Consider the following 1,153,433-nt stretch of genomic DNA (forward strand, 5'->3'; position numbering starts at 1 on the left):
AAGGACTGAGCGCCAGACACAGGTTCGAATCCCAGCCTTGGTACAAATTTTGATTCTTTGCTTCAGACTGCATACACAAGATTTCCTATTTATTCTTTAATTCGTATGGAAATTCCCAATTATTTTTTAAGCATCTCAACTATGGACAAACCACGATTTTTGTTGTTAATATGTGACATAAATTTAATGAAGCAACAATATGTGGAGATGAGAAGTAGAAGTGTAACAGAAAACGCTGCGGGTATTTTTCAGACACAAGGAAACTTTTACGAATAATTGATCTATTTTTTAAATACTACGATAAGGTTAAACAATTATGAAGTAAAATTCTGATATTCAATTAGAAAAAGTTTAGACTACTCAAAAGAATAATGTGACAATACTGAGGAACGTAGTCTCTGACATCTGAGGATAGACAGTAGTGGGATAGCAAGACTTGTGCTGCCCTCTAGTTTTGCGAGAAAATAACTTGCTTTTTTTCCTTTTTGGAAAAAAGCATGTTCGCCGTTGACTGTGTAAAATTATTTATTTGACTTCACTATTGCAATTTCGGCCTTCAGGCCATTACTAAGCGGCACTACAAAAGATTTTGCTTCAACACATTTCAGACATTTAAAATCCTTCAACGTTTATACACGTCATCGCCAAATCTCGGCCTTTTCAGTGTAGGCTTAGCTCTGACGATAACATGTACACATGTCGGAGGATTTTAAAAGTTTGACATGTGCTGCTGCAAAATCTTTTGCAGTATCACTTGATAATGGCCCGAAGGGTGAAATTGCATTAATGAACTGAAATAAATAATTTTCTACAGTGAACAGCGAACATGAAGTCTATCAAAAAAATCTACTTGACGTGAACCTCTACCATGAGAAGCTCATCAAAATAAATTACGTTTACATCTGTCAGAATACCGGTATTAATCGAGTTTTGCTTTCGGGCATTTAGCCGACACACTGCTGAATTACTGTTACATTTTTTCTGTACGAGGTACTTACGACTGACTTAGTCATTTTGATCAGTTAATGCTCGCTGTGCTGTTAAGGGTATCCTCTGTCTGGACTGCGAGGTTTTGTTGATGTGGTGCTGTTTATAGCCGAGGTAGATTCCTGACGTCCGCTGGTCTCTTTCAACGCTCCGTTATCTTTTCGGAGCTCGGGCAGTCTTTCTCCTTGTTTTCTCAAGCTCTGATCAGTGGAATGGCTTATAAGCCGTTATTTATTAAGTGCTAGATTTCTAGTCTCGCTGAAATTGAAATCTATGACCCTCAATTACGTTGCCCCAGAAACTTGGTATTTGTACCAAGGTACAGGCCTCGTCATTTCATAATTAAAGTCGAGGCAGTCCTCTGTGAAAGCTGATTTGCTTGACTACTTTAGTCGAATGTGTCGCTGATGTTCCTTACACCTCTCTTCGAATGTTCACAGTGCATATTCCGAAAAATAAATAACCAACAGGCCGGCTGCTGTAGCTGAGCGATTTTAGGCGCTTCAGTGCGGAACCTCGAGACTGCTACGGTTGCAGGTTCGAATCCTGCCTCGGGCATGGATGTGTGTGATGTCCTTAAGTTAGTTAGGTTTAAGTAGTTCTAAGTTCTAGGGGACTGATAACCTCAGATGTTAAGTCCCATAGTGCTCAGAGCCATTTAAATAACCAATAAGTAATCATCAAAAGATGTGAAGGTGCCAGGTCATCAAAGTGATTTCACTATCATGCTCCTGAAACAACTGAGGCAAATTCTGGCCTTGTGACGCGGACATTTGGCTGCTGGGAGATGCCATCGCCCTCGGGGAAGACATCAAGCATGAAGTAGCACAGGTCGTTCGCAGTAATGCTCTTCTTGTCCACAGCTGCTATGGTGCTTTCGATTACTACCACAGGTTGTATGGAAACCAAGGTGAATGTCCCTCATAGCATTAAACTGCACCCACCTGCAGTTTTCAAGCAGCCATTCTCTTGGAAGCGGTGTATCCGGACACGACCTCCGACTTCGTCTAACAAGAGACGTGGTTCACCCGACCAAGAGACACGTTCCCATTGATCTACAGTCCAGACTCGATGAACCAATGCCCACTGCAACTGTGATTGACAATTCCGTTGGGTCAACATGGAAAAACATACAGAGTTCATCTGCTGCTGATCGTCATTTCGAACAGTGTACGCTGAACGGTGTGCTTCAGAACTCTTGTGCCTCTAGCAGAATTTTACTCTGTCGTCAGATCTGCCTCAAATCGCCGCCTATCCTGCTTTACAGAACGAGCGAGCCTCTGACGTCGAAGTTCTGCGATGATGCTAGACATACAACAACGCGTCATCTCTTCGTGGCTTCACCGTCGTTCAAGCACTTCCCATACATGCTCAGGACAGCACCAAGCCAACAGCCGACCAACTTCGGTGTTTTCGAGGCTCTGGGACACAACAATCTGCCCCTGTGTCAAAGGCGCTTGATTTGCCAGTTGGTGACCAGTATCACCGCTCGAATAATTCTCTGTACGTTTCTGCTCCACTTATACGGACTGTTACACAATTTCTATTACAGGCTTCGGAATTTCTAGAAGTTGCAAAGATTTGATAAGGAACCCTCGTCCATAAATGCACCGTTTGGGTCCGCCACTTCATTGTACGCACACAAACTGATTGTCGACTGTCCCTCTTGTAATTATCATATCATATACCACTTTTGTCTGGTTACAACAATGGAAGCGAGTAACTCGTGTGTTCGCAGCTAGGAGTGTTGACCGTCGTGCTGCAGGGACACGCCGAAGTTCGTCACGTAGAATCTCTTCGACGTGACGTGTGGTCGAAACATTGGCTATGCCATGGTCTCCTGCAAATCACATACAGCGTGACCCAGAAGTCGGTTAACATTTGAAAATTTAGTACTTACGAAGTAATTTACGTGGACAGACAAAAATTGTATCACATGAGATGACATGGGGTTTTAGCGAAACCAAGAAAAGTGAACAAAACGACCAACAAAAGGCGCTTCATTTGATACAAAAGCAATAATCAGCATAGCAACTGGTTTTTAGCAAAGACGATAGCCTTTGTAACAAATGCTCACATTTCGGCCACCATTAAACACAGTACCTGTAGTCAAAAATGTTCAAATGTATGTGAGTTACTGTGTGGACCAAACTGCTAAGAACAGCCGGCCTGTGTGGCCCAGCGGTTCTAGGCGCTTCAGTCTGGAACCGAGCGACCACTACAGACGCAGGTTCGAATCCTGCCTCTGGCATGGGTGTGTGTTGTTCTCAGGTTAGCTAGGTTTAAGTAGTTTTAAGTTCTAGGGGACTGAAGACCTCAGATGTTAAGTCTCATACTGCTCAGAGCCATTTGAATTTTGCTAAGAACAACACACACACTCATGCCCGAGGGAGGAGTCGAACCTTCGGCGGGAGGAGCTGCGCATACCTATAGTCGATCGACAATGTTGTGAACAACACTGTACAGCATTATGGCGAAAAACTGCAGTGGGATGTTGTCTTCAAGCATCCCTAACGAGATCGGTCGATCGCAGTACACTTGCGACTTCAAGTGTTGGGCGAGTTCATTCGTGTGTCCGGAAGGAGAGACCGCCTCACAACATTATCGATCGACTACAGGTATGCGCGGCCCCTCCCGCCGAAGGCTCCATTCCTCCCTCTGGCATGAGTGTGTGTGTTGTTCTTAGCCTACAACCGCTTACCATCCGGCGCACATCTAGTGATCGTACTGCCATATACAGCATGGCATCGCAGTTTCCAAGCGCCGTAGGCTTAGATAAGTTGTGGATAGCCAGGCACAAGAAATTATGTACAATGTAATTGAATTTATGTCGGAAGACGGAAAAGAAGGGTTAAAATTTCCATTAAAAAGCGTCCAAAGACCGATTCAGGCTGCTACTAGTGTTTCGCCTTGAAGAATAAGAGGATTAGAGAGAAAAGGAGAAAAATTAGCTGCAGGTAGCTACCACGGTTTCTCTACTCCAGAGAAAAGCAGAATAAAGATACAAAAATCTTACATTTAGACGACTTTGACGAACGAGCTGTGCAGAGACTCTTATACGTTCCATGTTACAAAAAAAAAAAAAAAAGCGTCCCATGATAAAGCCGCTTTTTCCCTCAATAAGAGAAAATGCGCCTAACAAGTTACCCTTCAGGTATGAGGGTAGACTTCAGTTCAAAACGGTGCTTCCCTTCCAGAGCTCAGCATTTCCCCTAAAGTGAGTTAGGTGACGCCCACCACTGCCGCTATCAACACGCCTGTCCTGTCGACTGCACATCTGTTTACCACGCTATACTGCGTGCATTCTCATTGCACTACTAAAAATCACACAGGTTGACATCGAAGGATGTGGGAGGCTAAACATGACCACAAAACGATGCAATCAAGAGATCTTTCACACATTTGGTAATATGGGATCAAGCGCCATTGTACATAGAAATCACACTTTCCAGCAGGAATTTATCAGTTAGGTCCAAATGGTTCAAATGGCTCTGAGCACTATGGGACTTAACATCTGTGGTCATCAGTCCCCTAGAACTTACAACTACTTAAACCTAACTAACCTAAGGACATCATACACATCCTTTCCCGAGGCAGGATTCGAATCTGCGACCGTAGCAGTCGCGCGGTTTCGGACTGAGCGAATAGAACCGCTAGACCACCATGACCGGCTATATCAGTTACGATACTTACACTCCTGGAAATTGAAATAAGAACACCGTGAATTCATTGTCCCAGGAAGGGGAAACTTTATTGACACATTCCTGGGGTCAGATACATCACATGATCACACTGACAGAACCACAGGCACATAAACACAGGCAACAAAGCATGCACAATGTCGGCACTAGTACAGTGTATATCCACCTTTCGCAGCAATGGAGGCTGCTATTCTCCCATGGAGACGATCGTAGAGATGCTGGATGTAGTCCTGTGGAACGGCTTGCCATGCCATTTCCACCTGGCGCCTCAGTTGGACCAGCGTTCGTGCTGGACGTGCATACCGCGTGAGACGACGCTTCATCCAGTCCCAAACATGCTCAATGGGGGACAGATCCGGAGATCTTGCTGGCCAGGGTAGTTGACTTACACCTTCTAGAGCACGTTGGGTGGCACGGGATACATGCGGACGTGCATTGTCCTGTTGGAACAGCAAGTTCCCTTGCCGGTCTAAGAATGGTAGAACGATGGGTTCGATGACGGTTTGGATGTACCGTGCACTATTCAGTGTCCCCTCGACGATCACCAGAGGTGTACGGCCAGTGTAGGAGATCGCTCCCCACACCATGATGCCGGGTGTTGGCCCTGTGTGCCTCGGTCGTATGCAGTCCTGATTGTGGCGCTCACCTGCACGGCGCCAAACACGCATACGACCATCATTGGCACCAAGGCAGAAGCGCTGAAGACGACACGTTTCCATTCGTCCCTCCATTCACGCCTGTCGCGACACCACTGGAGGCGGGCTGCACGATGTTGGGGCGTGAGCGGAAGACGGCCTAACGGTGTGCGGGACCGTAGCCCAGCTTCATGGAGACGGTTGCGAATGGTCCTCGCCGATACCCCAGGAGCAACAGTGTCCCTAATTTGCTGGGAAGTGGCGGTGCGGTCCCCTACGGCACTGCGTAGGATCCTACGGTCTTGGCGTGCATCCGTGCGTCGCTGCGGTCCGGTCCCAGGTCGACGGGCACGTGCACCTTCCGCCGACCACTGGCGACAACATCGATGTACTGTGGAGACCTCACGCCCCACGTCTTGAGCAATTCGGCGGTACGTCCACCCGGCCTCCCGCATGCCCACTATACGCCCTCGCTCAAAGTCCGTCAACTGCACATACGGTTCACGTCCACGCTGTCGCGGCATGCTACCAGTGTCAAAGAGTGCGATGGAGCTCCGTATGCCACGGCAAACTGGCTGACACTGACGGCGGCGGTGCACAAATGCTGCGCAGCTAGCGCCATTCGACGGCCAACACCGCGGTTCCTGGTGTGTCCGCTGTGCCGTGCGTGTGATCATTGCTTTTACAGCCCTCTCGCAGTGTCCGGAGCAAGTATGGTTGGTCTGACACACCGGTGTCAATGTGTTCTTTTTTTCCATTTCCAGGAGTCTATGATGCGACTCTGTAGCATACCAGTGTATCTCCCATCCGTCACTCCGATACATAGAAACGCAACACCAGGATTTTTGGATGTGCTAAATCGACATACCACTGTGACTTTCTCGTCTCCATGACAGCTCTGTGATTTCCGGTAGCTCAAATTCAGCTAATTTCTTACATGAACCTCACTTATTTATTGCTGTCCAGAGACATCTGTTGACCGATTGTTGCACTCATTTTTGGTTTCAATAAAACCCCATATCCTTTCAGGCATGTGAGTCTCTAGCAAAATTATTCCAAGAATTAGGGAATTTTTAGATGTTAACAGACATTTAGGTTATCCTGTAGTTCAGAGATCGTCTCCGCTGTGTGTGCGTACAATGAAGCGGAAGATTTGAAATTGATCCGATCTTCACACATATTATACACACAAACGGTATGCTTCCAGCCATGCATTACTTTTCTCCTGGCTGGTTTCATGTGGCCCGCCACGAATTCCTCCCTTGTGCTGACCTCTTCATTTCAGAGTAGCACTTGCAACCTACGTCCTCAATTATTTGCTGGATGTATTCCAATTTCTGTCTTCCTCTACAGTTTTTGCCCTCTACAGCTCCCTCTAGTACCATAGAAGTCATTCCCTCGTATCTTAGCAGATGTCCTGTTATCCTCTCTGCTCTCCTTATCACTGTTTTCCACATATTTATTTCCGATTCCGCCCAGAACCTCCTCACTCCTTACTTTATCAGTCCATATGATTTTCAACATTCGTCTGTAGCACCACATCTCAAATTCTTCTATTCTCTTCTGTTCCGGTTTTCCCACAGCCCTGGCCTCTGTAATAAAAAACTGACCTAACGGATCAACGATGAACTTTAACATGTGTCATGGGACGGCCGCCCCGAAAATATCCAACGAGCAACCTTGCCGGAACCCCTAGACTACGGTAAAGTATTTGTACCAAGTCTCATTTGCAACTGTTAGAAAGTTGTAATAGGAATTTTGAAACACTGTATAATTTCCTTACCATGAGGCCACCACAAATCCACCAAGCAGTATTCATTCTGAGCAGTGGTCACAGTATTCTGAATCATCAATGTCTTCAGAACCGAGACCAGTTTGATTCGACATTCCAAGGTACTGTACTCCGTGCAAGTCTCTTCATCTCTGAATAATTACCGTAAGCTATGACCTTCTTACTCCGCTTACTGTATTCACTGTATTTTAGCCCCTCCCCCCCCCCCCCCCCCCCGTCCCCCGTCCCTCCACCACCCATCACACTTCCCACAAATACTGAATTGGATATTGCTTGAGTCTATGTATACTGTCAACTGAGCCCTTCTTTTACTCTATTTGTGCCACAAATTTCAGGTATCCTTAATTCTGTTTACTACTTCCTATGTATGTTCGTTTTATCTTACTATGAGGTTCCCTTCGATTGGATTAGTCTTGCAGTGTTTCTCCTTATCATACTTGAACTATGGAAACTAGCATTGCTAAAATAGAATTACTATTGATCCTAGTGAAAGATGAAATTTACTCTACATATATCACTTTAGACAGTGAAACATGGATCAGAACATGGTCTTATGCTTACAAAACCAATGTGCCGAGGTAGTGAAAGCATGGATTGTAAAATGAAACTCTTTTTATCGGAAGGAGGTGCCGAGAATAATCGGAATCTGAGGGCGTACCCCCCCCCCCCCCTTATACCAAGGCTTAAAGATCATAAAACCACATTTTTTGGAAGTTGAAATGGTGCGCATATCGTATCCACCGCACATGATCCGGACTCGTACCAAGATCGCTACCTTTAAAAGATGGTGGTTACCTGTTGCACGCCCCTCATGCCGGTTAAAAGGTCAAAATATCCAAACAAGCATCACATGTTTAAAAAGACACGAAACGCATCATGATGAACAACAAAATTACACACTCGGGAAGGGAACGAAGTGGCCGTCTTGTGATGAAATTCTTTTACTGCATCTTACAGCCTCGGGCCACACAAAAGGCAGTTTTCGAATTATTGATAAGTCATCATCAGATATTCTGAAGCTGTTACACAGTAACAAAAACTCGAGTCCTGCTCATATAGTGCAACAACCGTGGGTGGCTACACGGGCTAATCCTAAGTTTGGTATTTTATATGGTTTTTTACTTAGCTTAGACAAATGCTGCATTGATCGCCAACTTCCACCTTAGAGAATACTACGCTTAAGCACATAATATACAGTAACATGCAGAACAAAGTTTACACGATTCAGAGACGGGCGCAGCACAAGATTTTCCTTCCTTAGGTTACTTTTAGACCGGGATGTCAGGAAGGGCATAAGGAAAATAATAAAACACATTTCGCTAAATTCTCAAAAGGCATATTTCGTACTAGACGGGAGAACCACTATGGATAAGAAAAACTCGTAACTGAAGAGTTACTATGTAATGGACCCAGAAAATTTGGTGATGAGTTACTAAAAGATTAGAAAGCGGTCTTGACACTAAGCTATTTCTGTGACTCGAGGCTGAGAAATGAAAAAAAAGAACAACAAAACAAATTTTTCGTGTAAGCCTCTGTGATTTCAGCTTTACAATTACACTGTATGAAGGACAGCGAGGTGTAAACGAGACAGATGGTGAAACTATCTCTTTAATTATTTTTATTAAACACTGATCTACAGAATTTTCCTGACAAAGACAACTCAAACTTAATCTATTCGTTTATTACCCACAATATACAAGCCGAACGCAATCTGGCTGCTACACATCGACAACATGACTTCCAATAATTAACACGAAAGAACGGCCCCAAAATTGCAAGAAATCCTAACAATAACACAAATCCAAAAAAATATGAAAATAAAGAAATATGAAACTACCTCCAACTCTGTTAATTGCCTAAACTCGTTTCAATTACGAATCCCAACAGTGCAAACCCCATTCCTTTTCATACGTCACTTACCTCAAAGAAAATCTTCACAACATGAACTATAGCAACTACAGCAAGTAGCAACTGCAGCCAGGTAAATAAAAAGATTCTATTATAGACTCTAAGTACTAGGAGGCACATGGTTAGCGAAAGAAAGATTTCACTGAAGAGCAAATAATTTATTTAGAAAATTTTGCATTATCTATGTGACATCCAGTTCCCAAAAATTATACAGGGTGAGTCACCTAACGTTACCGCTGGATATATTTCGTAAACCACATCAAATACTGACGAATCGATTCCACACACCGAACGTGAGGAGAGGGGCTACTGTAACTGGTTAATATTAATACAAACCATAAAAAAATGCGTGGGAGTATGTTTCTTAACACAAACCTAGGTTTTTTAAATGGATCCCTGTTAGTTTTGTTAGCACATCTGAACATATAAACAAATACGTAATCAGTGCCGTTTGTTGCATTGTAAAATGTTAATTACATCCGGAGACAATGTAACCTAAAGTTGACGCTTGAGTACCACTCCTGCGCTGTTCGATCGTGTGTACCGGAGAGCACCGAATTACATAGGGACCCAAAGGGAACGGTGATGAACCTTAGATACAGAAGAGACTGTAACAGCATATTACGTCCACATGCTAACGCCTTTTTATTGGTCTTTTTCACTGACCCACTTGTAAATTACCATGAGGGATGAGGTACATGTACACACGTGGTTTCCGTTTTCAATTACGGACTGGAATAGAGTGTGTCCCGACATGTCAGGCCAATAGATGTTCAATGTGGTGGCCATCATTTGCTGCACACAATTGTAATCTCTGGCGTAATGAATGTCGTACACGCCGCAGTACATCTAGTGTAATGTCGCCGCAGGCTGCCACAATATGTTGTTTCATATCCTCTGGGGTTGTAGGCACATCACGGTACACATTCTCCTTTAACGTACCCCACAGAAAGAAGTCCAGCGGTGTAAGATCAGGAGAACGGGCTGGCCAATTTATGCGTCCTCCTTGTCGTATGAAACGCTCGTCGAACATCCTGTCAAGGGTCATCCTAGTGTTAATTGCGGAATGTGCAGATGCACCATCATGCTGATACCACATACGTCGACGCGTTTCCAGTGGGACATTTTCAAGCAACGTTGGCAGATCATTCTGTAGAAACGCGATGTATGTTGCAGCTGTTTGGGCCCCTGCAATGAAGTGAGGACCAATGAGGTGGTCGCCAATGATTCCGCACCATGCATTTACAGTCCACGGTCGCTGTCGCTCTACCTGTCTGAGCCAGCGTGGATTGTCCACGGACCAGTAATGCATGTTCCGTAGATTCACTGCCCCGTGGTTTGTGAAACCCGCTTCATCAGTAAACAGGTAGAACTGCAACGCATTCTCTGTTAATGCCCATTGACAGAATTGCACTCGTTGATTAAAGTCATCACCATGTAATTGCTGATGTAGCGACACATGAAAAGGGTGAAAGCGGTGACGATGCAGTATGCGCATGACACTACTTTGACTCAGTCCACTGGCTCTCACAATATCCCGTGTACTCATGTGTGGGTTCATGGCAACAGCAGCTAACACACCAACTGCACCCGCTTCTCCTGTGACGGGCCTGTCACGAACCCGTTTGCGTGCTACAACCATACCTGTTGCATACAATTGGCGGTAGATGTTTTGCAATGTGCGGCACGTTGGATGCTCTCTGTCCGGGTACCGTTCTGCATACACCCTGCAGGCTTCAGCTGCATTTTGTTTACACTCGCCATAGATGAGTATCATCTCCGCCTTTTCAGAGTTCGAATACACCATGGCCACAATTCCTACAACACTACACTATCACAGACGTCTGGTAACACGGTGTGCTAAAGTTGGTCTGCGTGCGGAGACGAATGCAGAATAACAATAGCAGCAAGCGCTACATGCGGACACTGCAACAGGTAGACCAAACCGCAACAGTAACTACAGCCACTCTCGTAAACACGGTCGTCATCGTAAACATGTCCCTGCAGATGCTGCTCGCCGACCGTGGCCCGTGTTTGTTACAACACACAACTGAACGTCGGAAGTTTCAAACGTCAACTTAAGGTTACAATATCTCCGGATGTAATTAACATTTTACAATGCAACAAACGGTACTGATTACGTAGTTGTTTATATGTTCAGATGTGCTAACACAACTAACGTGGTTCCATTTAAAAAACGTAGGGCTGTGTTAAAAAACATACTTCCGTGCAGTTTTGTATGGTTTGTATTAAACAATTACACAAGCCCCTCTCCTCACGTTCGGTCTGTGGAATCGGTTCATCAGTATTTGATGTGGTTTACGAAATATATCCAGCGGTAACGTTAGGTGACTCACCCTGTATACTTGTCAATAATTCCACCACCCAAACAATATCAACCAAACATCCATCATACATTTCCTTGCATATTTTCTTGTAAACACATCTTTTCATCTCACTTCACAATGCATGTCCTACCAACACAGAGTCTCCGCTAAGAATATCATGTCCATACACTTCCCTATCCACTCGTTAACTGCAAGTCGGTCCAACCACAGAATCTCTTGGCGAGATCGCAGAGCGCTGTCAGCGATGTTAACACAGTCTATAGTGCGGCCAACATACTAACAGGCTACTTACAATGGGAAAAAGTACGTAAACTATTTATTCTTCCAAAAGCAATCCCCTAACAGTTAACAGATTTATCCCACTTTGAGACAAGACGGTAAATGCCTTCACGGAAATATATCTACACTTTCCTACGGAACCATGATTGTACCCAGGTGTGCCCCGGTCGTCCGGAGCAAATCGACAGCCACGAACATCTTTCTTTAGGACTCCAAAAATGTGGAAATCACATGGGGAAGGGATTGGAAGGTGAGGAGGGCTTCCCAGCGAAACTTCTGCAACATAGTCGAAACAAAAGGCACGCCAGCTCTGAGAATGTCGTGATGACCTTTTTCTTTAAGAGCCGCTAATTGACCTCTGGAACTCGGCGCCACAATTATCGCACAGTGGCACGTGGTGACTTTGCAAAAATTGAAGCGCGCCATCAAGTTCAAACACCCAGGTATGTTGACGGACAGCATCATTCTATAGCAGTCATTTCGATTACGCTGCAGTAGTTTCGCTGGGGCGCTCTTACATATCCTCGGTACAGTCCCGATGTCTCCCCATGCGATATCCGTAGATTTGGAGCCCTGAAAAAAGACATTCACGGCCGTAGATTTTCTCCGGATGAAGAGATGCACGCCAGGATACAATCATGGTTCCGTAAGCAACCGCAAACATTGTTCTATGAAGGCATTCACAGTCTTTTCTCATGGCCGTATTAACAGTTTTAGCGGCTACTTTTGAAATAATAAACAGTTTACTTGCGGTTTGTTTTTCATTTCTGTCATTTTCATTTGAGAGTCCCTTAACAGTTTCAACTGAAGGCCTGTAAGTTACATGTTGTTGTTGTGGTCTTCAGTCCTGAGACTGGTTTGATGCAGCTCTCCATGCTACTCTATCCTGTGCAAGCTTCTTCATCTCCCAGTACTGCAGCCTACATCCTTCTGAATCTGCTTAGTGTATTCCTCTCTTAGTCTCCCTCTACGATTTTTACCCTCCACACTGCCCTCTAATACCAAATTGTTGATTCCTTGATGCCTCAGAACATGTCCTACCAACCGATCCCTTCTTCTAGTCAAGTTGTGCCACAAGCTCCTCTTCTCCCTTATTCTATTCAATACCTCCTCATTAGTTATGTGATCTACCCATCTAATTTTCAGCATTCTTCTGTAGCACCACATTTCGAAAGCTTCTATTCTCTTCTTGTCTAAACCATTTATCGTCCACGTTTCACTTCCATACATGGCTACACTCCATACAAATACTTTCAGAAACGACTTCCTGATATTTAAATCTATACTCGATGTTAACAAATTTTTCTTCTTCAGAAATGCTTTCCTTGTCATTGCCAGTCTACATTTTATATTCTCTCTACTTCTACCATCATCAGTTATTTTGATCCCCAAATAGGAAAACTCCTTTACTATGTTAAGTGTCACATTTCCTTATCTAATTCCCTCTGCAACACCCGACTTAATTCGACTACATTGCATTATACTCGTTTTGCTTTTGTTGATGTTCATTTAATCATACAGTAAAGCTGCATGCCCTCGGGAAAAAATACGGCTGTAGTTTCCCCTTGCATTCAGCCGTTGTAAGTTACATTGTAACATTGTTGCTTTAATTTGATGTGTAAGCGGTGCTGATAGACAATAAAAACGGGTTAAAAGCTGTGAACTGTCTGGGTTTAGTTAACCTTGCATTACTGTGCAACTGTTTCACCAGGTATCTAGTCTAGCTTACCAAATTCTCAACCAGACTAACATTAATTATAATCTTTTAATAGTCTAATAGTCATACGACAACCGGTGATATATATATATATATATATATATATATATATATATATATATATATATATATATATATATATATATATATAAAGAGAATTTAAATAAAAAGAAATAAATCAGTTTATATTTGGAAATTTAATTTAAAATTGATCATTGAAATTTCAGCATATTAAACTTGATTCATAACTAAACTGGTGCCTTATTTAGGATTGTGAAAATGTGAGATTGTAATCTTACGGAACACATCAAATATGGAGCCAAGATTGGGAGACTGCATACAACACTGCATTCCTAAAATAACACACGAAGGACGTTGAAACATATGCAAGAGGAAATTAACCACAACCAACCGATTCAATTTTCACCCAAAGAAGTTACGTTCGTAGCGCAATCCTGTCCGTCATGTAATTACCACACACTGGTATACTAAATTCATACTAACTCTCTGTGAAATCTTCCAGAAAAGAATAGCTGAGGGCTACTTTGATGATTACACCACATGCTTCACGTGGTCAACTAGGCTTACACAAAGAGTGTAACTCCACAATAATTCTGATAATTAAAATAAATTAGATCGAAAAGCAATTTACAAAAGAAAAACCTTGAACTGGTTACTATCGTCTTACTATTAACCTGATGGCTCAAACAACTATATAAGCACGTGGTACTGGTCTCACAAAGTACACCCCACGTCGGTTGAACATAAAGAAAAGTTGCTATATTGAAAAATATTGTCAAGACGAGACGTTATAATCTCACGCACATTCGCATTTAAGATTGATGATCTTAGTTAGAGTTACTGATCAACACGTGGCTCCACTTTACTCACAAAGTAGTGACAAAGCAACTACCGGAATATATTCTGAACTTCACACTCGAATTACACTGCGTTGCAATTTACGATAACATTAGATATTTCAGAGCTAAACCTGAAATAAAGGTAATTAAATTTTCAGTCAGGCTGAACTTCAGAAATCCATTATCCTACGGACTTAGCAGACACGCGCTTAGCCGGAGATCTTACCACTTCAGACGCTCGCCACGGACAGACTGACCTGCGCTCCTAGCGAGCGTGCTTCCCAAATACAAACGGAAGTGACCAGAGAGGCAGCTCCCTATACCAACATGACAAGGGACGGACAGGAACATACTAAGAATGGAAAACCTCTCTGCTTCTAGAAAGCGTAGCTACCTGTTCCGACGTTGGTCCTACTGTTCTCTAGCAGACACGCTTGTCTGCTACCCTCAAGCATGCAACTAGAAATACATTTGCTCATTCATCCTCTCACACGGAAGGGAAGGGGGATGACAGTATCTTATCATATACAGTATATAAAAGAAAGCGGATGTAGGTTCCATGTGAGACTGCGTGACATGAATTACATATAAACTGTGTTTTAAAGTGTAGTAGTGTGGGAGATCGTTCTTGTTTATGTGTAAAAGTAGCACGTTTCACTGGTCAGTCTCCTCCTAGATAGTCAGAGACACCACAGTAAATTTAGAAGAGGAATTTATGCCGTAAATGGCGACGGATTTAAGAAATTAACATGAAAGGAATCCAACAGAGACCTCTGAACATATGTGTTACATATTCGAAAATTAGGAAGTGACATATGAAGACTGCACATATAAGCTGCGCATGATGAAAAACGGTCCAACTTTCCTGCCACCAACTATCTTGTCCAGCAGAACTCGTAAGATGGGAATGTTGCTGAATTACCATGAGATTGCGCGTGGTGGGAACAGACAAGAGATTTAAAGCTCGATCGCCGGGACTTCTGCAGTTACAGATGTCCGATCACAAGCAGACGTAAGTGGTGCGCTCAAGCGCAGGGCGTGGCCGATGAACGTGCTTCGTCGCACAAAGTGGAAATATTAACTGCCGACCAGTGTAAGAAGTACCGTGTCCAGAGGCTCTCGCTACCACAGTTCCAGAGCGTACCTCTTTGTTGCACGCCAACAGCCTCTGTGTCTAGCGAGATTCACAGGAACGTTAAGAAACCATCGTTTAGCAGATGAAGGAGGACTCATCCTCCCGACATTGACAAGTAAAAGAAGGTGTAAAAATTCCCTCCAACCAGATTCCGGAGAACGAACTGAATTAATGGACGCTCCTTGTGGAAGTCTGCAGAAATACGCTATCTCACAAAAATAATGTCGCATTAGCACACTGGTAGTAGCCGCTATTAGAATCTCATAGCTGCCTGATTCTTCTCAGCAGGAAGTAGTTTCATTTATACAGCAAATCAGCGGTGTTGTGTGTGCGCGAGAGCACTTGTGTGTGTGTGTGTGTGTGTGTGTGTGTGTAGATGTGTCAGACACACACACACACACACACACACACACAGAGAGAGAGAGAGAGAGAGAGAGAGAGAGAGAGACAGAGAGAGAGACAGAGAGATACTAAGCTCTCGCAAGAGCACTGAGCGGTATTTCAGGACACCCGAATGAAAAACGGCGTATTCTGTTGTTATTTCCTCCCATCGAGCTAATACGTCTGAAAGTCAGATGAGAGAAATAGAGAACTTTCTTCTACAACAGTATAATTTTGTGTAAACCACTGGATCATCTTGTGGAGCTGCTTCAAACCAGTCTTCCCATTGAAGAACACAACAACAACAAAACCTGAGAGAATACTTCATAAACAATGTGACTGAGAGTGTTAGCAAACGCAATTAACACACCCTGTCGAAGCATGAAGAAACGGAATCGACGAAAAATGGTAAACTGAAGCTGCTTTGATTAGTAATAAAAACGGCCTTGGTGACGGGGTCGAATCTCGCCAGCGCTTAAATTTTGATTAATAATCAGCACTGGCGGACGAAGACTTCCGGCGTAAGACGTCATCCTCATTCCGCCAATGGCCTTGTCAAAGAAGGCGGAGGATCGGACAGAGATCAGGGCACTGTCTTGTCCTTAAGATGGGCAACTGCACCTGAAGGTGAAAGAATCAGCAATGATCAACGCCGTGAGGATCCAGAAAGCAACGGAAACCACTGCATTAAGAAAACATACCATGTATCTACAGGACATGTGGCCCGTAATTGAAAAAGTGTTATGATCTCTCCAGTGGCAAAAGATTCCCGAATAGTCTTCGGATCTGTCAAGGGGCGGTGACCATGAGAAAGGTTCTTGCAGGATTTTTTTTTCCGGTTGCAGCGACGTCGGAGATTTGATGTTTTACAGGATTCCTGATATTCACGGTGCACTCGTGAAGTGGTCGTACGGGAAAATCCCCACTTCATCGCTACCTCGAAGATGCTGTGTCCCATCGCACGTACAGCTACTAGAACATCACGTTCAGACTCAATAAAAATCTGCCGTTGTTGCAGCAGTAACCGATCTAACAACTGCGTCAGACACTTGTTGTCTTACACAGGGTGTCCCATTTATCTTGACCGCCCTAAATAACCATTTGTCCAGATGAAAATTACAAAATTTTTCAAGTAAATGTTCTTTAGCCGTCAGGGAGACATCAATTGGCATGATTGCCTTTCTTGTAGCTTTGTTTTTTACAAAGATATGAACAGCGATATGACTTTTATAAATGGAACACTGTATTTTTTATTTGGTAGTTCATTTCCTCTCCTAAAGATCTATTCAAAAATGTATCGCAGTGTACCATTCACTGAAACACAACGTTATTAATTATATAACACAACACCGACTTTGAGCCCGGGATCATAACTCGTCCACTTGCTGGAGATGTCAGAAAACAAATGAAAATCAAGTAAAAACATAACACAAAATTGACTTTGACTCTCCTGTACCATAGCCCAGGAGTAGAACACTCAAAGTTGCTCAGAGTGGTGACCCTGGACAGCGGTACACTGGTGCACACGTTGAATGAAAGAATTATTCACTGCTTCCAGTGTTGCCCTTCTGAAGAGAATTACAAGCAAGCACGATACGTTCCTGCATGTCCTCTGGAGTTATTGGAATACCGCGATAGACAATGTCTTTAATGCATCCCCAAAAGAAAAAAGTCCAGAGGATTTAAATCAGGAGACTAGCAGGCCAAGTAACTGTTCCTTCTCGACCAAATTATCTGGCAGGATACCTTCGATTCAAAACACGGTGTGCACGCAAGGCATTATTTGCTGGACATCCATCGTGTACATAGCACATAAGCATTCTGGCTCTTAGAGGCACTTCATCCAGAAGAGGAAGTATAATTCGTCTGAGGAAGCTGGCTTATGCTGTGCCGTTTAGACTACCATTGATGAAATAAGGGCCAATAACTGTAGTACGAAGCATCCCAAGCATTACCTCTCCATTGACGCTGATGTTCCACCAGTCTAAGCCATCGTGGGTTGTCGCTGGACCAATAACGCACGTTCCTTGTATTTACTTGTCCTCTGTTCGAGAAGGAACATTCATCGGTAAATAGAACATTGGAGAAAAAGTTCGGGTTGGCGAGGATTTGCTGCTGTACCCACTGTCAGAACTGTACACAATTCTGGAAATCATTCCCATGCAATTCTTGATGTAGGTGTAATGTAGGTGTACATAGTAAGGATGGAACCGGTGACGTGTAAGAATACAATGTACACTGGTTTTAGGAGTTCTAATCTCCTGTTCAAGCTGTCGTGTGCTCACATGTGGATTCATAGCAACGGAAGCGAGAACAGTAACTTCGGCAGCTTCGTCTGTGCGTGTGCTACGACGATTGCGTTGTCGTGGGTTGAAACTTCCAGTTTCCTAAAGCGTCGCCACAAGACAAGAAAACATCCGTCGGGAAGGCGGGTTGTTGTCAGGATATCACAGGATATCAGGATAACTACAGCAAAGAGTGATAAAAATAATAAACAAAACTTATAGTAGAGATCACTGTAAAGATCTGTTCAAAACACTGCCGATTTTAATCACATCGTGTGAATACGTTTACCAATCAGTTACGTGCATCCAATATAACATTGCTAATTGCTGCACATACAGATCTATCCACAATCAAGAAAGAAGATCTGGGCTAAACTCACCTCTACTTTGAAAGAATAAAGATAAAATTCGAAAAAGCATTTTCTACCAAGGAATAAAATAGCACAATAAGTAACCGAAGGAGGTTACTAAAATGAACTTATTTGAAAGACAGTTAAAATTACCTGTTATACAATACTTTTATTAATGAAACATTACTTATGAAACACGGAGTAAGGGTTTGCTATAAAATAAAGTAACACAAGTTAATATTAATGATAACAACAAGAATAAAAATATTATAAAACATCTACTGTTTGACATTTCACTTTCACAAAATATTTACTGTTCTTTTTTCTGGAAATCTTTACTTCCTGTGCTTTAGCACGCATTATAATATCTTTGCTCTTTCTGAGCCGAATGTCCAACTCATTATATTGGGATGCTGACTCAGTGTCGCAGGCTAGAAAGTGGGATTCTGTGGTAGACAAAATGGAAATCATATTCCATGCTTGTGATCCTGAGGTCAGCTGATAATGTGTGTTGTGTTACAATATTAATAATGTGCGTAAGGTGTGTGCAGCGACTCGAAGTACCCCTTATTGACCGAATGAGCGTAGGGGAGGAGATGCAAGATGCGTGAATTCAGCGTCGCCTTCTTGCTTTGGGCCTCACGGAGGTGGTTTGCCGTTGAGTTCCTTCGATCTGTTAAGAAGAGTCAAGAGTATACCTGTATCAAGCGGAGCTCTGTAATGAGTGTTTGTGTAGTGTATCGTCGGCTTTGTGTAACTGTGGATGAAGGGAAGGCGGAGGGTGAAACCTGGTGCCGGCACAAAGCCCGTTCCTCTCGTATAGCCCCATGGGGGCAACCGTATTTAACGGCCCCATCCGACAGCCGAACGGATCACCGTCAACATGCTACACACCCTCAATTGACGCAATGTTGCTGAGAGGTTTGTAATTTAAACCAGGAGATCTGCGCAGACAGTTGCTCAGGAACTTTACGCCACAGCATCTTTCGCCCTTGCAGGCCAAATACTGGCAGTTAAAATGTTCCACGAATAGAGTTAGTTAGCTCCAAGAGAACCACAACAACAAGAGCATGGATTGACTACCTCGGATAAAGTGGCGGGTGAGCAATGATCAGTAGTGATAAACGAATAAATAGAGGCTCTTAAATTGTTACATAACTTTACGGGAATGCAAGCCTTGTGGCCAGTTTTCGGGTTATCATACATGTCGTCGAGTCGTGTTACTGCAACGTTACTACGACTTTCCTAAGCATCTCCAGACAAAGAAAACGAAACACGACGCCACGGCTTGGTAGAAAAACGGAGAAGATTTCTTCAGTTCAATAACTTATTTGCAAAACAGTACTGTATAGAGGATGATGAGTATTTTCTTTGTGATGTATTCAACGGCGTGATTATCAGCGTGCCTACAAATTCCCATCTTTTCAGTGTTCAGCTTTGCCATTGCTGAATGAAGATGAAATGATGAGGATGACACAAACCCGCATTCCCCGGCCGGTGAAAATCCTTGTAAAGTAGAGATAAGCCGAATGAGATATCACTGCGTTAAACAAATTGTACTTGTACCCCAGAAGATGGAAGTTCCTTTCTTCATCCTGCTATCCTGATTTAGTTTTCCCATGGTCTGCCTCAATTACTTCAACAAAATTCCCGTTACGTTCCCATTATGAAGCCATAGCCGTCTATGTGTCCTATCCTCATGGAACTAGATGTTTTAGTACATAAATTTATATCTATATATAAAAGGGTTGTGTGTGTACATAGTGATAGACTTTTCTCCACTACCACCCACTGCCACACACTCGTGGTTGTGGAGCTTGATAGGCCTTGGTCTCAAGCATGGGAGTTTGGTCACAGTGCGTGGCAGTGGGTGACTGTGACAACAAAAATCAGCGAAATACAGAGCAATGGATACTCATAGGTAAAGACATATACTCTTTTACTTACCAACTTTACAGTTCATGTGAAAGTGCGTTTATTGTTTCATTTGTATGACAAAATACGATGCTTGCGCGGTTTCGTCATTCGGACTTTAATAATGACGTTAACATAAAATATATTAGTTGTTAATCTCTGAGTGCGTTTACGTCAATGACACTTCATCGATAATAAACAGTCGCTAAAAAACCACGTAACTTCATAGATAAAAATACTCGTAAGTAACAAATGTATAATCCAATGATACGCAACAGTGATTTCGGATGAACATTTCTCCTATTCTTCGTGAGTATAATCTTTTTCATAATTTTGAGAATTTTCACCAATAAACTTGCTTATTCTTCTTTTGCATATTGGCCACGTCCTATTTTACTAAACTAGCATTTCCCCGTGGTGCTGCCTGCGGTTGATTGTGTCTGCGTAAGTAATGTTAATGGCAATACCGATCGAAAAGGTGAGGATTGTATATACTAGTACACTCACTAACACGTTGACGTTCAAAAGTCATAGAGAATATAGCTTGTTCTAAGAGAACTACGTGTTGCACATAGCGCATTACACTGAAATACCGAGATACCTGCCAACCACACTCACCCTCTTCCATCCACCACAGTATGGATGAAACACGTTGAGGACTGTATCACCATTACATTTCATCTTGAATGAAACAATGAAAACATTTTCGTCTATACGGTAAAGTTGGTAAGTCGTATATTATTTAGCTTTACCTAAGAGTATTTATCGCTTTATACACTATTGGCCATTACAGTTGCTACAGCAAGAAGAAATGCAGATGATAAACGAGTATTCATTGGATAAATATATTATACTATAATTGACATGTGATTACACTTTCACGCAATTTGAGTGCATAGATCCTGAGGAATCAGTACCCAGCACAACCACCTCTGGCCGTAATAACGGCCTTGATACGCCTGGGCATTGAGTCAAACAGAGCTTGGATGGCGTGTACAGGTACAGCTGCCCATGCAGCTTCAACGAGATACCACAGTTCATCAAGAGTAGTGACTGGCGTATTGTGACGAGCCAGCTGCTCGGCCATCATTGACCAGACGTTTTCAGTTGGTGAGAGGTCTGGAGAATGTGCTGGCCAGGGCAGCAGTCGAACATTTTCTGTATCCAGAACATGCGGTCGTGCATTATCCTGCTGAAATGTAGGGTTTCGCAGGGATCGAATTAAGCGTAGAGCCACGGGTCGTAACACATCTGAAATGTAACGTGCACTTTTCAAAGTGCCGTCAATGCGAACAAGAGGTGACCGAGACGTGTAACCAATGGCACCCCATACCATCACGCCGGGTGAGACGCCAGTATGGCGATGTGGAATACACGCTTCCAATGCGCGTTCACCGCGATGTCGCCAAACACTGATGAGACCATCATGATGCTGTAAACAGAACCTGGAATCATCCGAAAAAAAGAAGTTTCCCCATTCGTGCAATGAGGTTCGTCGTTGAGTACACATTCGCAGGCGCTGCTGTCTGTGATGCAGCGTCAAGGGTAACCGCAGCCATGGTCTCCGAGCTGATAGTCTACGCTGCTGCAAACGTCGTCGAACTGTTCGTGCAGATGATTGTTGTCTTGCAAACGTCCCCATCGGTTGACTCAGCGATCGAGACGTGGCTGCACGATCCAATATAGCCATGCGGATAAGATGCCTGTCATCTTGACTGGGTAGTGATACGAGGGCGTTGGGATCCAGCACGGCGTTCCGTATGATCCTCCTGAACCCAGCGATTCCATATTCTGCCAACAGTCATTGGATCTCGACCAACGCGAGCAGCAACGTCGCGATACGATAAACCGCAATCGCGATAGGCTACAATCTGACCTTTATCAAAGTCGGAAACGTGATGGTACGCATTTCTCCTCCTTCCACGAGGCATGACAAACAACGTTTCACCAGGCAACGCCGGTCAACTGCTGTTTGTGTATGAGAAACCGGTTGGAAACTTTTCTCAAGTGAGCACGTTGTAGGTGTCGCCACCGGCGCCAACCTTGTGTGAATGCTCTGAAAAGCTAAACATTTGCATATCACAGCACCTTCTTCATGTCGGTTAAATTTCGCGTCTGTAGCACGTCATCTTCGTGTTGTAGCAATTTTAATGACCAGTAATTTCCCAGATTTTTTCCCGTTGCCATGCAACGTGACCAAACTACTTTATAAACAGGATAATTGCATTCATAATACCCATAATGAGATATGCATCTGCATGCTCCTTGTATCTAGAAAATTACTTAAGCCTTCTCACGTGCCACATATTGTGTCTCGGGTAACCGCGGGTTTTTTCAGTTCGCTCCTATATAAATGAATTAAGTTATTTTTTATGGTAGTAACATGACATTAGCCAGCCAGGCTGTCGTTGGAGAGGTGAGTAAACGAGGCAGCTACTCCAGCCGCCGATGCTGCAGACGGTGCACAGTGCCTGAAGCTGCGGCGGCGGCCCGCCAGCCTGGCCGCCCGGCCGCGGGTTATCACCTGATCTGGGCGCCTCCTGTCAGCATACCAAGCAGCGCGCGGCCACTTCCAGGAATGCCGGCGGCCACCGCGTCCGCATTCGGCTCACATACGACGCTTTTTGGAAGCGTTGCTGCCCCGACGGCCACAACTGCGCCGGTCGCTGCATGTTGCACCATAAATGCTTCCGGCGACCTTTTCGGTAACCTCTCTAACAGAAAATCTGCTTAAGAATCGGTATTTGACATGCATGGTCTTTAAAAGAACATTTAGAGGATTCCCGAGCCTTATTTGATCACGGAATATGATATACTATACAGGGTGCTACAGAAAGGTGCGGCCAGACTTTCAGGAAACATTCTTCACACACAAATAAAGAAAAGATGGTATGTGGACATGTGTCCGGAAACGCTTAATTTCCGTCTTAGAGCTCATTTTAGATTCGTCAGTATGTACTGTACTTCCTCGATTCACCGCCAGTTGGCCCAATTGAAGGAAGGTAATGTTGACTTCGGTGCTTGTGTTGACATGCTACTCATTGCTCTACGGTACTAGCATCAAGCACAACAGTACGTAGCATCAACATGATAGTGTTCATCACGAACGTGATTTTGCAGTCAGTGCAATGTTTGCAAATGCGGAGTTGTCAGATGCCCATTTGAAGTATGGATTACCACGGGGCAATAGTCGTGGCGCGGTACGTTTGTATCGAGACAGATTTCGAGAACGAAGGTGTCCCGACAGGAAGACGTTCGAAGGAATTGACTGGCTTCTTAGAGCGCACGGAATATTACAGCCTGTGACTCGCGACTGGGGAAGACCTAGAACGACGAGGACACCTGCAATGGACGAGGCAATTCTTCGTGCAGTTGACGATAACCCTAATGTCAGCGTCAGAGAAGTTCCTGCTGTACAATGTAACGTTGACCACGTCACTGTATGGAGAGTGCTACGGGAGAACCAGTTGTTTCCGTACCATGTACAGCGTGTACAGGCACTATCAGTAGCTGATTGGCCTCCACGGGTACACTTCTGCGAATGTTTCATCCAACAATGTGTCAATCCTCATTTCAGTGCAAATGTTCTCTTTACGGATGAGGCTTCATTCCAACGTGATCAAATTGTAAATTTTCACAATCGACCAGTGTGGGCTGACGAGAAACCGCACGCAGATGTGCAATCACGTCATCAACACGGATTTTCTGTGAACGTTTGGGCAGGCATTGTTGGTGATGTCTTGATTGGGCCCCATGTTCTTCCACCTACGCTCAATGGAACACGTTATCATGATTTCATACGGGATACTCTACCTGTGCTGCTAGAACATGTGCCTTTACAAGTACGACACAACATGTGGTTCATGCACGAAGGAGCTCCTCCACATTTCAGTCGAAGTGTTCGTGCGCTTCTCAACAACAGATTCGGTGACCGATGGATTGGTAGAGGCGGACCAATTCCATGGCCTCCACGCTCTCCTGACCTCAACCCTCTTGACTTTTTTTATGGGGGCATTTAAAAGCTCTTGTCTACGCAACCCCGGTACCAAATGTAGAGACTCTTCGTGCTCGTATTGTGGGGGCTGTGATACAATACGCCATTCTCCAGGGCTGCATCAGCGCATCAGGGATTCCATGCGACGGAGGGTGGATGCATGTATCCTCGCTAACAGAGGGCATTTTGAACATTTCCTGTAACAAAGTGTTTGAAGTCACGCTGGTAGGTTCTGTTACTGTGTGTTTCCATTCCACGATTAATGTGATTTAAAGAGAAGTAATAAAATGAGGTCCAACATGGAAAGTAAGCGTTTTCGGACACATGTCCACATAACATATTTTCTTTCTTCGTGTGTGAGGTATGTTTCCTGAAAGTTTGGCCGTACCTTTTTGTAACACCCTGTATGTCTGAGCTAAATATACGCTGGTTTCTATAACTTACTAGGAAAGTACTTGGGCTCCTCGAACAAACACATCTGAATGAACGTTTGGTTACAGGACCATTATGTACCTATGAATGTGCTGGTAGGTGTCGTTTTTCTGCAAAACTCTGCAGTCATGCTCTAGATATCACTGTAGATGTAATTGTAGACGCCATACGCAATGCAGCAATCTTAACTATAAATGTAAATGCGGAATGTCAATAAAATGCTCTGAGCAATACGAATGACTGCAAAACGCACAGTGAAAAAATGCAAGTTGATCGCATTGCGTATTTGAACATTCTATAATATCAGTGTTGAACGCCACGTTAATGACGCTTTCGAAGTTGTTCACTGGTTCACCAGTATCGTAGCCAGCGTTCTGCCACGCGTAACGAAACATTGGTAATAATCATCGTACATGTTCTCCAGTGTGTTGTCAACAAATGCCGTGATGATATTTGCAACTTTAACCTTCTTCTTGGGAGACGGTTGGTATTCACTGTCACTGCTTCCATAGCCTCTTCCCGCACTTGCCGTAGCACTACCGTTTGCAATGAGTTGTTCGTCATTATCATCCCTATCATCATCATTATGTGTTAGTGTTACAACAGTATCTAACTTATGCTCATATTTCTGCACATAATAGATATCAGAAAACATGCGAATGATTCGTCTTCTACACCAATACCATCTTCACGAAGAAGGGTTCTTCGTAATTTCATCATCATTAGCAGGATTTATTACTAATCGCCGAGCCATCCGACTCTTCAATACACTAATAATATCACAAAACGCAACTTCAGAGGCACATTGCACCGTCCCTACTGGTCCCGACTGGCGTACCGGCAGGTCAGTGTGCAATGCGGCGTGGCATACGCAGAGGCCTCTAACGGACGAATGCAGAGTTTTGCCGATGCGAGAGTATCACTAGTGCAATAAGAGACCTTTACATTATTCCTCACACGATTTTGGTGTGTTTATGTTTGTTCGGGCCCAAGTACTTTCCTGGTTAGTAAAAATTTATAGAGAAATACAGCTACGAGAGGCGGTCATCAACTTTTAATTATTAGCTCGTCAACAGCTCGTGATCTTGCGATTACCGTTACTGACACTCGATTACAAGGCCCCGAGTTCCATTTCCGGCCAGGTCAAAAATTTTCTCCACACAGGGCTGCGAGTGTCTGCTGTCCTCATCATCATTTCGTCACCACTCATGCGTGAGTCGCCGAAATGGTATCAAATGAAAAGTTTCACCAGGCGGCCGATCAACCCAGATAGGGTCTCCCAGGCAAACATGCTATACGCCCATTTCACTTCAATTACATCCTCGGAAAAAATCAAACTGTCATCATGAAATTTGTCACTATCTATGTCTGTGCACTATTTTTTATATCAGTGGCATCGTTATGATATATATTGACATTGTCCCTTCATAACTACCACATACATTCGTCGTTTTCATAAGATAAGTAGTATTTTAACGTTGTTACCAAAAATGTCGACAGTTATTGTATGGTTTACTCCACATTTTTAAATGATACTTTCAGAACTTTCGGACGGACTTAGGCAATTTATTTAACATATAACTATTATGTAATATGTAAAGGGGAAACGTAACGAAAATCTCGAAAAGTTCTCTTCACCGATTTACTTCAGATTTTTACACGATACTCTAATAAACAATTAGAAGGACATAGGAAAATATTGTTAATGTATATAATATATATGTAATATGCAAAGTTCTTACCAAAACCCGTGAGAAGTTCTTGACCTACTTTCTTCAAAATTTTACAGGATACTCTAATTAACTTCCCGATGGACAAGGACTACATTTTTTTAACGTTTAATATATAAGTATACATGTTATATACGAAAGAGAAACGATTTACGAAAACTCTCGAAAAGTTCTTCACCGATTTACTTCAAACTTTCACACGATACTCTCATAGACATTCAGATTTCCGTGATGCACACATTTGTTACACAACAATCTATAGTTTTTATATTAAAATCTACTCCGAGAAAAAGATAAGCCTGTGCTGTGCTCTGCGTTAAAATGTGCGGTTTTGTTTTCAGTCAGACAAATTGTTTCTCACGTGTATGTTCTTTCCCACGGCACACATTTTTATAATACTGTATTTTTGTTTTCTTCCTCGCAGTCAATTATTTAGAGAAAACAGAAAACTTGTGTACATGGCTAATTGGCTTATTATGAGAATAGTGCTGTGGAACACGAATATCCAATAACAATAAACAAGATTCAAATTCAGACAGAGAGGAAGGAAGAGGAGACGCACAGAGAAGAGTGCAGGGGGAAGAAATGGGCATAGAGAGTGGGAAAGAGCAGATGGACAAAGAGAGGTGGGAGCAGTAGATGGAGAGAGATGGAGGCGGGAGAAGATAGACAGAGAGACGGCGGAAGAGTTGATGGACAGAAAGGATGGGACCGAGAGAGGCTGAGAAGGTGGTGGACAGACAGAGGGGGGAGAAGGATGTTAGGATGTACATTTAATTTGCATACATATTCAGCAGTTTCGAATTCTTGCTGTGTTCGCTAGTTTTGTATGATTTTAATCCAGTCCATGCTAACGTGACTTCTTTCATCTGTACACTATAAAATACTTTGTGCATAGAGTTTTATAAATTATAATACGATTAATCCAATTTGAATAAAAATTTTTGTAACGTTACGTCGTCTGCTAGAACTTTTATCTGTGTAAATCCATATCTATACATATGCAACTTGTCTATTTTACACTAATAGTTTCATTACAATAGTTATAATGTTAATTGCTTTTGTTTTCATTTTATAACTTAACTGTATATCACCTACTATACTGCTAGAAATTGTGGTGTACTTTTCAGACATCTTGCTACATTTTCTTCACCTACGAGACTCGGCACTGAGCATCGGTCAGTCTGATTACGACCAGGTCGCGAAAACTTTGACTGGATGGTTATTTGTTGTGTCGGTTTGAATGCACGACAACAGTGCTAGTCTATACTTAGTATATAACAGTGTTACAAGCAGGAGTTGGAAGGTATGCCTTTAACGTAATGATTTTCACGAAACTTTCAAACTATTATCTTCTCATTTATGGCGTCTATAGATTCGTATTACGTTGCTTCTATGTCAATCTTTACGTCAGTTTTGACAGCTCATGTCCATACATTACAGTTGGCATTCCTTTACGTTGTTAACAGCCAACTGAAAAAGTGTCCAACTATCTAATACGTGTTGTTCAATAATTTTGTCAAAATATTTTGTAAATGCCATTAATGGTGGATGCAATTTCTCTCTTTTAACCCACTATTTCAATATGTTTCACATTATGAAGATGGCACGAACCAGCCGAAAATAGTTGTCTACTTTCCTAAGTGCAACCTTGGCTAATAATAACTTACAAAATAATCAACTTTCAATGAAATTTGGTGATGTTGTGACTTCTGGTGATGTTGTTCCTCTACATACTCATGCCTCAAATCGACACATTTTTCCTAATGATGGATGACTTGGCGGACACCTTGGTTGTAGGAGACTGAACTTTGGCCGCTTAACGGAAGTTGCGCCTTGCAAATCAGTTCCTCGTCTTTCTGAAAATGCCTGCTGGTCAATGATTTCTCCACCGGCGGAAAGAGGAAGAAGTCGCTGGACGACATGGATAGTGAATGCAGAGGGTGAGGCAAAATTTAATAGCCTAAAGAAATAGAAGGTGTGCGTGTGTACTGTACAGAAAGAGTTACGGCGTTGTCGTTGAGTAAAAACACTCTCTTAGACATCGTCCTGCAGTATTGACAACTTCCCGTAATTTCGTCAGGAGATTTCGGTAGCTAGCGTTTGTAATCGTTTCTTCAATACGAACAGAATCTATTAGCATCACACATTGGCAAACGGTGTGGTTTTCGCCATATTTTTCTTACCGTTTGCTTTGATTCTTGTCTTTAAATTACAGCGATGCATTCAGCACTCCTTCATATAAAAAAACAATGGAAAATCCAGGATGAAATGTAAAAATATTGTGAAAAAGGAGTGTTGTTACCATATAGCGGAGAGTGTGTATGTGTGTGTTTGTCGTCTAATTATATTTGTGACAGTCTTTTTGTTGTGCCTATCTGTGACTCAGTATCTCCGCTATATTATCAGTAGCAGCTTTCCTTTTCACAATATTGATTCATATAAATAAAGTGGTTATCTAACTCACCTGCACTGACATGACGGAGCTGCAATACCTCAGATACCGACTCGGTCGGGCGCCATGTTTAATTCAAGATCCTCAAAATTGATCCATTACAAATTTTCAAATATTCCGCTTTCACCTCGATTGAGATTTGTCAATCATCGAGCCCCAGCGTCTCCTTTTGCTATCCCCAGTTCTTCACCGAAATATGGCCCGTCACTTCATTCTCTGCCATTCAAATCGTTTGACTACACTGGAAGCAACTGTGCTACATAACTGCTCTGTCGTATGATCTTGCACTTTTGCCGTACCTTCCCATCAACTCAGCTAAGAACTATGGCCTTGTTTCTCTTCAAATTCAGGAAACGAATAATGGCGTGATACTCCAGGATATCAATTGACTGTACCATTTTGTTTTCGATCCTGTATAGAAGTACTAGGTATACTACAGTTCTGTGACACTGCAAGAAAACAAAAAAAATATTTAAATAACTTATTTTTCCTAGGTAACAATTAAGAATTACGGTCACCTCTCGTAGTGACGGACACTGCAGCAGTTACTTTTATGAAAATGCCAATCGTTTGTAAATAAAGTTGTTGTGAACCCGAAGGTGAATTTGAACACCATAGTAGTTTACTAGTCACGGTTGTATTGAGATGATTTGTCTTTGCCTCCTCAGAATTTGGACCTGACATATCCCGATCGTTGCATTGGACTTCCAATTTAACGTGGATTCCAAACCACAGTGCAGCTTCCAATTTTTCACATGAATAAATTATTGCTTAAGGTGAAAGGAGTGATAAGTTACAGAAACAATATTAGGGACGACTGTGGACTGACTCCCAATGATTTCGATTTGTTGTCTGACATCACCCGCTAAGCCGCAGCAGTAGTCAAAATCCAAGATGGCACAACTAAAAATATGCTGGTAGGAAACTTTTTAAAAAAATCAAAAAATCTTAGGCGTCGGAACTAACTCGTTTTTACTTTGTAGTCCTTCCATTCCCCCCCCCCCCCCCCCCCACCCTTGTAATGGAACTGATCAAAGGGCCATTTTCATTGACAAATACTCCGACCCCGGTAGCTGAATGGTCAGCGCCACAAAATGACAATCCTCAGGCCCCGGGTTCGATTTCCGGCTGGGTCGGAGATTTTCTCCGCTCAGGGACTGGGTGTTGTGTTGTCAACATTATCATCATATCATCCTCATCTACGCGCAACTCGCTGAAGTGGCGACACATCGAAAGACTTGCACCCGGCGAACGGTCTACCCGACGGGAGACCCTAGTCAAACGACATTTATTTATTGACAAATATACAGAAGTAACTGATGTGCTCGATCATAATAATGACTATCCAATACACTAAGATAACGCATCACCCAACGAACATTAATTTTTCTGAGGTTGCATAAACTGTGAAATATTATTTTATTTAAATTCATATACAGAAATTTATCTTCAAACGAAAGATCTAACATAAATAATGTTAATTTAATTATTTTTCCAATAACATAATTATTTGTGGTAGTCTTGATTTAATACAAAATTGTAGTTGAAATTTTTGGAGTTATTGTTGTTGGTATAATGTAATTTACTCTAGGTGACAATCTGTAAATATTTGTAAAGTAAATTATTTGTGAGATGTGACTTTCTGTGCCTTAAAAACTCAATATGTAAACAATGATATCTCTATACTGTGACATTCGCATTTGTGGTCGCCTAAGGTAAGTTTTTTCCTCTTGACCTATCATGTTTTGGCGCATGGTAAGGACTTACTCTGGTTTTGGTGCGTCATAAAAGTAGAAGTCTTGAATCTGTTCTGTACTGTTTCAGTGTTTTGGATTGTATGTGTGATGTTGTACTGTGAAATTTTGTTATCTCGAGGAATTGGAAGTGTACCATATCAAGATGTGAATGAAGTATTTTATGCTACCCGCAACTCATTTCAGAGCACATATTTGAAAACCAAATCCCAGCCTCCTGTAAGCAGATGATTTCCACTAGATACTGAACAGCGACAAAGAAAACCAAGATATCTAGTCAAGAAAACAAGTTAAGTAATTTAATAATTGCACACTAATACTGCTCACAAGCAATACCACAAGGAAACAGTGCCTGTTTCTTTCACTGGCAAAATACATTATGGAAACAAATGCAACGAACTGAATTGTGAGGTTTGCACATCAAAAATTTAAATAGCTTTAAGTGGAAATAAAATGAGACGCAGGTTTGACCAATCAAAAATTTTAACTTTAAGTAGAAGTGAGAAACAGGTTTGCCTACTCCAGCCAATCTCAGCGTACTATTAGCATGAGCCAGCCAATACCAAGAGCGTAGGATTGTATTTTCCCAGGTATTAAAATGAGCCAATTACAGTTCATCTGTAAAATTAGGCAAATTTCACTTCAGTTGCCCAAAAAGTTCTAAGACACTAGTATTTCCGAAAAAACTGAGTTAGATTCACTTCAATTGGGGTCATGTTCAAAATTATTTTAGTAAAATGTCGTCATGTTCGAAGATGTTTGCCTCTGAATTGTGTAAACTGGCTCCATTACACACACAGACACACACACACACACACACACACACACACACACACACACACACACACACACACACACACACACACTGCAAAAAGCTCCACGTTTGTAAGTTCTGTGCTGACTCAACATTAAACGTCATCTCAAACACGTCCACGTAATACTTCCAGGTCTACTGTATTATCATCATCTTCCTGCTTTCTACACCTCTTAAATTTCCTATCTTCTCCTCTCCCTCTCCATCTCTGCTTTGCCAATAAATTTATATGTGTGTGCACGCAACATCGAAAGAATTACGTACAATACTTCCGCTTGTGCCTCATCGTCATCATAATCTCTGTGAGTTACAGATCACAGTACGAACTCGAAACGGCGCACCGAGTCCAATTTTTTTCTTAAAGTTATTTTTCTGCACAGGGTCCCATACAGCGTCCTCACAAGCTTTTCGGCCTGTTTCTGGCCACCGTGTATACATGTGAAAGGAGCTCTGGCTTGTATGTGTGACATACTACACACATCAAAAAAGTTTTGCATCACCTGGGTTCCTAGAGTTGCGGAACCCGCACAGAAAATTGCAATAGAGATCAACGTAAACATCATTTCCGCCATTTTTATTGCTCGTGAAAACCACACTCTGTTGTACCACCTTCAGAGGCGGTGGTCCAGATTGCTGTACACACCGGTACCTCTAATACCCAGTAGCACGTCCACTTACATTGATGCATGCCTGTATTCGTCGTGGCATACTAATCGCAAACTGCCCGCCTGGTTAGCTGTGTGGTCTAAGGCACTACTTCCCGGGCGGGAAGGCTTGCCGTTCCCCAGCACGAAACCGCCTGGCGGATTAGTGTCGAGGTCCAGTGTGCAGCCCACTCCGTGGATCGTTTTAAGGCTGTTTTCCATCTGCCTCGTTGAAAGCAGGCTGGTTCCCGTTATTCTGCCTCAGTCACACTTTGTCGGCGATTGCTGCGCAAACACTTTCTCCACGTAGGCGTACACTGTAATTGCTCTACCACGCAAACATTGGGGTCACACTCATCTGGTAAGTGACGTTCCCAGGGGGGAGGGGGGGAGGTCCACTGGGATGGTGGTAGGGTGAGTGGACTGCTGTAGCCCCAGTTCCATACAGTACAATACAATATACAAGTTCGTCAAGGTACTGTTGGTCCAGATTGTCCACTCCTCAACGGCGATTCGGCGCGGATCCCCTCGGAGTGGCTGGTGGGTCACGTCGTCCATAAACAACCATTTTTGATCTATTCCAGGCATGTCCGATAGGGTTCTTGTCTGGAGAACATGCTGGCCACTCTAGTCGAGCATGTCGTTATTCTGAAGTGGAAAGGCCACATAAAATCAGTTGTAGACAAAGGAGATGCCAGGCTACGATTGACTGGAAAAAATCCTAAGGAAAAGTAATTCATTCAAGAAAGGAGCGGCTTGCTAGCGATTGATTCTTGAGTACTTCACGTCGTCACAAGATATGCAAGATGGGGCAGCGAATTGTTGTCCATGAAGACGAATGACTCGCCAATATGCTGCCGATATGGTTGCACTATCGGTCGGAGGATGGCATTCGCGGATCGTACAACCGTTACGGCGTTATGGCGCCTTGTATGACCACCAGCGGCGGTAGGTCGGCCCCACATAATGTCACCCCAAAACATCAGGGAACCTCCACCTTCCTGCACTTGCTGGACAGTGTCTCTTAGGCGTTCAGCCTGACCCGGTTGCCTCTAAACACGTCTCCGACGATTGTCTGGTTGAAGGCATATGCGACACTCATCGATAAAGAGAATGTGATGCCAATGCTGAGCGGTCCATTCGGCATGTTGTCGGGCCCATCTGTACTGCGCTACACGGTGTCGAGGTTGAAAAGATGAACCTCGCCAAGGACGTCAGGAGTGTAGTTGCGTATCATGCAGCCTATTGCACACAGTTTGAGTCGTAACACGACGTCCTGTGGCTGCACGAAAAGCAGTATTCAACATGGTGACGTTGCTGTCAGGGTTCCTCCGAGCCATAATCTGTAGGTAGCGGTCATCCACTGCAGTAGTAGCCCTTGGGTAGCCTGAGCGAGGCATGCCATCGACGGTTCCTGTCTCTCTGTTTCTCCTCCATGACTGAACAACATCACTTTTGTTCACTCCGAGACAACTGGACACTTCCCTCATTGAGAGCCATTCCTGGCACAAAGAAACAATGCGAACGTGGTGGAACCGCGGTATTGACAGTCTAGGCATTGTTGAACTACAGACAACACGAGCCGCGTACCTCCTTTCTGGTGTATTGACTGGAACTGATCGGCTGTCGGACCTCCTCCGTCTAATAGGCGCTGCTCGTGCATGGTTGTTTACATCTTCAAATGGTTCAAATGGCTCTGAGCACTATGGGACTTAACATCTGAGGTCATCTGTCCCCTAGAACTAAGAACTACTTAAACGAAACGACATCACACACATCCATGCTTGAGGGAGGATTCGAACATGCAACCGTAGTGATCACGCGGTTCCCGAATGAAGCGCCTAGAACCGCTCGGCCTCACCGGCCAACTGTTTACATCTTCTGGCGGGTTTAGTGACATCTCTGAACCGTCAAAAGAACTGTATCTATGATAAAATATCCAACGTTAACGTCTATCGTCAGGAGTTCCTGGAGCCGGGATAATGCAAAACTTTTATTGATGTGTGTATACTAAAATAAAGCTTCCCTAATACGACGCTTCTGGGAGAAAGGTGGCATTTTTACAGTACTAAATGTGGAGTGAACCATGTAGGATTGTCGAGATTTATCTGGGTAACGTATTGAATGATGTGGCAGACTGGTTCACGAATGCGATGCAGTAGGGTGATGCAGAACTTATCTGGTGAGCGAAATATAGGCTTGTTAAAGGCCATCACGAAATAAGTTCAATTAATAAATAGAACAGAAATTCTCTGTTTATAAATTGCAGTTATTTCGTGAAGGCGATTAGCAAGTCAATATTTTGCTCACCAAATAAGTTCTGCATAGATGAACATTATGAAACTAGAACCCATGTTTGAAAATAGTAGCACTGAGCAAGATTCTTACAAATTTTCAAGTTCGTTTTCATTACTCATTCACCAAATACTTGGTTCACACTCATTGACATAAACCTTATTGAATTTCTCTCTCAGAACTAGTAATTTATTCTTAAGAAGTACGATAATTCTCCGTAAAACCATTTAAGTAATACTTGGAGATGAAGAGCGTTTAAATGTACACGTTATAGTTTGTTTTACTGTTACGATTGGGCCTGGTTTACAAACCCTGTGTTTGTATATAATTGGTAATTCGAGAATTATGTGACTTTGTGATATTTAAGCACTATTATGGCTCAGATGAGGTGAGCATAACAAACATCCAAGTTTTTGGTGTAGAGGGTATAAAGATAATTTTCAAACGTATATTGAAGAAATGATCCTTGTATGGTTGTACTGAGGGCAGCACGTATTTCATGCAACTGTTACCAACGTATTCCATGTAAAAACTTTTGTATTCTTGAGACACCATAGTAATTGCAAAGTTGACGCAGATTGTATGTCTCTATTTGAAATTTCTATAAATGGATACAAGTTTCGTGAGACGACAGATGTGAGCAACCGCAAGGTCCTGCATGAATACCTTGTGTAGAAATAACTTAACTAAATGTTTTCGCGTCCAATTCAAACAATATTTCATTCAGCATTACTCCTGCTCATAATGAAAATTCAGAGGTGAGCAACTAGTTAGTTACTTTCAGATCACGGAAAGTAAGTTTGCCCCGAGATATTCGAGGAAGCAGCTGCACCATATTCCCATTAGCATATTTTGTGGTATTGTGGAATTACAATATCCCCACGACGAAATATAATCACTTTATATATGTGAACGGCACAGGTTTGGATCAGTTTTTTTCTGATCAGAGTAAAATTACTTGTAGTTAGAAAGATCCAGTTTGGATTCAGTAAAGGGCAAGTTAACGAATTAACCAGTGGGCAATATTAAATTATTTTAAGTACCAAATGTAGTATCTGCTGTGCTATTTAAATAACTGTGTCTGAAAAAGTTGAACTGAGAGTAGTCAGATTGCATTATACTAATATATGTTTCTTTTAGAAGAGTACCGTTATGTGGATCTTAACAAGCATTGAGTGCTAGTCGGTATACAGACACCATACAACGTCAAGTAACAACGGAAGCTGCTCTTCAATAGAAACTATTTCAGTATCATGTGAATTATCGCCTGTCGCTTTCGAAGCTAGCAAGCAAACCAGTCACTCCACCGATTCAACTGGATTATTCCAATCGACAACATCAAGCGCACTGTCATTCTTTATCTCTCTCTCTCTCTCCCTCTTTCATGGTTACATGTTACAGAAGACCTAAAAAGCTGCACTTCTCTTTTCAACAAAAATTGCAACATTGTAAAATTAATATGTGTCCACCCTTTGCGTGTGTGATAGCTTCAACTTTGCTGGAGAGACTGTCAACGAGGCATCTGAATGTCTGTGGAGGAATGGCACCCCACTCTTCCTCAAGAACTGAAACTAGATTAGATAGTGACATTGAAAGATTAGGTCTGGAGAAAAGTTGACTTTCTAACTCATCTCAAAGATGTTCCATAGAGTTTCGGGTCAGGAAACATTTAATTAATGGTAGTGCCAACAAACGATTGCCTCACAGATGATCTATAAACAGAGTGGATTGTTATGCGTATACAGTCATCGTCTCCAGACTGCTCCTTCGCTCTATGCAGTGCACAATTCTGTAATAGCCATGACAAACACCGCCATACAGCAACACCATCATCTCCATACTTTACTTATGGCATACAACGTTCACAACTTCAGATCACTTGTTTCCGGTTATCCTCGGTGTAGTGACACCACTCTTCACACGACCTCGCCCATCGTTTAGCAATGACCGTAGAAATGTTTGGTTTATGAGGAACTATTTTACCGCTGCGTGACTGATCCTCCAGACAATGAGCCCAGCCAACAATTTAGGTTGTGCATTGCCACTACCGGGAGTGGACCATAAAAATCCGTCATTTTTCTCGTTAATAAGGACTTGTTCGTGACTGAATTGAAGATGTGATATCCCAGCCGGCCTTGAGTATTAATTTCAAATTTCTGTCCAGGATAGAACTATATTTCTTATATCTTGTCGAGAATTTTAGTTTAGCCACTGGTTTTCCCACCAGAAGAACAATCTAAACCATTAGTAAGATAAACAGTTAGCATGCCGGTTCAAGAGGTTTGTGTAGTGGAGCAGCAGTTGAAAGAGTGCATTTGTGGCTTTTATGTGCGAAAGCGTATCTGCAATCATGGAAGGAAAAGTACGGTCCAGCAGAAGCAGTGATAGAAGGCACAAGAGGTGAGTAGCTGTGTCTCCATTCATCCATGTGTCCGTGGGTACATACATCGCGTCACTCCTCGCCCAGGGTGTCAGTCCACGAGAGCTGGCATCGCACCGAGGCATGGTGGTAGGTAGCGGTTACACATCACGTTTGCAGTGCGGCAGGGAGCAACGGCAGGCGCTTGGGTGTTTTATTACATCCATGTTGCACCATGTGAACAGACAGTATCGCTCCACTTACGTGGGTCAGGCAACGAGGGGATGCTTCACAATGCAGCGTTGTGCAGTAGCAGGCAACAGCTTCATTTGTTTTCGCCTAGCAGGTAACAATTTCGTGTGGTGGATGGGATCTTCACATAACGGATTTGTTTTCGCCTAGCAGGTAACAATTTCGTGTGGTGGATGGGATCTTCACATAACGGACTTTGGCTTTGCTTCACAGTAGTAGCAGATACCATCTGGCCACAGAACTGCCAAGGCAGCATACAGTGGGTGAGATTGAGATAAGTCTAGGCAACAGTCACATTGCACAGTTTTTATTCTTCTGATCATCAGGCATGCGTGATGGGACTAAGTACCTATTGAGTAATTGTGGCTCAGAGGGTGTAGCAAATGGTTAACAAAGTCCTAAAATGTGAAGGACAGGAGTAGAAATGCGAAGCCAATAGGTGGTACAAAATATACTAGCACGTTTTGAACACTTTGAATGAATTCAAGAAGGACGTAAAAACAAAGTTTGGGAACACAGGGTCAAAATATCAGTTTATGAAATTCTAATAAGGCAATAATGTTCAGGGGATAATTTTAGGAATATGGAATCAAACACTAGGAAAGTGAAAGCTAATTATGAGAAAATGAAATCTAACTTTGGTGAACTGAAATTGGGGAGCAGTATAACAATAAATTTAGTGAGAAATTCAATTTGTTGGTGTATAGTTTCAAATGAAATGAAGATACAATTTAAGAAAATGTTAAAGTGGCAGAGGGAATCAATAACAAGGTCGATAATATAGAAAGAAAACTGTCAGCAAAGGTGAAAACAGTGCAAAGTAATCTTATGGGGACGAATTGAAGCACAAGATCAGAAAGGAAAGAAGAATGAAGAAAATTTCTAAATTAAAGTATATGAGTATATATATGACTAAACGTACCACAGGCATAAGGAAATAACAGTAATGATAGTAATGAAAAGTTAGAAGAGGAGCAAAACAACAAAATGAGGCAAATAAATGAACTACGAGATACATCAATTAATGCAGCAATTGGGCAAGCACGTTTACTGGGTGTGATAGACCACGAGGCAAAAGCTGGTGCACTACACCGTTCAATGGTGAAAATAAATACCATGCCATAGATTTCTTGGCATCATGCAAAGACAATTTTATTACTAGTCCGAGTGATGCCGTTAAGGTACAATTTGTACAGAGGCAGTTCGAAGAGGGAACTGAGGTATGGGCTCACAAGCACATTCAGCTACTAATGATAAAACTTTCGAAATCCTTTTAGCTACTAATGATAAAACTTTCGAAATCCTTTTTTTTTAAAAAAAAGAGATACTGGGATGATCCAAGAAACACCGATTGCAAAATCATTTTTTTTTGTGTGTGTGTGTGTGTGTTAGTAGAAGAGCCAACATCGTGTTACGAGTGTAGGCAGAAATGCACGGGTTTTAGCTCACGCAGGCTGGCGTGAGGAGGGAAGAACTATACTGACGTGAGGTCTGGAACATGACAAGGAATGAGAATTCAAAAAGCGGACGTAATTAGTTTGATACTTAACTTTAATCCATTAATGATGAACGTCGCCCTTGACGGTACATGATACACAACCTTATCTGTTCAGAATACATTATTGAAGATAGTAATTATAGTAACTGAATATGGTGCCTTGCTAGGTCGTAGCAAATGACGTAGCTGAAGGCTATGCTGAACTGTCGTCTCTGCAAATGAGAGCGTATGACAGTGGACCATTGCTAGCAAAGTCGGCTGTACAACTGGGGCGAGTGCTAGGGAGTCTCTCTAGACTAGACCTGCCGTGTGGCGGCGCTCGGTCTGCAATCACTGATAGTGGCGACACGCGGGTCCGACGTATACTACCGGACCGCGGCCGATTTAAAGGCTACCATCTAGCAAGTGTGGTGTCTGGCGGTGACACCACACATTTCTTAAATGGGCCAAGTCATAAATATGGGAATTATAAAACAACAATTTGTCAGTGAATTAAATAACTTGTCCAATTAGATAGACCACTGGAGATGGTGACAGAAATTTCTGCCTTAAAGAGGGACTTCACATCCATTTATGTGAGAACTTATGCACAGTCCTACTGAATAGTATTGGAAAGAGGGATAGGGCTCTGTTAGAGGCCCAGATTTGCAGTGCATAGAGCGAATAATGATAACAGATATCATGACACGTGTTACAATAATAAATGATAATAATAACGGTAGAATAGGTAACATATGGAGAGCCCACCCAGTTAGCCGTGAGGTCTAACGCACTGCTTCCCGGGCGGGAAGGCGCGCCGGTCCCCGGAACAAATCCGCCAGGCGGATTAATGTCGAGCTCCGGTGTTCCGGGCAGTCTGTGGATGGTTTTTAGGCGGTTTTCCATATGCCTCGGCGAGTGTGGGCTAGTTCCCCTTATTCCGCCTCGGTTACACTATGTCGGCGATTGCTGCACAAACACTTTCTCCATGTACGCGTACACTGTAGTTACTCTACCACACAAACATTGGGGCTACACTCGTCTGGTGTTAGACGTTCTCGGGGTGGGTGGCGGGGGAGGGGGGGGGGACAAAAGATTTAGGACCTGAGGATTAATGATTTATGTAAGAAAGATGAAGAAATGGCGTATGGGAGTATTTATAAAGATGTATGTACTACGGAAAGGAAAAGCAGGAGGAGACCGAAGCATATTTATTGAAGGAAACTGAGTTAATGAGAGCAGCTATTGTAGAAGTTCAGCCTATTATTTCTGTGAAAGTGGGGGAAGTGAAACGTATTCTACTTTTAGATTTTGAGTCTATTTTTCCAGCTACGAGCGGATGCTGATATTTAATGCCGCCGAATTTTTTACTCTATTCTCAAAATCGGTTGTGATGTTACATTTCATGCATATCACTCGGTCGACTTTCCCGCTCCGCTGACACAAGTTAAAACCCAATGCCGCTAGAGGGCTCCGAATCGTAGCGTTTAACATGACGGTGTGTACCGCAACTATATCGGTGCCTGAGGAACAGCGTGCTGTAATCGATTTACGAACTCGAAGAACACTGTCTCCTTCAGTAAGACAATACCAAACCACATACGAGCTCTGCAACATCTGCGGCAGCTCGACGCCTTGAGTTCGCTGTCACTGATCAGTCTCCAAACAGTCTCGTATCGGGCCCATCCGATTTTCACCTGTTTCCAAAACTTAAAGAACAACTCCGAAGACCACTTTGGTAGTGATGAAGCGATGCGAGCAGAGGTGAGGTTGTGACTCCGTCAACGAAGTCAGACATTGTACAGTGTCGGTATCAACAAATTGGTCTCTCGTTGGAAGAAAGGTGTTCGTCACCAGGGTGACTATGTTGAGATAATTATGTAGACATGAAAATTAAAGATGTAGTATGTTAATAACGGTTGTTTTACTTCAAAATCTTTAAGAGTTTTTACATACAGAACTCGGACGCACTACTTATACTATTGTATTTCACAATCTTTCTGGCAAAAAAGTTGGTGGAGCTACCCATAAATTGTGTGAAAATAAAGGCCGCAAATACGGCATGCAGCAAACCAGTTAAGAAAGAAACATTGATAGAATTTAAGATTTAATACACGATTCTGTCTTGGAATTAGGCCAGACAGCTTTTTAATACATTGATGGGCACAGAGTAATATCATTCTCATCCATTGGTGTCGTCAGTTGCATAATGTATGCATGACACTACACATTTGTACCACTGCCAATCTTAGTTTGTTTCTATACCTCTTCGTACAGGTCTTTTACCTCCTCGTCAGAATATGTGCTCTTTGGTGCATAAACATGAATGATTCACGTGGAATATCTTTCGCTTATTTTTAAAACGAGTCTTACTAGTTTGGCTCACACCTATGATATTGTTTTCAACTTTATTGTTTAGGATAAATGCATGAATTTTCTCCCTGCTCTGTCGCCATGTAATAAAATTAAGACACTACTTTTGATTCTGTTTCAATCTACGCTTCGTTTCTTTCCCCTGCTGATGTCTCATGACCCTGCTACATATAATTCGATCCTATTTAACTACTCACCTAACTCCACTGACCTATCATCGGAGCCTAGAGTTCTGCAATTTAATGTCACTAAATAATTAAGCAGCAGAAGAGGAATTATTAAAGATGCTAATAACTCTGTCCATGGAAAGGCAAATGCCTGCATTCCAGCATGCAGGTAAATTCTGTCCTCATAGATTGATTCATGACACTAGGCTTGTTCGACTTATACACGTGTACAACATAACTGTAATGAATGGAACAGCTTAACTTAGGAGGTCGTATTTACCAGGAACCACGATTTTCACGCGAAGAAAAGCTTTTAGACCTTTAGAAACTTAACATTTACATGTTTACCTGTTAGTCGTTATTCACTCACAGTTGCAACGGTGACAATAATTTGTCTTTATGGAGGAGTGTATTTGTGGAGAAAAGTACACAATGATAACACTGATAAGCTCACACCTACGGCCGCCCAGAGATAAACGTACTCATACGCCAGTGCCTCCACACGGTGCCTTGGATGTCGGAGCAAACACACCAGGTATAGTTTTAGTTCCTTTACATACTGATACTTTAACTTATATTTTATTTATCTGCTAGGTCAGTATCACGTCACTATTATCCGTGACTTATTATTGAATTGATAAAATAGACAACCACCTAGTTGTCAGACGTTTATTTGTTTAGACCTGACCCAGGTTTCGATATTACTATGAGAATCATCTTCTGTTCAACAGCCATGCCTACCTCACTTTCAGAGTTTAGACATTTTAATTAAAGTTATTGCATGTGACTTGAGGTAGTTAACTCGTGATTCGTATAACATGTTTAAATGTAACCAAAGTAATACCACGTACGTCTGAAAATAATATTCGTAGAAGTATCAAAACCTAATTCAAATTTAAATAAATAAACTTTTCGGGACTGGCTGGTTGTTTATTTCATCAACTGAAGATAGTCACTGTCGTTGTTAACAGCCATGTTTAAGATTCTAACTACGTGTATGATAAATTTTCCTCTTTCCGCCCAAAGTGAGTATCTAGCATAGTTCTGTTTTCTACAGTGCTGCCTCTTAAATTTGTTTTTATGGGGAAGTTAATTTCTTACTTTGCCACCAACAAGCAGAAACAAAATGTTTTAGGAAAATACAACCAGTGTGATAATTAGAACGGAAAAAAGTGATATCTTTAATGCGCTGTTTGCTGGCGTTTATCGCATCACTTGGATAAATACATTCATCATGACATCATTCCAAACGACTAGCCATTTAGTCAGTCTGTGTGCTACTATTTTGGGACAGCGTGTGTACATCTTGCTTCTGTTCTTCGTATATTCAATTACTTTTTAGTGGATTTTTTTTAAAGTTTTATTGAATAGAACTACATGCTACTTGGTCCGCGCTAATAGTATGCGAGCCCTGTGGGAACGAAATTGCCGTATAGCGCATCCTCTCGTCAGTATTTTATTTCAAGGAATTGTTTTAAGTACAGAGTGTATGAAAAAGATTGATTCTATTTCACAAGACCATAGCATCTACATGAACATTGTGAAACGTCCCGTTTGGAAAATTATAAAATGATTGTGCTTGAAAACTTCTGCGTTATTTGATTTTCAAACAACTGAGGAAAACTGAACGTACTCAGACATTTCTCTCTTTACTTATTCTGATCATCACTATACTGACACAATATTTTTTTAGCGCAACGCAATCTGACTTTCAATAATCCCTACAAATGAATGGTCCTGACTAACAATAACCTATACCATTCATGAATCACTTACCTCACAAAAATCTTCGTTACTCGAACTACTGCAATTCAGCGAGCGCCAATACTGCCAGCTAAATAAAAGATTTTAACTATTGAAGGCACTAACTACTGATAGGCATAGTTAGCAAATGAAAGATTTTGACAGAAAACAAAGAATGTATTTACCTCAGTAATGTTCAAAAGTCATCGTATATATATCAGTTCGTGACATCCATCTTTACAAATTTTCTTTTCGCCAGCCGCGGTGGTCTAGCGGTTTCAGGCGCTCAGTCCGGAACCGCGCGACTGCTACGGTCGCAGGTTCGAATCCTACCTCAGGCATGGATGTGTGTGATGTCCTTAGGTTAGTTAGGTTTAAGTAGTTCTAAGTTCTAGGGCACTGATGACCACAGATGTTAAGTCCCATAGTGCTCAGAGCCATTTGAACCATTTTTTTTTCTTTTTCCGGCGGAGACACGTCCAGATCGTGCTCACAGAGTAATCTCTCAAAACTCTTGCATCTCTCTCTCCACATCCATCACTGATGGCGGCTCACCTCCAACTGCACAGTGCTATGCACTGTTCACATCCAACTGCCCAACACTACAATAGCGAATATTCCAGCAATGCCAACCAGCCACAGACTGAGACTGCACACAGCACAATCAGTGATTTTCATACAGAGTGTTACATGACGTTACCAACATAAAAACCTAAACAGCCTACTTGCATACCCACCATGCTCCCCGCCAAAAAATTGCCCAATAATTATTTGGTATTTTTTTTATATTAACGATAACAAATATATCAAATGCACACATTTATTGATACAATGTGTGTCAAAAACAAAAATTGTTCTCTTAAAGACAGTCCTGATCATTCATCACAGTAGTAATTGCAGTTATTTTTCCCTCCAAGTCTGACCAGTAAAAGAAAATGCACACAGAAGTAGTGGATATCCATGCAGGCTTGAAGAAGTAGTGTTGTCCTTCCAATGGAAAGACAGTGCTGACCTCGACATGTAGACAGGTAATGGGCCACAACAGAGTCAGTTGAAGTTTTGAAGAATATTGGTAGGTAGGTAATCACAGAGCACACCCACAGTATTTCATGTTGAGATTATGGTATTGGTGGGCCACCGGAGGTGCAGACCCACTGCTGTCCTTGTAGAGATGGCCAACAGCCATATGTTGCGACTGTATAGGTGCACAATCACCATCAAAGAGTCTTGCGGACAATATAGCCAGTCTATAAACCACCACCTGTGCACTCACAAACTTTCTGGAATGTCATTAGAACCAGCAATGCTGTTAACCAGTCCCTGCTGAATTATCAAACACGTGCAAACGCTAACAGTCCCCTCTTTTTAACTTCTCACATATTATGCATATACTATGACCTACAGAAATGTGTGCAGTGAAATGAAACTTAATTTGAAGAACTGGTGTCTATACAATGACAAATTTATGGCATAATAATACAATTATAAAGATACAGAATATATCATTAAAGAACATAATAATACAGATAACGTTGTAGTAATAAAGGCTTTATAAAAGAATATAAATAAACATATACACCAGTATTACAGGAATTATGACATAAGTAAATAAATGTAATAGTGAGAATAGCTTTCAAAACATTAACTTCAGACATGAGCATTAAAACAGAACAGAACAAATAATGTCTAAACATCTTTACAAAGTAAATAACATATTATTAATGCAAATTATATTTGAGGATAACAGTATTCCTCATCATAGTGAATGTAGCTTAGTATTAGAAAAATTCTACAACAGATAAACACATAACGACAGGAATAATGCAAATACACAAGGGTAAACAAACACATAGAGCAATAACACAAAAGGAAAGTACGGGGCTTATTTTCAGTGTGACATTTGGTACTGTTGATTTGCCAACAGAATTTTCTTTACCTCTTGGAGATCTCCCTCAGTTCATCATTATTCCCAAAAAGTCCTATCCATACCTGCTTTCTGTATTCTATTCATATCCTCTTTCAAAATAATTATTCTTCATTGTCCACTACTTTTTTTGCCAAACTTTTTTCATGTAGCTTCTCAATGCATTTCTTCCAATTCATCACAACTCATTTTCTTATATAGGCTACCACCTCTTAAGCTAACTTAAATCTACTTAGCTCAGGTGCATAAACTAAGGGACGAGGCAATGCAGCAGCACAAAACAATTAACACAAGCAGCCATGATAAAAAAATGCAAATTGGCAAAGTAAGCAGCAGTATATCTAAATTAGCAAAGCAAATACAACATTACAACTAATATGACTCAATGTGCAGCAACAAGAAAAATAAGTCAGTAGTAAAATTGGCTTAATACAAGTTAAAATTCAGTAGGACAATGCCTGACAAACAGCAGCATCAAATGCACTAACTTATACCTAAAAACGACAAAGCTCAAGCAGAAAAAATACTACAGTACTGATAGTAAATGTCTAATAACTATGTCAGATGTTAAGACTATAGTAATGCATCACAATAACTTACTTTTCCAAACAAGTTACCAAGTCGTTGAAAAAATTATGTACGTATTTCCTATGAAGGGAAATGTCTATTTGTACTTTCTTTTTTAAGACAGTAGATCATAATACTATTATTTACTGGGTCTGTAGACAGAAAACTTTTCTATTAACACATATATTAAATTTTATTTTAACAAATGCCGTAGTGCAGGCAGAAACAAGATATTAAACACACACACACACACACACACACACACACACACATATATATATATATATATATATATATATATATATATATATATATATATATATAATGTCATTTACTAGGCAAATGGCATTTCAGTAAATATCAGCAATTACAAGCTCCAAAGTGTAATAATTTGTCTTCAAGTATGAGCGTGTTGTATTTACGATGCTTTCTACAAACAAACGTCAATAGCTAGGTTAATGGCCTCTTCACCTAATGGCTTTTTTGCAGGCTATTGCTGCACAGCTGGGCTCCCACAACACATTACGTCAAGGTCACTTACCTTCCTTACTGAAATGTTTACAGCAGCAGAGTTTCTGCTACAGTGACAGTCTGATATAAAATAAAATAAAAAATTCACAGGTTGAAAAATTACAGTATAAACGTGCGGAAAAATGAAATGAAATGAATAGCAGTGTTGTGATACATTCAAATATGTACACCCATTTCATAACACTTAAAGTACGATTCTTGGTTTTCAACATCCTTTTTCACAAATCAGAGTCCCTAATCACTAGTCATTATTCCTCACCTTATTACACATATACATATTCGTCGATACTTCTTCAATATTTCACCATAATAAATACGTAATGTAATCAAATTCCTCATATAGCATCAGCTTATTGATCATAAACATACCTCAACAGCATAATACACATTGTTGTCATAATAATAACACCATAACATCTCAGTTAAATCACAAAAACGTGGTAACTTCCTTCAACAATCTGAAACCCTTTAGAAAAATGCTCTCTGCTCGTTTCAGTAAAGTCATCTACCTCAAACGTACTTCAAAAATCACTATCCCATACCACATACTTCAAAGCTCTCGTAGTATCACAATCACTCTGAAAAAATATGAACAGTTCACATAGTACAGACAAGATACAATTTCTTATGTGTGAATTAATTTAACTGTGTAATTACATAAATATCTGTCACTGACATACTAAAAAGAACTTTGTTTCTCTGTTAAATAATCAGATAGCTGTGTAATTCTGTGTTAGAAAAATATGGTACCGATATGTAAAGTTATATAAGCAAATACCGTACTAGCTAGGGTTCCTAGCGCTTCCCACACGTTTAGTACACAAAGTAAACGTGTAGCTCCTGATGATTAACGTAATTATACCCTCAGGTGTTACATATTACAGCAATGGAATGAAGTGTTTCACCAAAAATCTATTTTGTATCTTTGTAATTATATAATCTTAAAAAAAGTTTTTTAAGTACAAAAATTAATCACTCAAAAGCGTTTCCTGTAGCGCTACACTGTGAGTCTTGCTGTAAGATAATTTCTGTCATTACTTAACGGTAAAAATGTGCCAAGTGTCGTAATTGTTGTGGTCCACAAGCAAAGTTCTGCAAAAGTCAATGTACTCACCTCGTCATAAACAAAAGTGAAATACTATGCATATAGATATCGTAGTTACTACGTATATTACCGTGACCAAGAAAGTACTGTGCCATAACGTATTGTTGTGTTATGAAAAGGGCTGTCTCATTGTAGTTATACCACAAAGGTTACTGCTAAAACATATTTTGCTTTCCAGATGAATGTAGAAAAACTGTGCAGATATAAAACACATACAGCGCAAAAGCAACAAAATAAATTGTGTCACTCATTAGCACCATTGATATATAATCGTGTAGCTGTCAAGCAGTCCAAATACTAAGTCATCTGCAATCTCACAGGAAGTACTTTAAATCCAGAATGTATTTTCAAGTACACCAAAATGTTGTATTAAAACTTCATTAACAGTGTATGTTCCTAATATGCAAGCCTTATCGTCGTTATGTAATCGTGCAACTAACAAGCAAGAATGTACACACAATAACACTGCGTCGTCTGTTCACTATAAAAATGCATTCGTAATTACTGTCTAAATAAGTCAACTAGGTTCTAGACTGAATAGCTGATTTCAAAACATTTTTGCATGTTAACAGTTTCTAAGTGTGACAAAGCGTACTAGTAACATGAAGTGAAAAATTTTATAGTAAAGACTAAGTTAAAAAGTAGATTATCTATCAATAAACGGTGTTACATGTGAAATGTGGTGTAAACCTTTACTCTTCCTAGTACACAGAGTTTCAACTTCAACGCAATTATCATGTGGTATAAGTTGGATTCTGTAAGGTCCATTGTAAATCAGAAAGAACTTGGGATTCAAGTGTTTCTTCTTATGTGACAATGAATGAGCCTTAATGAGAACTTTCTGACCATTATATAGTTACTTTGCATTTGGTTTACTGTCTAGTTTTCTCCATTTGTCTGCAGCAGAATTTATATTTTTGATAGCAAAATCACTTATGTCTTTGTGTCGAAGTTTACGTGTATTCGAAAAGGTACAAGCTCTCTGATTCTGTTTGGTGGTTCTTCATCCTTCAGTACAAGAACAGGTAGTAAAGCAGTGGAGTCATGAGGCATTTCATTCAGCTCGTTTTTAAATAAGTGTAAATATCTGTCCCAATATTGATGCTTTCGGTGACAATAAAGTCTGTAAAGCTTATTGATTTCTTTCATAATGCGTTCAGATGGGTTACAATGTGGTGAGTACAACGGAATAAAAACAGGTTTGATTTTATGATTCCGAAGCATGCGTGACCAAATAGCAGATCTGAATTGCAGTCCGTTATCTGAAATGACTTTAGCAACGTGTCCAACTTCATGTAACAAATTTTTAACAAAGGCGTTGGATACAGACCGTCCATTGGCTGCACGTAACAGAGTGCAAGAAATAAATTTTGAAGTAAGTTCAACAGCACCTAGATCGTACGAAAATCCATTCGATGTCCTGACAAGGGGTCTCAAGAGATCAACAGCAGCAAATTATTGTAATTTAGAAGTAATGATAAGAAACAACGGAATGGTACATGGTTTAGCTTTTTGACAAAGTTTACAAATAGACAAGACTCTCCATATTGTTAAAATAACAAGTCGTCCGAAGAATATGATAACATTTTCGTGGACCAAAATGTGCGTAGCTAAAATGAATGTACCAGATGAGCTTATTAACAAAATCGTCAGGAATGCAAAGTACCCATAGATTGTCATCAACAGTGCAACGTTTCAGGAGTTTGTTGTGTGTGTGTCTTTTCATGCCATTTACTTTTGATGTCTTTCCAAATCTGATCTTTATCTTGTTCACGAGCAATGTCCTTTAAAGATGTGGAGATGAAGTTTTCAGAGGCGACTTTCTGAATGTAAAGAATACTGAATTTTTTTTCGATTTTGCCTTCTGTGTTACTTTTCTCAAGCCCAGCAGGTGCACGTGACAGTGGGTCCGCAACAATGTTCTCCTTGCCAGGAATTTAGACTGTTGTGAAGTGGAATTCTTACAGAAACAATGCCCAACGTTTTAACCTGTTATGATTTAATTTTGAACACATAAGAAATTGTAATGCACGACGATCACTGTATACCTTTAGGTGTTTACTAGAAGAGAAGAAATGCAAATTGTTGAATGCCCAAACGATAGCTAAAGCTTCTATTTCACTGACTGAATAATTCTTTTCAGATTTTGTTAGCACGCGGCTAGCAAAAGCAATGGTTTTCTGAACAGTAGTGTCATTTTCTACGGCTTCTTGAAATAAATGGGCACCAAGACCGGCAATAGAAGAATCCGTTCTAAGGCAGAAATCTTGTGACAGATCTGGATGAGATAATATTGGCGCATTAAGTAGCGCTTCTTTCAAAGAATAGAGTTCCAGTCGTGCCTATTCGTCTCAGTTCCAAACAGTATTTTTTTCAGTGAGAGAACAAAGTTTTGGTGTAACCAGAATTTGCATATTCAGAAAACGACGGTAAAAATTTACTAGACCTAGAAAACTGCGGATTGTATTTTTGTGGATGGAAATGGAATGGCTCTGATTGCTTGTAACTTTTCAGGATCCGGCTGAATGCCTTCAGAAGAAATGTCCCAAAAACTTTACCTTTGAACTATCGAATTCAGACTTTTCCAAGTTAACTGTAATTCCAGATTCTGCAAAAATACATAACACATTGTTGAGGATACGATTAAGTTGTTCCCATGAGGCTCCTGCTATTAGAATATCGTCAACGTATAAGATGATATGACGTTTTAAGATCTCAGGTAACATGGAATTTAGCCCACGAATGAATGCTGCCGAAGAAATATTTAAATCAAAAGGAAGTTTCCGAAATTGATAAAAAAAACGCTGAAACAAAGAAACGCTGAGTATTTTCTACATTCTGGATGAAGTTCGATCTGATAAAAGCTGTATCTGAGATCAGTAGAAGACAACACCTTTACAACATTAAAATTTTGAAGAAGTTCTTCCAACGTTTGCGGCCTGTCTGTTTCAGGAATGATGATAGTATTGATTTGTTTCGAATCTAAGACAAGCCTGATCGATCCATTTTTCTTCTCAACAACATGTAATGGATTGTTATATGAGCTTACTGCAGGCTCAATAATGCCCTCGTAAAGCACAGATTGTATTTCTGTTCTAACACGGTACCTATAATGTACCGGAATTACGTATGGTCTAACACAAAACTTAGTATTTTCACGAACACGAAATTGGTATTAAAACCCTTGATTGTTCCTGTTTTGTGAGTAAAAACTGTGGAATTTGCTTGTAAAATATTGAAAAGCTCCTGCCTGTCAGTGCCATTACAATTCTCACTTGTTTGAATTTTATTCTGAATTAAGTCATTAGTATCAAATGCGCCGTCGATATCATCCCTGACGATAGTAGCAGAGTGATTGTCAGAGTCAAGTTCCGTCGAAAGTTCCAAATTGTTGTCTAACAAGAGGTACAGCCGATTAATTACCTCGTCATGATTTGAGAGCCAATCTTCAAATTTCAAAGCTATTGACTTACCTTCTTTCTCTAAACTAATTTCAGCATCGTGAAAGTTTAAGATTGCTTTGTATTCATTCAAAAGGTCTTCGCCCAATATAATTTCTGTTGACAATAATAGAACGATGAGAAAGTTCATAGTGAATCTGTGGCTTAGTTTGTTGGGGCACATCTACACTTTTTCCAAAAATTGTACCTTGGAATTTAATCTCACGTAAAGGAAGTGTGGGGCAATTGTTCGATTTGTTGCATTTGCTAAAAGCTGTTTCACTAATTACTGAAATGGGTCTGCCAGAGTCAAGTACTGCCGTAAATTTTACGTCATTTACTGTAATCTGAATAACAGGTTATGCAATATGGTTCTGTTTTACATCGTGTTCCTGAAGTAAGATGTCCATTTTTCACGTAATTAATAGACTCGGAAGCTACGTCGTCAGCTCCGTAAGTATGTTTTGTGGCTGCCATCGGTGTGAGTCATTGTTTACTGTCTCTTTGTTGGAATTAGAAGACCTCACTTCTACAAATTCACCTTGCCGAGAGGGCCTTACCCTGTTTGAATCCCGCCAGCTCTGATGAAATTCACGTCTTTCGTTCTGATTACATCGTTTGTCGTCATGTCGGTAGTTTCTGTAGTTTCTTACTTCTCGGTTAAGTGATGGAGAATTTCTCCCTGAGTCATAACTACACGGTGGCCAGTTGCGTATGAAATTGTTCTGTCTCCCTTGATAACAATTATTTTGGTTCCCATATTGTCTGTTTCTATGACTGTCTCTCTCATAGTCATTACCACGGAGAGGTGATCTTTCCCTGTAATTATTATTACCCTACCAACGGTTGTCATACGGGTGGTGTCTGTTTTGGTCACGATTTGCGTTGTAAGAATACCCTTGTCGTGTCCAGTTATCATTTCTGTCATCGCGGAATTGTGACGGACGTGACCTGTAATAATTGTTTTCCTGTTTTCGCGTCCCTCGACTGTCTGTGTCAATTTCTAATTCTTGTAAGAGTCCCTGAAAAGCTTCATTGTCGTCTTTTCAACGTCTTACGAAAATAATATATCTTAAATGTTCAGGCAATTTGATTAAGCAAGTACAGATGAATTCTGAGGGTACTGATTCCTATGCAACATGTCTTCAAAATATTTGACGAGACTGGAAAATTCAGAATGTTCAAAGTGTTTCATCATTATGATGCTATGTTTTACTCGGTCTTGAGTAGCTTGAAACCAATATGCTGAGAGGAAGGCATGATAAAATTCTCCTGCAGTGTGACAAATACGAATAATCGAACGCATTCTTACAGCGGGTTCATTTTCGAAGTAGCTACACATAAATTCCAATCTGCGCTCTAATGACCATTTGGGAGGAAAACAATGAGGAAATTGATGAAGCCACGCTTGTGGATGAATGTCGTTGCCAGAATTCTTAAATGTTTTGAATTTAATTGTAGTAATAAACAGCTTATAGTCAAAGTCATCATGACGGCGAGTCCCATATCGGTCATTGTTACGTCGTGTCGGTGGTTCCATCTCAAAATTCAGTGCACCTTGCCAATTTCTTTCATAATTTCTGAAATGCCCTGTGTTATTATTTTCTGGCTTTTCCGTATTTGTAAATCCCTCTTCCCGTATTGGAGCAGGAGTGTCCTCTGAAATATGTAATTCTTGTATTACTTGTGCCAACTGATCTTGTACTTCCCAGATTTCCCTTTCGTGTTGCGTATTAATTTGGTTCTGATTTTGTTTAAATTTCTTAATTTGTTCATACTCTTCTATGTCAGTGTAGACTACGGGTCTCGTGTCATTCAGATCATCATCTACCATTGTAGATAAGTTAGTGAACTGGTCTGAAAGCTCGGATACTTTCTCCGATAACGAACTGATTTCCTCCGTGTGTTTTTCAGAACCAAGTTTTAGAGTATCTACTGTGTTCTTTAAGTTTTCTTGAGTTTTTGCAAGCTGCGTAATCGAATCGGTAGTTTTAGCCCTCAAGGTCACGTGATTTTCATGAACAATAGTTTGCAGTTCTTTTATGGCAGCTTCGTGATTCTGTAATGCATTTTCATGCCGCGAAAAAATAGATTGAAAATGCTCACAAATTTGTGTTTTTACGTCATTAGAGACTTTTTGACATTTCGATTCGATTTTAAATAACTCAGCAGTTAAACCATCACGTGCTTGTTCAAGCGTTTGCTCAATTGTGTTTAACTTTTATAGCTGTTGCTGTGTTTCTTTCTGACTTTGTTCCATTCATTGCATGAATTGCAATAACAATGTATTAGTGTCTGGAACTTGTTCCTTTGTGCTTATCAGCAGTGAATAACAGGCAACATTCGCATTTTGAAAAGCAGAAAATGTGTGTTGACTTGGCTGAGAAACGGGTAATGACGCAGAACCTGCATCTACAGTATTTGCAAAATTTTGTCCTGTCATTTCGAATTCCTGAGGAGGGCTGTTGCCGGCCGATCGATCGACAATGCTTCCCTGTTCACTAATTGTTTCACTGTCTACACCATTATTTGTTCCTTTTCCCTATACACAACTACCAAATTACTACTTTGAATGTCTGTTAATTCATTACAAGGTGGTGCTAACAAACTAGTCTCGTCTTCACTGTCCTTTATCAGTTTACTTTGGAGCGAAGTATTACGTTTTTCACACGCCATAATTGTCACAATATTTCATATGATAACACAGAAAAACACAATTTGAAGAGCGAAATAAGAAAACACATTAAAATAGCACTGAAAATAATATCCAATTAATTGGAAGCGCGGCTGTGAAATACTTGGTGCAAACCTATATTCATGTCACAACTGTTTTACAGTACAACAATGAAAAACTACAACTTCAAAGGAAATTCTCTCTACAATTACACGTTAGCAATAAACAATAACTACACTAATTACAGAAACTACAAGAAAAATCAGAAGATTCCAGTAAGGTATCCTCGGCTAAGGGTCGACATATGAAACGTCCCCTTTGGAAAATTATAAAATGATTGTGATGGAAAACTGCTACGTTATTTGATTTTCAAGCACCTAAGCAAAACTGAACGTACTCAGACATTTCTCTCCTTACTTATTCTGATCATCACTAAACTGACACACAATATTTTTTTAGCGCAACGCAATCTGACTTTCAATAATCAAAAAATGGTTCAAATGGCTCTGAACACTATAGGACTCAACTGCTGTGGTCATTAGTCCCCTAGAACTTAGAACTACTTAAACCTAACTAACCTAAGGTTCAAATGGCTCTGAGCACTATGGGACTCAACTGCTGTGGTTATTAGTCCCCTAGAACTTAGAACTACTTAAACCTAACTAACCTAAGGACATCACACACATCCATGCCCAAGGCAGGATTCGAACCTGCGACCGTAGCAGTCGCACGGTTCCGGACTGCGCGCCTAGAACCGCGAGACCACCGCGGCCGGCTTTCAATAATCCCTACAAAAGAATGGCCCTCACTAACAATAACCTATACCTTTCGTGAATCATTTACTTCACAAAAATCTTCGATACTCGAACTACTGCAATTCATGACATCCATCTTTACAAGTTTTCTTTTTCTGGCAGACACACATCCAGATGGTAATCACATAGTAATCTCTCAAAACTCTCGCATCTCTCTCTCCACATCCACCACTGCTGGTTGCTCACCTCCAACAGCACAACGCTACGCACTGTTCCCATTCAACTGACAAACACTACAATAGCGAATATTACAACAATGAGTCCAACCAGCCACAGACTGGACACAGCACAGTCAGTGATTTTCATACAGAGTGTTACGTGGCGTTACCAACATAAAAACCTAAACAGCTTACTTACAATTGTTTATTTAATTTAAATTATTACATAGGCACTGTTTTCGAATTAAGTGTTGAAGTATTTCATGGCTTGCTCCCTTTATATATGTGGTGTCACCGCCAGACACTACACTTGCTAGGTGGTAGCCTTTAAATCGGCCGCGGTCCGTTAGTATACGTCGGACCCGCGTGTCGCCACTATCAGTGATTGCAGACCGAGCGCCGCCACACGGCAGGTCTAGTCTAGAGACACTGCCTAGCACTCGCCCCAGTTGTACAGCCGACTTTGCTAGCGATGGTTCACTGTCTACATAAGCTCTCATTTGCAGAGACGACAGTTTAGCAAGGCGCCATATTCAGTTACTATGAATGTATTCTGAACAGATAATATTGTGAATCACGTTCTGTCAAGAGCGACGTTCATCATTAATGGATTAAAGTTAAGTATCAAACTAATTACGTCCGCTTTCTGAATTCTAATTCCTTGCCATGTTCCAGACATCACGTCAGTATAGTTGTTCCCTCGTCACGCCAGCCTGCGTGAGCTAAAACGCGTGCATTTCGGCCTCCACTAGTAACACGGTGTTGGTCTTCTGCCAACACAACAATATGTACTTTTTTAACTGCTTTACCAGCGCACTGTCAATGACGACATTTACCGTACGTTTGTGCAACTGTATAGATGAGTAAAATCTCTACCAATGTTCTTTACAAATATTGCAACGATGTTAGTCAGTTAGGTCTCTGTAAGTCCATCTTTATACAGCCAGGGCTGCACCGGAACTAAAAACCATTTTTAGATCTGGTGCAGCTCTCGCGGCCTACCGATCTCGACCGCGCACTGGGGCCTGCCGTTTCTCTTCAGCCCAAGTAATGTAGATTATGACTGTTTACTACGGTGCCACAGTTTTATATTTGTCATGGCCAAACTTAGGCATGCAATATTTCAGTGTCACGCGCTTCTGAAGGAGGCCAAATTATTTTGGCTTAAACCTGGGTAAAGTTTGGCTTTTATTTGCAACTGAGACTGACGTGTTACATTTTCGTTTCTGAAGAAGAGAAATTTGTTATAATCGAGTATAGATTGAAGTATCAGGAAGTCTTTTGTGAAAATATTTTATAGATTGCCGCCATGTACGGAACTGAAGCATTGACAATAAACAGTTTAGACAAGAAGAGAATAGAAGCTTTCGAAATATGATGCTACAGAAGAATGCTGAGGATTGCGTGGGTCGATCACGTAACTAACGAGGAGGTACTGAATAGAATTGGGGAGAAGAGAAATTTGTGGTGCAACCTGACTAGAAGAAGGGATCGGTTGGTAGGACATATTCTGAGGCGTCAAGGGATCACCAATTTAGTTATGGAGGGTAGCGTGATTGGTAAAAATCTTAGAGGGAGACCAAGAGATGAATACAGTGATCATATTCAGAGATACGCAACTTGCAGTAGTTACTGGAGATGAAGAGGCTTGCACAGGATATAGTAACATGGAGAGCTGCATAAAAGCAGTCTTTGTACTGAAGACAGCAAGACAAGATTAATGTAAAGGGTGTTTCCACATGACTGATCTGATTTCATAAATCTTCACATTGTACACGAATAAGCTAGATATATTTAGCGAGATTTATCTTATGCATAAGAACTAAAAGTTTGCCTTGGCATCAGTCGTAAATTTCCGGTTCATGGTGGTCTCCCTGGTACAGATAGCTTGTTCTCTCCCTCGTTCGTTGCTCATTGTGTGTCGAGTGGGTCTGATGATAACACGGCAACACATGGATTCTTGCGTTCTCCGTTTCAACAGATACAGTTCAGTTACAACCGTGCGTCGTGATTTTTGTCTGGCGTGTTTTGCAGGTACGTTTAGTGTTTAACAATGAGGCTGCGTTCCATTTGAGTAAAAGGTAAATAGCCATAGCGTAATAATACGGGGACATCAACAGCCGCACTCAACGTCACGCACGAGGGTGACACTCCAAAGCTACATGTGCTTTGCTTCTTTTCCCGAGAAAAGTACTGCACCGCATTACTTTTTGTGTAAAATGACGTTACAGGAATCGTTACCTGGATTTTTGAAGGCGTGTCTCTTTGCAGAATAGCTAAATCTGCCGAAAATTTCATTTTTTTGGCAGTATGGCGTTTAGGTGAACTGGAACCTGCATGCAAGACCATTGAACAGTGAACTGCCTCGACGATGGATCATCCGCATGGGACTTACCGATCTCACACTGCGCCATCGACCCCGGCCTCCTCGCGATGTATGTTTGGTCGAAGCTACCGGCAATTAATTTAGCAGCATCTCTCTAAATTACTTCGGTATCTGCTTTCAATCCGACCTGGTGAGGGTCCCAAACAGAAGAGCAGTACTCAACAATACGTCGCACTCATTTTCTGTACTCTATCTGCTTTGTAAATGAGCCACATTTCCCTACAATTCTCCAAATAAACGTAAGTCGACCGTTTGCCTTCCGTACAACCTACCTTACGTGCTCAGTCGATTTCGTGTTTCTTTGCAACGCTAGACTTAGATATTTAATAGATGTGTCACTGTCAAGCAGCACACTACCAGTAATGTACTCGAAAATTATTGGATTATTTTTCCTACTCCTACGCATTCCTTCACATTTAGAGCAAGTTGCCATTCATCACACCACATAGTAATTCTGTCCAAGGCATCTTGCATCCTCCTGCAGTCGCTTAAAGGCGGCCATGTCTCGTACACTACAGCTTCGTCGCTAAAAACTTACACTGCTGCTTACCATACCCGTCAAATTGCTTGTGTGTGTAGAGAACAAGATCGGTCCTATTACACTGCCCTGGAACACACCTGACGACGCGTATGTGTCCGATGAACACTTACCGTCCTGGGTTCTATTACTTAACAAGTCTCCAAGTCAATCACATATCTGAGCACCTATCGTCTATGCTCAGACATCATTGTAAACACATAAAATATCAAAGGGGACAAACTATACATTAATTATCAACAGACTGCACGAAAACTCAGTAAACGACTTATTATCATTCTGATTCCGCAGACTGTTGTCGGCTGTGGCCTTCTCCACCACTCGCCTCCATTCACCTTCATTGTCTCTTTATCTCCCCGACCATACACGTTCACCAACATCTATTTTTCTTTTACGAAGTATTCTTTCCTTTAATATAAGTCCTCTTATGAGGCTCTAATTGAGATTACTTACCTAAATTTTATAATGTAACATAATATTTGATACTAGGTGCAACCCTCAACTTGGAAGACGTATCCTTGTATAAGGATTTTCTCGTACCTCTCCTCCCTCATTTCACTCTCTTCTCTACTGTATTTGGCCACATGGTGTATTATATTCCGGAGCATGAGAGTGTGGCTAATGGGCTGAGCTGAGTTCTGTGCCTCTAACCTTCAACTCTTTAAGTTTCTCAGACATTTACTTCAATGTGTGTATCAGCCGCTCACATGCTCTCTGAGATCTTTTCCAGCTTTTAACCACATTTTCCGTATGGTACTTCCGAAATACCTGATTTATAGTGTGCACCGAAGTGACAAAAGTCATGGGTTACCTCTTAATATCGTGTCGGACCTCCATTTTCACGGCGTGTTGAAGCAACTCCACGTGGCATGGACTCAAATTGTTGTTAAGTTCCCTATAGAAATATTGAGCAATGCTTTCTCTACAACTGTCCACAATTGCGAAACTGTTGCCGGTGCAGGATTTTATGCACGAACTGATCCCTCTAATCGTCCAGGTGTTCTTCTAAACAATTACAAACAACTGTGCCCTAGTAAAAATTCCATCGTTGTTTGAGAACATCAAGTCCACGAATGGCTGCAAATGGTCACCAAGTAGCCGAAAACCATTTCTAGTTAATGATCGGTTTAGTTGGACCAGAGGACCAGTACATTCTATGTAAACACAGTTGTCTTATTGACAACTTGGGCCCATGACTTCGAACGGGTCTACACCACACTCGAACCCTACCACAGCTCATACCAACTTAAATCGGGACACATGTGACCAGGACACAGTTTTAGGGTCCTACCGATATGATCACGAGCCAATTAGAGGGGCTGCACTGCAGACTATGTCGTGCTATTAGCAAAGGCACTCTCGTCTGCGCCTGCTACTATAGCCCAGTAACGCCAGATTTTGCCGCTCTGTCCTAACGGATACGAAGGTCGTAGGTCCCACATTGGTTTCTGTGGTTATTTCACGCAGAGTTTCTACACTGTTAGCACTGACAACTCTACCCAAACTCTATCCAAACGCCACTCGTCTCCGTCACTTCGTTTTCTGTAATGCCTGAAATTTGGTTTTCTCGACACACATTTGACCCTATTGATCGCGTAATACTGAATACCCTAACGATTTCCGAAATGGAGTGACCCATGCGTCTAGCTCCAATTATCATTTCGCTTTCAAAGTCTGCTAATTCCCGTTGTACGGCCATAATCACGCCAGAAAGCTTTTCATGTGTATTGCCTGACTACAAATGACAGATCCACCAACGCACTTCCCTTCTATACGTCGTGGAAGCGACACTGTCGCCATCTGTACATGTGCATATCGCTATCCCATGACATTCGACACCTCAGTGTATGTGAAACAGTGTCCCATCGTCTTAATCGAGGACAGGGACCCGATTAGAAGCAATTTGCAGTATTGTGATTCATAAATCCCTTGTGCAGTTTTGATTAGTTTGTTGCGATTGGTGAAGATTCATAAAAAATGGTTCAAATGGCTCTGAGCACTATGGGACTCAACTGCTGTGGTCATCAGACCCCTAGAACTTAGAACTACTTAAACCTAACTAACCTAAGGACATCACACACATCCATGCCCGAGGCAGGATTCGAACCTGCGACCGTAGCAGTCGCACGGCTCCTGACTGCGCGCCTAGGAAGATTCATAAAGGAACACCATTTTCACAATGAATTTTTTTTTTTCGTGTACCCTGCCTAAACAACAGTACATCCCACAATGGACTGGTCTGTGAGCGTTGTATCTTATTAATAGTGGAGAATTAACAATAACGTCTTACTTTGCTCTCGCTGAAAGTGCGTTACAGTAGTCACTCCACCATCAAAAAGTAGTCCTCTTGTTTGAGTAAGAACACGTTCAGCATTCTCTGCTTCGCCATTAAGGAATTCTTTTAAAGTAAAACAGTGTTCATTTGTTATTTATTCCAATGTCTTTAATTTAACCTATATGCAGACCGCGTTCTTCTGCGGGTATTAAATTGAGCTGGAAATGGGTCGTGTTGTATTTTGACCGTATTATATTACGGAAGCCTGCAAATATATATGTCTCGGTTTCATATGAAGGATCTATCTTTGCCAGTTTCAATTAAATTTTCCACTTTTCGCTTTATTCGTTCCTCTAGGTTTTAATTTCATACAATTTCCTTGATTATCAGTGGCTTTCTTCTTGGGGGCATGCTGAACCAAATCTGAAAAGTCTGAAATGAATCACGTAAGCAGAAAAGCTTATAACGCGTTTTAAATGGCTATGTATATAATAAGCAGCTGTATTATTGCAAGGGAGATTGATTTAGTAGCAGCAAACAACAGTAGGTAAGGTAATATGCAATAAGCTGCAATTTAAATTTGTTTGTAGTTACGTTTGCGAAATATTTTCCTTCAGTAATATTTGTTTTACATGTTCTGCAGAATCGTGTAGAATTGATGTAAGAACAAAGTCAACAGTCGCCCAGCTGAGTGACTCAAAATGTAGTCACACTATCGTAATATCAAGTGCTAACTTCCTAAGGTCCTTGTCTTCACAGAATTCTCAAAATAAATAAACTAAATGATTTACAAAAAACGATAGCTCTCATAATACCTATTGTGTATCAGTAAAATGTTTATTAACTGTTTATTGTAGCCCTAAAATGGATTTCCAACTACGGAAGGACAAATCACCTTCTTCTACAATGAGATGCGTCGTGCAGCAGTCAGTGTTTTGTCAGTGCATTCCATTGACCGTGGGAGAAATCAGCTACAGCACAACTCAAGAAGACATAATCATGTCATCTGTTGCTACACTGCTTGGGTTCATGGCACCAAGTTTCTAGAGAAACACAGCAATATTACCTGTACTACGAAAGTACTTAACATTACCCTATATACAGTACAAAGATAACGAAATGTGCAGCTAGCCCAAGTCGATCATTGTAGGCCTCATGTCAAAGTGTCTTGTTTCAAACATGTCGCAATCATTATAACAATCGTTTACTTCATCTAACATACTAGTCTCAAAATCAAGGTACTTCCCTTGTAATGGCACAATGTGTTTCCTAATTCGTCATCACCATATTTGTACCGACCATCAGCAAAAGCTGCCTGTTTTCCCCATATTGCGTGTCTGGAGATGATTTCTGTAATCTAAATGTCAGGCGGAGATTAGATAGGAGGGCCGATAGATAGTTTTTATCACAGTGACGTCTGATCGACTGATCACTGAATTATAAATACGGTCTGAATGTGAGATGACGGTAGCCGAACTAAAAGGAATGTGTGACTCAATTTAAAGCGTAATTTTTAATTACTTTTTTAAATTAAGCTCGACATGTTTCTTAATCAAGATATTCGCAGTGACTCAGATAAGTATCTTAGGCAGCTCATTTGCATAAGAGGCTGTCTTCTTGACAAATCACTACAGATGTGCACAGTGTTCGAATTTGAGTCCATCTCTGCTTTATTTAGCACTCACTCACATGAAAAGGTGTGATGTTCTCAGGTAATTAAACACTGTAAGCTCATTTTTCATTTTGATGGTTCAAATGGCCCTAAGCACTATGGGACTTAACATCTTAGGTCATCAGTTCTCTAGACTTAGAACTATTTAAACCTAACTAACCTAAGGACATCACACACATCCCTGCGAGAGGCAGGATTCGAACCTGTTACCGTAGCGGTCGCGCGGTTCCAGACTGAAGCGCCTAGAACCGCTCGGCCACATCGGCCGGCTTTCATTCTGAAATTCGGCATTATGAACATTTACGTTTATAAATGTAGCACTAAAAATACAAGGAAATATTATATTGTTCACGACAGTATTCCAGCTGTAGCACAGAAAGGTCGAAAGTATATGTGTGTATACATTTTAATCACCAGTCGTCTGACTGGTTTGATGCGACCCGCCAAGAATTCCTTTCCTGTGCTAACCCCTTCATCTCAGAGTAGCACCTGCAACCTACGACCTCAATTATTTGCTGCATGTATCCCAGTCTCTGTCTTCCTCTACAGTTTTTAAACTCTCCATCTCCCTCCTTGATGACTTAAAATATGTCTTATCATCGTGCCCTTTCTTCTCGTCAGTGTTTACCATACATTCCTTTCCTCAGAAATTCTGCGGAGAACCTCCTCATTTCTTACCTTATCAGTCCACCTAATTTTCAACATTCTTCTGTAGCATCACATCTCAAATGATTCGATTCTCTTCTATTCTGGGTTTCTCACAGTCCATGTTTCACCACCGTGCAATGTTGCTGTCCAAACGCCCATTCTCAGAAATTTCTTCCTCAAATTAAGACCCTAGGCCAGTACGTAGGTATTAAGAGATAATAAATGTAACTTTAAAAAGCAGGTAATTTAATTTTTGTGTGACGAATTCTCTTCTCTTCCAAAGAGGTTGTTCTAAATTGATAACATATTCATGCGTGCATGTGTGTCTTTATGTGCGTGCGTGTGTGTGTGTGTGTGTGTGTGTGTGTGTGAGAGAGAGAGAGAGAGAGAGAGAGAGAGACGAAGAGAGAGAGAGAGAGAGATAGATAGAAGATAGAGATGTTAATCTAAATTTTAATAACAATTACTAGATACTAATAGTCAAATGAAGCAACACACTGCTAAAAATCTTTCTGAAATACAGATTATAGCAGTAAGTTTATCATTAAGTAGCACACAGCCGGCCGGTGTGGCAGTGCGGTTGTAGAAGCTTCAGTCTGGAACCGTGTGACCGCTGCGGTTGCAGTTTCGAATCCTGCCTCGGGCATGGATGTGTGTGTGTCCTTAGGTTAGTTAGGTTAAATTAGTTCTAAGTTCTAGGCGACTGATGACCTCAGAAGTTAAGTCGCATAGTGCTCAGACCCATTTGAAGTAGCACACATAAAAAAAACAGAAATCGTGAAATGTAATCAGTCACTTAAACGTACGCTAACTCTGTGGTGCAACAAAATTGAATTCTGTTAACAGGGAATTACCTGATGTAGTAAGTATCAGGACCGGTAGACAATTGTTGCAGGTTGAGTATCTTTTTCAGCTTCGGTACGAATTTGGGTTTTAAAGTCAGTGATCGTATACAACGAACAATCCAGACCCACTTCAGATACTAGAAAACGTATGACCCAACAGAACAAGGAATTTGCTTGTTGTGGAAAAGAATTAATCCTTTAGGACGAGTTAGGAGGGAACTTAGTTCATACCTGCGGTTTTTTTAACATTCAGAAAGAGGGCGCTACTCAGAAGCAATGAACGTTGCTTATAAACAATTCAGTTATCGGGACTTAAAATTGGAGGGGTCAGTCGAAAGAAAAGACATACCTAGGAAAAGTTTTGTAGAAAGCAAGAGTCTTCAACGTGCTTCTACTACAACACAGTTTTTCTTCCATGGATGATGTGACACACATCAACTTCTGCTGAAATGTTGTTCATAAGCATAAGTGACAATGATTAATCAGGTGAATCCCAGCAGGTAAACAAACTGGGAGTGCAGCACCCCGCACTCATGCCTCCGGTTGTTGCCGTCGCAGGTGCACAGTCTGAAAGACAAGAGGCTCCCCGTGTCAACACATTGACCACACACCTTCTGATAATGAAATCCTCCTATCAATGTTCTGTATGTCTCAAAGAAATTAAAAACTAACACGTAAGTAAGCAACCGCGAGTTTCTTAATAGAATGAACATGGTTTTAAATGTTCGCTTTGGAAGAACGTTACCTGTTTAGGTGTAAACACTACAGAGTAAGCTGTTAAATAATTTTGTAGATGGTAATCACTTTCATGTTATCTCTGATCCAAAATAGATTAAATCAATCCGTCTTCAGGCCAAAAGTGGCCCATCGGGATCATCCGACCGCTGTGTCATACTCAGTTGAGAATATGGATAGGATGGGCGTGTGGTCAGCACACCGCTCTCCCGGTCGTTATGATGATTTTCTTTGACCGGAGCCGCTACTATTCGGTCGAGTAGCTCCTCAACTGGCATCACGAGACTGAGTGCACCTCGAAAAATGGCAGCAGCACTTGGCGGCCTGGACGGCCATCCATCCAAGTGCCGGTCACGCCCGACAGCGGGAACTGGCGTTTCCACTGCGGCAAGGCCGTTGCAAAATGGATAAGTTTATGAGGAAATAATGCAACTATGGTAGACTTTAATTCCATGTCTTAAGCTGATGAAATTAATTCTTTAATTTCATTGGTGACATATTAAACAGAGAGACAGTGAAAATATTTATGAAGTCTGGCGGCACTCGAGAAACGTAAATAAGCTAAAATTATATAGAGGATCTGAAGCTGCACAGTTGTATATTAACATTTGCTTTTAATTTATATGTCGTCTGTCTTACGATTTATTCGCTGCCATTCATCTTCCTATCATGTTTTAACCTCTTCACCCTATAGACACTATTTGATCAAAAGTATCCTGACACCGATCAGTGGACATTAGTATGGAGGATGTCCGTACTTTGCCTTTATGACGGCTTGAATTCAGCTGGGGACACTCAATGAGCATGTCTTTGGGGGACTGGCAGCCCATACTTCCTCAAGACCGGAAACCAGAGAAGTTAGCGATACCGGACGCCAAGGTGGAGCGAAGTAGACTTTCTGCCTCGTCCCAGAGGTGTTGGGTTCAGGCCTGGACTCCAGACAGGCCAGTGCATTTTAGGAATGAATATCCTATTGCCCACAAACCATTTTCTCACAGATGTTGTTTTCTGAGGGGCTGATACAAATAATCGTCTGCGAACCTTTCTTCCACTGTATGCAGTACACTGTGCTGTAAAATCTCTTCAAATCCTTCCGAATTTAGCACTTTCTTAATCACAATAAGGAACCACGGCCAAACCACAAAAACATCATTTCCTCCATACTTCGCTGTTAGCTGATAGCACGTAACGTTCTTCAGGCATTCGTGCAAGCTAAATCCTTCCTTTAGACTGCGACAGTACGTTGCTTGATTTATAACAGTAAATCAGTCATTCCCCATCGTACACTGTCCAGTGACGTCGCTCTTTACACCTCTTAATGGATTGCTTAGCTCTGACGACAGAAACGTGTGGCTTACGAGCAGCTGATCGATCATTGCACCTAATTCTTTTTTAACTCCCTACGCGGAGCCGTAGTGCTAGCCGGACTGTTGGCAGCACTTTGAGACTCGTGAGTGACTCCTTCCGCTAATTTCACGTGATTTTCAGTGCATGAAGTCTGCTTGGTCGTGGTTTAGCTGTAATTGTTTCTTCGAGTTTCACTTCACAGTCGCATAACCAACGGTCAACTGGAGCAGCTTTGAATCTGTTGAAATGTCTCTGATGAATCCGTTACTCATGTGACAGCCAATGACTAGCCAAAGTTCGAAGTCACTGTGCTGTTACTGCTTCTCTTCTAACAACACAATCCTGCCCGCCTCCTTCTATATCAGCGGGTCCGCCTTCCATGACATCTAGTGGTCCATTCCGCTTTCCATAGGCGTGTCTGGATGCTTTTAATCAGATAGTGTGCTTATTGCAAAAAAACCTGAAATAGTCTTTTTTATTTTAATCTTTGTGTGCCCAGTTGATCCCTTTTACAGCTCCATCCATTGCCTGCTAAATATTGCTATATGAGTAGCAGATGTATCAACCGCCTTCCCTAAAAGAAATTTTGCGTGATCATTCCTTTTCATATCGCTTCTTACTATTAGCCCTAAACACCCATGTGATATGCTCCCCATCACTCTTTTAATCGGATACCGTCATGTTGTTTATCTCTACGTAGGCCTTGTCTTCCATAACTAAATTGAACTTCTTTTCATTACACAGAGTGGAAATTTTGTGGAAGTCATTCGACGTTCATCGAGCGATATGGCACAATGAATGGCACAACACACTCGTATCTTTGAGAAAAGCGTTTCAAACATCTGTCGGGCCATCCAGATATATGTTTCCAGTGACTTCATTATTATGTTTAGGTCAAATAGCAGATCTGTTCTTCCGAAAAGGGTATTGCCGACGTCCTTTCCCATCCGAGCTCTAAAGACCTCGTCGTCGACGGGACTTTAAAGCGTAGTCTTCCTATCCCTTTTCTTTCGGCGTTTGCCTACAATCGACCAACAACGATACTTCATTGTAAACAACTGCTTTATCAGCAAACACTCCGACAAATATGTGTATTGATCAATCAGCTGTCCCACTATGCTTCCTTGGAGCACATCCCTAGTTTCTTTCGTTTCTTTTTAACTATTAGCTAAATATTCATCCTCCAAATCACATACGCTCGGAGATACTCCTTATGGTGGTAAGTATGGCACGCCTTTCGGAAACTATGAAAGCGGAATCTATCAGTTCAACTGTATCTACCGTTTGTAGGATAATGTGTGTGAGTGAAGCGCCTTACGTTTCCGAGTGGTTTTTGTAGTATCAGCTCTGATTCTTTTAGAGAAGCTCGATTTCTTCTAGGAACGTGATAATACAAAACTGCTGAGGCTTTCTGTGGCCACTTGAAGACGTATTGCCTGTTGCTGTTCGTCATGGGATCTTCGACTGACGTTTGCATAATGATAATGATTTTTCAGACGTTTCGACAACGTGAGTCGCTAGTAGTGTCAAAGATTCACTCTCCATCGCTTGTGGCGGATCGACCTACCGCAAACTATGACCTCCATTAGTTAACTTACTTACATGTAATGTCCCTTGTGAAACCACATAAAATCTTTGAGGAAAAGCACCTCAAGATGTGCCTCTAGAACACGAAATTTATTGTGGATCTCCAGTGGACCAACAGTTTGTGACAGTTTTTCATTCCCTTCTAGCTGCATCCGCTACGTTTCTCTGTTGTTCAGTCTGCTTAAATTGAAAAGAAAGAAAATAGAAATCACGCGTTTCTAGTATGTAGCCTATGGGAATTGGATATACGTCGTAATCTTATTGTAGGTCGACTTCCTCCTACTCTTACCCCTCTGTTCACCTGCTCTTCTCTTCCCCTCCCCCCTCTCCCTCCCTCTCTCTCTCTATCTCTGTGTCTCTGACGTTGTGTCTTGTTTATTTTTATTACAAATTCAGATTCTGATGCAGTATTCTAATCCTAAACCTATAAACCATAAAAATAACTTCCCTCTTCGCTAACAACGTTCCTCTAGTTTATATTCTACACGTATATACATTCATGTATTAAAAACTATATAGTCATTATGTGTCCAAACGTTTATCACAGATAACCTTAATTACAGACTGCATTTATTACAGATCACCTTCATATATCATATGTATTAAAATATATGATATTAAATAATTATGTACCTAAAAACAAGTCCACATTAGAATTCAACGCTGTTTCAAACTTCCAAAGCATTCAGTCAAGAACTTTCGGAGATTAACGATTTTGAACAAACCAACGTTTCCCTATATATCAGATGGTGTTCCAGTAGGTATATAAAACACTTAAGTATTCGAACGCAAAGTTGTATCAAAATTTCAAAGCCATCTGTCAAGAACTTTCGGAGGTAAAAGATTTCGAACAAACATGCATTTACATTTTTATTTATAAAGATTTTACGCTTACACACTGCTTAACCTAAATTATCCGAAGGACAAACACACACACCCATGTCCGAGGGAGGACTCGAACCTCCGCCAGGACCATACACACAGTCCATGACTGCAGCGCCTGAGACCGCTCGGCTAATCCCGCGCGGCTGGCACGAAGTACTAATCTAAATCTTCAATTACTTGTGTGTGTCAAATCAGTTTGTTCAGCATACTTTTTTTAAAAAATTTTTCTTTACTGATAGGTCGTCCTACAATTTTTTCACCCAACAATGTACGTCGCTGAAATTTAGTCTTACCACAGCTACTATTTTCAATTATCGATTGCTGTAAATTTCCATGTTCTAATATAGGTCATTGTCTAATTAATTTTTGCCTGCTATTAGTAGTCAAGGCTTACTGAGTGTAGATTCACTCTCGACATAATTGAAAACCTGCTGGAAAAAAGGCAGTTTGAAGTTTTCATTCAGTTTTTCACTTGGATGTATCTCGCACTTCTTCCTTTAAAAACCAACTGCTATTCAAAGAAATATATATTTTCCTCTGACTTACGTGAAGCTTAACAAAATTTTCCTTTTGATTGGCAGTGCTGCCTCCAGCAGTGGAAGTTCGAAAGACGTCTCTATGCAGCGGGGAGAGAGTAGCACGAAAGCGTCTCGGAAATAACCTCTGCCTGGGCGAATGGGCAGCAGTCAAGGTCGTCCAGCTCAGAAGGCGGAAGTAGCAGACACAGTAGAAGAAGTGAGGGTGGAAGACAAGGAAAATGCCAGTAAGCCTGTCTGAAAAGTGACACTTCACGGTTACAGCTGTGAAGTTAGCTGCTGCATAATTTTAACTACTAACACTGGAAATTTATTGCCTTGCTTCATACTTTTATTAAATGGAGTAATTTTTTCTAGTGGTTGGTCCAGTATTTTATAATAACTTGCTTTCAGTAATATTAGAACCAAGTTTACATGGTTTTTCTGTAAATAGTTTGGGTTTTTCTATTATTTTCCGTAAATTAAGGAAAAATCATAAAAATAACAATATCCCGAAGCAGTTAATGTTGAGTGTGATAACAAATACTTCCGTTTTTCAAAAGCGATTCAACACCATTAACAATATTTTATCCAGTAAGCTCAAAATAACAATTCCGTTGTTATGGTCTTCAGTCCAAGGATTGTTTGGATGCAGCTCTCCAGGCTTCTCTTCATTTCTGAATAACTACTGCAACCTACACCCATTTGGACTTTCTTATTGCAGTAAATTCTGCATCTGCTTTCACATTTTTACCACACTCCCCCATATCTCTATGCTATCAAAATAACGATTCTTTAATGCCTCAGAATGTGTCCTGTTAACCTATCACTTGTTTAGTGAAGTTGTGCCATAATTTCTCCCTCATTCCCCTTCCAATTCCATTCAGTACCTTCGCATTACTCGATCCATCCATCTGATCTTCATCGTTCTTCTGTAGCACTCCCCCATTATTGGGTCATTTGTTTATCGTCCACGTTTAGCTTTCATACATGGCTACACTCTAGAAAAATACCCTCACAAAATACTTCCTAACACATTTATGTTAGATGTCAAAAAAGTCCTCTTTTGCAGGAAAACTATTTTTACCATTGCTATTCTGAATTTTATATCCTCTCTACTTCCCCCATCATCTATTATTTTGCTTCCCTGGTATCAGAAGTCATCTGCTTCTTGTATCCATTTTCCTAGTCTAATTCCTTCAATGTCTCCTTATAATTCCACTGCATTCCATTACCTGCCTTCACTTCTATTGATGCTCATCTTATAACTTCTTTTTAAGACACTGTCCATTCCATTCAACTGCTCTTCTATGTCCATTGCTGTCTCTGACAGAATTACAGTGTCATAGTATCATCACCAAATCCAATCTTTTTATTTCTTCTCACTGAACTTCATATCCCTCTCAAATTTTTTTCTTGGGCACCGTTACTACTCGCTCAATCTACGGACTGAATAATATGGACGAGATGGGATGAAGCCCTGAGTCATTCTCTTCTTATACTGCTTCACTTTGTGAGATATACAAGGGCTATTTGGAAAGTAATGTCCGATCGATTACGCAAATGGTAACCAGAGTAAAAATTCGATGAAGCTTTGCAAAGCTGTATTGTACATTGTCACTAGTATACCCATCGATTGCATCACGTCGCTCTTTTCAGTTCCGAGTACACAATGAGTGGCCTTGAAAGATTTCTCCTGGTTTCATGCAGCCCACACAACGTAACTGTCACGCAATTCCTCCTTCAATTCTCGGTCACACACTGCAGGAGCAATGAGGACTGTGCTGCAGCGTTTGATCATCCACCACACATCCCAGACTTGACTCCCTGTGATTTTCATCTCTGCTCCCTGTATATTTCCCCTCTCCATTCATAACCGTAGGTGCAACCACAACGGAGAGGTATCTGTTGAGAGGCCAGACAAACGTGTGGTTCCTGAAAACGGGCAGCAGCCTTTTCAGTAGTTGCAGGGGCAACAGTCTGGATGATTGACTGATCTGGCCTTGTAACAATAACCAAACCAGCCTTGCTGTGCTGGTACTGCGAACGGCCGAAAGCAAGGGGAAACTACAGCCATAATTTTTCCCGAGGGCATGCAGCTTTACTGTATGATTAAATGATGATGGCGTCCTCTAGGGTAAAATATTCCGGAGGTAAAACAGTCCCACATTCGGATCTCCGGGCGGGGACTACTCAAGAGGATGTCGTTATCAGGAGAAAGAAAACTGGCGTTCTACGGATCGGAGCGTGGAATGTCAGATCCCTTAATCGGGTAGGTCGGTTAGAAAATTTAAAAAGGGAAATGGTTAGGTTAAAGTTAGATATATTGGAAATTAGTGAAGTTTGGTGGCAGGAGGAACAAGATTTCTGGTCTGGTGACTAAAGGGTTATAAACACAAAATCAAATGGGGGTATTGCAGGAGTAGGTTTAATAATGAATAGGAAAATAGGAATGTGGGTAAGCTACTACAAACAACATAGTGAACGCATTATTGTGGCCAAGATAGATACGAAGCCCACACCTACTACAGTAGTACAAGTTTATATGCCAACTAGCTCTGCAGATGACGAAGAAATTAAAGAAATGTATGATCAAACAAAAGAAATTATTCAGATAGTGAAGGGCGAACAAAAAATATTATAGTTATGGATGACTGGAATTCGAGAGTAGGAAAAGAGAGAGAAGGAAACGTAGTAGGAGAATATGGATTGGGGCTAAGAAATGAAAGAGGAAGCCGCCTGGTAGAATTATGCACAGAGCACAACTTAATCATAGCTAACACTTGGTTCAAGAATCATAAAAGAAGGCTGTATAGATGGAAGAAGCCTAGATATACTAACAGGTTTCAGATAAATTATCTAATGGTAAGACAGAGATTTTGGAAACAGGTTTTAAATTTCCAGGGGCAGATGTGGACTCTGACCACAATCTATTGGTTATGACCTGTAGAGTAAAACTGAAGAAATTGCAAAAAGGTGGGAATTTAAGGAGATGGGACCGGTATAAACTAAAAGAACCACAGGTTGTACAGAGTTTCAATAAGAGCATAAGGGAGCAAGAGACAGGAATGGGGGAAAGAAATGCAATAGAAGAAGAATGGGTAGCTTTGAGGGATGAAGTAGTGAAGGCAGCAGACGATCAAGTAGGTAAAAAGACGAGGGCTAGTTGAAATCCTTGGGTAACAGAAGAAATATTGAATTTGATTGATGAAAGGAGAAAATATAAAAATGCAGTAAATGAAGCAGGCAAAAAGGAATACAGACGTTTCAAAAATGAGATCGACAGGAAGTGCAAAATGGCTAAGCAGGGATGGCTAGAGGACAAATGTAAGGATGTAGAGGCTTATCTCACTAGGAGTAAGATAGATACTGCCTACAGGAAAATTAAAGAGACCTTTGGAGAAAAGAGGACCACTTGTATGAACATCAAGAGCTCAGATGGAAACCCAGTTGTAAGCAAAGAAGGGAAAGCAGAAAGGTGGAAGGAGTATATAGAGGGTCTATACAAGGGCGATGTACTTGAGGACAATATTATGGAAATCGAAGAGGATGTAGATGAAGATGAAATGGGAGATACGATACTGCGTGAAGAGTTTGACAGATCAGTGAAATACGTGAGTCGAAACAAGGCCCCCAGAGTAGACAACATTCCATTGGAACTACTGGCGGCCTTGGGAGAGCCAGTCCTGACAAAACTCTACCATCTGGTGAGCAAGATGTATGAGACAAGCGAAATATCCTCTGACTTCAAGAAGAATATAATAATTCCAATCCAAAAGAATGCAGGTGTTGACAGATGTGAAAATTACCGAACTATCAGTTTAATAAGTCACAGCTACAAAATACTAACGCGAATTCTTTACAGACGAATGGAAAAACTGGTAGATGCGGACCTCGGGGAAGATCAGTTTGGATTCCGTAGAAATGTTGGAACACGTGAGGCAATACTGACCCTACGACTTATCTTAGAAAATAGATTAAGGAAGGGCAAACCTATGTTTCTAGCATTTGTAGACTTAGAAATTGCTTTTGACAATGTTGACTGGCTCTCTTTCAAATTCTGAAGGTAGCAGGGGTAAAATACAGGTAGTGAATGGCTATTTACAATTTGTACTGAAACCAGATGGCAGTTATAAGTGTCGAGGGACATGAAATGGAAGCAGTGGTTGGGAAGGGAGTGAGGCAGGGCTGTAGTCTCTCCTCGATGTTATTCAATCTGTATATTGAGGAAGCAGTGAAGGAAACAAAAGAAAAATTCGGAGTAAGAATTAAAATCCATGGAGAAGAAATAAATACTTTGAGATTTGCCGATGACATCGTAATTCCGTCAGAGACAGCAAAGGACTTGGAAGAGCTGTTGAACGGAATGGGTAGTGTCTCGAAAGGAGGATATAAGATGATCATCAACAAAAGCAAAATGAATATAATGGAATGTAGTCGAATTATGTCGGGTGATGCTAAGGGAATTAGATTAGGAAGTGAGACACTTAAAGTAGTAAAGGAGTTTTGCTATTTGGGGAGCAAAATAACTGATTATGGTCGAAGTAGAGAGGATATAAAATGTAGACTGGCAATGGCAAGGAAAGCGTTTCTGAAGAAGAGAAATTTGTTAACATCAGGTATAGATTTAAGTGTCAGGAAGTCATTTCTAAAAGTATTTGTATGAAGTGTAGACATGTGTGGAAGTGAATCACGGACAATAAATAGTTTGGACAAGAAGAGAATAGAAGCTTTCGAAATGTGGTGCTACAGAATAATGCTGAAGATTGGGTGGGTAGATCACGTAACTAATGAGGAGGTATTGAATAGAATTGGGGAGAAGAGAAGTTTGTGGTACAACTTGACCAGAAGAAGGGATCGGTTGGTAGGACATGTTCTGAGGCATCAAGGGATCACCAATTTCGTATTGGAGGGCAGCGTGGAGGGTAAAAATCGTAGAGGGAGACCAAGAGATGACTACACTAAGCAGATTCAGAAGGATGTAGGTTGCAGTAGGTACTGGGAGATGAAGAAGCTTGCACAGGATAGGGTAGCATGGAGAGCTGCATCAAACCAGTCTCAGGACTGAAGACCACAACAACAACAACATGCCTGTCAACTTTGTCTACAGATTTCTCTAAATCTACAAATGTTACAAATGTAAGTTTCTCTGTCTTCTACTATAAGTCGGCGGGCCAGTATTGCCTGAGGAGATCCTGTATTTCTTAGGAAAGCAAACCGATCTTCCCTGGGTCGGCCTCTACCAGTTTTTGCATTCTGCTGTATATAATTTGTATTAGTATTTTGCAAGCAATTGAGTGAGTTTGTTGTGATATAGGTTACTTATTAATTACACGGCTTACTAAGTAGATGACTTATTAAATTGTCAGCATTTCTCTTTTTTGAATTATTTCATTCTTCTTGAAGTCTAAGAGTATTTCGCATGTCTCATATATCTTGTACACCAGGTGGAATAGTTCTCTCATTTGTGGTTCTCCCGAGGTTCTCTATAATTCTGAGGGAATGTCGTTTACTCCAGGGGCCTTGTTTCGACTATGATTAATACTTAGCAACCAAAGTTTGAGCTTACGCTGAATTTTTTATGTGTTAGAGTGGCAAACCACAGGCATACCCCCTTTGTCACTGAGCCGTGAAGGCATTTGTGCCTGTCGACATATAATCATCTTGATTGTTGATGGGAGAGGTCACTGCTAGTACTTTCCATTTCTTAATATTGTTGACCGTTTGGTACCACAGCGCAAATGTCATGTCACTGTTAGTCGCTAGCATCGATGAACTGCTTACAATATATACAGTCATTTGACTTTCACTACTGGACAAGAACCTGCTGAAGACTTTTCCAAGCATTGCGATTTTCAGTTGTTTGCATCCATATTGTTCCTTCGTGTTCTCTAATGTTACCTACCCATCTTACATTACTTCATCTTGATATTAGCTCTTGAATTCCAGCAAGTATCTTACTTGGTCCATAATCACCCAGTCGCTTGGTTGCAAGTCCCTCTCATTTTCGTATAATTTTAAATACGGTCATAATTCCAGAAACACTCCAATCGTCGTGCTGCAGTAAGTAACCGAGACGTAAAACTGGGCATCCTAATCAACAGTGATCTACACTCCTGGAAATGGAAAAAAGAACACATTGACACCGGTGTGTCAGATCCACCATACTTGCTCCGGACACTGCGAGAGGGCTGTACAAGCAATGATCACACGCACGGCACAGCGGACACACCATGAACCGCGGTGTTAGCCGTCGAATGGCGCTAGCTGCGCAGCATTTGTGCACCGCCGCCGTCAGTGTCAGCCAGTTTGCCGTGACATGCGGAGCTCCATCGCAGTCTTAAATACTGGTAGCATGCCGCGACAGCGGGGACGTGAACCGTATGTGCAGTTGACGGACTTTGAGCGAGGGCGTATAGTGGGCATGCGGGAGGCCGGGTGGACGTACCGCCGAATTGCTCAACACTGGGGGCGTGAGGTCTCCGCAGTACATCGATGTTGTCGCCAGTGGTCGGAGGAAGGTGCACGTGCCCGTCGACCTGGGACCGGACCGCAGCGACGCACGGATGCACGCCAAGACCGTAGGATCCTACGAAGTGCCGTAGGGGACCGCACCGCCACTTCCCAGCAAATTAGGGACATTGTTGCTCCTGGGGTATCGGCGAGGACCATTCGCAACCGTCTCCATGAAGCTGGGCACACCGTTAGGCCGTCTTCCGCTCACGCCCCAACATCGTGCAGCCCGCCTCCAATGGTGTCGCGACAGGCGTGAATGGAGGGACGAATGGAGACGTGTCGTCTTCAGCGATGAGAGTCGCTTCTGCCTTGGTGCCAATGATGGTCGTATGCGTGTTTGGCGCCGTGCAGGTGAGCGCCACAATCGTGACTGCATACGACTGAGGCACACAGGGCCAACACCCGGCATCATGGTGTGGGGAGCGATCTCCTACACTGGCCATACACCTCTGGTGATCGTCGAGGAGACACTGAATAGTGCACGGTACATCCAAACCGTCATCGAACCCATCGTTCTACCATTCCTAGACAGGCAAGGGAACTTGCTGTTCCAACCGGACAATGCACGTCCGCATGTATGCCGTGCCACCCAACGTGCTCTAGAAAGTGTAAGCCAACTACCCTGGCCAGCAAGATCTCCGGATCTGTCCCCCTTTGAGCATGTTTGGGACTGGATGAAGCGTCGTCTCACGCGGTCTGCACGCCCAGCACGAACGCTGGTCCAAGTGCGGCGCCAGGTGGAAATGGCATGGCAAGCCGTTCCACAGGACTACATCCAGCATCTCTACGATCGTCTCCATGGGAGAATAGCAGCCTGCATTGCTGCGAAAGGTGGATATACACTGTACTAGTGCCGACATTGTGCATGCTCTGTTGCCTGTGTCTATGTGCCTGTGGTTCTGTCAGTGTGATCATGTGATGTATCTGACCCCAGGAATGTGTCAATAAAGTTTCCCCTTCCTGGGACAATGAATTCACGGTGTTCTTATTTCAATTTCCAGGAGTGTATTTCGGATTAGACAGTGGGTATGAGGAGTATAGTTGCAAATTTGAACCAATTTTTGTAGTTATCCACGTTAAAATTTTCTTTCAGTAGAGAACACAGAGTTCCGATAAGTATGAGCTAGTGCTTATATCCAATATAACAATGTAATGTAGCAAACATTATGAGTCTAGCAATTGCAAGCTCATACAGTGCAAGTTATGCTAATAATTCATATTGGATAGTTTGTGTATTTAAGGCCCATGACGCATAACCTATTTTACACTCCTTCACTACATATCTAAAAATCTTTTCGCTAGAAAAAATAGCTGTACTCAGTAGTCGATTGTCGTTGTATGCGTTTTTTTTGGGTGACGCCATGACCCTTTGCAATAATTACGTACTTTAGCGACGAGGAAAAGCGCCACGTCAGTCGGTATAAAGGGTTTTCGGAGCGTGATTGTCTATCAGAGCTTCCATCATGATTAAATTTATGGATGACAATAAGGTCTGATAATATCGCTGCACTAGCTGTATTGCTGTTCAGTGTAATCGCACTCCATATTGCAGTTAAAACCCAACTGTATCTATGTTTGCCTGAGAACGATGCTGAGGACAGCGGACGGAGCTAACCGTCCGAACTATAGCTCGGAGGAACTGCAAGTGTAGCAAAGTTGTTGACAATGGTTTTCGTATTGTGACCGTTTGTGTAATCACTCATAATCTCCCATTTTTTTGCTATTTACACCCGCGGTTGAACGACGTTTGACTGGTATGAAACGTGAACAGGGAACTGGCCAACCTTACAAGGTGAAATTTAAGACATCACTGTGTTATTGATATATAACAATAATTTTTGGTCGATATTTAACCAAAATGATTGAAAGAAAATGTATTTTCAAATATTAATTTGCTCATTTAAACAAAATATTATGTTACTGAAAGCATGATACTAAATTTGTTGCCAAAAGCAAGGTTAATTTTGATATTCATATCACAGTGATAGTAAAAATTCAAATTGAGCTATGATTTGTCTTAGTTGCCTTTCGAAAAAGGTAAGCTATCTTTAATATTTTTTTGTGGAATCTAAAATTTAAAAACTTCTCTCACACCGGCCTGATTTAGCTTCACTGATCAGGATAGTAAAAACATGTGTATGTTAAGGGAATTTCCATTCACAAAGCAGGCTTATCACATTCACACAGTTCAATACTGTTCTATCCTGATTAAATTGAGCTTAACTTAAATTCCATAAGGCAGTGAAGCTATTTCGAAGTCTCGGTGCGACGAAAATTGTCAGTCGATCTCCTGAAAACATTTGTAATAATTATTAACTTTCGGTGATCACATGGGGAAGACCGGAGATCTGCTGGTAAGACCGTGTTAGCCTATTTATTTGAAGTAACTGGATATCTTGAGCATACAAAACGGCAGGTTCGTCTAGTGTAAATCAAATGTTCCCCACTGATCCCGTGCAACACAGCGTAGTAAGCAGACACTGTCAATAATAATCAGCTAAATAATACGCGAACACACTTACTTAAGTTTAGTTCATGTATTAAATTCCTTCTCAGACAGAATCTCATCAAGATGGCGACTAGCTCCACAATACATACACATACATCCTCCTTCTTTCACGACTAATCGGCAAGAATTCCTTCATTCTTTTTATAAGAGAAAAACATAGATAGCAGAGAAGCTATTCCATGGAGTAAATGGACGCTCCAAGGAATAATTGGGCTTGAAACTACTTTTCATTGATAATCGGTAAGATAAGAAGAGATATGTACTGGGTTATATAATTTATAAAATTTCTGAAAATATCGCGGAGAGACCGCTGCAAGAGACATTTCATATCCTACTTAAAACTATAGAGAAAGAGAAAATTAAAATGGAAGGAGAGTGGGGTGTGGAGGGAGTCATTTCGAATGTGATAGCTATAGTCTCTATGAATTCAAGTCTCGTGGCTACCAAACAGAATTATTGTCTTCTACAGGGGTACTGTTTTACTGCAAAAATGAAAATTATGATACGGGTTCTGAACTGCAGCAACAAAAGGGAAAGAAGACATAAATACTGTAGACCTGTCAACTTCCTCTCTGTAATTTGGAAGACGTTCACTAAAAATAATCAGTAAAAAAAAAGTTTTGTAATCAGACTAAGGATCAAGCTGGTGTTAAAAGTAAATAAAACATTATCATGTCGTTAATGAAATATGGATCGGAACTGTGAGTAGGTTTTGCCGCTTTCTCTGAGTTAAATATGTTCTGAGAAAGTTTTACACTGAGTTCCAACAAAGGCGCTACTGACTACCCTTGAGGAGAAAGGCGTTAATTTAACCTATGTTATGACACTGAAGAATACGACATATACGTCTATAACTTAAATCCTGCAAGGGCTCCCCACAGGTAAAACTATTACTAGCAGCTTTAGTGTACATTTTCAGAGCCCCAAACTGAGAAAAAGGGGAATGAATACGTATTAATAAATATCTGAAAAAACCGTATTTTGCTGATGTCGTTGTGTTGCTCACGTTCAGTACCGATATACATCAACAACGAATGGAAGATCTTAAGAGATGGTTTGAAAATCACTTACCGCAAGACTAAAATAATTCACAAATCACCATGGCGAAAAGAAAAAAAAAATAGAAATCATCAGTGAAGTCCCAGACCCAGGGGATAGGTTTCTATATTTAGGGCAGGGTAGGAAGGTAAACAAACAGACGTGTAAAAACTGCCTGGATGCTTCTTAATACGAAAACCACCCAGAGCTGATGTTGCTCAACAAGCACTCTTAATAGCAGTTAGTGGACGAGACATTGACAAAAAGAAACAAATGTTTTAGGGGACAGACTGGAGTGAATGACCTTCCAGGATGTCTCCAGCATGTACAGCGCCAGATTACTGTTATAACAATACAAGGGCATGAAAGCGAAGTAAAATTTGAGAAGGGTGTGAGACGGGGTTATAGCCTACCCACAACGTTATTACATCTGGGCATTGAGCAAGCTAAGAAGTAAACCAAGAAAAGGTGTGGATAGGTAATTAAAGTTCAGAGAGAAATCTCTGACGTTTTCCGAATGGCGTGTAATTCTGCCATAGGAGCCAAATGACTTGAAAGATCTGTTGAATAGAATGAAAAGAGGTTATAAGGTGGACATCGACAAAAGTGAAACAAGAACAGTGAAAAGCAGTTGAAACAAAAGAAGCAGTGCTTAGGGAAATCTTTTACAAAATGAGACACTAAAAGTAGTTGGTGAATTTTCTGTTTTACTTCGAAATTTTACTGCTAGAAATATTATAGTTTGACCTGACATCAACTAATTCTTTGTGGAAGTGTGTGTGTGTGTGTGTGTGTGTGTGTGTGTGTGTGTGTGTGTGTGTGTGTGTGTGGGTGGGTGGGTGGGTGTGGGTGTGGGTGCTTACTCACCGTAACTTTCCCAATCGAAAACTTTGAAGTAAATAATTTTTCTTCATTAAGATCTGTATGGGTGCAGATGACAAAATGTGAAACAAAAGCCACAGCATTTGGCAACAAAGTATATATACAAAAGTCTTTCTGTTATTTAAATTTATAAATACTATCTTGAAGAAACATGTCGGGGAAATAGAAAAAACGATGAAAATGTGTTTTTCTTAAGGGGGCCCCCTCCAAAAACAAATCTATACACCAATACTCTTGCTTCATTAGCAGCCTCAGATCACATTATTCAGAGTTAAACAAAGAAATTTTAGTTAGATTTATTGAATCATAAGCCGCAAAAACAGAATTGCTGGAAAGATGTGAGCATGGCAATTGTATTCACCTTGGCACTGAATTCCATCGTTAGTCAAATGACAATTTTACATGTATTAAGTTACCAAAGTCCCAATAAACAAATATATTGATCGATAGGCTAATGGAACAACAGTATCTTGCTGAAGATAATCATTTGTATACATGTGGGGAAATATTTGTTTTGGTATGTTTATTCAATTTATTCACTATATGATTGATGACTATTTGTTTATTTGTTCCACATTAATAGAAACATGATCATTTCCTAGCTAACATCAAACTCTACCGGATGGTGTGTCACATTCCCATATTGCGTGTTTGCAACATCGGGTGCTGTTTTTATAAACAATTTCGAGCGTCAATATTAATAACCTTGTTGTTGTTGTTGTTGTTGTCGTCTTCAGTCCTGAGACTGGTTTGATGCAGCTCTCCATGCTACCCTATCCTGTTCAAGCTTCTTCATCTCCCAGTACCTACTGCAACCTACATCCTTCTGAATCTGCTTAGTGTAGTCATCTCTTGGTCTCCCTCTACGATTTTTACCCTCCACGCTGCCCTCCAATACGAAATTGGTGATCCCTTGATGCCTCAGAACATGTCCTACCAACCGATCCCTTCTTCTGGTCAAGTTGTACCACAAACTTCTCTTCTCCCCAATTCTATTCAATACCTCCTCATTAGTTACGTGATCTACCCACCCAATCTTCAGCATTATTCTGTAGCACCACATTTCGAAAGCTTCTATTCTCTTCTTGTCCAAACTATTTATTGTCCGTGATTCACTTCCACACATGTCTACACTTCATACAAATACTTTTAGAAATGACTTCCTGACACTTAAATCTATACCTGATGTTAACAAATTTCTCTTCTTCAGAAACGCTTTCCTTGCCATTGCCAGTCTACATTTTATATCCTCTCTACTTCGACCATCATCAGTTATTTTACTTCCTAAATAATAACCTTGTTAACAATAATTTTATACACATGGTGATAATATTAGTCAGGTCGTCTCACAGTTGTGTATCCAGGGAAGTAGTTGGATTTTTCATAGTATTTCTGTAACCAGTTTTAGTGTTTTCAGTACATTTATCGGGTTTCAGTTTTTACATACTCCCAAGGAAAACACCGTAAGTGCCGTAACCCGATTTCCCAGTAACTTCGCTCAGTGGGAGAGGAGCCAAAACAAGCGAATACTTGTCTTGACTTATCAGTAGATACTCGATAGTTTCTGAAAACACGACTGCCAAAGCTTTCGCCATAATTATATGCCTTTTAGCACCCAGTAGGTTGGGCCGAAGCAGTGGCGCAGTGACTAGCGTCGCCGTTCCACGCTTTTGCGTCCCGTATTCTAAACCCGACTTTTTAAAATTAAATTTAATTTATCTCCCCTGTTCGTAGAAGATTATTTAAAAAAATTTCTTATCAAATTACGGGATGCAAGGGCGTTATATTAACCGTAAAATTGCAACTGGATTTCACACTAAGCGTCAGACATTTATTACACATATGTGTACGGTCAATACCAAAACCAGGGTTTACAACCCTAATGCTCTCTTATATTTCATTTATATATCAGTTCCTATACAAAATCTTATATATTACTCTTATGTTTACTCTTTAGGGTGATTTATAGCCTTTAATGATACCGATCGTAGAAACATTCGAAACATGAAATTCCGAACACCATGAGCATCGCGCGAAGGCAGATTTGCCACATTGACATTTCTTTGTAAGAATGTCACTTGGGAAAGAAATGTCGTTAAAACTGCTGAAGACTTAACGCATTGGCAATAATTTCACGGCGAACCATGCATAACGCATATTTTTCCGAAAAATGGTATTTGCAATTTGCTTATGAATCAATATACACTACAGGAATTTCACCATAAACTTTTTTTTAAATTCATTCCCCAGACAGATAATTAGTAGACGAATAAGGAGAACGTTATTTCAACAGATATTGGAAAACATTCGTGTAGTAATCTTCCGCGGACATTGGTAGGTAAATCAAAAACAAAAATAAAGACAGTAATAGGGTTTCGAATACGGGATGCAAACCTGTGAAACTGCGACGCTAGCCCCTGTGCCACCGCTTCAGTTAAACTTATCTTGTGCGAAAAGACACACAGATCACCTCGGAAATTTTGACCGTTATTTGGTCGAGTATCTCCTGTTAAGCCGAGACACGTGCTCGCTTATTTTGACGCCCCTTCCAGGGAGTGAAGTTTCTGGGAAACTTGGTTATGGCTCTTTCCGTGTTCTTCTCGTCAGTTCCTGGGTCATCTTGCCTTGCTTCATCAAGCACACAGTGGCACACTCTCCCCTTACGACTCGGGATTTCCATATTGCTGAACCACAGCGGCCTCCACATTCGGTCGCAGCTCACTACGACAGCAGGGTTAACTCAGTCTGGAGCAAAGTCGTTCTTACCTGGCGCAGCCACATCACGGCAACTTTTATGTGCATAGATCAGATATCTAAAAAAGAGGAACTCAATTTAATTGGTGAGCAAAGTAATTTATAGCACATCTTAACTAAAAGAGGGCCCGGTTGATAGGAAGTATCTTGGGAATCGAGGAGTAAAGAATGCAAGTGTGGGGGTAAAAACTGTACACTCGTGGCCACGTCCAGAATCCACATACTCTCCAGCGATGTGCGGGAGCGAGACAAATTACGCGACGTAATGGTCCATGTATTTGACTGGAAGAATTTATTGGCAGGCCAGGATTAATTCTCTGCTGTGTTAGACTACCATATCAAAGTAAGGGTCGGTAGCCCCACTTTGATACGGAAGACAGGGTTCAACTTCTCATTCCTCCATTGTCAATAGTCAAACCCCCGTAACTGCCTGACTACTTTCAGCTAACATTCCGTTATCCGACCATTGGACTAGGACATGTTCTTTGCCAACAGTTCTACACACTGCCTCAAAGTGGCTACTAGAATCTTCCGCAGATAATCACCACAATGACGAAGCAGGAATGCAGTGCAAAGTCAGTATGAAAAGACGCTAGATAGCCCTGTCTTTTTTGTCCAATTCTATCTTCATAAAATACCTGCATAGAATTCCTCTCCCAAGCACCGGAACGTGCTTTCTGTACTGAAGAAGTAACCTCGTTTATCATGAAGGATCACTAACTCCACACCTCCGAAATGATAACCATTATAAAACACAAACACCATCCCGGGGGAGCACACGGTTTCTCATCTCAACTTCACAAAGGCTGCCAGCTATCTCCTCGTGAGCTCCACATAAATTCACGACATCATTTAACATTTCCAGCTGATTAGAACTAGTAGCGAATGTATGCATTTTCATTGGCGCTTCTGTAAGGTGCATCTTCCAGAGAGGTCCAAAAAGAACTCATTCTGCAGTGTGTTAGAAACACCAGCCATCATGGCCAAATTACTCGTCCTTCAAATTCGCCTAGACGGCTCTGAGCACCACACATTTAGAAGTATTATGCAAAATCCTGCCCATCATCTTCAGGCCTAACAGAAACCCCCTTCCCCCTCCAGCTGGAAACTGACCGAGGTGAGTATAAATCGTAGCACACATGGGCGGCCAAGAAATGATACGTTACAACGTATTCCACAATAGCTCTTGCAGTCATCTGCGAAGACTAACGGATATAGGTTGCAGCAGCTAAGAAGGGATAAAGACACTTGCCCAGGATAGACTCGCATGTACTCAAGCGAACCACTCTTTGGACAGCTCTAATGACCTTTGTGCCGCCACTGATTCCGTTTTCTACAACCCTGAAGCTGCCTGCTCAACTGGGTGAGAGACGATTCTGAAGCATGACAAGCCTCCAATCCTTTCCTTGTGTTCTTTGCTTTGTCCAGGTGCCTCAGATGCCGCTGTAGAGCGGTGTCAAAGTACCTCAAATGCCACCGTACAGCCCTGTCCACGTGATCCGGAAGCTGCAGTAGAGCTGCGTTCAGGTGCCTCAGATGCCACCAGAGAGCTGCGTCCAAGTGCCTCGGATGCGGCCGTACAGCCTTGTCCAAGTGCCCCAGATGCCACTGTAGAGCTGTGTCCAAGTGTCTTGAATGCCCCCACACAGCCTTGTCCACGTGCCTCGGAAGCTGCTGTAGGGCTGCGTCCAGATCCCTCGGATGCCACCAGAGAGCCGTGTCCAGGTGCCTCGGATGCGGCCGTAGAGCCTTGTCCAAGTGCTTCGGATGCTGCCATAGAGCCTTGTCCAGGTGCCTCCGAAGCCACTCAAGTGCTGTGTCCTGATGCCCTCGCTGTGGCGCCGCAGGCAGCCGCGGGCGACCCGCAACGCCCGTTCCGCCGCCGCTGGGCCAAGGTGCAGCTGTACACGCACGCGCTGTGCGGCATGGGCGTGGCGGGCGCAGCCGCGTCTATCAGCCTTCCTATGATCCTGCACTGCGTCAGCTCCCAGCTGCTCAAGCACTGGTGCCTCACAGTGCGCTTCTTCGACGAGGAAGACCGCGACCGCATCTGGCTCTGCGACTTCGCCAACTCCCTCAGCTTCAAGCTGGCCAGCGCAGGGGCCTGGCACCCGCGCAAAGGTACTATGCACTCTGCACAACACAGCACGTTCTTGTTTTTTTTCTTTACTGTGTGGCGCAGGAACCGTTGGCAGTGGGAAGTAGCTCTGGGTTTTGTCGTCATAAGTACTTTACAAAAAATCTTTTATTAGTAACATCTCTGTATACATAAATTGAAGTTCCCTGCTCACTTTCGATAGGTTTGGGCTAATCTCAGAGAGCACTGTAGGGTCTTTGACCCAGTTTGACTAATAGTCTGATTCGCGAGAAATATTCGTGAATTCATAATTATTTCTTGGTAACTTGCTGAACTACTGTTGTGGAAACGATGGCTTTGTCATCTAGCGGTACGTTTTCCACAACTCCAGGCAACATGGAGGCTCCTAATCGAGCCTGGTAGACCATCAGTAAAGTGCGTGCCTGAAAACCGAAAGGTCATGGGATCGAATCCCACTTTGACCGTAGGTTATTCACTGTAGAGCATTCACCTCTCAGTGATATTGACACTGCCAGAATACAAACGAGATTCCGATTTCATGCCTTTTTTTTAATTTATCTTTTTTAATAGGTTTAACCTAGCATATTCGCCAGAAACGAAACGTGTTTCAGTTTCCATTTTAAACGGTAGGTCGGCTTTTTCTGGTTGGATAATTGGCTAAAGAGATTCACCGAACTAACATCCTATTGAAAGACACTGATCCACTCGTAATTATTATTGTATTTAAATAAAACACGTCAGATTCAAGGTCACTTAATTTAATAAGAAATAATATATATATATATATAAATGCAGGGACTGATTTGTGACTGGAAACTGAGGAAAAAAGATCTTATGCATACGTGTCCCGAAATGGACGATGTGGGTGCAACGACAAAATAATCGTCCTGGAACACAATAAGGCACTGCATGGCGTCCATGTCACAACAAATGTTCGACGCCCTCCATGGGCTGCAGGTGACAGGAATAGTAGCGGCTTTCACACAGGATATACATAATCGTTCCTTGGCTTTGTTGGCAGGCCATTTTCCTGGAGCTTGTACTAGTTTTCGTCTCAGTGTCCTGTAGAACAAGGTCCTCCAAATCTGGTGTACGCACAGTCCGCCGTCTCCCTGCACGTTCCTCTGTCTGAAAGGACCCATGATTACACATACAGCCCAAAAAGGGCCTGAAATGTTGTGTGACGTGGTTGGTATCTGTCAGGGCGAATGTTTTCGTATAGCTGAGTTGCCTCTCGGTCATCTTCTTGGCAGTACACGAACGTCATCTCGGCTTTTTCCCGACATGAATACCTGAACATTCTACTGCTTAAGTACCGTACGTCAATCACACAGCCTGCAACACACGAGGAACACACGGCACATGGTAAGAGGAATTGTCGTTCCTCAGCTCCATCTACAGTGGTAACAATGTATTTCCGAACACGTGTTCATAGGATCTCCATTCCCAGTCAGGAATCCGTCCCTGCAATTTATATTCTTAATATTCACCCTGAATTTGCAGCTTTATTGTTCTGAATATAAATGAATAAGGTTTGAGGACATCCAACTTGTGAGCGCGCGACGGTCAATTGACCATATGCAAAGGACGATTCGCATATATGAACACGACAATATGGAACGTTTGGTCATGTGCTTTGTTGATGGTCATACCGTAAGCCAACTTTATTGGAATTTGGAATCGCCTGAAACAGAAGGGCAATCCAGTTGATATGAAAGGTGTTTGTGATATAAATACTGTCAGCCCTTTTCTTCCCAGTCATTATACTGGCTTCGATTATGTTACTACGCAGTCGTTTGATGCAGCGTCTTGTACTATTATACATTTTTGGTGAATTCATATTTCGCAATTAAATTTCTGGGGAATTTGCCTTCAATCTGAGGCAGTGTAACAGCATTCCTGGAAGGCTGAACGAATTTAAAAATTCAGTACGAAAATTTCATTAGACATACTATCGATCGAATTGTAAATTTCCTCTGCTCCCAGAATTATCTCTTCGACGGTCTTGTTGATGTCATGAAAAAATTCGTTTGGCGTAACTAGAATAATTCGCTCACATAACCATTCTTAATTGGTATAATTTTTTACGATATCCTGATATAGTTCGCTTATAAGTTAAAAAGTTTTCGGCAAATTCTTGTGGTCTTTCATCTTCTTAGATTCTATAACATTTGGATATATTAGATTTCGGAAACTGAAGAAATTTCGTGAGAAGAATGTAAATCTAAATTTTTTTTAGTGTTTTAGAGTTATCTCTGAGAGAAAATTTCAGAATATGTTAGAAAATTCTAAAAAAAAAATTAAAAATTGTTAAAGATTTGAGGTGTAACTTTTAAAAATATTTAACTACATAATTCTATGAATATCTGTTTTTAATTATTAATAATTATTGTAATTATTAATAATGTTACTTTAGACGCTGTTCATAAACACAATAAACACCCACTGTGACCAAACTGGCTTAGTAAAAGCAGGTTACAAAAGGCTATCTACCACCACAACCGTGAGTGAGCGGCAGCGGGTGGTAATGAACAAAAGTGCGTCTTCACCTGCACATTGGTTCTCTTTCTATACAAGTTATAAATTAGAGTTACCCATCGACTTTTTCTACCTATATATGTAGGGTAATCCTAGGAACTACGGCAGGGTTTTTGGTAAGGTTTGCACTAATAGATACACTGATTCATTTCAGCAGAAGGTATATGTATGAAATTATTAATGTTGTTTGCAAATTGGCCAAACTACACGAATTACAGTCCCCCGTCTCGTTTTCCCATCTGTGTGTGAAGACATACTGTAGGAATTTTGATGCATGGCTCGTACGGGCTGCAGTTGGGTAGTCTCTCACGCTTTTAGGCGGTGCCTTACGCTATCAAACGGCGTGTGCTTGCTTAAATCGTTTATTTTATAAGGAAGTGATGATATTCTGTTACATACCGTTGTTCTACGATTTTCAGTTACAACTCTACGAAGCGCCCTGTAAAAAAAGTTACCGTTACCCGAAGATACTTAGTGCTTTCCGAGCGAAGCCGGGCAGGTCGCTAATAATTAGGTAAACCAAAGTGAACAAGTCAAATTGAAATATAAGGAAAACGACCAGTGCTCAATCAATATATATACATTAACTTCGGACCTAATACAACATGCAAACGGTGAAACTCCTGCCCTTCAAAATAAATTTAGCTTTACAATGACAAGGAGGGCACAAAGAAATAGGCAAGCAAAGGCCTAAAAGCTATACTTGCTGTAAGAGATGACAAAAATATTAAAATAGCAGTACCAAAATCCAAAAATAAACCAACTATGGCCGACACATCTAAGTCGCAAAACTAATATAAGTACAACTAATTGACAAGAGATAATGCTAAATATTTAAGTAAAGCACGCGGAAGGAGGCTACACAAAGCTGGCCACTAAACAAATCAGACCAGTAATCCAAGAAGGCCAGCAGTTAGAAGTCCTGAGGTAAATCCCTTAAATACAATAGACAATAAAACAAGGTATACCCATAAGTTTTAATTCACACAGAATCTTCGTATACTAAAATTTATACAGATAACACCGGTAGGTCTTGCAGGTGCCCTACTGCTATGGCAAGGTAATAACTAGCACAGATTAAGCTGGCACACAGGCGTCTGAATAACAGAAGTTTTCCGCCGAGCACAACGGGCACAACGCTCTTCTTGTACACCCATCAGACAATACAGCTGGTATCTGCTTGCATCTTGTCAGCACGACCTTCCCTCGAGCCTACACACCAGGCATCGTCTGCTCTCTAGCGAAAGGAATCCCTGTCTAATGCTAGGTCAGGCCCAGACTCAATCAGGCTGGCCCCACCTGCTGGTTACGCAAACTTGCAGCTCCGTCTTCTCCAGCTGACTCCGCCTCAGTTGTTAACTAGTTGTTGTCTTCCCTCGTTGGCTTTGTGTACAGTGAAAACATCTGCGCTACAGATCATCGCAGCTCCAGCGTGGCGGCTCTGACTATCGATGACCTCTCCCTGACCAATTGAAACGCCCCTCTAGCAAGAGGGAATACAATGTGCCGTGATTCACTCCTTCATCCGACTGTTTAAAGGTGAGTTGGCACGCACTAATAATGCAAAACCCCACACTTGGCAAGTCCCCCTAGCCCAGAAAACTGTGGCTATGCCACGCCTTCAAGATCTACGATATGAATTTAATGAGCACATCTTAAGCGGATTACGCGGATTTTAATGGCCCTAGCAATATATTTCAAAGTAGGGATTTAAACTCAGAATTATTAAATTGGAGAGAAGGCGTCTAACAGAAGCAATATTTCGTTTAAACATGTTAATTTATTCACTAAAAACATCAGTCATAAGCATAAATGATGAGAAAATGTAGAATAATTGAGACGCCCTGCTAAACCCGTAGCACAGGACAGGTAGTTGGAATTGTAAAAAGGGGCCAATATGAGCGGCTGTCAGTTACACTCGAACACATACAACTTTATTTATTTGACCAAAGATTACAGTACAAATTCTTGAACTTATTCGCTCAATACGCCACACTATCTTATGCTTTAAGGACACAACCACTTTAATTCTTTAAAAAACGGCTAAAAGCCATTATCTCAAAATTTAGACGGCAAAGAGAATATTTAGATGGCAGAAGGCCTCACATTATGTAAGTTCTACAATTTGGCTGAAGGCCCAAGATCTAACACTTGAAAAGCAACAACCTTAATTTAAAAACGGCTGGAGGCCCCATAACTTAAAACTCAAGGTAAAGTAAATTTAAACAACAAAGCCTTATCTTAAAGTAGGCTGAAGGCCCCAAAGAATCTAACACTTGACAAACAAGGAACTTCAATTTTAAAACGGCTGAAGGCCCATGACTTAAACACAACTAAAATACTTTTTAATAACAGACAGTCAACCGACCCACCGATAAGGTAACTTGCGCTCCACACGACCAGCACACAACCGGGAGTTCAATGCAAAACGTAAAAGGCATGGAAGCCCACAACGAAGCATACATTAAGCTGTCGAACTACACACCATGCTGGAGAGCGACAACACGGTGAGAAAAGGACATGTTGTGGTTGGCAGGAGAGCCAACCGTGTTAGTAAAGGAGGCCGAAATGCACGCGTTTTAGCTCACGCAGGCTGGCGTGAGGTCTGGAACATGGCAAGGGAATTAGAATTGAGAAAAACGGACGTAGCTGGTGGAATACTTAACTTTAATCCATTAATGACGAACGTCGCTCTTGATTGTACATGATTTACAATATCAATAGACACTGATCATGGCGCTTTGCTAGGTCGTAGCAAATAACGTAGCTGAAGGCTATACTAACTGTCGTCTCGGCAAATGAGAGCGTAATTTGTCAGTGAACCATCGCTAGCAAAGTCGGCTGTACAACTGGGGCGAGTGCTAGGAAGTCTCTCTAGACCTGCCTTGTAGCGGTGCTCGGTCTGCAATCACTGATAGTGGCGACACGCGGGTCCGACGTATACTACCGGACCGCGGCCGATTTAAAGGCTACCATCTAGCAAGTGTGGTGTCTGGCTGTGACACCACAGGACACTGCCTAAATTTACGTCAACGGCCAGGGCAGGTAACCGGAACGTTAAAGGTCACAAGGCAGAAAATTCCGCTGGTGCACTTCAATTGCAAATAAAAAAATACATTTAGACTCCACCGGATGGTAGCTAAACCTTCGCCAGTTCGAATACACACTTTGTTGCTTGCGGGAATGTCCCAATAGCCAACAAGGGGAACCAATTGGCACAACGTGAGCAGTCTACACTTGCTGTAAATTAAATCCAAACCCAACTTTCGTGTCCTGGGTCGGTGAGCCACGGACGTCGTAGCGATGAGAACAGCCACACACTCCGACACTGCGTAGAGACCGCCAGCGGGCCCAGCCAACCACGCACTCGACATCACAAGCTACACACAGTTTCACGAACACTTGCAAGAAGGACTAGGTAATACTAACGGAAGTGACTGTTTAATCCCAAGGACGAATCACGAGTCGGTACACGGAGGCAACCCATAAGCGATCGCCGGCCAACATACAAGTCACAAGACGACCGACCGGCGACCAACCAAGGTGGTCCGCGCTCAAGTGAAATGTTATGGGCAACCGTCCGGCGAGTCATGGCTGTCCGGACCTCACTGCAGCCGCGCCCCGACTCAACTTTTGCCGCGTCCTAAGTCAAATACTGCCAGGTTCGAACTGCACTGCTAGCGCCTACCAACTCACTAGCAGATTCGAACTAACTCTGAACATACGACATCCGGGAAGTAATAGTAGTCAGCAAAGATAATACGCCAGGGCTTATATCGATAGGCGCCACTGCTGCCACTCACGCGCAGGCAAGGCGGAAACTCAGTGACACCAGTAATTGAAATTAACACAACGAGGTGGTAGTACAGTAAAAATAAGATGTCAAATGAGATATGGTACGAACACGAGACATGGTTTACAAACACAAATGCCAGAAATTATAGTTAGTGGTAGTAATTTATTAGCAGTGTAGCTGCTAACACTAACGTCAATCAGAAAGTCAGTCGAAAAACATGTTAATCCCTGACGAAAAACAGTGACTAAATCTGGTGACTAATTGGAAATCTCACACATTCCACCCAACAAGGCTGGATCTTGGACAGGTACGCGCGCAGAATTCTGCAGTGCTGTCCAAAAATCCCCTTGAAGCCTTTGCTGCTGTTTATCCTCACCGTAATTATACACGACCGCCTTGGTGAATGCCGCCGTCGTGTGAATGGCACTCAACTGAAGACAGTTTGCTTTTGGCAGGGCAAAGCTCGAACGTCCTGTTTACGTCCCTTCCGCGTTAGCGCGCACAGTGTTGTTTGCAGCCGGCTCCGTGCAGCTTACTTCCTTCGACGCACCGTGGCGTATTCACAACGAAAGTCGACACTTCAGTTTTACGAACGAGTGCTCACGACCGAAAGCATTAGAAACTGAACAATTTTTGCGATATGACGTTCACATCGATTACCACGATATAATAGGGATTCACCTTTCTATCGTGAGCAGCGTGATTTACGAGAAACTGGTGGACGACACGGCTGTCAAAAGGACAAGTGATCTTCAGTTCAGGCATTCGGATGGACACATTGGCCCTGTGAAAGTGGAACATGCAGGTCTGGGCCAGAGGACGGTCCGCGTGTTCGAAATGTCTTTTGAGGTGCCAGCAGAGATGGTGATGGCAACGTTGAGACGCTACGGCACTTTTATAACTTATAAGCCATATGGCGGAGAAATGAGCACACTTTAAGACGTACCCTTTTTACTGTCGGCGGATGCCATGCCATCGTAATTTACGACGTACAGCCAAAGATCTGTTCGGGATGCTGGCAAGTGAGACATCTCAGATCAATCTGTATCCAACGTCGCATCACGCAACTGCCGACGGGGAAGGAGAAGACGTCGCCCGATCTATCCATGCTCCCATTGGCATACTTAGGGGCCCTCCAAACTGTTCCGTTTGATCATCGACCGTCGACAGAGGCGTCGCCTTGAGTCGACACCGAGCAGCCTCCAACGCAGCGGCAGGTTACTACAGAAGGTATTTCTGCACTGCTAGAGCAAGCCTCAGCATCAGCTTCGCAATGAGAGGAGAGAATGGCTCCGCAGAAGAGGTTGGCAGATTTGGTGGTGAGAACCGATGCTTTTGTCCCTGATGGCAACGACCCCCAGTCGTTGTTTGATACCGGCACTCGCGTCCGCAAACAACGGGCTCCTAATCGACGGTAGAAACGTCGACAGGCTCCGTCTGATACCTGCAGGACGAAGTCAACAGAAGACGACGATCTCGACGGTGACGACCGTCCCCAACAGAAAAATAGGATTGTTGGTTCTCCTGATATGATTTCATCATCAGCGGATTCAAATGAGACCTCTCACGGTGCTATGTTTTCGGATGAAGGGCATCAGATGGATTCAGTATCTAATCTTGTCAAGGACGTACTGCAACCTTTGGTAGCCTCATTAATTCCGAGGGATGACTGCAACACAAGCCTGCCCTCATGGGTCGACGATGTCGCGATCGTGATGTCTATTGCAATAGTTACAGAGGTTGCAATTGCTTCACGTCAAGACAGTTAAATGCCAGATGTCATAAGAGGGGACCCGCTGTTGACAGTGGTGCCTTATTCCGGTCTTACATCTCCATCTCTCCCAACAGGTGCCTACAATACCACCTTCCAACGCCAGGCCTACCGGATTGGCACCATCAATCTCAATGCCATCAGTTCTGAGGTGAAGGTGCAGATGTTTCGTGACTTCTTGCTTGCTGCAGATCTCGACGTCGCACTCCTCCAGGAAGTGCACATCGACGAGTTGCTGTCTGTTTATGGATACGACGTTTATAAGGCGCCTAGCACGATTAATGGCAGTGGTAAGGCAGCTCTTGTGAACGAAAGCGTCGCAGTCGACGATATGAGCTACCTATCGTCAGGATGAGGACTTGCTCTTGCGTATCAGGGAGTCAGGTTTGTGCATTTGTAAGCCCTCTCTGGTACAAACAAGAGGTGAGACCGTTTGAGATTTTATGTGAAGGAGGTCGCGTCCTTATTGGAAGGACGCTACGATCAATCATCGTAGGGTGCGAATCAATTGTGTCCTGTCACCACGGGATTCCACTTTAACACATGCAGTGAACTGCAACACCTGGTGCAAGACCTTCGCCTTGTCGACACATGGCGGAGTATCTATGGCAACAGAGAGGAATACACATATGTAACTGGGCATTCAGAAAGTCCCCTTGACCGGGTCTGTGTCTCCCAGGAAGAAACACTTGATGCTGAGGTATGGCTGGCAGCCTTTACAAATAGTTCAAATGGCTCTGAGCACTATGGGACTTAACATCTGAGGGCATCAGTCCCCTAGAACTACTTAAACCTAACTAACCTAAGGACATTACTCACATCCATGCCCACGGCAGGATTCGAACCTGCGACCGTAGCGGTCGCGCGGTTCCAGACTGAAGCGCCTAGAACCGCTCGGTCACAGCGGCCGGCGCAGCCTTTACAGATGATGATGTCTACCTGTCTACCTCCCACGATAGAAGGCGTGACGTAGCAGGAGAGCATGGAAGATGAACTTAGCCCTCCTCCAGGATCCAGAGTGTAGCCAGAGGATAGTGGAGACCTGGAGGAACTGTGAAAGGTGGCATCCGACGTTTTCTTCCATTATCCAGTAGAGGCTCGATTGAGCAAAACCTGCACTGCGGCGTGTGATGATGAATGACGGTCAAGAGGCTATGTTTTGGCAACGGCAAACCATAAAATATCATTTGATGCTCTTGTGGGAGATAGCCGCCCCGCCACTGTCGCCATGGTGTCGGGCTGAGGTCCACAGACTAAAAGCAATTATTACAACGCTTACACGCCATCGTCTCGAGGGCGTGATTGTGCGCGCGAGTAGCCAAGACCGGATTGGGGATGAAGAGCCGGCCATGTATCACATATCCACGAACGTCGCAGACGTTGGAGAGCAATGATCTCCGTGCTGGAAAGGACAGATGTTCAGCACGTGATGGCCCAAAATGATATTGCCATCGCCTTCTTGGATCATTACCGGCGGTTCAACGGCGTAGAAAACCAGGATGCTAGGAGGACGGATGGTCCTCCGTCTGCTGTCTCGGACCCTCGATGTCAACGCGGTGGCGGCCCTCATGGACCCCAAAGAGCAGAGGAAGTCGCCGATGCCCTCAGCAAAGGGACGAACAACACATATCGCCTGGTCCAGATGATCTCCCGATATAGTTCTGTCGTACGTTCCGTGACGTTACGATACCCTGATGGGCTACAATGTACCAAGAAGTGATTGACCCTGCCGTGCAGGCGCCACCTGTCCTTGTCGATGGCATACATCGGTCCCCAAGCCATCTGCCGGACAGGGAATTAACAATGACCAGTCTCTACGCCGCTCAACAGTGATTTCAATATATTTACGAGGATTGTGGCTGCCCGAATTTGTAGTGTCCTGCACCGAGCTCTTTCTACCGACCACACCTGTCTTGACGGTAACAGAAACGTACCTCAGTGATTACCACCTTGACATTGCACTGGCAGCGGCACGTCGTGCGCACGGGCCCTTAGTGTCAGTGGACTTTGACCATGCTTTTGATATGGTATGCCATAACTGACAACCGGCCTTGCCTCAATCCTTCAAAAACACCATCATGCTCCTTTTGGATGGTGCGACTTCACAGGTTGCACTCAATGGATATATAGCAAGCCAGATCACTATTGACCGCTTTGTCAGGCAAGTTTGCCCCTGTCAGTGGTTATTTATACATTGCCGTGGAGCCACTGCTACATGGACTATGATGCCGGCTGCACGGACTTATTTGAGAGCATATACCTTTGTCTGCCAAGCGTATGCGGACGATCTGGTGATTTCAGTGCTTTCGCTAGTCCAAAGGTCACTGGACTGGACTGCCCAATATAGTGCCATAGCCGGAAGCCGCGTGAACTTCAAGAAGTCTGAAGCGGCTAACATTGACAGCGGTGTCCCAGAATGGAACTTGGCCCCAAATCCACTCTGGAATACTATCAAATGTCTGGGGGCTATGTTTACGCGTGAAGGTCGAGGGACTGCAAAATTTGCCTCTACTCGTCTCCTAGAAGACGCACTTATAGATATTCACAGCAACTTGCTCCAATCTATGAACAAGGTACAGCAGGTGTCTTATGTCAACACCTATCTGGCTGGCATCCAGGATACACCATTTGGCCATGATCCTCCGGATGCCAAAGGCGATAGCAGTTTACAGGCAGTCTTTGGTTACTTTGCCAGTGCAGAAAAGACCATCAAAGTGCGAAACGACACTCTTATTCTCCCTACCATAAAGGGCAGTCTCGGAATGGTAAATGTGTGGGTTGAGGCAGCTGCCTCATATGTCGCCACGAAGGTGAAGATGTGGAACCACCACCAGTGCAGCTTCACAGGAACTCAAATTGAAGAACTGGCACGCACTTCGCACGAACTGCCCACTGCAATGACGCATATTTTGCCACCAGTATCTGACCTAAAGGATTTTTTGTGGACTTCAGGTATGTCAATGCTGCCCTGCCGAGCGAGTGACTGCAGAGGGAACATGATGCTTACTGCCAAATGATGCGAGGCTATCCCTGAAATTCGATTGAGAGCAGTATATCCTAGATTACTTGACCGGTGGTCTGGCGTCCAGTGCATTTCGCTCTTCTAGATTCCGATGCCACAACGGCCTGGTATTTGGTGGTCAACCACAAACATATGGATCGCCAGAGACTCCATTCCGTAGGAATGGTTGATTCTCCATTATTTCCTCAGTGCTCTCTACCTGTTACAGATGAACACGATCTGGAATGTGGGTCCACCATGAAGGTGTGTCAGCGAACAACCCTACAGCAGTGACTTCGACATCCCCTCTTATGCCAGATATGACGCTTTATCCACATACTAAGATGAATGTAGTGATACGGATCATGCGCCTGACTGCATTGTGTCTTTACCATGGCGACGACAAACACTTTTCCACTTTTGGACATTTCTGTAGAACCGATTCTATCTTCTACGACGCCACCGACGGTTCCACCAATGCTTTTGCCGATTATCTGGGTAGTGTCTTGTTGGACCCTCCGCACAGTTGTGGTGTGCCAGGTGTGAGAAGTTAACCTTATGAGCACGTTAATTTTACAGAACGGACCAGAACAAGTGACAGAATCGTATGAACCCCTTCTTAGTGAAGACATGCCAAGCCCAAATGAGGGTTAGAAGGATCAGTGGGTGTGTTAAACGATTTTAACAGTGGGTGTCGTGTCTAATGTTGGTTCCGCCAAAATGGCGGCCTTTGCGTTCTATTTGTGCTTTAATTTTTTTTATTTTTTTTTTATTTTTTTGTTGGTTACTGTCCATATCCCTAGTAGGACACCATCGTAAGAATAAAGATATTTTCATAACCTGACCTTATTCTCCACAAAGTATGATGATAAAATAAAATAAACTGATAGGCAATGGTTCGGGGACGGGAAGAGGTAGGCATCGTGGCCAGGCCTCGGGTTCGACCCAGGCTATCCCGCCTTCACAGGCCTGATGCTAACAGCTCTACTTCTTTACTTAAAAAGTGGTTCAAGCAAACAAATAAGACGAGAGCGTGTCGCTACTGCTGCTCCATGCTTGTCTGTTAAAATGCGCTGACCTCCCTCTCCCAGGAGATACGGCTGACGTGCACAATATGTGCATAGCTCCTCACCCTGTGACGTATATAAACTTTTGGTGCCTAGTGTCACATTTTTCAGTGTCACACAAATTTTTATTTTTAAAGGGGATCACTTAAGACTATTTCCGTGGTTTCGCCCCTCAAATTTCTCCCTCATATCGCAAAATTGTCGTCTGATGTAGTACAAACTGAAAAACTAATTCCTTTTAAAGTACAGTTTCGTATATAATTTATATTCAAAACCTTACACCTGTGTCACAGAACAAATCCTACATCGAGAATACTTTACACAAGTTTAAGGGAAGACATGCTTCCGATAATTATTACACTATTTAAAGAAATCAAAATATGAACAGGGTGAAATGAACAAACTGTACATGAGACTATTTTAAGTTAACTGTAAAAAGCTAAGGAGCATATTATTACCAAAATGAGAAATATGCAAAAGTGAAATGCCAAAACGAGCACTTCACAATTGGGAGTAAATCAAAACAATCAGAATGGCCGAACGAGAGCACAATAATATGAGCCTTAAACGAATAAGAGCTAAGCAACTAAGCAAATAAGAGAATAGGCAAAAATAGGATGCCAACAAGATGAGAGCTGGCCGAACTCCGTCTCACTTAGATACAGTTGCGCTCGTGGCGGCACCTCGCGGCCCGTACACAACACGCGCGCCTGCGATCGCAGTGCACTCTTAGCGCTCGCGGCGGCGTCCAGCGGCCCGTAAGCAAGTTGTGCGATTGCTGTCGCAGGTCGACCCTTAATCTATGATGTTACAACCCCTATAAAAAGATTAGATGCGGTCCTCCTCCGTGTCTCCCCACAAACTGGATGTAGATGTAGATGTAGATGTAGAAATTCTCTCAGTTCTGGTTGATAGTAACGTACTTCTGTTTTTTTTTTCCCGCAGAACACTGCCTGCCCACCAATAATGAAAAATGCAAAACACAGCGGTGCAGTAGCGACGTTTTTTCTGCCACACAAAATCCTGTCAAAAGTACACTACAAAAAGACTTGTTAGTACTAAGAAACGGCTACTTCAATGGCGTCTCCATGACGACACTGACTTATATACCAATCGTACCATTACAAGACCAGCAACTAGCCTTGCATTAGAGGGCCTCTGAAATTCCATAAGCAGCTCACGAGGCTAGACCATTACTTTCTGGAAGCTATGTTTTCCTCCTAAAAGTTTCATATGACTATCTGCAACGGCCCTCCGAAAAACATGAAAACACTTTGCACTCCAGCTGCTAATGTCGCCACCTCAACCCCATTTCAGTTGATGAGCAAGCGTAGGTAGTAAAAACAACAGCCACTATCCCTGGTTGGACCTGGTGCCCTTGCTCCTGGGAAGCCAACGCCTAAGCCAACAGCCTACTCTCCCGTCAATGACCATTTTTTCCATTCTGTCAATCCCATCCTAAATCCAACGTATTGTGCCTTCATACACACAAAAAGAACCACAGACACGATCTTATTTTTAATTAAATTGGAATGTGAACCGCCTTCATGTAAGCCTGCTAGGTGTCACCGCTGCATGTTAGTTTACATGATATCAAGTACGTTGAAAAAATGGTTCAAATGGCTCTGAGCACTATGGGACTTAACAGCTATGGTCATCAGTCCCCTAGAACTTATAACAACTTAAACCTAACTAACCTAAGGACATCACACACATCCATGCCCTAGGCAGGATTCGAACCTGCGACCGTATCGGTCGCGCGGTTCCAGACTGAAGCGCCTGGAACCGCACGGCCACTCCGGCCTGCGAAATACGTTCCTTATGAAAAAGTATATATACACTGTACAACAAACAATAATTATCTTCTACACTGAACGAAGGAAGGGAAATAAAATTATACAATACAAAATCTGCGATTACTCTACATCTCAGCATAAATTAGTAAAAAATCATGTAAAGATAAAGAAGCAGTGAAAAGTAAAGGAGCAGTTTAAAAAAGACGAAGAATTTGGCTTGTCGATGTAACGCATTTATTATACCTTTTGGTCTCATTTATTAAGGTTATTTACCAGAGAAATAACTCAATTATTCTCCTCCATGGCCAACTTCGAACACGTGCTAATGCACTAGAGTTCGGGTTTGAGGCAATCGATACGAATCCTTGTAACATAAAAAATATCTATCATTCATATAGGAGACAAGAGATGAGATGTTATGTTCTAATCACTGGGCAAAAGTGATTCATTCTAACAGCGAATTTTTCATGGTAACTATTGACTTACTTGAACATACGAACCTTCAGGTGCTGGTTAGTATCACCTATATTTAAGTCAAGAGAACAATCACATTTCCTAATTATTGAACAATAATACTTGATTCGAACTTTATCACCATTGGACATGTAAACATGTCTAGTGATGTTTAGCATTGGCTTTATTTCGATCACGAGAAAAATAATTATGCTTCTCTGTTGTTCTTAGTGACTCTTGAGGAATACTGAAACCATACGCTTCCACGTCCGTTTTACACCACTGTTAAAGCCCATGTGAATTCTTCCCTCAAGGAAGACACTATCTTTATACAGCTGTTTGAATCCAGTTCAGTTCCAATATGGTCACACACTTTTGCGTTTTCAACAAGGCTGACAAGATAGTTGGATCGACTAGAAATCTCTCTCTTGTCCCCGTTTGCTACGTGTCTTCCTGTAGGGATAACTGACATGCGTCGAAGTATCATCTGTGAGACGGCGTTATAGTCTCTAAACTAGAGAATAGCTTCTACTCAGCGCTAGTATGACACCTGCTAGACGCAATGGATCTTCCGGTTTCGTTACTACACATATGGCACACATTAGCCTGCGTGTCGTGCTGTAAGGTGCCCTCAGTTGGATCAGATGAAAGAACGTTTTCCACGAAAAACATAGTAAGCAACAGTTTGTGGCAGATCAGGAGATATCGTGACGGATATCCAAGTCGGCCGAATGACATCGAGGTGTTATTTACTGGGCAAAATATTGTGGCGAGCCTGTAGCAAGAGAGAAGACCCAAACGGGTTTGAAAGAAGCCATTGTTCCGACAATGCTTTCGTCTAATGAAAATAATTTCACAATACTGATCGCCTACAAATGTGATTTCGCGCGACGCTACCATAGCTCCGAGGCACGAGCAAAAGGATCGTTTCAGATTTAGCTCATAGATATTGTAGCTAGATTTACCAACATGAAAGAAACGGCGTTATTGGGATGTACAGGGTGAACTAGAACACCACCGACAAACTTTCAGTAGTGGTAATATGGCCCAAAACAAGAAAAAATTGTCTAGTATAAAAGGGTTCTAAAATGCATATCTTAGGAGCTATGAGCAATTTTTCATTTTCTTTACTGCCAGACACATCTATTTTGCTGTAAGTTCCTTGCGTTCCTTATTTTGAGAGGTGGTAGCATGGGCCAAACCAAGGAAAAAGGTCTAGTAAAATTGGCTCTAAACTGCGTACCTTAACAGCTGTGAGCAGTTTTTCATCTACGCTACAATGAAACACATCTGTTCTACTGAACATGTGTTTGTAGCTCTTAAGCTATGCATATTATATACAATGTTTATTATGCATTCATTCTTTTCCGTGTTTCGCTCTACACCACCTCTGATTGTTTGTCGGCTGAATTCCGGTTCACTGAATGTACTCCTATCCGGCGCATCGATGGTTGCAGTTTTCCCTCCCCCCCCCCCCCCCCCCCCTTCCGTTGGCTATTAGGTGGCTACGAGTAACTTTGCAACGACAACGACATTCACTTCCAACGAAGCTCACTACGTTGTTTTAGTGCTCCAGATAAACCAGTCCACACTTACGTTATTGTCGAATGTCAAACAACCACACGCACTTCGTCTATGCCCGGACATAAAGTCTCTGTCTCGAATTACGTTTCAAGATTTTAGTGCTGCCGTGTTCTGTGTCTCGGTTTTGTAATACATTCATCATATTAGTTTTCTAACCCTATTTTCACTTTTGAGATTTTCCTCGATTATGTTTATTTCTTCCATAATGAGATTTTCACTCTGAGGCGGAGTGTGTGCTGATACGAAGCTTCCTGGCAGGTTAAATCTGTGTGCCGGACCGAGACTCGAACTTTGGACCTTTGCCTTTCGCGGTCAAGTCCTCTACCAACTTTTTTTTAAATCTCATTTTGTTCGTTTTCATTCGTTGTATCTGCTCGGGGTGGACGTCGCAAGACACACCCGTTTCAGTCCGTCGTTGATCCATTACCTCCGTTTTTTTTATGACAGAGGGCAGCTAATCCTCTGACCGAACACGCTGAGTTACCGTGCCGTTACGATGATGATAAAGGACACACCCAGTCCCCTGCCGGGAATCTAACACAGGCCCCCTGTATGGTAAGCGATAACATTACCGCTACGCTACGGAGGTGGACACTATTAAGCTACCCAAGCACGACTCACGACACGTCCTCGCAGCTTTACTTCCGCCAGTACCTCGTCTCCAACTTTCCAGGAGTGCTAGTTCTGAAAGGTTCGCAGAAGAGCTCCTGTGAAGTTTGGAAGGTAGGAAATAAGGTACTGACGGAATTAAAGCTGTGAGGACGGGTCGTGAGTCGTGCTTGGATAGCTCAGTTGACAGCCGGCACGGTAGCTCAGCGTGTTCGGTCAGAGGGTTAGCTGCCCTCTGTAATAAAAAAACTAAGTTCACCGATCAACAACGAACTGAAACGGATGTCTTACGGCGTCCACCCCGAGCCAATGCAACGAACAAGAGCGAACAATATGAGATTTAAAAAAAAGTTGGTAGAGCACTTGCCCGCGAAAGGCAAAGGTCCCGAGTTCGAGTCTCGGTCCGGCACTCAGTTTTAATCTGCCAGGAAGCTTCATGTGTATTTATTACTTAATTTACAATGTCTGTTCCTTTAGACATGTGTATCTGTAGGAAAGGGCATTGCTAACTATCCACAGCTGTAGTAAATATTATGAAAATATTCGCTGATGGCGAAATCTTTCACGCCAGCTTTGACACACGAAAATTTGTGTCACACCGCGGCTCGAGTCCCGATTTTCCACTTATCGCTAGCGGTGTAATGTGTCACAAATAGATAGCATATCTAAACATAACACAGTTAATGTTGAAGAATTCGCCCTCAGCGCATAATTTCGCACGTGTATTCAATTGCTACAGCTGTCCCTAATGCTTTACAGGCGAACGCATTAACTACATGGCGCGTCCAGTCAGCAGGCAGGCGCTGCGGAAGGGCAAGATGATGGAACGCAAGTTCCATCTGGGCACCATAAAGATCTCAGAGTACGAGCTGCAGGCCATCTGCAGCACCATGAGGCACAACGGCAAGAAGTACCACCCGCTGATCAGGAACTGCCAGGACTGCTCCAAGGACCTCTGCCGCCGCCTCGGCCTCTCGCCGGGTTTGGCCAACGACCACCTGCTGGTCTTCCTCTGCCCGCCGCTGGCGCTCCTGCTAGAGCTCCTCAGTTCCTCCTACAATGCGGCCACTAAATTCGCAGCGTCCCAAAGCACGAATGCATTCCAACAAGAAGAAATGTAACAGTTCCTTACCTGGCGCAACGGGGTTCGTGATTCTTGCGTAAATATTACGTTAAAACATCTGTCACGCATTGTCACAATGTTCTGAGGATGAATACATTTTCTATAGTAAACTCAGGTATCACTGAAGAGTATTTCTAACTTGAAGCTTAGCATTCGTTTAAAGTGGAACGTAAAACCCACAGGTCAGCTTTTCGCTTGTAGAGTTCTACCCGTTGAGCAATCTGGATCTGGCTGAAAGGGACCTGCTAAGTTTCAGTTCTACATTCCGGAATTCCAAAGATTCTCATTATTAGATCAAACCTAACGCTGATAATAATTAGTCAGTGCCAAAGAGAGAGGGATCTAACACAACAAGCAAAAAACATTTCTGTTGTGGACTCATAAGTGTTTAATTTGTACTCGTTTTCTTAAAAAATATGAACTGTAACTTGTAATTTTGCTTTACTTCTTTGCCATTTATTTAAAATTCAGGAAAGGTTATGAAAAAATGATGTACGTTTGTTGCCCATACTTCACATTTTATGATCAATTTGAGGCACACTAGTCTTTAAATAGAAGGCTTTGAAGCTGCCTAAAAGTTATCGAGGTTCATAGTTCATTTGTACATCCACCTACAACTTCCCTGCCTGGATAGTTTACTGGTTGGATATTAATCACCTAGCTTCAAGTGAGACGCTAAATACAATGTTTCTGTAAAATGTGTAAAGTTCCTCTTGGTGTGAACATCTTTGAATAGTAAGCTCGCTAAAACATTATTTAAATAAAAATCAAATTCAAATACGAAGATTTATGTGATTTATGCATAAAGACGGGAGATGTCTTATATACTTATAAAATCATTCTTTCTTTTAGCCAATTATTTGTAAATTTTAGATGGCTTTCATGTACACTAAAATTTTCAACCATCCATTTACAACTAATTGCTAATTATCACCTTCATTTTTCTATGGTATTCTGATCCATACAGATATTTGTATCCTCCGACTGAAGACACAGATGTGTCTGCCATCGCAGTCTGTATTGCTGATGAAGACGAGAAATTCAGAATTCCAAATGACAAACAGCTGAAATTTTTACCACTACCAGTATAATATTCATTTCATTGAACGCAGTAACAGAGCAACAGTGGATCATGTCAGACTGTACTCCTACGTGAAATTTGACTAATAAGATCACTTACTAGAAAAAAATAAGAATTTATGGACTGCAAGAATGAAGAGTTTTCGGCGGTTAGTATGTGACTATTGCAGCTTCGCCGCTCTATCATCAAATAGTATAGATAACTAGTACATCTCTCGGAAATAAATTACGACTACATACCCTTCACATAGCAGATCCTGCTTATCACAGTCCAAATACGTTCTGTAAGATTCAAACATTTTGAAATGAAACATTATTTACACACATAAGTTAATAACGTAACTATCAGGACTGCCAGAAGGATTTTGATGAAATAGTGACTTGTCAATATTTGTAAAACTGTAATTTACAGTACGTTCGGATTACTGAATCAATGATTAAAATCTTTATTTAAAGAATAACTCATACTTTAAAAACTATAGTTCTATTTTGTCAACATACAGTGCAGATATTTTAGTACATGGTGCTTTAATCTGTACACATATCAGTGAATTGGCTGGTTCTCCTCTACGTCGAGTCTTTCCACAAAAACACCACACAATTTACTGTCTGAGGTTTTCTGTACAGTTGTAACTGCACCATTAAGTGAACTGCGCCTGTCAGTAAAGATTACCCATTTTGCATCCATGAATCCACATTTCAACACCGAAGTTCCTGCCCAGGGATAAATAAGAGTTAATAACTACCAGGTACTAACCAACCTAAAAACGTGCTACTCCTAATAGCTATAATTATCAGTCTGCAAATGAAATAAACACTGTTGTTATGCGGTTCAGTATACTGCCCTCATAAAAATATTTGCACGTACACCCCTAACATTCTACGTTTATATTCTTAGTTCATAAAGTACAGTTGAACGTATCAAGATATAATTGTGTTAGATATATTTTCGAAGGTCTTCTAGGAGTGTTTATTCAGGTAGACAACACGTAAGAAAGATTTTATGGAAGTACGATACCACTGACACGGAAATGATTTGGCAGTCGCCAGGGCTGTGGAGTGGAAGTGGCTAGGAGTTATGCGGGCACACATACATATTTGCATATACAGGGTGAACGTCAATAAAGCCTACAAACTGCAGGGAATAATTCCTGACTGCAAGTGGAAGGAAAAAAGTCCTATGAAAATGTGGCCAGAAATGCTTCGTTGCCACTGTAGATGGTGGCGATGAATGAAAGCTCCTCTGGCCACATGCTGTGTGTTGCAGGCTGTGTGACTGACTCAGCGTACTGTAAGCATAAGAGTGTTCCGGTATTCATATTGGAAACCGGTCGACATGGTCTTCGTGTATGGCTAAGCAAATGGAAACTGTCGAAAGGCAATACGACTGTACTTAAACATATACCCTGACAGACATATCACGCGATATTTCAAGACCTTTTTGGGCATTTGCGTAAAACTGGGTCCTTTCACACAGAAGAACGTGACGGAGGTTGACTGTACTTACACTAGATTTCGAGGTCCGTGTTTTACAAGATATTGAGACAAATCCTAGTACAAGCTCCAGGCAAGTGGCCCAGCATCATGGTGTAAGCCCAAGTAGGATTATGTGTATCCTGCATCACAAACGCTACTGTCCCTATCATCTGACCGAGTTCAATGGCTATCATCAGCGGATTTCCCTCTGCGGGAAGATTTTTGTCGATGGTTTTTGCACCAGACCATCACAATTATGGGATCTCTATTATCAGTTCTCTTTATTGACGAAGCAACCTATAACAGAACTCGCATCATCGATCTGATTAATCGTCGTCTTTGAGCTATAGGCAATCCTATTTTCTGATGATACAAGCATCATTATTAACCCAATAAAAGAAACTCCAATAGAAAATTATACAAATAATGTCTTGGGAAAAGTTATTAATTGGTTTTATGAGAATGGGATAGCTCTGAACTTTGAAAGAACACTTTATATCCAATTTTCTGCTGCAAGGAGTACAATTCGTTCAATAAATATATCAACATTTTTTAGTAGCCATTGTAGAGCATACTAAATTTTTGGGTGTACACCTAGATGAAAATCTTAGTTGAAAAATTCATATTTTGGATCTCCTAAAGTGACTAGGTTCAGCAACTTTTGCAACCAGAATAATTGCCAATTTTGAGGATATAAAAATTAGTAAGCTAACAAACTTTACATACTTTCACTTTCTGATATCATACAGAACAATATTTTGCGGTAACTCAACACTTAGGCAAAAAGTATTCACTGGGGCTCATAGTTGCACAGCTTGTAGGAATATGCTTAAAAGGTTAGGAATTCTTACGATAGCCTCACAGTCCATTTACCAAGCAATTAAATTTGTTCTCAACAACATGGACCAGTTTAAAAACACCAGTGACATTGATGATTATAATACCAGAAGAAAGAAAGACTTACACTGTCCTCTACTTAACCTATCTTTGTCACAGAAAGGGATAAAATACGCTGCTGTAAAACTTTTCGATAAATTACCAGATGAAATAAAATCTCTGACAGACAGCAGTAACAGTTTCAAAAATAAATTGAAATTGTGTCTCCTTGATAACCCTGTCTGTACCGTAGATGAATGCTTGAATAGGAGAACAAGACCCACATCATCTCAAAAACAAAAACAACAGAGCAAAATATATCTATAAAACTGAACAAAAAACTCCAGAAACACAATGCAATGATCTCCAGAGCAGACATAGGGAATACACTTGTACTGATGAATGAGACAGAGTACATCAACAAAACAGAAGAATTTATAGAACACAACAACATCATGAAATTAATCAATGATCCTACCATGAGGTACCAAAGAAACATTCAAAACTCTTAAAAACCCTCAGAGTCACCATCACAGAAACTCAAGCCAAATAGATGGCACAAAAGAATCCCAAAGCACTCAGCCTCAACAGTTTATCAAATATACATACAAATAACTGTCCAATCAATTTCAAAAATGCACCATCTTACCACCTAGCTAGATCCTTATATACATTAGTGCAGAAATAATACACTTTCGCAGACTACAGAAACCTAAAAAATATAAGTGAACTGATAGAAAAGATATAAACATACCATCAACAGCAGCCCTGGTATCTTTTGACATCACATACATGTACACAAATGTGCCAGTAGAAGAAACAATCAGTATTGTTAAAAACCAGCTGCAGTATCAAGGGGACATAACAAGCACACACATAGATAAATGGAAGCCACCCTGAAGATCATAACAGAACAGAACTACTTCACTTTCAAGAAAGAGTTCTATCTGCAAAAGGATGGCCTACCAATGGGCTCACCCATCAGTGGTCTACTTGCAAACATATTTCCAAACCACATTGAAAACAAAATATTTAATAAAATCATACATCCAAAACAATACAAGATTATATACTGGCACCAATATGTAGATGACATCATTTGCTTGATTGGTGAAACACATAACCGAAAAAAAAGTTACACAGTGACATAAATACAGTTCACCCAAAAAATAAAATTTACCATTGAGACAGAAGAGGGAATGAAGCTTAATTTCTTAGACATTACCATACACAGAATCAACAAGAAACATAATTTTGCAATTTTCAGGAAACCTACAGTCACAAGTACAACCGTTCACATCACCTCCAACCACCCACAAGCACACAAACTCTCAAGTTCCAGACACATGCTACACAGGCTCAACAGAACTCCACTGTACAAACTCAACTACACACATTAACTAAATACAATACACCAAATATCCAGGAAAAATGGGTAAAACACACAAACAATAAACAAAATGAACAACAAAATTAAAAAAACAAATTAAAAGTGAACAAACCATCAACAATCACCAGCCACAACAGAGAACCAAGAACGAAAGTTCCAGACAAACACAGGATACCAGGAACACCCTACAAAGAGCATGGTATGGCACACACTAACATACAGTAACAAAAACTTACGCAGGGTGGGAAATATACCGAAGAAACAAGGGCTACAAATATCATTTCGCACAAATAACACAGTACAGAAGAATCTAAGATCCAAGAACACCTCTACAGAGACATTCTCCAAAGCTGTAATATGTCAGTTAACCTGCAGTTCATGCCAGTCAATCTACATAGGCCAAACATACAGAAATTTCAAAACGAGGTACTCCGAGCACCTCAGAGCACTAAGAAGTGATAGTACACCCTCCACATTTGCAGACCACCTAATACAAGTAGACCACCACCAGAAAACATGGAGACTGATCTAAAGATCCTCAGAGAAAGCAACAGTCTCTATCAAAAACACAATAGAGGAGAACTACCACATACAAAAAGCAATAATACAGGGAAAGAGACTCCTGAATGAAAATGCAACACTGTGCAACAAATTTTTTGGATCATTCAATGAACTATACATAGGTTACTCCTTACAAAAAATATAACAGAAAAAAACCTTCTGTTTTCTTGGTTCTCTCCCCACCCATCTCTCTCTCTCTCTCTCTCTCTCTCTCTCTCTCTCACTCACTCACTCACACACACATACACACACACACACACACACACACACATTCAAAATCAGCGCCATAACAAACACAAGACCAACGATGAACAAGTGAGCAACGACAATAACATGACACATCTCACTGAGTGTATTGTCAGAAGTGTCTGCTCAGATCTCATTTCGCCACATTTTGTGTAAGTGCATATGAGGTGGAAGTAGTGAGCGGAAATTTATGAAAAACTGAGTGAAAGCAGTGCACTAAGTAGTAGCTGATTGAGACACCAACCAGTGACACGAAACAGAACGGATAATGTAAGTACAGAAACGTACATAACCTCTACCCTCAAAATAGCTCTCCACAAATACGCAATAATTTTCTTCATGGCCAGTTTTCAGATGACATGCTGTCAGAAAACTACGAAAACGAGCACTAAAATCGAAGTACAATAATACAGTTCAACTAGCGATGTAATTTTAAGGTGAGCGTCCAAAAGAAACGAAGCCAATTGCAAACATTGTATTTCTTAGGCCCACGGTAGTTAAATTATTACGAACGTGATATTGTACTTTACAGAAATAACAATTTAACCCTCAGAAAATGATACATAGGTGTCGAAACATGTCTGGGGAAATATAGAAATAAACTAATTGTGCTTGAGTAAGGCTGATTTCCGAAACAACCCAGTTTTCAAATCGCAAACACGGAAGAACGAAAAGAGGAGCTTCAAACCTTAGAAAGATGAGTAACATTTCTTGTTAAGTACTGCTGGACCACACAAATACACGGATCATCTGAACTTCAGTAAAGCAGATGAGTGTTTCACTTGGGGGCTCACGTACTGGGCACTCAGTTCAAGGCGCTCCACAACCCATGCACTCCGGCAAGAAGAGCATGCAGGCAGTGGCAACCAAATCGACGGGCACGCTTCCTCCAGCATTGCCCTGTGTGGTCGCCCAGTTTCACTCGAAGATTATTGGGAAGCGACGTCAAAATGTCGTGACTACTGACGCATTTTACGGTAGTAAGGTGTGTCACGGGGGTGGGGAACAAGGTTGGTTAAGGGGTGGGGGATGTGGGGAGACATTACTCGAAATTGAGGGGTGTTAACAGGGTCTTCCCTGAAATGATAAAGGTATTGTGATCGTTTTTTATTCTGACATCAATTCACGAAGGAAAATACGCAATTAAAACATGGAGAAATAATAACGTCTCCTGTATTCGAATTATACCGTGTCTGTTGATTCATTAGTGGTACAACATCAATTCTTCCAGAATAAAACTCACTTCAATACCAAAGTAATGAAATGCAGTATTAGTACACGAACTCAATAAACAGTGTAAGTAAAATCCAAAATGCGTATAACTACTCCGACAGAGGAAGAAACAAGGCATTTTGTTGCAAGGTATACATTTCAGGCTGATTGAAAAACATAAGTTGTCATACAGCTCTACCACCCTACATATATTTGCTAGTGAATATATGAAACTACTCTTATCAACACGGCATTTGTAACATTAATTATCACGATGTCTCCAAAACTTGCGCAGTTAATGTGGGTGTGGTTGAGACGCCCTCTTTTGCAATTTGTTTGTCCATATTTTCTGGCATGTTCACGAAATCGAACGAATTCACTCCTAAGTATGAGCAGTTATATACGTTTATAACATCAAATATTGCAGAACATATTCATCTTAAAAAATGAGGACGTTCCAGAATCCTACTCCTACTCCTTTCGACTCCATAACGCTACTACGCCTGTATCAGCTACATCATCGCGAAGTCTCACCTCTTCTCACTTACATCTTAGGATCTGCTGAAGCTTTTACCACCGATTTCCTACTAAGAGATATTTGATTACATCAGATCGTACCAAAAGTGACGAGTTTTGGACAGTACGTATGCCCAAGAAGAAAAATAATACGGTATTTCCAAAGTTGTTCATTTGTCGAATTTCCTTCCCCATCGTTCCCTAATCAGATGGGACCGATGACCTCGCTGTTTGGTCCCCTCCCCAGAACCAACCAACCAACCAATCATTTGTCGATCCCTATCAACTTTCGTCGTCGCATCGACTTTAGTGGAACACACGCATTATGACGTCACTTCTCAGTAGTGACGGAGATCGCTGCAGTCGTTTGCTCATCGATATCGGTGACGCTAGCTGCCACCGCCTCAGATGCTTTCAACGTCCCGTCTTCCGCAACGAGAAAACTATTAAATGCAGATTTGGCGCCGGCTCCTCAGCAAGGCGGGACCTCAACTAAGCCGCACACTACTTTGTCGGTAGAAAAGTACAGAGCAGAAATATTTCTGGTCTCCGGCCAGAACACATACGGTATGTATACAGCTACAGAACATTCCAGTACAATGATTCTTGACATTTGTGGATACTTGTAGAATACACTCTAACCGAATGTAGAAATTAAAATTTTACAGTTTAGGGTAGTTTTTAACTAATGACTTTCCATGCCACCGTCTAACCGCGGCGACTATGCTACTCGGCTTAGTAATAATAAGGTTTTTGTATGGTGCAGTGGTCTGACGCAAAACTTCCTACTGGACGCCACTTCGTAAACTTGGGTGCCCCTAACCTACCCCAGATATCCAACAGGGGAAAGCGAGCCTAAAGTTTAAGGAGGAATGCGAACCATGTGTTGTTTCTGGCGACTGCTCGCATAGTTTAGGGGTGAAGGATAGCTTAAAGCGAAGACTGGAATATCTGTAGTAAAATGAAACACCTATGGCTATCGTTTTGATGTTATTTTATTATTTTGCAACCACTTTCGATGACTTAATACATCTTCACACCGTAACAGACGCTCAAGGGGTGAACTTCAATCGTATATGCGAACCCATCAGTGGCCTAAACCTTTGAACTGCCTTCTGTAGAAAACTGTAAAAGCGATGTTGTGTCTGCAACCGCAACTATCAACTTGCAGACAAAACGACGGCCGTAGGTGTTTCATTTTACTATGTAAATGAATGCCTGAAGTTCCGCAGACCATCTTCCACAAGGATGGACATACAGAAAGCTGATGTATCGGTGGTCCAACAGAAATTAAATCCAAGAACATCTTGCAGGCACGAGCTTTACCGTTAGACCCGTTCCTGCGATATGGGGGCCTTGATAGTCGGTCTGAGAGAGAGACAGGGAACAAAGTGGACCGGGCCAACAAAGCGGCACTTTAAGGATCTCGTTTCTAACGATTGAGGTATGGAACAGTAAAAAACGGCGAAGAATCTAGGACCAACTTCTAAACTGAACATAAAACACTGCCCCTACATGCAGCATGAAACTCATTTATCTCTATGCCATATGAAAATTGTATTAAATATATCCATAGGATGAGAAACAGAAGCTGGTGAATCCATTCCTTCTGTCAACGCTAGACATTTTAACACCATGCGTGTTTTACGTCTGTAAATGGAACACACGATCTACTTTATTTAGTGTACTCACTGTATCCTTTCGTAAAAGAATAACATTTCAAACTCGTCCACCAGTGCTGGAAATTTCTCTTTATCTAAAAGTTAAGAAAACGCTTTTTTCAGCATTCAGTTACGATTTTTTTCTCCTGTCTGCGGCATCATCCATATTGTTACCTCTCTGCTTTAACGGTATCCAATCGTAACCGCACTTCCCTCGTTTCCCCCAACTTTCATTTCCGTTTGTAGCTTGCTGTACATACCTCCCTGTTATAAATGACCTACGAGGGCATGCTCAAAAGTAAAGCCTCCTACTTGTTATGTGAAAACTCATATAGCTTTTTCAACAAAACAAATGTCATTATCTTTATTCTCCATGTCTACATATTTGCAGTCCTCTGCCGCTAGAGCACTCCGAATTCTAGTGTATAACATCACTGTGCGTAAAGTAAATATGTCGGTGCTTGAGAAGCAGCACGCTGTAATCGAGTTTTGAATTCAAAGAGTTCGACCACACATCGAGTACCCTCTCCTTCAGCATGACAGTACCAGACCACGCACGAGCTCTGCGAGGTCTGCTACAATCCGACGCCTTCGGTTCACTGTCATCGGTCAGCCTCCATACAGTTCCGACTTGCCCTGTACGATTTTCATGTGTTTCCAAAAATTATAGAACACCTTCGAGGACTTCACTTTGGGAGTGATGAGGTGCAAGCAGGGGTGAGGTTGTGGCTCCATCAAGAAAGTCAAATACTCTACAGCGACGGTATCAACAAAATGGTTCCTCATTGGGAGAAAAATGTTTGTCGCCAGGGTGACTATGTTCAGAAACAAATATGTAGATGTGGAGAATAAAAATGCGGAATGTTATTAGTGTTTATTTTGTTTAAAAAGCTTTAAGAGGGTCACATTAAAAAATTCGGTGGCATTACATTTCAGCCCGCCCTCGTATATTACCCAACCCTTCCCACACAAATGTGTCTCTGTTGTAGGTATCACAGTTTTTACTTATTCTATGGTTACTACTGTTAAATGTTGGGTTTCACTCTAAAGACAAGACTAGCACATGACACAGATTGGTTCAAATCTCTCTAAGCACTATGAGACTTAACACCTGAGGTCATCAGTCCCCTAGAACTTAGAACTATTTAAACCTAACTAACCTAGGGACATCACACACATCCATGCCCGAGGCAGCATTTGAACCTGCGACCGTAGCGGCCGCGCGGTTCCAGTCTGAAGCGCCTAGAACCGCTCGGCCACACTATATCACACAGATTAGTCAAGTGCAATGATAAAATATGAAACAAGCATATTGAGAAATAACTATCTTGAAGGATAAATAAATCCAAAATTAAATTTATATTCCATACACTTTTTTGGTGAAGACACATTTCTCACAATTTCAGTGCAACTGAATGACTACATTTTGTCCTTGTTTTAGATACGCTGAAGAAATGGTTCAAATGGCTCTGAGCACTATGCGACTTAACATCTGTGGTCATCAGTCGCCTAGAACTTAGAACTACTTAAACCTAACTAACCTAAGGACATGACGCACATCCATGCCCGAGGCAGGATTCGAACCTGCGACCGTAGTAGTCGCGCTGTTCCGGACTGAGCGCCTAGAACCGCGAGACCACCGCGGCCAGATACGCTGAAGAAACAGTCGTAGAATATTGTTTGGTACAGTACAGAATTTTCGAAATGCTATAAAAAATTCAGTATTTAGCCAAATTTCTTTTGTTGTCTGTAAGCAGCAACAAAAATGTAAATTATCTTTTCAAGCATTTTATAATTCTTTTATGCGCATTTGTTTCACGAAAGTTGTAAGTAGGAACTTATGAAATGAAATAGTGCTGCAAACGAACTGTGTCTGGCGTACGTAAATTTCGCAGTCCAGTGTGGCCGAGAGGTTCTAGGCGCTTCAGTCCGGAACCGCGCTGCTGCTATTGTCGCAGGTTCGAGTCCTGCTTCGAGCATGGATGTGTGTGATGTTCTTATGTTTGGAAGATTTAAGTATTCTAAGTTCTAGGGGACTGATGACTTCAGATGTTTAAGTCCAATAGTGCTAGAGCCATTTAAACCATTTTTTTGAGCTTACGTAAATTTCTTTTTAGTTATTATGGTGCTTGTATGAAACTATGCTTCGGCTTGGCAGAAACAAACGTCAGGTACGTCGACCCAAAATGACGGTAATTTCACACTGACCATGCCCATTTCAGCTTCCCTTGGAGCTGCTACATTTTCGTTGGTGGTCTCCATTTCCTGTTATTTTTCTATCGCTCCTTCTTGATCGCACGGATTCTCCACTTGAGAGGAGTCATTCCTTCACCATTTCGTACGAAATTTAACTAATTCAAACACAGTTTGATTGCAACACTTTCTTTTTTTGGCACCTTATTACATAAATCTTTTTTTTTCTTTTTCGTCAAGTAAACTGTAGACGAGGTATAAGTCTCAGTAGTGCCATATAGTTTTAAAAAGATACTTTACGGTACATATGAACATAAAATCATGAAGTGCTTGAAAAAAAAATACTTTTTAGTCACTTTTCACATTTCTGTATCTCCCCACATTCTCTTGCATGTGTGTTGCAACAAAATATGAAAAATTTGTCATATTTATTTAAGGGCAAGTTTTCATTCTGGACATAATAGCAAAATTTTTCAAATTATTAGTTATAGACTCTGTGGAGAATATAAGCTTTGGAACTCTAAGAATAAAATTCTTAGGCCCCTAAACAAACGCTGTAAATTCTCCCTTCAATTTGTTAGACAACGAAAATAAAAGTAAAAACTTACTTAGTTCCGTACATCAATTTCATTTACAATGGACGCCATTTTACTGTCTGATGTAGCAGTGTATCTAGTTAACGAGTTTTTAGTGCGAGGTTTCCCCTCTCATTTCAGCTCCAGGTATTTAAAATGTTCCACTTCACTGGCTGCTAGCCTATTTGGAGGCACTGAGACGTCACACTGAACTGAATAGCATGTAAGGAATGCACACTGTGAATTTAGCTGCAATCTCGTTGCGTGTGACGGAGAACTTCCCGCGGAGCGGTGAATGAGGTGCTTGCTAGAGATTTTGAGGATGGAGAACGTGACCGGACAGGAGCAGCACTATGTCACGCCTGGCTGCGTATTCCTCTTTGAGATACTGTCTTTGGTGGCGACATGTAAGGAGACCGCCTTAGCCGACCTTACCCACGGCGAACCACGTAACGAGCAGTGAACGGCGGCTGACTTACTGCGCGTGCGCCACGACAAATGACGCGCGAAGGGCGTGTTCGGCTCACCCGAATAAATCTCCGCCGCCAGCGCCAGCCCAATTACAGAAATCGCAGTCTCCGGCAGTGGGCTGCCAGTCGCCGGCGATATTCCCTCCGTCCCGCCTCCATCTCTCCGCCTCTCTTTCGCTTATTTTCCCGCCGGCAAACGGCGAGCCTACCGGTCTATTGAGAATGCGACGCGCAGCTGTTTCTCACACTTCGACGTGGAATCTGGGCGCTGTTGTTTCCGCGGATGAGCTAATGGGCGTTGTCTGGGCGGGCATCTGGGTTCGTGACCTGAGGGAGTGGGTCTCCGCGTCTACATGCTAATGTGGAGATGGCACCGCGCACGCACTGACTCAACCCCCCTCTGCTTTCCACCCACGCCGGTTCTGTTTCAGACCGGTCGTGCTGCGGCGTCAAAGCGATGGCAACGGGCGTGATTCCAGTAGAAGCTGTACGCAGGTTATCTGGCGAACGTCAGTCGCACGCCGATCTAGCTAGGGCGCGGACTGCAGTGTCGCCATGACGCCAGAAGGAATGGACGTCTGTGTTTATACGTTTTAAACATGGCTGAAACAGCAACTGTTCAATTTCTTCACGGAAAATTATGACAGCCAAAGCAGTTGCAGGATGAAGATTTATTAAAGTTCTTGACTACGGTTTCGGTATATCTAAATGCACTCCTGGAAATTGAAATAAGAACACCGTGAATTCATTGCCCCAGGAAGGGGAAACTTTATTGACACATTCCGGGGGTCAGATACATCACATGATCACACTGACAGAACCACACGCACATAGACACAGGCAACAGAGCATGCACAATGTCGGCACTAGTACAGTGTATACCCACCGTTCGCAGCAATGCAGGCTGCTATTCTCCCATGGAGACGGTCGTAGAGATGCTGGATGTAGTCCTGTGGAACGGCTTGCCATGCCATTTCCACCTGGCGCCTCAGTTGGATCAGCGTTCGTGCTGGACGTGCAGACCGCGTGAGACGACGCTTCATCCACTCCCAAACATGCTCAATGGGGACAGATCCGGAGATCTTGCTGGCCAGGGTAGTTGACTTACACCTTCTAGAGCACGTTGGGTGGCGCGGGATACATGCGGACGTGCATTGTCCTGTTGGAACAGCAAGTTCCCTTTCCGGTCTAGGAATGGTAGAACGATGGGTTCGATGACGGTTTGGATGTACCGTGCACTATTCAGTGTCCCCTCGACGATCACCAGAGGTGTACGGCCAGTGTAGGAGATCGCTCCCCACACCATGATGCCGGGTGTTGGCCCTGTGTGCCTCGGTCGTATGCAGTCCTGATTGTGGCGCTCACCTGCACAGCGCCAAACACGCATACGACCATCATTGGCACCAAGGCAGAAGCGACTCTCATCGCTGAAGACGACACGTCTCCATTCGTCCCTCCATTCACGCCTGTCGCTACACCACTGGAGGCGGGCTGCACGATGTTGGGGCGTGAGCGGAAGACGGCCTAACGGTGTGCGGGACCGTAGCCCAGCTTCATGGAGACGGTTGCGAATGGTCCTCGCCGATACCCCAGGAGCAACAGTGTCCCTAATTTGCTGGGAAGTGGCGGTGCGGTCCCGTACGGCACTGCGTAGGATCCTACGGTCTTGGCGTGCATCCGTGCGTCGCTGCGGTCCGGTCCCAGGTCGACGGGCACGTGCACCTTCCGCCGACCACTGGCGACAACATCGATGTACTCTGGAGACCTCACGCCCCACGTGTTGAGCAATTCAGCGGTACGTCCACCCGGCCTCTCGCATGCCCACTATACGCCCTCACTCAAAGTCCGTCAACTGCACATACGGTTCACGTCCACGCTGACGCGGCATGCTACCAGTGTTAAAGACTGCGATGGAGCTCCGTATGCCACGGCAAACTGGCTGACACTGACGGCGGCGGTGCACAAACGCTGCGCAGCTAGCGTCATTCGACGGCCAACACCGCGGTTCCTGGTGTGTCCGCTGTGCCGTGCGTGTGATCATTGCTTGTACAGCCCTCTCGCAGTGTCCGGAGCAAGTATGGTGGGTCTGACACGCCGGTGTCAATGTGTTCTTTTTTCCATTTCCAGGAGTGTATACCTTCATCAGAAGTAAAATACACTAAAATCACATGCTGCAATGGAGATTCAAAAAACAATTGTGCCAAAGTCGTCGTCCGTAGTTAAAAAATCACCTCTATTTATACAACATAATTATGGACATAGGTACAACATAATTATGGACATAGGGCCAATGCGAACACAGCTTAGCATCAGTACTTCGCCTGAATAGATGATGATTTAACTACTGACGACGCCTTCGGCACAATTGTTTTATGAATTTCCATTGCAGGATGTAATTTAGTGTATTTTACTTCTGATGAAGGTATATTTAGATATACCGTAACCATGGTCAAGAATTTAATAAATCTTTAGTTGTGTTTCTGTTGATTATCCGTTGCGAAATCTCACCAGACACGCTGAAGGCTGCAGTCAGTTTAAAGGTTGCTTTGATAATATGTTTACATACGAGAATCGTATTTGCATTTGCGAATATTACTAATCTCTGGCTGCAGTGGTGACGCGCGAATGGCTCGGCACGGGTCGGGATTCGAACCCAGATATTCCTCTTGACGTGAGCGATCGCCTTGACCGGCCCGGTCACCGGAGCCTTCTCCTCAGACCGACCCAAACTTCCATATACCACCACTTTCGTCTAAATTCTGTACTCCAACATATACGGCTAATCCCGTACATGAAGGGATGTATGATTAAGGTCGAAGCCCAGTTATTAGGCGTGAAATACTAAATCGCAATGCCTGTGTTATTCTAATGGACTTTGCGATGTCCTTCAGACATTAGAACAACACAGATACTGCAATATAGCAACATCATTACACGTAAGAAACATTGGATAAATTTTTATTTGTGTGATGTTCACAACTGTTCTGCAACACGTTCATGGTAAACAAATCCGTTACAGTTGTAAAATACTCCTATTGACCGAAATCTTACACGACAGAAGCAGCTATACACAACCAAGCTTTCGGGGCCTTAGCCCTATCCACAGGAGTATCTAAAATCTAGCAGTCACGTCCATGCGTACTGCTTGTTCGGACGCGGACAAGAGGTCTTAATACTGCTAGACTGTGATAGCGGGACGTCTTTCGCAGCCTGTCAGACCCCGACACGACTTCCCACTCGGCCACCGATTTTCGTCGGTGACTACAGTAGAGTTTCGAAGCGCTTGTCGATAGACGTTTGTTTGTCTATGTACTGTTGTTTGTCTATGTACTGTTGTTTGTCTATGTACTGTTGTTTGTCTATGTACTGTTGTTTTCCACCGTCTTTGCTATGGATAGGGACTGTGACTGCCTGTGTGCGGATGCGGCTAAGTTGGTGACAATTCGCCCTCGGATCCAAGCCGTTTTGGCTCTGGTTACGCGGCCGCTCTTTTTGGCCGGCCGTTGGTATCCAAACGGACGTCCAGCACCACCCACAACTCCGCCGATCGGTCCGCACCAGTGGCCAGCTCAATTACTGCTCAAAGTGAGGTTGACCCCTCATCCGTGGTCGGGTGGAAAGTCGTCTCGGTTTGTGAAAGGCTGCGAAAGACGTCACGTTGGATCGAACGTAAGGCCTCCTCGGTTAGTCTGACAAACAGATTCCAAATGCTATATGTGGCTGGCAGTGGGTCTCAGCCAGATGCAGTCGCTTGTCCTGTATCACAGGAAACCTCTCAGCCTGCAAGATCCAGTATAATTCACTCTGATGAGCACTTAAATTGAGTGAGTGTCTCTCTCTATATATTTCCAACGCCACCTTGTGTTTGTCGTTATATGTATGAGTGAATGTGTGTGCTCTGTTGTGTTGAATACCCACACCGTTGGTTTGATACAGGGCGATGTGTGAAACTGCTTTCACACTACACGTTTTCGTTGTTGTAGCGATCTGCTCCAGCTGCTGCAGACGCTGTACTGAAGCTGAAAGCGTTAATCAAACTTGCGGAGAAATATTCATCTGGGCTCTGTCTCATAGCACTCAGATTTGTTTTCAGTTCTCTGTATCTTTCTCACCTTCGAAACTAAGATTGTGTATCCTTCGAGTAAGATCAATGATTTCTTCCTCGTTGTCGTGCTTAATTGTATTCACGTTCTGTACAATGGTGTTCTGCACATGGAAAACTCCTTGCACTTGGTGGATTTAAATGATCCGTGAAATAACTCCTTTTCCGAAGAAAACATCAAACTACACTCCTGGAAATGGAAAAAAGAACACATTGACACCGGTGTGTCAGACCCACCATACTTGCTCCGGACACTGCGAGAGGGCTGTACAAGCAATGATCACACGCACGGCACAGCGGACACACCAGGAACCGCGGTGTTGGCCGTCGAATGGCGCTAGCTTCACAGCATTTGTGCCCCGCCGCCGTCAGTGTCAGCCAGTTTGCCGTGGCATACGGAGCTCCATCACAGTCTTTAACACTGGTAGCATGCCGCGACAGCGTGGACGTGAACCGTATGTGCAGTTGACGGACTTTCAGCGAGGGCGTATAGTGGGCATGCGGGAGGCCGGGTGGACGTACCGCCGAATTGCTCAACACGTGGGGCGTGAGGTCTCCACAGTACATCGATGTTGTCGCCAGTGGTCGGCGGAAGGTGCACGTGCCCGTCGACCTGGGACCGGACCCCAGCGACGCACGGATGCACGCCAAGACCGTAGGATCCTACGCAGTGCCGTAGGGGACCGCACCGCCACTTCCCAGAAAATTAGGGACACTGTTGCTCCTGGGGTATCGGGAGGACCATTCGCAACCGTCTCCATGACGCTGGGCTATGGTCCCGCACACCGTAAGGCCGTCTTCCGCTCACGCCCCAACATCGTGCAGCCCGCCTCCAGTGGTGTCGCGACAGGTGTGAATGGAGGGAGGAATGGAGACGTGTCGTCTTCGGCGATGAGAGTCGCTTCTGCCTTGGTGCCAATGATGGTCGTATGAGTGTTTGGCGCCGTGCAGGTGAGCGCCACAATCAGGACTGCATACGACCGAGGCACACAGGGCCAACACCCGGCATCATGGTGTGGGGAGCGATCTCCTACACTGGCCGTACACCTCTGGTGATCGTCGAGGGGACACTGAATAGTGCAAGGTACATCCAAACCGTCATCGAACCCATCGTTCTACCATTCCTAGACCGGCAAGGGAACTTGCTGTTCAAACAGGACAATGCACGTCCGCTTGTATCCCGTGCCACCCAACGTGCTCTAGAAGGTGTAAGTCAACTACCCTGGCCAGCAAGATCTCCGGATCTGTCCCCCATTGAGCATGTTTGGGACTGGATAAAGCGTCGTCTCACGCGGTCTGCACGTCCAGCACGAACGCTGGTCCAACTGAGGCGCCAGGTGGAAATGGCATGGAAAGCCGTTCCACAGGACTACATACAGCATCTCTACGATCGTCTCCATGGGAGAATAGCAGCCTGCATTGCTGCGAAAGGTGGATATACACTGTACTAGTGCCGACATTGTGCATGCTCTGTTGCCTGTGTCTATGTGCCTGTGGTTCTGTCAGTGTGATCATGTGATGTATCTGACCCCAGGAATGTGTCAATAAAGTTTCCCCTTCCTGGGACAATGAATTCACGGTGTTCTTATTTCAATTTCCAGGAGTGTATTTAATTAGAACTGAACGCTCCCGTTGTAAAAGTTCTCGAGGTGGTATTCATTAATAGATCATAACTGAAGTATACGTCAATTGTGGAATAAACACGTACCTTCTTGAAATGAACAATCTTTTATTGACTTTTGTGTCAGTGAAATTCTTCCCGTAACATGAACTATCTTTTCACTGGCTTATATACAGATATATAATGCCATTTCATTCAAAATCTAGCAATGGCGTCGATTTCTACTTCACAAGTATGAAAACTAGTGAATTACTTCTTAACCAGAACAAAGACTTCCTACACACTAAGAACCATTATCCGAGCGTTAACCGCCACAAAGTAATAAAGAATATCTTTGTCTCTCTGTCTCTGGCACCGACACGTCAAGTCAGGCTGCTTTCTCTCGTATTGCATGAGACATCATACCAGGCAGTCACAGAGGGTGGAATTATTGGATGCTCTGAACTCCATTTTTAGGCGCGCTATGGGGCTCCTTAGGAACAAGGGTGCCAAGGAGGCACCAGGTGGAGTCATTCGACATATGGAACGGAACGTGTCATTCGACATATGGAACGGAAAGTGTCCTTGTGGATTCCGTGAACAGCACAGGTTGCAGCCATCTGCAGGTGGTGGCTCACATCGATACCAATATTGGTTGTTGTTGTGGTCTTCAGTCCGGTGACTGGTTTGATGCAGCTCTCCATGCTACTCTATCCTATGCAAGCCTCTTCATCTTCCAGTACCTACCGCAACCTCCATCCTTCTAAATCTGCTTAGTGTATTCATCTCTTGGTCTCCCTCTACGATTTCTACCCTCCACGCTCCCCTCCAATACTAAACTGGTGATCCCTTGATGCTTCAGAACATGTCCTACCAACCGATCCCTTCTTCTAGTCACGTTGTGCCACAAACTTCTCTTCTCCCCAATCCTATTCAAAACTTCCTCATTAGTTATGTGATCTTCCCATCTAATCTTCAGTATTCTTCTGTAGCACCACATTTCGAAAGCTTTTATTCTCTTCTTGTCCAAACTATTTATCGTCCATGTTTCACTTCTATTCATACCTACACTCCATCCAAATACTTTCATAAATGACTTCCCGACACTTAAATCTATACTCCATGTTACAAAATTTCTCTTCTTCAGAAACGCTTTCCTTGCCATTGCCAGTCTACAATTTATATCCTCTCTACTTTGACCATCATTAGTTATTTTGCTCCCCAAATAGCAAAACTCCTTTACTACTTTAAGTGTCTCATTTCCTAATCTAATTTCTCAGCATCACCCGACTTAATTCGACTACATTATATTATCCTCGTTTTGCTTTTATTGATGTTCATCTTATATCCTCCTTTCAAGACACTATCCATTCTGTTCAACTGCTCTTCCAAATCCACTGCTGTCTCTGACAGAATTACAATGTCATCGGCGAACCTCAAAGTTTTTATTTCTTCTCCATGGATTTTAATACCTACTCCGAATTTTTCTTTTGCTTCCTTCACTGCTTGCTCAATATACAGATTGAATAACATCGGGGATAGGCTACAGCTCTGTCAAACTCCCTTCCCAACCACTGCTTCCCTTTCATGCCCCTCGATTCTTATAACTGCATCTGTTTTCTGTAGAAATTGTAAATAGCCTTTCGCTCCCTGTATTTTACCCCTGCCACCTTCAGAATTTGAAAGACAGTATTCCAGTCAACATTGTCAAAAGCTTTCTCTAAGTCTATTTATGTCAGAAACGTAGGTTTACCTTTAATCTCTCTACCAAGATAAGTCGTAGGGTCAGTATTGCCTCACGTGTTCCAACATTTCTACGGAATCCAAACTGATCTTCCCCGAAGTCGGCTTCTACTAGTTTTTCCATTCTTCTGTAAAGAATTGGAGTTAGTATTTTGCAGCTATGACTTATTAAACTGATAGGTCGGTAATTTTCACATCTGTCAACACCTGCTTTCTTTGGGATTGGAATTATTATATTCTTCTTGAAGTCTGCGGGTATTTCGCCTGTCTCATACATCTTGCTCACCAGATGGTAGAGTTTTGTCAGGACTGGATCTTCCAAGGCCATCAGTAGTTCCAATGGAATGTTGTCTACTCCGGGGGCCTTGTTTCGGCTCAGGTCTTTCAGTGCTCTGTCAAACTCTTCAGGCAGTAGCGTATCTCCCATTTCATCTTCATCTAAATCGTCTTCCATTTCCATAATATTGTCCTCAAGTACATTGCCCTTGTATAGACGTTCCATATACTCCTTCCACCATTCTGCTTTCCCTTCTTTGCTTAGAACTGGTTTTCCATCTGAGCTCTGGATGTTCATGCAAGTCGTTCTCTTATCTCCAAATTTTCCTGTAGGCAGTATCTATATTACCCCTAGTGAGATAAGCCACTACATCCTTACATTTGTCCTCTAGCCATCCCTGCTTAGCCATTTTGCACTTCCTGTCGATCTCATTTTTGAGACGTTTGTATTCCTTTTTGCCTGCTTCATTTACTGCATTTTTATATTTTCTCCTTTCATCAATTAAATTCAATATATCTTCTGTTACCCAGGGATTTCTCCTAGCCCTTGTCTTTTTACCTACTTGATCCTGTGTTGCCTTCACTACTTCATCCCTCAAAGCTACCCATTCTTCTTCTACTGTATTTCTTTCCCCCATTCCTGTCAATTGTCCCCTTATGCTCTCCCTGAAATTCTGTTCAACCTCTGGTTCTTTCAGTTTATCCAGGTCCCATCTCCTTAAATTCCTACCTTTTTGCAGTTTCTTCAGTTTTAATCTACAGGTCATAACCAATAGATTGTGGTCAGAATCCACATCTGCCCCTGGAAATGTCTTACAGTTTAAAACCTGGTTCCTAAATCTGTCTTACCATTACATAATCTATCTGAAACCTGTCAGTATCTCCAGGCTTCTCCCATGTATACACCTCCGTATTCACCTACTATGTTTCCTTCTCTCCCTTTTCCTACTACCGAATTCCAGTCCGCCATGACTATTAAATTTTCGTCTCCCTTCACAATCTGAATAATTTCTTTTATTTCATCATACATTTCATCAATTTCTTCGTCATGTGCAGAGCTAGTTGGCATATAAACTTGTACTATTGTAGTAGATGTGGACTTCGTATCTATCTTGGCCACAATAATCCGTTCACTATGCTGTTTGTAGTAGGTTACCCGCATTCCTATTTTCTTATTCATTATTAAACCTATTCCTGCTTTACCCCTATTTGATTTTGTGTTTATAAACCTGTAGTCACCTGACCAGAAGTCTTGTTCCTCATTCCAACGAACTTCACTAATTCCCACTATATCTAACTTTAACCTATCCATTTCTTTTTTTTAATTTTCTAACCGACCTGCCCGATTAAGGGATCTGTCATTCCACGCTCCGATCCGTAGAACACCAGTTTTGTTTCTTTTGATAACGGCATCCTCTTGAGTAGTCCACGCCCGGAGATCCGAATGGGGACTATTTTACCTCCGGAATATTTTACCCACGAGGACGCCATCATCATTTAACCATACAGTAAAGCTGCATTCCCTCGGAAAAAATTACGGCCGTAGTTTCCCCTTGCTTTCAGCCGTTCGCAGTACCAGCACAGCAAGGCCGTTTTGGTTAGTGTTACAAGGCCAGATCAGTCAATCATCCAGACTGTTGCCTCTGCAACTACTGAAAAGGCTGCTGCCCCTCTTCAGGAACCACACGTTTGTCTGGCCTCTCAACAGATACCCCTCCGTTGTGGTACGGCTATCTGTATCGCTGAGGCACACAAGCCTCCCCACCAACGGCAAGGTCTATGGTTCATGGGTGGGGGGGTGGGGGGGGGAGGGGATACCAATGATATGTGAAAGCAGAGCTCACCATTTGAATCGTAGTCGACAGGATCACAGACCTCTGGTGCAAATCCGAGTAAAGGGTCGACGCAGAGGCTGAGGACGGCTCTTGATGTATGTATAGATGAGAACTCAGTGAAACAGCGTATTGGCAGATGACCTTGCGTCAGGTGCTCACGAGGGGAAACTGCGCGGCGTCCCTGTTTAGAAAACAGCCTGTCAGAACGGAGGTTTATTGCAGCTCGGCGCTTTGTGTCAGGATGTTTCCAAACAAAGTGACGGATTCCTCCGTGTCCGCTCACGCGGGACGTGGCTGTGTGTTCCCCGGGGTGTTCGAGCGGAGAGTACAATGTGCCAACGTGAGGCGAGACAGGTAGCAGGATCGAGCGCCCACACGCCGGTGGGAACGCACCCTGCACCCCGCTGTGTTACCTCTCGCTGTTCGCGACTCAGCGAAGGTGTCCCCACAACTACCGTTAGAGCTTCCCTCGTTCAGAAATCTGGATGTACCCGTTTCAGCGACGCCAGTCGATTCGAAAGCTGAGAGTTGATGACTAATGGATTGGTAGCATACCCCAAAGGCATTAAAAAGTAAAATAAAAATACTCACGATGAGGAGGAACAATTTTATCCTGTAAATGTATTTCAGTTCGACAATATTAATGATATTTTGGTTAGGACAGTCTGTGTGCAACTGAATAACGACAATATTCATATGTAAATAAGTTACATAAAACTGCAAACAGTCACTTTTTTTAATAATTATGTTTTATTCCATGAACGGGTTTTCGAAAGTGACTGGTTGCGGTTTTATGTAATTCATTTTCATTCAGTTAACATACACGGGTTCTAAAATATCCATAATGGGTAAGCTTAATAACGGCAATATTTGTTTTACCAGGTGCATTTCGTCTCAGTTTTTAAGGTATTATCAGTGAAATGAAATACACAAACTTTTTCTGAATGAAAAGGGGCTGAATGGAAAACATTAAAGAAGCATTTTAATTCTGTTTACAACAACAATAAAGTTCTGTTGTGGTACCTTAATACTGTTACCGATTGCAAGCACGCAGTTATTGTTTTGCTTTAACGCCCAAACTCGTTTCACCTCAGATGAGGCATCCGTAGTGTTTTTTCTTCTTTTTTTCTATTTATATTTTGTTTACATTGTGTGTGTCCTGTGGCTGCCAGCCAAAGTCAGCCACAGATCTAAATCAATGCACTATGTTATTATTGCTGTGTATGGCTTTTCATGAACTGTCGTTGGTGTTTATGTGTCTTCCAACAAGTGTTTTTGTACATTTCAATGCATAATTTACGTTTGAGGCACCAAAGAGGCAGAACAATAGCTTCACCAGAAGAGTGCCCGTAGAGAAATAACAAGGTAGGAAGGAAACTAGTGGCGAATATACTGAGCAAATAGCTCCTACGTGAATACTGCTTGTAACTTACATATATATCAGCGGAATATGTAAGTTGAGAGAGCTGTATACAAATGAAAATATATAAATATTCCAGGTCACTAATGATGCCTTAATCACTTGAGGCGAAACACTTCAGAAAAAAAGAAAGAAAATGCCTTTATTGAGTTGCACACGGTCGACCCTAACCTATAAATCTGCAATATAATATTAATAACCATCGAGAATTGACAGACCAAAAACATTAAAGAAGCATTTTACTTCTGTTGACAAAAACAACCGAACTATCAATTCAATATTTCAAGTTTGCAAAATACTCATGCAAATCATTTCCAGAAAAATGGAAAACTGTCAGATAACAGTCACGCGGAAGGTAAGTTTGGGTTCAGGAGAAATGTAACAACAGGCGAGACAATAATAACCGGCTTATCTTACAAGACAGTTTACAGAAAGGAAAATATACTTTAATAGCATTTGTGACCTTAGAGAAAGGTTTGGACAATGTTGAGTGACGTACATTCTTTGAAAATTTGAAGGGAGCATGGGTAAAATAATATGGATCTGAAAATTATTTACAATGTGTACAGAAACCAGGCGGCACTTGTAAGCTTTATCTGGGAAAATCGCCAAACAACCGCACGGTTTGATAAGTCATTTTATTTTGACAGTCAGCTTCCGCTTATCAATAATGCCATCCTCAAGCCCATTTGCACTCCATTTAAAGTCAATCACACATATCGACACTTACATACTGGAGTCATCAATATCTGGATATCGTGAATTCGTTTATGGAGTGTTTACTTCGAAGATTTGACAACAGTCTCTCAGTTGGAGATGTCCCTTGCTAAATATTTGACTGGCCTCCACCCCGATTCCACAATGGACCAACAGAGTCAGTTAAGTGAGTCGAGTGGCAAGAAAGGAAAGCAGTGTCTTAAGAAGGGAGTGAGATATGATTGTAGCTTATACCCAGTGTTATTGCCTGTACAACGACTAAACAGTAGCAAAACCAAAGAAAAATTTAGAGAAGAAATTAAAGTTCGGAGAGAAGAAATGAAATTTGCGATATTTGCAGACGACACTATAATTATGCTGTAGACGTGAGCAGTTGAACGACAAGGAAACTGTTTTGAAAGATGGATATAAGTTGCACACCAAGAAAAGCAAAACAATGATATACGAATTAAATCAGCTATGTTGAGGGAAACAGCCTAAAAATGGTTCAAATGGCTCTGAGCACTATGCGACTTGACTTCTGAGGTCATCAGTCGCCTAGAACTTAGAACTAATTAAACCTAACTAACCTAAGGACATCACACATATCCATGCCCGAGGCAGGATTCGAACCTGCGACCTTAGCGGTCGCGCGGCTCCAGACTGTAGCGCCTAGAGCCGCACGGCCACTCCGGCCGGCAACAGCCTAAGAAATAACTAATTATATCTTAAGCAGAGATGTATAAAATGTATACTGCCAACGATTGAAAAAAAATATTTGTGAAGAAGAGAAATTTCTTAATGTGAAATATACATTTAACTATTATGAAGTCTTTCCCCAAGAAAGCTTTGTACACAAATAGAAACCTAGTCGATAAACGGTTCAGACAAGAAAAGTACAGCTTTTGAAATGTGGCGCTGCAAAAGAATGCTGAAGGTTAATTGGGTAGTTAGCGTAACTAACGACGATATACTGAAGAGAACTTGGAAGAAAAGAAATTGTGGCACCACTTGACTAAAAGAACGAATCGGTTCATGGGACGTCAAGAGATCATAAATTTGGGAGTGAAGAGAAGTGTGGTGGTAAGAACTGTAGAGGGAGAGCAAGAAAAGAAGAGGCTTGCACAGGACAGAGTAGCGTGGAGAGTTGCAGCAAAGCCGTCCACTGTGGGCGAGAGGTTCTAGGCGCTTCAGTCCGGTCGCGGGTTCGAATCCTGCCTCGGGCATGGTTGTGTGTGATGTCGTTAGGTTAGTTACGTTTTAGTAGTTCTAAGTCCAGGTGACTGATGACCTCAGAGTTAAGGCCCATAGTGCTTAAAGTCATTTGAACCATTTTGAGCTACAGCAAAGCAGTCTCCATACTGAAGACCATAACAACAAAAAGCTTTGTTGAAACGCATGTGCCGCGCGGAGTAGCCGTTCGGTTTGAGGCGTCATGTCACGGACTGCGCGGTCACTCCTGCCGGAGGTTCGAGTCCTCCCTCGGGCATGGGTGTTTAAGTAGTTGTTAGCATAAGTTAGTTTACGTAGTGTGTAAGTCTAGGGGCCGATGACCTAAGCAGTTTGGTACCTTAGGAATTCACACACATTTGAACATTTGAAACGCACTTTGCGCGTTATGGAAACATGCTGAAACAAAATATGTGATGCAGAAAGGCACAATGTTTTATGTATACGCCACATCCGGCCAAAGCAAGTTCAGTTTATTCCCTGAGCTAGAAAAGGAATACAAGTCAAATTTAGATTTTTTGTTGCGTAAGGACAGGGCCGGGTATATCACCGTAAAGTGAATCTGGGTGCTTTTTGTCAAGTGACAGGAATGCGATGCACTGCTGTGTCAGCTGCAGCTGGTTGAGACAGAACTGTTAGTTCCAGGAAGGACAGGAGAGCGGCCGGTGCAGAGACTGGGGCTCCCTGTGGCGAAGCCCGCAGCCGCGCTGCGGTGGACGCCCACCTACCAGTGGGAACGGCTGCTGGCGGACTCGCCGGCTGACAAAGAGCCGACAGGCACGGCGGCTCGCGGCTGCCTCCAGGGACGCAGCAGTCGGTACTCTGCCCGCCGCAGACCTGTCGCGGCCCGACGCCGTCCTTCGCGTCACGGCCTCGCCTGCCGTGAAATCAGAATTCTAAGGACGCGAACGGACGGCGAAACGAATTGCGGGGGACTTGACCCACCGCAAGTGACACACACAGACCAGCACCTGCTTGACAGAAGACTCAACCAGCAGAGTTAGGGAAGTCCATCGGACCAATCGCGTCAGCTTGACACACTAGTTTGTTTTAATACAGTACTTAGCAGCTGTTCATTTAATGCTAGTTAGAATTTACCTTTTAACCAATCATCCGTCGGTTTACTCACTGCTATCGTGACCTCATTTCTCCATTTATTTCTTAAAAAGCTGAATCTTCGACTGGACCCCACCATCCACAGCGACCTTCAGCTGTTCTTAATATAATGTTAAGAGATAGGCCAGTAATCTTTTTCCCTTGATTCAACCAACTACTTGCTGCTCTTCCTCGCGGTTTTCTGCCATTGATTTTGCCTTGTTAGATTTCTTTTCTCCATTCAAAATGTGCCCAAGGAACTGGAGGTATCTTTGACTGATACGGGGAAACAAGCTTCGTATTCTGCTAAGTTTCTTCTATAATGGGGGCATAGGTTCTGCTTTCTGATCATGGTATGCGTAATACATTCCGTCAACACCGCATCTCGAAGGCGTCAATTCGGCTCTTTTCACTCGCTAGCTTTACTAATTCAATGTCCGCCCCGATAGCTGAATGGTCGTCTGCACGGTAACTCAGCGTGTTCGGTCAGAGAGTTAGCTGCCCTCTGTAATAAAAAAAAAAAATCTGAGTTAAAAAAAGTGGTCAGAGTGACGGATTGCAGTCCTTCGGTCCCGGGTTCGATTCCCGGCTGGGTCGGGGATTTTCTCCGCTCAGGGACTGGATGTTGTGCTGTCTTCATCATCATTTCATCCCCATCCGGCGTGCAGGTCGCCCAATGTGGCGTCGAATGTAATAAGATATGCACCAAGGCGGCTGGATCTGCCCCGCTAGGGACCACCCGGTCAATGACACCAAACGCTCATTTCCATTTCCACGGTTCAAGCCTCACAACCCTACAGGAACAAGGAGGACACCAACGAGCACATCTTGTTTTGTATATAGCCTACTTCTGCCAGGTCTTAGTGATTTAACCATTGCGTCTCGGCCAAGGATAATTCGTTTCTTTATTTATTTAAGACACGTCCCTGTCCTATTGATCAGAGATGCTAGTTATACACAATCATTCACTGCCTCCGGATCATACAAGCTACCTGTTAGGTAATTATGATCTAAACCTTAACGATTAACAACCATTAGTCCAGCTTTTTTTTATGTGTATCTCCAGATAGAAATTTAAGCTATGCGGGCTTGCTGGAAAGTAACGCCTCCGAATTTTTTATGTGAAAGCGTTTTTAATTAAAACAAACTTTACTAGTAGTCTAAATTTTTGTTCTTTATGTCTATTAAGGGAGATTCACGAATATATGCAAATATTTTAATATGTTATTTTACAAGTAAAACTAAAGAAAAAGTTCACGTAAACATAGGTCCGCAAATGTTTAGTGACAGAGTTACGGCTAATAAAAGATTTTGCCGGAGATTTAGCAACTTCGCTAATATGGAGCCACCGCAAAACTATACGAGTTTAAAGAAAAAAGCGATTTACATTTATTTTGTTGTTACCGGTCTGGTTAATCTAATAAAACATGTCCCAGACGTGCATCTGCAGTAGTTTTCCAGAACACCCAGACAAGCAAAGATTATTATATAAGTATATTTGTTTACCTTCCATTAAGAATGTAGAAACGTTTATGTCATTGTTGGTAACCGTTAGTGAGTTGTTTCAGTCGTATGACTTGATCCGCCAGTTTTGGATTATGTCTTTCGTTGTGCTTCAAGATAAACGAGTACCTTTGATGCGCTGAATTATCTTACCCTTATTTTCAAAATAAAAGATGAGGGGGCAGATGCTACCCAGGATTTCTTCAAAAATCCACATCGCTAAGAGATTTATATGCTTGGCAATGACATTTGCAGACGAGAAAGTTGCAGCGCTGGCATGACAGTCCTTGGTAACACACTTAATCATAGATAACGACTGTCTAGTCCTGGACATGCAACGAACTGCTTTTGCTATGGTTCACTTTTTTGACAGAGCGATTTGTGAGTTGTTTTATAGTGCCGTTTTACAGGCTATGTTCTACATACCACTGTTCCGGAACACGTGACACACTTTTCTTTATTGTCTTTATTAATCACGCCATATTTCTCAAACCACCTAGTGAGAAATTTTTTGCTGTACTTATCTTGCATTATGTGTTCCTTTGCCAAATTATCCATGCTGAATAATGCTGACAAGTTTAAAAATATGTAATCTGGCTGTACGTTACTTGTTGGTAAAGGATGGAAGCCGTCGTTGTTGCAGCAATTGCCAACCTATCCTATTTAACAGTGCATGACGTTGTATTATTGTTAATGCATCTGAATACATCATAACTCACAGTGAATGAGCATAAGTGAAGATCGGTCATCTTCAACTTCTATGACGCGTCGCTGCCGATAGCCTGTTCCCGATCAACTTTGGTAGTCACTTCAAATGAAGATGAGCAACTCAATTATTCGATTAGATAAGTCTACCTAAATTTCTCATCTAATGCCGTGTCCAAAGTATTTGGTCGTGTGCCACTAATGGAATGAATGTCATTGGTTTACCATCACTGAGCTAATGCTCGTGTATGTCTATTTGTCTATATGTTGAAACTCATCTTCATTAGCAGCTGGTTTGAGGTCTGGAATAAAAACGTGCGAGTGCTACCTAGTTGTCGCCACAATTAAAATCTTTAAATATTACACATTTCACTCATAATTTGGCCACCGAACTCAACTGAAACAACATCTCACTCAAACAGCGCTAATGTATTATTTGTTAAATAAGCCACATTGTGTTTGGAGAAGTTATAGGAAGTAAGATTCCTAAATGGAAGTCTCAGTACATAAATGGAAGTCTCAATACATCGAAAGCAAACCCGCAGATAATCTGCCCATTACAACTCAATACGGGAATGTGGTACTAGTTGCACACTTCATATATCTGGCAGAGGGAATCCATCCATCAGGACTGACTCCATAGCAAATCAAGTAAGAATCTCCATATTACAGGAAACATACAAACTCACTTGGAGTCACAACAATAAGAAATCTATTTCCATCAATGCAAAACCAAGGCATTACAACAAGGTTGTTCTAGCAGCAGCACTCTTCCCTGCAGAAAGTACAGTGATTCATGGTCATACCAAAATGAGAGAGATTGAAAAACATGAAAGAAAAATTCTGAGGAAAATATATGGACCAGTTTTGGAGAAGGAATTTGGATAAAGAGATGAACAAGAGGGATCTACAAGGGGATAGAAAAAATGACGGTCACTTTTAGAAAGAGAAGGCTGAAATTTTATGGACGTATCAGCAGAATGAATAAGAATAGGTTCACAAGGCAAATCTTCGACATAACAAACTCTAGCAAGAACAAGACAAAGTGGATCACTGAAACAGAAGACATTAAGGAACTGGTAATCACAGGAGACAAAATAAACAATAGAGAACTGATTGTTTACTGTAGAGATCTAGTATCGACATAGGTCTTTCAGTGTGTTGTCAAATTGTTCTCGCGTATCGTATCTCCCATCTCATCTTCAGTTACATCCTCTTCCATTGCCGTAATATTGGCTTCAAGTTCCTTTCCCCACTATATAATCCTTCCAACTTGCAGCTTTCCCTTCTTTGCCTAGTACTGGTTTTGCTACTGTTCACACAGCTGCTTCTCCTTCCCCAAAGACCCGTTTAACTTTCCTATAGGAAGTATCTATCTCTCCACTAGTAATACAAGCTCCTGTATCCTTACCTTTGTCTCTACCCATTCCTGTGTAGCCATTTTACACTTCCTGTCTATATAATTTTTTTAAACTTTTGTATTACCCTTCAGCTTGGCCATTTTCTGCATTTTTAGATTTTTGCCTTTCATCAATTAGATTCAATATCTCCTGTGACATCCAAGAATTTCTACCAGCCCTTGTCTTTTTATCTATCTGCTCCTCTGCTGCCTTCACTGTCTCTAAAAAGCAACCCATTCCTATTCTTGTATACCTTTCCCGTGAACTGACATAGGATCGTGAATCGATGCTTACGATTCCCCTCTTTCTCCGGGGGACAAATATTAATTATTATCAGTAGTAATATATTTAGCTACAAATTATCATTTTAAACCTGTGTAGTCTCCCTGATGTGCCTAGTCGACCACAAGTCACCATCACGCTGTTCACTCTAACAACAGAGTACATACAGGTTTGAAGGCATGGAGGAAGAAAGGTATCATCACAATTTGAATTTAGAGTAATATAACTTTCTTACCTTTATTGGTCGTTGTTGCACGCTCGTGGTCCAGTGATGAATCTCGCCATCCGCTGTTTGTTAAATCAATTTGAGGTCCAGGGTGTGTATTCTGCTGCGTAAGAATTGACACATATTTAAACTTCCAACTTTTATTTTATAAATACTGATCGTGACGATATTCAATACTTTTCAATGTAACAGCTTTTCCAATACATCATTTCGTTCTCTCTATCCTTGACCTTCTCAAAGCAAGCGTATTACAAGACGTCTCAACACCAACTGCTCATTGTCTCTACACCCGCCAACAACCGGCTCCTGTTCACAGAGCTTACAAACTGTGTAGTACTGCCAACCTTGGTTGTATATCGATATTTTACACATCGCACGTATACATATATGAAAAACATAGTATGATAAATGAAAAGTGTTTATAATATAGTTCTGTGGCAATATACCTCATGATTGTACACGTATTAACAGTTTTGTAACAAAATAATGGTATTTCAGTTTGTGTTTACATGGTGTAAGTTCACTTGCTTCTTCAAGTTGATTGACGGCACCGCACACCTCGCCAGCCGGTGGTATCGGTAGTTTCAGTAGTCCGTTACATTACAGTGTGTACACAGTAAAGACGATGACTTGCTCTGTACGTGCAAAGTACCTATGCTGGCGTGAGAGCGCAACCTTTGCCTGACCAGTCTGAAACAATGAAAAGATTGTCCATTTATGGAAGCTATACAGACTGATAGCTGCGACTAGTAACTGAATAAAAATGTAACCGATTGTGAGTATACTAGAGTACCCACAGCAAAGAAGGCAAGTCAGATAGCAGTCACTGCACGTTCCACATGCTCCACAATCAGCTGCGCGCCCAGACGTCGCGTATGAACACGTTGAGTGATATTACACATGTCTGCCACGCTACAAAATCTGTGGATTTGTTCCTGCGCCTTTCTCCTCGTAACGCATTCCACAAATGGTGCAGACAATAATCTGTAGACAAGCGCTGCGTACACAGTGTAGCTGCCTGCAGGATGTGGCATTAACAGTCCCCGCACTCGTCGCGGTGACGTCTGTGTGCGGCGAGCATCGCTCCTCTGGGACAGATTTACTGGCCAGGGGGTATGAATTCTGAGGCGCACATCTGCCGTCTACCTCCACAGTCACCGCTTCATAAACGCAGCCGAAAGTGACAAGACGCTTCATCGAAGAGCTGAGACCGTCTGTTAACTTGTCGATTAAATTCTCCAGAATATTTCCGCATTACGCAGTTTACAGAACTATCAAGCAGAATAAAACGACGTTTTACAGATAAAGGAAACTCTTTTTGCCCTTGTTCTCACTAAGATCATGTCCGAAATGCTATAAGCTGTAACTTTGGAATAAAATATGAAAACGCACATTCATAAATTACACTACGGCTCATTAAAATTGCTTCACCAAGAAGATGACGTGCTACTGACGCGAAATTTAACCGATAGGAAGACGATGCTGTGATATTCAAATGATTAACTTTTCAGAGCTTTCACACAAGGTTGATGCCGATGGCGACACCTACAACGTGCTCACATGAGGAAAGTTTCCAACGGATTTCTCATACACAAACAGCAGTTGACCGGCGTTGCCTGGTGAAACGTTGTTGAGATGCCTCCTGTAAGGAGGAGAAATGCGCACAATCACGTTTCCGACTTAGATAAAGGTCGGATTGTAGCCTATAGCAATTGCGGTTTATTGTATCGCGACATTGCTGCGGGCCTTGGTCGAGATCCAATGAATGTTAGCAGAATATGGAATCGATGGGTTCAGAAGGGTAATACGGAACGCCGTGCTGGATCCCATCGGCCTCGTATCACTAGCAGTCGAGATGACAGGCATCTTATCTGCATGAATGTAACGAATCGTGCAGGCACGACTCGATCCCTGAGTTAACAGATGGGGACGTTTGCAAGACAACAACCACCTGCACGAACAGGTCGACGACGTTTGCAGCGGCATGGACTATCAGCTCGGAGATCATGGCTGCGGTTACCCTTGACGCTTCATCACAGACAGGAGAGCCTGCGATGGTGTACTCAACGACGAACCTGAGTGCACGAATGCCAAAACGTCATATTTTCGGATAAATCCTGGTTCTGTTTACAGCATCATGATGGTCGCATCCGTGTTTGCGACACTGCGGTGAACGCACATTGGAAGCGTGTATTCCTCATCACCGTACTGTCGTATCACCCAGCGTGATGGTATGAGGTGTTATTGGTTACACGTCTCGGTCACCTCTTGTTCTAACTGACGGCACTTTGAACAGTGGACGTTACATTTCAGATGTGTTACGATCCGTGGCTCTACCCTTCATTCGATCCCTGTGAAACCCTACATTTCAGCAGGATAATGCACGACCGCATGTTGCAGGTCCTGTACGGGCCTTTCTGGATACAGAAAATTTTCGACTGCTGCCCAGGCCAGCACATTCTCCCAGATCTCTCACCAATTGAAAACTTCTGGTCAATGGTGGCCGAGCAACTGGCTCGTCACAACACGCCAGTCACTACTCTTGATGAACTGTGGTATCGTGTTGAAGCTTCGTAGGCAGCTAAACCTGTACACGCTATCCAAGCTCTGTTTGACTCAATGCCCAGGCGTATCAAGGCCGTTATTACGGCCCGTGGTTGTTCTGGGTATTGATTTCTCAGGATGTATGCACCCAAATTGAGTGAAAATGTAATCATATGTCAGTTCTAGTATAATATATTTGTCGAATGAATACCTGTTTATCATCTGCATTTCTTCTTGGTGTAGCAATTTTAATTGCCAGTAGTGTATAATCAACTACATCCGTCCCGCGATTTCAGCGCCGGTTAAACGGTTATTTCTAAAAAAAAAAAAGTGCTGAGTATTTATTTATTCCAGTCTGCCATCCATCAGGTTCTTTTCCCCTCAATGTATCTCCTCCTTCCCACTCTCTCTGTCCATCTGCTCCGCCCCCTGTCTGTCCATCTACTCCACCCCTACTCTCTGTCGATATCCTCCTATCCCATTTCTATGTCAATCTTCTCCTCCCCCTTCTCCCTGTCCATAACCTCTGCCCCTCTCACGGTCCATCTCTTCTTTCCCCCTTCTCGCTGTTCCTTTCTCTCTCCATCTCCTCGTCTTTCATTTCTCTGTCAACCTCGTCTTCCCTTATCCTGCTATCTCCTTCTCCACCTCCGTTTCCATCTACTCCCCCCTCCAAACACCATCCTTCTCCTCCTACGCCCCAGTGTCTATCTCATCTCTGTCCATCTCCTCGTCCCCTGCTCTCTCCACTTTATCACCCTCACACCGATTGGAGACTGGTGGTTCTTATCCCTACAGAGTTACTTTTCACAAAAGACATATGAATCTCAAATTTGGTCGGAGCCGTTCCAGGGGTTTAGGATCAGCTTTTTACCTGTGACTTTGTCCTCATTCTCACATGTCAGATATGTTTACATGTATTTAACATATTTCACACGTATTTGTAAACATATTACACCTGCATCTCTAGAGAATTTCTCCCTGCAGTTTCATAATGAAGCAGCTAATGTTTATAACGTCGTACCCGTGGAGCATTTGTCATAGAATAATATAATTTTGCAGGTACACCCAGTGGCGTATGTGGCTACTGTCTGAAAAATGTGTTGTGAATAGAGTTAGTAGTAAAGAAGTACAAAATCAATACATCATGCATAAAGCGGCAGTTTTTCATGCCTCTCAGTATTTGACATCATATCTCCTGAATCATGCATCGTACAATGATTTTTTGTAGGTACGTTCAGCGATATATGTGGATACTCTCTGAGAAATGTATCCCGAATACAGTGGATAGCAAAAGTAATAAATTTAAACGCCATACATGATACGGAATTCATTCATGCATCTCCGTGTTTATGACGTAATATCTCCTGAACTGTATGTAGTATAATCATATAATTCTGTAAGTGTTTGCAGCGGCATATTTAATATCATAGTTGTACACTACCTGAAAGATGTGTTACGAACACAGTTAGTGGTAAAGAAGTGATAAATTAAAACATTATCCCTGATGCGATAGTTTTACGGCATGAATATAGAAAATATAATAAGCGAAAATTTGTTTGCGGTAGTCAGTGAGAAAAAGTTTCCTAAGTGTTTGATATTATGCGTAAAGTTTGCTGCAATTCACTAAGTGCTCTCATCCTCAGGTACTGGATAAATAAAATATGGGTACTCGCACGTCTTAGGCACACTTCTTTTTCAATTTCATCCAGATCCGTCCAGCTGTTTCATGTGAAGAAGCAAAAATATACATACATACACATACAAACACAAACACACACACACACACACACAGACACATACACACAAACTTTCGGATTTAAAATACAATTATTCTTGGAAAATAGCATAAAACAAGAATATGACAATAGAGAGATAACTAAATACGACCACAAAGAGTACTCGAAAGGCGAAAAGTTATTTCCTAAGCCTGAGGGTATCTGTCGCAATGGCACAAAAAATTAGGCTTGAGACTGACATTACAGTATTGCATGGTATGGAACAATAGCTAATTCATGTTGTTGTTGTTGTTGTGGTCTTCAGACCTGAGACTGGTTTGATGCAGCTCTCCATGCTACTCTACCCTGTGCAAGCTTCTACATCTCCCAGTAACTACTGCAACCTACATCTTTCTGTATCTGTTTAGTGTATTCAACTCTTGGTCTCCTTCTACGATTTTTACCTTCCACGCTGCCCTCCAATACTAAATTGGTGATCCGTTGATGCCTCAGAACATGTTCTACCAACCGATCCCTTCTTCTATTCAAGTTGTGCCACAAACCTCTCTTCTCCCCAATCCTATTCAGTACGTCCTCATTAGTTATGTGATCTACCCATCTAATCCTGGACCCTGTGCAACAACGATTGTGTGAGTGATGTTATCTGAAGAGGCATGAATCTTTTTGTACGTAATTAATACAAAAATTGGTTTCCATGCAATGCAACCCACATTCTATGTATTTAGAAACGACATGTCTATATAGTTACACAAAATGACCAAAGGATAAATAAATGTTATTATTATTATTATTATTATTGATCGCCCGGTCAGCTGTGCAGTCTAGCGCACGGCTTTACGGATTGGGAAGGAGCGCCTTGTCCCCGGCACGAATCCGCCCGGCGCACTTGTGTCGAGGTCCCGTGAGCCGGCCATCTGTGGATGGTTTTCAGGCGGTTTTCCATCTGCCTCGGCAAATACGTGCTGGTTCTCCTTATTCCGCCTCACCTACACTATGTCGGCGACTGCTCCGCAAACAAGGTCTTCACGTACGTTTACACCACCATTACTCTACCACGCAAACATAGCGGTTGTACTCGTCTGGTGTGAGACGTTCCCTGGGGGGAGGGGAGGGTTCCACCGGGGCCCGAACAGCACAATAGCCCAGAAAGAGTGGTTCGGTATGGGGCGGCAGAGGAGTGAAGTGGACTGCGGCGGGGACGGAGCGTCTCCGTCGTTTCTTGGCCCCCGGTTAACAGACAATACAATACAATTATGTGTATTACTATTACGACTTTTTTGTTGATGGTGTGTTTTTGACCTTTCTACAATAATTGCCTTTTCACCACACCGTCCATAACATTTATGAAATGTGAGTAAAGTGCCATCTGTGCGCTTTTACCAACGTCTTCAATATTTAATGTTTTTTAATATTCTTCACTTTATCATCAAGGCTCTATTCATCTGTCTTACAGCATTGCTATAGCGACAAATTTCATATGTTATTTTGGGAGAGAATAAGTGGGTACTATGAATACTGTTGTCTATTATCTAAATGAAGATTTCTCACATATTATTAATAACCTGCCCCCCTCCCCATGAACCATGGACCTTGCCGTTGGTGGGGAGGCTTGCGTGCCTCAGCGATACAGATAGCCGTACCGTAGCTGCAACCACAACGAAGGGGTATCTGTTGAGAGGCCAGACAAACGTGTGGTTCCTGAAAACGGGCAGCAGCCTTTTCGGTAGTTGCAGAGGCAACAGTCTAGATGATTGACTCATCTGGCCTTGTAACACTAACCAAAACGGCCTTGCTGTGCTGGTACTGCGAACGGCTGAAAGCAAGGGGAAACTACGGCCGTAATTTTTCCCGAGGGCATGCAGCTTTACTGTATGGTTAAATGATGATGGCGTCCTCTTGGGTAAAATATTCCGGAGGTAAAATAGTCCCCCATTAGGATATCCGGGCGGGGATAACCCAAGAGGATGTCGTTATCAGGAGAAACAAAACTGGCGTTCTACTGATCGGAGCGTGGAATGTCAGATCCCTTAATCAGGCAGGTCGGTTAGAAAATTTAAAAAGGGAAATGGATAGGTTAAAGTTAGATATAGTGGGAATTAGTGAAGTTCGGTGGCAGGAGGAACAAGACTTCTGACCAGGTGACTACAGGGTTATAAACACAAAATCAAATAGGGGTATTGCAGGAGTAGGTTTAATAATGAATAGGAAAATAGGAATGCGGGTAAGCTACTACAAACAGCACAGTGAACGCATTATTGTGGCCAAGATAGATACGAAGCCCACGCCTACTACAGTAGTACAAGTTTATATGCCAACTAGCTCTGCAGATGACGAAGAAATTAAAGAAATGTATGATGAAATAAAAGAAATTTTTCAGATAGTGAAGGGTGACGAAAATTTAATAGTCATGGGTGACTCGAATTTGAGAGTAGGAACAGGGAGAGAAGGAAACGTAGTAGGAGAATATGGATTAGGGCTAAGAAATGAAGGAGGAAGCCGCCTGGTAGAATTATGCACAGAGCACAACTTTATCATAGATAACACTTGATTCAAGAATCATAAAAGAAGGCTGTATACATGGAAGAAGCCTAGAGATACTAACAGGTTTCAGATAGATTATAAAATAGCAAGACAGAGATTTAGGAAACAGGTTTTAAATTTCCAGGGGCAGATGTGGACTCTGACCACAATCTATTGGTTATGACCTGTAGATTAAAACTGAAGAAACTGCAAAAAGGTGGGAATTTAAGGTGATGCTACCTGGATAAACTGAAAGAACCAGAGGTTGTACAGAATTTCAGGGAGAGCATAAGGGAACAATTGACAGGAATGGGGGAAAGAAATACAGTAGAAGAAGAATGGGTAGCTTTGAGGGATGAAGTAGTGAAGGCAGCAGAGGATCAAGTAGGTAAAAAGACAAGGGCTAGGAGAAATCCGTGGGTAACAGAAGATATATTGAATTTAATTGATGAAAGGAGAAAATATGAAAATGCAGTAAATGAAGCAGGCAAAAAGGAATACAAACGTCTCAAAAATGAGATCGGCAGGAAGTGCACAATGGTTAAGCAGGGATGGCTAGAGGATAAATGTTGGGATGTAGAAGCTTATCTCACTAGGGGTAAAATAGATACTGCCTACAGGAAAATTAAAGACACCTTTGGAGATAAGACAACGACTTGCATGAACATCAAGAGCTCAGATGGAAAACCAGTTATAAGCAAAGAAGGGAAAGCAGAAAGGTGGAAGGAGTATATAGAGTGTCTATACAAGGGCGATATGCTTGAGGACAATATTATGGAAATGGAAGACGATGTAGATGAAGATGAAATGGGAGATACGATACTGCGTGAAGAGATTGACAGGTCAGTGAAATACCTGAATCGAAACAAGGCCCCCGGAGTAGACAACATTCCATTAGAACTACTGACAGCCTTGGGAGAGCCAGTCCTGACAAAGCTCTACCATCTGGTGAGCAAGATGTATGAGACAGGTGAAATACTCTCAGACTTCTAGAAGAATATAATAATTCCAATCCCAAAGAAAGCAGGTGTTGACAGATGTGAAAATTACCGAACTATCAGTTTAATAAGTCATAGCTGCAAAATGCTAATTCTTTACAGAAGAATGGAAAAACTAGTAGAAGCAAACTTCGGGAAAGATCAGTTTGGATTCCGTAGAAATGTTGGAACACGTGAGGCAATACTGACCCTACGACTTATCTTAGAAGCTAGATTAAGGAAGAGCAAACCTACGTTTCTGGCATTTGTAGACTTAAAGAAAGCTTTTGACAATGTTGACTGGAATACTATCTTTCAAATTCTCAAGGTGGCAGGGGTAAAATACAGGGAGCCAATGGCTATTTACAATTTGTACAGAAACCAGATGGTAGTTATAAGAACTTAGGGGCATGAAAGGGAATCAGTGGTTGGGAAGGGAGTAAGACAGGGTTGTAGTCTCTCCCCGATGTTATTCAATCTGTATATTGAGCAAGCAGTGAAGGAAACAATAGAAAAATTCGTTGTAGGTATTAAAATCCATGGAGTAGAAATAAAAACTTTAAGGATCGCCGATGACATTGTAATTCTGTCACGGACAGCAAAGGACTTGGAAGAGCAGTTAAATTCAATATATCTTCTGTTACCCACGGATTTCTCCTAGCCCTTGTCTTTTTACCTACTTGATCCTCTGCTGCCTTCACTACTTCATCCCTCAAAGCTACCCATTCTTCTTCTACTGTATTTCTTTCCCCCATTCCTGTCAATTGTTCCCTTATGCTCTCCCTGAAATTCTGTACAACCTCTGGTTCTTTCAGTTTATCCAGGTCCCATCACCTTAAATTCCCACCTTTTTGCAGTTTGTCTGGCCTCTCAACAGATACCCCTCCGTTGCGGTTGCACCTACGGTACGGCTATCTGTATCGCTGAGGCACGCAAGCCTCCCCACCAACGGCAAGGTCCATGGTTCATGGGGAGGGGGGGGGGGCAGGTTATTAATAATATGTGAGAAATCTTCATTTAGATAATAGACAACAGTATTCCTCAAGAGTAGTCACCTCCCGGATATCCGAATGGGGGACTATTTTACCTCCGGAATATTTTACCCAAAGGACGCCATCATCATTTAATCATACAGTAAAGCTGCATGCCCTCGGGAAAAATTACGGCCGTAGTTTCCCCTTGCTTTCAGCCGTTCGCAGTACCAGTACAGCAAGGCCGATTTTGGTAATTGTTACAAGGCCAGATCAGTCAATCATCCAGACTGTTGCCCTTGCAACTACTGAAAAGGCTGCTGCCCCTCTTCAGGAACCACACCTTTGTCTAGCCTCTCAACAGATACCCCTCCGTTGTGGTTGCACCTACGGTACGGCTATCTGTATCGCTGAAGCACGCAAGCCTCCCCACCACGGCAAGGTCCATGGTTCATGGGGGGAGGATAAAGTAACTAGCAGCAGGAAAAGGCAGTTTTATTTACAAAACAAGTATTGATATGCTTGGTGCGGAAGATGGCCGCACAAACAAACTTGTTGTACATTCACTCTCCTGATCTTCCTTCTTTTTTTTCGTAATACAAGCAGAGATGGCGACATATCAGCGTATATTTGTCTCAGCTCGACATATGAGGGTTGTCCAGAAAGTGGTTCAAATGGCTCTGAGCACTGAGGTCATCAGTCCCCTAGAACTTAGAACTACTTAAACCTAATTAACTTAAGGACGTCACACACATCCATGCCCCAGGCAGGATTCTAACCTGCGACCGTAGCGGACGCGCGGTTCCGGACTGTAGCGCCTAGAACCGCTTGGCCAAACCGGCCGACCAGAAAGTAAGTTCCGACATTTTCTCGAAATGGAAACCACAGCGAGAACCTTCAACGCTTTATTTTCAACAGTTAGATACACATTTCACCTACTTCTCTACATAGTCGCCGCTCCAACTTCAAATCTTGTCTTAGTATTGTATCAACTTTCCAATATCCTCGTCATAGAAAGGAACCGCCTGTGCTTTCGACCAGTTATCTGCACTGGTCTGTAGCTCGTTGTCTGTGGAAAATTTTTGTCTTCGTAGCCAGCGGTTCTTGTGAGCAGAGATGAGATTCAGGGAGAGCCAATTACGGTCTGTATTGTGGGTGACCAAACGTTTCTCATTGGAAACGCTGCAGGAGCGTCTTCATTGCCCCTGCAGTGTGCGGCCGAGAATTGACACGAAGAAAGGAGTGCTCGACAGTTGTGTTACGTGGGCTTCTTGACACAGACGAAATCTCGAACCAGGCCCTCATACATGGCGGGAGACGCTATTCCCTACACATCTTTATGTGCTCACTGTTCACTCCAGACTGAAAAGAGCGACGCGACGCGATCGATGGACATACTAGAGACACTGCCCAACTCATATGTGCAAAGTTTTACCAGATTTTCCCAGTACAGTAGAGAGTCGATTATCTGAAGTAATTGGAGGACATGGGTGTTCGGAAAACTGGTTTGTTCGGATAATCGAACTGTACATGTTTATTTGCCAAAAAGAAGTACTGTACAGTCAATTTATTCATAAAAACAGGCATCTCTTTTAGTATTACAAAGTAACATACAAAGGCAACTTCAGTAGGAATATATAGGAGTATATATTAACGTTTAAAAAAATCCTTTATTTTGGTCTGTCTAAGCAAGCCTACACGCTTAGGAGCAGCTAAGTCACGTACTTTTTTCATCACAGATTTCTGAAACTGGTCACTTTCATCTTGGGCTTCAAGCCATTGCAAGGCCACATGTAAACAAGTGAACGCCTCAGAAGCTGTTGGTATACTTTCATCTTCACTTTCTGGAGCACTGATTGATGAGATGCTGGCGGTGTCATCTTTATCAGTGACGACGTTTACAATCTCGCTGTCCTGTATGATTTGGTGTCCTGGATCTGCATCACCGATATTCATCCATTCATGGACGTCTTCTTCATCACATCAGTGGCAATCTATTTCTTTTAGCATATCGAGAATTTCAGAAATATCAATCTGTTCGTTATTTTCAATCACACCTTGTGAATTTTCTTCTGTGTCCAAAATTTTATTCCAAGTTTTCTTCAAATTCTCTTCCTTTACACTATTCCATGCTGCGCTGATCATGTAGAACGCGTCTTTCAAGTCAATATTCTTACGATTTCTTAAGAGACTTTCTTCTCCACCCTCTTCTCTTTCTAACAATAACTTACGCAACAATTCTTTCCTGTAATATCGTTTGAAAGTCTCAGTAACGCCTTGATCCATGGCTGTAGTAAGGAGGTTACGTTAGGTGGAAGAAATATTACCTTCATGAACTTACGTTTAAAATATCACGTGACGGATGATTTGGTGCATTGTCAAGGAGAAGTGGTGTTTTCTCCCTCTTCCCATTCTTTAGCTGATGAGCTTTTACAGAGGTTACGAAAACGTCCATTAGAAGCAATGTTCCGCCAGCGGTGGCCCAGTGCGGCGACTACTGTGGGAAACTTGGTTTGGGAGTGAGGGGGACGATGGACGGTAAGGTGGCAGAGTAACAGGTGCGAGCGAGCACACAGTTCGGTTAAGCGGTCGTTCGGTTGGCCGACGTTCGGCTAATCGACGCTCTACTGTAGTTTCCATTTCAAGACCGATCGGAACTTGCTTTCTGGACAAGCCTCGTATTTCTGGTACAAAGTAACAATTGCATAAGAACGCTATAGCAGAGTGGAGCTGCGAGAAATTTGTGCGTGCTTGCACAAAACGCTTGTGCATGCGCGCCTGTCAAGCATGCAGTTGGGTTGTTGCAGCCAGGACAGCGGCACAGCAGTGAATGCCGGGTTCCGGTGCTGGCCGCGGCTGGAAGCCCGTCAGTCAGGTGGCGCGCGGCGCGGCGCGGCAGATTTACGGCCGACGGCGGGGTCGGCAAGGCTGGGCGCGCATTCCCGCTTCCATTAGCTGTGCCCGCGGCCGAACAATGGAAACACTGAGGCTCGCGTGAGCGGCCTCTCTCAGCCCGCTTTCCTGGCGCACGTCACTCACTGCCCATTTCCTCGCCTCGTTTCTCCCCTTCCCTCATCCTCAGGTCACGAGGAGCGCTTTCTTCATTCTCCTCTTAGAGATTTCTTCCAAATTAATTCTTGCTTGTACACACTCAGAGTGGTTACAGTGCTCTTGCGTCATAATGTCTTTTCACCACTATTTATTACTAAATTGTCAGTTACATTTTTTAATGAGGAAATGTGCGTATTTATGAAGACTGTTACAATTATCACAAGCAGGAGAAACGTTTGGGGAAATTAACTGATTCACTATCTAGTATGTCACTGACAACTTTTTCTCCTTGCTTTCTGTGGTGTACAAAAATTTCAAATTCCTCCATTAAATCCATTATACAGGGTGTTACAAAAAGGTACTGCCAAACTTTCAGAAAACATTCCTCACACACAAATAAAGAAAAGAAGTTATGTCGACATGTGATCGGAAACGCTTAATTTCCTTGTTAGAACTCATTTTAGTTTCGTCAGTATGCACTGTACGTCCTCGATTCACCGCCAGTTGACCCAATTGAAGGAAGGTAATGTTGACTTCGGTGCTTGTGTTGACATGCGACTCATTGCTCTACAGTACGAGCATCAAGAACATCACTACGTAGCATCAACATGTTAGTGTTAATCACGAACGTGGTTATGCAGTCAGTGCAATGTTTACAAATGCGGAGTTGGCAGATGCCCATTTGAAGTATGGATTACCACGGGGCAATAGCCGTGGCGCGGTACGTTTGTATCGAGACAGATTTCCAGAACGAAGGTGTCCCGACAGGAAGACGTTCGAAGCAATTCATCGGCGTCTTAGGGAGCACAGAACATTCCAGCCTATGACTGGGGAAGACCTAGAACGACGAGGACACCTGCAATGGACGAGGCAATTCTTCGTGCAGTTGACGATAACCCTAATGTCAGCATCAGAGAATTTGCTGCTGTACAAGGTACGTTGACCACGTCACTGTATGGCTCTCACTACGGGAGAACCAGTTGTTTCCGTACCATGTACAGCGTGTGCAGGCACTATAAGCAGCTGATTGGCCTCCACGGGTACACTTCTGCGAATGTTTCATCCAACAATGTGTCAATCCTCATTTCAGTGCATATGTTCTCTTTACGGATGAGGCTTCATTCCAACGTGATCAAATTTTAAATTTTCACAATCAACATGTGTGGGCTGACGAGAATCCGCACGCAATTGTGCAATCACGTCATCAACACATATTTTCTGTGAACATGTGGGCAGGCATTGTTGGTGATGTCTTGATTAGGCCCCATGTTCTTCCACCTACACTCAATGGAGCACGTTATCATGATTTCATGCGGGTTACTCTACCTGTGTTGCTAGAACATCTGCTTCTACAAGTACAACACAACATGTGGTTCATGCACGATGGAGCTCCTGCACATTTCAGTCGAAGTGTTCGTACGCTTCTCAACAACAGATTCGGTGACCGATGGATTGGTATAGGCGGACCAATTCCATGGCCTCCACGCTCTCCTGGCCTCAAGCCTCCTGTCTTTCATTTATAGGGGCATTTGAAAGCTCTTGTCTACGCAACCCCGGTACCAAATGTAGAGATTATTCGTGCTCGTATTGTGGACGGCTGTGATACAATACGCCATTCTCCAGGGTTGCACCAGCGCATCAGGGATTCCATGCGACGGAGGGTGGATGCGTGTATCTTCGCTAACGGAGGGCATTTTGAACATTTCCTGTAACAAAGTGTTTGAAGTCACGCTGGTAGGTTCTGTTGCTGTGTGTTTCCATTCCATGATTAATGCGATTTGAAGAGAAGTAATAAAATGAACTCTAATATGGAAAGTAAGCGTTTCCGGACACATGTCCACATAACATATTTTCTTTCTTTGTGTGTGAGGAATGTTTCCTGAAAGTTTGGCCGTACCTTTAAGATGTATTTTTACCACTATTGATTACTAAATTATAAGTTCCATTTTTTAATGAGGAAATGAGCGTATATATGAAGATCATATGCAGAAGAAACGTTTGGAGAAATTAACTGATCGACTATCGAGTATGTCAAAAGCTTTCTGTGGTGTACAAAAAATTCAAGTTCCTCCATTAAATCCATTATATGAGAGTTCTGGAAGAGGTGGAGTACCTAAAGAGCTTCTTCTATGTTTTCGAATGGGTGTCCAATGTTTTTCTTTTTTCTTGTGTGTGTGTGTGTGTGTGTGTGTGTGTGTAGCAGTTGCTGTGTTCAGTGTATCTAATTTTAAAATTCTTACCAGTTTGTCCTACGTAGTAGCTTCAGCAAATTTTGCATGTTATTTTATAATGTGGCCTAAGTAGGTTTGCTATTTATTGAGGAACGTTACCTACATAAGTTATGCTATATCTAACTGTATTATTGGTTGCTGCCAAAGAGCCAGGAATTTCTTTGTTTTCTATTATTTGTCTCTATATACTGTCTCTCATAGCGTTGGGAAAGTCATTGGTCACGGCAGTTTGATTATTGATGTCTAATTCTTTCTCCCTGTCCTCTTTGTCCATCGGAATTTTCTTTGCAGAAAGACGCAAGAGTAGCAGAAAATCATCCACGCAAACGTCACCAAACATATTAATGTAAACAAATGCACAAACGCACTTGAAAATGAGAACAAATTCTGGAAAAGTGTGAAGCATAAAAAAAATTTTTAAAAAATTATCTGTTGAACTTAGTGCAAAAAGAAGCCGACGTCACTTTCCGGTCCCCGTAATATATTTTTTTTTCAATTTTTCACATAAAAATGTGAAAATTCCTGACTTGTAACATGGAAACAAATCTTTTCCAGCCCCATGCTTATAACTTCTTCGTCTTCTTGTGAGAAATGTGTCCTGCAATTTGTGCCGTACCTTTTTGTAACACCATGTCTCGAAACGCTTTATTTCCATGTTACAACTCATTTTCTATAACTCATTAATCGTAGGAATCACACACGATCAGAACACACCACCATACCACATGTAACTCTTCCTCACGGGCGATGTTCAATACGACCTCCATGAACATTGGTAAATGCATCAACCGGCCGACGTAGTGGATCTCGGATGCGCTGATGTATCTATGGAACACTGCGTATAATGGTTGGGGGTTGGTTTTGGGGGAAGAGACCAAAGAGCGAGGTCATCGGTCTCATTGGATTAGGGAAGAATGGGAAAAGAAGTCAGCCGTGTCCCACAGGAACCATCCCGCCATTTCCCTGGAGCGATTTAGGGAATTCATGGAAAACCTAAATCAGGATGGCTGGACACGAGATGGAGCCATCGTCCTCCCAAATGCGAGTCCAGTGTGTTAACCACTGCGCCACATCGCTCGCTATTGCGTATGGTTTCGCAGTCTTCCATAATACAGGCACACAAGCTCTGAACATCTTGTACTGGGGTTTCATACACACAAGATTTCAAATGCCCCCACAAATAAACATCTTGTGGGTTTATGCCCGTGGTGCGCGGAGGCCAGGCAATTGGTCCATCTCTACATATGCATCTGTCACCGAATCTGTTATTTAGAAGCTAACGGACATTAACACTAAAATGAGGATGTGCTCCATCATGCTTGAAGTACGTGTTTTGTCGCACAGCTGAAGGCACATCTGCTAACAGATCAGGTAAAACATTTTCAACGAAATTGTGATACCATCATCTGTTGAGCCTGGATAGAACAAAGTGAGGCCGTACCAGTTACCAACGACGTCGGCTCAAACACTGACAGAAAATCTTTCTTAATGACTTGCTTCAACAATTTGGTGAGGATTGACGTCTTCCTATACTTGCCTACAAAGCACAGCGGTACGTCGAAGATATAGTACGCCCCGTTTTGTTCCCCTTCGTGCAAACAATCTTGGACTTACATTTCAGCAAGATAACGCCTGCCCGCAATCGCCGAGAGTTTCTACTGCTTGTCTCCGTGCTCGGAAACCCTACCTTGGCGAGCAAGGTCGCCGAATCTCTCCCCAATTGAGAACGTTTGGAGCATCATGGAAGGGACCTCCAATCATCTCGGATTCTGACGATCTAACGCATCAGTCGGATAGAATTAAGCACGATATACCTCAAGAGGAGATCCAGTTATTCTTTCTCTCAATTCCAAACCGAACATCTGCTTCCATAAGGGCCAGAGTTGTACCAACGTTTTATTGAGTTGCTTAGCTTTTGAAACTCTTTCTTCTGAACAAATTATCCGATTTTTCTGAAATGGTAAATATCAAGGGTAAAATTTTATAAATATGAAACACGCAATCTGAATATTTTTTTGTACGACACAGTTATTAGAAAGCATATTTATTTGCTCCCTTCTACCTACAAACCATCTGTTCGGGAGGAAGAGTGTGGGTAGTGAAGATAGACGATTTTAGTTTCATTTAGCATCCAAACTGCACCGGTGCTAATTTGGACCCAGAAGACGTTCTGCTAGAACCATATGCAGTTTCCCCCTTTTTGTACAGTTTTAATTGTCGTTGGCACAAGGTGCTTTGTGTAGAAATTGTAAATATTTCGAGCTCTACACCCGTAAAAGCTGTGTAATATACTTGGAATATATCGTTAATTCTTCAGCTACAGAATTTTATGGCAAGTGAAATTCAGTATTGTTTAGAAACTAATTTTATAACGCGTGGACGGTAAATCCATGCTTCGATGGTCGTGCACCATCTTGTACCTTTAAACAGACGATCCTTAGTTACGGAAATTTTCAAATTAACTGACTTACGTTAATGTCTTAACAAGTTTTTCTTGAAAATTTATGTTAGTTTCCAACAGTTTCAATTTCAAAATGTATTTAACTTATAACTGGCTTTTGATAATATTATTGCTTAATTTGATTTCAGTTACCGATCATCAGTGTGTAATACGGTAATAATATAACAGGTTGACGAGTCTATACACTACTGCAAGATTTTCTAGATTGAAACGCTTAGAAATTCGATTAGGGCATTGGTTCCTTGGTACACGACCATGGTTTTTTTTCTTAATTCGGGAAAACATTAATTTTTCTGAGTGTTTGTGTAATTTTGGAAGACGGCTGTGGCACACAAAAAGTGAACATCGTAATTTAAGAATGGAACCGGAAAATATTTTAAATTTCTTATACAGAGCTTCAGGTATACATGCCGACGTCGCAAGCTGAAGATGAACAGATAGAGAAAGTGTATGAGGATATTGAAAGGGTAATGCAGTATGTAAAGGGGGACGAAAATCTAATAGTCATGGGCGACTGGAATGCAGTTGTAGGGGAAGGAGTAGAAAATAGGTTACAGGAGGATATGGGCTTGGGACAAGGAATGAAAGAGGAGAAAGACTAATTGAGTTCTGTAACAAGTTTCAGCTAGTAATAGCGAATACCCTGTTCAAGAATCACAAGAGGAGGAGGTATACTTGGAAAAGGCAGGGAGATACGGGAAGATTTCAATTAGATTACATCATGGTCAGACAGAGATTCCGAAATCAGATATTGGATTGTAAGGCGTACCCAGGAGCAGATATACACTCAGATCACAATATAGTACTGACGAAGACTAGGCTGAAGTTCAAGACATTAGGCAGGAAGAATCAATACGCAAAGGAGTGGAATACGGAAGTTCTAAGGAATGACGAGATAAGTTTGAAGTTCTCTAACTCTATAGATACAGCAATAAGGAATAGCGCAGTAGGCAGTACAGTTGAAGAGGAATGGACATCTCTAAAAAGGGCCATCACAGAAGTTGGGAAGGAAAAAATAGGTACAAAGAAGATAGCTGCGAAGAAACCATGGGTAACAGAAGAAATACTTCAGTTGATTGATGAAAGGAGGAAGTACAAACATGATCCGGGAAAATCAGGAATACAGAAATACAACTCGCTGAGGAATGAAATAAATAGGAAGTGCAGGGAAGCTAAGACGAAATGGCTGCAGGAAAAATGTGAAGACATTAAAAAGATATGATTGTCGGAAGGACAGACTCAGCATACAGGAAAGTCAAAACAACCTTTGGTGACATTAAAAGCAACGGTGGTAACATTAAGAGTGCAACGGGAATTCCACTGTTAAATGCAGAGGAGAGAGCAGATAGGTGGGAAGAATACATTGAAAGCCTCTATGAGGGGTGAAGATTTGTCTGATGTGAAGGAAGAAGAAACAGGAGTCGATTTAGAAGAGATAGGGGATCCAGTATTAGAATCGGAATTTAAAAGAGCTTTGGAGGACTTACGGTCAAATAAGGAAGAAGGGATAGATAACATTCCATCAGAATTTCTAAAATCATTAAGGGAAGTGGCAACAAAACGTCTATTCACGTTGGTGTGTAGAATATATGAGTCTGGCGACATACCATCTGACTTTCGGAAAAGCATCATCCACACAATTCCGAAGACGGCTGACAAGTGCGAGAATTACTGCACAATCAGCTTAACAGCTCATGCATCGAAGCTGCTTACAAGAGTAATATAAAGAAGAATGGAAAAGAAAATTGAGAATGCGCTAGGTGACGATCAGTTTGGCTTTAGGAAAAGTAAAGGCACTAGAGAGGCAATTCTGACGTTACGGCTAATAATGGAAGCAAGGCTAAAGAAAAATCAAGACACGTTCATAGGATTTGTCGACCTGGAAAAAGCGTTCGACAATATAAAATGGTGCAAGCTGTTCGAGATACTGAAAAAAGTAGGGGTAAGCTATAGGGAGAGACGGGTCATATACAATATGTACAACAACCAAGAGGGAATAATAAGAGTGGACGATCAAGAACGAAGTGCTCGTATTAAGAAGGGTGTAAGACAAGGCTGTAGCCTTTCGCCCCTACTCTCCAATCTGTACATCGAGGAAGCAATGATGGAAATAAAAGAAAGGTTCAGGGGCGGAATTAAAATACAAGGTGAAAAGATATCAATGATACGATTCGCTGATGACATTGCTATCCTGAGTGAAAGTGAAGAAGAATTAAATGATCTGCTGAACGGAATGAACAGTCTAATGAGTACACAGTATGGTTTGAGAGTAAATCGGAGAAAGACGAAGGTAATGAGAAGTAGTAGAAATGAGAACAGCTAGAAACTTAACATCAGGATTGATGGTCACGAAGTCAATGAAGTTAAGGAATTCTGCTACCTTGGCAGTAAAAGAACTAATGACGGACGGAGCAAGGAGGACATCAAAAGCAGACTTGCTATGGCAAAAAAGGTATTTCTGGCCAAGAGAAGTCTATTAATATCAAATACCGGCCTTAATTTGAGAAAGAAATATCTGGGGATGTACGTCTGGAGTACAGCACTGTATGGTAGTGAAACATGGACTGTGGGAAAACCGGAACAGAAGATAATCGAAGCATTTGAGATGTGGTGCTATAGACGAATGTTGAAAATTAGGTGGACTGATAAGGTAAGGAATGAGGAGGCTCTACGCAGAATCGGAGCGGAAAGGAATATGTGGAAAACACTGATAAGGAAAAGTGACAGGATGATAGGACATCTGCTAAGACATGAGGGAATGACTTCCATGGTACTAGAGGGAGCTGTAGAGGGCAAAAACTGTAGAGGAAGACAGAGATTGGAATACGTCAAGCAAATAATTGAGGACGTAGGTTGCAAGTGCTACTCTGAGATAAAGAGGTTAGCACAGGGGAGGAATTCGTGGCGGGCCGCATCAAACCAGTCAGTAGACTGATGACCCAAAACAAAACAGAGCTGGCTAGAGATGAACGTCCTAGGATCCCTAGGCACAACACTCTCATTTATTCAGATATTTATGCAACTAATAAAACAAAACACATGATATGGTAATCTGTTCCGAGCACTCGTTCTATTCTGGGTGCAAAAGCTTGTAACCTCGCAACAGATCAATTCCGTAACTTCGCAATAAAAATGTAACTAACCTCCCAATAAAAATATGACTCATATATAACCTGTCAAAACAAATCTCGTAATGTAACCTTTCAATAATTAACTAACTGTGAATCTAAACTGGTAAATCTGCACGTTAGCAGTGCTGCGTCATGGCCTGAAAAATCGTGCTGAATAAACTGAAAGTTCTTACCTCAGTGATGTCGCTGGATAACGCGTATATACCTGCTCCTATAAGATTTTTTTTTTTTTGGCACAGCCCAGTGAAATGCTGGCCACTAGATTTTGTTATGTATGAAAAATCAACTGATTTTATTTACGATAATTGCCATGACTATGGATAGGAGAAATTAGAAAAAACTTTAAATTCAGATGAATGACAGTCAAAAGTTATCTTTATAAGAAAGATTATTATTGAAAAATTATTGAAAAATATTTAATGTGACTTTCATATAACAATAGTACAAAATCAGTTGTAGCAATTAACATATGCGCACGGCAATAAATAACAATTATTTTGATTTTACCTTATGCTACATCGCTCAGGCACCGCCATCGTTCTCCACGACGGGCCTACCCAACCCCCCGACTGCGAGCTACTACCACAACTACTACTGCTGACACTGCTCTCTGGTTCCGATTCTGTTGTCAACTTGCATATCACAGGCAGCGCGTGAGCAGTCCATCGAAGTTACATCTGCCCGAGTGCGCTAGCAATAAATTCCTTAGTCATGGATCTCTTACAAGCTTGCTCCATATCTCTTTTCTTCACCGAAAGGCAGTGAAAAACGTCTAGCCAAATGTGTCTGTGGATCATCTGATGAGTCATGTCTTACCATTATTATTCTTGTATGAATATCACAATCGAAGCAGAGCACAGTTTTAGGTTCAGACACATATAAAGACATCCAGAATGTTACAAACAGCTTTCTGAATAAGGAATGTCGCCTCCCCATACGTGTCTAACGCAGTTACGAAACATGAATAAAAATAATATTGTACACGTTCGTTTGATATTTTTACATTGATTTTTATAATTATACCGAAAATGTTTCTGTTATTTGTAAATATGTATGAAATGAAACGTAGTAGTGCCACCTCAGTCCAATACACGGTCGTGACGCAAACTGCTGCAAAAGTTGTTGTCGTTTGACAACTGTAGCAACAATGGCGCTCCAAGCGGTGACAAAGCAGTCGCATACGTCGTAAGAATAACGTTTGCTTTTAACTATTTTTCTATTTCATTAAATACACAGTTATTGTATTTTTGTTTTCTACCCCTTATTAAGTTACCAAGAGACGAGTTATCGTAAAATAACTGATTCAGTGACATAACCTACAACTTATTCGTGAAGAAATCTTTCGAAATATGTGCATAATTGCAGGTTACCCAATTAAAGCATGAGAATATAAACAAATATTTCATGCATGAGAAGCATAGATTCCTGTTGTTATATTTTCTTTTATAGTAGGCACTGACCCAGACCGTAAAAAAAAATTGTAGTCTAATGATTCGCCCATTCTCACACGTCACTCGACTTTCAAGCACCCGAATATTTCTGGAATATGTTTTACTTCAAAAGCCAATATGTTGATTCTTTTAGGTTGTGACTCTGGTGTAGAAAACATTGGCAATTGTTTTATTCTACGTCGGGAAACAGTGTTACTGTTTTTGGCGTTTTATACGTCTTTGTGGTTTTTCCTTCCGATTCAGGTGTGGTGGCCTATGTGGTACATAAAATAATGTAGCTTTTACATTCTGTATCAGTTTCCGACGTTGCACATTCACTGATTTGGGGGAAAGTATAGCGAGCAAAACTTCCCGCTGCAGGTTAGATACATGAAGCCCTTCTACAAAATAGCAGATCTTCTGCTGTTCACTAGAAACCGAAAACGATGTTCTTCAGTAAATATCTGTATGTCACAAGAAAATTGTAAATAGACTCTTCTGTAATGTACCGTTTCATATCTCCCAGGGGCCTTACGAGACTACGGAAACACAAACGTGGAGTCATTTATTGGTTATCGTAGATTGTAGATTTATGGCACTGCATACCCTCCCCAAATCAATATAAACCGTACTAATCGCATTCATCCGATGTCTTATTAATATGTGTTGCTTGGTGGCCACTTGGCGCGCTGCTATTGCTGTGGATAATAAAAACAAGATGTAGTGTTGCGACTGTTATGTCAGACTGTGGTGATACTAAGAAATATATTGACATAGGGTATTATGTAGACTCTGTGACCAAATAAAGAGAGAGGCTCTTTGGTGCAACTGGATATCTTTAAAAACAACTGCAAAGCGAACACAACGATGTTATACAACGTTCCTTGGGACGACGTACAATACAACGAACAACGGAAGACTAGTTTGTAAGTAACAGTAAACCTTTAACTAAAGGTGCCGCACAGTACTTTGCAGACTTGCATGACCACAGAAAAATGTGACTGTAGCGTCTGCAGAAGCTGTTTGTGTAGAGTGAGAGACAAATTAGTGCTTGAATACCACGTCATTTAGTAGCGCAGCTTCGTGTGCATTTACTTTTATGAAATTTACTGTGCTTAGTAGTCCGAAAGTAGTGGAAATATTGACGGATTGATGTATTGCGCCACAATAGTCGAATCATACTAAAGCAAGCACATTAATGAAACATAATCCTTTTCGACCACTTACAGATTTAGATAATTCAGTTCCTCATTTAAGTTGTAGTTATCTTAAAATTATGGAAATATGGTTCTGCTTTGAGCAAACAGACATTCTTCTTGCTTGACACCCAAACGTTTCAGTGAAATTTCACCAGCGTCAGTGGGTCTTTTATTTTCTGTCAAATAACATGGTAAGAAATTTTGCGTCATAATGTATACAGTTTTGAGATTATGGTCTTTACATTTATAAAATTGCTAACAAATGTATATACCTTAATAGCAAATACTCATGTTTATGTAGCCATACAGCTGATACTTTGTTGCAGTATGTCATCTGCAATTAATCAGTTCTTTTGAGTGTTATGTTGTATTTGCCAAAATGTTGGTCCTAAAATGAAACTATTTGTTCTGTCTCTGTCTGCTTTACTAATGTTATATTGTGGTACTTTCATATTCCGCTGTCTACACTGATTTTTTGTTCTGTACTTTATCATTATATATATATATATATATATATATATATATATATATATATATATATATATATATATGTGTGTGTGTGTGTGTGTGTGTGTGTGTGTGTGTGTGTGTGTGTGTGTGTGTGTGTGTGTGTGTATTTATAGCTAAATGATATGTATATGCACTTTTAAATTTGAGTTGTTCGCTGCTTATTGTTTCATTATGCATCTCTTTCTGTTATTCGACTTTCTAAGGTCTTATGTGTAACCTTTGTGTTTAGGTCATCCTTCTAACAGATTTAATTTTGTTTTGTGAACTGTATGTCAGTGAGGTTGACTAGCCGTTTATGGGATGTGTGGTTTGTTTGACTACCATTTCAAACATTAGCTGGTGTGTTTCTTTCAAAAAGTGTGTGGAGTTCCTGGCGTTTTTCCCATTTTCCATCTATTAGTGTCCGTGTACGGTGCTTGCCTACTCATGATGTCATTAAATATGTCAGATATTTCAAAATGGAATTTGAGCAGTCAGAGACAGTATGTCTTTCTTTGGAATGTGAATATTTAATTTCCGTCTTCAGCCAGCCAACTTCAGCTTTGTGCTCAGTGTTGGGCCGTAGTTGACATAATGTTTATACTAACAAACACATAATTAGGCATAAATTTACCAGCTGAAAAATATTCTTGTCGGAGCCCATAAAGGCAAATACTTTCCTGTTCGAAAGTCGCTGACAGAAAAGTGGGAACCAGCTGCCTCAATCCTCATCCCGCCTTCCCCACCAAAATGTTTGGCAAGCGAATATATTCACGCTCTTTTAACAGAGAACATCATAAATCCTCTTACCCATTATCTCTTTGCAGTTAAACCTTGTACTCAGCATCTCATTCATACTGCCTTTCTCCACACATGTCTCACTCCCGTTGGCTCCTTTTTCCGCTTTTGAATTACAGTATATCCCATTACCAGTGTCTCCTCTCTGAGTCTCCTTTTTTTTCTTTATTTCCCACTGCCACCGTCTCCATCATACCTCGCCAACTCAAAAGTTCTACGGTGTCCAACTTTTTTCCCTACACCAACGTGGGTCACATATCGTTTTTGACTAGTAATCAAAATGTCCTCGGTTCCGGGTGCGAACCTCGCCACTTGTTAAATTTTGAATAAAAATCGTCTGAAATGGTAGCCGAAGACTTCCGGCATAAGAAGTCATCTTCGTACTGGCAACGGCCTTGTCAAAGAGGCTGGAGGAGCGAACAGAGTTCAGGGCGCACTCTAGCCCTTGCGGTAGACACTGTTCTGAAAGGTGGAAGAATCAGCATTGATCAACGGCATAGGGAAGTAGAAGACAATAGAAACCACTGCATCAAAGACACATATTGTGTATCTACAGGACCTGAGGCCTGTCACTGAAAAAAATGTCATGATGGTCTCTCCATTGGCGAATGATTCCGGAATAGTCCCCCAATCGGATACCTGGGAGGGGACTGTCAAGGGGTAGCTGATCATGAGAAAAAGAATAACCAACGAAAGGATAACGTTCTCCGAGTCGGCGCGTGGAATGTCAAACGTTTGCACGCAGTAGGGGGACCATTCCGGAATCGTTCGCCAATGGAGAGATCACCATGACATTTTTTTCAGTGACGGGGCTCGGGTCCTGTAGATACACAATACAGTTTTCAGATTATGGTATTTACATTTATGAAATTATTAACAAAAAATATATACCTTAGTACCACATACTAAAGCTTATGTGCCCATCTGATTTTTGCGGCACAGTTCATATTTTTTTCCAGTATATAATTTGCAATTAATCAAGTTTTTCAATGTGATGTTACGTACATTTACCAAAATGTTGGAGCAAAAATTAAAAAAGTGGTTTTTCTCTCTTTGATTTTGCCAGTGTTAGATTGGAGTATTATATTCTGCTAAGAACAACTTTTTTTAACTATCATTAGTCAGGAGACAGTTACAAGTAACAGTGTTCGAAAACGTTGCGACAATATGTTGATTAAGAATTATGTGTACGTTCCTGTGTGTGTACCTACTTGCTGTTGATTCTGCTTTTACATACCCTGTCGGGACATGCATCGAATGACAATCAAATTAACATTGGTGACCCACTTAATTTTTTTCAGATATGGTATTCCTACCTCACTGGATGGGTCATCAGATAATGTAGATACAAAAACGACGTAGATTCAGTTCATTTTTTATGCAAATGTGCGGTACCACCTTTATACCACTTACTCAAATAGAGGGACTGGTAAAGGAGAATCTATTCCATGGCCACCACTCTTGCCATGGCCACCACAACTGAGAACTGTTGACTGTTTTCTGTTGGTTACCAAGACGACTTGGTGTAAGCTACTCCTATAACACCAGAGAAAGATCTTATCGTAACAAACGGTCAACTGACAGAAATATTAACTGTACATACCCATTTCACAATATGTGTTAATTTCCATATCGCTTGGTAGTTGGCTTCCTTCTCCGCTCACTAAATGAATTCCGAAGCAGTTTAATAATGTACGTTGTAACTGTCCCAGATTGGTGTTAGGAACAGCGAGGCTAAAGATGTGGACCGATTGAAATTTTGAAAACGCAGATTTCATATCGGGATCGGATAACCACTCTATGCTGTGCGATTAGTTAAAATTATAGGACTACATCGAATGACTACAGATTTAGGTCATACGATAAGAGAGAAAGATAGTGAAAATTAGTAACAAAGCCATATCAATGGCGGATCGGTGCCACGTTGAAGTGTTGCGTCTCTCTCACAAAAATGCTGAAAAATCGAAGTTGTAGATCAATGATTATTAACATAAATATGTGGACTAGCACTTTAAGAAAGTATTCGAACACAACACGAATGAAAATTACTTTAATATGTAATAGATTATTCAGAGCTACAGACAATGATGCTTACAAGACAAGAATGAGAAAAGACAAAAGCGAACAGGCATCTCCTAGCCGCCATCGAAGAAACAATTGATGACCATGCCCTCGTTTATTTGTACAGATAGTATAAATATTGCCACATGGACTCTTTTGTCCAAAATCAATATATCGATTATATCTTCCTTTGCAGCACCACACACAAAATTTTACACACAAAAAATAATTTGTATTAAAGGGTCTTATACTCCGATATACAGAGTGCATTCAAGTTAGATGTCAAAAATTTGAACTCTTTTTGTGATGCACTGCATCGCGTTGCGATCTTGTTAAGTTTTTTAAAGAAGTGTCAAACACTAATGTATATCCAGACCAGAAATGATCAATTAACCGTCCTATTCAACATACTACGAATTCCGCATGTGTACTGCGTACGTTCACTTTACTCTGATTAATAGCTCGTAACTAATTAGATTTCCAAATATCGTCTGAAGACACTTTGACGTAACAGTTCTCAAACGTCCATGCCCAACAGCACCGAAACTAAGATAATCTCTTGAAGAATGACTAATTTTTTTGTCTTACGCTAACTATGCTCTGCGAAGTATAAAACAATTCTCAAGCCCTAGGTCGTATTGGAGATGGTACGCCCTTTCGTTCCTTTGACGTTTGAACTGTGTTATACAGCCTATCACATGGGAGCCTACAGTTTAATGCAGTTTAATGTTAACTGTAACTATGGTGCAACTTGCAATTTCTCACATTTATAAATCATTGCCACAGGTGAACGATGCGATAAATGGCAGAAATCATCCTAGGGCAAAGCAGGCATACTTCATCTAACTTATTACCTTAGTTCCACACTACCGCCAGTTATTATACAGTTACGATGCCCGAGAGTTTCCTAGGTGCTGTGCATGGCTTTGGAAACGATGATTAAGCCTATTCTGATGAACAATAGGAGCATCAATATAGAATGATAAGATGTAGGATGATTTTGTGTCCATATTTAATTTCAAATTTCCTATTCGTCCAAGATACATTGCCAGATTAAGAGTTCGTTAATTGAAATATATGGTTGCCTTGGCTAGGTTTACATCCTGAAGCATGCCGCTCAGATCATAGTCGAAGTCCTTGTATGCGTCATAGAATATCGCTTTCTGATATCTGGGGTGACGCATGTCGACTGTGGACAATTCGTGTGTTTACTGCGCCTGATGAAGACGCGATGCCTACTGCAGCCTTATGAATTATTTTCCACAGATTTCCCATTTGTGTCAGTAAACTATGCGGAACCTATAGCCTTAATCCAAGTACTGAGATTCATTGTAGCAGGAGTTTGTGGAACACACAATAATTCTGAGGAGGCGTGGCACTTTTTCCCTCGAGTGAGTTGGAGATGACGTAGATGAATACCTTTATACTACAGTCAGATGTGTGCTCTTCATGTATAATTGTGGCAATGACGGGAAAAGAAAAGGTGCGACCTGTGCTGACACATACAGCAGCTTCTTTTTAACATAGTTCTCAGAGAAGGTTAACGTCCTACTCATTTGGAAAGACCATCGTCATTAATAGCATCACGAGACAGTATAGAGAGACTGTAGTGTCTATCCAACGGGAACCCCAAAGAGAGGACAAGGACACATCTAGTCAGACATGGACGCTCAAAGGGAAATCCCACAACCGCCATTGTGTTTCCAACAGTAACCGCAGCTTTTGGTTGTCTGTAGCTCAAGGACAGTGCACGATGGACGAGCCAGACCTCTGTCCAGGGATTATACAAATTTACTATCCTATGATTCATAGAGTCTTGTAGAGTCTCTGATAGATGACAAACTATAAGGGGTTGTGAAAATTCCACAATATTTCCTCGAAGCAACTGTCAGGAATCTTCAGGTGGTTGAGCCTTGCAGGTGGCTAGGTACGACTGACGGTATCCAAACGTCGACGCCCCGTATGTCGAACACGCGCACGAAGAAGCCACAGGCGCGGAAATCAGGCATGCGCAGTAATTTGCGTATACATGGCGGCATACTCAAACGCCCTCTGTCGAAAGTAGCACAGCGGCCCTCCTGTGAGTGCGCTGTACGCTATGTTTACAAACAGTGCAGTCAGACGTTAATAAGAAACCGCACTAAACCAACATTATGTCGGATCTGCTATCGAAGAATATTGATTTTCACGTCGTGATTTAATAGCAGCCAGTGCAGTGTTACAGGCTGTGCTCAGTTGAAATCCCGCATCCCAGCTGATGAGATAATCAGCTGTACGGATGTGTGTTGCTTCCTCATTGATGCAATTCCAGAAAGACCATGCCGGGGATAAAACTTCCGTCTTTTCATAAATCATGCGATGTCCTGTATTCAGACAGTGTTCTACAATTGGCGACTTCTCCGGTTGGCGTAGGCGTGTATGACGCTGATATTGATCGCACCGTTCTTGTACTGTGCGACATGTTTGACCTATAATTGCGGTGCCACACTGACAACGAATCTTGTACACACCACGTTTCCTCAGGCCAAGATCATTCTTAACCGAACCCAACAGGTTTCCAACTTTTATAGAAAGTCAGAAAACACACCTAATGTCATATCTTCCGAGGACTCTTCCGATTCTTGACAATATGGCACCGAAATAGGGCAAGAAAGCCAAAGTTGTGGGTGTATTCGTATCTTCATTCTGCTCCATGGATTGAACTCGCTTGGGTCTGAATGCATTATGTATCTGCCTCTCAGATTATCCGTTTTGTCGGAACACTGTCTTCAAATGTTGTATCTCACCCGAGAGGCTTTCAGAATCAGATACCACACGCTCACTATGAACAGATGTACGTAATGCACTAACGCATTGCGCAGGGTGATGGCTGCTTGTAGCCTGTAAATACAAATCCGTATGCGTTGGTTTGCGGTAGATACTGGGTCCCAAGCTTCTATCTACTTTTCTTCATACCGTATGGAGGACTTTGAAGAAAAAGCACTACACTCAACCACTCTCATACCCTCTTGCTTTGTGTGGTATGTGGATGACATTAAGGTGAAGCCACATGGACTTGATACTCTACCTACTTTCCTTCAGCATTTAAATTCAGTGCATCGATTCTTTTTTATTTTTATTTTTTTTCATCAGTCTACTGACTGGTTTGATGCGGCCCGCCACGAATTCCTTTCCTGTGCTAACCTCTTCATCTCAGAGTAGCACTTGCAACCTACGTCCTCAATTATTTGCTGAATGTATTCCAATCTCTGTCTTCCTCTACAGTTTTTGCCCTCTACAGCTCCCTCTAGTACCATGGAAGTCATTCCCTCTTGTCTTAGCAGATGTCCTATCATCCTGTCCCTTCTCCTAATCAGTGTTTTCCACATATCGCTTTCCTCTCCGATTCTGCGTAGAACCTCTTCATTCCTTAGCTTATCAGTCCACCTAATTTTCAACATTCGTCTACACCACCACATCTCAAATGCTTCGATTCTCTTCTGTTCCGGTTTTCCCACAATCCATGTTTCACTGCCATACAATGCTGTGCTCCAGACGTACATCCTCAGAAATTTCTTCCTCAAACTAAGGCCGGTGTTTGATAATAGTAGACTTCTCTTGGCCAGAAATGCCTTTTTTGCCATAGCGAGTCTGCTTTTGATGTCTTCCTTGCTCCGACCGTCATTGGTTATTTTACTGCCTAGGTAGCAGAATTCCTTAACTTCACTGACTACGTGACCATCAATCCTGATGTTAAATTTCTCGCTGTTCTCATTTCTACTACTTCTCATTACCTTCGTCTTTCTCCGATTTACTCTCAAACCATACTGTGTACTCATTAGACTGTTCATTCCGTTCAGCAGATCATTTAATTCTTCTTCACTTTCACTCAGGATAGCAATTTCATCAGCGAATCGTATCATTGATATCCTTTCACCTTGTATTTTAATTCCACTCCTGAACCTTTCTTTTATTTCCATCATTGCTTCCTCGATGTACAGATTGGAGAGTAGGGGCGAAAGGCTACAGCCTTGTCTTACACCCTTCTTAATACGAGCACTTCGTTCTTGCTCGTCCACTCTTATTATTCCCTCTTGGTTGTTGTACATATTGTATATGACCCGTCTCTCCCTATAGCTTACCCCTACTTTTTTCAGTATCTCGAACAGCTTGCACCATTTTATATTGTCGAACGCTTTTTCCAGGTCGACAAATCCTATGAACGTGTCTTGATTTTTCTTTAGCCTTGATTCCATTATTAGCCGTAACGTCAGAATTGCCTCTCTCATGCCTTTACTTTTCCTAAAGCCAAACTGATCGTCACCTAGCGCATTCTCAATTTTCTTTTCCATTCTTCTGTATATTATTCTTGTAAGCAGCTTCGATGCATGAGCTGTTAAGCTGATTGTGCGATAATTCTCGCACTTGTCAGCTCTTGCCGTCTTCGGAACTGTGTGGATGATGTTTTTCCGAAAGTCAGATGGTATGTCGCCAGACTCATATATTCTACACACCAACGTGAATAGTCGTTTTGTTGCCACTTCCCCTAATGATTTTAGAAATTCTGATGGAATGTTATCTATCCCTTCTGCCTTATTTGACCGTAAGTCCTCCAAAGCTCTTTTAAATTCCGATTCTAATACTGGATCCCCTATCCCTTCTAAATCGACTCCTGTTTCTTTTTCTATCACATCAGACAAATCTTCACCCTCATAGAGGCTTTCAATGTATTCTTTCAACCTATCTGCTCTCTCCTCTGGATTTAACAGTGGAATTCCCGTTGCACTCTTAATGTTACCACCGTTGCTTTTAATGTCACCAAAGGTTGTTTTGACTTTCTTGTATGATGAGTCTGTCCTTCCAACAATCATATCTTTTTCTATGTCTTCATTTTTCCTGCAGCCATTTCGTCTTAGCTTCCCTGCACTTCCTATTTATTTCATTCCTCAGCGACTTGTATTTCTGTATTCCGAATATAAACTTTATAATGGAATTGGAAAGAGATGAAACATTACCATTTCTTGCTGTTTTGGTACGACGGAAAGCAGATAGAACCTTGAGACACAACGTCTACCGCAAACCAATCCATACAGATCTATAGTCGCGTGGAGTGGCTTCGAGGTTTAGGCGCCATGTCACGGATTGCGCGGCCCCTCCCGCAGAAGGTTCGAGTCCTCCCTTGGGCATAGGTGTGTTTGTTGTTCTTAGGATAAGTTACTTTAAGTTGGGTTAATTAGTGTGTAAGTCTAGGGACCGATGACCTCAGCAGTTTGGCCCCTTAGGAATTCACTCAGATTTGAACATTGTGAACCGATCTATTTCCTGGTTACAAGCTGCCATCACCCTGCTCAATACGGTAGTGCATTACGTACATCAGTTCATAGAGAGCTTGTGGTAAGTGATCCTGAAAGCCTCTCTACAACATTTCAAGACAGAGTTCCGACTAAACGGTTATTCTAAGAGGCAGATAAGTAATGCCTTCAGGCTCAAGCGGTTTCAATCCATGGAGCAGAATGAAGATACGAAGACACACACAACTGTGGCCTTCTTTCCCTATTTCGGTGTCATGTTGTCAAGTATCGGAAGAGTCCTCGGAAGATATGACATTAGGTGTGTTTTCCGACTATCAAAAAAAGTGAAGAACCTGTTGGTTTCAGTTAAGAATAATCTTGGCCTGAGGAAACTTGGTATATGTAAGATTTCTTGTCAAGCTGAGGCGGCATATATACGCCAGGAATGTCGCACAGAACAAGAATGCTGCGATGAACACCAGTGTCATACACACCTACGCCAACCGGAGAAGTCAGCAATTGTGGAACTCTGTCTAAATACAGGACATCGGAGTTTTTATGAAAAGATGGAAGTTTTATCCCCAACATTATCCTTCTGGGATTGCGTCATTAAGGAAGCAATACATATCCGTACAGCCGATAATCTCATGGACAAGGATATGGGATTTCAACTCAGCACAGCCTGGAGCATTGGCAGGTATTAAATCACGACGTGAAAATCAAGATTCTTCGTTAACAGACCCGTCATAATATTGGTCTAGTACGGTTTCTTAGTAACGCCTGACGCACTATTTATAAGCGTAGCGTACAGAACACGCGCAGGAGGGCCGCCCTGCGATTTTCGACAGAGGGCGTTTGAGTATGGCACAATGTATCTGCAAATCACTGTGCACGCGTGATTTCCGCGTCTGTGCCTCCTTAGAACGCGTGTTCTACATGCGGGGCGTCGACGTTTGGTCACCGTCAGTCGTACCTAAGCACCTGCCAGTTTCAGTCACCTTCACATGTCTGACAGCTGTTCCGAGGAAATATTATGGAATTTTCGCTACGTCATCCGGCGGCAAAGCAGTGAAGATTATTTACAACATATCCGCCGCGAATGCTTGAAGAGTCACAGATGGTAAATTGCCTGTTAGCTTCTATCTCGGGTTCGGCTACCGACATTTGTTTGATGATTTTTCTGGGAATTAGCCAACGCGTGTGGCTGACATTGTTAAAGCTTCACCCTCTATTGCTTGTGCTGGACTGAAGTTGAGCTCGTGGTTGCAGATTATGTGTACCTGCCTCGCCAACGCCAATTGATTTTCCGTTGTCATTTCCGCTGCGATTCTCCCCTGCTACCTGCGACATTTGTTCGCTGCAGCACGGCAATCCAAGATCCGTTCACCTTGAGCCTTTCTTCTTTCTTGTTGAAGCTATTGTCTTGTTTGTGCACATCTATAAGTTCTCTGCACAAGCGGGTGTGATAGTTCTTTTCTACAGCATGAACTTCCATGTTGGCGATATTAACTAAGCTATCGGTCTCACATAGCGCATGCTCCGCCACGGCCTATTTCTTTACCTGCCCCAGTCTACAATGTTGCTTACGTTCTGTAGCCCTGGCGTTGATTGATCGCCAAGTCATTCCAACATAAACTTTTCCACATTTGTATGGTGTCTGGTACATTCCCGACATTGAAGGTGGGTCCCTTTTCTTCCCCCAAACCGCTTCAGGCAAATGCCGGGATGGTTCCTTTGAACATGACTTCCTTCTCTATGATTCCCTAATCCGATGGGACCGATGGTCTCTCTGGTACCCTGCCCCAAACAAACCAATCAACCAACCCTTTTCTCCTTTTCTGATCTGAGACACTTTTTGATCTTATTTGTCAGTTGATAAACAATTTTTACGCCGTGTTTGCAGTATACGGCCGATGCTGTCAGTCATTCTGGGAACGTATAGCAGAAAGGCGTATCCGACATTTCTTTTTCCAGTTCGTCACTTTTCCGAGTGTTTTTGTAACTCGTAGAATACCCTATGCTCCTCAGAACGCTTTCCACTTGTTGCATCTCGAGTCTGAGGTGCTACGGCTTACATATTCGTCTTGCTCGCGTTACGAGCATATTAAACATACTTCTTTTCTGACTAGGGTGGTGATTTGACAGATTGTGCAGGCGGTGGTCCGTGTGTGTCGGTTTTCGATACTAGCTGTCTCCCAGGTTTTCACCATCCCTCGGAACCAACACATCTAGAAAGCTTAACTGTTGGTCCTTTTCTACCTCCACACTAAACTTTTTGTTGGCATGGAGGCTCTTCAGATATCTTAGGAAGTCACCAAGCTGTTCTCGCCATGGCTTCATACAATGAAGGTATAGTCGACTTATCTGTTCCACGCCTTAGGTTTACAACGTGACGAGTCCAGTGCCTGAGCTTCGAAATGTTCCATGAAGAAGTTGATCACCACTGGACTAAGTGGACTACCCATAGCGACGCCTGCCAGCTGTTCGTAAAAGTTGCCAATCTCAATGAAATAGATCGTGGTGAGATACGCATGAAAGAGCTTCGTGACGTGTTGTGGGAAAATGGAACCGATTTACTCCAGACAGTCACTGAGTGACACTTTGGTAATGAAAGAAACTGCATCGAAGCTGACTGGGATGTCGTTTGTTCCAAGTTTTAGTTTCTTCAGCTTCTCAAAGAAATGTCCTGAGTAAGACGAGAAGTTATATCAACGACATTCTGACAGTGTACACTCCGTGGCCATGTCTTTTCGCACCTTGTTACTTAGGGGTCTTGTTTCGGGGCTGCTTTCCAACAGGGAAACATATTTTTCGAAAGAGTAGCAACATGTAATGAGACCTGTACTCGTTATTATGAATCTGAACCCGACCAGAGACAGTAAAGATCCCTTTCTGGGACCTAATTCAAGCAAAAACGATAGTATGGAAAGAGGAAGATCAATTTATTACAAAATTTGTGAAGTATAGCGTTCTACAATTAATCATAAACATAGCTGTGTCCTTAACAATACACCGAAGTCTTTTATGTACAGCCGATGAAGAGTCTTTCTCGGAGACAACGGTTAATCACCTGATAACTGGGGTAGAAAGTTCTGACACAGCAATTCACTCCTTGTAGCGTGAAATTAACTTACTACAAGAGGACTTGCGATCTATATGTGTCTACTGAATGAACGAATGACTAAAGCCTAGAATTTAACATATCATCAACTTACAAGAAACGAGAGGTAGCACAGGTTGAGCAGGAATGAGGAATGAATTAATCGTATCACAAGCTCTGCGTACTTCACTATTAGCTCAAAAATGGTTCAGTGGCTCTGAGCACTATGGTTAGTTAGGTTTAAGTAGTTCTAAGTTCTAGGCGACTGATGACCTCAGAAGTTTAGTCCCATTTGGCAATATATCCCACTAGTTTTATTTCTTGTTGTCTGTTTTCTTCATTCAAAGGTATTTTAGTTCTACGTAGAACTGACCTGTAAGCTGCCTGTTCATAGATGTTTAGGTGACATGAGGTTGTAGCGATTGTGGCGTTAGTCACTGTATTTTTCCAATAAATTTTGAATTGCATGTGTTATTCTGTCTTGTAATATTTAGAATACTTTTGTCTTGCTTATGTTTCACAGTTCATGTATTTTCGAATGTAGATTATTGAAGCAATTTGTGATGTCTCTTATGGCTTTAGCATCTCCTTCCGTTAACATTGATGTGTCACCTACATATCTCCTATAAAATTCAATTTTCCTTCTGCAGCGTTCTAGGCTACTAAGTGATTTTTGTTCCCAGTGAATTATGTATATGTCTGCTATGGTGCCAGATATACATGATTTGATTGTTAGGTCGTCTAGTTGCTTTATGTTACCATTAAAAGGAAAACAATTGTAAGTTAGGATTAGCTGAAGGAGTTCCACAAATTCAACAATCTCTGTGTATGCAAGTTTTTTATGTTTCATGAGGTTCTTTTGGATAACTGTTACAGCTTCTTGTATGGGTATGTTTGAGTAAAGGCTGGTAATATTAAGTGATAAAAACTGAGTATCTTGAGGGAGCTTTTTGGCTTTTACTTCTTCAGTTAGTATCATGCTGATTTTTTTCAAAAATAGAATATGATGTTTCATGTGTACAATTTTTCATCAGTATTTTATTCAGTTTCTGAGACAGTTTGTTTGTTGGGGTATTTATAGAGTTTACCACGGTGCTTGTCAAACTACCTTCTTTGTGTATTTTGGGCTCTGCTCTAAGGTGTGGTGCTTTTGGATTCATACATGTAAGATATTTGTTTTCAGTTTCTGTCAATAGCAAATATATGTTCCAGTTGTTCATTCACGTCGAAATTGTTTAGTGGATCCTTTTTTAATGTGTTGAATATTGTTAACATCGAAGAATTCCTGTGTTTTGTCAATGTAGTCCTTTCCTTGATTGGCGACTCCATGGAGTGTGCACCACGACTAGATAATGGATACAATTGGAAGGAGAAACAGCATTGGTCGAATTTTTTTGTTTTATTATCCGCAAAATCGATTTTCGGTCACTTAGTGACCATCCTCAGTGCTGTAATATACAATTAAAATTTTTCTCAGTTTATGTGATCGCTCTAAACTTGTCGATACCACTGCCTACCAATTTTAATTGTATATTACAGCACTGAGGATGGTCACTAAGTGACCGAAAATCGATTTTGCGGATAATAAAACAAAAAAACAAAAAATACGACCAATGCTGTTTCTCTTTCCAATTGTACTCCTTTTCTTCCATCACAATTAATTTACGCTTTTGTCTGACTTTGAAACTACGGATTGTTTACTTTTCAGTTAATTGTGTATTGATTTTAGGGTTTTCTTTTTGTATCATTTATTGTATATTTATATCTAAATGTATCTTCATTCATTTCTTCCTCAAAGAGATCGCTTACTTTGTAAGCTATTGTTGCTTTTTTTGCATTTGAATTTAATTCTGCAGTAGCTGCTGCATTTTTAGGTGCAACTATGATTATTTTAGTGTATGATAGTTGTATTTTAGTTCTTTTTGGAGCAGATTATTTTCTCTTTGGTCGAATTTTGCATCTTTTGTTTACCATTCGGTAGAAATGGACCATAAGAAAACTATGTGCAAGTTCTTCCAAATTTGCCCACTAAATACATATAAAAAGCGATAACCAACTAAAACTTTCGCAGCCTTTTTTTATTGCAATGAAGTCAACAGAACAAAGTAGAAACTCACAACTCATAGAAATTAAGTAAAAATGTCATAGAGCACAGAGAAAAGCACACTTCGAAATGGGAATCATTTCCCGAAACCCGTCGCGTAAAATATAAACAAAAGAAAATTGGGGCTGGTAGCAGAAAAGTTATTTATAAACAAATCCACTAACTGAATGTGTCCTACGGAAGAGCAACGATGCTGTTACTCCACAGCAGCGATCCCCACCGAGCGCTGAACTCCCCAAACGGCAAGAGTTCCCCCAGGTTGGTACTGTTTCCGATGGCTGAAGAGGTACGGAGAAGGCCCTCCGACGCCGCCGGCGAGCGACGCTGGAGGCTTGCACGTGTAGCCCGCGGCAGGCAGGCGGCGGTCGCCATTGGCTGGAGCCAGCGCCGCGCATGCGCAGTGGCGGGTGGCGGCTCCCCCCTCCGGGGCGCCCGGGGCCACAGCTTCCAGCCGGCGGCGCAGTCAGTGTCCAGTGGCAGGCGAGCCGTGGCGGTATGTAGCGCGCTGACGGATGCGGCGTCGCGATGTGTCGTGCATTGTGGTCGCGTTTGTGTAGGGGCCGCCTTCTGCATGGATATGTCGTGTTCCTCGGCCTCCTGCTGTTCCTACAGGTAAACCGACGCCCTGTGGATACCGACAGAAGACACTGCCTGCTACCACCATCACCTTTCTTTAATCGTATTTGTGTGTGTTGTTTATTTTGATGTTGAGTGCCAGTGAGAAAGCTTTGACGTCTGTACTCCTCTGTGTCGTTTGTGATATATCTGCGGATGGACCACGGATTTCTCAACAACTCGGCTAGGACCACTGCAGAATGTGTCACCGTTATGCTTCTGGAAATGACAACGGCTTCTCTGAGCGTTTCGGACTCGGTCCGAACATTAAATTTCTTTTTCTTTTGGTTGTGTCTGGGCGTTAAAGGCGTATTGCACTCATAGTTACTTTCGTTATTTATCACGCAGCTGCTAATGTTAGCTAGTTTTTATGCATGACGCGCAAGGGGGTCGCTCTGAGCGTCTATTTCAAAACAGAAGCGGGCTGGACTGGTGATGTTACAAACTCTCTTCATCAGATGAGTAGCTGCGGTTCTATACAATCAAAGATCTTCTAACACTTGCATTTCTCTTCCACTATTTGCATAAAGATGTAATTTTGAATGTAGTACAATGAGGTAAAAAGTCGTCTGTCGCTGTCTGACGCACAGCCCGATCAGTAAGGCAATCGTAATGTTTTCAGCTGCAGAGTCCTGCAGTGAAGTCGACTAGCGTTAAGATCATTTGCGTTACAAAGCTTTGGGAAGAGTTCTTCAATTACAGAAATTATACTGTGTTTCATGTATAATTCCTCAAACAAATGTGAGTGAAACGTGCAGTTAAGCGAACGAATGAGGTGATTTGAGCTCCAGATTTTTCCGTGATTTTCTTAAATAGTGAAAGTCAAACGACGGGTTGGTTCATTTGAAAGGGAATACGACCAATTTCGTTTCTCAATCCGCGCTTGTGCCCCCGTCTCTGATCACTTCATCGTCGACGAGACGTAAATGAAACGTGTGTGTGGCTACGGCCTCCCATCGAGTAGACCGGTCTCGTGGTGGAAGACTTGGAGACTTGGAGACTTGCGGGTCGATGAGGATGAAATGACGAGGACAACACACCACCCAGTCTCTGAGCAGAGAAAATCTCCAACCTGGCTGGGGGTCGAACTCAAGCCCCTCGCATGGCATTTTGCAGCCCTGACTACGCAGTTGTTGAGGCGGACTTGGCAAAATATTAAACCCTAGTATTACTACTTTCTTCACGTCATAGTCCGCAGCTACATGGACTGTCGCCGGATGGCTACAAAAGCAATGAGAATGTTTACATCTACATCTGTATCCTGCAAGCCACATATGCTGCGTGGGACAAGCCTCCGTGAGTGCTCGAACCTCTCGAATTTCGCTGTAGGAGAGAGAAATCTTTTGGCCAACTCTTCCCAAAAAGTGCGCCTCTGCTTTTGACAGCAAGTCATACCGTGATGCTCAACACGTCTCTTGCGATGTCTACAGCTAGAGTCGCTTCGAAACTGAAACTGTGACTAAACGCGCAGCTCTTCTTTGGATCTTACTCTTCATAACGCGTTCGAGCCGAAGCCTGAAGAAGGCAAGCGCGCCGAGCAGCGCGTGTGAGTTCTCGGTCGCGGCGGAGCGCCCGACAGCGAAGGCTGCCGCCGTGGGACCGGCGGGTCGCTGTCCTCAGCTACGCTGCGTCGCCGGAGCGCAGGTGCGCCGCGCCAGTAGGGGGACGGACAACTCGAGCTGGGCGCGCCCGCCCGTGGACCGCCACTGTGGCGGCCGCTCTGACTCACCTCCCAGGGTCTCCAGCGTGCTCGCAACAGCACTGGTCACCAACACAGGTCCGCGCGGCGAACAGAAATATTATCCGCACCGTATCGGCAAGTTCCTTATTAGCGTCGAAGTGTACTAAAATTCTGTAACAAACTTTAAACCGTTCGGTACGCCGGAACTCTGGCGGTACGATTGTCTCAGTCCTAAATTTTCGTCTGCTGAAGTCAGACCTCGTAATTTACGTTCGATACTCAACGTTCAGGGCGAGCGTGACCACTTTGTAATACAGCTTATCGTGTCATTCTTTTGTGACGTCCCACAAGTTACAAATTTCTGACTTAATTGCAAGAACGAATTTTGTGAAATTTTCTTGGAACATTTTTACAGCAATGGGAAGTTAGCTGTAGTCGTGTTACAAGTGTGTCGAGACGTCTTGCATAGGACCGTGTTTCACTGTCAAAGTTCCTGACAAATCTTTCATGAACGCGAGGACCACGCTCTTTCCGTACAGCTATGATAAGAGTACTTCATCACTCCGTTAAAATATATATTAAAAGTCTACCATAAAAGATGACTGACAAAAATCTTTTACAGTGTAACACAGGCCATGTTAAAAGTTAATCACATTTTACTTTTATTAACTGCACGTTAAATCATGTTCACGTATCACACTTCCCAGTGCAAATAAGCCGTTGTAGTGCGTACTTGTAAATGTTTTTAAAAGAAATGTTGACAACTTCGTTTACGTTTTACCGAACATTACTTGTGTCATATGTGATCGACAAGCAAGAGTCAGACTATGAAGGGAAGTTTCCAATAGACGAAATTTTCCTATAGCACATTTTATGGCGTTTTGTAGCACCTATATGATTGTATAAGTCCAAGTCCACACATTGGCGCCTAGACTGTTCGTCCAATGCGTCGATCGATGAAACTGCACGGGGAACCAACGTTGGCCCCAGTGTTGGTGCGAACCGTTGCTTGTCGGTATTTCGCCCAGACATCAAAGGACGTCGGTGCAGTATCGATACGCCGACCATACATTGCGCCAACGTTTTCTGTCTTTGCCGTTTAGAAACCGATATTGCTTGTTCGTTCGTTCGTTGTCGTCGTATTTACGTCAGCTGAATTTAGCTGAATTTTTCGAAATGGTTCTGGAGCAGTGGAGCAATATTACTCATGCTCAAAACCGCGAATGCATCGGCCTCGATCTGTGAGTCAGACGTGTTTACCATGGCTCTATACTAATTCAACTGAATGTTGTCTCCTATGTGTATGCGCTGCCCCGTAATATTGGCCAATGTTGGCGTCAGCAACGACACCATTGTGTGGACGAAGGATTACTCTTATTGCAAATGAAACACGAACGACTCAGGCGTAAGGTACTTGCTGGTTGGATGAAAATCGGATACACTAATAGTGCATACACTACTAAAAGTTATGGAAAACTACATATAGCCCTAGTAGGTTTCAGCAACACAGCTGGAAAACAAAGATAATAATGACAATGATTGTTCCGATAGTATGTAGCGCAAACAGATGCAAATTTTAATACTACACTGTACCTTTTAGACGTAAAGTAATTATTATCGTGTATATCTGGAGATATATCCTCGGATATCATTGATGCAGGAATTACTGCGGAATCCGCGGACATCTTCATCCACACAGATCTCTAGTTACCACATTTACTGGCAAATTCAGGGATGTAACACGAGAAATCTGCGAAAGTAAGGACTGATTAAAATATTCGTATACTATTCGCTGGATTCAGGTCTTAGAAACTTCCAGTGAGGATCTGAAAGAGACACTCGCACCTGCAAAGTATCCCAACGGATAGTCGTTGTGGAATTCATTAATCCTTTGTGCCTAATACCAATAGGACCGTCTTCGCAAGGCACAATTATTTTGTCTTAATGCCGCAGAAGATGTTCTATAATGCCTCCTCTTTCTTTCAGTTATATAACATAATTTTCAAAGAGTTGTGGCGTTCTTTCCCTTTTGTTACTGTTTTAAACTGTGATTTTCTTGTGTGTTTTCTTTTACCTTACTGGAGAAACATTTGGCGTAGTTTACATGATTTTCCGACACCCCACGTTTGAAGGTAGATTGTGCCATCCTTCATCGGTAAAGAGCACCCATTGATTGCGACATAACTGATGAAGAAGGTTGAGAACATGTGAGCACGAATGACTGGGAAAGCACACGTCTTGTCTGATCCACACCGTCTGCGTAGAACGAAACAATAAAACCAAATTGAAGTATCAGTTGATTTTATTAATACAGTAACAATAATATCTGGTTTAATCCCTCAGGTACCTTTGACCTACAGTTGGCGACTCTCTAGCCACTGAAAACTAATAAATTCTGCACCACAATATCATATGCTAGAAGGACACCATTTCAGATGTTGTGCACCAAAAACACCTTAAAGTCAGTGATTAAACCTTGAAATGCGCCGTACGATATTATTAAAATCATTCGCGGCTAATTATGGATTGTAATTTGTTTTTCTACTCATAAAACTGACGTTCGCAGCAGTCGACTTGATAATGCCCAAACGACCGAAAGCCAAATACTAGATTTTAAGAATAAACAGATTTAACAGTCAAAGACGAAAGGTTTTCAAAAAAAAAAAAAAAATGTGCCCGAAGCCCAAGCACAAAAAATCTGAAGGAATTGTGTTTTGCTAAGAGGGAGTTTACGAAGCATCCCCATATTACTGTTGAACCGACCAAATAAACAGAATTGCTCTTGTTCGGCCATGCCCATGCAACATCGACTGAGAACAATCAGTGTTGGTTGAGAATGGATTGCGTAAGCGTCTTGAATTAAAATTAAACAAGAATGGGACAGCAAATATCTCAGGGCCTTTCTATGACAGTATCTTGACGTAGTTTAAGAAAGCCGGGCGAAACTTAACGCAAGACACCGCCACAAGATTTAGAACCCGCTACTCCACAAATAGTGTCCTGAGTCTCCACCATTGCGTTACCTTCCACGACTAATGACTGAATAGTAAGTTTCATCCTTCCAAAATAACTTACATCTCCTCAGAATCGTTCCAAAGGCTGAGACGATCTAATACTCACTGCTCACACTGTTAAAACTTACGCTCAACGTATTCAAACCGTCACAAGAAATCATTTAAAAGACACCAGCACTGCCCGTAGCGATTTATCACAATTATTGGGACCTTCGTCTTCTAATGCGCGTTAGTTCGTGTTTAATCATCTTTAAAGACTTTTGGTGGTTGTGGAATAAGTATCAGTATCCAAATTTGATGCTTCCGGTAACTATTCAAGCATTACTCTAAATGATTTTCTGCCATGTTGGATAGCTTTCGGCTTTGGCAATGTCCTACGTTGGTGGAAAATTTTCAAGTTGTTCCGGGCTGTAACACTCTCCTCTACATCTATTTTTTCTTCCATAAAGGTCGTGGGAGGACATGGGCACACAGGCGCATGGCCCCTAATTCTGTGAGCTTCAAACCAACCTTATGGGCATGAGAGCTTTACTTACGTTTAAAGAGAGTGACCACTCGTCAACCAAAACGTTTTTTATATGTCTAAAATGTCCTACATAGCACAACATTAATCATAAGAGATCTCCTCCCTTTGTGTGTGCACATTATCTGCGTCTTATGTCAACTGATACTGACTAAATCACATTGTTCTTTTGCGAACAGTAACACTACTCTCTCAATTAGGTGAGTTATAGCCTTTACTACCATGTGCTTCCGAATAAGACCCTCCCTCGAGGAATACGAATTGACTTCTATCCATCAAAAAAATAGATCTCGATCCAATCATATATCTGATCGAAAAGTCCGAAACTACTCAGTGTGTAACTGTATCATAAACAGTGTGAAATTATGTGAACGAATTTTTCACGTGACTGCATGACTTCAAGAATAAAGGGAGGGAGTCGGACTTCATAGCATAGTTGTTTCCGAAAACCGTACTGACCTCAACACTGATCTCCTTCATCGTTATACCTCAAATACGCGTGACATGCAGCTTTAGAGAATATCAAACCAGCTGTAGCAATATGAATTCCTATGCAACAGTTGTTCACAGTTCTCAGATTCTGTGGTATCAGTAACACACGACCAAACGCCTGCAAACTACTTCCATACCAATTTTGTATGAACGTATATTTATTTCTTTGCTTCAACCACTACCTGTTAACGCTAGCAACTTTAATAATGACATTCATAGTCTGTTCGGTTCATGGATGGTAAATCGAAAATTTAGTTTTCCAACACTGAAGTTTGTCAAATTTATAAATACAGAATTCAGAGCAAAGAGTGAAATTTGACCATTTTATCGTTACGTTTAGTGCCTGTTCAACAAGGATATTGAAACAAGGAACTTCCGATAAGAGACTTCATTTTTCATACAAAACTTGTGGCTTCGTCTGTTCTTTTCCCGGAGCTATGATCCTGTTAAAATTTTGTAATCATAAATAATTTTTTGAAATAGTTTTTGAAATATTTTCCATGCCGAGAACGGGGTTATTAGAGCCTGTGACGTTAAGGTACCGTGAAAGATAATCTTTTTACGTGATATGTTACCCTCTAACCACCTATGAACAGATTTTCATAATTTGTTTGCACAGTAATCCAGTACAATCACGTACGTCAAGGTTCGCACATTGCCCTTCCACGGGTTGTTAATTATGTTACACGCTTCCATGACGACTGGAATAAGGAATTTCCCATGTATCGGGATTGGGCAACAATGTTTCATAGATATAGTACAAAAATTTTGTCTTACAAGTATGTTGCGTAGGGGCCAACACTTGTTTTATCCAATGTGAATGTCAGCGAATAGTGTATAACATGCCTGCAACAGTCTGCGAACGTAAAACTGTCACACAAAATAACATGTAGTTATTATAAGGCGCTGATCATGTCAAAATACTATAGAAACCAATGTCGAGTATTACCATGCTCTGATATTGACAGACAACATAAAAAATAAACTGTTAGATTCATAACAATTATATTCCACAATTACCGAAGTAGATTTTTTAAAATAGGTTTCTGATTGCGATAACAAGTAGAATCCATCGAAATACATACTTAAATATAAATGTATCAGATTCACCCCTAAGAATTTGACACTGTGCGTGATCGATTCTATTTGCAAACATTCTGTAGCCTTATTATCTAGTTTAAAACGCCGCGATGCACGCTGTGACCAACAGTATATATATTGACATCTGTATTAGCATCGTAAGACGCGATTAGCCATTACTCGTTCTGTATTCTTTTGAGTTTGGTGCAGTCCTGTGTATCTGGGTCCAACGCGATTATATTTGTTGTAATGCATTCTCACTAGTAGGAGTAAGTTTGAGATGTAGCGGACAACTGAAAAATTTTATACTCACCAATTACGACGTGTCTAGATAAATAACGTAAAATTCCTGGTCCTGAACAGGTTCCGATCCGAAATGCGCTACTATAAAACATAAATTTATCTTACGGTTAAGTCCGATTGAAGGTTGTTTTCGTAAATAGTGTAACGAGGTCCGTATAACACTGTAAAAGAAGTTATTCAAAGATATTTTACAAAGACTTTAGAATGTTCGATAGCGAACTGGTGCGCTTTTATTGCTTGTTGCGGTTACTGATTTCGAACAGTCAATCTTCAGACTGCTGCAGTACATTTATGAGAGGCACAATTTTCTTTGGCGCGTAACGGTAGACTAACAACAATTTTAAATGACAAAATTTGGAAATGGAAGCAAAACTAATTTCTGTTTGCACCGTAGGTATGACCAAATTAAATTTTTTACTCGTATACATTGAAAACTCCACTACATTTTTTGCGCAAGGTTCTCTGTAAACAAAGAGCCAATCATTGTTACCTCACACAAATGTACTGCAGCCTTCTGAGGACTAACAAATTTTACTGAAACAGTAATCGCAGGATGCAATAAAGAGATTGAAACATTTCTTCAATTTAGTGTTTGGTATTCGCACAACACCTTTTCTGCGAATCACTGCGTTAGAAACTAATGTTTTAGTCAATCCGTTGAAGATTTAAGGCTAGAGTTAAGACTGTGTGACGCACGAATTCGAGAATGGTGCTTCATTAGTCATTGGTCTACTTCCAACAGTAAAGCAAGGTATCCATCGCGACTTGGAATACTGCACCCGTTGAATGTGACTTCTCTTTGAAGGCGTGTAATTGCTTCCACCTCCTCGCTGGTTACGGAGAATTCTTTTGAGGAATCTTTCGTTAAGCAGTCATTGTTTCATGTTCCACGGTGGAGGTATTACTTTTGCATGCAGCAGTAAACAAAACGCTTTGGATGCCGCAACGGTTTCGTAGTTAGCGGTTTTTTTTTTTACGAAGGTTCATTCATAGTACGGCCGAATGCTGGGTCTTTTAATGGCTCGGGATGCAGGTGAGCGGTGGGTTGTTTTAATTATACGCGGAATGACGCATCCTGAAATATGACACTGGCGACGGTCGTGGAACAGGTTGGCCGTGCTCCTGAGTGAGGGAGGTGACCGTGGGAACAGCCGCCGGAAGCTTATTAACGTGGAAGGAACCCGTTTTCAGGAAACGTCCTCAGGAGCTGCACAGACTCCCCGTTCACTGCACTCATTAACAAAGAGACGGAAGAGCACTGTGATAAGTCGCGGGATCTGCACGCTAGATTATGAATGTGTGAGGTTCGCAGTGATAGCGAAACAATTACAGGCGGGAATATCTCAATTTAGATGTCACCCCAACAACTTTGGGAGAGTCGAGTCGTAATACAACTCCCCAGACACCGCCCTTTATATGCGTACTGTCACAAACGGGTTACTGTTGTGAAGTCAAGCCATAAAAAGCAGCAACAAAATAATATGCGCCATCATTACATATGATAGAAATGTTCCTTTCATTGTGCTAAAGCAAAGATGCTGATAAACGTTATATATACTTTGTCCCATAAAATTGCTCAAGAGCATGGACTCACATCAAATAGGACCAGCAGGGCATACTGAAATATACTTACAGGCCTCTAAATATCGCTTTCATTGGGATCAGGATCGTAAGATAATTTTAATTACAGCACCCACAGAGGCATTTAAATCATCATTATTCCCATACCCCACACGTGAACAGAACGGGAAATAACACTAATAATTGGTGTATTGCGATGTAACATCTGCCATGTACATCACAGTGATTCACAGAGCATAGACTTGGACGTAGATACGGGCTAAATGAAATAAAGGAATGATTTTCGAAATGACTATAAACGCCACAAAAGGGAAATTTTATGTTAAATGCCTGAGATAACATTCCTACCGTCAGTTAATAATTATCTGTACCGCTCTGCAGTGTGCTTTAGGCGTAGCTATCTTCAAGGCTTCTGTCAATTCCATTAGACGTATCAGAATTAAAGCAGCTGCATGCTGCTATTTGTGAAAAGTGTTAGGGATATGCTTGCGAATATCATCATTCACTCGCAAGCGAGCTATTAAATCACTGTTGTTTGCTATACATGCGCCAGTTATAATAAATAATTCATCCTCTTGGGCTCTCTAAAATAATATATTAAGAACACTGTATATATTTAATGCCTTGTCGCTGCTGATATCCTATCAATGGACTTATATATATATATATATATATATATATATATATATATATATATATATATATATATATATATATCGTTTTCCTTTTTTATTTTATTTATTTATTTTTCTGGGAAGAAGCCTCCAACAACCACTCATTCTTGGAGCTTCTGTTCATAGCTTAAGTTGGAGTGTATATTGTACGTTAAATGGGTCACAAATAGAGTAAATAATAACGTTAAAAATGAGCGTAGATGTAGCATGATTGGCAATCCTATTAACATTTCGGTAAACTCATTTCTAAAATAATAAATTCGTCGTGAAGTTAACTTTCGCTAAGTGATTTAAGGAACATCTTAGCGGCAAAGGCTAATTTGAGAGTTACAGTTGGAGTTTCGTGGAGAGCATCTATGTTTGTGCAATCTGACGTAAACCTGGGTGGCACGGTTTGTTCTGTAGGCTGTGTTATGTTGGAAAATTACTTTGTAAATAACGCTGTTTTATCTTCACGTAGCGTATGAACAATAATGACGTGAATTTTAGAATGGCACAAAGTTATAAGGAGAATGAACTGCGCACCATCTGCTCAGTTTCTTGCCCACAAAAGCCTGTCAAGTTCCTCGTTGTTGAAGTTAAGTGGCATGAAAGAATTCAACTGATGTACATCATCACTTGATATTTCTAAGGTATTCTTAATATCCAATTTGTCATTCACTGATTTTTCGAAGCTTCATACACGTTGTTAATTATTTCATTGACAATTGATACGCAACGACATAACTCCATTTTCTACTCAGAAATAATTATCAAATCTCCATCCATGATTCGCGAATAATCTTTCCCGTTACACCACTCTTTCCCATTTTAACACCAAGGGAATTCCAGCGTCAGCCATTCTGGTCGAAATTCACTATCTGTAATGTCCGAGATCTTGTTATATGTATAAAAATGTATTTAGAAACTAATCTTCAAGCGGTCAAAGCAGCTTGTTTATTTATTCTTGATAACTATTTTCGGTAAACTGGATGCCAAGAATAAATAAAAATGCTGCTTGTATTGTTAGTTGCTGATAGTCGCTATAGGTCACAGATGCTATAACTAAATCTATATGATTTTACCGCCCTTAAAAAATAAAATTTTGAGTTCGTGTATAGAACTGCAGTTAGAGCATATTCGTAATTTAAAATTCAACGTTTTTCGTAACCTCGGGTTTAAATAATTAGAAAGCATACATCTGAACCTGTGCGTTTGAAGACACATACTTGAACAACGTACACTTTGGAAATCGCTGTTGTCGATTTCTGAATGCCGATGACTTCGATAATTCTCATCGTTTGCTTAGCTTTTATCACAAACTTCGAAGCATTATTCTTCATAATGTTTGTGTAAGCACTGATTAGAGGAAACGAAAGTTATTTAGTTTATCTTCCTTGTAATTGGCTATCTTCAGCATAAACTACAAACAGAGAAGCACTGAACACTGCATAATAGTTTTCAGCGTGTCCAAGGGCTTCCCGAGTGCACTGCGACAATTTTTTAGGACTTTCTTTTTCAGATTTACTACACCTACAAAATTTTTTAGAACCTGTAACACTGCTAATTATGTCTCCATAAAATAATGTTTTTTCACTTGGTGGCCAGTAAATACCATTTATTGACTCGTTGCGAGATTAACGCATCACCAGAAACCTAAGAAGAAAAGTGGAATTCTTCATATGCACGTTGTCACGTTCCGGAGCAGTTAGCTCACACACGACACCGTAGCGTATAGATGTTGTGATGAGGAGTCACTCTCGAAACGCGTCAAAAATGTGAATTACTGAACACCAAGTGAAAAAAATACTTTCTAGCACCTAGTCAGTAGTGCTCTAAAAATTTTTGTTAGACAATGGTCGCAATCGTCGTATGCGGATAACATTACTTCATTCGCTATAGAAAATACCAAATAGTAATTCAGTACAGTGTATTTTTACAAAACTTTTCTGAGTTTATAAATACACTACTTCAACATTTATCTTCTGCACATGGAAGGTACATTCCAAAAATTAAAGATCGGCTAAATCACAGACAATCAAATTAAAGATCACCTAAATCATAGAATAGGAAATTAAATCGCCTAAATGACAGGACAGACATGGTTTGGTTCTTGTTTTTCTGCTGCTGCTTCTTTTTGATTTCTACAGATCGCCCAGCCTGCCTAATTACTATCTCATACTTTTGATGGAATTGTTGTAGCTTAGATTTCGAGTAAGATCTTCGCATCAGCAAAAGTCGTTTCCTTCCATGAAGTGCTGACGGCCAGTTTGCACTCCCCCTGTGTACTCGCTACGTGTAGCCAAGAGAGTCGTGGGGGGGAAACCCGCGTTGACTGCTGGCTGCAGCAGAAGAAGGTCGGTTCCTAGCAACAAGTTCTCTCTGGCACGGCTTCCAGCTAGCTAGGACGTCTTTCCTGCTTTATTCCTGTGTGGATCCAGGCCCGAAGTTACGTTGCCAAAGTGATCAACATTGTTCCCCGCTAGCGGATTTGCAAGCAACCTAGGCGTTCTCGGATGTAGTCTTAAGGAATGGACTTTCTTTGGTTCATGAAAAGAGACATGTTATGTTTTAACGCCTCATCAACAGGCTTACACCTTGACTATTCTGACATGTCTCGCTATACACCTAAAGACATGTTTACTTTTCTGATAGTCCCCGTTTAATATTAACGTCACAGTTGTTAGAAACACACAACTAAAAACCAATATTCATAAAGCAGCGCATACCGCGCTTTCCCCTTATCCTCTGGATCTTGTTTTCTTTCATATTACCGAACAGAGTTAGAGAACTGGCCGTTTCACACTTGCGCAGTGCTGTATTTTTAAAATTTGTGTATTTTGTAATTTGCCTTATGGAAAACATTTTCTTTTTATCCACCCAGACGTGAATAGGCACCTATATGAAATCTTCTGTGGATAAAATTTGTTTCTGTATAATAAAAGTTTGATTGTTTATCTACTTCAGGAGTAAAAATTATATAACATATGGTATTTTCTTTGGTTTGTTTCGATTGTTCATCTGAAAATTACATTGCTAGTGAAACTTAATTTTTACAGATCGGTTTTCGTACCCTTTTTTTGTCATTTTGTCACCATGTCGGGGATAGTGGTTATGTATGTGACTGTGCTTACATTTTCCAGCCAGTCTTGTATTTCTGGTGGGTACCTCTTTCTACTGCTGCTGACTAAATGGTTTTCACACAGTTTCTTTTATATAATTTCACTCACATTTACTTCAGACGTTTTTTTCAGGAAACGTGATTTGAACCGATACGTCTGTATCCGTATTCACTGAGAGGTATTATGTTATTGTCCCTGCTCACTTTCTCATCGTTTGCCTTATGGTTAATGTGGCGTTAGTTTCAAATGTTTCGTGAGAACTGCTGTGGTGATTATATATTTTAGTGTGTGTGAGTGCGTGAAAAATTAAACAAAAATCTTTGTGAAAGCAGTGAATACCAGTAGAAAGAGATATCCACAACAGGACAGAAAATGTAGCTATAGTCACAATCATAACTACTACAGACGAAAAAGTAGACTCCAGACAAGGGAAAACTTTTCTTCGTGGCTACTTTGCAGATGACATGCTGTGAGAATAACAAAAAATTACGCAAAAAATCTCTAAAAATACGTTTTCACTAGCAATGGAAAATTCAAGTGAGTTATCGAAGCAAACCAAACAAAATAGCCGGCCGGTGTTGCCAAGCGGTTCTAGGCGCTACAGTTTAGAACCGCGCGACCGCTACGGTCGTAGGTTTGAATCCTGCCTCGGGCATGGATGTGAGTGATGTCCTTAGGTTAGTTAGGTTTAAGTAGTTCTAAGTTCTAGGGGACTGATGACCTCAGATGTTGAATCCCACAGTGCTCAGAGCCATTTGATTTTTGAACCAAATAAAATACACACTTCATAATTTTAGGCCAATAGATAAACGATTATAAATTTTGTGTTTATTACACTTCACAGGAATGAATTTGACCCACAGAAAGTTACACGCAGTGTCAAAACATGTCTGGGTGAATAAAAAAAAAGATAGCATTTTGCATAATGCATGTTTACAAAAAATTTAAATCGCAACACGGAAAAACATTAAGAGCAGCTTAGAACCTGAGCAAGATGACTCGGTCTCTTTCTTTATCCTTTACTGTAAAACAATTGTTCTTTCCTGGATGATCTGTTGGGAAAGTCGTGATGCAGTATTCCCAATGTATCATTAAAACAAATGGGAAGGAATAGAATAAATGATATACTAGACTAGATACACTGTAACATGATCGGGCGCTGCCGCATTACATTAATTTCACGTGCTCTTAGGGGACGTGCCATCAACGTCGAAACTTTCTTACAGACACGTTGACGTTCTGTACCGAACCGCTGACGGGTGTTGTGAATGACCCCATTTGAAACACACTGTGGAATGTTTCGACCTAACGTGACGTGAACTCGTCGTCGGTACTGAATGTATTCGTATGTTACGGCAGGATGGCGAGCGGCCGCCCGTGTGAGGAAAGGCGTTGATCGCCGGCCGATGAGCCGGTGCGCCCTCGTAAACAGAAAGTGTAGCGCGGAGCGGCGGCCGGCCTCGCGCCAGCGCCATTTAGAAGGCCAATTTGTTGCAATTACTAGCCTAATAGCTGCCACAATTGTCTCTGGCTTGGCAGCGCTAGCTCGGGCCGCGCCGCCGCCCGCCGCCGACCTCTCGTATCGGTTCCGCTCTTCCAGCACTTCTGCCGTTGTGCAACACATTCATATCACCGTAAGGTTCCAGAGGAAAGCTCTTACTTACTGATGCCAGGGAGTGGCAATTGATCTTTAACATAGACAAATGTAATGTATTGTGAATACATAGAAAGAAGGATCCTTTATTGTATGATTATATGATAGCGGAACAAACACTGGTAGCAACTTCTGTAACATATCTGGGAGTATGCGTGCGGAACGATTTGAAGTGGAATGATCACATAAAATTAATTGTTAGTAAGGCGGGTACCAGGTTGAGATTCATTGGGTGAGTCCTTAGAAAATGAAGTTTACCAACAAAGGAGGTGGCTTACAAAACACTCGTTCGGCCTATACTTGAGTATTGCTCATCAATGTGGGATCCGTGCCAGGTCGGGTTGATAGAGGAGATAGAGAAAATCCAAAGAAGAGTGGTGCGTTTCGTCACAGGGTTATTTGGTAAGCTTGATAGCGTTACGGAGATGTTTAGCAAACTCAAGTGGCAGACTTTGCAAGAGAGGCGCCCTGCATCGCAGTGTAGCTTGCTCGCCAGATTTCGAGAGGGTGCGTTTCTGGATGAGGTATCGAATATATTGCTTCCCCCTACTTATACCTCCCGAGGAGATCATTAATGTAAAATTAGAGATATTCGAGCGCGCACGGAGGCTTTCAGACAGTCGTTCTTCCCGCGAACCATACGCGACTGGAACAGAAAAGGAAGGTAATGACAGTGGCACGTAAAGTGCCCTCCACCACACACCGTTGGGTGGCTTGCGGAGTATAAATGTAGATGTAGATTCTCTGCTACAAAAATCTTATTGCAGATGCTTGAGCTGTAATTTCCTGCAGTCTAGTAACATCTGCGGGATCTATACTAGACAAATCGGTTGTCTGGTTCTGTTCACTTTAATCCGTCTTACATCTCTCTGCATTGGCACACGCTGCGAATAAGCTGCCACTTTGAAGTTAACGTCCGGGACGTTTAGCCCTGCAGTACTTAACTAATCGAGTTTTTACCAATCAAGCAATAACATAGAAGAGAAGTAAGAAAGCTCCAAGTCCCATCACAACTGGAGGGCAGGCTCGGACTGAGCAAATAAAATGATTGCGTCATTTTCGAAGGAACCATACGAGCACGGGTCTTCAGCGAGTTAGGTAGCCCACGGAAAAACCAAGTCTGAATCCCCGGATGGGGGTCTGAACCGCCGTTCTCTCAAATACAAGTCCAGTGCGCCACATCTCTCGGGACAACCGATAAGAAATGTACGCATGTGCAACACTAGGATCAAAGCTTTTATTCAAAAAATTTTCTGCACTAGCAACATCCCAAGGCGTACAATGAACTATTAATACCAAGCAACCACGTGGTTTGTTTATTTTTCATACACTATGAGTGGTCGCTGTCTCAAATGCGTATTTACATTGTTTTGCAAAAGCAGAAAGTATTATTTGCTTTTGGTCAAAAATTTTTCTCCACTAGCGACATCCCAAGGAGTACAATGAACTATTAATACCAATCAACCATGTGCTTTTGTTTATTTTTTAAAAAAAATGTTCAGATGGCTCTGAGCACTATGGGACTTAACATCTATGGTCATCAGTCCCCTAGAACTTAGAACTACTTAAACCTAACTAACCTAAGGACATCACACAACACACAGGCATCACGAGGCAGGGAAAGTTTATTTTTCACACACTTTGATTGGTCGCTGTCTCAGCTGCGTATTTGATTATTTTGCAAAAGCGGGAAAGTATTATTTGCCCCTCTTTCTAGTTCTAAAGACATTTTACAGTAATAACGCGAGACTGTTTTTATATTTGGGGCCTCTTTAGTTCGTTTCGCAGACCTTCCCCGTTGTTAGCGTTCAGCACTTTTCCATTCCTCTGCTCTTGCTTATCGGTCGGTGGTCTTCGTCTCCTTAACCTCTGCAGCTTGAGATCTTCCTGAACACGTACCCATTCACTTCATACTTTACTGTTATCACACTTGTCAACGCCGTCGTGCCTCCTAGTTTTCCCTGTGCGCCCACAAAGAGGCGTCAGGGTCTGCTGTAGCTTATCCTGCGTATCTTGTCAGTCTTCTTTCTCTAATGGAGGGTCTTTATTTTCCCAAATTTTTAACCACTTTGTCATTGTCTCCCGTTTCTCTGAGGCCACTTTTTGAGGTCTTTGTTTAAGGTCAGTTTCCGGTTTTTCCATTGGCAGTATCTGTTCTTGGTGCAAGTGACAGCAGTGTCGTTTGTCGTAATCGTAGTTGATTTACACCACTATATATTTTTTTACATTGTGCATTATATCATCTTCTTTTGTATTTACTTGTTTATTCATCTTTGCAGAGCTAGAGCTATAAGACGCTCTATTATATGTAACTAGGCGTTCATGTGATTACATTAATTATTGTGTATTTATTACAATAGTCCTTACATTAAGTCTGGAATTATCACTTAGACGTAGTAATTAGTCGCAGTAATGGAATTTTCTTTAATGAGACTCTATAATTATACTTCCTTCATTAATTAACAATTTTCTTCTCTCATACTTCTCGGAATTTATCAGTCTTGTTAAAAATCTCCTAGCGGTTCGTCTCTCTCTCTCTCTCTCTCTCTCTCTCTCTCTCTCTCTCCCTCCCTCTCCCTCTCCCTCTCCCTCTCTCTGTCTCTACCTCTCACTCCCTCTCTTAAACCCGTTATACCAACGGCATCGACCATCTACCCAAGTGAGCGAACTCTCGCAACCATACGAACATCGTTCAAATCTCCACCCACTCATCCTGATGCACATTTTTTCCGTGCCTTTCCTAAATCAGATCGGTACAAAATTTGGCTAGTTTATTCAAAAAGGCTAAGCACCAATTCCCCTCTTCTCCAGCTTAACTGGCTTTTCGTTTCAGTGTCCACACAGTCTGGAACTTACTCCCTTCAACGATCTCGTCACTCTGAAGACGCCTTCAGTGTGCGCGGTGGTTAAAATACCTATTAGGAGGATGTCTAGAGTCCTTCCTTGTGTATACTGGTTTCTACTCGGAAGTACAAAATAGGCTTCTGCGGAGAAGACACGCGCAGAGACGCACGCCTCGGTAGGGTGCGCGGACGCCGCCGGAAGCAGCACGAGGGAGAACTGCCGGTTTTGCTGCTGGTCTGCAGGACCTCATTCCTGCACGTAGGACAGCCTGCGTCTGCACCATTCACGGTGCGCGACCAGTTCCTTCCCTGCCAACTGGAGGCCGCGAAGGGCGACAGCCGACCGCTCAGTCACCCAACACGGTACGAGTAGGGCTCCAGGTGTAACAGCCCGTCGCTTTCTACAGCCCTTTGGGACAGCTTTGCGTGGATCATGTCATTCATATCATCTTGCACGGACATTAAGAAGATTTGATCTACGGATAGTCGTTGTAAAGTTAATAATACGCTAACATACTTATATTTCAAATATGAATAATTGTCGAAGGAAATGTTACCAATACAGAATAATGCCAACTCCAAATATAGTTAATTAATTCATTATGTTTACGGTATGTTCGCGTTTTACACCGAGAAATGCTAATGAGAATTGTAAATCTTAGTTAGGAATGAACCTGGAAAGTAAATGAATGCTTTACTGGTCAACATACTAAAGATCCTTTCTTTTTTTACCAAAGACAGGCGAAATACCCTCAGACTTCAAGAAAAATAATAATTCCAATCCCAAAGAGAGCACTAACGCGAATTCTTTACAGACGAATGGAAAAACTGATAGAATCCGACCTAGAGGAAGATCAGTTTGCATTCCGTAAAAATGTTGGAACACGTGAGGCAATAATGACCCTACGACTTATCTTAGAAGAAAGATTAAGGAAAGACAAACCTACGTTTCTAGTATTTGTAGACTTAGAGAAAGCTTTTGACAAAGTTGATTGGAATACTCTCTTTCAAATTCTGAAGGTGGCAGGGGTAAAATACAGGGAGCGAAAGGCTATTTACAATTTGAACAGAAACCAGATAGCAGTTATAAGAGTCGACGGACATGAAAGGGAAGCAGTGGTTGGGAAGGGAGTGAGACGGGGTTGTAGTCTCTCCCCGATTTTATTCAATCTGTATATTGAGCAAGCAGTAAAGCAAACGAAAGAAAAGTTCTGAGTAGGTATTAAAATCCATGGAGAATAAATAAAAACTTTGAGGTTCGCCGATGACATTGTAATTCTGTCAGAGACAGCAAAGGGCTTGGAAGAAAAGTTAAACGGAATGAACAGTGTCTTGAAAGGAGGGTAGAAGGTGAGAATCAACAAAAGCAAAAGGAGGATAATGGAATGTAGTCGAATTAAGTCGTGTGATGCTAAGGGCATTAGATTAGGAAATCAGACACTTAAAGTAGTAAAGGAGTTTTGCTATTTGGGGAGCAAAATAACTGATGATGGTAGAAGTAGAGAGGATATAAAATGTAGACTGGCAATGGCAAGGAAAGCGTTTCTGAAGAAGAGAAATTTGTTAACATTGAGTATAGATTTAAATGTCAGGAAGTCGTTTCTGGAAGTATTTGTATGGAGTGTAGCCAGGTATGAATGTGAAACGTGGGCGATAAATAGTTTAGACAAGAAGAGAATAGAAGCTTTTGAAATGTGGTGCTACAGAAGAATGCTGAATATTAGATGGGTAGATCACATAACTAATGAGGAGGTATTGAATAGGATTGGGGAGAAGGTAAGTTTGTGGCACAACTTGACTAGAAGAAGGGCTCGGATAGTAGGACATGTTCTGAGACATCGAGGGATCACCAATTTAGTATTGGAGGGCAGCGTAGAGGGTAAAAATCGTAGAGGGAGACCAAGAGATGAATACACTAAGCAGTTTCAGAAGGATGTAGGCTGCAGTAGGTACTGGTAGATGAAGAAGCTTGCACAGGATAGAGTAGCACGGAGAGCTGCATCAAACCAGTCTCAGGACTGAAGACCACAACAACAACAAGCAAAAAACTAGACAAAATGGTTATTGACGGTCTTTTAAATCAATGAAACGAAAAGCGTATGGTAAAATAAACACGCACCTTGATAACACGGTACCATAATGCACATTAATATATCGGAGTTGGAAGTGCAGTTCAAAATTACTGACGAAATAACAATGAAAAAGGGGCTAACGCGAGCCTATTGATTGTTCCCCCAACAGGCACGGTATCCGGTTACAAAGTACAGATGCCCGCTGTACAGGTGTACTTGTGGCGTTTGCCGGGCTGGGACTGTACCCGGCCGGGCAGGGCGGCGAGGCGCCCTGTCGCGCGCAACAAGTGGTCGTCCTCCGCGTCTTGTGTCTGCTGACGGACGCGATCGCCGGCAGAGCCGCTTTTTCTGCGCAGCGTCCGAGCAGTCGCTGTGCGCTTAGCTTTCCCGCAGTCCTTAACGAATTCGCTCCGCTGCTCATTGCCACGGTCACTTTACTACTTTCAGTTTGCAAGCGTTTTCTTCGACCGGAAAACACATACTACTTACCTGCTTAATTGGTCACACGAACCGAACTCTATTGAATGCCTCGATCCTTAGTCTCGTACATCGCTGTCTGCCGACGGTCATGTTCTCGTGGGCTCCCAGGATCGCCAGGTCTTTCTCGACTCCACCTGCCCACCTCGGTTTTGATCTAACGAGGGATCCCGTATATCCCTGCTTCCCTTCTGGCTCTGTCTGCACTAATCTTTCTTCTTTTACCTGTTCCAGCAATTCAGCTCTTCTGTTGTTTATTACAGCTGACGCATCTGGCTCATTAAATAGCATGCAGATTTATGTGTTTCTCCTTCTTCTAAAAATTCCGTTTTGTAACAAAAGTCCAAAGCATTTTCTTAATACCTAGTTTTCGAATATCACAATTTTCTCTCCATCTTATTGCTCAGTGTCCATGTTCATACATTAATACTGGTCGCTCAGTTGTTCTGACCATGCAGACTTTTGTTGTTCTTGCCAGTAGTTTGCTGCTGAATACTTTATCCATTGAGAACAGACATCTCTCCGCAGATTTTGTCCGGTTCACTATCTGCTTCCCCATGTTGTTGCTCGCATTCCCATACTTCCTAGGTATCTGAAGGACCTAGTCTTCTTAAATTCTACGTCTTCTATTGCCAGCGACCCTCCGTTTACTCTTCATTGTTCCATGTTAGAACCATTCACTGTGTTCCATCTTGATTGATCATAATCCCCTTTTTCTGCCTGCTCTATCAGCAGTTTAGTTTTTCTTATTAGTTGATCATTCGCTAAAACGACCTTACCATCGCTTAACACTAACGGATTCACTTCACCAGCTACACTAACACTTCTTTCTATCGATCGCACTCTTTTTTAGGACCTTTTCCAATCCCAAATTAAATAGGCTAGGACAGATGCGGATGTGTTTGACATCTGTCTCCACTGTAAAACACTCAAACTCCCTGCCTCCAAACCTCACTTTGCATTTAATATTCTCAATGCACATTTTGGTCAGCCTTATCAATTTGGGAAGTATTCCTGATCCTTGAGTTATCAAAGTTGTGTGTAATTTATTTCTTGAGTTCATGCAATACTTCTTGGGATACACTGGTTGTCAGCCACAGAACAGACGATGCTTGAAGCAGATGCGAACCGCTTTCTTCCTAGTAGGACGGGCTCTTAGTTTTTTGCCTCAGCTCATCATACTTTAAATAAAAATCTATATTTAAAAAGAAAATTTCCATGTATTTGTGGCATTAAAGAATTAATAGCTTTAACGAAAGTTAAAGCTACTATCCATATCAAATAATCCCATCCTGCAGTTTGCATTATTGTAGGTATACAAAAACCGCGAGAATACCACGTAATTATAAAGTGAATGCACCTCAGTGCTCACACAGTTTTTATGTGCTGGCTATACTGGTTTAGATTTTTCACTTATAATCAATAAAAATTTATTTTTGTGGTGATCCACAACCTCAACGAGAATAAAACCAGGTTCCAGTCCGGAGTATTTTTTGTATTTTTTTATCCATGTAGCTAGCCAGTTTCAACCGTGGATCATTTTCAGTCACATATCTTAAGCTCCCAGCTTCATTTCTCATTCAGATACATCTCCGGTAGTGTTAACAGTAGTAGTAGTAGTTCTATGCGTATGTGACAGAAAAATAATAGAACAGTATGAATGATTATCGATAATGCAAAACGTGCTGCCCTCCTAACAACTATCTCTATATGCTACGTTAATCCTATCTTGTAAGGATCCCACATCGCGCAGCAGCACTCTAAAAGAGGAAGAACAAGCGTAGTGAAGGAAGTCTCTTTATCACATAACTGCATCTTCTAAGGGTTCTGCTAATAAAACGCAGTCTTTAGTTTGCCTTCGCAACAACATTTTCTATGTGTTCTTTACAATATAAGTTGTTCGTAATTGTAATTCCTAGGTTATTGTTGTTGTGGTCTTCAGTCCAGAGACTGGTTTGATGCAGCTCTCCATGCTACTCTATCCTGTGCAAGCTTCTTCATCTCCCAGTACTTACTGCAACCTACATCCTTCTGAATCTGCTTAGTGTATTCATCTCTTGGTCTCCCTCTACGATTTTTACCCTCCACGCTGCCCTACAAAACTAAATTGGTGATCCCTCGATGTCTCAGAACATGTCCTACCAACCGATCCCTTCTTCTAGTCAAGTTGTGCTACAAACTTATCTTCTCCCCAATCCTATTCAATACCTCCTCATTAGTTATGTGATTTACCCGTCTAACCTTCAGCGTTCTTCTGTAGCTTCTATTCTCTTCTTGTCCAAACTATTTACCGTCCATGTTTCACTTCCATACATGGCTAGACGGCATACAAATACTTCCAGAAACGAATTCCTGACACTTAAATCTATACTCGATGTTAACAAATTTCTCTTCTTCAGAAACGCTTTCCTTGCCGTTGCCAGTCTACATTTTATATCCTCTCTACTTCGACCATCTCAATTATTTTGCTCCCCAAATAGCAAAACTCCTTTACTATTTTAAGTGTCTCATTTCCTAATCTAATTCCCTCAGCATCACGCGACTGAATTCGACTACATTCCATTATCCTCGTTTTGCTTTTGTTGATGTTCACCTTCTACCCTCCTTTCAAGACACTGTCCATTCCGTTCAACTTCTCTTTCAAGCCCTTTGCTGTCTCTGACAGAATAACAATGTCATCGGCGAACCTCAACGATTTTATTTCTTGTCCATGGATTTTAATTCCGACTCCGAATTTTTCTTTTGTTTCCTTTGCTTGCTTGCTCAATATACAGATTAAATGACATCGGGGAGAGGCTACAACCCCGTCTCGCTCCCTTCCCAATCACTGCTTCCCTTTCATGTCCCTCGACTCATATAACTGCCATATAATTTGAGCACAAATTGAAAATAGCCCTCCGCTCCCTGTATTTTACCGCTGCTACCTTCAGAATTTGAAAGAGAGTATTCCAGTCAACATTGTCAAAAGCTTTCCCTAAGTCTACAAATGCTAGATACGTAGGTTTGCCTTTCCTTAATCTATTTTCTGAGATAGTCCAGGTATTTAGTTGAATTTACGGGCTTTAAATTAGATTGATCTATCGTATAAGCGAAGTTTCGAGATATCTTTTAGCACTCATATGGATGACAGTTTACATTATTTATGGTGAATTGCCAATTTTCGCACCATGCAAATGTGTTTTTTAAATCGTTTTATAATTGGTTTTGATTTTAAAAAAGGTGTTTCCCCATCATATCTGTTTTACAAAGTTGATTCAGGTTCCAGATGATGGTCGTTGACAGCCGGTAGCACATTAATAAATTGCTCTAAAGCAGTCAAGTGTCATGAAGTTATAGCGACTACTGAAGATTCTTTAAAATATAGCGAAACGCGTATGGTCTAACTAATATCTGTATTAGAGTCGCAAAAGACGGTGCATAACTTGTATAACTGCGACTGGGAAAAGAGGCCTGAAAAATAAAATATAATAAAAAATATAAAAATCTGGAACAAATAAAAACATCTGACTCGCTCCACGCAGAACAAAACAGGTTCCGTAAATGTAACTGCAAACTCGTTTAGCGTCCGAAACAAACAGCGCAGTAATGGGAGCGCTTAAGCAGCTTAACCGGCGACCGGGCAATTGGGAGCGTAAGCTGTATCCGAGCGGGCAGATAGGCGCCGTGTCGGCCTCAGCGGCACGCGCCCAGTACCTCTCGTGATGGCCGCCGGCCTACAAGCGCGGAGCCGGCACGGCGGCTCGTTTCGCCGGATTACAGAAGGTAAACACCGCTATCGCCGCGCCTCAATTTGGCCAGAGTGTCCCAGCCGGCGCGCCCCGGGCGCCGACGCCCAACCGTGGCTCTTGCCGCCGCCGTAATTGACCGCCGGTGAGCGGTCGTTACCAAATGAAGCGGGCCGTTGCGCCCCTTCGAGAACACATCTCCATTCCAGGTGTTTTAATTACCAATTCCTCCACTGTGGCTTCCTTTATTGCGTGTTCCATTACTACAGTGGTGTCCACTTAAGAAGCTTGCTGGTGGGGCGATGTACAGTGGCAAGGTGCAGTGTACCAAGTGACACTTCAGCCAATAGCGTCCTTCTGCAGCGTCTGTAGCGTGGGCATCGGGCTACGCTTAGAATATTTAGATGTTCATAGCTGTTCATGGAAAGCGTCGGTCCGTAGCTACACTACTGGCCATTAAAATTGCTACACCAGGAAGAAATGCAGATGACAAACAGGTATTCATTGGACAAATATACTATACTATAATTAACATGTGATTACATTTTCACGCAATTTGGGTGCTTAGAGAGCCGGCCGGCGTAGCCGAGCGGTTCTAGGTGCTACAGTCTGGAACCGCGTGACCGCTACGGTTGCAGGTTCGAATCCTGCCTCGGGCATGGATGTATGTGATGTCCTTAGGTTAGTTAGGTTTAAGTAGTTCTATTTTCTAGGGGACTGACGACCTCAGAAGTTAAGTCCGATAGTTCTCAGAGCCATTTGAACCATTTTTTCTTTTTTTTGGGTGCTTAGATCCTGAGAAATCAGTACCCAGAACAACCACATCGGGCCGTAATAACAGCCTTGATACGCCTGAGCATTGTGTCAAACAGAGCTTGGATGGCACGTACAGGTACAGCTGCCCATGCAGCTTCAACACGATACCACAGTTCAAGAGTAGTGACTGGCGTGTTGTGACGAGCCAGTTGCTCGGCCACCATTGACCAGACGTTTTCAATTGGTGAGAGATCTGGGAGAATGTGCTGGCCTGGGCAGCAGTCGAAAATTTTCTGTATCCAGAAAGGCCCGTACAGGACCTGCAACATGCGGTCGGGCTTTATCCTGCTGAAATGTAGCGTTTCGCAGGGATCGAATCACGGGTAGAGCCACGAGTCGTAACACATCTGAAATGTTACGTCCACTGTTCAAAGTGCCGTCAGTGAGAACATGAGGTGACCGAGACGTGTAACCAATGGCACCCCATACCATCACGCCGGGTGATACACCAATATGGCGATGACGAATACATGCTTCCAATGTGGGTTCACCGCGATGTCACCAAACACGCATGCGACCATCATGATCCTGTAAACAGAACCTGGATTCATCCGAAAAATGACGTTTTCCCATTCGTGCACCCAGGCCCGTCCTTGAGTACATCATCGCAGGCGCTCCTGTCTGTGATGCAGCGTCAAGGGTAACCGCAGCCACGGTCTCCGAGCTGATAGCCCATGCTGCTGCAAACGTCGTCGAACTGTTCGTGCAGATGGTTGTTGTCTTGCAAACGTCCCCATCTGTTGACTCAGGGATCGAGACGTGGCTGCACGATCCGCTACAGCCATGCTCCCATCATCTAAGGGGAAAGGATAGGTAACAACGGAGGGGGGGGGGGGGGGCGGTTGAGGGAGAATACGGTTCATATGATGGATATATAAAATTTACATTATTCCACGTACCTTTTAATAATACCATGTTACTAGTCGAAGCACAAAAAGCACTTCTCACATATACATGTCTTGATAGAAATCCACGCGATAAAATATACACATTTGGTAAAATGAACAGAAATGGAAAACGCGAAAGAAATGCAGTACTGTAAGCTGTGACTGTGGCAGAGTACTTTCAACTGGATATTATTACAATTTTTACATTACAGAATTTACTCATAGATACCTATATCGTCTGCTTAAAAAATGAGATTAAAATTAGTAGTATCTAGAATGAAACTAATACCAGTCCCAAAGTGAACAATGAAAAACATGAACAGCAATTGCGGCACACCAGATATTACTTCGGTGTTTGTAGATGACTCACCATCTACAATAATGTGCTACGTTTTAGCAGATATATGCTTCTTTTTTGTCAGTTTGCACACCATAAAATTTTCGGTACTTAATAAAGTAGCTGTCGCTTGGTGACATGAGTGTGAAATCAGAGAGCAACACCTTCAAATGCCGTTGGAAATGTCTGAAATACACTGAGACTTGACACCGTCTATGCGAAACTGTTCAAAAGCACTTTCTAGTCCTCCGTCGGAGTCAGAACGCCGTGATCCTTTTTCAAGTAAGCTTGAAGGACAAATTGAGATGCTGAGTCATATTTCCTATTTTTTCCACTTTTTTGAGCTATGTGGAGTCAAGAGCGTATCTGCATCAAGTGAACGCTGTGATGGAGTTCTTGACGAAATCAGTCTCATACGTCGTACTTCACGTTAAAAGGTGGAAAGCTTTGGGATTCAAAGAAAAATGGTCCAAATGGCTCTGAGCACTATGGGGCTTAACATCTAAGGTCATCAGTCCCTTAGAACTTAGAACTACTTAAACCTAACTAACCTAAGAACATCACACACATCCATGAACGAGGCAAGATTCGAACCTGCGACCTTAGCGGTCGCGCGGTTCCAGACTGAAGCGCCTAGAACCGCTCGGCCGGAAAGCCAACCAGGATCCAAGTCATTTGTCTTAGAGTTGAAATTTTTTCGGGTGAATGTTGGTGTAATCACACCCGCACGACCCATCCTCACCCCCCACCCCTGCAAAGTCACGGCCTTTTCCGTCTCAAGATCTTTCCAAAATGAATTATCTGCCAGTTTCTGAACTTGCGACATCGCCCCCGACAAGACGCTAAGTTTTAGACATTGCCTTCTTTCTGCGCTTCACACAGCGGTGCGTTATTAATCTCTTGATGGTCGTAGCTTATGTCAATTTGGTGTAGCTTTTCTCATGTCCTCTGAGAAAAATAACTGCTTCAACGCTTTGTGACGAACGTGTTTATTCGAAGGCACTACTATCGAAGTGGAATGAGGCCAGCAAACAACGGAGGGGAATGTGTGCTCTCACGCGGTTTAACCCGGTAAGCGCTGCGTGAGTTTCTTTTCCCGGTTCCCGCGGGACGTTAAGAAGATTAACCTCTCGGCGATGACCTTATTTCCTGAAAGACGGCTGAGTAATGGTGGCGGCAGCAGGCCGTGCTTATTGACATTCGCGTGGGCCGCGGCCCGACTGCTGACACGTGAGACGGGGGAAGGACGCGCTACCGAGTTACGACACCAGCGGCCGCCGAGGGCCGAAGAGCCACACTGGAATACGCTTGCCCGATCTCTTCACGAAACTCTGTGTCGCAGTGCAGATTTAGTCTTTGATGGTGCACGTTCATGGGAAAGGCACCAGAGAATGTACTGGGTAAATGTAACACACGTAGCATTGAGAAACATTGTACTGTGGGTATGCCATTGTTGCTTGGATTCTTTGTGTATTGATTTGGGTATCCTATGTAACCTTGTCATCTAAAATTCTTATTAACCAGTTAGAGATAGCAAAGTGAGGTGTCTGTTGGTGATTCTACGCTGAGAAGAAGGTATCTTGCTGTATATTTATTACGAGGGCGTGCTGAAAGGAAATGCCTCCGAGTTTTTTACTCTCAAAGTGTTTTAAGAAACATATTATTAATATTTTACATCTCTATTTTTCATGTGCATACATTTGCGGTACTTTGCTGCTACTGGGCGCCGACCTATAGCGTGTAACATCTTCTTCATCTTCCTTCTTTCGCTTACGCCATAGTCCCGCAGCGATCGCAGGATCGGCGTGGTTACAATGGATTTGTCAGTGTTAGGGATGGCCCGATACCCTTTTATTTAAAAACGAAGAATTTCAGCACTGATGCTGTGCCTAACTGATATTTCGTTTTTTTACTCGGTTATTAGTAAAAATTAAGAAATACCTGTTATAACCGAGACCCAACAATAGCCAAAATACCGGTTATGCACAACTAAAATACAGTTATTGATTTTAACCGGGCGGTTTTTCTCATCCTTAGACAGAGTTTGTGAAACAGTGCGGGGACTGTTACTTCATTGCTCAAGCTGCGGAAATATTATGTATAAACTAAATTTATAGCCTCCCTTGTGTTACGCAGTCCTCTATCTTAGTAACCACATCATAAAAAAATGGTTCAAATGGCTCTGAGCATTATGGGACTTAACTGCTGTGGTCATCAGTCCCCTAGAACTTAGAACTACTTAAACCTAACTAACCTAAGGACATCCCACACATCCATGCCCGAGGTAGGATTCGAAGCTGCGACCGTAGCGATCGCGCGGTTCCAAACTGTAGCGCCTAGAACCTCTCGGCCACACCGGCCGGCACCACATCATCGATGGGACGTTAAACTCAGAGGATAAGTGATTAACCTCAGGTAGAGATAGACTGCTGAGTCCAGTACTCAACACGTCTCGAAGTTCCTTTTATTTTCGTCTCCCGGGATCGCCATTTAGGGGTGGAAGAGGCGTGCAAAGCAGTTGCAGAAGCCATCGGCTGCGCCCACGAGCGAGCAGAGTTAGCGCCTACTGGCATCGGCGCCGATGTCGGTGTCGGCGCCGGCGCCGTGGGCAGAGCGAGGCCCTCACCACTGTGTCAATAGCGGCGTGAGAACCGCCTGTTAACGCCCACGCTTGGCCGGCTCTTTAGACCGGCCACTTGCTAATGGCGGCCGGCACGTAGGCTTCGCAGCTGCAGGTGGCGTGGGTTGCATCGCAATGTTTATCGGCTTCAGCGATGGATAGCCACCACTGTTCCTTGCTTGCGTCATGCGGTGTCTCCCAACACGTAATTTCAACACGTAAATCATCCTAGATCATGGTGTTGCCTGGATGACTGGGCTAGCAACGCCATGATTAACTCCGAAACCTTGAAACGTGCTGTTCACTCAAAAAATACTATTGCTCTATTCAGGCCCTGACTACAAGTTAAACATTTAAACAGTTCTTGAATCGTTACTTCCACTTCTTCGAGACATGTTTTACGTGTTTAGTAATCCATTAGCTTTTCGTATCAACACAAAGACATATATCAAGAGCTCTTGTGAAGGCAAAGCGAAGCTCCTAGTTCTGGCCCAAATGAGCCAATCGGGACCTACCGACCGACCACCACGTCTTCCTCTGTCCGTCACTGGATGCTATAGAAGGGACGTTGGGTCAGCACACCGCTCTCCCGGCCGTGTCGGCCTTGTTGAACTTAGAGCCGCTACTTCTAACTCGGGTAGCTTCTCAGTTGGCATCACGGGGTTGAGTGCACCTCGGTCCAGTCCTCCCACCAAAGAAAAATCCGTGGCAAATAAAGAGAATCGAGCCCGGCTCCACCGTGTGGCAGTCAGATACGCTGACTATTAACAAGGGAACCTCCCCATCGCACCCCCTCAGATTTAGTTATAAGTTGGCACAGTGGGTAGGCCTTGAAAAACTGAATACAGATCAATCGAGAAAACAGGAAGAAGTTGTGTGGAACTATGAAAAAAATAAGCAAAATATACAAACTGAGTATTCCATGCGTAAGATAGGCAACATCAAGGAGAATGTGAGCTGAGGAGCACCGCGGTCCCGTGGTTAGCGTGAGCAGCTACCGAACGAGAGGTTCTTGGTTCAAGCCTTCCCTCGTGTGAAAAGTTTACGTTCTTTATTTTCGCAAAGTTATGATCTGTCAGTTCGTTCATTGACGTCTCTGTTTACTGTAATAAGTTTAGTGCCTCTGTTTTGCGACCGCACCGCAAAACCGTGCGGTTAGTAGACGAAAGGACGTTCCTCTCCAATGGGAACCGAAAACATTTGATCCCTAGGTCATAGGTCAACTGATTAGTCCACAGGAAAACACGTCTCATATATTCTATACGACACTGGTGACGGCATGTGCGTCGCATGACAGAAATATGTTGTCGAACCACCTAACTTGTACACTTGGCGAATGGGTGAAAAGATTCTTCTACCTTGCCCGATTTAGTTTTTCTTGTGGATGTGATAATCGCTCCCAAAAAAGTGATGAAAACATAAGAGTTTGTCACATAAACTGCAATAAATGAATGCAACAGTTTCACAGTCGCACAGTTTTCCCTGTGCTCTGTCAAAACATATGTTTTTAATGTTTTCAAATTTTTCCGTGTGTAGACCGTTAAATCCTGCATATGTCCAAGCAAATCTGAACATGTCCTGGAATTTTGGAGAGCGAAGTTGATTATGTGTGAGTGCCTGAACTTTGATAATTGTTTGAAAATAAAAAAATTAAACTTGTCACTCGAGGGAAGATTTGAACCAAGGACCTCTCGTTCCGCAGCTGCTCACCCTAACCACGGGACCACGGCGCTCCTCAGCTCAGATTGACCTTGATGTTGCGTATTTTACGCATGGACTCCTCAGTTTGTATATTTTGCTTTTTTTTTCATAGTTCCACGCAACTTCTTCCTGTTTTCTCGATTGATCTATGTTCAGTTTTTCAAGGCCTATCCACAGTGCCAACTTATAACTAAATCTGATGGGGGTGCGATGGGGAGGTTCCCTTGTAAGCTAAGGAGGCCGACTATCTCCGCCCACTCTTTACCACTAACATTGCCAAATTCGAAAATCAACATGCCTACCCTGTGTAGATACGGGGCAAGACTCATTTTCTCTGGTGTTTCAGCAATTATTTGCTGCTTCGTTTTTCCATTGTGTAGATGGCGCACAAATAGTGTTCATAAAGTCTTTCATACGAAGCCCTGTGTCGACAGAAAGCGTCGATTTGTTTCCCGTTACAAACAAAATTAGTTTTAAAGCGGGATTTTTCGTGGCCATTCGATAGAAACGTCCCAGATTAGTCTAGTGGTATATTTGTTTTATCTTTATGCATTAACAGGGACAGTGAAACTTGAAAAGTAACCAGTATTCGAACAGTGACACCACTGCCCTGACCCGCGCTGTCTGTTAACGCTAAGCATACAGCGTTACTGAATTTATTATTCTTCGTGTTTCAATGTCCCTGTTAATAAATATCGATTAAACAAATAGAACAATCTGACTCCGCTCTATCGGATGGGCGCGTTGAAAATCTGATTTTAAATTCTTTTTGTTTATAATGGGAAACAAACCAGCGCTTTCTATTTCCACCGGTCGTCGCACGAAAGACGTGACTAGCAGTAATTCTTTGGACTGACTCCAGCTACACAACGTAAAGACGAAATAGCAAAAATCTGCCGAAACACCACAGAAAATGCACCTGACAATTCTTGGAGAGATAGTCATAGTCTACCTGGTGACGAATCCCAGCACTGTCTGGGTATTCAGTTTGCCAGTTTTCTGCTAGGAACGAAAACAAATAACTAACTGTGTTTATTGTGAAGTATAGAAAAAAATTTCATGTCCTTGTATTCGGGAAAACGCCTTGAAATTAGGAAACAGTTGTTCAAAGAAATATGCACAATATACAACTATATATGTACCGTATCCAAATTAAGAAATATGACCTGCGACAGTTTCTGTACGCTGTACGCAGCTGCTTCCCGTGTTTACAACTCGATTTTGTAAACGTCTCTACGGAAACGCCTTTTCGTAGTTCTATAGGCGGCTATCGTTTTCGCCTAAAGCCGTTAGCGCTTCGCAGTTGGAAAGCAGTCAAAAGAGCTGCCACATGTCAGGGATATGCTTGACTCGACTGCAGGATTGTCTTAACAGTAAGGAATAAATGTATTAAAACTTGATGCATGATGCGGCATTTGTCAGGGTTTATTGCGCCATATCGAACTATGTGTCGTGCGACAATATATTTAGGTAGGTACAGTCAACAGCATATGTGGATACTGTCAGAGAAATACGTTGCGAATAGATGTAGTACCAAAGAAGTGATAAATTTTAACGGCATGCTAGATACGGAAGTTATTTCACGCATCTTATTGTTTATGACATTATATCTCCGAAAATACTACAGGTAGGTGGTTCTTACACCCATAGCGGATCTTGCCTGACATTAAGGGATATGTGTATCATGTTTGGTTGAAATCGGCCCAGCGGTTTATGTGTACACACACACACACACACACACACACACACACACACACACACACACAAACATCAGATATATCTCCAGTTTAGGCATCCGTATTTTCTCTACATCAGTTCATGTGAATGCCGGGATGTTTCGTTCGAAACGGGCGATGCCCTAAGTTATTTCCATTATTTTAAATTCCAGAATGGTTCTTCTGAAAAGGACATGGTCGATTTCATTTCCAATCCTTCCCTAATCTTAGCTTGTACAGTGTGTGTTATGAGCACATCGGGACGGGGCCTTTTATTTTCGTACTACGGTAGCAGCATAACGCACACGTTTTCCTTTGACTCACAGTTGATTGCTTGCTTAGGACTTGAATCAAGCGTTAACCGATAAAAATGTGCTAGAGACGAAGCACAAAAAACAACAATTTGAGGAGATATCTTCTACGCTGTTGCCCAAGGATGCAGCCCAACATTCTCCTAAATTGATTAGCGTGTCTGATATGTATTATTTACTTTCTAGTGAACATTGCCTGGGTTTCTTTAACTAAGTTGCGTTTAAATGGTATCTCTTGAGCGGACACGGCAGCGCAGTCGATAAGCCAATGGGTTCAATCAGCTGTCGATTGTCCCAAGTTGTGGTGTCCGTATGTCTCCTGAATCACTTCAGGTGAATCCCTGGATGTTTCCTTTGCAATGGTCAAAGCCCACTTTCCTGTCTCGTTACTGCTTAAAGCGAGCTCGTGCTTCTAATGACCTCCCTGTCGAATGGACATTAAAACTCAACTTATTTCTTGGTCTGGAAGCTCCTAACTAAAATGAAACGGGTTCGGAGCTAGGATATTCGTATATTATTATCAGCATCGTGCATATGCAGAGATAGAAAATAATGAAAAAGCAGGAAACCCCTCACGCTGATGGCTCAAAAATGGTTCAAATGGCTCTGAGCACTATGGGACTCAACTGCTGTGGTCATTAGTCCCCTAGAACTTAGAACTACTTAAACCTAACTAACCTAAGGACATCACACACATCCATGCCCGAGGCAGGATTCGAACCTGCGACCGTAGCAGTCGCACGGTACCGGACTGCGCGCCTAGAACCGCGAGACCACCGCGGCCGGCGCTGATGGCTCGTTTATGTTCAACACAAGTGTAAACATCAAAGCCAGAGAACAAATGAGATTAACTATATACATAGTCATAACAGGCAAGATGTACTTGCATGACACTCCTACACAGAAATCATTGACCCCATATAATGCAGCACCTTAATCCCGCTCGTCTGTTTCAGAAAACGGAAATAATATTAGTTCGCTGTTCTGAACGTAGCCGTTGCGGATTCTCTAGAAATGTGTAACCCTACCGTTTAGGAATCGTCTATGATGAGACTACCTTTCGTTGAAGAAAGTGAGAAACTGGGCCAGTTAAAAAGTTTATGGCGTTCTACTACCGACGTTAATGTGGAACGAGGAAAAGCGTTACCTCATCGTAGAGAACCTTCAATTAAAGCAACGATACCGCTCATCTGCAAAAGGCCGGACGAATCGATTATACATAATGATCGTCATACGAAGAACAGAAGCACAAAATTATAGAGCAGTTACGCTACCCTATCTCAGCTGATCGCGTCCTAAACCGTTATAGGCAGTACGGCGTGCTCGAGTAGGTGAAAGGGGGGGGGGGGGGGGGCGATGGTAGTGGAGGGTTGGAAAGGGGAGGGGGGTGCGGCTGACAGGGGGACAGTTCAAATGCGAGCTCTGCGACCGGTAAGGCAGCTGCAGTCGGCCAGCGAGCAACGTTGATATCGATCCCCTGCCGGCTGCCTGCACCTTGACTGATTTACACAGTGTGTGCTTGACGACCAACACGCACAGGCAATTTTACGTTGGTACCCTGTCCAAAACATGTGATTTCATGTCAATTAAATCTGTGATATATCATAAATAGTAGCTTCATGTCTCTAAATTCAGATCTGAAATTCGTCAGTAGCATATGATTCACATCTGTCTCATCATACCAATACGGAGTTCTATTACTGAGACCCAGGGGCAATGGAACGCTGACAAGACATCCAAAGAACATATCCGATGAAAATGTCATGGCCAAAGCAAACGTCGGAGCCGAAAATTCTGTGACTGTTTCTCCCATGCAGAGTATCATACTATCACTATAGACCACATAAGGTATTGGTGAGTTCCCATAAGCACGCAGGCAATATCTCATATTACTGCTCAGTTCCAAAAAATCACAAACGTGTGCGGGACATGTCAGTTTACAACTTTTAATGGAGCGCTCAATGAAACTCTAACGTGTAACACTCATCAATTATGATCGTTGGCGAGCGCAGATCACATGGCGTACGTAAATGTTCATGAACACAGAGGAAATTCAGAATGTTTCTCAAATTTCCACAATTTTTTTCTAGTTTCTTTGCTAGCTTTCTTGCAGCATATGAAACAGGACTTACGCATGCGGTGGCCTTGACGTAATAATTAAAAACATCTTCAGTCCATGAGAAAATCATCCGTTTGGGCACTTTACGAGGTGTAACGCACGGTTTTTAATTTTGCTCTTTCTATTTCTATATTTTTAGGGGGATGGCATGTCAGCTCAGATATTCGTAAGTGTATCACGAAACAACACTCAACTATGTATCTCTAATTTTTTCTGGCCTTTGGACACCTGATACGCAAAGAGATGACTGGTTCGGCGAAGAAAAGGTCAAACACAGGCAAAAGTTTATTCATAATTGAACTGTTTTTCTACGGCGAAATGTGCACTGAAACGAATCTTCTTGATAATTTAAAGCAGTTTTCCAAAAAGAGTCTTAGGTCCGAAGCTCTGAGATTTCGCGGGTCAAACCTTCCAGTTTGATGATCTTACGTTTCATTCCACATTTTTAATGGCTAATAGCAGTTTATTACACCAAATGTTCTGCATCGGTAAGAAAATGTTCGCTGAACATTTCTGTATGACTATCGCGCTTACTAAGCACGTTAGTGGCGATTCGCAGACTAAGGTAAATCTTTTTTACTGTGTACACTGATCTGACGTAATAAGACTCTCATGTTTGACGAATAGTATTCATTGTTGTGAACAACCACCTTCGTGGTAAATTACGCCACCTTAGGATTCCTGCATTCAATCTCAACCCAGTGTCAACCTCCTCCCCAACTGCATTTATGTGGTAACACTGTTTTAAATCACTCCGGATGAGTATCCCTCCCCCTCCAGATAATTCCAGTAACTGATTGGCTTTAAGGCACTCAAGCAATATGATTTTCGCCTATTTTATGTATAAGGAGTGCCCCAAAAGTTCCCATTCGTAGGCCACGCTAATGCCTTGTCTACATGTCGGTGCTTACACAGTGTGTTTCCGTAAGACCGTGAAAAAATGTAATAGGACGTAGAGGATGCTCCACTGAACAATTTGAGATAGGAAACCTGGGATCGGAGAAGCCAGCTAACGATATATGGAAGTAAACTCGTCAACTGCTTTGTCTAATATTACTGATGATGATGATGTTTGGTTTGTGGGGCGCCCTACTGCGCGATCATCAGCACCCATACAAGGTCCCAATTTTTATACAGTTCATTTTTTCACGATTCAATCTAGTCACTGTCACAAATGATGATGATGATATGAGGATGGCTACACATACACCCAGTCTCCGGACAGAGAAAATACCTAACCCGGCCGGTAATCGAACCCGGAACCCCGTGATCTAGAGGCAGCAACGCTAGCCACTAAACACGAGCTGCGGTCGTCTAGTATTACTGTTTTCCAGCTTATTTACAACGATTGTGCGTACAAGTTTACACGTACTGCACTGATTATATACGTGAACATTATTTTCCGCAAGGAAACGAAGAAATCGACCCTGATTACTAGGGAGTCATATCGAAGGTCTTGTTTACCTTAGTTTTCCGTAAGGTGGCTCTTTTCTATCGTATTTACATTGTCCCATGACAGAAGGTTCTCTGAATCAACGACAGACCCATTCATTACTCAGTGCTATTCAGAGACATACAGTACAATTCGATGTAACAGTGACGACACAGTTTCGCGGAACTCACTGACGTGCACTTTGTGTATGCGGAAGTACGTTGTAACGCTCCCGCTGATGAAAGTCTGTACAGGGAACAATTTCCTAACGAATATCATGCCCCACGACGAATGTTCATTTCTCTCGCTCGACGAATACGGGAGACCGGTTCAATGGAAAGAACGAGGGACCTGGCAACATGAGCACTCGCACACCCGATTTTAAAGAGGAGTGCTGGAACCTGTTGCAGCGGACCTCACTACAAATACTAGACGTATTGCAGGTGAAATGGGCGCAGCACATACCAGCGTGTGGCGAGTACTCTTAAGAACAACAATTACACCCGTGTCAACCACAATGAGTTCATGCAATGCTTGCGACTAACTTTGTACCAATGGTCGCACTGTGTCGGTGGTTGCTCCAACAATGGATTAATCGACCAGACTTCCTCCATATCGTGCTGTTTACTGACAAGGCCTCATTTAGCCGTAATAGTATTTCAAACAGCACGAACAGCTACCTATGCGGGGGATGTGGAAAACCCTCACGCTGTAGTAGAGTAACGCCATCAAGTACGTTTTGCTGTGAATATCTAACCCGGCTTTGTAGGCGACAGGGACTGGCCGCATCTTCTGCCTGGCCGTCTGAATGGCCACCTGTACTTAAGGTTCGTGCAAAGAGTTCTACGTGAGTTGTTGGAGAACGTAGCCTTGGCTGTTCGTGAGAGGATGTGGATACAACATGATGGTGCACCGCCTTATTTCATTGCGAGGGGAGTCCTATTCCATGGCCTTCGAGGTCAAATGACCTGAACTCCCTTGATTATTTATTATGGGCATATCTAAAGTCACTTATGTATGAAACCCTAGTGGATACGGAGATGGAGTCAGCTGCCAGAATTGTAGCTGCCTGTGATGTGATTCCAAATACACCAGGGATATTTGTCAGGGTCTTTCAGAATCTTTTCACCGGTATCATGCTTGCATTGAGCTCGATGGCCGTCAGTTTCAGCCAATTTTGTAAGATTCAGTACAAATGAGACGTTCATTGTGCCAATGATGATATTTGCAGTTAACTGTAACTAAGATAAATAAAAAATTACACAGTAATATCATTTTACTCCTATTACCTCCTTAAGCTGGCTCCTCCGACCTCAGGTTTCCTCCCTCAAATTGTCCAGTGGGACATCCTCCATCTCCCGGTTAATTTTTGCACGCTGTTACGAAAACACCCTGTGTACACAACCAGAATCGCGCTGGGTTGCATACACGCTGCAGCAACGCCTTCAAGCGGAAAATTTTTAATCTCCGTCATATTAAATTTGTCTGTGCTCAAGGACTGCTGCCCCTGTTTGGATCAAGCTTTGATCGTCTACTAGTTCTGCATTTTGTAATGAGATATCAGATTTTAGACAAATGCTTAAGAAATGTACCGACGATATCTATTAGGTCTTTTGTACATGGTATAAACAGCAAAAATCATGAGGCTCAGTGAGTTATATTAGTGGCCACCTTGCCCTCAGTCAGACATATCATTAGGACAGGCATGTCAACCAAGCAGTGTAATATTCCATTCACTGGCAGTAGCCATAAAAATGCTCACCATCCGAACAATAATGAGTGCTGCGCTGAGGGGACGAAGCTGGCCTCCCCGGTCCGGCTCCGTCGCGGTGGCTGCACGTAGGTGAGGCTGCGCTGCATATCGGCGGCAGCTAATGGCTCACACTTCCGCCGCTACACACGGCCTCCGTGGTTTTTACCTGCCGCCGGCCACCGCAGAGGTGCAGCCCGGGGCCGTGGGAGCGATCGCTCGGAACAGCGTAACCAGATGCTCGGCCTCTTACAAAGGCTCTCAACTGTAAACAACCAGCCCGACATCCTTGGCTGGACGCTCGCTCGTTGTCAGCCGGCCCGGCCCTGACGCTGCGACCACCTCAGCCACCGATCGCAGACGCCAGAAACTGGCGTAGCGAGAGAAATTTCAGAAAGTGCACTGAGGGAGGCACTTAAGATAAACTTGGGATATAAGACCAAGATGTATACAAAATTATTTCAAAATTGGTTAAGAGACTCGATCATTTGCACCAACCTACTCCGATAATCTCCTTCACAGAGAGGACCATAGCTATAAAATTATCAAATTAATGTCACATTATTTCACTTTGACTGCATTTATTTTAATTTCTTCTGCGTGCCACAACTACTTTCGGCTTTTTAAGCCATTGTCAGATCTTGCGCCGTAGAAACGCGCGCCACATAACCACTATGAAACGGTATCACAATTCTATGAACGCAGATGAATGGATAGATAGTTACCTAGTGCACGTGTTGTACGGATAAAAATGGCAGCGTGTTCACATTATGTGCTTCCGTATGTTTTGGTTCAAATGGCTCTGAATACCATGGGACTTAACATCTAAGGTCATCAGTCCTCTAGAACTGCCGGCCGGAGTGGCCGTGCGGTTAAAAGCGCTTCAGTCTGGAACCGCGTAACCGCTAAGGTCGCAGGTTCGAATCCTGCCTCGGGCATGGATGTGTGTGATGTACATAGGTTAGTGAGGTTTAAGTAGTCCTAAGTTCTAGGGGACTGATGACCACAGCAGTTAAGGCCCATAGTGCTCAGAGCCATTTGAATCCTCTAGAACTACTTAAACCTAACTAACTTAAGGACATCACACACAAACATGCCCGAGGCAGGATTCGAACCTCCGACCGTAACAGTCGCGCGGTACCAGACTGAAGGGCCTAGAACCGCTCGGCCACCACGGCCGGCCCTTATGTTTTGGTTTAGAAATTTAACTGGTGCTGACGTTTTGCCATTACTCGTTGGACGTAACGCGGCAAACATGAAAAGATTTAACGTTGACCAAAGAATAAGTGAGAGCATTCTAACAGCTCTGAACCACAAATGGTTAAAGAAATGTACAAACAGAAGGTAAAAATGAAACAAAAATCAGCCAACAGTGATATTACTGTATAGAGAGAGGAAAACGGCAAAACAAAAGAATAATTTCGCATTTATCCCGTCCAAACAAAACAGCCAAAACTACCGAAAATGATAACTGGATTTCAAACCAAAAAAATTAAATGTAACATACTACCCACAGAACGGAAATATTAAATGGATACACAAAACTGGATGTGGCGATTGTGAGATGATGTACAGTATGCAAACCAGAATGAAAATTCGTATTAGATTGAAAGAACACATGATATCTAACGAAAATAAAGTTCATCGTAATGCATCTCATAAACAACAAACATATGAATAACAGTTTGAAAAGCCGAAACTGGTTTAGGAACGCAGAGGTTTAAACAAATACAACCAAAAGTGAAAAAATGCCTCAACCAAAAGTGAAAAAATGCGGCATTAATTTCCTATAATTAGAGATAAGGAGTCAAATCAATGAAGCGAAACGCCTGTGTTACACAATGCTGTAGATCTGCTTATTACGTAACCTCCTGCGTAAATTTCTAAATCTCTGCGTGCCAAACGCCAGTTAACACAGGTTTAGTAATGAGCTGCTGTAGGCGAATCTCCATTCGTTCGTTCTTTCGTAGTTACATGGATTTAATCAAGCGTTCATCTGGGTCACCTACCAGTCTGAATCATTTTTCTGAGTGGTTTTCTTCGTCCGTTTAGGAAATCTGCAGTCTGGGTCATCATTTCTCCCTCTGATGTCCAACACGTAAGATGTTATCTTTTTCTCTCTTATTTCCCAATGCCCCTTCGAAGCGCATTCCTACTTTCATTGCAGGTTGCCACTTGATGGATATTAACACTGTGTATCCGGTGCAGATTTCCGCACACGTTTCTACTCGTATGTACTAACTCCTCATGTATGTCTTAATATAAGGAAAGTATTTATATGGCCAACTGTCCGAGAAACGAGGTAGTTTTGTTCTGTGTTGTGTAATTTTGCTGTCTGTGTGCTGTGTTTCCAAGACAGTAGTACCAAAACAGCTCTATGTTCACATACGCGGATGTGACACAAAGCCTGTGTACGCAGGTTGGCGTTAATCTTTTAATCTGCCACACGGATTCAGACAGGATTTTTCTCACCTGTCAGTCAAACATCGTAACGACGTTGCACGACACGCTAAGCCGTCAGCTACCGACATGTAAATACTTAAATTCACAGATCGGTGATTCAAATGCAATGCAAGTGACGATTTCAGGATGAAGAAGTGTCCATCTAGTACCATCCCTCAAAACTGGGTGCCGCAGCAAATGGAAAAAAGTATAAGAAAACAGAAAAGAGTAGGAGCATGCTCTCCTACCAACGCTTTTCCGATTGTATATTAGAAAATAATCTCAACAGTTTTATAATAATAAACTAAGTACAGAAAGTATTTGAGTCTCCCTTCCAGATGTTACAAGTTCCCGCAATTTCTCGTGATATCAAACGCAGAAAAAGTATGTGTCTGACAGGATGAGATGCATTTTGTAAAAATCAAGCAAATGAAGGCTATTTCTCATAGAGTAACATGCCTGACGAAGTCCCTCCATCTTTAATGACTGACCGTGGTAAACGATGTGGTAATCTATACGCGGTAGGGTGTTGGTCCCCCTCGAGATTCATTATAAATTCATTTCTCTCCAGAAGATATACTAATATATTTCACAAGATGGAAGACAAATCTGTATGACGCCAGATGCCCTGCTGGGAAGTACCACTCACTAAAATGACCTGCAAAGTGATGAAAGTCGGCTTGAGGAAACCGAGAATGTATACGTATTCATGTTTCAAACGAAGCCGAGAATTAATTCTTACGGGCACAGGTGCCTTCGTCATATTTCGTTAGACGACTATTAATTTGATTAACACTGGAAACTCTTCACTGCCGTTCGGCTGTGACAACATTATATATTACGCTTTATCATGGAAGCTTCGGCCTTTTGCTTCCTCTTCCGCATAATACTGTGAGTATCTTATTTCAACTTTCTTGCACAAAGTATTTTCTACTGCATGATTTAAAGTTTGTCTCTTCACAAAAATAGACCAGAAAATTTAAAAATCCACATTTGACTGTTTGCCTTTTTAAGGACAACCACCGTTTTTGCAAACTCAATTAGATGTGATACTTGAGCAGCCATACTTCATTTGTTCAATTTCGCCATGTAAACTTGTACAGAAACCGCTAATAGATCTAGAAATATAGGTTTCTAGTGAAACAAGGAAAGCATCGACAACTAAAGATCATCGTCACTGGAAAGCAATAATGTAATGACTGTATACCTCGCTCTCTAAAATGATAATTGTAATTACTAATAAGCGTACATCAGAAAAATAAGAGCGATGAAAATATATTCATTTTCAAAGGATTTTTGATTCTGCGCTCCTATCAAAGGAATTCTATACAGGTCTCTCAAGTATCATTTATTGCTTGAGCAATAGTCTCATCTCATTTCACCTACTATATTTAAAAGGAAACAAAAATGCTGGCATTAAGCCGTAGAGTCATTTGGAAAATTCATTGCGTTGCTTTGCATGCCACTATTAGAAATGCAATTTCTTTATCGTTCACCGATCAGTGACTAAAATTAACTCAATGGCTGTCGAACAACCTACAGTTTTATACGACATCCTAATGCCATGCAGCTTCGCTTTTAGTTCATTGAAAAAAAAAGATTTGGCAAAAGCAAGCCCACAATAAGATCCAGAAAAAATCCTGACAGTGAACAAGGATCGATCCCCAAACCAATTTCTTAATACTTTGTCTCTTACCTAACTGATGTATCCCTACATCTAAGCACATGATATTTGTTGGCAGTGACGGATAGCATTCACTACATGTGACAGCTGGATCCTGTCGTCTCTAATACGCTTCTTTCACTGTGGAATGGGTACGACTGTTCATGGATTCATGGCGATGGGAGTTATGGGCCAGACGGAACAATGCAGGAGCGCCTGTGAGAAAGGGCAGCGTGCTGGCTGAAGCGCAGACCGTTAGAGCGCGTTGCCGCATACTGATGCCCAGTCGCCCCTCGGGTTCCTCGCTCTACCGTACGTTGAAGTCTCCACTCACTGAGGAGTACAGCTATCTGAAATTCCCATATTTCTTGCGATCGTCTTTCGCTAAGGCTTCGGGAGTCTATAAACACTGGTTCGATGAAATAAAGTTGTTCTCCGCCAATAACGGAAGCTGACGGAGCCGCGTTATCATTGAGCTTCACTATGATTACCGACCAATTTTTTTGTTGCTTTAACACTTACGACGATTATCGTATATATTTTTAGAATGAAAATAAAGTTCTTATATTCCCGAAAACTATGTTATAGAAGTGACCTTCTTCTACTTGCTTTAGACAAATCTAAAAATCAGTTATGGAGACTCCACGGTATACCCCTGGGGAAGCTAATTCATGAAGGCTACCAGGGAATGATTTGCCCCTCAACGAATGTGGCAATTACATTTACCACGACAAGACAGTAATCATACGTGGATACAACTCTCAGAGTGTTGGAATTATTATCAATCATTTCACGGGATTTGTGAAGTATGATTCACCGAGATTGTTAGCTGTGTCGATAAAGAAATCATTTAATTTGATAAGTCACTCTGAAGAAACCATCACTGCTAAGCTAATTGTGAATCATTGACTAAAATATGTTCGCCGACTGTTACCGATGTTGCTACCATTCACCGGTTCTGTCTTTTATTTGACATGACGCGAATGTATTTGGTTTGTCCAAAGCCTTCCTTGTGCAAAATTATGACACACATACGTAGTGAAATATATGCTGTGCTTTATATTTAAAAATTTTTTTCACATCCCTTTTACGCTTCGATATATTTCACATGGCGTAAATCGAAACAGTCTATGCGAAGAAAATTCACTCTTTTAGTGGATCTCCCTTTATGCAATGCTCAACATTCAGTAGTGTGGATTTAGTATGCAGTATTAACGGCTGTATAATGAGGTTTTTTTTGTCATTCGTATGTCATCGATATCGAGATAATCACACATGTAGCACTAGACATCAATTCAAGGTAGAGAAGAATGGTATAGCGAATTCAATGTGGCCTTATTAAAGGAGTAGACCTAAAACACTCTAAAATCAGTTTTGGAAATTCAGTGAAGGACTGAACCAGGAAACAAACATTTAACACTGATTCATTTGGATGTATTTGCTAACAAATTATTGGTGCTGCATGTTATTGTCGGATTGTGTGGTTTCGCTGTTTTTCAGATGCTGATAATCAGTGATTCTCGCAACTTTAAACCAAGTATACAACGTGAGACAAGCTGGGAGAGACTGTGGGCTTTATGACAGCTTGAGCATTAACATCATCGCCCGCCGGCCACATTTTCCTTGAACGAACAACCTATTGTCCCACCGTCGGACAGCTCTTTTGAAGTCTGCGTCTGACAAATAAGATAATTTATGAACTTGTTCACAAACACTCGCTGCGTATGTACCATGTCATTTCTCTCCCACGTATTGAATGCTCGTATTCGCATCTCTCTCAAGTGTAGACTTTACTGCTTAAGGACTTTTCTCGTAAGGTTATGCTGTGTATGAATCAATAATATTTTAAAGAGCAAGAGGGGAAGGCTATAAAAATCATTGATCATTTGTACAACATCCAACAACCTTCCATGAAGCATTTCCTAACTGACCGTAGCTGACGAAGGGAATTTCTCTCACACTGGTAACTACAAGAGGAAAAACTGAGAATAGTGTAGCTGCTCTTCGAGGAAGGCGGAGGGAAAAAAGTGAGACTGGATTAAGTTATTACACGTATCTATAAAATGTACAATTCAGCACTCCTCGAAACATGGTGCTAATACAGAAATGAATCTTCTTTTACAGCGTGAGAAGACAGTTTCAAAATCAAATTTCTAAATACCAAGAATCAGCCTGACTAGTGTTCGCATTAAATTCATTTACACTACAACCTTTTTGCTGCCACAAGAGTTTGAAATGACGAGAAATAAGACGTGCAGAAAATAATATGCTTCAAAATTTCTCGGCAGTATTCTGCAGGTACGCTGTGTTTGCTCATCAGATGTACAAAAGCCTTGAGGAGAATAACCACTTTAAATGTTCACTACAATGCTGGTCTAGAAGTTTCGACGCGCTCATTATCGGAAAAATTAAGTCTTCGCCAGTCCTAAGAATAAGAATAATCTCTCTCTGCAGTGGTAGCGAGTAATACGCGTTACTATTGCGTGACAATTTCAGTAGGGGCAAGCAGCGAAATTAGCGACTGTGTATTCTGAAAGAGAAAATAATGTAGAGGCTTCGAACGTTTTCATTTCGTTTTTTAAATATAGAGAGAAAATTTTGTACTGCTAGTTAGTGGCTGAGATGATACAGTAACGTGTTTAGAAATACAGACGTGGTTCAGTTTTTCCGTGTCTCCTTAATCAGTGATGCAAGTTCTGCGGCATTCTCATGAATGATTCTTGTCTCGTTGCTTCTTGCATCCTTGTCTGCCTAAAAAGTATACTTGCTGCATAACTGATTCTGGAAATGGATTTCTTTGAATGTGACATTGGAAAGACCCCAAGTTGAAAAAGGGTAGATTTGCATGAAACATCCAGGAAAAAGTTGCTTATCTGAATTCGAAATCTTATCGTTAGCACCACGCAGAAAATTAGTCAGAATTTATTTCATGAATGCCCAACATGTGAATTTGTAATTTCTTAATTATTGGTGTACAGAGGGAGGAGGCTCTGTGATTAAGGTGATGAATTCGTGTATAGGAGGAGAGGGATTAAAACCTCCTCCTATAAACGGTTATGTTTTCTCCGATATCCGTAACTCTATTGATGTGAACGTTGGGATAATTCCTTTGAAATAAACGCGACCTATTTCCCTTCGCATCACAGTCCAATTGATGCTCCGTCCATTATAGCCCCGTCGTCGACGGCGTGGTTAACCCCAACATTCATTCCTTTCCTTGATTTGTATAACATGAAGAGCTTTTTGCAGAAACGAAATGTTAAGCATGTGGACGGTAATGCGGTAGCGAATTTCCAGAACAATATTGAGTGCCAAGGTCTTAATTACAAAACCACAGATACGGTGAGAAATGGCAAACTACAAAACCACAGATACGGTGAGAAATGGCAAACAATGTGAGACTGCCGCTAGGTGATTCGCATGGTGCCAACCGCACAACGGTCCTTCGTCCGGCGGATCGCCTTGATTGTGTGTAATTACGCGTATTTCCTGGCGCTGCCTCGGGCAGCAATTAGTATCTTGGAAACTGGTTCCCCGAGCGCACTGTATCTGTCATATGGTCTTAATTCTCCGTTTCCTCCGAGCAGATGTCTTCCCCATCTGTCGCAAGGGAAAGATTGCCTAAGTGCTGTACTTAAAGGCATTTGTTCCTAAAAGAAATATTTATGATAGAATTCCAAAACACAAAAATTCTATTTTGTTCTATCCTATCTTGATGTATTTAGCATAAATCGATTACTTCTGATTAACGTTGTAGCTGCTCATACTCTCTCATTTCGCCTTAACCGTGACTCATTGTACATACATGATAACAACCTCTGATAATTGCACCATAATATAGGAAAGTAACGACTTAATTACGTAAAGAGCTTTTCTTTTGTTAAAGTACAGTCGAACTTGAATAAGTCAAGCACAAGTAACATTTAGTTGCTAGTGACTGTAAATTAAATACGTTTACCATCTATGATATTGACGTTTACTCAGTTGTATTTTATTTGTAGCTACAGAGTAGACATATATTGTCCGTAATAAGTCAACAAACAGGCTACATTACCAGTCGGCTTGACTTACGAAAATCTTTTTCAGAGCATCATTCATATTGCCTCTACAAAATTTCAATATCGTAAAGGTAATTAGGATAACTGTCTTGTAAAACGGCGCTTTCAATTGTGCTGTTAATTAATAAGACGTCAATGGTCTCAACAGACATTTCTCTGGCTTAAAACGCAACTCACAGCCATGACAACAGAGGCAGCGAAACTACTCAGAGTCACCAATGGTCATCACAGGTCTGTGTTTTATCTTTCGTGATGAAATCATAGCAGGACTGGTTCTGAGTATCTGTGAAAATTTACGAAAATCGTGAACAAAATGTTCAATTTCGTAGCATTTATAAACTCCATTTTCGAATATTAACTTGTACTCCGTTTCATTTATAACGATATCTATTCATTATTCACCTAGTTGATGCAGTTAATAGTACTGCAGTGTTTTATTTTATAGTTTTTAGTACAGTTGGAATTGATTGACCAGCCCCAACAGCCGCACCGGTCCCGGATCGAATACGCCCTGCTAATTGACAACGTGCCTGAATGTGGCTTGTGGCTTTTATGCGAAAAAAAAAAAACTGGAAATTTCTGGTAAGGTGTTACAGGACCAAACTGCGGAGGTCATCGATCCCTAAGCTTACACACTACTTAATCTAACTGAAACTAACTTACGCTAAGGATGACACACACACCCATGCCCGAGGGAGGACTCGAACCTCCGACGGGGGAAGTCGCACGGACCCTGACAAGGCGTCTCAGATCGCGCGGCTACCTCGGGCGGCTTTTTGGCGGTTTAGCCCACCCACGCAGGTAAATACCGAGCTGGTACGCACATCTGGCCTCAGTTACACGACTTACAACACGTTCTCACACTTCCCATGGGATAGCACTAGATGCAGACGGATGGGGTACACAAATCATCCGACCACCTTCTACCACTAACATTGCTAAATCTGGAATAACATGGCGACCGGAGCGGAAAAAGAAGGCTTCCGTCAGAATTGGTTCTCTGCGAATTCAATGGCAGATGCAGACGGCTTTATTCCGGTGAATAGTTTACTACTGAGTACTTTCATTAAAGCGCCGTTAAACTGAATCACAGTGTAAAAATAAACAAAATAAAAATACACTCGGGCGATTCTTATAAAAATTTTCTTCTGCACACTACTAATCTCCCGTGACACAGGAACTGTGCCTCCGTGTTAACACTCGCAATATTTTGAAATAAATATTTATTGCTTTAAATTAATTAAAATCCATAAATGTTTTAAATTTTTACAGTTAAACTGAACCCATAGTTGTAGTAGTGGCTTTACCCAACGAACATCGTATATATTTACAGGTTTAGGACATTACTTACAGAGCAGCATCTCTTTAAAATGTATATTGTGGATAAAAGTCAACAGATTTGTATTTTATAAATAATTTTTTAAGGTGAGCATAAAGTAACCCCCCCCCCCCCTACAACTCCTCCCAGCCTACATTGGCAGTATACGTTACTGAAAGTGCGCTGATATTGCTAAGAGTGTGCTAAAAGATATTTTTAGGTTCTGAAACATACAACAGTATCTCTTTAAAAAGTGTGTTGTAAAAATAAGTCAACAACAATTAACGAATTTTGTTGTTCATTTCGGGTGGGCAGCGGGGAGCCGGTAATGCTCGTTATTGTATGCGTTATTATTGCTAGGGTTGAAACAGGACAGTTTTCAGAAATTTAGTTTTTTTATGAAAAACGGGCAAATGTTTTTAGTGAATCCGCAGTGTCATGTAATCAAAAATTGTTATTCGTAAACATAACGATAGACGGGAGCATGATCTGTTGTTTCGTCAATTGTTATTACGTCCTGTAGGCAATGCACACGCTTGGAGTCTACCGTTTTTAACCAGACAACAGGCTTTCAACGCGTGCCCCGACACCTGACCGGCTCACGAGGCTGGTAACCCGAGTCAGTGGTGGCGGGCAGCGCGCGTCATACCGGCCGCTGCGGTTGTAAAGAGGAGCTGGCAGCTTCTCTGCCGGGGAGTTTGTGGTCAGAGCGTTTAACGTGCCTGCAGCTGCAGCCGCGACGGCCCGCCGACCCGGATCTCCCTGCTCGCCGGGGGCCGCTGAACCTGGCTGGTCTGCCCAAACTCAAAGGTCAGCTGCCCAGCCGACAGGTCACTTTGCTTTCGTTAGGGAGTCCCGCCAACAAACTGCACTGTAGTGGGGACGATTCTTTGTGTGATGAGGTCGCAACAGCATCTTGTCGCATAGCAACCCTGACCTCAAAAAGTGGGGTATAAGTCTATTCTATGATTTCAAAATTAGCGGAGCACGATCTCGTACAACTACGGGGAGTAACAAGGCAGGGTTGTATGAAGTCAAAGATAAATCAAACAATGGGCTTCAGTTTGTTGGATAGATAGTATAGAAGACATTGGCAGAGAAAGAGGTTACTTATAAAAATGTCTTGTACATCTTGATTGTGCATAATCCATATCACAAAGGATGTATTGTATACAGAAAAGAGCAATACGAATAGTAACGGTGGGAATGGTAACCTACAAGATTGTTAGCGTTGAATCTTGCTTATTATTCGGCAAAATATGAACTTCTTCAACAGCACTTAACTTTTGAAAAATAAGCAGTATTTACACTAAATAATACAAAATCAACCCATCCCCTTTCGTGGAAAGTTTGTTTTAATATGTTTTTAGGTCAAATTACTCTCTTTCTCTTACATAGTGTTTGGCTACATGGCATCGTACCCCAGAAATCTTTGCCTAAAAGAAAATCAGCCCCATCACATGTACAGCACAATCTATATGTAATTTTAAATGTGAACAGTCATCTGATGTCGAACCTGTCGGTTCGAAACGGATAATGCCACTATTTGTTATTAATAAATAACGTTATTAACGGTGGAAATGCTGTTTCTACTTTATTGTGCCGGGTGGGGTAGCCGAGCGGTCTGAGGCGTCTTGTAACGGTCCACGCGGTTTCCCCCGTCGGAGGTTCGAGTCCTCCCTCGGGCATGGGTGTGTGTGTCGTCCTTAACGTAAGTTCGCTTAAGTTATATTTAGTAGTGTGTAAGCTTAGGGACCGATGACCGCAGCAGTTTGGTCCCTAAGACCTTACCAAAAATTTAAAAAAATACTTCGTTGTAAGAATTAGCGTGCAATAATAGATATAAAGACGAAATAAATCTCGGGTGAACAGCCTGGTGTGAGTGTGCATAGGATACTGTCCTATGCACATTCATACCTGGCTGTTCATCCGAGATTTATTTCGTCATAAAATACGGCTGGAGAAATTGAAGAATCAATAGATACAATGCCTTGTGGAAGCCTATTTAGAAAAGCTTACAGCCGGTTTTCAGAGTGAAATTTACGAATACTCTTGATATTCTTATAGATCATTTAGAACGCTGGCAGCTTAGCAGGTTATCAACATAAGACCGTCATCACACACATATACACACACACACACACACACACACACACACACACACACTTCCGACCTGAAGCAACCACCTATAAAGATTAAAGTAGCTTTAATTACATCTGTCATAAAAACTGATTCTTAGAAGCATCATTCGTGAACGAAACGGGAAAACGTTTTTACACGTAACAACCAAATTTACACTTTGCAAAGCATATCGGAGTGAGTAGCAGATGCAGATATAAAAGGTGCACCATCGTCGCTTATCTGGATTATTGGCAAGCAAAACAGTAGCTCCTTCTCAAACTCCGGGACTCTTTTGCTGTTATTATCTCGGCCCCATGATTTGGTAGTCTCCCCTTAGTAAAGCTGCCTGCAGATCACTAAACCTGCTGACCTTCCGTTATGAAAGTAAAACAGTTTGAATGTGAACTGTAGCCACTGAAGTTTTTAAAAGAGCAAGATCCACGATTACAAATTTCTTATTGGGCTTCACATCCATACCATTGCCCAGTGCAGTGTTGAAATATCGTGTTCTTTATCGGCGGTATTCAGTCGTCTATTCTGAGACAAGTATTTCTAGAAAATTATTACGTGTAATCTACTCTAATTCGGCACGCTGCGGCTAGGTGAAAAGAACAGCTTTGTATTGCTTGTCAAATTAAATTGTTTCTCTCTTATAACACGCAAAATTGTTTCATACCAAATGTCGATAATCTCAGATTATGCCTCGCACAATAATGTTTTAGGCTATTTCTCCATTATCCCAGCATTAAGGTGAAAGTTATTATAATTACGAAATTTGCTAAAACTTTTCCCGCCCTGGCCATTACATATAGCTGTTCGTCTAATACGTTTCAGGTACTCGATTCTATACAACTAAAGAGAGGCCTTCCATTCACACCATTCCTTCAAATCAAACTTTGCAATAGGAAGAAAGAATGAAGAAAAATTAAGTTTAGAGAAAATTTAGTTAAAAAAATGTTAAAGTAGAATATAGTTTATGCCCAGAAAAAGATGTTCTATCCTACAAAAAATAGTGATCAAAATTAATGATCTCTTTTATTCACAAACAATTCTAAATGTTGATCAAGATTACCAATAACCTCACTCTTATCGGACACAGAACTAAGGTTATAAAAATAGTAACAATGTATTGCAGTAGTCTATACAAAATGGAAAGCTCACCGACTTCAGACTATCCAACCTAATGATAGAACTGTGTGTGAACTCATGATCTGATAAATGTATCGCTGTTTTGTTCCAGCAATTGGCTAGAGTGATTCGAAATGTATAATATGTCCACACCCGGTTGTTTTTGAAGTCTGTAGACTAAGCCTTTAAGATAAATGATACAATTTTTAAACAAAGACAGTTAATTACCTAGTCTCAGAGCGCCGTATAAATCACTGGAGTCTTATTAGCATATCCCCGAAGAAACATTAGACAAGAATTAGTGCTGCACGCGTCACTCCTTGTAACTCCTTTAAAGTGCGCCCAGAAAAATCGCTCGCGCCGGACAAAAGATAATTACACGATCAGCAATCAGTTCGCTCACGTCTCGTTGGCCGAGAAACGTGCGGTATATTCGGTTGCCTCGATGAGTCTTCCTGGGCGAGCAACAAAGAGCGCGAGGCAGACAAAAACAAGGTGCTCCTGTCGGCGATGCGCTGTGCCCGCTCTCTGTTGTGTTTGCCCAACAGAGAACGAAAAGCGCCAGCGCCGGAGATAATTCAAGTCATTATGTCCGCTGTGGCATTAGCGCAATTTTGCACGGACGTCTGGTCGCTACTTTCTATATAAGGGCGCTATTGCTTTTTCTCTGCCGTTTTTTCCCCCCGTACCGGGTCTGTCTGACGTAGATTGAACGAAACATGATAGATTAACTTTAATCTGAGTTTATTAATGCATAAGATAACTATGCCTCGCGCGGCATTGGCCGCTAATGGGTCTGTCAAACGGTGTTCACCACATTAGTAGTCTTTTTGTTTGAGCTCGTGATATGGAAAAATGTGCTTCATTATACCCTGCTCTCAAAATTCTAGCTGCAGCACTTAGTTGCTGTGCCTACAGTATTAGTCCACCCGAAGCCACCTTCGAACATCGTAGCTTAGGCAATTAATTTGATCAATGCATTATTATCAAATATATACCTAATTTGCCAGCAAATATTAAAGTGTTTAAACACAGTTTAAGCATTATAGCTTACTAAGAATTAGAATTTACTTCGCGAGAATATTTCGTCTTGATTTAGAACTCTTTAATTCCATCGAGTCCCTTCGTTAGGCATTTATACTGAAATAGCCGGGGTAGCAAAGATATTTCCACAATCTTGAGAAATCCTTATGACCTGTAGAACGAAAAAGGAGAATTAATTGCATTTGCGTGTAGTACTTATATTCTGCACCTATCTTGCAGTCTTACTTTCTACATTTTTTTTAATTCTGTTTGTTAGTGTTTAGCATTCCGTTGATAATAAAGGCACTATAGTTCTAAGGGCCAAATGTAGAGGACGAAACCGACAGTGCTTCATTGGGAAAAGAAACTCTTCATTGGTCAGGAAAACCGGAGTGAATCGAAATTGCGATGGCCTACCGGCAGTGGGAAATTGACTGCATAACCTTCCTTATTTCTTTCATCATTTTGCAGTAAAGTATGCAGGAGGTTTGGCAGTTACTGAAAAAATATATTTTTTCACGCGTGCATTTAAACGCTCGTCCGAAATTCCGGCAATAATCTGAAGTGCACATCGTTTGTCAGATTCGCAAAAGCATTATCTGTCGTGGCTATATTGAAAATCAAATTATGTAACAATGGACTGCTCACAATAAAAACTAAATTACATGTATATAACCCTTATTTTATTAGCACCCTTCTCTATAGCTGTGAGATGTGGACAACTCTTGCTAAGCACGAATCTCGAGTGAACAGCTTTCATCTCCACTGTCTCCGGAGAATCGTTCAGATCCCTTGGAGAGACATAGTACACAACACCGAAGTCTTAACAGCTCGCAAGCACAATCAGCATTCGTGCACTTCTGAGCCACCGACGTCTAAAGTGGATAGAACATGTCAGGCACATTTCACCCGAATACCGAAAAAACTGCTGCTCGGGGGACTTCAGTAGGGTGTGAAGCAAGTGGGAAGACTCCAATTTCGCTTCAAGGATGTCTGTAAGGAACACCTGACCAATGCCAATATTAATCCAAGTCGTTGGGAAAGTCTTGCAGATAACTATGTCAAGTGCCGAGTAACTGTGGGAAATGGGTTCAAGTTGCAGAGGACGAACGCACACAAAAATAAATCAGGAACAGTGTCAGACGGGAAGGGAATGGCTTCTGTTCGAAGTCCCGCACGTTTCTCGCATCCAAATTGCAGTAACGACTGCTACTCTCGAGTGGGTCTTTTCAGCCACAGCAGACGTTGCAGTATGCATCCTTCGAGGATGGACGGATGCTAAGGTTAAAAAAATGGCTCGGAGCACTATGGGACTTAACTTCTGAGGTCATTAGTCCCCTAGAACTTAGAACTACTTAAACCTAACTAACCTAAGGACATCACACGCATCCATGCCCGAGGCAGGATTAGAACCTGCGACCGTAGCGGTCGCGCGGTTCCAGACTGTAGCGCCTAGAACCGCTCGGCCACCCCGGCCGGCCTGGATGCTAAGGAATAATCATTTATAAGAGGTGTCGTGCATATAGTAAAGTAATGAACGTAAGTTTTCCGTCTACTTTATCGGTAACGCCTCTGTGTTCAAATGAAAGATCTCGGGTGGGATAGCCGCTGAGACTTGATGCGGCTCCCGCACCATGCCTTCCGTTCAGACTTCTTCCCTTTCCGTTTTCAACTCGCATTCCATTATTTTAGTAGGTAACTCTCTAGGCACTACTTGAGAATGTGATTAGATGGTTGTTCTGACGAGCGCGGCATGTTGTCTCTGGTACTGCTGCACGCGGGCAGCACGCGTCGGCGGTTCGTGCTGCGTGACGCACACCCCTGGGCGCGCTAACCGTCGGCAAACACCGGTCGGCATTCCTCACGCACAGGCCGGACGAGCGGCCAACTCCAACCACAGCCGTTTCCAGTCCTTTGGGCAGCCCCCACAGGTAGCTCTCTGAACATAGAGGACCCCACTCAAGCCGATTTCGCGAACCATTGCGTTAGAATGCGGCTTCTCTGCAGCGTGTTATCTGAGAACCGAGGCCACATGCTCTCGAGAGCCAACTGTTGCGAATATAAGCCTCACACGACGAGACAAAACGACGGATGAATTCCAGCTGCTGCTAAAACCAGTGTTTAAAGCAATTGTTGGTGAAGAATGAACTGAGAAAGTTGTATGCAACCTCTGCTGAGCAATAACACTGCTAACCAAAAATTGTTGCTTTTATCACTTTTCACGTTACACCCGCACGGATAGTCGCATCCCCTAGGGCATTGTTTCTGGGGTGCTGGGAGGGCCGCCGGCCGCTGTGGCCGTGCGGTTCTGGCGCTGCAGTCCGGCACCGCGGGACTGCTACGGTCGCAGGTTCGAATCCTGCCTCGGGCATGGTGTTTGTGATGTCCTTAGGTTAGTTAGGTTTAAGTAGTTCTAAGTTCTAGGGGACTTATGACCTAAGATGTTGAGTCCCATAGTGCTCAGAGCCATATCAACCATTTTTTTGCTGTGAGGCCGACCAGCCCCGAATCGAGTCCGGCCAGCGGATTAACGACGAGAGCTGAAGTGCCGGCTACCGTGAACTTGGTTTTTAGGCGATTTCCAGCATCTGACCAGGTGAATACAAGGGTCGTACCCACTTCCACCTCAGTTACACGATTCGCAGACACAAATTCCGTCGCGGAAGGGTGAGGGGAAGGGGGAGCTCTGCCACTAATGTTGCCGAAACCAGTTAAACATGCCGACCACGTCAAGATACGTGATAAAGGCCAGGAAAAAGATGACGACCCGCTTCTCCTGTTACTTTTATTGGCATTCAGCTTCGTTGACGTAACGGCGCTATGTTTCTATGTTGTTTATCTCTCTTCAAATTGCAAATTTCTTCTTCCTGATTCATACGCTTTCTCTGTCGATTCGTGCGGATATTTGATCGATTCCTACATGCCGTCGAAACGATATCGTTCTTCGAAGATTTTTAAACATTTTGTCTTCACGATACTTTTCCGTAAAGGAACCTCAGAGAATGATAAGTGTAATATTTACGAAAGCATGCACAGTACTCGTATTCGGTTACCTTAAAAAGTAAACATCTCAGTCCTCACGTGGAGAAATGGATTATTCTAGCCAACAGAGAAAAATTGGCCAGGTGGGATTAGGACTTGCGTACAAGATCATGTACAAAGACAGTTAATCGATTCCAGGAATCCAGAATATCGGCGATTTTTTATTGTTATCAACATTAATACAGGTAAGATATCCTCCGAGCGAGAAGATGCTGTGGTTAGCACACTGGACTCACATTCGTGACGAGGCTCAAAACGGCGTTCGGCCATCCAGATCCAGGTTTTCCGTGTTCCTAAAATTGCTTCAGGCAACTGCCTAGATGATTCCCTTGAAAAGTCATGACCAATTTCCTACCTCCTCGACACAATCGGAGCTCGTGTTCCGTCTCTAATAACCTTGATGTCGCGAAACGTTGAAACCAATCTTCTTTTCCTTTTGCCATGAATTCCAAGACTTTCGAGACTTTCAATTCCAAGTTTGAAGCCGGACAACAAATGACAAAGTCTTTTCTTCGTGTGACAGAATAAAAAATTAATGACTTCGGATTTTTCCTTTCACTTGTACTGTGGAATCTTTCGTCTTGCAAAATTTCATGATTTCAGACCAACAGGATACGCCCAATAGGTTATGATGAGTGAGTTTGCGAGTATCAAAATACGTGACACAAATGGCCATATCTTTTGACTGCATTGATTTAGAACATAGCGATTATTATACGGCCAAGGGACCGATCACCTCCGTATGTGAGATAAATTTCAACACACACGTCTAACCGTTTCTGAGAAAAACAGTTTTTTCTAGTCAGCTGGACAGAGACTCTGACAAAAGAGACAGTTTATTCCTTGTGATATAATTACAGATAAACAGTTTCGGATTTTTTCCTTTGGTTATACTGTCAAACCTTGCTTCTTGGCAAATTTGATGATTCTAGGTCAACGGACTTAGCCTGGAGGTTTCGATCAGTGAGTTCGAGAGTATCAAAATATAAATGACCGTATCTTTTGGCTGTATTGACTTAGAAGCTCACATTTATTACACAGCTAAGTGACTGTAGGCAATAGTATGTGACTTCAACTTCAACTTTCCCGTCCCTGAGAGAAAGGGTTTTAACAGTTGGACAAACAAGAAAGTGCTCCTGTAAGGGTTCCTTTTTTACCGACTGAGCTATGTAACCCTAAAAAGAGGTACATTTCGTAGGTTGGGGGGATTTTATGCGCAAGAAATGTTACTTGGAAGAAGTCTCAAGTATGAAAATATCAGCGACTAGGGTGTATTTTATTGAACATCCTATAATACTCATGCGTGCTATTGAGGAAAAAAAAGTGAAAGACAAAGATCACTGGTGACGAAAAGGATTTTTATGCAGGAGGAACCGTGTTCGAATCGCTGTCCAGTCATCAGGATTTCCATAGCTTTCTTAGATCGAGCCTGGGGTGCAGAAAATAGTTCACGCTAATATGACGATGGTTGTTTGCTTCTGTAATCGTTATGAAGCTCGCCGCACCCGGGGACTAATAATGAATTAAAGAAATGACGTATAAAGCATTTTCTCTTTTTGCTAAAATTTGTCGATGTATCTCTAAACAGAAAAGAATCAAATGAAGAAGAATGTCTCAACAAGTCAGTTTCATTCGCCAGTATCATCATACCGCACATAAAAATCTGACAACGTCTGAAGGGAAGAGAGGTAGGAGTCTCGTCATTATAATGTAACACCTGAGCCCTGTTTAGTCAGTGTTGCTATTACACTGTACGTGATGTTCTGACAAGGTTGCCGCCGTTGCACAGATAGCAAGACGCTCCTAGGGACTCATCGGCTTCTGCTGTGCGGTACTCGTCCGTCTGTGAGAGCAGGGAGAGAGCAGAGCTACTCCAAGCCGGAGAATGTAATCTGAGTCGGGAGCCGTCGGCCAGCCGTTATGTTCCACAGGCTTAGCACCCAGAGGACGGCAGCTGGCGTGGCCTGGCCTGACGTCCCAGCAGGTGAGGCCCTGCGAGAGAAGCCAGCGGAGCGCAGATTAGCGGCAAATCTCATATTATGCCACCTGCCAGCTGACAGGGCTGCTGCAGCGGCAAGGTTGCCCTGTCTCCTCGTACGCGTATCTCAGAATCGGCGTGAATCACTGTTTATAATATCTCTTAAGGACTAAAAATCAACAAACGAGTGCTTCCTGGGTTCGGACTGAGGAGAAACGCGATTGGAACTAAACTCAATGCATACAAATTTAGATTTTCATAGTTTCTTTATGTCATTCCACGGAAATGTGGAGATTGTTCCGTCAATGAGGCCGCTTCCTCACACCTGTGCCGTTGTTGTGACGCTCGCCACTGCTAGGAAATGATCAACGGTCAAGAGAAACAAGCTTGCTTATCTGTTGACCTCAAACAAAACTGTTGGGTTGTGTCTTTATCGAAGTTGATGCTACCGTCCAGGTTAAAAGTGAGTGGCCGCCTAGAACCTAAAACGAGCATTTCCAGTACAAACTACTGATATATCTAAACAACATTCCTCATCCCTAAGAGTCGGAGTCATCGCACTTGTAGACACTGTCTTCCCAAAACTTTTATCACTGTCATAGATAACAAACCTACAAAACGTCTGCATTGCTACTGTGCCATTCTCCATCTAAAAATTTACAAACAACACATTCCCACTAAAGACTCACTTTATCTTCAAGCGATTCGTTACCCTAAACCTCCAAAAGCTTCTGCAGTTAACTCATACCATCAATTTCGCACCCCTGTGTCGTAAAATTTATCCGCAATGAAATTTCGAAATCATAAGACACTCCCTGACAATAAATTCCCCGACGTCGGGCCATAGATTCGAACTGTTCTTCCGCAAGACGAAAAGTGTGCTGCATATTGTGGCCATAATGCTGTCTTCTGCTCCATTCCAGTCAGATCTCGATAAGATTTCGAAGTGGTGCAAAGATTAGCAATTTGCTTTAGATGTTCAGAAATGTTAAAATTGTACGTTTCACAAAAAGAAAGAACATGGTACCCTATGAGTACAATATCAATGAGTCACAATTGAAATCAGTGATCTCAGACAAATGCCTACTTGTAACAATATGAAAAGATAATAAATAGAGTTATAACATAGGCTAAGGTGTAGATAAAGTATGTACCAGACTTCGGTTAGTTGATAGGATACTCGGAAAATGCAGTCATTCAACAAAGACGACTGCTTGCAAAAAGTTTTTGTGGCTCGTCCTAGAATACTTCTCAAGTCCGTGTGACCAAATAGATAGGACATGCGACATTGAATGTATGAAAAGAAGAATGGCTGTACTAATGGTCATAGGTCTGTCTGACTCACAGGAGAGCGTCACGGAAATCCTCATAGATCAGAACTAGAAGGCACTTGAAAATAGATATCAAATATATCTCGAAAGCTTACTTACAAAATCAAGAACCGTTGTTAAATGAGAAATCTAGGAACATTTTTTTCCAGTGTTCTACGGGACGCTGCCATGGGCACAGCGAAGGTAAAGTTAGACAAAAAGTTTACTATTTCTGGTTACAAATTATTTTATTTCCATTGCGCGTTTTAGACGTTTAATCCTTCGTCATAATCAGCTGGATTGATGTGAATTAATGCAACATACATGTTTACCAATTTTTGCTAACCTTTGGCACCTATCTAACAGCAGAGAATAAAAAACAGTGTTTACAAAGTATATATGATACTGTATCTAGTATAACACGACAAAAAAAGGGAGCCTCTGGCCACTTACTTAACTATTAATACTTTTACATTTCTGTTTTTGTTCATCTTTGCAATCAGGGACTCCACAATACGATGAGCCATGTACACAGGTAGTTCGGATGTCTAGTGTAAGTTTTCCTATTTGGCACCATTTCGGCTACTTGCACGTCGATGTTGATGATGTGATGAAATGATGAGAACAACATAAACAGTCAGTTCCCGAGCGGAGAAAATCCCCGAGCCCTCCAGGAATCGAACCCAAGACCTTACGATCCAGGAGCAACAGCAACTATAACCAATACACCACAACTCGCGGACACCGATATCAGTATAAACTATTTACAGCGTGCTCAGAGATATTTAAACAGTGACCCTCCCGCGCTACATACGCGAATCACATGGTTCAAATGTCTCTGAGCACTGTGGGACTTAACTTCTGAGGTCATCAGTCCCCTAGACTTAGAATTACTTAAACCTAACTAACCTAAGGACATCACTTACATCAATGCTCGCTGTAGGATTCGAACCTGCGACCGTAGCGGTCGCGCGGGTCCAGACTGTAGAGCCTAGAACCACTAGGCCACCCCGGCCGGCCTACACGAATCGAACCTCTAATGCTTGCCTCGGGTCATTTACGTCAGACTGGTCGACACTGTATGGCTGCGTATGAAGATACTGCTGCAGGTGGTAAACTGCTTGACAGGTATTTTCGCGCCACCACAGTACTGTGAATCAGTTGCACAAGCAATATATTAAACGCATCCTTCAGACTCGTTAACACTCTGGAAGTCGACTCATGAACTGGAAGGCCTGTCGACAAAAGGGAGAGCACACCGCAAAACCGTTTCCCGTCCAGATTCAGCAAACTTGAGAATTCACCGAGGCAAGAAACGGAAATAGCGCGCAGATCTCTTATTGGGTCGCCAGCGGGCGGGTCTTATTGGCGCTAAAGAAGCCAAAGGAAACAAAAGCGGGGAATGCAGCGGCCGGCGGGAAGCGTCTTCTCGCGCCGGTCCTCAGAGGTGCGGCGTCGCGCCCGCAAAAGACGGCGGCGGCAGACGCGAACAATGGCCACCGGCGGACGGGCTGAGCGACGCGTGTTGTTTATAGCCGCCAGCGGGACATTTTATCCAGTTCATTAAACACGGGGCCGGTCGGGCGACGTGGCCGGCATGACGCCGCGCCGCCGACCCGGCCAGCCGACGGGTTCCGCGCGCAACGCGTCTCCGCGCTGCAATGGCGCACTTGCCGCGGGCGCACAGGAAGTGGTCTGCCGTACTGACCGCCACCGCTGCTGCAGCACACTGCTGCCGCCATCTGTCAACTTCTGGGCTCTAAGCCTAGGTGGGCCGATCGGGTCCGTCAGACCGGCGTGTCATCATCTGCCAAGTCGACCGGGGTGGCCGAGCGGTTCTAGGCGCTACAGTGTGGAACCGCGCGACTGCTACGGTCGCAGGTTCGAATCCTGCCTCGGGCAGGGCGGATGATCGAGCAGTCTCCCATTTGTTGGCGTAACTTCTGCATTGCGACATTTGCGATAAGGGGACATGCGTTATCATTAAACAGCAACACCCCTTGGTGCACCACTTCTCAATGGTGGTTTGCGACAGACATACTGCACCGCACAACTTCGTCATTCTCTGATGAATATCTGTCACTGTTTGCCCTTCGACAGCCAAGGAAAGAATAAGAGCACATTGATACTGTTTGGACGCATTTGGTAACAACGCCGCCATAGTTCAAGTTTGCGCATTTAACGCACGCGTGTGGGAAGACATGAATACCACACTAATGCCTTGCCTCCATGTCAGTGTTGTTATACCCACTTCGGAATCACGCTACGTTGCATATACACTGCAGCAACGCCCTTAAATGGAACCTCCTTAATCGCCCATTACACATTATCTTCTGTACACGCCCGACGAAACACTGACTACTGCACAGCAAAACAGAATTTCTAGTCTGAGGAGCGGCGTTGTTTCCGGGAAAACCAGTTGAAATTTTGTATAATGCATCTTTCATGAGAATCTTTTTAGTCCTTCCACATCTTGTTTCGCTGCCTCTTCAAAGGATCCGGAGATCCGAATGAAGTGGAAAATACGAGTATCCAAGTATCATGAATATTCATTGGATTAAATGATTGTAAATCAGCAGTGGAGCAAGGGATGATATCTGGCCAGATGACAAAAGCGGAATATTCGTATTTACAGGCCCTTTATAGCGTTATCTTGTAGCACCCGCCACTATTTACCATTGTCTTACCTGAATTAGGTGCTTAAATTACAGTATCACTAGGGTAAAGTGGACAATGAACACACAAGGTCGTCAACAGGTACCAGATAACTCCAACTGAACTTCTGCTGTACGTCGCAGAATTCCCGCGTAAGTGAGCGAGCTTTCTGGAGAGAGACGTTCTGCTTTAATATTCTCCCACCCAAATTTTTCGCCCTCTCGTACTTCGACCGCGAGCTGTGAAGTGAGGAAACGGCAGTGGCATGAATTATTCACAGCGAGGTCCCCAACCACGCCGACTCCTGCTGATGGCCATCTGCCCAGACCCGCCTCTCTCTTTATTTGGGCCCTGAGAGAAGCGAACACGGCCTTCCCGGGATCCGATTATCTCTGCCGCACCAGATTTCTCGTTAAAACTCCGTCTTTCTCCTGTCTTTTGGCTCCCACCCAGAGCAACATTACTCGGCTGTATTATGAACAGTCTCCGTCACAGCTGTAAAATTTTCCGATAGTCGCTTACGGAAACTAACAGATAAGTGAACATTTGCAAGTGTTTTTCCTGTTCAATTCATTCGCTCAAAAGGGCTACTAAATAATTTTTATTAGCTAATAAGCCATGTTTCGTCAAAAATGGTTCAAATGGCACTAAGCACTATGGGACTTAACATCTGAGGTCATCAGTCCCCTAGACTTAGAATTACTTAAATCTAACTAACCTAAGGACATCACACACGTCCATGCCCGAAGCAGGATTCGAACCTGCAACCGTAGCAGCCGCGTGGTACCGGACTGAAGCGCCTAGAACCGCCCGACTACAGCGGCCGGCCCATGTTTCTTATTTATAGTTGAAAGTGCTTTTCGCTTTTCTGGCAAGCATTCATTCAGCCAATCATTTTGCACGTTATACGATACATGAACACAAGTTTAGATTTCTTACTTCACATAACTTCTTTATTATCCCCTTTAATCAATACAAATTCACATCATGAAAAGTAATCAATAAAATTTAGCTACAAGTTTGTGACAAAATCTTGCCTTGACCGACCACGTCACACTAAAATTACAGTTACTTCTACTGCTGAACTACTGTCAACAGTATTCACGCGCTGAGGTCGCGCCAAAGAGAGAGAGAAAAAAAAAAGGTCGCTATCGATCAATTCGACGTCAGAGATATGCCAATATACGCATCTTGAATTGACGCTGCAACCAAACATCCGTACTGGAGGGGGAGGGGGCGGAGGGGGAACCTCTGTCAACGTTTCAGTGTGTTGTACAACGCTCATCTTGCCATTCACCTAATATCAGGATGTCGGTTTAGAAACTGTCGTCATAAATAGATATTGGCCCAGTTTACACTGACCAATTTAAGGTCCACTGCGAAGCAGAATACAAGTGCGTCATTACAATTCCCTTCCACCAGCAAATGCAAAATTTTAGGCCAGCTTTGTGCCACTTTCAACTTTGAGCCACCGCTCTCCCGTTGCCGTGTAACAAGGAGCTTCATTTTAGACTTTTTCTATCCCGACTTATAGAAAATAAATTTTCAGTAATCACACCATAACAGAAGTAATGCATTGTGCTTCATCTTTATGAATTTATACTGGTATAAATTACGAATAACCTGCTATTTAAAAGCCAATACGAATTGTACATAGTGACAGATTCATAGCTTTTGTTTTTTCACAACTTACACTAACTGAAGAAACAATCTCCACTTTTATTCAACGAAGCAAAATTCGTAGCTCTAGGCTTCTTGTTCTTCTTGCAAAATTTGGAATCATCGACAGTTCTTATTTTGAAATATTGAAAATTTGCAAGTACGTACTCTCGCAAGCCGTATTTTAATTTTCTTTTTCCTTGTAGCTTACCAATCAGTATAAACAGCAGTACTGTAACTAATTAACACTTCATAGTGACTTTTCCTCCATAACGCCCAATCTTTACCTGACTTGAATGCTATATTGTAATACGAGTATGTAGCTAGTATACTTCATACGGTATAATGACAAGGATTTCAGTAAATAATGACAACGATTTCTTCGTTTAACAAGTTAGGAACAAACTATACACATACAATGTGTTAATCATCAACACTCTTAAATCATAATCATGAGAAGTTTGTCATTCACTATTGGATTCAGGCGTCCTCCAAACTTTTCCACACTTCGCGTCCAAGTTTGTCTGCTCGTTCATTTATATCAAACCAAATTCAGTTAGATCGTCTTCTAAATCTTTTCTTATTACGAGCAATGAAAAACAGAATCTCCTTTATCTCCCATCACGTCTGGCCATAGACCCAATTCATCTCCTTTTCAGTTTCGAAACCAACGCTATCGCCCTCTCAACATCCGTTTTTTCTTCTTATCCATTTGTTTTGTTTCTCTGCACCTTTAAGTTACGCCCAACAAATAATTTATGTCGCAGCTCGCTTGGTAATGCTCAATTTCTAAATTGTTTTCACATTTATAGTAAAAGGAAGGAAGGAAGATTGGGTTTAGTGGTCCGTCGACAGCGAAGTCACTAGAGACGGAGCGCAAGTTTGGGTTGTGTCAAGGATGGGGAAGGAAAGCAGCCATGCCCTTTCAAAGGAACCATCCCAGCATTTCCCTTTAGTGGATTAGGGGAACCATGGAAAACTTAAATCTGAATTGCAGGACGCTGCTTTGAACAGTCGTCTTCCCGAATGCGAGTCTCGCATTTAAAGTCCATGTTTCATGTCTGTAAATTAGTAGTGGCATTAAACACCGCTTCTAGACTGTTTAGAGGCAACATTCAATTTCCCACACGAGCTCGAAACCATTTTTATCCTGTTGTTTATTTCTTTAAGTATCTGTTAATTTCATTTCGTCATCTTCTTTAACTTTAACATTAATATTTACTAATTTGCTAGTAGCATTCTGATAGTATATTCCTTTGGTGTTACAGTAAATGATCTTCAGGTCTACTGTCATAGTTTCTATGTTTAGTTCCTCCATGCCTTTCTGAAGTTCTGAAGCAATGCTATCATCAAATCGAACGTGCTCAAGCAAGATCCGTTTTGCCCCCTTAGTCATGTGAAAACCTGCTCCACGGCTGCATAAAATGCTTTTGGTGAAACGGAGTCACCGTTTTGAAATTTTTTCTCGGTTAAATATTACAAATAAATATACTTGTATAAATTGTCAACTGTAGTCTGAGTGATAGTAACACCAGCTCTCACAGGAGAACAGAACATATTAATCATTTCTGTATGAAACGTTCCGTAATCTTAACGGGCACTCGCTTGAGGACAGTTTGGGGCCTGGACAGGCTTATCGCCGTGGATTAACATCGTGGTAGAAGTCCCACGGTGGCTACGTTTCCTCTGGCGTGCATTGTAGAGAACGGGTTTAATTTGAAATGCCGACAAAGGCCGTTGGCCGTTAAAGGCCTGGTGCTTTTTGTGCCGTGCCGCCTCCCCCCTCCCCTCCCGCCGCTTCATCCCCTAGCAGGCTTTTGTCGAGTGTCGCCCTGGGCCTAGAGTGGTCGCGGAAGCAGCGGTGCAACCCCTCCGGCTTCCGACTCTTCCCTCTGTGTGTTAAACGTGAGCCACGGGAAGAACTGCACCGTAGGTAGTCCTGTCACTAACAGTGACGACCGTGACCTCATACAGTATCTTTGTAATAACGAGAAGCGATTAGAGAAGTCTAAGCGCATTGGAATTGCACGTAACTCAATGGGGCAGCCGCATTCCTACAAGGTAATGCTGAGGAATGCGTAGCGACTTGCCGTGACGCAACCACGCACGCGTTTTCCGTTCCCACGGAATACGTAAGTTCACCAGAAGCTATCACACACGCCGTCCTTCAACAGGCCGCATTCTTGACTTGCTAATCGCACTACTGGAGGAAACAAATCCCTTTCACTTTGGAAGAACAGCGTTCTATCGTCAGTTTCTCTAAAGAAGAACTGTAAACTCCTAGCTAATCCTCAACTCTGTCGTTTTCCCCTCGCCTGTTCCATTCAAGAATGATTTGCAGTCCGAGCACCTCTCCGAAAACTAAAATTTTCTTAATTTTACTGATGTAATAATTACGTAAGATGTAAATTGGCAGAAAGACTATGGTTTCCCGGAGATCGTTGAGAATTTGTGGACACTCTCGTTGTGACTAAACAACAAACCGCACAGCTGCTTCTTGAATCTTATCTTGTGGATCTGACCTGACAAGTGACCCATAACGACAAACAATACTCGTGAACCCGTAGGTGCTAACTCAATTACGTAACTTATTTCTATTTCGTATCTTTAGTTTCAGCTTTAGCATATTCTTGTCTTTGAACGTTGACACAATCTTCTCAGTGCATGAGAGCCGGCCCGAGTGGCCGAGCGGTTCTGGGCGCTACAATCTGGAACCGCGCGAACGTTACGGTCGCAGGTTCGAATTCTCCCTCGGACATGGATGTATGTGATGTCCTTAGGTTAGTTAGGTTTAAGTAGTTCTACGTTCTAGGGGACTGATGACCTTAGCAGTTAAGTCCCATAGTGCTCAGAGCCATTTGAACCATTGAACTTAGTCAGCAGTCTGTAAAACGCATCTACTGGTAACTATGATGAATGAGACCAGAGGAAAACAATCTCTGTGTTTTACGTTTGTGTTGTATTGTAGATTTCCATTTATGGTTCATGTCCAGAAATGACATCCTCAATTCAACTAATTTCACAGCTCGGGCAAAGAAATTTTCTGTTCTTAATCGTTCCAGGTCGCGCAGCGCTTTTTTTTCATTTTCTTATAAAAACGTAACAAGGCTGAAATTGCTCTTTTAACAGCCCCCCCTCCTACATGAACTGTGAAACACCGATGAGTTTTTTTTTTTTTTTTTTCTAAAGTACTCCGTATCTTGACGGTGGGATTATACACCAAAACAAGGAAAAAATGTCCAGTAAATTTGGCGTGTAAAATGCATCCCTAAAGACTTATGAGCATCTAGGCTACTGCGAAAAACATCCCTTCCACTGCAAGCTCTTTGCTGTTACGAACGAGCTACAAATGCAGTGAACAAATGAGTAACTAGATTATAACTCATTAGTCTGTTATTGTGAAGTATCAAAGCTTCTAGTGTAATTTGCTTCCTATCACATACGAGCTGCACTTGTGAGCCATCGTTAAAGGAAGGTGCGACGTGCCGTCTATTCATAGTAAGACAGGCTTCTGTCCGACGTCTTAGGGAGTTGCGCAGATATTATCCTGGGTTCTGGATATATTTCAGCAAACAGTAGATGGTCTCGACGGTTGCTTCCATTTACCAGACCATAACAGAAGATCATGTCTGCCATTCCCCGTGTAGAAATACCTTCGATTGTGCTAGTTACGTGCAAAGATAAAGCAACAACGTAAGTATATTTCACAAACTTATCAAACTAAGAAGTGGTTGCGATGGAACTAAGGCATGCGAACTGCGAATACGTTTGTAATAATAATACCGACCAGCTGTTTACAGCAAACTGTATCCAGAGCCAATAACACAGCAATGTTTCTACATTTAAGGTAACTCTCATTTACTGCTCTGACTCAGCTGCACATTTTTTATTAGATTACATGTTGCAAACATTCAGCATCGTCTTCAGATCTGACGGCACTAGTTAGATCTGAAGATGATCCTGAGTGATCAAAATATGTAAAATAATTAAAAATGTGCAAGTGAGACTGAAGAGTAAGTGAGAATTATCTTAAATATCAATACAGTCGCTGATTATCGCGTGATGAATATCTCGGCTATAGATTCTTCATTTGTTTACTGCAACCTGTAGGTCGTTCGTAACAGCAAAGAACTTACAATGGAAGAGATATGTTTCACAGTAGCCAAGATGAACAGTGCTCATAGCTCTTAAGGGACGCACTTTATAGCAAATGTTCACTGGATATATGTTTGCATTGCTTTCGTTAATATTACTACCTATCAAAATGTGGAATACTTTTTTTAGCACCTTGCATATATCGCTCCCTTTACACTGAAGCGCTAAAGAAACTGGTACAGGCATGCGTATTCAAACGCAGAGGTATGTAAACATGCAGAATACGTCGCCGCGCTCGGCAACGCCTATAAAAGACAAGTGTCTGGTGAGTTAGATCGGTTACTGCTGCTATAAGATTTAAGTGAGTTTGAACGTGGTACTACAGTCCGCGCACGAGCGATGGGACACAGCATCTCCTAACCAGCGATGAAGTGGGGATTTTCCCCTATGACCATTTCACGACTGTACCTTGAAATATCAGGAATCCGGAAAAAGATCTTGCAAGAACGAGACCAGCGACGACTGAAGAGAATCGCTCAACGTGACAGAAGTGCAACACTTACGCAAATCGCTGCAGCTTTCATTGCTGGGCCATCAACAAGTGTCAGCGTGCGAACCATTCAACAAAACATCATCGACATGGGCTTTCGGAGGCAATGGCTCACTCGTGTACCGTTGATGACTGCACGACACAAAGCTTTACGCCACCCCTGGGCCCGTCAACATCGACTGGACTGTTGATGACTGGAAACACGTTGCCTGGTCGGACGAGTCTCGTTTCAAATTGTATCGAGCGGATGGACGTGTACGGGTATGGAGAATACCTCATGAATCCATGGACTCTGCATGTCAGTGGGTTACTGTTCAAGCTGGTGGAGGCTCTAATGGTGTGAGGCGTGTGCAGTTGATTTGGGACTCCTGATACATCTAGATACGACTCCGACTGGTGACACGTACATAAGCATCCTGTCTGATCACCTGTATCCATTCATGTCCATTGTGCATTCCGACAGACTTGGACAATTCCAGCAGGACAATGCGACATCCTAGACGTCCAGAATTGCTACAGAGTGGCTCCAGGAACACTCTTCCGCTGGCCATCAAACTCCCCAGACAAGAACATTATTGAGCATATCTGGGATGCCTTACGACGTGCTGTTCGGAAGAGATATCCACCCTATCGTACTCTTACGGATTTATGGACAGCTCTACAGGATTCATGGTGTCAATTCCCTCCAGCAGTACTTCAGATATTAGTTGAGTCCGTGCCACGTTGTCTTGTGGCACTTCTGCGTACTCGCGCGGGCGCTACACGATATTAGGCAGTGGTACCAGTTTCTTTGACTGTTCACCGTATATCTGAGAGGATAAAGAAGTTTCGAGTGTTAATGATGTGGCAAAATATTGGCCCCATTGCGGATCTTAAGTTGACAGGAAATTTCGTTTCGAATTAGTGATATACATATCTTTGAAAGTAATGCGAAGGCATTGCAGAGCCTTAGGGGTTGTTGATATTTCTGTCGGTAAAGTACAAAGATCTGTGTTTGATAAGAACTAGCGACAAGGACTTGTTGTCAAAAATGCTTTGTGTGACGTCGCATTCAGACAGTAAACGGTGCTTGTAAACGACTTAACTCTGGCAAGTTTTCCATCTACATTGGTTATACGGAAAGTGAGACAGTACATGTCCACACTTGGCTGCCTGTAAATTCGGGCGTAGGTGAAGGATGAAGGCACCTGTCCCCGCGCGACTCGGTGCGTGACGCGGCCAGACAATGGCGCAGCGCAGCGCAGTACTGTCCGCTGTGGGCTGAATGGACAGAGCGGGTCGGCTCTCGGCGGCGCGGGCCAGCCCAGGCGGGCCGGGCTAGATTCCAGCACGCAGCCAGGTACACTCAGATACACATCTTTATAGCGTCCCGCCGGACCCGTAATTGACGGATAGGCCCCGAGCGGCGAGCGACGCGCACGCTTTTATGCTGCGTTTTATTAAGTCCCTGCTGCGGCCGCGGCTGCGTGCGCCGGCCGTCCGCCCACACTCCCAAGAATGAGCCATGGGACGCCCGGAGCCGTGACGATTAATACGGACACTAACTGCACTGGCTGACAATGTGTCCGTCAGCTGTCGCGAGGTGTGTAACACGTTCCTTTCCTACGGTACGTAATTCGTGTTAAAGTCTCATGCGATAAATACATACTGATGACAGAAAAGAAGATCCGAAATATGTTGAATTCAGGACATAAAGAAGAACAATACTGAAACTGCCTGGCACATTACAACTGTGTGCCGGACCGAGACTCGAACTCGGGACCTTTGCCTTTCGCGGGCAAGTGCTCTGCCAACTGAGCTACCCAAGCACGACACACGTCCCGTCCTCACAGCTTTACTTCTGCCAGTACCTCGTCTCCTACCTTCCAACTTTACAGAAGCTCTCCTGCGAACCTTGCAGAACTAACACTCCTGAAAGAAAGGATATTGCGGAGACATGGCTTAACCACGGCCTGGCGGATGTTTCCAGAATGAGATTTTCTCTCTGCAGTGGAGTGTGCGCTGATACGAAACTTCCTGGCAGATTAAAACTGTGTGCCGGACCAAGACTCGAACTCGGGACCTTTGCCTTTCGCGGGCAAGTGCTCTACCAGGCAAAGGTCCCGAGTTCGAGTCTCGGTCCGATACACAGTTTTAATCTGCCAGGAAGTTTCATATCAACGCACACTCCGCTGCAGAGTGAAAATCTCATTCCAAAAACAATACTTATTCCGAAACAGTCGCCTCGTGCTCCTACCTTTGTTTCCGTACGCACGTTTAAATGGCTCTGAGCACTATGGGACTTCACATCTGTGGTCATCAGTCCCCTAGAACTTAGAACTACTTAAACCTAACTAACCTAAGGACATCACACGTCCATGTCCGAGGCAGGATTCGAACCTGCGACCGTAGCCGTCACGCGGTTCCAGGCTGTAACGCCTAGAACCGCACGGCCACACCGGCCGACTACGTACGTTTACTCGAAAGCACACAAATCATAGAATGTCTCCGTCACACAGTCTACATGTTCGGAATGTGCACTCCCGATGAATAGTAGTCCACGGCATTTAGTCAGCGTACGGATCCTGTCACACATGAACCAATGAGTGAAAGTACTTACTTGGTTAATAGTAGGATCTGAAGATGATACAAATGTTGCACTGAAACTAGACGTCTGAGCAATGAGTACTTTGAAAATACGGCTGTGTTGTTTTATTTCCATTACTTAATGAAGTCCAGTCTCATATTATAACGAGTGAAAAGTCATTTATAAGGATGTCCTAACAAAGGAAGGAAAGATAAACAGACATTTACACAGTGCGAATGTCGACTTGGCGCCGTAGCTGAAGTCATTGTCTGCTTGCGTTTGTTCCATATATCGACATAACTGCTCTCGCGAATGATGTATCATCGATAAGGTTGCAGCATGCCACTTTCAGTACAACCGCCACTGACAAATGTAAATGCAGACATACGTCAATTTACGAAATTTTAAAAGTTGACATGCTGACATTAAATTGTTTTTTATATATAGCACTTAGCTGATTTTGTGTCTATGATTCGTCGTATTCTGAGTATGTTGGCTCTGGATTTTCCTGCACAAAGAAATCTGAAACTTTCGAGATTTACAGAAGTCCAATGAATCAATAACTACAAAATAAAATATTTTTAAACTTTATTTTTTATTGTTATACACGTCAAACAACTGTCTAAGAAATCTAGCGTCCATTTGCTCCCTTGAGATGCACACTATATCTAACAGTAAAACATGTATACTCTTTACAAACGACTTCACACGACTCTTTATTACTTTTACCGCCAAGCGCGTGTGGAGTGAGAGAGATAACCTTTTTAGCCACGGAATCTAGCTATTCACATCGCTGCCAAACATAGTATTTAGATTAACTGATACATATTCCTCACATAAATTTCAGAAAATTCTGTGGAAATAAAATTTCCGTAGTTCGATGTTGAATAAATATTAATTTAATGACATGTAAATTAAGCAGCAATTCCGGAAATACGTATAAATCGTTTTGTATCACGTTCTTGTATTGAAAATGAAAAGTTCGATATCCACCGGCATCGGAGAGCTCATAAAAAAGTACACTTAAATTTTTACAGCGTTTATAAGTCTGGCTTACTATCAAATATAGTTTCAGAAAACATCAATGTTATGATATTATGTGACTCTGTTCTCGTGGCCGAGATTCAAATTTCTTTCGAGTCTCAGTGGATGTACTGTTTCTTTTAGCAATGTCAAATAATATAATATACTTTTTATGGGACACCCAGAACTATTGCTAAGATTATTTATTATTAATAAATCCGCTAAAGTTGCACTTGACTTATTCTTTTGGATAAAATCGTACGTACAGGCTGGAATCCCATCTTCAGGCGCTTGATTGCTGGACTTTTTACATGATTGGTACGACTTTCTCGTCCGAAATCAAGCGCTTGAAGACGGGATTCACGTCCCGAAACCTGTGTTATGTGTACGATATTAACCAAATAAAGGATCTGCGAAGTACAACTGAGCGGATTTCCTCGTCATGAAAAAAAGTCAAACGTTGCAAATCGTTTTTCAACAAATCCCTCGTCGATAGATTTCCTCTCCTTTGTTCAATTCAGCTGGTCGTTATCACGATGTTGGATGGTCGTTGCTGGTTAACATGTCCCGCCTCCTTACCTTATTAAAAAAAGGCTTGCGGGGATGGAGTACCGATAGTACAAACACACCCATATTGGCGAGAAATCATGTCGGTAGCCACACAGCATCCCCACCAGCAACCGACCCACCTACCCTACCGCAAGGGCAGTATTCACGCCGACATCGCAGCCAGAGTGGTCGGTAGAACCGCCGGCCGGATGATGCACGTAAGAAACAGAGGTGAGCACCTGTAAATACTCGGAGATCATTTACAAAAAAAAAAAAAATGGTTCAAATGGCTCTGAACACTATGGGACTTAACTGCTGTGGTCATCAGTCCCCTAGAACTTAGCACTACTTGAACCTAACTAACCTAAGGACGTCACACACATCCATGCCCGAGGCAAGATTCGAACCTGCGACCGTAGAGGTCGCGCGGTTCCAGACTGTAGCGCCTAGAACCGCTCGGCCACTCCGGCCGGCGATCATTTAGAGACAGCGGCAATTTCGTCCTCGCACTGACGTTTATAATTCCCTCTCACGGCCCGAGACGATGTGACGTTCGATTTACGAGCCGTGCGCGGCGCAGGGAACGGACGAATAATCTTCATAAACAAGTGAGCGCCACCAGTGAAGCACGCAGGATGGATCCTGCCGTCCACGCCCTACCCCACTCCACGCCATCCCCACTCGGCTGCTGATGGACGCGCTCTGCCGCCAACCCGACATCCGCGGCGGAATCGACCCGAGCGATCGCTGGCGGCCCTGGCCGATAAGCATCGGCGCGGGCCTCGGCCGGGCCTCGAACCCCGCACCGCGTCCTCCCGGATGCGCCGCGGAGCTCTTAAATCAGCAGCGCCCCTCACCCCCGACCGGCCATCAGCGTCGGCTTTATTGCCCACGGCTGGTGCAGCGCCGCGCCACCTGCCGCCGATGCTGCGCGCCGATAGCTGTGACGTCATTTACCGGAGACCCTTTTCCCCACCTCCTGTCCTCCTAATCTTTTTTTAAAAAAATCGGCTTTTCCTTTTTGTTCTCCTCCCCTTTCCTTTTTCTCGCGCTGCACTATCTCGCGACGATGACGCCGGCAAGCGGCCACTAATTAATAATTTTCGCCGCACGTCGCGCGGGCCCGCGCGCCTCGTCTTCTGAAGAGGCCGCGGCGACCGCCTCTGCTGCCCTATCGTATGCAGATTATTACGAGGTAGTTGTTGGCCAGGTGGGCTCACGACGCGCCGCGTTTCGCTTTTATCCCTCGTTAGAAGAGTTACGCGGCGTGTCCGGGCATGCCTGCATTTTCCTGTCTCTTGCAGGACTCCGGACGCAGACGGTTGAGTAGTGATGACCTTTGCTTCTCTGCACGGGCGAGTACTGAATTATCGTCCTAGCGTGGCTAAGCGCTGAAGTTTTACCTGTGCCTCTTGCGTGTAAATAGTTGCCTTAATCTTGCCACTGTTCCGCAGAAATCTTCCGAGGTACTTCGAAGCGGCATTTGAGAATTCGATCTGCAGGGAGAAGAGCAACTACCACTCATAACGAAGCTGGAGAAGTCTCTCAGCAGTCCGCCTCGGTTGCTTGACTGTCAGCGTAACGGATTGCTAAATGAAGGAGCGCGTGTTCGATTCCCGGCCGAGTCGGAGATTTTCTCCACTCGGGAACTGGGTGTTGTGTTGTCCTTACATTTGTATAGTCGTAATTGACATTACTCTTTACTCTTGAGATAGCTGAATGGGCACGGCTCGAAAGCTGGTAAATTGAAAAAAAAAGAAAGAAAACTCTTAGCGAAATGACATGATCACCTAACACTCCTCACTCTAAAATGCGCCGCTATTGACAGTCTGTCTCTTTAGACTGTGTCTGAGCAGTGCTTATCGGCTCCGTTGAGCTGACTGTATCGTTGACTACAACTGACTTTGGATTTCAACTTGAGTGGACGTGTTCTCAAGCAATATTTCTCTCATCTAAAGAAGACTCTTCGCGGTTTGGAGGTCCTCTTTTCGAGGGACATGCACATCTATCTCGGTTTAATGCAATATATCTGTTTGAGGCTGCGCCTTAACAGAACCCACGGTCTGAAATGGATCAGCAGTTAGTCATTGCGGCTACCCATAGTCTGATCCCCTCTTGGTCATACAAAGCCATTGTGAATGAGAAAGACAGGAAGAGTACGATCTGACGTCCTGACGACGTTTGACTACTACGGTGTCTCGGTCAGGGTGTATGCCATCTTTCTAGTCCTGGCGCAGTGTACGTGCCGTGGGTATGCTGGACACTTTTGACGCAATCAGGCGTTCACAAAGTACGTTGAAGGATGTAAGGAAAGGATGGAGGCCGTTCAAAGTTCATCATAAATCGAATTACTGAGAGAGTGTACAAAGGATACTGGTGGGTAAGGAATCGTTCCGACTTAAGCTGCAACTGATTGAGGGAAACCACTGGACAGATAAAGTTTCGTGGATGTAGAATTCGTGACGTAGTTCAGGTGGAAGAGGAGAGATGAACGAGTTGGGTGTAGCTTTTAGAAATGGACAGCCGTCGCACTGACCTGAAACGATTTAGAGAACTCAGGATCTGGATGGTCGGAATCAATCCCACTGCGTGCATCCACTCACTCATTCTCCTTGCTGTTTTAGTATTTAGAGAGGTACCTCCGGAAAGAGCCAACACAAAGCTCTAAAATATTATATGCAGTAGCCAAACAAAGCCTTTAACATTTCTAAGCCATAGAAGACAAAAATGGTTCAAATGGCTCTGAGCACTATGAGACTTTACATCTGTGGTCATCAGTCCCCTAGAACTTAGAACTACTTAAACCTAACTAACCTAAGGACATCACACACATCCATGCCCGAGGCAGGATTCGAACCTGTGACCGTAGCAGTTGCGCGGTTCCGGACTGAGCGCCTAGAACCGAGCCATAGAAGAGACCTATCAATTTGAACTATATTAACGTATCGTATTGATCGATACTCCCATATTATCTGTAGAAAACTATCTCGCCGGCAATAATAAAACAAACAAAAATGACTTCAGTTGTCGATTTGGAGTGGAATTTTTGAAAAAGTAATAATGGGAAAGTGTTGAGTGCTACAAGTCCTGACCAAAGGGAAATTGGAAGGTATTCCAGACGCTAAAACAAAAATAATTCGATCATCGAAACGGTTAAGAGAAAGGATGCAGCAACGTGAAATGAACAATAAAGTGAAACTGCGGAGAAGTGGAGAAAAAAATAAGAAAATCTGTCCTTGGGCAAAATATTAGAGCACATAATACAAATGCACATCATATATTGCAATTGCACATCGCATATTGTAAGTTAATACTACTCGACCACATTTAAGCAGGAGTCCGCTCACGAAGTTGCTGCCCACCAGCAAACAATTACTTCACTGAAGCTTAGAGGAAAGCAGCCGACACTGGAGCACGTTAATTATCTGACTTGCTAACTAGCATTTCTGGCTGCTCGCTTCCTGGAGCCATTAACTGCATCGCTCTTTCTTTTACCCTTGAGCCGTTACGGAGAAGCGAATCGTCGTGGCAGCTTTTAGCGCAGCGCTGGTCGCGTAGTTTTGATCTCGCCGTCTTACTGATTTCCAGCACACCAGGCACGCTCCACCTTACGCAAGTCAGTTAATTCACTGGCCTGAAAGCTGACAGCATATGCAGAGTGCATGAGGATGATTCATCAAAAAGAAAAGCCGTAATTACATTCCACTGTTCCGTGGTGATTGCCAGCGCTACTTGTAAATCTTATACTCTCAGACTGCGATGAAGATCCTGAGCTCATACAAGTAGTACCTACAATTCGATTTATTTTGGCATCAAAACACCTGCACTTGGGCAAATATAGAGGCACTATGATCAACAGGAACACAGAAATACAGGTATACAATTACTGCATACATCTCATACACCTGCTTATTTTTGACGCTCGCTAACAGTCCAATGATTATAGTCTTCTGAAGAAGGGCACTAGGTTGCCGAAAGCGGCAAAGGAATATAATCTCTTTTGTGCAACTGACTGCTGATTATTTCAGCAAATTTCTGAAATAGATTGGCCTGCGTAGGGTTCCGAGCAGAACCCAATTGAAAACCTTTGGCACGAGTTAAAAAAACAGACTTAGCCTCAGATCCGGATGTCCAACATCATTGCCATCTCCGGTTTCGACTCTTGAAGAAGAAGGGGCTGTGCCGGCCGAAGTGGCCGAGCGGTTCTGGCTTTACAGTCTGGAACCGCGCGACCGCTACGGTCGCAGGTTCGAATCCTGCCTCGGGCATGGCTTTGTGTGATGTCTTTAGGTTAGTTAGGTTTAAGTAGTTCTAAGTTCTAGGGGACTGATGACCTCAGAAGTTAAGCCCCATAGTGCTCAGAGCCATTTGAACCGTTTGCAGAAGGGGCTGTCGTTCCGGCACAGATATTCTGACACCTCACTGAAAGTGTCACCAGCGGAGTTAAAGCCGGCATAAACGCGAAAGGTGAGCAGACTCCATATCAATGGCCACTGTGTCCGCATACGTAATACAACACATTTTTTTTCTGAAAGCAGGCTGGTTTTATTCAGGATTCGAATAGGCCATATTATTCATCAATCTTTTGGCTACAAAACCCTATTCTGCAATGCGACGGCCCTGAACTACGTTTACTGAGAGGGCCTATATGACCGCATGATACCACTTTACTGGTCGATGTCAGAGCCAACGTCTTGCCGCATTAGTAAACTTCCCATCATCCACATATTCCTTCTCGTTTAGTGTATCCATCACGCGGCGAAACAAATGGAAGTGGGAAGGTGGCTAGGCGGAAAAGAACCCAGCGAGCACACACATTTGAGTATCCGAACTGGTGGACGAGTGTGTCAGCACTATCAACAGAGACTTGTGCAACGAGGTGTTTCACTGTAATCTATCGCTCACTTCGACTGGGTGTCCACACATTCCAACATTCCAAGAGTGGGAGCTATGTGCGGCCGGCCAGCTCGCGGGGGGACTGGAAAGGTTTGCGCCCAAAGACTCGCCGTGCTTTTGTTCGAAGTCAAGTCTCCGTAGACATTCCGCAAGCGCCACAAGTATCTGTGATGCTCTGTTTTTCCACTAAAGGATCTCAATGACAGCTCTCTGCTTGGAACGCATCTCCTTTACAGAGTCCCCGTACACTGACCGAGCGAGGTGGCGCAGTGGTTAGCAGACTGGACTAGCATTCGGGAGGACGACGGTTCAATCCCGCGTCCGGCCATTCCGTGATTTTCCTAAATCGCTCCAGGCTCCTCTGAATGGCTACAACCGACTTCCTTCCCCGTCCTTCCCTAATCCGATGAGACTGATGACTTCGCTGTTTTGTCTCTTCCCCCAAACCAACCAACCAACCCGTACATCGTTGCCACCTATCGGAACTTCATGAAACTATAGGGGCGAAGCTGGAATATTGCAGCAGGTACCACAAAAAAATTCCAAATTTTTTCAACAGAAAGTGGCCGAGAAGAGAATGCGTTGCATTACTTATTTAGCAGCCGTCGTGTAAAGCGATGGCTTACTTGGGATTGTCGCGGATCTCCTTTGTCTGGGAAATATTTGCTGGCAGCCCAGCAGTCGCCGTTAGCGGACCATGAGGTGTCTCGCGGTTGTTTGGGAAAGCTGCGTCCTTGCCAGGTCGCGGGGCGCAGCCACTTGCCAGCAGGCGCCGGGCCCGTGGCCGGAGAGCGCCCGCTGCCCGCTCATCTGCATTCAATCCCTGCAGCGGCATTCCGGGCCGCGGGACGTGCCGCCAATTGGAACGTTCTGCTGTGCTCCGCTCTAGCGTTCCGGCGGGAATGCGAGACCGGCGTGTGCGCGATGATGTAATTGCCCACCAATAACCTCAGGTGTGCGTTCTCGTTCTCCCTCCTGACAGCTGCTTCTAATGGGGGCAAGCGGCGGTTGGCGGACGGGGTCACTCTCGCTGAGAGCGCGTCGGTCGGCCTTTTTGTGGAAACAGCTCCCGGCCACTAAGTGAAGGGGTGTAGCTGTCTGACACTTAGCAGAGTCATCTCGCACGAGTCTCGTGGAGCACCGGTACGAAATGAAACAGCATTAACATAGTGTCAGAGTACATGGAATTTCTTGTTATATATCTGTCGATGTATTCTTTGTCAAAAGCTAAATCTGTATTTTCCACACAGTTTAGTTCAAATGGCTCTCAGCACTATGGGACTTAACTTCTGAGGTCATCAGTCCCCTAGAACTTAGAACTACTTAAACCTAACTAACCTAAGGACATCACACACATCCATGCCCGAGGCAGGATTCGAACCTGCGACAGCAGCAGCAGCAGCGTGGTTCCTGACTGAAGCGCCTAGAACCACTCGGTCACCTCGGATGGCCCTGATGCTGGTCAGACTATGGAAACTGGTTTATAAATAAAGTATTTTACCAGCAGCTCAAGGCGGTAATTGGTCACTCTTTCATTACATTAGAGCTGCAGGTCACCATCTACTGAAAATATATTAGTTTTTTGAGTATTGTCTGGGTGTCTCCAGACATTACCAGATTTATTCCTTTATTTATTTTTTACTATAGCCAATTACTTAATACTCTAAATATGCCACATTTTAAGTCTACAGTTACGTTTCTAAATTTACTTTAAGTCAAATAATAACAACGACGCTATGGTTGAAGCATTACGACAAGTAGTAATCGTGTTAAGAGCCAGAAAACTAACCTAGGAGCATCGAACGTCAAACCTTTCGCAGTCTGAGACGCTTAATCGCGCTGCCATCGAACCCTGTAGCAGGTTTCAAATCACTCTTCACCGATCCTGGTAAGAAAATAATCATGACAGGAAAAGAAAATTTGTCCCACGAAATCACAATACATTAGTTCCTCACTTGTGGCTCTTCACGGATTTCATCGTTCTGACGACAACGATATTTGGACGGTCTAACTTGTCGCCACCTTCAGGTGGGATTGAAGATGCACAGTCAAATACAAGCCTCTCCGCAGTGACAGGGAATTTTATATAATCTAGGTTTCCTCAGCCCCAAATCATCTTTAACACGTCCAAGAAGGCCTCTAGTTTTTGCCGAAGGCAAAGGACACTTTTAGCATCGTATTTTCTGAGGAATCTTGAAATACTCCCGGCAAAGGCTAAGCAACTGATGTACAAGTGTTCATTGTTGGTTCACATGGTGTCCCAAATTGGAAAGCAAACAATTTTATGATCAGTATACCCACTTTTTTCTGACATCGACCACGTAATCCAGTTCCAGTGTCAAATTATTAGAATCCCAAATAGCATAAGCTCTCCTGACCAGTGTACGTAAAACTCCGATGCGTTGGTGTGGTGGATGACAAACCGGTCGGTATGCGTAGATTTACGGTGTTTACTATATCCCAGAGTCCTATTTTCTTTTTTATATATTGGAACATCTAAAAATAATTTGCCATCTTTTTCAATTTCCATTTGTGAAGAGCATCATACTTTACTAATCCGTGCAAAACTACGTACTTCCTCACGCCAAATGATTCGGTTGACCGTCTCTAGTGGGCTTAATGCCGACGTGATCTGCTTTTCCTCCTCATCACCCGCTTACGCAAGCTCTGAACGGAAATGCTTATGTGGACTGTTTTCTTTACGACCATCCACTCGTGGAGGCTTCAGTGGTGTGCAAATGCAGAGCCCCCAGCTATCGTTAGTTGCGCATACGTTGCGCAACCGTGCTCTATCTGACACTGCTCAACAGCGCCATCCCTGACGCCGAATGAATGGTAGTGGGGATGGTCCAATGGCGAGGAACTGCGAAACAGGCGTTGTGTGGCCCACTCGCCGAGGATAAACAGGCGTGCTGGATGTGTAAGCGGCCACGGCTGGGACCATGGGCTCCTCCGGGACGACCAATTACTGGACGCAGAGCCACTTCCTGGAGGCCGTGCGCGGCTCGTTAAGCTGCGCCTCCGCCAGAGCCCGGCTGCCTGAGCTGTGTCGGGCGCCGCTCTCACACGAACCGCTACGTCAGCCTTATCTCCAGCAGCTCGCGGGTCTGTTCCGCTGTTTAGTGTCCTAATTTACGTCGCTATTACTGTAGGCAGGCACCCAAGTTCGCACAGGACACAGACTGCAGCAGCTCCCTTCCACAGCAGGCCAAATGTTGCCTAGTAGCAACTGTTTCAGGTAACCTTCCCACCTAATTGTCACGTATCCAGTTTATAATGATGTACGTACATCTCAGGGATCCACACTATGTGAGACCTTCGAAACGTGATATCCTCGTTTTCTTGAGGAGAATAGAGTAAATACCTAATCAATATCAGCTCTGGTTTTCCAAGAGCGCCACACTGGTTACATTCAACCCCATGTTGCTGTCCAACGTCGTCTGAGGCACAACCTGAAGCAACCGTCCGTTGAGAGAGCACTGTCCTACAGCTTACTACCGCTAAGGAGTTTCTAGCTGTTTATTTGCGGCCACTTTATCAATCCAAATGTTGTCGACAGCAATATTAATCGCCAGGGTAGCCGAGAGCGCTAATGCTCTACTTCCTGGACACGGGTAGGCGCGCCGGCCCCGGTTCGAATCCGCCCGGCAGATTAACGACGAGGGCCGGTGTGCCGACCAGCCTGGATGTGGTTTTTAGGCCGTTTTCCACATCCCGCTAGGTGAATACCGGGCCGGTCCCCAAGTTCCGCCTCAGTTACACGACTCACAGACATTTGAAAACGTTCGCACTCTTTCCTGGCTTGCACTAGACCCAGATAGATGGGGTACACTGATTCCGTCGTGGGGGGTATGGGGTGGCGGCAGGAAGGGCATCCGGTCACCCCTCTCCATCAACCATGCCAAATCCGTTGTAGCCATGCCGACCCTGCGAAAACTGCTGGAGAAGGCGTAAGCGAAAGAAAGAAAGAATTAGTCGACCGCAATAGTATTGCACCTCGCACTGAGGTGTTTCGGTTGGCTTACCTTGAGATTATATCGTAATATTTAACGAGGACATGCTGAATCACTTGGTAGTGCTACACAATTGTCATAAAACCATTCACAGTGCGACGTCCCCTTCTTAGGCACCACCACTGTAATACCACCGAGTGTTTCCGATAAAGGCCACGAAGGTCAAGAGTAATAATAACGTGCTCGGGTAGTACCACTGTACAGCTCCAACCATTAGCAGACATCAGCAACAGCTAAGAGACTAATACAATACCTTAAGTCAGGATGGATTTTATTGTACTTCATTTAGATTTGTATTGTAATACACACAAGTAAATACGGCACCAAATGACGAACAGAAATCCGAAACGCATAGTACTATTTCGCTGTAAACAATAAAAACATTGAATTAACAGTCCTTTGTACCCTGTTGCAGCAATAAGAAAGTAGCTTCGGTTTCGTCACGGTCACGCACCAAAAACAAGACAAAAAAAGGTCATTATGGCTCACAGTGCCAAGGAGGTTATTGCAGTATCTTGGATGGGCAGCTGGCCGATGTGGCCGAGCGGTTCTAGGCACTTCAGTCCGGAACGACGTGGCTGCCTCGGGCATGAACGTGTGTGATGTCCTTAGGTTAGATAAGTTTAAATAGTTCTAAGTTAGGGGGGGTTGATGAACTGAGATGTTAAGTCCCATAGTGCTCAGAACCATTTGAACCAACTTTTTATGAAAACTGACTGCTTTGCCCAAAACGAAAATGAGTATGTCTTAGAGCCATTTGAACCATTTGGATAGGCATATCACAGTGACTAGCACTACCTATTAAAGCAACTAGTGCCACAAGAACGACACGACTGTGAGGGCTCTCAAAATTACAAAAATGGGATGGCAATTCCTACATTGTCATTTCAAGCATTGAGAAGGGAACGGTGGACGATGAAGCAAACATGCAGCGACTTTGATAAAGAAACCGTTCCAACAGTCTCCAGGAGTGACTGAGGAAGACCACAGGAGACCTAATTCAGAATTGTCGGGGCTGAATTTGAATTACACTCCCCTCGAATATGGTTCAAATGGCTCTGAGGACTATGGGACTCAACTGCTGTGGTCATCAGTCCCCTAGAACTTAGAACTACTTAAACCTAACTAACCTAAGGACATCACACACATCCATGCCCGAGGCAGGATTCGAACCTGCGACTGTAGCAGTCGCACGGTTCCGGACTGAAGCGCCTAGAACCGCGAGACCACCGCGGCCGGCCCTCGAATATGGATCAATTTTCTTCGCTGAGCATTGTACGTCAAGAGGCGTTGCCTCCATAGTTAATTCGATCTTTAAAACAACAAGCAACTAAAATTATTTTTTTCCAGAAGTTTTCAAAAAGCAGCAGCAAAGCAGACGTGCCTACTTTAAGCTGGAACAAGGGGTTCCACCGAAAAATTAGAAAGAAACTTCGCAGAATAAAACTGTTCTGTGAATGTTGAAGGTAAGGATTCAAAAGCCACTTCGTACAAAAGAACCATGGATTTTCCGACATCTGGGTGTAGATAACAGGCCGGCGTTTCCCTTCATCAAAGTAAAATAAAAGAGTACAATGTTAATCGAAGAGAAATCATAACATTAAAAGAGTTAACACAGAGGCCGCGCTGGATTAGCCGAGCGGTCTGGGGCACTGCAGTCATGAACTCTGCGGCTGGTCCCGGTGGAGGTTCGAGTCCTCCCCCGGGCATGGGCGTGAGTGTTTGTCCTTAGGATATTTTAGGTTAAGTAGTGTTGAGGCCAGACGCGGCTACTTTGGCCCTCTATGGTCGCCAGAGTGTTCCGACCGCCGTCCGCGCCCGACCTGGACGTCTTCTGAAGTCGAGTTCATGATCTGGGGTGTGTCAAATCTGGTCTCTAGTGTCCGACACCTTGTCTCGCGGCTGTTCTCTCGGTCTCCACTTCTATTTCTTGTAGAATCCCGGAGTGACTTGCCTTGAATTTCCACAAGCTCAAGCGCTGGATTCCAGGACGAGTCTCAGGTAGCACCTGAAGAAGACAGTGTGGCACGCTGTTGAAATATCGTGCTAGAATGATGCGAATATCCGGCTGGATTCCCGAATATCCAAGATGTCAACAGAGCGCCGGGAAAGCATGAAGAATTACACGACATGTGTTTCATTATAATTCTCGTCCGTAACAATAGTCTCAATCGGAATTGGGAGGTGAGTTCAGACGGCCATACACTCATCGAATGTGTGATATCGGAAGTTGATTATTGCCGATGGCACAACAGCCGTTGTAAACGCGATTGTCGTCCTGTCAGTCGAAACACCGCCTTTTGTTTCGCGGTGTACCTGCTCTGGACTGTACCGGGAGAGCAGAGTGCGACGGTAATTGAGCTGGGCGGACGTTGACGTGTGCTGTGTCTGGGCAGCGCAGAGTGCGTCCGAGGGACTTCCCGTCACGCGGCCTCGTTATGAGTGCGGACTGCTAGTGGGCGGCACCCGGCCACGCAAGTCGCTGTCACCGGCTCCGCAGTTACCTGCAGTCCGGCTCGTGCTTCCAATACCTGATATCTCAACGTCTCTGTCTCTGCCACCGCTCCGTCCGCGTCATTACTTTCCAACTCGTGATGGAGGCCGAGCAAAGAACACGAAAGCGAGTAAACTGTACTCGTCAGTGTATTTCACTCAAGCGTAAAGCACTCCTCATAAGAGCGGCGTACACGCCGTCGGTATCTGCGTTATTAGAGACAGTGCTTAGTCAGACCGGACACAATTTTCCAGGTAAAGCACAATATAAGACTAGGGAACTCTGCAAACTTTTCGACCGCTGTTCCACGAGCATTCTAAAAACTTGCGATCAGTATTTGAAACTGAGACAAAATACACTGACGGAAAAAAATCGCTACACCAAGAAGGAGTTGTGCGACATAAAAGAAAGTTGGTAGGGGTGTTTCTACATATGAAAGAAATTCCTGTGTTATTCTCACGCTCCAATATCCTATTTATCCGCCGACACCAGACAAAGGACTTTAAAGTAATATGCCTACGCTATACGGAAATATACATAATGGATGTACGAGTACAGGCTGTACACACATGGTTGACGACAAGTTGACGTTTGGGTGTGATCGTGAGTCGTGCTCGGAGAGCCAAATGGTAAGGCGACCGCTCATGATAAGCGGGAAATCCAGGTTCTACCACTACTACTACTACATTTATAGTCCGCAAGCTGCCAACGGTCTGTGGCGGAGAGGGCACTTTACTTGCCACTGTCATTACCTCCTTTTCCTGTTCCAGACGCGTATGGTTCGCGGGAAGAACGACTGCCGTAAAGCTTCCGTGAACGCTTGAATCTCTCTAATTTTACATTCGTGATATCCTCGGGAGGTATAAGTAGGGGTAAGCAATATAGTCGATACCTCATCCAGAAACGCACCCTCTCGAAACCTGGACAGCAAGCTACACCGCGATGCAGAGTGCCGCTCTTGCAGAGGCTGCCACTTGAGTTTGCTAAACATCTCCGTAACGCTATCACGCTTACCAAATAACCCTGTGACGAAACGCGCCGCTCTTCTTTGGACCTTCTCTATCTCCTCTGTCAACCCGACCTGGTACGCATCCCACACTGATGAGCAATACTCAGGTATAGGTCGAACGAGTGTTTTGTAAGCCACCTCCTTTGTTGATGGACTACATTTTCTAACGACTCTCCCAATGAATCTCAACCTGGCACTTTTTTCTCCTGCTTCAAGAGAACCAAAGTATGATTCTCCTCTGCGTGAAAAACAAATATAGATTATAGTATTGGAATAGGTGGACAGAAAAGTGCTGGAAATCTTGGGGAGAACAAAAATCAGCTGCCGAAACACTTTGATTAATGACGGAAATAAATCCACATATCTTCCTTCTGTAAAAGCACACTTACATATGTGTGGGGCGCACGTCGATGTATTAGTTGAGATTTTCCTTTCTAGGAGTAGATTTGGAATAAGTCATCATACAGCGTATGACAGAACTTATAGATTTCACTACTTTTTCGCGCCTCATTCAGTAATCAATATACACGTATGAATAGTTTCAGCAAGAAGTTGTCATCAGTGTCTTCAGTTAGCTACATCTACTGCAATTACTAAGAACGTAGAACTGACATGATTTACATTATATTGGCATCACAAGACTGTAGGAAATCCATACACCTCTGTGTCACGTATTTTATATATTGTACGTATCATTCGAAGGATAAACACATTAGCAAGGTGTACAAAAACTAGTCATGAAGGTTTATCTGTACTTCCAGAAACAGTTCCTATAGTTGGTAAGTATTCTCACTTTTCTCACAACGGTGATGTAATTTGTGGAACAACGTTCGCTGTTAACAAAATGTTGCCTCGGTGAATATACAATTTTTTCATTGTTACCTCGGTGTTTCATAACAGATACACTTCTTCAATTACACTGCATAGTGAAAGCTCGGCTATAAGCAGCGCTGCATTTGAGTCCATTTCATGACTGGTTCTAGACCCTTCCCTGGTGCTGGCCAATGACGGCCTGATGCCCTTAGAGCGTAACTTGCTAAATCAATTATTCCCGTGAATGCTGCACTGTCTCGGCTCATTTGCAGCTCTACCCTCACCCCCTTTTCCATCTCTCCCGTTCTCTTTATGTAAAACCTGGTAAGATCCGTATTATGCTGCTGCTATTATATATTGCTAAGCGTGGAAGAGCGGATAATCTTCCCTAAACGTTGACATATTCCATAAAAAAAATTATCTCTTATTTGTCTAAAATTCACTTCTACGTATTACAAATTAACTTGTAAACGTTGGAATTACTTTTGGGGAATCCGATAGTTTCGTAGTATGAGCACTGCTGGAAGTACTGAGATTACGGACCCTTGGTCTTGCGGTTTATTTTTCTCTTTTGTAAGTCTGAATAATTTAGTTCGTATAGAATAGTCACATTTAGGAAAGGGAAAAAAAATAACTCTTTTGGCTTTTAAAAAGGATTATGAGTTCTGAAAAGAGGATAAACAATGGCAATAACGTAGTGGTTAAAAACAGCTGTGAGCACTATGGGACTTAACATCTGAGGTCATCAGTCCCCTAGAACTTAGAACTACTTAAACCTAACTAACCTTTGGACATCACACACATCCATGCCCGAGGCATGATTCCAACCTGCGACCGTAGCGGTAGGAAACAGAAACATTAGTATGGTTCAGAACCTTTGCTTTTGTGCCTCTCATCAGAAAGTAAGATGATAACTGTCACAATTATCTTCCGTCTAGATAACCACCAAAGCGAAATTGCCGCGCTTGGTAGCAGCACAGTCTGAGGTGCCTTGACGGAGGCGCCTTGACGGAGGTTCGTGTCCTCCCTCGGGCATGGGTTTGTGTGTTCTCCTCAGCGTAAGTTAGTTTAAGTTAAGTGGTGTGTAAGCTTAGAGACGGATAACCTCAGCAATTTGGTCCCATAGGACTTACCACAAATTTCCAAATTTTCCAAAGCAAAATTATGAAACAATGTTCAGTAGAAGAAATGTCGAACTGTGTCAATAGTAACCAAAGCAGAATATTCATTTACTTTCTGTCCCGGTTGCTGCCTGGTCGCAGCTCCAGTTGCTCAAATTGTTAAAAATAAGAACAAAAATTACAGAATGCCTCAGAAGCTTACCAGAAGCTTATCAGAGCTCGAACAGAAAGGTTTAGGTGTTCGTTTTTCCCGCTCGCTGTTCGGGAGTGGAATAGTAGAGAGATAGTATGATTGTGGTTCGATGAACCCTCTGCCAAGCACTTAAATGTGAATTGCAGAGTAGTCATGTAGATGCATGTCATGTAGATGTAGATTTTTAATTTGTTGCAATATAAAAGGAAGTGTCTTGAGTTATTTGTTAACGAGGACTCAAAAAGAATTGCATAGTGCATGAATGGAGAGTTTCGGATTCGAGTTTCTAAGAGACTTGTTTAACAGTTCAAACTTGTGCTACTCTTCGTAGATCATTGCCGACAAACGAATCCATTCACTTAACAGGTGTGCCAACTGAAACATTTGGGGCGGACAGCGGGGTGCCTTTATGGCTTTATTACTTCCGCTATCGGCCTGAAACACTGTTTTCTTAATAGGCAATAGTCTTTCGAAACAGCAATAAAACGTGAAGTGTAACAGGAACTACTACGTAACAACCGATGCCGTTGTCTATCATTGCCGAACGTACAGAAACAAAAATAAAATGTGAAAGAAATATAGTCTTCACTTCATACCAGAGATTAGCAGCTGGTAGACAACTCCACTGATGATGCCGTATCGTTCGCTTAATCACTACATAGCAGTCTGCAGTAACTAAGGACGTCGTCAGAATATATGACTACACCGACGTACAGATTGGGACATAGTCTCGAGCATCACCAAGTAAGGGAGAAAAGAAAAGCAGGATGGTAAGATCTTCAAGTAGAGGCACAATGTTAGTTTCTCAGTTCAATAAAGCAATCAGTTAATGATTAGAGAATTGTAACTATCAGAAAAGCGCTAAACTACAGACTGGAGCCGAGCGACCGCTACGGTTGCAGGTTCGAATCCTGCCTCGGGCAGGGATGTGTATGATGTTCTTAGGTTAGTTAGGTATAATTAGTTCTAAGTTCTAGGCGACTGATGACCTCAGAAGTTAAGTCGCATAGTGCTCAAGGCCATTTGAACCATTTTTGAAAAGCGCTAAATGGCTGAGTTGTAATTGTTGCAGATAGTGTTTTCCGCCAATTTTGCTCACAGAGAGTCGTTCTCGTACCCTGTCTGCAACAGATCTTTTATACACGTGTTGATCCGATAGTCAGCCCACCAGAATAGATATACAAATGTTCCTTCAATACGTGGCATATTATTGAACAAACTTTCAGAGATGTCCAGGAATCTTTACAGTGGAGCTCATTGCAGAGCATCTAGAGGCGGAACGAAGATGCCTATAAAACATGAGTTAAATTTACCCTTTTTAGACTTTTCTGAATATATGCGTGTATGATTTTACACGAAGATAGTTACCTAAATTTTTAAATTCTTGGACATAAGAAGTCATCAGTTATGATCATAATGGCGTTATTAGCCCGCTCTACTTCTATTCCTTACGATTTAGCAACTACACCTGAATAACGCATAAATGTTTGATGTATATCCTCTTCATCATCAGTAGTTGCTGCCAACTGAAATTCATTGCTCTATAAAGGCTATTTCATCACTTCTCAGTTTCTCGCTATTTACATATACGTGTCTTTATTGCTCCTACTGGTATCATTACTTTACCGCTGGTAGCTTTGTTGGTAGAAATTCTACATTTGGATTTTCTAAACATAAAATTTAAGGAATGGAAGAGGTTACTTTATCAATGTATTCCACATCAAGTATTCTTTGAAACTCACCGTTTATTTGAGGAAAGATAATAGAATATGTGAGCTCGCCTATTCTTACGTCTGCTCAGTTCAGCGGTAACCTTGGAAAAGAGGCGCGTCCACATATTGTGTTACATTTTCCAAGATAAACGGTGAGTACATGGAGCGGACAAAATTACTTCAGTAACCTGGACAATGCCTTCAAAATCATGTTAAGAAAGTTATGACAAAGAATTTCTGGTAGCCACAGCAGAAATAGCAGGGATAAAATTATGGCACTAGATGTAGTGATTATGACAGGACAGCAGAAGTAGGAGACTTTGGATCCATTATTTAAAGTAAAATCTGATGTAATGATAATAGATAGTGCATTGTTGATGTCATAGCCGAGCTTTTATTTGGCCATCAAATGGTTCAAATGGCTCTGAGCACTTTGGGACTTAACATCTGAGGTCATCAGTCCACGAGACTCAGAACTACTTAAACCTAACTGACCTAAGGGTATTACACACATGCATGTCCGAGGCAGGATTCTAACCTTCGACCGTAGCAGCTGCGCGGTTACGGAGTTAAGTAACTAGAACCGATCGGTCACAGCGGCCGGTTATTAGGCCATCAGTCGAGTCTTTTCTTACCCCTAGGAATCCAGCAAAGAACCTCTTTAGTCCATGCACCATACTATTCACTCGCACAGTCACATGAATCTTCCACCTCCATTTCATTTTCATTAGAGTAATATTTACAGTTCCCATACCAATCTGTTCCAACGGTTTGTTTGTTTTCCTTTCTGCTCTGGTAATTATGAACAGGACGTTTCGAAGGCAATAGAGAGGTACTGTTGGAAAATGAGCTGTGAGGGCGGATCGAGAGCCGTCCTTGGACAACTCAGTCGGTAGAGCACTTGCTCGCGAAGGACGAAAGTCCCAGGTTTGAGTCCCTTGCCGGCAAGGTTCAAATGGCTCTGAGCACAATGGGACTTAACATCTATGGTCATCAGTCCCCTAGAACTTAGAACTACTTAAACCTAACTAACCTAAGGACATCACACAACACCCAGTCATCACGAAGCAGAGAAAATCCCTGACCTCGCCGGGAATCGAACCCGGGAACCTTGCCGGCAAGGTAGCTTAGCGTGTTCGGTCAGAGAGCTGGTTGGCCTCTCTAATAAATAAAAAAAAAAAAAACTGAGTGAAAAGATCAACAACGAACTTGAACGGATGTCATGTGACATCCGCAACGACCAAACACAACGACCAACACGAAAAAATAAAATAAAAAGGTCCCAGTCCGAGACAATATTTTAATCTGCGAGGAAGTTTCAAATCAACGTACACTCCTCTAAAGAGCGAAAAATCTTTCAGGCTACCGAAACGGATATCACAATTGCTGGTTGAGCAACCCTGACGTCTTGAACGGTTTTCACATAAAAATTTTAAGTTTCCCTTGCAGAAGTCAAAACTGGTAGAACATAGCCCTAACCATTTGCACTTTTCTTTTCACACACACCGGATACTTAGTATTGAAAACTCTCGCGTATTTTACCGAAAGCTACGCATTTTTTTGTGCTTTTCGCCTTTTCTGAAACACGCTAAGGTGAGGTGCAGGCCTCCAGCCGTGCGCTACCGGCCGTACGTTAACCCCTTGAGACGCGAGGAAAACCCAGCAGCCGATGAGACGATCACGTTTCAGGCGCTGGCGCTCTCGTTTTTCCCGTTCGGAATCCTTCCCCCCCGCGCTCGTTAGAGGAGCAGCCGTGGAGAACGCTTGCTCTGCAGCCTGCGGCGGAGACCTTCCTCGCCTCTTCACTGTCTCAGCCGCGCCCTGGGGCTTTGTGTCGCGCCCGAGGGTTCCGAGGAATACGGCCAACAAGACCGTGAGTGATTCCTCCTGTAAAGCGACCTCGATGGACGTGAAACTCTCCCCCCATTAGCCCGTGAACAGCCACTGAACAGCGTGCATTCGAACCAACTGGTCACGAAGTTACCAGAACACTTAGTTCGAGACTCTTGTTACACTCGCCGTACGACACAATACTTCGGGTTTCAGCCTCACGTAATTATCTCTGGCATTACAAATTCCGCTAAGGCCTATGGAATGATCTTCAGTTTCTCGACTCGCACTGACCAGTAGGTAGCTAGCCTAAGTGTGAATATTGTTTTTGCAACTTAACAGCAACGCATAAATGCATATTTTATCCTCACTCGGCATTTCTGTCACACTACAGCTGGCTACGCATCATGGGTACCATGAAGCGTGACAATTTTATCCACAGTAATATGATCCCGCAGGTAAATCATTTATTGTTTTCAGTCAATTAATTAGTTATTATTTCCTATAGTCTGCCTAGCTTTTAGTGTACACTCCAGCATGAAAAATGTTTCTGGTAGCACCAGTTAGAATAGTTGCATGAACTTGTTTCTGCTCGTAAGTGTCTAACATCCATGGATGTTTACAAAGACTGCAAAATAACAGAACGAAATATATTTTTCTACCACTCAATAGTTTTATTGGAAGTACCGAGCTAGATGGTGCAGTGACTAGCACACTGAACTCGCATTCTTGTGGATGGCGGTTCACATCCTCGACCGGCCATCCAGCTGATTTCCCTAAATCGCTCCAGGCAATGCCCGAATGGTTCCTTTCAAAGGGCACGATCGATTTCCTTCCGCACTCTTGAACCATTCCCAGCTTGTGCTCTATCTGTAATGACCTCGAAGTTGACGAGCCGTTAAAACGTTAATCTTACTTCCTTCCTTCCTCCCTTCTTCAAAGCGGCTCCTTGCCGCGATGAATTAGCATTCAAGGATGCCCACGTAGTGTGCTGTTGTTTTCAAGAATTGAAAGAGCATGATATACAGTGGAAAGTAATCAGTTTCATAGTAACTTTATTTCTTTTCGGCTTGGCACAATGACAGATACGAAGATGTGACTGCGTAAGTGGAACAGCGATTTTGGATTTCACAACCACTGTAACCTGAAACAATGAATTTCAATGAAACATGATTCCCAGAACTATCTAGATAGGATAGCTGGTGTTGTCCCCAGTCATTTAGCCCTTACTTCAGCAGTTTTTCTCATTTTTATGTTGAGAGATGCTGGTAATGCGAGGCATTATAAGCACCACCATAAACCACAAATTGGTCCTACATGCTCTTACGCTGTCAGGTATTTCATATGTATAACGAATCTTATCTTCCTCGCTGTTGATCGCCATTAATACACATACAATTAGGATAGTAAAAAAAAATGTTTGGTCTATCCATAATCTGAGAACTAAACGAACATGAGCTTCAATTACCGACTTTTGCAGTTAGGTTGATGACCATGTGAAGTTATCGCGGTGACTCATTCTGGACTAACATCAACGACTTATTGTCGCTTCAAAAAAGTTTAGTCATAATAGAAACGCTATTATGAGCAGGAAGCAAAAAATGTAATGCTAGTAGGATTGAAATGTATACGAAATTTTGGTGCCGAGTTTCAGAAATTTCTGCGTAATGTGGTATCTAAGAACTTCAGGAGTAAAAACATCTTGCGTCAAGTGTATATAAGCTTTTAAGACGAAAAATTAATGCTTAAACAAATTTATGGACAAACTCTGCGCAAAAGCAGAAACTACAACACGTAAATACTACGTGGAAAAGTATGACTACGTTAGGATGGCGAGGTCAAGGGATTATTCTTTCTGTTAATAGCAGGTTGAAGCACCTCGACGCTTTCTGTCTATTGATGGGAACCGAGCATTTTTGGTGAAAGCGCCTTTGGATTTGCGAAAGCTGACAACGAGCTGTACTTAACGAGAGTGGAAAGGCGTCAGCATGATGGCACAGTCACGCTATGTGCTGTTGGAGCCACCGCCCTGTAATGAAGGCTTTGTGTGAACCGAGGAAAGGAAAATCCAAGGGTGCAGCCCCACGGACGGAGAAGAGCCCGTTAGTCATCCAACTACAAATTGTGATAAGCGCCGGCAGGATTTTTGTTCACGAAATGATTTTTTACAACTTTGCATAGCTGTCCTTTTCATCAATCTGCTGACTGTTTGTTCTAGGGTATCAATATGATAAAATGTTAGCTCGACAGGTCAAATATTCAATAATAATATGTTATGCAAGAGGACAACAGTGATGTTTTGTGGTTTCCTGTTCAGGAAATGTAATTACCTTTGTTGACTACATAACAATACGTAACACAAAAGAGTAAAATTAATAATAAAAAATATTGTTACACTTTTTAATCAACGGTAATATGTACGTCTGGTGTCATCAGACTAGGGAGACGAATTCAAGTTTGACAGGTTTGCATCAACACTTTCAGCAAAGTGCTGTGTGAAACATATACAATTTTAAACAAACTGTGTAAATTAGAATTGTGGCGCTCAACAAGACGGTGATCTTGCAGATCTTGTATCTACTAAATGTGCTAAGAAAATATTAATTGGCGATATTAGAAAGATAATGTGTATTTTCTGTTTATTACTATTCAAACTTTATCTTAAACATTTCGAGTAATTCGATCATTCTCAAATGAGCAGCATTAGTTGCATGCTTCATATCTTTATATAGCTGTAAACTAGCTCTCAATACGTATCCTGATGGCTTAAGAACTGAAAAACTTTTGCCTCACAGATTTCCTCTTATACATATTGTTAAGAACTATCGACCCGTCCGTTAAATAGTGTAAGTGAGGGAATCTACTTCTTAAATTAAACTCAGTTTCCAGAAGGTGATTAGCTTACTTTTCTGTAGCTGAGAATACTGTAAATCATCCGTCTCCCCGTTGGTTCTCCAAATAGGAATAAATTGAAAACATCGTCTAAGAAACGAGGAGTGTAAGATTTGTGGAGGTTGTCGAAAAAAACATTTTGAATCAGTGGAGGAAGGAAGGTTAGAATTCAACATTCCGTCGATGTTAATGTCATTATAGTCAAGATATCACCCATCCGCAGAAAGACGGATAAAACATAGGCAATGAACAACTTGCGGAACCTTTCTGACATTCGCTTGCAATGGTTTGGAAAAGTACTGGCCATATAACATAAAAAGCCTAACAGAGCCTTGAATTCCGCTCCTCCTTAACACATATAGTGATTTAAACATTGTTCGAGCTAACTTGCCCAGAGGTCTCAAGACTCTGCTTCTGACGTCTGCCAAGGAAAGGCTGAGGGGGCATTAACTGAATGATTCGAGGATATTTTCTCACCGAAGTGCTTTCTTAGACAACATAGCACAGTGATTAGTTACTCCATGCGTTCCGGAAAAAAAAGTTTCCAACGGGAATTCGTTCCAAATTCGAAACCAATTTTTTAAAAACTTTCTGTGCCTGCCTTATTGAGGAACAAAAGCTCACTGCGATTTTTTTTTTTTTTTTTCAGCCGACGGTTTGCCGATTACTAGTGAAGTAGGGACATAGGCCGGTAGGGACGGTGTCGAGTTCGGGGTTCTTCTCATTTAACAGCGTGACTTAAGAGTTTCAGGACTCCCCCGGACCTCGCTAAGGTTTCACAGCTGGACCACGAATCCCCCCCTCCTGATGTCGGACACGTGATTAGGCTGTCTGGGACGGCACAGGAATGCGCCGGCTCGCAGTCACACAGGGGACAAGGTGTTTCGGAAACGCCTTCCCGCTACCCGCCTCACTCCTTTGTCTCAGGCGCACAAAACGGCTATCCTGAGCATGTCGCAGGTGGGTACGACCGCGCTTACAACCGACCGTAACACGTAAATGCCCTTTCGCAGACAGAACCTTGCGTATCAAGAACAACTTCTCTTTAAACAAGCACATGCGCTGGCACTTCACATTTCGTCCCAGGCTAAGAGCATTGCGCAACAAGAGTGGCGAATTGTCAGAAGAGATTACATGTTCCAGGCTTCATGAAGCGACGATTCTGCTGCGGTACGGGTAACAGTCGCACCGCAGTGTGCTAGTGAAATGGCGAGGCAACTGGAAACGTACTCCACAGTTGAAGCACGCGTGGGACATCACTATTATTGTGAACAAAACACCTAAATTGCACACATATTCGCCGTCAAATTTTGGCAGTATATGTACCAAATGCAGTGGCGCGTCAAGTCGTTGCGAAATACTGTCCACAATCTGGTCAAGATCGCAAAGACGTGAGAGATGCTGATCGGTAAGAAATGAAGATCTTGCACCATATGACCTGCACCTTTTTGGCAATCCACGCTGAAAGGACATCTAGGGGAAAGAGATGTTCAACGATGAGTTCACACAACGGTTCTTGAATGGCTCGGTAAACAAGAAGCGGATTTCTATCGTCGAGGAATTCGATAACTTTCCCATTATGGTAGGCAACGGGTACTGCTCCCATATTTTAGAAGCCTTGTACGTAACGCACAGGTGCCGTACTGCATCCTCTTGCCTCTGATTTACACTCGCGCGCAGCTTTAATTCAATAGGCTGTGAGGCGGCTCAGCTCGGTGCGGTCCCCAGCTGGTGGAGCCGCCAGCTGCACACAGAGAACGCCCGCGGTCCCCGACCGCCCACAACGCCGGCCGTAATTAAAACTGCCCATCCTGGCATTACGGCACTTGTCGGCGCCTGCACTCCCTAAAGTGTCCCGCGCACAGATTACCTCCGGCGACTTTGCCCATTAATTAGTTCTCAATGTCTGACCGGCGACTTTTTACTGGTCCTTTTACGTCTTCCACGGAGCGGTCGCCAATGAAATTTGAGAGCGCTTAATTTAGTTGACGGATCGTATAGAGCCGATGACCGGCCAGGTGGAACACCTGGCCAATTCTCGACGACGGTTTAACGACTACGGGCAACGCTGAGGACTAGGTAGCTCTCCAGAAGATTATTCGTATCAGTACTGTTTATAAAAATCCTCAGCGACATTTCATGTTGTTTCAGTATCTGTATTGAAGAGCCTACATCCCTAACATGTCACTGGACACTCATGTATAGAGTCATGGGTGTTTCTGAAATTATGGGTAGATACTGTATATATGTAGCAGTGAAGCAACTCGGTATACTGGCTGAACAAATGTGATTCATTCTTATTAATGAGTTTGTAGACGGCTAATTAGCACAATACAAATTCTCTGAGAGCTGCCACAAGCAAATGCAAACAAATAGTTTTGTTTGCTGTGAAGTAACTTTTTCTGCAGCCATTCAAGATACTGCTTTATTTTCCGTACGATGCGAGTTATTGCAGTTAACTATAGTAGTGCTTCTTTAAATATTTATTTATTGTTTTTGTTCGGAACGTAGTTTCAAAAAGGTACTAGGTCGTTAGCTTCATCTCAACTTGACATGATGAAGCAAAAATATTGATTATGGTGCTGACTAATTAAGCGAGAATTACCTTGATTGAAACTCAAAATCAGGACGACCAGGTGTTTCACAAATGCACTGCATTACACAATATTTCGGCTGGCGTCGATGTTTGGGATTTTAATTCCAGTTTTAGATGTTTAAGATTAATATGCAATCACTGCAATGCAATCGTTACAGCTCTTCTAGAATTACTAGCAATAAAATACACAGGACGCAATTCTAAATCATAAAGTACGGTTATTACTGGTTTCCAGATACTGATTTAGTACGGAAGAGATTGATTAACATAAAATTCACAGGCGAAAAACACACAAATTGTTCTGCTATTGGACAAATTTATTTGTAAAGAGACTATGTCAAAATAAACCATCATCCAAATGAGTGTAAATAAATAACACAACAGACTGACTGTCTACAGTTTCTTATCTAGACGTCTGCTACTTCAACAATAACAAATACCGAGAAGCTGCACATTTACGACCTTGAAAAATTAATGCATCCGAAAGATTATTTTAAAATTTAAGTAGACGACGTCATATATTAGTACATGGTGAGACGTGAGGAAATGTACATACTTCGAGGGGTGACAATATTAGTGATTCTGAACAAAAAGCGTCATATAAGCATATGTCTTGTTCTTAACAGCTTCCGAATAAACTAACGAAAACAATGGGGAACAGGACAGGTGATGTTAAATAAAACATTGTGATCTAATGTTTCGTTTAATTCTTCACATAAGATGTTCAAAAGTCCACCTTCAATTTCAATGCATTTTGCAGCTGTTGTAGACAACTGCTGTGTTGCTGATCTGAGCTCATTTTTGGGATCCTTTACTCTATCACACGAGTGTAAAAGACGTGTGCTTCACCATGTGCAAGTGAATTGCTCAGTAGCATTGTAGGTAAAAACAACACTACTTAGCCTAATGTTGCTTTGGTTGTATTCGCATGTGGGCAGTGGTGAAGGACGCCCGTGTTTTTCAAACAGCAACACTAAAATTCAGCGGTTTCTGAAAGAAGGGTGGTGAGTAGTACTCATAGCGCGCAACTCGACTTCACACTTCACGCCTTCGTAGTGTGTTAAGTGTCACCGTTGTCAATTTGTGCTCCTTCAAGACGTGCAAACAAACATTTTGATTTAAAAGGGGAGGTAATTGCCACCGTCCATCAAATAGGATAATGACCTTTTTTTTCTTTTCTGATGTAAGAGATGCAGCAGAAAGTTTCAGGCATCAGAACAGGAGAGTATAATTAAAGAAATTGCTTAATGGTATAATGACCCTCGAGGAGAACGCTCTACGAATGTCAGACATATAAAAAAACCAGAAACCTGGTTTCCTCGATGCAGTTGCTGCTATCTTTTTGACCCACCGCTCTCTAATTACAGCTTTCTTTCTGTTTCTCCGCGTCAGTTGGATTTTAAAGCACACGCGTTAATAATTTAGTTTTGCTCCCAGCGAGTTCACTGTTTTACGTGTTTTCTGTGCCGCCAAACACCTAACACACAAGCCACTAAAGCTCATCGCTTTACGTTATTTTTAGCTCTTTAGCAAAAATAAAAATTTGGTGGAGTTTTCCACATGAATCTTGGTAGAGCTCGCTCTCTCATTACTACCTGTACATGCTATTTCTTCCGTAGGAAAACTTCCCAAAAATTTATGGTGCATAAAAACAGCGCAAGATCACGCCGATTTTACTGTCTTTGGTTTCTACCATTACTTGGAAACGATAAATTAACGAAAATTCTCTTCGGTTATCGATTAATGACCACATGTGTTCATTAGCTTACTCTAAAGCCCCAGGTTCAATCCTGACCAGCTGATGTTCGTACCAGTCTTCGCAGTGACGATAGCTTCAATTTCACCTATAGATAACAAGAAGTATGCAATAATTTACCCGTCGCCCCTATTCCATGTAATCCCATACGCATTCAATGTCTCGGTACCGCAACTTTTCAATAGCTAGATTCAAATTTCATTGCCGCCGTTTCCGTCAACTTCTTCATAGGATGCACATTGTAGAGACCACCTTTCTGATATCGTGGAGAACAAGTGAACACAGATCTTTGTTTCTTTCAGTGCACCAGACTACAAGGGAGTACTGCAATCCTTTTACAAAGACTTGTAAATTTGGTCTTTTGTTGCCAACCTGCATGATGGCTTTGTTGTCATGCGAAACAAAGATCCACTCTTGCGCAGGTATACGCATCTAATACCAGAATGCTACAAAAGACTGCACAAAACTGTTCTACAACATTCTAATTTACACACACACACATATATATATATACAAAAAAAATACAAAAGTTCACAAAATCTCCGGCAGATGGCGTTTCATCTGATCAGAATAGCAATAATTAGTATAACAAAGTAAGACAAAGCAAAGATGATGTTCTTTACAGGAAATGCTCAATAATTCCACCATCATTCCTCAACAGTAGCTGTAGTCGAGGAATGTTGTGAACAGCACTGTAAAGCATGTTCGGAGTTGTGGTGAGGCACTGGTGTCGTATGCTGTCTTTCAGCATCCCTAGAGATGTCGGTCGATCACGATACACTTGTGACTTCAGGTAACCCCGAAGCCAATAATCGCACGGACTGAGGTCTGGGGACCTGCGAGGCCAAGCATGACGAAAGTGGCGGCTGAGCACACGAACATCACCAAGTGACGCGGTCAAGAGATCTCCCACGCGTCTGGCAATTTTTTTTTTTTGGTTCTAATAAAACCCAATGTCATTCCAAGTATGTGTGTCAATTTTTACCTCTCTGTCTACAGTATTCCGTGGTTTATTAAGTTTTCAAAATTATACTGACTTTTTGATCACCCGGTATATATATATATATATATATATATATATATATATATATATATATATATATGTGTGTGTGTGTGTGTGTGTGTGTGTGTGTGTGAAACAATATATATGGTGAAAGATAAAGGCCAATAAATAATACACGTACATATCGTCGTGTTATTGGATACAACCCTCAATTCTCGGGAATAAATTTATACTAAATATAAATATTTTATAGTGGCATTACTGCAAAAACATGATACGCCATGACCTCTACAAATAACCCTGTTTTCATCATGCGCAAAGCTGAGAAATACGTTTGATGGTAAGAAAGTAATCTTCCTTACACACCGTTCTGCAAATGATACAGCGAACCATGAAGAAATCAATATACCTGCTTCACTCTAAGCATTTCGAATTTCACGCCGTCATTATTAAATAAATAATGTTATTAGGAGTACAGTAACATTTGATTTGCAGCAGTGAAGAACGTGTTTAGCAGCATGAAAGCGGCGGCAGTAAAGTTATATGTCGTCTTGACATCCACCAACTAGTTTATGGCAAACACAGAATTACTGTTCTTTAGAACATAACATCATGCAGAACAAAACGTATAAATATTGAGTAATTAGTAATGGAGTAAGTTTTACGCTGTTAAACAATTCACTAATGCCATTTAGTACATCTGATGGCGCGATGCTCCGAAAGTTCTTTGTTATATTTTATACCGTATCCTAATGACAAAATTAGTAGTATGGGGATCTCTGGTATGTTTTTTTCCGCGTTGTAAAGTATGTTAAGCAGTGGATCATATATTTTTAGGAATTCATGTACAGGGGTACTATAAAAGTTTTCATTTTTTTTTTTTTCGAGAGGTGGTAGTGTGGACGAAAAGTAGGCCAAAAGCATACGCAGTAAAACAATAAACATGGGCTCTAAAATGCTTGTCTTAAGGGCTATATGCACTTGTTCATCTTCACTACTGTGAAACATATCTCTTGTGCTACAAACGCTTTACTGTTACGAAGTACCTACAGAATTCAGTAAAGGAGTGAGAACACTATTATTCCGTTACTGTGAAACAGCAGAGATTCTAATCTAATCTGCTTGTTATTACATACGAGCTGTAAATCCTAGACATCGCTAGAGGAGGTGCTCAATATAGTGCCCAATCACAGTAAGGTCGGAAAAGACTGCGGATTGTACCCCGACCTCGGGATATTTTTCAGCATACAAGACGCGGGCTCGGAGGTTGCTTCATTTGCCAGCCAGAACAGAAGGTCACCTCTGTCATTTCCCCGTGTGGGTAATATTCTTGCGTTACATGGGCAATTAAAAAGACAAATCTACAATGTCGAAGCATGTCAAAAACTTTATAAACATTGGTTTCATTAAAAATGATGTATGCACTGTTTTTACTGGGATCTGTGATTTTGTTTACAGTAACAACAAGAAAGATTAAGGAACGGCAAACCTACGTTTCTAGCATTTGTAGACTTAGAGAAAGCTTCTGACAATGTTGACTGGAATACTCTCTTTCAAATTCTAAAGGTGGTGGGGGTAAAATACAGGGTGCGAAAGGCTATTTACAATTTGTACAGAAAGCAGATGGCACTTATAAGAGTCGAGGGGCATAAAAGGGAAGCAGTGGTTGGGAAGGGAGTGAGACAGGGTTGTAGCCTCTCCCCGATGTTATTCAATCTGTATATTGAGCAAGCAGTAAAGGAAACAAAACAAATATTCGGAGTAGGTATTAAAATCCATGGAGAAGAAATAAAAACTTCGAGGTTCACCGATGACATTGTAATTCTATCAGAGACAGCAAAGGACTTGACATAGCAGTTGAACGGAATGGACAGTGTCTTGAAAGGAGGAAATAAGATGAACATCAACAAAAGCAAAACGAGGATAATGGAATTTAGTCGAATTAAGTCGGGTGATGCTATGGGAATTAGATTAGGAAATGAGACACTTCAACTAGTAAAGTAGTTTTGCTATTTGGGGAGCAAAATAACTGATGACGGTCGAAGTAGAGAAGATATAAATTGTAGACTGGCAATGGCAAGGAAAGAGTTTCTGAAGAAGAGAAATTTATTAACATCGAGTATTGATTTAAATGTCAGGAAGTCGTTTCTGAAAGTATTTGTTTGGAGTGTAGCCATGTATGGAAGTGAAACATGGACGATAAATAGTTTGAACAAGAAGAGAATAGAAGCTTTCGAAATGTGGTGCTACGGAAGATTGCTGAAGATTAGATGGGTAGACCACATAACTAATGATGAAGTATTGAACAGAATTGGAGAGAAGAGAAATTTGTGGCACAACTTGACTAGAAGAAGGGATCGGTTGGTAGGACATGTTCTGAGGCATCAAGGGATCACAAATTTAGCATTGGAGGACAGCGTGGAGGGTAAAAATCGTAGAGGGAGACCAAGAGATGAATACACTAAGCAGATTCAGAAGAATGTGGGTTGCAGTAAGTACTGGTAGATGAAGAAACTTGCACAGGATGGGGTAGCAAGGAGAGCTGCATCAAACCAGTCTCAGGACTGAAGAGAACAACAACAACAACAGATGTTTGCTGCATGCTGCATCCCTGAACAATAACAAAGAACTGTGTTATTATTGTTTATTGCACTCCGTGGAGTAGGTCGTTCGTATCTGCAAAGAGTCTACAGTAGAAGAGGTGTACTTCACAGTAGTGAAATGAACAAGTGCTTATAGCTCTTGAGGTATTCATTTTAGAGCCCATGTTTAGTGGACTTTGTTTACTTGATTTGGTCCATACTAACAACCCTCAAAATATGGAATACTTTCGTGACACCTCTTATAAAGAGCTGGTAAATAAATTGACAGAACACATCTTGAACAAAGCTGGAATTATACAATTACTGCTGGTAAACCAGAGCCAACAATTCATTTGGAGTGGTATCGCCAGTGAAAGCCTGCAGAGCAATGTCGGTCTGTACAGCTGTAGCATTGCCCATTCTTCTTTCTTTTGAAAGTAAGTGTTGGGCAGAGTGCCGCAGGGATGTCAGCGGCGAACGACGCAGCGGGAGCCGCATTCTCCGCGTGGCCAGTGATCGCTCGTTCTGACATCACATCCTGTTTGCCGCAAGCCGCTGTGCTCGGCCAGCGGGACGAAGCGGCGCGCGGTCACAGTGTGCTCAAACACGGCCGCGTTACCTTCTGTTCTGGCAGCAAGCGCGAAGGTACAAACCGTCAGTGCAGCTGGAATTTTGCAGCTGTATTAACACTGCACCGCGTGAAGGGTGTGCTGTATGTTTTCCTGTACAAGCATTAAGATGTTTCCCGTCGTTGACTACCGTGCAGGCGCGTAAAGGCGAGAATAGAGACGTCTCTACTACCCTGCATTTAATGCTACGTCACGCTTATCGAATTCTGTGTGAATGCGTAGACCTTATTATTTTGTTACCGTCTCGGAGTCTCGCAAGAGAGTATTGACGTTTTTAATCGGTGTGTATCAAGAGTAAGAGTCTTTTCAATTCTCACAAACATTCTTACATGATCTAAGGAAAAGCGTGCTTAACTAGAGTGCTGCCGGCCGTGGTGCCCAAGCGGTTCTAGGCGCTACACTCTGGAACTGCGCGACCGCTACGGTCGCAGGTTCCACACCTGCCTCGGGCATAGATGTTTGTGATGTCCTTAAGTTAGTTAGGTTTAAGAAGTCCTAACAAGGGAACCTCCCCATCGCACCCCACTCAGATTTAGTTGTAAGTTGGCATAGTGGACAGGCCTTGAAAAACTGAATAAAGATCAATCGAGAAAACAGGAAAAAGTTGTTTGGAACTATGAAAGAATAAGCAAAATATACAAACTGAGTAGTCCATGTGCACTATAGGGAATATCAAGGAGAGCGTAAGCGCATTACCGCATTGGTCCCGTGGTTAGCGTCAGTAGCTATAGAGCGAGAAGTTCTTGGTTCAAGTCTTCCCTAGAGTGAAAAATTTACTTTCGCTAAGTTATGATCTGTCCGTTCGTTCATTGACGTCACTGTTCACTGTAATAAGTTTAGTATCTGTGTTATGCGACCGCCCAGCAAAACCGTGCCAATAGTAGACGAAAGGACGTGCCTCTCCAATGGGAACCGAAAACATTTGATCGCAAGGTCATAGGTCAACCGATTCCTCCACAGAAAAACACGTCTGATATATTCTATACGACACTACTGACGGCATGTGCGTCACATGACAGGAATTTGTTGTCGACCCACCTAACTTGTACACTTGTCGAATGGGTAAAAAGATTCTTCTACCTTGCCCGATTTCGGTTTTCTTGTGGATGTGATAATCACTCCCAAAAAACTGATGAAAACATAATAGTTTGTCACATAAACTGAAAATTAAAAAAATCAAACTTTTCACTCGAGGGAAGACTTGAACCAAGGACCTTTCGTTCCACAGCTGCTCACACTAACCACGGGACTATGACGCTCCGGTGCTTCTTTTTCCTTGATGTTGCCTGTCTTGCGCATGGACTACTCAGTTTATACATTTTGCTCATTTTTTCATAGTTCCACATACCTCAGGATATGCTCCTGAAATGGTCTTACGGGAAAATCGCCACTTCATCGCTAAGAGATGCTGCGTCCCGTTACGGCGCCAACTATAACACAGAGTTTAAACTCACTTAAATCTTGATAACCTGCCATAGTAGAAGCAGTAACCGATGTGACAACTGCGCCAGACACTTGTCTTATGCACGTGTTGCCGACCGCAGTGCCTTATTCCGCCTGTTTACGTATCTCTGTACTTAAATACTCATGCCTATACCATTTTGTTTGGCGCTGCATGTACGTAGGCTGTAGATACGTGGTTGACGACATATGGAGGTTTGTACCTGGCCGTGGTGCGCGCCCGGATAGCCTAATGGCAAGGCGTCCGCTCGCGACTAGCGCGAAATCCAGGTTCGAGCCCCGTTTCACCACAAATGTTCATTGTCGTCATTCTATAATAGAGCTGATGGTTGTCCATATTTGCAATTGCGAATGCATTTCACGTAATAACGAACCGGTCTAACTAAAGTGGTTGTCTAGGAAAAGGGGGCGTCAAATGGTTCAAATGGCTCGGAGTCCCCTAGAACTTCATCTATATCTACATATTACTCCGCATTTCACATTTAAGTATTTGGCAGAGGGTTCATCGAACCACAATCATACCATTCCACTCCCGAACAGCGCGCGGAAAAAGCGAACACCTAAACCTTTCTGTTCGAGCTCTGATTTCTCTTATTTTATTTTGATGATCATTCCTACTTATGTAAGTTTGGCTCAACAAAATATTTTCCCATTCGGAAGAGAAAGTTGGTGACTGAAATTTCGTAAATAGATCTCGCCGCGACGAAAAACGTCTTTGCTTTAATGACTTCCATCCCAACTCGTGTATCATATCTGCCACACTCTCTCCCCTATTACGTGATAATACAAAACGAGCCGCCCTTTTTTTGCACCCTTTCGATGTCTTCCGTTAATCCCACCTGGTAAGGATCCCACACCGCGCAACTGCGAATACATTTCACGTAATACCGAACTGGTCTAACTAACGTGGTTGTCTAGGAAAAGGAGTGTTATGCGGCGTCAAACTAGAACTACTTAAACCGAACTAACCTAGGGATATCACGCAGATCATGGCCGAGGCAAGATTGGAACCTGCGACCGTAGCGGTGGCGCGGTTCCAGACTGAAGCGAATAGAACCACTCGGCCACTCTGGCCGGCTTTGCGGCGTCAAAGACGTTTTCAGGTCATCAGTGCAGGGAGAGCTAACGCCAGTGTTCCTCGTGTGTGTATGCAGGAGGCGCGCGGCTCCGGGTACTTCGAGCTGCAGGTGCTGGAGATGTCGAACCCGCGGTCGCGGCTGCTGGACGGCGGCTGCTGCGGCGGCGCGGGCGACGCGTCGCAGTGCCCGCGGCCGTGCAGCACGCTGTTCCGCGTCTGCCTCAAGGAGTACCAGAGCAGCGTCACCGCCACCGGCTCCTGCTCCTTCGGCAACGCCTCCTCCGCCGTGCTCGGCGGCAGCTCCTTCACGCTCGCCGACCCCGACTCGGGCGCCGACACCATCGTCCTGCCCTTCACCTTCCGCTGGACGGTGAGTACCGCTGCGCCACACACCTGCCGCAGTCCCCAGAGGGCCCCTCCACACGCTCGATGTTTATTACACAATTACGAATGTCGTGCAATAGTACTGAGCGTCTGTAGGGTCGGTTCTCGCAGTTTACTTGAGAAGACGTCATAGATTTCAAAATATTTATGTCCTTTCAATACATTGCGGAGTCAGTACTGGCAAGGGAACCTCCCCATCGCACCCGCCTCAGATTTAGTTATAAGTTGGCACAGTGGATAGGCCTTGAAAAACTGAACACAGATCAATCGAGAAAACAGGAAGAAGTTGTGTGGAACTATGAAAAAAATAAGCAAAATATACAAACTGAGTAGTCTATGCGCAAGATAGGAAAAATCAAGGATAGCGTAGGCTCAGGAGCGCCGTGGTCCCGTGGCTAGCGTGAGCAGCTGCCGAGCGAGAGGTCCTTGGTTTAACACTTCCCTCCAATGAAAATTTTATTTTAGCAAAGTTATGATCTGTCCGCTCGTTCATTGACATCTCTGTTCACTGTAATAAGTTTGGTGTCTGTGTTTTGCGACCGCCCAGCAAAACCGTGCGATTAGCAGACGAAAGAAAGTGCCTCTCCAATGGGAACCGAAAACATTTGATCGCAAGGTCATAGGTCAATCGATTCCTCCACAGGAAAACGCGTCTCATATATTCTATACGACACTGGTGACGGCATGTGTGTATATGATAGGAATATGTTGTCGATCCACCTAACTTGTGCACTTGGCGAATGGGTAAAAAGATTCTTCTACCTTGCCCAATTTAGTTTTTCTTGCGGTTGTGATTATCATAAATAAAATAAATTAAGCTTTCATTCGATTGAAGGCTTGAACCAAGGACCTCGCGTTCCGCAGCTGCTCACGCTAACCACGGGACCACGGCGCTCCTTAGCTCATACTGTCCTTAATGTTGCTTATCTTGCGCATGGACTACTCAGTTTGTATATTTTGCTTATTTTTTTCATAGTTCCACACAACATCTTCCTGTTTTCTCGATTGATCTGTGTTCAGTTTTTCAAGGCCTATCCACTGTGCCAACTTATAACTAAATCTGAGGGGGGTGCGATGGGGAGGTTCCCTTGTGAGAATATTACGCTCCAGTTGTCAAAAATGTGCGATTTATTTAACGCCTTATGTTTCGGGACAACATTATCCTACTATCAACTTCTTAAAGTTAACGCGCTATTAAGAACCGTTAAAAGTTTTCGAGCAGCAAACGTCCATTCGAGGACATATACGAAGGTCATTCAATACTTAAAGAGACAAATTGGTCTGGGGAAAAACTGATAGTAGGGCAAGTTTGGTACTTTTATGGCTCCAAGTTGGCATCGCTGAGATGATCCCTGATCAGCTGATGTATCAAAATTGTTTTGTTTATAACCTCAAAAATACATTTCAATATGGCGGGTCCGCTTGAAACGTCCACATTAGTTGAACAACGTCCTGTTATTCGTTTTTTACTTGCTGGAGGCGTGAAAACAGTGAATATATACTGTAGAATCTCTAAACTCCCCCCCCCCCCCTCCCTTGCTCCAAGAAATGTGCCACTTATCATAAACACGAATTCGTATTGCACTGTGAGGAAATGTATGTTATGGTCCTGAACGTCACACTTTAAATATTTTCACACTTGTTTCATTAACACAAAATTTAAAGCCAAAGAAAGAAAAAACTTACACAGACTTGCTCAGGTGAAATTTCGTCTGTGCACAAGCGTGCCCACGTGTCACACAATTTTTATTCATCATGTCTAAAGTTATTTAGAGGACCCCCTGCATTTTTTGTTTCTTTTTATGTGCGATATACAGAATAAATATAATATGCATCAAAATTCGCCTCGTAATATTGCCCATTACCTAAACATGTTTTCTAAATTTAACTTGCACTTTTAGTTTTTAAGATGATAATTCCGTTAAACTTAGCAAACTGCTTTTGAATAAGGCGCGAACGCCAATATTAGATTAAAATTTAGGCCAATCCGTTTCTACAAACTTTTTTTGGCGTTCACATTCCTGAGGTACGTGAACTCACAACCTGATTATCACCTTTGAACCTAAAGCAGGTAGTAGAATTAACAGTTCCCCCGTTTAGTCTCATAAGACGCTCTCAGTCAATCAATCAATCAACAGTTCCCATTTCTAGTTCACCTGTCCAGATATACCAGCTAGCATATATACTTTCCAGTGCCTATTATTTATTATTTGTGATCAATCACAGAGCAGTAGCTATGGTGAGAACATTTTAACGTTATTGGAGTGCGAAGGAATACAGGCTGTGAAATCGTAAAATGTTATTTAAAACTGGCAAATCACAACTAAAAATACTGGTTACCGAAGAGTAGCAGTGCCAGAAGGAGGGATACAGGCTGTCAATTCGTTTAATGTGATTCAAAACTGTGACAAATCACAATTAAAAATAACAGTTATCGAAAAGTTGATTAACAGCAGGAGGGATACAGGTTGTTAAATGGTAAAATGTGATTTGAAACTGTAACAAATCACTACTAAAAATACCAATCACCGAAAATCAGCGTTAATAGGAGGAGGAATACAATTTGAGAAGTAGTAAAATGTGATTTAGTACTATGAGAATTAAAAATACCAGTTGCGAATTGGTAAGATGTGATTTAAAACAGTGACAAATCACTAACTACCAGATATCAAAAAGTAACATCAAAAGAAATCACTGTTATTGGAGAGTCACAGTCTGGGGCATCCCTACCTCGCGCTATCGAGGTTCCCCACTATTTATAAGGCAGCGAGTCGTCCCTCGAATTAAAGAAACGCAGTCGTGAAATCGTTGGGCATACGTGACCGCGGCGCGGCGGAGCAGCAGGTATCGCATGGCACAATGGCGAGCAGTGGCGCGGCAGTAAACGGGCGCGGAACAAAAGCGGCGCTAGCTGGCTGGTCCGCCGCTCCCCGCGGGGCGCCGAGGCTTCGTAGAAACAAGGAGGCGCCGACAATGGGCTCCCATTTTCCTCGGCCCCGGCTGCGGCCGACACGCTCCGCGGACGCGCAGGCGCTAACGCAGCCCCAATTTCCCGCGCGCTCGCGGACGCCTTGCGCGCCCCGGACGTATAATGGCTCCGCCGGGGCCGGTGTCCAGACTCGCCCAGGGATAATGACGTTAAATTGTGGCCGCTCCGTGGGGGGAATCGTCGGACCCTTCACACTTTGACGCCTCTCTGGGGGGCTGCATTCCCAGACACCTCGCTTCGCCTCCCTAGTCGACTCTGAGATGTTCCCAAGTGCTAGAAAAACTGCAACTCCCATATTCTTATCAGTACTCTGGTTCGTATGACGAAAGGAAAGCCTCGACGGTAGGCAGTACTGTTGTGGTTTTTCAACAGAGAAGCTCAAAAGACTACTCAATGTACCGAAGACGTCTGTACACGTGTGGCAACAGTGAGGCGTTACCACATAAACCACGTGTGGGCAACCGCCGGCCCACGAACCGGATCCGGCCCGCAGTTGGTTTCAGGCCGACTCGCGGAGGAAATTCGTGGGAGAGTGTGTGAGGCGCTCACATTTCAGTCTGCTCGGGACGCCTTTCCTGCTTGGCTGTTATGGGGTTGAGCAGTATCTGCCATTTCATGTAGTACAACGTATAATTCGTGCCTATCATCTGAAAAAGTAGAAATGTCTCACGGACGTTAAGGGGCCTCACACGCTCAATATTATTGCCAACACGCCAATCTAATGACCGGCTGAACTGAGCAAAATATTCTCAGTATTGCCAATACATATTGGGCGTGTTATCGGTTTGACAATTTGCTATCCTGTTGTTCGCATTTTTATCAGTTTATATTCTGTATAATAGAGCCGATATACGCTAAGTTCAAGCGATTTCGAATTTTAAACTTTTGAAATGAGCGTGAAAATGATGGCTTAATGTATTTAGGCTACAAAAACAACCCATACGTGTGCGATCAGTTATCAAAAGTATTTTTTGACATATATTTAAGAAAAGCTTGCTAATGGTGTTCGCAGACATTAACGCATTAAATTTCAAATACAGGATTTGCCTGTATTTACCTGTTGCGGAAACAATCACAAAGTTACTCCTAACTGCTTGCGACAAGAACTGCCTACCTATCTCACTGCCCTATTTTGTGTTTGTTCTTTCTCGTATTAACGTTAGTAAATAATTCTTGTCCATTGTGGATGTATTATAACATTGCAGCTGTTGAAACTGAAAGTAATTTATAATGAATTAGTTGCAACCAGTTGCTTGTATAGCCATTTATTTTCCCATACTGACATTTCAAGATGACTGACATCCCATCTTCAGATGTTTACACTTATTTACGTTTCGTGAGCATTGGCGGCGTTGCAGAATTCCGCAACGGAAGTTTTTAAGACAGCTATTCTAAAACGTCGTAAGCAAATAAACAATGTTCACGGAGCGTAAATAATAGTAAACATCTGCCCACGGGCCGGATTCGGCCCGCCGTTGGTTTCAGACCGACTCGCGGAGGAAACTCGTGGGAGAGTGTGTGAAAATGAATGTATTCTCAAAAACGCTTGCTTTGAGCCATAATTTGCTAGCGTTGTGTCTCGGGCAAGGGGTGCCATTCATACCGTTAAGTTGCTTAATCAACATTAACGTCATGGACGCTATAGTTTTGAATTTATGCTGCCGCACCACGCGACGAGGCTGTCAGCGAGAGTCGGACCGGCGGATCAAAACAGGTTCCCCATCCCTGATACAGACAAATACATAATAACAGATTGTAGCAGAAGCGCGAAGCAGTTGCGCCAAGCCCACTTTCACTGTTAGGACTCTTCTTTCGCTGTACGGACTGTACGATCTGGGAATGGATATCTCGAAAGGATAAAATTGATTTTGATGTTTCTAAAACCTTACTGCAGCAATGATAGTCATCTTCACTTCTAAACGTACGCTGAATTTAATAAAGAATCTAACAACCCTGACGTCTTCATTCCGAAGAATGGTTTGATGCTACTCTTCCCGTAGTGTCTCTTGTGCAACTCTCTTCATTTCTGCAAAAAGATTGCAGCCTACTAACAGCAGTCAAGTCTTTGCCTTCCTCTGCAATTTTAAGCACCTACCCCCTCCTTCCCCCGCCCACCACCTGCCCTACCTACTAATTTAGCCAGTTCATGATACAACAGAACGTGCACTACCAACACATCCCTTTTAACCTTCGTTCGGCCTACTTTTGCTACAAGTTTCATTTCTCCCCAGATTGATTCAATAAGCCGCTCATTAGTAAGACGCTTTACCTACCTAATCTTCAGCATTCTTCTGCAGCACCATATTTTTTAAGAATTAAGTTTATGTTCATTGATTTCTCTTCGGCCGACACTACATAACGTTACCAAAGAATAATTAGTATGCAAGAAACCATCACCCTTCGATGTTCTGAAGTAATTAAAATTTAATAATATATTGGTGAAAGTCTATCTTTGTAAAAACATAGTTATTTCTACTTTCGTTTATGTCTTCTACATATTTCGCTAAAGTTGTGTGATTGTCAGCAGGAGTTCTGATATCGCGTTTCGCAAATGTTTGTATAACGAAAATGTATATGCCGGATAACGTTTCTTAAGAGCAAATAACAACTTCTGATATTACATTCACGTGTATCATTACTAACTTCACTTTTTCTTATATATTCCTGTGTGAATCTCGGATCGTTTATCACAGGCCAAGATTTTATATTACTTTGTACAGTGTGGATTAATACTGATTTACCACACTATAAATGTCAAAAACGTATTAAAAAGTGAAATTGTCTTCCTTCCTTACGCTTCTCAATTACTATATCGTGTGCCAGTGAAAGTCAACACCAATTTTTGATCAAAATAATTCGACGTTACATCTGACATGCCGAAATCATGAAACATTTTAGTACAGTTACACATGACTGTATAAATCGCCGTGCTTCTAATCGAAAGTAGGAAAATGTTTCCAGATTCTTTTACTACCAAACTATAATATTTTACAAATCATTTAATAGGGAAAAAATTTTAGTGCCACTGAGATGTACTTATATCGAAATGTTTGGGAAATAAGTAATACAAATAATTCAATTTTACTAAGGCATAATTCCGCCAGAGTACTTTATCCAACGAAAACATCATCGACATAAGGAGCTATCCATCTCTATAGTGATTAATAATTTTGAAAATGTATGTGGGACGTTTCGGTCAGACTTCAGTTATCAGTCATCTACTCTTTTTACGCTGTTGTACGTAGTGAAGTTATGTTTATAAATATGGCGTGTATTGTGGATACATGCGCTATGCTGGACACACGTCCAAAAACAGGACAAATAACCTGACACAGTAATTTGAGTATTATTACTGAAATGGTTGGGTGCATTTTCGTCGAATAGTAAAACAGTTGCACAAAGTAGTACATACCACGTTTCACTACTAAAGTAATTACAGGCTTCTGCTGAAGGAGTGAGGAATTCGTGAAAACAATGCCTCAAGCAAGACGTGTAGTGCAAACGAAGCTTTCTCCGGCAAGGCAACACCCTTTGTTCCACGGCTTCTCTTTCATGGTTCATGGCCGAACTTTCATTGTCGTTGCGGTAAGGAATGTTAATAGTGAAATCTTAATGTTGCTTATGCGAAGCTTGTTTGTCGGGAGAAACAAGGAAATGCGTGTGCGATTATTTTTCCTCTCTACACTTTGTGATCTGTCTACGTTGGCAATATTAACAATTTCATCTTTCACTACTCCCTGCTAAGAACGCCGTACGCCCATTTCGTTCCTGTAAAAGCGTGACCATTTATAACAGAGCGTCTCGAATAATACCTGCGTGTCTGTATTTCACAACCTATACAAAATACAAAAAAAATATTTCTGGTAAATGGACGATATACAAAGAAGCGAGTATGGTGCAGTTTGATTTTTGCTCGTAGCAATTCTTTTTTCTCTTTGGCGAGATATTTTAAGTATCCATAATCTTTTTTAAGGATATGCAATAGGTTTGTAAACAGTAGTGTAATATTATATTATGACGCTTCTCCTTGTTCTGAGTATACATTTCGCAAACATAGACTGGCGGTGTTCTGTATACAGGATGTCCCAAAAAGAACACCGACGAACTTTAGGGACAAGTACCTTAAAGGGAATTCCTTAAAAAATGTCCAGTAAACATAGGCTCTAAAGTGCAAACCTTAAGAGCTATGAGCACCTGTTCATGTTCGATACTGTGAAACAAATCTCTTCTGCTGCAACGTATTTGCTTTCCATGTTTTCAAAGGAGGAAGTATTAACCAACAATGACCAAGTGCTCGTAGCTATTAAGGTATGCGTTTAGAGCTTATATTTACCGGACTTTTGTTTCTTGGTTTGGTCCGTACTCCATCCTCCCAAAATCTGAAAAGCAAAGAGATTGCAGTAGAGAAAATGCGTTTCATTGTATGGAAGATGAACAATTTCTCATATCTCTTGCGTTGCGGTATGCGCCTTACAGCCCTCGTTTCAAATGTTCAAATGTGTGTGAAATCTTATAGGACTTAACTGCTGAGGTCATCAGTCCCTAAGCTTACACACTACTTAACCTACAGTATCCTAGGGACAAACACACACACCCATGCCCGAGAGAGGGCTCGAACCTCCTCCGGGGTCAGCCCTACAGCCCTCGTTTACTAGACTTCTTTTTCTTCTTGTTTTGGTATAAATAACCTGCCTCTAAAGCTTTTCGTTTCTTTTTAAGATACCCCGTATATGTGAAGGGAAATGCTTTCAGAACAGCGCAATTCTTCTCGTTATCACTAAGCACACCTCGCCGAATAAGACTGAAATTTTCCAGAACCGGTAGGCTTTAGTCTACATTTCGCACATCTTTTGCCTATTTTCGTTGCTAACATTAAGTCGTCAATTTGAGGAAAATTCACCTTTGCCTGACTATCGAAAATTATAGAAAGTTAAAACTGTTTGTCATACCGTAAAATACTCAAGATACTCAGCGATATCACTTGTTTCGATATACTGAATTCTTCGTCATATCCTTTCATAACTGTAGTAGTTCACGATTTCGTTCATTCCTTTCTGGAGCACTGTATCCCTCCCTAAAACACTGACGTTAACTTGCAAGTTACTCAATGAAGAAGTACGACAGCTCTAAAAGGAAATGTTATGCTGATGCTAAATATATTGGTTTGAAAGGAAGCGCCATCAAGAATAAAAGACATCTTACAACATTCATTAGACAAGTAAAGCTTAAGGATGAGAAGAATCGTAAACAAAAGTTTATTGCCGAGAGTACTGGCAAAGTGCTATTGTTGTTACGGCAGCTGACTAGGAGACAATACTGCTCACTTAATATGGAACATACTTAACTGAGTATGGTAAACTTAAATCAGCCCTAACTTGTTCCTGGCATCACTTGCAGCCAGACTGTGTTGCGGACGGGCAGGTGGGACTGGGTGTCCCCAGGAGCCTAGCAGCTGAGGCTCCGTTGGCAGCGTCCGTACAGTGGAGGCAGCTTCGCCAGGGGCGGCCGCTGACCTTCAGAAAATGTTACCGTGACGAGATTAATCGTCCGCTGCCCCGACCACTCTGGGCCACGCCTCCAGATAACGTAATTTGGAGCGTAAGAGCGTCTTCATGTCGGAGCGCCCTATCACGGCCACCAATCAAAACGATACCAAACGCACCTCCACCGTCTCCAGCTCTCCAGCCCCCTCCCTCGTCTACCACGGCTGCTGGTCGTGTTGTTCTTACCACTCCAAAACACCTTCGGGTAGGGTACGACACAGATATTGAAATCTATTTTTCCACTAGTTTCTTACCCTTAACTGGCGCCGTCTGCTTTGTTTCACCTTATCAGCTCGCAAGAGAAGTAATTACCCTCTAAATTTTCCCATCCATTAGCAATTCAAATTTACATTTACTGCTGAATCAGTCGCGTCTGCTGAGCACAGGGACGGTCTTTTATAAATCAGCGTCGATACTCGCTTATCCTGATGACAAAGATACAGTCGCAAGAACTCGGAAAGCATTGCAGGAACCATTCATCGAACTTGAGCGGGCCAGTAGGAATACGGGATTGAAAATCAACCAACAGTAACAATGGGCAGTTACAGTTTTGAGACGATTGAGCTGGGATCGACAGTCACCCAGCCAAATAACAACTCTTATGATATTAACAGTTAAACAACACTACTCAGATAGCTCGCATTGGACAGCGTGGTGGTGACCTGTCCTCATGCATAACAACCATCACTCGGGAACTGCATCGTATCCACTTGACAACTGCATCACAGCCGATATCAGCCAAAAGTGGAAAATACGTAATTACAGCCGATGGCAGAAATGATGCTTATTTGGAATTATTAGATTATGTATGCAGCCAGAAGCTAATTTATTCATAATTAGGAATCATAATACAATTATGTTCCTAGAACTACTGTGATAGATTGTAATTCAAAATAGATACTGGATGTTGAGACAAAATGTTCTCTGACGCTTCTCGGCGACTCCAGTCATCTTTTATTGTTGGTTACGCCCTAAACAGAATGGCTCTGAGCACTATGGGACTTATTTCTGAAGTCATCAGTCCCCTAGAACTTAGAACTACTTAAACCTAACTAACGTAAGGACATCACACACATCCATGCTCGAGGCAGGATTCGAACTTGCGACCGTAGGGGTCGCGCGGTTCCAGACTGTAGCGCCTAGAACCGCTCGGCCACTACGGCAGTCCCTAAACAAATGGAAGCACTCTGTTGCATATGTGATGCAATGTGTATTGCCTATAATTCAGTCATCTGCGCGACGTAAAAAGGGATAGACAGAGCAAATGTTGGTTCCTCATTCGCCTCTAAAATATCTTTCTCCGCTTTGATTCGTTGTTTCTTAAGGTTTTACTGTTGAAAATCACTGTCTCAGTTTGCTGGGATGCTTGCGGCAGTTTTACTGCATGAACAGCGAAAATGTGATGAGCGATTAACTACTTGCGTTTCATCATTTTGTTGGAGTTGGCAGCAAGAAAAAGGTCATCAACATATCAGTGTTGTCTGATATGTGGTTCTGAGTAGATAAGACGGGTTGCCGGCGGAGCTACTTCGATCTGAAGATTATCCAGAGTGAAACATACTGGCAGATTAAAAGTGTGTGCCGGGCCGAGACTCGAACTCGTGACATTTGCATTTAGCGGGCAAGTGCTCTATCATCTGTGCTACCCAAGTACGACTCACGCCCCGTCCTCACAGCTTCACTTCTGCCAGATTCGAAGGAGACCTTCTGTAAAGTTTGGAAAGTAGGAGACGATGTACTGGCAGAAGTGAAGCTATGAGGGCGGGGAGTAAGTCGCGCTTGGGTAGTTCAGATGGTATAGCACTTGCCCGAGAAATGCAAAGGTTCCGTGTTCGAGTCTCGGTCCGACACACAGTTTCACTCTGCCAGAAAGTTTCGTATCAGCGCACACTCCGCTACAGAGTGAAAATCTCATTCTGCACGATCCAGAGTGCTCTAAACATGTAGTCAAACTACAAACGTGCCGCTGAGACGGGACAATCAATGAGAATTGTCGTAGTTCTTGTAATATGTATGGATTGCGAAGCATACATATTTTGTGTAGTTTTGTCAAATCACATAAGAGGGTTGTCAACATATGTAACGTCCCCTTAGAAAAATTTATTAATTACTATGCTGGTAAACCCCTTACGTTATTTGATTTTCAAACAGCTGAGCAATACTGAACGTACTCAGACATTACTATCTTTACTTATTGTGATCAACACTAAACTGACACACAATATTTTTAGCGCAACGCAATCTGACTTTCAAAAATCCCTACAAAAGAGTGGTCCTAAATCACAATAACCTATACCTTTCATGAATTCTTACCTCACAAAAAAGTGGTTCAAATGGCTCTGAGCACTATGGGACTTAACATCTATGGTCATCAGTCCCCTAGAGCTTAGAACTACTTAAACCTAACTAACCTAAGGACATCACACAACTCCCAGTCATCACGAGGCAGAGAAAATCCCTGACCCCGCTGGAAATCGAACCCGGGAACTCGGGCGCGGGAAGCGAGAACGCTACCGCACGACCACGAGCTGCGGACTTAACCTCACAAAAATCTTCGTTACTCGAACTACTGCAATACAGCAAGCGCCAATACTGGCAACTAAATAAAAGATTCTAATAACTGAAGTCACTAACTACTGATACGCGTAGTTAGCAAATGAAAGATTTTGATAAAGAATAAACAATGTATTTACATTAATAGTGTTCAAAAGTTATCATATAAGTTCATGACATCCGGTCTTACAAATTTACTGCCTCTGATGGACACACGTCCAGATCATCCGCTCTCAAAACTCCGCCATATCTCTCCCCGCATCCACCACTGCTGGCGGCTCACCTCCAACTACTCAACGCTACGCGCTGTTGACATCCAGTTGTCCAACAGTACAATAGCGAATATTCCAACAATGCCCACTAGCCACAGACTACACAGCACAGTCAGTGATTTTCATACAGAGCGCTACGTGGCGGTACCAATAAAAATGCCCTTTTCGAGGTCCTCATCTGGAAGCGCTAGAGAAACTGGCGGCCAGGACGGCGGCGGGTGGCGAGATAAGGAGCGGTGAGTGTGTTCGGTCGCGTGTCGTGCGTCGCGCGGCGCGGCGGCCGGAGCAAGTGTCGCGTGTGGCGGAGGAGGGGGCGCAGCAGCGGGCGTTTCCGCCGGCGGCCGAGGTATGCCAGCTCGCGCGCCCGCCGCATCGCAATGAGCGACACGCGGCCACGCGCGTTCCCACGGCCGCCGCCGCCGCAGCCGCAGCCGCCGCGCCCAACGCCGGCGCGGTTCCGCCTCTGGCCCAGCGGCGCGACCTAGCGCAGGCGGCGGGTTCATTGTCACTCGTCTGCACACACTGCTTCCGTAGGCAGCCGAATCACATCTGCACTGGAAGCAATCAAATCATACACTCTCACTGTACTCATAAACGACTAGGACCCTAAATCGCCGTGCTCGACTAAAGCGGTCGGTTTTAATACCTACGAGAGAAGTAGTGACACGAACAGCGCTACTTGGAGAAGAAGGACAGCGGAAGACAGTCTGTACTCCACTCGAAATACAAGTGCGAAACTAACTAACATTACGGCAGTTACATTTAGAAATGAAAAGAAAAGAATGAAATGTTGCAAAGATTAGATGACAGAACTAATTTCATTTACATGCGGCTTATGCCGATTCAGTATGTCACTAAATACACTCCTGGAAATGGAAAAAAGAACACATTGACACCGGTGTGTCAGACCCACCATACTTGCTCCGGACACTGCGAGAGGGCTGTACAAGCAATGATCACACGCACGGCACAGCGGACACACCAGGAACCGCGGTGTTGGCCGTCGAATGGCGCTAGCTGCGCAGCATTTGTGCACCGCCGCCGTCAGTGTCAGCCAGTTTGCCGTGGCACACGGAGCTCCATCGCAGTCTTTAACACTGGTAGTATGCCGCGACAGCGTGGACGTGAACCGTATGTGCAGTTGACGGACTTTGAGTGAGGGCGTATAGTGGGCATGCGAGAGGCCGGGTGGACGTACCGCCGAATTGCTCAACACGTGGGGCGTGAGGTCTCCAGAGTACATCGATGTTGTCGCCAGTGGTCGGCGGAAGGTGCACGTGCCCGTCGACCTGGGACCGGACCGCAGCGACGCACGGATGCACGCCAAGACCGTAGGATCCTACGCAGTGCCGTAGGGGACCGCACCGCCACTTCCCAGCAAGTTAGGGACACTGTTGCTCCTGGGGTATCGGCGAGGACCATTCGCAACCGTCTCCATGAAGCTGGGCTACGGTCCCGCACACCGTTAGGCCGTCTTCCGCTAACGCCCCAACATCGTGCAGCCCGCCTCCAGTGGTGTCGCGACAGGCGTGAATGGAGGGACGAATGGAGACGTGTCGTCTTCAGCGATGAGAGTCGCTTCTGTCTTGGTGCCAATGATGGTCGTATGCGTGTTTGGCGCCGTGCAGGTGAGCGCCACAATCAGGACTGCATACGACCGAGGCACACAGGGCCAACACCCGGCATCATGGCGTGGGGAGCGATCTCCTACACTGGCCGTACACCTCTGGTGATCGTCGAGGGGACACTGAATAGTGCACGGTACATCCAAACCGTCATCGAACCCATCGTTCTACCATTCCTAGACCGGCAAGGGAACTTGCTGTTCCAACAGGACAATGCACGTCCGCATGTATCCCGTGCCACCCAACGTGCTCTAGAAGGTGTAAGTCAACTACCCTGGCCAGCAAGATCTCCGGATCTGTCCCCCATTGAGCATGTTTGGGACTGGATGAAGCGTCGTCTCACGCGGTCTGCACGTCCAGCACGAACGCTGGTCCAACTGAGGCGCCAGGTGGAAATGGCGTGGCAAGCCGTTCCACAGGACTACATCCAGCATCTTTACGATCGTCTCCATGGGAGAATAGCAGCTTGCATTGCTGCGAAAGGTGGATACACACTGTACTAGTGCCGACATTGTGCATGCTCTGTTGCCTGTGTCTATGTGCCTGTGGTTCTGTCAGTGTGATCATGTGATGTATCTGACCCCAGGAATGTGTCAATAAAGTTTCCCCTTCCTGGAACAATGAATGCACGATGTTCTTATTTCAATTTCCAGGAGTGTATATTCATATTCTGTTTTCGGGTTTATTTTAAATCCGTCTTTGCACTTACAAGAAAATGCGTATATTTTCACCAAACATGTTTTTTTTCGTTTTATTGAAATAAAACATCATTAGAATGATATTGTCTGACCCCGGTAGCTGAGTGGTCAGCGCGACAGAAAGTAAGTCCTAAGGGTCCGGGTTCGATTCCCGGCAGCGTCGGAGATTTTCTTCGCTCAGGGACTGGGTGTTGGTTGTCGAAATCATCATTATTTCATCCCCATTGACGCGCACGTCGCCAAAGTGGCGTCTACTCGAAAGACCTGCACCAGGCGAACGGGTACTCGACGGGAGGCCCTAGTCACACGACATTCATTCATTCAATGAAATTTCGCTTATTTTCTAGACCGAAAAACAGTTCGTTACAAAACGCGCTAATTTTACTTACTGTATTCCATGTCCGATTTTCGGTCACACAGGTAACTCCGTCCACTTCCACGTTTGTAAGGTCGTCTTCGTTTTGCACATTTGTTTCCCCCTAATCCTATACAGGTTTTCAGAACCATGCGTTTCCTGATGTGAAATACAACAAAATGTAGCAAGAATACTGTTTTTTTTATGTTCCTGGATCAGCATGTGTCTGTCTGATCTCCGTAAGTACTGTTACCAACTTAAAATTACGTTGTGGCCGAGCGGTTCTAGGCGATTCAGTCCGAAACCGCGCTGCTGCTACGGTCGCAGGTTCGAATCCTGCCTCGAGCATGGATGTGTGTGATGTCCTTAGGTTAGTTAGGTTTAAGTAGTTCTAAGTTCTAGGGGATTGATGACCACAGATGTTAAGTCCCATAGTGCTCAGAGCTTATTTGTGCAAAACAATGTGGAATTACAGCAGCGTCAAACTAAGGAATACCTAAAAAAGTACACGCTCATGGTTTCTCCTCATGTGAGCCACAAACGAACACAAAATACAGTAAGTAAGATCGGTATCTTCTATAATGAACTGTTTTTCGATCTAGAGAGCAAGGAAATAGTAAATATATTTCACCATAGACCACTGATTCTTTTTATTTCAGTAAAACGAAATGCGTTTGTGACAAAAATACGCATTTTTTCTGTGGTCGCGAAGGCGGATTAAAATACCTTCGATAACTGCATAATAATTACGGGCAATATGGTTATACATACTGCAAGTCTTCCTTTTTTATATTTTTATTCCTGCCTTAATCTTGGTGTATCTCCTGCACTTGCATCGTTGACTGATTTTTGCCAGTAAAAGAATTCATATTACATGACATCTTTCGCTTACCTCTTCTCAATTACTTCTGCTTAACCCCTCACTGCAAGGTCAGTCTTTTGTAAAGTGGCTCATTTGCAGTCACTTTTAACGCCCCTTCCTTTTACCAGCTCGTTGATAATAGGTGCAGGAATACTGAAACAAACACTAAAAGCTCTCGGCGATGTACACTAATTACATGCGTAAAAGTTTTCTACAGTTGGCGTTCTCCGACCAACTGAGGTCAAATACCGGTTCCGTATTTGTAAAGCGGGCATTAAGAGTTGAGTCTTTAGGTGTAAATTCAGGTTGTACTATCGAAAAACAGTGTAAATTCCAAAAATAAAGCGTCTGTTTTTATAAACCATTAGTATAATTTTGTGGCTCTAATACATGTCTTAGCTTTATAAATAATTAGCTGACACACAGGAATTGCCCGTGATTTCATTTTGCCAATTTTGTAATAGAAATGAAAACAATAAATCAACTGCGTCTGTAGTAAAAATCGGGGTAAGAACAGTTCAGAAGCTATGACGTCATGAGCACTGAGATCCGTTAAAAATGTAGCATCGTGAGTATAATTATTCCTTAATACTTAGATAACTGCTACAGTCGATTCAACTTCAGGAAACCTCGACACCGAACGCGTTTTTGACAGCTTTCAAGTGGGAGGTGCACACCTCTGTAGGTGAAAACAATCGTCGTCGAAAGAGCTACGAAGAGACGTTTCACAGAGACATTTACAAAACCGTGTTGTACACACGCGAAGCAGTTGCGCTCAGCATACGGAAACTGTCCGGGATATTACAGTATAAATGCAGTTCATTTTTTGTTTTCATTTCTAATAGAAAATTGGCAAAATTGAATGCCGGGTTTGTCAGCTAGTGGTGAATAATTTATTCGTAGGGTTCAGTAGAAATGGCTAAATAGGCTGGTGAATACTAAAGCACACGGCTTCTATTTGCTGTCGGCCGGTGTGGCCGAACGGTTCTAGGCGCTTCAGTCTGGAACCACGCGACCACACATCCATGCCACGGGCATGGATGTGTGGGTAGTTAGGTTTAAGTTGTTCTAAGTTCTAGGGGACTGATGACCTCAGATGCTTAGTCCCATAGTGATCAGAGCCATTTCAACCATTTCTATTTGCTGATGGTGGCGTGACGTCGAGTAGAATGAAATAAAGGGTTCTGAAAGCAGGAAACCAAAAGGAAGTTAGGAGGAAACACGAGGAGATGGGAAGCGGCTTCCCCCCTCCCCTCTGCCGTACGTGGGCTCTGTGAGCCGCTGCGCGCTGTCGCCGCGGAGCGGAGCGGCCATAAATCCTCTTATATGGGTCGGTCGGCGCTCGGCGTGGCGTTCCCACGTCGCGGCCGTGACGTCACTCATTTACGCTGCAACATCATCCCGCGTCAAGTGCAGGTCAGCCGGCAGCCGGCAGCCGGCAGCGGGCGTAACAGGACACCCGCTGCGGCGGCGCGAGCGCTACAGCTGCGGTTCCAGGGGCCGCCCGTGGCCCTGCCCCTGGCCTTCCACGCGCGCACCACGCCTCCTGCGACACCTGTCCCTCCTCCGGCGGCACCCCTCCGAGCATCTCGCGGTCACTACTCCATCCAGCAGGCGCTTCAAATCCTGGGAATATATTCTCAACGGTAAGAGCGCTTCCCCCTTGAGTTGAAGGAAACCGAAATAGACTCCCCTGACTTCTCCAGCATCCATTTTCCGATACCTGTGCTGGAAATAGCCCGGGTACTCTTTCCTCACGTACTTGCATTCGTAATTAGCCTTGGCAAATACATAGAAGCGCCAAATAAACTGGTGTAAGCATGCGTATACAAATACAGACATACGAAAACAAGTTCAATACGGCGCTGCGGCCGGCAGTGCTTACGTAAGACAAGTGTCTGGCGCAGTTGTTAGATCGTTCACTGCCACTACATTAGCAGGTTATCAATATTTAAGTTAGTCTGAACGTGCTGCTATAATCGGCGCACGAGCGACGGGACACAGCACATCCGACATAGCCATGAAGTGGGGATTTTCTCGTAAGACAATTTCACGAGTGTACCGTGAGTATCAGGAATCCGGTAACACTTAAAATATCTGACATCTCTGCGGCCGGGGAAAGATCCAGCAAGAAGGTGGCCAACAATGACTGAAGATAATCGCTCAACGTGACAGAAGCGCAACCCTTCAGCTCGTTTCGGGACATTTCAGTTCTGGGCCATCTACAAGTGTCAGCGCGTGAACCATTCAAGCCGGCCGGGGTGGCGGAGTGGTTCTAGGGGCTACAGTCTGGAACCGCGCGACCGCTACGGTCGCAGGTTCGAATCCTGCCTCGGGCATGGATGTGTGTGATGTCCAAAGGTTAGTTAGGTTTAAGTAGTTCTAAGTTCTAGGGGACTGATGACCTTAGACGTTAAGTCCCATAGGGCTCAGAGCCATTTTTTTGTCATTTCTTGCTAACAATATCAGCTGATTTTCAAGAATAAGCAGCTTTCACTCATTTAACACTCGGCAGGAATCAAACCTGCATTTGGGTCGGACCTCCTAAACTCTTGTGCAGAAAGGTGTGCAGTATACTGCTGCATCTATTTTCATTAAGGTACGACTGGAATTCAAAAATCTTTGCAGTAATCCACGCTCTTTCAAATGGAAACTGAAACGTTTCCTCATGTATTCTGTCGAGGAGTTCCTTGAAAAATTAAGCTGATTCTTGCTACATTATTCCTTGCGTTTACTTAAACTTATGGCTTGACTTTTTTCGGGTTAATGGGCATTTTATTTTTATCTGTTATTACTTTTATGTTGCAATTTCATATACTGACACGTCCCTGGAGATTTGCTTCACAATTTGATCCTACGCAACTTGACGTGTAAATAAATAAGATACAGTAGCGAATTTCTGCATCGGCGCAGACTTTTACCCACAGAGTCAATTTTACTGTAGGTATGACACCCGCCAGTGTCTTGACCAGCGCGCTAGCTCTGTTGTTGCCTCGGACAGAAAGTAGAGAGTAGCTTGATATTCGCCGGCCCCGGTGCTCAACTTTTACGGCCGTTGCCGACTGCGCAGCGTGGGAGTGGGGCCGCGATGCTCCCGTGTTGCGCGGTCCACCATACTGGCTCAGGCGCTCCCGTGGGGAATTTTCAGGAGCCTGTGGGAAACCAACCGCCCGTCTCTGCCGGCCGCGCCTCTCGAGAAGGAGTTCTGCCGAAGGCCGTAGCGGCACTGCGGCTGCGGCGCGCTGTGACGTGAGCGATCCGCCCAAGGTCTCGCCTCACATTATGTGCATCCGTAGGCTAACAATGACGTGTTTCCAGCAGCGCCTCTGCAGACACAGCCTTTTGTCTCCGTCTCCGGGAGATGAAATAGTGCCTGCGCACAGCTTTCGAGGCCTTTGTTCCAGCGGCAGCAGCCGCTACGAGGGCGCCGATGTTCTCGGCGCAGCTGGCGTGTCCGAGGACGTAATTTTATTTCAGAGACGAGATACCGCTGTGGCTAACGCAGCAGCACACCTTAAGTGAAGCACTTAAATAAGGAATTTATCGGTCGAACTAAACCGAGTGACCAGAAGAGACGGGGAAGTTCATCCCTTTTGAAGGCGTGCCACGTACGACGCCCGAATGTTGCACTTAGATGAGGCGTATGGAGATACCATACCTGATTAATCAGTTGCAGACTGCTACGTGGCGTACATAGCAGCACGCCGCGACTTAAATGTCTTTGAACGTGGGATGGTAACTGGTGCAGAGACACATGGCATATAGGTGATTCCACAAGAACTCTGGTATCTGAGATCAGCTATGTGAGTCGTTTCTTCGCCGATTTGAACATAAGGTGTGACAAACCCGTTTCTATCAGGGCTGTACGGAGAGAAATGTAGTGCATAAGCTTCAGCAGCAAACGATCGATTCGTGTTACCACTGTCTTCCGAGATTCAATTCACTACACTCAACACCGCACAGATGCTGCGTGAGTTTAAAACGCTTCAGTTAACATATTTTAGGTTGTGTTGTCTCAAGTGCACAAGCACACGTGTTTTGCAAGTTCTGGAATATAAAAAGGTTCAAACATTATTCTTTAAATGGGAAATAACATTGGTGAAAGGTCTAAGGAGCTGCAGTCATGGACTGTGCGGCTGGTCCCGGCGGAGGTTCGGGTCCTCCTTCGGGCATGGGTGTGTGTTTGTCCTTAGCATAATTTAGGTTAAGTAGTGTGTAAGCTTGGGACTGATGACCTTAGCAGGTAACTCCCATAAGATTTAACGCACATTTTAAAAAAAATGGTGAAAACTGAGTCGTATTCGGATGTGCGAGTTTGACATCGACCTCTGACCGGTTACATTTGGGAATGTAAATTACCACGTCCAACTTCAGCAAAGGAAGATTCAGGCCAGACACAAAGCAATCGTCAGAAGCCCAGCATACCAAACGAGTTAAACTTCTTTCCAAAATTTTGGTAATCGCGGATATGGAAAAAAGACTTTCAGTGGCAGACCTCTCCAACTCGTGAAGAACAAGGTTCAGATCATCGGCTTGCTACCATTTATTAGTACGGATTTCCTAAATCATTTTGTAGCAACGACGGTGTGGTTTATTAAACTGGTTTCTGCCTTTGACAAGATCGGATAATATTGTGACTATAGCGCCCTCTATGTCGATGAGACCTTAAATTTTGTAGCCATCCCTCCTTCTCTGTGAAGCACGGAGAGACTGTGTACGGTTCTAATATTTTGGGATATCCTATAAAAAATATTTTAGATGGATAACTTTGGAACCTCCATGAGGCTGCTCGCGGACGTTGCTGTTGTACAGAGAAGTCGCAATGCTAAAATGGTTCAAATGGCTGTAAGCACTATGGGACTTAACATCTATGGTCATCGGTCCCCTATAACTTAGAACTAATTAAACCCAACTAACCTAAGGACATCACACAACACCCAGTCATCACGAGGCAGAGAAAATCCCTGACCCCGCCGAGAATCGAACCGGGGAACCCGGGCGTGGGAAGCGAGAACGCTACCGCTCGCAATGCTAGATGACTGTAGCAAAATGCAACAAGACGTGCAGAGATTCGGCGTTTCGTGCAGGAATTGGTAGTTGGATCCTCATCATTAATAAATGTATCGTATTGCGCATAAATTGTCGAACAATTGCTGGAGGGACCGGTTCTCGGCGCTTCAGTCTGGAACCGCGCGACCGCTACAGTCGCAGGTTCGAATCCTGCCTCGGGCATTGATGTGCGTCATGTCCTTAGGTTAGTTAGGTTTAAGTAGTTCGAAGTTCTAGGGGTCTGATGACCTCAGATGTTAAGTCCCATAGTGCTCAGAGCCATTTGAACCATATTTGAATTGCTCGTGGCAGATGTCAGAGAGAGATTCACCGGAAGTATGATCTGGAAGTGTAGTTCACCTACGAAATATAGTTTACAAAACCCTCGCTCGACTCGTACGTGAATATTGTTCTTCAGATCTGGACCTGTACCAGATAGGATTAAAAGACAAAATAGAGAATATCCAAAGAGGGCTGCCTGTTACGGCACACAATCATTTATACAGCACAAAAGCTCGTCCATCTCCAGTGGTTACAGAGGAGAAGTTATTCGATGTAGTAGTGGATTATCTATCCAATACAGTGGTTACAGATGACAAAAATAATTTCAGGAAGACAAGGTACTTAGACACCAAGTCACATAGCGACAAAGCTGTAGTTAATTTGAAGGAGTGGGATGTGCCTCAGCTTTAATGTAAGAACCATTCCGGTGTTTAAAGAAGCTGTATGGTCCAGAGACCTTTTCAGGTCACAGAAATCTATGATCTATATATGCAGATCGCAGTATATATTTGAATTAGTTAAAGAAAACCACGGAAAACTTAAGTCGGTGAGGAAGGAAGGCAGTTTAATGACCACTGCTACAAGTTCTGTGTCTGATTTCACATGCATTAATTTTTAGAAGTAGCGTGAGAGTAATTTGAAGCAATTCGCGGAGATTAAATAAATTTAAAGATGAAATGAATGTACTTCGTAGAAGAAACTATATTCAGTGTGATAGCTTCTGAGATACTCTTGATCATAAAACGCAAGAGATGCGGCGGAACCTCCGCGGGATGATGTACTCATCCGTTTTATGTGACTCGGTAATTTTATTCATTGCCTGAGCGTAGTGTGCACGGCACGTGGAACTTTCATCACGGCACTCAGTACAGGAGGCAGAGTTTCCAACCATGAACTGTTCCGTTTTATGGCGCTACGCTTTCAAATGGCCTGCCTAAGGAATGCTCCCACGAGACCGAAGCTTTTCGTGAAAGTCTGCCCACTTCTCACCAATGCAGAAGGAACAACGGCATCACGTCTCATACAGTAGGCTTAAGTCGTAGTAAGTGTGAGGTGCCGCTACATATTTTCCCTGCGACCACAACGCAGCTATCGTATATCAGAGGTCTCTTAGTTTATTTAATTACTTTCGAGAAATAATTGCTTCTTGCTATTTTAGCCAGTATTCGCACTAGTTAGGTCAACATGGTGCTGCCTTCATTATGCCCTTTTAAGGTCAAATGTTTGAGCGGAAGGAAAGCAAGACTCGTTCGAAATTGTACAATGGATATTTGTCTGAATTTTCGTAGCTAAACAAGGAGTGAGAAAGGGAGAAATGAGGTAGTAAAATGACCAGCGTGAGATATAGTTTTGCAAAGGAAGGTTTAATTGCTTGAAAGTACTCAGGATAATTAAGAACCTTAATTAGTGATTTGAAGGAAAATAACACAACGCATTTTTAACAGTGTATTATAGCTGAACGAAGAGTGGGAAATGTAGAGATGTAATATCAAACTGACAAGCGTGGGGTCTTAGTTTTGCAAAAAAAGAAATCATTTGAAAGTAACTTGGGTCAATAAGAAAAATCAAATTAGTTATTTGAGACAAAATCAGAATACGTCATGAACAGTTGCTGCTAGTTATGTAAATAAAGTGTCAGAAAGTTCATGTCTTGAAAGCCTAACTATTCTGGGAGTAAGAAATTACATCAGTGTGATATTTAACTGTTGTTGTGGTCTTCAGTTCGAAGACTGGATGGATGCAGCTCTCCACGTTACTCTATCTTGTGCGAGCCTGTTCATGTCTAAATAAGTACGGCAACCTTTATCTTTCAGAATCTGCTTAATGCATTCAGCTCGCTCTACGATTTATACCACCCACACTTCCCTCCAATACTAAATTCGTGGTCACTTGATGTCTCAGAATGTGTTTTACCAACCGATCCATTCGTTTGGTCAAGATACACCACAAATTTCTTGTCTCACCAATTCTATTCAATACACCCTAAGAAGTTACGTGATCGACCCATCTGATCTCCAGTTTTCTTCTGTAGCATCATATTCTCAAAGCTTCTGTTCTCTTTTAACTATAAATAAAAAAACACTGAAATAATCTTTTTTAAAAATACTGCCAAATATTTTGTGAAATGATATGTCTAAACGTAAGAAATAAAACAGATCCAGAGAAACATACTGCGAAATGATGTGCAGCAAATGTAGTGCCGATTGAGAATCTTAAAATTTTAAGGAGCATGAGAGGATATTTGTCCGGTAGATGATGTATTATAATCGTTTGCTTTTGAGTGAAGTCTCTTTGTCCGTCATAAACTAAATTCTCAAAAAAGGTTCAAATGGCTCTAAGCACTATGGGACTTAACATATGAGGTCATCAGTCCCCTAGACGTAGAACTACTTAAACCTAACTAACCTAAGGACATCACAGACATCAATGCCGGAGGCAGGGTTCGAACCTGCGACCGTAGCAGGCGCGTGGTTCCGGACTGAAGCGCCTAGAACCACTCGGTCACAGCGGCCGGCTAAATTTTCACATACTTAAAGTTGTTCCTCATGTAACATACTTAACGTCGTAACGTACAATTATAATACTTCTTTTAAATTAAACTATCCTTCCTGGTGGCTGAAGTAGTTTTGTTGACGCCGTAACATGAAATCACAAGCCACCATTACCAAAAAAAAGCTGCCTCCACTGAATGTGCGCGGTCACTGACGCAGTAGTAGCAGACGGAATGTTTGCTGCTTCGCTTTACCGAAGTTCCTATCTTATAACTTGAATATCTGATCATTCAAATGCATCCAGCTGTAAGACGCATAATGCTGCGTGCGAATGGCTGCCACTGTTTTTGTGACGAGGTGTTTGGATTCCAAGCATGTGGTTTTTAGGCAGTTTTCCACATCGCGCTAGGTGAATACCGGGCTGGTCCCCACGTTCCGCCTCAGTTACACAGCCGGCCGGTGAGGCCGTGCGGTTCTAGGCGTTTCAGTCTGGAACCGCGTGACAGCTACGGTCACAGGTTCGAATCCTGCCTCGGGCATGAATGTGTGTGATGTCCTTAGGTTAGTTAGGTTTAAATAGTTCTAAGTTCTAGGGGACTGATGACCACAGATGTTAAGTCCCATAGTGCTCAGAGCCAGTCAGTTACACAGCTCGGAGACACCTGAACACATTCACACTCTTTCATGGATTCCACTAGACGCAGACAGTTGGGGTACACTATTTCCGTCCTGGGGGGTACGGGGTGGCGGCAGGAAGGGCATCTGGTCACCCCTTAACATGCCAAATCCGATTAACCATGGCCGACCCTGCGGGACAAGGCGGAAGCGATAGATAGATAGATAATGTTTGGATTCCAAGCACATTTCCGTGCTGTTATGAGCATTCGAGACCACGCACTTCCCCTGTGAGTCCATTACGGAATGTTGTCACCTATTGTTTAAGTTACTCCTTTAACAACGTCCGTTTCCACACAAAATGTATCACTGATTTTGTTCGATGCAAGGAGAAATTGACATTTTTACTGGAATAGTGCTTTAACGCTCAGGTTCTATGACACTGCAAGGATATATTGGAGTTTAAACGGGGAATGGTGGCATATCGTCTGCTTAGAACACGATACCTTCCTTGCTGTGCCCGGGAAAATGCGATGACAAGACACGACCAAGGGAATTCTGACCATCAGACTCCCGATCGCGATCTGATGTGAAGGACTGCTTAGCCGCAGATCCGCGGAAACGATTGAGCTCTCCGGAATCGGGAAGAGAACACGTGTTGCTCAGCGGGAGGGCGGCTGTAAACGGGCTAGAGCGAGCGCCGTGGGTGTCTGCGGAGCCGCGACGAGTCCGCCATCTGCATACGTGAGTGACGTCCGAGCCCGCACGCCTGACAGCTGACACGCCGCCTCCAGCGGCCGTCCCACGGGTCGACGCCGAGGCCGCTCGCTACTGGAGCCGCCTGGAGAGCGCGCCCGTCCAACTCCTCTCCAGGTGGCACTGAACCATCGCACATACGATGTCGGAATCGAGGCTACGAAACCGTGCGCACACACTGGCGTAACGCAAGCGTCAAGTCGTCCTCACTCGGGACGAGTTAGGTGACTTTTACGTGGAGCTATACGAGTTTTGTGACGTCACTTCCTGTTATTTCACTTTGTGGGGACACAGCTGTGTGTGAAAAACAAAATAAGTTCAGTGATATTTCGGCAACGTCCTTCGGAACGTGTAACGTCCCTTAGAAAAATTTATGAATTACTGTGCTGGTAAACCTCTTGCGTTATTTGATTTTCAAACAGCTGAGCAAAACTGAACGTACTCAGACATTTCTCTCTTTACTTATTCTGATCATCACGAAACTTGACTCACAATATTTTTAGCGCAACGCAGTCTGACTTTCAATAATCCCTATAAAAGAATGGCTGTGGCTAACAATAACCTATACCTTTCATGAATCACTTACTTCACAAAAATCTTCGTTACTCGAACTACTGCAATACAGCGAGCGCCAATACTGCGAGCTAAATAAAAGATTCTAACTACTGAAGGCACTAACTACTGATACGCATAGTTAGCAAATGAAAGATTTTGATAGAGAGCAGTCTGGAACCGCGCGACCGCTACGGTCGCAGGCTCAAATCCTGCCTGGGGCATGTATGTGTGTGATGTCCTTAGGTTAGTTAGGTTTAAGTAGTTCTAAGTTCTAGGGAACTGATGACCTCAGAAGTTAAGTCCCATAGTGCTCAGAGCCATTTGAACCAAACATTTTTGTTGCTGCGTATTGAACTCCTTTCTGAGCCACTGACAGCTTTGACAATGGGTAATAAAGATAATGTTTCCCTTTAGTGTTAAAGTTATGCACATCACTGTTTTTCTCAGATTGTTTCAATAGAGCAAACGTAGGATTTTACATGCGTCCATTTTCGTAAACAAATTGTATGGTTTGCGAGCCACAAATATCTGACAGCTGCCGCCGCAGAGCGCTGCAGTCACAAACAACGTTAACTAGCACGTTTCATGTGGCGTGGGCGCTGTGTCCCGTCCACGTCAACGTCAGCTACCTCGTTCCGTGCGAGGACATGTTTTCACGTAGTTTGTATAAGTTTTTCCTTCCAGGTGTTCTGTCCGAAGACGAGGTACTATTCAGCAAACTCGCCACTGACTAAGCGTTCTTCTTCTGTGTTCTGAACTGTTGTCAGTTTCTATAGTAGAAAATCTTTTCGTCTTCTCTCAGTTTTTTGGCAGAATTGCGTTTGTTCTTAACGGAACGAAACCGTTACCTCTAGGAATCTGGTTCCGTTACTCGTGTAACTACAGACAATATCGCTGCCTCCATTTCTCCCAGGCAACGTCCTATTACGTCGCAATTAACATGAATACTTCACAGAGATAACCATCAAGATACGAGCACTAGATACGCTTGCATCAGGACTAATGAATGAAATGCGGACGTTCAGGAGCTCCCCCAAATTAATGATCTGCATGCGATGAAATGAGCACTGCTTGACTATAGCCCTACTACCACGATTCCGTACGTAATTATATTTACTTTCACTGGTTCCTTCCTCATGGACATTTTATTATACGTAGTTTTCGACACCTCAGAGCGCATTATTTACTCATGATCTTATCAGTCTCGCATATTCCAAAAACCTTCGATCGCTACAACACTCCCAAATCATGCATGTTATCATGAATCAACAAATGATATCCAGAGCTTTATTTCTGTGGATCGCTATGTAGGATGCAGTAGAAAATATGCTGATAATATCGACATTTTAAGTTTCAGTTTTCTTTGATGATAAGCTAATTTAACCCTTTCACTACCACTGAGGCTTATCATTAGTCCCACGATAGGTTAGCAGAACGCAAGTGGGAATTTACTGCCCGCTATTGCTGCATATCAGTGTCCTATTGGTAAAGGGAAACCTGCTAATGGTTTGCATGACCCTTATTATTATAGCTATTATAGCTTGCATCTCTGGACTGTTCTGTCTTCGAGTTTCGTTATTAATCCTTTGCTCCGTATTGTCGTATCGAATTAGTTCGCGTCTGCAGACAGGCAACTCAATGAGGCCGGCCGGTGTGGCCGAGAGGTTCTAGGCGCGTCAGTCTGGAACCGCGAGGCCACTACGGTCGCAGGTTTAAATACTGACTGGGGCATGAAGGATGTGATGTCCTTAGCTTAGTTAGGTTTAAGTAGTTCTAAGTTCTAGAGGACTGATGACCTCAAATGTTAAGTTCCATAGTGCTCAGAGCCAGTTGAACCTTTTGTACCCAATGAACACATTTACAAAGCAGACTGCTGCGTCGTCTTCCCGGACAATTCTTGTCGATGAAATGCACGAACGTATTTAGTATGCTGCGTCACAATCGGTGCCCATATGGAGCACCTGTAATGTGAGTTACAAACTTGGTGAGAGACTCTGTTGTTTGATGTGTGCTTGTTACATGTATTTTAGTTTTTCTCAATCGTCTTCTGAAACCCGAAGGTATTTACGAATTGCCTTGTTTGTCTCAACCCTCCCCGCCTTTAAAAAGGATTGCGTCTGACTACGACATTAATTGCAGTCACAAAAGATAATTGTGTTTAACTCCGAAAATAATGATAGTGAAAGGGCTAAAAGGAGACAGGGTAATACTCTGAATATGCTGCTGGGAGGTATGATGCATAAAACAAAACTGGTAAAGCAAGTAAATAAGACTGATCTGAAGGAAGTGAAAAGTACGAGTAATAACATACTCTGCTGCCAAGCTCCAGTCTGCTGATCCCAGAACAACAAATTTTCTCCTGTTTATTTTCAGGGACTAGTATTCCTTATTCCTAACAACAATGAGCCCTTCTTCGTATTTGTGTCTCTTCAAGAAATACTATTATACTGTTTGTTGTGATTATAAAGTTTGTCAGGCATCACTGTAGGTTTCAGGAATGGTTTGTCATCTTCAGGTGTTTACACACATACGTACACCTTTACAGTTAGCAGCAGCCATTCCTCTTTCCGAAAAAAAGGTGGCTTCTCCGCTAGGAAGGTTCGTGACTTGCTGCCGGTGAAATGTCAGTTGCATCGTTGGCTGAAGAGAATAGCTTAGCCTAAGGCTAACAGTTGACAGTTGAGTGTTGAACTGGACTGAAAATACATTTTTCGGTCCTCCCGTTTGTGACTGCAGTCTGGACTGGTGGTAAGACACACTTTGCAGTGCTTGAGATGTACCGCAAGGTTGAGTGGGGTGTTTGCAGTTCCACATTAAAGGCCCCGCCGCCACTGCCGCCCGCACACCTGCGGCAGCGCCTGCGTTTGCACTGGCGAGCTCCCGTCGCTCGAGATGTTAGCCTTAGTCGCTCCCGGTCTCACAATAGCCGCTGCGCAGTGTACAGCCTCTCCGGGCTCCGGTTCGCGTCGTACGTAAATAGGAAACCAGTGATGCGTGTCTAACGTCGGGCAGGTTCACTCTGCCGGTAAGAAGACATCCCGTCATGTTCGTCTCCCCCCTCCAGTAAGTCGCTCCGGCTGTCTCTCGGGCGAACATCTCTACTACTACCAATTAGAGGCGATCACTTATCTCCACAAATAAATGCAGCTTCCCAGTCGCAATCAATCCGAGGCACGATCTAACAGCTTCCAGAGGCAACAAGAATTTGACTTTCAGTTTCTCACGTAGTTATAAAAAAAGCTTAGAAATTTAAAATGCCCCCATAATCTACACATTAAAAGCAATAATCTAATTTTAAAGATATGACACCATCAGTAAAAATTAAAAAAAACCTGTATATTTGCCTTGAGGTAGCGTAACTCATGGCGCGCAAATTACCAGACTTCACTCATCTAGTATTTGAGAATAACAGCACTTAGCGACTTCCCACAAAATGGTGGGAAGAAAATCTTTATCGCTTACTACAATTTCTCTGTTCATGCAGAAAAACTGCAGCATTTGCCATGAAGCCTCAATTTAGTACATCTTTATTACTAACTCTAATCGCAAAACATTTTGCATGCAGCCTATATAAATACCACTGAATGTACCTGGAAAACTATAATATTATAGGACACGTAGTTCGGGGCATATGACGTTTATTTGAGCGGGGGGAGGGGGGGAGAGAGGGGGGTAGTAGGGGAGGGGGTTAATGACGTCCAACTAAAACAATACTCAGTGGTGCGAAGAAATTTAATTTCAGCAAGCCGATCGTTTCTTTCTTGTAATTTCAGTAGAGCTCTTGACTTAACAATACGCTCACGTATTGGTCACGTCTACAAATCTTTCCAAAATACAACTGCCCCTTTCTGTGTACTTTTTCTACTTTGCTGTTACGCCTATCTGTAGCAGTTATTCTAAATCCCTCCAACTGATTTTGGCTCTTGCTATTCTTCTTTGCCTTAATGAAAAGTGTTTTATTTTTAGTACTCTATCATCCTCCATTCTTAAGATATTGTTTTTCTCTATTTTGTAGCATTTAATGTAAAGCCGTTATTTCGATTTCGATGTACTCTTGTTTATCCTTTTGACTGTCTGTAAACTTCATTCATATGACTAAAAACTAATGTCGAGTATGGCACTGTCGACTTTTTATTATTGGTTCCTATCGCCTACACGTTATTGCCGTTGGTTCGGAGCAGCAGTTATTATTGGCTCGTTTAAATGAAGAATTTTTCAATTTTGTCACAAACTTTTCATACTTCGAACTATTGTTTTGTAAAACAGAGAGTGTAACAATTTACTTTGCTAACTACTTGCTAATGGTTTGAATAAGGCAAATTCAAACGTAAATGCATTGTCTAATAATAAGCAAGTAATGTGGTGTCCTATATCGTGAATCTGACAAACGTGCGATAAGACAGGTTCACGCTTCAGTATAGTAACACATTCTTGACGGATGTACTCGTGTTCCGCAAGCCATCCGTCACGGACGAATCTCGAGATAACGCATGTTGTCTACACGCTGTCCTCGGATGCCATGTCCTGTGATATATTTTAATTATTTCGTCTGTTTACGTTTTTACACGAGTAGTCAATATATCAAACTCGATTGCCTTCATGTACCTTCTGTTTGTTAAGTATTTTGGTTATATTTCGAAATTTCGGATAGTTACTGTTTTCGTCTTGAAGTTCCTCCTGATTTTAGAGGTGGTCCTATAAAAATGGTTCAAATGGCTCTGAGCACTGTGGAACTTAACATCTGAGGTCATCAGTCCCCTAGAACTTAGAACTACTTAAACCTAACTAATCTAAGCATTTCACACACATCCATGCCCGAGGCAAGATTCGAACCTGCAACCGAAGCAGTCGCGTGTTTCTGGACTGAAGCACCTAAAACCGCTCAACGGTCCTATTCAAAACAAAACAGAAGGAAGCGAGCGAATCTGAAACACTTTCGGAGGTTTTTGACACTGATTGTTCTGACTTTCCCAGTGAGAATGACGATCCCGATTAATGTGCGGATGAATGGTTTTATGGTTCTGAGGACTATTCCAGTGACAGTGGCATTATAAGACTCGTAAAGAAGCGCACGGTAGCAGTGTTTTCAGGTGATTCCGACAATAACGATGAAGGTGATTCTGTTCTTGTGGGTGATTCGTCTTGTCATAACGTTATTCCTTTCCGTCTTGAACGTGTTAATCAGAGATATATAGACCTGACACTGATGTAATTTCATCAAATTAGTTGGGTTGGGTTGTTTAGGGGAGGAGACCAGACAGCGAGGTCATCGGTCTCATTGGATTAGAGATGGACGGGAAAGGAAGTCAGCTGTGCCCTTTCAAAGGAATCATCCCAACATTTGCATGGAGCGATTTAGGGAAATGACGGAAAACCTAAATCAGGATGGTCGGACGCGGGATTGAACCGTTGTCCTCCCGAATGCGAGTCCAGTGTGCTAGACACTGCGCCACCTCGCTCGGTGGCAAATTAGTTACACGAGTGAGAGAAATTAGCGGAAAATAAAAAGTATTGGATTTTAGCTTCCCGTGCGAGGTCTATATTGGATAATTTCTTTTGACATTCAGATACGGGAAATCTCCCTTTATGTAGGGAGTGGCCGGCAACCGTGGTCAGTCGGATGCAGTCTACGGCAGGCAAGTATTTCGCCGCCTCGTCGACCTGTGTATCGCGTTTGTCGTCCCTGGAGACGGATACTAGTGTAGGGCGTTGGCGACGGCGGCGGCAGCAGCTGCGCGTTTTAAAGGCGGCGGCGGAGCCGGTTTTTTGGCAGTGAAGGGGTTAATGAAACGCTCCCAAAAATAACTCCGGGGCCAGGCGGGAGCTGGGCGCGCAGTCGTGAACAGGTCGGATCCTGCCTCAAGGCCGTGCTGCGCGCGGCGCGGCTGCAGCGAGCGGCCAGACTGCTGCGCAGCGGTTCCCAGCGGCCGGCGACGACGGCGGCGGCGGCGGCGCCCTCATGAATAGTCATCAGCGGCGGGGAGCCGTCTGTTAGGCTGCCGGCCGTGCGCGCACGAACCCAGGACCCGCGCGCCGCGGCCCCCGTGCCAGATGCCATCTCCAGCGGCGTCTGGCCCGGCCGCCGCTGCTGCCTCTGCGTGCGTAGGCGCTGTCCCGAGTCTTGCACGCAAGCGACGCAGCCTCTGCGTAACGGGTCACGAAGCCCCAAGGCCACTGCCCTTGAAAATGTAAACAATTAAATTTCGCTTTAATGCATTTAAATAATAATGACTGGTCTAATCACAATCTGTTTAAGCCCGACTCAGCAGTCGAATTCGATAATACACGTCCGCTCGGTGCCCGCCGATACAAAGGTAGCTGGTTCGAATCCGTATGACGTAACAATTTCTCATATCCTGTGGAACAGACAGGCGTGAAAAACATTAGGTTACTGTGGTTTGTGTGTGTGCGAGGGAGAGAGAGAGAGAGAGAGAGAGAGAGAGAGAGAGAGAGAGAGATATAGGTAGAGAGAGAGAGAGAGACTGAGCGTTTGTGGAGTTTGTAACTTAAGGGCATTCAACACCTGGGTTATTAGCGCTCTTGCTAAAAATTAGTACTGTGCGAATACGATTAATACTATCAAAACCAAGCTGAAATGTTTCTGCCTCCAAACAAGGAAGGCGTGAAACTTCCTGGCAGATTAAAACTGTGTGCCGGGCCGAGACTCGAACTCGGGACCTTTGCCTTTCGCGGGCAGGTGCTCTACCCGTCCTCACATCTTTAATTTCGCTAGTATCTCGTCTCCTACCTTCCAAACTTCGCAGAAGATCTCCTGCATACCTTGCACAACTGGCACTCCGGGAAGAAAGGCTGTTGCTGAGACATGGCTTAGCCAGAGCCTAGGGGATGTTTCCAAAGTGAAACTTTCACTCTGCAGCCGAGTGAGTGTGCGCTGATATGAAACTTCCTGGCAGATTAAATCTGTGTTCTGCGAGGTATGCGGGAGAGCTTCTGTGAAGTTTGGAAGGTGGGAGACGAGGTACTGACGGAATTAAAGCTGTCAGGACGGGTCGTCAGTCGCGCTTGGGTAGCACAGTTGGTAGAGCACTTGCCCGCGAAAGGAAATGGTCCTGAGTTCCAATCTCGGTCCGGCACACAGTTTTAATCTGCCAGGAAGCTTCATACCATATCACACTCAGCTGAAAATTTCACTTTGGGGAAGGAAGGCGTAGTCTTTGATGGCACTGGCGTATGTCCTATGTATTTCTGGATCCTACCTATAGAAGGCGTTGAGTTTTCAAAATCAGCGGCTACGTTGCACCCAGCGCTACGGGGGTTTTCTTAGAGATCGGAAATACTACTATAGTTCTGTCTGGTAGGAGTCCAGACAGTGAGGATGTCTAATAATACAGCAACACTTGAAGAAGTCGGGGTCGGTCGTCTAAATATTTTTCACTAAAATGGAATGTGCAACTGTAATAAACCCCAGGAAGCACACCATTAGTGAATCAAGTTGAGAAAACCTGAAGTCTACACTTCCTGACGGAAAAAAGTGAAGCACACAGATAACATGCTTGGATGTCAATGTAACTTCATGCACGTACACACCATTGGTGGATATATATCAATTGTCTGTAATAGATACAACGTGTTCTGTCGTTCGTAACCGGCCTGTGTGGCCGAGCGGTTCTAGGCAGTTCAGTCTGGAACCGCGCGACCGCTACGGTCGCAGGTTCGAATCCTGCCTCGGGCATGGATGTGTGTGATGTCCTTAGGTTAGTTAGGTTTAAGTAGTTCTAAGTTCTAGGGGACTGATGACCTCACAAGTTAAGTCCCATAGTGCTCAGCGCTATTTGCACCATTTTTGAACCATGTTCTTACAGTGCCTAGTACGGCATATAAGGTGCGTGAACAGCGTCAGATATTGAGAGATCACTATAAAAGACACAGAGATGCACTGTACTCGTGTGAGACAGCGTTATCAGAGCGGGACAAAGTTTGAAAGCGACTTCCGTTCGGCAGGCTGGTCGAATGGTGCGTTATCCAGATTTGTGACAGTGTCTCCATGTTGGACTGCGTGGGTACGTGAGAGCAGACACACTCATCGTGAAGGTTCCACGAGCGAGGATCATGCTGCATCCTCATGTGTCACCTCTCATGCGAAAATGTTGTGGTGCCATTTTTCAATAGGATACTGCTTGTCCACACACAGCACGTGTCTCTACGAATCGTTTGCCTCATTTGACTAGCATGAGCCCCAAATCTGTCTCCGATAGAAATTCGGTGGGACCAGTTCCGATGTCAACTGCGCTCCAGTGCCAGTGTCTAGACTATCGAGGATCATTTACAACAGTTGAGTGTCATCTTCCTTCACGAGTGGATAGAACGGTATTGTGTGTCATCCTTCCCATCCGAGCATGTATCCAGGCCAGAGATGGTGCAACACCCTGCAGATAAGTAGGCTCCTACCGCCAGGTCCTTTGTAAATGTGACTCGTTTTTGTAATCATTATTGCTTAAAAGTGGTTTGACAAACCCTCTACCAGGCTCTTAATTGTGAAGGTTACTCCTCCACTTCTGCGTGCTTCACTTTTTGTGACAGGCAGTTTACGTGGAGGCGAGTTTCTCAGTTGCGTGGTGGAAGGTGGACGGCTGTGTTTCAGTGCAGATTCGGAGCGTGGTGCGCGGCGACGACATGCGTGCCCCCTGCCAGCCGCGGCCGGTATCTGGCGCCGTATCGGGCGCTCCTTGCCATGCGGCCTGCGCGCCTCGCCGCCGCATCTGCAGTCCGCTCACGCGACGCGCCCGCCCGGGGATCCTCTCCTCTCGCCACAAAAGCAAAAAGCGCTGCGAGGCGAGGCGCGCACGCGAGCACCGGCAGCAGCCGTCTCCCCCTCTCTCCTCTCCCCCTCTGCCTGCCCTCGCTCCTCCCACACAGCCGCCGTTTCTTTATCCCCCGTCTAACTAAATGTTCCGGCCCTTCTTTGGCTTAATGGATAACTGGCGCTGGTTGGCAGTTCGCTGACGTCCCGAGTTTGTTTTACGAGCACATGACGGATGACTCTCGAATATTACGATATTTATTCACGTTACGAAAAAACAGCTTGTATCACTTCCTAGAAGTGATAATTGTAATACTATTCTACTGCGAAGTGCTCAGCCACGTCTGAGACCGGAGACGAATTCCGGCGCTTTGTCCAGAAAAACGTCTAGAACCCAATCCACTGTCAATTATGTTCCCAGTCGCATATCACTATGATTGCAAAATTTTTAAATTGGCTTTTGGCGTTAACCATTTAGCCAGAGAAGTGAGTAATGACAGTATACAATATCGTACTTACAACATAGGCAAATTAAATTACGCTAGGACCAGATGAACTCCATCGTACACTTAACAAACAAACAAACAAAAAATGGCTCAAATGGCTCTGAGCACTATGGGACTTAACTTCTGAGGTCATCAGTCCCCTAGAACTTAGAAATAATTAAACCTAACGAACCTAAGGACGTCACACACATCCATGCCCGAGGCACGATTCGAACCTGCGACCGTAGCACTCGCGCGGTTCCAGACTGTAGCGCCTAGAACCGCTCGGCCACCCCCGCCGGTTACACTTTACACATTCAACACCGCCCTTATTATTGTCTTCTCACGCTGTATCCTTCCCAGTACGGAGATGACTGAGCTTACTTGCCGGCCGCGGTGGTCTCGCGGTTCTAGGCGCGCAGTCCGGAACCGCGCGACTGCTACGGTCGCAGGTTCGAATCCTGCCTCGGGCATGGATGTGTGTGATGTCCTTAGGTTAGTTAGGTTTAAGTAGTTCTAAGTTCTAGGGGACTGATGACCACAGATGTTAAGTCCCATAGTGCTCAGAGCCACTGAGCTTACTTCCTATAAAAATGCGAGGGACAACAGCCGTGAACCTAGCCGAATGCGCGTTATAGTAATGGTATGACGTCTAGATTGCCGTATTTGTCAATATCAGGCGTTTTGCGGAATGCTCAGCTGTATTGCTGCACGATGTCTTCTTTTTTTTTCATTGTACGCTAGAACCCCAGTATTTAAAGAGTTGGTCACTGCCCTTTTCTCATTTCATAAAGACGGACTTATTCTACAACCTAAACGTATAAAAAATTTTGTGCTATAACAGATCGAGGTGCTATAGTGTTAATACAGTGTTCTCTTATTCGGCAGGATCCTGCGTACATTATTTGACCGATGAAACTTATTTAGTTTCTCGACGGTTTTCTTAAATCAGTTCACGTCCATTCCGAGATAGTTTCTTCAGTAAGGCACAACTCTTTTCACTCCCCACTTCTTGACCTGTCGCAAATTATCGCGAGGTGTTGCTTTTTTGGAGAGCGCCCGACAACGCGATTGCTATCACTAGCATGCTAATATTTATTGAGCTGTAGTAAACAGTAACGTGCACCAATATGAACGTAAGGTTCAAAATAGGAATTACGTAATGATTGGCCCTTGAAAACTGTTTGGTTTTTTCTCATTGCTTTGGTTCGAGATGATTACTTAACAAATATCTGTGAGACGCTTGCTGTCTTTAGGGCCGTCGCTAAACAAAAAAAGAGGGCATAAATACAGTCAAACAGCGAGTCACTACCAATTAGAAAACGTGATGTATTCATCCAATACGGCTTACTTGTTAGTGGTCTGTCTCTCAGGCGACAAATTTCTAATGTGAGGCCAAGTTGGAAGGACTCCTCGCCCTATTTGTGGAAGCCACGACTGTATGTTAAATCTTATCTTCTGTCCCTTTATGCTGCTCCTGGTAAATGATCCGATGAAATATTACTCTCAATGTCGTTCGTAAGATGCACTAGAAACTTAAACAGAGGCACTGTTTCATTGAATTGTAAGCATTGTAGTCTGCTGATACACCACCAAGATTATTCGCCCCAATTACTCAGTGCTATCAGCCGAACTAAGCTGTAGAATAACTCCAAGCGTATGCAAACAATATGTTAAGCAGAGCGTGGTCTGAAAACAAAGTCGCAGCTGGTTCTTATTCCGTGCACCTGCGTATACGAAACTAAACACCGGTGAAAAAACCGAGAGCTGACGGCATGCTCCACGCGTACGTCGCAGGCGCGGGTAAAATTTTATTCCCAGTTGGGAGATACGACAACTGATGCGAGAGATATGTAGCGTCGTAAAATTTCTTTCGCTCGACAGAGAGAGAGATCTCGACGTCCACCGAAATCTTAAAGCCGTATAATGCAAACTACAGTCCTCGCCTCTTAAAATGTAAATCTGGAGCTGGACCCACGGATTGTTCTACGGAGATCCTGGAGAAAAACGGTCGTTCTCCGCAGCGGTGAATGGAGGTCGTATGTTAAGTGACAATGTCAGAGAGTGGCAAACATGTCGTGTTCCGATGGCTGAGGTGAGGTGAAACAGTACGAACAGCGTACTGAAGGCTAAGAATTACGTGTCTGAAGGAACTGTAACACATGTTTTGTTTCTGACTCCACTACTATGTCTGTCGTAGGGTTTCTCTGAACACATAAACTGAAGAACTCCGCCCATCAGTCAGCATTCGTTCAGTGTGTGTTAGTACGAGAGAAATAAAAGCTTTGTCTGTTTCATGCATCGAGTGTATACACTCTTACTGATTAATCTGTATTCCTCTCTCGGATTTTTTCCACTATCTATGTCTCTCTTGTTGAGTTCGTACAGCAATGAAATGCTTTGTTACAAAGTTGTTGCATTTTTTTGTACCTGCGACAAATTATTTAAAACATCTCATTCTGCAGGACCACGTAGTTTTAGTGTCACACCAGGCTAATATTCCATACTGTCAGTAATATGGACGTTCAGCTGTCTTCTCGAATTGTTTTTGCATATAATTTCAGACGTCGTTTCTTTTAGGCATGTAAATTAATAACAGCAGTCTCTATAGATCAACCATTGAATCCTGCGTTACAAGTTTCTTCGACGTCTTTTGCCTGGAAATAAACACAGAAAAGTTGAATACTTTGAACACAGGATATTTTCGAAATTGAATTTGTTCGAGTCATGGTCCGACAAAGTATCAGCATGACTTCAAATGGTCACCACAGTGTATCTCTGTAATTTACAACAGATTTCAAGCATAATTGTTTGCGTTCTCGATGGATGAAGTAACTAGCAGAAACGAAGAAAGTACTCTTCGCCGAAAGAAGTCTACTATTATAGCACAGAGGCCCTCATTTGAAACGTAAATTTATTAGAACGTGGGTCTGGAGGACAGAACTGCAACGAAGTGAATCAGAAACAGCGGGAAAAATCAGAAAATAAGAGAATTGCAGCGCTTGAGATATAGTGTTATAGAAGGATGTCGAAAGTTTAGTAGACTGATAAAACAAGAAATAAGGATATCCTCCGTTTACAGAGCGAGGCGGCGCTGTGATCAGCACACTGAACTCGAATTCGGGATGTCAGTAGATTAAATCCCCTTCCTGCCAACCAGTTTTACATTTTTAGAGATTTCCCTAAATCGCTTAAGGCAAATGACGGGATAGTTTGTTTCATAAGGGTACCGCTGATTTCCTTCCCTGTTCTTTCCTAATCGTCGACAGGACATTAAACGCTAATATTACTTTCCTTCCCATTCTTACATAATTCATATCTTCTTCGTTTCTGTCATACGTTTCTGTGTGTGTTTTCTGTGAGTTATATACTGTTTCCTAGCCTTTTTGGAGTACTACAATTTTCGGAATCCGTAAGGTACATTCGTCTTTCCACAAACAGGTTCCTGAAGATGCGTCGACGAAAAATGTACCGAAACGCTTCTGGTAACCACAAATGGCTCTAAGCGCTATGGGACTTAACATCTGAGAACTTCGAACTACTTAAACCTATCTAACCTAAGGACATCACACACATTCATGCCCGTGGCAGGATTCGAACCTGCGACCGTAGCAGCAGCGCGGTTCCGGATTGAAGCGCCTCAAACCGCTCGGTCACAGCGGCCGGCCGGGTAACCACACAAACAGTCTTTTATTTTAGTCGCAGAGACGAAATTTTTGCGCTATCAAGATATTAAGGGAAAGAAAGCTTACACAAAATGCACTTTCGACGGAAAGAACTGGGACATTGTTCGTGTGATAAGGCATGGTGTTCAGGTCTGGGACACCTTGTATGTCTGAGGTAGGATGTATTCATGGATATTCTAAGATAATGACTGCGATTTAGTAGTGGTTATGCGATGACTTTTACAAAGAACGGACGTCTATCGTTATTTTGAATGGAGCTGCATTTAAGGAGGTAATCACTTTACAAAAACGCAATTTTTATTTCGCCGATTGTCTTGAAGATGATATCATTGTCTACTTACAGAGATATAATAATGCGTGGAGCTGCTTTGTACAAAGAACATTCACAGATGTTGGGATCCCGAAAGACTTGCGAATCATTATCTACGAAAGGAAAAAAAAATTGCACTTTGAATATTTGTATTTTAACTCTTCAAACATCGTAACAGAAATAATACAGCATTCATCTACTGCCTCCAGCTATCAATTCCAACTACAATATCTGCTTTCTAACGCATCACAAACACGATTTGTCACCATTACTGCCCAACTTCCCAGCAAGAGTTCACGAAGAAGTACAAAGATAATATATGCAGCTGTTTACATCGTTGTAAAAGATATGAACTGATAACTATTTAGCAAAAATTGGTAGATTTAAATTTACACATTTTTATATTACATCTTCCAAATATATTCTAAACATACGAGGAGTTAATAGTTGTTTAGGAAATAATGAATTTTAGTGTTTATAGTATTATAGGAACATGTAAATTTATAAAATGAAATTAGCGATACCCGACGGTATCGAAGCATTCAGAATATGTCTCAGGCTGGGTTACATCACATGAACCGACAATTAAAGCTGGGAGCCCCGCAGCGACAGGTAGCTGTCGGAAGGGGCAAGACGGATGGGAGCCGGTGGGATGCGCTCGTGGCTGTCAGCGCAGCGGGGTCCAGCGCCTCTCGGCGCACCGCCCCCGATAGTTTATGCATGAGGCCATAAAATTTAATGCGCAGATGAGTGCAGGGATACCGGCGGCGGCGGTCGCGGGGTCCGGGTTCGAGAGGCGCCTCCACCGCCGCCTAACGGCCCGCGCGCTGGCTCCTCACGAAGGAGGCGCATCTTCGCCGTAAACCTGCGCGCCGGCCCACCGATTTATTAGCGTGCGGCACGAGTTTGGCCTGGAATCTCCGGCGAGGCGCGGCGCTCACACAACGGTACCCCGACGTGTCAGCCGGGGTCACCGAGGCAGCGCCGCGGGCCAGGGGTCGCTCCCACCTCCCCCACACTACACCCCCGCAGCTCGTGACCGGGGCAGCCGCGAATCCTGTTATACCGGCGCTGCGCCGCCCACCACCCTCCCACACTCTTCCGAGTCTGTCCGCGGGCACTCCACGCCAGTCCGGGCCCACCGCGAGTGGAGGATGGTGAATCCCTGAGATCAATTGCCTGCGATTATAAGACTGGTTCGTTGTGTACACAGTAGGTATGAACGGAGGATGTCTTATCGGAACTGACGTGGATGTCGAAGATTGCCCAGTTATTCACATAGCAACCCGCCAACTGTGTTCATTATTTCAATCAATGCTGGTCATGCCAGAGATTTACCAAAAATCGACTTTCCATTGAAAAGTTGTCGCTTCAGGAAGCAGTGGCAATAACGACAAGTCCCTTTTCAACAAATGGACTTATTTTTACAGACATCAGTTAAACAAATATATATTTAATCCCTAGACTTCAGTACTATACTCGAAAAAGTCATAGCATATCTGGTAAGCATCCAATCCATTACAATTTTATCATCATGAGTCGTTTGACATTCAGTGCTGCCTTAAGGTCTCCTGAAGACTTTTTCCGTGTATTAAGCTATATGCATCTGTGCTGCACTTGCATTATTTCCGACAACCTCTATTCACCTTCCATTACAACGTTGTCTCAACCTTACCCCATCTTTTAGAACGCAGCAAAGAACTTTATAGGTTCATTTTCGTGACATACATAATTGTGTCTTCCATTCTACACTATTTCCTGAATCATTTATTTGTTCGCCTGTCTCTTCTAATAATGCCCAATATACGTTGTTCACTTTGTTTGAGTAGCCCTCTGAGCAATATAATAGTCTGCGTCGGGATGCAGTACAGTCTTGCTATAGGGCGGTTTTCATTTCTTTTCGACTCCACAAAAAATACGAAGCTCTAATGGCTGATCATTTTCATCTGTTCGTTTGTTTAAAGCAGGTTCGTCGACCCTGGTACATCTAGACAGACTCTGCACTGGCCTGTCGCTCTTGATTTCTACATCTATACTCCGAAAGCCACCCAACGGTGTGCGGCGGAGGGCACTTTACGTGCCACTGTCGTTACCTCCCTTTCCTGTTCCAGTCGCGTATGGTTCGCGGGAAGAACGACTGCCGGAAAGCCTCCATGCCCGCTCGAATCTCTCTAATTTCACATTCGTGATCTCTTCGGGAGCTATAAGTAGGGGGGAGCAATATATTCGATACCTCATCCACAGACGCACCCTCTCGAAAGCTGGACAGCAAACTACACCACGATGCACAGCGTCTCTCTCGCAGAGTCTGCCACTGAAGTTTGCTAAACATCTCCGTAACGCTATCACGCTTACCTAATAACCCTGTGATGAAATGCTTCACTCTTCTTTGAATGGCACGTTTCAAGTGTAAAACAGTTCTACTTAAAATGCATAATTTTTTAATGGTGCTGCCGCCATTTGACTGTAACAATTTTCATTTTATTGCTATTCGATCCAGATTTCGGCCTTATGCCATTTTCAAGCACAAAACTTACTTATACGTCAAAATACATCAGACTGGTATGAAACACAAGTCATTATCGAAGAAGCTTTTCTGGTCATTAGACCAGACCTCTCACTAGTAAAAGTCGGAACATCTCTAACACGCCAAAATATGTTGCAGATTTTCATTTCTGGACCCTGTAGCACAACTGTATATGGAACTGTTGACCAAAAAACAGGTATGCACGAAGTTATTGCATCTCTTCAGACACAATAGCGTGGTGCATACTCCAAAGATTTGGCTTCATCAGTTGCTTTTAAATGGAACCAAACTAACCTAATGCTGGGATTTCTCTCATCGACCCTACTCACAGATAAAGCAAGCCTCACGATGAAATATCATCGCCGGCCGGAGTGGCCGTGCGGTTCTAGGCGCTACAGTCTGGAACCGCGAGACCGCTGCAGTCGCAGGTTCGAATCCTGCCTCGTGCATGGATGTGTGTGGTGTTCTTCGGTTAGTTAGGTTTAAGTAGTTCTAAGTTCTAGGAGACTGATGCTCTCAGAAGTTAAGCCCCATAGCGCTCAGTGCCATTTTCGAAGTATCATCAACCTACACAACACTCACAGGAGTCCCCACGGTATGGTGGCAACGAACCTTTAGCTCTGTTTCAGATTCAGTGTGTGGGCATGTATTGTTGGCGACCGCTTCTAGGGACAAGTCATCCATTCACATCGCGGCGAGGATTATGTGCTCTTCCAGTGGGTGACAACGCCTTACTTGATGGAATACTTACCTTGGGCGCTACGAAGGATAGTACCTTTGGTGCCACGAAGGGTAATTTGGCTGCTACATAAAGGTACTCCAGTTCACTTCCACATACCCTACGGATGCAATTCGACAGTATATATCCTGGTCGATGGAACGGGCGAGATAGTCAAGTCGCATGGCTCATCCAGTCATCGGACATTGACCCTATAGGATACCTGTCTGTGAGGGCACTAGACCGGCGAAGTCATGCTTGATATAGAACCATTTAGATGAAGCAGAGCACATCTCAATGTGTGCATCAGTCACTGCTGTGTCGTGTTCACACATACACACTGGGAAGAAAAATGTTGGCAATGCAGATTCCTGATGTAAGCATGAACACTTGTTGGCAGGACTTGCATTACCTCCTGCTGGTTAAAGTGAGCTTCATTCTCGAAAACTGAGTTTCATATCGAATGGTTGGTTGTACCTTTGAATAATTAAACTGCGTTAATAAATTAACATCTTAATTATTTCACTGATGAAAGAGCATTAGCTTTCACTGAATGTCAATATCCGTAAATTCCTTTCGGGTGTTAGGTCACTTCAATGCGCAATACTAAAGCAAATTTTAAAACGACTTTTCCCTCGCCTTTGAAGTGCTCCTCGTCAGGGCGTCAGTTAGCTTCTCTAAAGAGAGCATCTGCAAAGATGGTCGAAACTTCGGTTTTATAGTTGTTTTAGTATTTCATAACGACACCGGCTATCATCCGAAAGAAATTTATTGGAACTTATATTTATTCCACCTTTTTAAAAATCTGTTAATTGTAATTTTTTTTATTACTACAACACAATGGTAGTGAGGTCATTATATAAACATTTAATATTACTTCAGAAAGTAAGCGCAACGAAAATGGTGTGATGCAGGAACGGTAGGCGTGGACGGCATCTTGGAATCAAAACCATTCGGATGATTGCAGAGCGTGTGAGATAGAGAAGACCATACATGCTTCCTCACGAGGCCTTGGTACGATGATAAACAGAGAAAGTTAAATTTCATACCGCTCCAGCTCCACCATCTTCTACATTTTATTCATAAGGTAAATGTTGCTGGGGTAGTAAGAGCTAATACCGCACTTAATAAATCAGATACGATGAGGATCTTGTTCAGTCCAAACGGCATGTGGGACTGGGCTATATTTCGTCCATACGGAAAGTATGCGACTGTTGACAATTAAAAATAAAACAGTTTTTTGCGTCAGGCACTTGTTTATTTTGACACTACGCGTTTCAATGGTTCACACCATCTTCTTCAGGTGGAGAACTGATTATTTATGTTGTTCGGGGTGTTGTTGAAGAGTAAAGACGTCTTTTCATGGTAGCAGGCCAAAGGCAGTGTTAGTAATGTTACGTCTTTTGCCAATGACAAAAAATTTTATTTATAAAAGGCACTTTTGAATTTAAAAACATGAATTTCTGACAGTGAACAGTACTTAACAGAGGCGGTAGAGTCGTAAAAAGTCTATATACCTGTTGTGTGTCCTCTCCACTGTAGATTATATTTACACAGTCATTTCAATGATGATGAACGTGTGACAGATCGACTTGCTTACATTGAACAGAAGAATAAAGCATAAAATGTTTTATCCACAAGTATGTTTTTCTTTTTAAAATTTTTATAAGACTTGCTATGTATAGGCATGTTTTTAATTTTTATTTTTATAGTTTTTATTTTCGTAATTTTTAATAACAATGAAAAATATAAACATATGTATGTAAGAATCATTAAATCTTTTATCTTTAAGTCCAATTTAATCTAGCATATCTGTAAAATGTACAACATCTTTGAGGTGACAGTGTAAACATAAGGCACAATGGAGAGAACATCCAACAGGCAGCAGTACGGAGACTCTACCACCCCTGTAAGTACAATTCACTGTCTGAAAATCATATTTTTAACCTCATAAGTGCCCTTATAAATAGAAATTGTTAATCATTAGCAAAAGACGCAGCATAACCGACACTACCCTTGGTCTGCTACAGCGAAAAGACGTATGTCCTCTTCACCAACAACAGCTACGTAAACAAACAATTCTCCACCCGAAGGTGACAATGTGAACCATGGAAAAGCGTAGCGGCAAAATAAACAAGTGACTAACGCAGAAAATTGTTTTATTTGTATATTTCTGCTGGCCACCGCCTGTGTGACGACATTTTCAAAGCTTGAGAGCATCATATTGCTAACCGTGGCGACAGTTTGGAGCACCTGCTGCACTGTGGTGACGCTGTATAGCGAACGTGGATTGCGTGTAGCTGTGGAGATGCGCTCGCAGATGACCTCGCGCGGCTTAAGCGCTGTGCGGGCGCCTCGATGGCTGGGGAAAGCGCATCCACTTGGCGAGGACAATGGTGACCCGGCGGCCGCCGCGACACGGAAAACACAGAAATGTCAACGGGGAGGTGCGCGGCGCATCTGCCGACCCCGTGACCCAGTCGCTCCGCCGCTGGCTGGGTAGCGGCGGAGAAAGCGGCTCCGCTGCCTCCCAACTGCCTGCACAGCCTTGGACCACCTGCGAGGGTGTTGTACCGCTGCGTCCTGCCTCCAAATCACTGCAACTAACTCTGGATTGCTTCCAAATTGGTTTAATACTCTTCGTAATGCAGTGCAGCAAGGGCACACCCAACTTAATCTCTTGATAATGCTAGACAACAGAACCTTATTTACAATTGTTACTTACGACATGCAGCTAGATTTAGTTACATTCATCTTGCCGACAATAGAAGCCCCTGTCACCATCCGAGAAACACCGGCGGGCCACCCTGGACAACCCAACCTTCCGATTAATACTTCTTCAGGTGAAGAACCACGACAAAATACATGTTGTTAAAAACATTCCATATTTTGAGAGGTGGTATCGTAAACACAAAACAAAAATTGTCACTAAACACAGGCTCTAAAAGATATGCCGTAAGAGCTATAACCAACTGTTTATCTTCTCTACTGGGAAACAACTCTCTTCCAGTGCAAGGTCTTTCCTATTACGAACGATCTACAGAGTGCGGTAAACAAATAAGAACACATCTCATTGTGCTGGGTATTAATAACCTCTTCAGCTATATTTAGCCCTTTATTACTGGATCACTACCGGTTCCGTGACATTAAAAGCCACATCTTCAGCTCTAAAGCTGGAAATCTGGCATACATACCCATTTTTATGGAATTTCAGTTTCACTGCGAACAGTGGTGACGCTAGGTTCCAGTCTGATAACAAGAATAAGTCCTAGACAAACAGGCCGAGACCCTTGAACTAACTACGAAGAAATTAAAATATTCTCCTTCGAAAGTAATGGAGAAGATACTGAAAAGCTCACTACATAAATGCACTTGTTATAGTTTTAAGGTGAAAATAGAAAATTGTGTATGAAATAATATATATAGTGCAACAGAGGCTTGTTACTGAGACCGGTACTTTATCAGTACAACACGTTTCGGCAGCATGCTGCTATCATCAAGTGCATTTGCAGTTACTTTACATTGTAATTAATATTAATCGAGATTAGTTTCCTTTGCTGTGTGTGCCAGAGAGATTAGTTGTCGAAAAAGAATCTTGTTCGGGAAGATAAATATGTTCCAGTGTGTACATTATGCGATAAGAATGATTAGTCGCACTGTAATTATTTATCTTCCTCAACAGGCGTATTTTCCGACATATAACCTCCGTGGCACAGCAAATTAAACTAACCTCACTTCACTTTAATTACAATGTCAAAGTAACTTATAATGACAGCAAGCAATGGAAACGTGTCGTTCTAATAACATGTTAATAACAAGTTACTGTTGCAGTATACATTATTTCATAAAAATCTTACAGTAGAGTCCTAACCCTCAAATAACATCCGTATAACATGGATAAATTTAAGAAAATAGGAAGACTAACCAAAATATTTTACAATATTTTGCAGAACTGAAAGGAAAGCCCACAGAAGATGACACATAGGGGTCTAAACCTGTATGGGTAAACAATAAGAAAATCTAACATAGTGTTTTGTGGAAGGAAAGTTTTTAAAAAAAGCATAGTATTTTAACTGAATCGTGAGCTCGGAAGGTAGACCTTATTGTGACGCAACAAATAAAATGCTGATGTTAGTGTTGAAACTATTAGAATGTTCATTCACAATATTCCATAATTTTTCTGTGTTCAGAGGTCGCCAGTTTATGTAGCACTGCTAATTACTGTCGCAACAGTAAGCTTAACACGAAAAGTAGTAAGTATAGTATGAGGAGTATTCAGATCAGTCGTAAAACGTAAAGGACTGTGAAAATCAAAAATTTTGTATTTGCAACAGTTAGCTACACCTTCCAGCTACATCTCTAAATAGTCACCGCCCTGACGTGGACATTTGTCGAAGTGTTGTATCAACTATCCAATAAACTTGTGACAGAAGGCAGACGATTGTGATTTTCTGCCATTTCTCCATAATGGTCTACATATCATGGTCAGTGCTAAAATGTCTTCATAGGCAGCGGTTCATATCAGCAGAGACGAAACTCAGGGGGAGCCAATTCCGAGCTGTATTGTAGGTGATCAAACACTTCCCATCGTAAATTCTGCACGAGCATTTCATTGTTCCTGCAGAGTGCGGCCGAGAATTGGAATGAAGAAGGAAATGCATAGCAGTTTTGTTAGGTGGGCTGCATGACATCAGGCGAAATTTCTCACCAATCCCTCATCCTTGGTGGGAAACACTCTTATCTGGGCATCTTTACGTGCTCACTGTACGTTCAGAACTAAAGTGAGGCACGGGATGCGATCGACGGGCATACTAGAGACACAGTCCAACAAATCTGTCCCAAGCTTCATCGTATTCTCGGGCGCTGCGCCCTAAAACACTAATCATCATCATCGTATCTTCGGTGTGGTTTCCATTTCGTGCTCGATAGAAACTTACTTTCCGAGTAGCGCTCGTTTTGAAACCACATGGACTTTGATGACGGTGGTATTTTGAGACAAATGCAGTAGTAGTCTGTCGGACAAGAGTGCCGCTGCTGTTAAGTTGGAGGCGGTGAAAATCTCGTGGCGAGCGCGCGTCCGTATGTACGAGGCGAAACAGCACCGGTTGGGCCAGGCCATCTTTCTTGTCTCCCGGAACCCGTTATCCGGGCGCAGCATTTATGCGCGACAGAGCGTCGGAGGCCGGAGGATTTCCTCCTTTGTTGACGATCCGATGCCGTTTCCCACACACGTGCCTCGCCGGCTCTGCGCTGAGCGGTACCTTCCACCTGGTAACTGGCTGGCAGGCGACAGCGATACGCGCTCCGCGACAAAGGTCACGCACTCTGAGCGCGCGCATTCCAGCTCTGTGATACCTTTTCCTTTTTCTCTTGTTGCTAAACACAGCGAAAGAAACCACATTTTCAAAATAGTCTTAAGGAAGAAACTCTGCCTCGCTGTCCGCCTACAGAGGAGGCAGCTTACAAAATCCTCGTTCGATCAATACCCGAATACTGATCGTCAGACTGAGTTCAGGATTAGATACGATTGATAGAATAAAGTAGAGAAGAACCAAAGAAGAGTAGCGCGTTCCGTCATTTAGTAAGCTAGAAAGCGTCGGGCAGATGGTAGGCCTTCTCCAGTGGCAGATGCTGCAAGACAGGCGTTAAGCATCAATGTGTGGTTTACTGTTAAACGTTCGGGGAGCGTACGTTCCCGACATAGTCAATATATTGACTCCTCCTGTGTACACCTCGTGGAAGGATCATGAAGTTAAATTCAGAGAGAGTCGAGCTCACAAGGAGGCTTACCAGCAACCGTTCTTCCTGGGAACCATTTGGGACTGTAACAGTAAAAGGGAGAAGAGACAGTGGTACCCACTGATGACTGACTTGAGGAAACCTGCACTGAATTTGTGACAGTATCTATAAATTAGTAATTTTTTCAGAAAACTGCAATTAGTTACACATTTCTTAAAGAAAATAATTTCACATGCGACTTGTTCCATTGCTACATGATTGCAGGCGCGTTTAACTCGTTGCTTTTGTAAATATACAGCTACATATCTCCAATTAAAGAAAAAAACTTGCTTCAATTGGCTGCGATTGGTGGGTTCAAGCTCCGTTGCTTCCGTGATCGTTATTGAAGACTGTAAGATACCAGTGTGATATATGATGACAAACACTGAATTTAATTTATTTCCAGTCAGGAAGGTGTAATATATTGAACTTTTACTGACTGTACATCCAACACAACACCGTAAGTGGTAATTACTATACGAGTATATCCCATTCCACATCGCCTCAGATGCAGTTAGAGAAATTGAAGCGAACATAAATTTTAGGTCTGTCGCTTTGTACTGCTAAACATGTTTACGTAACCACGTAATGGAAGTTGTTCTTGATAAACGTCGCATTCGAAAGAAAACCTTTTTTTTTCTTAAAATCAGTTCGTCAGACTACAGCTTACATAATATGATTTCAACTTCCCAATGAAATTCAGTTACATTATTATTCTTGTAATATGTCGTACAACAGCTTTCAAATGTAAGAGAATCTTCGACTTTCTTAATACGCCAAGAGCATTTATAAACGACATGCTTCACCGTTTGAGAATCATCATCGAAGGTTCACTGGGGATAAAGGCTCCCATTTATGAATGAAATCCTCTCACCCTCCATGATATCTAGAATCCAATACTATCATAATCCTTTAATAAAAAATATAACTGAATCCATGCTGGCAACTGGCTCCATTTCACGTACGAATTTCGTTTGGTATGAGCAATTTGCTGGCAATTAACCAACAGCACGTCTATGCTTCAACTTTGTTAGTATCTACCGGTATGACGTTTTACGTCTTCTCGTGCTTGCACTTATTTATTCTCAATACATTGCAGATTTGAACCACTATACGAACGTGAGCACAGTATTAGTCGTAGCAGTCATAAAACGGCCTCTGCATGGCAATGTCATTACGTTGTCGGAGTCCACAACTTTTACAATTTATTGGCAATTGTAGTACTGACCAAAATTTATTTGTGTGATCTCTCTGGAGGAGGGTGCACGATGTGACATGCACTCCCGAAAAAAATACAGTGGCGTTCTTTACGATGTGAACTTTTTTTTCCTGCTGCTCCCAGAAGACATTTGAAGTGGCTTAGGTTACGCGCCTGTATCTGCTGTTTATGCTCTTATGTAAACCTCATGACGTAAATGTGAGCCACTTCAAGTTAAATCCTCGCTGTACACAAACGTAAACAACTGTGTCATTTACTGCTATGTTTTCATGTGCAGTGTTGCACTGGAACTGAACTTTAAAATAGGACGTGCAGAACGCTTATGCAGTATATGTAGAACACACTGCACGAAAATAATCTCTCACGAAACAAATGTAAAGCTGGAAGAAGAAATAGTCTCATGCGTTCATTTCTTATTGTAATCATATTGCCCGCTTTTGTGTCAGTTAAAAGATATGTGATTGAAAAATAAATTAGTTCTATCACTGATTTGAAACTTAATATCAGTTTTCTGTAGAAATGTAATAAAATGATATGGCACATGGTAATGTGTAAAGAGTGTAAAAGTGTAATAGAATGCTCGTGGCAGCGATTAAACCATTGGAAAGCAACTGAAGCTAAGAAATTATTACATAAAAACTAGTGGATAAGCAAAGTAGTTCAGTAGCACTGGAAGCCTAGTTGCTCAATATAAGAAAGAAACTTAAATTTAAAAGGCGAGGTAAGTTCTGTCCGTCATAGAGATGAATCAATATATTATTTTATCCCTTGTAATTCTTTTGTCAAGCTATAGTTTTCCACTAATTTTCACCTCTGTCTCAATTAATCACAATTCGTGTTTTCTATGCTTAAGCAGGAGTGATAAACTTAAAAAAAAATTTTATATTCTTCGTTTTTGTTAGACCAGTCTTGCGACAGATATCGGCTGGACGCGCTCCAATTTCCTATGTCCTGTGCTTCTTCCTTAATATTCTGGAAACTTTGTCCGTTTTTGATGTTATACATAATTCCGGACCTTAGTCTTCCGTAATCTTTCTTCTCTGTAATCTTAACATCGAATCCCCGTCTGGCCATCCAGATTTACGTTTTCCGTGACTGCCCTAAACTGCTCCAGGCAAACGCCGGGATGGTTCCTTTGAAAAGGGCACAGCCGATTTCCTTGCCGATTCTTTCCTAATCCTTCCTTCTTATGTTAGATGACTATTGGTTGTAGAAAATATCTTCGCAGCATACGTCCCAGCCATGATTTTCCCCTCATTTTAGCATTTCACTGGTTCTTTTTCCTTTCTCATTTTTTAAAAAATATTTCGTCGTTACTCGTACTATCTGTCCACTTCATTTTAAGTATTTTTCTCCTCCATACAACATTTCATAGTTACTAAACTCTTAAATATATTTCTTTTAGTACACACTTGATTCATTGCCGTATGTTACTACGCTCCATACAAAATAGTACGTGAATCTGTTTCTCATATCTATCGGGATTCCTTTTGCAGACAATGAATTCCATCATTCCACAATCTTTCTTTTTTTCTTAACTTTAACAAAGTGAAAATGTAGGACTGAGATGCAAGAACTAGAATTCGGTCTGTCAGGAACAAATTAATACTTACTTGAGGGTTCTTTTCATCATTTTACGTGATGGTGATTATGGTGACAATTTTGGTTCAGAACGTTATTTTTAGTAGAATGTGAACTGCGAGTTTAGTCCTCGTCGCCAATTTTCTTGGGAGCCATGGACTGTATTAGAGACTTGAAAAACTGTCTGAAAATGACACTACAGGTAGCGGCTGCATATTAAATAGTAAAATCTATAATAAAAATCATGCATTGGAGCGTTGCACGTATACTACAGGAATACTTTACCTCATATTCGGTGTCTCCTATCCTTTATTGTTTTCCGCGAGCCTCATTCCTCGCATTCAGTCCTGTTGTGGAGTTCCTAGACGTGGTTTCTACACGATCGCAATATAGTTGGTTGACGCCTGATCTCTTCTGTTTGTTTCCACCCTGTACAGAAGTTTCCAATAAACGTCACCTGTAGATCTTTCCCTTGAAAAAATAAATCGATAACTCGGCCATTGTATGTGTGGGATTTTGTCAATAGCGGCGTTACTTCCGACTGTCTTTTTGAATATGTCCCTACTGTTGGAATCATATAGAAGGCATGTGTCGTTAACAGCCTTCCACGATTTCTGGGCGCTGCAGTAGCGTCCAGGGCCACACCCTCTGGACTTGCACGACTGCCGCGGAGGGCATCGGCGCGCCGGTATCGCGGGGACACGCCAGATGCCCGGAGAGGATAACAGAGGCGGGCGTGGTTTTCCCAATCAGGCCCCGGCACGACGCGCGGAATTAGCGACGCGGTAAATTGGAAGCGACCAGTCTTAGCGCAGCGCAGGGGATCGGCTCGCAGATAGCGCCGGGACAGAGTGGAACGCGACGCGCGGGCGCCAATCACGTCTCCGGTCCCACAGACGTCGCTGCGCACCCTTCTCGATACCGGGTGTCCCACAAGACCTGCCTCATTCCAGACAATTGTTTCCATCCGTTACAGTTACGCAAAGAAATACAGTACGTTGGTAGAACCTGAAGTTATTTCAGCAACATGTCAAGTCTCGAGGATTCCCTCAAAGTCTATGGGGAAGTCCCGCAAACGGGAGGCAGCCTGAACAACCCACAAAAGGAGAAGCAGGAAATATTTCGCTACCTGCCTTCGGGACGGAACCTGTTAGTCCGGAACCGCGCTGCTGCTGTGGTCGCAGGTTGGAATCCTGCCTCGGACATGGATGTGTGTGGTGTCCTTAGGTTAGTTAGGTTTAAGCAGTTCTAAGTTCTAGGGGGCTGATGATCTCATATGTTAAGTACCATAGTGCTCAGAGCCATTTGAACCAGTAGGTTCACCTCTTCTCTGGAGTGACTCTGGCCCAGTTTTCTCCTGTATTCCGGATGATTTTCTTCACTCCTTTTGGCCACTTGACCCGTGGCATTCCCCATTGGTCTCCTGACCTCCATCTGGTGTATCTTCTTAGGCATTCTCGTCTCCTCATCTTTAAATCCTGTACAATTCTACATTTTCTCTCTGTCTTCTCTTGCAAAATTCATGTATTTCCCTAGCTCTTTCATTGAGCGACCCCTTATCAAAGCCGTAGCAGACGGGCAATTGGCATGTAGGGGCCAAATACAGTTGCGACCTGTGCCCTTTGACCGCTACTTTTTGCGGACATGTAGACGAAACACGATTACTATAACTGGCATCCGGCAGGGTCACGGCTGTTATTCTTTCACATTTTTACAGGATGAAACTTGCGCCATCTCCATTCTGCGGAGAACATCCAAATGAGATTGCAGACCTTAGCCATGTGATACTGGGATGTTTGCTCCACGAACGATAACGGTGTAAGCATCTTAGGGACTTGATCAGAGCAGGAATTCCCCAATCTACCTCGTTGACAGACCTGTTTCGGCGGCTGTACACGGCAGACTATTTCGGTATTGGCCGGTTTCTGCAAAAAGCAGACGGACAGCTACAAATCAGACGTTAAGGTAGGGGAAATCTGACCAAAGAGGTCGTTAGTTGGAATCCATCATGTGAACTATCAGTGGTCAGCGAACGACTACCGGCCAGGCAGTGTTGATGCCGTCGATGTTGTCTTTAAGGGAATTCGCATGTTCGAGGTACTCAGACGCGATATATCCGGAGAAATGCTGTCTTCCCGAGAAATCATGTGTTCAGGTTACTCAGACGCAATATATACAGCTCCAGTGAACATTTAAAAAATGGCTCTGAGCACTATGGGACTTAACAGCTGTGGTCATCAGTCCCCTAGAACTTAGAACTACTTAAACCTAACTAACCTAAGGACACTACACACATCCATACCCGAGGCAGGATTCGAACCTGCGACCGTAGTGGTCGTGCGGTTCCAGAATGAGGCGCCTAAAACCGCTCGGCCACCCTGACCGGCCGTGAACATTTATTCCTCATTGTTATTTAATATTCTCTTCCAATACTACTGCAAAAATGTATTATGAAGTTTAAATTTTATCATTATACTTCAGAAAAATTCGTATATTGTGTATGTGATATTTAATAACAATGCCGTCAGCTCTCATTCCCCTAGCTAAATGGCTGACACCAAAGACCAAGAGGTAAATAACTGCAAAAAAATGACCGCTACGGTAACTGTGAAAATCAAAGAGAACCTTGAAAAGTGCCGACATATCGGTGCTCCAGTGAAGCAGGCTAACAGGCCAACAACTGATAAATAAGATGCTTTAAAAATGTAATACAGTTTTATTGATAAATGTAACTCGGCTGAAATCTGACCATTCTTTTCCAGGCGCCCTGTTATAAAATGACAATCGCCAAAGCAGCTGCTTCTCGCTTATAGCGGCGGCCTGCTCAATTTGTGGCGGCTAATTAAGTTTGGCGCAGGGGGACGCAGTGGTGTGCGGCGCGCGGCCTGCCGACAGGCGGTTGGCGGCCGTCACGTCACGCGGCGACACGCTCGCTCTGTCTCGCACCGGGATTTATTGGCGCAGTCTGCAGGGCGAACGGCGATGCTTCGGTTTAGAGAAACGGCGCCTATTCAGCAACAGCCGGGCGGTCCCGCTTCGCAAATGAGGGATTGCGTGTTGCATGAAGAAATCGGGATCCCGAATGACAGTAGAAACGTTAATGGCTTCCTCCCTGCTCCACATTCCATCGAATTAAGTTTAACTGGATGGCGATAACGATAAGAAGTATGAATGATTTTTGTCCCGGTGAAGCTTTCATTAATAAGAACAGTGTTCCCCTCGAGGAGTATTCTCAGGTAGCACATGATGAAGGTAACGAATTCCGAATTGAAATGTCATGCAAGAACGACGCTGATATCCGGCAGAATACCCGAAACCTCAAAGATGTCAAAAAGAATGATGCTGTTTCGCTCATCGACCATAATATCAAATGGTTCAAATGGCTCTGAGCACTATGGGACTTAACATCTATGGCCATCAGTCCCCTAGAACTTAGAACTACTTAAACCTAACTAACCTAACGACGTCGCACAACACCCAGTCATCACGAGACAGAGAAAATCCCTGACCCCGCTGGGAATCGAACCCGGGCGCGGGAAGCGAGAACGCTACCGCACGACCACGAGCTGCGGACGACCATAATATCGTTTTAACACACAATATGAAGATGAATGCAAGCTATGATTTCTCCTCACTCAATATCTTTACCTACGTCTACATCTGAGGCTATTTCTGGTACGGAACCCTTTCCCTGTGCCATTCGCAAAAGGCGTGCAGAAATAACAAGCGTCGGTAGATGCCTCTGATTTTGTCGTCCTAGACCTTTAGCGAGACATGTGGGAGGGAGAAAAATGTTACCCAATTTCCCGGAAAGTACTCTCTCGGAAGTTTAGTAAAACACCTCTCCTTCACACATCGCGCCTCTCTCGCAGTGTTTGCCACTGAAGTTTGTTGAGCACCTGGAACGCTCTCGCTCCGGCTAAAAGATCCCGAGACAAAGCGCGCTGTTCTTCGTTTTATCATCTCTATCTCTTGTGTTGGTCCAAACTGCTAAGGATCTCAGACCGATGACCAATAGTCAGACTGATGGCTGAAGTGTTTTGTAAGTCACTTTTTCGTGGATGGATTACATTTCCTTGAGATTCATCCAATAACTCTCAACCTAACACCTGCTTTTCCTGCACTTCGTGTTTTGTGGTAATTCCACTTGGCCACTCTGGATGGTTACTCCTACGTAATCTTCGGTGATTACTGTCAACAGCGGCTTCTCATCAGTAATATAACAGTACAGTAGTGGACTTCTTCTTCCACTATTTGTGTATAATATTATTCTTTAATTTAGATCTCGGGTTAAATGTCAATCCCTGCATCGATCCTCTACAGGTCTTCCTGCAAGCCGGCCGCGGTGGTCTCGCGGTTCTAGGCGCGCAGTCCGGAACCGTGGGACTGCTACGGTCGCAGGTTCGAATCCTGCCTCGGGCGTGGATGTGTGTGATGTCCTTAGGTTAGTTAGGTTTAAGTAGTTCTAAGTTCTAGGGGACTGATGACCACAGCAGTTGAGTCCCATAGTGCTCAGAGCCATTTGAACCATTTTCTTCCTGCAATACAATCATTATATAACGTACTTCCGTTAAAGTTACCACCCCTGCCTACCAGTTTCTTACCTAGTACTTTTGATGGATCACAGGAAACGGTCATTCGTTGTATACAATTCTGAAATGAAAATTCTGGGCCTGCTGTAAGAACTTTACAGTAACACATATTCCCCAGACCAGACACATGGTTTTAATCTGTCAGGGACTTTCAAAATTGCACAAACTCCGCTGTTGAGTGAAATATTCATTGTAGGAACTCTTAGTGTGGCTAATGAGTAGACACATAGAAAAGTCTTTCTTACGAATTATAAGTTTCGGAAATATTTAACGTTCTGTTGATACCTAGATACACAAAATGGCCGCTTCGTCAGCCGAACAATGGTAGAAAAAAAAAAGCTACAGTATACTCATTAAAGGAATCATAGCTTTAGTCCGTAGCGTGTGAAGAAACGCACTGACAGTGTAAATTTACCGCTCGTTATACCAGTTGTGGTGCAATTGGCTTAGAATATAGTCCTTTCACTGATTACCGTGTCAGTAGTTTCGGGAAATTTAAATTCCACAGTTCACTATTATGAAACGCACTACCACTGAGCGAACGTCCAGTACCGATGGTCACGTCCAAGTAGCAGTCATTCCTCGCCATGAGACGCTGATATCCCCTGGATGGGTTTATATCGATGGTAGGTCGTTGGTTCTAATATTCTGGCTGATCAGTGTATAACAAGTGTTTTGTTCAGAAGCGATTGTGACTTTTCACTTTTATTATAATAAATCTTTCACTAACATGTACAAAGCAAAATCTAGACATTCTGGAGCAACTGATTAGTTGAATTTCTAACATTAACTTTGGAACTGCACCTGCGTAAGTTGTACTTGTATTCTGTTATACGATACGGTAATGCAATTTGCAACTTTTCGCTAGTGGATGTAATTAGTAACTGACGTAGCCGGGTAACTGAAATGCGAAGAAAAAGTGCTAAAGAACAATGAAGCCATAATGTATCCATCCGACCGGTTGTCTGACATAACCAGTGGGTTAACACTTACGCGCTTATGTATTCACCACATTTTTGATTCCACTGACGATGGATAATATGTGCGTTTGCGGAATAAGGAATAGGCCGCACTTTATAGGTCTAAATCAGCCTCTTACTGCAACATATTCTCAATTACTACTATGAAGCACCTCTGGATGTATACCTTCGACAGCATTAACGATCTACGCAGGGAAAACAAGTTGCCAATTCATATAAAAAGGGGCAGCTCCCGTTATGCGCCTATGCAGATACCTGCCTTGAATGTGAAATCTCGCGGGGCCGTGGGAAGCTCAGCCCGTCGCAAGCTAGACCGGTCGGGGCCGTTATATTGCACGCCGCGCTGCCGCGGCGGGCCGCCTGGCAAATGCGATATCTTATCCGCTAATGCCGCCTTCATAGGGACCGGCGGCAATTTTCCTGCCGCGCCTTGTTACCGTGGTAACGCCGACTCCGTCTAAACAGCTTATATATATGCGCCACTCCCGGAACCGCAGTTTTCGGCAGCCGTACAGCTTTGGACGTAGATTTCGTGCGGTGACCACTACCTGTGGGGTTGAAAGTGGGGAAAAAACTACGAAACTGGAAGTAATGTGCTCGTAGATAGTTCCCCGCATCTAGGAACAACTATGACTAACTCCTCCGCTTCTTGTTCTTCCACGACTAGCAGTTTAATGTGTTACTAATCACCGCGTTACGATCGATTACTTATTACGTAATCTAGCGTCCGCTCATGCGATTAGCTGGCAATCATTCAATAAAAATCGTCCGAACCATATTCTCTTTGCTGGAGCAAATAGTAGATGAATCAGAGGTCGTAGATTCATGTTCTAGCGGCGTCTCGACAGCATTGTGATGTGAGCGTTTGATATCTGCGTCCTATGAGCTGAGATAATACGATCCTGCGAAACGAAAACTCGGTTACAATCGATGTTCAAAATGATGCCACTTTCAATGTGCCCAGCTACCACTACTAATATTTCTGACAAGCCAGTTGATTGAGAGACTAATAAAATCTAATCGTATTCAAGAAAAGTGGAGTTCAAATTTCCGTTCCTTAAACCTGATTAAGGTTCCTTAAGTCACCCAGCTAAAAGCTGACATGGTTTTTCAAAACCCGCGATCCCAAGTGCTCCAGTTCTTCGTGTCTAATGATATCTATGACGACGAGTTGCTACACCTGAAAATATTTTAAATTCTTCATTCTTTCTCGATTATGTTCCATTTTTTCTTGTGATCATGTATCACATAACTGGCCACTACCGCAACTGGTCCTTGACTGTCCACTGTCGCTACACAGTCCGAAAATAAGACCTGAACTTAACAGACATCTGCATGAGTATCGATCGTAATTCTCTTTCCTGGGGCTGTCTTTTTTACGGAACAGATCGAGGTATGGAAAGTAGATGTTAAGAGTCTATAAACTTCTTTAAATCTACAGAATCAAGAAGGAAGAAAAAATACAAATATATTCTAATGAAACATAGATCGTCGCTCATAAAAAAAATTGTATGAGCAGTTCGTATAATTATACAGTGTAGAGCATTAATAACTTTTACCTGGCAAATCAGCTGAAGAAAACAATATGGTTTCCGAGGTGTACTCATACGAAACAAATTGAAATGGTCGGAGGAAGAGCCCGGGTATCATTGGACTTAACGCTAATTTCACCTCTAAGAATGCTTTGTATATCTTCCATCCATTCAATTTGCAGGTTCTTTTAATAGTTTTTTGACTGCAAGGCATTCTAATGGTTCATATATCAGGAAATTGGAGAGCGAAATGATTGAGAGAGTTTCGCGTAAAATTGTAACTATGACTGGATGGATTAGTATCCGCGCAGTTGAACCAGTTGCGTAAATTTATATCTAACAAGATTGTCGCCCACTAAGTTCCCAGTTGAAAGTGAGCTAACGTATCGAAATCCAAGCCCGGGTTTCCGGGTTCGATTCCCGGCGGGGTCAGGGTTTTTTTCTGCCTCGTGATGACTGGGTGTTGTGTGATGTCCTTAGATTAGTTAGGTTTAAGTAGTTCTAAGTTCTAGGGGACTGATGACCATAGATGTTAAGTCCCATCGTGCTCAGACCATTTTTTTTAATGAAAATCCAACATTAGGAAACATTACCTGCTGTCATCAGACTCCAAATGATATTTCGTTCGAAAACGAAGGGGAGAAGCATGGGCTTGTTGAAAGAAACGTCCAGCTGTTGGCTTGATACGTTTTAGGATGACCGCAGAGAACACAAATTGGGATATGAAATGTAATGTCAGGCTTATCAAAATATTCCGAGCTGTTATGTCATGTCGTACAAATTTCTCAGTAACGATCTACGGTGTGGATCGGATCTTTAGAGGAGCTACAAGCCCCCCTTGAATATGCCCTCCGCAGATGAGGACGAAGCGCTGTGTTTACCAAAAGAAATGCATTCGGTTACGGTATTATAGCCCGGAATACTTTAATAAGTTTAACAAACTGCAGTCTAATCTCTCGAGGTCTCTCCAGAACCGCAGATACAGTTGGCATGTTACCATCCAAAAAATACGAACTTGAATAGCTCATTTCGGTCCAGTGTCATCGACCGCAGGAACACTTTTTTAGCGCCTGTTGTTCCAAAGCAAGGAGACGAGCGCGAATACCCAGCTGGCAGCAGACGCGTTGCTCCTCCCTCATCAGAGGGTTTCCCACGCGAGAGTGATGATGATGGCTGATATCGGGCCGGACTGTGGCGTCTGCGACAGCTGTCAGCTGCCCACCAATCTTCTGGCCCTTCTGCAGGTGTCCTCCCAGTCTTCCCTACGTCCCACAAGCAGTACCGAGTCGTTCCGCCAATCAGGAGCTACCGGAGGCAATAAAAAATGTTGGGTGCGTCCGTTCTACGGTACGTCCAGCGCTTGTCTTCGTTTTTCTTGGTTGTCACTCTCAACTCTGGTCATCGACCTCGTAGCCCGTGACAAATATCTACCAGTAATTAGTCACTTTTTGTTTGTTACTCATTGACCTGTCTGTGGGCTAATTGTCAGCTGAGGTATATTTCTGACGGGCAAATATGTGGAATGTAGTGGCCGTGACTTTGCTGGGCTGACGTGTCTTAATGGGATAATCTTAAACTGATTGCTTTTTTAAAATTTAATTCGAACGCTTTGTTCTGTCATTGTATTCTACCACTTTGATTAGCTACATTCAATTTAAAAAGTAAGGGCTAGGTTATAACCGAGAGATGGCATATTGGATATGATGGTGGATTCGTATATGAGAGTGCTAGTGTTCAGCTCTACATCTAGGGTTATCGGTAGATTCGCTAAACAATTTCATTAAAGTTGGGTTATTGATTTTAACCATCTTTCACTGATCAAGCTAGTGCACCATCTCCACTGCACCCTCTCTAACGTCCTGAATGTCAAACGGACTTTTATTCCCTTAACCCAAGCCCCAAATCATGATGGAGTGGCCCGCAGAGTATTGGGGAAAGCGACAGTTTGCATCCACCGAGAGGCGCTTGTCGTCTATAAAAACAGTGCGTCAACTCCACCTCAACCGCTTGTAATTCATGTAAATTTTAACGTCTCTGTTTAAGTCATTCGTGTATATTATTTCGGAAGCGAACTCGTCTAGAAACACTATTCAAATTGATGACTTTTAAGCCCAGTCGTCATTTATTCGATACGCAGAATAGCTCCAGGTCTGGCTTATAATCTTTAGTCTCAAGTCAACACTGTTAGTGTTAGTGCGAGCAGATCTCTGTTCATTCTCCCTACAATACTATCACGTATATTTATGTATGTGTGTGTTTCTTTTGAGAAGAAGGATACGAGTATAGAAAGAAAAATAAAGTCAAAACAGCTCTACCTGATGGAAATTTTCCAGCGGCGATCGAAGCTAATATACCCTTTGTGTCCAGCGTTTTTCGAGCGATGGACTTTTTGAAATGCCTGTTTTCCCTTTCAGTCTCTCTCTCCCATCCTGCCCACAAGACAACCAAGCATCTCTTGAAGCTCAAGTGTGAATTCATACTACTGAGTGAGTGAGTCATAAGATTTTCACCTCATTGGTGCAACATTATGATGACATTTTTTTCTGTGTATGCAGTAGGGTGCGGATTTTGCTTTCATATCTTACGAATGTCCCTTACGTAGCAAGGAGAATAATCTTACCCGTAAACGTGTCCATTACTTTCCCGAGTTTAGTAACGTGGTAGAAGAGCGATGTGAATTGTATTGTTGCGACTTGAACAGGACCTTGCAGAAAGTCACACCTCTGTTTTTATGTCCCTCTTTCTATTCATTGATACACTTTGGATACAAGTATGGAGCAAAGGGTAATAGGTAATTTATAGACATGTAAACAGAGAAGTCATTTACCAGGGTGGTTTGATAAGTCTGCTAAATTTCCACGAAGGAATTATACATTTCTGTTGTGCATTCATGACTGGTAAGCTTGATTATTCCAAGGATCGTATAAAAAGGTCAATAACGGACAGCGTACAGTTCATTGTTGACACCCATCTGAATTGCTCAGTAAGCCGACAGCTACTGAAAATGGATAAAAGCGAGTTTCGTGCTGTTATTAAACATTTTCATTTGGATACTTGGCCTGCCACACAAATAAAAAAAATACAAGAAGTTCAAATGGACTCTTCACCATCATTGAACACCATTTACCTTTGGCTTAATGAATTTAAACGTGGTCGGACAAGCCCAAGCGCACTCCGACTGTCCAATTGAGGTCACCACAAAGGAAACTACTGACAAAATCCATGATACGGTAATGCAAGACCGCCGAATAAAAATTCGTGAAATTATTGAGACTAGGCATCTCAGCTGAGCTCGTGCATAATATCCTGCAAGAAGAATTGGCTGAGAAGAAGTTGTGTGCGAAGTGAGTGCCGCGATTGTTCATAGAATAGAAATCAACAAAAACATCATTTCCACCCTTTTTATTGCTCATGAAAACCACACATTGTATGTTGTACCACCATATAGCGAGACCTTCAGAGATGGTGATCCATATTGCTGTGCACACCGGTACCTCTAATACCCAGTAGCACGTCCTCTTAAATTGTTGCATGCCTGTATTCGTCGTGGTATACTATCCACAACTTCATCAAGGCACTATTGGTCCAGATTGTCCCACTCCTCAACGGTGATTCGGCGTAGATCCCCCAGAGTGATTGGTGGGTCACGTCGTCCGTAAACAGTCCTTTTCAGTCTATCCCAGGCATGTTCGATAGGGTTCATGTGTGGAGAACATGCTGGCCACTCTAGTTGAGCAATGTCGTTGTCCTGAAGGAGTTCATTCACAAGATGTGCACGATGGGGACGCTAATTGTCGCCATTATGCTGTCGATATGGTTGGACTATCGGTCGAAGGATGGCAGTCACGCATCGTACACACGTTACGGCGCCTCCCATGACCACTAACGGCGTACGTTGGCCGAACGTAATGCCACCCCAAAACGTCAGTGAAACTCCACCCTGCTGTACTCGCTGGACAGTGTGTCTAAGGCGTTCAGCCTGACCGGGTTGTCTCCGACGATTGTCTGGTTGAAGGCATATGCGACACTTATCGGTGAAGAGAACGTGATGCCAATCCTGAGCGGTCCATTCGGCATGTTGTTGGGCCCATTTGTACCGCGCTGCATGGTGTCGTGGTTGCAAAGATGGACCTTGCCATGGACGTCGGGAGTGAAGTTGTGCATCATGCAGCCTATTGCGCACAGTTTGAGTCGTAACACGACGCCCTGTGGTTGCACGAAAAGCATTAATCAACACGGTGGCGTTATCGTCAGGGTTCGTCCGAGCCAAAATCCGTAGTTAGCGGTCATCCATTGCAGTAGTAGCCATTGGGCCTGAGCGAGGCGAGTCATCGGCAGTCCCTGTCTCTCTGTATCTCCTCCATGTGCGAACAACATCGCTTTGGTTCACTCCGAGACGCCTGGTTCACTCCGAGAGCCCTTCCTGGCACAAATTAACAACGCTTACGCGATCGAAAGGCGGTATTGACCGTCTAGGCATGGTTGAACTACAGACAACACGAGCCTGTACCTCCTTCCTGGTGGAATGACTGGAACTGATCGGCTGTCGGACCCCCTCCGTCTAACAGGCGCTGCTCATGCGTGCCTGTTTACATCTTTTGGCTGGTTTAGTGATATCTCTGAACAGTCAAAGGGACTTTGTCTTTGACACAGTATCAACGTCTATCTTCAGGAGTTCTGGGAACCTTGTTGATGCAAAACTTTTTTGATGTGAGTATTTTCCTGACATTCTTATAGATCGAGAATATTGTGACAAAAGCCAATCTCTACATACCATGGCATCACAAAAAATATAAGCTAATCGTACCATCGGAGATTCTCCTGTTTCCGGGCAAGGCTCGGTTATACTTCCCGCAGAACTGCCGTCCATTAACGTTCGAATGGTCTTGAAATATGCATCAACGCTGGGAGGTCGCAGATAGTCTCTGAATGCGCTCATTGTAACGACAGGTGGCGACAATGGTGAATAACGACAGAAGAATTTAAGGGCTATTGTCCGCAGTTTAGGAGGCTGTAGCGCCACTCATCGGGCGTCTGGCAGACAATGGACAATGTCTGCGGAGGACCGCCCCGCCTGAATTCAGGGACGCCGCGCAGGACTGCCTCCGCACGCGGAGCCGGCATTAATATTTTGATAACGGGAACCCGAATGGACGAGACGGCCGATGCCGCCTCCGGTATACAACTGCCCGTCACCTGCTGCCAGCTAAGCCATCGTTTTATTGGCGCGTGCGCCGGACTGGCGGGGTGGTCCCGCAGTAAGTAGCGGGAGGTCCACAGATGAATAAACATTCGGCGTGGGCGAAGAGTATCTCAGCACCGGACTAAAAGCAAGTGTGCTTTGTCATTTTGCGATCGTGTCGTCAACATAGAAATATGTGCACATTAAATAAAGGTACAAGTGGCGTAAGTAGGATACAACTGAAACACAACATCGTTTCTAGTCACATAGCTTTGGACAAGAACGTGTTAATTCTTTTTGTTTCATTGCCGATCGAAACAGCAAACGCAAAATATACTCTTTTTATTTTCTTTGAGTTGGCTGATTTGACATAACCGAAGTGGCTCCATCTAGTAACCGCAAATAGGATACAAGAGTCTATGCATTAGTGCTGTTCGGAAAGTAAGGAACGATCGCGAAATAGAAACCACAATAAAAGTCATAAATGTTTTATTTGGAAAAGTTAGCTACAACTTCCAGTTACTTCTCTACATAGTTGTCATTCCGATCTAGACATCTGTCTTAGCATTGTACCAACTTTCCAATACCCTCGTCACAAAAGGCAGCCTGTCCCACAATTTTCTACGCTGGACTGCGTTGTCTGTGCCAAAATGATGCCAGCGGTTAATTTGAGCCGACATGAAAATCAGAGGGAGCCAAGTCCAGACTGTATGGTGGGTAGTCAAACACTTCCCACCGAAAACGCTGCAGGAGCATCCTCACTGCCCCTGCAATGTGCGGACGAGAACTGCCATGAAGAAGAAAATACGTTACAGTTACGTTATGTGGGTTTGCATGAAATCAGGCGAAACCTCCCGGCAGTACCCATACTTGTCGGAAGACAATATTTTCTCGGCTCCTTTACGCTCTCACTGATCCCTGAGAACTGAGGAGAGCGATGTGTGGCTATCTACAGGCATACTAGAAACGCGGCAACACACCTGTGCAAAGTTTCATCTGATTTTCATCCTGGTTCCCATTTTGCGACTGATCGCTCCTTACTTTCCGAATAGCCCTCATATTAGGGAAAGGCAAGTCTTAATGAAAATTTTGCTCAGAATAGTCCAATCGAAATCTCTTCCTTACGATTTCAGTCTCCAATCCTTTCCCCCATTCTTCTTCTTCTCCTTCCCTTCCGCCCTCCTTGCCCTGCTTTCATTTCCCCTTCCCCCTTTTTTTCGCCTCTCTCAAATTTGAGCTCTGACACTCAAGGAACGCATTCCGGCTGTCTGACTAATTACGGCACTGAAAAAGACAGTGAACAAGATGAAAAAAAAAAAAAAAAAACGCTGATGTGAGATACCAATTTCTGTAACCACACTAATAAAATCTTTCGCAAAATACAGCTGTCACCGGCGCCTGATAGGTGGACTATAAAAAAAAAAGTTTATAAACATATTCTCGCCAGACTTACACGAAATGTAAATACACGTCACTAATAAGGAGAAATAACTCATTCTAATTGACCATTTATACACACACGTAGACAGTTACACCCCTCTTCAATATTCAAACTTCGAAACTGTAATTACCAAGTACCGCAAGCGAACTGTAACGCTTACGTTGCCAATAATATCACAGATAGTGACAATGACACAGAAATCTTGTGGTATTACTAGTTTACTAGTTCATAAATAATGCTTTCAGCCACATGAAGGCTGGTTTTGCAGTGCACTGCTTAGCTAGCGCCTATTGTCATAGAGGGTCATCAAATTACCGAAACGACTCAGGCGAGTAACGATGAAATCTCAATTTAATTTGAAATTCGTAACATGACATTAACCTACCCTTACTGGAGGTGAAAGTCATTTAAGCAGACGGAATGCTATTAGAAAATATGGTTACCAATATAGCTAAGATCTTTTCCACTTGATTCCCTTAATGTGGTCAGAGTATCAAAAGTGGTCAGATATCAGCCATGTGTCTTACTCGTTCTAACATAGTCTTGACCCGTCTCATTATGCTGCACGGATCGTGTTGGAAATTGTTCAATTGGAACACAATGATTTGATCATGAAATGGAAAGAGGGTGTTCCTCCGTCAACAGACGATAATGCCAAGCATCAGGATAGATAAATTTTCGTCAGCCGGTGATAAGGGAGTACTTTCACTAAAGTAAGGTGACACTATCAGAGGCAAAGGATATTTTTGAGAAAAATCCTGCTTAGTTAATACTTAATCACAAACTTTCACACGTCAAGTTTCGTTTTTATCACTGAAAATATAACAGTATTCTTTCAAGCAGCTACGGAAGAACCCATTAACATAATAACGACAGTAATTTCGTGTGAGTCAATGGCACAATGGAAGTCCTTCAATTGGGCTCCACTTTGGCGACTTGCTTGGCCCTAACCTATCCTAGTTATCAAAACAGGGAAAGGGGACCTTAATTTTAACGTGGAAACCGAACCACGTGTCGTTTCTAGCGACCCCTCACATCGATGAGAAGTGATGGCGAGGACCCGTCGAGATTCAATCCCGCGAATCCCACTAGAGCTTGAGGTCCGACCCTCAAGAATTTAAATTTTTTATTCGGTAGCAAACTTACTTTTGAAAACGCCTATCAGTGAAGCCGTAGTTCAAAATTTATTGCCATATTATTACTTTTTCATGAAACTGCATTATCTGTATGGAACCACTCTTTTACGCAGCGGTCTTCTTAGGAAACTTACACTGAATATTCATTTACAAAATGTTCTGGTAGTAAATCACTAGCTATATTTCTATGAAATCCTTCATTTTCGATTAACGAGATTGAACACCGAAATATTTTATTGCCTTTGAAAAGAAGGTGACAGGAGAAAGGGAAGTTGTATTTAACGTGCAGCTAAGAAGCTATGATGTCGCTGTCTAAAATGCGATTTTCTTGAATATATAAAAACGCAGTGCTTGTCTGCTGATGATGCAGTCAACTCTTGGCGCTAGTGCACAGTTTCGGGAACGTTTTGCGGTCACATCATTGGGGCAAGGTAATGAGTTTCAATGTTGTATCTTTCATATAAATTTTGTTCCATAGCCTGCCTTCAGCATCCAGCAAACATATATCTACGGGACCGAAAGCTCTCAAATTTCGTGGGATTCGTGGCGTCTACAGTTGGAGCCGGGACGAGAGCTGTACCAGGTGGTTGCAGTATAGCGCGCGCAGTTGCAGCGGCCTCTTGTCATCTCTCACAGTAGGCCACAACTGTCCCCTCGCCGGCGAAAGCGCCTGCGCTGCGAAATTGAATTCGCTGCCGTCGCTTCCTGCGCGGACGGGCAGACAGGTCCCGTTCCTACCAGTCGTGCGCCACAAATCGAGAACAACCTGTTTCTGGAAGCGTGGGCAGCCGAGACATACGGTCAGCACCCGCGCCCCTCGCGACGCGACGCCCCAGACAAAACGGCCGTGATGCGCATCCGTGGCTCCGAGGTCTAGAGGAATGTCGGGTCACGGCAACGGCGGAGGTGGCGGAGGCCATCCCTAGCTTTGTCTGCTCCTCGCCTATCGTATAACCAGGGCTCTTTCTTCGTGGCTACCCCTATTTAGCTTCTCAGTGTTCTCACACTCGCCCCTCTTGCGAAAGCAGGAAGCGAGCTTTCAAGTAACTCTATCACTCAGTCAAACCAGTAGATATAAACAAAGCGTTGCGATTTATTTTATTCGAATTCTCGTACGAATTTTAGCCATCTAGCAATACCATTAGTGCTGTACGGCATCAGTAAGCAAGGTTCAAAGTCTTTTCATCCTGCACACAACTAGATCCAAAGTATTTTTCTTTCTACACAGGCTACAAAAACGTTGCAAGAACTCTACAAGTGATCCAGGGAAAACACGTAAAAATGAAATCAGTATGTTAGGACGAGAATTTGAGCCCTGCTTATGCAAAAAAGAATGCCGTGTTATTTTATCCATCCCGGAACTTGTGAAAGCAGTCGTTGAGGATTTTCGGCGAAGAACGCATCCAGTTACAAATACTTTTAAAAAGCTTATTTATAACGCCGTAACTGGTTTCGGGCTCTCATGCCATTTTCAGGTGGCTAAGATTTCCATTGACATGAATTTGTACGTCAGCAACATACCGTCCGCTGCTGATCTGTGCAAGAGTATTTGAGTATTTTGCAAGGCACCCGTGACGATTTTTTCCCAGAAAACAACTGTCTGCGTTTTGCATTTCGGTGAAGTCGCGGAAGGCGAGCATGCGTCATTGTTTTCGTCTGGGAGTCAAGGTGTGCGGGACAAACTTTACACATACTTTTATCGTCATCCAAACATTCTGGAGAATGTCTTAAACACAGAGAGTTTGCTCCGTTGCGTTAGCGTCAGAACGACTTTGGCACACTACGGTCTCAAAATCACCATTGAACACTGACCGATCATAATTGATTGGTTGAATGGGCATTGATTGTTTAAAGTTGTTACTTCAAACTGCCACCACGGCTACTGCGCTCACGTCGCTTTTACGCAAGGAATAAAATCAGCCTATGAACTTTATAGACAGACGGTGCATTTTTGTTGAACGTAAACGTGGAATATAGTTTCTAGTTCTACTGTGGTAATAATCACTTTCATCTGTCACCCGTCTTTGTTCGGTGTTATTTATTTTTAACAGTTATTAGTTCTTAGTGGACAATCTCTCGTCTTTATGCTTGATATTTTTGTTGACAGAGAAGGATAACAGCTTTGCACACGTAGTGCCACTTTAAGGCAAGTCCTCTTACTACACCGTGGAAAATGTACCACAGTAGCTTTCTCTGTATGAAAAACTTCCTACGGAGACCCAAGGCGAGTATTCTTGTATGCCCGATATCTGTCTCCAAAGTATACGTACAGGAACAAGGGCTGCCGGCACCACGAGGTGCTGAACAGAAGTTCGTATCAGTGGAAGTTTACGCCGTCTAAAGAAATGGCTATTAACTCAAAACTAGTTATGGTTTTCATGTAACCCATCACCGAGGGAACAACAAAAGTCATTTGTTATGATTGTCATAATAATATTTTAAAATAATATGCAGCCCTGGGAATTACTGCCACCTCCGTGCAAACAAACGAGAAAAGTTAAAGAAGTAATATGCGAAAGGTGAAACAATGCTTTTGTCCCTCTCTGCCTTAGATGCGCAGCTATGATGGCTTTAGTCTACGGGGATGCACATTCCGCTTTTGAAATCGCGAAAGCAAGGGTCATCGCAGTACTCTTGGTAAGTTTAATCTGGACAAGATGTTTTGATTCTTCCTTGACATACATTGGATAAGGCGCTACACCATTTCTCGAACTGTGGCAGTAACAGAAATTAGGATGCTCCCAACCAGCCGCTTTACTTGAGAAATACTGGCAGTTGGCAAATACAGAGCTTCTCCTTTACACTTGTTGAACATGTTACCAAAGATATAACCTCGGTTGCGTGTTAGGCGTCCTCTAAGGGAAAGGTGGCGCGCTCGCGAAGTTTGGGACGCCCTCCCACAGGAAGGCTGGGAAGTTGGGAGGAAGCCATCCGAATGCAAATGACGCGCCGGCTCGTAGTGAAGATTTAATTACAGCGGCGTGTAAAGAGCAGTGCGGAACAGTGATTGTGCGTGTAGCGCTGCTTTTTACGTGACGGGCCAGCCCGACGCAGATAAACAAATGTTCATGCGCCGACAGTGTCCTGCCAGAGCACTCCCATTAGGGAAATACAAATTATATCCCCCGACAGTCGTAATTGGGGCCGTGGCCAGAGTACCGCTGCTAATTGACAGCATGTGAACACGTTCGCTAATTACGCGTGATCGATGCTCACCCCCGCGGAGAATCCTTGTCTCCGTATGCCGCGCGCCTGCCCGCACTACGCATCCACCCTCGCTTCATCAACAAGTATAATTCCCCAAAGGCCGCTTAAATTAAACGCTGCCTATCGCTGCCGCTCCGAGAGCCATTGATAGGTCAGCCCTTCCAGTATCGCTGAACAGGTTGCACATGTAAACTTGCGTCGGGTCGAAGATTACAAGCAGCGGAGGTTCTCAGTAAGGTATACAAACGTACTTTTAAAGTCCACTAGAAAATATTTTTATTTTCTCATCATGAAATCATACTTTCGTTCTTCGGACTATTTCAGAATTTTAAACGCCATTTACAATTATTTGTCAACATGTTCTTCACGCTGTCGCGGAGTGTGTTCAGATTTCAAACTTCCTGGAAGATTAAATCTGTGTGCCGGGCTGGAACTCGAACCTGGAACCATTGGCTTTCGCGGGCAAGTGCTCTATCGACTAATCTAGCAAAACAAGACTCAGGATCTGCCCTCACAGCTTTACTTAGGCCATCCTATCTTAAAGAGTCCAGTAATATTTTTCGCATACATATTTGATCCGGCGTTGAAAGTGCGACATACGGAATAGTACAGCTTGCAATGGTTAATGGACTATTACCTTACTGCAAATCATTTCGCTATTAATGTACGTAATGAATTTTGAAGTTCCATTTGATTCTGTCCATGATAATAATTACAAAATTCATCGAGAGAGTTCCAGAATTAGAATGATTCAACAGTTAAGTCACTAATAAACTACATCGTCTTACGGCTTCATATTGCTTTGCTCAAATTTTTGAGCAAAAGTTTTCGTGCACTCTCAATTGTACTTGAAAATATTTCGTGCTCCTTAAGATAGCAGTCCGCTGTGACCGAGCGGTTCTAGGCGCTTCAGTCCGAAACCGCACTGCTGCTACGGTCGCAGGTTCGAATCCTGCCTCGGCCATGGGTGTGTGTAATGTCCTTAGCTTAGTTAGGTTTAAATAGTTCTAAATCTAGGGTACTGGTGACCTCACGTGTTAAGTCCCATAGTGCTTAGAGCCATTTTGAAGCTTAAGATGAGAAATGTAACTTACATCATCTGCCCCCCAGATGTGAATTGCGTAAGTTGGGTTGCCTATCTTAAGGTGCACGAAATATTTTTCTGGGTCAAAATCATTTCACTCACGCAATAGTGGCGGTACTCTCAGGCTCTGTCATGGAAACATTCTGGTGCTAGTAAACACTTCCCTCTGAAATTTTGTCTCATTTGTCAACACACCGCAACTTTTATTTATTCAACATCCGAACTCTGCGACTTGGCAAAACCTGCCCTTACCACCAACACACGAACTCCACGACTAACAGCAAACTTGTGTTCTTCTACTGACCACTGCGCGCAACACGACAGTATGCCATATTGAAGGTGTATCAATGTTAAGCTATTGCAGTGTCAACTACTATTTCATTTGTATTAAAAACCTTATAAAAGATTAAATTACTGTCTTAAACATCCTAAGTGACAGAAACAAAACGAGAATTTGCTTGATAAAAGGAATTGTATAATAAAGAATTCATTCGCAAATAACTTTATTCAGAAAATATTGTTAAGCTAGAGATAGCAACTGAACGAAACACATTTCAGTAGGTGCAATCTGTCCATTCCACGACTTTATCGGTGCATAGTTTTTCCTTTGGATGAATATTACTGTTTGGTATGGAACAAGAGCAGAACTATTTAGCCGGATGTAAGAGTGTGTTGGTACTCTTCGCAGGTACTCACAAAAATGTAAGTGTTGGGATGAATCGATAAAAAAAAGCGTTAATAGAAGAATCAAAACTCCCATATGCACTTGTCGTTCTCAAAAGGCAGAGAACACTTCTTTCCGTATACAGGGAGCGGAAACATTATTTCACCAAAAGTGTGGTGCAGAAAGACAGCGCAAAGGAGTTAGGGTTGCAGTTGCATATCTACAGCCCTACTGGGACGTAATTGAAATCTGACATATGGACGTCTTTGTTCAGAATGAAATGTAATTCGCAGAAAACGTGTACGGAAAAAAATTGGTTTAACCAATCGTAGCAATGAGAACTAGAAAAACTTAAAGCATCACATACACGTGTATCGTATTCAGCTGACGTACCATACAGTACTTATTTAGAAATGAAAAGAATCGTGTGTCTGTTTCAAGTTTCAGAATGTCCTAAAACGTACAAAAATAAATGAAAAATGAGTATGCTCTCGTATACATACTTGCGACCACTTAATTAACGTAAGAACGTTTTAATAAATGTTCAGACTGATCACCGTTCTCACGTTGGCATGGCACTACTGTACAAATATTCAACTGCGAACTCTAGTCCCTGTATTCCTTCGTTTAACGACGTCTTTCGGCCCTACACTTTTGGTCAAATTGTTTTTCTGTGCCCTGAGCATGTACACGCTCTTCTACCTGAAGGGTAAGTTGCAGAATTGCTTCCTCGACCTTTTCTGAACTGCAGAGGTCTTGTCGGACAGCGCTGATTTTGCGGCTCGCACAATTCTCGTGGTGCCAAACGCAAGCACAGTGCACAGAACAATGCTCCAGTAAGGGCTGACGCGGAGCAGGCGCACAGCTCTGAAAGGTTCGAATCTAAGTGCCCTCATTCTGAAATAAAGGACGACGACGACGCTGCCCCGAATACACGCGACTTCTTCTCTCACCTTATAAGCGAACAAGCTAAAATAAACTTAGTTGCTCTAGAAACCAAGGGTGCACGTCGTAGCTTCTCCGCTCTCAAGTGCAGTTGGGAGGCTAGTGAATTGCTGCCAATTTTTGCGCGGCCTTGCCAGGCCGTCATCACGAGCTCGTTACTGTGGGCGCGGTCGCTATCCATCTCGGCATTAACGACTGTTGGCTGTCTTGAGCAGCCCCCCTTCCCCCCCCCCCCTCTTCCCGCCCTTCTCTCTCTCTCTCTCTGTCATTCTCGTTTCGTTTTCGCTCTCTTTCTCGTGTCCGGCAGTAGCGGCTAATATCCTCTCCTAGGGAGATTTACCGCCGCGTCCGCAGCGGCCGCGTGTTCCGGTGTGGCGAGCACGATAATAAAAGAGCGCGCGCCGCCGCTCCACCGCGCCGCCAGGTCGGTCTGGCGAGCAGCAGTAGTCTTCCCCTCGGGGCGCCAATCGAACCTGTCGACTGCAACACGCGGCCTCTCCGAGTCCGCTGTCACTTTCCCCGCGCCCGCTGGAAGAAGACAGGTGGGCCTCCACTCACCGGTCAGGGCATCCGTGCCTCCTTCCTTACTTCTCCCCCCCCCCCCCCCAGACATTTGTAATAAATGGACGCTGCCTCGGCGACCCATCCAGTCCCGGTCGGTTCTTGCGTGCCACGGGAAACCGGCCGAGCTAGCTTCTGCCCCGTCTAACGAAGCTTGATCTGGCCGCCCAACAGAAGTCTGTCCAGGCCGCTCGCTACGTTTTCTACCTCTTGCTGGAAGAGCGTCGCCGCTGCGACTGGCCGAGGCACGCCTATCGCTTACCTCGGAATGAAGAGGCGGTCTGATGGCACGCCATCAATCGCTTAGATTTGTTACGAGGCTGCAGCTGCGTGCTACACGGTTCGGAGAATACAACTAATTTATACCGAAGCCGGCGCAGTCGCACTTGTCGATCTGTTTCCCACAGTGATTTTTCTTCTTACTCCGTTGGTCTACTGTTTTGACTCCTCAGCGGACAGAAAAGAGCCAACTGGCGAACTGGTTCTGCGCTATTCTCCCCTGCTTAGTTTCTCTTTCGCTGCTCGCACTACGTAAATTTCTCAGTTTTTGTATTTCCTTAGGATTATGACACTTCTCCTTGCCAGTATGTTCACCGTGTCCACCTCCTCAATTTTAAAGACATTGAAAGAGTAAACTGCTTCAGAGGAACTTAAATGTATGCCTCCAATTTCCAACATATGTTTTAAGCGTGAACAATCCCTTGGAGAGGAGAAGTGTCTATTAAAAACCTACTTACTTCGGAATTCCAGTTCAAAAGTAATAAGACGTACTAAGAACGTGATCGTGGCCTTGTCAGTGGAAAAAAAAAGTGGTTCAAATGGCTCTAAGCACTGTGGGACTTAACATCTGAGGTCATCAGACTTAGAACTACTCAAACCTAACTAACCTAAGGACACCACACACATCCATACCCGAGGCAGGATTCGAACCTGCGACCGTAGCACCAGCGCTGTTTCGGACTGAAGCGCCTACAACCGCTGGGCCACAGCGGGCGGCCTTGTCAATGAAATACTGCTGTCTGGTGTGGAATCCTTACCAGATAGGATTGAAAAAGTTCAAAGAAGCGCAGCAAGTTTTGTATTATCATGAAATAGGGGAGAAAGTCTCACTGAAATGATACAGAATTTGGGGGGACAGCATTGAAATAAAAGCATTATTCGTGGCGGTGAAATCTTCTCATGAAATTCCAATCACCAACTATCTTCCGAATGCAAAAATATTTTGGTAACACCAACGTACATAGGGAGAAACGATCACCACGATAAAATAGGGAAATCAGAGCTCATACGCAAAGATATAGGTGTTTATTCTTTCCGCGCTCTATATGAAATTGGAACAATAGAGAATTGTGAAGGTGGTTCGGTGAACCCTCCGTCAGGCACTTGAATGTGATTTGCAGAGTATCCATGTAGATGTAGATGTAAATGGCTGTTTTACTAGAGTGACAGGAGACCAACATCTTAAACCTTGCGACACATCAGCTGATAATACACAATAAATATATGATCAGTAGTGCTGTTCGATTTAAATGGCAGTGATAGGGAATGTTTTAAGAATAACAGTCTTAACTACGATGCATCAACGTGAATTACTCATGCTTCATTTATCTGCATGTTTTTCAATCAGTAATACTACATTTTCGGTTTTCGTACACACTGAGTCATATTTTTCAGTGCAGTAAAAATGTATGCTAGAAACGGTTATACATGGAAAGGTTTCTCAGAAACTCGTGTTATGGAGTACTGACAAGTTTCTCAACAACCTATCTGTTGACCTATTAACAGTGACAGATGTATAATACGAAAATGGAACTGAAAGATCACAAATCTGTTTATTACAAGTACGTTTTATGTCTTCTGAGTCGATTTCTCAGGGTCCAGAATACAGTTTGTGTCACAAGAATAGCATGATGACCATTTGCAGCCACTCTTGATCTACCGCACTCCTTTCCCGAGGAAATAAACAGCCACCATTGATTACGTACAATTCTTTCTGCTTTATTTCCAAATACCAAGTTGGCTCAAGTTGTTTTTGCGTGACGTAAGACGTTCACCAACTCTAAATAAAAGTAAACTCCGACAATTCCAACTTTTGAATTTCTTTTACACCGAATCACAGCAATGTCACCAAGAAGGTTCTGTACAATTTCAGTACATTTGAAACATTGGCAGAGCTAATAAACTCATCTTTTTACGCATAGCTGTTTTTCTCTTTTATAACCTCCCTTCGAAAACATTTCGGGAATGGAAATATTTTACCTTCAGTGCAAAAATTCACAACGCGTTTTAGTACAGTAGCAGTTAGAATGAAATTCAGCACTTGTTACTACAGCGATTTATTCTGGCAAGGGGAAGCAGCAGATAGAATGTGAACGGACACTTTAGTTATGTTATCATATGTCTGTAACACCGCTAGCGGTTATTTACAAAGTTACAATACAATAGGACACCGAAAACTTTGGATTTATTTGTACTATCATACGCTGTTAACTGGGAGACAAGCCAACAGTTCTGTGATTCGAGAGCAGGCTGCCAAGTTCACTGTGCTTACATAACACATATCGTGAATATGTCAGCAAAGAGATGTTATATCAGTGGAACACCACACGTATAACGTGGAGAGACATCTTGGTTCACTTCCTCTAAATTACGAGAGGTGAATTCCGAGATTGCTCCTAAACGAAACATTCTTATTCTGTCATAAATCGTTAATTAAGGTAAGCTGGCACTTCATAGGGAAATAAAAATATTCAATCTTATAAATCCAAAAAAGTCCAGAACACCTCTTTTGGCTAACAAATACAAGTTTTACACCTCCTAAATGAATAGTACTACGATATTTTTCCGGAGTGCTGCCTGACTGTATTCTTTAGGTCGGTTTATAAATTGAATCGGTCATGGAAGAATGCACTAATTTAATATTGTCAACCAGGAATCACATTTACTCCTTTATGTTTACGAATCTGCAACTGTCGTTATTCACTAAACATAGATGTCTGGGATTTTTATATCCGTGTGGAGAGCGCGAAGTAGCCGAATAAGGAGATGATGACTCACGCAGACAATCGCTCAGCACATCTCCTTAGCGACGCGTATCACTATCGTACATCATAAGACGCCTCCTCGCGATACCGTAAGCCTTTTAATCGGCCCATCGCTGGCAGCTACCATCGTACGAAACCGGCGCTAAAAACAGCCCACCGGCAGTTTCTCGTGTACCGCGTACTGTCCGACGGTCCTCTTTTTGTTTCTCGTAATAGGCTGTTTTCATCACATTACTGCTCGAAACCCCAATTTAATAATGGCAATAAATTATAGTTATCTTCATTTCGCTGCATTCCTGGGCGCTGATAATTAAAACGCTTGTTCGAAGCTAAGCAATTTTTCCTTCTTTTGTTCGATGCTCTGGACGCGAGTGTACATCTTGATTGAAAGATGAAACACCTCTCAGACTTTCCAAGCCTCTTCTTTTTTGAAGTTTGTTCCTTCGTAATTCACTGAGAAAAAGAACTAATCTCGCTTTCGTGAGTGATATGATTAATGTAGTGGATCTCTGTCGCGTTATCTGAGACAGTAAACTTCCTTTAACAATACACACCGGTAGATCGATAGTGAGCTCGCTTCTGCTGATGCTTCCATTCTTTTCCTTCTGCTCTCCCTCCCCCTCTTTTTTTTCTCATCCCACCCACAAAAGTTTCCTTCTTTTTCCCAGTCGATGGTACGCTAATTAATGACTGAGACGCGCATTAACATTCTTGTTGTTTGTGTTTTAATCATGGGAAGCAGGGAATTAGAGGTCGGCGGAGCGCCAGCTTTTTACGGCAGTATCTGTACATCTGAGGAACCTGCCCATCTATCCCCCCTCCCCGCCACCCCTCTCATGCCTGTCGAAGCGTGACGAGTATTCCGGTACTCACGGCTGACGCACTACATTGTACGATACTCGCGCTCCCAGCCAAGATCTGCTGAAGTAACGGAAGGAGCTGCAGCAAGTCAAGAGATTCTTTGTCTTGACTGTAGTTTTGTGGATTCTGTGGAGCCGTATAAGTGCAGCTCTATTCTATCGATTATTTCACACACCTGGAGTTTCGAAATGTGCAAACCTCTTCGCATTCTACACTCAATTTTTTTACTTATTTATGTTAACTAATAAAGCAGTTAAGGCACGATATAATAGCTACAGTAAGTAGGACGGAACAGGAAGCAGAATGAAACATCTTTAGGTATACAGCACTGCCTTTCTTCGTTTATTATTCTACGCTCTATTGAAAGAACAGTCCTTCAGAGTGTCTACGTCACTGATTACATTTTCAGATACCCATCCTCAAGCTGATACGAGAAGTTGTACCGGAAAGTTACAGAGTATTTTGCAGAATGTGACGCAACGTACCATCAGACAAATTCTGTCTGAAATTACTGCTGTGGGTTTCTTAGTCACTAAGATCAGTTCTCTTATTCCTTTATGTAGCCTAGTGCCTTTCCAAGTAAGGAACATACTTGTACATTTGTGACAGTGATTGCGATTCATTTACTTTCGAAGCATCTTCCGGTAGTTTTTGTTGCATCTGACATAATAGACAAACGATTGTGCAAGTGGTATGAAAGCCTACTGGAAAACACCATGGCCCCAAAAACACGTTCAGCAATCCACAGATGCGAGAAACGATAGCAAAAAACATCATTAGCGACGCTTCAACAATAAATGAAGCAAAACACGTATCAGTAATATTTAAAAGTCTTATTTGATTGGAATAGGAGATCTTACATAAGAGAAATTCACAATTAAGTAATTACACTTTTTAACAGACCTTTCGTTAAGGGTTGTCCCTAATCATATCTTACAAATCAGAAATAGTTTTGTTAATAATACGCTCTCCTCAGACACGATATTTTTTTCTATCGCTTTTATTCCAAGGCATTTGACTTATGGCTGTACAAAGCATATTACATTAATTGAAGTGCAAATGCAAATGCGGAAGTTTTCATCGATGCAGAAAACAGACACTTCGCTGTCAAATGGTGATACACTGAATGTAACAGCCAAAGATATCAATGTAGTCTTTGAGATTGGGGATGCAGCTCCGCAGCGCGTTGGATTAGATCGTGAGAAAAAAAAAATTGCGTTTGAAGACAGTGTACAAAAAAAGTCCTACATATTGCATTTCTTAATGGACGCTCAGCTGATTAAAAATTTGGACGGTAGTGATGTCGCAGGTCCCTCTTGTTATTTCTTCTGATGATTCTCTTCCTCTGGTAAATGTCGGTATACGCTGAAGCTGCTAGAGTTTTCGATTTTCATAAAAGTGTTGTACATCAGGTTCTCAGACTTCAGTAAGGCAACGTTATGCCGATAATGCAATAGTGTTAAACTAGTGCGATGCTGTTCTCTCTGGTTTGGATACTGATTTATTTCAGTACCCCTTCGGACTCCACATCTAGCTGCTGACTGCTATGTGCACTAACGTGCAAGTGAACAAGGAATTGTCCCATGTCTCGCAGCAGTACGAGTGTAGCAGTCGCATTTCTCAGACGGGAAAGCGTTTTTTTCTGGGCTGGCGAATCCATTGAGTAAAGCGGAGTGTTACGGTGGACGCGTTTGCAGATCAGTGGAGGGAAAGTGCGATAGGTATCCGGGCGTAACGGCTCCACCGCCAGCCACGGGCGGGCGCCAACGATGGCCGGCTTACTCAACCGTCGCCTCTAGCGTTGCGCAAACTGCGTCAGACATTTGTTGTAGCGCCTCTACGCGCTCCTGTCTCGCCAAAACCGAATCCTATCCATTGCTCTATTTGTGGAATTGTGGAAGCAAATTCCCACGCCTGCTCGTAGCTTAGTTACGGGCTCATGTGCACATTTCTGCTTGCAGTGTAACCGCTCAAAGTTTCAGCCAGTTGTGGAGATGTTCAATTCTCACTACAAAGAGATTCCCTGTGGGTTTCAGCTGTTGCACTGCTGATGATGAGAAGGTAGTTTAATGTTTGCTGATTTGCAGCCATGCAGATGGCGCAGTTTATTTTCTTCAACCTTTTTCCTTCCAGCACTGGCTGCTGTCTTTCGGAGAATATGGTTATAAGACAGTCGAATTTTTCCATAAGTGTTAATTTCAAGCATCCAGTAACTACACATGAGTAGCCATTAAGGACTAGTTATATTTGCTTTGCATGGGCGATTTATCGGATAAGCTCGGCCGCAATATCTGGTCGTTCATTGATAGTGGTGTTGTCTACACGAAAGGATTGTCGTCGGTTTGTCGTAAGGAAATACAGATTTTTGATGGAATATATGCTTAATTTAACGGATGAAAGATCTCTTTGAACGTGAGAAGAATATTAATTACGGGTTTGACGTCCCATCGATGATGAGGCCATTGGAGATAGCGACCACGTCCAGACTGAAGAAGGATGGGTAATGAAATCGGCTATGTGCTGCATTTGAAATGCGATTTCGGAAACCCTTGGAAAAATTTAGATAGCTAGAATTTGAAACTTTGTCTTCTCGAATTCGAGTCCAGTTTCTTACCATTGCGTATCTAATCTCGGTTTTAAATATTGTTGTCTTCAGTCCTGAGACTGGTTTGATGCAGCTCTCCATGCTACTCTATCCTGTGTAAGCTTCTTCATCTCCCAGTATCTACTGCAACCTACATCCTTCTGAATCTGCTTAGTGTACTCATCTCTTGGTCTCCCTCTACGATTTTTACCCTCCACACTGCCCTCCAATACTAAATTGGTGATCCCTTGATGCCTCAGAACATGTCCTACCAACCGATCCCTTCTTCTGGTCAAGTTGTGCCACAAACTTCTCTTTTCCCCAATCCTATTCAATACCTCCTCGTTAGTTATGTGATCTACCCATCTAATCTTCAGCATTCTTCTGTAGCACCACATTTCGAAAGCTTCAATTCTCTTCTTGTCCAAACTATTTATCGTCCATGTTTAGGAAACTGAAAGACACTCCGGACAACACAGCGAAATAACGGGATATTTACAGTTTCAGGATTAGTGGTAAATTTCTAAGGCCGGTAACGACGTTAAAGAATTGTGTGAGGTAGGGCGTAAATATTAAGTAACGATGAGAAATGAGACAACCACGTAATAATTATCCTCCGAAAAATAGCTGTGAAACTGGAAAATGATATACCAGAATGTGTAAACATAAATGTGTTGGAGGTTCATGACCCCCCCACGCAACACCTACAACCCTCCCACCCCACCCCCCCACCATCGCCATTGTATCCCTGCCTGACCTGGTAAAGGTCAGATAATAAGAAACCATTATGAGTAATCGGTAGAACGGTGGTACAATACATTTCCTTCTAATTGTCCCCATGAGAACCAAACTCTTCTACAACTAGCTTTTTGTGTGAAATTCCCCTAGATTACTAGCTGCTAATTGTGTTTCTAGAGACGTATTAACTTTCTGTGCGTCTTCTTCGTAGTCTAATTCTTTAAGTCCTTTCGTGTTTTTATGTTTAAGACGTGTTTTTGTAGCTATGAAATGCGGACTCGCGCATTCTGAAATATAGTTGTCATTTTCTTTGAAGTGTCAGCTAACCAGCTCTGTAAGGCGCCAGACTCCACAGGATAGCAAGTTCCATGTTCAGCTTTCTATGTGCGCTTTCACAGTGGTTCAAAATTCAAATGGCTCTGAGCACTATGGGTCTTAACATCTGAGGTCATCAGTCCCCTAGAACTTAGAACTACTTGAACCTAACTAACCTAAGGACATCACACCCAGCAATGCCCGAGGCAGGATTCGAACCTGCACCCGTAGCCGTCGCGCGGTTCTAGGCTGTATCGCCTAGAACCGCTCGGCCACTCCGGCCGACCACTGCATTGAAGGCAAACACGTTACCACTCAGCTACGCACGCGGACAGGAGCACAGTCAGATTGTACGACTGTAGAGGTGACACGGTAGTGGGCGACCGTCTTTATAGGAAGCACCAGGAGGCGCACTCGCGCAGAGCGACGGCACGGAACGTGCTGTGCAGGTCGCTGCGGAAAGGCGAGCTCGTAGAGAAGTCCGGCAGGGAGAGGTGGTTTTTTGTCGGCCGGGCCGCGGGCACAAGTAGGGCAGCGGGGACAATGAGGAAGGTGGCAGCGGCTCATAAAGCGGTAGGGACACGCCGACGCCGCTATAAGGAAGCCAGCTCGGCGAGCGCGCCGACGTGGGCGGCCGTGGACCGACCGTGGGAAAACTGCGCGGCCGCGATCTGGATCGGGGCAAAGGTGGCGCCCGGCGCGGCGTGGCCCGTTACGAGACACGCCCCGGTCGGCTGCAGCCGCGGCTGCGCTCGCCGCACCTGCGTTAATGCACTCTCGCCTGGCTGTCTGGCTGTCCTTCGCGCTGCTCCGCTGAGGAACTGCTGACGTCTCGAGGCAGACGCTGCCGCGCCGCTGATGCTGCGTGGCCCTGAGCCACTCTACCAGCGAACGGGCGGGACTAGCAGCCAGTGGCCATGTTTTTCTTGTCTTCCGGAAGTCTTCCATACATTCCCTCGCGTTAGTTCAAACGGCTCTGAGCACTATGGACTTGACATCTGTGGTCATCAGTCCCCTAGAACTTAGAACTACTGAAACCTAACTAGCCTAAGGACATCACACACATCCATGCCCGAGGCGGGACTCGAACCTGCGACCGTAGCGGTCACGCGGTTCCTGATTGAAGCGCCTAGAACCGCACGGCCACAGCGGCCGGCCCTCGCGGTAGTCTAGTAAGCAAAATACGCGCGTATGGAGTATGCGAACACGTTATGCGATTGGATTAGAGACTTCCTAACGTAAAGCTGTCCCCATCCCAAAGATTGCTCTTAACACCGCTGTACCTTACTAGTCATCACGCCGCTTTCATCAGAACTTCAAAGTAACTTTCCCACACAGTTATAGAGGGATCTACAGCTGAACGTACGCTGGGAACCATGCCATAGCATTGTTCCAAATTAACAAACAATATAAGAACCGAATGAAGTGATAATGACAGATAGAAATCTTACCACTGACCGCGATCGAATCCGAAACTTATGGAACCGTGGTGTGGCACTTCATGATTCTTCCAGCACGAAACTACTTCTTCTACAAGAATCATGGAGGATTATCGCCAGAAGCGAAGAAAGAATAGTCGGCCGCGGTTCTAGGCGCTTCAGTTCGGAACCGCGCGACTGCTATGGAGGCAGGTTCGAATCCTGCCTCGGGCATGGATGTGTGTGATGTCCTTAGGTTAGTTAGGTATAAGTAGTTCTAAGTTCTAGAGGACTGATAACCTAACATGTTAAGTCCCATAGTGCTCAGAGCCATTTGAATTTTGTAACGATAGACTAACAAAAGACCCAAGATAAGATGTATCATGGAGAGACGCTTAATTCCGAGATTCCATGTTCCACAAGGGGTCAAGAAACATACAATTTACTCCAATCTTGGGTATGGCTATGACACTAAATTTATACGCATTCCATCTCACAGAGAATAATAACACCAGTCATTCTTCTTTCGTCCCATCCGCAAATGAAAGAGCGATGGTTGTAAGCAATAGTGACAGATTTTGTATCCTGTGGCATACATCTTAAAGTTAATTACGAATCACAGGTGCAGTTGCGTAAGTAGCGCTGAGATACGGGGGAAGATTTAAACCTGGTGAGTTTATTACCGCTTCATGAAACAACTAAGTGGTCTGCTCATTTTCGTTGTGTATTGCTCGTAACTATGGTTACCGTACATACTCTTTATTGGTAACTTTAATCGGTGTGTTAGACCATACGTCTAAATTTATTGTTGTTGGTGTATATTGATGGATGGATATGTCAGTTAAGGACACGCAAGAATATCGTCGTTCGCCCCTAACAACGTTAAAAAAGAGCTGCATGACATCTCTGTGAAACTTGCAGAAAGCATTTCTGTGATACACATTTTTAGTGCTGATGGAGAAGGGCAACTGTATAAATTTGAGGGAGGAAATCCTGGTGTGGGAATTACAGAGTCGAAAGTACTCATTATATTTCACTTGCACTAGTCGTCTACTTGCCAGTAGCTTCCTTCGTCTACAGTCTGCTCAGAGGAATACATTGATCAGCCAGAACATTATTACCATCGACCTACTACCGATATAAACTCGTCCGGGTGACGGAAGTGTCACCTGGCGAGGAATGACTACTAGTCAGTCACAGGCACGGTACATGTAGCAGCGTGCTGTCCGTGTGTAGAATGGGGAAGGCGCGTGATCTATCTGAGTTTGGACGAGGGCAGATTGTGACGGCCCGGAGGCTCGGCAGCAGCATTTCTGAAACTGAACGACTTGTCGAGTGTTCGATAAGTGCATTGGTGAGGGTGTTCAATACGTGAAACCACTCCCAGGAGGTGTGCGTTTGGACGGCCACCCCTCATTACAGATATCGGGCGTCGTATACTGGTAAAACAGAACAGGCGGCGAACTGTGGTGAACTAAGATGGGACTTTAGTGATAGGCAGAGAGCAAGTGTGTCTGAGCACACAATGCACCGGATACTCATAACGATGGGGCCTCGCAGCTAACGACCCATACATGTGTCCTGTTAACGCCAAAACGTCGCCAACTACGACTGAAATGGGAGCGTTACAATCGGCACTGGATGTTGGCGTAGTTGCAGAACGTTGCATGGTGTGATCAATCCCGATAAATTCTTCATCACGTCAGTCGAAGGGTGCGAATCCGTCGTCTTCCAGGGAAACAGCTCCTTGAAATCTATACTGCAGGACGGAGAAGCTGACGGCGGCTCCATTATGCTCTGAGGAACTTTCACGTGGACATCTGTGAGTCCAGTGAAGCTTGCGCAAGGCACGATGACGACCAATGAGTACCGTACACTGGTTGCAGACCACGTGCACCTCTTCAAGACGACCATGTTTCCCGACGGCAGTGGCACTGTTCGGCAAGATAATACGGCATGTCACAAGGGCAGGAGTTTGATGGATTGGTTCGAGGAACACAGCGGCGAGTCCCAGCTGATGTGTTGTCCCCCCAACTCGCCAGATCGGAACCCTACCGAGCACATCTTGGATGTAATTGAACATGGCATCGGTGCTCATCGCCCCCTCTCAGCGGAATTTTCGGGGATTAGGCGCCCTACCAAGGCCTCAGTGCGTCCATGCCACGGCGCGTCCCCGCTGTCAGCCGTGCCAAAGGTGAACGTACTGGCTATTAGGTAGGTGGTCATAAGGTTCTGGCTGATCAGTGTATTATGTTAATTGCTTTTCTATATGGATGAGTAAGGTAATGAACAGCTCAGGTATTATTTTGCATGTTATTTGGGCAGGTTAGCATTGTGTCGTAGCAAATGGGTTCACGATAACTAATAATCTTTTTTCCTTCATGATAGATTACTGTTATAGTCACAATACAAAATTTCTGTAATAAATAGGTGCAGGTCCTACATTTTGTGGTAAATAGCTTATATGAGAGGAAAACTGTGATTAAAACGCTAATACGAGATGTTATCCGCGCTGTGAAGCGACCGGGGCAGCGTTTTGTGGGGACTGACTATCTGGAAGCGCACCTGGAACTGGCGGGAGGTTCACGTGGGGAGGGCACCGAAGAGCACGGATTGAGGGGCGAAAGCGGCCTATAATGAAGACGCAGTGCACAAGTGTTATAATCACACAGATTGGGACCGGGCTGTCGAATGAGTGTTTTTAGGGGGCCGCGTACTTCCACACCGAAGTAAACCACATATAATCAAGGCCGGGCCCGGGAGGACGGCCCGGGGGGTAAATCACGGGGCTCTCTGGAATTAATGACGTCTGTAATGACTAGGCGGCCGCGGTGTCCCGCGCACCCGCGCAGCGAGACCAACAAAAGGCGGCGTGTCGTCCGCTGCGCGCTTCGCACGCACGGCTCCGACTGCTCGCCGGCGGGCTCAGTAGCGGTTACACCTGCAGGGACAGAATAAGCAAGCGCTATGAGGGAATAAGGGATAAAAGTACGTTATTATAAATAAAATTAAATAAATACATCAGCTGTATATAGCAATCGGTTATTAGTGGTCTCAAGTATTTCGAGGCGAATGTTCTAATGCCTACATTTAGGTTTTCCCCGATTTCCCTAAATCTCTTACGGCAAATGCCAGGATGGTTCCTATGAGAGCACCCAGTCGATGTCTTTCCCCTTTCTCCTCTCGATCCCAGCTAGTGTTTCGCCTCTAGTCATTTCGTGGTCGACTGCATGTTAAGTTTTAATTTTCTTTCCCTCCTTCCATCGTCTACTCGGGAACAAGTCGTACGTTAGAGAAGATTTATTGATAAACAAGAGCAAGTGAGCCGTGAAGCAAAATTTTAATGCACCCGAGTAATTACCTCTTGGGTTTCCTGTGTCGCATGTCGTTCTTAATACCAATGTAAACGAAAATAACACCAGAGGAAGAAAGGAGGGAAACTTGGCGTTATCGGTGACCTCACAGTCGGTATTTTGTACATCACAACAAGGGAACAATGAAGCATTGGAATATTGTGTGCAGGTACATATGAGGTCTATATATTATTAGTAAAGCAGACATTTATCTGAAATATCGCTTTACAGGAGTCCATAGATTGTATATTTTCGAGTGCAAGATACTTCATGGTGGCAACACGCAGTCGTTTACTGATAAGTAAGCGGAAAGAAGGCGTAAATCTTACTGTAGCACCTAGTAACAGTACCAGTGAACGCCTTCTGAATTTCCTTTACAACGTTCGTTCTTTGCTCCCACTTCGTAAGTGGTGATGTACAGCACTGAAACGAGGAGGGGAGATAAACATTCAGGTTCTTAGAGACGAAGAACTACATAGGTCAGGGTAGAAAATCGATCGTGTCTTACGCAAAAGAACCACCCTAGTAATCGCTTGAATCTATTTAGGGTAATTACGGGAACCATAATGCTGGGTACCCGGTCTGACAATCGAAACGCTTCGCGATTGCGAGGCGAGGGGCACCTTCTCATTCTGTGACAAGGTTGAATATTTCACGACTTTACGAATCCAAACAATGTCCAACAGACGTGTTGAGCTACAGATGTATTATATTACGTAAGTTACATTCCTGTTAAGAAATCTGCTATTCTCAAATAACGGCAGAAAATGAGGAACATGTGTATAGGTCGGATATTTTTATTCGTTTATTTATTTTTCAACCTCCGACTGGTCGCTAAATTTAGGTACACACAATGAGCTGAAGGTTAGAACAGGGACTCGGCGGAAATCACTGACCGATGCCTTAAATGACGAGGGTATTGGGAACTTGGTACCACGCTACAAGAAATCTCTACGTCGAAGCAACGACTATACAGAGAAGTACCTGGAAGGTGTAACTAAATGTTCCGAATAAATTATTTCTGATTTTCACTGCGGTCTCCATTTCGTGGCTAATTTGATGTTTAAAAAAGTATAGTTCTTGTACCCGTACAGCGAAGAGCAGGAAATAAACATTAGTCTCGGGATCTTTCAGTCGGCACAACATTACCAAAATGCTCCACAAACTCCTATGGCAGACGCTCCAGCAGATGTGTTGTGCATCACAGACATGTTTACTATCGAAAATAAGAGAGAATACGTTTTGGGAAGATTCAGGGACATATTTCTTCCTCTCATACAGTCTCGCGAAATGTCGTCTATAAACGAGAGAAATTGGACCTAATATGAAGGTTTACCAACACTCATCGTTCAGGAATGGAGAGGGAAGGGGGATATGATAGTGGTACCAAAGCTGTCCTCTGCCTCATATCGTACGGCGGCTTGCGGAATAAAGATGTAGATCGTGCCCTGGTCCTCCACGTCGGTAGCCACCGACAAAGTTACGGGAGCATTCTGTTAACAATGCCATTTCATGGGAATGATGAGTAATGTGGCCTGGTTAAGTGTCAGATTCTAATTACAGAAGTTCAGTTTTTCACCCTTGACATACTCGTACACCCTTTCCCTGTTGCTTACTGCGCGCTCCATCTCTGTTAATAGTCGGTGAGCAAATGGGCTGCCTTCAGATACCCAGCGAGCTGTGGAAGTTTCTGCGTGGGTGTCAACACGGTCGCTGGCCCTGGACATCGTCATCGTGTGTACGAGCGCCATTCGACACCCCGGTGGGAGTGTCTCGCGTATCGCCGCCGCCAGATACTACGGCCGCCGGACATGTACTACGCACGTGCTCCGCCCGCCGCTCCGATAAGAACGCACAGCTATACGCACCGCTCTCACGATCTACTGTTGTTTTCGATGTAAACAGTCCCAGCCAGACACGATAAATCGTTCGCGCCTGCTCTTGTACAGTGCAGTGTATGCCCGGCACAGCACAGTCCTACTGTCAGGAGAGCGGTGGCACCAGATGTGCAGGTGGTACTCTCACAAGCAGATCAAAAAATAAATAAACAATAGCGTTTCAGCTCCTGGGAAATGAACGGGCAGTCAATTACACAGCGAGTTGCACTTTTTATTTGTACCTTGTATGTATCGCCAATATTTCACAACCAACGCAAAATATTGGAACTGAGTTTTTGCAAAAATGGTACAAATGAAATTTACCAACATGGCTGGCAGAAAGGAAGGAGGCTTGGTGTTTAACATCCCATCCACAGTGCGCTCATTATAGAGCACAAGCTCAGGTTGGGGAAGAAAACTGATCTTGTACTTCTCAAAGGGATCAGCCTGGTATTTGTCTTAAGCCGTTTGGGGAACCCTACGGAAAATCTCAAAGTGGAATACCGGAAGGTGATTTGTACCTCGTTCCTCCCAAATGCCATATGACTGAAATTGAAACTGTAACATCTCTGCCGAAATATTGAAGTAACGAAAAATAGCTAAATGGAACGCCGTACCCACGGCATTGAGAGCTGGTAAAATCTATAGTAACCCATAACTGACGGCATAAGTCAGGAAACCGTGATCTCCGTTCTGTTAATCAGATCGAAATAGGTCACTGTTATTTTAAAAAAACTGTTATCCAGATGTTGTTTTTCATTCATTATAACTACAATATTTGTTGATGTTCACAGGGATACTATTTGTAAGTAGAAAAATGTCCTGAATATGAAGGCTAAACCTGTCAGATCTCTGCAGTTTTTGCCTGGTTCACGTGACAATTGAACTGAACTTGCAATTTGCTGGTCTTTTTCTCTTAGACGTTCCAGTGTCATCACTAATAAGCTTTACATCGATGTATCCCTGTTACCTAAAATTTTCGAATTGAGTAACAGTGCGTCTTTCCATTAGCAAAACATTATTTGTTCATCGTCTCGACTGGAAAAAAAAATATTACGAATGTTAATTATGCAAACGTATACTCGTGATCACCCATATTTGTGGTGCCCAGATACTTCTTTGTTTGCTATAATGGTTGTCCCAAACAGTATTCCCATACTCTGCAATATTCACTAGATATTAGTCATTGAACTTTAGAAAGACACATTGAGCATTCTTTATTTTGTTCGTAGGATTTATTTTTGGGAGTAAGAAAGGATAGAACAAAATTTACTGTCGAGGTCGATGTAATTAGAGATGAGGGATGGTCAGAAATGGCAAACTAAGGGGTCTTGCCGTTTTTAAGAAATCCAGCATTCGCTGGGATTGATTTAGGAAGACCACGGGAATCCTAAAACTAGTTTCACAAGCTGCGACATCGTGACAGTGACCCGTATGTGTAATAAGTTTCTTTAATTTACGTCTATGGTCACAATCTTTTTTGTTTAACAGATTACCAGTTTCGGTCTTTAATTACCATCATGAGATCTGTTTCATAAAAACAAAGTACTAATGTACTGCAGCCATAGTGGCATCGTCAAATGTTAAATGCGGAATCAGCACCAGCATCGGCAAATACATATAAGTCACATCACATCACATGGACGAGTCATGTTGTCAGTAAAATTGATCACCTCGATCGATTGTATACAGGGCATTTGCTGTCTTAGAACTTTTCAGTTAGGTATATTTTAATCAGACTGATAAGACTAGCAGAACTATAAGAAACCGTAAGGTAATGCAGTAAAATCAGCTACAAAGCCAATCCCTTGTGTAATGAGCGTGCCTTGACCGACGACGTTATCGGTCAGCAACGCGGACATCCGAAATCTGGTGCGACATTCAATGAAAGCTGTCGGTCAGAGAGACCGGAGACAGTGTGCCGCACCTGGTGGATGCTGCCTGGCGCTGCACGGACGCAGATAGTGCAGCGTTGATGTAATTGAGGCTCGTCAGTCGTAAACAACGGCCGTTATGCGAACCAGCAACCCGCGGAGCTGGGGGCGCAGCGTAAGCCGCCTGCTACAGCTTTATGGGCTGCAGCTGCCAGCTCACCAACATACGACAGCTAATGGCAGAAGTGCTCTACCGCTCGGCTATCCAAGCATGACTCACGACCCTCCGTCACAGCTGTACTTGCGCCCGTATCTCATCTTCTACAATCCAAACTCCACAGAAGTCCTCCTGCAGTCCTTACTGGACTAGCGTTCCTGGAAGAATGAATGCTGCGGAGAAATGGCTTAGGACCTCGTAGGGGATTGTTTTGCAGGAAGAATCTTTCACTACTCAGTGGAGTGTGTGCTGATCTGAAACTTTCTGGAGGATTAAAGCTGTTTGTCGCGAAGCTATGAGGGTGGGCCGTAGCTCAGTCGCTGAGGCACTTGCCGGCGAAAGCATAGGCCGTAGGTTCGAATCATAATCTGCCAGGATGTTTAAGGTCGTTAAATTTTTATCTTATTTATACACCTAGTAATCTTGAAAGGCATTTCATTATTTTTTCATATAACTCTATTAATCCAAGTATGTTTCGACGATATTATTCTGCGTCCCATATCGTCGTCTTTTCTCGTTGTATATAGATGCCATGCTAACAATTTCCAATCAATGGTGCATTGTTTCCTGTTGTAATTATAGCACGTTATTTTTGTGTCTTCTAAACTCATCCGAGGATGATGATTACTCACTGAAACTCGTTATCAAATGAGATAAAAGTTTAATGTACTCAAAGGCTACAATTTCTTGCTCTTCTTTTTCTTCTTCTTATTCTTCTGTGGACCACGTTAATTCGGCTTCTATTTTTACTGCTGTTCACACTAGTCCAATACTCTTTAAGTCCCATTCTTTATAACCTTCTTGTCTTTTTTGTAAATGACGATTCTGTCCTAAGTCTGTTCTGGAAACCGATGAGATCCTAATTTTTTAATTTGAAAACCACCCTGTTGTAAATCTCTTTTCCCTTTATTTTCCATTTCTTCCAGGTCCCTTTTTAGCTTTTGGATACAGCCTACTTTGGTTCTATGTAGGATCTGATGTCAACCTCCCCTGGTCCATTCCAAGGATGCGTCCGAAGAACATGGACCTTCTACTACTGATGGTATCCGAGATTCTATTGGGTACCCAGTTCCTAGTTCGCTAGTTTTTTGTATGACCGTCTCCTGTTCTTGGAGGTCCTGATACGCTCCTGAGAATCCTTCGTTCAACAAGCCCTAGCTTCGTAAGTAATCCTGTTGTTACGACATTCCGACTTTCTGCTGCGTATAGGCTTCAGAGCCGATTGCTGTCTCGTAATGTCTCAGTTTTGCGGTGACTGAAGGAATCTTTCGTATTGAAGATGTTCTTGGTGTGCATGACAAACTCGTTTATACGTGCTTCCATTGCATCTTTTTCGGCCAGACAAGTTTCTATTCATTCTCCTAGGTATTTAAAACACACTGCCTTCTGAATTTTGGTGATTCTGTACTCATCTATCTAGGAACTGCCTTGATGTTTGTTGTATGTCACAGGTCAAATTTTTTTAAGTGAAAGCTGCAGTGGTTTTTAGAATCTGACCTGATTCTCCGTCGATGATAGAGCTTCTGTGTAAGAAGCAAAGCCTAAGAAAAAATTATTCTTGCGAAAAAAATCATTAGTGAGGCGTGGAGGGACGATGACACGCAGCCGGCTGCCTCGTTTTTTTCCCTCTTGGGATCTGTCCTGCACATTTTAAGACTCAAAACGCAGAAAATAGCAAGGCACGCGCCAGCTGACGGCGTTGCGGAACAGATGTCCAGCTTCCGGCGCGACAACACCAACACTTCAAGCGTGATATGAAAAAGAATGCTGGGGTGCTTTTTTTCTTACATCCTAGGGGTGATCTGCGGGTCATCCTCCGTCCGGTGGGGGTTGTCGAGCGTAAAAAAAGCGTTTTCCGCGCTTCCGAGGCTTGGTGGCACGTGGCGTCCCAGCTGGCAGGCCGGAAGTACGCCGCGAAAAAGTCCCGCGGTGGCAGCGCTTGTTTCAGCTGAGCGCGTTTTTTACCTGCCCGTCCCCAATCAGTGAGAGCACCGTGCCGACGAGTGGCACACGGCCGAGTGCGCCAGAGTTATTGCTTTCGAAATAGATGCAGCCAAACGAAAGACCCCCTTAAAAAAAAAAAAAAGTGTCTGGCAGCATTTACATCTAGCACGTAACGTACTTATAGACACCCACCCCAAAAATTTCTCGAATTAGCACCCTTATAGCTGCTCTTTATGATTTTTAAATCTGTTCCTGCTCGATTTGTAATTGTAATTCCCTAAATCATGAGAGCATAGACAGTTTGCTGTCACTGACATCTTGCAGCCCGTGACGTGGTACCTCAAACCGAGCGGCCACTCCGCGCGGCGAGCACAAGAAGAAGATGTGGTGTAACAGCCAGACACCATACTTGCTAGGTGGTAGCCTTTAAATCGGCCGCGGTCCGTTAGTATACGTAGGACGCGCGTGTCACCACTATCAGTGATTGCAGACCGAGCGCCGCCACACGACAGGTCTAGTCTAGAGAGACTCCCTAGCACTCGCCCCAGTTGTACAGCCGACTTTGCTAGCGATGGTTCACTGTCTACATACGCTCTCATTTGCCGAGACGACAGTTTAGCATAGCCTTCAGCTACGTCATTTGCTACGACCTAGCAAGGCGCCATATTCAGTTACTATTCTGAACAGATAATATTGTGAATCATGTACCATCAAGAGCGACGTTCATCATTACTGGATTAAAGTTATGTATCAAACTAATTTCGTCCGCTTTCGGAATTCTAATTCCTTGTCATGTTCCAGACCTCACGTCAGTATAGTTCTTCCCTCCTCACGCCAGCCTGCTTGAGGTAAAACGCGTGCGTTTCGGCCTCAATTCGTAACACGGTGTTGGCTCTTCTGCTAACACTACAGATGAACACATGTAGAAAAGCAGCTACAAGCCTTGTCACTGATGACGGCTTTAAAAAAATAGACGAAATGCACAAGGCACGAAAAAAAAACCGTTTTATCACGTTGCTGTTTGATATATTCAAATTGTAGATAAGCTGCAGATTAAAAAAATTCATTTATTAGTCAAAATGTCAAGTATACTTTTTTATTGATAACTAGTGTCGGTTAAATTGATTGAGCATCTTCAGAGCATAAGGATCTGTGATCTGAAAATGGATAATTACTTTAGCTAAAATCAGTTATCAATAAAAAATTATTCTTGCGGCGATATTGACTAATGAAAATTCTTTTCTGACTCCACAACTTTCGTTTTATTCAGTCGTAATAAGATGGACCTACCGTGAAGGTTATCAGCATAAGATCGGACACTGTCAGCGGGAAAAAGATGGTCTTTGCAGTTGATGCGGGCTACGATGAACGTCAAGTCCAAGCTTAACACAGATGGCAATTCTATGATAATACATACAGATAACGTCGCTGAAGCACATCCTGTGTGGGTCCGGAAACAGGGGTTAAGAACCGTAGGTCAGCTAGTAAGCAGCCGCCCTTAGGGCTGTCTGCACTCCTTCCTTCCGTAGTTCTCCTCCCGCCAGCCACAGTGCCACGCGACTACCCCCGCCCCCCCTTCCCCCCCCCCCCCCTCTCGCACTTCCTTCCCACTACTCATCCTTTTTTTTTTGTGCGTCCTGCCGCACTGTTTTAGAACTGTTCACTTTCATTAGTCGCGACGGCTTCCGTACCAGTATTTATTTGCTCGAACTAATAGCCGGCGGCGAAACGGAACGTCGGGTGGAAATAGGCGTCTCGCTAATGGCGCCACCCTAATTTGCTGCCGTATATGGCAATTACCCGCGCCACGCAGCCTCGTGGCAGTGGCAATGCGCGCGCAATGAGGAGAAAATGATACACATGACACACAGCCCCCGGGCTCGAATACCTGCTTGACTTGAAGCTTGCATCTCGTTTTGTTGTTAACGCCGGTACAAATCACCCAGGGAGTCTAAGCGCCTAAGCGGTGCTTACTTCAAGGAGGGGCAGCGGGACGTAATGTGTGTGTTTATTTAGTCACAGGCAGTGTGACAGTTTCTTAGAAAAATACATTCAATATTTTCTGTTTCAACATCACCTCTCTGTGTTTTTCACTAGTTTCGCTACTGACAATAGTGTCTAGTCTAGTGCATATTTGTAGGTTGCCCCGAACGAGATGCCGCAGTATTAAAGATTCTGAACATTACTGCGATAGAATTATAGTTCGGTTTTGCAGTAAATTTAATGTGGCTTATAAAATCGTGCAAGGCTCTCAGGGCTCTTCGCAATGTTCGCTATAGTACGCTCATTACAGCTTTGACATCGGCCAACTTTGTGGTGTGTGGCTGTAATCCCTTCTTAGCCGGCGAAAAACTAACCTTAACTTCTGAAATGAGGCCAAAACAAGTTCACTTTGCTGCGCGAAAAATTAAAAATATCGAGAATTATCGCCATATGAAACAGGTATGACATGTATAGACGCCACTAATGAACCTTTGGTACGATCTTTGTCGATTTTCAAATGGGTTTGAGAAAGAGTTTGCAAGGTATGGGCGGGAGATACAGAAAAATTGAAGCAATTAGTTGATGTAAGAGGTTTGCATCTGTAGCTGAATCGTTAATAGCATCGACGAATAAAAGCCACAGTCCAGATCCAAGGTCCAGTGCGTAGTTTTTACTTGTCATATGTGGTTTATTCACACAAGTGGGTTCGTTATCTCCTGCCGTTGTGCCGTAATCAGTTTGTCGAGAACCAGGTAGCAATCCAGTCGCATTCGTGGTAATCGGATTACTTATTACTACGGCTGAATATTTCGTTCCAAAAACCTGACTGTAAAGCTAAACCCGCAGTGCGCTAACTTGGGAAACGAGGAGCTCAGCTAGATCCGGATGGAATTAGCGCAATGGGTTAACGACCTCGTTCTGGTACACCGACCAGGATGAGTGCGGTTTTGCGGCGTTTGTCCACACTTGTTAGGGCAAATGGATGGCTGTTCCCCAATCTTTACCTCACAAAATGCTATACACAGTTAGCGTGCGATAACACACAGAACAAAGCTTACACAACTGACGCGCCTTCCGTCCCATAGGTTAACTGACGATAGCAAGTGGAGGAGCATTCAGCCACAAAGTTAGAATAAAATAAATTTGGAAAATTATGAAAACAGAAGAGCCATTACGACAGGACAAACACTAGAAAAGAGTAGGAAGTCTTTCGCGACGGAGTTCTTGCTTAAAATATTCTCGGTTTACTTGTCGCCAAATTTGGATAAAATCCAAATTTATCCAAATTTGACGCGGCAAGTAAACCGAGAACATTTTATGCACTAAAAAAGAGACTCACAAGTCATAATGTTTCAGAAGCATTTCACTACTCCAAATTTTATTCAAAGTAAGCCATGATTTAGAGCTTATGCAACAGTTAATTACAGTTATCAGATTTGCAGTGGCATATTACATGAAAAGTAAGTACAAAATTTTACACTTTGTAATGACAATTTTACTGCTCAAAATATTATGGGAAAAGAAGTCCTAATTTATGCTATGCACTAGTTACCAGTTATTATAATTTTTGTGACTCCAAGAGTAGTTTACACTCCAAATGCGTAATTTCTCATTTGCTGCTTCAACCTCTGCGTCTACATCACTGTTATCTGCACACAGAACATTATCTTCTTGAAGAAAACCTTCCTTGTGTGTTTGGAGCTTATAGGCGCTCAACGACGAGGTTATCAACGCCCGAAATCTTCCTCTTCACTAAACTCTCCACTGTCAGTGTCTTTCTCAGCTTCTTGAAGCAAGAAACCTCGAATGGTAGTGCCAAAATCAAACTCAGCACCACCCATATTGTGCTACTTTCAGTAGCTAAGACGAAATTAGCACTGAAGAGGACCAATGTGCTATACGCTAACACTCTTCTAAGTATGACTATTTGATATTTCACGTACGCAGCCAAACTGTGATAAACTGAAAATGATAAAGGAAGTATGCCGACTACTAAAACATAGGCACACCATTACTAAATATTTTCAATACTTACGATAAGGGCACCACTGCCAACAAATCGCTGGATTCAGGCAATGAATAATTGAGCCATTGTTAACAACTGTGTCGCTAATGTGTCCAGACTGGTTGGAACTTTGAAGAGATACCAACTGCAATCGTAATTTTTACGTGTGTTTACTAATCTATGGTTAAATGAAGCACCTTCTTTTAATTGGTTTTCGGGACGTACCAATACAGCCATTTCAACAGCGGAAAGTCAATTATGACGACACGAACGTAAGGACAACACGACACCAAGTCCGCGAGTGGAGAAAATCACCAACCCGGCCGCGATTCGAACCCGGGCCCCTTGACTCAGCAACACGCCAAGCAGCTACCGAGGCAGACTTATATCAAGTAGGAAATAGCCGTTTCCGTCCTGTGTAAATAAACGCTTGTCCTGTGTGAAACACACAGTTTTCCTCTGTGTGTCCACTTGTGCCGCAGCTAACCTGGACGGCACAACTGTTACGTGGAAACAGGCTACTTAAACGCAGTGACGGTGCGTTAGCGCGGCAGTCGGCGAGCACGCTGGACTTGCGTAAGCGGCGCAGCGCAAATGCAGCCTCTAACTGGCGCCGGGCTTGCAACACGCTAAAAGCTCGTCACAGTCGCGCTTATTCCGTTTCCATTCCCACACCTGACCCCCGCGACCTCCGCGCTCAGCCGTTCGCGCCGTCTCAGCCTACCTCCTGCCGTACGCCGGTCGAAACGCTGTTCGCCTCTGGCGGCAGCCTCTTTGGGAATCCTACGCGCGCCACTCCTTCTGAATACGCGGTGGCTTTTCGTTGTCGAGTATCGTGTTCGAACTGCAAACTCCCCTCGGTCGTTGAACTGCGCGCTACTCGCGCCGGGGAATAAAATCGACGATCTGATGTTTGCTGTCTCCTGTTTCAGAACGCTGTGTTGCCGGAATTTAGATGGCAGTGCAGCATGTCTCTGGTGAAACCGAAAGCAAGAAGGATTTTATTTCAATTCTTAAACATTGTAACCTACTGTCTCTGCCTCGCTAGCCAACTATGTGCTGCTTTTACCCGTTCAGGTCGCCTTTCCAGATAAGGAAGAGAAAGGTGCCAGTCAAAGCACATACTTAGTTGACTTTGTAATTTCTGAATGACTCATGAAACCTGTCTACTTGATGCTTCCTTTCGAGGCTTAAAGAGGGGCAGCATAAAGTTTTAACTATCACCTGACACAAAAACAGAGTTACGTAATTACATTTCATTTGTTTGCATGTATACACCGAGTCCCAAATGGTTCAATTGGCTCTGAGCACTATGGGACTTAACTACTGAGGTCATCAGTCCCATAAAACTTAGAACTATTTAAACCTAACTAACCTAAGGACATCACACACATCCATGCCCGAGGCAGGATTAGAACCAGCGACCGTAGCGGTCGCGCGGTTCCAGACTGCAGCGCCTAGAACCGCTCGGCCGACACGGAGTCCCAGAAGTGATGTGACAGACTTCGAGGGTTGAAGGAACTGCCAAGATCGCCAGTGGAGATGACGGAACTAGCTGATGCGTAGACAGGTCTCGTCTCCTGTAAGTGCGGTGCTTTGTTGCCTTGATGAATGATAGTTTCGAGGAGGGGTTTCCATCTGCATTTTATTTGTCTCCAAAAACACTGGAGATTTTAGAGGATTCGAGGAAAAAAATAGACTGCAAATGGAAGCCCGTGTCCGAAGTCGTGATTCACTGAGTCAGCAGAGCATCGCATTCTTAGCAGACAAGGCCTTTCTACGCACCAATTCGCTACATACTCTTCACTGGCCATCGTGGCAATCAGTGACGATCACTGAATAACAAGCAACATTGCGAGACGTTCTGCATACGGCCTGCCAGCGTACAAAGTAATGTTTGCTGCCGAAGGGAGAGATGGCTTAGTAGCAGGTGCAAGGGCTTCGACGCTCGTAACGCCGTTGGATGACGTTTCCACACTCGGATTCCTATACTAAATTTGTTCCTGAAGACATCCTCTACAATCTACCGAAGTCCGTCCCAACATTTTTGAGACATCCTTTATATCTGCAGTCCCAGTATATATTGTACAATACCGTAGCACTTAGGCAGCGGTGGTTGTTGTGTGTGTGTGTGTGTGTGTGTGTGTGTGTGTGTGTTTGTGTGTGTGTGTGTGTGTGTGCCATATCGATCTGGCTCCTCTAAAGGCGCCCAACCAATAGTGTTTGTCCCAGCGTTTAGAATCCACGTCAAGAAGCCAAGCAACAAGTCATCGAATGCATGCAGAGAAACGCTGCTATGATCGTAATATATCAGTAATCAGTACAGAAATGTGACAGAAATTCTCGGAGAGCTTTGGACAGACCTCTTCTGTATCCGAATGGTTTGCGTCGCTTCTGTCCGGAAGGACCTGGGCCCGGTTCCTGGTACCGTCTCAGATTTTTTTTTTCCTGAGGTAGGGATGTCTGGTAGGGAGCGTCTTTATCCTCGTGAGACCAAATGAGGAGTTGCTTGAATAAAGAAGCAGCGACGTCATCACGAGTCATCTACTGGAGTGATTGTCGACATGCTTATTGTACTTTCCACGGTGATACTTCACTACTCTTACTGACTTGTAAGCAGGAGTCGAGCAGACGGTACTGGTGTAAGGCGTTCTTGGCAGAAAGAGGACGTAGTTCTCAGCAAACACTGTCGCGGTGTAACGCTGCCAAGTGTCGGACTTCGCAGTCAAGTGCTGAAGTCGCGACCCTGGAAACAGTAAGGTGACGGGATAGAATTCCGTTCACACACCGAGATTTTTCAGTCTGCCTTTACGCCAGCCGTCACCTTTCAATGATACAGATTCCCCTATTTCAGGTAGGATCACTGGTGTATGTTAAGGACGCACAAATTCCCGATGTGGCGTCCAATTGAAGGTACTCGTTAACATATGATTGAACATCCCCTTGGGAAGTTCCCAGCCAGTCATGCCATTTAATTTTGCTACCAAGTGGAGCACTCATGTCATTGTGGTTCTTTTTGAACGCAGCAACATGGTTTTTAAAAGCATTCTAAACCTGTTGAAGTGATGAATACAGTGAGACAACGCTTGTTATAACTGGCGTTCAAATTTTTAGCAAAATTTTAGGACAAATAAGCCACAACTAAGTGCATCATTGTATCAAGCCTTTCGACTTGTTTCTACATGATTACGCACACACGTTTGCAATAGTTTTTGTCAAGCTTCTTCTGATATGATAAGAGGTTATACAATTCCACCTACAAAACTCGTAGGTTACCTAGCATCTTCATCGTATAAAGCAGGTCCAAGAGAAATTACGTTTAGCCTTAGAAACATAGGCCAATATTCATGCTGCTTATGACGACAGAGACTGACATAAGATGCGCTCTTGGCTCTGATTGTTCCGCAATAGCTCGTTCCGTCCGCGTTGCCTTTCAATTGTCGCTCATGTCTCAGATGCTTTTGCGAAAAATTTCATCAGTGGTAACCAGCATTGTATATATATCACTGTGTTCAGTTTTTCGAGACCTTTCGAGTGCCGCTGAAAGTTGCATTGTTCCATTAAAATGGTTCAAATGGCTCTAAGTACTATGGGACTTAACATCTGAGGTCATCAGTCCCCTAGACTTAGAACTACTGAAACCTAACTAACCTAAGGACATCACACATGACCTTTCCCGTGGCAGGATTCGAACCTGCGACCGTAGCAGCCGCGTTGTTCCGGACTGAAGCCTCTAGAACCACTGGCCCACAACGACCGGCGTTCCATTAAAGAACTATACTTGTTTCAGTGTTCTGACTGATACGTCAGTTAAATGGATTAAACATACAGTACGTCAGTTAAGTGGATTAAACATACACGAAACTTGCGTGCCCGTCTAAGTGCTGTTATATGCAGAAAACCTCATTTCGATGTCTTGAACGGTCCACGAAATGAAATAGGTGTATTATGTGACTGTCCAAGTAACATTTGTGGAATTGATTTCAGCCAGAACGTGGAACCACAGAATTATCGGAAAGCTCGTGTCACTACGCCAACTGCCGACCGTTGTGGCCGTGCGGTTCTAGGCGCTACAGTCTGGATCCGAGCGACCGACACGATCGCAGGTTCGAATCCTGCCTCCGCCATAAATGTGTGCAATGTCCTTAGGTTAGATAGGTAATTAAACCTGTGTTCTATGTGACTGATGACCTCAGAAGTTAAGTCGCATAGTGCTCAGAGCCATTTGAACCACTACGCCAACTCTGTTATGTAATATTGAACTGCACTGTCTCTGCATCAGGAATGACTCACCCCCACATGTGAGCTTACTGATAGTGAATGGACGGGATGTTATCTCTCTCTACTGCGAATGAAGGCCGCTCCAATATATAATCGCCCTTTTCATCTAACACGCTGTGTCGAATGCTTCTCCTCCTTCTCCTCTGCACGGAAAAGTTCATTTGCTGCATTGTTACTTAATACTCTTTTGTCCTCACATACGCACCACCGGGTTTGAGCCAGCGAGGCGCACACACATCGGAGCACCTGGACGATCGGCGAAGCAGAGACCCAATTAGCAGAAGACATCTCTCTCTTCCCCTCTCTCTTCTCTCTCGCTCGCTCTGTCCCTCTCGTCGAGAAAGGGCGGCACGCCGGCAACAATTCGCGTGTCGAATCCCGGGTCGTGACGGATCGCCGAGTGTGCGTGCGCTTGCGCACATGTGCGTAGGCAGCTGCGAGCGGTCGCACGGCGCAGGAGAGTCGCTGCTTTGTTTAAGGCGCGCCTGTGTCATTAGCGGCGATCCGTGATGATGCAATCAGCAGCGGTCCGCTGCCTTTAACGTCTGTAATTCCGCTTGACGCCGCGTCGTAGCGTCGCAGCGTCGATCGTGCCGCGGCAGAGGGGTTGGCCCGCCACGTACCAATTGATGACGTGGACAATGCGGCGCTGTAATTGGTCGGCGGTGTCCCCTCGCCTGGGTTGACCACCTCAGGATTTGCATAATACGCTTCCATCGCCACAACGCCAAGTTAAGCTGCGCCTCGTATAATAAAACTCTTTGCGACCAGGTATTAATTATTGACGATCTGGTAGAGTGTTCCAGTCATCTAGTTTCAAACGCTTAGGAACTGACATGAGGTACAGTTACCAGACATCGCAACAAACCACAATTCTCACTAACTTCGAATTAATTTAATTACTCTCAGTGGCGTTGGAATTATCTGTAGGAACGAGAAAATGGTTTGAAATCATTTATTTATAAATAATGGAAGGAATTTACAGTTCTGAGAGCCAAAGCGCGTAACAAAGTACCAAACATGAAAAAAGCTGAACAAAGAAAATCAAAAAGTGACAAATAAATACAAATGTGACACAGATTACCAGCAGAACACAAGCGTCAATAAACGTAAGACACTGTAAAACTTATTTCGTTACAACTGTATTAACAATAAAAATACGCCTCTTCAGGGCTGACATGTGAAGAAGAAAATATAATTGCTATTAACTTCATAATTATATTATGATCACGACTACATTACAAGAATACAAAAATACTTTGCCAAACCTTGTCATTCTTCATTGCTGTTCGAATTCAACTCCGCTCTTTTGTTTCAGTTTTCTGCGATTGCTGTCCTCTAGCTTTGTTACTTCAGTGTAAGCAGAAACATAGCTCTGCTTGGTCTTCAGCGATGTGAATATCTCTAGTGTTTCGTCCATTTCTGTTGCATTTTACGAGCGGGGTAGCTGCGCGACCTTGGGCGCCTTGCCACGGTTCGCGCGGCTCCTCCCGTCGGAGGTTCGAGTTCTCCCTCGGGCATGGGTGTGTGTATGTTGTTCTTAGCGTAAGTTGGTTTAAGTTAAATTAAGTAGTGTGTAAGCCTAGGGACCGGTGACCTAAACAGTTTAGTACCATAGGAACTACCACAAATTTCCAAAGAAATTGTTGCATTCAACGTTTTGCAATCTTCTTAGAATCTTTCTGTTTATCAGTCCTGTCCTCTTTACCTTTTTATAGCGCAATGGGAATAGGTAATGGTAATATAAGATTTAGATATAATTAAGTCCTTCTTTCACCGACAAAAAAGACACCACAATCAGCAGAAGCATTAAAGGTACTCGACGTATACTGCGTCGCGCTGAATCGCCGATACATCCATTGGAAATGATAACTGTGATATGTGGAAATTTTAGTAAGTTCTATTTGCAGCAAGCAAATCTCAGTTTGTTGAACATCGTTCCTTAAGTGTCTTTCCTTTCGTTTTGAACGTTTAGCCCAACATTCCCGGAAAATTTAAACAGACGGAACGATATACTACCAATCAGTAAGCACTGTACATACACCATAATACTGCGAGATCTGAGCTAAACTTCTAAGCGTCCACGTCTGCATGCAGGCAGGAAAGCAAAGAAGACCCGAAGCAAAGAGCACAAAACAGGATAAACTGGTAGATTAAGGTGTTAAAAGTAAGAAGTGTGACGTCTGTATGACTATCGCAAGTCGGAGATAAAAGCAGCCCTCGTTTGGTCGAGGGAAGCAATCCCACGCTCATCTCAAACCACGCTAAAGAATCACGTACCATGTCCTTTGAAGATCAGTGTCCCGCACGCTAGTTCGTGTCATTCAGGGATCACCGAGCGAGGTGGCGCAGTGGTTAGCACACTGGACTCGCATTCGGGAGGAGGACGGTTCAAAACCGCGTCCGGTCATCCAGATTTAGGTTTTCTGTGGTTTTCCTAAATCGCTTCAGGCATATGTCGGGATGGTTCCTCTGAAAGGACACGGACGATTTCCTTCCCCACCCTTCCCTAATCCGAGCTTGTGCTCCGTCTTTGATGATCTCGTTATCGAAGGAAGTTAAACACTATCTCCTTCTCCTCCACTCAGGGATCGTAATTATCTGCGTCCCTGACGAATTCCCTTCGTACATCTTTTACAACCCCTGATTGCTCTTCCCAGTCACAGAGTTACTTTACAGAAATGTATCCCTGGGACTGGCCATAGAGGACTGGATCGGATAAGTCCGTTGCGCCACACGTGAGCAGCACATCCTTGGCGAAAGCGTTATTGTTATTGGTAGCGGAGGTGAAAGTGATGCGCCGGCGGCCTAGAAAGATGGTCTCAAGATAAAGAGCTCACTGTGCAAGAAGCTCGTGAGCTCGCCTTTCAATTGGTTGCGACAGACCGCATCAGCCGTAAGGTTAGCTGGTACGTAAGCTTAAACTACCGGTCGCTTACAGTTCTGGGGAGGAGAATGAAGGAAGAATAAGAGTCTTAACGGTAAGATCATCAGAGCCGGATCACACACTTGGATTGGGGAAAGGTAAGGGGCGAAATCTGACTTGTTTCTAGCAAAGGAACCATCCCCGTATATTTGTCTTAAGAGATTCAGGGAAACCAAGCAAATGTGACTCGCTGGGCTGAGATTTGAACCACAGCCCTCTCGAATGCAAATCTGTCTTACCGGCTCCTTCGATTCTGGCAGAAGTTTCAGTCACTATAACCAGTGGCATAGACGGGAAATGAAACGTTGTTATTGTCAGTAGCCTCCGGAATGTTGATTAAAATTGTAGTGAATTCATATTCGTACATATTTTCATTGTATAAATTCCTAGCTATCAGGATGGCGTTTCGCAGCGTGTCCAATTTGCCTCCTTCAAGCAAAGTGGCAGAAATTCAGATTCGATCACTGCCAATGTTGTTAGCGTCTCTGAGGCGCCAGGGAACATAACGGGAGCCCGCCAAGAAGCTGTAACTCCCGCAGAGTACGGTACTCACATCTGTCATGGTATCTTTTGAAGAAGCAAAGGCCGCGAATACATTAATCATCGCGAGGACGTTGAAATCAGCCGAGACGAAACGTAAAACACGGGGAATATGGCCATGTTGGTCACGTTGCCTTTAGGAGGAAGACCTACAGCGACAGCCAGAACGTTCATATATTCAATTGCCCTCACCCATTCATTTCGTAGTACAGCACCGTTCCAATCTAAAAACCAAGGTTGCTTTGTTTCACAACAGTCCTTTGCATGAATATTGTCAAGAAGAATCATAATTTTCCGATCCTGTCACTTCATGAATATATTTATAGACTGTTTTTGCTTACGACACATCGCGAGAAAGATTGGTCATCGTATTTCTAATTGGCGTAAATGACAGCGCTTGCTTTCGTTCTGAAACTACCGTAACACCGCACAAATATGTGATTTCTTAAGAAATAATCTATCAGTGCCCCGTGAAGAAGAAACTGCCAAGCGAATACCGTGTAAGCATAAGCAAATGGCTCAATATGAGTACTCAGAGATGATCTTCGACCGAGTTTTAGGCTCAGTAAAGTATATTTGTACTGTTTTCTTTTATTTAAAATTCATCTTTGTAACTAGTAAATCTGTTTGTTTCTATCGCCATTCCCGTTTCGTTTTATTGATCGTAACTGGTCTGAAGTGAAACTCGTATTGTGTTCTGCTCTCTAGGTCTAAAAACAATTCGTTAGAAAATATTTGGACATGCGAATTTTACTCGAATCATTTTTCCATCATTCCGCAAACATCTATAAAGTGAAATCAAACAGTAAATATCATTCATTTCAGGCTACTGACGATGTTTTAAATCAATAAAACGAAGTACGTATGGTAACATAAATACGCATTTTTAGCAGTTGCAAGGACGGATTCTAAATAACTAATAATTGTAATTGACACCACGGCCACACAGATTAAGATTTTCTATGCATTGGTTATGATCATACCTGTGTATTCAAAACTTGTCAGAAAAAAAAAGATTTTTTTGCCGGTTATCGTTAGTTGTCGTTAGCCGGTTGTTGTTAGTTGAACATCTTCGCTGACCTACTCCACTACGGAATTAAATGGAGAGTCACGTAGCTGCTCTTGTTCTCACAGTGCTAAACATTCCCCCAAAACACGTGGTCTATTCGAAAAATAAGGTCCGATCGGTCGCGAAATGGAAACCATTGCGGAAATCAAAAAATGTTTTATTTGCAACATTTAGCTATACCTTCCAGATACTTCTCTACATAGACATCGCCTCACCTGAGGTATTATCTGTCATAGCATTGTACCTACTTTCCAATACCCAAGTCATAGAGGGCAGACGCCTGAGCTTTCTGCAATTCTTTACACTGATCTGCAGCTAGTTGTCTTCATAGCCAGTGGTTCATGTGGGCAGAGATCAAAATCAGAGAGAACCAAGTCCCAGCTACGTGGTGGGTGATCAATCACTTCCCATCGAAAACTCTTCAGGATCGTCCTCATTTCCCCTGCAGTGTGTGGCCGAGAATTGTCACGAAGAAGGAAATGCATGTCACTTACGTTGTGTGGGCTGCATCAAATCAGGCGAAATCTCTCACAGTGGGCTGCATCAAATCAGGCGAAATCTCTCTCAGCGCTCATGCTGTGCAGGAGAAATTATTTTCTAGGCACATTTACGTGCTTTCGGTGCCTCAGAACTGAAAAGAGCGACGTGAAGCGATCGATGGGCATACTACAGACACTGACCAAACAACATTACGAAAAGCCTCATCGAATTTTCACCTTGGTTTGCATTTCGCCACCGATTGGACCTTACTTTCCGGATAGCCCTCGTAAGTGGCAGGTGCCCGCCGTAATTTGCACGAGAAGTAATCACAGGAAACGGGTTTGCGTGTAGTTATCACAGACGTCGTACCACACGGTACGTTTTCTCTTGTCTGGCCGTAATTAGCGAATAAAATGCTAAGGACTTTTTTCGTATTTTAAGACTTCAATCCTTTCCTTGCAGATCGCCGGAACGGTGACTTATTTTAGATCTTTTGATAACTTATCCAGGGACTAATCTCGGCATCACTTTTGTCGACACGCTTCAGCGAGCTCGGCTCCTGCACCTCTGCCACACATTCCCAGGGTACTGCTGGCCGTTAGCCATCGCGCGACAGCCCACGCAAGTCACACGAGCGCTCAGCCTACAACGCATTGTCAGCACATCGCATATTTCCTGGTGGGCGTGCTCTTCCACGTTGGCGTGGGAATGCGCTGTACAGAAGCCGGATGCTCGCTTCGTGTGAACCGCGCCGTATTTCCAGCGGCACGTCTCGGATGTGTAGTCGCGACCAAAGCCCGACTATAGCCAACTAAGACTATGACTACATATTATTAACTAAGTCTTCTCGCTTTAGTTGCCGTTGCCAGTGAAGGTAAAATCTTCTATGTTGTTAAGTTTGTTAAGTCTCGTCGTGTTCCTCCTCAATTATCACCTCACATGATCGACGTTTCGACCCTTCTGCAGTATTCTTCTTCAGGATCTTGAGATGCCCCAGTTATCTGTTCATCTAACAATCCAGAAAATTTTACCTTCAACCTGTTATTAGCTCGCACAGTTTTATAATATCCGATAACGCTAAACTACTATTTCGATAAGAGAGGATCCAAAGGTATTAAGTTGTTATTGAGTAAAATAAGATTTATGCCTGAAGCAGCAACCAGCCACGAGAATGTTTTAACAAAAAGTTTATTTGGATCAAACCATGACCGGTTTCGGATTTCCTATAAATCCATCTTCATACGGTTGTTAAATGTTTCGACGTTTTCTTACTGAGACCTCGTTTTGTATCGGTTATTGCTCTTCTGCACTAGTATTATCAGAAAATTTTTTGTTCACTGTTTGTTAAAGATTGCGAGAGATTAGTTCTTATGACTTTTACCGTTTCATAAAAGCTTTGATAGAGCTCGTAAGAACTAAGTCTCTCGTAAACTTCGCCAAATAGTGAATAAAAAGCAGTCTATCCTAGTGCAGCAAATCAATAGCGGGTACAAAAGGGGCCCCAGCAAGGAAACAAATAAACCTGTAACAACCCTGTACAGTTTTTATTCCCACCACTTCCTTCCATTACCAAACTGAAGAATCTGTAATTCCTTAGGTCTTGTCCTTCTATTCGCCAAGCCCGGTGGCTGAGGCAGTGGCTGGTAGCAGATCTATTTGTAAAAAAAGTGAGGAGAGAAGTATGTAGCCACTAATAACGCGTTGATATTTGACATTTCCAGTGAAGTGTTTCTGTAACTTCTTCTGTCGTTAGCCACTAGATTTGCACTCCTGGAAATGGCCCCTTTCAAAGATTTCCATATCGATATTTGCTGGGCGGTATGGATACAGATCTTTTCGTCTCTCCATCTCACCAGAGGACGTCCGATAGTTCTCTTTGACTCCCTCGGACAAGACTGCATCAGTGCTGGCTATCCGCTGGGCAAAGTCATGGAACCCCGCCCTCCCTACCTTCTCGTTCTTGACCCTGTTTCTCAGACTCATTCCAAACATTGGTCTCTCTACTGCCCTTTGACAGATCCGGTGTCGATTTGCGCTGCTTATCACAGGTGTCATTATTACGATGCATGTGTCGTAAACCTTCCATTTAAGGGACAATACGTAACCTAGTTTCCTGAATGCGATCCCGAGGAGGCCACTCCGCCTGATGATCTCTGCTGTCTGGTTGTGTTTTCCAAGTTGAATTTTATTTCCCGGATAAATGTATTTATTTATTTCTTCCAGAGCATCATTTTCGATGCAGACCGCAATGCTGACAGGGCTCAGGAATTTGGTCTTTTGAAAGTTGGTTTTGAGCCTTGCAGCTTGGGAAAACATCTTTGAATTCTCTAATCATTGTTGATATTTCGAGTCGCTGCTAAAAAGAACGATACCATTTTTAAAGCGAAGATAGCTGAGTTGTTTTCCACCTGTGTTGTAGATACCTTTCTGATCCCAGGATAGATTCATGCTCCCGGGGCCAAGATCATTAACTTAGGTGAGACTGTGTCTCCTTGTCTGACGCCTCTCCTCATGGGAACATTTCCAGTGACCCAGCCCTACTTTACTTGCATATATAGAGCGGCGTTCTCTTACATGTAGCGGTTTAAGATGGAAGAGCTTGAAACCTCCCCTCAGAAAAATTGATGAATTACTGTGCTGATAAACCTCTTACGCTACTTGATTTTCAAACAACTGAGCAGAACTGAACTTACTCAGACATTTCTCTCCTTACTTATTCTCATCAACACTAAACAGCCACACAATATTTTAGCGCAACGCAGTCTAACTTTCAATAATCGAATACTTAGCAAGTGAAAGATTTTGACAGAGAATGAACAATGTATTTACCTTAATAATGTTCAAAAGCCATCGTATATATATGTATCAGTTCATGATGTACAGTATTACAAATTTACTCTTTCTGATGGACACACTTCCAGATCATCCGCTCTCAAAATTCTACCATCTCTCTCCCCACATCCACCACTGCTGGCGGCTCACATCCAACTGCCCAACACTACAATAGCAAATATTCCAACAACGCAAGCCAGCCACAGACTTCACACAGCACAGTCAGTGATTTTGATATAGAGCGCTACGTGGCGTTAGCAACATAAAAACCTAAACAGCCTACTTGCAAGCTGTAGTCAATGCGGGGTCAGCTCAACGCTGTCATTGCCATCCAGGTTTCGATCGTGTCGACCGCCTTCTGGAAGTCTGTGATGCCCGTGTCAAGTGGGATATTATACTCTGTACATTTCTTTATCGGTGTGTGCACTACGTGGATAATGCAGTGCAGCCCCCCATCGGCAATTTAAAAATATTAGTGGCGCTGATCTATTTGCCCAGCCTACTTGCAAGCTGTAGTCAATGCGGGGTCAGCTCAACGCTGTCATTGCCATCCAGGTTTCGATCGTGTCGACCGCCTTCTGGAAGTCTGTGATGCCCGTGTCAAGTGGGATATTATACTCTGTACATTTCTTTATCGGTTTGTGCACTACGTGGATAATGCAGTGCAGCCCCCCATCGGCAATTTAAAAAGATTAGTGGCGCTGATCTATTTGCCCAGCCTACTTGCAAGCTGTAGTCAATGCGGGGTCAGCTCAACGCTGTCATTGCCATCCAGGTTTCGATCGTGTCGACCGCCTTCTGGAAGTCTGTGATGCCCGTGTCAAGTGGGATATTATACTCTGTACATTTCTTTATCGGTGTGTGCACTACGTGGATAATGCAGTGCAGCCCCCCATCGGCAATTTAAAAAGATTAGTGGCGCTGATCTATTTGCCCAGTATCGCAGCTTCGAGCAGTGTGCGCTACGAGTCGGTGCTAAGACGCGGCCCTCCAGTCGGCTGGAGCGTGTGTGAGTTGCAGGAGGAGCGCGCCCGAGGGCATCTCGGGCGGCTGCGGCTGCGGCTGCGGCCGGGCTGCCGCGGCAGGTAGCCCAGTGTGTTGGGCCGCGAGTGTCCCGTGGCCTTGGGGCAGGTGGACTTGCATTCCCCAGCCTCACACACAGCCCGGCGCTCGACGCCGGAACCGCTGCACCGACCAGCCCGGCATCCTCCAAACCGAGCGGAGGCCGCTGCCCGCATGTCCCGACGCTTCCTGGCGGCCTTCCTCCACCAGCCATTAACGAAACGGCACCAAGAGAATGGGTCGCAATACGCTAATCGCAATCTTTATCGCAGCTTCCGACACAGGATTTAGTCTCGGCTATAAGGAATAAAACTGCTGCCATCGATCGACTGTGTCCGCCTTTACTGCTGGTCCGTTTCACATATAATATCGGTTATCGTTTATTATTGATCAGTAAATTCCAAGATTCTCTGTGATGCACATGTCCACCGCATTGGACAGCTGTTAATGGTCGCTTCTTTGGCGTTTTCAATCAGCCCTGAGGCACAGCACCATTAGGGCGTGTCCACTCGAGTGGACTGGGTGCATTTGCAGTCTCAGAACTGATTGAAAACACCAAAGGAGCAACATCAACAACTGTCCGCCGCAGTGGTCATGTTCACTACAGAGTTAAAGAATCCAACTCTATTGTATAAAACAGCTTCATACGTCTGATTATTTTACAAATGAGTTGTTGTTGTTGTTGTTGTTGTTGTTGTATTCAGTCCTGAGACTGGTTTGATGCAGCTCTCCATGAAACTCTATCCTGTGCAAGCTTCTTCATCTCCCAGTACTTACTGCAACCTACATCCTTCTGAATCTGCTTAGTGCATTCATCTCTTGGTCTCCCTCTACGGTTTTTACCCTCCACGCTGCCCTCCAATGCTAAATTTGTGATCCCTTGATGCCTCAGAACATGTCCTACCAACCGGCCCCTTCTTGTTGTCAAGTTGTGCCACAAACTCCTCTTCTCCCCAATTCTATTCAATACCTCCTCATTAGTTATGTGATCTACCCATCTAATCTTCAGCAATCTTCCGTAGCACCACATTTCGAAAGCTTCTATTTTCTTCCTGTCCAAACTATTTATCGTCCACGTTTCACTTCCATACAAATGAGTTAACATGTTAAATATCTGCATTTAGCTATGTAACCGAGGAAGAGGTCAAGAAAGGTTGAACGTGTGCTTAAAGTTTGTTGGAAGCCGCTAAATGCTGGGCGAATATAAATGGATACTCTGCGTTCTATTATAACCAGAAGCTATTTCTTCAAGCGTCTTGATTTTTATGACGTCACATCATGACCTGTGTGTCGTATGATAGTATAATTTTTCAGGTAAATGCAGAGATATATATGGATACTGTCGGCAAAGTGTGTTCCGAATAAAATTAGTAGTAAAGAAATAATAAATTAAAACGTCATGTCTGACGTTTAAGTTTTACTACGCACAGTCTTTTGAATGTTTGAGACGCCATATCTCCTGGCTACGTGGCGCACAATGATATACTTTTGCCGGTACATAAAGTACCGTATATGTATACTGAACAGAATTAGTAGTAAGTAAGTAATTAAAACTTCATTCTAGATGGTGATGTTCTATTTCGCAGGACAACGAAAATGTAGTAAGCGATCAACTTTTCCCTTTCATCAATTGGTAGGGGCGACAGCGGTAAGGTTCTAAAGTATCTGTGAAGTTTGTTGCAAGTTGCTAAGTGCTCTCATTCTGAAATATTGGAAGAACGTAGTTCAGCTAATTTGCGCGCCATGATCTATGTTGTCTTATAAGATGTACACAGTTTCTAACAGTAATACTGAGTTAAACCTTTGACGTATGACTGTAGCTTAATGAGTATATTATATCAGCTTTTTAAATCGGACTATAATGATATGAAATACTTAAACTCGAATTATTTGTGCCCTCTGGAAGCCACTTGATAGCCACTCTACAACTAGGATCGTTCACCATGAACATGAACCATAAACGTGTTAGCCGTGTGGTAAGGTCGATATTTCATTAGCACGACAATGTGTAATCATCGTGAGACACTGAAGCAACACTGATTTCGAAACGATTCTTGTCAACAATTCCGTGCCACGAAGCCACGAATACCACTCTCGCTCTTGAAAAGTTCCCTTCTATTTGGTGATAGTTTAAACTGATGACTTCTAAGGTCTCGGCGTGGCGGAGTTAGTGGGCTTTTAATGGTTAATGAGTATGTCCGCAACACTACCGAATGTCGCCAAGTAACTAGAATGCACTTCTTACAAAAACTTTTTTTTCGGGAATGCCCAATCATCAATTTATCAAAAACGAAATTGATACAAATTATCTGGTAAAATACAGGTAGTATCTCTGCTAATACCGGCACTAAATGAGGCATTTTGGTGTTAGTAACCAGATGGCATCGTATTTGCACCAAGTTTGCTTCTGATATTCCGATGATGATCCATGCCCGAAATGAATCAATAAAGTTTTTTATGACAAATATATTCTTGCTGTTTATCGACCTTGAACAGTGTCAAGTATGTGTTTAGTTGAAACTTCCTGGCAGATTAAAACTGTGTGCCCGACCGAGACTCGAACTCGGGACCTTTGCCTTTCGCGGGCAAGTGCAGGCCGCGAAAGGCAAAGGTCCCGAGTTCGAGTCTCGGTCGGGCACACAGTTTTAATCTGCCAGGAAGTTTCATATCAGCGCACACTCCGCTGCAGAGTGAAAGTCTCATTCTGGATGTGTTTAGTTGATCGCAGCTGTCCTGCACAATCTTATAACACAAGTTGAATAATTTTTAATGCATCATCTCTGCGTTCTACTACAGCGCCAAACGCATACAAGCGAGTGCGCACCAGTGAGTGTTGAATTCCAGAAAAATACATCACCTACAACAGTATGTAGATCTGTACTACAAAACTATCGGAAATTATCGGATTAAACCTGTTCGATTGACCAGATTAGCTTTGACCTCACTGTATTATCCCACAGCGAACAAAATCTCCATCCAAACGTCAATATCTGGGCTATATTACCCTCAACAAGAAAGATAAGTTTATCGTTCTTCTAATCTCTTTGAATTTTCGTATTGATAGTTCACGAAGTCAGAATGCCGCAGTGTCGCCGCAGAATGGCGGACACTTGCAGACAAGCAAGTCATAGCGAAAGAGGAAAAGATAGGCGCTGGACTGTGTCAGCAAGCGCATAAATTACACGCCTCAACAGAGCCTAGCGCGTCTGTCTGTAATAAAAACACCGCGGACGCGACAACGTTTGTTGATTTTACATGGCGCAATCCACTACAGGCCGGCCCTCGGAAGAATAGCTACGAATTTATGTCTCCTACTCTCGCGTTTAAAGGATAAGCTTGTTCCCGCCGTTATTTCCACATAATAAGTGGTGTGTGGCATGCTCAGGCTGAAGAGTGGCGCCTGATCTAATGATTACGTCATGCGGGGTTGATCAGTATGCGCAGTACTGTGCCGTAATGTGATGTTGCTGGCAAGGAAGCGGCGTTCTTCGCCTCATGCAACTGAAGAGAGTTGGCGGTGATTAGAATAGCTGTTTCCAGTGTCACCTTGGACACCATTCGAGTACTCTTTATAGTAGCATAACACTGTCTGAACAGCAATTCTAGGAAGAAGTTGAAGCAAACTAGGGTAGTTAACGATGACCAAAATTCCTCACAGTATGCCTAGAAGTGCCTGGCAAACCCGGTCATCCGCATATATCAGTTGTGAGCTATTAAAGTGAAAGGCGGTATTATTAGCAAAATCTGAAGGTGCTTGCTTTGGAGAATCGTTAAACCGTTATTGAAACGTCCTATTTAAGTCACATTAGCATATTTAGCTGCTGGTTATGACTATTTATTGTCTCTCTTATTTGCAAATAGTGTTTCAAAAACGTTTTCAATAGTCCCGGCTCAGCAATTTCGTAATGCGGCCCGTATTTCTCGAGCTGAGAATGGAGTATTAATCCTCAGCGGCCATTAGGCATTGCCATCAAACCGGTGCCTAACACATCAAATTAGGACGCTAAGGACCGACAGGCACGTATCGCTGTAACAAAGTAGCCATAAAACATCCTTGCTGCGGCCAGTGATTAATGCTGCATTGCAGCACACGTAGGTTTTTTTCTGTCTTTACTTTTCACGAGCGCTCGCGGTAAGAAGAACGCACGACAGTGGATCAACGATTTTGCCTGCCATATTTTGTTGGATATCTTGCACACGGGAACCGCAGTTTGCGGTTAATTCAGCCAGCGTCGGCAGAATACCGTGCTTATGTCTGCGTGTGTACATACAGCCGTCTCTCACACTAACATCCGATATTCAATAGGCGAGAGCTTAAGGTGGAATGTTTGAGGTTTCGGTCCATTACACAGGTCAGACTTTTTCCAGGTGGCGAGCTGAGAACGAGGACTAAGTGGGACGGGAACACCAGCTCCGGATTTTTAATTACAACCAAGGGAAACCTCTCGGAAACCTTGGTCGGAACCGGAGGATAAAACTATATCTAATTACAAAAATCAGAATTATTATTGCGCGTAAGCGTGTATGTAAGTATGTGCTTGCGTAAGTGAATGTGTGTGTGTGTGTGTGTGTGTGTGTGTGTGTGTGTGTGTGTGTGTGTGTGTGTATGTGTCTGTGTGTAGGGGATGTTCAAGGTACAAATGAGTCATGGAATCTCGAATTAAGGTCCTCAGTTATAATCTAGTTATAATTCTGCGTTGTTCATCACATACCGAATACGTACAATAATAGGAAAGTGCGTGCTAAATGGATAAATTAAATATAGAGAAAAAGAAAGAAACACACGGGACCTCTTGATATGAAGCCACTTTTGTGTTAGCATGACTTAACGTCAAGAGGGTAACATTGTGAATCAAAATATTGGCGATTAGATTTTCGTTCCGTCCTCATAAATTTTCCTTGTGTTGTTTCATCGTGGAAGATCAAAACCTACGAACAGAAACATGGAAGTAAAATCCTATAAATCGAAACAGTAGCAACGTAAATAGTTCGGATTTAATGACCTGCATAATTTTTTTGAAAAGTTCAGAGCACAATATTTTACTTCGATGGAAAACAGTCTGGGTTGTAATAATCATTGTTCAATGAGGCAGTTCCCTTTTTAGAGCGTCATCAAATTTTGTTTTCTATTATTCTGTAAAATAAGCATACGTGGAGAACGCGCTAAACAGGGCGAGTACCTTCGATACACACGTAACGGCAGGCACGGCGGTGCTGGATTTTTACTACGCGGCGTTTAAATGAAGCCATATGTCCGCAGTTATGCAAATGTGGTCCTATCGCTGTACCGCCGTGCCTACAGTTATGCGTGAATGCCGGCCGCGGTGGTCTCGCGGTTCTAGGCGCGCAGTCCGGAACCGTGCGACTCCTACGGTCGCAGGTTCGAATCCTGCCTCGGGCATGGCTGTGTGTGATGTCCTTAGGTTAGTTAGGTTTAAGTAGTTCTAAGTTCTAGGGGACTAATGACCACAGTAGTTGAGTCCCATAGTGCTCAGAACCATTTGAACCATTATGCGTGAATATCGAAGGCACACGCCCTGTTTAGCGACATGTTGACGTATGATTATTTTATAGCAAAACAGCAAACAAAATCTGATGTTGGCCCGAAAAGGCGAAGCGTCAATAAACCGTAATAACTGCAACCGATGTGCTTTTCTTAAAAATAATATCTGTACGGTTGCTGCACCAGCCAGCCTACTGGTATGAGGAAAGGTTTTATTGGATGATGTATTAGTTACGCCCATAAAACAACGTACTGTTTGCTTTGGTACACTGATGTCAGTGTATCACTGGTACCAGGCTGCCACGTGACCCTCTACAGCTGACGTGCCACGGCAGTGAAGTGGTGTGTGTGTGTGTGTGTGTGTGTGTGTGTGTGTGTGTGTGTGTGTGTGTGTGTATGCCGGCCGTTTGAACAGAATCAGCGCAGCAAGACAGGTAGGCTTGGAGACGTGACAGAATAGCAGAAAGAAGCTATCGTGTTTTTACGTGCTGTGTGATGACACTGTGAATTAAGTTGCCCTGCTTTTTGGGCGTGTGTCGTGGCTGTTCGACGTGTCTACAAGGAATGATGTACTATTCTCAGCCATGTTACAGCGCAGGATTAGCCAAGCGGTCTCAGGCGCTGCAGTCAGGGACTGTGCTGCTGCTCCCGGTGGAGTTCGAGTCCTCCCTCAGGCATGGGTGTGTGTGTTTGTCCTTAAGATAATTTAGGTTAAGTAGTATGTAAGCTTAGGGACTGATGACCTTAGCAGTTAAGTCCCATAAGATTTCACACACATTTGGACATTTGAGCCATGTTACACGGCGTAAGAATAGTGGTTGTATTAATATTCTAAATACACGGACCGGAGACGAGTGTTATTCCTTGACAGGGACAATCGTTTTCACACCCGACAGAAATTACTGCTCTCAGTGGATGCAGGACCAACCCGCAACCGCATCACCGTGGACAGGGCCTTTAAACGAGCAACTGAGAAGTATCCTGCGTATCGTGTGTAGAACATACCTTGTTATTTTCTAGAATTCCTTGCCATTTTTTACGGTTTTGATGGTTATTTGTTATCTAAGAAACTTGCAAAGTGTTGTACGTAAAAATTCACTATGTAGTCACATTAATGCGACCACGCGTCAAAAACGTAGGTAACCACCTTTTGGAGCGCGGACCGCTACGGCAAGTACAGAGGACTGGCAGGGATGTGGAGACGTGGCGACTTCAGTGTCATGGCCAGCCGAGCTAGCAGTGAACAGCCTGATGGAGGTTGTCCAACAACATTCGCAAATGGTTTTAATTCCGGTGAGTCTGGCGGTCAGGGGACTACGACGAACCAATCCCGTTGCTCTCCGACCACGCACGTGCAATGCAAACTGTGTGACACGTAGAATTGTCCTACTGGTAGATGTCATCGTGCCGAGAAGAAACAAAGGTTGTTGACATGGTGTCCTAGGATAGATGCATACCTTTGTTCATCCGCTGATCACCCACGAAATGGAACAAAAACATTCCCCAGACCATAACGCATTCAAGGTGTTAGCTTTCAGACATTTCTCGCCGTACATGCCAAGAACGATGTGTCCAATGGAGTATAAGCCGTGAATCACCAGAAAAGGTCACCTGTCGCCACTCAGTCGACGTTCAGTTGCAGTATTGGCGCGCTTATTTCAGATTTTTTCGCCTATGAACATCGGTCAGCATGATGCACGAACCGGGAGCCTGTTGCGGAGGCCAATACGCACCAGCGTTCGCTTCAATGGTCGTTGAGGAGACACTGTTGGTAGCCTCTTGGTTCATCTGTTGTTGCTCAAAAGTTTCACGTCTATTCGTCCGAAAACATATCCGCAGGTGCCGTTCACCCCTGTCATGCATGATCCGCGGTGTACCACAGTTCCATCGGACCCGGTTTTGCCACGCGCTGTATACTTTAACCAAGGCGGCACTCCGACAGTTTACAAGCTTAGCCGTATCGGAAATGCTTCCAACCTTGACTCGAAGGCCAATGATAATGCCCTTGTGGACGTCAGGTAAATCGCTTCGTTTCCGATTGCTACAATGATGGGATTCTTTTCGCTCCGTCCCTCCCCCCCCCCCCCCCCCCCCCCCGCTCTCCACAATTCCCTGACACGCTTTATATAACCTCCCCTGCCAGTGCCCCCACCTGCGTGTGACGTCCAGTATAGGCGGAGGTCACATTTACAGGCGTCCGATGTAGGCATGTATAGTGCATGTGGGAAAATGTTCTAGGGCGGGATAACCATCATGACTCACCAGCTTCCTGAGGCTCTCGGATCCGCACTAAAATCATTAATGAGTGGCTTCAGCTGGTTCAAAATGGTTCAAATGGTTCTGAGCACTATGGGACTTAACTTCTGAGGTCATCAGTCTCCTAGAACTTAGAACTACTTCAACCTAACCACCCTAAGGACATCACACACATCCATGCCCGAGGCAGGATTCGAACCTGCGACCGTTGCGGTCGCGCGGTTCCGGACTGTAGCGCCTAGAACCGCTCGGTCACCCAGGCCGGCGGCTTCAGCTGGTGATTGCAAATCTGAAGAAACTTGTGGACACACTTCCTCGCTAACTGAAGGCCATTATCAGAGCCATATGCGATACGATGTCTCGTAGCAAGTACGTCGCGAGCCTGAGCCGCACTGCACCTGGCACAGAAGGTCTTCTGCGCCCGACGCAGCTCGCCTCGGCACTGTCCAGACGATACAAATGTGCAGGGCGGTCCATTTCCCAGCCTGGCGGCCGCCGTCTCACGGTCTGTTACGCGGCCGTCTGCGCCCCTGTGACGATAAATACGGCGGCAACGCGAGCCCCGCCAACAAAGCGGCTCTGGCCAGCCCGGCCTAGCGGTGCGTGACGGCGCCGCTTTTTGTTTCCGAGTGCGTCAGGCGGCCGCAGCCGCGCCGCGCCGGGGACCGGCCTTTGTTTGAACATTACGAGCGCTTGTTGCGCTGCCCCGCGGGGGCAATGCGTCGCGCCCCCGGACCATTGTTGCGGTCTCGCCCGCCTCTCGGCTCGCACGCGGCCGGACCCCCGCCGGGGGAGCAACAGTGGCACCCTCTGCGCTACCCATCTGCGCCCTTTCCCTTCTCCCTCTCATGGAGCTTAAATCTGCGAGCGCGCAAGTGCCGTCCCGCGCAGCGGCGACAGGTGAGGGAGGTCTGCAGCCGTGCGAGGCTCGGAGGTGTCCTTACATTCACTGTTACGTACGACGTACCTCCTGCCGGAGACGCACAATGGAATTAGTTGCGGTCCCACGGTCTATGCACTGCGCTGGACGGTTCTTCCTGACGGTCTATGCACTGCGCTGGACGGCTCTTCCTGACAGTATCGCTGCCAACAAACGACATTCGTTTACCTAAAGTAACTATTGGCTCATGTCTGCAAGGTAAGCTTATACAATGTTGTTGTTGTTGTAGTCTTCAGTCCTGAGACTAGATTGATGCAGCTCTCCATGCTACTCTATCCTGTGCAAGTTTCTTGATCTCCCACGACTTACTGCAGCCGGCCGGTGGTGGCCGAGCGGTTCTAGGCGCTACAGTCTGGAACCGCGCGACCGTTACGGCCGCAGGTTCGAATCCTGCCTTGGGCATGGATGTGTGTGATGTCCTTAGGTTAGTTATGTTTAAGTAGTTCTAAGTTCTAGGGGACTGATGACCTCAGCAGTTAAGTCCCATAGTCATTTGAACTTACTGCAACCTACATCCTTCTGAAACTGGTTAGTGTATTCATCTTTTGGTATCCCTCTACAATTTTTACCCTCCACGCTGCCCTCCAATACTAAATTGGTGATCCCTCGATGTCTCAGAACATGTCCTACCAACCGGTTTCTTCTCATTATCAAGTTGTGCCACAAACTCATCCCCAATTCTATTCAGTACCTCCTCATTAGTTATGTGACCTACCCATTTAATCTTCAGCATTCTTCTGTAGCACCACATTTCGAAAGCTCCTATTCTCTTCTTGTCCAAACTGTTTATCGTCCATGTTTCACTTGCATACATGGCTACACTCCAAACAAATACTTTCAGAAACGACTTCCTGAGACTTAAATCTATACACGATGTTAACAAATTTCTCTTCTTCAGAAACGATTTCCTTCCCATTGCCAGTCTACATTTTATATCCTCTCTACTTCGACCACCATCAGTTATTTTGCTCCCCAAACAGCAAAACTCCTTTACTACTTTAAGTGCCTCATTTCCTAATCTAATTCCCTCAGCATCTCGCGAGAAATACGACTACATTCCATTATCCTCGTTTTGCTTTAGTCGATGTTCATCTTATATACTCCTTTCAGGACACTGTCCATTCCATTCAACTGCTCTTCCAAGTCCTTTGCTGTCTCTGACAGAATTACAGCGTCATCGGTGAACCTCCATGGATTTTAACACCTACTCCGAATTTTGCAAGGTGAGATTATAAAATCATGTTCCGAATTGCAGAATCAGAAAAGCCGAAAACAAACCGATTACCCTCCTTTTCTTAAAGTTTTGCCGGCGAACCGAATGTTCCATCATTTTTCGGGCGTACATCCGGAACACTTTATTTCGTGTTCCGATATTTCGGCTGGCAACCTTTCACCCAATCTCAAGGCCAATGACCAGTCTAGAAATAGTATGGACAGCGGTGGGATACCAACCTCACTGTTCCCCGCCATGCGGCCTGACAGACAGGAGTGTTGGTTTTGGATGCCGTTTCTTTTCATAGCACGACCCGTCCGGTTTGTCATGCTTGTACCCTTACAGCACAGCGGTACCTCGACGATATTCTACGCACCGCTTCGGTGCCTTTCGTTGCAAGCCATCCTGGTCTTACAGTTCAGCGAGATGATGCACGCCCGCAAATGGCGAGACTTTCTTCTGCTTGGCTCCGTGCTTGTCAATATGGGCAGGGCTCTCCAACGATTTCGACGATCTAACGCGCCAGTTGCACAGAATCTGGCACGATCTCCCTCACGAGAACATCCAACAACTTTATTAGTCAAGGCGAAGCCGAATAACTGCTTTCATAAGGGCCAGAGGTGACCCAATGCGTTACCGAGTTGTTCAATTTGTGAAGCTCTTTCTTTTAAATAAATCACATTTTTTTTCTGAAATTGTAGTAATTTGTACGTATATGTACATCACATCTACTAATTTCCGTCCCATTCGCATAATTCCTTCGTGAAGTATCGTTGGTTCTTTTTCTTTTTTTCTTCTTCTTCTTATTATTATTACTCACACACACATGCAGGATGTTTCAACTGCCCCCAACTATGGATTTTATGCAGCCTCGAACTCCTTCAAATAAGAAATGCAAGATTTTCATATTCTGTCGCTCGATAGTACAAACTATTGGTCCTACAGGGAAACTGCACGGGCCCTCTCTGTAGGAAATTTGATGTAGCTACAGTTTTTAACTAAAGGGCGTACTTTTCGTATTATTCAAGAAAAGCGTACTAAAGCGAATCTCAAATGCGTTTCTCTTAAGTAACTCGAAAACCTTGGCCTCCAGCGAAAATGTATCCCAGTACAAAATTTAACTACGTTAAATTTCCTACAAAAAGATCGTGTTCGTTTTTTTTTCTGCAGCACTAATAGCTTGCGTGCAGCGCACGAGACAGTATGAGGATTTCGCACGCGATTTACGGTGGTGTTACGGTTTGCATAAAAACCTGTGGGTAGGCCCAGCTGAAACACCGTGTATATGTACAAACATTGGTGATTCAACTTCGGTTCGGTCTTTGCTCATTCTTTTTTCTTCCAGTTAATGCTGCGACTTTGCTAAGATAATATGTGGAACAACACAATGAACTGCTCATTTGTGAACTTAAGTTAGTGACTTACAGGAAGATGTATAGGAAAATAATGGACATATTCGTATGTATAAATGACAGTTGCTGCAACTAATATTGTTTATGTACTTGACGCCAAGGAACCTCCCTTTAAGTTGATGTAATAGTACAGACGGTTGCTTCATCGGAAGTCATTAACGATACGTAAATACTCGTCACGGTAGCTTCGTCGGGTTTCGTGATGCCATTGGTTAATCAGTATTACTGAGACACCAGGGCGTTGCGTAAGACTGTGTCACTGGAACTTGGCAATGTTTCAATGTAGCACCTGAAGATGAAGAACTCGAGCTCCGTCGACATATTGCGAAGTTTCAGACGCGCAATCGGACGCAACCACGAAGAGCCTCGGCAATAATGAGCAACCTCGGAGCCAAAAGGAAGTTGCGCCAGGGCTCATCCTCAATTATAAAATTTAAATTCAGGTGGTTAGGATGTCGAGAGTATTAACGACGGAACCCTCTTGCGTACATGGAGAAACGAGGAATGAATGGATGTATTATGTGCGTCGATTCATGGAAACCACTACATCCGAAGCAAGGATGGCCGGGAGAGATTTGACACAATTCCTGTCGAATAAGAGCTAAAGTATAGACGACACCACCATCTCGTCCTATTTAAAGGTTATGCTAGATATGAGCTGCCCCGTTTCTGATGCGAAGAAACTTCATTAGCTATATCGATCTAAGTGCAATGCAAAATATAAAAAAAAGTATTAATAAAATTACAGTAAATACATCTCGAACTAAGATCCTTGGTTTACCGCATTGTGTCTGATTAAGACTACGAGCTGATTATGTATCCGAGATCCGTGTAATTGTCTTTTATGTTGACGAAATGTAATAGAAACCAACATCTAAAGTAATTTTCTTAAATTTTTAAGTATATTGTGAGGTGAAGTAGACAGTAGTTGACTTAAAATCAGACCATATCTCTCAATTTAATGAAATAACAAACAGGGAAATATCATGGAATATGAATTTATTCGTTCACTGTGACCAACGACGACGACAAATAAAGAATACGAGAAGAGCATGAATGAACGTTGCTTCTTTTGTGTGTTCATTAGAATTACGACTTGGAACATAACGACGACCTACTCTCTTCAAATCAGTGTTAAGAATCCTTGTGACAGCGGATAATGGAATGATAAGTTGTGACCGCCAACGTCTTCAGTCTCAATTATCCTACAAAATAGCGCAGTGGCCAAGCGTCCGAGATGAGTAGAAATTGAAATAACATCTACCCACTCTTGTTTAGCAAACTGCGCGGTTTACCGGAAACACGTCAGGCAAAGGTTTCTTTCTTATCGTTACAGTTTTCTCTTACAATTGAAGTAATCTGATGAATATGGTGTTCCGTCTCGAATGGTCTTGAAGTCAACAGGGCATTGATATTCTCACCTCCAGTCAATAAGAAAGTGTAAGTTGTTGTTGTTGTTGTGGTCTTCAGTCCTGAGACTGGTTTGATGCAGCTCTCCATGCTACTCTATCCTGTGCAAGCTTCTTCATCTCCCAGTACCTACTGCAACCTACATCCTTCTGAATCTGCTTAGTGTACTCATCTCTCGGTCTCCCTCTACGATTTTTACCCTCCACACTGCCCTCCAATGCTAAATTTGTGATCCCTTGATGCCTCAAAACATGTCCTACCAACCGATCCCTTCTTCTAGTCAAGTTGTGCCACAAACTTCTCTTCTCCCCAATCCTATTCAATACCTCCTCATTAGTTACGTGATCTATCCACCTTATCTTCAGTATTCTTCTGTAGCACCACATTTCGAAAGCTTCTATTCTCTTCTTGTCCAAACTAGTTATCGTCCATGTTTCACTTCCATACATGGCTACACTCCAAACAAATATTTTCAGAAATGACTTCCTGACACTTAAATCTATATTCGATGTTAACAAATTTCTCTTCTTCAGAAACGCTTTCCTTGCCATTGCCAGTCTACATTTTATATCCTCTCTGCTTCGACCATCATCAGTTATTTTACTTCCTAAATAGCAAAACTCATTTACTACTTTAAGTGTCTCATTTCCTAATCTAATTCCCTCAGCATCACCCGATTTAATTGGACTGCATTCCATTATCCTCGTTTTGCTTTTGTTGATGTTCATCTTATATCCTCCTTTCAAGACACTGTCCATTCCGTTCAACTGTTCTTCCAAGTCCTTTGCTGTGTGTGACAGAATTACAATGTCATCGGCGAACCTCAAAGTTTTTACTTCATCTCCATGAATTTTAATACCTACTCCAAATTTTTCTTTTGTTTCCTTTACTGCTTGCTCAATATACAGATTGAATAACATCGGGGAGAGGCTACAACCCTGTCTCACTCCTTTCCCAACCACTGCTTCCCTTTCATGCCCCTCGACTCTTATTACTGCCATCTGGTTTCTGTACAAATTGTAAATAGCCTTTCGCTCCCTGTATTTTACCCCTGCCACCTTTAGAATTTGAAAAAGAGTATTCCAGTCAACATTGTCAAAAGCTTTCTCTAAGTCTACAAATGCTAGAAACGTAGGTTTGCCTTTTCTTAATCTTTCTTCTAAGATAAGTCGTAAGGTCAGTATTGCCTCACGTGTTCCAACATTTCGACGGAATCCAAACTGATCCTCCCCGAGGTCCGCATCTATCAGTTTTTCCATTCGTCTGTAAAGAATTCGCGTTAGTATTTTGCAGCTGTGACTTATTAAACTGATAGTTCGGTAATTTTCACATCTGTCAGCACCTGCTTTCTTTGGGATTGGAATTATTATATTCTTCTTGAAGTCTGAGGGTATTTGGCCTGTCTCATACATCTTGCTCACCAGCTGGTAGAGTTTTGTCATGACTGGCTCTCCCAAGGCCGTCAGTAGTTCTAATGGAATGTTGTCTACTCCGGGGGCCTTGTTCCGACTCAGGTCTTTCAGTGCTCTGTCAAACTCTTCACGCAATATCGTATCACCCATTTCGTCTTCATCTACATCCTCTTCCATTTCCATAATATTGTCCTCAAGTACATCACCCTTGTATAAACCTTCTATATACTCCTTCCACCTTTCTGCCTTCCCTTCTTTGCTTAGAACTGGGTTGCCATCTGAGATCTTGATATTCATACACGTGGTTCGCTTCTCTCCAAAGGTCTCTTTAATTTTCCTGTAGGCAGTATCTATCTTACCCCTAGTGAGATAAGCCTCTACATCCTTACATTTATCCTCTAGCCATCCCTGTTTAGCCATTTTGCACTTCCTGTCGATCTCATTTTTGAGACGTTTGTATTCCTTTTTGCCTGCTTCATTTACTGCATTTTTATATTTTCTCCTTTCATCAATTAAATTCAATATTTCTTCTGTTACCCAAGGATTTCTAGCAGCCCTCGTCTTTTTACCTACTTTATCCTCTGCTGCCTTCACTACTTCATCCCTCAGAGCTACCCATTCTTCTTCTACTGTATTTCTTTCCCCTATTCCTGTCAATTGTTCCCTTATGCTCTCCCTGAAACTCTGTACAACCTCTGGTTCTTTCAGTTTATCCAGGTCCCATCTCCTTAATTTCCCACATTTTTGCAGTTTCTTCAGTTTTAATCTACAGGTCATAACCAATAGATTGTGGTCAGAGTCCACATCTGCCCCTGGAAATGTCTTACAACTTAAAACCTGGTTCCTAAATCTCTGTCTTACCATTATATAATCTATCTGATACCTTTTAGTATCTCCAGGGTTCTTCCACGTATACAACCTTCTTTCATGATTCTTAAACCAAGTGTTACCTATGACTAAGTTGTGCTCTGTACAAAATTCTACTAGGCGGCTTCCTCTTTCATTTCTTAGCCCCACTCCATATTCACCTACTATGTTTCCTTCTCTCCCTTTTCCTACACTCGAATTCCAGTCACCCATCACTATTAAATTTTCGTCTCCCTTCACTATCTGAATAATTTCTTTTATTTCATCGTACATTTCTTCAATTTCTTCGTCATCTGCAGAGCTAGTTGGCATATAAACTTGTACTACTGTAGTAGGTGTGGGCTTCGTATCTATCTTGGCCACAATAATGCGTTCACTATGCTGTTTGTAGTAGCTTACCCGCATTCCTATTTTCCTATTCATTATTAAACCTACTCCTGCATTACCCCTATTTGATTTTGTGTTTATAACCCTGTAATCACCTGACCAGAAGTCTTGTTCCTCCTGCCACCGAACTTCACTAATTCCCACTATATCTAACTTTAACCTATCCATTTCCCTTTTTAAATTTTCTAACCTACCTGCCCGATTAAGGGATCTGACATTCCACGCTCCGATCCGCAGAACGGCAGTTTTCTTTCTCAAGTGTAAGTGTAAGTTAAAAAAAGAAAAGAACCATTGTATTTACGACCATTAATCAGTTGTCTGCATCTAAATTTATACCCCGCAAGCCACCTTATGTTGTGTGGCGGAGAGTTGTTCATTCTGGTACCACTGTCTTTTCCTACCTTTCCCTTTTTCATTCGTGAATGGCGCGTGGGAAGGATGGCTGTCGTCCAAGTTCCGTAACACATCTAATTTCTCTGAGTTTCTGATGTGATCATTTCGCGAGACCTGTCTGGAAGGAGGTAATATGTTACCCGACTTTTCTTGGGACGTACATTCTAGAAATTTCAACAGTAGACTTTTCCGCGTTAAACAACACCTCTCGTGTAGCGTGTGCTACTGGAGTTTGTTGAGCATCTCCGAAACCCACTTGCACCGAGTAAACGATCAGCTGACTATCTTTTCTGTTAATCCTATGACTGACGAATAAAATTCAAGAATCGGTCTAACGACTGTACTACGAACCGTTTCTTTCGTGGATGAATTGCATGTCCTCAAGATTCTCAGTTATCGATGGTAGGCACTGTGTGTGTGTGTGTGTGTGTGTGTGTGAGAGAGAGAGAGAGAGAGAGAGAGAGAGAGAGAGAGAGAGAGAGAGAGAGAGAGAGCGAGAGAGATGACATGGCGTGAAAGTGCTTAGTGTCAGATCAGTGACACACAATGTGAAATCAGGAGGGTTGAACCTAACAAAAGTGGATGTCAGCGTTAAGTCTTAAGGTGCATCTGTAGTTCCTGTTTCCAATTATATGTTGCCCATAATGATATGGAACAGTGGAGAATCTCTTCACCTATTTATTGGCAGTATGTTACGTTTATTCACGTTCCAGGTCAACTTCCAGTCACTGCTCTAATCGTAGATGCTCTGCAGGTGTTCTTGCATTTCGCTACAGACTCTACCGTTGCAACTTTCCTACAGACGATAGTATCATCCACGAATAGTTTCAAAGAGCGTCCAGCCACTAGATCGCTGTCAACACCACAAAGCCACATTGATTGGCCTTAAAATACCGGATGATTGTAGTTAAAGTGTAGCGACTCAAGGAGGTTCACTGTGGGCTATAGTTATCTATGGCAGCGACATTTGGCAGATATGCTAATGCGTTAATGCGGAACCGATTTACGCTGGTAAAAAAGTAGTTTCAATGTTGGGCACCAGATGGAAGTCTGATACTGTACAGCATCTCGCCAACGCCCACATGTTGAACAAATTATGTAAGCGGTGGCTAATAATAAAATCGACATTGTGCTTTTCTCGCTTGTTTGGCCTTTTCTGAACAAGCCCCTTTCCTAATCCATTACATATGGAAACATTCTTTACGCCTTTCTTGCATTCACAACGCCAGATTTGCACCTGGTGGCCAAAATTGGAACTAATTTTTTCCAGGGTAAATCGGTTCCGCATTAACGTATCATAACATCTACCAAGTTTCGCTGTCATACGATAATTATAGCCCAAACTGGCGTCTGTCAATTGCTGCGCTTTAGTTATAATCATCCGGTACTTCACCGTGTGAGCCTCTTCACTGCTCGAGATTGACGGCAACAGCGGAGACGAAAGGAAGCAGGCAGGCAGACGGAGAGCCAGAGCTACTGAGAGAGAGAGAGAGAGAGAGGGCGCACCGCTGTACGTTTCGCGCCTCAGAACAAAAGGGCATTGCTATGCAGAGGCTTCAGCGCCCCCAGGGAGCGAGCATGCTAATGACGCCTCGCACCTTTGTGTGGACTGCCCGAACAGTTACTTACCAGGAATGCAACTGGCGGCCGCCGCACTTTCACGGGGCAGTCGCCAGGCCTCCGCCTTGGCACAACTCACTTTCCTCTGCACATTCCCGCCGGCTTACGTCATTCACCCGTAGGTAAAACAGTCCCAATCCTACGTGGTGATTAGATCATCACAGTGATTAGGCATCGACTAAAATAAAATGGAAATCCCTCGTTTAGCTTTGACCTTGAACTGGGTCACCTGTCCCCTTACATGACGCGTCAGGGTTCCTGGATTTAAAGTCCAATCCTCAGCATTGTACACACTAGCACTTTTGCTGTAGTAGAGTACCGCCAATGCTGAAAGTGATTTTAGGCTCTATAAAACAACGAACAAACAATGTGAAGTGATGTTAAGTTCTCGGTTAACTTCCCGCTACCTCTAGCATCATCATCAAGGCTCTGCCAGACTGACGACAATGATAGAAAGGCACTCAGACTCTGTAGCCAAATGATGTGAAAGATTCCTTAGAGTGGCAGTGCCATCGTGTTTGCATGCGAGTCAATGACGGGCAGAGGCAAAGGAAGGAATGAAGGAAGGTTGTTACTTAAAGTGCTGTTACAAGGAGTCCATCAGCCACGAATCTTAGGGTCCGATAAGACAAAGATGAGGAAGGACGTCAGTCGCGTTGTTCCAAAGAAATCATTTCGAAGTTCATCTGATGAGTCAAAATATTGTGACAGACTGACTAAGGAAAGTGTTAGTTTAATTTGGAGAACAATGCAGCAGCGATTTGATGCTTGGATTCGGGAAGTCATTCGTAGGTTTCCGTAGCTGTGCGGCACCATATGTCTACGTACAGGTCAAGAAATTCCCGGAAGTTGCGGACCGGTGGTTTGTTGGCGAGGAGTTGTATGTCTCTATGTTCAACATCTCCTCCTAAACCACTGGATCGTTTTCAACCAAACTTGGTACATATATCCCTTACTACCCGAAAAGAATCACTGTAGGGATAAGAACCACCTCCCTCTCTAAAAGTTGGGGTACAGGGGAACAAGTGTAGCTCACGACGCGCAGATAGCCAGACTGTGTTAAACCAGAATCTGAGAATGAGAGCATTTAGTAATTTTCAACAATGCAACAACTTTCAAACCTTAATGATACTTTTACTCGCCCCCCCCCCCCCCACTCCCCCCACACCCCGTTTACACAGTGACGGAAGGGAAAAGTTTATCGTTTACGACATTTTCGCTGTTCACGCAGTAAAACTGCTGCATTCGGCATAACCTTCTGATTTATTACTTCTTTACTAATGTAATAACTACACTGGCAATCCTTTTGCAGACAATATTCACACATACCACTTAATATAGCTGACAAATAGATCAGTACTCGACACACAGTTCAGGAGATAAGACATCATAAACCCCGAGATTTATGAAAAACTGCCACATCGTATATGACGTTTTAACTTATTATTTCTTCACTGCTAACTCCAGTGGCAACACATTTCGCAGACAGTGCCCATGTATACCACTGGATTTCCATGTAACATTATTTCGCTGTACAACACGTAGTTGACGACATATCTCGTCATAAACATTGAGGTGTTTGAAAACGAAGCTGCATTGCGAAGTACGTTCGAGATACAGGTGAAATATGTGTACAAATATGTGTGGTTCAAAACAACTCTGAGCACTGTTCGACTTAACATCTGAGGTCACCAGTCCCCTAGAACTTAGAACTACTTAAACCTAACTAACCTAAGGACATCACACACATCCATGCCCGAGGCAGGATTCGATCCTGCGACCGTAGCGGTCGCGCGGTTCCAGACTGAAGCGCCTAGAACCGCTCGGCCACACCGGCCGGCTTCAAATACGTGTGGCAAATGCTTAATGAATCTATCATATGAGTATGCGAGCAAAGCCGCTGGTAAAGGCCTCCTTCTGTACCGAGTTTGGTACATATATTACTTACTGTCTGGAAAGAAATACTCTGGAGGTAAGTCCAGCAAACTCCTAATGATAACGTAGAGGGAGAATGGAGAGGAAGAGACGAAGAGACAGAGAGTGATGAAGAGAGGGACAGATGGAGTGGGATAGGAAAGGGACAGCAAAGGGGAAGAGGTGGAGATGGAGAGAGAAACGAAAGGGGAGGAGATGGACAGAGAAAGGGAAGAGGACAGAGAGCGGGAGAGGGAGAGGGAGAAGAAAGGAAAGAGGAGGAGATAGACGGAGGGAGAGGTGAGGAGGAGATAGAAGGGATGAGGAGGTAGTAGGGGCAAGAGAAGTTGGACAGAGGATGAAAAGCGAGAGAAAAGAGTAGAAGGAGTCAAGAGGGAGCGGCAGGAGGGGAACACAGTGTGCGGTGAGGAAGGAAGTGGACTAAGATAAGGAGGAGAAGGACAGAGAGGGGAGGATTAGATGAACAGAGGGGTAGAGAAAAAGATGGACAGAGAGAAGGGGGGAGGAGGACAGAATTGAAGTACGTGGTCGGATAATGTCGGTAGTCATATACTGGCCATATCGGTGTAGATTTTTGAATCAGTAGCACATAACGTTTCTTGACTGAGGGCTGTGTCACGACTCACGAGTATGAAAAGAGTGTACACACCCTCGGGTACCCTGCTAGTTCACTCGGCGGTGTCGTCGGGCACTCGTGCCACAGTTTCTATAGTGACGTAATGAGGCAAGCTAGTATTAGTGTGCCTGCGGAAGCGGGCGGTCAGAGGTGGGCGTGCGTCGGTGGCACTGCCGGGGGGCTCAGCCACCGCAGGTGCTGGCGTGATTTACGCGTGCGCAGACGACCCCGGCTAGACCGCAGCTGCGGCGAGGAACCCTCAGATCGCCCGCGGCTGTCCGCTTCGCCATTCCGCACCCATTACCCCGGCTTTATGGCCGGTCCCTACCTGCCGCCGAATCGCTTTGTAACTCTTTCATCATTCATGAGTTTATCATTTAGGTCCCTAAAGACGTCCTGCATAATGCATCGGAACCGCGCCTAATGTGCAACTCTAGTCTGCGGGAAAAAGAAAAGTAGGGGCAACCTCATCGGTTGCATCTCCTTAAACTGCCGATTTTGCAGTCTTCGGCTCCACTATTGCGACGCCGTTCCAAACACGCGCGCAATTTAAGCGACGTCTAATGTGAGACACTGTATAAATACGTCGGACGTGAGCCGGACAGAGGACGTGAACAGCCCGCATTATTCCGAAATCGGGAAAATGCTTTTAGCGGGGCCGTCGCCTATTAGGCCGTCATAAATTTCGCGTGAATCTAACGCGTCGTGTCCGCCTCAGCTCTCGGATGGTTAGAATTAAGTAATTGATTGGCTGCCGTCTCGTGTGTGCGGGGGTGCGTGACCGCATTATCGGCATAAATAACAACGTAGGTTCCACGGGTGTCTAAAACAGCGGGAAACCGACACTGTTTTCACTTATCAGTGTCCGCCATTACGTTCGTTGTAAACTCAAGCTAGTACTCCTACCGTAAATAGAATCGTGGCTTGCTCCACTGGATGCGCGAACTACCGTGGAGTAGTCAATTTGAAGGTGAGATTCTTTTGTCGACTCTTCTCGATATCGTCTGCTGATTTTACTGCTCCAAACTCATTTATATTTCTGTTGGGTTCGAAGAATAAACAAAAATTTCAATGTTGTTGACGGATATTTAACGATGTGTCTATCCCAAGCTTCTGCTACCACGTTTCCATTTTAGGCTGAACGCCCTTTTCCGTTTCGTATTTTATTGGTCGACGTATAGCTTTCACCGACTAACCACCATGAGATGAAACTTCTTAGTGTGTGAGTGGTTCTTTAGATTATGGGCAAAAGTCCATTATACAGTTTTCGCTGCTGCAAGATCATAAGCAACCTGAACTGGAACATAATGGTGCGGGTTCTTCATCGGCACTACCACCCCAAGGAAATTTCGTCAGTTGAGGAAACAAATAAGCGAAATTTAATGAAAACGTGAACTAGCCGTCTGAAGATAAACCTGTCATTTCGAAAAGGGTAACTTCGCTGTTTAAATATCCAAATAGCATTGTAAAAAGTGGCTGGTTGTTATAATCTTCTATGTAAGAGTCAACCTATCATTATGTCTATTTGGCGATGTGTACGATATAATTGTATAGGGAATCGTGACTATATAATAGGTAATAAAGTGTTTCTCTATTCTACTTCACATTTCCTTTTTTGGCAATGTACAAAAATCGTTATTTTTTAATACACAATGTATTAGAGTGCATAAATATGTCTCTCACACATCTTCGTATTCTAAATCGATTCTGCACAACGATCAATGAGCTATAATTCTCGGAAACCCAAACCCGTTCATGATGAGCTCGATGCTACGAAGATCAAAGTGCATCACGTCAGTAACGTTGCCTAACAAATGACATTATATTCGCTACCTTTTCCATGACCTGCTTCCCATATTTTTACAATGAAACTTGAAATGTTATGTGGAATAATGTTACAGTATTTGAATGGTTGGCCGTGTACAAATATTACCTGCTGTAATTAATAACGCAGCATCATAACAGCAAAGCAAGGCTGTAAGAGGGATTCCAAAGATTTACTGGGACTACGGGAACTTAATTCAGAATGCTGCGAAAGGATCTGAAATCATTTTCCCGAAAACAGTCAAGAATTTCGGCAATGCTTCAGTAATAAAAATAAGCAGCACTGTGTCTTGTAAGGTACCTGGTAAAACTGAATGTACTGTAATTCTCACATCTCACTATCTTGAAGAGGGCCAATTTTCTTCACTAGAAAATTATTGACTGTAAGGGAGTGTAATTGTGAACGCCTCAGACAGCTTCCTGACCTTTCGAAATGTGTCAGAAATTTTTCACACAATGATGTGCCAGTATATTTACCGATAAACATCGTCATTTATTTCATCGCTCTGTCTCCAGTTGCCTATTCGTGACAGGCCACGCTTTGGAGACTGAAGTCCAGAACGCTCCTCTCAGTCAACAAACTGTTTCCAAGAAGTGCGTTCTGCACTCCACTCTCGCGAGCAATTCCGCAGTAACGATATAATCCTTAGCAGGTCTATATTTCTCCTTTCTCTTCGTGCCCAACGTTTTAGTTAACACCAGTTTGGATGATGGATTTGCAAATGCAGGCGATGGGAAACTGTTGCCACACGATACTGTTCAGCTTGATTTTTATACGAAAGGAGGTACCTTGAGTCAGATATCTAACCTATTTTGATACAGCAGTAAAAAAAAAAGTAAATAAAAGCGCCACGAAATCGTGCTTGCAGCTAGTCTGAGGCAAAAACCGTGCACTGCACAAGGATTTCTGAGGCATCTGCTATTGACTCTCGCAGTGAATCACCGTCCCGTGCGAATTTCACTGCTCGTGCCCTTGTTTACGGGGGTTGACGTGGGGTGACACCCTAAGCGGATTGGCGTTAACAGTCTGGCGCGGCCAACTGTACATTTATTGCTCAATATCCGGAGAGATTCCTAATGGTGCATGGCAGTTAAACCTTTAGCAAGGGAGTTATTTAGCCGTCCTGAATCTACAGCTGAGGGTCACAAAAGTTTAATCACTTTCAACAAACTATTAGATATTTTTCAAGTGTTCTTCTAGAATCGCGTGGACAGAAGAATTTACTCGTTTTTGATAGTAAGTAGTAATAGTAAAAGTAGCTCAATATGCCAGAATATCTGGTGAGAAGAAACGCCTCCATGTATAAAACGAAATGCCGAACCATTTTAATGTCGTGGCAAAGAAACGAAGCAGAATGAGATAATCCATTGATTAATAAAAGTTTCGCTTGCTAGCGCTGAAGCAGGTCCGGGAGCATAGGATATTGTACAATAATGTGTGTAGGAGTATGAAATAAATTTCTTCTAAGCAATCTAGAAGATGCCTGGGAAACCCAAAGGGTACTACTTCTCTTAACGAAATATTACAAAACACCTTACCGGCTACTTTCGATAGGTGTTCTTTTCGTGTGCCTCTTTTCATCTCAAGAATTCCGCAGAAGACGAAGCAGTGTTAAAGTACCTCAAATTGGAAACCCCGAGATGTAATGAAAACTAAATTTTGCGTTCTTGTCTTAATTTTCTTCTTGGTAATTTACGTAAACCATTTTCAACATACAATATGTAATGGTCAAAGCGAAAGCTTTCAGATTGAGTCTATATAAGGCGCTTAGGACACTGCTATACAAATTTAAAGACTAAGCAGGGTATGTCTGCAAGGGAAGCTTTCTAAATAGCAATTAATCTGGAGGAAATTGACACGTTGTAAATTATGGTATACAGGTTTACTCATTGTTTGATTTCACCCGCAATAGTGTGGTGGATGAATCGTGTTTCTAAATCGTCCATACCAAATTCAGTTTCTTACCATATGTATTTCAGTTCTACTATACATTTATTGCAAACGTTGGTAACTGTGCTGCTTCAACAACACCCCGAAGTACAAGGTATACTTAGCAACCAATAATAAACAACTGGGGGTCATTTATCGACGGCACCGACAGTCTATGTCTATCTTTGAATTTCTCCTACTGTAAAGCAACTTCTTGTTTCCAGTTTTTTTGGCAGCATTTCGTATTTGCAATCACACACTCATTAACAAACAGAGAGTGGTCAAATTCGTAGACATCTTTCTACAATACTGCTTCATGTGAATCCGGCATGCCTCCTGCATTTTCTCATACCATCACTAGTTCAAGCGGTATTTAAGCGTCGCGTATTAGTTCCTTTAATCTAATGTTGAATGACGATTTTAGAAAGGAAGAATAGGAATGCCCTCTTATTTTATTCACATGCGCAACTTTGTGTTCAAAATAACGCAGATGAACGTAGTTTACTCCCCTTTAAGAACAATGGTACACCGTCGAGAAATCATCTTGACGTGCAGTGAACAACACGTGTGATATAAATAAGCAGAGTTCCAGATTCAGAGCTCCCGAAAGACATGTTACCACTGCTACAGATGATGTCTTCACGCAGACAAAGCAAGCATTCTTTGGTGAAGAACGTCCTCCTTGAATTAATGGCGGCCCTCGTTAATTGACTCCCCTCGACAGCACACACTGACCTCAAAATTTGTTCATGCCCTTCGCGTTGGATTCACCGCCACAGCGCTCTTGATAGAAGTCCATTAACAGCCTTAAGGCGGTCATTAATTTTGCTGTCCGTGCGTAATTAAAATAAAATGTAAACATAGTCCACGGCTGTCTATACAGTTTACGGCTCGCCTCTGAATAATTGCGCTGTTGCGTGCGTCCAATCAAGGGACTCCGGAGTGGGAGCACTCTAAAGGGTATTTAGCATTCGGCTAATGGCGGCGAACCTTCTCTTCTCACGGAGCCCAGTCCACTGCATAAAGGCCCATTATTTGTACGCCGAAGTGCGCCTCCCACAGAGTCACGGATGTGCACTTATTTGCGCTACAACGGAAAGCTTATTGTGCATGTGATACTAATGAAGTTTTCTGCGCGTCATTTGCGAGGAATACAACTGCAAAGGCATACCCTCGGAACAATTAATCGCTGTAGCATTTTTCGGATTTTCAAGTCTCAGTACTGGAAAAAGCGATGTTAAACAAGGTCCTTGCCTTTGTGTGGCCCTTGTAATGCAAAAACGTTCGCAGTTTCCTACGGAAACATGACTGTACCCAGACGTGCACCTCTTCGTCCGAAGCAAATAAACGGCCACGAATGTCTTAATTCGGGGCTCCAAAAATATGGAAATCGCATGGTAGGAGGCCGGGAATGTGTGAAGGCGTCAGGGCTCCCCAGCGAAACTTCTTCAGCGTGGTCGAAACAACCTTGGCAACATTTAGTTTTTGTCCGAAATAAAATCAATGCTTTTTCTTGGGACCTTTGACCACCACCTATACTCGAGCCAAGTGATGGTCTGACGACTAGACAGATTTTGACCGTTCCGAATTGTATATTGTACAGCATATCACCCGTGCAAGTTTCAGAGCGAGACATGATTCCCCACATTTGCTATATGATTTACACTGGCATTCTCCACAAGTCAGAGCTTAACGCCAAAGCTGTTCCCAGTCTGAAGGCTCGTTTCACCACCGCAGGACTTTACCCGCTAGCGTCATATGCCTTTCCCTTCCTCTCACGTAAGGACTGACACCCAACGTGTCATAAAGACATCTGCAGAACCACGGCGAAACTTTGTGTTTTTCACCTACACAGTTCGTTGCCAGAGGTGAAAGAAAAAGTCCAAGAACATAAATCTTAGGACCAGCAGACGCCTGAATCTCTGATCTGAGTCTGGTGTTAAGGGTACAAGTGACACCTAAAGGTTTAAGTGGAAGGTTTTTCACAGTTCCCAATAATTTAATTATAAGCATAGAAAGTGATTCCACTGTTCCGGAATATTACAGAAATACTCTCATCCACATTTGTTGATGTTTTGTGTAGTGTAACTGCAAATTAATATCCCCCCCCCTTTTTTCTATCCTACCCTGAACTGGCACCCATCCGACATGACATCAATATCAACCAGGCGCTCAAGTGTACCCTGCCTTCTTTACTTAAGAAACAAAACTACTGCTAAAAATGTGAGTTATTATCATTAAAACCATCGAGGAGACTAAGTGGTTATGTTTCAGGATTCCCATTATGGAGAAAAGGATTTCAAGCCCTTGTCCGTTCATCCAGATTCAGATTTTGCGTAATATTTCCTTACGCAAATGAAGGGTTGGTTGCTCTTTCAGTAATTTGTCCTTTTCTTTGCTGTTTCTCTTGTGCACCAATAATCATCAATGTACCTTACGGTTTGCCGCAGGGGTTAGAAATATTCCCCCCCCCCCCCCTCCAACCCCTGTTCTATTCACAAATGGTGAAATGAAAGAAAGATTGCCTGTGTGTTGAGGATCTCCATGCAGATTCCGCACCGAGCAAATTACCCCGTAACGAAACGCACACCTCTTCGTTGAATCTTCCCAATATCTCCTAATACTATAACTTCGTAGTGATCCCAGACTAATGATCAATACTCAAAGAATGAGTCAAACAAGTGTTTTGTAAGCCACTTTGGTGGAATTGTTACCGATGAATGTCAGCCTGCAATCTGCTTTTTTTACCAATTCTTTTCTGTGGCTTCTAGACTTTACATATTTTAGTTATGCGTTCCGGTGATTTGTTGGCAAATGGCGCGCAGTAGGGTACGTCTGTTTATGTTCAGAGTCGACTGGCAGTCGCTACGTCACGTATAGATTCTCTGCAAGTCGTTCTGTGTTTCGCCACAATCTTTTGGCGTCGCAATCTTCGTCCCGACAAAATCTTTGTCATCTAATAGCTTCACGCACATTAAGGGTCCTTTGGGTACTCGTGAAGTTAACTTTACATGTGTTGATTTTGTTCCATTAAGAACGACGTGAAGTATAATGTTTGTAATTTCATCTGGAAACTAGAACCACATTATGCTTAACTTTCAAATAAAACTAATTATAAGTGCAATAATGACTGATAGTTTCCTAGAATACTTACAGCCGGCCAGTGTATCCGAGCGGTTCTAGGCGCTTCAGTTTGGAACCGCGCGACCGCTACGCTCGCAGGTTCGAATCCTGCCTCGGGCATGGATGTGTGTGATGTCCTGAGGTTAGTTAGGTTTAAGTAATTCTAAGTTCTAGGGAACTGATGACCTCAGATGTTAAGTCACATAGTTCTCAGAGCCATTTGAAGCATTTTTGGAATACTTAAAACAAATGTTCCTCAAATTCATGATTTTGGCACTTTGAGCTTTCCTTATTTCAAGCCGACCCTCATCGAAACAGGAATGACCCGTTTATTTGTTTATGTTTTTACAGCGGCAGGTGTCCCTCCTTGTTTATGCTCCGTTTCTAATTCCATAGATGTCCATTGAACTCTCACCGTCCTTCCTTCACCATAACGCAGTTCCTCCCTTGCGCATTAGAGCAATTTGCTGCGTGTCGATAAGTATGAAAGTGCTCATGCGAGAATGCAAGTACTCGCAGTTAAGTTTGCCATGGCCTGCCTCACGCGAACATTATATAGCATAGCAGCCGATGTTCCTCGGCCAGCAGCATCCTAGCGGAGACTTGCGCATCGATATGGAAGCAATTTCAATATGAGAGCAGCGTGTTAACTCTTCGCGAGAGTGCCCCGTGCAAATGAGTTCCTCAGTAAATGGCGCTCTCTGCATGCGAGTGGCGTGCATTTCCAAGTAGCGGGGGTTGCGGCCCGAGATATCGGCGCAGTAAAGCAGCGCGGTCCGCGTAATCGTACAGGCTTCGATATTGGAGGCTCTCGCCGAAGAGTGCGTGAAAGCCAGTAGCTCAGCGGGCATTTGCATCGCTGTATGGAGAGGCGTCGGGAGTCTTCCGCGTGGGCCGCGACGCGTTCGTGTCGCCCGGCCGGCGCGCAGCCTGCGGTGCGTGCGTCGCCTCGCGATGGTAATTGGCCTCCCGTTGATTTGTTGCCTTGTCCGCCCGGCTCAGCTGACACTCGCATTAGAAAACGCGCCGTTCCCACTCGCTACGGATTCAGACGGCGCTCGTCCCATATGTTCTGTTCGCCGGCATTATCCCGTTTTTCTCGGGCGCGCGCGACATTATACGGGAGGAAATTTCTGCCCCGGCAACGATTTATCGGAGCAAAGCATCGGCCGGCAACTAGCATTAATTTCCTACAGCCTCTCTGTTTCTGGATCGCGAAACAAGAGGCCGAGCGCTTGTTACGTATGATAATATTATTCGATCCCGCTCGTCTCCCGGCGCAGGCCGCTCCGGAATCATTGTGTCGAAATTCATTGCCGAATGTAGCCGAGCGCGTACGCTATAATTGAATAATTATTTCGCTTGCGTGTGTCCCACTCGCCGCTTATAAATAATTTATAGTCCGTGTGCCTTACGTGCGCCATCAGGAGAGACTGTGTAGCGTTGCAACTATTGGCGTGCCCTGTTGCATGTTCACCGTTATGTGCTGACCATTCACGTCTCCTCTAACTGGAGGTAATGTGAATCCATTCTGACAGTAATTCCGTCTCTTGCAAAATCAATCTCTGACAATACTGACATTAAAAATTCAAAGTTTTGCGTTGTTGTCACGCTTTTCACTTATTTTCTTCCACAAGATCACTTTAACGTTCGTGGAACGAGGTAATCTGTTCGCGGCCACTGAGCGGTCACTTCGCGAGTGTTGCTGTGGACAGAGGTTTTACAGTGCACGCAACTGCTGGACGGCGATTTCAGAAAGATGTGGTCCTAGGAAAAACATATTTCATATCGAACGGATGTACGCGCACCAGGCGCATCTGGGTATGCGGTTGGTAACCTTGAAATAGATTATGACACAACGCAAAGAAACCGTAGGTCATTTTTGGAGTCTAATCTAATACTTAGTCAAATACGTTACTGAGATAACTCATTATTTCATTAAAGTTAGTGGATTTTCAAAACAAAAAAAAAGGCTCAAATGGCTCAGAGAACTATGAGTCTTAACATCTGTGGTCATCAGTCCCCTAGAGCTTAGAGCTACTTAAACCTAACTAACCTAAGGACATCACAAACATCCATTCCCGAGGCAGGATTCGAGCCTCCGACCGTAGCGGTCACGTGGTTCCAGACTGAAGCGCCTAGAACCGCACGGCCACACCGGCCGGCAGTGGATTTACACTAACGTGTATTCTGTACATAACAGTTATACATCCAGTAGTATCTGCAGTCTACGACATGTATACTTGAATTAAGTTCATAAGAGGAATAACAGCGAGGGAGGACAAGTGTCAAGCTTCTACATTCAAAGGACCGAGGTTTTTCAGTCACTTCAACTGCCGAGAGTAATATCTATATAACTGGTTGAGTAAACAGCTTCTCAGGGCAGAGCATACGACTTCCGATCTGACCATATCCATCAATTCACAGTCGGTTAACGAGAGCGTTACTGAGACATGAGTTTTAGTCTCACAGGGTTGCACTCTTTGCTCTCGAGAGGACGTCAGAAGACGCGGCCAGCGTATTGTGTACTTGTACCTCCTTAAGCGTCAGGATGCATAAGAGTGAATACGTCCCCTGCCAGGCGTCTTGTCGGACAATGCGGGCAACGCCCACTGCACTCGTCGGAAGAGGGCGCCGACACGCAAGAGGTCGTGTTTACAAGTACGTAAAGGGGCTGTAGCCGCTGTCGTCGCAATGTCGGCGGCTGCAGCAGACAGGCCTGCTCCCATTACCTTGGCGTGTCCTGTGGTAGCACTGCTCCCTGTAGCTTGTCCTAGCTGTGCCGACTCGCAACAAGCCGATACTAATCCCAAGCTACGATCGAACCTTCTCACGACGACTTTTGTGTATTCTCGGTTTACTTGTCGCGTCAAATCTTGGTACTGTTCCGAGAATTCGACGTAATCCTCCATCGGCTCTGTCAGGAATAAATGACTATCGCGGCTGATGTGTGACTGATCTGTGTAAGTCACCATTACGTCATTCCTCAATAGTCTGTGTCTGTGCCTACACTGTTGGCGTGAGCCATCCCGTAGGAATGTACATAATTCAGCGCATTTCTCTGTTTTCTCAGCGTCGACAACTCGCTTACAAGCAACATTAAAATTATAGCCGAAGTCTCAACTGACGTTCTCGCACATTCTAATTTCCACTGCTTCATTAATATCAGAATCTCAGTCTATAGGAGAGCGCTACAAGATTTTATTTACATCAAACGTTATTCTGTGTTTGTCCAACAGTTACTGACATTTCAACTTCTCCAATTTTAATTTGCCTATTAGTGCTATGCGCAACAGTCGGTATCAGTACGGTAGACTGGCAGATGTTGTTGCTTCCGCTCTCACAAGGCATCGTGCTGAAGCTGCATGGCCATCCAAGCTCTGTTTGACTCAATGACCAGGCGTATCAAAAGGTTCAAATGGCTCTGAGCACTATGGGACTTAACATCTGAGGTCATCAGTGCCCTAGAACTTAGAACTACTTAAAACTAACTAGCCTACGGACATCACACACAGCCATGCCCGAGGCAGGATTCGAACCTGCGACCGTAGCAGTCGCGCGGTTCCTGACTGAAGCGCCTAGAACCGCTTAGCCACCGCGGCTGGCTATCTTTTTTGGTGGTCGGGAAATAGGTCATACGTATTCTTCCCAGAACCCTACTCATTTTGCTACATGTAGCAACGCAGAAAGGATGAAATACAATAGGACGATTGTTCAGCCTTACATGCTTTTGATTCTTGGAGAGCGCTCACTTTATTCTCGAGCCTATGGCTTTTCATTCGGAATACGCACCTCCGATAATTAATCTCAGAATCCAGATAGTCAGTTTAGAGCACTCTAATACATCATACTTACTAGTACTGCACTTTTTGTAAACATGCAGACACAGAACGTACAGCGCCGTATTTTCATTCAGAGTGAGACTGTAAACATTCTGGTTCTTTTAAAAGGAGTTTAACGAGCAGTCGACGTCGAGGTAACCTGAGAGGAGACAAATGTTTGTAAACTGAGAGTGACAGGTAGGGAAATCGTGGCTTTGCCTTTTAAATGGACCATTCTGGGGCTTGACTGGATTGAATGACAGAACTGGGATTTGAACACCACCTCTCCCAAATGATACCCGTGTGTCGTAAACAGAGGATCGTAAGAAAGATCTCGTAGAAAATGTAAATATTTAAGCTGGAAAATTTCGAGAAATACCACATTATCTTATAAATGTAATGCATTCAGCTTCCCATTATCGTACATGCCCAAAGAAGAATTTCGGGTCATCTTCCGCATCATCTACTGTAATTCCCCGTGCTTGCGCATGCTATCTGAAAACGAAGTCACAAGAATATTTCTGCGGTCATCTATGTATTTTGAACGAATGCCGCCGAATTTCCTATATTTTCTCTAAAACTGCTGAAAAATTCCCGTAAAATATTACTGTTCGCGAAAGTACTAGTTTCGAGACACAGTACGATTGCGATTACATGGTAATCCATTTTTTCAACTATTTCAATGAGACTAATTGCAAAAACAGACACTACTTCAACCTAGCTCCTAATATTGTGTAAAATATCGTTGCGTCTTAGCTTAGTAACATGTAGCTGTTAACACACCACGCAGTTGTTAATCTGAGTGAATTATGTGGCAAGTGACAACAAAAGAACCAATTCTATGCCGGGCGTCGCTATCGCATTTATGAGAGATGCAGCGTTGCTAAACGACTAGGACTTCGTGCAACGCGTTATAAGAACAAGCATAGAGAGGAGCACAGAACACGAGTCACTCATAAATCAAGAAACTTAATACAACGTACTGAAACGACTTCAGTTCTGGCTTCTCAGAGAACAAGCGTGTCATTAATTAATGCCCGGAACAAATCAATTATCGTGGACGCGGTAATAGATGTTTGGCGGCATCTACGCTAAATCAAAGTGATGGCTGACAACGTCATTTTCTCGCTGTTGCATCATGGTGATGTTAATGGCACGCGAAATTAACTTCTGCAGTCGGCACCCCGTTATTATAATAAAAGTGCGGGACAGAGATTGACATAAATCTGTTATACAATTTTAATCTCTGACAGGATGGTGGAGATGTTTAATGTTATCGTTTTCACATGGTTTCGTCTCAGAGCTGAACTTGAATGTCATTTCAGTTACACATTTGGGTGTTCCGAGCGCATTATGCCAGTCGCACGATAACGTTTTATGGTTAAAAACGATCAGTTACAATTTACTCTAGGATGACGGTATTCCGACAAACGTAGTATTCTATTACTCTTTCCCTGTTACTTAGTACTGCAAAGTGCCAAGATTCTATAATCTGTACATAGAAGCTGTAAATTTTCTGTTATATATTTGACAGATTATAGAGATGTGCGTACTTTGACTCGAGTGTGATACTTCATCGTTATCGGTTTCTTTAGTGAAGAAAAATTAGTTTCGCTGTGATGTTTTCAACCAATTGCAGTTTCAAGCCTTCTCGCTCCCAATATGCGTCGCTAGTGTTACATAACCACTCCGTTGCGCTATATGAATGGCAGAAGTGCTCGATGGACGTACGATGATACAATTCACGAGATTTCGTTGGAAGTCCCTTGCAGAAACATTGAGCCATGCTGCCTCTTGTGTAAGTGTTGGCAGTGCAGGAGTTTGTGCACGAACTGACCTCACGATTATGTCTCATAAATGCTCAATGGGATTCGTGTCGGGAGATCTGGGTGGCCAAATAAATCGCTCGAATTGTCCAGAATGTTCTTCAAATCAATCACGGACAACTATGGCCCGCTGACATGGCGCATTGTCATCGATAAAAATTTTATGGCCCTTTGGAACATGACGTCCGAGAATGGTTGAAAATTGTCTCAAGTAGTAGAATAACCAGTGAACCCACTACATTCCATGCAAATTCGGCCCACACCATTATGGCGCCACCAGCATCTTGCACAGTGGCTTGTTGACAACTTGAGCCCATGGCTTCATGGGGTCTCCGCCGCACTCAAACCCACGTCGGAAATATTTTCACGTGAATCGCCGGAGTGCAAGTGACAGCTCCGCCAACGCACTGCCCTTTTACACCTTGTGTGTGCGATACCACCACCATCTGAATATGTGCATGTCACCGTCCCACGACTTTGTCGCCTCAGTTTATGTTTTGTTTGGAAACGTGCTTGTTTCATTCGCTCTCATTTCTCTTCATTGAGAATTCAGCAATTCCCTCCTTACTCTTCGCCCTCAAATTTGCATTCAGCAGAGCTCGGTTCTTTCACAGGTATACTTTTTCTGCAGTGTTAATTGTACGTTGACAGGGCTACCCTGTAGTATGGGTAGCAGAACGACGACGCTAAGGTGAACGGTTTTCGCAGCAACGGCAATACTGTCACGATGCTTTTGCGCTTGTCTGAGCACTGTTTCATTACTTTGCGTTTTGTGTTGTATGTTTTGTTAATTGCATACTATGGGGTTTTTTTCTGCTGCGAGGGTATTTTCGCAGAAACAAATAGAACTGTAGTAACAAACCGAATACATAATAATTACATTACTAAATCGTAAATCGTAAAGGCCCCTCAAACCGAAATTCTCAGACAATATCCCTCGAAAACTTGTGAAATGTTGTTGGTGGTGTCCGTGTTCTCCCAGTACGTAATGGAGTGTGTGAAGGTATGCCAGGGTTACAAAAGCCAGTGCGTAATATTTCAGTGCTACCACTGGGACGTTAATGGCACTAATTGAGTAGTTACCACTAACATAGTCAGAATTTCCATTAACGTCACCTGTTTTAAATTTTTCCACGTCCGAACTCGGCCTCATTGAATACTGGCGCTTTTCTTGTTGCTCCCTCCTCCTACACTGACGTTCCCCTCCCTTTGAAGCACCCGACGTCGACAAGCGCTCGGCGTAACTGCCTGCCCTCCGCCTAAAACAAAAGGAGCGTCCTGACATGTTCGGCTCGCTGAGGGAGGTCGTGCAACAAAGCGCTTCAGCCACTTAGCTCCTAATTGTTCCTCCCACGTGTTGAGGCTATCGATCAATGGCGCTGTCACAATTTTTAAAAAAGTGATCATAAATGATTACGTTTCAGAAAGTTACGTTCCGTGCATATCAGAGTCTGTTGAGTCCTTTTGCGGCGCCCTCGGTCTGGGCTGCAACGTGGGGCCCTGCCTATTCAGACGCCTGCGTTCTTGCTGCATCACGGGAAAGCCGTCTGCCCGAGGCCTGAGAGCCAAAGCTGACGCTCCCGTGGACGACATACAAATTCCTCGCTGACGCACCAAAGTGTAGCGCTGCGTGCATCAGGCGTGAATGTGTACCACAAATCTCCCCCCACCCCACCCCCCAAAAAAAACAGAAATGAATAACGGCCTGTATAATTTAAGAAGGAAAAGTTTGTATTAAGAATTGTGTTGGACAGTACTGTAGCCTGTTCCAACTGTTATTTACACTATGTGATCAAAAGTATCCGGACACCCCCAAAAACATACCTGTTTTATATTAGGTGCATTGTGCTGCCACCTACTGCCAGGTACCTCAATAGTCATTGGACATCGTGAGAGAGCAGATTGGGGCGCTCTGCGGAACTCATGGACTTCGAACACAGTCAGGTGATTGGGTGTCACTTGTGTTATACGTCAGTACGTGAGATGTCCACACTCCTAAACATCCCTAGGTACACTGTTTACGATATGATAGTGAAGTGGAGACGTGAAGGGACACGTACAGCTCAAAAGTGTAAAGGCCGACTTCGTCTGTTTACTGACAGAGAACGCCGACAGTTGAAGATGGTCGTAATGTGTAATAGGCAGACATCTATCCAGACCATCACACAGTAATTCCAAACTGCTTCACGATCCAGTGCAAGTACTATGATACTTAGGCGGGAGGTGAGAAAACTTGGATTTCATGGTCGAGTGGTTGCTCATAATCCACACATCACATCCAATGCCGAACGACGCTTCGTTTGGTGTAAGGCAGGTAAACATTGGACGATTGAATAGTGGAAAAACGTTGTGTGGAGTGACCAATCACGGTAGACAATGTGGCGATCCGATAGCAGGGTGTTGTTATGGTGAATGCCCGGTGAACGTCATCTGCCAGCGTGTGTAGTGCCAACAGTAAACTTCGGAGGCGGTGGTGTTATGGTGTGGTCGTGATTTTCATGGAGGGTTTTGCACCCCACGTTGTTTTGCGGGGCACTATCACAGCTCAGGCTTGCACTGATGTTTAAAGCACCCTCTTGCTTCCCACTGTCGAGGAACAATTCGGGGATGGCGACTGCATCTTTCAACACGATCGAGCAACTGTTCATAAAGCACGGCCTGTGGCGGAGTGGTTACACGACTATAACATCCCTGTAATGGACTGACCTGCGCAGAGTCTTGACCTGAATTCTATAGAACATTTTTGTGATGTTTTGAAACGCCGGCTTCCTGCCTGGTCTCACCGACGACATCAATACCTCTCCTCAGTCCAGCACTCCGTGAAGAATGGGCTGCCAAGGTTAATATTGAATACCAGCATTACCGATGGAAGGCGCCACGAACTAGTAAGTAATTTTCAGCCAGGGGTCCGGATATTTTTGATCACATTGTGTATCTTGCACACCGAGGAAATGATGCATTAAGTGAAAAGACATTGCCATAGTTCGTAGACAGCATAGCTTTATCCGTAGAAAGTAACATAGACTTGGAATAACTGTTCTATGTAATGTTCAGCAAACTTAGCAGATAGTCAACTTAGCACGGAAATTTTACCAAGCACGAAAGTAATAAAGCTTTTTTTTTTCTCTCGTCAGTCTTCTGACTAGTCTGATGCAATCTGCGACGACGTCTTCTCCTATGCCAATTTCTGTATCACAGAAATACACGCTATTATTTGTTCGATATTATGTTCCTTCGATCATTTGTACAACTAATTCCAATGGTTTGGAACCAGTCAATTTACATTCACTTTGCTTTCCAAATACGTCTATATACCGGCCATTTGTATTTTTTTTAATGCAGTTGTAATTCCTACCCACCACCTTTCCCCCAGTTATTTTTTCCTTTACGTTACGCTTTACACTTGTTGCGGCCTCTGTCTTCCCCTACAGTGTTTACCCTCGACGGGACCAACTAGTACCATGCAGAGTTATTCCCTGATAACATAACACCTTTCCTATCATCATGTCACTTCTTGTGCTGGTGTTTTCCACATATTCCTTTTCTCATCGATTCACTGGAGAGCCTCCTTAGTCCTTATCTTTTCCTTCCACTTCTGCTTTATAAAACAAAATAAGATCTCGGCATCAAATTTGGAGAAGACACAACAGAAGACATTATAGACTGTGTTTGGAACCAGCAACACATCAGCCGATTAATGCCTGAGAAACATTGTTTTTCCTCTACAAAATAGCTGTGTTTCTTCAAAAAAATACATCTCCTAATATCTGATATGCGTATGCAGAAACTGATATAGAAATTTATAAACTAATAAGTTTTGGAGCACAACGTCTTATGGAAGTGATGCACAGACTGAGAGGAAACTGAATGAAAGGCTCTGGAACTCTACGTGGACGGACGAACACGATTTAAAAGAGATACTTGTACTATAAACAATAAACTAGCCAAAATGTCTAAGAAACTTCGTACCAGAAGAACGTTACGGCATAATAAGCTTTGTACTGAGGGAAAGAGAAGAAGTGAAGACTTTCAGTCGCGCACACAACGGGTACAATATGTAAATCAGGTTATCGAGGATATTCGTGGGATTGTCACAAGGTATGAAGAGGAACTGTGACTATACCTGTACTGCTACTACTCGTTTAATAAGAATTGCTAGTAATGAAAATAAAGTAATTATAATTAAATCATTGTAGCCCTGAACAGATAATCGTAAAAGAAACGCACTTGCAAAATAGAACTCGGGAAACAACATACGCATGTAACGACAGATGTATGAGATAATAATTGTTATACAGATTATCGCGCTTAAATATTATGTAGATTATCTTGCTTCAGTATTGTCGGGTGACAACTTGCCATAACAGTTTTAGACATGTTACTTGCTTTTTTTATTGTTAGACCGTTTTGTTAGTAATTTAATTAAAGATAAGTTTACACCAGACACCTTTTGCGTCTTCCGTGGTTATTCTGCAAATTGCGTACATATTTTTGTACATGTTTGTCTAAAAAAATTTATGAAACATTTCTGTATGAAACTGCTTTGCAGTAGCGTTAATCGTATTTACTGGCCTCATCAGAAGCGGAATAACATCCTGTAAGTCTTCTAAGGGGAACAGCAAACAAGTACGTGCTAGCTTACGATATCTTCCCACACTGCATCTGTAATTACATTGATCATTAAGTAGCGTGAAAACTTAGCCTGTTACTCCTGGCGGAGAAGCGTAGAAAGCAGTTTGCATGGATCCGTACTTTCACGCCGTAGCTGTCCTCCGATTAGGCGCAGAGCGTTCGCTGTTGGCGTGATCTCCAGGAACGTAAAATGTAGCGTCACGTAATGTCCGTTGCAGAACGACCCGGAGCCAGCGGTGTGCACTAAATCTTCAGAAGCACTCGTTCTTTGTCGAGTGCTCGCGCCTCTCCTGGCTGTTTGGAGGCTCTCTCAACGCATTAACCTTTATGGTATTATACACAATTAACCCTAATGGCTTGGGCACATAGCTGTTACTGTATTTGAGCGTAACCGAGCGCATTTAGATAAGAGGTTAATGCGCAGCCTTCCGGACGTTTCGACTCTTCAAATCATAATTAGCTGTTAACTCTGACACGTATATTCCAACCGTAGCCTCGGTGCATGGCCGGCTGTATGTTCAATATCATTAATTTCTTATTCCTCGGTATCATCCGTGTTGGCAGACAGGGAAAACCTACACTTGGTAAGGCGGCCTTAGTCTGGTAATGCAGTAAGTGAAGCGCGCAAGTAAGCGTGACTGAAACGTCGCTTCCGCCAGTGATGTAATGATGATCCAGTTACGACATTAGTTGTGAGCAATGCAGGTTGCAGCGAGACTGAAATCGAAGGACCGTAGGCGTTGTGTTCTGTGGTAAATATTGAAAGGGGAAAAACTATAACAGAGTGAAACACACTACTGTCGGGATATGCGTCGTCCCATTGTAAAATATGATGATGAATCTCTGTCGATGGACAGCTCTTTAGTGACAGTACAGATTCAGTGCTTTAACCTATCAAAATATTGATCTCTTACCTGTCTACTACTTTCACGACTGGTGAAATGGTTGAAGCGAAGTGTCTACTAAGTATAAGTGAGTCACAGAAACTGATTTCGTTGTCTAATCTCAGACGACTACGTATTGCTAAGATAGACGCTCGCAAACTCACGTAAAAGTTGCAGTATCAAACCTTTTTGTGATTAGAAAAGAAAGCTTTGTCTACTGTACACTGTATTACGAAGAAGAAAAGTTAAAAATTCCACACTGCGTAAATTCTTAGAACAGAGTGAGACGATTCGATGACAGTTTCCATTGCCGAACCTCATTTAATAAGAGCAGACTAATGACAAAGTCAGCAAAAAGTTGCAAAGACTGATTGTTTGTTCGGCTCGTCAGCATCTCCCTGATAATATACTTCAATAACATGAGTCATAACCTTCTGCAGATATTTGATTTCTGCTTAGTAATTGGAAAGTTTCTGGATCAGAACGTGTCCAGAAGGATAACCGAGTTTCATATGACTAGAAAGGAATAGCTCCTTTTCTGGTAAATTTTTCGTATCTCTATCATACTTTCGACATTGCTTTACTGGATTTTTTTCGATTTTCAATCGTAAGATGGTCCCCACAAAAGGCAGCTTAGAAGGAATCTAGAAATCTCCACCAGTTCATCCCCTTTGTATCAGTGCCAAAACAGTAAACTTTTTGTGGCTAAAGAAACAAGCTGTTATTTCATAAAATATTAAGTAGTTGATGGTTTACCGAAAGCGAATGCTCAGAAGAGCAGATTTAAAACTGTTTTCCGTTCTCCGTCAAAACTAAACACGACTACCTATGGGAGATCAAGATCTAAATCTGATATTGAAAAAAAAAGACGAGAAATGCTAGTAACAAATAGAGACGAATTTCATCAAAACTATCGTTGTACACAGTTTAAATGATTAACACCACAAGTCTGAAGAAATTCAATCATTTACGCCAACCATAGGTACAGAATTATGCTTGCTGTGAATATGACAGCGTAAGAAAACGATGTGTAAGTCATTTTTTCTACGCCTTGGATTATGCAGAGACCATCAGAGGCCACAATCAACCATTAACGGCAAATGTGACAGTACCCGTTCATCAAAACTATCTATTAATAGTAATAATGTTAATAAATTTTTCAGACCGTTGTAACCCTGCCCGGTAACTTTCTGAAAGTCCCTAATTCACTGGGAGCGAGCTGTGTGGCATAATGGCGAAACAGAGAGGGAGAGAGAGAAAAAGAGAGAGAGAGGTGAGAGACTAGGCATGTGGCGAGCACCTGCTTTTTTCCCCATCCTAAGAACCGGCTCCCGTGCCATTAATGTGGAAGCGTGAATCCGTACCGCGGTGCAATTAAACATGCAGTACTTACATGAGTAAAGCCAGAGAGGAAAGCAACCAGAAGTGCCATGAAACATCCTACGAGCAGTCAGGACACGACCACCGTGCAATAGTGATTGAGCCAAAAACCCACACTCTCTCTACCATTAGCCTACTGCAAATCGGTACCGCTTTCCCTGCGTCTACGACCACAGATTCCAGCGAGAGCCGGAGGGTGCGAGGTCGACAGTTGGGCACCTCCCCCAGGGGGAAGCGCTACTGCCACCCTGCTCCGTCTATAAGCTCGTTAACTCGCCACCCGCGGCAGCCGCAAGCAGAAGGGTGGGTGTGAGCAAGCAACGAGTCACCACGGCTGTGCCGCGTCCCAACAAATAATAGAGATCCTGCCATCTAGTCAATACAGCACAAGGGAAAGCGACTGTTGCAGTCGGTGCAGCTGTTAGCAACTGACCACGGGGTACATAGGGGGTTGCGTCATGCTCGCAAATATTCTTATATACAAAACTGGAAGTCTCCATGATTTCAAACCTTAACAATGGAATCATTTGCATTCATTCATTACTTATGCAAGAACCAGTCTCATCAAGACTATGTCGTTTGTTCTATTAACACCTAGGATCCCTCGTTATATTTTTCCAGCATCGATTACCGAATGAGGTTGCGAATTGATGAAACACTGGACTCGCATGCGGAATAACGGCTGAAAACCCCATGTGCCCATCCATGTTTAGGTTTTTCGTGTTTTCCCTAAATCGCTTGCATACAAATGACGGGGGGAGGAGGGGGGATGTCTTGTTTAAAAAGGACGTAATCGAATTTCTCATCTTCCTCTCCCAATTCGGAGTTTCTGTTTCGTCATAGTTGGTCGTTCTCATTTTTCGAATATTTCACCAAAAACGACGTGGAATTTTCTTGTGCAGCCATTTTATGTTAATTGCTATTCTATGTTAAATGTTTCACTGAGGGTCAATTTTTCGTACTGAGGTACACTCTGCAACGTAGCTAGTTGTGTATGATCCACATTTAGAAGCCTGGATGGCACAATCTTAGCAATATCTCTAGCTGTATTTCACGCACACTGCGAATGTTGAGTAAATAGAGGACGATACCGGAGAAACGGCAGCAATGTGAGATTTATTGTCTCGAAAACATTTATTCTGCCAGAAGCTCGCTATCGAGTGGGTGGAAGACTCATGGTGACATTGTGCGATTTACCTTGCTAAATTAATCACGTGAAAAATCGTCGGCAGGACATTAGCACTGCTGTAAACAAATTTAATTTGACAGTACAAAAACATGCTCAAAAATGTTCTGTCAAATTGTTACGTAAGAGCTGTGCAAGCAAAAAGGGTTGAGTACGCCAGCAAATCTATCCACTTCGCTCAGGTGTGCTTAAGGGCACGTCAAATCATAACTCCTTTCTGCTGATGTGTCACATCTCCACGTTGACTCATGTTATTGCATTATAAGTGGCGTATTCGGAAAGCAGGATACGATCGGTTGCGAAATGGAAACCACTGTGAAAATCTCTAGTACGCCCGTTGATCTCATCACGTCGCTCTTTGCAGCTCTGTGCGCACGACGAGCACATAAAGATGGCCAGAAGATAGCGTCTTTCGCCAAGTACGAGGGCTTGGTGAGAACTTTTGCCTGACAATATGCAGCCCACATCACATAACTGTCGTGCGTTTCCTTCTTCAAGACAATTCTCAGCTGCATTCTGCAGGGGCAGTGAAGATGCTCCTGCAGCGTTTTCAATTCGAGGCATTTGATTACCCGCAATACTGCCCGTAATTGGCTCGCTCTGACTTTCCTGTCTGGTCACATAAACTAATGGCTATGAAGACAACATTTTCGCACATACAGCATGCTGTAGGCTATTGTAGAGAACTGGCGTAAAGCATGGCGGCTGCCTTCTATAAGGAGGCTGTTGGAAAGTTGGTATAACGCGGCGACAAACGTCTTATGTCGAATCGGTTCAAAAATGGTTCAAATGGTTCTCAGCACTATGGGACTTAACATCTGAGATCGTCAGTCTCCTAGAACTTAGAACTACTTAAACCTAAATAACCTAAGAACATCACACACTTCCATGCCCGAGGCAGGATTCAAACCTGCGACTCTAGCGGTCGCGCGGTTCCAGACTGAAGCGCCTAGAACCGCTCGGCCACAGTGGCCGGCTTATGTCGAATGGGCGACTATGTAGATAAGTAGCTTTAAGTTGTAGCTAACTGTTCCAAATAAAACATTTTTGATTTTTCACAGTGATTTCCATTTCGCAACCCATCAGACCTTACTTTCCGAATACGCCTAGTATTATTGCGTTAATCCCTCATGTCACGTCGCATTATAAGATATCCTTAACTAATGTTTGATTACTGCTGGGACCTTGTACAACTGACAGGATGGGTACAGTAGGAATATAGTTAATAAAAGGTTGTGTTTGGTAATGCTGAAACGCAATTAGCCTACAAGAGTAGTTAATTCATGTCCCAAGATAGATTATACTAAACACATCACACACAACAGCATACTAGTGTCAGGATTATTGACCGCACTGTCATTAAAACGTTAGATTTAATCACGTAAAACAAATGGATTCCCTTCCATTATACCAACATCGTTAAACTTTTACACAGTTCTGTGTACAACATGAGCCTCTGAAAACGGTTAATTAACGTTAGCCTCTAATACTACACATCATAGGTCCACGCTCTACGAGCACCTGCTAACAACGACCTTCTTGCATGGAGTGCAAAATGACCCCAGCTTAAACCCTACAGCAGTGTATCTATAATCACGTGTCAAAGAGGCTTACTTTTTTTTCCACTGATTTGGGTTTGGATACCGACTTGTCATGAAGAGAAGGAATAAGTAAATGAGTGTATAGAAAGTAAAGATATATAAATAATGTTCCATGTGTGGATACAGTCTACCCACAAGGGCTACTGTTCTGCAGCGCTCCAGATCGACCATTGTTGTCTTTTCAGGAGGATGAATAACGTTTTGTACAGTTGAGTTGATTCAAACACACGCGTAAGTAGACGCAGCAAACTCCATGGAGCTCGAGTTCGTTTCTGAGACTAGGCTGCGCTGCGTCGTAAGCAGAGAGGAATAGCGCCCTTCCTTAGCGCCTGAGCACCTCTTCGCAGAGTGATGGGCGTTGCGCGTGGGCCAGGACCTCGGGTGACTGTTTTTTGACTGTTTTTCTGCGGGCGCTGACGGCGGCGTCAATGGTGCTCGTAAAGCACTCACAGCCCGCTCCCTCCGCTCCACGGCCACCCAAAAAGTGCAGACTCACGCTCGCCAGCCCTCCCATCGGACGTAGTATATCGCCCTGCTGCCTGCAGCGGGGGGTCCTATAGTAACGCGGATTTAGTGCACTGCCGGACTTTGCCATCCATTGTCGATTCTTTCCGGTTCGGACGGCGGCCCTCGCCCTGAAATTTATGCCGGCTGTTTCCTTGTTAGCTGTCAGTGCTGCGGAAGAAGATACTTCGTCCATGTGATGCAAACGCACGCTTTCTTCCCCCGCTCTTACGGACGTCGGCTGTATCTACGGCTCCATCGTCAAGTCCCTGTTTGGGGCTGAGAGCCTATAATAACCGCATATACCGAGAGTTCCAGTAAACGCTGATCCTCCATAAGGTTTCAGTATCTTTCTTCTCTCTTCATTCATCACAATTTTTTTTTTCTCGTGTGGATACGAATACAAAAACACTCAGTGGTTTCTATGATTTCAATAACGAGCAGGGAAGACATTTGAAACACATAGATGTCTATTCTTGGTCATCATTTTATTAATACCGTGTCATAGAGACAGTATTCGTCCAGATAGTAAGTAGATTGCTCATAACACCGCTAAAAGGGTTGTAGTTCAGAATCTGTAACATTTAGCGTTTGTATATTTGCTTTACTAATTTGTTTATTTTTGGTTAGATATTAGAGAAGTGACTCCACTTAGTACGTAGCCTACTGCGTATAAGAGTGAAGGCCCTCGTGATCGGAGTCCATTTCAATAATACTCTTCTAGGTATGTGACCGCCCATCATAGACGATCTGATCAAAAGTATCTGGACACCTATTACTGGATGTTAATGTGACAACTCGCACTGCGCTGGCGAGACTTTCAGTGAGGTATCTGAAGGTCTGTGGAGGAATGGCAGTCCATTCTTCCTTAAGACCCGAAACCAGACAAGACAGAGACGTTGGATGCTGGGGTCTGGAGCGAAGCCGATGTTCTAACTCATCCTAAAGGTTTGAAATGGGTCAGGTCGGGATTACGGGCAGGTCAGCCAATTGCAGGAATGTTACTGTCTGCAAACAATTAATCGGCCTTGTCCTTTTAAAGGAAAGATCCCCGCATCTGACTTAAGCGTTTTAGGAATATTACGGGAAACATAACTCTGGATGGTCGGACGGGGCTTTGAACTGCCGCACTCCCGAATACACATCGCGATTGTACCTCGCCACATCCGAGACCCAGGACTGTACTGTGATGTGTCCCTCACCTCACCCCTCTCTCTCTCTCTCTCTCTCTCTCTCTCTCTCTCTCTCTCTCTCCGCATCCATGATCCATGCAGAACAGAGGCGAAACGTAATTCTTTGAGCAGTGTAGGTACTTTGTTAAACCACACGTAGATCGCCCGCAGCACGGAATCGGCAATCGAATAGATTAGCAACACCAACTGCCTAGCAAACGAGAAGTCAGTCCGCCTACAGCGGAGAAGCTTCCGTCCCTAACGAGAGACGCGGTTCCCCCAGTGTTGCCTTCTCGTTTCGTATGCGCGCAGCCCGTCGCAGCATTCCTGTGCGGATCTGCCGCTCGCTGCTACAAGACGCCCGTCAGCCCCTCTTGATTGGATACGTGGCTGCGAATGCGCAACTGGACTGGCTGCCGACGCCGCCGAAAGCAGGCTGCCCGGAATACTCAGTGCTCTTGCGCTATCGTCCTTTTTAAAGAATATACGAGCAAGACAGTCGGTTGCATGCAGGCGTGAAATACCTAATTATGAAAACAAAAGAATTGTAAGTAGCGTTTGCGACTGTTACCAAAGCCATCAATAGTGGTGGTGATAGATTTTCTGTTTCTTTAAGAGAAGAAAGGAAGCTAGAGTATACTCTCCCACCACCATCAACGTCATTAGAGAGCGAGCACTATGTCAGACTGGGTAATGACGGGGAGTGAATCGTCTACGACATTGTTCTTCAAGGAAGCATTACTGATTTCCCCACGATGTAATTTAGTTCAATCATTGGAGAATATAAGCGATATGGCTGGACTAGGATTTGAACCCCACTGTTGCTGAACACAAATCCACTGTCTTAGCCAATGTGAATGGTCATCAAACAACATACATCTCCGGCCAGATGAGAAACAAGTTCATACGGTTCCTAGTATAGAAGTATTCAACTGTACGCCTGTTGATTTGCTTCAGAGACGATATTCCTAGTACGCAATTGAAGATAGTATTACATTGCCTTGAATCCACTGTAAATCTGTTTCCGCTTTCCGTTATTTCCTATTATTGCTGATTATTTGCATTACTTTCATTATCTATACTTTTATCTCCCTAATTCCGATTTTCTCTTGCAGTGTGTTTTTAAATGTATAGACCCGTGTCCTTGTTGCTGTTATCCTGCAGACCTATTGTGGTACAACAGCAGATAAGGTGTTTTTACAAGCAACAGATGATAATTACAACCGCAGTTATCTGTGCATTCAAACAGTCTTTTTTTTTCAGAATACACAGACTCTCCCACAACTGATACCGATGACAGAACGTGCTGTATATCGAAATGACAAACTACTGTGTTTTTACAAATCGGTATTAGTATAATTATCTAGGCAGTGTACCGTAATTTGTTAAGATGTTTCGGATGCTTACGTTTTGTGTATCTGCTGTAGCCACCGTTTGCTTAAAGTTGTTTCGGCAATTATCGTTACCTTATACTCTTGTTACCGGCGCGAGGCAGTCAAAGAACTGACACAGAACTACATCAGAGCGTTCTCATCATTCCGCAGCAACACAAAAGTCTTTCATTGCCTTAGCAGGTACAGTTATGTTGGTTAAACTAATCGAAAAATTAAGTGTTTATCGATAAGAAAATATGGTAAGCATTAAATTTTATTTTTTGGAAAAATGAATGAAAGTACGAACAAACAGCCATATCTCTATTAGTACCTAGCAGGTAACGATCATGAAAATTCGTACGGACTCACGTTGCGTAGTAACGAGCTTAGCCTCCATCCATCGTTCATGGAATTTCAGGTCCAAGACTGGAAGCTTCTGTAGTTACTTTCAGAACACTGTTTTGACACACTAGTGAGCAAAAGCGTACGTTGATGTTCACTGGGTTTGAAATTTATGGTACACAACGAGGGGAATCCAAATTCGTACAAGTTCATCGAATTTGACAGCTCGTTCATTCTGATGATAGATGCTTTGATTTGTATAGTTTGACCAAACGAAATGTGTGATAAGGCAGCGTTGGATTCTGGGAACTAGTTGGACTCTAGTAAGCTTAATGGGTCTTTGTAAATTGGTATTTTTTTATTCTTTTGGAGCTCAGAAGCTTTTACTTTGTGGTCTATTCTTCACGTACTCAAAGAACACTGTACAGTGCAGTTCTCAACACGACGTACTGACTTGCTTTAGTCAGACTATAGTGAAAAACGAAGAAATTGGTGTGTAAATTAGCCACCGCGAAAGCATATTTTTGTACAAACTCCGCACACTAGCAACATGCGGGACAATGGCGGCCAAACTGTACCCACTTCAAGGGAGTGCGTTCAAGGACACTCGCCGTCGCTCGTGAAACCTAGAGTGTAAGTGAATGTAGGCAGTGCCGTCCACAAGAATAAGTCTTTAATGCAAATGGTGGCGGCGTCGCCGCGATGAATAAAAACCCATTCATTGCAGATGCGCCAGTAGGTGTCGACTAACTGCGCCCGCATGCAAAGTGGACGCACGCGTTTGCATTACCGTGGTTGTCCTCGGCAGCCGAAACGCTAACTCTATAGAGCACTATTAGGAAACTGCGCTGTTAGTATGTGGCTAGCTGGTAAGAAGAGTCTAGCAGCTTTGTGATGATGGATGAAAGACGCCACGTTAAGAAACTATCGGTTGTTTTCAAACGCTATTCTTCTGTTCTGACTCCTTATGTACTCTGATATTGCTTGGCCGCACCATGAACCAGATGTTTTGTGAGTAAGCCAAGTAAATTGTAAGTAGGCTGTTTAGGCTTTCTTATTGGTAACGCCACATAGCGCTCTGTATGAAAAATCACTGGCTGTGCTGTGCGCAGTCTGTGGCTAGTTTGCATTGTTGTCTGCCATTGTAGTGTCGGGCAGCGGCAGCTGGATGCTAACAGCGCGTAGCGTTGGGCAGTTGGAGGTGAGCCGCCAGCAGTGGTGGACGTGGGGAGAGAGATGGCGGAGTTTTGAAATTTGTAAGAATTGGTGTCATGAACTGATATATATATTATGACTATTGAGGTAAATACATTGTTTGTTCTCTATTAAAATCTTTCATTTGCTAACTATGCCTACCAGTAGTTAGTGCCTTCAGTAGTTTGAATCTTTTATTTAGCTGGTAGTAGTGGCGCTCGCTGTATTGCAGTAGCTTGAGTAACGAAGATTTTTGTGAGGTAAGTGATTTGTGAAACGTATAGGTTAATGTTAGTCAGGGCCATTCTTTCGTATGGATTTTTAAAAGTCAGATTGCGTTGCGCCAAAAATATTGTGTTTCAGTTTAAGCACAGTCTTGTATAATTTTTCTAAGGGGACGTTTCAAAATAAAAAAAAATGTATTCCACATTTCGTTCCACAGTGCCCTCCAAGAAATTTATGTTTTACCTCTTGTTTGATGGCAATTTTGACTGACATAAAATTGTTCGATATTTTCGAATGCGGTATCTCGACAGCTATACAATTTACTGGAAACAAATGAAAGTTTGTTCTTTATTCGAGATTCGGACCCGGATTTCTCGCTTGTCACAAGCGGTCGCCTTAACCATATCGTCTATCCAAGCAGGTGTTCAGGATTGTTGCGAATCTTCATATTTCCCAGTGTCTTCTTCCCTAAGTGATTACACAATTACGTTATTCCCGCTTAGGGGAAGACTTCTTTCTTTATTTTTCTCATCAGGTCTCCTTGGCTTCGGCATGAAATGCGATAGAGCGGTCTCTGTATTTGACAGTGTCTGTAACGTCAGATGCAGTGTTCCTTCGGACGTGCAAGTATGCCTCGAAATTCACAGACACTGTCAAATACAGACGCTGCAACTAATGCAGTTTTGACTGTAGTACCTACATTTTGTTGCAGCCTAATAGGTACAAGACTGCAAAGCGAAATTAGCAACAAATATCTACGGTTATATTGGCCAGAGTCCATCTATTCAGCTGGAAGCCAAGCCATAGTGTTCAGAGCCATTTGAACCATTTTTTTGTACCTCCCAGCATAAAGACACGTTTCACGCGGCCAGTTAACCGTGGCTGTCGTAATCTCCGTCGGGGTAAAGTTTACACTCTTGGTGGTCCGGAGGCGTTGCCTCGGAACGGGCGGTACAGCGGTTGTTGGTGGCTGGCCTGTGCTTCCCAGCTTCCACTCGAGAGTGAAGTGGCTGGAGGGTGGCGGCCTGGCATCTCAGAGCGGCGCGCGTGCCTCTCGGGCCGGCGTGGTCCTCGACTTCTGTCCAGCCACGGCCGCCTAATGGAACCAGTTTACTACCGAACAGCCCCGGGCTGCCTCAAATTGGACCACGTGATGCAGGGCTGCCCAAAGAACGGTCGGGACCCCCGTAGCTCGCTGCGCGGCGCGATGTGCACGCAGCTAGTTAGCGCGTCAAGAGGAGCATTGCACTGGCGGAATTGGAGCCACACTTGCCGCTGCTGCCGACGCCGGCACTGTCCGAGCCCATTAAGGGCGACCCTGTCCAGATGATAGATGACAGACGCCGCCTAAAAACAATGTTATCGCCATTACCTTTTTACGTCTAAGCTCGCCGGCATATTGCGGAGCCATTTGCCCAGTGAGCTATGTTCATCATCTCCTTCAAAACAGGTTGCCGCCCGGTGTCCGCTGGACGATATACCGGGGAACAGGTGGGAACAACTCTACGAAATTGCTTCCGTTCTTTTATTTCTTGTTCTTAATTATACGCCCACTTTCTGACACTGTGCCGGTACGTAATTGTGGCGACACATGAAGGAACAATCAAAATGGCGCAAAGGAAAATAAAACCACAAGGACAAGCACTTTGTGTCCACAGTTTTTCGCGAAAAACCTTCACATACGCCCCTTCTAATTCGAGACTCATTGTCTGGTACCTGCGTCATAATTACGCAGGACAGGTTTCTGGTGTTTTTCCCAACGTCTTTAGCCGACGTGACAAGAAATTCATCCTATTATGCGGTCATACTATTGTAATACAGTCGGGAGTACGCAAATATGCTTGAGCAGCAGGAAAAACGGGAATCCCTTCCTCATGAGCTGTCAGCAACAAAGACGGCGAGGATTAAATGTACAGAAGAGGAACACCCATGTTATGTGCTAAAGCAAGAAAAGAAGAAAGATTCGAGTTTAATATCCTGTCACCAGTGGTGTTATTATGAACGCAGTTTTGGGCAGAGTTGTAGCGAGAAGTGACCTTGACCTTGCTGAGGTGGCCGTCTCGTTGTTTCCCCGACGTAGCAAAGGAAACACACGAAAAAATTAATGTAATAACCGAAGACTGATCCGAACTGTTCTTCTCTTAATACAAGTTCAATATTTTGCCGCTCTTGTTCGGTGAACCATGTGATGCGTAAATGATGTTGTAAATATTAAAATAGGAGAGTTCCTACAGACAATGGCATCTACGTAATTCATGGGAATACACGGACATCAAGATGTATCTCTGCATTGCGTCTTTGCTTCCTGTTACGTATTTCATTTATTTTTTAAAGAACTCACCAGTCTTAATAAATGCATTTTAATTGTTGTATGCGTGATTTGAGAAGATCTGTAGGTGCATGATCCGTGAAATTACTCATTATATTAAGCCTCTTTTACATCATTGAATAATCGTATCAAGCGAACCTACTGCGGCGCCTCTGTTATGGGTCTCACCAGTCTGTAGTGTTCCATTTTGCGTACCCATTAGCACCAAAACTGAATGTGTTCTGAGAGCTGTCTGCTTTGTATTTTGACACGCGAACGCTGAAAGTGAGGTAATGAGGAGCATCTTTAAACAAAAAGACAAATGTAGTAAAAGAATAAAACAACTTTCGGAGACAACAGATCATACAATGTAGGCTTTCACGGCCTATCAGCCCGGAAGTTTTAAGTGAAGAGACAAATGCCTCTGAACACTATGGGTCTTAACATCTGAGGTCATCAGTCCCCTACAACTTAATACTTCTTAAACCTAACTAACCTATTGACAGGACACACATCCATGCCCGAGGCAGGATTCGAACCTGCGACAGTAGCAGTAGCGCGGTTCCGGACTAAAGCGCCTAGAACCGTTCAGCCATAAGTGAAGAGACAATAGAGTTTAATAATAACTAAAACAATATTCATACTGAATGTATTTAACAGAAGTCGTAAGCTAATTTCACCTCATTGATGAAGAATAGAAAGAGTATCATCGAAACATGTGAAAACGTCAGTATCTGTTTGTCAGGAAAAATTTGTACTTACGAAGACATCATAGAATTCCAACAAAATGGATCAAATGGCTCTGAGCACTATGGGACTTAACTTCTAAGGTCATCAGTCCCCTAGAACTTAGAACTACTTAAGCCTAACTAACCTAAGGACATCACACACAACCATGCCCGAGGAAGGATTCGAACCTACGACCGTAGCGGTCGCGCGGTTCCAGACTGTAGCGCCTAGAACCGCTGGGCCATCCCAGCCGGCTAAGATTACAACATTTTTTTGATTTCAGTCTATTGGCGCATTTGTCAATGATAATCGGTTTTGTTTAGCCTTCGAACATCTTCAGATCTGTCAAAATAAATAAGAACGCATGTTGAAACTTCCTGGTAGACAAAAATTGAGTGCCGGACCGAGCCTCGTGATGGGAAAGGCAAAGGTCCTGAGTTCGAGTCTCGGTCCGACAAAGTTTAAATTCGCCAGGACGTTTCATAACAACGCACACACCGCTGCAGAGTGATATTTCATTCCAAAAGACGGTCGCAGGTTCGAATCCTGCCTCGGGTATAGATGTGTGTGATATCCGTAGGTTACTTAGGTTTAAGTAGTTCTAAGTTCCAGGGGACTGATGACCTCAGAATTAAGTCCCATAGTGCTCAGAGCCATTTGAACCTATTTGCTTTCAGATATCTTATCTCTCTTGTGGGAGAGCACTAGTAGGAGAAATATCAAGTTCTCGTGCAACATTCGCAACGAGCCACGAAAACAAACCAAAGAATAAAATAAAAACATTGTGAGTACTGGGCAGCGTCATTACGAAACATCAGTGCAAATAAAATGCTGAAGTTTATATTGACTTTGGAGCGGTCCTCTTCACGTTGACTAAATGGTAGATTCTGGTGATCGTCTTCACTAGATCCAGCGGTACTCGCCCTGAAGAGGAACGCTGGAAAGTATGTTGAAACCCAAGTATTTTGTTTTAATGTTTCATACTGACGCGGTCTCGTACTCAACACGCTGATACTGGCCGCGGAAGCCAACGAACGTAAAAGTCAAAAGCAGACAAAAGCATATAATCTGTTACTATGGGCGACCGCAGCGAGAACGTTAATTTATAACCGTTAGTCAACTACGCCACACTCCCCTTTTTTATGCACATGAGCGGTCTGCAGCATTTGAGGTTTTACTAACTCTTCCTTCGGTTCACCTCACTGATTACCGACGCAAATGACACGCTCGCGATTCACACTCGGACAGATGACCCACATGTGCCACGAGTAGTTTATTTCGAGTAGAAAGTCGCTACTGGACAGGTCGGTTGAGAGTCTGAGCGAGTTCATCGATGGATCACTGCGCCAGATGACGAGGGGCAATGAGAGCGTGACGGCGTCAGCACACTGGCGGGTAGCGCCAGTGGAGGTCGGAGGCGCGCCCTCCGCGCTGCCACTCTCTGGTGCGCGGCGTGCCGTGTTTGCGCGAGGCGAGCGAGCGCGCTTAGTCAACTGTTGCGGTCCGTGGGCGTCATTGACGGGCCCGGCCCATTCACATGCATATGAGCCGCGGCAGCACACACCTCCCAGTCACGCCGCTGCTCGCCACCAACACCAGCAGCAGCACAGCACAAGCACTCCCACTGATGAAGCCACCGGTCCAAAGTCCACAGCACGCCCACCACCGTAGCCCGAGGGAAAGCACCATCAAAGACGAGCACCGCACACACTTTCCGTTTTCAGTTGTACGCCACATAAAATGCGACGATTCTCTCGTAATGCACCCTGTTGCGTACCGTCAACAGCAAGCTGCTACCAATTCCAAATTCGATAATAAAACAGCTATTCGAAGCCTTTCTGTAAAAAAATCTCCTGCTATTTGCTGGCTGTTTCTTGCTTGTAAAAACCATGGTTAACTAATATTTGTGGACCGAGCGCGGTGTGGCTAGCACACTGGACTCGCATTCGGGAGGACGACGGTTCAATCCCGCGTCCGGCAATGTTGATTTAGATTTTCCGTGATTTACCTAAATCGCTCTAGACAAATGCTGTGATGGTCCCTTTGAAAAGGGCACGGCCGACTTCCTTCCCCGTCCTTCCCTCATCCAATGAGACCAATGTCTTCGCTGACTGGTCTCCTCCCCAAAACAACCCAACCCAACCCCAACTAATATTTGTCGGTTATTTTGCTGCCTCACTTACACAGTGTATTTTTGCAAGATATGACTAGCTTCGACCAAAGTTCATCATCTTGAGACCAGTGAAGTTGCGAATGGAATTAAGACATCAGAATACGCGCCCGATGGGTAAGTCCACACGGGTACGACAGGTTGCTTATGCAGCTACGTTGATCTGAAGATCATGAAGGTGTGGAACCTCTTGTGACGAATATGTCGGCATTAGTACAAATGTTAACGTTCACTAAATGTGTCTGTAGGTTACAACAGAATCGTAACAGAACTGTTATGTGGTGCATATTCCTGACGTACTGTCAGTGGGACAGTGGTCAATACAAGACTGAAAAAGTTTATTTTAGTCTATACTCGCATTTTATTTATTTTGCCTACTGGCTACCAGTTTCTCAACACCTTTAACCCACACTGACACAGATTCTGACTCATTTATTTTACGATGATTCCTGGTCCTGAGAACGAACGGCTTCGACGACAGGTAATGATTTACCCATATCTCTATTGTATACCTCTGCGATGTGAAATGGCCGATATGCGATGACGTCACGGCTATTAAAACTTTATAGCCCAGAAACTTTGTCGACTTCAGGTCCACGAACAAGGGCCACGGTTACCCAGCCGTTACCACGCTGCAGGGTATCATTGTTGCTTAGGGTAAAGTTCAGAACTCCACCCCAGAAAATTGTTGGACCATGCAGGACGACTTGTGCACCTACATAGTTCTCCGTATTAATAGCAGTATTGTCTATTGCTTTATAGACTGTTAGGCAGGTACGCCTACTCCTCCTATAATATCGTGGCATCTTCTGTGTGAGCGGTCCAATGCTGTTGCTCGGACAGCTGCACGAAGACTGGCGCCTATTTACCAGATTCATTACTTATATAGACAAAGCTGTTGCCTCCTTAAGCCCCCGGCTCTACCACATCAGGCCATCCTCTGGGACGCAGTCCTCGCGCTCACTTCCCAAATAGGTGTGCCAATGTGTAATGTCAAGCTTCATTTCGCTCAGCGTCCTTATGAAACCTAAATAACGATAAACGTGGTTTCTTTAGTAGGAATACAATGGGCATTCTGGGGCAAATATGTACGCTGGCCATTCCCCGGACTGCAGCAGGTGGAGGTAAGAGCAGCCAGATGATGTCGTTACACCCCGCCTCTCTCATAAGCCACGCCCGTTTCTTGGAAATAGTTCAATCAAACAGCTTCGAAGCCAACTCACATATATTAAGATCTCACATCCCCAGTATTTTACTGACCAATCACATTTTTCTACACCTTCTTAAGACACGCTACTTTCTTGCAAATTGGTCAGACACAGAGCTTCTAAGCTAACGGACACCTGTGTAGATCTCGCTGCAACAGCTGATTATTTTGCCAGTAATTAAAACGTAGCAGCTTGTGATCATGTACCTCAGCATTTGCAGCAACATAAGCTCTGTCAGCAGAAAACACACACACACACAACTGCGTCACGTTGCTGTGAATGCTGACAAAATGGGGGGCTGTGGGGTACACATTGATTCGCTGTTTCGTTTTAATGGCTGGTAAAATATTTGGCTATATAAATACGTCTGTGTTGGTTTAGAAGCTCTCTGACTGGCCTCTTTCCGAGAAAACGGAGTAGCTTAAGATGGAGTTGAAAAATGTGATAGCTCAGTAGAATACTGAGCTGTGACGGTGTAAGCGCTCTCTGTTTGGTCAATTTCCAAGAAAGAGCTATGGCTTAGAAGAGGAGTGGGGCATGATGAAGTCATCCTGCCACCGCCGGCGCTGCCATGTTCTCGCCTCCACTTGCCACAGTCCGAGGAGCAGCCGGTATTCATATTTGGCCCAGAATGTCCATCGCTTTCCTACCGTCTTTTCTTTGTTGCTGCAATTTATTGTTCTGCATACGCTCCCCTTTCGTAAAAGCTAAGTGTTGCGACTGTATGTGTAAGATTGTGTCTCCTACTCTGCGCTTCCGCAAAGTGACGGAGCGAGGATTGCGCTACGGTGCAACGGGACAGCGAGGCGGCCCGTGGGCTCATCTGCGGACGGTGGTCGCGTGTGGGGCGCGTGTGGCGCGTCTCCGTGTGAAGCAGGCAGGGGGCGGGACCTCCGGCCGGCTTCGAAATTAGCTCTTTAGGCGCGCGGCGGTCCTGTTTATAAATGACGGCGATCTACATAAATTTGGGCGCCGCAGCCGCCGTCATTGTGCGCGCCCTGATTTACGCCCTCACGTGCGGCCCTGTCACTGCGGCGTCTTTCAGTTCCTGGAAAACGACTCGGCCGCCATCCTTTCCGGAAAATGCAAATTTGCGGCACTGAACGGCTCGAGGGTAGATGTGTAAACGTCCAGCAACCGACTGTTGTTCCACTTCTCGAAATTGACCGTGGGAGGCGGCGCCGGCGCCGCGCTACCGCGCTGTACTGGCGTTGTTCAAATTTTAATTTACAACGGCACAGCAAGTAGCAATCGTGGCATTTGCAAATCTGAATGAGTGGGAACAAGATATGGCTTCTTAGTACCGACTCGAGATGCTTAGCGTGACTTCCGATTTTTCGTATTGTGGTCGCTTTCTTCAAAAATGGTTCAAATGGCTCTGAGCACTATGGGACTTAACTTCTGAGGTCATCAGTCCCCTAGAACTTGGAACTACTTAAACCTGACTAACCTAAGGACACGACACACACACGGTCGTGCGGTTCCAGACTGTAGCGCCTAGAACCGCTCTTCCACCCCGGCCGGCTCACTTTCTTCGAAAGAGCAAATTACCTTAGGAAAGATAAGGCCACGGCCGATTCCGTCATACATCGGTGACACCCTAGGGCTTCGTCGATAATGATTTCAATATCGATGGTACATTTTAACTGACTTCTTTCGGGGGTTAAGCAATAATTAGCTATTCCTTGCGTGTGTGGGCACAGTATTTTGTTTCTCACATGTTCAGTACTTCGGACAGAATCTGAAACCAGTGTATTGTAACTGCAATAAGAAGTTAGTGAAACAATGTCTGCAGCTCGTGGTCTTGCGGTAGCGTGCTCGCTTCCCGCGTACGGGGTCCCGGGTTCGATTCCCGGCGGGGTCAGGGATTTTCTCTGCCTCGTGAAGATTGGGTGTTGTGTGTATTTCACCATCATTTCGTCATCATTGACTTGCAAGTCGCCGAAGTGGATAGCCGGCACTGTAACTCAGCGTGTTAGGTGAGAGGGTTAACTGCTCTCTGTAATAAAAAAAAAAACTGAATTCATGGATCAACGACGAACTGAAACGGGTGTATTGCGACGTCCGCCCCAAGCAGATGCAACGAACGAAAACGAACAAAATGATATTAAAAAAACGTGGCGTTAACTAAAAAGGCCGAACTTCCCCGCATGGAGCCTCCCGGGCAACAATGCCATACGATCATTTCATTTCAGTGAAACAATGCTAAACACTACTTCACAGTACCGTAGACTATTAGCAGAATGAATACATGTGCCTCACTCCTAAGAGTTTTTACAATTAAATTTTAGATTTTTCATTACAGCTTTTACATTTTTATATTTAGAGTTCATGTTTCGATCACTCAGAACCATCTTCAGTTCTAAGTAGCTGTGTCAGTAAATCTGATATGTGGTTTTGAGTAGACAAGGCGGATTGCTGACGCAACTTAGATCTGAAGAAGAACCTGAGTCATCGAAACATGTAATTTAATTAAAAATTTGTAACTGATACGAAACAACAAATGAGAATTATCTTAAATAACAACGAAGTTGCTATTTCTCACAAGACAAATATGTCGTCTGTAGTGAGGGTGTGAAATTTTCATTCATTTACCTGTATAGATAGATCATGAAGCATTAAGCTCACTCTCGGCATCACCGTAAAGGTGTTGGGAAACGCGCTGAGGTTAGTCAGTAGCTACGGAAGTGTGGGGGCTTGTCTTTACAGCCACACAGCCGGTTCACTTCATAATTACCGACGACGTGCCGTAAGTGATGCGTGTCACCCTGGAGTCACGCACGCGCCACACGCGACCGCACGCTCCTCGTGTGACGCCGCTGTCACCTGGAGGCAGGTGTGTGCCGGGCTGACGCGTGGCGGCAGCGTGCTGGCACCCAGCCGTGCGCGTGGGCGGCGCCCGCTTTAAATGCTGTCTCCATGTTTACAAATAACGCCCATCTGCATACACTTATCCTGTACCTGGTAATTCTGGACATTGGCAGCGTCTGTGTATCTGATGCCATCACCATGTTTCAGTGCAAGTGGTTCTAGGCGCTTCAGTCCGGAATAGCGCTGCTGCTACGGTCGCAGCTTCGAATCCTGCCTCGGGCATGGATGTGTGTGATGTCCTTAGGTTAGTTAGGTTGAAGTATGTCTAAGTTCTAGGGGACTGATGACCTCCGCTGCTAAGTCCCATAGTGCTCAGAGCCATTTGAACCATTTTTCAATCATCTAACGCAAAAAACATCTCTATAAAGTCTCGCTGTCATTTGAAAACATCATAATTTGGGAACTATATGATATCAGCATCGTGGTTTGTTGTAAAACGTTTAGCAGCTCTCGAAACTTTTTTTCTGTTAGGCCAGAATTTCAATATTTGCTGTCCTCCTAGCTCGTAGAATATCTTGGAGATATTCGAGTTTTGCCATTATATTGATCAGCAGTGCGGCATCAACCGTTCCGATAGCTTCAGTTCACAAAGGGTAACACAACCACGACTGGTGCTGTAGCTATGCGATCCTCGACTTGACTCCACAAAAAGAAGTCTAATGGCTTGAGATCGGTAGAGTGCGAGGGCCATGAAGTGGGACAACCACGACACATCTACGAAACATGGTTCAAATGGCTCTGAGCACTATGGGACTTAACATATACGGTCATCAGTTCCCTAGAACTTAGAACTACTTAAACCTAACTAACCCAAGGACATCACACAACACCCAGTCATCACGAGGCAGAGAAAATCCCTGACCCCGCCGGGAATCGAACCCGGGAACCCAGGCGCACACATCTACGTCTCAGAGAGTGTGTCATTCAACAAATCCCACACGTTCAAATAATCAGCTGATAATCAGCTGGAAGACGATGGAGCACTGCAGCTCTTCACTTTGGGACGGCCGCTGTGACCGAGCGGTTCTAAGCGCTTCAGTCCGGAAGCGCGCTGCTGCTACGGTCGCAGCTTCGAATCCTGCCTCGGGCATGGATGTGTGTGATGTCCTTAGGTTAATTAGGTTTAAGTAGTTCTAAGTTCTAGGGGACTGATGACCTCAGATGTTAAGTCCCATAGTGCTTAGAGCCATTTCAACGATTTTTTTCTTCACTTTAAAGTTCTTGAACCAACTCATTATGCTTGTTTTTCCTGGTGGCGCTTTCCCATACTGGAGTCGATTATTCCATAATAGCGTTGTCACAGATTTGAATTCTGTGTACCAGATGACACACTGCAACTTCTGCTGATCTTTCGTCATTTTGATGCAGTTCAAGCCAAAGCTGTAACAAAGCACAAAGCAAAAATACTTCGAGAACTAATAACCGCTTTACAACTAACCACGGCTCTCTGTCTTTTACAGTTTCCAATTTATGAGGTTTTGAAAGGATAGCTGGACTCTGTGGACACTCTGTAATTTATTCTCTACAGGGTCGGGATAGAGGAAAGAAATTTTTTGGTGACGGCAATTTGTGGTACTAGCTTGGATTGCAATATCGTTTTTCTTTCTTTTTTTTAGTACTGCACAGTTGTGGTTGTAATCATTCACAAATGTAACAGGGAAATATTCCAGAATGAGACTCGAACACGGGACCTTTGCCTTTCACGGGCAAGTGCTCTACCGACACACAGTTTTAATCTGCCAGGAAGTTTGAGGAAAATATTATCACACTGCAGGCTCAGAATTTCCGACCGTTTTGTACTGATATAATGTCATATTACTGCGTCGTCATCGATTTCAACCCCACCCATCTATTCATATCATTTCCCTATATTTAATACAACCCAATGTAGTAAATCAGAATCCAAAGCACCAGTTCAACTGCCCTTAGAATTCTCTATATTTCACAGTCATATATAAAACATAATGAATGACGTTGCAATGATGTTAAACATTTACAAACAACTGATAATGCACCGAGGGAAGAATGTACTTTACTAGTCACACGCACCGAAGGTAGCGTTCTCATCTCTGGATGGATGCCTTCTATGTTTTACATACACAATTGATCGGAAGCCAGCGGTGTGGTGGGATTTTTTGCGTACATAATACAAACACAGCGTTCGTTGTTTGCTGCCACAGTGTAAAATACATCGCTGTCGTACCACTTTCAGATTATTGTATATGACGTTGACTAAAGAACCCACTCACTCGCTCGCTTAGAGATTGTCGAGGACTTTTTCATGTATTTATTGGACACTGTGGGTCCATATCTGAGTTTGTAGTACACTGTAGGCCAGTTTGACGTTTGTGGCATGTCGTCTTTATGGTGCTGGGATTTTAGTGCGCTAGTAGTGCACGTCCACGGCAGTGTATGGCTGCTGTTAGTAAAAGCAAACGGTTGCCAACTACAAGGGCGTCCACGGATTAAGTGACGGGACAAGTCAGCTGCAGGGAGCTGATCTGTTCGCGGCCGAGCATGCAGCGGACCAAGCCGGGATGTCGGCAGCTGACTCCGGCGCCAGGAATGCCACCTAACGCACCTCTCGTCACCAGCCGCCGCACAGGTTGCGCGACGAACGACCGCCACAGGAGAGGGCGGGGGAAAAAAGGAATGGGAGAGACGCCGGGGGAGCGCCGTGGAGCGGCGCCTGCAGCCGTTTGTCAGGCGGACCGGGGCCGGACGAGGGGCTGGCGCAGATAACGCTGCCGGAATCTGAGGAATGGCCTCTTAATTGGAAGGCCCTCCCCCAACAAACGACTCGGGAACACACCAGCGGCCGGTCACACGGTGTCACAGCGCTGCCGGGGACCCTCACCGAACGTATAAACTGTTTACCGTTCCGGGACAAAGGAGCCATTCAGCTGATTTACACTTTACTCTCTCCCCACACTGCTACAAACTACGCGACGGTCGTTCGGTCTGGCAGGAAGCTGAATGGGGACTAGTGTTGCTGCCAGAGGTCTATAATAATGCTTCCGTGTTGAGATCTCTCAACGGTTTTGTCCAACTAATATATAATCCTCGAGGATTCATAAAGGGAATGCGGAGCTCCTGAGATACCTTAGATATTTCGTGCCTTCAACTAGGCCGACAAGACGATGACAATGGACGCGGCCTGTAACAGTCATTGCTTTTTTGGTGAGAACAGGTAAGTATGCCATTGTCCAAATAACATCTACATCTACATTTATACTCCGCAAGCCACCCAACGGTGCCTGGCGGAGGGCACTTTACGTGCCACTGTCATTACCTCCCCTTCCGGTTCCAGTCGCGTATGGTTTGCGGGAAGAACGACTGCCGGAAAGCCTCGGTGCGCGCTCGAATCTCTCTAATTTTACATTCGTGATCTCCTCGGGAGGTATAAGTAGGGGTAAGCGATATATTCGATACCTCATCCAGAAACGCACCCTCTAGAAACCTGGACAGCAGCAGAGTCTGCCACTGGAGTTTGCTAAATATCTCCGTAACGCTATCACGCTTACTAAATAACCCTGTGACGAAACGCGCCGCTCTTCTTTTTATCTTCTCTATCTCCTCCGTCAACCCGTCCTGGGACGGATCCCACACTGATGAGCAATACTCAGATCGCGGTGCAATAACAAAGTAGGCACCTCGCACCGATACCACAGAAGATTACGATGTCTCGCTGCATTCCGCAAAGACGAATGGGTGGCGGTGGTCAAGCTACACCCTCTCTCCCAAGACCGCACCGCCACCGCACGAAAACCGATATACAGCCGTGCAGACGAATCTCTCAGTCCAGTTAGAGGCCTCCGATTTAGCAGAAAACACGCCTAGTTAGCAAACATGTTTTGCACATGTCTTGAAACGAACTAGATTTCAGAACTTTGTGATCTTTGTACTTCAAGAAAAGAATTAATGAAATTGTAAACAAAGTGATGCCTCAGCAGTGAAAAGCAACAGCCTTGTGGCAGTGGTAACACCGGTTCCCGGCAGATCACCGAAGTTAAGCGCTGTCGGTCTGGGCTAGCACTTGGATGGGTAACCATCCGGTCTGCCGAGTGGGGTGCACTCAGCCTTTGTGAGGCAAACGGAGGAGCTACTTGATTGAGAAATAGCGGCTCCGGTGTCGTAAACTGACCTACGGCCGGGAGAGCGGTGTGCTGACCACACTCCCCTCCTTATACTCATTCAGTAATGATGAGGATGACACGGCTACCGATCGGTACCGTTGGCCCTTCCAAGGCCTGTTTATGGCTTTTTCACTGTTTGGCCTTTTCTGCCCACATATGGAAACATTTCTATACTTCTTTCTTCCATTCAAAGGGCCAGATTTGCACCTGGTGGCCAAAACTGGAACTGATTTTGTTCTGCATTAAGGTATTAGAATATCTACCAAGTTTCGCTGCCATAGGTTGATTACAGCCCACACTGAACCTCTGTAATTAGATTCAGTTTTATTATAATCACCTGGCACCCTGACTCAGAAAATGGGTCAATTTACAGCAAGAAAAGTATCCGGACTGACAGTGCGATGCCTTTCAGCACGGCGACCGGTGTTGCGGTTTCCACTGACGTGATGGCAGAGATAGGCCATCCGACTGCAAAATTGGAGTGCCATTACGTCATCTTTTCATATTATTCCCGGTTCTCTGTAAAGCATCACCATCGAGGTATACGTGTGTGTAGGCACTGAGGGAATCAACGTTGTCAGATTTCATTCGTCGTCATAGGGGGACGTGGATGTGACTGTGTGGGGTGTAGATGGGTAGCCGGTGGTTTGTACAGCAGAAGCTATTTGTGACACTTTAAGACCGTTGGCTGTCAATAGATGTTCTGCTGAACGATCTAGCACATTACGCGAGTATCGTTGTAATTCTATGGTACTAGCACAAATGCTGATTTCTTGGCAAGACGCCTCTCTTTGTCCGTAAGCGCGCCGACCGCGCCAGAAGCGGTAGGTGGCGGGGGGTGCGTGTCTGACTGGGCAGCCGCGGAACCCGTGATTAGCACCGACCTAATGATAGCGCACTCTGCCTACCAAATGAAACGGCGCCTCATTAATAGCGGAACACATCTCTGTGCCCGCCGTGATGCAAACGATGTTTTTACTGCGTAACTCGACTCAGGAGAACACGGCAGGCGTAAGACAGAATCTGAGTAGTTCCCGGTAATTTTAAATTACCTCGAGCCGCTTTAGGGACAGTAAATAAGAATTACGTAAATGTGTTGGCTCAGTGGCAGTTTTTTGAGTGTTATTAGTTCCCACACCACTTGCTCATTTTACGTCTTTGGTTTGCCCGACAGGTGCAGCTGGGGCCACCGCCTTCGCTAATACCCAGAAATCTCCCTTTTCCGTTTCTCTTTGTGGCGTATTTTAAATTCAAATCAGAGTGTTTCGCGGCGGGGTTCCTTTACGTTTTATTTCCGAATGTGTTGCGTGCTTCCTTTCAAAATGTAGGTTGTCTTTCCTTGTAGACCTTGTGGAGAAGTTTCTCAAACACGGAACCTTTGTCAAGAAATTTTCCCAGCAGACCGTGGTGTAGAAGAGCATGCGTATAGATCTACGGAACAGACGTTATGCATCTTGCTCTATGATCACGTAACCGTCACTGCTGTTAGTATTTGTTTTAATGTGCCATACTGTTTACAAGAGGACGTTCATGGACGAGTCTCATACATTCTTAGATCACATGCTGACGTGTCTTACATATCCTTAGCTCGGATGCTGGTAAGTGAACCTGGAGACGTATTGAATAATTTTCAGTTTTTAGCTCCTTTGGTCTGAAAATTTGTCTTCAAAATGAGTGAAACGAATAAAACATGCGGTTTGTCATTAAGAAATTATGCAGATATCCTATTCTTACTGTCTCAGTGTAATAGTAAACATAGATTTCCATACCCGTAAAAACAAGTAACCTTGTTTGGTGTCAAAGTTATTCCATAGCTTTTTTTCAAAAAGTAGCTTTCTCTGCGTGATTCTATCATAGTCGCAGAGAACAGTCTCTGGGAGCTATATAAGGAAACTGCTAGTTCCTTAACAAGCCGGTCTAACATAAAGAAACACTCGATTACACTACCAGTTAACAGTCCGTAGGCAATAGTTCTCCGTACGTGGCTCAATGCTGAAGATGACGCAGTAGGAGAACCAAGTTTTAACCTGCAAGAGGACAATACATCTGAGCGTCTTCCTTCTAGGCACACTAACTTTATTTCCGCCAACCAGTTTTTAGAAGGTTCAAACAGTGAGCTGCGTAACATTTACACAATATTGTGCAAAAGTCTTCGTGGACCTTCAGCTTCCTCAGTTCGTGAAGCCGCCACACGACATATACTCCGGAATCCATCTAATGGCGTGTGGCCAAAGGCACTTTGACTTCGCCTTTTCGTGTTCCATTTCGCGAATAGTGCGCGTGAAGAATAACTATTGGCTAGCCCTCCGAGTGAACTCGAATCTCTCTAATTTTACCTCTCTCTCGATATACGCGTCGGAGAAAGCAATACTCTGACATTTCTAGGAATGTGTGCTCTTGGAATTCTAACAGTAAAACATGCCTCGATGCATGACGCCTCTCATGTAGAGCTCGACGCCATTTGCCAGACGCTTTCGCGCATAGTAAACGAACGCGTGACAAAAAGCGCAGCTCTTCTACACGTATATTGCCCGTGGCGTCACTTCAGCAGTACACACTCACGCATTGCAGCTATCTCTTCACCACCACCTCCTAATACTAGGAATGACCTCAAACTGAAAAAGCACACAAATTTAATACAGATTTATTACTCTAGAAAAGATTACTTGCTCATCTGCACTAAACATATCTCAAGATTTGCAACAAAATCGCAGCAAAAATTCACAGCGATCCTGGAAGGTACTTTTATATATACATTCCAGTTACGGTTCATAATTTTTTTTTTTGTACCAGTTTATTAATTTCGACCGTGTCAATGGCGTTGCCGCAGTGGTACGTCGCTTCCCGTCAGATAGCCGTAGTTAAACCCTGTCAGATAGCACTTAGATGGGTGACCGTCCGCGTCTTCGGAGAGCAATTAGCAAGAGAGATGCACTCAGCCCGTGTGACGCCAGTTGGGGAGCTTCCTCACTGAGAAGTAGCGTCTCCGGTCATGAACACTGACAAATACCGCGAGAGCGGTATGTAGACCACATGACCCTCCACGTCCGCATACAGTGATGCCTATCGACTGAGGATGACACGGTGGTCCGTCGGTATCATTGGGACTTCCGAGGCCTGTTCAGACTGAGAGAGAGAAGGGTATTAATTTCGGTCAGTAATGACCATACGCAGACCTGACTCGCCATTTCCTATCACACCGAGTCAACATATGTAAAAATGGTACAGTCATTTAATAAGCCATACAAACTTCGTCCCACTTATTAAAATGTAAGCGTCTTATAGTCAGTTCTAGCACAGATGTTGCCACTATGAAGCGCCTTATTCGAACTGTTGTTTTGTAATTTAGGTTCCTAGTATTTTACAATTTTAGTAGATCATTTCAAAAAATGGTTCAAGTCGCTCTGAGCACTATGGGACTTAATATCTGTGGTGATCAGTCCCCTAGAACTTAAACTACTTAAACCTAACTAACCTAAGGACAACATACACATCCATGCCCGAGGCAGGATTCGAACCTGCGACCGTAGCGGTCGCTCGCTTCCAGACTGAAACGGCTAGAACCGCACGGCCACTACCGGCCGGCAGTAAATCATTTGATGTAGGTAATAAAGTCAAAACCGACAGCATCACTCGCGTAAGTTGACCATAAAATACGTGATAAAAAAAATGGCAGATTGTTATTAGGTATGCTTAAGCTGTGCCGCATCAGTCTCCCCCGGACTCGTGTATTGAACCCAGGGCCTTGGCAGCAGGCTGCACTACATCCCGATCCAGCCGATCTCTTTCCCACCTACCGGATCCGCAACACGTGCGAGCGGCTCGCCCCGATAAGGAACTTATCCGGCCACTGCAGTCTTCGGATCTCGCGCAAAGCCGAGGCGATCACATCCCGCGGAGCCAATACGGCTCACGTAATATCTCAATACTCGATCGGGATGAGGGTGGACGGCGGAAGGGAATAGGAGTGAGACAAAAAAGGAAGAGAAAAAGGGCAAGTGCGCGGAGGGGCAGGTACCGGCGTGCATCAGCGACAATACGAGCGCGACCGATGGGGATGCCACGCTCCATTCTGCGCTGTCCGTGCGCGTTAGCGGGCACGCCCTGCCCGCCGCAAGAAGTGCCTGTAATGGCCGGCCTAGCGGCGCGCGAAATTGGAAGAGCCGCTTCTTATTTTTCGTTTCCAATTTCCTCCCGTGTTGGCTCCCACGTGGAGAGCGAGTCGGGGCGAGGGCGTGAGACCAGCAGCGCCTCCCTCTACACCGGCCACCGTGTTACGCCTTCTCCAGCCGGCCGCCCGTCGTCAGGAACGCCCCTCGCATCTCCCAGCGCGACTAGCCGGCTGTTCGTTTCTTCTTACAAGGGAACCTCCCCATCACAACCCCCTCAGATTTAGTTATAAGTTGGCACAGTGGATAGGCCTTGAGAAACTGAACACAGATCAGTCGAGAAAACAGGAAGAAGTTGTGTGGAACTATGAAAAAAATAAGCAAACTATACCAACTGAGTAGTCCATGCGCAATATAGGCAACATCAAGCATAATGTGAGCTCAGGAGTGCCGTGGTCCCGTGGTTAGCGTGAGCAGCTACGAACGAATGACAAGTCCGTAGTCGTCTTGAGCATCGGGATTGGGCTACCGCAGGGACACATTGCCCCCTTACGCTTCAGTGATACTGTACGCTGCTTAGGCTTAGATTTCATGAACGACATGCGACGCGCTACGACGCTCAATTATCGACGCATTCTTCTCCAAATTAGAGCCGGATTTGCAAATCAGCGCTTGCGATCCCTCAACACCGTTCAGCGGGCGTATTATGCCAATGTATACCTTGCGTCCCGCGTCCCGCATACCGCATGTCGCCCAAACGCTAGCCATTCCGAAACCTTGGCTCGTAGCATTATGGCAGCGCTGGGATACTTCGTCACCGCTGGTATGTTACTGAAGATCAGATACGTATCTCTTACCCTCCCCAAGGAAAAAGGTGGTCTCGGCCTAGTTAACGTCCATGATAGGGCCATTGCCCCCTATGTCTGCTGCGCCGTTGTCCTACGAGCCTCGCGAGTCTTCTTCTGGCGGCGCTGTGACCTGCTTCACTAAGAGCGCCCGTGTCATTACAAGACATCCCAGCGCCACTCTTTTATATAGGACGTTTCTATTTAGAACAAAGTTATTGCAGTGTAGCGCTCACGACACCACAAATGGCCACGACTCGACGCCTATATCACGCGACATGCTGCAACGCCGCCCCCTAAATGTGGTCGAACTAAAATATCCTGACGTACGGTGGTGCGTTTTGTCGAAAACTGTACACGATGCCATGCTTGATTCCGATGTTGTTTCCCAATAGTACGTAGTCGTTAATGGGAAGCTGGTAACAGAAGAACGTCTCTACAATATTCACATGGCAGAATCTCCCAATTGTGTGGGTTGCAATAAAGTAGATTCTGACGAGCATCGCCTCAGCTGTGGAGAGGCGGAACCGGTTTGGCACCTAGTGCGGCAGATGCTGGCTTATCTCTTGCAAGCTAGGCCGGAGCATATATCTGCACGCACGTTATTGTTTCCGGATGAGACAATTTACCCCACGACGCGAACCAAGTCACCTGGATACGTGGACATGCTGTCCATTACCTCTGTCGTGACGGACACAAGAATTTACTTGACTTCTGGCTCTATTTTCAAGAAAGACATCATGCTATTTCCGGGCATAGCAGATATCGACAATGTTTGTCAAACTACCTCTGGAGTGCTTTTCACAGCCCGCCGTGTAGCTGGAATGTTCCAGGCAGTGGTAGATGAGGTCAGAACGAACTGCAAACGATCGTATATTGAACAATCTTTATTAGTGGGCGCAGTCGCTGGGAAGCCTAGCTACAAAGCGGTGGCTTTATTTTCATGTTATTTATGTTTACTATCTTCTGTAGTGTCTTCATTCTGTTTTAGTTATCTACATAAATAAAAAATAAAAATTGAAAAAAAAATTAAAAATGGGGTCATTGGTTTTAGTCATCCCTCGAGTGAATAGTTAACTTTTTTTATTTTCGCAGAAGTTATGATCTGTCCGTTCGTTCATTGACTTCTCTACTCACTGCAATAAGTTTAGTGTCTGTGTTTTGCGACCGCAAAGCAAAACCTTGCGATTAGTAGACGAAAGGACGCGCCTCTCCAATGGGAACCGAAGGTCATAGGTCTGCCGGTTCCTCCACAGGAAAACACGTCTGATATATTCTATACGACAATGGTGACGGCATGTGCGTCACATGACAGGAATATGTTGTCGACCCACCTAACTTGTACACTTGGCGAATGGGTAATAAGATTCTTCTACCTTGCGCGGTTTAGGTTTTCTTGTGGATGTGATAACCACTCCCAAAAAGTGATGAAAACATGAAAGTCTGTCAGATAATAACTGTCTGAAACTAAACAATTAAGCTTCTCACTCGAGGGAAGACTTGAACCAAGGACCTCTCGTTGCGTAGCTGCTCACGCTAGCCACGGGACCACGGCGCTCCTGAGCTAACACTATCCTTGTTGTTGCCTGTCTCGCCATGGACTACTCAGTTTGTAAATTTTTTTTTCATAGTTCCACACAACTTCTTCCTATTCTCTCGACTGATCTATGTTCAGTTTTTCAAGGCCTATCCACTGTGCCAACTTATAACTAAATCTGAGGGGGGCGCGATGTGGAGGTTCCCTTGTTAGGTTCCTAAAATTACACCTTCTCCGCTTTCCTATAAACCCCTCCACCCCGACGTTCTTGTGGCAGCGACGAGCAATGGCGAGCACATACTGATCAGAACAGAATAAGTTTCTAAATGGTTGTTCAAAAAGAGCGCCGATTTTGAAACGGCTGGTAAATTTTTGTTCGTCGGTTGGTGACATTATTTTGATTCGTCTATGTTTGCAGCGACTTCCCGATTGTTGACTCAGTTGAATTTCCCGCGTTCAGAGTCTAACCAAGGGACAGTTCATCTTATGCACAACGTGTGCTAATCATGAAAACGTTCTGTCAGAATGAAGAAAGTTAAGAAGCAGCTATCAGGTGAGTTGGCACGATTCTAGGTCGTAATGAGGCACCGCGTGAATCAACATTTATCAGACATCAGACTTAGGAAAAAGTTTTGTGAGACGGGTTCAATAATAAACCATAAGTCCTCGGCGTCGCCGTTCTGGCCGAAGTAAGCACAACATTGCGGTGGTTGGTATCAGTGTGGCTGTTAGCGCAATGAAATCAATTCGTGGCCGTTCCCAACAATTGGGCTTAAATTGCTTTTCAGCACGGAGAGTTCTGCGGTATGAAGTCCATTACCACCCTTATAAAAGTGACGGATCACGAGAAGAGACGACAGTTTGTTGGCTGGGTACTGACAGAAGACAGAAGGGCGACAGCTTCGCAAACAAAATCATCTACAGTGATGAAGCATACTCCACTTAAATGGTTTTGTGAATAAGCGGTTCTAGGCGCTTCTGTCCGGAGCCGCGCGACTGCTATGGTCGCAGGCTCGTATCCCGCCTCGCGCATGGATGTGTGTGATGTCCTCAGGTTAGTTAGGTTTAAGCAGTTCTAAGTTCTAGGGAACTGACGATCTCAGATGTTAAGTCCCGCCGCGCGAGATTAGCCGAGCAGTCATGGACTGCGCGGCTGGTCCCCGTTGTAACGCCGACAAGTAATTCCTCTTCAAAACTCCTCATCTGTCGTCGCTCGGACGTAATGCGGGTAACATTGTCTGTCAGCGTTCTTTTTTCCTTCTTTTACCAGAACGAGCAACTTAATGCTGAGGTGAGGTTTCTCCCTGGCACGTAGTATACAAGAGTTGGTACGAAGTGAAAACTTAAATAGGGAATTTTTTTTTAATTAAAAGAGCTATGAACACTTCTTCATCTTCGATACTGTAAAACATATCACTTCTACTGTAACCTCTTTGGTTTGCATGTTTTCAAACATGGTAGTATGAACCAAAACAAGAACAGGAAGTCCAGTGAAAAAGAGGCCTAAAGCGCATATCTTAAGAGCAATGAGAACTTGTTCATCTTCTCTACTGTAAAACACATCTCTTCTACTGAAAAAGTGTTCATGACTCCTAAGGTATGCATTTTACAGCCCATGTTTACCACAGAAACATTTCTTCTTTCCAAAATGTACAAAGCAAAGAGCTTGCAGTTGAAGATATTTCTTTCATAGTAACGAAGGTGAAGAAGTGGTCATAATTATTTTACAGCACATGTTTGCCAAACTTTTTTTTTGTTCGAACGATCGTTGCTGACGACTCCTCCTGGGGCTACTTGTATAGAGAGTGAGATCGGTCGTGCCACGCTTCCCTAGGGTACTCCTGAAGATACCTATATATCGCCCTTCAGGACACTTAGTGGGTTCCATTTCTTAAAACGTCTGGGAGTCGTTCACATATCTGGGAACTATTCCATACGCTCGGACCTTCATTGTCTGCAATGGGGTATCCTTCCGCAGTGACCGTCACCGTCCACGGGATGTTATCCTAATGTTCTTCTGTTTCTGTTGAAGAGTCACATCTGCCTAAAATTGTCGTTCTCACGTGTAACGATCGCAGCAACGCCAATAATGAAGTCCAGTAGCCATAGCGGGCGTTCCCGCCACCTGTGTGGCACCCCGCCTCGGAACCCCACATTCTGCGTCTTTCACTCCTAATACCCCCGCGGACGAGAATTAAGCGTGCCCCTACGGCGGACGTGCGCCCTCGGGCGGCGCGCAGTACATTAAGCTGTATAATACGCCTGTCGAGGAAGCAGCGCGCGCCCTTTTCTCGTGTAACAGGCGAGATACATCATAAACGGCGATAAGTCAACGCTTACAAATGTAAATTAGTCGCATATATCGCGGCTATAAGTGGCCCCCGTGCTGCGTATATCACTTGATAGAATGTTCCCTAAGCGCCCGGCTATAAAGTTCTCTCATGCACACACACACACACACACACACACACACACACACACACACACACACAGGCACACACGGAATATTCGTCGCTTCTCTCGGTTGGCTCCACCCCAGCCCTGTGCGCACAACCTCAAACCCGCCCCGGAATACTACTTATTACCGCCACACGTCAGGCGATAAAGCACGTTAATTACTCGCCTTGTAATGCCCGGACACGGGGCTGAGTCTTCGGGGGGACTCATTGTCGCCGCTATTTATCCGGCGCGACGCTCCGCCGGCCGGCTGTGGGGACACCTGTGTCTACAGCACTTTTTGTGGGCCCGCCTCCGCTCTCCCCCGCTGGTGGCATGCGCGCCTCACCAGTTCTTGCGCTCGTTCTTCCGTCTAATTAATTTACTGCGTTACCGCCGTTTCGGTTACTCGTCCATCTACGTGCGTGTACTGTTCATCGTAGTACAAATGCACGGCACTCGTCCTCGTTGCCAGACAAGTCCGTGTTTACTGTTGCAGGCCGGACCACGCCTCCCTGACGCTAAGTACAAGCATGTCAGCTGCGCTATGCGTCACATACTGGTGGTGACTGTGATTGAGGAAGGCCCGTACCTGCTTATGCAAGGCTGGTTTCGAAGCGTCGGAGGAAATCGGTTGGAAATTATTAGCGAGCTATTCTCACTAGTATTATTTATTTATTTATTTCCACAGCTAGTTCTGTAGAACCAAATTGAGGAGCCAGTCCCCAAGGTCATGCAATGAGTCAGTACGTGAAATTGCATCAGAAAAGTTAATGACAAATAAAATAAAATTTACACCAACGCTATGCACACAGCAAGCGGCGGTGTACATATTGTTCCGCAGCTCGTGCTCGTGCGGTAGCGTTCTCGCTTCCCGCGCCCGGGTTCGCGGTTTCGATTCCCGGCGGGGGCAGGGATTTTCTCTGCCTCGTGATGGCTGGGTGTTGTGTGATGTCCTTAGGTTAGTTAGGTTTAAGTAGTTCTAAGTTCTAGGGGACTGATGACCATAGATGTTAAGTCCCATAGTGCTCAGAGCCGTTTGTGCAGATATTGACGTAATCAACAACATAACACAGGAATTTGCTTACTTTTGTCCCACGAATTCCCCAACTACATAGAAGCAGTGAACCAATGGGATATTTTTTTTATTTACACATGTGCTGGGATTACTGCAAATGTTTTTTTTTAAATTCTTTATGAGCTTTCTGAACATAGGTAGAGCAGAATACTGTACGCCTTTCTGTACAAGTGTCAAGGAGGCGCGATTGGATTTCTCGCTAGTATTAACTGAGTGAAAACTGCTAATTCTTGGGAATAAGCTCGTTTGTTAACAACAAACGATAGTAAAGAAAATATGCAGTGTGTAACGGGTACAAGTGCAGATATTTCTGTTGGTGAGGGGATAGTGCGCTGAACAACATTCCACCAGTATTTACGTCATTTTCAGACTAAAAATTATGGCTGTTTGTAGCAGTACGTTTTTAGGATGGTTAGTAAATCGAAGTATATGTGGCAAGAGCAAGTCATTAAAGCTTATTTTCCCCTGGGCAGAAGGTCAGGTGTTGAATTGCGGCGCGTGGACTCAAAACGGTTAGCCTATACTGACAGATGTAGTCTACTTACTGGAGCAGCTACGATTGTGCAGAAAACATCGGGTCTTAAAGTTAATGAAGTGTTTGTTGGAAGACTGTTTGATGCAGATGAAAACCAGCCAGTACACTGATGTATGTACATATTAAAGGTACCACATACAAAGATACCTGTAACGCCGCGTATACTGAGAGGCCAGCGTCACAATTCCCGGACTCCTGAACAGCAGACGACAAGAGATTCGTGAACTTACTCTATATATTGCTCGAAATACCCGTTTCTGAGCCCTAAATGCCATTTATGAATGGGAAGAGTTGTGACTCGTAGAGGATATGAAACGCTGGACGCCTACTGTATTTTGTGTTTGGGCACTGACAACGTCAACCACCCAGCAGTATCGTGTGCAGTAGCATGGTAGTATCTGCCATTGAAAGCGGTGTTTAATTTCGTTGTGTTTTGCTCTTGTGAAGTTGTTATGTTGAGCGTTAAATATTACTACACCATCATGGGCGTTATCCCCGACGCCTCCATAGACAAGGAAGCTCCCTATCTGCATCGAGAGCAGATGCTCAGTATGTAAGTGTGCACCAACAACTGCTTCATTGACGGCTACGAAGTAAAATGTGTTTGTCTACTACATGACTCGTTGTAATGTATGCCCATGTAATCTTACTGCATACATATATTTACGGAAAATACACTCAGTAATTCTGACATTTTCAGCTTATTCATTACATTTACATGAACTTCCTGTTTAACGGTAGCAAATACGCTATGAAACACATTGTCTCCGATCGGCACTATTATGGAATTGCTTGGAAGATGTTTAGATCCTCCGTCAGTTCCGTGATTAATGCAGGCATTTTCACCACTTTCCATAGGGAAAATGTTATTTCATTGTTCTTAACGAGCTTTCGATGAGCTTCTTTGCTTAATTTTGGTACGCACTCATAAAGCGGAGTCATAGCATTGCACAGGAAGTCTTTAGCATGGTATGTGCAATGAAGAAGAGTAGCTGGCGTCGAAGACTTAAATCATCACCAAGCCTGTGATAAGCAATTAAAATTCATTAATTTTTAAGTTTATAATACAATCTACCTTCAAAATATCATTCTTAATTCAATGCGAAAAATAATATCTCTGACATTGTGTCACCTTTCCTGTTCCAACATCTCACATCGCAGCCTTAGAGTCAAAATATCTGTGGAGTGAGCACAGATAGTACAATGCTATGTATGTTGCTAAACGGCTAAAACGGTCCCTGTATCACTTGCAGGTTGCCTCTCTAACGGCTTCCAGGGGTAAAAAAAAATAGTTTTCAGTATTTCGTAAAATTATTGACCGAACTGAAAAATGTAAAAGACGCGATACTCTTTAACAGTTATAACCTTTCGTTAAAGGTGTGACAGAGTGAGTCACGCATTGAAGTCAGAAACAGTATATTTGTCGAGGCAGTGCAACTCAAGGCGCGCAGCTTACCAGAGTATTTTCATTAGTATTTCAGAATGGCGTTTGAATGTGCTTTTTACGTGTGAATCCAATTCTTTAAGGAATAGGGGGTGCACATGCACCGGAACTATAATATTAAACGTATTGGCATTGTTTTTAAACATATATTTGTTAGAAACAGTAATTGCGATGCTATAGTTGCAAATCCAATACGTGAATACAATTAGATAAGTACCACACAATCACGTGGCGTTGGAGGCAACTTTTGATGACAAAAATCATGTTCCACGCATCTGGAAGCGCAGTTCATAGATATTCGTACTCTATAATCTGAACAACCGAACAGACATAGTAAAGAAATCTGAAGAATTTCCGAATTTGTTCAGTAGTGGAGGGCAGATTATCGGCAGAGCTTTGGCAGTGGCGAATGTGTGAATGGAGAACTTGAGCTGACAGCCTTCCACACATACATCTTGCAGATGCCACTCTTAGTGAAGAGATTCTCTCGTGTTCCGTGTCGTCTTAGGATAAATGCCTCATGCCATGCATCGGAAGCCATTCAGCAGACATCGTACTGTTCCACCGAACAAGACGATTGCCGTGCGACCTGCGATTACAATCAGTGAACTGAATAGAACAATTTCCCGATCGCCATGTTCGAGATACGAAGATAACACCGGAATTAAGCCGCGGTTTGTCGGCCAGTGGCATAAAGACACGACACGCTTCCCAGCCGTGGGGCCTGGTCACCTTAGCCTTCGCTCTTTATTGCACTACTTCCTCGTTCACTGCACCATCTCCATTAAACTGCAGCGGTGCACGTCTTTTGTTAACTACGAGACATTTCTGTCGACATGTAAGGCATAAATTGCAAGTGGTACGAAAAGAGTAACGTTCAAGACGACCGTAAACATTCGAAGACTGTTACTGACCGAGGTCACAATGGAGGCACGTTATCTGAGAAGTGCTATCTCTTGATTTCCAGATAGGCGAAGGTACATTGGCGAATTTAATGAAGCAGCACTGCTGCTTGGGAATTTAAACACACAGCTGCTGAAGCTAATTAGTGCCCTCTGGAAGGCTGGCAAGACGGCAAGCAGTGCTGCGTTCTTTTTTTTTTTCTCGAATGCCAATGATGAAGGTAATTGTCGTCTAAAACCTCAGCAAATGGCGAAGGAAAGAAATGATACTTAAATTACACAATTTTGTGCAATTTTGTCGGAAGTATCTGAAAAGATTCATGCTTTCTACATCCATCATATTAGCAAAATAATAATTCATTGCCAATACTCTCGTAATTGTTAGGAGGCTAATTAAAACTTCATTTCTGGCAGTATACGAAATGTTTCGCTCGGTTTCCATGAAGTATTTCCGGTGAATCTTGGAACTTTCTTCCCTCACTAGTCTCCAGTTATGCTACCGCTACTTAACTAACGACATTATTTTACACACACACCTCCTCAGAACTGTGTATATTATTGACCGTTAGGAAACAAAAGTTAACCTATTACTTAATCACATGTAGATGGATTCAAATCCCACTAGCACCTATGCCTTAAAAATATATTTCTGCAGTTATGTAACGCTACAATGGATTCACTAAGTAATACTATGTTGCTCAGTATTGCCTAGGATCGTCTGGCTCTCTTACTTATAAGCGTCGTTTTTCTTTTAAAAACATAATGTTCAGCACAGCCACGATCCGCACTTAGTAACACAATCATTGTTCTTTTCCTTACGAGAAGAAGTTTACAAGAGTTTTTCAATTTGTGTGATATGATAGAATGTAATACATCAGAACGGAATAACTGTACACCAACTACCATTTACTTACAATCCACAGATATAATTTTGGCTATGCTTGTTAATTCCAGCAAACGCAGCTACGTGTTGAACCGTTCATCATCTGTCTTCACCCGACTGTACTGGGGGTGAAAACTACTGTAACTTAGTTTATTCATTTCTGTGTCCCATAAAATCGCCACTTTTCCTAGTTGCATACTTGACTAGCCGCTGTCCAACGTCCACAGTGGATCAGCAGAGATTACATAAGTAAGTGTTGGGTCTGGTATGGTTTTATAAAACTTCCGCTCCGTTTCTTTCCTGACTTTTTTCTGTAAACTTTTTACGATAGTTCCACTTACGTAAATATATTTAAGTTTTGGTCCACGTCATGGTTATGTTCGTAAATGATGTCTCATCTTAGATATTTAAAATGTTTGATTTGCTCCAGGAATTTATAATTCAAAACTATTTTAGAACTCCCTGGTTGTGTGCCCTTTGTTTTTCTACAGACAATGTTAGGTTGTAAAATCTGAGGCTATCTGCTGCATCTTATAGACCCCCATCTGATGGCTGTCTTCATTCTCTGCAATCAGAATTAAATCCTTTTTTGTTCAACTTTTTGGGTCGCTGATCGTTAGGGGAATAACGGCAGAAATTTTTATTGGTGATAGACGTAGTACTGAACGACATGCCGTCAGTATTTACTTCATTTTAAGACGTAATGCTTAACAACTGTTGGGACTAGTATGTTTATAGGTTCATTAGTACGTCTGTCAAAAGCAAGACATTAATGCTTATTTTTCCCTGGGCAGCAGGTCGAGTGTTGAAGAATTGATACATGGACGTGAAACGGTTAGTCTATACTGACAGGTTTGGTCGACTTACTGGTTTAGTTAGGACCATGCAAAAAAAGTCAGGTACTGAATTATGAGGCGTGTCTGTGGGAAGACTATTGGACGCAGAAAAAAAGAAACTAACACAGCTGAAGTGGGTATGTATTAAGATACCAATGAACACAATATCTGCACTTATACCTAATACCATGAATACTGTAGAGTGTCGGAGAAATACGGAATCCTCTTCGTACTTCTTTGTTTGTGTTCATTGACTTTGTGTGATTATAGTTCCCGTAAGTATAACAATTTCCGTGTTTGTGTACAGGCTCTTAATGGCAGTTGTAAGTTGAGCCGGATAACCTTATTCATCTGTTCTATTTCGTAGCATTTCTTTGTTCACATTACCAAATGCCTTTTCAAAATCTGTAAAAGCAAGATGGGTTTACCTACTGAATTCTCGTGTCTTTTGTATTTGAAGTTACGGTAGACTACTTTCGTTGGTAGGATGTAGAAATCATTACCTGTATCTATTTCGTCATCCTCGAATCTCGATCTCCCATCTCGACTGTCGGCAAAGTTCACAACGAAATTCCCAGCGATACGAAGAATACCAACGGAAGCTTTGTATAAGAACAGATCCCGTTCGTCCATCAGTTGTGGAGTTCTGTGAGGAGCACTGCACTGAATAGGCAGCGGTTTTTAGGACCAGTCGCACGGATAGAGTTCTCTTCAAGCGGAGAGGCAGTCAATCAGAGGGCAGATACCGGCGCAAAACGTGACGCCCGTCGACGGGCCGATCACCCCTGGCCTGATGAGCTGGCGGAAACGAACGCAGCCGGAGCGCTTTTCTGCAGCATCGCCCACAGCGCCCGTTAACGAAGCAGCCACGCCGCAGCCGCTGCTATCGGCGGCCCATCTGTGGCCCGTAATGACTGGTGCGGGCCTCCTGCCGCCACGCCGTAATGTATGCGAGTTGCCGCCAGGAATGCGAGCCCTCGCCGCCCGCGATAATCGATGGGTCGACCGCGCGCACTTGCGACGCTCATCTGTCAGCAGTGTCAGGCGCAACCGCTGGTGCCGCCTAGGGTGAGTTCCGAAGGACGTCTCAGTGCACTGTGCAGAGCAGTTTACGCAGGAGAAGGACGAATTAAGCCACATATTAAACTTATGGTTATTGTTAGAGACGAGCAGCTCCAAATCTACGATTGGGACACCACCAGTAATGGTCCCGTCGTCACAGGTAAGTAGTTCAAATCTCTGACCTGGGCCAGTGCATAGTTGATCCTTGTCTGTTCGCACTGAGGCGAATTCGGGTTCAAGATGCGTGATGTACACCATGTTACCATTCTAATTTCCTCGCGATGAACAGCATCGATATTTTTAAGACGTGCGGGCCTTGCTGATCTGTAAACCGTGCATCCTCAGTCAAAGCGGTATCACATAAAAGCCCTATAGAACTGGAGCAGTCATGTTCGGTCTGCTTCCAATAATCTGTGGCTGAGACATTTTCACATAATCAGTGTCTTTACGTCTTTGACCTTGTATATATTTCAAGCTTCCATGTACATGCGCAAGATTACTGTACAGTTCACACTTTAAGCGCTTGGTCAAAGGTTCATAGAAACATTTTCATACTATTTATCGACCGTTCCGCTTTCGAATGGCACGTGGAAAAAAAATGAAAGTCTAAATCTGCTCTTGCAATCTCCGATTTTCCTTATATTATTTTTAAGTGATCGCGACTGATGGCCACGATCGCCAGTGGAGAAGATGGAGCTAGTTGCTGCATAGAAAGGTCTTGTCTCCTATGAATTCGATGCTCTATTGCCTCGATGGATGGTAATTTCGTACACGGGTTTGCATTCACAGTTTATTTTTCTCCTGGAACTCTCTCCAACCTTTTTTCGGTATGCAGGAGAAAAATAAAGTAGAGATGGAACCCGTATCCGAAACCGTCATCCACCGAGGCAGCAGAGCATCTCGTTCATAAAAGCAGCAGCAGCTAACTCCATCTAGTCCACTGGCAATAGTGGCAAGCAGTTGCGATCACAGAATTGCGAGACGTTCCGCTTGCGGTCCGTCAGCGTACAAAGTTATGATTGCTCTTGAAGGGGGTGGCCTAATGGCAGACGCTGGTATCTGTAACTTTGACACTGTTCCGGACACAGGCACCCTTCCTTGATTTGTTTCTCAAGGCATCTTCCATAAGTCCTTGAAGTTTGTCGTAACATTTCTGGAACACCCTGTGTATTTCAACAATAAAAACAAATCGATAAACTACTCTATACTTCGTGATGACTGCAATGCTATGTGTAGAAGGGCAGACAGGGTAAACGAAGCGAAACAGAAGCAGTTGTAAAAGTTGACTGCAGTGGCTAGGAGCTAAGTCTATAAGCTGCGCGAGGTCGTGTGACCACACCGCCGAGTAAGTTACCGGTATACTGAAAGCGAATGGCATATGAATCAGTAGCTTGTGGCTTTGTAAACAAAGAAAGCTAGTAAACCTGTAGGTGCGTTCCTGGAGAGAAAAACCCAGCGTAAAGAACTTTCTGGGAAGCAGATACCACAGACGTGACAAATTGGAGCCGGAGACGAGTGGCGGCTCTGCAAGCGGTGGCAGGCACGCCACAAAGGGCACGAGGCGGTCAGGATCCCGGGCATCGCCGGTGGCCACACGCCTCCAGCATCACAAGCGGCCAGAATCATGCTGCGTTGCAGCTCGCAGGCAGCGCTGCGAGTTCTCTAACTGCAGGCTGCAGAATATATATACAAAGCTGTGAGTTGCTGACCGCGTCGTATTGTGAGATAATGCACCAGTGTTTCAGACACTGTTGCAATTGGCCTACATCAGGGTATGTCACATACTCTGTAAGTATGTACGGCGATGAAAACAACAACACCTGCGGAGAAGTGATACTGGCGTTCCTCAATGAATCGTTCAGTGGGTGCGAGAGCGTTACAGAGTTGCTCCACAAACTCCAGTGGCAGATGTTACAAGAGAGGTGTTGTGGATCACGGAGAGGTTTACTGTTGAGTTTTCGAGAGACCACTTTCCTGGAAAATTCGGACAACGTGTTACGTTTTCTCATATACATCTTACGAAATGTACACGACGAGAAAATTCGAGAAATTAGATCTCATACAGAGGTTTATCGATACTCATACTTCCCACGAACCATTCGCGGGTGGAACAGGGGAGTACCTTGTGCCACACACCGTTAGGTGGCATGCGGATTAAGGCAGATGCTATAAGCCCTATGCTGTTGTAAATGTGTAGCAACTATTTAGGAGACAATCTGACAAGCCTCCAGATTGCCTGCAAATGTTACTGTCCTTTACCGTCCCGTAAAGTCATCATAAAATCGAAACGAACTGCAAAAAGGTTTAGATAAGATAGCGCGAAATGTGGCAATTGATACTCAACAATAAAAACCGTGAGTTCCTCCGCATGGTAGCTAAAAATATCCGTCAGCTTTCAGTCCGCTGATACGTGTCGATTAAACTAAATACCTAGCGATTAGAATTACGAACAAAACTTAGATATCACATAGAAGGTGTTATGGGAAGGAGAGTCTAAGATTGCATTTCATTGGCGGAAAATTACAAGATACAACAAATCAACATACACTGCGCTTGTCTATCCTCGTCTGGAGTATTGCTACGTGGTATTCTGTTGACGGAGAGCACTCATACAGTTCAAAGAAGGGCAGCTCTTTTTGTGTTATAGGGAATTATGGAGGACATGGTCACGGATGTGATATGCAAGTTGGAGTAGCAATGATTCAAAAAGTCGTCAGCGTACAAAGCTACCCTCTCTGCCGCTAAGGCAGACGCCGGCGCTTGTAACTTCGACGCGCTGTAGCGTCGTTGGATGATGTTTCCGGTCACGGGTTCCCATCCTCGGTTTGTTCCTCAGGATATCCTCTACAACCCCTCGAGGTCCGTCGCAATATTTCTGGGGCACCCTGAGTACCATATTACATTGTGGAATATCATCAAATTACTTAGGTTGGTACCGAACCATAAGGCTGGTAGCTACACTGCATTCATTTACTATACTTCAACGTACATGAACAATTTCTGGAAAGTTGTTTATAGAATTCACTTCCTTTCTACAGCTCTCCATTCAGATCGCAAGCTAGTCTGCGTCTGATTACCTCAATAAGTCTGCCTCGTTCTTAAGAAGTCAATGGAAATGTCTTCAGGCCGACAGCTGAAGGTCAGATAAGAAGTTAAAGCTAAAGTTTTCTGAGTGGCTAGGCACCTTCGTATTCCTCTCGAAATTCCTTGATCAAAACTCGACATATCGATCCCTTTCAATCGATTCGCCGTCATATTTACTGAAGTAATTTTTTTTCCTCGACGCCTCTAGTGTGCACGATTCATTCAGCAAACTGGGGACCCAAGAAGATTCTTGAGGAAAGTTGCAGGAAAGAGGTCGAGACTTGAGGTTTTCAGGGAAAAGGTTGATGAGAAATACGAAGCTGTCTAAACACCCAGAAAGTTTTACCTTCAGTGGGAGCGGGCGCGAGAGCCTGTGTACTTGCGTAAAGAAGTTTCTTTGCTTGACTGCGTACACCAGCCTGTTCACCATCGAGTCACAACGAATTTAATTATGTGACTGCCTCATCTAGAAGGAATTTCTCAAATATGAAACTCCATCCCACATAACACCTTCAGAACTTAATTTCTGTAATCTTCTGTTTTCTATATAAAGACATATATCTTCGTATCTGATGTAGGCTTTCCTTGTGAAGTCAACACTTAAGACACTGCTGCAATAATAAGAGGAATCAGGCTTGCGAACTATAGTAGTACCATTATTAAATAAATTTGAAATCCGTCTTTACAACTACTAAAAAGTATTTGCCTATTTTAACACAGCATATGGGTTCGTTTTATTTATTTAAAAGTCAGTGGAAGCATTGTTCTATTTGTCTAGCCAGGAGGACGAACATCGACGCTAATGGTCCAACACTTTGTCGTGTTTTATATAGAAAAAGCGTTTATTGGTGCAAACCAAAGTAAAATTAGGTCAAAACCAACAGAGCAGAAGGAACAAATATCTGAGAAACCTTGCAAGTAGATTACGCTTCCAGTTGTAAGCGATAATCAGACAAAGATACTACCACTGAGGATTATTAAATGAATAAAACGAAACGCGTATGGTAGAATAAATATGCACTTTTTTAGCAAGTGCAAAGATGAATTTCAAATATATTTGATAATTTTAAGATAACTATGGACACAAATGAAGGAGCTAATAGTGTGAAGCCATTTCTCTTCCGAATTGCGAAGGGAAGTGGAATAAATCTTCTATTATGTGTTTGCAGTAACAGGAGAGAAATGCGAAGCGTGACTTGTAGAGGTACAATTTTTATAGCTCGTAGAACAACGTAAACTGCTTGCTGAAACAGCATCAACGGTAACGAGGAGCGGTAGTGGCGAAATCAGGTCGCTTGGAAAGCTAAAAAACAGTGAAGGCGCGGGATCGTGAGCAGAATGACAGAGAACGTATCTGTCACTTGACATTAAGGCCTCCCTTATGATGACTGACACGTTCCTTCAGGAGCGAAAGCCTGCCTTTCCAGCATTCTGTACACTCACTTCTATTGCTCCGATATCGCGTCCACTGCGGCCTATGACGCCTTGCGACGGGTAGGCATATTTTCGTCTATTCGCAACGTCTCCCCCGCGCCTCCTGCGAGGAGCGCAGGAGCGTGGGCGTATTTGGACGGTCCGACGGCGAGCCTCGTCACTCGCACAACGGATGGCAACACTGACCAAGACAAATTGATTAAGCGCAAATGGCTGCACACGATCAGATCCAGCGTGGCAGAAAGCAGACAGCTTATCTGATTCACGAAGACGTTACCGCTCGCCGCTAGTCTGACTGTCACGGCCCTCGAGATACCGTCCCGTCCCGGCCGCGTTCTCGCACGCGCGGAAGAGTGTGATCATCTCGTCCTAGAACTGGGTATCGCACTCGTCGAATCTTCGTTAGAAGTTACGCCACAATGACCTTCAGCGTGTGATGACCTTCCACACATCCGAGTCTCACAGCGAATGCCCTCTTTTACTCAAGGTAAAGGTATTTCTCACGTAAATGTTCTCAGCCCGAAAGTAGCCTGAAAAAAAAAACTATCGATTCTCCACATCGAATCTCAGTACCGCTGGTTCTCTGGTGAGTCGAACGACCTGCACCATCGGAAAGGACAAAGCGATTTGTTTCCATGTAATACCTTCTTGCTTCCTTATTCGGTTTCAGTGATGTTCAAAAAAATGGCTCTGAGCACTATTGGACTTAACATCTGAGGTCATCAATCCCCTAGAACTTAGAACTACTTACACCTAACTAACCTAAGGACATCACACACATCCATGCCCGAGGCGGGATTCGTGCCTGCGACCGTAGCGGTCGCACGGTTCCAGACTGAAGCGCCTAACCGCTCGACCTCAACGGCCGGCTTCGGCGATGTGCCTAGAACCATTCAGAGTACTTTAAGTACTGCATTCTTTAACCTGAGGGAATTTGAATCACTGTAACCATAAAATATGGAGTGTTGAATACTTTAAGAGATACTTGCTATCTCGTCTTTAGATGACAGCGTACTTTCCGCGTTATTGAGGAAACGTTATTGCCCGTCTGTATCTACACATCCACTGTAGCGAAACTAAAAACCTGTGAAGAATCTATCGCTGAAAATGCCTTTCCAGGCACTATTAAATATTTATATTAGTCGTTTACGCAACTAAGAGGTCGAATTGATGTGACTGGTTTCAAATCAGAAATCTATAAAAGAGTGCATTCCACGAACTTACGTCCTCATCGTAAACGGAAATGTATTGCGCTTACCTCTTGATGCTGCTTATGGTTCGCTTATTATTCTGTAAACTATTCTCAGTCGTTTAATGTGAAGTGTAGAGAACTATGATGCCTGTAGCGGTTGTGTAAAAGCAGACTTCATGAAGTCATCGTTCACAGAACTGTTCGCTGCGTACAGTATACGAGCACTTTTCATACGACGATTGAGGCGCCTTATTACAATGCAGCATCTGTGAGGCAATAATTTTTGGACAATATCATTCCTAAAATGCACTAGCCCGCCCAGCGTTCATTTAAACCCAAAGGGACAGCTCTGGGACGAGTCAGAACGTCGACTGCCGGACGGTGTGGCCGAGCGGCTCTAGGCGCTTCAGTCTGGAACCGCGCGACCGCTATGGTCGCAGGTTCGAATCCTGCCTCGGGCATGTATGTGTGTGGTGTCCTTAGGTTAGTTAGGTTTAAGTAGTTCTCGGGAACTGATGACCTCAGATATTAAGTCCCATAATGCTCAGGACCATTTGAACCATTTGAAGAACGTCGACCTCACTCCAGACCCCAGCGCCCATCATACTTCCTTCTCTGATTCCGTCTGTTGGGGTAGAATGGGCTGCCATCCCTCCACAGATCTTCAGAAACCTTACTGAAAGTGTTCCCAGCAGATTTCAAGCCGTCATAAGGGTTAAAGATGGATACACCTCAGATTAGCGTCCATTAATACATGTCTGGATACATTTGATCAGATAGTGTACCTGTAAGCTACGTGTGCCCTCTCGCTTCTACTTGTAGTGTGAGCCTTTTCAGCTGTCGTATTGCGCAGAATCGTTCCTTAAACTATTCTACTGGGTGCGCAGTAGGGCTGTTCCTCGAGATTTTGTCGGCGGTGGTGCTGGCTCGTCGGACACGGTGGCCGGTGTCCCCCTCGTGGTGAGTGGCATGCGGCGCGGAGCGGCCCGGCAGGCGCCTCGCTTCCGGCCGCGGTCAGGCCACCGGCGCGCGGGATTGCTCTTGATGACTTGATGATGCCCCGCCATTCAAGTGGCGCAACCTCAAGGCCCCGCTCCGTCCGTCGACCGCGGAAGTCCCCCTCGTCCGTCAGCTGACGCCGCGTCGTCACCAGGGCCGGGCCGGCGTGTGGCGTGCCTCACACAGGCCACGCGCCCGTCGGGCATCAGACCGATACAGACATTGGTATTGGCTTATTCTATACACGTTAGGTGAAATTTAACTGCGGAGGAGAATGTTTCGCTGTAGTGAGCAAACAGATTCTGCAGATGGAATCTTCTCGGGATATCAGCCCAGTGGCATCATCGTCTTGTAGCAACGTTTCGGCGAGTTTCCTACTCGTCATCTTCAGCCGAAGCAGAGGTAGGAAACTCGTTGAAACATTGCTACAAGATTACGCTGCTACTAGGTTGCCATCCCGAGAAGATTTCGTCAATGTGATTCGACGAGAAGGTATACACTCCCACAAATAGACTTTGATTCGAGTATAGCCATCAGTTATACAGTGTGATTCCATGATGATGATACAAATATTTTGGGATCATGGAGAAGCATAAATGTATCAACCTGAGTCGAAAGTTCTAAGCGAAAGTCTTTCTGATATACGGAGTACACTTGCCGGTACTGTCGTTACGAAGATTGTAGGGTAGCCAAAATTCATAGGTGATAGTATGGACCAAAACAAGAAAACAAAGTCTAATAAACATCGGCTCTAAAATAAATATGAGCATTTATTCATCTTCGATACTGCGAAAATGTCTTCTACTGAACAAGTTCCCCCACCTCTTAAAGTATGCATTTTGGACCCTATATTTACTGGAACGTTTTTTTCTTTTAGCCCTCCAAAACTATGGATAAGGAAGAGCTTGTAGTAGAAAGGTGTGTTTCACAGAATCGAAGATGGGCAAGTGCTCATAGATCTTAAAGTATGCACATCAGCGCCTAAGTTTGCAATTTCTTCTGTTTTGATCCGTACTACCATCTCTGAAGGTTGCGTAATCTACAATCTTAGAAACAACAATACCAGTACATGTATTCCACTGTTAGAGGCATCAGAACGATTTTCGCTTACAACTTTGGACTCGGTCGTTTCTGGAGCAGGGCCCCAATACCTCAAACTGACACATTTACCTTCCCCCAGCATCCCTTTATAAACACTGCGTCGACCACCTGGCATAAGTACTGGCCGAAGGCAACTTTGTATATTGTGTTCACTATACTAGCTCCGAGCTTTTGTCGGGCGGTCGACGGAGGGTTTATGTGATCGTCTTTTTCCAAAATTTGTCTTTAACGTTAATTAAAGTAGTAAGACCTTTTAAATCATGATAATCACTCAAATTTGTGGCTATTTGTCATGTATACTGTTGGTACTGTCAGCTGACCATCATCTTTAGAACGATACCGGTCGGGTCATATTGCATGTGTATCAATACAGCTGTAGTAGTTTCTTATTAATATTAACTAGACTCAGCGTTTGAGAATAATATGGTCTATATTTCTTGTTATGACTTTTTTATGTCTTTACATTTTTGGAGTTTTAATCCCCCTTAAACTGGCGTAATACATTTATATCTTCATCAACGCTAGGTTTTTTTCGACTCCATTTGAGGGCTGCAACAGTCTTTTATCATCTTTACGGACGTCCCGATGCACGATAGCATTAGTTCGTCGCATGTCAGACAATCGAGGCTCTTTGCAGCGGCTACACATTCTGTTCAAGCCATAGGCATCTGGAACACGAGCATGGTCGTTCACACTGATGGTTAGACACTGGAGAGCTTTACGCACCATCAGCAGTGGCAATGGAATCGAGGCGGTCGCAGATAAACGCTAGGGGTCCCTCGTCTTTGTGGGCAGTCGGGAGAAGATCAGTTGGAAAACGCAGTAGATTACGTCTTAACATCCCGTTGGTAAGCGTTAGAGAACGAGCGAGAGCTCGGACTGGACAAGTGTGGAAAAATGACACTGACTTAGAGGGAGAGTAACGACCTCAGTTGGTTTAATAAATGATGAAAATCCGGATGCCGAATTGATCTTCTCTCCTTCCGAGTCCATTCTTTCAACGACTGAACCATTTCAATACGTGCGAGTTCAGTTGAGGAGCTGCGGATCAGAAAGACTTCTTCGATGCATTTAGAAGGGAGAAACTGGAGAGACGGTGTAATAGCCACAAGAAGCAACTTCCACAAGCACTGTACAGCGACTTTGGCCTGTTCTCATGGACTCAGAGAGCAGACGTTCTTGTCTGAGTAGTCTTTTAGGGAATGCCAATGTTTGCTTTGCCTTCTAATCAGTGTTCTTGGTTTCATCCTCAACGATGCATTACGCTACTAAAAGTGCATCTGCAACGTGCGTACCCAATTAGCAGATACAAGTTAACGGGAAAATAGTGAATATTATGATAACTATTGTAGCCTGTCCAACAACAACGCGTTTACAGAATATAGTATGTGTAGGTGGGTACATCTCCCTGTTGCTAAATTCAATTCCTACACATATGTATGAAACTCATGTTGCGTATATACATAGACAGCTACTAGATGAAGTACTTTTATTTTGCAAATTGTTTCGATACTTGAGAGCATCTTCAGGCCCAAAAACAGACCGGAACTGGTTGCGAAAGAAAATCAACCCACATAACAAGTGTCGATGTGCGTATAATTATGCGTTTCACACAGTACTTGTCAGCTATGGAGTACAGCTTTACAACATTATCTTGCATAACTGCTCGAGATACTGAGTAAAAAAAAAAATTACAAAAATTAGAACTGGTTGTGAGCAATTTATTGTAATGTAGAGAACTAAAGTAGCTGGATTTCTTACTTTGATGGGCTACAGTTTTTCTTTCTTGATTAGAAGCAATTCTGGATCACGAAGTGATGAGTTGTTACCTGTAATCTGTAGCGTCTTAATGCTGTTTGCATCAGTCTGTTTCTTTCGATGTGGCTGTTTCGTACATGGTATACTCTATTTCTTTCGATGTGGCTGTTTCGCAGATGGAATGTGACCTTTACCTGCCGTGTTGCTTTCCTCTGTGGAAGCAGGATGCACTACACAAAATAATAATTTCTACAGTCAACCCTTCTACAAGGCCATTGGCCTAAGAATGGTGCCGGTAGTGAGTTCACGCTTAAAAATATTCCCGAAACTGGTTAACGAACTCGCCGCAGCGCGGACTAGTCGCAGGAAGGGGGCGGCGTGGTGGGTGCGCCGGATCGCTATTCGAGGCAGGCGTCGCCCGTACGGCCGGTAGGCGGCGGGCGAGATGCGCGATGCGTGGCCTCCGTGCTGAATCGCAAACTCGCATCCCGTTGGAATGCCGTATGCTGCACGCTGCCGGGCAGGACCTTCTCGTCGCGTCCCGCTCACACTGGCTTCTCACTGTGACGTCAGCCGGCAGCCGCATTTGCAGGGCGGCTCGAAAACGCGACTGGAAAATTAGGGTGGCTGATGCACGCTGAATAATGGTACTCACTCGAGTCCATCTCTTCGACCTTCCCTCAAACAACATTCCCGTTTCCAGAAAATGATGCAACTAAGCTGCGTTGCACACGCCTTGAATCTGTTACTTCCCATTTGTGTCACCAACAGTAATGTCCTTCATCAGTAATGTTTTAATGATTTCCAGAAATGACTTCAACCAGTCGGCTTCCGCGTGGTAAAATTACTATTTTCCCCTCACCAGTTTCAAGTTGTCTAGCGATTCATCATGAGAACTATCTCATGATGAATCGCTAGCTCTTAGCAATTGTTCATGTCATTGCGGGGGTTCGTTGTGTGCCTGTGGCAATATACCGTAATAACTACGCACTATTCCGAGATACTGTAAAATTATATGGTCCATGGGATTATTTTTGGTGCACAAATCACATTGGCAAACATTGTTTATACATCGTACAATGTAAGCTTTCACGGCTGGTACTGATATCACTTAAAACTTCCGGGCTAATACGCCATGGTAGACTTATAAAACTCTCTCCTAACGTTTCCTGTCCAACTGCGGGAGTTATCTACAGAGGCAAAAGGGAGAATTGCCATCAGAATTCGAGGGATAGCCGAATAAATGGGCAGTGTAAAGGGCACCACAGTCCATCAAGCGACATCAGCTCTGGTAGTGCCAACATTCTCGACCGAAAGTAATCTCTCATCAATCTTACGTTGCAATCCAGAATGAGATTTTCGCTCTTCAGCGGACTGTGCGCTGATATGAAACTTCCTGGCAGATTAAAACTGTATGCCGGACCGAGACTCGAACTTAGCCTTTCGCGGGCAAGTGCTTTTTTTTAAAAAAAAATCTCATTTTGCTCTATATTAGTCGATGAATCTTTTCGTGGCGGACGTCCGAGGACAGCCGTTCAGGTTCTTTGTTGATCCGTTCACTCAGTTGTTTTATTACAGAGGACAGCTAACCTTCTGACCGAGCACGCTGAGCTACGGTGCCGGCATCAACTGAATTACCGAACACGACTCACGCGCCGTCGTCACAACTTTACTTCCGTCAGTACCTCGACTCCCACCTTCCACCTTACGTTGCAATGTTGGCATCAAATTTAACACATTCATCTTTTCTGTTAAAATTATTACGGTGTTTATAAATCTCAATAGCTGCTCCATATATACGTGCATGATAATGCGATGTTTTCGATATAACACTGATCTCAGGTAACTTCGTGGACTGATGGACTGTGGTGCCCTCCGAGTTCTGGTTGCAGTTCGCCATTTTACATCTGAAGATATCCCCCGCAGTTAGGAAGGAAACGTTAGGAGAAAGTTTTATATGCCAACCACGGCCTATTATCCCGGAAGTTTTAAGTGAAAAAATTGTTTATGTTCGTCACTTACATTAATGACACAATGCTGCACACACTTCGCCACTGCGTTCGAAAAACAAAATCGAAAGTGTAACTATAAAGATTATGCATTTGGTCATTTTCAGAGATGCACACTGATCTTGAATATACATGGTGTTTCGGCAGATATCAGCAGTTTCGGTTTTAGAAACTATAGATGGAGCCAGCCCAAAAAACAAAACAATACTGTGCATCAGACGTTTCGTACAACGACCAATGACAACGGAAAGCGTCGGTTTGTTTCCCGTGGAATTTCAGGTGCCTTTCGATAGAGCGGACCGAAATTGCTCTATTGCGATATTTGTTTTATCGATATGTATTAAGGGGAACAGTAAAATATGAGGAATAATCAGTACTCCAGCAGCGGCTGAGTAGCGGTGCTGTCAGAAGGTAGCAGTCAGCACGTGTCAGGCCGACACGCGGGTGGTTGCAGGAATGCTGGTTATTCTTCATGTCGTACTGTCCCTGTTAATACACATTGATAAAACTAATACTGCGCTAGACTGATTTGAGACCACTCTATAGAACGGGCATTTGAAACTACGATTTAACAGTCATTTTGTTTGTAACGGGAGACAAATCGACCCTTTCCTTTGCCACTGGATTGAAATTAACATTCCTTATTACCGTGTTGACATACGATGTTTACAAAGTTTGTGAAACTAGTCTTCAGAAGTTTTGGTACGCAAAATTAATTTAATTTCCCTATTGTTTATTAATTATAAATTAGGTATCAGATTTAGCACGTTGATGGCTACACTCAATAATGAAAATGACAAGTTACGTGAGCGTTTGGAAGCGTGGTGCGGGTAGACTCGTGTGTGTGTGTGTGTGTGTGTGTGTGTGTGTGTGTGTGTGCGTGCGTGTGTGCGCGCGCGCGTATGTGAGCGTTAGATTGGGGTGTTCAGTATATTTAACAGTAACGAACATGAAATAGCATACTAAACTAAGCGACTGAGCAATTTAGCTACTGCAGACTTCGCAGGCGCCATCGTGGTGTTCAGACCAATCATTCCGGTTGACGACTGCACGAACTCCGGTTGACGACTGCACGAACATTGGCGAAAATTAGGAATTAATATCTGCACTTGTGTGCGCTGTCAAAAAACTACACTGCAGTTAAAAACAATAATGGAATGTTTGGCCAAGGTAGTCTGCACATAACTGAATGACGACGTACTGATTATTACATGCAGCGTGAAACCAGAGAAATATGCGAATAAACCTTCATTTATTTGAGCTCATTCCGTCTGTCATTCGAAATGTCATTTTACACTACTTTGAAGTGCTACACTGTCTAAAAGGAAAGTAATCCAAAGAGGACCGGTCGCAGCGATGGGGGTGAGACTATTGCGCTTCTCCGTTGCTCCGGCTAATGAATAGCGTTACCAGGTCCGCGGTAGCGCTGGCAGCCCGACTCCGGCATCCGAGGCGTTTGCCAGCTTTCGGGCAGAGCTGCGCGAATTCTTCCCACGGCCCAGCTGCACCGCCACATCCGCATTGCAGCGCCGCCCCTGCCCGCACGTGCCAGCCAGCAGAGCACCACGAGCCTTGCCATCGGCCTTGGTCTCCTACCACCGCCCGTCTTGTGTCTCCGTGTGTACCTCGTAGCTAAGTGATCAGCCACACAGTCTGTTGCTTCACTTTCTCATAGACCACAATAAGGTAAACATCCACGTAAGTCTCTAAAATAAGTCGCGACAATTTTCGTCGGCAAATATTGTGTGGTTTCTTTCACATTTCAACTGGACGATGGTCATGCTGCTCACAAGTAGAGCAACTTAAATTGTAGTCCTACTATACTGAATCACATACACTACTGGCCATTAAAATTGCTACACAAAGAAGAAATGCAGATGTTAAACGGGTATTCATTGGACAAATGTATTACACTAGAACTGACATGTGATTACGTTTTCACGCAATTTGGGTGCATAGATACTGACAAATCAGTACCCGGAAATTACCTCTGGCCGTAATAACGGCCTTGATACGCCTGGGCATTGAGTCAAACAGAGCTTGGATGGCGTGAACAGGTACAGCTGCCCATGCAGCTTCAACACGATACCACAGTTCATCAACAGTAGTGACTGGCGTATTGTGACGAGCCAGTTGCTCGGCCGGCATTGATCAGACGTTTTCAATTGGTGAGAGATCTGGAGAATGTGCTGGCCATGGCAGCAGTCGAAGATTTTCTGTATCCAGAAAAGCCCGTACAGGACCTACAACGTGCATTATCCTGCCGAAATGTAGGGTTTCGCAGGGATCGAATAAAGGATAGAGCCACGGGTCGTGACACATCTGAAATGTAAGGTGCACTGTTCAAAGTGCCGTCAATGCGAACAAGAAGTGACCGAGACGTGTAACGAATGGCACACCATACCGTCACGCCGGGTGATACGCCAGTATGGTGATCACGAATACACGCTTCCAATGTGCGTTCACCGTGATGACGCCAAACACGGACGCGACCATCAGCATCCTGTAAACAGAACCTGGATTCATCCGAAAAAATGAGGTTCTGACATTCGCGCACCCATGTTCGTCTTTGACTACACCAACGCATTCGCTCCTGTTTGTGATGCAGCATCAAGGGTAACTGCAGCCGTGGTCTCCGAGCTGATAGTCGATGCTGCTGCAAACGCCGGCGAACTGTTCGTGCAGATGATTGTTGTCTTGCAAACGTCCCCATATGTTGACCCAGGGATCGAGACGTGGGTGCACGATCCGTTACAGCCATGCGGATAAGATGCCTGTCATCTCGACCGCTAGTGATATGAGGCCGTTGGGATCCAGCACGGCGTTCCGTATTACCTTCCTGAACTCGCCGATTCCATATTCTGCTAACAGTCATGGGATCTCGACCAACGGGAGCAGCAATGTCGCGATACGATAAACCGCAATCGCGATAGACTATAATCCGACCTTTATCGAAGTGGAAACGTGATGGTACGCATTTCTCCTCCTTACACGATGCATCGCAACAACGTTTCAGCAGGCAACGCCGGTCAACTGTTGTTTGTGTATGAGAAATCGGTTGGAAACTTTCCTCTTCTCAGGACGTTGTAGGTGTCGCCACCGTCGCCAACCTTGTGTGAATGCCCTCAAAAGCTAATCATTTGCATATCACAGCATCTTCTTCCTGTAGGTTAAAGTTCGTGTCTGTAGCACGTCATCTTCGTGGTGTAGCAATTTTAATGGCCAGTAATGTATATAGTAGATGATCAGAAGTATCCGGACACTTTATTAGTGGGGGTTAATATTGTGTGTGGCCATCCTTCTCCTTTGTTGGCTTGAACCCTACGAGGGATACGTTTAATGAGGTTCCTGAATGTCAAAGAGGAAATGGCAGCCAATTCTTCCTGCCCAGAGTCGCGACCCCAACCCAATGGAACGCCTTTCGGACGAATTAGAATGTCGACTTCGCTCCAGCATCCAACATCGCTACTCTAATTTCGGCTCTTGACGAAGAATGGGCACAAGAGTAGTGATTTTGGACCTTGGGATCTGGAGTTACAGTTCTAACTCATCCCAAATGCGTTCCGTTCGGTTCAAGTCGGAACTCTGGGTGGGCCAGCCCATCCAGGAATGTTACTGTCGGCAAACCATTGCCTCACTGATCCTACTTTGTCACAGTTCCTCTACTGTACGCAGTGCACTATGCTATAAAATCTGTTCATATCCTTCCACATTTAGCGTTTTCTTAAGTGCAGTAAGAGGAACACACCCCAACCACGAAAACACGCCCTTACCGCAACATTACCTCATCACTACACCTCATCACATCACGTTTACATGAATAAAGAAGGAAAACAGGATAGTAAGGAACGTCAGAGCGTACAGTTCCATCGACACAACAGCCACAAGAAACGGCACGGAAGGAACAGAGACTTTGATAACGACCGTGATTCTTCCTTTAGTGGCAGAATAAAAATCGGCTCTTACGGAATAACGAGGGAATAATACAGGATTTTTTGGTTAAGTGTTGGAGAGTTCTGTTATAAAACCTGTTTTCTTTTCAGAAACGTTACTCACTCACATATCGTATATCATACTGTGAATTTATGCTCCAGCGACGAGCACATTAATACCGATACCCCAGCAAATATTATTTCATTTTTAGTCCTTAGTAATAAAACGAAATAGAATTACCCGTCTTAAAATTGCGGTGCACAGTTTTCACAAAAGGTGTCATGTTGTAAACAACAACCACAAGCTGCTATTGAGGTTTATTTTTATAATTCTTTAACTAGGTCCAACCTTCTTATTTTGTTGAATTTTTAAAATTTTCTTAGAGAATACCAGATTTTTACAGTTCTAAAAAAATTAATCCATAATTATTTATCACTGTGCGCATAGTTACCACTGGGGCGCGACACATCATCGTCATGTTTGGAATTTATCGTATCAGATCTCGATCATTCAGTGATAAGGCTTTTCTCCTTTTTCCATGAAATGTACAATAACACGTAATAAGAGGAACCATAAACTTGCAGTATATTAATAGTTATTTTCTCCGTTCTCTTTTTCACTTGTAACATATTCTGGGCGGTGATACACAATGTGTCACTGGAGCATTTGAAATTCATTCCAAGTTGCTTCCTTTGTTGCAAGGCACTAAAAATAAAACGTTATTGTAATGACGCAAAACGCACCGAATGCCGTGCTCGGAAGCCCATTTATCGTACGTCTTTTTTTCCGCAGCTGTCGCTCCCTGACAAGTGTGTCAACTACATGACAGCTGACATACAGCCGGGTGACTTGCGCCATAAGGCCAGACGAATACAGAAGTAGCCGGACGCCGGATTTGAAAGTTTAATCGTTTTATCAATTACATCGGAAAACGGACGTTTTTGCTTTTCCCGAGACCGTGCCCCACCCAAGGGAGAAAAACGAAAATCGTATGGGAGCTATAAGGAGAGCTGAGCGTTTATAGGGGCAGCCCCTCTCTAACATCCGCCGGATCGTGCAGGGCAGTGGAACAAAGGTGCACGCCGTCGTGGAAGACCAAAGACGGTTCCTCTCTGTCCAGAATCTGGAACCCACCTCTGTAATGAATGCGAGATAGAGATATCGCCGTAGAGTCAGTGGGGCCTCTTATTTTTCAACTGTAGATATTCCCTAATCTTTGAAACACTCATTACAGCCGTCGCAGTCGTCCCTTCCGATTACGAGAGGTCCTCGGCCAGAATAACAAGCAGTCGGCGGGTATGTCCGCTGTTCAACGGTTCGAAACGGCAGAGATGTCCTGCTCACAAATTGCCTTAACACTACTCGATACATGTAGTGCTTGCAACATATGTTCCTTTTCGACTGATATAATCGTTTTACAAACATTACATTACAATGTGAGAATTGTACTATCAGGTAAAGTTTTTACATATAGCATAAATGACGTTTGTTATGTGATGTGTGTTACTGGCTTCATTTTCATTGTATAACAGTATCGTGTAACATTATTGGCTATTATTTCAACACAAGTTCTATTACACAGGGTTCAAATGGCTCTGAGCACTATGGGACTCAACTGCTGAGGTCATAAGTCCCCTAGAACTTAGAACTACTTAAACCTAACTAACCGAAGGACATCACACACATCCATGCCCGAGGCACGATTCGAACCTGCGACCGTAGCAGTCGCGCGGTTCCGGACTGAGCGCCTAGAACCGCGAGACCACCGCGACCGGCGTAACCTAAGGAAATCACACACAGCCAGTTTGTGACGTTTTCGTGGGAAGACTGTTCGACGAAGATGCTTATACATATTAAGGTACTACATATAAAAATATCAGCACCTACATCCGTTATTATTTCGAGGACTGAACTAGAGTGGGGTTCAGAGTCCAAGCACAACTGATACCTTCGCTTGCAAAACCTAACGTTGATAACGGGATCATCCGTCGAATTAGTTGTTAAAACACTGCACACACTAACTTGACTGAACACTAAAAAATAAATCTTCGAAAACGTACGGCATGGACTCGACTAACGTCTGAAGCAGTGTTGGAGGGAACTGAAACCATGAATCCTGCAGGGCTGTCCATAAATCGGTAAGAGTACGAGGGGGGGGGTGAAGATCTCTTCTGAACAGCACGTTGCAAGGCACCCCAGATACACTCAATAAAGTTCATGTCTGGGGAGTTTGGTGACCAGCGGAATTGTTTAAAATCAGAAGAGTGTTTTGTGGAGCCACTCTGTAGCTGTTCTGGACGTGTAGGGTGTTGCATTGTTCTACTGGACTTGCCGAAGTCCGTCGGAATGCACAACGGACATGAATGGATGCAGGTGATGAGAAAGGATGCTTAGGTACGTGTCATCTATCAGAGTCGCTTATAGACGTACCAGAAGTGCCATATCACTCCAACTGCACACGCCGTACACCATTGCAGAGCCTTCACCAGCTTGAACAGTCCCCTGCTGACATGCAGGGTCCATGGATTCATGAGGTTGGCTCCATACCTGTACACTCGTAGACTCGTCCGATCCTGGCCGCGGTGGCCAAGCGGTTCTAGGCGATTCAGTCAGCAACCGCGCGGCCGCCGCTGCGGTCGCAGGTTCGAATCCTACCTCGGGCATGGATGTCTGTGATGTCCTTAGGTTAGTTAGGTTTAAGTAGTTCTAAGTTCTAGGGGACTGATGACTACAGCAGTTGAGTCCCATAGTGCTCAGAGCCATTTGAACCATTTTTTTGGTAAGTCCCATAGCGCTCAGAGCCATTTAAATTTGAACTCGTCCGACCAGGTAACATGTTTCCAGTCATCAACAGTCTAATGTCGGTGTTGCCGGGCCGAGGCGAGGCGTAAAGCTTTTCCTCGTGCAGTCATGAAGGATACACGAGTGGGCCTTCAGCTCCGAAAGTCCATTTCAATTATATTCGTTGAAAGGTTCGCTTGCTGGCACTTCTTGATAGCTCTACATTGAAATCTGCAGCAATTTGCGGAAGGGTTGCGCTTCGGCCACGTTGAACGATTCTCTTCAGCCATCCTTGGTCCCGTTCTTGCAGGATCTTTTTCCGGCCGCAGCAATGTCGGAGATAAGATGTTTTACCGGATTCTTCATATTCACAGTACAGTCGTGCAATGGTCGTACGGGAAAATCCCCACTTCGTCGGTACCTCAGAGATGCTGCGACCCATCGCTCGTGCGGCAACTATAAGACCTCGTTCAAACTCACTTAATTCTTGATAAATTGACATTGTAGCAGCAGTAACCGGTCTAACAACTGCGCCAGACATTTGTTGTGTCATATAAGCTTTGCCGACCGTAGCGCCTTATTCTGCATGTTTACTTCTCTGTGTTTGAATACGCAAGCACATAGCAGTTTCTTTGGCGCTTCGGTGTAGGTTCACGATACACACTGTATTAATCTTGTAAAAAAATCTGGAGATAGATTCCGCCGTCCGCGTGAAGAGGAGTCGTGCAAGCAGCGACCGCCTCTCTCTCTAGTTAACACTGGACTTAATCAATTAATTGTAAGCGACAGCAGCGGCCCGCCCGGTGGCAGAGACCGATGGGGACCCACCGGTGGCTCTTCCCCAGTGTTGGGCTCGGGCAATGTTTTGTTACGCTCTTGCGCCGCCGCGCTCAAAGCGAGTGTCAATCACAGCTAATAATTTATTTGGATGCTTACCATGATGAACGACCTGTCTTTACTAATCTCCAGTCTAATCTTTATATAACATCGACCCGATAAAAACCGCAGATAAAGACGGACGCCGCTGCGCCACCACTGCAGCAACAGTGGGAGTGTGTGGCGGCGGTCGGTCGCCGGCGCGAGAAATTAAAGCGAAAAATAAATAAATAAAAGGAGTCGATCGGAGGGGACGGGGGGGGGGGGGAGGAAGAGGGTGGCCCCAGGGAGTCGAGGAAGAAAGGGAGGAAAGAGGAGAAGAAAGAAAAAGAACGTTTCAATTTGCGTGAGTGCGGCGCGGCCGTGGAGGCTGGCTGGTCGGCCGGCGGCGGCCGCGGTCCATCTTCCCAGGAAGCAGCGCCGGAGGCGGCACAAAAACGCGGCCCTAACCGGCGTTTAGCTTCTTGCCTCGCATCGTTAATATCCGTAACAATGGGCTCGAATTACGGCGGCCGCGGAGGGCCCGCCGTCCAGGTGCGGCGCGGCGGGGCTCGGCGCGACCCGAGAGTTGCGACCAGACGGATCTATTAACAGCGCCGACAAACTCTCCGGTTACCGCGCCTCTCGGCTCTGTCCTTCTCGTTCTACAGTTTATACCCTCAACTACGGAACTAACTTTTCCATAATGCCTGTCAATGTGTCCTATCAATAGATGCCTTCTTTTAGTCAAACAGCCGCGCGGGATTGGCCGAGCGGTCTGAGGCGCTGCAGTCACGGACTGTGCGGCTGGTCCCGGCGGAGGTTCGAGGCCTCCCTCGGGCATGGGTGTGTGTGTTTGTCCTTAGGGTAATTTAGGTTAAGCAGTGTGTTAGCTTGTTTGTTCCAGATGTGTTTTGGCTTTTACTTTTTAAGATATCTTCAGTGGAATGTAGACTTTTGCATTTACCAAAGCTTTAAGCCAGTTTCTGACATCTTTTACATGCACATTTACCTTTCTATAATTCGCCCTGACTAACTACACACACACATACACACACACACACATACACACACACACACACACACACACACACAGAGAGAGAGAGAGAGAGAGAGAGAGAGAGAGAGAGAGAGAGAGAGAGAGAGAACAGAAATGAAAGGGCGTTCAATGTCTGCATATATTTCGTTAAGTTAGCAACATATACATAAACGAACCAAACAGGAATAGACAGTAAGTGAACACACGGTAGTTACCACTTTTAATCACACTCTTGTGTGAAATATGTACACGTAGTGACAGAAGAATAATAGTGTGCCACAGCAGTTAGCGCAAAGATCACGTAAATTGTGAAGAAAAAAGTTCGTAACATTGAAATGTGCTTACGTTTTGTTAAGTGAAGTTATAATGCAACGTCCAGCAGGTGTCCAAATGAGAGTAAACGCCGATTCCAACCAAAAACACAAATAACTGAAAGTAAATCACTTAGTTTCGTAAAAAAATAAGATGTGAACTGCTTTTTAATCCACAAATACCTCATATCAAAACGAAACTAAATCATTCTATATTCCACTGAAGATGCCTTAAAGCAAAAGGAAAAACGCACCACCGGCCGGAGTGGCCGTGCGGTTCTAGGCGCTGCAATCTGGAGCCGAGCGACCGCTACGGTCGCAGGTTCGAATCCTGCCTCGGGCATGGATGTGTGTGATGTCCTTAGGTTAGTTAGGTTTAATTAGTTCTAAGTTCTAGGCGACTCATGACCTCAGAAGTTAAGTCGCATAGTGCTCAGAACCCTTTGAACCAAAAACGCGCCTTGAACAAATAAAACACTCTGCAGCAAAAATGAGGAGTATTTTAAAATCTACAAAACGAGTAATTCTGAGCATAATGGCCACGAAAACAAACATGTTTAAGATTTATTTTTGTCCCTCGTCCCTTTGGTCTTATGCTAAACGTGCGGCGTGTATCTTGACGGTTTTGTAGATGACGTGCAGTGATACTGTTCAATTAGTGACCGATGAGGTGTGAGGTTCCAGAGGACTTCGGCCCACGGAGTGAATTCCGAATGAGCCGATGTTCCATAAGAAACGCTAGATTACGGCGCGTCCTCGTGAGACGAGCTGCGAGAAGACGGAGTGGCTGCGCTGGCGCCGGAGCCGCGTTAAGTCGCAGCCGGCGGGAAGACGGGAGCGGCGCGCGCCCCGGCCGCTATCTGCGTAATGAGATCGGCAGCACTTGATCGATCATGGCACTGACGTTCCAATGGTCGCCGCGGACCCTTTATAAGGCTCTAGCAGGCCGACTTATCTCCATTTTCGCGCGAGCTGCGGTGAATGGTTGCCACCCGGGCAACTGCGTCGCCTCGAAGTCAAGATAGCGCCCGGCAAGTCTTCTACATTTCAATCGTTTCCCCCCTCAGGAGCAGGCCGTATTCCAAACGCTCTGTGCAGTGGTGCTTCACGGGCAGCGTTCGTGCGCGCCTTTGACGTCTGTAATCCATACTAATAAACGACTAACCCCATTCATGGTACCCAATCCTAGAGACATATTGTCTCTCTAACAACTTCCAGGGGCAACAAATGGCTTCAAAATGGCTCTGAGCACTATGGGACTCAACTGCTGTGGTCATCAGTCCCCTAGAACTTGGAACTACTTAAACCTAACTAACCTAAGGACATCACACACAGCCATGTCCGAGCCAGGATTCAAACCTGCGACCGTAGCAGTCGCGTGGTTCCGGACTACGGGCCTAGAACCGCTAAACCACCGCAGCCGGCGGGCAACAAAAAGTTTAATTTACAATATTTAGAGTGATTATTGACCGAATCATTAAGATATGTCATCTCACGTTAAAGGTTTAACTCAGTAAAGCAAGTATTATGGGAAGAATTCCGACAGCGTAACTTCTCGCGAGCAAATTACCCAGCATTTATTCATCAAATATTTGAGAATGATAGCACCTGCTGACTTTATGCATAGTTTCAAGCCTTTGCGAAACTTTTTCTCTCTGACAACGGCACAAAATGATGAAAGGAATAGCCGGCCGGTGTGGCCGTGCGGTTCTAGGCGCTACAGTCTGGAACCGTGTGACCGCTGCGGTCGCAGGTTCGAATCCTGCCTCAGGCATGGGTGTGTGTCATGTCCTTGGGTTAGTTAGGTTTAAGTAGTTCTAAGTTCTAGGGGACTGATTGACCACAGATGTTAAGTCCCATAGTGCTCAGAGCCATTTGAACCATTTTGGTGAAAGGAATAACCTTGTTGCTTATTTCATTTTCGCTGCTTATGCTGCAAAATTGTTGCATCAGGCATGACGTTTTAACTTACTACTAAGTGGAGGATGCGCGTATTAAACGGTAACCATAAAAAATTACAGAAAAAAGTTGCACAGTATTAAGATGGACCATATCATGCACAAGGCTATACAGAAAAAAAGAAAATATGCTAATAGCGGAAACAGCCCAGAAACAAATTTCTTATTTTCATTGAAACATAACTTGACGTAAATCAAGAAAATTACACAGTAGCTGTAACTTTCTGATACTGGATGCACAATTACTTCCCTAAGATTTTGATTCATATAAAAACCCTAAGATTTTGATTCATTTAAAAGTAATGGTTGTGCCGTTGCTTCGTACAGATTTAGTTTTGTTGCCTGATTGAGATCTTCACTTACGAAAGATGGTATGAGGGCTTCGATAATCTTCGTGGTATTCAGTTTCTGTTACTGAAGGTATTGTTCAGCCGTTTCTCCAGTATTATCACTATGTATTTTTACAGTGTTGAGCAAGGCCATTCATTGGTCGCCTATGTCTAGGTTGAACTTTTAGATCACTTCTTATTAAACGAAGTAACAACTCACCGTGCACCCAACTGGCAAGCATTAAGGCTGATCTTAGACTCCGTATTGCGTTATCGTAACGCTTTCCCACCTGACCACGCAGAGCTCACTTACGTGACAAGTAGGCGAGTCCGCCAGTCATTCGTAGCTTGTGTTATTCTGAATTACGAAGCCAAGTGCCTTTGGAGGTGCGTAATGGAAGTACCAGTACAGGTTGTAGACGCATGGTTGACGACATATAGAAGACTGTGTCTGGCCGTGAGTCGTGCACGGATAGCCAAATAGTATAAGCAGGAAATTCGGCTTCGAGTCCCGGTCCGGCACAAATTTTCATTGTGCCATTCCATTCTATATTTGATGGTTGTCCATATTCGCAATTGCGAATATTTAATGCATAGAAGGTACATACCTTGGGCGCCTAACCTGATACGGGACTCCCTGCTATCTTTCCTTGCTCAAGGAATCTCAGCCTGCTCTCATCCCTTTCCCACTCTCCCTGTCCATATAGGACGACCATCTGTCATCTGTGGAGTGGGTAACCTTTCTGTGCTACCGGCTCGCATAGCGTTTGCAGTTCGAAACGATAAAACAACTCGTGGCCCGCGCCACAATCCCCATGGAGATCTGCCAGTGGATTACGTCTCACTCTTTCTCCTGAGGTCATAGAAGAGGCCAGGAGCAGATCACAGAGACGGCGAGTGCACCCCCCCCCCCCTCCCCCCACCAGCCACCTGTTGCACGAGCGGCGCGGCGAGGTACCTGCTGGTGCGTGTCTGCGGCGTGGGCGGGGTGCGGGGGCAGCGCGCGTCGCCGCAGGGGCCAGCACTGACAAATGGTGGGCCGCCCCCGCGCCGGCCATCCTAATGGCCAGTGATATTATTACGATGCTCCCGTCCGGCGCTGTTAGCAGAGCTCTCCGTGATGCCCCGCGGCCGGCCGGTAGCGGCCCAGATGGATGGAGTGGCCGCCCTGACAGGCGCGCGTCACGCGCCATTCGCGCTTCTACGCGCCGGGAAGAAGGACTGCGAGCCGCGCCGGACCCGTCACGAGAAGTAACATTTCACACAGTCCGATGCGTGGCAGGGAGAACTCTGTGCTTCGGGAAGTCACGCAGTATAAACAACTGACACGATGTTGCTGAAACGCGAACACTGAGGGAGCAAGATAAGAACAAGGGTGGAGGCTTTTGAGACGTGGACATGGAGAAGGATTGAAAGAATCAGTTCGATGGATAGAGTGAAAAATGAATAGTTCCTGAGAAGTGTCGGAGAACAAAGGCAATTTCTGGGTTAATAAAGAGGATACGAAACTGGATTGGACATACATTAAAAAAGGAGGAGGGGCTTATGATAACAGTGTTAGAGGTGTACGTGGAATGGGAGGCGAGAGAGGATGAGATCTCATATCTTGGATGCTTTGATAGATGGCGGGACAAGACATAGAGCAGCATCAAGAAAAAGTAATGCATCGCAGGAAATGGAGACCCAAAGGACCTGCTAATACAGCAGGAAACTGACGGTGCTGATACTGTGAGATTGTGTCCCACAGCTTGTAAATACTGAAAAAAAATTGTTCCGCTGCCAGGAGCTGCGAATAAATACTTCTTTATTGCAATTGCCATAGGTATTTTAACACATTTAAAACAGCATAAAAGTCATTGTTGTAAAGTAGTAAAATATGTTACACTGTCAATAAGTAAGCCGCCCGGAGTGGCCGAGCGGTTCTAGGTGCTACAGTCTGGAACCGCGCGACCGCTACGGTCGCAGGTTCGAATCCTGCCTCAGGCATGGATGTGTGTGATCTCATTAGGTTAGTTAGGCTTAAGTAGTTCTAAGTTCTAGGGGACTGATGACCTCAGAAGGTAAGTCCCATAGTGCTCAGAGTCATTTGAACCATTTGAATCAATAAGAAAATGTACCAAAGATTACTTATTTTACTATTTGAATTGCGATGGATTTCGACTACCTCACTCTGACTTCGTCTTAAGATACCTGATGACGGTCTGAGGACTGAAACAGACATTATTAAAGAAATACACTGGTGCGCAAAGGACGAAAGCAACTTTCAGATGATGTGCCATCTCCAGGTGACAGAGATCTGTGGAACTTAGACCATACACAGAGAGAACTGCTATAGTATAGTGCAGGAGGTAATGAGACGCTTCTATTCAAAGGCAATAATTACATTGAAGGAACATCAATTTGTGATGGCCCCCTGCACATTAGTAAAAGACGTTGTAGTAATCAGAGCGTGTGATCACCACGGACGGCAGTGCATGAGCTGCAAAGTGTTCCCATTCTGGACACATGGTTAGTTTGGAGTTCTTGTCGTAAGGCGTTCCATTCCTCCGCCAGCGCGCACTGGACTCGCATTCGGAGGGACGACGGTTAAATCCCGCGTCCGGCCATCCTGATTTAGGTTTCCCGTGATTTCCCTAAATCGCTCCACGGTAACGCCGGAACCATCCCGGCATTTGCCTAGAGCGATTTAGGGAAATCACGGGAAACCTAAATAAGGATGGCTGGACGCGGGATTTAACAGTCGTCCTCCCGAATGCGAGGCCATTGTGCTAGCCACTGCGCCACCTCGCTTTCTGTTGCAACCATCATTAGGGTGCCTTCTTGTAATGGCCGACTTCCTTTCCATCATTTCCGAGACCGATGACCTCACTGTTTGGTCTCTTCACCCAAACAACCCAACCCAACCCTCCGCCAGCGCGGTTGAGAACTGCTGGATGTCGCTGCATGTGCGCGTGGTGCCATACGTCTCCCCAACAGATCCCACTCGTGCTCGATGGAATGTAAGTCGCTGGAACGGACCGGCCAGTCCATTCACCGAATATCCCCTAGTTCTAAGTTCTAGGGGACTGATGTCCATAGATGTTAAGTCCCATAGTGCTCAGAGCCATTTGAACCATCAGAGCCACATATAGGCTGTTGATGCAGTCGGGCGTTGCCATCCATAAAATTGAACCCAGGGCCGGAAGCTCTTCTGAAAGAGTATATTGACCAGTGAGTGTGCCATGTTCAAAGATTTGGAGGTCAGTACGCACAAGCAACATTATGCCGGCCCACACCGTAACATCTAGGCTACCAAAACGATCATGTTCGACAGTGTTCCTGGGTGCGTTACGCGTTCGAGGCAGCAACCATCACCTACACACTTTCACTAACAACCCAAACTGACTCGAGATACGGTCCAAAATTTTTGTACAGTCGCTGTAGAAGAAGCTGTTTTTTCTAGTTGACATTGCTACAAGCCCAATGGGATGTATGATAAAATTCACCTTGTGATACACATATCCACTGCAGTGAAGATCTGTTAATTAAACTTGTGGTGCACATCTCCTTTGTAGTGCAAAGCTGTTGAAGTCGCTTCTTTGGTTTATTAATGAGCTTTCAGGCTGCAAATGCACACAGCCCACTCCAGTGGACGCTCCCTACAGGTGCCCTGCGCTGATTTTAAGTCTCAGGACTGATTGAAAAAGCCAGGAAGCTACCATTAACAGCTGTCCACCTCAGTGGACACGTGCACATCAGGGTTAACAGAAATATTTTCTAAATTTCTTGGGATTAAGGAACTCATAATATTTAATTAGCCCCACCGCAAATACGGTTATGATGCCGCAAATTTTAATAGCGCATTGATCCCGTGTTTGACTCAAGGTGTCCACATGCCTCACGGCACACCCAGGACGCCTAAGAAGGGGAAGGTGTACGTTTTCCGGTCGCCCGGTATCGACGCATCTTGTGCCCACAGAGCGACCTGGTATCTGCCCATCAAACTGGAGGGACGGCCGCCTTCTATTAAAGGAGACCGGACGGGGCCCGCAGCACCGGCATAAACGTCTTGTAATGTGAGGCCGATGCTCTTAAAAATAAATCTCTTCAGTTAGTTTTCTCCCCGAAAACACTCGAGATAAGGCGTTTCGCAGGGGGGAGGGAGGGGGGGGGGAGACGCGTCGCCGGCGAGATACACTTTTATGCACGCCGCGCTCCTGGAATGGAGCAATTTGTATTCGGATCAGAGGCCGGCGCCCGTAAACTGAAACACAGGTGGTTAGTGTCGCGCGCTCCGCGTATTTCATAACAGGTTGTCGCCGCGGCTTATCGTCGCGTCCATCGCCGGGACGCTGCCATCCGGCTTAGCGCAGCTTAAGCTTTCCTCGCTCGTTCCCCACTCGTCCGCGGTTACTTCTTTTCCTCTGCTACGTTGGACCGTCTCTAACAGCCCCCGCTCCCGAAGTCATTACATGCCCGAAACATGACTTTGAGCTTCCCATCCTTAAACATTCCTGATGTTCTCCTCACCCTGATTAGCAGATACCAGAAGCATCGACGTTTTGGTCGTGTCGTTGCAGTGTATCTTCCACGTCAGATTCCTGCCGATAAAATGTTTCCAGTCTCTCTACCTCGCCCCCCTCCACCCACCACTACTTATTCCGTTTAGCTTTTATACTGCGCACATGTTTTCATTCTATTATTACATCATTACATGATGGATTTCTTACATCACCTCCCTTTAATGATAAGTGTAGGAACTTGAAGTGATCCGTGAACACGAATAAGGCCTAGTGCAAAATCTGGGTTATGTTAGCCAATATTGTACCAACGTATTAGGATCATTCACGGACAAACAACCCATAGGCCGTAAAATAAACATCACTGAACAGATCGTAATGCCATTGCCTGCGGAAGAACGCACTGAAAGAGCGCTGAAGCCTCAGACTTGCCTGTGAAGTAAAATTGGCACACACCTATCTGATGACACAGTGAGTTCGTGCACGATCCAATTAGAGAAATGGAGGCTTCAAAAGAAGTCCAGAGGGGTGTAGTGCGTTTCCTTGCAGAAGAAGCAGTGCAGCAGGGAACGGAAAATCTTCGAGGAATGGCTCAAGTATACGGAGAGCACTGGATGTGTGTTGCAGTTCGGACGCTCAATCCGACCTCTGTGACGACGGCTATCATAGCAACTCGCTGTTCTTCAATACAGAGGGCATCCACCTGCTAGATAATGGTATCGATAATGCGGCGTGGCGTTCCAGATCGTGCGTCATCGGCCACTGACATCCGTCCTTCCTTGAATCGCTTGTGCCGCGCTTTGTCCCTAGCAACGGAAATGCAGTGCTCTTCGTACACTGGTGCCATTCCTCGATGAATTTCTATTCCCGAACTCCTTCCGCTCTCAAAAATGGTTCAAATGGCTCTGAGCACTATGGAACTTAACATCTGTGGTCATCAGTCCCCTAGAACTTAGAACTACTTAAACCTAACTAACCTAAGGACATCACACACATTCATGCCCGAGGCAGGATTCGAACCTGCGACCGTAGCAGTCGCGCGGTTCCGGACTGAGCGCCTAGAACGGCTAGACCACCGCGGCCGGCCCTTCCGCTCTCAGGAATCCTCCATTTCTCTGTTTTAAGGATGCCACATGCTCGCTCTGTCGTGACGTGGGTGTACGTCCATGTGCCTATAGCGGCAACGTTAGGGCCCCATCGCTCTCGTGATGACTGGGTGTTGTGTGATGTCCTTAGGTTAGTTAGGTTTAAGTAGTTCTAAGTTCTAGGGGACTGATGACCATAGATGTTAAGTCGCATAGTGTTCAGAGCCATTTGAACCATTTCTGAAAGGAAGATGGTTGCTGCGTGTCGCGTACTGCCCAGAGAGGGACGCGGAATACTTTGCGGTGTCGCCAGTGTTCTGTTTGTGTTCATTCCACGTCACCATCTCCAGCCTTTACATATGCCCACCATAGTAACTGATACGGAGGAGTAAAAGCTACATGGGGCCACTGTTTGTTCTTCTGACTCTCCATGCAAACATTTATGTGCTCGGAGATCGATGTCGGTTCTTGGCTGTAGTACTTACCATGTTTCTACGCGCATCTCGAAGCGAACACTGCAGACGGATGCTGTAGAATGACACTTTTTGCTGGAGTGTCACACGCTACACTGCCCTTTGCCAATGCATATCGCCCCTCCACCCACCTTCTTATGTTCACGTCACTCTATAACAGCAATGGAAGTTCTGTGGTTCAGATGGTTCAAATTGCTCTGAGCACTATGGGACTAAACTTCTGAGGTAATCAGTCCCCTAGAACTTAGAACTACTTAAACCTAACTAACATAAGGACATCAAACACATCCATGCCCGAGGCAGGATTCGAACCTGCGACCGTAGCGGTCGCGCAGTTCCAGACTGTTGCGTCTAGAACCGCTCGGCCACTCTGGCCGGCGGAAGTTCTGTGTTCACGTTTTCCGTCACAGCGTGGGTGTAATTGTATACAATTTTTTTCGTGTCTTTTCATTTCATTCTTTCCTATGCTATGTTATAGTGGCTGCTCACTGTTTCTCTCTATGTTGGCGTTAATATTTTAGAACCAAAATTTAATTTTCAGACAAGGAGAACCAGCAACTGGAGACTCCAACGCTAGCAAGTCACTAGTTGTGCACTTGAGAAACTGCGAATAATGCAGAAACTATGAGGCTACGTGTTGTGACCTATGCATTATAGATAAACACTAATAGCAGATTAGAAAAAAATGAAGACAGAAAATCTATCCTGAGGCACGTATTTAAAATTACAGAAGCCAGTATCGTGCGTCATATTATGGATGTGAGAGTTTGGGTGTGGGTTAGAAACAATGGCAAAACAGAATAAGTATACTATCCGCCACGCTCTCGCCAGATGTACCACGGATCAACGAAAGCAAACAGGTAACACTGCGTAAAGTAGTATCATGTATTATTTCTTAAGACACAACCTGCACTCGAAAAAGAGCTGATCTTTATATGGAAAATTGGTTCAAAAAATGAGATACAATTCTGAGAGCTAATTTTTTACTTCGTAAAGCATCGCCGTGAGTTTTTAAGGCGTGATCCAATATGGTGAAAGGGAAATTTTGATACAGTGCCGCTTTCTCGTGTTCACAGTGATTTGTGCGCCGGAAAGGACGTATCTTGAACATGGGCGCGGTGTAAGCAGATTGTGGGAAGAGGCGACGACAAAGCTTACGTCGCGACGCAGATTAATACCCGAGACGAAACTCGACACCTTCGGGTGGCAAGTCGACTCGGAGGGATTTCCAGCCTCTTCTCGAACGTTGCTAAGGCCTTCACGTGTGTGGCTCCGACGCCCTGGGGATAAGAAGTCCAGGCACGCCGCTAAGGCACACGAGGGCCACAATGTATTTAAAATACAGGGGTACTAAAAACGATATATCCGTTTCTATGTATCGTGAAGTCTCACATGTACAGTTATGATAGGTGCATGAATAGAGCCGTAGACACATCTAGTTGCTTTGTGCCGACCAGCTGGTTGGCTGGTTGGTTGATTTGCGGGGATTGAAGGGAACAGACTATCGGTCCCGTGACCACCAGTAGGCATTACGATCGTAGTGCCTAGACACAGTGACAAAGCAAGAATAGAGTTAACTCGTGGTCCTCGCTTTTATAAAAGATTTGTCGAATAATTTCGGGAGTGTAATTTGGGTCAGTGCAACACCACCATTTCAGGACTTGACCAGTATAGACAATAACGCTCGGAGAGTTTTCACACAGGTCGGCGTCGCGTAGCAGTGTTCGTGAGGTGCACAACGCAATCATGCGCGCTGCCTCCCGAGTAGACAACGCCGGTTGTCGGAAGTACAGACGCCTCGCTGGCAGCTTTACTGTACGCCGACGCGTCTCCAGGCAGGTCGTCATTTCTCGGCGCAGTGGCTGCTTTCTACCGTTACTCGTTTGTGGCGACGTGCTACGAAAGGCAATAGCCGAGCAGGGGGATTGTTCTCGGCGGCTTGTGATCAGCGGTAACTGGCTGCGCTCGCTGGCTGAACACAAATGATCAGACCGGCCACAGGGTAGTCTGGTCCGCACGCTGCAACGTCCTACTATGGAGACTGGCTATTGCTTCGCGCAGCATGTGGCGAAGTAACGGATACTGCAATTCGTAGACAATCTTCTTAATGAGGTACTCTCAGCGTGTATTCATGCACTTTAGACTGATGATTTATATCGTATTTGCTCACTCTCGACTACACTTGGTTAGCAATAACAAGGTATAAAATATACTCAGATAACAGGTTCTACATAAAGATAATTTATTCTGAGTACAGGTTACGTTGGAAAGTAGGCAGTGATCTCAGACGACACAAGGATTTTAAGCATTCTACAATTACTCAGACGATTTCCGTGATTCTAAATGATAAACTCGCAATCATGTATTGGAGGGTGACGTTGTGAATTTTTGTCACTGGTTAAAAATTTCAACGCTTCGTTGTTAGAAAGACTAGAGATTACAGAATGATTCTCAACTCTGGAAGGGAGTGTGTGCTGATTCAAAACTTCTAGGCGCGTTAAAACCGTTTGCCGCACCGGGATTCTAAGGGAGGAGACATGTATGCGTCGTGTTGTGGCTTGCGGAATATGGGTGCAGATGTAGACGGTGGAAAGCTAGTCGTGTCTGGATAGGCACTTTAGAGTATTTGACGGGCTTCAAGTACGGTCCAGCACATAGTTTGAATCTGTCACGAAGTCTCAAAAGTAGAGACGACAGCGTCCAGTCAATGGGACCAGAGTTTTCTACAATGTCCTCTATTAAATTCCAAAGAACGGATTAGTTTATATATTTTTTTTGTTTTGTTTTTGCTGCCACACGCCACTGTTGACAGACGCTAAGTGGGAAGCCTAAGAACTTTTATTCGAGGGAGTGAAGCCCATATTAACGTCCATGGTCAAATTTCACCTTTTTCTTCACAATTTCTTACTCCTCTGCCTTTCATATCCTCATCGTTCTACAACAATCTCAATATCGACGACAGATTGTTGTATAATCATCATGCCTTCTTCTTATTCTTCCTCTTCTTCTTCTTCTTACTTCTGATACTTGTAATAGAGATCCCCCTATGTCATTTTAACGTCAAAGTTAAATCGCGCACTTGCTTAACACTTCTTCGGATCACCGAGTGATGTTGCTGTCTTCTGTATTTAACTCATTTTCAATCTACCAACACAAATTGAACTACACCACAGCTATATACGTACTACATCATCTACATTTCATGGAAAGGGAGCAGTACTCATTCTCAGATAGAAATTACAAAAGATTGCTTTCCGCCAGCATTCATTAATGATGTGGACACCAACTTTTAGTAACCAGTCTCTGCGGCAGCGGAAATAAATTTCATCACTCTTCAACAGTGTACCTTTACGAAACATTATGTTCATTAATGAACTACCTAGCTCCTGAAAATCTTGCCGTTTTACTTTCAGAAGGATGGCCGAATATAGAAACTCAATGAAGCCAACAGCGTCACTGACACTTTTCCATTACTGCAGAGTCATGTTTCATATTCACACGTGTATAATTGGAATTGTAGACTTTGGCATGAAAGAACCTGCAGCGTTTCGGTTATTGTTGCAACCTTCATTAGAGTGCCTTCTTGTAATGTGTTGTTGAAGCTTTCTCGCCAGCTGTCACATACGAGGGACGTATTGGCACCCAGTGCCCTACCTCTGTATATCATTTAACATAATAACGAAGACGCACACTCATATTAAAAAAGGAAACCAGATGCTGCTTTATTTATGGCTGCATTAATCAGTCGCCACAACTCATATCGCTATGCTTTTCTTTGTATCTAACAGTTTTCTTTGTGTGTCAAGTTCCACTAAATGTTCTTCAAATGCGCCAAGCGACCGTCTTTCCGCTCGCCGTCCACCATTCATCCGTGTCCCATGAATTTGTGCACCCCCTGGCTCCATCGAGGCGGCGCTGTCAATATTTGTACGACCTGAGGAATTCGGATATCAGCGCGACCGTGGACACGAACTACCGAGGAATGCTTCTGTAAACGTGTCCCACCTTCCGCTGACTTCTTTATCAATACCGCACAGTACCGAATGCCGGCGACAGCTTTGTTCGGTGCACAGTAGTGGAGAGGATTTGTGATGTTACACCTCGGCTTCCCTCCGCTTTCCGCTAACAAATGACACCAAATGAAGTTGATACCATACCGTGTGGCTTTGAAAACATGTGACTCGATCCTACTTGCAAGTGTTAATCAAGCAGTCCTATTGAAAATTGATTAATCAAAGCTAATCATGGGGAAGCAGGTGAGCAAGAAGTGAAGTATCACAATCATGACAATGGAAAGCAATTTCGACTCTTACTTGCGATATATTCTGCATTCAGGAGTTACAAGGCAACAGAAAACAAATATTAATCTCTGAAATTGAGAGGAAAGAGTGCACTATTGTCAAGATCACAAGTTATCAAGCAACAGTTAAAATAAAAAGTTCCAAAAATGTAATCAATGAAGCCCAAATAAGGTTGAGACTAGCGAGGCAGAGAAATGCTAGCAATGTGGAACAACAGTGGAGCATAATAACGCGTTACCTGGCCTGTGGGTCATAGCATCTCGCCGCGATCTACCGACGGCGGCTGGCGGTTGTCCATGAAGTCCTCCGAGATAGACACGGACGTTACGTGTCGACTGCTCCCATTTTAAAATTATCCCAGCGAGGAAACATTAGTCTGTCAGCTTAGGTACTATTTTCTGTTCCCACCACAAACGGGCATACCTACAAAAATGTTTGTCTTACAAGCGAGTTCTAAGGGGACTCTTCAGATCTGTTAAGGGACATCCATTGTCCTGCCTTCTGTTTAACACAACCTTCGAAAAGATCATAAGAGATGCGGGCATTATTGCAAGGGGGTTATCCAGTACAAGTCAGTTCAGGTTCTGGAATATGTAGAACATGTTGATATAATTGCAAGAACACCAAGAGCAATGAACGAAGCCTTCACATGTCTTGAAAGACCTGCTAGGAAGATAAACCTGTAAAGAAATGACGGGAAAATGAAGTGCATTCGTGTAAATAAGAAATCTTATTCAAATGAACCCCCATTCGTAGCAACTGGTTCATGAAGTTAAACTTCGCGTGTAGTTTCACTTACCTTCGATCACAACTAAACTGTAAGAACAGTGTCAGCTCTGAAACACAAAAACGAGTATTGTCCACCAACAAGTGCTACCGTGACAAGGGAAACTAACGTTATGATGCATGGACTTTTAATAACTCCAGTGCTAACATATGGTGTTGGAACATGGACACAAAATCTGAGAAAAGCAACTGAGAGAAAAATCTTGAGACTAAATCTTGGCCCAATGGGAGAAAATGGTGACTGGAGGAGGAGATTCAGTTCTGAATTGTATGTTCTGTTTAATGAACCATACATTTTCAGCTACATTAAAGTAAAAGGCTGGAATGGGCAGAACATGTACTGAGAGCAAAGGACGGAATGACTCAGAAGACATTCAGCGCAGTGCGAGGAGGAGCCAAGAGATCTGGAAGACCAAAGCTAAGGTGAGAAGAATGTGTCAGAGAGAACATTAGCAAAACTGGAACTGAGCACTGGAGGAGATTAGTACAAAACAGTGAAAAATGGAATAATCTTCTACAGAAGGCCGGCCGCTGTGATCGAGCGGTTCTAGGCGCTTACTTCGGGAACCGAGCTGTTGCTACGGTGGCAGGTTCGAATACTGCCTGGCATGGCTGTGTGTGATTTCCTTAGGTTACGCCGGTCGCGGTGGCCTCGCGGTTCTAGGTGCTCAGTCCGGAACCGCGCGACTGCTACGGTCGCAGGTTCGAATCGTGCCTCGGGCATGGATGTGTGTGATGTCCTTAGGTTAGTTTGGTTTAAGTAGTTCTAAGTTCTAGGGGACTGATGACTATAGCTGTTAAGTCCCATAGTGCTCAGAGCCATTTGAACCATTTTGAACCTTAGGTTACTTAGGTTTAAATAGTTCTAAGTCTGGGGACTTATGACCTCAGATGTTAAGTCCCATAGTGCTTAGAGCCATTTGAATCATTTCTACAGATGGGTAAGGGTCACAAAGGGCTGTTACGCCCATCATGACGTCGGTTAATGTGACCTTAGCGTCCTTCTTCAAACCAAGGAGCTTGGCGACCACCAATGATTATAGTCGGAAAGAAATTGCCTTAAAATTTTCCTGGTCCAAAATTGCTCACGTACAGACCGAATAATGTTGAGTAATTTCTGCTTTTCAAGCAATTTTTCCACCCATACAGTGACAGATTTTCGATCCCCGTCGAGGTACTTTCCTCTAGTCAGTTATTATGAGCCGCTATTCTTCGCTTTCTTGGAAGCCAGTGCTGTTCAACCTCCTTTCCCTCTCCCCAAACCCAACTGAAGATAAGGTGGATAGATCACGTATCTAATGAGGAGGTATTGAATAGGATTGGGGAGAAGAGAAGTTTGTGGCACAACTTGACTAGAAGAAGGGATCGGTTGGTAGGACATGTTTTGAGGCATCAAGGGATCACAAATTTAGCATTGGAGGGCAGCGTGGAGGGTAAAAATCGTAGAGGGAGACCGAGAGATGAGTACACTAAGCAGATTCAGAAGGATGTAGGTTGCAGTAGGTACTGGGAGATGAAGCAGCTTGCGCAGGATAGAGTAGCATGGAGAGCTGCATCAAACCAGTCTCAGGACTGAAGACAACAACAACAACAAACCCAACCCATATTCACAACATTTATTTGTAGTCTTCATTGTTATTTCGTGCTGTTGCTTCGCGTTGATAACACCTTCCACAACGAATAGTCTCTGCAGATTTGAAATTTGATACGTCCTTATTCACTATTTCCCGTGAGGTGCTCACATTTCTCGACGATGATGCTTAGTTTCGTCATCAAGTACCCCGATACTATTTCCGGAGCAAAACGTATTCTTTAACGTCACACCGCCTTAATCAATCTCTCGACGCAGAAAGCAATTATGCCGCGTATTAACTGACAAAACTCTAGACGGCCGGACGCGCACGCGAGGATAGTCCCGCGCCGTAATTCGACGCCGACAGCCCCGCGAGACCTCCCGACAATCAATCCACGGCCATGTCGTCCTCAGCCGAACTGACCCACGGGCTGTCCGTGGCCGGCGATGATGCCCGCTGATGAACGGAAACCGCGATTAGTGTTGCTGCCGGCCGTGATTGATGGACGATAGTCGGGGTAATTGGACACCTGCGTGAAGAAAGAGGAATATTTCCCGTCGAACCGCCGACGGGCGTTATTAATGACCGTACTGAGTCGGGGTGAAGCCAGTAAATAGCTGCGGGCAGTGCAAGGAGATCACCACCGTCCGTAATTGAATGTGGGAGCTTTAGGAACGGGGATTGATGGTGTAATCGTCTTTCCATCTTGACGAAATTCAAAAAGTCGTGTCGTAGCGCAGTGGTAAGAGTATTCGAAAGGCTGAGCTATTCAATTTTTTAGTCATAATTTCAGTGTTCAGCACTGGAAACGCTAATAGGAACAATCTTAATTTACACGACCTCATTGGTGCACAGTGGACATTTTCTCTCTGCAGCGGAGTGTGCGCTGATAGGAAACTTCCTGGCATATTGAAACTGTGTGCCGGACCGAGACTCGAAATCGGGACCTTTGCCTTTCGCGGGCAAGTGACCTTAGCGTCCTTCTCCAAACCAAGAAGCTTGCGACCACCAATGATTACAATCGGAAAGACTGTAAAGCACTTGCCCGCGAAAGGCGAAGGTCCCGATTTCGAGTCTTAGTCCGTCACACAGTTTTAATCTGCCAGGAAGTTTAATAAATTAATAGTTCAAAGGATGTTAGGAGCAGCACTTAAAATACTGTCTCCAACCCTCCAGTTCTGTAAATGGCTTACATTTTCACATACTCAACTATTTGACTGCTGTATTCTATATAGGTACTACCTCTGCTACAATTCGCATAACTGTAGCTTCTAAAATGACGATCTTTAGAGTTTAGACCTTGTCACAAGATGCGTCCGACCGAAATGCCTCTTCTTCATCCAATGGTGCTCCAAAATTACAGTCTTGCTTCTATTTTCTGTAGGACACCATCATTTATAAACGCCCTTGTCTTTGCTTTTCTCAAAATCGTCCTATAGCATATCATCTCCGATGCTTGGAGTAGTACTTGGTCAGCGTCTCCGGAAGTACATCTGTCGTTCACAAATAAAAATACTTTGGGGCTTTTTTAGTCTTATTGTTGTGTTCTTTGAAGTGTGTGTCAACCGTGTCTTTCAAAATATTCTGACTCAGGCTCAGCAACCGGTCAATATTACCTCTTTCATTATCAGTTGTCGTTAAGTTAGAAAAAAACGAGGAACAATTTTGTCTATCGTTACGCATGTTGCAATTGCTTATGTTCTGTATTGTTTACATTGTTTCTACTTTTCTATCACCTGTTAATGCTCTTTTGTGCAAAACAGATGCAACCTGGCAAGATTTCCGTTTGTTGTTTTAATTTTAGACACCAGTGTATTAGATTTCATGCTTTCTGAACAAAACTTGAAAATTAAAACAAAATAATGAAGACAAGGAGATCAAATGATTTTTGTTTGTTTAAAAGTAAGAAATAAAATAGATTAGAGAAATATTTCACGTGCCTTTTGGTGTTGCAGACTGAGAATTTAAAGTTCACGATTTAGCTTAGAATCTTCGAATTTTAAAAAGTACTAGAGGATATTTCTCTGGTGCATCTCAGGTGCTGTTCGAGCATCATGAACGGCATGTCAAAGTATGTCTGATCCGTTTTACTTCATTTTAGACGAATAATTTCACAAAATAAATTGACCGCCATTTTCTCATTTTTTTTTATTTTCTACGCAGATAAATTCATCAGGGTATACTCTAGCAACGAGATATCAGACTTCATATTTTATGCACTCTCCTGCAAGTTTAGAGTTACTTAATTTTGACTTGTAATATGTCCCAACAGTAATTTCCATTACTTCCATCACGGATTTTGTAGACTTATGGTTTTCTTCAACGAGCTCCTTATCATCGGCATTTTCCAGCTTGTCTATAGTATCGCTTTTTGTCTTAATGCTGGTACTTTTATTTTACTGAATCCAAGTCTCAGAACGCACAGAAGTCTGGACCAGCAGGAAATGTGCATACGATGAGGGTGATAGTATTGATGATTCTAAGCAAAAAACTTTAAATGAACAAATTCTGTTTTCTTAACTGTATCCGACATACAACTGCCTGAAAATCATGGCCGTCAGTCCTTCTTCACCAGCAATCAATGCCAGTGCATCCAAAGCGAAGTTAGTATACGTAGTGTTGGCTTAACTGACCATTTCAATGCGCTGTATTATTGATGGCCGACTCATCGGTCTAACTGTTTTAGATAACCATCTTAATAGAGTACTGTGTCTTGATTTGCTTCAAAATGTGTTACCGAAATAGTTGGACAATATTCCTTTGGAATCACGACGTCGTACGTACATTCAGCAAGACGGAGCTCCAGCACACTCCATGTGGCCAGTGACACAGAACCTCACTGCAACGAATTCTGCAAGTTGTATCGGTCGCCGTGGAGTCATTTCTTGAACCAACGAGGTCACCCAATCTTATTCCCTAAGACTACTGATTGTGGTGTCGGTTTTAGAGCGAGTGTTACAAACGCAAAGTGGTCGCAAAGGAGGATCATCTCGCTCGTATTTTACATGCGTCTGCTCAAGTAAAGGACCGTGTGAATAATCTCAGATCAGCATCACAGCGGCTGTCTACGAGAGCTGCGAATTGCGCTGCAGTTGACGGTGAACTTTTTGAACACCTTTCGTCAGCAAATGTACACAATTAAACGAAGCATTAGATCACCGTGTTTCATTTACTATCACCTGCGTTTGTTGTGTTCACCACTGCTTTCATTAGTTTGCTTGGAAACTGTGAACAACAGGACATATGCTCATGTGACTTTCCTTGTTTGGAATCACTAATACTATCACCCCTCACAGCATGTAACTTTCCTCCCAACTGAAGGTGCCCATAACCGGGGGCAAGATGAGGTGGGAGGCACGGCAAAATAAATGTTTCGTAAGAAAATAAGTAGAGCGTGAAAAATGGAGAGAAAAATCCGAGGAATAACCACAAGTGAAAGGACAGCAAACGAAGACTAAAAAGTGAATGGAAGTGGTATCAGAATAGAACGTTTACGACGTCCAAACGGTAATGAGCTGGCTATGTAGCTAGATTGGAAGAAGAGTGATGGACAAAGAACGCCCTAAAATGGCGACCAAGAGAAAATAAAACAGTCGATGACCACTTCTCAGTTGTCTTGACTGCGTTGGATGGACTTCATAACAGTTTACTAATTTCGACTCTGTACCATTCACCAAGAAACCAGCATGTAGTAACAAAAATAACACCTCAGTCAGTGAGTGATCTAGCGTCCACCTTGGGCACTTGATTTCAAGTGGCCAAGATGAGCGCTGTATGAATGTTTGATGTGTTGCTTTCGTAAGTTGGTTCAAATGGCTCTGAGCACTATGGGACGTAACATCTGAGGTCACCAGTCCCCTAGAACTTAGAACTACTTAAACCCAACTAACCTAAGGACATCACACACATCCATGCCCGAGGCAGGATTCGAACCTGCGACCGCAGCAGTCACGCGGTTCTGGACTGAAGCGCCTGCGGCCGACCGGCCTTTCGTAAGTAGATACTGGTCTCATGCTGATTCATACGATTCGCAACTGATACATTGTTACAAAGTCCATCTAGTGAGATCACGACAGTTGTGAATAAAGTATTTTTCAAAGTAGATTCTCGCTCCAATTTGACAGTGTCAAATTTCATCAGTCTCAAGAGGTCTTCTTTCCAAATTGGATTTACCAAGGTAAATTAGAGTTTAGCGCCCCTTTGGCCTTAATATAATTAGAGTAGCTCACTTCGTCGAGGTTGTGGAAGGAGATCGGCCTTTCCCTGCTCCATTCGCAATGACACAGAAGCAAGCTGGTGCTCTTGCTGGAACAATAACACCCGCGGGTATATGGATTCAGGCGAGACTCTTCCAGCCAGCACCCGGACACCAGAGTGGCTGATCCAGTGCGAGTGGCCCGGGTTAGCCTGCTGCTCGGTGGGTTGTCCGACGCGGATGACACGACGCGGAGACCCTCCCGAGGTCGGTCGCCCCGCTGGACGCGCTACAGATGGCGCACGCGGCGCTACAAGATGTATTCGGCGGGCTCACCGCCCAGGCTGCCGTGTCTCGTAATAGCGGCCATCCGTCTGGGGGCCACCTCTTATCGCCAGATCCGGATGGACTCCCGCCCCCCCTGCGAGCCGGCGCGTTACGAAAGGGAAAGCGCCCGCCGCGTAATCACCATTTGTCTCCCTTTTTGTGCAGCCAGCCGTCTCAGATATAATAGACGGGCCACTGCTACAGAATTAGTCAAGACTCTCGTCCAATTTGGAAACCTTTCTTCCTCGCTCTTTCGAAACAGTCGTTTTTTCGGACTGTCTGGACAATGGCGTCAGCGCAACGGTTCTCTTACTCCTCATACTGATTTACGGAACCGTGCGGCTCGGTGATAAATTGCCAGATTTCGGATCCAAAGGTCACTGGTTCGTTTCTCCGTCAGTCATAGGATACAGGTACATATCTGTAAGTTATCACCTATTTCCCGTCTCGCAATGTTTGTTAATGTGATTCTAAATTGAATTACCGGTACTCTTGTAACTGGCTTCGTAATTCAGTACAAGGCAACAGCATACCTAGTTCACAGAGTGGTGCCAGCTAACACAGAAGCAAGTCGGTTTTACGCTGTACTGTGGCGCTCGACTCGAAAGTGAGGGCGTTCGAATTCTAGTGGTGGATAAAATTTACACTGCCGGTATTTGGCCGGCAAGGGGAGCGTAGATATTGGTGGTGTAGAGTTCCTGACCACCAGTCTTTGCGCCAGTGTCCTGAATTCATTCTAAATTGCTCTGCAGTGTCTCGGAAGTGAGGATATGTGACACTGCTGTGGACAGGGACGTTAAGTTCGATGGCACCCTTTCCTCGTCATCACCATACAGCACAAACATAACGCTACACTATACATGCATCCGTTACTCCAACCTACACTCCACAAATACAAATGCGCCACAACTCTCACACATCCGCAAGGGAAGGGACCAATGTGCGCGGAGGAAGAACACCCAACAGGCGGCTGGGCCGACCCCGTAGGATATGTCAGTTCAACATTGCCAAAAGGCGTTTACATTTTTTTTTACGTAATTCTACTTTCAGCTCATGCGCAGCTCCCCACGTAGGTATATGGCAATACATTTCGAATTCCAGCCGTGTTTAATTCGACCAACCCGCGCAGGTGGTTTCTAAACCTGGGAGGTAAGAGAGAATATATCGGCTGACGGTCTAGTCGCCTAGTAACACAACATATGAACGGTTAAAACACGAAGTAAAGTTCGCATACGTGATTCGTGAAACGTGGCTCAGATGACTTTCCCTCTCCTGCAACGTTAAAAGTTTGTGATAGTTATGAAACCCGATAACGCGAATAAAACAACACAAATTCCAGGATCTAAAATTATAACCTGCTATTGCAATAAATTAAAGGAAAACCCTCTGTTGGCCGACTGAGCTGTATGGGTCTCGGTTATAACGAAGGCACGGGCATAACACTCACAATAGAACCGTGCCTTGTGGAGCTGTTTGATGCTTTTGCCTTTTCTGGGGGGGGGGGGTTGACACTTTACGGTGACCATAAGAGTAGAAGAAATCAGTATTCGCAACATCAGTTGTGTCTTTTTTGCACACAGTTTTTTTGTAAACCCTCGTCGCCAGCTTTGTAAGGGCGTCGTCGCTACTGCTGTGGAGGCCGAGTTTGTGAGTTCATGAAACGGCTTCTGGTGCAGTGCTTTGCTAAGACAATTTCTTGCTGCTACTGGTACTCAAATATGCTTCAGATTCAGGTAACAGGATAGGAGAACAACACTCCAACAAATTAGTAACAAAGTCACACAAATGAGTTAAAGGTTTTTGTGTCTTCTTGAATGATTAAGTCTGTACCACTGCTTGTGATATAACACATAAAAGAACTTCAATGGCTATGTGCAAATAATCGTAGTTAGACTTTACAATACATAGCAAATGCAATTACAACAACTGTCTGTTCAGTTCTAAGAGTTCAATACACGACAGTCCGTTGTCATCTCGTCATTGGCGGATTGTGCTCTGCCAGCAATTGGCCGAGGCGAAGCTGATATCTTCAGCGCCGCTCGTGGCGCTGGTGGAACACCGGCAAGTGACGAGTTTCTATGGCAATGGCACCAGCTCGCATCTTTGAGCCTGTGTTTTGTCCGGACGACACAGCACCGTTAACGATAATTTAGGGGGAAACATGCCAAATGTTTACTGAAGGGGGAAATATAAGATGTAGGGTGCTAGCTAAGGAAAGCAGCTAAGTAAGGTATCTGGTGACCTGTTGTTAAGTCTTTCCTGGTGGATTCAGTCGGGAAGAACAAACGAAACCAAAGACGCAGCGGGCCGGAGTGGCCGTGCGGTTCTAGGCGCGACAGTCTGGGACCGCGAGACCTCTATGGTCGCAGGTTAGAATCCTGCCTCAGGCATGGATGTCTGTGATGTCCTGAGGTTAGTTAGGTTTAAGTAGTTCTATGTTCTAGGGGACTGATGACCTCAGCAGTTGAGTCCCATAGTGCTCAGAGCCATTTCAACCATTTTTGAACCAAAGACGCTCCTGCTGCTTTTTTAGGCGTCCAGTTTAAACACTACGATAATACTACGTCGGTCCTGAAACACATTTAGAAAATTTTCTAAGTGTGACTGCGTTCAAAAATGTTTATTACTGAATTTGGGGAATCACTGTAAGACGTTAAGTGTTCAACTATACTACACCCTCAGCACATTCTTGATATAATTGCGGACATTATTGACGGATGTAGTACAGAGAGGAGAAAATTTTGTTGGAACATATCTCTCACAATCAAGCGTTTGTCATCCCCCTTGATGAATTCTTTTCTGTTCTTCGAAAACGGAACAAATGCATCTCGCGGAAAGTGGTTCAGAGAACTGCTTACATAACTTCACTTCCGTTGGAGGGGTAGGCGCCCTGCCCTTATTCGAAAGAGGGTTGCAGTAATTATTTTGCTTCTCCAAATGTGTCAACAATAAGAAAGGGGGATGTGCTAAAAGTGAACGCGGGGTGCCTTCGGCTTTGGGGTACAGTGACCTGCCTTGTTTGGTTGTAAGACTCGTTGTTGGACGTAAACTTCGCACTTACTGCTCTCTTCAGTTTTCCAGCGAAGTTTTAGGGGGTACTAAGCTCCATTTGTCTCTCCGATTGTTTCCACACCACACACGGTAGTGCAACGCAAACTTTTCATTCCTCATATGATCTAATATGTCTATGAACGAAAATACGTCATAGTTGCATTCCTATAACGGAGAATGTCGTTCTTTATGGAGATTCACTCTAGTGTGACCTCTTGGTGGATAAAGGCAAGGGATTTTTTGCTATAGTTGTTCCCGCAACAGTGGTATTTATCCATTAGACAATATCCGTAGATATTTATAGAAAGTGAAAGGTAGTGGGGGACTTAAATCACGTAAACGGTAGCGAGGATAAGCGTATCAGGATCGTACAATACCAGAAACCATCCAGTTCGAATATTCAACGGACAGTTTATTTCCATCATCGTCATCATCATAATCATCATCTTGTTCTTTTTCTTCTTTCTATCACACAAGTCTCCCACCTCTATATCCATGCACACTTTATGAAAGGTACGCTACAAGTTAATGAAGCTCCCAATCATATTGATTGTATCTCACATCCTTGATGTAATTAGCCTAACCAAAAGTTGATGATGGATAAAAATATAGCTGTCTTTCTCAACTACTTCCATCGTCAGTGAGTGTCCCCTCTCACTAATTAATTTCCATCAGCGTTTCATTTAGACGATCTGCAATAAAAATTTTATTGCAGCTGCTATTTGTACTCTTAAATATCTAGTTTATGATCACGAAGCAGACTTCCAACCCAACCAAGAAAACCGTCCAGAGGGTACAGGTATTTGAACATCTGCTTTTTGCGAAGCTTTACTGGTGGTAAATTACGACAGTTACCCACAGAGAAATAAACAGTTCTGTGTAGAGATGTGTGTATTCACTTTATTTTTAGAGTGAATGTATACTCTAACCTTTTGCTTCGAATTACGATCTAATATTTTGCAGGCCTAATCAGTTATGCCATTCAAACACGTTATGGAAATCCTGTTGGTAAGGACGGACTAATCCATAACCTGCACGTACAGCAAGCCCAACTGCAGTACAGAGTGAGGGGGCGCAGTGGTCAGCACACTGGACTCGCATTCGGGAGGACGACGGTTCAATCCCGCGTGCTGCCATCCTGATTTAGGTTTTCCGTGATTTCCCTAAATCGCTCTAGGCAAATGCCGGGATGGCTCCTCTGAAAAGGGCACGACCGAATTCCTTCCAAGTCCTTCCCTGATCGGGACCGATGACCGTAGTATTCTGGTCCCTTTAATCCCACAAACCAACCAACCTTCCCTGGTCAGACCTCGCAGTTTGGTCTCTCCCCACAAACAACCCAATCCTAACTCCATTAAAATTCGATTTAAGTGGGCATGTAAGAAACGTATACCCAGTTCCCGCGGGATTTAGTATAGCGAGATACGGAAACCCTTAGATCAGGTTAACGGGTAAAGACCCCAATTACATCTGTACAGGAGATAAAGTCAATTGGTGCGGTGCAGTCAACAGACGAGGCAATGTATCTTCCTGGGAGTTAATGTAGAAAGGAACCACTGCCACGCGAGGAAGGGCAAAGGGAGTGAACCTCCAACAGAGAATCCGCGGAAGCGTTAGGTTTAGCAAACCAGTTGAAGGGGTGAAGAGCTTTCAACCGAAAAGTGAGCAGCGAAGAGCTTTCAACCGAAAAGTGAGCAGCGGAATGTTCATGAACGATCTACTCGGATAGCTGAAGCGACTCTGCGATGACAAAGTTGATGATGGGAGACTAGGGAAACGTAGTGGACTCTTGCGAAGCAAGCCCAGGCGTTTTGTAAGGGTACAGTCCATTATGGCTTACCGTGTCCAAGGGTGTCTCGGAGCAGGTGGTTGCGGCCTGCGGGCAGAGAGAAGGCGGCGAGAGGTAGGGTTCGCTAATTGCAGCGACGGCCAGGTACACGTGTATCCGCTTGTAAGTGGCGCCGCAGGCGCGCCTGCCCTATGCAAATGCGATAAGCTGCCTCTGCGCTGCCGCCATCGCTCACACGCAGAGTGAACCGTCCACGGCAACAGGTGCGCTGGTCGGCCAGCCACAGCGCTACCTGCTAGCCTTCGGCAGCCTCCTAAACGAAAACACGCCGCTGCCAGCGAGCGGAACATCGCGCGAGTAGCGCGGTTCATACTGCCGAGAATTTACATCTATATCAACATACAGACTCTGCAAACAATTTTGAATCGTTTGACTGAGGGCCTTTATTAGTGCACCACATTTCCAATTTTCTTCTCTTTCCAACAGCGTATTGTGTATGAGAATATGACTGCTTAAAGGCCTCTGTGTACGTCTTAATTATTGGAATGTTGTCTACGTAGTCCCTACGGGATCTATTTAGCATACGTTCGCGGGGTTGTTGGGACTTCCTTAACGAGTCTATCAGTTCAGCTTTTTCGCCTTTCGTTCTGACCTTATTGAACACATTCAGTATCCTCTGTTAATTCTATTTGGTGTAGGTCCCACACACTTGAGGAATAATCGAAGGCCGGCCGCTGTGACTGAATGACTCTAGGCGCTTCAGTCCGGAACCGCGCTGCTGCTACGGTCGCAGGTTCGAATCCTGCCTCGGGCATGGATGTGTGTGGTGTCCTTAGGTTAGTTAGGTTCAAGTAGTTCTAAGTCTAGAGGACTGATGATCTCAAATGTCCCACAGTGCTTACAGTCATCTGAATCGTTTTTTAAATAGTCGAAGAAGGCACGAACGAGTGTTTTGTGAGCAACCTTCTTTATACAATCAGTGTTAGCCCCTATTCACCTCCCATTAGAGATACTGCAACACTTTTGCACAGGGTGTAACGACTATAAGTGCAGTATGCTTTTAAGTTTTTATAACTTCAAGAGCTAGCCATGATGCTTGTTTTCCTCTGGGCAGCAGCTCAGGTGTTGAAGTGTGGACGCGAAATGATCAGTCTATACTAACAGGCGACGTCCTCCTAGTGGGGCATTTATGGCCGTGCAGATAACAGGACGTGAAGTTTGTGAGGTTTTTGCGGGAAGACTTCGGCAGAGGAAAAACATCCAACCCAGTGATGTACGTACGTACCACGTATAAAAACATCTGCACTTTTATACGCGTTATACCCTGTATTGTAATAGTTATTCGTGGGACTGCTCTCTGTCTTCTTGAAATGTTCAAATGTGTGTGAATTCCTAAGAGACCAAACTGCTGAGGTCATCGGTCCCTAGACGTACACACTACTTAAACTAACTTATGCTGAGAACAACACACATGCAACCATGCCCGAGAGGGAACTAGAACCTCTGGCGGGACGTTTCCTACAGTGGGTTTCCTAATTTCCTGAACTTCATTCGCAACTATTGCCATGGTTCACGAAGGAAGTCGAGCTACATCTACATCACACTCCGCAAGCCACCTAGTGGTGTGTGACGAAGGATACTTCTGGTACCATTAACTGACCCCCCTCACTCCGTTCCACTAGCGAACGGCGCGTGGGAACAATGATTGTCGGTAAGGCTCTATGCTAGGTTATACTGTGATTTGAATAGCACACTTTGGTTCTAGCTCATTCACGAGAACGTCCAGCACTTGTTTCACCCGTACGAGTTGCCATTCCAATTGTGATAAGCACTGTATGTAAATCCTGCCTTGTGCGCACTTCACAGCTTGGCGCCCCAAGCCGCAGCTTGTATCGCTTCAGTCTTAAACCGGCATGAGGACCCCTGGTGTCGAGCCAAGCTCTGAAGGTAGAAAGTTAGAGATGCTCTTTCGACCTTCAGTCCGACACACAGTTTCAGCATTTACTTCGGAGCGCAATCCAATCGTCAGTGATATGTTGGTTTTGTACGAACCGTGGTGAAGTCAAAGACATCTCCTGTCGCATCGTGATGATTGTACCAAACTTGTCATGTTCCATTCGCGCACTGGGCTACGAAAAAATGACTGTCTTTATACATCGCTATGCGCCCTCATCTCTTGTGGGCTTTTCTCAAGATACGCGACTGATGTAGTCTTCCTCGACAACCAGTACTCTAAATTTAGCCAACTGGGTTTGGAAGAAACAACGTCGCTTTTCTTCCACCTCTAAGTTAAATTTTCAGTCTCTGTGGAATTCCGTAGAAGACGTTATGTCATACTGTGACATTTCCAATTATTTCCTGAGAATGTTAGTAGGCTTACAAGTTTTTTGTTGTAGCTTCTTGGTATAATGCGAGTTGCTATATTTATATCTTCAGAAAAGACTTCCTAACCTCAGGTGTTAAAAAATTCCCCTGTTTCAAAGACGCTTTTCGTGCTTCGGTCAGACTACATTTATATCCTCTCAATTTCGGGCAGAGTTATGCCAGTTTAACTGTATTTTTCGTTATGTTGGAAACTGGCTCATGAGCATCCGTTACTGCAGTATATCTGCATGGTATCTCTTGTGGTTTGTCTTCATCATCTGTTTATTTGTCTGTATTTCCACTGTTCCTCACTTCACTCTACTCACCACGTCTGCGGTCAGAACCAAATGCTTGCAGATTTTGGTTCGTGATTCCTTTTGTTGTGCCGTCCTCTGCAATCTTTTTATCGCAGGTAACACAAATACTTCTAATGGCGAATAAGCGTTCCAAAACTGGATTTGATTATACGGTGCGCCGGGCTATAAACTGGACAATTTACACCACGCGGCGTTATATGGACCGTAAAACGGCCGTCTTAAAACGATAATGACAACTCGGAGGCACAAACGTAGATTTTTGCAATTTTCTTTTACACCTAAGTTCATTAGGCGTCTTACATCGGCAGCTATTAATTCTCTTTTCTGCGAACAAGTAATGTGCTTATTAGCAAAACGTTTGGTTTCCTTTTTTCTCGCGCTCCTGAATTATGGCCTTAGCTGAGATAATATTCGTTGCGCCTCATAAAGGTAAAGCTGAATTTGGATATAAACCGGACGCCGACGCTCAGTGCTGACAAAACATCACGCAAATCCTCCTCTGTCCACCTCAATCTGAGATCAGATCACAATTCATTTCGTCAGACACGTGCTTCTGGTGAAATCATCTCTTCGGATTAGCAAGATTCTTTTGTAAAACGTTTTCAGAGCTTCATCGTCGAGATTCGCAACTTCCGGTGTCGAGCGAAATATATGTCCATGTTAATCGTTAAGTAGTTGGAAACACAAGCTTCTGGTCCAAATTCGATCTCATTACGAAATTATTAAGGAACTCTTTTTTAGCCCGCATCTCGTGGTCGTGCGGTAGCGTTCTCGCTTCCCGCGCCCGGGTTCCCGGGTGCGATTCCCGGCGGGGTCAGGGATTTTCTCTGCCTCGTGATGGCTGTGTGTTATGTGTTGTCCTTAGGTTAGTTAGGTTTAAGTAGTTCTAAGTTCTAGGGGACTGATGACCATAGATGTTAAGTCCCATAGTGCTCACAGACATTTGAACTCTTTTTTATGTAAACATTCACATTTTATATACGTATGTGGAATAATTACACTTGCGGTCACTTCTAGGAATCTTATCTCTCACTGTTCACTTCTTTCCCCTCTGGAAATGTTTGTTTGTAACTTGGAAGAGAACACAAAATTGTTTTTCCAGAACATATTTCATTCCTGTAGAAACTTAGAAATCAATATTTTGTAGGAGGTTGTCAGAATCTGCACTTATTCCTAAATATTGCAAATCCCTACGAACTGACTGTCAGCTTTGGTTTTTGCTTGCATGGCATAGTGCAAACTTGTCTTCATTGTATTTACGAAGGTACCACGGGAGGCATATTAGTTTGCGTTTTTCTATGTTTGCCGTAATTAGGTTTGCGTGGGCGGTTCGTATATATCTGCAGGACATTCACGACGTCCCTCTACCGGCCGACTATTCGAGTTTCTTGTTTATCAAATTCTCATGGATGATAAACTTGTGACAATCCCTACTAACCTTCTTTTTACTAGTCCGATGAACGTCGTTGCTCCATTGCAATAAACTCCAATATTAATCTACAATAGATGATGCAATAATTTTGTGATGAGCTGCAGTTTTTCAGTACTCTACGAGTTAGTTGTCTGTTCCTGTTTGCCTTCTGTCTGTAGTTTCGTTACAGTTCCATTTCATATTCGTAGCCGTTGCTGCTCCTGACGCATATTCCTAGCGTCCTGATGTATATTCGTAGAATATAAATCATTTGTCAGGTCTCAATCTTCAAGTCGAATACTAGTATATCCTACGTTGAACGTTATTGTATCGAGTTGCTGTATTATAGAGACCCGCGAAAAGTAAACGTTTAATCATCGCTCATAACGTGGTAAATGAATTTTATGTCTTTTCAAAATTTATTTACCTCGTCAACAGTGACGGATTACAATGACAATGATATAAAATTTTCTTTCGTGTTTTCTTCACTCAAGTTTAATTTCTGGTCTTCGAATCAGCCTCAACTAGTTGTCACGTTATAGACAACAGCAAGCACTTATAACTGAATTTCACCCTCAATAGACTTTATCACTACATAAAAATGTTTCCCGATGGGGAAGTTTCCGGCAAAGTAATTGGCGAAATGTATAGCTCTTCCACGTGTGGCATAAAAATTTTCGTCACGTGTCTCCAGATATAAATTGCATCCTGATCTCGTGTTTATTCGGTGCGTTTCAGTAAATATATTCTCGTTATGTTGCAGGAACGACAGCGTTCCCCAAATGAAGTTTCGACAAACAGGTTTCACTGCAATATATATTCATGTATGCAATTTAAAACTAGTCCTTAACACCGAACTGGAGAATTTTGATGGGAAATGCCCCGTTGCCTGAGATCCTGTTGGTAAATATGCAAAAGGATAACGCATTGCCGAGCCGCAGCTTGACACGGGTTTTCTGCCACGTATGCCACAATGAAGTTACTAATTTCCATAATGTGCTCTGCGCGGCAGTTACTCATAATAGCGGCGAATGGAACAGAGTAAAGTATGGGAATTCCACGAGCACTATCTGCGGAGCTTGCTTCAAGCATTAGCGTAATAGTGAAGCGTCATTCCGCATTGCCATTGCTCTTACCCGATTTCTGAACAGAGGTGCAGATTGAGAAACCTGTCCCAAACCTAGGAAAAATAAATTAGTCATTCGCTTTTCGTAAGCCAGACTTATTATATCATATACTTAAAAACTAGTTTATAGGGTCGTAATACAGTAATACACTACAGTTTGCACATGCTGTATAATGGACCATAACTTCGTCCTCGATCCTTAAACTGCAGTATAATGTCAGATAAAAAGTAATTTTACGAAGCGGATACTTTTCGATCAAGATGAAATACATCCTTATTTCATTTCTTTTTCCTTTTGTTAAAAAGAGTCGTGGAAGCTACTCATATAGCTGGCGGCAGAAAAAGTCGCACTTTTAGTCGGGAAATGTCTAGAGTAAAACACCCTCGATGACTTAAATTCTTGGATTCAGATTCAGTAACTGTGGAGCCACATTAATTTAGGTTTCGCTTGACCTTCGGGGCGACGAGTGGCTCAGTTGTACCAACATCAGTCACTAAATCTATTATGCTCTCCAGGCGGAATGAACCAGATATGCGTTTCAATACAGACAGAACTCGAAAAACAGTCATGACGTTCTTAGGGATGCAAATCCAGTGCGTTAACCACTTCACCATTTCTCTTACTTGCATCGTATTCGTAACAGCGTCGAGACGTCACATCTCAGGGTATGTTTATATGTACTTCAGTACTTCCAAATGTCCCACTGACACATGTAGACCGAAACGTACTATCAAAATGGCTCACCCATAAAATGGTATGTTTTTATTCATTATCATCAGAAATCGCATTGCACTGTTTTATCAAAGTAAGTTAAAGGTAAATGCTGCCTTATTGTCACCACGGATGTAACCATTTATATCAGTAATAATACGCAAGTGCTAAATCTATGTCTAGCACGCTGGCATGTGGTGAACTATCTTAGCCCCGTTTGGATTCTTCTATGCATTTTAGTCAATAGCTATGCTTATACTTTTTTTCTGATTTCATGACCTCCCAATAGGTTGTCGTCTCGCTCTACAGGGGTTGGACAAAATACAGAAACACCACGAGAAGTGGACGCTCGAACATAAATATAGGCGCTAGACAGCCCAGTCCGCAGGTTGCGCTTTTCTATGACCACGAACGGCATCTGTGGAAAGTCCTCAATAAGATGCAAGGGTCAGTTATGTTCTCGTGTTCTGTGTAGCTGTGAACGCATCATGTCGGAGCTAAGTGTATTAGAATCTGAATGCTTCTGTAGCTGAGTTATCCGGAATATTTGGTGTTTCAACAGGCACCGTATCGAAGACTTATACCACTTACAAGGAAAGCCTAAGAACGTAATCCAGTAAGTTACAACGCCGACGAAACTGTGTGTCGAGTGATCGCGACAGATGGTCGTTGAAGATGCTTGTGAAGAAAAATAAGAGGAGGATATCTGCAAAAATCACTGCAGAACTGAACGTCGCACTCGGAACCCTGTCACCGAACTCTAGAGCGAGATGGGTTTCCAAAGCCACTCATCACTGATGCAAGTGCCCGTAACAGGAAAACACGGTCCCGAGGCCATAAAACCTGGGTTGTGGAGCAATGGAAAAAAGTCATTTGGTCATATGAATCTTGTTGCACACAGTTTCCAGCTTCTGGCCGAATGTACGCCCCAAGAGTGAAACTTGGCGGGGTTCGGTGATTTGGGCAGCCAAATTGTGGTATTCCATGGGCGCCATGAATAATCTGCAAGTAGCATTATTACCATTTTAACTGATCAGGTCCATGCCATGGTACAATTTTTCTAGCCCAGCGGTGACGCGGTATTCTAAGACAAGACTCCTGTTCCACAGCTCTCACCGTCGAGGACAGGTGTTGTGATGTGAGTAGGCTGTTTAGGTTTTTATGTTGGTAACACCACGTAGCGCTCAGTATGAAATCACTGACTGTGCTGTGTGCAGTCTGTGGAGGGTTGGCATTGTTGGAATATTCGTTAGTGTAGTGTTGGGCAGTTGGATGTGAACAGCGTATAGCGTAGTGCAGTTGGAGGTGAGCCGCCAGCAGTGGTGGATATGGGGAGAGAGAAGGCAGAATTTTGAGAGCGGACGATCTGAACGTGTGTCCGCCAGAAAAAGGAAACAAATGTCTGAGTTCGTTCAGTTTTGTTCAGCTGTTTGAAAATCAAATAACTTAGAGGTTTACCAGCACTGTGATTCATAATTTTTTCTAAGGCGATGTTTCATTGAGCACAGCGATGAAATTTCGCATTTCCACTATCCACCACGGTCATCAGATCTCAATATTATTCAGCCTTTGTTGTGTACTTTGGAGAGAGAGTTGTGTGACAGCTACCCATCTTCATCACTATTACTTGTGCTTGCCACTGTTCTGCAGGCACAATCGCCTAAGATTCACTTTAAAACCATGTAGAACTTTATTTATTCAGTCAGAGAGGACTGGAAGCTGTTTTGAATGCTAGCGGTTTTCCTACACCGTATTACGCATGGTAATACGTCATGTTTTTGGTGTTTCCACATTTTTGTGCACCCTCTCTATATGCTACCAGTGCTGTTTTTCTGGGGGAACGCTGAGGGATGCGCACCCCTAAACTTTTTCGTCGACAAAAAATTTTTTTACGAAGTCAAGGACTTGGAAGAGTGCCAAAGAGTTATTTCACGGACGTAAATTTTTTATTTCACTTTTTCGTGTTGGTAATTGCAATACGAACGATACCTGTTCAGTTTTTGGTGGGATAAGCGATGTCATTTACTGTTTGAAGCGTTTCGAAGCTGCGGCAACCGTTCTCAACAACGGAATCGCCGTCACCCAGTTCGACAAGCGTGTAGTGCCCTCGCCCGCTATTAGTGGGCGATCGTAGTGCTAAACGGATATGCGTAGGCTCAAACGCCGAGCTACCGATAGATGTCTCTACAGTCCCGCTGCCAAGGTGATACTGATGACGTCATGGCTAAAAGAAGACGGGTGGTACCCATGCTTCAGTTATAAGTAATTTTCGCTGCATTATATCCGATGTCGGAGTACCCTCAAAGAAAAGCACTGTATGCTACACATCCTTCGGTATTTACTGTGTCTCCCCTGAAACTGAAAAAAAAAATTGTATGGCCTTCTGTGGCATAAAATTCATGTTCATATCATAGATAATCTTCAGCAGGAATTTTTGGCGTGTTGTGTCACCTGCGGTTATAAGATCTTCAAATGACAGTTTCAGGGGAGTCTTAAAAAAACTTTTATCACGCAGGATTGTTAGTACTGATTTCGCAGTTGATATCCATTGGAGTCCAAATCGTTGCTGCGTTGAGCTGAGATTCACTAATCTTGCGGCACGCTGGCCAGTTCTAGGAGCCCCGAACGCCGTCGCGTGCCGCCTGCGGATAAGGTCGCTTCCTGAGCGGTGATAGAAGCGCGTGGCGTGGCGTGGCGCTGCGCTTCCCGATAACACCGGAAGCAATTACTGGGCCAGCTGTCCGCCACTGCGTCGCCAGCCGACGCAACGCAGCGACGCTGCATCGGTGCAGGCATCAGTCCCCGGGCGGCAACTTCAGTTGGCCAGTCGTTGTTGAGTATTCTCCCACCATGAAACAGCTCACCATTAAAGCTTTATGAATTTGGGTTGCGTCTCAGAAGTAAAACAGGCAATTCAAATAATGGTTCATATGGCTCTGAGCACTGTGGGACTTAACATCTAAGGTCATTAGTCCCCTAGAACTTAGAACTACTTAAACCTAACATAAGGACATCACACACATCCACGCCCGAGGCAGGATTCGAACCTGCGACCGTAGCGCTCGCGCGGTTCCAGATTGTAGCGCCAAGAACCGCTCGGCCACCTCGGCCGGCTACAGGCAATTGTTAACACTTACCTTCCCTAAGTCGTTCCAGGCAAATGCTGGGATGGTTCTTTTGAAAGGGCACGGCCGACTTCCTTCCCCGTCCTTCTCTATTCCGATGAGAGGAGTAGGAGGATATTGGTGTTTAACGTCCCGTCGACAGCGAGGTCATTAGAGACGGAGTACAAGCTCGGATTTGGGAAGGATGGGGAAGGAAGTCGGCCGTGCCCCTTCAAAGGAACCATCCCAGCATTTGCCTGGAGTGATCTAGGTATTTCACGGAAAACCTAAATAGGATGTCCGACGCGGGATTGAACCGTCGTTCTCCCGAATGCGAGTCCAGTGTGCTAACCACTGCGCCACCTCGCTCGGTCAATCCGATAAGACCTATGATCTCACTGTCTGGTCTCCTTCCCCAAAAACAACCCAACCCCACTTATCTTTAACTGTCCTTATATCATCCTCAGTATTTACACTGAATTAGTGGTATTAACGGTCGTTCTATTATCTGCACTCGCATCGGGGGAGGTGACATGGTGGTTAAGATATTCTGGACAAAATGGGTCAAATGGCTCTGAGCACTATGAGACTTAACAGCGGAGGACATCAGTCCCCTAGAACTTTGAACTACTTAAACCTAACTAACCTAAGGACATCACACACACCCATTACCTGGGGCAGGATTCGAACCTGCGACCGTAGCGGTCGCGCGGTTCCAGACAGTAGCGCCTAGAACCGCTCGCCCACTGACCCGGCTCATATTCTGGAGAGATCAAATGTATCATTGCAGTATAGTAACCATTGTGCCATCTCTCTCGGTACGGGGGTAAAAGCAGCTATCAATGACGAAACTGGGCTCATATTCTCGAACCGAGTGGGGAGCGGGGAGAGGAGGGGCCACTGTTTTCGCTACGGGTACCGCATTCAAGAAGATAGAGTTCATGGCACCGTTTGGCCGTTACAGGTTTTCTGTGTTTTTCAATTAATCATGTCTGTCGAACGCCGGGGTCTGAGTATTTCCTTTCCCATCCGTAACTTGGGATAGTACCCCATCTCTGATAACATTGGTGTCGACAGGTAATCAACACTCTGTCTTCCACATCCTGGACATGCACACTCAAACTTTTTCATGTTTTCCCTACGTCACTGATACCGTGTTTCTTTGTAATAATCATTTATGACTGCTTCCCACCTTCCTGTTGAGCTCACTCGTTTTTCACGACCTAACTGTCCAATACAGTTTTAATCTTCCCGAAACTTCAATTACATTTAATGTTACAGGTGTTAATTACCCGCACCTCCTCTACGCTATCAGCATAAATGTTTGTTTGCCAAGATGTTCCCCGCTTTTTGCTACGTTGTGACTCTTAAATACACTGTTGCATTTTTTTCGAGTAGCTGCTTTGTGATACTCAATGGACACTGCTAGAACACACATCAAAGTCAGCAATGTACGATCACTGAATATGTTTTAAAAAGAGTAAGACTAAGATTTAATGTTCCACCGACATCGTTAGAGGTGGGTTACAAGCTCGGGCTACGGAAGAATATCGGCCGTGTCCTTCTTAAAGGAAATAATCCGGATATATGCCTCCAGAGACTTAGGGAAACGACGGATAGCCTAGATCCGAATGACCGCAAGCGCACGAGGATTTGATTCTCGGTCGCCCAGTATCTGAGCCTATTGTACTGATTACTGGTTGGTTCTGGTCTTATGCTTTCTTGAGACTCGTCAGTCTTCTGACTGGTTTGATGCAGCCTGCCACGAATTCTTCTCCTGTGCCAACCTCTTGAACTTTTTTGCATAAATTTCAGTCTTCCTCTTTCCCCGTAGTTCTAACCTCTACAGTTCCCTCAAGTACCATGAAATTTATTCCTCTATGTCTCAACACATGGCTTATTATCCTGTCTCTTCTTCTTGTCAATGTTTTCCACGTGCTCCTCTTCTCACTGACTCTGCGAAAAACTTCATTTCTTATCTGTCCATCTAATTTGCAACATTTATTCTGTAGTACCTGATTTTCTCTCCCTTTTCTGTTTTCTCACAGTCCATAATTCACTTCCATACATTGGTGTGGTACAAAGGTACGTTCGCAGGAATTTCTTTCTCAGATTCCTTGATAGAACATGTTACACCTTCAATATGCTTTCATTCTCAAGTTTACCAGAAACTGTACCATGAACAACCAGAAAAGTAACCCCAACTGCTGTGATTGTTGTTTTACACTGAAATCCGTGAACGAATACACCCAGCAGTTGGTTATTTTTTTTTCGAAGACTTACTTTTTCCTCTATGTCAGCGAAGTAGTATGTGGCAATTTCATTCGCACAACCTTGGAATTTCGCAGATCGTAAACAATACGAGTCTCTTTCTGATCCTAAACTTATGTTATATGAACTTCCTCGTATGCAGTCCTCATCTTTCTATCATTTCGGCGTAGAACCGCAATTATATAAATCAGATAAACTGCATTAAGCAAGGCAGACGACCGAAGTTATCTTTTCATTGCATTATATCGTGGTAGCACGCAGCCGAGCGAAGGATTTTAATTTATTCTCCTAATAGCCTTATTAGTGTTCAACGTTTATGCGTCCGTGTTCTTCTGAAAGACTTAGGCTGATGCTTCGCCCGCTGCGGAGAAGCGGCTAAGACAAAACGGGCGCAAAAATAAAACCAAAGAAGTGAAAGTATTCCGGATTTGGAGCGCCCTGTTGGCCCAAAGTGGCCGGGCATTAAATGCCGGCGAACGAGAACTGATATATTTGATTGTGGCCATAAAGCGGATTACGACTGCGCATAAGAAGTGCGTCGCCTGATGGAAGACGCAGCCGGTTCTCGGAGTCTGTCTGATGCGTGTGGTCGCCTCACAATCTACTGCAGAATGGGGGCATTGTGTGGTAGCGGAGCTGTCATCTTTTTTCCACACCTATTATCTATGTTTTTCCACACCTATTGTGTATATCCCAAGTAATCTTAAGAATACAAAGAAGAGGCTAAGGAAAGGATGTTGGCTGAAACTATGGAAGTAGTTCAGCTTCCAAGGCTCCTCATTTAAATTCCTCGGACACTTATGTCACACCTAGGTATCGTACCAGCCTTCTACGATCAGAACAGCGCGTCTCTGAATTCATTCGATATCCGTCATCATGCCTACTTTACAAGGACTCCAAACAATGGAAGAATATTCTATAATCGCTCCCACTAGCACATTGTGTTTTATTTCCTCGAACAAAATTAAGTCTTCCGTTGGCCTTTCCTAATATTGACTTCACGTGATCATCCTGTTTTGTATCGACTCTTAGTATTAATCCCAATTAGAATACTTGTATGATGTGACTTGCTCAATTTTGTAATTAGATACTGTCTGGGTTTTTTTCTCTTTAATAAGGCCATTATCCGACATCTAACCTCATTTGAACAGAGCTGCTGTTCATTACACTAAGTGAAAATTTTGTCCAAATCTTGCTGCACTTCCTTACGATCGTCCTGCGACGATCCTTTCCTGTAGGCAGCAGCGATGTTAACGAACCATCTTATAGTTGTTCTAATCCTGTGAGATATTCCGTGACGGAAGTGTATCCTTGTGATCGACGAAACGCGTCGTCTTCTGCATGTCCAGTCAGTAAAACACAATCTTCTGGGCAATGTATGCCTCCCACCAGGAATATGGAAGTAGCGGTAGTAGCAGAGCAGAGGGTTCGGATTCTACTGGAGGCATAGGGACATCAACAAATATCGAAACATTGGGATCAGTTCATTACATATACATCCACACTCTGCAAACTATTATGAACTGCCTGGCAGAGGGTACTTACCGGTACCAGTTCTTAGAGCTCCTTTCCGTCCCGTTCACATACGGAAGGCTGGAAGAATGATTGCATGCTGTTATTAGTTTTCCTTCCTCTAAGGGATCCCTGCGGCAACCAAACGAGGTTGCTGAATTATGTTCCTGTATTCGTCACTTAAAGCTGGACAAAACGTGCAAGATTGAAATTCTGAGAAAAATAGGGGTAAACTTGGGGAAGACGTCTAATATACGTATTGCATACAAGAAAAAAACTAATGTAAACTTCGTCCGAACAAACCGCAGAAGGCCCAATTGTACCGACCGGCCGCCGTGTCATCCTCAGCCCACAGGCGTCACTGGATGCGGATATGGAGGGGTATGTGGTCAGCACACCGCTCTCCCAGTCGTAGGTCAGTTTACGTGGCCAGAGCCGCTGCTTCTCAGTCAAGTGGCTCCTCAGTTTTCCTCACAAGGGCTGATTGCGCCTCGATTGCCAACAGCGCCGGCAGATCCAAGTGGTAGCCCAGCCCGACAGCGCTTAACTTCGGTGATCTGACGGGAACCGGCGTTAACACTGCGGTCAGGCCGTTGGAACAAGAAACAAGAGAGAACAATAATACTGGAAGACAGGGATGTAGCCGCCTTTTGTTCCTACTGCTTCATCTATACATCGAAGAAGCAATGACGGAAATTTAAAAAAAAAAAAAAATGGTGCAAGAGTAAGATTACAATTCAAGGTGGAAGGCCACCAACGATATGATTCGTTGATGACATTGCTATTCTCGGTGAAAGAGTATAAGAATTACAGGAAATGTTGAATGGAATGAAGAGTCTAATGAGTACAGAATATGGACTGAGAGTAAATCGGAAAAGACGAAAGTAATGAGAAGTAGGAGCAAGGAAGACATAAAAAGCAGACTAGCACTGGCAGAAAGGGCTTTCCTGGCAAGAGAACTAGTGTCGAACATATGCCTTCATTTGAGGAAGAAATTTCTGAGAATGTACGCTTGGAACACAGCATTGTATGGTAATAAAAAATGAACCCTTGGAAAATTAGATCAGAAGAGAGTGGAAGTCTTTGAGATGTGGTGCTACAGAAGAATGTTGAAAATTAGGTGGTTCTCCGGAGAGCAGGCGAGGAAAGAAATATATGGAAAACACTGATAACAAGAAGGGACAGGATGATTAGACATCTTTTATCATGGAATAACTTCACGGAACTAGAGGGAGCTGTAGAGGGTACAAACTTTAGAGGAAGGCAGAGATTGGGATACATCCAACAAGTAATTGAAGTAGAGTGCAAGTGCTACTCTGATACGAAAAGGTTGGCACAGGAGAGGAATTCGTGGCAGGTCGCAGTAAACCAGTCAGAAGGCTGATGACTCAAAAAAGTTTTAGGAACTTTGTAAGTAAGTTTCCTCGTGATGGATTGAGCCTGTCTTTAAGCGTCTGCCAGTCCCGTTTTCTCAGCATGTCGCTGGCACGCTCCCTTGACTCAAGCAAACCACTAACCACTATTACTGCCATTCTTTATAAGCATTCAGTGTGCCCTTTCAGTGGTGTTTCGTACGTGACGCACACACTTCAGCAACGTGCTAGGACGGGTCGCACTCGTCTTTGTAAGCGTTCTCGTTTATAGACTAGTTTCGTCCTCCTAGCATTCCGCCAATGAACGGTAGTCTGCCACCTGCGTTAGGTAGGACTGAGGCTATGTGATCCCTTTCCAAGAGAGATCGAAAAGTTTCTGTTTGTGGGCATTGGTGCAGCGTGTACTCAATCGAGTCCAGTATGAGTGTATAAGCACCGACATGTATGCAGGGGTTAGTGTTGACTTCGAACGGAAAGTTTTTGATCGCCCCTTGAATATCACTAAAAAATTATTACGAGTTAACCGATTCCAGTTGTGACTCCTTCATACTGTAGGATACTAGTTTTTTTTTCGTTTTATGCAGTGCACTATTTTAGTTTTCTGAACATTTAAAGGAAGTGCACCACTTCAGTATCTTATTAAGATCCTACTGATATTCGTACAGATTTTTTGATACGTTATTTCATTATAGATAACCACGTTATCTGCGGTAAGCGTGAGCTTCCTATTAATATCTCTGCTATGTCATTAATATACACACTTTGCTGTGGTACACATCTGCCTATGACTCTCTATCCAAGATGATATGCTGCCACCTCTAACAAACAATCCTCAACCCAGTTACAAATCACACTTCACACCCCATGCAGTTGCAGTTTTAGTAATAAGCGTAAGCCGCACGGGATTAGCCGAGCGGTCTAAGGCGCTGCAGTGATGGACTGTGCGGCTGGACCCGGCGGAGGTTCCAGTCCTCCCTAGGGCATGGGTGGGTGTGCTTGTGCTTAGGTTAAGTAGTGTGTAAGCTTAGGGGACTGATGACCTTAGCAGTTATGGCCCATAGGATTTCACACTCATTTGAACATTTAAGCGTAAACGTGGTACTGAGTCAAATCCTTTTCGGAAACTGATCTAAAGACAATCCTCCACAAGACTGCATTGAACCGTGGCTTTCAAGAAGTGCATGATCTCTGCTGTGTTTAGGAGTGGACGTTGAGTCGGTCAGTGTAAAACAGAAAACTCTCTATCTAAGATAAAAATCTACGACAGTTTAGGCCAGCGTATGAGTAAGCAGGAGGTCTGGTTTCGAATATCGTTGTGGCAAAGATTTTTAATTATAGCTGTAGACGATTTGCTACACCACTTTCGAGAGTTGTTGGACAGAACGAAATTTTAACGCCCGCGGCTTTTAGTGAGTGGTCGCTCTTTGCTTTTTAGTGCGGTAGGCGTGCGCCGTAAAGGTTACCCAATCGATGGCATCGTTCCCAGTGTATCCGCCCGAGGGCACGGAACTGTGTCGTGCCTAAAGAAGACAGATCGTCGTGCGGCGGGGCGAGGTGGGGGTCGGCTTGGCATAGAGCGACCATCAGCTAATGGAATGGCGTGGCCTGCGCCAATATCCTGAGAGCCGGCCGTGGCTATAGAGGGCCGGCGGCGGCGGCGGTGGCGTGCGCTGCCCGCCGGGGCGCCACGCCCGCTGCCTACCGACTGTACCGGCAGACGCCCGCAGGTAGACAGCGCCAGAAAAAAACACGCGCCTCCCGGCTTTGTTTTGCTGCCCTGCCGGCTATAACACGCCATGTCCGAAAGTGGTTTTTAAAACTTATAATTATTTATTCCTCGGCCATATCGAGCTCTTCTCACGGTGAGCTTGCCGTGTGTGCCGCACGAAAGTCTCTCCCTCGCTGTGGCGGCGAGCGCGCCAGTTTTTACACGCGTGGCGGACGACTCCTCGCGCCGCCGCACGGCAGGCACGGCCGCCGCCGCCGCACGCTGCGCTCCGACTGGGCTGTCCGCGCCGACCTGCTGTAATTCTTGTCCCGGCCGCAATTAAGGCAGCTCTGCCGCTCCCAGTCTCCAATTAAGGAAACCTAGCCCCGTGCGCTAAGATATGTTTATAAGTGCGGCTTCTGCGCGCCCGTGTGTGTGTCAGTGTTTCAGGGAGAATCGAGAGAAACACAGAAATGGCGGCGGTGTCCTCATTTTACCAGCGTCTGCCTCCGTACAAAGTGGAAATCATAAAAAGGGCAGATTAAGCCGTAACACACATCCCGCTTAGGAATTCCTTTTGTTCTACATCTACATCTACATTTATACTCCGCAAGCCACCTAACGGTGTGTGGCGGAGGGCACTTTACGTGCCACTGTCGTTACCTCCCTTTCCTGTTCCACTCGCGTATGGTTCGCGGGAAGAACGACTGCCGGAAAGCCTCCATGCGCGCTCGAATCTCTCTAATTTTACATTCCTGATTTCCTCGGGAGGTATAAGTAGGGGGAAGTAATATATTCGACACCTCATCCGGAACCTCTCGAAACCTGGACAGCAAGCTACACCGCGATGAAGAGCGCCTCTCATGCAGAGTATGCCATTTGAGTTTGATAAACATCTCCGTAACTCTATCACGCTTACCAAATAACCCTGTGACGAAACGCGCCGCTCTTCTTTGGATCTTTATCTCCTCTGTCAACCCGACCTGGTACGGATCCCATACTGATGAGCAATACTTAAGTATAGGTCGAACGAGTGTTTTTTGAGACACCTCCTTTGTTGATGGACTACATTTTCTAAGGACTCTCCCAATGAATCTCAATCTGGCACCCACCTTTCCAACAATTAATTTTATATGATCATTCCACTTCAAATCGTCCGTACCCATACTGCCAGATATTTTACAGAAGTAACTGCTACCAGTGTTTGTTCCGCTATCATATAATCATACAATAAAAGATCCTTGTTTCTTTGTATTCGAAATACATTACATTTCATTTTACATTCGGTATATGGCAGGAGAAATGACATACAAGCCCATTCACATTAAAATATAACACATTTCATATAGCTGTCACATATCGTGAAAGTGGGATAAGTCGCCACTCTAAGGGAAATTGAGTTTCCACCATACGCTACTTATTGATAGAAGCAAGGCACTTCAACATTTTCAGTCTACAAGGGGTATTCAAAAAGTAATGCAACACATCTTTTTTCTGAAAGCTGGTTGATTTTATCCAGGTTTCCAATACACCATATTATTCCCCACTGTTTTCGCTACAAAATATTTTTCAACACAATCTCCGTTCAATGCGACGGCCTTACGGCACCTTACAGTGAGCTGCCGTATGCCAGAGTGATAGTACCTTACTGGTCGACGTAGGAGCCAACAAGCCGCCGGGATTAGCCCGGCGGTCCAGGGCGCTGCAGTCATGGACTGTGCGGCTGGTGCCGGCGGAGGATCGAGTCGTCCCTCGGGCATGTGTGTTTGTGTTTGTCCTTAGGATAATTCAGGCTAAGTAGTGTGTAAGCTTAGGGACTGGCGACCTTAGCAGTTAAGTCCCATAAGACTTCACACACATTTGAACATTTTTTTGGAGCCAACGAGTGCGTCAGACCTAGCAACAGAGACCTCCAGTTCGGCAGCGACGTGTTTGATTGTGATACACTGATCTCCTCGAATGAGAGTGTCCGCACGTTCCAGCACTGCAGGAGTCACAGCTGCGTGCGGCCGGCCGGCACGCGGAAGATCGGACAGGTTGGCACGAACTTGTTGCGATGGTGATAGACGCCTCGCCCAAGAACTCACCGAGCTTTTGTTCACTGCCGCTTCTCCGTGAACATTCTGCAGGCACCTATGAATATCTGTGAAGGTCTGGTTGTCCGCTAAAAGAAATTCCATGACAGCCCTTTGTTAGGAATGCACCTCCCTTACCGACGCCGTTTCGAAGGATACGTATGGCGTCACCATTTGTCGGAACTTAGGGGTTGAAGTAGGAACATTTCACGATGTTTTTTTTTTTTTTTTTTTTGACCGCAATTAGCCGAGGAAAACATATGTGTTGTATTAATCATTGAACGACCCTTGTACGTATTTTAAAGTATCACATCCAATATTTTTAAAGAACAGATTACAATATATAGAATATAGGCTATACGAAGTTTTATGAACGCTTCCGTAGTGGCCGTTTTTCTCTACCTATGGGGGTATCGTGGCCAGCACCGTCGCAACAGGATCCCATGTTTGTTTTTCTGATCTCCGGACGCATTTTCTAACCACCTTGATGCCCTAGTATTGAAACAATGCCAAGCTGCTGAAGCAGACGTTTTGCTGTCGGATTTTTTGCATTAGGCCAAATATAACAGAACAGACACAGTTTTAAATAACATAAATTAATTAATTCAAAATCGTCACAATGGTATAGAATGACAGATGGCAGCTTCGCATATAAAAGAGTTTAGAAGTAAATCTGTAGTACTGAGTGTGGCGTACGGAAGTAGCTACCTCGTAATGAGGTAGAAAATATGGCCACTTTTCGCGGCGAGTACTGCTACCAGTTTTCCCAATGGGACGGCATACCGGCGTTAGTGGTTCACATAAGAAACTATCATGGCAAAAGAAACAACACCAAACTCCATACATAGCCCAAAAGACGTTGTTTGAACATTAACATCGCGATCGGAATAGAAAATTTTTGTGTTAACTAACAGGACTGCGATTGTCTACATCCCACTGACGATGTCATCATTTCAGATTTTGTCATTTATTGCAAGTAGGTAAATGGCTCTATATATTCTATGGACTATGAGTCATTCTCTGGTTTTTACAACTGTAGACTTGACTGCTAGTTATATATGTGGTATGTTAGTTTTGTCAGTGTCGATAAGGGTATCTACGGTTATAGAAGTTTTACCGGCCACGGTACTTCTTATATCAAATTAGCGCATTTAGTCCAATTTCGTTGCTGTATTCAGAACCTTTTTCATGCTAGCATAGCACTAGAGAGCGCTTCGATCGGCGGTGTTGTGTAAGAAGCGCCCGATGCAACGCTGACAATTGAGTCTAACACAACATGTCTCCCCGTCTATTTAAGGCAAGAAGAAATCGAGATGATTACTCGGAAAATGGTGTGCATCAATCTACACAATTCACAGAAATATTAGTTACAAAAGAAATGAAATGATATACACGGAATATTGTAAATAATACTTTCCAGCATTACAGGATCTGTGTGAAATCGTTCGGAATTTTCACGCTGCCTGTTTAGTGAATTTACCGATGAGCAGCGAACAGATATTGACAGGCATGACTTACGGTGCCGCAAGTTATTAGTTGTTCGCTGATCCACTGACAAACTCATTTTCATCCGCAGCACGATCGTCTAGTTACCCTTGTTGCACCAGGCTAATCGTAGGTTTCTGAAGCACTACCCTCTATAATTATTACTCATCCCCCGCCAATAAGGTTGGCATGCAAATACCCAAAGTGGCACACTCTGATTGGGGCTGCTGCTTGGGCTTGGGAAATATAGAAGTATATCATCACAGGAGATTTCGACGTAGATCTGAAGGGCTAACAACGTACCAAAATTTTAGGTAAATACTAAATGAATTTTAATTACCATTTCTTGAATATATCAAGTTGTCGAGAGGGGCCCAGAGAGACAAGATAAAGAGCAAAAGTGCTCCCACCAACGGCGACCTATAATTAACTTATGTGGCCCTGGCTAACCTTTTGACTGGACAAACAGTACTGTTGTCGGCATTGTGAAAATCTTTTCCGCCACAAATTCTAATACCTGTTATCTTACGTTCTCTAAACCTTTGATTACTTGGCCTCCAGTAGCATAAATGTCGACGGGCCCTTAAATATTTATGTATGGAATGCGACATTTTTTAAAAAAATATGTATATCAGCAGTTTTTCCTTGGATGATTCGTCAATTACCATCATAACAACCCAAATTACTTGCGTGTAATCTTTATTTTTTATTTCACTTGCCGTGGTCTCGTGAGCCTTGTGGGACCACGTTGGTTTCTTCTCAATCAAATCTGCTTTCTGCTGGTGACGGTATTTATAGACCACTTGTCGATAGAACATACCGATGCGCCCATCTAATTTAACAAAAATCTTCGTTTGTTCAAAACAAAAACTAAGTGACAAATTTTTAAGCATATAATATTACTATAGAGGTGAAGGTAGTTCCACTCTTGTCTTTGCTTAATATCACAGTATAAACGATTATTAATGTAAAGGCATTCGATGCCTGAGGACGGTACAGTGGCCTTCAGTTCTACTGGCATTTTTGAGTATTTGAAAAATAACAAGTTGTGTTGCCGTTTTTTTTCACATTATAAATGTCTGAGTGGTCTGATTCTGGGGTTTAATGGAAGAAATATCCTCCTCTCACCAATAGGACAATGAAAAAAGTACAAAATACTCTTAATTTTCAGCTCAGTTGTTACTTACCTCCTCTATAAAATAAAAAGGTGCTGCAAATGAGATACGCCTGGAATAACTATAGAAGAAAATAGAAGACTATCACGGCTGTCATTAAATTACTACCAAAATGCCAGCCGCGAGCTTAAGCAGTAAAATAGTGGTGTAAGTACTACAAATACCTCTTAATCGAGTGACACAGTTGACGATGTTTTAACATACAGGGTGGTAGAGCTATAAGTGCACATATTTCTGTTGATGACTGATGACAGTATACATCACTAATTACTTCTTTTGCAAAACTAATAATATAGCTATTACGAGTGGTATGTTTTTAGGTTGGTTAGTACCTCTAAGTAGAAATGGCACAAGTAAGGCATTAATGATCATTTTCCCTGGGCAGCAAGTCAGGAATTGGCGCGTGGTCGCAAAACGGATTGTCCTTACTGACAGCTGCAGTCTACTTCGCGGCGCATTACGACCATGCAGAAAACATCAGCTAATAAATTATGTGATGTGTTTGAAACAGAGTCGTGCGTCATTTTGAGGATGAGGGGCTGGAAGACAAGAAGCTATTGGCACTGAAGTCAGCTGATCCTCCTTTCATTTACTGAGAGCATTCCATGCTCCGAATTAAACACTGTTCTCAAACGTGTAGACTCCTCACCCGGTGAGAGCATCCGTCCGTGTGCAATTCTTACGACGCACATGCCTCTCTGTACCACGTTTTCTAAGAGAGTACTCTTTTTTTATACAAGTGCATAGGACTGGTATTTCTCATCTGCTTAAGATGTGACGGCAGCGTTAAACGTCTCTCAAGCTTTTACTCTGTTCCCAGTGAACTTCACGTGTTGCCTAACACCATTTGGAGCAATTGCCTTTCTCAAGCACTGTCTGTTTCCTAATGTGTTTTCGTGATTTGAGAAATTTATTTTAATTACAGTCGTAAGTTAATCAAAAAGGGGAGTTATGTCCGCCATCTTTCTCTGAGTCGTGCAAAATTTTTTTCTGTGCGTTGCCGTATTTTCACTTGTTGCACGTATTTTCCGAGGTGGAGATATAGGAGCAGCCCATCATTTGTCTAAACGAATGTGGAAAACCGCCCAAAATCCACACTCAGTTCATCTGGTGCACCAGACCAACGGCCATTATTACTCTTCCCTCCCGGTATGGCTTACGTACATGTCACGCTACGATGTGATTTTTTAAGTATACGACTGTTTTGTTAATATTGTGTTTCTTGATTCACTTACTGTATCATCTGTTTGCTTTTGACTGTAAAATATAAGTTTGCGGACGCTAATGACCGCGCTGTAGTACGTCCTTCTGTCAAACAGTAAAAGACGAAACGTGTCTGGTTAAGGTAAAAGAAGAATAAATTAGCAGTTTTCTGCAGACAGTATTTCTTAAGAACACCGTTGCCAGGCGTAAAGGAAGGCGGACGCACAACCGAAAATATGACTAGTGCCTTTTCAAAGGTACTCACAAAAATTGGCGGCCCTGACATTCGTCACAGGTGAAGTCCGGCAGTCAGCGGCCACCGTCGATGAAGGAGCAAGCCGCTTCTTCGACCGGCGCTGCCGCAAAACAACGGCGGAGCGGAAATTACAGCCGGCCGCTACAAGAGCCCATCTCTTGCCGGCGCGCCGATTGCACTTACTTTGTGGCTTGCGGTGGCCGGCGGCGTCTGCGACGTGTCGGCATTCGGCGCCCACCGTAACAGAGCGAGCCACCTCGGGACCGGCCGAATTGTCAATAAGGGGTCCGCAGTCTATCGAGACGTGCCGCTGCCCGCCAAGGCTCTGGCTACGCGTTTATTTCCAGTTGCCTGCCTCTATAACATCTCTGTGCTCCCCTGTCTCTTGGGCCTGTGGTTGTTTGTTTTGTGCTACTGCCACAGACTAGATTATTAGCTACACCGGAGTAGCGCAACGGCACAAGAATTTCGCCAGCCTGCGGCTTGGCTCTGAAAGTGATACGAGTAGTGAAAATGAACGGTACTTTTCGGGAGTTCACATCGAGATCGACACTCACCCCAAATCTGAGTGGCAGGTAAAAAACTGAAATGATCGTATGGCACTGCTGGCTGGGAGGTCCCATCATGGGAAGTTCGGCCGCCGAACGAAAGTCTGATTTCAGTCGACATCAGATTGGGTGACTCTGGTGCCGGTGATGAGGATGAAATGATGTTGAGGACAGCACAACGCCGGCCGGGAATCGAACCCGGGCCCGCTGCATGGAAGGCAAGCACGTTATCATCCTGCTAAGTAGGCGGACCGAGTGCCAGATGTCTTGCCTTCACAGATCTGGGATTCCGATATAGGTCTTTTCACATTCACAGTATCAACATGCGCTGTCTGTTCGTGTATTAGGAATGACAAAATGGTTCAAATGGCTCTGAGCACTATGCGACTTAACTTCTGAGGTCATCAGTCGCCTAGAACTTAGAACTAATTAAACCTAACTAACCTAAGGACATCACACACATCCATGCCCGAGGCAGGATTCGAACCTGCGACGTAGCGGTCTCTCGGTTCCAGACTGTAGCGCCTAGAACCGCACGGCCACTCCGGACGGCTATTAGGAATGACTCTCAGTAACTGTCTATGGAAATGGAGCAAGAGGTGCAGTACTAAGACACTTCACTTTTAATTGAGGGCGATGGTTGTTCAAACCTCCACCAGATCATCCAGATTTAGGTTTTCTCTGATTATCCTAAATCGTTCAAGAGAAATTCCATCCTTCCCCAACCCCAGTTTGTGTTCCGTCTGTAACGACATAACTGTGCACGGTAAGTTCACTCTTCCTTTATTTCTAAGAGCACATGTGACACTTGACTGAAATAAGTCCTCAATAAAATCTTGAGCGATCACTTGACCACAACGTTGGCAAAGTCAGTGTTGCAGCACACCATTTGTAGTGTTGCAGTACCAATTATTGTTCGATTTTAGTCATACGTCAACACCCCACCATGGCGAACATTTCTTGTGTCTAACAGGATGAAAGTATAAAGAGCAATAAGGACCGTTGGATTACATTTGACATGTTATTTCAAGTTTATATATATATATATATATATATATATATATATATATATATATATATATGTAATGTTATACAATCTTACACCCCTCCCCCCCCCCCCTCGGACTCAACGTGTCAATCACTCAAATGAGTCCATTTTTGGACTGTGCACGTTTCAACAATTTGAAATCAGGCTGTGGTGTACTACAGAACGAACGAATCTTGTGAATGTGAACTACGTTTTTTTTTCTTTTTTTATCAAGCAGTTTACAATATGTGACACATGTTAACTACGAATCAAGAACAGCATTAGGACCTCTGATGACAAAAATTAATGTAATAGACATGCATTATGAAACTCAGTAGTTTATTTTTCTCTGTAGTAATTCAGCATTGGGCATGTAACATTAAATGTAAAATTGGAAATTCCAGAAGAACCTCACTGTTTTGTACGAGACTTCAAGCCACGCTACTTCATTACACTGTGCATAATGCGACTACCCATCTTCGTGCGGGTAGCACTAAATCTCAAGGTCGGACGACTTACCGACACGGAGTCGTAGTGAATTATATACAAAACCTTCCTCACGTATCAGTCTACCTGTTAGTAAAAACCATATCAAAATCCTTTCAGTAGTTCCCGAAAGTAGCCTTCGCATGCTGGCAGACAGGGTGCGGGACTCATAATTTGTAATACGTATACCTCAGATGGTTTTCGTTCATTCGATTCTTTCAATTAAATATAGACAAAACAAGGCGTAAGCAACTTTTCTGCCTTAACATTCCGCTGGCAGGATCGGTATGATATTGCAAGTTTCTGTATCTGACTTCTCTGTCCTGCTACGTGAAGCACCCGTATTGAAGAAAGCATATACCGTGCGTTTCCAGGCAGTTATGCTGCATATATAAAGAAATAACACGTCATTCACACTACAACAGCGTAACATAGCGCGTACAGTTTGTTACCAAATCTTTTCTCTGCAAATACTATTCGTAGCACTACCTGTTATCTGAGACAGGCAATTTCTTTAAAAGGAAGTTATTCCAACAGGTGGCCTTTTCGAAAGGGTCTCGTAAGAAGAGGTGCTCCACGTCCACTACGTTTCCAACTTCCGGACATGCTTCAGGAACGCCGTGCCTTCGACTTTCTGCGCTGTACATCACTCGCTGAACTCTTCCCGCCGCCGTGGCGGGGTTAAAAATAGAGAGAGCGTCGGTCCCTTTTGAGTTACGAGACAGCTCGCGCTCATGTGTGGCGTGACGGAGCCGCCGCGAGAGTGAGTGGAGAGCCCGAAGCTGGTTTTTTCGTGCGGCTGCCGGCGGCCAGCCTGCTCCCTCGCCTTACCTGCACACCTGCCAACTGTCTCTCGGCCCACCGTTCGAAATAAACAACCCCCGCGCGCGCGGGGGCGGTGGCGTGTGTTTTAGGGGCGGCGCTGACACCTTTAAGGAATGGCAGCGCCTTCCGGGGTGGGCGTCAGCAGAGCGTGCTCGCCGTCACTCATCACCTCCGCGGGGGTATATTTGGTCTCCCACCCCTCGCCGTCTGGAGCCGCTTCGGGGGTGTCGTATGGCGATCCGCGACATCTTCCAGAAGTAAAACTCACACTAAATATTATTTTGCACGGTAGCCAAGTTCATGTATTTTGGCAGATTCAGCACCCCACGCACAGTGGGTTCATCAGCAACAACCTATCTTAGCCTGTCGGACCTGTCGGTCTGGCGCTGAAAAGAAGACGAACTCCGTGTAGTGGATTTGTGGACACGCAGTTCACTACTCGTTTGCTGACGGCGAGAAAAATGCCAGTGGTTTCTTTGCACTTTCTTAGTGAACGACATTGTGCATTTGTGGGCAATCCAATATACAGACAATTTTTCTCTAATTTTTCTTTGTAAGGTCTTTCTCAACCCACCCAGAAGCTGTGGTGTATCTACAATGAGAAGTTGATCCGCAAATTTTCCACTCTCAGTACCGGTTATCGGAATGTTGTTCTCCGAAAAACTACGTGGCGATAGCTCCAACGAGTGTGGCGAATTACCACTCCGCAATCCTCGTCACGTCGGTTTCCTGCTACTTTCGGTGATGAAACTTGTCTCATTGATGTGCTTTTTACCTTTATTTCCATGTTCACAACTCTTTCCTTGGGGACGGGAACGGGACACGGTGGCCAGGCCTCGGGTTGCGACCCCTGTCCACTTTCCCCATACGCCTCCAGTTAGGCGCCAGGAAGGTTCCTTTGAAAAGAAAAATAGCGTAGTCGTCATCGCAAGCAGGATAACTGATTTAGAATCCCAATCTGGTAAAATAAAAAATATATAAAAGGAATAAAGTGCACGCCTAGAAACCGAAAGATCGCGAGATCGAATCCCAATCAGACTATGGAATATTGCAGTTTGCTTTTAACCTAGTCTCCTCCTCTCAATTCCATGAAAATTTGACAATACTCTCCTGTCTGCGGTGTGATTATTGCGGTACGTAAGGGACTTGCTGATCACCTGAGTAATGTGCAGTTAAAAAACTTGCACCAAGCTGTTGGGCAATATAAAAATATTATTATTGGTGGTGGTGTTATTTTAACCTTACGCTGAGAAGGTAATTTTTGTTAACAGTGTGTGTATGCTCTATTCAACATATACTGGTAATTAAGTGTAAAACACAACTAAATTCACTGAAATGAAATGAAGTGATCGATGGGGATTAAATATGCATCTACCTCTATACTCATTTGTGTCGATAGGATTTCGGTAGAAATGAAACATCTCAGTTTGGCCATGGGTGAATGAAGAAGCCGGTAGTAGCCATGACGAAATGCCTAACATGGTATTCAGCAGTGTTTGGTATTGGGTTCAACGGTAACATGAAGGTAGCTGAAATTGGAGAATGATTCAGCGGAATCTGTTCGCAGTTTCAGATTTCTTAGTGTCTCGTTTTTTTCGCGATAACAACCACAGTCGAGTAAGGAGGTAAGCCCTTCAACAGTTAACACCGACTTCTTCTTCCATCATTGGCTAAACTGGACTATCATCTAGTTTGAATCAACGTTCTGACGAGCCTTTAGTAAGTAAGAATGAAAGTTTGGTATAGTGACTGTAGTCGCACACATCGCGTGTTACAACTAACAGCTGTACACATTCCACGTTGTGTAAATTTAATGAGATATTTAATAACATGATACGTATTATTTACTTTAAGCAGGGTTAGTCAGAAATTTGCCTAAATGAGAGTGAAAAATATTTTAAGCCCAGAGATCTTACGTTATAATTACACCTCGTCTCTTGCTACAAGGGACTAGTAGAGAATGATATTCTCTCATGCTCAGAGCAGTCAAGCTGCTTGGGAGCACGTTTCCAAGGAAATAATCCGTCCCGAGTTTGCTATGTTCTCCGTAGACCATCTACACTGTGCGTCCGACTAAATCCGTATACTGCCATTTATGCCATAAAATGATCTAAATGAGTGTCGACTGATTACCTTAACAACTAGCGATGGTAGTCAGTCCACCCAGAAGACGAATTAGAATGAATCCCAAAGAGGCAGCTGTCTATAATGTGACGTATGAAGAAACAGGAGTAGTACCACAATGAACACAAATGTTGTGATGTGAAACGCTTCTTGCTGAATGTGTTTTCGTACATCAAGAGCAATGGAATTATTTAGCGTTCCTAATAACCTCAACTGCATCTCTACGGAAATGGCACTAATCAAGAAGAAAACTTACTATGTTTGACTGTGCCCGAACAAAGCAGCTTATACGTTGGTACAGAGAGTGACAAATTAACTAGTTTGAAAGTAACTTCCAAAAAGGGTAGTATCGTGTTACAGACAGCTATAGGAGAAGAATACCTTCGCCAGGAAGACCTGCTGACTTACGTTCTTGGCTAAAATAAATAAATAAATAAAATAATAATAATAATGGCTCTGAGCACTATAGGACTTAACATCTGAGGTCATCAGTCCCCTAGAACTTAAAACTACTTAAACCTAACTAATCTAAGGACATCACACACATCCAGGCCCGAGGCAGGATTCGAACCTGCGACCGTAGTGGTCGCGCGGTTCCAGACTGAAGCGCCTAAAACCGCTCGGCCACAGCGGCCGGCGTTCTTGACTGATATCTCGTTTCGTAAGTGACAAGATAGATCGTATTGTTGAGAATTTTAAAACTAACGTAGCCAGCATGTGCCATACTGTCCTGATGCTACATGTCCAATCGAGGACGGTCCGTTGGCGTGCGTGACAGAAGCCTGGAATGGAACGTGCGACAGGGGCAGCGGCTCCTCCCTCCGCTCCGGTTAGGACAGCCGGGCAGCTGATTTCCAGGACCGCGTGAGATGCAGTTACGGGCGGGCCGGACCAGCCGGCCGGCAGGAAGCGGCTATTTAGCAAACAGAGGAGGTCAGACGACCCCCGTGACGTCACCAGCGCCCGTGAGAGAGCCGCTGCGCGCTGCCCGCTGGCAGCTGGGTGTTGTCACAGGCGGGCGGATGCGCCGTTGCGCCCGTACGAGGCAGCGGGCTCCAGCAGCTGGAATAGGGCGGCCGGCCCCCGACCTTCTCGATCGCTGGTGCTACTGCTGCTACGACAGGAATAAAACTCCATGTCCCCTGTGCCACAGTATCGAATAATTTTCTACAGTAGATATTATCCAGAAAGCGGCTCGTTCTAACCCTACCTTACTTAACGGGACATTGTCAAACCGTACTCAGAATTGTGAAATGGATCTCTGGCGTCAGAGTACTATTCCCACTGTCCTCTCCTCCAGAGGCGGCATACTAGTTAAGGAGGGTAGGACGTCAAACGGGCCGACTTGGAGCAGGAGAGGCACCACAGTACATTTTATTTTCTACTGTCTATACTTTTACAAATAAATTCATAAAAATTTGTCAGCATGACCAGGAAGGATTCAGGATTCACACTCATAGCAGTGGAAGTGCAGAAACACGACAAAATAAATTTTGTTTAGATATGAAAATTCATCATTATTTCCATCTACTGTTGGCTGCATTTGTTGCTATAGGTTCATATTTCTTCACAAGTAAGTGTGATTCTTTGATGAATTTTACACAGCATACAAACCATAGTTACAGGTGTATGAAACTCTAGAATTTTCCAAATCTGTTAAAAACTGTGGTAAAAATTGAGATAATTAACTACAAAATTTGATTTTCTTCTTAACATAAAGTTTAGAACGTAACATCTCAGTCATTGTTTCATAAATTAAATAGATTCTAGAGTTTCAGTCACCTGTAAGTATGGTTTGTACGCTGTGCAAAATTCATCGAACATTCTCTCTTACTTATAAAGAAAAGTGTACCTATAGCAACAAATGCAGCCAATAGTAAGTGAAAAAATGATGAAATTTCACAAGTAAAAAAAAATTGTTATGTTTTTGAACTTCCGCTGCTACGAGTGTGAATCCTGAATCCTTCCTGGTCATGCTGACAAAGTTTTATGAAATTACTTGTAAAAGTATAAACAGTGGAAATTAAAAAGTCCTGTGGTGTCTCTCCTACTCCAAGTCGGCCCGTTTGACGTCCTACCCCCCTTAATACACCATACTACTATCCGAATGTAGACTGTCCATGATTTCCCTAAATTTCTTCGCCTGATTGCTTCGATGATTCCATCATCAAAGCGGAGGCAGATTCTTCCGATTATCTTCCATTAACAGAGCTATTGTTCCGTCTCTAATGTTCTCGATGTCCACATTGCCCATTCAAAAGTTCTGAGAGTGATTTTATTCCTGGCATAAAAGCAGCGTCAGTACAGTAACTATGGTAGCAGCCAGAGCTAACAACTGTAAACAATACATCTGTCATCGACATGGTAGACGTGAACAGACTGTGTTAAGTAGTGGACGTGCGGCCATAGTGTGTCAATGTTGTTGCGTCACAAATTGTAGTAGAGCAACTTGTCTAAATCAAGTGTTCAAGACGTTCTCCAGAATGTGTTCAGTCAAATGCGGACACCACAAAATCCTCAAGGACATCCCAGGGCCGTGCGGGATTAACCGAGATCATGCAGGTAGCTCAGCGTGTTCGGTCAGAGCGTTAGCTGCACCTTGTAATAAAAAGAAATTGAGTTAATCGAGCAACAACGGACTTAAACGGATGTCTTACGACCTCCGCCCCGAGCAGATGCAACGAACAAAAGCGAAATAATGAGACTTTCAAAAAAAGCAGTCTAAGGCGCTGCAGTCATGGACTGTGCGGCTGATCCCGGCAGTGGTTCGAGTCCTCCCTCGGGCATGGGTGAGTGGGTTTGTCCTTAGGATAATTAAGGTTGAGTAGTATGTAAGCTTAGGGACTGATGTCCTTAGCAGTTACGTCCCATATGATTTTACACACATGTGAACATTTGATTTTTTGAGATCCCAAGAGAAGGGTCCAAATGTTGATCATAGAAATGAAATAAAAATATGACGCTGCTTACCAACGCAGAAGATGTTTTCTTAAACATTCTAAAAATGGCTATGAGCACTATGGGACTCTCAACATCTGTGGTCATAAGTCCCCTAGAACTTAGAACTACTTAAACTTAACTAACCTAATGACATCACACACATCCATGCCCGAGGCAGGACTCGAACCTGCGACCGTAGCGGTCACGCCGTTCCAAACTGAAGCGACTAGAACCGCACGGCCACACCGGCCGGCCCTTAACCATTCTTCTGAGGGACACGCTACTACACAACAACCCGATATACTCTACTACATATCAGCTCGTCACGTGCCTTGTTGGTTGCGTGTTTACCAAACCTCATTTCAGAAGATGCGTTGTTCGATCCGCTGTTGGCGATACAGGTTTACTCCCTAACTGACCTGTACCAGTGCTTTGTTTAATTTATCAGTAGCAGTGCTTTAAGCGTGTGACAAAAATCAATTTCCACAATATCCTTTACGTTCGCTATAACTGACATGGTGTTCCATTTATCAGGTTGCAGAAAGGCCAGTAAATATTACCTCTAACAGGACAATGGTCAAAGCTCTGTGATGTTCAAACCCGTCTTCAGGTTGATGCGTCACATCTGCTAAACACTTGCTGGTGTTCAAGGTGTCAGTCAACTGCCCTAACATTAGAACTTTTTCAGTGTGAGGGTACCGTCACTAACATCTAAGTATTTCTTTCGTTTCTGACCAGAACTCTTCAGTTTTACGTGAAAGCAGAAAACATATCTTTCACAAGAACAAAAATTCCACTTTTATTCAAGAAGTATCATTTAAGAGAAGAAAAGTTGCAATCTTCCACTGGTTTCTGTCTTTGGAATAATATTCACAATAATAATGGAGCTCTCTTTGGAAGTCTTGTACTTGGGACAAAAACTTCAAATACTGCGAACACTGAATACATATACCTTGAAGACCGGGCACTCGCGACAAATGACTGCATTTATGGAGCTTTGGTGATAGTTTTGACTTGCCCGTCGCCGCTACGGCCGCTGTGTGAACTGAGCGTCAGAGCCACCAGAACCCATGCCACGGTCAGAACTTACAGTTTCCTTTTAGCTGAAATGAAATTATTTATTGAGACAGAGGATACCGCAAAACACTCGTTCAGGTACTTAACTTACTACAAAAACGACTGAAAAACAATGCGTTCTAATCTCATGCCAGGTAAAACAGAGTAGATCTCTTCTTTCTGTGTCGAAAATCGTATAGAACCTCAGTGACTTCTCTCCCTCTGCTTACACCAGAGCCGTGTACACTCACAGGGCAAAGAAATGTGTGCCAAGTCTTTCTTATATAGAAGTACCAATAACGTGCACCCCTTTTATCTCGTGTACGGTTCAATACATCGAAATGAAGATATCGGCAAATGGCAGTAGGCGGAGGGGGACGTAATTTTGTTGCATGTGTAAGTACTCTTGACGTTTGTATCAACCGAGATATTGAAGCAACTACGGTTTTTTTAATGTAACGATATACATTATTAACGAATTTCGAATTAGGAAAATGTCCGAAGCTCTTGGTTGGGCGGTAGCGTTCTCGCTTCCCGCGCCCGGGTTTCCGGGTTCGATTCCCAGCGGGGTTAGGGATTTTTCTCTGCCTCGTGATGACTGAGTGTTGTGTGCTGTCCTTAGGTTAGTGAAGTTTAAGTAGTTCTAAGTTCTAGGGGACTGATGACCATAGCTGTTAAGTCCCATAGTGCTCAGAACCAGAGTATTAGGAAAAGGAGTACAGTGATATAACACTCGTCAATGTTGGTCTTCAAAACTTTTGTGAAAAGTATCCGAGAAATTTTCTCCAACGTTACACTCCGACGTTACATGCACCAAGAAGAAGGCCTTCGCCACAAACATAAAACATATTTCCTCTTGGCCCCACTTTATACGAAATAAATACAGAAGCAGCTACGATTGTTGTGGATTGAACTATCTGTTAACTTCTGGCATACCAGAAGCGGCTTAGTAAAACAGTTTCAAATGTATGATATTCACATTTAAATGTGCAGCTTTTACGGAAACAAGTAAATCGTCCCGACAGGCTGGTATGAGAACACCGCTAAGTTGTGTTTACACAGCAATAGCCGATACTGGCCATCTTGCGTTTCAGTTTTAGCTCATTTCTCACTTAGTATTTTTTTTTTTTTTTTTTTTTTTTTGAAACGCTCCTGCGTGAGTGTTAAAACCATTCAGTGTGTCGGTTGATTCAAGAGTTAAGAGTACTACCCATGCAACATAGTTAGGCAAAATTGGACAAAAATCTTGTTTCGATATCTTGAAAAGCTCGCGAAATGAAAACGGTGCCGTTTTTAGGTGATTCGGCCACTGTAAGACTAAAGCGGTGCCAGCCTAAAAGGTAGAATGTTTATCCCAACTGTCGCAAGTAGCCAGCGCTCCCCGGCGTCAGTGGCTGTAACCCGCACGTAGACGACCATCCGACTCCTGAGGCCGGCGGCTCTGTAAACACAGCGCGGCCCTGGCCGCAGCTCCATACGAGGGGCCTGTCCGCAGTGGATTCTGCGCCTGCCGCCCTCATCCATCAGCGGCGAGGGCCGCCCGCCACCCCATTAATCAGATCCCGCGGTTACCTGTCCACCGAGCCCTAGTAACGAGACGCGTGTGTCGGCGAGCACAATTAGCTGCTAATTATTAGATTACTCTGCGGCCATTGTCCCGTGCACCTAATTACTCGCGCAACAAAGCGCCGCTGGAGCGGGGTGGCCACCAATTAGCCATTCTCGAGACGCTCGAGTTCGCCCAGAACCGGGCTGCACGCGCGCCCGATGAGAGCTGCGCTGAAATACGAGCGCTCCGGGAGCGACGGCGGCCGGCCGGCCGGCCGGAGGCGGACAAAGGCGCCAGCGACGCTTCCAGCGTTAGCGACGGCGGAGGCTCACGCCCATCCAGCGCTCTCCCCGCCTCCCATACCCGTCGCGAGCTTATAACGGCTCCTCTGCTGCTCTCCGCTGCTAAGGGCATTCAGCGTTCGATTCTAATTGTATCTTACGCTAAAAATAACGGGTAGGTCGCAATGTTTTAAGATACCTTTTACGTTGTTGATCTGCCAATCCTCAGTTCCTTTTAATATTATGATAACGACTCCTATGTTAAGATAGTCTGAATGAAACCAAATACATGCAATATTTGTCTTGACAGATGCGTTTCTCCTCAATTTATTAATACATCATCAGTCTCCTGAAGTACAAGAAATTTTTATTTGTACGCAGCACTTCCAGCTTACGCATTCCATAGTGTAACTGTAAGCTACAGGCCGACCGTTGTTGCCGAGCTGTTCTAGGTGCTTCAGTCAGGAACCGCGTGACCGCTACGGCCGCAGGTTCCAATCCTGGTTCAAATGGCTCTAAGCACTATGGGACTTAACATCTGAGGTCATCAGTCGCCTAGACTTCGAACTACTTAAACGTAACTAACCTAAGGACATCACACACATCCATGCCCGAGGCAGGATTCGAACCTGCGACCGTAGCAGCAGCGGAGTTCCGGACTGAAGCGCCAAGAACCGCTCGGTCACAGCGACCGGCTTCGAATCCTTCCTTGGGCTTGGATGTGTGTGATGTCCTTAGGTTAGTTAGGTTTAAGTAGTTCTAAGTTCTAGGGGTCTGATGACCTCAGATGTTAAGTCCCATACTGCTCAGAGCCTTTTTCTTTCTTTTTTGTAAGCTACAAACAGTTCTTATCTGGGCACCTTCTGATCGATATATATTTTGTTACTGTGTTTGTTTTGATAATGTTCTACATGTTCTCTTGCTGTATTCCTGGTGACGTTAACTTGTCTATTTTACTTAGCTTTGCCAAACGTGGGGTACATTTTGTGATGTTTATTGACAAGGTTGTATTTGTTTGTGTGGTCATACACATCGCAAAATATATCCCACAGTTGGCTCATATGGTTCAGATGGCTCTAAGCACTATGGGACTTAACTTCTGAGGTCATCTGTCTCCTAGATCTTAGAACTACTTAAACCTAACTAACCCGAGGACACCACACACATCCATGCCCGAGGAAGGATTCGAACCTGTGAGCGTAGCGGTCGCGCGGTTTCAGACTGTAGCGCCTAGAACAACTCGGCAACAAGGGTGGCCTGTAGCTTACGGTTACACTACGGAACACATAAGCTGGAAGTGCTGCGTACAAATCAGTTGAGTGATGATGTGTTAATAAATTGCCTGCCCACAGCTGGCAATACTACATAAAATAAACCAGTTAACGTGGTGAAAGCGCGCGCGCGCGCGCGTTTGTGTGTGTGTGTGTGTGTGTGTGTGTGTGTGTGTGTGTGTAGTTCGTGTCCTGAGCTGAAAATTCTGTTTAGTGCTACAGACAGAACAGTAGCTTCATCTGCAGCACAGGAAGAACAAACGTAGAAGAATACCAACACACAGAGTAACAAAATACACACCGAACAAAAGGTGCTTAGGTCAGGGCTGTTTGTAACTTACATGTATTATAGCAGTAAGTTGAAAGATTTGCATACAGTTGAAAATGAAAATGAATTTTAGGCCACTAATTATGCCATTATAAAATTAGCCTAAACATGTATGGTTAAAATAAATATTGTCTTTATTTAGTTGCATACAGTCGGTCGTAAGCTACATATCATTAAATCAATACCTTTAAGATAAGTATGAGAACGGGAACCATAGCACATTATAATTATCTCTTGCATCATTGATTTCCACGAAACTTCTTCGTAGATATCCAATTATTGTTGTTGAGCCATCTCTGTTTCTGTATACTGTAACGTGAAACTGATCTTCTGGTTGTTTAATGAATTAACTTCTTCCGTTTCCATCAAATACATTAATTAGTGGTTTTGGACACAGAGCTAAACATGACTGACCGAGGCAAATTCCAGTTCATAGCTTTCCAGCTGAACTCAACCTAAAATTTAACGTAATTGCCCACCAAAGCTAACTCGCTCATAAGAGATAATTATACAACGCAAACATTTTACATCGAGGGCTTAGAAAAGTTAATTTTTAGAAATAACTGATCCACATCGGGATGCGAATAAAAGATAAAAACTATGGTTTCGAGCCAAATGATAATACAACAGTACAGATAAATACATACAATGTTTGACAGTAACATAGGCATGAAAATAGTAGGTCTATACGTTACGTGCAATATGGCGCATGTACAGTTTTAATGTCCGACAGATGACGCTCAGAGTGTGTCAGGAAAAAGAAAACAGCGGTAACTATCGGCTGTGTGACTCGCGGAAACATCCCTGCACGTAAGCATCGCATTTACCAAGCAATAAAGAGTGTTGTAGGGGGCTTACGTATTGATTTGGTAAGTTCTATGGGACCAAAATACTCAGGCCATCGGTTCCTAGGCTCACACACTACTTAATCTAACCGAAACTAACTCACGCTAAGGATAACACACACACACATGCCTATCCGAGGACTCGACCCTCCGACGAGGGCAGCCGCGTGAACCGTGGCAAGGCGCCTCAGACTGAACACTACCCCGCGTGGATATATCTTTGCCTCACGCTTGTCACAGTAGGTACTATGGGTAGTCGAGCGCCCGATGAACCAGAGAGTAGTCTTGTGCGGAGGCACCGAGTAAGTAAGTTGGTTGGCTGCTACGCGAGCATAGCGGATTTCGGCAGGACGGCCGATCGCGGTTACAATTGCTTAACCACTGTGTGAGTCACCCAACACCATGGGTCTGGCCTCCAGAAAATACGTAAATGGCATTAAATGAGTGATTTGTTGATGTGTTCATTTGTGCACCGTGATTACGCGACAACCGCGCCGGACACCCACGATTTGGATTGCTGTGAGGATTGTGCAGTCAGTGCCACATTAAGAATATTGGCGTGTGACGACATTAATAGGCGACCTGTGATAAGTTAACCGTTATTACTTTGTCAGTCTAAGGGGATAAGTGCCTCATTCGCGCTGTTTAGACAATAGATACAGAACATTAACAACAAGGTATTTACCGATTATTGATAGCTGACATCGTAATTAGTTTTGTTGGATTTGATAGGAAACTAACTCCCGTCCAAATATTAACCGATCAGCCTTTTTCAGTTGCACGTTGTCAAACTATTCTAAACTGTTAGACTATAATCCACTAGCCAATAACGGTAGGTTTAAAAAGGGAGTGTTTCAGTGCTCAGCACAGGAATTCCTCGCGATAGTTGAGGACGTTTCCATGTAAAACTTTATTTATTCGTATACTCGGCTTCATCGTGTTTTGTTAGCTCTTTAAGTGACAAAAGATTTTCTCCTGTATAACAATGTCAGTATATACTCTTTGGGAATAGGAATGGATGAACCTGCTGAATTTATTACGTATTTTTAAGTCTATCGTAAGGAACAGGGTGGTAAATATTCATTCCAATGTATCAAGAAAAAAGCTGTTATACATGGTAATTTACTTAGTTTACAACTAATGTACTTACTTAACAGAGTCACTTAAAGGGTTAATTCTTTAATTCTTTGTTTACATATTTTCTGGCTCAAATGGCTCTCAGCACCATAGTGCATAGTTCTGAGGTCACCAGTCCCCTAGAACTTACAACTACTTATACTTAACTGACCTAAGGACATCACACACATCCAAGCCCGAGGCAGGATTCGAACCTACGACCATAGCGATCGAGCGGTTCCAAACTGTAGCGCCTAGAACCGCTCGGTCACCCCGGCCGGCTTACACGATCTGTCTGTAAGCTGTACACTAAAAATGGTTCAAATGGTTCTGAGCACTATGGGACTTAACATCTATAGTCATCAGTCCCCTAGAACTTAGAACTACTTAAACCTAACTAACCTAAGGACAACACACAACACCCAGCCATCACGAGGTAGAGAAAATCCCCGACCCCGCCAGGTATAGAACCCGGGAACCCGGGCTCGGGAAGCGAGAACGCTACCGCACGACCACGAGATGCGTGCTAGCTGTACACTTTCTTGTTTTATGACCGAGAACCTTTGGCTCGCAAGGTCCCAGAGGACTACATAAATAAATAAAAAGAACATTACAAATTATATGAAATATCTGATGGCTATTCTGAGATTGGAATAGCGAGTGACATACGCCTCAGAGTGAAAAAGAGAAAGAAGAACAAGATGAATAATACGGAGAAGATGATTTAATAGTCCTCCGCCTGGTACGGAACAGCAGTCTGAGCAAGAGATTTGGACTGGAAGTTCCTCAAAGTGTTTCATTCAACATACCCGTGCATCTCTGGGTAATGGTACTTCTCGAGTGTAACGCAAACGTATGCTAGCTGAGTAACTCGGGCCGAATGATGTACTTCAGAATGTCTGCGTTTAGCCTCGGAAATGAAGACGCTCCGCAGGTCTGTCTTATCGCGAGGACGTAATAAACAGGCGGCAAAGTGGACAGCACAAATCGCGCAGAAGAAATAGTAGCCGGCGGGAGTCGGTAGAGAGGAGTCGCGTGGGCGGGCAGCGCGGCGCAGTGCGCATGCGTGGCTCGCCTCGGCTGGGCTCTGCGCGGCGTGGCGTGGGCGGCCCATTCACCTGTCTGGCTGTGCGGGGCCCGCGATACCATCGCCACGTGCGCCGAGCGCGCCAAGGCCGACCACGGAAACCGCCGCCGCTCGAATTTGCATCGGCTCGCCTGGCCTGGCCATCAGCATCCTGTTCTGCTGATACCAGAGCCGCGGACTCGCCTCGCCTCGCCTCGCCTCGCCTCGGTTTCCGGTGCTAAACCTCCGCCGTCTCCTTGCCACCTGTGCGCTTTACACTGCGGTGAGGAGCAGCAGTGTTACAGAACATCCAGCAGGACATCTAGATGATAATAATCCCGCTTTCTGCCTGTCGACTCTCCACAGCGTCGTGCATCCCTTGCGCCTACATTTGTCCCGCCACCTTCGTTGTTTAGCTGATGATACTGGATACTTCAGGAAGATTACACAGTCCTCCACCCTCCATCGAATTTAAATTAAAAACTCCTCCCGAACAGGCCCTGAAGGTCCGTAGCTACCGACCGGCCGCCGTGTCATCCTCACCGACAGACGTCACTGGAAGCGGGCATGGAGGGGCATGTAATCATAATTAAATCGACACCCTAGATGCAAACAGGTGTTGGCAAATGGTTCTAATGGCTCTGAGCACTATGGGACTTAACAGCTGTGGTCATCAGTCCCCTAGAACTTAGAACTACTTAAACCTAACTAACCTAAGGACATCACACACATCCATGCCCGAGGCAGGATTCGAACCTGCGACCGTAGCAGTCGCACGGTTCCGGACTGCGCGCCTAGAACCGCGAGACCACCGCGGCCGGCAAACAGGTGTTGATATACACCATTTTGGACATGTTGAAAATGTGTGCCCGACCGGGACTCGGACATGTTGAAAATGTGTGCCCGACCGGGACTCGAACCCGGGATCTCTTGCTTACATGGCAGACACTCTATCCATCTAACATGTTGAAAAACATTTTCAACATGTCCAAAATGAGGTATATCAACGCCTGTTTGCAGCTAGGGTGCCGATTTAATTATCATTTCATTCTAGAGAAGCTGCACGGTCATCAATGGTATCTGTTCTTTCGGGAACAGATACTACCTTCATATATGGAGGGACATGTGGTCAGCACACTGCTCTCCAGGCCGTATGTCAGCTGTCGGTTTACGAGAACGGGGCCGCTACTTCTCAATCAAGTAGCTCCTCAGTTTGCCTCACAAGTGCTGAGTGCGTCCCTCTTGGCAGCAGCGCTCGGCAGACCAGATGGTCGCCCATCCAAGTGCTAACCTAGCCCGACAGCGCTTAAGTGCGGTAATCTGACGGGAACTGGTCTTACTATTGCGGCAGAGCCGTTGGCTCCACCGAATTTAGCCAACTGAAAAAAGATAAAAGGGCGTCTTGGTTCCGCTGAGGCTGCCTGTTATTTAAATTTATTCGTCACTATTGTCGATTATAAGGTAGCACGTTACAGCTGATCGCATATCCACGGCACGGTCAGTATTCAGGGATGTGAAAGGAATGATCATGAGAAGCAAAAAAAAAAAAAAATAGTAAACAGCAGCTCTAAAGCGCGTACCTTTAGAGCTAAGAGCACTTGTTCAGTAAAAGAGCTATGTTTCAGTAGAGAACATCGACAAGCGTTCGTAGTTCTTAAGGTATGTATTTTAGAACTGGCGTTTCTTGGATGCATTTTTTCAACTATACTGCCACCTTTCAAGATATGGAAAGCGTAGAATTTGCAGCAGAAGAGATCCGTTTCGCTGCAGAGAAAACGAAGACGTGGACATAGCTCTTACTCCAGGTCTCGTACATAGCCGTCGACCCCCTCCTCACCCACTGTAGTACGGCACACGGAATTCTCATATAACCATGTGAAAGTGGTAGAAGAGTCCTGCTTGTAATGTTGTCAGCTCGACCATCACACTGGCTTGACTGCGGGTTATGTCATCAAAGCGCTAATCTTTCATGTCAGTTTCTGCACTTTGTCGTTTTGTGGTAGGTTCTTGTTGACAACACCAAGTCTCCAGTCTCCTCAACCGTGATGATTTTTTTTTTTTTTTTTTTTTTTTGTCAGGCCGTGCGGGATAAACTTTGCACACTCTTATGCTTTCTTCAAAACATTCTGGAGAATTGAACACTTGATTCTGAGATGTTGCTCCATACTGACTTGCGTCACAACACTGCTGACAACCGATAACCACAAGTACACTGCTTAGGACTGCCTGCGCAGAACAGTCTATTCGAATGGTTATGACTGTTTACAGTTGTTAGTTCAACCTGCCGCCAAAGTTACTGCGCTGATGTCCCTTATACATAAGGAATAAATTCAGTCTCGGAATCTTTTGCGCGGAAGATGTAAATCGTAATAGTAGATGCTACATGCGGTCATAAATAAAGAAGAAACACTGAATCATGCCCAAATGCTTCATCGAACCAGTCAACTCTAGAACGCATTGCGAAACCATAAGACTTTATTCTGCCTCTATAACAAAATCGAATGTACAATACACGTAAGCTCACTGGACAAAATATTAGTCGGATTATTGAAAAAACACACGTGTGGCTTTCTAGCGCTGTTGATGGTGTAGAATTGTTGGATATGTACCAAACGCTTCTGTAGAATCCGCGCAGTAATAGGAGTAAACGTGTAGCCACGACAGAATGGCCGAAGGAAGGAAGGAAAACTAGGATTTAACACTGAGGACATTAGAGACGGAGCACAAGCTCGGACTGTCTAAAGGAAGGAAATCGGCCGTGGCCTTTCAAGGCAACCATCGTTGCGTTTGCCTGGAGTGATTTAAGGAAATCACGGAAACTAAAATCTGGTTGGCAGGGCGCAGATTTGAACCTTCATCTTCTCGAATGTCAGTCCAGTATGCTAAACGTTGCGCCAACTCTCTCGGCGTGGCCGACAGGTACTACCGTGTTTGGACGTGCCCGTGGCTCCATTCTTCAGACTGTATGTTTCTGTGACGGACCTACTACTTGACGTTACCGTGAACATGTAATGGGATCTCTTTTGCAATATTCTCAGTGACCAAATGTTATCCTTGCATGTAGACACGTATACAACGGACACTCTAGTGTCGCGCGGGATTAGCCGCGCGGTCTTGGGCGCTGCAGTCATGGACTGTGCGGTTGGTCCCTGCGGAGGTTCGAGTCCTCCCTCGGGCATGGGTGTGTGTGTTTATCCTTAGGATGATTTAGGTTAAGTAGTGTGTAAGCATAGGGACTGATGACCTCAGCAGTTAAGTCCCGTAAGACTTCACACACATTTGATTTTTGACACTCTCGTCTTTAAAGACGACAACAGCCACGTTCACGGTGCTGCAGACGTTCCTGATTTGACGAACACTCAGGCATTCTACAGTACCTCACTGGCCCACTAAACCAATCTTAATGTCAAAGTAAATATTTAGGACTACGTAGCGATCAACACCCCCACGATTTTGTAGCTCTAGGGATAATGCAGGTACATAGAAGAAAGGGAGAAAAGTGGTCAGCAAGGCTGAGTGCCATGCGGGAGATCCGGGTTCGATTCCCAGAACTGCCAGGGATTTTTCCTTGGTGGTTGGACTGGTACGGGATGCAGTGAGCCTCATGGAGCCAACCGAGGAGTTATTCGCCCACTCAGCAGCGGTTCGAAGGTCTAGAATCCCGACGCCGACCGGGAAAATAGTCCGCTGTTCACATGCCCTCAATACCCCATCCGATGATGTCATCGGCAGAGAATGACATGGCGCGGAATTTTACTTTCCTTGTACGTGACAGACTTACTTGCCAGAGAACTTTAAAAAAAAAAAAAGAAAGAAAGAAGCAAAGCTTCTGTACATTCTTGTAACATTGTTGGAGTGATGGAATGGTGAGGCACGAACATTGTAGGAAGAGAGCTCACTTAGAAGAGTGACTGCGACAGCAAGTAGCAGGGCGTGGCGGGTCGAGGAACCAGGAAACGGCATTCAGAACACGGTCGCTGGCGGCGGCGCGTCGCCAGCAGGTGGAAACGCAGCACAGGACGCACCCCAGCCGGGGCGGGGCGCTTTCCCAGGCAGTAGCATCGCTGCCAACGGCAATGGCGCGCCGCACCAGCCATTAGCCTGCGCCCAGAGGTGTTACAAATTAGCGGAGCGACCGCGCACCAGCTTTCTCGCGGCTCACCCCGCCGTCTGCCACTCACTCCGACATTTTCAGAATTTTCTCTAGCGGCACACGCTGCAACCGCTCGTATCCGATTTCGAACGCTTTCGCCGGTACTGGTCATTCTGTCCGTGTCCGGCGAAAGGGGTCACTCGAATCGACGGTCACTCGTCTCCCAGCTTTCGTGAGACGCGGAAGACGCGAGTACAAGTGTGCTCTCTACAGAAGTGGAATTCGTGAACAGTGTCCGCCGTTCCTGTCGTTATTAAGATTTTCCGCACAAAAACAAGGCTAAAGTGCCGTTGTAGACTACATTTGCTATGTGAGATTGCAGGTTTGTAAGAAACAGCTCTCGACTACAACACAGATAAAAGTGGCACTACGTTTCACCATCATACCTAGACCGTCCCTGATCTGGATGGACATGCATTATGTAATGGCCTCAGGTGACGCTCAAAACCTTCCGTGCGCTGGCCGTTGATAGCTACAACGCCCTTCGGGTAACTCCGGCTGTTGGTACGCAAAATTGTCTCTTCAGTCGCTTTAAGATCGAGGACAGACGAAACATCAGGATTGGACAGGATCTCAGACCACAAAGTACCTGAGAACGCCATCTTGTTCTGACACCGAAGTAATGTGCCACATGCACACTTACACTCGGGGAGACATTTTTCCGAGTTTACTTGTCTGCAAGAGTGACTGTCTCCACGGGTACTAAGTCACCACATGTGAAACCCTCTTCCTCACCTCTCCATGTGACGGTGTTGTGAGATTTGGTATTTCATTCAATATCTTGATCAGTAACTTTATCTCACCACTATTCTCTGACAGGTGCGACTTCTCTCAGGTTTGAAACCGACTGTCATTGACAAGGTTTGACATTCGTCTCCGGTCCCTGTCGGTTAGGATCTTTCTACGACCATGTTACTAGACTGCTAATGGTACAACATTCCTTGTAGCCCCTTGATTAATCAACGTTAATACACGAACAAATCTGGAAACTTTGTTCAAGTTGTGGTTATCGGGATGCCCAACAAGGTGTGTGTTTCATGGAAAACCCTCTTTTCATGGCTGCACTCACATACGATAGGTCTTTTTGTCATTCGTAGGGACCGAAAAACGTAGCATCAATTATTCGAAATTCGCATATATTTTATTTGTTTGTCAATGATTAGACACGCAAATTTAAAAGGTTGTGACGCTACGTAAATGAAGACAAAGACATTATTACTTCTTTGAAACTAGCTGTTAAAAAATTGCTGCTAGAGAACTATTTGACCAGAATGTTTGCTTTTGCAAAAACTTCAACAACTTTTTCTTCCGAAATGGCCTTTGTTTTCTTCGTTTGGCTGTATTTAAGCTTTCAAAAATGATTGTTTTATTGATAAGCAGCAGCATTTTACAGCCATTTAAGCGAACGCGCTCCGATATACGGTGTTTTCCCGCCCAATTTGAAGATTAAATAATTTGCTGACTACTAATTTCTACATTTAACGGGTATTCATAGCTCTGTGACCCATGCTACACAACGCTACAGATAGAAGTGTCAAGGCATTCAGCGCAGAAGTAGAACCGGACGTACGGTAACTCCATTTTAACGTTAGGGGTAGAATTTGTTTTCCAGTCGCCATAGCGAAGAGGGCGGGCGCGGTAGGCCAGTCACAGATGATCGCGAGCATAAACTGACTAGAATTTTGACCGCCACAGGGGAAGAAGTGCGGAGAACCAAACCCTGCCTCCACTTCGCTGGGCAGCAGCCTATAGCAGATCTGACACATTATCACATTATGACGTAATCGAAACCCGTGATGGACCAGGATTAGACGCTTCACTTATTTCAAAATATGAAAATAAAACAACGGGCAACGCACAACACAAAGCATAATGGGACCGCTACATCGCAATAGCTTGTTAAAGTTAGCAGGATATTGTTAACGACGTAGTTCAGGCCCGACATCTAGCAGTATTTGGTGCAACTACAGTTCAGAACATCCATCAACTAACTTTGCACATTAAAACTTTCCCCTTTATACTACCTTTTAAACTTTAGCTAACAAACAGACGTACACGTTTCTTTCCTACAAAATGCTGGCTGAGTACTAAGTTGCATCTTAAACAAACTATTCAGCAGTCCACAACTGGCATGGCGCCAGATCATTGAGCGCATTGATACGTATTCGCGTTCGTACACTTTGTTTTGCAGGTAGGTTCTTGCGCACATTATCTATCCAAGCTGGACTTGGGCACGTGATGTGCAATGCCAGTAACCGCTTACATTTTCGATACTGTATGCAAAAAATAAAGTTGTTTTGAACTATCTGTGGTGAATAGCTCATCTGGATACAATTCGCTACGAAAAGGCGTCTATTAACCAATTTTAAATTTTCGCATTTTGACGCAGAATTCACATCTATTTCACATTTATCGCAAAATGCGATTTTTTTCCGGTCCCTAGTCATTCTTCTTGCTGTGCTGATTCCGACTTGTATTATGGTGCAGTGTCCCATGACGGCCTCGTACGAGTTCTGCACCACGTACCGCTCTCCACTGCGACCAGTATGCTGTTTTAAGGGGTGGCTAATCTCTTGTCCGGTGAGCTTACCGACCGCCCAGATTTCCCGCAGACGCGGACACCTCGCCGAGCCCGGGGAGCCGTGCGTGGAGTGGAGTAGCAGTAGGAGTACGTGCCGGCGACCCACGAGGCGGCGGGCGACGGACTGCCTAATGAGGTGCGTGTAGGCGGCGTGACCGGCAGTACACCATCTCGTGACAGGTGCTCGCTCGCTGTTCGCCCCAGCGGGGCCGCACGAAGTCCTCGTATGCGCCGGCTGCGACCGCAGTCGCGCAGGAATGCCCGCAGTATTCCTAGGAAACTAGGGGCTCCTGACTCGCACTGCAGCACGACTGCAGACAAACTCTCACACGCTCCCTCTGAGTGATATATCTCGTACACGGCCAGTCCCTGCGTTTCCGCTGAAGCCAACTGCTGCCCGATAATGGCCGACAGCAGGGAGCGGAGAACAAGCCAGACATCAGCGTAAAACTGTGAGCCGAACCGGGATTCCAACCACGAACCTGCCTCTCGCGGACAGCGCTTTTTCGACGTAGATTCTCAGTCCCGAATGTTTAACCAGCCATTTACCCCTTTGAATGTATTAAGACCCACCCGTAGACATTTTTGTTCGCTGGAAGTCTGTTTGAAGAGATCAGCCTCTTAGTGATAGTACGTAAGATCACTTCCTTAACGAAGAAAGTAATATTCATCTGCCAGGAATGATACTGTGAGATGCCCAGTCGATATGTATAAAATAATGGGTTTTAGGTTATTGGTGCGTGTTGGTAAAGTTCTCATTCGATTGTAGCTAATTCACTTTTTTCAAAACTGATTCGACTAACTTCAACTATGCTGAAACGAAAAACTTTTCTGGAGATCAGGGGGATATCTATAAAGCCTTAACATGAATAGGTATTTTATGGAAACAAAATTGGAATGACTGATGAGTAAACAACAATAAACAATTATGGTTCAAATGGCTCTGAGCACTATGGGACTTAACATCTGAGGTCATCAGTCCCCTAGAACTTAGAACTACTTAAACCTAACTAACCTAAGGACATCACACACATCCATGCCCGACGCAGGATTAAAAAAAATATGGTTCAAATGGCACTGAGCACTATGGGACTTAACATCTATGGTCATCAGTCCCCTAGAACTTAGAACTACTTAAACCTAACTAACCTAAGGACATCACAGAACACCCAGCCATCACGAGGCAGAGAAAATCCCTGACCCCGTCGGGAATCGAACCCGGGAACCCGGGCGTGGGAAGCGAGAACGCTACCGCACGACTACGAGATGCGGGCGCAGGATTCGAACCTGCGACCGTAGCAGTCGCGCGGTTCCGGACTGAGCGCCTAGAACCGCGAGACCACCGCGGCCGGCAGTAAACAATTAATTGAAAGTTATTTCGTGTTATTTTTGTCCATCAGTCACTTGAACTACGAAAATCACCGAATTCCCTAGTACTATGCGGCTGATCCCGGCGGAGGTTAGAGTCCTCCCTCGGGCATGTGTGTGTGTTCGTCCTTAGGTTAATTTAGGTTAAGCAGTGTGTAAGCTTAGGGACTGATGACCTTAGCAGTTAAGTCCCATAAGATTTCACACAAATTTGAACATTTTGAATTTGAAATTCTCATGTATCGTCTGAACAAATTATTAATTTACTGTGTGCACAACGTGAAATGCTGAAACGTTCTTCCCTAAGACAGGAAACTGTAATTCAGTGTGCTAATAGTTGGGTGGAAAAAATTTGCTTAAGTGAAACGAAGTACTTCTTAATGTAACGAACTGATTTTTTTCTGCAGACATGAAAATTCCGATGTAAAGCTCTCGGGCTTCCAAGCGGGTGCCAGTGTTAAAAATACTGCGCCTTTTCCAAGTGTTTCACACTCATCATTATCTGGCAAAATCAGAAACCCGAGAGCCTTTCATCAGTAGTATACCCCGGGAAAGTCTAAATTCACACATGACAGTTCGGATAAAACTATCATTATACACATGAAATAACGAGACAAAACACGACAGATAATGTTGACAGGCAAGTGGAATGGTAACAGGTAATACATTTAAAAGCACTCATCATAATTACATCGATTATCGCCAAGTGAAGACTGTAGTGTAAACTAAGATCTTAAAGTTGACACAGATCTGAATTTCCAGTGTAGTTACTAAATTTCGTCTGTTAGTTTTCCATTTATTCACGGGAAAGAGACATGGCAGAGTACCAGTTACGCTAGCAACACTTCTCACTTAAGTATAACTCTTATTTATATCAAGATACTTGTTTCACTTCTGATCGCTGCAAAATGGTGAAACCTATGACGTATTTCATAGTATTTGAGGCAACGAGACAATGAAAGTAATAAAGCAGAACTATTTTGCAAAAAAGGAACTAGCGTACTTCTAGTGGTATGTAGTGGCCGCGTATTCTAAATACCGACTCATGTCTGTCACTAGATTTCTTAATAATGTTTGCCGTGCTATTTGTTGAGCTCATTAGTGAGCACATTACTTTCTGCTATAAAGTTTGGTTAAGTCAGTGTTCACAAAATTATACCGGTTTAAAATGTCTAGCCATTATCAATAGCCCAGAAAGGTTGAGTGTGGTTATACTGACGGAAATGAACTTTATCCCTCTTAATTTGTCAGCTATAATTCAACAGTCGCCTGGCGTTTGTTTACGTGTCTATATTCGCCTTGAAGTTGCATTTAGAAATCACGGTATTGTCGTAGCAATCTGTCGTCGCAGCACACACCCTGCACACAAAACTGGATACCTGTTATTTTGAACGGTATCTGACGCACACTTGAGAGGAAATTACACTTATCGCCTCCCGTTATGTCGCGACTTTGTGCCTGGGGCGGGGCGGAGGTTTCCTGTGACCTTCGCCACCCACACAGGACGAACAATAGCGCCGGCGTCTCGAGTGCTGTTAGCTCAGAGCAGCAGCTTTCGCGGTCATCCGCTGTAACTGGTTTGCCTCGACATTGTGTGGTCGCGATCTGCATACCGCTCTCTTCAGCCTCCAGTACGCTTCTCACGTCTGTTAAATACCTCTCAATGCGGAAGACGTTGCAGAAACTACTTAAAAACATCAGTTAAATTTAATACGATTTCGTGAGAGAACACAAGAAACTTTTAGAGAAACAGCGACATCGGTTACACAGACTGCAAGCTGTTTTGACTATATGTCTGGGTCTGGAGGCCGCACAAACGCTCAGAAACCCTTGCAGACAGCGTAACCACAGTCGTGACTGATCATCTTCGGAATTAAGAATTCGCTTCACCTATATTTAATCTCGCTATTATCAGATCACAATCGGTTTTGAGGCACTGAAAAGCACTTCCTCAGGTGACTTGTAACTAATTCATAACAACTAAGTAGCCCCAACATGAAATTGAACATTCATGGCCAGACCAAACCATTTAGGCCTCTATTACCGAGGATGTGGCTTTCAGTGCCACGAAACCGGTTTTGATATGATAGTAACAAGATTAAATGTAGTTAAGCCGCTTCCTAATCTCCAATTCAACTATGATTGCAGAAGAACAACAGATAATCCACTAAAAAGAAAAATAGACAAGAGAGCAAGTTTTCCTGGAATGGCTGTGTGTGTGTGTGTGTGTGTGTGTGTGTGTGTGTGTGTGTGTGTGGACGTGCGTGTGTGTGCGTGCGTGTGTGTGTGTGTGTGTGTGCGTGTGCGTGTGTGTGTGTGTGTGCGTGGAGATGCTGAAACAATGTTTTCCGGAGAGAAAAAGCTTTGTAATCTCTGTCGCATGCCGTACGCACTCATCGACAGACGAACATCGACAATGTTAATTTGGTTGCTGAAAAAAATTGTAGACTGAACACTTAGCCTGAAAACTTATTTAGTAAACAGGAAAATTACTTGATATCTCAGCGTGACTGAAAGGGGCAATATTTTCGTTATTTAGTCGATTTACAATTCTGCCACCGAGCGTATTTACATCACATGTAGCTCCCGATAAAGACGACGAGGTTAATCGAAACATGAACTCATCAGTTCTGATGAGCAACCAAATACATTTCACCTAGAAACATTATTCATTCACTGGAAAGGTTCGTTATTTTGTTAGAAGACAAAATGGTTCAAATGGCTCTGACCACTATGGGACTTAACATCTGAGGACATCAGTCCCTTAGAACTTAGAACTACTTAAAACTAACTAACCTAAGGACATCACACACATCCATGCCCGAGGCTGGATTCGAACATTCGACCGCAGCAGTCACTCGTTTCGAAACTGAAGCGCCTAGAACCGCTCGTGCACAGCGGCCGGTGTTAGAAGACAGTTCTAGTTCATTATATGTACAGGTTGTTTCAAAGTCTTTGCGTCAAACGTCTATGGGCGATAGATCATGCCAGGAGGAACAACTTTATCAGCGAGAAACATGTTTGCTGACACTTTCTGTAGATACTAGAAATCCTTATGTATTTTTTTTGTATTGGCAAGGTGGCCCTGAGAGACGGAAGCGTGTAGGCTCTCTGCAGCATGCGTACGCCTTGAGTGTTGCCTATAATCTAGTCACCTGCTCGCAGCAAAGTTGGAGCGTTTGATTCGCTTCTAAAATATCTTTCTCCGCTTAGACTCATTCTTAAGGTTCTTTTGTTAGAAATAACGTAACATTACGTCGCCCCAGGGCCGGAATTTACTAAAGGGCGGCTAGCGTCGCTGGGGAATGTTGGCGAACATTTTGTCTCTTACGAAGGATGTTCCCCATGGGACTATCACTCCTAGGCTTTTGAAGTAGCCTTTATATAACTTGGTAGACAACATGGGAAGCCTCACGAGGCTGTTAGAGAGTGATGCTGTTGTGTATGGGGACGTAGCAAAGGAAAAAGCGCAGGAAGACTAGCAGATCGACCTCAGCGCAAGGTCTGATAATTGATCTCTAGCAGTAAGTGAGGTAGCGCAATCGTTAGCACACTGGACACACATTCGGGAGAATGACGGTTCAAATCCAGTTCAGGCCATCCTGATTTAGAATTACCGTGATTTCCCTAAATCGGTCAAGGCAAATGCCTGGATGATTCCATTGAAAGGGCTCGGCCTAAATAACAGAACAAGTTTTATATGAGTTGGAAGAACTATTAAAGCGATCGAGAATGAGATTTTCACTCTGCAGCTGAGTGTGCACTGATATGAAACTTCCTGGCAGATTAAAACTGTGTACAGGGCCGAGACTCGAACTCGGGACCTTTGCCTTTCACGGGCAAGTGCTCTTGCTCTGGCCCGGCACACAGTTTTATTAAAGCGATGTTTGATATTTTTTGTTTTGCGTTTTTTGAGGAAATTGCGTTTTCTAATGTTATTTGATAAATACGTATTGTTTTCATTATTTTGCTACATCGTCCCTCTGTTTCACGTTACAAACGAACAGGTTTAGAATAAAACCTGAATTAAACACTGACAAGCTCAATTTTGCTATAAATACTTTTTATTTTTAAGTAATATACAGGAGGAGGACTATGTAGAACAAAAAAGGTTCGTAGGTCACTCGGTTCCTTATACATCCTCACTCAGTTTCTAGACAGTTCTCCGCTTCCGATTTCTTGAGGAATCTTGTGAGACGCCGATCGCCTCCTTAAAGAAAGGTAACGATCGACAGGTTGCTACATACCTAACGTACAGGCGACGCTGGTAGGATCTTAGCGTAGCATATGGTAGTTTTCTTAATAGCTCTGGTCAGCTGACTTACTCACTTACGGCAGTCTACGGTAGCCTTCGGTAGTTTTATAACCATAGTTACACGTCATCTACAACCACCGAGTTGGTGTCCATACGGGCGATGTTATTGCAGCGTGTAGCCGGGGCGAACTGTTCTCCACTGCTAGATGAAGGTGAACTGGAACGAACTTTAACATCACTCACAGCAGTTCTGAGCAAGCTAAACTGTTCTCGTCAGACGTGGTCTCACTTCAGAAGTGTTGTGATCCCTCGGCAGCGGCAGAGCACCCTCTTGACCCCCCAACATCTAATGTACATGTGACGCGGATACGATCTCAGCCGACCAGAGCTATTATCAAAACTACCGTATGCTACATACACTTATGAAAGTCTACGGTAGCCTACGGTAGTTTTATAACTCTAGTTACACGTCATGTATAACCACCGAGTTGATGTCCATCTGTGCGACGTTATTGCAGCGTGTAGCCGGGGCGCACTGTTCTACACTGCTAGATGAAGGTGAACTGAAACAAGCTTCAACATCACTCACAGCAGTTCTGAGCAAGCTACATTGTTCTCGTCAGACATAACGTGGCCTCACTTCAGAAGAGTTGTGATCCCTCGGCCGTGGCAGAACGCCCTCTTGACCCCCCCAACTGCGCCGAGTGTTCCTCGACAAAGACATCGAGTTGTTCCTCCCGTGCCGGCCAGTAAAACGTTACGAGGCGCGGCGCGGTGGGCTGGCAGCCAGCTAAACCGACCCGTGTAGTGGCCGGGTCGGTGGCTGGTGCGGGCGGCTCGTCCCCCGCCGCTCGATGCGGCCCGACAGCGGCGTCGGTGGTCCGCGCCCGGCCGGCCGACGCCGGCGCTGCCCATGTCGATGGCATCGGGCCGCGTCTCTATTAGGCAGCTCCATCCATCATGCGCGCCGGCCCGCTTTGTCCTCCGGAGACAATCGGTATTTGTGACGGTCGGCAAGTGGCAGGTCCGCACTCCGCCGCTCCCTGCTTCTTCGCCTTCGTTTTGTGCCCTCGGCGGACCTGACTGTCAGATAAAAATCCCACCAGCGATACCACGAGTTTTCCAGCATCTGCGCCCGAGCGTCGCTGGAACACCTGCAAAATTTACATGCTTGTGACACGTGGCGACAAAAAGAATCGGGCTGGTGTGAGATCTAGTCTCTGACAGCGAAGTGTCGCGCTTCCGCCGAGACGTCTGGAAACACGACTTTTACAAGGAGTCCGACGGCGAGAGGCAACAGGACACGTGTGAAATACGTTAAAAAAGCAAAACGAAGGCGATCAGTAGCGTGACCATGCTGGCAAAGATAAACTGCTGGAGAACTTCAAAAATTAAGTTACCCATTACATGCACAGATGGTGGTAATATCGCGTACGCGAGGTATAAAAGGTCAGTGCATTGGCAGAGCTGTCTATGTACTCTGGTGCGTTCGTGTAAAACGTTTTACGACGTAAATCGACAGCGGTATGGTAGCTGGAGCTAGAGGCATCGGACATACCATTTCGGAAATCGTTAGTGAATTCAGTATTCCGAGAACCACAGTGTCAAGACTGCGCCGAGAACATCCTATTTCACGCACTACCTCTCACCAAGGGTCGGCCGATGTAGCCGAGCGGTTCTAGGCGCTACAGTCTGCAACCGCGCGACCGCTGCGGTCGCAGGTTCGAATCCTGCCTCGGGCAACGGTGTGTGTGATGTCCTTAGGTTAGTTAGGTTTAAGTAGTTCTAAGTTGTAGGGGACTGATGACCTCAGAAGTTAAGTCCCATAGTGCTCAGAGCCATTTGAACCATTTTTTCTCTCCAAGGACAAAGCAGTAGCCGACGTCCTTCACTGAACGACCGAGAGCTGCGGGGTTTGTGTAGAGCTGTCAGCGATAACAAACAAGCAACACTCCGTCAAATAACTGTGGAGACCATTGGGGATGTACGACAAACTTATGCGTTTGGACAGTGCGGCGAAATTGGACGTTAATGAGCTATGACAGCGGACGACCGACGCGCGTGCCTTTGCTAACAGCAGGACATCGCCTGCGGCGAATCTCTCGGGCTCGTGACCACGTCGGCTGGACTAATGAAAAACATGCCAGAGAGCAGCCGCTTCCGAAAGGACTAGATCATTAGAGCTGAAGCGCATGCTCGCATTGGCGAAGTGTGGGGAAATAAATAGGCTGTGCTCCTCCAGAGAAACCACCGTGACATGAGGCAGTTTACGGAAATCATGGAAACCCTACATAGGGATGGATGGACCGGGGTGTGAACAGCCGCGCTGCCGAATATGAGTTGACTGTCTCGCGACTGCGCCACCTTTCTCAGTAGCTGCTTGTCAATACACAGAATGGCAGCTATTGTAAGTTAAGAGGCGATACAGCCGCGCCGAGAAGAGGTCAGAGATGTAAACGAGGTCTGGCAGTTTGCAAGTCCCGACTGGCCGACCGACAGACGCGGAGAGTAGCGTATCGGTCCTGTTCGCCGACAAACTAGCGTCGTTAGTGATTTTGCTCCTGTACAAGCGCTACCCGTGCCTCCTTTCTCTCTGCGCGCTTGTGCACGTCACAAATTAGACGTGCTAATTGGCAGAGCCGACATCACGACGGCGGCGCATGTGCACGGCAGGAAGAAGAGTGCGCCCTTCTCCGGCGTGTCGCAGCGGAAAAGCGGCCGCGCCGGCGTTCTCAATTACGGGCGCGGGGGTTGTGTTCGCCGGCGGGCGGTCACGATGGCGCGAGGCGCTCCAGCCGTATCTTGGGCCCGACTGGCAGCGCGGGTTGACAAAACACGGCCCAGGCGCCCTGCGACGAGCGACTACAAGCCCCAGGCCCTCTAGCGCAGTGCTTCCCGACCATTCTTAGACCATTACCCCTGAGCGCAATCAGACATTAGCTTGTACCGCCGCTCTCCACTCCCCCCGCCATCCCTTCCTCCACCCCCTCCACCCCGTGGCTACCGACATTATCACCACCTTTAGCACCTAACTAAACTGTAGAATGAAATACTTTTATTTTTAAAATGATGAAGTATGAATGGTATTTTGTTTGTGTGTGTGTGTGGGGGGGGGGGGGGGGGGGTGAGGTGTTAGAATGAATGAAGAAGGAATTTCTGGTGCACCTCCTTCTCAGACACGAAAGACAACTATACACATGGAGGGCAGACACTTGTTACTAAACACACATACTTCCTCTGCATTACTCCTCAATGTTGCTGCCCTTCCTTGACCTGCACACTGCAACCCCATTTAAAATCATCCAAGTTAAAATGTGTGCACTATACTTACTGTTGGTAAATCATTAGACTGCGGCGCTCCTTAATTCTGAACTGGCAGCAATTGGGAACCCTTTGGATTATTAATGCTTCGTGTCTGACCAAGGCCGCTAATAATAGTAATAATAATAGTCTGTACAGCACTATGGTAGCCCTTATGTACGTCCGGTCCTGATGTCTATTAATTCGTTTACCTTTTTCGAAACGAGTAATGAAGCAATTTCTGGACTACTGCATGCACTATATACAACTTGGAGAAGAAATTTTCTTGAGATATTTAGCTTTTGTTACGTATATGTGACACTTTTATCATCGTCGGTGTACCGAATAGAGCACAACATATGTGTGTGTAGAGCGTGGACTGCCGGCCGGAGTGGCTAAGCGGTTCTAGGCGCTACACTCTGTAACCGCGCGACCGCTACGGTCGCAGGTTCGAATCCTGCCTCGGGCCTGGATGTGTGTTAGGTTTAAGTAGTTTTAAGTTCTATGGGACTGATGACCTCAGCTGTTAAGTCCCATAGTGCTCAGAGCACAATTTCTTCCGACGACACAGACTTTCCGCCTCCATTTATACTGGCTGGTCCACCTCTGGTGACATCTAGTGGTCAGTTCTGCATTACATGGGCTATCCGAAAACTTTTGATCGGGTAGTGTGTGTTGCCCTCTGAGAGCGAAATCCGTGGTCAGCGTAATTATGTCAAGACTGCTCTCGGTCCATTCCCCTTGTACGAGCCGCGCGCTGCCAATGCGGCCAGCGGGAGAAGGCGCCTTCCCGTACGGGAGGTCAGGGCTGGCGGCACGCTGTGACGGTGGCACCGGGGGACATTTTACGGCCGCGCGGGCCGCACGACCGATGCGCTGCGCGCTTCTCCCCGGCTGCGGCTGCGGCTGCGTCCCACGACCCGGCCAGCCCATCTTTGTTTATGGCCGGTGCTGCTCCTCCGCTGCACCGGGGACTCGTCATCGTCGGCACGGCTCTCGCCGCAGCCGCAGCGCAGACGTGACGCAAAAATGCCGGCGCGCCCCCCGTATATATATAAGGAATTATTTGTGTCCCCGCACACGGCCGGCTGCCTCCTCAGCGGATCGAGCGACACGACGGCGATAAAATCTGAACTGGCATGCGGCTGGCGCACGACGTATGAGCCGGGCCGCACACGTCGCCGCCTGCGACAGAGGCCGCAGCAGCCCGCCGGTCCAGGGGCGCTCCTGCCCTCCTCGTGACCACTGCAGTGACTCGTACTGGCGTAACGAGGGATAAACGTCCTACACAACTAAAAAAACGTTCCTACCGTCAAAACGTCTTTAAAATTTACTGCAGTGCACTTTCCTACACCTGCAGCACGCTATATACGTACACGACATCTTGCAGGTGAGCAGGCAGATTCCATCTTTCTAGATTCCCGAAAGCGTGTATAAAAACATAGCGCGCCGGCCGCGGTGGTATAGCGGTTCAGGTGCTCAGTCCGGAACCGCGCGACTGCTACGGTCGCAGGTTCGATCCTTCCTCGGGAATGGATGTGTGTGATGTCCTTAGGTTAGTTAGGTTTAAGTAGTTCTAAGTTCTAGGGGACTGGTGACCACAGATGTTAAGTCCCACAGTGCTCAGAGCCATTTGAACCATTTGAAAAATATAGCGGCATAGCTCAGCGCGTTCGGTCAGAGGGTTAGTCGTCCTCTGTAACAATAGACTTAGTAACTGATCAACGATGAACTTGAATATGTGAAATGATAATTAAATGGACACCCGAGCTGCAAACAGCCGTTGATATATTTCATTGAGGACATGTTGAAAATGTGTACCCCGACCGGGACTCGAACCCGGGATCTCCTGCTTACATTTCCTATCATTTTCATCAGTATACCATGTAAGAGCAGCTTTCCTGCCTGCACGGAAAGTTGCGTAGCTCGGACGGTAGAATTAATCGACCTTTTCCCCCGACCCTTTCTGGGCGCAAACTTCATTGGGAGCATTTTATAGGATACCTTTTCGAAAGGCATTCGACACAGTGCCGCATTGAGGACTGCTCAGTATTTTGCAATTAGCATTTCATAAAATAATCTTCAATACCGTTCCAACTTCAAACATTACACAACTACACATACACACAAACACACACACACACACACACACACACACACACACACACCAAACAACGTGATACAGTGGTTAGGGACACAAATCTCACACTCGGATGGAGCAGATGTTCAAATCACCGGCCAGATTTAAATTGTCCATGTTTTTCCAAACTCTCCTAATACTGAAGGAATGCTTCGTTACAAAGCCTCGATATCGAAGGGACGTTAAGCCCTAAATCTTACACATACACACACACCACCCCGTCTTTCGACTGCAATTTCAATTTAACTCTTTTTTCAGAACTATTCCCCCCCACTGCCCTCCCCCTTCCTTCTGATCAAAACACATTGAAGTCGTTCCCGTTCTTAACTAATAACTATTCCATCCTTAATGGACTGCATTGTGAAGGCAGTCACTGATAATAGCTGGAATGGAACTATTTTTTGTGTCAGTTACCAATTTATTTTTCGTGCTACGCTTTACAAAGGCTAGTACCATCGGCATCAGGTGAAAAATCAGTGCGGTTAGTACAGCTTACAAACTTCCTTAGACAGTTAAAAAGCTAGATGTCGCTTAGCGATGGTGCTTAAAACCATACGCAAAAGTATTTTGCATTTTCAGCGGTATTAGTGCAAAGAGAATGCTGCATATTTCTGGTGGTTGCATGTGCTCGTTACTGTACATTTTTTTTTTACTCTCGTCAAAGATGATTCCTACTTTTTATCAGTGAAAATGAATGGCAGAGTTAGATAATCTCTCCAAGGCCTCTGATAGGTACGCGGATTGAGCCGTTACAGACGTTTTAGTATACGCAGTAAGGGTACCTAGTTCATACTTTAAGAATATTTAATGTGGTAAACGATAAGTCAACGAATTCATAGGTTTCATCATTATAACGGGACAACATAAAATCAAATTCACACAGTGTTGCTATAAACCGTTAAATGTGGGCAACAAGGTTTCAAAGACTTAAGCCAATGTATGCAGCTACCTTTCACTTGTTCGAGGTCCGACGCGATACGCGAACAGGTACTGGTTGTATTAATATGGCGTAGCAAAGGTAAGTCTCGAAACTCAAGTAAACAGATTCGAGTTTTTTTTTCCCCCTATCACATGGTCCGCAGCGCGTGGTCGTGCGGTAGCGTTCTTGCTTCCCGCGCCCGGGGTTCCCGGGTTCGATTCCCGGCGGGGTCAGGGATTTTTCTCTGCCTCGTGATGACTGGGTGTTGTGAGATGTCCTTAGGTTAGTTACGTTTAAGTAGTTCTAAGTTATAGGGGACTGATGACCATAGATGTTAAGTCCCATAGTGCTCAGAGCCATTTGAACCAGCCATTTCAATCACATGAATGAATTTCTGTGTGCGTAAGGGTTACTATAAAACACGAAAAGTCTTCCCAGCGTGTTAGTCTTCAACAGGCTGCGAAACTTTTAAGTAACGAGGAGCTTAAAATAAAACGTGACCCGTCTAAGAACGAGCTTGGTAGCGGCCTGTCTCCGGTAACTGTTCGTGAGTTACAACTGTTTTCGAATGCAAAAATTTCCCTTGCCTTTCAGCGCCAGACGGTCGGTGGGACACTGATGGATAGGTGAACTGGCTTACCTATAATTATACGCTGGTTGACTTGACGTAGCCTGTGTGCGCTGCAAGTCAGGTTGGTTACCTGCGTGTTTCTCTCTGGCAGTAATGGGCGTGTACTTTTTCATTCGAGCCGAAGTATTTTCTACCTTTGGACTCTTAATGAATCTCGCGGAAAAGGAAAGAATAAGATAAGGTAGTTATTCTTGACGACCATTTTTCACGAAGTACTTTTCGAATGAGTCTTTATTAATGAATTAGACGGGAAATTCAACTGGCAGAATTTGCTGTCTTTGTTCAGAAAAGGCGAACTCTCTTTTTCTGCATTGATTTGGTCGCGTTGTCATGACAGCGAATTGCCCTGTTGGTAGAAAGTGAAGTAATAAGGTACTATCATTACTCCAGACTACTAAACGAAAAGATTACGCTGTCATTCAGACCGTTCTGGTGGCGAAGAGAAAAGCTAGCACTTACAGCTAGATCTGACGAAATTGTTTTAAATGAAATACCTCAACTGAACAGTAGATTCGTAACCAACGAGCCTGTGTCATTTTATTACGAGCCTCATTATACCATTTCTTGCTGGCTTTTTCTTCGGTTATATATCTTTCAAATTTCGCCGCGCTTTCCTAATGGGTACGTTTGTCGTACGTCCCACATTGATCTCTGCGGTTATTTCATCGAGTGTTGCTTGTCTGTTAACACTGACAACTCTACGCAAACGCCGCTGCTCTCGGTCGTTAAGTGAAGGCCATCGGCCACTGCATTGTCTGTGGTGAGAGGTAATGCCTGAAACTTGGTATTTCGGCAAACTATTGACAATGAGGATATTGGAATACTGAATTACCTCACGATTCCCTAAATAGAATGTCCCATGCATCTAGTTCCAGCTGTCATACCACGTTCAAAGTCTGTTAGTTTCCGTCGTGCGGCAATAATCACGCCGGAAACTTTTTCCCATGAATCACCGGAGTGCAAATGACAGCTCCGCCAAGCCGGCCGGTGTGGCCGAGCGGTTCTAGCTGCTTCAGTCTGGAACCGCGCGACCGCTACGGTCAGAGGTTCGAATCCTGCCTCGGGCATGGGTGTTTGTGATGTCCCATAGTGCTCAATGCCAGTTTTGAACAGCTCCGCCAACGCACTGCCCTTCTATACCTTGTGTACGCGATACTACCGCCATCTGTATATGAGCGTAACATTATCCCATGACTTTTGACACCTCTGTGTTTCTTTCCGAGATGATAATTAAAACTTATCATTGGTACCTGATGCCAATTACCTGCCATAAGATACTGTAAGGTTTGTTGATTATTAGGTTTAAATGTTTGGCACTCTTATTTATTTAGAGAGATAACGCTTGGTCACTAGTATCGAAGCGGAGAATAATTGCAACGTTGCAGTACGATGAACTGCCGAAGACGACGATCGCTCCTATGTGAGGTGGGCACACGATGCAAACGGCGCCGTCGCCGGCGCCTGCCCGAGAGGCGGAATGCAGCCGTCGGAATGCCGTATACGGGCGCCACGGCGCCGCCGCGGCAGGCGCTGACTGACGGCTTGGTGCGCGCGTGGCCGCCTTGTACTCGTAGCTGAGACTTCCTGCTGCACAGCGACTTGTATGGGCAGCAGCCCCCCCCCCCCCCCCCCTCCCCCGGTACTCGTACGACGCCACACATGTCACGGGGCCGCGCGTTACTGGCTGGACGCTATCTGCATAACTCCCTTACTGCTAACGCCCGTATTCGGTGTGGAGTCAGAGAGGCCTCTCATCAGCATTTGCTGCACAGCTCCGTGTAAAATATCGCTGCCAATTTTAGACCTATTTCATAACGGCCGCGTCGTAAGGTTCTCCTTAGACGGCATCTTTATATCACCGAAACTTATTCTCCGCTCTCTCCTCATGTTATGAGCTTGTTTTCATTGTTCAGTTAGCAAAGTCTGTTCATTCCCACCTCCTGAATATTGTTTTCAAATGTCTGCTACAATATCGCTTTTTTCTGACCCTCTTGGCCACCCGGAGTGGCCGAGCGGTTCTAGACACTTCATTCTGGAACCGCGCGACCGCTACGGTCGCAGGTTCGAATCCTGCCTCGGGCATGGATGTGTGTTATGTCCTTAGGTTAGTTAGGTTTAAGTAGTTCTACGTTCTAGGGGACTGATGACCTCAGATGTTAAGTCCCATAGTGCTCAGAGCCATTTGTACCTTTTTTTATCCTCTTAATTCGTCTGAATTCTATCCTGTGTAGTTTACTTCATAGAATTGCGTACGAAGTGTGTTCAAAAAGGATCGGGCATTTTGTTTTTTAGGAAATAATTTTATTTATTCGTCTATATCACTGTGGTCATCTGCAAAGTATGGTGTCATGTATCGATATCACCCCACTGGTGTCGTACGGATGGTAACGCAATTGCAAGTTTCAGTTACACTTCTACAAGCCCGCCCGGGTGGCCGTGCGGTCTAACGCACGGCTTTCCGGGAGGGAAGGAGCGCCTGGTCTCCGGCACGAATTCACCCGGTGGATTTGTGTCGAGGTCCGGTGAACCGGCCAGTCTGTGGATGGTTTTAGGCGTTTTTCCATCTGCCTCGGCGAATGCGGGTTAGTTCCCCTTATTCCGCCTCAGTTACACCATGTCGGCGATTGGTGCGCTAACAAGTTCTCGACGTACGCGTACACCATCATTACTCTACCGCGCAAACATGGGGGTTACTTTCGCCTGGTGTGAGACGTTCCCTGGGAGTCCACCTGGGGCCGAACAGCACAATAACCCTGGGTTCGGTCTGGGGCGAAGGAGGAGTGAAGTGGACTGCGGTAGTCGTCGTGGGGATGTGGACCACTGCGGCTGCGGCGGGGACGGAGCCTCTCTGTCGTTTCTAGGTCCCCGGCTAAGATACAATACAATACAATAGACTCCTACAGCGGTCGCGCCAGGTGAGGCGGACACAGTGCTGTGCGCCCAATAAGACACACCTCCAGTGGCTCCGTACGACGATCGCCACCGCCGCTACGATACAGGACGGCCGGCAGCAGGTTCAAATGGTTCAAATGGCTCTGAGCACTATGAAACTTAACATCTGAGGTCATCAGTCCCTTAGACTTAGAACTACTTAAACCTAACTAACCTAAGGACATCACACATATCCATGCTCGAGGCAGGACTCGAACCTGCGACCGTAGCAGCAGCGCGGTTCCCGACTGAAGCTCCTAGAACCGCTCGGCCACAACGCGGCCGGCCCGGCAGCAGGAACTCAACCCAATTGCACTCCGTGCCAAATCGCCACGTAACGTTACGCCATCTGGTCATGACTAACACGATAGTCTGTGCTTTGTACAGGGAGACTCTTCCTTATTAACACTGATGAGCTGGACTCTGTTTCTTGCTGCATCATCTGTAATGAGTCTTCGCTGGCTTCGAAAAATACAAGTTAAATAAATCTGCTTCTGTTCAGCTTTCCCACGACGGCAGTTACTGCAGCGCTCTGTAGGCCAACTCTCCTTACTGTTGCGTCGTACAAAACATAAAACAGCCCCCATTAGGTATTATAGTTATGGCAGCACTTATGCCAGTCCCCGAAACACTTTTGGAACACGATCTTCAAATTGTTTCTTAGCTCTCTCAGCGATGGGCTTTTAATCCCATGTATGCTTGTCAAACTACCGCCCCTTAAGGTCCTTTTTATTTTTGGAAACACAAAAGAGCCACACAGTGCCGTATCTGGCGAATGTGGACGCCGCACATAATTACATTGTTGTTTCTCATCAAAAATTGACTAAAATGCGATGAACTGTTAGTAGAGACACTAACGTGGTCCAAAAACTATGAACTGTTACGCCACAAATCCGGGCGTTTTTTTTTTCAGATTGTTTCCCGCAACGACGTTTGAAGTTGTAGGCAGTATTCCTTACTGATCGTTTGCCCTTTTGGCAAGTAGTTAACTATGCTGTTAAAATCTACCGCACTTGTCGAACTCTTATCGATCTTAGCGATTTCGTCACCTTGTAATAAAATAAATAAATAATATCAAATCGTAGCGTAACATATTTAATCTTCTCTACAACTGACAACAGAGTAAACATCCATTATGACTACCAGTATACAGGAATCTTTCAGTTATGTTTACTAACACAAAAACGAAAAACCGCACGAATCGGACTAATACAACCCGCGACATCACAAAATTCGCGATACATTTTGAACACACCTCGTATGTTCTATAGGATAGAATGCAGATTAGAATTTAACAAAACTCAGAATGCGGAAGGTGAGATGCCGTGTTCTTTTTAAGGAAACCACCGTGGCATTTACCATGAACCATGTAGGAAAATCAGGAAGAACCTATCAGGATTTGCAGACAGGGGTTTGAATCCTGTTCCTATCGAAAGCAAATCCAATGTAACCATTTAACCACCATGCCCGAAGTGCCTATCGTATATTTCGGACGAAATGCGCAACCGTTCGAAATTCGCCTAAGTAGTACAGGTAACTGCTCAAAAAAACTATACGAGTTTGCCACAATGTGAGAGCAGCCGTCCCTGATTCGTTGCACGGATGCATTTAATTACTCTGCCTAGCGAGCTACCATCCATTACGCACTCAGTCCGAGCAAGTACACCTTCACGTCGAGGACACCAGTGAGTGATTCACTTATTCCGCTCGTACCTGCCAAGGTTAAGGAAAGGAATCCTGTATGATATGTGCATAAAAATGTGCCAAGTCATTTCCCGTAACGACTAAAATTGCCATGAATGCGTTCATGCGTGCTACTTGCCGGAAAGCGGTTTCTGTACGAAGCACTTAACGAACAAGAACAGAAGATCAGACGTCATGTGGATGAACAATAGCGTCATCGCAGCTACCGTTTCTTCGAATCAAAGCTGCTGCTCGAAGTGTGTGGAGAGATGCGTTCTCTGGATCAAGACAGTCCGATTTTTCGACCTGTTTCGTCTCATTATTCTTTTTTCCCCACTAACCACTGTAGATGAATATTGGTGTACTAGCTGCAATAACGAGGTGGTGAACGAAATGAATGATCTAATGAGTACACAATGTGGATTGACAGTAAACTGAAGAACGGCTTGAGTGACGAGGAGTAACTGAAATGAGATTAGCTATAAATTAAAGTCAAATTTGGAGACCAAGTGCTATCAGAAGAGGACGAATTTTACTACCTTGGAAACACGATAACACTGACGGACGAAGCAAGAACTACTAAGAAAGCAGATTATCACAGGCAAAGAGGGCATTCCCTACCAAAAAAAGTCTAGTAGCGTGAAACATCGGCCTTATTGTTAGGAAGAAATTTCTGATAATGTTCGTTTGTAGTAGACCATTGTATGGAAGTAAATTATGGATTGCGCGAAAATCCGGAAAAGAAGACAACTGAAGCGTTGGTGAGGCAGCTGTAGACGGAAGATGGAGATTGGAACACATAGGGGAGACGGTTGTAATTAGTGGATACTGCACCCAGGAAAACATGATGTTTTTTGATCGGAACTTAAGGTCAATGATTGGTTTTAGAATCACTTGAAGGAAGACGCACTAGACATGGCTACAAACAGTTTCCACAATTTTCTATAGTTTTTGTTGTTACTAGACATGAGATTGTGCTTAGTGCAGCACTTAATATTTCGAGTTTTAGATATTTAAATATATCAAATATATTTTTTAATTCTTCAGTTACAGAATTTTACGCCAAGTAAAACTGCACATAATTTGAAAACTACATACGAATATAACGTACGGTAAACCCACATTTCGTCGGTCGTGAACCATCTTGTACGTTGAAACAGATGTAAGCTTTTTTACCGTGCAACACTGGATATCTGATGATAATTACCTGTGTTTCTCCAATGTCTTAACAGTTTTACCTGTCTTGAAAATGGAAATTTGTATTAGTTTCAAATAGCTTCCATTCCAAAATCTGACTTTTAACCGGTGTTTGATAATACTCCTGCACAATTTGATTTCATTTGCTGGTTATCGTGTGTAGTAGAGTAATACAGTAACAGATAGAAGACCAAATACTTTACTGATAAAATTTTGTCGATCGCAAAACTTTCAAATTTCAGTACAATATTTGTTCCTAGGTACACGACCATGTTGTACCTTGGAACACATTTTTACAATTGGATACACGTTAATTTTCCTGAATAATTTCTGTAATTTCAGAAAAAATATTATTACTATGTAGTATTCCGCCTAATAGCAGGTCCGTGTCATCGCACAAAGAATTTCTGATTCTAGTGTCTTCAATTTTTTCCTTCAGTCTGTTTTATCTCCTTCCTCGTTCTGCAGTTCCTCCTACGTCGTGTGAGTCCCTCGTGTCCAACTGTGTGCCCGATTCAGTTGGCCGTCCTCTGAAGAATCATATTCAGAATAGTTCTCTTCTCTCCAGCCCTTCTCCACACATCGTTGTTCGTCACCCGATCTGTCCACTTGGTTTTCTCTATTTTTCTCCAGCACCACATTTCAGAACTTTCCAGGTAGTTTTTCTCTATTTTTCTCGTCGTCCACGTCTCTGCTCCGTACAGTGCAATGCTCTAGGTGTAGTAATTCACCGATTTCTTCCTGAATTCCAAGCTCAACATTCTGGTCAGCAACACACATAAAAAGTGAATACCACCATTTAAAAATGGAACAGGAAAATTTGTTAAATTTTTTATCTGAAAAGTGTTCCAAGCTAAAAAAAGTCCCCCGTATAACCATAACTGAGAAAGGGCTACTCTGGACTGAAGAAGTTGGCACAGGAGAGAAAATTATGGCGAACCACATTAAGCCAGTCAGACACTCCCTCCCTCCCTCTCTCCAAACTTCCTCCCCCACAAAGTTGCCGATAACAGCACCTCAATTGCATGAGGGATTCTCGATGAGAAGGGCAGCGAAAAGGATAAAAATGGTTCAAATGACTCTGAGCACTATGGAACTTAACTTCTGAGGTCATCAGTCCCCTAGAACTTAGACCTACTTAAACCTAACTAACCTAAGGACATCACACACATCCATGCCCGAGGCAGGATTCGAACCTGGAACAGTAGCGGTCGCGCGGTTACAGACTGAAGCGCCTAAAACCGCTCGGCCACACTGGCCGGCCCGAAAAGGATACGCGGGGATTAAGCCACCTCGGCTGCCGACGAGGAGCTGCACGGTGTCCGCGCTGTCACACTGCATTCGCGCCACGTCTCGCTGCCGGATTGGGGAGCGCGGCGGACAAGACGCGATGCGGCCGATGATGTCTGGAGGGTTCGGCGCCGTCCGGCGTGTATCAGTTGGCCCGGGCGCGCGCGTGCGCCGCTAGGCCAGCTGCCGAGATGTCACGGCGCGATGCGCAAATTCCTGAAGCGCCGCCAGCCTGCCGCGGTCGTGTCGTGTCGGCCTTAACCGCGCCACCCCCTCCCCCTGCCGTCGCGACGCTATCGTCGGTGCTGCCCGGGGGCGCCCTGACTTCTAACGCCCGCATCCCTCCGTAGTCTAGTGGCCAGCGTCGCCGGTTGCTGACGCGGAGGTCTCTGTTGATGGTCCCAGAAGCGTCGTCAGGAGGGGATAGGGGTAGGGGAGGGGGAGGGGAAGGCAAGAGGGACAATTCGCCTCCTCCTAGAGTCTGTGGTAGACTTCTTATTAGTGACAGACTTCTCTTCGACGAGGGGTGTCCAGAAAATAAGTTCCTATCGGTCGCGAAATGAAAACCCTATGAAGCTTCGCATAGAAGTGTTGGGCAGTGTCTCCAGTACGCCCATCGGTCGCGGCACGTTGCAATATGCAGTTCTGAACGCACAGTCAGCACATAAAGATGCTTATAATGTATACATCTACATACATACTCCGCAATCTACCATACGGAGGGTACCCCGTACCACAACTAGCACCTTCTCTCCCTGTTCCACTCCCAAACACAACGAGGGAAAAATGACTGCCTGTATGACTCTGTACGAGCCCTAATCTCTCTTATCTTATCTTTGTGGTCTTTCCGCGAAATGTAAGTTGGCGGCCGTAAAATTGTACAGCAGTCAGCCTCAAATGCTGGTTCTCTAAATTTCCTCAGTAGCGATTCACGAAAAGAACGTCTCCTTTCCTCTAGAGACTCCCACCCCAGTTCCTGAAGCATTTCCGTAACTCTCGCGTGATGATCAAACCTACTAGTAACAAATCTAGCAGCCCGCCTCTGAATTGCTTCTATGTCCTCCCTCAATCCGACCTGATAGGGATCCCAAACGCTCGAGCAGTACTCAAGAATAGGTCGTATTAGTGTTTTATAAGCGGTCTCCGTCACAGATAACCACATCTTCCCAAAATTCTACCAATAAACCGAAGACGACTATCCGCCTTCCCCACAACTGCCATTACATGCTTGTCCCACTTCATATTGCTCTGCAATATATGGTCTCCCGTCAAGTACGGATGCCCGCCAAGAGATTTCGCCTGATTTCACGCAACCCCATACAAAGTAACTGCATTTACTTCTACAGGACAAATTTCAGCCGCACAATGCAGGGGCAATGTAGACGTTCCTGTGCGTTTTCGATGGGAAGTGTTTGATCAGCAACCATGCAGCCCGGACGTGGCTTCTTCCGATTTTCGTCTTTGCTCACATGAACGAAGACACTATTTTGACGCAGTCAACGAGCTGGGGGTCAGCTTAGAGAATTGGCGGAAACAACAGGCGGCTGTATTCTGTGACGAGGGTATTGGAAATTTGGTATGTGCACTACGACAAACGTCTAAGTCGAAGTGGTGACTATGTAAAGAAGTAGCCGGAAGGGTAGCTAACTGTTACAAATAAAACATTTCTGACTTTCACTATGGTTTCCATTTCGCGACGGACCGGAACTTACTTTTTGGACAACCATCGTAATTCTAGTAATTTGTGTCTCATTCTACCTACTCCGAATACTTATTGACAATGAAAACTTCTTATCATAAACCAGTGCTATGGTGTGAGAATTATTAAAACGTTGTTGGCCTCCTCCTTTTAAACATTACAGCGATGAACTTGTTACCGTCTGAAACTAGGGCATAAAGTAACAGAAAAATTAGAAAGGCGTGTAGCACGTGGATATCAAGCTGATGGAGAAACACGGGTGGTTCTCAGCGGTAGACGCACAGTAAATATTCTTGGAGGAGTATGAGCGATCCGGCGATTTGATTTCGCAATTAGGAGGCCATTAATTGGGACGAGTAGCTCAGCGGAGTCGCGTGATTAATGAGAGCGGCGGCCGTGTCCGCTATTAGGCGGCAGCTGAGACGCTAGGCCGGATTCCGCCGACGGCGGTGGCACTGCTCGCTCGCGAGGGGCAGGCGAGATGCGCCGATAGCGGCGCCCCGGACCACACACGAGCTGGCCTGGCCTAGCCGCCAACGGCAGTGCGAACCCGCGCATGACTTGCACCTAGAATCGCCTGTCCGCACCGCTCCTGCAGGCCCCACTTCCCACTGCTCTCTTCCTGCTGCACACGGTGCTCTTTTGGTTTGCGGTAATCTGCTTACACTTCGTCTCAGCGTTCATATTCTGGAACGATTCTGTTAGACCTTGGCTTCTATGAGACGATGATAAAGTCGACTTGCACGTGTTTTTTCTTCTTACATCACTGGGGAACATTAGTACCCCTTAGAGAGATCGTTAGAGATGTAACTCCACTTGTCCAATGGACTGAAAGGCATTCGGGCTTCAATTACTGTGATCAAAGCTGTCTAAATCGCTTAATATATTTCCTTATTTACTCTACTGGCCATTAAAATTGCTACACCAAGAAGAAATGCAGATGATAAATGGGTATTCATTGGATAAATATATTATACTTGAACTGACATGTGATTACTTTTTCGCTCAATTTGGGTGCATAGATCCTGAGAAATCAGTACCCAGAACCACCAGCTCTGGCCGTAATAACGGCCTTGATACGCCTGGGCATTGAGTCAGAGCTTGGATGGCGTGTACAGTTTCAGCGGACCATACAGCGTCAACACGATACCACAGTTCATTGAGAATAGTGACTGGAGTATTGTGACGAGCCTGTTGCTCGGCCACCATTGACCAGATGTTTTAAATTGGTGAGAGATCTGGAGAATGTGCTGGCCAGGACAGCAGTCGAACATTTTCTGTATCCAGAAAAGCCCGTACAGGGCCTGCAACACGCGGTCGTGCATTATCCTGCTGAAATGTAGGGTTTCGCAGGGATCGAATGAAGGATAGAGCCACGGGTCGTAACACATCTGAAATGTAACGTCCAATGTTCAACGTGCCGTCAGTGCGATCAAGCGGTGACAGAGACGTGTAACCAATGGCACCCCATACCATCACGCCGGGTGATACGCCACTATGGCGATGACGAATACATGCTTCCAATGTGCGTTCACCGCGCTGTCGTCAAACACGGATGCGACCATCATGATGCTGTAAACAGAACCTGGAATCACCCGAAAATGACGTTTTGCCATTCGTGCACCCAGGTTCGTCGTTGAGTACACCATCGCAGGCGGTCTTGTCTGTAATGCAGCGTCAAGGGTAACCACAGCCATGGTCCCCCGAGCTGATAGCCCATACCGCTGCAAACGTAGTTGAACTGTTCGTGCAGATGGTTGTTGTCTTGCAAACGTCCCCATTAGCTGACTCAGGGATGGAGACGTGGCTGCACGATCCGTTACAGCCATTCGGATAAGATGCCTGTCATCTCGACTGCTAGTGATACGAGGCCGCTGGGATCCAGCACGGCGTTCTGTATTACCCTCCCGAACCCACCGATTCCATATTCTGCTAACAGCCATTGGATCTCGACCAACGCAAGTAGCATTGTCGCGATACGATAACCGCAATCGCGATAGGCTACAATGCGACCTTTATCAAAGTCGGAAACGTGATGGTACGCATTTCTCCTCCTTCCACGAGGCATCACAACAACGTTTCACGAGGCAACGCCGGTCAACTGCTGTTTCTATATGAGAAATCGATTGGAAACTTTCCTCATGCCAGCACGATGTAGGTGTCGCCACCGGCGCCAACCTTGTGTGAATGCTCTGAAAAGCTAATCATTTGCATATCACAGTATCTTCTTCCCGTCGGTTAAATTTCACGTCTGTAGCACGTCATCTTCGTGGTGTAGCAATTTTAATTTGCAGTAGTGTACGTTTTCTCTCGTAGTACGACAATGAAAATTCAGAATCTCATCGTCCGTGGTTTCAGTAAAAGTCGTATAGTTTCCCTAGGCAAGCGCTGGTGTTCCGTCCTCTGATCGCTTAAGGCACAGAAATCGCACTGATATACACACACGTAACGTGGACATCCCTACTGTCTCACTCAGAGACGAATGTAATGAAATACGTTCGTTGATACACTTAGGGGTGGATGATTTGCTGACTTGCATATTATCAGACAAATTTTCAAGACTGGTCAATATTCTCAAATTTCACTTTTTGTGTAACTCTTTCACATAATTTGAGAACGTTTGTTGCCCCAAGAACCAAATTAGACAGTAATTTCATAAAACTATATGTATCTTTAGCTATTAATATATATCTGTTCGACGTTTTTAAATAGAATATTTTAAGAGCAAAATGGTAACTATATATATATATATATATATATATATATATATATATATATATATATATATATATATATATATATATATATATGTATGTATATATGACGTGAATATGAAAGCCACGATTCTAGATCAACGATATGAAATTTGTACACGAAAAGAGAAACCGTGAAAGATGTGTATATCCTCTTTTTAATTTTGACGCTAAATATTTGGAACTCCTTGTATGCTCATAAGTTTCATCGGTATTCCTGTTCTCAAAATTATTAGTGAGCTATTAGAGAAGTATATCATCCTTTAAAAGACAGAATCGTAATTTTACTGTGGAATCTTGCGTTAACAGTAGCAATATGTGTCAGAGCTGCTACCATCTGTTTCGCGTATTTCTCCTCCCCAATAATCAAAACAATGTAAAGTGTTTTTGAGGAATGTTCTCTGCAGTTAGCTTACTGCATGAGTCTACCTCCAGCCTTCAGTATTTGTTTATTTATTTATACTTCTCACAAAAGTACTATTTTGATATCTTAAAGAAAAAAACTGAACAGTAAGCATGTCGGCAACAGCAAACACATGATAACAAAATTAACTTTCTAATTAAATTATTATATACTTACGTAATTATATGACTTATTGGTGAACGGCTTTTTCATGGCTAAGAAGGCGCCACTCATGCTGAGCATGCTCCCGTTAAATAACTAAAAGTTATCTCTACTGGGCAGCTTGTGTCAAAATATACAAATACGACAAAGAAATAAAAGTCATAGCTGCAATATCTGATAGCTGCAAAGCATCACTTGTTCAACAACCTATACTAAACCATTCGTCTAGTATCGTACGATACATACTAGTAGCAATATAGACTGGAACCCCAGTCTAAAACCTTATCTGCACAAAGCAGGCACAATACATTTATATAAAATCTTAAACTATCTTCTTCACTGCTGTCATATGTTTCCATATCACATATCAACACAGACCTCTCACAGTTGTACGAAATACATGAATAGGTGTAACATTTGGTAATGGGGCTTCTGCTGCCAGACGTGACAATAGCGTTGTTACAAACATGTTCATTTGAAACAGGATACTGCCTATCGATTGTAAAACGACCTGTGTCGCAGAATCCAACGTATGGTGTTTTACAGTGACTTGTGTATTAAATACTCGTCAAAAGTCATGTGATATCTGATGAAGTGAAATGATCATATGGCATCGTTGGCCGGGAGGCCCCAATCAGGGAAGTTCGGCCGCCTAGTGCAAGTCTTGTTTCAGTCGACGCCACATTGGGCGACTTGCGCGCCGGTGATGAGAATGAATTGATGATGGGGACGACACAGTAACCAGTCCCCGAGCAGAGAAAATCTGCAACCCGGCCGGGAATCGAATACGGGTCCTCTTGCATGGGAGGCGAGCACGGTACCACCCAACTGAGCAGGCGGACTATCTGATAAAACCAACGCACAGTATTGGAGTGCCTGTGTTATTCTGATTACCACGCAAAGTTCCAGACACTGCGGAGACTACAGCCGTTATGAAATACATGAAATGAATTCGCAATTTCGAATAAGGACAACCATCAGCTGTAGAATGGAATGACAACATTGAGGTTTGGGTGTGGCCGTAGGTCGTGCACAGATAGCCAAATGGTAAGGCAACCGCTCGCGATAAGCGGAAAATCTGGATTCGAATCCCAGTCCTGCACAAATTTTCATTGTCGTCATTCTAGTCTACAGCTGATGGTTGTCCTTATTCGCAATTGTGAATTTATTTCATGTTAAAACCGCGTATCTGAAAATAAATGGAAGTAAACATCTAGTCGTTGCAAAAATATTTGCTCACACTGGCTGAATACTACAAACTTCAGGAAAAGTCGCTACAGCTAAACAGTCACTTAAGTGGTATGCTCATAATGCTGCACCAACGCATTATTTAATTAGCACTGTCGCAGTGACGTCGCAAGCAGATAACAACTCCAGAGCAACTGCCGATAACTCGATGTGGCCGCCGCGATCGGTCCACCATCTGACTGGAGATCAGCCGTTGATAGTGGGGCGGAGCGAGCGCAAATGTGGCCGTCGCTGCTGGAAACCGTTTAAGCGGCGCTCAGCTGTGACGGCGTGGGGCTGCGATTTATGCGACTCATTATAATTGTTCGGCGGAGGCACACACGCAGCAAGGCCAGCCGGTGCCGGCCGCCGCTGCCAGGTGCTCTCTTGCAACTGCCAGATTTTTAACAGCCTACCCGCTGAACACGCGGGCGACGGTCTTTTTATCCGTAATTAATTTTGCCTTTTTTTCCACAGCCACATACCACGGGTTCCCCTCTCCCCGTCCCTCTCCACACAATCCTCTTACGCCCAGCATCCTTCCCTCTCACTCCCTTGCGCTCCATTCTGTGGAGATGTCCTCAGACGTTACTCCTATAATTCAATTGGCGCGACAGGCAAACAAGTCCCGTATTTCCACGGCCAATTTCCCGAGTCGTACACCAAGGAGAACGGGCTTCGAGCGCAAAGTTTTATGTCGCTTCGCCCAACATTTCTTCCTCTCTCTGTGTCATGTGTTTCTTTCCTACTGTCCTTCGACTTCTCGTAAGAAATATCGCGCGTGAAAGGCAATTTGTTTAGAGGAAATTTTGTTCTTCTTTCTTTTTTACTCCGCCCTTATTGAGAGACGCAGGTGTTCCATAATTGTGCGATCACGTGCCCCGCGAACAGTCTTATGATACATACAGTATTTCCGGTCTTACACGGTATAGTTGGACAGTGTCCCACTTCTCCACTTCTGTGAAAAAGAACAGTGTACGTAGACAGCACATTCCCAACTCGAGCAAAGTAGCCGTTATACAGAAAATTTCCTATTTTTCGGGGTGCACATTGCCCATTCATAGTTCGACGACGTTTGAACAAAAGAATAATCAAACGTTAAGTATTCTGTTATAGTTAGAAGGAATCTTTTCGTTTAGAACACAGTATTGTGCTTAAGAGCCATTTCTTTACCCTCAGAAGAGGATGCCGATTGCAGTCCGCTCCGTGATAATCGGGAACGTACTGCCTGTACAAATTACTCTGTGTATTCCTGGGTAGAGGAAGAGAGCGAAGAAGAAGTGATCGACGATTTCGTTATGGTGAATGTGAAATTTTAGGGGACTTAACTACTGAGGTCATCAGTCCCGTTATGGTGAACACCTAGCTACTGAATGCGTTGATATCTTATAGGATTATGTAGGAGAAAATACATTTGACTATACTGATGTTTTGACTCTCCACAAAAAAAGATACCAGGCGCCAAGGAAAAAGTGAATAATAAAGAGAAACATAAAAAAATGTACTGTTATTTCTCGAAAGCTAACTGATAGCAAGTGTATCGAAATACAGTGAGTTTGCAAATGGAACATGTTTCATGTGTAGAAAATAGCAGCTTCCGGTAAAAACAAGAGCATTTTAAATTACTGGTGTATTTCGATTACCCGTGCAGTCTCAGGCAAGTGTTAACCAGGAAAATCGAGAGTTTGCTGCTTATCCAATTTAATGTCTGCTGCAAAGTACTATATAAACTGCGGAATACATGGCGTGGACAAAACTGTCGAACACCAGAAACGTTACACATTATCATGCCTATCACGGTGCCGGAAACCCTTTGACATCCAAGACAGCTTCCAGTCGTCACCTAATGGCTAAATGCAGGTTCTCCATGCTTTTAAAGGGAACCTTAGACCATTCTTCCTCCAAAATAGTGGCAAGTTCAGATAACGAAGCTGGAGATGAAGAGCGAACACGTATCTTTCTCTCCGAAATAGACTATGAAGGATCTATAATATTGAGATCTGGTGACTGTGGTGTCCAAGTGAGACCCGACAATTCATCCTCGTACTCATAAAACCAGTCCTGGGAAATGAAGGCACTGTCGGCTTGGAACACAGCATGACCACTGGGGAACAACTATTGAATCATGGGACGGGCCTGATCAGCAAAAATCGTTATTATCCATTGGCAGTAATGCGATCTTACGGGTTAACCATTGAGGCCATGACATACCACGATATGGCTGCTCAAATCGTCTCCGAGTCCCCGCCGTGTTTCACTCGTGGGACGTAAACGCGGCCAGTAGTTGGAAACAGTGTAAACAAGACTCATTCGACCAAATAAATTTCTTCCATTGCCCCGTAGTCCAGGTTTTCAAAATGGTTAAAATGGCTCTGAGCACTATGGGACTCAACTGCTGTGGTCATTAGTCCCCTAGAACTTAGAACTACTTAAACCTAGCTAACCTAAGGACATTACACACATCCATGCCCGAGGCAGGATTCGAACCTGCGACCGTAGCAGTCGCACGGTTCCGGACTGCGCGCCTAGAACCGCGAGACCACCGCGGCCGGCTAGTCCAGGTTTCGGTATTCTGTTTTCAAGTTGCGGACATTTGCATCACTGCCGTGTGGGTTTGGAATTACAGGGCGCTTTGCGTTTCCCTGCTTGCGGAGCTGCCTATGTGTTGTTACAGTGCTGACAGAGCTCTCTACATTCAGTTTCGCAGAGACATTTTCAGCTGAAGTCCTCTTATTTTTCGTCACAATCCTCTTCAATCAGCGTCCTTCACGCTCAATTAACACAAACTTCCGTCCTCGTCGTGAGTTATGGGATGTTCTTTTCACTTTCCCTGTATGAGGTATAAATCTTTCATACGGTACCTCTTGAGACACCAAAACTTCATCTACTTTGGTTACGGAAGTACACGCGTTAGGAGCACCAACAAATTGTCCACGTTCGAATGCGCTGAGCTCCGACATGATGCACTCAAAACTACACAAAACACTGTTACGACCAGGACTGCCACTTGCAACGTGTTGAGGACGTTGCAAAGGTGTCGTTCGTGGTCAAATACAACAGCATCTCCGTTTGTGTTCAAGCATGAGTTTCTCGTGATGTCTTCGTATTTTTGTCCACTGTCTACGGCTACAGACGCGAAAAAGGCAGAAGGATAGGACTACCACGAAGAAGATGGTACGACCAGCTTCAAATTTCGGAACAGGCGAATGTCTATAACGCGAAAATTTGCAGAATGATGGTGGGTTGTTTTCGAAGCTATATGATGGCGAGCATTTACAACCGCATTGTGATTCACTTATCATTTCCTTGAAGCGCTCTCCTGTATGCTGCAGTAGATAAAAAAGAATTTGTGCATTTCTATTCTATTTACATAAAAAATGTTAGTTCCAAAGATCGTTGCAGAGCTGGACCGCAAGCTGAGCGGCGTTCTGCCGAAAGGGAACACCTCGCAGACAATGGCGCGGTGCTGAAGCGCGTCGCAAGAGCTCTCTTCCAGCTTTTATTTACCAAAGCTGTTAGCGCTGATCACTAGACCCGCTCGCTCTTTCTCTTTTTCTCTGTGTGCCCATGCGAGGCTCTCTTAATCCCCTGGCTTGGCTTGTGTTGGCTCACACAGTGTTTTCTTCTTCTCTTTGCAGAAGTCCTTCACGCTCATCCTGCAAGCCGTCGACTTGGACAACTCCACGCAGCCCGGTAAGTTTTATTACGGCTTATGCTCCCCTCTGACTTACTGTGCGATAAAATATAAAGCTGCACAATTACGAAACACGGATGTGAGCCCAACATCGTGCGAGGAGTCATGTGTCTACAGTTCGTGCCCCGAGCACACACATTGCTCCGTACGATATTGGGCGACGTTTGCTTGCTTTTACACTGTCTGCGTGTGCGTGTGAGTGAGTGAGTGTGGTGAATTATACATTCCGTGCTCGACTTGCGCTCGTACGATCTGAATTTTACGCTGTGAACCGCTCGTAAATCAGCCATCGGAGCAGCACAACGGGGTACGAGTAATTCGCCACGCTTCTCTTGCAGTCGCAGCGCTTGGATAACGAGATATGCTCACACTCGCACCTAAGACATTGTAGTCGCGATATTTCGGGAAATGCTTTGCAAATGGAGGGTGACCCTTGATAAGGAAACTGTGCAGTATAAATTACTATTTGTGTGAGTAATCCCGTCAATGGCGCAAACGTTGCGTAGTTACGCAGAGGACACGTTGTTTGTGTTCCTTTTTCTTCTCTATTAGAACTGATAAATCTAATCACAAATGCCAGTTAAATATGAGCTTAATTTTTGTACAAAATCTTTATTGAATCGGCACAAATGGTTGTAAGGTTGCTGTCCGAATATCGATGTGTGCATACGAGAAGGGTGACAATGTCGGTAAACTGTGCGAATAAGTGGCTCTGAGCACTATGGGACTAAACTGCTGTGGTCATCAGTCCCCTAGAACTTAGAACTACTTAAACCTAACTAACCTAAGGACATCACACACATCCATGCCCGAGGCAGGATTCGAACCTGCGACCGTAGCAGTCGCACGGTTCCGGACTGCGCGGCTAGAACCGCGAGACCACCGCGGCCGGCGAGAATAAGTGAAACTGCATTTCTGCCCGCATACATGGGTTTGTTTGCCCTGTGTGTAGTGCCGCTAGCAGTAGCAGTCGGTTGGTAGAATCATTGAAGACCTGCCACACTAAATGGCTGTACGAGACAATCGCGAGACTTTAATTTTGAAATATTTCGGCCGAGGATAACAAGAAAATTTTCTGAAATAGAGTAGTCGGTAGCCGGAAATTATCCAAGGTTTAATTAAACTGCTGATCAGATGGTGCAGTTAAAGGCAGTGGCATATGGTGATCTGTGTAGTTTAATTACTGTGGAGACACGTCGAGTAAGGTAGTCAAATTCAGTTCCGTAGCTCATCCCGCTTTAGGGAAAGAACAGATCCACGACACGGCGAACAACTAAAATGTAGCACCTGGAAAGTTCTATGGCGAACGGCAAGACCATTTCCCGCTATATCAGGCACAGGACCCATCAAGTAGAGAAATTCGTATTTCGGATTGACTGATAACCACCGCGTATCCGCGTTAGCGCGGAATGCTAACTCTTAAAAAAAAAAAGTCTTCATTTTGTTCTGTGTCCACCGTTTTTTTAAATGAAGTTGTAACCTTGCAGATAAGTTTCGTCCAAGTTACTGTCTATGTATTTGTGGTTTTTCTGTGTGCGGGATCTTAATGCCTTCCGTTCGTTCGCCATAAGCGTACCACTTATCATACTTTCTTAAATGATGTATTTTGACGGCTTTATATTTAGTTGTGCTCCGTTTTCTGTTTACTGAGAACTACACTTCATTTGCTCACTGTCATATAGGAGTTCGCGCATCAGTGTTCCTTTCTAAGGCTTTAGTTGAGATTCTTTCCTTCTTTTGTTTGTGACAGTGTTTCCACATGTGCGAAACTTATTATCACTACTCGACTTTTCTGATAGCAAATATCGCATTACAGTAATTTAATACTGTTGTATCTTTCTTCTGGAAGATTATTCTGATAGATTATTATACTCCGTGTTATTCATTTTTCTCGACATGCAATTACGCTTATTTTATGTTAGGTTATGCCCAATCATACTCCTCTCAGACTTGTGATAATTAACAGAATGCTACCTGCAGATCATGTTCGTCATCTTGTATCAAGGCGAGATCCTCAGTGAACAGCAAACAAATGAGGAAAACGCTGTTTGTAACGTTCAAGTCCCAGGGAACTAAGTTCTTCCATAGGTGGACTACATAGCCAGTTTACATATCGAATAATTTTGAGGAGACCATAAAGTGTAGCAAGTCTCTTCTTAGTATACTACGGTAGATACGAAATGGGATAGAAATTCTTGTCCGTCAATTTTAGATATCCTGTACAGTGAATTGGGTAAGGACGCCTGAAAACATTTCCAGAAATGAGTGTTTTTTTTTCTGTTAGGCTTAAAAGCTTCTTCATGTCTGAGTTCAGTTACCGAGTCCCTTCGCACTGGTTTTCTCGCTACGGTAATTACTCAGGTGCGTACAGTGCAAATAATGCGCATCGCGTGACGTCCGCAACTCTCGAGAGAACGAACATAAAGCGCCCGTGCACTTTAAGCTGCGGTAATTTGCCCGGCCTTCGTACTATGAGAGCGTTTCATTTACGGAGGAATTCTGCCTCGCTTATTTCATTTCTTCTGTTGTCTCTGGGGTCTTTTTAGTTCCCGCAAAGCAATTAAGGGATCGGGCAAGTGACAGCGCACACTTTTCCGACGAAGAAACACTGGCCACCTTAACCAGCAGCGAAGAGTAGGTGGACAAAATACACGGTTGTCGCGTCCAGCATCTGTTGCGCTGTACATGCAGGGGACATTTGGTGGAGGGGGGGAGGGGGGCAAGGAACAGGAGCGCGGAGGGTGAGAGGGGTGAAGAAAGAACGCAAAGAGCTACTCTCAGCGCTGGAGGAGATAATCGCAAGATACTCTGCGTATTTCTGCTACAAAGCAGCCGTTGGGAGTTGAACGTTTATGTTACGAAAGTTTTGTAACTATTTATTTGTCCATTAATAACATACAGTCGTTCCGTATGCTTGCCAGTAGTCTCAGAATTACTATCAGGCTTCATTAATGAACACCAGATCTAAACTATAGAATAAACGATGCACTGAAATTTTCGCTTCTTCTTGACAATTTAACGTAGTGTGCTGGAGCGAGAGCCTAAACTGAGGTTTAGAAAACCCGGTACTGTATTTCAACGGAGTAGTAGTGATTGGACGGCAGCTCAGTGTCTGAAAAAGACGTGCTCACCTGAGTGCTTAAATAGGCACGTAGCTGAATAGGGTGAACATCAAATGTTCATTTCAGCTTATAATAAGCAAAACGATTCCGCTGGACTGTGCAGACGTATCTCGTTACACGTCCGCGACCCAGGACGCCCAGCGAAATTCTCTGGAAATGTATCGAAGGTTAATTTGCAGAGCTGTTCGAGTAGGTGGCTAACGCCCGTTCGAACGCCATGGTCAGGGCAGTGGATCGCTGCAGAGCAGGAATGCAGGGCTTGACGTGCTCTACGAATAGGACGGCAAGTAGACGCGAGGCAAAAAGCGGCGGAACCAGATCTAAACTATAGAATAAACGATGCACTGAAATTTTCGCTTCTTCTTGACAATTTAACGTAGTGTGCTGGAGCGAGAGCCTAAACTGAGGTTTAGAAAACCCGGTACTGTATTTCAACGAAGTAGTAGTGGTTGGACGGCAGCTCAGTGTCTGAAACAGACGTGCTCACCTGAATGCTTAAATAGGCACGTAGCTGAATAGGGTGAACATCAAATGTTCATTTCAGCTTATAATAAGCAAAACGATTCCGCTGGACTGTGCAGACGTATCTCGTTACACGTCCGCGACCCAGGACGCCCAGCGAAATTCTCTGGAAATGTATCGAAGGTTAATTTGCAGAGCTGTTCGAGTAGGTGGCTAACGCCCGTTCGGAACGCCATGGTCAGGGCAGTGGATCGCTGCAGAGCAGGAATGCAGGGCTTGACGTGCTCTACGAATAGGACGGCAAGTAGACGCGAGGCAAAAAGCGGCGGAACCAGATCTAAACTATAGAATAAACGATGCACTGAAATTTTCGCTTCTTCTTGACAATTTAACGTAGTGTGCTGGAGCGAGAGCCTAAACTGAGGTTTAGAAAACCCGGTACTGTATTTCAACGAAGTAGTAGTGGTTGGACGGCAGCTCAGTGTCTGAAACAGACGTGCTCACCTGAATGCTTAAATAGGCACGTAGCTGAATAGGGTGAACATCAAATGTTCATTTCAGCTTATAATAAGCAAAACGATTCCGCTGGACTGTGCAGACGTATCTCGTTACACGTCCGCGACCCAGGACGCCCAGCGAAATTCTCTGGAAATGTATCGAAGGTTAATTTGCAGAGCTGTTCGAGTAGGTGGCTAACGCCCGTTCGAACGCCATGGTCAGGGCAGTGGATCGCTGCAGAGCAGGAATGCAGGGCTTGACGTGCTCTACGAATAGGACGGCAAGTAGACGCGAGGCAAAAAGCGGCGGAACTGCGTCTCACTCCGCAGCATGCCGATACGCGTGCAGGGCTTAGAAAGGTGCGCAGATCGTTTGCTTCCTGTGGCAAGAAGGCTTTGAAAATACCGAACAGCTTTCAGCTCTGGAGGCAGCACGATGCAAAGTATTTCTCGTGCATTCCGTTTATCTCCCACTCCATTTTTCATTGGAGTAACGCTACATTGTCTCACTAGTGTCATTTGACAAGAAACGACCACTGGACACGCTGTCAGGGATTGAATTCCTCAGAAAGGCCGAGCGCTGTGGTGAAGGCGGCCGGACCGTTGAGAAACGTCCTCATACCGAGGAATGCAGCGAGCATTTTCGAAGGCTTGACTACTGCAGTAATCCACGTTAAACTGTAGGCCACCTTTCACCAATTGGATAATTGGGACGCGCAAATCGCTGAAGTGCCACCAATTAAAAGACTTGCGCCTGGGCATTAAGCTCGGTACAATTATTATTGCGTCCATAAAATTCCAGTTTTTTTACTCTGTAAATGCAACATTTTATCGTAGGTCTTGCTGAAACAGCTAGTGTTGCTGTATTGGATCGTGTTGGTTTAAACAATAAATTACCACGCTGGTTACATGATTTCATCGGTAGCATGATGCTGTGGGAGTTCACATCAATATTCTACGTGAGTCTCTCTCTCTCTCTCTCTCTCTCTCTCTCTCTCTCTCTCTCTCTCTCTCTCTCTCTCTCTCTCTGTGTGTGTGTGTGTGTGTGTGTGTGTGTGTGTGTGTGTGTGTGTGTGTGTGTGTGTGTGTGTGTGTGCGGTTCTGTGTCTGGACAAGTAGAAAATACTAATCTTGAAATTTTAAATACCGACTTTAGAGAATAATAATATTTTGTAGATCTCCTCACACATATTGGCTCCTTTTCGTAAGTGGCAACCCTCTCATCGGCTGAGTTGTTCATGCATGCCCCCACCCCCCACCCCAATTCACCCACCGCCTAACTGTTTCAATCTGGCGCGACCGCTACGGTCGCAGGTTCGAATCCTGCCTCGGGCATGGATGTGTGTGATGCCCTTAGGTTAGTTAGGTTTAAGTAGTTCTAAGTTCTATGGGACTGATGACCTCAGAAGTTAAGTCGCATAGTGCTCAGAGCCATTTGATTTGTTTCAATCTGCCAGTATCTTCTACCCACATCCCACATTACAAAATTCACTTACTTCGCTGCTCCAGTATACACCGCTAGTCAAAAGTATGCCGACTATTAGTGATGTGATTGTGCAGCGGAAACGCGACACAACAATCGCAGCTAAATCAAGACCAGGCAGACGCCACTTACTGTCGGATGTGGACCGTTGAGCATCACGGTGGGTGGTTGTACAAAATCTCATGAAGTCAGAGGAAGGAATTACTCCCGAGTTCCAAAGTGTTACCAGTAGTCCACTCGACTATGCATACGGAGTTTAAATAAATAAGGTACAATGATGGAGCGTCTCCTTGTAGGTCACAGATTTCTATAGTCAGTGGTAACCGACGCTTGATGTTGTGTAAAAAGCGAGACATTGTATGACTGGACAGCACACTACTGTAAACGATTTATTTGGAGGGGTGAATCACGCTGTACTGTTTGGCAATCCGTTGGAAGCGTGTGGGTTTGGCGGAAGCCTGGAGAACGTTACCTGCCGTCATGTGTCGGGGCAACAATGAATTACGGAAGAGTTGGCACTTTGTTAAATTTGGAGGGATATGGACACATTTTACAGCGTTTTGTACTGGGATAGGATGACTGCGTTGACATGACAATGTACCCTGTCTTAAAGCAGCATCTGCGAGGCCATGGGTTTTGGAGAACAACGTTCCTGAAATTGACTGACCTGTCCAGAGTCGTGACCTGAATGCCATGGGGCACCTGTGGGACGAGTTACGACGTCGATTCCAGACACCAGTGCCCGACATCAGTATCTTCTCTAGTATCGCCTCTTGAAGAACTGCTTGACGTTCCTACACACACACACAACTCGTTGAGTGCCCCTAGCAGAGTTCAAGCTGTCATATACACAACTGGTGGACACACCCCATTATAATGTCCACTAAAAGGTGCAGGAAAGGATACCGCAAAGAAAGTCACGTCCTAGAAGATGATTCAAGAACGAATCTGTCGCTCTGCAGAGAAGTCTGCTTCCGAACTCTATTCCCGATCTGGGACTCAGATTTATTATCCGAAACTAGTGAAAGTAGTGATGTCGGACCGTGGAGTCTGGAGCAAAATCGACGTTCTAACTCGAAGGTGTGTTTTCTCAATTCCGGGCATGGCTGATGAATGTGAACAGTTTTTACAGCTAGTTTTCTTTTTGCCTCGTGGATACGCGGAAACGTTCGAGCATACAACGCATGCTCACGCCTTTGTTCGCCCACAAGGTCTCGCTCCGAGCGCCAATTGCGAAGCTCCAACTGTGGCCCCTCCTTCTCTCCTCGCCTCTGGCTTCCTTTTTTCCGGCCGAGCTTGTGCGATCTCATGTCCAGCCGCCTCCTAGTCGCCGCCGTCCGATTGGGATGGCCGGCCGTGGGATGTTTGGCAAATGTGCGGACGGCTGCCCCTCCTCTCTTCCAGCCCCCCCCCCCCTCCACCAACCCCCACCCAGTGCGTGCGGCCTATTAGCATATAATGGCTCACCGCCGCCACGCGACATCTCCCGCGGCGGCCGCGAATCTGCGCTGTAGTTTGCCACACTGCCCCCTCCTGTCCCGCTGTTCTTCTCTGGCTGAACGGCTATCTGTACTCGGCCTCGGCTGGACCATTGGTTCAAAACTTCCTGCGTCCATTACCCCAGAAAGAGGTAAAATGTCATCCATTACCCTAAACAAAATGTAGGACCAAATTAAACATAAACCTGCAAAAAAAATTTGCCACTCCTATCTTTAAAGTAACAAACTATTATTAATACTAAGCAATTGAAACTCGTTTTTTATGTTTCTCGCTGAACAAAAAATGAATGGCTATTGATGGTATTTGGTTCTGCTTATTTTTAAAAGCTCTTTTTTGTGTGTGGTATGGAGTCCAGCATTGCACATAGGAAGTAATAAAACAGGTTCCTTCAGCTCTGGAATTTTGTTTTCATTGCTACCGTAGTTTTCAAAAATGGTTCAAATGGGTCTGAGCGCTATGGGACTTAACATCTGAGGTCACCAGTCCCCTAGAACTTAGAACTACTTAAACCTAACTAACCCAAGTACATCACACACATCCATGCCCGAGGCAGGACTCGAACCTGCGCCTAGAACCGCCCGGCCACCCCGGCCGGCTAAAAACTGTTCACATACATCAGCGATCCCCGGAATTGAGAAAACACACCTTCAATTTTGCTCCAGACCGCAGTGTCCAACATCACTACTTTCTCTAGTTTCGGATAGTAAATCTGTGTCCCTGATCTGGAATCGAGCTCGGAAGCAGACTTCACTGCAGAACGACAGCTTCAATCATCATCTAGGACGTGACATTCTCTGCGATATCCTTTCCTACACCTTTAAGTGGACATTATAATAGGGTGTGTCCACTAGTGGTGTTTATGACAGCTTGAACTCTGCTAGGGGCACTCACCAAGTTGTGTGTGTGTGGGAACGGCAACCATTTCTTCAAGAGGCGATACTAGAGAAGATACTGATGTTGGGCACTAGTGTATTTTTTCTATTGGCTTTCAGACCCATTCAACCGTCTCACTAGTATAATGTCGTTATGACGATACGAATGTTAAGGACAACACTACAACCAGTCCTCAAGTGGAGAAACTTCCCGACCCGGCTCGAGTCGAACCCAGACCCCTTTGTTTAGCAATATGTGACTGTGCAGGTACCGAGGAGGACTGCTACCATAGTTGAAAATCTACTTCGTCACCTGCAATTCGTGCTGATTTAATCGGCACTCATAGGAGTTCTACCAGTAATAATAGCTACTAACGAGAGACCGTTCGCTAGAACAAAGCCAATTGTGTTGGATAAAAATCGGTTTATAATCTACTGCCTTCGCAAGATCCAAGAAATTGCACTTCGATTCAAATTTCACTGCCTGAAAATCTTCCTTTATCCCTTGAAACTTGTCTAGAACCCAGGCGAATTACCAAAATCTGAAAAAGTATTTACTATTGGAATTTATTGCTAATGGCTAGCAACTACTACGAGTGGATGGACAGCCAAAGCAAGCAGAAGTAAAGCTGACGTTGAGTGCTGTTGGTGAACTAAATAAATGAAGCTTTCAATGTGTATGAAACTCAAAATTAACAAACGGTTCGTCTTAACAAATTTTACTCGTGACGGTGAGGCGTGATCTGAGGATGTTTCATCGGCTAATAGGGAGGCGTGTGTTGCAAATTACTCGGAGATACGACAAGCAAATAAATGGGTTAGAGGACAGATTAGATCGGAGAGAACAATGGTGTTTTATATGAATGCGTGGTATCTGTTCTTTCGGACATGTCCGAAAGAATAAGTACCACGCGAAATCCGCAGCTGTGGTACTTAATACGCAAATTGAAGGTGGAGGGGGAAGAAACGATAGGAAAGAGAAGGAACTAATGATATCAGCTGCATCGGGACTTTATGCAGATTCAGCGGCGACGGGTGAAAATGGCTGCCGAATCGGAACACGATCATCTGGGAGGCGGAAATAAAGAGATATTGCAATTCGTATTTGAAAAAAGATCAGATTCCAAAACAATTAAGAGGTGACGATACGACATTTCCTTATTTGCTACCGGTTTCGATCATACGATCACCTTCAAGTACCATAAAATTATTTACGAGAGCCACCACGGTAACGATCGTACCGCAGCGTCAAATAAAATAAACCCCGTCCCACGTTGCTGTTATCGGTAGTAAAATGTAGACCAACGTAAAATGTTCTGACGCAGTTAATCCTCATATTCTGTCATAATCATGTTCCACCTTTCATGACTCTTTGCACCGATCTTCCACCTTAGCCCAGGAAGCTTTCACTTTTTGGTTGTGATTTACATTCCTCTCCACTGTCCATTTGGATCTGCTGGTTACTATGCTCTTTTTGTTGGTTAGGAATACTCGGAATACCTCTTGCAGAACTAAATGCCTGAATTTGGAACGTCCTCTATGGTTTCTAGTGGAACCTAAAATTCCTTCAGGTGTGATTCCACATTGGTGATCCATTTGTGCTTGGAGGGTTTCCCTCTACCTGTCGTGTTTATGATCCTGTTCATGAGTCTGCAGGGCTTCATCCGTGTCAAATGTCAACAGACCAATAGCTTTTCCCTCGTGATTATGTCTTCCGGGAGATGGTACAGCTCACTGTTGTGTCTCATCCCGTAGGTGCCATCCTCTTCTGCCATAGACCGTAGTATTCTTCCTAGGATTTTCCGTTCCTTCAGCTCCAGTTTCCCGAATGGTCCTTTCCGGTCCCTCAAGAGGCATTTGGAGGCCTTACTACAGAGGTTGTAGTGTTCGAGTTGAAGATTCTTGGAAAGCTGCTTGGAGAAGTAAATGCTGTCGCACGAGTGGTAGACCTTCTTCAACTATACAGGGTGTTACAAAAAGGTAAGGCAAAACTTTCAGGTAACATTCCTCACACACAAATAAAGAAAAAATGTTATGTGGACATGTGTCCGGAAACGCTTAATTTCCATCTTAGAGCTCATTTTAGTTTCTTCCACCTACGCTCAATGGAGCACGTTATCATGATTTCATACGGGATACTCTACCTGTGCTGCTAGAACATGTGCCTTTACAAGTACGACACATGTGGTTCATGCACGATGGAGCTCCTGCACATTTCAGTCGAAGTGTTCGGACGCTTCTCAGCAGCAGATTCGGTGACCGATGGATTGGTAGAGGCGGACCAATTCCATGGCCTTCACGCTCTCCTGACCTCAACCTTCTTGACTTTCATTTATGGGGGCATTTGAAAGCTCTTGTCTACGCAACCCCGGTACCAAACGTAGAGACTCCTCGTGCTCGTATTGTGGACGGCTGTGATACAATACGCCATTCTCCAGGGCTGCATCAGCGCATCAGTGATTCCATGCGACGGAGGGTGGATGCATGTATCCTCGCTAACGGAGAACATTTTGAACATTTCCTGTAACAAAGTGTTTGAAGTCACGCTGGTACGTTCTGTTGCTGTGTGTTTCCATTCCATGATTAATGTGATTTGAAGAGAAGTAATAAAATGAGCTCTAACATGGAAAGTAAGCGTTTCCGGATACATGTCCTCATAACATATTTTCTTTCTTTGTGTGTGAGGAATGAATCCTGAAAGTTTAGCCGTACCTTATTGTAACACCCTGTATATTGAATATACTGATTATGACAGTACACGAAGACTGATTAACTGTTTAGTACATTTTACTATTGACTGCATAATGTATTTTACTGTTGCCGCAGGATGGATTTTATTTGGTTTGAAGCTATAGTAAGAACCTTGCCACGTAATCTGTTGTAAATAATTTTGACACCTGAAGTTGTGATCATCGAAACAAGAGCCGTTGCAAATATTTATTTCATCAACAGCTGTTGGTAATTTTGGACTATGAATTTCTTCAAATTATAGAATGAATGCTTCGGAATGCTTCGATGAAAAACTGAGTCCGCAGAGTCTCGTCCCCTGCATCACCTCTTTCAATGTGGCCAGAAGACGTGTTGACACAAGCGGGGCAGCATGTGGATCAGGAGCAACAGGTTGCCTTAGTCTGTGTTATGGGGGGGTGGGGTGGGGGGGGGGTGGGGGGAGTCAGCCGGCGGTGGGCAATAAATCGGAACTGGGAAGAGGCGGAGAGGCGCGCCGTGGAGCGGCAGCCGGCGCCACATGCTGCGACCGGGGATCGAAGCCCGCTCCCCGCTTGGCGCTGCCGCCAGGCGTTTCCCACGGCCGGCTCCGCCAGGAATGTCGCTCCCATTGTGCGCGCCGGGCTGGCAGACACCTGCTCGGCCGCCTGCGCCAGGGCCGGACAGATAAATCCACGACACGACACCCGGCGCTGGCCTTCATCAAGATAATTCAATTCCCCTTATTTATGTCTCTAAATCGCCGAGAGGGCGCTCCGTTCCGCCCACCGCGTACGCTTCGCTCTGTACCGAGGACGAGACGTGTTGAATTCACCAAGCTGAGATGAGCCTTCATGTCTCTACGTTGATCTCGTAGATAACCGCATCGCAAAATGGGCGTAGAAATTGTATCGCCTAAGCGCGTGGTCTTCATCTGGATTTGATAATGCCCCAGGTGTCTGTAGAATCAAACCATCTACAGGCTTGTCTCAGAGTGCAGAGCCAGTTATCTACAACGTCTATTTTTTTTTTCTCCAGGCCCCATCAGTCGTGAAATTAATACCACAGTGAAAATCCTCTGAAGCTTTGCATAGATGTGTTGTGCAGTGTCTCTAGTACGCCCATCGATCACGTCACGTCATACTTTTCAGTTTGGGGCACACAATGTGCACGCAAAGCTGCCTAGAACAATAGAATCTTCCGCCAAGTTTGAAGTGTGCGCTGTTATTCGATTTCTTCATGCTGAGGGGTTGCGTCTGATTTCATAACGTAACTGTCACGCGTGACAGCAAAGTACGACAAAGGTGCTGGAAAATTAAGGAGGACGTACAGGTGTTCATGACGCAGGCCGTCGGGGAAGGAAGCGATGGGAAAAACCGTCTACGATGGGCAATTCAGAGCAAGCGAAGAGGACTATTGCTCTCAGGCACTGTCCATCATGACAATTCTTGGCCATACACCGCAGCTGCAACGAAGACACGCCTGCAGCGTTTTTAATGGGGAATGTTTGATCATCCACCACACAACCTGGCTTTCCTCACATGAACCGATGGCTGTTAGAGAAACAGTTTGCCATAGACAACGAACTGCAGACCTTTATAGAGAATTGACGAGGGTGCTCGAAAGTTGGTTTAATGCTGTGACAAGTTTATAAGCTGGAACGGCGATTGTGTTGAGAAGTATCTGGAAGGTGTAGCTACATGTTGCAAATCTCCATTTCACGAAATGGAAAAAAGTTGCCCTCGTATAAAAAGTGAAGCTCTTAGAACTTTTCCAGTTGATTAAAATCCTCCTATGTACCATCACAGTCGTTTGATACTAACACCCATTGTCACACGATGTAGAGTGCTTGCGGCAAGCATGATTGGCTTTCCTGTAACTTCATTTGTTACAAAGATATGAAGTACGTCTTTGTTAAATTGTACCTAACACGTTTGATTTGCCAATCATTTTCAAGCTAAAGCTCCGTCTCTAATAAACTGTCTCGCTCTCGACTACCACCTCACAATTCAGCACTAATGAGTTCGGAACGAAATGAAGATACTGTACAGGCCGAGCTTCCGAACAACCGTTTTCTCAACCCAGACAGAGAGACCTGTAACTTGAAATGGAACCCAAATTTGAATCGGAACACTTTAAAAAAAATCATGAATAAATTTACGAGGGTCACTACTCTTAATGAAGAAAAAAGGAGTGCTCCTTAAGTAAATGCAGAGTTACTAGATATTGAACAACTGTTTCCTGTTTTAGTTGTACGGTTCTGTATCAAGTCACTTTTAAGTACGCGTCCGTTGATATACATACCTGGGCTGATTAACGATTATTCCCCTTTTCTAAGACAGAGAAAGATGGAGAAGTTACATGTCACCCCCACCCGTTTCTCTCATTATAAAGAACTGATTGAGGTTAATGTGTAGGTCCGACTGCTCACGCGAGAACGTTTAGGCAGTACGAACGGAAGGTCCAGAGCCAAAAAAAGAAAACGCAGCCATAAAAACCAAGTCGTTAATGCAACGTGAGTTGCTCACCGGACCGGTCGCCCTGCAGCGCATTAATAATTAGTGTCGCGTATTACTTATCGTCTATTATGGCGACTTAAGTGCAATTGATAAATTGGTGGCTTCGATAAGTGGCTCACATTTGACAGACCCTCCCATCAGAATTAAATTACGGTAAATAGTGTATATCCCACGCCTGAGCAAATGGCCTTCTCTAGTAGACGTAACGAAGTTGCCATTTTTCAATAGCGCCGCTTCTGCCCGGTGAGCAAGTGCCGCTAGACTAGTCGGGAGCGACTTGCGGAAAGAGAAGAATGTGCCGACGAAATTAATGGAGGTGCTCGTACGCCTCGTATCTCGTGGCCGGTGACAAACATCCGCGCAGAACTCGCCGTCTGAAATGTAGTTGTTGGCAAACGAGAAGAAAGGCAGCTCGAATGACCCTTGTAAGGTATAAGCATCCCGTTTAAATAAAACCTTGCGGAACAGGTTATAATTTTCTTCACATTTGGTCGTAGCTCTTTTGCGCAAGAATTGTCTCCAGACAGGTTTTCCTAACAAACGGGGAGCTGCGCGATTTGCGAACGATAAGTTTTGGATTAAGCATGAGAAGCATTTAACATATTCAGGGAAAAAGATCTGCCAGTGAATCTCTCATGCAAATCATAACACATGTATCCTCGAGTACAACATAAAGGGAAACAACAAGTCGCTTACCTCACTTCCTGCTCCTCCGCGCGTAATGTATAACTTCATTACCCTTCTTGCCGCATCTTGCCGAAAGTTCACTATTCTGTTGAGATTTTTCAACAGACGAATTTCCTGTTGAATTACACAGTATCGAGGGACAATTTACCGTTTCTTTCTTACGTACCACTTAGGTACTCTTCCATATTTTCGCTTGGAAATAATGTTCTTCACTTTTTTTATACCACGCCTGGCCGAAGTGCATGATATAGTGGTCTATTCACTCGCATTCAATCTCGAATATGATTTCGCAATATTTATTTGTTATCGTTTCATGGGTAAGGTGTTTTCGATTATTGAGTGGTATATTTTCGGATAGCAGATCTATCAAGAGTGCTTTCAAATTAATTCACCTATTTGTCCCAGTAGTTGAACTGGCTGTAGAAGAACTGACAAGGCTCATACTTTGTATGGGAAAAATATGTTTAATAATATCAACCAGGAAACAGTATGAAGATTTATTACCCCTCAGCAGATAACTCCTATTGCAACGTCTGAAATCAGCATCTATAGAAACTTCAGACAACATCCACCACCCAAGACAAGTACCTAATGAATAAGCATCCGAATGTTTTGGAATATTAACCCACATTTCATTCCCCAAAGTTTCAGCTGTGCATCAGAGATGCTTTTTTAACAGTGACGCATCCTACGCTGCAGAGATCGAACAATTTCGAACAAGACTCTGCTATGTCAAAGATATTAATGACTGTCAATAATCACTGCACATAGTCACGAACAGTAAACGTACACTGAAACATTAAGCTCTGGTACAGAGAGTTGAGCTTTCGAATATAAAAATACAAGTAAAGAGACAGAGGCTGTAGTCACACTTTTTAACGAAATTTCACAGTCAGTCGTATAGAAATGGATACAATACCAAGAAATCATAATTTTACAGTGAATTAAATATGCCAGATCAAAATATAATCGCAGATAGTAAGTAAAATTTTAACATGCATGAGCCTATGCTCGAAAATGTTCTGCTTTTGATCTCATAGCAGGCAAGATCAGTGACTTTCTTTCTGCAGCTCTGAAGACGTGCTCCCTATTAACGATAACTGTACGTGAACCACTACTCAAAAATGTTAATATAAACATTACGCTACTGATTGATCATTCGAGACCCCCACGTCAAGTGCACATTTCGTTCAACAAACCCCTTCCTTATAGACATCCCCGTAGCGATTTTTCACATAGCAAATATTGCGACCAATGATTGGTTCACCTCATTGGTCCAGCAGTGTACATATTAAAATATTTGTTACAGGTGTTGTAGAGAGATGTGACTTTTTCTGTATGGCACATTAAATATTCGCTTGAAGTATGGTTTCTTATCTTCTCATTACTGAGTGCTTTCCCTTACAGCGTAATTGTAAAAGCAGGTATGTTTTCTCGATAGTCTTCTCCGCAAAGACCGCTACGATCCCATTTCCCTCCTCATGTTATTTACAATAGTTAAACTACTTTTTACAGTGCTAAGTATTTGCGTAACAAATTAGGTGAATCTTGCTCGATATGTCTCGGTTAAATGCCTGCTTCAATGTTATTATACTTGCTAATTACATGTTCTCACCCTGGCTACACGCACCAGATCCAAACTCCTCGTAACTTGGTGGATTTTACTACTGCTGCCAGCAGAGAAGAGTGGAGAGTGACATTAACAACAGAAAATTGCTCATCTACAAAGTGTATTTCCATGCAGAAAAAACTGCCCAAAATATGAATGTGGTGAAATTATTTCTTTGGATCGCGGTAATGAGTTGAAGTCACACGTTAATATTCCTTTATGTATTCCAATTTTATTCTTGTGTCAACATAAAATGAACTTAGACAATTTTACTGGGGCCTAAATCGGTAAAACAGAACCTGGAACACGTAAGACTGGTTGCTTATAGATAATTTGAGCAGTTTCTGAAAAAAACACTTCATTACAGATTAACACGCTAAAAAATTTCAGAAATACTGCTTGAAAGAGATTCTATAATATTATGGACAAGTGATGTCTTCTGAAGGAATGAATTTATAAGTCCCCTGGTGTACGTTATTTGACGTGGTAGAACTAGCTGATGATAACTTAAGTGTTCTTTAAAAAAGCAGATATTTTTGCTTTTGAAATCTGTATTACTGGTACAAGATGTAGTTTATGATTTAGTCAGTAGGTCTACAAGAAAATGGTACTGAATTACTGAAAATAAACTGTTGTTTTGGAGTGTTAGAAAAATTCAAGTTGTACTGGCAGGTAATACAGAACTTTTTGTATTTATTGAGACATAAATGGAAAATTATAGTAGTTAAAATCTGATAAATGATGGAAGGGAACTTACCAACTGATGTATATCATTATTTTGCACAGTACTTAACCACAAGGGCATTCAACAATCGATATGTTTCAAGCACATCCAATGAGAAAATAATGTAGAATTCAATCTTACACTATCCCTTTTGTTCCACCTACAATGTTCAAAAGTTCTGTAATTTCCTATGAGCTGCGTATGTCTAATATTCAACACTGAATCTTTCGACCTCACACTTAGATAACATAGGATAAAGAAATAACCAATGACAGTGTTTGATTGTGTTTCCAAGTTTGCAGTGTTGTCAGGTTTCTCCTCCCCACCCTTACTGTACTGACAAGTTTGTGACAGAGAAAATTCAAAATAATCCACTTTTACTAAACTGAAACGGCGAGAATGAATAACCCACCATCTACAGTTTTTCCACAATCTTGAACTTTATTCCTCTCAGGAAACCTATAATCTGTAAACTGAAGAGCAATAACCATTTGTTGTGGGTGGGAATGGTATTTCCGGGAAGAACGCTACAATTGGCGTTAAGTCTGACTAAGAATCAATTTTCTCTCTAACAATGCAGTGCAGCGTGCTGTAATTTATGTCGATTATGTTCGTACGCTTTTCTTGCGTTAGTTTGATTGGTTAATAATTTTTGTACTCCCAGTAGTGGAAAATTAACACTCTGCAAACGTCACTGTACGTGTGTCATCGCCGTGTTGTGGAACTGTCGTTATAGCTTTGTGAAATTGCCTGTACGCGTTCCTTGTGTCGTATCTGCGTAGACAGAATAGGTATTCTCCCCATGGCTCTTCAGTTTGTAAGCAGACTGCAGCAACATTGCATCAGTGCAGAGTGAGCCAGAAATTCTGATAGACGACTGATGGGGACTTAGCATCACATATTATAGGCATCTGTGCTATTATAGCATGCAGCAGAGGGGGGCCGGGGGCAAATTATTAGCATGTGTATAGCCTATGTATGAACATTATTCTTTTCCCTCTAAATGTCTAGGCTTAGTTCACAGGGTGTAATGCGTTTAAGAGCAGATGTTTTTATATCTGGTACCCATTTCAGTTCGGCAGTTTTTTTTTCTCTGCATTTAACAGTCTTCCCCCAAACATGTTCCGTAATTTACTACCCGACGTTTTCTGCACCGTCGTAACTGCACCGCTAAGCAAACTACGCCTGTCAGTATAGACTGACCCTTTTGGGTCCAGGTGTCCAAAGTTCAACAGCTGACCTGCCGCCCAGGGGAAAATAAGCGTTAATGGCTTGCTTTTGCCATATGTTCTTGGAGGTCCTACCCAGCCTAAAAACATATGACTTGTAAGAGCTGTAATTATTGGTCTGAAAATGACATAAATACTGATGTAATGTTGTTCGGTATACTATCCTCCATCACCAATAGAAATAGCTGCACTTATACGCGTTACAATCAGCATAATGACTGTGCTGAACCAGGAAATACTGTTGTGTCGGCAGGTCGCACCAGGGTGATCGAGGAGGCGACGTTCTCCGGCATCATCGTGCCCAGCAGCGCGTGGCACACGCTCAACTACGACGGCAACAACTCGCGCATCACGTACCGCGTGCGCGTCCAGTGCGACTTGCACTACTTCAACCTGACGTGCACCAAGTTCTGCCGGCCGCGAGACGACAAATTCGGCCACTACCGCTGCGACGTCAACGGCGACAAGCAGTGCATCGACGGCTGGCAGGGCCCAAACTGCGAGTCCGGTAAGTGCCACGGAGGGCGCCCACAACCTCTCTGCACACTTCACTTCCATCCATTTACTCGGTCATCATCATCTTCAACCATTTGACGACTTCTATTACTGGGTGAAAAGTCTTCTCTATCTTGCTACTACTTAATTTTTATTTGATCTAATTAATGCACTACTGTGCTTAGAAAGGATTATGCCTTGAGCAAATACAATTTTGTGAACGAAGAAACACATGACATAGGTGTAATATCCTACAATATTTATTACTTTACAAACCAGTTTTCAGCTGTTACGCAATCGTCAGGTGCGAACATCAATATACGTAGCTGCAAAATTTTTGTGGGGACAGAGATTTAAACTAGTGTATCTGCTATGAAAGTATGATAAGGGAACTTTTCGTGACTCACACTTGAAACCGATGTCCGCCATGTTAGTTGCCCCAAACATCAGCTTCTGGTGGAAGTGTTTTGATAAAAATGATGCCTGTTTGCGTCGTTTACGGGTGTACTAATCATTCTGATTATATTCTGAAGTGTAAAGAAAACACAGTTCATTCATAAGAAGAGTTGTTCAGCAAATATATTCTTTTATTTAAGGGGGGTAGGAAGTCAAACGGGCCGACTTGCAGCAGGAGAGGCACCACAGGACATTTTAATTTCCACTGTCTATACTTTTACAAATAAATTTATAAAACTTTGTCAGCATGACCAGCAAGGATTCAGGATTCACACTCATAGCAGTGGACGTTCACAAACATGACAAAATAATTTTGTTTTACATGTGAAATTTCATCATTTTTTCAGTTACTGTTGTCACAATTTGATGCTGTAAGTACACTTTTCTTCATAAGTAGGAGAGACTCTTCAATGAATTTTTCACAGCATACAAACCATACTTACTGGTGTATGAAACTGTAGAATATATTTAATTTATTAAAAAATAAATGAGCTTTTACATTTTAAACTCCATGTTTAGAAAATAAACTCAAATTTTATAAATAATTATCTCAATTTTTACTACAGTTTTTAATAGATTTGGAAAATTCTAGAGTTTCGTACACCTGTAACTATGCTTCGTATGCTGTGCAAAATCTCTCCTAGTTGTGAAGAAAAGTGTACCTATAGGAAAAAATGCAGCCAATAATAAGTGAAAAACTGACGAAATTTCAGATATAAGAAAAAAAAAATTTCTGGCGTTTTTGAACTTCCCATTGCTGTGGGTGTGAATCCCGAATCCTTCCTGGTCATTCTGAAAAAGTTTCGTATATTTATTTGCAAAAGTATAGACAGTGGAAATTAAAATGCCCTGTAGTGCCTCTCCTGCTCCAAGTCTGCCCGTTTGACGTCCTACCTCGCTTAAGAGAATTTCGGTTGCCCTGTTTACTTATACTGTAGTGGTTTTAATCCCGTCATTTGACTTTATATTTCCTATCGATCCAACTCGAAAAGCTCTCTTGAGGAACACTGTGAGAACGAAAGATTGGAAACCGACAAAATATGGCAAAATATGTTCTCAGCATTTTCGAGAAGAGCACATAGACCGAACGTCAGTTTGGTCAGTCCGCATTAATCAAAATACTAGATTATGAAAGAAGCGTTTTCAGATCACATACTTCCCTTCTTGGTTACTCGAAACTTATAACAAAAGAAAGTTACACCACCATAGAAGCAAAATTTGTCGTATTACTGGATAAAACATGCATTTAAGAACAGAAAAATTCTGAAAATACTTTCCCGACACTGTGTTATTCACCAAAGCACTGTAACATTATCTAATCGTATTTAAAACAGCTGTTGCAGACACACGACAGAAATTAAGAACAAGAAGCAATCGTTAACAGTAATCTGCCAATGGTTTGGTAAATCTACTGTGGTGGCGCCGGCTTCAAAGCAACGTACAACGTAAACGTGTGACGCCATCTCCCAACATTATATATCCATATTGTCCAAAGAGTTTCTTAGTTGCTTTCCAAAGATGGCAATTGTTAATGTTTGACTAAGGACTAAAACTAGAGGATCTCTTTCAATAAAATAATGAAAAAATCCCAAATCAAACATTAACAAAATTATTGAAATAATCCTTCTCGTTTTAGTCCTAAATCAAACATCAACAACTGCCACTTTTGGAAATCAAATGAAATATTCTATAGATACACCAGTTTTCAATCTTTGATCCCACAAAAATTTTGCAGCCACACATATTTATCTTTGTACCTGATGATGTCGAAACATTCGAAAACCAGTTTGTAAACCTATAAATATTACAGAATATTATACTAGTATTGTGCTATTTTTTATTCATAATGTTTAAAATATTCTACAAGGAACCACGGAACAATGAAATAAAGCAAATGAAATTTTCTTCTTTCTAACCTGCACATGTTTCACCGAAACTTCACCACCACTATTTACTTTGCAGTAGAATAACAAATGAAATATTGCATGATAATAGAAATAGTTTTGAGATTGTGGTAACTACACTAAAATAGATTTAACAAAATACCTTAAATAGCACATTCTGTTGTTCATGCACCAGTGCTTCATCTGCACGTACAGCCAATTCTTTACTGAAGGTTGTCATCTCTAACAATGAATTCTCTACCGTACATTTCTTAGGAGAATCAACATAATTAGACCTAAAATGAAACTATGGTCTGTTACACCCTTACCAATTTATTTCTGAATTTCTACTGTCAACACTGCGATGTTTAATTGTGTTTATCGTTAGTTTTTAGATTATTGTTACTGTTTTCAAAAAATATTTGATTTTGTTGGTTATGAGAAAGTGTTACTCGTAACGGATTTTCTGCGTTCGTGATTGTGGGTGTGTTTCTCTCTCTCACTTTTTCTCTCTCTGTCTCTCTCTGCAACGCAGAAGTTCGTGTATTTGTTTCAGTTGTTCTTGGGCGTGTACTAACGTCAATCCCATGTTATTGTCCGTTGATAAAGTTAACGAAAATTAAGCGATTTGTTTGTGCCTAACTCAGTCGCGATGGCGAAACTTAGCGAAGGAAAGTGTAACTTGGGGAAGTGGAGTGGGTCTAAAATGCAAATGATCTGTCTGCTTTAACTCGGCGAGATCGATAAAGGAAATTGAAACTTATTTTCAGTTTCGTATAAGAACAGACGTGGTCTGCTTTCCGTAACTCTGAAAGTCCTGCAAAGAAGACGGTTTTTTCCTTTTAACGGCAATGAATTTCGCACTTCTTTAGTAAGTTACTGCTAAAACGAGATCAATATTCATGCAATTTGAGGAGTTCCTGCAGTGTCACATATACAAAACATTCTTAAATTCAGATATACTTGACTCCAAAGTACAGTTTTTTAGATAGAAAACTACTCTTAAGATTTATTCTTGTATACAGATGGCATGTTTGAAATTCAGTTGCCCTCAGCCTGCCTCTAAAAGGTGACAGTAATCGATTCCTTGTAAACTAGGCCGCTATAATTGGCGACGCTGTATTTTGAATGGCCATGAATGGTGTACATTGCAGCAATAAAGGCATTAAAGAGGTTGGAATATAAATACCGGCAGATTGGTGCTGTAGCTCCACATTGCTGTAAACAACAGTTTAACAAGCTCTTGTGTTCAACCAAGCGGAACGGTGTCCCTCGTTATTCAGTATATCTAGTCAAGCTCTGCCAACCCCACGGGTAGAAACGGTCTCCTTAACTACAGCAAAGAACATTTTTAATGACACAGTCCTTCAGCAGAAGACTGTTCTTTAGAAGACTTTTCTATGTACCTCAGCCATTGATACTCCGCAGAGGTTCATACGTACATCAATGGATAAAACATCATTTTTTACCGGGCGGTATAAAAGAAGTACAACGTGCGCACCATGTATTTCTTATTAAAGCTTTTATCAATGCTGATGGCAGTAATATAACGAAGGTCTTTGATACACTTGCTCCTGGTTTTACCGTTGGTAAAATGTAATTTCATCTATTAAATGAAAAGCGCTAGCTACCTTCAATAGCTACAGAATATATTTTGTGATTCTGAAACACCCATCATCATAAGTCCCACGAGGACGATGTTCTACGTCGTCTACCTCGATAAACGCGAAAACGTCGAAACATATTACGAAAAACAAATAGCTGTCATTATGACAGTTTTTCATAAAAAGTTTTTATTGAAAGAAACAATCTTTGTATGATCCAATAAGCATTACTTAAAAAGAATTAACTTCATGTGGAGTTGTTTGAAGCAGGGTGACACCATCAGGATTTAGGCAAATTTTATTAGAGGAAAAACTATCCGGATGTCAACATGCAACAATGCCCACTAACATCACTGTAACAGACCCCATACATACGAATAAATGGAGCAAGGCATTTCAGTGCGAGATGATGTGCATGTAGAGAACCTAATCACTTTACTATCTCGCATAGTCCCTCACAACTCTAGACAACCTCTCACACTTGGATAGTAGAATTTCCATACATTCATGGCACAATGGAGCTACTTGATTAACACTATGTGGAAAGTTGTAGTTGGAATTATTGCTCAGAGACATGACAGGTGGACTAAAGCTATATGTTGCACTCTGTTGATGGTACATGCTATTCTAAAAAGCAAAATTGTGTTGTTACATTTCAGCTCAAATTAACAAAACTGTTCTATGTGATTTTATGCTGTCATGTTGAGATTATTCGAACGAATTGTTTCATCTAGCCAGCAAGTTAGATGCACAGTTCGATCAGATACTAATAAAAATTTCGCAATTTTCATTAACGCAATAAAATCGAATTTTTCTGCAGTTGTAGCAATACATGTTAGCCACCTCGCAGGCAGTGCAGAAATCTCTTCAGTATAATGCTCTGGTTGGCAACGTAGCCTGCTTCTTAAAAAGCCAGTTCATCTTGATAGCTGATCTCCGGTTAAGTAGACTAACAATCACATTGCGAGAACTGTTGGCTATTGGAAAATTATTTAGAGCTACGCAATGCTGTACTTCGAATTTCATCTGTGCAATTGCAAGAATGTGCACTACAAATAGGAGTCTGACCGCATTGGTGCTATGCGTGAAGTTCGAAGTAAGACTATCGCAGAAGTCACGAACTTGTTTCAGCCAAACACTTTCGTCATCAAATGAACCAGAGTCCTTTTTTTTTTTTTTTGTCAAAGGCTGTCGGTCTTACGGCTGCAGTGGACGTACTACCTTTTGGATACACATACTGTCATCCTCTCGTGGTCGTTTCATTACCCATGCGACCTGTACGAAGTTTCTGTTGGCTCAGTTACCTAAGAGCTCTGAAAACATCAGCACATTGCAAACAGCGACATCATTGTGGATCTGATAAGGAAAAGACTGCGTAAAAGACTGAGTGACGCTTGTCAACGTTACCAGTTTATCTTACATATGAGTCTGGGAGAAGTACCAGGAAAGGACGCTTACTGGTTACCAGCTCAACTGCATCGAAATCGGAAAAACGTCTAAGATAGGACGAATCGTCTTGCTTCATAAATTAGTTCAGCATACGCTTTGACCTAAAGCACAGCAAAAAAAAAAAATGTCAGAATGACTCTATCTATACCCAGATCCTCCCTAATACAAGTACGATATCTAAACTATTGTGTCATTTTGCTTGGTGTGAACATGGAGAAATGTACATAAGTTGAGAAAATAGTTGTTTGAATTTAATCGACCTCATGAATGTTTATTGGTTTGCAATTAAATGGACGCTGACCTTTTAGTATGTGTTATGGACCTCAAACATTATTAATTCTAATAGTTCTACATCTTGGCCTAATAATGCTTAATAGCATGTTTTGTTTCTTAAGCAATTATTAAGCGCTTGATTCTTGGCTGCCATTTCTTACTATTTCAACATTTCATCTTTCAGCGGTCTGCAAGGCTGGTTGTCATCCCATCCACGGCAAGTGCGATCATCCTGGAGGTTGCGAGTAAGTACACGATTTATACGTATATATTGCAACTCTTAAACAACCCTATCGAGTTATGTGGCACCAGATAATGCAGATATATTTCACCACAGATTTTGCAACTTTATGCCCGGAATTTCAGTGCGATGGCGTTTTAAACAACTGGAATTGCTGCGCCATTCTTGCTATAACACCCCCTTTGTAGAGCGGACACACATTATTACTTTTTTTCGATATTCCACTTCGTTTATTTCATGTTGCCCTCTTTAAAAAGTAAATTAGCGTTGCAGTTTCATAACCGCTTTTATCTGAAAAAGATGGCTACAGGCAGCGATAGAAGCAACGAGGATAGAGGACCTGCAATAAATGGTGTAGTTCTAAGTTAAAGAATGGGGCACCCCCTCTTCTCGGTTGAGCGTGCCACTGGCTTTTGCCTTTCCAACAAAAGAGAACCGTCAAGCTGGCAGTTTACATTCCACGGCCATAAAAATAAATCTTTTCCTCCGGCCGAAATACGGTACAGAATTTTAAACCGGCAGTAAAATAAAACGAATTTGCCCTCAAACACACTGAGGGGCTTCAATATTTTGGATACTATTAACATTTGGTTACAGGATGCCATTAAGTGAACAAAAGGCAGTTATTAAATTATGAGTTGTTTTAACCGCTTCGTTTGGAAGCGATTGTTTAATTACTTGAACGACATTTATGGCGTTCCTCAGACCCACGAAGTTGACTCCATTCTGTTACATGGTATTGTTTGCATAATGTGAAAGACGCCCTATATTATTCTAAATTTCGGATGCTTGCTACTTGTAAATATCTCGTTTACGCGTCACTCTTCAAAGCATAGTTGAAGTGGGTTGGACATCGTTAAATGCACAAATGGGTGGAAAAAAGAGGTTTGGAAGTAATAGTAGTCTTAGAAAGACTTAGTTAAGGAAATAAGACGTGCAAATCGTTGCCAAGTTATTCGCCCACGACTCAGGTTTAAGCCGACCGGGCGATGCTTGCAACGCTGTGCACAGATTTGCCATTGCGAGAATTTCGTCACATATTCGAAATTCTTTAGGTGCTCGTACAAATTGGTAACGTGTAGACTAGGGCACATGAATGATTTACACTCGAGAGTAATCGTTACACACTTTTCATTAGTAGTTCCTGAAGTCTCTTCTGAAGCACGTTACAACCAGTACTCCAGACCAGAACCCGTTACCTTCATGGTTACTAAAACGATCAGCGTTGAGGGTTGTAAGATTCCAAAATCACCTATCTTGTAGTCCGCCCTTCCATTGTTGGAACACCACGAAGTGTTCTGAAACAGAAATGTTTTCTACATCGTCGAATTATTATCCACAACTATGTAGAGGAGCCATTGAAATTTATAAGAAAACAGGATAATTTTAATAGGAAAGAGGAGGCAATGAAACTTAGCGATATATGGGCAGTAGCTCTGCAGAATCGTTAGACAATTTTATCTTTGACAAGACGACAGTCGATGGTTAAGTTTTATCTTTGACAAGGATTATCTCTGCTCATCAGGTGTTACTTCGACCCCCTTTCCTATAGAATATATGTCGCTCTCGACGTCCGACCGGTCAATCGGCCAGACTCAGCGTGAAACGTACCCTTAGAAAATTATGCATTACTGTGCTGGTAAACCTCTATGTTATTTGATTTTCAAACCGCTGAGCAAAACTGAACGTACGCAAACATTTCTCTCTTTACTTATTCTGATGAACACTAAACTGACACACAATATTTTTAGCGAAACTTAATCCGACTTTCAATAATCCTTACAAAAGAATGTCCTTGACTAACAATAACCTATAAAAATGGTTCAAATGGCTCTGAGCACTATGGGACTTAACTTCTGAGGTCATCAGTCCCCTAGAACTTAGAACTACGTAAACCTAACTAACCTAAGGACATCACACACATCCGTGCCCGAGGCAGGATTCGAACCGGCGACCGTAGCGGTCGCGCGGTATCAGACTGTAGCGCCTAGAACCGCTCGGACATCGGCCGGCAATAACCTATACCTTTCATGACTCAATTACTTCACAAAAACCTTCGTTACTCGAACTACTGCAATATGGCGAGCAATAGTACTGCCAGCTAAATAATAAATTCTAACTTCTGAAGGCACCAACTACTGATAGGCATAGTTAGCAAATGAAAGATTTTGATGGAAAACAAACAATGTATTTACCTTAATAGTGTTCAAAAGTCATAATATATATATATATATATATATATATATATATATATATATATATATATATATATATATATCAATTCATGTCATCCAGTCTTACAAATTTCGTTTTTTTCTGACGGACACACGTCCAGATCGTCCGCTCTCAAAACTCTGCCATCTCTCTTCCCACATCCACCACTGCTGGCGGTTCACATCCAACTGCTCAACAGTACAACAGCGAATATTGCAACAATGCCAACCAACCACAGACTGCACACAGCACAGTCAGTGATTTTCATACAGAGCGCTACGTGGCGTTACCAACATAAAAACCTAAACAGCCTACTTACAAGCGGAGGGGCGCCTCTGAGGTGCTCTACGAAACGTCAGGAACAGAAAGGTTTACCAGCAGCTATGTTATCCGGTCGTGAAAGCCTTCATTCTATGATCAGTGACGTAACGGTTGTGGACAATGACATTGCTGAAACGGACCATCCTGCTCAGAGTCCTGACTTGTGGGATGAGCTAGAACGTCAGTTCTCTCCAAATACTAGCGTCGAATATCACTACCGTCTTTGGCTTCGGCTCTTGAGTAATCATGGGCTGCCATTCTTCCACATGTATCCGCAGCAAACCCTTCACAAAGGCAAAACGGGTATTTACCGCAAATTGACGTCCACTTGTGGTGTCCGGATAGTTTTGATCAGATAGCGTTTATTCATAATGTACGACAATTGTACACTGCCGCCTCCACTACTCCACTGACTAAATGGCGAATCTGTAGAGCTCTGATCTGCTTATTCGATCTCTGAAATGGACAGGCCCTCCATCACAGAGATTCGAGTAACCGCAGCAGCACTCTAGAGCCACAGCATAAGAGAGATTTAGCATCCTCGGCGAGTGGGAAGCGAGAGGAACGCACCTCGGGAACGGTTGTGAGTCCATTACCACTGGTGCTCTCACGTACAGATATTTTCTCGCATATTGGAGGCGCACTGCCACACTAGATCAGATTTCTGGCCTAAGAGCGCCGTTCTGCCTCAACGGCAAGTCCAATATCTCAACGAAAAGCTTGTAAGTGTCCGGGGAGAGCAAACGAATGGCGCGACACTCGGAGCTCGCCGCGTATTTACAGTGTGGGAGCGCGGTGCGGCGTGGCACACGCAGAAACCCGCGACGCGCCGTGTTACGCCGGCGGCTATCGCGCCCTCATCGCCCGCGGACGCACCGTGTCTTCCGCTGCGAGTGCCGAGAGCCGGCGCGGCCATTAATAACGGCAGACCATTGCACCCACTGCGAGGATTAACAGGTGCGTAGCGAGACTGCCGCAGCCACAGAAAAGGCCCACAGCGCTCGCAGTCACCGTGAATGGCGTATTCGATTCACACTGGGCGTCAACGAACCTGAACAGAGGGCCACGTCACCGTCAGATAGTGGTGTGTTCGCTCGAGACGGAATGTCATCATCACGAAATTTCGCATAGCCCAGCAGCAAGCCGCGTATGTGAGGTTATAAGATACCATCCACATTAACCATCATTTACGGCTACAAGGTGTGTTTTTATACGATGTCTGTATCTTCACATTACAGTGTTCCTGAGACATGCATGCATGCATCCGGATTGACGTCAGCTGTTTGTGACAGACAAAAATTTGTGCCTGACCGGAATTCGTATTCGAACACACATTTTTCTCAACCAACCTGTATACTTTCAAACACTTATCCTTATTATCCATTTCCACTCTTAGTTTGGCTGTGAATATTCGGACAAATGTCCGTTGTATTTTTTATAGTGTGTCTTTTTTCGGCTCTGCTCAAACAGTTCACGGAAAAAACACATAAAGCCATCCTACAATGTTTGGAAGACAATAGATAGAGCCTTTCTAGCTTATCCATTGTGCTTCATTGCTAAGTACTAAATAAAGGCGAAACAACTGCGTTTTGCTCACTAAATTCCTTATTCTTTTACAAGATAAAATACCAAAATACCCAAACTTAAGAAGGGAATACATACAGCCTTTCTAGATTATCCATTGTGTTTTACTGCTAGTAGTCAGTAAAGATAAAAATAACCGCATTTTTCTCATCAAAATCTTTCTTGGTTAAAATACTAAGATAATCGAACTTTCGATTGCGTTGCAGTGGCCTTCCTCGGGATGTAGAGTGTGTGCCCTGAGGAACACTGCTGCAACTCAGCCGAAACGTTGGTTATTTTGGTGTTTAAGCGTTTTGAAGTATTTTATAAAAAGACGTGGCAGTGCACTGGGAGGAATTTTAATGAGACTGACATTGCCCGAAGAGGTCTACTTGTCTAAAATTGTATCTTTATCCATCCATAGTGCTATTAACTGATAAAAAAGGTCCACCACTTAATTTTTTCATGAATTTGTATTTCTATTTATGTACAATGCAGGCTTATTTTTCGCCCACGTAGTTTAAAACCTAAGTCTTTTTCACTTATAGATATCGTGGAAAAACACTCATGTGAAAAATATGCAACTCTTCACTGAACCTTCACAATATGTTACGTAAACGAAACAAACAATAAAACAAACACTGAGGTAACACAAAAGCTCGAAATCCACTCCATAACATAAGAGAACGCTGCAAGAGTTCGAAAAAGTTTTTCACAGATCGTTAGCCGTCACAAGATTTTTTGACCTGCTATTTAATGAAGTGACGTGTTTCGAAGTACAAAGGTCGTCTTCTGGCTACAGTTGTTATCCACAGACACTTAACAAAACTGGACACAGATTGTTTAAAGTTGTTCTGTACAATCTCGGCACTTTCTGTTGTTATCTTGCACAGAAAGAGAACTAAAACCTAATATGAGTGATAATTCACTTTGTTTGTCGATCAGTGGTTAAAATGACGAATTTCACATAATAACTCACTCCGTTCATGTTAAATGACAGTTTGCATGTGCAGTATTCAGTTGCCTCCATTGAATGGCTTTTTAGATCTTACTAACCACTATTCATAAACTTGCACGAGACCCGTAAAATACGACATTAGAATCAACCATGCCGTCCACTAGCGACAAGATGATGGTGAAACCAACGCACGGTCAGCCAGTGTGGTCGAGCGGTTCTAGGCGCTTCAGTCTGGAACCGTGCGACCACTACGGTCGCAGGTTCGAATCCTGCCTCGGGCCTGGATGTGTGTGATGCCCTTAGGTTAGTTAGGTTTAAGTAGTTCTAAGTTCTAGGGGACTGATGGCCTGAGATGTTAAGTCCCATAGTGCTCAGAGCCATTTGAACCAAACCAACGCACGTTTTGATTTAATTGTCGATATGTCGATCCTGATTCAGTTCCGATGTTAGCAGACGACAAGACAGTACTCCCACCAGCGTCAACCTCAAGATGTTCTTCCCAAAAAACCCTTCCGTTCGGTTGACGGCTTGTGCGAATGCCGCCATTTGAAGTACAGTGTGGAATATTATTAAGTTCCGTTCCGTTTCAACAAGTCGGCCGACCGCTTAGCCGTTTGCTTTACGCATCAGACGTGGGAATAGCTTACCGCTAACGAGACAAGCCACTGCAAAAACTGCCCAACATAGTTGCCGTGACGACACTCGTTAATAACATTTCACCCGATTCAGAGCGGGCAATTAGGAACATTTGCATTCCCCCCAGCGCGCGTAATGCGTGTCATCAACGCCACCGTTGTCCTCCGTGACGCCTCATATGTGCCACATTAAAAAGCCCATTATTACCCAGCGGTATCTCACTACAATCTGAAATTGATTTACCGCCGTATTAACGAGTGAGCTTATCTGGCGACGGCTACCGTCTGGCACCCCTTCCCGCGCCTGAGATGACGCTGGCGGAATATTAACCGAGTTTCGCTCGGGGCGGTAATTACAAACGGCGAGTCGGCTCTGCCGTACTGCGAGCCATCCGCGACCGCGCTGCGCTCTTGGTCAGAGAGCTGCTGAAATAAAACGGCAATTAAACCTCAGCGTTGATTAATGAAGTCGTTTCAAAGAAGAAAAACTTTGTTTTCCTTTTCGTAGACGGGCGGCCGGCCCCGAGACGCGGACGTAAACGATGAATATCTTTTCACGGGCGCTACCATCGAGCTTTTCTTATTTTTCCGCCTTTGTTTCAGTTTATATGCATGGCTCCGCGTAATGGTTTTAATTGTTCCTCGCGGCGATCTATAGATGCTATCGACGCTGTAAGGAAAACGAGATCTTAAGTAGAATGCGAGAAGATACTTTCGCCAGCATCCTAGATTGCGTAATATTTTTTCTGGTGATTCGTCCACGACAAAGATCGTCTTCTCATGACTCTAAAAATCTGTCGATCTTAAAAATGTCCAGTTTATGAAACGTTTCCAATGTGACCCATTACCACGGAAATTCGTAGGAAAAAATGTAGTTATAATCATGTACGATTATGAGTTTATCCCTCGAGCCATGTCGTCATTATGCATGGAGAATATACATCATAAGAGAATAGAAGCTTTGGAAATGTGGTGCTACAGGGGAGTGCTGAAGATTAGATGGGTGGATCACATAAATAATGAGGAGGTATTGAATAGAATTGCGGAGAAGGGGAGTCTGTAGGACAACTTGACTAGAAGAAGGGATCGGTTGGTAGGACATGTTCTGAGACATCGAGGGGTCACCAATTGGAGGGCAGCGTGGAGAGATGAATACACTAAGCAGATTCAGAAGGTTGTAGGCTGCAGTAGGTACTGGGAGATGAAGAAGCTTGCACAGGATAGAGTAGCACGGAGAGCTGCATCAAACCAGTCTCAGGACGGAAGACCACAACAACAACAACAACATTGCACATAAGTTTTTCGAAAGTAAAATCATATACTAATATAAATTACGTTATGCAAATGGGCATGTTCGCACATATAATACGTTATTTAAAAACTCTTGGCTTGTTCCGTTGTGGCAAAAACTTGGAAACTTTCGTCCGTATGTAGTTGTGAGTCGCAGACTGAGTTTTGTCTAGATTTACCCATTATCGCTAGTTAAGTAACAGGTTAGAAAAAAAATCCACACACACACACACACACACACACACACACACACACACACACTCCCCGACTACTACGACTTTCGGAAATACAAAATTTTAATTCTGATACTTTTGTCAATATACTGTCAAGATACAATATTCATCTTTAGATCATTGTCATTTAAAATCCAGCATTAAATTTCACGTGAAAATTTTATTTTCGACCCTAATCGTTTGCCAAGTTGGCAGTCTTGGAGAGTTTCACATCATTCCAGTCTTAATGTAACTACTTCGTGTATATTATATTATTTGTCGTTAACGTTAACTCATTAAATTAGTTCATTATATCAAGAAAAATGGAAACCGTATCTAAGCTAATTCATGTTTTAGGTACTTCCAGAGATAGTAGATGAGGCTCGCAACTTTATCTACCGTTGTTTCATAAGTAACTATCTAGCAAATGTGTAGAAGAGAGGTAGGCATATTAAAATGAAGTAACGACGTGTACTTTCAGTTCTGTTTGGGTTCAAATGGCTCCAAGCACTACGGGACTTAACATCCGAGGTCATCAGTCCCCTAGACTTACAACCACTTAAATATAAGTAACCTAAGAACATCACATACATCCATGACCGAGGCAGGATTCGAACCTGCGACCGTAGCAGCAGTGCGGTTCCGGATTGAAGTGCCTAGAACCGCTCGGCCTGTGCTTTCAGTCTCGGGCATTTCTGGTTGGGTACAATAACAGAAAAAAATTATCTTACTTCAGGGTTTCTAGACAAATAAACAAACAGTACGGGTATGATTTAAACAAACACCAAGATATCGTTAAGGCTAGCAGCGAATGAGAACTGTAGACAGAAGTAAGTTTAACACTTTCACTACCAGCCATGTAAATCTTACCGTATTTTAAAATGCCAACCTTTTTTATGGTTTCTCAATATTTATTAAGAAGACTAGCCAGCAATGAAGACCTGTCGACCCGTCAATATACGTCCCGTCCCATCTTTTGATGGGATTGGCAGTCAAAGTGTTAAGTAGTACAGCATTTCAAGGTATTTGTTTTAGATTAGAACACTGTCAACATTTTTTCTGATGCTGCAGTCAAACGTAATACACTCTGGGGGGGGGGGGGGGGGTGATTTTAATGAGAGGTGGTTGTAAGAAGTTACTGAGCATACATGAAGTAACAACCATACTTAGAAATTGGCATTCATTCTACAAATATTTTTAAATGGGAAATGATTTCGAAGTGCATGATTTCAGCTAGATTCTTCTCGCAACCATTTCTAGGAGTGTGGATGTTTAGATGAAGTAGAGGCTGGACTGGGAGGGATTGCCACGAAGCATTGTATAGCCCAACTGTCAACGGTGATGGAGCACCCACAGTGGTGGAAACAAAGTTGTGTAGGAGAGACGACCGTGCGCGCACAGTACTCGCACTGCCTCTGTCTCCGGCGGGGTTATTGGCAGGCTGTGCCTGCATTAGGATGCAGGCTCGGTGCCGCGCCGTCGGCCCAGGAATGCGGGAGTCGTTTCCCATGTCAGGCGCGCAGAGACGCACGAAAACCTTGCGATGTCTCACGCGCCAGGGTTAAGGTCGCCTGCCGCCATCTTCCTTGCCGGGTGGATGCGCGCGCAGCAGCCCAAGTCGCCTTCTGCTCATCAGCTGATCGCGCTCCGCCATCTTGCAACCGTATTTACGCTACTTGGTTATGCAGACCTTGTCGGAAAATATGGTCACGACCAGAATAAGCTCCTGGGGCGCCGCTAGCTTTGTACTTCGCGATTAAATCGGAATTTTGTATAAGTATATTTCTACTTCATATTCAGTGGAAGCAGACACCAGATTCAGGATGAGCGCCTTTGCCAACTACATGTTTTGAAATTCTAAAACGTGTTTTGAAGACAAATTTCAGGAAACATGGTTTAAAGCTGCCATAATGCGTCGAGAGAATATTATCTGCTAGATTCACAAGTACAATATTTTTATGGCAATTACTGGTTCTAGTATATTTTACAAACCCTATTTGGAACCACTATATCCACAGCAGTAGATGCAATTAAGAAACATGTTATGTGGTATGCTGTATCAAAGTTGTACTCTGTAGGAACACACTGGAGTTTGTTTCCGTTATTCGCCTAGGAATAATGAACTGTGATGTACTATATATTGTTTATTTACCTGCAACTACTGTCACAGTAATCATAATAGCTCTTGATGAACAGCTAGTAACTGCCTCAGTGTTGAACCTCAAAAAATAATCCTCCATCTTGAACGACTCTTGTTTCAACAGGGCGTGCAACTTTTCATTTGCTGGATAAGATGTTCTACGTTTTTTTTTTTTTTTTTTTTTTTTTTTTTTTTTTTTTTTTTTGCATCAGCTCTCAGATTTAGGTTTGAGCCATATTATCCTCATGGGGAAACCTACAGATGAAAATAGCTCTACTACATAAAAATTATAGCGTTCATTGTGATTTAAACGTTCCAAAATCAAAGGTATATTTACGTTTGCGATATTCATCGTTAATTTCCCTTCTAGCACATTAATATGTTTCAAAGAAAGAAGACTCAACCAATCAGCACAGATATATCTTTCAGTTTAAGGAGACATGGACTTCACTGACGTTTCTATCTACTATCAAGGTTAAGATAAATATATACTGATATTGTTTTTGAATGCCATCAATTAATGCACCAGAGCACCTTCGATACGCCCGCATACTTCATCGCCGTAGCTTCATTTAAGTAAAGCCAGTCTTGTTTCTGTCGCCAAAGTAGATTTACTTCCTGCTCAATAACGAGAGAATAGACCAATAAATTTCCTTCCTGTCAGCAACATGATATATTGTTCTTTTGTCACGATATGGATCTCAGCTCCATTGGCTGGTCTGTCGGATACAGTCCTAGCTTCAGTCTCAGGCTGTATTATTAATTATTACCCTTCCAATAAATATTGTGCTTGCAGCTGTGTTGCAGTCTAGTCTATTTGAAATGCACGAAAAAGCCTTTGCCATGATCGCGAAGGTAGCCGATTGTCCTGTCAACATTCATGTACATGCCTGAACGAGGTGGCCCTATATTCCAGCACCTGTAAAAATTCTCAAAAGCCCTTAGTAGTGGCGTATGATTACATATTACTTCTTTTCTACACAGGGACATATTGTTAATAAGCTTTCAGTGCAGCATCTCTAATATTTAGATGTCTCATGCATACATAATACCATCCCACAGTTATGCAGATATATATTTTGCGAATGTTCAGAAATCTGATTGTAGGACTTGTTCGTAATGATGAAACTACCAGAGCTTAGAAATCGATTGTAATAAATGGACATCATTGGAATTAATTTCAAAATAAAGAGTACCAATAGTTATCCTACGCAACAATTTTACCGGTTATTAGTCTGGATGATGAGGAAGAACTTAATTAAGTTTTCAGCCTTACGTTAGACCATTATCAAGTATATCTGAAACTGCCAAATGTTAATACGTAATGTGATCGTCATATAGTTTTTTTTAATAATAGGAGATGGGACACAATGCTTATCCTCATGTATGTACACTCTAAGTGTAGACATAATATACGTCTTACGGTGCTGTAGAGAAGCAAGGTGAACGTAACTTTGTTCCTCTTTTACGGATATTTCTGTAGATACAGAAAAATCTGCTCACCTAAAAAAGCCAAGAAAAATATGCTTAATGAGCATTACGCATCGAGCAGCACCAATTTCTTGAATATCTGCCGTCCAGTTATTGACAAAATCTTTTAAACATTATTCGTAACTCGGCTGCAGTAGTTAATTTCTTGTGAACATATTTTTGTAAGCAATAGACGATGCAGCCAAGCTATGTGAGAGATCCCTCAGTTGTTCCTGGCGGTTCTAATTTTACTCGTTAGAGGTCGTACCTTTACGCCGAAGGTCACTTTTGCATGTTTTTCTTGAATAATTCGAAACCTACGATCTCTAGCGTGGTCGTATCGCAGTAAAAATTTGACTACATTAAATTTCCCACAAAAAGGCGCAGTTCATTTTTTCTATAGGTCTAATAGCTTGCACATAGCGAGCGAGAGTATGGAAATCTCGCACTTGGTTTTTGATGACGTTGCAGATTACATAGCATCTATCTGTAGGGGAGCTAAATCACACTGTATATGAGCACTTCCTCTCATCTCGTATTATAGAAAACAAATAATATCTATATGCCAGTCATACTATTATTATTCACGTATAGGCCCAATAGGACTACGCGAGGTGCAATGTCACTTTTGATGGTTGGCCTTCCTTTGCATCCAAATTTGTTTCATCCTTTCAGAATGAAGTCTCTTCCTTTCATCAGACCGCAGCGTTCCAGTCAAATTTCCCCCTGACCAACTTTCCAATCACATATATTTTCTCTGAATGTTTTTCTATCTGTAATTTCTGCCTGAGTTATACCGGCTACTTTATGATAGTCCTTAAACGCAGCGATCCACTTAATTGGCTCAGTTTTGATCTTACTTCAGTTTTCATAGAGTTCTACTATTTGTTTTGTCAACCTAGTGAGTGCCATTCTGAGGTCATCAGTCCCCTAGAACTTAGAACTACTTAAACCTAACTAACCTAAGAACACCACACACATGCATGCCCGAGGCAGGATTCGAGCCTGCGACCGTAGCAGTCGCGCGGTCCCGTACTGAAGCGCATAGAACTGCTCGGCCACCGAGGCCGGCTCTCTTCGTTTTCTCATATCACCATGTTCGTCTGTGTATTCTTCTAATTTCTTGTTACTTCTCAGCCAATAAGTTTCTACATCAATAACTGTGGGGCCCAGCATATTAAATTTGGCAGTTTCAGATACTCTTGATAATGGCCTAATACAAAGGCCAAATCTGCTCGTGTGAACGTAATAAAGTTCTACAAAAAAGCATCTGGAGCAGCGGTTCATTAGTTTTAGAAGCTTTTCTGCCACGGATGTTGTAAAACACCGGCAACTAAGGGGAGCGTAGGTGGCTCCGACAGCAGCCCATTTACGAGGATTAGCGAAAGACTGGCCTATTATCTTTAGGCGAAGCCTCCTGAAGTCGAGAACAGGCAGTCTATCACAGTATAGAACAATGCTAGCACACATGGGCGTCAAAGAAATGGTAGGTTACAGAGCACGTCTTTCGTTTTTCGAGGTGTAAAGAGACAAGAAGACGAGGAAACTTTCAGAAGACGTTCCCAACCGTCATGTCTCTAAATCTACATCTACATTTATATTCCGCAAGCCACCCAACGGTGTGGCGGAGGGCAGTTTACGTGCCACTCTCATTACCTCTCTTTTCTGCTCCAGTCGCGTATGGTTCGCAGGAAGAACGACTGCCGGAAAGCCTCCGGCGCGCTCGAATCTCTCTAATTTTACATTCGTGATCTCCTCTGGAGGTATAAGTAGGGGGAAGCAGTATATTCGATACCTCATCCAGAAACGCACTCTCTCGAAACCTGGACAGCAAGATACACCGCGATGCAGAGCGCCTCTCTTGCAGAGTCTGCAACTTGAGTTTGCTAAACATCTCCGTAACGCTATCACGGTTACCAAATAACCCTGTGAGGAAACACGCCGCTCTTCTTTGGATCTTCTCTATCTCCTCCGTCAACCCGATCTGGTACGGATCCCACACTGATGAGCAATATTCAAGTATAGGCCGAACGAGTGTTTTGTAAGCCACCTCCTTTGTTATGGACTACATTTTCTAAGGACATTCCCAATGAATCTCAACCTGGTACCCGCCTTACCAACAATTAATTTTATATGATCATTCCACTTCAGATCGTTCCGCACGCATACTCCCAGATATTTTACAGAAGTAACTGCTACCAGTGTTTGTTCCGCTATCATATAATCATACAATTAAGGGTCCTTCTTTCTATTTATTCGCAATACATTATATTTGTCTATGTTAAGGGTCAGTTGCCACTCCCTGCGCCAAGTGCCTATCCGGCGCAGATCTTCCTGCATTTCGCTACAATTTTCTAATGCTGCAACTTCTCTGTATACTACAGCATCATCCGCGAAAAGCCGCACGGAACTTCCGACACTATCTACTAGGTCATTTATATATATTGTGAAAATCAATGGTCCCATAACACTCCCCTTTGGCACGCTAGAGGTTACTTTAACGTCTGTATACGTCTCTCCATTGGGAACAACACGCTGTGTTCTGTCTGATAAAAACTCTTCAACCCAGCCACACAGCTGGTCTGATATTCCGTAGGCTCTTACTTTGTTTATCAGGCGACAGTGCGGAACTGTATCGAACGCCTTCCGGAAGTCAAGGAAAGTAAGCATCTACATGGGAGCCTGTATCTAATATTTTCTGGGTCTCATGACAAAGCTAGTTGGGTCCCACACGATCGCTGTTTCTGGAATCCATGTTGATTCCTACAGAGTAGAGTCTGGGTTTCCAGAAACGACATGATACGCGAGCAAAAAACATGTTCTAAAATTTTACAACAGAGATATAGGTCTATATTTTTGCGCATCTGCTCGACGACCCTTCTTGAAGACTCTAAGAGCGACCTCAGAGGCGGAGGGAGCGCAGAGTGCCGGTGCGGTATATTATTATGCAGCGTGACAGCGGGCCGCTCCGGGAGACGGACGGGCGCCTCAGACGGCCCGAGGTTCTCAGGCCGATGGCGACGGCGATGGCCGGCCCAGATAGCCGGCGAACAATGAGCTGTCAGCCGCCCCGCCCAGCGCCTCGAGGCACGCAACCTGCGACGCCGCCCGCAGGTGTCCGAGACGTGTAGGCGGGCCGTCACCGGCGGCTGTCAACACCGCGCTAACACCACAAACAGACGCCTACTCCCACGCCCTACTTACTCTTCTAACAAGGGGACCTTCCGAACTAGCATTCGTCGATTTCCTTCATACTTCCCGGACAGTTTCCTGTGCAGTATTGCGCAGTTCCTAACAATAAAAGAAGACCTCGTACAAATAGTATTTGGCGATTAGAAGACGTCCGAGCGCTTGTAAGTAGTTTATTAACGTACTCCTCGGTAGTTCAGTGAAAAAAAAGTTCTTATCGTAATACTTTTCGTTAAGTCACTAGATCGAATCTCACTGATAGCACCTTTACAGCCTTTATTTCAGTTGTACAGGGTGAAAAGTAAACCAACAAACTCTGGTAGGTTGTAGGGTACATCTAAACAAATATTGTCCCCTAATGTCATTTTTTCCTATGAGGATTATTTAAACCGGTGGAGGCCGTATTACGCTCTTCACTTGTTAGAGGCCGTATTACGATATTCAGTTGTTAGAGGGCGTATTACGCTCTTTAGTTGTAGACAACTGCTGTCCACCAGTGCAGTAGTGCATTGCCTCTGTTTACTAATGGAGCGATACACCTGGAGTGAGTACACTGACATGCTTGGTGATTACTACGTAGCGCACCACAACGGACGAGCTGCGCAGCGGGTTTATCAACAACAATATCCTAATCGCCGTATCCCGCATCATGCGACCTTTGCTGCTGTGTACCAACGTCTACGTGAGACAGGGTCTTTTAGCAGATTACCTGGACAGGGATGCAGTCGCACGGTAAGAACGCTGCAGTTTGACGAATCTGTCTTGCAGCATGTGGAGCGGGATCCATCAATCAGCATTCGTGCAAACGCACGTAACATGGCGACGAATGTAAGAACAGTCCTTCGAGAGCAATTGTTACGTCCATTTCACTTACAGCGTGTCCACAACCTGGAACCAGTTGATTATCCACCCAGAGCACAGTTTTTGCAGTGGTACCTGGAACAGTGTGAAATGCATCCTACATTTCCATCCTCTATGTTGTTTACCGATGAAGCAACGTTCGGGCGTGATGGAGTCTTCAACATGCACAATTCGCACGTTTGGAGTGAGGATAACCCACATGCCACAGTTACTAGCGCTCACCAAGTGCGGTTCTTCGTTAATGTGTGGGTCGGTGTTGCTGAGGACTGTTTAATTGGGCCGTATCTGCAACCTAGGCCATTAAATGGTAGGTACTATCACAATTTTCTCGCTCAGAGCATTGCCAGAATTGCTGGAAGACTTCCTGCTCCCTACAAGACAACGCATGTGGTTCCAACATCACGGGGCGCCGGCACTTTTCAGTCGTCGTGTGCGTCGATTCCTGGACCGACGGTTCCCAGAAACGTGGATTGGCAGAGGTGGTCCTGTACCAAGGCCTGCTCGATCCCCAGATATGTCTCCTATGGACTTTTTGTGTGGGGAGAGATGCGCAACCTTGTTCACGCAACTCATGTTGCATCAGAAGAGGATATGGTTGTCCGGATAGTAGCAGCAGCAGGAACAATACAGGATACTCCTGGGGTTTTTGCCCGTGTCAGGCAGAACATGATCCGACGGTGCAACCTTTGTTTACGTGTCAGTGGAGGAATTTTTGAAAATCCACTGTAATTGAAATTGGGTTGTGTGTTTCCCCTACAACCTCCCAGAATTTGTCGGTTTAAATACTTTTAAATACTTTTCACCCTGTATACAGGGCGAGTCAAAAGTCCTTGGACACCTCCACAAGTTGGAAGATTAAAGGAAAAATTGAAATGTGATGATGGGAACATAGGTTTGATGTGGGGCTGAAACTTTTGGAGTAAATGTCATTCATGGCCACCATCTTGAACTCCGCCATTTTGAATTCAAGTCATTTTTTTGAGTGGGAAGGGGGATGTATGACGTCAAATAACACTCGTTTGAGCTCTGGAATTTAATGGTGTAATTTGTTTTTGTCTATCTTGTACAGTTTAGATGTTATTAATGTTTAAAGTTGGGAAATTACCTTCATACCGACTGCTACAACACATGTTCTACGTGTTGTCCATCCCGTGCAATGCACAACTGTAGCCGCCGCAACCACATTAATAACTTCTAAACTGTTGTTTCTTCCATTGTACCACAGTGGTGTACGTGATATCTAACGGTCTGGAGGAAGGTCATTTAAGAATTGCCAGGTCTTGAGGGTAGAGGGAGTGATGCAGCTTCCTTCATTATCGATTGGTTTCTTCATAGTGTCGCGATTCACTCAGTGATATGTTAGTGATGGTGTGCAACCACGGGGTCAGTGCGGATTTTAGTGTACCCGAATAAATCTCATTGATTTGTTCAGACGGATGTCTAATTTCGTTGAAAGAAGCAGAAAAACAAATAATCTGCCGAGACAAAAGAGAAAATGCACCTGACAACTCTTAGTAGGACACTGTGTGTGTGTGTGTGTGTGTGTGTGTGTGTGCTTGTGTGTGTGTGTGTGTGTGTGTGTGAGAGAGAGAGTGAGTGAGTGAGTGAGTGTGTGCGTACGATGCTACTGTCTCAGCCACTGAACTCCAGGGCCTTTTCTTATTTATTGACTTCTGCTGCAGTGATACGTAATTCTGGAGCCTATAACAAGAAAACGACCACAAAAAATTGCGTCTAAGGAGCCGCGCTGGGACAAGGTCCTGGCCTCTTCCCACGGAGGCGGCAGTGGAGTGAAAGCGGCGAGAAAACCGACTAAGTTGGGTCTAGTGTTAAGAATAGGCGATGCTTATTTACGTCGCGTCATGGCCTTCGCGGCGCAGTCGAGAAGAAATGAGGCGTGCGTGCCGTTCTGGCCACTGTGGTTGCCTGGAGGTGGGGGTGCCGTCGCCCACAATAGCGGGCTGCCCCGCCAGTCCAGTTCGGCGCGTCCCACGCTTCCGTGGCACGTACGCGGCGCATCACGTAGAGCCGCCGGCCGGCCTCCGCGCTCTGCGGCGACGCAAGTGCCAGGGGCCGCGCGTGCGCGCCTACCGATAGGCCACCCGCAACGCACACTGCTCCGGTGGCGCTGCTGTCACGTCAGAAAACTACGGTACGGAAGGCTTTCCCCGCTCCTCTAGCTCTCGTTAAAAATGTCAGACAGCGGGTCTCTTAGGGTATGTTCTCAGTAACCGAAATCATTTTCATAAGAATAATAACGTTACTCGTAATAATCATATACACTTTGTGACCAAAGGTGTCCAGACACCTGGCTGAAAATGACTTAAAAGTTCTCGGCGCCCTCCATCGATAATGCTGGAATTCAGTTGGCCCACCCTTAGCCTTGATGACAGCTTCCACTGTCGCAGGCATACGTTTAATCAGGTTTTGGAAGGTTTCTTGGCGAATGGCAGCCCGTTCTTCACGGAGTGCTGCACTGAGGATAGGTATCGATGTCGGTCGGTGTGCCGGTCGGAGTGGCCGAGCGGTTCTAGGCGCTACAGTCTGGAACCGCACGACCGCTACGGCCGCAGGTTCGAATCCTGCCTCGTTCATGGATGTGTGTGATGTCCTTAGGTTAGTTAGTTTTTGTTAGAAATGTACATTAGATTTGTGGCCGTAAGGGTCACATTCTGTTATTTACAATTTACGTTTTAGTGTATAAGGGAACCACATGCGGGAAACTCCAACGCCAAGTCACGCAATTCCATTTGCATTTACTTGTCCGAGCGATTCGCGTGTGGTACTCAACGGTTCGTGTATTATTCTATGCAGCAAAAGCAATTTCACTGTTGTCCGATACTGACGCGCGCCATTACATTCAACAACAACGCAGTTCTCGTTTTGTTGTCCGTTTACGGTACGACTAATACGGAGCTACACGGAAGAGAAACCAGGGAGTATCAGCCTTACCGGTACAGTGACACGCGCAACACAGTCTGAGTGAAGGAATGAAACGACGAAGGCTTATGATAGAACATCTTTATGCCAAAATGGTTCAGCCTTAAGGAAGGTACATTATTTATGTATAAGTTGCTTCCCAAGGTCGGAAGAGATAGATAAAAGGGGCGGAATCTGATATGTTCTTTAGTAATAGTTTACCATCAAAGGGAAACTTATCTGTATCATAGTGGAAGTGTGATTCATAGAAGCATAATTTCTTAACTTGTGAAACAATGGTTCTCAAACAAATCTTTAATGGCAAACTTAACTGTAAGCAGTAATGAGTGCTTGGTGATACTGTTGATCGATGAAAGCAAATATATAAAAGTACGCGATTATAAGATAATTACAACATGCCAATCAGAAGGTCATGTTTTAAAGCCTTATATACGTACAGCGTTTTCGATTTTATTCATATAATGAAAACGCGTGACGCGTGGGTGTAGTTATACGTTACAGTGACCTTATTTTATACTGAAATTTGGCGTGCTATATATATGGGGAAATGGAGTGATTAGGAGGCAAATTATATTGACGGTTGCCTCCGTACGAATTCAGTAATCATTGCTTAATTGTTGCAAGTGAAGTGACAGGAAGCTTACAAGCCCTCGCCATCTCTGGAAGCATTTCTGTTGCCGTCGAAACAAAAGAAGTCAGTAGCGGCACAATAGTAAAGCTCTGCAAGCAGATGCTAATGACACTCAGGTGAAAAATTAAACGAAGCAACAACTTCCTCGTAATTCTTTCCAAAGCCGCTCCTAACTCTTCTAGTTCGGCTCAAACGGATACGCCACCAGCCAGAGTCTTACGAACGGCCCATAGCGTATGCGGCGAACGGAGCCTCTCAATACTATATTCACGGTACCAGTTCCAGCGCAACGCCAGCCACAGAGCTAGCGTCTTTCGTGAAACACTGAAAGCCTTTCTCTCCCTGGCTCAGATATATTGAAGTCAGTGAAATTTTGGTTTTATTAAGTTGCTGTGTTACAATAATTGTACCTCACTTTTCTGCGTGAGGCTTTTCAGAACTCCCAACGTCGATTCCTTTGCGAGGTCATGCATCCCAATAAATGCCATCATCCTTTGTCATACACATACTTCAACAGACTTTTGTGTACTGACGTCGAACAACAGTATCTGAATTGTTGAAGTCAATGCACCGCTGTTACATTGGTAGGCTTCACTTTGAGTTAGTTGATAGCTCTGTGAACAGACGTCACTAACAAAACAGCTTGAAGGTTGTTTTTTTCCTCATTTGACTGGCTAATTTGTCATTTTTAGCCTCTTACAAGTTGCGCGAGTCCGCCTAACTCCGAGGAACCATAGCTGCCCGAAACAAACCCTTGCGCCCACATGCACCACTGTCCGTGTCTGCCTCGTAGATTTCTGTTACTGTTTTTACTTTTTCGTTGAAGCAACTGTTTACTTGCTCGAGCAGTCGAAAAATAAATTGTGTCAAAACAGTATAAAACTACACCCAATGGATGAAAAGGGCAAAATGCACGCCCTAGATAGAACAACCCGCCCTTCTCCATCAGAGAAGGGAATGAAAAGAGCAAAAAAAGCCCTCAGGAGCTCAGTTCGTCAGTGCACATGACGATGGCGACACGTCTGATCGCCGAAAAATTGTGCCCGTTGGACACTATTGACCGGCAGTACACCCGTGGACAGTTCGAGTAACAAATACGCAGGGAGAAACTGAAGAATCACAACTTTTTACTTACTTAAAATAAAACAACAGTTGCGTGAAATGGAAATAAGAATTAATTATTCAGTAGTTTAGAAGGAAAAGATACACGAGATTGGATAGATGGTAGGTGTTTGAACCTCACCATAATATCCGAGGGTGAATACCTCGATATTTGTCATCGATCGTTGAACCCACTAGCTTCATTATATGTTAGTTGTAGAATAGTTGGATTAATCTGTGTGTAGCTTGTTGGGTACAATATATCGAGAACTAAAATTATACACACAAGTTTATAATGCCTTAGAGACAATACACCGATACTGGTGTCTGGAGATCATAATCGGCTAGTATTTGTCTTTTTCCTCTTCTTCCATGCTATGAATTGACTCATTTTGCTGCATATCGATTTGCCTCTGTATGGCTTAAAGCGTAGGTACTTTTAGTAAAGATGTTTTATGGATTTCATGTGCTAATTTGTTTGTACGCATCCACTAATCAAGATTCCTAATGGCTTCGTATGTTTAAGATTCAGTGATTATGTTGTGGTGTGTCTCTGATGTTCCCGTGATTCCCGCAAAAGAGGACTGTGTGTTCTGTGGGATACCTAATTCGCTATATCAACGACTTAGTATCTGACTGAAACTTATGTGGTTTAAGTCCGTATCCAGTTAAGAAGTGCACCACGCTGAGTTAGGATCGCCATGTTTCACACATAACTGCTCCGAAATGTCGTAGAAAAAAGTATAGGCCCTTCGTCCCTGATCACTGACGTTCCATTCACTTTTCCAGGTATCCATTCACCAGAGTTTAAGGCGATACTTGTTGTTAATAGATACATTGAATACCAGTCTGGAACGCTAAATGTGGCAGTTTCTTCGGACATATTTCCGACTCCGCTTCTAGATCCGCTAGAACTTGTATGCCACCTGCGAAAGTCCAAAGCGCGGATCGCAACGTTCTCTGTGACGGGAGGCCGCCTTTCCGATAAGGGACCCATCGCAACGCCGGTCGCTATCCCTGCAACGTTTGTAAAACACTTTGCCCCTTATCCCTCGCCCTGGTAGCCCCAACAACGCCGAACACGGTGTGAGACCACGGGACAGATGACTGTCCCGTGCGCCGGGAGCTGTTTGTCTACGAGGGCGTCGCACTGCTGAGCGCTGCTGCAGCGGTGGATGCTCGCACGCCCTTCGGAGATCGGCGCGGCCGCGTACCGAGCGCGCGACCCCGACACGGCGCGCGCGGTAAATCATGTCCGCAGAACGAACGAGGCTGGCTGGGGCGGAGCGCACAATAGTTGTTAGCAGCGCGCAAATAACAGCCGCAGATGAAGCTATCGCCGGCGCACAATGGCTTGCGGTGGCCGGCCCGCGCTACGTGACCGCGCCGACCAGATTAATAGCAACAGCCCCTACCTGCTCACGCAACGCACCCGACCTCTGATTGCGTCTCTCTCCGTTCCTCTCTGCCCCTCGCGCGCACATACGAGCTCACTCTCCAAAGGAGGCCTTCCGTCAAATGACAGAAATCAAACATTCGGAACATGACTTTGTGGCTCTCGGCATGTACGAAAGGAGATCGTAAGGTGCCTTCAGTTGCCGCTTCGGGAAAGAGTACACAGAAGTAGGAGGACCAGCAGAGCGTCTTTTTGTTTGTTTCTTTCTTTATTTAAGGTACGAGGGGAATTCGGAAAGTAAGGTCCGACGGGGTGCTAAATGGAAACCACAGTGAAAATCCGATGAAGCTTTGCAAAAATGTGTTAAGCAGTGCCTCTGGTGTGCTCTTTTCAGTTCTGAGCTCACAGAGAGCAAGTAAAAATGCTTAGAACAATAGTGTCTCCCGCCAAGTATGACGGCCTGGTGTGAGATTGCGCCTGATGTCATGCAACCCACATAACATAACTGTCATACGCTTCCTTCTGCATGACAATTCTCGGCCGCACTCTGAAGGGGCAATGAAGATGCTCCTGCAGCGTTTTCGCTGGGAAGTGTTTGGTCACCCACAATAGAGCCCGTTATTAACTCTCCCTGAGTTTCATCTCTGCTCATAGGAACAAATTGAAGATAGAAACACGTGTCCAGAAACGTCATCCAATGATGCTACCAGGCGCTTTTGCCTCTGTTAGGCAAATGCTCTACGAATCGATCTATCCAAGTACTACTCACGACCCCTCCTCATAGCTGTACCTTCGCCAGAACTGCGTGTCCTACTTTCCAAACTTCACACAACCTCTCCTGCGGAACTAGCAAAACTAGCACTCGTGAAAGAAATATTGCTTCACCTACATGGGTACTCCGCAGGACGCCTTGTGTTGTGTGGCGGAGAATATTTTGAGCACTATTGTCACTTCTCTCCTTTTCGTTCCAGCTGCAAATGACACACGGAGAGAACAATTATTGGCATACCCCTGTGAGAGTACAAGCCACTCTTTTATTACCTTCTTGGTCGTTTTGCGAGATGTAGTAGCAGAAATAAATGTGTTGGTTGATAAACTTCTCTCGGGCTTCCAGCAACTTCCAGTGATTTAAAATCCGTGAGCTTGCGATCGAGTCCTCATCCGCCATTGCCAAGCGATTGCTATCGTGTGATTGTTGCTGCCGTCCCTATATAACCAAGTTGTCTCCCGTGATGTCGCTGGTGCTGACAGCGGCACAATGTGTTATAACGTTTTCGTTGCACATCTGCCGCGAAACCATGAATTAATATAATTTATTGGTTGACTCTTCTAGGAACAATGGAATTTTACATTTTAAAACTGGAGCACACTATCTGATTGAAAACACTCTTTTATTCACAAATGTATTGACTCCATTTGGTAAATTTAGAATAGTTGCACGGTTTCCACTCTAAAGTCTGCAGAAAATAAAAACGATAGAGAACCGAGCAATATGAAGTGCAAGTTTGAGAAAGAAGAGTAAAACGGGCGTTCCTACAGTCAACAACAAATACCGAAAGTGAATGGAACAAGCTGGTTTGCAAACAAAAAATCCAGCGTACACGGTCGACGATCTGCATTGCCGAGCAGATGTTTTCAATGATGCAAAAATAAACTAGATTAAGAAAACGAACAAAATACAGGTACTGTCCAAAGATCTGTCAGCACGGATCGTTTATGCTAAAATACTTAGAAAATATCCCTGAAAAATTTCCAAACTTTTTGTTCACCTTACGTGTTCTGGAAAAAGTTATTATTCCGGATTCAGTGACAAGAATTTTCTCCCTTAATCTCTGTCGTATTTGTAGAGCGACAGTGCTTGTCCCTCAAGTGCCAAGCGGCAGGACTTACAGCCTTCTAAAATCTTTACAATGCAAGATTGGCTAGACTTCTCATTACCGAACTACGCGGCAACTCCACTGTCCGCGAGTACTTTGTTCTCCGCCATCACTGGAGCCGTCGTCGTGTTGCTTTTCCGTTTTTGTTTCTAGCTGCCCTTACCATTGGCAGATTCGGAGTCACGGCCGAGGCGTCCAAAGGTAATCAATTCTCAACGGTGCTCCTTCTGCAGCGCGACTGCGTGACAGACGCGCGTTTGCGCCGATCTGTCTTCGGCGAATTCCTTTCAAGTCGCATTTTCTTTTGTGAAGTGAGAAGTGGCGTACCAAGGCGATGTAGAGGGAACAAACGGCACGACAGTCGAGAACTTCACTCCAACGAATACGAATTCCACGTAACAGAAAATTTACTACACTAATAACGAAATGCAGAAAGGACAAAAATATGTGAGTTCCTAAGAGACCAAACTGCTGAGGTCATCGGTCCCTAGTCTTACACACTACTTAAACTAACTTATTCTAAGAACAACACACACACACATGCCCGAGGAAGGACTCGAACCTCCGGAGGGAGGGGCTGCGCAGTCCGTGAAATAGCGCCTGAGACCGCTCGGCCACTCCGCGCGGCAGAAAGGACGCTTTAAGTAACATAGTGGTTTGCTATGCAGTTTTAAGTACTAAGTCATTTTTATTTGTGCAATGCCCAATTTTGAGCTTTTTCTGTTACTTTAGTTTTGGAGTGTGTTTCATGAATGTATAGTACGTATTAACAATTTGACATATCAGAATCTTGCTCTTGACTGTGTGTATCAACATGAATGTGAACAGAAGGAAGATACACAGATTTTTTCGCCAATGAATGAGATTAGCCATTTTTTCGTAACAGTCTGTAAGACTATGACTTTTAATATTTTATTAAAGTCATTATAATTTTTGAGCCCCTTAAAAGCTAACCACTATCATTACGAACGTCGTAAATCGTTACTCCATCAATATGGCCGCCATATTGTGTCAAATACACCAGAATATCACAAAATGCAGAGACAATCTAAAATTCCTTATACGCGTCGTTCGGACAGGACTAAATCTAGAAGAATGAAACACATTTCGTTTACTCCCAATTTCTTCTTCTGTGTTTCTCCCGCTGTTCGTTTATCGCTACCAGATTATGCTATACTTGTCACAGACAGTTTTAGAAACTTCTCTTCTGTATGCGTTAAAACTTAAATTCCGCTAAATTTCTTTTCTATTACAAAGCTTTCTTTCTCTGCGTCAATATGCTTCTGATATTTCCTCCTACTTCAGTTGTATTGTATAATTTTGCTTCCTCTATAGCAGAACTCTTCACTTCTTTATTGAGCCTTTAGCGACATCAGCGTGTAGCAAACCGTATTCTGTACGAGTCATCACTTTATTTTATTTTTTTTAACCATAGTCCGGATTATGTGCTGTTTAGGAAGCCTACTTCATTTAATTTTTGAAAAATCATGATTTGGTTGAAGGACTTGTGCATCTGCCTAAGGTATAAATTAGGTACTTACCGTATTTTATAATTTTGATATGGTTAAGGATAACGTATATCTGGATAAAATGATCACGATTGAATACATGTCCTGTAAATAATAATGTTTTTTAGACCTGACGACGTCTGTTGTTTGACATAAACCGGTAATTTTAATAAATTAACCTACAGTAATGGTGCCAATTACTGATTTTTCGAAAAATATTACAAATCCGTATGTCATCCTCTCGTTAAAATTTATCTACATCTACATCTACACTCTGCAAGCCATATTATGGTGTAGTGATAGTATGGTGGATCATACTTTCTGTGGCACGACATTTTTCTGCAACAATCGCGAGCAGTGTGGGGGGATTGTTGGCACTTGTTGGTAAACATCCCATTTATGTGTCCTCGAATCTCTCTAATTTCATGGTCTATTCGTGGGATATTTGTACGGGAAAGCACTATATCGGATGAGTTTTCTAGGAAAGTATCAGCAGTAAATTACACCATGATGCATAGTTAGCCTATCTTGTAAGATGTGCTACTGGGGGTGGATCAGCATATGCGTCACTCTTTCACGCTTATTAAACTCTATATTCTTTATGTAAAGGTGAACAAAATTTATTGGAAATCTTGCAAATAATTTTCTAAAAGTTACGGCAATATTGCTCTTCGCGTCGAACGTAAGCAGTAATGTACAAATTACCGCATTTACGTTCAAATGCTTTCGTATGAGCTTACTGTCTTTAAATGAAATTATCGATACCCACCGCTATTATGGGCCTCAGAACGTGCATCAGACTTGATTATGTCACACTCCTTCGTCGATATACTAAACTTCTTAATGTTTTCCTCGGCCGTCCGTACTTTCAGCTAAAAGCGTTATGCGTTCTACTAACTGAACATTAACATATTTTCCCTAGAAAGGTTCGGTTCGCGCAGCTGATAAGGTCTCCACTTACGCGTGTGCATATGAGTGAGTGTGTGTGTGTGTCTCGCGATACAAGGGGGCACGTGTCTCGCTGCACTTGCTGCGGCGTGAGACAGTCGTAGTAAGGCGATGGCCTTCCGCGCACGGGAGCTCGGTTTTGCCAGAGCACAAAAACGGTGCCTATCCTGTGCTCGCTATTGGCCGTGACTACTGTGCGAACGTGCCCGCTGGCAGGCGCGGTGCGACCAATGGATGCCTCGCCGCCTTCGCCGTGGAGAATCACATCAGCCGCCAGGTCCGCTCCGCCGTGCGCGCGCTGTCCGCTTCGCTGCCCTACTCTACTCCCTCCAATTTCCCCCACACCCCAAACCCCGCCCCGCCGACCATCGACCATCTATCGCCCCTCCCCCCTTCCTCCCCCCCCCCCCCCCCCGTCCGGAAATCCTTCGAGCCACGACCCTCTGTTCCTGCCTGAAAGAGCTGGCCGACAGAATCAACGTAATTAAAAGTTTTGAGTCACCGGACACTCATTGTCGTCAACGAGCTGCCTCCGCCTTTTGTCCTTGTTCACGGCGCCGTTTTCAGGAACTTTGACTCGGTGCGGATTCGGCCCTTTTTATCCGACGTCATTCGTTCTGGGACGTTCACTTTCGTTGTCATCCGAACGGATGTTCACTTGTTTCCGTTCTCGTAACTAGGTTCAAGTGGCCTCGTTTGGATTGGCCCAGTTAGCGTGGGACCAGTAAACCCCGATTCTCTAAAGAATCAAATTCGCGTCGTTATACAACTCCAAACATCTCATAACTTTATAACTGAGTTAACGCGTTAAGTATTTCATGTTCTGCATGTACACGAGAAATAGCTCAGAAAAGATTTGAAAATATATTTAACGTTTGTTGTAAGTCGGTAAGTGCTTTCATAATGAAACAATAATTTGAATATAGTCTCGGTAGTTTATGCTCCTTTTTAAGCAAAAGCTAATTTTTCATGTGTACCAATGTTTCTAATGTAATATCTCCTTAACATTGTGTCGTACAATGATATACTTTTGCAGGAACGTTCAGTGAACTATGTAGATACTGCCGGAAAACTGTGTTGGGAACAGGGTCGCTAGTAAAGAAGTATTAAATTAAAACGTCGTGCCTGAAATTTTACTCCGTGAACAGCGAAAGTGTAGTAAGTGATAAACTTTTTTTTTCTTTCATCACTTTGTGGGGAGTGTCAGCTACATGAAGTTTCGTAAATGCTTGAAATTACATATCAGATTTGTTGGAAATCGCTAAGTGGTCTCATTCTCAAATGCTGAATGAATAAAATTCGGACATTTGCGCCGTCAGTTACGCTGCCTCAACACAAACAAAAGGTTTGTAAATTTACTAGTTATCATATGGTGTTAAACTTTTAAAATAAGATTGGACGTCTTAATGAGTGGATTATGAGAGCATTTTAGATTTTTAAATTCGGGCAATAATTATGCGAAATATTGAAAATCTTATTTTTGGTGCCCCTGGAATCCGTTAAATAGGCACCCTACAACTGCTTCTGGGTTCTGGGAACTGAAATAGCCGCTTAGTGATTCAGATGTCAGTAGCAGAGCTATAAAGCACGAAAGTTTGATAGGTACACGGTACCAGAGAAACACAGCACACTGCCTCGCTGTAGCAAGAAGCTACTAACTGTACAAATTGTAAGTTTCAGAAAAAAGTACACATTTGCTACAAAGGCTAGTTTCCACGAGCGTATCCAGAATCTGGCTGGCAGAGGTTAGGCGGGGAGGACTGTCAAGTCAAGTCATACTAATTTCGCGGTAAATGACGAAATAGTTTTGAGATTTCATGACTGATCCCTCCAGGTGCATTTTCCACTAGTCAGTGTCCATTGTAATTTGATTTTTTATCTAAAGAGGGATAGGGGGGGGGGGGGAAGGGCGGGGCGGGGAGGGAGGAGGGTATCTGCCCTCTCCTGCCCTTCGCTTGTCTGTTGAAAAAAGAAAGAGGCTCGTTCATGTTGTAAAGTATAACGGGATGTAATTTAGTTTCTATAAAACCTAAATTGTCATCAGTTACTTCTATACAGGGTGAATTAGCTGCCCCTACCGATAGGTTTTATGCAACCCACAACGCCTTCAAAAACCACACACAAGACTTTTATGCTCTCGCACTTGCTACACACAAACTATTATTCCTACAAAAAAAACGAACAAGAACTTTTTGTAAGAAATTTACTGTAATCAAATTTTTCCCTAGGACAAGTTTTAGCCAAAACCTGTAGTTTTCGAATTATTCAAGACAAACGTACAAAAGTGACCATCAAACGCGTTTTTCTTGAATAAATGGAAAATTGTGCTTTACCAGTACAAAATTTAACTACATTAAATGTGCTATAAGAAGCTTCTATTCATTTTATCTGTGTAACTAACAGTTTGCACATAGCGAGTGTGAGAATATGAAAATCTCACGCATCATTTTTGAAGATATTGTGGGTTGCATAAAAGCCAGTGGTAGGGGCAGCTGAATCACGCTATATATTGATTACAGTTATCGAAATCCTCATGTTATCTTTGCATAACCCTCACTAATCTTGAAAATACCCCTAAAACTTCGAACGTTTCTAGCTTCCTAATTGAAACTGATAGAAATCTTTTTTAAATTAGTTTGTACTAAGTCGTTTTAAATACGCCAGCTACATGATACAAAAACGTAATGTACATGTAAAAAAATTGTAGCTCGTTGCTGTAACTCTAAGAATTCTGAACCATTACTTAGACTGGACTGAATACACAACTTAGATCTGTAGCAACGTGAGAGCATCACTTCATTCATTACAGCAATATCAAAAAGGTATTTTCTCTCAAGCTTAAAAAAAGAAGAAGAACGAAGGAAGATTAGTTTTTAACGTCGCGATAACATCGAGGCCATTAGAGACTGTCAAAATTAAAAAGAAAGTCGTAGAATCACTAATACTCCCCATACATGATTATGAGGCTTATATTGTTAAAGAACTTTTTTTTATGAGAACTCACATTAGCTGGAACTGGCTTCGAATGCTTGCGCGCAGTACATTTGTGAAGTTCGCTATTTCGACAGTATGATTCCTGATTACCGGAACAAATATCGTGGCCGAGAAGCGTAGATGGAACCTTACCCTGTTTGTTGCTCTATCATCTTCTCAATCATTGCACTCCCTTTAGCTATTACACGGCCGTCTGTCTGAACAGCGCTGTAGAAAACAGGCGTTCTCACCAAAGTGGAAATCTCTCTTACATCACTGCGTAACACACGCACCTTCTCAAAATGACTTTCTGACCAGGAAGGTAACTGTGGAATCATCTTACATAAAAAGTCTGAGAAATTAAATTCCTTTCAAACTTCAAAAGGCAGCAATGGACCACATTCTGTCACGACAGTTATATCTGCCAAATATTTGACTGCAGCTCACTCTTGTCAACACCTCGTCTCCGACTACTTTTGTCTGCCCCTTAACATAGAGTCCCCTACTGACATTCTGTTCATTCTTTATAGCTATTTTCGCAGTGATTTCCACTCTTTCATTATCACTGTTCTCGATGATAATACTAAAAATGGCTTCAAATGTACTAAACTGATTAATATTGTTATTCTTAGTGCCTTTTATTATTATTGATGCCAACTGATGTTATTACTCACTGTCATTATTTCTGTTAGTAATTTGACTTTTCTCATAATAATTTTTCAGATAAACGTAATTAAACCACAGTTATGCGTAGAGCTTGAGAATGTTTTTGTAATATTTTTCGGTAAATGTTGTTCCTCGTCCAGTATACGAGAGGATCTAATCTGGTCAGGCCAAATAAACAATTAGTTTTATTATTTTTCTATGTAGATAAAAAATGTTCATTACTCCGCGGAAAGAGTAACGTTTCTTAGGTTTACCAAACCAAACAAAAATTCCTTTCACTTATTATTATTTGTCAGAGAAAAACGCCTCGTGTCAGACACTGTAGAGCGGCAGCCCTCTCATTCCACCTCGAAACGAAAGTAAACTTCTTTGGTCAGAGTTCACTTCGGTGTACCAGATAATTATTGTGAGGCCGTTGTTTCCACACAGACTGGAGTAAACTACCGGCAAAATGTTAGGGGGTCCGCCTCCTGTGTGTTTCGCGGGATCGCTCGTTACAAAACCGAGACGCAGTTTGGTGCACTTGTTGACATTTAGACGGCGCCCGTCGTTATGATCCCCGCCGCCGTCAACCGCAGGCTGGCGGTTCAATTACCCGCCTCTAAATTACCCAGCGACAAGCAGCACTCTAGCGTCGTGCGCGGCTCTGCCGTGGGAAGCAACGAACCCAGGCTCCGGGCATGCGGGCACTTTCTCCTCCCGCCGCTTAGTCGCATCATCGTTCTACCGTGAACCCGGCATCCTGATATTGCCCTCGGGCAGACAGGACATAACGAGACGCTGTCTGACTAAGTCTCTAGCCAGAGAGGCTGTTTTATCCAACAGCCTATTAACTAGACATGCGAGACTTAGTCGTCAGTGATGGTAATAAGTGGGCGTTGAGTGAAGTTCAAACTTCCGTCTAAATATCTATCGACGATCTCTTTCCGTTGTCGACGGCTTAGTCAGTGAGCTATCAGCCCAAGTCTACGACTCAAACACGCACTTAAAGGGTGGAATTTACCAAAGCATTTCCTTGTGCCATCTGTCATCCATTCCCGCATCTCCCTTTCATTTTCATTACATTCGTAATTACCTTATAACAAAGGTAAAGATGCCGTCAGCCCGAAGGCTTCTCTCAACAGAACAGTGCTTTACTAAGCACGAATCTTTTGCAGTTGGCGTACTTTTGCTATTCTCTGACTTTTGAACTGACATAGCCAGCCAGTTACAGGGGGAGATGAGTTGAACTTGGATTCTAAACCACTGAGCAACTTCGCATTTTTTTCACAATAACAAGTCGTTGTAGGCGTGACTAAGGCGATATAAGTAAATGAAAAAATTTTTACGATCGAGTCTGGGCCGAACCACAGACCTTTCTAGTTGTAGTACGGCACTTACCTCTGAGCCACCGAATCACAGAAATTAAAGCTTAGCACATTTTCATATAAATTATCTGCCAATATTTGGTGGTAAGGCAGAGTACACAAGTCCATAAGTATGACATACTACAGCCGAACAACAACCAGAGCATCTTTTCGTGGGGCATATCGCAGAATCTGTAAACATGTAAACATAAGTACTGTAGCACTGATCATAGTAATTATGCTTACCTTTTCACCGATTGTGTGATATGTCATAAAATTAAATGATCTCGTTGTTGTTTGGATGTCGTCCGAAATATTCGTAGTACTATCCACTCGAAAATGGCTACACAGGGTGTCAAAAAAAGGTCTGAAAGGCAGCAGAAAAAAGTCCAGACTCGAAAATGCATACCTCAAGAACTATGAGCACATGTTCGTCTTCACTACTGTGAAATCCGTCTACTGCAAGCACTTCGCTGTTACAAACGAGCTACAGAATGAAGAAACAAATGACGACGCAATCCTTTGTTATTGTCCACAGATACAACATGCAGTCAACAGCTGTTAGTTTTGTTACTGTAAACCGCATTCACAGTCCTGTGTAATTGCAAGGATACATCAGTGGGACCAGATTATGTTATGATAAGTTTGTGAAATTCCTCTACATTGTAATTTCATCTTTGCATTTACCAGCTTAATTGAAGCCTATTATTCTACATGATTCCTTATGGTCTTCAGTTGTGGTTACGGTTGCTTCCATTTGCTGGACCATAGCAGATCATGTCTGCTGTTTTCTGTCCGGAATAATAGGCTTATATTACTCTGATAAGTGCAAAGATAAAATTACAATGTATAAGCATTTCACAATGTTATTACAACACAATTTGGTTCTATTAGAAGTAATGTTTGTCTGGTCTTACCCAGAGCTGTGAATTCGGTTTACAGTAAGAACACTAACAGATGAGCCAGCCGCGGTGGTCTCGTGGTTCTAGGCGCGCAGTCCGGAACCGTGCTACTGCTAAGGTTGCAGGTTCGAATCCTGCCTCGGGCATGGATGTGAGTGATGTCCTTAGGTTAGTTAGGTTTAAGTAGTTCTGAGTTCTAGGGGACTAATGACGACAGCAGTTGAGTCCCATAGTGCTCAGAGCCATTTGAACCATTTTTGAACTAACAGATGTTTACTGTATCCACTTTAGAGCGCATGTTTACTGTTCGTTTTTATTTTGTATTATCACCTCTTAAGACATTGGTTGTTTCTCTAATACCCGTTATCCAAGGTAAGTCAGGAGAAAATCTACATGATACAAGGGGTGATAGTGATTCTAAACATATATCTTCATGTGGACGTTTCCTTATTTCGATTGATTTCCAACATAGGACACATTTAATGTACTCTGTTGTTTAATTTCTGTATTATTCAAACATTTCCATTGTTTACAATGCACCATGCTTGTGTAGAGGAAGCTGAGAGGAACACTTTGATGCAGGAAACTTGTGGTCTCCAAGTGGGAAACTTCCTCAACTTGGGCTACAAAAACTTCCTAAGCTACAACGCATGCGCGTCGCGCAAATCTACATGAAACACGTACATTCATAAACTCTTCAGTGGTCCAAAACAAGGCCCTTAGAATAACTGCAGACGCTCCCTGGTATCGGTCCTACGAAGACATCACACACGACCTTAACATCCCCGTCATCTCATCCCACATCAAAAACAGGACTATCAAATTCTAGAACACATCAGAAACTTCGCCCCTTGAAATCATCTCATCATTAGGCCACGACGCTTTCGACATCAATTACAAACACTCCAAACTCACAACCGCCCACCAATTTAGGCACTAATGCACAAATAACACACTATTAAAACACATTCATACTAATCAAAGAAACACTATGCATGTCCAAAAAACCATCATATTTCACAACCCCTAGCTGAGACAGAAAGCAGGAAAAAATCTACTGGACCCTCGCACTATATGGACCTTAGCCGAAAATGCTGTCTTCATCGTCGCGCGAGATTTTAAATATTCTTGCGCAAACTAGTGCTAGAGTAAAAATGAACAGGAACTTTTTTGTAGGTTATTTAACGCAGCTTAATTTTGTGCTGTGACACATTTTCGCTGGAGGGTGCGATTTTCCAGTTATTCAAGAAAATGGTACAAAAGTGACTTTAAATGTGTTATGTCTTGGAAACCATTCAGAAGAGGGTATAAGTCCATTTCAAGTTTTTTGTTCAGAATCATTAGTGCTATCCTCCTGAATCACCCCGTATGGCTGTAATCAGCCATTAGTAGTCCTAAATACTGTTTCATGCAAATGTACATCTCCGCCAGAAGCACCTTCTTTCAATAAATTTCAAAATATTGTGGAACCGGATCTCAAAAAACAACGAATTTACATCTTAATTTTTCATCTACCTACGGATGGCAGCGTATCCAGTCGCCGACGTGTCGAGCTAAACCCTGAACAAGAATTCTCTCTGTTTAGGTCGACAGAAGAGCCTATATTTATAAGGCTCGTTTGTGCACCTGTCGGTTGTTTGATTTGCACCTCGCTGGCCTCAGGTGGTGCAGGTAGAGCGGTCATCCGCGAGACCCAGAATTCTCGTGCGTGCTGGCGCTGCCAGCTGAGGGTCGGTGCGAGCGAGGCCAGTGGCCCGAGGCACTGCCCCAGGCTTCCCACGAGCAACAGGCGCACACTGCCAACACCCAGCGCTCATTTCCCGAGGTTTCGACCTCTTGGCCGCGCACAGAACGGCACTTCCCCAACACGTCGATACGAAAAGACGGACGGCTGCTGTTGGCTTCACAGCCCGCTTCGAGTGCAGACAGCGAACACGTCTGCTACTGTTACTCAGATCCCCTCAACAAGGTGATCGATCCCGGCATTTACGACTCGCCACAGCACTTACCATTTCATCCATTATGCCTCATACGAATATTTTATCACAATACCAAAACCAACACATTTGTTCGCTCGACCATTCGTCGTATTCAATGTGGTTACTATACTGAGAAGGCACAAAATTATGACCACTGCCCACTACGAGATTTAATGACGTGTGGCACCGTAGCAGGCATGTGACGCAGTTTTATAACGGAGCAGAGAGGAATAGGGAATCACTGTAGCGACAATACGGACCACAAATGATCAAATCTACTGATTTAAGCAACTTTAACAACGGGCGGATTGTTTTGGCCTGGTGCCTGGGAACGAGCGAAGCTGGTCGGCTGCTCGCGTGCTACCGTCGTGAGCGTCTGTGGTTGAAGAATGCTGAAACCACAAGTAGGTGAAAAAGTGCTGGACGTCCTCATAGCAGAACGTGGAAGTCGGGGGATTTTCAGCTCTGTAAAGTAGCATAGACGGTGATCGGTGCCAGATCTGACGACAGAGTACTACTGCAGCCATAACTGTGTTAAGAGTACGCCGTCCACCGCCCATTATTGAACATGGGGCTCCGTAGCAAACCATCCGTAAATGTTCCCTCATTGACCCAACGACAATTACAACTGCAGTAGGCGCGGACTCTCGAGATTTGACTGTGGAACGATGGACATTTGACGTCGGGTGGAATGAATCACTTTTTTTTTACACCTGGTCGACGGTTTAACCAGACGTTCAGGCATCCACACGAGCAGCTTCTCGAAACACGTACCGGGCTGACACAGGCTGGAGAGGGCAGTATTTCACTTCGGGAGAAATTCGGCTGGGCTTCCATGGTACCTGTGGTAGAAATGGAAGGTAACATGGCATCCCTTCATGCTTGGTGTCTTCCACGACGGCGATGGCATTTTTCAGGAGCACAACCGTCGGTGTTACGAGTCCAGAATAGTGCCACATTGTTTTCTAAGTACCATAGTGAACTTACAATAATATGTTGATCACCAAATCCGCTTGATCTAAATCCTACGAAACCCATCAGGCATGTTGTCGGTGACATCTAGTGGCGTATACAGGGTGATCAAAAAGTCAATATAAATTTGAAAACTTAATAAACCACAGAATAATGTAGACAGAGGTAAAAATTGACACACATGCTTGGAATGACATGAGATTTTATTAGAACCAAAAGAAACACTCCATATTGTTAGACGCGTGAAAGATCTCTTGCGCTCGTCGTTTGGTGATGATCGTGTGCTCAGCCGCCACTTTCGCCATGCTTGGCCTTCCAGGTCCCCAGACGTCAGTCCGTGCGATTATTGGCTTTGGGGTGACCTGAAGTCGCAAGTGTATCGTGATCGACCGACATCTCTAGGGATGCTGAAATACAATATCCAACACCAATGCCTCACCATAACTCCGGACATGCTTTACAGTGCTGTTGACAACATTATTCCTCGACTACAGCTATTGTTGAGGAATGATGGTGGACATATTGAGCATTTACTGAAAGAACAGCATCTTTGCTTGGTCCTACTTTGTTATGCTAATTATTGCTATTTTGATCAGATGAAGCTCAATCTATCGGACATTTTTTGAACGTTTTTATTTCTTTGGTTCTAATAAAACCCCATGTTTTTCCAAGCATGTGTGTCAATTTGTACCTCTCTATCTACATTATTCCGTGATTTATTCAGTTTTCAAATGTATATTGACTTTTTGATCACCTGGTATATCCGAGAATTTACCAAGGGCTTGACGAATCCATGCCACGCAGAATCGTTGCCGTTTTGTACTCTAAATGTGGACCCACATGCTATTAAGAATTTGCTCGTAATTACTTGGCTGATCAGTGTTTCTCCTCTTTAGTGCGAGCGCAACAATAATCTCTACTACACGGTTTAACCAAAAAGGTGCTACGTACTTCCATTTTGTTTGTAGCAGTACGCACCACCTTTTTGTTTTTATTTTAATAGTAAGTACGCAGTAGTCTTGAATCACTAATCTTTTTAATTTTAGATGTACTATTTCTGCAAAGCCCTTTCTTACTAGTGAAAGATAACCAGTTTAGCACTTTTTCTGGTTCTGTAAAAAGGTATTTGTGCTCTTTATTACTAGGTAAAAATAAGGTAATATCCGTGGCGCTCAATCCGTGAACGAGCTTCTGGCCTGACTGCAGAGAGTGCAGCCGTTCGTTCGCGCTGCAGTAGGAGGGTGAGGGTGGCGAGTTGATCACGCCAGCCGTCTTTTACCCCAGAGAAACATCCCCCGCACTCATCTGACAGCAAGTTGAGTGGACCGAGACAATCCTGGACGAACTGGAACGAGGAAAATTGCCCGCTGCTGCCCTGAACCTGGAGCCTAACGCTCTACTCGCTACAATACCACGGCCTCTGCACTGATCAAAGAGTGTGCTATTTGCCTTTCCACAAATTTTAGGCCACGGACGCAGGCCTGAAGAAACGGCAGGGGAACAGAAAGGGAGATGCGAGAGTAGCGCTTCCCCGCGCGGCGCCGCGGCGGGAACAAGATGGAGGTGTCGATACCTGTCCGGGCGAGCAGTGTGGGCGATGAACACGTCGGCGCGAGCGCACGCCGCGCTCCGCACGTGACATCATTGTCTGCGCGCCAGCCACGCGGCGCCGTCACGCCGGCACGCCACGCGCACTCCACTCCACCACCCCACAGACCGGCCCACACCAGCCCGCTGCTGGAATCGCAGGCGCGACACTGCCAACACACAGGGCTGTCGCTTTCTATGCTTGCCATGAAGAAGCCGTCGAAATAAGACGCGCCTTATTGTGAATGGGAGCAATAGTGGAACACATGTCACAATTTTCATTTTCCCGTGTACATCGAACCCAGGACCGAGACATGTATGGTCGTGAGTCGTATCTGGATAGCTCAGCCGATAACAGCATTATCTATGAAAGGCGAGGCTCCGGATTCGAGTTCCCCTCCCCAATACAGCTCTAGTATGTCAAGTAGTTTCACAACAGCGGACATTCCAGTATTGAGTTTATATTTCATTCTAGTTTACACTTTGGCGTGGGATGTGGTGCCACAAGCAACTGTGCAACTCAGGTGTCGACATAATCTTTATTCGGATGGGATGAGGAGGTGGAGAAAGTAATATCACTTCGCATTCATTGCTACGTCGGAAAGTCTTTCCATCTCCGTGATGAATTCTGGACAACCAAATCTTCATTAATCCCACCCTCGTAGCGAGGTCGCTAACGTACGCCAGTGTGGTGGCGCTCGGATAGGAGGTACGCCGGTTCGAATCCCGGTCTTGGAAAGGTTTCACTGTCAGAATTTAGCTGGCGAGGAGGGGAGAGGTGATGGAGTACCTGATCACCAGTCTCTGTGCCAATGGATTAAATTCCAGACCTCTTCGCAGTTTCGAATGAACTGAGGGCATGTGACAGTGTTGATGGTGGTAAGCTCGTGGGATGGGGACTGCAAGGTTCGGCAGCCCCCTTGGTGCTATGTGAGAGGAGCAATCCACGTGTTTCGATCTCTCCCTTCCCCCATAACAACATAAATCCAATAATACACTGTACGAGCACTCATCACGGTCATCGACTCGACATACGTATATAATCACTTGACATATTGTAGGAAGACAATGGAAAAACATTTCCACTAGGGCCTTGCCTGTAATGGTGGTGCGCCGGCCGGAGCGGCCGAGCGGTTGTAGGCGCTACAGTCTGCAACCGCGTGACCGCTACGGTCGCAGCTTCGAATCCTGCCTCGGGCATGGAAGTGTCTTATGTCCTTAGGTTAGTTAGGTTTAAGCAGTTCTAAGTTTTAGGGGACTGATGACCTCAGAAGTTAAGTCCCATAGTGCTCAGAGCCATTTGACCCCTCTTGTAAAGGTGGTGCAGGTTTCCTGCTCCCCTATGCTCGTTCCCTGAGTGTGGGGCTACTTTGACTTGATACCTTAATTGCTATGTATTAAACTGGAATCGTCATATGGTGGAAACTTAGGTAACCAGGCTGTTAAAAGCCAAGGGACGAATGATTGACAAAAGTGGTGTTAGGATTGAGTCCTAGGGCCAGATAAAAGAAAAATGTGATTGGGCACAGCCCAAGGCTTTTAAAAGACGATCTAACGAGTCCTTTGAAGACTCTCATGCTGTTGATTTTATCTTTGTCGTTCTTCAAAGGAAGTTGCGCATGTATCACGAACCAAGAGTGCAGCCACTGTCCAACTGAAATACAGTGTGTGGAGCTGTCTGAACAAGGAAAATAAGTTCGGGCTCTGCACTGTCGCTGATAAAGCAATTTCTGTTCAGATTACTGCCTACGAATGGTGTAGATTATCAAAAGAATACCGAAAAACTTAGAAGGTTTGTACAGGGAGTCATGAGGGAGAGTTTGAAACAGGAATCTATGTCCAGAAATGTCGCCCGACGACGCTGCAGAAGATCGAAATTACAGAGACTAATGCTTACCCATAAACCTACTCTTGAGCGGAAAACGAGTTCGAGCGCTGACGAACGCTGACGAACCACATAGTGTGTTGATATAAAAAAGCGGAGACGCCGTCAGCGCCATTTAACATCATAAATTCTTTAGGGTCTGATGCAAGAAGTTTCGCTCGCAAATCCATAAACGTAACATAATCATCACTCGCGGATTAGGCCTCTGGCCTGTTCCCGATAACTGGCTTTTGCCCACAAGGCAGTACGAGGAAGCGATATATGGGATATGTGATCAGCGTGCCGTTAATCCCTCCAGCCATTTTTGCCAGAAGATGAAAGCTGATGGTTCCGCTGCTTCTTTCTTCAAGCAGTTCCTCACACGGCCTCTCGAGGCTGATGGGCCCCATTCCAGACCTCCCTACTCCAGAGAGAAATTTGAAGAGGTCCCGGGAACCGAACTCGTGTCCTTCCTCACCGACGGCAGCGACTGCGGAGGCAGTCCGTCAGCATACAGACTCACCTTTCCTACCCAAAGAGTGGCCTAATCGTAGATGTAGACCTCCATAATTTCCACTGCGTAGCGTTACTGGATGAAATTTTCGAAAATCTACAACCCCTCGACGTTTGTTGATATCATTTTGCACTATACAAAAGACTTGAGATCATACTTGTACCGGATAGCGTCCGAGACCAGCACTCTTGGTGTTTTTGTGCAACCCACCAGCTAAGGTCACCACGACACCCATAACTGCAGGTTAGGTTGGAGTGGAATTACAGTTTTCCATTCATCATTACAAAGACGGTGTTTACGTGCAGTCAGGGGCGTTTACGGTTTCTGAAGAACAGAAGCAGGTGCAACTGCCTATATGTCGTCAGCCCAGACCGACGCAGTTACACCAACCAATTAATCTTCGTTGAAGACGAGCGGTCTATGGCGCTGCAGTCATGGACTGTGTGGCTGGTCTCGGCGGAGGTTCGACTCCTCCCTCGGGCGTGGGTGTGTGTGTTTGTCCTTAGGATAATTTAGGTTAAGTAATGTGTAAGCTTAGGGACTGATGGATGATCTTAGCAGTTAAGTCTCACATGATTTCACACATTTTTTACGTTGCTCGACATCGCAGCGAACAGAGACCTGCTGGCTCCTAAGAACGCGCCAAGGACATCACAGCATCACAGGGAAGTTAGATAGCACGCACCGGAAATCGGGTATGATGATATTAGCTGGCCCAACCCGTGCATCTCCGACACCGGGGAGCACGCCTCACCTCCGTGCGGCGCCTGTTGGGGTGCTGGGGACGGACCAGAGGGGCGCATAGTTTACACTATGACGGCCGGTAGGTGGGTTTACGAGGCCGTTAAGTCACGGCGCCGTCGATGGTATCGGGGGTCCGGCGAGCGCGCACCGCCCGCGGTTATCGCTACCGGCTCTGCTTCCATTACACGGTCCAGCGCTCGCCGCCCAGAGTCAACAGACCGCGACACGCCAGGTGAGACACCGGCTTTTGTTCGGCCCTTTCGGAGCCACGGCCCTCGGGATTGTCGCGTTCCCTCTCCTCTGAACATGAGGCTATTTATGAAGAAAAAAAGAAAAGAAAAAGAAAATGACTACGGAAAAAACTGGGGAAGAAGGGCACACAAATCAGGTATTGTACTGATATAGCTGAACACCAGCGTAATTAATCAGTTTGATTGTGTGAGTGCGGTACGTTAGAACTTCCGTTCATTATCAGACTGCAATGTTTATTTTAAAAATAGACAAAAAACAAGAGAAAGAACCTTATCTTCTGGGAAGCAAGGTTAGACAATTTTGACTTACCACTACTGGTCAGGACAAAGAAATTTCTTGAACAAAGTATATCTCCAGCTGGCGATCCGCTGCCATTCCACGTCGCAGTTTTATCTGTTCTCGTTCAGTATAATGCGTCAGATTCAGTATATGTGTGTGTGTGTGAAATCTTATGGGACTTAACTGCTAAGGTCATCAGTCCCTAAGCTTACACACTACTTAACCTAAATTATGCTAAGGACAAACACACACACCCATGCCCGAGGTAGGACTCGAACCTTCGCTGGGACCAGCCGTACAGTCCACGACTGATGACCATAGATGTTAAGTCCCATAGTGCTCAGAGCCAAGACACTGTCCATTCCGTTGAGCTGCTCTTCCAAGTCCTTTGCTGTCTCTGACGGAACTACAATGTCATCGGCGAACCTCAAAGGTTTTATTTCTTCTCCATGGATTTTAATACCTACTCCGAATATATGTTATCAAATGTTTATGTAAAACACAGACTTTTTGAGATGAAGTACTCGTATCATTTATGCCACAGTGAATTATGGTATCGAAGGGGTTGCTTGATACTGCTTCGCTTGCTTTCTGTGACTTTCAGAAACCTTCTCTGGACTTATTGGATCATTAAAAGGTTGGTTTTTCGTGTGTTTTCTCGTGCAATCGCCGGTTTGGAGGTAGCTCGATGTCGCGCATGCGCGGACTGCAGCTGTAGTGAGACGTCTGCGGAGGCGGCGCTGCAGCGGGCAGCGCAGCAGCAGCGCGCAGCTGTCGCCGCCGAGCCAGCTGCAGCACGCAGGCCGCGTTAAGCCACTCTGACCGCCGCAGGTCACACTCGCGTCGACGCCCACCCGCCCCTCCCCACTGGCACAGCTTCATCACTGCGCGAGCCAACCGGCCATCGCACAGCGAGGAGCAAGTGTACAGTCCAGAACGTGGGGGCGCTCATTACGTGCTTTGCTGTACTGAGAGAACAAGAACGAATTGCTCGGATTGAAAAGAGTGTAAAACAAGGATTCAGCCTTTCTGCTCTACTGCTCAATCTGTACATCGAAAGAGTAATGATGGAAATGAAAGAAATATGCCGAAGTGGCATTAAAATTCATGTTGAAATTATACCACTGATAAGAAGAATTACAGAACCTGCTCAATGGGATGGCAGTCTAATGGGCACAGAATATGGGCTGATAGACAGTTTGTTTTAAGATGTCGGGTTGAGCGTAAGTATCTCTTGACGAATGACAGCACAGTCAGTTGTCGAAATACTGTGCAGGATGATGACTCTACAACCTGGCTTGGCAAGGAAACGACAACGTTTGCTGTACTTACACTAAAAATTAAACTCCTCCCGCACAGGCCATGAAGGCCCAAAGGTACCGCTTGGCTGCCGTGTCATCCTCAGCCCACAGGCGTCCCTGGATACGGATGTGGAGGGACATGTGGTCAGCACACCGCTCTCCCAGCCGTATGTCAGTTTCCGAGACCGGAGCCGCAGCTTCTCAATCAAGTAGCTCCTCAGTTCGCTTCACAAGAGCTTAGTGCACCCCGCTTGCCAACAGCTTTCGTCAGACTGGATGGTCACCCATCCAAGTGCTAGCCCAGCGCGAGAGCGCTTAACTTCAGTGATCTGACGGGAACCCGTGTTACCACTGCGGCCATGCCGTTGGCGTACTTACACTACCTCATCATGTCACTAGAGGTGAAACCCTCCCCCCACACGCACGCACTACAAAATGAGGCGGGGAGTATTGTGTTGGGAGTAGCGAAGTAGTAACAGTAGGCTATGTCGGTCAGAAGAGCTCATTGACTAATAAAGTACAGTAGTCATTGGATGTCATCCGATTAACGAGTCCATTAGGCACATATCAGCTTTTATAAAACTGCCCAAGTCGACTGTTGGTGATGTGGCTGTGAAAGGGAAACCTGAAGGTCAACAAAGCAGACCTCATGTAATGACAGGCAGGGACCGTCGACCTTCGGCGGCGGGTAGTTCCAAAAAATAAGGGGGGAGAATCACAGGTGATTTGCAAAACTTCAGCCAACTGACAGTGACTGTGCACAGGGAGTTAAAAATGATGTGTTACAATGGCCGAGCAGCTCTTCGTATGTCACACATTTTTATAGCCAATGCTAAGCGACACATGAGCAGGTATAAAGAGCAACACCACAGGACAGTGGATTTGGAAAATGAATCACGCGTTGGAAAATGAATGTGGCAATGCGATGTGAAAATTTGGGTTTGCCATTGGCTCGAGAAGGTTACCTGCTATCATGTGCAGCACCAACAGTGAAGTGAATTACAGTGATGCCGTTACGGTACGGAGGTGTTTTTCGTGGTTAGGGGAAGTTTACTTATGCTGTTTAAGAAAAATGTAGGATATCAACACATTGTGTACTACGTACCATAGAGGAACAGTCTGGTGTGCATGATTACTTATCAGAATCTCAGTTCATCCTGTGATAATCAGCATTTGTTACGCAATGGTTAGTCGAAAATAACTTTTTTGATGTTACTGAGCAACAGTCATACAATAACTTTTAAATGAACCACCACCATTTGACTGTATTGTTGTTTATTTAATTTCTACCCAGTTTTCTGTTTTTTTTATGGCATTTTCAAGTGATTAAGTTTACATTAACATATATGGCACGACGTCAAGCTCAAAATTAGCTAAAAATTAAGAAAAATATTCGCTCCCCAAGAAATGACGATTTTACATCTGGCATTTCGTGGGGAGCGAATATTTTTCTTAATTTTTGGTCAATTTTGAGCTTGATGTCCTGCAGTATATGTTAATGACATAAAGTCAATCACTTGAAAATGTCATAAAAGCCCGAAATCTACGTCGTAATTAAATAAACAACAATACAGTCAAATGGCGGTGTGTTCACTTGAAAATAACTTTCTCGAAATGGATCGCCCTGCCCAGTTTCCCGACCTGAACACAATGGAACACCTCCGGGATGAGTTACAACGTCGACCTCGCTCTAGACACCAGCGTTGATCATCACGACCTTCTCTAGTTTTGGTTCTTGAAACAGAATGCGCTGCCTCTCCTCCACAGTCATTGAGGCACTCCATTGTAAGGTCCTCGTATTATAGTCTACTAATAGATGTCCGGATATTTTTGATCAGTTAACGTACTTTATTAGGTAAATGTACTCATTTACGTAGCCGTGGCTAGGAAAAATGCGTGATCAGTATCGCCGATACGTGCAGAAATCAAAAGCACGAGAAATGTGAGCAACTAAGAGGTGCCGGTCGTTGGTGGCCGAGCGGTTCTAGGCGCTTCAGTCTGGAACCGCGTTACCGCTACGGTCGCAGGTTCGAATCCTGCCTCGGGCAGTGTGGTCTTTAGGTTAGTTTGGTTTCAGTAGTTCTAAGTTCTAGGGGACTGATGACCTGAGATGTTAAGTCCCATAGTGCTCAGAGCCATTTGAACCATTTTTTAACTAAGAGGGACAGAACTTTCTGGAGCTAACATGAGTTGTGTTGCTTTCGTAGGTGCCGTCCCGGCTGGCAAGGCGAGTACTGCGACCAGTGCATGCCGTACCCTGGCTGCAAGCACGGCTACTGCAACGGCTCCTCCTGGCAGTGCATCTGCGACACCAACTGGGGAGGCATCCTCTGCGACCAAGGTCAGTAACCTCCTGCGCCCGTCTGCTTACGCTCGCTGTCTGCCCTCGTCCAGTTGTTTGCTGCTACTTTTGTAGGGCACGTGAACTGCAAATATTGTTGTTTCAGCATCCAGTACGGGGAATGGTTTCATGAAGGTCTCCGTTATAGCCAGTCCTGTGCAAATTATCCCATCTATGCGTAACTACTACAACCTACACCCATATAAACTCGCTTATTATAGTCAAACCCTGGTCTCTCTCTACAAAAAAGTCACCTCCCATCCTGAAACACACACAAACACACACACACACACACACACACACACCTTTTAGTCACATTTTGCAATGACGCCCTTTTATCCCCGATTGGGTTCCGCATCTCTTCACTAGTTACCCGATATATCCATCTAATCTTCTTGTAACACCGCACTTCTAAAGCCTCTGTTCTCTACGTGTCTATAGTGTTTGTCTACATTTAGCTTCCATGTAGGGATACTACCACAGACGTCTTCTTAACACTTCAGTTTACATTCAACTAGCGTTATATAGACAAAGATTCCTCGTGAATGTTTACCAGTGGAAATCATATTAAACAGTCCTAAGGTACTTCAGATCATTCTTCACATACAGACAGAAAAAAAAAATCGGCGGGGGTTCAGTTTATAAATATATATTACTAGATGTTGACATATTCCTCTTTTTCAGAAAAGTTTGTCTTGCTATTACGAGTTTGCATTTTGTATCCTCTTTACTTCTCCCCTCGTCAGTAACTGTGCTGCCCAAGTAGGGAATTTCACACTTTTAGTGTCTCATTTCCTAACTAATGGTTCCAGCACCACCTGACTCAGTTCCACATCACTCCATTACACTTGTTTATTTCTTTTATTGATGTACATCTTATAACTTTGTAAGGCGTAAGGCATACTGCAATTATAAAATTATGGTCAAGACAGTGTTCGAGCTCTTCATGACTTTGAATCATGGAGAAGATCGCAGCAGATTGGTCGAAACGTCCACTGATAAAGAAATATGAAAACGAAAATGACGTCCTATAACAACTCATCAGCGACAGTGACCACGAAACCCTGCGTACTTAAGTTAAACATGGAATAACGTAACAAAAACTCCTTACGCGATCATGACCGAATCATTCACAAAAATAATTAAAGGAAACCGTCGTAGTAAATACAGGGTGATCAAAAAGTCAGTATAAATTTGAAAACTGAATAAATCACTGAATAATGTAGATAGAGAGGAACGAATTGACACGCATGCTTGGAATGACATGGGGTTTTATTATAACAACAACAAAAATACAAAAGTTAAAAAAATGTCCGACAGATGGCGCTTCATCTGATTAGAATAGCAATAATTAGCATAACAAAGTAAGACAAAGCAAAGATGATGTTCTTTACAGGCACAAAACCAGAATCACGCATTTCCTCGAAGAAAAAAGGCCCGATAGCGGTAGATGTGGTAAATCCAACCCATACCATGACTTTCTCGTCGTGCAACGGAGTTTCCACGACAGTTCTAGGACTTTCGGTAGCCCAAATTCTGCAATTGTGGGCGTTGACAGACCCTCGGAGCGTGAAATGAGCTTCATCGGTCCACAACACGTTACTCAACCAATCGTCATCTTCCACCATCTTTTGAAACGCCCACACCGCAAATGCCCTCCGCGTCACTAAATCCCCAGGTAACAGTTCACGATGCCGATGGATTTGTACGGATAGCATCGGAGGGTCAGCCAAAGTGCCAACCAAACAGTAGTGTATGGAATGCCGGTGCTACGTGCGACTGCTCTAGCTCTGACTTCTCCGTGCATAGACGAACCCGCCACAGTCTCCATTTCTTCCTGAACTGTCACAGCAGCATTACGCCTTGCGCTCGGCTGGCCACTATGGGATCTATCGTCTGAACAACCCGTAGCTTCGAACTTCGAAATCACTCTCGCCACAGCTGCATTTGTCAACGGACCTTTACCCGTTCGAATCCCCTTCCTATGGCGATAGGGTCGTAACGCTGAACTAGCACATTCCCCATTCTCATAATACAGCTTCAATAAAAGCGCCTTTTCAGGTAACGTCAACATGCTGCGACTGCTGGCGCATTTGATTCTCTCTCTCATTACAGCTCCGTTCATACACGATTGTCATGCGCAATCATTGACGTTTTGCTGTCCAGCGCCATCTGTCGGATATTTTGTGAACTTTGTTTTTTTTTTTTTTGTTCTAATAAAACCCCATGTCATTGCATGCATGTGTGTTAATTTTTACCTCTCTATCTACATTATTCCGTGGTTTATTAAGTTTTCAAATTTATACTGACTGTGATCACCCGGTATATTCACTGTGTACAACATGTGTTGGCAGTGCAGCTGGTACCCAGTTAGGACGATAGCCACATCCTAGCCACACAATCTCGTATACTTGGCAGAAACATAACAATCAGTGTTGGCTGGGTGTTGACGTTCGAATGGCGGAATCTGGAAGTTAAATACAGCCGGCGAGCATGTGCAGAGGACTTAAAATAGCGAAACCACCCACTGGCCTCGCCAGTGAAGGCTTCATTCAGAGCACTGCTGCCGCTCCGTCTCTGATCGAGTGTGAGCTGAGACGTTTGGAGTCGTCCGGGCCCTGCAGCTGGAGTCTCCGGCCTGTCGCTCCGTTCGGTCGGAGAGCGCGATGTGATTAGCGGCGAACAGACGCGCCCCGGAAGTGGAGTGAGCGCCAGACGGCGGAGAGGGCGCGCGCCAGATGCGGCCGCGGAGTCGGGCCCGGCCCGGCCCATAAAACACTCGCAGCTGCGGGAGACGGGCGGCGCGTGCCGCTCCCTCGCGGGGCCACGGGCTCTCGGCCGCTTTTTAGTCCGTGCGCCATGCGCAGCTATCACTGCCGCCACCCTTATCGAGAGGCGGAGTGCTGCCGCTCACACAGCCACCTGGTGCCGTTATCCACAAGCATTAGTCGGCGCTTCCCACAGCTCTCCACTGAGCCACTTCCCTGCTACAGACCACATGGTCTTTTATTTTCGTTCTTTTTTTTTAATTTGGCTCTTAGATACACACATGTCATTTGGCGACGACTATTTTCAGCCACAGGGTCTCCCAGGAGGAATGGTCAACATTCAAGTATACGACTGTAACGATTATTTCAAGCTTACGTGCTTGTAAGCCGTATTCCGAATCAATGGTTCAAATGGCTCTGAGCACTATGGGACTTAACTGCTGCGGCCATCAGTCCCCTAGAACGTAACTAACCTAAGGACATCACACACATCCATGCCCGAGGCAGGATTCGAACCACCGACTGTAGCGGTCACGCGGTTCCAGACTGTGGCGCCTAGAACCGCTCGGCCACCCCGGCCGCCTACTCCGAATCGTTCCTGTTGCATCCTTGAATGTTGACCGTTACTCCCGTACAAATTGCGTCCGCAGCTCGTGGTCTCGCGGTCGCGTTCTCGCTTCCCGAGCACGGGGTCCCGGATTCGATTCCCAACGGGATCGGGGATTTTCACCTGCCTCGACATGACTGGGTGTTTGTGTTGTGCTCATCATTTCATCATCATTCATGAAAGTGGCGAGAATGGGCTGAGAAAAGGTTGGGAATTTGTACGGACGCTGATAACCGCGCAGTTGACCGCCCCACATACCAAACATCATCATCCCATGTACATGTTGCGTGTTTCAAAATTCATGTTATGCATTCTAGAGGTTGCAGAGGGGACTTAGTAGATCAAGTCTTAAATAGGAATCCATGTAAAGATTGCATTCCTATTTACTGCGATTTTGCAGTAGCAGTTCGACATGACGATCACGAAGTTCGGTGCACACAATTATCTCCGCAGTAAGTTCGCATAAACTCTGTCTAACATGTGTAGTGTATGGTTAATCACTTCTGCCGCAGCCATGATCCCTCCTACCAGACCTTTCTCCGACTGGGCAGGGACTCATAAACAAGATCATGACGTGCTCCAATTAACCTTCAGTTTGATGCTGTGTGAGTACATTTGATCGAGACAGGGGAAACGAAATCTTCCTATGAGATGGTTAAGGCCAGTTAACTACTCAAAGCTCGCCCACAATGTCCCCTCTTGGTGTCAACAAGATGTTTAAACTCCGTTTCTTGTGTACCCAGTGGTGAATGATTACATATTTTATTTAAATACATTTGCTGTTGCCTAAATATGTTATTTATGGAAATTTGGTATTTGAAGTGACTTTGAGTTCAACGGACATAGGGAAATTATTCGATCATTTCATATAATTGGAAACAAGCTTGCCTCGTTCTTTAACATTAGTGTTATTATTATCATTGTAAATTTTTGATTTTTCCGGCAGCAGCCACTCGTATTTTTATATCTGCACAACTTTACAACGTTGTACGAGTCTAGCGAATCGTTGATCAATGGCAACAATATAAACTTACCCCGCTGATACAAACAAAAACGAACGAGACGTGTGCCGTCTTTCAGAACATTATAGTGACAGTCCAGCACATTATTCTCCTGTATAATTATCTGAAGCTATCACATCTGCTGCTCAAGAATTAAAGGGGAGTTTTCTGTGTTTTTACGGCTGTTATTGACGGTAAAGCTTACGTACAGTAAAGTCGACCGTATAACGAAAAATTTCCGTCCGCCGTCTTAATAGCGCGATAAATTTTTTGGCCACGAAATTCCCGGCGAGCGTGCACGATTGATGTTGTTTCGGTAAGTGCAACGCTTCTCTTAACGGAAGAATGATACGCTAATTACCTCGTTTATAAAATCCCTGACTGCGCCGGTACGGGTTCTGTGGCCAGGCGGCTGCGCAGCGGCAATTTACATACTTGTGTGTGGCGACTGGTTACAGGCAGGTCTCTCCACCGTTCCCGTGGCGCTGTCTCGCAATTAGACGAGTCAGCTCAGGAGCACGACATTCAACTCTGGCAACTGGGACAGGGTACAATTCCTGCAAATTATCGGTAACGTGCTCACTTGCAAAGAATTGACATGAACACCGTCGGTGTGAAATATTGAGTAACTGTGTCCCGCGGCGACACAGATACCACATTACCCCCTGATAACTTGCTTCTCGTTTACCTGTTAATTAGTTAATTAAAAGTAAGAGTCTCATGTTGGTCGCTGTCGTGATAAAATAGCACAGTCCCCTGTGGAGTTCATGTTTAATTATGTAACTGTGTAGCTCCATCCTGAAGGTACACTGAATGAAACTGGATGAGCAAATTAAATAAGGCACTAAGTTGTCTTCGCACCACAGAGACAAGAAATAACGCTGTCTTGAGTCTTGTCGAACTGCAGAAAAGTAGCAATGAAATTCTTACAGTGGTCACTACATCATTGGCTAACAAAGACATGCTAACAAGAAATGTTAGCAGTATGAATGTTAAAGTGTAAAAGAAATCGTGTCTCAGCAGTAGCGATTGGAGAATACGAGTACTTCTCTCGACGCAAGACTGCTTGCTGTAGTCACGCAAGTATCAGCGTCAGATTATTGATATTCGATTACTGTTTGTTAGACAAATATTTCATTTTGCTTTTTACGTGCCTATAACAGTCAATTTGTGGTTACGAACAAGGTTTCGCTGAATTTTTTTATGTTACTGCAGTTTCATACGTAATAATGAGTGCGTGGATATTCCTAATTTCATTAAATGCGCCAATGTAATGGTTCCTACATCATGGGGCAAATTGCGATAGTTACAAAATTTTTAAAAAAGTTTTGGTTTATAGATAAGTGGAGAAATTAGGAAAATTTTTAAGTCTCCTAGTAGTGGACCTATGGCAGTGAATGCGACACTGTTACTCGCTATGCTCATGCCAGTTTTCCGCTTCACGTACAGTGGTATCCAACTTCTGCATCTTCCCAAATTGCAGTTACATATCTGATGTAACACCAGATACTAGATACTTGTCTCCATCTACATATCGACCGTTTGGAAGTTCCAACTGATAAAATCGAAGAAAATGAGCTGTTAGTGTGACAAGGCTCAATTTGACTTTTTCTGCAAGTAGAACGCACTCGTGGTGCGGTCTGTGGAGAAATAGCCGAGTTAGAAGATCTCAGAAGATCCAACTAATATAATTTTGTTTGATTAGTAGGGATGACAAGGTTCTATTTGAAAGATGGAACTATTTTTTTTTGCCGAATTATCTTTCTTGTAATTATTACATTTCATTAATCAAATCTTATCATTCTTTAAAAAAATAGGGTTAACACGGGGAAATTGTCTGTCATGAAATTAGTTCAGTTTTGGCAGAAAAACAAACAAAGAAAAGGAAATGTGGTCTTCCAAACTGACTGAAGAATCAAGTGTAGAGGTAAGAGACAGGTGGAAACGCTTAAGGACTACAAAGAATATTTACAAAAACGATGCAGTAAAAGTGAAACATAACTGTGTTAACATTTCCCATACCTCATTCTTTGTAAAACTGCTGCTGCAAACAACCCCTGAAAGCCACAACAAATTGTCATCTTATCATGCTAATCTGTAATCGATTCGTCGTAGCTGATCAGATTTTAAGACTCCAACATTCGCTACGATATAACATCAAAAGCAACGCTATTACTTTGTAAAGTTCAATTAATGTGTCTTTCCTCACATTATGTTTCAATGTACGTTATATAGGTCCATAGGATTGCCTGGACCTGGCCAGTTTTAACTCCGCGTCATCTGAATTGGGGCACTTGAAACTGCACGTTATATATTTAAACTCTGTTACTGTTTCAATTATTTGTCCGTCTATAGTAGTTACGACCCTTATGGGTTCCAATCCTTGAAATGCTGTCACTTTAGTATTTACCTGAAATTTTTCTCATTCCGCATTTAGTGGCAATTAGGCTCAATCTACATAACGCAATTCCTATCTTTAATTCATATTCTACTTTTGTAAGCTGATTATCAGGAAATAGCGTCCTCATGAAGTTAGAATTATCACTTCTTAATGTATCTTTTAATATAATCAATCATTTATGAGTGATACTGTCAATAGGAACACTGAACATGGTTGGAGGCACTGCGATATGGACAGAGTCTGTCCCATTCCTTACAATAGTTAATTATTTTAGAATAATGACTGAATTGCCGTAACCAGATCTGCTGGAACTCCCATGTACTTTTTTGATTCTCTTTGAATATCCCGCTTTACTTTGTCAAAGACTTTCTTATAATCGATAGAAACATAATAAGTTGGCTGTCAAAATTCTCTTCTTTTCTCAGCTGCTTGTGCCAAAATGAGAAGACAACCAGAACAAAACCCTGCTATACCCCTAACATATGTGCTTTAGCTATTGGCGTTAATCTCTTATTTATAATTTTAATTAGATGATAGCTATAATTTATTCCATTCCATCCTGGACGTCTGGTACAGCGAATTATTTCAGATTGAAACACAGCCTAGGCTGCATTTATTTTCAACAACGTGCTTCGCCATTTTGGGGCATCATCAGATTGTGCATCCATCATAGAGCCATAAGGAATGACTAGTGCACCTTAAGTACACCAACAGATGCCGCTGTAGTGGCCTACAAAAACATAAACGTGTTGTCAGCTATGCACGGAGCAATATGTACATTTACCGCCCACACAGATATGGATGTGTTTCTCTGACGGTGTCTGCCGGTTTGAAATTAGATTATCTAACTACTCAGGAAAATTCCAAGATCGGACGGCTGGACTTAAATACGCGCACCACCAGCAGTTCATACACCGCCTTTGGCTGGCGCCCAGCAACTTTTACCGATCACCTCCACGACAACAAAAAAGGACAGGAACGATCATTCCTTAACTTTATAGGTAAAAATTTTAACTCTCGCTCGCCGGTCGAAGAGAGGTGTAGAGTTGCAGAGAATTAATCCGCGTCCGCCAGTAAAAGTTACCTATCAAATGGCTCAATTGTTTCACGTGAACATCACTACGCTTGTCTAGATACTGTTCTCGATCGCATTTGGGACTTTGTGCAACGCCACGGCAGTTTCGAGGTCAGACGAAAACAGCGATTCAAAATAATGTGACTTCAGCAACTAACAATATCACCCCCCCCCCTCCCACCCATTTAGGAAGCATTTTGTCTTCTACAGCCCATCCTTCCAATCGTCTATGTAACAAACCAAGTGTTCTCTTCGTGGAAAATACACTACTGGCCATTAAAGTTGCTACACCAATAAGAAATGTAGATAATAAACGGGTATTCATTGGACAAATGTATTATACTAGAACTGACACGTGATTACATTTTCACGCAATTTGGGTGCATAGATCTTGAGAAATCAGTACCCAGAACAACCACCTCTGACCGTAATAACGGCCTTGATACACCTGGGCATTGAGTCAAACAGAGCTTGGATGGCGTGAACAGGTACAGCTGCCCATGCAGCTTCAACACGATACCACAGTTCATCAAGAGTAGTGACTTGCGTATTGTGACGAGTCAACTGCATGGCCACCATTGACCAGAAGTTTCCAACTGGTGAGAGATCTGGAGAATGTGCTGGTCAGGGCAGCAGTCGAACTTTTTCTGTATCCGGAAAGGCCCGTACAGGACCTGCAACATGCGGTCGTGCATTATCCTGCTGAAATGTAGGGTTTCGCAGGGATCGAATGAAGGGTAGAGCCACGGGTCGTAACACATCTGAAATGTAACGTCCACTGTTCATAGTGCCGTCAATGCGAACAAGAGGTGACCGAGACGTGTAACCGATGACACCCCATCCATCACGCCGGGTGATACGCCAGTATGGCGATGACGAATACACGCTTCCCAGTGTGCGTCCACCGCGATGTCGCCAAACACGGATGCGACCAACAGGATGCTGTAAACAGAACCTGGATTCATCCGAAAAAAGTGACGTTTTGCCACTCGTGCACCCAGGTTCGTCGTTGAGTTCACCATCGCAGGCGCTCCTGTTTGTGATGCAGCGTCAAGAGTAACCACGGCCATGGTCTCCGGGCTGATAGTCCATGCTGCTGCAAACGTCGTCGAACTGTTCATGCAGATGGTTGTTGTCTTGCAAAAGTCCCCATCTGTTGACTCAGGGATCGGGACGTGGCTGCACGATCCGTTACAGCCATGCGGATAAGATGCCTGTCATCTCGACTGCTAGTGATACGAGGCCATTGGGATCCAGCACAGCGTTCCGTATTACCTTCCTGAACCCACCGATTTCACATTCTGCTAACAGTCTTCCGACCTTTATCAGAGTAGGAAACGTGATGGTACGCATTTCTCCTCCTTACACGAGGCATCACAACAACGTTTCACCAGGCAAACGCCGGTCAGCTGCTGTTTGCGTATGGGAAATCGGTTGGCAACCTTCCTCATGTTCAGCACCTTGTAGGTGTCGCCACCGGCGCCAACTTTGTGTAGATGCTCTGAAAAACTAATAATTTGCATATCACAGCATCTTCTTCCTGTCGGTTAAATTTCGCGTCTGTAGCACGTCATCTTCGTGGTGCAGCAATTTTAATGGCCATTAGTGCAAAAGAAACTTGTCAGACGCTGAAGACTCGTGCCTGTAACTTTGCTGAACCCCTGTCAATGTTTGCGATGCAGTCTGCGACACACGTAAGTCCGGCCGCGCTGCCGTGGGCAGCCCCTGCGCTTGGAGCAGTGGGCAGCCACGGCCAACTAAGGCTCCCTCGCCACGGATGGACTGCCAGTGATCGATGTCCTCGCGCCAGCGACACGGCGCGCTTCGTTTCACGACTCATTTGCATCCTCTTGACACCTCTGCCCCGCCAGTGACGCGCCATTAATTCCCCAGTAATATGCAGCCAGCGTGCGAGCCGCCGACCTAATGGAGCGGTATTTAGTTGCGTGTCCAACAATGTATTTAACACTCAGATCGGGCCGCAGATCGCATCGCAAGAGTGACAGGGTTGACCGTGTTATTAGGGGACCATTAGGCGGCGGATGCTGCGTTTTTTGAAGGACCGAGTTGCGTAACGTTTGTGACGTTAACGTCCTCAATTTATCTCTGTCTTAATTGGACGCTATTTGCCGGACAACTAAGATTTTTTGGTCACACATCGGAAACTCATTATTAGCAACGAAACTGTAGCTAACGGTTTACCTGATTATTTAACAGATTAACACTCTTGATAACTGAAAGTTTTAACTTTAAATACAAATAGTTGTATTCGAGAAATAATTATAGTTCAGAGACACTGTAGCATTTGCTTCTTCTCCATTAAGGGCGTACACGTTTCTAAATAACTACTAAATTAGTTGACGCATTGTTTTTGATTCCAGTCATTCCCACGGTTATTAACGTTGAGTTACAATTTTCCATATAATCTTTCCTGTTGTTTGTCCATGGTATTTCTAACCGGCAGTGCGTTTCTAGATATTTTCTACAGATATTGCAACACTAGAACGTCATCAGTGTCCTACTAAACAAATAGAAAAAGAAGAAAAGGATCATACCAAATTAACATAATCGCTCGAGCAAATCTTTGTTTCATATTCATCAGTTGTTATCCATATGTGCCATAAATCGTTATTGCACTGTTTGTTTTCCTATTAAACTGTACATTTTTCGTATTGATATGTTGTATGGCATTATTGGCCGGGAGACGTCTTCTGGCGTTATTCGGCCGTCTAGAGCAAGTCTTTACTAGGTAATTTGAGCAAGGATGATAATGAAATGATGATGAGGGCAACACGACCCCAGTCCCTGAGCGGACAAAGTCTCCAACCCGGATGGGAATCGAACCCTGGCCCCACCATGGCATTCAGCAGCAGTGACCTCTCAGCTACGGAGGAGGACATTTGTCGTATTATGCATCTATCTGTTGTAATATGTGTATAACTATTATGATTTAACCGCTATAACGTATCATTTCCACTACCGGTGCTCACCAGTGCTGCTTCCTGAACCGAATTGCCTACTTCTTCAATGACGTTCTTGTATCTTTTTCCTGCGTCTAGCTGTACTCAAACAGTAATTACGTATGTTTCTTTAGAAATAGCTTCTGCATAATACAGCTTCCGTACAATGAATATTCTTTCTACCTGATCTTATTTTTAGATGTTAATGAGATATTGAGAGGTGATCACAGCTAAGATGTAGTCTGGGGTCTCTGACATTCAGCGGACTCCATATCACCCAACAAGATCACCACCATCAGTTCTTTTTATGCAACTTCACCATACTCATATACTGCTGCAGTACGTTACATATCCCACTATGTGGCAATGATATTTTTAGCCATCAGTTTATCTAACTGATTAACGACTAAACTTCTTTAGTTTTTCGCGGTTAACATTGAGTGTAAACGTCCATTACACCAAAATTTTGACTAATATCCGTCTTTAGTTTCAATAGAACATGCACAACACAATCCTTTTGAAAAGCCTTGTGAACAACACTGTACCGCAAATCAAGTTGATACTTGACATATTTCATTGCAGAATATGTACTAACGTAAATCAGAGCTATATCTATGACAGACGGAGAACTTTCAGCCTTGCCATTTTTATCCTCGCTAATTTCCCTCTTTAATTTCAGTCAGTTATGAAAAACAAATCATCGTCAGATTATCGATTTCTGCGCATAATCACCATCTTTAAATCTGTCAGGCGAAAGGAAACTATAGATAACTTCTGGACAATCTACAACTTGCTAACATATTATAGATTAAAGAAAAGGCTCTAATTTCGTATACAGTGTGTTTGTTTTAATTCATGCTTCGTATGAAAAAATTTATCCAGATAGCTGTATTAATACGGGCCACACCCTAACCCCCCCCCCCCCCACCCCCCGTGGGACAATTTTTTGTTTTCACATGGGAACACTCTTTTTTTATTGGAGATTGTGGTTCTACGCCAAAAAATACCTAGAGATTATAAGAACTTTTTTTCAGTCATAGCAGACCGCGCTGTAATCGACAGAATTGATTTTTTTCGGGTTTTACAATTACGAACAGACTCATTTGAGTCTATATTACATTTCTGATAAAAATTAAACTTTTTGTTATAAACAATTACGATTATTTGAAATATATAATTTCGTTCTGCCGATTCGATTTCACAGTAAAAGTTTACGTTTAGACATTTAAAAGTCTGGCAAATAAGCTACTTGCAACGAAACATAGTTTTCCGTTCCCTTTGGGGTTGATTTCAGTCAGCCCACATGCCATAAGGATGCTTGATTTCTGATAGTCCCCTGAATCTCACCACTGGGGCCACAGTACTAACTACCACGAATGGAAAAATTGTTTCAGACTATCCCCTAAAAAGAGGAAAATAAAACGTTAACCCCCGTGGGGGATGGGGAGGGGAGGGGGATTAGGCGGTGGTCAGTTTCAGCACAGACAGAGGTCTCCTATGAACACATTAACTTTTCATCGGGAACATTATTTTCACACAACGAGTATTTTTCGAGATATTTTGTTTTTCCAAGTGTACAGGAAACGTAAGCATAGAATTTCATGAAACATACCCGATCTAAACAGAAAAAGCCCTTATTCACCTAATATGGTGGACGCAAAACGATTAGTCTATACTGACAGGCGATGTCCGCTTAGTAGTGCAGTACGACCGTGCAGAAAATAATAGTTTGTAAGGTTTGTGTCGTATTTGTGGGAAGACTGTTAGAAGCAGAAAAAAATCAACACACTAATGTTCGTACATATTGAGGTATCTGATATAAAAATATCTGCACTTATGCACCTTACACCATGTATATTATTAATTGTCAACTGCGACCGTTTTGTTGTGAGCTGCAAATGAGAAGACGGCGGCAGGTGTACGCGAATAAAGCCGTCCGTCCCGAGGGTGTCAGCAGCGACGAAAAATTTGGGTGTACGCCCGCATCGCCTCATAGAACGACACCGACAGGGTGGCATGATGGATGGCCGGCTAGGCCCTCGCGACGCCTCCATCCATCAGCCAGCAGACACTAAGGATGACCGCCATTACTGCCGCCGCCTCTTCCCGCTCGCAGGGGTGGCCACCCTCGCACGAGCATCTTGCGCGTGTCGCCTGCTATACTGAGCGCGACCTTTCTCTCCACAGGGCAGAAGCAGCAATACTTTTATTCGTTACTACTAAGACAGTCCTACAGGAAGTCCTTGACACCTGGCATCGCTTTTGACAGCCCTCAATTGCGAAACGCAAACAGTTGTAGGTGAAAACAATAGGCGTCTATAGAGCTACGAAGAGGTTTTCTCTTAGAGCTGTGCACAAAATCACGTTGTAGACATGTAGGCATCCACACAGCATACAGAAACTGTGCGGGACCATCTCACACTGAGTCACCTGCAGGAGTACATATAAGGTTTCGTTTCTAAATAGAAAATTGCAAAATGAATACCCGGGCAATGCCGGGTTTCTAAGCTAGTAATGAAATTGAGTAAAAATAATAAACGTTCAACCAGCACTGCTTGCGTAAGGTCATCAGTTCGAAAATGTGTGGATAACGGCGAGGTATATAATATAATTAGTTCTTACGTTCTGGGCGATTGCTTTTTGTCTAAGTACGAGGCGTATTCCGAAAGTAATGTCCGATTGGTGGTGAAATGGAAACCACAGTAAAAATCAAACGTGTTTTATTTGCAATAGTTAGCCACACCTTCCAGCACTGTCTCTGCATAGTCTCGGCTCCGTCTGATACATTTGTCGTAGCGTTGTACCAACTTTCCAATACCCTCGTCATAGAAGGCAGCCGCCTGCACTTTTCGCCGATTCTCTACGCCGATCTGCAGTTCGTTGTCTGTGCCAAAACATTGACTTCATAGCCAGCGGTTCTTGTCAGCAGAGAGGAGAATCAGAGGGAGAAAAGTTTGAGCGGCACAGAGGGCGTTCAAACATTTTCCATTGAAAACTGTCATGGAGAAGGATATGCATGACAGTCATGTTATGTGGGCTGCATCATATCAGGCGAATACTCCCACGGGCACTCATATTTGGCGGGAGGCACTGTCTTTTAGGCAACTTTACGGGCTCACTGTGCGCTCAGAACTGAAAAGACAGACGTGACGCGATCAATGGGCACTGTCCAACACACCTATGCAAAGTTTTATCGGATTTTCACTGTGGTTTCCATTTCGCGACCGATCGGGCCTTACTTTCGGGATACGCCACATATTGGACTCGTGGTGTCGTCTATCACTCGAGAAATCTACTTTCCTTTCTGTATCCCAGTAACTTATATCCGAGCGGGATAGCGCAGTGGTTAACACCACTGGACTTGCATTCGGGAGCACGACGGTTCAAATCCGCATCCTGCCATCCTGATTCAGGTTTTCCTTGATTTCCCTAAGTCACTTAAGGCAAATGCCGGGATGCTTCCTTTGAAAGGGCAAGGCCACTTTCCTTCCCTATCCTTCCGTAATCCGAGCTTGTGCTCCTTCTCTAATGACCTCGTTGTGGACGGGACGTTAAACATCAATATCCTTCTCCTCCTCTAATTTCGGAGCCATCTGAAAGTGATAAATAACAAAAAGCAATAAAAGAGTGACAGAAGGCTGGCAAAAACGCGCGGGGCCGACGATGACGTCTCTCGCGACATGAGGCAGTATCGGCCAACAATGAGAACGGCTGTTGTCGGATCACCGCGTGCTCGGCTGGCGAGTTGTTCGTGGCGGAGGGAAAGCGGATAATGGCCAGCCAGGGGCAATGTTGCGGTAGCCGCCGCAGGATTACAACGCCACAAAGCACCGCAGGGCCCTATGCGCTCACTTTTTTTGGCGCGCCGGTCGCATCGCGCGCTTCGAGTGGCCCATCTGTTGCTCCCACGGGGCGATACCGCTCAGCCCCCTGGCGCTTAAAAAAGTCGCCGCACAATAGGCGCTCTGATTGTCGCGGCCTCTTCGCACAGCGGCGACGCACCATTTCACCGCAATCGCATTACGTCTCTATTAACTCCTGACTAACGTCCCGGAAGGCAGTCTGCACGGCGTGGAGCGATACTGTTGCCGACATCTGGGGAGCTCCATGTCGTCTAGCTCACATAGCCACTTGAGTAAAGCACTGGGTGTGTGCTCGTGTGCCTCTGCCACTAAATTTTAGTCTGCAAGCTACCACACGGTGTGTAGTGGTGAGTACAGTCACGGCCCTGCCTACCTCTCCTAATCGCTGATGATGCCCCGACAGGCCGACGATGTAAGTATACCTTCGTGAAAGCCCAAGCTCTTGGAAGTGCACTGTCGTGATCATTATGGCATATCTATATTACTATGCGACTATCCTGGAACCAAGTTGCAGGTTGTCTATCCAACGATTTTCAGGGTCGATAAAATTTGATTTTCATTATTTCACGTAATTGTCGCAATTAAAAAATTAAGTTGCTGTTATAACTATATAAGTTAAAAAGTTTCACATAATAAGAAAAGTATTACTGTTAGAAACTGTGTGTTCGTCTGGCCGTAGTGTAACTGACGGCGCGCAAATGCCGCAACTTTATTCATCCAGTATTTCAGAATGAGAACACTTAGCGACTTCCATCAAACTTTACACATAATTTCAAACCTTTACGAAACTTTTCCTAGCTGACACTTTTCACAAAATGACGAAAGGAGAAAAGTTTATAGCTTACTACATTTTCGCTGCTGTATGCAGTAAAAACTTCAGCGTTATGGCTTTTTAATTTTTTATGCCTTTACTACTGACTCTATTCGCAACACTGTTTGCGAGCAGAATCCACGTGTGCCACTGAGTATACTTGCAAATACGCAGTTCAGGTAATGCCACGCCATAAACATTTAGATGCTTAAACCCACCGGGTGCGCCCACACACAGAGGTCCAGTGTGGGCTGTAATCATTGCATAGCAGCGAAACTCGGTAGATATTCTAAGGAGCTAATGTGGAACTGATTTATGCAGGAAGAAAATTAGTTAAAATTTTGGCCACCGAGTGCAAATCTGGCGCTGTGAATGCAAAAAAGACGTATAAAATTGTTTCCGTATGTAATGAATCAGGAACGGGCCATGAGCAGAAAAGACCAAACAAATGAGAAAGACTTATAGCTGATTTTATTGTTAACCGTCGCTTACACAGTTTGTCCAGTATGGGCCCCGGAGACGCCGACGAGATGCTGCGTCCGTAAAACGACGTGATCAACAGATGATCGCAGCAGTTTCGGTGGAATCTGAGGAACTGTTCCTGTATACTGGCATTCAGGTCAGCTAGAGACCGAACGTGTCCCTCTTAAAGACGTTCTTCTACGGTAGATATCCCCAGAGCCAAAACTCGCACGATTCAGACCAGGTGATCCTGCAGGCCATGTATCTGGAAAACGTTTGGAGATAACACGTTCATGAAAGCTTGCATTAAGCAGACATTTCACTGGGTGAGCGACATGAGGTGTTGCATTTCTCCATGTTTTTTCTGTCTCTTCCTTAACTACAGATTCACCTTTTAATGCCAGCTTTGTAGGTCGACTACCAAGCTTACCACTGGCGTAATAACGGAACCGTGACGTTTACGGTTACCTAAGACGCTTTAATGAAGAAAAGAAAATATATTTATTATGTAAAAATGTGAATGGATGAAAATGGGGAAGAAATGGCTTTAAATGTTTATGTTATTTGTTCTTTCAGTACGAACTTTGTTGTAGAACCCCTTATTTACGTGTGGTAATAAAAATTCATTTAGACAGAATTAAGCACATTTAAAATTACGTGAACCTTAGCAACCCTCTCATGCTGATAAATTCAAACTAACTGATTAATAACATTTATTTGAAACTTATTTAAATTAATTTTTTTACGTATTTCGGCCTTGGCACACATTTTCTAGATGCATCGGGTTCTTAAATATTTAATGAATTCTTTCCCAGCGTTAGCTATGGAACACAAGACTGTCTCTGTTAGCATAAAATGGTTAAATATTGCCAAGCCGACTTGAACGTTTAATTATCCTTGGCAAAACAGACTTCACTATACGTTTAAGTTATTTGCTTTAGAAATGGAAAGAACCAACAGATTAACAACTTCAAAGTTAATTATCCGCCTATGAAATCACAAATGTAAAACCAGTAATAAATTCAGTCAGCCTCAGGATCGCTGTAAAAGAAAAATATTTCGTTATTCACTGCTAATTTTACCTGCTCCCGATTTACGGGTTTGGTTAATTTTATGGTGGAACAATTTTTTAAATGTGCCGCCGCTGCAGATTGTTCGGTCGCGGCACAGCCCAGCAACACCAACGATAATAGCTAAAAAATATTACAATCGTAAATACATCGAGAATATTATTACAGAAAATATTACAATAATAACCAACGTCCTCTACACAAAATTAAATAACATTTTTTGTTAAACAGTTACAGTACATACGAATTGCTTCATAGCGGCGTACATAGTACAATTAAATGTCGTTTCATTTGATTAATAGTGTGTGCGCTGCCAGGAAACGTTACAACGCCTAGTGGTCATCTCCAGTACTCGGTGTGTAGTAGCACACATTTCGCACCTTTCATGGTTTTGCGACTAGCTCGTCCTTTGAGTGCGCCCCGCTATCTGTAAGTTGTTTCTTGTTTGTGATTATACATCGAAGAGAACATCCGGTTCGTTTGTCCTAAGGGTTAGTTGTCTTAAAAATAACGTTTTGTGTGTCGCAAGATCAGATTTTGTACTAAATAAGGTAGTTTCTGTCTCTAACGACCGACAAGAAAGTGTCGAATCACCTTCTCTTCTTAGCAGCAGAATTACAGTTTCATCATGCTTCCGGCCTGAACAATGACATGCTACATCACCTGCAGTACGAATTGCACTTTTTTTTCTGAAAATACTTTTGCTTATGTTAATTTTCACGTACTCGATTGTATTTTACGGATAAGCTGCCACGAAGCCGTTCTTCATAACCTGGAGGCAGGTTTGGACTTGGAAACCAATCTTGTTTCCTGTGGACAATATGCCGCCATCAACGTAGAAAAATGTTGATGATAACGGGTAGTGCCCCTTCTGGATGCTATCGTGGGCACTTCCTTACTCTGGTAACGGTATGTTGGGTAGAGAAAGTATTTATCTGCCTGTGAAATTTACAAATCTGGAGTTTAGTGATGGTATTGGTCAGGCTCCATATCAAGTAATACTACTCTATTCTCAGTATCGGGGAATAATATTTCCGTCTTGGAAAATGCAAAAGTAAAAAGATACGCAAATAAACCCAACGCCATTTCGTCAAATGTTATCTAGGTAATTGTAGGTGTCATAAAATACCAGCAACACTGCGTCTCATCAATAAATTCCATTCGATTGCAATGGATTTGCCACAGTTAACATGTACGTTCTTTCTTCCATCTGCTTTCTCGGAGCGCAAGGCGTTCTTATTTTTTTATTTTGACATTGAAGTAACCAGTTGACACTTTTTCCTCCTTGCGTGCTAGCAGTAATAGCAGTCTATTAGGACACGACAATTTTCTCCTCCGTTCCGGTCTCTGCCCGCTACAGTCGCAGATAAATGGAAAGATGACGGGTGGAACACAGCCACTCCGTTTGCTGCTGTAATTTCTTTCTCCATTATTTGATAGTCAATACAGAATGAACGCCCCCTTTGCCTAGCGATACCAGGGCAGAAAATTACCGTGCAGGAGGCAGTAAGGGAGGTGCTCTGCGTCGTCTCGGCGAGACAAGTCAGATCCTCCAGTTAAAGTTCGACAGCTCCACCATCGAAGGTTGCCAGCAAGCCAAGAACGGAAGCACGCGAAGCCCGGCGTAATTACGCTGATTAGACCTGATCATTTCTCTGTGCGCATCTGCTGGGAAGTGTCAATATTTTCGGATAACATCTGGGGACCACTTCAAGCTGTTGACCAAGAAGCGTGACGTGCAATGAACGTTGCTTCAAGTTAGAAGCAAGCTGCCTTAATAATTGGTTACGATCTGAAGCGACTTGTCTCCATTGCGGGGGAAAACTGGCAATTAAAGTGTCACCTGCGGAGCTTCAGAGATCGGACCGTTGTGATGGTCGACTACATTAAGCACACTACTGCTCTGGCATCTCGGACTACCTGGCGCTGATGCATGAGCGACGAAAATACTGACTTATTCACAAAGCAACCCGCGAACTGTGTTCATTATTTCAATCAATGCTGGTCATGCCAGAGATTTACCAAAGGTCCACTTTCCATTGAAAAGTTGTCGCTACAGGGAGCACTGGCAAAACGACAAGTTCTTTATCAACAAAAATGGTTCAAATGGCTCTGAGCACTATGAGACTTAACTTCTGAGGTCATCAGTCCCCTAGAACTTAGAACTACTTAAACCTAACTAACCTAAGAACATCACACACATCTATGCCCGAGGCAGTATTCGAACCCGCGACCGCAGCGGTCGCGCGGTTCCAGACTGTAGCGCCTAGAACCGCTCGGCAGCCCCGGCCGGCCCGTATCAACAGATGAACTTATTTTTACAGACATGAGATAAACAAGTGGTGCAAATCATAGCATATCTGGTAACAGCCAAGACATTACAATTTCATCATCATGAGTCGTTTGACATTCATTGCTCCCTCAAGGTCTCCTCAAGACTTTTTCCATGTATTAAGCTATATGCATCTGCGCTCCACTTGGATTATTTCTGACAACCTCGATCTATCTTCCATTGCAACGTCGTTTGGGCCTTACCTCATCTTTTAGAACGCACCAAAGGACTTCATGGGTTCATTTATCACCCATTAATTGGATTACACCTCCCGCCCACCAGAAGTTCATTTTATTGACAGTCATAATTGCATCTTCCATTCTAGTCTATTTCCTGAATCATTTATTTCTTTGCCTGTCTCTTCTAATAATGCCCAATATACTTTGTTCACTTTGTTTGAGTAGCCCTCTGAGCAGTGTAATCGTCTGCGTCGGGATGTAGTACAGTCTTGCTGTACGGCGGTTTTCATTTCTTTTCGACTCCACAAAGAATTAGAAGCTCTAATGGCTGATCATTTTCATCTGTTCGTTCGTTTAAATCAGGTACTTCTACCCTGGTACATCTAGACAGATTCTGCACGAGCCTATCGCTCTTGAATTCTACATCTACGTCTACATTTATACTCCGCATGCCATCCAACGGTGCGTGGCGGAGGGCACTTTCCGCGCCACTGTCATTACCTCCCTTTCCTGCTCCAGTAGCGTATGGTTCGCGGGAAGAACGACTGCCGGAAAGCCTACGTGCGCGCTCAAATCTCTCTAATTTTACATTCGTAATCTCCTCGAGAGGTATAAGTAGGAGGAAGCAATATATTCGATACCTCATCCAGAAACGCACCTTCTCGAAACCTGGACAGCAAGCTACACCACGATGCAGAGCGACTCTCTTGCAGAGTCTGCCACTTGAATTTGTTAAACATCTCCGTAACGCTATCACGCTTACCAAATAACCCTGTGACGAAACGCGCCGCTCTTCTTCGGATCTTCTCTATCTCCTCTGTCAACCCGACCTGGTACGGATCCCACACTGATGAGCAATACTCAAGTGTAGGTCGAACGAGTGTTTTGTAAGCCACCTCCTTTGTTGATGGACTACATTTTCTAAGGACTCTCCCAATGAATCTCAACCTGGCATTGTATAAGAATCACTCACTGTACGACGATTACTCTGTCCACATGAAGGTACATGGCATCAGTGTTTTAGACGACATCCGGCATGTCGAGAGGTTTCTGCGTGTCTTGCGTCACTCTGATAAACTTTCGTGAATTGTGTATGGTGTTGTTCGGGATCGCCGCGCAACCCCACGATTTCTGGACGTGGTTTCATCATGGTGTCGCCACCTGTTGAAGACACTTACCACAGCACACCTCGAACACCCGACACGTCGTGCAGTTCCCGTGCTCGTGCCGAGTGTCCGGGCCATCACAAGTAGTCCTCGGTCAGACTCAGATAGATTGCACGCCTTCCCCATCTAGACACGGGCCGCACGCTCATTGATACTACATGAACCGAGCGTGTTGCTGACTGGAAATCAAACCTCGCCATGTGACGCTGCTATCGCATGGTTTTTTTTATATCGATAGTAGGCCGGTGGTCATAATGCTGTGGCTAATCAGTGTAGTTCTTTCAGACTCAATGAGCCGTATAGAGAGCCTAGCAACTCTGTAGCCCGCCCTCCAACAGAAGCAGATTCCTGAGAAACTGACACTATGAGCAGGATGAAATTACCTACATAAGAGTTGAAAACGGCACTTTTACAGTGCCAAATACATTACACATATGAAGGCCACTTGCAACAGTGGCCGAAACAATACTTTTACAGGCAATATGACATACGTGGAAATGTTTTATTGCAGACTTCCAGGTAGGCTAGGAATTTATCCTGGACCATCGAGAGCTATAACTTGTACCCCCGAGAACGGGAGCCAGCGGCCTACGAGAGTGCCCATGCGAGCTTGTGGCAGACCTTTAGCTGAGCGCCACTGGAGGGCAGCGACCAGGTGAGCGGCAAATTTTTCGGCGTGGCGATCGTCCGAACGGTAGCTGGCGGGCGTCAGGCGCCCGTGCGGTAAACCGCAGCGGCGCAGAAGGGCACCCGCTGCTCCTGACCGCCGCGCCCAGACCGCTCTGGCCTTTCTGCCAAGGGCGCCACTCACTCGCCTCTGCTCTGCGCTTCTTTCCCACAGTCGCCAGCCGCTACGTGTCCGCCTTACACCTCTACGTGGTGCAGCGCTGCCCTACAGACACCACTGCACCCAACAGAGTTAAATTCTTCTTATAGATGGGATGGACACATATATTACCTTAGCAAAAGTATGCAGACGCCCCGACGTAATGAGGAATCGACCACTATATGTCACAAGAGGCGGATCAGCCAGCATTAAAGAAAGTAGATACTACTCTGTTCTTAGTACAGAAGTAGTAACAGCAGAAAGCTCAGTGACTTCGAACGTGGACTGGTAATTGGACGTCACCTGAGAGATGACTCCACGAGGGACATACCAACTTTGTAAAGCTTCCCAAGTAAACTGTTGGTGATGTGATAGTGAAACTGAAATGCAAAGGAACAGTCACAGCTAAACCAAGATCGGACAGACATCATGTACTGATGGATAGGGACCGTCGAGCATTACGATGGCTGGTTCTAAAATCTCTCACGTAATCAGCGAAAAGAATCACTCATGAGTACGAAAGTGCTACCATCAGTTCAGTTAGCATAATGACTGTGGAATGGGAAGCAGTGGTCGATCAGCTCTACAGTGGTCACTCAGCTCCTCAACAGTCACACTTTTCTATAGTAAATGTTAGACGGCGATTGAGGTGGTGTAATCAACGACTCCATTTGACAGTAAATGACTGGAAACGAGTGATTTAGAGTGACGTACCATACTATACCCTGTTGCAATCCAGGTGAAGGGTTGAGGTTTGACGAGTGTCTAGAGAACACCGACCTGCCACCATGTGTAGTGCCAACAGTGAAGTACGGAGGAGGTGGTCTTAGGACAGGTTTTTTTGTAGTGAGTGTGGGACTACGGACAATATCGCTAGCTCACATGTTGCGCTAAATGTCATCCCGGAGTTCGCGATTAGCATGCCGTCTGCGAAGATTCCGGCAGGGAACGAAAAGATGCGTGACGGAGGATTCTCACTGCAAACACAGTGACTGACACGGTCTCACAAATTTTCAACTGGGTTGAGATACTGGGAATCGGAGACAAATTAAAGTAGAGCGCTTCCATATGTCTACAAGGTGCAGTCACATTAGAGAATGAAGGTAAAATCTTCTAGGATGGTAGGCTGCATCATGTTACACTAAAATCTCGTCTATGAATTTACGTGTCGGCGCATCTAATCTTCTAGTGTTCGTGGTTAGTTTAACACCATAAGATCCGAAAGAATATCCCATCAGAGGGGCCGAAACGTCGATCACGTAGAAGAAGTAACGATTCTACAGATAGAAACACTATATATTTAACCACACTGTTAGCCTTGAAGGACATGCAAGTGAAAGATGTACCCTGCAATTGTAATACTTAGTGGTTCTTTTGAATACAAAAATATTGTATCCTATACGTAAAGTTCTATCTTTTTTCACCTGGGAAATACAGTCTTTTGAAATGGAATTACTCTTTTCTAAACACGCCGTACGTAGCCAATATATCTGATCTGTAGATCTTAACTAAAGAAGCTGTCACTCCAGCTCGTGGTAGCGTCACAAAACACTTGTTCGTGGGCAGAGATGCATTCGCCATCAGCTAAGACTGGCATAAATCTCATACATTTCTGATTATACTTTCCCGGCGATTCAGTTTTCTTGGCCGAGCAGCAGAGCACAAAACACCGATTTATAGAGACACTGAGAGATGTTCAGACGCCAGAAAAATTCTTTGCTAGCTCACCATCAAATGGAAGACCTGTGTCATAAATACCAATGCTTCTCGCAAGAATGCTACCACGCAACTACGGAGACAAATGGTGGGAGACATCTCGGACGGCGTTCGTAGTATGTGCATTTGCTCAGTATAAAGGTGCTGTCAGCAAAAGGGTAAAGAAGTTCGCTGCGAGCTACGCAGCTTCACAATTTTTTTTTCCGAGCAGGCAAGCCGGAGGCGGGTATTAGAGAGCGATACGTCTTCAACGCCCCGAGCAGACGACAGCTGCGTGCAAGAACAAGCACTCTCGTATAATTCTAACTGGTTTAATAACAGTGTTTGCATTTATTGCTGTTAAATCTCGGGCCGTATTGGCTCTTAAACGGCGGCTGAACAATGTCGGCACTTGTTCCGACCGCAGCGCGGCTGCCCGTTTTGCAGCGCAATAAACGCTTTGCTAATACGATGTGAGGGGCCCCATTTACGACCCGGCAGTCCCTCTTGCTCCCGTATTAACAGCGCAACCAGTCCCTCCGTCTCGCTCTCCCACCGCACCCCTCCCTTACGTGCTAATCTCCGCGTCGGCGGAGTTGGCTAAGCGCTACCGGCTTGCAGAGCGATCCGCCCGCCGATGACCGCCTCGCGTGATTAAGCCTTCCGGTAGCCGGAGCACGAGTTTCGCTAATGCAGAAACGACGTGTTCTGCACATCGTAATCGAACTCTCTGCAGGTCGCGGGAGCACCGAGATGGACTCAGCTGGCGTAATTCCGGTTCGCCCCTCCTTTTCTCCTCCTCCTAGTCCCTAGCGGAACTCCTTTTTTCCCACTTTTCTTGACCCGACCCCTCGCGGCGAGAGTCCACGAGGGAGCCGGTCAGCATCGCGATCGACAGACCGAGCAATCGAATTATGCCAGGATGATATTCGTTGCACGAAATTGCTTCCAATTGCACGTGATGGCGGTTGTGTATACCGCAAAGCCCCGCGTCTGCCCTCGCCCGGCGATGAATACGGCTTCTGTTTTTGCTGCTCGACGGATAGCCATTTTCGATTGGGAATAGCTAGGGACGCCATCGCAACAGCAACAACAGCGGGAGGGCGCCGCTGTGATTAGCCAGCCGCGAGCGCGTGCGATCTTGGCATTCTCTCTTGGGCTGCGTGTCCCGTGACCAGCGTGCCGCAGTCGCCGCCCAAATTTGGCCACGTTCGCGAGTGCGGCACGAGTAATTTGGGACCATAGTGGTCTGTAGCAGCAGCAGCAGCAACCTCCCTCCCTCCCTCTCTCTCTCTCTCTCTCTCAGTCCCTCTCCCTCTCTCGCGTGATGCTCGGGTCCGCCACAAATCCACAGCTAATTCGAGCCACGAACGCGCGCACGATTATTAACTGGAGGATCATTATTTCGAGAGAAAACTTCCCTGCCCCTTTACCCTTGCTCCGAGTAACCCCGCTGTGCCGGTAAGGTTGGGCCGGGGAGGTGGGGAGCAGCGGCGCGCGTCCGGCTCCTTCTGGGCGAGCCCTGGCGGCGGCGGAAACAAAACAAAATCGGTGTTGGAGCCAGTGCGAGGTCGGCGGCGCTCGCCGTTCCCGAGGCGGACCCCAGCGCGGGCCGGAGAACAAGCTGCGGCTTCCGTACTCTGCTCCCACGTTCTTCACTCCGTATTTAAGTCCCGTGCTTAACATTTGCCAGACATTACCTCTCGTACGAGGGTACATCAAAAAGTTATGCCTTCCGTATCGTAGACTACAAAATTTAATAATGAACACATAACAGGGAATTAGTACATATCGTAGCCTAAACTATACTCTACACAGCGCCACCGTTCCACATGCAGTGCAGTTGTACACATGTACGCCAGCGTTGTATCCTGGCATCAAACCTAGCTGGGAAAAATTCCAGGTTTGCTTCTTGACCCATTTTTCGCAGAATGATTTTAAAGCTGTTGACTGTAAACTCTAATGCGTCTGTCTCCTCGAAGTACTTCATCAGCGCATCCTTCAAATGGCTCTGAGCACTGTGGGACTTAACATCTGAGGTCATCAGTCCCCTAGAACCTAGAACTACTTAAACCTAACTAACCTAAGAACATCACACACATCCATGCCCGAGGCAGGATTCGAACCTGCGACCGTAACGGTAGAGCGGTTCCAGACTGTAGCGCCTTGAACCGCTTGGCCACCCCGGCCGGCTTAGCGCATCCTTGATTGGTATCTGTAACAGGTGTCGTAGGCCGCCAGCTGCAGTATTATCTACAATGTCTGTTTCTCCGTTACCAAGCTCTTTCACTCAACGCCGGACATCACCGATGTCCATTACAGTGTCACCTTCATGGATGAGATTAAAATAGCTTTAAAATCATGGGACAAAAAGCAAAACTCTGATTTTTTTTTCGAATTGGTTTTCGAGCCTGGGTTCAACGACGGTGCAAATGTTTACAAATGTTTGGTGACTATGTTCATTGGCAGTGTTGTGTAGACAACATTTCAGGCCATGATCTGCACCAAATCCTCTATTATATGTTCATTATTACTTTTTGGTTCACCCTCATAGTACAACTCCATGAACTGAGCTATTGCTTTGAAACCCAGTTTCCTGCATAGGCCTCGTAGTCTTAGGATCAATTTTCGGCAACTAGAATATTAATTCTTCAAGTTACTTACTCAGTCAGAGGAATTTTCTAGAAAGAGAATACGTAGCCATTCAGGATGAAAAAAACTACGCACTCCTATTACCGATATATTTACGCAGTTGTGCTCATTCCTTGCCTCGAAACGGGACAATAATATTTTATCATCGTGCTTACACTGTCGCTATTTTGCATTATAAGAGAGGTATATTTTTCTCTAACTAAAGAGTAAAATTTAGTCTTCACCTTCGAATGATAATGTCAAAGGAGAACCATCAACAAACTTCAGAATTCGGCCCAGTTATGATGCAAATTTCAAATTCGCAGTTATTCGTCTGTATGTAATAGAGGTTCTTCCAAAACATAGTTTTCAAGAAGTGCTGCGTCTCCAGAAAATGAATGGTAGCCAGGGTAGTGTAATTTGCGAGTAGACAGACGAAAATACTGTATATTTACAGCAGTACTGCGCAAAAAAACAATCTTGCTTATCTCCTGCACTTCACGAGCTGTATACATATTTATTCTAAATGTTATTTAACATAACAACTCCTGAAATTTAGTAGATGAAATTGTTATTTTCCACAGGACTGCTGCAGCATCCACACTGCAGTCGATGTTTTTAACGGCGTTTAGATTTAAATGCGTATTACACCAACTTAAGATGGGCGGAAGCTCGAAGCGCATCTTGGTATATATATAAAAATACGCAAAAAGGAGCTGGTTGCTGAATTTCTTTAAGTAGTGTAATCCACAGTAACGCAGCTTCATAGCCAGTAAAATGGTGTCGACATTTTTCCCATTGTTGTGTACAAAGAGTGATCAGGAAGAAAGGTACATGCTTTGGAGGGTGGTAAAACTGATGATTCTGAAAAAAAAAACTTCAAATGAATGTCCTTATCTTAACCGTGCCCGATATACAGCTGTCTGAAAGTCACAGTCGTGGAGTTTTTTCTTGGCCACCGAAGTCACCCGATCTTACTGCATTAAATTACCCGTACTGTTGTAAGATTGGCTTAAGAGCGAAGTCTACAAGCGCGGAATGGACGCAGAGGAAGAACTTCTCGCTCGTATTTTACATGCTTTTGCTCAAATAAAGGATCGTGAGAAACAGCTCAGATCAGCAACATAGCAGCTGTCTACGACAGCTACAAAATGAAATGCAGTTGACGGTGAACTTATCGAACACCTTTTGGGAGAATATGTACATAATTAAACGAAACATGAGATCACAGTGTTTCATTTACTATCACCTGCATTTGCCCCTTTCCCCACTGCTTTTATTAGTTTCCTCGGAAACTGTTAAGAGCAGGACGTATGTCCATGTGACTTTTTTTTGCTCAGTATCACTAATATTACCACCCCTCAAAACATGTACCTCTCCTCTCCTGTGTGTTCGTTGTGACGTCGACAGCGGACCTTTGGTTCCGACCAGTCAATGACGCCATCTACGACATGGAAACTGAGATGAGCTCGCCACTGAAATGCTGCCGCTTCTCTCGTTTCAGACCTGAACACTTGCGGGACGCTGGATCCGTGCCAGAACGGAGGCACCTGCGAGAACACGGCGCCGGACCAGTACCGCTGCACTTGCCCTGAGGGCTTCTCCGGCCTCAACTGTGAAGTCGTGGACAACCCGTGCGCCACCGAGCCCTGCGCCAACGGCGGAACGTGCCAGGAGAGTGCCAGCGGACAAGTCAACTGCACGTGCGCGCCCGGCTGGACGGGACCCACCTGCCTCGTCAGTGAGTACCAGCTTCCTACTTAGCTGCTTCCTACAACAATACCAACGAGTCAAATGGCTCTGAGCACTATGGGACTTAACATCTGATGTCATCAGTCCCCTAAATGTGGGCAAAGCAGATGGGTGTAAGGCCTCCCGTCTGCAGCGCCACGACGCTGCGAGCTACCGCTACCGGTAGCTCTTTGCGACGTACTGCTAATTTCCTAAACGACCTTCGATGCAGCATGTATCAGGCATTGAGCTAATAAGAACAGATTTCTAGGTAAGTGTAAATATTTAAGGAGTGTGAAAGAAATTCGAGAAAAGGTCACACAGACAGTGTAGCTCATGCTGAACTGGCACTGCAGTCAGGCACTGCGGTACCTCGCGGGTCCCATCATTTTCATGAGAAATCACACCAGGCGCCAATTATCTATGGAACGGATAACATTCATGCCTCCTAATAACTTTCCTTCTATGTGCTGCTTAAGCCGTTTGGGTTATATGACAATTTCGATATTCTGTTAGCTGACGTTGTCTTCTGAATTTTAATCATAGTTGTATGCAGCGGCTCTTAAACTAATTAGCCTATACGCGAAACGACTCGTCCAGCCGTGGATACATGGTGCTACCGGTGCGAAGCCTGAGAGGACCGTTAGTTTCTACTAAAGCAAGCAGTCACCAATCCGAAGAGCTTGTCCCCCTTCTAACAGCCGTGTACCGCAAGTCTTTAGAGGAACGGAAGGTTCCAAATGATTGGAAAAGAGCACAGATAGTCCCAGTTTTCAAGAAGGGTCGTCGAGCAGATGCGCAAAACTATAGACCTATATCTCTGACGTCGATCTGTTGTAGAATTTGAGAACATGTTTTTTGCTCGCCTATCATGTCATTTCTAGAAACCCAGAATCTACTCTGTAGCGATCAACATGGATTCCGGAAACAGTGATCGTGTGAGACCCAACTCGCTTTATTTGTTCATGAGACCCAGAAAATATTAGATACAGGCTCCCAGGTAGATGCCATTTTCCTGGACTTCCGGAAGGCGTTCGATAAAGATCCGCACTGTCGCCCGATAAACAAAGTAAGAGCTTACAGAATATCAGACCAGCTGTGTGACTGGATTGAAGAATTTTTAGCAAACAGAAGACAGCATGTTGTCTCAATGGAGAGACGTCTACAGACGTTAAAGTAACCTCTGGCGTGCCACAGGGAAGGGTTATGGGAACATTGCTTTTCACAACATATATAAATGACCTAGTAGATAGTGTTGGAAGTTCTATGCGGCTTTTCGCGGATGATGCTGTATTATACAGAGAAGTTGCAGCATTACAAAAGTGTAGCGAAATGCAGAAAGATCTGCAGCGGATAGGCACTTGGTGCAGGAAGTGGCAACGGATCCTTACCATAGACAAATGTAATGTATTGCGAATACATAGAAAGAAGGATCCTTTATTGTATGATTATATGATAGCGGAACAAACACTGGTAGCAGTTACTTCTGTAAAATATCTGGGAGTATGCGTACGGAACGATTTGAAGTGGAATGATCATATAAAATTAATTGTTGGTAAGGCGGGTACCAGGTTGAGATTCATTGGGAGAGTCCCTAGAAAATGTAGTCCATCAACAAAGGAGGTGGCTCACAAAACACTCGTTTGACCTATACTTGAGTATTGCTCATCAGTGTGGGATCCGTACCAGATCGGGTTGACGGAGGAGATAGAGAAGATCCAAAGAAGAGCGGCGCGTTTCGTCTCAGGGTTATTTGGTAAGCGGGATAGTGTTACGGAGATGTTTAGCAAACTCAAGTGGCAGACTCTGCAAGAGAGGCGCTCTGCATCGCGGTGTAGCTTGCTGTCCAGGTTTCGAGAGGGTGCGTTTCTGGATGAGGTATCGAATATATTTCTTCCCCCTACTAATACCTCCCGTAGGCGACTGGAACAGGAAAGGGAGGTAATGACAGTGGCACGTAAAGTGGCCTCCGCCACACACCGTTGGGTGGCTTGCGGAGTATAAATGTAGATGTAGATGTACATATGGTCCTGTTGGAAGATTTCATTGCCTTCCTGTCAGTTTTGAAATGACTTACCCAGCCATTTGCAAGGGGACTTAACTGTTTAACATGGATTCCGAACCATGGTGCAACTCGGCATTTTCACATCTGCAAACATTCCCAGAAGGAAAAGAAGTGATAAATGACTGATAAAAATCCTATGATTGACCAGGGATGCTACCTGTGACCACTGGATGAGTAGTCTGGACTGTACCGCTGAGCCACCGAGCCACAACTATGAAACGAATAATTCGTTCCAGAGATTGCCTGGGAGGCGGTCTGTTTTCTGGAAGAAGCGGCGATCTTCAAGCAGAGAGAGTCCGCCGGGGCTGGGGCCTATCTGCCGCAGATCTGCCCACTCGGTCCCGCCCCGGCCGACCCCAGTGGCCGGCTGAAGGCCTCCTGTCCTCCCCTCGCAGCTTCTGCTACAACAATGAAGTGGGGGGCGGGGGAGGGGCTACCAGCCCCTCGACGGTAATGAAGCCGAGCGGATAAGCGCTGCCCCAGGGCCTATCGAGATCCTCAGAGGAAGGCGCGGGGTGAGGAACGGCCGGAGGAAAACAAAGGGGCGAGCAGAATTACGAAGAACCGAGCCGCGCCGGTGTAGACGAAGAGAGAATGAAAGAGAGGCCAGGTAATTGCTAGTTGCGCTGATTTACTGTTCTGGAACTACCTCCGCCGGTGGAGGAGCCGCTCGTGAGAGCTGGACCGCAAGATGATGGGGAATTACTGTGCTTCGCCTCGCCTCGCGTCGGCATTCCTGCGCAGGCGCAGCGCACCGCACCGCTCTGGCTGCCGAACCAGCGTGCGCGACCTGCCGCATACGACTCACCCCACGGCTCAATTCTGACACTCCACGGGGGTGTCTTGTGCTGAATGCGCGCGTCCGCTTCGACCTACTGGATATTTTTCCTTGTATACCCTGACCTTTTGTGGGCCGCGGGGCGCAGTTTAACACTGGCTTCCCTATCCATCGTCATCATCTCCATCTTCGCCTCCTCCCCGAATTTCTGCGTTCTTTCACTGAAGGTCTTTCTCCTTTCTTCTGACAGGGTATCCTTGCACTTTATACATTATGTTTTCTGCAATTCGCTGATGATATTGACCTTCGTTCGAACAACTACTTTATTTCAAGTTACTCCTTTATATGGTCAAGTAGAAGGTACGCGATCTGTAATTGTTTGTGTTTACTGAATTCATAAAAAATATTTTGTCCGACTTGATCGCAATTTACTATTTTTATTGATTACTCGTTCAAAACGGCTCTGAGCACTATGGGAGTTAACTTCTGAGGTCATCAGTCCCCTAGAACTTACAACTACTTAAACCTAACTAACCTAAGGACATCACACACATCCATGCCCGAGGCAGGATTTGAACCTGCGACCGTAGCGGTCGCGCGGTTCCAGACTGAAGAGGCTAGAACCGCTCTGCCACTCCGGCCGGCGATTAGTAGTTTCTGCTAAAGTTTTTGGCCACGTTCATATCACAAGATAAAAAAAATTCTGCATATAATCACCAACCGGTAGGACACATTGTCATAAATTTTGTGCCGGCTTCATAGTTCAGTCTTCTTATACCACTCTATGAAACATTAATGTAAAATCGTCCATGACCAAGAGATCGTTGCATCCACTGTGTAATAACATTATATCAGATAATCTCCACAAGGGCAGAGTGAGACCACAATTAATACTAAGTCACCAGAAAACACATAATACAGTACTTTCACAGTGAATATGCTATACAACTGAGTGAAAATTACGTATTGCTTTATGGTAATAGACTTTTAATTGTGATCTCACTCTACCTAGGTGGAGGTTATCTGATATAATGTTTTAACGCAGTGGATGTCACGATCTTCCAGTTACGGGTGATTTCATATGAATGTTTCAACGAGGTGTATAATAAGATTGAGCTATGCATTTTGCACAAGATTAATGACGATATGTTCCACCAGTTTGTGACTGTACGAAGAAAAAATGTTTTTCTTATCTTGTGATCTAAGATACCTAACAGTTTCAGCCGAAACTGGTAATCAATAAATATAATAAATTGCGATCTTGACCAATAAAGAATTTTTTCTGCCTCCAGGAACTGTAAATTTTATTTTACATTTTCTTTCGAACGCACTTAGCTTCACCAATACCATCTTTTTTTATTTCCGCAACTCATTCTGTCTCAGCTTTAAACTCGTCCGTATAGTGGAAATCCACTCTCTTTCATTTATTCGTGTAATGTTTCCTTAGACTTTTCGGTATTGTCTTGAGTATCTGCTTGTCTATGAGGATCTTCCCATTATCCGTGAAATATCTTTTCTTTTTTATGGCCTTAAAATCTTCCTTGAGGTTTTTCTTTCTTTCTTGTTCAACATAAGGCATTTTGAATGATGCAGACTTCTCTCGTCTTCGCACTGAGCAATAGTAATTCCACTCTTTATAACCTCGCGTATGATTGGTAAAAGTCGGATAGTACGGCATACAGATGAACAGCAAGGTTCGCAGCTCGTGGTCTACTGTCTAGCATTGCTCTCTCTGGATCACGGGGTCCCGCGTTCGATTCCCGGCCGGGTTGGGGATTTCCTCTGCCCGCGGGCTGGATGTTTGTGTTGTCGTCATCATTTCATCATCATCGTCATTCATGACAGAGTCTAGATTGGACTGTGAAAAGAATTGGATCGTGTGATTATTGGGACTTTATAAGGTAGCTGATGACCACGCAGTTGTGCTCCCCATAAACCAAATATCATCATCATCATCACCACCATGAAGAACAAGAAATTTAGCGAGCTTTAAATATGGGAGGAGGCGTAAACTTTCGTCGCTGTTAGTGGAACTCGAATCCGTTGAATTAACCAAAAGAATGTGTGAAACATCCCGACTAAACTCAATGAAAAACTTACTTGTCGGTCAATGGAAGATATGTCAAAATTGTCGAACTGTAAATCTATGAGCGAGGTGCATAAGAAGACGCACAAAACATACAAAGGACAGCCGTTCTGGCCACAGAGAGCCAGTCGGGCCCAACCGAACGCCGTCTCATCCTCAGCCGAAGGCGTCATTTGAACGCGGTAAGGCGTGGGCGGGGAGAGGGGGGTTGTCGGGTTAGTAGACCTTGGAGCCGCCACTTCTCATTCAAGAAAATGGATTCCGTTCCAGTCCTCTCACAAAGGGAAAATCCCTCGCAGTACCGGGAATGGAGCCCGTGTCCCTCACACGGCAACCATGCCAGGCTGACCACTCAGTTTCGGAGGCGGACATGTAACAAAAACTGAGTTGGAATAAGATAACAATCTCATAACGCCATAGTGTTCAACAAATTTTATGCATTTATAGCTCAATAAAGTCACACAGATCATTATGTAGCAGCCAAAAAAGATTTCAGCGAGCTTAAGCAAACCTGTGTTTGTAAAAGGACCACTCAGGATTAAAAATTCTTTGAAAAATTGCCGAAAACCATGTAAAACTGTTTAGCATGTTGACATCCTATTTCTTCAGGGAAATAAAAATTTCGTTATTTTGATTTCTTTCGCCAGTCTATTGCTGGGTTTTGAAGACTACAGCAATATTATAATCACAAAATTTCGTGCTGATGTTTCCTGTCTCTATTGGTGGAAAAGCGCAAAAAACAAGATTTTGCTTGAATTACGCAATGTATATAAATTGCCACCACGCTACTACCACTTGTGTGGGGGCTTCGTTGGAGATTTCCTTTGTAATGATACTGCCATAGTCTATATTTGCTTATTTCTTATCTTCTATTTTCGCCACTTGATATTATTCGCCAGTTTTGCAGTGGCAGAAAAATTAGAAAAAAATCGCGCGAATTGTCACAGGCCCAAAATACTAACTTTATACAAAAGAGGTTGCGCTGTTTGAACAGGTAACTCACGTTTGAAGGCAATATTCAGAGGCGTTTTCTGTAGGCGGAAGCCAGACGGCGAAGCGGCCGCCGAAACCGGAATGGTGCAGACATAAACAAGAGTAGCGACAGCATGCACAATGGCAGCTGTTAATTATCGCCAGCAGACAACGACGGTAACTGCGACGTAACTTTTCTCCGTCGTCTGAAAACCTGAGCGCAGAATTCCTCAGTGGGGAGGAAGTAAAGTCGCTTTCTTCGAAGCCTGCCTGCATGCGAGCCACAGTGGAAGGCGGTAACCGGGCATGCCACTGCCACGGAATCCAATTAATTTAACCCTCTCGCTTGTCCGGAGGAAATAACAGGCTTGGCGGTTCGGGGCCCGGTGGGCGTGCGGAGGAGGGATAGTGGGTCCGTTGGTGCGGGCCCCGGGGCTGGGGGTCGGGGGAATCACCGCCTGCAGCGCTGCCACCGCTCCGCACGCTCACATCTCGCCGATCCAAGTCGGCAGCACTGCGCCTCTCCCGTCGCCGCAGACGTCCCCTGTCAGCAGTGGCGCGAGAACCCCAAATTTTCACGGAAGAAAGGGAAACTCACTTTGTTCCTTGGAAATATAGGAGAGTATGATAGAAAATTTCTCAGTCTGGGACAAATTTTGCGTTGATATCCATGAAAAATACAGCATAAACAGGAGCCATCAGAATCAGAACGACGCATGAAGCAGAAAGGTTCGGCATAAAGCGCCAAGAGTTCTTGATCGACGGGTGAAATTGTCAAAAGTTTGAACCACAGGAGAGAGCAAAGGGAACGCTGAAAAAATCTGAACTGGCTGACGCTGGAGGATAGGCGTAAGGCCGGTATTACACTATCATATTTCTTTGTTAAAGATTTGATCAGATATTCCGTCAAATATATTTGATAAAGACATTTGACGATGCGCTAGAAGGGGTATTACACTGTCATCATATTTTTCGTCCAAGTTCAAGATGGCTGACAACAACAACTTGTTATTAACCGCAGCAGTTGCATGTACCACAATTGCACTGTATGCACGCCCGGAAGAGAAGCGGGGGGAAAAAAGGAAACATACCTTGGTGAAGCCGTGGGTTTTACGACGACACGATAAAAGCATTCAACAAAACTTGTTAAGTGAGCTTATGGTGGAAGACGTCAGGTCGTACACCAATTACTTAAAAATTAGATGAGCATACATTTCTGTATGTGCTCAATGAAGTGTATCCTCATATCACAACGCACAATATTCACTTAAGAACTGCTACATCTGCAGAAAACAGGCTCACTATAACACTCCGATTCCTTGCTACAGGAGAGGGTTAGGTTAGGTTAGGTCAGGTCAGGTCAGGTCTCCAATCTTCGTAATCTATTTTTGTATTCGGCGTGCTCACGTTGTAAAGCGCCTCATCAGCTTCATACATCTCTATTAATTTTGTAATTGTCGGCACACACCAATTGTATTTACCGGCAATGTTTATAAAAACACTACAGACGACAGAATGCAGCGATGCTAGCACTTCATGTGGTAACATGTCACATTGCAGTGAACAGAAGACAAGCGACTTCCTTGATCAAATCTGCAGCGAGGCCCTAGATTTGATCAAATATTGGACGACATTTGACAAAGTTGCCAATTACACCATCAAATATCTTTGACAAAGATATTGGACAAAGAAATTCGACAGTGTAATACCAGCCTAATACCAACACGCGAGAAAGTCTACGTACAAAGTTTCTAGAACAGGCATTAAGTGTATTGCTCATTTGGGAATGCGTTGACGACATAAGACTAAAGTTGGGAGACCGGGTCGTGAGTCGGATAGTTCAGTCGGGTGCTTCGGAAGACCTATCATGTTTTAACTTTGAAACTAAGCTTTCCTTTTTTTGGTTTGACGAGGAGCCTTGGTTGTTTCTTTTATTGAAGAGGAGTATTTTACGTTACGCCGTAACAAAATACAGTCTGTAGCGTGAGAATCTACCATGGAAGGCACTATTAGAGAGAGAAAGAAAGGCTACAAGGGGAGATTGTAACCCCCTCCTTTCCTCTCTCCAAAAAACAAAGTCGTTAGTACTTGCCCACGAAATTCAGAGGTCCCAGACCCGAGTGCCGGCCCGGCAAACAATTTTATTTGCCAGGAAGTTTCATATCAGCGCATATTCCGCTGCAGAGTGAAAATTCATTATGGATCAAAATTAGGCTAATTACAGCGCGCAAAGAGGCATTCTTTCCACGAGCCCTCGTATACAAATGGAACGGGAATAAACCCTATGAGGTGCAATGGCAATGGCAATGGCAATCGCCCACATTAGAGACTAACGGTGTAAATTTCTGCGACACTTCACTGTTTATATCTATATAAATTTCAAATTCAAACAAAATTAAAGCTAATGTCTCAGTGCAGTATGTGTTATGTTTAAAGAATGCCTACTGTTTTGACCAAGCTGTCTATATTGGAATAATGTGAATCGGTTAAAGTTAGTCATAATGCAATCTCTCAACAGAGCTGCCATACATAAATATAATTGCTTACAAACATGTAGGAAATGGCATTTCATCGGATATGTTAATCTAATGAACGATCCGAAATTCAGCTACAAACTGTCTCACTACATCGAACTAACTACACTGGAATGTTGACTATTTTTCCCACCGATAAGTAATCGCATTGTTCAGTTGAAATGTAGCCTGTGTAACTTGCGAAACTCTTGACTCCGTGTTTTCAAAATATCATGTACTGAAGCTCCCAATAAGCAGGTCTCTGTGAAGCAGGTAGACGAGAGATTAGAAGTACAGTATATAAAAGATGCGACAACGGACGACTGCAAAATGAACAAAGAAAATGAATGTTTCCAGTTTCGCTGCGTTGATGATGAACCGATGGGTTATTATGAGGGAGAAAAAAACCAGTACAGTGAAAATCGTTGACAAAATTATGCGATTTCTTTTGTGTTGCCAACACAATACATCAACCGAATACCGTGCATTTAATCGTGTTTACAATAACAATCTTAAAAAGTATAATGTCAATATAATTACGTGACTTTAGGAAAGCGATACTGCAGATAGACTACCTTGAACTCAAAAGCTGCTCTCGGTTCCTCACACCTTTCGGTAGTTTCATCGCGTATAAATAAGCTACGTCTTTGCACTGTGTTCGCGACGTTTCGGACGTTTTCCATATACGCCAGAACAGTATTAAATTTGGAGTTCTTCGCCTAAGAAACCAATTGGTTATGAGAGCCACCAATTTCAGTGAATACTATGACCCCTTCGTGGGTATATAATGCAACAACCACCAAGTCTATAGAGACAATGTTGGTACCACTACGCCGTCGAGGCATCTGTAAAAGCTTCTACTTCCATACTGAAACTAAGCAGTTTCACTCTCCCAAAGCTGAATGATAACGAAAATTTGGAAGAATCAATCTGTCAATTCCTTAAAATAATATGCCCAGCCATTTAAAAACATACAATGCAGTTGTGTGTGCTCCTTCTTTGGATTGTTATAGGCCACTGACTTACTCTCACAAGGAGCATAAACACAGAAATTGCTAAGTAACATGTTTACTTACTGATACCCCATTTCTGGACTTGTTTATTATAAATCGTACCAAGAACTATGTGTTTGTAATAGATTGCCGTTTATATTTTATTGTTGTATTACCTCTGGAGGTAATAACTCTGAACTATCAATTTTTTTGTCACATGTATAAGAAAGGAAAGACTTCAAACAAAGACATATCTAGTTTATTTCATTTTCTTGCAGATATAGATGAATGTGCCTCAGCACCATGCCAGAATAGTGGAACATGTGTTGACCAGGTGAATAGTTTCATGTGCCTGTGTCCACCTGGATGGGAAGGAGATGCATGTCAGTTTGGTGAGTTGACATATATTTGTATGTAATTATGAAGTATTATAGTTATGTTTAAAAAGTTGTGTGTAAATAAAATCTTATGGTATTGCAGTTTATTGCTGTACTACACTACCACTACTTGGTTTATAATTTTTGTAGGGTTTCAGTTGTACAAAAGTCAGACCTACCAAATATAATACATTATTATTAATAAAGCAATTTTTAATCAGAAACTCCTTAGAGCTAGATAATGCACACTTTTTTGCCAAGATAGTATAAGAAAAATTTTGGAAAGGTAGTTTTCACACACATGACTAGGTTAAAATTTTTGAATTATTAGTAGGTAGTCTACTTATATATTTATTTATCGTTCACTCTTTCTGTAATGTAAGTAAGTATTTCAAATATATGTTGACAAATCCCAGGAATCTTTCTTCCAATGCTATAAGCTCTAAAGTTCCGGACTATGCCTGTTTATAAAAGGTGTCCATAAATATCGAGTGACAAGTTGTGGACTTAAAATTTATCAGTTAATTACACTTTATCTTCACATGGTCCTTAAAAAGTGAAGAATCAAAAGGTTGAGTGTACTGAAAGATACCTATATGGTTCACAGATGCAGACGAATGCCAACAGGACCCTGATCCATGCAAGAATGCTGTATCATGTCACAATGTTGTTGGAAGTTATCGTTGCAAATGCAGGAAAGGATGGGAAGGACAAAACTGTGACTTAAACATTAATGATTGTGTCGGCCAGTGTCAACATGGAGCAACTTGCATAGATCTTGTCAATGACTACCACTGTGCCTGCCAGCCAGGCTTTACAGGTAAATCATTCACAACATTAAGTTAGCATGCTTTAATAATGGAAAATAATATAGAAGAAGCTGTGTAAGGGGTCAAGATTCAGTAATAAGAATTTGTTTCCTTGTTACAACAGTCTGTATCTCTTCGACACAGAATCTACATTTTGAGGAGCAATTAAGATGCCAAAAACATTTTAATTTCTATTTATAACCTTTATTCTTTTGTGTTAATTATTTACTCTTTTTTTTCCTGTAGCAAGTAAATATATTGAGAGGATGTATTTTCTATTGTAATTACTATTTCACAGGACGTGATTGCCACACAAACATCAATGAATGTGAGAGTAATCCTTGTAAAAATGGTGGAGAATGCTCAGATCAGGTGAATGGGTATCGCTGCATTTGCCCTGTTGGCTACACTGGAGATCAGTGTGAGGTAGGTGCAGTAGCAACCGTGAAGTTACTAAATGGTCTTGTGCTCCTTATTACAATTCATTTGGCATTATTCAATGTGCCTCATGTAAACTACTATTGTGTAGCAAATCTTATGCTTCTGGAGAGAATGCAAATAAAATTGTAATTTTCAGATTCAACCAGCTCACTGCACACCAAACCCTTGCCAAAATTCTGCCCCGTGTTTCAATACTCAAGCAGATTACTATTGCCATTGTCCTGAGAACTGGGAAGGAAAAAACTGCAGTACACCTAGAATACAGTGTAACAATCCTCCTTGCAACAGTAAGTACCACATTTTAACACCTCTCATACCATTTATTAGTATTTTTTTGCTATTAATAACTTTTACTTAAGTATGTTTTGTTATGCACAACATTTCCTAAGAAATAGTGGCCTCCGACACCAACTATATCAAATGCATAATTTGCTCTCTGTGTAACATGTCACACTTCATAATTTAGTACTGGAACTGCATTAACTTTCCTGTTGATTAAGTGATTTCTACAATATAAAGGCCTTTATAATTATCAGCACAACCCTTAAAATAAACATTGTCTTTGCTGTTTATCCCAGTGTACGAGGTAATTTGAAACAGGTGTTCCACATCTATTGCCCATGCATGTACTACAGCTCTGGTGTTATTGAAGAGGCAGCAGGGAGTCTGGTGGCTCCCTGCTGTGAAGAGAAATGAGCTAAAGCCAGTAACAAATATACCAAAAAGAATGTTGCCCCAGGTTCCGAAAGAGCCATTCTGAACGCTTTAAAAGTTTGAGCCTCTGTTAGAATCTCATTACCTATAATTGCCCATGTTTGCACCATTAAAAGTTGTATTATATTTTGCATTGTGTGAGTGGTTAAAAATTATCTGTACTGGTATTCTAGTTTTCTCAATACAATTTTTACTTTTATACCTCAACTACACTGTATGGTCATCAGTTTCGGGCATTCATTGACACATATTTAGTACATGAAATTGGTTGTGGCACATTAGACTAACTAGGCACCATTCTTCTTTGCTTAGAACATCATACAATAAAACTACATGTTCAACAACAAAAATTTGTATGTTACAGATGTCGACAGCTGCATGGTGCAAACTGGAAATGCATCTTCTACCAGCCCAGGAATTTGTGGTGACCATGGAGTATGTGTCAGTCTTCCAGAAGGTGGTTTCAAATGCAACTGTGATCCTGGATTCACAGGAAAATACTGCCATGAGAGTGAGTTTATATGTATGTTATATGTCAGTATACCACATTTCATTTATCGTACACATTTTTATTCCTCGTTATCTCAATTTTTAACAGATATAAATGACTGCAAAGTTAATCCATGTCAGAATGGTGGCACTTGTGTGGATAAAGTCAACTCCTTTCAGTGCATTTGTAAAGAAGGATGGGAAGGAGACATTTGTGAAAGAAGTAAGTTGTATTTTAATTAGAAACCTGTAGAAGGCTCTTGCACAGAAGCACTAGGTTGTAGACTAACTAGTGTTCAGCATCACAGGCACATATATTTTATGATTGCCACTATTTACCATTCCAGATAAGAACGAATGTAGTCCCAGTCCTTGTCATAACAACGGAAGTTGTTTAGATCGAATGGCAGACTTTGAATGCATCTGCAGAGATGGGTGGAAGGGCAAAACCTGCAACCTAAAGGACAGTCATTGTGATCATACAACGTGTCGTAATGGTGGAACATGTCAGGATCTTGGTGATACTTATATATGTCACTGCACCTCAGACTGGGAAGGGACAACGTGTCACATTGGTGAGTAAATATTACTTCATGCATGTTAAGTCGGTATCACAGCTAGCATAAACAATTCCACTGATATAACAAAAACTTCAAGAATGGTGATGGTAGAGTTGTGCATTATTCTGCAAATGAATTGTACTTGGTTTTCAATTAATTTTTTACATAATTAAATTTTAGTTTTTTTCTAAATTTTGTTTTTTGGTGATTTACAGCAAAGTCAAGTGCATGCAAATCAAATCCTTGCCAGAATGGTGCCACCTGTGTAAATACCGGAGATGCATACAAATGCATCTGCAAGGATGGCTTTGAGGGAAAACATTGTCAACATGACATCAATGACTGTCATCCGCCCCCTTGTTACAATGGTGGCAAATGTGTTGATGGAGTAAACTGGTTCCTTTGTGAATGTGCAGAGGGATTCACTGGACCTGATTGTAGAATTAATGTTAATGACTGTGCTTCAAACCCGTGCAGTTTTGGAAGCACGTGTGTGGACGGTATTGGTGAATTTCGGTGCATCTGTCCACCAGGACGTACTGGACTGCGCTGTGAACATGGTAAGTAAACTTATTAACAGATACTGTCATTTCTAGATATAATTCTTTATTTTTATTTACTTACGTGCGGGAATTATTTTTGTTTGTAAATAAATTACACAGCCTTGCATAAAGCAAAAGGTAGACATGTAAGACATGGTCTTTTTATAGCTGTGCTGCCAAGATTGATTCAGATACTTAGTGTAAGTGCTAGTTGAAGCTCTCCCCAAAATTACCCAACAAGTGTTAATATCTGAAAACTTCTATTTCTTATCATTGCAAAGACCGAGCACCATGAGGAACTATGTTTTCAGACCATCGTCTCAGAATCCCTCTGCACCAAGGAAATTCCCTCCTTGTCTGTCCCAGGAACCTGATGTCCAGACATTGTTCAGTTATAGGCCAAATACAACTATTTCATGTAGTATACGCTTCTAGACTATTGTAGATGCTGTGTGTAACAACATGTGTACTTTCTTTAGTGGCTGATCATCTCTCTGCTCTTGGAGAGTGTCAATGGGAAGGACGAAAGTACACCAGGAATACGACATGGCTTGATGAATGCAATACATGCATTTGCTCCAGTAGTGGACCAGTTTGTACACAGATTTGGTGTGGATTAGGAAACTGCCTTGGGCAGCCCAACTTAACACATGGAGCTGTTATTTGTCAGTCGAATCAGGTATGTGGCTCACTTAAAAAAACTTATTATTTTTGAAATTTGTCTGTATACTGTTGCTGAGAAGAACTAACTTAGATGTACAAATCATGGGCTGTGCCCCATTCTCTTGTATTAATAACCATGTTAGATTATTTTGCTGTTCTTCACACCTCAGCCAACCACACGCAAGCATAATAGTTGTCTTTAGAACATTAAGGTTATTATCACTTCATGTATTTTTGTTACTCTTCAGTTCATAATAGTACTTTCCAAATGTTCATTGCTGTTTGTTTTATCTGTACTCCAACAACTATCTGTACATAACAATTACCATGGTTCTCTGATAGTAACCTCTTGTATTCATTATAATGCTACAACACATTCAAGTTACTTTGTTCACGACCTTTGAGTCTCATCATACGCTGTACTTTCTTGTTCAGTGTTATGGCTAAATTCAACTGGATTGCCATTCACAGTTACCTCTATGGTTCCTCCAAGTCTGCTGTAGTTACAACACATTGATTCATATTACTTTACTACAACATTATACTTAATATGAGTTATGTTTCATAAGTCTGTATTTATTTAACTACTCTACTATAGCTGTAACTCACAATTCTTATTAGCTCTCAATTTGTGTCATCCTCAAAACATGGCTCATGACTGACCTTTAACACATTATATATTATTAGAAATTACAGAAGGAAAATAAGTGATGTATTGTCTTAATTGTTTGGATTGTTTGTGCAGTGTCAAAAGTAATCCAATATCCATCCTAGTAGTTCGAGTATTCGAAGTTTCCTATGTGACAGTCCTCTTGTAGGTATTAAGCTTTTACTTTTCCAGCAGCACAGGATATTTTATTTTTCAGTTTTTCCTTCACAATCATGATACAATTTTGTACCACAAACTAATGTTATGACCACCATCATTTGAAAATTGCTTACAATAATGAATTCTAGGCTGAAAATAATAAATAAAACTCAGCCAACCACTATGCTGCAGATGATTGAAGGGTAACACAGTGGTACAGTCTTTATTTATATACCATTATTTGGAAAAGGATAGATTGCTATTCACCATAAAGATGACGTATTGAGTTGCAGACAGGTACAACAAAAAGACTCTTACCTCCAGCATACACGACTGTCATTTCTGGCATCTTGGACGGGAATTATTTATTTACTTTTTTAGTCATTCATCCAGGACTGATCTTATGATACCATTTGATTTTTCATCATAAAAGAATGAAAATAATTAGCTCCAAAAATATTCATAGACACAGTATACAGGGTGTACATAAAGCCCGGGAACACTTCCAATTATTTATTGCACAAGAACGAAACATTGTACAGGTATCATATATACGTCATTTTGAAGAGAAATCCTGAAAGTTTCTTTTTTTTTCATATATACTGCCACAGCATAGTTTGGTAATTTGCCGATAGTCATCACTAGTCACAAACATGGCGAATTTGACTATGCTACAGAAGAGGACAGCTGTTTCATGAAATGGTCTCCCTGATCACCATATCCCACTCTGTGTGACTTTTTTTCTGTGGGGACACATCTGGTGTATGTACCGCCTCTACCATGTGATGAAGCAGAGTTCGGGAAGAGAATATGGGAAGTGACTGCCACTGTCGACGATGTCTTGCTGGGTCGGGTATGGCAAGAATTCGATTACCATACTGACATCTGCTGGGTCACTCATGGTTCAAATATCAAATGTTTGTAAAGAAAACTTTCAGAGTTTCTTTTCAAAATGCAAATGTATGACATCTGCACAGTGTTTAGTCTTTGTGCAAAAAATAATTGAAAGTGTTCCCTTTACTTACACCCTGTATATAAGTATTCTTTATGAAAATATGCCCCTGCATTAACTCCATGCCCATAAACATTCCAGTATTCCCCATGCACATCTCCACGTCTCCCCCCCCCCCCCCCCCCCCCCCCCCCGGTCTAACTGAAAAACTGAGTCAGCACCCCCATGATGCACGACGAGATATTGAACTCAGGAGAATGACAAGACATTATTATCATGTACTAAAGATTTTTATCAAAACAGGACATATTTGTCACAGGGAATTATCTGTGATCCTGTCTGTACAAAATACAATTATTTTTCTGACTTTCAATTGCTGTTTTTTATTTCAAAATGACTGGTTTTGGCAAAGTCACCCATCTTCCGACCTGTTAAACAACAAAATAAATTACAATTGGATTCAATCCTGTGTTTACGAAGCTTAAATACTATAAAATGCTTTGTAAGCTTCGTAAACATAGGATTAGAGCCCAGTAGTTATTTATTTTGTTGTTTAACGGGTCTGGAGATGGCAAATATCGCCTGAAACTGGTCATTCTGAAATAAGAAACACTGATAAATGGGCAGAAAGAGACGACAGATTTCATGATATCATTTTCTTGCAAAAATATTACAGTTGTAATGTGGCAAGGTGTTCTAGTTATCCCATTTCATTATTAAGTACTACTCTGTGTAATCTTTGACTGTGTAATATGCATTCTTTATGAATAATGTTTTAATTGGCTTCATTAGAGGATGTATTTTCACAGTTTTTCATCTCCTTGGGCAATTTATTATACAATTTTATTCCCTGATAGAAAATGCTCTTTTAAGTCTTTTGTTTATTTCTCCGTGGTAACTGTGATTCCAAACTGTCTCTTGTCCAGGATTAGGTATAGAACTATTATTATAATATTTAGTAATGTTTTCCATGATATACACAACAGATTTGTAAATGTACTCATTGTAAAGATACCCAATTTTTTAAACAATTCTTTAAATGATTGAGTATACCATATGAGAGGAGGCATGTAACTAAACTGCTATATGTATGCAGTGTGTTCATGATATCATTAACTTACACTATAAGCATTTTAAAGTAGAAATGAAATATTGTAACCAGTCTATATGTCAATAAAAATGAGACACCTGTTTTGTAAAAATTTTTCCATACTGTAAAACCATCCTTACTTAACAAAAATAATAACATTAGATTAATATTTTCATAGGTTTGTGTTCCTACACCACGAGAGGCATGTTTAACTCCTCCATGTGCCCCATGGGGTGAATGCCGCAATTTGGAAAGCGGTAAACGTGTTGGTCCACCATCGCTGCCAGCACCACCAGGATGCTGGCCCAATCAAGCAGTACTAAGTAACACATGTGCCCGGCTGACTCTGCTACTGGATCGATCACAGCTGCCTCAGGGGGTTACAGTGGAAGGGCTGTGTTGTGATTTACGACGACTACTGGCTGCTGGTCATGCTGCTACAATTACAGCTGCACATTCCACACCACAACTTGTTCTACTTTGTGACCTCAAACAGGGATACAATGACACAATTGAGGTCACTTTGGTGAGTCTATTGCTCAATTTTAAAAAAGAATTGTCACACCTGTAATATTAGAAACTTTTCTTTTATGATTCAGTTTTTACTGGAAATTAATCTATAAATGTTTAATACGTAATTTTGACAAATTATAGCTAGCAGCGAGCTGTTATGTGCAACAATAATTGTCTTTCATGTAAACAGATAGGAAGAAATTATGAAATTGGCATGTAGTTAAAGTTATTTTTAAAAATGTTCTCTACTGAATTCCTGTTCAAGCAGCCTGAAACTGCATTTTTCTTCTTTTCCTTGTGTCATTCTGTGCTTGAAGTTTGTATTATAATTGTAACTGCGTAGTACTGAATAGTAAGTGCTTCCTCACAAGCATTATGTTGTGTGAAGCAGCACTACTGCACCAGCTACATTAATTTTTTCCTTTATTCAACTGTCTTTAGTGCTAGCCTAATTTGCCTTAAACAGATGATTCACAACATCTGTCCTGGATATAATTCCATTAAAAATAGATCTTTATACATGATGTAAGTGGAATCACCTTCCTTATAAACACATTACTATATCCTTGAATCAGGACAGACTGTTACTGTGAGTAAATGTTTATGATGTCAATGCATGTCATATACCATCTCCTCACTAACACCCTAAATGCACAATTATTTCACCCTCTTTATAATGTGCTTAATTTTCTTTTAATCATAACTTTTTATCCCCCCCCCCCCCCCCCCCCCTCTGCAAGAGGCACATCCATCTTCTTATGGAGATACTTCAGTCGAGTATTATAAGAACTCTCCTCTGATTCTCACCAACAACACAAAAAGAGCCTCTAATGTATGAACTGCATAGAAAAAAAGGTTTAAGTGAGTGTTAATAACGTTTAGAATCAAATGAAATGTGCAGAGAGTTCAACTGTTGTCATGAAATACATAGTTTGAATAGGTGACATTGGATTAAAAATATATCGGTTGTACAGGATTCTCTCATTTAGACATCTCTTCCCGGCCTTAGGGTACACTGAGCTACATTTACCTGTCTGTTACATTTCAATTGAAATCGAGCCCATTCGAGTTACGTATATTCTTACATTTTTATTCACATGTCCACTAATGTTTGTATACGGATACTGAAATTCAATTTCCAGGACAGCCAGTTTGGAAGATAAATATTTTCAGTTATGAATATTTCACCAAACAATGGTAGAAGAATCCGTCAACTTGTATTTTCATAGTGTGACATAATATCATTCCTCAGTCAATATACAATGTCACATATCCTATTAAGGCAACTATCTAAGCCTATAACAAATATTTTGTGTGTATTATAGCCTTTCATTTTGTTGTTCTATTTGCTTTTTGTTTTATTTTGATGTTAATAGGTACCTACAACATTAATCAAATTGTTTTTCTCTCTTTTTTTCTTTAGTCATCACCTTCACCATACTCAGGCATTGAAGAGAATCGAGCAGTAACTGAAGGAATAAGAGTCTTGGGTGAGCTAATAAGCCGCAAACAGACCAATCTCTCAGCTCTGACATCAATAGTTGAGGTGAAGGTTGAAACAGCACTAGTGAGTGAAGAAAAACCTGGTATGTATTCTCAAAGTTACGGTATATGTTTCTGTATTTATCTTTTTTTTCTGAGCAACTTCAATCTTTCAGAATGCTATTACACAATGTCTCACCTCTGAGGAAGTAATTTTGTTCAGCTTAGTAATTACTCAATTGAGAGTAGCAGATGTTATTCTAATTTAAAAATTCTTTCTTTGAAAATACAGCTGCACTATCCTGTTTTGATTTTCATCAGCTACACATCTTCCAGCATTCAGACCGTTACACATACACACACTGAAAGCATATGAATAATTTCACTAAAACTGGTATTAGGCAATTAGTGTAAAAGTTGTTATTTCCAATTTATTTTCAGTAAATCAAAACTTTATGTACGTAATTTAACTTTTAATGTCAGTTAAGTGCTCATTTAATATAAGAAAAGCATTTGTGTATTATGTCATTTATATGAAAATATAACATTAATATATCTTCCATTTTCCAACAGGTAATGGATACATGATTGCTCTAATCTGTGTTATTTTCGCCATCCTGTGTTTTGCGGGAGTTGCTGGTTTTTTTTATTGGCACCACTTACTCCGTCGCCGCCAGTCAGGAGCAGGGAACAATGGTGGTGTTATGGGCAATGGATCCTCTTGTCACCACCTTCATCATCACAGCCATCACGATGATGAAAAATCTAACAATCTCCAAAATGAGGAAAATTTAAGAAGATATGCAAATCCGCTTAAGGATGAGGGGAAGGCAGCAGGAACTGTAAGCAGTACTGGTGATGGAAACACACTGGATCTACCCCCACGCATCAGTGTTGTACGTCCACTTTCTGCAGCAACACTAGTGTCGTCTGATGGTCCATCAGAGGCACTTGAAATGGTTTCTGATACTGATGCTACAGAAATGGCTTCACCTGGTAAAGCTGGAAGCTCTTCAGCAGCCTCAGCTGGCCAAAGTGAACAATTACAGCGAACACCAAGATCTGCTTCAACACATCGCAATAGCCAGATCTTATTATACAAAGCCCAGAACCCAGATGTACGGAAAAACACTGCAGCAACTTTTGATGATGTAGGCACACACAAAGACTTTGCCAAAAGGATTATAAACCTCAAGGCACAGCCACCAGTCCAGAGGACGTTGCATTCTTCACAGATTGACAGGAGTGGTGATGTGTTAACAGTGATTGTGTAGTATCAGTGTTCTGTCGCAGAAGGATTGGTGTCATAGAATGTACATGTGGGTTTAAAGCTTAACAAAAACATGGTGATAAAAATAAAACTGAATCCAATAAATTGACAGCTTATTTTGTGCATTGGGAATAAGTGCAATGCTGACTTGTTTGTAACAGACTTTAACATTCTCTTGTATATCATAATATTGTTAATGAGGAACAATTGGTGAGTGGAGATGCAAAAAGAAAGGCAATATTTTACTGTTTTGCATCTGAACTGATAATTGCTGATTGTTCAGAAGGTGTAAATATGGAACTGAACAGGGAAAAAAACTGTTGACTGTCATGTGTATAGAATAGTAATATGTTAAAGACTGTGTCATGAGAAACAGTATTAAAATTAAGAACAGTCTGATTAGGTGACATAGTTTTCAAGGCCTTTCAGACGTGGATGAAAATTTTGCACAAGAGGAATTACAAGGTTAGAATGGATGAGGTGGATCAAAGATAGAGATTTAACAATTTGTTCAAAAGAAACATGTGCTATGAATTAGTTTTTTTGCCATAGCTTGATACTCAGTTGGACATTGTAGATACATTGCTGACTGCCCAAACAAATTTTATTGTTTTTTTTTTTAATTTTTGTTTTCTTTAACTAAGTTAACTGTGCTTCTGTGTTGTTCATGTTTAAGCTTCACTGTCAAATTTCCTGGCAACAAAAAAGCATTGATGTTGAGTAGCTATTCAAATTTCTTTATGTTAAAAGTACCATGGAATAAAAATAATGTAGAATAATTTGCACTGTTTTAACTTTCTTCAGATGTATGGTAAATATACTTTTTGCACACCATGACTATGCTTCTAATGTTTTTGTCAAAAGTTAAGTTTCCTTAAAAAATCATCTTTAGCATAATCAGAAATAGTATTCCCATTCGAAAATAGGTTATACAACAGATGTATCAGTTTGAATTGTCCTGCAACAGCATTTACCTGCACACTGTTAAATAACTTACAATACTACCACAATTTTTTGTAACTTGTAAAATTATTGAACTTATGCACATGGCATCAGTACACCAGAAAGTGCCTCACAATTCTTGCACAAACATTACACATATAAGTTTAACAGAAAATCTCATATTAATAAATACAGAACTTTTGTGCAGTCTGTGTTCCTTTATAGATAAGGTCTGTAGTGTACTTCTTGAAAACATCCGTATTAAGTTAACTCATTGTAGTCTGGAAATGTTATAGTACTCACTTGAACATATTTCATTGTAAAAAAAAAAGAAATAGTGTAGCTAACACTGACAATACTGTGTCTTCACACTACTGAAACCAAATTTGTTTTGTATTTGTCACAAAAGATTTGAGTTTATATTATATAAGGAAAACAATGAAATTGTAATGTATAAGGATTTGATCAGCACTTAAAAATGGAATAAGTGTACTATATTTTGAATTTCATTAATGTCAAATTCCACATGTTCTGTCAAGTTTTTATTTTAATAATGAAACAATAACTCATTTTAATTTATGGCTCTGCTACTTCAACTATGATTTTCTCTCCTTTTATCATTTGCTGTTAACAATATCTGAAATTTAATTTTTTATGACAACTTACCTGGTTCTTTAATCATCCTCCTTTAAAAAAAACTCACATTGAATTCTGTGATCATTATTAAAATACTTTTCTGTGAAAATGTTAGCATATTTTCCAGCCTGTAGATATAGATGTACATAACATACGTTTATTGAAACTGATGTTTATAATGTATATGAAGTAATTACTATTTATACACTGCTAAATAATTCATATGGAATTGTTTACAGATATACAAAAGCAGGCATGATTTATGCAGTACTGTCGTAAGGCACAGGAACACGCATGTTTCATGCCTGCCTGGATGACTCTGTGACATGAGTGTACTTAGTGAACAGTTTAAATGTTTAAAAATAGAAGGTTGTGATTTGTATATTGTAAATTTCTTAGAAATATATTGCAGTAATGTACCTGTATATTTTAGTATAGAACATTTATTCAGTCACATAAGCTTTCAAACCTGTTCCATTCCACAGTGATGGAAAAAGTGCCTAAGCACTGTGCCTTTTGTATTATGGCTTTCATTTATTTTTAAAATTTATAAATAAGAATATTTGTACATTACTACACATGTCATTTCATACAGCAGTACTGCCTTTTGAGCACTGCTCCAGAATAGTTGTTCCACATAGGCACAGAAAGAAAATGAAGGGAAAAGGCAGATTTATAACTTAAATATATTTACACTATATTTTTAAGATTGCCTGTATTATTCGCATGTTTCTGTGTATATGAAAATGAGCAAGAGTGTGAGCATGTTTGTAGTACAATATGTGTAATGCATATTTATACATTAACACATATTTTGATAATATCTCTATAGCCTGTAAATACATTAATCTGTTGATTGACTGAAGAACAGATTCCACTGAGAAAAACAAAAGCATGTGTGAATGACTGACCAAAGCTTGCCATTGTTGTTTACTAGAGCAGATGCGAGGCTGTAATGACACTCTAAATTATTGAATAACATAGATACACTTTAGACATGATACGCAATAAGTAGGGACATTCTAAACCTTAGAAAGGTCATCTGATAATACGGAAAGACAAGGACAATGTAAGGTTAATATTTTGAGCCACTCTATTATCCTTTCAACAGTTTTCTTCTGTAAGTTTAAAATGAAGCACAGTCATGATTTTATTGCTCTTAATAAAGGCTTTCAGAGAGATTGGATATCATTCATAAATGTGTCATAAATTATAACTGAGCATGATTGTCCAGTTTGTGTTGTATATCTAATAGACCTGTTAAATTTTAGTTGCTACAAAGATGTGTCCAAAAAACTCTGAATGAATACTGCTCATTAATATGTGTAACACCTGAGTGTTGTAGATGATCTGCTTTTGAATGTCAGATGAATAAAGATGTTGAACATATGCTGTTATTGCAAATAACTAATTGTACCTAATATTCATTCATTGATTCATTTATCCATCATATTCCACAGAGCCTATACAGAAGGAGACATTCAAGGATTTGGAACAAGTCAAGATGTACATTAACAAAACACATGCAGATCATAGAAACTTGATACATACACTGTACAAACAAAAAACTATTACTATATTGCTTAACACTATTCGTGCTAAATTTAACCAAGTGAATTACAAAGAAAGCCGATTCTTCCCCAATTATATTAATAACTATACAATAATTGGCAATATATACTGTTTTCTCCTGAACAGACAAGACACCCATGAAAATTCATAATCTACTTTAAAATCAAGAATCAACAAGCTCTTAAGCAGAAACTAGTTCACATGTTAATATTCATAATATACAGATGAGCAAATAAACAAAGTACTGTAAAGTGGTAACATAGCTATCAAATCAGGAGTACACCTTGCTGCAGATATTAACATAAGGATAATATGATTTCATAATGCCACGTAGTACTTTCACTTGATCAGCTTAGTTTCCAGAGAATGTTTGTCTTACTGGATACATTTTTTAGGAATACCGTTCCATGACAATGCAGACGTAAGAGTGAAATTCTGAGATACAATTTTCCTTAGGCTGCCAATGTGTACATAAAACTGTCATCAAATTGTTTGATCACATTTTGGGGCATTATGGTGGTGGACTGTTCCACCGAATGTGCAGATCTTTAGTGGAATGTCATAAGAGGGCCTGTGAGTGCATATGATTTATCACCAGACATCGTTCAGCTGTGGCAGATGATGCCAGTCATGCAAGATGTTCTATTTAAAGATTTACCATTAACATCATCACCATATGACCAAGCAAAAACATCACAATGTTTAAGGTATTGGACTCACTTTTGAAAGGAGTAGGGTGTAAATTTCAATCCAGGTATAGCATTTTAGTGCTAACCTAGCATCATTTCCCAATGGTCCTTTTGGAAAGATACACCCACATTCCTTCTTCTTGTACAACTGATCATGTCTACAATGATCTCATCATAAATAAGACATTAAACACTAGAGAGAAGGTCTCTGATAATATGCCTTTGCATGAATTTTTGTTGTCCAACACAGTATTGTTGAGAGATCTGTTACACTGTCTGTTGCATTTATGAACTGTTGTGGTAAAATAAGTAAACTGAGAATTCAGCAAATAATTCAGGTAAGATTCTTACCACCACAGTGGACAACTACAAAAACTATTTCAAATTAATCAGGAATGGAAATCAGCATGAAGACCAAAATGCCATTTTCATGTGGAATGCTCCACTGCAACCTGCAGTGAAGAATTATGCTGGTCATTTTCAGAAAAGAAGTGTTTACAATTATTCTCCTCCGGTATTAGCAAAAAGAATTGAAATTCTCTTAACTTGGAACCTATTTTATAGTTGTGTAGAAAGGGTGACACTATTGGTATGTGCACTTTCCAATCTGCCACTGTTTAAATCATGTCCTGGTTATATTTTTTGTCCATGAAAGACATTTTTAAATACATCACTTTAGTGTGAACTTTCTGGTGAAGAAATGTTATGTTTCCTACAGAATTCCATGACTGAACTGGAAATCAACCACTGATGAAGACGAGGATTTTGTACCAGAGACAAGTGAAGATGAAACTGAAGACATTGTGAAGGAGGAGGGATTGGTGGAGGAGGATTCAGCTGTTGATCTACCAGCAAGTCAATAAAACACCTCACCCATCACAGCAGGCCCAGCTGAAGGCCTCTACAAGGATCATCACTAGGGGAGGAACCAAGTGGGATAAAGCCAATTTTTCATCTTCTGGATGGTCGACTGTGAACACTTTAAAGGAGAGATGATGTCTCATTACTTACGCTTGCCAATGGTTAGACAATTCTGTCAACAGTACTTTCTGTCTTATTTTTGACTAAGCAATGCTAACTCTCATGAACAAATATATTAAATTAAATGCTTGAAAGGTATAAAAAATAATGAGTAAATGGAACAACTGATAGCCATCATAATGCTCAGAGTGTCATCTGTACAAAAGGTATGACTGCAGATAACCTCTGGTCATCTTATTGTGGGCTTACTTTCATTAAGGACAATACGCCAAGGAACAGATTTTAGGAGCTTCTCAGATTTTTTTGTTTCAATGAAAAATTGACCTGAGCCGAATACCTGCCAGGCAACAAATTTGCTCTTGTATCTGAAATATCAGGAAATCTCATGGAAAGCAGCATTCATTCTTACACACTGGAGAAAACATAACCACAGGCAAGCAACTATCACTGTACAAAACAGGATACAGGTTCACTCAATTAATGTCCAAGAAACCTGACAAATACGATCTCAGATAGTGACTAAGTCTGTATGTAATGCTTTCCAATACCTCAGAAAAGAGGTGATGCATATAGAGAAGCAACCATTTGGAGAGTACATTGTTCTACATCTCATGGAGACACTTCTAAATTGCAGAAGAAACATAATGACAGAAAACTTCTTCATATCTCTTCAACTTGCTATGAAGATGTCCCATCAGTGAACCAGATCCAACACAAAATCTCTGCTAAGGTAAAGAGGACAATGTTGAAATACACCCCATCACCATCCTGCACCAGACTGGCAACCCAGATTGCACTACAATTGTGTACCAAGGAAGGAAGAATAAAAATGTTATTCTTTTGAATATGTTGTTCCTACTTACATACTAAAGATCTGTACAAGTAAACAGGGTTATTCAATAAACTTCTTTAAATCCTTATAGGGGTATAAGCCTTTGACAATCATGTTGTCTGGTTGTGCCAGCCTGTAGCCACCCCCACAGGTAATTTCTACGAACTTTTGGTGCTATTCTTCTAAATTCTCTGGCCTGGTACAACCCACAATGATTATCTCATTAATATTTTTCACATTCAGAACCAGCCTCAGACTCTGTCTGCCTTTGCTATTGCCAGTTGCAGACTGCTATACACAGAATAGGACGGCTCTATTACATCCCATTCGATCATCTTCCTGATTTCCTTTGTTACCACTTCCTTCTTCGTCCAAGGGATGGGATATATAGTGTGATGGTATGTTTCATGTGGGTACACCTCTGTGTTTTATACATACCTTTTTATAGTTCATGGTTTTTCAGAAAATACTTTTTTGTGCATTCTAAGTAAAAGCATTGACTATGTCTGTCACTGCATATCTAGACACTCCGACTCAACTATCTTTTTCCAGATTGGCTCTTTTGTGGTAATTACCTTATTGTTTTGACTGAGATGTGAAGTACAATACCCCTTAGTAGGTAGATTACTGCTTAGAAATAATATTTAGGTCCAGTATACTAAATATGGATACTCTGGCTGTACTAGGCATATATCTCCTCTGTGGCACTTAATTCCAGCACGATTGTTTTTCCTACAGTGTCTACAGTACTGGTTCCAGACGAGAGGTTGATAGTTGCGTTCCTCCCTCTGGTGAAATTCCACCCCAGGATTCAGGCCACTGATGAATTTTTTATCAGCAAGAACATGCAGTTAAAGGCTCAATTTCTCATTAAAAGGTCAACCTGCACCTATGTTTTTACCACCTGCGATATGGCACTAATAACCCTTACTACTCTAAATCCTTGAACTGGAAATGATGGTATTTTGTATACCCAACATAATTCTTTGTGTAAATCATAACTTAAAGCTTGTTGTTGCTCCTGTGTCCAAGATCACAGTCTACAGTACATTACCTATTTTTGCATGCACTGCAGCTTGCACTATAGATTTACCTGTCTTATTACAAGTTTCCAGCTCAGAGCATAGTTCACTGTGCATATCCTTGCCATTGTTGTGATGCAAAGTGTTTACAGAGGTTATAGAGTTGCCTTCATTTTTCTCCTTAACCACTACCAGAAGGCATGAGGTGGTTAAAGGCATGCTCAGATCGAGTTGGCTTCATCCACTATCTCTACTATCCTAATTTGTTGGTCGTGATGCTACTGCAACATATGACTTGTTTCTTTCCTGCACATTTTGGTGCTCAAAATTACTGCTGAATTGAATGTCTCTCTCAGGTGGTCCCCAGTTTTGATTTGGGTGATCCGCCTGTTGGTTAGCCCAGTTTCTGGCATGAAATTGAGTTTTTTTAAGCTGTTGGAAGTTGGGATTGTTGTGTCTCAAGATGCCTCCACGTCCCTTCCTATTGTTTCCTTGCTGATTATTGATGTACCTGCTCCCATTTGAGTTCATGTATGCCACATTCTGTTGTGGTTGCTTATAACCACAGTTATTATGGTCACTATTGTTATGGTAATCGTTCCTTTACCATTACCATTACCATTTTTATTAATGTTACTTCTGCCATTCTCCAGAGGGGAGGGTAACTATCGTTACTTGAGGTAACCTTTCTTCTATCTTCATGGATCAAACCTAGTGAATCCACAATGGCAAGAAATCTTTACAAGTCATCTTCAGGGGTGTTAACTAACTGCTCTCTGATGGGAATTGGTAATTTTGCTTTTAATATTTTTAACACCTCTCTTATTGTCATGAGTTTATACCAGTTATGAGTTTTACTAATATAACTCTCTATGTGTTTTCTCATTCTACTTAACTTCGAGTTGTACAGGTAGGATTGTACACCTCTTGTTTTAGATGTTCTTGGATACAAGTACTCTAGCATTTTGCTAAGAAAATTTTCTTAAATTCTTTGAGTGTTTTATATCTGTTCCCTGTCTCTATTTCCCATAGTGTGGATTCGCCTGTATGTGAAGTTGCAAACTGTATGTTGCTCCATCCAAACCTAGGGCATAACATGCCTAACACTTCTAATGAAAACCTCTTTCTGTTATATAAACAACACATATACAGAACAGTACCTAACTCACAATAATAAAATATACCATGGGGTATCAAAGTGCTTTCCTGACCTATCAGCACAGAAAAAAGGAAACACACACTAGTGCCCTTACCTTAGTTGCATTTAGTGATATGTCCAGGTTGCATGTTATGAATCCTTGTCCACGTATATAATTCTTTGTCATTATAATTTGCTCTCAATGCAAATAAGTTTTTGGGACTTTAAAAATCCACTCAAGCACAGCTGATGACATGTGGGCACAGATTCGAGCCGCACATTAGGGTGCCACTCATATTCTCTCTCTCTCTCTCTCTCTCTCTCTCTCTCTCTCTCTCTCTCTCTTCTTTGGTAGTACATTGTTTTGATTTTAATGTAAGTTGTGGTTGGGGTTGTTGAGAAAAAAGTAAAGAATATTTAACACACTGTTGTCGTTGCATATCTTCTGCATGCTCATAAATGCAGCTTACATACATGCCGACAATGATCAAGGTTGCTACACAGGCACAAATATTAGTAAAATTGCATACAGTTTTGCTTGTAATGGTTTAATTACATTATTTAAATTTGTGGCTAGCTCAAATATAATCAGAGGTAGCTTGAAAGAAATAAATTTAATTGCAAACTCAAAGATATCGTGAAGTAAGCTTACTGCTGTTAAATCTATCCATGCAATAATGTAAAAATTCTGATAAAATGAACTTCACAAATATTAATGCTTGAAAATCATTATCAATATTCAAAGTATTTACAATGTTAGCTTGAAGGTGAAGCCTGATATTTAATTAACCATTATGTAACAGCCACCTGTGTGCCATTATGACAAAAAAAAAAAAAAAGCTAGACGGGCAATCTTCTATACAATTCATTTTAAATAATTATTTTTCACTTAAATATTTCCATGGGGAGCGACAGGTGTTGAATAAGATCAGCAGAAACGGACTTTTTACCATATATTATAAAAGAAAACTGCACCAGAACAGTTAAGTGGCTTAATTCTTCAACGGCAGAGACAAAAGTAGTATTCCATCTTTGAACCAAGTCTTATCTTTAACCTTAATGAGATTAGATGTCCATGGTTACAAACAATTGTATAGTTACTCTCTGATATTAAACTAGACATTTTATTAACATTTTAACAAAAAATTCATATTGACGAGTTCTAGGTTTTATAGTTATTTGATGTATTAGCTATGGTTTTGACTGACAGAAATACACTCAGTTATGTGCTTTCTTTACAGTTCACATTTACTTGTCTGGTATAGGTTTAGTCTAATTTTATAGGGCTTTCAAAGAGACAGCACAAGATAAAACATGATATCCCAGATAAGGTAAAGAGGCCAATGCTGAAATACACTCCATCACCACCCTGTACCAGACTGGCAACACAGATTGCACCACAGTTGCATACCAAGGTTAGAACAATAAAAATTTTATTCTTCTGAGTACATTGCATGCTGAAACAGCAATAAGCAAACAAGGAAAGAAGAAATTGAAACCATATCATTCTACAGTGCGACAATATGGGGTGGACATGATTGATCAAATGGCTCATAAATATATTAACAAAATTTGCATGAAGAAGATGACCAATGCACAACTTCTACATCATCTTCGACATGGTATCAATAAATCATTACATCGCTACAAAATAGTAATGAACAGGAAAATGGAAAGGAAGAAGTTGATACTTAAGCTGGAGAATGAACTCAAGGATATGAAAGAGCAGGTAGGTGAATAGACAAAATCTAGAAAGCGGAAGAAGTTCCAAACTGGCCCGTGAAAAAGCAAAAACATCAGTGACACCTGCTTGAAGTGCCTCAAAGCCATGTGCAAAAAATTTGCATGTAAAATAGAATTTAGCAGATACCAGTGACTTGAGTAAAGATCACAACAAAGCCTAGTGTAGGACACATGTAAGTATAATATGGACCATGTCTACCAAATGTGTTTAGAAGGTTCTAGAAATAGTTAATATATGAAAGTCTGCAGTTTAGGAAACTCATTAACATGAGCAATGGTAAATCAGTATGATATTTTTTGCTATATTAACTATCAGGTTAAAGAATTATTTTTATAACTGCTAAAAGGTAGGGATTAGAATACACTAAAATAACATACTTGTTCAAATCAAACGTGAAAAATTTTCTGCTATTTTAGGAACACCACTGTTCTAGTGTTAACAATGGTAGGTTCAGATCTACTTGAAAATGGCCTCAGTGTGAAGGATGAGACTGGTCAAGGACTTAAGTGAAGAAAATATCAGTAACTGTGACAATGTTTCATTAAAATTTTCAGGCTGATTCCACACTTTGCTATGCATCATCAAAGTTAATGCCTTGTTTGAAATTTCCATTATCATCCATCTTCAAATTCTGTACACTGTTTGAAGTTGTGCAACCACCCTCTCCTTCCCTTGAAATCACTGTAATCTATTCCATAGATACCATAGTACGTCACTATCATGCAGATCTGTAAATTTACCAAACAGACTTGAAATGCGCAGAGACTACTTTTTGTAACAAGTGTGCCTTGACCTACCTTGAATAGCCATAGTTTTTCTTATGTGCTATGGATGATAATTATGTTTAGTACCCACTCCCTAGACAATGATTGTACTTTGGGGGGGGGGGGGCAGCATTTGTGGCTCCCTGTCCAACAAGGGTGATGAACTACATGGCTCCACATCTGTTTCAGTATCACTTTCACTTGTCACCATTGTACTGCTCATGTACGTTGTCTGCATAGTCAAGCATAAATGACACCACACAGTCCACTGACTCATGTTGCAGAAATGTAATGTTTCATCTGCCACTTCTTTCTCACTCTGCAAAATTCCTTGGATTCCTTTCTGATGAAATTTCAGCTTTGGCAACTGTTGTTGTAGATGTAATGCAATGTTTGCTTTGTTTATTGCTGCCATTGCACTGCTTTCTATCAACACCACTAGCACTGTAGCACTGTTGTGAATTTCTTGTCAACTAAGCAGTTCAACTACACTCTGTAGCCTCATCCTCATCGGATACCTCCAGTCACATGCCCTGTTGCCATTAACAGCCAATATTGTGGTTGCATGGCAAACAATATGTGGGGCATCAAATGCCATAAACTTTATTGGCCTTTTGTGAACTCACACTCAAGGGATTCCTTGTATGTAAAGAGCGAGCTAATCAACACAGTACTAACAGTATTATAATAGTGTGGAAAGGAGTACCTTGTAGACAGTGTGCAAAATAGTTCCTGGCCTTGGTGTATGCTTATTTAAAGCAGCCAAGGAACCAAAGGATGTGTCCATCTAAGTCACACCTCCTGGCAGCTTCTGCTGCCACACAGCTCAGTGTCCATGATGTGTCCTATGCGGAGGTGACTAATTGATTTCATCTGCATCGATGCCCACTGGAGGGATATCCTCATCACTATTTGCTGGAGATATGGTACCTTAACTTCATGCTTTAGAAGTGATGATACTAATAGCCTCATAAAAACGCTACACTCCTCTTACAGAGAAAATAATTAAGGATGATATGAAAAATTCCATACAGGTAATTGAAGTAATACATGCACACTTGAAAGCCGTGTGGCTGAGAAGTATGTTGTCATCCGTGAGAGTTCGCTGCCACAGGCGAGGCCTATTTAAACCTTGTCACTTTATGCTCCTGCTTAGTTATCATGTTATTACAGCTTGCATACGTTTGCCTGATCTTCTTAGTGAACATAAATCTGCACTAACATTCTTGGTTGTGTTGTGTGTCCAAGTTACAACATTCATCATACACATTTCATTTAAATAACTGTATGCTCTATTATAAGCAGTACATACACTCATCTGATTCCAGATAGATATAATTTTTTTCAGAAACAGTTTAGTCTAAATGAGTTTTCACAAGTTCTGTGAATTTGATAGTTGACTTTTGAAAATTATTTTCAATACCTTTGGAGTAATTTATATAAATTTATATGTGCCCATCCTGACTTTGTCTTTTGCAGAAGTTGGTAAATATTGGAGCTATTCATGTATACTGTTCAATTGTACATACACTCCCAGCTTACTTAAAAAATGGCAATAAAACTGTAAATAATTATGAAAAATGTTTAACTCTGGACTATTCAAATGGTCCCTGGCTTTTCTTGCAAAGCTGTCATTTGAAATAATCTCTTGAGCATTGTTAGTTTTTCAGTTTTGTTGCTTTTTCCATGCTATACTAAACCACCTGACTGAAGTTTAGTTTCTTGTTCTTATTTTAACTAAGTGTGAAAAGTTAGGTGACCATTCTCTCACCTTCAAATTACTGGCAAGCAGAATTGATAGTTGTCCACAATTACAGGTACTGACTTGTCCATAATGTCTCATTATTGATTATAAATGATTACAACTCATATCAAAGAGTAAAATGTGTTACAATATATAAAGCTTACATCACCATACAGAACAACATAGTAAATCATCACGATATGCTAGATGGCAAAGCATGAACTACATTGTACTAATTTGCAATGTTTTATATGAGAGAAAGAGCACAAAGGTGTATCTGAAAGAGTTAAACATCAAAGCAAGCTTGAAAACCTTAAGAAGTGCACTGACATGAGATAGACAATTGTACTGGAAACCCTATTTTTGATGATCTTAAAGTTAATTAAAGGAATACAAAATAAAATTGCAAAAATCACACTAAGTGACCAAGATTATCACTAAACTGAATTTAAATGAACAGCTATCAGACTGTGGGAGTATTTTGGTTGTCTGCCTGTTTCTCTTAGGGATCTAAATAGTTTCATGCTAAGGTGTTTCAACTAAAGGTTGTTAGATGAACTTAGTTAATAATGTAAAGCAAATAACTTCTTATAATTTTTTTGCAATTTTCAAGTAATGTACAGCAGACTGGAGAGAAGTAAGACATGTAACTAATACTAGTGTCACTTTGTAAAACATAAAATCTAGAATAATAAAACTATTACACTGAATGTATTCTCCAAATATTTGAAAATACTCATGATTTTATGTCAGTAATCTGTTATTTTTCGTGTTTTAAAAACACTGTACAGTCATTAGAAACTGGCAGCACTTAATTTTCTTGTCAAAAATATGTGTGACTTTGGGGCCTCTGACAACATGGGGCCCATAGTATGTGCTACATGTGCCATACGTATAAACAGCCTCTGATAGAAGTAATCTGAGAGTTAGTGTGTTTCCTGATAAACTGTTGTGGCAAAACATTCGAAAAGCTGTTCAACGTATTTGTTAACTGAAGGGCCTGGAACCCTTTTATGAGGACTTCATCCTTTTTATTTCTGATGCTTCTGATGTTTGATGGAACACACTAAACACATTTCCTTTATTATCTTGGGTTCTGTCCAAGTTGCAGTATTCTGTTGTGTTAGTGGCTGTTTTAGCTGTAAATATTTATTCTACAGCTCTGTCTTTTGGATCGGTTTACCCTTAAAAAGTTCTAAAGAGCATACTGTAAATCACTGTGATATGACAGGGACTGATGTGATCAGACCGGATGCTTCTGGCAATGAGCTGTTCAAGAAGCCTCCTGCCAGAAGCATTCAGATGCAAACCACAGTGTGCATGACAAGACCAAGAGAGGGGTAATGCCTCAGTCACACCCTTGCGTAAATGTCCTTCTCTCATGAGTGATTTTCCAAGCTCTGCATTAATACATTCCACAGACTGCTACAACATTGTAGCCAAAGTTTATCACACCATTTGAGGAGGACACAACCTTCACACTAGTATGAGAATCATTCTCAGTAATGTGCCTCATGCCATCCTCAATTGTGTAATTAAGTTTATGATCCAAACTGTTACCTGTAACCCAGTGTAACTACATGATTGTCTTTCCCAAGATCCTTACTGAAAGAGCCTAAATCACAGGTCATATTGCTTCAGCCCTCCACTTGGCTAAAAAAATACTACCTTTCCATTAGGAATGTGGAACGCACTCAACAACTGTGATATGACTTTCAAGTGATGGAGAGCAGCAATCAGTCATCCTTCCCTCTCAGGCTTTATTAAAGCAAATCTAGATTTCAGATAGTAACTAGCCTTTATCAATGCTAAAAAATACAAGACGTACAATAATATAAGAAAATTACAACTAACGGCATAACTTAATTGCTTGTACATTAGATTACATGTCTGTATTTAAGAGTTTTAATACATGCCCTAGTACACTCCTGTTGTTCAGGTTCCTGTCACAGTTCATTCAAGACTACTGCATAATGAAGGCAGGCTTTGTGATGAACACGTCGGTTGGGTGTATGGCACACTTTGTATGAACTATGTGAGGCGTAACATTCATAGTGAAGCAGTTATGTTCTCTAATAAAGCCTAAAATTTTCTTAGGAATAACACAAAATTAAAAACAAGTAAATTATTGACATTGCTCTCTGACTTACTGTGACATTCAACAGTTAAAATTAGAAGATGTAAAAAATTGCCTGATTCACTCTCTGTGATCCAATTGTTTCGTTATTCTTTACAAAGCACATAGGTAGTGGTGGCGAAATGGGAAGGAGGCCAGAAATTTGGTTTGGGGAACATATATTGGAAAGAAAAGATGCCCTGGAGAAATCAAGTATGGGTGCTCATTTACTTACAGCAAAACATAAGTCACTGATTTTGATGTCTAATATGAGGTTACTGCATAAATGTAACAAGGGCGAGTTCCTCAACCTCTTAAAAGAGGAAGAGATCATTTTCCATCAAAGAAATGTTGGTTGCAACTTGATTAATGATAAGATCATTATGAAAAATGCACAATTTTGGTAATTATTTGAAAACTGCTTGCTTGAAGTGGCAAAGTGATCAGTACTCTCTACATCCATTAAGGAGTGGCAAACCATACCAGCTACCTGTCTTATTAATATTTTGTGCCATCTATTAACAGTTCAGTAAGTAAGAGGAACAACATACCTTGTCATCATGATTAAATAAAGACAAAAATAGCTCAAAAGAAAAAAAAAATTTAAATCAAGTCAAATCTAAAGGTTGCAGGATATATCATGTGTCTCCTATTGTTTTTTAAATATTTTAGAAATTTTTATGATTCTGATGTTACCTATAAATTTTTAAATAATAACAAAACTTTTTTTGGAAATATTTTAGAATTCTTTTGTGTTTCTGATGTTACCTATGCATTTTTAAGTAATAACAAAACAACTGGCCCACAAGTAGTGAATCTGCCATGTTAATTGTTGAATGTCACAGTAAGTCGGACAGCAAAGTTAATATTTTGCTCAGAAACCTCAAAGTAAGGAAGCTGGACAGATTTATGGACAACGACATGGCACTGTTAAAGGCAAACAAAAACAAAACAATGATGTGTTTATTGAAACCTGGAACATACAATCACTCTACAGGGTGGAGGCCCTGAGATCAGTGCTAGATCAGCTCAATAAAACCAAGGCAGGCATTATTGCCCTACAGGAAAAGTGATGGGCTAGACACAGAATGCTGGATATGGGAAGCTGGATAATTTTCTACCATGGTCCAAAGAGCCACCATGAATTTGGTACAGGGTTCATGGTAGGACAAAAATTTAAGCACTTAGGGAGTGGATTCACTGGAATAACATCTAGAGTCTCACATATGCGATTGAAGACCCAATTCTCAAACTACTCATTGATCAATGTACATGCACCCATAGAAGTATCAGATGACCAGGATAAAGACACCTTCTTTGAGAGCCTCAAGAGAACTTATGACAGATGCCCTGTGTATGACACTAAAATAATTATTGAAGACTTCAGTGCACAAATTGGTAAAGAAGACTATTACCTCCCAGCAATAGGAAAGCACAGCCTCCATGAAAACACAAATGACAATGGCCACAGAGTCATTCAGTTTGTACTGTTTTTACTGGCTGTAGGCAGCATTATGTTCCCACACAAAAGGGTTCATAAAGCAACATGGTGTAGCCATGATAAGTGTACCTTCAACAAAATTGATCATGTAATTATTGATGGCAGGCATTTCTTAAATTTACTAGATGTACATACTTACAGAGGAGTCAATGTAGATTCAGACAACTACCTTGTAATTTCAAAACTAAGAGCTTGAATATCCAATGCAAGTAAAGTCAAAGGAATACCTCAAAGTAAGTAAATGGTATTGAAGCTAAAAAATGAAGACATCTCTCAAATGTACTCTGAGAAGGTTGCTGAGAATCTTGCACCCTTTGTGTAAGTGACCATTTGAATCAGGAATGGAACGCTTGCAGGGATGCAGTCATTAAGGCAGCAGAAGTAGTGCTAGGGAAAGAAAGAAAACAACCAAGGAATTTCTGGTTTGAAGTAAAATGTAAGAGAATAAGTCAGGAGAAAAATCTGGCATGCAGGAAAATGCTTGAGAAATCATATACTCACCAAGCAGTAAGAAATTAACAAGATAAAAGGAAAGAAGAGAAGAAACTGCATTGGATAAGGCAAAGGGAATGTAAAGGAAGCAGATTGAAGAAGTGGTGACAATTGGAAAAACAAATGATGTTAGAAAATTTCATCAGAAAATTAATAGTGAAAAAAGAGCATTTAAGCTGCACACCAGCCTGTGTAAAAGTGAAAATGGGACACTACTAACCAGTGATCAAGATGTATTGGAGGATTGGGTAGAGCATTTCAGTGAATTGTTGGATGCTTCAGAGTCCGCTATTGAAGATATCCCAGTCCCTCCAGAAGACGATGCCATAGTACCTCCCCAAGGAGAAGTGAACAAAGCAATTGCCCAACTGGAAAACAATAAAGCACCAGGGACTGACATTATAACATCTGAACTATTGAAAGCTCGAGGAGTTGAGCCAAATCGTAGGGCCCACAAGATTGTGTGCCTCATCTGGAAAAAGGAAGAGTTGACAGAAGATTGGAATGTAGGGATAGTGTGTCTGGTGCATAAGAAAGGAGATTTATTTGAATGCAGCAACTACAGAGGCATAACACTCTTAAATATTATATATAAAGTGCTATCAAATATCCTGTTTAGTAGACTTTCATCTACAGCAGAAGACATTATTGTAAACTATCAATATGAGTTCATATCAGGAAAGTCAACTATAAACCATATATTTGCTCTCCGACAAATAGTAGAAAAGACTAATGAATTCAATGCTGGAATGCACCATCTTTTCATTGTCTTTAAATCTGCATATAACACAACAAACTGGACCAAACTTTATGAGAAAATGTGAGAATTCTGAGTGCCTGGAAAATTGGTGCATTTAATAGAGGTCACCTTAAAGCTTCCCTGGTGCACTGTGCGAGTGCAGTCCAGGCTGTCACCTCAGTTTCCCATGCAAACTGGGTTAAGGCAAGGAGATGGGCTTTCCTGCCTACTTCTCAACTTGGCACTTGAAAAAGTAGTACCCGAATTGGGTATTCAGACAAGAGGTACTATCTACTATAAGTCTGTATAATTGCTGGGATATGCAGATGACTTTGATTCAATGAGTAGAACACTTAGAGATCTACAAAGTGCATTTTCAACTCTAAAACTGAGGGCAAAGAAGATGGGCCCGAGAATTAAATGATGGAAAGATGAAGTTGGCACTAACCAACCCTTATAGCCCACAATAACCCTTGATGGAATGACATTTGACTGAGTGTAATGTTTCACCTATCTGGGATCAAAGCTAGGAGCAAATGGCACCACCTTTACTGGAATTATGGCTCACATAAGCGCTTCTAACTGATGCTACTTTGGAATGCTGTGACATTTTAAGTCCAAGCTTCTGTCATGAGAGACTAAGTGCCGACTTTACAAAACGCTGATATGCCCAGTACTTTTTTATGGCTCAGAAACATGGGCAGTTGCAAAGCAGAGTGAAAACAAACTGAGGTCACAAGAAGCAAGTATATTGAGGAGGATTTTGACCTGTATATGAAAATGGGACCTGGAGAAGGCGAAGGAATGATGAAATTTATGACTGCTATAAGGAAGATGATGTGGTCTAATTAATAAAGCTGTGTAGACTAAGATGAGCTGGACACATAATGCAACTCGATGAGACAGATCCCACGAGGAAAGCCAGCTGCAGTGAACATGGAGGAAGAAGAGCAAAAGGACATGGAGTGATGAGGCTGGAGTTGGTTGGTGTAACAGGAGATCCACAGTGAAGTCCAGAGAGGAATGGCAGAAAATTATTGAGGAGGCCAACTGCCACCCTGGGATGCGGTGTCAATGGAAGAAGAAAAAGAAGAAGAGGAAGAAGAAGGAGGAGGAGGAGGAGGAGGAGGAGGAGGAGTGAATAGCAATGAAATTTTAAATTTCAGTCTGAATTTATATTGCAAAAATAGGCAGATATCAGTAATTTAGGTCTGTTTATTGACATATATAATACCATAATATGTATTCAGGTTAGAACTTGTGAGGGCAATGTCTTCAATCTCTCAGTTACAAACAGGCCTTGAGCTTTTGATTTCAGTTAACATAGAGCAGGAAATCTGTGATTATAAGACCATAACTGCCTACGGGTACTTATTCAGTTCTGTAAACAATGAACAAAACTTGAGAGTTTTGTGACTGGATTGAAAGACATCTTGCAAACTGAACAAAGCGTGTCATTCTTCACGCAGAGTTTTCAGGCATAAAAGAAGCTTCATCCTACCCATTATTGTTTGACCATTATTGTCCACAATACTGTATATTTAAATGGCCAAGTGGATAATGTCGGTGACTCCATAAAAGTGTTTGCAGATGATGCTTTTGTTATAGAAAAATTGCAAAGCTAGGAAATTGTCATGAAATGCAAGAACCATTGCACTTGTTGCAAGGAGTGGCAGTTGGCTCTCAACATGAAAAAATGTAATGTAAATAAAATAAGAAAGAGGCAAACATTCATTCACATTGGATCAATAACAGAAAACAGCTTTCACACACTAGCCTTTTTCTAGCAAAGGTACATACATTCACACACAACCATGCAGACACCCAAATGCACACTCCAGGAGTCACAGAAAGACTAATTATTGATCCCCAATAACTGAAAGCAGTTGCTTGACCTGATGGAGGTGAGGAGGAAGTAGGAAAGGACTTAAGGAAGGGGTTGTATAAAGGAGGCAGATCTTTGGACAGGTGGCTCTGTGGTTGGATAATAACATAAAAAGACTACAAAGGGGAGAGGAAATAGAGATATAGGGAGAGGGAAAAGGGAGGGGAGAGGGGAGCAAGAAAGAGAGAAAGGTAAAGATGAAGAGGGTGAAGGGAGAGGGGTGAGAAGGGAGAGGGGTTGAATAGGGAGCTAGGAGGGGGGGGGGGGGGAGAAAGAGAGAGAGAGAGAGAAAGAGAGAGAGAGAGAGAGAGAGAGAGAGAGAGAGAGAGAGAGAGAGAATGCCTGGGGGGAGGGGGGGTATGAAGAGCGGTGGAAATGGCAGTGCACAATCTGAATGGAGAAGGAATGGTGTGGACAGAAGAGAGAAGGAAAAGATAAGGGGAGGAAGTGAAAACAGGTAGTGGAGGTTTAGGCCAGGGGAACTGCAAGAGTTCAGGATATGCTGGAGGGATAATATACACTTCTTTCACATGTGGCCCTGCCTTTAATTGGGTAGGAAATGGTTGTGATTGGACAGCATTTGGAGGCAGTATGTCTTCAACCTGGGCCAACCACAAGGGAATCATCCATGGGGTGCATGAGTTAGAATAGGATTGGAATAGGGATGGATAAGGACTTTTTGTAGGTTTGGTGGGATGGCAGAAAACTACTTTGGGGAATGTGGGCAGCATTTTGGGTCAAATATCTCATCTTGGGGGTGGCAAAAGGGAGCTGAAGCAATGGCAGATGATGTGGTTGAGCTTTGCAAGGCAGGGTGATACTGGGTAATGAGAGAAGTGCTGGTCAGTGAATAACTGAAAGGTTTGTTGGTGTCAGAGGAGCAGATGGTGTGGGAAATTTGTTTATGAATAAGTTGGATAGAGTATTGTCTGTCAGTAAAGCCTCTGGAAAGGTTATCAGCATATTTCAGTAGTTACTGCTTTCCATTGCAGATGCAGCATCCACCAATGCTAAAGCTGTATGGAAGAGATTTCTTGATCTGTCAAATTGGAGGCATTGTTGATGATTAGTGTACTCAGTATAGACATACCTATTTTTTTGAGGATTTTGTGAGGTGAAGATCGACATTTAAGAAGTTGGCTATAAGTTGAGAAGAACCAGTTGAAGCAGATTTGGGAATAGGTGTAAATGTTATGGAGGAAATAGAAAAGGTTGTCCATGCCATGAAACCAAATCATGGAAATGTCATCAATGAATCTGAACCACACACAAGGCTTTAGCTGTTGATTGGATAGGAAGGGCTCTCTCAGATACCCCATAAATAAATTGGCACAGGATAGTGCCATGCAAGTACCCATGTCAATACCATAGATTTGTTTGTAGATTTGGCCTACAAAAGTGAAATAACTGCGGGTCAGGATTTAGTTGTCTTAGAGAATTATGAAAGAGGTGGTGAGTTTGTTATCAGGAGTATGTTTGGGAAGGCAGTGATCCATGGAAACAAGGCCATGGGCACGTGGGAGACCATGGGCATGGGGGAGACCATGGGCATGGGGGATGTTGGTGTACGGGGATGTCACATCCGCAGTTACCAACAAGGAGACAGGAACTGTGTAGATGTGATGGAGGAATGGCAGTGAAATTCCTACATAGAATCCACTGAACTTCCTGCACAGCTCTCTATGCATTAAAAATGGGGGATGTTGGTGTACGAGGATGTCACATCCACAGTTACCAACAAGGAGACAGGAACTGTGCAGATGTGATGGAGGAATGGCAGTGAACTTCCTACACAGAATCCACTAAACTTCCTACACAGCTCTCTATGCGTTAAAAATTTTGTCCATAAGTTTTCAGTTGCTCCTTTTTCCCAACAACCATCCAACTATTAAGCCCCACTCATTCTACATTTGCTGATTCTGAATACTCTTGTTTGCACTTGCAGAACTCTAGTCACATGCCATCTTTCTAAAATCTTGTCCGGCACATGGTATCCCGCCCATTGGCCTTCCATTAAAACTGGCATCTCAGATTGTCACCCGTCGTACCACAATTCCATCAGTCCCTCATCCTTATCAATCTCATTCTTCATCATCATATAATCCAAGCTCAAATCATACCTGACAGCCTCTATTCCTTTCATAAAATCTTTTACTCAATGACCCCAACTTCCTGAGTACCATTATTGCAGTAGAAACTCTTGCCCTTCAACAGTTGGAACATCATTCTCAGCACTACCTAAAGAAGCTACCCAGCCACTCCTGTCTTATGGCTGAATGACCACTCTGAGAAGATGTTTTGCTTGTGGGGCACTCAACTGTGTGGTCATCAGCACCTGCTAACTACTTTGATTCAACCCCAGTCAACCTCTCTACTCCTCGACCACAGTTTGCAGACTTACTTTGCCTTTCACATCCCCAAAACTTTGTCCACCCTCCATGAAACACACATCTCCTGAACACCCATCCTGTAACATTGTTGTCAATCTTTCTACAAAAACTCTGACCCCTCCAGAATCGTTAGTACTTTCTAAAGGGCTCACCTTTAGCCCCAAACCTAATTTTAACCATTCTGGATTTGTAAAGGACCTTTCTTCCTTTACTTTTTCTTTACCGTGAAAAAATTTCTTTGCCACATGTCCCACTGATGACAGCTAACCAAAACCCTATATGGAACCTTGTTTAAAACAGTCCCAACCTCCCTCCAACTGTTATCCTCCTCCCCTTCAACCCACTCAAACCATGCAGGAATTCCTCACTTCTAACCTAGCCTCACCAAGAGATGAATACACTAAGCAGATTCAGAAGGATGTTGGCTGTGGTAGGTACTGGGAGATGAAGAAGCTTGCACATGATAGAGTAGCATGGAGAGCTGCATCAAACCAGTCTCAGGACTGAAAGACCACAACAACAACAACAACAACAACAACAACCTAGCCTCACCTTTCTTTCCTAAATCCCTCACCGCTAAGTCCATTATCACTCCTATGGAACACAATGCTATCTGTAACTCAAAAATCAATCCAGATCTCATAATCCTTTCCAAAGACATAGGCACCATCACAGTGATCATGAATTATGCTGACCGTGCGGTTGTAGGTCTCTGCCATCTTCTGCCAACTCTGTACTCATGAATCCATCCCAAAAGTCCAATATGACCTCAAGCAGTTCCTCAAGGCTTAGGACATCGTGAAATGTGACACATGAATCCATCTCCCTCCTCACACCAGCAACTCTCTCCATTCCTAGTCTGTGTTCATCATTAGAATAAAGCTGGTGTGAACATTACACATGTATTCTTCTGTGTTTGCTTGAATCTCATTGGATTTCATTTCCTGTGGAGTGGAAGCCAAGCTGTGTCCAGTACAATCAAATACAATCATAAGGATATGTTTTATGGTCTATTACATACACACATACTGAGCTATAATGTGGGCAACAGCTGTACCAGAGCATTCAACTTGGACAACACTGGCCAGCCAGCTGGTCCAACTAATCTGCAATGAAGTGAGCAATTGCAGTTCTGACATAAAAAGAGATGAGCAGAGAAACAATATAGCTTTGAATGTCATTTAATTTTTAAAGAGAATGAAACAATATTTGGCAAAACTCCAGCCCTACCACACACTTCTTACATGACCAGCTAGGAAAGCATAGAATGCTCGCATTCTCACCTAACATAGTATTCTAATTACAAACAAGAGTGATGAAAATTCAAATCAAACAATGGAAAATCCAGGATGGAATGTAACAATATTGTGAAAAGGAAAGTTGCTACTCACTATATACCAGATATGCTGAGTCACAGATAGGCACAACAAAAAGACTGTCACAGATAATAGCTTTTGGCCAGTAAGGCCTTCATCATAATTAGATGGCCAACAACACTCACACAAACACAACTCACACACACATGACTCAGATTAGATTAGATTAGATTAATACTTGTTCCATAGATCATGAATACGACACTTCGTAATGATGTGGAACGTGTCAGGTTAATGAAAGATGTCTGTACAAGATATTACATTACACAAAATATTGCATGATACCAATGCTTAAGTTAGTTTTTTTTTCCCTCCCTTAATTTATATCTAAAAATTCAGCCAATGAGTAGAAGGAGTTGTCATCTAGAAATTCTTTTAATTTATTTTTAAATGTTGGTTGACTATCTGTCAAGCTTTTGATGCTGTTTGGTAGGTGACCAAAGACTTTTGTGGCAGCATAATTTACCCCCTTCTGTGCCAAAGTCAGATTTAACCCTGCATAGTGAAGATCATCCTTTCTCCTGGTGTTATAGCTATGGACACTGCTATTACTTTTGAACTGGGCTGGATTATTAACAACAAATTTCATAAGTGAATATATATACTGTGAGGTTACTGTGAGGATCCCTAGATCCTTAAATAGATGTCTGCAAAATGACCGTGGGTGGGCTCCAGCAATTATTCTGATTACACATTTTTGAGCAATGAATACTTTTCTACTCAACGATGAATTACCCTAGAATATGATACCATACGAAAGCAGTGAATGAAAGTAGGCATAGTAAGCTAATTTACTGAGATTCTTATCACCAAAATTTGCAATAACTCTAATAGCATACGTAGCTGAACTCAGACGTTTCAGCAGACCATCAATGTGTTGCTTCCAGTTTAACCTCTCATCAACGGACACACCTACAAATTTTGAAAATTCTACCTTAGCTACAGACTTCTGTTCAAAGTCTATATTTATTACTGGAGTTGTGCCATTTACTGTACGGAACTGTATATACTGTGTTTTATCAAAATTTAAAGAGAGTCCGTTTGCTGAGAATCACTTAATAATTTTGTGAAAAACATCATTTACAATTACATCACTTTGTTCTTGGTTTTTGGATGTTATTACTATACTTGTATCATCAGCAAAAAGAACTAACTTTGCATCTTCATCAATGTGGAATGGTAAGTCATTAATGTATATCAAGAACAGTAAAGGACCTAAGACCGAACCCTGTGGGACCCCGTGCTTGATAGCACCCCAGTTTGAGGAATCAGCTGTTGTATTAACATTACATGAACCACTTATTTCAACTTTCTGCATTCTTCCAGTTAAGTATGAATTAAACCATTTGTGCACTGCCCCCTCAAACCACAATGATTTAGCTTATCTAAAAGAATTCCATGATTTACACAGTCAAATGCCTTTGAGAGATCACAAAAAATACCAATGGGTGATGTCCGATTATTCAGAGCATTTAATATTTGATCAGTGAAAGCGTATATAGCATTTTCTGTTGAAAAGCCTTTCTGAAAACCAAACTGACATTTTGTTAGTACTTTATTTTTACATATATGGGAGGCTACTCTTGAATACATTACTTTCTCAAAAAATTTTGATAGAGCTGTCAGAAGAGAGATTGGGAGATAGTTGTTGACATCCGACGTATCCCCCTTTTTATGCAATGGTTTTACAATGGCATATTTCTGTCTATTGGGGAAAACACCCTGCTCCAAAGAGGTATTACATACGTGGCTGAGAATCCTACTTATCTGTGGGGAACAAGCCTTAAGTATCTTGCTGGAAATGCCATCAATTCCGTAAGAGCTTTTACTTTTCAGTGAGTTTATTATTTATTTCAGAGGGAGAGGTTCGTGGAAATACAGTTGTTTCAAACTGCACAGGTATGGCCTCTTCTATTAGAAGCCTTGCCTCTTCTAGTGAAGATCTAGATCCTACTTTGTCCACAACATTTAAAAAATGATTATTGAAAATATTTCCAATTTCAGATTGTTTGTTAGTACACTTGTCATTCAGTTTTATGGCTCTAAAGTCTTCCTGTGCTCTTGGTTGCCCTGTTTCCCTTTCAATAATATTCCAAATTGCTTTAATTTTATTATCAGAGTTACTGATCTCAGACATGATACACATGCTTCTGGACTTTTTAATAACTTTTCTTAGTACCGCACAATAGTTTTTATAATATTGAATAATTTCGGGGTCAGTACTCCCTCTTGCTGTTAGATACAGTTCTCTTTTACGGTTGCAAGATATTCTTATTCCTTTAGTTAGCCAAGGTTTTTTATATGTTTTCTTGGAATTATGTTTCACTGTTTTCTTGGGAAAACAATTTTCAAATACCCTTAAAAATGTATCGTGAAATAAGTTATATTTCAAATTTGCATCGGGTTCCTTATACACTTCATCCCAGTCTAGCTCCTTTAGTCTTTCCCTAAAGTTTGCAGTATTTATATTGTTAATTGAACACACTGCTTTAAAATTCTGATTCATGAGTCGTTAGTGTGAGTTGTGTTTGTGTGAGTGTATAAATGTGTGTGTGTGCTGCTTAATTATGATGAAGGCCTTACTGGCTGAAAGCTATTATTTGTGAAGGTCTTTTTGTTGTGATTATCTGTGCAATTCAGCATCTCCATTATATGGTAAGCAGCAACTTTTCTTTTCACAGTGATGAAAATACCTAACTTAAACACAGGGTAATTTTTCTGAGTGTGCCATGTGTGATGCAAAAGCATACTGCAGGGATTTCTCCGTATTTTTGAATACTGAAGCCAATGAAGGTATCAATTACAATCAGTTGTCTGGTAACCTTGTAGCTCCTTCCTTATCTGAATCCAAGAAATATAATCCAGTTTTGGAACTGTCATATGCTACGTTGATCACATGTCCATCAACAACAGAATCTACGAAGCCACCCAGGAGCCACATTTTCTTCTTTTATAATGTGCCTTTCGATATCCCTCCACTGTTCTGCATTAATGTGTGAAAAAGCTGTGTGCGTTTGTTGCAGTATGTCTGGCTGCTTAACAGTCTTGTTATTTCTCATGACAAATCCCTTAACATGACTCCAGATCAGCTCTGTTGCATTCATATTGCAATGGTACACTGATACATGTAAAAAAAGCAGCATTTGTATGGTGTGCTCAATGCTGAGAAAATGACTGTTTTTCATGTTTTTATAACATTCCCCTCCTCCATTCTTCCATGAAGCATCAATCTTGCAGCAACACAGACAGGCATATTGTAGGTGCCACCACAACAGAGCCGTATCTGTTGAGAGGCTAGACAAACATGTGGTACCTGAAGAGGGGCAGCACCCTTTTCAGTAGCTGCAGGGGCAACAGTCTGGATAATTGACTTATCTGGCCTTGTAACATCAACCAAAATGATGTGCTGGTACTGCAAACAGCTGACAGCAAGGGGAAAGTACAATGATAATTTTTCCTGAGGGGTGAATCTCTACTGTATGGTTTAATGATGATGGCATTCTCTTGGATAAAATATTCTGGAGGTAGAATAGTCCCCTATTCAGATCTCTGGGCAGGGACTCCTCCAGAGAACGTCGTTATCAGGAGAAACAAATCTGGCATTCTACGGATCGGAGCATGGAATGTCAGATCCCTTAATCGGATGGGTAGGTTGGAAAATTTAAAAAGGGAAATGGGATGTTAACGTTATATATAGTGGGAATTAGTGAAGTTCGGTGGCAAGAGAAACAGGACTTCTTGTCAGTTGAATACAGGGTTATTAATACAAAATCAGATAGGGGTGATGCAGAAGTCGGTTTCATAATGAGTAAAAAAAAAAAAAAAAAAAAAAAAAAAAAAAAAAAAAAAAAAAAAAAGGGGGGGGGGGGGGGATGTGGATAAGCTACTATGAACAGCATAGTGAACAGATTATTGTAGCCAAGATAGACATGAAGCCTAAACCCATTACAATAATACAAGTTTATATGCCAACTAGTTCCACAAATGAGGAAATGAGGAGGAGATTGAGGAAATGTATGATGAGGTAAAAGAAATTATTCACATAGTTATGGGAGCCAAAAATTTAATAGTTATGGGGGACTGGAATTTGATAGTGGGAAAAGGAAGAGAAAGAAAAGCAGTAGGTGAATATGGACTGGGGGAAAGGAATGAAAGAGGGAGCCACCTGGTAGAATTATGCACAGAGCATAAAATTAATCATAGCTAACATATTGTTTAAGAATCATGGGAGAGATTGAATACATCAAAGAGACCTGGAGGCACTGGAAGGTTTCAGATTGATTATATACTGGTTAGACAGAGTTTTAGAAACCAGATTTTAAATTGCAACTCATTTCCAGGTGCAGATGTGGACTCTGACCACAATTTATTTGTTATGAACTGCAGATTAAAACTGAAGAAACTACAAAAAGGCAGGAATTTAAGGAGATGGAATCTGGATAAACTGAAAGAACCAGAGGTTGTAGAGGGTTTCAGAGGGAACTTTGGAAATTATTGACAAGAAAAGGGGAAAGGAATACTGTAGAAGAAAAATGGGTAGCTTTAAGAGATGAAATAGTGAAGGCAGCAGAGGATCAAGTAGGTACAAAGATGAGGGTTAGTAGAAATCCTTGAGCAACACAAGAGATATTGAATTTAATCACTGAAAGGATAAAATATAAAAATGCAATAAATGAAACAGGTGAAAGAGAAAGTAAATGACAGAAAAATGAGATCAACACAAAGTCCAAAATGGCTACGCCAGAATGGCTGGAGGACAGATGCAAGGATGTAGAAGCATGTATCACTAGTGGTAAGATAGATACTGCCTACAGGAAAAGAGAGACCTTTTGAGAAAAGAGAACCATCTGTATGAATATCAAGAGCACAGATGGAAAATCAGTCCTAAGCAAAGAAGGAAAAGCACAGATTAGATTAGATTAGATTGGTACTTGTTCCATAGTTCATGAATACAACACTTCATAATAATGAGGAATGTGTCAGGTTAATAAAAGATGTCTATAGAAGATACTACATTACACAAAATATTACATGACACTTAACATTTTTTATTTTTTTATTCATTAATCTATTTATTTTTTGGGTGGGGGGTGGGGAAATTACCCACTTATTATATCCAAAAATTCATCTAATGAGTAGAAGGAGTTGTCATTCAGAAATTCTTTTAATTTCCTTTTAAATGCTATATGGTTATCTGTCAGACTTTTGATGCTATTAGATAAGTGACCAAAGATTTTTGTGGCAGCATAATTTACCCCTTTCTGAGCCAAAGTTAGATTTAACCTTGAGTAGTGAAGATCATCCTTTCTCCTAGTGTTGTAGCCATGAATTCGTTCCAATTGTCAATAACAAATTTCAGAAGTGAGTATATATATATATATTGTGACACTACAGTGAAGATCCCTAGCTCTTTAAATAAGTGCCTGCAGGATGATCTTGGATGAGCTGCAGCGATTATTCTGATTACACACTTTTGTGCAATGAACACTCTTTTACTGAATGATGAGTTACCCCAGAATATGATGCCATATGAAAGCAGAGAATGAAAATAGGTGAGGTAAGTTAATTTACTGAGATGTATATCGCCAAAATTTGCAATGACCCTAATAGCATAAGTAGCTGAACTCAAACGTTTCAGCAGACCTTCAGTGTGTTTTTTCTAGTTCAACCCCTCACCAATGCATACACCTAGAAATTTTGAATACTCTACCTTAGCTACCAATTTCTGATTGAAGTCTATATTTATTAATGGTGTCATTCGATTTACTGTGTGGAACTGTATATACTGCATTTTGCCAAAGTTTGATGAGAGCTCATTTGCAGAGAACCACTCAATGATTTTCTGAAAAATATCGTTTACAATTTCATCAGTTAATTCTTGTCTGTTGGGTGTGATAGCTATACTTGTATCATCAGCAAAAAGTATCAGCTTTGCATCTTCATGAATATAAAATGGCAAGTCATTAACATATATTAAGAACAGCAGCATCCCATTCTTGATTGTTCCCCAGTTAGAGAAATCACCAGTTTTTTGCATATTGTGTGAACTGCTTATTTCAATTTTCTGCACTCTTCCTGTTTGGTAGGATTTAAACTATTTGATGCTGTCTCATTCATACCACAGCACTTGAGCTTATCTAGAAGTATCCCATGATTTAACAATCAAAAGCCTTTGAGAGATCACAAAAAATCCCAATGGGTGACTTACAGTTACTCAGAGCATTTAATATTTCATTAGTGATAGTATATATAGCATTTTCTGTTGAAAACCTTTCTGGAAACCAAACTGACATTTTGTTAAAACTTTATTTTTACAAAGGTGTGAAGCTACTGTACAATATATTACTTTTTCAAGATCTTTGGATAAGGCAGTCAGAAGAGAGATTGGGCAGTAGCTGTTGACATCACACGTATCCCCTTTTTTATGCAGTGATTTAACAATGGCATAATTCAGTCTATCTGGGAAAATACCCTGCTTCAAAGAGCTATTACATATCTGGCTAAGAATCCCACTTATCTCTTGGGAACAAGCTTTTATTATCCTGTTGGAAATGCCATCAGTTCCATGTGAGCTTTTATTCTTGAAAGAGTTTATTATCTTCCTAATTTCAGAAGGAGAGGTGGGTGGAATTTCAATTGTATCAAATTGTGTGGGTGAGGCCTCTTCCATTAACTGCCTTTTTTCTTCTAATGAACATTTAGATCCTATTTTCTCTACATCATTTAAAAAGTGATTATTCAAAATGTTTTTGACTTCCGGCTTGTTGTTTGTCAAGTTTCCATTCGCTCTGATGGTAATGCCATCATCCTGTACTCTTGGTTGCCCTGTCTCCCTTGTAATAATATTCCAAATTGTTTTGATTTTGTTATCAGAGGTATTAATCTCAGACATGATGCATATGCTTCTGGACTTTTTAATAATATTTCTTAATGTAGCACTGTCTTTTTTATAATATTTGGCTGTTTCTGGGTCATTACTCTTTCCTGTTGTTAGATACAGTTCCCTTTTTTGGTTTCAAGATATTTTTATTTCTTTAGTAACCCAAGGTTTTTTGCATGGTTTCTTATAATTAGATTTAACAACTTTCTTGGGGAAACAGTTTTCAAATTCTCTTACAAGTGTATCATAAAATAAGTTATATTTTAAATTAGCATCGAGTTCCTTGTACACCTCATCCCAGTCTAACTGCTGAAGATTTTCCCTGAAATTTCTAATTGTTGAGTCATTAATTGAATGCACAACTTTGGAGGGTAGTTTTGAATTACTGAAAGGAGCTATGTCATATACTGTAACTAGCTGAGCACCATGATCAGAAAGGCCATTCTCAACAGGACAAGAATTTATGTTTTTAAACGCCAGGTCTTTCTTCCTATTACACTCTTTCAGTGAATCAACACTGAAGTCCCCACAAATAATAATTTGCTTTCCCCTATCTGACACATAGCACAACAAGGCATCCAAATTTTCCAGGAATAAATGAAAGTTTCCTGAAGGGGACCTATATACTGTTACAATTATAAAAGAGCCCTCCTTCAGTTTAAGTTGACAGGGACATGCATCTATATGTTGCTCTAGACAAAACTTTTTTGTACCTAAGCTTTTTACACAGTGATAACTTTTGACATATATGGCAACTCCTCCTCTCACCTTATTCCATCTACTCATATGTGCAGCTACTTTGTAACCACTGATATTTACCTTTTTCATATCAGACACAACGTGATGCTCAGACAGGCATAGTATATCTAGTACATTATAAGATTCAATGTCATCTAAACAAACCAGGAGCTCATCTACTTTATTCTTCAATCCCAGAATATTTTGGTGAAAAATGGTAACATTATTTTTTACTTTACTGTTGTGAGAATCTTGTGAGTTTTGGACATCTTTAGTACCTGCCTGCCTGAACTTCTCATTGGACACTGATATTAGTCTAAAAAAGAGGTACATCCATGAGTACTAGTGTCTCCCCTGATGGATTTCGCTAACAACCCTGGCAGTTTACCCTTCCCTTTCCTATTGAGGTGTAGGCCATGCCTTGTGAAATCCCCCCTATCAATAGCCTCGACAGGAACGAGTCCAATGTCTGACAGAGTGGCTGCCTACGCAACTGATCCAACTCCATATTTACCCTCCTGACAGAGCAGTTCAACTGGGACACTCATGCTGCATGAAAGCAGGCACTACCCCAACATTGGTATAGGACGTTGCAGAGGCTATTTTCACCAGTTCACACTCAATACTGTAGCCCTGATCCCTATCAATACTGTTTCCCACTCCACTCACTATCATCACATGCTCCTGCTTTGAGAAATCCTTGCACAAGGAACCTATATCCTCTACCACCTGGCTAAGACATGCACTTGGCTTGAAAAAGTTTGTGACCTGGTACCTATCACCTAATTTTTCCTGCGAAACCTGGCCCACACCTGTTGCTACCTAGCAACAGAACATTCCTCTTACTTTCTACTTTTTTTTTTTTTTTTTTGAAACAGTTGGCTTCCTAGTGAGATTCTATTGCATCTTAACTACATCTATTTCTACAGGAGCCTCTTCCTTACTTAAATGTGGTAGCAAAGCAAATCTATTGGTTGTGCCAATTGTCAGACACTGTTCTCTTTCTGTGGCCCTTGTTCGCAGCTACCACTTCCCACCATTGCTTACCTCTCTCCCCACTTAACCTCTTCAGTTCTTCCCTCACTCTGGAAAAATCAGCCTGAAGGGCTCTAATTTTCTCCTCCTGTTCAGCCATAATCATATCTCTTGAGCAAACTCTGCAAAAGAATGGAAGAGTCTCATTTGCTTCCTCAATTCCCACACCGCTACAATTTCCCCAATGAAACCACCTGTCACAACACCTGCACAAAACCCCTGAACTAACTTTCCTACTGCAGCTCACACACTTAGTATCCATGGTAGTTTGTAAATTAGTTAAGGTAGAAGGAGTATATAGAGAGTCAGTACATGGAAGATGTACTTGCTGGTAATATTATGGAAAGGGAAGATATTTTAGAGGAAGATGAGAAGGGAGATATGATACTGTGTGAAAAGTTTGACAAAGCACTGAAAGAATTAAGCTGTTTGGCCCTGGGAGCACATAACATCCCATTAGAGCTAATGATAGCCTTGTGGGCGTCAGCCATGACAAAACTCTTCCATCTGGTGAGAAAGATGTATGAGACAGGCAAAATACCTGCAGACTTCAAGAAGAATATAATAATACCAATTCCAAAGAATTCCAGTTCCAAAGAAAGCAGGTGCTGACAGACAAACTATCAATTTAATAAGTCATGCCTGCAAAATACTAACACAAATCTTTTACAGAAGAATGGAAAAACTAGTATATCTTGACCTCGGAGAGGATGAGTATGGATTCTGGGGAAATGTAGGGACATGTGAGGCAATACCAATGCTACAACTTCTCATAGGAGATGTGTTAAGGAAAGACAAACCTATGTTTATAGCATTTGCAGCCTTAGAGACAGTTTTTGACAATGTGGACTGGAAAACTCTCTTTCAAATTCTAAAGGTGGCAAGAGTAAAATACAGGGGGTGAAAGGCTATTTTCAATTTCTACAGAAACCAGATGGCAATTATAAGAGTGGAGGGGCATGAAAGGAAAGCAGTGGTTGAGAAGGGAGTGAGACAAGGTTGTAGCCTATTTCTGTTGTTATTCAGTCTGTATATCAAGAAGCAGTAAAAGAAACAAAAGAAAAAATTGGAGTAGAAATTAAAGTCCAGGGAGAAGAAATAAAAGCTTTGAGATTTGCTGATGACATTGTAATTCTAAATGGCTCTGAGCACTAACTTGGAACTACTTAAACCTAACTAACCTAAGGTCTAGAGATGGGTAGTTCATGAACAAATGGGCACAAAGGAACAGTTCACCAAGATGAACAAAAGGACTGAGGAATGAATTTCAAGGAACGATCGGTTCATAGTTCACTTCGGTCGTGGCGGTCTACTTATAGTTCCCGGGAACGAGGAACAATTGGTTCATTGTTCACTTCAGTCACAGTGATCTACTTATAGTTCCCGGGAATGAGGAATGATCGGTTCATAGTTCACTTCCGTCGCGGCGGCCACTTCGGCAGTTCTTGTTCCTGCCTCGGTCGCGTGCTCGTCTCAGTCTTGGTATCCCTCGGCCGCACTCATCGTTCTTCGCATGACCACCTGTCTCAGTTCTACTGCTGACTGCTCCTAGTTAGTTCAGTATCCAGTTGTTCGTTTCATTCAATGCACTCACCCATTTAACATGTGTTCCAAACTGTTCTTCCACTTGGGCTATTCAGCCTGCATGACCGGTAATCAAAAAGTATTTCATAGTTAAGTAAATTACATAAAAATCACATTGTATGAAATAGGTACGCCTTTTCAGGTAACAAAAGGGCATATCAGCTCACTTCATTATATCGATGAACAGCAGAAGACATACTTATAACAAGGCAAGTTTTTTTTATTATTTATATATTTTTTGGTTTCATCGACTTGATTTAGCAACTAACTTTCAAAAATTTGCTTAACTGCTAGTGTAAGAAAAATTATATAAAACAATTTTTGTGTATCTTTCATGTACAAAATATTACATTTAGGAAGGCTCTAATTATTTTTAAGTTTGGTTGTTTCTAATTCGATTTACCTGCTAGTTTAGTTTCTTTGAAAAAAAAAAAAAATTGTGGGTTGTGGGTCATTTTGGCTCAGCAGCAAAAGCGGTGCTTCTCCATTTGAAAAGACATAGATTGCCATAAAATCGCATTTACTTATTATCTCAAAAACATTTGTTCAGAAGGAGCTTCGAAACCAAAAACTTTATTACTGCGAACTTAATTATGATTATTATTGCTGCATTAACTTTAATAATGCAACATAAAAATCTAATTTTTACTAAGCATGTGATGCAATTATGATGAGAAAACCACATTTTATTTTATGCTTCCATGAAGTCTACTTTGTCTACAAACTCATAGAGACAACGTGAAGTATATATAGGGTGTAAACGATTATTGTTTACAACGTAGCATAGCTACATAGTGGAAGTCGAAATGAAGAATTTTATACAAGACACTTGTGGTCTATTAAGTTGGGAAACAGCCACCAACAGGTTTACAAGACTACATGTGCTACAGCCCATGCGCATTGCATGAGATTTTCATTTTCTCTTCTCCAGCTCTCTACACATTGTCATCGATTGTTTTGCCATTGGTACTTGCATTAGCTTGTTATTTCTTCACTGCTTAATTATTACATGTTTGTCTGTTTGCTATATCTGCTCGTAACGGGCAACACATTGTCCGTAATTGGTGAGCAGTCTTTACTCGGGACCAGTTTTCCATGCGCCACCCTATATTATTTCCCTGCGATCAGCCACACAGTGCTACAGTTGGCTAAATTACAGGTTCTGCAGAATCACAGAAATTACTTCTAAAAGTGTGTAAGAATTCTGTAATCAATAAAAACTCTATGCTCCAGGAGGGAGGCAAGTGCCCCCTCTTGGGGCTCTCCATCCTTCAGTCACCTACACTACTAGTTATCAGTTTTTCACAAGAACCATATGCCTAGCACAAATGAATGGTGAATGAGTGAAAATGAACAGTTCCCAAAAAAGAACTATCAGCAGTGAACCAGTTCCCAAGGATGAACGAGTTTGCTCATCTCTAGTAAGGACATCACACACATCCATGCCCGAGGCAAGATTTGAACCAGCGAGCATAGGGGACGCACGGTTTCAGATTAAAGCGTCTAGAACCGCTCGGCCACTGCACCCAGCCATTACAATTCGGTCAGAGAAAGCAAAGAACATGGAAGAGCAGCTGAATGGAATGGACAGTATCTTGAAGGAGGATACAAAATGAACATCAATGAAAGCAAAACAAGGATAATGGAATGTAGTCAAATTAAATCAGGCGATGCTGAGTGAATTAGATTAGGAAATGAGAAACATAAAGTAGTAAAAGAGTTTTGCTATTTGGGAAGCAAAATAACTGAAGATGGTCGAAGTAGGGAGGATATAAAATGTAGATTGGCAATGACAAGAAAAGCATTTCTGAAGAAGAGAAATTTGTTAACATTGAGTATCGATTTAAGTGTCACGAAGTCCTTTCTAAAAGTATTTGTATGGAAGTGAAACATGGAGGATAAACAGTTTGGACAAGAAGAGAATAGAAGCTTTTGAGATGTGATGCCATGGAAGAAAGCTGAAGATTAGATGCGTAGATCATGTAACTAATGAGGAGGCACTAAACAGAATTGGAGAGAAGAGAAATTTGTGGTACAGCCTGACTAAAAGAAGGGATCAGTTGGTAGGACACATTCTGAGGCATCAAGTGATCACTAATTTAGTACTGGAGGGAAGTATGGGGGGTAAAAATCATACAGAGAGACCAAGACATGAATAGAGTAAGCAGATTCAGAGGGATGTAGGCTGCAGTAGTTTGGAGGTGAATAGGCTGAAGACGATAACAACAACAACAACAACATAAGACATATCACTCTGGTTTGTGTGAGACTACATCTGTGGTATAAAACAATGGACACAGTCCAAATAAAGAGTATTTGGTTTTCAATTTTGTCCTAAAAATTAAATTGTTATACTTTCTTAATTTAAGTAACCTTTACTAAAAATCTTTCATAATATACTGATAATTAAGAATCTATATTTGAAATGAAAACAAGAATTTTACAAGCGATATGCAATTAGAAGCAAAAAGACGTGCATTTTTCATAAAAAATAATGATAAATTTTACTATGATGAGATGCAGGTATTTCAGATTCAATGAAAAAAAAAAACATTAAGAACAACATATTTGTCAGCACTTTTTAACCATGTTCCACACACGTTTCACTATGGGGCAGGGAGCAGCCTCAACTACTTCCAAACTGCATATTAACAACATGACAATCAGAGCACAACAGTACATAGACCATGACTGTACAGGATTTTTGGAATAAAAACTACATAGCTAAAGTGTGATTAAGAAAAATGTTGATGGCTGTTAATATCATAGAATATCTTAAAGTTTCATTTAACATAACTTAGTAGTAAGATATCTAATACACAAGTAGGACCTACTTCCAAGAGAGTAACAATACCAATGTACATGTGCTATGGCTTCTGACCAATCATCATATTCAAGTTTGTTTACATCAGTTTATTCTTATGATGAAAGGAGCATTCCTTTTTCCTTCTCTCCAAACTTCACAACCCCAACCCCACAGGTCTCCCTACTGCTTGTCGCATTGTGGTTGGGTTCAAAGCTCCCAAAAAGTGAACATCTGCCTCTGTTGATCAATGCCTCCAAACTACTGCCTGTAACCTCTCATACTACAATCAAGACACTGCTCCCTTCCTTCATTACCTCTTCAGAGTTCTTGTCCCATTATCACCAGACTCTGTTGGTCACAGTGGATGTGATGTCATTGTACTTGTGGCCGTGGTACATGACCTTTCCCAACATCTTTCCTAATCCCTCTAGCCAACCACATCCTGATTCACATTATTTCTGTTCTGATGACCAAATCCACAAACAGACCTGTGGTACTGCTACGGGTACTCACATTACTCACATGGCACCATCGTATGCCAACTTCCTTATGGGCCATCTGAGGGAATCCTACCTATCCAGTTAACATCTAAATCTTCTTGTCTGGTTCAGATTCATTGAAGACATTTTCATGATCAGTGCTCATAGCAAGGACAATCTTTGGTCTTGCCTCCAGAACCTTTAAATTTAATTCCACCCAAACAGGTGTTGGAAGGACGAATGGTACTGACTGAGATCCATCTCATCCTCAGGTGACAGGCATCACAGGATGCAGATATTTTGTGACTGAAGCCACTACTTCTCAGTCACATAGCTCCTCAATTGAACTACAAGGGCTGAGAACACCCTGTTTGCAGATCCAGATCGCCACTCATCTACCTGCTAGCCAAGCCCAACAGCACTTAACTTCGGTGATCTGGTGGAAACCAATTTTACTACTGAGGCAAGGCTATTGGCCCATAACCTCTAAAATTTTTCCCAAATCTACTTCGCTTGGCTCATTCTCATCTTATTGAGCCAACTTCCTATATGGCTCCATACATATGTCTTCCATATCAAGTGCACCAATCACCAACAGTACTTCCACTACGACAGCTGTCACCTGTTCCACATAAAAAAGTCTCTTCCTTACAGCTTCAGCATCTGTGGATGCTGCGACTGCAGTGGAAAGCAGGAGCTGTGAAAATAAACTGTTAATAAATGTCATGTGACTAGGGCCTCCTGTCGGGTAGACCATTTGCCAGGTGCAAGTCTTTCAATTTGATGCCACTTCAGTGACTTGTGCATTGATGGGGATGAAATGATGATGATTAGGACAACACAACACCCAGTCTCTCATCAGAGAAAATCTCTGACCCAGCCGGGAATCGAACCCGGACCCTTAGGATTGACATTCTGTTGCGCTAACCACTCAGCTTCCGGGGGCGGACAATAAACTGATAACCTTATCAGAGCCTCTACTGACAGACATAATCCTGTTCAGCTCATCCATAAACAAATCATCTGTGTCACCTACTACTCTGACACTCATAGACATGTCAACAAGTCACTGACCAGCACTCCTCTTATCACCCAGTATCACCGTAGCCTTGGAAAGTTCAACCACAGCCTCCACCAAGGCTTCCACTACCTCTCATCATGCACTCAGATGAGCGATATCCTACCCAAAATCCTACCAACATCTCCCAAAATAGTATTTTGCCACCCACCCAACCTACAGAATAACTGTCCCTATTACAATGCTGCTTCTAGTCCTGCACCCTAAGGATCATTCCCTTGTGGTTGGGTCAGGTGAAAGACTTGCCCCTTGCACCTACCCGACACCTGCAGTCCAATCATAGGCACTATCTGTCCAGTTGTAGACAGGGCATTGTGTGAAAGCATCCATGTTATATATCAGCTATGTTGCAACTACCGTACAACATTCTATGTGGGAATGACCAATCGTCAAATGTTCTCACTGCCTCACTTTATCTTTTCCTCCTTTTTTTTTCAGTGTACAACACTCCTTCACCATCCAGATTGTGCACTGTGTTCTCCCACCACTCTTCCACTCCCCCTGTTTCAGGCACTTTCAATAGCACTCTCTCTCTCTCTCTCTCTCTCTCTCTCTCTCTCTCTCTCTCTTCCTCCCTCCCTCTTCCTCCCCACCCCCTCCTCTACCTGCTTTTAAATCCCTCCTCCCCCCTCTCTCTCCTTCCCTCCTCACACTCTTCCTACATCTCATTTTGCTCTACCTTGTGTACTCTTTTTGTCTTATGGTGTGATCACAGAGTCAATCTGTCCAGAGTTCTGCCACATACTAGTGTGCATTTGGGTGTCTGTGTAGCTGTGTACAGGAACGTGTGTGGATCTGGTATAACAAGAGCTAGTGCTTGAAAGCAGTGTTAATGCTCTTTTCTGTTATGGGTTTCTATGCTCCATGCATCGATCCACTATAACTCAATGGTTGCCTTTCCCTTATTTTATGTATTGCTTCAGTCAGAAATTTCCATCATTGAAATATATTATACATAAACTGGTCGAAACATACATAAATGTTTGATTTCATGATTGCTGAACTGTCACATTGATTGAATATCTGAAAGCATGCATGCAGAGCAATTTAAATTGTAACTATTACAGAGAACAAATCATAGAAAAGGCAAATACCAGACTGAGATTAACTGGAAGAATCGCCATGAAGTACACTGCCCCCCTCCACCTCAATTCCCGCAAAAAAATAAAAATAAAAAAAACATGAATCAATACTTGAGTACTATTCTTCAGTCTGGCACCCTTACAAGGTGTCAGGGATCCTTACAAAGGAGGATTGAGGAGAAGAGATTTAAAGATCAGCAGCATGTTTTGTCAGGGCTTTGTTTAGTAAACATGGTGACCTGTAAATGCAGCTTTAGATACAGAAGCCGATGTAAATGTAATGTATACAGTGTGGAGAAAATAAGATAGGACACCCCAAATGCATGCAAAATGAATAAATATATTGATAAACAGTTTTCATTAAGTTTTAATGGACAATCTGGTTAATTTTGTCAAGTATACAAGTAACTTTCAACATTTACAGCTGTAAAATTGTGACACCTGCATTTCGCTTTTAATCAGTCTAAATATTTTTCTACAGCACTGGAAAGAGTTTGTGAAAATGACTTCAATAACTCTGCTGTCACAGCAATCATGTGAAGCAACTTAAACACATGTTTTACATTTTTTTATGGTCCAGACTTAAAAACCTAAAAACTTAGGAAAATTCAGAATCGAGGAAAATGTTGAAACCCCCAAAGTACAAGCAAAAACACATGTAATTGGCATATATGACTAAAAATCATAATCCTCTCCAACAGATTGTATAAATTCTGTATAACTGAAGGAAATGAAATGTACAATACAATGTTTATACTGTAATTTGTGGTAATGAATGTCATTAGTTCGTAAAAAATCTCAGATGTGTAAAAGCAAGTAAAAACTCATCTAAAAATTTAAATTGGTATCTGGGTGCAAGGCAATCACACTGTTTTCTGACATACTATGACCACAAATTATATATCAAAACACATGTCCTTGAGAGATCTTTCCTTTGTGCTCACCCAGAAAAAAGCAAAAATTGATGAACGTGGTAAATTAAACCAAAAATTGAGAAGTACTGTAAAAGGTGAGGAATCTAACATTTGGGTGTGTGTGTTTTTCTTCCATAGCCAATGGCAGTGCAGCATACTCTGGTGATACAAGCACAGTGACCCGTTGTGTATTGCTTGTAAACTTTTCCTTGTTAATTGTACTGGTCGGTTGAAGTGGAGTATTTTGCAATATTGCCAATGCACACCGTTAGCACTTTGAACTCAGCATTCACTGTAGTGTAAACGCAGCAGGTTTTGTGAAAGCGTGCATATACATATAAGTTTTCCTTCACATGTGGTAGCTTATTATTCAGACCTTTGAGTCTTGTTTGGAGCTAGCTGCCTGTAATAACTCCCTTCTCTGAATGGGCATTTAAAACTAAGTAGGCTTTAGTACTTAGCATGTTGATGTTGTATTGTTGCATGTGTTACCTGACCTAAACTATGATAATGCTGACTTATTGTACTTTACTATGTATAAATACTGTCCCTCTAAATATGTGTGTGTGTCTCACTGTCAGGAAGGTCAAAAAAATACGAAATATACATTGGTCACATTTATTCACACTTGATGTAAGTAACCTCAGTTGTGATGTAAGAGTGGTCACAATGCTGAGAAGGTGTACCTACTGGGAAGTCTTCCAGCATTACTAGTTTACATGTGTCGTACTGCGTGGAAAGGGTCCAAAACAGAACTCTGTAATTATTGTGTACATTCAGGCAATTGTGAAGATACATCAACATGTGAGAGTACTACCAAGCCAGTATCTTGCCAGTAGGAAGAAAGAGAATGGTAGACTCACTGGGAGATGTGAATGGATCACTGTATTGTGCATTACCTGCATTTGATGACATTAATATATCTTTTATGAACAAATTCAATTTTGATACATGTTTTAGGTAGATTAAATAGTAAGATTTCGTTAACTATTTTTACTAGCTTATTTACTGCAGATATAAGTGACATAGTATTTTATTAGTCAACACTGTCATATTTATATCACAAGTCAAACACAGGTTACAAATGAAAGTAATGTGAATTTGCTTGAAGACAGATTGTTTTAAAATTATATGAAATGTCTATGGCATTCCTGAGTATCACTGCAATATAGCAGTGGCCTATTTTCTTCAAGTCTATTAAACATTTGTAGAGAATAGCTCTAATTTATAAAAAGAATCTTCTATGTAGCCAGTCTGCACAAAAATTGATGGATGTTATTGTTATACCATTGTGTGTACTGCTTCTGATCTTTTTGTTAAGAACGAACTTTCATTTTGGTGCTGGTGGAATATTTAATCTTATCAGCGCACATGGAACATTTGATACATAGTTAGACTCGGAGAGATTGTGGAACAAAACTGGTTCTTACTCAGTGAATTAAAATAAATAAATAAATAAATAAATAAATAAATTTAAAAAAATAAAAATAAAAATCGTCATATGTGGTAGAAATAGATAGTTATTTATTTGAGCTTTTTTTCTAATTTGTTTGTGAGGGACAGTGAGAATGCAAATGAAAAGCATGAATATGTACATTTTTACAGAGTCATTTCCTTTCAATGCCATATTTTGAGAGTGATTCCATTCCATTTAAAAATTACACACACATCTTTGCCTAAAACAATTATAATATAAAATTCACATTCCAGAATAATTCCATGATTAAGTCAGGAAATAATTTCTTAGTTCACTACAAAAGTGAGCATTCTTTGCTGCAAAATGTTACTGTCCTCCCCTGGATATTAGTATGAAAACAATAAATAAATAGAAATTGGAGAAATATATGCTCTTTAAACATTCTCTTTTGATCATTCATTTTCTTCCACCACTACAAAATTTAAATGACATTTGTGTGTTTTGGGAAAGCAAATATTCTTTATGCCATCATAATATGAAACAAGCTACTGCACAATATATAGTCCTGAAAAGATGAACTGAAATTTTTATCCTGTGATCTGTAGACTCTGTATGTAACTGAGATTAAAAAGAACCATGTTAACATACACAATATTATTTTTTAAAATTTCTGTTTGTCTACTCCAAAACCAGCTATTCTCATTTTTTATACACTCCTGGAAATTGAAATAAGAACACCGTGAATTCATTGTCCCAGGAAGGCGAAACTTTATTGACACATTCCTGGGGTCAGATACATCACATGATCACACTGACAGAACCACAGGCACATAGACACAGGCAACAGAGCATGCACAATGTCGGCACTATTACAGTGTATATCCACCTTTCGCAGCAATGCAGGCTGCTATTCTCCCATGGAGACGATCGTAGAGATACTGGATGTAGTCCTGTGGAACGGCTTGCCATGCCATTTCCACCTGGCGCCTCAGTTGGACCAGCATTGGTGCTGGACGTGCAGACCACGTGAGACGACGCTTCATCCAGTCCCAAACATGCTCAATGGGGGACAGATCCGGAGATCTTGCTAGCCAGGGTAGTTGACTTACACCTTCTAGAGCACATTGGGTGGCACGGGATACATGCGGACGTGCAGTGTTCTGTTGGAACAGCAAGTTCCCTTGCCGGTCTAGGAATGGTAGAACGATGGGTTCGATGACGGTTTGGATGTACCGTGCACTGTTCAGTGTCCCCTCGACGATCACCAGAGGTGTACAGCCAGTGTAGGAGATCGCTCCCCACACCATGATGCTGGGTGTTGGCCCTGTGTGCCTCGGTCATATGCAGTCCTGATTGTGGTGCTCACCTGCACGGCGCCAAACACGCATACGACCATCATTGGCACCAAGGCAGAAGCGACTCTCATCGCTGAAGACGACACATCTCCATTCCTCCCTCCATTCACGCCTGTCGCGACACCACTGGAGGCGGGCTGCACGATGTTGGGGCGTGAGCGGAAAACGGCCTAACGGTGTGCGGGACCGTAGCCCAGCTTCATCGAGACAGTTGCGAATGGTCCTCACCGATACACCAGGAGCAACAGTGTCCCTAATTTGCTGGGAAGTGGCGGTGCGGTCCCCTACGGCACTGCGTAGGATGCTACGGTCTTGGCGTGCATCCGTGCATCACTGTGGTCCGGTCCCAGGTCGATGGGCACGTGCACCTTCCGCCGACCACTGGCGACAACATCGATGTACTGTGGAGACCTCACGCCCCACGTGTTGAGCAATTCGGCAGTACGTCCACCCGGCCTCCCGCATGCCCACTATACGCTCTCGCTCAAAGTCCGTCAACTGCACATACGGTTCACGTCCACACTGTCGCGCCATGCTACCAGTGTTAAAGACTGCGATGGAGCTCCGTATGCCACGGCAAACTGGCTGACACTGACGGAGGCGGTGCACAAATGCTGCGCAGCTAGCGCCATTTGACGGCCAACACCACGGTTCCTAGTGTGTCCGCTGTGCCGTGCGTGTGATCATTGCTTGTACAGCCCTCTCGCAGTGTCCGGAGCAAGTATGGTGGGTCTGACACACCGGTGTCAATGTGTTCTTTTTTCCGTTTCCAGGAGTGTATTTATCTTGGTCACATATTCCTCTTTCTTTGTAATATGGTTGTGTTCAAGGAGTCCTTATCCTCTTTTTAATTCCTACGTAGAGTAGTTGATATTTTTAGCTATGTTACACATAAAGTCTGTTGAACTTATATTGTTTAATGTTATTACTACTGATAAAGTAAAGCATCTGTACTAATTTTAGAAACACTACATTTTTACTGGAATATTTTCAGTGAATTTGATGTTTCTGTTGAAATAACACATGCACATTTTCCAAGAAGAATGATTGTTTAATGTTAATAAAGCTGTATGCTGGTATCTGATTTTTGTGAGTATATTTCTTAAGTATGGAGAGAGACCAACTTTTCAGATACACCTGACTAATAAAATACTCAATAAGTGTCTGGTAAAGCAGTTAGTTACAGCAAATAGTGCAAGTTGGAGTGAAGTACCTTTAGTACTGGGAATATGATATAAAAGTAGCTGAATGTTTAAAGCTTGCTATTCTTTTTCTCTGTTAATAGGGCAGAAAAGGAAATTGAATCCTACATCCTTGTTCCTTAAAACTCATATGTATTATGAGTAGTTGATATTTTTAGCTAAGTTATTTATAAGTATCTGCTGCACTTCCTTTGTCTAATATTTTAACACCAATTGTTTTCTAAGTGAGCTACAACATGATTATCTGTGTTTTCGTTTCTGTTTATCGACAGGCCAGTGCCTGAAACACTGCTCTTCATTTGTGGTGCACTATAGGTTACTGTTGTAGCATGAAGTTTATATCCAGTTTTTTTATATTTTTATGTATTCATTGTGTTGTGTACTCCCTTTGGGTTGACATTGTTGGGAATTGAGGTATTCCCACATCTGTTTACTTCAGAAGATAGTGAGTACAAGATCTTAGTACTTCTTGGAAGATGTGTTTGAAGAAATCAGTTAGAAGCAGCCTTGTCACATTTCAAAGTTGATTCTCCTGCCTTATTGCTCAGGGGATGGTGCAGGCACTGTTCTTTTAATACTACCAATTTGTTTCATACTAGTTTTTCTTTTGAAACTCAAATTTGTTTCTTGCATAGTTTTGCTGTATGCCATGCTTTAACAGCTAGCAATTATCTGAATATAATTCTTTACTAAGAATATATAATTCTCTACTGAATGTAATTCTTTACTGAATGTAATTCTTTACTAAAACTAAAACTCCTTATCTATCTTTACATTACTTTTGTATTTCTGGACAGCTTCATGTTGACATTTTGTTAGTTTCAATTTCTGTGCTCTATTTAGCAGTTCAGCACCTTGCCATAAACTGATTTCATACATTAGACTGATGGAAGTAGCTGGTTGGCTGTTACTGATACTGCTTCAATAATTTATACCAATGAAAATTAAATAAATAAAGCCTGTTGTGATTACAATGTTCCTCTGTCCCAGCAATCCATTACATTTTTAACAATCTGTCTGCCATCATAACACATTAAATTCCATGGAGGACTGCCACAAAAACGAACAGGCCATCGCACATTTGTTCACTGAATATGCCCTGTTAATTGTGATGCAGCACATGGAAAAGTGAGTAGCTTATGTTGGTGGTAGTTGGTAGAGGCATAATATGTTCTGGATTCTGTTGACAGGCTCTGAGCGTAACTACTGTAAGTAAAATTAATGAAGGGAGTCTCAGGTATAATTAAATAAATTAAAACCTATGGGTAAAATATTCTGGAGGTAAAATAGTCCCCCATTCGGATCTCCGGGCAGGGACTACTCAAGAGGATGTCGTTATCAGGAGAAAGAAAACTGGCATTCTACAGATCGGAGTGTGGAATTTAATAGTCATGGGTGACTGGAATTTGGAAGTAGGAAAAGGGAAAGAAGGAAATGTAGTAGGTGAATATGGATTGGGGCTAAGAAATGAAAGAGGAAGCCGCCTGGTAGAATTTTGCACAGAGCACAACTTAATCATAGCTAACACTTGGTTTAAGAATCATGAAAGAAGGTTGTACACATGGAAGAACCCTGGAGATACTAAAAGGTATCAGATAGATTATAAAATGATAAGACAGAGATTTAGGAACCAGGTTTTAAATTGTAAGAGATTTCCAGGGGCAAATGTGGGCTCTGACCACAATCTATTGGTTATGAACTGTAGATTAAAACTGAAGAAACTGCAAAAAGGTGGGAATTTAAGGAGATGGGACCTGGATAAACTGAAAGAACCAGAGGTTGTACAGAATTTCAGAGAGAGCATAAGGGAACAACTGACAGGAATGCAGGAAAGAAGTACAGTAGAAGAAGGATGGGTAGCTCTGAGGGATGAAATAGTGAAAGCAGCAGAGGATCACGTAGGTAAAAATATGAGGGCTAGCAGAACTCCTTGGGTAACAGAAGAAATATTGAACTTAATTGATGAAAGGAGAAAATATAAAAATGCAGTAAATGAAGCAGGCAAAAAGGAATATAGATGTCTTAAAAATGAGATAGACAGGAAGTGCAAAATGGCTAAGCAGGGATGGCTAGAGGACAAATGTAAGGATGTAGAGGCTTATCTCACTAGGGGTAAGATACAGGGTGTTTCAAAAATGACCGGTATATTTGAAACGGCAATACAAACTAAACGAGCAGCGATAGAAATACACCATTTGTTGCAATATGCTTGGGACAACAGTACATTTTCAGGCAGACAAACTTTCGAAATCACAGTAGTTACAATTGTCAACAACAGATGGCGCTGCGGTCTGGGAAACTCTATAGTACAATATTTTCCACATATCCACCATGCGTAGCAATAATATGGCGTAGTCTCTGAATGAAATTACCCGAAACCTTTAACAACGTGTCTGGCGGAATGGCTTCACATGCAGATGAGATGTACTGCTTCAGCTGTTCAATTGTTTCTGGATTCTGGCAGTACACCTGGTCTTTCAAGTGTCCCCACAGAAAGAAGTCACAAGGGTTCATGTCTGGCGAATAGGGAGGCCAATCCACGCCGCCTCCTGTATGTCTTGGATAGCCCGAATCAATCACATGATCATCGATATATTCATTCAGGAAATTAAAGACGTCGGCCGTGCGATGTGGCCGGGCACCATCTTGCATAAACCACGAGGTGTACGCAGTATCGTCTAAGGCAGTTTGTACCGCCACAAATTCACGAAGAATGTACAGATAGCATGATGCAGTAATCGTTTCGGATCTGAAAAATGGGCCAATGATTCCTTTGGAAGAAATGACGGCCCAGACCAGTACTTTTTGAGGATGCAGGGACGATGGGACTGCAACTTGGGGCTTTTCGGTTCCCCATATGCGCCAGTTCTGTTTATTGACGAAGCCGTCCAGGTAAAAATAAGCTTCGCCAGTAAACCAAATGCTGTCCACATGCATATCGCCGTCATCAATCCCGTGCACTATATTGTTAGCGAATTTTTCAAAGAGATACTTTATTGTATCACTTTTCGGTCCTTTGCTTACATAAAACCTCCGTTGAAAACTTCGTCTTGTTGCAACAACACTGTGTTCTAGGCGGTGGAATTCCAACACCAGAAAAATCCTCTGTTCTAAGGAATAAACCATGTTGTCCACAGCACACTTGCACATTGTGAACAGCACACGCTTACAGCAGAAAGACGACGTAGAGATGGCGCACCCACAGACTGCGTTGTCTTCTATATCTTTCACATCACTTACAGCGCCATCTGTTGTTGAAAATTGTAACTACTGTAATTACAGCAGAAAGACGACGTACAGAATGGCGCACCCACAGACTGCGTTGTCTTCTATATCTTTCACATCACTTACAGCGCCATCTGTTGTTGAAAATTGTAACTACTGTAATTTCGAAAGTTTGTCCGCCTGAAAATGTACTGTTGTCCCAAGCATATTGCAACAAACGGTGTATTTCTATTGCAGCTCGTTTAGTTTGTATTGCCGTTTCAAATATACCGGTCATTTTTGAAACACCCTGTAGATACTGCCTACAGGAAAATTAAAGAGATCTTTGGAGAAAAGAGAACCATTTGTATGAATATCAAGAGCTCAGATGGAAACACAGTTCTAAGCAAAGAAGGGAAAGCAGAAAGGTGGAAGGAGTATATAGAAGGTCTATACAAGGGCGATGTAATTGAGGACAATATTATGGAAATGGAAGAGAATGTAGATGAAGATGAAATGGGAGATACGATACTGCGTGAAGAGTTTGACAGAGCACTGAAAGACCTGAGTCGAAACAAGGCCCCAGGAGTAGACAGCCTTCCATCAGAACTACTGATGGCCTTGGGAGAGCCAGTCCTGACAAAACTCTACCATCTGGTGAGCAAGATGTATGAGACAGGCGAAGTACCCTCAGACTTCAAGAAGAATATAATAATTCCAATCTCAAAGAAAGCAGGTGTTGACAGATGTGAAAATTACAGAACTATCAGTTTAATAAGTCACAGCTGCAAAATACTAATGCAAATTCTTTTCAGTCGAATGGAAAAACTGGTGGAAGCCGACACGTGAAGCAATACTGACCTTACGACTTATTTTACAAGAAAGATTAAGGAAAGGCAAACTACGTTTCTAGCATTTGTAGACTTAGAGAAAGCTTTTGAGAATGTTGACGGGAATACTCTCTTTCAAATTCTAAAGATGGCAGGGGTAAAATACAGGGACCGAAAGGCTATTTACAATTTGTACAGAAACCCAATGGCAATTATAAGATTCAAGGGGTATGAAAGGGAGGCAGTGGTTGGGAAGGTAGTGAGACAGGGTTGTAGCCTCTCCCTGATGTTATTCAATCTGTATATTGAGCAAGCAGTAAAGGAAACAAAAGAAAAATTCGGAGTAGGTTTAAAATCTATGGAGAAGAAATAAAAACTTAGAGGTTCACCGATGACATTGTAATTCTATCAGAGACAGCAAAGGACTTGGAAGAGCAGTTGAACGGAATGGACAGTGTCTTGAAAGGAGGATATAAGATGAACATCAACAAAAGCAAAACGAGGATAATGGAATGTGGTCGAATTAAGTCGGGCGATGCTGAGGGAATTAGATTAGTAAATGAAACACTTAAAGTAGTAAAGGAGTCTTGCTTTTTGGGGAGCACAAAAACTGATGATGGTCGAATTAGAGAGGATATAAAATGTAGATTGGCAATGGCAAGAAAAGTGTTTCTGAAGAAGAGAAATTTGTTAACATCGAGTATAAATTTAAGTGTCAGGAAGTCGTTTCTGAAAGTATTTGTATGGAGTGTAGCCATGTATGGAAGTGAAACATGGACGATAAATAGTTTGGACAAGAAGAGAATAGAAGCTTTTGAAATGTGGTGCTACAGAAGAATGTTGAAGATTAGGTGGGTAGATCATGTAACTAATGAGGAGGTATTGAATAGGATTGGGGAGAAGAGGAGTATTTGGCACAACTTAACAAAAAGAAGGGACCGGTTAGCAGGACATGTTCTGAGGCATCAAGGGATTACAAATTTAGCATTGGAGGGCAGCGTGGAGGGTAAAAATCATAGAGGGAGACCAAGAGATGAATACACTAAGCAGATTCAAAAGGATGTGGGTTGCAGTAAGTACTGAGAGATGAAGAAGTTTGCACAGGATAGGGTAGCATGGAGAGTTGCATCAAACCAGTCTCAGGACTGAAGACCACAACAACAACAACAACAATGTGGAAGCCAAAGTACTCCATTTGCTACACACCGATCACATCAGCCCTACTCTGGAAGAAGCTGCCAAGTAAGCTATCTGTTTATCACTCTATATGCTAGAAACCATGCCATACAACTATTGGCTGCTAGAGGAAAGCAGAAACCATGCCATACAACTATTGGCTGCTAGAGGAAAGCAAACATCTGAGATTACAAACATTGGAGGTGTTGTAATCCAGCAGTTTTAACCATATTTTACAGATTTTGGTTTATTTCAGCAAGTAGGCTGCAAATTTTTGCTATTTTTGGAGTGAACATAAAATGAAAGAAACCTCAACACTGTATGTTCTAGGGTATAATTTGTGGCAGTAGTGTGTTGGGAAATGGCTCAATCATCTCATATGTCATTTATGTACCCTACAGTATTACTAATGACAAAATTCAACTTTTTTCCTAATATGTCTATTAAACTGCATACACATTGAGCTTGAATCACATTTTCAAAACATGTTTGTGGCTCTTTGATGTAGACAACATTCGGAAATGTGTTTTGAAACATGGGAACATCTATCCATAGCAGTGCCAGTACAGGTCAAAGGAAATAATGTTTCACCCCAGAACAGCATGTCACTGCTGCATGGCACTAATGTACATTTATATGCTCCATTTTGTTATGTGTTGTATAGATTTGTGTTTTTTGTTTTCCCATACTGTTGCTCTGATGATGTACCAGGCTCAGGGCTGCTTGTGGAATACGTGAAGCAAACTGTGCAAGAACAGCAATGACAAAACAAGATGCTCTGCACAGAACAGCTGTTGCATTTGGTATAATAATGGCAACAAAGACTGCATAGAAAAGAATATAAGATCATTTATCATAGTTTGCTTTGAAATGTGAAATAAATATTCAAGTCTTTGGAATGAAATTCATGTTCCCTAAAAATGGTGATACCAAATTTGTCAGAAATTCAAAATAGTTAGATTATATCTGAGTGAAATTGCGGGAACTTGAGATGTCTTACATATTCAGTTCCCATATGTAGCAAGTTTTTCCCATCGGTTTTTCTGTGGTATATTTTTCGTCACCAATGATGATGATTGTATGCAAACCAGCAAATCGATTTCACATAACAACTAATTTGAGTTATCAACCATAACCAACTACTACAGAAACTCTCCTTCATCAAAATAATATCATGGTTTTAAAACCAATTATGAAATTCTTTGATACAAGCAACCTCTTCCTCTAAAACTTTGTAACACTGATAAATGGCTGTTTGACCACAATCTAAGACTGTGGTATGACCTTCAGGCCACAAACCATGGTAAAGAAATAAAAAAGGAAAAAAAAACACGCGATTCATTTTGTTTGTGTAAAGCTTCGAGTATTAATAATGCAACAGCACATAATACAGTTTCCACATATTATACATGACATGACAGACAATATGAAAACAATACAACAAATAGCATTACAGACCATGCAAATACACTAAGAAATGTTCACTGCCAGTATGTACAGAAACAGAGACAAGGAACAAAGTTGGAAACAGATGTGAAACACTGCAGGGAACAATGTGTCCAATTGAAACATGTTTCCAGTGACAGTGTGGACATGGCTTTATATGAATTTTGAAATTTCTTGTTTGATTATGGATTTGCAACTTGGTTATGTCAGTTGATGTTATGAGTGTTGATAAAATTGCTACCTATGAGGAGAAGAATGATATTCTCACACTACTTTATAATCCAGTACTTTAGGAATTATGAATGTTTCGTAGGCTGTAGACTAATTACATAATGGCTAAACGAACTGTGTTAGTGTGGTGTGGTGGCTGCACTGGCTGTTAGGTAACATAACAAGTTGCGCCAGCCAGCAGCCAGTAAAAGCTCACTAACTGGATTCTGACCAAGAATTTCTTTCGAGACATAGTGTTTGTTGAATGATAGTGGTACTGATGCCGAATACATTGGATATACATGCAAAAAGATGAGACTGAGTTGTAAGTGGCACAAGAAAAGGTGGGAGCTGGGCCCCTTTGTCACATGGGCACATATGGTTCAACAAGCTGCCATAAGATTTGAAAACTTATAAACCAAAGCTATTCCAAAGGCAGTTAAAAGCCTTCTCAGCAAATAAATGTTTATATTCACTCAGTGAATTCTAATCTACTTGCTCTCTCTTGTGACATGTAATATAATTATAATATTAAGACAAATTTATGTACCACTGCTGTCTGAAAGTGCTATTTACAGTAATCTACTCAACCTATGTTTGACATTTGCAAAAGACATCAGCTTGATGGCCTACATGCAAAAACTGTAAATAAATAAACATATTGGCTCGGTACAGAACACACTGCATTGACTGTCATCTTTTTCCATTGGTGCTGTAAGCTAGCAGTTGTATCATAATTTCACAGTGAAACTAAACATTGCAAGTTGTTTTGGAAATGCTGATCGTGGATTATGTCAGCATTTCTTCTCTCACATCTCCTCTCTCAGCAACAGCTTTCAATATTCTGCCACCATCTGCAGTGCGAACCGTCTGTCTTTGGTGCCACTTATAACTCGTTCAGGCACATCAAATGTCGATAGGAAGAAAACGGGATGCTATCAAGTGAGATGTCCTGTAAGAATATAGAATCGAGGTAAAATTACTAGGAAGAAGCATAAAATAAGGTAATTTTTAGCATTGATCTTATGGGTTTTTCACAGGGGTTATGAATTTATGGAGTAGAATCACACACACACAAAAAAAACCATAAAACTGTAGAATGTGAAATTGAAGTTTTGCTGTATACAGATGGGCAATGGTACTGGTTCCAGAATAACCTTCTGAATGAGGGCCTGATATTCAACCACAAGATGGTATTCTTTGTTTGGGTACTAAGAAAATCAGCAATGCGTAGGAGGACACTGAAGACCAGATTATACTGTCAATCAGAAGGTGGTTAATAATTTTCCTCAGTTACCTCATCTTGGGTGGTGACAAGCTGTAGGGAGGCTGTTGAACTGAAACATTATCCGTGAGCAAAATTTTGTACTTTATCTTATTGGTCACTCCAACCTATTGGTCAGTACCTCCAGATATCATCCTAAGACCTCCAACAGGGTCCCCTTCCCCCTGCTCTGTGACTAAATGAGAAGTATCAAACGCTGATTGCTCTGTCTCTGCAGTGTTGTTGTTGTTGTCGTCTTCAGTCCTGAGACTGGTTTGATGCAGCTCTCCATGCTACTCTATCCTGTGCAAGCTGCTTCATCTCCCAGTACCTACTGCAACCTACATCCTTCTGAATCTGCTTAGTGTATTCATCTCTTGGTCTCCCTCTACGATTTTTACCCTCCACGCTGCCCTCCAATGCTAAATTTGTGATCCCTTGATGCCTCAAAACATGTCCTACCAACCGATCCCTTCTTCTAGTCAAGTTGTGCCACAAACTTCTCTTCTCCCCAATCCTATTCAATACCTCCTCATTAGTTACGTGATCTACCCATCTAATCTTCAGCATTCTTCTGTAGCACCACATTTCGAAAGCTTCTATTCTCTTCTGGTCCAAACTAGTTATCGTCCACGTTTCACTTCCATACATGGCTACACTCCAAACAAATACTTTCAGAAACGACTTCCTGATACATAAATCTATATTCGATGTTAACAAATTTCTCTTCTTGAGAAATGCTTTCCTTGCCATTGCCAGTCTACATTTTATATCCTCTCTACTTCGACCATCATAAGTTATTTTACTTCCTAAATAGCAAAACTCCTTTACTACTTTAAGTGTCTCATTTCCTAATCTAATTCCCTCAGCATCACCCGATTTAATTTGACTACATTCCATTATCCTTGTTTTGCTTTTGTTGATGTTCATCTTATATCCTCCTTTCAAGACACTGTCCATTCCGTTCAAATGCTCTTCCAAGTCCTTTGCCGTCTCTGACAGAATTACAATGTCATCGGCGAACCTCAAAGTTTTTATTTCTTCTCCATGAATTTTAATACCTACTCCAAACTTTTCTTTTGTTTCCTTTACTGCTTGCTCAATATACAGATTGAATAACATCGGGGAGAGGCTACAACCCTGTCTCACTCCTTTCCCAACCACTGCTTCCCTTTCATGCCCCTCGACTCTTATGACTGCCATCTGGTTTCTGTACAAATTGTAAATAGCCTTTCGCTCCCTGTATTTTACCCCTGCCACCTTCAGAATTTGAAAGAGAGTATTCCAGTCAACATTGTCAAAATCTTTCTCTAAGTCTACAAATGCAAGAAACGTAGGTTTGCCTTTTCTTAATCTTTCTTCTAAGATAAGTCGTAAGGTCAGTATTGCCTCACATGTTCCAACATTTCGACGGAATCCAAACTGATCCTCCCCGAGGTCCGCATCTACCAGTTTTTCCATTCGTCTGTAAAGAATTCGCATTGGTATTTTGCAGCTGTGACTTATTAAACTGATAGTTCGGTAATTTTCACATCTGTCAGCACCTGCTTTCTTTTGGATTGGAATTATTATATTCTTCTTGAAGTCTGAGGGTATTTCACCTGTCTCATACATCTTGCTCACCAGCTGGTAGAGTTTTGTCATGACTGGCTCTCCCAAGGCTGTCAGTAGTTCTAATGGAATGTTGTCTACTCCGGGGGCCTTGTTTCGACTCAGGTCTTTCAGTGCTCTGTCAAACTCTTCACGCAGTATCTTACCTCCCATTTCATCTTCATCTACATCCTCTTCCATTTCCATAATATTGTCCTCAAGTACATCACCCTTGTATAAACCTTCTATATACTCCTTCCACCTTTCTGCCTTCCCTTCTTTGCTTAGAACTGGATTGCCATCTGAGCTCTTGATATTCATACACGTGGTTCTCTTCTCTCCAAAGGTCTCTTTAATTTTCCTGTAGGCAGTATCTATCTTACCCCTAGTGAGATAAGCTTCTACATCCTTACATTTGTCCTCTAGCCATCCCTGCTTAGCCATTTTGCACTTCCTGTCGATCTCATTTTTGAGATGTTTGTATTCCTTTTTGCCTGCTTCATTTACTGCATTTTTATATTTTCTCCTTTCATCAATTAAATTCAATATTTCTTCTGTTACCCAAGGATTTCTAGCAACCCTCGTCTTTTTACCTACTTTATCCTCTGCTGCCTTCACTACTTCATCCCTCAGAGCTACCCATTCTTCTTCAACTGTGTTTCTTTCCCCCATTGCTGCCAATTGTTCCCTTATGCTCTCCTTGAAACTCTGTACAACCTCTGGTTCTTTCAGCTTATCCAGATCCCATGTCCTTAAATTCCCACCTTTTTGCAGTTTCTTCAGTTTTAACCTACAGGTCATAACCAATAGATTGTGGTCAGAGTCCACATCTGCCCCTGGAAATGTCCTACAATTTAAAACCTGATTCCTAAATCTCTGTCTTACCATTATATAATCTATCTGATACCTTTTAGTATCTCCAGGATTCTTCCATGTATACAACCTTCTTTTATGATTCTTGAACCAAGTGTTAGCTATGATTAAGTTATGCTCTGTGCAAAATTCTACCAGACGGCTTCCTCTTTCATTTCTTAGCCCCAATCCATAATCACCTACTATGTTTCCTTCTCTCCCTTGTCCTACTGACGAATTCCAGTCACCCATGACTATTAAATTTTCGTCTCCCTTCACTACCTGAATAATTTCTTTTATCTCATCATACATTTCATCAATTTCTTCATCATCTGCAGAGCTAGTTGGCATATAAACTTGTACTACTGTCGTAGGCATGGGCTTTGTGTCTATCTTGGCCACAATAATGCTTGTAGTTGCTTACCCGCATTCCTATTTTCCTATTCATTATTAAACCTACTCCTGCATTACCCCTATTTGATTTTGTATTTATAACCCTGTATTCACCTGACCAAAAGTCTTGTTCCTCCTGCCACCAAACTTCACTAATTCCCACTGTATCTAACTTTAACCTATCCATTTCCCTTTTTAAATTTTCTAACCTACCTGCCCGATTAAGGGATCTGACATTCTACGCTCCGATCCGTAGAATGCCAGTTTTCTTTCTCCTGATAATGACGTCCTCCTGAGTAGTCCCCGCCCGGAGATCCGAATGGGGGACTATTTTACCTCCGGAATATTTTACCCAAGAGGACGTCATCATCATTTAATCATACAGTAAAGCTGCATGTCCTCGGGATAAATTACGGCTGTAGTTTCCCCTTGCTTTCAGCTGTTCGCAGTACCAGCACAGCTAGGCCGTTTTGGTTAATGTTGCAAGGCCAGATCAGTCAATCATCCAGACTGTTGCCCCTGCAACTACTGAAAAGGCTGCTTCCCCTCTTCAGGAACCACATGTTTGTCTGGCCTCTCAACAGATACCCCTCCGTTGTGGTTGCACCTACGGTACGGCCATCTGTATCGCTGAGGCACGCAAGCCTCCCCACCAACGGCAAGGTCCATGGTTCTGCAGTATACATCCCATAATGACACTCATGTTCACACAAAAGATATTTCTCACCCAGCCTAAATTTGAACGTGTTGACCTTATCTACATAACATACATAATGCAATACACATCCATTTCATTTGATCGAACTGCACCCCAGGAGCACCTCAGTACTCAACTCTTCTATTATTGTAAACTCCATAAGTCAAGACATTCCCTGAATGCTAATATGCAACCAGACCTTTCCACAAAAGGTAATGGCTTTCCATTTACCATTCAACATGATATATGTGACTCTGTGCAACGGGCAGCTTACAGGCATGAGAAAATTTACTGTATTATCTTGAATCCACTGATGACACGTTACTTACTGAGTCCAATAACATGCACACTGGTTCATGGTTCATAGTATTGTGCATGAGAATAGATCAACCCGTGAAAGTGCCCTGCAATGCCGCTTTTTAATAACCCTGCAGGCATTGTCTTTTCTCATATTTCTCCCATTGTGCCAAGAAAACCCACACCAAGTGCCCTGCCTGGTGGCACTGGAAACATGTCCCCACATCATCCGACATGATTAAGAAGGTTATACTGCGCAGTCACCTTTTCCACCCTTAGGTTAGAAATAAATGACACCTGATCATGCTACTTGTCACTGAAAAAACTGAATCCACAACCAGTCCTCTGGGAACATCTCTTCTCAGTGTTATTTATGGCTTCTGAATCTGAAACATTAAAGACCAAAACCATACGGTGATTTGGATATCCTTAATACACTACAACATTAAGATTTCTTTAAGACCCTGAACCTGGTAAAAATATCAGCTCACAAGATCATTGTAAAATCAGCTAGACAATTTTCCTTCTAGCAGTCTCCTTCAGAACACATTCAATGATTCACTATCTTCAAGGGTTTCTGACACTATTCTATTTAATTTAGCATGAGTCAGGGTGTAAATAACCTCAAGTATCATTGAGTCAGTGACTCGCAAGGTGGCTGCTTTGTGCTCCATGCTCACTATAAGCCACATCAAATCTATCACTTCTTCATTATTATTATTAATGGATACATTCACAATTCCCTGTACCACAGGTCGAAGTGGGATAGGCAACTTGTTAAATAACCCCCAACTGTCTAGCTGACCCTGCCTTATAGGCTTGGATGTTTGCTGCTGATTGACCTGCCCAGGAACAGAACCCTCTTCCTGTTATACATTTATCACTAGTTCAACAAGCTATTTTGAATTGTAAACAGATAACATTATGACATAATTCCTCAGTTTCTGAATTCTGTTTGGGATCAGGGTTCATTAAATTGAAGTCTTTGACATAACTCCCCAAGTGATTAAGCTGCATTCAGATTCTAAATGTCTGAGTGTAGGTAGGAACACAGCCCTGTAGGAACTCAATGTTAGTTTGCGCACCCACAAGATGGCTGCTGCAAATAGAGAAAGCATTACTTACTGTGTGCACAGTGTCAGTTGTAACAGCAAGGCTGCAGTAGTCCAGTACTCATCACAATTGTTGATTCAGCTTGACCATGCTATCCTCAGTTTCCCCACCCCTTACAGGTAACTTGTATTGCAATTGGACTTTGGAAGATAGGATGTTCCTGAGACTCCTCTCTGATCCATAAATATCCAAGTAATTCCCTGAAATAAAAAACTGAAGTACACTGCAAAATTATCCCTCCCTACCACTCCTCATGATCAGAACACTGCCATTCAAATGTAACCATGCTCTGTTATCACTGAAGTGATAGGGAACTTGTTGGGCAATGGTACTGTTCTGGATAAATTAATTTGTATTTCCATAATCAATAATTTATTATCTCTTCAGCAAAACAATCTCTTAACAGCAAAGGGTAACAATTAGGTAAGCAAAAACTGAATCCAAAAACAATTAAGTACAATTTTCAAAACTTTAAAGTATAGAACAGTTATAAAAGCATGTAGCATAAACTAATTCAACTCAGCGAGACATTAGCAATTTGCAATCAGGTCAAGTGATAATAGGAACAACAACAGCAACAGAAATAATAATCTTGAACAACTAAATTAGCGGCCTAGTGCAATCAGGTTGTTACACAACAGTTCACTAGAATACAAGAAGACCCACCGAAAATATGTCTTTATAACAATCCAAATACGCTGTTGCCGGTAGACACACTACATTTTTTAATGCAATTCAGTTAAGTCTGTTTTTTATAGTAAGTGAGACCTCTTAAAATGTCCCAAACAACACTGAACATAGATACAGCTGAGGCCCGCTATGAATATGAAAGTAATTTTAAATTTTAAAACAGTCTGCCATCAGGAAACACCATAATGTACTAACAGCTATGTCTCGAGGTCATCACCAAAGATTTTCACAAATAGTTTTAGCAAAAAAATTTGACATTGACGGCTGTGAATAACTAAGCTTAATACCAGACATTCAGATTATTCATAAAGTTACAAAATTAACTGCCAGTGCTGCTAGATATTATAGCAAAGGATTATTTGCAAGCATGGCACATTAGTAGCCAGCAATACAGGTGCTAAATACATCAGCTTAAGGCCACTGGGACAGAAGTGTGAGACAAATAAACTTGCAACTTGATAGTAGCACAAGAGGTGAGCAAACAACTTATACTAAAGTGCATGCATGAAATTAACTGTCCAGCTGTTTTATAAAGGGTTCTGTACCTCAATCAGTAAAAAAAGAACCCTTACCGGATCACACTTTTTGTCCATCTGCCTGTCTGTCTGTTGAAACTTTTTTCTCAGAAATATGTTGACATTTAAAGTTGAAATTTATGTGACATGTTAAGGTCTACAGTAACTTCGTGATGTAAAAAAGTGAAGCTTTCAAGACAATGTAGTCAAAAGATATAGCCATTTGTGTCACATATTTTGATACTCGGAAAGATTAGATTAGAGATTAGATTAATACTTGTTCCATAGATCATGAATACGACACTTCGTAATGATGTGGAACGTGTCAGGTTAATAAAAGATGTCTGTACAAGAAATTACATTACACAAAATATTGCATGACACTAATTATTAAGTTTTTTGTTTTTTTTTTTTTTTTTTTTTTTTTTTTTTTTTTTACTTAGTTTATATCTAAAAATTCAGCCAATGAGTAGAAGGAGTTGTCATCTAGAAATTCTTTTAATTTATTTTTAAATGTTAGTTGGCTATCTGTCAGGCTTTTGATGCTGTTTGGTAGGTGCCCAAAGACTTTTGTGGCAGCATAATTTACCCCTTTCTGTGCCAAAGTCAGATTTAACCCTGCATAGTGAAGATCATCCTTTCTCCTGGTGTTATAGGTATGCACACTGCTATTACTTTTGAATTGGGTTGGATTATTATCAACAAATTTCATAAGGGAATATATATACTGAGGTTACTGTGAGGATCCCTAGATCCTTAAATAGATGTCTGCAGGATGACCGTGGGTGGGCTCCAGCAATTATTCTGATTACACGTTTTTGTGCAATGAATACTTTTCTACTCAACGATGAATTACCCCAGAATATAATGCCATACGAAAGCAGTGAATGAAAGTAGGCATAGTAAGCTAATTTACTGAGATTCTTATCACCAAAATTTGCAATAACCCTAATAGCATACGTAGCTGAACTCAGACGTTTCAGCAGACCATCAATGTGTTGCTTCCAGTTTAACCTCTCATCAATGGACACACCTAAAAATTTTGAAAATTCTACCTTAGCTACAGACTTCTGTTCAAATTCTATATTTATTACTGGAGTTGTGCCATTTACTGTACGGAACTCTATATACTGTGTTTTATCAAAATTTACAGAGAGTCCGTTTGCTCAGAACCACTTAATAATTTTGTGAAAAACATCATTTACAATTACATCACTTAGTTCTTGGTTTTTGGATGTTATTACTAAACTTGTATCATCAGCAAAAAGAACTAACTTTGCATCTTCATCAATGTGGAATGGTAAGTCATTAACGTATATCAAGAACAGTAAAGGACCTAAGACCGAACCCTGTGGGACCCCGTGATTGATAGCACCCCAGTTTGAGGAATCAGCTGTTGTTTTAACATTACACGAACCATTTATTTCAACTTTCTGCATTCTTCCAGTTAAGTATGAATTAAACCATTTGTGCACTGCCCCACTCAAACCATAATGATTTAGCTTATCTAAAAGAAACTCAGATATCAAAACCTACAGGGTACTTATCACTGATTTATAATCATGAAATTTAGCAAGAAGCAAGGTTTCACTCTATAACCAAAGGAAAGTATCCGAAAATTGTTAATTTGTAGTTATATCACATGAAAAAAATTATTGTCAATTGTTAGCAGACTGCCTGTTATTGTTGGGGTATTAGGAGACGAACTCAGTTCTGTGAGATATCGCATAATATCTGCTTTGTTATCCCTAGAATAAAGAGACTTCCAATATTGGGGTTTGTTGCTCTGTAATTGGGTAATTCTTGGACTTTTACATCTTCAAGTTGTGCTGCTGTGAATTCATCATAAGCAGTCTGTCTAGAGATGGCATTCATGCACGACTAAGGTTGCCACAAGTTTCCATTTTTCCCTGACAAGTTAAGATGTAAGTTGACAATCTGTCTTTGGAGCTAACATACAAGAAACAATAGTGCAAAGGAGGAAATAACTAAAAAAAAACTTGCAAGCAGATGGAGTTCCCTGATGTGAGCAAAAATCTTAAGTACTAACATCAACATCTTTTGTAATGAACTCTTTTTAGATGGAGAAAGCAACCCAAATGATTTGTGTATTTTTTAAGACCACTTATACTATTTCATTTCAATAAAACGAAACACATTTGGTGACAAAAATACGCATTTCCTTGGAGTTGCATGACAGATTTAAAATATCTTCACTGATTTCAGAAATAACCTCAGAAAAAAGTAGACCTCTTGACACAAGTGTATAAGGCGGGGAAGAATTGCGTAAACCAACATGGTAGGTGACCATCAATAAAATGTTGGTTCTACTACGTTCATTATTGTCAGTTATTAGCCACGGTGTTATATCCAATATTTTACACTTATTTTGTGATTTTTCTTTTGAGAAATATATGAGTATATAGTGTACAACCTGCCAGCAACTGACACAATTTTTTTTCTTCTAATCATCCATACTTTCTAACATATAAACTACTTTTTAAGTGCCAAAATGTACTAGAACAAATAAAATGTCTATAAAACACCACACTGTATAACATACTTGCGGTGAGACAGTCACAATTCCTGAAATCCATTGCCCATGGCCTCTGTCCAGCTGAGGAGCAATGCAGTCCTGGATCCATGGAAGCACCATGAAAATCCACTTACGATGAAAATTACACCACACTCAAACAGACCCAGCTTGTGGGCAAATCGGTGAGACTAGATGTGATGGGTAGGGCCTGCACATTACTGCAAACTGAAAGGCTTCAGATTGGCAGGCACAATCCATTAAAGATATTATCAGAAACAGCCTGCAGTTTTGGCCCATAGTGAAAATCCACTCATGTAGCCAGCTATTCGTGAGCCACAGACATTATGTTGATGAAATGAGACCATGGTGATCAAAAGATAACTTGTTCAAATACTCTGAGAGTTAATAATAATGAGGATAGGTGGCAACTCACAGTAAAGATGATTGCTGAACCACAGACAGTCATGTAGAAAGACAATCAAATTCTCACAACTAAATATTCAGCCATAGCTTTTGTCAGAAAATGAGAGTACACACACGTTCACACAGTCACTTGGACACAACCCACGCACACATGACTGCCGTCTCTGGCTACTGCATCTACAGTCTCTGAGAATCAGATCCAAACAAATGACTCGAGGCTCCCTGCTTTAATCAGGCTAGCAGCAAGAAGTGGTGGTAGCACTGACTGCAAGCTGTAGGGAGTGGTAGGAAGGGGACGAGCAGTAGTAATGAGGGAGTAGGTAAGCGGCACAGGTACTCAGCTGCACCCAGCCAATGATGATGCAGGACACCTCAGTAAACAAACCATTTCATGTAGTGAGACAAGAATGAGATATTTTTTATTTTTATTTTATTTTATTTTCTTTTTTTAATACATGATATGTTTGAAATTCCCTGATTTCCAGAACCCATGGCAACCCTGATGACAAATAATTGGTGACAATGTTGCCTGTACCTGTAAGGTGAGGTACATCCATTGAAAATTGAGCAATGTAATTGAGGTGTTGGTAACATTTTTGGGATAAGTCTTTTGACAGCTTAAGGATGAAGTCAACTGCTAGTGGCCTGCGGTTTGTGTAGCTAATTAAAGATCAGCCTTCAACATCACTTTCAAAGGGATGGAATGCCTTGTATACTGTAAGTTCATGATCATAACATGATCATTTGTGTTCTGAGATAATAATCTGAGGAGTTGTTGTATGCCTGCCACCTCTTGTTGAAGGACAGCGCCAGTTGCAAAGCCACTCAGGTCTGCAGTTATTGATAACTGTGCATGCAGGATTGGGTGTGGCAGAGTTGTCACCTGAGTAGGACAGTCTTTTAATTTTTTGAAGGCTGTCACCATATCAGTAGTCTACTGAAGCTTCTGTTTGCTGTTAGTGTTTTTGCCTTCTAGTGTTTCCATCAGTGGGACCTGTAAGGTGGCTGCTTGCAGCAGGTGGCACCAGTAAAGATTTATGATACCTAGGAAATAGTGTAATTCATGGCAGTCTTGGGGAGGAGGTAGTTGATGGGAATGAGTTATGTTCATTGTAGTGCTGGGCAGATGCCAGCAGCAGAAACTATGTGACCCAGAAAAGTATTTTTGCTTTGTCGTAGTTGACTTTTTTGTCCTTGATAATGAACCGTCCATGGTAAGGATACCAAGAACTTGTTGCAAATGAGCTTTGTGGGTGTTGTTATCTTGCAACAAAATGAGAACCTAATCCAAGTACGCATAACAGAAGGGCAGCTAAAAAGAGGATGCTATCTAAGAATCATTGCCACATCTGTGCTGCAGTTTTGAGGATGTATAAGATACAGAAATTTTCAAACAAGTCAAACAGTTTCATAATTGCTATCTTCCGAATGTTACCTGTGTGTATCACTATTTGGTGAAAGCCCTGTTTACAGTCCAACATGCTAAAGACAGATGTGCCTGTGCATGTGGGTAAAGCCCCGTATGTCGGGTATTGGGTAACTGTTGGTGATAGGAGGCACATTAAGGATTCTGCAGTCACCAAGTAAGTACAGGGCACCACGTTTTTTCAGTGCTAGCTTGATGGGTGAAACTCATGGGCTGTCTGAGGGTTGAACTATTCCAGCTTTTAAAAGTTCATCAACTGCTTCCTTTGTCACTTGAAGTTTATCAAGTGGTAGCCAACATGATCTGTGCTGAACCAAGAGCCCATGTTGTGGTAAGGTTTCAGTGCACTGTAACATTTATGACTGCACATTGGGAGAAAGTCACATTTGGATGGGATGTTAGAGGCTGCATATGCGGAGTGGGTAGAGGAAGGGTGGGGTGTGCTTGTATGAGAAGCATGTTACTATCTCATTGGTATGGAAAGGTAGCGTAGATGGTGGCAATTGCTGTGACATGGGTGGAGGTGTGGTGAGACTATGTGGTATATACATCAAGGAGTCACTGGCGGTGGCTGGTGCTTGCTGCAGGTTGTGCAGATGAAGTCATGGTGTGGTGAGTTCATCAGAAATTGCTTGTATCACCTGTTGAAACATTTTGCTGTCCATTTGGAGGCAGAGAGGTTCTAAGTGTTCTTCAATGTAATGAAACTGGTTTTTTGAATTTGTTCAAGTGTAGCAACATAGCTAAGAAGGTGATGACAATGTTCATCTGTATCAGTAATATGTCACTTGTTACAGAAGGGTGTGTAGATGTTGCATTGCTTTTGAGGGAGGCCTTGGCTGATGATGCCAAAGACTATGCAGCCAGTGTCACGTGGATGAACATGCCTTTGTCTAAGTATGAAGTAGCCTCTAATAACAGAAGAAATCATCTCCAAGAATGGGTTCAGTGACTTCTGCTATTTGAAAGTTACATAGAAAAGTACTTCAAAGCTTAGGTTCAATGTGCACACTTCATCTGGTATTCCTAATAGGTGGTGCATATTGTAAATCCTCAACACTTGCAACAAGGCCACTTGTGTGGGTGTTGTAGCACAATGTGCCTGTTGCAAGCTGTGTGCATTATTTTCGACAGTTACAGGATGAACAACAGTTTCAGATGGCATTGCTGAATTGTGCATGATACCACCGGCAGTGTGAGGTTGTAGCTTGATGAGCATGGTTGCCTGTTGTTTGTTGTGTTGTCCTGGCTGGATGGAGGTCATTTTTCCATGCAGGGGCTGTTACATCATGGTTGGCAGTCATCAGGTGTGATTGGCTTGGTTTGGCAGGTACAGGAAGCTGTGCACAGTGAGACTGGTGATGCTGGCTGCATGCAATGGCATTGTTATTGACTAAATTGGGGCATTACCAGTGTTGCACAATATTGAAAATTATGACCACCAATTTAATTTTACGATTGGCTCACACACTCATTGATGGTCATGGTGACTTGAACTTGGGGTGGGAGTTTTGCTACCCAAAATGTTCAGTCAGATATTAATCACAGTTTGATTGAAATTATAGTCAAGGACATAGTTGAGATGGCATTTTGTTCATTAAATGTTCAATATATATTATATGTTGTAATGATTTTTCTGGTGTCCTAGAGAGACATTGCAGCAGGGATGATCTTGCTGTGAAATATTTATTTTCTGCCAGTGGCAACAAGATGATCATGTTAATGTTCTCCCAGGTTGGTTAGGAGCATGATGAAGATAGCTGCCTCATTCATGTTGTTATGGGTGGTAGTGATGCTGTCCACCATGATGAACCTTATGAAGGGTTGGTCCAAGTGAAATGGTGTAAGCTTTTGCTGGATGACAAATCACAAAGAGTTGAAATTTGTTGCATCTGTTGCCATGGAAGTATGTGATGCGATAATGCAGTTGAATGTCCATTGCTGTATATGGTGCGGTTGGTAATGTGAGCAAACTGTGTGAATGCATGGGCAGCTGTGATGACACCAGTTTGAAATATGGTTCATGTGGCAACATAGAACTGTCATTTATGGTTGGTGGTTGTGCATAGAAGAGATCAAATGGTAAATCTTTCATTTGTACCTAAAGCGAAGGGGTGGCAGCTCCAGAGTCACACATAAGTCCACTGTAGGACACCATTGTTTGGTATTAATATGGTTTGTTGATTCTCTGCAGTTATGAGTGCCATCGTCACTTTTCACTAGGACATTTAATTGAAATATTGATTATGGAGCACTGTATGAGAGAGTGTTGCACTCATGGGCAGACATTGTGAATCGTGATGCAGAACAACTGCAAGTTGCCTCCTTTGTTGTTGCACAATATCCAGTTGAGGGCACATTTGCACAATTTGCAGTCACTGTCAATGTAGTCCTGTGTGGTATGAGATGCTGTGATAGTTTTCACTATATTTATGCAATAGCAAGAAGTGTCCACATTTAAAGGAGGCATAAACTGAACTATCTCCCCATGCACCAGGGTCAAAGATTATACACTGTGAATAGAAATCTCTCATTAGTAACATTAATTTGCATTTATGTCCCACATCTGACTCCACCAACAGCTTCATGGGATTTAATTCCAAAATTAGTAAAGATCTCAGAATGGTGTTGTGAGATAGCAAGTTGGAAGTATTTCACCTGTTCTGACTTCTACTCATGTTGTTGTTGTTGTTGTTGTTGTGGTCTTCAGTCCTGAGACTGGTTTGATGCAGCTCTCCATGTTAATCTATCCTGTGCAAGCTCTTTCATCTCCCAGTACCTACTGCAACCTACATCCTTCTGAATCTGCTTAGTGTATTCATCTCTTGGTCTCCGTCTACGATTTTTACCCTCCACGCTGCCCTCCAATGCTAAATTTGTGATCCCTTGATGCTTCAGGACATGTCCTACCAACCGATCCCTTCTTCTAGTCAAGTTGTACCACAAACTTCTCTTCTCCCCAAATCCTATTCAATACCTCCTCATTAGTTACGTGATCTATCTACCTAATCTTCAACATTCTTCTGTAGCACCACATTTCAAAAGCTTCTATTCTCTTCTTGTACAACTATTTATCGTCCATGTTTCACTTCCATACATGGCTACACTCCATACAATTACTTTCAGGAGCGACTTCCTGACATTTAAATCTACACTCAATGTCAACAAATTTTTCTTCTTCAGAGACGCATTCCCTGCCATTGCCAGTCTACATTTTACATCCTGTCTACGTCAACCATCATCAGTTATTTTGCTCCCCAGATAGCAAAACTCCTTTACTACTTTAAGTCTCATTTCCTAATCTAATTCCCTCAGCATCACCTGACTTAATTCAACTACATTCCATTATCCTCGTTTTGCTTTTGTTGATGTTCATCTTACACCCTCCTTTCAAGACACTGTCCATTCCATTTAACTGCTCTTCCAAGTCCTTTGCTGTCTCTGACAGAATTACAATGTCATCGGCGAACCTCAAAGTTTTTATTTCTTCTCCATGGATTTTAATACCTACTCCGAACTTTTCTTTTGTTTCATTTATTGCTTGCTCAATATACAGATTGAATAACATCGGGATAAGCTACAACCCTGTCTCACTCCCTTCCCAGTGACTACTTCCCTTTAATACCCCTCGACTCTTATAACTGCCATCTGCTTCCTGTACAAATTGTAAATAGCTTTTCGCTCCCTGTATTTTACCCCTGCCACCTTTAGAATTTGGAAGAGAGTATTCCAGTCAACACTGTCAAAAGCTTTCTCTAAGTCTACAAATGCTAGAAACGTAGGTTTGCCTTTCTTTAATCTTTCTTCTAATATAAGTCATAGGGTCAGTATTGCTCTCGTGTTCCAACATTTCTATGGATTTCAAACTTCAACTAATTTTTATTCTTTTCCCCCCTTTGCTTGTTTCTCACATCTCGTTAATTTTCTAAGTAGTATACATGTGGAAGGTTTACAAATATTCCAAATGTCATTTAAATTGTTTCCCACTTACACTCAGTATTCAGAGTAATATTTCTTATTTTCTGATCCTAATGCTGCACTTACTTCTACCGGGAAGTCAGTTAATTAAAAAATATACCTAAATGGAAATTCTACCTCAGTATGTAATAAGAAAAATCTTGTGAGCTAATATGTATTTCTGAGTGTAATGCCACCAATAGTTACAAAGACTGGCAGTTCAAATTTGAAGCAACATATTTCAAAGTCTATGAAACTAATTAATTTATGAGATAATTAGTATTCTTTCTCAGAAGTAGCTATAATTTCTATTGCAATTTTTAGCTCTATGCTTATTACATTCCAACTGCCACCATCATACTTTTGTTAAATTAAATTTTATGCACAATATGGTGTACTTCAGTAATTAACTAAGTTATTACTTAAGATTTTTACATATTTTACCAAAGTCAGGAATCAAACCTGGGTCTCCTACTCATTAGGTAGATGTGCTAACAACTATGCCACCCTGTCACTATGGCTTTGCATAACTGCACAGACTACACTAGCATGGCTCCCTCCTGTAGACTGCATATATACATCATAGACGTTTGAGACTTGAAAAGGTCTCTGGAACAATATAGTTTCATTCAATTTCTCAAACGAATGTGTAGTTACCAAAATAATATTTTGTTCATAGGCCTGTCTTTTAAATTGTCAGCTGTCACTCTAGGTCTGCAGTATTCACCCAGTCCCGGTCGAGCTAATACACTTGTAACATGTGTGTCAAGTCTGCTTCCAGTGTTCACTCACACAATGGGTACGGGCAATGTGTTCATGGGAATATGTGTGTTGGCATATGAGAAAACTCAAAAGTGACGATGTCTGAAAACTGTCAAGTAAAGTCTGTAACTCAAGTTAATGAATATTTAGACTAAATTGTGTTGTGGTTGGTAGGAAAAAGATTGCCAAGAGAAGTGACTTACGTCAAGGACTTATACTGAAGCACTACATTCATAATCTCAGTGGTGGGATCATTTTGAGTTTACAGTAGTACTTATATCTGTGAAATTAAACATATCTTTGCTTAATTTTCATTAATCTTCTGTTTTATAAATCAACATAGTGAGTTAAGTCTTCTTATTGCTACCCTTTTGTCTCAAGACCACCAGCCAGAAAGGTTTTGCATATTTCTGTATGATTTTCAGTCAGATCTTGACAAGATCTCAAAATGAAGCAAATATTGGCAACTTGTTTTAAACGTTCAAAAATGTAAAATTGTGCACTTTACAAAATGAAAAAAGTAGAATCTTATGACTACAATATCAGTGAGTCACTGTTGCAATTAGCCAACTCATACAAATACCTGAGTATAATGGTTTGAAGGGATATAAAATGGAATGATCACATAATTTCAGTCATGTGTAAAGCAGGTGTTAGACGTTGGTTTATTGGTAGAATGCTGGGGAAATACAATTAGTCTACAAAAGAGATTTCTTACAAATCACTTGTGTTACCAGTTCTAGAATGTAGTTCAAGTGTGTGGGATCCATACCAAATAGGACTAACAGGGGATATTGAACACATACGGAGAAGGGCAGCATGACTGGTCATAGGTTTGTTTGATCTGTGGGAGAGTGTCATAGAGATACTTAAGGAACAAAACTGGCTGAAGATAGACGTAAACTATCCTGGGAAAGTCTCCTAAAAAGCTTCCGAAACTGGCTTTGAAGGACTGCTCTAGGAATATACTAAAAAATTTACTCCCAAAGGGATTGTGAGGATAAGATTAGAATAATTGCAGCATGCTCAGAGGCATTAAAACAATCAGTCTTCTCACATCCCATATGTGAATGGAAGGGGAAGAAATGCTAATACTTGGTACAATGGGATGTATCCCTGCTATGCAATTCATGGTGGTTTGCAGAGTATAGATGTACGTCTAAATGTAGATTTGTTCTCTGTAAATTAGTTTCAATAATAAGCATAAAAACTTAAATATATATTAATTTATTGTCAAAGTAATCCATTTCTTCTTGTAATATCAAAAGTTAGCATTTATATGTTCCAGGTAATTAAACTACTGGAAGAGGATGGTTTGGTGACAAAATTTTCACACACCATCAGTATGCTATTGAATGTTGAACCTGCAGTCTAATTTTTCTTTCACAAAGTCTGATTATCATTGCTTCTGTTAAGTAAATCATTTATTACATTGCCATTTAATAAAATAATGGTTGTACATCACCAGATGTTCCCACTCTACAATGACAACATCTGAGTCTAACTTTTAGAAGAATTTGAAAAATTCAGGTAAACAAGTCTTTAGTGGACATAAAAAGATTTCACCGAGAAGATTAATGTAAAATTATACCTATCTGTGATCTTCTTATGCTTCTGCTATTGCCAGTGTGATGTTTCCCACCCTTTGAACAATAAACATTCAAAATTTCACTTTTACTTATTCATTCCTCATTTTGTGGGACACATCATAACTGTGACAATGTGGAAGGACATTTTTTAACTTGTTATATGCACAGTCCATAAACTTTACAGTTGTAAGTTTTCTTGCATTTGCTTCATGTTTCACAAAAACTGTTGAATACTAAAGAAAATTAGCTGCCAGAAAATAAAGAACCAAAACATATAACAAATAATTAGAAAAAAATCATTATACTATCAGAAGTGTTTCTATAAAGGAACAAAAATTTGGACCGTTATCTACATTGCATCATAATACAGAAGGTAAGGGCAACATTGTTTATTTCCTTTTCATGCCCTTAGCAGGTAGATTTGTAGACTACTTGTGGACATTCATGGCCACATTTCTTACGGTATTTTAGATTTTTTTGGTAATTAGTTTTAACAATAGTAAAGACCTAATATCTACAAGATAGTTGACTTTGTGTTGTCAATGCAAAAAATGGTGCAGCGCTTCTTCATTCTATCATCTCAGTAATGTCGTCTTTCTACAATGTTCTTGCTCAACAATATTGTAATTTCCATATTAAAATTAAATTAAAATATATGATTTTACACATTTGATTTTAGTCATCTTACATGTTACAGTGAAAATAGGAAAGTTTCAGAAATGGAAATTGAAACAAGAGTTGAAACAGAACCCACTGCTGGTGACAGCGAATTCACTATGTAGCAAACAAGCTTGTTGAAACCTCACCCTTGATTGATTTTGTCAAAGTGAGGAAATCAGTCCAAATCCCTGTCCCCCACAATATCCAACTAGAAAAATATTTAGTAGATTAACATGTATGATAAAGGAAATGTCCACCAAAAATGATGAATTTCTAAATGAAATGTCCTCTCAACTAACAACATTAACAAACACTATATCAAATTTAACATTGTAACAAAATGCTATGTCAACTGATGTGGCTGATATGTTAGTTTGGGTTAAAAAATAAAATAAAATAAAACAATGCAAGGAGCAGTACACATGGCTGCGGTGTGGAGAACTGGACCAGGAAAACATGCAAGGGAAGCAATATTCATAGTTGAATACAATGATTTTATTTCGGGCCAGATTACCTTTGAGAAATAACAACTTATTCTTAAAGGAAAATAATTTTACTTGCCTCTCCCTCCCCCCCCCCTCCCCCCAAAAAAATAATTAACCAAACAGCTGATAATATTTATCTCTACATAATTAAAATTCATGCTACAGGCACTGAAATACCAAATATGGTTAATAAACAATGGTATAATAAATGAATACAACTACAACCAAGTAGTCTCCTTCACCCAGAATTGTGATAGTAATAATGACAAGAAATTTCCACTCAAATCAATCAGATCTTAAAAGATTAATTTTTAATCCCAAAGCAATTAAATTTTGACTGCAAATATCTTATGCCAAAACTGGCAATAATATTAATAATAATGAAACATTACTCAAAACAGTGAAATGTTAGATAGTTAAATTTACACCTCCAAGGCAATTAAATTTGCCATAAGTTCCTTTCACCCAAAATGGCAATAATAATAATAATAATAATAATAATAATTTAAATCCAAATAGGGGTGTTTTACAGGACATGCTTCCTGCAACCACTCTAGAAGGAAAACAAAGACAGAGGATGAGATGGTCAGATGAAGTTAACAGACACCTCATGTTCTGTTATTACCAAGCAACAAACTTAGGAACCAACACAACTGGATACAGATCACAAGTATACACAACATTTATTACCAGATACCCTGAATTAAAATTTTTAACAGAACAACAACTAGCTGATCAGATTCGTGTAATAATCAGAAATAACAGGATACCCCAGTCAGAATTAAAAAACATCAAACAACAAGTACAACAAATACTGGAACAAAATAATGTGCAATCAGAAGAAGAAGAAAATACAGTAATGGACTCAAACATCCCAGAGCAAACAAACAAAGAACAACATGCATCAATTAAACAATCAGAGGAAAACGAAATCTTAAGACAGCCACCAGAACAAGCACAAATAGAACATGAAGTGACACACATGTTAGATATAGAAGAAAAATTTCAGCTGACATATATAGAATACAAAGACACAAATGCAGACATTAGACCATTCTTGCATGGACCACCAAATAACCCACAAGTTGAAACAACAATAACAACTATCAACACAATCATACTCAACAAAATAAATGAAAATACAACTATGGAAGAGTTACAACTACTGGTTTACGTAGGAGCACTCACTACACTAAATATACACACTAGAAGGAAAACAAAGACAGAGGATGAGATGGTCAGATGAAGTTAACCGACACCTCATGTTCTGTTGTTACCAAGCAACAAACTTAGTAACCAACACAACTGGATACAGATCACAAGTATACACAACATTTATTACCAGATACCCTGAATTAAAATTTTTAACAGAACAACAACTAGCTGATCAGATTCTTGTAATAATCAGAAATAACAGAATACCCCAGTCAGAATTAAAAAACATCAAACAACAAGTACAACAAATACTGGAACAAAATAATGTGCAATCAGAAGAAGAAGAAAATACAGTAATGGACTCAAACATCCCAGAGCAAACAAACAAAGAACAACATGCATCAATTAAACAATCAGAGGAAAACGAAATCTTAAGACAGCCACCAGAACAAGCACAAATAGAACATGAAGTGACACACATGTTAGATATAGAAGAAAAATTTCAGCTGACATATATAGAATACAAAGACACAAATGCAGACATTAGACCATTCTTGCATGGACCACCAAATAACCCACAAGTTGAAACAACAATAACAACTATCAACACAATCATACTCAACAAAATAAATGAAAATACAACTATGGAAGAGTTACAACTACTGGTTTACGTAGGAGCACTCACTACACTAAATATACACAGTAGGCAGAGATCAGAACCAACCAACACACAGAAGAAACCCACAAAACCAGCACGGCAATACAGGCTACAGATCAGAATAGAAAAACTGAGAAAAGACATCGGACAGTTAACACAATTTATAAGAAATGAAATATCAGACAAAAAACGAAAAAGGTTAGGTAAAATCTCACAAAAAGAAGTGATAGAGCAATTAGATGAAAAGAAGCAGAAAATACAAGCATTGGCCAAACAACTTAGAAGATACAAAAAAAAGTGAAAATAGAAGGAAACAAAACCAAACATTCAACACAAACCAAAAGAAATTATACCAGACAGTAGATAACACACACATTAAAATAGACAAACCACCAAACATAAAAGACATGGAACACTTCTGAAGCAACATATGGTCAAACCCGGTATAACATAACAGACACGCATGATGGATACAAGCAGAAACAGACTCATACAAGATGATACCACAAATGCCTGAAGTGATAATTTTGCAACATGAAGTCACCCGAGCAATTAATTCTACGCACAATTGGAAAGAGCCTGGAAATGATAAAATAGCAAAATTCTGGCTAAAGAAGTTCACCTCAACACATTCACATCTAACTAAATTATTTAACAATTACATTGCAGACCCATACACATTGCCTGATACACTTACACAAGGAATAACTTATCTGAAACCTAAAGATCAAGCAGACACAGGAAACCCAGCAAATTATTGCCCCATAACATGCCTACCAACAATATACAAAATATTAACTTCAGTCACTACACAGACATTAATGACACGTACAACACAGAACAAAATTATAAATGAAGAACAAAAAGGCTGCTGCAAAGGAGCACGAGGATGTAAAGAGCAACTGATAATAGATACAGAGGTGACATATCAAACTAAAGCTAAACAAAGGTCGCTGCACTACGCATACATTGATTACCAAAAAGCTTTTAATAGTGTACCTCACTCATGGTTACTACAGATACTGGAAATATACAAAGTAGATCCTAAATTAACACAGTTCCTAAACATAGTAATGAAAAATTGGAAAACCACACTTAATATCCAAACAAATTCAAATAATATCACATCACAGCCAATACAGATTAAGCGTAGAATATACCAAGGAGATTCATTAAGTCCTTTCTGGTTCTGCCTTGCTCTGAACCCACTATCCAACATGCTAAATAATACAAATTATGGATATAATATTACTGGAACATACTCAGACAAAATAACACATTTGCTATACATGGATGATCTAAAACTACTGGTAGCAACAAATCAGCAACTCAACCAATTACTAAAGATAACAGAAGTATTCAGCAACGATATAAATATGGCTTTTGGAACAGACAAATGTAAGAAAAATAGCATAGTCAAGGGAAAACACACTAAACAAGAAGATTACATATTGGATAACCACAGCGACTGTATAGAAGCAATGGAAAAAACAGATGCCTATAAATATAGAGGATACAGACAAAAAATAGGAATAGATAATACAAATATTAAAGAAGAACTAAAAGAAAAATATAGACAAAGACTAACAAAAGAAACAAGTCAAAGGCTATAAATATTTATGCTATACCAATATTGACCTACTCATTTGGAGTAGTGAAATGGAGTAACACAGACCTAGAAGCTCTCAATACACTTACATTACCAAAATGCCACAAATATAGAATACATCACATACATTCAGCAACAGAAAGATCCACATTAAGCAGAAAGGAAGGAGGAAGAGGATTTATCGACATAAAAAACCTACATTATGGACAGGTAGACAATTTAAGAATATTCTTTATAGAACGAGAGAAACCAGCAAAATACACAAAGCAATCACTCATATAAATACATCAGCTACACCATTACAATTTCATAACCACTTATACAAGCCTTTAGATCACACAACATCAACAGATACAAAGAAAGTAAATTGGAAAAAGAAAACACTACATGGCAAGCACCCGTATCATCTAACACAGCCACACATCGATCAAGACGCATCCAACACATAGCTAAGAAAAGGCAACATATACAGTGAGACGGAAGGATTCATGATTGCAATACAGGATCAAACAATAAACACCAGATATTACTGCAAGAATGTTATTAAAGATCCCAATACCACAACAGATAAATGCAGACTTTGCAAACAAGAAATAGAAACAGTAGATCACATCACAAGCGGATGTACAATACTATCAAATGCAGAATACCCCAGAAGACATGACAATGTAGCAAAAATAATAGATCAACAACTTGCCATACAACATAAACTAATAAAACATCGCATTCCCACATACAAGTATGCACCACAAAATGTACTGGAGGATGATGAATACAAACTATACTGGAACAGAACCATTATAACAGATAAAACAACACCACATAACAAACCTAACATCATACTCACCAATAAAAAGAAGAAATTAACACAACTAATCAAAATATCCATACCCAATACAACAAATATACAGAAGAAAACAGGAGAAAAAATTTAAAAATATATATCCAATGAGCTGAGGAAGTCAAAGACAAGTGGCATCAGGATAAAGTTGACATTATACCAATTATACTATCAACCACAGGAGTCATATCACACAATACCCACCAGTATATCAACGCAATACAGCTACATCCAAACGTATATATACAGCTACAGAAATCTGTTATTATTGATACATGTTCAATTACCCGAAAGTTCCTAAATGCAATGTAATATATACCGTACAGTTAAAAGGAAGTCACGCTTGATCAAGGTCCGTGTCACTTTCCATTTTTAACCAGACATAACATCTGAGAAAGGAAAGAATAATAATAATAATAATAATAATAATAATAATAATAATAATAATAATAATAAGGTAAGAAAATTTTACTAAAATGGTCAATCTTGAATAGTTAACAATTTTGTCCACAAGCCTAATTTTGACAGTAGATAACCCTCAACCAAATTAGTGATGATTTGTTTATTTATTTACACAAATTGGCCAACAAAGTACCATGTTACAAATTCTATTTCATGTTCACTTTTTTCTTTCTCTTCTCTTGGGCTGCTCTTCTGCCTGCTGCCACTTTTGCCAGATGTTCAGCTGTTAGTTTCCTGTTGGCCTTTGGTTTTGGAATTCAGTTATTGTCAAGTTCACCAAGGTCTTACTTTATTCCTTGCAACCAAGAGTTGGGTGTTTTCCTCTGTTGAATCATATTGAAGATTTTTTTCATGAATCTGCCAACATCCATTATCATCAGATGAGCAAACATCATCAGCCTTCTCTTTCTCATTTCTGTTGTGACTGGTTTAATAAATTGGTAGATATTCTCATAGCTCATCTTTACCCTTTTTTACTAATTTTTTGTGTCCACCAAGAATTTCCTCAGAATTACTTTTCCTTCTTCTTCTCAAGCTCATCTTTAAGTCCTTTGTTCTTGAGGAAGAGTGTTTCTGCTGCATATTGAACTTCTGTTCTTGTCACTGTATTGTAGTGTAATAACTTCGCATTTCGAAATAGGCATTTTTTGTTGTACAGCTTCTGTGATAAAATGTGTGCCCTCCTAAGTTTACCTACTTGAAGTTTGACAGCTTATTTTCCTGTGCCAGTATCCACTATTGTTTCTCCCAAATATTTAAAGTGTTTGACCCTTTCAATACATCCAATAATTGTGTGCAATTCTTTGATTTCCTTGTATTTGTTAGACATGGATACAGTTTTTTTCTTGTGATAGCTGTATACTAAATTTAGCTGCATGCTTTGCTGAGATTTCTATTTGTTTAATTGCATCTGCTATATTTGTGGATAGGAGAACAATATCATCTGCAAGAGCTAGTGCACGTATTGTAAGGCCTTTATCTGATCCTCCAAAAGAAATTCCCCAGTTACTTTTTGTTGTGGGCTTTCCCCCAATATCTCCCTCATAATCTTTTCCAAAGTGATGTTGAATAGAATTGGGGAGAGTCTATCCTATTTGGATTTTAAAAGGTTAAAAATTTCAAGTCAAAATTTGACTTTGGACTTGTTATCTGTCAGTGTTTGATTTAGTATCTCTCTAGTTTTTCTGTCAATTCCAAATTCCTCCAAAGTTCTAATGATGCTGTCTCTGTCTATGTAGTCATAAGCTTTTCTAAAATCAATAAACATCATAACTTGGGGTTGGCCAGTATGTGTTCCAATTACGTTTTTAAGGTTAATACTTTGCTCTGAACACCTCAACCCGTTTCTAAATCCACCTTGGTATTCTCCTATCAGTGCATCGAGAACTGGTTCAATCCTGTTTAGTACTATCTTGGAAAAGGCCTTGTATGGAACGGACAGAAGGGAAACCCTCTGTAATTGTTTACATCTGATCTGTCACCCTTTCCGTGAAGTGGATGTGTAAGTGCCGTCCTCCAATCTTATGGGATCTTCTCGGTTATCCAAATTTCCTAAATAATTGTACTGAGGTGTACTGCTACTTTTTCCTCACCTAGTTTCAAAAGGTTAACTGTGATTCCATCTTCACCAGAAGATGTGTTGTTCTTGAGGGATCCTATAGCTTGCCGGACTTCATTTAGAGTTGGTGGATATGATTCTGCAGGGTTTTCTTCTGGAGTTTTGAATTCCAGTTTCTGTGGAGGCACTTTACCGTTCATTTACATCTGCATACACACTCTGCAATCCACCATACGGTGCATAGCGGAGGGTACCTCATACCACAACTAGCATCTTCTCTCCTTGTTACACTCACAAACAGAATGAGGAAAAACTGACTACCTATATGCCTCTGTACGAGCCTTAATCTCTCTTATCTTTTCTTTGTGGTCTTTCCGTGAAACATAAGTTGGTGGCAGTAAAATTGTACTGCAGTCAGCCTCAAATTCTGGTTCTCTAAATTTCCTCAGTAGTGATTCATGAAAAGGACGGCTCCTTCCCTCTAGAGGCTCCCACCCGAGCTCCTGAAGCATTTCCGTAACACTCGCATGATGATCAAACCTACCAGTAACAAATCTAGTAGCCCGCCTCTGAATTGCTTCTATGTCCTCCCTCAATCCGACCGGATAGGGATCCCAAACGCTCAAGCACTACTCAAGAATAGGTCGTATTAGTGTTTTATAAGCGGTCTCCTTTGCAGCTGAACCATATCTTCCCAAAATTCTACCAATGAACCGAAGATGACTATCCGCCTTCCCCACAACTGCCATTACATGCTTGTCCCACTTCATATCACTCTGCAATGTTAAGCCCAAATATTTTATTGACGTGACTGTGTCAAGCATTACACTACAAATGGAGTATTCAAACATTAAAGGATTCTTTTTCCAATTCATCTGCTTTAATTTACATTTATCTATATTTAGAGTTAGCTGCCATTCTGTAAAGAATCACAAATCCTGTCCAAGTCGTCTTGTATCCTCCTACAGTCACTCAACGGCGACACCTTCCCGTACACCACAGCATCATCCGAAAACAGCCGCACATTGCTATCCACCCTATCCAAAAGATCATTTATGTAGATAGAAAACAACAGCGGACCTATCACACTTCCCTGGGGCACTCCAGATGATACCCTCACCTCCGATGAACACTCACCATTGAGGACAACGTACTGGGTTCTATTACTTAGTAAGTCTTGGAGTGACTCACATATTTGGGAACCAATCTCATATGCTCGTACCTTAGTTAGCAGTCTGCAGTGGGGCACCAACCCAAACGCTTTCCGGCAGTCAAGGAATACGGAATCCGTCTGATACACTTCATCCATGGTTCGCAAGATATCGTGTGAAAAAAAGGTGAGTTGTGTTTCGCAGGAGCGATGCTTTCTAGAGCTGTGCTGATTCATGGACAGCAACTTCTCTGTCTCAAGGAAATTCATTATATTCAAACTGAGTATATGTTTGAGAATCCTGCAACAAACCGATGTTAAGGATATTGGTCTGTAATTTTGAGGATCCGTCCTTCTACCCTTCTTATATACAGGCGTCACGTGCGCTTTTTTCCAGTCGCTCGGGACTTTACGTTGAGCAAGAGATTCACGATAAATACAAGCTAAATAAGGAGCCAATGCAGTAGAGTACTATCCGTAAAACCAAATTGGAATCCCATCAGGACCTGGCGATTTATTTATTTTCAACTCATTCAGCTGCTTCAGAACCCCAGTGATGTCTATGACTATGTCGTCCATACGGGAATCTGTACGAGACTTAAATGGCGGTATGTCTGTACTATCCTCCTGCGTGAAAGATTTCTCAAACGCTAAATTTAAAATTTCAGCTTTCGTTTTGCTGTCTTCCGTTGCCAGGCCAGACTGATTAGTGAGTGACTGGATGGAAGCCTTCGACCAGCTTATTGATTTTACATAAGACCAGAATTTCCTTGGGTTTTCAGGAAAATCTTTTGCTAAGGTATGACGGTGGTAGTGGTTGAATGCTTCACGCATCGCTCTTTTTACAGCAGCACGAATCTCTACTAACTTTGACTGTCCTCATTCTCCCAATCATTCTTGCACCACAAGTGCAACTGTCTTTGCTTCTTGAGCATTCTCCGAATCGCACTGTTAAACCACGGTGGGTCTCTTCCGCCCATAACCCACTTTTTCAGCACATACTTGTCCAATGCGTGATTTACAATGTGTTTAAATTTTTTCCATAATTCTTCCATGTCCATCATACCGGAAGTAAATGAAGTTGATTCATTTACTAAGTGGGATGCTAACAACTGCTTATCTGCTCTTTCTAGTAAGAATACTCTCCTAGCCTTCTTGAGCGACTTTTTAACTTTCGTAACCATAGTCATAATGACAACATCATGAGCACTAATCCCTGTCTCAACACTGACATCGTTGATGAGGTGTGGTCTGTTCATGGCTACCAGATCTAAAATATTTCCATTAAGTGCTGGCTGTCGATTTAGCTGCTCAAGACAGTGTTCGTATAGTGTGTTCAAAAGTAATTCACACGACGGCTTGTCTGTACAACCTGTAATGAATCCATAGACATCCCAGTCTATACTAGGTAGAAGGTCTTCCAAATAGTATGCTAAAATGTTGCAGTTTTCTTGGTCATTTGTATCTAATTTCCCTAATTTGTCACAAAAATTTAAGCTGGGTGGTTCATACCCTTTCAGATGTCTTTTCAAAGATTGGTAATAGTCTCTGGATTTATTTTGAGTGAAGTACACTTGTATTTGTTGAAGGGATAGTCTTTCATACAGTCTCTTTTCATTACTGATTGTGTAGGAGGCTATTTTTTTACCTTCTCTGAACCTTTCCAGGTTGTCTTGTGTCAGATTCAATTTAAATTTTTGCCAAAGCTCTTGCCTGTTTCCCAAAGCTTCATTGCACTTTTCATTCCACCAGATATTCTTCTGTTTAGTTTTACCTGGAAGAGATTCTTCTTCAGCTTTCATTATTTGAGACTTCATTTCATTCCATGTCTCGCCTTGCAATTTTGATTTGAAGTAATTTTGAATATCTGCCACAGTATCCCTAGTTTCAAAATGTTTTCTCATTGGTTTATTATTATTTTTTCCTGAATTTCAGATGAATTTAATTTTTGATTCAACAAGATAGTGATCCATATCTATTTTGGCTCCTTTCTGTACCTTAATATTTTAAATTGTCTTAAATTTTCTTCTAGAAATGGCTATGTGGTCAATTTGGAACTCTTTAAGGAGTTGATTTGGTGCTTTCCAAGTCTTCATCTTCTTGGGATGTTTCTTTAAGTGTGTAGTCATAATTTTGAGGTTGAGGATTTGGCAGAGTTCCATAGATCTTATTCCATTATTGTTTATCCTCTTATGTGCTGGGTGTTCTCCAATGATGTTTTTGTATTTCTTCTCCTTGCCAAGGTGTGCATTAAAATTCCCAAGCAGAATGATGACATTTTTCTTTGGAATCTTCTGAATTGTGTCTTCTAGTTCTTCGCAGAAAGTCTGTACTTTGTTCGGATTTTTTTACTGTCAATATTTGTTGGTGCATGAGTATTCACTATCATATACATTTTGTTTTTACATTTGATCGCCAGTGTTGAGAGCCTGTTGGATGTAGAGCTGAAGTTTGTTACAGACTCTGTTATATTTCTTCTAACAATAAAGGCTGTACCTAACAGAGGGCATTTTCAAAAAATATACTCTGCTGGTTTTCCTTTATAAATTCTGTAATTGCCTGTTTCAACAGAATTTTCATCAATATAGCAAGTTTCTTGTAGTGCCAGAATTTGGATATTGTGGTGTTTAAGTGCTTGAGTCAGTTCTTGATGTTTTTCTGTTTTGATCAGCGAGTAAATGTTCAGGGTTCTTCTTGAATTTGAGTTTTTCAGGTTGTTTCGATAAAACAAGAGCAGAAAGTGCAGGCTCCCCAGAATCCGAAATGCCTGCTTGTGACCTGAGGTTGAGAGATTTTACTCCCTGGGGTAATTTGTTTTCTTTTCCACTCACAATCCATAAAATTTGTAAGGTTGCAATGGTGGAGCTTTCCAGAGATTGCTCGAGATACAATTGGAGTATTAATCCAGGGTTTTTTTATTTGGTCCAGGAGAGCTATTTTATTTTGCTCAAGTCCACTGGCAAGCCAGTGACAACCCCAACCCCCTTCCCCTCCCCATCCACCACCTGGGAACATGCCATGTCAGAGTAGCACCTCTCCGCCTGTTACGACAGTGTAACAGGTTCATGGATTAATGATGATAATAAAGATAAAAAATTTTTTTCTCACAACAATCAGATTCTAAAAGGTTAAATTTCAATCCCAAAAGGAATTAAGTTTCAGCTCTAAGTATCTTTTAGCCAAAGGGCAATAGTAGTAATAAGGAGAAAACTTTGCTCAAAATGATAAAACTGTAAATGGTTAAGTTTTCATTTCCAAAGCAATTAAATTTTGCTGTAAGTTTCTTAGCCCAGGTAGTGATAACAATAATGGAGAGAAATTTTTTTCTCAAAACAAATGGTTTTAGACAGACAAGTTCATATCTCCAAAGAAATTAACTCTTAACAGTAAGCATTGCACTAGCAAAGTTATCGGATAGTATTACAATAAATGGGCACGCTCGATTCAACAGCCACCAAACACTTTGGCACCAAGACAAGACACCGTCACGGCCATGTACTAGACAGGCTACTGGCAGTGGAAAAACCCAAAGAGGGGCCACACTAAAGCTCATAAATGATCATTAACAGCATAATACAATAACAAAAAACACATAGATAAAATATGCATACGTATACAAAGTAAGGCACCGGGCGGAAGCAAACTAGGTTGAGAATGGATTGGACATGAGTGTCAGTGAGCATGGCTGCATCACAAGAAAACACACAGACAACTAGGGTGATCTTTATGACTGAGACACAGAAGTGCACAGGGCATGACATAAGTACCTGAGTTCACCCAACAGACTGACCCAAATTAGCTGAAATTAGAAAGGTTCATTGAAAACCAGTGGGTACAGTTTACAATCAGATATGTAAATAGGCAACATCTGCATGAGGGCACTGTTCAAAGCTGAACAATAACACAGCTACAAGTACCTCTCGTGGAGTTAATGCTATGCTGCAAGACTCAACAGAGCCTTTCAGCCCCAGACCAGAGCTACGTACCTGCCACAGCTCAAACAACGAATTCCATAGCACAGTACACAAGTAAGGGTTTGCAGCACTTAACATGAAGCCCTCACCTACACTCACTTGACAAAACCAGTGTCCACCAACTCCAGCAAGAAGAAATATATACTGCCAGTGGAACACACTGGCCACTGAAGCACAGGGACATATCACGCTGGGCCCCCATGGCACAGCCCAACTGAGAGCAGTGCGAAAGCTCTCTCACTCTAGTTTTTCCCATTACAAACCCATGCAGAATAAACACCAGATGCGACCTGGAAGAAGGAAGGGTCCACTATTCATCAGTACCAGCTCTCAAATTGCCTTCAGCTCCATAGTTATTAATATATACACTGGTACCAAGGTGGTGTGTATTGGCTTTATGGTGATAATGCATTCACTGTTTTGTTTACAATACTTTATCCACATTCTTGTGTTCTAATTCATTGTTAGACCTACTCTTGCATTTGATTTTGTATTTATAACTATGTACTCATGTGGTAAGAAGTCCTTTCCACTATATCTAAATTCAGTGTACCTATATCTCTTTTCAGATCCTCTGTCCAACTTACCCAATTAAGGGATGCAATATTCCACACTTCAACCAATACAATTTTTGCTTCTCCTGGTGACAACACCCTCATGAGTAGGTCCCAACCACACAGCTGAATTGATCTGCATTTTACCATTGGAATATTTTACACAATTCACTAGTGTACAACAGGAGAAGGACTGGTAAGGGACTTCTCCAATTCATGCAGACAACTAACCAATCAGTGTCTTCATCTGCATGTAAAACAAACATTAGCTGGCATGATTCCCTGTATTGTTACAATGTGCAGTGAAAGTATTCATCTCACAGTACAAAGTGAAATGTTTAGTACCAAAACAAAGTTATGCAGGTCTGTCACCCATGCACAAGTCCTTTGGGATGGTAACAGCACTCGTGTACAGTCAGTTTTATTATGTGTATACCGATTTGAAAACAAACAGTTGCAGGCGTACACAACTTTTAAAAATAACAACAATAACAGTAATGACAATAGCAGTGCACCTCACTTTTCTTCACTGCACATGGCATCTTTGAACTGGAATAAGACAATGCCAAGAGTATAACACACACAGTTACCATAATGTAAACAAAATGCAGAATCCCCCCATAAATATCACTGAGGTGGTGGAAAAGGACCTGCCCCAACACTGAATACAACAAACTAAGTTAGACTGCATTGCGTCCTCAAATGTTCACCATGGGGTGGTATGTAATCCAGTAAGTTTATTATATTACAACTATGACATGGACAATAAGGAATAATTAACTACTGACTATTACAAATGCTGTGATCATAGTGAAGAGACTGTTCAAGTCGCAGTACATATTATTATAGAGAAGATACTGACTATGATTGTTTTAGACACAGGAGCTACAGTGAATTTGATGTCATCTAATTTATTAAATAAGATTCGTGAGGTCTCAAAAGTGTCAAAGTTTCCTGTGCAGAAAAGGTATGGTCTTTGAAGCTATTAGTGTTAAGTCAAAAGATTTCAAAATACAGATGTAGGTGGAAGTTGAAACGGGAAATGGTGTTATAAATGCCCACTGCTAATAGTAAGTGGGTTAGTAGTAAAATGTATTTTGGCATTGGTTTCATAAGCGAGACATATGCCATAGTTTACTTCTCATCAACAAAAACTTTGTAAGTTCCACCTGGAATTCTACTGTTTTTATAATATTTAAGATTTTTCCTATTTGTGTAGTTGTATTTATCCACAACATTGGTTGAGTAAAAGAAAATTTTGGATATAAACAATTTGTTGTACACATGGAAGAATCCTGGAGATACTAAAAGAGATCAGATAGATTATATAATGGTAAGACAGAGATTTAGGAAGCAGGTATTAAATTGTAGGACATTTCCAGGGGCAGATGTGGACTCTGACCACAATCTATTGGTTATGAACTGTAGATTAAAACTGAAGCAACTGCAAAAAGGTGGGAATTTTAGGAGATGGGACCTGGATAAACTGACTAAACCAGAGGTTGTACAGAGAGCATAAGGGAACAATTGACAGAGAGCATAAGGGAACAATTGACAGGAATGGGGGAAGAAATACAGTAGAAGGCGAATGGGTAGCTCTGAGGGATGAAGTAGTGAAGGCAGCAGAGGATCAAGTAGGTAAAAAGACAAGGGCTGGTAGAACTCCTTGGGTAACAGAAGAAATATTGAACTTAATTGATGAAAGGAGAAAATATAAAAATGCAGTAAATGAAGCAGGCAAAAAGGAATACAAATGTCTCAAAAATGAGATCGACAGGAAGTGCAAAATGGCTAAGCAGGCGTGGCTAGAGGACAAATGTCCTCACTAGGGGTAAGATAGATACAGCCTACAGGAAAACTAAGGAGACCTTTGGAGAAAAGAGAGCCACTTGTATGAATATCGAGAGCCCAGATGGAAACCCAGCTCTAAGCAAAGAGGGGAAAGCACAAAAGTGGAAGGAGTATATAGAGAGTCTATACAAGGGCGATGTACTTGAGGTCAATATTATGGAAACGGAAGCGGATGTAGATGAAGATGAAATGGGAGATACAATACTGCATGAAGGGTTTGACAGAGCACTGAAAGACCTGAGTCGAAACAAGGCCCCCGGAGTAGACAACATTCCATTAAACTACTGATGACCTTGGGAGAGCAAGTCCTGACAAAACTCTACCATCTCGTGAGCAAGATGTACGAGACAGGCGAAGTACCCGCAGACTTCAAGAAGAATATAATAATTCCAATCCCAAAGAAAGCAGGTGTTGACAGATGTGAAAATTACAGAACTAACAGTTTAATAAGTCACAGCTGCAAAAAACTAACACGAATTATTTACAGACGAATGGAAAATATGGAGAAGCTGACCTCGGGGAAGATCAGTTTGGATTCCGTAGAAATGTTGAAACACGTGAGGCAATACTGACCCTACAACTTATCTTAGAAGAAAGATTAAGGAAAGGCAAACCTACGTTTCTAGAATTTGTAGACTTAGAGAAAGCTTTTGACAATGTTGACTGGAATACTCTCTTTCAAATTCTAAAGGTGGCAGGTGTAAAATACAGGGAGCGAAAGGCTATTTACAATTTGTGCAGAAACCAGATGGCAGTTTTAAGAGTCGAGGGGCATGAAAAGGAAGCAGTGGTTGGGAAGGGAGTGAGACAGGGTTGTAGCCTCTCCTCGATGTTGTTCAATCAGTATATTGAGCAAGCAGTAAAGGAAACAAAAGAAAAATTTGGAGCAGGTATTAAAATCCAGGGAAAAGAAATAAAAACTTTGAGGTTCACCGATGACATTGCAATTCTGTCAGAGGCAGCAAAGGACTTGGAAGAGCAGTTGAATGGAATGGACAGTGTCTTGAAAGGAGGATATAAGATGAACATCAACAAAAGCAAAACAAGGATAATGGAATGTGGTTGAATTAAGTCGGGCGATGCTGAGAGAATTAGATTAGTAAATGAGACACTTAAAGTAGTAAAGGAGTCTTGCTTTTTGGGGAGCAAAAAAACTGATGATGGTCGAAGTAGAGAGGATATAAAATGTAGACTGGCAATGGCAAGAAAAATGTTTCTGAAGAAGAGAAATTTGTTAACATTGAGTATAGATTTAAGTGTCAGGAAGTCGTATCTGAAAGTATTTGTATGGAGTGTAGCCATGTATGGAAGTGAAACATGGACGATAAATAGTTTGGACAAGAAGAGAATAGAAGCTTTTGAAATGTGGTGCTACAGAAGAATGTTGAAGATTAGGTGGATAGATCACGTAACTAATGAGGAGGTATTGAATAGGATTTGGGGAGAAGAGAAGTTTGTGGTACAACTTGACTAGAAGAAGGGATCGGTTGGTAGGACATGTCCTGAGGCATCAAGGGATCACAAATTTAGCATTGGAGGGCAGCGTGGAGGGTAAAAATCGTAGACGGAGACCAAGAGATGAATACACTAAGCAGATTCAGAAGGATGTAGGTTGCAGTAGGTACTGGGAGATGAAAGAGCTTGCACAGGATAGATTAGCATGGAGAGCTGCATCAAACCAGTCTCAGGACTGAAGACCACAACAACAACATATGCCTCTGTTCGAGCCCTAATCTCGCTTATCTTATCTTTGTGGTCTTTCCGCAAAATGTAAGTTGGTGGCAGTAAAATTGTACTGCAATCAACCTCAAATGCTGGTTCTCTAAATTTCCTCAGTAGTGATTCACGAAAAGAACGCCTCCTTTCCTCTAGAGACCCGAGTTCCTGAAGCATTTCCGTATCACTCGCGGGATGTTCAAACCTACCAGTAACAAATCGAGCAGTCCGCCTCTGAATTGCTTCTATGTCCTCCCTCAACCCGACCGGATAGGGATCCCAAATGCTCGAGCATTACTCAAGATTAGGTTGTATTAGTGTTTTATAAGTGGTCTCCTTTACAGATGAACCACATCTTCCCAAAATTTTACCAATGAACCGATGATGACTATCTGCCTTCCCCCCCAACTGCCATTACATGCTTGTCCCACTTCATATCACTCTGCAATGTTACGCCCAAATATTTAATCGATGTGACTGTGTCAAGCGCTACACTACAAATGGAGTATTGAAACATTGCAGGATTCTTTTTCCAATTCATCTGCTTTAATTTACATTTATCTATATTTAGAGTTAGCTGCCATTCTGTAAAGAATCACAAATCCTGTCCAAGTCGTCTTGTATCCTCCTACAGTCACTCAACGGCGACACCTTCCCGTACACCACAGCATCATCCGAAAACAGCCGCACATTGCTATCCACCCTATCCAAAAGATCATTTATGTAGATAGAAAACAACAGCGGACCTATCACACTTCCCTGGGGCACTCCAGATGATACCCTCACCTCCGATGAACACTCACCATTGAGGACAACGTACTGGGTTCTATTACTTAGTAAGTCTTGGAGTGACTCACATATTTGGGAACCAATCTCATATGCTCGTACCTTAGTTAGCAGTCTGCAGTGGGGCACCAACCCAAACGCTTTCCGGCAGTCAAGGAATACGGAATCCGTCTGATACACTTCATCCATGGTTCGCAAGATATCATGTGAAAAAAGGATGAGTTGGGTTCCGCAGGTGCGATGCTTTCCAAAGCCGTGCTGATGCATGGACATCAACTTCTGCCTCAAGGAAATTCATTATATTCGAACAGAGAATATGTTCAAGAATACTGCAACAAACCAATGTTAAGGATATTGGTCTGTTATTTTGAGGATCTGTCCTTCTACCCTTCTTATATACAGGTGTCACGTACGCCTTTTTCCAGTTGCTCGGAACTTTACGTTGGGCAAGAGATTCATGATAAATGCAAGCTAAGTAAGGAGCCAATGCACTCGAGTACTTTCTGTAAAACCAAATTGGAATCCCATCAGGACCTGGCGATTTATTTATGTTCAACCCATTCAGCTGCTTCAGAACCCCAGGGATGTCTATCACTATGTACTCCATACGAAATCTGTATGAGACTCAAATGGCGGTATGTCTGTATGATCCTCCTGCGTGAAAGATTTCTCAAATGCTAAATTTAAAATTTCAGCTTTCGTTTTGCTGTCTTCCGTTGCCAGGCCAGACTGATCAGTGAGTGACTGGATGGAAGCCTTCGATCTGCTTACCGATTTTACATAAGACCAGAATTTCCTTGGGTTTTTCAGCAAGATCTTTTGCTAACGTATGACGGTGGTAGTGGTTGAATGCTTCACGCATTGCTCTTTTTACAGCAGCACGAATCTCTACTAACTTTGACTGTCCTCATTCTCCCAATCATTCTTGCACCACGTGTGCAACTGTCTTTGCTTCTTGAGCATTCTCCGAATCGAACTGTTAAACTAGGGTGGGTCTCTTCCGTCTGTAACCCATTTTTTTCAGCACATACTTGTCCAATGCATGATTTACAATGTGTTTAAATTTTTTCCATAATTCTTCCATGTCCATCATACCGGAAGTAAATGAAGTTGATTCATTTACTAAGTGGGATGCTAACAACTGCTTATCTGCTCTTTCTAGTAAGAATACTCTCCTAGCCTTCTTGAGTGAGGGTTGGGTTGGGTGTGGGATTGAAGGGACCAGACTGCTAAGGTCATCGGTCCCTTGTTCCACGATAAAATCACACGAAATAAAAACTGTCAGTCGTTAAAAACGGAGAACTGAGACAAGGGACGACACAATACAAGAAAGACAGACAAAGACCAGACAAACGGAACTAAAATCACACCGAGTGTGAAGGTGGTTGGCCGACCATGAAAATAAGGAAAAGCCAACCACCAAATGACATTAAAACCCACAGTTTAAAACCACAGGCCAAAGGCCCAAGTGAATACAGGAAATAAAAGGACAAACACTCAAATCATACGATAAAAACCCCCTGCCCGAATAAAGCTCAACATGAGGTCCGCCATAGCAACGTCATCACATAAAAGGGCAGGGAGGGTATCAGGCAGCGCAAACGTCTGCCTGAGTCCTGTTAAAAGCGGGCAGTCCACCAAAATGTGGACCACCGTCAGAGCTGCCCCGCAGCGACTTAGCGGTGGGTCCTCCCGGCGCAACAAATGGCCGTGCATCAGCCACGTGTGGCCAACGCGCAGCCGGCAGAGGACGACAGAGGCCTTCTGAGAGGCCCGCATGGAGGAGCGCCACACACCGGTCGTCTCCTTCACCGCCCGAAGTTTGTTGGGCGTGGGCAGGGTGCGCCACTCGTCACCCCAGGCACCAAGCACTTTCTGGCGCAAAAGCGACAGGAGATCACACTCCATAAGGCCGAGTTCCAGAGCCGGTGAACTCACTGCCTGTTTAGCCAGCGTGTCAACCCGCTCATTACCCGGGATGCCGGCATGACCTGGGGTCCAAACAAAGACCACGGAGCGGCCGCAACAGGCAAGAGCATGGAGCGACTCGTGGATGGCCATCACCAGACGGGAACGAGGAAAGCACTGGTCAAGAGCTCGTAAACCACTCAGGGAGTCACTACAGATGACAAAGGACTCACCTGAGCGGGAGCGGATATACTCTAGGGCGCGATAGATGGCAACCAACTCGGCAGTGTATACACTGTTCCCGGGTGCCAGCGACCGTTGCTCACAATGATCCTCTAGAGTAAGAGCGTAACCAGTGCGACCAGAGACCATCGAACCGTCGGTATAGGCCACGGCAGATCCGGAAAACTCGGCAAGGAGAGAAACAAAGCGGCGGCGGAGGGCCGGAGGAGGGACCGAGTCTTTCGGACCCTGTGCCAAATCCAGCCGAATGCATGGTCGGCGCACACACCAAGGGGGCAGACGGAGATTGGCCCGGAAAACAGGCGGGAGAGGAAAAAACTCAATCCCACACAGGAGAGTCCGGATGGGAACCGCGATCGTGCACCCTGACCGGGGCCGCCTGTCTGGAAGATGGACGATCGAGTGCGGGAACAGGAGACGGTAGTTGGGATGCCCTGGCAAGCTACAAACGTGGGCAGCATAAGCGGGCAGAAGTCGGTCGCGCCGGATCCGCAATGGAGGAACACCAGCCTCCACAAGTAAGCTGTCAACAGGGCTTGTCCGAAATGCTCCTGTGGCGAGTCGGATCCCGCAGTGATGGATAGGATCCAGCAATTGCAATGCTGATGGCGATGCCGAACCATAAGCCACACACCCATAATCAAGGCGGGACTGGATCAGCGCTTGATACAGCCGGAGAAGGGTGGACCGATCGGCACCCCATCCGGTGTGGCTAAGGCAACGGAGAGCGTTTAAATGCCGCCAGCATGTTTGTTTAAGCTGCCTAATATGAGGCAGCCAAGTCAACCGGGCATCAAATACCAGTCCCAAGAACCGATGGGTCTCTACCACAGCAAGAGGTTCACCATCAAGGTAAAGGCATGGCTCAGGGTGAACCGTGCGATGCCGGCAGAAATGCATAACGCAGGTCTTAGCGGCCGAAAACTGGAAGCCTTGCGCTACAGCCCACGACTGCGCCTTGCGGATAGCGCCCTGCAGCAGACGCTCAGCAACTGCAATGCCAGCGGAGCTGTAGTAGAGGCAGAAGTCGTCTGCATACAACGAAGCTGCGACGGACGATCCCATCGCCTCAGCGAGCCCATTGATCGCAATCAAAAACAGGGAGACACTGAGGACAGACCCCTGTGGGACCCCGTTCTCCTGGACCCGGGAGGAACTATGGGACGCAGCAACTTGCACGTGGAAGGAACGAGACGATAGAAAATTCTGAATAAAAATCAGGAGCGGGCCCCTAAGACCCCACCCACGAAGTGTGGCCAGGATGTGATATCGCCAAGTCGTATCGTACGCCTTCCGCATGTCGAAGAAGACGGCAACCAGATGTTGGCGGCGTGCAAAGGCTGTACGGACGGCAGACTCTAGGGAGACCAGATTATCGACGGCAGAGCGGCCTTTACGGAACCCACCCTGAGACGGAGCCAGAAGGCCTCGAGACTCGAGGAGCCAACTCAACCTCCGGCTCACCATACATTCTAGCAACTTGCAAAGAACGTTAGTGAGGCTTATGGGGCGGTAGCTGTCCACCTCCAGCGGGTTCTTGCCAGGTTTCAACACGGGGAGGACGATGCTTTCTCGCCATTGAGACGGGAACACACCCTCAACCCAGATGCGGTTGAAAACATCTAGGAGGCGTCGCTGGCAATTCACAGAGAGGTGTTTCAGCATCTGGTTGTGGATGCGGTCTGGCCCAGGAGCCGTATCAGGGCAAGCAGATAGTGCACTCTGGAATTCCCAGTCGCTGAAAGGAGCATTGTACGACTCCGCGTGGCGCGTGTGAAAGGAAAGCCTCCAACTTTCCAACCGCTCTTTCCGGGAGCGGAAGGCCAGTGGGTAATTCGTAGATGCGGAACACTGAGCAAAATGCGCTGCTAACCGGTCCGCAATCGTGTCGGAGTCAGGACACACCACTCCATTCAGCGAAAGCCCAGGGACAGAGACAGGCGGCCGATAGCCATGGAGTCGCCTAATCTTAGCCCAAACCTGCGATGCAGAGGTACAGACGCCAATGGTGGAAACATACCGTTCCCAGCACTCCTGCTTCCGTTGGCGAATAAGGCGTCGGGCACGGGCACGGAGCTGTTTAAAAACGATGAGGTTCTCCAAGGACTGGTGCCGCTTATGGCGTTGAAGAGCCCGCCGGCGATCTCTAATCGCCTCTGCGATCTCGGGCGCCCACCAAGGCACAGTCCTCCGCCGAGGGGACCCGGATGAACAGGGAATCGCAGATGCCGCCGCAGAAACGATGTCGGTGGTGACCGACTGAACCACCGCATCAATGGTGTCATGGGAAGGAGGTGCGATAGTGGCAAGAGAGGAAACAAGCCCCAATCAGCCTTATTCAGAGCCCATCTGGAGGGGCGTTCAGAAGAGTGACGCTGTGGTAGTGACAGAAAGATGGGGAAATGGTCACTACCACATAAGTCGTCATGGACACTCCAGTGGATGGATGGTGAAAGTCCGGGGCTGCAGATAGAAAGGTCGATGGCCGAAAATGTGCCATGGACTACGCAGAAATGTGTCGGCTCTCCCGTGTTTAAGAGGCAGAGGTCAAGCTGCGAGAGAAGAGTCTCGACATCTCTACCTCGGCCAGTAATCGCGGCGCTACCCCACAGGGGGTTATGGGCGTTAAGGTCGCCCAGTAACACAAAAGGAGGAAGCAGTTGTGCTATCAATGCAGCCAACACATGACGCGAGACATCACCATCTGGCGGAAGATACAAACTGCAGACAGTAATAGGCTGAGGTGTCCACATCCTTGCAGCGACAGCCTCTAAAGGTGTGTGAAGAGGTACACATTCGCTGTAGACAGAGTTAAGGATGTAGACGCAGATTCCACCAGATACCCTCTCATAAGCTGCCCGGTTCTTGTAATAACCCCGATACCCACGTAGGGCAGGGGTCCGCATTGCCGGAAACCAAGTTTCCTGTAGGGCAATGCAGAGGAAAGGGTGACTGCTGATGAGTTGGCGAAGCTCAGCAAGGTGGTGGAAAAAAGTGCTGCAGTTCCACTGGAGTATCGCTTTGTCCATGTCCGAAAAAGGTGTGAAGGGGCCGAGGAGGCAGATCACGCCACTGGGTCACCTGCTGCCACCAATGGAGGACCAGTACAATCTGCTTCCATGGTGTCTGAGGGTCCGGCGAGATCCAGGTCCTCAGCGGACGCCCGGATCTCCACCTTATCCTCGGACGCAGAGCCTGTAGGGAGCAGGGGGGTGGATGCCACTGCGTGTTCCTTGGCCCTAGAGGTCTTCTTCTTCGTCTTGTCTCTCTGGTCCTTGGGTTTCATTGGCTGGGAGGGCTCCAGCGAGTCAGTCTCCGGGACGGAGGAGGAGCGGGAAGCCCTGCGACCAGCCACTGGTCTGCTTTTCTTCCATTGGCTGACGTCACCCTTCCCAGAGGCGGAAACCTGGGAAGGAAGGGACCCTTTCCCTGCTATTCGAGCCGGGGAAGTTTGAGGCTTGACCAGCTTAGAAGTAGGGACTGATGTCCCCGATGGTTGGGGGGTTGCTGCTCCTGAGGCAGGTAGTGCAGGAGCAGCAGGGAGTGAAGTGCCCCCCACCATCAAGGGGGCAGGTGTAGCATTCCGGCTCTGAGAGATGGCAGTCTGAGGGAGAGCTAATGGGGCCATAACAGTAGTAGCCGCGGCGTAAGAGGCAGTCATTCGAACAGGATGGAGGTGTTCGAACTTCTGCCTGGCCTCAGTGTATGTCAGGCGGTCCAGGGTCTTATACTCCATGATTTTGCACTCTTTCTGGAAGATCCTGCAGTCCGGCGAGCAAGGCGAGTGGTGCTCTCCGCAGTTTACACAGATGGGAGGCGGAGCACATGGAGTATTGGGATGTGATGGGCGTCCACAATCTCGACATGTGAGGCTGGAAGTACAGCGGGAAGACATATGCCCGAACTTCCAGCACTTAAAGCACCGCATCGGGGGAGGGATATATGGCTTGACGTCACAACGATAGACCATCACCTTGACTTTCTCAGGTAAAGTATCACCCTCAAAGGCCAAGATGAAGGCACCGGTGGCAACCTGCTTATCCCTTGGACCACGATGTACGCGCCGGACGAAGTGAACACCTCGCCGCTCTAAATTGGCGTGAAGCTCGTCATCAGACTGCAATAGAAGGTCCCGATGGAATATTATGCCCTGGACCATATTAAGACTCTTATGGGGTGTGATTGTAACCGGAACATCCCCCAGCTTGTTACAATCGAGTAACCGGCGGGACTGGGCGGAGGATGCCGATTTGATCAAAACCGAGCCCGAGCGCATTTTGGACAAGCCCTCCACCTCCCCGAACTTGTCTTCTAAGTGCTCGACGAAGAACTGAGGCTTCATGGATGTAAAGGATTCACCATCAGCTCTCATACACACCAGGTAGCGGGGCGAGTATGGTTCGCTGGCATCCTTAGTCTTTCGTTCCTCCCATGGTGTAGCCAGGGAGGGGAACAATTTGGGGTCATATGTGGTTGCATTGTATTGAGCCCTGGAACGCTTAGAGACTGCTGGCGGCTGGCCGCCAGCAAGAGATGATGTACCACGCTTCATTGCGGGTCATCCGCCCTGATGCCACCTACTCCGACCAAGGGCCCTCCCCACGGGCGCCACCCAGCCTCAGCAACGACCACCTGGCAGGATGGCCATTGCCGGGAGTCCCAATGCCCCAAGGAGATAGGCATCTACTCCTTGGCATACGTGGGGACTTAACGGCACTGGCATCAGCAGAGCGATCCCTGTGTAGTCAGGGGGCTACAACCAACAGGGTACATGGCGGCCCCACCACAACGGACTGGTTACCGTGCTGGATTTCAGGTGATGTAGTCCAATATCGTCATTGGCGCATAAAGCGACACAGCATAGCAGACTGCAAGAAACTGCACCCAAGAACAAATCCACGCCCAAGAGATGGTAGGTGAGCGGGACTGCTAAGCGATGACGACAAACCTGGCTAGAGATGGTAATGCATGATGGACACATCGCTCCTTGTAAGGCGCCCTTCCCCAATCGGCTCGCTCTTCGGAAAATTTAGAAGGATGGAGGTCAAACCCGTTAGGGGACCATCTCACAAGGCCAAAACGTTTGAGACTCCTTTTAGTCGCCTCTTACAACAGGCAGGAATACCGTGGGCCTATTCTTACCCCCGAACCCACAGGGAGGCTTCTTGAGTGACTTTTTAACTTTCATAACCATAGTCATAATGACAACATCATGATCAGTAATCCCTGTCTCAACACTGACATCATCGATGAGGTCTGGTCTTTTCGTGGCTACCAGATCTAAAATATTTCCATTACGCGTTGGCTGTCGATTTAGCTGCTCAAGACAGTGTTAGGATAATGTGTTCAAAAGTAATTCACCCGACGGCTTGTCTGTACCACCTGTAATGAATACATAGACATCCCAGTCTATACTAGGTAGGTTGAAGTCGCCTCCAACTAATATAGCATCATCCGGGTACATCGGCGATACAGAATGTAGACCCACTTTGAATGATCTAGAACTGTCACAGTGGAACCTGGTGGCTGGTAATAGCACCCAACAATTAACTGTATTTCCCCTAGCCCTGTTAAAAGCCTCCAGATAACTTCACAATCACACTCAACTTCGACCTCAGTAGACACAATATTTTTGTCAACTGCAATGAAGACACCACCTCCTACGGTGTCTAATCTGTCTTTCCGATACATGTTCCAGCCCTCAATAAATATTTCAGAACTTCCTATCCACGAAATGTTTCAGAACTTCCTATCTCAGGGTTCAGCCAGGTGTCAGTCCCGAGAAGAATTTGCGCGCCACACCCTTCCTGGAGGGCAGTAAATTCAGGAACTTTATTCCGAACACTCTGAAAATTTACTGCTAATATCTTGATAGCTGAAGTGTCTTTACACTGAGCGCGTCCTGATTTCTCGCCCTGCACAGTGACTGGTGAGTGTTCAGCAGGACACCTCATACTACTGCCTAGGCCATCACTTTTGAGTGGCACCGTGGATCCTTGGTTAGACAGCGCACATTACTGCAGTACAACTGATGACAGCTACACGTGGTACTAAGATAGACTTACCACATGTCAGTTTGAAGTAAATGTATCAGATATATTTCAAGGTGATACTAAAAGCTTTGAAGTTTACCGTGTGATCATAAAATTGATCATTTAATTCCAGTGTGAGTCAAATTCACTCATATCAGTTTATCATACAACTTCCTGCAGTTCCATCAATGATCAAAAGTTTGAATACATACATATATTCTGGATTCATCCAAAATTAAAACACATTTTTAGTCATGTTTATGTGCCTATTGGTGACTCAACACTCCATCTGTACAGTGACTTGTTACCTTTATTCCTAATCCACCAAAGAGTTTCTATTACCTTAAATGTATATTAACTCTCATAGGGTACATTGATTTGATAATTAAACAAGATACCTTCATTTCTGAAAATGTATAAATAAGATTTCAGATTTTTTTTTTACCACTATTAAAAATGTAAATGAGCTGTAGCTTATGTTTGTAAGTAATATGTGGGTAATTCCCAAGGATGTATAGGTACAATGGACAATGCTTTACTCAGTCACAGTTAGCAAATGAAAGTGCGGGCAACATGTGTTGATATGTGAAAACAATTACTTAAAATATCATTTTAACTTGCTTCATTGTTTTCATCCCTTAATAATGCCCTGAATGTTTTTATTCTTTGAGTCTTTCTTGTATTCCACGTGTTTTACTTTTTTTTTAATGCAAGACTCTACTACAAGGGGCAGTCAAGGCTTCCATTTGAAGGACATACAGTCCACAATTGGTATGCCAATCAAGCACAAGTGCTGTGAGCACTGAGACAATCATCCCAATGACGCCAAGAGTGAAGATACCTGTTTGGTGAACACCGTGTCCTGCTGCGCGAAGAAGTCTTAAGGCCTGCTGCACATCTTAATCTGAGTGGAATCAGAACTTTTTTTAAGATACCAAAGGCATAATAATCAAATGAGGACAAATCAAGACTATAGGTAGGCAGGGGGGTGCTCGAGTGTGTCCCACTTCAGTTGGCGTAACTTCTGCATTATGACATTGTGATAAAGGTATGTGCGCTGTCATAAAGCAGTAGCATCCTTTGTCGCATCATTCCACAACCATGTTTTTAGACAATGATGACGTGCCATACACAACCTTCATTTTCCTATGGATGTTTACCAATGTTTCTCCTTCAGCAGCCAAGAATTTATAACAGAACATTGGTCCTGTTTGAATGCATTTAGTAATAACACCGACGTAGTTCACATTTCCATGTTTACGGCATGCATGTTCGAAAGACACAAATGCCACACTAATCCCTTGCCACCTAAATGTCAGTTCCTATAGACCAATATCGGAGTTGTGCAATGTTGCATATACGCTGCAGCAATACCCTCAAATGGAAACTTTTTGACTGCCCCTTATATTTCACAATACTTGGGACAGTAGAGTTTTAAGTCTTAGTGAACACCGCCTGTCATTACTTGTTCATGCAGTACACTATCTTCTTTGTAAATTGAGAGTATTCTAGGATGTAGCTATAAAAAACACAGTCATACAACTTACTGGAAAAAATAATTAAAAACTAGTCCCTTTCAGCAGCTCTGTCTGCTGAAGAACTTCCCCTTAAAATTCTACAGAATGACTAGATCAAGTAATTTTACACTAACGTTAAATGATTTTTATGCTGATGTACAGTACACTTTTATTTTCCTTACAAGCTACTAGTGTTGCCAGTTTTGGAAATGTCCTCTCAAACATTAGTTAACAATGTACAGAACAGACAAAATTTTCCCTTGTATTGCTTTCTGCACATACTTCACTCAGGTTTGGTGTGCCAATACCCTTGAAGAATTAGGCCTTTTTAGGATTAGAGAAGATTCTTCTGTAGGATTCCACTTTTATCGCATTTTCCTAAACTACCCTTAGCTCTGTTATCTGTCCATAATGATCTAAGAGGTCAAGATTTCTTTATACAGTATGAAACCACACTCCAAGAAAATTTTGGAGACTTTTCAGGTATATTTTCTGAGTATTTTGGAATATGGGACCTATGATCTCAAGTGGCTGATTACATCATAAAAGTAAGTAATCACCACCCACAGGTTAGTCCTTAGGCCTATAGCAAATGACCAATTGTGGCTCATAAGGCAGTAAGAGGAGTGATTTATGATCGTGGGATGTGATCAGCATGTTACCAATCCCTCCAGCTGTTATTACCAGAAGATGAACCTAATGATGCCATTGCTGCTTTATTCAAGCACAATGAGTGCACACTGTACCGGAATTCCCTACCCTGGAAGTGTCCACCACTGTAGTATTAGTTTATGATCCCTGCCCACCAAGACGTTGGATGCTGCCTGGTGGCATTGCAGGCACATGACACAGTTAAAGTACATAAGCACAGCAGACATGGACGGAGGTTCACCCCAGTGAAGATAGGGTTGCAAGTGGGGAAATCCATTGAGATACACAACTTCGACAAAGGGCAAATTATTATTACACATAACCTGTGAATAAGTATCTCGAATATGGAAAAGCTGGTTGAATGTTCACGTGCTACTTTTGTGAGCATCTACGCAAAAAGGTAAGAGGACAGTTGACTACTGATCAATGAAAACATGTTGGCTCTTACGGTGACTCACATTTTTTCCTTCAGTTTATCAATGGTCGTTTCCATAAATGCCATCATTGAGGTGAATGGCGGCTTGAAAAGTGCAGCGTGCCATGGATGCAGCCTGTTGGGAGCAGCATTATGTTATGGGAGACACTCTCCCGTGCTTGCATGCGACCTGCAGTAGCAATCAGAGACACTGATAGCTGCGAACCACCTGCATCCCTTCATGCTTGATGTCTTCTCTGACGGCGATGTTATCTTTCAATGTATAACTGTCAGAGTCATGGACCCGGAACCATGCTACAGAAGTTTGAGGAGCATTGTAGTGAACTCACAATGTCTCAGCGACCAAATTCACTTTATGTAAATCTTACGGAACCCATCTGGGTCACTATCGGACTTCATAACAGCATATGCAAATCAGTGGCGTTATTTACGTGAATTACATGATCTGTGCATAGACATCTAATCCCACAAACAAACCAACAAACTGTCGGATCACTGATAAGTAGAAACAGTAATGTAAGATGGACTAACATGCTATTAAGCAGGTGGTCATAATGTTTTGGCTCATCAGTGTATATCAACTAGTTGCACAGATGAAGAGAATGAACGGATGTATAATGAGATAAAAGAAATTATTCAGTTAACAGAGACAGAAATTTAATGGTGACAGTTCATTTATATATGACAGGACAAATTGTGGAACATGGACTGAGGGGAAAGGAATGCATGAGGAAGCCACCCAATAGAAATTTTGCCAGAACATAATTTAATCGCCCCTAAAGCTTGGTTGAAGAATCAAGAAAGAAGCTTGTATATGTGGAAGAGACCTGGAGATACTATAAGATTTCTGACTGATTATAAGAGGCGTGTTTTTCTAAGTAAGTATCATTCTGAAATAAAAATAAAACAAATAAAATTTTCTTGGCAATTTTATTTTTACATGTCAGTCTGTACTTTAATCTACTTTTCTACATAATTCACATCAATTTTAAGGTGATTATCATTGTACATCCAGATTTGAATACCATCCTCATATAAATCTGCCATGTGAGCATAACTTTCAACAATTTAAAAGTTCTGTAACAATTGCATAAAGCACACTTCTTGACACTTCACGAAACACGTCACATAATGTCACTTGTTAATCAACTTTGTGTACCAAATTGTAAGTAATGACTGGATGCCACCTACTTCATTCCTAATTACACATATGTTTGGCCATCTTTAAAAGCTCTTGCCCATTTCTGTACCAACTCATCACTTGTAAGTATCTGATTTGATCCATTACAAAAGGATCTGAAAGCCTGCAACTGTGAAAACAATAACTCATCTGCTACCAGTCACTATTTTCTTTACTTAAATTTATATATAGTTTTCATTGCCTGGCTTGGCACTAATAATCTAATTTGATCCAATACAAATGGTTCTGAAAGCCTGAGACTGTGAAAACAATAACTGATCTGCTCATCAGAAACATTTGTAATGGATCAAATCATATTTTTAGTGCCAAGCCAGCCAATGAAAGTTATATATAAACATAAAAAAAAGAAAATCGTGACTGGTAGCATAAGAGTTATTATCAATTCATGTAATTGTTACAGAACATTGAAACTATCAAAAATTGTGTACAATATGAAAATTGCCTTAATATTGGTGGGATTAAATGTAGATTAAAGTATACGCTTTCAAGTATAAACACAATTGCTGCAAAAAGTGTACATGTTAAAAAAAAAAAAAAAAAAAAAAAACACCTTCAATGATGGTAAGACAAAGATTTCAAAAACAGATGTTAAACTGCAAGACATTTCCAGGGGCAGATGGGCACTCTGACAATAATTTAGTGGTTTTTTCCCAAAAAGGTAGGAAGTACTGGATATTGGACTTGCATAAATTAAAGGAATTAGAGGTTACTGAGTGTTTTAGAGACAACAGTAGACTGAAATTAGGCAATGGAATACAACAGAAGAATGGCCAACTTTGAGTGATGAAATAGGGAAGGCAGCAGAGGATATCATACATAAAAAGACAAGGCATAGTAAAAGCCCATGACCAATTCAGCACACATACAATGGAGTAAGTGAAGGAGACGAAAGTGAAGAGAGACATCTAAAAAAATACAACAGACAGAAAGTGGAAAAAGGTTATTAAGCAGGACTGGCTATAGGACAAATGCAAGACTGCAGAAGCATGGGCAACTAGGCAAAAATTAGAGATCACGGGAGAAAAGAGAAATAACAAGATGATTATCACGAGTTGAGATGACAAGCCAGTATCAAGCAAAGTCTGGAAAGCTGAAAGTTATAGGCCTACATGAAGTGTAATGGTGACAAACCTTAGGACAGTATTATAGAAAGAGAAGTGGTATAAGGTGAAGATGAGACAGGAAACATGATACTGCAAGAAGCAGCTCACAGAACGCCAACATACCTAAGCAGAAACAAAGTCAATGACGTAGATGACATCCCCTCACAATTATTGAGATCACTGGCATGGCCAAACATGTCAGAATTATTCTATCTGGTGGGCAAGGTATGAAACACATGAAATACCCTAAGACTTCAGGAAGAATGTAGTAACTCCAGTTCCACTAAAGGCAGATGTTGATGAGTGAGTACTACCAAATAAGAGTTTAATAGAAAATGGTTGCAAAACATTGAAACCAAGTATTTACAAAATAATGAAAACTCTGGTTGAGGTCGACCTTACGAAGATTAATTTTGGTTCTGGAGAAATGTATGTACTTGCCAGCAATACTGACCCTACGACTTATCCTAAAGATAGGCTGAAGAATGACAAACCTATGTTTTTAGTATTTGTATATTTAGAGGAAGCTTTTGACAATGTGGACTGAAGGTGCTGGGGCTAAAATAAAGGGGGTGAAAAGATTATTTACAACTTTTATGGAAACCAGACTCAGTTATAAGAGTTGAGTGGTGTGAAATGGAAGCCGTGGTCTAGAAAGGCATTAGACAGAGGTGTAGCCTATTCCCGCTGTTATTTACCCTGAACATTGAGCAAGCACTAAAGGAAACCAAATAAAAATCTGGAGAACGGATTAGAGCTGGGGGAGGAAAAAATAAAAACCTTAAGGTTTGCTGATGATACTGTAATTCTCAGATACAGCAAAGGACTTTGAAGAGCAGTTGAACGGAATGGACAGTGTCTTGAAAGGCAATTATAAGATGGACATCAGTAAATTAAGTGTAATGGAACGTAGCTGAATTATTTCAAGTGAGGCCGTGGAAATTAGATTATGAAATGACACATTAAAAGTAGTTGATTTGTTTTGCTGTTTGGGACAGAAACTGATGCTAGCTCAGAAAGGGGAGATATAAAATACATACTGGCAATAACAAAAATGCATCTCTGAAAAAGAAAAAGATTAAACTATGAATATAAATTTAAGTGTTAGCAGATATTTTCGGAAATTAATTGTTTGGAGTGTAGGCTTGTATGGAAGTGAAATATAGACAAAAGACAATTCAGTCAAGAAGGATGTTGAAGAGTAGATCAAATAACAAATGAATGGTACTGAATCAAATTGGGGAAAAAGAAATTTATGGTATAAGGTGAGTAAATGAAAGGATCAGTTTATATGATACATCCTGAGGCATCAAGATCGGTCAATCTGGTAATGAAAGAAACTTCGAACCAGTATTCAGATACGACCACCGAAAACCACAGAAAGACAACGACAGTTAGGGACAGACTACAAAGACAACTTGACAGAATGGCAAGTCTGTAAAGTGAACCAAATCAAGAGCCTAGATGTAGCAATATCAGGAACCAAGCAACACTGAATACAATGAACAATATGAAAGTGCAGTAGAAACATGACTGAGATACGAGCTCCTGCGCTGCTAGCTTTATGGCAGGCTACAGGCGCCTAGTGCCGAGGTGGCTACAGCAGTGCTAGCAAATATTAGGAGTGTGACTTAGCTGCTGTCATCTAGGTCCATTCATTCTGGTGGGCTTTTGAGCTGGTAAGGCTGGGATACCAGCACCTGCAGCAGCATCAGCACCATCACCACAATTCAGTTTTCTCCAAGTTGAATTTTTGGTTAGCCTCATAACATCATTTAACATTGTGCAATACCAAAAGTGCTAAAAATGTTTAGACACTTTTCACCAATTTCAACCATAACACATCAAGATAATGATATAAGATTCTATTAGTTGCTGGAGCTAAGGCTGTCGAGGAGGAGGAGGAGGAGGAGGAGGAGATTAGTCCTATCGACAACTAGGTAATTAGAGATGGAGCAGAAGCTTGCATCGGGGAAGGAATTTAGTCATGCCCTTTCAGAGGAACCATCCTCGCATTTGCCTAAAGCAATTTAGAGAAATCACAGAAAACCAAAATCAGGATGGCCCAACATGGGTTCGAACCATACTCCTCCTGAATGCGAGTCCTATGTGCACCACCTCGCTTGGTGACTGTCCAGGGTTCAGTCAATTTGTTGAAAAATATGTCCACATTGTCAATTACTTTTTGTTGATGTACGATTTGTTAGTTCAATGACTGACATTTCAAAATTTCTATCTACACTGATCAGGTCTTGCCTGGCTTTAAGAAAGATCCCATTTTTGATGCAAACATACAATCCCCCATTGTTTATGATAGTTCTAGTGATAGTACATGCTGTATTTCAGTGTATCTACACCAGTGACCTATACTAGATACCACTCACGTTCGATGCCTGTAAACCAACTTCGCTGCCTGTACTTTATTTTAGGCTGCATATACTGAAGCAGTATTGGTAACTGTGCACATTTCTGCTTTGTATGTCCTCAAATATTTTTCTTCTTTCCTATTACTGGTGTGTGTGTGTTCTCCATTGTAGTTTGTTCCTCTACACTGATTGAGATACTTTTCAGGCAGGGGATCCTGTTGTCATGATCTATCACATTAAAAAAAGCCCACTTTTCCTACCAATGTGCCAACAGGAACTTTACCATGCATGGCCCACCCTGACCACCTACAATCTTATAACGAGGTTCACCAATCTATACTATTGAGACCTAGTGTAACCTCATCCCATATCCTCAACTGTCAACAATGCATTCTCATCTTGGATGCAGTCATCAGCACCATTTACAGTTTGATAGGTGCTCATTCATGGCACAAATTAAGGGGCTATTTTCTTTGGGTCTCGACCTGTCTGTGCACGGTCTCTCTCTCCAGGTATTCCCTGTCCTACCCACTATTACTACCCGATTATCTTTAGTGAAATTCTTGTATGAAAATACTCTTTCACCTGATTGTGCCCTGCAGTTGGCTTGGAAAAAGCAGCTGGTGATCTAATAATCTAACTACTCATTTACTCTCTGGCACGACAACTACCAAGTAGCAGCACTTTCTTCTTCCTAGCATCCATATCATGGTGCACATTTCTACCTATATTTCTGCTGGAGGCTCATCCCAACTATGACAGTAGCAATCTGTTTCTGGAACTTGCAACAAAACTGCCAGGCTGTGCTCTCCTACTAGCTGCTAGTTCCCAACCACTTCCTTTCATTCTCTGTAGGTTGTACTTGGCTGCTTCCTACTGTGACTAAAGTGCACAGATCTTTCTTTCCTGATCCTCCATAACCATTGCACATCTTGTAATGCCAAGAAACAGCCTCTGTAGCTTCTTCGAGGGCTTCCTCTGAACAATCAACCCAGTGAACCAATTTAGTACAATCCTCATAATAAATCCTACTACTCACTTTCTCACTTTGCCATGATAGCTTCCACAGTCTGCAGACATATTATATTACTAGAAAACACATTCAGTACAAAAAGTATATGTAAAAACACATGAGATCTAGTACAAAGTTTGTTGCATGCACGAGTTCAGTGTACTACCTGTACATAAACAATTGTCTGACCTAGGTTGTGTCTACTGAAATTTTAGCATACAGATAAAGGATGCTACAAGGTAGCTCACTAGCTTCTCTCCTCCTGTACTCCAACTCTAGTCTCACACCTCATCTTCAATATACTGCACTCAAACAGAAATGGTACATCCATCACCTAGCCAAGCTACTTTAAGATAGTCAAGGTCTTGAGGGTCTTTTCTTAACAAAAATCAATTGCAGTAACAATCTCAGCCTTTTATGTGATATGAGATTCACTAACATTGCTTAAATATGTAAAGGAAAGAGAGCAGTCTTTATCTCATAACTAAAATATTTTAACTTAAAAAAATCAAAAATAAAATAATAGAATTAATACAAAATATTTTCCAAGTTTAAAAAGTAAACCCTGACTTTCCTGCAACTTGTAAAATCTACAAATTAACAGCAAGTGAGGTGTTATTGCAAATCTTGATTTGTGATGGAAAATCATAAAAACAATCACACAAAAGGTACTACACAGTCCTGATAAGTCTACTACTAACAGCAATATCAAAGAAACTTCAGTAAACTTTTCAACAAAGCACACCTCCAATTCAACAACAGGAAGTCAGGTATGCATAATTTTTCCCTCTTTTTCATGAACCACAACAAAACAAAAATATCAAATATAAACTTTTTAATTTTATGATGAGCAAAGTATATAACGTACAAAAATATCACAACTAATGTACAGTGTAAACCTGAGAAAGAACTTTCAGACAAAATAAAGCAGTCATTCATCAAACTCTTTATTGTAAGTTGATACAGCAGAAATTTTAACTTAGAAAACAAATGCTGCTTCAAAAATATAAGATTGTAATTAGTAAATGAATTATTGTACAACTATGTTTGAGAACTATTCTCCCATATTTTCAAATTACTAATCAAAAAAACTGTATGGAATATAAACATAGATCCATTCTTCACTGTGTTTTCTCATTACTGAGGAGAAGCTTGGCACAATTTTGCTGAAGTGTTATTACCGTCATTACAATCTTACTTAAAACATAAGAAATCACCAGTATGTAACACTAAACTTGTTACAAATAAAGAGTTTAAATCACTTTGTAACGTATTTTCCTTCTTGTCAGAAAAAAGGAAACATTAAGTACGCCTCAACATATTAACACACATCAATTACTTATCAGCCTTATGTACAGAATAATCAGCACCTGTCAAGTTCTAGTAATCTAATAAACTACAGCATCTTCTCTCTCATCAATTATTATACATTTCCAACAATTGGGTGCACGACATTATAATACAGTTGCGACTGGTACTGGGTTTAAAAAACAATAGATACATGCTTTATAAAAAAATACAAGACTTTAATTATTTACAAATGTTAAGGTGCTTCACAAGGAATATGAACAGTACATGACATCAATGGATATCTGTTTCTCAGTCTATTCAATACTGTTAATAGAAATGTTCCAATTATCTATCCCTATTATTTGTGTAGTGATAGTCAACTCCTAAGCTACTGCTGTCAAAAATCCTGAAATGAGCCAGCAGCGACATTGTGTAATGTGGTAGATAAACATACGACGAATAGCAAATAAGTGCTACAATGATAACAATCATCCCATCTTTATAAACTGTTAAGGAAATATCAAACACAAATTTAAGTATTAAATTTAATTTCAACAAGCTTCGCGCATCCAAGTACTTATCTACTATTATTGTACCCAACACTAAAAAGGATACTCAGTAACTTCTTTTCCCAGGGCTCGAAAACGTACATACACGTAACGAGTTCATACTGTAGGTACCAGTATGACAACAGTTTCCAGATTTTCTCAAGCATTTTTCATAGGAATATCACACTGTAACATCCAAAAAGATGTAATTTTCTGTAGTAGCGAAAGCCCTTAACCCTTTCTCGAACAATCCAACTAAACTAAATATCAGTCCTTTGTTTGCGGGTGCTGCCAACATCCGAATTCCGATCAGTGCTTACACGCGTGAATAACCTGCAAAATACATTCCTCACGTTTAGTACGCAACATCTGTAATATTTAATAGAATAAATCATGGTTCTTACAAGAGGGATCTCATTCCAAATGACACGATAACACGCTCATTACATCTACTGTTAACATACATATCGAATACGTGAGAGATACCAACTTCTTACACTGTTGACACTTGAGGACAGTTGAATGACTTGTTTATGTATGTTTAACACAATAGTTTGAAAAGTAGTTTTGAATTTTATTTAATCATCCGGGAAATTGTGCTTGACAGCCGGAATGGGTCTTCTCACCGTCTTGAAGAAAATGAAGATGAAAGAAAAGGAAATAAGAATACTAATGTTGTATCCTTTATTTACCTCGTGAATTTTTCATCAGAAAGCCTTCTACCTATTTTCTGATTATTGCAGAGTACTTAGTGCAGTTTTAACGTGTGTATGCTGATGATAGGCTTTGAGAATAAGAACCCATACATCTTTCCGTTTGAGCTTGCATATTGTACCCCAATGAACTGACTGAAACGCGACAGGTCCAAAAGAGAGTGGTATGGTATAAATTACGTACTCGGCACCAACGACGCTGTCATTCTGAACCTGTAGGAGTTTCTGTTGTAATAATATATTTCTCTAAGTCATACTGGGTGACAATTAATTCAATTTTGTCAACACACACACACAGCTCATGAAATTATACTTTTAACTGTGCCTGTATCAATATCCAGGAAATCACTTAACAGGTAGGTGTTCTGTTTTCTCGTACCAGAAATTGAGGGACCGAAACCGTAGTGACAGTAGACACTGAGGTAAGGGATTAGAAAAATGTTTAAGAAATATCCGTGTTAGAAATTGGCAGGAAAAGGTGCTGGTGCGCAGGCCAAGATCAGTAGGCCAAATATCGGTGTACTGTATGAAATTTCATACCATTGTTTTGTCTCATGGGTTAATGATGATCAGTTCATGGACCTGAGGGGAAGCTCATGCGTTATGTGGTTACCTTTTGAAAAAAATATACTATGGTCTGGATCAAGTATTCATTCCCCACTCATTCCAAACACATAAAAGTAAGATTTATAGACTTCGCTGATCATGCTTTCAATATGGTTACTTAATTGGTATGATACCCATATGTCAAAGGAAGGGAAAGGGAAATCACCTTTACAAACCTAACTCAAAAGAACAAAGCTTATTGCATGTGGGAACGAATTGGTTTGTGGAAAACTGCACTTGGATGAAGCATGAGAAGGACAACTCCTAATGTTCCTCAGAGGAATCTATAAATAATCTAACCTGGTTTTCTAATCCTTTTAAAAGCTGTAATCTTTGCTGCTGTGTGCAGGATAAGGGCTAATCTTCAGAGTCTTCGTCTTTAAAAAATATTTTACAGTATATAGGAAGAAGAAGGAGAAGCTCAAACAATATTGTACCTGAAATTTCACTTGGCCTACATAGTTCAAATGAGATTCACGATGGCAACAAACCACAACTACTGGAGAAATGACTATTATTAAAATCTAACCAGCCAAAATAACTATAAACTGCTAAATATGAACTCAAGCTACCAACCCAAACCACAAAATCATGAGAAACAACTCTCGTATCTGACAAATAAAGCTAGGCTGGCCCTTAACCAACAACTAGTAAATTTCATTGTATGATTCATACCTAGTACCAAACAAAAACCACAAAAATGAAGTTTCAAACCATTAAAAACATTATTAACTAACAATCACAAAACCAAAAACAAATCACTAGCCAATAACATGTGACCTTAAAATAACTCACTGACAAATCAACAAAAACAAATCCCTTTATACTTATCATGCGGCACTAAGGCCAATGCTACACTTACATAATTCACAAACAATATAGGAACCCGAACATCCCATGCTAGTGTGTGCCACCTTTTACTCCAACATGCCCTTTGCAAGCATAACCTGCAAGATGCTGCACCACAGTGATTTCATACAAGACAACACTGTTACACCTCAGATCAAATCCAAATGCTGGTTCTGTTGTTTTCAGTTGACCTGTGCCAGATGAACCTGGGGAAAAAATTACACAGCCTTTAATGGAAAATTATTATGTGTATAATAATTTTTTAACAGTGATATGTTGTTATACACACACATCATGTACTTTGTAATCAGAGACCTGTTTGTATGAAATTCTTTGTGTCAGAAGTATATTTATTTATGGAAATGACCTTAGCCATTTTTTCAGAGGACTAGACAATGCAGGCAAAACAACCATTCTTAAAAGGTTTAATGGTGAGGAAATAGATACCATATCACCAACACTTGGATTCAACATCAAGACACTGGAACATCGAGGGTAAGTTTGTGATTTGGCACCATTAATTGTATTCATTTAAGTTTGCAACCAGATTTTAAACCATACAATGATCAGCTTGTAGAGGACCTTTCCTGTACTCAAATTTTGAAATACTGGTTATAGTTCCCTTACAAACTCTGATATCCAAACATGTTAGATTCCATTCATATTGCTTATTAACTTTCTTCTTTGCAGCATGACACAAAGTCAAAGCAAACCACATTAATGCAGTGGTTAACTCTATATGCAGCTGAAGTAAAATATTCAAGAATATTCAGCCATCTATAGGCTTAGGTGTACTTTCACTGAGAATCACTTGAGGACGGCCATTTTAGTGGACCAAAGACATTTCTGTATGTGGTTTCAAACCACATCTTACCCATGTCCCTTCCCCTCATGCTACCATACCTTCTTTTGAGCTTTTTAAATTAAGTTTTCAACACAATGACAGATTTTCTTAATTCTGTTTACTTTTTCCTGATACATAGTCATTAAAACTGTCACTTCTAGCATGTAACATGCAATATGTTGGGCAATGCAAGGACCAACTGACCTCCTACCATATAAGTGTGCACCAGTTCAATAATTTGCACACATTTTGCTGGTTGGCACCATATTTACGTATCTACAATATTTAGATAATTACCTCTAAAGAAAATATCAGTGATATAAAGTGTGATGTTGAATCTGTTAATTGAATAATAAATTTCAAAAACAATTAAAAACAAATATAGTTATACAGCTACATGCTGGCCTTTTACAGCTTTGTAACTGACTAGTTATTTCTATTCATGAATTCTTTTATTGTATAGAAGTAGTTTTTATGGAGGAATAACTTTAACCTCAATTTGAAAACACTTCTGCTTTCTGTTAATATTTAGTTCCATTGCAAATTATGAAATAAATTTAGAACTATATATTTCATTTCTGTCTGTGCCAAAGATAGATTCTCTAGAGGAATGTAGGAATCATTTTTCTTCTAGTATCATATTTGTGAATATTTCTTATTACTTTTAAACTGTACGAATTGTTGACTGAAAATTTGTCAGTGAATAAATGTATTGCAAGGTGAGGCTGTAGTTAATATTCTCATGTGCTCAAATGGTTTCTGCCTACAAGATGTATTTGTGTGAACACAGTTTGTTTTCACCTAGATGCTGACTTCCTAAAGTGTGAGGGTATTTCTTCTGTCTTGTATATCTTTGCACACCAGGTGGACTAGTTTTGTTGTGGCTGGCTCTCCCAAGGATTTCAGCAATTCTGAAGGACAGTCTTCTACACCAGGGGTCTTGTTTTGATGTGGGTCTTTCAGTGTTCTGTCAAGTTCTTATCGCAGTATCGTATGTCTCATCTCCATTTACTTCCTCTCCCCTTTCTAAATATTACTGTCAAGTTCATTTTCCTTGGATGGCCCTTCTGTACATTCCTCTCACTGATCCAGCTTTGCTTGTGTGCCCAGAACTCACTTGTCATCTGAGCTCTTGATATTCATAGAGCTACTTCTCTTTTATTTTCATAGTCATTTCCACAAGTCATGCATTATTGTACAACTTTGCATTTTGCATTTTCTGTCACATAATTTTTTTTTTTAGAATTCTTTTTTTCCATTTGCTTGCTTCTTTCGTGATCTTAAACCAAGTGTTAGCAATCAAAGTGTGTTCTGGGCAGAATTCTACCAGGCGGCTTCCTCTTTCATTTCTTTCCCTCCAGTTCATATTCACCTACCATTTTTTCCTTCTCTTTCTTTTCCTACTATTGAATTCCAAACCCCATCACTATTAAATTTTCGTCTCCCTTAAGTAACTGAATAATTTCTTTATCTCACCACATATTTCTTCTACCCTTTCATTATCTGCAGAGCTAATTGGTGTACAAACTTATTCTACAGTGGGGGTGTGTGCTTCATGTCTACCTTGGCTGCTTTAATGCTTTCACTATGCTCTTCAAAGTAACTTAACGGCATTCCTACTTTCTTATTCATTATTAAACGTATTCCTTCAGTACACCTGTTTGATTGGATATTTATAACCCTATGTTCACTTGATCCATAGTTCTGTTCTTGCAGCCACCAAAATTCACTCATTTCTGCTATATCTTACTTCAACCTAGCCACTTCTCTTTTTAAATTTTCTAACCCATGTGTCTGATTAAGGTATCTAATATTTCACACTCTGATTTGTAGAATGCCAGTTCTGTTTATCTTGATGGCGAAACCCTTCTAAGTAGGATCTGAGTGGGGCACTATTTTATCTCCAGAATATTTTACCCAAGAGGATGTCATTATCATTTAACGATACAGAAGAGCTGCAAGTCATCAGGAAAAATTACAGTGTAGTTTCCCTATGCTTTCAAGTGTTCACAGTGCCAGCACAGCAAGGCTGTTTTGGTTATGTTACAAGACCAGATCAATCAGCCATACAGACTGTTGCCCCTGCAAGTACTGAAAAGGCTGCTGAGCCCCTTGAGGAACCATTTGTTTGTCTGACCTCTCAACAGATCCCTCTCTGATGTGGTTGCCCTTACAGTACGGGTATCTGTATCACTGAGGCACTCTAGCCACCCCACCAATGGCAAGGTCCATAGTTCATGAGGGAGGACTGGAAATGTTATGCAGTTTAAAATGTGATTTCAAAATCTCTGTCTTGTAATTACATAACCTATTTGAAATCTTCCAATGTTTTCAGCTTTGTTTCACATATGTAACATCCTGTCATGATTTTCTTCAGCAACACAGATTTTATCAAGCACAAATCACAGAAAGTTTTACTCTTCCGAAAATACACAAAATTAAACACTTCTGGAGGTGGAACCTCTTGGTCAATACAGTAATCTAGAAGTTTGTTGAACAGCTCACATATTAGTGCAGGAGAAAACTGTTTGTGAATTTGACTGTGAAATATTTGAATATGAATCATTTTCTTGGTGCATCCACTTGCTGTTGGTTCATTCACTGAAAACTGTCAATTGAACTGAGAGTCATATTTGGAACACCTGCAAGTCCATGCTTGAGCCAAAAAAGACAAAGAGTAAACCACGTAGCACATGGTTGTTGTTCACAGGTTTATTGGGAAACATGCTACAAATATGGCTAGTTGTGACAAGTGAGGCCTTTGCAGTTCACAGCAGACCTTAGATCTGCCACAGGTGTTTCACCAAATGACTTGTGCCAGCAGATATATACTTCCATGTCATACCGAGGGACCGTGCTGTGTAATTATATTAAATGATCCATTGATTTGTCTGGCAGGATTACTGGACACCTCTCCTCATTAGTTGGTCCATAAGGCTGGAACGTTACTGGCTGATGCAGGGGAGAATGAGGTGGGCAAAATGTGACCTGACGCAAAAGCCGGACTGTGGTTTTGGATGCTGCCAGTGCTACAGGAGCAGTGATTGGATCTGGCACTGGAGAGGCAAGAGGCTATACTGGTTCAGAATTGTGGCTTCCTGCTGATTTCAGAGAAGGCTGTGGATCAGACATCGTCGTCGGCTGATACTCGTATCCGAGTTTTCATTTCTCTCCTGAGATTTCCTTATGTCACGGTTCAGGCGTGGAAGTGTCGTTGATGGCTTAGCAATCCAATCCTAGCGTGGAACAGGCGGCCACAGACATTACAGCTGATGGAAGGTGGAGGACGTAGCTGAGCCTGGAGGAGTTTACGTCTCCGGCGTTTGTCATCCTCCATTCTTCGACGTTCCAGCTCAAAGTTTTGAAGAGCATTTGAGGTAACTTAGTGCCAGCGACTTCGGTCTTCTGCTATTGTGGACCAGTTACTCGGATCAATGTTCAAGTTTTTCAGATTTTTCTTGTACTGATCATTATAACGTTTGAGAGGGGCACCTCGTGGCCTTTTACCTGTGCTCACTTCGCTGTACAGCATTTGGCGTGGAAGTCTGTCATTTTTCATCCGCTGGACATGTCCGACCCATCTTAGTTGATGCCCAATGATAAGAGCTTCCATGCTATACATTTTTGCTTTCTCAAGAACAGCCGTGTTGGATATGAAGTCATTCCATTTCAGGCTCATGATATATCTTAGCTTCTGTTGGTTGAAGCATTCTAGTTTTTTCAGATCACAGCGATATAATGTCCAGGTTTCGCAACCATATAGCAGGGTGGAAATGACTACAGCTTTGTACACCAGCAGTTTGATGTACAATGTTAGGTCTTTATTCAGGAAGACACGCTTTGTAAGACGTCCAAATGCTACATGGGCAGCACATAATCTATTTTCCACATCTTTTCCAGATGAGCAGTTAGATTGTTCAAGTGGCTCTGAGCACTATGGGACTTAACATCTATGGTCATCAGTCCCCTAGAACTTAGAACTACTTAAACCTAACTAACCTAAGGACAGCACACAACACCCAGCCATCACGAGGCAGAGAAAATCCCTGACCCCGCCGGGATTCGAACTGGGAACCCAGGCGTGGGAAGCGAGAATGCTACCGCACAACCACGAGATGCGGGCAGCAGTTAGATGACAGTATGCTTCCCAGGTAGAGGAAATGGTCCACATGTTCCAAGGGTGTATCATAAATGGATATGCTGAAGTCAGGAACGGAGGAGCCATTAGTTGGCTGCGCCATCACCTTTGTCTTTGGAATATTGATGGAGAGACCAAATCATTCGTACGCCCTGCTGAAGGAATCAACTGACAGCTGCAACTCTGCAGGTGAAAGAGCTGGAGAAGCATTGTCATCAGCATACTGCAGCTCTGTCACATGAGTGGTACTGGTGAACCTTTTTGAATGGAGTCTGGACTGGTTGAATAATCCTCCATCAAACCTGTACTTTAGTTCTATTCCTGCATTGTTTACAGTTGTCTCATAAAGCATAGCTGCCAGATACAATGCAAATAATGTTGGTGCAAGAACGCATCCTTGTTTAAGCCCACTTGTTATTGGGAATTCAACAGTCGTTTCATTCTGGCAGAGGACCTGTCCAGTCATATCATCGTGGAGAACTTCAATCAGGTCAACAAAATGTTCAGAGCAGCTGAAGCGTTTTAAGACCATCCACATGGCTTCTCTGGGAACTGTATCAAAGGCCTTTTCTAGATCGCAGAAAACAAGTAGTAAAGGCTTTTGCTGTTCTTTGCACTTCTCCTGTAGTTGTCGCGCACAGAAAATCATATCAATTGTCCCTCTTGAAGGTCGAAACCCGTATTGAGACTCGGGTAGTATAGTCTCTGAAAGTGTCTGGAGGCGATTTAAAAGGATTCTTGCAAAAATTTTGCCAGTGACAGAGAGTAGAGATATTCCCCGGTAGTTACCACAGACACTTCTGTCGCCCTTCTTGAAAATGGTGACAATTCTGGATTTCTTCAAGTCAGCTGGTACCTTGCGGGTTTCCCACATCAATAGAATGAGTGAGAAGAGTCTAGTTTTTAGAGGCAAGCTGCCACCCTCAGTAAGCTCCATCGGGATACTGTCAGGTCCAGGAGCCTTCCCAGGTTTCACACTCTTGAGTGCCTTGCAGAATTCTTGAAATGTTGGAGGATCAGCCATCCAGGGTTTTGGATGGTGCTGTGGGACATTTTTGAGAAAATCTCTAGCGGTAGTAGAAGGGCGGTTTAACAGTGAGCTGAAGTGCTCTTTCCAACGATTTAAGATGTCCTGACTTTCAGTAAGAATGGTGGAGTTGTCAGCAGCTTTCAGTGTTCCAGATGAGGAGCGAATAGGTTCATACAGCTCTTTAATACTAGTGTAGAAGCCACGCAGGTTCCTTGCATAGGAAAGATTTTGGAGTTCTGTGGCTTTCTGTTGCCACCATTTGTTCTTGATTACGCGTATTTCACTTTGACATTTCTGCTTTAGTTCTTGAAAGTGTGCTTTCTTTTCTGTGCAGGATGGATCTTGAGCAAGGGATAGGTAAGCATCCCACTTTGCATGATCATGGCTTGGATTTCTCCATGGTTGTCATCAAACCAGTAACTTCTTTTCCGTGCACTAAAACCAACAATATTCTCAGCAGTTTCTTTGATGATGTTCTTTAATGTGGTCCATTCTTGTTCGATGTCATCTGTGGTTGCTGGAGCTTTGTTAAGTTGTTCGGACAGTACATCTTGACCGAGCGAGGTGGCGCAGTAGTTAGCACACTGGACTCACATTCGGGAGGACGACGGCTCAATCCCGCGTCCGGCCATCCTTATTTAGGTTTTCTGTGATTTCCCTAAATCGCTCCAGGCAAATGTCGGGATGGTTCCTTTCAAAGAGCACTGCCGACTTCCTTTCCCATCCGTCCCTAATCAGATGAGACCGATGACCTCGCTGTCTGGTCTCCTCTCCCAAAACCAACCAACCAACCAGTATGTCTTGGAAGTGTGAGCGAATGTTTTTGTTGTTCAGGTTGCTTATGTTGACATCAGACCCGATACATACTGGGGGTCTGATCTGTGTTGTCCTTGTCTTAGTCCATAGGGATTATAGATGGTGGCTGAAGAACTGGGGATTCCATTCAGTCACTACCTGGGGTGTTGTCGTGAAACAGGATCATACATATGCCATTGCTGGTCCTTGAGGTGGGTGAGGTTACTGCCACTAGGGTGACAGATCTGGAGACACTTAGGGTCAGATGTTGCAAATGGAGCTGATGCCTCAAGGTATGGCCATCAGGGTGAACTAGCATCCTTGCTAAATGCTGATGGACCCACATATCCAGCCAGGTGTATGTCAAACTTGCATGCCTAGATGGGGATGCCCACCTGCAATGGATCTAATAAAGAAGAATGAGGTCACACATGCAATTCCTAAAAGTTTCGATAGTGGCTCGGATTCAATTGATAAGAGGATATAAAAGAAAGCAATGCAGACTTGATAGACGTGGAGGTCGGTGATTTTTACATTTGTGCTTTAAACTATTGTGCTTGATGCCATTCTGAATGCAAAATCATTGAAAACCATCATAGGAAAATTGCGGCCTATTATTGGTGATGACCTTGTCAGGCTCCTCCAACAGATAAACCAATTTCCAGGGCCTTATGGTCTGTTGCATTTTGATGATGTATTAGAGATGAGAATATACATCTATTAAAATCAATCAAATGGATGAGTAAAATTCACATGCATCCAATCCTGTGGCATGGTTGGCATAGGCCACGACTGATAGACTTGGAACTGTGCTGCTTGCTGTGTTTGGCAAGCGTGCCAGCAATAAGGCACGCACTTAGTATTCTCGTCAACCTTGTGGCCAGTACATGTATTGCTGGGCCATATTTTTCCTTCTGGAAATGCCATAGTGGGATGGATGGAAGAGTCACAATATAGAGGAGTGCAGAACAGCTGCATCTACCACTCAACACTGGCAATCATCTTGATTGAATAATAAAACAATAGAAATTCCTGGTTGAAATATCAACAATATTAGGTAAAGGATAGATTGCTATTCATCGTAAATATAATCCATTGGGTTGCAGACAGGCACAACGAAAAGACTGCCACACTTTATAGGTTTCAGCCCAAAGCCTTCTTCACCAAAGAAAGCATGCACACATTCACATAAGCAAGCGCACCTCACGTACACATGAGCACTACCCCCAGCAGCTCTGACTGGAATGCATTTCAACAAGTCATCTTTACAGTAAGTAGCAGTATGTTTTTTTTTCTAATATTGTTGATTCAATAATAGATGACCATTGGAAAGATAATGGTCACTATGTTACAAAAGGAAACAACAAAGTTCTGCTGAAGCTCTCGCAGGAAGCAGTTGCAGCCAACTGGTTTGTGCAAACTGGCAAAACTTGCCTCAAGAGTGAATCATTACATGTGGCTGCTCTGACATATCTGGAATGATGATAAACTCTTCCACCAACCATGCCAATCGTGAATCAGTGTGAAAGCAAACAGTCTCTTGTTTATCAAATTTGTCATCAGAACCCATAGGGAGCTGTGACAGTGTGACTTCAGTCACATGCTGGATAAATGTATGATAATGAATGGAATAGTAGTAATTTGACAAGAAATAATCCCAGTGTTTTAAATTTTCTTTGTTTTGTATACTTGCTGTAGTGTCCATTCTGAATATTAGCATACCAGTAGTGCTTGTTCTTGAAAAAACTTGTTCTTTAGCTGAAGTCCTGATAATCGTGACATAACTCAAAATTTTGCATAACATAAACACAAAAAATTCTATTCACATTTTCTTGATAGTGCAAAATTCATTTAAAAAAGACTGCTATTAGTTTCATCAGTGTCTATTGTCACAATAAAAGTGTTACTAATGTTTATAAACTGTATTTAACTAACACATTTCATATTGTTTACTAGTTAGATAGATGCACAGCACGTAAGACCTTTGTGTCATTTTTTGTGACATACGTGCCAATCTTGCATCCTTGATAAATTTAAAACATTTTTTAAACTTAGTTATTCTTTCGAAACTGACCATGAGTGAGAAATGTGGGAGCTGTTATAGGGTAGTGAGTAGAGGGATTTTTTGCCAGCCTTGTAGAAAATATTTTCACTGGAGTGGATGCAGTGGGGAGAATGTTGGGAGAACATCTCTCCTGGAACTGCAGCGTATGAAGTAGGAACATTTTGCTTGGGGAACGGGAAACGAAAATCTGTGCCCTTCAGGGATAGTTGGAGGAAGCAAGGAAGGAACTCATAAGGATCAAGGGAGATAGGGGGGAGAGGGTGATTGGGAATGGGGAGCTGGTAGGAGGATAGGAAGAAAGAGAACACAATTTGACAGTTTTATCATCAACACCAAAAACAAGTATCTACCACTGCCAGAGTTAAGTGGAGAAGAGCCACAGGTAGAATGAGGAGCAGGAAATGTGCAGCACACTTCAACCGATGCCAAGAAGCCCAGGAATGTACAAAGTGTTAGGAACAAGAAAGGGCTGTTGCTAGGTAGTAGCCATGGGCGAGGTGTAGGCTCTCAGTTACAGTAAAGTTTAGGGGCAGCATACCAGGCCACCAATATCTTCAAGCCAAATGCAGGGCTAAGTCATATGAAAGAGGACCGTCTTTATGTAAGAACTTGACAAAAGAGGACCATGTAGTGATAGTGGGCGGGGCTGGAAACAGTTTGGACAGTGATGGGGCATATGACCTGGCCAAGATAGCTTCCCTGATTCATGGCACCAACTTATATTTTGTTGAGCTGTTCCGACGTCATGATCGACCACACCTTGATGGAGCTGCGAGGCAAATCAGTGTGGGGTTAGGGATGGCTCTGAGGACAGCCAACTTTGCTCATGTTTTTCTGGTGTCCTTTGGGATGGACAACAGATGGGGCTTCACTAGGCATGGCCTACACCTAAACAGGACTGGGAAGGGAAGATTGGTACAGCTGATTCATGAAAGTGTAGGGGATGGATCTTGGGCCACTCAAAGTCAAATACATCTACATTTACATTTACATTCCGCAAGCCACCCAACGGTGTGTGGCGGAAGGCACTTTACGTGCCACTGTCATTACCTTCCTTTCCTGTTCCAGCCGCGTGTGGTTCGCGGGAAGAACGACTGTCTCAAAGCCTCCGTGCGCACTCTAATCTCTCTAATTTTACATTCCTGATCTCCTCGGGAGGTATAAGTAAGGGGAAGCAATATATTCGATACCTCATCCAGAAACGTACCCTCTCGAAACCTGGCGAGCAAGCTACACCGCGATGCAGAGTGCCTCTCTTGCAGAGTCTGCCACTCGAGTTTGCTAAACATTTCCATAACACTATCACAGTTACCAAATAACCCTGTGACAAAACGCGCCGCTCTTCTTTGGATCTTCTCTATCTCCTCCGTCAACCCGATCTGGTACGGATCCCACACTGATGAGCAATACTCAAGTATAGGTCAAACGAGTGTTTTGTAAGCCACCTCCTTTGTGGATGGACTACATTTTCTAAGGACTCTCCCAATGAATCTCAACCTGGTACCCACCTTACCAACAATTAATTTTATATGATCATTCCACTTCAAATCATTCCGCATGCATACTCCCAGATATTTTACAGAAGTAACTGCTACCAGTGTTTTTTCCGCTATCATACAATCATACAATAAAGGATCCTTCTTTCTATGTATTCACAATACATTACATTTGTCTATGTTAAGGGTCAGTTGCCACTCCCTGCACCAAGTGCCTATCCGCTGCAGATCTTCCTGCATTTCGCTACAATTTTCTAATGCTGCAACTTCTCTGCATACTACAGCATCATCCGCGAAAAGCTGCATGGAACTTCCGACACTATCTACTAGATCATTTATATATATTGTGAAAAGCAATGGTCCCGTAACACTCCCCTGTGGCACGCCAGAGGTTACTTTAACGTCTGTAGACTTCTCTCCATTGATAACAACATGCTGTGTTCTGTTTGCTAAAAACTCACAGTGCGGAACTGTATCGAACACCTTCCGGAAGTCAAGGAAAATAGCATCTACCTGGGAGCCTGTATCTAATATTTTCTGGGTCTCATAAATAAATAAAGCGAGTTGGGTCTCACACGATCACTGTTTCTGGAATCCATGTTGATTCCTACAGAGTAGATTCTGGGTTTCCAAAAAACGACATGATACTCGAGCAAAGAACGTGGTCTAAAATTCTACAACAGATCGACGTCAGAGATATAGATCTATAGTTTTGCGGATCTGCTCGATGACCCTTTTTGAAGACTGGGACTACCTGTGCTCTTTTCCAATCATTTGGAACCTTCTGCTCCTCTAGAGAATTGCGGTACACGGCTGTTAGAAGGGGGGCAAGTTCTTTTATGTACTCTGTGTAGAATCGAATTGGTATCCCCTCAGGTCCAGTGGACTTTCCTCTGTTGAGTGATTCCAGTTGCTTTTCTATTCCTTGGACACTTATTTTGATGTCAGCCATTTTTTCGTTTATGCGAGGATTTAGAGAAGGAACTGCAGTGCGGTCTTTCTCTGTGAAATAGCTTTGGAAAAAGGTGTCTAGTATTTCAGCTTTACGGGTGTCATCCTCTGTTTCAATGCCATTATCGTCCCGGAGTGTCTGGATATGCTGTTTCGAGCCACTTACTGATTTAATGTAAGACCAGAACTTCCCAGGATTTTCTGTCAAGTCGGTACATAGAATTTTACTTTCGAATTCACTGAACGCTTCACGCATAGCCTTCCTTATGCTAACTTTGACATTGTTTAGCTTCTGTTTGTCTGAGAGGTTTTGGCTACGTTTAAACTTGCAATGAAGCTCTCTTTGCTTTCGCAGTAGTTTCCTAACTTTGTTGTTGTACCACGGCGGGTTTTTCCCGTCCCTCACAGTATTACTCGGCACGTACCTGTCTAAAACGCATTTTATGATTGCCTTGAACTTTTCCATAAACACTCAACATTGTCAGTGTCGAAACAGAAATTTTCGTTTTGAACTGTTAGGTAGTCTGAAATCTGCCTTCTATTACTCTTGCTAAACAGATAAACCTTCCTCCCTTTTTTTATATTCCTATTAACTTCCATATTCAGGGATGCTGCAATGGTCTTATGATCACTGATTCCCTGTTCTGCACATACTGAGTCGAAAAGTTCGGGTCTGTTTGTTATCAGTAGGTCTAGGATGTTATCTCCTTGAGTCGGTTCTCTGTTTAATTGCTTGAGGTAATTTTCGGATAGTGCACTCAGTATAATGTCACTCGATGCTCTGTCCCTACCACCCATCCCAAACATCTGAGTGTCCCAGTCTATATCTGGTAAATTGAAATCTCCACCTAAGACTATAACATGCTGAGAAAATTTATGTGAGATGTATTCCAAATTTTCTCTCAGTTGTTCTACCACTAATGCTGCTGAGTCGGGAGGTCGGTAAAAGGAGCCAATTATTAACCTAGCTCGGTTGTTGAGTGTAACCTCCACCCATAATAATTCATAGGAACTATCCACTTCTACTTCACTACAGGATAAACTACTACTAACAGCGACGAACACGCCACCATTGGTTGCATGCAATCTATCCTTTCTAAACACTGTCTGTGCCTTTGTAAAAATTTTGGCAGAATTTATCTCTGGCTTGAGCCAGCTTTCTGTACCTATAACAATTTCAGCTTCAGTGCTTTCTACAAGTGCTTGAAGTTCCGGTACTTTACCAATGCAGCTTCGACTGTTTACAATTACAATACCGATTGCTGCTTGGTCCCCGCATGTCCTGACTTTGCCCTGACCCTTTGAGGCTGTTGCCCTTTCTGTACTTGCCCGAGGCCATCTAACCTAAAAAACCGCCCAGTCCACGCCACACAACCCCTGCTACCCGTGTAGCCACTTACTGCGTGTAGTGGACTCCTGATCTATCTAGCGGAACCCGAAACCCCACCACCCTATGGCGCAAGTAGAGGAATCTGCAGCCCACACGGTTGCAGAACCGTCTCAGCCTCTGATTCAGACCCTCCACTTAGCTCTGTACCAAAGGTCTGCAGCCAGTCCTGTCGACGATGCTACAGATGGTGAGCTCTGCTTTCATCCCGCTAGCGAGTCTGGCAGTCTTCACCAAATCAGATAGCCGCCGGAAGCCAGAGAGGATTTCCTCCGATCCATAGCGACACACATCATTGGTGCCGACATGAGCGACCACCTGCAGATGGGTGTACCCTGTACCCTTCATGGCATCCGGAAGGACCCTTTCCACATCTCGAATGACTCCCCCCGGTATGCACACGGAGTGCACATTGGTTTTCTTCCCCTCTCTTGCTGCCATATCCCTAAGGGTCCCATTATGCGCCTGACGTTGGAGCTCCCAACTACCAGTAAGCCCACCCCCTGTGACCGCTTGGATCTTGCAGACTGAGGGGCAAACTCTGGAACAGGAGAAGCAGCCGTGTCTGGCCGAAGCTCAGTATCAGCCTAAGACAGAGCCTGAAACCGGTTCATCAGACAAACTGGAGAGGCCTTCCGTTCGGCCCTCCGGAATGTCTTTCGCCCCCTGCCACACCTTGAGACGATCTCCCACTCTAACACAGGTGAGGGATCAGCCTCAATGTGGGCAGTATCCCGGGCAACCACAGTCATAGTCCGATTGGGGGATGCGTGGGATGAGCTGGCCGTCCCCGACGAACCCCCAACCGGACCCCCACAGTGATGCCCATTGGCAACAGCCTCAAGCTGTGTGATCGAATCCAACACTGCCTGAAGCTGGGATGCCAACTCAGCCTGCATCCAAACACAGCGATTGCAGTCCCTATCCATGCTAAAAACTGTTGTGCAAAGAACGTCTGAACTGATCTACAGATAGCACAAACAAATCGACACAAAATTTAAACGGTAAATGCCTAGTAAATGCAGTAATGCTGCTACTTGCGCACTGCTGACACACTGCTCGGCGGCGGAAGGAGACTACACGATTTTACACTATTCGGGTACTAAAATGCGATGCTACAACTCTCAAATACGCCTGAAATTTATGAATTAAACAATACAAGTACCAAAAACACGCAAAGAAATTAAGAATTAAACTATGTAATAAATAGGTGAGCTAGGAGTATACAACTTTCTGCTGGCAGTTGCTTATCAAACGGCGGCAGGGAGCACACTGCACTGTCATAGGTAGGAAAAGTAGGCCTTTTTTAGGATAAATCCAGACAACACATTCCCCTGCCTAAAGAATATCTCCAGCACTTTAAAAAATACTGAAACAGTCACTCACAAAACAGATTTTAACACCTCAAATATTACATATACCAGATGTCACAAAGGAAAACAAAACATTGGAAAGAGTAACATGGGGCATTCTACAGACTTAACAATCCTCCATCAAAACATGCAATCAATAAATAATAAAATAGAACTATTAGAAGTTGAGCTCCAATCTTTGAACTGCTCAGTTGTTTGTATTACTGAACACTGGCTTAGAGACACAGAAATCCAACATGTGGTATTGTCATTGTATGAAAAAGCAAACTCTTACTGCAGAACTACTTCAGGGGTGAAGGATCATGCATTTATATCAGAAAAGGAACACAGTTCAAATCAAGACATGACCTCGGTACTGTAAGTGAAGATAAACACTTTGAAATATCAGCTATTGAATTAACAGGGCTTGATATCACCAAGAAATTAATCATTTTGTGTGTGTATGGATCTCCCAGTGGTAGTGTGGACACTTTTTGAAAAAAGTTAAGAGAAATTCTAGATAAAGTCTCAAGTACAAAGGTCAACGTAATTCTGTGTGGGGACATTAACATCAGCAGTAACATCATAAATGAATCCAGCAGCACCTTCATAAACATCCTTCAAGGTTTTGGTATGTCCCTATTGGTCAATAGTGCATCAAGGGGTTACTAAGACGACTTCATCAGTAATTGACCATATGGCCACAAATATGCACAGGGAAAAATGTGATGTAGCTGTAAAAGATTTTGAAATATCGCACCATCTCTGTCAAATAAAAGCAGTAAAGTGAGGCATCGAATCATTCCCTAAATTGCAAGTCTACAAACGACATCTATCAGAAATCAAAATAAAAGATTTTTCAAAACAAGTAGAAAAACAAAGGTGGGATGAAGTGTGTAAGGAAACCAATGTGAATATGAAATTCTCTTAAGTTCTCCACATTGTTTAACTTGAACTTTGAAAAGAATTTCCAAAAGTGTGCATGTCTGTATCAACATCTCACAAAAACAGATGGATAACAGCAGGTATTAAGAAGTCCTCCCAAACACTTAAACACATCAATTCCATGGAAAAGATTCACAATGATCCAGAACTCTTAAATTTCTATCATAGACACAAAAAGATCTATAGGAAGGTGCTGATTGCTGCAAAAAAAGTCATTTAATTACAAAATAATATATAATGCAGAGAATAAAAGCAAAGCAGTCTGGGATGTTATAAAAAAGAAAATGTAGTGAGGCAAACAAACGCAGAGTAATATGTTGCTAAGGGAGGGGGATAAAGTATTAAATGACCCACAGCACTTAGCAAACTATGAAAACGACCATTTTTCAAGTATTGCAGAGAAGTTACAGCAGAAATTACCCCAAAGAAACATAACACTTGTAAATAATGTTGCACTAAATATAAAGATATTACTTTCAACCACAGAGAATGAAGTGAGTAAAACAATTCAAAAACTAAAAAATAAAAAGTCAGTAGGCTTAGATGAAGTACCAGTGTGTGTACTGAAACAGTGCATAGGAATTATACAAAGCCCCTTAACAAATATAATAAATGAATGCTTCACATCAGGGACATTTCCAGAGCAGTTAAAACAGGCAAGAGTTGTACCTATGCTTAAGAAAGGTAAAGCAGAAGACATAGAAAATTATCGGCCCATTTCCCTACTGTCAGCATTCTCAAAAATAATAGAAGCAATTACCTAAATAAATACAATCTTTTAAGCGAATCACAGTTTGGTTTCCGAAGTGGCAAAAATACGGAGTCAGCCATAGTAGAATTCACAAAAGTTGTACTTGATGCTCTTGATAAAGATGAGTGCGTCACAGGCATATTTTTGGATCTTTCTAAGGTGTTTGATACAGTTGACCACAAGAGTCTATCAAATAAATTAGAAGCATTAGGAATAAGAGGGGTAGCTAATGACTGGTTTCGATCATACCTAACAATAGGGTACAAAGAGTAGAGATAACACATACTTCAAATAGATCTAAACATTTAGTAAAACACTTATTACAACCAAAATACAAAATCCATTAATATAGGAGGTTCCGCAAGGTGAATATTAGGACCAATACTGTTCCTGATATACATCAGTGACTTTCCCAATAGTGTTACTCATGGTGAAAAAATCCTCTTTGCTGATAACAGCAATATTATAGTCACTGAGAAAACATGAGAACTTCTTGCCGAGAAAGCAAATGAAATTCTCAAGGAAGTTTATGATTGGTCAATAACTAATAAAGTGACATTGAACATAATGAAAACTAATGCCATGATTTTCAGTTTGAAGAGGAAAAATGACAATGTTAAATTAAATGTAGATGGCAATTCTATAGACTCTGTAACAAATGCAAAATTTCTAGGAATGAATATTGATTCTCAGTTGAAGTGGTGTGAACACACTTGCAAACTGAATTTCATCAGCACGTTATACACACTGAGTGTGTAACATGCAGTGTCTTTTAGTTACATATTATTCATATGCACACTCAGTTCTTAGCCACGGCATTCTTTTTTGGGGAACAAATGCATAAAATATGAACACAGTTTTCAAACTCCAGAAAAGAGCCATAAGAATAATAACCAAAAATACAAGTCAAGCTCATTGTACAGATCTGTTCGGAACACGGGATTTTAACTGCTCCATGTGAATACATTTACCAGTCAGTTGTACACATCAAAAATAACATTGGTAATTACTTCACAAACAACTCTATCCATGACCATGCAACGAGATAGACTCTATGTCCTGTATTATATTTGGAGTCCCTGTTTCTTTAATGTGTTGCGTATTCTGTGAACAATCTTGTTATTGTAGGTGAGTGTGTGCCATTTCATTTTGTGTGCGTGTTGTTGCTCTGTTGTGTCTTGTGTGTGGTCATTGTTTGAGTCTTATGTTATTCTGTGCTGGGTGTGGATTGGTGTGTGTGTGTGTGTGTGTGTGTGTGTGTGTGTGTGTGTGTGTGTGTGTGTGTTTGGTGTGTTCATTTTCGTACTGTTTGCATATTTTTTGATTTAACTTGTCTACCATATGGTTAGTATAACCATTTTCTACTGCTATTTGTTTTATTGTGTTTAGTTTTTGTGTGTAGCTCTGTTTGTTCATGGGTGTTCTGTTTAATCTGTGGAGCATGAATCTGAAGTTTGCATGCGTATGTGTCAATGGGTGGTTTGATGGGTTGTGAATGGTGGTGCTTGTGGTTGTTGGTTTCCTGAATATTGTGAAGTTGTGTGTGTTGTTTGTTTTTTGTATGGTGAGATCTAGAAAATGTACTTTATTGTTAGTTTCTGTTTCTAATGGGAAGTTAATTTTTGGGTGTAAGTTGTTTATTTCATTGTGTAGCTGTTATATGTGTGTATGTGGTTCATCAATCAGGCATATCATGTCATCGACATAATGGTACCAGTATAAAACTTTTTAGTTCTTTGGTTTTATTATGTGTCTGAAGATCACATTCTCCAGGTTGTTCATGAATATGTTAGCTAGGAGACCACTGATTGGTGATCCCATTGGCAGTCCTTCATGTTGAGAATAAAATTCTTTGTTGAATACAAAATAATTTTGTGATGTTATGGTCTTGAGTATGGTTGTTATTTCATTGATGTGTGTATCTGGTATGTTTTCTTGTTGTTTTAATCTTTGTGTGATGATGTTGATTGTTTCATTTATTGGAATGCAAGTGTACATTGATCTGATGTCGAATGATATGAGGGTTGCTGTGTCCAGTATGTGTATTTTCTTTATACTGTCTATTAATTCCTTTGAGTTTTCCAGATTTCTGTTGTTACCAAGCATGTACATTTTTTTCAGTAGTGTGTGTGTTTGGTGGGCTAGGTGGTAGGATGGAGCGTTTCGGAAGTTAATGACAGGTCTTAATGGGATATTACCCTTGTGAACCTTCGGTAGTACATTTAGGGTGGGTGCTTTTGGATTTTTCTCTGTCGCCCTCTTTACCTGGCTTTTTGGGAATGTATTATTGATGTTTTTCAGTGTCTGTTGAATGTTTTTGTACTATCTTGCTGTTGGCTCACTAATAAGTTTTCTCTATCTATTATTATTCATCCATAATTACAATAATATTTCCTTTGTCTGCTCTTGTTACTATGGCATTGTTCTGTTTTAATTTTTGTTTAAGTTTGCTGGCTGTGATTTCCTCAGAAATAATTGTGGATTTGCGTGTTCTGATTATCTGTGTTATTTCTGCAGCTACTAATTCTCTTGTCGAGTTTACGTTAAAGTTTGGTGTGCTCAGTCTTTCTTGTTCCTGTATAATGTGTTCTGATTATGTTATGAGGTTTTCTATTGTTTTGTGTGATATGTTTGTGTTCTGGCCCTTTTTCTAGTAGGCTCTTTTCTTGTTTGCTAAGATTTATGTCAGTTAGGTTAACGATTCCGTCATGGAACTTGTATTGTTGGTTGAGATTGTTTTTAGTGGGTGTGTTTGTGCTGTTGATTATTCTGTTAAGTTTTCTGTTTTGTTTCTCTCGTTTTCATTGCATTACTTTCTGAATATATGCCTTTTCTCTCTCTGTTATTTCCTCAAAGTGAGCTGGTATTGTAAATTTGTTTGCCAAATCTAAATGAGTTTGGTAAAGTTCAGTGTTGAGCGACTGCTTTTTAGCATATAATTCCCTAATTTCTTGCTTCAGCCACAAAATCTTCACTCACATGCAACACTTGCCAGTCAGTGTACATAGGACAAACATGCAGAAACTTCAAAACAAGATTTGTTCAAAAGCACAATAGTGTTGCCTTTATCAGATTTTGTGGCAACGATACCTTGGTGTTGTCATTTCTGTTTTAAAACAGAAATTACAACACCAAGGTATCGTTGCCACAGATTCAAAACAAGATATTCAGAACATCTCAGAGCTTTAAAAAGCAACAGCTACCATAGCACATTTGCTGACCACCTTGTAGCCAACAATAACCACCCAACCACAACAGAAACAGACTTAAGAATACTAAAACCCAGCCACAGCCTATACAGCAAACTGACTATTGAGGATAACTTCCATATACAGAAGGCAATAGCAGAAGGAAAACAGATCTTAAACGAATACACTACACTCTGCAAGGGCACACTATTTAACACATTAAAGGAACTTTACAAATAAAAACAGCACAAGCAGATAAAGTCCCCCCCCCCCCCCCCACACACACACACAACCACCAAAAATAGATACACTAAAATCTGCAAAGACACACAAATTACACCCAAACGAATACCATATAAAAGACAACATACACAGCTAAGAAGTGCACAGAAAACACACACACACAAAAATGCAATCAAAATTCAAATTTGGGGCCGAACTCTCTGGTGAACAAATGAACACTGACTGGGCTGGAAAAAACCACAATCACACTGTGTTCTGGTGAAGTGAAAAGTGTTTTACTATATTTGTGGAAAATACTTCTTATAGTTATGTGTGCATCACAACACCTCAGCATGATATGGAGAACGGAAGTGCTTGCCACATGAAAACACAAGTAAATATGAATATAGGCACAAAAACATCGCAAAAAACTAAATTACATACTAGAAGATAGGTTAACTCCCAGCAAAAAACTTTCTCATCAATATTGTTTGGTTGCAGATGACAAGCTATGTGTAGTAATTAACAGTCAAGTGATCCAGAAAATGCATGCACACCAAATGTAAAGGTATTTACAAATGGAACGATCTGTTGTTTGAACTAAAAATGAACATAATTTTATAATTATTTAACAAAAATGTTCACATTGCAGAATAAATAATACCGAAAACCCACTGATGATGGCACAGTGGTGCTGAAACATGTTTGGATGCTGAGAAAAGTGGTGTTTTGCATAACTGATGTAGCTCACATCCCACAATTTTAACTGCAAACACAGCCAATAGAAGGAACTGAAAATTAAAATGATGGATCTTCACTTTATATTTATTTCCTTCTTTTTTTCGGTCCATGGCCAGTGTGACAGATAAATGAGATTGATATAGGCAGGTAAGAAGCAGTTTGAAGACCTTGCTTCAACTTAAGAAGTTCTTGGTGACTGTCCACAGACCATTGAAAAGGGACCCATTTTCTCTGCAATTGATTCAACAGTCAGGCTGCCGTTGCAATTTGGGGGATAAATTGGGGTATAATGTCTGGATTTATGTATGTACTGTGCAAGCCACCTTACGGTGTATGGTGGATGGAACCTTGTGCCACTGCAGGCCATTTCTTCTCCAATGCTACTCTCAAATGGTGCAAAGGAAAAACAACAGTCTATATGAGTCCATACAAGCCCTAATTTCTCTTTTTTGTGTTCATGGTCATTATGCGAGATGTACGTTGGTGGAAGTAGAATCATTTTGTTGTTAGTCCCAAATGCCAGTTCTCTAAACTTTCTCAATATTGTTTCTTGACAAGAATGTCATTTTCCCTGCAGTGTCTTCCATCTGAGTTCATGGAGCATTTCTGTAATATTCAGCTATTCCTCAAATCTTCTAGTAACAAATCTAGCAGCACACCTCTGAACTGGGGATCCCAAACACTTCAACAGTACTCAGAGTATTCTGTACACTCAAAGTGTTCTGTAAGTGGTTTCCTTTATAGATTAGCTACACTTTCCTAGAATTCACCCAATAAATCCAAGTAAACCTTTTACATTCCCTATTACTTACCTTATGTGCTTGTTCCATTTCATGTCACTTTACAGTGTTATACCTTGATATACAAAGGATGCCCAATAATTAAATTTTCCTAGTTTCATGAAAAACATTACATACAATTTATCACATTGAAATATTTTTATTGGCACTGTACAATTTCTCTTTTACTTTTATATGTAGTTGCCACGTTTTTTCCAATCATTTTTGATAATGTGACACAGGTTTTTCCAAACCAGTGTTGTAGCATCCTGGGTTATAACCAGCTCTTCTCTGTTTTAATTCAGCATTGATGTTGAAGTAACGAAGAATGTAAGAGAAACCCAGAGAGGCGATACGACGGCAACTGGCTTCCCATGGCATGCATGTCAAGCAAGGACTGCTTGTACCCCCCACCACCTTCTTCTCTTTCTAGTAGTGACGTAACAGTTACCATGGCAAGTGTGTGCTACAGCTGGCCTGACATGTGTCTAACCTCGTCGCCAAATGCATCAAGCCTCTGTCTGCTTTAGATTAGGGTTAAGCGTACATACATGGACATGTTCCCAAGTGCCGGTGGTTTAGAAGAAATAACACAAGCTAATGTCTTTTCAGCTTGCTGACAAAAGTACATAAAGGTTTATTATAAAAAAGAATTACTACTGCTACTGCTACTACTACTACTGCAAACAGAAAAGTGTGGAGGCCCTGGCAACCCTTGCTGCCTCTGATCGGCTGCCATTGTTTGATAGACATAGTCTTTTGTCAGTTTCAATGAAATTCCCTCCTCCTATGAAATGCCTTCCTCCTATTACATGTAACCTTTCGTTTTGATGTACATTCTGTACTGCATTTTGGACCTTTTTACTTCAAGTTTCATTCAACTCTCAGTTATGAGTGTAATTTGAAAGCAACAGCTTTCCTGGAAGACAGTAAATTCAGAAAATTTGTTACTAATGCTTTGACACTTTACTGTTGTAATGTTGACATTTGAAATGTAACCTTGCCCATAAATTTCTTCAGGTCCTTTATGTTCTTTGGTATAGGAGTATTAGCAAATGACTGCCACATTTCTTGACAGTTTAATGCTATATACATAATGGAAAGCTGAGAGAAGGGGAATTTTGACATATTGCACTTTAACCTGGCTTGCAAAAGGATGGAAAATACTCATTGGAGGCTTCACATAGTATGTTCCTCCTGAATCGATCCTGTGACCAATACTTCATCCAGATAACTGACACTGTGTGGAATATTGGTAATAGTTTTCTCTAAAAATTTGCAAAAGCTTCTGGTACGTAATGAATGCCAAAAAGTTACCATTATTTTCATAGAGGCTGCAAGGAGTATTTAAAAGTAGAATGGATTTGGAATCCTCATCCATGGGAAGTTGAAAATAAGCTTCTGAAAGGATGATCTTAGAGAAATACAACCCCTACCAGTTTTGGAAATAATTAATTAGGATGTAGAAGGGGGCATGAGTCCACAATTGCCTAAGTATTTTTGAAGTCCTCACAATGACATAATACAATGACTGAAGCTGACTGACATGTCTCTGCTATAAGGAATTGGGGACAGCACTTTTAACTTTCCTAAGAGATCCAGTTCTAGTTGGGTGGGCTTTCAAAAATTTCGAAGCTGCTGACTGTTTTGATGTAAGATGGATGGGGTGGGGGGTGGGGGAGACCAGAAGCCATTCCCAGGCCTAGGGAAAATTGGGACGCATGTTAGAGAAACAAAGAATTCTCTTCTGCACATGGAACAGTATTCTGAATTGCTTTTCAGTGTTTGATAGAAAACCCAAAGGCTACACGAGTGTCATGACCAAAAATATTTTCCACTGCTACTACAAAAAAAGGATAGGTCCTGTTTACATGGTTATATATTAATTCCAGAGTTACCTGGCCTAGTAAGAGGATTTTATAATGAGCGTAATTCTGCAACTTAGCTGCTACTGATTTTAAGGGTGGAGACCCAGTGGGAGATGTAGTGGCTAATTAATAATCAAAACTGAGACCTCTGCATTAAAAAAGGAATAGAATGGGAATGCCACAAACTGTTGCTTACAGTGTAAGACAGCGTGGTGCTACCCTTGACTCCACAATGCAATTTATTTGCATTGGTGCACTCGACTGCTGATGGCACAAATATCTGCTTTAAGACCCAGGCGAAAATGCTTGTGGCAGACATCATCATAATGTGGTAATGTGGCCAACTATGCGTAGCATGAATAGAAAAATGACCATGAAAACTGGTCAATCTGTGAAAATGTCACAGTGGCCAGGTGGAATAAATGTTATGACTCTTGGTTTGATTTGTGTGCAGTCAAGTAGGAGCTACTCCGCTATTGCCAAGACGGCAAAACATTTTTGAATTTCATCAACAAATGAACAAGGTTGTTCACATTTTGCCTATTGATGTGACAGTCCTGATATCTCACAGTCCGTGGAAATATAAGCGTGAGATGCTTGTGAAATCTTGAAAGCTCTAGCAATATGCAGAACTATAGCTATAAACGATTCTGAGTACTGTAACATGCGAGCACACACTTAACTGTCCAATGAAAATTTAATCACCAAGTCATATATTAATGATTCTGCATATGGTAGTTCATAAGAACATGTCAACCAGCATTTTCTACTCAGTATGATCCATGATGTGTAACTGCCTTACGATGTTGAAGGAACTATAAGATTGGCCACCTCATTCAGTTTTATACCAAAATGTTTCCTTACGTATAAGGGATGTTCAAAAAAGAAATGAGCCGGAGGCATAATTACAGAAACCAGTACCTATATGTTAGAAGTATTAACCCTGGCTGTTGAGACACTTGTCCCTCTGTGACAAAAAACTGTGAATGGCTATTACGGATATTGATAATTTTTACTTACGGACCGTCTGACAGCAACTGAATAAAACACAATTTTAGTGTCATACGCATTTTGCCTTTATTTTCTGCAAGGCATCATCAGTGGCAGGTTGTGTGGACAATTTCTTACATATCACGCTCCTGTTGCGTTTTTGGCGGTGTTCTTCATCTTTGGAATGCCAATTTGTGGTTTTTTCTCCACATTCCACAGCACTATAATCTGAACGCTTGTTTCAATGAAATGTTTTGGTTTCTGTTTCCGACTGCCAGTTTTAAGAAATTGCCCACGCAACCTGCCACTGATGATGCCTTGCAGAAAATAAAGACAAAATGTGTATGGCACTAAAATTGTGTTTTATTCAGTTACTGTCAGACAGCCCATAAGTAAAAATTATCAATATACCATAATATTACACACAACTGAGGAAGAAAGGACTAGAAAAGTTGAAGCTGTGAATGGCTGTCTCATAAAACTCTCAATCACAGGGAGAGAGGTCCAGACTGTATGGAGGATGGCCAAGAAACTCCCATTTGAATTTCTGCAGGAGTGCCGTGACTGTATTGGGCATATGAGGCTTTGCATTGTTGTGGAGTGGAATGACCCCATGGGTGAGATTCCTGGTCGTTTTGATTTGATTGCTTGACGAAGGGTGGTCAAGGTTTGTGAGTAATGCTGGGCATTCACTTTTGTCCCGTGCTGCAGGAAGTGAATCAGATGGGAGTCATCTTGGTCAAAGAAAGACATCAGCATAACCTTTCCTGCACTCATGTCAATGACGACATCCACCTGTACGTGCAGAACTGGTTCACATCGCAGCCCCGGGAATTTTATGATACGAACATTAACCACCTTGTGTCACAGTGGGACAAGTGTCTCAACAGCCAGGGTCAATACTTCTAACATACGGGTGCTGGTTTCTGTAATTATTCCTCTGCCTTGTTTCTTTTTGAATGCCCCTTATATATAATCAAAGGAATTACTGTCACTCAGGACACTTATTGCCATTTATATGGATATGAAGCGCTAAACACTTTTTATACACTTCCCAATTCTCTTCAGCTTCATTGAATGGCCAGAAAGCTGGGATACCCAGAAGCGATTGTAATGTGCTGGACCTGTCTGCATCTGTATAAGGTGTGCTACAGCTTGACCTATTGTTTGCTAAGTTTGAAAACCTACTTGTGTGTTGTGGGTGAAACATTTAACAAAATGACCGGACATGTCCTATTCCAGCATGGGGTAGGTTTCCTTTCCAAAAATCCACGTTGCCAGTGTTGTAAGTCTGCTTCTTCAACAACTTAGAATTTATTAACTACAAATTATTTCAGGATGAATTACAGCACATAATAGCTACTGGCTCTTTTGAAATTACACAAAATGAAAAACTTTTGGAGCTGGATATGTCTTCAGTAATACAGTTTTGTGGAAGTCTGTTGAATAGCTCACATGCGTTAGTGCAAGACAACATTGTTTGTAGGTTTGACCAGAGAGCACTCGAGTATCGATCACACTCTCATTGCACCCATATGCTGTTGATTTGTTCTTTGGAAACACAACTATCGATTGAATGGTGAGTGAAGACAGTACCACATTAGGCAGACAAGCAAATGGCTGTGCTAGTCGATGGCAGGTATCAACAATATCCATATCAAAGTCTAGGAGAAATTCACATAGTGTGGGATCCTCATCAATAGGAACACCAGAGAACTTGCTGGAAATATTGACTGTTTGTGACAAGAAAGGCTGTTGTGGTCCTTGGCATCCCTTAAATCTGCATTGGGTGTTGTCTCATGTGTCCTGGTGATGATGGACGTATCCTTCTGCAACATGGCTAGCAACCTCACTGGATGTATGATGCATCAAAATGTCCCTAGGGATTTCAAGATTTAGCAATGATTAGATTGTTCTCTTTGTAAAGTCTACCAAGCGACTTCTCTGTTTGTTCCTTTATCACAGTCCACATTCCTTCTTTCCCTATTCCAAGAGTGAAATTCCACTCCCTCATTACAGTGAAATTTTGGTGCTTTGAACAATCTTAATAATTTTTTATGTCATTATACATTGTTTCAATCTCTTAATGAATAATCGACCTGATGTAAGACGGTCTTTGATTTCCACATTTTGTGTGCGCTTTACAATTATTTAGGGTGTGTTGATAATGGTGGTGGTGGGGTAGTGATTAGCATTTGATATTTAGGTTTTAGTCTCAAAACTGATTATGACAGAATAAGCAAATAGAGAAATTACCAGTATGTGTGCAATACTTATTCTTAAAATAATATTTTCAGCCATGAGTCTTTAATTCTCTCTTCAAAAAATGGAGAAGACTATGAAGAGTTTCTGTTGCCTTTCCAGAGTTGATATTTTCTCCATGGACATCTGGTATTATGATGGTAGTTCCTCCCCCCCCCCCCCCCCTCCCGTCTCTCTCTCTCTCTCTCTCTCTCTCTCTCTCTCTCTCTCTCTCTCTCTTTTCCTTCTCCTCTCTGAGAAAATTCTGTTGCAATGTCAGTAATACCTTCTAGCCTCCAGCCATCCTTCCATGCAGCACCTAAATCCCCTTGTCTGGGGACCCTGTGTGTGTGTGTGTGTGTGTGTGTGTGTGTAATTTATCCATTACTCCTGAAGAACTACCAAAGTACATTTTCAGGTTTTTTTACGTGCCTATCAGTCACTCCAAACCTGAACCATATGATGAACTGTTAGCTGTATTCTGTCCAAAATTTGTGTATAATGACTGAGCTTTGTATTTATTTATGTACTCATAAATCAGTTTTACCAAATGATGCATAATCTCTCTTCAGAAACTATGGTTTCAGTGTCAGTATTAAGAATGGTTATTTTAAGAATACTACCAAATAAATTAGATATGTCATCTTTGTAACTGAAGGTATCCCAAACCTAGCTGTGGAGTCCCTAAATCGTTTAAAGGGACTGCCAGAATAGTTTCTTTGAAAGGTTGTGGCTGATTTCTTTCACCTTCCTTCCCCTTTCCAAGCTTGTGTTCCATCCCTAGTGATGGATGTTAAACCCTTATCTTCCTTTCATCCCGAGCCCAGCAGCATTACAAGACTTCTGCTCTACTATTTGCAATAGACTTTCCCATTCATGGTATTGTTTTATATCTTTGTTTATTACAGGTACAAGTTAAATGTGTGGGATGTAGGTGGCCAAAAATCCCTGCGTTCTTATTGGAGGAACTATTTTGAAACAACGGATGGCCTAATTTGGGTTGTTGATAGTGCTGACAAGCGGAGACTGGAGGATTGCTGTAAAGAATTGCACACACTTTTAGAAGAAGAAGTAAGTCAAAACTAAAACAAACAGCAAAAATATTGACTTTTAGTATTCTGTACCTCAGAATAAGAAATTCATTTATGTAACTTGTGCAAGGGCACTGAATAAGTGATTCATAATATATGTCACAGTATCTTTCATCTCCAATTTAGTTAGCTAATTACATGCAGTATCACTTTAATGTTTCTAAAACATGCTGCAAATTTTCCTGATGATCAGAAAGACATATAATCTGCAGTATCTGCATCAGTCTTAAAAATATTATTACTCTGGTTAAAATTATATTGCACATTATCAAAGAGGACTTAATGCAGTGAAAACCCTATTTTTCATTTTCATGTGGTCCATACATAGAAACCACAAAATTGGGGAAAATGCAGAATCGTGGAAAAAGTTAAAACCCCCAAACTACAAGTAAAACATATGTAATTGTCATATATGATTAAAAATTTCAATCTTCACCAATATGTTGTATAAAATCTGTATAAGTGAAGCAAATTAAATGTAAAATACAAAGTTTATACAATAGTTTGTGGTAATGAACTTCAGTTCTTAAAATATCACAGACGTGTAAGAACAAATGAAACTCGTCAAAAAACTGAAATTGGTGTCTGGGTAAAGTTAATCAAGCTATTTTGCGACATGCTACAACCACAAATTCTACCTCAGAACACATGTTTTTGAGTCATATTTCCTTTGTGTTCACCAGAAAATAGCAAAAATTTATGAAGTTAGTGAATTAAATTGAAAACTATGAAGTTAGGTGAAAGGTGTTGTAATCAATCATATGGGGGTGTGTGTGTTCCTTCCGTAGTCAGTGGCAGTTTATTTGGGTTGAGTAGACTTCATGCCGTGTACACACTAAACTTGAAACATGTTTCTGGCTAGTTGACGGGGACACCATTTGGAAACAGCTTTCAAAACATGAAAACATCTATACATAGCAATGTCTGTGCAGATAAAAGGAAACAGTGTTTCAGGACAGCTACCACATCACCTCTGCACTGTGCAAGTGTATGTTTATATGTCATATTGTGTTGTCTGTTGTACAGAGTTGTTATATATTTTATTTTCTCACATTGTGTTAAGTTTTTCAGGGGGTGGATTGCAGTGGGCAAGATTGTAGGCTGTCGATTTGTTATTGTTATACCAGACTGAAGGGTGCTGCTGGAATATATGAAGCAAGCAGTACTAGAACAGCACTCAGACAAGACACTGCAGAAACTGCTGCTGCATTTGGTAGAATGCCGAGAAAGACTGTGGAGAAGATAGATCATTTGTCGTAGCTTGTTTCAAAATGTGAAATACTCAAGGCTCTGGAATGAAACTCCTGTCGACAAGTTTTTTTTGCATCAGTTGTTCTGTATTATGCTTTTGGTCACCAAAGAAGACTGCATGCAAACCAACAAATTGATTTCATATAACCAATCCGATTTTATCAACCATCATGAACAAACTCTCCATCAAAATAATATCATAGTTTTTAAACCAGTTACGAAATTCCTTGATAAACGCAACCTTATTCTGTAAAACTACAAAACAATGACAGATGCTTATGGCTTCAAGGTCACAAGTCACGATATATAAATAAAAAAAGAAAGAACGACAATGATGTCTTTCATTTGGTTTGCATGAACCTTTAAGTATTAATAATGCAGCAGTACATATTACAGTTTCCTTGTCTCTAGACATGACTTGGCAGAAAATATGGAAATAATACAACAAATAGCATTGCAAACAATGCGAATACAATGAGAAATGTTTGCTGCCACTGTGGACAGAAAGAGAGAGACAAGAAACAAAGTCATAAACAGATGCGAAATACTGTAGGAAAAATCTTTTCAGTGGCAGTGTTGATGTGGCTTCACAGAACTTTTTGTAGTAGTTATCCCACCAGTGAGCTTTTGACTATCGACTTCTGCGAGCCATGTGGATGACCCCTGTGTGAAGTGCGTATTTTGATTATTCATTTCCTTCATAGTGTGTGACATATGGCACGGTATGCCATTTCGAAACAGTGGTGCATTGAAAATACCATATCACAAATATGTCACACTATCATCAAATGTCAATTAATAAAGCTTTAACAGTGTAAGGCTTCAAGAGATTTTATGATAGCTAATGCACAATACACAGTTCAGAGGAGTAAGCTGCAGCGTAACGGATAACCTCATAGTTAGCTGAGTTAGAGGTTAGAGGCTACAACTTGATGCATGCCAATTTATTTTTTATTTATTTATTTTTTTAGCATTGTTATCATGTTCATTATGACCATAATACAATATGTTCTGCAATAATTGATGTTGTTGAACGTTTGTTTGGTTGGAGAACGAAGAATGAAATAAATATTTTGCTGTTTATTTCTGAATGTGTGGTCATTCCCAGGTGTGTAGTTAGGAAGAAACCTAAGAGAACAGCTTACATTTATGTGAGTGAAATAGGCAGCAATAAAAGTCATATTCTTCCTTGTCACAAATACTTTGCTGTTTATTTCAGAACATGTGGCGATTTACTAGTGCCTACTGAGCAGGAACATAAAACAACAGCAAGTGAAATGATGAGCTACAAAATTCATATTCTTCCCTGTTACAAATATTTCACACATTCACCTGCAATGGTGGCCTAGAACTGGGAATCTCCTTTCCGTCCATGTCTGGCCACTTCTTAATTAACTCGATGCTTCCCCTCTACCACCTTTCCTGTGGGTCCACATATGTACAGCCCAATGGTCCATACTTCGGTCATGCCTTTGGATGGACCTATCACAAGGCCCAAAAGGATCCATTCCACCTGAGCCCCTGTACCAGCAATGTCTCTCTCTTTTCAGTTAGTTTGAGGGCTCAGAAATAGTCTACATAGATGGATCAATGGTTGACGGTCTTGTTGGCTTCACTTATGCTCAAACTGGCAATACTGAAGTGCATTTCTTACCAGATGGCTGCAGTGTTTTCACTGCAGAGTTGATAGCCATCTGTCAAGCTCTTGAACATATCCGCTCCTATGCCAATGAGTCTTTCATCATCTGTTGTGACTCCTTAAGCAGCCTACAAGCTCTTGACCAAAGCTTCCCTCAGCATTCTTTGGTAATGACCATTCAGGAGTCTCTTTATGCTCTTGGGAACAGTGGACGTTCAGTGACCTTCATTTGGACCCCAGGACATGTTGTGATTTCCGGCAATAAACTTGCTGATAGCCTGGGCAAACAGGCTACTGGTAAGCCAACTCTGGAGATCAGTCTGCCAGAGACTGTTCTCCTATTGGTCTTCTGCCCCAAAGTTTTTGCGATTTGGGATACTGAATGGCATACCCTCAGTACCCCAAACAAACTCCATGTTATCAAGGAGACAACAAATTTGTAGCAGTCATCCATGTGAGCCACTTGTGATGATTCTGTTGTCCTTTGCCGGCTCTGCATTGACCGTACTTGGCTAACACATGGTCACCTACTCTGTCACGAGCACCTACCTCGGTGTCACTGTGGCTCTCGTCTGACTGTCATCCACCTCTTGTTGTACTGCCCAATTTTAGCCGCTCTGCGGCAGACTTTTAACCTTCCCAGCACCCTACCTACAGTGTTGGGTGACAATGCCTCCATGGCTGACTTAGTTTTACATTTTATTTGTGAGGTTTTTTTTTATTACACTTAAGACCTGCAGTCTGTAAGACATGAAAAAGTGTGTGGAGATTTTGACGATGTTCATCAGTGGTGGAGCCAGTGACAACAATGTCGTCCTGGTAATTTATACACCCAGGGACAGTGAGCAATAATTGTTCCAAGAATCGCTGAAAGTGAGCAGGGGCGCTGGCAACCCCGAATGGCATTCGTTGATATTGATAGAGGCTGAAAGGTGTGTTAAGGACCAGAAACTGCCGGGAAGCAGTGTGGAGAGGAAGTTGATGATAAGCTTCTGAAAGGTCAAGTTTAGAAAAATACTGGCCTCCAGCAAGTTTAGTGAACAATTCTTCAGGTCGAGGCATAGGGTAAGTGTCGATAAGGCATTGAGCATTTACAGTGGCTTGGAAATCGCCACAGAGACGAATATCACCATTTGGCTTAGCAACGACAACGACAGGAAAGGACCACTCACTGGAAGTGACAGGAACAAGACCCTTGAAGCAGTGAGACGATCCAGCTCCTGTTTGACCTGATCACAAAGAGCCACAGGAATGGCTGAGCCCTAAAAATCTTAGGCCGAGCAGTGGGTTTGAGCATGATATGAGCTTCAAAGTCGTTTGCACGGCCTAACCGAGGAAAAAAAAGGGACGAAAATGTCGTCAACAAGGAATCCAATTGAGCATAAGGAATAGCATCAGAAATGATATTGACAGAGTCATCTATGGAGAACCAAAACAGGAAAGGCATCGAAACCAAAAAGATTCTCCACGTTACTATGGTTGACCACAAATATGTGGAACAGTGCGAATGACAGATTTGTAAGATACCTTAGCATCAAATTGACCCAAGAGAGAAATCTTTTGTTTATTGTTAAGTCCGTAATTGCCTAGTGACAGGCAAGAGGATTGTAGAACCCAACTGAAGATACGTTTGAGAATTGATGATAGTGGCAGCAGAACCAGTATCCACCTGCATGTGAACATCTCGACCAAGTATTTGGACAATGAGGAATAACTTCGCTGAAAGGGAAGAAGTACAATTGACAGACAACACAGAATCAGAATCAGCGTCATGTTCATGAACAACATGTATGCGGTTGGATTTGCAAATGGATGACACATGACCCTTCTTTTTTTGCATTTGTGACACACGGCCTAACTTTGTAGACAATCTTCTCATGAATGTTTTGTAAAACACCGTGATCATGAAGAAGTTGCCATGGGTTTTGCTGCAGTTTCTTAGAGGTTTGTTTACAGTTAGGCTGAGGCTGCACTTTGGAGCGTACTGCGGCGACGTCGGCCGGCGGGGACACGCCACATGCTTCGTCAACATCGCACAGAGGTTGTATTTCCCTGACATCGCCCCATGCCTCTATTTGCGCTCCAGTGCCGCAAGAAATTTCAAAAGATTGAGCGATGGATAGGACTTCATCTAGAGTAGGATTTGGCAACTGAAGGGCACGTTGCCTAACTACTTTGTTGGGTGCCGATCGGATAATAGCATCCCATACCATGGCATCGGCATAGGATTCTTTGTGAACTTCAGTAACAAATTGACACATTCTACTGAGGCCGTGAAGTTCAGCAGCCCAAGTGCAATAGGATTGATTTGGTTGTTTTTGACAATGATGAAAGGCAACACGAGAGGCTACCACATGCGTTTGCTTTTGAAAATAGACAGACAGAAGTGAGCTTCAGCAAAGGACAAAGATGCAGGATCTTCCAAAGGAGCCAACTGCGACAGCAACTGATACATTTGAGATGAAATCCATGAAAGGAATGGAGACTTACATGTTTGTTCATCCGTGACATGAAATGCCAAGAAGTGCTGTCGAAGACATTTTTCGTAATCAGACCAGTCTTCCGCCGTCTCATCATAGGAGGAAAAGTAGGTAGAGACAACGACGAGAAACGCCCCGCATTTGATGCCGCGACGAAATCATGGATCCCATTTGGGAGAACCATTTGCTGTTCTATGAGAGAATGTATTGCTCGGGAGATCTGTTTGTGAACAAGGTCTGCAGGATAGTTGCGGGGGAGGATAGCACTGGTCAATTTATTGGTGTCCAACAACAATGTTCCTACCCCCAGACCACACAGAAGCATCCCCCTTGTCACCCAATATTATCCTGGCCTCGAATACATCAACAAATTACTCCGCCAGGGATATGACTTTCTCAAGTCAAGCCCTGAAATGAGATCATCCCTTGACAATATTCTCCCTACACCACCCAGAGTTGCCTTTTGTCACCCCCCTAACCTCCGTAACATCGTTGTCAAACCCTACAATATTCCCAGACCACCTCTTCTACCCAGCGGTTCCTACCCCTGTAACCAACCCCGCTGCAAAACCTGCCCAATGCATCCCCCCACAACCACCTACTCCAGTCCCGCAATTCAAGGCAGCGCCACATGTGAAACAACATGTCATTTATCAGCTGACATGCCTGCACTGCACAGCCTTTTACATCGGTATGACAACAACTAAACTGGCTGAGCGCATGAACGGGCACAGACGAACTGTCCACCTAGGAGATGTCCAATACCCAGTAGCAGAGCATGCCGTCCAGCTTAATTCTAGGGACCTAGGAACCCGCTGCAACAAATGTGCCATTTGGCTTTTCCCACGCAACACCAGTCCCCCAGAACTGCGGAGATGGGAACTTACACTCCAACACATTCTTTCATCCCGCCATCCCCCTGGACCGAACCTACGTTAACCAACCTCACTCCCATTTACTCTTCAGTCTTCTCCTTTTTCCCCTCTCCTCTTTAGCCATTCACGCATCTTTTCATTCTACATAGTTGTGTTTATCTTTATACTATATACCTCTTTACTTCTGTATGCATCCTCTTTGGTTTGAAGCTGGCACCGTACTTAACAGTAGAATATCTTTGGCTTCCTTCTGACAACTGTGCCTCCATCCTTGCTACTTTTCCCTGTTGCTTCATAACCTGGGTTGTGAGTAACTGAATCCACTTTCCCTTCTTCCCTTTTTTCCCCTCTCTCCTCCCTGATGAAGAAACAAAGTTCTGAAAGCTAGGAATGTAAATTTTCTGTTCTGTTTTGTGGATTTATTGGCTGTACTGAGCTAATATTTAAGAAAGTCTGTTAAAAATGGTTACTTTTTTCTAAACTGTTACTCAACCATAAACAAGATAATAAAAAAGCTTCCCTTCTTTTATAAAAAAAATTATAATATTTTGACATTCTACAGTATTATTTTAATTTGTTGACTAGATTTCAGACAAGATACAGTAATGGTGAACAACATTTAGTTGCAAACACACAGTAAATGTCATCTTTGACAGTGTAGTGGTAACATTAGCAAAGAATTACACCCAGAAGAAGAGAAGGTGTACTTGGTGTAAAATAATACATAACAATTTAAAGTAGCAGCCATTTCTTAATTTGATTACTTACCATACCATAATATGTTTCAGCGTGTTAGGCATTATGTTGGTGTTGTATCATATTTTTTCCATTAACTAACATTGGCCAAAATACAATCAGAGCACTTGGATGGAATAACATCAACTTGTAAAGGGTAGATTGCTACTCACTGCAGATAGCGGGTGTGGACATCCTTTGGTGACCTATGAGCCTGATTCACAACTTGCTTAAGCTTGCAGGCCACATCATCATGTGATATGACAGCAGTGCTCATAATGTATAAATTTAGAATAATGTATCTGTTATGTTATATTTATGGGGTAATACATAGATATGGATGGCACCCTTCTGTGACAAGCCACACCATCAGATTTTTCTTCAAAACGTCCATTTTTGAGAGTACATTGATTTTGTGTTTACCCCATCTTCAGATTTTTATATTTATTTATGTGTCATGAACACTGTACCATTATTTAGGACATTTTAAAATAACTGTCGTAAAAACTGCTGTTGGAAATTCTGCAACACCACTGTAAAGAAACAATGTTCACTGCATGTAAATAAATGTAAATATCTGAAGTTGGCTTGCCAGTCATCTTTAAATGTAATCATGGAAAAATAAATGCCTATAAAAGCAACTGATTGCTGCTAATTCATTATAAATTACATTCAGTTTCAATAGTTGCAGTGTCCTGATATGTGGACAATGGGTAAGAATTATTTACTAAAATTAATAGGAGAAAGAACAGAAAAACAAAATATGGCAGTGAGATAGGCAATCCCAGTCAGTAAACAATTATGAATGGGCTAACTTTGCAAATTTCTTCTGTGGGCTAGATTGAAACCAATCGCAGCCCTGATCTGACAGTTGCCCACCTGTGACATAGAGGATGCACTGAGTCGCAGACAGGTATGATGAAAAGGGCTGCTAAAATGTGAAATTTTTGGACAAAGCCCTTCTTCCAAAATAGGAAAACACACACACACACACACACACACACACACACACACAAACACAAACAAACAAACAAACAAACATACCTCACACACATATGACCACTGTCTGGGCACTGGAGTCCAACTGCCTGCGTTTGATATGAGCATCTGTCTACTAGGGTGAGTGGTAGAGGATAAGGAAGAGGTGTGGGGGTGGGGAGGTGGAGGTATGGTAGGGTAGGGGTGGTGGGAGATGCTGTGCTGTCTGTGGAAATGTGTAGGAATGTGGTGGGGATAGGTTAGGGCTGTTAGATGCAGTGTTGGAAGGCTATGCTAGTGGGAGGGGGACAGAGAGGGGGAAAGCAGAGAAGTAGAGAAGGGGAAAAGTCTAATTGGAGTGTTGTTGGGATAGAGGGCATGCATAGTGCTGGAATGGGAGCAGAGAAGGGGATAAATAGGTGAAGGACCAGGGCTAGTGGTTGAAGTTGGAGGGGGGGGGGGGAGGGTCACGGGAATGAAGGATATGTTGTAGGGAGAGTTCCCACCTATACAGTTCAAAAAGCTTGTGTTGGTCCATCTGTGCCATGGTACTGCTGGTGGAGGGCTGAAAGCATGACTGAAAGAGGATGAACAAGGATTCATAATGAGGCAGAATTAGCGGAACAGCCACAGAAAGTGGGAAGTGAGGTAGGTGACCAAAGTGCACAAAGAGTGGATGAACTCGGATGTGTGTGCCGAGGTGGAGGAGGTCAGCCTACTTGGAGGTGGAGTTTATTATAGTGACGAGTCACCAGTCAGTCATCCACTTGCAGTGTGAAGATACGCTGCCCTTACTGGCTGTGGATGACTGCTGGAATCCAGTATCCTTAGCAATTGCATGTGTGGGCCCAGACTGGAGTCCCCATCACACAGCATGTTGTCGGAGGGGGCCTTGGAAGGCTTGGTGTGGGGGATAGTAGATTCACCATCATGAGTGGCTGGATGTTGCTCAGTAGCTCCTTCAGGCTCTTGTTGCCGGTTGGTGCGGACCCACAGGAACTCGGAAAGCATGTGATGGTCTCATCCATAGGGACATTGCCAATATGCTTCTTCATTTGCATCTTAAAAGTAAAGGAAGAGGTGTTCCACCTCCTGTTTGACTTAAGGTGGAACGGGTCTGCGCTAATATGGCGTATACTATGGTGAGCACGAAAACCATGAAAAGTCAGAGAGATGAATTCGGGATTGTTGTCAGTTACTAGTGTGCAGGACAGAACTTTGATGGAGAAGATCCAAGTGAGAGCCTGCACTGTTGTCTCTGCTGCAGCACAGTGGTAGTTGATGACATAAAGGAATTGGGAGTAGGTGTCGATGACCACCAACCAAAATGCATCCAAGAAAGGGCTGGCGAAGACGACATGGACATGCTCCCACGGTTGTGATGTCTCAGTTGTAAGGAATCACATTGCTGGGGAGAGGCTTAATAAGCTGTACATTTAGAGCAAGCTGTGATTATATGTTCCAATTTCATGATCAATTCCAGGCCAATAGATTGGCGGCGAGCCAGCAGCTTCACGCGCGAAACGGCCAATGATCCTGATGCAGAAGGGGAAGAAAGTTATACCATAGAGCTGCTTGGATAACCACCAGTGGTGCAGCATTTTCTGGGAACAACAAAAGAACACCCTCAGTGAGGCTGAGTCTGTGTCTCAACAAAAATCAATGCTGATTGTTTACAATGCACAAGCTGCAAGCCGCTTGGGCCACCCTTGAAGAACATATTGTCACACTTGATGAAGAACTGTTTTGGCGGTAATGGCATGAGCGATGCAAGAACTGGTAATAGGAAATACATCAGTTGTTTGATGAACTTCTTCATCAAGGTAAAAACAAGTACATCTTGATCAAAACCATGGTCAGGTCTCATCAGCAAATGCAAAAGCACTGAGCCATAAGGCAGAAATGACTCTAATTACCTACTAAGGAACAGGATCCACCATTGAAGTCTGCTGGCTGTCTTGTCCTTCAAATGGGCTGCAGTGCTGAAAGTAAACACTAATAGTTTGTGATCAGTTACCAAATCAAACTAAACACTGTGCAGAAACACTTGGAACTTCCTGATAGCGTAAATAATAGCAAGTGCCTCTTTCTTTATTTTCAAATAATTCTTCTGCACATCAATGCAAAACCGATTGGCTGTTCCGAACTACCAGCATGACATTCAGACAAAATGGTCCCCTTGAATATTGTGATGTGTTTGTTGCATTCTCAAGCTAGAGCCCCAGCTAATAGGTGGCTAAGCATGGGGCAGAACACGAACCATCTTTCAACGTCTTGAATGTGTGTTTGCAGACAGGTATCCACTTATATGCTGCACCTTTCTTGAGCATTGATTTAGAGGATAGGAAACCAAAGCCTCATGAGGCAGGAACTTTTGGTAATAAGCAATTTTGCGTATGAATGCTTAGAGTTCCTTCACATCAAAATGCGTGTCATAATAGCTGCTATGTGGCTGTCAGTCAGCTGAGTCCCCTGATGAGATATAACATGTCCCAAATATTCAATAAATGGTTGGAAGAAATGTGACTTTTCCAAATTGCACTGAAGACTTGCATTGTGCAAGATCTGAAACAAAAGACAAAGATTGCGAAGATGATCCTGAGATTGGTAATGACTATGTCATTGAGGCAATTGATACAAGGAATGCATTGAATTAACTGTTCCGAGCAACGCTGTAAAATGGCAGGTGTACTTGCAACTCCAAATACCAAGTGGTTGTACATGTAGAGACTACACAACAAAAAGCTGATGTGCCACATGAAGTGGCAGCTGTAAATATGCTTCCAACAGACCAAGTTTTGAAATTATTTTCCACGTGCCATCTTCATCATAGGTTTATCCAAATTGGAAATGACATAAAAATTGACCATCGCCTGTGAATTAACTGTCACCATAAAGTCACTAGAAAGATGGACTTTTCCCATAAGCTTCTTGATAACGACCTATGGCGTAGCCTACTGACTGAATCAGAGGGGTTACATGAGACCTAAAGGTATCAGCCTGTGCGGTACAATTCTGGCCTGGGAAAAACTGGGTTGTACCGTAGATTTGAGAGTAATGTGCACTATGTAATCAGTTCCTTGCCAAGTCCAGGTGAAACACAAACACCCCCCCCCCCCCCCCCCCCCCCCAACCCTCGAACCATGGACCTTGCCGTTGGTGGGGAGGCTTGCGTGCCTCAGCGATACAGATAACCGTACCGTAGGTACAACCACAATGGAGGGGTATCTGTTGAGAGGCCAGACAAACGTGTGGTTCCTGAAGAGGGGCAGCAGCCTTTTCAGTAGTTGCAAGGGCAACAGTCTGGATGATTGACTGATCTGGCCTTGTAACAATAACCAAAACAGCCTTGCTGTGTTGGTACTGCGAACGGCTGAAAGCAAGGGGAAACTACGGCCGTAATTTTTCCCGAGGGCATGCAGCTTTAATGTATGATTAAATGATGATGGCGTCCTCTTGGGTAAAATATTCCGTAGGTAAAATAGTCCCCCATTCGGATCTCCGGGCAGGGACTACTCAAGAGGATGTCGTTATCAGCAGAAAGAAAACTGGTGTTCTACGAATCGGAGCGTGGAATGTCAGATCCCTTAATCGGGTAGGTAGGTTAGAAAATTTAAAAAGGAAAATGGATAGGTTAAAGTTAGATGTAGTGGGAATTAGTGAAGTTCGGTGGCAGGAGGAACAAGACTTCTGGTCAGGTGACTTCAGGGTTATAAACACAAAATCAAATAGGGGTAATGCAGGAGTAGGTTTAATAATGAATAAAAAAAATAGGAATGCGGGTAAGCTACTACAAACAGCATAGTGAACGCATTATTGTGGCCAAGATAGATACGAAGCCCACACCTACTACAGTAGTACAAGTTTATATGCCAACTAGCTTTGCAGATGACGAAGAAATTGAAGAAATGTATGATGAAATAAAAGAAATTATTCAGATAGTGAAGGGAGATGAAAATTTAATAGTCGTGGGTGACTGGAATTCGAGTGTAGGAAAAGGGAGAGAAGGAAACGTAGTAGGTGAATATGGATTGGGGCTAAGAAATGAAAGAGGAAGCCGCCTGGTAGAATTTTGCACAGAGCACAACTTAATCATAGCTAACACTTGGTTTAAGAATCATGAAAGAAGGTTGTACACATGGAAGAACCCTGCAGATACTATCAGATAGATTATATAATGGTAAGACAGAGATTTAGGAACCAGGTTTTAAATTGTAAGACATTTCCAGGGGCAGATGTGGACTCTGACCACAATCTATTGGTTATGACCTGTAGATTAAAACTGAAGAAACTGCAAAAAGGTGGTAATTTAATGAGATGGAACATGGATAGACTGACTAAACCAGTGGTTGTACAGAGTTTCAGGGAGAGCATAAGGGAACAATTGACAGGAATGGGGGAAAGAAATACAGTAGAAGAAGAATGGGTAGCTCTGAGGGATGAAGTAGTGAAGGCAGCAGAGGATCAAGTAGGTAAAAAGATGAGGCCTAGTAGAAATCCTTGGGTAACAGAAGAAATATTGAATTTAATTGATGAAAGGAGAAAATATAAAAATGCAGTAAATGAAGCAGCCAAAAAGGAATACAAACGTCTCAAGATTGAGATCGACAGGAAATGCAAAATGGCTAAGCAGGGATGGCTAGAGGACAAATGTAAGGATGTAGAGGCTTATCTCACTAGGGGTAAGATAGATACTGCCTACAGGAAAATTAAAGAGACCTTTGGAGATAAGAGAACCACTTGTATGAACATCAAGAGCTCAGATGGAAACCCAGTCCTAAGCAAAGAAGGGAAAGCAGAAAGGTGGAAGGAGTATATAGAGGGTCTATACAAGGGCGCTGTACTTGAGGACAATATTATGGAAATGGAAGAGGATGTAGCTGAAGATGAAATGGGAGATACAATACTGCGTGAAGAGTTTGACAGAGCACTGAAAGACCTGAGTCGAAGCAATGCCCCCGGAGTAGACAACATTCCATTGGAACTACTGACAGCCTTGGGAGAGCCAGTCCTGACAAAACTCTACCATCTGGTGAGCAAGATGTATGAGGCAGGCGAAATACCCTCAGACTTCAAGAAGAATACAATAATTCCAATCCCAAAGAAAGCAGGTGTTGACAGATGTGAAAATTACCGAACTATCAGTTTAATAAGTCACAGCTGCAAAATACTAACACGAATTCTTTACAGACGAATGGAAAAACTAGTTGAAGCCGACCTCGGGGAAGATCAGTTTGGATTCCGTAGAAATACTGGAACACGTGAGGCAATACTGACCTTACGACTTATCTAAGAAGAAAGATTAAGGAAAGGCAAACCTATGTTTCTAGTATTTGTAGACTTAGAGAAAGCTTTTGACAATGTTGACTGGAATACTCTCTTTCAAATTCTAAAGGTGGCAGGGGTAAAATACAGGGAGCGAAAAGCTATTTACAATTTGTACAGAAACCAGATGGCAGTTATAAGAGTCGAGGGGCATGAAAGGGAAGCAGTGGTTGGGAAGGGAGTGAGACAGGGTTGTAGCCTCTCCCCGATGTTATTCAATCTGTATATTGAGCAATCGGTAAAGGAAACAAAAGAAAAGTTCGGAGTAGGTATTAAAATCCATGGAGAAGAAATAAAAACTTTGAGGTTCGCCGATGACATTGTAATTCTGTCAGAGACAGCAAAGGACTTGGAAGAGCAGTTGAATGGAATGGACAGTATCTTGAAAGGAGGATATAACATGAACATCAACAAAAGCAAAACGAGGATAATGGAATGTATTCGAATTAAGTCGGGTGATGCTGAGGGAATTACATTAGGAAATGAGACACTTAAAGTAGTAAAGGAGTTTTGCTATTTGGGGAGCAAAATAACTAATGATGGTCGAAGTAGAGAGGATATAAAATGTAGACTGGCAATGGCAAGGAAAGCGTTTCTGAAGAAGAGAAATTTGTTAACATTGAGTATAGATTTAAGTGTCAGGAAGTCGTATCTGAAAGTATTTGTATGGAGTGTAGCCATGTATGGAAGTGAAACATGGACGATAAATAGTTTGGACAAGAAGAGAATAGAAGCTTTCGAAATGTGGTGCTACAGAAGAATGCTGAAGATTAGATGGGTAGATCACATAACTAATGAGGAAGAAATTAATGCTGCTTCTGTCTGTGTATGTGCGAATGGATATGTGTGTGTGTGCGAGTGTACACCTGTCCTTTTTCCCCCTAAGGGAAGTCTTTCCGCTCCTGGGATTTTAATGACTCCTTACCCTCTCCCTTAAAACCCACATCCTTTCGTCTTTCCCTCTCCTTCCCTCTTTCCTGAAGAAGCAACTGTCGGCTGCGAAAGCTAGAAATTCTGTGTGTGTGTGTTTGTGTGTTTTATTTATTGTGCCTATATACCGGCGCTTTCCCACTTGGTAAGTCTTGGAATCTTTGTTTTTAACTAATGAGGAAGTGTTGAATAGGGTTGGGGAGAAGAGAAGTTTGTGGCACAACTTGACCAGAAGAAGGGATCGGTTGGTAGGACATGTTCTGAGGCATCAAGGGATCACCAATTTAGTATTGGAGGGCAATGTGGAGGGAAAAATTGTAGAGGGAGACCAAGAGATGAATACACTAAGCAAATTCAGAAGGATGTAGGTTGCAGTAGGTACTGGGAGATGAAGAAGCTTGCACAGGATAGAGTAGCATGGAGAGCTGCATCAAACCAGTCTCTGGACTGAAGACCACAACAACAACAACAACAACAACAACAACAACACAAACACATTCAACACGTTGCCCTTGGTACATTGCCAGGCCAGTACCAGTGAGACAAACAGTAACCCATGAGCAGTTTGAATGTAACTAAGGCATGGAACAGAACAGAGTGATAACAAAACCACTTGACTATAGGGTTAAATAGAAGAACAGTAGACATCACTGTCTGGCTGTGCTAGATGATTTCTGCGCATGCCACTTCCGTTGCATGGCTGTCTGCCTCTGCCACTGTGTGCCGTTGTGGGCTGATTAAACAATCTGTGATGGGATGGTGTTTCATGTCCTGCTGAGTTTTGATGGGCAGTGAGATGCCAATAGAATTGATGTGATAATCACAGTTTACCACAATAAGATTAGAAAATGAGACACTGAAAGTAGTAAATGGGCTTTGTTATGTGGCTAGCAAAGAAACTGCTGATAGCTGAAGTAGAGAGGATATAAACTGCAGACTGGCAATAGCAAGAAAAGCATTTCTGAAAAAGTAGGCATTTGTTAATATCTAATGTAAACTTAAGCGACAGAAAGTCTTTCCTGAAGATATTTGTCTGTAATGTAGCCCTTTGTGGAAGTGAAATCTAGATGATAAGCAGTTCAGAAATGAAGAAAAGAATTTTTTAAAATTGTTATCCTACATAAGAATGCTGAATATTAGATGGGTAAGTTGAATAACTTATGAGAGTACTGCACCACATTGGGGAAAAAAAGAAATGTATGGCAAAAGTTCACTAAAAGAAGGGATCTGTTGATAGGACACATTCTGAGGCACCAAAGAAGCTTTTTGGTGATGGAATTTCTAAAATCGTTAGGAGAAATGGCAACAAAATGACTATTAATGTTGGTGTGTAGAATGTATGGGGCTGCCAGTATAGCACTAGACTTTTGGAAATATATTATCCAAACAATTCTGAAGATTACAAGAGCCGACATATGGGAGAATTACCACATAATCAACTTAACAACTATTGCACCAAGTTGCTGGCAAGATTAATATACAGAAGTATGGTAAACAAAATTGAGGATACGTCAGATGGTGATCAGCAGGGTTTTAGTAAAGGTAGAGACACCAGAGAGGCAATTCTGAGATTGTCGTTGTTAATGGAAACAAGACTGAAAGAAAAATGAAGATACATTCATAGGATTTGATGACCTGGAAAAAGTGTTCAACAATGTAAAATGGTGGAAGATGTTCAAAATTCCGATAAAAATAGGGAAAGTCCAAGAATGAAGAGCTCGGATTAAAAAGGGTGTAAGACAGGGATGTAATCTTTCCCCCATACTGTTCAATCTATAATCAAAGATGCGAAGACAGATATGAAAGAGTAGGATTAAAATTCAGTGTCAAAGGATATCAATTATAAGGTTGGCTGGTAACATTGCTATCCTCAGTGAAAGTGAAGACGACTTACAGGTTATGTTGAATGGAATGAACAATCTGATGAATAAGGAATATGGATTGAGAGTAAACTGAAAAAAGACGAAAGTAATGAGAAGTGGCAGAAATGAGAGTACCTGGAAATTTAACTTCAGAATTGGTGATCACAAAGTAGAAGAAGTTAAGGAATTATGCTACATAGGCAGCAAAATAACCCATGACAGATGGAACAAAGAGGACATATTAAAAGCAGACTAGCAGAGGCAGGAAGGGCAATCTTGGTCAATAGAAGTCTACAAGTATCAAACAAAGGCTTAATTTGAGGAAAAATTTCTGGAAATGTACATGGACTGTGGGAGAAATGGAGAAGAAGAGACTTGGAGCATTTGAGATGTCGCACTACAGAAGAATGTTGAAAATTAAGGTGGGCTGGTAAGGTGAGGAATGAAGAGGTTCTCTGTAAAATTGATGAGGAAAGGAATACATGGAAAACACTGACAAGAAGATGGAACAGAATGATAGGACATCTGTTAACACACCAGGGAATAACATCCGTGGTCTTAGAGGGAACTGTAGAGGGTATAAACTGTAGAGGAAGGCAAATATTGGGGGCAGGGGGACTGGAGGGAAGTGGGGTAGAAGAGAGACCACCACCACCACTACTACTACTACTACTACTACTACTACTACTACTACAACTACTAGAGTTTATGAAAATCACCCTCATTTTATAATTGTGACTTATGGTAGCTACAAATGTTATCACGCAATATGCCACTTTTGATTTGTGCTCCAAAATGCAAAATATCATGGCTTCCCTCATATGCGTCGTCATAAACAGACTGTATTACACAAACATGATAATACATATAGATTTCTTAAACTCAAATTGGAAACAAAAGTATTAAAAAATAAAATCATCAGTTTTGGACCCCTACTCCATAATTTTCTTGTTTTTTCGTTACTTTAAGTTTCCGTGCTTTTCATGGCTATCATGCTCATTACACTTAGAAATTAACTATGTCACAATCTTAGTCATGTACTATTTTTTTTTCTTTTTTTAAATCTCACATCATAATACATTATCGAGATACATTAAATTACTTAACTGGAAACAGGGAGAATATCTTTTACATCAGTTGTACTTGTCTTATTAGAGGCTAAAAGATTTGGAAGATTTTCTGAGTGAGTTGCACAGTAGCACACATATCTCTTTTAGTGTAACAATAACTTATATTGTCTACCCTATTTAGAAATTCATATTATGTTTGAGGAGAAAGTTATAAACTTTCTGGAATAAAGACCACTTGGACCACATATCAGTTGATCTATAGCTGTGGGCTTGCAGTTACATTCACGTCTTGTACCAGTGAGATGAAAAGGGCCAAACTATTCATACATGGGTGCCAGACTTTTCCCGTGATTGCATTCTTTCACCCTCTGCACAATGTTGACGATTGTGATAACCAGTGCTGAGTTGCGCCGAACTTATCTTAGAATGTTCAGTGGAACCTACTCTACTCTCATCCTCTTTCCCATTTGAGTAAGCAAAACTACACACAGAACCAACAAGAGACAGTTCTGATTTTCTGTTGACTGTTTCTACAGCCAAATGCTGTCTCCATTCTACACTTCCATAGTCTGGTGATCTGTCTAAACCTACCGACAGAAATAATGGCACTAGTACATGCATCATATGCTGTGCAAGATATTCTTGATTTTATCTTCTGTTATTGTTGGTGCTTTCTAACTAATTTATCACTAGCACTTATACCTCTAACTTATCCTGCAGCCTCTTGCTGAGCACAGCCCCGTTCATATTCAGACTTAAGAAATTCTTTCAATACCTCACTTATCAATAGTGTTTTATGTATCCCTTTCATTTATATTCACATAAATGATGCTTCAACTTTGATTATTTGCATTACACTACTACTAATAAGAGCCAAAGTTAATGACTCCACTCTTTCCTATTCATAATATATTTGGGGCTTCTTTTGATTTTTTAATCATTACTAACTCTAAAATCGTTACCCACACTGCACTAAATAACAGTTAAGAGGTCACTCAAATATCTCTTCTTATGCTCCTTAATGTATCACAACTAACAACGAAAACTGACTTGGGTGAAATTGTATAACTGAAACAAAAATTGCCAGTGACCCTGGGTTTGCGAGATAACATCGGGTGTGTGCCTAGAGATGCCACTGACTTCAGTATGAAATATTTTCCTAGTTAGTCCAAAATATTTTAAATGTTAACTTCTTGATGAAGTCCCCATTTACTTTGGCTGCGGGATTGGAGACTGTGGCAGATGCAAGATGGAGTACCAGGACATTTTGCTGCTGATGTAAGACGATGGTCTGTCCCACCAAAATGGTTTCAGTTGGATAGGTTTAACAAGACTCCAAGAGCACCTGACCTCTATCCTCATGATTTTTCTGCTTGGGGTCATTTCAGAAGTGAAGTGTGCAACACTCCTGTTGATATGATTGAAGAATTGGAGTGTTGAATTCCTTGATCTTGTTGAGATTTATGAAATGAACTGGCTTTATATGAAAGAATTCTTAACACAGTGCAGAGATAGGTACAGTATTGCATAAAAAGTCAGGATGACACATGAAACACCATATTTATCAAATACAAGTGTACAGTCAATTAAAACCTGAAGCAGTTTTTTTTAAAAAAAGAAAAAGAAAGATAAAAAAAAAGGTAGACCATATCTAGATGTGACATCAAATGAAAATATCTTACTTTTGAGAAACTAGATTCCAGCAACAGTTTATTCCTCAATATCACATTTTCTGAAACTCTTGCACAACAAATCATACAAAAAAGACACATTCTGGATGCATCTTTAATTGATGCCTGAATTAAAATTCCTGTTTTCGTAGTATGCAAATATAAAAAAGAACATCATCAAATGTGGAATTTGAGTTTTGAAAGCATGTAATTAACATGGCAATTGATTGGTTTATTTTTAATAACTAAACACATGTAATTTCTTAGACTTTCTGGGCGATTTGATGACATCTCATGGAAATAGGGTTTTCTGCCGGATATCATATCCACGAGATGTCAACTAAACACATAACTGGATATGTGACATCAATAAATATAGTGTAATTAAACAATATAAACTCCAGGTTGTAATATCAACTATATAAGTTATCCTTACAACACATTCTTTGCTCCCAAAATTATCCCATCCCCTCCCCTCCCCTCCACCCAACCCCCCCCCTCGTACCCCCTCCCCCCGTTCTTCCACTCACCTCCTGCCTATACACGCTGCCTTGTCCTCATTGTGTGCACTATGTATCAACAAGGCACCCATCTTTCCCTCTCTCTGTTCCTCTCCTTTTCCTCTCTCAATTTCCCTCCCCACCTCCTTGCCCCACTGCGCCCAGTGAGAGTCTTGACAAGCCTCCGTATAGTACCTGCATGCTCTGTCAGACAGTGCTGTTTTCTTCCCTGCGTGTACCCTGCTATTCCTTTCCCTTCCTCTTCCGCTTCCCCTTCCTCGCTCCCTCCAGATTGCTGCTTTTATTCACATGAAAGTTGCTGTCTGGTCCGAGCTGCTGGAGATGGTGGATTGTGTGTGTGTGTGTGTGTGTGTGTGTGTGTGTGTGTCTGCAACTCATTTTTTATTTTTACAATGAGTAGCAACCTATCCTTTCCTTATATTATTAAAATAATGTAATTGGTAGATATGTTTACATAGTGAACATAACATTAGCGAACTTTGAATAAGTAAAAAATAAAGAACCTACAGAACTTGAAAAGTAAACCAAAAGAGGCAGAAAAGCTAAGCTGGTAAAAAAAGATCTGTCCCTACCAATAATTTGTGATCAGAGTCCAAATCTGCCTCCGGAAATGATGGAGAGTTTTAAAATGTGGTTTTGAAGTCCATCTTATCAATTTGTAATCTGTTTGAAATTATCCTGTGTCTCCCAGTCATCTACAAGAACACAACCTTTCTTTCATGATTCTCAGACCATATCTAGCAATGATCAAATTGTGACCTTTGTAAAATTCTCCCATATCACTTTCTCTTTCATTATTATTTCACATTCCTTTATCTGCATATATTTTTATTTCTCTCTCTTTTCCTCCTACAGTATTCCAGTCCCCAATCACAATTAAACTTTTGTTCACCATAACTAAGAGAATAATTTCTTGTATATCATCAATTTTTCTTTCATTCTCTTCATCATCTGTGGAGCTACTAAGCTTATAAACTTGTACTTATGTGAAGGGCATGGTTTCATATCTATCTTGGTTATGGTAGTTCGTTCACTATGCTGTTCATAGCAACTTATGCACATTCATATTTTCTTATTCGTTCTACCTACTCTTGCATTACCCATCATTACCTGTAATTCTGTATTAATCTTATTTGCTTTTGTGTTGATAACTCTGTATTCGCTTGACTAGAATTCCTGTTTTTTGTTTTGCCCCTGCACCCCACCATTTCATATAATACCTAGCTTCAAACTATCCAGTTCTCTTTTCAAATTTTCTAACCTACACATTCTGTTAAGTGATCCAAAATTCAGTGCCCCAACCCATAGAACCTCAGTTTGTATCTCTTAATGATCTGAATTGGGGGCTATTTTACCTCTGGAATATTTTACCAAATAGGACGCCTCCTGGAAACATAATGGCTGTAGTGTTTTCCTCTTTCTTTTAGTCATTTGAAGTACCAACAGAGCAAGGCCAAATTGGCTAATGTTAAAATCTGCATCCGTCTATTATAGACTGTTGTCCCCACAACTACTGAAAAGGCTGCTGCTCTTCGTCAGGAATCATGAGTCTGGCCTCTCCACAGATGCCCCTCCATTAAGATTGCAACTATTAGACAGCTATCTGTATTGTTGAGGCACGTTGGCAGCGTCCATGATTCTTAGAGGGAGTGGGGGATGGAGGAGGGAGAGGGGAGGCGGAGGAAAGGGGCTGTTCAGTTAGATGGTATACTAAATTAAAAAAAATGTACTTCAGATATATTTGCACTAACAAAGACAGTATTTCATACTGAAGTCCAATTGTGGCTGATGATCACACATTTGTAAATACCCTGCAAATGGCTTGTTTGCAAACCCATGTTTAATCAAATGATTTTGCTTCTGTTACCACATATTTTCCCCCTTTTGAGTTTTCCCTTTAAAAAACAACACACTGTGCATACTTTCCATGGCACACTTCCTCTTAAATAAAAGTTGATGATCTCAGCTGGCTTACACTTAGATCACAGTAACAGAGTGATTGAAAATTGATCTTGGAAGGGAGTGATATTGTTGGATTGCTGTTGCGTGTATATGCAGAATGACTGTCACGGCAACAGCTGTCAGAGTCCTTTCTTTATCCACCCACTGCCCATTAATCTGCATTAATTAGTTTGTTGTGTAGGACTTATTAAAGTCTCATAACTTTTATCTGCAGTCTGGTAGCCTTAGATTTACTGCTGTGTATAATAAACATGGAATGTGGAGAAACAGAGCACGCAGCAGAAACTAATGACAGTTACATTACTGGCCACTTCATTAATTAACTCTTGAGAGTAAATAAACTGCCTTTACAGTTTGTGTGAATATTATATTTCTTAAATGATTTTCATTTTCTCAATGTAAACAGATTTTATTACTCGAAGTATTTAAGTTTAAAAATGACATTTAAACTATATAATACTATTGTAGGTGAATAATTTTCAATTATTTTCAACTAGTGGATGTTGTCTCTCCTTCACAAAATTTTACTGTAAGTATGCTAAAATAGTTGTTCTGAATAGAAAACATTGTGGGAAATGTCATTTTACTGTCTTATGGTATGTCCATGTGAAGAATGATGCTGGACATTCTGTACTGTTGATGGAGTGATGGATACTGTCACTACTCATTAATGGAAAAAGAGTGGCAGTCTGAAATTCTGAGCTGATTTATCAGTAGCACAAGAAAGGTTGGTACAGTTGTGAACTGCAGTAGACCTAGATCAGAAGACTAAATTACTGTCAAGCCTTCCAACATGTAAAAAGCTATCCAAGAGCTGCTGCAAATCAGATAGCTTCAGTATTAAACATTTTCAACAGTCAGTGCTTTGGAGACTGTGTACAAAAATGTACAGATAATCCGACAATTTCAGAGGATGTATAAAGCAGAAGACATAAGCTGCAATGTGAGGCAGGAAAGGAAACAGTTAAGAAGGCCAAGAAAGTCTCATTTAAAGTAATATCATAGGAGGTAAATAGTAGAATTGTTAGAGAAATCTTTGATGTTGATTAACAGGTAACGAGTATTTTTAGCCAAATACAAACAGGGTGTATACAGCCCGGAACAACCGGGAGATCTGGGAAAAATCCAGGAATTTTTTCATCCGAGAAAAACATGGGAATATTTTAGAATTCCGGGATATTTTTTTGTTTTGGTTTTCAGTTATATTTTGGTAATTTTGACTGGTAAGAAATAATACTCTAACAAAGGATATTACTGCATCCCGCTACTGCAGCAATAAAACATGAATGAGAGAAAAAACTGAAATAAAACCTAAGTTGCGAAGGAAATGCGCCATATACGCAACAAAACACAGTGCTCATACAAGCGTCTGCCAGTAGCAAAATATGTCAAAGGCCTTAGGAAAACTGTCAATGCTTCATAACAACAAATTGCCTCCAATGGCCATGACGACACAACCGTTTACATTATATTCACGTGAGCAGTTGCGAGCGGGCCCATGCGCATGCGCAGTAGAGTCGCGCATGTACATACTCCCACTTCTGGCCACAAAAGTGTGGCTGTTAACTGTATAAGCAAGCAGCAAGATGATACCCGGAAAAATTTTACTGGCGCTTGCAAGCTGTCATATTCACTGGGAGCTAACCGGAGTATCTGCCCCAGGCGGCAATTTCAGTCAAGCATCAATTGCCTTGCTGAACAATGAAGTTATTTTTGTCTGTGTGCTAAAGAAATATGGCTTTATTAATCTTTTCCGCTGAGGCAGTCAATTTATTTGAAATGAAGTACTTAATTCCACACTATTGGCTACTTTCAACTGTTTGCTGCATTTCAAAAGAGCATGCTTTCATCTTCTAGCACGTATCGCATTATGCCATAAGAAAGAACCAAAAATGAGATAATACAGTACACATACTCCAAGAAAATTTACAACTGAATCTGGACATAACGAATGTGCACTTTAAGCCGAATTATGCATTTTAGTATGGTTCAGGAAATTCCTGTGATGTCTTGTTTCTTTTATGACATAATATAAGATCTTTTAATGTTTTACATGTACAAACATACGGGCTTCCTGCGTCATCGTAGCTGCGCAAGCGTGGTGACGCCTGTTATCTGGGGCTCTCTGGAAACTGCTGAAACGAACCTCTTTCTAACAGGTCGCGGGAAAATATTGCGAATGATTGATTCAAAAGCGTTACTTTCAAAGTAAATTTCCTTTTACGCAAGATGAACTAAGTGCGATAATGTGCGATGCATTTCTTAAATCACAGAGCGTTTGACTGTCATTAAAAAATCAACTATTTGAGGATGAACATTTAGAAAAAAAATTGTGCGTAGAAGATCAGACATTCATGTCGGAATTAAAAATTTTACTGGCACGTTTACTAACAAAGAGATAGAGGGGCTGGCCAGTACTTACCTCAGCTCTGTACAGCCGATAGATACACAAAAAACAACCGAAAATTTAAGTTCCTAGCTTTCGGAATAAATGTTCCTTCATCAGGGAGGAGAGAGGGGAAAGAAAGGGAAGAAAGGAAAGTGGATTTAGTTACTCACAACCCAGGTTATGAAGCAACAGGGAAAGGAAAACAGGGAGGGTAGCAAGGATGGGGAGGCATGGTTGTCAGAGGGAAGCCAAAGATATTCTACTGTAGGTACTGTGCCAGCTTCAAACCAAAGAGGATGCATACAGAAATAAAGAGGTATATAGTATAAAGATGTAGGATGAAAACATGCATGAATGGCTAAAGAGGAAAGGGAAAGAGGAGAAGACTGAAGAGTAAATGGGAGTGAGGTTGGTTAACGTAGGTTCAGTCCAGGGGGATGGCGGGATGAAAGGATGTGTTGGAGTGCAAGTTCCCATCTCCGCAGTTCAGAGGGACTGGTGTTGAGTGGGAGAAGCCAAATGGCACATGCGGTGTAACAGGTTCCTAGGTCCCTAGAATTATGCTGGAGGGCATGCTCCGCTACTGGGTATTGGACACCTCCTAGGCGGACAGTTCGTCTGTGTCCGTTCATGCGCTCAGACAGTTTAGTTGTTGTCATACCAATGTAAAAGGCTGTGCAGTGCAGGCATGTCAGCTGATAAATGACGTGTGTGGTTTCACACGTGGCCCTGCCTTGAATTGTGTATGTTTTACCAGTAGCGGGGCTGGAGTAGGTGGTTGTGGGGGGATGCATGGGGCAGGTTTTGCAGCGGGGTTGGTTACAGGGGTAGGAACCGCTGGGTAGAGAAGGTAATCTGGGAATATTGTAGGGTTTAACAACGATGTTATGGAGGTTAGGGGGGCGACGAAAGGGTGGTGTGGGGAGAATTTTGTCAAGGGATGATCTCATTTCAGGGGTTTAGTTGAGAAAGTCATATCCCTGGCGGAGTAATTTATTGATGTATTCGAGGCCAGGATAATATTGGGTGACAAGGGGGATGCTTCTGTGTGTTCTGAGGGTAGGAACATTGTTGTTGGACGGGGAGGAATGCATTGCTCGGGAGATCTGTTTGTGGACAAGTTCTGTAGGATAGTTGCGGGAGAGGAAAGCACTGGTCAGGTTATTGGTGAAATTGTTGAGGGATTCGTCACTGGAGCAGATATGTTTGCCACGAATACCTAGGCTGTAGGGAAGGGAGCGTTTGATGTGGAATGGATGGCAGCTATCAAAGTGAAGGTACTGTTGTTTGTTTGTGGGTTTGATATGTACAGAGGTGTGGATGTGAGCTTCAACAAGATGAAGGTCAACATCCAGGAAGGTGGCTTGGGTTTTGGAGAAGGACCAGGTGAAATTCAGATTCGAAAAGGAGTTGAGGTTATGGAGGAAATTAAGGAGTGTTTCTTCACCATGAGTCTAGACCACAAAGATGTCATCTATAAACCTATACTAGACCAGGGGAAGCAGCTGTTGGGTCTTCAGGAAAGCCTCCTCCATGCGGCCCATGAAGAGGTTGGCATAGGACAGAGCCATCCTGGTTCCCATGGCAGTTCCCCTGATTTGTTTGTAGGTCTGGCCTTCAAAAGTGAAGTAATTATGGGTGAGGATGAAGTTGGTAAGTGTGATAAGGAACGAGGTTTTTGGAAGATCTTCGGGTGGGCATTGGGAGAGGTAGTGCTCAAGGGCAGAGAGACCATGGGTGTGTGGGATGTTTGTGTAAAGGGATGTAGCATCTATGGTGACAAGAAAGGTTTCAGGTGGGACAGGAGTGGGAATGGATTTGAGGTGTTCTAGGAAGTGGTTTGTGTCCTTGATGTAGGATGGGAGTCTGCGGGTGTAGGTTGGAGGTGTTGGTCTACCAGAGTTGAGATACTTTCTGTTGGGGCTTTGAAGCCTGCTACAATGGGACGGTCAGGATGGTTCTCTTTGTGGATTTTGGGTAATAGGTAGAAGGTAGGGGTACGTGGCTCAGGTGGAGTGAGTAAGTCTATGGAAGCTGTTGTGGGGCATTGTGAGGGACCTTGGATTTTTAGGATTTTCTGCAGCTCAGTCTGGATGGAGGGAATGGGATCCTGGGTGACAGCTTTGTAGGTTGAGGTGTCGGAGAGTTGACGCAGTCCTTCTGCCACATACTCCACACGGTCAAGTACCACAGTTGTGGAGCCTTTATCCACTGGGAGGATTACAATAGAGCGGTCTGTTTTCAGCTCCTTAATGGCACGGGATTCAGCTGGGGTGATGTTGGGGGTTGTCGGGATGTTCTTCAAGAAGGACTGGGAGGCAACACTGGATGTGAGGAATTCCTGAAATGTCTGCAAGGGATGGTTTTGGGGGAGGGGAGGAGGATCCCTTTGAGAAGGCGGTCGGAACTGTTCTAGACAAGGTTCAACACTGGGTCTAGTATTTGGGGGCTGTGTTTGAGCAGTGAAGTGATATTTCCAGTTGAGGTTCCGGGTGAATGAGAGGAGATCTTTAACCAGGGCAGGGTGGTTGAATTTAGGTGTGGGGCTAAAGATTAAGCCTTTTGATAGAACAGATGTCTCTGGAGGAGAGAGTTGCCTTTCGTCGCCCCCCTAACCTCCATAACATCGTTGTTAAACCCTACAATATTCCCAGACTACCTTTTCTACCCAGCGGTTCCTACCCCTGTAACCGACCCTGCTGCAAAACCTGCCCCATGCATCCCCCCACAGCCACCTACTCCAGCCCCGCTACTGGTAAAACATACACAATTCAAGGCAGGGCCACGTGTGAAACCACACGTCATTTATCAGCTGACATGCCTGCACTGCACAGCCTTTTACATTGGTATGACAACAACTAAACTGTCTGAGCGCATGAACGGACACAGACGAACTGTCCGCCTAGGAGGTGTCCAATACCCAGTAGCGGAGCATGCCCTCCAGCATAATTCTAGGGACCTAGGAACCTGTTACACCGCATGTGCCATTTGGCTTCTCCCACCCAACACCAGTCCCTCTGAACTGCGGAGATGGGAACTTGCACTCCAACACGTCCTTTCATCCTGCCATCCCCCTGGACTGAACCTACCCATTTACTCTTCAGTCTTCTCCTCTTTCCCTTTCCTCTTTAGCCATTCATGCATGTTTTCATCCTACATCTTTATACTATATACCTCTTTACTTCAGTATGCATCCTCTTTGGTTTGAAGCTGGCACAGTACCTACAGTAGAATATCTTTGGCTTCCCTCTGACAACCATGCCTCCATCCTTGCTACCCTCCCTGTTTTCCTTTCCCTGTTGCTTCATAACCTGGGTTGTGAGTAACTAAATCCACTTTCCTTTCTTCCCTTTCTTTCCCCTCTCTCCTCCCTGATGAAGGAACATTTATTCCGAAAGCTAGGAACTTAAATTTTCGGTTGTTTTTTGTGTATCTATCGGCTGTACTGAGCTGATGTAAGTACTGGCCAGCCCTTCTACCTCTTTGTTAGTATTTGTTTCACATCTTTATATAAGATTTTCCATTAATTATTTACTGGCACATTTGTGTGATGTATCTTAAAATGTAACACGCGCAAAAAAGATCAACATTATACTTGAAAGTTTAGCTTCTCTTGCAGCTTATTAATCGTCGAGACCATTATTATATGTGAAAGCCCTGCTTTTCTTGTAGCAACACCATGTATATTAATTTACACCATTAACTTTTCCTATAGGTGTGTATGCGCCACTTATCAGTGATAATGCTAAAAGCTGACTACATCACGTGTCCTAAGGTTTGAATGTCGGCTGTATCGGCTGGCGAGATCACGTGACATGAGCTATGACTGGCTTACAAATGCGAATCGCAATCTCGATTTCAGTGCTTCGGAAAGTAGCATGCGGTGTTTGGTGTTTGAATTTATACTTTCATAATACCAAAATATGCAGTGTACGTGGCCTTTTTTTCTGAGTCTCGTTTTCTAAATGGCTGAGAAATTCTATGCCGGTGTATGAAACCAATACCATTCGAAGGATTGATAAGTTTTACAGTTTCGAGGAAAATTATACTGTCACTTAACACGGAAAAAGTGTATTTTCACCCTGGAGAAAGTGTGTTTTTAACTGGGAAATCCGGGAATTTTTTTTTCCTTGTCCATGTGTACACCCTGACAAAGATCAGTGATGTCACCTGTGATTAAGAGTGTTTGGGAAAGGATGTTTTTAAGGAGGATCATGTCATAATATTGGGGAGTGCTGGTAATAGTAACCTTAATTATGAACTTGAGAATTACATCAGGCACATTGCTGTTGCAGGCTCTCACATTAATGCGAAGATTGTGTTACTTTTTGAGCAGTCTGATCAGCTCTGGATGAATCATTTTGTTGAATGTCTCAATGACCTGTTCACATATGAAACTCATTTCATGGCTAATTAGTAGAAGCATCTGATCTAACAAAATTATTGCCCATCTTATCCCACTGGTTTCCATTGTGTTCCGTAGAGCTTATTAGGGTAAATTTTTCCTGAAGACAGAATTGCAGATAAGTATAATCTCCATTTGAAACATCTACCAGCAAAATACAATACTGCAACTTGGACAAAGGTGTATATCTTGAAGCACACTCATTTAGTACATTCTGTCAAAATACCAGAACACTGATAAGCACACAAAATGAACCTTTAATATCAATAATTTAGGAGGAAATGTAAAAATTTACTGAATAGTAGAGGGAGGTGATGAATCATCAACCAGTGTGTAAACAAAATGCAAAACTTTGCTAAACGTAGGACAAATCTTTTCCCAAGTTAAAGTACGCATACATAAATGTATGTGTGTGTGTGGGGGGGGGGGGGGGGGTGAGTGCGTGCAGACACGCGCACATGTAGGGCACTTCTCCCCATATGTGCACGCGCGCGCTTGCACACACACACACACACACACACACACACACACAGACACTCACTCACACCTGGCCAGCTACATTGTGCCAACATGTAGATGAAGTGCTATCATACAGTGTGTGATCCATCATAATAACAACCTCTCACTGTTGCTTGGAGCAAATTATGCTGGCTGGGAAAGAAATGAGTTAAAGTAAACCACAAATAATCTGTGGTTCGTGCAGTCAACCACTTGGTCATGGTCATGTCAGTGGAAAAAAGTTTTGCTGGATAAAAGTGGAATATCGTCTACCTCACACAGTCTTCCTCTTGGGGTAGAAAGCTTGTTATATGCAAAACATGTGGAAAACTACCTTCGGCGCAGCATATTTCAGCAAGATGCATATTAAAAGTAATATTTTTAGTATTTAAGTCTCTTTTTACAGTATTTGCAGATTTTAATCTATTGCATGGGTTTTGATAACAATGCTGTCTTCAATCAAAATCATATATTTTGGTGGTACAATGATCCTGTAATTCATTGTTTATTTTGGAGACATAAATATTTTGCATTTTTGTTGTTGTATATCAGTTATATCAGTATTGTTTGTCTTTTATGTGTGCAGAGACTGGCAGGAGCAACACTGTTAGTTTTTGCTAACAAACAAGATCTGTCCGGGGCACTGTCTGCGGAAGAAATAAGAAATGTAAGTTGAAGAAAGTTTATTAAGCAGTGTGCTTGCATTTTGGAACTGTAGTGCTCATAATGAAACAAACCAGTCTCTTAATTATGTACATGTGCAGACTGAAGCAACAAATTAAAATTTGTAGCAAGGTCAGGATTTAAACCCGGGTCTCCTGCTCACTAGGCGCAAACCACTACATCACACTGGCACAGTATCTCTGTACAAATGCACAAACTACTCTAGCATGCCTCCCTCCTCAATCCAGTGTGCATATATGTCTGAGACTTTGGAAGGGTATATGGAACTATGTAGTTTCATTGATCAGTCTCATAATGTGCTGCTGTACATAGTAGCTTTAGTATACAACTGCTTGAAAGTTTCAGAGAACGTATTTGCTAAAATCACTTTGTTTTATTGTAACAAACTGAGACAATTAAATTTGTCCCTCCATTCTGCTTTCTTCACTGTTATCAAAAGAAAAATGTGTTATCAGTCTATGCATAGAAAAAGAAAGACTTCGTAACTTTATTTCATTTTTACAAACTGTGAGTGTTGGTTGGATGTTTTATATTACATATTGTGAATCACAAGGAATTTGCACATCCGAGTTCGCCAAGCTGCTCTTCAATTTAAGAATATTTGTTTGTCATTAATAATGTGTTACATATGACATCAAAAATCAATGTCATCCTAAATTTCATTAATTAGCCACATATCAGTAGACAGTTCACAGGCACTTGGTGGTGCTCGTGGTCTAAAAGAAACAGTGTGTTACAGAGATTGATTGGGTATTTTCAGTAATCCTTTTAGGATATGTATTAAACATCTTGAGAAATGGAAGTGATAGCATAAATCATTTAATGGGGAAAAAAGGGAAGAAAGAAAAAGTAGAATGAAGTGAAATAAGCCCATTGAAAATATTCGGAGGACTTATAAATTCTGAATTTACTATATGTTTCTCAAAATGTGGCCAGTAGAACAAACATTTACAGTCTTTCTTGATTCTGTGGCAGCATGAATAGTCATCTGAGTTAGCTGAAGGAAAAGCAGGTAGCTGTGAACATTTGTTGTTGTTGTTGTTGTTGTTGTGGTCTTCAGTCCTGAAACTGGTTTGATGCAGCTCTCCATGCTAATCAATCCTGTGCAAGCTCCTTCATCTCCCAGTACCTACTGCAACCTATATCCTTCTGAATCTGCTTAGTGTATTCATCTCTTGGTCTCCCTCTACAATTTTTACCCTCCACGTTGCCCTCCAATGCTAAATTTGTGATCCCTTGATGCCTCAGGACATGTCCTACCAACCGATCCCTTCTTCTAGGTAAGTTGTGCCACAAACTTCTCTTCTCCCCAATCCTATTCAATAACTTCTCATTAGTTAGGTGATCTATTCACCTAATCTTCAACATTCTTCTTAGCACCACATTTCGAAAGATTCTTTTCTCTTCTTGTCCAGACTATTTAATGTCCATGTTTCACTTAAATACATAGCTACACTCCATACAAATACTTTCAGCAATGACTTCCTGACACTTAAATCTATACTCGATGTTAACAAATTTCTCTTCTTCAGAAACTCTTTCCTTGCCATTGCCAGTCTATCTTTTACATCGTCTCTACTTCGAACATAATCAGTTATTTTGCTCCCCAAATAGCAAAACTCCTTTACTACTTTGAGTGTCTCATTTCCTAATCTAATTCCCTCAGCATCACCCGACTTAATTCGACTACATTCCATTATCCTTGTTTTGCTTTTGTTGATGTTCATCTTATATCCTCCTTTCAAGACACTGTCCATTCCGTTCAACTGCTCTTCCAAGTCCTTTGCTGTCTCTGACAGAATTACAATGTCATCGGCAAACCTCAAAGTTTTTATTTCATCTCCCTGGATTTTAATACCTACTCCAAATTTTTCTTTTGTTTCCTTTACTGCTTGCTCAATATACAGATTGAATAACATCGGGGAGAGGCTACAACCCTTTCTCACTCCCTTCCCAACCACTGCTTCCCTTTCACGCCCCTCGACTCTTATAACTGCCATCTGGTTTTTGTACAAATTGTAAATAGCCTTTTGCTCCCAATATTTTACCCCTGCCACCTTTAGAATTTGAAAGAGAGTGTTGCAGTCAACATTGTCAAAACTTTCTCTAAGTCTACAAATGCTAGAAATGTAGGTTTGCCTTTCCTTAATCTTTCTTCTAAGATAAGTCGTAAGGTCAGTATTGCTTCACGTGTTCCAACATTTGTACGGAATCCAAACTGATCTTCCCCAAGGTTGGCTTCTACTAGTTTTTCCATTCGTCTGTAAATAATCCGTGTTATTATTTTGCAGCTGTGACTTATTAAACTGATAGTTCGGTAATTTTCACATCTGTCAACAACTGCTTTCTTTGGGATTGGGATTATTATATTCTTCTTGAAGTCAGGGGTATTTTGCCTGTCTCGTACATCTTGCTCACCAGATGGTAGAGTTTTGTCAGGACTGGCTGTCCCAAGGCCGTCTGTAATTCTAATGGAATGTTGTCTACTCCCGTGGCCTTGTTTCGACTCATGTCTTTCAGTGCTCTGTCAAATTCTTCATGCAGTGTCGTATCTCCCATTTCATCTTCATCTACATCCTCTTCTATTGCCATAATATTGTCCTCAAGTACAGCGCCCTTGTATAAACCCTCTATATACTCCTTCCACCTTTCTGTTTTCCCCTCTTTGCTTAGAACTGGGTTTCCATTTGAGCTCTTGATATTCATACAAGTGGCTCTCTTTTCTCCAAAGGTCTCTTTAATTTTCCTGTAGGCTATATCTATCTTACCCCTAGTGAGATAAGCCTCTACATCATTACATTTGTCCTTTAGCCATGCCTGCTTAGCCATTTTGCATTTCCTGTCGATCTCATTTTTGAGATGTTTGTGTTCCCTTTTGCCTGCTTCATTTACTGCATTTTTATATTTTCTCCTTTCATCAATTAAATTCAATATTTCATCTGTTACCCAAGGATTTCTACTAGCCTTCGTCTTTTAACCTATTTGATCCTCTGCTGCCTTGACTACTGCATCCCTCAGAGCTACCCACTTGTCTTTTGCTGTATTTCTTTCCCCCATTCCGGTCAATTGTTTCCTTATGCTGTCCCTGAAACTCTGTACAACCTCTGGTTTAGTCAGTTTACCCAGGTCCCATCTCCTTAAATTCCCACCTGTTAACATTTATGGAAAGTAAAAGTATAAGGAAAAGCAACCAATTGAAAACGCATTTAATACAAAAATGATTAGTGAAGTTGGAAGGAAGAGGTCACTTTTTGTCAGGAGACATGTAACAAAGAGAAAAGGGTGTGGTCACCACATTTTCTCCAACATACTAAATTGTTATTCAGCGTAGTAGCTGTGGAAAGATTCTCCAGTCATTGAATGTTTCTCCTAATGGATATAAAAAGTGCTAAGATATTGCCTGAACTGGATTTTACTTCTTCATTGCATCAAGAAGTACCTTAACCACACAAAGAGTAATTTCTAGACATATCAGCAAATGGCTGTTTTCGCCTCACAAAGTTTCTATCATACCTCTTTTTTTGTGTGTGTTTACCAGGCTCTGTCATCTGCCAAGAACTTCATGGTATGTGTAAGTGCCATTTGAAATCAATCATTGACTGAAGAAAATGTAGTCAAGGAATTTACTGTGGTCATCTTGTAGTGTAAAAAGCCAAAAGTGAATATTAACAACAGTATGAGCAAAAATAAGTGCTCACTATATACACTACTCAAAAATAATTATGTGCAACCGGAATATCTGTGAATGTGTGTAGGCTCTGATTCTAAGAGATCAAGGAATGAACAAATAAACCTTATGAAACTGAAAAATAACTTTATTATAACATAAAGATAACAAAAATAGCAGCAGATTATTCAAATGTGCACATCTTTGAAATCAATACCTGTTGCATAGGTGACAGTCAATGCTGTTATTCCACCCTGTACATTGTAACAGGCTTGAATTCCCACAGTTTGCTGCCCACAGAGTCACTGCGATGTTGCTGTTCACGCCTGTCCCATCCATCCATGGCGAATCTTCCAAGGTCATCTGTTGTGTGAAGAAGGATCTGTGCCAATGCACTGGAAGTTTCAATTGGTGCTAAGTATGCTCAGTCAGTTTCAGGTACTGAAGGCCATTCCATTTGACTGAGTCCCATCTCCTAGAAAAAAAGTTATTCACAAGATGGTGGCAGGGTGCTTCTGCATTAATATCTTGAAACACAAACCTGTCACCAAACTGTGGACTGTAGATCTTGACAGCAGTTTGGAGGCTCCTGCCCTGATGTTACAAAGCTGATGAGAGTTGTCTAAAATCTGTACATGACACCAGGTTGAAGTGAGACTTGTCCACCTTCCTGCAGAACTCATGGTATCACATGCTTGTGGTGTGCATAGATATGTGGCAACATGCACACTTTTTTATGACTCTGCCCTTGTTGGTGAAGGGATCCAGGTTCCATTGCTGGTGTTCCTTTCCCACCTTCCTCACATAACCCAGTTCTGAGGGGCTTATTCTGTCCTTTGTAATGGATGCCTAAAGCTCAGACAGATTGTGTTAGGTCGACACTGCCATCCCAGTTGCCTCCAAAAAGCCATCGTGCAATTCTGTTGCATTCTCTTGCGGTATATAAGAGCCATAAATTGCAGGTTGTGGTCATTTGCTGGTGATCTTGAGGAAAATCTTGTGTATTTTGTGTTTCATAATCATAGTGGGATGCTCAAATGACATAACTGTTGTGTATATCAGTATCACAGGCAATTCCCTGTTCTGATAACACCTCCTACCGACACTGTGTAAGCTTGGGAGGGACATTCAAGGCCTGTTTAAGACTAAACATTGTTCTGTTCATGATTTGAGACAATTGTTTTTCTATTCAATTGCACAGAGAATGCAAGGCTGCTTTTGCCTCAGTTACCTGGTGGCTGTGTGTGTTGATTTCCTATTGTCAAAAATATTCCGATTATGTTTCTGTGAAAAACAACTGCATAATCATAAAGGTGATGCTGCTTTAACTCCTTCAAAATGATTGAGACGCTTCAGGAGGCTTTGAGTTATTAGCGGCCTATATGTTACCTGTTATCTTGATGTCAATTTTTCTGTGCTATTATTTGGTAACAGTTTGGCAAATGTGTAAGATACTGTGTGCCACAGTGAACTGCAGTGTCTTTGTTTTTATTGTGAACACTCATAATGAGGAGTACAAGTTTTAAAACTTAACCCAGAATGAGAAATAAGCTGTAAGATGAAGACTAAATGTGTAAAAGCCTTATGCATCTCAAACTTTGGTTCATTTATGGGGTTTGGTGTGTTATGTGGACATTAAGCCACTTTCAACAATTATCAATTGTCATGCTGCACTCTTTACATTCAGTATATTTCAAACCCACATTGACTGTCCTAATCAGCTAGTGCTGTGTGTCTGATGACCTGTCTTAACCCAGAAAAAGATGGATTCATGTTCATCAATTTTTGCAAGCCAAAATTCCTCCAGTTTAACCAGTGCAAAATCTTGTCAAAAAGAAAGTTTTGGGAATATTGTTTCTTGTTTACGTAGGACAAAGTGACATTATTCTTTCCAGAAGTCTTCTTGCATTTTTCTAATGGTTCATCATGTGTGGTTTGTTTTCCAGGTCTCATTTTAGCCTAAAATATGTGTGTAGTGACACTGAAACTGTTATAAAAGTACGATCAAAACTGTATTCCAAAAATTTCACATGCCCAAACCACCCCAGCTTTCATAACTTAATAGTCACACAAGATAATTCCTTACCAGAGGGAGTGTGAATAGCTTTAAGTGGGATACATTGTAATTCCTTGCCTATAAAGAAGCATGCCATATTGACTTGTACTCATTGTGGTATGAAGTTTTCTAACATTTCCCCAGCAGAGTTGATGGAATGTAATACTTTTGAGTGTCCGGCAGAATAAATTATTTCTTTATTATGCAGAATGATTTGTTTCACTTATGGCTAAGAGTGAGATGTTTTCTTTGAAAATAAAAAGATTTGTTCTCTACTATTGGAGTTAGTGCTCTATCAGTGTTAACCTGTTGAATTTTAATCTTCCTATCTTAAGTAGTTGGAATTGTCAGATGCTGTGAATGCTGGTGGCTGACATAGACCTGACTCTGATGACTTCATGGCAAACCATTGCTAATAATGCCAGAAGCTCGACATCCAGCAAATGCTACACCTTATAATGAACTGTCTCACTGAGCAGCAGAATGGCCACTGTTTGACAAATGCACACCACAGGGCGTAGACTGAAACCAGGAATTTAATGTTGGATGTCTAATAATGTGTTACTAACAATACCTCACAGTTTTGTAGAGCTTTAGGCAGCAAACTTATCTTAGAACACTGCTCACAGTATATACGAAGTTGACCAGCCAACATGGCTGAAAAGTTAAAAGTATACATTCAGAATGGTTTATTACTTTGATAATGGAGCCAACCTTATTCAAACTCTTGGTATACTTCTTTATAACAATTAGAAGAAATTACTGTACAGTAAGCATTCTTTGAGTATAACTTTGAAGTCAGTGTCTCATTTTATCCGTTTTTCTCATTTCGGTAATCTATGGTGGCAAAATGGAACAAGTGTTTCATTATTGTGAAAAGGAAAGTTGCTACTCGCCATATAGCAGAGATGCAGATAGGCACAACAAAAAGACTGTCACAAATACAACTTTTGGCTAGTATGTGTGTGTTTGGTGACGAATTCTGACTGTGGTGCAGCTGATTAGCATTATATAGGGTGATTTATAAAGTTAAACTTTCAGAACGCTGTAGAAGTAACACCACTGGTCAGAATGACATCAGATTGCAACAGCCTATTATCAGAGAAGGGGGAAAATGTGTGGCAGAAGAAAAACAAATAGTATGAAAATTGATCAGTAGAAGGTGCTGTATGTGTCAGAATACGTAAATGAAATGCACATGACCCATTGAAATTTGTATAAATGCGCCAGCTTCACGGCTTTTCCTCCTTTCGCATCTGCGACATTTGGCATGGCTGTCTCAAAGCAGGATCATGCTCTGCTTGTAAAGCTGTATTACAAGAATGATGACTGTGCACATGTCGCTCTGCAGAAGTTCCAGACACTGAAAGGTTTGAAAAAAGGCGTTGGACTGATGACTGCTGTGGGTTAAGAGAAAATGATTCAGAAATTCAAAAAGACAGGTTCTTTTGGCGTGCAACCTGTTAGAGGAAGGAAATGATTCAATTTCAGTGGAAGCAGTGGCCACAGCAATGTAGGTGGGGGGGGGGGGGTGGGGGGGGGACAAGTGGTGGTGTGCAAATATGTAATGTATGGAGAGTTGCCCAAACGTTGGACATACCCGTGAGCACCGTGTGTAAAATCCTATGAAGCATCTTTCTTTGTTATCCATTCAAAATTACCCATATGCATGAGTCGCTACCTGTTGACCTGCCAGCATGAGAGACTTTTACTTTAGAATTCCTTGCTCGCATAGAAGTGGACAATGATTGGCCGTGGAAACTTTTGTGGACAGATGAAGCCCACTTCCATCTGACGGGATGTGTCCATACACAGAATTGTTGAGTATGGGCAATAGAAAATCCACACGCAAATCAACCAGTACCACTTCATCCTGAAAAGGTCACTGTGTGATGAGGATATATGTCATCATAGGGCCATATTTTTTCGAAGAGACAGGTGCTTCTGGTCCTGTTACCTGTACTGTCACTGGTAAGCGCTATGAGTGTCTTTTGCTCAACCACGTCATTCCAGCTCTCCAACAGCGTGGATGTATGGATAGGATCATTTTTATGCAAGATACTGTTTCTCGATTTCAGCTTGTTGCAGAAAATTGTGGACAGCATAGTGAATATGTTTTGCACCAGCCACACGGAAATTAATAATCCAATTTGATTTGGACTGATGCTTTTATGTGATTTTTGGCTTCAGGCCAATTAAATACCATTTTTTCCCACCCAATGTGATATGACCTTGCCTTGGTGGATGGGCTTACGTTTCTAACAGTATCACACCAGTACACCCAAGCTTACTTTACTAACAGTATCACACCAGTACACCCAAGTACAGTTTGTTTAATGTCGAAGATACACCTTAGGCATTGTTGTATGATTCGTTTGTCATTTGTTGTTAACCACTATTCAATTATGATGCTTACAGCACCATCTATTGCTACATTTTGTAACTGTTCATTTTTCTTCTGCCATACGTTTTCCCCCTTTTCCGATAATATTTCGCTGTAATGTGACGTCATTCTGGCCAGTGGTCTAATATCTACAACAGTTTAAAAGTTTGGCTTTAATTATAATCACTCTGTACATATTTTTAATAATTTTGTCTGCCATCACTACAACAGAGTCAGGATCTGTCAGATATATGTTTGCACCCCACAGAACAGGAGACACTAAAAAGTGGCGCACTTGTAGCAATGCTCCAGCATTATGCTGATGTGCAAGATCTTCATAGTCCATCACTACTATATGAAAGGTATGTCCATTGCTGTCTCAGAGACAGCATGCTGCACACTGCGATTTTAGCACTTTGTGTCTGATGAAAAATATAAAATATAATAGGTGCACAATTTGTGACAGATGCTCAACTCAAAAGAAATTATGTATTTGACATGAGGAACCTTCCTTTAATTTAATGTATTGTAATTAATAGTTGGGTCCTCTGTCAGTTGTTGATATCATTCTCACATTATATTTCAAATTGCATGACTCACTTTCTTCTACAGGTGCTCGCTGAGGCTGGTTCTTGGGGTAAGCACTTTTCTTCTTGAGGATGATTCCTTCTTTCTTTGGTTCAGACTTTGAAGTTACTCCTGTGGACATTATTTGTAGAAGAAATGTGGACATCTATGTACACTCACATCTACATCTACATTCATACTCCGCAAGCCACCTGACGGTGTGTGGCGGAGGGTACCTTGAGTACCTCTATCGGTTCTCCCTTCTGTTCCAGTCTTGTATTGTTCGTGGAAAGAAAGATTGTCAGTATGCCTCTGTGTGGGCTCTAATCTCTCTGATTTTATCCTCATGGTCTCTTCGCGAGATATACGTAGGAGGGAGCAATATACCCTCGGTGAAGGTATGTTCTCGAAACTTTAACAAAAGCCCGTACTGAGCTACTGAGCATCTCTCCTGCAGAGCCTTCCACTGGAGTTTATCTATCATCTCTGTAACGCTTTTGCAATTACTAAATGATCCTGTAACGAAGTGCGCTGCTCTCCGTTGGATCTTCTATCTCTTCTATCAACCCTATCTGGTACAGATCCCACACTGCTGAGCAGTATTCATGCAGCGGGCAAACAAGCGTACTGTAACCTACTTCCTTTGTTTTCGGATTGCATTTCCTTAGGATTCTTCCAATGAATCTCAGTCTGGCATCTGCTTTACCGACAATCAACTTTATATGATCATTCCATTTTAAATCACTCCTAATGCGTACTCCCAGATAATTTATGGAATTATCTGCTTCCAGTTGCTGACCTGCTATATTGTAGCTAAATGAAAAGAGATCTTTCTTTCTACGTATTCGCAGCACAGTACACTTGTCTACATTGAGATTCAATTGCCATTCCGTGCACCATGCGTCAATTCACTGCAGATCCTCCTGCATTTTAGTACAATTTTCCATTGTTACAACCTCTCAATATACCACAGCATAATCCGCAAAAAGCCTCAGTGAACTTCTGATGTCATCCAAAAGGTCATTTATGTATATTGTGAATAGCAACGGTCCTACAACACTTCCCTGCGGCACACCTGAAATCACTCTTACTTCGGAAGACTTCTCTCCATTGAAAATGACATGCTACGTTCTGTTATCTAGGACCCTTCAATCCAATCACACAATTGGTCTGATAGTCCATATTCTCTTACTTTGTTCATTAAACGACTGTGGGGAACTGTATCGAACGCCTTGCGGAAGTCAAGAAACACGGCATCTACCTGGGAACCCTTGTCTGTGGGCCTCTGAGTGTCTATGGCCCTCTGAGTCTCGTGGATGAATAGCACAAGCTGGGTTTCACACAATCATCTTTTTTGAAACCCATGCTGATTCCTACAGAGTAGATTTCTAGTCTCCAGAAAAGTCATTATACTCTGACATAATATGTCTTCCAAAATTCTACAACTGATCAACGTTAGAGAGATAGATCTATAGTTCTGCACATCTGTTCGACGTTCCTTCTTGAAAATGGGGATAACCTGTGCCTTTTTCCAATCCTTTGGAATGCTTCACTCTTCTAGAGACCTACGGTACACCGCTGCAAGAAGGGGGGCAAGTTCCTTTGCGTACACTGTGTAAAATCGAACTGGTATCCCATCAGGTCCAGGAACCTTTCCTGTTTTGAGTGATTTTAATTGTTTCTCTATCCCTCAGTCATCTGTTTTGATATCTACCATTTTGTCATCTGTGTGAGAATCTAGAGAAGGAACTACAGTGCAGTCTTCCTCTGTGAAGCAGCTTTGGAAAAAGACATTTAGTATTTCGCCTTTAGTCTGTCATCCTCTGTTTCAGTACCATTTTGGTCACAGAGTGTCTGGACATTTTGTTTTGATCCACCTACCACTTTGACATAAGACCAAAATTTCTTAGAATTTTCTGCCAAGTCAGTACATAGAACTTTACTTTCGAATTCATCAAATGCCTCTCGCATAGCCCTCCTCACACTAAATTTCACTTGGCGTAATTTTTGTTTGTCTGCAAGGCTTTGGCTATGTTTATGTTTGCTGTGAAGTCCACTTTGCTTCCGCAGCAGTTATCTAACTCGGTTGTTGTACCACGGTGGCTCTTTTCCATCTCTTATGATCTTGCTTGGCACATACTCATCTAACGCATTTTGGACGATGATTTTGAACTTTGTCCACTGATCCTCAACACTATCTGTACTAGAGACAAAACTTTTGTGTTAAGCTGTCAGGTACTCCTGCTTTTTGTCACTTTTGCTAAACATAAAAATCTTCCTACCTTTTTTCAATATTTCTATTTAAGGCTGAAATCATCGATGCAGTAACCGCTTTATGATCGCTGATTCCCTGTTCTGCGTTAACTGTTTCAAATAGTTCGGGTCTGCTTGTCACCAGAAGGTCTAATATGTTATCGCCACGAGTCGGTTCTCTGTTTAACTGCTCAAGGTAGTTTTGAGATACAGCACTTAAAAAATTTCACTGGATTATTTGTCCCTGCCACCCGTTATGAACATTTGAGTCACCCAGTCTATATCCAGCAAATTAAAATCTGCACCCAGAACTATAACAATGTGGGGAAATCTACTCGAAATATTTTCCAAATTATCTTTCAGATGCTCAGCCACAACAGCTGCTGAACCAGGGGGCCTATAGAAACATTCAGTTACCATGTCTGAGCCTGCTTTAACCGTGACCTTCACCCAAATTATTTTACATTTTGGGTCTCCGTCATTTTGCTTCGATACTATTGCAGTAAATGAAGCACACAAAAAGGAATACAAACGTCTCAAAAATGAGATCGACAGGAAGTGCAAAACTGGTAAGCAGGGATGGCTAGAGGACAAATGTAAGGATGTAGAGGCTTATCTCACTAGGGGTAAGATAGATACAGCCTACAGGAAAATTAAAGAGACCTTTGGAGATAAGAGAACCACTTGTATGAACATCAAGAGCTCAGATGGAAACCCAGTCCTAAGCAAAGAAGGGAAAGCAGAAAGGTGGAAGGAGTATATAGAGGGTCTATACAAGGGCGCTGTACTTGAGGACAATATTATGGAAATGGAAGAGGATGTAGCTGAAGATGAAATGGGAGATACGATACTGCGTGAAGAGTTTGACAGAGCACTGAAAGACCTGAGTCGTAACAAAGCCCCCGGAGTAGACAACATTCCATTAGAACTACTGACAACCTTTGGAGAGCCAGTCCTGACAAAACTCTACCATCTGGTGAGCAAAATGTATGAAACAGGTGAAATACCCTCAGACTTCAAGAAGAATATAATAATTCCAATCCCAAAGAAAGCAGGTGTTGACAGATGTGAAAATTTCCGAACTGTCAGTTTAATAAGTCACAGCCGCAAAATACTAACGCGAATTCTTTACAGACGAATGGAAAAACTAGTAGAAGCCAACCTCGGGGAAGATCAGTTTGGATTCCATAGAAATGTAAAATTAGAGAGATATGAGCGCGCACGGAGGCTTTCAGACAATTCTTCTTCCTGCGAACCGTACGCGACTGGAACAGGAAAGGGAGGTAATGACAGTGGCACGTGAAGTGCCCTCCGCCACACACCGTTGAGTGGCTTGCGGAGTATAAATGTAGATGTAGATGTAGAAATGTTGGAACACGTGAGGCAATACTGACCCTATGACTTATCTTAGAAGCTAGATTAAGGAAAGGCAAACCTACGTTTCTAGCATTTGTAGACTTAGAGAAAGTTTTGACAATATTGACTGAAATACTCTCTTTCTAATTCTGAAGGTGGCAGTGGTAAAATACAGGGAGAGAAAGGCTATTTACAATTTGTACAGAAACCAGATGGCAGTTATAAGAGTCGAGGGACATGAAAGGGAAGCAGTGGTTGGGAAGGGAGTGAGAAAGGGTTGTAGCCTCTCCCCGATGTTATTCAATCTGTATATTGAGCAAGGAATGAAGGAAACAAAAGAAAAATTCTGAGTAGGTATTAAAATCCATGTAGAAGAAATAAAAACTTTGAGGTTCGCCAATGACATTGTAATTCTGTCAGAGACAGCAAAGGACTTGGAAGAGCAATTGAACGGAATGGACAGTGTCTTGAAAGGAGGATATAAGATGAACATCAACAAAAGCAAAACAAGGATAACGGAATGTAGTCAAATTAAGTTGGGTGATGCTGAGAGAATTAGATTAGGAAGTAAGACACTTAAAGTAGTAAAGGAGTTTTACTATTTGGGGAACAAAATAACTGATGATGGTCGAAGTAGAGAGGACATAAAATGTAGACTGGCAATGGCAAGGAAAGCATTTGTTAACCTCGAGTATAGATTTAAGTGTCAGGAAGTCATTTCTGAAAGTATATGTATGGAGTGTAGACATGTATGGAAGTGGAAAATGGACAATAAATAGTTTGGACAAGAAGAGAATAGAAGCTTTCGAAATGTATTGAATAGGATTGGGGAGAAGAGAAGTTTGTGGCACAACTTGACTAGAAGAAGGGATCGGTTGGTAGGACATGTTCTGAGGCATCAAGGGATCACCAATTTAGTACTGGAGGGCAGCGTGGAGGGTAAAAATCGTAGAGAGAGACCAAGAGATGAATACACTAAGCAGGTTCAGAAGGATGTAGGTTGCAGTAGGTACTGGGAGATGAAGAAGCTTGCACAGGTTAGAGTGGCATGGAGAGCTGCATCAAACCAGTCTCAGGACTGAAGACCACAACAACAACAACAACAACTATTGCACTTCTTATCGCTATAAACGCACCTCCCCCTTCATTGTACAGCCTGCCTCTGCAGTATACATTCCAATCTGAGTTCAGAATTTCACAGTTGTTATTAGAGTTATCATCTTTTGGGGTGGGAAATATTTACAGTGGGAAGTAAGTACACTATTTACATTCAGGAGTGGATTTAGGATTCTTAGGGTTCTTGGGAGAGGCAGCGTGTGGTTGCACCATCTGCTTAGCTTCTCAGAAGGTCTGCCCACTGCTCGTGCTTCCTGAAGTGCTAGTGGTTGCCAAGTTCAGCTCCTCAGGTCATTTCATTTCCAACAGAATCTCTCTCTTTCAGATGAGTGATACCTGTCAGCTCATATAGCTCATTGGTTGGGAAACTCCACAGCAGATGGTGGGTGCGCTGCAGCATACAGTTGTGGACTTGTTGCAGTTGTCCTGTGGGTTCTTTGCAGCATTACCTCACACCACTGCAGTATATTCGAGGACTGACCTCAAAGTGTGGTTTCTTACGGGAGTGTGGAGATGGGATTGAGGAGTGCGCAAAGTTTCCTCAGTCTGTCCATGGTCTTCTTGTGAATGTTTTCAACATGCTTTTTCTACATGAGATGTCAATCTAGTGTTATACCCAGCTAGAGTGCAGTTTACTCCCAGGCACTGGGGTGTCGCAGGCTTCATGTAGAGGTTATCAGTGACTCACTGGAGTCTGTGTTGGATATATCTTGCGCTTCTGCTCCTGGTAATACAAAGCCATATTATCAGTGTAGAGTGCAATGTGAATGTCCCTTGAGGGACTCCAGCTAAGATGTGGTGTGTCAATGATTCTCTATTATGTACCTGCACGTGGAAGGTGTGTCCATTCAGATACGATTTCAGTAATTTTGTGTGAGACTGTGGAACCCCCACCCCTGATCTAGCAGTTTGCGCAGGAAGTCCTCATGCCACACTGAGCCGAATGTTCGCGATATATCTAAGAATACTGTTACCAGGAATGCTTGACATTCCAGGTCTCCCATTCAGTCTTCTACCACTCAAAGTAGCTGGTTTGTTGAGCTATGGCCATTTCTGAATCTCAACTGTTCATTGGGAAGCAATTATTCGGCACTCAGTCTTCTCAGGTACGGGCACTTGAAGAGTTTGGATATGGCTGGCAGTACACTGATGGGCATGTTGCTGGAGGGATGCCTGGGGTCATTTCCGGGCTTGGCTGTTGGTACTACAGTAGCATATTTGCTTTATGGTATTGTCCATTTCTTCAGTGTGCTATTGAAGGTTCTTGTTAGGAGTGTGTCAGCTGCTGGTGGCATCTGCTTCAACATCTGATTCATGATGAGATCGTCTCGTCATGATGTTCAGGAATTTAGGCGTCTGAATTGGAACTCCGCTTCGGCTATTGTGATTTCTTTGATCATGTCATCTTCTGCTTGTGCTGTCATGAGCTAGGGTACTCAGTTATTCGCAGTTTCACTGTGGGCAGGATTGCGAAGGTCATTTACTGGTGTATAGTTCTTGATGAAGATGTTAGTTAGTGCATATGCCTTGTCGTCTGGATTGCAGACTGCATTGCTGCCCACTAGCAGTAGAGGGGGGGGGGGGGGGGGGGTCTGTTGGTGCTGCCAAGAAGACTTCTAGTCACCTTCCAAGATGATCTGTACTCAATTCTCAGGGCTGCTGTCCGATTTGACCACGCATGGATGCAATGTGCTTCTACAGCTGCCTTTATCTCTCTTTGTTGGCACTTGACTTGCCTCTTAGTGGTCATATTTCTTACACATTGCCATTCGCAGAACAGTGTGTTTTTGTCTGCACTGGCAGTGTGGATATGCTGTGGTGTCCGTTTTTACTCTTCCTCTTGGAGAAGTTGATGAGACACCTGCATCCATCCATCACTTTTTCAGTGATGTAGGTTATTGCTTTCCATGTTTCCATGTCAATTGTTCATGGTAGTTCTCCCACCTTATACCATGGAGGTCAAGTCCTATCTTCTGCAGTGTGGAAGATGGCTGGTATGTGGTCTGAGAAGAGTATGTTTCGGTGCTGACATGTATTGCTACTGGTAGTCCTCTGACCAGTGCTGTGTCCAGAACATCAGGGGCTCCATTCTTAGGGAAGTATGTGGGATTGTTCAGGTCAGTGATGACTGCCTAGCATTGATCTGTGGTTTTAAGTAGTCACCTTCCACTGATTATGTGTTGATATTGAGTTCCAAGAATGGTTCTTGGTGTTGAAGTCACCTCCAATAAAGATATCACCTGAGATGGCTAGCAGTGCATTGACATTAGCAGGTCCCATATGTGGAAGTTTAGGCTGCTTATAGACTGCTGTGCAGTTAATGCAGCTTCTTGGGGTGTGTACTATAACTCTGTTGTCTTCTGTGGTGTTTAGCAAGGTGGTGTAGTGGTCTTTTAATGTATGTGGGTGTATTTCCTTTGCGAGTTGGCCATTATTTTCAGCGGCCCTCATATTTGGTAACGCCGACTCTGACTTCTGGCTTCAGGAAGGTCTCACACACTAGGCATTGTCGATGTGGTCCTTGGGTGGATTTAGTCTCATATTTATGCCTTTATGGTGCTAGCCACTCTGTCTTCAGTCTGAAAGGCATCAGGCGCTCCGTACACAGTCTGCAGTCTCCAGGGGCAGATCTAGTTGTCCTCTCTTGCTGTTAGTGCTCTGACTACTGTCCGCACCTGTTGTAGCCATCTTCTGGTGTTGTGCCCATCTTATAATGCTCCATTTTCATTCTGCACTATGTCATACACTCCACCTGTGGTTTGCACCTGCCAAGGGCGACTCTAGTTGCCCTCTCATGCCACTGGTGCTTTGACCGTGGTTTCTACCTGGCTTGGCTATCGTCCAGTGTTGTGCCTGTCATCTGATGTTCTGTTTCATGTCTGCACTGTGCCAGGCATACCATACACCGACTGCTGCCATCTTGGCCATCCTCTGCTTTTCTTGGGCATTGTGTGTGAAATCCTTGCCTGTTGGACCAGGCATCCAGTGTTGTACTTGTCATCAGGCACTTCAGGTGTTCCATTTCCTCCGTGAGAGCACTGTCAAGAACTCAGTCACTTGTTGCATTACAACAATAGCAGATGTAGGACTGAACACCTTACTATTTCCAAGGAGGTAGCATGGACTGAAAACGAAGCATGAGACCTTAAGGAATCCATTTCCTTGATGCTCTCTGATGATGAAAGAATGGTTGAACAGGTTTTACTGTTTATTTTGGGAGTGGGTCCTGTTCCCATCTTTAACACCTCGACTGTAAGATATCAGGGTGGGAGCTACCCCTGTCACATGCTGAGCCCTGGGGGACACTCGTCTGCACCCAACCAATCACCCACCCACCCACCTACTGACCTGATTATTTCTCTCCCATTATTTTACTATCATTAGTCCTTCTGATGTTATTACACTTATACACATTTCACTTGTAGTATTATGGATCACCTCCACCAGGCTAGAAGGAATTATTTATTGCATTACTGTCTTACTCCTGCATCAGGTCAGTGAGTGGTCAGAGGGTCCAAATGTATTGGAGGTGGCACTCACTGTAAATAGGGGGCAGGTACAGGGGTGGGCAGTTCATCTGCTCTCTGGTTTGCAGACTGGTCTGAATCACATATTTTCACCTCTCATTCATGTATTTCCCATATCTGGTACCAATATTTCTTTTACTGCCTCAGTTTTAACACTTACTGCCACAACTTGATCAAATTTCTATCAGACACTTTGCACCCTTTTTGGCTTATGAGGGCACAGGCTTGACAAACTATTAAGGTGAGCAGAAGGGATGTTGTGACAAGTATTCCAGGACAAAGTCAATCAGTCCACTATCTTAAGACAAATATATGAGAAGAGAACAGAAAAAAATCTAAAAGAAGTAGTCCGGAACCTGTAGAAGCTATAATGAATGAGAAGTGTCTCAAAACAGCATTTTTTTCAAGGCTGTGGTCACTGTGTGCTTGGATCTGGCACTGCATCAACAATGTGAGCCTGTTCAGGGGGTAGTTTGTACTTCAAATTTGACATTTTTTGTAAGTCCTACAACTGTGTCTTTTCAGTTTGGGAACTGAATGCTGCACTGTCTGAGAGTTCTGATCCGGGGCCCTATCATAACTGAATCAAGTAAGCTATGCTCCAGCATCTTGACAGCAAACCAAAGGAAATTGTTCTACAATATTTTTTAAAATGTGACCAACAAAACAATTTCAAACCAGTGAGACAGTTTTGATTTCCCTTCACAAACTACAGAGAACACAGTAGCTACAGTTGCATTGCCTTAATAAGCAGTGTTGAAAAGTTTTGTAACAAATGGTCAGTTGTTGCCTGGTCTGGAGACATTATACTAGATAGCTCTCAGTGTAGTTTCAGGATGTAGTATTCTACCATAGAACCCTGAACCTTCTAGAGCAGCCTATAAAGCAGGCTTTATCTGCAACATTTATTCACATATATTTGTATATAACAAATGTAAGGGGTACAACACTACTTGTGGTGACAATAAACTCACATAGCTCAATCAGTGGAGTTTCTGGGGCCAGCTTTCAATATTAATACAGTCCTCCCTATGCCAACAGTTAGTTGTGGAAACCAGGGAGGCATGTGATGATCAAGTGTTTCAATATAATATGCCATCACATTGCTGTTGAGGTGTTAGGTCATATATTGATTGGTAGAAAAGTAACTGGAAGTATAGGACAAATAAAGTCAACAACTCAGTCTGGTCTATCTCCTTCTAGCCACAATGACAAAATGAGATACTTTTCATTATACTTGTAGCTCCAGTAAGAGGATCCTCAAATATGTGGTTTTTGCAACATGCAGATCATGGCACATTATTTAGACAAGAGGTTCAAGGCTAATTTCCCTGCAGATTTTCCCTTTAATTTTGTTGACAGTAAGACAAATTTTAAGATTCTGCGAAATGTCAAACTTGTTCTGTAAAATACAAGGAAGGATTTTTAATATATTATCAGTGTGGCTGTAGGTGACAGGTCTCCTAAAACTCCAACCCCTAATTCATGTCATGGGAGATAGGGAACAGCATGAAGTAGGGGATTGCCTGTATGGGCAAAGTACAGTGGTGACTGCATGTGCCCTGAGACTGCTACAATAACTGTGAAGATCCGAAAGAGACTCTCGAAAGTGAAGTTGCAATAGGCTCTATAAGTCAGTAGTGGATAATCCCTATGCTTTCTAGAATGGAATGAGCCTCAGAAATTATTGATATAATAGATGATAACCCCACTGTGAACATGGATTACAATTTGGAACAGTGAATGTTCTTTGGACATTGACTGGGAAGGTGGAGTAGATGGTTACATAATGAAAAAAAAATATGGAAGTTGGATTTGTTGGTTGTGGCAGAAACATATGGAAATGGGAAGGGAGGAGACAACAGAGAAAAGCTATCAATTATATTGGGGCAGGAATGATGATGTAAGGAGAAATGAAGTGAGAGTAGTAGTGAGAAATGGGTTGAAATAACTGGAGAGAATAATTGATAGGATAATGAAGACAGAAATATCAATGGAGAGAGAGACCATGGATATATTATGTGTGTATGCCCCACAGGTAGGCTACACTTCTGCAGAGAAAACAGAAATTGAAGAGGGAATTCAGATGAGTTGAAAGAAAATGATAGTAATGGGAGATTTAAACACTCATGTTGGAAGAGAGAAACAAGGGCATGAAAGTGTGCATGGACCAGAGATTCGAGGTAGTCAAAATGAGGAAGATGAAAGACTGTTGGATTTCTGCCAAAGGAATGGTTTGTTGGTTGGGAACTCCTACTTGAAGGAAAAGGAGAGTGACAAGATTACCTGGTACAGTAATGATTAGACTAGAAAGTTAGTAGTTGACTCTGTACTCTACAATAATGAAACGATTAGGAACATCACAGATATCAAGGTAATACCATCAGAGGCTTGGACAGTGACCATCAACTACTAAAAATAACTCTGAGATAGACAGAAAACAAGGATAGACGTATAAGGGCATGGAGGCTGAAAGAATAAGAGAGTTGCATAGAGTACCTCAGAATAGTGAAGGAAAATCTCACAGTGGATGAAACTAAACTGGTGGAAGAGGAATAATGTGGATTTAGGAAGACATTAGTAAGTGCAGCAGAGAAGTAATATGTGAAGGAACAAGCAACAAAAAGAGATTGAAGGAAACTCCATGGTCAAATGAAGAAACAAAAGTTATGGTGCTGAAGAAGAATGGAGTCCTTTATGATATGGTTCCAGGATAGGACAATAGAGTCAAGAGAAGAGTGCCAGAAGAGAAAGAAAGAGGTACAAAGAGTGATGGCAGAGGAGGGAAGGTGGATGGAAGAGTGGACTAGAGTGATGGAGGAGGAGAGTGAAGTTTCAGAAAGGTGCTATATGGGATGGTTAAAAGTAAGAGGTGAAATGATATGACAGACTATGTTTGAATGCTGCATAAAAGTGGCCAAGAGGTAGAAAATAAGGAGGAACTCAAGTTCATGTAGATGTCGTATTTTGATGAACTCTTAAACGCAAATGGAGACCTGGACAAGGAGAAAGAAGAATAACTGCAAATAGGAAACATCTAAACATGGAGAAAGTTTAATGGAGGGAAAGCACCAGGTTTGGGTGAACTGAGTGTAGAGATGGCGAGAACAGCAGGGGAGGTGGGGACACAATGGCTCTATTGAGTGACAGCATTTATGGGGAAGGAGAGGAGGATCCCAGAAGTTTGGAAGAAGGAAATAGTTGTCCTGATCTTCAAGGAAGGTAATAGGAAAGTGTGGAGAAACTGTTGGGGAATCAAATTGATGAGCCATTGAACAAAGATCTTTGAGAAATTTTTGAAAAACAGATTTGGACAAAATAGAAGGGAAATTGAGAGAACAACATGGTTTCAACTTGGAAGGTCCACAGTAGATCTGATTTTCACTGTAAGGCAGCTACTGTCAGTAAGAAATAGATCTACTGATGACCTTCCTGGATACAAGCCTATGGTAGTGCATGTAGAAACAATGCACGGAAGTTCCTGGAGGACAGAAGAATAGGAATCCAGATTATATGAAGGATAATAGAAATGTGCAACAAGAAGGTGAGCTGTGTGAATGTAGGAGATCAGATTGACTGGAACACAAGAATGGCTTGAGGCAAGGAACTGCACTTTCATCATTGCTCTTTATTGCAGTGATTAATTAGATACTGATGAAAGTGGTATAGGTTATTTTTGAAGGAAAACTAAAAGCAGTGGTGTTCGCAGACAATTTGGTGATTTGTGGAAACAAGGTGGAAGGAGTGCGGGGCAATTGAAAGTATGGCAATGCTTGTAAATAGTACAAGGAAACAGGATGAAATCTAGCGTAAGTAAGTGTGAAATGGTGATCCTAACCAGGAATAACTAGTGGAATAACAAGTATTGGAGAATGACTGAGGAAAGTGGAGCGTTTCAAGCATTTGGGAAGCTTAAAACAGAAGAATGGAAGAAAAGAAATAGAAATAAATGAGTGGAGGCGCCAAGCAGAAGCATTCGGGAAGAGTGTTATAAGCCTGCTATGGAGGAAGGGTGTGTGTCAAAACAGTGGAATCATTATATAATGGGCTTGCTGTGTTGCAATTCTGACATGTGTTAGAGACTTGGGTAATGAAAGGTAGATAGAAGCAAAATAAAAGGAAGGTGAAGACAATAGGAAGACCAAGAGACAGACAGCTGAAAGAAGTGAAAGACTGTATTCAAAAGAAAGGAGAAGACTGGATCAAGATGGAGACAGATAGATAGAGGGAAGACACAGGCAATGGAGATGTTGTGTTTCAGACCCAGCCAGTGGCTGGAAACTGTACAAGATGATGAACAGGGTGACTGACACATCCTATTTTGTAGGTGATCAGCCAGCCACATAATCATGTGCCATAAGTTTAGTTTTAGTATCAAGACAATTGAGAGGTCTATACCAAATAAATTAATAAGACATGGAACTGATCTCCCATGATGCACAAAACAGATTGGAATGCTGTTGCATAAGCAAGGAAAGAAGCAAGTCAAATTTAAAACAATGCAAAATCTTCATGTTTGGCAATGTTTTACAGAAGCTCAAAATTTATGGCAGACGTCAGCATGATATGCTCTATTACTTTCCATAACTAAACTCTGTCTCTAAATCTGACAGAAAATCCGAAGATATTTTGGTAAAGTGTACTGAAGGCAAGGCACAGTCAATACTTTCACTGTGCAATGGCAGTGGTAATGTTACCAATGATGGTGTGACTAAAGTGGTGTTACTAAACACGGTTTTCTCAAGTTTATTTATCAAAGAAAAAAAATGTAAGTATTCCATCTAGAATTCAAGAAAAACTGTCAACATGAGAAATTTAGAAGTAGATATCCTCAGTGCAGCAAATGTAGCAAAGCAACTTGAGACATTTAATAAAGGTAAGTCCTGTGGTCTAGAATGTATACCAGTTAGGTACCTTTCAGCACACACTGATATAATAACTCCATTCTTAAAAATCATATACAACTGCTCACTCAACCAGAGATCCACGTCTAAAGACTGGAAAGTTGCATAGGTCACACCCATACACAAGAAAAAAATAGAGGTAACCTGATGAATTACAGGTCCTTATCATTGACTTCAATTTGCAGTAGGAGTTTTGAACATATAGTGTGTTTCAACATTGTGAATTACCTAGAAGAAAACAATCTATTAACATAGTCACCAGGGATTCAGAAAATAACATTCTTGTGAAACAGAACTAGCTATTTATTCACACAAAGTAATAAGTGCTATTGACAAGGATCAATTGATTCCAATTTCTAGATATCCAGACATGTCCCTTTTTGATATCGTTCTTCACAAGTGGCTTCTAATCAAACTGCATGCATGTGTATTATCATCTTAGCTTGTGACCGGATTCATATTTTTCTGTCAGAAAGGATACAGTTCATAATAACTGACAAAGTCTTGGAGTAAAACAGAAGTGATATATCTGGTATTCCCCAAGAAAGTGTCATAGATCTCTACTGTTCCTAATGTATATTTAGAATGTAGGAGACAATCTGGGCATCTGTCTTAGATTGTTTGCAGATGTTGTCATTTACCATCTAGCAACCTTATCAGAAGTTTGAAAACAATTGCAAAATGATTCAGACAAGACTCCTATATGGTGCAAAAAGTGACAATTGGCTGAAAATAATAAGAAGTGTAAGGTCATCCATATGAATTCGAAAAGGAATCTTGTAAATTTGGGTTACTTGATAAATCACGCAACTCTAAAGACTGTCAGTTCACTTAAATATCTTAGGGTTAAAATTAAGACCAACTTAAACTGGAATGATCACACATAAAATGTATGGGCAGGGGGTGGAGTGGGTAAGCAGATGAAAGGCTGTGTTTTATTGGCAAAACACTTAGAAGATGCAACAGAGCTTCTAAACAAACTGCCTATACAACATTTGCCCCCCCCCCCTCCCCCTTTTCTAGAGAATTACTGCACAGTATGGGAACCTTACCATATAGAATTATCTGAGGCTACTGAAAAAGTTTGAAGAAGGGCAAGTTGTTTCATGTTATGTTGCAATAGGCATGTTATGTTGCAATAGGGAGTGTTATGAATATGATATATGAGTTGGGGTGGCAGACATTAAAATGAAGGCATTTTTCACTGTGGTTAAATCTTTTCACACAGTTTCAGTAACCAACTTTCTCCTACAAATGTGAAAATATTTTGTTGATGCCCATGTACGTAGGGAGAAATTGTCATCATATAAAACGAGAATTCAGCACTCGCATAGAAACATTATTCGTTTGAGCAGCAGAAAATAGTCTGATGGTAGTTTGATAAACCCCCTGACAAGCACTTGAGCATCATTTACAGAGTGGTCATGTAGATGTAGATGACAGTTATGGACTTTTCAGTCACATTCATCTCTAGACATTTTATCAGGGTAATTGACACGGAAATCACCACTTCAGTTGTAAGGCTTTTATTTTTAAATTCTTGACCTGTTTTGGGCTAACAAATGCCCCTCATCAGGTGCAATTATTGAAAACAAACAAGAGAAGTGTGCTAAAAACTAATCTTTACATACTCCTGTATGCATAAAATAAAATGTGTGAGGACTGTCACTTATAAAATTCCAACATTGGTCAGGTTAGATACGGTGAAAAGTGAGAAATGAATACATCACAGTACCATGGCAACTTCTAATAATAAAAAGGAGAAACCAAGTTGGTGAAGAGGTATGGTATAAGAACTAGAACACTTACATTGTGACCCTGAGTGCCATGAGACTTGGTAGGGCAGAGGCGATCATCATAAGTGAGTGCAGAACACGGAGTGGTGCACAAGGAGGAGGAAAGTAAGTTGGTAAACTTTGATGTGACAGTATTAGGGTCATCTGCTAGAATGACTGAAAGTGAATGGCATGGACCGACTAGCCCAGCTGTTCACATCCAAATTGATAATTTTAACTGTATAATAGGAAATAAAGTATTATAAAGCGATGTAAACAATGCAAAAGATGTGTGGAAAAGTATAATAAATGAAACAAAATGAATAGGTGATAAAAACCACTAAATAAAAAGCTAGTAGCTTAAAGAGACCTGTGCAGAATAGAACCTGATTGAACAATAAAGTTTTTGCCATAAGTCATAGGGACATGCTGTTTAGTGGCTATATATTTAGCAGGGTTCCAGTAGTATGCCACAATGAGAAGTTAATAAAACCTTTAAAAGTGTGCAAAATTCTGTTGGAAGTGGAATTCTTTTAAGTGTGAAGAGTAAAAACTAACTATAAATTTCTTACTGTAAGTGGTAAACATATACCATTTAGTGGCTAAATGTTCAGCAAAACTTCAGTAATGTGTCACAGTTGGGAATGAATGTAACTGTTAGAAGCATGCATGCAACACATAATTATCAGATGTTAGCCTGAACCAGTTGTGAATTTAAAAATGAAAGCCTTACAACTGAAGCTGTGATTTCTGTGCCTATTATGATGTTTATTTTATTAAATGTGTTGATAACAGCATCAGAGTGGCCCAATGTTACAAGCAAACACACGCATTTCTGGTATCCATATTAGAAAAAGAAAGGAGAATAAATCTCAAGCTTTTGAGAGCAATACCCCTATAAGTTAACTTTTGTGTTGTTGTTGATTGATCCAGATGCTTACAAAGCAGTAGCAGTACGTCAGAACACTTCAACTGCTTCCTTGAAACCAACATATTATTGTAAAAGAGTTACAAAATGCATCGTATGAAAATTTTACTTAAAAACTGTTTAAAAAAAGTGTTCACATCGCTCATGATTTGCATAGATTAAAGTATCAAAATCTTTTGCCTCAGTACTCTTCTGACCACAGAAAATAACTACATACAGCCACCTGTGTAATAGAGATGATAATAAACTTCAGTCAGTTCAGTGGAGCATGGTGCCTCCAATTGTAAATGGGACAATGTGACTTGTGTACATGTGTCTGTGAACATGAATCGAAGAGTTATTTCAAGCTTAGACTGTGCGTACATTATCACTTCATGGCAAGCTGAGTTGCCAGCACAAGAAGTTGCCCACTGAATTGCCATACACCACAACCGTGTCATTGCAATTATCAAGTGCTATCATAAAACACAGAATACAGGAGATCTGCCACATAGTGATCACCTATGTTCAGCTACACCAGCTTATGAGTGCTACCTACAAATCATGACACACAGGCATCTCAAGAAGAGTGTAACAGAATTGCATGCTGCCGTTTGATATTTGCTGGACTTGCATATCAGAGAACGGGAGTTCAAATCCATATCTCTGAATCACTCCAGGCAAATTCTGGGGTGGTTCAATTGAAATGGCACAGCCAATTTCCTTACCCATGCTTGAAACATATATTTGCTCTATATGATAGATTCAGAGGACATTTCTGTGATACTATAATTAAAAAGCTTGTAAAATTCCAGAATTAAACTGTTATAAGGATCAGTAACTCAATTTATTTATAATATATAATAATTTTGTATAGCATCTTCACCTGAAGCTATTCCCCCCCCTCCCCCCCCCCCCCCCCCCCCACGCACTTCCATACATATTATATAAGTGGATGTTTGTGTGAATGTTCATCATATTCTCTTTAACCACTGGCTAAATTTGAACTAGACTTGTTGCAAATGTTACTGTCTGAGAAGATCCACTGTTGGCATAAGAACCACTCACCTCTCAAAGGGGGAGGGGTTTGGGGTGTAAAAGAATCATAATTCACAATGTACAAATAGACAAATTATATTCATGTGATACTTAAGAATGAGAGCACGTAGTGACTTGCAACAAACTTAACACACAATTTCAAACCTTTATGAGACTTTTTCTCACTGACACTCCCAACAAAAGATGAAAAGAGAAAGAGTTCATCACTTACAATGTTTTTACTTTTCATGCAGTAAAACTGCCACATCAGGCATGATCTTTTACTTTATTTTTTCTCTACCATAAACTCTATTTGGAACATATTTCATGGACAGTATCTACCTGCACTGCTGGATGTATCTGTAAAATTATATAATTTTGTGATACATACCTAGGAGATATGACGTCATAAACATTGAGCTGCCAAAAAACAAAACTGCAGAGCAAAATTCAATAGAGATACAGATGAAATATGCCTATAAATATGTGTGAAATATGTTAAAGATATGTGACGTGCATTTGTGGGCAAAGCCATGGGTGACGCTCCTAAACCTCTAGATTGATTTAATCAAACTTAATACACATATTACCTACTATCTGGAAAGAAATTCCGGATGATTATTTGGAGAGAGAATAGGTGAGGAAGAGATGGACAGACAGACAGAGAGGAAGGAGGAGAAGATGGACACAGATATGGGAGAGAGGCAAATGGACAGAGAAAACATGGAGAAGGAGATGGGCAAGGGGGAGGAGGAGATGGACAGAGAGGGAGAGGAGGGGGAGATGGAATGAGCGAGGAGGAGATACAGAGTGAAAAAGGAGTTGGACAGAGAAGGAAGGAGGAGATGGAGAGGGATAGGGGGCAAGAAGAGATTTAAGTGGGAGGGGGGGGGGGCAACAAGAAGGTGGACAGAGGGAGGAGGTACGAAGGAAATGGAAAAGAAGGGTGGAAGGAGATAGAGAGAGAGAGAGGAGGTGGAGATGGACAGAGAGGGGGGTTGGGGTAAAGAGGAGATGGATTAGTAGAATTGGAATAAATATTTCTTCAAGCAATGCTGGATACTCAGCAAGTTGTAAAAACCTTATGCACTTCATTTTAGTGTTGTCAGTCTCCCAGGAATTTCATTCATTTAAATACTGCCAGATAACAGACAGCACTGGAGTTTTATGTGAAACACAGCTAATGATTTAATGTTGTCATGAACTGTGCTGATTATCAATATATATTTCATTTCTTGGAATAAACTTTTAGACATACCTAACTAGCACAATTCATTTAATTGATAGCCTGTTCCTTTTAGGTAAACTGTGTTGAAAGTTCTATTTTCACATGATCTGTTACAACATTAATCTCATCTTTCACGTGCAATTCAGCCACATACTTGTGTATAATCTCTTTCTTTTTGTCATTTCACATAACAAATGCTACACACAGGTTCAATTCAACCAATTTTTCAACAAAAATGAGACAGGTTTGCCATATTCCTTTTATTGCATGCTGTCCTGAACTAGAATTAATTAATCAAACATTTCATCCAGGTTACCATGATATTATGAAGATGAGATGAAGATGGCCAACATTTCTTCCCACTTTTCCCAAACCATTTCCTGCTAGACTTTTGATATAAACCTATTACATCCCATGACATCCTTAATCATCCCTCCTTGCCCTCATGCTCTTTCAGTACATGTAACATGCAATATATGGACTACGAGAAAAATACAAACTACAATGATTATTGTCATAGAAGTACATTTATGTTGGTTTTTATGTCATGACAGGAAAAAAAGTACTGTGTACCCCAAACTTCTTTGTTCTCTACCCCTCCCCAGTGATGTTGGTAAGGATGATTTTCTTCTTAAATGTTACTGGAGATGAATGAAGTGCATTTGTATCAAGGCCGATCATCAAGTCCCTATTGTTTCACGCAGACATGGACCAACAGAAGAGTTTTCAAGTTACAATGAAAATTGTAAATTAAGTTGAACATTCATCTTGTACTGAACATCTCATTCAATTAACCCCACTGTTTTGAAATTCTTCATGATACCCCTCTCAGTGCTGCATTTGTCATAAATAGAACTGGCTTCATTTTTACAGAAAAGCATTATGTCCTCCACACCCCAACCCCCATTATCCACCTCATCCCACATCTATGCAGCAGCCCATGAGGTAGGTGCAACCACATGCTTATGCTCCTATAGTCTGCAAGAAGTGCCAAGTGATGTTGGGCTTATAGTACCTTCAGATATGCTTATTCATTACAATTTTAGAAAACGCTTTTGTGCTAAAACTTTTGTTTACACATCTCTATTGTATGAGTATTATTTATTCTTTGTTTTCAAGAACAATCACTGAATTAATGTGTGAAGCAACTATTGCTTTTGTTGTAATAGTATCAAAATTTATTTTAAATTTGGACATTTTCCATGTAAAAATCATCTAATATATTTCTTATGATAGTCAGCAGTACATTTAGTTATTACTCGTTAGTTTTGTTGTAAGCAATGACATAAGAAACATATTTACCTTGCTTTAAAATATTTTGTAGAGTAAAATATACTGGGTGTATGTTTGACATGTGTTTATTTGGAAACAGGTGTTGGAGCTGGACTCCATAAAAACTCATCACTGGCAGATTGTATGGTGCAGTGCTATAACAGGACAAAACTTACTTCAAGGAATAGATTGGCTTATCGATGACATTGCTGCTAGGATATTCACGTTAGACTGATGTGCTGTGAAATTTAATTGAATTATTTAACTATTTTGCAATAATTTAATATCTGTGACTTTTTTATACTCCTTAACTACGGTTTCAGTTATAATAAACATGCTTGTAATAATGAGCAAGTCTTTTCTTCCCCCTGTCATTTCTTTTCAGGATTACTCCATATCTGAAGACACAGCTGTCGAAGTTTCTGTCACTGTTGATTCAGTTTCAGATTGTTGGCCTTTTTTCTTTCTTCCTTTCTTTTTCTTCTTCTTTTTCTCTGGAAGTTTTGTGTCTGGGTATAGCATCATATAATATTGTTTTATGGCTAAAGGATCTACTTTCTTCTTTCCTATTTGAAAGTTCTTCATAATTTGACCGACAAGGTTTTCGGACAACTTTATCTTAAATTCTTCAACTAGCTGTCTGAATTTCTTTTTAGTTATAGGCTTTTCATCCACCTTCAATAGGAAATGACTGGAAAATAAAAATAAAAATAATAAGGGTCTGCATATTTTGTAAACACAGAAATTAAAAATCATTATGACACAGCATAGAAAGTTATGGTTGAAAACTAGTGATTTTTTTAAAGATAAAAAGATGTGTGTGTGTGTGTGTGTGTGTGCGAGTGTACACCTGTCCTTTTTTTCCCCTAAGGGAAGTCTTTCCGCTCCCGGGATTGGAATGACTCCTTACCCTCTCCCTTAAAACCCACATCCTTTCATTTTTCCCTCTCCCTCCCTCTTTCCTGACGAAGCAACTGCCAGTTGCGAAAGCTCGTAATTCTGTGTGTGTGTTTTGTTCATGTGCCTGTCTGCCGGCGCTTTCCTGCTTGGTAAGTCTTGGAATCTTTGTTTTTAATATATTTTTCCATGTGGAAGTTTCTTTCTGTTTTAAAAACCAACTTGTGTACACTTAAGTCTTTCATATAAGAAATATCTCCAAATATTGTATTAAGCAAATAATCCAGATAAATTCTCACTATTTTAGCAATACTGGAAACGATTACTCTATGTGTACTCTTACAGTACAAAAATGTTTATGATTGTAAAGGTATAAACAATGTCAGATAGGCTGATCAGCTCTGTAATATTTCTTCAGGGAACTTGTAAGACTTTTGAGGTGGATTCTAGGCAATGACTCCATGGCTTTAGATATGCTTCAAAGAGTTTTGTTCCTTTATTACCCCTTTCACAGTAATAAGATGGTTATCATAATTGGACGAAAAAAGGAGAAAAGGAAGATTTACAGAAGAGAAAGTTCCTTTTCTTCTTTTATTTGTAGAAATGAATCATCAAATTTACTGTCTTTCTTACTATTCAGAAGGTAAATGTTTGGTTCTTTTAAGTGAGATAACTGAGTCAACTAAACTGATAAAATTGTGTTGAGCTGTCTTGTGAGCTAGCCTGTATGAGAAGTGAAAATCTTGATTGTATTGCTGGAATATTTCTTCTTTTCTTTAAGAGTGCTTCTGGAAGCTCATTCATTAATGATTGAGCTTAAACTTGGAAAACCAATCGTTCACAAGCTGCAGGCCAGTCCGTACCACAGCCTTATATAGGGTGGTCATAAACAATCTGAAAAGCTTGTAAAGGTGTTGCAGAGTAGATTGTTCTGAGAAATATCTGTTAAAAACATTTTGATATGTTACGCCATTTAAGAGTTAATTATAATTTGTAATGGCACAGTCACCAACAGCTGGGATTGCAGCCCAAGGAATAAAACAAGGCTGCAGTTACTGGCCAATGCCCTACCAGCTTAGCAGTATCAGCAGACACGACTTCCACAGCCTGCACTTCCATCTGGCATCATGTGGATTCTCATCACATGATCCACTGACCTATCGATTACGCCACACCATTGCGATTGACCCCACTCCAGATGTTTCAATGTGGCCTCGATACAGAGAACCTTCTGCAAATGTCAGCATGTGGAAATGAGGTTGAAACCACCAGGACCAGCTATTCAGCAAGTCATCACAGCTGAGCCATCCGAAGATGCACAGCCTGTGTTGGCTGTTGCCGCATCAATGACTTTGCCTCCGCCTGGCGCCAACCAGTGAAATCTACCTTGTCCAAGCTGAGCACAGGGGCATCATCTCACTGCTGTGCTGCTGCTTTGCAGCCATCATCCACCATCTGCCACCCTGTTGTGGTAACTAGGCCACCTGCGTCCACAGGAAACACCGCGTCAGCACACCCATAACAGGGTGCTTGTGCAAAGGATCACCTCCCATCACCTGTAATATGTGCTAAACCATGTCTGACCATGTTCATCAATAGAGTGTTCTATCAATTGATTGGCGCCTTCTTCACCCGCTCAGTTGCCAACATTCAGCAGAGAACCACTTGCCCACTCCTCTTCTGCAATAAATCTTATTATGGTGTTGGTGTCAGGATACTTGCTGGTGCTGGAAATGGTCGTCAGCGGAGCCCTGAAGAGAGAGAGTTGCATTAGCAGTGGCTTTCAGTGCAGGTTTTCAAGTAAGTGCTGGGAACAAGTATTTTATTTTGGGCCTCTCTTGTTGTGTTGTCCTTTATTTTTTTATTTTGTGTTTATTATACTCTTGTGATGGTAGTCCTGAGAGAAGTGGCTGTCCCTGATAATGAATTTTTGTGTAGAGAAGTGAACCATTTATAAGGTGAAAGAGGGGAAGGGTCATCTTCGGGCTTGTCTACACCTATCCTTGATGGTGGTATGGCCTCATTGGTGGCACTGTTTTCCAATAAATCTGGGGAAGGTATGTCTGTATTCATTTATGGTTTGCATATAGCCACCAAATTAGGAAACTGGAGTTATGAACAGTTGTTAAATGTAGCTTGTTGGTAGGAGATGCCTGGACATACCTGGTGTACAATGATAAATTTCAGGAGGCTCAGTCCTTTGCCAACTTTAAGGGAGGGTTAGTGGGTCATTACAGGAAGAAGAATACCTCATGGTATTATCATCATCTTAATGGTGTAGTGCAGAAGCAGGTCACCAATAGAAGGTTTTGTGAACCACAGCAGGCAAATCAATGTCAATAAGTTTGAATTGACAAATGGTGATTGACAGTAAAACCATTTTGCAGGAGATGAAACAATAGACACTTGAGGCTTTTTTGTGGTGTTCCACTGACCAAAATGTCATGGAAAGTGTGTGTTAAGTTTCCAAGAAACATGAACAAGGCAGTGTCAACTGCAGTAGCTCTGACTGGAATTGTTTCTGTTACTAGACCAAGGGAAAAGATAAATGTGGTACTCCAGCCACTTTCAATGTTCTTTTCGAAACCACAGTGTTAGAGGTGCAAGCAAATGGGGCACTCTCCTCAAAATGTCCACAGGCACATAGATGATGGAATCAGCATAATGCTTGTGCCCCTGCATTAAATGGTACAGGAACTGTGTGACCACTATGCTGGTACAGGAACGGTGTGACCACTGCAATGTTCCCAGTTCAGAAAAGTCCACAGGCACATAGATGGTGAAATCAGTGTAACACTCATGCCCTTGCATTAAACATTACAGGGGGCAGAGTGACCACTGTGCAACATTCCAGTAAACTTGACTACAGGATACCCTGGTGCAAAATCAGTGACAGACATTTCTCTATTCAGTTTGTATAAAGGACAGAACATGTAAGCTGCTGTTAGATATGTGATCGCACGTATCTGTCATTAGCCAGTGTATATTGGCTATAGTAAATAGGTAAGTGATGTAGGTGGTGAAAGGGTAAAAGCTTGAATTTTCTCAGTTCCACATCATTGGGTTTCCAAGTGTGTGGGGGAGTTTCGAATATATTAAGCAGTTCCTAAATGTCATGCTGGGTCTGGACTTCCTGAATAATTACGCTAAAGTTGATCTGCACCAGTGCACATTAGAAGTGGATGAGACATTATTCTGTGTCAGCTTTGTGGATGTAAGAGCTGATCTGTTGCAAGGAACACCCGAGATGTCGCGCCAGAAGTAAGGTTCTGGATAAGGGGTGATGTTTTGACAAAGTGTGCCGTATTCGCAAGAGATAGGTGATAGCAAAGTAGTACCTGACAATATACATAATTTTGGTTCAGAGGAGGTGATGCTATGGAAAGAAACCCTTAGAGCTCACTTTGAGGTTTTAGAAGATGAATTAGAAAGGGATTTCACTGTGGAATATCAAAATCCCAGACAGTCTCTTAATTTAACTGCACTGAGGAGAAAAAGTGTTGCATCTGGAAGGATGTAAGAGAATAGATATGGAGAAGCTATTAGATGAATACACAAGATTGTTTAATCTGCCTGGGGACCACTGGTACAATACAGAATTCCCACTGGGAACAAGTTGTCAGTATACAAGGAACCATACCATGTCCACACTATTTGCAACCAGTAACAGAGGAGTTCAAAGACCAACAGCTTTGGGATAGAATCATAGAAGAAGGTGCTAGTTCCTGGCCATAGGTTCTGCTGCAATTACAGATTTGTAAATCCACAAATGGTCATCAATGCTTACCTCATGCCCAATATCACAAATGCCATTACTTCATAACCTTAGATTTACATAGTGGCTATTGCCAGTTAGAAGTAGCACCAGACAGCAATTTTGGTCTCATTTGGACACTTCCAGTAGTGTCAGGTGCATCTCATCTGAAAAATGTGCCGGAGAACTTCCAATGCATATTAGTCGGAGTTCTATGAGGCCTGAAACCAAAGCAATGCCTGGTATATCTAGATGACATAATAGTATGCTTCAAGAACATCCAGGAGCACATGGTGCATCTGCATGAAGTATTTGAATGGTTGTGTGCAGCACGACTGACCCTTAACTTAGAAAAGTGACCCTTTGTAGTGCAGGGGTATGTACCAACCCTCGGTTTGTGCAAGCTGTAAAAGATTTTCCAGCCTCTAGCATGGTAAAGCATATCATGGGATTGTGAATTTCTATAGAAAATACACTCCAAAATTTGCAGAGATAGCAAGACCCCCTATACAAGGTGCATTCAAGTTCTAAGGCCTCCGATTTTTTTTCTCCGGACTGGAAAGAGATAGAAACATGCGCATTGTTTTAAAATGAGGCCGCGGTCATTGTCAATACGTCCCAGAGGTGGCAGCACCGTATGGCAGATGGAATTTTACCGCCAGCGGCGAGAATGAGAACTGTTTCAAATACTTGAAATGGCGACGTTTTCCTTACTTGAACAGTGTGCAATCATTCGTTTTCTGAATTTGCGTGGTGTGAAACCAATTGAAATTCATCGACAGTTGAAGGAGACATGTGGTGATGGAGTTATGGATGCGTCGAAAGTACGTTCATGGGTGTGACAGTTTAATGAAGGCAGAAAATCGTGTGACAAAAAACTGAAATTACCTTGGGCTCGCACAAGCCGGTCTGACGACATAATCGAGAAAGTGGAGATAATTGTTTTGGGCGATCGCCGAATGACTGTTGAATAGATTGCCTCCAGAGTTGGCATTTCTGTGGGTTCTGTGCACACAATCCTGCATGACGACCTGAAAATGTGGAAAGTGTCATCCAGGTGGGTGCCACGAATGCTGACGGACAACCACATGGCTGCCCGTGTGGCATGTTGCCAAGCAATGTTGATTCGCAACGACAGCATGAATGGGACTTTCTTTTCGTCGTTTGTGACAATGGATGAGATGTGGATGCCATTTTTCAATCCAGAAACAAAGCGCCAGTCAGCTCAATGGAAGTACACAGATTCACCGCCACCAAAAAAATTTCGGGTAACCGCCAGTGCTGAAAAAATGATGACGTCCATGTTCTGGGACAGCGAGGGCATAATCCTTACCCATTGCATTCCAAAGGGCACTACGGTAATAGGTGCATCCTATGAAAATGTTTTGAAGAACAAATTCCTTCCTGCACTGCAACAAAAAAGTCCGGGAAGGGCTACGTGTGTGCTGTTTCACCAAGACAACACACTCGCACATCGAGCTAACGTTACCCAACAGTTTCTTCATGATAACAACTTTAAAGTGATTCCTCATGCTCCCTACTCATCTGACCTGGCTCCTAGTGACTTTTGGCTGTTCCCAACAATGAAAGACACTCTCCGTGTCTTGAATGCACCTCGTACATTTGTTAAAAAAAATTGTGACTCCAGGTTGTCAAGAAACATATCAATGGTTAAAGAAATTACTAACCACAAGTCCTGTTCTCATTTTTACAGACTATAAAAAACAGTTTGTTGTGTCCTGTGATTCCAGCAACCATGTCCTCAGTTGTGTCCTGAGCCAAGATGTGGTTGGGAAGGAACACCCCATAAACTACGCTTCCAGGCAAATGAATAAAGCATTATATGGAAAGGAAATGCTGGTGCTAATTTTTGGTATCACTTATTTTCGTTGTTACCTGTATGGGAGGCTTTTTAAGGTCATAACAAATGCACTGAAATGACTTCTAGAATTAAAGAATCGAACCAGTAGGCTAATCCACTGGACCTTAAGACTTAGCAAAATTAGCATTTGAGGTAGTACATCATCCAGGGAAGCTTCGTGGTAATAATAAGCTGCAAAGTACACACTATATAATGCATCAAAATAAACACAGGAGAGTGGTGCTGAGCTCAGGTAGCAAGCCCATGATTCTGCCTTTGCTGGGCACAGCAGATGGTGAGCCACGGAGTGCCACGTTGCAGAAAATTACTGGTGGCCACAGAGGAAACAATACACTGGGTGCTATATAAAGAACTTCATCTCTTGCTCTCAAAGAGCTGAGCTAAGTCATCAGCAAATACCATTGCAAAGTCTGCCTGAGGCAGGTAAATCTTTCCAGTTAACAGGTCTCGATGTATTTGGCTCTTTGGCACAAACACCAGCAGGAAACTGATTTGTACTAACCATAATTGATCATTTTTCAAGTTACTTGACCATGAGTGCCATACCAAACCAACAAGCAGTGGCTCATGGTTTTTAACTATTGAAATTCAGCACATGAGAAGCAATAATAACAGACCAATGCATGGACTTTATGTCTGAGTTATTTAAGCAGCTGTCGACTATTGCACATTAAGAAGTTACAGACTAGTGCCTGCTAGCTCTGTATAGTTACATGATGTGTACTTGTGCCCTCTAGAGATGGGATGTGAACTTTCACACACTGATTGGAACCACACCTCATTACACATGCCACAATATTACCCTCCTGTCACTGGTTTGCGCATTCCAGACTCCAGCCTGTTTCTTTTTTTAACTCTCGTTATACATAAGCCCACCAGACAAAAAGTAGTCTCCCCAGGACATGTCACGCTAATATTGTGCAGTACCCTCTCTAGTATTGATAATGGCTACAGTTTGGTGAGGAAGAATGTCCATATGTTTCTTTCAGATTGCCATATCCAACTGAAGATTTTTCACTGTACAAGCCTGACAGTAGCAGCTGATGGTAATGTTTCAGAAGGGATAAATAGGGATGGCACTGCATTTTGGGACTGGAGACATTATGGCATAGAGCTTCAGAAAAGGTGAGATAGCAGCGTGGATGGCACCAAGCTGTAGAGGGTGATTGGAAACAGTCTGTAAAGCTTGTAAGGATGTTGCAGGACACACTGTGCTGAAAAATGATTCTCAAGGAAAAAATTAAATCCATTGTGCTGTTTCTGAGTTAATTAGCATTTAAATTAGTGAATCAGGACACGGCACACACAAATTCAAGTGGCCTACCTGATGCAGTTAGTATCAGTTGCTCTTGTAGTACAGATGGTAGTGAACAAGCCCTCTCAGCCTTTGGCTCATGTTCGATCCTTACTGCTGTCTCATGTCCAATTTGTGCATCACTCTCTTGCTCCGTGTTACGAATTCAAACAAAGAATACATTTCGCTACACTGTCTCTGGCAGGCTGCATGAATTTCCACGCACATTGGTTTCATTAGCGCTAACTTCAATGTCAGTTAACTTGGAAATGGTGCAACATGTCAAATTTTTTTCTTAACAATTCTTTCCCAGCACAACCTACCCTATAGGCTGTTGTTGATTACCTTTGTATCTGATGGACATACTTATTTTGAGCTTATGACATAATAATGCCAGAGAAGCTGTAATCAGGGTGTATATGACCCGGGACAACCGAGAGATCCGGGAAAAACACGGGATTTTTTTCATCTGGGAGAAAACTGGAAAAAATTCCTAGAATTTTTTGTTTTGTTTTAGTTTTCAGTTAAATTTTTGTAATTTTGACTGGCAAGAAACACTACTCTAACAAAGGATATTACTGTAGAGTAATATTGCAGCAATAAAACATGAACAAGAGAAGAAAAAAAAAGAAGAAACTTAAGTTGCAAAGGAAATGCGCCATATACGTCAACACAACAGAGTACTTATACAAGTGTCTGCCAAAAGCAAAATGTGTCAGAGTCTTTAGGAATACTGTACAATGCTACATTACAACAAATTGTCTCCGATGAGCGTGACATTACAACTGTTTAAATTAGATTCGTTTGAGCAGTTGCGAGCGGGCTCATGCGCTTGTGCAGTTTGAGTCGCACATGTGTAGTACCTTCACCCGTTTCTGGCTACAGAAGTGTGACTGTTAGCCATATAAGCAGTAGCAGCAAGCAGCAAGATGCTACCTGGAAAAATTTTACTGACGCGGCTGCCAGATTCAATGGGGGCAAATCGGGATATCTGCCCCGGACGGCAGGAATTCATATTATTGAGGAAAAAGCCTTTTTTTCACAAAGCGCCTAGTATCCAGCGCACATTGGTCTATCGATTATTCATATGATTTTGAAACACATCAAAGTTGGTTTTTGAACATTTATGAACATGTTGTTGTTTGTTGTTGTTGTCTCCAGTCCTGAGACTGGTTTGATGCAGCTCTGGACCTCTGTATATATAAAGTTGAACCTTATATTTAATACCTTACTCCTGGTGCAACACATTAAAATGTAGTTATTCTGATGAGAAAATTTTTAAGGAACTGTTTTACAAATAAGATCAATACTTTCATTTCTGAGGGTCATTACGGTAATGTAACTTCATTCACAAAGCCCATGTTTAGCAACATATTATATGCAGGAAGGAACAATTGTCATACTGTCGTTGTCGTTGTTGTTGTTGTTGTTGTTGCTGTTGTTGTTGTTGTTGTTGTTGCTGTTGTTGTTGTTGTTGTTGTTGTTGTCTTCAGTCCTGAGACTGGTTTGATGCAGCTCTCCATGCTACTCTATCCTGTGCAAGCTTCTTCATCTCCCAGTACCTACTGCAACCTACATCCATCTGAATCTGTTTAGTGTATTCATCTCTCAGTCTCCCTCTACGATTTTAACTCTCCACACTGCCCCCCAATACTAAATTGGTGATCCCTTGATGCCTCAGAACATGTCCTACCAACCGATCCCTTCTTCTGGTCAAGTTGTGCCACAAACTTCTCTTCTCCCCAATCCTATTCAATACCTCCTCATTAGTTATGTGATCTACCCATCTAATCTTAAGCATTCTTCTGTAGCACCCCATTTCAAAACTTCTATTCTCTTCTTGTCTAAGCTATTTATCGTCCACGTTTCACTTCCATACATGGCTACACTTCATACAAACACTTTGAGAAACGACTTCCTGACACTTAAATCAATGCTCGATGTTAACAAATTTCTCTTCTTCAGAAACACTTTCCTCACCATTGCCAGTCTACATTTTATATCCTCTCTACTTCGACAATCATCAGTTATTTTGCTCCCCAAATAGCAAAACTCCTTTACTACTTTAAGTGTCTCATCTCCTAATGTAATTCCTTCAGCATCACCCGACTTAATTCGAATACATTCCATTATCCTCGTTTTGCTTTTGTTGATGTTCATCTTATATCCTCCTTTCAAGACACTGTCCATTCCGTTCAATTGCTCTTCCAAGTCCTTTGCTGTCTCTGGCAGAATTACAATGTCATCGGCGAACCTCAAAGTTTTAATTTCTTCTCCATGGATTTTAATACCTACTCCGAGCTTTTCATTTGTTTCCTTCATTGCTTGCTCAATATACAGATTGAATAACATCGGGGAGAGGCTACAACCCTGTCTCACTCCCTTCCCAACCACTGCTTCCCTTTCACAGCCCTCGACTCTTATAACTGCCATCTGGTTTCTGTACAAATTGTAAATAGCCTTCCGCTCTCTATATTTTATCCCTGCCACCTTCAGAATTTGAAAGAGAGTATTCCAATCAACATTGTCAAAAGCTTTCTCTAAGTCTACAAATGCTAGAAACGTAGGTTTGCCTTTCCTTAATCTTTTTTCTAAGATAAGTCGTATGGTCAGTATTGCCCCACGTGTTCCAACATTTCTACGGAATCCAAACTGATCTTCCCCGAGGTCGGCTTCTACTAGTTTTTCCATTCGTCTGTAAAGAACGCGTGTTAGTATTTTGTAGCTGTGGCTTATGAAACTGATAGTTCTGTAATTTTCACGTCTGTCATCACCTACTTTCTTTGGGATTGGAATAATTATATTCTTCTTGAAGTCTGAGGGTATTTCGCCTGTCTCATACATCTTGCTCACCAGATGGTAGAGTTTTGTCAGGACTGGCTCTCCAAAGGTTGTCAGTAGTTCTAATGGAATGTTGTCTACTCCGGGGGCTTTGTTACGACTCAGGTCTTTCAGTGCTCTGTAAAACTCTTCACGCAATATCATTTCTCCCATTTCATCTTCATCTACATCTTCTTCCATTTCCACAATATTGTACTCAAGTACATCGCCCTTGTTGAGTTTTTAATGCCTGCATAGTGCACGTCATGTCTCTGCCAGGGAAATCCCCGTCGCATCTAGAAATAAACTTACCTGCAGACAGAAGGGGACGGGGCTATTCGAGCAGAGCGGAATAAAGCCGAACGGGTGAATGTCAATCGCTGTTTGTTTATGTGATTGACTGGGTTTGCGAACAATCAGTGTTGTTGTAATTACCAGCAAAATCTATAGATTCAGACTACCAGATTGGAAATAAACTACTAACAGGAATAACAGGTAAGAAAAATTACGTATTATCTTCTCGGTGTATCCAAGAAAATGAAATTTTGATAGAAAATTTTTGGCCAGACCGCTACACTAGTAACGGCTAGTAACGGACTCTGGTAGCAGACGCCTATGTTCTATTCTGGGAGTAGTGCGGAAAACGCATTGTACGAACACGTAATAATGTCTAACTGGAGAATAAATGCAGAATAACTAAGCAGTTGGTTGTGTCAGGGTTAGTGAAATTAACCGGAGAATTAAGTTTTGACACTGGCAGGAATAGTTACAGAACTAGTGATGACAAGATTGTTTGTTAGAATGAGGAAGGAGAAGAAATGGGGACATCATACAAATTATGGAAGAATATGAGGATTCCAAATTTATACAAAAAATTTGTACTGCTACTTTTTGATCTCATGCTTGAGACAGTGGACCATATGAATGAAATCTGAAACTATTTCCGAACATAAAGCTTTTTGCTTGTAGTAGGCCTAATAGGCATTTGATACTGGTACTTCGTGAATTATATTCTGTTGTGTTAAAAAAAGTGACAGTTCGTGCTAAAACAGTTTGTTTATTTGGTGTGTGTTACAATTGCTGCAATATTAGACAGGCCTATTTCATTTTATCTAGCAGACAGTGACAAAATACACATAATCAGATTGAGAAACCACACTAGTCTTGGCTACTGTTTGTATTAACAGCTTTTTCAGTATTATACAACATTTCGCATTTTTTTTTTTTTTTTTTTTTTTTTTTTTTTTTTTTTTTTTTTTTTTTTTATGTGGCACATGAAGTTTGATGAGGTAATAGATCCTTTCGCACAAAGGAAAGGACACCATGTAAAGCTGTAGCAAGGTTAGAGAGAAAAAAAATGCTAGGACTTAAGGACTGAAGAAATGTGTACTGTTTTGCTTGTCACTTGTCTTTATTGGTTTGGGGTGTATCCTATGTTTAATTTTGTGTTACACAAGAAAAGCAGGTTATTAGCTAATAGGTAATAAAGAGTGCAAATTTTCTGAAGAGTTCTTGTTCTCTGGGCTATAAATAATCCCATCCAATATTAATTGCGTGTTAAAAAAAAAAAGAAGGGCTAGATATCAAACTGGCAGACTGGGAGCAGGAAAGACAAGACAGGACATTTTAACTTCCACTGTCCTGAATATTGTTTGATGGCATCCATTACAAAATATACGTTTGAATTCCAGAGAGCGAAGTACAGTGACGTGTGATAGAAGAATGCTGTGTGGAGAGGTGTGGCACTGCACTTTGGCACATTTAAGACCAAATAACATGGCTTACATTTCCTCGAACACATGTTTTATATGCCAGACTCACAGAAAGATGTGCACTATAAAATGAACATATTTTTGAAAAGTTGCTTTTTTTTTCAAATATTTTGCATTCTACCACAAACTCATGAGGGAGGAAGGAGGGGTGGGGAACCAGTATCTAGTATTGACGTGGTTCGGAAATATCATAGATCCAGAGCTGATGCACAGAGCTGTCTGAGTTGTTGTGGGGAGTGGATAGTCTCCATGTGACCCGTGTTTACAATTAGTGATTTTGCTGTTTCCTCTTTGTTTATTGCTCTCACGTCAAATGAAAACAAAACAGATTTCTGTGGCTGGGAGCTATCAAGTGAATTAAAATTCATTCACATAGTTACGGAAGGCTAAAATATATTATTAGTTTCTGATTTTATTTCCACCTTTATGACAGTCAAGCATTAATCGCCTTGCAGAACAATGAAGTTATTTTTGTCGGTTTGCTAGGGAAATTTGGCTTTTATTAATCTTTCCGCTGAGTCAGTCAATTTATTTGAAACCATGGCCGCATGGGTAGCAGCCGGAGCAAAATAATCAGGGTGCCAACAAGACTGAGCAGCAGACACCAGAGACCATCTAAAGATGGCAACAAGTCTGTCTGCTGAAATATTGTGGAGTAATTACAGCGTGACCTGGCCAGACACCTGAGAATTATAGAAGTTGTAAATAAGCTGGGGAAACAGCGGTCTGCATATCTCCTATCCTTGAAGACTGATTAATTTGAAATAAAATATTTAATAATCTAGAAATTGAAATTGATTCTGAAATCATTCACAAATTCCAGTAAAAAATTAGGAGCTAAAATTCTAATTCCTGGAAAGAAAGTTGTGGCTGGAATACAGCTGCACTCAGTGCAGTGCACATCAAATCGCAGAGCTCGAAGACTTTTATGTGAGGTTTGTGAAATTAATAAATAACTGTCTGCAGGCTTGCTCGCAGTTTTATCGAGCTTTCAGTTTCTCCATACCGCAATAAATTTCAGAAATTTTGAAAGAATTGTCTAGAAATAATAAAGAGGCATAAAGAACTAGTTAATCCTCATGGTGTGCTTGGACAGACATTTATTAATGAATCTTCCATCATGAAATTCAACAACTTGTTGTATAATGAGCAATGGAATTGGTAATACTAATTCCAGGTACACCCCTGACTCCAGTACAGTTCCAGAACCATAGCAATGAGATCACATACTTCTTCTTGATAAAGAATAGAAACAATAAAATGTAGCATGGAGATCAAGCTCATGGAATGCAGTAGACTGCTACTGTACAAATAATGTTAACTCTGGCAGTAAATTGGTACTTTGCCAGTACATAGATTTGATTTGAATATGTAAGTGAAACATAATAAAAAGGTACAATATAAGGTTATAATCTGATAAGGTTTAATCACCACTGTTCATAAGACCTCCTTTGTCAGATAGCATCTCTCCACTGTATAAGTCTTCCAAATCCCTTACCTGGTGACATTTGATGTCTTTATTAAAATGAAAGTGCAATACGAACTATGAAAACTAAGTATTTGTCTTGTAATACAAGCTTTTACAGTTAATATTTTCAAATTTTTACATTGTAAAATCTGTTGTAATTATCTCTATCATGAAGTAATTTTCTGCTATGGGACACTGCACCTGAGGATGTGGTGATTATTTGTAAAGATTCACCATATTATACAAAGATAATATATTGATTATAAATTATACAAAGATATATAAAAATGAGTGATTCCAACGTTGCACTGCTTTTATAAGCAGAGCAACCGGGATGCTTCTTTGTATCTGCTCGATATTATGATGAGAAAAGAACAATATTTTTGTGTGAACCTAAAATACAGATTTGGTTCACATATGAAAATGCTGTTCTTATGTTGTGACATTCTCAAAATGTTCTGCAAGATCCCCCCTTTGAACAGGAGTGGCATCAAGAGCTCAGATAGTCAATAAATTGCACTATATGCTTCATTTAGTTCCAAGCTCCCTGTCTAGTTTGACTCCATATTTCCTGTAAAACGTATTCCCATGTTTTCAAAATTCTTAGGCTTTTATAAATCTTGAATGTTACCCAGTTTATTTGGTTGCACTGTGGGTGAGCTCATGTTATTATGTTGAGTTATCAATTACACATAATAACAATTGTTTTTATATTCCTTTAGACAGGTGCCGTTTTTTCTTCTGTGGTGGACAATATGTGCATTGGTTTCTGTCCACTTTTGCTTTGATTATCAGGGCACAAGCCTGTAAAGAAATTCAAATAGTTGTGCTTCCTATTTATATTTTTTTCCTTAATCAAAATATAATGACAGTGTTGTACTTGTGTAGAACTTTGTTAACATTGTCAGAAACTGTCTTCAGTAATGGCACGGAAAAGATCTCTTTAATGGTTCTCTCTTGCAAATAACACTTCTATTTTCAGCATGCAGGAGTGTGTTTCTTTTGGTGTTAAACAACACATTTCCTTTGAGGGTAGTTTTGCTAATTTAGTTCTTCCTCCAAATACTGTCTTCAGAATCTTAACCCAGTCAGCTAACAACTTGATTAATTCTCTTGTCTAATAAGAATGTCAATTGGAGACATTGGATAGGTGTATCTTTCTGTGGGAAGGTTTTCTAGACATTTTTGAATTCTTTCCACCAGTACATCATAGTGCCTGCACACCCAGAAAGTAAAGTCAGATCATTTTGTACTATTTTGTAACTACAGCTGTTCCTTCCTCCAGTGAGGCTATGAGACTATAAGTTCAATAGCACTCAAATTCGAGAGCTTATCAAATTTGGCATTAAATAAATCAAGCAGTCCTCTTTGTTGGCTGCCTAAGTTTTGATGTCATTTAGAGTATTCAGCTGGTGCAATATAGTGAGCAATAGCTCATAGGTATCTGCAGAAATATTTCCAAGGTGGGCAAGATCCTAAAATTGTAGTTTTGATATAGCTGAGTTGGTGAGTTTGAGAATGCATTGTGTCTCACAAAATAAATTTGAAAGTAATTAGGTAAAACTTAATGTTCCACATGTGTTTAATAGTTTTCCACCCAACAAGGCTGTGGAATTTTATCTGGGAGGATAGCTGTTCAAATACCCATCCGACCACCCAGTATAGGCTTTCATTGATGCTCTTAAATAGCTTATGGTGAATGATGAGATGATTTGTTTGAAAGGGCATGGGCACTTTCCTTCCCCAATCTGAGATTATGCTCTGTTATAACTAATTAAAACCTAATCTTTCCCCCTTCATTAGGCTAGCATATATTCATAAAATAGGGTTTCATGCATCTATCAGTAATGTTGGTTTGACACTGGTAGTTAAAAATCTGCAGGGGAGGGGAAAAAAAGAGAGAGAGAGAAATCAGTTTGATGGGAAAAAAATCCTGGTTAGCTAGTAAAACATGTGACTGACTAATACTTCTCAAAATGGAGAAAATAAACTTTAAAAATGATTATTCATCATACATTCAATTTGTAACACTTTTCTAGAATGAGTTTTCACTCTGCAATGGAGTGTGTGCCAAACCAAGACTCAAACATACGTTGTTTGCTTTTTGTGTGCAAGTGCTCTGCTTAATGAGCTATTCAAGTGCAGCTCATGACCTGCCCTCACAGCTTTGCCTCTGCCAGTACTTTGTCTACCTTCAAAACTGACTAATACTCTTCAAAACAGAAAAAAAGAAAAACTTTCCAAGACATGCAAATGGTCGCTGGAGAACCACAAGTGTGGTTTTCCAATCTCTTTAAAAATTCCAGCAAGGGCCAGTGACTGTAAAGCACTTGAGAGTACATATTTGAGCCAAGAGCTCACAGTCAGAATGTAGGAAACTTTTGGAGCAATCGTTTGGAAAAATTATAGAACAGGACATTCCTGTCTGTAAATGAGATGAGGTATTTCCAGTTCCTACAATATATCATTGGGATTGAGCAAGATGCTTAACAAAATGGTGCAGATATAGAGCCAGGAAATCACAGCCACCCCATGCAGCTCAGAATCACTCACAGGCATGTCTCGACAGGAATTCAGTGACTGAAGAGGGATTCTCACCGATAACCATTACCAACATTTCATGCACACACCACAGATGCAAATATAATTCATTTTATCTTCCAGACTTCAATGAGAGCTCTAAATATTAAAAATGTGCAGAACATTTGTGTACTAGGCTAGTAACAAATTAACTCATGTGACTGTAACTAATTTTTAATATACATAGTGTTTGATGTCATTTTGATCAGCATTTGAGAGTAATACATTGTGTCATCCTTTTAATCAATATTGACCAATAGGGTATTTGACTGTTTTCTGGAAATTGTCTTAAATGATTAATTATGTCATTTTATGCTCCTAACATGCTTTTTTTCCCTCTTGAATTTCAGTATTATTTTATAAAAATGGAAATGAAATTCATATAATTTGAAATCCCACTGAAACACTCCTCCCAAGTCATGTTATGGCTGTGACATCACTGGCTAGCTTGCTGCTCCTACTGTCATAAAGCTAATTCACAGTGATGTCTTGTTTTGGAATTTATGTTTTGGAAAATGGATTACAAATGGTGTGTAGTGCCAGACTACACAAATTGATCTATAAAAACTCCAGAGGATGAGAATATGTGTAAGATATGGTTGCATTGTACCGGCAAATTAACCACAATGTCGACGCACAAGTTCACTAGCTTGCTTACAAATGTGTTACACCATGAGGTTAACATTAATTTACCTCCAAGATATGTTCTCCCACTGAACAACAAAGGATAGTGTCATTCAATGAAATTAAACTCGTAGTGAATATTGTCATTTTATCCAACTATATCTCAATTATTTGGTAGTCTAATGTCATCGAATTTTGTAAGATGATGTACATAGATTGCTGGTTGGAATCTAACCTGAAAGAACATTTTAAATTATTTGGAAAACATCTTGACAGTCCTCTCATATGAAAACCAAATGACAATTACAAAACTTCAATACACTGAACAAAATATTTTTGGTTTTTACTTGCTGTTTACATGTGCTTACATTTGCAATTGCTGTTCATACATGCCACATTCAAAAAAATATTTTCTAGTTAATGTGACCACACACTTTTTATTTCATTGGAAGCAATGCCTTTGTCTTCATACTGTCCAGCTAAAATTTTTATTGTTTAAACTTCTGCAGTTTCATTATCTCAGATAAAGATGAAGAAAGTCTGCTTCTGATGCTAATGTAAGTTTATACTCACAAATATCACAGTCCTTACATTTGTGTAACTTGCATGTTGTATACACTTTATATCTTTCTGTGTAGCTTCATCATTCTACACCTCATTGTACTGGGGCATGTGGTGGTAACCTCCGCTACTAGCAAGTGCTTTCCAAAAAAAGTGAATTGTTTGTAAAGTAAATGCATTTATCCTCTGCTGTCCATTTCTCAGACAAGATTAATGTGAAGCTACATGTAATATATCCAAAAATTGAAACACTGCTACACTCAGTTCTTGCTAATGCTTTTTTCTTCTTTTGTATAAAACATTTAAAAATGTATGTGATCCTTTCAGGATCTGACGTGACCTCTTTATCAGCAGTCACATGCACTATCTGTTGTGCTACCAAACTTCTCCTGTGTGCAGGATCTCTTGTGAGTGTCTTTGACAGAAAAAATCTGCACTAAATTTGGCCAAGAATAATTTCATTATGCCTTGGGTCATTGTTTAATTATAGTATACAGACCCATTTGCAAAAGTTCTGCAGTTCCTTAGTTTTGAGCGACTTCAGTGATGTTGTAGGGAGCAGGGAAAAGAATGTTTGTCATTGGACATTTCCCCTCTTTAAATGGGTGGAACATAAACACATCAATTTTCGTAAGGCTTCCACTATCAGAATTCACAAATATCTGTAATTTTATATTAAGTTTGAAAATCATATTTAGGCCAAAATATGTCTGCTTGTGTCTGTGTATGTGCGGATGGATATGTGTGCGTGTGTGTGTGTGCGCGAGTGTACACCTGTCCTTTTTTTCCCCCTAAGGGAAGTCTTTCCACTCCCGGGATTGGAATGACTCCTTACCCTCTCCCTTAAAACCCACATCCTTTCGTCTTTCCCTCTCCTTCCTGAAGAAGCAACCATCGGTTGCGAAAGCTAGTAATTCTGTGTGTGTGTTTTGTTCTTGTGCCTGTCTGCCGGCGTTTTCCCGCTTGGTAAGTCTTGGAATCTTTGTTTTTAATATATAGAGTAACTTGTGGTTTAGACTCTGAGGAGTGAGGAAGGGACTTTGTGTTTAGTGCCGGAAGCGGATGATGAGTTCTTTCTGCTGGATGTGAATAGTAAAGTTTGTGACTGATTTCTGGGTGGGATGGCAAGTGGACATATACTTGAGTTTTTAAGACTGATTATTTTTCAAATGTATAACAACTTCATGAGTGACACTCATAAACTAGAAGTGAAAAAAATGAGGACTTGTTTTGTAGACTTGAGAGAGTCAGGTTGCAGTTTGGCTATTTGTGTGACTGTTTTTTTTAAAGACAAATGGCAGCATAGTAGAAGTCCATCATGACTTAGAATTTTTCACCGAGTGTGAATGTGGAGTGACTGTAAAGTTTTACAGGGAATGTTCCAGACGTTACTGCACCTATACGCTGAGGTGGCAATAATCATGCGATAATGATACGCACATAGACAGATGGTGGTAGTACTGTATATACAAGGTATAGAAGGACAGTGCAGTGGCAAAGCTGTCATTTGAACTCGGGCGATTCATGTGAAAAGGTTTCTGATGGAATTATGGCCACAGGCTGAGAATTAAGAGACTTTGTGTTCAGAATGGTAATTGGATCATGGGACATTCCATTTCAGAAATCATTAGGGAATTCAGTATCCTGCAATCCACAGTGACAAGAGTGTGCTAAGAATACCAAATTTCATGCATTAACCTTCACCATGGACAATGCAGTGGTCGATGGCCTCCACTTTAACGACTGACAGCAGTGGCATTTGCATAGAGCTGTCAGTGCTAACTAAAATGCCACCCTTAATGTGTGAGAGGAAAGCATTTTAATTGCCACTGATGCTGAGTGTGAATAAAATATACAGTTTTTAGTTATATCTATAATTGAATAGTGGTAATAGTGAATTCTCAATCATACCATAAGAGCAATTTAATAGTTTGGCCCTCCACCATTCACAAGTACAAAGATGAGTGAAAACTAGAAAATTTCAAACACAGTTAATAATAGTTCACATAATAACTTAGCTGCTCCATATGATGAGACACTCAACTTCGATATGCTTGGGGGTTGTTGCTTCAGAAAGTCTAGAGTCCATCATTGCTGATGTACTAGTTTTTAAACAAAAAACAGTGTATACCACTTTTCTTGTTTTGCATTATGACTACATAGTATATACATTGATGATAGGTACATTTTATCATCTGAAAGCCTCCAAAAGAGTCTCACACAGACAGCTTCTGAAAGGCAATAAGGCAGACTCACTGCCTCTCACTTACTACTTTCATACTACTACTACATCCTTACTGGGCACTGCCTCTCCTGTGTGACTCATGTGCCACTTCCTTTTATCTAAAACAAAACAACTGAATACATTGTAAATGTAAAATTTACAAAACAACAATTAAGTCATTAGATGATTCCAGTTACTTACACCAAAAATGGGCCGCATATTGCTCTACATGCTCTGATATGCAGTTTGGAAGAGTGTACTTAATTTCGTATACAATTTCAATGAGTTCTACAGTACAACAATTTAAAATACATTTTAGTCATTTATGACCAAATTACTGTGAATAAGACATTGTTATTGGTGTCTAAGATAGTTCTCAAGTAGAGCTATTGTTTAAAATAACCATAATGAATAAATATTATAGCTTTTCGTGAAACAGGGGAGAAGTAAATTTTCAAGAATTTGTGGTGCAACATGTCTTAACCCTATAACTGTTCTGGATGTGTTAATGTGCATGCCTTTGTACCTGTCCCTGTATGCTCTGAATGTGTTTACGTGCACCACCACTCCTTCTACCTGGTACTCTGAACGTGTCTACGTGTAGACACATCCAGAACAGTTAAAGGGTTAACAGTTCATATCACGAAATGTCAAAGTTGGATTATTAATGAATGGCTTACTCCCCTTAGTTGCTAATATAAACCGCGTAACATACTAATGTGATATTTAATCTGAAATAGTTAACTCATTTGTACTAATTTTTTAAAAGGCAGATTACTACTGGAACTGGGTATAGATAATAGTATTATAAGTACATAAAGTTAAAAATTCGAGCTAAAATGATCTCTTCAGAGAATGTTCACATGGGAATGGAATTCAGATTGGAATGGGAAGATAGTCCCATTTCATAACAAACAGGGAACACTACATGAAACAACCACAGAAATCAACGTGGAACATATGAAGAACATATCTACTGGGACAGTGTGGTGAAATGTGGTGTTAATGGACTATGGTAGCAGATGACCAATGTAAATGCCTCTGCTAACAGCAGAACATGGCCTCTCATGGGATTGTGACCAAATTGGTTGGATCCTAGATGACTGGAAAACCAAGCCTGGTCAGATGAGCCCCAATTTCAGTTGGTAAGAGCTGAAGGTAGGGTCAGTGTGTGGTCAGTATGACTCTGTACAAGCTGGTGGTGGCTCCATAATGCTGTGGGCTGTGTTTATGTGAAATGGACTGTGATCTCTGGTCCCACTGGACTGATCATTGACTAGAAATGGTTATGTTTGGCTACCTGGAGACAGTTTGAAGCCATTCCTGGACTTCATGCTCCAGAACAATAATGGAATTTTTATGGATGACAATGCACAGTTTCATCGGGCCACAAATTTTGGCGATTGGTTTGAAGAACATTCTGGATAGTTCTACTCAAGTGAATGATTTGGCCATCCAGACTGTCCAACATGAATGCCAGCTTTTATGGAACATAATTGAGAGGTCAGTTCGTTCACAAAATCATGCGCTGGCAACACTTTCACAATTATGGATGGCTAAAGAGGCAATGTGGCCCAATATTTCTGCCTACGGCTTCCAATGACTCTTGTGGAGACCATGCAATGTCAAGTTGTTGCACTACAGCACGCAAAAGCAGGTCCAACAAAACATTAGCAAAACATTAGAAGGTATCCCATAACTTTTGTCGCCTTAAACTGCTCAACAATAAAAATATTTTCCTCCAAGCTAAGTTTGAAAGCTGAATTACTTCACAACGGCAACTGTCTTTGTTCTGTTCCTTTTGATCATGCAGTTCACATGAAGGAGACTTACACAACATGAAAGCCCTCATTGACTCACTCAAATGTGCCGAACACAGATTAAAATATGTGTTGATCTAAAAGTCATTGCTGTTCTTATAGAAATGCAACTAGAATACACTAATTACTGCTGGTTTTTATGTATGCGGGACAATAGAGATAGAAAATCACATTATATTGAATCACACTGGCCTGCAAAAAACCTAGCAAGAAAAGTATTGTTGCTAAGTCTCTTGTGGACCCAAAAGATGATGATCTTTCACCCCTACGATTAAAGCTGGAGTTGATGAAAAAATTTTCATTGGTTCATTGACCAAGTAGGACATGCCTTGAAGTACTTAAGAGGCAAATTTCCTACATGAAGTAATGCTAACATTAAGAGAGGTATTTTTGTTGGGGTTCAAATTTGTCAACTTGTAAAGGATCCTATGTTTGATTGAGTTATGGATGGGAAAGAGAAGGAAGTTTGGGAAGCCTTCAAGAGATTATTCATAGATTTTTAAGCAACAAAGGAGATGATAACCATTCTCAGCTGTTGGCAGTACTCCTGCAAAAATTCCATCTTCTCGAATGCAACATGTCCATTAAGGTACATTTTCTCCACTACCAGTAGACTTTTCCCCTCCTTGTTGTGGAGCTGTCAGTTATGAATTTAGTGTATTGGGACACAGATATCAGGACCACTGGAATGAAGCAGTACTTGCAGATTACAGCTGGTCTCTGTGTAGGGAAGCTACAGAACTCAGTCACAGGAGGAAAGCCAAAAGACAACTAGCTCATGAAGCCACCACATGGTGCTTTTCAGACCCAACCACCTGCTACGGGTTCTTCCATCACCTTAGAACTCTTTGAATGTAATGATCATTAAAAAAAATCATCTCTACTTAAAATGTTCTTGACATATTTAATTAAAATGTATCATTTTCTATTAATCTGCCAAAATAGAATGTTTCCACCTATTGTGAATCACAGAAACTAGAGCTAATAAAATTTTTTCTTTGTGATATTCATTCTTTTTTCTACCCAAAATTAGCAATATTTGACTCATAAAGTGAGGAAAATACACAAAAATATTTTTTTTGTTGGCAAGTGGTAAGCAGAAGACGGTGATGGGATCATTGGTTTTTACTCATGATGATGATGATGATGATGATGATGATGATGATGGCAGAGACAACCATAGAAAGCTCAAGTGTTTTACTTGAAGTGATGTGGCTTGTTAACCAACATTAACAGTTTGAATAATTAATAAGGTGTGTTGATAAATGATAACAGTTTGATCATTAATCATATATTGCCTGAAGCTATTTCTTTTTCTTTCTTTTTTTTTTTTTTTTTTTAAAAAAAAGCTTTCAGCTACCGTTTACTGAAATATCTAATGGCACTAGTAGAATATTGTTTTAGTAAATAAACAATTGAAATTCAAAGCTATTCCATGTTACACCTTGCTTACTTGTAAACAACTCCAGCTATATTCTGTTATTTGAATCACAGTTAACAAGTCCACAAATAAAGTATAAACTTGTAATCTTTATAAATATGAACTGTTTTGCAGTGGTGTGAAATTGGTCACCACACTAAATCTGATGAGCCAGTATCAAGTAATTCTGATCATACATTTAAGTTCCTCTCCCAAGATTAAAACTGAGTAGTAGTTTGTACACTCCTGGGAGTTTGGAAGTTGCAGAGTGAAAATTCAACTTGGAAACAATCCCCTAGGCTGTGGCTAAGCCATAACTCCAAAATGTTCTTTCTTCCAGGAATGCTAGTCCCACAAGACATGCAGAAAAACTTCTGTGGAGTTTGGAATGTAGGAGATCAGATACTTGCAGAAGTAAAGCTGTGAGGGACGGGTTATGAGTCATGCTTGGACAGCTCAGCTGGCAGGGCAGTTACTCATGAAGGGCAACCATCTTATGTTTTTATAACACTTTTATTTATTTATGAAGCGTAATATCTGATCATTTTAATGGATTCAGAGTATTAATTTCATACATTTAGTTAACAGGCATAGCAAAACTTGAACAAAATGTTTTGTGGAAGCAACATTTTTTGGTTGTTCCATGAAAGTTAAACAAGTGCCAGCATTTGAGGAGATGAATGTGGGAATCCTTTGAAAATAGCCTTAAATTTGCCAATAGAACTGACTCTGAATAGCCTAAGACTGTCTTCCTTAACATTCCTTTGGCATTTTCTCGAATGGACCACAAATGGCCTGCCAGGTATGAAAATCCAATAGTAGGCACTGCAGTATTGCTTCTTCAGCATCCTGAACGCTGCAAGCTTCCTCTTGACAGTCCAGCATCCTCAAAATACAATGCATGGGACAGTGCTTTTCAGGTGGATGTCACAACAAGTGGGGCTTTTCTTACATCAACACTGCCCAGAAGAATATATCTGGACCTCCAGCCCAGCCAAAGATAATTGTTACTGGGACTTAAGTTGCATCTGTCTCATCAGCTGATGTTAGACCTGTCCTGTCCTGACATCAGAATGGGCTCTGGACTTGACCACCACTTGAGCCTTAAGTACTTCAACTTTGGCCCTGGTGTCGACTCCAGGCACCAGCACTGATGCAGCTTCAGCACGATCTGGCTGCCTCCTCCTTCCAAATGGGCAATGAGACACAGTCATGGGCCAACTAGTGCCAGTTAACTTGATGCTCTTGGGCACTGAACTGGGTCCACACCCATGAAATCATTCACCACACTCTAATGCCTAGCACTGTGTCGTCTCCAGAGATCCTGGGTTTTTCCCAGTCTATGCTGAGCACAGCTTGCAGCTCAGCACTTGCTGCTAACAGCATTTGCTGTTGGCTGCTATCTGTTCTGGCCTTTTCTGATGCCAGCTAGTCTGTGAGGCCACTGCAGCCAGCTGCCTCCAGAACTGCTAGCATCACATTCTGCTGACTCTGCAGTTAATGACTATAGGCAATGGCTGGCTTGGCCGTGTAGAATGATCTGCAATAGTATCCTTAGCAAATCACCTTAGAGTTTCAGAAGGGTTGCTCTATCCAATCATATATACAGAAACAGAAGTTTGGTCTCACCCTCGCTTTTGAAAAAGACACAACTTATTCATTTCTGCGCATTTAGAGGTACTATACCAATGATAGATGTCACAATGGCGAGGAAATAATAAATGTGGTGGAAACTTCAAAATTCTTAGTGGTCCATATTGATGAGAATTTAAACTGGAAAAAACACATTTTGGAACTTCTAAAACAACTTAGTTCAGTCACATTTGCACTTAGAATCATTGCCAATCTTGGCAAGAGGCAAATCAGTAAGTTGACATATTTCGCATATTTCCATTCAATAATGTCAATTGGGCTAATGATCTGGGGTAACTTATCTTTAAGAAAAGAAGTCTTCATTGCACAAAAATGTTCTGTGAGAATAATATATGGTGCTCAATCGTGATCATATGTAGACACCTTTTTAAGGCATTGGGACATTTTGACTACTGCTTCACAGTATATTTATTCCGTTATGAAATTTGTTGTAAATAATCCACTACAATTCAAGAGGATGATGTACTAATTACAATACCAGAAGGAAAAATGACATTCATTACTCCACATTAGGTTTGTCATTAGCACAGAAAGGGGTGCAAAATGCAGCAACAAAAATTTTTGGTCATGTACCCAGTGATGTAAAATATCTGACAGACAAAGTAATATTTGATAACAAACTGAGAGAGTTTCTCCTTGATATCTGTTTCTATATTGAAATGTTTGTGGACAATATTAAGACGTCAACAGGTATGAGCTAAAATAGAGGCTGATGTTATAGGGTTTGCAAGAGGCAGAACAGAGGATGTTAGATGAGTTTCCACCATGATTGTCTTCTGAGTTATCAAGCAAAGTACAGGCAGAATTCCCAAAGAACTTGGGTGAAGCCATAGGCACTCCACTGGAACTGGAAGAATTAGACACTGTGACTGGAGTCCAGAATAGGGCACTGGGAACAAGATTGCAGACGGAAAACTAATAACAGGCACGATAGAGGGACATGGGGCGAGAACCACAAATTAAATGGCTGTCAGGCTCAGGGTTGTCAAGTGGCACTCCAAGTAAGTAGAAACACAACTAATGCATGCAGTGGTGGCTTATTAGATGGAAAAGACCATAATTTTTTGCTAGACATGGGTTTTCAGTTTGTAACCTTATGAACTGTATGACCACTGCACAAAATATTCAAAAATGGCTGATTAAGTTGCACATCATGTAGGTGGTAGGTTTCAATGAAGATATGTAAGCAAGTGCTAGGGAGTAGTCCAAGCCGCTGCAGCAAATTGTGAGAGAAGGTGGGGGTTGCTGTCCAGTGGGCTGCTGGGCAGATGCAACTGGGAATTTCTGTGACAGGTAGGTAAACTGTACTGCTGCTTGCCTGTGAATGCCAAGCAATATGCCTAGGGTCTGACTGCACTGAAACTAAAAGCTTTGACTATTTACTAAAACATGAAAACCACTTCCAGACATGCTACAGAAAATCTGATGACAGTGTCGGAATTGCAATAAAGAGATGAGCTCAATAAAACTTATTACCATATTAATACAAATATTAGCAAAATTATCAATAAAATTGATTATAAAACTGTGACAAAAGGTATAGACTATATGTACAACACACAATTGGATAGGTCTTCAAGTCATCTATAGGAATGATCATATTTATCTTATTGAACAAATACACTAATTGTCATAAATAATTTATTTAATGTTGATTAAACTAGTGCCAAAACAAAGAGTTCTCACAGATATGCTATAGATTAGCATCAGCATGACTGTTTTGCCCTTTTATTCAAATTTGTTTATGTTTGTTTAGTAAGAATCACAATAAGTTAATGTTTGTGAGATGATTATTTGAGCAGCATAGTATGGCAGTGGCAAGCTGAATAATGACTCAAATTAGACTAGCTTTTGCCCTTCCATCTCATGATGCAGAAAAATGTAAATTAACGTTGATTCTTCTGTGCTGTTTAACAAAATAATATTTGTCAGCTTACTGTCTCAATATGTATATTATATATGTTGGAAGTAACTAAATATTGTAAGATATGTACTAATTGGAATGGTTGTCTAACTTCAACATGCTCAATTGAGTGTAGCGGTTAGTCGTTTCATAGTTTTAAGTATTGTTTTGGGGATGGAATTATTTCAGTGTACACCTATTTAGGAATTAGGGATTTTTCAGTGCGACTGTTTGGGACTGACTTAATATTTGAATAGTGATTTCTACTATAGCTATTGTGACTTAACTTTGCCTTGGCGGATTGGTTATTGAATGTAGCCTTGAATGAACTTAGTGAACCATGAGAATTTAATTCAGTTTGACTAGTTTGGGTGCACTGAAAATGTCTTTGGTTTACACTTGATATTTCCTGTGAAAGTTCTGCCTGCTCTGTTAGGTCACTTAATTGAGCTCTTATTATTTCACTGTGTTTCAGTATTAGTCTGTGTAAGGCATCCATTTGAACTGGTCTGAAGAAATGGACAGTTAACTTTAATCCCATGTGTAGGCTACAGCTGAAGGATCGATCCTTTACTGTCTCCAGTATTTATTAATTTATTCGTCTAATGTTGTTTTATAAAATTTTCACTGATGGTCTTTTAAATATACCATGTAACTACTGCTTCCATAAGGATGTGAAGCAGCAGTGTATGACCAAAATTTTAATTTTCCGATGAACCACATACAACTTAAGGTTGTGTGCACACCCTATGGTAGTAGAGTAGCGACAAATTTATTTTGTCTAGTGATTAATTCCACAAGAGATGTCAGTTAACAAAACCCCCAGTGTGAAGTTGCAATTTGGTTGGCTCATCCAGGATCTGAATGTAGTTGCAATTCACTGTTAAGACTTGTTTTGGAATTGGGTTCCATATCAATATTTTAAGGCCATAATGACAGACGATTATTGTGGTGGTTCTGAAGTTTAGACACTGTGAGAGTAGCAGCAGCAGTAGCAGCAGTAGTATTAGTAGCTATGGAGTTGTTGTGTATTGGTGCACATTTGGTGTAACAGTAGGTACCAGCTACATGATACCATAGTATGTGCCTGGTGACTGTGCTGCCATGTCTTTGTGTCACAACCTCTGCATTGCAAGTTTTGTGCCACTCTGCACTCATGCTAGAGTCTTCACAGTGCTGCTACCTGCATCTGTCCCACAACCTGTCCATGCTGCTGTTAGTGCAGAGCCTTCATGTTCATACCACCACCTGGCAATGCCACAGTTTTACTGGACTGCCACATCCATGCAGCTGCTTGTCCATGTTGTAGTTGTTGGAGGGCCAGCGTGTTCACACTGCTGCCTACCCATGCCACAGTTTCTGCTGGGTCACTGCATCCATGCAGCTGCGTGTCCACACTGCAACCGTTGCAGGGTAACATATTCACACCACTGCCTGGCCACTCCACAGCCATCACAGGACCGCCCTGACTGCATCGACATCTGTCTGAGACACAGCATCTTGGCACTATTGTGTCTGTCCACACCACTGTATGACAACAATGTAACTGTCACAGGACTGCTGTATCAATACCAACATCATTCCAAGCCACAATGTCTCAGTGCCATCGTCCCTGTGCGTGTTGCCATATAGCCATACCACATGTCTTTGCCAGTGTCTGTTCACGATGCAGCATCTCTGCCTCATTATCTCCATGCTGCAGTGTCTCCGTACCACCAGTTCCATACCACGTGGTCTCTGTGCTGCCAAGTCTCCATGCTGCAGCATCTTCATACTGCTGCTTCCATGACAAATTATCTCCCTGGCACTGCCTAGCTGCTGTCTGCTGCATTGTCTCTGTAGTGCTATCTCTTGCCACAGTGTCTCACTGCACAGATGGTGAGCCCAGACATCAACTTCACAATGCATCATACCATAGTAGTGAGCAAAAGAATTTTGCGGCAAGTACAACATCAGTTGCAATTCTATGTTTGTGTTTTCAATCACCAGCCATGATTGACAAAATCAAAAAATCTCTGAGTGATTGTGGATAAGATAGTGTATGTGGTTGACAGAAGATCTGTTAACAGTACTTTTTAATGCCCTGAGTCGGGATTACCTGGGAAAATGCAATCTAATTTTGGAAATATGGATTCATAATTAGGGAGTATGAAATCTGAATTTATGGCGAGAGAAATGCAATTGAAGAATGGCAGCAGCATTAGAGAGTTAAAATCAGAGCTTGGGAGTGTAATAACTTCAGGTTGAACAAATATATCTCAAGGAAGACGCAATACATGAAAGTCACAGATCAAGTAAACAGTCAAATCATAATTGAGTTCAAGTCTAGCGGCTGCTGGCTGGCTGGCCACTTGGGCGGCGCTGCTGCTGCATGGCGGGCAGACAGCACCACATGTAGAGGACACATGTAACTGCCTGGTGGCACTTTGAAAGATCGGCGAGTCACAACACTTTCCCCCCCTTTGAATTTGTTGCACAGGTCTTGATGGAGGTGGCCTGTAGATTGCTAACTTCCATAGGTGTTATTTGACTGGCTGTAAAGTCTCAAGGAGGAGGCTTCCCATACGGACAGAAGTGTCCCCGCTGATAACGGGTTGAGATGACAGGAGACGGGGGGTCGAATCTGCTGGGGCCCCTTGCACCAATCTGCCCATTGCGGCAAGTCCAGTTGTTATAACAGGAGACATGGGTGATGTGTCCGTGTCTGTAAGAGAAGGAGGTGAGTAGAGTTGCTCCGACAGATGATGGGCATCTGGTTCCTGCATAGGCACGTCTCCTGGAGGTGTCAGTTCTTGTGCTGGCACTGATATGATGGTGAGAGGACTGCATTGTGAGTAATGAGAGATTCCAGTATCCCGAGCATAAGGTAGAGCTGAAGGTGGTGTAGCGGCATCCGGAATAGGCGTTGCTAGCACACGAGGCTGAAGCTGGTTCGAATGACACACTGCAACACCCGTGTCCATCTGAATTTTATACAGGCGTTGGCCACGGTGTCGTAAGATGTGGCCAGGACTCCATTTTGGCCACCTGCCATATCCCCGTACCCATAAAAAGTCGTCAGCGGTGAACCGGCCAAGAGAAGGCACCTGCGGCCATGAGGTGGAAGGCTGTAGAAGATGAAGTAGCGTGCAGGGCTGTTGGCCATGTAAGAGCTCAGCTGGGCTGTGGTCACCCATGGGGGTGAAACGGTAAGAAGCCAGAAATTGGAGAAGTGCATCATCAGCAGAAGAAGTCCGGAGTTTTCTCATCTGAGCCTTAAATGTGCGGACCAGTTGTTCAGCCACACCGTTTGACTGTGGATTGAATGGAGGGGCCGTGACATGCATGACGCTGTGACGGGCACAAAAATCCGCAAAATTGGAAGAGGCAAATTGCAGACCATTATCAGTAACAAAGTAGAGGGAAGGCCTTCCAAAGAGAAATGTGAGCTAGAGCATTGGTGCTTGCCGCGACGTGCAACAGACAATGAAAGGAAAGTTAGAGTAGGTGTCAATAATGAGAAGCCAATAAGTACCTAAAAAAGGTCCCGCGAAGTCAGCAAGAATATGCTCCCAGGGCTTCTCACGCGAAGGCCACAGTGACAAAGATGACTTCGGGGCGGTGGCCTGTGACACACAAGGGCTGCAGGCAGCGACCATGTGTGTGATTTCAGAGTCGATGCCGGGCCACTACACATGGCAGCGCACCAGAGATTTTGTGCAAGAGACACCCCAGTGCCCTTGGTGAAGGAGGCGCAAGACAGAAGTGCGCAAAGACAAAGACGCAGGTACCACAACATGTGGCGAAGCATTTTCGGTGGAAAGGAGGATGACACCATCCCTAGCCATGAGGCAGTAACGCAAAGCATAGTAGTTCCGCAATGGATCAGAAGTCTTAGCGGATGGATGATCTGACCAAGTCTTCTGAGTACAGCGTAAAACCCGGGAGAGGGTAGGGTCAGAACCCGTAGCAGCCGCCAGCCGGGCCCCGGTGATGGGGCACCCGTCCACAACCCTCTGCTCGGCAACACAAAAGTTCGTCCCTATCGAATGCTAGATCAGGACCCATGGGAAGGCGAGACAGTGCATCATCATTCGCATGTCGAGCTGTTGGCCGGAAATGAATCTCATAATTGAAACATGACAAGTAAAGAGACGAACGCTGGATTGGTGTGCAGCCTTGTCGGGAAGTGACGATGATGGATGTGGAAGTGACGATGATGGATGAAACAAGGAAACAAGTGGTTTGTGATCCATAACAAGATGAAATTTGGATCCATAGGCAAAAACACCAAAGTTATGAAGAGCATAAATAATGGCGAAAGCTTCTTTTTCAATTTGAGAATACTTTTGTTGGGCATCTGTGAGTGTTTTGGACGCATAAGCAATGGGTTGTTCAGAACCGTCAGAAAAACAGTGCGCAAGGACTGCACCAACACCGTATTGAGAGGTGTCTGTGGCAAGAACAAGATGTTGGCCAGGTCGATAAGTAGTCAGGCATGGGGCCTGTTTCAGCATAGTCATCAGTTTCTTGAAAGCCATATCGCATGACGCGGACCAATGAAAAGGCACGTTTTTATGCAACAGGTGATTAAACGGCTGAGCCACTGAAGCAGCAGACGGTAAAAACTTGTGATAGTATGCTATTTTCCCCAATAAGGCCTGCAGTTCCTTAACAGATGTCGGATGAGGAAGGGCATCGATCACAGCGACAGTTTGCTGAAGCGGACAAATACCATCCCGAGAGAGTTGAAACCTCAAATATGTGATCGATGCCTGAAAAAATTTTGATTTCTGAAGATTACACTTAAGACCTGCAGTCTGTAAGACATGAAAAAGTGTGTGGAGATTTTGACGATGTTCATCAGTGGTGGAGCCAGTGACAACAATGTCATCCTGGTAATTTATACACCCAGGGACAGTGATCAATAATTGTTCCAAGAATCGCTGAAAGTGAGCAGGGCTGCTGGCAACCCCGAATGGCAATCGTTGATATTGATAGAGGCTGAAAGGTGTGTTAAGGACCAGAAACTGCCGGGAAGCAGTGTGGAGAGGAAGTTGATGATAAGCTTCTGACAGGTCAAGTTTAGAAAAATACTGGCCTCCAGCAAGTTTAGTGAACAATTCTTCAGGTCGAGGCATAGGGTAACTGTCGATAAGGCATTGAGCATTTACAGTGGCTTTGAAATCACCACAGAGATGAATATCACCATTTGGCTTAGCAATGACAATGACAGTAGAGGACCACTCACTGGAAGTGACAGGAACAAGACCCCTGAAGCAGTGAGACAATCCAGCTCCCGTTTGACTTGATCACAAAGGGCCACAGGAATGGGCCGAGCCCGTAAAAACTTAGGCCGAGCAGTGGATTTGAGCGTGATATGAGCTTCAAAGTCATTTTCACGGCCTAATCGAGGAGAATAAAGAGACAAAAATGTCGTTGACAAGGAATCCAATTGAGCATAAGGAATAGCATCAGAGACGATATTGACAGAGTAATCTATGGAGAACCCAAAAACGTGAAAGGCATTGAAACCAAAAAGATACTCCGCATTAGTATGGTCGACCACAAATATGGGAACAGTGTGAACGACAGATTTGTAAGATACCTCAGCATCAAATTGTCCCAATAGAGAAATCTTCTGTTTATTGTAAGTCCATAATTGCCTAGTGTCAGGTGACAGGATTGGAGAACCCAATTGAAGATAGGTCTGAGAATTGATAGTGGCAGCAGAACCAGTATCCACCTGCATGCGAACATCTCGACCAAGTGTTTGGACAGTGAGGAATAACTTCCCTGCAAGGGAAGAAGTACAATTGACAGACAACACAGAAGCAGAATCAGCATCATGTTCATGAACTTCATGTATGTGGTTGGATTTGCAAACAGATGACACATGACTCATTTTTTTGCATTTGTGACACACGGCCCAACGTTGTGGACAATCTTTTTGTGAATGTTTCATAAAACACCGCGGACATGAAGGGAGTTGCCATGGGTTTTGCTGCAGTTTCTTAGAGGTTTGTTTACGGTTAGGCTGAGGCTTGCACTTGGGAGCGTACTGCGGCCATGTCAGCTGGTGGGGACACACCACATGCTTCGTCATCATTGCACAGAGGTTGTATTTCCCCGACATCACCCCATGCCTCTATTTGCACTCCAGCGTTGGGAGAAATTTCAAAAGACTGAGTGATGGGTAGGACTTCATCTAGATTTGGATTTGGCAACTGAAGGGCACGTTGCCTAACTTTTTTGTTGGGTGCCGATCGGATAATAGCATCCCTTACCATGGAATCAGCGTAGGATTCTTTGTGAACTTCAGTAGCAAATTGACACTTTCTACTGAGGCCGTGAAGTTCTGCAGACCAAGCGCGATAGGATTGATTCGGTTGTTTTTGACAACGATAAAAGGCAACACGAGAGGCTACTACATGCGTTTGCTTTTGAAAATAGATGGACAGAAGTGAACACATTTCAGCAAAGGACAAAGACGCAGGATCTTTCAAAGGAGCCAATTGTCACAACAAACAATACATTTGAGGTGAAATCCATGAAAGGAACAGAGACTTACATGTTTGTTCGTCCACAACATGAAATGCCAAGAAGTGCTGCCAAAGACGTTTTTCGTAATCAGACCAGTCTTCCGCCATCTCATCGTAAGGAGGAAAAGTAGGTAGTAGTAGGAGAGACGCCCCGCATTTTATGCCGCTACGAAATCATGAATCGCATTTGTGAGAAGCGTTTGCTGTTCTATGAGACCTTGCAATAGTTGCTCTAAAGTAGCCATGGAAACATGTCGGTCAACGGTGGAAAAGAAAAATCACTATCTCATCACCAATTGTAATAACTTCAAGCTGAACAAACATATTTCAAGGAAGACACAATACATGAAAGTCACAGATCAAGTAAAGAGACAGAGTAAGATGTGTGCACAGTTTAACAGTCAAATCATAACTGAGTCCAAGACTAGCAGCTGCTGGCTGGCTGGTCACTTAGGTGGTGCTGCTGCTGCACGGCTGGCAGACAGCGTCGCATGTAGAGGACATGCGTAACTGCACAGCGGCACTTTGAAAGATCGGCGAGTCACAACAGGGAGAAAAAAAACTGGTGAAGTAAATGTAAAGTTTGAACAGTTAGAAGCCAGATTTACACAGACTGAGAGTAAACTTGAGACTACTGTTAGACTGGGAGAGAAGAAGAAGGACTGTGGGATAGGAAAGGTGTTGGTAGTTTTTTGGTATACGGCAAGTGTTAGTAGTTAAAGAGGAAGATGTGCAAATTGATCCTGAGAGGCAGATCTAGGTGCAAGAACAAAAATGTAAAATGTATTAAAGGCGGACAGATGTAGAATTCAGGTCAATCATGGCAGAGATTTCTGAATTCCATAATGAGATTTGAAGGGGGAATGAGTATTTTGAAATAAACTGTTAATAATGTAGCAGCTGGACTGCATAAAGGATAAGTTTGTAACTGGCATAAGTGAGTTTGCTAAAATTAAATTTTTAGAAAGGCTGTGAGAAGGGGTGGCTCAAACCTGGACTGATCAAAATGTCAACCAGTTTGCAGGTTACGTACATTGGGAACAATGTTCTTGAAAAAGTATTGGGGACAGGCAAAGCAATTTGAATGGGCTATGTTACAGAAGTGGGAAGGAAATCATGGAGTTCTATGCTAGAGAGCTGGATAAATTAATTCATCTGGATAGGCCACTGGGTGTGCTAACTGAAATTTAAGCTTCAACAAGACGGTTGCCAGAATCCTTGCAATCGGAACTCATAAACAGTCCTGATTTTGCAGAAGAATTTCTCAACTTTATTGAAAGTATGGACAGGCTATATGTTACAGACCAAGGTGTGTTAGACAGAGAGAGAACTGTAGGAATCAGGGCAAGGTATATTAATTATAATAAAAACAATTTTAAAGAGTACAGTCATCATAAATGAAGGAATGAGAGGACTGACGTGTTCAGTGATGATTTGGGCAGCCATATTATGGTATGCCATGATTACTCTGTGAGACTGCATTACTGCCAAGGATCATGTGACAATTTTGGCTGATCAGATCCATCCCATGGTGCAATGTTTGTTTCCCAATGGTAATTCTGTGTTCCAACAAGACAGAGCCACTGTTGGCACTACTTGCATCATCCAAAACTGGTTTTGTGAGTACGAGGATGAATTGCTGCATCTGCCCTTGCCACCACAGTCACTTCATCTCAATATTATTGAGCCTTTCGGGTCTGTTTTGCAGATAATGGTGTGTGATCACTAATCCACCTCTGTCAACATGGCATGAACTTGCCATTATTTTTCAAGGAAGAATTGTATAAGATTCCTGTGAAAACCATACAGGACATGTATTTGTCCATGCCGATGTGACTGGAAGCTGTTTTGAAAGCCAACAGGCTTCCTACACCACATTAGCCAGGGCACTGTGTTTTGTTTTGATGTTTCCATATTTTGCCCAATCCCTGTATGTGGGAGCAGTATATTGGGACTGTATTTAATGAATTATTTAAAGGAAATACAGAAACTGATTCTAGGGAAAGATGTAAAAGTATATCTATAATGGAGGTCAAGAGTAGAGAGTAAATTGCCATTGATACATTGAGGGAAAAAGAATTAAATAGGATAACTGATATAAGTGTAACGAACTGGTGGAACTACCATTAACTTGTGTACAAATTAAAACAGCAGAGTATCTTTCAAAAATTGTAGAATGAAGGCTTTCACGACCGGGTGACATGGCTGTTGATATACTTTCCGGGATGTGAGGTCGTGGTCCAAGAACTTTTTCTGCTCCTTATGTTTTGTCCAGGACTGCGCTGGACTTCCCCAGAGGTGCTGCTCCGCTGAGCCTTGCCGATTGACTGGTCGGGTGTCTGAGAGCGACTTATATATTGTGAGAAAGGGGGGCGTGGTTCAAGTGACACATGATGAGCAGTGATAATCCATAGCAAAGATAAGGTTGACTATCGATTACCACCTTGTCAAGATAAAAATTGTAAGCAGTTTTGTAGAGCCACTGTCCATATATCGCTGAGTTTCATAGCCTCCTCTTTTCTATTAAATTTATCGTGATGTTTATAAATTTCAATAGCTTCTCTGTATAAGCGTGGATAGTAATTTAACGTTGTAGATAAAACTTCGGTATCCGAAAACTTCAGTTGGTGGTTTCCTGGTTGAAGAGCATGTTCTGCTACAGCTGATTTTTCTATTTTTCCAAGTCGACAAAGACTTGTATGCTCTTTCAGTCACGTATTTACGCTTCTTTTGGTAGTACCAATATAAACTTTCCCACAGGTACATGGAATTTTATACACACCACATGTCGACAGAGGAGGGCGTTTATCCTTCACAGATTGTAGTACTTGACTTATTTTCTTTGTTGGTTTAAAGACCGGTGTTATGTCATGTTTTCGTAAAATCTTACCGATCCGATCTGTTACTTTTTTAATAAAAGGGAGAACTACTGTATTTTTCTGTCGTTGTGGTACATTCTTATCTTTTGGTCTTCTGTTCCTTGGACGCAAAATTCTATTTATCTCTTATCTTTGCTATGGATTATCACTGCTCATCACGTGTCACTTGAACCACGCCCCCCTTTCTCACAATATATAAGTCGCTCTCAGACACCCGACCAGTCAGTCGGCAAGACTCATCGGAGCAGCGCCTCTGAGGAAGTCCAGCGCAGTCCTGGACGAAACGTAAGGAGCAGAAAAAGTTCTTGGACCACGACCTCACATCCTGGAAAGTATATCAACAGCCATGTCACCCGATCGTGAAAGCCTTCATTCTACAATCAGAAGACTCTACGGGGAGGATTTCTCAAAATCAGTTAGACGCCTGGAATTTTTACGTAAGAAGAGAGCACATTTAATTTGTACTTTAACTTTTTTGTTACGTTGTAGAGATTCGTCTTCTATACCGAACTTTTCAAAGCTGAAGAGTATGTTCCGGACAGCTCGTGTACATCGGATTTATGATTGTACAGAAAGAGCATTACTTCGAGAAAGGATACATCACACAAGACGAGAAATGGATTCCGTTGACTGAGAGTTACTGAAGCTTCATTTATTCTTAGTTTGTAAGATACAGACAGACCTGTGGAATGAAATTGATTATCTTATGTTTAAAACTGTGGAAGCCACGATAGAAATGACTACTAGTAGACATAAGAAAAAGTTCGGAAAGTTACAAACTAATGTAACAACTACAAGTAATACGATGATGACTGATACTGTTATAAACAAGTCAAAGAAAGTGTTATCTCAAGACGAGATTTCCGTCCTTGCAAAAGGAGGAAATTACACTATAACACCTGTGAAAGTACCACTTGAAGATATTATCGCGAATATAGAAGCAGGTATACGGAATATCCCTAAGGCAACCGCGAATGCAATTCGAATTGAAACCACTAGAGTTTTAAGCCACAGCAGACCTCTAGAAAGTAATTTAACAAAAGGTGAGAGGAAGGCTCTTATGGATTTGAATGCAGATGAAGAAATAGTGGTTCTTCCTGCAGATAAAGGGAACGCTACTGTTATTATGAATACAGAAGATTACCGAAGAAAAATTTTGAACCTTTTAACGTCAGGACAGTATAAAAAAACTTGCGAGAGATCCTACAGCCAGTGTACTCAGGAAAACTAATAATTTGAGTAAGTCATCTACCTCTATCCAAAAAGAAGATAAAAGAACTTTGTTGAAAAGTGAAGCTATGTTTCCCCGATTGTATGGTGTACCTAAAATTCACAAAATAGATTTTCCTTTAAGACCCATAGTCAGTGCCCTCAATTCTCTCACTTATGAAATAGCAAGATATTCAACAACTTGTTTACAACCATTTATTGGAAAAACGGACTCATATATAAAAGACTCGCGTCATTTTATTGAAAAACTAGAGGGACTAACTCTGGCCCCTGAAGATATTCTTGTAAGTTTTGACATTGTGTCCTTATTCACAATGATTCCTGTTAACAAAGTTATGATTTTCATAGCGGATATTTTTCCAGAAGATTTTACTGTTCTTTTTAGACATTGTCTCACATCAAGTCAGTTCCAGTGGGATAATGAATTTTATGAACAACTTGATGGAGTAGCAATGGTTAATCCATTAGGCCCTGCGATTGCCAATCTTTACATGGAGAGATTTGAACAATCAGCTCTAGACAAAGCTAATAACAAACCATCTCGTTGGTATCGATATGTAGATGACAAATTTGTGGTTTGGTCCCATGGCATAAAGGCCTTGGATGATTTCTTTGATTATTTAAATAAAATTCACCCAAAAATACGGTTTACCATGGAAATAGAAAAGGATAACAGAATATCTTTCTTGGATGCCTTAGTTATGAGACGGTCCGATAGAAGCTTGGAATATAAAGTTTTTCGGAAGGCAACACATACGGACAGATATTTACATAAAAATTCTAATCATCATCCACAACAAAAAAAGGGGTGTCATAAAAAGTCTTGTCAATCGAGCGCAACGGATATGTACACCTGAACATTTGGATGCTGAAGTGAAACATCTGAAGCAGGCTTTTGAAAAAAACGGCTACTCAACAAAAGAGATAAATAGAATTTTGCGTCCAAGGAACAGAAGACCAAAAGATAAGAATGAACCACAACGACAGAAAAATACAGTAGTTCTCCCTTTTATTAAAAAAGTAACAGATCGGATCGGTAAGATTTTACGAAAACATGACATAACACCGGTCTTTAAACCAACAAAGAAAATAAGTCAAGTACTACGATCTGTGAAGGATAAATGCCCTTCTCTGTCGACATGTGGTGTGTATAAAATTCCATGTACCTGTGGGAAAGTTTATATTGGTACTACCAAAAGAAGCGTAAATACGTGACTGAAAGAGCATACAAGTCTTTGTCGACTTGGAAAAATAGAAAAATCAGCTGTAGCGGAACATGCTCTTCAACCAGGAAACCACCAACTGAAGTTTTCGGATACCGAAGTTTTATCTACAACGTTAAATTACTATCCACGCCTATACAGAGATGCTATTGAAATTTATAAACATCACGATAATTTTAATAGGAAAGAGGAGGCTATGAAACTCAGTGATATATGGACAGTGGCTCTACAAAACTGCTAACAATTTTTATCTTGACAAGGTGGTAATCGATAGTCAACCTTATCTTTGCTATGGATTATCACTGCTCATCACGTGTCACTTGAACCACGCCCCCCTTTCTCACAATATATAAGTCGCTCTCAGACACCCGACCAGTCAGTCGGCAAGGCTCAGCGGAGCAGCGCCTCTGAGGAAGTCCAGCGCAGTCCTGGACGAAACGTAAGGAGCAGAAAAAGTTCTTGGACCACGACCTCACATCCCGGAAAGTATATCAACAGCCATATCTTTCAAAAACAAATCAAGAAAGAATTTCATTGAATTTCAAAATCAGTGATTATCATTTTAAGGTAAGTTTTTTTAATTCCATGTCTGGCAATGAATATTACATTTGGGACGGATTTTTCATATAAATATGATTGCAACACGAACAATATAAGGAAAAAATATAGATTTCTACTCAACGTAGAGATGGCAGGCACAATGAAAAGGCTGTTACACATTTAGTTTTCAGCCAAAGCCTTCTTCAGAAAAGGAAACACATACAATTTCATTCAAACAAGCAAGCACACATCACACACAGATAATTGCCATGTCCGGCAGCTTGAACCAAAATGCAGTTGTCATAGTGAATGGATACAGCAATTGAAGGGGATGAGGAAGGGGAAGGGACAGCAGGCTATGGGTGGGTGCAGGGACTGGAAGGAGACACGATAAGACTGCCACTAGGTGCAATGTTGGGAGGCTGTTGAGCAGGGCGGGTGGGAGGGAAGGGAGAAGATGAGTGAATGCATTGGCAGTGGATGGCACACAAATAGGGTGAAGAGACATGTATGTGAAGGAGGTGATAGGACAGAGGGAGCAGAAACTGTTGTGTGGAGGGCATGGGGACCAAAGGTTGAGGCTAGGATGATTTTGTGTTGGAGAATCTCTTGTAAGGATAACTCCCAGCTGTGCAGTTCAGAAAAGCTGATGGTGGAGGGGAGGATCCAGATGGCACAGGCTGCTAAGCAGCCATTGAAATCAAGCATGTGATGTTCAGTTGCATGTTGTGCCACATGGTCATCTACCTTGCTCCCTGGCAGAAGCCCAGTTATCTCACTCCTTCACCTATAAACTCTGCCAGATTGATCACATCCCAGAAATCCATGATAACTTCCAGTACCTACTTAAAGCCTTAGACCTTTGCCAGAGCTTCTCCATCGAATATATGAGGCATGTTTTTTAAGTAAGTTCCATTTTGAAATTAAAAAAGGATGTGCTAAGATATCTCAGTAATTTTATTTTTACATGAAAGCCTGTACCTTAATCTACTTTTCTACATAATTTCTGTCAATACTGAGGCACCTGTCACAATGTTGTACCAGTTTTTGAATACCCTCCTCATAGAAGTTTGCTGCCTGACTCGTTAACAACTGCATCACCACTGTTTTGACTTCGTCATCATCTTGAAGACGCTGACCACCCAGGTGTTTCTTCAAGTGCAGGAACAGATGGTAGTCACTGGGTGCAAGATTGGGGCTGTATGGAGGCTGATCTAGAGTTTCCCATCGAAAAGATATGATGAGATCTTTGGTCTGATTCGCCACATGCGGACGGGCATTGTTTTGCAGCAAAACGATGCCCTTGCTCAACTTTCTATATATTTTGTTCCAAATTGAATGGCCCAGATGGTACAATGTCTTACAGTAAGCTGCTGCATTGATTGTTTCATTATTAGGCAGAAATTCCATAAGCAATACTCCTTTTCTGTCCCAAAAAACTGTCCACGATTTTCCAGGCAGAAATTGTTTGCTTTAACTTCACTTTTTTTGTGTGAATCTGATTGCCGCCATTCCATGGACTGTTACTTTGATTCTGTTGTTACGTAGGCCACCCATGTGTCATCGCCTGCAACAATTTGGCTTAAGAAATCATCACCGTTGTTGTGGTACCACTCAAGGAAAGTCAATGCACTGTCTAAACATTTGGTTTTGTGCACATCCATCAACATTTTTGGTACCCAACGTGCGCACAATTTTCGGGAATTCAAGTGCTCGGTCACAGTGCCATACAAAACACTACAAGAAACATTAGGAAAGTCACCCCGCAAGGAGATAATCGTAAACCATCTGTTTTCTCTCACCTTTTGACCACTTCCTGCACCAAACTTTCATTAATGACCAAAGGACGCCCACTCCGTTGTTCATCATCCACATTTGTGCAGCCATCTTTAAATGCTCTCACCCACTTTGTTACCATTCCATCACTCATAATGTTTTCTCCATAAACTGCACAGATCCCATGATGAATATCTATTACTTTTAGGCCTTTAGCACTATGAAATCTTATAACAGCCCTTACTTCACAGTCAGTGGGATTCACGACTATTGGAGGCATCTTAAACACTCAGACACAATGTAAACAAGGAAGAATCAGACTGTAATGTAGTCAGTGCATAGAGTGTGTGTGTTTGTGTGTGTGTTGGGGCTTATGAGCACTCAACGTCAAGGTCATCAGCGCTTTGACACACATTAAAGAGAATGAATGTGGATAGACCTAATAAAACTGAAACACACATGCAAAGAAAGCAGGAAAAGAAGGAAAATGTGACATAAGAAAGTAGAACATAAGGAAAGGGAAAATGTAGCAACAAGAATGCCACAGTAAATTGTCATTGGCTGGCCACTTACATAAAATATGGGCGAACTTGTCACACAGTGAGAAAATTAAAATCCTCTCCCTAAAATCTTTGTAAAAATATTTGACATGGCACAGAACTTTAAAACTTTAACCACATTCATCCGAGTGTTGCCTAAAAGTGATGGCAGATCTGCTGGCAAGTCAGCTGCGGCCCGCTGATCAGAAAATAAAAATGCAATCCAATAAAACGTGGCGCACAGTGACATGGACGCCACAAGCACTACACATTGGAGGGTCCTCCCGCCGGACCAGGAAGCCATGCGTAGACAACAGATATAGGTACCCAGTGCGCATGCAGAGAATGGCGACCACAGCGCTGCGACCGCGGTGTGACAAAACAGTACTTACTCAAAAAACACACCTCGTATTCCCCTCCTCACCCCTATGTCACCCAGTACACCCATCTTCTACAGGCTCCCCATAATCCACAAACTCAACAATCCTGGATGCCCCACTGTAGCTGTTTATTGTTCCCCCACTGAAAGGATTTTGACTCTCATTGACCAATACCCATAATCTAGCCTCCCATGTCAAATATACTAACCATTTCCTTCGCCGACCCTCCACAATCTCCACCCCTTTACTTCCTGGTTCTCTACTGGCCACTGTTACACATCCTTGCCATACACCAACATCTCTCATCCCCATAGTCTTGCCATTATTGAACACTACCTCACCCGATGTTCTTCAGACTCCAAACCCACTACCTCATCCTCATACACCTTTCTAACTTTATCCTTACTCACAACTACTTCTCCTTTTGAAAGGAAGGTATACAAATAAATCTGTAGTATAGTGATGGGCATCCATGTCGCGCCCTCCTATGCAAACCTGTTTATGGGCCATCTAGAGGAGACCTCCTCCTAGACTCTCAAAACACCAAACCCCTAGTCTGTTTCAGGTTCAGTGTTGATATCTTCATGATGTGGACTCAGGGGCAAGGCACCCTATCTCCATTCCTTCACAACTTTAACACTTTCTCTCCCTCTGCTTCACCTGGTCCTCCTCAAACCACTGTGCCCCCTTCCTGGATGTTGCCCTCCTCCTCTCTGATGGCTATACCACACCTCTGTCCACATTAAACCCACCAAAGACCAACAGAACATGCATTTTGACAGCTGTCATCCCTTTTGCAAAGAAAAAAAGGCCTCTCACATGCAGTCTGGCCAGCTGGGAGTGGTGTATCTGCAGTGACAAGAACTTCCTTGTCCAGTATGCTGAGGGTCTCACCAAGGCCTTCACAGACAGGCACTATCCCCCAGCCCTATTACCCATTTCATTATGAGTGACCTCTGACTTTGAGCTCATATACTGGTCACATCACATGATGAACATGTGATATGTGTGTTATACCTTGCTGGAATTCTGGAAATGTCTGGTTTTATTTGGTGTATGAATATTACATTTATACAGTATACAGTTGAAAAGGGGGCAATATACATAATAATATTTAAGAGAAAGGGTGCTTTTTTTGATCATTTTTTGGAAAGTGTCAAATTTGAGCAATCATAGAAGTCAGACCACAATTAGGAGAAAAACTTCTTTTGCACAGTTTAAAGATACAACCATGCTCAACTTACAGACAAACTTTCGTTGCTTTCCAATTAGTTGTTTTGCCCTAATAATGATGGGTGGAGATTGTTGCATTCACCTAATGCTGATTTATATCAACAAGATGAAAAGTGTAAATGCAAGCTCTGTTGTTGCCTTTCACATCCATTATGTTTTTGTGCACATAAATCTACATAAAGTGCTAATATCCCATCTTTAATTTATTTTGTTTTTTTTTTTTTATTCCTATGCACCCTGTGCTCATGTGTGCTATGTTGGCAGACCTATGAATAATATTTCCACTTCATTGTTCATTGTTGCAGTGTTTACATCTTGGCTTCCTGTCAGACAAGAAATAATTGTGCTCCTATTCACTGTTGTGTATTCATGTGCGACAGTGCTCGTAATTGTTGTGTCACCACCAGACACCACACTTGCTAGGTGGTTGCCTTTAAATTGGCCGCGGTCTGTTAGTATACATTGGACCCACGTGTCGCCACTATCAGTGATTGCAGACCGAGTGCCGCCACACGGCAGGTCTAGTCCAGAGAGACTCCCCAGCACTCGCCCCAGTTGTACAGTCGTCTTTGCTAGCGATGGTTCACTGACTACACACTCTCTCATTTGCAGAGACGACAGTTTAACATAGCTCTGAGCTATGTCATTTGCTATGACCTAGCAAGGCGCCATATTCAGTTACTACGAATATAATTAGCTGCCTTGTACTTGTGTGAAACCACACATCATTTATGGAGTTCTGGGAAGTCTATGGTGATACTTTGAGGTCAAAAAAAGAACAGGGCTCAAGCAGTTCTGTATCATAGCCAGTAAAGAGAACTTCTGAGAGTCTTGGTATCAGTGAAAGTACAGTGAAGTAAACTGCAAGAGAATACACAGAAACTGTATGTCTTACATCACAAAAAATAGTTCTGACAGATGAGAGAAGTGTGTACTGAATGATTTTACACAGGGAGTCATTAGAAGAAAAATTCATGACTTCTATGTGGAAAAGCAGTTTCCAACAATGGCAGCCATGTTGTGAAAGTTGTAGACTGAAGTGGAAGATTTTCCTGATATGAGTGAAGCAACCCTTTGGCATACTATTTGAATAATGGGCTTCACATACAAGAAGTTCAACAAAAAACCTGTGATGGTGGAAAATAACTAAGTAACAGGAAAAAGAGATGAGCTCGTGCAGGACATAAGACACTTGTGCAACACTGGGTAAAGTATTTATTAGACTGATGAGAGTTAGTTTGGGGTAAATCATTCCAGAAAGTTTGGTTGGTAGGAAGAAAAAAGTGCCTTTTGCATCAGAAAATGTATACGAGTATCACAGAGGAAGTGCTCAAGAGTATAATGATTAGAAAGGAAGAATTCAAAAACTATCAATTTCTGGAAAAAGGATCACAATGTGCCACATTGTGAATGAAGATGGTTCAAGCAAAATGTTGGTTTATGTCTTATTGGGTGAAAAAGTCGTGCAAATTATCATTCTGAAATGAATGCCAGACACTAAGAGGAGTGATTTAGGAGTGTTCTTCAAAAATTACCAAACCGATCTGCAATTGTTATAGATCAGGCTGCATATGACATGATGATAAATTCAATATCATGAAATCCATCTATGAACTGGAGAAAGGGTTCTATTATTGAACAGATGGAAGGCAATAATATAGAGCTTCCATCTAATGCTACATCATATGAGGAATTTACTAAAGCTGGCCACTGGAACATGTGTGACTGTGCTTCAGGGTGCAGGAATACCTTTTGGAAAGTATATTGTGATCAGTGGACAAGGGCATTAAACTTTTGTGGTTTCCTGTAGTGAACTGCAAATTGAACACCACTGAATTTATTGGGCATTTGCCAAGTACAAGGTAGTAAAGGAACAAGAATTTTAAAGTAAATGATACTTTACAGTTGTGTTGTTCTGCTCTAGAAAGTATTCCTCAAAGTGTCTGGAGGAATTCAGTGAGTCATGCACACACACTTGAAAGTAGTTATGCACAAAGAGCCCATTGTCTTGATATACCAATAGAACCATTGCTGATCCAAGTAGACAGGTACTATAGCAGCACCAAGACCTCAGCCAGCAGTGAAAGCAATTAAGGTAGGTTTTATTTCAGTCATCATTATTTACTCTAAAATTTATTTGAAGTTATTGACTTTTGCATTTATTGTTGAGATGTGTTGTACAGATATTCATTTACTGTGAGCTGCTTGCGCATCAAGCATTTATTTGTGATTTCGCATATTATCTCTCTCAAGTCACAACAAAAACTGAATGTGAAAATACTGTTTTGGAATGTGAATATGAAGTTGCCATTCTTCACTGATCTCCACCACAGCCTAGCATATATTGCAGCTACTAACAGAATTGCTTTGCAAGCTCTTAACTAAAAAACATGAGGAGTATTCATTAGCAAAGACGTATGATGCAACCAACAAAATTTCAAGCTTAACACCAGTGCCTTCACTGTCACAATAGCTACAACAGTAAGCTCAATTGCAGAATCTTGTGTTTAACATTACAGTGATGAAACAAGTAATCAGAAAATAACAAATATCTGCCTGTAAATAGAACAAGGTTGTATCTTTAAATTGTTGAAAGGAAATTTTTCTCTTAATTACAGTCTGATTTTTTACATATCCTTAAAGTTGACACTCACAGCAAAATGCAAGAAAAAGCTCAGTTTCTCTTAAATATTACCATGTATGTTGCCCCCATTTCAACTAAGATGTAATATTCATATATTAAATGAAAGTAGACATTTCAACAATTCTGGCAGGGTATAACGTATCAATGTTTGTAATGCAACTCGATCAGAATATGAGCTCAGAGTCAGGGATCAGTCATCATGAAGTGGATAATAGTCTATAAACAGACCTGTGCCATTTTCCACACACCCACAATTGTCCCACCATTCTCAAGAACCAGTTAAAAAGAAGTGCCCCTTTTATTGTTCAATACCACCTTGGACAGGAACAACTGGAACATATCCTTCATCAGGTCTTTGATTACCTTTTGTTCTGACCTTAAATGAGGGACATCATACCCAAAATCCATCCCACTCCTCCTTAAGTGGTGTTCCGTCATTCACCCAACCTCCACACCATCTTAATCCACCCCTATCCCTGTGGAATACCAGGTGCAGGACCCAGCCAGAAGTTCCTTTTCCAATCCTGTCACCGGCTTATCCTACCCTATCAGCAGTCAGACTACATGTGAAAGCAACAATGTCATATACCAGCTATGCTTCAATCTTTGCAGAGCCTTTTATACTGCTAATAGTACAATCAGCTATCCATTAGGATGAACAGCTACTACCAAGTTATGGCCAAGAAGAAACTAGACCACCCTGTGGCACAACATTCAGATAAACACAATATGCTTGATTTCAAAGGCTGCTTCACAAACTAGGCCATTTGAATCCTCCCTCCACCACCATCTTTTCTGTATGGTACAGATAGGAGTTATCCTTGTGACACAATCTTTGCTCCCAGAATTATACCGGTCTCAACTTACAGTAATCTACTTACCCCACACCCTCCATCCAAAAGCGTCCAGCCCCTCTGTCCTAACATCTCCTCCCAACTCACACCTCTTCACCCTTGTTCTGTATCACCCTCTGCCAACACATTCGCCTGTCTTTCCCCGTCCCTGCTCTATGTTCCTCTCCTGTCCTCCCCTCCCCCCCCCCCCTCTACTGCCCCCACCACCTCACTACCCAACAGCCTTCCAATTGCTACACCTGGTGGCAGTTTTGTCTTGCCTCCTCCTATTCCCTGCACACTCCACCATAGAGCACTCTCCTTTCCCCCCACCCGCACCTCGCTATCCTTTGCCTTTGCCCACCCCTCTCCAGATTGCTGCTGCCATTCAATGCAACAGTTGCATTCCAATATGAGCTGCCAGAGACGGCGGTCATGTGTGTATGAGATATGCTTGCTTGTGTGAATGAATGTGTGTGTGTGTGTGTGTGTGTGTGTGTGTGTGTGTGTGTGTGTGTGTGTGTGTGTGTGTGTGTGTGTGTGTGTTTACTTTTCTGAGGAAGACTCTGGCTTAAAGCTAAACAAGTAACAGTCATTTCATTGTGTCTGCCTGTGACTCAATGTGTCATCTTTATGGTGAGTAGCAATCTATTTTTTCCTTATATTGCTGATATTCCAATCTGGAGTATCCATTATATGTCTGCAACATTATATTGATGGGGTAGAATTGTAACATTTGATGCTGGAAGGTACTGAAAAAGATTATATTCAAGTAAGGATTGAAAAGGGATGAAGCATTGTCTCTGCTGCTAAGAGAAAATAAGGAAACTGCGAAGTCTACAGATGGATAAATAAATATATAAATAAAAATAGAGATCTGTACAACAAAACTGAGAGTATACACTGAAAAATCATGAGCATGATTATGCTGTAATATATAAAGTGTTTGTATGTATAGATTTTGTTTTAAGTAGCTATAAGAATTTTGGATGGTTCTTTTGTGTGTCTGTGTGGGTTCACCTATGAGCAACTGGTGTTTAGGTCAAATATGTTACCTGAAAATTATGTATGATGTATGTGGGTGGGATTAAAAGGCAGAATTCTCATATGAATCATGTTTATTAAGGAATGAGCTGAGATTTAATTAGTATATTCACTGTTACAGCCATAAATAAGAGTGAATTGGGTACATGAATATGTTTTTTAAATTGAAATGGAACTTTGAAGAGTATGGAAGAATGTAGAAGTATGCAAATATCTGCACTGATACGTATGTACTGTATTTCTCATCTAAATAAGCCTCAATTGAGAGCTAAGCACGGCAGATATGTGATGATAGTGGGGAGGGTTCATAGAGCATGATCACTGGAAAATCAAGGGTCTTCTTATGTGAGCAATCTTGTATTTGGAATTTAATGTATTTTGATAGCTAGTTTAAATGGTGAAGATGCACAGCACTGCTGGCTGTACTTCTAAGAGTGGAAGAAGGACTGCAGTTGCACTGATGCAAGAAAGTGTCCATTGTCACTTGAAGGAACCAATGGACAACGCACAATGTCCCAATGAAGAAAGTTTTAGTGCAATGAGGGCCTAGTGTACAGGAAGGAAAAAATTAATTGATATTCATAATTACAAACCCATAAATAAATCAGCACATTTGTAAGCTATATGACTGAATAATTTGTTATGTAAATGTATTTACTGTTATGGTTGTATGTTTATATGTTGTCCTGAGTAATAATCATGTGGATTGATTTGCCAACACAGAATTATTATGCATATTGGTGCAATAAAAAGGTCTGTAAGGAAACTGACAAACATACATGTGGCTGATTAATGTGACTTTATGTCACTGTTAGCAGGCTAATCTTGGGGTGTGTAATGTTATGAGCAGTATGTTCTCTGTACAAGGTATTAAAAAATAAAAGGATTTGTTGAGCATCACCTAGGTGCCTAGTTGCTGGGGAGTACTCCCCATAACTGCAGCAAGACATGAGAGGAGATGGGATTTGCTGCCCAGTGGGCTGCTGGGCCACAACTTCAAATCCTATGATGGTTAGCAAAATTGTACCACCACATGCTTGTAAATATCAAGCAATATGACCAGGGTGTGACTACATTGAAATTAAAAGCTTTAAATTTTCACTGAACACATGAAAATCACTTCCAGGCATGCTAAAGAAAAACTGATGACCATTACTGAAATCAATAAAGAGATGAATTCCATTATTACCTTATTTATACGGTAAATATTAATAAATAAATATTAATGATGATTTAAATAAAATAGAAAGAAACTTCCACATGGGAAAAATATATTAAAAACAAAGATTCCAAGACTTACCAAGCAGGAAAGCTCCGGCAGACAGGCACAATGAACAAAACACACAAACACACACCCAGAATTACTAACTAGCTTTCGCAACCGATGGTTGCTTCTTCAGGAAGGAGAGGGAAAGACGAAAGGAAGTGGGTTTTAAGGGAGAGGGTAAGGAGTCAAGGAGTCATTCCAATCCCAGGAGCGGAAAGACTTCCCTTAGGGGGAAAAGAGGACAGGTGTACACACGCACACACACACACACACACACACACACACACACACACACACACACACACACACACACCCATCCGCACATGTATTTTTCCCCCTTAAAACCCACTTCCTTTCGTCTTTCCCTCTCCTTCCTGAAGAAGCAACCATCGGTTGCGAAAGCTAGTAATTCTGGGTGTGTGTTTGTGTGTTTTGTTCATTGTGCCTGTCTGCCGGCGCTTTCCCGCTTGGTAAGTCTTGGAATCTTTGTTTTTAATAAATAAATATTAATAAAGTTATCAATATCTATATGTGAATTTTCTTATAACAACTGTAGCAAAAGCTAAATACACATGGGTATGAGACAAGATAGGTATATAATGATCATATTTATTGTATTATTGAGCAGATCCACTAATTTTATACATAATTTATTTAATATCTATGGAATTACTGCCAAAGCAAAGAACTCTTCACAGATACACCAAAGATTGCCCTATTATTCAAATTTCTTTAATCGGCATTTTAATAAGTTAATGTTTAAAAGATGGCTGTCTGAGTACCATAGTAAGGCAGCTTCAAGTTGAATAGAGACATGAGTTTGACTAGCTCTTGTCGTCACATTTTATGATGTATAAAAATATAAATCATACCTGATTATTCTGCAGTGTTTAATGTGTAACAAACTCAAAAATGCTTACTTGACTGTAGTGGTAGGTCGCATGACAGAGATTTGAAATAAGCAAGCAAAGCATGGTTGGGAGCTTCTGACTTTTGTGTGTTTTTGAGTAAAATTGTTTTATAAGGTTTGCATGGCCAATGAGCTGCATGACTCTATGTATTCATTCAGAGACAGAATTATTTTGATATGCACCTGCTTGAGACTTAGCAATTTTTCAGTAGAACACTTTGGGACCTAGAAAATATTTAACAATAAGTGCTAAGAAAACATTCTAACAGTGAGTGCTAGTGCAGCTATCAGTGTGACTGAGTACTTTTCTCATCAGAATAGATGTGTCTAACAGTAGCAAAGATGAAGAGGTGTTCACAGCTCTTAAGGTATGCAGAGCCAATATTTACTGGACATTTTTTTTCTGGTTTTAGTCTGTAGTACCTCCTCCCAAGATATGGAAAGCAAAGAGCTTGCAGCAGAATAGGTCTAGTGTCAGATGTTTCATGATTTTTGCTCATAACTTTCAACTTGGTTGTTTCCGGAAGAGTGTCCAGTACCTCAAATTAATACATTTACCCTTCTCCATTGACCCTGAAAATTTGTATCATCATCATCATCATCATGGAATCACCCTGTATATAGTGCTGAATGAACATACTGAACTTTAACAATTAATTTAGTTTGAGTGATTTGGGTTCGCTGCACAATGCCTTTGGTTTAATTCTATATTATTCCAAAGGCTTTGCTCTTGCTCTGTTAATTCACCTCTTATTGCGTCAATGTGTTTAAATATTAGCCTATTTAGCTATTTGAAGTAACTTTGTGACTGGTCTGAACAAACGACAGTGAACTTTAATCCTGTGGTTAGGCAAAATTAGTATACTGAGAGATCATTACTTTCCTCTCTCCTTTATTTATAAATTCATTCATTTAATTATGGTGTTTTATAAAATTTTCACAGATCGTTGTGTATGCCATATGAATAATTTATGCTTCCAAAAGGGCTTAAAGCAACAGTGCATGACCAAGCCCCTAATTTGCAGATGAGCCATAAAGAAATGAAGGTTATGTACTTGCTCTCTGATCATTAGGTAGCAAGAAATTATCACAGCTTGCAATTGATCTCACAATAGTTGTCATTTACCAAAACCTCCAGTATAAATTTGCAAGGTATCTGCAAAGTTTGGACCTCGTGGGGAAGAGGTGGTTTTTTCCACCGTGATGTAGGTTAAATGGGGTGGGTGGAAGTGACATGTATTCATTAGGTTCAGCAGTGTTGAATTTTCAGGCAGGGTTGAAGAATTTTCAGGCTTTCACAGAAATTTTGTCTCTTGTTGTCAATTGTTATTGTGCAATCTTAGGTTATAGATTTCTTAATTAAAAAACGCACTTAAAATGACCTTGACTGGCACATCTCAAACTCGATGGGATATTGTTCCATTTTAGGAAACTGCTGACAGGGCTGCACTGCCACAAGGTTCATCACTAGCACAAGGACGTCCAATTAAACTGTGTGCACAGCCAGTAAGGATCAAATTGTATGATAATGTACCACAAGGTGTACAAAAACTACTGTGGGTGTGCATGGAAACAAACTGGGTGGCAAACGTGTTGTGTGTGTTAAGAGAATTAGGAACTTGATAAAGTGTAGAATGTGGAATGCATGCAGGAATTAGATGGAGATCAGGCAGTGTCTGTCACAATAGATAACTCATGGACTTTGGACTCTGAATTGTCTAAATGGTTCACACTCACCAGTTTGGAGATTTCAGAGGAAGATGATTTCAAAAGAGCAAATTCAGGCCATAAGTTTAAGCAGGCTGACAGTACAGCTGTGTTATGGGAAAAGATAGAGCGTTTGAAAGGAGCAGAAAAGTTAACAATGGAGCAGATGATATCAGAGTTTGAGGATCTGTGTAAGCCTTGTGAACATTGCCAGTGATCCCTGTTATGCATCATTGAATCCTGACTGGAAATGAGACACCTGTGTATTGTAGCCCATAGTACTTGCCTCATCACCTACAACTGGTGATGGAGAAATCTATTAATCTGCAATTATGAGATGATATTACTGAAGAAAGTGCCAGTTCTTTGGGAGCATCAATGGTGATTGTTGTGAAGAAGAGTACTGATACATTATAGATATCTTAATATGCAAGTGATGACAGGTGCAAATCCTTTCCCAAATTTAATCATAACTTTGGACATTCTGGGGCTGTGCAAATAATTTTCTACCATGGTTCTGTGGGATGAATGTCATCAACTAGAAGTAGAAGCAGAGGACTGGCCAAAAGCAGCATTTATGGTTCCATCAGGACGTTATTAATATCAGAGTATGCCATTTGGGTTAAAGAATGCAACAGACATTTTCCAGTACCTAGGCAATGTTGGCATATTTAGAAGACTTAATGGCCACAGGATAATAAATTCCATGCAGGATTTTCAACAACTGCTGATGGAAAAGGAATTGCTGTCTTCTCTTATGCCAAAGTTTGTACCAATTTGCACAAGTTGCATGACCACTAACCAATCCATTAAAGAAATGAGGTAAAATTTTAAGGAGCAGCAGTGTGTGAAGAAGCGTTCAGTAGACTGAAGAAATCAGTATCAGTTTCAGTATCAGTTTTTCCAAATTATGAGGAGTTCGAGCTCTAATGCTACGCAAGTAGTTATGCTCACAGGTGTGTACTGAGCCAAGATATGGGTGGGACAGGACATCTTGTTGCCTATGCATCATGGCAGCTGAGTAAAGTGGAAAAAAATTACTCTATGACCAACAATAAAATTCTGAGTCTCATTCATGGTGTTATTTATATAGAAGGAAATTCTAAGTTATGACAGATTATGTAGCTCTGAAGTGGCTGGCAAGGTTAAAAGACTCATCAAGTAGGTTAATACTCTGAGTACTTAAATTAAGTGAATTTGATTTTAAGATGATTCACCAATCTTCAAAAATGTGGGAATGCAGATGACTTCAGTCAGAAGAGATGTGCTTTATGAAGAGTGTGTTTCATGACTATGGAATGGCAGAAAGCACAAGCTCAGGATGATGCCAGCTATGCTGCCGGAGGTGGTATTGAAATAGGAACATAATCAAGTTTTAGCAGACCGAGGGGGCTATAAACAACAGAACAATATGTGACAGAGCAATTTTGGTACTGGATATGGTGACAGTTATCAGACAGTATGTAAAAAAAAAAAAAAAAAAAAAAAAAAAAAACTATATACGGACTTGGGTCACTAACATATTCTGTTACAGAGATTACCAGAAACCACCAAACTATTTGGGATGAATGGATTGGACATTTTGGATTCTTTTGGGCAAACACCAATGGGAAATTGTTGTGCATTAACAACAATAGATCACCTCTTATGCTATGTGGAGATGGTCAAATGAACAATCCAATACAGTGGCATAAGCAATGGTCAATAGTTGGTTGTTAACATTCAGAACCCCAGAGATGTTTATTATGGACCAAGGTACTAACATCTTGTTAGAACTAATTAAACAGCTGTGTCATTTATTGCATATTTTCAAGTGAAGAACAACAGCATTATGCCCAGAAACAAATGGCAGAACGTAATGGGTACACAGGACAATAGCATAGTGTCACTATGTCAACAGTCACCACAATGAGAGGGACACACTACTGCAGCATATAATTCAGAGTCCTATGAGACTGCAGGCTTATCACCATGGCCAGAAGATATCTTCACCACTCAAGAGATTGAAACCAAGAAGAGGGAATGATTGTGAATTAGTGTAAGAGCCTGCAAAAAGTTACAATACATTAGGACCCGGCAAAGAGAAAATGAGGCAATGGTGTACCAGGTTGCCTTAATACCATGTCGGACAATGGGAGATGCTGACAAGTCCATGTACCCCATTCAGGAACACTAAAAAGTTCTACACACTTTATCAGGATCTGTACCAAATAGTAGAAATGGTCTTACTGGTAAATTTCAGTTTACAACTACCTACTTGGTTGGGTGTATTCGACCCTAGCAGGGTGCACAAGAAGCTTTGCCTTCATTATCAGCTTGATGCTCTTGGGCATTTAACAGGATACACTCTGGTGGAGCCATTCAGTACACACAAGTGCCTAGTATCCATCTTCTCGGAGATCCGGGATTGGCTTTGGTCGCAGTAGGGATGGCTTGCTACCTCTCAGTCTGACGACAGCACTTGCTTTTGGCTGCTCTCAACAAGATGACTGTGCTGATACTTGTTACTCTGCAAGGCCACACCAGGTGGCTGCCACCAGAACTGTTGACATCCCATTCCACCATCTCAGCAGGTCTCCACTATGTATTGAATGAGATGTCAATAAAGCTGTTTGTCATCTGAGAGCATTGTCTGGCTCCACCAACACCACGCACCCATCATTACCCTTCCCTAATGTTACCAATAAGTAACATCTTGATGGCCAGACTGCCATCTTGTCATCATTGGATGACTACATACGTATCAGCAACTCAGGTTGCCACAACATGTTATTGTGGAGGTGTGCAACTGTACTGCAAAGATTGTAAGTCGATGACTGAATGATGCACTATGTTGCATCATATACAGTTTAAGAAGATATCTGCACATATTTTTGACCATGAAATTTCGAACTTTTTTGTCCTTCCTAGTGCTTGAAATGTCATTTCTTCTTGTTGTCTAGTGCATTTGGGTCCTAGGTGAAGTATATGTGAACACACCTTTGGTGTAGTGTGGCTTTGTTATTTGTAATCTTCTACAATAGCTCTGCTGTGTAAAAATGAATGTAGCCTGAGTAGTCCTTGACAGTTCATTTTGGTCCACAGCCATATGGTAAAATAGTGTTATTATTAACTTGTACAGGTGGGGAGGGCCAGTGATTGTAGAAATTAGAGATGAATGTCAGGCATATATTTTGCCACTACATTTACTTTATGTTTGAACTACAGCTCAATGATGGCTTTATGAGGAACTGACAGAAAAATATTAGAGGACTATTTCAGCAATGGTTACATCTGGTGTGAGTGTAAAACATTGCTGAAATTGCTGCTGCACCAAGAAAACAGTGTAATTTACTGTCTCTAGCCTGACGACAACACAAACTAAAGCCACAGTCTTATTTATTGCACTTGAAAGTACTCAATCTGCAGTACAGACAGTCATTTCTAGGAGTGTATGACAACTCTGTAATGAATGAAAAGTCTGTTTCACATATTCCTTGTGGGTGCCGATGGAATGGACAGATGAGAATTAACATGTCCAATGTTATTGCCACACAAAATACTGCTTCTGTTTTAATCACTCACCTCTGTAACATGCCAAATAGTCGAAGAAAATTAACAGTTATTCTTCGTATCTTCTGATGACATCTGCTGTAGTTTTAGATTAAATATTAGATGCTAATTTGTGTCTACAGTCACAGCCTAAGACCCAAGCAGCAAAAGTCAGACTTGTTTGAATCCCTTAAAAGGTTGTAAGAAGAGCTGAATATTTTCTTAAAATGATATGACATGCAAGTTCTAAAAGTGTTGTGAGAAATAGTACATATATAATATAAACCACCCGAATAGCTGAAAACATGAAAATATTCTGAATGGATACATAATGTATATTTTTATCACCCGTAGATGAATCAGATGTCACAAAATGATAAGGTTAATAAAAAATTCTGGATGATTTATAGATATCTCCCACAAGAGTCAACTATGTTTGTAAGTACCTAACGTATCCTCTCACATTTTTCGTAAATGTTATGATGGAGGTAGAGATATTGCCAAATTACCTGTGAAGGATCAAATTAATTCCCTTGAACAAGAGTGGAGATAGAGGGAATCCTGCTAATAATAAGCCTATTACGATCACATATGTACTACCTAAAATTGTAAAAATAGCTACAAATAATAGAACAATAATGTCTTAGAGGAACACAATATCATAAATGGTTCACTGCAAGGTTTCCGCTAAGAGACCAGTTTCAGACTTTATAGCATATCTTATCAAAGCACTGGAAGAGCAGGGACAAGTCTCTATTCACCAGAAGCCTACACACTTAACAGCATATGTTACCAAAGCTCCGTAAAAATAGGGACAAGTCTGAATTTATTGAATGCTTTCAGTTATGTATGTCACAGAATTACATTAGGAAAAAATCATTAGTAAGAAATAAGAGGGAAAGCAAAAGATATTATAAAAACTTTTAATGAAAACATACAACATCATATAAACACAAATGCACCATTGGAAAGAGATTGAAAAATGCACAATACTTTCATAGAAGTTAAATGTAAATTACTCTGTAATTTGGTATTGGGACCTTATTTTTATTCCCTATGTAAAATGACTTACTAGAAGCTGTAGATGTAATGCTGGTAATGTTTGTTGATGACAAATATCTAATAGTAAATCAGCAAAAGACTTTTAAATAAGGATGTATGTATAAATGGAAAGCATATCCCAATATTTTTTGAGAGCAATCAATTCATACATGAAAATAAATCAACATACATAATAACACAATAAAAGAGGGTATCCAAAACAGATGCTCTCTTCGTCAAGCTTAGAAATTCAAATATTTCTGAAGCTTATCACATTCTGGGGCTGATGAAGGACAGTTCTGTCATAAGAGCCTCCTTAAAATCTAAGTAATCCAGTGGGTATGATAACATATCAACAAAGTTAATCAAAGAGCGCTCATGCGAGTTGATTTCTATCTTAAGCTATTTGCATAATCAATCTCTTATCAGTGGAAAATTTCCAGACTGGTTAAAATATGCTGAAGTTAAGCCTCTTTACAAGAATGGGGATAAAGAGGTATCGACCAATTTCACTTTTGCCGGCTTTCTCAAAAATATTTGAAAAGGTTGTGTTCAAGTGTCTCCTTACACATCTGACTGAAAATAATATATTGTCCAAGTCACAGTTTGGATTTCTTAAGGGGAGGTGTACCATCTTTTGGTTCAAGAAAGCAATTTTTTTGTAAATTACATTTTTGAATCCATAAAAGTGTTTAGAATCCACCCCTGAAACGATTTTTCTGAATACGGAACATAAATGTTTCTTATTTGTGGTGGAAAAAAATGCACCTTCCTGAAATCAGCCTTTTTCATGCACCAGTTTTTTTCTTTCAGAGGACAAGTTATTGTACCGGTGCTTGGGAGGAAACACACAAAATTCAAATGAAAGTTTGAAAGCGTGTGTTTGATAGTTAGCCCCCAAGCATTTGCATTCTGGTGTGAAGACTGTGGAGATTGCGCCGTCCCTGGCAGTGAGCAGCTTCAATGAAGGGTATTCAGCATTTCTGAAGATCATGACAATGATGGATGTCACCCAGGCACTCCATTTGACACAGTTTGCCAAGCATTCAGACGACCACCGGATTCAAGCGGCCGAAAATCGCTTGTCACTGGCCTTACGAGCAGCTCTGGAGCAGCGCAGGATGGTGCACATCTAGCAGAACGCCCTCTATGAGGAAGAAGGACTAGTTTATGAACCCAGTATAGCAGATTGAATGTAGGTTGCATAATATTGCATTTATATGTAGTTAAAACTTCAAACTCGTTTTTCTCAAAAATGGTTCAAATGGCTCTGAGCACTATGCGACTTAACTTCTGAGGTCATCAGTTGCCTAGAATTTAGAACTAATTAAACCTAACTAACCTAAGGACATCACACACATCCTTGCCCGAGGCAGGATTCGAACCTGCGACTGTAGCGGTTGCTCAACTCCAGACTGTAGCACCTAGAACTACACAGCCACTCCGGCCGGCACATTTTTCTCAAAAATGGCGTTTTTTTTTTTTTTTTTTTAAATGGGTGTTGTGGTAACTCCAAATCTACTGAACCGATTGGCAAGATTCTTTGTTTCTGACGAAGCTAACTAAATTGTCTAGGAGTTGTACCACTTTTATTCTGATCCATTGACTATAAATATTTTTAATTGGCCGACTAAGTCAAAGAATCGATGAAACAATTTTTTTTTTTATTTTCAAAAGTTCGCCAATTTGTTTCCTATGGTCCAAGCAAGGTACAACTCCTAAATAATCTTATATATTTCGCTAACATTAACTCAATTTTGATTTCAGATCCAACTGACCTGTGACATACCACGCGTGGAGGTCAACATCGAAATTTTGTTTCGTTCCGATGGCACTTCTGCCTTTGCTCTTTGACATATCTGGCCGAAAAAATTCCAGTTTGTAGAGGAAATATCAATAAACATTTTGAGCAAATTTGATATTGGTATATATAACACATCCCAAGAAAAAAATTCTCAAAGAACATGCTTCTTTTGGGCCAAAGATTGTAAATCTCCCCATAAGGGTTCTGATGTAGAGAAAGCTATTTACACTTACAGTGAAATGAAGTGAGTGTATGGCATCATTGACCAGGAAGCCCCACCCAGGGAAGTTCGGCCCTCAAGTGCAAGTCTTATTTCACTTGACACCTTATTGGGCGACTAGAACACCAATGATGAGGATGAAATGATGCTAAGGACAGCACAACACCCAGTCCCTGAGCAGAGAAAATCTCCAACCCAGCTGGTAATTTAACCCGGGCCCACTTGCATGTGCGCTGAGCACGTTACCACCCAGCTAAGCAGGTGGACACTTACAGTGAGGATGTACTTGATTCATTAGATAATACATTAGAGGCTACTGGCATTTTCTGTGACCTGTTAAAAGCCTTTGACTGTGTGAACCACAGCATTCTCTTAAGTAAATTAAGAATATTATGGTGTCCCTGGCAATGCTGTGAAATGGTCTGAGTCGTATCTATCAAACAGGAAACACAGGGTCTTGTTGCAAAATATCTGTGCAGTAAGCTGTCAGACTTCATCTGATTGGAAATTAATTACATATGGTGTTGCTCAAGATTCCACTGCTTTTTCTTGTGGACATTAATGACCTCTTGTCTGTTACATTGCCAGATGCTAAGTTTGTTTTGTTTGCAGATGATACAAACATTGCAATAAGTAGCAAGTCAAGTACAGATTTAGAAATTGATGCTAATCAAATTTTCACTGACATTATTAAATGGTTTAAAGCTAGTTCACTGTCATTAAATTTTGAGAAGACCCCCTATATGCAGTTCAGAACCTCTAAGAGGTTTCCTTCCAGCATGTGTATAACATATGAAGACAAGAAAATAAAAGATGTTGACAGTGTTAAATTTCTGGGATTACAACTTGATAATAAATTCAGTTGGGAAGGACATATCACAGAATTGCTTAATTGCCTAAATGAGTCAGTGTTTGCTATGAGAATGATGTCAGATGTAGGAGAAGTATAAAAAACTTGCATAATTTGCTTACTTTCATTCTATTATGTCATATGGGATCATGTTCTGGTGTATCTCATCAAATCAAGCAAAAGCTTTTAGGGTGCAAAAGTGAGTTTGAAAGACTTTTTGATAGGCAACTCCTTCTATTCTATAGATGAGTATCTTAACAGAGACTGTTAAGCCACCTTAAATAAAAATGTCTATCAGATTTCAGCTTTGGCAGCACTTGGTCACAAAAATCCAAATTAGTTATTTTGTTTATGATAAATTTATTAATAGTGCATAACAGTGTTTCATTCTGACAGCATGTTAAGTATGTAAATATTAGCTGTTTGACTTCACGGCATTGTAATCACCTATTTTGACAATCTCCTGACAAATGATCAGGTAGTAAGTATTATATTCAAATGTTTTATGTTTTTATGTTATATTTTCTGACATGCTCCACACCCATGAGAATCATCTCATTTTTTGGGTCTATGGAATGAAAACTGGATCTAATCTAATCTTCTTCTTTCTTCATCGTCACCTTGTTCCAAGTCACGTAGTGTCGACGTTGCTCTTCTGGATCCTTCTCCTCCATAGTTCTCTATCCATTGCGTCTTCCTTCTTCCATCCTTTCTCCCTTAGGTCCCCAGATATCTTATCCTTCCATCTCATCTTCGGTCTTCCTCTCCTTCTCGCTGCTTCAATCTTTATATCTTCAACTCAGTTTCTGGTATACTCTTCCCCTTTTCTCTGTAAGTGTCTGTACCACCTTAGTCTGCATATAATCTAATCTAATCTTATCTTTTGATGTACCTTTTAAAAATCAGCATAAATATATTTCTTCTCCAAAAAAGTCCCAAACTGCTATCAGTGATTCATTATTGAATATGTCATATGGTCTTGTTTATACACACATTTCATGTTGTACACAATTATGAAACAGTGCAGCAAATAAACAAATATATAGATAACTGAATTACAGAAGAAGATGACTGGATGCATTGTAAACCTATTACCAAAGCAGTCATGTGAAATAATAGCAAATTCTAGACATACCTGGAATATTTCTCAATGAGACACATATATTGAAAGAAAACTGCTCACACTGTTGAATAAATATATATATACAATTACAGTGCTAACTGTAAAGATAACTACCATATGCACACAAAAAACCAAAATTAAGATAAAAAAATCCTGAAACAAATAAAAAACTTCCTTGCAACATAAAAAATATAAAAACATTGCCTAAATTTAAATCCAAATGGATATGTCACCAAATTTTGGCTGACAATGTAAAGGAGTTTTTACTAGCCAGCACACAACTTATCCACAATATGAAATGAATTTTGCATTTATATCCTTGTTAGTTTATTTACTATCAAATAATATAACTGTAAATGTAATATATTCATGTGTACAACTGTATGTTGTGAATTTTGACTTAAAGTTGAAACTTCTGAAAAACAAGAAAACTGCTTTTAGTATGACATAAACTTTATATCCTTACATAATTATATGAAAAGTGCCTGACATGATACATTACTCATATTTTCACACAAAAACCACACGATTTGTAACTCTCGTATTTATATGTTGATATATCCAGTATCACTACAAAAGTGACCAGCAGATTAAAAATGAATAAATGTTGATGAGTAGGCTCTATATTACTTTCTGGAAACTACTTATACATTAAGATGGACAATGTGTTGATAATGCTGCATACTAACTATTTATAGATTATTGGTTCAAATGGCTCTGAGCACTATGAGACTTAACATGTATGGTCATCAGTCCCCTAGAACTTAGAACTACTTAAACCTAACTAACCTAAGGACAACACACAACACCCAGCCATCACGAGGCAGAGAAAATCCCTGACCCCGCCAGGAATCGAACCCGGGAACCCGGGCGCAGGAAGCGAGAAAGCTACCGCACGACCACGAGATGTGGGCGATATAGATTATTATTCACATAGGTGAAGAGGGAAGTAAACACATCACTCTTTTCTGCCAAATCAGAAACTAATTTCTAACATAACAAAACTATCTGACATTAACTATTTCTTGTAAAGAAAACCAATTAAAGTTTATGTGCTTTAAGATTTCCCTTACACAATAAACATTACCAAAGTTTCTAGACGCTGTGGGTTGTGAAACCTTTGCAGATGCTCCACAAAAATATTTCACAATTTTACTGACACCATGCAGTACAATACTCAATGGCCACAAAAGAATTTCAGTTCACATTGTAAATAGCTTTGCTATCTAGCAGACAATTTGTGGCATAGGGCTGATGACATAATACTTTGGCAGCAGTGTAACAGACCTTTCTATGAGACAAAAATAATTTTAAAGAGGAGTGGAAAATATATCTTTCTGTTCTAATATTCTGCCTCTTCTTCTTACAACCAGTAAACGTTATTTAAGAAGAAAATCAAGACTGAACAGTGGTTGAGAAGTCTGAACATGTTCTGTAGATTCAAAATGAAATTGCAGCACAGTTACATTTCATTGCTCCAGCTGAAAGGATAAATGATAATTTGGTCTTTTATCTTATTCTCAGTGATATGTGAATGATAAAATCATCATGGCAAAGAACAAGTCATTGACTTGGTTAGGTAAAAAAAAAGATGAAACTAAACTGTCATCAACACAAAAGTTGATTTTCCTCAATTTTTTTTCAGTTTTGTAAACAAACACATAATAATATTTAACATTGCAGTGTATTTACTTGGTACATTTTATGCTTAAGTGTTCACTGCATTATACCAAATATGTCATGTGAAAAAAAAAATCTTAGGTAAAGATATAGCTGTCATCAATTGTAAGGCATGTTTTTACAGTAGAGGGGACTGACCAGTGATCTAACAGGAGACCTTCGAATCTGTGGTATCTTTACCACTGAGCCACTAAGCTACACATTATTACACCTTGACGCCCATGACAGTGAATAAAGAGTTGCTAAAGGTAGCAGAACAGATTAAATTGAGGACTGGAAGAAATGTGGCATACAAATCAAACTAATTTACATCAGTGGTTTGCTGAAGCTACAATATGACCATGAAAATTTTGTAAAGCTTCATGATCTACATCTACATCCATACTCCGCAAGCCACCTGATGGTGTACTCAAGGTACCTCTATCAGTTCTCCCTTCTAATCCAGTCTCGTATTGTTTGTGGAAAGAAGGATTGTCGGTATGCTTCTGTGTGGGCTCTAATCTCTCTGATTTTATCCTCATGGTCTCTTCGCGAGATATACATAGGAGGGAGCAATATACTGCTTCACTCTTCAGTGAAGGTATGCTCTCAAAACTTTAACAAAAGCCCATACCAAGCTACTGAGCATCTCTCCTGCAGAGTGTTCTTCTGGAGTTTATCTATCATCTCTGTAACACTTTTGCGATTACTAAATGATCCTGTAACGAAGCTTGCTGCTCTCCATTGTATCTTCTCTATCTCTTCTATGAACCCTATCTGGTACGGATCCCACACTGCTGAGCAGTATTAAAGCAGTGGGCAAACAAGCGCACTGTAACCTACTTCCTTTGTTGACGGATTGCATTTCCTTAGTATTCTTCCAATGAATCTCAGTCTCGCATCTGCTTTACCAACGATCAACTTTATATGATCATTCCATTTTAAATCACTCCTAATGCATACTCCCAGATAATTTATGGAATTAACTGCTTCCAGTTGCTGACCTGTTATTCTGTAGCTAAATGATAAGGAATCTATCTTTCTGTCTATCTGCAGCACATTACACTTGTCTACATTGAGATTCAATTGTCATTCCCTACAACATGTGTCAATTCGCTGCAGATCCTCGTGCATTTCAGTACAATTTCCATAGTTAGAACCTCTCGATACACCACAGCATCATCTGAAAAAAGCTTCAGTGAAGTTCTGATGCCATCCACAAGGTAATTTATGTAGATTGTGAATAGCAATGGTCCTATGACACTCCCCTGTGGCACATCTGAAATCACTCTTACTTCGGAAGACTTCTCTCCATTGAGAATGACATGCTGTGTTCTGTTACCTAGGAACTCTTCAATCCAATCACACAATTAGTCTGATTGTCCATATGCTCTTACTTTGTTCATTAAACGACTGTGGGGAACTGTATCAAATGTCTTGCAGAAGTCAAGAAACATAGCATCTATCTGGGAAATCGTGTCTACGGCCCTCTGAGTCTTGTGGATGAATAGCGCAAGCTGGGTTTCACACGGCCGTCTTTTTCGAAACCCATGCTGATTCCTACTGAGTAGATTTCTAGTCTCCAGAAAAGTCATTATACTCGAACATAATAGGTGTTCCAAAATTCTACAACTGATCAACGTTAGAGATATAGATCTATAGTTCTGCACATCTGTTCGACGTCCCTTCTTGAAAACGGGGATGACCTGTGCCCTTTTCCAATCCTTTGGAATGCTACGATCTTCTAGAGACCTACGGTACACTGCTGCAAGAAGGGGGGGCAAGTTCCTTCGCGTACTCTGTGTAAAATTGAACTGGTATCCCATCAGGTCCAGCGGCCTTTCCTCTTTAGAGCGATTTTAATTGATTCTCTATCCCTCTGTGGTCTATTTTGATATCTACCATTTTGTCATCTGTATGACAAACTAGAGAAGAAACTACAGTGCAGTCTTCCTCTGTGAAACAGCTTTGGAAAAAGACATTTAGTATTTCAGCCTTTAGTCTGTCATCCTCTGTTTCAGTACCATTTTGCTCACAGAGTGTCTGGACATTTTGTTTTGATCCACCTACCGCTTTGACATAAGACCAAAATTTCTTAGGATTTTCTGCCAAGTCAGTACATAGAATTTTACATTCAAATTCATTGAACGCCTCTCGCATAGCCCTCATCACACTACATTTCCCTTCACGTAATTTTTGTTTGTCTTCAAGGCTTTGGCTATGTTTATGTTTGCTGTGACGTCCCCTTTGCTTCCGCAGCAGTTTTCTAACTCGGTTGTTGTGCCATGGTGGCTCTTTTCCATCTCTTACGATCTTGCTTGGCACATACTCATCTAACGCATATTATACGATGGTTTTGAACTTTGTCCACTGATCCTCAACACTATCCGTACTAGAGACACAACTTTTGTGTTGAGCTGTCAGGTACTCCGTAATCTGCTTTTTGTCACTTTTGCTAAACAGAAAAATCTTCCTACCTTTTTTAATATTTATATTTACCTCTGATAACACTGGTCATGAGTTTAGTACCATTATACAAAAGATGATCATAATTGTACATTATTTTCAGAACTCTACCAAAACCTTTAATATGAAATTTATAGAGTTTAAAATAGATGGTAATTACAATGGTGTGCTGAAGGAATTAAGTTTAAGAGGTTCCATCATACTAACTTTCTACAATATTGATAAGCCAAAAGTATTGGTCACCAAAATATTGATAGTCAACCAAACAGATTATCACAATTTAGATACATCCCTCTTGTATCAGTCTAGTGAACAGTAATTGAAGGAATGTTAGCAGATAAACGTTTCCCTAAAGCAAATAAGATTTCAGAGTGGACTCTGTAGTTATAAATCAGTATGCTCTCCAAAATGCACTGGACATTTATTCCCATTGTCAGTAAATACATCTGTGGAAAGTGACAGAAGCTACGTTCCCATAAATTATAATGTAGCATGCAAACATCAAAACTGAATTTTACAACTATAATACAGTTTTTTATATTAATTATTATTAACATGAGAAATTTTGCCCACCATTAAATAGTAAGATATACTTTGGATACATTTCTACAATTGCTGTAATACTGATAGATATAACATGGAACTGGTCTTTATAATATTTATGATTTTATGCAGATAAAAATGACATGTAAAAGTAGAAGCTGTAGCAATATACAGGGTGTCCCAAAAAATACTGATAAGCTTTAAGGACAGGTCCCTTGCACCAAAACAAGAAAAAAATGTCTAGGGGCTCTAAAACGCACACCTTAAGAGCTATGAACACTTGTTCAGTAGAGGAGATGTGTTTACACTAGTGAAGATGAACAAGTGCTTGTTCAGTAGAGGAGATGTGTTTACACTAGTGAAGATGAACAAGTGCTCATAGTTATTAAAATATGTATTTTAGACCCTATCTTTCTTGGACATTTTTTTCTTGGTTTGGTCCTTACAGTCTCCTCCCAGAATTTGGAAAGCAAAGTCCCTGCAGCAGAAGAGATCTGTTTCATAGTATTGAAGATGAACAAGTGCTCATAGCTCTTAAGGTATGCATTTTAGAGCCCATGTTTAACAGACAGTTCTTTTTGTTTTGGTGTAAGAAACCTGTCCCTGAAATATGTTGGTGTTCTTTTAGGACATCCTGAATAAAGTACGGGATATGATTTTCTGCAATGAACTTGCTGACAGCAGCTTCCTAAATTCAGTACTTTTTTTCTTTCATCCTCTTGCTATTTTGTATATAATTCTGCTTTTCCTTGTACTAGAATAGTATAACAAGAACTCATCTTTCTTCTGTAAGCTTTAAATCTTCATTCATTGTTCCATATAGATGCCGATGATGTGTCAATTTCTACCACTGATAGTATGAAAATGTTTTGGACAGTGTCTTGAGAGGAGTATATGAGATGAACATCAACAAAAGCAAAACGAGGATAATGGAATGTAGTCGAATTAAGTCGGGTGATGCTGAGGGAATTAGGTTAGGAAGTGAGACGCTTAAAGTAGTAAAGGAGTTTTGCTATTTGGGGAGAAAAATAACTGATGATTGTCGAAGTAGAGATTATATAAAATGTAGACTGGCAATGGCAAGGAAGGCTTTTCTGAAGAAGAGAAATTTGTTAACATCGAGTATAGATTTAAGTGTCAGGAAGTCTTTTCTGAAAGTATTTGTATGGAGTGTAGCCATGTATGGAAGTGAAACATGGACGATAAATAGTTTGGACATGAAGAGAATAGAAGTTTTGAAATGGGGTGCTACAGAAGAATGCTTAAGATTAGATGGGTAGATCACATAACTAATGAGGAGGTATTGAATAGGATTGGGGAGAAGAGAAGTTTGTGGCACAACTTGACCAGAAGAAGGGATCGGTTGGTAGGACATGTTCTGAGGCATCAAGGGATCACCAATTTAGTATTGGAGGGCAGTGTGGAGGGTAAAAATCGTAGAGGGAGACCAAGAGATGAATACACCAAGCAGATTCAGAAGGATGCAGGTTGCAGTAGGTACTGGGAGATGAAGAAGCTTGCACAGGATAGAGTAGCATGGAGAGCTGCATCAAACCAGTCTCAGGACTGAAGACAACAACAACAACAACAACAGCAACAACAACAACAACAACAACAACAACAACGACAACGACAGTATGACAATTGTTCCTTCCTGCATATAATATGTTGCTAAACATGGCCTTTGTGAATGAAGTTACATTACCATAATGACCCTCAGAAATGAAAGTATTGATCTTATTTGTAAAACAGTTCCTTAAAAATTTTCTCCTCAGAATAACTACATTTTAATGTGTTGCACCAGGAGTACGGTATTAAATATAAGGTTCAACTTTATATATACAGAGGTCCAGAAAAATGTAGGCTGTCTTTCATAGTAAGTATTGATGGAACAAAATGACACACTGTTACAATTCTTGCATCATGGGGGGAGGGAGGTGGGAGATGGGGAAAGGTTATTTTTGTGTTCAATGTGACTCCCATTAGCAGCCAAACATCAATGCCACTGAACTGGAAACTCAACAGATCTTCTTCAATCCATCCATCAAGATAGATTTTCATCCAAGTAAGCTCTGACATCTCTGTGGCAGTTAGGTGGAGTGCCATCTCCTTGTAGATAAAATCTTGCATTTTCAAACACCCCTTGGGTGGCACGTAAAATTGATGTTTGCAGCAGATGAACATACACCTCACCAGTTGTGATATTTTCAAAGAAGAATGGGCCAGTCAATCTGTGTGATGACAAACCACATAACACATTAACACCCAGTAATTAACAAGTTTTCAGCATGAATGTGAGAATTTTCAGGAGCCCAGTACATGCAGTACATGCAGTTGTGACAGTTTGCAGTACCGTTCAGTTTGAATTGTGCCTCATCAGACCAAATAACCCTCTCTGCAAACCACTCATCCTCATGAAGTATGCCTTCGAAGCACTCACAGTACTCCACCTTTGATCTGGATTGTCCTCATTCATAGCATGCAACAATCTTGGAAAGTACACTTTCCACTTTGCAACCTTCAGAGTTTTTTGTATGCTTGATCAGTTTCCCCTGCTTTCATGTGCACCCTGCTTCATAGATTTTTGAGGTGACCTAGTAAAATGTTGCAACAAAGCAGTATTGGAAGCTTACTTATTAATGTTTGTGGTCAGTCACAGCTTTCCTTATGCGTATCCTGAACAGTACTACTGGCTTTATCCCAAACAAAAAATTGTTGTGCATGTTGGTGGCTGAGTTTCATACATGTTACACCATTGCTGTTGTAACTCCATCATGTTTTTGTACTTCCAGTATATTAATGTACCATTTCTGTAATTATTAATTCTATTATTGTGCTTGTTAGGATTTTATTATTTACTCATTTATTTTAGTTTTGCCATTCCTCTCTTTTCCTTTTCCTTTCTTGTCCCTAATTGCATTACTCTTTTCATTTTTCATTTTACTTCTAATTCTACCATGTATGGTCTAAGACAGGCACATAAGTTGCTTAATGACCTTTTTCCTCATCTATTTTAATTTTCGCATTTCCTCATCCTCAGAACATTTGAGTCCTCATTAATCTAGGATCTGAGTGATTTGTACCCCTCCCCCTCCCCCTCCCCCTCCCCCTCCCCCTCTCTCTCCCTCTCAAGTCCCTTCCATCCTTCTCAACTGATTCCCTTTTCCTCCTTAAGAAAGGAAAGAACTAGTTCCAAGAGCTACAAGTAGTGTTTATGTTGTGCTTCAAAATGTAATTTTACAACATCACTAATTAATCTATTTTGAAGGTGAGTTTTATATTCTTTGTGTTCAAAACAGATACTATTATTCAGAATGAAATTTTCATTCTGCAGCCAAGTGTATGCTGATATGATACTTCCTGGCAGATTAAAATTGTGTGCAGGACTGAGATTTAAATTTGGGCAAGGTTTGTAGGAGAGTTTCTGTGAAGTTTGGAAGCTAGAAGACAAGTTATTGGTGGAAGTATGGCTGTGACGATGGGTTGTGGGTTGGGCTTGGGTAGTGCAGTTTGTAGAGCACTTGCCTATGAAAGGCACAGGTCCTGAGTTTGAGTCTCAGTCCAGGACACAGTTTTAATCTGCTAGAATGTTTCAGATCCTATTATTGATTAGTTGCTTACCCAAAGTGCTTTCGTTGTTTCTTCTTTTTTACACTCATTCCTTCATATGTCGCTCTTGCTAATAGCAGTTTCTTCATGTCAGGGCCTTTCAGTACATAGTTACTGTACACACCACCTACCACTACTGAAGTGCCTTCCTTACGTTCCAGTATTGCTGTCTGCTCCTTTTAAAATGAGTGTAATATTTTTTTAAAAATTAGCACTGTAGGTCCTTTCTACTATTCTGATTAAATAGAACAACTGTCATATAAATACCTTCAAAAATTCTTTGTCTACCCATACATTGTCTAAATCAAGTACTCTAATTGATGAAAGCTGCAGTTGTAGCACAGTAAGAAGTGTCATACAGTCTTCTTGTGAAAGTGGATTGAATCCTATTTTCAAGACTTCAAGAGTTCTGTTTTTCTGCAGTCCAGCTTTAATCATATTTATAGATGCTCCTGTTAATCTGTAGGAAAGGAACACAATGAAAATATGTATGTGAATATTTCTCTCTTCACAGCAGTGAACAGAAATAATATCTGTTATGAATGATTACATAATAGTACAAATTTGTTAGTATGCTTCCGCCAATTTCTGTGACAAGCTAATATGCTACCAATAATGTATGTGTCATTTCTAGTACTAGCATTGCCATCTCTTCTCTCTCTCTCTCTCTTCCCCATGAACCATGAACCTTGCCGTTGGTGGGGAGACTTGCGTGACTCAGCGATACAGATGACCGTACCGTAGGTGCAACCACAACGGAGGGGTATCTGTTGAGAGGCCAGACAAACATGTGGTTCCTGAAGAGGACCAGCAGCCTTTTCAGTAGTTTCAGGGGCAACAGTCTGGATGATTGACTGACCTGGCCTTACAATATTAACCAAAACGGCCTTGCTGTGCTGGAACTGCGAACGGCTGAAAGCAAGGGGAAACTATGGCCATAATTTTTCCTGAGGGCATGCAGCTTTACTGTAGGGATAAATGATGATGGCGTCCTCTTGGGTAAAATATTCCGGAGGTAAAATAGTCCCCCATTCGGATCTCTAGGCGGGGACTACTCAAGAGGACGTTGTTATCAGGAAAAAGAAAACTGGCGTTCTACAGATCGGAGCGTGGAACGTCAGATCCCTTAACTGGGCAGGTAGATTAGAAAAGGGAAATGAATAGGTTAAAGTTAGATATAGTGGGAATTAGTGAAGTTCAGTGGCAGGAGGAACAAGACTTTTGGTCAGGTGAATACAGGGTTATAAACACAAAATCAAATAGGGGTAATGCAGGAGTAGGTTTAATAATGAATAAAAAAAATAGGAGTGCGGGTAAGCTACTACAAACAGCATAGTGAATGCATTATTGTGGCCAATATAGACATGAAGCCCACGCCTACTACAGTAGTACAAGTTTATATACCAACTAGCTCTGCAGATGATGAAGAAATTGATGAAATGTATGATGAGATAAAAGAAATTTTTCAGGTAGTGAGGGGAGACGAAAATTTAATAGTCATGGGTGACTGGAATTCGAGAGTAGGAAAAGGGAGAGAAGGAAACATAGTGGGTGAATATGAATTGGGGCTAAGAAATGAAAGAGGAAGCCGCCTGGTAGAGTTTTGCACAGAGCACAACTTAATCATAGCGAACACTTGGTTCAAGAATCATGAAAGAAGGTTGTATACGTGGAAGAACTCTGGAGATACTAGAAGGTATCAGATAGATTATATAATGGTAAGACAGAGATTTAGGAACCAGGTTTTAAATTGTAGGACATTTCCAGGGGCAGATGTGGACTCTGACCACAATCTATTGGTTATGAACTGTAGATTAAAACTGAAGAAACTGCAAAAAGGTGAGAATTTAAGGAGATGGGACCTGGATAAACTGAAAGAACCAGAGATTGTACAGAGTTTCAGGGAGAGAATAAGGGAACAATTGACAAGAATGGGGGAAAGAAATACAGTAGAAGAAGAATGGGTAACTCTGAGGGATGAAGCAGTGAAGGCGGCAGAAGATCAAGTAGGTAAAAAGACGAGGGCTAGTAGAACTCCTTGGGTAACAGAAGAAATATTGAACATAATTGATGAAAGGAGAAAATATAAAAATGCAGTAAATGAAGCAGGCAAAAAGGAACGCAGACGTCTCAAAAATGAGATCGACAGGAAGTGCAAAATAGCTAAGCAGGGATGGCTAGAGGCCAAATGTAAGGATGTAGAGGCTTATCTCACTAGGGGTAAGATAGATACTACCTACAGGAAAATCAAAGAGGCTTTTGGAGAAAAGAGAACCACTTGTATGAATATCAAGAGCTCAGATGGAAACCCAGTTCCAAGCAAAGAAGGGAAAGCAGAAAGGTGGAAGGAGTATATAGAGTGTCTATACAAGTGCGATGTACTTTAGGACATCATCATCATTATCATCATCATCATCATCATCATCATCATCATCATCATTTAAGACTGATTATGCATTTCAGCGTTCAGTCTGGAGCATAGCCCCCTTATAAAATTCCTCCATGATCCCCTATTCAGTGCTAACATTGGTGCCTCTTCTGATGTTAAACCTATTACTTCAAAATCATTCTTAAGCAAATCCAGGTACCTTCTCCTTGGTCTGCCCCGACTCCTCCTACCCTCTACTGCTGAGCCCATGAGTCTCTTGGGTAACCTTGCTTCTCCCATGCGTGTAACAAGACCCCACCATCTAAGCCTGTTCGCCCTGACTGCTACATCTATAGAGTTCATTCCCAGTTTTTCTTTGGTTTCCTCATTGTGGACACCCTCTTACCATTGTTCCCATCTACTAGTACCTGCAATCATCCTAGCTACTTTCATATCTGTAACCTCAACCTTGTTGATAAGGTAACCTGAATCCACTTTAGGACAATATTTTGGAAATGGAAGAGGATGTAGATGAAAATGAAATGGGAGATATGATACTGCATGAAGAGTTTGACAGAGCACTGAAAGACCTGAGTGGAAACAAGGCCCCAGGAGTAGACAACATTCCATTAGAACTACTGACGGCCTTGGGAGAGCCAGTCCTGACAAAACTCTACCATCTGGTGAGCAAGATGTATGAGACAGGCGAAATACCCTCAGACTTCAAGAAGAATATAATAATCCCAATCCCAAAGAAAGCAGGTGTTGACAGATGTGAAAATTACAGAACTGTCAGTTTAATAAGCCACAGCTGCAAAATACTAACGCAAATTCTTTACAGACAAATTGAAAACTGGTAGAAACCGACCTCGGAGAAGATCAGTTTGGATTCCGTAGGAATGTTGGAACATGTGAGGCAGTCCTGGCCTTACGACTTATCTTAGAAGAAAGATTAAGGAAAGGCAAACCTACATTTCTAGCATTTGTAGACTTAGAGAAAGCTTTTGACAATGTTGACTGGAACACACTCTTTCAAATTCTAAAGGTGGCAGGGGTAAAATACAGGGAGCGAAAGGCTATTTACTATTTATACAGAAACCAAATGGCACTTATAAGAATCGAGGGGCATGAAAGGGAAGCAGTGGTTGGGAATGGAGTGAGACAGGGTTGCAGCATCTCCCCGACGTTATTCAATCTGTATATTGAGCAAGCAATAAAGGAAACAAAAGAAAAATTTGGAGTAGGTATTAAAGTCCATGGAGAAGAAATAAAAACTTTGAGGTTCACTGATGACATTGTAATTCTGTCAGAGACAGCAAAGGACTTGCAAGAGCAATTGAACGGAATGCACAGTGCCTTGAAAGGAGGATATATAATGAACATCAACAAAAGCAAAACGAGGATAATGGAATGTAGTCAAATTAAGTTGGGTGATGCTGAGAGAATTAGATTAGGAAATGAGACGCTTAAAGTAGTAAAGGAGTTTTGCTATTTGGGGAGTAAAATAACTGATGATGGTCGAAGTAGAGATGATACAAAATGTAGACTGGCAATGGCAAGGAAAGCGTTTCCAAAGAAGAGAAATTTATTAACATGGAGTATAGATTTAAGTGTCAGGAAGTAGTTTTTGTATGGAGTGTAGCCATGTATGGAAGTGAAACATGGACAATAAATAGTTTGGACAAGAAGAGAATAGAAGCTTTCGAAATGTGGTGCTACAGAAGTATGCAGAAGATTAGATGGGTAGATCACATAACTAATGATGAAATATTGAATAGAATTGGGGAGAAGAGTAGTATGTGGCACAACTTGACCAGAAGAAGGGATCGGTTAGTAGGACATGTTCTGAGGCATCAAGGGATCACAAATTCAGCATTGGAGGGCAGCGTGGAGGGTAAAAATCGTAGAGGGAGACCAAGAGATGAATACACTAAGCAGATTCAGAAGGATGTGGGTTTCAGTAACTACTGGGAGATGAAGAAGCTTGCACAGGATAGGGTAGCATGGAGAGCTGCATCAAACGAGTCTCAGGACTGAAGACCACAACAACAACAACACTCTCTCTCTCTCTCTCTCTCTCTCTCTCTCTCTCTCTCTCTCTCTCTCTCTCTCTCACACACACACACACACACACACACACACACACTCACACTCACACTCACTCTCACTCTCACTCTCTCTCTCTCTCTCTCTTTCTCTCTCTCTCTCTCTCACACACACACTCACAGTTGCTATCTATATATCACACAACAAGAGACAGCTTACACTACACTCGTTCGTCCACTGTTAGAATATTGCTGCACGGTGTTGGATCCTTACAAGGTGGGATTGACGGAGGACATCGAAAGGGTGCAAAAAAGGGCAGCTCGTTTTGTATTATCATGTAATAGGGGAGAGAGTGTGGCAGATATGATACGCGAGTTGGGATGGAAGTCATTAAAGCAAAGACGGTTTTTATCGCGGTGAGATCTATTTACGAAATTTCAGTCACCAACTTTCTCTTCTGAATGCGAAAAAGTTTGTTGAGCCCAACCTTCATTGGTAGGAATGATCATCAAAATAAAGTAATAGAAATCAGAGCTCCAACAGAAAGCTTTAGGTGTTCGTTTTTCCCACGCGCTGTTCAGGAGTGGAATGGTTGAGAGATAGTATGATTGTGGTTCGATGAACCCTCTGCCAAGCACTTAAATGTTAATTGCAGAGTAATCATGTAGATGTAGATGTAGAAAGTCACTTAGTCTTGTACAAAAATGTGTCCATTATTCAGGAACACACATTTTCAGTAACTTGCCAGCAGCCATAAAAAGCTTAACAACCAATGAAATTCAGTTTAAGAGAAGCCTAAAGGATTTATTGGTGGCCAACTCCTTCTACTCCACTGATGAATTTCTCAGTAAAACCAACTGTAAGTACAATATAACTTCTGCACAATTTCAGTGCAGTAATGTGTTCATTGTAAATAAGTATTATAGTAGATGTATTACATGTTTATTACCTTATAAATCAATAAAAAACTTTTTTATTTTTAATTCAGTGCCTTAGTATTTGTAAAATGACTCTTTCATATAGTGTTCATTAAAAATGATGATCATTCCACTTGGGACCTGTGTAATGGTACATTAGCTTATTTGTTTTAGTTGTAAATATTTGTCATGTATTGTTGTTTTTCTGACATGTTCTACATCCTGGAGGACCTCCTCACTACAGATCAATTGGAATGAAAGTAAATCTAATCTAATCTGCCAACAGATGTCGAGCTCTGTACTGCCCCTGTTGTGGGGAAATTGGTCAACCAGTTGTTGACAGTCCCCAGTCACGGGATAGAGCATATCACAGCTAAAGTGAATTCCAGAATCATGGAGGCAATGGAAGGACTAATCAGGGAAGTGGCAGAGGAGCTGAGCACTCATCTTTCCATACTCCCAATAAGATTAGTAAACGCCATTAAATTTAGAGATTAGAGAAAAGTGCCAAATGTGATGGTGGTTGACAAAATTCAAGGTGAAAGCTAAGAATTTTGGATAGATATGAGTGCACAAATCAGCATGTGTTTCTACTCCCTGACAATAAGTAGTCATTAAAACCCCCTAAGTGTCATATTAGTGGTTTGGGAAAGGCATTGATAGGGCCTGTGGGAACTTCACATATTGCACTGATGTTTGATGGAATAAAGTGAGAGTTCAAGATGGAAGCATTGTGGGAAAAGAGGATAGGATTTGATGTTATCCTGGATAGTGATTTTCTGTACCATTTTCAAAGTGGCACCGACTATAGATCAGTATCCAATTTGGCAGTTATAACACTGAACAGACCTGAGAAATCCAGGTGGAGGGGCCTATTCCCTGAGATTTCAATGAACTGCATATCTGCTGTTAATTGCCACTTCAGCTGAAAGCATACATGACAGCACTGGAAAGTTTTCTGAGTCAGCCAAAATTCAAGAGCCTGTCAGAACTATCTTTCTGGCTGACCCACTCACCCAGAATGAACTTATAGAGTGATTCCAAATTCACATGAAATGGGATGTGAGACCATAACTGGAAGAAAGCATCCCTGTTCGTGTAGATAATTTTTGGATGAGGGATATTGAAAATCCATATGGAACTATACTAGGCAGCATACAGAAAATAGCTGATGATGAACAACCTCAGACAGGAGGAAAGCATTTTCAAAAGAATAGGAAGCAGCTGTCATTATCTATGAGGGAAGTTAGTACAATCATGCCATATCATAGAAATTGTTTGCAGGAATAACTGTCACATTTATCGGAATCAGATCAAAGCCTTTTACAGCCAGTACTGGGAGGAGTTTGCATTCCTATTTGAGGAGAGGCAGTATTTGCTGGCCAAACTTCACATAGCTTGAAATTCTGACTAGGAATGCTAGACTAGTACCACAAAAATTCTATCATTTCCCTATTAAATTCCTTATCATATGCATCAAGTGGTGGAAGAATGTATTTAGCAACAATGCAACAATTAGATGCTGCAATCATCAGCCATTCTATATCCCCTGTACCTCACCTATAGTAATTGTACCCAAAAAGTCTGTTACTGGCGAGAAAACCTATTGCCCATACATTGATATACAAGTAGTGAACAAGGTCACAACACCTAATACATATATCCTCTGCCTCACATACATAGAACTTTAATCAGGCTGGGAAATTGCAGGTAATTTTGATATGAAATCAGACTCTCATCAAATTCTTATTGCACCTCAAGACAGGCTAAAGTAGGAATTGTAGGTCATTCATGGCTGTACAAATTTCTTATGATGCCAGAATGAGATTTTCACTCTGCAGCGCGGTGTGCGCTGATATGAAACTTCCTGGCAAGTTAAAACTGTGTGCCAGACCGAGACTTGGACTTGGGACCTTTGCCTTACACGGGCAAGGGCTCTACCAACCAAGTTATCCAAGCACGACTCACACCCCATCCTCACAGCCTTATTTCTGTTGGTATCTTGTCTCCCACCTTCCAAACTTTACAGAAGCTCTCCTGGTAGAGCACTTGCCCGCATAAGGCAAAGGTCCCGAGTTCGAGTCTTGGTCCGGCACACAGTTTTAATCGGCCAGGAAGTTTCTTATGATGAATTTTTATTTGAGGAATGCTTTGACAACATTTAAACGGTTTCACATTTGTGATTAAGGGGACTGAAACCAACCACATGTCTGATCATATGACTTCTAGTAGCTACATGTTTGTCGAAGTACTATCAGGGATTCAACACTGGTAAGTTGCTGCAATACTATATTTACAGGATTCTGTTACCACAGTTTCTTGTTCTTCCACTTATCTTCCCTATCTTTCATGTCTAAATTAGTATGTCCCTCAGTGATGTACCATAATTATCTAAGTTTATTGATGGATCTTTCAACATCTACTGCATTTGATGCTGCCAGAGTATGTGCTTTGTAGAACATTGGGAGATTGTAATGGTTTAATGACTCATTGAATCCATCCAAGTGAGTACTTTTCTATCTTCTTCAAAGTAGGCACTATCAGTTTTTGCACCTAAAGGCTCTAATTCATATGTATGTTGTTGTAGACTAACCTGAAGCTGTGATTCATTATTGCAAAATTGGTTGTACCTTGATCTCATCTACAATTTTTTAGATTTTAAAACGAAGTTTTTTTAAAAGATCTTTTAACTAAGCTGTGGTTGCCCAAAAGCTGGGGCTTGTGACTTAAAATTATTTGGTGCTAGCTACAGCAGAGTAACCACAAAGCTACTGGTGGGTAGGTACTAAGGGAGCTGTGTTGCCACTGTGTCAACTGGGTGATTAGGTCTTGTTATGAAACATAGTGATCAAAAAGGAGAAAAAAATATTTTCCCAACACTACAAAGGGGCATACCAAATTACACATCTAATGACCTCAATCAACGCTGAAATACAGTTTGTGGACTACTCCGTAACTATCCATTTCAATAGGTTGAAGCCTCATCATGGACAAACTGCATCACTTCTAATAATTTCCGGGTATGCAGCCGGATCCCGTCGACATTCTGCCACGATATTTCGGCCCAGAGACGTCCGGCCATCATCAAGTGAGTACACAACTACTGAAGAGCCCAGGTGCAGTCGTGGTATTTATACCGATTCTCGCGCACGTGTTGACATGCGCGGCATAGCCGAGTTGTACGTGCTGCCCTCGGTGGTGAAAGTAAAAGATCATCTAGTCATTGAGTATCGAATGACGCTGTCTATTCCGCTGTGAATGTATAATTTTAATAACAGGATTCCAAGTTTTATCCAGTTGAAAGCCGTTGTCACGATTTATAAGATTATCGGCAAGACGTATTTCCACTGATTCCTTGATTACGGAATCCCAAAATCCGGAAACCGGAGCTAAAATTTTTGTTCCATTGTATTCCATTGAATGTCCCAATGAAATACAGTGCTCTGCTACTGCCGATTTTGACGGTTGCCGCAGACGGGTGTATCTTTCATGTTCTGTACATCGTTCATGGACAGTTCTTGTCGTCTGGCCAATATATGCAGAGCCACATTCACAGGGAATTTTGTAGACGCCTGCTTTCTTCTGTTGTAAATCGTCTTTAACGGATCCAACCAGGGCCCGGTTCTTTGCTGGTGGACGGAAGATAACCTTGATTTTATTCTTCTTCAGTAGTCGGCCTATTTTCGACGACACATTCCCGGCGTATGGAAGAAACGCAGTTGATTTAAAGTCGTCATCAGCGTCCTCACTGCGCTGCTTCTTGTTATGACAGTTGCGCATGGCCTTTCTTATTTGGTGTGAAGTGTAGCCATTCTCTTTAAAAACCTTCTCCAAGTGTTCTAATTCTGCGTGGAGGTTTTCATCGTCCGATATTACATGCGCTCGATGTATTAAGGTACTGAGAACACCGGCTGTTTGTGCTGGGTGGTGGCAGCTTGACGCCTGGAGATACAGATCTGTGTGAGTCGGTTTCCTGTACACAGAATGTCCTAATGACCCATCATTTTTACGGCATACTAGCACGTCTAGAAATGGTAAAGTGCCATCTTTTTCAATCTCCATCGTGAATTTGATGTTCTCATGTAAAGAGTTTAAATGATGAAGGAATTTCTCCAGTTCCTGTCTGCCATGGGGCCATACAACAAAAGTATCATCTACGTACCGCCAGAAGACCGTAGGCTTTAAGACAGCAGACTCAAGTGCTTTCTCCTCAAAGCCCTCCATAAACAGATTAGCTACCACAGGGGACAAAGGGCTCCCCATGGCGACGCCGTCTGTTTGTTCAAAGAATTCGTCATTGAATAGAAAGTACGTTGAGGAGAGTATATGTTCAAACAAGGCCGTCATTTCTGCACTGAATAAGTTACCAATAAGATGTAACGATTCCATTAAAGGCACTTTGGTAAACAGTGAGACCACATCAAAGGTGACTAATAAATCCGAGCTGCTAAGCTTAACTTCCTTCAAGCGACTGACAAAATCCTCGGAATTACGTATATAGTGGCAACACTTACCCACATACGGCTTTAGTAGTGAGGCCAGATATTTTGCTGTAGAATAGGTGGCAGCACCAATATTACTCACTATTAATCGTAGTGGGGCACCATCCTTGTGTCTCTTGGGAAGACCGTAGAGTCATGCCGTAAAAATGATGGGTCATTAGGACATTCTGTGTACAGGAAACCGACTCACACAGATCTGTATCTCCAGGCGTCAAGCTGCCACCACCCAGCACAAACAGCCGGTGTTCTCAGTACCTTAATACATCGAGCGCATGTAATATCGGACGATGAAAACCTCCACGCAGAATTAGAACACTTGGAGAAGGTTTTTAAAGAGAATGGCTACACTTCACGCCAAATAAGAAAGGCCATGCGCAACTGTCATAACAAGAAGCAGCGCAGTGAGGACGCTGATGACGACTTTAAATCAACTGTGTTTCTTCCATACGCCGGGAATGTGTCGTCGAAAATAGGCCGACTACTGAAGAAGAATAAAATCAAGGTTATCTTCCGTCCACCAGCAAAGAACCGGGCCCTGGTTGGATCCGTTAAAGACGATTTACAACAGAAGAAAGCAGGCGTCTACAAAATTCCCTGTGAATGTGGCTCTGCATATATTGGCCAGACGACAAGAACTGTCCATGAACGATGTACAGAACATGAAAGATACACCCGTCTGCGGCAACCGTCAAAATCGGCAGTAGCAGAGCACTGTATTTCATTGGGACATTCAATGGAATACAATGGAACAAAAATTTTAGCTCCGGTTTCTGGATTTTGGGATTCCGTAATCAAGGAATCAGTGGAAATACGTCTTGCCGATAATCTTATAAATCGTGACAACGGCTTTCAACTGGATAAAACTTGAAATCCTGTTATTAAAATTATACATTCACAGCGGAATAGACAGCGTCATTCGATACTCAATGACTAGATGATCTTTTACTTTCACCACCGAGGGCAGCACGTACAACTCGGCTATGCCGCGCATGTCAACACGTGCGCGAGAATCGGTATAAATACCGCGACTGCACCTGGGCTCTTCAGTAGTTGTGTACTCACTTGATGATGGCCGGACGTCTCTGGGCCGAAATATCGTGGCAGAATGTCGACGGGATCCGGCTGCATACCCGGAAATTATTAGAAGAACAAATACGCCGGGAAAATTTCAGAAGTCACAAACTGCATCACCTCCACCAGCAGTTCCAATGGACCCATTGTGAGTCACGCTAGTACTCTGAAGAGTGTTCAGAAATAGAGAAATCTCCCACCACCTGCACTGCACAGGTACGTATTTATGTTCCACGCATTCCTATGACCTGCGATCATGAGACTGAATACAACTCTCTCTAAACGTTTTGTTTGGTGTCAAATTGAAAGCTGACACCCACGTACATTGGACATCCTTCTGGAACAAAATACACCTGTCAAGTCTATGGCTATGTGCTGGTAGTGGGCAGATGGGTCCTGGGCTATGTCACAAACCATGACAGTTTCCATGTCAAGAGGTAAGCAGTGCTATGCCTGTTGCTCAAACTGATCATGCTACCAGCTACAAGAAGCAAGATTACCATCTCCTCGTGCATTTTCCCCATTTTATCAAGGTGTTATTCATATATTAGGGAAAGGATTGATTCCTACTCCAGCCTGGAGTTTCCATTGTTTGATTTTGTTCTAAATATATGAATTATATCACTCTGCCCTTAGCCAGTATATCACCTGGTATTCACTTTACATTTTATCAATATTTTGCTCCTCTCTGCTATGTGTGAGCTCTATTTCAGTATGGAAATTATTCATATTCACTTATTCAATGTAGCTACATGCGGTGTTATTCCACCAGTGATCATTCTTCTTTCATTATCAATATTCCCTCAGGTTCGTTTTGTAAAAAAGTATGATAATATATGTCCCCATATTGATATTGGACTGAAATGCATTCCTGATCCTAAGATTGTAGTTTAGTTCCCAGAAAATAATCATATGCTATGTAACTTTTATTAGAGACATAACTGCCCCCCCCCCCCCCCCCCCCACATGAACCATGGACCTTGCCATTTGGTAGAGAGGCTTGTGTGCCTCAGTGATACTGATAGACATACTGCAGGTGCAACCACAACGGAGGGGTACCTGTTGAGAGGCCAGACAAGTGTGTGGTTCTTGAAGAGGGGCATCAGCCTATTCAGTAGTTGCAGGGGCAATGATCTGGATGATTGACTGAACTGGCCTGGTAACATCAACCAAACAGTACTGCTGTGCTGGTACTGCGAACGACTGAAAGCAAGGGGAAACTACAGCCATAATATTTCCCGAGGGCGTGCAACTTTACTGTATGGATAATTGATGATGGTGTCCTCTTGGATAAAATATTCTGGATGTGAAATAGTCCCCCTTTGGATCTCTGGGTAGGGACTACTCAGAAGGATGTCATTATCAGGAGAAACAAAAGTGACATTCTGCAGATTGGAGTGTGGAATGTCAGATCCCTTAATTGGGCAGGTAAGTTAGAAAATTTAAAAACTGAAATGGATAGGTTAAAGTTGGATATAGTGGGTATTAGTGAAGTTCAGAGGCAGGAGGAGCTAGACTTCTGGTCAGGTGAATACAGGGTTATAAATACAAAATTAAATAGGGATAATGCAGGAGTAGGCTTAATAATGATTAAAAAAATAGGAATGTTATTATGACAGCATAGTGAACATGTTATTGTAGCCAAGATACACATGAAGCCCACACCTACCACAGTAGTACATGTTTATCTGCTGACTAGCTCTGCAGATGATGAAGAGATTTGAAGAAATGTACAATGAGATAAAGGAAATTATTCAAATAGTTAAGGGAGACAAAAATGTAATAGTCATGGGGGCTGGAATTCAACAGTAGCAAAAGGAAGAGAAGGAAATGTAGTATGTGAATATGGACTGGGGGTAAGGAATGAAAGAGGAAGTCGTCTGGTAGAATTTTGCACAGAGCGTTACTTAATAATTGCTAAAACTTCATTTAAGAATCATGAAAGAAGGTTGTATTCGTGGAAGAGACCTGGATACACCACAAGGTTTCAGATTGATTATATAATGGTAAGACAGAGATTTAGGAATCAGATTTTAAATTGTAAGACATTTTTAGGGGCAAGTGTGGACTCTGACCTCAATTTACTGGTTATGAAATGTAGACAAAACTGAAGACACTGCAAAAAGGTAGGAATTTAAGGAGATGGGGCCTGGATAAACTGAAAGAACTAGAGACTGTAGAGTGTTTCAGAGGGACCATTAGGGAATGATTGATAAGAACAGGAGAAAGAATCCACTAGAAGACGAATGGGTAGTTCTGAGAGAGAAATAGTGAAGGCAGCAGAGGATCAAGTAGATAAAAAATTGAGGGCTAATAGAAATCCTTGGGTAACAGAAGAGATACTGAATTTAATTGATGAAAGGAGAAAATATAAAATCTCATTAAATGAAAATAAATACAAATATCTCAAAAATTGACAGGTAGAGCAAAACAGCTAAGTGGTAATGGCTAGAGCACAAATGTAAGGATATAGAAGCATATATCACCAGGGATAAGATAGATGCCACCTTTAGAAGAATTAAAGAGACCTTTGGAGAAAAGAGAACCACCTGTATGAAAATCGAGATCTCAGATGGTAAACCAGTCCTAAGGAAGGAAGGGAAAGCCGAAAGGTGGAAGAAATATATAGAGGGCCTATACAAGGGAGATGTAATTGAGGGCAATGTTATGGAAATGGAAGAGGATGTAGATGAAGATTAAATGGGAGATACAATACTGCGTGAAGAGTTTGACAGAACACTGAAAGACCTGAGTCAAAACAATTCCCCAGGAGTAGACAACATTCCATTGGAACTACTGACAGCCTTGGGAGAGCCAGTCCTGACAAAACTCTTCCATCTGGGGGGCAAGATGTATGAGATAGGCAAAATACCCTCAGACTTCAAGAAGAATATAATAATTACAATTCCAAAGAAAGCAGGTGATGACAGGTGAGAAAATCACTGAACTATCAGTTCGGTAATGCAAAATACTAACACGAATTCTTTACAGACAAATGGAAATTGGAGGGCCCTGCCCATAATGCTTTAAGTTCTCAGCTGGGGAGAGATCTGGCAACCTTTCTGGCCAAAAAAGATTTGATAGGCATGGAGACAAGCAGTAGAAACTCTCACTAAATGGAACAAGCATTATCTTGCTGAAATGTGAGTACAGGATGGTTTGCCATGAAGAGCAACAGAAGGGCATGGAGAATATCATTGACTTACCACTGTGCTATAAGGGTGTCATGGATAACAACCAAAGAGGTCCTGCTAAGTAAAGAAATGGCATCAGAGACCATCACTCCTTGTTGTCAGGCCGTATGATGGGCAACAGTTTGATTGGTATCCCATCACTGTTTGGGGTGTCTCCAGACAAATCTTTTGTGTGGAATATCATTGACTGGAGGAGAATTGCCTGCAGTGATCAGCTCCACTTCAAATTGAGCTCTGACGTCTAGAAAAGATGTGTCTGGAGATACCTTGGACAACCACATAGCCTGACAACCAGAAGTGATGGTCTAGGGAGCTATTTCTTCTATTAACAGGAACCCTTTGGCTGTCATCCATGGCACCCTTACAGCACAGCAGTACATTGTCAATATTTGAAACCCTGGTTTGTTTCCCTTCGTGGCAAGTCATTTTGGGCTTACACTTCAGCAATAAAATGCCTGTCCACACACAGCGAGAGTTGCCAAAATATAACTTGGCCAGCAAGCTCACAAATCTCGCCATAATTGAGAACATTTGGAGCATTATGAGCAAAGCCCTCCAACCAGCTCATGATTTTAGGAATGAGATTTTCACTCTGCAGTGGAGTGTGCACTGATATGAGACTTCCTGGCAAAATAAAACTGTGTGCCGGACCGAGACTCGAACTTGGGGCCTTTACCTTTTGCAGGCAAGTGCTCTACCATCTGAGCTACCCATGCATGACTCATGCCCCGTCCTCATAACTTTACTTCAGCCAGTACCTAGTCTCCTACCTTCCAAACTTTACAGAAGTTCTCCTGTGAACCCTGCAAGGCCAGCACTCCTGAAAGAAAGGATATTGCGGAAACATGGCTAGAAGCACTAATTTTACGGCCCAAATTACTTTGAATACTAGGACACAAGTGCTCTGTTTCCTTCTGTGCCCTATTCCTGTGGTTTTGTGTTATCTAATGAAATCAGAAATGGACAGGCTGACATCTTTGGGGATCATATGGCCTCTTACATAAAGTAAGTGGTCTACCCCTCACAACTGTTAAAAACCAAATGGTCAGCATAGCCTCTGCAGTGATTTGAAAGTCATTGACACCTACCTTTTCCCTCATCAGGATGAGTTGTTGGCCACACTTACCAGGAGCCAGTTTTTTTCTAAGATTGATTTAAAAAACTAAACTAAACTCCTCCCGAACAGGCAATGAAGGCCCAATGGTACCAACTGGCCGCTGTGTCATCCTCAGCCCACAGGTGTCACTGGATGCGGATATGGAGGGGTATGTGGTCAGCATGCCACTCCCCCAGCCATATGTCAGTTTACGAGACAGAAAATTGGTTTAGATGAAGCCTATTTACAGGTTCCATTGGATGAGGATTCAAAAAGTCTCCTTGTGCTTAGCACTAGAAGCACAGCTGGGGCACTCGTGACCCACTTCTTAATTCTTTCATTTGTCACTCTTTTGCAGTATTGCCTATGGTGCTGAACTTTTGAGACTTTAAATAAAGTAATTAGTGATTATACTTAGTTTTAAATGTTACTACGAAACATTAAAAGAGAAATATGAAGATTCACCTATAACTGTGGAAGGGGCGCCTGCTACAACAACTGTATTTTTCGTGTAGCTTCATGTTATGGTTAGATTGTCTTTGGTGACAGTTTCAGAAAGATATTGCGTTATCTCAGATTTGACATCAGATTCATAAGATCAGAGTGACTGAAAGAAGACAAATTTACTTTGGTATTAGAAATATGGTATGAGTTCATTGCAAACACAAAATGTAACTACATACTGGGTCCACATATAACAATTAATGAACAGATTTTTCTGTCAAAATGGCATGCTGCAGGTTCACACAGTTCATGGCCTCAAAACCAGGAAATTAGGCAAAAAACTGGATGGCAGTAGATAAAAACTGCAAATATATTGTGAATGTTTTCCCTTATCTAGGAAAGGATGACACTAGGCTGAGTGATGAGCATCTTGGTGATTTTGTTATAAAAAATGGATGCAATGTTACTTCAATAAAGGAAGAAATGTCAAATGTGACAACTTTTTCACATCCTTGGCTCTCTCTTAAACCTTGAAAGCGAATGCTACAAGTCTAGTTGGTGCCATAAATTGATCTCACAGGGAAGTTCCAGTCTGTATCAAGAAGGCAAAAATCTTTTATACAGCACATTATTGTTGAAGAAGAATGAGACCACACAAATAGTTTAGTAGGAAAGAGCAACAAGAATGTCCTGATTTTCAGTACTATTCATCCTTATGTTAAAATTGAAGATGGTATGAAAAGAAGCCAGATAAAAGTACATTCTATAACGGCTCTAAATAAGGAGCAAACATGGTCAACCAAATGGCTTGCAAATACTCTGTCAAAGCCACATTGACATGCTGGCCTGGATTTGGCTGGGATAAACGCCTTGGATATTGTACAGTGCTCTAAATGTCAAAAAGTTGAAATGCAGAGACTTCATGCTGCAGCTGGGGAGGAGCTTACTGAGAAGCACACAGCTATCAGGAAGACTAGTACCTTCATTACTCCCAAAGATATTCCTTAGAGACAAGAAAAGTGAACATGTTGCCTTGTATAGTCTAACTGTAAAGAGAACAAATTATTTGGAAAGTGTTGTATGTGCAAGAAAACTCTCTGCAACAAATGTACATCAAAAGACTGTTATTTGTGCTCTTAATATGACGGTAGCCAATAAAAGCACCCAGCAAATGTCTGTAAGTTTTTTAAAATAATGAATGATAATTTGTAAAAAGCTACTTTATTCTTTTCAATTTCATAGTAAAATTTCCAGCACCTCAAAGAACAGATTAATTAGTAGTAACAATAACTCACTGACACAGGATAGGAAAAGGGGAAGATACACAGGTCATTAGCGACCCAGCTGCATTCATGGTGACATTATCCATCTTGTTGTGGCCTGCTCTTAGTGTGCTGCATAACAGGCGGTGCTGCAGGCAGTATTCTCTATGAGGTCTGCGCTGAAGCATCTGAGGGAACACATCCCTGTTAATTTCATGGGTGCCTTCCTAAATTCTGACTGGTTGTCAATTGTTGATGTTTTCTCAAAATTTCTGTACGTTATCCAGTGTCCTTCCACATTAGCTGTGGTTTTGGTTCAGGTCTTCTCAAAAAACTTTTCTGTTGAAAAATGGCCTTATACACTTGTAATGGATAATGGTCCACAGTTTGTGAGTCAGACCTTCCACAATTTCTGCCCCCTGTCAATTCATTTGCTACATGACTGCTCCTCCATAGCACACTCAGTGTAATGGTGAGGGAGAACAGCTCATCTGCATGTTTAAGGTTCAAATGAAGAAATACTTTGTGAACTCTTCCAAGCACAATGCCTTGAACAGTTCCTGTAGGTTTACACAGGTGGGGGATTAGAGTCTGCCTGAGATGCTCCATGGTCACCAGCCACGTACCCTCCTGTGTCTGCTGATGCCATTCCACTAACATCCATCATCATGGCTCTTTTTGCAGTTTGCTCCTGGCTCTGCAGTTTGTTTCAGCCGCAGACCAAAATAGTTTCTGGCCATGATCCATAGCTGCAATGGCTACTGCCTCTGAATGGTGCACACCAGTGGGGGGCCGGTGGTGTACCACTGTGATCAGCTGCATCCTCATCCCATGTTGATGGCCGTGGGTCCACTACAACTGCCACCTTCGCCTCCTCCCACAGCACCTGCACAGGCCTTGTGAGACATCCCTGCTGTGGGGTCAGGGACTGCTCTCCTTGTGGATATCACTACTTGCTGTCTCTTCTCTGGGGTCTGGCAACAGTGTGCATGCTGGTGGCCCATCCTGATGATGCTTTACTGTCACCTGCTGTTGGGTCTCTTGTCACTGGTGTCTTGGGTCTTGGGGGGAAGGGGTGGGGGTGGGGGGCACTGTGCACTGTGTAATCCCACAGCTGCAGCACTTACCACTTCTACACCTACTCACTAGTTCCAGTGTAATCTCCCCCTTTCCCCAAGGAAGAGGGGTGGGCAGGTTCCCATCCTCAGATTGTGTTCTACTGCTTATTATATAATTTGTATGTTTGTTGTTTACCTGATTAAAAAAAATTATTTTCTTTGTGACAGCACTATTGTTTGTGTCTAGCATTATGACAATTACAATTAAAAAAAATGGAATGATTTATTCAAGAGAAAGAGCTTCACAAAGCGATCTAGTCAATAATGCATTGGCATGTAGTAATTTCTTGGAAATATCTTGCTCGGCAAATACTTTATGTATGATGTGTTTCATGTAATCATTGTCGGATAACTGTGGCAAAATTTACACACAAGACAAGAAAAGCTTATCTGTAAATATTACAAGACAAATGTAACATTAGAAGCAAAAGTACATACTGAATACGAGTACTTACAACACACTTAGGAAAGCTCATACAAGTGGGCAATATAAGAAAAGGTACAATCTCATGTGCAATTGCTGTTAGGCACATTTCCCAAAGATGATATTTTGAGATGTCACATGCCAGACTGAAGGTAACATGTGACAAAGCAAGCTGGGATATTTATACTTCCCCTCTCATTTTGCCATCTGCCTCCTTAAATTAGTTTTTCCACTTTTAACTAATTACATTAACATACTTTAGTGCATCTCCATTTTCATGAAAGAGAAAGGTTGGCCCTCAGTTTTAAAGAATAAAATACAAGACCAAATTTTGTGCTCAGTTTTATGATGTAAATGATTTTATAATTTATTTTGACTATTCCTAGTTAATAATTTCATTACAGGGTGAAATCAGTAATTGTTTCATAACTTAAATTCTATTGTTGATGTATAAACAAATATAAATTTTGTACTAATTATATACATTTGGAGGAGCAGCTAATAGTATTTACACAGGAACTATTTGGCTCTAATCGAAAACATGTTAGCAAAGCCAGCCCTTAATTAATTCCAAAGTAATTAACAGTTTTCTCAAAAGTTTTGTTTGCATAACAATATTTGTTAATTTCATGATTTAAACAAATAATTCAGCTTATCCCTATGGTAGAAGAAACTGTTAAAAAGAACCAATTTTTCAATGTATTCAGTTAATTTAATGAGTTAAGTTTTAATTGCAGTTTCTGTTAATTAGACTTCAAACAATATGTAGTTTTAGCACCTATTATTGTGAGGATATATGAGGGTCCTGAGAAAATCAGTCCATGGCCAAGTTTTAGACGAGGAACCTATATTGGTTAGATCAATAACAATGCATCTGTGAAATAAGTGTAATACAATTAGGCTGTGTGTTAAAACAGTGACAGTATCTGTCCCATATGTACCGTGTTATTCCTCAAGAACTGTGTGGTTAGGTTTTTACTGCTCATAGATGTTCAACAGGAAACTATTGTAGTAGTATGTGGTTGTTCGCCTGCAACCTATTAATGAGACTCATTGAAGATTAAACAATAGTGCACTGGTCATATAACTGGGTATTATTGAGGGGTTGTGAACAGTTAAAGTAAATTAATGTGAAACACACATGTGCACCTGTCAGCTACATCATTTAAGTAGTCAGTGTAGTGCTTCCACACCCCATTTTTCAGCCAGTGTAGGAATGCAGTATGTTGTCACTGAGGACTCAAAAACAAAGAAATAAAGCAGGGAACATTGTCATGAGCAGACTCAAGGACTATATTATTCCGACATGGTGCCAGATCTCACTGGTCTCCAAGATTGAAACAAATCAGGACATAGCGTTTATAATATACAAAATATCGTAAATATCCTTTACCACGGTACATCTGTTTTTTTACAATAAGTGTCATGTGAAAAAATAAAACATAGAATATGTTGTGAGTAAAACCTACATGGGGCATATACAAATGTACACTGCACTAGGTACAATGTACAAACATTCCACTGAGAGGGAGAGCAATGTAAAGGCCATCATTTTAAAAGAAGACACTGCAATTTTTTTTACTATTCTCCAAACAAAGCTAGTAAACTTCAGCCTATTGTGAGCAGAGGTGTGTCATGTCAAAAAAGAAAACCTTCTCACAAAAAATAAATTTTCCATCTGCATAAGGGTGGACTGGGATAGCTACAGATATTATTTGTTGTATATGATGTTTTTTCTTATAAACTTCACCCATTTGTGGTCGGAAGAGGTTTCAGCTCACTTATTCATTTTAAATTTTATTTCAAACTAAAAGAGGTGAATATTTCTTTTCTGTTACATGTGGGTTATGTGCAAAATGTTTCCTTTTCAAGTAATAGGTATTTGAATAATGTGATGCTGTTGCATATTATACTTTTCATTCCCCCTTCTTCTTCCCGTTCCTGACCCCCCCCCCCCCCCACCCACCCACCCTCCCAGGAAAATGCCCTAATGGCACTGTTACACTTGTAAACATCTTAATGAGGCTCCAGCTTAATGATCTACTTTAAAAGAGAATAATTTACTGAAAATGTCATTTTTGTTATAAGTTAATTTTAAATACAGGAGGTATCAAAAAGAATCATCCAATTTGGCATTTCTATATTTCTAAAACTAATAAACATATACAATGTTTTTTGATGAACAGGAAACTCAAAAAGTTTTTTTTTTATTTCATAATTTTTCATAGGTGTTCAATATGCCCCCCTTCAGAGGCATGGCCCATGTCAATGTCGTATTCAAACTGTTCCCACAATGCAGCGAGCATTTCTTGAGTCTTGAGTTACAAATTCCACGGTTGCTATTATGTGATATCTCAGTTCGTTCATTGTTGTTGGTAATGGAGGCACATAAACAGAGTCTTTTACAAATACCCACAAGAAATAATCACATATACTCAGGTCCAGAGACCTTCAAGACCAGCAGTGTAAGGCTTAATCATTTGATCCAGTGCAACCAAACCATCATCCAATAATCCTTTGATTTAAAAATTGCCACACTTCCAGATGCCAGTGTGGTGGTGCCCCATCCTGTTGTAAATGAAGTTGTTTGAATCAGACTTCAACTGTAAAAAAGAAAGATCTCAAGCATATCAACATACATGCTTCTTGTAACAGTGGTATAGGCAAAGAAAAATGGACCATACACCTTTTTCCATGAAACTGCACAAAACACATTAAATTTTGGAGAGTCCCTCCAATGTTGTACTACTTCATGTGGTTGTGGTTCTCACATTATGATGGTTCACCTTTCCATTTAAAAGGAATGTTGCCTCGTCACTAAACATTAAACATGGAATAAAACTGTCACCTTCCATCTTGTCAAAAATGAAATTACAGAACTCCTTTTGTTGTTGTTCATTGCCTTCACAAAGAGCTTGCAGTATCTGAACATTGTATGGTTTCATGTGTGAATGCTGATGCAACACATGTCAGATGGACATTAGGAGCATGTTGAGCTGTCAAGCTGCATAGTGAATGGATTTCTGCAGACTCCTTGTAAAATTATGGCAGATGCATTTGACATCTGTATCAGACACTCGGCATGGCCCAGCAATTTGCCTTTACCTGTATCTTGGAATTGTTCATGCCATCGTCTAATGCTCTGTGCTGTAGGAGGATCCACACCATATCTAGTAAGAATGTCACTCTGAACAGTTATTATTGACCCACACTGTGCAAACATAGAACACAAAATGCTTTCCATTGTCCCAATAGCAGTTTTACTACAACTGAAGTGGGCGCACATTGCTGCTACCTAGTGGAAACCATGGAAAACTCGAGAGTTTGCCACAAATATCTCAAGTAACATAACAGTTATGATTTTTTTTAAATCCAGTGATTGTTTTTGATACACCCAGTATAATTACGTTTAAAATTGAGTGGAAATGTACCACTGGAGTGGCATTCCCCTTCCTCCTTTGTTCCCCTCATCCCTTCATGCTACCCTTCCCTTCATTTCCTCAGTTCCCTCACCCACCATCCCCTGCCTATTTTCCTATTCTTATCCCCCCCCTGTCCTCCCCCACACCCTTCCACCAACCAATTCATCTACCTCATTTGCCCCTGCCCACTACCCAGCCATTAGTTATAAGGTTTTGTTTTGTGACATGACCCATCAGTGGTCTCAATAGCTACAAGTCAGCTAGCTTTTTTTTGGAAAATAGTAATTAAAAATTATAATGTCTCCCTTTATAATGATGGCCTTTCATTGTTCTCTCTATCAATGGAGCATTTGGACATCATGCCTAGTGTGCTGTCTCTTCTTTGTATGTGTTTCATGATGGGTTTTATTCGTTATCTATACTAAATTTTATGTTTTCATGACAATATGATGCTTACTGTAAAATACAGATGTACTGTGGTAAAGGTTGTTTATGATGTTTTGTATGTTATAGACACTGTGTCATGGTATGTTTCAATCTTTGAGGTCAACACCATCTCGCACTCAGTTGAAATAACACAATCCTTGAGTCCGCTGCCTTCAGACTGGCATGTGATGTCTCAACATAACAAACTTTGGCACAGGATAAGAATAAGATGTATGAAAGGAGCATGAATAAAAGTCGCTAATCATTTTAGATTTAGACTCCTAAGTATTTATGGAAATCAAAGAATGAAAAGAAAGAATGTGAAAACAAAAATTTTAGCTCTTGTTATTAATGATACAATTGTGTTTTATCCAGATATGGGCTGCATTATTTCAAGTGTTTAACTTTGAGCTTTAACTTTTGTCCATGAGTTTACATTTTTATGACATTCTTTCCATTTTATTTTCTTCTATAATTTTGGCTGGAAATCCTTGTTCATCAGGTTTCTTCTTTAAGGTCTACTGGTATGTTTCATGATATCATTGTGTAATGTCCCTAACTCTTGCAGTCTTTTTCCACTTCTGTAAATCATGCAACTTTGGTTTATTATTATTATTATTATTCCCTACTCTTGTGTTTGCTCACCTCTTTCTTTTTTACTCACCTTTCTCCTTCTTTTATCTTCAACAACTTAAAATTGCTTTTGGTCCCATGAAGGAATCACTTAATCATTTCAGACATTTAAAATTGTTCTTGCCTAATCTTTTCTTGTGTCGGACAAGTAAACGCTTCCTTAAATATTACTTATATATCGCCATTTTGGATGTAAGAAAGGGTTACAGTTGATAACAAAGGACTCATTTCAGACCTGATATTTACTGCACATTATATCTTAGACTTTTTCATTATGTCTGTCATAAAAGTTACAGATATCAGTTATAGAAACTAACCTGTTGTTGCTGACATCAAGAAATCGCAATGTTCTGTTCTTTGAGAGAAATTGTTTCAGAGGTTTCCCTGCATCTTTTCCTAATCCATTCCAAGACAGGTTCAATTCTGTTATAGTGCTTTCAGTTAGTCCTTTGAAAAGAGCTGTGAACCCTAAAATGAGAAAAGAACATCATTGTTACTGAGAAAGAATTTAGGCACATGAAGTGTCACTTGGAAATAATTAACAAAAAAATTAAAAGCTTTACAGCTTCCCCCCCCCCCCCCCCCCCCTCCAAAAGGTTTATCCATGTCTCATGGAAGAACTCTATGGAAAGTAATCAATAGGGGCTAAAGTTGGGCTGAAATGGATGAATAAATATGAATGGATGAATGAATAAGCTGATTGCAGAAGTCTCTGGATTTGGGATTATTCAAATGTAGCTACTATCTCCTGTCAAAACATCAGAAGCCTCATAAAAATGATGAAAAATCACATATCCATACAGGAAAAGGAAAGTTTAGATGGAATTTCAGCACATCTGTTGTATCTACCAGAACATCACATGAAAATCACTGAAAATGAACAGATTCATCTTGATGCACACAAGTTAAAATCAGGTGACTGCAGAACATGTGAGAAATAAGGGGCAGTGGCTATACATGCAGAAAACTGGTAAGACTCAGGCCCTATAGGTTAACAAATGTGAGTTGAACAGCTATCTGAATGCTCTGCTATGATAGTGGACCAGGAGAAACATCAGATTGTAGCACTGACAGTTTACTGGCCACCATCAGGAAGCATCTTAAGCTTCATATAGCAGATAGAAACAGATTTAATAACATTATGTAGACTTAACTGGAGAATTATTACATGTGTAGAATTTAATGTTGATTTTTTAATTAAGGCACTTAGAGTTGTTGATCTCCCACTATAAAATTCCCTACAAGGATTGAATGACATAGTGTAACTTTTTTTTTATTTTTATTTTATTTTTTTTTTTTTTATATATAGATTCATTCATTCATTCATTCTTTATTGATCGACTGAGCAATTGTGTGTTCAGAGAGTACTAAATGATATGGGACAAATCATTATACTTGTTAAACATTAAAAAAATACATAACACAAAATTAAATACACCTAGACTTACACAATTGTATGATAGTCATAGGTTACAGGATGTAGTACTAGTATATTCACAAGTTGTTCAATATGAAGGTCAACAAGGCCTAATTAAAATTAAAATTTGTGGATACATTTAAAATCAAGTTAAGTACAGATAAACATTATGTAAGGTTCAAATTAATGACGATGTAAATAAAACAGAAAGAAACCTCCACATGGGAAAAATATATTAAAAACAAAGATTCCAAGACTTACCAAGCGGGAAAGCGCCGGCAGACAGGCACATGAACAAAACACACAAACACACACACAGAATTACGAGCTTTCGCAACTGGCAGTTGCTTCGTCAGGAAAGAGGGAAGGAGAGGGAAACCCACATCCTTTCATTTTTCCCTCTCCTTCCCTCTTTCCTGACGAAGCAACTGCCAGTTGCGAAAGCTCGTAATTCTGTGTGTGTGTTTGTGTGTTTTGTTCATGTGCCTGTCTGCCGGCGCTTTCCCGCTTGGTAAGTCTTGGAATCTTTGTTTTTAATATATTTTTCCCATGTGGAGGTTTCTTTCTGTTTTATTTACATCGTCATTAATTTGAACCTTACATAATGTTTATCTGTACTTAACTTGATTTTAAATGTATCCACAAATTTTAATTTTAATTAGGCCTTGTTGACCTTCATATTGAACAACTTGTGAATATACTAGTACTACATCCTGTAACCTATGACTATCATACAATTGTGTAAGTCTAGGTGTATTTAATTTTGTGTTATGTATTTTTTTAATGTTTAACAAGTATAATGATTTGTCCCATATCATTTAGTACTCTCTGAACACACAATTGCTCAGTCGATCAATTTTTAACGGTTGGTTAGGCCTTAATGAAATTTACATTTTGAAGATAAATTATAGTAGAGAAACCTGAGTGTGCAAATATATTACATAGAAAAATTACATTCAAAATATTCATGTAAATTATCATAACAGTATTTTAATAATATTGATTTAAGCCTTATTTTAAAATGTGATGGACTGCTGATGTTTTTTATGTTTAGTGATAGATGATTATAAAGTCTAATACCCATGCATTTTACACCATCAGTATATAATTTGGTGGAGTGGGGAAACTGTGTCAACAAGTATTCCCCTCTATTGTCATGCTGGTGACAGTACAGATTCTGCTTCAGACTGCCAATATTTACCTTGGTAAAACTTAGTATCTCCAATATGTACTGGCTTGGAAGTGAAAGAATACATAGTTTTCGAAATAGTTGTTTACATGAGTCTCTTTGCTTTTTAAATAACATTACCCTGACAGCTTTCTTTTGGAGTTAAATATTTTATTGGACTCAGAAATTTGGCCCCAGAATATGAGGCTATATGTTAGGATTGAGTGAAAAAGAGCATGGTAAACTGATGGTAGGATATTTATACTCATCACTTTCTTGACTGACAGAAGCATAAACATATTTTACTTAGCTTAGTAGCTAAGCAGTCAGTGTGCCTTTTCCAGCTTAGAGTGTCAGAGACAGATATTCTAAAGAATTTAGTTACATTTTCCAGTTCAATATTATTTCCACCTATTTGCATAGTTGGGACAGTGGGATTTCTATTCTGGATTGCATGAAATGTTAGGCCTACACCTTTTTTTTTTTTTTTTTATTATTAAGAAGTAGCCTATTAGCTGTAAGCCATGAATCCAGTAGATCAGTACATTGGTTGTCTGCAACTTCAGTACGATCATCTGAGTCAGATGTCAGAATATTGGTGTCATTAGCAAAAAGGAAGGTATTGCAACTCGGTAGGTGAAGAGGAAGATCATTAATGAACAGGAGAAACAGGATTGGGCCTAAAACTGATCCTTGAGGGACACCATGCATATCAGAACATGAAACTGTGGATTTTCCTGAAGGGATGACCTCACATAATTGCACATACTGTTTTCTGTTTAGTGCATAGCTTGCAAAACCAATCATAGGCAGTGCCCTGTATACCACAGTAAATGAACAGGAGAAATAGGGTTGGGCCTAAAACTGATCCTTCAGGGATGCCATGTAGTGATTTGTCTGTAAAACCAGTAGTCATGATGGTCAATGTTAACAATCAAATGTACTGGCCATTTAGGTACAGTTCATCAAAGAAAAATATCGTATGGTAGAATCGTAAACAATAATTTGATTTAAGTTTTTAGAGAGAAGTTGCAGGAAGACTGGACTGTATAGAGAGGAAATTTAACTCTCTCTTTAAAATATTTCTGCATCATGCTGAGTCTTGTTTTCCCCTAAAATAAGTCAAGGATAAAACCAAATTAAAGTGAAATAAGAGATAGATAACTCCTGGGGTTTCAGTATCTAGTGCTAGGAAAAGAGAATCCTGCTTGATTCAGCGAACAAGCTGTGGTCTGGATCTGATACTCTATTTTTGAACATTATTAAACAAGAAACTCATTTACCAAAAATAGGTCCAGCAAAAATGGTGATGTTTTCAAATCACTGGCCACCAAGTTCAATGTGTTGTTGGAATCTTTTATCATGATATGATTCAATGAAATTTTCTCACTTTACAAGCCATATCATTTCAAAATGATACAACCTGTAACTGAGAAAATTTTACTGTCCCAAATGCAATGAATAATGTCTCACAGTGGCAGCAAAAACTGATACCTGTAATAAACAACCAAATACAGATGCATTCTATTTATTTGTGCAGATGCTGAATACACCATCAACAGGTATTACACTTGAAAAATAGAACCTCTAATGAGATTAAAATATTCATCAGGTGACTAAAAAATTATAATTTTGATGGCAATTATGGTGTTTCTAGTAGTGATAAAATTTTGTACTGGCATGAGAGGATTATTCTTAAGCTGTCTTTGTAATCAGTTAATAACTCAGGGTATATTTCACAGTATACTTAAATACACTTTAGAACACCCATCTATAGATCTGTATCACTTCTTCCAGTTGTAAATTATTAACTTTATCTACTTTGTTGTCTTCTGTAGCTGACATCTCTTGTCTTGATTGTTCTAACTGGCTGTAAACTATTGGATATGGAAGGATAGCTCTAGCAATGTAGCCCACACAGTATGTAATATTGTGTGTTTGTCACTTATTAAACTACTTTTGAAATATTAATTGGTAACAGCCAGATCAGGTTTCGCAATTCTCTTTTGAATGCAGTTAAAGGAACATTACACACTGCACTTGGTTACGGTTCTCTCTGTTCAGTTCAACTGCAGTAGATCCACCACAAACGAGATTATTAGCAATTATTTTGGTGGCAAAAGGTTAAGCAGCATAACAGCTGCAAGACTAATCACATATTGGGTGGCAGAATAATTTTACCAGGATAGCACAATGATTTTCAGGCCAGTTAAATGAGACCACTCATTGAAAGTATGTTCACACTGATTAACAATGTCTGTTGCTGCACCGGACTGTTATTGTAGCAGTACACCACAGAAAACAGTGTGTGCAGTTATTTCTATTTTATAAGCTGTAATGGCTGCAATGAAATTTCCCATACTGACCAACCTAGTTGTTCCACCTAATTTTTCTTGTTGTAGACTGCAGACTCTAGGGCTCAAATGATCTTATAAAGGCTAGTGTAAGAATAAACTCTTATTTTGTAAACTACATAATACCCTTCAGGAAAATCCACAGTTTCATTTTCTGATAAGCAAACCGTATAACATGATGTCCCACATGGATCAGTAATGTAAATTAACAATGTGAAGTAATTACAAGATACTGCCATTGAGTTAACAAACAACACACGATGGACATGAGATACAGTTTAAAAGTAGCACATTTTATAAGCTGTAATGGCTGCAATGAAGTTTCCCATACTGACCTACCTAGTTGTTCCACCTAATTTTTCTTGTTGCAGACTGCAGACTCTAGGGCTCAAATGATCTTATAAAGACTAGTGTAAGAATAAACTCTTATTTTGTAAACTACATAATACTTTGAAAATTTCCTAGCTTGAATTTGGCTGTTTTGAAAGGTTTGCAAGCTTTTACTAAAATTTTGCATATAAAAAAATGTTACTGGCTAGAAATATATTAAAAACAAAGATTCCAAGACTTACCAAGCGGGAAAGTGCCGGTAGACAGGCACAATAAAATAACACACAAACACACACACAAAATTCCTAGCTTTCGCAACCAATGGTTGCTTCTTCAGGAAAGAGGGAAGGAGAGGGAAAGACGAAAGCGGAAAGACTTACCTTAGGGGGAAAAAAGGATAGGTATATAAGCGCGCGCGCACACACACACACACACACACACACACACACACACACACACACACACACACACACAGACATATACAGACACAAGCAGACATATTTAAAGGCCTTTAAATATGTCTGCTTGTGTCTGTATATATGTGTGTGTGTGTGTGTGTGTGTGTGTGTGTGTGTGTGTGGGGTGTGTGTGTGCGCGCGCGCGAGTATTTCGGTTGTTCCAATGTGATACATGTACCTTTGTGAACTTATCATTTCTGAGAATTCATATTGTTACAGTGTGATTATCTGCAAATACCACATTAATGTAATAAATGCTTAAAATGATGTCCGTCAAGCTCAATGCATTTGGCAATGCTTGTAATGACACTCCTCTCAACAGTGAGTAGTTCGCCTTCCGTAATGTTTGCACATGCATTAACAATGAGCTGACGCATGTTGTCAGGCATTGTCAGTGAATCACAGAGCAAATATTCTTCAACTTTCCCCACAGAAAGAAATCTGGGGTCATCAGATCTGGTGAACATGTGGGCCATGGTATGGTGCTTCAACAACCAATCCACCTGTCATGAAATATGCTATTCAATACCGCTTCAACCGCATGTGAGCTATGTGCTAGACATCCATCATGTTGGAAGTACGTTGCCATTCTGTCATGCAGTGAAACATCTTGTAGTAACATCGGTAGAACATTACATAGGAAATTAGCATACATTGTACCATTTAGATTGCCATTGATAAAATGGGGGCCAATTATCCTTCCTCCCATAATGCTGCACCATACATTAACCCGCCAAGGTTGCTGATGTTCCACTTGTCGCAGCCATTGTGAATTTTACTTTGCCCAATAGCGCATATTATGCCGGTTTACATTACCGCTGTTGGTGATTGATGCTTCGTCGCTCAATAGAACATGTGCAAAAAATCTGTCACCACCTGTAATTTCTCTTGTGCTCAGTGACAGAACAGTACATGATGTTCAAAGTCATCGCCATGCAATTCCTGGTGCATAGAAAAATGGCATGGGTTATTCTCAACACCAACGTTTTTGAGATTCCCAATTCTCATGCAATTTGACTGCTACTGATGTGCAGATTAGCCAGGACAGCAACTAAAACACCTACTTGGGCATCATCATTTGTTGCAGGTTGTGGTTGACTTTTCACTTGTGGCTAAACACTTCCTGTTTCCTTAAATAATGTAACTCTCCAGTAAATGGTCCAGACACTTTTATGATATCATCCAGGATACCAAGCAGCATACATAGCACACACCCATTGCGCATTTTGATCACAATAGCCATACATCAACACGATATCAACCTTCCCCGCAATTGGTAAATGGTCCATTTTAACACGGGTAATGTATCACGAAATAAATACTGTCTGCACTGGCGGAATGTTACGTGATACCATGTACTTATACATTTGTGACTATTACAGTGCCATCTATCACAAAACGAAAAAAGTGGTCCAACTAAAACATTCATAAAGACATACTACACAAATATGTAATATAAAATGGGGGTTCCTATTTTAAAAAATGCAGTTGATATCTGTTTGACCTATGGCAGCGCCATCTAGCGGGCCAACCATAGCGCCATCTGGTTTCTCCCTTCAAGCTAGACAAGTTTCGTTCTTTGTAGTTTTTTTGTTTGATGCTTATTTCATGAAGTATTTGGTCTGGTCACTATCAATGTACCACCCTGTATATGAGACAAGTGTAGTGCCCTCAGACTTCAGGAAGAATGTAATAATTACATTACCAAAGAAGGCATATGCTGGCAGGTGTGAATACTATTGAACCATCAGTTCAACAAATAATGGTTGCAGAATAGTGACACAAGCTATTTACAGAAAAATGGGAAAACTTACAGAAGCTGACCCAGGGGAAGAACAGTTTGTGCTCTGGAGAAACGTAGGAATGCACAATGTGGTACTAACCTTATCCTAAAAGATAGTTTGAAGAAAGGCAAACCTATGCTTTTAGTATTTCTAGATTTAGAGATAGCATTTTACAATGTTGCCTGAACTACACTCTTTGAAATTTTGAAGATAACATGGATAAACTACAGGAAATGAAAGATTATTTACAACTTACACAGAAATTAGACTACTGTTGTAATAGTCAAAGCACATGAAAGTGAAACTGTAGTTGAGGATAGAGTGAGACAGTGTTTTAACTTATCTCCAATGATGTTCAATCTGTATGATATGTTTGTATTGACAGTTCTGGATAAGTTAGTGGCTTGTTTGGCAAGCTGTGAGAGGATGTGACTTCTGCATGTACACATTTGAAGACCATGCGCATCTGTGGTACAAGAGAAGGCGATGTAGGCAGTGTGTTGGGCACAGAGGAAGTCTGCTAGCAGCAGTAGCACTTGAAGAAGCCTGTGTGATTGGTGGCCACATACAAAGTTGTTGGTTTTCTTGTGGCATTTCCGTTGCCAGTTTTCAATGTTTCCATGTAAGGTTCCACCACAAAAGTACTCTACTAGGGAGTACCTAGCGACAGTTATTATCATCATGCAATAAAAGTTAATCTACATCTACATCTACATCCATACTCCGAAAGTCACCTGACGGTGTGTGGCGGAGGGTACTTTGAGTACCTTTATTGGTTCTCCCTTGTATTCCAGTCTTGAACTCTTCCTGGAAAGGAAGATTGTCGGTATGCCTCTGTGTGGGCTCTAATCTCTCTGATTTTATCCTCATGGTCTCTTCGCGAGATATACGTAGGAGGGAGCAATATACTGCTTGACTCTTCGGTGAAGGTATGTTCTCGATCTTTAACAAAAGCCCGTACCGGGCTACTGAGCGTCTCTCCTGCAGAGTCTTCCACTGGAGTTTATCTAACATCTCCGTAACGCTTTCGCGATTACTAAATGATCCTGTAACGAAGCGCACTGCTCTCCGTTGGATCTTCTCTATTTCTTCTATCAACCCTATCTGGTGCAGATCCCACACTGCTGAGCAGTATTCAAGCAGTGGGCGAACAAGCGTACTGTAACCTGTTTCCTTTGTTTTCAGATTGCATTTCCTTAGGATTCTTCCAATGGCTCTCATCTGGCATCTGCTTTACTGATGATCAACTTTATATGATCATTCCATTTTAAATCACTCCTAATGCCTTCTCCCAGATAATTCATGGAATTAACTGCTTGAAGTTGCTGACCTGCTATATTGTTGTTAGATGATAAAGTACCTTTCTTTCTATGTATTCGCAGCACATTACACTTGTCTACATTGAGACCCAATTGCCATTCCCTTCACCATGCGTCAATTTGTTGCAGATCCTCCTGCGTTTCAGTACAATTTTCCATTGTTACAACCTCTCGATATACCACAGCATCATGCGCAAAACGCCTCAGTGAACTTCTGAAATTATCCACGAGGTCATTTATGTATATTGTAAATAGCAACGGTCCTATGACACTCCCTTGCAGCACACCTGAAATCACTCTTACTTTGGAAGACTTCTCTCCATTGAGAATGACATGCAGCTTTCTGTTATCTAGGAACTCTTCAATCCAATCACACAATTGGTCTGATAGTCCATATGCTCTTACTTTGTCCATTGAACGACTGTGGGGAACTGTATCGAATGCCTTGCAGAAGTCAAGAAACATAGCATCTATCTGGGAACCCGTGTCTATGGCCCTCTGAGTCTCGTGGACAAATAGCACAAGCTGGGTTTCACACAATGATCTTTTTCGAAACCCATGCTGATTCCTACAGAGTAGTTTCCTAGTCTCCAGAAAAGTCATTATACTCAAACATAATATGTGTTCCAAAATTCTACAACTGATCAAAGTTAGAGATATAGGTCTATAGTTCTGCACATCTGTTTGACGTCCCTTCTTGAAAATCCTTTGGAATGCTATGCTCTTCTAGAGACCTATGGTACACCGCTGCAAGAAGGGGGGCAAGTTCCTTTGCATACTCTGTGTAAAATCTAACTGATATCCCATCAGATCCAGCGGCATTTCCTCTTTTGAGCGATTTTAATTGTTTCTCTATCCCTCTGTGGTCTATTTTGATATCTACCATTCTGTCATCTGTATTACAATCTAGAGAAGGAACTACAGTGCGGTCTTCCTATGTGAAACAGCTTTGGAAAAAGACATTTAGTATTTTGGCATTTAGACTATCATCCTCTGCTTCAGTACCATTTTGGTCACAGAGTGTCTGGACATTTTGTTTTGATCCTACTATCGCTTTGACATAAGACCAAAATTTCTTAGCATTTTCTGCCCAAGTTAGTACATAGAACTTTACTTTTGAATTCATTGAACACCTCTCGCATAGCCCTTCTCACACTACATTTCGCTTTGCATAATTTTTGTTTGTCTGCAAGGCTTTGGATATGTTTATGTTTGCTGTGAAGTTCCCTTTGCTTCCACAGCAGTTTTCTAACTTGGTTGTTGTACCATGGTGGCTCTTTTCCATCTCTTACGATATTGCTTCGTACTTACTCATCTAATGCATATTGTACGATGGTTTTGAACTTTGTCCACCGATCCTGAACACTATCTGTACTTCAGACAAAACTTTTGTGTTGAGCTGTCAAGTACTCTGAAATCTGCTTTTTGTCAGTTTTGCTAAACAGGAAAATCTTCCTACCTTTTTTAATATTTCTATTTATGGCTGAAATCATCAATGCAGTAACCATTTTATGATCACTGATTCCCTGTTCTGCGTTAACTGTCTTAAATAGTTTGGGTCTGTTTGTCACTAGAAGGTCCAATACATTATTGCCACGAGTCAGTTCTCTGTTTAACTGCTCCAGGTAGTTTTCAGATAATGCACTTAAAAAAATTTCACTGGGTTCTTTGTCCCTGCCATCTGTTATAAACGTTTAAGTCTCCCACTCTATATCCAGAAAATTAAAATCTCCACCCAGAACTATAACATGGTTGGGGCTCAAAATATTTTTCAAATTTTCTTTCAGGTGCTCTGCACACAAGAGCTGCCAAGCCAGGAGGCCTATAGAGACATCCAATTATCATTTCTGAGCCAGCTTTAACCATGACTTTCACCCAAATTATTTCACATTTCGGATCTCCGTCAATTTCCTTCGATACTATTGCATTTTTTATTACTATAAACATGCCTCCCTCTTCACTGTCTAGCCTGTCTCTGCGGTATACATTCCAATCTGGGTTTAGAATTTCATTACAGCTTACATCTGGTTTCAGCCAACTTTTCATCCCTAGTACTATGTGGACATTCTGACCATTTATTTATTAATTAGAGCAGTTCTGGGACCTTTCTATAGACGCTCCTGCAGTTTACTATTACCACATTAATATTGTTATTCCCTGTTGCGCTTTGCATACTACTACCTTGTCGCTTCTCAGGAGGCTTCTTGTCGGGCCTATGGAGGGCATTCTCTAACCTAAAAAACCCACATGTGCACTCCACACGTACTCTGCTACCCTTGTAGCCGCTTCCTGCATGTAGTGCACGCCTGACCTATTCAGGAGGACCCTACATTTCTCCACCTGATAGTGGAGGTCAAGAAATTTGCACCCCAGATCTCCACAGAATCGTCTGAGCCTCTGGTTTAAGCCTTCCACTCAGCTTCAAACCAGAGGACCATGATCGGTTTTGGGAACGATACTACAAATAGTTAGCTCAGACCCAAAACAAACATGAAATCTATGGAACACATCTCTCTGAGACTGCAGTTGTTTGTGCAAATTGTGCTTGCATGTGTGTGTGCTTGCATGTGTGTGTGTGTGTGTGTGTGTGTGTGTGTGTGTGTGTGTGTGTGTGTGTGTGTCTACTGCTGACAAAGGCCTTAATGGCCGAAAGCTATGATTGTGTGAATCTTTTTATTGTGCCTATTGCGGCTCAGCAGCTCTGCTATATGGTGAGTAGTAACTTTCCTTCTCTCATATTGTTACATTCCATCCTGGATTTTCCATTGTTTAATTCTGTTTTGTAATAGATTTGTGCTTTAGAATTTGATACATATACTAAATAGGTAGATCCTTTTACAATTTTGAAATTGGACAATGCCATTAAATATCTAGTAACAAATTTCTTTTTTTAGAATGCTATTCAATATTTTTATTATTGCTGTGTACTCTGCAGAAAATAATTAAATTTGTTATGAACTGTTTTGGGTAAAGTCTTGGATGTTGTGGTAAATTGAGTGTACTGTAAATATTAGGAGTAACATCTTAAAGTTTCATAAGTACAAACCAAACACAGAATTCTTATGTCAGTACATCATGGACTATGGTGCATAGCTCATTTTGTAGGATTTGTTGGATGCTGTGTTAGGGCAGTCCAACTTGTCTTGCTTGTGTGCAAAATTTATTCTAATCTGCTAATTGCTAAATAAATTTTACTTTGGGATATCTTTAGTATGTCTGTGTATATTACATTACCAGTTCATTTTTTCACTGCATTCAGCTCTGTTTACTAATATAACATATATGTGAACAATTTTTAATCCATTCTGATGTTAACCCCATATTCTTATTTTTTCAAAATAGATCAGAAAAACATATGCCACTTGATGTCAGGGAGGCACTGAACAGCATCTTTAGTACACAAAACAATGTTTAAGGATTCGCTGTGAAAGCTAGACAGGAAGTTACCTATCCTTTGGGGCATGTGATGAGAAATCTAGGGAGGAAACTCCTGTATGGATGCACCCTTGTTGGTCCAGTTGACTTACAAGAGATCATAGGTGCTGGGCAGTGTACTCAAGCGACTGTCAACTAGATCAGTCTCATGACTGAAATTTGTAAATTGTTAGCTAAGAAATTATCCTGTATAAAAAGTCATGGATCTATTTGTGTAGAAAAGTAGTCACTGCTGTGGACATTGTTATCCCACATAAATGTATGTTTTTTCAAGTGGGGGGATTAACTTCCCAATACATTATGTACCTTTAAATAATGCTGTGAAAGTTTGATGTTCTATGCCTGATGATTTGTTATGTTCATCACAGAAATGTGAAAACTTAACAAGTTCTAGAGTACATTCTGTGAACCATGTTATAAATAATTATTGGAATCTGATAAAATTAGGCACTATTAGTTAGTAGTCATACATTTCTATGAATTTTCTTATCTCAAGACTCAGATGTATTTGTACTATCAATTGTAAATGAATCTTCTAGTATTCTATATACATAGGTTAGTTTGTATGAACAATTAGCAAACAGTGTGGAAGACATTTATGATTGTGATCATAAATCAATTATAGACTGTATAACAAGATGTATACTTTTCTGATTTCACACACTGATTTTGGTCCTCACAGTACTTGATTATGTCATCATTCATAGCGCTTTAGGACTCTGATTACCTGTATTTATTATGAGTACGGCATTATTGTATGTATTGGAACTTGAGTTGTGTGCAGACTCATGCTTAACTCTCTTTTGGGTACCCTTGGCCACATGGAGTTTCATGTATATCAATGTTTCATAAAAGCAGATCATCCTTCACAGATTCTAGAAGAGTTGCCATCTTTCCTGGTGGAAGGTGGATCACACCCTCTTTATGCTTCTTTGTTATTCTTGCAATTTTTGAAGAGATATTTCCCATATGTTACAGAAAGGTTACAGACTTAACATCTATTTCTTCTTCCTCTTCTGTTAGTTTGTCTGGGGTACGCACTTGCAGAGCTCTCTTAATTTGTTGTACAACTTTTGTGAGGGCATGACATATCATAAGACTGACAAGGACCCCACTGCATATATTCAAAGATAAACTACTTCCCTTCTGAACTCCAACTCTCTATCCTAGAAAGTTATCAACAGATTGAAGCAACACAGATCTGTGCCTCCAAAACTGTATGGACTTGCCAATATTCACAAAGTAATACAGAAAGTTGTTCATAAGAAGATGGAAGTCATAAATCACCCTTGAGCAGATACTAAAAGCATTGATGTTTTGACCAATAGTGAGTAACATAGATGCACATACTTATTGGTGATTCTCTCTCTCTCTCTCTCTCTCTCTCTCTCTCTCTCTCTCTCTTTACTGTCACTCATATTGAAATAAGGCAGTTATTATATGTAATGAATATGAGATTAATTTTTGTATGACGAACTCTTCGAATAGCTATTATATTGCAAAGTTTGGCAACAGCAATAAGTAGCATGATGTCTATTAGTTGCTGACGCTAAGTTGAGCTTTGTTACAGGTACACATTGGTAGACTTTCCATCGACTGTCATATGTTTACGATTGCAGTGTGTTTGAACATGAAAAACTCTGGATGTTTTTTTCACATAACCTTGTTACTTCTATGTGTAATTTACGCCATAGCTACTGATTACCAGTGCACATGTATTCCTGAAGAGACATCTATGTGTAGCAAACAGATAACATTCCCCCTTTTATGGCGCTCATCAGTGTGACAACAAAGTTCTCATCTCTGCTTTCATCGCATCCCACAATCCACTGAGGGTGAAGCTTAACTTGGCACCAACAACTTACAAGAGGTATTCAGTAAGTAATGCAACACTTTTCCTTATCTTGGCCAATTTCAATTGAAGAAATGCTGAATTTTTGTGAGACATCATGGAATATTCCTGCTTCAGCCCCTAAAATTTCATGAAAATTCTGATAGGTGGCGACACTATATGTAGGACTCAAACTGGCATCTGTAACAGAGATGTGTTTTGTAATTGATTTTCTTTTGGCAAATAACCAGAGCATCACTGATACAAATAAGCACTTGCAGAATGTCTACAGAGTCCTGGCAGTGAAAAAAAGTATGGTGAGTTATTGGGTGAGGCATCTGTCATTATCCCAACAAGGTAGCGCAAACCTGACCGACCTCCCAAGAGGAGACTGACTGCAAACAGCTCTGACTCCTGCAATGATGGAATGTGTGGACACTTTCATCTGAGATGATCAATGGATCACAACAAACATCTTGCTACACAGTTGGGAAACTCTGTTGGTAGTGCTGACACACTCATCACCAGTGTGGTACTCAAAGGTTTGTGCTTGGTGGATTTCTTGCCACCTAACAGAGGACTGTACAGAGCAATGAAAGATTATCTGTGCAGAACTGCTTGTGCATTACAAGGCTGATCATGACAATTTTTTGTTGAGCATTGTCATAGACCATAAAACATGTGTTCAACACTTCAAACTCGAAGCAAAACAGCACTCCATGGAGTGGCACCACATCATCTCTCCTCGAAAGAAAAAGTCCAGTTTTGGACCTTCCGACTTCCAGCTATTTGGCCCAATGAAGGATACACTCTGCAGGAAGAAGTATGTGGTTGATACAGAACTACTGATGCAGCAAGATGCTGATTCTGATGTTGACCAGTAGAGTGGTCCATGTGGGCATACAGGCATTCCCATTAAGGTGGTGTAAGCCCATCACAGTGAACAGAGTTTATGCTGGAAAAATAGGATTTGTAGCCAAAAGAGGAGAAATAACATGATGTATTGTGCACCATGGATAAAACCAAACTGCTTTCATCAGAAACAAAAGGTGTTGCTCTTTTTTTTATAAGACATCACAGGCAGTTCTACATGCACTTGAGCCTGAGAGTGGCTCTTAAGCTCAAATCATGATTTGGTAAAATAAATGAACAATTAACATTCAAATGACAGAAATTTTTTTCAAACAAATTTCTACATGATTGTGGTCCTCAACAAAGGAAAGATAATTAAAATGTGTTGTATTATTTAGCATGTGTTTGTTTGTATGATGGTTAAATGACGGACAGAGTCAGTACAAGCTTTGAAATGTTTAATCATGCTGATAGCAAGAAGGGATATAATGATGTGACAGCAGTACAAAATTGTGTACCACAACATTGACTCCTATCCACCACTAAACATCTTTTAATGCGTACCCCGTCCCAAAATAATGTCTATACCATAATCATCAATGAAACTACGCTGCAACGCTATCACACCATCTGAACTACCACCTGTATCTATCACCACACAAATAACCCTTTACCCATGGCTAGGGGTCGTGTTGCATTTGCCACCACAAGAACGTCCCTGGTCAGCCACAACCCTTGTACAATGCTCCCACTGAACACCTTATGCTTAACCACTTTTTCCAGAGTCTAATCATTACCCTTGCCACCATCTTCATCTGATCTAATCAGTCCATCCCCTTTGACTTCTTCACCCATACAGATCATACCTTTTTGACCTATTTTACTGCTGCTGAACTCAGCATCGATAGTAGATCCCCTGAGAACTCCAATGGTAGTGTCAGTTTACCAACTCCCTAATACTCTTCCCATCCCACACCACACTCATCTTAAAAGGAACACCACTCAAGATATTGTCCTAGCATCTTCTGTTCTCACTGCACTTCTAATTAACTCTTCTTCTTCTTCTTCTTCTTTTCCTTCAGCGTTAGCCCTACGTGCCTGCAGGGTCCCATACATGGGCCCGTTGTCTCCATTTTGCTCAATAACAGGCTGAATCTGGGTGGATGTTCATGCATTTAAGGTCTTTATGAATCGTATGAGCCCATCTTTGCTTAGGTCATCTTCTGCTGTTAACTTCAAGTGTGTAAACAGCCTTGGCAATAGAGTCATCACCAGTCCGTAAAACATGCCCAAACCATTGAAGACGAGTCTCACGCATCATGTATTGGAATGGTGTGACACCAAACTGTTTCCTAATGCTGTCATTGGAAACGTGATCTAACTTAGTGAGGCCTGCTGTCCACCTTAACATCCATGTTTCTATTACACTTAGTTAGCATTCTGTCTCAACTGTAGTCAGCCAGCACTCACAACCATACAAAAAAATGAGTTCTGGTGTTGACCTCTTCAGTGAGTCGGCTGTCAGCAGTGATTGTGGAACCAAGGTATTTAAACTTACTCACACGAGTCAGATCTTCACCATTAATCGTGATGGTTCCCATTTCATGTCTGTCTGATGTCATGTACTCAGTTTTCTTCAAATTAAGGTGCAAACTGTGTTGTGCCAACAGGTCACTCCATTTTTGAGTTTGGCTCTGCAGATCAAGCTTTTTTTCTGCTGCCAGTATCACATCATCAGCATAAAGTAGGGTCCATGGTAATGGCCAGTGTAGGTCAGCTGTCATGATGTTTATTACAAGAAGAACAGGAGTGGTGATAAAGCAGAGCCTTGATGGATGCCAACTGTGATGGGGAAGTCCTTGGGTAGTCCTGAGGTTGTATAGACATAATGCACTTCTAATTAACTATGTACACTTTATTGCTTCCTTCCTATGTACACTTTATTGCTTCCTTCCTCTCTAATCACCCATCCTTTGCCGCTGTTAACAACACCAGTTCCCTTACCTTCCAGCCCACTGCAGAAGTGCCCAAGGATCCATCCTCTCTCCTTTCCTTCATCTACACAGCAGATATGTCCAAACCACCTCCACCAGTCTACATCCTTCAGTATGCTGATGACACTGGTGTCCTTGTCCTCTACCCTATTCTCCAGAAATCCCAATGATCTCCCCAAATTCAGTTTACATCCTGGTGTAAACAATTGTTCCTTAAGATCAACTCCTCCAAAACCCAGGCTATAGTTATAAAAGAAACTACCCACACTTTATGTCTCCATGACTTTTACCTTACCATTTATGAGTGTTGTATCCAGTTAACTAGCACACTGAAATACCTTGTACTAACCCTTGACTAGCAACTAACATGGAAACCTCACCTAGTGTCACCCTAACCGCCGTCTGCTTCACGTCTGCTGTGCAGCGAGATACCTTAATTTAAATATTAACTGTATTTTTCTTACTTGACACTTCTTCTTCCGTGTGTTTTTGCTTTTAGGAAGCTTTAATTGTCGAGTGCTATTAATAGTGTTCCGTAGATTTCGTGTTTGTTTTGGATACAGTCAGAGAGGGTCCCTTTAGTCAACCATAGTGCTAGTGCCAGTAGTGCTAGTGTTTGTTTTCAATACAGTCCAGAGACAGGCAGTGCTATTTTCATTGTTTTCTACAAGAAGTGGTTAGCAATCACAGTTTAGTCAATAATCAGCTGCCTTTAGTGAATTAGCAGTGTAGTTAAAAGTTGATTAAGTCTCTTCAGTAAATTGATTCCTTAGGATGGATAGGATGTGTGACTGCTGTGTACGGATGCAGGAGGAGCTGACCACTCTTCGCGAACAGCTGAGCGTGTTGATGGCCACGGTCAGCTGTCTTCAGGCTGCTGCCTCGGAGTGAAGCGATAGTGGGGAGTCTGGTGCGTCGCAAGGTACACCCCAGGTGTTACATGCTTCACCCACTGTCCCTGCTGTCGAGACATCTTCGTGGGTACTGGGCGCGGTTGGGCCACCCTCTCCCCAAGGGGAGTGGCGGGTTCAGCGGCGTTCGCGGCGCACGAGGCGGAGGGTCAATGTGGAGGCTGGCCGTGTGGCATCGCCCGCTCTGCCTGTGAGTGGACATGTGGCTGCTCCTTCAGCAAGGTCCGAGCAGGCACACGGGGGGGAGGGGTTTATTAGTTATTGGGAGCTCCAACGTTAGGCGGGTTATGGAGCTCCTTAGGGAAATAGTGGAAAGGTCGGGGAAGAAGGCCAGTGTTCACTCTGTCTGCTTGCTGGGGGGCCTCATCCGAGATGTGGAGGAGGCCCTACTGGCGGTGATAGAGAGCACTGGGTGCACCTGACTGCAAATTGTTGCTCATGTCAGCACCAATGACTCCTGCCGTCTGGGTTCAGAGGTCATCCTCAGTTCGTACAGGCGGTTGGCGGAGTTGGTGAAGGTGGAAAGCCTTGCTCGCGGGGTGGAATCAGAGCTAACTATTTGTAGTATCGTTCCCAGAACCGATCGCGGTCCTCTGGTTTGGAGCCAAGTGGAAGGCTTAAACCAGACGCTCAGACGATTCTGCAGAGAGCTGGGGTGCAAATTTCTCGACCTCCGCTATCGGGTGGAGAAATGTAGGGTCCCCCTGAATAGGTCAGGCGTGCACTACATGCCGGAAGCGGCTACGAGGGTAGCGGAGTACGTGTGGAGTGCACATGGTTTTTTTTTTAGGTTAGAGAAGTCCCTCCCTAGGCCCGACAAGACGCCTCCTGAGACGCGGCAAGGCAGGACTAGGCAAAATGCAACAGGGAATAACAATATTAATGTGGTAATAGTAAACTGCAGGAGCGTCTATAGAAAGGTCCCAGAACTGCTCTCATTAATAAACGGTCACAACGCCCATATAGTACTAGGGACAGAAAGTTGGCTGAAACCACATGTAAACAGTAATGAAATCCTAAACTCAGATTGAAATGTATACCGCAGAGACAGGCTGGACAGTGAAGGGGGAGACATGTTTATAGCGATAAGAAGTGCAATAGTATCGAAGGAAATTGACGGAGATTCGAATTGTGAAATGATTTGGGTGAAGGTCACGGTTAAAGCAGGCTCAGACATGGTAATTGGATGTCTCTATAGGCCCTCGGGCTCAGCAGCTGTTGTGGCTCAGCACCTGAAGAATAATTTGGAAAATATTTCGAGTAGATTTCCTCACCATGTTATAGTTCTGGGTGGAGATTTTAATTTGCCGGATATAGCCTGGGAGACTCAAATGTTCATAATGGGTGGCAGGGACAAAGAATCCAGTGAAATATTTAAACTACCTTGAGCAGTTAAACAGAGAACTGACTTGTGGCGATAACATATTAGACCTTCTGGTGACAAACAGACCCAAACTATTTGAATCAGTTAATGCAGAACAGGGAATCAGCGATCATAAAGCGGTTACTGCATCGATGACTTCAGCTGTAAATAGAAATATTAAAAAGTAGGAACTTTTTTCTGTTTAGCAAAAGTGTAAAAAAGCAGATTACAGAGTACCTGACGGCTCAACACAAAAGTTTTGTCTCAAGTACAGATAGTGTTGAGGATCAGTGGACAAAGTTCAAAACCATCGTACAATATGTATTAGATGAGTATGTGCCAAGCAAGACCGTAAGAGATGGGAAAGAGCCACCGTGCTACAACAACCGAGTTAGATAACTGCTGCGGAAGCAAAGTGGACTTCACAGCAAACATAAACATAGCCAAAGCCCTGCAGACAAACAAAAATTACGCGAAGTGAAATGTAGTGTGAGGAGGGCTCTGCGAGAGGCTTTCAATGAATTCGAAAGTAAAGTTCTATGTACTGACTTGGCAGAAAACCCTAAGAAATTTTGGTCCTATGTCAAAGCGGTAGGTGGATCAAAACAAAATGTCCAGACACTCTGTGAGCAAAATGGTACTGAAACAGAGGATGACAGACTAAAGGCCGAAATACTAAATGTCTTCTTCCAAAGCTGTTTCACAGAGGAAGACTGCACTGTGCTTCCTTCTCTAGATTGTCGGACAGTTGACAAAATGGTAGATATCGAAATAGATGACAGAGGGATAGAGAAACAATTAAAATTGCTCAAAAGAGGAAAGACCGCTGGTCCTGATGGGATACCAGTTCGATTTTACACAGAGTACGCGAAGAACTTGCCCCCCTTCTTGCAGCGGTGTACCGTAGGTCTCTAGAAGAGCGAAGCGTTCCAAAGGATTGGAAAAGGGCACAGGTCATCCCCGTTTTCAAGAAGGGACGTCGAACAGATGTGCAGAACTATAGACCTATATCTCTAACGTTGATCAGTTGTAGAATTTTGGAACACGTATTATGTTCGAGTATAATGTCTTTTCTGGAGACTAGAAATCTACTCTGTAGGAATCAGCATGGGTTTCGAAAAAGATGGTCGTGTGAAACCCAGCTCGCGTTATTTGTCCACGAGACTCAGAGGGCCTTAGACACGGGTTCACAGGTAGATGCCGTCTTTCTTGACTTCTGCAAGGCGTTTGACACAGTTCCCCACAGTCGTTTAATGAACAAAGTAAGAGCATAGAGACTATCAGATCAATTGTGTGATTGGATTGAGGAGTTCCTAGATAACAGAACGCAGCATGTCATTCTCAATGGAGAGAAGTCTTCCGAAGTAAGAGTGATTTCAGGTGTGCTGCAGGGGAGTGTCATAGGACCGTTGCTATTCACAATATACATAAATGGCATGGTGGATGACATCGGAAGTTCACTGAGGCTTTTTGCAGATGATGCTGTGGTGTATCGAGAGGTTGCAACAATGGAAAATTGTACTGAAATGCAGGAGGATCTGCATTGAATTGACGCATTGGTGCACGAAATGGCAACTGAATCTCAATGTAGACAAATGTAATGTGATGCGAATACATAGAAAGATAGGTCCCTTATCATTTAGCTACAAAATAGCAGGTCAGTAACTGGAAGCAGTTAATCCCATAAATTATCTGGGAGTACGCATTAGGAGTGATTTAAAATGGAATGATCATATAAAGTTGATCGTCGGTAAAGCAGATGCCAGACTGAGATTCATTGGAAGAATCCTAAGGAAATGCAATCTGACAACAAAGGAAGTAGGTTACAGTACGCTTGTTCGCGCACTGCTTGAATACTGCTCAGCAGTGTGGGATCTGCACCAGATAGGGTTGATAGAAGAAATAGAGAAGATCCAACGGAGAGCAGCGTGCTTCGTTACAGGATCATTTAGTAATCGCGAAAGCATTACAGAGATGATAGATAAACTCCAGTGGAAGACTCTGCAGGAGAGACGCTCAGTAGCCCGGTACGGGCTTTTGTTAAAGTTTCGAGAACATACCTTCACCGAAGAGTCGAGCAGTATATTGCTCCCTCCTATGTATATCTTGCAAAGAGACCATGAGGATAAAATCAGAGAGATTAGAGCCCACACAGAAGCATACTGACAATCCTTCTTTCCACGTGCAATACGAGACTGGAATAGAAGGGAGAACCGATAGAGGTACTCAAAGTACTCTCCGCCACACACCGTCAGGTGGCTTGCGGAGTATGGATGTAGATGTAGATGTAGATGTAGATGTACCCATCCAACACAAACCCTACAGTGGACTAAAACAACTAAAAGCCGAACTTGGGGATTACACCCCTCTGTTATTCTCCACATCTACAAAACCCTGATCTAACCTATCCTCTGCTATGTGAATATTGCTTGAATATCTGCTCCACTGAAGTTCTATAATTCCCTCCAAATCCTTGAATGCCAGGCTCTCCGTCTCACTTTCCGCATCCATTTAACTTCCCCAAACATGGATCCCCCTCACACACATCAAACACCTCCTCATTTCCTACACTATTCAAAGACTAGATTCCAATAATGCCACTGTCTGCCCTCTGATCATCAATCCCAGTATGCTGCCACAACTTTACAAACATATCCCACCACCCCTACATGTAAATTCACTCCATGTCCTATCCCAATGAAACATATCCAATCCCAATGAAACTTCAAACAACTCTCTCTCTCAGACAATGAGGTTTGGCTCAATACTTACCCCTCCTACCAACTTTAACTCTCCCCACCTATCCCGCTCCACATCAGGGTACCTCACTCCTTTTCCTTCTCCATGAATTCTCAGCCTTTTATTCCTGTTATCACTACCCTCCCCACACACCAAACTCATCCTCACCCTCTGTATTTCCCGCTGTCTGTATTTCCACTATCCACACCAAACCTTCCTTACTTTCATCTGCATAGTTTTTCTGACAGACCCCTGCCTTTTCTATTCACAACTCTCAATCCTATGAGACATATTCTCACCTCCATAAATACTTCTCATCCATTGCACGTCCTCCAGATTTCATGTGAATATGTAGTGCTTCAGTGTTTTTTCTCAGAAGAATTTCACTATTCAGCAATCCCAAGAAGAGAGTTGCAGGGCATAGCATGATTGAGATTGTGTTGTCTGTCCAGTTCAACTGAAGTGATATTTCATAGTAATTTTCTTTGTTTGTAATTTGAAAGAGTGAAGTGTTATTAAATCAGCAAAACTGATGGGAGTGCCTGGTGGCTAAATATGCATAGAGCTCTAATAGCCATTGAACAAAGGAGACTCTTCGAAGCAGAAAAATCAGTGTTGGAAGCCAGCAAAGAAGAAAGAATAAGAAGAAGAAGTGTGAAAAAGAGAAGGGATGAAGAGAAACACAGGAAACACGATGAATAATGATCTGGGATGCATCAGTGCCAATCAAGTTGAATAGAAAAAGCAAGTTTTCACTTTAACTTTAATTTCCTGAAAGTCAAATTATTTCATATTCTTGTACATTTGACTAAAAACTATTAAAGACAGAGAGCTGAAATTTTGTATACTGTCTTAAAACATGTATAACTAAAAAGCAGACTACTCTTGTGACTTGACTTTGAAAATGAAATGCTTTCTTGAAGAAAAATTCAGAATTCTTTTCCAAAATTTTTGACAATTATACTTAAAATTTTTTTGTACCATAATTTATGACAGCATTATCTTTTTAATACCCTTCTTTAAAGATAAGAGTGCAAAGAACTTACGGGAAAAAAAAACCTTCCACTTTGTTTGTATTTTAAGTAATGTGTACCTACAATGTATATAAATAATCAGCATGGTTTATTTCACTTGCAACAAAAACAGAGTTAAAAAAAGTGTGAGAGCTAAAGCAGTGGTTCATACATAAAAATGACTCCAAAAATTTCTTCAAAGATGGTAAGCATTATATGGGCTTAAGAATCTTTTTCTTTGAGTTACACTGTGCAGAAAACTGACAATTTTTTCAAGCTTTCCCGTGGTATTCATGGAAAAATCCCTTACAGATAAGACTTGATCAGTGCAGCTCTGTCCTGATTGGAATCCAGCTTGCTCAATGGAAAGGTTCTGGAAGAGAACTGGATTAATCTGATTTTATAGAATTCTTGCAAGGAACTTATAAGTAGTGCTCAACATTGTGATTGGGTGATAGTTCTTAGGCTGGTCTGATGCCTTGTTGGATCTGAATATTGCTGTTTTTGATTGCTTCATTTTTTGTGGGACTGAATTAGATGTCATAATTTCAGACAAGACATCTGCCAGCCATCTTTTTGCATAACTCACACCGCCCAGAAGAAATTCTGGGTGCATTTCATCACTTTCTGGTGCCTTTCCAGGTTTTAGAGTTTTAAGAGTAGCAGAAATTTCAGGTATAATGAAGTTCTTGAGAAGTCAGATCATTCATTATTGTTCTTTTTGAGCAATGTAAGTTTGAATCTGATGTGTCTTGTATGAGTTTTATTCCTTAATGCTCTTGATGTGGACAGTAAATGTGATGCAATCCCACTAACTGATATATGAATGTTGCTCCGTACTTTAACTTTGTTTCCATTCAATTTCTTTAGTAATGACCATGCATTTCAACTTCATGTTTGATGACCGTATGTCAAGGTATAGGAGTTTGTTTCTTCTGCATGCTGTACAAGATTGGAATAATAGAGAATTATTGTGAAGCAAGGAAAGCGTTTCTGAAGAAGAGAAATTTGTTAACATTGAGTATAGATTTAAGCGTCAGGAAGTCATTTCTGAAAGTATTTGTATGGAGTGTAGCCATGTATGGAAGAGAAAAGTGGATGAGATAGTTTAGAGAAGAAGAGACTAGAAGCTTTCAAAATGTGGTGCTACAGAAGAATGCTCAAGATTAGGTGGGCAGATCACATAACTAATGAGGAGGTACTCAATAGAATTGGAGAGAAGAGAAATTTGTGGCCCAACTTGACTAAGAGAAGGGATCGGTTTGTAGGGCATATTCTGAGGCATCAAGGGATCACACATTTAGTTTTAGAGGGCAGTGTGCCGGGTGAAAATCATAGAGAGAGACCAAGAGATGAATACACTAAACAGATTCAGAAGGATGTAGGGTGCAGTAGGTAGTGGGATATGAAGAAGCTGGCACAGGATAGAGTAGCATGGAGAGCTGCATCAAACCAGTCTCAGGACCAAAGACCACAACAACAACATCACCAATTTTATGTAACTTAACTTGTGTGCATAATCAACTGTATTGTAAAAATGAAAATTTTTGATTGGGAGATTCTCAACAGGCAGCCTTTGACACCTTGAAACACGCATTGAACAGTGCTCCAGTCCTGAGAATTCCTGATTTTAATTTGCCATTTATTGTGCAGCAGATGCATCCAGTTCTGGTGTTGCTGTAGTTTTTTTTTACCTGAACATGATGGAAAGTGGTGGCCTTTGGCCTATGCTTCAAGAGCCTCATCAGCTGCCGAAAAATATTATTCTGTTTATGAGCTGGAAGCTATCACTGTCCTCTTGCCCTAGAAAAGTGTAAGTTCTACTTGGAGCACAATAAGTTTAGATTATAAACTGATAACTGGTTGATAAGTTGGGTTCTTGCTACACTCCATAAAACTTCAAGTTTGAAGTAGTACATTCCCAGGGCACAAAACCAAGTCACAAGACATTTAGTTGCATGTTTCAGAGCAATGTGCCAGAATCTGCTGAAGAAGCAAAGACACTGGATTTCGTGGGATACGAGGGCTAAATGGGAGGCAGCAAAAAATAGCATTTTTCTTGGACATCACATAAAGGGTCGTAGGTACAGCAAAGGAAGATGCACAGCTTCAGTGGAGATGGGAGATTCTGACTGTGTGAAGAATTTCTGGGGGCCATAGGGGATCACAGGAAAAATATGAAGAATTTCTGGGGGCCACAGAGGATCACAGGGAAAATGTTGTCCCAATTTCTGAGGGGCATGTAAGTTCACAAAAAGTTTGTCCCCTGTGAGCTTCTTGCTCCAAGACCTTAAAACATGTAAGAAATACAGAACTCTTTTGAGTCATTTGAAATTAGGTCGTGCCAAAGAAGAACCCAGTCAAAAATGAATTAAAGAAGCTGGTCTGCTCACCCCAGTTTCTTACATAAGGGAGAGGGGGTCGGGGAGATTGGTATGTTCAGATTGATAATTTTGGGCAAGGTAGTAGTGGTGATTTGACTTGGAGCCTCCTTAGCATGTTGCAAGGGGATGTGAGTTTTGCATGGGTACCTTTGAAGACCATGCACAAGTGCGGAACAAGTGAAAGGGGTGTAGCCAGTACATTGTACACAGAGAGAGTCTGCTAGCAGCTATGAGTATGTGGAGGTTGCCCCAGAATGTGACAAGTACTAATTTGGGAAGGTGACATATTTTACTGTTAGAAGATGGCTGTGTGTTTGATGAACACATACACAGTTTTTGGCTCCTTTGTGGCATTTTCATTGCTGGTTTTGTGCATTTCCATGCAGAATTCTCCACGAAAGTACTTCACTGAGGTGCACCTGTTGCAGGACCATTGAGACATTTATTGCTGTCATATAATGGAAGTTAATGGTGAACTCCCATCTATTGTACTACTTAGTTGGGCCAAAGGCGAGTAAACATAGTACTGGTGTGCACCAATCTTGAGAGTGCTCTTGGAAACTTGGCTGCCCAGTCATTTATGTGTACTTTTATTTAAATTCCAAAGGGTCTGCCAGCAGTGACGTGTGTGTTTTTTGGTGATTTAAATTTATCTGTAACTATTGCACCACCTGGGAAGTATCTTGCTGTAAACAGCTAGTGTGTTAAGCTGCCTGAGCTGACACTCAGTGTAAATGTGTGTGTTTTAGCCAAAGGGGCCAGGTAGTTAAAAATGTGCCACAACACTGATTTTGATGAAGACATTTGCATTGTCAAAACGTGGTAGAGGTGAAAAACTGAGAAGTTCTCTTAAATTTTATGTAACTGTTTTAGACGTTATGATATGATTGTAATATTGTTGCTTTAAATCTACTGGGAGACCCTGTTGTGATCTGTGCTGAATGTAAATATGCTTATACCTGCCTATGAAAAATGTTTTTGGGCTGAGGCATTGATATCTGCTGTCATTTTCTGGCTGTTAGTTTTGGTATAAATTACAAGCTGTAATTCAGCATAAGTTACTGAATTCTGTCTGTATGAATTGTTTATTCTGATTATTGGCATCTATAAACTGGTTTGTTTACAGCAACTTCTGATCCAATTATTCTTGCTGTTAAATAATTCTGATGTTAAATTGCATGCTTTAATCAATGTAGCCTAAGAAAAAAAAATTAGGTTAAATTGATGCTTTCATTAGAGGCACCTTTAAATATTTGTTTTGGTGCTAGACTCTCAGATCTTTTCACTGGTTCTTTATACCCTTTTATATTTATAGCATTTGATACACTGTGGACAGCTTAATATTCATTTACAAGTGCTTAACTGAATAGTGAACTGTGCTCAGGTTAGAATAGTGTACTGTATGTATTAGAGTGCTGCATGACCAAGTAAGCGAGCACAAAATACGGGATGGGGCGAGTACACCCTAACTGAATAGGCTGTCCGCACTAGTTCTAGTGACCGAGCGTAGATGCCGTGACCAAGTACGTAGCACATAACTTCAAACACATTACACGTGTCATTATCCGTGTGAGACTGCAGCCAGTACAGGCTTCTCATTTGTGGTGATCTATCTCTGTAATCATGCAGCGCGAGGAAGCCAGTGCAGTAAGATGCAAGATTGAAACCAATGTTTACACATTAAAGAAACAGGAAGGTCTAAAAAGCCAAGTGTGGAGTACGTTAATGTTGGTTGTAGCCGAAAACAGTGCATCTACTGGGTATGTATGTATCATGCATAAACTGTTCAAACATTATTGTGCTTCCAGTCGGGAACCACTCATTTAAAGAAACACAGTTGCAAGGAACCTCACAAGGATACAGCTCCTTCAGGAATACCGGCAGTAGTAAAAAATAGTATTACAGAAAAGTTTGTTGCAATGTGTGCTAAAGATGTGAGACTTTTAATGTTGTTTCCGGTGACGGTTCCAGAGAACTAGACCAAGAATTAATACATCTAAGTGCGCATTATGGAGAAGTTAACGTGGCAGATGTCATGCCACATCCCTCTACTATAAGCATAAATGTCAAAGAACAAGCTGATGCTATACGAAACAGCATAATGCCTTCTGTTATTGCGGAAGTTATTAATAAAACATGTGCTGCGACAGTTGACATGTGAACTGATTCACATAATCAGGTGCACTATTTGACGCTTACAATACATTACATTATCACAGATTGGTCTCTTGTGAACAATGTTTTATTTACAACAAAATTCCTGGATGTTAAGAAGACGAGAGTAAGTATTATGAAAGAAATTGAAGAGAGGATGGCTGATTGAGACATTTCTCCGTACATGTTGCGCAGTTTTGTTTTTGTCTCTGACAAGGGTGCCAATGTAATAAAGGCTTTGGAAAATTATGAAAGGATTCCTTGTGCTGCGCTGCTCATTATGTTAAATAATGCCCTGAACATCACATCAACAATAAATACTGCTAAATGCATTGTAAGGTACATTAAGAAAAGTGGTCTCTCCTTTTCTTTGAAATCATCGTTGAAACAAGAGGTCTGTACACACTGGAACAGCTTGTACACTATGCTGGAATCCTTACACACTCAGTATAACGAAGTTGCTGCTTTGCAAGGATATGATAATGAGCTTGCAGCAAAAACTGCGCATTTTCTGAGACCATTTAAAGAGGCCACAGATGAATTAGAAGGCGAAAAAGAACCAACAATCCAGTTAGTTCTTCTTTGGTTTCACAAACTGCAACAAATCTGCAGTGTCAGTGACAATGTCAGGTGAACAATTACTGCAGTTAAAAGCACTGTTTCATTATGATACACAATAGATTTATAATTAACTAGTGTAATTGATATGTACTAACAGATACATATTTTTTAACAGGAGGTACAAAAGATTAAAAATCGAGCCCTGACTTTCATTTGTGAGAAGATTGTGATCACTTCCAGACATAAAACAGCTACGTTTCTTTGGCCGTCTTCCCGTGATCTTAATATGCTTGAAATAACTGAAAAGCAGCAAATTCTTAGCAATGTGTGACAAATGTGTGCTACTTACGCAGGTACAACATGCAATATTTAACATAATGGTTGTTGCATAGTTAGTGGATAGTGTATTATAGAGAACGGGAATGTTATAATTCGTATAAAATTTCATTAACGTAAAACACCTCGTTTTTACGGGAACGTTTCAATGATTTCCACATCAGTTCTGTATTACTTGTCTCCTTTGTTTACTATCTTAGATCCTTCAAATACTGTGTCATCACCACCCAGAAAGAGAGATCATTTCTAGGAATGGAGGAACAACAGATCGTCTGCAGCAGATGATCTCTACTTTTAATGCACCCCGAAGATGATGAGGACATCTAAAAGTGGTGGAGCAGACATGAAACAGATCTGCCAGGCCAGGTTGCAGTTGCAAGACATATTTTATGTATCCCAGCAACAAATGCACCTAATGAAAGATGCTTTAGTAGAGCCGGCACGTTACTAACAAATTGCCGCAGCCATTTAAATCCGAACGCGTTAATGATTTACTGCTAAACAACATTGTTGTTGTTGTGGTCTTCAGTCCTGAGACTGGTTTGATGCAGCTCTCCATGCTACTCTATCCTGTGCAAGCTTCTTCATCTCCCAGTACCTACTGCAACCTACATCCTTCTGAATCTGCTTAGTGTATTCATCTCTTGGTCTCCCTCTACGATTTTTACCCTCCACACTGCCCTCCAGTGCTAAATTGGTGACCCCTTGATGCCTCAGAACATGTCCTACCAATCGATCCCTTCTTCTGGTCAAGTTGTGCCACAAACTTCTCTTCTCCCCAATCCTATTCAATACCTCCTCATTAGTTATGTGATCTACCCATCTAATCTTCAGCATTCTTCTGTAGCACCACATTTCGAAAGCTTCTATTCTCTTCTTGTCCAAACTATTTATCATCCATGTTTCACTTCCATACATGGCTACACTCCATACAAATACTTTCAAAAATGACTTCCTGACACTTAAATCTATACTCAATCTTAACAAATTTCTCTTCTTCAGAAACGCTTTCCTTGCCATTGCCAGTCTACATTGTATATCGTCTCTACTTTGACCATCATCAGTTATTTTCCTCCCCAAATAGCAAAGCTGCTTTACTACTTTAAGTGTCTCATTTCCTAATCTAATTCCCTCAGCATCACCCGACTTAATTCGACTACATTCCATTATCCTCGTTTTGCTTTTGTTGATGTTCATCTTATATCCTCCTTTCAAGACACTGTCCATTCTGTTCAGCTGCTCTTCCAGGTCCTTTGCTGTCTCTGACAGAATAACGTCATCAGTGAACCTCAAAGTTTTTATTTCTTCTCCATGGATTTTAATTCCTACTCCGAAATTTTCTTTTGTTTCCTTTACTGCTTGCTCAATATACAGATTGAATAACATCAGGGAGAGGCTGCAACACTGTCTCACTCCCTTCTCAACCACTGCTTCCCTTTCATGCCCCTCGACTCTTAAAACTGCCATCTGGTTTCTGTACAAATTGTAAATAGCCTTTCGCTCCCTGTATTGTACCCCTGCCACCTTTAGAATTTGAAAAGAGAGTATTCCTGTCAACATTGTCAAAAGCTTTCTCTAAGTCTACAAATTCTAGAAACATAGGTTTGCCTTTCCTTAATCTTTCTTCTTAGATAAGTTGTAAGGTCAGTATTGCCTCACATGTTCCAGTGTTTCTACGGAAACCAAACTGATCTTCCCCGAGGTCAGCTTCTACTAGTTTTTCCATTCGTCTGTAAAGAATTCGTGTTAGTATTTTGCAGCTGTGACTTATTAAACTGATTGTTCGGTAATTTTCACATCTGTCAACACCTGCTTTCTTTGGGATTGGAATTATTATATTCTTCTTGAAGTCTGAGGGTATTTCGCCTGTTTCATACATCTTGCTCACCAGATGGTAGAGTTTTGTCAGGACAGGCTCTCCCAAGGCCGTAAGTAGTTCCAATGGAATGTTGTCTACTCCGGGGCCTTGTTTTGACTCAGGTTTTTCAGTTCTCTGTCAAATTCTTCACGCAATATCATATCTCCCATTTCTACATCCTCTTCCAGTTTGATAATGTTGTCCTCAAGTACATTGCCCTTGTATAGACCCTCTATATACTCCTTCCACCTTTCTGCTTTCCCTTCTTTGCTTAGAACTAGGTTTCCATCTGAGCTCTTGATGTTCATACAAGTGGTTCTCTTATCTCCAAAGGTCTCTTTAATTTTCCTGTAGGCAGTATCTATCTTACCCCTAGTGAGACAAGCCTCTATATCCTTACATTTGTCCTCTAGCCATCCCTGCATAGCCATTTTGCACTTCCTGTCGATCTCATTTTTGATACGTTTGTATTCCTTTTTGCCTGCTTCATTTACTGCATTTTTATATTTTCCACTTTCATCAATTAAATTCAATATTTCTTCTGTTACCCAAGGATTTTTACTAGCCCTCGTCTTTTTACCTACTTGATCCTCTGCTGCCTTCACTACTTCATCCCTCAAAGCTACCCATTCTTCTTCTACTGTATTTCTTTCCCCCATTCCTGTCAATTGTTCCCTTATGCTCTCCCTGAAACTCTGTACAACCTCTGGTTCTTTTGGTTTATCCAGGTCCCATCTCCTTAATTTCCCACTTTTTGCAGTTTCTTCAGTTTTAATCTACAGGTCATAACCAATAGATTGTGGTCAGAGTCCACATCTGTCCCTGGAAATGTCTTCCAATTTAAAACCTGGTTCCTAAATCTCTGTCTTACCATTATATAATCTATCTGAAACCTGTCAGTATCCCCAGGCTTCTTCCATGTATACAACCTTCTTTCATGATTCTTAAACCAAGTGTTAGCTATGATTAAGTTGTGCTCTGTGCAAAATTCTACCAGGCAGCTTCCTCTTTCATTCCTTAGCCCCAATCCATATTCACCTACTATGTTTCCTTCTCTCCCTTTTCCTACACTCGAATTCCAGTCACCCATGACTATTGAATTTTCATCTCCCTTCACTATCTGAATAATATCTTTTATTTCATTATACATTTCTTCAATCTCTTCATCATCTGCAGAGCCAGTTGGCATATAAACTTGTACTACTGTATTAGGTGTGGGCATCATATCTATCATGGCCACATAATGCGTTCACTATGCTGTTTGTATTAGCTGACCTGCATTCCTATTTTCCTATTCATTATTAAACCTACTCCTACATTACCCTTATTTGATTTTGTGTTTATAACCCTGTAGTCACCTGACCAGAAGTCTTGTTCCTCCTGCCACCGAACTTCACTAATTCCCACTATATCTAACTTTAACCTATCCATTTCCCTTTTCAAATTTTCTAACCTACCTGCCCAATTAAGGGATCTGACGTTCCACGCTCCGAATAGTAGAACGCGAGTTTTCTTTCTCCTGATAACAACATCCACTTGCGTAGTCCCTGCCCGGAGATCCGAATGGGGGACTATTTTACCTCCGGAATATTTTACCCAAGAGGATGCCATCATCATTTTATCATACAGTAAGGCTGCATGCCCTCGGAAAAAATTACGGCCGTAGTTTCCCCTTGCTTTCAGCTGTTCGCAGTACCAGCACAGCAAGGTTGTTTTCGTTAGTCTGGCCTCTCAACAGATACCCCTCTGTTGTGGTTGTACCTATGGCACGGCTATTTGTATCGCTGATGCACGCAAGCCTCCCAACCAATGGCAAGGTTCATTTTGTTTCTGTTGCAAACAAGTTAAAAGTATGACACGTTATGTCTGTAAATGTTTAATGTTCTTTGTATGCTTTCTTTATGAAGATGGCTGTCTTCGCACTTATTTAATGTTTCCTATTAATGAAAGGAAAAATAAATCTTCTGTTTGGAAATGAAACTTGTCTGCTATCCACGATTGTGCTGAAATATCATTTTACTTTCCATGTGCTTTATGAATTTAGCTGTGTCACATACCCATTCTTGGAAACGTTAATTTTGTATTAAAAGAGAGATAGAGATAAATACGTTGTGTGTGTGTGTGTGTGTGTGTGTGTGTGTGTGTGTGTGTGTGTGTGTGAGAGAGAGAGAGAGAGAGTGAGAGAGAGAGAGAGAGAGAGGCGTTGGATTTGTACAGTACAGTGCAGCCAGGGCAAGGCGAGGTCAGACGTCAGCGGTGACCGGTCATGCTCGGCTATCCGCATGTCCAGAATCTGGACAATGGACATGGCGCGAGTAGGTGACAGAGCCGAGTCGTATGGGGCCAGACATGAGCAGCTCGGTCCCCCTGTCAACAGGTGAGCCGTGACTGGTCAAACATTGAGCGCTGCAGCACTCTAGTATGTATACTGTTCATTTTGAATAAATTTGTGAAATTTTTCTGCCGGGAGTGGGCTCCCTTAGTTGTCACTCCTCTACCCTTAACCCATTTTACTGTGCAGTGAGTAAACTGAGAGGAAAATCAAAGCAAAATCTGGAAATGGAATTAAAGTTCAGGAAGAAGAAATAAAAAGTTTAAGGTGTGCCAATGATAATGTAATTCTGTTAGTGATGAAATGGCAAAGGACTATGAAAAGCTATTGAATGAAATGGCTAGTGTTTTGAAAATACACTCCTGGAAATGGAAAAAAGAAGACATTGACACTGGTGTGTCAGACCCACCATACTTGCTCCGGACACTGCGAGAGGGCTGTACAAGCAATGATCACACGCACGGCACAGCGGACTCACCAGGAACCACGGTGTTGGCCGTCGAATGGCGCAAGCTGCGCAGCATTTGTGCACCGCCGCCGTCGGTGTCAGCCAGTTTGCCGTGGCATACGGAGCTCCATCGCAGTCTTTAACACTGGTAGCATGCCGCGACAGCGTGGACATGAACCGTATGTACAGTTGACGGACTTTGAGCGAGGGCGTATAGTGGGCATGCAGGAGGCCGGGTGGACGTACCGCCGAACTGCTCAACACGTGGGGCGTGAGGTCTCCACAGTACATCGATGTTGTCGCCAGTGGTCGGCGGAAGGTGCACGTGCCCGTCGACCTGGGACCGGACCGCAGCAACGCACGGATGCATGCCAAGACCGTAGGATCCTACGCAGTGCTGTAGGGGACCGCACCGCCACTTCCCAGCAAATTAGGGACACTGTTGCTCCTGGGGTATCGGCGAGGACCATTCGCAACCATCTCCATGAAGCTGGGCTACGGTCCCGCACACTGTTAGGCCGTCTTCTGCTCACGCCCCAACATCGTGCAGCCCGCCTCCAGTGGTGTCGCGACAGACGTGAATGGATGGACGAATGGAGATGTGTCGTCTTCAGCGATGAGAGTCGCTTCTGCCTTGGTGCCAATGATGGTCGTATGCGTGTTTGGTGCCGTGCAGGTGAGTGCCACAATCAGGACTGCATATGACTGAGGCACACAGGGCAAACACCCGGCATCATGGTGTGGGGAGCGATCTCCTACACTGGCCGTACACCTCTGGTGATCGTCGAGGGGACACTGAATAGTGCACGGTACATCCAAACCATCATCGAACCCATCGTTCTACCATTCCTAGACCGGCAAGGGAACTTGCTGTTCCAACAGGACAGTGCACGTCCGCATCTATCCCGTGCCACCCAACGTGCTCTAGAAGGTGTAAGTCAACTACCCTGGCCAGCAAGATCTCCGGATCTGTCCACCATTGAGCATGTTCGGGACTGGATGAAGCGTCGTCTCACATGGTCTGCACGTCCAGCATGAACGCTGGTCCAACTGAGGTGCCAGGTGGAAATGGGATGGCAAGCCGTTCCACAGGAATACATGCAGCATCTCTACGATCGTCTCCATGGGAGAATAGCAGCCTGCATTGCTGCGAAAGGTGGATATACACTGTACTAGTGCCGACATTGTGCATGCTCTGTTGCCTGTGTCTATGTGCCTGTGGTTCTGTCAGTGTGATCATGTGATGTATCTGACCCCAGGAATGTGTCAATAAAGTTTCCCCTTCCTGGGACAATGAATTCACGGTGTTCTTATTTCAATTTCCAGGAGTGTAGATTATAAGGTGAACATCAACAAAAGTAAAACAAGGTCAATGGAATGTAGATGAATTAAATCAAGTAATACTGAGGAAATTAAATTGGGAAATGAGATACTGGCAGTAATTGATGAATTTCTTATTTGGGTAGCAAAATAACTGATGATGGCCAATGTAGAGAGACTGCTAATAGCAAGAAAATTATTTTTGAGAAAGAGGTATCTGTTAATGCCTAATATAAATTTGTTATGAAGTCTTTCTGAAGGTGTTTGCCTGGTATGTAGCCTTGGATGGAAGTGAACTGTGGACAGTAAGCAGTTAAACAAGAAGGACATGGAAGCTTTTGAAATGTGGTGCTATAGAAGAGTAGATGAGCAGACCGAGTCACAAATTAGGAAGCACTGAACCAAACTGGGGAAAACAGAAAACTATGGCACAACTTGACAAAAAGAAGGTATCTGTTGATAGCTACATATTTAGGGATCAATCAATCATCAGTATGGTATGAAGGGAAGTGAGAGAGGTGAAAATTGTAGAGAGAGGCCAAGGCTTGAATACAGTAATCAGGTTCAAGTGGATGTAGGTTACAGTAGTTATGCAGAGATGAAGAGACTTGCACGCAGTGGATTAGCATGGAAAGCTGCATCAGATCAGTATTCAAACTGAAGATCTCAACAAATAATAGGACTCAGTATTGTTGATGTAAAATATTTTATTTGGAAAATACCATTGTAGCACAGTAAACATTAAACTACTAAATGCAGATAAACAGCAGCTGCATAGTTAAATTGAAGAGGCAGCCACTTTATTCAAAGCACTAGCTTTCCTACTACTTTATTCACTTAAATTTAAACAGCATGAGTATGTATAGAATGAAGCATTATGATAACAGTTTGTTGTTAATATAATATACAAATTAAGTTTATATGATGTCTTTGTATTATATTAACATACACCTTGACTCACTGCATATTTCTGAACAGTCCTTTTTGATCAATGAATGAATGATTTACTCCCAACACTCCAGAGTAAATGGTGTAGCTGAAAATTACATTAGAATGACCATGGAGCAGGCAAGTTGTTTCCTGTTTAATGCTAAACTACTTATGAAATTTTGGAGAGAAGCAATCTCCATAACAGCTCATCTTATTAACACCAATGGATATTCCTAGATGAAATAATATGTAAAATGAAGGAAAGGCAACCACTAATCTATAGCTGACTGATTTTGGCACATAGAAACACACAACAGAAAACAGTATTTACTCTAGCTTTTGAGCTTTCACTCATTCTCTAGTAGAAGTACATGCATTCACATGCACAATCACACAGAACTGGAAGTATGCACCTGTGACCACAGCTAGACTGACTGTTGATTACTGATAACAGATGGAGATGGAGGGGGGTAGGGAAGATAAGGACACATGAGGTGAGGAGAGAGTAGCAGAATAATGTGAAGCAGTCTGTCAACAGATGACTCAGCAAATGCACAACAAAATGATGGTAGAGCAGAGAATGGGAGAGGAAAGAGAGAAAGGGAGAGGGCTGGCAAAGGAGGGAGAAAGGGAGGGAGGGAGGGTTTATAGTATGTTTGAGTGTGTGTATGTATGTGTGTGTGTGTGTGTGTGTGTGTGTGTGTGTGTGTGAGAGAGAGAGAGAGAGAGAGAGAGAGAGAGAGAGAGAGAGAGAGAGAGAGAGAGGGGCAGAGGGTGGGGATGCCCACATGGGTGGTGGTGGTGGTGGGGAGAGTGGTGGGAGATGTTTGGCAAATGAATGGTCAAGTCTGTGATTTGCGCAAGTTTGGCAGTGGCCATTCATGGGAGTAGACAGTCGGTTACTTGATGTGGCATCCAAAGGTGTTGAGATTGTAAAGAAGAGACTTTTTGATAAGGAATAATTGACAGCTGTTAAACTGGAGGTACTGTTGGTGATCTGAGCTGTTGATATGAACAGACATATGTAGCCATTCTGTCACTGAACATGCTATGCACCACAACACACAAATGACGTCAACAGCTGATTCACTGTGTGAGACATTTGGAGACTCCCTTCCAGCTCTAGTTTCTCTGAGCTACAAAGGTGGGAATTGTCTCTTCAGCATGTCCAGTGCTCTCACAATCCCCATTGTGCTAAACCTGCACTAACGTGTTTCCCACTGCCTGGCCTTATGTTTTCCCTTCTCTCTTCTGTCCACACCTTGCCTTCCCCATCCTGATCATATACTGCCTTCTCCCATCACTCTCCCCCTCCCCTCTTACGAGGCCATTCTCTCTCTCTCTCTCTCTCTCTCTCTCTCTCTCTCTCTCTCTCTCTCTCTCTCCCTCTCTCTCTCTCTCTCCTCCCCCCCCCCCTACTTACCCTCTCTCCCTCCTTACCCACTCTCCCACCTTACCATCTCTCCTACCCTCTTGCCTTCCCCTGCCTCCTCCTTTTCCACCTCTCTTATTGCCTCTCATCCTTCACTTTTCCCTTTCTCCCTTCTTATCTCCACCTTCCTCCACTTTAATTCCCTTCATCCCCCCTTTCCCATTTGTACCTCTTACATGCTCTATTCTCTGAAATCCTTTCATCTTGTTGTACAGCCACTGTGTCATCCTGTCAAAAACCTGCCTCACACTATCCTGCCCAGGCAACTGCTATCAATAATCAACATACTTTCTTGCAGTGGCCATGAGTGTATTGTATAATGTTTGGGTGTCTCTGTGGTTGTATGTGTGAATGTGTTTACCTCTACTAGAGAAAAGGCAAGAGCTTGAAAGCTAGTGTTAATGTTTTCTCAACATTCAGTCTTGCAGCAGCCATGGATATATTGTGTACATTTGAGTGTCTGTGTAGTTTTATGTGAACATGTGTTTACTTCTGTAGGAAAACTTGAAAGCTAGTGTAAATATTTTCTGTTGCTTGTTTCTATGTGCCACACATCAGTCAGCTAGAAGTGAGTGGTTGCCTTTCCTTTGTTTTATGTATTATCTTATTAACAGATTGCCAACAAAAGCTGTGAATAACATGAGACCAGAAGAAGCTTTCTCATGGCAGAAACCTTTGTCAGCTGATATTCTTTGGTAGTAAGGCTACTTTTTAAATGTATTTCACAACAACTTAAATTTTTTGGAGGAAGTAACACACCAAGTGTTTCGTTGTATTTAAAGCTAACATGTTATTATCATTACTGTTCACAATGAATAAACAGTAATCTCTCAGAATTGACTGTGATCCTGTGTCATTTCACTAGTTTTTGCAATGAATAACTTTTTGCTACCTGAACTGTCATGTAACATTCTAGCACTCTCTCTCTCTCTCTCTCTCTCTCTCTCTCTCTCTCTCTCTCTCTCTCTCTCTCTCTCTCTCTCTCTCTCTCTCTCTCTTTTGCTCTTGACTTACACAGTTCTACTCCTTTAAAGTAGAAATATTCTTCACTTCATCCTCAGAATACTCTAATTGCTGGATATTTCAGATTCATTTTATTTTTATATAAATAAATTCTAGAATGTGGTTGCACATGTCAGATTGAAGAAACATACTGTACTGTCATTAGATTTGGTTATTATTGAAATGGACTTATTTTTCCTGGTAGTGTATATACTGGGCATGTCCAATAAGTAGTTGGACCGAAATAAGTCCTATTTTAAGTTTCAAGCATGATTTTTATATTCTGTGTAAGTGCCAGTCCTCATTCCAATTTATTTCACTAATCCAGTGGGACATGCAAATGATCTAGTGGAAGAAGAAAGTCCAGTCACACTTCGCTAATTGTGACAGAGGCTCTGTCAAAGCACAACATGGCAAAGCCGCCTCACTCACCCTGCAGTCTGAATTTTGCTTGAAACGTTACTGACATGGTTTTTGCCTCACAAGTCTCATAGTTTTTCTTCTTTGATCATCCTCATGGGATAATTGGATGCAGTGAGCAGTTGTTGAAAAAATACACACAACCCTGTAGAAGGTACTTTTCACTCCCTTCACATTCATTAACACCAAATTTAGTTTCTGTGATCTGTTTTCTAGTATGTATGAATATCAATATCATGGCAGATTGGTAAGCTACACTAACTAGGAGAAGATTCACAAAGTTCATAAGTGCCAATGACTCACATGACATGCTTTCATGATCACCATCAAACAAAAGGACTGATGTCCGCCCCTGGTAGCTGATTGGTCAGTGCGACAGAATGTCAATCCTAAGGGCCCAGGTTCGATTCCTGGCTGGGGCAGAGATTTTCTCCTCTCAGGGACTGGGTGTTGTGTTGTCCTAATCATCATCATTTCATCCCCAACGACATGCAAGTTGCCAAAGTGGCGTCAAATCGGAAGACTTGCACCTGGTCTGACGGGAGGCCCTCATCACACGACATTGTTTATTAGTAAGGGACTGATGAGACATAGAAGTTTGAGTATTTACAGCTGGGCCCTGACTGACATAGATATTCACATTTTGACTACCGGACACCAAACTGCAAGTGCTTCGTGCACAATGCCTGTTTAGAGATGTACATATTTCAGAAATTACCAAATGGTAAAATATGTTTTAGATGTTAATATAAAAGATAGGGAAAAGAAAGATACAAAGATTCAATAGACAGCAAAGTTAATTTGTTTAATCAATTGCTGTATAATTAGAAAATGGCAAAAATAGTAGCTCCTTTTATGAGAGAGGGAAGTTTTAACATGCACAAGGATTCTTAAAGTTACTGAGAATTTTCTAGAAAATAGTATTTTCTAGTTAGTACAGCTTACCAATCCATCATGATACTGATCCTCATACATACTAGAAAGCAGATAATCGAAACTGAATTTATTGTTAATAAATGTGAAGGAAGTGAAGAGTAACTTCTACAGTGTTGTGTATATTTATTCAATAACTGGTCGCTACATCCAGTAGCCCCAAGATGATGATCAAAGAAGAACTCTGATGTGAAAAATCTAGGCAGTTGCAAACTTCCACAAAGAGAATGAAGACTGAGAATAATGTTGGCTGCAGTATATTGATGAAAGAGGTTCATGTCATATTTTGAAGAATATTAACTTACTGTACATATACATATACATTCACATCATTTCTATTCATGTGTTCAGTTTCAATATTTATTAAAGGACTGCATATCATTGCAATGGGTGCTGTGTTTAAGCCTATATATAATTTCCATCCTAATGCTTCTACCATTATTATCTGTTTTCAAGAATATGATTCATATTTTTAATGAAGACATATCCAAGTATGTTCTTTCTTACTTTCTATCTTTCATTAAAACATTTCATACATTTGTGTTTCATTAACATTTACAAATATGTCATAAAAATGAAACATTGTGTGAATATATAAAAACTTGAATTTTACAATACCGTCCTTTGGATAGAGCTGATTCCAAGAGAGGTTAAGATTCTTTATAGTTGCATTTTCTGTCATAGTAAGTTCAAGGCTCATGCCAGCTCCATTTCCTAATTTATTGTGGCTAAGATTGAGTTTCTCAATACTGCTGTTTCCACCAAGACCTGGCGCTAACTCTTCCATGCCATCATCACACAGTTCATTCCAACTTAAATCTAAGTCTTTCACACACTTTGTTGTTTTTATGCCTTCACACAATCTCTGAGCTCCCTCTCGACCAATTCTGGAAGTGAGAATTTATGTTTGTGCTGCATCAGTAATTTACATAAATGATTGTTTTAACTAAATATTAAAAAGATCTATACTTATTTTTAATAAAAAGTAAATTTTTATAATAAGTAGAGAACACAGTATAAGAACAAGTAGTTGAACAACTACAGATGCATGAAAAACAAGAATTATCCGATAAATATCATACTTCTCTGGGTTTCTGATTTCTTTTATCGCCTTTCCTTTCCTCTTATTTCCCTCTCATTACATCTCACAAAAGATTAATGAAACGTCTGATTATCCTTATTCATGTTTACTATGATATTTCCAAGACATTTTGTCACATTGAGTTTAGTGTTTCCATTTATTTATAATGGTTTTAAATTGTACATTTGTTATAAAAAATAAGCATATGAGATATGACCTTTATGTTTGCTCAGCACTATCAAAGTGTTCAGATTAAATACTATGGATCACTCACCTACAACCACGCAAACTAAGCCTTGTAATAGTCTCATTGACTTTAAGCATCTCACCCAAGTGAAAAGCAGCATCTCTAGTAAGCCAGTTATCTTCAAGATCAACTTCTGTTACAGTCTTATTGTGCATCAATGATTCAGCAATAGCTCTCACAGAAATTGGATTTAGTCCATAATACTGTCACAACAGACAAATTAAAAATCATTTTTCAATGCATTAAGCACATGGGTATTTAATAGGTGATGCAGCACATTTTTCACAACCAAAGATTATTTTAAGTTACTGTAAGTTAAGTGTATCTATTGTCAATTATCTGAGACCATGATATATTGAGGTCTACACCAAACATTAAAAACTGCTTCATTCACAATTACTTCATTATTTTCTTATCAATAAAAACATTTATTGTATGGTGGTCTCATTTTCAAATGCTCGGATTTTACAGCTACATTTCAGTCTAAAACTTATACAAAATATAAAAACTCTTATTCAGTATGAAAAGTAAATAAATCTATGGCTGAAATGGAATCTGTATGCTAAACACTCGCAACACAGTGTCAGCTTCAATGTACTGCTGCATATTGTGCCCTGCAAGCACACAACACAGTCCGCTCTAGGCAAATATGGAGTTACAGCATGAATTTCTTAAGAGAAACAATGTAGCTGTGTGCCCTGTATAGCTGTACCTGTGTGCTCTGAAGAAAAATACAAATTTATAACCTGAGATACTATGCTCCAGTAATTGTTTTTATGCCATTACATTACTCAGTACCCATAGTATACAGTGAGGTGTTCTCTTTACCCATTCCACTATTTGTAAACAGTAAATTTCCTGCAATGGGACTGAAGATGAAGACCAGAATACAGTTAAATTATATGGCCTTTAACATGTCTGTTCCCAATTTGGTAATAAAATAAATATAATTTAAAGGAAATTAATATTAAAACTATCAGAGATGGAATAGGTGCATCTAATATTGACTTGCTAGTTACTGAAAAGGGATAAATAGCAACAGGTGAGTGTTGTCTATCTTCTTTTTTCATATTATAACATATTATACCTCATTTATCATGTTAAATTTAGATTTCTGTTTAACAGGAGTGCATATTTTCTGCATTTATCATAAGTTAACACATTTAGTGACTATAACCTTAAAAAAGTTCAGGAAATTTGTAACTTGCTGCTCAGGTTATCCTGTTGACTTAACAGAAATTGCATTTTGCATGCTACTTGTTTTGTTCTTAAAGGAAATTTGTATAACAAATTCAGAAATTGAAAGAGACACGGCAGGCTTATTGCTAGGTTATTTGTTTACTGTTCCCCAAAACATTGCATCAGCCACAATGCAAACCCACTGACAGTATTGTCCTCAAACACAGGATAGTTAGTTGATGTTTGCAAGCAGCTGGAAATCACCCTGACTACTGACAAACAATTGGATGCTTTTACAGTCTAACAGAGTACCTAGAAATCAAACAACAAAAATAAATATGCATTATGAATATTCTACTTCGTATGTTGTCTCCTATGTTTATTGTATGCATGATTCTTTGCTAAATTACTTAGATACCTAGTCACTAGGAATGCAACACAGACTCTGTTTTACGTTGTAAAGACTTGATCATGTCCAGTATCCTTGTATATATTCTATACATGTAGGCATAGAAGGACTAAATAAATGTAGAGCTTTTGTAAATGGTTGTTTTGGAAGAACTCCTAAAAGTCATGTGCCTGCAATGCCAAAGGTACCTCAAAGACTGTCCTCTCCTGTATATCTTGCCTTCTCTACAGGAAGTATGGCATATATCCACACCTTTAGTTGGATGCGAATGGTATCCCCAGAAATGTTAATCCAAAACCAAGTTTATATATTTTTTTTGCAATGAAAAATCAGGAAATTCATTAAGTGCAAGGAAATATCTGTTTTTCCACAACTACAGTTTACAGTTACACTAGAGTTACGTAAGTGGCACAAGCGTTAACTCCATTTTTGTTGAAGGGCCTGTAGATGGCCGTAATCATTGATAGAACTAGCAGTTAGTGATACGAAACAGGAGGTACAATGTGTTAATCACTTTGAAACACTAAAAAAAAAAAAATGTTTCTGATACAGTGTCTAACCCAAAATCCAGAGAGGACTAATGGAATATTCAGCTACATTAGACAAGATAATGAAAACAATTGGAAAAATATTCACTATAAGATGAGTTTCATCTAGCTTATGGGCTGTTAAAGCTGTATGGGAAAGTTACTCACTGTTGGCAACTCATTTTAGTTTTGTACAGGTTGATAAAGCAAGAGATCAAAGAAATGGGCAAAGTATATAGGATTATTCTGGCTTTACACATCGTTTTAATTTGTAATGAACCTGGATATCATCTGGGTTGCACTAACAGTATTAAGTGAACTTTCTCTACACCTAAAGGCCCAACACTAACAATTCCATCTAAAGAAAAATATGAGTGTTAGGGTCCATGAGCAGTTTAACAGAAGATTGTACAAAAAGTGTATCACAAGCCATCAGTCAACAAAAATTTCAAGTCATTACTTAAAAAAGAAAACACTCAAAAATTTCAGAAGTAAACCCTGTCACAATTCTTCAGATCTCTTACAACAAATCTCAACAATAGGTTGATTCAAAAAATAATCAGATTAATCCATGATGTTAAAGTGTTATTTAAAAGGAATTCACCAACAGATATACACATTAGATAAGGTGAAGAAAAAATTACAAACCCTTGTGAGCTGTTTCACTTTACACAAAAAGTTACCTAAATGTCTTTTGAGAAGACATTTATGCAGGCAAAGCCCACAGAAAGTTGAGTCCCTTTCTTCAAACTATACCCATTTCAACTTCTGAATGTGAAAGAACTTTTAGCATAGTGAATATTACCATGAGTTACAGAATAAGTTATTTGCTCATTGCATGAGATAGAGCTTTTATATGTCTGAGCCATCCAGACCCATCTCAACATGAGTTTTATCCTGAGCCATATGTGGAATCTTGGCTGCAGACAGGAAGGAGACTAGCAGATGAAACAGCTTGCAGGAAGCAAGTAGCTAAAGCAGAGATTCCTGAATATCACACCCTATGAAAAATATTATGATAAAGGTGAGTTACCATAAATATTTTATTCCAACTTAAGTACTGAATATATCACTACTGATCTACTTGACTGTGATGCTATACCAATCCCTCTAACTAATGAATTCAAGGGGTTGTCTTCCACTGGAACATAAACTGACCCAGTGAGATTCACTTCACCTGTTTTCTGTGTCAAGAGGAAGCAAATGATAAAGGGGAAGGGGTCTATTAATCATTGGCTGTTCAAATGTACAGTGGACATGGTACTCCCTAGGAAACTGACAGTGAGGAATGAGAAGGAACACAGATTTGCTCAATGTTTGTGCTTAGGATCCTCATTTAACTTGATGAAGAGGCTGCCCTGGCAGCCATTGACAGAACAGAGAATAGCCAAATGCAGAGTGTGGTGCACAGTGGAACAAATGGTGTCTGTTGTGTGGGCTCTGCAGTCATCTTTAGATCATTCCAGTAACTAACGGAGAAGGTTGGGAAGACTAACCTCATTCACAAAGTTTCAATGAATCTCACAATTCACAGCATTATCCTCAGAATGGATCATGACCTCCTGGTTCTGAGTTGAGTGAAGGGTTCTGTGACAAGCTGGGCTGCAATTTCCTGGACTTGCACCATAGGAGTGTCCCCCTAAATGGGCCACATGTGCATTAAATATCAGGGGCTGCTCAGCTGCTCTATGTGGGGTTAACACCAGTCTTTTTTTTAAATTAGATTTGTTGACTCTTCATGCTGCCAGATAATGATAGTTTCAGGGGTCCTAGAAGTGTAAGTATAAGACACAAAGAAATACCCCCTAAAGGTCAGAATACTCGTATCCCAGTGATCAACTGCTGAAGAATTTGCAACAAAGAGCAAGAATTTGAAGTGCATCTAAAAAGCTGTGCAGTTTACAAACCAAGTAAAAAAGGCTGGTTAAAACTCAAAACTGATAGCAGCATGGTAACTGGGAAAAATTTCAGCTTATATCATAAGGACAGGCCTATGGAAAGTGGAGGTATTGTATTTATTGCTGTAGACAAGAAATTCAAATCCACCAAGATACAAATTGAAACTGCATGTCAATTATCTGGGCAAGATTCAGTGTCAAGGATGGACATAAACTTATAATCAAATCCTTCTCTTGACTGCCACACTCATCTCCAGATGTAACCAAAAACTTCAGAGGAAAACCAAGTTCACTAGTGTGTAAGTTCCCCAATAACTGTCATCATTGGAGGAGACTTTAATCATCCAAGAACCAAGTGGAAAATTACAGTTTTGTAAGTGGTGAGCATGAAAAGAAGTCCATCCAAACATTATAAATGAGTTCTCTGAGAACTACCTAGAACAGATAGTATGAAAACCCACTCATGATTGAAGTATACTGGATCTAATAGCAACAAATAGAGCTGCTATTTTTGAGAATTCCCACTAGGAACTGGTATCAGTGACCATGCGGAAGTTGTGACAGAAATGATTTCAAAATACTAAGGGCAATTAAAAAAGTTTAATTTTCAGCATTCTAGAATAATGTGCAGTAGTGTCATATCTCAATAAGAATCTGGAAAGATTTAGCTCTGGCTGGGAGCATGCAGTGAACTGAGGCTCAGGTTTAGAAAAACAGTTGACCATGCACTGGATACATGTGTATCTAGAAGAGCAGTTCATGATGGGAAGAGCCTCCGTGGTGTACATTCAATGTAAATAAACTTCTAAAGAAGCAAAGGCTACTGCATAATAAGTGTAAAACAAAGCACAGAGTTATAGATTATGTGATACTGAATGAAATGCATTTTTGCTGTCAAGAGGGCAATTTGTGATGCCTTCAAATACTACCATAGCAAAAGTATTATTGCAGGATTTCTCTCAAAACCCAAAGAAATTCTCGTCATGTGGAAAGGCTGTTAGTGGTACCAAAGTTAATATCCAGACACTTGTAGATTAGACAGGAAATGAAATTGAGAGTATGAAAGCAAAATCTGAAATATGTAGTTGGTTTTCAAATGTCCCTTTACAAATGAAAACTCAGTGGTACTGCTTCGATTTAATTCTTGATGTATATGTAATAGTGCCAGCGATGTTGCAAAACAGATGAAATTGCAGAAACTGTATAAATCTTCAGGACCAATGAAATTCCTACCACATGCTATAGAAAATTTGTGGTCTATGTAGCCCCTCTTTTGACCATAATGTGCCGTAGATCCCTTGAACAAAAATCCATCATTATGTAGGTCAGACTTATCTGCAACGAGTTTAGTGGAAGTTATCCACAAACTACCATCCAATATCCTTGACATCCATTTGTTGTAGAATCTTAGAACATAATCTGACCACAAACCTTATGAGACATCTCAATGAGAATGGCTTCTTCCATGCCAACCAGTATGGATTGTGAAAACATTTATCATGTGAAACTCAACAAGCCATGGATCAAGGCAGCCATGTAGATGCTGTATTTCTCAATTTCTGAAAAGCATTTGACTCAGTTCAACACATAAACTTATTACCAAAAGTGTGACATTGTGTGCTATCAATACCATGGTGTGCCAGTCCGTGTCTAGAGGTTGTCAGTAACACATGTCAATGCACTGCCTATCTGTGGTGACTCCAAGAACTCCCTCCTCAGTCAGTGTGGCCCGTCCCACCATGGAACTAACAAAAGGACACTGCAGTAGTATCTAGCTTGTCTGTTAGTGCAGTCCTGCCTGTGTAGTCTAAGTACCAGTATTCAGCCTCTGTTTTTATTGTGGATATCATGGCCCAGCTCAGTGAATCACTTTGGATTGTGCTCTGGACTTGCATTATTCAAGTTAATTATGTGCACATCTTATTGTTTTACTCTTTGTCTTGGAACCCATCAATGGAATACCCAAACATCTGGTGATGAGGGAAAACTACATTTCATTGTTAATTGGTTCGACTCCTAACCATCCAACCACTGGTGATGATATTAATCGTTTGTCTTTCTTGCAGAACTGTGGTTCTTCTCCAAGCTCACCTGCTACTTTGCTTCAGTGTTTCTGAGTGGTTTTCAGATTATTGGCCCTACAACTGAAAGTGTTTTTCTTGTGCTTTTCTTTTTAGTGACACTAATCTGTACTTTTTTTAGTGGTTGCACAATGTTTCTTGTCATTTTTGTGTTTTATCATGGCCATTACTTCCACAAGAAATGTCAGTAACTCAGATTGTTCAGTTACAGGTTAAGTAGACACAGCAACTCATTAAGAAGAAGAAGAAGAAGATGATGATGATGCTTGCTGTGCAAGTAACGTAAACAGCAATGCCCCAGAACCTGCAGCAATGTCTCAGAAAGCAATGCCTGTTTCTGTACCACCATTTTAAGCTTTTGATTCTATACAAGAGGAATGGTCTGAGTGCTGTGCACAGCTCATCTCACACTTCACACCGCATCACATTGAAGGTAGGGACAGGAACCTTATTTTCTCACAGCAGTTGGAGTCTCTATTTTCTGGTTAGCCTGGAAAATGTTTCCAACAACCCACCCTGAAATTGATGCTTACGACAAACTAAGGTTCTCCTGCAGAAAAATACTGTGATGAACAGATTAATGTGGCACCAGCATGTTACAATTTCTTTTGCGTGCATAGGCAACCCACTCAGACACATGAGCAACAGGCAACTGATTTGCAAGGAATTATATGCCATTACAATTTTAAGTGTGAGTGTGGACATTATTGTAGTGCTACCATCATCAGGAATGCCAATATTCAAAATGTTCCAATCTTTGCAATCTTTGTAATCTTTGATTCTGAATTATCCTGATCCTCCCTCACATGTTTTGAAATTAGTGGAGCATCAAGACCCATACAATAGAGCAGCAGTAGACTTGACTGCATGCCAAATTTTGCAGTTCAGAGATGTGATAAACAGATAGTGCCTGTTATTTGCATGCTGCAAAATGCAAAGTCTCTTCCAGAGCAATTATTTAGAGAAAACCAGTGTGCTAGGCACAAGATACTGGTGTCAAATACTTCCCTCAGTGTTTCACAGCATGTAAGTGACAGGTGTGTCCCTGTCATGGTAAGAAGTCTTATCATTGTGGCAAGCATTGTCACATTCTCTCTGTCAGTCCACATAAATGCAAGTCCAACCAGTGCTCTGCACATTCTTCAAGTTCTCAGTCAATGAATGCCAGTGCAATTTTTGCCATGTCCAGTACTGTTTCTTGTATTGAGAAGAGCAAGTTAAGTGCAGCAGTGAAAAAGTCACACACTTCTTCCATTCAGCATCAGGCCAATAAGTTGTTTGTCAAACACAAAATATGCATGGAGCTAGCTACTAATGTGTCTGCAACTTTGTTACGAACTGTTATAAAAGCCCAAGCTACATAAGTCATAGGCAACTCTTTCTTGTCAGGGTGGACATGATAATCCTGCATTAATCATTTGCAGCTTACTTGCCACTTTTTGTAACATTACCAAGACAGTTTTCGTTGCAGTTTCATGCTCACATGGAAGTGAAACAATTTTTGGTATGGAACTCCTCTTTGCATTCAGACAAGGTAGGTGAACTCAGTGATGAATTTAGTGACTTTTTCATGATGGCCTAGGAAAAGCTAATAATTTTAAAGCTCACATTACAATGAAAGACAGTGCAAAACCACAGTTTTCCTGAGCATGGCCAATCACTCACGCTATCACAGATCTAGTGGCACAGTAACTCTTATCTTGAGAGGACTTAGGTGTGATTTCCCCTGTAGCAGCCAGTCAGTGGCCATACCATTAAGTGATTGTAAGGAAACTGATTGCAATCAGGTGTGTGTGCTGAATATACACAGCCCTTCGCGGCTGCGAGGCAGTGCGCAGTTACATAATCACTGTGAACACAGAGGTGGCTGACACAGAGAGTATCCGAGTGCCCCTGAGAGCTGCAACACCAAGAAGAATCGCCTCTTGGCTTTTGGCAAGATCATTGTGCATTACTTTTCTCTTTTGGGAATAGCAGAATTTTATTTGATTTCTATAATAATGGGTTGCACCACCAACAAGTTTAATATTTTTGCATAGAAGATCATCTTTGATCCTTTTTGCTCATTAATCTTATGATGATTCCACATCCTTAATTCCAATGGCATTGTAGATGTAAAGTAGGATTTACCCATATTTCTGTTATATACCTCTCCATTCTGAAAGGTACGATAGGCAATTGCATCCCTGTTATTAAAAGTCTCAAGTCCTGGAACTGTTTTAACTTTTTCAGCATTATACCAGACTACTGCAATAGTTAACCAACCAATACCACACTGAGCAGCATCAACTTTGGTACAAGTGAAATTTAGTACACACCCACAAAATACAGAGGAATTTTGCAATATAACTTGAGCTCCAACACCACTAGCTGTCATAATCTCCATATTGTCGATAGCCTTGTAAATAGTCCTACGGGAACTTTTCTAAATCTCCTGTAATGGGGCATCTTGACTGCCAAGCATACATCAAGAACCAGGGTCTCAAGGAGGCAACATTTTTGCCTATATAAGTAATAAATTTGTTGAGAAGGCATCAGTCTTCGTGGAGCCACTCATGCAGCAGCACTGGACCACTCACACAGAAGATGCCCTGTAACAAGAGATTTAGAAGATGTTCCTCTAAGACTGTTCACAAGTCTATCGACGATTTGGAGATTATGACAGCTATTGGTGTTGGAGCTCAAGTTATATTGCAGGGTCCCTCTGTATTTTGTGGTTGTGTACTGAATTTCCTCTGTATTTTGTGGATGTATATTGAATTTCACTTTTACCTAAGTTGATGCTGCTCAGTGCGGTAATGGTTGGTTAGCAATTGCAGTAGTATGGTTTAATGGTGAAATAGTTAAAACAGTCCCAGGACTTAAGACTTATAGTAGTAGGGATGTATAATGTGTGCCTACTTTACATCTACAATGCCATTGGTATTAAGGACTAGGAATCATAAGATTAATGAGCAAGAAGTAGCATGTATATGGATCAAAGCTGATCATGTATGTAAAGATATTAAACTTGTTGATGATGTAGGCCATTATTATAAAAATTAAATGAAATTCCTCTATACGCAAAACAAAAAAATAATACACATTGACCTTGCCAAAATCTGAGAAGCTATTCTTCTTGGTGTTGTAGCTCTCAGGGGCACTCAGGGATGCTCTCTGCTCTCAGGGGCACTCAGGGATGCTCTCTGTGTGAGCCACCTCTGTGTCCACAGGAATTACATAACCGAACACCACCTCACAGCCACACCCAAAATTGTGTTTGTGCAGCCATTTGCGCAACAGCATTGGACCACTCACATAGAAGATGCCCCATTACAGGAGATTAATATTTTTACATACAAGATCACCTTTGATTCATACACATGCTCCTTCTTGCTATTAATCCTACGATGATTCCTCATCCTTAATATCAATGGCACTGTAGATGTAAAGTAGGATTTACCCATATTTCTGTTTTACACCTTTCCAATCTGAAAGGTACAATAGGCAGTTACATCCCTACTATTAAAAGTTTCAAGTCCTGGAACTGTTTCAACTTTTTCACCATTGTACCAGACTACTGCAACAGTTAACCAACCATTACCACACTGAGCAGCATCAACTTTGGTAAAAGTGAAATTCAGTGCACACCCATAAAATACAGAGGGGCCCTGCAATATAATTTGAGCTCCAACACCACTAACTGTCGTAATCTCCAAATTGCCGATAGCCTTGTAAACAGTCATAGGGAAACATCTTCTAAATCTCCTGTAATGGTGCATCTTCTGTGTGAGCAGTCCAATGCTGTTGCACAAGTGGCTGCACAAAGACTGTTGCCTTCTTAACAAAATTCATTACTTATATAGGCAATAATGTTGCCTTGGTGTTGTAGCTCTTAGGGGCACTCTGGGATGCTCTCTGTGTGAGCCACCTCTGTGTTTGCAGTGATCATGTAACTGCACACTGCCTTGCAGGGTTTTAGTGAGCCACACCCCCATGTGGTTATTTAAGTTTTTGTGATTGCCCTTTGACTGCATGTCCACACCTGCAATTTATCAGTGCTACTTATTACAGCTGATTGCTACAGTTCCTTCTTGTTTGAATTGTTTAGGTGATGTAGTCATTTCAGGTCATCCTCCTGAAGGACATCTTGGCAATCTCAGGAAATTGTTTCAAGTGCTGTCAGATGCTGGGTTAAAGTGTAATGAAGCCAAATGTTCTTTCTTGCAGACTGAGTTTGAATATTTGAGTCTCATTATTAACAATCAGTGTAACTACTCTTTGCACTAACACTTAACAGGTCTGGGGGACCTCCCAGCTCGTAGGAATGTCAGTGAACTACAAGCTGCAATGGCTGAAGTAAGTTACGTTTGGTCTGTTACAAGTGCTGTGCAGATTCCAGCACCATTGCATGATATTTGATGAAATGATGGTTTGTCTGAATAGTCCAGTGAATTTCAAGTCCAATTTCAAAAACTGAAAGATGCTTTACTTAGTGGTCATTGTTTTGTACATTTTTATCCACTACGCTGGTTGTGCTTGTGGTTGATGCATCCTCTTATGGGTTTGTCACTGTTATCTTGCACAGAGAATGTCTTCACATCTAAACTCCTCAACAAAGTGCAAAACAGTTATTCACACACTGAGATGAAAGCTCTTTCTCTTCTATAAGAGGTGACTAAATTCCACCAAAACTAGTATGTCAAAAATTCTACTTTGTGTACAGACCATATGCCTCTCACCTCATAGTTCATCCCTTCTAAGCTAGTCCATCTGCACAAGACACTAACATTGCAGTGTTGGTTTCTGCTCCTTTCTAATTGTGTACTGGCTGACAGCCCTACACTGGAATGTAGACACTTTTTCTCACCTCACAGTGTCAGTACCTCAGAAAATTCCTATTTTAACAGTAATGTCCACGACAGTGAAACACTTGGTTTTCTCATTGACCATTGATTTAGTACTGAGGTAATGGCTGTGAACCATGAACTCATGATTCTGTAGAATTACCTCTGCACTGATTGCCAACATTAAGTTAAGCAAATCAGTAATCCAGTCACACACCATAATTTTGTACTTTGGAATAGCTTATCCATTGAGTAGAGTGTCATCCTTTACACACAGACAATGAGTGATCCCTTGTGGTTGTGCCACATTTGCTTTAGAAGGAAATTCTTTGCCCTGTTCATCATCAAGGCGACTGGGCCATTGTATGCACTGAGCAGCTATCACTACACCATTGTACTTAGGTCAGTATGGACTCTCAAATAGAACACTTGATTTCACAATGTGTGTAAAACCAAGCTGCTCTGCCTCAAAGATTGTTTGATTGGCCCTTGGCAGTGTCTGCATATTGACATTGTGGGTCTTTACTGGAATTCTCATTGGCTTGTTGTGGTAGACAACTTTAACAAGTTTCCATTTGTACTGTCCATGCCCTCCACCATAACAGCTAGCAGAATCAAGTCTCTGAGAGCAATTCTTTGCATAGGAGCTCTACTGGAACTGTTGGTATCGGACAATGGACCCCAGTTCACAATGGCAGGATTTCAGCACTTTTGTGACACCTGCGGCATCAAGCATGTGATGACTGCACTTTTCCACCCTCATTCTAAAGGTAAAGCAGAACACTTCATTAGAACTTTCAAGTAACAGATGAACAAGTTATGCCCACCCCATGTGCAGGGGCAAGCATTAGTACTTCTTCTGTCATAACACCAATCCCAGCCATGTGACGGCAAATCACCAGCAGAGCTTTTAAATGGGTGCACACATAGAACATTACTTCAGCTCATGCATCCTCTGCAGTGTGCTAAGTTTAATTTGCATGGTTTTGACTTTTTGAAAGCTTTGGCATATACAGGGACTGGGAACAAGCCATTATCACTAAAGCTTTGGGTCCCACAGTGCTGTAAATGTGCCATCAAAACCTGCTTCATTTGTGTGGACTGTGTAATGCTGACTTGGGGTGGCTGATTAAGTGCCCAGGAGAAGCTGGCAGCCTCAGCCATCTTCACATCTCCACACCACCAGCACCAGACAGGAAGCCAATAGATGTTGACACAGTGCTGTCACCACACCACAGCACAATTAGCACCAACTATGGGAGATCAGCCTCCTTTGCCCTGCAACCTCCTGGTGGGCTGCCTTGGACACTCCAGTCACCATTGAGCCTCTGCTCTTAGAAGAAGATGTTCTGTCCCTGGCCATGGGCTTGCGCAATATTGCTGATTTCTCAGATGATATTTCCAGCTATTCCCAAGACGATTGTTGTGGTATGAGCAGGAGCTTGACATTGGCTGAAGTTCTGTTTCCTGCCTCTTCAGTGGCACCTATGCTCAGACCTCCAACCAGCCATCGTTTCCAGCTGTATATCACAATGGTATGGAGTTTTTTTTTTTTTTTTTGGGGGGGGGGGGGGGGGGGGAATGTCATATTGTACTCTATTGATACCATGCATGCCAATCCACATCTAGAAATTAGCACTAACCCATGTGAGTACTGCACCACCAATTTGAAGTCAGCTCCAGAACACTCCCTCTTCAGTCCACAGTGCCACTAGGGAGCTGGCAAAAAGATACCACATTGATGTTTAATTTATCTGTTAGTGCAATTCTGCCTGTGCGGTCAAAGCATTGTTATTCATCCTCTGTTGTTATTGTGAATATTGCACTGGCCTATCTCAAGGACTCACTTTGGATTGTGTTCTGGTTTTGCTGTTATTCAAGTTAAGTAAAAAGATCTTCTTAAACACTATATGTGCATTTCTTAACTTTGCATTCTGCCTTAGGACCCACCCACTCCCTGGCACCCACCACCATGACAACCAAACAAAAAAATTATAGCACATGGTAGCAAGCAAAATTTGTGACTGGACTGAGGATTTCTTGTTATGGACAACACAGATTAGAGGGTGATTGGCAGATGTACAAATAACTTTGGGTGTGCTCAGGGAAGTGTGTTGGGACTCTTTCTGTTCATGTTGTATGAGAATGACTTTGCAGACAATATTAATAATAACTTCAAACATTTTGCAGATGATGGAATTATCTATAATGAAGTGCCATCTGAAAAAAAGCTGCACAAATATTCACTTGAATCTCAATACGATTATGAAGTGGTATAAAGATAGGGAATTTGTCTTAAATGTTCAGAAATGTTGAACTTTACACTTAAAAAGAAATCATATTATGCTATGAGTATAGTATCAACAAGTCACAACTGGAATCAGTCAACTCTTACAAATATCCGGGTGTACCATTTCGTAGTGATATGAGATAGAATGATCATGTAGGCAAATTGTTAGATCTGTGGAAGTGTCACAGAGATTCTGAAGAAACTGAAGTGGCAGACACATGAAGATAGACACAAAAAATCCTGAGAAAGCTTACTTGAAAAGTTTGAAGTACCAGGTTCAAAGGATGGATTAGATTGTATTAATTACAGTGTGTCTGTGAATGGAAATGGAAGAAGCCCTAATAACTGGTATAATGGGAAGTGCCCTTTGGCATGGACTTCACAGTGTTTTGCAGAAGATGGATGTGTATATAGATGTGGATACAGCAATGCTTTGCAGTCTGTACAAAGTGTCCACAATCCCCAAATTCAAGTAATTTTTATTATTTACATTTTACAAAGAGTCCACTTATTTTGTCCATTGCCTTTCAGCTGATGTGATGATAGTCAACCAGTTTGTGCCAGAATAGGCCAAATTGTCATCACCAAAACCATCTTGCCAATCAAATCATGTAGTCAAATCACCTGACTAATGAAACTGAAGGCTCTCAGTGCTGTGGATGAAAAATGTCTCTCTCTTCTGTTCTGAGCCACCAACTAGAACAGGTGCTAAATGGCTTAGTTCCTTCATCTTTGACTTTCCCTTTTCCATTGAGATTAGTCTAGGACTACTGGAGTTTTCTTTTCTCATGTTCCTGACAATTCTCACTTTGTAATACCCATGATCAAATAAACTTATAGAGTTTCTTTTTCTAAACTTGAGCACTATGTACCAATTACAAGCCGACACCACTTTGTGTCTGAATGCCAAATTCATCCTTTTTTGGATTTGAGGTGCTGCCTACAAATTACTAAGCCATGAATGGATGCATGAAACCACTGTGCAGGACTGCACAGCTGTGAAACAATGGATGAGTGCATGATACATTCATTCCAGGTTTCCTGCCCCAGTCTACCCAGAGCCATTGCTGCTGTCACTGCACAAGGCCAACTGACCTTTCCCATCACCTCTGCCACCTTCACACAAGCCATGTCATGAATATGATGACCTAGTGCTATCCTGATGCTGGGCATCACCATCTTGTCACTGTCTGATGCTGCTACACAATTTGTTGATCAATAAATAAGGTTTGAACAACATCAGGTGGAGAACGAAGATCTGCAAAACTGCCTTAATGAAGCATCATTAATTGTGACCCTACAAAGTGCACTGTGCCTGCAGCTAGCCTCGCTTCCTCATTTCCAGGCTTCCCACAGCCGGTTTTGTCTTGGCTTGTAATTGATATTGCAATGGGTTCACTTTTTCCCACCTCTGACTGTCACCAGCCTCTTGTAGTCAAAAGCTGATTTATTAATTTGAAGTAAGTTAATAATTTGGACAGCTGGTCACATTTTCACAGTGTTTGGCAAGGTGAGTTAGAGACAAACTGCAGCAACAGGTAGCAACAGTAGGACTTGTAACATCAACCACCATGCTAACACAACAAACATATAACTTATACTCCATCCTTGCACTTCAAACCCATACTATGAACTGCCCAAAGACAAAGCTTTATCTCTAACAACCTGCAGAAAAGAAATGGTTCAAATGGCTCTGAGCACTATGGGACTTAACTGCTGAGGTCATCAGTCCCCTAGAACTTAGAACTACTTAAACCTAACTAACCTAAGGACATCACACACATCCATGCCCGAGGCAGGATTCAAACCTGCAACCATAGCGGTCATGCAGTTCCAGACTGTACTGCCTAGAAACGCTCAGCCACTCCGGCCAACTGTAGCAAAGAAAATACTGTCATATATCAATCTATTTGTGCAAAATATCTCTGAAACATACATTTCAAAAATAAAGTACAAATAATTGTTTATCAGTGCTTATCTTTTTAAGAAGTCCATAATCATCATTGTAATTACATGAAGTGTTTATATATGTTAACATTTATACATTTTCATGTAGCAATGTGGCAGTTGATTTCTGGGTTTTGAGTGTTCAGCTTGGGAATCAGTCATTTCATATGATCCAAAGTTGGTTAGTACATTTATCTTACCGTAACCATTTTTATTACATACCTTCATGGGCAAACCAGGCAAAAGATTTCCACAGTTTCATACACAATATAACAGATGAAACCGTCCACACGGAGTGACAAAATGTTGATAGGAGTTGCCAAACTTAAGTTGCACAGAGAGGCATGCGCGAGTGTAAATTCTGTTGAATGACTCAGAAACACCAAGACATGTGACATCCTTTCAAGAGGGCTAGTAGGCAGATATGGAGATAAGCATAGTGTTGGTTATTTTAGGGATCAACTTTCCACCCATGCCAGAATTTTGGAGTTGATTTAGTTCACTTTCCAGACAGTATAAGAACTGTGTAATGTTGTAGGTATGTACTACAGCAAGTAATGGAAGGAGTGAGGTATTACTCAGTGAAGCTGAAACTTTTGTGTAGATGTAATTTTTCCCGGAATTGATCAACAGGTAGGTGCTGAAGAAAACTGTGAATCACTGAGAACACTAAGGAAGGCCATACAACATGCATTTCTGTGCAATATGTCTCAGTAATTTGTTCAATATTCCACCAAGGTAAACCACCCTTGATATGCAGTCATTGCAAAAGTTGTGAATCCCCGTGTCACAAGTCTCCTGAGTGTTTGACACCAGCATGTGCATATTGTGGAAAGATCAGACACATGAGAACAAACTATTGGTCACTACAGCATCGCTAGACCAACCAAACATATTACAGAGGTGCACAAAGGAATGCAAATATGAGAAACACATACAGGAGTACCACTGTCCCTTACTATCCTATTGCAAGATGAATCCAATAAGAGAGGTTGGACTCACTGAAGTGGCAAATGTGGAAGCTAAAATCAACAGCATACAGCTTATCTTTATCATTGATACAGATGCACAGAATAAGCCTTTTGTTTCTTAAATCTTTTCACAGTCAATTGGAACTGCCACATTGTAGACTGAGTGGATTGGGAAGAAAGGTAATCTACACAATAGGTTTGATATTCAAAGTGGTTTGGAAGTGTGACCATGATTTTGATGCCATTTTTAGACAATGACTTCCAAAACCATTTTCAAGTCACCATTAACTCCCAAAAAGGCCAAGTAGGGGGGATTGGGGGATGTCAGTGTTCCTACTACAAGGAAGTTAGGGAATCCAGAATGAATGGCTATGTTGTGACAACGCACTAAACCATGTACCACAGTGTTGCAGATAAAACAAAAGTAAGAAAAAATTGGGCGGTACCAGGAAAATCATTAGGATAGAACTGAAGAAAGTTTTTTTTCTTTTTTCTTTTTTTTCTTTTTTAAGAGAAGATTTTCTAACTCTACCTCACCTGAAAAAGTGGAATTTGAAAAGAAGCTTAAAAACTTGCATAAGGCAGATCAGAATGTATATACACCAGTTCAATTTCCAACTTTGTTTGAAGAAGAGAAACAACTTCCACCAAAACTCAGGAAGAATTATTTGACAAAAAACCTGTTGTGCACCAAAACCGTTAAACAGCAACCGATTTAGTCACATCACTATTATTTACATTCCATCATTCTGTACAATGTATGGTTTAGGGATTGAGAAGTATTAGGGTGATTAGAGTTAATATTTTCTATGTCAATCTGTTGCACTTGCGCCATTCTTGTAAAGTTGCCTGTGTGCCTTATAATTTCTTTTTAAATGTATTAATTTGTTATCACAACTGTTTGTACAACACTTATTCCCCATTAGATTGTTGTTATGAGCAATAGCCTGTCCTTTATGGACATCCAGATTACATCATACAATACCAGTCACACAACTGACGTCTTTCGTTCGATGCATACCGCTGTATGCTCTAATGTGATTGTGCCTTGGCTCCACAAGGCTAGCAAGCCCCTTGGCTACTAATGCATCACTACTTTAACATTTGCATGTTACACATTCTCTGTTATACCAAAATTAACCAGTATGCCCTTTCAGCCTTGTTTCACTCTCTTACTTATTCCTCCATATTTTGTTATCTGCTTGTACTATAAATGGTTTTGTATTATGTTTGCATTATATCAATATGTTGAGACATTGCAATACACAGTTTTCACCACTGTCTGATATGGCAAAGCTATATTCAGAGTTTGTTGAATTTGAAAACTTTTGTTACAAAGGTGCAGATCACAAGCTATCATTGTGGAGAATGTTGCCACATTGTTTTGAAGGTATCTTGCTAGATGGCACTGATAGGAAAGTGTAGTGTGGCTTCTCTCATGTTAAAAAGGCAAAAGATGAACAGTTCTTCGAGTAGAGAATGTGAAAAGCATGTGATGAAGGGCATTCTGTGTATCAAATGCAACTACTGAGTACATGAAAAGTGCGTGAAAGTAAATCTAAAATTCGTCAGTGATGATTTTCCATGGACATGTCACGGTTGCTTACATGACAAAATGGCCGACTTGTAAGTGTAATTGATACAAAAAATGAAATTTAAAGTTAATACAAAGTGACATTGAGGCATTAAAAACTGAACTTTCGGCTATCAAGAAAGAAAACTATGCATTAATACAAGAAAAGATATCCTGTGTGCGTAAAAACCATCAAACAGAAAAGCAAGAAGATTGCGAAAATATGAGTGAATGATTGGACTTTAAAAGCAACATTTAAGTGTTCCCATTGATGTCTCAGTAAACTCAGTAAGCCAAAAACCAGAAGATGAATATAAATGGAAGGTGGTGACATATAGCATCAGGAAAAACAAGGTGACAGATACGCAACAGAAGGAAAATGACTTTTTAATAACTGGCAATTCGCTGCTGAAGAATGTCGCTGTTTCCAGTTGCAAGATCAATGTATGACCTGGAATTAGAACACAACTCAGTAAACATTGTAAAAATATGGTAAATGCAAGACAAGATACTACAGAACCAGATTCTGAAACCAGACATAATTATAAAGAGGTGTTTATACATGTTGGAACAAATTCGTTAAGGAACAGCAGTGAGGACGAAATGGCAAACGAAACAAGAAAAATGATTCATTCTGCAAGAAATTTGTATGCAGTATCTCAGCTGATACTTAGCGGAATCATAAACAGAACGTCAGTGAGTGAAAAATATATCACCAAAATAAACTGCGCCCTTAAAGAACAATGTGATTGTCTTGGGGCAGTTTTTATAGACCCAAACAAATTCATATGTGAAAACTCACTAGCGAAGGATGGCTTGCATTTAAGCAAAAGCAAGAGCAATTGACACCACCATAATGAACTCAAAAAGCAAGGCAAAGGCAGCATACAATGCCATTAATGCTGAAAGGAAGGAAAAAGATAGGTAAAACAAAGAAGAAGGTATTAGGTCAATTAAAATAGACAACACAGTGGTCACATATGGTATGGAAATAGCAAACATATTGAATAATAACTATATCAGTGTAGTAGAAAACTTAAAATTGGAAAGAAATAGTCAAAAACAGAGGAGTATTAAGGTACCAAAAAGATCATGCAGCACTATGTTCTTAAGACCAGTCATGGAAGATGAACACCAGAGAACTATACAGAAACTGAAGTCCAAGAAATCAGCTGGTGATGATGAAATATCAGATTATGTAATAAAGCTGGTAAGTGAGCAGATAATAACACCACTGCTGAACATAGCAAACTGTTCTTTCAGAGATGGAATTTTTCCAGAAAAACTGAAGATAACGAAGGTGGTGCCAGTGTACAAGTAAGGGAATAAGGATAACCCCAACAATTACTGACCATTTTCACTAATATCAGATTTCTTGAAAATCCTAGAAATGCTTATGTACACCAGATTAGTTAATTATTTGGACAAACATAACATTCTCATACCCTCACAACATAGTTTCAGAAAGGGTAAATCTACAGAATCAGCATTTGCCAGACTAACAGAATACATTTTACAGTCCTTAGATGAAAAAAGGGTGTCTCTGCAATGTATCTTTCAAAAGCATTTGACACCATTGACCATGAAATGCTGACACAAAAATTAGGAAACTATGGGATTCGAGGGCAACCGGGTGAATGGATAAAATCATACTTGTGCAACCCCAAGCTGTATGTATCATTAGGAAACCCATACCAATCAGCAACCAAACCCATCAAATATGGAGTGCCACAGGGTTCAGAAATGGGGCCATTGTTATTTAATGCATTTGTTAATGATATAGGTGTTGAGGAGGAAGAAAAGAAAATATTGTATGCTGATGACATGACAATATTAAATACTGACCAAAATATGTAACAGCTTGAGAGAAGAGCATACATATCTGCATATGTCACAGCTCAATGGCTGTTGCAAAATGAACTGGTTATAAGTCTAAAAAAACTATGTATGCAGTGTTTAAAAACAAGGAGAAGGTTGTAGACATGGACTTAGAGGTCGATGGAACAGGGCTGGAAGGAGTAGAATCTGCTAGAGTCTTAGGTATTCTTGTAGATAATGAACTGAAATGAAAAAGCATAAAAATAACGTCTGTAAGAAACTGAGCTCTGTCACGTTCTTAATGATGCAGCTATCACAGTATTCAGACACGAACCTTCTGTGTACAGAGTATCATGGACTTTTCGAACCATACTTACAGTATGGAGTGACTGTGTGGGGAAACTCAAACAAACAAGAGCCAAAAGAGTGCTTGCATAAAAAAACTATTATTTTGGTTTTGTCTTATGAATTGTCTGCTTTTGTGAGTTTCAAATAGCAGTATTTAATTATTGTGCTTATTTGTTCACTTGATATTGTTTTAATGTCACTGGTTATTTTTATGGTCTATTTATTTAGTTTAATGGGACTTAATTACCTTGCTTTTGTGATAAATTTGAATCGATGAATCACCCTTCAGATATTTATTATAAATGTTTGGCTATTTGTTTATAAGATGCATCAGTACAATGAGAAGTGTCATATTTTGTAGTTTTCATTTTGTAGTTTTAGTAGTCAAACCTATTTAATTTCATATGTCATTCTGGCTGATGCTCTGAAAGATTTACTCAAATAGTTGACTTGGTGCCTTACACACATTAACATATTTTCAGTTTCTTCAACTTTTATGGATCAATTAGATAGGTACATCATTACATGGTGGACTTAATTGGCAGTGATAATGAACTCAAAATAAATTTAACTTATAGTGCTTCATCCTCCCTGCTTACAGTTAAATGCAATTGCTTCAAAATCCTGTTCTGTAATATCCTTTTCTGTAATATCAGTCTGCCTTACCATTAGGTTAGCAAACAATTGGTGCCATCCTGGTGGTTACCTGGTCACCATAGGGATGTTGGGACTGTGTGCTCATGTCATTCTAAAACAGACCGATTTCAGTCTGACGGGAGACCTTTCAATGTAATGTGGATCCTATGCTATTACAAACTCCATCATCTCTTCAAATAACATTAGAAATCAATCATTCACTTTCTTTATTAATTGAAAAAATTAAAAAATCACCCCAACCTGTAAATATGTATTGATTATTTTTACTTTATATCTTAATCCTTGTTGTATAAGTGTTTCAGTTGCTCATACTTCTCAAAGCTGTCTCTGAAAACAGCTTTGGCTATCTTTGTAACTCCATTACCATCACAGTCCTGTGTTGATAATTGTAACTACTGCACAGTGGTGAAACAATTACACCTACATTCTGAGATCTGAGTTGCTAAATGAAATTAAAATGTTGCATTGTTAAATGAAAATTAAATATTGTTAACTCCCTATGTTTATGACCCCATTGACGTTGCGGAGTTCACCCATGGTGAACTCTTCCAGGGAGAGGAGGAGAAGATGTACAAGATGCCCCAAGGCCCAAAATGCAAGTAATATTTATTATTTAATTTTGACAAAGATCCCACCTATTTTGCTCTTTGCCTTTCAGCTGATCCAACAACAGTCAACTAGGTCACTCCAGAAAAGACCAAATCATCATTAGCAAAGCCACCTTGGCAATTAAATCATGTTGCCAAATGACCTGACTGGTGAGACTGAGGGCTTCCAGAGCCACAACTGGAAAATAACTCTCTCTTCTCATATATGCTACCACCTAGAACAGACATTAAATGGCTTAGTCCTTCAGCTTTGAATTTGCTCTTTCCTTCAAGATGTGTCTCTGCCTGCTGGAGTTATCTTCTCTCAGGCTACTGGCAATCCTCACCATGTAATCCCCATCAGTAAATAACCTGATACAGTTTCTTTTGCAAAATCTGAGCACTGTGTTCTAATGAAAAGCCCACACCCCATTCCAATCCTGATTAAACTTCTGAATGAGTGTACAAATCATTAAATTTGTATGTTTGTTAGCCTGCTCAAGTTATTCCTGTTTTAGCCCTTCGTAAGCAAACACTTTGCCTGAAGAAAGTATTGTTGTTGTTGTGGTCTTCAGTCCAAAGACTGCAGCTCCCCATGCTACTCTGTTCTGTGTAAGCCTCTTCATCTCTGTGTAACTACTGCAACCTACATCCTTCTGAATATACTTACTGTATTCATCTCTTGGTCTCCCTCTACAATTTTTTCCCTTCAAACTTCCGTCCAATACTAAATTTGTGATGACCCCTTGGAGCCTCAGAATGTGTCCCACCAACAGATCCCTTCTTCTAGTCAAGTTGTGCCACCCATTCCTCTTGTCCCCAATTTTGTTCAGTACCTCATCATTAGTCACCATCTAATTCTGAGCTTTCTTCTGTAACACCATACTTCAAAAACTTCTATTCTCTTCTTGTATAAACTGTTTATTGTCCATATTTCACTTCTATACTTCACTACTCTCCATACAATGTTTTGTTGTTGTCTTCAGTCCTGAGACTGGTTTGATGCAGCTCTCCATGCTACTCTATCCTGTGCAAGCTTCTTCAGCTCCCAGTATCTACTGCAACCTACATCCTTCTGAATCTGCTTAGCGTATTCATCTCTTGGTCTCCCTCTACGATTTTTACCCTCCATGCTGCCCTCCAATACTAAATTGGGGAACCCCTGATGCCTCAGAACATGTCCTACCAACCGATCCCTTCCTCTGGTCAAGTTGTGCCACAAACTTCTCTTCCCCCCAATCCTATTCAATACTTCCTCATTAGTTATGTGATCTACCCATCTAATCTTCAGCATTCTTCTGTAGCACCACATTTCAAAAGCTTCTATTCTCTTCTTGTCCAAGCTATTTGTCGTCCATGTTTCACTTCCATACATGGCTACACTCCATACAAATACTTTCAGAAATGAATTCCTGATACTTAAATCTATACTCAATGTTAACAAATTTCTCTTCTTCAGAAACGCTTTCTTTGCCACTGCCAGTCTGCATTTTATATCGTCTCTACTTTGCCCATCATCAGTTATTTTGCTCCCCAAATAGCAAAACTCCTTTACTACTTTAAGTGTCTCATTTCCTAATCTAATTCCCTCAGCATCACCCGACTTAATTCAACTACATTCCATTATCCTCATTTTGCTTTTGTTGATGTTCATCTTATATCCTTCTTTCATGACACTGTCCATTCCGTTCAACTGCTCTTCCAAGTCCTTTGCTGTCTCTGACAGAATTTCAATGTCATTGGCGAACCTCAAAGTTTTTATTTCTTGTCCATGGATTTTAATACCTACTCCGAATTTTTCTTTTGTTTCCTTTACTGCTTGCTCAATATACAAATTGAATAACATCGGGGAGAGGCTACAACCCTGTCTTACTCCCTTCCCAACCACTGCTTCCCTTTCATGTCCCTCGACTCTTAAAACTGCCATCTGGTTTCTGTATAGATTGTAAATAGCCTTTTGCACCCTGTATTTTACCCCTGCCACCTTCAGAATTTGAAAGAGAGTGTTCCAGTCAACATTGTCAAAAGCTTTCTCTAAGCCTAAAAATGCTAGAAACGTAGATTTGCCTTTCCTTAATCTTTCTTCTAAGATAAGTCGTAAGGCCTCACGTGTTCCAGTATTTCTACGGAATCCAAACTGATCTTCCCTGAGGTCGGCTTCTACTAGTTTTTCCATTTGTCTGTAAAGAATTCGTGTTAGTATTTTGCAGCTATGTCTTATTAAACTGATTGTTCAGTAATTTTCACATCTGTCAACACCTGCTTTCTTTGGGATTGGAATTATTACATTGTTATTGAAGTCTGATGGTATTTTGCCTGTCTCATACATCTTGTTCATCAGATGGTAGAGTTTTGTCAGGACTGGCTCTCCCAAGGCCGTAAGTAGTTCTAATGGAATGTTGTCTACTCCGGGGGCCTTGTTTCGACTCAGGTCTTTCAGTGCTCTGTCAAATTCTTCATGCAGTATCGTATCTCCCATTTTATCTTCATCTACATCCTCTTCCATTTCCATAATTTTGTCCTCATGTACATCGCCCTTGTATAGACCCTCTATATACTCCTTCCACCTTTCTGCTTTCCCATCTTTCCTTAGAACTGGGTTTCCATCTGAGCTCTTGATGTTCATACAAGTGGTTCTCTTATCTCCAAAGGTCTCTTTAATTTTCCTGTAGGCAGTATCTATCTTACCCCTAGTGAGATAAGCCTCTACATCCTTACATTAGTCCTCTAGCCATTCCTGTTTAGCCATTTTGCACTTCCTGTCGATCTCATTTTTGAGACGTTAGTATTCCTTTTTGCCTGCTTCATTTATTGCATTTTTATATTTTCTCCTTTCATCAATTAAATTCAATATTTCTTCTGTTACTCAAGGATTTCTACTAGCCCTCATCTTTTTACCTGCTTGATCCTCTGCTGCCTTCACTACTTCATCCCTCAGAGCTTCCCATTCTTCTTCTACTGTATTTCTTTCCCCCATTCCTGTCAATTGTCCCCTTATGCTCTTCCTGAAACTCTGTACAACCTCTGGTTCTTTTAGTTTACCCAGGTCCCATCTCCTTAATTTCCCAACTTTTTGCAGTTTCTTCAGTTTTAATCTACAGGTCATAACCAATAGATTGTGGTCAGAGTCCACATCTGCCCCTGGAAATGTCTTCCAATTTAAAACCTGGTTCCTATATCTCTGTCTTACCATTATATAATCTATCTGAAACCTGCCAGTATCTCCAGGCTTCTTCCATGTATACAACCTTCTTTCATGATTCTTAAACCAAGTGTTAGCTATGATTAAGTTGTGCTCTGTGCAAAATTCTACCAGGCTGCTTCCTCTTTCATTTCTTAGCCCCAATCCATATTCACCTACTATGTTTCCTTCTCTTCCTTTTCCTACACTCGAATTCCAGTCACCCATGACTATTGAATTTTCATCTTCCTTCACTATCTGAATAATTTCTTTTATTTCATCATACATTTCTTAGTAGCTTACCTGCATTCCTGTTTCCCTATTCATTATTAAACCTACTCCTGCATTACCCCTATTTGATTTTGTGTTTATAACCCTGTAGTCACCTGACCAGAAGTCTTGTTTCTCCTGCTACCGAACTTCACTAATTCCCACTATATCTAACTTTAACCTATCCATTTCCCTTTTTAAATTTTCTAACCTACCTGCCCGATTAAGGGATCTGACGTTCCACGCTCCGATCCATAGAACGCCAGTTTTCTTTCTCCAGATAACGACATCCTCCTGAGTAGTCCCTGCCCAGAGATCCGAATGGGGACTATTTTACCTCCAGAATATTTTACCCAAGAGGACGCCATCATCATTTAATCATACAGTAAAGCTGCATGTCCTCGAGAAAAATTAAGCCCGTAGTTTCCCCTTGCTTTCATCCGTTCACAGTACCAGCACAGCAAAGCCGTTTTGGTTATTGTTACAGGGCCAGATCAGTCAATCATCCAGACTGTTGCCCTTGCAACTACTGATAAGGCTACTGCCCCTCCTCAGGAACCACATGTTTGTCTGGCCTCTCAACAGATACCCCTCCGTTGTGGTTGTACCTACGGTACGGCTATCTGTATCGCGGAGGCACGCGAGCCTCCCCACCAACGGCAAAGTCCATGGTTCATGGGGAGGTCTCCATACAAATACTTTCAAAAAAACTTCCTGATACTTAAATCTATACTCAGTGTTAACAAATTTCTCTTTTTCAGAAATGGTTTCCTTGCCATCACCGGTCCACGTTTTACATCCTCTCTACTTTGAAAATCATAAGTTATTTTGCTGTCCATGTAGCAAAACTCATCTGCTACTTTAAGTATCTCATTTTCTAATCTAATTCCCTCAGCATCCATTACCCTTGTTTTGCTTTTATTCATGTTATTTTACACCCTCCTTTGAAGTCACTGTTCATTCCATTCAACTGCTCTTCCAAGTATCAGCAAATGTCTCTGACAGAATTACAGTGTCATCAGCAAACCTCAAAGTTTTTATTTCTTCTCCCTGGACTTTAATTCCTACTCAAAGTTTTTCTTTTGTTAGTTTTATTGCTTGCTCAATGTATGGCTTGAATAACATTAGGAATAAGCTGCAACCCTGTCTCAGTTCCTGTTCAACCACTGCATCTCTTTTGTGCCCCTTGACTCATATAACTGCCATCTGGTTTCTGTATAAATTGTAAATAGCCTTTTGCTCCCTGTATTTTACTCCTGCCACCTTCAGAATTTGAAAAAGAGTATTCCAGTCAAAATTGTCAAAAGTTTTCTCCAAACTACATATTGTATAAATGTAGGTTTGCCTTTCCTTAACCTATCTTCTAAGATAAGTCATAGGGTCAGAATTGCCTTATGCGTTCCTTCAGACCCCAAACTGATCTTCCCCAAGATTGGTTTCTACCAGTTTTTCCATTTGTCTGTAAGGAATTTGTGTTAGTACTTTGTAATTGTGACTTATTAAACTACTGATGATACTGTACTTTACTTTGAACACATCACATTTTTCACATACTCACCCTAAAATTTACTTTTGTCCCAAGTAATGATTTTAAAAATTTTGTGGAAGGCATTACTCCTAGAGCCCGACATACATCTAAATAACACTCTTGTCCAGCTTCATTGTATTCAGGTTTCCTCTCTGTAATGATTCAAGAAGACACAAAAAAATGATGAAAATTGTAAGGTCAGAGTGAGCTGTTGAAATATAACATAAAAATAAAATCTTACCTGAAAAATTTTCATGAAAGGAGAATAGTGTGTTATAATACATATGTCTGCTTGTGTCTGTGTATGTGCAGATGTGTGTGTGTGTGTGTGTGTGTGTGTGTGTGTGTGTGTGTGTGTGTGTGTGTGTGTGTGTGTGTGTGTGTGTGTGCGAGTGTACACCTGTCCTTTTTTTCCCCTAAGGGAAGTCTTTCCGCTCCCGGGATTGGAATGACTCCTTACCCTCTCCCTTAAAACCCACATCCTTTCGTCTTTCCCTCTCCTTCCTGAAGAAGCAACCATCGGTTGCGAAAGCTAGTAATTCTGTGTGTGTGTTTGTGTGTTTTGTTCATGTGCCTGTCTGCCGGCACTTTCCCGCTTGGTAAGTCTTGGAATCTTTGTTTTTAATATATTTTTCCCATGTGGAAGTTTCTTTCTATTTTATTTACAATAATATTATGAAAATGATAGATTGTTACTCACTACATTGAGGAGGCACTAAGCTGAGGGCTGGTAAACATTTAAGATTTTGGACAAAAAAGTACTTCTTTGGAAACAGAGGATATGCTCATCATTCATACAGGCATAACTCAAACACACATGGCCAATGTCTCTGGCTGTTGTGCCCCAGCTGCAGACTGCAACTGCATCTAATGTGAACAGCAATTTAGGATGGGTTGTGGGGGCAAAGAGCAAGTATGGGGTGGAGAAGAGAAGATACACCAGGACAGGGGTGGGAAACAATATTATGCTGCCTATGAGTGCATGTAGGGATATAATGGAGACAGGGTAGGGCTGCTACATGCAGAATTGTGAGGCTGCACGAGGTGGAGGGGTGGGAGATGGGAGGGGAGAGGAGAGAAGTAGAGAAAGGGAAAAGTCTATAGTTGTGTTGGCTGAATATGAGGTGTGAGGTGTTAGGAGGTTACGGGAACAAAGGATATTTCATGTGGAGAGTTACACTTGCACAACTCTAAAAACCTGATGTTCACAGAAAGAATCCAAATGGCATAGGCTGTGAAACAGTTACCGAACTGAAGCACTGTAGGGCAGAATATTCAGCAAATGGGTGCTCCAGCTGTCTTCCGGCCACTGTTGGTTGGTGATTATTCATGTGGCCAGACAGCTTGGTATTTGTCATGCCACCGTAGACAGCAGCACAATGGTTTCAGCTTAGTTTGTAGATCACATGACTGCTTCCACAGGTAGCCCTACTTCTGACAGGATAGGAAATACCTATGACAGGACTGCAGCAGGTGTTAGTGGGGTGATATACGGCACAGTTCTTGCATCTATGTGTACTGCAGCAATATGAGTCACAAGCAGGAAATCGACTTCCCCCACCTGTACACTGCTATCTGTCACCCTCCCTACACCCACCAACCACCCCTGATTGCTGAAATATCAAATGCAGTTACAATCTGCAGTCAGGGCAGAGCAGCCAGAAACAGTGGCAATGTGTATGTGATTTGTGCTTGTACAAATGTGTGGGTGTGTTTGCTGTTTCTGAAAAAAATATTTTTGTATCAAATATTAATGTTTAGCAGTGTTTTCATTGTGCCTATCTGTGAAACAACACCTCTTCTATGTGGTGAGTAGCAATCTGGCCTTTTCATAATTGTTATCTGGTCATATATGAGGGGCATTCAAATTAAAACGAAATAGATGGAAAAAAGTAAGTGCTCTTCTATGTGGTGAGTAGCAATCTGGCCTTTTCATAATTGTTATCTGGTCATATATGAGGGGCATTCAAATTAAAACGAAATAGATGGAAAAAAGTAAGTGCTCTTCTATGTGGTGAGTAGCAATCTGGCCTTTTCATAATTGTTATCTGGTCATGTATGAGGGGCATTCAAATTAAAACGAAATAGATGGAAAAAAAGTAAGTGCTCTTCTATGTGGTGAGTAGCAATCTGGCCTTTTCATAATTGTTATCTGGTCATATATGAGGGGCATTCAAATTAAAACGAAATAGATGGAAAAAAGTAAGTGCTCTTCTATGTGGTGAGTAGCAATCTGGCCTTTTCATAATTGTTATCTGGTCATATATGAGGGGCATTAAAATTAAAACGAGATAGATGGAAAAAAGTAAGTGAACTGTTTGTTACTGCTATAAAAGCTAATACATTTATCTCACTGATAGACAAGATGGTCAATGGCTTCATGGAAAAATGTTTGCAGTTGCCTACAGAACCATAATTGTACACTTGTGGCCACCTCTTTGTCTGAGGCAAATTGATGACCATGAATATCTTTCTTCGGGGTTCCCAAGATATAGGAATCACACAGGGAGAGACCAGGACTCTATGGGGGATGTGTGAGGGCTTCCCAGTGAAACTTGTGCAGTGTAGTCAAAAAAACCTCGGCAACATGTGTGTGTGCATTATTCTCCAACGGAATGACCTCATTCTGACTACATCGCAGAAGTTTTGCTCAGAAGTCCTTAAACATTTTCCATACAATCCTTATCTGTCCCCAAGCTATTTTCACATTTTTGGAGCCCTGAGAAAGACATTTGTGGCTTCAATTTGCTTCTGATGGCAAGGTGCACACTTAAGAGTAATCATGGTTCTGTAGGCAAACTACAAACATTTTTCTCTGAAGGCACTACCATCTTGCCTCATTGTGGTGTTAATGTATTAACAGTTATGGCAGTTACTTTTGCAATGATAAATAGTTAACTTACTTTTTTCAACATGTGTTGTTTTCAGTTGACTGTCCCTTACATATTCACTGCGAGATCAGGTTTTCACCAAATGAGCTGCAGAACTCCACTGCATAGCACACACTTTAGGTAGTCATTTCTTTACTTTAGTTTTAGAGTCCAGGCCCTTTTTGTTAGACTGGTCAAAATGTAGCATGAGTAATGTAAGTGAGGACATAAATGTATTCATTCTTAGATCTTTGACACAGCTTGTGACACTCAGTAAGTTGATTAACAGTAAAGTAATTATCATTAATATTCCACAGTGGCACAATATATAGTGAACTTCACGAGACAAATGATAGGCTTGAAACAATATGTAATAAATTTCACAATGTGTCCTTGGTAAATGTCAGCAATCTACAAAGAGACCTGCACACAACTCAAGGTACGCATATGAATAAAAGAGGAAAAAGACTGTCAGCAAAATAATTGTTGAGTAAATTAGAAGAAATTATCCACAAAGCTGTGTACATAAGTGGATTGCCATGGAATGGCACAATCATCAAACCAGAAACTACTACACAAACAACAGGCAAGCCTGGGAAATTTGTTAAGCCTCCTGGATAGTTTGGTAGCCCTATATCATCCTTTACAGTCCAGCAGGAGAATCTCAGACTCAATGTTATACACCAGAATTTCAGTAGTCTTAAAAACAAAAGCGATGATCTGGGTGTTATTACATGTCTTGATAAATCTGATATTTTAGTCATAACTGAGCACTGATACACTGAAGACCTAATTAGCATTAGTCATACACTCTCCATGAAATTTTATTCTGCCTTCAGTAGGAAAACAAGTCTGGGGGTGGTATAGCTATCTTCACTGTTAAAGCAAATAATTTCAGTGTTATTGATGTATTGCATTGAAGGAATCACAGAATTTGCTGCAATACATCTAAAATGGGCCAGAGAAAATATAGTAATTATTGGTGTGTATAGGCCACCTGGGTCACATATGAATACATTTTTCAAAAATTTATCTGACTTGCTGATACATATAGACAGTACATTTTCTGGGTTGAAAGGACATGCAAATACAGAGGATATAAATACAGACTTATAAACCAATGATGCCAACACCAAAAAGTGACACGTCTTACTCAGTGAATTCAATGTGACCTCACTTGTCCATGAGCCAACTGGAGACATTGGCAACAGCAAAAAATGTCTGGATAATATAATAACAAACATGACCCATATTTCCTACAGTGCAGCTGTTCTAAAACTAGTCACTTCGGATCACTGTGTGATACAGCTTCAATTAGAGGCAAATGAGATGCCCTTTGTCACCAAAAAGAAACTATATCTAAGCAAAATAATTGTGTATAATTATAATAGTCAACAGACGGAACTGCTTGTTAGCACACATACCATGGTTTGAGAATAATACGTTTTCCTATGATAGCTTTGCTGCTGACTTTTAGTACTGTTTTCAGGCCATATGTCCAGTTGTAGCCACAAAAGTTAATCAGACTAAAAATATAAACTAAAGTATCTGGATAAATAATGATGTCACTGAAACTTAAAAATTAAAATTATGCCACAGTGCAATGTTGAATAATAGACAAAATCTCAAGCTAAAGGAGGCCTTCAAAACTTATCAAGAATACTAGAAAGATTTATTAATACAGACTATGAGCAGCAACATTGCAAATGAGCTTCAGGCTTCACACATTGTTACTAATGGTGTCTGGAGAGTGCTAAACAGTTTTAGAACAGGCACACACAAATACTGTGTGGACTTTAATATTGACCACAATGGGATGGTAGTAAAATATCAACTTGAAATTACTAATATAGTCAATGAATATTTTTCTTCAGTAAGGGAAGCTATCAATGACAAACATAATAACCTGCAGAATAATTTTAAAGGCAATCCATCTGAGCATAGCATATATCTAGCCCCCACAAATTTCAAAGAAATAAATAACATCGTTAACCATTTGGAATCTTCCAGTTCCACAGGGCATGGTGGCCTCAGTATTAATGTATTAAAAGTGTGTAGACAGAATGTCTCTGTATAATAGAATTAGGCTAAAAATAGCTCAGGTAGCACCAGTCTTTAAAAAAGGAAACAAACTTAAAATTCAAAACTACAGACCAATCTCAATTCATCCTGTCTTTTCCAAAATAGTTGAAAAGCCGTATACAGTACAACTTAATATTTGAAAATCAGTATGGATTCTTAAAATATAAATCAACGAGCACAGCTGCTGCTCAGTTAATTGAAGAGATAATAAGTGACATTGAGAACAAGCAACATGTTGCAGGTATATACATCAACCTTGACAAAGCTTTTGAAATGTGAATGCCACAATCCTATTACAAAAAACTATGAAACATTTTCATCAGAGGCACTGTTCATGACCTAATAAAATCTTAACATGAGTAACCGAAAACAGTCGGTACTGCTTAACACTGAAAGTGGTGTTCACAAATCCAAAATCACTAATATAAAATATGGACATGGATAAAAAAATATGGAAATTGATAAAATTGGAAGTGAAAGAATGTAAAAAAATGAGGAAAATCCTAGGACTAAGAACTAAAGATGGTGTGCATTATCCAAAACCCAATGCAGAAATTTATAAACATATTTCCAAAATAACAGACACAATGCGTATGAGAAGAATGCAATTCATGGGGCATTTAGAAAGAATGGACTCAAACAGGTTAACCCACAAAATCCATACATTTTTAAAGAACAAACTACAAGATCAAACTAGTACAAACAGATAGAAAAAGAATTAGGGTCTCCAAATGTACATGACAGAAATGAAATCAGAAAAATCACAAACACATGGGGTTTTGAGGAAGAAGAGAGAAAAACTAACTGACATACATGGTCTGTGCAATGAAAACTAGCCCATTCATAGTGTATGAAGGAATACTGAGTGAAAAGGAAGGCCAACAAATGTTGATTACATGTGGCCCTAATTTATCCATCTGTGAAGAAGAAGAAGAAGAAGAAGAAGAAGAAGAAGAAGAAAATAATACAGGATTCTTCAGGGCTCAGTACTGGGTCCACTTCTGTTTTTGATTTATGTAAATGACATAAGATATTGCTCTCAGAGTTCCAAAATAGTTCTGTATGCAGACGATACATCCATTGTGTGTAAAAGAAATCATTTACTGAACTAGGGACTCACTGTAATAACATGACAAATTAAATTGTTCAGTAGTTTAATGAAAGCCATTTAAATGTAAGCAGTAGTAAAAAATGTCTCATGGAGTTTAACAACAGTAGATTTAATGATGAAATTAAACTATATATAGGCAATGAAGTACTAAAAAAATAGTTTAGTGTAAAATCCCTCTGTTTAACAATTCAAAGCAATCTAAAATGTGACACTATCATGTAATTTGTCTAAGAATATATTTGCAATTAATATGATTAGCAAGTTTCGCAAAGACACTGTTGTCCTAAATACTGCATATCATGCTATATTTTCCTCTAACCTGAGTTATGGAATAGAAATTTGGAGTGCAACAACACAATGAGGAAATTGCCATTACCCCAGAAGAATTTAATAAATATTGCATTCAGTCCATTGAAGAAATTAGTAGTTCAATAATGAAACCACCTGAAAATGGACTTAGTATTATGGACAGCTGCTTTGAAAAGCTTTCCCCAAGCACCTTCACTTTCACAGGAGTGAGCCCAAATAATATCCTAAAAATAGTGAAAAATTTCAAACCTTCAGTTAGTGTTGATTACTATGATATGTCATGTAATTTGTTGAAAGATGTTATTGATTTTGTGATTTATCCTTTAACCTTTTGTGTTATCAAATGCCTAGTTGAAAGTAAGTTCCCCGAGATTTCTAGAGTTGTGCCCATATACAAAAAAGGGGAAAAGAACTGTCCCGCTAGTTAAAGAAGTATATCCATAACCCCAGTTTCTTCAAAAATTTTAGAAACGATAATGTATGAGCAAGTTAGTGCCTACTTGGGTAAACTAAATGTAATTAGTGATAAACAGTTTGGATTTAGGAAAGGTAAATCCACAACAGATGCAATGGACTCCCTCGTAAAATTAATCCTAGATGTGTTCGACGCTAGGGATTTGCCCAGGCTACATTTTCTGACCTGAGCAGAGCCTTTGACTGTGTAGAGCATGACACTGTGCTGAATAAGCTGGTTTACTATGGTTTCGATGACAACAGTATATATATGTTCAGGTCTTTTCTAGAAAAAACGTCAACAAGTTGTGTGCATTGGTAGGGAGAAATCAAATTTGGTTAATGTTAGGTACAGAGTGCCTCAAGGGTCAGTGCTTGGACCTTTACTGTTTATACTAATGATTAATGACCTGCCCTTATTCATAAATTCTCATACAATATTGTATGCTGATGACACAACTTTTCTACATAAAATCTCTGATCTAGGTACACTGAAAACACTGACCGAAAATACCCTTGCTCAATCCTCATTATGGTTATTTTTTCGAATTTTTTTTTCGAAAACTTTTTTTCTTTCGAAACCTTTTTTCTTCCGAAACTTTTTTTCTTTTGAAACTTTTTTCTTTCGAAACTTTTTTCGAAAAATGTTTTTCGAATTTTTCATGAATTTACCCACACTTTAACGTGATCTGGAGACAACATAATTACCTAACCTTTGCACCCATTGTTGTTCACCAACCTAAGTTCAACACAGGATCAACATAGCTCATCTCAAACCAACACTTTTTCGACTTTTTTCACACCTTTATCTCTCCCTATATAAATTTCTATTTACTTTCACTGTAACCTCATATTACCCTTTCCACCTTCTATTACCATGTCAACCTCACAACATCCCTACAACGACCCCATTAAATTTTATTTACATTCCCTCCTCAAACATGCCTTCACCCTAGCCAGATTACGCTCCCATATTTTATTTACTCAGGCTTGTCTGACATTTGGCATTACTCCCAAAGGCCTCACACTTAAAGTTCCCATCTCTGGCTGCAATCCTTCTTTCCATCAGTCCTTATACCTGTTCCAAACAGCACAATCCATAGCCCTCACCCACCTAATCCTTCACATATACATCAATTCTGCCAATGAACACACCCGTCAACTCCTATCCCAAATCAAAGTCCTCAATCTTTCCTCTCCCACATCCACACCGGCTGTACATAGCATCCTCCTACAGGCCAACCGCAAATTAGAACAGCATGCCACCCTCCACCTCAAAAAACTATCCAATCTCCTGGTTTCCCACCTCCGGAAAGGCAACTCACTCACCCTCCACAACCTTTCCAACAAACCTCAACCTCCTCTCATTGCACACAGACCCAGTCTCTCCCATCTACTCAATCTCCCACTTCCAGCTCCAGTCCCCCCAACATCTCAAAATTCTAGTCAACACAATCTGGAACCACAACACCCCAATTCAGTAGTTAACCTTTCCTCCAAACCCCTTTCCCAATCCGAAACCTCTGTCCTATCCAAAGGCCTCACCTTCAGCCCTACTCCCAGGTTCAACCAAACTGCCCTTGTCAAACATTTACTGTCCTACACTCATAGTCTCTGCTGGAAATACCACTTTGCCACGAAGAAAAATAATCCTGATCCCACTCCTAATGATCCAACTCCCCAAGACACTATCCAAATTAAACCTTGCCTGCAGCAGTTCCGTCCTCCATCACAGCGGGACCCACCTCCTCTTCCTCAAAATCACCCTCTCCAAACCTTCCAGGAATTTCTCACTTCCAGTCTTGCCTCTCAATCTTTCTTGAAAAACCTTAATCCTACTACCAACATCACCACAGCCGAAGCCCAGGCTATCCGTGATCTGAAAGCTGACCGATCCATCATCATTCTTCCAGCTGACAAGAGTTCCATGACCGTGGTACTTGATCGTCGGGAGTATGTGGCTGAGGGACTGCGTCAGCTTTCAGACAACTCTACATACAAAGTTTGCCAAGGTAATCCCATTCCTGATGTCCAGGCGGAGCTTCAAGGAATCCTCAGAACCTTAGGCCCCCTACAAAACCTTTCACCTGACTCCATCAAACTCCTGACCCCACCGACACCTCGCACTCCTACCTTCTACCTACTTCCTAAAATTCACAAACCCAAACATCCTGGCCGTCCCATTGTAGCTGGTTACCAAGCCCCCACAGAACGTATCTCTGCCTACGTAGATCAACACCTTCAACCCATTACATGCAGTCTCCCATCCTTCATCAAAGACACCAACCACTTTCTCGAACGCCTGGAATCCGTACCCAGTCTGTTACCCCCGGAAACCATCCTTGTAACCATTGATGCCACTTCCCTATACACGAATATCCCGCATGTCCAGGGCCTCGCTGCAATGGAGCACTTCCTTTCACGCCGATCACCTGCCACCCTACCTAAAACCTCTTTCCTCGTCACCTTAGCCAGCTTCATCCTGACCCACAACTTCTTCACTTTTGAAGGCCAGACATACCAACAATTAAAGGGAACAGCCATGGGTACCAGGATGGCCCCCTCGTATGCCAACCTATTTATGGGTCGCTTAGAGGAAGCCTTCTTGGTTATCCAAGCCTGCCAACCCAAAGTTTGGTACAGATTTATTGATGACATCTTCGTGATCTGGACTCACAGTGAACAACAACTCCAGAATTTCCTCTCCAACCTCAACTCCTTTGGTTCCATCAGATTCACCTGGTCCTACTCCAAATCCCATGCCACTTTCCTAGACGTTGACCTCCATCTGTCCAATGGCCAGCTTCTCACATCCTTCCACATCAAACCCACCAACAAGCAACAGTACCTCCATTATGACAGCTGCCACCCATTCCATATCAAACGGTCCCTTCCCTACAGCCTAGGCCTTCGTGGCAAACGAATCTGCTCCAGTCCTGAATCCCTCGACCATTACACCAACAACCTAAAAAGAGCTTTCGCATCCCGCAACTACCCTCCCGACCTGGTACAGAAGCAGATAACCAGAGCCACTTCCTCATCCCCTCAAACCCAGAACCTCTCACAGAAGAACCCCAAAAGTGCCCCACTTGTGACAGAATACTTCCCGGGACTGGATCAGACCTTTAATGTGGCTCTCCAGCAGGGATACGACTTCCTAAAATCCTGCCCCGAAATGAGATCCATCCTTCATGAAATCCTCCCCTCTCCACCAAGAGTGTCTTTCCGCCGTCCACCTTACCTTTGTAACCTCTTGGTTCATCCCTATGAAATCCCCAAACCACCTTCCCTACCCTCTGGCTCCTACCCTTGCAACCGCCCCCGGTGTAAAACCTGTCCTATGCACCCTCCCACCACCACCTACTCCAGTCCTGTAACCCGGAAGGTGTACACGATCAAAGGGAGAGCCACGTGTGAAAGCACCCACGTGATTTACCAACTGACCTGCCTGCACTGTGACGCTTTCTATGTGGGAATGACCAGCAAAAAACTGTCCATTCAGATGAATGGACACAGGCAGACAGTGTTTGTTGGTAATGAGGATCACCCTGTGGCTAAACATGCCTTGGTGCACGGCCAGCACATCTTGGCACAGTGTTACACCGTCTGAGTTATCTGGATACTTCCCGCCAACACCAACCTATCCGAACTCCGGAGATGGGAACTCGCCCTTCAGTATATCCTCTCTTCTCGATATCCGCCAGGCCTCAACCTCCGCTAATTTCAAGTTGCCGCCGCTCATACCTCATCTGTCTTTCAACAACTTCTTTGCCTCTGTACTTCCGCCTCAACTGACATCTCTGCCCTTACTCTTTGCCTAAATATGTCTGCTTGTGTCTGTGTATGTGTGGATGGATATGTGTGCGTGTGTGTGTGTGCGCGAGTGTACATCTGTCCTTTTTTCCCCCCTAAGGGAAGTCTTTCCGCTCCCGGGATTGGAATGACTCCTTACCCTCTCCCTTAAAACCCACATCCTTTCGCCTTTCCCTCTCCTTCCTGAAGAAGCAAGCATTGGTTGCGAAAGCTAGTAATTCTGTGTGTGTGTTTGTTTGTTTTGTTCATTGTGCCTGTCTGCCGGCACTTTCCCGCTTGGTAAGTCTTGGAATCTTTCTTTTTAATATATTTTTCCCATGTGGAAGTTGTCTTTCTATTTTATTAATAGAAAGAAACTTCCACATTGGAAAAATATATTAAAAACAAAGATTCCAAGACTTACCAAGCGGGAAAGCGCCGGTAGACAGGCACAATAAAATAACACACAAACACACACACAAAATCTCTAGCTTTTGCAACCAACGGTTGCTTCTTCAGGAAAGAGGGAAGGAGAGGGAAAGACGAAAGGATGTGGGTTTTAAGGGAGAGGCTAAGGAGTCATTCCAATTCCGGGAGTGGAAAGACTTACCTTATGGGGAAAAAAGGATAGGTATATACTCGCACACACACACACACACACACACACACACACACACACACACACACACACACACACACACATATATATATATCCATCCATACATATACAGACACAAGCAGACATTTTTGAAGGCAAAGAGTTTGGGCAGAGATGTCAGACAAGGTGGAAGTGCAGAGGCAAAGATGATGTTGAATGGCAGGTGAGGAAAGAGTGGCGGCAACTTGAAATTAGTGGAGATTGAGGCCTGATGGATAACGAGAAGTCTTCTCATTATCCACCAGGCCTCAATCTCCACTAATTTCAATACCCCACCTGTCATTCAACATCATCTTTGCCTCTGCACTTCTACCTCGACTGACATCTCTGCCCAAACTCTTTGCCTTCAAAAATGTCTGCTTGTGTCTGTATATGTATGGATGGATAAGTGTGTGTGTGCGCGCGCGAGTATATACCTATCCTTTTTTCCCCCTAAGGTAAGTCTTTCCGCTCCCGGAATTGGAATGACTCCTTACCATCTCCCTTAAAACCCACATCCTTTCGTCTTTCCCTCTCCTTCCCTCTTTCCTGAAGAAGCAACCGTTGGTTGCGAAAGCTAAAAATTTTGTGTGTGTGTTTGTGTGTTATTTTATTGTGCCTGTCTACCGGCGCTTTCCCGCTTGGTAAGTCTTGGAATCTTTGTTTTTAATATAAAAACAAATATGGTGTGACTTACCAAACGAAAGCAATGGCATGTTGATAGACACACAAACAAACACAAACATACGCACAAAATTTAAGCTTTCTCAACCAACAGTTGCTTCATCAGGAAAGAGAGAAGGAGAGGGAAAGACGAATGGATGTGGGTTTTAAGGGAGAGGGTAAGGAGTCATTCCAATCCCGGGAGCAGAAACACTTACCTTAGGGGGAAAAAAGGACATGTATAAACTCACACACACACACACACACACACACACATATCCATCTCCAGGCTGGTGATAAAGGACCTGAATGAAAGTTTAATTGTAGGAATGGACTAGATTGTAAAAGTGAAAGATGGTTCCAGCTGGGGTGACATGAAATTTTCATTCACAGATCCAAAATACAGAATTTGCTTTGCTTTTGAGGCCACAAAAAAAACAGCAAAGCAAACACAGCATTTTTATGTTCCCTAAGCAGAATGCATCTTTGGCATTAGTAGTAAACTTGAGCCAAATGGCTGTCAGTGTGATCAGAAGATTCGTGGCAACCGCTCACTTATTTCTCCCACAGATTGTCATCACCTCAGCATAACTGGAGTGCATGACTGTGAACTCCTGGCCATGTATGAGGCAGTCTAATACATCTGTCCATAAACAGTATTGTGGATATTCACGATATACACATATCACAAACTACTGACCTATGCACTCAAAGGGAAAAGTGTCAACTGCTCTCTCCATCAGTTCAACCATCTACAGTATATAAGTCAATTCAATATGGAGTTAAGGTACATTTCCAGTACAAATAATCTAGTGGCTGACTGTCTCACATGCACAACAGGATGGCCAAGAGCTCTGAGCATTCGTCAACCATGCCATGTCCGCATTGCAGCTGCAAGTCATCAGACTATATCAGACCATATCGTGAAGTCTCCTGAGGAAGACCTTGCCCTTTTCTCCCATCAGCTTTTTGATGACAAGCCTTTGTCAGTGTTCACAATCTAAGCCACCCTGGAGCCTGTCCTACCTTTCACTTCACGTCACACTGCTTCTTTGGCCAAGTACGGAGAGGGATTGCCAGGAGTGGATGCAGACATGCCTTCAACGCCAGAATTGCAAAGTATCTCATAATGTGCAAGCACCAATGTGTAACTTTCCAGATGGAACCTCTCATTTCACTCATGTACGCTATGTGATCAAAAGTATCTCGACACCTGGCTGAAAATGACTTACAAGTTCATGGTGCCCTCCATCAGTAATGCTGGAATTCAATTTGGTGTTGGCCTGCCCTTAGCCTTGATGACAGCTTCCACTCATGTAGGCATATGTTCAATCAGGTGCTGGAAGGTTTCTTGGGGAATGGCAGCCCATTCTTCATGGAGTCCTACACTGAGAAGAGGTATCAATGTTGATTAGTCAGGCCTGGCATGAAGTCGGCATTCCAAAACATTCTACAGGTGTTCTATAGGATTCAGGTCAGGACTCAGTGCAGGCCAGTCCATTACATTGATATTATTGTCATGTAAACAATCTGCCACAGGCCATGCATTATGGACAGGTGCTTGATCATATTGAAAGGTGCAATTGCCATCCCCGAACTGCTCTTCAGTGGGAAGCAAGAAGGTGCTTAAAACATCAATGTAGGGCTGCGCTGTGATAGTGCCATGCAAAACAACAAGGAGTGCAAGCCCTCTGCATGAAAAACACGACCACATCACAACACAATAGCCTCTGAATTTGCTGTTGGCACTACACATGCTGGCAGATGATGTTCACCAGGCATTAGCCATACTCACACCCTGCCATCAGATTGCCACATTGTGTACCATGATTTGTAACTACACAAAACGTTTTCCCACTGTACAACCATTCAATGTTTATGGAAGGAAAGCATCATTTGGCATTTACTGGAATGATATGTGGCTTATGAGCATCAGCTCGACCATGAAATCCCAGTTTTCTCACCTCTCACCTAACTGTTATAGCCGGGCCTGCTACGGTCGCAGGTTTGAATCCTGCCTCAGGCGTGGATGTGTGTGATGTCCTTAGGTTAGTTAGGTTTAAGTAGTTCTAAGTTTTAGGGGACTGATGGCCTAATTAAGTCCCATAGTGCTCAGAGCCATTTGAACCATTTTTTTAACTGTCATAGTACTTGCAGTGGATCCTGATGCAGTTTGGAATTCCTGTGTGATGATCTGGATAGATGTGTTCCCATTACACATTATGACCCTATTCAACTGTCAGCGGTTTCTGTCAGTCAACAGACAAGGTCAGCCTGTACTCTTTTGTGCTGTACGTGTCCATTCACATTTTCACTTCACTACTATATCAGAAACAATAGACCTAGGAATGTTTAGGAGTGTGGAAATCTTATGTACAGATTTATGACACAAGTGACACCCAATCACCTGACCAAGCATCATTTGGCATTTACCGGTGTGATATGTGGCTTACGAGCATCCGCTCAACCACGAAATCCCAGTTTTCTCACCTCCAGGCTAACTGTCATAATACTTGCAGTGGATCCTGTGAGTTCTGCAGAGCACCCTATTGAGCTCTCTCATGATGTATAAGGACTACTGAGGTCGCTGATATGGAGTACCTGGCAGTAGGTGCCAGCACAATGCACCTAACATGAAAGATGTGTGTTTTTGGGGTGTCCAGATACTTTTGATCAAATAGTGTACATCTAGATGTGGGACCACTTTCCCTATCAATTGGCTAACGATATCACCTTACAAAGATCAACTGATTTATGTACTGGCTGGAGGCAACACTTGTGGACATCACAGCAGAAACTTTAGCCTTTGCCTTCATGCCAATTTGGCTAGCTAGGGCCCAGTCCACGTAACTACCAATCAAGGCAGGTAGTTTGAATCTGAACTGTTCCCCCAGATGGCTAGATTCTGCAGATATGTGCATCACAAAATTACTAGCTACCACCATGCTAGAAATGGCATGTTAGAGAGATGGCACCATTCCCTGAAAGCAGTGCTTATGTGCCATTGTACATCCTGCACTTCCACCCTTCTGACTGCTCTCTTGGGCTTAAGAACAACATATAAGAAAGAATTAGTCTATTGTGAACCACTGTATCTTCCCAGAGAATTTTTTGAGGCCAGTTCACTACAGTTACCAACTCAAAATCAGTTAGAATTCCTTCAACAGTTAAGAAACCACAAAATCCCGTTGCCTCCAGACACAGTATGCAAACCACTTACATGCCCCGCAACTTGGAAAGCTGCAGGTACATGATGCTTTGAAATGATAGTGATAAGCCATCACAGCAACTATCAAGCACTGGCCTGTACTGTGTCCTGTGACAAAGCACACATACTTTAGACTTTGTGCTAAATGGCAAGCCTACTGTTGGGATTTACTGTGTCAAACCTGAATATGTGTTCAAATAAGAGCTACCACCCATAGTGCTGACAGTCCAGTAGCCTTCAGTACTCTCATCACAAACCCTACAGCAGGAGCAAAGTCCAGCCAATGTTGACCAACAAGACCACATAACTCGTTCCAGCCATGGGGTACACTTCCTGGCCCAGTTCCATGATGACAGACTGCTTCCACCATGGAGGCTGATGTGGTGTCTGCTACTAAGTTCACACCAACCAGCAATGTTACTGTGTTCAGTGGTGCAGAGTTGAGTATGTGCATGGTCTGTATTTATAAATGAGTTGCAGATATCAAACAGCATCCATGCCAACCACCAGGGGCACTATGTTTCATAATTTGTTGTATGTTCTTTTGTACTGTGTATTCTGTGATGTGGATTTCTACATGATTTTGTTTATTCCATGTTTTTACGTCTTATTTACTCAAATTTTTTCCTAAAATTACAGCACTCAATTACATTTATGAAATAAAACAGCTCTACCAAGTTTCAAGACTTAAGTGTAAATAAGAATCATTACAAGAAATCTTAAAGAGGCATTTCGCAGGTCATGTTCTACTAACAGTTCCATTCTAAAAATTATAGCCAGCAAGGCGTGGATGCAGTCGAGGTAAAACTTTTTCATTAACTAAAGCCAACTTCACTCCATTCACATAAAAATTAAGAATATTATAAATTGTTAAATGACAGAGGTATTAATTAATATGTGTCTGAAAAAGGGGCCATTTAGATGCTGCTACCTGTACCTAGTTTGGTTGAATGCTGATTTTCCATTCAGCAGTCCACTGTGCCCTTATATAAATATGGCCAGAGAGGCACTGAGAAGAGACACTTTGCACTGAGACATCAGCCTGTCCACATAGTCAAATGCCTGCCTCAGAATATGTCACAGCCAGATAGCTATCAAATGTGTTCTCATTAAGAGTAGGAAGTGAACTCATGAGGACTGTATACATTCTGGATTGCTTAGATTTCATGGAAGTAACTGTTTGTGTGCTGCCTGTAATGTTGACAAAACTGCATGGCAAGTGACAAGATTATGCTCCACTTTTATGGTGAGCAATTAACTTTGATGATTAGAAGTCAGGGTGATAGACCATTTTACTTGGAACTTCCCATACAAGTCAGCTCTGAACTATTAATAGTGGTGTTTTCAATAGGGACATTATTATTATTATAATTATTAGGAATATTATTTTACTATGTACATCTGTTAGTTAGAACTCAAAACTTGTATTTATAGTCATAGTTCCTGGTCCCACTGAGTAAAATGTAAGTAGGAACATATTCTTTCAGAGAACACAAAAGTAATGTGGATTTGCAGACTGGAAATTATGTTCAGCATGTTCTGCAAAAATAGTTTCCAGGCTCTTCTAAATGATGATAATTTACCTGCCACCCCACTTGTTGTGCATTGGCCAGGAAACTGTACAATGAGAGTGATTAGTACAAAACAGGGAACTTGGTAAGCATTGGCAGGATACCGAAATGAAAAATGCTGGAACTGGTGTGAGAATGGTGTTAAGATTTACTTGTGAGTGTGGAAGCTCTAATTGTAAATTTTAGCCACAGTAATGTCGAATGTGATGAGAGGGGATGAGAAGATGACACTACAATACGGGACCACTGGCACTGAGTTTAGAAGTAGATGGTTTCTTATCACAGAGCTGCATGGACCTACATGTTGCCTGCAAACTACTGCACACTCACAACAAGTGCCCCCCCCCCCCCCTCATCTACCTCCTTGGAGTTACTACAGTAGGTGATGCTTGCCGCCATCCTCACTGCCACAGCTGCTGCTTCTGCTGGCTGTATTACATTGGAATGCATTGCATCATGTTTGCTGGTACATCATGCCAGCATCACTGATAGAGGTCAGGCAACTGAATTAAGTCAACAATATTTAAAGTTTTTGTTAATTGCTTCTAACAAGCTACTAAAATGGACTCTAATGATAATGATAATGTGAAAGTTAAGATGGAGACAGTCTCTGACAATGAATCCTCAGAATTAGAAACTGAAATTAGTGAGGATGATTCCATGAAAGTAATAAATCAAAAATTGGAATATGATTTGTTAAAAGGGGAATCAGAAGTAAATTTCAATGTTACTGTGAAGTTAGCACCATTTTCTGATGACAATGTAATTGACGTTGAAGTAAAAAAAGTATAATGAATAGAGTTGTCAGATACTGAAAGTGACTTCAGTTTTTCTGAAATTCAGCAAAGTCAGGGAATGCTATAAACTCCTTTAAAAAAGCACCAGATTGGATGCAATTACTTCTAAACTTGAAGTGCATCATAAAGAACTAAAGGAGAATAGTGAAGAGCTAAACAATAAGATGGAATAAAATAGTGAGCAGTTAAGTAGTAGGATTCAGTCTAATGATCGAGAACTAGAGGATATTATTAAAGACCCAAACAACTAATACTGAATCTAGCTAAAAAAGAGCTAAAGGATGAAATTATCTAAAAAATGAGTAACTTAAATTATAAATTGTTTGTAACTACCATTATCTGCAAGTCAGAGTAGGGAAACAGCTAACTAAATTGTACAGCATTTTCAAAACCGAGATTGCCAAAGTTTGTGAAGATTTCAAAGATGCAGATGAACTTATGAAAGGGAGGTTATCAGAAAGAATAGGCAATGAATTCAAACTTTGCTCTAATTGATTTCAAGACGTAACTACTAAAGTAAATGCTTGTCAAAAGGATATTGAGAAAGTAAAATCTGCTTCTGTTAAATTATGTTAGGATCTTGATAAAAATACCTTCTGGTACATTGGAGGCAGTAGAACTACAATTAGAGGAACTAAATACTAGTATTACTAACATAAAAAGTAGAGTAACCTCTGGTAGCTCTTGTAATACTACTGTGCAGCATGTTCTACATCTACATCTACATCTACATCCATACTCCGCAAGCCACCTGACGGTGCATGGCGGGGGGTACCCTGAGTACCTCTATCGGTTCTCCCTTCTATACCAGTCTCATATTGTTCATGGAAAGAATGATTGTCGGTATACTTCTGTGTGGGCTCTAATCTCTCTGATTTTATCCTCATAGTCTTTTTGCGAGATATATGTAGGAGGGAGCAATATACTGCTTGACTCTTCGGTGAAGGTATGTTCTCGAAACTTTAACAAAAGCCCATACTGAGCTACTGAGCGTCTCTCCTGGGATCTATCTTTCTATGTATTCGCAGCACATTACACTTGTCTACACTGAGATTCAATTGCCATTCCCTGCACCATGCGTCAATTCGCTGCAGATCCTCCTGTATTTCAGTACAATTTTCCATTGTTACAATCTCTCGATACACCACAGCATCAATTGCAAAAAGCCTCAGTGAACTTCCAATGTCATCCACAGGTTATTTATGTATACTGTGAATGGCACTCCCCTGCGGCACACCTGAAATCACTCTTACTTCGGAAGACTTCTCTCAATTGAGAATGACATGCTGTGTTCTGTTATCTAGGAACTCCTCAATCCAATCACACAATTGGTCTGATAGTCCATATGCTCTTACTTTGTTCATTAAATGACTGTGGGGAACTGTATCGAATGCCTTGTGGAAGTCAAGAAACATAGCATCTACCTGTGAACCCGTGTCTATGGCCCTCTGAGTCTCGTGGACGAATAGCATGAGCTGGGTTTCACATGACCGTCTTTTTTGAAACCCATGTTGATTCCTACAGAGCAGGTTTCTAGTCTCCAGAAAAGTCATTATACTCTAACACAATATGTGTTCCAAAATTCTACAACTGATCGATGTTAGAGATACAGGTCTACAGTTCTGCACATCTGTTCAACATCCCTTCTTGAAAACAGGGATGACCTGTGCCCTTTTCCAATCCTTTGGAACGCTACGCTCTTCTAGAGACCTACGGTACACCGCTGCAAGAAGGGGGCAAGTTCCTTCACGTACTCTGTGTAAAATTGAACTGGTATCCCATCAGGTCCAGCGGCCTTTCCTCTTTTGAGCGATTTTACTTGTTTCTCTATCCCTCTGTTGTCTATTTAAATATCTACCATTTTGTCACCTGTGCAATAATCTAGAGAAGGAACTACAGTGCAGTCTTCCTCTGTGAAACAGCTTTGGAAAAAGACATTTAGTATTTCGGACTTTAGTCTGTCATTCTCTGTTTCAGTACCATTTTGGTCACAGAGTGTCTGGACATTTTGTTTTGATCCACCTACCACTTTGATATAAGACCAAAATTTCTTAGGATTTTCTGCCAAGTCAGTACATAGAACTTTTCTTTCGAATTCATTGAACGCCTCTTGCATAGCCCTCCTCATACTACATTTCGCTTTGCCTAATTTTTGTTTGTGTGCAAGGCTTTGGCTATGTTTACATTTGCTGTGAAGTTCCCTTTGCTTCTCCAGCAGTTTTCTAACTTGGTTGTTGTTCCACGATGGCTCTTTTCCATCTCTTACGATGTTACTTGGCACATACTGATCTAACGCATATTGTATGATGGTTTTGAACTTTGTCCACTGGTCCTCAACACTATCTGTACTTGAGACAAAACTTTTGTGTTGAGCTGTCAGGTACTTCGTAATCTGCTTTATGTCACTTTCGCTAAACAGAAAAATCTTCCTACCTTTTTTAATATTTCTATTTACGGCTGAAATCATCGATGCAGTAACTGCTTTATGATCGCTGATTCCCTATTCTGCATTAACTGTTTCAAATAGTTCGGGTCTGTTTGTCACCAGAACATCTGATATGTTATCACCACGAGTTGGTTCTCTGTTTAACTGCTCAAGCTAGTTTTCAGATAAAGCACTTAAAAAAAATTTCACTGGATTCTTTGTCCCTGCCACCCGTTATGAATGTTTGGGTCTCCCAGTCTATATCCAGAAAATTAAAATCTCCACCCAGAACTATAACAATGTGGGGAAATCTACTCGAAATATTTCCCAAATTATCCTTCAGGTTGTAAACCACAACAGCTGCTGAGCCCGGGGACCTATAGAGACATCCAATTAACATGTCTGATCCTGCTTTAACCATGACCTTCACCTAAAACATTTCACATTTCGGATCTCCGTCAATTTCTTTAGATACTATTGCACTTCTTATCACTATAAACACGCCTCCCGCTTCACTGTCCAGCCTGTCTCTGCAGTATGCATTCCAATCTGAGTTTAGGATTTCATTACTGTTTACGTCTTGTTTCAGCCAACTTTCTGTCCCTAGTACTATATGGACGTTGTGACTGTTTATTAATGAGAGCAGTTCTGGGACCTTTCTATAGAAACTCCTGCAGTTTACTATTAGCACATTAATATTGTTATTCCCTGTTGCATTTTGCCTACTCCTACCTTGCCTCGTCTCAGGAGGCATCTTTTCGGGCCTAGGGAGGGAATTCTCTAACCTAAAAAACCCCCATGTGGACTCCACATGTATTCCGCTACGCTTGTAGCCGCTTCCGGCATGTAGTGCACCCTGACCTATTCAGGGGGACTCTACATTTCTCCACCCGATAGCGGAGGTCGAGAAATTTGCACCCCAGATCTCTGCAGAATCGCCTGAGCCTCTGGTTTAAGCCTTCCACTCGGCTCCAAATCAGAGAACTGCGATTGGTTCTGGGAACGATACTACAAATAGTTAGCTCTGATTCCACCCCACGAGCGAGGTTTTCCGCCTTTACCAATTCCGCCAACCGCCTGTACGGACTGAGGATGACCTCTGAACCCAGAAGGTAGGAGTCATTGGTGCTGACATGAGCTACAATTTGCAGTTGGGTGCACCCAGTGCTCTCTATCGCCGCGGTAGGGCCTCCTCCACATCTCGGATGAGACCCCCTGGCAAGCAGACAGAGTAAACACTGGCCTTCTTCCCCGACCTTTCGCTACTTCCGTAAGGGGCTCCATCACCCGTCTAACGTTGGAGCTCCCAATAACTAATAAACCCCTCCCCCCGTGTGCCTGCTCGGACCTTGCTGAAGGAGCAGCCACATGTCCACTCACAGGCAGAGTGGGCGATGCCACACGGACAGCCTCCAAATTTACTCTCCGCCTCGTGCACCGCGAATGCCGCTGAACCCGCCACTCCCCTTGGGGAGAGGGTGGCCCAATTGCGCCTGGTACCCGCGAAGATGTCTCAATAGCAGGGACAGTGTGTGAAGCATGTAACACCTGCGGTTTTCCTTACGATGCACCAGACTCCCCACTGCCGCTACACTCCGAGGCAGCAGCCTGAAGATGGCTGACTGCGGCCATCAACACGCTCAGTTATTCGCGAAGAGTGGCCAGCTCCTCCTGTGCTGGTACACAGCAGTCACACATCCTATCCATCCTAAGAAATCAATTTACTGAAGGGACTTAATCAACTTTTAACTAGACTGCTGATTCATTAAAGGCGGCTGATTATTGACTAAACTGCGATTGCTAGCCACTTCTTGTAGAAAACAATGAAAATAGCACTACCTGTCTCTGGACTGTCTTGAAAACAAACACTAGCACTACTGGCACTATGGTTGACTAAAGGGACTCTCTCTGACTGTATTCAAAACAAACACGAAATCTATGGAACACTATTAGTAGCACTTGACAATTTAAACTTACTAAAAGCAAAAACACAAGGAAGAAGAAGTAACAAGTAAGAAAAATACAGTTAATACTTAAATTAAGGTAGCTCGCTGCACAGCAGATGTGTAGCAGATGGCGGTTAGGCCGGCAGTTGACATTGCCTTCATTGGATGTCACCAATTTTTAATTTTTAACCCAGACAAACAAATTCACCCATTAGAGTTCTGGAATGATTTTGATGCTGTTTTGCCAAATGCATGGGCAAAATATGAGAAAATTTCTTACATAAGAAGTCATTTGTCTGTAGACGCTTTGCAATGGTCAGCTGACTCAATGATTAGATTCAGAACTCTTTCTGAATTTAAGACTCCATTTCTTAATGAGTACTGGTCTCACAACAAACAAAATGGAGTGGTAAAAAGTTTATTCCAGGTTGTGAATCAGTTAAAGAGATTTCTTGAAGATGGGTTTCATAGCTGTCACATCTGACAGAAAAGATGAAGCCAGAAGTGATTATCATGGGACTAGAAGGTAAGATGCCTTGGTATTGGTGGAAAACAATCATTTCTGCACCTAGAGATAATGTGAACAGAGTCACTGAGTATCTTGGGCAAGTGGAAAGAGTAGTTGTTGCTGAGCAGCAGGTGCAAAATAATAAAAGGACTTCTAACAATCATGTAAACAACTGAAATAATGACAGTGGGAATGTGAATGTTAGAAGTATAGAGGTTCAGGATACACTGCCTAATTATCATGGTAAGGCCATGGTAGAGGAAAAGAAGGTAGACAGCCACAGCACTTTTGCAATAATTACTATGATGATGGCAGAAAAGTAAAAAATGTGCCATTGAGACAAGACGAAGAGCTAAAATATGTCACATATGGGCAACTAAGTACCGTCTATGAAGAAACAGGTGCACACCAGGTGGATACAGTAACATAGCCAGTTACATAAACAAAGATTACAGTCATTCAGCTCACGCAAACCAATAATAGGGATGGTGAAACAGGAGCAGACATTACTAGTGATGTGCTAAGCCAGTCTCATTACATAGCTGACAGCATTTTGGATACATCAGAAAAAAGGAATAAGAAGGAAAAGGAAAATGCTACAGAGAGTATGGAGAAACAAATTAACTGGTTTGAATCAGATAAGGATGAAAATGAAGTAAAGGCTTACATCTTTGAAAATAATTGCCATCAGAAGGCTAAAGTTTTGGAAGAGGAAGTACAGTCAGTTTTGCAAGATTTTGAAGAGGAGGAGTTGGATGAAGGGGGTAGCAATAATAATGATGCCAGGGAACCTATTAGTCATATTGAATTGCCACAAACTGTAAAAGCAGACAACAGTATTATAGATAGCAATGTTGTGCAGGGATGCAGTAGCTAAGCTATTTTCTAATAGTTTAGCTGATGTGCAGCAAATGAAAGTAGAGGAGGTTGTCTAGTGCTTTGATTTAAAATTGGTGAACAGTTTGAAAAAGGCAGGTTTAGATGTAGAGGTTGTTGCCCCCATGAATCTAAGTGTAAATGTATTTGCAACTGAACAAGATTACTTTAGCTGGAAACAGATTGTAAATTATTTGTCAGAAGAAGTTTATGAGGAACCTGTTCAGACTAGAACAGCTCACCCCATTATAAAAACTAACATATCAGGAATAACAGTGCATTGTCTTCTTGACAGTAGCAGTGAAGCAAGTGCTTTGTCCCAAGCTTTCTTTGATTCTGTTCATAATAAGAATGACCTAACTGTCATGAAAGTAGGTGGTTTAAGAATAATAGGCACTACTGGAAAAATTTGTAGACTAGTACAGCATGAAGCTTGGAGACCAATTGGTATAGGTAACATAACAATAGATCATCCTTGTTTAATCATGCTCAGTTTAAGTGCTGAGATGTTAACTGGGACAGATCCTTTAACAAAATATCAAGGAAAGAATGAATTTGATTAGGGCCACTTAGTATTATCTTTAACAGGTTCTCAAGTGATTCTCAGTGCCCTTCATTAGGAAGTAAATGGTCAACAATAATGAAGCATGGGAACTGCCTATTAAAGTAATAAGGAATAAGGGATACCTGCAGGAAGATCCTGCATTTAAGAATAATGTGCATGATGCTAATGCAGAAAAGAACCACGTCCTGGAAGAGATAGATGCTAAGGGACAATCAATAGACTAATTTTTTGAAAAAAGAGCTATGGACAGGAAAAGACAGCATGACACCATTTCTTCCCCACTAGTCTTAACACTGATGAACTGCTGTTAGACAATAGTAAAGACAAATATAAGAAGAGTTCAGTGGAAACAAAGAAGTTTATGCATGTTTATCAAGCACCATTCAGAATAATAAGTAAGCCTCAAGCAAATGCATACCATATGTACTATCCAAAAAGTATGACAGAACTATGTCTTTGGAAAACTGTAGATGCAAAGCCTTTCAAAGCTAATACTAATTAGATTCAGTGGGGAGTCTGCCACTCTTTGGCGGGTACACAGCTTGGCATGCTGTGGGGATCCAGTTTGAATGAAACATTATTTCCCTTTCGAGTTTCATTCTCTTCTTCTGTCCTGTCTATACCAGACTCTGTAAGGAGTATGTCACTCTTTGTAGGATACGCAGTTTGACAAAGTGTGCAGTCCCAGCTGCATAAAACTTTATTTCCCTTTCAAGTTTCATTCTCTTCTTCTTATCTGTCTATAGTAAGTAAGTAATACATGCCTTCTTGTTGTACATATGCTATTAGTTTGCAATGTCTTCCTAGTAAGTAAGAAAGATTCTTGAAAATGACCATACCTGAATGATGACTTACAAGAGAATATGAGCGGTAGTTTGCAATAGTAAAGTGGGTAACTTTTGGGCCCCAATGACATAAAAATAATGGCTGAAGTAAATAAATAACAAATGAGATCCACAAAAAGGTTTAGTAACAGTAAAATGAAGCTACATAGGGTTAAGAAAAATAATTGAAGCTGGAAATTCCTAAAATATGAAACAATAAACTCTGCATAAAATAATACTTTTCCGGTGGAAGGAATGTTGCCTGTAGGTAAGAGAGGGTAATAAATTGACACAACAGGAAAGCCACAGCATTTTGATATCAATTAAAGGAGATGTGTGGAAATGATGTGAGGATCATGCCAAAAATATTTATAAATAATGACATCAGTAGGCTCACAAAGATAAAAGGGAGAGAGAAGTGTCAAAATATATAAATATATGAATGAATGAAAATAGGGAGAAACAGGAAAAATGAAATCAGTACACTGACATATATGGTAAAGTGGTGGAACAATTATGTGTGATTTCCTCACATCTTGTAAAAAGATTGAGGAAGTCATACCCACAAATATTGACACATACAGACGACAACACAGATAAACAAATGTTTTAAGAAACGCATATTGTAGAGTGTTGGTATAGTATGATAAAAACAACTTTTTGATCATGTGTGTGACAAATCAAAGTAACTGCTATCAAAACAAATGACTTCTTTAGCATTCTAATCAGTATGATAATTGAACCATATGAAGATAGAACTTAGATTACACAATTTTCGAAAGTATAACAACATATCAAGTAATGAAATAAATGGCAAACTATCCCAAAACATGACCATTTTAAAAACCTAGGTTAATTTTTAGAGCATAATAACTGTTGCTAAAAAATAATTGCAAAGTTTGTAATTCAAGATTGATAATGAAGTAAAATATCACAATTTTGTGTTTTGATGTATTGCTGATAATCATTTTGAAAAAGTTAGTAATAGTTTTACAAATAACAAAATTCTAAGAAGCAAATGTTGAATACATGGAAGAATCCTGGAGATACTAGAAGGTATCAGGTAGATTATATAATGGTAAGACAGAGATTTAGGAACCAGGTTTTAAATTGTAAGACATTTCCAGGGGCAGATGTGGACTCTGACCACAATCTATTGGTTATGAACTGTAGATTAAAACTGAAGAAACTGCAAAAAGGTGGGAATTTAAGGAGACAGGACATGGATAAACTGAATAAACCAGAGGTTGTGCAGAGTTTCAGGGAGAGCATAAGGGAACAATTGACAGGAATGGGGGAAATAACTACAGTATAAGAAGAATGGGTAGCTCTGAGGGATGAAGTAGTCAAGGCAGCAGAGGATCAAGTAGGTAAAAAGATGAGGGCTGATAGAAATCCTTGGGTAACAGAAGAAATATTGAATTTAATTGATGAAAGGAGAAAATATAAAAATGCAGTAAATGAAGCAAGCAAAAAGGAATACAAACATCTCAAAAATCAAATTGACAGGAAGTGCAAAATGGCTAAGCAGGGATGGCTAGAGGATAAATGTAAGGATGTAGAGGCTTATCTGACTATGGGTAAGATAGATACTGCCTACAGGAAAATTAAAGAGGCCTCCAGAGAAAAGAGAACCACTTGCATGAATATCAGAAGCTCAGATGGAAACGCAGCTCTAAGCAAAGAAGGGAAAGCAGAAAGGTGGAAGGAGTATATAGAGGGTCTATACAAGGGCAATGTACTTGACGAGAATATTATGGAAATGGAAGAAGATGTAATTGAAGATGAAATGGGAGAAACGATACTGCGTGATGAGTTTGACAGAGCACTGAAAGACCTGAGTCAAAACAAGGCCCTGAGAGTAGACAACATTCCATTAGAACTACTGATGGCCTTGGGAGAGCCAGTCATGACAAAACTGTAGCATCTGGTGAACAAGATGTATGAGACAGGCAAAATAGCGTCAGACTTCAATAAGAATGTAATAATTCCAATCCCAAAGAAAGCAGGTGTTGACAGATGTGAAAATTACTGAACTATCAGTTTAATAAGTCACAGTTGCAAAATACTAACACGAATTCTTTACAGACAAATGGAAAAATTGGTAGAAGCTGACCTCGGAGATGATCAGTTTGGATTCCGTAGAAATGTTGGAACACGTGAGGCAGTACTGACCCTACGACTTACCTTAGAAAATAGATTAAGGAAAGGCAAACCTATGTATCTAGTATTTGTAGACTTAGAGAAAGCTTTTGACAATGTTGACTGGAATACTCTCTTTCAAATTCTAAAGGTGGCAGGGGTAAAACACTGGGAGCGAGAGGCTATTTACAATTTGTACAGAAACCAGTTGGCAGTTATAAGAGTCGAGGGGCATGAAAGCAAAGCAGTGATTTGGAAGGGAGTGAGACAATCTGTATATTGAGTAAGCAGTAAAGGAAACAAAAGAAAAATTCAGAGTAGGAATTAAAATCCACAGAGAAGAAATAAAAACTTTGAGGTTCACAAATGACATTATAATTCTGTCAGACACAGAAATGAAATGAACATCAACAAAAGCAAAACTAGGATAATGGGATGTAGTTGAATTAAGTCGGAAAATGCTGAGAGAATTAGATTAGGAATTGAGACACTTAAAGTAGTAAAGGAGTTTTGCTATTTGGGGAGCAAAATAACTGATGATGGTCGAAGTAGAGAGGATATAAAATGCAGACTGGCAATGGCAAGGAAAGCATTTCTGAAGAAGAGAAATTTGTTAACATCGAGTATAGATTTAAGTGTCAGGAAGTCATTTCTGAAAGTATTTGTATGGAGTGTAGCCATGTATGGAAGTGAAACATGGATGATAAATAGCTTGGACAAGAAGAGAATAGAAGCTTTAGAAATGTGGTGCTACAGAAGAATGCTGAAGATGAGATGGGTAGATCACATAACTAATGAGGAAGTATTGAATAGGATTGGGGAGAAGAGACGTTTGTGGCACAACTTGACCAGAAGAAGGGATCGGTTGGTAGGACATGTTCTGAGGCATCAAGGGATCACAAATTCAGCATTGGAGGGCAGCGTAGAGGGAGACCAAGAGATGAATACACTAAGCATGTTCAAAAGGATATAGGTTGCAGTAAGTACTTGGAGATGTATAAGCTTGCACAAGATAGGGTAGCTTGGAGAGCTGCATCAAACCTGTCTCAGGACTGAAGACCACAACAACAAGAAGAAGCAATTCTTTCGAATGTCTTCTCAATTGTTCATTTAAATTACAGAAGTAATGCAGATTATAGAATGTATTTTGTCCTCCTGATTAGATTAGATTAGTTTTTCTTTCCATAGATACATGTTGAGGAGATCCTCGTGGATGTGGAACATGTCACTTTTTTTTTTTTTAAGCTGAAATAATAATACTAATAGTATGAATATATGCAACACATCATTTGTTTCTATTAAAAAATTCGTCATTGGAGTAGAAGGAGTTGGCCACTAGTAAGTCCTTCAGGCTCCTTTTAAACTGATCTCTATTTGTAACTAAATTTTTTATGTTTGCTGGCAAATTATTGAAGATGAGTGTTCCTGAGTAGTGGACCCCTTTTTGAACTAAAGTAAGTGCTTTTAAGTCCTTGTGCAGATCATTTTTGTTTCTAGTATTGTATTTATGAACTGAGCTGTTAGTTGGAAAAAGAGATATATTATTTAGGACAAATTTCATTAAGGAGTAAATATACTGAGAGGCAGTAGTTAGTGCACCCTGTTCTTTGAAGAGGTTTCTACAAGATGTCCGTGAGTTTACTCCACAAATAATACGTATTACACGCTTTTGGAAAACTTTTGTTTGACTTGAAGAGTTACCCCAAAATATTATACCATATGACATTATGGAATGAAAGTAGGCAAAGTATGCAAGCTTTTTCACTTTTATGTCGTCTATGTCTGCTAACACTTGAAATGCAAATACAGATTTGTTAAGGTGTTTCTGCAGTTCTGTGGCGTGCTCCTCCCAACTGAATTTATTATCAAGTTGTAATCCCAGGAATTTAAGACTGTCAACCTCTTCTATCTGCTCTTCTTCCTACTTTATGCAAATGCTGGGTGGAAACCTCTTACAGGTTCTGAATTGCATATAGTGAGTCTTTTCGAAGTTTAATGTCGGTGAGTTGGCTTTAACCATTTATTAATATCCATGAAAATATCATTAGCAGATTTTTCTAGAACTACACTCGACATACTATTTATTGCAATACTTGTGTCATCTGCAAACAAAACGAACTCTGCTTCTGGCAGTGTAACTGATGAGAGATCATTAATGTACACAAGAAAAAGCAATGGCCCTAAGATGGATCCTTGTGGGACACCACATGTAATTTATTCCCATTCTGATGATGACTGATGACTTAATTCACTAGTCCCTTGCAGTGACACACTTTGTGTGTAACTTGAGAACAGGAACTTAGACCCACATTATCTGCTCCTTGGGGACCTGGAAAAATCATGAAAGGCTGCCAACAATCTGTGTTGGAGAAGGAACCGAGAAGGACACGTACAACACTGACTCCTCCTCTTTCCCTTTTCATAATACAGTATTATGAAAAACACCCTCTACCTTAAATATTATAGTGAAAGTAGTTTGTAAGGACACACCTATGGTTGTGATTAAATGAGTGAAAACTGGAAAGTGAAATTTGTTGTGTGTTTCTCTTTCAGGTAAAGACTGAAAAATCTAAATGAAAAAATTAATTCTGTAACAATCAAAAACTTAATTTCATGTTTTTAAGTTATTTTTTTGCATATTTGTAAAAATCCACTACATTTTGTTTATATATATGGTTACTGTGTGGGTGTAGTATTAAAGAAATTTTGCAAAAATCAATTTTTTTTAAAAGAGGTCAGCTATAGTAACATCACTTGTTTCTAATATTTAAGTTTGTTGAAAAATAATTTTTTCACGAAAATAAATAGGGGACAATTTGGCAAAACTAACACTGTATTATTGTGGGAGATACAGAGGTGAGCGAGTGAGCTGAGACTTCCCCAGTTCACTACTACTGGTGCCATGTCATCATAATGTACCTTTGAATACTATTGCATCATATACAAAGAGTGAAATTAAAAATTAAAATAACTTTTCCAAACTTTGTCAGTGTATGCTTCAGTATATTAATGTTAACATTGTGAAGTCTGAGAATGATCCAATGCATATATTTCACTAAATATATTATTTTAAGAAGATTGTAAATTTTTAAACAACTGAGATATAATTATGCTTCTACCTGTGCCTAGAGAGGTTGAGAGCATAACATGGCAAGAGAGACATGGAGAAGAGACTCTTCACGCTGAGATATCAACCTGTGTGCTATCAAAAGCGATTTTGGTAAGTAGGGAGTGAACTTGCAAGGACAGTACACCATCCTGGATCACTTTTATTTCACAGAAGTAACTGTTTGTGTGCCACCCGTAATGTTGACAAATCTGTGTGGCTTGTGGCAAGATTATTTTCCACTTTTAAGGCAGAAATTAACTTTAATGGCTAGAAGTCAGACCATTTTACTTGGAACTTCCCATAGAGGTTACTTCTGAACTGTTCATAGTGCTGCGATAGGAAAATTATAATAATAATTAATATGAATGTTATTTTATATTGTGCATGTGAAATTTTACTGAATATATCTATCAAGTAGAACTCAGAACTTTTATTTATAGTCATAGTTCTTGATCTCACTGAGTAAACAACAAGTAGAAACTTTTTTATTTTTCACTGAAGACAAGAATAATGTGGACTTGCAGGCTAGAAATTATGGTCAGTATGTCCTCCATCAGGAAAATTAGTTTTCAGGTTCTTGTAAATGCTAACGATAATTTACACACTGCCCCTTAATAGGGTTGGACAGCAGTGTAGTTCAGAAACCTGTTATGGAGGGTGCAGATGTCACATCACATGGGCAGACCCACTGATGGAAGTGTCAACATGCAAGTGGCAGTAAGAAGAGCACACCAGTGCCCCTGGCGAGTTAACCCACTGTGGAGATATCTTTGCAATCACACTGAGAGTTGTTTTGTTCTCAGTAGTTAGCTGCCCACACTAGCCGTATGACAAGTATATTGTTGTGCATGCATCTAATTGGGTTTGGATGCTCAGCTTCCCACTGCTCATTCCACTCACAGGGTTCTTTCCCCAGTTGTTACCAAGTCACTGGCAGTCTGTAAAGCATCTGTGATAAGCATGTCAAGCAGTGTCATTGTCACGCCTTCTGTGGATACGTAAGTCACAATTGGAATCAGACGACTTATACAAACATTTGGGTGTAGCAGTTTGTGGGGTATAAAATTCTATGATTGCATACACTAAACTGTAGGTCATGCAAGTGCCAGACATTGATTCACTGTTAGGATACTAGGAAAATGCAGTCAGTATATGAAGAATTTTTCTCATGTGTGTGTGGCTCACACCAAATAGAATTAACAGGGGGCACTGAATGTGTAACAAGAAGGGCAAGATGAATGGTCACAGGTTTGCTTGACTTGTGAGAGAGCATCACAGAAATGCCAGAAAACTTGAATTGGCAGACACTTGAAGACACTCAGCAAATAAACAGTGAAAGACTACTTGTGAAGTTTCAAGATCCTGTATTAACTTAGGTATCTAGAAATATACTAAAAACCTCATACTTCTCTCATAGATACCATAAAGACAAGATCAGAATAGTTACAGCATGCACAGAGATATTGAACAAGTATTTTGCCATGTACTCCTTATACGAATAGATTAGGAAGAAACCATTATACATAACACAATGTGAAGTGCCCTCTGCCATGCACTTCACAGTGCTTTGAAGGAGTACGGATGTATGTGTAAAATTTAATGTATGAAGGGGTACCAATGGTGACAAATCTAACAGCTATAATTATGATAATATAATTTTTATTCTGTAGTGATGCTTAGGTAAGTAAACTCTTAGTGTAATACATGTAATACTTCATGTTTTAACATACCAGTAGTGTTATGGAAAGCATTATCTATGCCTGGATCTTGCAAGTCTGGAAAAATGTAATCACGCTGTCCAACAACCACAACTTCTTCCTCTACTACAACTTCTTCTGTTTCACGTTCTAGGAGCTCCATGTATCACAAGCATAGAAAGGAAAGATATATCAAAACGGAACAAAATGAGTAAACTAATTGAAAATAATTGCTAATCATAATAGCCCACACTAAGTTACATTAAAAGATGCTGTAGTTATTGTAACTTAAGGTTAGAAACTTATTAATTTCTCATTATATTAATTAATCAATGAAAAGGCATAATCTTGGTACAACATTCACCTGCAAAAGATATTTCAGGTAAAATCAAACAGTAGAAAATCCAGGATGGAATGTAACAATATTATGAAAAGGATAGTTGCTATTCACCATATAGCGGAGATGCTGAGTTGCAAACAGGCACAACAAAAGACTGTTGGAAAGTGAGTGTTGACAAAGGCATCATTGGCCAAAAGCCCACTTTCCAACAGTCATTTTGTTGTGCCTATCTGCAACTCAACATCTCCACTATATGGTGAGTAGCAACTACCCTTTTCATAATATTGTTATATTTCAAGTGAATGTTTCAGGCTGTATTGTTGAAAATGTACTGTTTTTGCACATTAGATTTTTTGAGAAGGAAACTGATAACTATGCAAATGAAGTTGGAACTTCATTTAATTGATGGAATCAGCATTCTTCTGGCTAATGAGATTAGAATGTCTTCTGAGAATGAAGTATATTTGTATACAGGGTACATCAAAGGAACACTGATAGATGTTAGTATTGTGTGTGAGACGACAAGCTGGCCATTTTTCAAGAGAATATTTCTATCTGGAAAAGCCACAGGTGTAAAGTTGACTTATGAACCGCTCCTATGCAATACGTAGTAATGTTGAAAGAGATATAAACTGATAATTTTTCAAGACAGAACCCATGCCCAGAAATTCACAGTTTGGGCACTGTGGGGCATCAAAGTTAGAGAACGGTACAAATAAGGTTATGGATTGGTGCTACATACTTTTTAATAAACTTACAAAGAGTGTCATGCCATGCAGCACAGTACACATGGAGTTTCAAAATTTTGACCTCCAGTTTGATAGCAAAGTGTACATTGGCAGTATGGAGACTGCCACACATATTGAAAAAAAGTTTGGCTATGCAGTTAGTATTTCTTTCAAAGTATGGATTTGTGTAATAAGATCCACTTATGATGTTACACGATCCAAATACAATTTAGTCTTCATAGTGCCCCACAAAGAATGGTCAAGATGTGTAAGATTGGGTGGCTGTGGTGACAGAGAATACATCTGCCTCTATCAGTTCACTGATTAGTATAAGTGGCATTCAGCTGGTGCTGCATGTTAGCACAAAAGGGAATAGTAGCTCCATTATTTTGTAACCACATTAACTGATGAACTTTTAGTAGCAACTCACAAGAAAGGGTAGGAAGAACATCTCTGATCAAACATTATCCCGACCCATACATTCACAATGATACTGTGTTAGTGAGTTCTAAACATTTGCACACAAGGATATTTGTCTGCCCAAATATGAGCATTATGCAAGTGCACAGTGCTGTCTCAAGTGGAAGTCATTTATCAATACACAGCTCCCAATTTGGGAATCATGGCTGTTAATATTATTGTATGGACTATACTCATCATACGTGTTCCACACTACTGGTGCTTCAATTTTCTGCAGATGGCAAGGATGTAGCATTTGTACAGAGGCAGGTCTCTACATATCAATATGAAAAGGTGCATTTTTGACATCTAATACTAGGCTGAAATGCACAATAATTGATACTGAATTGAGAAGACTTACGCATGCAGGAAATTGATTAATACTACACAGTACTACTGTATGTGCAGGAAAATATAACAAACACAGAAATATACTTTGCTGTATGTACACTGAAGAACTCCAAGTGGAAAATACGATACCTGAGTGCATCTTTCTTGCCACTAACTTTCAATTGGTTTCTCTCTCAGGATACATGTCCACATAAAATTGTGCAGCAGCTCTGCCATTGTCATCAACTTACCAAAATTTGTGACCACATTGGGGTTTTATTAGTAGAGACGATGAAGCATGTTGTCTGGGATGGAGAGCCATTGATAAATGGATAAGTAACTTCAGATGTACCCCAGGAAAGTGAGTTAGAACCTTGCTGTTCATGTTGCATATTAATGAACTTGCAGGTAATATTAAGAGCAACCACCAAAGGCCAGTCACAGGGGTTGGAGCCATAGGGAGATGGGTGCAGAAGGAGCACAGGGTCTGACTGTGGAGAGTTTGGGGGAGGGGAACCTATTCTAGGTGTGGTGGGAAAAATGTCAGATGGAATGGACCTCATTTCATAGCATGATTTTAGGAAGTCATGGTCTTAGCTACACAAGTCAGAACTCGATAAGTTTTCACAGTCATATGCAATGCCTACAACATGAATGAATCAGACAAATAACTAAGTGTAGCAATTTGTAGGGACGTGAAACAGAACAATCATATAGAGACAGTCATAGTTAATGCAGGTGGCAGATTTTGGTTTACTGATAGGGTACTAAAAAAATATGATCAGTCTATGTGCAAAGGAGAGTGTGGAGCCCATAAAAGGTAGGGCTGACTAGGGATACTGAATGTAAAGAAAGAATGACTTCACATATGGTCACAGGTTTGTTCAGCCCATGAGAGATTGTGAAGGAGGTGCTGGAGAAACTGAACTGGCAAATGCTTAAAAACAGATGCAAACTATCCCACAAAAGTCTGCTATAAAGTTTCAAGAACTAGCTTTAAGTGAGAAATGTAGAAAATGGTAAAATTCCCCATATATTGTTCCTCTAGGGACCATGAAACAAGATCTTTCTTCTCACTATCTGTATGTGAAAGCAGTAGGTAAAACTCCTAGTGAATGGTACATTTAGAATTACCCTCTGCCATGGATTCCACAGCCATCTGCAGAGTCTACATGTAGATGTAAAGTTTGTGATTTGTGTACTAGAATGTATCATAATGCTATCCATAATTTTATTGCAAGGTGTACAGCACAACGATTTATGATTAGAAGAAAATGAATATGGGTTTGGAAGTGCTGTTAGGTGTGCACACTGTGAAATGACCCTACAATGGTGGGTAGTAGGTTGTATAACTACTTAGGCAACAAAACACACTGACACCTATGTTCTCAAACTTTGACATTTTTCAGTATTGAAACCACGTTTCTGGACAAGAGTTCCCACTTGAAATATGGCCAGTTTACCATAGTTCACAAAAAACTAAGCAATGCCAGTGTTTTCCTTACATACTGGCATTGAAGTGGTAAACCATGTCGGAGGTAACAGAGTTAAATCTTTCTCCCACATGTTCATTCATTGCTTCATTCATCATGTTATGTTGATCATTTCATGAAGGATAACCTTCGGGGCTGTGGGACAAGTGAAATTATACGTTAACAGGAGAAACAACCACTGCATGCTATTTTCAACTAGTGTACTAGCAGCTAATTAAAATTAATGCTAATGAGCTCACACTGTCCAGGAGGATCACAAACTGACTTGGAGCAGCCACATTGAAAATTACGTATCATAATATCTAGAACAGTCTTTTAGTTAAACAAATTAAAAACATTAGTTAGCAAACAACCACTATTATTGTCTTCTTACTATGCCTTCTTTCAGTCACATCTGCAATACACACTAAAGCTTTGGGGCAACTCTCGTGGTGCGCATATACTGTTCATGTGACAGAAGAAAGTATAAGAGCAATCACAGAAATTACAAACCAAGAATCAAATCAAAAGCACATTAAAGATCTAAACAACATCTTTTTTTTAAAAAAAAAAGAAGAAAAAGAAGAAGTTATCTTGCAGAACAGCAATCCATTACACAAACAGAAATAACCTAAATGTAGAATTTACAAGACTGTGCAAGATTCAAAGTAACAAGCTGCCTTGATCTGTGAGAGAACTACCTCTTTTTGAGGAGCACCTCCACAAATTGGTAGTTGATAAATGTATTTATATTGTTAAGAAATTTGACTCTACATAGTAAATCTCCTCATCTCCACTTATTGTTCAAACCCATCACCTGCTATAAATATTAATCTAAGAAGAAAGTGAAAATTCAATATAATGCAGTCCTCAGACTCTTAATGTGTATGTAAAAATCTTCTGATTTGTATAGCACAGAAATTATATAGTCCTACTTAACAGTTCCAAGTGCACCACATCAATCTTTTAGTATTGAAGTTAATTTCTTGCAATAAGATGGTAAACTAATAAATGCAATGTAGAAACTCAATTGTAAAATTGTCTCTTTCATCATATGTTAGCTGATGACAAACAAATAATCAAATAAATATATAAAATGAACAGTTACATATAGGAAAATGTCTAGATTAACTTTCAGTTTCTGTTGAAGAATAGCACTTTGGAGAAACAGCACTGGTCCTCCTCTGACATTAATCAGCTGTTGTTTTTATTTTATACTTCAAACCAAATATTTATAAAACTTAATACAGAATATTCTTTGCTGTCTATATAATGATAATAATAAGTCAGAACTTATTACAAATTAACATTATAATTAAGCAGAATTAACCTTCCCAAAACCAAATATTTTGACTAATTACAGAATAGCAACTGATAAGGTTTGCTTCTGAATATCTGAGGAATTTCAGTTTCGCACCTGATGTCTATGAGCAATCTGTTACAGACTTTCACACCAGAGTGTGAAATTCCTGTCTGAACCTTATGTTCAGCCTGTTACAGACTTTCCCACCAGAGTGTGAAAATCCTATCTGAACCTTAGGTGAGAATACATGTTCTAGGTGGAAATTATTTGCACTTCTAGTATTATGACTGCAAATTTCATAGTTCATTCTTCACTGTCCAATCACATTAATCTAACCACCACCTACATTAAACGTCAATGTGCAAAAACCATTCACAGATGGCAGGTGGCACCACTTGCAGTGGAGGGTGTATAAAGCATGTTGGGACATGTGGAAAACAGTGCAATCATTGTGATAATATGGTAATGGGTGATTTATCTGATGTCAAAAAGGGCACAATCATTGACTTTTAGCCAAGGGTGGAAGCATTTCTGAAACAGTTTGTTAACTGTTCATGTGCCACTGTGGGTAAAGTATACTGTGCATGGCAAAATGGCACTGTCCAAAACAGGTGTCGCGGTAACTGTGGAGCACCACATGCTATAGGTGGCAGGGGTGAATGATGGCTGTGGAAATGTGTATGGGTGAATAGGTATGCAACTGTTGAGCAACTGATTACCCAGATAAACTAAGGTGCTACCAACAGTGTCTCCCTAATGACCATTTACTGAATGTTGCTGCTTATGTGCCTGTGCACCAGACACCTGTTTCATACACTCATTCTGAGTGATGTTCATCAGCAATGAGAAATTAGAAATGATACCACAATTATCGTAAGTGTCCAGGCCAGAGGAGGGAGCATAACAGACTGGGGAATGTTTTTGTGGCATTCCCTTGGTGATTGTGTCTTTCTGGAAGGCACAATGGATCAACACAAGTATGCATCTATTCTTTGGAACCATGCAGTTTGTTTTTCCCTTGGTGTGATGGCATCTACCAGCAGGACAATATATTGTATCATGCAGTTCATATTGTACATGCATGGTTTGAGGAACGCCAGGATGAGTTAACTGTACTCCTCTGGCCACCAAGTGACCCCCCCTCCCAATCCCCCACCCCCACCTACACCCCCACCAACACATTTTAAAAACCAATCGAGAAGCTGTGGTGGACCTCAACTGGGCTGTTCGCACCTTGGATCCTCAGCCAAGAAAACTAATGCAGGTGGCTATAGCGCTGGAGTTGGCATGGCTCCACATCCCTGTTGGTACTTTCCAGAAGCTCACTGACTCTCCTCCTGCAAGTCTGCACCACAAAAGTTGTTCAATCGAGAAGTTTTATAGGTGGTCTCATTCATGAGACTGCACCATGAAAATTCACTATTAATATTATCCAATGATACCAATATTTAGTGTGTATATAAGCACCTAAGTGTAAGAATTCCAAGGTCCCTAAGAGGCTCTTGGAAGGTTTGGATTATGAGCTTTACACAATATTCTTACTTCAACCACAGCAGAATAAATACCTTTCAACTATAGCTACATTCTCTCAGAAAATTATGACATAGTATTGTTTTGAATGAAAGTATGCTAACAGTCTACTATGCAGGACAACACAAACAAAGAGTTAAGAATGTGCAAACTAGATCTGAACTGAGTGTTTTGGCTGATTTATCCTGATCATGATGTGTCTTGATTTGTTACTGTCAATGGGTTTCTTACATAGAGTATATTATGTATGGCGTGCCCATTGACAACTACTTCTAGTAGCTTTAAGTCATCTTTCTTTGTCTGGAACAGTATAATATGAATTATTAATGTCATACAAAAGTTTAGGTAGAATGTAAATACTTTTGAATTAAAGGGAGACTACTCACTGAAAATCAGAAGTGTTGAGTTGTCAATAGGCGCGCGCGCGCCCACACACACGCGCACACACACACACACACACACACACACACACACACACACACACACACACACACACACCTGCAGCTGACACTGTTAGTCCAGCCAGCACCATGTACAAGCATAGTTGTGTATGCATGCATGCATTCATGTGTCTTTTCTGTGCGTATTTTACTCCACCTCATGAAATAATTACTCTAAAAACTAGCAATTTTTCTTTATTTTTTTGGGTGCTTGTTGACAACTAAACTTTTGTGCTTTTTAGTGAGTGGTATCTTTTAATCCAAAAGTATTTCCATAATACCAGTTATTGCAGCATTAAGAGTTAAGAATTTCCTCTGAGCCAGTTCTAAGTCTCTTCCACTATTCTCACCAATGTGTTTGATATGAATATGCTTATGATCTTAATTGGCATGGTTTCATGATCCACAAATGACATAGTTTCTGTAGTGTCCTTCAATGTTTTTGGTAAATATATCAACAAAAACAGTCAATGTTTTAATATATAATATGGCATGAATTAAAAAATGGAAAATCCAGGATAGAATGTAACAATATTAGAGAAGAAAAGTTGCTACTCACCATACAGTGGAGATGCTGAGTCACAATAGGCACAACAACAAAAAGTTTCACACAATTACAGTTTTCGGCCATTAAGGCCTTTGTCAGCAATAGACACCCATACACACATGCATACACACTCATGCAAACACAACTTGCACAGTTGTCTGAGGCTGCCATGCCAATGTGTGTGCGACTTGCATTTTCACGTGTGTGTGTGTGTGTGTGTGTGTGTGTGTGTGTGTGTGTGTGTGCGTGTGTGTGTGTGTGTGTGTGTGTTTGTCTATTGCTGACAAAGACCTTAATGGCCGAAAGCTATAATTGTGTGAATTTTTTTGTTCTGCCTATTGCAACTCAGCATCTCCACTATATTATGAATAGCAACTTTCCTTCTCTAATATTGTTATACACTCCTGGAAATTGAAATAAGAACACCGTGAATTCATTGTCCCAGGAAGGGGAAACTTTATTGACACATTCCTGGGGTCAGATACATCACATGATCACACTGACAGAACCACAGGCACATAGACACAGGCAACAGAGCATGCACAATGTCGGCACTAGTACAGTGTATATCCACCTTTCGCAGCAATGCAGGCTGCTATTCTCCCATTGAGACGATCGTAGAGATGCTGGATGTAGTCCTGTGGAACGGCTTGCCATGCCATTTCCACCTGGTGCCTCAGTTGGACCAGCGTTTGTGCTGGATGTGCAGACCGCGTGAGACGAGGCTTCATCCAGTCCCAAACATGCTCAATGGGGGATAGATCCGGAGATCTTGCTGGCCAGGGTAGTTGACTTACACCTTCTAGAGCACGTTGGGTGGCACGGGATATATGCGGACGTGCATTGTCCTGTTGAAACAGCAAGTTCCCTTGCCGGTCTAGGAATGGTAGAACGATGGGTTCGATGACGGTTTGGATATACTGTGCACTATTCAGTGTCCCCTCGACGATCACCAGAGGTGTACGGCCAGTGTAGGAGATCGCTCCCTACACCATGATGCCGGGTGTTGGCCCTGTGTGCCTCGGTCGTATGCAGTCCTGATTGTGGCGCTCACCTGCACGGCGCCAAACACGCATACGACCATCATTGGCACCAAGGCAGAAGCGACTCTCATTGTTGAAGACGACACGTCTCAATTCGTCCCTCCATTCACGCCTGTCGCGACACCACTGGAGGCGGGCTGCACGATGTTGGGGCGTGAGCGGAAGATGGCCTAACGGTGTGTGGGACCGTAGCCCAGCTTCATGGAGACGGTTGCGAATGGTCCTCGCCGATACCCCAGGAGCAACAGTGTCCCTAATTTGCTGGGAAGTGGCGGTGCGGTCCCCTACGGCACTGCGTATGATCCTACGGTCTTGGCGTGCATCCATGCGTCGCTGCGGTCCGGTCCCAGGTCGACGGGTACGTGCACCTTCCGCCAACCACTGGCGACAACATCGATGTACTGTGGAGACCTCACGCCCCACGTGTTGAGCAATTTGTCGGTACGTCCACCCGGCCTCCCACATGCCCACTATACGCCCTCGCTCAAAGTCCGTCAACTGCACATACGGTTCACGTCCACGCTGTTGCGGCATGCTACCAGTGTTAAAGACTGCGATGGAGCTCCGTATGCCATGGCAAACTGGCTGACACTGACGGCGGCAGTGCACAAATGCTGCGCAGCTAGCGCCATTCGACGGCCAACACCGCGATTCCTGGTGTGTCCGCTGTGCCGTGCATGTGATCATTGCTTGTACAGCCCTCTCACAGTGTCCGGAGCAAGTATGGTGGGTCTGACACACCGGTGTCAATGTGTTCTTTTTTCCATTTCCAGGAGTGTAATATGGTATGGATGGATAAAAAATCTACTCATAAAGTGGAAGAAGGAGAAAACACATATAAAAGATATGTAAATGCACAAGCTTTTGGAGTCAGTGGCACCTTCTTATGGCAGACCAGCTGAAGGGAAAGGATGAGGAAAGAAGGAAAATAAAAACATGGTTTAGGAAATGGGGAGAGTTATGGAAAAGTCACCCTGACCTCCAGGTCAGGGGTACTTACTGCATGGGGTGAGAAGAGATGACTAACTGTTGGTGCCTGCACCATATCACATTTGAAAATATCAGAACTTAAAGGTATTAAACAAGACAGGTTACTGAAGAAGCATTGGACAAGAGTCAATGACAGCAGAGAATTAAGTTTATTATACCTGGTATACAGGTGAGGGTAGCAGGGAAAACAAACAGCTCAGAAAATAAAAGATGTAGAAAAATAAAAGGGAGTGAAGAAAATTTATAGTCACTGAAAAGAGATGCTGAGACCATAGAAATTAATGTACATTTAGGCCAGATGGGTGGTGAGAGCACACATGTGTTTAATGACAGTTACCACTTGTAAAATTCTGAGACATGGGTGTCAAGAAGGAGAACTGAGAAGCCACCTGTGATAAAACAGGCACTGAGGCCATGACTGTCATCTTGTAAAGCATACTCTGTAACAGGGTGTTGTGTGTTAACAGTATACACCCTCTGTCTACAATCATTCATCCTAACAAATAACTTGGTGGTAAATGTACCAATGCAGAAGGATGAACAGTGTTTACACAACAACTGCTACATGACATATACTATGAAAAGGAGAGCCACCTATGGAACAATACATGTAATGTACCACTAGTTATGTAAACACTTTTACATGGGTATGACTACCACCAAGTTATCAGCTAGGATGTATTGGCACAGGCAAAGGGGTGCACAGGGAAGCTGCGGTCTGAGGTGTCTTGTCACGGTTTGCACGCCTCACCCCATCACAGGTTCGAGTCCTCCCTTGGGCATGGGTGTATTTGTGTGTGTATGTGTGTGTGTGTGTGTGTGTGTGTGTGTGTGTGTGTGTGTGTGTGTGTGTGTGTGTTTTGTCCTTAGTGCAAGTTAATTTAAGTTAGATTAAGTAGTGCGTAAGTTTAGGGACTGACGACCTCAGCATTTTGGTCCCATAGTCCTTACCACAAATTTCCAATTTCCACAGGCATACCTTGTTGCAGAGCACACTCTACAACATGACAGTCATGACCTTGGTGCCTGTTTCACCACACGTATCATCTGGACTCTCCCTCCAAACACCTGTTTCTCAGAATTTTGCAGGTGGTGACTGGTTTTATTACATGTGCTTTGTTCTTGCCACCCACCTGGCCTAAATTCACATGAATTTCTTTTCAGTAGCTGTACCTTTTCTTCACTCGTTTTCTTTCTATACCTATAGAATACCATGGGGGGGGGGGGGGGGGGGGAGGCATCCACTGCTGCTGCAAGAGACAAAACAAGTGTGTATGTTGTTAAACAAAGTGGCTTCTTAAAGCACTCTTTTAAAGCCTGAGAAGCTCGTTGACAGCACATTGAGCATTAAAAACATATGCCTTGGTGTCATACCTGATTCAGTAGCTGAGAGAGCTCTCCTAAGTTTTTGGTGAATTGGCTATAGTAGTTGATCTTACCCAGAAACACTTTAAAGTCGATGAAATTTGGTGGGGGGCTGCATTTTATTGACCACCGCAACATAATCCATTATTTCCTATCCATATTCTGACAGTTAAACCATAAATATGTCAAGGAATGTTGAATGAAAGAACACTTCTGCATGTTGCATTTAAGTTCTGTTGTCGGTAATATCTGGAACAGTAGATTGAGATTGTGATGATCAGTGTCTGGAGTTGCACCTGTGACCAAAAGGATGCATCACACTTGGGAAATCCCTATGGTAATTGATCTATAAAACAATGAAATATGGTAGGGGCTGAAGTGATTCAGAAAGGTAAACACTTATAATGGCAAAGGCTATATGGCATTTTTAGGACTTCTTCCCTTGTCCACATAAGAAAATTTGGACATATTTATCAGAGAGTTTTTAAGGTGACACAAAGCCTGCATACCATGCACTGTTTCATGAACTGTAAATCCAAAAGCATGGAAAATGTCTATTCCAGTAACACTGTTGACTTTGGGGTCAGGTATCACCAGAAAATTTACAGGATGAGTAACTTTTTTGTAGGTAAATAAAGCCGGAAACATTCCTAGCAAAAAAAGGTGATGATGTCCAAATTCCCATTACCTGCAACAGAAACAATCCTAAAATTAGTAAGTAGATTGGTTTAGCAATGACAGAGGTCTGTTGTCAAAAAGTAACCTCAAAGGGTGTTTGTCAATGATCATGTCCAAGAAGGTTTGCTGGGCTGGACTTCGAGAAGTCAGCACTTCCATAGAATGATCACTCATTGATTCACTTCCATAGGTTGGGGTGTATCTGCACTGGAATTGATATAACATATCTCTTGCATCTTCCTTTTTTGTCACACCTGTGATGTGTTGCCTGCTAATGGAAGCATGAACTGTGTGCATGACAAGAGAAACAATGTTTACAGGTGGACAACAGTGTAGCTCCTGGTGCTGCCTCTCACCACTGGTGTAGTAGTTTATGAGATTGTCTGGACTGTGGAGCAGATGGAGAGCTACAAGAGGTGATGTGACATGTAAACAGTGCCAAAGAGTTGACTGCTGTGACATCTTCTTCCATCAGAGACAAATTATAGGTTACATGACCTGCCTCAGGGGATTTAGCTATCTGCATAGTTTCCATCAGATATAGAACTAATTTCCTTAACATGTGAGTCCTCACTTCCAAGTCAAGTGTAAGCTGCACTATAATGTCATTGATATGATTCTCTGTGTAGTCCTTCCCAGACAAACATTTAAAATGCTGTTGTTGTTGTGGTCTTCAGTCCAGAGACTGGTTTGATGCAGCTCTCCATGCTACTCTATCCTGTGCAAGCTTCTTCATCTCCCGGTACCTTCTGCAACCTACATATTTCTGAATCTGTTTAGTTTATTCATCTCTTGGTCTCCTTCTACGATTTTTACCCTTCAAACTGCCCTCCAATACTAAATTGGTGATCCCTTGATGCCTCAGAATATGCCCTACCAACCTATCCCTTCTTCTAGCCATGCAACAAATTTCTCTTCTCTTCAATTTTATTCAGTACCACCTTGTTAGTTAAGTGGTCTACCCATCTAATCTTCAGCATTCTTCTGTAGAACCACATTTTGAAAGCTTCTATTCTCTTCTTTTCCAAACTATTTATTGACCACCTTTCACTTCCATACATGGCTACACTCCACACAAATACTTTCAGAAATGACTTCCTGACACTTAAATCTATACTCAATGTTAACAAATTTCTCTCCTTCAGAAACGCTTTCCTTGCCATTGCCAGTCTACATTTTATATCCTCTCTACTTCGACCATCATCAACTATTTTGCTCCCCAAATAGCAAAACTCCTTTACTACTTTAAGTGTCTCATTTCCTAATCTAATTCTTGCAGCATCACCTGATTTAATTCGACTACATTCCATTATCCTTTTTTTGCTTTTGTTGATGTTCATCTTATATCCTCCTTTCAAGACATTGTCCATTCTGTTCAGCTGCTCTTCCAGGTCCTTTGCTGTCTCTGACAGAATTACAATGTCATTTGCGAACCTCAAAGTTTTTATTTCTTCTCTGTGGATTTTAATTCCTACTCCGAATTTTTCTTTTGTTTCCTTTACTGCTTGCTCAATATACAGATTGTCTCACTCCCTTCGAAATCACTGCTTTGCTTTCATGCCCCTTGACTCTTATAACTGCCATCTGGTTTCTGTACAAATTGTAAATAGCCTTTCAATCCTTGTGTTTTACCCCTGCCACCTTCAGAATTTGAAAGAGAGTATTCCAGTCAACAGTGTCAAAAGTTTTCTCTAAGTCTACAAATACTAGATATGTAGGTTTGCCTTTCCTTAATCTATTTTCTAAGATAAGTTGTAGGGTCAGTACTGCCTCACGTGTTCCAACATTTCTACGGAATCCAAACTGATCATCTACAAGGTAGGCTTCTACCAATTTTTCCATTCATCTGTAAAGAATTCATGTTAGTATTTTGCAGCCGTGGCTTATTAAACTGATAGTTTGGTAATTTTCACATCTGTCAACACCTGCTTTCTTTGGGATTGGAATTATTACATTCTTCTTGAAGTCTGAGGGTATTTTGCCTGTCTCATACATCTTGCTCACTAGATAGTAAAGTTTTGTGAGGCCTGGCGCTCCCAAGGCTGTCAGTAGCTCTAATGGAATGTTACCTACTCCCAGGGCCTTTTTTCTATTTAGGTCTTTTAGTACTCTGTCAAACTCTTCACACAGTATCATATCTCCTGTTTCATCTTTGTCTACATTCTCTTCCATTTCTATAATATTGTGTTTAAGAACATCACCCTTGTATAGACCCTCTATATACTCCTTCCACCTTTCTGCTTTCCCTTCTTTGCTTAGAACTGGTCTTCCAACTGAGCTCTTGATATTCATGCAAGTCGTTCTCTTTTCCCCAAAGCTCTCTTTAATTTTTCTGTAGGCAATATCTATCTTACCCCTAGTGATATGCACCTCTACATCCTTACATTTGTTCTCTAGCCATCCCTGCTTAGCCATTTTGTTATTCCTGTCGATCTCATTTTTAAGATGTTTGTATTCCTTTTTGCCTGCTTCATTTACTGCATATTTATATTTTCTCCTTTCATCAATTAAATTCAATATCTCTTCTGTTACCCAAGAATTTCTACTAGCCCTCATCTTTTTACCTACTTGATCTTCTGCTGCCTTCACTACTTCATCCCTCAGAGATACCCTTTCTTGTTCTACTGTATTTCTTTCCCCCATTCCTGTCAATTGTTTCCTTATGCTGTCCCTGAAACTCTGTACAACCTCTGGTTTAGTCAGTTTATCCAGGTCCCATCTCCTTAAATTCCCACCTTTTTGCAGTTTCTTCAGTTTTAATCTACAGTTCATAACCAATAGATTGTGGTCAGAGTCCACATCTGCCCCTGGAAATGTCTTACAATTTAAAACTTGGTTCCTGAATCTCTATCTTACTAATATATAATCGATCTGAAACCTTTCAGCATCTCCAGGCTTCTTCCATGTATACAACCTTCTTTCATGATTCTTGAACCAAGTGTTAGCTATGATTAAGTTATGCTATGAGCAAAATTCTACCAGGTGGCTTCCTCTTTTGTTCCTTAGCCCCATTCCATATTCACCTTCTATGTTTCCTTCTCTTCTTTTTCCTGCTATCGAGTTCCAGTCATCCATGACTATTAAATTTTCATCTCCCTTCACTATCTGAATAATTTCTTTTATCTCATCATACATCAATCTCTTTATCATCTGCGAAGCTAGTTGGCATATAAACTTGTACTGCTGTTTGTTGTAGCTTACTGCATTCCTATTTTCTGATTCATTATTAAACCCACTCCTGCATAACCCCTATTTGATTTTGTATTTATAACCCTGTATTCACGTGACCAGAAGTCTTGTTCATCCTGCCACCGAACTTCACTAATTCTCACTATATCTGACTTTAACCTATCCATTTCCCTTTTTAAATTTTCTAACCTACCTGCCCGATTAAGGGATCTGACATTCCACGCTCCAATCCGTAGAATGCCAGTTTCCTTTCTGCTGATAACAACATCCTCTTGCCTCTGGAATATTTTACCCAAGAGGACGCCATCATCACTTAACCATACAGTAAAGCTGCTTGCCCTCGGGAAAAATCACAGCTTTAGTTTCCCCTTGCTTTCAGCCATTTGCAGTACCAGCACAGCAAGGCCGTTTTGGTTAGTGTTACAAGGTCAGATCAGTCAATCATCCACACTGTTGCCCCTGCAACTACTGAAAACGCTGCTGCCCCTCTTCAGGAACCACACGTTTGTCTGGCCTCTCAACAGATACCCCTCCACTGTGGTTGCACCTACGGTACGGCTATCTGTATCCCTGAGGCACACAAGCCTCCCGACCAATGGCAAGGTCCATGGTTCATGGTTCATGATTCATGGTTCATGCTGTCTATACTAAATCCCTTTAGGTCACAGCCTACTACACATATGATTAATTGGGACCCTTGTTTTACTGCCAAAATTCTAACCCATCTGCAATAATATTTTTCTTTGTTGATAAATGTTCTTACTAAAACATTTGAGGCAGCTCAAGTTCCAGTGGCTTCATTAACTGCTCTGGTTTTTGTATTAGCTGATACAATTTGGTATTTGCTAACAGGGCTTTTTGTCTTTCCATATTGGACATCTGAAAGATAAAAAATGTACCTGCAGTCATCGGCAGTAAGGATTCCACTCTTCACATTTTTCACAAAATGGCTGAAAATCACTAACATGGTTGGCATGGGAGCTGTTACTTCTATAATCGCTAACACTTGCACTGCCTGTAATATAGCTGTTGTTAGCTCATGATAATCCATCAAGGTTGTGTTAGGAGTTGTCATAAATGTTCCATGGATGCAAACCTGCACTCCTGTCTAATTACAAAATTGTTTAAAGTTCTATTTGTGCATGTCATGGGTCCAAAGTCGTCACCACTTTTGCAAAGGGTGGTCTGCAACCACCAATAAATTGTTTATTTGCAGCTATAAATGAAAAAGATGCTAGTAAGAACAGTTCAAGCTATCTAATTCTGGATTCTCAAAAAAATTCCAATCCAAGCCTTATTGGAGTTCTTTCTATTAATAATAGAGTCCACCTGAATAAAGCCATTAGCAAAAGTATAACATTTGAGGAGTGCAGTTCACAGCCCACATCAACACTGGTTCAGGCTAACGTGCCAGAATCTGGTGCAATTCTAGCAAAGGATATGCCTGGGTATCAGTGCCATCTGATTAGTGGTGCCACAATTGTTGATAGGTATGTTGCACTAGGTACACAGTTTCCACTGTAGTATTATGTGGTGCCACTACAAAATATGTAAAGAACCACTTTTGGGACCACTGGCATATATAATTCCCTCACAAACAATTTTAGCTGTTATCGCTACGGGATCCTCATCAAATAATAAAGGTTGTTGCTTTATCAATTGCAGAGTTCTTTTACTTGTTTATAGTCTCTAGGCCTTTCAAGTACCTACAGTGAGCATATACCACATGGATCCCTCTCATCCTGGAGTTTAAGTACTCTGCCATTCCTCTTTAATCCTTCACAACTTTTCTTGCTCTCCTCTCTAAGAGAAAAACTTTTAGTTCATAGACATAAATTCTATCTCATAGTTGTTTAGACAACATTATGAAAAGGATAGGTTACAATTCACCATATAGAGGAAATTCTGAGCCATAGACACGTGACCACTGTGTCTTGTCACAGCCTCTGTGGCCAGGGACAGTGGTCATGAGTGTGTGTGGCTTGTGCTTGGCTGAACATATATATATATATATATATATATATATATATATATATATATATATATATATATATATATATATATATATGTGTGTGTGTGTGTGTGTGTTTGGCTGAACATATATATATATATATATATATATATATATATATATATATATATATATATATGTGTGTGTTTAGTCTCCTTTAGAAGAAGGCATTCTGCCCAAAAGCTTGCTTGTTTAGCAGTTTTTTTGTTGTGCCTGTTTGTGACTGAACAGCTCCTCTATATGATGAGTAGCAACCTACCATTTTTATAACACTATCATTTTCCATCCTGGATCTCCCATTATTCAGTATAGTTCCATTACTCAGTATATGTGTTTGTATAAAAAGAAAAAGTTACTCAAGAAATTAAACAATAATGAAAAATCCAGGATTGAATAATGACAATGTTATGAAAAGGACAGACTGCCACTCACCATATAGGGGAGTTATTGCACAGACAGGCACAACAAAATGACTGCTATCCATTTCAGCTTTTGGCCAAAAGCCCTTCCTCTAAAATAGAAAACACAGACGCACATTCATGCAAGCACAGCTCATATACATGTGAACACTGTCTCTGGTCACTGAGGATGGACTGCAAGCTACTGCACCTGATGGCAGAAACAATCAATGGGTGGTGGAGGTAAGGAGAAGGGTGGGGCAGGGAGGGAGGGGAGCAGCATGATGGTGGAACATAGGGTAGTGCTGCTTGTGGGAGCATGCAGGGATGTGGTGGGGACAAGGTAGGACTGCTAAGTACAGTAGGGTGGTTGGAGCCAAGTGGTGGGGAGGGGGGAGGAGGGGGGGAGCTGAGAAGTAGAGGAGGGGGAAGAGCACAAAAAGACTGGTGGGCCACCTAGAGGAATATAAGGCTGCATAATGCTGGAGTGGGTGCCGGGAATGGGAAATGGGTTTGAAGGAGAGGAACTACCTATATCCAGCACTACAGAGTCTTCTATTTCACCAATGGACCCATATCTTTTTCTCTTCCTCTACATCTCTCCTTTCCCACTCACCAGCCCCCACAAACCTCCTGACTGCACCTAGCAGCTCCACCCTGTCCCCGCCATATCCTGCCTGCACCCACGAGCAGCACTACACCCTATCCCACCCTCACACTGCTCACCTTCCTCCCTGCCCCAACCATCAGGTTTCTGCCTCATCCCCCCCCCCTCCACTTTCCCTGCTAACTATGAAGTACATATGTACATATGAGTAATAGGAGGAGAAACACTATTTGAACTCCTATTAGCAAGTCTAAAGGTGGCAGGAGCTGTCATCACTTAAAACAAAAGCTTTGTCATTAATTATGTCCGAGACATATTTGTTTTTAAGGACATTGTATGACAGAAACAAAGGTAGATAAATTTTTCAGTGACTGCATGAGTCTGAAGATATATGCAGTAGATGTTCTGTTCTGTTCTCAGAACACAGAGATGTACCCACATCCAACTGCAGAAGTTACAGGAGAAGCATTGAGGTTTGTGCTGTGTGCTGTATCCTGCTACTAGTGCATGTGAGTGTGATTGTGCCAGATGTGGTGTCACTGCACATGTGTGTTTGAATTGGCTGTCAACAGTGTCAGTGTGGGCCGGCCTCTGGAGATGATCCATGGGAGGCGTGCTTGCAGTGCGGTCTCTACTGTGCCATCTGCTGGTAACACACACATATATATGCACTGAGCAGCACTAATTGGCCTCTCTATGTTATTCTAGTTTGTACTGTGCACATCAGTTGTTCTGTCTCTTGTGGAGTTCTGAGAGGCTTTTCCATTATTATTCAGAGGTTACGAATATAGTCTGATTTGTGTGACTTGGTTCAGTTTTGTGAATTACTTTGTTACTACACAATTGGCAACAATGATGGGATGGTTTCTTCATGCACAATCTTTAAGTGCAATTTCATTAGCTTTATTCAGGATGGACACCATGCTACCAGCCCTGGTTTATCAGCTTACTTTGACTGTGACCACTTCGTCAGTTTCCATTAACAGACAGGGTACTGTTCCACAGGTCCATCCACCCACTTTTCCTGTGTATGATGATTCAGTCAAAAATTGGGAAACTTACAAAAACTGACTCAGACAGCGACTCAGACAGCATTTTTTGGCTTTCAGTGTCACAGACTCAAGTTTGTGCAGAGCCGTTTTCTCTTGTGGATTCCACCACAGGTATATCAATTACTGTGTCAGCTTGCCCCTTTACTACACTCATGCTCATAAATTAAGGATAATTGCAAATGTGGTGTGACACAATGTGGCACTACACAAAACTGGTACTAATAGGCACATAGGGAACACACACGACACAGATCTGTAAGTCCACAGTTTGGTGATAAGTTGAGAAAACTGTCCTAAAACACATGTAGTACCAAGTGGCACTGTTTCCAGTGCATGTATCCTGACATCAACACGGGATATGATCACCATGCACGTGTGCACAGGCCGCACAAAGGATTGGCATACTCTGGATCAGATGGTTGAGGAGCTGCTGGGATATAGCCTCCCATTCTTGCATCAGTGCCTGTTGGAGCTCCTGAAGTGTCCTGGGGGTTTGAAGATGTGCAGCAATGTGTTGACTGAGAGCATCCCAGACATGCTTGATGGGGTTTAGGTCCGGAGAACAGTCAGGCAACTCCATTCACCTGATATCTTCTGTTTCAAGGTACTCCACAACAATGACAGCTCAGTGGGGCTGTGCGTTATCATCCAGCAGGAGCAACGTGGGATCCATTGCACCCCTGAAAAGGCAGACATACTGGTGCAAAATAATTTCCTGATACACCTGACCTGTTGCAGTTCCTCTGTCAAAGACATGCAGGGATGTACGTGCACCAGTCATAGACTCACCCCACACCATCAAACCACAACCTCCATACAGGTCCATTTCAAAGACATTAAGGGTTTGGTATCTGATTCCTGGTTCATGCCAGATGAAATCTGGTGAGTATCACTGTTCAGACTATACCTGGACTTGTCTGTGAACGTAACCTGGGACCACTGTTCCAATGAGCATGTACAGTGTTCTTGACACCAAGCTTCATGGGCTCTCCTGTGACCAGGGGTCAGTGAATGCACCTTGCAGGTCTCTGGGCAAATAAACCATGCCTGTTCAATCATCTGTAGACTTTGTGCCTGGAGACAACTGTTCCAGTGTCTGGTGTAAGGTCCCGGCCATCTGCAGGCACTGATGGTGAGATATGGGTCTTCTTGTGGTGTTGTACACTGTGGACATCCCATACTGTAATGCCTGGACATGTTTCCTGTCTGTTGGAATGGTTGCTATAATCTTGAGATCACACTTTGTGGCACACGGAGGACCCATGTTACGACCTGTTGTGTTTGACAAGCTGCCAGTCACCCTAGTTTTCTACCCCTCATAACGTCATCAATATATATTCTTTGAGCCATTTTCAACACACTCTCACCATTAACATGTCTGAAAACATCTGCACACTTACTCGCTGCACCGTACTCTGACATGCACCAACACACCTTTGAATATGTGGACTGCTGCCAGCACCACTGTGTGACGACCGCAGGTCAAATGCACCGCATGGCAATACCCTGAGGTGATTTAAACCTGCGAACCACCCACCAGAGTGTTGTTTCACCATGTATCATCATTATCCTTAATTTACAAGCATGAGTGTAGAACCAGCAGCTCTTACTTTAGATCACATGCACAGTTTACAAAATGAATGCCTGTCATAGTGGTGTGAGTTGAATTCTACCAATGGTACAAGAAACCGGACCAGCCATACAGGGCCTGGGTAGCCGAACTTCATGGCCTTAGCCATGTCAATTTATTACGGATGCCCATAATGACTCTTAGGCAGTCTCTATGGTGCATGACACAATTATACTTTTAGCTCAGGACAAGGAAGTGTACCAGAAGTCTTTACCCTCTGAAATCCTTTCCTTGGCAGAAGTGTTGCAAATAGCACAATCTTTTGAAGTTTGTCAGGCAGTGTGTGACCAAGAGGAAGTATGAGGTGATGTGACAGTAGTGTGACAAGATGTGCCCCCCTAGGATAACAGACAGCTTACATGAGGAAGCAGCATGGGTGGCAGTAAATATGCAGGCCCAGCACCAAGCAGACCAAGACCAGGCCAAACAGCTGCAACCATCACAGTGCCAGTGTCAGCATTACTGTTTCTGACTTGTCTTTCTGTTTTGTCCAGCATGCCCTAATTGCTGGGCTACTTTTCATGCTTGCCAGAAGAAAGATCACATTGCCTCCAGGAGCCGTTGACCAGAGATTGCTCAGGAAATGGACATAGATGTAAACTGTGTGACTCTGATGTTTGTGACTTCTCCCAAGTTGTTTATTGAGTCAAGTGTTTCTCACCAAGTGCTCTGGCTACAGGTCAACACAGGTGCTGCTGTGATATTATTGAATTCTCAAACCTATGTGAGCTTAGGCTCAATGCTGTTGACACTTCTCATGCAGAAGCTGGTCAGTTATAACAAACAGAACATTGCACTGTTGGAACAATTCATGCCATCTGCTGCTTACAGGTCAGTGGTTCACTCCTTTACATTTTTGGTGCTCACTGATGCCACTGTTGAGAACTTGTTCAGGATGGACGGATTTCAGGCATTCAGATTTTCTATCACTGACGAAGTTTACCTTCTGTCCAATCATGTACCATATTCTCAACTGGAAACACTGTGTGAGGAGGTTTTGGACTTGTTTTCAGAAGGTATAGGGCAGACTGTGAATTTTTCTGATATTTCTTTGAAATCCGTGACTCAGCCTCGTTTTTGTTGTGCACATCCTATTCCTGTCACCCCAAAAGATTAAGTGAAAGCAGACTTGGACAGACTTTAATCTCTAGGGGTTGTGTAACCTGTTACAGCTAGTGAATGGTTGTTTTTGCTGGTCATAGTTTGGAAGTTGTCAGAGAAACTTTGCTTCTGTGATGACTTTAGTACCACTGTCAACGCAAGTCAATAATTGATATGTATTCTCTCTCATGCCAGGAGGAACTGCTGGTGAAAATATTGGGTGGCCAGTGTTTTCTAAAATTGATTATCTGAAATGTAACTGCAGGTGCCTGTGGGCAAAGAGTCTTGATGAGTTCTGGTTTTGAATATTCCTTTCAGTCTCTATCAATATTTGCAATATTTACACATATACAGGGTGAGTCACTAATATTTCCACCAAGAATAACTCCAAAAGTATGATAGGAGCTGAAAAGTTTGTGGGACGAAAGTTACATGGGACAATGGGGGCCATAATATGTTGTTGGTTTTTTGTTGTTAGGTGGGGTCGCTTAAGGATGTGAAGGTCAACTTTGTTTTTTTAAATGGGATGCTATGGTTTGGTATTTATTTTCTGATAGCGACTATTGAGATGAATCCAGTGATGTGTAACAGTAAGACCTTTGAAGGTCAACAAAGGTCACAAAGGTGACAGGAATGTCCATTTATAACAGTTAATTCTTGGTGGGGACTGATATGGTGAGAATGATATTTATAGTGATGCAGAACATGAACAACACTACTCTGGCTCATGCCAGATTCCCCAGAGATTTGACACATACCACAAGGATCTCAAACCAAAGTGCAAGAGTACCAATTTCAATTTCCTTATCAGTAACTTTCTTTTGCCAGATATGTTTCCCATGTGTTGGTTGGTTTGTGGGGGTTAAAGGGACCAGACTACTTAGGTCATCGGTCCCTTGTTCCACGACCATAATAATACACGAAGAAAAGTCCAACAAGCAATAAACACATAACGGAGACGACAAGGGACGACACAGTACAAGAAAGACATAGACGAAGACCAGAGAAAAGAGATTAAAAGACACACAGAGTGCGACGGTCATTGGCCGACCATGAAAATAAAACTGGAAAGGCCAACAACCAAGGGACACATTAAAACACCACAAACTAAAACCCCAGGCCAAAAGCCACAGTCGACACTAAAAAAAAATAAAAAGGGACTCTCATATTGAATGATAAAAACCCCCTGCTCGAATAAAACGGAGAACTAAGTCAGCCATAGTAGAGTCATCGGTTAAAAGAGCAGGGAGTGTATCAGGCAGCGCGAACGTCTGCCTGAGGGCAGTTAAGAGTGGGCAGTCTAGTAAGACGTGTACCACGGTCAGGGCCAATCCGCAGCGACAGAGAGGCGGGTCGTCACGGCACAAGAGATACGCGTGCGTGAGCCGGGTATGTCCTATGCGGAGCCGGCAGAGGACGACAGCGTCCTTGCGAGACCCCCGCATGGAGGAGCGCCACACACTGGTTGTCTCCTTGACTGCCCGAAGTTTGTTGGGAGAGGGCAGGGTGCGCCACTCATCACGCCAAGCAGCAAGGACCTTCTGCCGCAATACGGATCGGACGTCACTCTCTAAAAGACCGATCTCCATGGCCGGGGAACTGACCTCCTGTTTCGCCAGTTCGTCAACCCGCTCGTTACCCGGGATGCCGACATGACCCGGGGACCAAACAAAGGTGACAGAGCGGCCGCAACGGACGAGAGTATGGCGGGACTCCTGGATGGCCATCACCAGACGGGAACGAGGGAAACACTGGTCAAGAGCTCGTAAACCGCTCAGGGAGTCACTACAGATGACAAAGGACTCACCTGAGCGGGAGCGGAGAAACTCTAGGGCACGATAGATGGCAACCAACTCGGCAGTGTATACACTGGAGCCAGCTGCCAATGACCGTTGCTCACAATAATCCCGTAGAGTGAGAGCGTAACCAGTGTGACCAGAGACCACCGAACCGTCGGTGTAGGCCACCGCCGCGTTCGGAAACTCGGCCAGGATGGAAAGAAAGCGGCGGCGGAGGGCCTCCGGAGGCACTGAGACCTTCGGACCCTCTGCCTAGTCGAGCCGAAGGCACGGTCGGGGCACACTCCACGGGGGCAGACGGAGATTGGCCCGGAAAACAGGCGACAGAGGAAAAAAGTCAAGGCCACGGAGAAGGTCCCGGAGGCGAACCGCAATGGGACACCCTGAACGGGGCCGGCTGTCTGGAACATGGACGATCGAGCGTGGGAACAGGAGACGGTAGTTTGGATGCCCTGGCATGCTATAAACGTGCGCGGCATAGGCGGCCAGAAGGCGGTCACGCCGGAACCGCAATGGAGGGACACCAGCCTCCACAAGTATGCTGTCGACGGGGCTTGTCCGGAACGCTCCCGTGGCGAGGCGGATCCCGCAGTGGTGTATGGGATCCAGCAATCGCAATGCTGAAGGCGAGGCAGAACCGTACGCCACACACCCATAATCAAGGCGGGACTGGATCAGCGCTTGATATAGGTGGAGGAGGGTGGACCGGTCGGCACCCCACCTGGTGTGGCTTAAGCAACGGAGAGCGTTTAAGTGCCGCCAGCATGTTTGCTTCAGCTGCCTAATATGGGGCAGCCAAGTCAACCGGGTATCGAACACCAGTCCCAAGAACCGATGCGTCGCGACCACAGCAAAAGGTTCACCGTCAAGGTAAAGGCGCGGCTCAGGGTGAACCGTGCGACGCCGGCAGAAATGCATAACGCAGGTCTTCGCGGCCGAAAACTGGAAGCCGTGCGCTACAGCCCATGACTGCGCCTTGCGGATGGCACCTTGCAGCTGCCGTTCAGCAGCGGCGATGCCACTGGAGCTGTAATATAGGCAGAAGTCGTCCGCATATAAAGAAGCCGCGACGGACGACCCCACCGCCTCAACGAGCCCATTGATGGCAATTAAAAACAGGGACACACTGAGGACAGACCCCTGTGGGACCCCGTTCTCCTGGACCCGGGAGGAACTATGCGACGCAGCTACTTGCACGCGGAAGGAACGATACGAAAGAAAATTCTGAATAAAAATCGGGAGCGGGCCCCTAAGGCCCCACCCATGAAGTGTGGCCAGGATGTGATGGCGCCAAGTCGTATCGTATGCCTTCCGCATGTCGAAGAAGACGGCAACCAGATGTTGGCGGCGCGCAAAAGCTGTACGGATGGCAGACTCCAGGGAGACCAGATTATCGACGGCAGAGCGGCCTTTACGGAACCCACCCTGAGACGGAGCCAGAAGGCCCCGAGACTCGAGGAGCCAACTCAACCTCCGGCTCACCATACGTTCCAGCAACTTGCAAGGAACGTTGGTGAGGCTTATGGGGCGATAGCTGTCCACCTCCAGCGGGTTCTTGCCAGGTTTCAATACGGGGAGGACTATGCTTTCCCGCCATTGAGACGGGAAAACACCCTCGACCCAGACGCGATTGAAAAGATCTAGGAGGCGTCGCTGGCAAGGCACTGAGAGGTGTTTCAGCATCTGGCTGTGAATGCGGTTTGGTCCAGGAGCCGTATCAGGGCAAGCAGAAAGTGCGCTCTGGAATTCCCATTCGCTGAAGGGAGCATTGTACGACTCCGCGTGGCGCGTGTGAAAGGAAAGCCTCCGACTTTCCAACCGCTCTTTCCGGGAGCGGAAGGCCAACGGGTAGTTCGTTGACGCGGAACACTGAGCAAAATGCTCTGCTAACCGGTCCGCAATCGTGTCGGAGTCGGTGCACACTGGTCCATTCAGCGAAAGCCCAGGGACAGAGACAGGTGGCCGATAGCCTTGGAGTCGCCGAATCTTGGCCCAAACCTGCGATGCAGAGGTACGGACGCCAATGGTGGAAACATAACGTTCCCAGCACTCCTGCCTCCGTTGGCGAATAAGGCGTCGGGCTCGGGCGCGGAACTGTTTAAAAGCAATGAGGGTCTCCAACGACGGGTGCCGCTTATGGCGCTGAAGAGCCCGCCGGCGATCTCGAATCGCCTCTGCGATCTCGGGCGACCACCACGGCACAGTCCTCCGCCGAGGTGACCCGGATGTACAGGGAATCGCAGATGCCGCCGCAGAAACGATGCTGGTGGTGACCGACTGAACCACCGCAGCAATCGGATCAGTGGAAGGAGGTGCGATCACTGCGACAGATGTAAATAAGTCCCAATCAGCCTTATTCAGAGCCCATCTGGAGGGGCGTTCAGAAGAGTGACGCTGTGGCAGTGACAGAAAGATGGGGAAATGGTCACTACCACATAAGTCGTCATGGACCCTCCAGTGGATGGATGGTGAAAGTCCGGGGCTGCAAATAGAAAGGTCAATGGCCGAAAACGAGCCATGGACCGCACTAAAGTGGGTCGCCTCTCCCGTGTTTAAAAGGCAGAGGTCAAGCTGTGACAGAAGAGTCTCGACATCTCTGCCCCGGCCAGTAATCGCGGCGCTACCCCACAAGGGGTTATGGGCGTTAAAGTCGCCCAGCAACACAAAGGGAGGCGGCAGTTGTCCTATCAATGCAGCCAACACATGACGAGAGACATCACCATCCGGCGGAAGGTACAAACTGCAGACAGTAATAGGCTGAGGCGTCCACATCCATACAGCGACAGCCTCTAAGGGTGTATGAAGAGGCACACACTCGCTGTAGATAGAGTTAAGGACGTAGACGCAGACTCCACCAGACACCCTCTCATAAGCTGCCCGGTTCTTATAATAACCCCGATACCCTCGTAGGGCAGGGGTCCGCATTGCCGGAAACCACGTTTCCTGGAGGGCAATGCAGAAGAAAGGGTGACTGCTGACGAGTTGGCGGAGCTCAGCAAGGTGGTGGAAAAAACCGCTGCAGTTCCACTGGAGAATCACTTTGTCCATGGGCGAAATAGGCGTGAAGGGACCGAGGAGGCAGATCACGTCACTGGGTCACCTGCTGTCACCGATTGAGGACCAGTACAATCGGCATCCTTGGCGTCTGAGGGTATGGCGAGATCCAGGTCCTCAGCGGACGCCAGGATCTCCGCCTCATCCTCAGACGCAGAGCCTGTATGGAGCGGTGGGGTGGATGCCACCGCGCGTTCCTTGGCCTTAGAGGCCTTCTTCTTCTTCGTCTTCTCTCTCTGCTCCTTGGGCTTTACTGGCTGGGAGGGCTCCACCGAGTCAGTCTCCGGGACGGAGGAGGAGCGGGAAGCCCTGCGACCAGCCGCTGGCCTGCTTTTCAGCCATTGGCTGACGTCACCCTTCCCAGAGGTGGAAACCTGGGAAGGGAGGGACCCGATGGATCCCTTGCGAGAGAGAGTCGCCGAAGAAGTCGGACGCTTCTCCGGCTTAGAGTTGGGGACTTGTGTCCCCGATGGTTGGGGGGTCGTTGCTCCTGAGGTAGGTGGTGCAGGAGCAACAGATGGGGAAGTGCCCCCCACCATCAAGGGGGCAGGTGTAGTATTCCGGCTCAGAGTGTTCAGTGGAATCGGTGCAGCAGATGATAAAACTACTGTTTTGGCAGCGGTGGCATAGGAGCTGGTCAGAGCCACAGGATGTAGCCTCTCGTATTTCCGCTTAGCCTCAGTATAGGTCATGCGGTCCAGGGCCTTATATTCCATGATCCTTCGTTCTTTCAGTAGAACCTTGCAGTCTGGCGAGCAAGGGGAATGGTGTTCGCCGCAGTTCACACAGATGGGAGGCGGCGCACATGCAGTATTAGGATGTGAAGGGCGTCCACAATCTCTGCATGTCATGCTGGAAGTACACCGAGATGACATGTGGCCGAACTTCCAGCATTTGAAACACCTCATCGGGGGAGGGATATAGGGCTTCACATCACATCGGTAGACCATCACCTTGACCTTTTCGGGTAGGACGTCACCCTCGAAGGCCAAGATGAAGGCACCGGTGGCTACCTGATTATCCCTCGGACCCCGATGGACGCGCCGGACGAAGTGAACACCCCGCCGTTCTAAATTGGCGCGTAGCTCATCGTCTGACTGCAAGAGTAGGTCCCTATGGAATATAATGCCCTGGACCATGTTGAGACTCTTATGGGGTGTGATCGTGACGGAAACATCCCCCAACTTGTCACAAGCGAGTAACCGCCGTGACTGTGCAGAGGATGCCGTTTTGATCAATACTGCCCCAGAGCGCATTTTGGACAAGCCCTCCACCTCCCCAAACTTGTCCTCCAAGTGCTCGACAAAAAACTGAGGCTTGGTCGCCATAAACGATTCCCCATCGACTCGTGTACAGACTAAATAGCGAGGTGAATAAGGTTGGCTGCCAACCGTAGCCTTTCGTTCCTCCCATGGTGTGGCCAGGGAGGGGAACGATTGTGGATCATATGCCTGAGCGTTGTATTGAGGCCGAGAACGCTTAGGACTGCTGGCAGCTGGCCGCCAGCAAGAGATGATGTACCACGCTTCATCGCGGGTCATCCGCCCTGATGCCACCTACTCCGACCAAGGGCCCTCCCCACGGGCGCCACCCAGCCTCAGCAACGACCACCTGGCGGGATGGCCATTGCCGGGAGTCCCGATGCCCCAAGGAGACAGGCATCTACTCCTTGGCATACGCGGGGAGTTAACGGCGCAGGCATCAGTAGAGCGATCCCTGTGTTGTCAGGGGGCTACAACCGACAGGGTACATGGCGGCCCCACCACAACGGACTGGCTACCGTGCTGGATTTCAGGTGAAATGTAGCCCATGATCGTCATTGGCGCATAAAGCGACACAGCAGAGCAGACTGCAAAAACCGCACCCAAGAACTAAGCCACGCCCTAGAGATGGTGAGTGGGCGGGACAGCTATGCGACGACGACTAACCAAGCTAGAGATGGTAATGAGCGATGGACACATTGCACCTTGTAAGGCGCCCTTCCCCAATCAGCTCGCTCTTCGGAATAATTTAGAAGATGGAGGTCAAACCCGGTAGGGGACCATCACATAAGGCCGAAACGTTTGAGACTCCTTTTAGTCGCCTCTTACGACAGGCAGGAATACCGTGGGCCTATTCTTACCCCCGAACCCATGTGTTAAAGATCCATTTGTTCTCGATGTATCATACACATTTTTAAATGTACAGCATGTAGGGTGAGTATGTTGAGAATATCTTTCAGCATATAAGTCTCTAACTGTCACTGAACTTTGTTGGAATACTCCATAAATGAGAAGCATATCAACTTGTTCTTCAAAGGAATACATCATTCACATTCACTTGATTCGAAGATACTAGTCTTACCATTCCTATTAGTGTTGTATTGCGAAACCATTGAATGGTATTTACATGTCAAAGGCACATTAGATGGAATATTTACTATTTGCACAATATACAAGAGAGAATTGTCAAAGCATGGGCTTCAATAATTGCCAAAGTGATAAGGAATACCACTCAGTCCATGGTAAGAAGATTGCAGCACTGCATTTGCACAATATACAAGAGAGAATTGTCAAAGCATGGGCTTCAATAATTGCCAAAGTGATAAGGAATACCACTCAGTCCATGGTAAGAAGATTGCAGCACTGCATTGACACCAATGGTCATCACTTCGAACACCGTAAATGGGTGTTCGTGCCACCTTTTTGACCTTCATTGACCTTCAAAGAATACATAATTGGATTCATGTCAATAGCTGCTATCAGTAAATAAGAACCAAACCATAGCATCCCATAAAAGAAATAGAGAGAGAGAGAGAGAGAGAGAGAGAGAGAGAGAGAGAGAGAGAGAGAGACCTTCACATCTCTGATGTGACCGCACCTAGCAACAAAAAAACAATGTCATATTATGACCTCATTTGTCCCACAAGCTTTACAGCTACTGTCATATTTTCAGAGTTATTCTTGGTGGCAATAGTTAGTGGCTCACCCTGTATATGCACAGAGCAGCACTGAGTGTCTTCTCAATATTACTCTAGTTTGTATGGTGCACTTCAATTGTTCTGCACATTTTGGGTCCTGAGTGGCTTTTCCATTATTGTTCATAGGTTATGAATAAAGTCCTATGTATGCGATTGGATTGCTTTTGTGTATCACTTGGTTACAACAGTGTGTTTTACATTTTAATCCCAAGCGCGTACATTCCTAGATGATTCAACTAATATATTATTTTCTCTTACATATATCTCACGAAAAGACCACGATGAAAAAATTTGAGAGATTCAAGCTCACATGAATCCTTACCAACAACTATTCTTCCCTCAGATGATTTGTGACTGGAATAGGTGGAAATATCAGCAGTACACGTGGAAGAAAATTTGATAACTGCTAAAACATGGTTTAAGATTAGCTGCTATGTGGAGTGTAGCTGTAGATGTAGATAGAATGTTTTATAAATATAATACAAGATGTAGATCAAGACGAAATGTATATGGAATCATGTACCTTGCCACAATAGGGTTGGTTGTGAGCCTTGAAGATACAAATAGCTTTACTGTAGGTGCAACCAGACTAATATAATGGTTTCTGAAGAGGAACACCAGTGTTTTAATAGATGCTGGAGTAAGTTTGGATGATAGGCTTACCTGGCTTTCTAACATTATCTTAACATGTTGCTATGTTGGAAGAGTGAAATGCAGAAACTGAGGAGATTGTTGTGGGCAAAATATTACACAGGTAAAGTAGTTCCCCATTTGGATCTGTGGATGGGAACTCCTGAAAAGGATGCTGTACAAAAAAAAAAAGTTTGGTGTTCTACAGATTGGACCACTGAATGTGAGATCCTTTCTTGAGATAGGTGCTGAAGAGAATTTGAAAACAGAACTGGCTAGATTGAAGTAAGAAACATTATTGAAGTGTGATGTACAGATGAACAATCTTTCTGGTTAGGTAAGTACATGGTTACCAACAAAAAATCAAATGAGAATAATTGGGGAATAGGATTAATAATGGGTAAGAAAATGTGAATGTCAGTGAACTACTATGAAGAGCATAATGAATGTAATATCACAGCCAAGATAGACACAAAGCTAAGACCCAAAACAGTAGAACAAGTATTTGCTTCTAGCTTCAAAGATGATGAGCAGATTGAAAGAATGCATAATTAGATAAAAGAGGTTATTCAGATTGTAAATGGAAATGAAAATTTAATTGTGAATGGGGACTGGAATTCACTAATATGGAACAAAAGAGAAGTAAATATAGGGGGAGAAGGTAATAAAAGAGAAAGCTACATGGTTTAATTTTGCACAGAGTACTCTTTAATAATTGTTAATACTTGGTTTATGATTCATGAAAGAAGGCTATACACATGGAAGAGATGTGGTGTCATTTTAGGTATCTTATACAAGATCAGATGAAAGTTTAGATACCAGAATGTACTCTGTAAAACATTTACAGGAGCAGATGTGATCTGTAATTTATTGTTTAAAAACTGCACATTAAAACTGCGGAAATAGGAGAAAGATATGAAATTAAAGAAATGTAACTTAGATTTGTTGAAAGAACCAGAAGTTTTTGAGTGTTTCATTGGGAGCATTAACCAATCACCTATTGCAATATGGAACAGGAACTCAATAAAAAATGGGTAACTTTGAGAAATGAAATGATGAAGGCAACAGAGGATCAAATAGGTAAAAATACAAGTCCTAGTAGACATAATTGCATGAAACGTAAAATATTGAATTTATTTGACAAAAGGACAAAATGGAAAAATGCAACATATGAGGTAAGAAAAAGGGAATTAAGGCATTTAAATATGAAACTGGCAGAAAGTCCAAAATTGAAAAGTAGGAGCAGCTAAAGAAGAAATACAAAGCAAAAGAAGCATGCATACCTATAGGATGTGCACATGCCAAAAAAGAGGAAGAGAAGAGAGAAGAGTAGTTGCTGCAAAAATTTCAAGAGTGCAGATAGAAGGCCACCACTAAGCAAAGAAGGGAAGATTGAAAGGTGGACAGAATATATAAAAGGACTATTCAAAGGAAAGTAATCTAAAAAACAATTTTTTTGAAAGGGAAGAAGCAGCAGATGATAGAGGGATTGGGAGATATAATACTACAAAAAGAGTTTGACACAAGACTGAAAGATTTAAGCCAAACCGGGGGACCTGGAATAGACAACATTCCCTCAAAATTATTGAGATTCCTGGCAACTAACCTCAACAAAATGTTTCCCTGTAGTACACAAAATATATGAGACAAGTGAAATATCAACAGACTTCAAGAAGAATGTAATAATTCCATTTTTAATAAAGACAGGCCTGGAGAGGTGTGAATATTACCAAACCACCAATTTACATAATACTGACATTAATTGTTTACAAAAGATCAATTTGGGTTCTAAAGAAATGCAAGAACATGCATGACAATACCAATACTAAAACTTCTCTAAAACATAGACATTATGACTTATCTCTAGAAAAAAGGCTGAAAGAAGGCAAAAACATTTATAGTAGAAAACAACAACATTATGGAGTAACAACCGGAATATGAATTACGATTGTAACATTACAGATGTGGGTGTGAACACCATGCCTGGAAACACCAGTACAAAATACAAGGCTGGTAAGCCTATACGTAAAGGACTGTGCTTGTCTAGGCAGGAGAGTGACATCAGGGTGCCATAGTCAGCTGACGGAGCAGGTGGTTATGAAATTTCAGGAGGTAGTGGCTGGCTCTGAGCACTATGCGACTTAACATCTGTGGTCATCAGTCGCCTAGAACTTAGAACTAATTAAACCTAACTAACCTATGGACATCACACATATCCATGCCCGAAGCAGGATTCGAACCTGCGACCGCAGCAGTCGCACGGTTCCGGACTGCGCGCCTAGAACCGCGAGACCACCGCGGCCGGCTCAGGAGGTAGTAAGGAACTGAATTGCTGGTAGCTTTTCCTCCCACAGTAACAGGTGGAGAACGGTTAGCACAGCTGCTGTGAGGTTACTCAAAATATTTATTCAATACTTGCATGCTAAAAACTCAATCTCAACAATGACTGCCACATTTAATCTACACATGTCAAAACAAGTCTCTGAGAGATGAGTAGACCAAAACAAATCACTTAATTGTATGATAATTGATAAAAAGTAGTTATAGACTACCTAATCAGACACACAACAGTGAATGATCCATTAAATTTCGGACATGCAGTTGCACAAATAAAATTTCCTCCACTGATATTTCATAAGCGTATCATCTGGCTACCCTCTGAGTGAGTCACAAGACTGACAAGATGCCAAGCATGGGCTTATATGCTCCACCGCAGTGGTACTCTGCATGCGGGTCACAGATGCTGGTCGGTGGCAAAGAAATATGCTTACACATGCGCTGCCTGTGGCAAAGGTGTACCGACATTCGATTTACTTATCAATGTATGATCAGCAGCAGTGACACCACAAAGACTTCTCTGCAATTTAATTACCCCCAGGAGCCAGATTCCATGCTTTATCCAAATTAAAACCATTATCTCTGTTTATTAAATTATTAGCTAATCTAATCTCTTTAGCTTCCTTGAAGATTGATTCCCAAAAGGAAGAGGTGGATGTCAAAATCTTCACATCACTGTAATTCATGGAATGCCCTGTATCAATACAGTGTTTGGCCACAGCTGACTTGTCTGGTTGTAATAAGCATGTGTATCTTCATTGCTCCACACATTTCTCACGAACGGTGCATGTTGTTTGACTTATGTACAACTACTCACAATTTCTACAATGAATCTGATACACACCCACTTTATGAAGCTGTAAATTGTCCTTCACAAAGCTGAGTAAAGCTGCAATCTTCATGGGGGGCTGGAAGATCACCTTAACACAGTGTTTCTCAAGAAAAGGGTCTATCTTCGAGAAAAGAGCACCCACATAGTGCAAAAATGCTCTAGGTCTGAAGGAATTACTATCTTCTTCAGATCAGTGTTACCAAAACTTATGTTTATCTGCATTTTACTGAAATTTATTAATATTGTTGTATTTATCAGTGGTACCAATTTACACAGTGTATCACTATTCCTGAAGTGATTACATGTTGACTTCACATACAATATGATTTGAATGATGGGCATTATTAAAAAGCAGGTTTGTACAAGCCAAGACCATGGACCTAGGTTGTCACTCAAGGGCAGTCATAGGGGACAGAACTGCAACAATCTATACTCTAGACAGTGTTACTACAATGATAAAATATTTTCTGTGTAGCGAACTAAGAGACTGAACAGGGAGCAACCAACACATGGTCTGTCTGCAGTCTGCACTGTTGCTTTGAACGACGCAACTTGTACATTAACTTATTCACATGTCTGTTTCACATTCTGCAGTTTTTATAATTTGCATTAAGTTGGAACATGGTTTGACTAGTGAATGTTAGGATACACACTAAAGTGAAAAAGTCATGGGATACCTCCTAATATCATTTCAGACCTCCTTTTGCCCCGCCCCCCCCATGAACCATGGACCTTGCCATTGGTGGGAAGGCTTGCGTGCCTCAGCGATACAGATGGCCGTACTGTAGGTGCAACCACAACGGAGAGGTATCTGTTGAGAGGCCAGACAAACATGTGGTTCCTGAAGAAGGGCAGCAGCCTTTTCAGTAGTTGCAGGGGCAACAGTGTGGATGATTGACTGATCTGGCCTTGTAACAGTAACCAAAACGGCCTTGCTGTGCTGGTACTGCAAACGGCTGAAAGCAAGGGGAAACTACAGCCATAATGTTTCCCGAGGACATGCAGCTTTACTGTATCATGGAGAGCTACATCAAACCAGTCTCAGGATTGAAAACAACAACAACAACAACACCTCCTTTTGCCCAGCATAGTGCAACAGCTGGATGTGGCATAGACTCAATAATTTGTTGGAAGTCCCCTGTAGAAATATTGAGCCAAGCTGCCTCTGTAGCTGTCCATAATTGCAGGAGTGTTGCTGGTGCAGGATTTTGTGTGTGAACTGCCCTCTCAATTATGTCCCATAAATGTTCAATGGGATTCAGGGTGGGTGATCTGAGTGGCCAAATCATTCACTTGAATTACCCATATGTTCTTCAAATCAATTGAAAACGATTTTGGCACAGTGACATGGCATACAGTCATCCATTAGACCTCCATCATTGTTTGGGAACATGAAGTCCATGAATGGTTGCAAATGGTGTCCAGGTAGCAGAACATAACCATTTCCAGTTAATGATCAACTCATCTGGACCAAAGGACTCAGTACATTCCATGTAAAGACAGTCCACACCATTATGGAGCTACCACCAACTTGCACAGTGCCTTGTTGACAACTTAGGTCCATGACTTCATGAGGTCTATGCCACGCTCTAACCCTATCATCTGACCAGGTCACGGTTTTCCAGTCACATGGGGTGCAACCAATATAGTCATGAGCCCAGGAGACACAATGCTGTGCTGTTAGCAAAGGCACTCGCATCAGTCATTTGCTGCCATAGCCCATTAATACCAAATTTTGCAACACCGTCCTAACGGGTATGATCATCGTACATCTCACATTGAGTTCTGCCTTTATTTCATGCAGTGTTGCTTGTCTGCTAGCACTGACAACTCTATACATACGATGCTGAGAATCATAGAATTTGTGAAAGTACATCTTTCATCAATGGTAATATCTGGAGAAATAGACCACTGATCACAAATTTCATTTACCACATTCCAGTACTTTATTTAAATATTACAGAATTAATATTAATTTGCAGATGGACATTGTCCCACAGTACCACTTGTGCTCACAATAGCTGGATAGTAATTTTCTGATTGTGAGTCTGTGCCCCTATATCAAAGATAAAAAGTTAGGAGGCCAAATAATATTTTTATCGGGGATGCAAGGTTCCAAATCCACAAGATAGATTGCTACTCACCACGCAGTGCAGGCATTGAGTGGTAGACAGGCTGTTTTATAACAAGGCTTCTTTTATTTAAAGATGCAAAGCTGAATTTTTAATAATAAGTAGATATCAATCATGAACATCTTTTATCCCTAATTTTTTGAGTATTGAGGCTGGTAGTTATCTCTTTGGATCAGTCTGATATTCTGCTCAACTATAGAAAGCATTTTCATTATGAGTCTTGAAACTGTCGTTCCACTATTGTTATTTTCTAATAAAACCTGTCATAGACCAAATAAAGTAGTCACTTTTTTGTGTATATATAATAGTTAAATTCCTTCAGGTGGCTTCAGTTGTCTAATATGAGTATGATTCCAATAGTGCCATTTGTTGGATGCAGAAGTTCCGCTGTTCACCGTGTCTGTCTCAATTTGGGTGTTTCTAATACCATTTTTCTTTCTGGGTGTGCTTGCTTGCTGCTACTTGATATAAAAAGTAATACGAAAAACTCATAAGTTCATCATTCACTTTCGATTTATTTCAGAGGGAAGTACAACTTTGTTCCACGACTGCATCTCAACCGACCACAGCCGACTCTACAAGTGACAAAGAATGACTCTAGCTTCAAAGATATTCCACAAGACACCCAAACTTCCACTTGTAATACGTCTCTTTGATATTGTTCGTCATATCCACCAATATCAATCAATATATTGCAATTTTTAAAAATAATAGTAAATTAACATAAAAAATAAATAGATTATAATTTATAAAAATTCCGACAAAAATATAAGAGAAAAACATTCACCACTTCATCCACTAAATTCGGTATCGATAACTTCAGTTGAAAATAATACATCTCCCAGATCCATTACAGCCTATACAGGATTAAATATTAAAGAACAAAATAAAATATTCTGGTTTAATTTAAAGGAAGCATTTAATTACTCATGATTAAAGTTTATGTTAATAAAATTTTTCGTAAGGTTATGAAACACACCAATTCATTCAAAAAATTTATTTATTTATTTATTTAGCCACCCCTGGACATTTTAAACGTATGGATGTTGTCAGTTGCATACATTCATATATTTATACAGTTTGTTGTTACATGTAGTTAAACATTGTGACATATAAGTTATTTAGAGTCTCTTTTGGTTCTTATCAAAATATTGTGAAACAAAAGCTATTTACAATCTTTTGTACTAAGAAATTCACTTACAGTGTAAAAGCAGTCTTCCTGCAAAAACAATTTAAAAATTTTTCCTAAAGCGGTATATATTATCTGCTTCTTTTATTTTCTGTGGCAGTTTATTATACAGTTTTACACCTTCATACAAGAAGCTATTTTGAGTCTGATGTTTATTCTTCCTGTCTAGGTGAAGACATGACTTGTTCTTGTAACATAGTTACAAAGCCTGTTTTTCACTATTGTTTCTATCACTTAGGGAAAGCTTGACAATAGGGCTATTGGTCTGTAGTTCTCAACATTTTCTACATCACCTTTGTTGTGAACTGGTTAAATTTTGCGTGCTTCAGATAGTCAGGGAAGCAACCAGTTTTGAAAGATTCATTTATGATTTATGTTAGTGGAGCTTTGATACTGTTTATGTATTTTTTCAGGACACACATTGGGATTTTGTCCAAACCTGCCGAGTATTTGTTGTTTAATTGCCTTACATTGTTGCATACTTCCTCCTCAGTAGTTGGAAGCAATACCATTGAGTTTTCTATATGCTTCTGTATTGGTTGATTAGCACCTTTTGGAAAAATTTTCTGTAAGTTCGTTGCAATGCTGCTAAAGTAGGTATTCACATAATTTACTAATTCTTTCAGGTTACTTTTTAAGTTTTTCTTGTTTCCGATTTGTGTGTTTGTACCTCTCTGTGTCACAGTTCCTGTTTCTTGTTTCACTACAGCCCATGTAGCTTTACTTTTTTTATTGGCTAAATTTATGAACCTATCATTGGCTGATTTTTTTGCAGTGTTGAGTACCTTCCTGTAGATCCTTTTGTAGTTTTTGTAATAGTGCAAAGAAACTAGATCACTATTGTCCTTTTTAATGGAGTTTAGGTATTTACAAGTTTGAGCACTTTTTCTAAGTCCTTTTGTAATCCATTTATTGTTGATGGGTGTTCCAGTGGGAATTAATGCTTTGGGGAATGTTTCTTCCAATTTTAATTTAAACTCAGACATGAAATTGGAGAACTTGCTATTCACTTTAGTTTCTATGTATACTCCTTCCCAACTTCCACGTGCTAGCTTTAAGGAAATCTCTTGCAAAGCTGATGGAGAGTAGACTCTTTTATATATATGCAGTTTTGATTCTTTTTTTATACAAGCTTTTACTTTTATAATCTGACATAGATGGTCACACAGTCCCAGATTTTTGACAAGTACATGACAGTTTTCTCTGCCTACATCTGTAGCTACATGATCAATGGTAGATGATGAATATGTGGTTATTCTTGTTGCACAGTTGACTATTGATGAGAGACCAAAACTATGTAGGATATTCATAAATGTGTTACTGGTGTCATCTGTTTTAGTTGTATTTATGTTAAAGTCCCCACACAAAAGGATATTATGTTTCAGAGTCAACTCTAATTCTAGGCTTTGTATAAGTTTTGAACATAATATCTCTAAATTACCACTGGGAGAACGATATACACATAGTATAGTTAGTTTCTTGGGCATATTTATAGCAACTATCTCTATTGCTGACACTTCAAAGTCTTTGTCTACACTTAACATGATAATATCATTTCTGACTTTAAATTCAATGCCGTTCTTAACATAAATACATGATCCTCTACCTTTCATTGTGTTTCTGCAATATAAGAACATGCTTGGGCATGTGAGGGTAAATTAATATATAAGATTTCACTTTCTTTACACCTGTGCTCTGTATTACAGATAACACTGCTGTCTAAGATTTGCAACTCGACTTCCAGCTGTTGCACTTTTGTTTTTCACACACTGAATATTTTGTTGGAGTACTGTTAGACATTTAATGTTACTTATCTTGGTGGCTTCTTTTTTGTCATATCTGTAATCAAAAAGTCCTTCAGATGGGAAGGAGGTGTCTTTATCTGTCTACTTGATGCCCCAAGGATGGTTGTTTCCATGTCTGCTGATGCTCCTGCTATTGCTGGGGTTTCTGCTGTTACTGCTGTCTGTGATGCTGCTGTTGATGATGATGCTGTTGTTGGCATTTCTGTTCTGTTCTGATTATTGTTTGTAATGCTGCTCCTGCTATTGCTGGGATTCCTGTTGTTGCTGCTGTCTGTGATACTGCTGTTGATGGTGATACTGTTGTTGGCATTACTGCTGCATTTTGTGTAACTGCTATTGGTTGTGTTTGTTCTGCTGCTTGTTTTGTTGCTGGTATCATCTGAGATAATCTCCAGTGAAAAAGCTCACAGCATATTGTAAATTCCAACAGCAAAATCACTTCCATTTAAATATCAGTAACTGCAGACAAACAAAGTCTGTAACTTATCAAATAAATATTTACTATGCAAGTGGTCTGTAGCTTTTGTCTAACATTCATGTCACAGGAACATTCCCAGATAGGCTTAAATATGCTGAAGTTATACCTCTCTACAAGAAAGGAGACAAAGAAATGCCATCAAATTACCGACCAATCTCACTTTTGCCATATTTATCAAAAATCTTTGAACACGTTATGTTCAAGCATCCACTTAAGCACCTTAGTGAAAACAACATACTGTCAAAGTCACAGTTTGGCTTTCTTAAGGGTTCTGATATTGAGAAAGCTATTTACACTTGCAGTGAAAATGTCCTTAATTCATTGGACAACAAATTAGAGGCAACTGGCATATTCTGTGACCTGACAAAGGTGTCTGACTGTATGAATCACAGCATTCTTTTAAGTAAATTAAAATATTATGGCGCCACTGGTAATGCTGCAAAGTGGTTTCAGTCATACCTTACTAATAGAAAACAAAGGGTGTCATTATGTAACACTTCAGCAGTAGGCAATCAGACATCATCTGACTGGGAAGAAATTACATGTCGTGTCCCCCAAGGTTGCATACTAGGCCCACTACTGTTTCTTGTGTATATTAATGACATGTCATCTGTTACATTACCAGATGCCAAGTTTGCCTTATTTGCAGATGATACAAACTTTGCAATAAATAGTAAATCAAATATAAATTTCGAAAGGGCACCTAATCAGATTCTTACTGACATTAATAAGTGGTACATAGCCAATTCACTGTCTTTAAACTTTGAAAAGACCCACTATATGCAGTTCAGAACTTCCAAGAGATTTCATTCTGGTGTGTGTATAAAATATGATGACATGGAAACAGGAGAAGTTGAGAGTGTAAAATTCTTGGGATTACAACTTCATAATAAATTCAGTTGGGAGCAACATACTAATGAACTGCTGAAGTGCCTAAACAAGTCTGTGATTGCAAAGCAAATGATATCAGACATAGGAGATATAAATATAAAATAACTGGAATATTTTGCTTATTTTCACTCCATTATGTCAGATGGTATCATATTTTGGGGTAACTCCACAAAAAGGAAAAACTTTTAGAGTACAGAAGTGTATAAAAGGAGTAATGAATAGTGTAAATCCAAGAACATCATGTCAAAACCTATTCAAAGAATTGGGCATATTAACCACAGCTTCTCAGTATATTTATTCCTTAACGACGTTTGTTGTAAAAAATACATCTCTTTTTCCAACTAACTGCTTAGTACACTGTATCAATGCTAGGAATAAGAACAATATACATAAAGATTTAAAATCACTTACTCTTGCCCAGAAAGAAGTCCAGTATCCAGCAACGCATATTTTCAATAAATTACCAGCAACCATTAAGAGTTTAGTTTCAGACAAGGCACAATTTAAACATAATTTAAAAGAATTTTTGGTGGCCAACTCCTTCTATTCCACCCATGAGTTTCTCAACATGTGCAGTAGACCATTTTAATGAAAATTTATTATACTTTAATTTTTGACAATATTTAGTTGCAACAGCCAAGTAACTACCTACTGTGTGAATGATGGATGTATGGAAAGCAGATGTAAGTTTTAAGTCTGTAAATTGTGGAAGTTTAATTATAAATATTGTACATAATCTGACTGTTCTTAATTGAGGATCACTGAAATGAATAATTTAGTTTAATTTTTGACAATACTTGGTTGTAATAGCCAAGAAACTAGCAAATGTCTGAATAAGGGATTTAATGAAAGCAGATGTAAGCATAAAACCTGTAAATATTAAAAGTTTAAATTTAATTCAGGTACATAATTTTATTGTTTATTGACTGAGGATCATTAAAATTAATGAAACTCCAAGTTTTTCTAATTACATTTTTGTAATGTGTTTACCTGACATGTTCCACACCCAGGAGGATTCCCCCTTTTATGGGTCTATGGAATGAATAATTAATCTAATCTAATGTAATCTAGAAGTGGCTAACATATAGTGTATTGATCTGAGCCTGATTCATTGTGAACATAAATGAGAGATGTGTCATCATAAAGCATGTAAGGTAAGAAGTTAGCCTGATACTGTGTCATTTATGTGCTCTCAGATTAAATACAGGTGCCAAACATTACTGCAGTAGCAATACCTTGTAGTTGTAAAATGTGCTTTACTGAAGGACATTGTGCTTCTGAATTATATTTTGTTTATCACAGTAGGTCTGTGTTCTTATTTGCTGCCACACCCTTTTTCATCACAATATTACTTGGTTGATTTGTTGCTTCACAAGATTGCTTGCAGTCAGTAATATCAAGAGTGGGAAAGCAAGGCTATCTTTGAGAGGCAAACATCTTTGAGAATGAGACATAACAGACCATTGCAACCCAATTAAAACATGTATTTTTTGAGCCAGTTTGAAATAAACAGGAATCACTGATGTAAGCAACAGGTAGTGGTAAGGAAACCTATACTTATAAAAATTGTTTCAATGAAACTGTTAACTAAATTATAAGTTAATTGAAGGATATAAGTCCTGCAATTGGTAGGAATATTTAGGTTTAACATAAGTAGGTGAAATCTGAAACAAACTATCAAGTACATTGGTCAAAGTCATTTCTTTCGAACTGAGGTTGATTTGTGTTAAAGCAGTATCTAAATTAAAGTCTGTGGTATTCAAACAAAAAACCAACTGAGGGAATCAAAATTGATTAGAAAATTAAAGTGTAATGAAAATGTTATAAGTGGCATGTAAACATAGGCAGTTCTTTAGGCATTTTGTCAATAATAAATAAAAGACCTATTTTGCCACATTCAATGGGAGACTTGGAAACATATACATTGGTAGGAACATTTTCCAAACCATGTATCTTTCGCATTTTATAAAAATAGTAAAAGTATTGTTAACATGTCGTATTTGAGTGCTTGCACACTCCTAAAATGTTAAATACTTAAATACTTGAAAATGAATATATTTATTTGCTCTATAAGAGCCAGTGTAACTGTTGAAATATGTCACTACTTTTGAGGCAACAGTTTCAATTGTAATTTTATTAAAAAAAACTCTTTATAACAATACTGAGGATTGTTCAGATTTATATATAAAGGGGCAGCCATGTTGGCATTGGACGGCAGTGTCTTTCGAAATGTTGTGCAAGAAGCATGTAATTGCTTAAGTTACAGTGGACATGAAGGAACACAGTGCTTGTGGCAGCAGCAGATATAAAAGCAGTTGGGTGAGTACACCCTACATAATTATAAGAATTTTTAATAATAATTTCACATGTGGTGGAGGAGCTGGGATATGTCATGATTCTGTAGATTAATCTTACATTTGTTTCAGAAAAAGTATGTAATTCTATATTGTATTTGAGGATTGCATGAGGAAAACAATGAGATGGTTATCAGCAGAACAGCAATACAAAGAACGTAATGATAAATGCATAAAATGAGTTAAACTGAAATAATCAAAAAGCATAGAAGGAGAAAAATACTGTAAGTACAAATTTTATTTGATTTTTTTGTTACTTGTTTGAAAATTTTTCGCTAGCTTTGTTAATATGGAAGACAACAGGGGGAATGACTCAAATGGTTCAAATGGCTCTGAGCACTATGGGACTCAACTGCTGTGGTCATAAGTCCCTAGAACTTAGAACTACTTAAACCTAACTAACCTAAGGACATCACACACATCCATGTCCGAGGCAGGATTCGAACCTACGACTGTAGCAGTCGCACGGTTCCGGACTGCGCGCCTAAAACCACGAGACCACTGAGGCCGGCAAACAGGGGGAATGATGAAAATAATCATAATGGTGGAAATTTTAGTGGGGAAGAAATACACCACTAGCCATTAAAATTGTTACACCAAGAAGAAATGCAGATGAGACTTCCTGGCAGATTAAAACTGTGTGCCAGGCTGAGACTCGAACTTGGGACCTTTGCCTTTTGCGGGCAAGTGCTCTACCAACTGAGCTACCTAAGCACGACTCACACCCCATCCTCACAGCTTTACTTCTGCCAGGATCTCGTTTTCTACCTTCCAAACTTTACAGATGCTCTCCTGTGAACCATTCTCATCCTGGAAACATTCCCAAGGCTGTGGCTAAGCCATGTTTTTGCAATATCCTTTCTTTCAGGAGTGCTAGTTCTGTATGGTTCACAGGAGAGTGTCTGTAAAGTTTGGAAGGTAGGAGATGAGATCCTGGCAGAAGTAAAGCTGTGAGGATAGGGCATGAGTCATGCTTGGGTAGCTCAGGTGGTAGAGCACTTGCCCACGACAGGTAAAGGTCCTGAGTTCGAATCTCAGGCCTGCACACAGTTTTAATCTGCCAGGAAGTTTCATATCAGTGCACACTCCACTGCAGAGTGAAAATCTCATTCTAGAAATGTAGGTAATAAACAGGTATTCGTTGGACAAATATATTATCTAGAACTGACATGTGATTAAATTTTCATGCAATTTGGGTGCATAGATCCTGCAAAATCAGTACGCAGAACAACCACCTCTGGCCATAATAACGGCCTTGATACACCTGGGTATTGAGTCAAACAGAGCTTGGATGGCATGTACAGGTACAACTGTCCATGCAGCTTCAACATAATACCACAGTTCATCAAGAATAGTGACTGACATATTGTGATGAGCCAGGTGGTCGACCATACGTTTTCAATTGGTGAGAGATCTGGAGAATGTGCTGTATCCAGAAAGGCCTGTACTGGACCTGCAACATGCAGATGTGCATCATCCTGCTGAAATGTACGGTTTTGCAGGGATCGAATGGAGGGTAGAGCTACGGGTCGTAACACATCTGAAATGTAATGTCCACTGTTCAAAGTGCTGTCAGTGCGAACAAGAGGTGACCAAGATGTGTAACCAATGGCACCCCATACCATCACGTCAGGTGATACGCCAGTATGGCAATGACGAGTACATGCTTCCAGTGTGCATTCACCATGATGTCGCCAAACACGGATGTGACCATCATGATGCTGTAAACAGAACCTGGATTCATCCAAAAAAATAACATTTTGCCATTATGCGCCCAGGTTCATCATTGTGTACACCATCGCAAGTGCTCCTGTCTGTGATGCAGTGTCAAGGGTAACCACAGCCATGTTCTCTGAGCTGATAGTCCATGCTGCAAACATTGTCGAACTGTTCGTGCAGATGGTTGTTGTTTTGCAAATGTTCCCATCTGTTGACTCAGGGATCGAGACGTGGCTGCACGATCCGTTACAGCCATGAGAATAAGATGCCTGTCATCTCGAATGCTAGTGATACGAGGCCGTTGGGATCCAGCATGACATTCTGTATTACCCTCCTGAACCTACCAATTCCATATTCTGCTAACAGTCATTGGATGTCGACCAATGCAAGCAATGACACGATACGATAAATCACAATTGCGATAGGCGACAATCCGACCTTTATCAAAGTCAGAAATGTGGTGGTATGCATTTCTTCTTTTTATACAAGGCATCACGACAACGTTTAACCAGGCAATGCCAGTCAACTGCTGTTTGTGTATGAGAAATCGGTTGGAAACTTTTCTAATGTCAGCACGTTTTAGGTGTTGGCACCAGTGCCAACCTTGTGTGAATGTTCTGAAAAGCTAATCATTTGCATATCACAAAGCTAATCATTTGCATATCACAGCATCTTCTTCCTGTCAGTTAAATTTCGCATCTGTAGCACATCATCTTCCTGGTGTAGCAATTATAATGGCCAGTAGAGTAAATGATAATGACGCAAGTATTTGCTGATCAATCAATGATGAAGGGAATGTAGTTAACTGAAACAATGGAATTGGGGTTAACAGTGATCACAATAATGTAATTGAATGTTCACCTTTTTCTTTGCTCGAGTCAAGTGTGTCTGTTTTGGGTAGCTAATGGAGGAACAGCAAAAGTTGATTGATGAATATAAAATTTCTCTTGATCAAAAACTTGACTCTATTGAAAAGAAATTAGATGGATATGGGAACCAAATATATGAAACAAAAGATAGCCTGGAAAAATGTTGGTTACAAGTAGAAAAAATGCCAAAAATGTGACAGTTATAGAGGGGCAAATTTCTACTTTAAAATAAGAACAGCAGAATTTTGAAGAAAGGTTAGATTCTGTAGAAAGGAAAGATGGTAGTTTCAAAAAATTTGCAACCTCAGAATTTCAACATTTAAAAAAGGTTAATGAAGATGTAGTGACAAAATTTATCGAAACAGATAAAAGTATACAAAATTTTATTAAAATTGTGAATGATAATTTTACAGAACAGAAAGAAGACATAGGTACATGTTTCGGGCAAATTTCAAATTTTAATTCAAAAATTCAGGAAATTGAGGACACTGATACTATTGTATAAAATCTTTCAGCAACTACAATCAATTTTGGAATAATATCAATATCAAAACCTTTTCCGTGGAAGGGAATATACATCGTATCGACTTTATGTTTCAAATTGAAGATAATTTTGAAAGTAGCATGAGCAACAATTTAAAAATTAAATTCATTAAACACTTCTTGGGTGTTGAGGCTCTTTCGTGGGCTAACCAGACAATCAAACCTGACGTGACGTTTGTTAAGTTTAACATGCATTTATGAATAAATTTTTGTTAGAAACTAGATAAGCCAGAATCAAGTCTGAATTCTTAAATGGTCCAAATTTCAAGCTAGGTAGTAGTCAAATGAAAACATTTTGTGAACATCAGTTAAAAACATTAGTGCCTTTAGGTAAACCATTAGATGAGATGATTCAAATTGATGCTTTGAAAAGACATTTGCAACAAAGAGTACAGTGGAGTATGGTCTATGAGCCTGACAATACTATTGAGGAATTTTTAAGATATGTTGACAAATTAGACTTAGCCTGGGAAAAGTATAATGACAGCAAGATGACAGTAGAAACAGGAACAACAGAGCTTTCAGTGATCATTTTGAACATAGGGATAGGAGGGGAGATTTTATAAATGAAAATTATTGGGGAGAGTACCAAGGGAACAGTAGATTCAGAAATGATGACAGAAGAAATGAGGAAAGAAATGATAGGCAGAGACCAGAGAACAGAAATTTTGAACTAAGAAATAGGCAGTGGGGACAAAGTCAAGGAAATGATGGTAACAATTTTGATAACAGAAGGAATGGTCCAGGAAACTAAGGCCTGCCTCTTTTGGAGCCTGGCAGTATGAGGCAAATAGAAATGGTTTTTATAATCAGGCACATTGTGGTGATTTCAGAAAGGGAAAGGGTAGGGCAAAAAGGGCATACCAAAACTCTGTATCCAGAAGACAACCTGAAGTGAACAAAATAAATTTTGATAGGGAATTTTGGGAGAACTTTTTATCTGAGAACAAAGATGGACAAAAAAGGAAAATAAAATTTGAATTTCAAATACAGGAAAACATTTTGACAAATTTCTTTGATAGTAGTAATGTAAAAGAAGTTCCTGATAGTGATGAGAACAGATCTGATGGGTATGGTTTAGTGAAGATGTTGAGTGATTGTGAAATCAGTGAAACAACTGATACTGATGTTGTATGTATGGAAACTGATGATCATGTACTTAGAAATGAAAGTGAGGATGACAGTGTTATTCCAGATAAAATTTCAGTAAGCAACAAACAGGAAAAAGATGATGATGTAGTTGAGCACAAGGATCATAGTGTTGAAGTTGCTGGTGTATTTGAAGAAGTGTGTGAAGATGGAGTACAGTGATATTAAGTGTGATGATAATGTTTGTGGTGATGATGATGATGATGATGATGATGATGATGATGATGATGATGATGATATTGTATTGCTCACAGAATTGGATGGAATGGTATATGCAGAAGTTAAAGTTGATGATTGTATGCTGAATGATTCTGGAAACTCTGATGTAAGCTTGAGTGATGATATTGGAGCAAGTAGAAAAGTACATGAAAGTTTAATTTTGCCAGTAGATGTTAGTGATATTGTGTCTGAATGTATTAATGAAAATGAGAGAAAATTTGATCAGGGATAAAATAGTGAAAGTAGTTAGCGATTATGATAACAAATCTAATCATAGTGAAGAAAGGTTTAAAATCATAAATGAAATTTGTCAAAATGTGTATTTAGGGAAGGAAACTTGTTTTGAAAATCTAAAAAGTCTTCTAATAGAAATATAATCAGTGGATGTGAGTAGAAGAAGCCATGATTGTGACAAAGGTGTGAATTTCTGGGATATAGAGGAGGATCTGTTGTTTGAAAATGAAGTCAATGAAATTGGTAAGGGACTTATAGTACAGATTTATGATTGGGTAGGAAGCTGTTTTCTGGACACAGGTAGCTCAATTACAGGATTATCAAAGAACCTAAGAGATAGGATTGAAAATAATGAGAATTTCACAGAATTTCCAGTAACAGGTGTAAGGGTAAAAGGTGCAACAGGAAAAAGTAGTAAATTGATTACCAGACAAGTCTTACTAGAATTTAAAACTAATGATGTGCAGTTTTTACAAGGATGTTTAGTGAGTGATGATTTGAATGAAAACTTGATATTGGGTATGAGTTGGATAGTTAAGGCAAAAGTAAATTTTATCTGCGCTGACATGAAAATAACATTTGTTGAAGCAAAAAGTGGAATTCATGGGGAAGCTAGTATTGTAATGGAAGATCATGGCCAAAGTAATCTGATTAGGGGAATGCGGTGATGGTTATGTGAGGAAGGGGAAGAATTTTGTATTAATGATAACAGTGTTGACTCCTACAGTGAACTGGTAGCTAAAAAAGTGTCTGAAACTGAAAGCCCTAATGTAGAGAACAGAAGAGAACTTGAGGGCTTTTTGTGGGATTATAATGACATATTTGATGTAAAACCTGGGAGAGAAAAAGGGTATTGATGTAAAATGAAATTGAAAGTGCATGATCCATTCTCCATTAAACCATTTGATATTCCCATCTGCATTTAGCTGAAGTTTAATTTCTTTGACTAAGGAATATCTCAAACAAGCTGCTTGGCAACCCCCTTTGAGTGATATGATACACACTGCAATCAACTGATTAACTTGATCCATTTTAACTTTTGCAACTGTTGATGTACTGTCACATGCAATATAATTTCCAATACTCATTTATTGTCTATGCGTTCTCAAACTTATGGTTGTTTATTTATATGCTCTTTTGCTTGAAGTATCTTTCACCTCTACCATATACACTATTATTTGATTTCTTCCATGAAATATGTCATTGGACTTATCCTTTACATGTGCCTTGTTGATTGGAAGGAGAACATATGTGATGCATGGACCAGAATTCTGTAACTTGATTTGTATCCCTCAGACCTGCCTCCTGAAAGAAAATACTGGCCAGAAAAGATACATATTCATAAGTGAAACAAAAACATAAATAACTCAAAAAGGTGAGATGTGATGATGACTAATGCCTATGTTATGCTGGAATATTATAGATTATGGTTGGATTCATCCCAATTAAAAAAAAAAAAAAGTTAAATAATTTTTCTTTCCCACTTTCCACACGTGACTTTAAGGTGTCTAGCAATTCTAATCCTGACAAAGTGTTGTTTCTTTTGGCAAACACACTACCCATTTAAAAGAAAAATTAAATAAGTTTGTCTTACCTAATTATGCATGAGAAACTTCTTCTCAAAATGAGAGCATTTTTTGCACTTGAATGACCAGCCCAGAGAGGCATTCCACTTTGTTTATTTATAGAGCTGAAACTTTTAGTAATTTGATATGATATTTGTGTACCTTATTTCTATATTTTCATGTTTATGTATTAATTATGTTTGATCTGAACCAGATATCACAGGAACTGCTTGGAAGTTAGCTGGTTATATTTAGCATTTGATACTTGTATTAATCAATACAAAGTTAAATATTTCAATTACTCGGTCTAGCAGAATGCTATTGTTAACCCTTCATCGATCAGTTAATAGACAGTGTTGGGGTTAATTTTTGGGCACTGGGAAGATGAAGCTGTGGCAAGTCCATTCTGTAGGGAATGCCGAACACACTTCTCCCTCTGGCACCACAGTGAAGAATTTGAACATTGGGGGTCCTGGGTAGGGGGATTTCCTGCCTTACGGTCAGTCATCTTTTCATCTCCAGCTCCAAAACACTGAATCTTCAATTTCATTTCTTACTTCTCACCAGAGTATCAAGTTGTCCTTCCCTGTCTCCACATGCATATGTCTCTATTGCTGAGGCCCTTCTCATTTGCTGTGTCAGTTCTTGTCTTTATGACTAAAGCCTATTGTAAAGGAGGATCTGGAAAACAAACCAGCATTTCTGCATTAGTAAATGTACTAAGTTTCAAAGATGTCACATGTATAGATAATCTTTGATATAATTATTCAATTATGTTTCATTTTGTTGTGTGTTGGAACCCAAAGTGGTAAAGAACCATATTTCAAGAAATTTCTTGTATTATAAAGTGTAGTACCATATTATAAAAATGTATTTGATGAACCAAAAATCTTGAAACAGTCTGGGTGCTGTGACTTAATCAATATTTCTACATGTAGTCCATGTGGACCCTGTGGAGAATTGTCTTTTAGTCAGCCCCAGATAGCAATGTGTAGAAGTGTGATTATTCAGTAATGTATGTGAACATTAGTGTAAAGTATAGAGACTAGTGCAATAGCACTTGAGAATTTTGTACTAGTTATATAATTTGAAATCAAAAGTTACAATTTTACTTCATGTAGTTAGTAAGAATATATATTTTAGTGATATGTTATCAAAGAACAAGATAAAATTGCAAAATGAGATTTAAGACAGGAAATGTTTAAATATGATCAGTTGGAATTTTGCTGCATTGAACAATTCTGTTCCAAAGAATCAATTACATGAAATATGCTGGTCATAAAGAGTGGAATATGAACCACATTCCAGGTTTTGCAGTGAAGAATTTCTGACAAGCAGAGAACCACTTTAAGCTTCAGTTCAGTGCTCCTCATTACACGTGGAGGAGACTGAACACCTTGGTATATTATGGTTTAATGCTGTGCATTACTAAGAACAACTTGGTGCACCTGCCTATAATAGGAAGTTACCAAGTACAATGTCCACCCCCAGTAGCTGAGTGGTCAGCATGCCAGAATATCAATCCTAAGGGCCCAGGTTCAATTCCTGACTGAGTCGGAGATTTTCTCCTCTCAGGGACTGCATGTTGTGTTGTCCTAATTATCATCATTTCATCCCCATTGATGCGCAAGTCACTGAAGTGGCGTCAAATTGAAAGACTTGCACCTGGTAAACGGTATACCCAATGGGAGGCCCTAGTCACACGACACTTACAGTTTACCAAGTACAATCTAATATGGATTTTGAGTATTGTAGTATCCGATACCAACATTTGTTCCACAATGCATCGTCAGTGTTGCAAAAGAGTTATATACACCAGTGTCTCCAATGCACTCAGGAGAACCTGGAGACTCTAATGACTGACATAAATATTCAGAAACAAGACCAACTCAGCTAACTTCCATTAGATAATTTTTCTGATTGAAATAGATTTACCTCATATGCATGCTGACATACAAGCTACAGACAATCCTGCAAATTAACTTGTCCTTTCTTTGCACTATTTATCAATATTTTGTCTGATCCAGTGGAAACTGGTACAAAATAATTTATGATAATCTTACATATTTAATTAAATGTTGTGTGACTAGGGCCTCCCATCCAGTAGACCGTTCGCCAGGTGCAAGTCTTTCAATTTGATGCCACTTCAGCGACTTGCCTGTCAAGAATATTTAATTGAAAACATAGTTTAAAGTTCACTGTGATGTAGGTGTACACTTCATTTTGGAGACTAAGCAGAAATCTGATCTCATATCATTCATAAATTGATAATCCATCCAATTGATTGTAAAATGAGTACTGTTACATGGATCTACCAGAGAAGGTTTTGTTCAGCTTTTAGTTGCACAAATCCTTTTGGAGGTTGTTGAGACATAAATGTCCATTGGAACCCATTTAAGACACACATTTTTCGAGCCAATTTGAAATAAACAGGAATCACTGATGTAAGCAAAAGTTAGTGGTATAGGTAAAACTATACTTATAAAAATTATTACAATGAAACTGTTTAATAAATTATAATTGTATTGAAGTATATAAGTCATGTAATTGGTAGGAATATTTAGGATTAACGTAATTAGGTGAAATCTGGAACAAATGATCTAGTAAATTGGTCAAAATCATTTCTTTGAAACTGGGAAGGATTTGTGTTAAAACAGTATCTTAATTAAAGTCTGTGGTATTTAAACAAAAAACCAACTGAGAGAATCAAAATTGATTAGAAAATTAAAATGTAATTAATGAAATTGTTATAAGTAATAGGCAGTTCTTTAGGTATTTTGCCACATTCAATGGGAACTTGGAAACCTATACATTGGTAGGAACATTTTCCAAACCATGTATCTTTTGCATTTTATAAAAATAGTAAATGTATTGTCAACATTTCATATTGGAGTATTTGCACACTCTTAAAATGTTAAATGCTTGGAAATCAATAAATGTATTTACTCTCTAAGAGCCAGTGTAACTGTTGAAATATGTCACTACTTTTGAGGCAACAGTTTCAATTGTAATTTTATTAAAAAAACTCTTTATAACAATACTGAGGATTGTTCAGATTTATATATAAAGGGGCAGCCATGTTGGCATTGGACGGCAGTGTCTTTTGAGATGTTGTGCAAGAAGCATGTAATTGTTTAAATTACAGTGGACATGAAGGAACACAGTGCTTGTGGAAGCAGCAGATAAAAAAGCAGTTGGATGAGTACACCCTACATAATTATAAGAATTTTTAATAATAATTTCACAAGAAATAAAAAGGTTATGGTCGACAGTGTTTGTGACACATAACAAATTTTAGGTGGATGTTGGAGTGCTGCACACCTAATTTAATACAATCTGTATGGCACTAAGACTCTCAAGTGACTAACCACTGGCCCCGATACATTAAGAGTAGTATGCAACTCAACTTGTATCACACTACAGCATTCGGTTTAGTTATAATGGTAGTCATAAGGAATAACTCTCAAGAGCAATAAACTGCTCCACCAACCCTTCTAACTCCCAAGGTCAGCCATGCTGAAGATCTTCTTTGACTTTGAAGCATTAGTTCATCATACATTCATGCCATAGGAACAAACAATTAATCAATGGTACTATCAGAACATGTTGTGATGCCTGCGAGAAAATGTGATAAGAAAACGGCCTGAAATGTGATGAGACAATTCATGGTTCTTGCACCTTGATAACACACCTGCACATTCATTCCTGTTGGAGCACAACTATTGCACAATAAATGGTCTCACTGTGCTGCCTCATCCTCTGTACTCTCCAGACCAGGCACCAGTGGATGTTTTTTCTTTTTTAATTTCCAAAGTCGAAAACACCATTGAAAAGACAAAGCTGTGCAACAATAGATGAGAGAAAAGAAAATTCACAGATGGTGCTTCACACCCATATAACTAGAGTCATTGCAAGACTGCTTCTGGAAGTGGAAACAGTATTGGAAGTGGTGTATCAATTGCAGAGGAGACTATTTCAAAGGAGACCATGCACAATAAGTACAAAGCAAGCATAGATAAATTTTGTGGAAAAAGTCCTGGAATTTTTTGAACAGACTTCATATTTATTATTTAACAAACCAGTTTTTGGCTGTTTGCCCAACATCATGTACAAAGATAAATATATGTCACTGTTAATTTTGTGAACTCAAAGATTCTCAGTTAGGTACATATTGGACAGTGAAGTGAGATAGGAAACTAGTGACATGCATCTAACGTAAAAAAAAATGAATTAACCAACCCCTAGTAAACAACTTTCAGAAACAATCAAAAAACTAAAGTTTGCAGAACAAAGTGGCTAAACTTTTGGGCTTATGAACAACTAATGAATAACGAAGTGTACTAGGATAATTTTTCAAACATGCTCTGCCACAAAATGTTTCAGAAATTGAACTGGAAGAAACTAAAATAGATCTAGGAAATGCATTTGGTGATGAACTCTCTGCTGAACATCTAATAACCTGCAAACTGGATAAATCTCACTTATGTTTTTAGCACTTCGTCACAAGAAGAAAGATGAGTTTTAAACAATGCGGGAATTTCACTGGTTAAGTAAACAAGTTCAAATAAAGTCAAATTCCATCCAGTGCCAAGCTAATTTATTTTGATGTCAGCAGATAATTTGCTGATATACCAGTTCAGGTGTTCATAAATTATCTCACAGACTTACTTGATAAACTAGGAGTTTGCCTAATTGTAACTGATAACATAAGGTTGGCAACACAGATTTGCTGAACTCAAAATTATTTTCTTTCCGCATTGGGCCCAATCGACCACACGTTCCACATCATTCTTTGACACGTTCCACATCATTACGACATAATCGTGTTCATGATCCATGGAACAAGTAATATAACTAACTGACTAACTAACTAACCACAGACAGAAACCATGCATGTGTGAGTTGTACACCTCTGAGTCTGTGTGTGAATCTGCAACTCAATCCCTATTGTGTGTAATGAGTAGTTATCTTTTCACAATGTTGTTTTTCCTTTCTAATGGTAAACAGTACAAACAGTTAGAGAATCGAGATACGGGATCTCCTCTCAGTCCAGTCCTAGCAGCAAAAATCTTTATGGATAATTTGAAAACTGATTTTTGGAAAATTATTCGTCATCTTCTAATGTTAGTTACTGTTTTTGGTATGTTGCTTAGAGGTGGGTATTACCAGACAATTTCAAATAATTACATTACAAGCAAAACAACATTAAATTCATAATGGATTTTGGGGATAACTCCAGTGACCTGTAAGTATGCCTTCCACCCTAATGAGTGTTGAAAACTTCCACACTTTTATGCTGACAGACAACTTGTTTTTTGTCATGCCTACATAGAATACAGCACAGTGGTTGCAGCTTAGCTTGTAGACCATGTGAATGGTTTTTACAGGTAGCCCTGCCTTTGATGGGATAGATGATGTTAGTGAATGGAGTGGAGTAGGTGGTGGTGGGAGGATGTGTGGGCTAGGTCTTGCATCTAGGTCTATTACAGGGGTATGAACCATGAAGTAAGGGATTGGGAGCAGGGGTTGTGTGAGGATGGACAATTGTATTGCATAGGTTTGGTGGACAGCAGAATACCACTGTGGGAGGGTTGGGAAGGATAGTGGGCAGGATGTTTCAGGGCACAATGAGAGGTAATCGAAACCACAGCAAAGAATGTAATTCAGTTGCTCCAGTCCTGGGTGGTGCTGAGTTATGAGGCAAATGCTCCTCTGTGGCCAGACGGCAGAACTTTGTGAGATGATCGGAGACTGGAAAGATAAGGCACAGGAGATTTGTTTTTGTACAAGGTTGGGAGAATAATTAATTATTTGAAACTTCCTGGCAGATGAAAACTGTGTGTCAGACCAAGACTCAAACTCAGGACTTTTGCATTTTAATGGGCAAGTGCTCTAATGTCTGAGCTACCCATGCTCAACTCACGCCCAGTCACCACAGCTTCACTTCTGCCAGTGCCTCGTCTCCTACCTTCCAAACTTCACAAAAGCTCTTCTGCACACCTTGAAGAACTAGCACTCCTGGTAGAAATGATACTGTAGAGACATGGCTTAGCCACAGACTGGGGGATTTTTCTAGAATGAGATTTGCACTCTACAGCAGAGTGTGTGCTGATATGAAACTTCCAGGCAGATTAAAACTGCATGACAGACCAAGACTCGAACTCCTGAGTGCTAGTTCTGCAAGGTTTGCAAGAGAGCTCCTGTGAAGTTTGGAAGGTAGGAGATGAGGTACATGCAGAAGTGATGCTGTGAGGATGGCATGTGAGTTGTGCTTGGGTAGCTCCAATGGTAGAGCACTTGCCCACAAAAGGCAATGGTCCCGAGTTCGAGTCTCGGTCTGGAACACAGTTTTAATCTGCCAGGAAGTTTCATATCGGTGCACACTCCACTGCAGAGTGCAAATCTCATTCTAGAATTAATTAATAATCCTCCCAAATTTGTAGAAAAGCAAATCTCATGTGCCTTATCTTTCAAGTCTCCCACCACCTCCCAAGGTCCCATCGTCCAGCCACAGAGGAGCATTACTCTCGTAACTCAGTACCACCCAGGACTGGAGCAACTGAATTACATTCTGTGCCATGGTTTCCATTGCCTCTCATTGTGCCCTGAAATGAGAAACATCCTGTCCACTATCCTTCCCAACCCTCCCACAGTAGTATCCTACCATCCACTGAACCTAAACAATATACTCATCCATCCTTACACAACCCCTGCTCCCAATCCCTTACCTTATGTCCCATACCCCTGTAATATACCTAGATGCAAGAACTGTCCCATATTTCCTCCCACCAGCACCTACTCCAGTCCAGTCACTAACATCACCTATCCATTAAAGGCAGGGCTACCTGTAAAAACCAGTCACGTGGTCTACAAGCTAAGCTGCAACCACTGTGCTGTATATTATGTAGGCATGACAAGAAACAAGTTGTCTGTCCACATGAATGGCCACTGACAAACTGTGGCCTATAAACAAGTCAACCACCCTGTTGCTGAACACACAGCCAAACATGATATCCTTCATTTCAATGACTGCTTCACAGCTTGTGCCATGTGGATCCTTCCCACCAACACCAGCTTTACTGAATTGTGCTGGTGGGAACTTTCCCTACAAGAAATCCTAAATTCCCGTAATCCTCCTGGCCTCAACATTCATTAGTCACTGCCCTCACCCATCCAGCCCCTTCCCTGATCCCATTCGAGCACTACACAGCCATTATTCCACCACCACACCCAGTTTTTTTATATCTCTATTTTTCCGTTTGTCCCCGCCCCCTTCCCTCCCCCTCTCCCATGCTCACTGTCTAACCTGCAGTACTTCACTGTCTGCCACTGTCACCATACTATCTCTCCCCCTCCCTGCCCCTGCCTCCTCCTTACTCCTATCCAGTCACCACTCACATCATGCACTGGTGCTGCTGCTCACAGTGTGGTTTCAGCTGCTTGAGACTGCAGTCATGCATATGAGTTGTGTTTGCTTGTGTGTGTGTGTGTGTGTGTGTGTGTGTGTGTGTGTGTGTGTGTGTGTGTGTGTGTGTGTCTATTGTTGACGAAGGCCTTAATGGCCAAAAGCTTTGCTTGTGTGTGTGTGTGTGTGTGTGTGTGTGTGTGTGTGTGTGTCTATTGTTGACGAAGGCCTTAATGGCCAAAAGCTTTAATGTGAGAGTCTTTTTGTTGTGCCTTCCTGCGACTCAGCATTTCTGCTATATGGTAAGTAGCTACTTTGCTCCACACAGAATTAAGCATTTATAAACAAATAGCATTGAGCAATGCCTTGGTGGACTCCACACTGCATAAAAACAAGAACAGCAGGTTTCCAAATCTCCTGTACCCTTTGCTTGACCCGAGACTTCTTGATCCACCCCCTCAAGATCTTAGTAAATGATGTATAGCTCTATTTAAGAAAAATCTCTCACAATGTGGCCAGAAAGCTTGAATTCAGGAACTTTAAAAACATTACTTTATGTGCATAATGGTAATGGACACATTTTGCCCAATGGTAAGAGCAGCACATTGGCTTTGGAAATGTGTGGACTATATGAAATAACTTGTAACTGAGACAAATAGTACACACACCAAAAAATTTTTTCCATCATCCCAGTTTCCAGAACTCCTGAAGATAGACACTGCCTGTGGATATTGTATCTTAGTCACAGTCCCTTTGAATATTCAGAGATGTCACTAAGCCTGCCCAAAGATGTAAACAACCATGCATGAGCAATGCCTGATAGATGGATGGGGTTCAACAGCCGATCAGTTCCAGTCATTTCACCAGGAAGGAGGTACATGGCTCATGTTGTCTTTAGTTCAGCCATGCCCAGACGGTCAATACCATGGTTCAATCACATCTGCATTGTTACCTTGTGCCAGGAAGGTCTCTCAACAAGGGAAGTGTCCAGGCACCTAGGAGCGAACCAAAGCGATGTTGTTTGGTTGGTTGGCTGGTTTGTGGGATTAAAGGGACCAGACTACTATGATCATTGGTCCCTTTTTCCAAAAAAACTAAAACCACCCAAAGAGAATAAAAAACGAACAACAGGAAAGACAGAAGATGAAACAGGACAAGAAATACTCTGACAGAGACCAGACAAAACAAATTAAAACACACAGTGTGACGGTGGTTGACTGACCATAGAGAAAAAAAAGAGGAAAAGCCAACCACCAATAACACTCAGTTTAAAATCAGAGGCTAAAAGCCAGAATCAACACTAAAAAACAAACACTCAGATTAAATGATAAAAACCCCCTGCCCAAATAAAACACAAAACCAAGTCCACCATGGCAGAGTCATCTAATAAAAGAGCAGAGAGCGTGTTAGGTAGCGCAAAAGTCTGCCTGAGCACAGATAAAAGTGGACAGTCCAACAAAATGTGGACCACTGTCAACGCCAAGCCGCAGCGGCATAGAGGTGGGTCCTCACGGTGCAATAAGTGGCCTTGGGTCATTCGTGTGTGCCCAATGTGCAGTCGACAGAGGACAACCAACTCCTTGCGAGAGACATGCAAGGAGGAGTACCACACAGTCGTCATGTCCTTGACAGCACGGAGTTTGTTAGGAGTGGCCAGACCGCGCCATTCAGCATCCCAAAGTGAGATAACATTGCGGCGTAAGACTGCCCTCAAATCAGTCACTAGGAGGCCAATGTCTAGAGTGGGTCACTGGTGGCCTGTTTGGCCAGGTGGTCAACATGTTAATTGCCCAGGATACCGACATGACCGGGGGTCCACACAAAGACCACAGAGCGGCCGCAATGGGCAAGAGTATGTAGGGACTCATGGATAGCCATCACCAGACGAGAATGAGGGAAACACTGGGCGAGAGCTCGTAAAACGCTCAGGGAATTGCTACAGATAACAAAGGACTCACCTGAGCAGGAGCAGACATACTCTAGGGCACGAAAGATGGCGACCAGTTCAGCAGTGTAAACGCTGCAGCCATCTGGCAAGGAACGTTGTTCGGAATGGTCACCTAGAGTTAGCACATAACTGACATGACCAGCAACCATCGAACCATCGGTGTAGACAACGCCAGAGCCCTGATACGTGGCCAGGATGGAATAAAAACGGCGTTGGAAGGCCTCCGGAGGGACTGAGTCCTTTGGGCCCTGTGCCAAGTCGAGCCGAAGGCAAGGGTGAGGCACACACCACGGGGGTGTACGCAGAGGTGCCCGGAAAGGAGGTGGAACAGGGAAACACCTAAGCCCGTAGAGAAGCTCTTTGACACGTACGGACAACCCGACCAGGGCCGACTTTCTGGCAGATGGACGACTGACTGTGGGAACAGGACATGATAATTTGGATGCCTAGGCAAGCTAAAAACATGGGCAGCATAAACAGCCAGTAATTGTTGGCGTCATAACTGCAGTGGAGGGACACCTGCCTCCACTAGTATGCTGTCCACAGGGCTGGTCCAGAAGGCACCAGTGGCTACCGCTGTGTAGTATTGGGTCTAGCACCCACAACACAGATGGGGATGCTGAGCCATAAGCCAGACTCCCATAGTCCAGACGAGACTGGATTAACGCCTGGTAAAGCCGTAGGAGAGTAGATCGGTCGGTTCCCCACCTGGTATGGCTCAGGCATCGCTGAGCATTTAGTTGCTGCCAAAACGCCTGTTTTAGCTGCCGAATATGAGGAAGCCAAGTCAACCGGGCATCAAAAACCACCCCCAAAAACCTATGTGACTCCACCACTGTAAGAAGCTCGCCGTCAAGATAAAGCCGCAGCTTCGGGTGACGTGTGCATCGCTGGGAGAAATGCATAACGCAGGTCTTGGCTGCTGAAAACTGAAAACCATGCGCTACAGCCCAAGACTGCGCCTTGCGGATTGCGCCCTGTAGCTGACGTTCAGCAGCTGCAATGCCTATAGAGCTGTAGTAAAGGCAGAAGTCGTCAGCATACAGGGAAGTGGAATTTCCCACGGCTGCAGCGAGCCCGTTAATGGCTATTAAAAGCAGGCAGACAGTTAAAACTGAACCCAGTGGCACACCGTTCTCCTGGATTTGGGAGGAACTATATGAGGCCGCGACGTGCATGCCGAAGGTACGATATGACAGAAAATTGCGGATACAGATCGGCAGAGGGCCCCAAAGACCCCATCCATGAAGTGTAGAAAGGATGTGATGACGCCATGTCGTATCATACACCTTCCGCATGTCGAAAAAGACAGCGACCAGATGCTGATGGCGGGCAAAGGCAGTACGGATGGCCAACTCCAGGCTCACCAGATTGTCGTCAGCAGAGCGGCCTTTACGGAACCCACCCTGAGACGGAGCCAGAAGGCCCCGAGACTCCAGTACCCAATTCAAGCGCCGGCTCACCATCGGTTCAAGCAACTTGCAAAGAACGTTGGTGAGGCTAATGGGACGATAGCTGTCCACCTCCAAAGGGTTCTTCCCTGGTTGCAGAATGGGAACAACAAGACTTTCCCGCCATTGCGACGGAAACTCACCCTCGACCCAAATATGGTTGTAAAGGTCGAGTAGGCGTCGCTGGCAGTCCACTGAAAGGTGTTTCAGCATCTGAGAGTGGATGCTATCTGGCCCAGGAGCGGTATCAGGACAAGCGGCGAGGGCACTGCAAAATTCCCACTCACTGAATGGAACATTGTACAATGCAGGATAGTTGGTGAGAAGAGAAAGACTCCGATGTTCTATTCGCTCTTTAATGGAGTGGAAGCCCAAGGGGTAGTTGGCAGAAGCGGAATTCAGAGCAAAGTGCTCTGTCAAGCAGTTTGCAATGACGTCAGAGTCAGTACAAACTGCTCCATTAAGTGAGAGAGTAGGCACGCTGACAGGAGTCTGATAGCCGTAGAGGCGTCGAATCTTGGCCCAGACCTGCGATGGAGTAATATGGAGGCCAATGGTGGACACATACCGCTCCCAGCACTCCTGCTTGCGTTGGCGGATAATGCAGCGGGCTCGCACATGCAGCCGTTTGAAGGCGATAAGGTGTTCGATTGAGGGATGGCGCTTGTGACGCTGGAGCGCCCGCCGGCGAGCTGCAATCACTTCAGCGATCTCAGGCGACCACCAAGGCACAGTCCGCCACCGAGGGGACCCAGAAGAACGGGGAATGGCAGATTCGGCGGCAGTAACGATGCCGGTGGTGACCGATTGAACCACCGCATCAATGTCATCGTTAGAGAGAGTCTCAATAGCGGCAGTGGAGGAGAATAAGTCCCAGTCAGCCTTATTCAGAGACCATCTGCTAGGGCGCCCAGAAGAGTGACGCTGTGGCAGTGACAGAAAGATCGGAAAGTGGTCACTACCACACAGGTCGTCATGCACTCTCCATTGGACAGACGGTAAGAGGCTAGGGCTACAGATCGAAAGGTCAATGGCAGAGTATGTGCCATGCGCCACACTGAAGTGTGTGAAGGCACCATCATTTAATATCGAGAGATCGAGCTGCGCCAAAAATGCTCAATGATGGCGCCTCGACCTGTTGCCACTGACCCACCCCACAGATGGTTATGGGCGTTAAAGTCGTCCAGTAACAAGAAAGATGGTGGCAATTGGGCTATCAGAGCAGCCAGGACATGCTGCGTGACATCACCATCCGGTGGAAGGTAAAGACTGCAGACGGTAATAGCCTGTGGCGTCCACACCTGAACAGCAACAGCCTCTAAAGGTGTTTGGAGAGGGACAGACTCGCTGTGAAGAGAGTTAAGGACATATATGCAGACGCCACCAGACACCCTTTCATAAGCTGCCCAGTTCTTATAATAACCCCGATAGCCATGGAGGGCGGGGGTTCGCATTGCCAGAAACCCAGTTTCCTGCAGAGCAATGCAGAGGAAAGGGTGAAGGCTGATAAGTTGGCGGAGCTCAGCTAGATGGTGGAAGAAACCGCTGCAGTTCCACTGGAGGTGAGAAAGGCGTGACGGGACTGGGAAGGCAGATTACGCCGCTGGGTCACCTGCTGCCTCGTTTGGAGCACCAGTGCAAATGCTATCCATTGTGTCTGAGGGACCGGCGAGATTGAGGTCCTCAGCGGACGCAAGAATCTCCACCTCATCCTCAGACGCAGAGCTTGTAGGTAGCGGGTGGAGTAGGAGCCATCACAGGTGCCTTGGTTTTATGGGGCTTCAATGTCGTTTTCTCTCGCTGTTCCTTTGGTTGCCGTCGTTGAGAGAGCTGATTGGTGTCAGTCTCCAGAACTGAAGATGATCGCGAAGCTCGACGACCAGTGACCTGTGGCTTCTTCAGCCACTGCTTGGTGTCTGCTGTGCCGCTGGAAGGAACCTGGGAAGGGAGCGACCCAAGGGATCCCTTCCGAGCGAGAGAAGCTGAAGAAAACTTATGCTTCTCCGGCTTAGAAGTGGGGACTGGTGTCCCTGGTAGCTTAGTTGGTGCTGCTACCGAGGTAGATGGTGTGGGAGCAACAGCAAGAGAAGGGGCCCCCATCATCAAGGGGGCAGGTGAGGTCCTCTGACGCTGAGAGCTGTCTGTGGTGCAGCTAAAGGAGCTGGAGCAGGAGTGACAGTGGAGGCATAAGATGACATCATGCACACGGGATGTAGCCGTTCAAATTTCTGCTTAGCCTCAGTGTAAGTTAGTCGGTCCAGGGTCTGGAAGTACAGCCGAAAGACATATGGCCGAACTTCCAGCACTTAAAGCACCGCATTGGGGCGGGGGAGGGGGATATAGGGCTTGGCGACACAATGGTAGACCATCACCTTGACCTTCCTGGTAATGTATCACCCTCAAAGGCCAAGATGAAGACACCGGTAGCAACCTGATTGTCCCTCAGACCCCAATGAACGCCCCAGACGAAATGAACACCTCCACGCTCTAAGTTGGCACGCAGGTCGTCATCGGACTGCAGAAGTAAGTCCCTATGGAAAATAACACCCTGTACCATATTTAAACTCTTATGTGATGTGATGGTAACGTTAACATCCCCCAACCTGCGCGACTGGGAGGAGGATGCTGTTTTTATCAAAACTGACCCAGAGCGCATTTTAGACAAGCCCTCCACCTCCCCAAACTTGTCCTCCAAATGCTCTACAAAGAACTGAGGCTTCATGGATACAAAGGATTCCCCATCAGCTCTGGTACAGACGAGGTACCTGGGCGAATACATGTCACTATCATTCGTTGCCTTTTGTTCCTCCCATGGTGTGGCCAGGGATGGGAACGATTTTGGGTCATAAACGTTAGCTTTAAAATGAGCCCTTGAATGCTTAGAGACTGCTGGTGGCTGGCCACCAACAAGAGATGATGTACCACACTTCATTGTGGGACATCCACCCTGATGCCACCTACTCTGACCAAGGGCCCTCCCCATGGGTGTCACCCAGCCACAGCAAGAGCCACCTGGCAGGATGGTCATTGCCGGGAGTCCTGATGCCCCAGAGAGATGGGCATCTACTCCTTGGCATACATGGGGAGTAAACAGCGCAGGCATCAGTAGAGCGATCCCTGTGTTGTAAGGGGGCTACAACCAACAGGGTACATGGCAGCCCCACCACAACGGACTGGCTGCCGTGCTGGATCTTAGGTGCAAAAATGTATAAGATCGTCGTCACAGCGAAAAGCAACACTGCACAGTGCAGCGTGGTAATCGCACCCAGGGACGTATCCTCGCCCAAGAGATGGAGAACGAGTGGGACACCATTGCAACGACGAGAAAGCCGGCTAAAGGTCTCAATGCATGACAGATACAGTGCACCATGTAAGGCGCCCTTCCTCAATTGGCTCGTTCTTCGGAACAATTTAGAAAGATGGAGGTCAAACCAGAGAGGGGACCATCATATAAGGCCGAAAAGGTTGAGACTCCTTTTAGTCACAATGTTGTTTGGACATGGAGAAGATACAGAGAGACAGGAACTGTCAATGACATGGCTCGCTCAGGCTGCCTAAGGGCTACTACTGCAGTGGATGACTACTACATATGGATTACGGCTCGGAGGAACCCTGACAGCAATGTCACCATGTTGAATAATGCTTTTCGTGCAGCCACAGGACATCATGTTATGACTCAAACTGTGTGCAGTAGGCTGCCTGATGCGCAACTTCAGTCCTAACATCCATGGCAAGGTCCATCTTTGCAACCATGACACCATGCAATGTGGTACAGCTGGGTCCAACAACATGTCGAATGGACCACTCAGGATTGGCATCATGTTCTCTTCACCGATATATGCCGTATATACCGTCAACCAGACAATTGTCAGAGACATGTTGGGAGGCAACCTGGTCAGGCTGAACATCTTAGTCACAGTGTCCAGTGAGTACAATAAGGTGGAGGCTGTTTTGGAGTGGCATTATGTGGGGCCGATGTATGCTACTGGTGGTCATAGAAGGTGCCATAATGCCTGTATAATATGTGAATGCCATCTTCCAACCAATAGTGGAACCATATAGGCAGTATTTTGGCGTTATTGCTCGACTAGAGTGGCCAACGTGTTCTCCAGACATGAACACTATCAAACACTCCTGGGATTGACTGAAAAGGGCTGTTTATGGATGATGTGACCCACCAACCACTTTAAGGGATCTATGCCAAATTGCTGTTGAGGAGTTTGACAATCTGGACTAACAGTTGCATGATGAACTTGTGGATAGTATGCAGTGATGAATACAGCCATGCGTCAATGCAAGAGGACATGCTACTGGGTATTAGAGGTAGTGGTGTGTACAGCAATCTGGACTATCACCTCTGAAGGTCTCACTGTATGGTGGTACAACATGTGATGTGTGGTTTTCATGAGCAATAAAAAGGGCAGAAATGACTTTATGTTGATCTCTATTTCAATATTCTGTACAGGTTCTGGATTTCTTGGAACTGAGGTGATGCAAAACTTTTTTTGAAATGTATTATAGGCCAATCTGGTGGGGCAGTATTCACCTGCTTGAAGGAACACCATATAAGTTGGAGACTTAGAAAAGGAAACTCTACCTTTGCAGACCAACCCCTTAATGAATACAACAATTACAAAAAGCAACATGAAGTCCCACACAAAATGTGCAAAAGGAGGAAGATAAACCATCTAGAAATGATGGAAATATAATAAACATATTGTTACTTGCCCAAACTTTGTACTAAATCATCAGGTACAGTTACCTTATTAACCTCTTCTAATTGCAAATATTACAAATAAACATAACCAGATGACTTTGTAAATCATCCATACCACTTACATTCCCCACATGTAACTTTATTTCAGTTACCACCATTTCACTTGCCCTATAATTTTACATCATATATTCGCTGTAATTTCAATTAGCTGTTTAGTATCACCATATACATCACTTGTTATATTTTACTTATTAAGACAATATTACCTCGCTTAGTCCTGTCCTTAAAAGTTGTTTACTACATTCTTCTCTTTTTCAGTTATTTTTCTTCATTGAACAATTGTTGTACTTTGTCATATACTTCATTAACTTAACATGTAATACAATTTAATCAAGCTAAATGTTTTACTTCACATTTTTATTCAAATAATTCTTTCCACTGTAGTCTTGTATTGAATGTTAATAATGGTCTTTTTTGACTGGCAAGTGAAAGACTCTTTCGATGCCTTAGTTTAAAATCTTTGATTTAACAAAATTCACAGTAGCACATATTTATTTTGGTACTTCATCATAGCCTAATACCCAAAACCTAGTTAGTTAAATAATAAATATTGTAGAATATTACATAGTTATCTTATATTTATCATTCATAATGTCACACATATAACATAAGAAAATGTGATATCTATCTTATCAGCATGCTTTCCTATATGTGCTTCATGATTTGTGTTTTATATCCAGAGTTTTATGTACGTTATATCTACTGACTGAATTTTTAATGACCAAAACTACTCACAGAGTAAATAAAATACAGATGATACTGTGTAAATGATGCGAAACAATGGTTGTAAAACATGTGACAGATTTGGTCCCAGCATCAACAAAATATATAAATTATTACCAATGCTGCATTTCAGTGATGGGATACAGCTTCGTTCTGGACATTACTTTCTGTAGGGATATTTTATATGCATTAAGGTAGACTGTTGCAGCATTATCTAGATTAATAATGTAGTGCTTTTGTGTTTTAACAGAAATAATGACTGACTTACAGTGAAATCAATTATGCTTAGGTCAACATGAGGAATCAGCTGTCTAGTAAATGTTTCTCTTGCACCTTCTTCCTCCTCAGCTGATTTACTTTCCTTGATACTGACAAATGATTCATCTTTCACTTCAAAATCTTGTATCTCTTCTTTATTTTCTTCTTCTGTCACATCTTTCAATCCCTCCTCACCTTCAATGACCTCTTCAACCACCACTTCAACCACCTCTTCAACCACATCTAACTCACCCTCACCCTCAGCCTTAGTACATTGTGCTTCTTCATCATCTCCCTCAAATCTTACTTTTGGTATGGACGATTCCTTTGATAAATTTATTGACTGTGTCGCAGATGTCTGTGGTAATTCCAGTTCATGAACAGAGGTAATTTCTTTGTTATTAGCTGTATCATCTTGTGAGGCTATTTGTTCACCACTCATTAAAACTGTGATAATGCAAGCTTTCTGCTGTAATTTAAATGGAGATTCTGGTTATTGTTTTCTTCTGTACCAATCAGGAAGTCATAACTGGAACAAAAGGTAACCAATTAAGTCCTAACACATGTAAACACGAACTAAGCTACTAAAGGGAGAATAATGAAAATACACAGATGGATCACTGTTATGAGATGTTGTGTCACAGCAAGTTGGAAGTATTTCATTTATTATGACTTCAACTAGTATCAATAACTAATTTTTTCCACTTTGGTCACTTCTCAAAGTTTGTATATTTTCTAAGTAGTGTATGTGTGGGAAGTATTCAAATATTACAAATAATCAATAAACTATTGACTAGATTCATTATTAAAGGTAATGTTTCTGATACATTTAATTTTGCTTGGAAATTAGTAACTTAGAAGATATTCGTAATTGAGGATTCTAGAACATAGCACAAAAAGAAAAATATTCTGATAATATATATTTCTAGGCATAGTGACACCACTAGTTACAAAGACTGGCAGTTCAAATTTTAAATAATGTGTTCCAAATTCTAACAATGGAAAATTCAGGATGGAATAATGACAATATTATGAAATGGACTGATTGCTACTCACCTTACAGTGGTGATACTGAGTCACTGACAGGCACAATTAATAGACTATTAAACAAGTGAACTTCCAGCAAAAGACCTTATTCTAAAGTAGACACAACATTCACACAAGCACAGGTCATACACACATGACCACAGTCTCTGGCCATCAAGGCCAGACTGTGAGCAACCGCATATGATGGGTGAAGCAATCTGGGTGATGGGGTTAAGGATGGGGAGGCCAGGATAGGGATGTGGAGGGGTAACAGGGTAGGGTTGGGTGATGGTAAAGTGCTACTTGGAGGAGCATGCAGGGATGTGGTAGGGACAGGATAGGCCAGCTAGGTCTGTCGCAAGGATAGGCAGAGTGGGGGATGGGAGATTGGAGGGGGGGGGGGGAGGAGGGGAAAGGAAGCTGAAAAGGAGAGAACTAAAGAGACTGTGGTGGGTGAGTTGATGGAACAGAAGGCTGTGCAGTGCCAGAGTGGGATCAGGGGAGGTGACAGGTGGGTGAAAGATGACTAATGAAGCTTGAGGCTAGGGGCTTACAGGAACATAGGATATATTGCAGGGGAGTTTCCACCTGTGCAGTTCAGAAAAGGTGGTTATGATATGAATGATCCAGATGGTGCAGGCTATGAAGCAGTCATTGAAGTGAGGAATGTTGTGCTGGGCAGAGTGCTCAGCAACTAGGTGGACCATCTGTCTTTTGGCCACAGTTTGTTGATGGTTATTCATGCAGACAGACAGCTTGTTGGTTGTTATGCTCTGTGGAATGCAGCACAGTGGTTGCTTTAGCTTGTAGATCACATGACTGCCTTTACAAGTAGCTCTGCCTTTGATGGGATAAGTGATGCTTGTTACTTAACTGAAGCAGATGGTGGTGGGAGGATATAAGGGACCAGTCTTGCCTTACAGGGTTATAAGCTATGGGGCAAGGGGTTGGGAGAAGGGGAGGAACCACTGAGCGAGGTGGTGCAGTGGTTAGCACACTGGACTCGCATTCGGGAGGACGACGGTTCAATCCCGTCTCCGGCCATCCTGATTTAGGTTTTCCGTGATTTCCCTAAATCGCTTCAGGCAAATGCCGGAATTGTTTCTTTTGAAAGGGCACAGCCGATTTCCTTCCCAATCCTTCCCTAACCCGAGCTTGCGCTCCGTCTCTAATGACCTCGTTGTCGACGGGACGTTAAAAACACTAACCACCAAGGGGAGGAGTAAGGATGGGTCTAAAATATGGTGGGCAGCAGAATACAACGTTGGGATTGTAATTTTGATCTCTGATGGCCTCAATGAGACCCTTGGTACAGCTGAAGATGGAGTGCTCGTCACTACTGATGAAGCTGTATGGAAGGGTCTTCCTGATATGGAATGAGACACAGGTGTCGAAGTGCTGGTTGTTGATATGTTTGATATGGACAGAGGTACTAATGTAGCCATATTTTGAGGTCAAGGTGTGTGCTCAACTTCGATCCACATCATGATATCATCAGTAAATCTGAAACAGTTGAGACATTTGGCCTTCAGGGTGGTTAGGTAGAATTCCTCTTGATGTCCCATGAATAGTTTAGCATAGGATGATGCCATGCAGGTGCCAATTGCTGTACCAAAGATTCATTTGTAGTTAAAGCCTTCAAAAGTGAAGTGACTGTGGGTGAGGTTATAGTTAGTCATGGTTATCAGAAATAACGCTGTAGGTTTGGAATTCCTCACCAGCATAGTGCTGCAAAACCATGTAAATAAGGCCCAAACATCCTCAAAATACCTCCTCTGCAGCCATAAAATTCTACAGCTCTGCAATCCCAAATTTCTGTATACCATCTCTCACATTGCAACTCTTGCCCTTCGGGAACTATGGCAGCATGCACAGCACCACCTCAAAATACTCTTCAACCTGTTCAATGCCTACTCCTACCTTGCATTACCTCTGTCCATCACTTCAACAACAGCCTCCAAACCTCACCCACATCCCCTGATAGCTGACAAATCCTGAGTCACAGACTTACTACATTTACCACAAACTCAGAGATTCCCTCCCATCACCATACATAACTGAGAATCTAAATATACTTGAAACAGTCATGAACCTTCCCTTCAAAAGCCGTTATCCCAATAAAGTATCAGTCCTTTCAAAAGGCCTTACTTTCGTACCACTCCCAAATTCAGTCACACTGGACTTGTTAAAGATCTTCCCTACTTCTCTCAGACCCTATAGTGGCAACAGTTTTTTTGCCACTAACCCTACCACTGGATGTTTTTACTGGCCATCTAATTCTGATGTGACAGTTCTATAGTCATTCAATGAAAGTCTATGGTCAATAGTGTGTAAATACCCAAATCGTGCAATACTAGTGGGAGCTGACTTTCATCCTGACAAGTATAGACTAGGATGTCTATGGATTCAATGCAGGGGTTACAGACAGACTGTCATGCGAAATACTTTTGAACATATTTTCTGAAAATTGCCTGGAGCAGCTATCTTGGCAGCCCACATGCAATAGGCATATCTTAAACCTTGTAGCTACAAATAGGCCAGACCTTAACAACAATGTCAGTATAGAAACAGGGATTAGCAATAATGATGTCGTTATAGCAACTATGATTATGAAAGTTAATAAATCATTCAAGAAAACTAGGAGAGTGTTTCTGCTAGATAGAGCAGATAAGCAGTTATTAACATCTCACTTAGATAGGAAATTGGCATCACTTAGTTCCAGTAAGATAGATGCAGAGGAATTATGGGCAAAGTTGAAGAAGATTGTGAATTGTGGTATAGAGAGTTATGTACCTAGTAAGTTGATAAAGGATGGAAAAGACCCACCATGGTTTAATAACAAAATTTGACAGATGTTGAGAAAGAAGAGGCTGTTGTATCCTCAGTTGAAAAGGGAATGCATAAAAGACAACATGAAAAGGGTATTAGAGATTCACGTGTCTACGAAAAGAGCTATGCGTGAAGCATACAACTACCACCATCACACCTTAGCAAAAGATCTGGTGGAGAACCTGAGAAAATTCTGGTCATATGTAAGACTGTTAAGTGGGTCTAATGCTTCCAATCAGTCCCTTTTCGACCAGTCTGGTGTGGCAGTTAAAGATAGCAAAAAGAAAGCTGAATTTTTAAATTTCAAGCTCAAGAAATCGTTCACACAGGAAAGGAGAATTGTACAAACATACTGTCATTTGACCATTGGACTGACTCCACCTGGTGTAGAGAAACAGCTGAAAAATTTAAAAGCAAATAAATCACCAGGTCTGCACTGTATTCCAGTTTGATTTTACAAGGAGTACTCTACAACATTGGCCCCTTACCTAGCGTGCATTTATCATGAATCTTTCGCTAAAGTCCCAAGCAACAGGAAAAAAGTGCAGGTGATTCCAGTACATAAGAAAGGTAAAAGAATGGACCCACAAAATTATAGACCAATATCCTTAACATTTGTTTGCTGCAGAATTCTTGAATACATTCTCAGTTCTAATATAATAAACTTTCTGAGAAGCTTATTTCCATGAATCAGCATAGTTTTAGACAGCATCACCCATGTGAAACTCCTCTAGTCCTTTTCTCACATGACAACTGAGAACTATGGATGAAGGGCAACAGGCAGACTCCATATTTCAAGATTTCCAAAAAGCAATTGGCATGGTGCCCATTGCATGCTGTTTCTGAAGGTATGGAGCACATGAAATAGGTTCACAGATTTGTGAGTGGCTCAAAGACTTCTTAAGTAATGGAAGCTGTTAGGAGTATATTGTTCTTGACAGCTAGTGTTCATCACAGACAAGTGCCCCAGGGAAGTGTAATAGAACCACTGTTGTTCTCTATATACATAAATGATTTGGCAGATAGGGTGGACAACAATATGCAGTTATTAGTGGATGATGCCGTGGTGTACAGTAAGGTGTTGAAGATGAGTGACTGTAGAAGATACTAGATGACATAGACAACATTTCCAATTGATGTAATGAATGGCAGCTAGCCCTAAATGTGGAAAAATGTGAGTTAATGCAGATGAGTAGGAAGATCAAAATTGGAATGTTTAGACACAGTATTACTAGTGTCCTGCTTGACACAGTCAATTCATTTAAATATCTGGGCATAACACTGCAAAGCAATATGAGGTAGACGAGCACGTGAGAATTGTGGTAGGGAAGGTGAATGGCTGACTTCTGTTTATTGGGAGTATTTTAGGAAAGGGTGGTTCTCCTGTAAAGGAGCATGCCACATCAGATTGAAAGAAGACACCAAAGCAATTCAAAGATGAGCTACTAGATTTGTTTCTGGTAGGTTCAAACAACATGTAAGTGTTACGGAGATGCTACAGGAACTCAAAAGGGAATTCCTGGAGGCAAGGCACCATTCTTTTTGAGAAACGCTATTGAGAAAATTTATAGAACCGGCATTTGAAGCTAACAGCTGAATGATTCTACTGCTGCCAACATACATTGTGTGTAAGGACCATGAAGATAAAATACAAGAAATTTTTCACCTTGTTCTATTTGCAAGTGGAACAGGAAGGGAAATGCCAAGTAGTGGTACAGGGTATCCTCTGCCATGCACTGTATGGTGGCTTATGGAGTATCTATATAAATGTAGATGTAGATTTAGATTCAGACTCACCTGAAAACCAATACTGAACATTGCCTGACCCAATTAACTCCTCCATCCAACCATAATCCATTGCCACTGCCCCCAAATCACTTCTTGTTAACATTTCAGAATTTCTTAACATCAAACTGTGCCTCACCATCATTCTCCAAATCCCTCAACATGCAAGCTAACCTTACATCAACAGAAAGAACTGCAATCTGTCACCTAAAAACTGACCCTTAATTTATAATCCTACCTGCTAACAAAGGCTCCACCACTGTGGATTTGAACCACAGGGTTTACGTGGCAAAAGTGACTCCATTCCAGAAATCCAACATGACCTCCAGTTACTCCTCAAACCCTTAGGCCCATCTCAAAACATCTCCCCTGAGTCTATTTGTCTTATCACTCCTACCACTCCCCAAACCCCTAACCTACTACATGCTTCCTAAAGTCTATAAACCCAACCACACAGAACACCCTATTGTGGCCGATTACCGTGCCTCCACTGAGGGAATCTCTGCTCTCATAGACCAACAACTCCAGCCTATAAACCACAACTTCCAATCCTATATAAAAGACACCAAAAAAATTCTCCGAACACTCTCCACACTTCCTATTACTTTACTATATGGTGCCCTGCTCATCACTATTGATGTCACCTCATTCACTGATGACATGTTTGTGATCTGGATTGAAGGTGAGGACGTTCTATCCACATTCCTCCAGAACCTCAACACCTACTCCCCATTTGCTCCTCTGATTCTCATGAACACAAGAAACCCACCTTCCTCAATGTTGAACTCCATCTCAAAAATGGCTACATCAGTACCTCTGTCCATATAAAACCTATCAACCATTAATAAGAATAAAATGTTCTCAGTTTTCAAGCCGCATCAGTTCGAATAAAATCCTCCAGCTTTTGATGACCATCTCCGCCATCGTCGTCAGAAGTTCACTGACTGCCGGGGATGCTACAGTTTCTCGCTTATATAGGCATGATGACATCATCAGCAGCCGATCAGATACACCCAATGTGGTGAGTGCACGTAAGTTGACCTGGGCAGCTAGCGGAGCTACTGCCTGTGGCAGCACTGGTGACGTCAAGTGGCGCCAGGGGCAGGTACAACATTTAGAACTGTCACTCTCGTGTGCGCACGCCACATTGGGTCTATCTGATTGGCTGCTGATTATGTCATCATGCCTATATAAGCTTAGCAGCCCTGGCAGTCAGTGAACTCCTGATGATGGTGGAGATGGGCATCGAAAGCTCAAGGATTTTATTCAAATTGATGTGGCTTGAAAACTGAGAACGTTTTGTTCATGTATGCTGTCATGAAGGACTCCAAGGACACAACCACCAACACTTTGACAGTGTCATCCCATTCCATACCAGGAAGACCCTTCCATTCAGACTAGCCACCCATGGCTGTCACATCTGTAGTGTCGAGCAGTCTCTCTCGCAGTCTCTCTCCAAATATACCAGGGACTCATTGTGGGCTTCACACACCATGAAACTACTGTCCCAATCCTGTACAGAATCAGATGTCCTGTGCCTTATCTCTCCAGTCGCCCTGCACTTCCTCATGTCCCACCATTGGCCACAAAGGAGCATGCCCCTCATGAATCAGTACCAACCACAGTGGTATTCCAACACTCACTGAAGCTGCACAATATCCTTGTCCATACCTACTGCACCCCTGCTCCCAACCCCTTGCCTCATGGTTCATATCCCTATAACAGACCTAGATGCAAGGCAGGTCCCATAGATCCTCCCACCACCACCTACTCCAGTTGAGTGATAACCATCACCTTTCCCATCACAGGCAGGGCTTCCAGTGAAAGTAGTCATGTGATCTACAACCTAAGCTGCAACCACTGTACTGCATTCTATGTGAGCATAACAGCCAGCAAGCTGTCTGTCTGCATGAATTGCCATTGACAAACAGTGGCCAAGAGATAGATAGACCACCAGTTGCTGAGCATGCTAACCAACACAATGACTGCTTCACAGCCAGCAGCATATTCACATTAAACCTACCAACAAATAACAGTAATTACAATTTGACAGTTGCTATCCTTCCCATATCTAAGGTTTGTTCCCATATATCATGATCTGAAATTAGGTCCATTCTGTCCAACATTTTGCCTACAGCACCTAGAATAGCTTTTTGTCATCCTCCCAACCTCTGCAATTTCCTTGTCAGACTCTATGCTCCTCCTGCACCCATCTCCCAGCTCTATGGCTTTAACTCCTGTTATTGCCCCCACTGTAAGACTTGCCCTATGCACCCTCCTACCACCACTTATGCCAGCCCTGTAATTGGCAAAACATACATCATTAAAGAGAGAGCCACCTATGAAACAACATGTGCCATATACTAGCTGCTATCTAAACACTGTTCAGCCTTTTGCATCGGCGTAACCACCGCCAAGTTATCAGTTAGGAAGAATAAGCATAGACATTGGATGTATACTGGCAACTCACAATATCTTGTTGCAGAGCATGCTTTATAATGTGACAGTTGTGACCTCAGTGCCTGTTCCATCATACATGCCATCTATATTTTCCCCCAGGCACCAGTTTCTAAGAACTCTGAGGTGGGAACTTGCACTACAACATGTCCTTGATTCTCGCCACCCACCTGGTTTTAATTTATGTCAATTTCTTGGGTCTCAGAATTTCTTTACAGTAACTATTTCTTTCTTTGCTCCCTTTTAGTTTTCTGCATATTTTATTTTATGATCTGTCTATTTTTCGCTGCCCTCCTACCACCTGTACCACATACAAGGTACTTAGCTTTTTGCTCTTGTTGACTTATGCATGATGTTTTGGCAGTAATCTCTGTCTTGCATGTTACCCTATTTTCCAGCTTTAAGCTCTAGGTCTTCAAATCTCACCTGGTGCAGTCCCAACAATCAGTCTTTCCTTCTCATCCTGTCTGGTAAGTCTTTGCTGACCCAGGGTTCTGGGCAACTTTTCTGAATTCTATCCCTTTTCCTGAACCTCATCAGTGCTTTTCCTTCACCCATCTTCCACTGTAACACTTCTGCCAGAAGAAGAAGCCACTGACTCTGAAAGCTAGCAAACTTTAAAAACTTTTATATGTGTGTTCTTCTGCCAAAGCTTGGTGAGTAAATATATACATGCAATACATAAAGGGGAAATATTGTTACCAAAAATCTTAAAATGTACCTTCCCAATTTAATTAGAATGTGTATACTTTACTGTAATAAATTTTCAGACACATATATACTACATACTTTTCAGTACACACTAGTGAGCCAAAACATTATGACCACTTGCTTAATAGCTTGTTTGTCTGTCTTTGGAATGAAATACACCACTGATTCTGTTTATCAAGTGTCTGATAGTTTGTTTGTAAGTTTGTGGAGGTGTGTGCACTAGATATCTATGTGTAAGTAATGTAATTTGTATAAATAATGTGGCACTGATTTTCGTACGCAGTTATGGTGCCCAATAGCGACACAGATGGGTTCCATAGAATTCATATTAGGAGAAAATGGCCACTAAAACATCTATGTGAGTTCAATATAGTTGGTTCTAGCTCAAAGTAATGGACAGTTACACTTCTGAAATATGGCATTGCTGTCAGGAAAGACATAAAGCGTGAAGAGATGCATGTGGTTTGCAGCTGTCAGCACGAATTCAATTACTACCACAGGTCACATTTAAGCACTGAAGAGTGTCTCCCATAGCATAATACTACTCCCACAAGCCTGTATCCACAGTGGCCTATGTGTTTCGAGCCGCCGCTTATCTTGATAACAGTGTCTGTGGTGACAACCATTGTGCAGCAAAAATGTGAGTCACCTGAAGAGGCAACACATTTCCACATGCCCGCAGCACCACGAGGCAGCATTCAATGTCATTTTTTTTAGTGGGCAGAGGTCATAACAATTTGGCTAATCTGTGTATAAGTATGCATATAAAATACACAATAGCAAATCACTGTTATCAAGAATAATGTTGTTTTTATGTCTTACTGATTTATGATTGGAATACTACTATAAAATCTGAATTTACAACAACAGTTAACAAGGTTAAAGGCCGGAGAGAGGGGGTAAGAAGAAAGGGACAGAGGGATGGGAGGAAATGTACATAGGAAATGGGAAGGGCGAGATGGATAGAGAGAGGGGGCAGGAGTGATGGGCTGAGAGAGGAGAGAGAGGGGGCAGGGGGAGATGGATAGAGGGGGGAGAAGTAGATGGACAGAGAGAGGTGGGGGGAGATGATGGATTGAGAGAGGGAAAGAAAGAGGAAGTGATGGACAAAGAAAGGGGGAGTTTGGGCAGAATGGACATAGACAGGGGAGAGAAGGAGGTTAAGATGTATATGCAGTCCCCATATATATTGCAAACATGTGCTTTCTCTTTCTTTTCCATTTAAGTGCTGTGGCTGGATACAGCTAGTTGTAGGAAAAGAGGAAAAGAGAGAGAGAGAGAGAGAGAGGAAAGATTCATTATATCTACATAACATAAGAGCAAAAAACTAATACCCAAGGTACATTTTGCAACCTGTCTCAATTACGTTGTCAATAGTTCTGGAGGCAGCAGTACATGGAGGTTTAGGTTTTGTTCTGGGGAACATCATTGTGAATAAGTACTCCATGAAAAACTATTAATAACATGGCAGGTGGCATATTGTTTAAAATTTCTTTAATGGTACTGATGTTTTAATTTTTTTAAATAATTTCTGTGTTATTTTCATAAGGAATACTCAGTAGATTTTATAATTACATTCATTAGACTAATGCAATATGACTTCTGGACTATTTCAAAGACTTCAAAAAAGATTTTAAGCATTTTAATGTGGTGGGATTTGGGGTGAGATTCATAGATGGAAGATGATGCTGATGTATTAAAACAAGAAAAATATTTGGTAGAAGTAATGATCAAGTATACTAAAGGAATGTAGAACAAGACAAAAAATAATTAGTTGCAATTATGTTCATTAGCCAAAATGTATGTGAGATGCAGGCTGACATCTTCAAGGGCATTATATTTATGATGATGCATAGCTGTTAGAGGATGACACATAGGAGTCTGGTATTGCAGTTTAAAGGCAGGCACTAGCAGGATGTCATGATGGCAGAACAGCAAATGTCAGATGAGCAGTTTGGTGAAGATGTTGAAACAGGCATTGGTGGAGAAAATCTGTTTGTTCTGCTGTTAATCTGGTTCATTAGTTTTTGAGACATAAATCTTCATTTCTTCTGAAATGCTGAACTGTCTACCTTTTTCCTTTAGTTGTAAGATCTTTAACCAGTTTTGAATGAAGCTGATGTTATGATTTACCTTTGCAAAATGTGTGCCTGAAGCAATTTTATTTCTTTGATAGGAGTGTTCTTTTACTGGATTTTCTGCTTGTCTAGCTTATAAATTTCAAATTACAGTGATACCATGAAATAAATAAATCCTTGAGCATTTATACTTGTTCTGTTTTTTTTCCAGTTATTTATGCCATAAAACAAAGCAAGAAGGAATAACACCATCTACATTCTATACAGAAGAAACAATTATGCAGCAAGTTTCTCATGTAGAAATCACATCTGAACATTGTTTGTGAGATCATGATTCTGATTCAGAACTTACATTTCAATGTTGCTTGTTTGTGATTAGCTTGTATTATGTCCCATGTGGGGAAGAGGAATATCAACCAAATGTGCCAAAATTTGACAGCAGTAAGACTGTGGCCTACTAACACTGTTGTTGATCATTCTGTGATGTTGCTGCTCATGTTCGTCAGGATGGCATGTGAATATTGAAATGATGGGCTCAGGAGGCCATACTCAATGGCATACAGGTTCAGTGCCAGGGAGGACAGACACACTGTTCATGCAGCAGTGTAGGATCGTACAGCAATGTCAAATACCTAGATTCAGGAAATGGACATTTTTGCAGCAAGACATGTGGATGACATCAACTGAGCAGAGAGCAGGGAGATGAGATGGACAGTGAGCAGTGAGAGGGAAGGGGATGAGATGGGACAGCTAAAGGGAGGAGGAGGAGGAGATGGACAGACAGATAAAGGGGAAGGAGGGGATAGACAGAGAGAGAGGAGAGAGGGGGGCAAAGGCTGAGACGGAGAGAGACAGGTGAAAGGATGAATTGGATCAAGAGACTGGGGGAGAAAGAGGTGGACTGAAAGACTGGGGGAGAAACAGTTGGTCAGAGAGACTGACAGAGAAACACCTGGACAGAGAGAGGGGGAAGAGGAGATGTGTGCAATGTATATGTCAAATACATATGCGAGTGAAGCTGAGGGGGAAAGGTTAATGGAGTATAAATTCCTTGTCAGCTAAACCTATTTGTAATAATATGGCAGCATGTATAAATTAATTAACTTTCCAGTTGTTTATACCAATGCATCAGGATGATATGTCAAGTATGATTGTATAAATAATTTGAGGGTGAATAAACAAACCAATTGATAATGGATAGTTCTATACTATAAACTATGGCTTCATCTGGTAGCACAGAGAAAACATCTGAACATCCAAAAGATTTCTTGTCATCAGTCCTATCCATGTATGTAGTAATAAAATTTGGTTCTGTCTATATTATTTTAAAAGGGTATGGTAAAATTGTGGTGGAACTACTTTCTTTTTTTGAAATTGGCGACATCAAAATAGCTCTAGATCTCCTAAGAAGCATAAAACAATTATATTTATCATGAATATTTAAGAAAGATAGCTCTTTGCATCAATCCCAAAGGGCATCACTGTTCACAATGGTTTATTAAACCCCTGTTCCATGGATGCAAAGCAATATTGTTGTGTACAGTTGCGTAATGTACTAAATAATTTCTACACTATATGATACTCATGTGGCCTTGTAATTTATTTAATAGACAATATATACAATGATGAAAATAACCACAACACCAAAAATTAATTAATGTAGCGTAATGAAATTTTGGGAATACATTTGCGTAAGTAAAATATTTAAGTGATTAACATCACAAGATCATAGGTTAATATAAGTGCAAGATAAACCATTGAAAATGTAAACATGCAGGTACATTAATAACCAGTGTAACTATCAGAATGTAGAATGCAAGCAAACACGCATGCATTGTGTTATACTGGTGCCGGATGCCAGTTTGTGTGATGGAGCTCCATTCCTGTTGCACTTGGTCAGTCAATACAGGGACTGGTGGTGTCATCCTATGATGCCCCATATGTTATCAATTGGAGGCAGAAGGAAACATATTATATACCTTGGTGGCAAACAGACCTGATCTTTTTTGAGGAAGTTAATCTAGAAGAAGGTATTAACAACCATAATGTTTTTGTGGCTTCTATGTCAGTGGAAGCTGCAAAAAAAACCAAAGATACAGCATAGAGTTTTTTTGTTTGGGAAAGCAAATAAAAGTGTCATTAATGAATATCTTCATAGTCAGCTCCAAGCATTCACTACGGGACACAAAGATATTGAGCATCTTTGGTCGGGATTTAATGGTATTATCCACCAAGTGCTAAAGAAGTATGTGCCTAGCAAAAATACAGGGGAGGCGAAGAATCTGCCTTGGTACAAAAAACATATTAGGAAGTTGCTGAGAAAGCAGAGAATTCTGCACAATCATTTTAAACATAGTCACTACCCTGCCGACAAACAGAAATTATGCAAAGTGAAAGCAACTAACGAATTTGAAAGCAACATTTTATCTGCAGATTCTAAAAATAACCCCAAAAAATTTTGGTTGCATGTAAAATCTATGAACGCTACAAATAATTCAATACCTTCTCTTGCTGACATGGATAATGTAACTGATGATGGTAAACAGAAGGTCAAAATTCTAAATCTAGATTTAAAAAACTCATTTACAGTAGAGGACTGCAGCACCATACCCCCTTTCAATTATCGAACAAATTCAAGAATGGCTGACATAGTGTTTAGTGTATCTGGGATTGTAAAACAGTTAAGACCCATAGATGCCAGGAAGGCATCTGTTCCAGACAGTATCCCTGTAAGATTATATGTTGACTACGCTACAAATATAGTACCATTCTTATCCATCATCTATCACAGATCATTGGAACAGCAAAAGTTCCATGAGACTGGAAGAAGCCCCAGGTCATAGCAATCTATAAAAAGGGTAGAAAACCGGATGCACATAATTACCGCCCAATTTTACTGACATCGATTTGTTGTAGAATCGTGAAACACATTTTGTGTTCAGACATAATGACCTTTCTAGACTCTGAGGAGTTCATCTGCAGAAACCAGCATGGTTTTAGGGAACAGCAGTCATGCAAGACACAGCTGGCACACTTTGTGCATGATATACAACAGTCTCTACATACCAGCTCCCAGGTTGATGCCATATTTCTCATCTTTCGAAAGGCATTTGACCCAGTTTCACACTGTCACGTGCTCCAAAACTGCACGCTTACAATCTGATGACATATGTTGTTGGATAGAAAGTTTTCTAACAGATGGGGAGCAGTATGTCGTCCTGAACAGGCTGACTTCAACAGAAACAAGCGTAATTTCAGGTGTGTCCCAAGGCAGCGTAATAGGTCCACTGCTTATTACGATTTACATAAACAATCTGGTTGATGTTATTGACAGTGGAATTAGACTGTTTGCCGGTGATGCTGTAGTCTACAGGAAAGTAGTATCACACAAAAGTTGTGAACAAATCAATGAGAATTTGAGTTGTGAACAAATCAATAAGAATTTGCAGAAAATGAATGCATGGTGTAATGACTGGCAGTTATCTCTCAATATTAGTAAGTGTAACCTACGGCATATAACAAGGCAAAAATCCCCATTAATGTACAAGTACAAAATAAATGCCCAGTCTTTGGAAGCGGCAGCATCTGTCAAGTATTTGGGTGCGACTATTCGAAATGATCTCAAATGGAATGATCAGATCATACAGGTAACGGGTAAAGCGAACTCTAGATTGCAGTTTATTGGTAGTATCCTGAAGCAATGCAGTCTTTCAACAAAGGAAATAGCTTACAATATGTTAGTTCGTCCAGTCTTAGAGTATTGTTCGTCTGCATGGGACCCTTACCAGTTGGATCTGATTCAAGAGATTGAGAAGGTCCAAAGAAGTGCTGTAAGATTTGTGACTGGTACATTTAGCCATCATGAGAGCATTCCAAATATCATAGAAAGTTTGAAGTGGGACACACTTGCAGATAGACGGTGCGCTAAACATAAGGGGCTGCTCACTAAATTCTGAAATATGATCTTCACCGAGGATGCAGAGCATATATTATTACCACCAACTTTCAAATCATGTAATGATCACCATTCAAGGATAAGGGAAATTACAGCTCGTACTGAGGCATTCAGACAGTTGTTTTTCCTTTGTGCAATCCGAAGTGGAACAGAGGGGGGGGGGGGGGGGGGGGGAAATATGACTTTAGCGCAAATTGTGCCCTCCACCACAAACTGCTTGGTAGCTAGCAGAGTATATATATGTAGATTTAGATGTAGGTGTAAATTTCAATTTTTCATGTCTGATGAATAACCATTAACATAAGTGAGTATAATCTGCATTTTCAAAAAAGAGAAAGGTTGGCCTTCAGTTTTAAAGAATATAACACCAGATGTAACTTTGTGCTTAGTTTTATGTGTTGTTGTTGTTGTTGTCTTCAGTCCTGAGACTGGTTTGATGCAGCTCTCCATGCTACTCTATCCTGTGCAAGTTTCTTCATCTCCCAGTAGTTACTGCAACCTACATCCTTCTGAATCTGTTTAGTGTATTCATCTCTTGGTCTCCCTCTACGATTTATACCCTCCACACTCTCCTCCAGTACTAAATTGGTGATCCCTTGGTGCCTCAGAACATGTCCTACCAACCAGTCCCTTGTTCTTGTCAAGTTGTGCCACGAACTCCTCTTCTCCCCAATTCTATCCAATACCTCTTCATTAGTTATGTGATCTACCCATCTAATCTTCAGCATTCTTCTGCAGCACCACATTTCAAAAGCTTCTATTCTCTTCTTGTCCAATCTATTTATCGTCCATGTTTCACTTCCATACATGGCTACACTCCATACAAATACTTTCATAAATGACTTCCTGACACTTAAATCTATACTTGATGTTAACAAATTTCTCTTCTTCAGAAATGCTTTCCTTGCCATTGCCAGTCTACATTTTATATCCTCTCTACTTCGACCATCATCAGTTATTTTGCTCCCCAAATAGCAAAACTCCTTTACTACTTTAAGTGTCTCATTTCCTAATCTAATTCCCTTAGCATCACCCGACTTAATTCGACTACATTCCATTATCCTCGTTTTGCTTTTGTTGATGTTCATCTTATATCCTCCTTTCAAGACACTGTCCATTCCGTTCAACTGCTCTTCCAAGTCCTTTGCTGTCTCTGACAGAATTACAATGTCATCGGAGAACATCAACGTTTTTATTTCTTCTCCATGGATTTTAATACCTACTCTGAATTATTGTTTTATTTCCTCTACTGCTTGCTCAATATACAGATTGAATAACATCGGGGACAGGCTACAACCCTGTCTCACTCCCTACCCAACCGCTGCTTCCCTTTCATGCCCCTCGACTCTTACAACTGCCATCTGGTTTCTGTACAAATTGTAAATAGCCTTTCGCTCCCTGTATTTTACCCCTGCCACCTTTAGAATTTGAAAGAGAGTATTCCAGTCAACATTTTCAAAAGCTTTCTCTAAGTCTACAAATGCTATAAACGTAGGTTTGCCTTTCCTTAATCTTTCTTCTAAGATAAGTCTTAAGGTCAGTATTGCCTCACATGTTCCAACATTTCTGCGGAATCCAAACTGATCTTCGCCAAGGCCGGCTTCTACCAGTTTTGCCATTTGTCTGTAATGAATTCGCGTTAGTAGTTTGCAGCTGTGACTTATTAAACTGATAGTTTGGTAATTTTCACATCTGTCAACACCTGCTTTCTTTGGGATTGGAATTATTATATTCCTCTTGAAGTCTGAGGGTATGTCGCCTGTCTCATACATCTTGCTCACCAGATGGTAGAGTTTTGTCAGGACTGGCTCTCCCAAGGCTGTCAGTAGTTCCAATGGAATGTTGTCTACTCCTGGGGCCTTGTTTTGACTCAGGTCTTTCAGTGTTCTGTCAAACTCTTCACGCAGTATTGTATCTCCCATTTAATCTTCATCTACATCCTCTTCCATTTCCATAATATTGTCCTGAAGTACATCGCCCTTGTATAGACCCTCTATATATACTCCTTCCACCTTTCTGCTTTCCCTTCTTTGCTTAGAACTGGGTTTCCATTTGAGCTCTTGATATTCATACAAGTGGCTCTCTTTTCTCCAAAGGTCTCTTTAATTTTCCTGTAGGCAGTATCTATCTTACCCCTAGTGAGATAAGCCTCTACATTCTTACATTTGTCCTCTAGCCATCCCTGCTTAGCCATTTTGCACTTCCTGTCAATTTGATTTTTGAGATGTTTGTATTCCTTTTTGCTTGCTTCATTTACTGCATTTTTATATTTTCTCCTTTCATCAATTAAATTCAATATTTCTTCTGTTACCCAAGGATTTCTATCAGCCCTCATCTTTTTACCTACTTGATCCTCTGCTGCCTTGACTACTTCATCCCTCAGAGCTACCCATTCTTCTTATACTGTAGTTATTTCCCCCATTCCTGTCAATTGTTCCCTTATGCTCTCCCTGAAACTCTGCACAACCTCTGGTTTATTCAGTTTATCCATGTCCTGTCTCCTTAAATTCCCACCTTTTTGCAGTTTCTTCAGTTTTAATCTACAGTTCATAACCAATAGATTGTGGTCAGAGTCCACATCTGCCCCTGGAAATGTCTTACAATTTAGAACCTGGTTCCTAAATCTCTGTCTTACCATTATATAATCTATCTGATACCTTCATGTAATTGATTTTATAATTTATTTCGACTAATCCTAATTGGTATCTTTTGTCATAGGTTGAAATCAGTAACTGTTTTGTAACTTAAATTCTCTTGTTGACAAATAAACAAATAAAAATTGTGTACAAAAATCAAACAATGGAAAATCCAGGATGGAATGTAACAATGTTAGAGAAGGAAAGTTGCTACTCCCCATATAATGGAGATGCTGAGTCACAATAGGCATGACAAAAAGATTCACACAATTATAACTTTCAGCCATTAAGGCCTTTGTCAGCAATACACACACACACACACACACACACACACACACACACACACACAAACACACACATACACACACACACACACTCATGCAAACGCAACTTTCACACATGTGTGCAGTCTCGCACAACTGCAGTGTGGTTTCAGTTGTATGAGACAGCAGACGTGTGTGCAAGTTGCTGACAAAGACCTTAATGACCGAAAACCGTAATTGTGTGAATTGTTTTGTTGTGCCTATAACAACTCAGCATCTCCGCTGTACGATGAGTAGCAACTTTCCTGCTCTAACATTGTTAAAAATTGTGTACTAATTATGTACATTTGGGAGACGAAACAGTAGCATTCTTAAAGGATATATTTGGCTCTATTCAAAACATGTTAGCAAAACCAGCCCATAATTAATTCCAAAGTAGTTAACAGTTTTGTCAAAAGTGTTGTTTACGTAACTATATCTGTTAATTTCATCATTTAAACAAATAACTCAGCTTAACCCTTGCAGTAGAAGAAACTGTTAAAAATAACCAATTTTTCAGTGTATTCAGTTAATTTAATGAGTTAAGTTTTAATTGTAATTTCTGTAAATTTAACTTTGAACAATGTGTAGTTTCAGCATCTATTATTGTGAGGATACAAAAGGGCCTGATTTTTGGTCCCGAGACAGTCAGTCCACGGTTGAGTTTCAGATGAGAAACCTGTGTTGGTTAGATCAATAGCAATGCGTCAACTGTGAAATAAGTGTAACACAATTAGGCTGTGTGTTAAAACAATGACAATGTCTCTTTCCATACATACTTTTTTATTCTTCAAGAAATGTGAACTATGTGGTTAGGCTTTTAGTGCTTATAGATGTTCACAGGAAACTATTGTAGCAGTATGTGGATGTTCAACTGCAACCTATTAATGAGGCTTATCGAAAGTTAAGCAATGGTGCACCAGCCATATAGCTGTGTATTACTGGGGGGTTGTGAACAGTGAAAGTCAAACACTGTGAAACACAAATGTGCACCTGTTGGCTAAATCACTGAATCAGTATTGTACTTCCGCAACCCATTTTTCAGCCAGTGTAGCAATGCACTATGTCAACACTGAGGACAATCAATGAAGAAACAAAGTAGGTGAACCACCACATATGGTGCCCCAACTTGAGAACTATTGTGCGTGGGCACAATAAACTAGAACGCAAAAACTTTGACAGTGAAGTGTCAACTCAAGCAGTTTACGGGTTTAAATGGTAGACATCCTACAGCCAATCTTTGCTGGAGTTTCATGGCCACAGTAGGACAATCAGCAAGCAGGTTCTATGGAAGCAGCCATTGAGTACAGGACACAGCTGACTGAGATGAACAAGACACCTTGCCAAGAGAATTACAATTTGCTGCAGCCTTGCAGATCCAGTTGACAACAGTAACAGCAGCAGCAGAAGAAGAGTAAATGATCATAAGGTGATTTCATAGCAAAAGCTGTTTCATATTAAGTGAAAAATAATGAGTGGCCTTAACAAACAAGTTATTAAATGAACAGAATGACATAAGTGGGACTGGTTCTGTAGACGGTTGTAGTTATAAATCAGACATGAATTTAACTTTGGAGGATGGGGATGAAAGTCCTATTGTAAAGTGCGAAATGGATGGGAACATTATTGAAATGGATGAAGTCATTAAGGTTAAGGATGAGGAATCTAGTAGTGAAAGTCAGCTAGAGCAAAAGCGTATGGCAGTGAGAATAGTGGAAGCAATGTTAAGACAAATTATGAGTAGTCTGAATAGTATGGAAAGTAGTATGAAAGAAGACATTAGTATTACTAAAACTGACATGACTAGTTTAAAAGATAAACTGAAGAAAGAAATTAAAATGGAACTTAAGGTAGTTAGCTCTGGTCTTTCAGAATTAAATAAGAGGGTTGAGGCAGTAGGGAAAGATTGTGATGAAAAGATAAAGAAAGTAGTACATAACAGTAATGAGTAATTAACATTGATGAATAGTAAATGTGTAGAAGAGAGAAAGAAACTTTGTGATGACTATAGTAGGAGGATGGAGGCTTCTGAAAAACAGTTTAAAGATGAAGTCAAAGCTGCGAGGAAATTTTGTGCTGAAAACAGGGTTCAAATTGAGAACCAAATCAATCAGATTAAAAAATGATTTAGAAACAGAGGTAGAAACCAAGTGTGCAGTAGTGGTAGAGAAAAAACTGGTAAAAGTAAATAAAAATGTAGATTTCAAATTGGCTGAAAAGGAGAAAAAGATGGAAGAGGTCAAAAACCAGAAGCATAGAGCATTTTGTCTCCCAAACAGTCCTTCATTTGTTAGTTGTAAGAAATTTAATATTTTGAACCATATGAGGAAGTGCATTCACTGAATTTCATTAGGGAATTTAATGATTTGCCTGAAATATGGAATGACAAAGAGAAAATGACATCTGTAAGAGGTCTTTTGAAAGGGGATGCTTATGGATGGGCAGCTCAGGTAGCTGATAGTTGTACCTCATGGAAAAGCTTTGAGAAAGCATTTTTAGATGAATATTGGTCCAAAGAGAAGCAGCAGAGAATTTTGAGTGAATTTTGGGGAGGAGAGAGATTTGGCTCTTGGAAGGGTACTGTGGAAGTTGGATAAATGAACTGAAATATTTGGACAAAGAGATAAGTAGTGAATCAATAATTATGGGTTTAGAAACTAAGTTGCCCCAGAAAGTTAGAGAATTGCTTGTATCTGCTCCTATGGGTAATATTAGTGATTTCTCGAACTATGTTCATGAAGTGGAGAGTGTGAAGCCATCAGTGGTCGATCATAGGAGAAATTTTGATGACAGTAATCAATCAGGGAGAAAATTTCAAGTAAATAGGATGACAGGACTAATTACAATAGAAATTCAAGGAATGGCTGGGTGGAGGATAGCCAAAATGGGCACGGGAATGGTAGGAGAAATTCAAGTAAAAGAAATGGAGGAGATGATTTTAATTCTGGATCAAACCATTTAAACTAGGTACTGCTCCAATTTTGGATCACACCAGAGTAGATAGTGTTGAAGAGCCACATGTGTATTTCTAATGCTAGTGAGATGTGGAATGATGGTGTGGGTATCAATCTTTATCCCGTAAAAGGAGAGGAGAAATTTACTATAATAAAATCAAATGATGAAACAGTGTGTATTGATGTTGCTCAGGATGTATAAAGTGTCAAAATGGATGGTAAATTTTTAAGAGACATAATGAATTCAGGTGTTTTGCTTTGTGGTTTAATATGGAAACAAGGATCAATTAATTAGCCAAGTATTTGAGGACAGTGAAAGTAACAGTGATATGATTCTGAGAGTAGTTGTAATAATGATAGCAGTGACAAATCCAGTAGTGATGAGGATGAGGTATTTGAATTTATAATTGATCATGATGGTCAGATGATAAGTAAATAAACAACAAAGGAGGATAATATGAGGGCTATCCACAAAGTACATTACGTTTTGGAATTAAAAATAAATAAAGTATTGGAATTTTTTTTATTATATACAGATGAAAGCCACACTTAAATACTAGTTTTCTACATCGTTGCCATTTAAATTAAGGCACTTATCATAGCGATGGAGGAGCTTGGAAATGCCTTTGTCGTAAAATTCGGCCACCTGCGCCTTCAACCACGTGGTTACCTCTTCTTGAAGCTGTGCGTCGTCAACAAAATGCTGCATAGCCAACTACTTCTTCATTGCTGGGAATAAGTGGAAGTCGCTTAGTGCCAGGTCAGGAGTGTACGGTGGATGAGGAAACAACTCCCACTTAAAAGATTCGAGAACTTCATGAGTGGCATTTGGCGTGTGGGCCCGGGCGTTGTCGTGAATCAGCAAGATCTTTGAGCCCAACTTTCCCCTGTGTTTGTTTTGTATTGCTCTTCTGAGGTTGTGCAGAGTTTGGCAATACCTTTGAGAGTTTATTGTAGTGCCTCTTTCCAAGAAATCCACAAAAATCACACCTTTCCTGTCCCAAAAGACAGTCGCCATCACCTTCCTTGCCGACATTGTTTGCATGCATTTCTTGGGTTTTTGGGGGGAATTTGTGTGCCCCCACTGCATTGACTGCAATTTTGTCTTGCAGTTCACATGCTTAACCCATGTTTCGTCACCAGTAACGATGAGATCAAGTAATGAGTCGCCATCTTTCTCGTAAGCGTCCAAAAACGTTTAACGCTGCAGCCATTCGCTGATTTTGTGAATCTCTGTCAAGATTTTTGGTATACATCTTGCACAAAACTTGTGGTAACCAAGGTTTTCGGTAATGATTTCGTGCAACAAACTTCATGAAATTTGTGGAAAACTCATAGAAAGTTCCGTTATTGTGAAATTACGGTTTTCACGGACTGTGGCATTGACTTTTTCAACAAGTTCAGCAGTCACTATGCTGTGTCTTCCACTTCGCTCTTCATCGTGAATGTTTTAAATTTTATGACCCATTGACGCACTCCACTTTCAGTGATTATGTTGTCCCCATACACTTCACGAAGCTGCCGATAGATTTCTATCGGTGTACAGTCTTTTTGCAGTAAGAAACCTTATTACAGCATGCTCTTTACACTTCACGGCATTTTCAATTAACGCTGACATTTCAAACTGTCACAGTAACTCAACAGAGTACAGCAAGAACCTCTCACTAGCACGGCAGGATGCCATGACACCAAGATGGCCACACTAGCTTCGCCCCTAACGGACAAAAACGAAAATGTAATGTACTTTGTGGATAGCCCTCGTATTATGCCTAATGAAGAGTTAGAGTTTGAGAGTGGTAATGAGGTAGAGGACCATGCAATTTGTCATTTGACTCTGTCTGATAATCAATTTGGTAAGCAGGATGATAGTTTTTCCAGCGAAAGGTTAATGAGGATTTGTTGTATGAAGAGGATCACATGGTAAGTAGAAAGGAAGTGTGGCACATTGTAATAACAGCAAGTGTACAAGGTATACATATTAAGTGTTTACTGGACAATGGCAGTGATTTTAATGGCATTTGACAGGAATTTTTTGAATCTATTATGAACACAGAGGGTATAGTAGTGATGCATGTTTCTGGAATGAAAATCATTGGTGCTACAGGTAAGCTACCAAAGAGTGTGAAACAAGAAGTATTATTAACTGTGGAATTGGCAGGACAGCTGTTGGAGTGCAATTTCTTGGTAATTCAAAATCTCAGCATTCATGTAATATTTGGAACTAATTTCTTGTGTAAATATTGATTTTGCTAGTGGTAAGTTTAGTTTTAAGTGCAATGGAAGTAGGTACGAAGTATTGTTTCTGGAAGGTATGGACAAGTG

At 42.2% G+C, this 1,153,433-nt stretch overlaps 5 protein-coding genes, 1 long non-coding RNA gene and 1 other non-coding gene across 8 annotated transcripts in view; 5 read left to right on the top strand and 2 right to left on the bottom strand.

Annotated features, from left to right (window-relative positions):
• Window positions 1-41,522: 41,522 nt before the first annotated feature.
• Window positions 41,523-101,870, top strand: LOC126266833 (uncharacterized). 2 transcript variants are annotated; one of them, XM_049971393.1, is made up of 4 exons: window positions 41,523-41,573; window positions 67,495-67,676; window positions 82,556-83,248; window positions 100,600-101,870. In XM_049971393.1, exons 2-4 carry the CDS (start codon window positions 67,589-67,591, stop codon window positions 100,959-100,961), a joined length of 1,143 nt encoding a protein of 380 aa, XP_049827350.1. In that variant the 5' UTR covers window positions 41,523-41,573; window positions 67,495-67,588; the 3' UTR covers window positions 100,962-101,870. The 2 variants fall into 2 exon arrangements, with proteins under 2 accessions (XP_049827350.1, XP_049827351.1); XM_049971394.1 differs by lacking the exon at window positions 41,523-41,573 and adding an exon at window positions 56,305-56,430.
• Window positions 101,871-167,867: 65,997 nt separating this feature from the next.
• Window positions 167,868-689,330, top strand: LOC126266832 (protein jagged-1b). The gene is made up of 19 exons (XM_049971392.1): window positions 167,868-168,020; window positions 270,266-270,559; window positions 571,829-571,883; window positions 589,548-589,802; window positions 595,639-595,699; window positions 638,536-638,669; window positions 666,021-666,257; window positions 675,932-676,045; window positions 676,638-676,850; window positions 677,138-677,265; window positions 677,417-677,567; window positions 678,359-678,505; window positions 678,593-678,706; window positions 678,831-679,058; window positions 679,259-679,603; window positions 680,065-680,264; window positions 683,277-683,624; window positions 685,035-685,197; window positions 685,667-689,330. Exons 1-19 carry the CDS (start codon window positions 167,934-167,936, stop codon window positions 686,365-686,367), a joined length of 3,975 nt encoding a protein of 1,324 aa, XP_049827349.1. The 5' UTR covers window positions 167,868-167,933; the 3' UTR covers window positions 686,368-689,330.
• A 101,099-nt stretch (window positions 689,331-790,429) lies between these two features.
• LOC126266792 (uncharacterized) lies at window positions 790,430-790,716 on the bottom strand. The gene is made up of 2 exons (XR_007548924.1): window positions 790,637-790,716; window positions 790,430-790,565 (listed from the first exon to the last, which is right to left on the bottom strand). It is a non-coding gene; the product is annotated as an uncharacterized LOC126266792 (long non-coding RNA).
• Window positions 790,717-790,747: 31 nt separating this feature from the next.
• LOC126266791 (ADP-ribosylation factor-like protein 2) lies at window positions 790,748-876,947 on the top strand. The gene is made up of 5 exons (XM_049971334.1): window positions 790,748-790,909; window positions 792,785-792,895; window positions 819,092-819,254; window positions 848,451-848,531; window positions 876,698-876,947. The coding sequence occupies exons 1-5, from the start codon at window positions 790,845-790,847 to the stop codon at window positions 876,830-876,832; spliced, it is 555 nt and encodes a 184-aa protein (XP_049827291.1). The 5' UTR covers window positions 790,748-790,844; the 3' UTR covers window positions 876,833-876,947.
• Window positions 876,948-876,969: 22 nt separating this feature from the next.
• The window catches only part of LOC126267734 (leucine-rich repeat-containing protein 74A-like), a 322,570-nt gene continuing 46,106 nt past the window's right edge, over window positions 876,970-1,153,433 (bottom strand). The window contains exons 2-10 of the mRNA XM_049973037.1: window positions 1,130,389-1,130,907; window positions 1,065,879-1,066,002; window positions 1,034,291-1,034,412; window positions 1,008,198-1,008,373; window positions 1,007,461-1,007,729; window positions 968,082-968,232; window positions 945,109-945,301; window positions 944,854-945,017; window positions 876,970-877,288 (exon numbers count right to left, since the gene is read on the bottom strand). Coding sequence (XP_049828994.1) covers window positions 876,985-877,288; window positions 944,854-945,017; window positions 945,109-945,301; window positions 968,082-968,232; window positions 1,007,461-1,007,729; window positions 1,008,198-1,008,373; window positions 1,034,291-1,034,412; window positions 1,065,879-1,066,002; window positions 1,130,389-1,130,820 — 1,935 coding nt within the window. The 5' untranslated portion in view covers window positions 1,130,821-1,130,907 and the 3' untranslated portion in view covers window positions 876,970-876,984. The remainder of the gene's footprint in view (window positions 877,289-944,853; window positions 945,018-945,108; window positions 945,302-968,081; window positions 968,233-1,007,460; window positions 1,007,730-1,008,197; window positions 1,008,374-1,034,290; window positions 1,034,413-1,065,878; window positions 1,066,003-1,130,388; window positions 1,130,908-1,153,433) is intronic.
• Trnaa-cgc (transfer RNA alanine (anticodon CGC)) lies at window positions 1,132,376-1,132,448 on the top strand. Its single transcript has one exon. It is a non-coding gene; the product is annotated as a tRNA-Ala (tRNA).
• On the top strand, window positions 1,149,717-1,150,754 carry LOC126267735 (uncharacterized). The gene is made up of 2 exons (XM_049973038.1): window positions 1,149,717-1,150,105; window positions 1,150,511-1,150,754. Exons 1-2 carry the CDS (start codon window positions 1,149,717-1,149,719, stop codon window positions 1,150,752-1,150,754), a joined length of 633 nt encoding a protein of 210 aa, XP_049828995.1.

This window comes from Schistocerca gregaria, chromosome 4 (assembly GCF_023897955.1).
Source record: "Schistocerca gregaria isolate iqSchGreg1 chromosome 4, iqSchGreg1.2, whole genome shotgun sequence".
NCBI lineage: Eukaryota > Metazoa > Arthropoda > Insecta > Orthoptera > Acrididae > Schistocerca > Schistocerca gregaria.

What these genes read in the sequence shown, in the direction of transcription:
- LOC126266833 (XM_049971393.1), top strand. Translation starts at nt 67,589, where the DNA reads ATGGGCAGCAGTCAAGGTCGTCCAGCTCAGAAGGCGGAAGTAGCAGAC. An exon ending in GGAAGACAAGGAAAATGCCA is followed by an intron (nt 67,677 to 82,555) that starts GTAAGCCTGTCT and finishes TGCTTTGTCCAG; the next exon opens with GTGCCTCAGATGCCGCTGTA. An exon ending in GGCCTGGCACCCGCGCAAAG is followed by an intron (nt 83,249 to 100,599) that starts GTACTATGCACT and finishes AATGCTTTACAG; the next exon opens with GCGAACGCATTAACTACATG.
- LOC126266832 (XM_049971392.1), top strand. Translation starts at nt 167,934, where the DNA reads ATGTGTCGTGCATTGTGGTCGCGTTTGTGTAGGGGCCGCCTTCTGCAT. An exon ending in CCTTCACCTTCCGCTGGACG is followed by an intron (nt 270,560 to 571,828) that starts GTGAGTACCGCT and finishes TTCTCTTTGCAG; the next exon opens with AAGTCCTTCACGCTCATCCT. An exon ending in TTATTTGTCAGTCGAATCAG is followed by an intron (nt 680,265 to 683,276) that starts GTATGTGGCTCA and finishes ATATTTTCATAG; the next exon opens with GTTTGTGTTCCTACACCACG.
- LOC126266791 (XM_049971334.1), top strand. Translation starts at nt 790,845, where the DNA reads ATGGGTCTTCTCACCGTCTTGAAGAAAATGAAGATGAAAGAAAAGGAA. An exon ending in AAGACACTGGAACATCGAGG is followed by an intron (nt 792,896 to 819,091) that starts GTAAGTTTGTGA and finishes TGTTTATTACAG; the next exon opens with GTACAAGTTAAATGTGTGGG. An exon ending in CTGCGGAAGAAATAAGAAAT is followed by an intron (nt 848,532 to 876,697) that starts GTAAGTTGAAGA and finishes ATTTGGAAACAG; the next exon opens with GTGTTGGAGCTGGACTCCAT.
- LOC126267735 (XM_049973038.1), top strand. Translation starts at nt 1,149,717, where the DNA reads ATGAATTTAACTTTGGAGGATGGGGATGAAAGTCCTATTGTAAAGTGC. An exon ending in GTAGTACATAACAGTAATGA is followed by an intron (nt 1,150,106 to 1,150,510) that starts GTAATTAACATT and finishes GAATTTCATTAG; the next exon opens with GGAATTTAATGATTTGCCTG.